We start from the raw sequence: 1056723 nt of genomic DNA, 5'->3' as shown, positions 1-1056723 counted from the left end.
AAGAAGCTTGACACCATCCAGGACAAAGCAGCCTGTTTGATTTGCATCCCTTCCAGCACTCTGTGAAAGCAAAACAAGTTACAGATGGCCATGTGGGGGAAAAGTATGGGTACTGCATTGAAGAGTTAATTAACTATTTTTTAATCCATTTAATCTGTCCTTTAATCCATTTAATCCATCCATCTGTTGTGCGAGAGGTAGTTCCTCCTCATCTCAGTTTTAAATCTATCGCCTCTCAACCTATACCTGTGACATCTTGCTCAAAATTGCCCCATAAGAGGAAACCTTTGGGCTACATTTACTCTATCAATCCTTTTAAAATTTTATACACCTCGATTTGATCCCCTCTCATTCTTCTAAACTCTAGCAAGTATAAGCCCAAACTGTTTAATCTCTTCTCATACGTCAACTTTTTTATCCACAACTGGAGAACTTCTGTGCATACCTCAAGCTCCACTTCCTCTCATGACAGCAGTGCAAAGATGCTCTGCATTAGCTGTCCACAAAAATCTTCATCTTGCAGTACAACAGTCAGCCTATACCATGTAAATTGTCAATCACCTCAGCCTGAAGAGGCACTGCTCTTAATGTTTCAAAGGTACAGTCTGTTGATAACTTCATATTAAATGAAAAGTGACCTCACCTAACCAAGGCTGAAGTCCTACTGCACCTATTAGTTTGTCAGCCCACTTGAATCCATAAACAGACTTCTCTTCACTGGTTTCTTTTTTAAAAAATTCATTTACAGGGTGTGGGCATCGCTGGCTAGACCACCATTTATTGCCCATCCCTCGTTGCCCTTGAGAAGGTAGTGATGAGCTGCCTTCTTGAACTGTTCAGTCTTTGTGTTGTAGATACACCCACAGTCCTGGTAGGGAGGGAATTATAAGATTTTGACCCAGCGACAGTGAAGGTATGGCAATATACTTCCAAGTGAGGAGGGTGAGTGACTTGGAGGGGAATCTCCAGATAGTGGTGTTCCCATGTATCTGCTGCTGTATTCTTCAAGATGATGGTGGTTGTAGAAGGTGCTGCCTAAGGCACTTTGGTGACTTCCTGCAGTACATCTTGTAAATGGTACACATGGCTACCTGCTTGTACCCGTTGGTGGTGGAGGGATTGAATGTTTGTGGAGCGGGTAACAATCAAGTGGGCTGCTTTGAACTGAGTGACTTGCTAGTCCATTTCAGAGGGCATTTTAAGATCAATCACATTGCTGTGGATCTGGAGTCATATATGGGCCAGACCAGGTAAGGACAGCAGATTTCCTTACTCAAAAGGACATTAGTGAACCAGATATATTTTTGCAATAAAAAAACAATGATTTCTTGGTCATGATTAGACTTTTAATTCCAGACATATTGAATTCAAATTTCGCCATCTGCTGTGATGGATTCAAATCCAGGTCCCCAGGATATTACCCTGGGTTTCTGGATTACTAGCCCCAGTGACAATACCACTATGCCACTGCCTCCTTAGTTCACTTATGTCCGTTAGGGAATGAAATCTGCCATCCTTATTGTGGCCTTGCCTACGTGTGATTCCAGACCCGGAGGCAATGTGGTTGACTCATAATGACCTAGTGAGTCATTGCACTGTCAAGAATGGAGCTCACCACAACTTTCTCAAGGGCAATTAGGGATATGCACTAATTGCTGATCTTGCCAGTGATGCTCAAATATGTGAATGAATACTAAATATCATGGCATGTAAGTCGATCTGTTGTATAAAATGACTCAATTTTTGGGCACTAAGAATGGTTTTGAATGTACTCAAAATGTACCCAAATTTTCAGCTATGAAATGCTATACTCACACTCGTAGTCAGCCTTAATTTTGAACTCCAGAAATGTATGTTTAATTACCTCGTACGGTAAGTCGGTGCATGGGATCAAGCAATCAATACAGGCTGTGCTGTTAAGAAGATGCATGAAAGTTTAAGACAAACCCACACAGAGAAGACTGCACATAGCATAGCAAGTAATGAACAGAAATGGGTCCTCCAGCAAAAAGAATGAAGAACAAAGCTGCTTTCAAGCTAAAACTCATAACATTTTCTAGCTTATGAAATAACTATACTGCAGTGATGGAATTCAGTATTAGTGAAAAACAGAAAGAAAGAAGATGCTCAAGATCAAATGCACCATGGGCATAGGGACCAGCCACTGGCTTGAGCTTACCATAGAACCCTACAATGCAGAAAGAGGCCATCCAGCCCATTGAGTCTATCTCGACTCTCTGAAAGAGCATCCCACCCCGGGCCTCCCCCTAAGATTTATCTTAGTTTCATGAATGTCATACTTTGTTATGCCTAAGGAGCATCTACAGACTTCCTGGGACTGTACAGACCAATTTCAAAAGGAGCTACAGGAATTCCATTTGGATTTGATAAGCCAACCTTGCTAGCAGAGTCCATGGATCTGTTGAGCTTCCCAAACACTTGACCCTCAACACAAATGGCACCTTTTCCAACCCATAACGCCTGAGGCATTATCAGTCCTGAAAATAAAGCCAAATTTCAGGCACTGGATAGTGGCGAAGGAAGGTCACATGACTGAAGACACTGGCCTTTTGAGCAGGTTAGTATTACCTTTCTGAGCTCTGCAGCAGTCTGCTGTTTAACATCAAACTGGCAAGCCACACAGAAGCAATCTCTGTCTTGGTTGGACCACCAGCTCATCTAACCTGAAGACGTCATATCAACATCTACAGAACTAATGCAATCTCTGCGTGTCTGCTTCATCTTGCAGCATCAACACCACCTGAAAAACTGAAACTTACAACACTGGTCTACAACTCGTCAAGCATCAAATGCCATACACGAGATAATTCCTCATTGAACCCTGACTTTGGGACTCTGGAACTCACATGAACCAATGTTAAGTTTTTATGTGGTCCTTGTAAACTTCCTTCCCCTATCCTTCCCTTTAACTGAGTGAGTGCAGCGAGGGAAGTTGTGAAAATTCCTTTTCATGGTTTTTGGATGTGCACAATAAACTAATGTTCTGAGTTAATTTGAATTCGAGTTTGCTGTGGGGTTATCAGGAAAATTGGATCATACAACAACCGATGGATTGGGAAAATATACCTCAGCTTAATCTGAAAAAAAAACATCTTCTGTTTACAGACAGGTGGGAAGAGGAAAACAGTGTTGTTTGACCTAACCCTCCTCCTGTCCATAACACAATGAATTTGATGGTTTTAAAATGCTTTAATTGAGATTGAAGGTGTATTTGTACAATTAATTAATTCAACAAGCTGTGCCACATTAATTTAATATGAATTACCAGTATTATGGTTTTCCCATATTTCAAAATACCAATCATCCACATCAACAATGGCAGTTCACGTTTATACTTTGCATATAAGACAACTACCATTTTTGGAAGGAGTTTTAGAGGCTTCAAAGATTAATTTATAGGCTGCAAGCTGCGGTAAATAAAACTTACTAGATTTGCCGAATTAGCTGCAGGTTTTTATCTCTTTCTATGCCCCATTCAGAAGATGGTGGACTTGGAAGAGAAGATTGGAGGGTGGATATAAGGATGCAAAAAGTGTTTGTCAAGCATGTATGGGCTTTTCTTAACCTGGGTATATAACATAACACAGTAAGAAGTTTAACAACACCAGGTTAAAGTCCAACAGGTTTATTTGGTAGCAAAAGCCACACAAGCTTTCGAGGCTCTGAGCCCCTTCTTCAGGTGAGTGGGAATTCTGTTCACAAACAGAACTTATAAGACACAGACTCAATTTACATGAATAATGGTTGGAATGCGAATACTTACAACTAATCCAGTCTTTAAGAAACAAAACAATGGGAGTGGAGAGAGCATCAAGACAGGCTAAAAAGATGTGTATTGTCTCCAGACAAGACAGCCAGTGAAACTCTGCAGGTCCACGCAACTGTGGGAGTTACAAATAGTGTGACATAAATTCTGATTCTAGGATCGCATGATAAAGACTCAGGAGGAAAAAAGCAGAAATATTTATGTGAAATAGTGTGACATAAACCCAATATCCCGGTTGAGGCCGTCCTTGTGTGTGCGGAACCTGGCTATCAGTTTCTGCTCCGCGACTCTGCGCTGTCGTGTGTCGCGAAGGCCGCCTTGGAGAACGCTTACCCGAATATCAGAGGCCGAATGCCCGTGACCGCTGAAGTGCTCCCCAACAGGAAGAGAACAGTCTTGCCTGGTGATTGTCGAGCGGTGTTCATTCATCCGTTGTCGCAGCGTCTGCATGGTCTCCCCAATGTACCATGCCTCGGGACATCCTTTCTTGCAGCGTATCAGGTAGACAACGTTGGCCGAGTTGCAAGAGTATGTACCGTGTACCTGGTGGATGGTGTTCTCACGTGAGATGATGGCATCTGTGTCGATGATCCGGCACGTCTTGCAGAGGTTGCTGTGGCAGGGTTGTGTGGTGTCTTGGTCACTGTTCTCCTGAAGGCTGGGTAGTTTGCTGCGGACAATGGTCTGTTTGAGGTTGTGCGGTTGTTTGAAGGCAAGAAGTGGGGGTGTGGGGATGGCCTTGGCGAGATGTTCGTCTTCATCAATGACATGTTGAAGGCTCCGGAGGAGATGCCGTAGCTTCTCCGCTCCGGGGAAGTACTGGACAACGAAGGGTACTCTGTCCACTGTGTCCCGTGTTTGTCTTCTGAGGAGGTCGGTGCGGTTTTTCGCTGTGGCGCGTTGGAACTGTTGATCAATGAGTCTAGCGCCATATCCTGTTCTTATGAGGGCATCTTTCAGCGTCTGGAGGTGTCTGTTGCGATCCTCCTCATCCGAGCAGATCCTGTGTATACGGAGGGCTTGTCCGTAGGGGATGGCTTCTTTAACGTGTTTAGGGTGGAAGCTGGAGAAGTGGAGCATCGTGAGGTTATCCGTGGGCTTGCGGTACAGTGAGGTGCTGAGGTGACCGTCCTTAATGGAGATGCGCGTGTCCAAGAATGCAATTCAGTTCGCATTCCAACCATTATTCATGTAAATTGAGTCTGTGTCTTATAAGTTCTGTTTGTGAACAGAATTCCCACTCACCTGAAGAAGGGGCTCAGAGCCTCGAAAGCTTGTGTGGCTTTTGCTACCAAATAAACCTGTTGGACTTTAACCTGGTGTTGTTAAACTTCTTACTGTGTTTACCCCAGTCCAACGCCGGCATCTCCACATCATATATAACATAACAACAGGATAGATCCAGGCTCCCCATGATAAATGTGAAATCAGTATGCCTTCCATTCCTACATTAAGCATATCCCTGGTGCAATGTTTGTCTGGAGAAATCAGCGCATCCATTTTCAAGAGTACAATAAAATGCAAGTGGATCAGATGCAAAGGTTTTATCCAGTTGCTGGCATCTTCAAATCCAGGGCTCTCCAAATGTAAAACAGATGGCATCTTAATGGATCCCCATTAGAACTGAAACCCTACATACATGGGGAAAGCTTCTATTCTCTCAACCCGCAGGTTGTATTTGACCATCATAATCGTTCTGCAAGCCAGTGCACAGTTTCCAGGGACCTTACAAGATGACTTCATACTCCGGCAGTCTGTGCAGCCACATTGTTTGATAGACATAACTTGTACTTTGTATGTGGAATAAATGGTAGTAAAGTTTGCAAATATTTATTGCATGTAAGGATTAACCACTGCGAGGGAGCACAGGATCTTGTCAGTCAAGCATGAGTGTGATGGAATGGGCCGGAAGTCGTGCTTGTGTTGCAGGCTAGAGGATCTATAAATCTTGGACTCGCTGGTGGTGAGGGTGGGGAGGGAAAGAGGTAATAGCAGGATTAGCATCTGACAGAGTGGATTAATGCTGAATGGTTTTTTTTTTAGTATAATGTAAATGTGAGCAGCACCTGGGATTGGCAATTTACCCATGAAAGAGTATATTCACTAAGCCATCCGGAAAAGCTATATTTTTAATAAATAAATGTGTGCATGTGCATGTCTAACTATATATATATATCTATATCTCAGCATGCGGTTTGAGGAATGGCAGCATCATAAGCTTATAGTTAAAGATCCATTGATTGTGTATCATGGGTAACAAGTAAATCAGATCAGGAAACAGAATCACGAAGGTATTTTGACATCATAGCCACCGATAATGAGATTAACCTGAAACAATACAATTGTTTTGTACAGGATCATTGATTCGCATGATTGAACAAGACATCGGTACATTTTGAGGAGCATAGGGAACATGTGCTACTAAAATTAAAGAATCTTATTGAATAAGATTAGACAAAATAGCATTTTCTTACATTTTTATCAGTTTCCTAAAATAGCACCATAAAATCCTCTGAAGAAGATTACAGCAAATCTTTTGTTAGGCACTTAATAAAACTAGACTCCTGGCTGCATATTAAATTATTCCAAGATGGAATTTTTGAACTGGTTAGCATTCATAATTGTAGGTTTACCTACATATCAAACAAGTTTAATTCACATTAACCTGCAGGTAATTTCTTTAGTTATATTTTGGGCACAACTATTATGTATTTTGTTAACATGATTATACTTAGCTTCATGTTATTTGATTTGATTTATTATTGTCACATGTATTAGTATATACTGACAGGTATTGCTTCTTGCACATTATACAGACAAAGCATACCGTTCATAGAGAAGGAAAAGAGAGAATGCAGAATGTAGTGTTACAGTGATAATTAGGGTGTAGAGAAAGATCAACTTAATGCGAGGTAGGTCCATTCAAAAGTCTGATGGGAGCAGGGAAGAAGCTGTTCTTGAGTCAATTGGTATGTGTCCTCAGACTTTTGTATCCTTTTTCCGATGGAAGAAGGTGGAAGAGAATATGTTTGGGATATGTGGGGTCCTTAATTATGCTGGCTGCTTTTCCGAGGCAGCAGGAAGTGTAGACAGAGTCAATGGATGGGAGGCTGGTTTGACTGAGGGACTGGGCTTTGTTCACGACCCTTTGTACTTTCTTGTGATCTTAGACAGAGCAGCAGCCATATCAAGCTGTGATACAACCAGAGAGAATGCTTCCTATGGTGTATTTGTAAAAGTTGGTGAGAGTCGTATTAGACATGCCAAATTGCCTTTGTCTTCTGAGAAAGTAGAGGTGTTGGTGGGCTTTCTATAGTGTTGGCATGGGGGGACCAGGTCAGGTTGTTGGTGATCTGGACACCTAAAAACTTGAAGCTTTCGACCATTTTTACTTCATCCCCATTGATGTAGACAGGGGCATGTCCTCCACTGCGCTTCCTGAAGTCGATGACTATCTCCTTTGTTTCATTGACATTGAAGGAGAGATTGTCATCGGACCAGTTCACCAGGTTCTCTATCACTTTCCTGTACTCCATCTCATCATTGTTTGAGATCTGACCCACTACAGTGGTGTCATCAGCAAACTTGAAAATCGAGTTGGAGGGGAATTTGGCCACACAGTCATAGGTGTATAAGGAGTATAGTAAGGAGTATAGTACAGCCTTGTGAGGCACCGGCGTTGAGGATGATTGTGGAGGAAGTGTTGTTTTCTATCCTTACTGATTGTGGTCTGTGCGTTAGGAAGTTCAGGATCCAGTCGCACAGGAAGGAGCCGAGGCCCAGGCAAAGGAGTTTGGAGATGAGTTTTGTAGGAATCATGGTGTTGAAGGCTGAGCTGTAGTTGAGGAGTCTTGATGTGGAGATGCCGGCATTGGACTGGGGTAAACACAGTAAGAAGTCTCACAACACCAGGTTAAAGTCCAACAGGTTCTTTGGTACCAGGATGATGGTTGTCTTCTTGAAGCAGATAGGGACCTCAGATTGGTGTAAAGAGAGTTTGAAGATGTCTGCGAATACCCCCGCCAGCTGATCCATGCAGGACCTGAGTGCTCGGCCGGGTACCTCATCTGGGCCAGTTGCTTTCCGTGGATTGACCTTCGAGAAGGCTGCTCTGACATCTACAATGATGACCTCAGATACAGGTTCTCCGAGGCTTCCTGGGTGGAGGGTGTTCTCTTGCTGACCTCTTGCTCAAAGCGGGCATCGAATGCATTGAGCTCATCAGGGAGGGGTGCGTTGGTGCCAGCGATTTTACATGCCTTCATCTTGTAGCCTGTTATGCCATAATTGGCGGGGGGCCATGTGACTAGCCTGTGACTCTAGTTTGGTCCGGTACTGTCTTTTGGCATCTTTGATGGATCTCCTTTGATCATATCTGGCTTTCTTGTATGGTAAGGAGTCTAACAACACCAGGTTAAAGTCCAACAGGTTTATTTGGTAGCAAACGCCACTAGCTACCAAATAAACCTGTTGGACTTTAACCTGGTGTTAGACTCCTTACTGTGTTTACCCCAGTCCAACGCCGGCATCTCCACATCATTTCTTGTATAGGTCCGGGTCGCCTGATTTGAATGCCTCAGACCTAGACTTCAGCAAGCAGTGGATATCCCTCTTCATCCATGGTTTCGGGTTGGGAAACACGCGGATTTGCTTCTTTGGCACATAGTCTTCTATACATTTACTGATGAAGTCAGTTACTGTAGTGGCATACTCATTCAGGCTTGTTCAGGTTGCAGAGTCTTTAAATACTGACCGGTCCTGTAGGAGATCATCCGATTCCTCAGACCAATATTGCATGACTTTGATGGATTCTCCCACTTCAATTTTTGCTTGTAAGCCAGGAGCAGGAGCACAGCCCTGTTGTCTGATTTGCCAAAGTGTGGGTGGGCGATAGAGCAGTAGGCATGTTTGATATTTGTGTAGCAGCGGTCTAGGATGTTTGGGCCTCTGATGGAACTGGAGATGTGTTGGTGGTATCTTGGTAGGACACTCTTGAGCTTGGGCTGACTGAAGTCCCCGGCCATGATGAACAAGGCCTCAGGATGTTTCATCTCAAGGCTATTTGTGGTGGGGTACATTTCGTCTAGTGCAGTCTTCACATCCATGTGGGGTGGGATGTAAACTGCTGTCAGGATAATAGAGGGCGGCACGGTGGCACAGTGGTTAGCACTGCTGCCTCACAGCGCCAGAGACCTGGGTTCGATTCCCGCTTGGGTCAATGTCTGTGTAGAGTTTGCACATTCTCCCTGTGTCTGCGTGGGTTTCCTCCGGGTGTTCCAGTTTCCTCCCACAGTCCAAAGATGTGCAGGTTAGGTGCATTAGCCATGCTAAATTCTCCCTCAATGTACCCGTACAGGTGCCGGGGTGTGGCGACTAGGGTGTTTTCACAGTAACTTCATTACAGTGTGAATGTACGTCTACTTATGACTAACAAATAAACTTTTTAACTTTAAGAGGTAAACTCCTGCAGAACTTAATAGGGGCATCATTTTAGTGTCAGGTATTCTCGGTCTGGGGAGCAGAAACTTGCCAGTGTTGCTACATCTGGGCACCACAAGGTGTTGAATAGGAGGCAGACCCTATCTTCCGGTCCATTTGGTGGATTGAGACGCCCTCTGGTTGGAGGGCACAGCCTGGTGAAGCAGTATTGAGCCATGTCTCCATGAAACAGAGCACACAGCAGTCCCTCAGTTCTCTTTGAAAAGTGAGTCTGGCTTTAAGTTCATCTGGCTTGTTTTCCAGAGATTGGACATTTGCCAGGAGTAAGTGGTCCTTGGGACCACATTGTTTCACTCCCACCTGCAGGCCTGCACGTTTTCCATGCTTCCTGGAGTGACTGCTTTTTTTCAGGCCTGGGAGACGGTGAGAGTAGAAGGGGGAGATAGATGGTGGTGTAGCGGTAGTGTCATTGAACATGTAATCCAGAGGTTCTGGGGCCATGGATTCAAATCATCATGATAGCTGGTGGAATTTAAGTTTAGTTAATAAATCTGGAGTTGAAAACTAGTCTCATTAATGGTGACTATGAAACTATCAGCAATTGTTGTAAAAATCCATTCCTTTAGGGAAGGAAATCAGCTTGTCCTTACCTTGTCTGGCCTTATCATGACTCCACAGTAATGTGGTTCATTCTGAAATTACCCAGCAAGCCATTCAGGTTAATTGCTCTGATGATTCAATCCTCAATTGGAATTTCTGCCAGCGATGCTTTTCAGGCTGGATGGACTTCATCGTAAAACATAACATCAGGTCATTTAAACATCAACTGTGTTGTTAGTGTGCTACATGCAACATGGGAGTACAGGACAGAAATGGGAGCAGCTGGCCATGGCCTGGACGTCTGAAGACATTTTTACAGGGCAGTATTTTCTCAGAGCTTGGACGTCTCTGCATTTTATGGCTTCTGTCCAGTGGACATGCAAGATCTACACCCAGATAGGCATGAGTGCTTAGGAATTATATGTAAATGATGGTTAACAGTATGATTACAGTACAGAGATCACAAGGAAAATAAATATTGGTTTACGTGAGGTCCAGAGTCCAGAATCAAAGTTCTATGAGAAGATCGGCAAGCTGAAAACCATTTGCATAAAATTCGCTACTCTGATGGTGGCGACTTTGCAAGATGAAATTGGCACACAGGTATTAATCAGTTTGTAGGTGATGGTGCAGAATTTTTAGCAGAGAGGAGATGGGGCCAAGTGTCCAAACTGGCATTGCAGCTTCTATGTGATCTGCTGGTCAGATATTAAAGCAGCAGACTTTAATCTGCGTGCAGTCCCTGAATGGAATCTGAATCTAGGGGACAAAGTTTAAAAATTAAGTGTTTCCCAATAAAGACTGAGATAAAGAGATTCTTTTTTCTCACCAGGTCATTAGTCTGTGGAATTTTGTTCACAGAAAGCAGTGGAGGCTGTGTCATATCCATAGAATCCCTATAGTCCAGAAGGAGGCCATTCGGCCCATCAAGTCTGCACCGACCACGATCCCACCCAGACCCTATTCCCGTAAGATCACACATTTACCCTGTTAATCACCTGACACTAGGGTCAATTTAGCATGGTCAATTAACCTAACCCGCACATCTTTGGACTGTGGGAGGAAACTGGAGCACCCGGAGGAAACCCACGCTGACACGGGGAGAACGTGCAAACTCCACACAGACAGTGACCCGAGGCCGGAATTGAACCCGGGTCCCTGGCACTGTGAGGCAGCAGTGCTAACCACTGTGCCACCGTGCCATCCCTATTCAAGGCTGAGTTAGATAGATTTTTGACCAACAGGAGGTTGAGAGTTTTGGGGGATGGACAGGAAATTGGCATTGAAGTCATAATCAGATCAGCCATGATTTTGCTGAATGGCAGGTCTACTCCTACTCCTAATTCTCGTGTTCTTGTGTTGTAGACTCCAGCAAAACACAGTGATTCTTGGTCTGGAATTTCTCCAGACACACGAGTGGATTATGGTCTGCATGGATCACAGTCTCTCCTCTGTGTATATCCAAACTGATGGAAAGCCAAAACGAAGCTTAACGCTTATTAATGGTTCCTTTTCAACTGTGGAGTACATTCATTGACAGGACTAAGTTTTCTCAAGAAATAACCAATGCTGTATGTTAGCATCATCATCATCATGTGACAACATGACTCCCACTCCCACATCACCAGCATCAATTGCTACCTTGAATGATGTGTGAAAATTTGGAGCAGCCAACACAAATATATTCATTAAGACAGCCTTTAATCCATCCAGTCATATTTGACTTTCTCTTCAATTTGTTTGTTAATGAAACAGCTACTGTACTAAAATTCAGGACAAATTTCCTGTAAAATACATATTCCGAGAAATAATAGTATATCTTGTTTGGTTTCAGGAACAACAGATTCCATAACTGCTCGAGCTTTATCCTCTCTGGACAACGCTCAACCTTACCCCATGACATGTCCCAAATAAGTGACATTGGTTTTAGCAAATTTACCTTTTACAAAATTTATCACCAAGTCAGCTTTCTGTCGTCTCTCAAATCATGTACTTAGGTGTTTTGTATGCTCTTCCCAAGTGTCACTATCGACCAATAAATCATCAATATAGACAAAACAGCTCTCCAGTCCATTAATAATCTGATTTGCCAGCCTTTGAAAAGTAACTGGTGCATTCCTCATTCTGAATGGCATCATTCTGGTAGGTAGGACAGCTGAGGAACAGTGGAGGATTTTTAAGGAGATTTTTTTAAGTACTCAGCAAAAATATATTCCGGTGATAAAGAAGGACTGTAAGAAAAGGGATAACCAGACGTGGATAACGAAGGAAATAAAGGAGAGTATTAAAATAAAAACCGATGCATACAGAGTGGCCAAAAAGAGTGGAGAATTAGTGGATTGGGAAAGCTTTAAAAACAACAAAGAACGACGAAGAAAGCGATTAAGAAAGGAAAGATAGATTATGAAACTAAACTAGCTCAAAATACAAAAAATGATAGTAAAAGTTTTTACAAATATATAAAAAGGAATAGAGTGGCTAGAGTGAATGTTGGACCCTTGGAGGATGAGAGGGGGGATTTAATAGTGGAAAACGAGGAAATGGCTGAGACTTTAAATAAGTTCTTTGTGTCGGTCTTCACGGTGGAAGACACAAATAGTTTACCGAATATTAGAGATCGAGAGTTGGTGGGAGGGGAGGCCCTTAATACAATTGCTGTAACTAAAGAGGTAGTGCTTGGTAGACTAATGGGACTGAAGGTAGACAAGTCCCCGGGCCCGGATGGAATGCATCCCAGGGTACTGAAAGAAATGGCTGAGGTAATAGCAGATGCGTTAGTAGTTATTTATCAAAATTCGCTAGACTCTGGGATAGTGCTGGCTGATTGGAAAACAGCTACTGTTACGCCGCTGTTTAAAAAAGGAAGTAGACAAAAGGCGGGTAACTACAGGCCGGTTAGTTTAACGTACGTAGTTGGGAAGATGCTGGAGTCCATCATAAAAGAGGAAATTTCAGAGCACCTGGATAAGAATGGTTCGATCAACCAGACGCAGCATGGATTCATGAGGGGAAAGTCGTGTTTGACGAATTTACTGGATTTTTATGAAGATGTGACTAGTGCGGTTGACAGAGGGGAACCGGTGGATGTGGTGCTTTTAGATTTCCAGAAGGCGTTCGATAAGGTGCCTCACAAAAGGTTGCTGCAGAAGATTGGGGTACACGGAGTTGATGGTAAGGTGTTGGCGTGGATCGGGGATTGGCTATCTAACAGGAAGCAGAGAGTTGGAATAAATGGGTGCTTTTCTGGTTGGCAGTTGGTGACCAGTGGCGTGCCGCAGGGATCGGTGCTGGGGCCTCAACTGTTTACCATTTACATAGATGATCTGGAGGAGGGGACTGAGTGTAGGGTATCAAAGTTTGCTGATGACACGAAGATGAGTGGGAAAGCGAATTGCGTGGAGGATGCGGAAAGTCTGCAGAGAGATTTGGATAGGCTGAGCGAGTGGGCGAGGAACTGGCAGATGGAATATAACGTTGGCAAATGTGAGGTTATCCACTTTGGAAGAAATAATAGTAAATTGGAATATTATTTAAATGGAGAAAAATTACATCATGATACTGTGCAGAGGGACCTGGGGGTCCTTGTGCACGAATCGCAAAAACTCAGTCTGCAGGTGCAGTAGGTGATCAAGAAGGCGAATGGAATGTTGGCCTTTATCGCGAGGGGGATAGAGTATAAAAGCAGGGAGGTCTTGCTGCAACTGTACAAGGCACTGGTGAGGCCGCAACTGGAGTACTGTGTGCTGTTTTGGTCCCCTTATTTGCGGAAGGATATATTGGCCTTGAAGGGAGTGCAGAGAAGGTTCACCAGGTTGATACCGGAGATGAGGGGTGTAGCTTATGAGGAGAGATTGAGTAGATTGGGTCTGTACTCGTTGGAGTTTAGAAGGCTGAGGGGGGATCTTATAGAGACATATAAGATAATGAAGGGGCTGGATGGGGTAGAGGTAGAGAGATTCTTTCCACTTAGAAGGGAAACCAGAACTAGAGGGCACAGCCTCAAAATAAGTGGGGGCCGGTTCATAGAACATAGAACATAGAACAGTACAGCATAGAACAGGCCCTTCGGCCCACGATGTTGTGCCGAGCTTTATCTGAAACCAAGATCAAGCTATCCCACTCCCTATCATCCTGGTGTGCTCCATGTGCCTATCCAATAACCGTTTAAATGTTCCTAATGTGTCTGACTCCACTATCACTGCAGGCAGTCCATTCCACACCCCAACCACTCTCTGCGTAAAGAACCTACCTCTGATATCCTTCCTGTATCTCCCACCACGAACCCTATAGTTATGCCCCCTTGTAATAGCTCCATCCACCCGAGGAAATAGTCTTTGAACGTTCACTCTATCTATCCCCTTCATCATTTTATAAACCTCTATTAAGTCTCCCCTCAGCCTCCTCCGCTCGAGAGAGAACAGCCCTAGCTCCCTCAACCTTTCCTCATAAGACCTACCCTCCAAACCAGGCAGTATCCTGGTAAATCTCCTCTGCACTCTTTCCAGCGCTTCCACATCCTTCTTATAGTGAGGTGACCAGAACTGCACACAATATTCCAAATGTGGTCTCACCAAGGTCCTGTACAGTTGCAGCATAACCCCACGGCTCTTAAACTCCAACCCCCTGTTAATAAAAACTAACACACTATAGGCCTTCTTCATAGCTCTATCCACTTGAGTGGCAACCTTTAGAGATCTGTGGATATGAACCCCAAGATCTCTCTGTTCCTCCACAGTCTTCAGAACCCTACCTTTGACCCTGTAATCCACATTTAAATTAGTCCTACCAAAATGAATCACCTCACATTTATCAGGTTTAAACTCCATTTGCCATTTTTCAGCCCAGCTTTGCATCCTATCTATGTCTCTTTGCAGCCTACAACAGCTCTCCACCTCATCCACTACTCCACCAATCTTGGTGTCATCAGCAAATTTACTGATCCACCCTTCAGCCCCCTCCTCTAAGTCATTAATAAAAATCACAAAGAGCAGAGGACCAAGCACTGATCCCTGCGGCACTCCGCTAGCAACCTGCCTCCAATCCAAAGATTTTCCATCCACCACCACCCTCTGTCTTCGATCAGACAGCCAGTTACCTATCCAATCGGCCAACTTTCCCTCTATCCCACACCTCCTCACTTTCATCATAAGCCGACCATGGGGGACCTTTCCCATGGGAAGTGCCTTCTCGTGTCCCCTCCTAGCTCTCCTAAGCCCCTTTTTCAGCTCATTCCTTGCTAACTTGTAACCCTCAATCGAGCCTTCTGAACCTTGTTTCCTCATCCCTACATAAGCTTCCCTCTTCCTTTTCACAAGACATTCCACCTCTTTTGTGAACCATGGTTCCCTCACTCGGCCATTTCCTCCCTGCCTGACAGGGACATACCTATCAAGGACATCCAGTATTTGTTCCTTGAAAAAGTTCCACTTTTCATTAGTTCCTTTCTATGACAGTTTCTGTTCCCAACTTATGCCCCCTAATTCTTGCCTAATCGCATCATAATTACCTCTCCCCCAGTTGTAAACCTTGCCCTGCCGTACGGCCCTATCCCTCTCCATTGCAATAACAAAAGACACCGAATAGTGGTCACTATCTCCAAAGTGCTCTCCCACAACCAAATCTAACACTTGGCCCGGTTCATTTCCCAGTACCAAATCCAATGTGGCCTCACCTCTTGTCGGCCTATCCACTTATTGTGTCAGGAAACCCTCCTGCACGCACTGCACAAAAACTGCCCCATCTGAACTATTTGACCTACAAAGGTTCCAATCAATATTTGGAAAGTTAAAGTCCCCCATGACAACTACCCTGTGACCCTCACACATATCCATAATCTGCTTAGCAATTTCTTCCTCCACATCTCTATTACTATTTGGGGGCCTATAGTAAACTCCTAACAACGTGACCGCTCCTTTCCTATTTCTAACCTCAGCCCATATTACCTCAGTGTGCAGATCCCCCTCGAAGTGCCTTTCCGCAGCCGTTAAACTATCCTTGATTAACAATGCTACTCCTCCACCTCTTTTACCAGCTTCCCTACACTTAGTGAAACATCTATACCCCGGAACGTCCAACAACCATTCCTGTCCTTGTTCTACCCACATCTCCGTAATGGCCACAACATCGTAGTCCCAAGTACCAATCCACGCCCCAAGTTCATCTACCTTGTTCTGGATGCTCCTTGCATTGAAGTAGACACACTTCAACCCACCTTCCTGTCTACCGGTACCCACCCTTGACCCTGATACCTTCCCCAATACCTCACCACCCTCACTGACTTCTGGACTACAACTTCTTTTCAGAACAGAGTTGAGGGGGAACTTCTTCTCTCAGAGGGTGGTGAATCTCTGGAATTCTCTGCCCATTGAAGTGGTGGAGGCTACCTCGTTGAATATGCTTAAATCACGGGTAGATAGATTTCTGATCGATAAGCGAATTAAGGGATATGGGGAGCAGGCGGGTAAGTGGAACTGATTCGCCTCAGATCAGCCATGATCTTGTTGAATGGCAGGGCAGGCCCGAGGGGCTAGATGGCCTACTCCTGCTCTTATTTCTTATGTTCTTATGTTCTTATTTCATTGATATATGTTTTCTGGGGTTACAAAAGCAGCAATTTCTTGGGACTTGCCAGATAATACATTAGTCTGACTGATAAACTCTGAATTTCCAACTCTTTTGATGCAATCTTTAATTCATGGTATAGGATAAGAATCAGTGTGTGTTCTGGCATTCACTTTACAATAATCAATGCAAAATCTCTGAGTTCTGCCGGGTTTTGGTACCAATACAACTGGTGGACTTCAATTGCTTTGCCTCAGTTCAATTATATCATGGCCTGAATTTTTCGGCTGGGGGATGGGGCCAAACCTCACCATCTGGAAAGTTGGTGGGGAATGCATCCCTGCTGACTCCGATTTTATACTCAAATCTGCATTGATTTACATGTGAAAGGAAGTCCCTCCTTGAAGCTCTGTCAGCGATCTGATTGGCTGGCAGCCCTCTCGTCCATCATGGCAATGCAGTCGCCAGAAGAGGCACTGCACTGCCATGCCTGGGGCTAAATGCAGGAAGCTGATGTGAAGATAATTCATGATGTGGAGATGCCGGCGTTGGACTGGGGTAAACACAGTAAGAAGTCTAACAACACCAGGTTAAAGTCCAACAGGTTTATTGCTCTCAACCTGTTGGACTTTAACCTGGTGACCTGGTGTTGTTAGACTTCTTACTGTGAAGATAAGCGGCAGAGGTCCCAGGGAGGAGAGGATATTGCCTGGAGGTTGGTCGTAAGGGGGGAGTGCGTGATTGGGTTATCAGGAGATAGGCCCGGAGGTATCTGGTCATGAGAGTATGGTGCCCCAAAGGGGATTTCCGATGGACTGACCGCCCCCCCCTTTCCCCCCACCCTACCCACTCGCCCAAGATCAAGGATGTGAACTTTTGCTATTTCCCATGCTGAGTTATCCAGAGCCCACATCCTGAAAACTGAGACTGGGCTGGAAAAGGCCTTTAAGAGACCACTTAAGGGACTTAATTGGGGAAAGGGCATGCTTCCCATCCAAGGCCCTGCCCACCGCACTGTAATATTGTAACTGGGTTAGGGCGGGCAGGATCCCGGAAGGAATCCCGTCCACGCAGTTTCATGTTTCCCCCCAACGCCTCAAAACCTGCTGGGGTAGAGCATTAAATTCAAGCCCATTATTCAACATGGAGGTGAGTTCATCGAAACCATAGAACCCTACAGCACAAAAACAGGCCACTCGGCCCATCAAGTCTGCACTGAATCTCCGATGGACCATCCCATTCAGATCTTATCCAGTAAACCTCACGTATTTACCTAACTAATCCACCCAAACCGTGGGGACACTAAGGGGCAATTTAGCATGGCCAATTAACCTAACCTGCACATCTTTGGACTGTGGGAGGAAACCGGAGCATCCAGAGGAAACCCACACAGACACGGGGAGAACTTACAAACTCCAAACCGACAGTCACCCAAGGCCGGAATCAAACCTGGGTCTCTGGCGTTGTGAGGCAACTGTGCTAACCACTGTACCACGGTGCCGCCTGTCTTCTCTGATGATGCAATTTCTTGGTGCTTTGTCCACAAGGGTTTTGTTTAGTGGGTGGAGTACTTCCACATCAACACAATGCTTAGCTAAACAAGTTCCTCTTGGTCTATCTCCACACAATAACTCTTATTCTCTTAGCAATTTGACGCTGTAACCCCAAGACTCTGCTGGAAGATTGTGCAACTTTTTATCAATTTTTTTTAGCACCTCTATATTGGCAAATCTTATTACTGGGGGTTTAAATAGAAAACTTTCAGTCTTTTTGTTTAAAGTTTATTGGTGTCACAAGTGGACATTAATACTGCAATGAAGTTACTGTGAAAATCCCCAGTCACCACACTTTGATGCTTGTTCGGGTACACTGAGGGAGAATTTAGCATGGCTAATGCACCTAACTATCACGTCTTTCGGACTGTGGGAAGAAACCGGAACAACTGGAGGAAACCCACGCAGACACGCAAAGAACATGCAGACTCCGCACAGTGACCCACCGTGCCACCCAGTCTCATTATCTGAACCCTCAGGTACAGTCATATCTTTCTCTTCCTTCTTTACTACTTGAAGTACAGGCATTGGTTGGTATCCTCTCTGTCAGAATATTATTTCAGCATATTTATGTCGCATACTTGTTGAGTTCTCCTTCTATCTGGCATGTCAATAATGTAGTTTATCTCATTTAGTCACTTTTTAACCAAATAAGGTCCAGTAAATCTAAGCTCCAGTAGTTCAGCCTGCACACTACCTTATCCCCTCGTTTAAAAGTGCATCCTTCAGCTGTTGTATTTGCTTGTTTTATCATTACCTGCTGATAAACCTTAAGGTGTGTGCTTTTGACAGTCTGTCTCAGTACTTGGACACATAATCTAAGAGATAATTTTGTCATCCTGATCCATACATTTATTTCCAATAACTTTATGTGATCCTCTTACTTTGTGTCCATAAATTAACTCAAAGGAACTGAAATCTCTTGATTCGTTAAGTGCATCTCTAAATGCAAACAATAAAGTTCTGCTATGCCAAAGTCTTCAAAGGCACATAAATAGTAAAAGGGTAGTAAAAGGTGGAGTAGGGCCGACTTGGGACCAAAATTTGGGATTTACGCTGGAAAGCAAGGGAATAATTGAGGTATGAAATGACTACTTTGCATGTGTTTTTACCAAGGAAGAGATGCTACTCAGGCCATGGCGAAAGAGGAGGTAATTAATACACTAGAAAAATATAAAATTGATAAGGAGCAGTTATTAGATAAGCTGTCTTGTGGGTGTACCTACACCTCAGGGTCTACAGCAGCTCAAGAAGACAGCTCAGCACTACCTTGTCAAGCAAACTAGGGATGGGGAATAAATGTTCCCCCAACCAGTGATGCCCACACCCCATAAGTAAATAAAACAAAACCAATTGGCTGAGTGACGGGGAACAGAGTGGTGATTTATGAATATTTTGTGGGGTGGAAGAAGGTGTGTGGTAGAGTTCCCCAGGGGTCAGTCTTGGGACCCTTACAATTCCTGATCTATAATACTGACCTAGACCTTAGTGTACAAAGGAACATAAGAAATAGGAACAGGAGCATTCAGCCTCTTGAGCCTGCTCTATCATTTAACTAGATCATGACTGATGCCATTTATCTGCACTCTACTCATATCACTTATATCTTTAATAACATGGGGAGTGATTTTGAGCCGGCACTGTTCATCCGCAGGAATGGCGGCATGTGCTCTAAATCCAGAGAGCGTGATTCGTGACGGTGAGTATCCGAGTTCCAGTCTTACCTGCCCCTTGCTGGTGGAGAGGTGTGAAACACACCACAGGAATGTAGGAAGCTTATTTTAATAGATTAGAATTGTAGAACCATACAGTACAGAAGAGGCCCTTCGGCCCATCAAGTCCACACCGACATATTAGAAACACCTGAACTCCCAACTAATCCCATCTACCAGCAGTGGGCCCATAGCTCTGAATGTTATGACATGCCAAGTGCTCGTCCAGATGCTTTTTAAAGGATGTAAGGCAATCCGCCTCTACCAGCCTCCCAGGCAGTGTACTCCAGACCATCACCACCCTCTGGGTAAAAAAGTTTTTCCTCACATCCCTCTAAACCTCCTGCCCCTCACCTTGAACCTACTTCCCCTTGTGACTGACTCTTTTGATTTGATTTGATTCATTATTGTCACATGTATTAGTATACAGTGAAAAGTATTGCTTCTTGCGCGCTATACAGACAAAGCATACCATACATAGGGAAGGAAAGGAGAGAGTGCAGAATGTAGTGTTACAGTCATAGCTAAGGTGTTGAGAAAGATCAACTGAATGTGAGGTAGGTCCATTTAAAAGTCTGATGGCAGCAGGGAAGAAACTGTTTTTGAGTCGATCGGTATGTGATCTCAGACTTATGTATCTTTTCCCTCCGCATGGAGGGATCAGGGCAGGTTGTCAGTGATCTGAACACCTAAAAACTTGAAACTCTTGACCATTTCTACTTTGTCCCCATTGATGTAGACAGGGGCATGTCCTCCACTGCGCTTCCTGAAGTTGATGGCAATCTCCTTCATTCTGTTGACATGGAGGGAGAGATTATTGTTGTCTCACCAATCCACCAGATTCTCTATCTCTTCCTGTACTGTGTCTCGTCATTGTTTGAGATCCGACTCACAACGGTGGTGTCACCAGCAAACATGAAAATCGAGTTGGAGGGAGATTTGACCATACAGTCATAAGTGTATAAGAGTATGTTAAGGGGCTGAGGACACAGCCTTGCGGAGCACCGGTGTTGAGGATGATCATGGAGAAGGTGATGTTGCATACCCTTACTGACTGGCCTGTGGGTTAGGAAGTCTTGGATCCAGTTACAGAGAGAGGAGCCGAGCCCCAGGCCACGAAGTTTGGAGATGAGTCTTGTAGAAATAATGGTGTTAAAGGCTGAGCTGTAGTCTATGAATAGGAGTCTGACATTGGTGTCTTTGTTATCTAGGTGTTCCAGGGTTGAGTGTAGGGCCAGGGAGATGGTGTCTTCTACGGACCTGTTGCAGTGATAGGCGAACTGTAGTGGATCCAGGCAGTCTGGGAGGCAGGAATTGATTTGTGCCATGACTAACCTTCCAGTTTGTATTGTCCAGATTATCTAAAACCTGTCCTGGTCCCCCCAATGCCTCTACTTTCCCAGGAGGCTAGGGAAATTTGGCAGGTCCGCTACGACTCTCATCAATTTTTACAGATGCACCATAGAGAGCATTCTTTCCAAATGTACCACAGCTTGGTGTGGCTCCTGCTCTGACCAAGACCACAAGAAACTACAAAGGGTTGTGAACGTAGCCCAGTCCATCGCGCAAACCAGCCTCCCATCCATTGACTCTGTCTACACTTCCTGCTGTCTCGGAAAAGCAGCTAGCATAATCCAGGACCCCATGCACCCCGGATATACTCTTCCACTTCTCTCGTCGGGAAAAAGATCACGTACAAACCAAATCAAGAACAGTTTCTTCCCTGCTGCCATCAGACTTTTGAATAGACCTGCCATATATTAAGCTGATCTTTCTCGACAGCCCAGCAATGACTGTACCATTATATTCTGCACCCTCTCCTTTCCCTCTCCCCTATGTACAATGTCCGGTATGTTTTGTCTGTATAGCATGCAAGAAACAATACTTTTAACTGTATCCCAATACATGTGATAATAAAAAAAATAATCAAATTGAAGATGCAAATATCTTGCCATCTAGCAAGAATGCTGCGGAAATTGTTGCACATTGTAAAGAGGGAAAATCCAGAGAGTGACTTTATACTGGTCTGTATCATTGCGCCCTGGCATAAAGGTCAGGGGAAAATTTGCTTCTGCATGACTAGTTCATCCCACAGCTAGTTAACGGCTTTCTGGACGTGAATTGGCTTAGGTGAAACTTCCACCTACATGAGGGAGGAAGTTCCACCCCTGAGATCTGCCAGCCAACCAAATGGCCATCACCTCTCTGGTCCAAATAGTGCTCAGTAAGAAGTCTCACAACACCAGGTTAAAGTCCAACAGGTTTATTTGGTAGCAAATGTAATTCGGTAATTACAAATTTGCTACCAAATAAACCTGTTGGGCTTTAACCTGGTGTTGTGAGACTTCTTACTGTGCTTACCCCAGTCCAACGCCGGCATCTCCACATCATGACGACCAAATAGTGCTACCAGGAGCTTTGTAGGGGAAATGTAGTGGGAGGATACCTTGGGGAGGGCTTCCGATTGCCACATCGGCAGGCTGGACAGTTGGCGCTAGCCTCCCCCATCATGGGTAGAATCCTAGCGGTGGCATTGAATTGGCAATTGAGTGGTCATTAATCAGTCATTTAAAGGATTCAATCAGACCGTGAGCGAGTTGGCCTCCCCATCAATGGTAAAATTACAGAGGGAACAGAACTATAGTCTGGTTGCCGAATTACATGCAACTCCCTACCCCCAACACTCCCTGCCCACCATTCTGTCCTAGTGGATGTAATATATAGCTCCAGGTGTCACAGGTTATTGTTTTATTTGAATCTTCTGTGTGACCAAGACCTGAGCAGAGGAAAATTATCCATATCAATTTTCTGCCTCAGTGCTGCACTAGCTATAAGTGTGAATGTGTGCGTGTGATTCCCAATCTATTCCCAGTCTTAATATCAGATGTTTTTTCAAATTGTTGGGCTTGGCAGCACCTAGGGATTTAAGATTTGTTCTTGGGAAGCAGTGGAGAGTTGCGGGCATGCCTCAAATACTAACAGATAGGTTGAACTTGGCTTTGAACAGAGATGCATAGTTGGGGAAGATGGCCTCTGAGAGTAGGTTTGTTGAACGTTGAGTTTTGTGTGGAAAGATTGACTTGCAGCCTGATATCAAAAGTCAGACAGAAGCATCTGAATAATTATACAAGCTTGAGATTGAGGTGGGAAAGGCTGCAGAGAGTGGAGGAGCTGACTACAGAGTTGGAATATTGGTTGATAGCCAAAGACCAAGAATTAATATTAATGGATGCATAGCTCCCATGGACTAAACAGATCACTAAAGTTTGACACAGACTGATGCTATTAACATGAATTTAATTATATTCATTACCTAGGGTATTTTGTTTCTTATTTTTTTAAGTTTGTGTATATGTAATATGCAATTATTCAATCTATGAATATCACTTCTTGAAAACAGTTATTGCCTTGTCTTTTATGATCGACTTAAGCTATAGTCATGTGTGCCAGTATCCTAGCTGTATCAGAGTGAACCCTCAGGCTGTTTATAGAGAACCCCCACTACATGCAAACAATGGGCCATCTGCAGCCAGGAACAATGTTCCGCATTATGTGTGAGCATTTGCAGTTCATATTCCAGCTCTGTGCATCATGCTGGCATCCCACAGTCTGACATAAGACATGGAAATCAAATGCAAATTGAAAAAGAAAAAACAATTGATGGTTTTTTTTATATTTTAAACCTCAAAATTGTCAACGGGGTGGCATTCAAAACAAAAAATTATTCCACACAGATTTTAGAATGTTACCACTTTTTAAACAGCACAAAAACAGGCATATATTCTTATTAAAAAAGCCATTGAAAATACCTAAGTGTTTAAACAATCGTCAAATGAAAGCCTAACCTGATGCTTTAATGGTGATGAAGTTTACATTCCATAGCATTTCTTATTTCAGTGAACATATTCCTGTCTGCACCAAGAAGTACTGCACTCTACCTATTGAAAGGAATAAAAGAACTCAAGACAAGAAAAACATACTGTTTGTGTTAGATTAATTTCATAGGTCAAAGCACTTCAATGGTGGGCCAAGGCTGTTGGAAACCAAGTGGTCACACAGAAAGTTTATTCAGTGAGGCCAGAGAAGGTCATAGGCTACACAAGGAATTGCATTTTTCCCATATAGACTTCTTGCTGGAGACAAAACAGGAGTCACAGCAACCGGAAAAGTCTGTAAACTTTTAACTTCAGGAACACATTTCAGACGTTCTAAGCCTCAAAGCCCCCGTTAAGAACAAAAATGCCATCAGACACAAAGCGCCTGTTTAAGGCAATGATTGGGACCGATTCCTTCACTGAGAGATCAGAAAACACACTCGGGATTACGGCCCCTTTCTTCTAATGCATCAGTAAAATTGCTTTAACTGGCTGTCACACTAAATTTAATTGTCAGTCATGACTGACAGACAAATCAGACCAATGTTGGATCATTGAAAATCTGTAGTGAGTAAAAGGGATAATTGCAAAATGAGTTTTGTTAATTAAGAAAACATGAGAAAATGTCAGTCATGGTCACTAATTCTTTTAATCTTCTGATGTCTTTCTTTAAATGGATATTTGTGCATACATAGTGGGTACATGTACAAACATTGATTGTAATTGACAGAAACAACCAAATTGGTAAATACAATCTGACAACCAAGTCACTTAAAAACCACTTGCTGCTTACAATTTCCAAATTGTCAATAGCTTCATGCCAGTAGAACATAATGCCATTCATTTTGTGTACAATTACTTAAAATGATTTTATATACCAATTGTAAAACATCTTCTCCAATGACAATTACTAATTGAATTTTCCTATTAGTGCACGTAGCGTGGGGACAAAAGACTAAAGAGGAGATATACACACATGTCAGTGATGTACCACATTGTTTTGATTATTTCGAACTTTGCACTTTGTTGTATATAGCAGCAATTCTACTTTAAAATCATTTGAGCCATCTAGTGGCCATCTCACTGTCTGACAATGCATGCCCAATTTCCTGGCTTTTCAATTTGGCTAGTTTCATCAAGTTCAGCCATTTTGTCACAAGTGTCTTGGCTTCGTTTTGCCTTCAGCACAAACTGCTATTGTTAAAGAGTTTCTCCTTTCTCCTAAAACAACCTACAAACTACATGCAAGAAATATTTCAAAGAAACCTGACTCCAGTAGAACTGGGGAACCCCAGTGGAACCCCAGTGCCCCAGCTATTTACGTGGTTGCTGAATCTTTAATTTCCCTCTTTCTGCCTCCTATTGTCTCTGCTAACATCACGTCAGCCATTTAAACAGCTTCTGATTTTCATTTAAATACTTTACAGGTCATTCTAATTCTCTTGTAAGTGTGTGCACACTATTCTTGTTCTATTGGTCTTTCAATATTGTCCATCTGTAATATCTACCAATTCCAATGCAAAGTCATTTAATTTATCTGTTGCCTCCAGATGTTATTGACTTGCTGAGTCTCTCCAACGTTTTCTGTTTTTGCCTCGAAGAAAGGAGGCTTGGCACAATTTTAGAGTGGCTTTAATCAAACAGAGCATTTATGCTTGATGAAGCATTTATAACAGGAATCTCATTCACAAAATTACTTAGGAATTACAATACAGCAACAGGAAGTTTGGTCCAACCAATCCATTTTGATGTTTATCCTCCACACAAACGATAGTTCTAATTCGATAAGTATGCTCTGTTCCCATATCCCTTTATTTTCCTTTCTTTCAGCCACCTATCCAATCTATTTTTTAGCTACTGGCGTGGTCTCCCATTAAATCACTAACTCTAGCATTACATTCCATAGCCTCATAACCTCTGTGCAAAAATAATCTGCTGTTTTCCGTCCAAATCTCTGCATGTTTCCCTATTTTACACCCTCTCCATCACCACAAAAAACCTGTTTCTATCAAATTTATCCACATCCCTCATGATTATAAACACTTCAATCAAACCAGCACATCTCCTCTATTTTATTAGGCTCAAATTATCAAGTATCTTCTTTATTTTCGTGTGAGTACACACTTACATTTAAGTAAACATTTGGGCATCATCTGATCCTGTACATTGGTGACAGTTTTCCTGGTTTTGTACCTACATATGGGATTGACTCTCTGCCAAGATTTAAATCTCATGCCAACTCATGAGATTTAAATCATTCATCCTCTGCAACATGAATGTTAATCTGCAAACTTTGGAATTATGGTCACAACCTAATACCATAATGCAATATTAGATCTTTCATGACCTCTAGTGGAAGCAGTGGTTTATAGCTACAAGTTTCTGGTTGTTAAAGGATAGAATTTTATGTTCTGTCACAGGTGGATTAGTAGGCATGGGGTGGCCATAAAATCTTTTGGATGGCTTTCCTGGTCTCTCACCCACCCCAACCTCTCCGCAGTTTTACACTGGGATGGGCAAGGAACCTGACTGTGCCTCAATTGAGTCCCTTAAGTGGCTAATACTTTATTACAAGGGCAGTCCCCTGCCCAGCCTCAATTTTCAGGCTGGAGGGAGGAATTCGGGGCGGGGGGGGGGGGGGGGGGGGGGGGGGGAGGCGGTGGAGCCCAAAACGTAATACTGTGCAGACCTCAGATGGAAAGGGGAGGTGGGGTGGAATTGCGCCTCCATCAGCAGCATCCTTTCAATACCAGGTACCCCCCTTCAAAAGGCCTTGCCCCTGCAGCCTTGCAAGTGCTCCCTCCCCCCGGGGCTCTTCACTGACACCCCCACCGCTCTCTGCCCACCCCTCCTGGACTTCACCTCCCGACCCACCCTGAAACCCTACACTTACCTGGTCTTGGACATCTGGCACATAGATTGTGATGTCTGCTTGCATTCCCAATCCTGTCCACTGCAATTTCTGATGTTGCAAGGACTAACAGATTGGCTGGCAGCTCTCTGAGGTGGGACTCCCTCCTGAGTGAGAGGCAGAAATCCCATCTCCAGCCAATGAAGAACTGTTGGAGCATTAAATGGTCCTGGGGCAGGCAGGAATGTGATCTCCACTGATTCCTCGGATGGCAGGAAGGGAATCCCTGTCATCCTAAAAATCCTGCCCAATGCTTCTGCCTAGGATTAAGATGCAATATTTGAATCAGAATATTTTGGTTATGGTCTATGAATCAGCAATTGATGTAACATTAATATGTAAATCATGAAGGCACAGAAATTCTGGGAACGAGGGTGTAAAGTATAGCCACAAAATGCACCAGGATGAAATAGGGGCATAATTTAAGGTGAAGTGGTTCCACTGAGATTTTGCCACACTTATCCATGGCTCAATATTCCAGCCAGGGAGAGGGAACTAAAATTAAATTAGTGCTTGCTGACCTAATTCTAATTTAGATCAACAAAACGAGTCAGATGATATTCTTATCAAGCTCAGTTTTGTAAGATGAAAAGAAATATGCTAACTCAGCACCATGAGGTCTTTCTGCTGCTAAAGCGCGATCATTAATATTTTGTTATGGGAAGCAGTGATGACAAGGTGACAGAAAATTACAATAGCTAGCAAGAGGTAAAATGATGTTCTTGCAACACAGTGGCACTTTTGCATGAATTGTGGCAATCCACTGTATGGCAAATTAACACTAAAGAAAGATTTGCCAACTACATTAACATGTCAAGGAACCTGTCACTGTTTGTTCTCTGTCCTTTTTTCTCTATTCCACCCAACCCCCACCCACCCACCCCCCCCCCCCACCCCCCCGCCCCCACACACACACCTCCCCTGACCCCCTCTCCCCAATACACCCTCCCCTTTCCACAGAATTGTTGACTCCCTGCTGGGGTATAGTTCCACAAGCAAAGTTGTCTTCTGTTACTTCACTCAAGTGCCCATTATTAACACATGAGCCTTGGCAGTGGGCTTTGGCAGGTTTTTTTTACTATGGGGAGAGGGCGGGGGGAGGGGGATTGGGGGGGGTGGTGAACAGCAATATCATTGAGTCCAATGCTAACATCCACATACGCCTACTTCTAACAGGGGTCACTGCACAGCAATCAGGTTCAACAGCATGGTCAATTATCCCCTCCCTAACCTAAGGGAGTTGAGCTCAATTGTAACAAACTCTACTGTAACAAAAGAACTGTGAGACTTTTGCAGTTTGTACAAATAAACTCTTGAGCTAGCCAATTTGAGATTTTATTATCACCAGAATAAACAAAGTATAAAATTTCACATAGTTTCAAAAATGTAATAAAAGAGGAATAGAAATTTGATTGGTCCATTTTTGGGCTAATGTTTGTCCCGTGCTGGCCTGAATTGGAATGCCCAGGGCTGGGCTGAAATTAAACCTTCAAGCCTCATTTCAATAATTGAGCTGAGTTGCCGGTGACAGTCGAATCTCCTCAGGCAGCTCACACATTTTAGAAGGTGAATTTCAGGCCACTTGCCTCACTTACAGCTGCCCTCAGCTATACATACAGAGGACAGGAGAATGGGAACTGTAGGAAAGGATCAATAAACAAAGGTATTCCTTTCCACAGATGTGCCTGACCTACTGAGTATTTCCATCATTTTCTGTTTTGGTTTTTGATGTAAATCATGTTCCGACAAAGCTTCCCAATATAATTGGCATTGGTTCAGAAAATCTAGGCATAGAATTGGTCTGGATGGAGACAAGAAGGAACAAAGACCTCCAAACAGTACTGTGAGGTAGGGGATGGCATTAAACAGGAAATTAGAGATACATGTAACAAGGGTACTACAGTAATTATGAGTGAATTTAACCTACGCGTAGACTGGGCAAACCAAATTAGTAATAATTCCTGGAGTATGTATGTGATAGTTTTTTAGATTACAACATCAAGGAATCAGTGAGGGAACATGATATCCTAGATTTGATATTGTGCAATGAGTCGGGGTTAGTTAATAATCTTGTTATGCAGGGTCAAATGGAATTTAATAAGAGCAGGGAAGCTCAAATGGAGCTGTCAAAAACACTTGTTAAACCACATCTAGAGTATTGTGTGCAGTTCTGCTTGCCACACTATAGGAAGGATGTAATTACACTTGAAAGGGTGCAGGGGAGATTCACCAGGGTGTTGCCTGGGATGGAGCATTTCAACTATGAAGAGAGGCTGGCTAGGCTGGGGTTGTTTTCCTTAGAGCAGAGAAGGCTGAGGAGGGACCTGATTGAGGTATTCAAAATTATGAAGGACATAGATGAGGTAGATCGGAAGAAACTTTTTCCTTAGTAGAGGGGTCAATAACCAGAGGGCACTGATTTTAGTTAACGGTCAGGAGAATTGGAGAGGATTTGAGGAAAAACGTTTTTACCCAGAAGGTAGTAGGAATCTGAAACTCACTGCCTGAAAAGGTGGTAGATTTGGGAACCCTCAGAAAATTTAAGAAGCATTTAAATGAGCACTTCAACCACCATGGCATACAAGGCTACAGACCAGGTACTGCAAAATGGGGTTAGAATAGATAGATAGATGCTTGATGGCCTGTGCCGACATACAAAGAACAAAGAACTATACAGCACAGGAACAGGCCCTTCGGCCCTCCAAGCCTGCGCCGCTCCCTGGTCCAAACTAGGCCATTCTTTTGTATCCCTCCATTCCCACTCCGTTCATGTGGCTATCTAGGTAAGTCTTAAACGTTCCCAGTGTGTCCACCTCCACCACCTTGCCCGGCAGCGCATTCCAGGCCCCCACCACCCTCTGTGTAAAATACGTCCTTCTGATATCCATGTTAAACCTCCCCCGCCTCACCTTGAACCTATGACCCCTCGTGAACGTCACCACCGACCTGGGAAAAAGCTTCCCACCATTCACCCTATCTATGCCTTTCATAATTTTATACACCTTTATTAGGTCACCCCTCATCCTCCGTCTTTCCAGTGACATGATGGGCCAAAGGGTCTTTTTCTGTGCTGTAAAGCTCTATGACTTTTACAAAGTTCTTCATCAGGTGATGAAAGAGCAGCGCGTAACTCACCTCCTGACTCCCCAAAACCTGTTCAACTACAAGGCGCAAGTGAGGAATGTGATGGAATAATCTCCACTTGCATGGATGAGTGCAGCTCCAACAATATTCATGAAGCTCGATGTTATCCAGGACAAAGCAGTCCACTTGATTGGCACCCCATCCACAAACATTCACTCCCTCCACTACAGTAACACAGTGGTAGCAGCGAGTGCCATCTACAAGATGAACTGCAGGGACTCGCCAAAGCTCCTTGGACAGCACCTTCCAACCCACAGCTATGACCATCTAGAAGGACAAGAGTAGCAAACATATGGGAGTACCATCACCAGCAAGTTCCCCTCAAATCCATCACCAACTTGACCTGGAAATATATCGCCATTGCTTCATTGTCGCTGGGTCAAAATCCTAGAACTCTCTCCCTAACAGCACTCTGGGTGTACCTATATATTATGGGCTGCAGCAATTCAAGGAGGCAATTAGTGATGGCAATAAATACTGGCCTCGCCAGTAATGTTCAAATCCCATGAATGAATAAAAAACCTTTCTGCCTGCACTTCCCAGTCCATAGGTCCAACTCTGGGATGCTGCCTGTGGGCAACTGGCCTCCTCTCCCTTCTGGACCTCTCCAACTCTCCTGAAGAGGTCCCTCCAAATGAGGAGATAACCCCAATTTCTGTGCTGTTTACTGAAGGGTCTTATCAGCAGAAGGCCTCTAGAAATGCTCACAAAATAGAGAGTTCTCCAAAACAACACCAAAATACGAGACACCAGGTCCAAACCACTCACAGCAAAACTCCTAACAACTCACCTTTGCATCTGCCTATGGCCTCACCATGGATGTAGAATCCATAAAAAACGTGAAGGCCACTTAGACAAGTGGCCTGCGCACCAAGCATACAAGTGCACAGACCATTCAAAATTGCAGCCAACTCCCATTTAAATATCCTTAATTGGCCCTTTAACTGTTGACGGACATGCTTCTGACTTATGTGTACCCCCACTGACTGAAATATCGCAATCACATCGGGATGCCCTCGTGACATTATCACACCCCATTTCACAAACATTCAGGCCCACCGCATCTCCACAACACAAGGATGAATTTCTGGCCATGATCTTTATCCTAGGAACCCAGGTTAGACAGTATAATATACAGCAAAGTACTTTTGTATTCTGGGAGTTCGTTCACTTTGTGGGCAAAAGACAGAGGGGTGAATTTTACAGTCCCGCCCGCCTCGGGAATCGCAGCGGGTAGGGGCGGATCATGCAAAGGTCCATTGACCTCCAGTGGGATTTTCTGGTTTTGGGACAAGCACAGCCAGAAAATCCCACCTGAGGAGGCCTAATAGTTCTGCGTTTGTCCAGAGCTGGCTGATGCATATATCTCATTTACTAATCCTTTGCGTTGGCTGGAATGTTCATGCATTACATTCCAGGAGGTTGATGAGTTAGCCGTTGTCCATTTGAAAGGCTTAGAATCTTCTAGAACTACCAGCATGTGACCAGCTGTGGCCATTTTATTAGCTCAGCAATTATCCATTGTAACAAAACAGAATATAAACAAGAAAATACGGAAGAGAAACAAATTACTTCTAGATTTGTATCTTCATGCCTTCTCAGATTGACAGGGTTCCTGCTCATCATGTTTTCATTATGTGGAGGTGGAGGCAGATGGAACTAGGCCTGTTGGCTCAAGAGCAGTTTGTGGGTGGCCACAGAGATGGGTAAGTGCCAAGGCAGGCTGGTTAGAAGGCCCAGCTCAGTTCTCCTTGACTTTGGCCTAGATACATAAAAATCTGTTAGACCCTCGGCCCTTATCCCTCGCCTCATGCCACCTCCATGCCTACTCAAATTCCCAATGGCACCTGTATGCCTACCTGTCACCTCCAGAGCTATTTACCCAGAACTCAGGAGCTATATGGAAATGAAAAAAAAAGTTGAATAATCTAGAAGAGCTCTCAGTCATACACGTTTGATATTAAAGCATATTTTCATTCATGAAACCCATTCAAAAATGTTATATTCCCTCAATTTGTTGTAAAAACAAACAAATCTTTATTCACTAACACATCAAGGACACCTAATCCTTTATGAGCCTCCAACAACTATCAGTCAAACTTACCCACCCTTGCCCTGCTGGTTTAATGGTTTCAGAGCTTTTGAAGCTTAGCAAAACCTTCATAATGGGCTCAGCTGTCAAAATGAGCCTTGGGAAATGTCAACAATGAAAATTATTGAAACCGTCGGAACAGATGACTTATTTTCTGAGCTACACCAGATGGCCTATCGAACAGCACACTTCAACCAGAGGCATTTCCTTTTCTACTCCATCTGAAAGCTGCAGACTGTTTTTCATTTTTAAAGGGCCGGGGATTTAATTCACTTCAGATTAAGTCGCTTAAACACACATTATCGTTCAGGAGCATTTATTTCCCCCTTCATAAATCTGTGACTCCCACACAATGGCATAAGGCCCGCAGAACAGTGAAAGTGGAGTCTGTTTGAACTAAGCACTAATTTTAAATGCACCTGCTGAATATGAGATGCCCGCCTGTGTGATTCATGCCTTGCACCTTCCCCCTGCCCATAGAAATTACATCTGCTGGAAATGGGGACAAGATTTCTGCATCACTGTCCTGCCTACCATTTTTAAAGATCTTGGGATTTGACCTGCCTCTGCAAAAATCCATCCCATGGTCTTCACCTTTCTTCATTCCACAATCTTAAGCTTTTGGGCACATTTTTGTGCTAGTACTGAAACAGCCAGTGGATGGGGCACTGCAACAGGAAATAGTCAAACAGAAAGGATTTGGATCAGAGATAGTCAGCTGAAAGAAATCTTCACGCATGCTTCCAGTAATGAATTTGCCTGTTCCACTTAATACGTTTGAAAATGTGAAGTGTGCTTCACATTATTCTTTGAGAAGCCAAGCAGTCGTTACCTTCTCCGATCCTCAGTGCCTCCATTAACAAAATAATCACTGGTCAAAATGTCAGTGCTCACAGTTGAAAAGAGAATGGAGATGATGGTGCAGTGGATTGGAACACTGTCCTTTCATGTCTGGGATTTAGTCCAACCCAGATGAATGATTATTCACTAATTGATAATCTTACTCTAAGGAGCTATAAGAATGTTTGATGTGGCAAATGAAAGTGCCACGTTGGTCAAGGCTGAGCATCAATCAAAGGCAGATTCCAGCATGTTTCACAGAGCAATGTTTGCCTTGTCCGCCCTAATTAATAAGTCAACACCATTATTATTTTTCACTAGCAATATTTTCTTTTTGCCATCACTGTTATTGTTTATTTTTGTGCATTGAATATGATATCGGGATTTATACTCCTGTTAAACTGCATCATTTTGGGATATGTTTAATTTGATTTGATTTGATTTCATTTATTATTGTCATATGTATTAGTATAAAATGAAAAGTATTGTTTTTTGTGTACTATACAGACAAAGCACACCATACAAAGAAAAGGAAAGGAGAGGGTGCAGAATGTAGTGTTACAGTCATAGCTAGGGTGCAGAGAAAGATCAACTTAATACGAGGTAGGTCCATTCAAAAGTCTGAAGGCAGCAGGGAAGATGCAGTTCTTGAGTTGGCTGGTACGTGACCTCAGACCTTTGTATCTTTTTCCCAATGGAAGAAGGTGTTGAATGTTTTTAAGGCAAGGGTAGATAAATTTTTGAACAGTAAAGGAATTAAGAGTTATGGTGAGTGGGCAGGTAAGTGGAGCTGAGTCCACAAAAAGATCAACCATGATCTTATTGAATGGCGGAGCAGGCTCGAAGGGCTAGATGGCCTACTCCTGCTCCTAGTTCATATGTTCTTATGTTCTTACGTATGTTCGGGGTGGGTGGAGTCCTAGATTATGCTGGCTGCTTTTCTGAGGCAGATGGAAATGTAGACAGAGTCAATGGATGGGAGGCTGGTTTGTGTGATGGACTGGGCTTCGTTCATGACCCTTTGTCGAACAGGAGCCATACCAAGCTGTGATACAACCAGAAAGAATGCTTTCTATGGTGCATCTGTAAAAGTTGGAGAGAGTCGAAGCAGACATGCCACACTTCCTTAGCCTCCTGAGAAAGTAGAGGCGTTGGTGGGCTTTCTTAACTATAGCGCACCTGATAACTATTTGCACCCCTATCTTACAGAGCTGACTGATGGTATTTGAAACTGGCATGTGCAATAATTTTTCCATTTTCTTTCACTAAATTCAAATCCAAATGTTGAGGGAAACGTTAATTTGAAGCAAGAACATGAGATTATTAGGTTATAAATAAGCTCTGATGGGAAGTTGAATTGGGTGGCAGTGTATCAGTTTCCCATTATATACCCTGGCCAATTTGACTTTCTATTCCCTCTGAAGTTGGATTTTCACATGACTGAATTTTCATACTCTGCTGAAACGTAACGTTTATTTCTCTTTGAGGTCCTTTTGCATTTCATTTGCAACACGATGAATGTAAGATGCAAGGAAACTGCACTTTTTTTGAGTAGGTGTTTTGGGAAGAACAACCAAGGGTATATGATGCAATGCAGGATATCTGTCATAAAAAAGTTATCATGTTTTTACTGTTTTGTGAGAATTTTATATCTGAAACTGGATGCCAACTTTTGCTCAACTAAATCCTCAACTTTCTTTTGTGAAATGTAATTAACCACATAGCTTGCAAGAACATTTATCCAGCAAATCAAGATATCTTGCTTTTTGGATCTTTTTTTCTGGGTAAGGAGCTTTCAAGCAACGAGGAATGCTTGCAAGTAGTACAAAGAGATTGTGAGGAAAATCTTCCAACATTGAAATACCATTTTATGCCTTCCAGAGTGCTCAAAGGTAAAGTTTTAATTAGTGTTAAAAACATCAAAGGACCAATTTTCCCAAGGGATGTGAGAATTGTGAGCTGGGACTGAACTTAAGTTGTGTTTCCGCCTCCCTCTCCAGGCTGCTGGGGAGTTTAGGACCAAGCGACTTAATTTGCCTTGAGTTGCGTCTGCCTGAGGCGGGAGTGCAGGCAAGTTAACAGGCTCACCTCCATTCCCATCCATTCCCTAATGCATTGGCCAGTACCAATCGATGGATATGCAACAAACATTGAGCTGTATCAGGAAGGCCTCAACACTTATCTAATTTAATTTAGAAGAATTTTCATAGTGTCTCAAAACTATGTTAAGATTTAATTGTTTGCAGAAAACATCTGTAAATCTCTCACAAAAGCTTTACTAACATTGGCCATTTTAAATACAAGAATGTGGCAACAGCTCCATCAACAACTGCAGGTTAAATACAGCTATACACAGCAGGCTTCACCAAATTATACAAGGGATGGTAGGGTTATAGCCAGATGGAAAGTCTAAATTTCTTCCAGTTTATGCAAGTAAACTTGCTTTGAAGAAAGAATATTTGATGTAAATAAAATAAAGGTTACCTTGTTAATGTCGCTGATAAGTTATGAGATAATGCTGGAAATACTCAGTTGGTCAGACAACACTTCTGAGAAAAACAGGGTTAACGGGTTAAATGTTCCTGTGGTTGTTGTGAACCTGACATCAGGTCCAGATGTTCACCCCAAGCCTGTATCAGGGAACCTGTGGCACAACGTTAAGTAAGGCAGATTTTTAATGGCCACATTTACATTTGTCATCCAATCTTTTCAAATTTGTTCATGGATCTAAGCATCCCCACTGATCCTTTCATACTGGGCCAATGGGACGAAACATTGATAATCCTCCAGGCTGTCACTGGGTGCCCACTTCCAAGTGGCGGCTGTCTTTTGTATTTGTCAGGGGAACTTGTCTGACACTGAAGACGTGCCGGATCATCGACACAGATGCCATCATCTCACGTGAGAACACCATCCACCAGGTACACGGTACATACTCTTGCAACTCGGCCAACGTTGTCCACCTGATACGCTGCAGGAAAGGATGTCCCGAGGCATGGTACATTGGGGAAACCATGCAGACGCTGCGACAATGGATGAATGAACACCGCTCGACAATCACCAGGCAAGACTGTTCTCTTCCTGTTTGGGAGCACCTCAACGGTCACGGGCATTCGGCCTCTGATATTCGGGTAAGCGTTCTCCAAGGCGGCCTTCACGACACACGACGGCGCAGAGTCGCTGAGCAGAAACTGATAGCCAAGTTCCGCACACGTGAGGATGGCCTCAACCGGGATATTGGGTTCATGTCACACTATCTGTAATCCCCACAGCTTGCCTGGACTTGCAGAGTCTCACTGGCTGTCCTGTCTGGAGACAATACACACCGCTTTAACCTGTGGTTAATGCTCCCTCCACTCACATTGTTTGTACCTTTAAGACTTGATTAATTGTAAGTATTCGCATTCCAACCATTATTTTGTAAATTGAGTTTGTGTCTTTATAAGCTCTGTTTGTGAACAGAATTCCCACTCACCTGAAGAAGGAGCTTAAGGCTCCGAAAGCTTGTGGCTTTTGCTATCAAATAAACCTGTTGGACTTTAACCTGGTGTTGTTAAACTTCTTACTGAGAAAATGCCACAGGTTCTGAAAATGGCCCTTGAGTGGGGCCTTATTGACTTAATTGACTGCCCACCTCCATAGACTGGGCTGCCAATTCCCTTGGCAGGCCCACCCCTGGGATAACATTGGGAGCTGTCACAGTACGGGAACATAGAACTTTGGAGCAGGAGTAGACCATTCGACCCTTCAAACCTGTTCCAGCACTCAATAAGATCATGGCTGATTTGGCTGTGGTCTCAGCTCCACTTTCCTGTCTGCCCCCCATAACCCTCAACTTCCTTGTCTTTCAAAAATTTGCCGTGAATAAATTCAATGATCCAGCCTCCACTGCTCTCTGGGGAAGAGAATTCCACTGACTAACGGCCCTCTGAGAGACAGACATTCTCCAAATCTTCATTTGAAAAGGGGGACCTCTTACTTTTAAACCGTCTCCCCTGGTTCTAGTTTCCTCCACAAGTCGAAACATCCTCCTGGTATCTACGCTATCCAGTTCCCTCATGATCTTGTGCTTTAATAAGGTTACTTCTCATTCTTCTAAACTCCAATGGGTATAGGCCTAACTAACCTGTTCAACCTTTCTTCATAAAATAAGACTTTTTACCCCAGAAATGAATTGAATTTCCCTATCTATCTGCCTCTGTGGAAAAATGCAGCCCAATGTTTCACATTTGATAGTCAATTACCCTTGGGCAGACCTGAAACTTTCACTCAGTTTCTCTCTCCACTGGCCTGTCCAGCACTTTGTGTTTTTATTTTTGATCTCCAGTTGCTGCAGTACTTTGCTTTTATATTTCAGATAATAATTTTCAATAAGAAAATGAAGATCAGAAATTTCTGCTGTGTCATGAATAGAAGCAACTGGTTAAAAGGTAATTTAGCATTCTTTTGAATGTTTAGACTTAATATATATATGTAACTCATTGAACTTGCTGCATTGAGTTGAACAGTCATTTGCGCTTTAATTTGCTTTAACTACAATCTAGCACGCTATATGATAATGGAGGAAACAGGATGTAACCAAATTAGCGCTACACAGTTACTTGGTTAGTTAGATTATTTCAGTTCCACTAAAACTGTTTTAAGATCCTATATTGCTGTCATTCATACATATTGTATCGCCTTAGCCCCTGCTACAAAGCAGGAAGTAATCTAAATATCTACCAACACATGAAGATTCAATTAAAAATTAATTGTCCTAACGCTTCATTTCCAATGTCTTTATCTGATGGACTCATTATGGCACTTTTCTCAGCAAATTAGGTCAGCAATCTGCTTGACAGTAGCTTTGTTGCTGCAGAAGTTGCAACAGCTTCTGGGAACGGTGCCAAAATGTCATTACCATTCCAAATGTTTAACTTAATTGGAAAACATAAATTTCAATTTATTGAGCAAAAATAATTCCTCAAAGAAGCACTATTTGAATATATCCATTTTGTTAATAACTCAAAAAACTTTGAACCGTTACTATTTCAAAGAGTTCTGGAAGTGGTGAATGTTCCTGGATGGCCGAACTATGCAATAAAAGAGATTTCAGCCTCAGTCTCTGGTTGTGTTCAGTTAGTCCATTTAAGTGAGGACATTGTTATTGGCTCAATGACCTCAATGGCCATGGGAGAGGGAAATCAGCCAGATTTCCTACTATTCATCCTTATCTTGCAACCCCAGGTGGAAGTATGTTCGTGGAAGTGGGGCTTGGGAATTGTGCGAGGTGGGGGTGGTGAGTGGGAGGGAGATACAATTATCAGGTGAGGGTGAGGTCAGACACGTTGTAATTCACGCCCATTAGAATAGCCTGTCAATGTAGTCAAAGGATGACCAGCACCTGTGAAACCAGGCCCCAGATGTGTTTTTGGAAGCAAGGGGGGGGGGGGGGGGGGGGCATTTTAAATAGGTCAGGAAACTAGCCTATTTCCTTGGCACTCACACTAAGCTGCTTCCCATAATACTCTGGGTGGGCGGATATCAAATTTGGCAGCCTGCCCGTCATTTGTAAATAAATGATTAAAGGTCTATTAGGCTTGTTAGCAAGCCTATTGACCTGGATAATATGCTTCCCACGCCTATGGTGTGGACAGGTAGGGACAGGCTGTTTTTTTATAGCCTACATGAAAGAAGGCAGTAAGGAAGGGGGCACCTCCTTCACTTGAAACATGAACTGTTTCTCTCTCCACAGATGCTGGCAGCCCTGCTGAATTTTTCCAGCATTTTCTTTTATTGTTTCAGATCTCCAGTATTTTGCTTTTATCCATAAATTAGGGGTTTGGGTCCACTGCTCTTCGTACCCCTGCCTTCCAATGCTTCTCCGCAGTTCCCCACATGTTCGATCATGTTCTCATCATTCGTACAATAGCTCAATGTCATTTGCAAACATCATTAACCCTGGAACTTCCTGTTTCACTTGCTTGGTCAGAACATCCATGACGAGAAGAGGAAGAGGCTTGGTGCCAATCCTGGTGTACACTGCTTCTGACCCTTGTACATGTCCTGCAATAGTACTTGTCAGGTACTCCATAAATGCTAGTACATCACCCTAGGTACCCAGTCATAAGCCTTCTCTAGATTAATAAATACAATCTTCATGTTGCATTGGCCTTCCCAATATTTTTCCATCACTTGTCTCAAAATAAAGATAACATCAGTGTTGTCTTTCCTGGGCGTAATTGTGAACTGACTTTCATGGATCTCCACTATTTTTCTCAATCTCTGGTCCATATGACTCTCTGCCATATCTCGAAGGTCTGTGATTGAAGTTTACTTCCTTAATAGCTTTTTGAATCATGAACATCTCACCTTCCTTTAAATATTGGTACAAAAATGCAGAGCCTCCATGCCATGCGGGTATTTCTCTCTAATCACAATACAGTTGAGCAGCTTGTTCAGTCCTGGACCCCATATTGACCGAGGCAGGTCCATACTTCCGTTGTACTGCTTTGCTGCTTTTCATCCCTTTCAGTGCTGTTCTGATTTCAGATTGAAGTTAGTTGTCATTCTTTGATTTTCAGCTACACTTCTGTCTTTGTTCTCGGGTTTTCTTCATTCATGATCCAGTCAGGACAAGTAGCAAGGGCTTTCAGTGCAGCTTACTGCTGGTAAAGACATACCCCGAATGATGTTTGTGAGCTGAAGACATGCCCCTTGAGGTCAATCTTCAGCTCAATGACAAGTGAGCTTTCAAAAAGTAATTTTAATATTTTAAAACCATTTAGACACTTTTAAAAACTTATATATGCCAATAAATGCCTTTAACACTTCTATGACAATTTTAAAAAGTTTGCCAGGGGACTGCGTCTTGAATATTAATGCCACCCAAATCAACTCCAACCAACAATCACCCTCACCCCGACTCCTCTCTTTTCTCAGTACCGGTGGGTTCCCCATGATCCCTGGCACCCTGACTCCTGCCCCCTCTCTGGCATCCTCAACCCAATCCTCCCAGCACACCTACTTCCTATCCCTCCCACCACCCACCCATCGCACTTCTTCTCAACACCATCCCCCCCCCCCCACCCCCCCCCCCCCCCCCCTCAGCACACCCAGTTCCTCTTACCCCCAGCATGCAATAGCACTCACATCCGAAACCTCCTCTATGGCACACCCATCTCCTCTCTCATCGCCCAACTGTCAGCACCCTCCATCCCCCTGTACCCTTGCTTCTCTACAACTGCCGGCACCTCTGACTCCCCTCCACACACCTCTGGCACCCCCACTCCCTCTGGCTGATTTCCAGCTCCTCCCATTCCTCAGTCCTGCCACTGTCACAAACAGGGAGAAGGAGATGGAGGTAATGGGGTCGGGGTAGTGGAGTCAGGGGTGCCATTAACAGCGGCGGGACCAGAGAATCCCGCCAATGGGAAACATGCAGCTGGGAGGCTGGAGAATCTTGATTTTTAAGTTTGATCCCTGAAAAGAATTTATTGGAATTTGTTTTCATTTATCTGAAATATTGTAGGATTTCTCTTTCTCTTCTTACCAATCCTCTCCCCTCCTCTCCTTTTGTTTTGACTCATTTTTGAAGTACAATTCCAAAGGTTCAAAAGCCTTCTGGTTTCTTGCTCCAGTGAGCATTATTCAGGAACGTGTTGAGACACTGTTAGGGTGGGGAGCTTGGAGGAGGGCATAAAATAAAAACAAATATCAGGAAGAATGTATAATGTTTGGCAATCCACTATCACCACTTATGTGTCCCCAGTGAAGTTTTATCCACAGTGAGTAATAACCTGCCTCTTGCTCAGAGAGGACATCACATGAATCTGATACTGTGCTTACACTTTCACTTCAAGCACTGGATAGTGATCAAGATTAGGAAACTAATCTCCCCAGGGACACGGAGACAAACTGCAGCATCTCCTGCCACCATCAATCGGTTTACTCAGCATGGACTGGAGATCAAAGCTGGGATTTTCCAGATCAGCATGCTTTCATAACTGACTGGGTAACTTTAAAAAAATAAATAATCCAACTCTTAATTAAACTTGTTATTTGGAGACAATTTTGTTTGCACATCCACGATCTTATCTTGATTGTTTTCTACAGTATAATTTGCTTGTTCAATCTGCAACTGCCTTGATAAAAAAGATCAATTCACAGAATTACAGAATACTACAGTGCAGAAGAGGCCCTTTGGCCCATCGAGTCTGCACCGATACATGAAAGGTCCTGACTTGCCACCTAATCCCACTTGCCAGCACTTGGCCCATAGCCTTGAATGTTATGGCGTGCCAAGTACTCATCCAGGTATTTTTTAAAGGACGTGAGGCATCCCACCTCCAACACCCTCCCAGGCAGTGCATCCCAGACTGTCACCACCGTCTGGGTAAAAATGTTTTTTCTCAAATCCCCCCTCAACCTCACTTTTAAGTTGTGTTCTCTTGTAACTGACCCTTCAACTAAGGGGAACAGCGGCTCTCTACCTATCATGTCCACGCCCCTCATATTCTTGAAACCTCAGTCAGGTCGCCCCTCAGTCTTCTCTGCTCCAGAGGAAATAACCCAAGCCTACCCAACTTCTCTTCATAACTTAAATGTTCCATCCCAGGCTACATCCTGGTGAATCTCCCTTGCACCCCTTCCAGTGCATTCATATCCTTCCTATAATGTGGTGACCAGAACTGCACACAGTATTCCAGCTGTGGCCTCACCAAAGTTTTATACAACTCCATCATGACCTTTCTGCCTTTGTAATCTATACCCCGATTGATAAAGGCGAGTGTGCCATATGCCTTTTTCACCACCCTATTAACCTGCCTTTCTGCCTTCAGAAACCTATGGACAAACACGCCAAGGTATCTTTGTTCTTCGGAACTTCCCAGTGTCAGACCTTTCATAGTATACTTCCTTGTCAAATTACTCCTTCCAAAATGCATCACCTCAAACTTTTCAGGGCTAAATTCCATCTGCCACTTATCCGTCCATTTAATCATCTCGTCTATATCTTCCTGTAACGTAAGACACTCAACCTCACTGTTAACCACCTGGCCAATCTTTGTGTCATCGGCAAACCTACTGATCCTACTCCCCACATAGTCATCTATGTCATTTATATAAATGATGAACAATAGGAGGCCTAGCACGGATCCCTGTGGTACACCACTGGTCACTGGCCTCCAGTCACTGAAACAGCCATCTGTCACCACCCTCTGTCTCCTACCGCTACCGTGTTGTTAAACTTCTTACTGTGTCCTACCGCTAAGCCAATTATGAATCCACCTTGTCAGATCACCCTGTATGCCTTGTGCATTTGTCTTCTTAATAAGTCTCCCATGTGTGACTGTGTCAAAGGTTTTGCTGGAATCCATGTAAACTACATCAATTGCACTACCCTCATCTACACACTTGGTTACATGCACAAAAAATTCAATTGAATTTGTTAGGCATGACCTCCCTCTGACAAAACCATGCTGACTATCCCTAATCAAACCTTGCCTCCCCAAATGGAGATAGATTCTTTACTTCAGAATCTTCTCCAGTAGTTTCCCAACCATAGACGTGAGACTCACTAGTCTGTACTTCCCGGGCTTGTCTCTATAACCTTTCTTAAATGGTGGGACCACATTACCTGTTCTCCAGTCCTCTGTCACCTCCCCAGTGATGATGTGGAGATGCCGTCGTTGGACTGGGGTAAACACAGTAAGAAGTTTAACAACACCAGGTTGAAGTCCAACAGGTTTATTTGGTAGCAAAAGCCACACAAGCTTTCGGAGCTTGGAGCTCCCTTATTGTATCCTGAATGTCTCTGGTCATCCATGGTCCTTTGGGTTTGTTACACCTTCCCATTATCCTAGAGGGAACATGTTGGGCCTGTACCCTGCCCGTTTCATCTTTGAACACCCCCCTGCTCTTCTGTAGATTTCCCCACAAGTAACTCGTTTCTGTCTACCTTGGCCAGATCCTGCCTTATTTTGTTAAAATCTACTCTCGCCCAATCCAAAACCTTTTTCTGCAACTTGTCTATTTCTTTGTCCATAACAAGTTTGAATTGAACCATGTTGTGGTCACTATCACCAAAGCGCTCCCCCACCAACACATCAAACACCTGTCCAGCTTCATTCCCCAGAATTGGGTCCAGCACTGCCCTTGTTGGATCCTCTACATTTTGACCTAATTGTCTATCTTGTTTTTTGAACTCAGTGAACTGGAACACTGCAAGTGACAGACTTATAATGGAATGATGTCTTCAAACTATATTCTGTCATTACTGCTCAGAATTCTGACTTCCTTATTCCATATGTACTTACTTGCCAGGAACAGCTGATACAGGCTGAAATAGAAACTTAAAGGCATATTGCAGAAACGTTTTGATAGGGAAGTGCTGTGGCTATAATTTGTCAAAAGGCATTTTAAAATACCAAGAACAGACTTTCATTTTAGAATTGCTGATATTAAATGGCACAAAGCCATAATGCTCATTTGGAGAGCCGATGCCGACACAATGGGCCAAATGGCCTCAATCATAGAATCCCTACAGTGCAGAAGGAGACCATCTGGCCCATCAAGTCTGCATCTACTCTCTGACAAAGCATCTTGCCCAGGCCTTATCCCCCTAACTCCACATATTTACCCTGCTAATTCCCCTAACCTATACATCTTGGGACACTAAGGGGCAATTTAGCATGGCCAATCCACATGATCTGCACATCTTTGGACTGTGGGAGGAAACCGGAGCACCCAGAGGAAACCCATGCAGACAAAGGGAGAATGTATAAATTCCACACAGACAGTCACCCAAACTAGAATTGAACCCGGGTCCCTGGTGCTGTGAGACAGCAGTGTTAACCACTGTCACTATGCCTCCTTCTGCACTCTAACAATTCTGTGATTCAATGCTAATTAGTTAAGTTCAGCAGTTTGTTTCTATGAAAGCGTAGAGATAAGTGAGAGAGGTCAGGACATTAGGAGCGATGAAATTAGAGGAAAAATAAAAAGGACAATCCCCTTACACCTTAAGGTTAGAACACAAATCTCCCTAGCATCAGGATATAGTTCTCTCTCTGTTCACATCGGTTGGGAGAGTTACGGAGTGAAAGAAAGAATGTGTGAGTGAATGAGTTCAAGAGAATTAATGATCACGTGATCCTGAGTACGTGCGAATGAGTGACTATGAGGGTGAGTGTGAGGGGAAGTGTGCTTGCGAGATTTAGAATGAATGAGCGTGTGAATAAAGGAGGTTATGGAGTAAGAGGGTGGAATTCTAACTGTGACACACCCATTCCCGATGGCAGATGAGGGCATTGTTTCCGCTCTCTTGCTTTATGCTGGTTCCCATGAGATTGCAATCAAAATTTAGAGTCATAGTATTTTACTACATACAAGGAGGCCCTTTGGCCCATCATGTTCATGCTGGCCATCAAACACCTTTCTAATCTAATCCCATTTTCCAGCACGGACTTGAGTGTCATGTTGTTTTGAGGGCTCATCTAAATGCTCCTTAAATGTTGTGAGAATTCCTGCTTCTACCAGCTTTTCAGGCAGTGAATTCCAGATTCCCATCACCCTCTGGGTGAAAAGATTTTCCTTATATTCCCTCTAAACCTCCTGCTCCTTAACTTAAATCTATGCCCCCTGCTTATTGATCCCTCTACTAAGGGGAAAAGTTTCTATATACAAAGAACAAAGAATAAAGAACAATACAGCACAGGAACAGGCCCTTCGGCCCTCCAAGCCCGCACCGCTCCCTGGTCCAAACTAGACCATTCTTTTGTATCCCTCCATTCCCACTCCATTCATGTGGCTATCTAGATAAGTCTTAAACGCTCCCAGTGTGTCCGCCTCCACCACCTTGCCTGGCAGCGCATTCCAGGCCCCCACCATCCTCTGTGCAAAATGCATCCTTCTGATAGCCGTTTTAAACCTCCCCCCCTCACCTTGAACCTATGACCCCTCGTGAACGTCACCACCGATCTGGGAAAAAGCTTCCCACCGTTCACCCTATCTATGCCTTTCATAATTTTATACACCTCTATTAGGTCACCCCTCATCCTCCGTCTTTCCAGTGAGAACAACCCCAGTTTACCCAATCTCTCCTAAGCCCTTCCATACCAGGCAACATCCTGGTAAACCTCCTCTGCACTCTCTCTAAAGCCTCCACGTCCTTCTGGTAGTGTGGCGACCAGAACTGGGCGCAGTATTCCAAATGCGGCCGAACCAACGTTCTATACAACTGCAACATCAGACCCCAACTTTTATACTCTATGCCCCGTCCTACAAAGGCAAGCATGCCATATGCCTTATTCACTACCTTCTCCGTATCCCCCATATTTTTGTACATCTCAATCAGATCCCCCCTCAACCTTCTCTACTCTAAAGAATACAACCCCAGCCTAGCCAGCCTCTCTTAATAGCTGAAATGCTCCAGTCCAAGCAACATCCTGGTGAATCTTCCCTGCACCCTTCCTAGTGCAATCACATCCTTCCTATAGTGTGACGACCTGAGTACTCTAGCTGTGGCCTAATGAGCATTTTATACAGCTCCATCATAACCTCCCTGTTATTATATTCTCTGTAAGAGTTTTAACAACACCAGGTTAAAGTCCAACAAGTTTATTTGGTAGCAAATGCCATTAGCTTTCAGAGCGCTGCTCCTTCGTCAGATGCAGTGGATATCTGCTCACAAACAAGGCATACAGAGACACAAACTCAAGTTACAGAATACTGATTAGAATGTGAATCTTTACAGCTCATCAAGTCTTAAAGATACAGACAATGTGAGTGGAGAGAGCATCAGGCACAGGTTAAAGAAATGTGTATTGTCTCCAGACAGGACAGCCAGTGAGATTCTGCAGGTCCAGGCAAGCTGTGGGGGTTACCGATAGTGTGACATGAACCCAAGATCCCGGTTGAGGCCGTCCTCATTTGTGCGGAACTTGGCTATCTCCACATCATGATTATATTCTCTGTCATGGCTAATAAAGGCAAGTATCCCAATTGCCTTAATCACCTTATCCACCTATTCTTTAGCTTTCAGGAATCTTTGGACATGTAGCCCAAGAACATGCTGGTCCTCTGTACTTCCTAGCATTCTACTGTTCATTGTAAACTCCTTTGTCTTGTTCGTTCTTCCAAAATGCATCTCATAAAATATCAGTGTTGAATTCCATTGACCACTATTCTGCCCATTTGACCATCCCGTCTGTATCATCCTGTAATCTAAGGCTTTCCTCCTCGTTATTTACCACACTTTTCACGTCATCTGTGAACTTACTGATCATACCCCCGCATTCACAGCATTCAAAGTGTTAGCGGTGTGCATGGAAGATACCGGTGATCACACAGCAGGGGAAGCTTTTCACTGCCAGCTGACACTGCAGCAGTACTGGTGGGTTAGAAAAGAGCATCCTGGTCAAACAGGGAGGCTCTTCATCAACTTCCAGGCCCAACTCTTATTGCCATTAGCATGAGATTTATTGAGAGCACAAAGGTGGCATGGGTGTATTTCAAATTTAAATCTTGCTTGTAAATATTTCACACGACATTGGTTTCACTTTATTCATGTGCACATCATCATTATTTGTTGAGACAAGCTTAGTCAGGGAGCTAAATGTACTGCTCTGAAGAAAAATCATATTGGACACTAAACATTAACTCTGTTTCTCTCTCTACAGGTGCTGTCAGACATGCTGAGTTGTCCCAGCATGTTCCGTTTTTAGTGAGGGCGAAGGGGCTAGCAGAAGTGGCACTGAGGCCAGAAGGGACCAGTATAAGCATGAGCCAGCAGGAAAGTTGGTCACAGAGTGACCAGGGCCCGGGAGACAAATCATGGGCCCCAGTGCTTTTCCTGTGCTGAAGAAACAGGGGCAGAAGGGGGCAAGAGGTGGGCCCAGAAGGGAAGATAGCCAAGCCTTAAACTGACCCTTCAGGAGGCTACGTTCTTCAACTGCTGGACTTCTGCCTTCTTAGAGGGCCTTGACACTGGGAAGGAAGCTGGGCTAGTGAATTGGGTGGGTTGGCTGTCATTACGGACTGAAGGGTCCAGTCCTATGTGGGGCAAGGTGGGGCGTGGGCATTGCCTGCGAGCTTATTACTGACAAGGGCAAGTCTAATTGTGAGGCATGCCAGTAATGAAAATTCTTTTGCAGCTGAGATCGTTCAGCTACAACTCAATTAATTTTTCTGTAGTCTGAATGCGTGCCCACTAAATCACCACTGATGTGTGTGAGTGCTACTGATTGCCGTTCATCAGTTAATTCTTAGCGTGCTGACCTCCACATTCAGTGACTGCAATAGTTTCCTACTACCACTGACCGAGTGAGTAAGCACATACATCTCCTTTGACAGTGAACAAAGACCCGTTGACTGTGAGAATGCTCTGATCCACCAGATGTGTGTGCAGGTGCGTCTTGACAGATGCCTCCCCATTGACCAGGTTGCATTTAAGGCCTTGGAGTGAAACTTGGGACAATGCCTGGGCCTCACACGAGAGCTCAGGACGCAGTGCAATGGCTAAAGCTGTGACCACTCAGTCAAGTTGAGTGGGTTTAGGGTGGTGTGGGGTCCTATCCATTCTGGGAGCTGATGAAGGACAGCTCCTTAATGTGGTAACCAGCACATGGATCACTGGCTGTCAAGACGCAGCTACCAAAGGTGAATGGGCAAAGGGTGAACCCTTGGAGGCAAAAGCTAACTATTAACTCTCTCTCTTATGTTTTGCAGTGATTGGTGTGAGGGAGAGATGGAGCCTGTGGAACTGGCCATGATTCCTCTAGTTCATTGAGAGGAGAGGAAATGTCAATGGAAGTGTTTGGCTCTCCAGAGCCAGCAGCAAAACCCTGAGGAAAAAGGGATTGCAGGGCCTCCTCCACTGCCACAGAAGGAACCCCAAATAACAGTCGCTCGGAGGTACCTTCCACAGCCCAGGATGTACAGACGGTGGCGACTGACTTTCCTGTGGATGTCGGTGAAGACTTTGCCTGTCAAGATCTAGTGGCTCATTTAAGCACCCTTCTGCGGGAGTTGGCACCAGGGGACATGGGGACATCCACTGTCTGTGGTTTTGTAAGTCACAACTGTCATCAACTTTTACATGACTGGTTCCTTTCAGGACTCCACAGGTGACCTTTTAGCTCATAAGCCTCTGCATACAAGTGTATCAGTGAGGTGACAGACACACTCTTCACAAGGGCACGCAACGACATGAATTTCACCCGGGGTCAAGCAAGCCAGGACACAAGTGTTCATCAACCGCAAGGGCTTCCACTCCGCGAATGTTTAGCTGGTTGAACACATCCTCCAAGTGTGTGCCAGGTTCTTGGGGAGTGTGCGCGACTCAGACATCCTGAGCCACTCAGTACCCGGCCATTTTTGACTACAGCGGCTACAGTCTTCGCTCCTCAGGCATAGGCGATACCCACTGAAGGCATGGCTGACGATGCTTGTGTGCAGCTCACAGATTGCAGCTGAGACAAGATACAATGAGGCTCATGCTGCAACTTGCACTTTGGTGGAGCAGACCATCGAGATGCTCAAGATGAGGTTCTGGTGTTTGGACGGGTCTGGTGCGGCCTGCTGAGGCTGTCACACATGGTGGTCATCTGCTGCATCCTTCATAACCTGGTGCTTCAACGGGGGGAAGAACTGTGCGAGGAGGAGATAGAAAAGCAGCACATTTCCTCGGACGAGGATGACGTCAAGGTGGATGACGAAGAGGACATCCTCGAGGGTGAGGAGGTTGGGTATGAGGCAGTGATGATGGCCAAACAGGGTGGATGAGCTCAGGATACTCTCCGAACTGCCTGATTCATGGATGGTGGTGATGTGAACGACTGAGCGCATCCCTTCATCTTCACGTCCCCTCTGTGAGCACTGCTCTCCCGTCTGACTGCTGGCAGCACACACCCTCACTGATCAGGCTGGCGTCATGGGGAGGGAGCAGTTGCCCATAGTTCCCACGTTGTGGAAGGATGATGATGATGAATTGCAGTGGGAACAACGCATTGTTTCTTAAAGAGCTTCTGTGAATGCCTGGCTCCTGTCTGGCTGGTAGCAGCTCACTTACTGTCAGTGACCAGAATCATATCATGGTGATCTCATGTGGAGAGTTTCACCTCTCCTGATCATACGTCCCCCTGAGTGGTCCGTGCCCTTGAGGTTCATTGTCACCGGAAGCTAAGGCGAACACTTCATTGGGTCAAGCGGCAGCAGGCAACATGTGCAGAGAGTACACATTGACAATGGCTGGGATGAGTACATTGTGGGAGGTGTCCTCATTCCCTACAAGAAACAGGCATGACTGATGAGTTCGTCATTGTGAGGGGATGCTACCGATGTGCTGGCTACCTTGCAGAATGTAGATGGAGGAAGCTCTGGACTGAGCATCCAGCCTTTCTGTAGAACAAGAATCCAGTTGACTGGCCGGCACTACAGGAAGACATCTCATCAGAACAGGGAGTCATTGAGAGGGTGCAATAAGTGAGATTTGGTGAACACTATCTATAAGAGCTTAACACCCATGGCCAGGCTGTGCAACTAGACTATGTCTTGGTGTATTCCCAGGTTCCACAGCAGTGGTGGAGGCAGCCTGCTGTCTGCCACGTCCTGTTGGCTGTGATGACCTTGTCAGGCGTCCTCTAGAGGGCCAAGGACTGCTTTCAGGGACCTGCTGTGTGGCAGTGCCAGCCTCCTCCACCTGTGCAGCTGAGCTGAGGCAGTCATAGGAAGGGGGGAATTCGGATGGAAGGCTGGACACTCCTGGAGTCACCTGGAAGAACGGCCCTGGGCTGTGCACTAGCTTCTCATCTTCCCTAAGGGTGCCTGAGGGCCCTTGACCTCCTCCTTGGAAGAAAAACACAGCTGATGTGAGCTTGAGAAACCTGCCATCCTCTGGTGCCGGCACTTGTGGATCCCCACAAGTGCCTGCAGCATGGAGTGCATATCCTGCAGCAGTGTAGGACAAAAGTCTCGCACCATGGTCTTCACAGTGGCTGACATATTTACTGTGTTAACCCAGTTGCTTCAGAGTGTCTCCTCATTTCCTTATTCCACCTTTCAATCCAAGCAGTGTAGGTAACATCCCTTCTGGATGTTTCTGCCTTTGTCTTTGGAACTCCAGCAACTGAAGCATTACCGAGTTCAGAGGAACGTCATCTGACCACCTGCTGTGGATCAGAGAGAGTGAGGTGCTGACCAGTTTGTGATTCTGATGCCTCTCTAATACTAAATCCCACAGAGGTGTGCGTCTCTATGTTGGTGAAGGGTGTGGGTGAAAGCTGTGACGGCTCTTTGATCTCAGCTTCTGAAAGATCCTCGGTGCTGGTCTCTGAAGTGGAGTCTTATGCCTGCCTGATGGAGGACCTGCAAGAGAAGGGAGGTTTCATTAGTGCATGGCAGGGGCTTTCAGAAACGGGAGACAGAATTCACATCAGTTTAGTGTGTGGGATGATGCTGTGCTGGATCCTCATTTGGTTTGTCATTGCCCTGCACCCTCAAAACAGGAGGGGTCTAGTTTCTCCCAGGCAGCTGGAGGGCTTTCTACTCAAATTCAGAGACTTTTAACTCGGGCATCCCTCCGCCCATCTGGGATCTCTCTTTATTATGTGCCAGCTAGTCCTGGATGAAAACAGATGGAGAGAATGTAAACAGGATGCGTGCCAAGACAGATGGTAAGGATATCTGACATGCGAGGGATGGTTAGTGGGAACAGCAAGGTGGTGAGGAGATGACCTGCAGGGGAGATGAAGATGTGTGTGGGAGAGCAAATGGTTGTATTGCTTGAGCTGCCAGTGAGTGAACTCCGGATGAATGTGTGCTGGGTGTGTGAGTTGAGAATGGTGAGAAGAGTGACTTACCCTGGCAGAATGGGGAAAATCATTCATCCTTTTGCAGCACTGGAAGTCTGTTCTCCTTTGCAGGGTGTTGGCGCTGACCAGCGCTACCACTGACTCCCATGCTGGGTTGTTGTCCCTGCTAGTTGGTCTCCTTCCTGTGCGTGGGTACAGGACATCACAAAGTGCCTCCACTGCATCAACATTCTGATGAAAGTGGCCTCTGAGTGTCTGGGGACTGACTTCCTTGCTGCCATCCTGTGCTTCGGGCCAGGAAGACGTGGCTAGGGTAGCGTTTAAATGGAGTGCCCCGATGATGAAAGCGCTCATCAGGAGACCCGCCCGCCATGGAGGTGGCGTGAAACCCATGGTGGACATATTTTTTCTAGTTTCTTGCGGCCACCAAAAACCCACCAGTGGGCTTTTCCCACCTGCTTTTCCTGCCTGTTATCGCACTCTGCCAAACTTTGGGGAATTTCAGGTCAATGACCTTTCTTCAGAACTGATGAAAAGCTATTAAGCTGAAGTGTAAACACCATTAGGATTTAGTATCAATGTCTGGTAAAATGGTGGAGGAGCCAAATCAAACCTTTGGCCAAGACCTCCAGATAGCAAAGGATTAGAGTGACCATTTAAAATTAATAGGTTGGCAGTATTTTAATACCTCCATAAAATCGAAGACAAACAAAATTACATCAATGCATTAAGTATTTATATGCTAATATTGATGCAACATAATTTCAAGGCCTCACTATGTTTGCAAATCCAAAGATGCGTTATAAATACATAAAGTAGAGCCTATTAGAGACTAAAAATGTAATCTGTGTGTAGGGGTGGCAGTCGTGGGTATGGTTCTTAATGAAGAAAGGTTCTTCATAAAGGGGTTGATGGGATGGGCGGAGGAGATGTTGTCTGAAGCAGAAATTGTAGTGAAGGAAGCACAGTGTGAAATACTGGATGGGATAAACACCATGAGAGAGAAAATATTAAGTAGCATTGTTGAAAGTAGTTAACTCATCTGACTCAATGAAATGTATCCCAGGCTGCGAAATGAATTATCCACCAGTCACCAAAGGTAGTAGGACAGGTGGATAAAATGACAAAGAAAACCATTATTTTCCAATTATCTCCAGCTACAGGTTTGTTAGCAGAGGATTGGAGGACTGCGAATGTTGTACTGTTGTTTAAAAGTGGAGAAATGGATAGACTGAGTTATTACAGGCTGTCAGCCAAACCTCAATGGTGGGAAAATGATTGAAAATAATTGTGAGGAACAATATAAGTGATCATTTAGGAAGATGTGGATTAATCAAGGGCAGTCAGCATGGATTTGTTAAGGGAAGGTTAGGCATGACTAACATGAATTAATTTTTTTGAAGAGATAAGGGTAGTTGGTGCGGATACCACATTTGATGTAGGCTACTTGGGGTTTTAACAGGGCAGTTGACAAGGTCCTGTATGGCATACTGGTCATGGGATCCAAAAGAAAGTGGCAAGTTGGATACAAAATTGGTTCAGAGGCAGAAAGCAAAGGATAATATTTGATGAGTGATTTTGTGATTTGAAGGCGGTTACCAGTGGGGTTATTCAGGACTCAGTGCTAGGTCCCTTACTATTTGTGGTGTACATCTGTGATTTAGACTTAAATGTAAGGACCTTGACTAAAAAGTTTGCAGATGATACAAACATTGGCTGAGTGGCTGATTCTGACAAAGAAACTAGACTGCAGGAAGGTATCAATTAACTTGTCAGTGGGCAGAAAGTAGCAAATGGAATTCAATATGGGGAATTGTGAAGTTATGCATTTGCTAAAGATAATCAAGGCAAGGGGGGACATAATGAATGCTAGCATATTCAGAAGTATAGAGGAACAGAGGGGCCCTGGAGCACATATCCACCAGTCACCAAAGGTAGTAGGACAGGTGGATAAAATGACAAAGAAGAGTTATGGAATACTTCCCTTTGTTAATCAAGACATGGTATATAAGAGCAGGGAGGTCATGCTAGAGTTGTATGAAAACTCATTGGGCCACAGCTAGAGTACTATGCCCAATTGTGCTCCACATTACAGGAGAGGCAGATGGAGAGGTTAAAGAACTCTGCTCGCCTCACATTACAGGAGGGATGTCTGTGCACTAGGAAAGGAACCAAAGAGATTTACAAGAATGTTGTCAGGAATGGAGATCAGATAGACAAGGACTTGAAACAGAGGAGGCTGGGGGAGATTTAATTAAGGTGTGTAAAATTATCAGGGACCTAGATATTGTGGATGGTTAAGGACCTATTCTGCTTAGCAGAGGGGTCAATAATCATGGGGTGTAGCTATAAAGCAGTTGGTGAAAGGGTAAGAGGGCAGCTGAGGAGAAAATTCTCATCCAGAGAGTAGTGGAGGTCTGGAAAAGGTGGTTGAGACAGAAACCCTCATTATATTTCAACAATTCCTGGATATGCACTTGAGGTGCCATGACCTAGAAGGGTGTGGACCAGAAACTAGAAAGAGGGATTAGGCTGGACAGCTCTTTTTCAGTCTGCTTTGACATAATGGATTCCTTCTGTGCCATAAATGTTTGGTTGAAAAAGTATTAATATAATCAACGTAACATCAAAGCTTTGACCCATTTTCAGTAATCAGGCACTGTATGAAACAGGCTTCTAATTCATTATCCATGGCACCACTTGATTTCCCCCATTAAGCAATAGTTCTTCAGTATCTGGTAACAGCTTGGTATGGGGTAGAGTGGTTCTGGCAGATTTTACTTTCATCTATGGCATGTGGGCTTTTACTATGAAGCCCAATTTCACTCCTATAATAAAAGGACCCAAATGTCCCATTAAAGAAAGAGCAACACAATGCATGTTTTTCTCTGTAATTAAAGACCCCCACTAACAAAATTACATTCCATTAACTTTATTAGTGGGCTATTAATTATAGACAAAAACAGGCATTCTTTCACTTCTGGATGCATGAGTGCACCAATGCTGAGTTGAATCAATTACATATAGTTCTTTAATTTTGTACACTACATTAGAAAACCTGAACCTTGAAACAACCTTTAATAGAAACTGAACACTATATTAAAATTTAATAACCAAGCGCTATTAAGAATAGAGCCACTTATCTGTTTTTGTTCTGTCACTGTTTTCTCCCTATTACATGCTACACCAGAGAAACTGCAGTGATTCAAGGAGGCTACCACCTTCCCAAAGGCAATTAGGGATAGGTAACAAATGCTGCTTTTGCCATTGACACTCACAGCCTATGAAAGAATTTTAGAAGCCACTGCTTCCCATTCCTCACCCCCAAGTTGCGTTTTTGCTTAGAAAACTTAGTTAATCTGAGCTGAGTCGCATCTTGTTCTCATCTGAGGTCCGCATTTACATACATAGGGCCATAACTTCCAACTATTGTTGGAAAGAGGTGGCCCACAGGATTGAGAAGAATTTAATGCACACTTGCCTGTTTATGAAAACTGTGCTGAAACTTTCAATGGCCTTAGCTGCTTGGGGCCAGCATCGAATGATTCCTTGCAGGCCACAGCACAGTCCAGTTCTGGTAGATTGAAGGAGGCCATCCCCCCTTTTTGACTGCACTATTTGTTGTAAAGCAGCTGAATTGAAAGGGCCCATTGAAATTGACAGGCCAGGGAGAAGGTAAGTGTCAAAGGCGAGTGGATGGGGTTTGGGTGTTTGGGGGGACGAAGAGTGTGGAGGTCGGGGGGGTGGGAGGTTCGGGAAGGTCAGAAGTCGGGTTAGGAGGGTTGGGGGTATCAGGGTCAGAGGTTGGCCGTCTGGAAGTCAGTGGGTTGGTGAGGCTGGCGTTCGGGTGTTCAGAAGTTGGGCTTGGAGGGTGTCAGAGGTTGGGGTGGAGTTTGGAGGTTGTGGGGTCAAAGGTCAGGTGTCGAGTCAGATTAGGTCTATAGGTTGGGAGGGGTCAGGTCGGGGCGGGGGGGTCGTGTTGTGTCTGTGTATTGGGGGCCAGGTCCCTGGGTTGGGGAGATAAGGGTGGGTCTGTGGGAGTCGGGTCAGGAGGTGTCGGGTCAGTTCCACATGTTGGGTTTGGGGGTTGAGTCAGGCTGGGCATTGTGTGTCATGGGGAAGGAACCTTTTCAGGGTGGGAGTAGTTGAGAATGAAGGAGAGGGCTCCTGGGGCATCAGAGGTGATGGGGGGGTGGTTTCGATCTGGTGTTTCCAATACTTAGAAGTTAGAAGAAATTTTAATTCTCACTTTTTCAGAGTAACTATTAGTGTAACCCTGACGGAACCATCTGAAGCTAGCGATTTAACTTGCGTTTTCAGACTCTTCCCATTGCAGGGCAATTGCCCAGAGGAAGTTTGCACTTCTGGACAATTACCTTGCAAACCCTTCCCTGTAAAGCTCTGAGAGGGATTCACCAGCACATCTTTGAGGTACACTACCATTCCAATGCTGGGGAGCTGGGAAATTCTGGCCCACACAGTTTCTGGCAGGAGGTTGCCAGATATTAATGAAAAGCAGACACTGTCTTCCATTTTCCTATCTCAGTACACTAAAGCATGTCGTAGTCCCTCTGCTATTGCCCTGGGTTAGGGCGACCAACTCATCAGAGAGTAAAAATCAGATTCAGCGCTAATCAGAGTGCACGATGCAAAAGTTATTGGCTGTTTTTCTCCCAAAGGTATAATATGTGAAATTACTGCCTCTACTCCTTTGGTGAAGCATCGCAAGCAAGCAGTAATGGTAGCTTCAAATTAGAATGAACCAATACTTCTGACTTCTGCAAAGCATCTTTGTATGCTTTCTCATATTCTGTTATCCAGCCCCATTTCTGTTTCACACATAGCAAATTATAGAATGACTTCAATAAGGCAACTAAGTTAGGAAGAAATTTGACATACTAATTTAGTAATCTAGAACTGATCTCATTTGTGTCACATTATTTGGACACAGTGGCGGAATTTTACAATCTCGTCATGCCCGTTTTGTGGCGGGAAAATGTTATAAAATCGGGCACGATTCAACTAGCAGGAACGGTGACCGTTTTCTTGCCCATTCCCATTTTACTAATAAAAGAAAATTGGCACGATCGGAAGCCCACCCAAAATGGACAAAACGTCAATCTGCATTTTTTGCATTCATCACAATGTAGTGAGCTTCACTCCCAATCATCCCAGCTCACCTGTCTTAACGACCTCATTCGTTGCAGCCGGATTGGTCAGGAAAACACCTCAGATATAAAAGTTGCATTCAGGCAGAGAGGGTGAGTGAGGACGTAAGTCTCTGCCGTAAAACTGCTCCGTGCTGCTCAGAGGGGTTTGTTTTGTGGCAGCCATGTTGCGTTTTGGGTTGGGGGGGTGGGGGGCTGTGAGTGTGTGAGGCGGATGGGGAGTTGCTGTTGTTCACGGGGTCTGACTTTGGACTCTCAGCACAGTCTCGGCTCAGAGCCTTGACCTCGGGTCTTAGCGCTGACTCAGGAACCTACTGTAGGCAGCAGCAAGCACTGTTGCTGGTGGGGGATGGGCTGGAAACTCTCTGAAGTGGCAGTGCTGCAGCCTCAGGACTTGTCAAGCAGCACTGTCTGTGACCACTACTGCATGGGTTCAGGGTGTGTGTTAGTGAATGGGGGGGAAGGGGGAATTGGGGGAGGCTGTGTTGCCATTCTGGGATCTGTGGGGTGGGGGTATGGGGAGTGTGTGTTGCTGGAGGTCTATGGTGGGGTGTGGGGAGTATGTGTTGCTGGGGGTCTGTGGCGGGGGTATGGGGAGCGTGTGTTGCTGGGGGTCTGTGGGGGGTATGGGGAGCATGTGTTGCTGGGAGTCTGTGGTGGGGTATGGGGGATGTGCGTTGCTGGGGATCTATGGGGGGGTATGGGGAGTCTGTGTTGCTGGGGGTCCAGAGGCAGTGTGGGGAGTATGTGTTGCTGGGGGTCTGTGGGGGGGTATGGGGAGCATGTGTTGCTGGGAGTCTGTGGTGGGGTATGGGGGATGTGCGTTGCTGGGGATCTATGGGGGGGGTATGGGGAGTCTGTGTTGCTGGGGGTCCAGAGGCAGTGTGGGGAGTATGTGTTGCTGGGGGTCTGTGGGGGGGTATGGGGAGCATGTGTTGCTGGGGGTCTGTGGGGGGGTATGGGGAGCATGTGTTGCTGGGGGTCTGTGGGGCGTATGGGGAGCGTGTGTTGCTGGGAGTCTGTGGGGGGGTATGGGGGATATGTGTTGCTGGGGATCTAGGGGAGGGTATGGGGAATCTGTGTTGCTGGGGGTCCAGAGGCAGTGTGGGGAGTATGTGTTGTTGGGGGTCTGTGGGGGGGTATGGGGAGCGTGTGTTGCTGGGGGTTCAGAGGCAGTGTGGGGAGTATGTGTTGCTGGGAGTCTGTGGGGGGGTATGGGGAGCGTGTGTTGCTGGGAGTCTGTGGGGGGGGGGGGTATGGGGGATGTGCGTTGCTGGGGATCTTTGGGGGGGGTATGGGGAGTCTGTGTTGCTGGGGGTCCAGAGGCAGTATGGGGAGTGTGTGTTGCTGGCCTGGGGACGAGCAGAGTTTTTTAACCTCTCCATTTGTCTCTCCCCTTCCCCAAATTACCTCCCTCTTCAGATTGGCGAGATGGTTTTTACAATGCCACTGATTGATCTTGCTGTTCTTTTGGTTGCTGCTGGAGCTGAAGAGGAGGAGCAGGAGGATGAATTGTGGGCAGAGGAGGCCGAGGCCTTACTACTCGCGGGAGTAGAGGGAGACGGCTGCCAGAGGCAGGACGTGGCCACCATTCACCCCGAGGTGTGGGGGGGCAGGAGAAGGGGGAAGCAGAGACCTCAACAGTTATGCATGCAAGTGTCCTTCGAGCAACTGTCGGACATCCCGTGCCCCTGATGGCTCCGGCTCTGAAAGGAAACAATGTGACACCTGTGCCATTTGTTGCAGACCTGACACCTCGGGGCATGGAGGGGCACCCGCTCCCGGTGGCTGTGAAAGTGACGGCCATCTTAAATGTATGCGCCACCGGATCCTTCCAGACCGCCAGTGGAGACCTTTGTGACATTTCCCAACAATCCGTCCACAAGTGTGTGAAGAAGAAGGTCACAGATGACTGTATGCCCGGAGTGGCCAGTATATTAAATTTGACCTGGACCAGGGCTAGCAGGAAGCCTGGGCTGCACGATTCATGGCAGGGGGCTATAGACTGCACCCACATCGCCCTCAGGGCCCCGGTGAAGAATCCAGGAAGATTCATGAACAGAAAGGGTTTCCATTCAATAAATGTGTAATTGGTGTGTGAACGTCAGCTGAACATCATGCACGTCTGTGCCAGACACCCCGCCAGCGTACATGACAGCTTTATATTGAGGAGTTCTGATGTCCCGGAGATCTTTAAGGAGGAGCCCAGGGTGCGAGGTTGGCTCATGGAGGCCATGTGGTACCCGCTTTGGACTTGGCTGATGGTGCCTGTGCAGAAGGCTGAGATTGATGCAGAGACCTGAGGTCCACGTTGCCACCCATTCAGTAGTGGAGCAGTGCATAAGGCTCCTCAAAATGCGGTTCAGGTGCCTGGATCAGTCTGGTGGGGCCTTCCAATATAGCCCCCCGATATCGTCCCGCTTAGTGGTGGTGTGCTGTGCCCTATGCAACCTGGCGCAGCAGCGAGGAGACCTTTTGGGGCAGGAGGATGTAGAATCCGACCAGCCGGGTGTTGCTGGGGAGGAAGAGGAGGACGATGAGCAACACCACTCAGGCACTGGAGGGCTGGCGGCAATAAGGATCAGGCATGCGAGGGCAGCAAGATAGGCCCTGATCACCGCGCGTTGTGGTCACTAGGGACCTGTGTTGCCACACGTGGGTTCCATTCCGCCCCCCCCCACCCCCCCCCCCCCCCCCCCCGCCCCGCCCCCCCATGCAGTCCTACAATCTCCTGCAACATTATAACACCCCAAAGTGGTGGGCCTGTGTGCGCTGTGTTAATGAGTTTCTGTGGCAGGCAGGAAGGTGATGACAACTTCCTATGCGCCATTGTGATGATGCTCTGGTGCAAACTAGTCTGACTCCTACCTGACGCCATATGCACACTGGCACCGGTGCCCATGTCTGGGTATGGGTAAGGGAGCACTAAACCTCCATGCAGGGCCCAGGGTGGGTGGGGTGGGGGTGGGGGGGGGGGGGGGGGTGTGGTGGCGGAGGGAATCTCTCATGAGTTCTGGCAGTGCCATGGCAGATGCTATAAGTTGCTGCCAGTGCATGCCACCCACTGTAGTCAGTGAATTATTTGAGCACCTTGATTTTCTCAGCAGCAGTGTGTTGAGAGACCTCCCTCACTGACATCAATGTGCAGGGTCCCTCCAGCGACCATCGGGGTAAGTACATTCCTGTTAGAGGCTAATTAGAGACAAATTAGTTACAGGTGTGGGGTGAAATAATATTTATTGTTGCCAATAATAGTGCTTTCAAAATAAGTGATAATATAAAAACATGTGAACGTGAGACTTTGAAGTGTCTAAATATTCTATTTACCTCGTGTTACCCTTCACCCGTACCATCTTAATACCAACTTCTTAACCTTACATGGCCTACCACTAAGTCACAATGTCTCCCCAGGATGTACATTGGAGGGGGCCAGCTGCCTACCGTAGCCTGTGATGCCCTTGGTGATCGTCCTCTAGTAGGCTTGGACCTTGAGGGCTCTGGCTTGCTTCCAGGTGATAGGGACGAATCCATGACACCCTCTTTATCCCACTGCCCCTGAGATGCCCTGGTGCCAGGAAAGGGGGAGTCAGAAGGTGTAGCCTCAGCTGCAGTCTCCTGAGTGGAAGGCCTTGGCACTAACTCGAGCCCTTCCTCTTCCCTTGGGGTTCCTGTGGGCCCCTGGGTCACTCCATGGGACAACGGTGCTTCTGCAGTGAGCTCCAGAAGCTCCTGCGTCACCTAGCCCTGCCAGTCCTGGAGGACCACCTGCGTTCTTGCCATGGTGGTCGAGCCCTCTGCGTTGGCCACCTGAGTCGGGGGCCACGTGTCATTGGCAACAGCAAGTGCCCCCTGAGACTGGGCCATGGTCTGCAACGCTCAGCCATGACCCTCTGTGACTGGGCCACGTTCTCAGGGGCTGCTGCCACAGCCCACTGTATCTCAGCGCTGTCCCGTTGGGGGGGCGGCGTCAGGGCTGTCGAGGGAGGAGATCGAGATGGGCTGGGTATGGTGGGGGGAACACATCCGGGAGGCCAGCAATTGGGGGGTGGGGGGGGTTCGACGGAAAACTATCGAAGCTGGGTCTTTGAATATGTTCAAGGCTGAGATAGACAGATTTTTGATCAGTCGGGGAATGAAGGGTTGAGGGGAAAAAGCTGGAAAGTGGAGTTGAGGGTTATCACATCAGATAACCAATGATGTCATTGAATGGCAGAGCAGACTCGGTGTGCTGAGTGGTCTACTTCTACTCCTGTGTCTTAAGGTCTATAATATTGCTCACTCTCACTCACCTATCTGGGCACCGTGCCCTGGGGTGGCATGGTGGCACAGTGATTAGCACTGCTGCCTCATAGTGCCAGGGATCCGGGTTCGGTTCCCGGCTTGGGTCTCTGTCTGTGCAGAGTCTGCACATTCTCCCCGTGTCTGCATGGGTTTCCTCCAGATGCTCCAGTTTCCTCCCACAGTCCGAAAGACGTGCTGGTTAGGTGCATTGGTCATGCTAAATTCTCCCTCAGTGTACCGAACAGGCACTCGAGTGTGGCAACTAGGGGATTTTCACAGTAACTTCATCGCAGTGTTAATGTAAGCCTACTTGTGACACTAATGAGTAAACTTTAAACTATCTGGCATTCTTCAGGGAGCAGTGGTTTATGGAGTAGTGGAAAGCCAGAGCACCAGTAACCAAGTCCAGTTTTGTGGTAATCTTCCCGGCAGTACAAGAATAATGAGGAATGTAACTTTGGGATTGTTTTCAGTCAGGTTGCGCAATCCCAGCTTTGACAAAAGGTCGGCTGGACTCGAAACGTCAGCTCTTTTCTCTCCTTACACGTGCTGTCAGACTTGCTGAGATTTTCCAGCATTTTCTCTTTTGGTTGTGCAATCCACCAGTTCATTCCAAGAACACTAACTGATATCCTATATGTGTCAGGGCCCTCAGATTTGCATTTTAGATGTGCCTATTACCTGGCTGAAGAGGTTGCTTTGGCTGCCCAGCAGGACGCCTGGGGTGACACTGCTGTTGTCACAGTGATGGGGGAAATGGGACTGCGTGCTATTGCCCACTTTTTTGGACAAATCCCTACCCCTTGTCCAGTGAGGGGGAGGCCTGAAAATTCAGAGTAGTATCACTGAAAGATGTGCCACAGGTTACTTGTAGTGACTGTCCCTGACCAAAAATATTTTAAATCCCATCAAATGACAGCAATCCAGCAATAAATACCAGAGTACCTGCTTCTTTAAGAGACAGCTACCTATTGGCTTTTTTTGGTTTACTCTGATGTACGTGAAGCGAAATGGTTTCTTTGGAATTTACATTGTACATTATTGTTAAAGTGTTGAAATAAGACAAACAACTGGAACATCTGTGCATTAAAAAAAATACATTCTCTAGCACATAAACAAATTAAAAGGATTCTGAAGCCTTACTCGTGCATTGTTCCAGATGCCAGTTGTGGGTTGGTGACAGAAGTCTTTGCTTCTCTCTGGTGGATTTAGAATCATAAGATATTAATGCAGATTTTTGTTTTGGTTCATGCTTTTATTTCAGCACTGTATTATGTTACTGGCTGAAGGATTATACCATGGGGACATATTTCCGATGTAAAATGTGCCCTTAGGAATATGTTTCAAGAATTATTTGGACCAATTCCATTGTTGACAAGTCATCTGATAAATATGGATCACGGTGTGTTTTTAAAAAAAATAGTCATGGATTTTTCTTGGTTTTTCCTAATGTTTGAATCTTTATTTTCTTTTATTACAACCATGTTATAATTTATTTTTCTGCTGGACAAGGTGATAGATATTAACAATACCAACTGCATCATTTTGCTATTGCATGTACCCCATATCTGTATCAAGCAGGTCAGGTGTGCCAAATCCAAATGAAGTATAATACCAATTTTACTCAAGGATCTCAGGTTTTTAAGCATTGACAGGGAGAATGTGTACAACAAATAAATTGATTATGACACACTGTGATGCATTGTATAAATTATGTCAAAACACATTGGTAGAAATAAAACCAACTTCTTTCATACAGTACATATTGACAACTGCCTCTTGCACCATAAATGCATTAAATCTTGTTATCAGCTGCATGCAAAATAAGTGCTATATAAAAAGGGATAGTCCATAAGTACAAAATATTGGAGAACTCAAGGGGACCAGGGGAATGGAGGCAGAAGATGAGGACAAAATGTCCCCACTAATTTTTTTGGCATTGGTTAAATCCCCCTCTTTCTCCCATTCCAAATTCAGTCAGTTTTTTTACCTTCCACCTGACCTGGATAAACGCAGCCACTACTGCCCTAACCTGCTTAACGACACCCTGTAATAAGGACCGACAAGCCAAGAATACTCACATCACTCCTATACATTGAACAAAATAAATTACCCCTTTCTCTGGGTACACCAAAAGCAACATTTAGACCCTGATTCAACCCATTTCCGCCCATCAGATAATATGCCTACCATTCCTTCCAAAAGTCAAGCAATCAAATAATCACTGCCATTACACGCAGCCAAACCAAAATAGAAGATCAACTTAGTAAAGCGTTTGACCAAGTCCCTCATGGTAGGCTAGTGAAAAAGGTTGGATCTCATGGGATAAAGGGGGAGGTGGCTAGATGGGTGGAGAACTGGCTTGGTCATAGAAGACAGAGGGTGGTAGTGGAAGGGTCTTTTTCCGGCTGGAGGCCTGTGACTACTGGTGTTCCGCAGGGCTCTGTATTGGGACCTCTGCTGTTTGTGATTTATATAAATGATCTGGAAGAAGGAGTAACTGGGGTGATCAGTAAGTTTGCGGATGACACAAAACTGGCAGGACTTGCAGATAGTGAGGAACATTGTCAGAGGCTACAGAAGGATCTAGATAGGCTGGAAATTTGGGCAAAGAAATGGCAGATGGAGTTCAATCCTGATAAATGCGAAGTGATGCATCTTGGTGGGAATAATGTAGGGAGGAGCTACACGATAAATGGAAGAACCATAAAGGGTGTAGATACGCAGAGGGACCTGGGTGTGCAAGTCCACAGATCTTTGAAGGTGACGTCACAGGTGGAGAAGGTGGTGAAGAAGGCATATGGCATGCTTGCCTTTATAGGACGGGGCATAGAGTATAAAAGTTGGGGTCTGATGTTGCAGATGTATAGAACGTTGGTTCGGCCACATTTGGAATACTGCGTCCAGTTCTGGTCGCCACACTACCAGAAGGACGTGGAGGCTTTGGAGAGAGTATAGAGGAGGTTTACCAGGATGTTGCCTGGTATGGAGGGGCTTGGTTATGAGGAGAGATTGGGGAAACTGGGGTTGTTCTCCTTGGAAAGACGGAGGATGAGGGGAGACTTAATAGAGGTGTATAAAATTATGAAAGGCATAGATAGGGTGAACGGTGGGAAGCTTTTCCCCGGGTCGGTGGTGACGTTCACGAGGGGTCATAGGTTCAAGGTGAAGGGGGGGAGGTTTAACACAGATATCAGAAAGACATATTTTACACAGAGGGTCGTGGGGGCCTGGAATGTGTTGCCGGGCAAGGTGGTGGAGGCGGACACACTGGGAACGTTTAAGACTTATCTAGACAGCTATATGAACGGAGTGGGAATGGAGGGATACAAAAGAGTGGTCTAGTTTGGACCAGGGAGCGGCGCGGGCTAATTGTTCTTTGTTTCTCGTTTCAAGGCTTCATTCTATGATCATCTTGCTGGTGCCAGTACAGAGCGAGACTGCGGATAGTTGGGAACCTGTCTCGGGGGCAGGGAATTCAGATGGTGTTCGTAAAGCAGAAGTGGAAATGAATAGGGTTGGGAAGCATTTTCTGATCAGGGCTAGTGTGATCTCCTGGACTCGTTTCGATCGCCACAGGGGGTCGGAGAGGAATTTCCCAGATTTTTTTTTCCCCATATTGGCCCTGGGGTTTTCACTCTGGGTTTTCGCCTCTCCCTGGAGATCACATGGTCTGGAATGGGGGGGTGGGGGTGAGTTAATAGGTTGTGATGAACAAAGCGTCGTAGCTGTGAGGGACAGCTCGGTGGATAGGATATTAGGATGTAGATAGGCTGGAAAATTGGGCGGGGATCCTGGATTCAGGATTCAATTGGAGGGCCGAAGGGCCTGTTCCTGTGCTGTATTGTTCTTTGTTCTTTGTTCTTGTTCTTTGTTAACAAGGCTAAACATCCAAGGATATATTTTTAGGGAATATAAAGACTGACAAATCCCCAGGGCCTGATGGAATCTATCCAAGGCTGCTCAGGGAGACGAGAGATGAAATCACTGGGCCTCTGATGCAAATCTTTGTCTCGTCACTGGACACAGGTGAGGTCCCAGAGGATTGGAGGATAGCTAATGTGGTCCCGTTATTTAAGAAGGGTGGGAAGGATAACCCGGGAAATTATAGGCCAGTGAGCTTGACGTCCGTGGTCGGGAAGTTGTTGGAGAGGATTCTTAGAGATGGGATGTATGTGCATTTAGAAAGGAATAAACTCATTAACGATAGTCAGCATGGTTTTGTGAGAGGGAGGTCATGCCTCACTAACCTGGTGGAGTTTTTTGAAGAAGTGACTAGAATGGTTGACGAGGGAAGGGCCGTGGATGTCGTCTATATGGACTTTAGTAAAGCATTTGACAAAGTCCCTCATGGTAGGTTGGTGCAAAAGGTTGGATCTCATGGGATAAAGGGGGAGGTGGCTAGATGGGTGGAGAACTGGCTTGGTCACAGAAGACAGAGGGTGGTAGTGGAAGGGTCTTTTTCCGGCTGGATGCCTGTGACTAGTGGTGTTCCGCAGGGCTCTGTATTGGGACCTCTGCTGTTTGTGATTTATATAAACGATCTGGAAGAAGGTGTAACTGGGGTGATCAGTAAGTTTGCAGACGACACGAAAATGGCTGGACTTGCAGATAGTGAGGAACATTGTCAGAGGCTACAGAAGGATATAGATAGGCTGGAAATTTGGGCAAAGAAATGGCAGATGGAGTTCAATCCAGATAAATGCAAAGTGATGCATTTTGGTAGAACTAACGTAGAGGGGAGCTATACGATAAATGGCAGAACCATAAAGGGTGTAGATACGCAGAGGGACCTGGGTGTGCAAGTCCACAGATCCTTGGAGGTGACGTCACAGGTGGAGAAGGTAGTGAATAAGGCATTTGGCATGCTTGCCTTTATAGGACGGGGCATAGAGTATAAAAGTTGGGGTCTGATGTTGCAGTTGTATAGAACGTTGGTTCGGCCACATTTGGAAGACTGCGCTCAGTTCTGGTCGCCACACAACCAGAAGGATTTGGAGGCTTTAGAGAGAGTACAGAGGAGGTTTACCAGGATGTTGCCTGGTAAGGAAGGGCTTAGTTATGAGGAGAGATTGGGTAAACTGGGGTTGTTCTCCCTGGAAAGACGGAGGATGAGGGGTGACCTAATAGAGGTGTATAAAATTATGAAAGGCATAGATAGGGTGAATGGTGGGAAGCTTTTTCCCAGATCGGTGGTGACGTTCACAAGGGGTCATAGGTTCAAGGTGAGGCGGGGGGGGAGGTTTAACACGGATATCAGAAGGACGTATTTTACACAGAGGGTGGTGGGGGCCTGGAATGCGCTGCCGGGCAAGGTGGTGGAGGCAGACACACTGGGAACGTTTGAGACTTATCTAGATAGCCACATGAACGGAGTGGGAATGGAGGGATACAAAAGAATGGTCTAGTTTGGACCAGGGAGTGGCGTGGGCTTGGAGGGCCGAAGGGCCTGTTCCTGTGCTGTATTGTTCTTTGGTAAGTCAGCTGCACCCAGATGTGCACCAGAACATAAGTCCCCCACTCCAACAACTCAGAAACACAAGTGATAAAAAGAAAAGGGGCCAGTCTTTTTGAGGATACTTTCTTAGGAAACAAGCCTCGGGTCACTGTCTGTGCGGAGTTTGCACGTTCTCCATATGTCTGCATGGATTTCCTCTGGGTGTTCCGGTTTCCTCCCACAGTCCAAAGATGCGCAGGTTAGATGGATTGGCCATGCTAAATTAACCCTAGTGTCAGGGGATTATCAGGGTAAAGATGAGGGGTTACAGGAATAGGGCCTGGGTGGGATTGTGGTTGGTGCAGACTCGATGGGCCAAATGGCCTCCTTCTGCACTGTAGGGATTCTATAAGAAAGGATTCCCTAATCCAAAGACAACAAAAATACAAAAGACCCCAACAGTTCTAACAGGGGATTCTGCTCACCCACAATGAGGACTTGTAAGGCCATACCAACCATCTCTACACCAAACCACTCACCCACCACCCTGTTGTGGCGTTATTCATCTTATCTAAAAAATAAAGTGAAGGGTATTAAAAGTGTAAATGCAAGGATCACGTGAATTAATCTGGAGGAGTTTAACTCAGATTAAAACCAAAGTTCTAAGTCAACCAATTGTTCAAAATGGGCTGAGTTAAAGGGTGGTTGGATATTGAGCAGAGGGGGAGAGACACAGAGAAAGAGAGTTTGAGAACAAGAGAAAGGGGGATGGAGATACTGTCAGAGAGAGAGGGAGAGAGAGAGAACTATCTCCTGGAAATCCAACTCTGAACTTCATAATGTTGCACTAACATGGAAAATGTGTGTCTCATTTAATCAACTGAAATGTCACTATGCCCAGGAATAGCTTTACTTCTGAGCGGTTTTTACCAACTCATTCATTTCTGTATTTGAAATGCCGCAGGCAATTTAGGCAACCAGTTCCCAAAAACAGCCCTTCGAAAATAATCAGTTTCATTTATTCAGTGATGTGGTTTGAAGAGTACACCTGGACCAGGAGATCAGACTGTAAGAAGCTGATGCCACTCACAGACCCCACAAGGGCATCCGCTGACAGGGAAAAGCCCCAGTCACACAGACCAGTTCTCTCTGCATTGCCTCTATCCTGAATGTTGCCGCTAAAAAGTTGAAGTAAACTGGATTTAATTCCCACAGACACCGGCCAATACAAGGCCCTCCCATTGGTCAGGGCCCTTTGCCTAGGCACAGTATCTTTCATTGTAAGTCCGCCTCTGATTACAGCGCAGAAAAGAAAAAACGATTCAGGTAAATACCGTACATCCTTCAAGCCAAACCAACTCAGCATACTGCCCAATGAACAGAAGGAGACACACAAACAAACAAACTGTGGCCTTCCTCGTTCCACTGACAGAGTGCGCCGGAGGATGAATGCCATCGAGAAAAACAAAATAGACAATCCTGATTTTCACAATAAAACAGGATGACAGGCGACAAACGCTCTGTCTTCATATACCATACACCCTTGTCAGGGTAAAAGACAGAATCATAAAATCAGGATTATAATCTCAAAGGAACAAAGTTCAGGATTAATGATGAACTGCAGGATAATGGGTGGAATTTTCCCAAACGGTGAGAATACCGGAGCGATCCGTGTCAGTATGTCAGGTGCAGACCGGACTACAATCGTCCCACACTTGGTCATTTTTAGGAGAGCACGAGTTGCGTGCCAATACTGAAACGGGGCGGGGGAGGGGTGACCTAAACATGCCAGTGAGCCCGGCTGCAAAGTATCGGGCGTCATTTTGAAAGGGCACCCCAATCTCACAGTGCACTGGAAGACCCCTCTCTCCCCCATGGACATCAGGAACCCCCCCTCACCAGCAGCATGTTTCCCCACCCCCTCCCTGACACAGATCAACTGCATCAGGGCATTGCAGTCCTCCTAATGGGTCCCCATCATGACTTCTCCCGTCATGCTGCACCCCTGCACAATCCCCCTTGCACAACCACCTGCATAGCCCCACCCTATAACCCCCCTCTTTCTTCACCTGCCCCCCCCCTCCCCCCCCGCCTACCCTCCCACATAGCCCTCAGTCAGGCTCCACCCTCACTCAGGCATCACCACTTTGGCACTGACCCTGGCACACTGGCAGTGCCCAACAAAAAGCTTTCTTTTTCTGCTTTATCTCAGCCTGTATGTTTCTGGATAATCAAAGAGCTCTAGATTTGGCAGTACCATCCATTTGCTTTGTGCAGACATGTCTACACTGTGCCTAGAGAATTTCACCTTGAATGCCTGCCAATGATTTGACACCATTTTTCCTTCTAATCTCTGGATCCAGCTCATCTCAGTTTTGTAAAATTTGTTTTCTCCCAAGTTGGAACTGTTACTCCTGTTCTGTCTTTGCCCTTTTCTGTAATTATGCCACATCTCACTATATTATGGTCACTATCTCCAAAATCACCCCCCACTGCTACTTCATCTATTTGCCCAATTTCATTACCTAAGGCTGAATCTAGAATTGTGCTCCCTCTTATTGGGCTTGTTAAGTGCTGGCTAAAAGAGTTCACTCAAATGCATTCAAGAAGTTTGAGCCCTCTGTGCCCTTCACACTGTTCGTATCCCAATTGATATTAGGGTAGTTAAAGTTCCCAATGATTACTGCCTATTGTTTTTCACAGTCAGAAATCTGTCTACATATTTGCTTTTCTAACTCCCTCCTAGTATTTATGGGTCTATAGTACACTCCAAGTAGAGTGGCTGTCCATTTTTTTTATTTCTAAGTTCAACCCATATGGCCTCATTTGATGCTTCGTTTAATATATCATTCCTCCTCACAAGGTAATTGATTCTCTAACTAATATTGGTACAACCCCACCTTTTTTTAAATCACATTCCCTATCCTGAAAAATCTACACCCAGGGATGTTGAGCTGGCATTTCTGCCCCTCCTTGAGTCAAGTTTCTGTTATTACGATGGTATCATGCTGCCATGTTTCTATACATGCTTTTTTGCTGTGCACCATGCATTTACATATATACCTTTTAGCACTGCCAAATTCCTGCGCTGTACACTTTTAACCTGTGCCGCTTCTGTCTTTCAGAGTCACTCACTAATTCTCCATCTCCCGTTCCCTGCTCCCAGTTTGCCCTGAGGTTCCATACCCCTGCCAATTTAGTTTAAACTCCCCCGGCCACCATTAACCCCGCCAACCCCACCCCACACCCTCCCCACCACCCCCAAGAGCACTAGAAAATCTCCCTGTGAGGATATTCAACCCAGTCCTGTTCAGGTGTAGATTATCCAGTCTGTAGAGGTCCCATCTTCCCTAGAACTGGTCCCAATGCCTCAGAAATCTGATGCCCTCCCTCCTACACCAGCTTAGTTTAGTTCAATTTAGTTTAAACTAAATTGGCAGGGGTATGGAACCTGAGGGCAAACTGGGAGCAGGGAACGGGAGATGGAGAATTAGTGAGTGACTCTGAAAGACAGAAGCAGTGCAGGTTAAAAAGTGTACAGTGCAGGAATTTGGCAGCGCTAAAAGGTATCTATGTAAATGCATGGAGCACAGCAAAAGAACATGTATAGAAACATGGCAGACTGTGGAAGTCTCAGAATGTCCTAGTAGAAATGCCAGCAGCAATGAGTTGTGGAAATTTTCAAGCAACGTGGTGATGGCCTAGTGATATTATCGCTAAGCAATTAATCTGGAAACTCAGCTAACATCCTGGGGAACAGCATCGAATCCCACCACGACAGATGGTGGAGTTTGAATTCAATAAAAAATATCCAAATTAAGAATTTATTGATGACCATGAAACCATTGTCGATTATTCAAAAAAAATTCATCTGGTTAGGGAAGGAACTCTGTCGTCTTTACCTGGTCTGGCCTACATGTGACTCTAGAGCCACAGCAATGAGATTGACTCTCAACTGCCCTCAGGCAACTAGGAATGGGCAACAAATGCTGGCCAGCACTGTTGCTGCTCAGAAGATCTGGGCATGTATAATATTCATAGCACACCATGAAGAAACTATCTGAAATTCTGTGTGAAAATCTGATTGCTAAAGAAAATCTTCACATATAATGGTTCAAAGTATTCTCAGAGAATAATAAACCTTTTAAACTGTGTAACACCAAATTACTTGCAGATACTTTCATCACACTAAGCTTTCTCCTCCCTCCCCATAATTTCATTTTATTTTCTAAACCATCTCCAGGTCGTCGTTGGCCTCTGGTATAGTACCAGAAGATTGGAGGTTAGCGAATGTTGTCCCATTGTTTAAGAAGGGGAACAGAGACTTCCCCGGGAATTATAGACTGGTGAGTCTCACTTCTGTTGTCGGCAAGATGTTGGAAAAAATTATAAGGGATAGGATTTATAGTTATTTGGAGAGTAATGAATTGATAGGTGATAGTCAGCATGGTTTTGTGGCAGGTAGGTCGTGCCTTACTAACCTTATTGAGTTTTTTGAGAAAGTGACCAAGGAGGTGGATGGGGGCAAGGCAGTGGACGTGGTATATATGGATTTTAGTAAGGCGTTTGATAAGGTTCACCATGGTAGGCTTCTGCAGAAAATGCAGATGTATGGGATTGGGGGTGATCTAGGAAATTGGATCAGGAATTGGCTAGCGGATAGGAAACAGAGGGTGGTGGTTGATAGTAAATATTCATCATGGAGTGCGGTTACAAGTGGTGTACCTCAGGGATCTGTTTTGGGGCCACTGCTGTTTGTAATATTTATTAATGATCTGGATGAGGGTATAGTTGGGTGGATTAGCAAATTTGCTGATGACACCAAAGTCGGTGGTGTGGTAGACAGTGAGGAAGGGTGTCGTAGTTTGCAGGAAGACTTAGACAGGTTGCAAAGTTGGGCCGAGAGGTGGCGGATGGAGTTTAATGCGGAGAAGTGTGAGGTAATTCACTTTGGTAGGAATAACAGATGTGTTGAGTATAGGGCTAACGGGAGGACTTTGAATAGTGTGGAGGAGCAGAGGGATCTAGGTGTATGTGTGCATAGATCCCTGAAAGTTGGGAATCAAGTAGATAAGGTTGTTAAGAAGGCATATGGTGTCTTGGCGTTTATTGGTAGGGGGATTGAATTTAGGAGTCGTAGCGTTATGTTGCAACTGTACACAACTCTGGTGCGGCCGCACTTGGAGTACTGTGTGCAGTTCTGGTCCCCACATTACAGGAAGGATGTGGAGGCTTTGGAGAGGGTGCAGAGGAGGTTTACCAGGATGTTGCCTGGTATGGAGGGGAGATCCTATGAGGAGAGGCTGAGGGATTTGGGATTGTTTTCGCTGGAAAGGCGGCGGCTAAGAGGGGATCTTATTGAAACATATAAGATGATTAGAGGTTTAGATAGGGTGGATAGTGATAGCCTTTTTCCTCTGATGGAGAAATCCAGCACGAGGGGGCATGGCTTTAAATTGAGGGGGGGTAGTTATAGAACCGATGTCAGGGGTAGGTTCTTTACCCAGAGGGTGGTGAGGGATTGGAATGCCCTGCCAGCATCAGTAGTAAATGCGCCTAGTTTGGGGGCGTTTAAGAGATCCGTAGATAGGTTCATGGACGAAAAGAAATTGGTTTAGGTTGGAGGGTCACAGTTTTTTTTTTTAACTGGTCGGTGCAACATCGTGGGCCGAAGGGCCTGTTCTGCGCTGTAATGTTCTATGTTCTATGTTCTATCTCCCGACTGCATTATTCTTGCGTATCAAATGTCCTTGACAGCATTAGCTGTGACATCCGTTTCTGTTGCAATAAATGTGGTACTTTGCTATGCTATAATCAAATATGAAAAGTGTGTAAGAAAGTTAGGGACCATCCAGTCTACCTGCTCAGATGAATCAACTTGTTTTTGCATTTGCCTTCCACTGACATGCTTACTGGGAAGGAAGGATAACTTGAGCAAGAACAGTTGAGCTCAGCATTATTGTCTGACCTCTGTCGTACCTCACTTAGAAGTAATTTCTCAGTCAGGTCTTATCGAATCACTTGCTCATTTTTCATCTGGGGTCAGAGACCATTCTGTGTTGTTAAATTGTATCTCGACACGAATCACAATGTAATTGTGTAAAACACGGTTCATTTGAGAGACCGCAAACACTGATCCCATTCTGGTTTCAAATGCAATCGTTAGTGCATATTTAAAAGATGCTCAGGTTACAGTATGGACCAGCTGTGTTTTGTGGCAAAACATTCTCTGTTAAATATTGTATGGCAGAAATGGCAGATGCTAGTTGTGCAGATCAAACCAATGTAAGAAGTATCAATATCTTTCAGTCATCTCGATTGATTAAATTTCACAGGTACACTGCTGCAGAATTTCATTCATCATTCAGAAGAATGCACTTTGAGGTCCAAACATGTGTAAAAGGTGTGGGGCAGGGGTGGCTGGAAACGTCAGAAGCATAGAATCATAGAGTGGTTACAGCACAGAAGGAGAACATTTGGCCTGTTGGGCCCATGCTGGCCCCCTGAATGAATCTCGTGCCACTCTTTTGCCTTCTTCCCGTAATTCCTGCAAATATTTCCTTTTCGAATAATGTTCTCATTCCCTTTTGAAAGTCTCAATTAACACTGCTTCCACCACATGCTTGGGCATCCCACATGCTAACCCCTTGCTGTGTGAAAGATGTATTTCCCCGTGTCTCCATTACTTCTTTTGTCAATTGCCTTAAATCTGTGCACTATGGTTGTCTATCTTTCCACTAGCAACAGTTTCTCCTGATCTATTCAGATCCCTCATGATTTTGTGTGCCTCTGATGAGGGAGGGGGTCACGTGATGTGGGCAGGGCTATGTTTTCACGAGCTCTGGCCCTATTCATCATTTAATCCATTTTTTATCCTGATGCACAATGCATAATTATCCGATCCTGATGTGTATAATGGGTGCAATGATCCTGGAAGATTCTGGTTTAAATTTGGTGAAGTGGAGCTGAGTTACGTCAAGAACATCTTTGTTTGATTGAGGCAGTTGGAGGTGGCTGGGATGGGGCTCAGTTTGCAGTGACGGTTCCGCTGGTGAGAAGACCTATGCTTCAGTGATGCTGTTGGCATTGAGATGATGACCACCATTTTGAGTGATGGTGTGGACGGTCTCTCAGCTCCCCGGCACAGATTTTTGGTGCTCATTTTGATGAACTGTGAGATATCCTAAGGAGAATGGATGAAGCAGAAAAAAGATTTCTGTCAATGGAGAGGGCAGCTCCCTTGAACTTTCAGTTCTTGGGAATCCTGCTGTATGATGAGTCGTACATCCTATCTGACTCGGGGAGGTGAGACCAGAGGAGTATCCGTGCACCCAGTCTCTGGAGGGGTGCTGGGGATGAATTCCCAGCTGAATTTCAGAATTGGCCTCCCTGCTTTCTCAATCTCGATTTGAGGGCTGGGTGTCTCGAGTTCAATGAAGCATATTGTATCCAGCCTTCGAGGCTTGGGGTCGGTCTGAGACCATGACCACTGGTCTTGCGTTGTCTTGTCCTCAGTGTTCATCAAGAAGGGTTGGAGGCAGCCAGGTTTGTTGGGTCCTTGCCACCTGCCGGGGCCGAGGCTTTTCTTTGCTGGAGCTTCGGGACAACGACCTGGTGAAGGTGCAGAAGCTTCGGTGAAACTCTGGATCATAGAGTCATAGACTCATAGAGGTTTACAGCATGGAAACAGGCCCTTCGGCCCAACTTGTCCATGCCGCCCTTTTTTTTTAAACCCCTAAACTAATCCCAATTGCCCGCATTTGGCCCATATCCCTCTATACCCATCGTACCCATGTAACTGTCTAAATGCTTTTTAAAAGACAAAATTGTACCCGCCTCTACTACTAACTCTGGCAGCTTGTTCCAGACACTCACCACCCTCTGTGTGAAAAAATTGCCCCTCTGGACACTTTTGTATCTCTCCCCTTTCACCTTAAACCTATGCCCTCTAGTTTTAGACTCCCCTATCTTTGGAAAAAGATATTGACTATCTAGCTGATCTGTGCCCCTCATTATTTTATAGACCTCTATAAGGTCACCCCTCAGCCTCCTATGCTCCAGAGAAAAAAGTCCCAGTCTATGCAGCCTCTCCTTATAACTCAATCCATCAAGTCCTGGTAGCATGTCCTAGTAAATCTTTTCTGCACTCTTTCTAGTTTAATAATATCCTTTCTATAATAGGGTGACCAGAATTGCACACAGTATTCCAAGTGTGGCCTTACCAATGTCTTGTACAACTTCAACAAGATGTCCCAACTCCTGTATTCAATGTTCTGACCGATGAAACCAAGCATGCCGAATGCCTTCTTCACCACTCTGTCCACCTGTGACTCCACTTTCAAGGAGCTATGAACATGTACCCCTAGATCTCTTTGTTCTGTAACTTTCCCCAACACCCTACCATTAACTGAGTAAGTCCTGCCCTGGTTCAATCTACCAAAATGCATCACCTCGCATTTGTCTAAATTAAACTCCATCTGCCATTCGACAGCCCACTGGCCCAATTGATCAAGATCCCGTTGCAATTGGAAATAACTTTCTTCACTGTCCACTATGCCACCAATCTTAGTGTCATCTGCAAACTTACTAACCATGCCTCCTATATTCTCATCCAAATCATTAATATAAATGACAAATAGCAGTGGGCCCAGCACTGATCCCTGAGGCACACCGCTGGTCACAGGCCTCCAGTTTGAAAAACAACTCTCTACAACCACCCTCTGGCTTCTGTCAAGAAGCCAATTTTGTATCCATTTAGATACCTCACCCTGGATCCCGTGAGGTTTAACCTTATGCAACAACCTACCATGCAGTACCTTGTCAAAGGCCTTGCTGAAGTCCATTTGGACAACATCAACTGCACTGCCCTCATCTACCTTCTTGGTTACGCCTTCAAAAAATTCACTCAAATTTGTGAGACATGATTTTCCACTCACAAAGCCATGCTGACTGTCCTGACTCAGTCCTTGCGTCTCTAAATGCCTGTAGATCCTGTCTCTCAAAATACCTTCCAACAATTTACCCACCATAGATGTGAGGCTCACTGGCCTGTAGTTCCCAGGCTTTTCCCTGCAGCCCTTTTTAAACAAAGGCACAACATTTGCCACTCTCCAATCTTCAGGCACCTCACCCGTGACTATTGATGATTCAAATATCTCGGCTAGGGGACCCGCAATTTCCTCCCTAGCCTCCCACAGTGTCCTGGGATACATTTCATCAGGTCCCAGGGATTTATCTACCTTGATGCGCTTTAAGACTTCCAGCACCTCCTTCTCTGTAATATGTACACTCCTCAAGACATCACTATTTATTTCCCCAAGTTCCCTAACATCCATGCTTTTCTCAACAGTAAATACTGATGAGAAATATTGAACAAAGAACAAAGAACAATACAGCACAGGAACAGGCCCCTCGGCCCTCCAAGCCCGTGCCACTCCCTGGTCCAAACTAGACCATTCTTTTGTATCCCTCCATTCCCACTCCGTTCATATGGCTATCTAGATAAGTCTTAAATGTTCCCAGTGTGTCCGCCTCCACCACCTTGCCTGGCAGCACATTCCAGGCCCCCACCACCCTCTGTGTAAAATATATCCTTCTGATATCTGTGTTAAACCTCCCCCCTTTCACCTTGAACCTATGACCCCTCGTGAACGTCACCACCGACCTGGGGAAAAGCTTCCCACCGTTCACCCTATCTATGCCTTTCATAATTTTATACACCTCTATTAAGTCTCCCCTCATCCTCCGTCTTTCCAGGGAGAACAACCCCAGTTTACCCAATCTCTCCTCATAACTAAGCCCCTCCATACCAGGCAACATCTTGGTAAACCTCCTCTGTACTCTCTCCAAAGCCTCCACGTCCTTCTGGTAGTGTGGCGACCAGAACTGGACGCAGTATTCCAAATGCGGCCGAACCAACGTTCTATACATCTGCAACATCAGACCCCAACTTTTATACTCTATGCCCCATCCTATAAAGGCAAGCATGCCATATGCCTTCTTCACCACCTTCTCCACCTGTGACGTCACCTTCAAGGATCTGTGGACTTGCACACCCAGGTCCCTCTGCGTATCTACACCCTTTATGGTTCTGCCATTTATCCCGGAAAATAGTGTACGAGCCTAAAAATCAGTTTCACACCTGGCACCATACGGATTGCAATCATCCCTGCCCCTTTCTAATGGCGCAAACAGGATCAGATCCAGAAAGGGTGTGAGGCTTATTAGCATATTTACAGTAGCATTTAAATATGCATAGCCTGTTCAACGCCGGACTCTCCCAGTTCCCGGGATCTTTGGACCCTCGGCACAGTGTGAGACCGGCGAGGATCACTACTGGTCTCCATTAGCGGAGACTAGGTGTAATGGTCACGTTGGGGGGCTTGGAGGCCATTGAAGCCCCGGGTGGTTGGGGACATGGCTGGGCAGTGCCCACCTGGCAGTGCCCACCTGATTTGGTCACAAAAGACTTAATACTGTAGAAAGCTTAGAGTATAGAAAGTACAGGAATGAAGTAAAAGTGGAAATACAGAAAGAAAGAGAGGATACAAAAATATTGGTAAGTAAAATCAAACAAAATACTACGATGTTTTACCAGTACATGAAGAGAAAGAGAATAACTAAGGAAAAGGTAGGGCCTATCAAAGATGTGCATGGTAACTTGTGAGTTGATTAAGATGTGGACAGGGTTCACGATGAACACTTTGTCTCTGTCTTCACTGAGGAGAGGGATGATTCAGATGTTCTAATTAAAGAGGAAGAATGTGAAATATTAGATATAATAAGCATAATAAGAGATGAAGAACTGGAGAGACTGGCCTCCTTGAAGGTGGATAAAAGACCAGGGCTAGATGGATTGTATCCCAGGCTGTTGAAGGAAGGAAATAGCGATGCACTGAGGATTATTTGTTTATTTGGTCTGCAAAATAACTAGAGATGACCTGAAGAAATATTTTATCCAAATCTTCCAAGCAGAGGCGATGATGAGAGGGTAAGTGGGTAAACTGAATAAGATGAATGAGATGAGTGGGTGACGTAGGTAAGTGGGTGACTGGATGTGAGGTGGGTATGTGGGTGAGTGGGTAGGTAGATGAGTGGGTGAGATGGGTAAACATAGATACATAGAAGATAGGAGCAGGAGGAGGCCATTTGGCTCTTCGAGCCTGCTTCGCCATTCATCACGATCATCCAACTCAATAGCCTAATCCTGCTTTCTCCCCATAACCTTTGATCCCATTCACCCCAAGTGCTCTATCCAGCTGCCTCTTGAATACATTCAATGTTTTGGCATCAACTACTTCCTGTGATAATGAATTCCACAGGTTCACCAATCTTTGGGTGAAGAAATGTCTCATCTCCATCCTAAATAGTCTGCCCCGAATCCTCAGACTGTGACTCCTGGTTCTGGACACCCCCACCATCGGGAACATCCTCCCTGCATCTACCCTGTCTAGTCCTGTTTGAATTTTATAAGTCTCTATGAAATCCCCCCTCATTCGTCTGAACTCCAGCGAAAACAACCCTACCCTAGTCAATCTCTCCTCATACATCAGTCCCGCCATCCCCGGAATCAGCCTGGTAAACCTTCGCTGCACTCCCTCGAGAGCAAGAACATCCTTCCTCAGAAAAGGAGACCCAAACTGCACACAATATTCTAGGTGTGGGCTCACCAAGGCCCTGTATAATTGCAACCGCACATACCTGCTCATGTACTCGAAACCTCTCGCAATGAAGGCCAATAAGTCATTTGTCTTCTCTACCGCCTGCTGCACCTGCATGTTTACCTTCAGTGACTGGTGCACAAAGAGACCCAGGTCCCGCTACACACTCCCCTCTCCCAATTTACAGCCATTCAGGTAGTAATCTGCCTTCTTGTTTTGCTTCCAAAGTGAATAACCTCATATTTATTCAAATTATACTGCATCTGCCATTGAATTGCCCACTCACCCAACCTGTCCACATCATGCTGAAGGATCTCTGCATTCATGTCACAGTTCACCCTCCTACCCAACTTGGTATCATCTGCAAACTTTGAGATGTTACATTTTGTTCCCTCATCCAAATCATTAATATATATTATGAATAGCTGGGGTCCCAGCACCAATCTCTGTGGCACCCCACTAGTTACTGCCTGCCAATTGGAAAAGGACCCATTAATTCCTACTATTTCTATCCTCTCTGCCAGCCAGTTTTCTATCCATCTTAATGCATGTCCCCCAATCCCATGCACTTTAATCTTGCATGATAATCTCTTATGCGGGACTTTGTCAAACGTTTTCTGAAAGTCCAAATATACCACAATGACTGGCTCCCCCTTGTCAGCTCTACTAGTTACATCTTCAAAAAATTCCAACAGATTTGTCAAGCATGATTCTCGAACAGGCACTGCTTTCTAAATACTCCACTATAAAGTGTTTGATAATGGATTTGAGAATTTTCCCCACTATCAATGTAAGGCTTACTGGTCTACAATTCCGTGCTTTCTCTCTACTTCCCTTTTTGAATATTGGAGTGACATTATGGTATTGAGTGACTGGATGGTATTGATGTTCATAAGGAGGAGGTGTTAGCAATTCTGGAAAGGGTAAAAATAGATAAGTCCCCTGGGCCGGATGGGATTTATCCTAGGATTCTCTGGGAGGCTAGAGAGGAGATTGCAGAGCCTTTGGCTTTGATCTTTGGGTCGTCATTGTCTACAGGAACAGTGCCAGAAGACTGGAGGATAGCAAATGTTGTCCCCTTGTTCAAGAAGGGGAGTAGGGACAACCCTGGTAATTATAGACTGGTGAGCCTTACTTCTGTTGTGGGCAAAGTATTGGAAAGGATTATAAGAGATAGGATTTATAATCACCTAGAAAGGAATAATTTGACTAGGGATAGTCAGCACGGTTTTGTGAAGGGTAGGTCGTGCCTCACAAACCTTATTGAGTTCTTTGAGAAGGTGACCAAAGAGGTGGATGAGGGTAAAGCAGTTGATGTGGTGTATATGGATTTCAGCAAAGCGTTTGATAAGGTTCCCCATGGTAAGCTTTTGCAGAAAATACGGACACATGGATTGAGGGTGATTTAGTGGTTTGGATCAGGAATTGGCTAGCTGTAAGAAAACAAAGGATGGTGGTTGATGGGAAATATTCATCCTGGAGTTCAATTACTAGTGGTGTACCGCAAGGATCTGTTTTGGGGCCACTGCTGTTTGTCATTTTTATTAATGACTTGGATGAGGGTGTGGAAGGATGGATTAGTAAATTTGCGGATGACACTAAAGTTGGTGGAGTTGTAGACAGTGCGGAGGGAAGTGGCAGGTTACAGAGGGACATAGATAAGCTGCAGAGCTGGGCTGAGAGGTGGCAAATGGAGTTTAATGCGGAAAAGTGTGAGGTGATTCACTTTGGAAGGAGTAACAGGAATACAGAGTACTGGGCTAATATTTGGTAGTGTGGATGAACAGAGGGATCTGGGTGTCCATGTGCATAGATCCCTGAAAGTTGGCACCCAGGTTGATAGGGTTGTTAAGAAGGCGTACGGTGTGTTAGCTTTTATTGGGAGAGGGATTGAGTTTCGGAGCCAGGAGGTCATGCTGCAACTGTACAAAACTCTGGTGCGGCCGCATTTGGAGTATTGCGTACAGTTCTGGTCGCCGTATTATAGGAAAGATGTGGAAGTGTTGGAAAGGGTGCAGAGGAGATTTACCAGGATGTTGCCTGGTATGGTGGGAAAATCATATGAGGAAAGGCTGAGGGGCTTGAGGTTGTTTTCGTTAGAGAGAAGAAGGTTAAGAGGTGACTTAATAGAGGCATACAAGATGATCAGAGGATTAGATAGGGTGGATAGTGAGAGCCTTTTTCCTCGGATGGTGTTGGCTAGCACGAGGGCACATAGCTTTAAATTGAGGGGTGAGAGATATAGGACAGATGTTAGAGGTAGGTTTTTTACTCAGAGAGTAGTAAGGGCGTGGAATGCCCTGCCTGCAGCAGTGGTAGACTCGTCAACGTTGAGAGCGTTCAAGTGGTTATTGGATAAACATATGGATGATATTGGAAGAGTGTAGATTAGAGGGGCTTTAGATTGGTACCATTGGTCGGCGCAACATCGAGGGCCGAAGGGCCTGTACTGCGCTGTAATGTTCTATGTTCTATTAGCTACCCTCCAATCTGCAGGGACTATTCCAGAGCTATAGAATCCTGGAAGATAACCACTATTTCTAGAGCCACTTGCTTAAGTACTCTGGGATGTAGATTATCAGGCCTTGGGGATTTATCCGTCTTCAATCCCATCAATTTTCCCAGCATCATTACTCTACTAATATTGATCTCCCTCAGTTCTTCCCTCTCACAAAATCTTGAGTTTTCCAACATTTCTGGTGTCTGATTTATGTCCTCTTTTGTGAAGACAGAATCAAAGTATGTATTCAGTTGCTCAGCCATTTCTTTGTCCCCTATTATACATTCCCCCATTTCTGTCTGTAGGGAACCTACATTTGTCTTCACCAACCTCTTTCTCTTCACGTCAGTAGGTAAGTTGGTAGCTGGGTGGATGAGGTGGGTCACTGGATGAGATGGTAGGAGGATAGATGAGTGAGTGGGTAGGTGGATAGGGTAGGTAGGTCGGTGAGTGTGTGAGGTAGAGTGGGTGAGTAGGCAGTTGAGTGAATGGATGTGGTGGTAATGGATGAGGTGTGTGAATAGGTGGGTTGGGTGGGTAGGTGGATGAGGTGGTTATGTGGGTGAGGTGGTTAGGTGAGTGAGGTAATAGGAGGGCAGGTGAAGAGTGCTTAGTCAGGCTGGGCTTAGTCGGGTCAGGTCTGGGGTAGCCGGGCAGTTTGGGTGTATTTGGGTCTGACTGGGGGGGATAGTCAGAGGTTAGTCAGTAGTAGTCAGATGATCAGGTGTTAGTTGGGTTGGGCCAGGGTTTTGTCGTGGGGCAGTCGGGTTCGGTTGGATCAGGAAGATAGTCAGATCAAGTCAAGGAATAGTCGGGTCGTTGGGGGGGGTGGGGATGACCAGGCTGGATTGGATTAGTTGCATGGTCATGTGGTCAAGGGTAGTTAGGTCATAGAGATTTACAGCAGAGAAAGAGGCCTATTGGCCCATCATGTCTGCACCATCCATCAAGCACCTACCTACTCTAATCCCCTTTTCCAGCACTAGATCTATAGCCTTGTACGCTATGGCATTTCAAGTGCTCATTTAAATGCTTCTTAAATGTTGTGAGGGTTCCCGCCTCTATCACCCTTTCAGGCAGTGAGTTTTCCAAAATTTGTGAAGACAGAATGAAAGTGAGTTCCAAACTCACCCTGACTATCCGACTACTTCACTGACCTGAATTGATTACCCACCTATCACTTCAATACCTTTCGATCAGCCGACTACTTCCCTGACCCAATCCGACTAAATTAGGATGGACGTAGACAGGGCAGATAAGAAGGAAGTTTTCCCCTTAGTAGATGGGTCAGTAACCAGGGGGGCATAGATAGAGGGTTCCCGCCTCTATCACCCTTTCAGGCAGTGAGTTTTCCAACATTTGTGAAGACAGAATGAAAGTGAGTTCCAAACTCCAACCAGCATTTGGGTAAAAAAGCTTTTCCTCAAATCTTCTCTAAATCACCTGTCCCTTAATTTAAATCTATGCCTCCCTGGTTACTGACCCATCTACTAAGGGGAAAACTTCCTTCTTATCTGCCCTGTCTACGTCCATCCTAATTTAGTCGGATTGGGTCAGGGAAGTAGTCGGGTGATCGAAAGGTATTGAAGTGATAGGTGGGTAATCAATTCAGGTCAGTGAAGTAGTCGGATAGTCAGGGTGGGTAGTTGAAGCATCGGGAAGATGATTGAGGTATCAGTTGTGCAGTTAGCCAGGTGTTAGACCAGGTTTTAATCTGTTTAACATTTCCTGCATGACTAACTCAGACTCGAACAGATTCCAAGTCAGGGCTTTCGTAGGGTCCTGACACAGATCTTCATTCATACGTCCAGTCTCTGGTGGTCTAGTGACCCGATGATTTGGCCCACTATTTACTCAGTGAATTATTATGATCTAAATGTCCAGCCTGAAAAGGTGATAGATGCAGATTCCATAGCAACATTCAAAAGAGAATTGGTAAAATCTGAAAGGGAAAAAAAATTGCAATACTACGGGGAGAAAGCAGGTGAATTAAGCAGATGGTTTATCAAAGTGTTGCCATCAGTACGATAGACTGAGTGGCATCTTTTTGTGCTTTATTATTCCATCGTGCTATGATTTTGTTGAAAGAGGAGAAAAGACAAGATGCGCAAACATTATTTTGCACAGTACATTAGGTCAAAATGTTCAATGTAAATCACCCAGACATTGCAAGTCATATAATAAATGACCTTCAGTTCTCAGAATACTTTAAAATTGGTTTCCCCGTTCAATGTACCATGAATCTGTTTAGGCAATTTGTTAGAACAGGAATGCTCTTGATCCTTCATATATATCTTGTTTCGTAAAAGTGCACAACACTCAGTTACATTTCAGTACCTTTTCAAAACCCCTCAGGATATTGGATCACCGCTCTGCTCTATCAGTTCCTAAAGGTCACTTGTGAATTCGCTATTGTTGCGGGAAATGAAAAAATGCATTGGGAAGAAATCAAAGCAAAGACAATTAAAAGTGATGGGACTAGATGGCAGAATGGGACAGAAAATGTGCGTTTACCTTTCAGTTGTTGGTTCAATATCTTGCCTGAAAATCACTAAAACAGCATTTCTTTTAACAAGTTTGGCATGAAGGATAAAGTTCAATCCTTCTCTGATGTCTCCTTGATTCCACAGTGCTGGTGTTTAATTGTACTTAATGTGTGATACTGTTTCAGGGTTGCAATTTACAGTAATTGAATGATAGGATCTTTCTCTGCCTTTGCAGTGCTTTAGGAGAAGTACTGGGGTAAATGGGGATAAGAAATTCTGGGAAGCTGTCTATCCATCTGTGTGACTGTCCCGATATCCCAGCATTACGTCTGCCAGCATCCTATACAGGCGGATGTGTGTTAACACATATCATATTTCCTGCTGTGGCCAGCTGCTAATTGCTGGCCGCTACTCACTTCAGCACTTCTTTGGCATTCAGCTCAGCCAAGGGAATTTCACAGTAACTTCATTGCAGTGTTAATGTAAGACACTAACAAATAAAGTTTTAAAATTGCTCACTTGGAGAGCTGGCACAGATCCGATATGCTCAATGGCCTCCTTTTGTGCTGTAACAATTCTGTGATGATGTGGAGATGCCGGCGTTGGACTGGGGTAAATACGGTAAGAAGTCTCACAACACCAGGTTAAATCCCAACAGGTTTATTTGGTATCACGAGCTTTCAGACGCTGCTCCTTCATCAGGTGAGCCCTGTTCTGTGAATTCTGTGATGGCCATTGCAGTGAGCGCTATCCACCAGTCGACTTTGAGGCCCTATCCCTCTGTTTAGGTGGTGGCCAATCCCTCAGCTCGTGCAAGGACCTGAGTGTAGCAGCAGTGATTTTCTGGGACTCCCCCCCCCCCCCCCCCATCCCCACCCACCCCCCGCCCCCCCATCCCCACCCCCACCAGGTCTCCCCTCCCCCCATCCCCCCCCCCCATCCCACCCTCCCCCATCCCCACCAGGTCCCCCCCCCCCCATCCCCACCAGGTCCCCCCCCCCCATCCCCACCAGGTCCCCCCCCCCCATCCCCACCAGGTCCCCCCCCCCCCCCCCCAAGGTACATCAGAAAAAAAAATCAGACTGATCACAAAAAAAGTTACTCAGGTTAGGAGCACAAAGAAACAACCCACCAATTGTTATTGCAGCGAAAGGAAAATCCTGGCCAATGAATTAAACTGTGTTTTTATTACTGGGGGTTGGTGATATATATGGGCTTGAGTTATATGATTGTGCACATATGTGTTTGGAACCAGGAAATTAGTGGTATTGATTACGAGTTAAAGTCAATTTATGTATTAATTATTAATTCTAAATATGATTGGTGAGTTACAGGTACAAATTGCCATGTGGAAATATGATGACATGGCTATAACAGAGACCTGGCTCACAATGAAGGGCAGGACTGGGCTTTAAATATCCCTGGATACGAGGTTTTTCAGGAAAGGTGGGAAAGGTAGAAATGGGAGAGGGGTGGCACTATTGCTAAAGGAGAGTGTTGATGTGCTGGAGAAAGAGGATCTTCAAGAGGGACAAAGGATAGAGGGGTCAATCTTACCAAAAAATGGCAGAGTGTTGTTTCTGGCGAGAAAACCAATGTGCCTCTCTCCAGAGAAATCAGTCGGTTTTCTCTTCAGATTCTACCACACGCAGCCGACAAAAATCAAGGGGCGTGATTCACACCATCATAGAGGGGGCGGGGCTTAAACACACCAGCAAAACCCCACTGCTCAGAAATCGGGACGCCATCTTTAAAGGGGGCCCTGATCAGAACTATAATAAACCTTCCCCCACCCCACCACTGGGACCTCAGGGTCTCCCCTCCCCCCTTGATCGGAGCCAGCATTCGATTCTCCCCACGCACCCCCCACTGCAATCATCGGCCCCTTTCCCCCCCAAAGTCAGAACCGGCAGCGCCCCCTCACCCATCCCAACAATTGCCATCACCTGCATTCCCTTCTGGCTGGACTGCCCCCTGCCCATAACCACATGAACTGCTCTCCCCCAACCTCTCCACCCCCTGCGAGGCTCCCACTGGGCCCACCCCTTGACACTGCCAGGTTGGTATGGTGCCAACCTGTGCCATGGGAGAGTGCTAAGGGCATTGCCAGCGCACTGCCTGGCCATGACCTTCTCTCTCCCCAGGGGCTATAATTACCTTTGCAGCACCGCAGAGAGCCTCATGACAGGTTCATGTCTGAAGAGGCACTGGCCATCATTTTTCAGTCTTCCTTAGAGTCAGGGGTGATTCCGGAGAGTTGGAGAATTGTAAATGTTATACCCTTGTTAAAAAAAAGTTGTAAAGATAAACCCAGCAGCTACAGGCCAGTCAGTTTAACTCTGGTGGCAGGGAAACTTCTAGAATCAATATTTAGGGATAAAGTCACAAAGTCATAGTCACAAAAAGTTGATTAAGGAAAGCCAGCGTGGACTTCTGGAGGAAACATTCATGTTTAACAAATCACTGGAGCTTTTTTGAAGAAGTAACAGAGATGGTTAATGAGGGTAATGTTGTTGATGTGCTGCATGTGGAATTCTGAAAGGCATTTGATATAGTGCTGCAAAACAGACTTGTCCATGGAATAAAATGGACAGGAGAAACATGGATCGGGGGGGATGGCAATCGGTATGGTCGTGGGTGGGGTTGGTGGTCAGGGCAGGTCTGTGGGTGGGGGTGGCGATTGGGGGGGAGGGGGTCCGGGAGTGGCACAATGTCCGTGGAGGGGGATGTTGATAGATCTCCCATATACTTTGTACACTTGAACACAGTATATGGGAGATCAGGGCGCATGCCTAGCAGTGTGCAGCTGGCTTCCCCGGCACCTTCGGCTCCGCCACCCCACACTGGCATGAAACTCACAACTGCCAAAACAATTGACAAAGTGTGGGAAACGGTTTCTGAAGGGAAAGTCTATCTGGTATTCTTGAAATACTTAGAATTTTGGGGGGAAAATTCCACCTGTCTTCTCAGCTGAGGGGGTCTCAAACCAGTCCTTGTTGTTCCTTCCACCTTTACCAAATGATGCTTCTGCTGCTTCATAGATAGTTGAGCTTCGTGACTTTGAAGCTTTATAGATATGACATTGGCACTGCCTGGTAAACCTTTGGTGGGTAGTGACAGAGTGGCATGCTGCTATTTTGCATTATTACTTATGCAAGGGATTTAATACATAGTTAACCATTATGTTTGGAACTTCCGGGTTGCACCTCACCCTGTTGTTGACAAGAGAGTGGTCAGTGTTGCAATCTCCACTGTTGTTGGTGAAGTTGTGGAGAACACAAAGAACAAAGAACAATACAGCACAGGAACAGCCCCTTCGGCCCTCCAAGCCCGTGCCGCTCCCTGGTCCAAACTAGACCATTCTTTTGTATCCCTCCATTTCCACTCCGTTCATATGGCTATCTAGATAAGTCTTAAACGTTCCCAGTGTCCCCGCCTCCACCACCTTGCCTGGCAGCGCATTCCAGAAAGAACAAAGAACACTGGGCAAACCGTGTCTTCTCATGATAACCAGATCCAGTTGTGGACAACAGCCAGATCTTGAGTGTTGCCATGATGCCTTGTGGTAACGTTTGCCCTGGAAGAAGTAGGTGACAACACAGAGTTCACACAGGGCACAAAGCTCAATAAGCCATTGTCTGTTATCATTGATCTTTCCCACGTTGATGATGAATCACGCCCTGTCCCAATACATGCACTGAAGTCACTCAGAATGAAAAGCCTCTCAAATTTGGAATGTTCCTCAGAATGTCACCTAAGGTGTCATAGAAATGCGCTTCGTCTGATATGCTGGCATAGAGTTGGTGCATCGGTGCATATGATGTTGACTACGTATCTTTCAGATGATAAATGCAGGAAGATGAGGTGCTCAGAGATTGCCTCTGGTGATTCAATTGCTGGGAGCTGGTCACTCACTGTGACGTCTACACCATCTTTGCTTTCCATGCTAGTAAAAGGTATAAGTAACCTCTCGAAGGTGGTGGTGAATATGTTTTTCTGTAGATTGGTAATGTCAACACCAAGCCTGTGTGGCGTATTGTCAATCAGAGCCATCTTGTATGCACTTACTGTGGAGTATGAGTAGTTGTTCATGCCAGAACACTTTGTGCTCACATTCTAGCTTCCAAGTCGAAAATACTTATCTTTATTTGCTGCTTAAAATAGGTTTGGTCTTAGGAGGTACAGACCTGGATAGAATATGCACCCCCTCCTAACCTCATAGGCTGGTGTCCAGAGGAAAAACAAAAACCTATATGTCTGGTGCCTAGTTAGTTGCAGGAGTTGTCAGAAGATGTGAACATGAGGAAAACACCAACCGGCTATTGGGACTCCAGTCCAGGATTTGTTGGATTTACTCTTATCCACTTGATGTTACTGTTTTTGATGAAAGATTGCCACCGATGTAGGGGTGATCTCATCCTACAGGTATGCAAAGAAAACAGCTCCAGGTTGCCGCCCAACCCTGAACCCTCCCAGCTTCCAGGCCCGCAGGACAATTTTCTCAGTCTGAGGACTGGGCTGAGGTTCTGGAGACAACGGGCTTCTTTGGAGCTGTACCTCCACCATGCCTCCTATATTAATGATTTGGATGAGAATATAGGAGGCATGGTTAGTAAGTTTGCAGATGACACCAAGATTGATAGCATAGTGGACAGTGAAGGTTATCTCGGATTGCAACGGGATCTTGATCAATTGGGCCAGTGGGCTGACAAATGGCAGATGGAATTTAATTTAGATAAATGTGAGGTGATGCATTTTGGTAGATTGAGCCAGGGCAGGATTTACTCACTTAATGGTAGGGTGTTGGGGAGAGTTACAGAACTAAGAGATCTAGGGGTACCAGTCCATAGCTCCTTGAAAGTGGAGTCACAGGTGGATAGAGTGGTGAAGAAGGCATTCAGCATGCTTGGTTTCATTGGTCAGAACTTTGAATAGAGGAGTTGGGATGTCCTGTTGAAGTTGTACAAGACATTGGTAAGGCCTCACTTGGAATACTGTGTACAATTCTGGTCACCCTATTATAGAAAGGATATTATTAGAGTGCAGAAGAGATTTACTAGGATGCTATCGGGAACTTGATGATTTGAGTTATAAGGAGAGGCTGGATAGACTAGGACTTTTTTCTCTGGGGTGTAGAAGGCTGAGGGGTGATCTTATAGAGGTCTATAAAATAATGAGGGGCACAGATCAGCTAGATAGTCGATATCTTTTCCCAAAGGTAGAGGAGATTAAAACTAGAGGGCATAGTTTTAAGGTGAGAGGGGAGAGATACAAAAGTGTCTAGAGGAGTAATTTTTTCACACAGAGGGTGGTGAGTGTTTGGAACAAGCTGCCAGCGGTAGTAGTAGAGGTGGGTATAATTTTGTCTTTTAAAAAGCATTTAGTTACATGGGTAAGATGGGTATAGAGAGATATGGGCCAAATGCGGGCAATTGGGACTAGCTTCGGGGTTTTAAAAAAAGGGCGGCATGGACAAGTTGGGCCGAAGGGCCTATTTCCATGGTGTAAAGCTCCATGACTCTATGAGATGCTACCTCGCGGAGAGAAAGTGAGAAAATCAGGCAAGGGTGCAGAGTGGCTGGGAGGGGACGTGCTGGATCAATCAAATGAGAACAGCTCCAAATGTAGCATGCTGCATTATAAAAGTACAACGCTTCTAGATTGTGAGCAGATAGTGGAAAGATTTTTCTGAGCTCGGCTCTTCTCCTCTTGTTTTGTCCTGAATAATAAAACATTACTGAATCCAATCTGTTAATCTGGCCTTGGGCAGGATGACTTTTGCACATAGACTTGCACTTTTATCATCATCAGTGAAGGAAAAATGTACCGGCACATCTGCTGCTTCACTCAACAGATAGCTGAACTATTTTTATCTACATTATGTTAACTTCGATAAATGGAAATTGAATGCATCATAAAAGGTATTATGGCACTGCAGAGACTTGTTTTTGGATTTGTTTCACAGAGCAACAAAACACTCAGAGCAGAAAGAGGTGGTGTATTGGAAATGTGCATGTCCCACAGGTGCTGTAGAGGTAAGCTGTTCAGCTGAGGTTCAGCTTGAAGTGGATTGATTTGTGTAGCAGTTAGAGAATTTATTTTGCCTCGAATGTTGTACTATTCACATTCAACGTAATTTGCAGCTTAAATGTATTGGAAATGGGTTAAAAAAAAAACTGGATATAAAATAAACAATAAATAGGTAATGGAAAGATTTTGTGAAACATTAACTCCTGCTGCCGAGCGACAAAGCGTCAGAAACATAGCTAAGAGCTGATTTCCTTATGCCACTAGAAAAAAACATGAGGTCTTTAAGGTGTTGGTCCCTTGTTTTATTGTTGAAGATCTGTACAGCTAGGCAGAGCTGGTATGGTGCAATATCTGCCCATTTGTACCTCAATTCTGCATTGAGGTCATAATTGCCACAGAACTCCATATTTGCAAAGCAAAACAACCTGTTGCCTGATTCCTGTGTGCGACTGGCCTGATCTGTTTACATATAGGATGTCAATGAGGTGGCTTCTGCTTTGCAATTTCTGGCCACTTGACTTTCTGCTACAAAAGGCTTCCTCACCCAGCTAGTATTTTTATTCATTCGTGGGACATGGGCATCACTGGCTGTCCAGCATTTATTGCCTATCCCTAGTTGCCCTTGGAGGGCAGTTGAGATTCAACCACACTGCTGTGGCTCTGGAGTCACAAGTTGGCCAGATCAGGCAAGGACAGCAGACTTCCTTCCCTGAAGGACATTAGTGAACCAGATGGGGCTTTTCGGCAATCGACAATGGTTTCATGGTCATCAGTAGATTCTTAATCCCAGATATTTTATATTGAATTCAAATCCCACCACCTGCCATGGCAGGATTCGAACCTGGGTCCCCAGAACATTTGCTGAGTTTCCAGATTAATAGTCTAGCATTAATACCACGAGGCCTCCTCTGCTTTTAATGATGGAGACCAGAATCTACGGAGTCTGGTGAATGCAGCTCGTAACCTTTCCTGGCCTATTTTGAGAATATTAGCAAAGTTAAACAACACTGAATTCATCGATTAGCAATTATAAAACACTCATATGTATTGTTTGCCATATGAACTTCAAATACATAATTGCCCACTAATTTATATCTAGCATATACTGCATATCCATCGCATCATATCCCTCAAAAGCATTACATCTTCAAAGTCAATGGATGTATATGTGATTGCTAAAAGCAAATTAGAGGTTATTTCAAATATCCAGTTAATTAAATAAACAAAAGTAGGTCAAGTACTAACACAAACAGATCAACTCAAAGCTCTGCAGTCCTGCCACATTGAGTTGTGAATGGTGTTGGACAATTAAACGCATCCTCAATATTGGGGGAGTCCAGTACATCAGTGCAAATATAAGGCCGAGGTATTTGCTGTGACCTTCAGGCAGCAGTGTGGAGTGGATGATCCATCCCGACCTCCTCCGGAGGTCTCCAGCATCACAGCCAATTCGATTCACTTCACGTGTTATCAAAAAATGGCTGAAGGCACTGGATACTGCACAGGCTATTGATCTAACCATATTACAGCAAAAACTGAAGATTTGTGCTCCAAAGTTTGCCACACCCCTACCCAAGTTGTTCCAGTACAGCTATAACACTGACATTTATCCGGCAATGCAGCACTATAACCTCACTGTGGTGTACCTACACCACATGTGCTGCAACGGTTCAAGAAGGCAGCTCACCACCACCTTCGCGAGGGCAATTGGGAATGGGCAATAAATGCTGGCCTAGCTAGTGAAGCCCACATTTTTTTATTCACTTGTGGGATGTGGGCATCGCTGGCTGGCCAGCATTTATTGCCCGTCTCTAGTTGTCTGACGGCAGTTTAGAGTCAACCACATTGCTGCGGCTCTGGAGTCACATGGATTAATAGTCCAGCAATAATACCACTCGGCCATCACCTTCCCATGAATGAATAAAGAAAACAAGTGGTCAGCAGAAAACTGAGCCATTAAACCCTAGCATTCTACTTCTGCATCATTCCCCCCCACCCCACCATGAAAACCAGCATTTGCTACAGAGTTGCCAGTTTTCCTACCCCCCCCCCCCCCCCCCCCCCCCCCCGCACCTTCCCCTCTTTATGCAGGTCACAGTTGTTCCTCCTCTGTGCAATTTAAAATCAATTGTATACACATAGGAAAAGCAAAGCCAACGCAGTTAAATTCCAATATCAATTTGTCCAAACCTGCTGTTTCCAATCTCTCCGCTAACTTTCTATCCATGTTGTTATATTTCCTCATGCTGAACAGCTAAATGTTTCTAATGAGTTTCCTGGGAAATACCTTTCCAAATGTCTTCTGAAGGTTCATATATTTACAGTTCGCCCTTTATCCATCATTTGGCCACTACTTCAAAAAAAAGATACTACATTAAATTTATTAAAAATAGTTTGTCTTGAACAAATCCATGTTAGCGATCCTGGTTGTCGGGTACATTCTCAGATATTCACTAATTTGATTCTGAATTATAAATTTTAAGGGTCTGTCTGCAACTGATGTAAGACTTAAATGCTCTGGTTATCTATTTAAACCTTCTCAAAGACGTTATATTCATTATCTTCTGGTCCCCTGACATAATTTACATATCGAAGGAGGGTTGAAAAGTTATGGTCTGAACATCTCCCTTCAACAGCCAAAAATACATGCCATCAGGGTCAAGTGGTATATCCACCTTGATTTCCACTGACCTTTTCCGAATTAATTCTTTTCCAGAGGTTTCTGTAACATTGTTTCATATTCCTTTTCCGGTGCTTACCAGCTCCACCATCATTTGTAACTACAGACACAAACTATTTAATCTCACTGTCATACCTTCATCCTACTTTATCAGATTCAAACCTTCTGTCATCTATGTGCTGTCCAACACTCTTTTTACTATTTTAAATTAATGATGAGTGGGATATTACGGCCTGGCACAACCCGAGACCGGAAAATCCCACCCGAGGTCAAGGGACGGTCCCATTGTCCGCCCCTCGCCTGCTTCGATTCCCGTGGTGGGCAGGGCTGTAGAATGCCGGTGGATTTGTTTAAAGCCCTTGAATAAAATCTGCTATTTTTCCTTATTCCTTGTTAGCCTTTTAAAACACTATTTTCATCTTATTACATTTTATATATTTCTCAATTTTCTTTGTTAGACCTAACTTTATCATATTTCTTCCTCAATTTTCATTTAAATTTTAACTCCTCTATTTATCCGCAGAACTATGTTCTTTGATGCAACCTCTTTTTGCTCTGTACATTCTGCTTTGTTATTCATTTAGAAATGTGAGCATTGCTAGTGAGGTCAGCATTTATTGCTCATCCCTAATTGCCCTTGAGAAATTAATGGTGAGCTGCCTCCTTGAATCTCTGCAGTCCATGTAGTGTACCCACACTGCTGATAGGAAGGGAATTCCAGGGTTTTGACCCGGCGACAATTCAAGTGACTTATTTCCAAGTCAGGATGGTAGGTTACTGAGAGGGTAATGAGCATGTGGTGGTCTTCCTATGAACCTACTGCCTTTCTTCTCTCAGGCAATTAAGGTTGGGGGATAGGAAGGTGCTGTGCTGGCATGCATTGTATAGATGGTGCACACTGCAAACTATTATCTTGCCGGTGGAGTAAATGTTTAAGATGTCAGAAGTGGGCTGTAGTAACACCCTGGGACTGAGATGAATGGTTTTTAATCACCACAATCATCTTACTTTGTCTAGATATTCAGAGAATCAAATGTTATGAGAATAAGATGGGAAAGTGGAGTTGATGATTATCATATCAGATTAATCATGATCTCATTGAATGGTGGATCAGATTGGATGGGCTGAATGGCCTACTTCTGTTCCTATGTCTTACGACCTTACGTAATTATAGCCAGTGAGACCTTTTCCCTGATTTCCATGGACTTCAATTTTATTAGGGTTCCTTGATATCAGAATTAGTCAAATGCTGTTGTGATGTCAATTGTACCTCATCACTTGAATCACCTCTTTTATCCTTGTTTAGACCTAGGTTGTAATAATGGCTGGAACAGAGTAGTCCTGGTAGAACCCAAACTGAGCACTGATAAGCAGGTTATTGAATTTCCCCAGAAGATGCAACCATTAATATCCAGAATCAAGCAACGTGTATGCACATTCTGCCTTTAATACTGTACCTAATAGAAGTCTTACCAGTTTGCAAGCTTAATAGAAAATCTGACATTTAAAACAAATTGCCATCAGTTTATCTGTAGTGGACACTAGAGGGGGAACTAGGAAATTTATGTTGGGAGGCATTATGATTTTTATGGAAACAAATAATGTAAAAGAACAGAATAAAACCAATGGATGAGATTTCACTTTTAAAAATCTTTGCTGTCGCAATCAAAATCCAAATCAACATAAATTAAATATGAATTAACAAGCAAATTTCAGTTGATGGGAAAACATAAATTACACAGTAGATGACAGATACAATTGAGACAGATCTTATGAATTTACTCAGCACTCCATGCAGCCTATATGTCATCAATCTCAGGCACATAGTCCTTCAAAATCTTGTATTTCTCATGAGGAATACTGGCTCCTCTTCTCTCAGGAAATATCCTGACCCCCAGCTGACAGCAGTTGACCCCCAGCTGACAAGGGAGGCAGTGGTGTAGTGGTATTGTCACTAGACTAGCAGTCCAGAGACCCTGGGGAATGCTCTTGAGGCCCGGGTTCAAATCCCACCATGGCAGACGGTGAAATTTGAATTGAATAAAAATCTGGAATTAAACGTCTACTGATGACCATGAAAACATTGCCGATTGTCATACGAACCCATCTGGTTAACTAATGCGCCTTAGAGAAAGACAGTTGTCTTGCTTACCTGCTCTCTTGCTCATCCCTAATTGCCCTCTGAAATGCACTCAGTTCAAGGGCAATTAGGGATGGGCAATAAATGCTGGCCCAGCCAGGATTACCCATATCCCGTGAATTAATTCAAAAAAGCACGCAGCCTAGCTGAGTTTGGTGTTTGCCAAACTGGTACATGTCTGCAGAGCCTCTTCTTCTTGATGGTGTGGATTCACCAATGTTACTTCAAATAACAGAAACAGCCGTAGCAGCTGTGCATTTGCCTATCCCCAGCTCCCGAATCCAGTCTCTGTCTTCTTCAGCATGCCTGTACTGCATCACTGAGACCATCATCTGAGCCTGGATGGTTTATTTGGTTTCAACCCAGATGTTTTGCTTCCCAAACTCAGTTTTGGTCTTTGTTCCCCTGGGAACAAAAGTATCAGTTTCCTTTTTCAGTTTCTCTTTTCAGTTAGGATCTATCTGAAGAAGCAGCAGTTCAGATTAGACATGCCAAATGTGCAGGGCTATGGGGATAGGATGGAGGGGAGGGCCTGGGTGAGATGCTCTTTCAGAAGTCAGTGCAGCCACGATGGGCTGAATGGCCTCTTTCTGCACTGTAGGGACTTTATGGAATCTATGGGTAAGTACTTACAAAGAAACAATATAACAGAGAGCAGTACTGAAATGGGATTGGAATAGATAATTCTACTTGAAGCAAATTACTTTCTTCCAGGCTACAATTTTTATGAAATTATTCAGATAGAATAGATTTGTAAGGATGGAATTGAATCCCTACAGTGCAGGAGGAGACCATTCGGCCCATCGAGTCCACACCGACTCTCCAAAAGAGCATCTTACCCAGGCCCACCCCTTGTAACCCTGCTCTAATCTACACATCCTTGGACACTAAGGGACAACTTAGCACGGACAGTTCACCTAACCTACATATCTTTGGACTATGGCAGGAAACCGGAGCGCCTGGGGGAAACCCACACAGACACAGGGAGAATGTGCAAGCTCCAAATTTCTGGAACACTCTCAAAAGCTCAATGACAATGTGCAATCTTCATACATGGCAAATTATTTTTTATGGTGAAAATTTGTAAATAATGAAGACTGCTTGCTATGAAACAGTTACCAAATAAAACAAGAGTTTGGGGCTGAAGATGGGTCTCAGATAACAAGGCCTTTTTTAAGTTGGATCATAGAATGGAATCATAGGGCTCTATTTTACCATTTTGATTCTAAGTGCTGGGAGGACTTGAAACGGGGAGTGTTTCAGATCCGACTTAGACCCGTTCTCAGGTGCCCCCATACACACACTGCCTGCAAAAATATCAGCGATTCCGAATCATGCTGCACAAGCCTGTGGGCGGGGCTTAACGCGCCCGAAACCCTGCAGCTCTGATTGGCATCTCCAACTGCGTATGCACAGACATAAAAAATAATAGAATGCGGCTCCCCTGCCACATCCCTCCCGGGCCGGATAATACCTTCCCCTGGCCCCCACAGACATTGCCCCACTCCCACAACATTACTGACCCCCTATCCCCCCATCCCCCCGCCACCAAGACCAATCGCGGGCCCCTCCCTCCCCCCCCTTTCCCCTTCACTGATCTCAGGCAGAGTGGCAGCGGACCCCCCCCCCCTCCGCCACCACCGATCTTAAGCAGAGAGCTGTCGGATCCAAGGCACCTACCTCCTCACTAACTGGAGCGCCCGAATCGGACTTTTGTGCAGCATGTCTGTTTTGCGCTGATTCTGGATGGGTGAACACAATGGTAAAGGGGGAAGTGCCGGTAAGGTTGGGCACGCAGCCCATTAAGTCAATTTAAATGCATGCAAATGGATTTAAATGGCCGTTGTGCACGTTTCGGGCATGGTCCCAATCGCGGCCATTTTCGGGCCTTGGTAAAGTGGGAACTGGCGCGGAGGCGGGCACGGATCACGCTACTCATCTCTCACCTGACTTTACCAAGTTTTTGCACTCAAAAACAATGGTAAAATCAGGCCCATAGAATCTCTACAGTGCAGAAGGAGGACATTTGGCCTATCAAGTCTGCACCGACCAGAATCCCACACAGGCCCTATTCCCATAACCCCACATATTTTCCCTGCTAATCCCCTCACACTACGGTCAATTTAGCATGGCCAATCAACCTAACCCGCACATGTTTGGACTGTGGGAGGAAACCGGAGCACCTGGAGGAAACCCACACAAACACGGGGAGAATGTGCAAACTCCACACAGACAGTCACCCGAAGCTGGAATTGAACCTGGGTCCCTGGTGCTGTGAGGCAGCAGTGCTAACCACTGTGCCACCTTGCCACCCTGATCCAAGTGTATTAGACTCTCAGTTAACCATTCCGTAAACATGTGGAATTCTCGGTTAACCATTCCATAAATATGTGGAATTCCAGATGTTTGTTGCATTTCTTTGTGGAGTAGCCCATTAAGCTACTCTTCACCTGAGAACTGTGGAAGCGCAGGTGTGCAATTAGCGTCATCCTTCTGGGACAAGGTCTTTATTTTCGTCTATCTTACATTCCCATGTTGACATATGCAGCTTGTTATATGAGCAGTTTATATTTTATGAGCTGATTTTAGCCCTCACATTATCTTTTAATAAGAGAATCACATTGACTGGAAACTTTAAATGAATTGTCAACATTCATCACCTAATCCTTTTATTTTTCCAAATTTGCTAATGGACACCGCATTGTGTACACACGTTTCATGTCTCCTTTAGTATTATGAATCACTATGTACTTAGCCATGTCAATAACCAAATGTCATGTGGAGATCTTCATTTAGAACATTCAATATAAGAATGTGGCTTTTTGCTATATGATTATGTATTAACAAGTGGATCACCTTTGGTGATGTTCACAGTGTTTCCAACCTGGAGCATAACTTCATATTTTTACCATGATCATGAAATAGCCTCAATAGAATTATGAGTTGACCATTTCTGTAATACAGCAATGTTATTGGAAGTCACATATCGCATGAATAACGCAAGGTAGCTTACCTATGCTGAAAGATGTAAAGGCCAATTTTCTGGGCCGTTGTCCCGAGGGAATGCCCCAGGGAAATAGGTCAGGTAAAAGGGCCATGGTCTTGTTTTGCCAGATCTCTATCCCTTTTAGATTGTCTGGGATTTCAGGGGCATTCCCCAGGGGCCAGAACTGGGCCTGTACTTGAAGTAGGTGTGGGCTACAGATTTAAGATGTGGAGAAAGCATTGAATTTCATTGTTCTTAAACTATTTGTTCGTGTAGTCAGTGCTTCTCCATGGCTGCAAATATAGAACAGGTCCTCACATATTCAATAAATAGTTAAACTAGCTGTTAATCATTTCAAATAAAATTAAAGGAATAGTAGACGTAGATACATTCTGCAAGCTATAGTTCGTGACCTTGTTAATTCTCCTCATAAAAAGGGCCATGAACGCTTGAGGAAGTTCAATTAACGTAAATCCTTAACTCCTCAGAGATGAAAAGCATGAATAAAATTCAGCATGTGCATGGGTTTATTCATTTCCTTACAAATAATAACATTTGAACAAGGAGCAGGAGGAGGCCATTCAGCCCATCGAGCCTGCTCCGCCATTTAATAAGATCTTGGCTGATCTGATAGTAACCTCAAATCTGCATCCTGCCTACCCCCATTAACCTACCATCTCCTTGCCTACGAAGAATCTATCCATCTCAGCGTTAAAAATATCCAAAGACTCTGCTTCCACCACCCTTTCAGGAAGTAAGTTCCAAAGATTCATGATCCTCTGAATGACCGTTTGGTCTTGTTCTAAGCGGCACATTTATTTGAGTATCTGAGGAGTCACAAATATACTGTGCATAATGCAATCAGTAGCAAAAATCCACACTTTTAATCTTATGCTGGAAGCAAAGGTCATTGATGAAGCAGCCGAAATGGATGGGTTTGGGCACGACGTTGAGGAACTCCTGCAGTGACATCCTGGGGCTGTGATGATTGACCTCCATTGAACACAACCATCTTCCTGTGTGCTGGGTATGATACCAACCTGTGGACAGTTTTCCTCCCTGATTCCCATTGATTTACCAGGATGTTGCCTGGTATGGTGGGAAAATCGTATGAGGAAAGGCTGAGGGGCTTGAGATTGTTTTCATTAGAGAGAAGAAGGTTAAGAGGTGATTTAATAGAGGCACACAAGATGATCAGAGGATTAGATAGAGTGGATAGTGAGAGCCTTTTTCCTCGGATGGTGATGGCTAACACGAGGGGACATAGCTTTAAATTGAGGGGTGATAGATATAGGACAGATGTTAGAGGTAGATTCTTTACTCAGAGAGTAGTAAGAGCGTGGAATGCCCTGCCTGCAGCAGGAGTGGACTCGTCAACATTAAGAGCATTCAAATGGTTATTGGGTAAACATATGGATGATATTGGAATAGTGTAGATTAGATGGGCTTTAGATTGGTTTCACTGGTCGGTGCAACATCGAGGGCCAAAGGGCCTGTACTGCGCTGTAATGTTCTATGTTTGTGAGCAGATATCCACTCCATCTGACGACGAAGGGGCAGCGCTCCGAAAGCTAATGGCATTTGCTACCAAATAAACCTGTTGGACTTTAACCTGGTGTTGTTAAAACTCTTACTGTATTTACCCCAGTCCAACGCCGGCATCTCCACATCTTTCTCACCTCAGCCAGCACTGTGTAGAGTATGGAAAATTCTGCCTGTAAAGTCAGTCACTGGCTGAGTTGTTGGTGGGTGATACTCAGAGAGACAATGGAAACCCACCCTGTTTCTAGACAAGGATACTTTGAATACACTCATAAACTAATTGCCATTTCAGGTCGAGCCAATAGGAAATAACTGGGGCAAGACATATCCTGTTCATAATGTCCCAGATGGATTTTTGGATTCCACCTTCCAGGAATATGTAAAGACTGGGATAAAAACCAGCTGAAAAGCTGTCCCTAGTATGGGGCTGTGTGTGAAGCAGTGCTGAGGTGTCAGAGTGAGTATGACACAGAAGAGAAGCCAGCCTGCAGCAGCACTCCTGCAAAAGCTTTTGGCAGATATATACCTCTTTCTCTGATTGTTGAAGTAAGCCAAGTCAGCAAAGGTCACAACTGAAATGGAAACAGGGAAACTTCTCTACCAAAACTGCAGAACACTGGAATCTCAAAACAGAGTATTCGCCTGCTGAAGTCAGCACTCCAGGAATCTTGAAAGAGACTTTTTGCTTGCTAAAGTCAGTGCTACTGGAATCTTGAATTGCAAGAACCTCAATACTCAATCATCTGAACCTCATGAGCCAAGGCCTATTTTGTTTACCTTTTTAACTACTTACTTGGGACTCAGTTTTCACTTCAAATCTATACGAACGAAAGTTAAAGTGTTTATATCATTTTCTTGCATTTAGCAGTCAATAAACTCACTCTATCTTTAACTCAAGGAACCCTGGTTAAGTTGGCTGCTTTTAAAACACAAAAATTGGAACTGTAAAAGGGTTTCCCGATGGGAGGGATCCTTTTTAGATTAATCTTGTTGCAACTAGCAGAGGGGGTTGAGTGAAGATAGGGAGCCACTTCATCCCTCCTCACCTGAGGCATAACAATTTGAAGGTTCATGTCTGAGTTAATAAATTTGTGGAACCTCGCCTGGGGACAGGTCATAACATCAAACTCTTATTGCAAGCTTTGAAATGTCCTTCATTTGTGAAAATCCCTGCAATTTGGGAAGTGTCTTGCTCTTTGGGCATGAATGCATTGCCATCAGTGAAACAGGATCCAATCAATGACTTTCAGGGCCCAACCCCATTCTGGAGTTTTTACACACATTGTTTGGGGGTGGTGACAGGAGGGAGCAAAGGAGATACCCAGATTCTGCTGAATATCAAACTCACCAAGGCTTATTCGACTGTATCTTCCAAACCCATGACCACGGCATAGTGGCACAGTGGTCAGCAATGCTGCCTCACAGCACCAGGGACCCGGGTTCAATTCCAGCCTCGGGCCACTGTTTGTGTGGAGTTTGCACTTTCTCCCCATGTGTGCCTGGTTTTCCTCTGGGTTCCTCCCACAGTCCAAAGATGTGAGGGTTAGGTGGATTGGCCATGCTAAATTGACCCTAGTGTCAGGGGATTAACAGGGTAAATATGGGGCTATGGGAATAGGGTCTAGGTAGGATTGTGGAGAATGCAGACTTAATGGGCCAAATGGCCTTCTTCTGCACTGTAGGGATTCTATGATTCTACCACCTAGAAGGACAAGGGCAGCAGATGCATGGGAACACCACCACCTGCAAGTTCCCCTCCAAGTCACAGATCATCCCTGACATGGAACTATATCTATATATACTATATATACTAGGACGGCCTCAACCGGGATATTGGGTTCATGTCACACTATCTGTAACCCCCACAGTTGCCTGAACCTGCAGAATTTCACTGGCTGTCTTGTCTGGAGACAATACACATCTTTTTAGCCTGTCTTGATGCTCTCTCCACTCACATTGTTTTGTTTCTTAAAGACTTGATTAGCTGTAAGTATTCGCATTCCAACCATTATTCACGTAAATTGAGTCTGTGTCTTTATAAGCCCTGTTTGTGAACAGAATTCCCACTCACCTGAAGAAGGGGCTTGGAGCTCCGAAAGCTTGTGTGGCTTTTGCTACCAAATAAACCTGTTGGACTTTAACCTGGTGTTGTTAAACTTCTTACTGTGTTTACCCCAGTCCAACGCCGGCATCTCCACATCATGGAACTATATCGCCATTTCTTTACTGTCTCTGGCTGAAAATCCTGGAACTCCCTCCCGAACAGCACAGTGGGTGTTCCCGCAACACTTGGACTGCAGCAGTTCAAGAAGTCAGTTCACTGCCGTTGTTTCAAGGCCAATTAGGGATTGGTCATATTGAATGGCTGAGCAGGTTTGATTGGCCTTGTGGTCGACTCCTGCTCCTATTTCATGTGTTCCTGTGTCTTTGTGGATGGTTAATAAATGCTGGTCCAGCCCGTGATGCCAACATCCCATGGACAAAATCAATAATAAAAAACAAGAATAAACATTGGAATATTGCCAGCAGTTACTTTGTCAAGGCATTCAAATTAATTAGGTTTTTTTATACTTATTTATTGATCACTTCTATATACTATTTGTCTTTGGTTAGCTTTATTTTTGCCATGTCGTTTCTCAGATACATTTATAGCACCCTAATTAAATAAAGTGAATTCAATCTTTTATAAAAAATTTGTCAATCGCTCTTTCACTTTCTCTCTACTTTCTTCCAAGAAAATATGGAATAAGTCTTGATAGATGAAATAAGTGCCATTACCCATTTAATACCTCAGTATAAGCTGACCCATTGAGCTGAAATGTACCGCATTCAGATCGTAGTTGGTGCAAGGCAATCTGATCCCAGCCTTCCTGGTACTGAGTTCAGGACCCCTGGGCTAGAAAGAGGTGAAGTGACCGTCTTTATGTGTGGGCGGGAGTGGGAGTGGGGGTGGGGTGGGGAGTTGTGAAAGAGAGGGAAAACCAACCAAGTTTCGACTCCTTCAGCAGCATTCCATGGTTCCATATGAGAAAACGATGAGGAATTTTAAAATTCCGAACAGTCAACATTTATAATACTTAAAATAAAAGGCTCAGCTGTTGGCTCTTGAAAAGCTTCCATCAAGTTCTTATTAAGGCATGTTTCCCAGTATTAATTAGATGCACTCTCTTTCCACTTTTATCATGTAATTAACTTTCCACTTCTATAAACCTACGTATCTGATGGCTTGTCGCGTAATAGCACAGAAGGATATATGAATGTAGAATGCACATTGCATTAAGTATATACAGTTGATATGAAATTATATACAACTTTAGAGTCAGACTTTTAAAGTCCACTCAAGGTCTGTTTAAAAATACATATATTTCTAGAGTCATTTAAAATTTAATTTCTGGCTTATGGCATTGTCTAAATTTAACCAAGCCAATTTCAGCTCATAGCTATTACGTTTGGTTCTCACGCTGTAGGGTGTAGAAAAGACCACAAAGTAAGCTTAGAGTACTGAACAAGGGAGCATTTTATTTAAGATCATAGAATCCCTACTATGCAGAAGGAGGCCATTTGGCCCATCGAGTCTGCACTAACCACAATCCCATCCAGTCCCTATTCCCGTAACCCTACTTATTTACCCTCCTAATCCCCTGACACTAAGGTCAATTTAGCATGGCCAATCAACCTAACCAACACATCTTTGGACTGTGGGAGGAAACTGGAGTAACCAGAGGAAACCCACACAGACACGGGGAGAATGTGCAAACTCCACACAGACACGGGGAGAATGTGCAAACTCCACACAGACAGGGACCTGAGGCCAGAATTGAACCCGGGTCCCTGGCGCTGTGAGCAGCAGTGCTAACCACTGTGCCACCATGCCGCCCACATGCACAGTTTCACAGTCAGTTCTGGACTGACTCCCCAAGCCCCATCCCTGGGTGGAACTAGCCCCAGGGGTCACCTGATCAGCACTCTTAAAGGGGCAGCATACACCCCAACCTACATATATCACAACAGCAGTCCAGGATCATGGAGTGCAGCAGATATGACAGTAATATGTCTGCATTTGTATCATATATTTAAGAAAACCATCATGTTGTAGGTGTGAGCTCAGGACAGGCACAGCTGACCAAATTGAGATGCAGATTATAAAAATTTGGCCACAATGCAGTTCAGCTATCTGCCATAATAAGGAATAACAGATATCACGATGGGTCTATAGTGCAGATCATTAAGCAAACAGAAACAGACTGTAGGATTGGGCACATAATGGACGCAGCATTGAGCAGAGCCAGATGCTCAAGCAGACACATACGAAAAAGCAATCACCACAAAAATAAGTTGTTACAGGAAAGATAAACATCATTAAGCTTTAGAATGAAGAGTTTTCCCTGTGCCTTCAATTTGGAATTTTAACATTTGCATTATCACACAGTGGTTAGCACTGCTGACTCACAGCGCCAGGGACTCAGGTTCGATTCCCAGCTTGGGTCACTGTCTGCGTGGAGTTCGCACGTTTTCCCCGTGTCTGCATGGGTTTCCTCCGGGTGCTCCGGTTTCCTCCCACAGTCTGAAAGACATGTTGGTTAGACGCATTGGCCATGCTAAATTCTCCCTCAATGTTACCCGAACAGATGCCGGAGCGTGGCGACTAGGGGATTTTCACAGTAACTTCATTGCATTGTTAACGTAAGACTACCTGTGACACTAATAACTAAGATTTTGTTGTACAATATAATTTAGAGAAATTTCAATCAGTTCCAGGAAAAGTCTCATTGCCTCTTTACCTGACCAGAATTCTTCAAATTGACTTTCTGTTGACAGTCTGTTCTGATGAGCTCTATGACGTGCTGCAAAAACACACAGGCCGGAATTTTACTGCCCCATCCACCACGGGAATTGGAGCGGGCGAGGGGCGGACCAGAGAAATGTCCATTGACTTCGGGCGGGATTTTACGGTTTTAGGACGAGTGAGGCCTTAAAATCCCGCCCACAGTTTGAACCTACAGAGGAAATGCTGGAAATATCATTTCGATGGCACCTTCCAAACCTGTGACGTCGGCCATCTGGAAGGACAAGGGCAGCAGATGCGTGGGAATGCCATCACCTGCGAGTTGCCCCCAAGCCATTCACCATTCTGACTTGGAAGTATATTGCCAATCCTTCACTGTCACTGGGTCAAAATCCTGGAACTCCCTCCCTAACAGCACAGTGGGTGTACTCACAACACATGCATTACAGCAGTTCAAGAAAGTGACACAACACCACCTTGTTAAGGGCAATTAGGGATGGGTAATAAATGTTGACCTAGCCAATGATGTCCACACACCATTAAGGAATAAAAAATGTAAAAGTTGCAAGGGTACTGTAGGTGAAACTTTCCTCTCCCACCAACAGCAGGAATTGCAATGTGTGGAGACATTTAATAAGGTGGGAAGCAAAATCCTGTCTCCCATTTAGTCCCTCATCAGTTACAGAGTCTTAGGAGGAAGCCATTAAGCCCCTCGAGCCTATTCCACCATTCAGTGAGATCATGGTTGATCCATAGAATCCACAGAATCCCAACAGCGCAGATGGAAGCCATCTGGCCCATTGAGTCTGCACCAACTCTCCGAAAGAGCATCTTACACTTGGAATACTGTTTACAGTTCTGGTCACCCTATTATAGAAAGGATGTTATTAAGCTAGAAAGAGTGCAGAAAAGATTTATTAGTAGGATACTGGGACTTGATGGTTTGAGTTATAAGGAGAGGCTGGATAAGACTGGGACTTTTTTCCCTGGAGCGTAGGAGGCTCAGGGGTAATCTTATCGAGGTCAATAAAATAATGAGGGGCTTAGATCAGCTAGATAGCCAACATCTTTTCCCAAAGGTAGGGAAGCCTAAAACTAGAGGGTATAGGTTTAAGGTGAGAGGGGAGAAATAAAAAAGGATCCGGGGCAATTTTTTCGCACAGAGGGTGGTGAGTGTCTGGATCAAGCTGCTAGAGGTAGTAGTAGAGGCATTTAGACAGTTACATGGGTAAGGTGGGTATAGAGGGATTATAGAACAAATGCGGGCAATTGGGACTAGCTTAATGGTTAAAAAAAAGCAGCATGAACAAGTTGGGCCAAAAGGCCTGTTTCCATGCTGTAAACCTCTATGACTCTATTCGGTCCAATACTCTGTCTTCTCCCTGTAACCCTGTGCATTTACCATAGCTAATCCACCTAACCAACATCTTTGGACACTAAAGGTCAAGTTAACATGGCCAGTCCATCTAACCTGCACATCTTTGGACTGTGGGACAAAACCGGAATAACAGGAGGAAACCCGTGCAGATACAGGGAAAACGTGCAAACTCCATATGGTGGGATAATCTGTGTGAATTTTGCTCTCCCGACTTTCAAGACCAGTTGGAGGCAGGTTGAGTTTTCCAGAGAACAATGCTAGGAACTCCATTTGCATTCATTAGCATTTTATGCATGCTAATTAAAAGGCCACCTCGTCAGGATTAAGTTCGTCCTCCAAGTTAAACTCCCCACCAACGAGAATTTAGAATGTTCAGTTTTACAATTGATAAAATTGCTACACACTTGGTTTGCTTAACATCCTACAAAACCTTGAGATCAGTAGATGCTTCTTTAGTCTTCTTTCCCTCAAGTGCCGGTAGCAAATGCTGTGCCAAGGGTTGGAGAGGCTAGGATGGAAGGGTGAGTGAAGGCTCTGGATTGGACAGGAGTGTTTTAGAAAGCAGGGTTGGCAGTGTCGATTGTGGGAGCCTGAGGTGTGAACTCAGGGTGCTGGTGATGGGAACAATCACAGTCAGAGGGGAGGGAGTGGGATGTGATAGGGTGGCAGGTCCAGTATGAGAGCCTTATTGTTTTGAGTAGAGGGTAGTGGTCATGAAGGGTGACTAGACAGCTAACTCAGATAATGGGAAGATGCAGGGGCAAGGTGGGCCTGGGGATTGTAATGGGTATTGGCTCTAAGAGGAGGGAAGGCATGTGGAGGAGGATCATGATAGGGCCCAAGGTAACGGGGAGAGATTCAAGGGTTACATAGGGAAGAGGAATATTGAGTGAGTCAAGGGTAATGGGGAATGTTGTTGAGTGATGGGGTGGTTAGAAGGTTGTGGAGTGAGTCTGAAATGTGACATGCACCATTTTTCCAATCTGACCTCGACCACTCAGTGTCAGGGAAATCTCTCTAAGTGGAAGTAAGGTCTTTTCAGGTCGGTGGAGTTCAAGGTCAGCATTGGTGGTCAACTAAAAGGACACCCGAATAATTATAAAGCAACTAGATGTCAGCAATGCTCAGTTGTGTTCTCCTCCCTCAGGTGAAACCCACACAACAGCAAATTTGTTCCTGAGCCATGGGTCTCATAATGTCAAGATCCCAGCAATGTGTGGAGCTGCAGTTCATTTTGTGCCATCTGCCATTGGCTGCAGTCAGAGGCAGGAATGAAGGGAGGGAAGTAGGGCGATGTCTCCAAGGGGGGACAGCTGGTGGACAGCAGCCACTTCGGGTCTCCGAACCTCTATCTTCCTGGGTGAATGGTCATGGCTTATGGAGGGCAGTGGAGTTAAGAGGAATCTTGTCAGAGGGAGGCTTCTTGCACATGGGTCTCAAGACCCCTGCCAAAGTGTAATGCCTTCATGCATGGTGACGCATGATTGGAAGGAACACCCAATTCTGGTCCTCCAGGGTGTCCAAGGGGTAAGGTGGGGGTGCTCCATCTAGACAGAGGCCAGGCGAAAGCTTTAGCACTGGTCTGCTGGCTTTCAGATGGAGGGAGACCTATAAAAGACATGCTCATTAAATGTATCACTTCAATTCATTCACACATCCACTGAGGCGTTGATGATACAAGCTGCGGGCTACCCTGCCTTGGTAATGGCTCACAGCCAGATGAGGAGAAGGAAAGCCCATCACAGGTTTGCACAGGACCAAGAGTAGCAAGGGCCTGAGCAGCAAGAGGCAGGGGTCTCAAGAAGGTCAAGATGCTGGTGAACATGGAACATTGCAATGGAGAGCATTGGCCCGACAATGGATGTATCACCAGGAGTACTTTTATCTCGAGGTAACAGCTAGCAATGCCCAGGTGCAATCAGGTGCTCATGTCTGTCAACTTCTACACTATGAGCAGTGGCCACAAGGACTCTGGAGAATTAATGCGAACTTCCCTGCCAGCAATGAGTGAATATCTGTCTGAGTACCCTCCAAATATGATGTCAGGAACTTTGAACACATGAGGCAACACAATTCTGCTATCTGCTCACCCTGCTATGCGATTGGCTAGCTCCTCGCAGATGCATAATTAATAAGCTAAGCAACGGAAGATCATGCGTGTTCAACTGATCCGCTGCCCAGAATTACATCGACTTTCCCGCCCACCACCAGACTTAGCTTCCAGAATGGAAAATTCTGTCCAGTGTCTTCATGGGGTAAATTTTGCAGTAAAAAAACAGTGAGGGTAAAAGCGTGAATCATTATTTCTGGACAGTTAGCAACTTACACACATAGGCACAGTTAAATACAGAAATCTGAAGGCTGCTGTTTGATATGTGCACCTCTAAAAGCTGTTCATTTATCATTCAAAGCAAAATCCCATTCATTGTATCCAATGAATTGCAAAGTACAGTCAGTGTTATGGTAGCAGCAATATGGCAGTAATTTGCTGACAATAAGAGTATTTGAACTTAATTTGTAATTTAAACACATTTAGCTGCTTATTAACACCTCAGTGACTACAATAAATTCTCATTTCCAAAAATGTTTGACTTTAATCAGCATTCTGGTTAATTTAGACTTGTCAATGAACATCTTACACACCTAAATTTCCAAAATCAAAAATATGGAAACAAACAGAATATGGGATTGAATTAATGACAATCCGATTATAAATTGGATATTTGCATTACAACATCAAAGAAGAAAATTGTCTCCCTCCATCTCCTACATTCAAATGATCGAACATGGCAACCAGAATGTTGCCTTTCTCATGTTTTAAATACAGTGGAAAACTATAAGAAACAATTCTAAAATGTTAGTGACAAATAAAAAAAGTGTCTACTTCATATTCTCAGATTCCCAAATGTGTAGACCAATATTACTTCCAAATTAGAATTGGTTAAGGAGGTACGCAGTTACTTGCTCTGTCCACATAGGCTCTAAATACCCCACAGAGGTGTTGCATTTTTGGATGGGTATTTTAGATGGGTAATTGGGTAAATGCCCCTTTCAACTTCTTTCTAAACTGTTATCCTGCCAGCTGAGCACATGTTGAGAATGACAATTGCACACAAACTTAAAGTGGAACATGGACATTGATTTTAAGTTTCTGAACTGTTGCCAAATGGTATTATTTTGGCACGAGTCTCTGTCATTGAATTTAATGCATCCTGTTTAGCACATAAGAATGATGATCGCTGGTATAGCTCCACAAAAATAAGCATAGATGCTGATGTTCAGCTTTTGTTGCTAATAGTCTTTCTTCTTATTGAAATGAAGAACGTCAATCTGTTCCAGAAAGATATTGATAACACTTCACTAATAACAGAGGGGCAGGATTATTTGACTAAGGTACATTAAGCAGTTAAAAGCAGAAGGAGTGGTGGGAAATCAAGCGTGTGGGACAAGCAGGGCAGAGGAGGTGAAGAAAAACAATGGCTTGTAATGCAAGTGCTCCAAGCTCTGCAGGTACTCAGCAATGCCATCTGGACACTTTTGACACCAGTCTTTCTGATGTGGAGTCCTGCATCATTTAACTAAGAATTCTGCACAGAGCATTTTTGTTACAGCTGGCAAAACCTGGAGAACTGACTGTTATCTAATGATTCAGAGTATTTAAGTATACTCTTGAGCATCCCAAACTTTAATTGCTTCAGCACTGTTGGCTGTTTCTTCAGCTGCCAAGGCCCTAAGCTCTGGAATTCTCTCCTTAAAGCTCACTGTCTCTCCACTTCTTTTTCCCCCTTTGATTGTGCATCAGTCCCACTCCCGAACATGATCACAGAAGTTGAGGCAGGCAGTACTGCACTGTTGCCGTTGACGTCTTCAGGATGACACATTAAACAGGGACCCTATCTACAATCTCTGGTGCATGTAAAAGCATGTTTACCCCAGTCCAACGCCGGCATCTCCACAGCATGTAAAAGACCCAAGGCATTATTTCAAAGAATTTGATTTGATTTATTATTGTCACATGTTTTGGGATACAGTGGCAAGTATTGTTTCTTGCGCTATACAAAGTACACCATTCGTAGGGTACATAGGGAGAGGGAAAGGAGAGGGTGCAGAATGTAATGTTACAGTCACGGCTAGAGTGTAGAGAAAGATTAACTTATGTAAGGTAGGTCCATTCAAAAGTTTGATAGTAGGGAAAAAGTTGTCCGCGAGTTGCGTGATCTCAGACTTTTGTATCTTTTTCCCGACGGAAGGCGGCGGAAGAGAGAGTGTCCGGGGTGCGTGCGTGGGGTCCTTGATTATGCTGGCTGCTTTTCCGAGGCAGCAGAAAGCATAGTCGGAGTCAATGAATGGGAGGCTGATTTTTGTGATGGACTGAGCTATGTTCACAACCCTTTGTAGTTTCTTGTGGTCTTGAATAGAGCAGGAGCCACAGCAAGCTGTGATACTTCCAGAAAGGATGTTTTCTATGGTGTATCTGTAAAAATAGGCGTGAGTCATAGCGGACATGCCAAATTTCTTTAGCATCCTGAGAAAGTAGAGGAGTTGGGGGCTTTTTTAATTACAGCGTCGGCGTGGAGTTGGTGAGCTGAACACTTAGGAACTTGAAGCTCTCAACCATTTCCACTTCATCCCCATTGATAGAGAAGCCTTGACCAATATTTATGCCTCAGTCAACGTCTTTTTCTAGCGAGTATCCTATTTCACAGCACATTAGTGGCCATAATTAGACAATCCTTATTAAAAGAACATGGAAATGAAAAATGCAAATGCTGTATTTGTGTCATGAATTTTCTTGCTGGCACACCTGGGAAAAGGAAAGATTTTACTATGCATCTATATCCTAGCAAAGCTGTGCATAATTAGGACTTGATGCAGACACTACGTGACAAAAGTGTAAAATTTATTTCTGTTACATTCTTGAGCACAAATTTGTAAAAGAAAAAGAAAAATATTGGTCCAACAAATGAACATTACCAGGAAAGGGCCCTCTCCTGCTGTTGACTTCAGGATATTTTTCAATGTTAGTTTGTTGAACAGGCTTATTCAGAGACGGAAATTAGTACTGCCATTGCATATTAAAATCCAACACAAAATGTCGTTGTCATAGGTTTTTACCCATTGACATGTCTTTCTGCTTATTTTCAATGTCTCAGGGGAACAGTATATCTTATTTAAAATTGCAACATAAATCTATAGCGATACAGCTCAACTGTAATCCAACTTTTGGTCATTTTTCTCTCCCCATCGGAGAGAAAAATTGCATTGTTTTTGCACATTGGTTTTATTGAAACTTGGATATTTTGTATAATTAATGAGGCAGAAAGATGTGAGCTGCTGTGGAATTTCTATCAATCTAGGACACTTAGCTGTTAATCTACTCACTTCTCAATCTCACAAGTCTTTGTGGACCTTATTTTATGTTTTTTGCATATCCTTTCAATCCTTTTCAACTGGCTATTCACATTGTTGTCACATCCCTGCATTTACCGATCCTGCAATATGTATTACTTTGCTGGAAAATTTAGATTGGCAATTTGCCTGAGCTCTTAAAAGTCAAAATACAAATCTGCTTAGTTGATATGTAATTTCAACATTTTATCCTGCTCTTGCAGACTCACTTGTTTCCTGGTGTGTCTAATCTTTTATAAAATTAAAACCCCATACTCTTTCTGCCTTCCCTTAACACAAGCGGTTTTGCCAACAATTTCTTCCTTTCGGTTGTGGTTCTAATGTGATAACATAAAAGGTAGGGTCAGGATCCATTGTAGATTATGCCAATTCCCTTTATTTCCATTCTTTTCCCTGTTGCACTAAATATAAATAGGTGTGAATTAGGAGCAGCCCCTCGAGCCTGCTCTGCCATTCAATAAAGTTGTGGCTGATTTGCTTTTAACTTCAATCCCACAATTCCTGCTTTCTCCCCAATAACCTTTCACCTCCTTGCTCATCAAGGATCTATCCATTTCTGCCTTATAGATATTAAAGACTCGACCTTGAGCACATTTTCAGGAAGAGAATCCAAAGCCTCACAACCATCCAAGAGAAAAATCTCCTTATCTCTGTCTTGAAAGGCCGAACCCTTATTTTTAATTTTTAATTATAGGGCTTGTCTGATCACCAACTCAATTCTTAACCTAAACACCAATCCCATCATGGTGATACAAAATTTATTACTTATACTATTGCTCTTGTTTACAGATAAATTAACTGTCGGCATAGAACCACAGCTGAATGTTCAACACTGTAAAGGAGAATAAGAAGTAATTACAAAAGTGAAAAAAAACCGAAGATTTTTATATGATGGCACAGTGGTTAGCACTGCTGTCGCACTGTGCCAGGGACCTGGGTTCGATTCTGGCCTTGATTGACTGACTGTGGAGTTTGCATATTCTGCCTTAGTCTGTGTGGTTTCCTCCGGGTGTTCTGGTTTCCTCCCACAGTCCAAAGATGTGCAGATTAGGTGGATTGGTCATGATAAATCTTCCCATGTTGTCCCAAAATGTTTAGGTTTAGGGAATTAGTGGGCTAAATATGTGGCATTACAGGATGGGGCCTGAATGTGATGCTCTGTCAGAGAGTCGGTGCAGACTCGATGGGCCAAATGGCCTCCTTCTGCACTGCAGCGCTTCTATGGTTCTATTCCTTGCTACCATTTTAGAGAGCACTTGTGCATGATTTTGAGCTTATAAAGACATTGTTTTTTTTGTAGCTAAGAATATCATAGCATTTATATTCCTCAGCATTGACTCGCTGCTTCAAATATGTATCAGCTGTGGTTCACTTGGTAGCTTTCTGTTTTGTGAGCCAGAAGGTTGTAGTTTCAGGTCCCACTTCAGAGACTCGAGCACAAAATTCAGGCTGGCACTCCAGTGCATTACTGCAGGAGTGCTGTATTGTCAGAGTCACCACCTTTCCAAAGAGATGTCATACTATAAGGAGGCAGGCATAGAAAAAATCCCATGGCACTATTCAAAGAACAGCATGGGGATTCACCCTGATGTCCTGTCCAACATTTACTCCTCAACCAAACAAAATAATCTGGTGGTTACTGTATCACCCTGTGAAATGATGCAAATTGGCTGCTGTGTTTCTTACATCACAACAGTGACTACGCTTCAAAAGTACTTCATTCGCTGTAAATCACTTTGGGATGTCCTGCGAGTGTAAAGGTGCTATCTAAATGCAAGTCTTTCTCATGACCATCTGCTTTGCTGTGAATCGGATCTCTGGACAAAATTGGCTGATGACACAGCAGGCAGTTAATTTTGGAATGGAAGTTAGAGGCGAGTCACATTATATCCTTAGATTTTGTTCTTGAAAGAAAACTCACTATTATTTCCATCCACTTTTTTAGGCCTTTATGCTGTCTAATATTTGTTGCTATGTCAATGTCAGTGAAGATTTTGTATCTAAGCTCGTGAACGTGCTCCTTGATTTCTTCTGGCTATTATCCTTATTTTAGTTATATTGTGGATGAACTGACTGTTGTGACTAATTTAAAGAGACACTGGGGGCGATCCTTCCAGCTGCTGAGCTGCTTTTGTAGCGCAGTGGGCCGGGAGACTCGAGCAGAGGTCGTTTCATAGGCACCCCACTGCAAGTCTCTGGCAGCCAGATTTCCAGCGCCATCAGCTCCACACCAGAAATCAGCCTGGAGCTCATAAATTATAGTCATGCTTATTTAAGTCCCATGAGCAGGCCCGGGACTGAAATCTTCAGGCCCGCAAGCGTCTTCCCCTCCACCAGGAATGGTTCACGCCAGCGGGATTTAATTTAGCTCCCCACTTATTGGGAGCTGGTGGTCCGACCCCACTGGAGTGAAGGGGGGGGTGCAGTTGAGACCTTCAAAAGGTCAGGGGTAAGGGGGTGGCCAGCCTGGCCCCCGGCACTGCCCAAGGGGCAAAGTAGCAATGTCCAGGGGGGGCACCATGGCACTGCCCAAAGGGCATCAGGCAGTGCCAAGGGGGCGGGGCCTCGGGGGGAGATGAGTGGGGATGGGGGAGTCCCGCTGCCACTCTGCATAAGGATTGCAAGTAGAGGGAGGGAGGCCAGCGATCGAGGCTGGGCATCAGGATGGGGGGCTGTTGGCCTGTCGGGGTGTCGGGGGGGGGGGGATATCAGGGGATTGGGGCTGTGGGGAGGTGGGGGGGTTGAGGCAGGCCGGGGTGGGTGGGAGGGGTTTGAGGCTGGTCCCGACATGTTCATGGGGCCAGTGATTGGGCTGTTGGAGGATTGGAGGGGCAGCGATGCGGGGTCGCGGGGCTGGCCAGCGATCGGGAGGCCGGCAGTGCGGGGCTACTGCGCATGCGCTGATTTCTGGCAGAGAGAATCAAGCACGGAACTGCTGGTTCATCTCAAAGGGAGAAGTTCTCTGAAACATCTCGAACCAAGGCTATTTACTGAAGATGGCACATGACAGATCGGCGCATGCGCAGTGGCCCGCTCAGCGCTATGCTGCCAGCCTCTCCAGTGGGAATAGACCCGCTCACTGATTTTCAAGATGAATTTCGCTAGAGCACTCTGCATTGCACAGACTGTGGGAGATCCATTTTGAAAATCCTGCAAAAAAAACAACAGGATATACTCCAGTTTTTATGCGAATTGGACACTTAGAATATTTTTGCGAGTATCCCAACCATTGTATTTGGTTATTTCATTCATCTTCTCAATGTATTGCTTTGTTTATTTACAAATTGTGTTATTATTGAAGCAGACTATTGAGGTTCACTTTCTCACTTAGCTGGTTCCACCTTCTGCTTTGTTGGCTTCAGGTTAACTATGGTGACACCTCTGTGACTGGGTGGCATGGACAGCAGCTTACACTCCCTCGAGGGGTCATGAATGAGGGGCCAGTGATGTTAAATGTGAGCAATTTAGAATACAGGGCAATGCAGACATGTTTATCCAGAGTTGTGAGATTGCAGAATTTACATCCAAGCTTAATAATGACATAATAAGAACTAGGAACAGGAGTAGGCCATCTGGCTCCTTGAGCCTGCTCCGCCATTCAATAAGATCATGGCTGATCTTTTCATGGACTCAGCTCCACTTACCCACCCGCTCACCATAACCCTTAATTCCTTTACTGTTCAAAAATGTATCTATCCTTGCCTTGAAAACATTCAATGAGGTAGCCTCAACTGCTTCACTGGGCAAGGAATTCCACAGATTCACAACCCTTTGTGTGAAGAAGTTTTTCCTCAACTCAGTCTAAATCTGCTCCCCCTTATTTTGTGGCCATGCCCCCTAGTTCTAGCTTCACCTGCCAGTGGAAACAACTTCCCTGCTTCTATCTTAGCTATTCCCTTCATAATCTTATGTTTCCATAAGATCTCCCCTCATTCTTCTGAATTCCAATGAGTATAGCCCTAGTCTACTCAGTCTCTCCTCATTAGTCAACCCTCTCAACTCCGGAATCAACCTAGTGAATCTCCTCTGCACCCCCTCCAGTGCCTGTATATCCTTTCTCAAGTAAGGAGACCAAAACTGTACACAGTACTCCAGATGTGGCCTCACCAGCACCTTATACAGCTGCAACCTCGCTGTTTTTAAGTTCCATCCCTCTAGCAATGAAGGACAAAATTCCATTTGCCTTCTTAATTACCTGCTGCACCTGCAAACCAACTCCTTGTGATTCTTGCACAAGGACACCCAGGTCCCTCTGCACAGCAGCATGCTGCAATTTTTTACCATTTAAATAATAGTCCATTTTGCTGTTATTCCTACCAAAATGGATGACCTCACATTTACCAACATTGTACTCCATTTGCCAGACCCTCGCCCACTCACTTAGACTATCTATATCCCTTTGCAAACTTTCAGCGTCCTCTGCACATTTCGGTCTGCCACTCATGGTGGCTGGTGGCTGCCACTCATGGTGGCTGGTGTAATCAGCAAGTTTGCAGATGACACGAAGATGGCTGGACTTGCGGATAGCGAAGAGCATTGTCGGGCAATACAGCAGGATATAAATAGGCTGGGAAATTGGGCGGAGAGGTGGCAGATGGAGTTTAATCCGGATAAGTGCGAAGTGATGCATTTTGGAAGAAATAATGTAGGGAGGAGTTATACAATAAATGGCAGAGTCATCAGGAGTATAGAAACACAGAGGGACCTAGGTGTGCAGGTCCACAAATCCTTGAAGGTGGCAACACAGGTGGAGAAGGTGGTGAAGAAGGCATATGGTATGCTTGCCTTTATAGGACGGGGTATAGAGTATAAAAGCTGGAGTCTGATGATGCAGCTGTATAGAACGCTGGTTAGGCCACATTTGGAGTACTGCGTCCAGTTCTGGTCGCCGCACTACCAGAAGGACGTGGAGGCGTTAGAGAGAGTGCAGAGAAGGTTTACCAGGATGTTGCCTGGTATGGAGGGTCTTAGCTATGAGGAGAGATTGGGTAGACTGGGGTTGTTCTCCTTGGAAAGACGGAGATTGAGGGGAGATCTAATAGAGGTGTACAAGATTATGAAGGGTATAGATAGGGTGAACAGTGGGAAGCTTTTTCCCAGGTCGGAGGTGACGATCACGAGGGGTCACGGGCTCAAGCTGAGAGGGGCGAAGTATAACTCAGATATCAGAGGGACCTTTTTTACACAGAGGGTGGTGGGGGCCTGGAATGCGCTGCCAAGTAGGGTGGTGGAGGCAGGCACGCTGACATCGTTTAAGACTTACCTGGATAGTCACATGAGCAGCCTGGGAATGGAGGGATACAAACGATTGGTCTAGTTGGACCAAGGAGCGGCACAGGCTTGGAGGGCCAAAGGGCCTTTTTCCTGTGCTGTACTGTTCTTTGTTCTTTGTTCTTTGTTCATCTTAGTGTCATCTGTGAATTTTGACACACTACACTTGGTCCCCAACTCAAAATCATCTATATAAATTGTAAAAAATTGCGGTCCCAACACTGATCCCTGAGGCACACCACTAGGCACTGATCGCCAACCAGAAAGACACTAAATTACCCCCATTCTTTGCTTTCTGTTAGTTAACCAATCCTCTATCCATGCTAATGCATTACTCGTAACACCGTGCACCTTTATCTTATATAGCAGTCTTTGGTGCGGCACCTTGTCAAATGCCTTCTGGAAATCCAGATACACCACATCCACAGGTTCCCCACTGCACATGTAATGATCTCATAGAATTCCTCCAGATTAGTCAAGCATGACCTGCCCTTCATGAACCCATGCTGCGTCTTACCAATGGGACAATTTGTATCCAGATGTCTCGCTATTTCTTCCTTGATGATAGATTCAAGCATTTTCCTTACTACAGAAGTTAATCTAACCAGCCTATAGTTACCTGCCTTTTGTCTACTCTGATCAAGTCAGAGTAATTATGGCACAGAAAGTGGCCATTCAGCCCATCAAATCCATGACTATTCGCTGCTGAGTTAGTCCCATTTCATTGCTCTACCCCTGTAACCCTGCATGTTGATACCCCTTTCTGCTTAAAGCATCCTTTCAGACTGTGAGCTCCAGATTTTCCCCTCTGTGAAAAAAACTCTCCCCTCAAATCCCCTCTCAACCACCTACTTCTCACTCCAAATCTCCAAATGCATCCTCGTTATAGATCCCTCTATTGAGGGGAATAGGGCCTTCCTATCCATTTTATTTTGACCCCTCGTAATTTTAGACACCCCTCCCCTTCAATCCTGAATGTTGAACATTTTCTTGACGTTTCTGAAGCAGGGCTGAGTTATGGATGTTACAAACTCACTTGAGTTCAATTTTACTAAAATCACCATGACAGCAACATTGTTCTGCACATCACACCTGATTATTTTGAAAGGAGTGTAGAACTTGTGCCCAGCGGTGCTGCCATTTGCTAACTTTATTGCATATGATATTCTAAATGATTTCGATTTTTTAAATGTCGTCTCCTTTTGCCAGTTTATGGCGTTCAATTTAAAATTATTTTCAGAACCAAAACTTTGAACGTCACACCTGAAGGAGTGTTTTCCCAAATTGCATTGCATTTAACACTAGCATTTAAATAAATTTTCTTATTCAAAGTGATGGTTTAAAAGGAGGTTATTTTGTCTTTTTTTTTAAACAAAAAGAGCCAAAAAGCTTTAGTCATTTCAATAGGAAGTAATGGGTGGGAGTTATTTCTTAAACACATCTCGCTCAATTGTTTCCAAGCAATGGTGAACAGTTACCATGCTGACATTTGAGATAAACTAGTCACTTGGGGTTTCCTATGTGCCATGCAACAAAATCTCTAATGTTGCTAACTTGCAGTAGAACGTTATTTATGATTAAAGAAGACAAGCCAGAGGACATGCGAACAACTGAATTCTTGTATCACAGAAGTAGGAAACTGTGCATGCTGCAAATTTGAGACTAAAAACAGAAAATGCTTGAAACATTCAAAAGATCGGGCAGATTGTCTTGCATAAAACATAATCTATACAATGGTGCTTTTATCTTCTCCATCTTGCTAGCTTATCATTCTTTTGCTGTCATGCTTACATGACCCAATCCTGTTTTACTGCCATCTGGCCTTTCTGCCCACATGATTCACGTTCCAGCTCTACAGGAGCTGATTTTAGAATTATAGGATTCCTACAGTGCAGAAGGAGACCATTCGGCCCATCGGGTCTACACTGACTCTCCAAAGAACATCTCACCGAGGCCCAGCCCCTGCCCTAGCCCTATAATCCCACACATTTACCCCACTAATCCCCCTAATCTACATATTTTAGGACACTGAGGGGCAATTTAGGACAGCAAATCCACCTAACCTGCACATCTTTGGATGATAACGATAGATTAAATTTAATGTTGATAAATATGAAGCAAATAATGAGGAACAATGATATCATACCTACTCATTGATTAAGGTTGTTAACCCTTCTCAGTTTCCTAGTGTTTTTTTGAGAATGGACAAGTTACTTCCTGATGCTGGAGACTTGGGAGAAAAGTACTTGAATATTCAGGATTGCATCTGGAAAGTGTAAATATTAATGTTTCTAAGTTCTGAGGAGTGGTTTCTATATTGTATGTTTTTGTTTCACCAGTTTGCCCAGTAAAACTTTAGAAAGAAAATTGTGCAGCCCCATGACACAGATACAGACAGTAGAATACAACTCTGCAGAAGTTCTGTCATAAGAATTTAGAAACATAGAAACATAGAAAAACTACAGCACAAAACAGGCCCTTCGGCCCCACAAGTTGTGCCGAACATATTCCTACCTTTTAGGCCTACCTGTAACCCTCCATCCTATTAAGCCCCATGTACTCATCCAGGAGTCTCTTAAAAGACCCTATTGAGTTTGCCTCCACCACCACTGACGGCAGCCGATTCCACTTGCCCACCACCCTGTGTAAAAAACTTCCGCTGTACCTACCCCCCAACACCTTAAACCTGTGTCCTCTCGTAGCAGCCATTTCCACCCTGGGAAAAAGCCTCTGAGAGTCCACCTGATCTATGCCTCTCAACATCTTATATGCCTCTATTAGGTCTCCTCTCATCCTACGTCTCTCCAAGGAGAAAAGACCGAGCTCCCTCAGCCTATCCTCATAAGGCATGCCACTCAATCCAGGCAACATCCTTGCAAATCTCCTCTGCACCCTTTCAATCTTTTCCACATCCTTCCTGTAATGAGGGAACCAGAACTGAGCACAGTACTCCAAATGGGGTCTGACGAAGGTCTTATATAGCTGCATCATTATTCCCGGACTCCTAAACTCAATCCCTCGATTGATAAAGGCCAGCACACCAGACGCCTTCTTAACCACCACCTCCACCTGCGGGGCCGATTTTAGAGTCCTATGGACCCGGACCCCAAGGTCTTTCTGATCCTCCACAGTACTAAGAGTCTTTCCCTTTATATTGTACTCCTTCATCCCATTTGACCTGCCAAAATGGACCACTACGCATTTATCTGGGTTGAAGTCCACCTGCCACTTCTCCGCCCAGTCTTGCATCCTATCTATGTCCCTCTGTAACTTCTGACATCCCTTCAGACTATCCACAACCCCACCAACCTTTGTGTCGTCGGCAAACTTACCAACCCATCTCCCCACTTCCTCATCCAGGTCATTTATGAAAATGACAAACAGCAAGGGTCCCAGAACAGATCCCTGGGGCACACCACTGGTGACCGACCTCCATTTAGAAAAAGACCCCTCTCTGCCTCCTTTGGGCAAGCCAGTTCTGAATCCACCGGGCAGCAGCCCCTTGGATCCCATGCCCTCTCACTTTTTCTAGAAGCCTTGCATGGGGGACCTTATTGAACGCCTTGCTAAAATCCATATAAACCACATCTACCGCTTTCCCTTCGTCAATGTGTTTAGTCACATTTTCAAAGAACTCCACCAGGCCTTTGACAAAGCCATGCTGAGTATTCTTGAGCATACTAAACCTCTCTAAATGCTCATAAATTTTGTCCCTCAGGATCTTCTCCATCAGCTACCAACCACTGAGGTTAGACTCACTGGTCGGTAATTTCCTGGGCTATCCCTATTCGCCTTCTTGAAAATAGGAACCACATCTGCAATCCTCCAATCTTCCGGCACCTCTCCCGTCTCCATCGACGACACAAAGATCATCGCCAGAGGCTCTGCAATCTCTTCCCTCGCCTCCCACAGTAACCTGGGGTACATCCCATCCGGACCCGGTGACTTATCTATCTTGATGCCATTCAAAGATTCCAGCACAACCTCTTTGTTAAAGTCCACATACTCAATATTTTCAGTCCACTGCAAGCCCGCAGTACATCCACCCAGGTCCTTCTCCTCCATGAAAACCGAGGCAAAATACTCATTAAGCACCTCTGCCATTCCTACTGGTTCCTTACAGATTTTCCCGCCTTCACCTTTTATAGGCCCTATTCCTTCACGTCTCATCCTTTTACTCTTCACATATTTATAGAACGCCTTAGGGTTTTCCTTAATACTACCTGCCAAGGCCTTCTCGTGACCCCTTCTGGCTCTCCTAATTTCCTTCTTTAGTCCCTTCCTACAAGTCGTATACTCATCTAGATCCCTATCTTCGCCAAGCTCTCTGAACATTTTGTATGCTTTCCTTTTCTTCTCGACTCGACTCTTTGTGTGCGTGAAATCTTAATAATCTGTTTATTACCCAAGCTGATATAAGACTCATGTGCTAAATGAAACATTGAGATAGAAAGCTGAAAAAAGTGATATAAACTCTCACGAGTGATGAATTTGGAGTCTTGTACAGTTGGTACCATGTCTACAGCTGAGCTATGACTTGCAATTTTTAATATTTGTTCATGGGATGTGGGCATTGCTGGCTAGGCCAGCATTTATTGTCCATCCTTAATTACGCTTGAGAAGGTAGTGGCGAGCCATGTTCTTGAATCTCTGGATGCCTATAATGCTGTTTGGGAGGGTGTTCCAAGATTTCGACCCAGGGACAATAAAGGAACAGTGATGTATTTCCAAGTCAGGATGTTATGTGGCTTGCAGGGGAATTTCCAGGTGCTGCTCCATGTGTGTTGCTACCCTTGCCCTTCTAAACGATAGTGGCAGTGGCTTTGGAAGGTGCTGCCTCTGGAGTTTAGCGAATTCTTGCAGTGCATTTTGTAGACGGTAGACACTGCTGTTCACTATGCATCGTTAGTGGAGAGAGTGAATGTTTGTGGGAGGGGTAGCATTCAAGTGGGCTGCTTTGTACTGGATGGTGTCAAGCTTCTTGAGTGTTGTTGAAGCTGCACTCATCCGGTCAAGCGGCGAGAATTCCATCACACTCCTGACTTGTGCCTTGTTGCTCGTGGGGGATTCAGCGATATTAATGCCGTTGAATGTCAAAGGGCAACGGTTAGATTCTCTCGTGTTAGAGATGGTCATTGCTGTGCACTTGTGTGCAATGTTACTTGCCAGTTGTCAGTCCAAACCTGGATGTTGTGCAGGTCTTACTGCATTTGGACAGAGACTGCTTCAGTATCTGAATGGTGCTGAACATTGTGTAATCATCAGCAAACATCCCCACTTCTGACCTCATGATGGAAGGAAGATCATTATTCAAGTAGCTAAAAATGGATGGGCCTAAGACACTACCCTGAGTAACTCCTGCAGTGATGTCCTGAAACTGAGATGATTACCTCCAACAACGACAACCACCTTCTTTTATCCTAAGTATCACTCCAACTGGCAGAGAGTTTTCGCCCCCGATTCCCATTGATTCCAGCTTTGTTAGCGTTCCTTGATGCCATACTCGGTCAAATGCTGCCTTGGTCAAATTGGCCGGGTTGGATTTATCCTCTTTTTTGTATCCAGGACATACCTGGGCAATTTTCCACATTACCAGATAGATGCCAGTTTTGTAGCTGTACTGGAACACTTGGCTAGGGGCACAACAAGCTTTGGAGCGCAATTCTTCAGTACTAATGCCAGAATATCGTCAGGACTCATAGCATCTGCATATCCAATGCTTTCAGCCATTTCTTGATAATATATGGAGTAAATCGAATTGGGTGAAACTGGGATCTGTGATGCTGGGGACCTCCAGAGGAGGCTGAGATGGCTCCTTCACATACCACTTCAGGTTGAAGATTGATGTGAATGCTTTGGCCTTATCTATTGCATTGTTATGCAGTGTTTCTCTAACACTGAGGATGGGGACACTTGTGGAGACTCCGCCTTCAGTGAGTTGTTTAATTGTCCACCCCATTCACGAGTGGATGTGGCTGGACTGCAGAGCTTGGTTGTGGGATCGCTTAGCTCTGCGCATCACTTTCTGCTTACGCTGCTTGGCAGGCAAGTAGTCCTGTTTGGTAGCTTCACCAGAGTCACTTCTTTTTAGGTATGCCTGGTCCTAGTCCTTGCATGCCCTTCTGTATTCTTCATTGAACCAGGGTTGATCCCATGGTTTGATGTTAATGGTAGAATGGGGGATATGCTGGGCCATGAGATGACAGATTGTAGTAGTGTACAATACTGCTGCTATTGATAGCCCACAGCACCTCATGGGTGCCTAGTTTTGAATACTGTTTTCTTGTAGCAGGTTCTCAAATTCCTGTGAGGCAAATTGTCACTTACCAGCTATTCAGGAAATCCAAAGCGACTAAATACTTCTTGCTTCTCAACAGCCTTCTCAGAGGAGGTAGATGTCATGGAAAATAGGTGAGGTCCATTCATTGATGCTGACAGATTCCAGAACTCCAGTCTTCATAAAATCACTGTAGTGGGTTGGATCTCAAACAATGAGATGGAGTACAGGAGAGAATTTGGTGAAATGATGCAACAACAATAATCTCTCCTTCAATGTCAGTAAAATGAAGGAGTCATAGAGTCATTGAGATTTACAGCATGGAAACAGGCCCTTCAGCCCAACTTGTCCATGCCACTCTTTCTTCTTTGAAAACCCCTAAGCTAATCCCAATTGCCCGCATTTGGCCCATATCCCTCTATACCCATCGTACCCATGTAATTGTCTAAATGCTTTTTAAAAGACAAAATTTTACCCGCCTCTACTACTACCTCTGGCAGCTTGTTCCAGACACTCACCACCCTCTGTGAAAAAATTGCCCCTCTGAACACTTTTGTATCTCTCCCCTCTCACCTTAAACCTATGCCCTCTAGTTTTAGACTCCCCTGCCTTTGGGAAAAGATATTGACTATCTAGCTGATCTGCACCCCTCATTATTTTATAGACCTCTATAAGGTCACCTCTCAGCCTCCTACGCTCCAGCTATTCACTGACTTCAGGAAACGTAGGTGGAGGACATGCCCCTGTCTACATCAATGGTGATGAAGTGGAAATAGTCGAGAGCTTAAAGTTTCTAGGTGTTCAAATCACCAACAATTTGTCCTGGACCCTCCACACCAATGCTATAGTTAAGAAGGCTCACCAATGCCTTGAGTTTTCTCAGAAGGCTAAGGAAATTCAGCATGCCCACTATGACTCTCACCAATTTTTACAAATGCACCATAAAAAGTATCCTTTCTTTTTTTTATTCATTCGTGGGATATGGGCATCGCTGGCTGGCCAGCATTTATTGCCCATCCCTAGTTGCCCTTGGAGGGCAGTTGAGAGTCAACCACATTGCTGTGGTTCTGGAGTCACATTAGGCCAGACCAGGTAAGGATGGCAGATTTCCTTCTCTAAAGGACATTAGTGAACAGTCATCATCATTGACATAGACAGGGGCATGTCCTCCACTATGTTTCCTGAAGTCGATGAATAGCTCCTTCATTTTACTGACATTGAAGGAGAGATTATTGTTGTTCCGTCATTTCAACAAATTTCTGAATGTATCACAGCGTGGTATGGCTCCTGCACTAACCAAAACCGCAAGAAACATAGCCCAGTCCATCATGCAAACCAGCCTCCCATCCACTGACTCTGTCTGCACTTTCTACTGCCTTGGGAAAGCAGCCAGCACAATCAAGGACCCCACACACCACGGATATACTCTCTTCCACCTTCTTCCATAGGGAAAAAGATACAAAAGTCTAAAACACTTACCAACCGACTCAGGTACAGTTTATACTCTGCTGTCATCAGACTTTTGAATGGACCTATCATATATTAAGTTGATCTTTCTCTTCATCCTACTTGTAACTGCAACACTATATTCTGCACCCTCACCTTTCCTTCTCTCCAATGTGCTTCATGAACGGTCTCTTTTGCCATTTATAGCACGCAAGAAACAATACTTTACACTGTATCTCAGTACATGTGGCAATAAATCAAATCAAATCAAAATGCTCCATGTCAGCCTTCACCTTCAGCCTAATGACATACAGTACAGATATTGCCTTCAAGCATTTTGCTTGGCTTCCGCTTTCTATTTTCAGTTTGACTGTAATGTCCTTCATGCTCCCTAATTCTCCATCGAAAACAACAGAATGCATCTTTAACATTTTCGCGAGGCCTGATTTTCATGTTGACTTCAGCCCAGTTCGATCTATCTTCTCCAGCCATGTACGATCATCAGTGCTGGATAGTTTCCCTTCACCACGTGTAGGGACAAATCTGCTATCTGCCCATTGAGTTGCACAGCCACTTCAATACGGCCCTTCAGGCGAACCACTTCACCTGCGTACGTCTTCAGCACTATCTCTAATGGCCTTAAGGGAATGTACACAGGTACATTGTACATTGTCTCTGGCACCAGTGAAACTGCTATCTCAGTGTCAATATCCATCCTTACTGGCTGTTCATCCAGTGGAATGACCCAGGATCTGCATGTAGTATCAATGACGGCTTGCACATTTAGTGATAACTTGTCCTCAGTGTCTCTTTGCTTTTTTCGACTCTGTTGTACAGCATGGACATTTCTCCTTTCATTTAATTTAAATTCTGTCTTGGTTTATTCTTGCTTCTTATTTTTATTCATAACTCACTTTTTCTTCCTGCTGACACACTTTATGGATGGGATTCTCCGGCCTTACTCGCCCTGAAACCAAAAAATCCTGTCTGAGGTCAACGGACCTTTCCATGGTCCGTCCCTCACCCGCTCCAATTCCCAAGGCGGGCGGAATGGTAAAATATGCTACTAAGTTGTTTTCGACATTCCATGTCTTTACACCAATATTTAGCAGCAGATTGCCCTGGCTTTGCACACCAGCACATGGTAATTAGCATGCCCATGTTTGACCTGATGCCATGAAACCTCAAGTGGTCCAGATCCAATGTTGAGGACTCCCAGTGCAATTCCCTCCCAACCATATACCACTGCTGGGTCTGTCCTGCTGGTGGGACAGAACATACCTATCGATGGTGATGATGATGTCTGGGGGGACATTATCTGTAAGGTATAATTCCATGCGGGTGACTACGTCAGGCTGTTGCTTGACCACTCTGTGGGACAGGTCTCCCAATTTTGGCACAAGAGGTTGTTAATATGGAGGGCTTTACAGGGATGCCAGGACTAAGTTTGCTATTGCCATTTCCGGTGCCTAGGTTGATGTCGGGTTTGAGACGTTTTAATAGTTTGACACAACTGAAATGGCCTAGCAAGCCACTCAGAGGGCATTTAAGAGTCAACCACCTTGCTATGGGTCTGGACTCACATGTGGGCCATACCAGATTAGGTAAGGACAGCCAATTCCCTTCCCTAAAGGGCATGAGTGAACCAGATAGGTTTATAATGATAATCAACAATGGTTTCATGGTCATCATTAGACTCTTAATTCCAGATTTTTAATTGAATTCAAATTCCACCATCTGTCGTGGCGAGGATTCAAACCCAGGTCCAGTGACAATAGCACTATGTCACCGCCTCCCCAGGAGAATTCTTCAATTGAGAACCAGGCCAAATGCATTAAGAAGAAAGGGGAAGTGAAGAACAAAATAAGACTGGCAAAGAGAGAATAGGAAAGTAGTTAAAGTTAAAGTTTATTTATTAGTCACAAGTAAGGCTTACATTACACTGCAATGAAGTTTCTGTGAAATTCCCCTAGTCGCCACAATCTGGCGCTTGTTTGGGTAAATGTACCTAACCAACACAGCTTTCAGACTGTGGGAGGAAACCGGAGCACCCGGAGGAATCCCACGCAGACACGGGGAGCACCTGCAAACTCCACTGAGGGCACAACCTCAGGCTGAAGGGATGATCCTTTAAAACTGAGATGAGGAGGAACCTCTTCAGCCAGAGAGTGGTGAATCTGTGGAACTCTTTGCCGCAGAAGGCAGTGGAGGCCAGGTAATTGAGTATCTTTAAGACAGAGATAGATAGGTTCTTGATTAACAAGGGGATCAGGGGTTATGGGGAAAAGGCAGGAGAATGGGGATGAGAAAAAAAATCAGCCATGTTTGAATGGCAGAGCAGATTCAATGGGCCGAGTGGCCTAATTCTGCTCCTATGTCTTATAATCCATACAGAAAGTGACCCAAGCCAGGAATTGAACCTAGGTCCCTGGCGCTGTGAGGCAGCAGTGCTAAACACTGTGCCACTCACACATATTTGCTTAGAGGCACATTGCAAGGCTAGAATACTTAATGACTCCTTTGTATTGGTGTTTACTAAGGGAGAGGATGCTGACAAAATATCTGTCAGATGCAGAGATGGGAGAGGTAATGGATACATTGATAATTGTAGGTAAGATGTGCTGGAAAGACTGGTCATGTTTAGAGTGGATAAACCATCTGGTCCGGATGGCTTTCAACGTTGGTTTCTAAGGGACATGGAAGTGGAAATGACAGCAGGGTTTGCCATAATCTTCCAATCTTCCCAAGATATAGGGGAGGCGGCGGAGGTTGGAGGGTGCCAAATGTGACAGGCTTGTCAAGAGAGAGTGCAAGAACATTCTTAGTGATTTCTGGCTTGTTAGTTTAACATAATTGGTGACTAAGGATTTAGAAACTATAATCAAGGGAAAAAATCAACAGGTACTTGGAAAAGTTTGAGTTAATAAAGGAGAGACAGCACTGATTTGTACAAGGCAGATCATGTTTGTCTAATCTAATTGAATTTTTTGATGAGATAACAGATATAAAGGGAATGTAATGGACGTTGTCCACATAGGTTTTAATAAAGCCTTTGACAAGGCAGCACATAAAAGACTGGTTAACAAAATTGAGGCTCTTAGAACATGAATTATTCTCAGATAAAAAAAATTGGATTAAGCTCAGAGAATAGCAAGCTGTGGTAAATAGTTGCTTTTTGGATGGAAGATGCTAGACAGTGATGTTCCCATGGTTCAGTGCTAGGATCACTGCCTTTTTGATATAAATAAATGACTTGGATACTGAAATACACAGAGTAAAATTTCAAAATTTGCCGATGATAGCAAAACTGGAGATACGGCTGACATTCAGAATTATTCTAACTGACTGTAACAGGGCATGGTTCGGCTAGAGAATGGCGGAAAGTGTGGCAGATGGAACTTAACACAAGTGTGATGTGATGTATTTTGGCAGAAGGGATAGGAAGAGTCAATACAGACTAAATGATTCTGAAGAGTCTACAGGGACAGAGGGACATGAAGGGGAGGGGATTGCATTGATCTTTGAGGGAGGCAGGACATTCAGAAAACTAGTTAACAAAGCATATGATTCTTGAGCTTCATAAATATTGAGTATATTGGTATCGAGTACAAAAGTAGGGAAGCTATGCTGAACCTTCAAAAAGCTCTGGTTAGGTCACAACCATTGCACCCAGTTCTGGTCACCACTGTTAGGGAGGACGTGAGAGTCCTCGAGAGGGTGTGGAGGAGATTTGCCAGAATGGCTTCAGGGATGAGGGATTTCAGCTATAAGCTTAGGTTGGGGAAGCTGAGTTGTTCTTCAGAGATATACAAGATTGATAGGTTTAAATAGGGCAGAAAAAAAAAAGAAAGCGTGTATCCATTAACTGATGATACAACCAGTAGGGGGACAAGATTTAAGGTTCTGGGAAAATGAGAGGAAGAATTTAAGCGTATTTAAAAAGTGCAGCGAGTGGTAATAATCTGAAACTTGTTGCCTGCGAGAGCAGTGGGAGCAGAGCTAATTAAAGATTTCAAAAGGAAAATAGAGGGTAGAAAAACTTACGAAACGATGGGACAGAGCAAGGAAATGTACCGACTGGATCATTTTATGAAGAGCCAGATGGATTCGATGGGCTGAATCACCTCCTTCTGTGCCGTTATGACTCTCCTTCTGTGCCGTTGTGACTCTACGAGTTGGAAGGCAGCAAGGTTATAATTTGGGGAGGGGAGGGTGATTAGAAATTGGATGGAGGTGTCAAGCGTTGGTTCAGAGGAGAGATGTGATGATGGCAGATTTGAGAAGGAGGTGGATCTGTACCGGAGGAGAGAGGACCCTTACCAGAATCACCTAACATGGGAGCCAGGAAGGGAAGTTGAGCGCTCAGCTGTAGAAGTAGAAGGTGGATCTCATGGACAAGTGTGAGCCTCCAAAGATGTGTTAGGTTGATTGGCCATGCTAAATTGCCCCTTAGTGTCAGGGGGATTAGCAGGGTAAATACATGGGGTTTTGGGGATAGGGTGAAATTGCTGTCAGTGTGGGCTTGATGAGAATGGCCTCCTTCTGCACTGTAGGGATTCTATGATTCTAAGTTGAACTTGGGGAAGGCAAGATAGGAGAGCAATTTGCAGTTCAGGGTAGGGGGGGTTGGGGTGGGGGGGGGGGGGGGGGAAGGGGAGGAGATGGAGTTGAGATGGGAGTTTGGACTTCAGTATCAGATTTAAATTATCCAAGTAATTGAATTTGTCAGTGCCCAAACAGGTGTTAGAAAATACAGTGTTTCAGAAAAATGTACATTTTAATATTTCTACTTTTATTCGTTCATAGGATGTGGTGTCGCTGGCTGGGCCTCCATTTATTGCTCGTCACACTGAAGGCATTTAAGAATCAAACCCATTGTTATGGATCTGGAATCACATTTAGATCAGACCAGGTAAGGATGGCAGATTTCCAGAGGACATTATTGAACCAGATTATCAATTATGGTTTCATGGTCATCACTGGACTTTTAAAATTTCAGATTTTTATTGAATTCAAATTCCACTATCTGCCATGGTGGAATTTGAACCTGGGTCCCCAGAGCATTACCTGGGTCTCTGGATTACTAGTCAGTGACAATACCAATACCAGGCATTAAGTGGTGCCCAGCCAGCGATGCCTACATCCAATAAAATAATTTTTTTTAAAAATTCCGACAGGGATTCCTGCTATTTTGCCTCTTTGTGTTTAGCAAATTTCCTGTGATTGCTAATCTGTAATAAGCATTAAATGAAGTGCCAAAACCGCAACTTGTTCAGTCAAAAAACAGTTTGCTATGAAGAATGTACTAGTTTACATCAAAACTGAATTTGGGTACAATTATAGAATTATAGTCCTGTAACAGCAACCATATTATTCCTGTTTGCATGCTACAAACTCTCTGCTTCTAAACAAGCTTTGTCAAATTCATTCCAGCAACTTATTTTAAATAATGACATGTTCCCTTCAGCAACTTAACACATAAGAAGTTAAAAAAAAAAATACACTGAAGGAAAATATGCTGACGAATCACGTTAGTAGCCAAGTGCCATGGAGCTGCAAGAGAAGGTTGTTCATATGCTAGACTTTATAAGGTCGTTATGTTTTAAAATGTCCCCTTTAATTCAAGTTAAAATAGGATAGCTTGGAGAGAGAGACAAGATCTCCTATGGGATCTGCCTGGAGGCCATATGATCTCATACTGAGTCTGCCCAGGGACAAACCCATGTGAACTGCTAGTTATGGAGTCAGAAACTCAAACTGAAATTGATTCAAAGTCAGGTACAAGTTTTAACACAGGAAATAGAAGGAGTAATAGACCACATGACCCGTCAAGCCAGCTCTCCAATTCAATACGATCACAGCTGGTTTTGGCCTTCAGCTCCACTTTCCCACCCGCTACTCATATCCCTGGATTCCTGCGTGTCCAAAAATCTGTCTATCCCAACTTTAAACGTATCCAATGATGGAGCATTCACAACCCTCTAGCGTAGACAATTCCCAAAGATTCACAACCTAATATATATTCAGCTCAGTCCTAAGTGATCGGCCCCTTACCCTGACACCTTGATACAAAGGAGGGGGCAGCTGGTCAAACTGCTGCCCAGACTCTCGGAGTTAGTCAGACTGAGGGATTTCCCCCAGAAGACAACACTTCACAGGTGCTGCCATGCCAAGCCAGCCAAATGGACAGATCTCGTGTTAACCATCAAACTGAGTGCTGGTGAAGATGGATTCCTATTTCAAAGAAACACGGCTTATGCAGAGTTTAAGACTATAGAATTGGCAGTGGGTACCTTGCTACAGAAGATTGAGTGAAATGAAATTTGTTTAAAAAGGACACTAGCAGATTAACCATGGTGGAGCAGGAGAAGACTGAGACTTTATAAATAAGACTATATTTCTGCTGAGTGTATGGTGTGGGGTTTTCAGTTGTGTTAAATTTTTAAAAAATACATTTTCTGTAGTTTAGTGTTTGCGTTACCAACTAAGTAATGTTTAGTAAATAAATGCAAACTACTGTGGATGCTGGAATCTGAAACCAAAAGAGAAAATGCAGGAAAATCTCAGCAGGTCTGGCAGCATCTGTAAGGAGAGAAAAGAGCTGATGTTGAGAGTCCAGATGACCCTTTGTCAAAGCCTTGAATAGCCCAAGCATAGGCTTGATTCCACTTAGGCTGAGGTAGAATTGAAACCTGCTTCCTTGCTTCTCCTGAGAATAGAAGTCAAGAGGAAACCACTATTAACAAAAACTGCCAAAAAAACTGCTCAAAAGCATCAGCAGATAACCGCTGCACTCCATGTGGTGTAAGTACACCCACAGTGCTGTTAGGGAGGGAGTTCCAGGATTTTGACCCAGCAACAGTGAAGGAATAGCGATCTATTTCCAAATCAGGATGGTGAGTGACTTGGAACTTCTAGGTGGTGGGTGTTCCCATGTGTTGCTGTCCTTGTCTTTCGAGATGGTAGTGGTCTTGGGTTTGGAAGGTGCTGAATAAGGAGCCTTGGTGAGCACCTGCAGTGTATCTGGTAGATAGTACACACTGCTGTAATTCTGCGCTGGTGGTGCAGGGAGTGAATGTTTGTGGATGGGGTGCCAATCAAGCAGCCTGCTTTGTTCTGGTGTCAAGCTTAGAGAGTTGTTGAACATGCACTCATCCAGGCAAGTGGAGAGTATTCCATCACACTCCTGACTTGTGCTTTGTAGATGATGGACAAGCTTCAGGGAGTTCTGGGACCCTTGCTGTTTGTCATTTTCATAAATGACCTGGATGAGGAAGTGGAGGGATGGGTTGGTAAGTTTGCTGACGACACCAAGGTAGGTGGTGTTGTGGATAGTTTGGAGGGATGTCAGAAGTTGCAGCGAGACATAGATAGAATGCAAGACTGGGCGGAGAAGTGGCAGATGGACTTCAACCCGGATAAGTGTGTGGTCATCCATTTTGGCAGATCCAATGGGATGAAGCAGCAGTATAATATGAAGGGTACCATTCTTAGCAGTGTAGAGGATCAGAAGGACCTTGGGGTCCGGGTCCATAGGACTCTTAAATCGGCCTCGCAGGTGGAGGATGCGGTCAAGAAGGCGTACGGCGTACTGGCCTTCATTAATCGAGGGATTGAGTTTAGGAGTCGGGAGATAATGCTGCAGCTTTATAGGACCCTGGTTAGACCCCACTTGGAGTACTGCGCGCAGTTCTGGTCACCTCATTACAGGAAAGATGTTGAAGCCATTGAAAGGGTGCAGAGGAGATTTACAAGGATGTTGCCTGGATTGGGGGGCATGCCTTATGAGGATAGGTTGAGGGAGCTTGGTCTCTTCTCCCTGGAGAGACGAAGGATGAGAGGTGACCTGATAGAGGTTTACAAGATGTTGAGAGGTCTGGATAGGGTAGACTCTCAGAGGCTATTTCCAAGGGCTGAAATGGTTGCTACGAGAGGACACAGGTTTAAGGTGCTGGGGGGTAGGTACAGAGGAGATGTCAGGGGTAAGTTTTTCACTCAGAGGGTGGTGGGTGAGTGGAATCGGCTGACGTCGGTGGTGGTGGAGGCAAACTCGTTGGGGTCTTTTAAGAGACTTCTGGATGAGTACATGGGATTTAATGGGATTGAGGGCTATAGATAGGCCTAGAGGTGGGGATGTGATCGGCGCAACTTGTGGGCCGAAGGGCCTGTTTGTGCTGTGGCTTTCTATGTTCTATGTTCTATAAACTCCACAGAACTCCTAGCCTCTGCCCTGTTCTTGTAGCCACAGTATTTATATGGCTAAGGGGATTTGGTGATAGCAATACAATTGAAAGTCAAGGGGCAATGGTTAGATCCTCTCTTGCTGGAGATTGTCATTGCCTGCACTTGTGTGGCATGAATGTTAGTTGCCACTTGTCAGCCCAAGCCTGGATATTGTCCAGATCTTGCTTCATTTGGACTGCTTCAGTATCTCAGGAGTCATGAATGGTGCTGAACATTGCACAGTCATCAGTGAACATCCTCACCTCTGACCTTATAATGGAAGGAAAGTCATTGGTGAAGCAGTTGAAGATGCTTGGGCCTAGGACACACCCTGAAAAACTCTTCCAGTGATGTCCTGGAACTGAGATGATGATTGACCTCCAATAACCATAACCATTTCCCTTAGGAGCAGGTATGACTCCAACCAGCAGAGAGATTTTGCTCCGCTCCCCACACTTCCATCTTCTTCCACCTGCCCTCACTGATTCCCTTTGACACCAGTTTTGCTGGGACTCTCTGATGCCACACTTGGGCAAATGCTGCCTCTATGTCAAGGGCATTCTAACCTCATCCCTGGAGTTCAGTTCTTTTCTCCATGTTTGAATCAAGGCTGTAACGAGGTCAGGAGCTGAGTGACTCTGGCAGAACCCAATTTGAGCATCAGTGAGCAGGTTCTTTCTAAGCAAGTGCCACTTGCTAGCACTGTTGATGACCCCTTCCATCACCTTATTGATGATAGAGAATGGACAATTTGAACCTGTAGTATGTACATTATAAACCAATGCATGTACAACATTAATTAAATGTAATGCAACTCCATGGTGGTTTTGTTCTGGAATTTCTTAGAGGTGAAAGAGCAAAGAACTGAGAACACTGTTGGCAAAAAACATTTCACAGTAGTATCATCAATCCACAATCTAGCCATTATAGTTTCTAATTAAAATATTCATATTACTTACCGTTATACTATAAATGAGGAGTCATAAACTACTATTATATCCCATTCACGCAATCCAAGTTGCTAACAACCACTTGCCATCTATCAAATCAACCAGTTAAAATATAAGTATTAGTTCTCTTGCTCCTTCTCTTTTATATTTCATTACTATACATTTGAATTAATTTCTGAACTTAAAAGGTAATATGCCAGTCTTGTGAATAACTACATTGGGAGCTATAAATGAACAAAGGGAATGTAGAGGCTTAAAGATTCTTGAATATTTGAGGTCCTTGGGAAAAATTAAATATCAAAAGGTTGTTGAAAGAAAAAATAGCAATAAATGTTCAAAATTGTTTTCATTGTATGTGAATTTGTCTCTGATATGTAGATTTGCCATTTTGCAGTATTATTTAGTAGTTCAGGTAGTCCTTGTAAATGATTGCAAATGCCAGAACGTTCAGCTGTCTGCATTGTCTGTATGGAGTTTGCACATTCTCCCTGTGTCTGCAGTTTCTGGGTTTCCTCCGGGTGCTCTGGTTTCCTCCCACATTCTGAAAGACGTGCTGGTTAGGTGCATTGACCCAACAGGCACTGGACTGGGGCGACTGGGGGAATTTCACAGTAACTTCATTGCAGTGTTAACGTAAGCCTTACTTGTGACTAATAAACGTTAATTTTCTGTAGCCAGTGGTGGAGGAGGAGAACAAATTCATCTTCATCTCATTTTAGATTAATTCACAAAGTGAGACAAAGAACAAAGAAAATTACAGCACAGTAACAGGCCCTTCGGCCCTCCAAGCCTGCTCCGACCATGCTGCCTGTCTGAACTAAAACTCCCTATTCTTCTGGGGACCATATCCTTCTATTCATGTATTTGTCAAGACACCCCTTAAAAGTCACTATCGTATCTGCTTCCACTAAAGTTAAAGTTAAAGTTTATTATTAGTCACAAGTAGGATTACATTCACACTGTAATGAAGCTACTGTGAAAATCCCCTTGTCGCCACACTCCGACACCTGTTCAGGTACACTGAGGGAGAATTTAGGATGGCCAATCCATCTAACCTGCACATCTTTGGGCTGTGGGAGGAAACTGGAGCACCCGAAGGAAACCCACACAGACACGGGGAGAACATGCAAACTCTGCACAGACAGTGACCCAAGCCGGGAATCGAACCCAGGTCTACCTCCCCCGGCAGCGAGTTCCAGGCACCCACCACCCTGTGTGTAAATAACTTGCCTCGCACATCTCCTTTAAACCTTGCCCCTTGCACCTTAAACCTATGCCCCCTAGTAATTGACTCTTCCACCCTGGGAAAAAGCTTCTGACTATCCACTCTGTCCATGCCCCTCATAATCTTGTAGACTTCTATCAGGTCACTCCTCAACCTCTGTCGTTCCAGTGAGAACAAACCAAGTTTCTCCAACCTCTCCTCATAGCTAATGCCCTCCATACCAGGCAACATCCTGGTAAATAGGATTACATTACAAATGTATGGCTCCTAACTCCACAACATATGGATGATATTGGAATAGTGTAGGTTAGATGGGCTTTAGATTGGTTTCACTGATCGGCGCAACATCGAGGGCCGAAGGGCCTGTACTGCACTGTAATGTTCTATGTTCTAACTCACCACCACTAAGTGTCTCTCCATACTGTTTAGAAAGAACAAAAATCAAACAATTAAACAAATGAATAACTCATTCAAGGGGCACTTTCAGGTTATTGCAAAAAAGGAATAAACTTCATTGCCCCTATGGCACCTATCGGTCACAGAAGGTCTCAAGTGTACTGATGGCCATTTCGTGCTTCCTCTCCAAAAACACCTGGGTGCAGGCATAACAGGGGCAGACAGTCAACCATCTGCTGCCTAGACCCATCGTACGTGCACACGTAATACCCCAATTTGGGCTCCATTCCCCCCTCCCCCCAAACTATATTAACATGCTATGCTATTAACACCATTAGCACTTGCATGTCATTCACGGCATTGGTCAGTTGAACCAACACCATTTGAAATACAAGAATGGGAGGATTTTATTTTGGCAATTTTGCCCTTGTGGCTTATCAGGCTCAGGAGAGGTGAAGGCGTGCAGAGAATGTACAACTAAAGGTGGAAGAAAAACATACTCAACTATGTCCATTGGGTTGATGGTAAAGCACACAGAACAACAACCATACAATTTCAGAGAGTCGTGCCTGTTAAAGACAAAATATAGTAAGTAGTGTTATGTCTATTGAGAAAGGATCATGGTTGTTTTGAAATTTTCTATAATATTACACATAGTGCATGCTTCATATCTATAGCAGTTTGCGCTAATTTTATACCAATATTTCTGATTCAAAAATACTGTGTCAACATAGTGGTTTCAAGCATAATGGTGGGAACTACCCATCCAAGAACAAATTGTCATTGGGTCCATCTCATAACTCTAACATGCCAACAACCTGTCTCGACCAAATCTTGTTACTCAAACTATTTTGAAAAAAATACACAATTGTCTCAGAATTACACTATTTTTTCAGTAACTGAACCATCTAATGTCAAAAAATAAGATGTTAAACAAAAAGTTAAATGTTTCACAGCAGCAAAATTACATTTACTCATTTCATTGACTTGTGTCTTTTCATGGCTTCTTTGAAGATTTTGCTTCAATATCAACCTACCCTAGTGTCTGGGCTTTAGCTGGATTTTTCCCCCATGACTTGCACGGGGAATCACTGATTGACCTGCCTGTAGGACTCATTGAATACAAGCTACCTGGCGATTGGTAATTAACTCACCAGGTGGAGCTCATACACTAAGCACTGTATAAAGCAGGCCCCTGAGTGGGTCTATTATTCCATTTGTCCCAGTTGAGTTCACCAAAGGGTTTTGATTCACTTTATTTTGTGCAATAAAAACACTGTTCCTTTACAGCTGACTCTTGGAGTTATTATACCTCAGAATAAGTAAAGATTTTTCTAACCATGTCTGAGCATATGCATTTTATGGAAAATTCTCAACAAATTTCAGTAAGTTTCTGAATTGAAGTAGAATACTGAAGTGTTAGGACTGGAGAAGGGTTTTTGATTTTTCTAAGAGACTTTGGAGATTTATTTCAGGCATGTCTCACATTTGACATACTAACAGGTTCTTTGTTCACGGTTAGACATCAATAACACATTTAGGTTATTTCACTGACATTTGGAGATCAAAATAAAATAATTTCATGAAGAATATATTGTTTTTCTTTAACAGAAAAGTCATGATATTTCATTTTCTTCCTGAATCTATATTCTAAACCTTGCGGGAAGATAAACGTGAATAATTGGATTTCTCTAGATTGATATAGGCAGCCGTCAATCATATTATTCCCTTCATTTTGGCATCAAATTCAATTTTTATAACTCATCATCTGTTCAGAGAGTGCTTAAAATGTATTTTTTGTATGTTGGCTATGTAAATAATTGTTTACGAAAACCTATTTTCATTGAGGACTCTACAGGTCAGTATCTATACCAAGTGCTTTCAGGCAGTAATATTAATGTTGTAATGAGGGTGAGAGCAGGGAAAGTACTAATGGGATGTCTAACAGTACAGATTCCTCAACAGATAGGAGAAAGAAATAGTCCTGAAGGGGTTAGGGGCAATTTTGCTCCTTTTCCCCGACCTTCCCAGGCTACCAGACCTTGCCATCTCCAATTTCCTCAATACTCCTGGGCTCAAAGTCTTCCCTCTCCTGGCTCCCACAGCACATGCCCTGACCATTCCCAAACTGATAAACAAGTGTCCCTAATGATACTACTAATGTGACACTCCGGTTCCTATAAAACCTTCAAAATTAGATAGGTTGATCATCATTAACCTATGTTGATGAAAAATTCTGCATCGAATACAATACTAATGACAAGACTGAACATGCACCACATCTCAGACTACAGGAGTTTTGTAGTGGACCAGTATATGCTTAAAATAGAGAAACAAAAAAAAAGGCAGCCTATTCAAAGAGGACAGTCCTGATGCACGTAGCTCAAACTAGATGTGGGTGCATATACATCAGCGATGGAATATTACCCCAGTTTACAAAAGTGCGCCTTTATTTAAAATGAGACAATCAAATCAACATATAAAAAGCTAGCAAAGATCCAATAGGCAATATACCAGCATTACATTTAGTTGGGCTGATATTTCACAAAGTAGGCTTTTGCTCTCTCTGCTTGCCTCTCTCAAAGTGACATGCTTCCTGAAACAGAAAACTACCCATGTGAAACTGCCAGACGTTAAAATATAAAAGCCACCTGCTCCATGTGCATGCAGTCTACTGCTGAAGATAAAACTCGAGCGAATATGTTCATTCTCTAGACAAATTTGAAAGGTTGCCAGATGACAGATGTTAATATGAATATTTTGGAGGAAGGCAACAAAAATATCGACAGGAATATTTGAACATCAGTTGCATTTATGAGGATTAGATCAGGCCTGTTCCTGGGACTTATAATCAAATGGATAAATTCAGGAAAGACTAAATGGGATAGAAGTCCCCTTTTCCCCATAAAATATTCAGGTTAAATGTGTTTGGGCAGTATTAGCCTAATATTTGGGTGAAAAGTGGAAAATTCACGTTGATAGATGAAGAGCTCCTCTGCAGTAGTTGTGTCAAACAGTTTTGCAGGAAAACTTCAACAGACAGGAGTCCCAAGATTAGGACTATTTCTTTCTCCTACCTGTTGAGGAATCTGTACTGTTAGACATCCCATTAGTACGTTCCCTGCTCTCAACCTAGTTACAACATTTATATTACTGCCTGAAAGCACTTGGTATAGATACTGACCTGTAGAGTCCTCAATGAAAATAGGTTTCCGTAAACAATTATTTACATAGCCAACATACAAAAAATACATTTTAAGCACTCTCTGAACAGATGATGAGTTATAAAGATTGAATTTGATGCCAAAATGAGTGGAATAATATGATTGATGGCTGCCTATATCAATCTCGAGAAATCCAATTATTCACGTTTATCTTTCCGCAAGGTTTAGAATATAGATTAAGGAAGAAAATGAAATATTATGACTTAGGCTCATATGTTTGATAGGACTTTGCAACTTGTTCCTTTACTGATCCATATTGGAGTTGAGAGATTCTCTTTTCAAGAATAGATGACCTATTTACTTCTACTATTTCATCCTGCTCCAACATTAGGTATCAAATTCAATGACCCTTTTGCAGATTCAGGATTCATATTTTCTGCTCATGCTTCAATCTCAGCTCATTCTATTTCTTACTCTTCCATCACTCTTTTTCTCTTTTCCAACTCTTGATGTTTTCTTCTCTCAACATCACCAGGGAAGAAACTACATTCCCGGTTTAATTTCAAACATGAGTACATCACTTTAAACAAACTTTGAGACACACTGTATCATCCATTAGTTCTTTCCTGAGAAATCACTCATTTTGTGTTTGGTTTCCCAGAGAACAACACGGCTGAGGCATTCAAGTTGAGTGATCCTGACCCACACAAGAAATCTAGATACAACCTACGGAGAACCATCAAAGATGCCAAGAGACAATACCGAACCAAGCTAGAGTCCCAGGCTAGGCACACGAACACCCACCAATTAATGCAAGGTCTACATGACATTGCAGTTTACAAGGTGAAGATGAGTAGAATTGCCAACAACAATGCACCCCTCCCTGATGAGCTCAATGTATTCTATTGTCGTTTTGAGAAGAGGTCAGCGAGAGGACACCCACTCTGACAGCCTTGGCTGAACCAGTATCTGAGGTCACCATTGCAGACATCTGATCAGCCTTCTTGAAAGTTAACCAATGTAAAGCGACTGGCCCAGATGGGATACCCAGATGAGCACTCAGATCCTGCATGGACCAGCTGGCAGGGGTAAACGCCGACATCTTTAACCTATCTTTACACCTCCAACCTGAGGTCCCTACTTGCTTCAAGAAGACAACCATCATCCCTATACCAAATAAAAGCCAGGCAGCATGCCTTACTGACTACCGCCCAATAGCTCTGATATCCATCATTATGAAGTGCTTTGAAAGGTTAGTCATGGCACAAATCAACTCCAGTTCCTAGGTTGCCTAGATCACTACAGTTCGCCTATCACCCCAACAGATCCACAGCAGACACCATTTCCCTGGTCATACACTCAACCCTGGAACACCTGGACAACAAGGATACTTATGTCAGATTCCTTTTTATTGACTACAGCTCAGCTTCAACACCATTATCCCAACAAACCTAATCTCCAAACTCTGTGGCCTGGGGCTCAGCTCCTCCCTTTGTGACTGGATCCTAGACTTCCCCAACCCACAGACCGCAATCAGTTAGGATAGGTAACAACACTTCCTCCACGATTATCCTCAACACTGAGGACACCGCAAGGCTGTATCCTCAGCCCCTTACTATATTCCTCATACACTTATGGCTGTGTGGTCAAATTCCCCTCCAACTCAATTTTCAAGTTTGCTGATGACACCACTGTAGTGCGTCGGATCTCAAACAATGACAAGGCAGAGTACAGGAAAGAGATAGAGAATCTGGTGAAATGGTGCAATGACAATAATCTCACCCTCAATGTCAATCAAATGAAGGAGATAGTCATCGGCTTCAGGAAATGTAGTGGAGGACATGCCCTTGTCTACATTAAAGATGATGAAGTGGAAATGGTTGAGAGCTTCAGGTTTCTAGGTGTTCAGATCACCAACAGTCTGACCTGGTCCCTCCACACTCACGCTATAGTTAAGAAAACCTACAACGCCTCTACTTTCTCAGAAGACGAAGGAAATTCGGCACGTCCACTACGACTCTCACAAATTTTTACAGATGGACCATAAAAAGCATCCTTTCCGGGTGTATCACAGCTTGGTATGACTCCTACTCTGACCAGGACCGTAAGAAAGACAACCACAAAGAATTGTGAACGTAGCCCAGTCCATCATGCAAACCCGCCTCCCATCCATTGACTCCATCTACATTTCTCACTGCCTCGGGAAAGCAGCCAGCAAATCAAGGACCCTACGCACCCCGGACATACTCCCTTCTTCCGTCGTGAAAAAGATACAAAAGTCTAAAAACACGAACCAACCGATTCAAGAACAGCTTCTTCCCTGCTGCCATCAGACTTTTGAATGGTCCTATCACATATTAAGCTGATTTCTCTCCTCATCCTATTGGTAACTGCAACACTATATTCTGCACCGTATCCTTTCCTTCTCCCCTATGTACTTTATGTTTTGTCTGTAACAGCTCGCAAGAAACAACATTTTGCACTGTATCCCAATACATGACAATAATAAATCAATTCAATAATTTTTCCCTTTCCTCTTATTTCAGACATCTTTTCTTCCATCATACTGTATTACTTCTCATATGATGTGTGTGTGGGGCGGGGGTCATTATTTTCTCTCTCATCCAGGTGGAAAGTTTTGCAACATAAAAATGGAAGACTGCCTATTTGCTACAGAAGTCTTCAACAGCAGCCAACCCCAGCTCCTATTGCCCTGTCCTTAATCTCTGCCAGCAATGGCACCAAGTTCTCATTTGACCTTACGAGCACTTCTGCAACCTAGAATTTTGTTTCATAGCCTATGAATTATCTGCTGCTTGACCAAGCTCCTTCATCAATAAATTATACTATCTTCTCTAAACCACATCACCCCCCCCCACCCCCAACCACACTCGCTGCTCTGTCACCAGGCTGCTTGTCTAATTGGGATCCTGTACTCATTTACTGCTGGTAATCCTATATGACAATTAAGTCTCTTCTGTTGCTACATCAAACAGTTTCTTAAATGTCATCTGTTACTCTGACATGTGCTGGGGGCAGAGAGAGTGAACGTTTAAGTTGGTAGATAGAGTGCCAATCAAGCAGACACAGAGCTTCTTGAGTATTGTTGGGAGCCCACTCATTGGGAAAATGGAGAGTATTCCATCTGAGGTGGGGTACAATGGAATATTCAGACTTGACCAAATTGCTGGCATATGACTTAAAAGTGCTTGTGCTACAAAGGATCACTAAAGTAGGCGTTGTAAGGAATGTGACCTTTTGGTCAGACTAAGAAAAGTGGATGACTGATCAGAAGTTTTTGTCTGACTTCAGGGTCAGGCCAAGATAAGCAGATGACTGGACAATGCAGTAAATTATCAGCCTAGGTGAAGTATTTTGAATAAATTGCTGGCATTGTGTGCGTTAAAGGTCAGGTCATTATGTGACTTCATCTGAGATTAGACATTTAGAATTAGAATTGTGAGGCAAGAGCAAAGTGAGTCAATGATGGAATAAATATATAGAAACATAGAAAATAGGTGCAGGAATAGGCCATTTGGCCCTTTGAGCCTGCACCACCATTCAATATGATCATGGCTGATCCTGCACTTTCAGTGTCCCACTCTGTCTCCATACTCCTTGACCCCTGTAGCCCCAAGGGCCATGTCCAGCGCCCTCTTGAACATATCTAATGAACTGGCCCCAACAGCTTTCTGTGATAGAGAATTTGACAGGTTCACAACTCTCTGAGTGAAGAAGTTCTTCCTCATCTCAATCCTGAATGGCTTACCCCTTATTCTTAGACTGTGACCCCTAGTTCTGGACTCCCCCAACATCAGGACCATTCTTCCCGCATCTAGCCTGTACAGTCCCATCAGGATTTTATATGTTTCTATGAGATCCCCTCTCACTCTTCTAAATTCCAGTAAGTTCAAGCCCAGTTGATCCAGTCTCTCTTCATATGTCAGTCCTGCCATTCTGGGAATCAATCTGGTGAATCTTTGCTGGTCTCCCTCATTAGCAAGAATGTCCTTCCTCAGACTAGGAGACCAAAACTACGCACAATACTCATGGTGTGGAGTCATCAAGGCCCTGTATAACTCGTTTTATCAAATCCTCTTGCTATGAAGGCCAGTATGGCCATTAGCTTTCCTCACCGCCTGCTGTACCTGCATGCAAACCTTCAGCGACTGTTACACCATGACGCCCAGGTCACGTTGCACTCTCCCTTTTCCTAAACTGCCACCATTCAGATAATAATCTTCCTTCCTGTTTTTGCCACCAAAGTGGATAACTTCACATTCACCCACATTATATTGCATTTGCCCACTCAGTCAATGTTCACTCAGGAAGAAACTGTAACTTTGAATGGCCTCTTGGGTGCTATCCTCTGTATGCACACTTGTATTGAATAAATTGCTGCTTGGTTCACCTACAGCCGACTCTGTGTTGAGTGTCCTTAGATATTCCACAACAACATCACAATCCCGACATTTGACTTTTAGATAGGCTTAGTAGAGTCACAAGGCAAATTACTCGCCACAGAAGTCCCTGCTCTTGTAGCCACAGTATTTAGATTGGATTTATTATTGTCACATAGAACCATAGAACCATAGAAAATTACAGCTCAGAAACAGGCCTTTTGGCCCTTCTTGTCTGTGCCGAACCATTTTATGCTTAGTCCCACTGACCTGCACTTGGACCATATCCCTCCACACCCCTCTCATCCATGAACCCGTCCAAGTTTTTCTTAAATGTTAAAAGTGACCCCGCATTTACCACTTTATCCAGCAGCTCATTCCACACTCCCACCACTCTCTGCATGAAGAAGCCCCCGCTAATATTCCCTTTAAACTTTTCTCCTTTCACCCTTAACCCATGCCCTCTGGTTTTTTTCTCCCCTAGCCTCAGCGGAAAAAGCCTGCTTGCATTCACTCTATCTATACCCATCAAAATCTTATACACCTCTATCAAATCTCCCCTCAATCTTCTACGCTCCAGGGAATAAAGTCCCAACCTATTCAATCTCTCTCTGTAACTCAGCTTCTCAAGTCCCGGCAACATCCTTGTGAACCTTCTCTGCACTCTTTCAATCTTATTTACATCCTTCCTGTAACTAGGTGACCAAAACTGTACACAATACTCCAAATTTGGCCTCACCAATGCCTTATATAACCTTACCATAACACTCCAACTTTTATACTCGATACTCCGATTTATAAAGGCCAATGTACCAAAGGCACTCTTTACGACCCTATCCACCTGTGACGTCACTTTTAGGGAACTCTGTACCTGTATTCCCAGATCCCTCTGTTCAACTGCACTCTTCAGAGTCCTACCATTTACCCTGTACGTTCTTCTTTGGTTTGTCCTTCCAAAGTGCAATATGTATTAGTATACAGTGAAAAGTATTGTTTCTTGCATGCTACACAGACAAAGCATACCATACATAGGGAAGGAAAGGAAAGAGTGCAGAATGTAGTGTTACAGTCATAGCTAGGATGTAGAGAAAGATCAACTTAATGCAAGGTAGGTCCATTCAAAGATCTGATGGCAGCAGGGAAGAAGCTGATTTTGAGTCGGTTGGTACGTGTCCTCAGACTTTTGTATCTTTTTCCCGACAGAAGAAGGTAGAAGAGAGAATGTCCGGGGTGCGTGGGGTCCTTGATAATGCTGGCTGCTTTTCCAAGGCAGTGGGAATGTAGACAGTGTCAATGAATGTGAGGCTGGTTTGAGTGATGGACTGGGCTTCATTTATGATCCTTTGTAGTTTCTTGTAGTCTTGGGCAGAGCAGGAGCCATACCAAACTATGATACAACCAAAAATAATGCTTTCTATGATGCATCTGTTGAAGTTGCTGAGAGTTGTTGTGGATGTGCCAAATTTCCTTAGCCTCCTGAGAAAGTAGAGATGTTGGTGGGCTTTTTTAACTATAGTATCCACATGGAGGGACCAGGACAGGTTGTTGGTGATCTGGACACCTAAAAACTTGAAGCCCTTGACCACTTCAACTTCATCCCCATTGAGGTAGACAGGGGCCTGCCCTTCACTACACTTCAATGATTATTTCCTTTGTTTTGTTGACTTTGAGGGAGAGATTATTGGTTGGTCTTGTTAGGTTTCTGGTTAATGGTAACCCTCAGGATGATGTTAGTGGGGGATTTGCTATGGTAATGTTGTTGGCAGTCAAGAGGAAATGGTTAGATTCTCTCTAGTTGGATCATCGTCTGGCACCTTGTGCGGTGTAAACGTTACATATCACTTCGCAGTTCAAGACTGAATATTATCCAGGTCTTGCTGCATGCAGGCAGTGACTGCTTCACAATCTGATGAATCGCAAATGGTACTGAACACTGCAATCATCAGCAAACACCCATACTTCTGTCGTTATGATGGTTAGAATCGATGAAGCAACTGGAGATGAGTTGAGCACACTACCCCAAGGAACACCTGCTGTGATATCCTTGTCTGAGATGATTGACCTCTCAACATTCACAAGCACTCACTCCCTCCACAACTGATGCGCAGCAGCAGTGTGTACCATTTCCAGGATGCACTGCAGCAACTCACCAATACTCCTTAGACAGCATCTTCCAAACCCACTACCATCGTGGCGGCACAATAGCACAGTGGTTAGCACTGCTGCCTCACAGCGCCAGGGACCCGGGTTCGATTCCCGGCTTGGGTCACTATCTGTGTGGGTTTCCTCCAGATGCTCCAGTTTCCTCCCACAATCTGAAAGATGTGCTGGTCAGGTGCATTGACCCGAACAGGCGCCGGACTGTGGCGACTAGGGGAATTTCACAGTAACTTCATTGCAGTGTTAATGTAAACTTTTAAACTTCAAACATCAAGAAAAACAAGGGCATCAGATGCAAGGAAACACCACCACCTAAAAATTCCCCTCCAAGCCACTTATCATCCTGACTTGGAAATATATCACTGTTCCTTCACTGTCGCTGCGTCAAAATCCTGGAACTCCCTCCCTAATAGGTTAACCTATATCACATGGACTGCAGTGGTTTAAGAAGGCAACTCACCACCACCTTTTCAAGGGCAATCAGGGATAAGCAGTGACTCCCCCATCCACGAATGAATAAAAGAAATAAGCTCCCCAAGGATCCTTCCTTGATCCTCATCCTTCCTTCATCTACAGGATACACTTATGTGCCAACATCTGTAAGCATGTCGCCCACTTCCACTTATACTAACAACATATTTCTTCAACTAACTCCATGCTGTCAGCCCAACTGTCGAATATCAAATCATGGATGAACCAAAAGTTCCTAATTGAACATCAGAAAGACTTTGCAGCCTTTCCACTGATTCCATAGCTTCTTTCGAAGACTGAACCATTTTATTTGACATTGAACTAAACTTCTTATACTCCTTCTTTTCACTATGGAGATTGCCAAATTCCACTTCCATAGCACTGCTCATCTCCATCATCAATGAAGCTCTATCAACTCATCCATGCCATGCCTGTCCAACATCTGCCTTACATGACCTTTTGACTATTTATACTTCCGCCATCTTCATCTTTGTCTGCACTAAGACTTGCTCACCCTCAGTGACCCTTATTGGCTCCCCATTTTCTAACAGATTTAATTTAAAATTCCTGTCCAAATTACACCACAGCATCATGCCACTTCTGTAACCTTTTCCAATTTTATGTGTCCATCTACGTCATGCTCAATCCAATCCATAGAGTCCCTACAGTGCAGAAAAAGGCCATTTGGCCCATCGAGTCTGCACCAACGACAATCCCACCCAGGCCCTATTCCCGTAACCCCACATATTTACCCTGCTAATCCCCTGACACTAGGGTCAATTTAGCATGGCCAATCAATCTAATCTGCACATCCTTGGACTGTGGGAGGAAACTGGAGCACCCGGAGGAAACCCACGCAGATACAGGGAGAATGTGCAAACTCCACACTGACAGTGACCCGAGACCGGAATTGAACCTGGGTCCCTGGTGCTGTGAGGCAGCAGTGCTAACCACTGTGCCACCATATGAACCTCATCTCCTTTACCTGTTCTCTTCTGCCAGCAAAGCCTTGCCCCTGCTCTTTTTGACATCCCTTCCTGGATTGAAAAATCTCCTCAGAGCTTTGTAGGCTTGCATCCACCTGTCTGAAAGCTCCCACAAAAGGACTGACATCCATCCTATTTCCTCTCTAAGATGTTTTATTGTTTTAAAGGCAAATATGAATGCAAGTTGCTGTTTTCTGATTACGATAAGTGATCAGTCAAAACAAAATCACTTGGTTGTATTGTAGGGATTACAAGTATTGTTTATATGCCATTATTCCTCAATCAACAAGGAACTGGAGCAGCTTAGTGCATGGATTTCAGAAGCTTTTCATGAGTGTATGACAACTGGAATACTAGTTTGTAATAATAATGATTGTACATGCTAATCAGTTTATCTGTATAAATCCTTATGTTATACCTATTCCCCAGAATCTACCGGTTTGCTTTGTTGCTCTCAAAAAAACTAATTTAAACAATTTTTTTTTGAAAAATCAAATCACAGCTTAATAAAATTGCCTGCAACGTCACTGTAACTTCCATCAATCCCGCACACATTTACTTGACATGCCACTTTTTATACTGAAACACGAGGAAATCCACAAGAAGAAAAACAGCTTTAAAAGGAACTATCAAAACAACAGTGCATTCCTCAAACCTTTTAGACATTGCACCTAACCCAAAACCAAATATTTTTTTAAAAACTGCGCTCAGAAATGTTTCCTCTTAACTGCAATGAATGGTGCAATTGAAAGCTTTCATTTGGTTACCTCTCAGTGGTTCCAATGGTAAATATACTAAACTGCATGGTATTTAGCCATATGGACCAATTGGATCCCAGATAACACCAAGTACTGTGCAAGGTTAATTGGCCTTGTCAAAGCCTTATTCGGGATATTTGTTAAGCATGGGCCAAGGTTGGAAAAGAAAAGCCAGGCTTCTCATTAATTCATGCTTATCATTACCAATCAATGACCCCTTCTAGTAATGATAGGATCCCTGTAACTAGCTTGCCGCCATTTAGATTATATAAAGAACAAAGAACAAAGAACAGTACAGCACAGGAAACAGGCCCTTTGGCCCTCCAAGCCTGTGCCGCTCCTTGGTCCAACTAGACCAATCGTTTGTATCCCTCCATTCCCAGGCTGCTCATGTGACTATCCAGGTAAGTCTTAAACGATGTCAGCGTGCCTGCCTCCACCACCCTACTTGGCAGCGCATTCCAGGTCCCCACCACCCTCTGTGTAAAAAACATCCCTCTAATATCTGAGTTATACTGAGCTATATAGTGTAGGAATTAGGAAATGGACTCTTCTAATATGAAAACTGTCATTTTAGGACTCAAAGGGGCAGCCACATTTACTCCACCCAGTTTCAGTTCACTGTTCACTTGCAGAGGAGAACATTTACACTGATATCTGAGAATGGCCCCTGCCCTCTTTTTGTTGGCCTCAGCATTTGCATGGCAAACAAATATTGTAATGCCCAGGTATGGCTGTTTTCCACTTGCGGCCCAGAGTTCCTATGTTAATGAAGTCTGACCTTCATAACTAACCAAACTCCCTGAATACGTTCTAAGTTAGCAACCAAACCTATTAATTCCAAAATAAGCTTCCCTATCATGGGTTGGTTAGCTCAGTTGGCTGGTTCATGATGCGGAGTGACGCCAACAATGTGGCTTCAATCCCCGTGCTGACTGAGGTTATCCAATGAAGGCCCCATCTTATCCCGTGCCTGAGGTATGGTGATCCTCAGGTTAAATCACCACCAGTCAACTCTCCCTCAAAGGGGGGAGCAGCCTATGGTACAATGGCAATATTCATTTTACAGTCACCTCTAGAGGATTTGTCCCTGAATCCTCTCCATACTGCCCCTTTTGACATCATCTGTCGGCAGCATCGGATCAATTTTCCTATATACATAGTTCACAACCAGATCTCTCTGCAGTCCTCCCCTCAAGCTCCAAATCATCTTTGTGTTATCTGACTGCCTGTCTAGTCCAAAGGATAAGTCAAAATTCCCTCCATCATCGTGTCAGGAAGACCAATACCATCACTTCCAGTTCTGATTATAAACTCACTCCCTTGTTACCCAGGTACAAAAGGGAAGATGGACTAAATGAACCTGGAGACAGCATGAGAGGAAATGGAAGAAAATTTCAAGTTGAACAGAGGAAATGAGACACAGGAAGGGGGGTAGAGGGTGGGAAATGACTACAGGTAAGGGAAGAGGCTTTACATTGGAGGGATAACAGGAGGTGGGGAGGGGAAAAATCCCAGCTGAACTCTACTCAATTTTAGGTAACAAAGAAGTCCATGAACGACTTATAATTGTTACAGGCAAGGGGAGAGGGAAAGGGCACTTTACGGTTGTGAAACAAAAACACAGTCAAGGGCAGCTTAACAATGACTCATGTCAGTATTCAGAAAAACAGAGAAACAAAATTGATGCAAATCTACTATATCAACCTGTAGTCAAACATTGACCATAAAGAATTTTGGTGCACCATTAATAATTTATGGTATCTCAGGAAAAAACACAGAAGCGCTTTTGTCAAGACACCATTTTTGCATGGGAATTAACACAAATTAATCAAATGACCTTTTGAATGATTTTGACATTTGCTCTGTAATGTTTCAGAGATTCAGTATACTGAAAATGAAACCGCACCTTCAGGTGTTTTAACAATGGATATATATATTCTATACTTCCAAACTTAAAGCTGGAATTGATGGTTACATTTGGCATAAAACTTCACTTTTATTTACATTATTGTTGGCTTAAATTAATGTACACTACTCACAGAATATTTTTATGGCAAGTTCATGGATACAATAGTTAAGTAAAATATTTAAATACATGTTTTATTATTTGGTACATTTCAAGGACAATTGTCATTTTAGTTTCTTTGGCTTGTTTATTCTAACACTTTTATTCAAAACAGTATTTATCTGGCATGTTGTATTTATTTAAAAACAGTATTTAACTGGCGTGTTATATTTTTGCCATGTGCCGCAAAATGAATAATTGGCTGATATTTCAAAGTAAAGTATGTGAATGTAGCCAAAACGGGTGCAATTCAAAACACGCCTGGGAATTTAAAATGTAACTAGTTGAAGTTACATTTTTTTTAAAAGCGCACTCCCTTGACAGAAACCGCTGGATCAATTAATTTGGAACAAAACGACTATTAAATCTGCACAGCACCCCAGAGCTCATGAAGTATTAAAATAAGGTTTCCAACTTTAGAGCAATGAAGCAGCAATTTGACTTCGGTAGGTTAAAAAAAATGACAAGCGTCTCAATGGAAAACTAAAAATACAAGATCTGCATGTGATATATTTTAACCAGTTTAATGCACGCCCCACATTCTCTCTTCACATTTAAACACACAGGCCCTTTTTTTTCTATTTACGTGTAGCAACCTTGCAGCAACTGGTCTGAAGATGACGCAGTATAGCTGCAATCATGTTATTAATAATTACCGATAGGACGCCGCTCAGAACGGCGCGATCACCCACTTCCCCCTCCCTCCCTTCCTCTCTCTCCCTCTGTCAAGGGGAGTTGATGTCTTAGCCCCAACTCCCCTTGAGCAGGAGCTGCCCAGGTGAATGCAGGCAGCTTCCAGCCGGCCGGCCGGCGGGCAGCCAGCGAGCCGAATGGGCGGGCCCGGGACTGCAGTCTTCGCGTGAAGTGCGCTGCACTCTGACAGCAGCCCGCCACTCAATGAGACCCAGAGAGTGTGGGGAAGAGCATGACAGGACTGCGATTCTCCCGAGCTCTGCAAAGCACTCAATTCGCTTCTTGCTGACTTGACACCCCGTACAAAACACCCAACACACGCATTTAATCCACGGCCAGGAAGAACTCTTAGATTGGCACACAAAAAAATAAAAATATAATCACCACAGTAATGTCTGGAAACCGGGTTCAGTTCGCAGGACTACCGCCCCCGGGAGATGCGAAGGATCGTTACAAAGTAGCACGTAAGTGTTTATTTTGAAAAGTTTTGACTTATTCTTAGCTTGGGCACGTGTCGTTGACAGAAAGTAAACTAATTAATTCTGTCTGTGGTGACCTTATCGCATCCTTGGTGAGTGATTGTGGGGTGAAGTACAGTGGTGGTACAGAATGTTGTGTTTTACATAGCTTTACAGACTTAATATCGACCCTAGCTGCTTCCAACTTAACTTCAGTGCTTTAACAGTGAATGGCCTGGAGCTGTGTTAACATTCCTGTTCTTTTCAAAGACATGCTTAAAATTCCAATATTTACAATTAATATTTGACTTCAGCTTCATTAAGCAAAATGTAAACATTATATGTATTAACATGGTTTATGTTGACAATGTTAGAATGTACTCTTACATACTTAACCTCACTGTTTAAAAATAACAAGGTATTTTATCCTTCATTTCTGAGAATGCTCTTTCTACGTGCCTATTGTTATATATATATTACAGAGATTTTTCCCCTGGTAACTTATGCACGCCTGATGGCAGACAGTCTTTGTTCTCTTGATAAGTTATGCTCCAAAGTGCCCATTCATCTTGTGGATCGCTTCTGCACCTGTGTAACCAATGTACTGGCACTTTTCACAACAAAAGCAGAGACAAATATCTTGCACACTGTTGTATGGCGATTTCTCCAGTTAGTAAGACTGCCTATTTCAATAACAACAGCTTGTATTTATTTACATAGGGCCTTGAACATCCCTAGACACTTCACAGGAGTATTGTAAACCAAAGTTCAACAGTCAGCCACATAAGGTAATATTAGGCGAGATAACTAAATGCATGGGTAAAGGGTAGATTTTAAGTGATGTCTTAAAAGAGGAAAGAGAAGTTTAGGGAGGGAATTGCATTGCATTGGACCTTGACTGTTGAAGGCATAGCTACTAATGAGGAAGCAATTAAACTCGGGAATGCTCATGAGGACAGAACTAAGGGAGTTAAGCTATCTAAAGATGATGATGCTGGAGGAGTAAGGGAGGGGTGGAGCCATGAAGGGATTTGAAAACCAGGATAAGAATTCTAAAATCGAGGTGTTTTTAACTGAGGTCATTGTAGGTCATTGAGCACAGGGTTGATGGGTGAATGAAAGTTGGTGTGACTACTTTAGTTTTGGTTACGACAATGCACTATTACTTCAAATACTGAATAAAGTTACTCTTGTGGGTTATATGTGATGTTCATGGTCATAACATAACATAACTATTTGATGTTTAGTTATATGAGAGAATGCAGTATCTGGTGTGTGAACACCGTAGTTGCTGAAGAGTATGGCACTTGTAAATATTGTGGTTCTGTACTAGCAGTTGTGTTACAGTCACTTGGTCTTATATTGTGAACTTTGTTTTATCTTCCAACAAAAACAAACTTGATATGTTACAAATATTTGGACAAATTAAGATTGGGTGGTATGAAAATGGAATGAGGTTGTTCAGTGGTTTGGGTTTATATTAAGTTTAAGTTTATTTATTAGTGTCACAAGTACACATTATAGTCCCAAACCAGCAAGATGATCATATATTAAGTTAACCTTAACCTCTGCTTTTAAAACTTTACATTATGGACTGCTAAAAAGACTACAACTGTGCCTTTTAACACTTAAAAAGAAAGCAATTATGTAGCGATGAAAGAAGTTCCAACACTGAAGTACATAGTCATCTTATTTCATTCTAATTTTGCATCTCTCATCTATCAAACTGTTGTAGCTGAGATCTCTTATCCAATTGGAGAGAGATTCTTCACCTCTGTGTAGCTGAAATTGCAATGCCAGCCAATTGACATAGAGAACAAAGAACAATACAGCACAGGAACAGGCCCTTTGGCCCTCCAAGCCCGTGCCGCTCCCTGGTCTAAACTAGACCATTCTTTTGTATCCCTCCATTCCCACTCCGTTCATATGGCTATCTAGATAAGTCTTAAACGTTCCCAGTGTGTCCGCCTCCACCACCTTGCCTGGCAGCGCATTCCAGGCCCCCACCACCCTCTGTGTAAAGTATGTCCTTCTGATATCTGTGTTAAACCTCCCCCCCTTTACCTTGAACCTATGACCCCTCGTGAATGTCACTACTGACCTGGGGAAAAGCTTCCCACCATTCACCCTATCTATGCCTTTCATAATTTTATGCACCTCTATTAAGTCTCCCCTCATCCTCCGTCTTTCCAGGGAGAACAACCCCAGTTTACCCAACCTCTCCTCATAACTAAACCCCTCCATACCAGGCAACATCCTGGTAAACCTCCTCTGTACTCTCTCCAAAGCCTCCACGTCCTTCTGGTAGTGTGGCGACCAGAACATGGATGTGATTTAAACAGAAAATTTAAACAGACATGGATGTGATTTAAACAGAAAAAATGCATAAAGACAAGTATGAGTTTCCTTTTGTTAGTACATTTCCTTAATACATCAAAGAGAGCACTTTCATTTATATCATGCCCTTAGGACATGTCAAGATGCCTCACAGGTAATGGGCTACTTTTGAACCGTAGGCATTGTTATGTAAGTAAATTTGCACATGCCCAGGCTCCACACACAGCAGTGAGAGAAATGAGTAATATCGATAGCAGGGTGTGCGAGACTGGAGAATTCTGGCCATAGAGTTTTAAAGCACAGAAAGAGGCCCTTTGGCCCATCATGTCTGTGCCGGCCAAACACCTATCTATTCTAATCCCATTTTCCAGTACTTGGTCCATAGCCTTGCGTGCTCTGATGTTTCAAGTGCTCATCTCAATGCTTCTTAAATGTTGTGAGTTCCCGCCTGAACTACCCTTTCAGGCAGTGAGTTCAAGATTCCCACAACCCTCTGGGTGAAAGCATTTTTCCTCAATGCCTCCCGACTCTCCTGCTCCTTATCTTAAATCTATGCTCCCTGTTATTGACTAAGGGGCACAACTTCTTCCTATCTACCCTATTTATGTTCCTCCATGAGATCCTCCGTGGCCCCACCCCAAGAAAACATCCCCAGCCTACCAAGCCTCTCTTCATAGCTGAAACACTCCAGCCGAGGCAGCATCCTGATTAATCTCTTCTGCGCCCTTTCTAGTGCAATCACAACCTTTCTATAGTTTGGTGACCAGAACTACATACAGCGCTCGAACTGTGGTCTAACTAGTGTTAATTACCTTATCTATCTGCCCTGCTGCCTTCGGGAACCTTTGGGCATGTACCCCGAGGTTCCTCTCTCCTTCCTATTATCCTACTGTTCATTGTGTATTCCCTTGCTTTGTTAGTCCTCCCAAAATGCTTTTGGTGATGATGCTGAGGGATGAATTTTATGATGTGGAGATGCCGGCGTTGAACTGGATGAATTTTAGCCAGGAAGCAAAGAGAATTTTCTTGGCTCTTTGTAAAGTGCCACGGAAATGTTTACATCCATCTGAATGGATGAATAAAACTTTGTCTTTCAGATGAGGTTTTAAATCAGTCTTTGATAAAGCAGCGTTTCCTCAATACTATAGTGATTTGCTAACCTAGGCTGTGTGGTCAGACCCTGAAATGGAATTTGAACGTATGACCTTCAGACTCTGAGAAAAAGTGCTAACAAACTTAAAACTATCACTTTAAAAGCCTTACTTAAGATAACCACATCAATTTTTTTTTCTGAGCATTCACGTATAAGGTAGGAATTTCCTGAAATATGACTTTACTTCCAAATGCTGTAAGTCAGAACTTTAATGTCCTGAACCTCCAAAGGTTCATTTGTGCAGTGGTTTGGAAGTGGCACAGCTAAAAATATTTGCAATCACCAGCTAAGTGAAGAACAGATACCATGCTGTATTGCATGGATTATTTGGCTGCCTATACGTTAAATTATCCACAAAGTCAAAGTTGGAGAATCATTGCAGTTTGAACTGTAAAGTTGATAGATCATAAAGTAAGCCAGAGGGGGACTAGCAGGGTAAATATGTGGGGTTACGGGTATAGAGCCTTAGTGGGATTGTTGTTGGTGCAGACTCAATGGGCCAAATGGCCTCCTTCTGCACTGTAGGGATTCTATGATGATTCTATCTGGGCCTATAGTTCTAATACATTTCAGTTCACCCATGATATGGTGAATGAACCACAAAATGAAAATAACTCGAGTTCTTTTAAAAAGTTGATGTCAAAGGTCTTAAAGCTTACAATGTTGCAAAGGGTAACAATTCTGCTTGGGTCATCCATCATATTTGACTGGTGTTTAGTCTGCTCTGCCATCTGCAAATACACACCTCAAATTTTGTTTTATTCTATTAAAGTGTTACAGTCATAGAATTTCATAGAATCCCTGAAGGAGCCGTTTGGCCCGTTGAGCCTGCACCGACAAGAATCCCACCCAAGCCCTATCCTTGCAACCTCATGAATTTACCCTGCTAATGCCCCTGACACTAAGGGGCAATTTATCATGGCCAATCAACCTAACCCGCACATCTTTGGACTGTGGGAGGAAACTGGAGCCCCTGGAGGAAACCCACACAGACACAGGGAGAACACGCAAACTCCACACAGACAGTCATCCGAGGCCGGAATTGAACCCGGGTCTCTGGCGCTATGAAGCAGCAGTGCTAACCACTGTGCCACCGTGTCGCCTCTAGGATATAGAGGAAGATCAACTTAGGTAGGTCCATTCAAAAGTCTGATGGCAGCAGGGAAGATGCTGTTCTTGAGTCAGTTGGAACATGTCCTCAGACATTTGTATCCTTTTCCCGATAGAAGAAAGTGAAAGAGAATATGTCTGGGGTGTGTGGGGTCCTTAATTATGCTGGCAGCTTTTCTGAGACAGCGGGAAGTGTGGACAGTGTCAGTGGGTGGGAGGCTGGTTTGAGTGATGGACTGGGCTTTGTCCACAACCCTTTGTAGTTTCTTGCGGTCTTGGACAGAGCAGGAGCCATACCGAGCTGTGATACAACCAGAAAGAACGCTTTCTATGGTGAATCTGTAGAAATTGGTGAGAGTTGTAGCAGACATACCTTACCCCCCTGAGATAGTAGAGATGTTGGTGGGCTTTCTTAAATATAGCATCGGCATGGAGGGACAAGGACAGGTTGTCGGTGATCTGGATGCCTAAAATTTGAAGCTCCCGACCATTTCTACTTCGTCCCCATTGATGTCGACGCTTCCTGAAGTTGATAACTATCTCCTTCATTTTATTGACATTGAGGGAGAAATTATTGTCGATGCACCAGTTCACCAGATTCTCTGTCTCTCTCCTGTATTCTGTCTCATCATTGTTTGAAATCCAACCCACAACAGTGGTGTCATCAGCAAACTTGATAATAGAGTTGGAGGGGAATTTGGCCATTCTATCATAGGTGTATAAGGAGTATAGTGAGGGGCTGAGGGCACAGCCTTGTGGAGCACTGGTGATGAGGATGATCGTGGAGGAGGTCTTGTTGCCTATCCTTACTGACTGCAGTCTATGGGTTAGGAAGTCTAGGATCCAGTTGCAGTGGGAGGAACCAATCCCCAGGCCACGAAGTTTGTAGATGAGTCTCATAGCTCAGCCTTTAACGCCATTATTCCTATGAATAGGAGCCTGACATAGGAGTGAATAGGAGTGTTGACATTGAGGGAGAGATTGTTGTCGTCACACCAGTTCACCAAATTCTCTATCTCTTTCCTGTACTCCGTCTCATTGCCACTGAACCTATTAAGCACTTGCTAAGCTAATGCATGCTCAAGCTTGTTGAGGTTCTCCCCTAAACTTTTGCAGTGCTTGACAGTCAATATTAACCACACTGCTGCCAGCTTACCCCACTATTCTGATTGGCTTTACGTGACATCATTATTGCAGCAAATTCAAAGGAAAGAAAGATTTGCATTTATTTAACAACTTTTATGACTGTAGGATGTTTTTTTTAAATTCATTCGTGGAACATGGGCATCGCTGGCTGGCCAGCATTTATTGCCCCTCTCTAGTTGTCCTTGAGAAGGTGGTGGTGAGCTGCCTTCTTGAATCGTTGCAGTCCATGTTCTATGGGTTGACCCACAATGCCGTCAGGGAGGGAATTCCAGGAATTTGACCCAGCGACTGTGAAGGAACGACGATATATTTCTAAGTCAGGATGGTGAGTGGCTTGGAGGGGAACTTGCAGGTGGTGGTGTTCCCATTTATCTGCGGCCCTTGTCCTTCTAGCTGGAAGTATTCATGGGTTTGGAAGGTGCTGTCTAAAGCACTTTATAGCCAAGTGTATTTTTGTAATTTAGAAAAGGCAGCAGCCGATTTGCATATGACAACCTCCTGCAAACAGCTATGTGACAATGATCAGATAATCTGTTTTGGTGCTGTTGGTTGAGGGATAAATATTGGCCAGGTCAATGGGGGATAATTTGAAATGATGCCATGGGATCTTACACATCGGTTGAGAGGACAGATGGGGCTTCAGCTTAATATCTCATTCTGAAAGACTGCACTTGTGACAATGCACCACTCCCTCAGTACTACACTGGAATGTCTACCTAGCCTTCGTGCCCAAGTATCTGGAGTGGTTCTTGACTTGGGCAAGAGGGCCATCACTGAGCTACTGTTTCTTTGATTTTATAATGGGGACAGTGGGAAGAGCTGGTGGCAGAGCTATTATGGTTTCCCTCACTGATTCTATGAGGCTCACAGCAGAGTGGTGCTGAGGGACCCAACAAGTTTTGGCACTGGATAATTAATGGCGTGAGTACACTATTTTGATGTACGCCATATATGCATCCTTACTGCAGCACAAGGTTCCAGCCAAAAACTGTGGTTGTTGTGTAAATCTAAGTAAAAAGGTGGGCTTGGATTTTTAATGTTTTATCTTTTGTGTTGCACCAAATGTCACCAAAATTTTAAATTATTCTTGTACTTGTGTTTCTGCAGAGTCTGCAGCTCTGTAGGTCTTTGATGATGAGTGGGAAATGGCATGCATGCCAATTCTATGACCCAAAAAGAAAATGAAAAGGAATTTGGAAAAAAAAATGAACTGTGGACCACAGAGATAGGTGCATAATTTTGAAAAAAATCTAAAATGATGTACATAAATGAAATTGCTGTGGAATAGCTGGAAGTTACCTGTGAGTAGAAGACTTGCTCAGTTAGTTTTTAAGGAAAAACGTACTTTGTTGAGAGCCTTCTTCGGAAGTGTTATATTTGTAGCCCAAAATAAGACAAAATTGTAATCAAGTATTTTAAAATCTCTGTTCTGACCAAGCTGCAGTGGGCACTTTTGACTTGATTCTGTTTGTTCCATTCTTGACTCTCCATTGAAAAGTTGTGAATTAAGGCCCCACTCCAGGAAATAAACATTTTACGGCTTGACAGTACAGTAAAATTTTGAAAATATATATTATTGTATGAGGTATCACCTTCTGGGTCAGGTAGGCAATGCCTTGATCTCGCCTCTATACATTTGTTCCAATATAAGGAATTAGAAGAGTTGTTTGCAATGATCTATGTTTTGAAAAAGTTCAATTAAGGTACAATAGTTTTTGGCCTGAAATCCTGCTGAACTAAGTGAACTTCCCCTCCTTTATTCATAAATGGAAAGAATTTCACATTCCTTGCAACTGGGAACTTTCAGAGAATATTTATCCTTCTCAGTTGGCGTTATATTCCAGGAAATTGACTTTGCAGATCCTGATGTATGAAATTGCTTGTTATTTGATTTGTAACAAACTGGACATCTTATTCATCCTATTGGCTATAAGAAAAAATGTAAAGGGAGTTGAATGCCCACTTCAGGAATATCCAGAGTCCTACTCAGTGTTGTACTTGGTAAGCTGCCTATTTTGTTTGACAAAGAACTGCTTGTTATCATGGGAATAAGGTTAGTCTGTGGAGGAAGAGGAGTCATTGCTAATTTGTGCCTAGGCAGAGCCCAACCCCTGTGGCATTTCTTTGGCAGTGTACATCTGACAAGCAAGTACCTCCAAGCCTCGGTTTAACATTTCTCCCAAAAACAGCTTGTGGTCTGAATGAAAAGACTACATTTGTGAGGATTTGAAATGAGCTGGAAGATTTGTCTAGTTTGTGCGAGGGGGGAGAATCTCCAGGAAAACCCCTCACTGTAAAAGGCTGTTCTGGGGTTAAAAGTTATCAGGCTGGGAAAGGAAAGGAATGGAAGTAAACCTTTGGGGCTAAGAATCACTTTGGACTGGTTCCGGGAGAAGTGAGTGTCTACTTAAAGGACAGAAATAACCCGTGGAGCAGGCAATTTGTGGTTGCATTTAAAGTAAAAGGGAGAGTTCAGTTCTGGAGAGTAACGTATAAATTGCCTCCTAAAATAATGTTTAATCAATATTGTTTTTCATTTGTTACAGAAAAAGTTTTAAAATTTGAAATCTTATTGTGTGACCACTACATTGCTTTTTTACTAACCCCCCCCCCCCTTTCCGGCCAAAATGACTTTCTGTACCACAGTGCAGTGGTCAGTCAGTTCATCCATTCTGCAGCTAGGTGACCTATTTGACCAAGTTGAATTTCAGATCCCCTATGTTGTCACCTACTTCCAGCAGTGTAGCACTGCCTTTATAGACTGCCGCAGCTCATCTGCTAAAGCCCTCATTCATTCCTTTCTAACCTCTTGACTCAATTATTCCATTGCTCTCTTGGCCAGGGTCCCACTTTGTAGACTTCAGCTCATCCATAAGTTTTGCCTGCATTTTGCCTGAGAACAAGTCTCATTCACCCATTTGTGTTTGCTAACCTACAGTGGGACCCTGGTGGCAATATCATGATTTTTGAAATTCACATCTTATAGCCTATCTCTGTAACTTCCTCCAGCTTCACAGCTGTTTTGAGATCAATGTGCTTCTTTAACTCTGGCCTCCCTGATTTTCATTGGTCCACTGATGATGGCCATGCCTTCAGATACCTAGCCACTAATCTTTGGCATTCCCGGCTCTTTTGCCTTTCTGGTGCTTGTTCTTTCCTCATTTGTTACATTCTTTGTGATAATTACTCCTGTGTTGTAATTTAGGAGGTTTTCATCTGTTGAAGCTAAATGTAAGATCTTGCTTATAAGTTAACTCAACAATTGAAGAAGAGCAGAAAGAATTGAACAGAAGCCCCTAAAGAGCAGCTGGAGTCCTATTGTGAGACATGCCAATTTTTTGAAATATGATTTAAAAATGTGGCAAAATGCTCTATCATCACAATCAACGCAGCTGTATTGAGAATGTTTGTTTGTTTTTCCTTGTGTTTCATCCCTCCCCCATGTAGACCTATTACTCTCTGGGGAGAGGAAGAAGTCAACATTGGTGATGACAACAATAAGGAGCTTGTTTAAATTCTCAACTTGAAATGATGTGGATGGGGTCCTCCTGTTTCTCCAGTGAAATGCTAATAAGTTTGTAATTTGCATCTTATTACTTTTAAAACAATATAAAAAGTATAAAAACTAGCATTAGGGCACTTTACCTAAATGCTCATAGCATTCGAAACAAGGTAAATGAGTTTTCAGTACAGATCATCGCGAATGAGTATTATTTAGTGGCCATTCCAGAGGCATGGTTGCAGGGGGTCATGACTGGAAGTTAAATATCCAGGAGTATCAGACTATCCGGAAGGACAGACAGGAAGGTAAGGGAGATGGTGTAGCTCTGATATTTAAGGATGATACCAGGGCGGTATTGAGAGATGATATAGGTTCTATGGAGAAAAGGGTTGAATCCATTTTGGATGGGAATTAGAAATAGTAAGGAGAACAAGTCACTGATGGGCGTAGTCGATAGGCCACCAAATAATAACATCATGGTGTTATTACATCGAGCAATAAACAAGGAAATAACTGATGCATGTAAAAACGGTACAGCAATTATCATGGGGGACTTTAATCTACATGTCGATTGGTCAAACCAGATCGGTCAAGGCAGCCTTGAGGAGGAGTTCTTAGAATATATCTGCGATAGTTTCCTCAAACAGTATGTAGTGGAACCTCCGATGGGAGCAAACTATCTTAGATTTGGCCCTGTGTAATGAGACAGGAATAATTAATGATCTCACAGTTAAGGGTCCTCTCGGAATTCAACAGTATGGTTGAATTTAAAATACAGATGGAACGTGCGAAGGTAAAATCCAACACCAGTGTCTTGTGCTTAAACAAAGGAGCTACAAAGGGATGAGGGAGGAGTTGGCTAAGGTAGACTGGGAGCAAAAACTTTATGGTGGGAAAATTGAGGAACAGTGGAGGACTTTCAAAGTGACCTTTTACAGCAAAAGTATATACCAGTGATAAGGGAGGACTGTAGAAAAAGGGATAATCAGCCATGGTTATCGAAGGAAATAAAGGAGGGCATCAAATTGAAAGAAAATACATACAAAGTGGTAAAGATTAGTGGGAAACGAGAGGATTGGGTAATCTTTAAAGGCCAATAGAAAGCTATGAAAAAAGCTCTAGAGAAAAATAAGATAGATTATGAGAGTAAATAGCTCAGAATATAAAACAGATAGCAAAAGTTTCTACAAATATATAAAATGAAAAAGAATGGCTAAGGTAAACATTGGTCCTTTAGCGGATGAGAAGGGGGATTTAATAATGGGAAATGAGGAAATGGCCGAGGCATTGAGCAGGTATTTTGTGTCGGTCTTCACAGTGGAAGACAGAAATAACATACCAAAAATTGCTGACAAGAAGGCTATGGCAAGTGAGGACCTAGAAACGATCATTATCAGTGAAGAAGCAATGTTGGATAAGCTAAAGGGACTAAAGGTAGACAAGTCTCCTGGCCCTGATGGAATGCATCCCAGGGTGCTAAAAGCGATGGTGGGGGAAATAGCAAATGCATTCGTAGTAATTTACCAAAATTTGCTGGACTCTGGATGGTTCCAGCAGATTGGAAAACAGCAGATGTGATGCCACTGTTTAAAAAAGCGAGGTACTCAAAAGGCAGGTAACTAACTATAGGCCAGTTAGCTTAACTTGTGTAGTGGAGAAAATGCTTGAACCTATCATTAAGGAAGAAATAGCAATATAAATTGTCCCATTGGGAAGACACAGCATGGCTTCATGAAAGGCAGATCATGTTTACCTAATTTAGTGGAATTCTTTGAGGACATTACAAGCGCGGTGAACAACGGGGAACGGGTGGATGTGTATCTGGATTTCCGGAAGGCATTCAACAAGGTGCCACACAAAAGACTGCTGCATAAGATAAAGGTGCATGGTGTTACGGGTAATGTATTTGCATGGATAGAGGATTGGTTAGCCAACAGAAAGCAAAGAGTGGGGGTAAATGGGTGTCTTTCTGGTTGGCAATCAGTGACCAGTGGTGTGCCTCAGGGATCAGTGTTGGGACCGCAATTGTTTACGATTTACATAGATGATTTGGAGTTGGGGACCAAGTGTAGTGTGTCAAAATTTGCAGAAGACACTAAGATGAGTGGCAGAGCAAGGTGTGCAGAGGACGCTGAAAGTCTGCAAAGGGATATAGATAGTCTGAGTGGGCGAGGGTCTGGCAGATGGAGTACAATGTTGGTAAGTGGGAGGTCATCCATTTTGGTAGGAATAACAGAAAATGGACTATTATTTAAATGGTAAAACATTGCAGCATGGTGCTGGGTGTCCTTGTGCATGATTCACAAAACGTTGGTTTGCAGGTGCAGCAGGTAATTAAGAAGGCAAATGGAATTTTGTCGTTTATTGCTAGAGGGATGGAGTTTAAAAACAGGGAGGTTATGTTGCAGCTGTATAAAGTACTGGTGAGGCCACACCTGGAGTACTGTGTACACTTTTGGTCTCCTTACTTGAGAAAGGATATACTGGCACTGGAGAGGGTGCAGAGGAGATTCACTAGGTTGATTCATGAGTTGAGAGTGTTGGCTTATGAGTAGAGACAAAGTAGACTGGGACTATACTCATTGGAATTCAGAAGAATGAGGGGGGATCTTATAAAAACATATAAAATTATGAAGGGAATAGATAAGATAGAAGCAGGGTGGTTGTTTCCACTGGTGGGTGAAACTAGAACCAGGAGGCATAGCCTCAAAATAAGGGGGAGCAGATTTAGGACTGAGTTGAAGAGGAACTTCTTCACCCAAAGGGTTGTGAATCTGTGGAATTCCCTGCCCAGTGAAGCAATTGAGGCTACCTCGTTGAATGTTTTTAAAGCGAAGATAGACAGATTTTTACCAGTAAAGGAATTGAGGGTTATGATGAGCGGGTGAGTAAGTGGAGTTGAGTCCACGAAAAGATCAGCCATGATCTTATTGAATGGCGGAGCAGGCTCGAGGGGCCAGATGACCTACTCCTGCTCCTAGTTCTTACACTGATCAGAAAAAGTTCTGTTTTTTGTTTGCTGTAATGTTTTATTTGTTTTTCGTGAAAAATGATTTGGTCAGTGACTTCAGTAAATACTTGATGTTAACAAAGAAACACAAGTTATAACACTTCAAATATCTGATTTATGTAGGCTTTCTAGAGATTAAGCAAATTTGATTTGATCATCTACAGTTATTAAACATGCATTGTATTAAAATAATTCTGACTTGTGTCTTAGACCTGTCAAACATTTCTACTTTTTATTTGGGTGACACTTTTCCAAAACTATACTTTTATTCATAAAATTTCAAAAATGTTTCAAAATGAAATTCAGGGTACAATAAAATTCAGTTTCTCCGTACAGTATGTTACACTCTGTGCTTCAATACAATTGTAACACTGCTGATAGTTCCTTTGTAAGGTGTTCTTTTACACTTGCCCCTCCTTCAATAGCAACTGGTCACACCCTGTCCTCATCCAATGCTTATTTGCATCGCAGGAAAATTATTCCAGACAGAAATTTTGAGGCAAACTATATTTGCAGCAGCAAATATGGCACCGCAGTCAAATAGAGGAGGTCTCTATTTTAGCAAGAGGTAAGAGACCTCCTCTATTTGAAGACTCGTTGAGCCTCCACTGATCTACTTGCATTTGAAGACTCGTTGAGCCTCCACTGATCTACTTGCATTTGTCAGAGCATGAACTCGTGGCACGGTGGCTGCAAGCCCTTTTGTATTTGCACCGCCATTATAGTCTGTGTAAGTCGTATTGAGCAAAATGAGGTGTAGCTGCCAGGATCACCTGACTGAGGTGGCAGTGAAGTGCCTGGAGCTTAAAAGCTAATTCCTGCAACTTGATTTTCTCAGGTCACTGTTGACCTTTGCATGACAGCAGCTCCAATCATAACCTTTGGAAGCACGTCAAGACAGTACATGGATGGGGCTGTACAATTTTATGGGAATTCTCACTTCCCATGGATTGAAGTGCAAGCCACCTACATTGCTTAGAGGGCATCCATTCAGATGCATGGGAACACCACCACCTGCAAGTTCCCTTAGAGGCCATAGATCATGGTCACTCAGAACTTATTGCTGTTCCTTCTGTGTCACTGGGTCAAAAAATAAAACTCCCTTTCTAGCAGCACTGTAAGCGTAGCTCCACCACATGGACTGCAATGGTTCAATAAGGCAGCTCACTACCACCTTCTCCAGGGTAATTAGGGATGGTCAATAAAGGCTGGTCTTGTCAGTGATGCTCACATTCCAGGAATTAACTTTTTTAAAAAGCTGTATGAATAGATAGTGATTCCACTTCTCAATGTTCAGATATCAGCCTCCATATTGAAATTTGACATGTTGCAAAACTGTCATGATTGATATGTGGTAGGTAAATGATTTTCAGTTGGGGATAAGTTTTTAGAAATTAATGTTTTGGAAGATAAGGTAATTAATTTAAATCTCAATCTGGGACATCACTTGTGTGCTACTTTGCCATGGTGATAGGTTACAGGAAACTACCCTTTTGTTTTTGGTTTGTCTGCATGATTTTTCACAAACCACAGGCAGTTTACATCTGGAGCAGGAACAGCTTGGAAGCAAGTAGAGAGAGCTATCGGCAGTGGGTGCTTGGAAGCAGCCGAAACCAGAAGCAAAGGTTTGTCAGAAACGAGAGTCTGTTCTGAATTTGGAGTCAGTGAGCAAGAAAGCTCAAGTGAAGGTGTCCACATTAGTGAGACACTTGAGGAGAGCTGGAGAGTCACCTGGCTGAATGCTGGTGGAAGAAATCTCATACCTCAGCAAATGGTAGGAATGAATCAAAGTGAATTCCTTAGAGCTATGGTGCACCTTTGTTTGGCCTGAGGAGAAGTGAAGGAATCCTCAAGATCCTGGAATATATTGGGGAACTTTCTGGGGTGGAATCGAAAATGGGGAATAACCTATTGAGATTTTCAGGCTTGAAGATTACATATTTGCATAGTGTATAGTCTGAAGTTAATAGTACTTGCTTTGTTTAACTCTTGTACAATAAAAAAACAGTTTTGCTCAAAACATGAAACCTTGTGCTGTAATCCTTTTGGTTAATAACTGGCTGTTTGATTTTAAAAAAAATAATGGTCTCCCTTGAGATCATAACGTATACATGAGGTTGTTATGATGCCTTTATCCTTTGTTATTTAACTCTCCTGAACTGTTTCAGCGAAGGACATCGAAGTAATGGAGGGCATCTAGGTGACAAAGCATACCTGCTGTTCCCATAGTTAATAACCCACTCTTTCTAATGATCAGAATGTTCCGGTCCCCCGAGTGGGAAAGGAAGAAAATATACCATCTTGCCAGTCCTGAAGAGGTTAAATTTTTCCAGCAGTGGTCTAAAGTCTTATGGGTGAAAGAGTTTGGATTTAGTGCCAACTCCCTCCAGATGGAATGAGTTATGTTCATGCATGGCTTGGTGGCTCCTGCACCCAGGTGTTCGCTGCCTTCCATCTCAGACATAGGCAGACCTAGAGGTCTGTACCTTTAATGTTTTTGCATCCCTCTCCTGAATGTGGTGCTGCCCTCTGGGTGCAGATTGGACTCGGTCAATTGCTGCACAACTATAACAACATTACTGAGACAAGCAGTGATGTTATTAGAAAATGAAATGAGAACGCCAAGCACTGTTCCTCTCATCAGTTTGGCTCTGTCTGCTGCTGAAGAGTGCAAGCTGTACTATTGCTTTTAAATTACACAGGAATTTGACTTGGTTCAGCTGTTTGCACTTATTTTCTGTGGGGTTTTATGCCAATGGGATGTATATAAGCTGATCCAGGAATCCTGCATGTAACTCCATCTGCAGGCCACTGAAACATGCAAATCTTTAACGAGCTTCAAGGAAATTCTAGATCGCATGTCAGTTTAATAAGTGTACTAAATATAAGAATGTCTGGTACAAACTACACTTGGTAACATTAAAAATGCGAAGAATATATATCTAAAATGTTAAATTGTCTTCCATGTTTTTTGATGTTGAGTAACATGTATTTTAAGCACAGGAGATGGGATAAAACTTGCGTAATAAGACAGAGATTGTGATCTTTGACTGTAATATACTTTGCATCACTGGGGAAAGAGAGTTATGAATTATTCATTGCCAGTAATTCTGTTTCCCTTCTGCTGGGAAAGAATGTTGACCTCCAAGATATAGTTGTGTAGAGCGTTCAAGTATTTGGCTGCAAACTTCTGTACTGTCCAGAATTTCGTAACTTAATACTTTGGAATCTATCCATTACTGAGACAGCAAGTTCTGAGCAGAATGTATTTCGTTGCTTTTCTTCTGAAAAGACACTACAGGCGGAATTCCCCTAAGCCCCCCTGCTGGTGGGTTCAATGACGGGCATGTGGGGAGGATATGGTGGGAGGCCCAAAAATTGGTTTAACATCAGTGTGAATATACAGCAGGATCTTCTGTTGGTGCTTATCATGGCTGGTCGGAAAACCCTCCAGAGGCTGGCGTGAACTTCGTGCATTCTGTTAATGGGATGCAGGTGAAGGGCCGACCCTACCCCTCACTCCAGATTCTTTATGATGCCAGTGAGAAAACATGCCGGTGCAAAACATCTTTGGAACAACATGATATGCAGATGTTGGGATTCACCTGAACAATGCCAAGGGCGGCCTCCAGAGTTCAGAATGGGGGCTGCCTGGAACACCACATCAGTGGGTCCGGGGTGCAATCAGGTCCAACTTCCAGCCTCCGAATGTTCCTGGAGATCCATCTTTATTCTCAGGAGGTACATCTTCTGGTCGCAGAACGCTCCCAGAGATCCATCTTCATTTTCAGGTGGTCCACCTTCTTTCTTCAATAATGGGTCAGTGATGTTGGGCGTCTTTTCAAGATGGCACCCGGACATGATGATGGACTACGCATTATCCAGACCTGCCCCGCCACTGATTATGATGTAAAACACACAGGTGCATAATTAATGAGATTGGGGTCGGAACATTTGGAGTGTTTTCCTGCTGGCTTCTGCAGCAGGAAACACTCCAGGTTCCTCCTCCATCACAGGACTTTGTCTCAAAATCGGAGAATTCCACCAGTATATCTTTCTTACTAGTGAAATGAAATGGACTGTGAAAGAGGCACAGAATACCTCAGCTTGTCAGTGAATTGAAGTTTATTTTACCTTTTGAATTTTCTGCTTGTCACCCCTATGAGTTTGACTGTATATTCAGAAAATATTCCGGGTTCTCATCCCACTCCAGAGATTTTGTGCGCAATCTAGATTGACACTTCAGCAGTACTGAGGGATTGCTGCACTGTCAGAGGTGGTGTCTTTTGATTGAGGCATTTAATTAAGGTCTGTCTGTCCCCTCAGGTGGGCACACAGCACCTTCTGGCACTGTTTGAAGAAGAGCAGGCAAGGGGTGGGATTTACCGCACAACCCACCGCATGCTTCGTGGTGACATCTTCTAGTCTCACCGTTGTCAATGAGGTTTCCCATTGAATATCCCCCGCGCCGCCGGGAAACTCACGGCGTGAGTGTGTGTCGGCAGGACTGGAAGATCCCGCTGGTGTGAACGGCTGGAAAATTGCAGCCAAGGTCTCCTTCTGTCCTGGCTAACGTTTATTCCTCACAAACATCTAAAATGAATATCTTACTGTTTATTTCATTGCTATGTGTGGGATCTTGCTGTCTGCAAATTGACTCATGTTTCCCAAATCAAGACAGCAAATTTGTTATAAAAGTACTCCCTGATTATAAAGCACTATGGGACCTTGAATAGAGTCCATATATGCAGATTGTTTCTTTCCCTCTTGTCAGGGTGGAGTACTTTGTGTAGGCTTGTTTTCTCCCCACTTTTTTTGCTAATATCACCAGTATGCATTAGCATGCTTCCATTTTGTGGTCAGTTTTTTTCTTGCAAACTATCATGTTTTCCCTGCTTAATTTTATGCTCAAATACAAACACATTGTGGATAACAAGCAATGAATGTGTTAAGAACATAAGAACATAAGAAATAGGAGCAGGAGTAGGCCATCTAGCCCCTTGAGGCTGTCCTGCCATTCAATAAGACCATGGCTGATCTGAAGTGAATCAGTTCCACTTACCCGCCTGATCCCTATAACCCCTAATTCCCTTACCGATCAGGAATCCATCTATCTGTGATTTAAACATATTCAATGAGGTAGCCTCCACCACTTCAGTGGGCAGAGAATTCCAGAGATTCACCACCCTTTGAGAGAAGAAGTTCCTCCTCAACTCTGTCCTAAACTGACCCCCCTTTATTTTGAGGCTGTGCCCTCTAGTTCTAGCTTCCTTTCTAAGTGGAAAGAATCTCTCCACCTCTACCCAATCCAGCCCCTTCATTATCTTATAGGTGTCTATAAGATCCCCCCTCAGCCTTCTAAATTCCAACGAGTACAAACCCAATCTGCTCAGTCTCTCCTCATAATCAACACCCCTCATCTCTGGTATCAACCTGGTGAACCTTCTCTGCACTCCCTCCAAGGCCAATATATCCTTCCGCAAATAAGGGGACCAATACTGCACACAGTATTCCAGCTGCGGCCTCACCAATGCCCTGTACAGATGCAGCAAGACATCTCTGCTTTTATATTCTATCCCCCTTGCGATATAGGCCAACATCCCATTTGCCTTCTTGGTGTTTCTGCACCTTTCTTGGTGCATCCTTATTCGCTATACTGTAACAGACTACTGGACCAGTATCTGCTCACTAATTTACAGAAAATTAGAACAAGAATTCCAGCGTAATTGTATACAAATTAATGATATAGTTTCCTCTTGTCTTGTAAAAACTTGGGTTGATAAGTGGCAAAACACGTTCTCAAGCAATGATAATTTCATTTGAAAAAACTCATAATTAGCATCGTTTAACATTCAGTTGCATAACCGTTGCTGAGTGTCCCCCTGCCCCCACCCTCCATCAATATCGTGCAAGTTACCATTGACTGAGAGATGAACTAGTCATAGAAATTCCGTGACTAGAGCAGATCAGGGATTGGACATCCTGCAGTGAGTAGCTCACCTTGTGATTCATAGAATCATAGGATCCCTACAGTACAGAAGGAGGCCATTCAGCCCATCAAGTCTGTATTGACCACAATCCCACCCAGACCCTATTCCTGTAACCCCACACATCTACCCTGCGAAGCCCCCTGACACTAGGGTCAATTTAGCATGGCCAATCCACCTAACCCGCACATCTTTGGAGTGTGGGAGGAAACCGGAGCACCCAGAGGAAACCCATGCAAGCACAGGGAGCATGTGCAAACTCCACACAGACAGTGACCTGAGGCCGGAATTGAACCAGGTCCCTGGAGTTGTGAAGCAGCAGTGCTAACCACTGTGCCTCTGTGCCGCTCCAAAGCCTTTTCATCATCTACAAGGCAAAAAGCCAGGATGGTGATTGAATACCCTCAACTTGCTTCGCTCCAACAACACTCTAGATACTTGATGCCATTCAGCACAAAGCTGTCCATTTGATCGGCAGCCAGTCCACTCCCTCCACCATCTGCAAGCTATGGCTGCAATGCGTACTATCTAAAAGATACAGTGCAGCAACTCACTGAGGCTACTTTTAACAGCATCTCTAAAACCTGTGACGTACATCACCTCGAAGGAGAAGGGCAGCAGGTGCATTTGAAAAGCCACCTCCTCCCAAGTTTCCTTCCAAATCTTATGTCACCCTGACTTTTAATACAATGTGAAGATGCACAAAATTAGTTTATTTTCCTGAAGATTTTGCTTATTTTGAAAGGTCTGTGGCAATTCTGTGGATTTGTATCTCAAAACCTAGGTTGAGAAATTCACCATATTCATGTTGAGAATCATAACCAGCTGTTTCCTCTTTATTTAGAAAAACATGCCAGCCATGTATTTATGAAGCAAACTTCATGCCTCCCATCCAGGTTTTCATAAGCTGGTTCATCACCTTCTGTTTTCTTTTCTTTGGGAGGCTCTAATGTTGAGCAGCTGTTTTCTAATTCCTCCCCAGAGAAATTGAAACTGGAACAAATACTGAATGAATCATTTGTTTGTCATGTATAATACTTTTCGAAGCAAGAAATATTGGTTTTAATTTTTGCAATGAGATTTTACTTAAGGTAAAAAGAATTTAAATGTTGACACTTTTGGTAATTGCTTCTGTTTTTCATTATAATTCGCAACAGCATTAGCATTTTTGCATTGTCTCCATTGAATCCTGCTGTTTTCCATTTGTAATCACTGCTAGGTGTCTGGCATTGTTATGAAAATAACATTGTACTTCAAAACTACATGCTTTAGAAAGCACTTCAACACACCAGAGATGTGCACAGACCATATAGTTTGGAGATGGGCTATAAATTTTTTAATCTTCATTTTCTTGCTTCCTCCAACTCGGAACATTGACTTTTAAGCCTGGGACAGCCCCATGCATATTCAGTACCTCTCCAGTACCTTGCCAAAGTGGCTTTCATGAACGTGAGGCTTGACAGAATGCAATGGCAGCATATTTGATCATGAAAGAGTCACAGCCAAACTCAGTCCTGCCCTTATCCAGTGTCCACATGTGCACGCTGCAATCAAAGCTCACTGGATAGGCACCATACGCATGAACACATTTACCTCTATTCCTAACTCAATGGATCTGCTGCTGGCTTTAGTGCCCCTATTGCCTCACCAGCCAAAATGAGATCAGCAAACAGCAGTCAGAGTTGAACTTGTGACCATTCTTGCCACTAAAGCTTAGCTATTCATTCGATTAAAAATGATGAATTATTGGAAATGAAAGATCAAGAACATTCATTCAGGAAATATTCGGTCTGTTTCTGTTGCAGAGTTTGGCAGGGGGACAAGTATATGAGATGTATCCTTATTTCTTGTCTGATGCATTTAAGTGTGAACTGCAAACTTTGTTGATTGCAATGTGTATATTGTACAACTGGGGCAAATTGCAAGTGGGTAAGCTTGTTATATTTCCACTTGAGTTGGTTCCACTGCAGCTACACAATTTGGTGGTGACATTGAGTTACAACTGTGGCAGTCATTTGAACTGGAAAAGACAAATAATCACTTCAAAATTTAAAACAATGTTCTGGCAATACTGTTTGTTTTGCATTTATGTTCTCTGTCTAGGCTTATCAAAGAAAATTTCTGCTTTGATTTTATTAGGTTCTTGGAAAATTAATATTAATAATCCATGGTTATATGGGAAAAGGTTATTTCTCTTAGTTTACTTACTTTAATAAGTCAAAATGAACATTCCCTTTTTGAATGGAAGCCCTGGAAAGATAGTAATTGAATTATTTCTTGGAACTTAGAAAGAAGGTTCTTTCCATGTGCTTATGCAAGCTGAAACAGAATTACTTTTACAAAAAATTCTCTTGACTAGGGACTGGAATCATGAAGCAATAATAACATCTGTTTATATAGTGCCTTATGCTATGAGTCAGGGCAGAAGCTCCAAAATGTTTTATGGAGATCGCCCGAACCATAAGTCTTTTACGTTGAATTTAGCTAGGATGAGCATGTATGTTTCACTTCAGGTATGATTGAACAAGCCACTAGGAAGCTTTTATCAAACAAAGTTTATTTAAGAATATAGTTAACATGTATAGAAAGAAAATTAGTAATACCTCTTATCAATGACGACAAAAAATAGAAAGAGAACAAACACAATAATGTATTAACCCTTAATTGAATATTAGAGCTGTTGGGACAAACCAAGACCTTTCATAGACAAAACGCTTTTCACGGGCTTAACACAGCATAGATTGAATCTCACTTGACTGGAATTGAGTCTTTTTGAAACCTGCACTTTCCTTCCGGAAGGCAAAATGGTGCCTTGAGATAACCAGCAGACTTTCCAAATAGAACAGGGAGACAGAGACTTCAGCTTCTGTCTTGGTTGATGCCCCTGCTAAAACTAAAAACTAAACTGCAGCCTCAGAACTCTCAAAACTGAAACCTTAAACTCACTGGAAAGGAAAGAAAGCTGTCCAAAAACACGTGACCTTTTCTCCGAACAATTTAGGATTGTAAAACTAACCCCAGAGTAAATATAAACAACCCCATTAACCACTTAAGTAGCAATAACAGGACTCCTCGTAGTCAGCCCAGTAACAATGATATCACTGAAGCTGTGAGCTGTAGAAATCATGTTTTTAAAAAAAACCTTTCTTAAAGGGACACTGACGTCACACTTATCACATTTCACCACTTCATGCAATGAGTTACTTCTTGGAGTAAAGTCACTATTGTTTTATAGGCAAATGTAGCAGCAAATACATGGAAAGCAATTTTCCACAAACACAATTGCCAGAATTTTCTCGTCCAGACCGCCATGGGAATTGTAGTGGGCGGGACACGGACCATGCAAAGTTTGTTGACCTCGGGCAGGATTTTCCAGCTTTGGGGCGAGTGCGGCTGGAAACCTCACTCACTCTCTGATATATTTATTATATATACACACACACATACAAACTTGTACAAAATCCATTTTGCGGACTGAAGCACAAAGATAATTACTTTGTCATTTTGTGACACGCTCACCACATTTTAAAAAATTCTCTCACGTGATATGAGCATCATTGGTTAGGACAGCAATTTTAGCCCATTCTAAATTGCCCCTGAGAAGGTGGTGGTGAGCTGCTGCCTTGAAAGACTGTGTGGTGTAGGTACACCCACGTTGCTGTTAGGGAGTTCCAGGATTTTGACCCAGTGACAGTGGATTGTGGCTTGGAGGTGAACTTGCAGGTGGTGGTGTTCCCGTACATCTGCTGTCCTTGTCTTTCAAGATGGTAGAGGTTGCAGGTGTGGAAAGCACTGTCAAAGGAACCTTGGTGAGTTGCTGCAGTGCATTTTGTACACATTGCTCCCACAATGCATCAGTGATGGAGGGAGTAAATGTTTAAGGTGCTGGATGGGGTGCAAATCAAGCAGACTGCACTCAGTCAGACAATGAAAGAGGATATTATCGCATCCCTAACTTGTGCCTTGTAGATAATGGATGGGCTGAGGGGAGTCAGGAGGTAAGTTATTGCTGCAGAATTCCCAGCCTCTGACCTGCTCCTATAGCTTCAGTATTTATATGGCTAGCCTAGTTCAGTTTCTGGTCAATGGTAATTCCACGATTGTTGATAGTGGGGAATTCAGCGATGGTAATGCCATTGCATGACAAGCGAAGATGGTTAGATTTTCTCTTGTTGATAGCGGGTCATTGCTTGGCACTTGTGTGGCATTAATATTACTGGCCACTTATCAGCCCAAGTTTGAATGTTGTCCAGGTCACCCTATATATGGACACAAACCTGCCTCAGTGTTTGAGGAGGTGCAGATGATACTGCACTTTGTCCAATTATCAGCAAACATCTCTACTATTGACCTTAAGTGGCTGTAGAAATAGTGGATGCTTTGGTAATCATCTTCCAGGATTCTATAGACTCTGGAACAGTCCCTGCAGATTGGAAGGTAGCGAATGTCACTCCAATATTCAAAAAAGGAGGTAGAGAGAAAACAGGGAATATAGACCGTAAGCTTAACGTTGGTAATGGGGAAAATTCTCGAATCCATTATTAAGGAGTTTATAGCAGAGTATTTAGAAAGCAGTGGCAGGATCAGACAAAGTCAGCATGGATTTATGAAGTGGAAATCATGCTTGACAAATCTGTTGGAATTCTTTGAAGATGTAACTAGTAGAATTGACAAGGGGGGACCAGTAGATGTGGTATAGTTGGACTTTCAGAAAGCGTTTGACAAAGTCCCGCACGGGAGATTATCATGCAAGATTAAAGCTCCTGGGATTGGGGGAAGTGTATTGAGATGGATAGAAAACTGGTTGGCAGAGAGGAAACAAAGAGTAGGAATTAAGGGTGTTTTTCAAATTGGCAGGCAGTAACTAGTGGAGTGCCACAGGGATCGGAGCTGGGACCCCAGCTATTCACAATATATATTAATGATTTTGGTGAGGGAACAAAATGGAACATCTCAAAATTTGCAAATGATACCAAGTTGGGTGGGAGGGTGAACTGTGACAAGGATGCAGAGATCCTTCAGAATGATCTGGACAGATTGAGTGAGTAGACTAATCAATGGAAGATGCAGTGTAATTTGGATAAATGGGAGGTTATTCACTTTGGAAGCAAAATAAGAAGGCAGATTACTACCTGAATGGCTGTAAATTGGGAGAGGGGAGTGTGCAGTGGGACCTGGGTGTCCTTGTGCACCAGTCACTGAAGGTAAGCATGCAGGTGCAGCAGACAGTAAAGAAGGCCAATGGCATGTTGGCCTTCGTTGCGAGAGGTTTCAAGTACAGGAGCAGGGATATGTTGTTGCAATTATTCAGGGCCTTGGTGAGGCCACACCAGAGTATTGTGTGCAGTTTGGATCTCCTTTTCTGAGGAAGGATGTTCTTGCTCTCGAGGGAGTGCAGCGAAGGTTTACCAGGCTGATTCCGGGGATGGCGGGACTGATGTATGAGAAGAGATTGACTAGGTTAGGATTGTTTTCACTGGAGTTCAGACGAATGAGGGGGGATCTCATAGAGACTTATAAAATTCAATCAGGACTAGACAGGGTAGATGCAGGGAGGAAGTCCCGATGGTGGGGAAGTCCAGAACCAAGGGTCACAGTCTGAGGATTCAGGGTAGGCCAATTAGGACGGAGGTGAGGAAACATTTCTTCACCCAAACAGTGGTGAGCCTGTGGAATTCATTACCACAGGAAGTAGTTGATGCCAAAACATTGAATGTATTCAAGAGGTGGCGAGATATAGCACTTGAGGCGAATGGGATGAAAGTTTATAGGGGAAAAGCTGGATTAGGCTATTGAGTTGGATGATTAGCCATGATCATAATAAATGGTGAAACAGGCTTGAAGGGCCAAATGGCCTCCTCCAGCTCCTAACTTCTATGTTTCTATATTTATGCTGGAGAAAAGGTTATTGATGAAGCAGCTGAGGATGGTTGGGCCTAGGATACCATCCTGAGAAACCCCTGCAGTGATGCCCTAGGACAGAGATGATTGATGTTCAACAACCACAACCATCTTTCTTTGCACTAAGTATGACTCCAACTAATGGAGAGGTTTACCAAGATTGCAGTGGTTAGCACTGCTGCCTCATAGCACCAGAGTCCCGGGTTCAATTCCAGCCTCGGTTCACTGTCTGTGTGGAGTTTGCACGTTCTCCCTGTGTCTGCGTGGGTTTCCTCCGGGAGCTCCAGTTTCCTCCCACAGTCCAAAGATGTGCGGGTTAGGTGGATTGGCCATGCTAAATTGACCCAAGTGTCAGGGGATTGGCGGGATCAATGTGTGGAGTTACGGGGATAGGGCCTGGACAGGATTGTGATTGGTGCAGACTCGATGGGTCAAATGCCTCTTTCTGCACTATAGGGATTCTATGATTCTATGATTCCCATTGAATCCAGTTTTTCCTCGGGCTCATTGATGCCTCTTGTGGCTCCTTGATGCCACACTGCCTTGATGTCATGGGCAGTCACCCTCATCTCACCTCAGGACGCAAGGCAACAAAAGGTCAGGAGCCAGGTTGTGCTTGTGGAACCCAAACTTAGCATCACTGAGCAAGCTTGAATGCACTGTCAATGACACCTTCAATCACTTCACTGATAATCAAGCGTAGACTGGAATGGTAATTGGCTGTGTTTGATTTGTCCTGTTTTTTGTGGACAGGAGATAGCTGAGCAATTTTCCACATTGTTGGCTAAGTGCCAGTGCTGTAGCTATACTGGAACAGCTCGGCTAGGACCTTGACTGGTTCTGGAACACAAGTCCTGTTGCTGGAATGTTGTCAGGGCCGTGGCCTTTGCAGTATCCAGTCTTCAGCTGTTGCTCTATATCGTGTGGAGTAAATTGAGTTGGCTGAAGACCGGCATCTGTGATGCTGGGGACGTCTGGAGGACACAGAGTTGGACGATGTTTCAGCCTTGTCTTTTGCACTGATGCGCTGCTCCACCCCCCGCCCCCCCACTCTCCCCCCAGCCCCCTGCAAATCTTTGATGTGATCTGACAATTGTGGATTACTTAGCTCTGTATATATACCACTTCTGGTTGGCATGCAAGTAGTCTTGTGTTGTAGCTTCACCAGGTTGACATGTAATTTTTAGGTATGCTTGCTGCTTCTCCTGGCATGCCTTCCTTCAATGAACGAGGGTTTACACCCCTGGCTTGATTGAAATGATATAACAAAGAAAAGTACTGCACAGGAACAGGCCCTTTGGCCCTCCAAGCCTGTGCTGATCATGATGCCCTAACTTAAAAAAAACCTTCTGCCCTTATTTGGTCCGTATCCCTCTATTTCTTGCCTATTCATCCAGATACCTCTTAAATGTTGCTAATGTGCCTGTTTCCACCAACACCTCTGCAGCGCATTCCAGGCACCCACCACTCTCTGTGTGAAAAACTTACCCCCTCTCACCTTGAACCTGTGCCCTCTTGTAATTGACACTTCCACCCTTGGAAAAAGCCTCTGACTATCCATCCTATCTATACTCTTGAGACCAGGGAACATCCTGGTGAACATTCTTTGCACTCTTTCCAAAACTTCCACGTGCTTCTGATATTGTGGTGACCAGAACGGCAAGCAATACTCCATAAGTGCCCTAACCAAGGTTTTACATAGCTGCAACATGATTTCCCAACTCCTGTACTCAATGCCCCAGCTGATGAAGGCAAGCATGCCGTATGCAGGGGAGGTGATGGCCTATTGGTATTATTGCTAGATTATTAATCCAGAAACTCAGCTAATGTTCTGGGGACCCGAGTTCGAATCCTACCATGGCAGGTGGTGGAATTTGAATTCAATAAAATAAATCTGGAATTAAGAATCTTCTGATGACCATGAAACCATTGTTGAATGTCGGAAAAATAACATCTGGTTCACTAATGTCTTTTTTAGGGAAGGAAATCTGCCATCCTTACCTAGTCTGGCTTTCATGTGACTCCAGAACCACAGCAATGTGGTTGACACTCAATTGTCCTCCAACGGCAACTAGGGATGGGCAATAAATGCTGGCCAACCAGCGACGCCCGGCGGCACGGTAGCACAGTGGTTAGCACTGCTGCTTCACAGCTCCAGGGTCCCGGGTTCGATTCCCGGCTCGGGTCACTGTCTGTGTGGAGTTTGCACGTTCTCCTCGTGTCTGCGTGGGTTTCCTCCGGGTGCTCCGGTTTCCTCCCACAGTCCAAAGATGTGCAGGTTAGGTTGATTGGCCAGGTTAAAAATTGCCCCTTAGAATTCTAAAATGCATAGGTTAGAGGGATTAGCGGGTAAAATATGTGGGGGTAGGGCTGGGTGGGATTGTGGTCGGTGCAGACTCGATGGGCCGAATGGCCTCCTTCTGCACTGTAGGGTTTCTATGAATGAATTTTTAAAAATGCCGCCTTAATCACCTTGGCCACCTGTGTTGCTACTTTTAGGGAACTGTGGACCTGCACGCCCAGATCCCTCTAAGTTAATGTTCCTAAGGGTTCTGCCATTTACAGTATAATTCATGCCTAAATTTGATCCTCCAAAATGTATCACCTCTGGATAAAACTCCATCTGTCATTTCTGTGCCCCAAGTTTCCAGTCTATCTGTATTCTGTTGTATACTCTGACAATCCTCGGCACTATCAGCAACTCCGCCAATCTTGCTGTCATCTGCAAACTTACTTATCAGACCACCCACATTATCCTCCAGATCATTTATATATACTACAAACAACAAAGGTCCCAACACTGATCCCTGCAGAACACCACTAGCTACAGATCTCCATTCTGAAAATCCTTCCACCGCTACTCTGTCCTTGATAACCAAGCCTGTTCTGTATCCATCTAGCCAGCCCATCCTGAATGGCGCAGTGGGGGATAGATATGCCGTGCCCATGAGGTTACAGATCATGATTGTGTACAACTGTGCTGTTGATTGCCTCATGGATGCCCAGTTTTGAGTTGCTCGATTTGTTTGAAACCTATCCCATTTAACACAGTGATAATGCCACACAACACGATAGGTGGCATCCTTAGTATGAAGAATGGAATTTGGTCTGTGCAGTGATCATTGCTATCAATGCTGTCATGCACAGATGCATCTACAGGTAGATTGGAGATGTTGACGTAAAACAGGCTTTTCCCTCTTGTTGGTGTTCTCTCTGCTTTCTGCAGGCCCTGTTCAGCAGTTATGTCCTTCAGGGCTAGGTCAGCAGTGGTGCCAGCAAGCCACTGTTGGTGTTGAGCATTGAAGTCCCACACGCAGGGGAACTTTTGCACCCTTGCCACCCTGAGTGTTTCTTCCAATTGATGTTCAACATGGCAGAGTAGTGATTCATCAACTCAGGTGGCATGTAAGTGGTAATTGTGGTTTTGAGAGTTAATGTTGAGGACTCCTATCATAGAATCCACACAGCGCAGAAGGAGGCCACCCACTGATAACAATCCCACCCAAGCCCTATCCCTGTAACCTCATGTATTTACCCTGCTCGTCCCCTGACATTAAGGGGTAATTTAGCATAGCCAATCAACCTAATCTGCACATCTTTGGACATAACTCCCTCCCGACTGTAAACCACTGTGCTGTCACCTCTAGTGGGTCTGTCCTGTCGGTAGGATAGGGCATATCCATGGATGGTAATGGCGATGTGTGGGACATTGTAAGGTACGATTCCGTGAATATGACTATGTCAGGCTGTTGCTTGACTAATGTGTGGGACTGCTCTCCCAATTTTGGCATGAGCCCAATGTAAGTAAGAAGGACTTTGCAGGGTCAACAAGGCTGCGTTTACTATTGTTTCCAGTGGCTAGATTGATGTCGGGTAGTCTGTCTGGTTGCATTCCTTTTTGACTTAGTAGCAACTTGATACAACTGAGTGGATTGCTTGGCCATTACAGAATTAACCACATCTGGATCTGGAGACCCAAATAGCAGAATCAAAGTGGAATGTTTACTGCTGTGCTGATTTAAGGGAAATTTATTTGCATTCTGGATCCAGTTAAAAAAAATCTTCGGTCAACAGCAGAAGAGATTTTTGCATTAGACCATCTGCACGACTTGGATGAGGTTCATTAGCAAGTCCTACTGTTATCCTGGGTGGAAAAATGGGAAGTAAGGAAAAGTATCTGCAAGTACTGATTTCTGCTCCTCCCCCCACCCCACTATTTCAGACTGCACCTGTGACCCCATCACAGGCTTTAGTCTGTCAGGCTCCTATTGCAGCCCCCTTGCTATATTTCTAAAGGTACCCATCTCTCTGGGCGCTTAATGGTTGGATGCTGAGCAAGCTGACACGGGAGGACATGAATGCCACACTGGGTCTTATTTAAGTCATTGTACTTGGCCTGCTCATAATCTAGCTGAAGAGCGTTTCAGGATGCAAAGGAAGTTCTGGAGACTAAATTAAAGTTTCAGTGGTGGTTTGAGTGTGATTGGAGGTAGGCAATGAGTTGAAGCTTGCTACTGCTGGTAATGGATTGGATTTGGACCTGGGCACTTGAGGTTGCTCCTTGTCTGTTTCAGCCTGAGCTATGTTATGGACAGGGGAGGGAGACCGACAGAACCCCTAATTCTTCTATCCTTCTGTCCATAATCAGAAAGGGTGTGTTCAACAGGAAACCCCATTGACAACAGTGGGACCATAAGATCCTGCTGTCACCATGAAACACACTGCAGCGAGGAGGAAAAATCCCACCCAAAGTCCCTAACAGTGGACGTTCTTGGATTTTTAAACCAAGAACATTATTCATTCACACATGCTATCCCGGAAGAAGTTTATCACTACCGCATACATGCGCACACATTGTACACAGAAGAAAGATATGGTGAGAGAAAGGAATTTTACTTTTATGAATATTAAACCAACCAGAATGGTGGGAGGGCATCCTTTACTCGGGAGTTAAAATCCAGGCCAGCTGAGGTAGCTCGAAATAGGATTTTGTGGAGTTTTCAATGGAATGTGAGATGTGCAGCAAATTGAGAAAGGCAGCCTTCATTTTGTAGCCAGTTTGTTTTTACAGGCAAATTTTGGATCTTTTGCAAACAGGCCAAAGAGGCCCTCAACCTTATGTCTTGTGGTTTGGTAAAATGGCTAGATGCTACGTCATGATGTGGAGATGCCAGCGTTGGACTGGGTTAAGCACAGTAAGAAGTCTCACAACACCAGGTTAAAGTCCAACAGGTTTATTTGGTAGCAAATACCATAAGCTTTCGGAGCACTGCTCCTTCGTCAGATGGAGTGGATATCTGCTCTCAAACAGTGTGCACTGTTTGAGAGCAGATATCCACTCCATCTGACGAAGGAGCAGTGCTCCGAAAGCTTATGGTATTTGCTACCAAATAAACCTGTTGGACTTTAACCTGGTGTTTAGATGCTACAGCCAGATTTCTGAAGTGCTTCTGCGCTTACCGTGTTGTCTGCAATCAACAGGGTTTATAACACAAGGAGGTTTCCAAAATGAAAGGGATTTGGTCCTGTGATGACTGGTCATTGATACTTAATGGGAAGCAATCAATAGGCTGTTCATATTAATAAAGTAGTTTCCACCTCCAATGGTCAAAAACAATGGACGTAGAGGAGTCCTAAGCACTTCCTTGTGCTTAACTAGTTTTGGTCGTTCCTCTTTGTTACTTGGCAGTTCTGAGGATAGGACATTGAAGGCTGCATTGTCCTTGTTGCTTTGGGATGAGTGCTGAAAACGGCAGGTGCGACATTCTACAAGGCTGTGGTCATTGTAATCCACTTTTAGAAATTCCCAGAAGCTTGGCCAGCTTGCAGTTCCAAAAGTCTGGTGATCTGTGGCAGCCATTTTAAATGTCCAACAATGTGTATTTTTAAAAGAGAGCACAGTTTTTAACAACTCATGATATTCTCATATCCACTCAGCATAACCGCTAACAGTTGGAGTTGGGAGCTGAGGTGCGGACCTTGTAAGCAGGAGCTAAGCAGAGTAGCTTTGTTGTTGAATGGGTAGCTACGCAGCACAGTGGTGCTGACTGATCGTTGTTTCGAGGGCTGCATGTGAATGAGATGTGCATCCATCTGGCGGGTACTACTTTGTAGTTATCCTTGGATTCATGCCAGTGTAATAGCATTAAATCTCATTTGTGCAACAGCTGTAGGTGGAGATTTTCAGATTTACAGCTTTCAATAAATCGATTTGGTACAAATTAAATTACTTTAATATTAAACCAGTCTAAAAGCTCTTTACTTGGTGTTGGTTTAAAAACACCTACCATGCAGATAGATTTGAATCATGCCACTGCAAACCGATTTTAAAATTGTTGCTTGTCCTCTGTGCCTTGTACACTTGCAAATCTTTCAAATAAGTAATTTAGTTCATGCAGTGCAATCTGGAGAAAAGAAAGACTTGCATTTCTGTGGGGCCTTTCACAACAACCTGGAGGTGTCCCAAAGTGCTCTGCAGCCAATGAAGTACATTTGAAATGTATTCACTATTGTTTTTAGAACAGTACAGCACACAACAGGCCTTTCGACCCACGATGTTGTGCCGAGCTTTATCTGAAACCAAGATCAAGCTATCCCACTCCCTATCATCCTGGTGTGCTCCATGTGCCTATCCAATAACCGCTTAAATGTTCCTAAAGTGTCTGACTCCACTATCACTGCAGGCAGTCCATTCCACACCCCAACCACTCTCTGCATAAAGAACCTACCTCTGATATCCTTCCTATATCTCCCACCACGAACCCTATAGTTATGCCCCCTTGTAATAGTCTTTGAACGTTCACTCTATCTATCCCCTTCATCATTTTATAAACCTCTATTAAGTCTCCCCTCAGCCTCCTCCGCTCCAGAGAGAACAGCCCTAGCTCCCTATTGTGCTGTAGAAAATGGGGAAGCAAATTTGTGCATAGCAAGATCCCAGAAAACAAAGTGATATTGACCAGATAACTTGTTTCAGGGATGTTGATAGAACACTATTGGCCAGGGCATCAGCGATAACACATACTGGTTTAAGATAGCCGTGATTTCATGGAAGTATAATGGAGGCCCTATTGACTGAAATTGTGCATTGGAGTCGTGGGTTCCCAGCCCATAAGCATATTTATTCATAGAATCATAGCAATCATAGAAACCCTACAGTACAGAAAGAGGCCATTCGGCCCATCGAGTCTGCACCAACCACAATCCCACCCAGGCCCTACCCCCATATCCCTTCATATTTTACCCGCTAATTCCTCTAACCTACGCATCTCAGGACACTAAGGGGCAATTTTAGCATAGCCAATCAACCTAACCCGCACATCTTTGGACTGTGGGAGGAAACCGGAGCACCTGGAGGAAACCCACGCAGACACGAGGAGAATGTGCAAACTCCACACAGACAGTGACCCAAGCCGGGAATCGAACCCAGGTCCCTGGAGCTGTGAAGCAGCAGTGCTAACCACTGTGCTACCGTGCCGCCCTATTACTACTATTGTTAGTAAGTAGATTGATTGTAATACTTGCTCCTTTTTGGAAGCAACCTTTGTGAAAAGTCAGAACTTCAGGAAAGTCAGGGACGGGAGCATATCACTTGATTATTTAAAATTCATCCTCCAATGTGTTAATTCTTTCATTATGGTTATCGATGGGGTGAGATTCGCGCAGTTTCAAATGCTTTATATGAATTTGTAGCTAAGTCTGGCTATTTTACAATGAACCTCTTTGACCCACAGCAATAGTTTTAGGCAGTCTTTGCACTTCTCCAGGGAAAGTTTATTTATTAGTGTCACAAGTAGGCTTACATTAACACTTCAGTGAAGTTACTGTGAAAATCCCTTAGCGGCCACACTCTTGCGCCTGTTGAATGCACTGAGGGAGAATTTAGCATGGCCAATGCACCTAACCAGCACGTCTTTTGGATTGTGGGAGAAAACTGGAGCACCTGGAGGAAACCCACGCAGACACAGGCAGAATGTGCAGACTCCACACCAAGCCGGGAATCGAAGCCCTGGTGCTGTGAGGCAGCAGTGCTAACCACTGTGCCACCCTGGAAAGAGGGGAGTAGCAAGTTCTGACTGTCTTTAGCAGCTTGATATTCATAGATGTTCTGCCTTTGTTTGCCCTGAGATGATCCTTTGTCAAGGCAAATGGTTTGATTAAATCCTCCCACAGTATACATGATTTTTACTACTGTAGGAGAGAGTGATGCCCAGTGCCTGTAATGGCTCTCACACCAGGGGAAACAAAATCTAATTAAGTCAAAAATAGAAAATGCTGGAAACATATGCTAGGGTGGTCAAGCATCTGTGGAATGAACGGAGTAGTTAACAAGTCCAATGAAGAGTTACACCCAAATGTTTACATTTCCTTTGCTGCACAGATGCTGACTGAGCTGCCAGATGTTACCAACATTCTCTATTTATGTTTCCAACTTCCAGCAGTTACATTAACTTGCTTTCATTTCTAATTAAGTCAAACCTTGTTTGAATAGGGTGCTGTTTTGGGGAATTGTTTACATCTGTAGATTTGTTTCATCGCTGGGCCGATCTCCTTAGTTACCATTCCTCATCCTTCAAATCTGTCATCATTGACCCTTGACTCCTCTGCCCTCACAAACTACCACCTGATCATCGACATCTCTTTTGCCAAAGATCTTGAACGTGGTGTCATTTCTTAAATCTGTCCCCAGATTTCCAAGAATCTCTTCAATCAGAAAGTGAAGCTTATTTATTAGTCACAAGTAGGCTCGCATTAACACTGCAATGAAGTTACTGTGAAAATCCCCTAGTCGCCATTCTCCGGCTCTTGTTCGGGTACGCTGAGGGAGAATTTAGCATGGTCAATGCACCTAACCAGCACATCTTTTGGACTGTGGGAGGAAACCAGAGCACCCGGAGGAAACCCACGCAGACACGGGGAGAACGTGCAAACCCCGCCCAGGCAGTGACCCAAGCCAGGAATTGAACCCAGGTCCCTGGCACTGTGAGGCAGCAGTGCTAACCACTATGCCACTGTGCCGCCCAAGATTTCCACCTTGCCATAGAACTGAAATTACTCTTGTAGAGTGTAATTTGTGACAAGAGTAAACTATATCCTTTTGATCTTTCTTGATCTGTCTGCTTGCTTGACCATGCCATCAACAACACATTTAGCGTGATAAAATGTCCCAAAGGACTTCACAGAAGAGTTGCAAAACAAAGTTTGATAACCAAGCCCCATACAAGACATTTGGGTAAATTGTCTAAAGCTTGGCCAAAGGGGTAGGATTAAAGGAGCACCTTGAATGAGAAAAGAGAGGCAGGGAGGTCCAAGGAAGGAATTCTAAAACATGAGGCCTCAGCAGATGAAGGCATGGCCAACAGCACTGGAGAAATTATTTAATTTGGATTTTGTACCAAGGTGGATGGTTGCCCACTTCTCTTCCCTCACTTTGGGTGCAGGTTGACCACCGCACAGTATGTGCTTTCCAAAAACATTTTCAAAATATGTTGGAATGACCCCAGCTGCGCTGTGGTTCAGGAACCTTGAGTTGAATGCAAGCATTCAGAGAATTTGATTTGATTTATTATTGTCACATGTATTGGTATACCATGAAAGATACTGTTTCTTGCATGCTACACAGACAAAGCATACCGTTCATAGAGAAAGAAAGGAGAGGGTGCCGAATGTAGTGTTACAGTCATAGCAAGGGTATAGAGAAAGATCAACCTAATACAGGGTAGGTCCATTCAAAAGTCTGATGGCAGCAGGGAAGAAGCTGTTCTTGAGTCGGTTGGTACATGACCTCAGACTTTTGTATCTTTTTCCCGACAGAAGAAGGTGGAAGAGAATATATTGGGGATGCGTGGAGTCTTTAATTATGCTGGCTGCTTTTCCGAGGCAGTGGGAAGAATCTTTCTGCATAAGCAGTCACCTTGGGCAGTTAAAGCATTCAGAGAATCATAAGTTCAGAATGCAGCTGTTCCCAATACAAACCTTTCCTGAACAGAATTTGAAATTTAAGCTACTTCAAATAGAATCTTGTGTAGCCTCAATATGTTATTTTCCTGGACAGCTTACAAGACATTGGTAAGGTCACACTTGGAATACTGTGTACTGTTCTGGTCACCCTATTATAGAAAGGATATCATTAAACTAGAAAGAGTGCAGAAAGTATTTACTAGGATGCTACTGGGATTTGATGGTTTGAGTTATAAGGAAAGGCTGGATAGACTGGGACTTTTTTCTCTGGAGCGTAGGAGACTGAGGGGTGATCTTATAGAGGGCTATAAAATAGAGGGACATAGATCAGCTGGAGAGTCAATATCTTTTCCCAAAGGCAGGGGAGTCTAAAACTAGAGGGCATAGGTTTAAGGTGAGAGGGGAGAGATACAAAAGGGTCCAGAGGGGCAATTTTTCACACAGAGGGTGGTGAGTATCTGGAACAAGCTGCCAGAAGTAGTAGTAGAGGCGGGTACAATTTTGTCTTTTAAAAAGCATTCAGACAGTTACATGGATAAGATGGGTATAGAGGGATATGGGCCAAATACAGGCAATTGGGACTAGCTTAGGGGCAGCATGGACAGGTTGGGCCGAAGGGCCTGTTTCCATGCTGTAAACCTCTATGACTCTGAGCTGCATGTTGGGGACCCTTAGAACCATAGAAACATGGAAAATTACAGCTCAGAAACAGGCCTTTTGGCCCTTCTTGTCTGTGCCGAACTATTTTTTGCCTAGTCCCACTGACCTGCACTTGGACCATATCCCTCCACATCCCTCTCATCCATAAACCCGTCCAAGTTTTTCTTAAATGTTAAAAGTGACCCCGCATTGACCACTTTATCCGGCAGCTCATTCCACACTCCCACCACTCTCTGCGTGAAGAAGCCCCCCCTAATATTCCCTTTAAACTTTTCTCCTTTCACCCTTAACCCATGCCCTCTGGTTTTTTTCTCCCCTAGCCTCAGCGGAAAAAGCCTGCTTGCATTCACTCTATCTATACCCATCAAAATCTTATACACCTCTATCAAAATCTCCCCTCAATCTTCTACGCTCCAGGGAATAAAGTCCCAACCTATTCAATCTCTCTCTGTAACTCAGCTTCTCAAGTCCCGGCAACATCCTTGTGAACCTTCTCTGCACTCTTTCAACCTTTATTTACATCCTTCCTGTAACTAGGTGACCAAAACTGTACACAATACTCCAAATTCAGCCTCACCAATGCCTTATATAACCTTACCATAACACTCCAACTTTTATACTCGATACTCCGATTTATAAAGGCCAATGTACCAAAGGCACTCTTTACGACCCTATCCACCTGTGATGTCACTTTTAGGGAATTCTGTACCTGTATTCCCAGATCCCTCTGTTCAACTGCACTCTTCAGAGTCCTACCATTTACCCTGTACGTTCTTCTTTGGTTTGTCCTTCCAAAGTGCAATATCTCACACTTGTCTGCGTTAAATTCAATTTGCCATTTTTCAGCCCATTTTTCTAGTTGGTCCAAATCCCTCTGCAAGCTTTGAAAACCTTCCTCACTGTCCACTACACCTCCAATCTTTGTATCATCAGCAAACTTGCTGATCCAATTTACCACATTATCATCCAGATCATTGGTATAGATGACAAACAACAATGGACCCAACACCGATCCCTGCGGCACACCACTAGTCACAGGCCTCCACTCAGAGAAGCAATCCTCCACAACCACTCTCCGGCTTCTTCCATTGAGCCAGTGTCTAATCCAATTTACTACCTCCCCATGTATACCTAGCGACTGAACCTTCTTAACTAACCTCTCATGAGGGACTTTGTCAAAGGCCTTGCTGAAATCCAGGTAGACAACATCCACTGCCTTCCCTTCATCCACTTTCCTGGTAACTTCCTCGAAAAACTCTAATAGATTGGTCAAACATGACCTACCACGCACGAAGCCATGTTGACTCTCCCTAATAAGTCCCTGTCTATCCAAATATTTGTAGATCCTATCCCTTATCACACCTTCCAATAACTTGCCCATCACCGACGTCAAACTTACTGGCCTATAATTTCCCGGATTTCTTTTGGAACCTTTTTTAAACAACGGAACAACATGAGCCACCCTCCAATCATCCGGCGCCACCCTCCAATCATCCGGCACCTCCCCCGTGAATACTGACATTTTAAATATGTCTGCCAGAGCCCCTGCAAGTTCAACACTAGCTTCCCTCAAGGTCCGTGGGAATACCCTGTCCGGTCCTGGGGATTTATCCACTCTGATTTGCCTCAAGTCAGCGAGCACCTCCTCCCCTTTAATCTGTAAAGGTTCCATGACCTCCCTACCTGTTTGCCCTATTTCCGTAGACTCCATGCCCATTTCCTCAGTAAATACGAATGCAAAAAAACCATTTAGTATCTCCCCCATCTCTTTTGGTTCCATACACAGTCTACCACTCTGGTCTTCAAGAGGACCAATTTTATCCCTCACTATCCTTTTGCTCCTAACAAAACTTAGAAGCTCTTTGGATTTTCCATCACTCTGTCTGCCAAAGCAACCTCATGTCTTCTTTTAGCCCTCCTGATTTCCCTCTTAAGTAGCTTCTTGCACTTTTTATACTCCTCGAGCATCTGATCTGTTCCTTGCTGCCTGTACATTTCATACAACTCTCTCTTCCTCTTAATCAGTGTTACAATCTCCCTCGAGAACCAAGGTTCCTTATTCCTATTTACTTTGCCTTTAATCCTGACAGGAACATACAAACTCTGCACTCTCAAAATTTCTCCTTTGAAGACCTCCCACTTTCCATTTACATCCTTACCAGAGAACAGCCTGTGCCAATCCACACTTCCCAGATCCCTTCTTATTTCATCAAATTTGGCCTTTTTCCAGTTCAGAACTTCAACCCGAGGACCAGAGCTATCCTTATCCATGATCAGGTTGAAACTAATGGCATTATGATCACTGGATCCAAAGTGTTCCCTCACACTCACATCCATCACCTGTCCTAACTCATTTCCCAATAGGAGATCCAATATCGCATCCTCACTAGTTGGCACCTCTATATACTGATGTAGAAAATTCTCCTGAACACATTTTACAAACTCTACCCCGTCTAAACCTTTAACAGTATGCGAGTCCCAATCTATATGTGGAAAATTAAAGTCCCCTACTATCACAACTTTGTGTTTCTTGCAGTTGTCAGCTATCTCTCCGCTGATTTGCTCCTCCAATTCTCGCTGACTATTGGGTGGTCTATAATACAATCCCATTAATGTGGTCATACCTTTCCTGTTTCTCAGCTCCACCATTAGGGCCTCTGTAGACAAGCTCCCTAATCTATCCTGCCTGAGTACCGCTGTAACATTTTCCCTGACCAACAATGCCACCCCCCCACCTTTTATCCCTCTGCCTCTATCCCGCCTGAAACATTGGAACCCTGGAACATTGAGCTGCCAGTCCTGCCCCTCCTGTAGCCAAGTTTCACTAATGGCTATAATGTCATATTTCCATGTGTCTATCCACGCCTTCAGCTCATCTGCCTTCCCCACAATACTCCTGGCATTGAAATAGACACACCTCAAAAGATTATTTCCACCACAGTCTACCCTTCCATTTGTGATTTTGCTTGAACTCACCTGTCTTTTTACCCCTGCTCCACTATCTGCTCTGGCACTCTGGTTCCCATCCCCCTGCAAATCTAGTTTAAACGCTCCCCAATAACGCTAGCAAATCTCCCTGCAAGTATATTGGTCCCCTTGTAGTTTAGGTGTAACTCGTCTCTCTTGTACAGGTCCCACCTGCCCCAGAAGAGGTCCCAATGATCCAAGAATTGGAAACCCTGCCCCCTGCACCAGTTCCTCAACCACGTATTCATCCGCCCAAGCATCCTACTCCTGCCCTCACTGGCATGTGGCTCAGGTAGCAATCCTGAGATTACTACCCTCAGGGTCCTGCGTTTTAACTTCCTTCCAAGCTCTTTGTACTCACTCTTCAGGACCTCCACTCTTCAGGACCTTCACTAAGGCAATATCCAAACTAAGCTGCTGTTAAGTTCAAACAGGTAGCATTTCTGTTTTCTTTGTATGGGGCATGTAACTGTGCCAAAGATGCAAATCCATTTCTTAGGCAGTCCCTTGGGATTGAGATTAACTTGTTTCCACTCTGGTTTGATGGGTTTTGAGATGGCGGATAAGTCCAGTGTATGATATGCAAGCGATATGGGGATAGTGCAGGAAAATGGTTTCAAAGTAGAAGATATTGACTGTCTAGCTGATCTATGCTCCTCATTACTTTATAGACCTCTAAGATCACCTCAGCCTTCTACGCTCCAGAGAAAAAAATCCTAGAGTGTTCAGCCTTTCCTTATATCTCAAATCAGGTACGTCACTGAATGGTGGAGTGGGCTTAAAGTGAAAGAGGTTTTCAGCATGGAAACATGCCCTTTGGCCCAACTTGTCCATGCTGCCCCCTTTTTTTAAAACCCCTAAGCTAGCCCCAATTTTCCACATTTGGCCCATATCCCCCTATACCCATCTTACCCATGTAACTGTCCAATTGCTTTTTAAAAGACAAAATTGTACCCGCCTCTACTCCTACTTCTGGGAGCTTGTTCCAGACACTCCACCCTCTGTGTGAAAAACTTGCCCCTTTGGGCCCTTTTGTATCTCTCCCCTCTCACCTTAAACCTATGCCCTCTAGTTTTAGACTCCTCTACCTTTGGGAAAAGATATTGACTATCTAGCTGATCTGTGCCCCTCATTATAGACCTCTATAAGATCACCCCTCGGCCTTCTACACTCCAGAGAAAAAAGTCCCAGTCTATCCAGCCTTTTCTTATAACTCAAACCAATGACCTCATTGAATAGTGGAGTGGGCTTAAGAGCTGAATGGCCTACTCTTGCAACTATTTGTAATGTTCGCATGCAGACTCTGCCACACGTGGGATAGATGGTGCTTTAAAGAATAGGCAGATGAGAAGTTCGGAGGTTTGGGCACTCTCTCTGGTGCATGACCTTCAACACACTTAGTTGGGAGCGTGCAAAGGTAATATGTTTGCCTTTCTGAATAAACCTCAATTTTTTCAGTCACAAGCCAATGATGTCTGTGGTCAGCGTTAGTATTGGATCTCTTCAGAGTAGCTTTGAGGAAATCCATTGAGTGTTCCTGTTTTTTTTCCTGGGAGTCTCTTGTTGGGCACAGTTGCTTCAGGAATCTGGTGTTAGATATACAAATGAACTGGCTTTGAGTGATTAGCGCCTTGATGCTGGGCAAGTTGGCTTGGGAGAGAGTGCTGCTGTTGGACCGCCTTTTTTGCCTTCAGACTCGGGGGATCTTGTGAATGCACAACTGGTGATATTTCTCCAGTGTTTTGAGATACCTGTTGTAATTTGTACAACTGTCCAAAGCACGTACGAGTGCAGGAATCATTGCTGCCTGATAATCTTGAGCTTGATTTTGGGTTTGAGATCAAATACCCTTTTATTCAACAGCTGAAGGCAAAGATGGCATATTGGAAGTAATAATGAATTTTGTTGTCTTTGTTTGCCTTCAAGAGGAGGCTGCCAAGTTATGGAAAGTGGTCCACATTTTTTTGGATCTTGGGGCTGGCAGGGGACCGTGGTCAGTGGAGGACCTTTGTTTTCTAGATCTATAATGAAAGGTCCATTAGCTTACATTTGGAGAAACATGATGGATAATCAGGGTGCATCCCTAAGGAGGAAGATCACCTATCCTGTTTTCCCTGTGGGAATACATTCATTCTACCCTGGCTTAGAGAGCTTAGGTGCCTTTTGGCTGAGCGTAAGGTTTGGAGACATAGTCATAGAGTCAGTAAGACACGAAGGAGGATATTTGGCCCATCGGGTCCAGGCTGGATCTCTATAAAGCAATCCAATTAGTCCCATTCTCCTTCTCTCGTTTATTTCTTCTGAATTCCTATCCAATTTCCTTTCTGCTTCCACCACCCTCAAATGCAGTGTGTTCAGGTCATTGCCACTCTTGCCCATAACCTTAAATCTGTGATCCTGAATCCTTGTACCAGCAGCTAATGGGAACAGCTTTTCTTTGCCTTTGTTATGTAAAGCTATTATAATCTTGTACACCAATATTGAAATGTTCCCTCAACCTCCTTTGCCCCAAGGAGAACAATCCCAGCTTCTCCAACCTAAGCTTGTGACTACAATCCCTCATCCCTGGAAAAATTCTGGTAAGTTTCCTCTGCCCACTCAAGGACCCTTTCAGCCTCCTTAAAGTGCAGTGATCAGAACTGGATGCAATAGCCTAGTTGTAGCCTAACCAACGCTTTATACAGGTCCAGCATAACTTTCTTGCATTTTTTACTCAGTACCTATATTTATGACACCCAAATCCCATATGTCTTGCTAATAACCACTCTCTCAATATGTCCTGTAAAGATCTATGCACATGAAAATCCAGGTCCCTTTCTCCCATTCTCCCATTCTTTAGAACTGTGCTATTAAGTCTATATGGTCTCTCCTTATCCCTTCTGCCAAAATGTATCACCTCACACTTCTCTGTGTTACCTCACACTTCTCTGTGTTACCTCACACTTCTCTGTATTAAATTCCATCCGATACTTGCCTGCCATTCTCCTAACCTATCTGTGTCCTTGGTAACAACTGAATGAGCTCAGTTTTACTTTATTATTCATTCATGGGATGTGGGTATCGCTGGCTAGACTAGCAATTGTTGCCCATCCCTAATTGCCATTGAGGTACTGGTGAGCCTGCGTCTTGAAAAGTTGCAGTCCAGGTGGTGTAGGTACACCCACAGTGTTGTTAGGAATGGAGTTTCAGGATTTTGATTCAGCAACAGTGAAGGGATGGTACGTGGCTTGGAGGGGAAATGCAGGTAGCAATCTTCCCAAGCTACTGCTGCCCTTTTTCCAAGTGTTAAAGGTCATGGGTTTGGAAGCTTTGTCGAAGGTGGCTTGACAAGTTGCTGCAGTGAATCCTGTAGGTTGTACACACTGCTGCCACTGTGCATTGGTGATGGAGGAAGTAAATGTTGTTGAAGGTGGTGGGTAGGGTGCTGATCAATCTAACTAGACCAGCATTTCTTGCCCATCCCCAATTGCCCTAGAGGAGGAGGTGGTGAGTTGCCTGCTTAAACCACTGCCGTCCCTGTGATGTTGGTAATCCGCAGTGATGTTAGGGTGGGAGCTCCAGGATTTTGACTCAGCAACACTTGAAGGAACAGGGATCTACTTCCAAGTCAGAATGGTGAGTGATTGAGTGACTTAGAGAGGAACTTCCAGGTGGTGATGTTTCCATGTATCTGCTGCTGCTGTCCTTCTACATTTAGCGGTTGTGGGTTTGGAAAGTGCTGCCTAAGGAGCCTTGGTGAGTTCCTGCAGCGAATCTTGTAGATGGAACACACAGCTGTCACTCTGCGTCAGAGATGGAGGGAATGAATGCTTGTGCACGGGGAGCCAATCAAATGGACTGCTTTGTCCTGGATGGTGTCAAGCTTTTTGAATGTTGTTGGAGCTGCACTCATCCAGGCAAGTAGACAGTATTTCATCACACACCTGACTTATATGTTGTAGATGATGGACAGGCTGAGGGGAGTCAGGAGGTGAGTTATCGTTGCAGAATTCCCAGCCTCTGACCTGCTCCTGTAGTCATAGTATTTGTATGGCTGGTCCAGTTCAATTTCTGGTCAATCGTAATTGTGCAATTGTTGATAATGGGGCATTCAGTAATGGCAATGCCATTGAATGACAAGGGGAACTCTTGCAGCAATGCCCTGGAGCTGAGATGATTGACCTCCCACCACAAGCATCTTCCTTTGTGCTAGGTATGACTCCAACTATTGGAGAAGTTTCCCCCTCATTCCCATTGAATCCAGTTTCTCTAGGGCTGGTTGATGCCATGCCCGGTCAAATGCAGCTTTGATGTCAAGGGCAGTTGCTCTCACCTCACCTCTGGAGTTCAGCTCTTTTGTCCATGTTTGAACCAAGGCTGTAATGAGGTCAAGAGCTGAATGACCCTGGCAGAACCCAAACTGAGCATCAGCAAACAGCTTATTGCTAAGCAAGTGCCGCTAGATAGCACTGTCAGTAACCCATTCCAACTGATGTGGTGGTAATCGGCTGGGTTGAATTTGATTTGATTTATTACTGTCACATGTATTGTATACAGTGAAAGTACTGTTTCTTGTGCACTAGGGGAGAAGGAAAGGAGAGGGTGCAGAATGTAGTGTTGCAGTCATAGCTAGGGTGTAGAGAAAGATCAACTTAATATAAGGTAAATCCATTCAAAAGTCTGATGGCAGCAAGGAAAAAGCAGTCCTGCGTTCTGTTACAGGACATACCTGGGCAATTTTCCACATTGCTAGGTAGATGCCAGCATTGTAGCTGTACTGAAACAGCTTGACAATGGCTGTGGCAAGTTCTGGAGCACATGTCTTCAGTACTAATGTTGGAATATTGTCAGTGCCCATAGCCTTTACAATATTCACTGTCTTCAGTACTTTCTTGATATCACGTGGGGTGTATCGAATTTGCTGTATATTGGTATCTGTGATGCTGGCGACCACTGGAGCGAGATGGATCATCCACTCGGCACTTCTGGCAGATGAATGTTGCAGATGCTTCAGCCTTATCCTTGAGGATGGGGATATTTGTGGAGCCTCTTCCTCCAGTGAATTGTTAAATCATCCACCACAATTCACAACTGGATATGGCAGGACTGCAGAGCTTAGATCTGATTTGTTGGTTGTGGAATTGCTTAGCTCGATCGCTTGCTGCCTATACTGTTTGGCGTGCAAGTGTCATGTGTTGTAGCTTCACCAGTTGAAACCTCATTTGATGATGGACATTGAAGTGATGGACATGGTGTACATTCTGCACCCTTGCCACCCTCAGTCTTCCTGTAAGTGGTGTTCTGAAGGATTTCTGATTTATCAGCGGATTTATCAGAGGAGGGTTGGGGCGGGGTGGGGGGGGGGGGGGTGAAGGTGGTGGTGGCATTACATGATGATCAGGTTTTGTTGCCCATGTTTCACCTGGTGCCATGAGACCTCATGAGGTCCGGAGTCAATGTTTCGGACTCCCAGGACAACTCCCTCAACTGTATGCCGCTGTGTTGCCATCTATTCGTTGATGCCTTTCACACTGTCCAGTTTCTTTTCTCTCTCTAACTAGCCCAATTTTACTTTATTGCAATATTGCAAAGAAATAAATTTTAGTGCTTGTCATTTTGCTAATGATGTGCTTTGACGTGTGACTATTCGAGTAGAAATGATTCAGATCATTTTTAAATAAAAAAATGACAATACATTGTGATATTTTAGAGTCCTGGTTTCAGTTTTGAGAATAAATAAAGGTGAAAATTAATTTGGTGAAATTGCTCTTAACCCTTCCCCACCTTGTGAGGAAAAGCTTGAATTTAATTTTATGAAGTTCATTTCTGTTTGAAGTTCTTCCTGCAGTATCTTGGGATGTATACATTAGACAATTAAATTTATGACACCAACTTGGAGCTGTGATTTTTAGTTTCATTTTTATAACCGAGACTGGAGAGTTCATGTCAAAGCAATCATTACAAGTTGCTTAAATTTTTAATGGTCTATAAAAAACAGTCAAAACTGTGTTCACGTGCATTGGCTGAAATAATGGGCTTAACACATGGATGAAAATTGGAATGATGTCTCTTTGAAGTGTTGAAGTGAATCATGTGCAAAAATGCATCAAATAATTCATAATGGAGAAAGAGCAGAGGATCAGTTCTCAAGCTTCAGGAGCAGGGATGGAACAAAAGTGAGTGTGTGTGACAATGTAATAATGACTCATTGACCATTAAATTAAGGTAAGTTGCACGAGGAGAGGGTCCCTTTAATATGGCTGTGTTTAAGGCTTTAGTCTAACATAACTAAAGAATTTGGATGTTAAGCTAATTAGTAGATAAAGACAATTCAGGCACAATTTTAAAAATGCTGTGGAGAAATCTGAAATGCATTATTAGTTAAGTCTTTCAACTCAACAGTGTGCCATTTTATAACTGCATTGCAATTGTAGCTCCAGAATTGCAATTAAATTTGATTTTATGAATAAACAAAAGCACTAAAGTCATTTTTTTCATTAGTCACACATGTCTCAATTTAATTAACGTACTCATTCTATTCATGTGGTCAGAGCATTCTCTAATAATATATTCAAGGTGCTTGTACCTCAATTATCACGATCCTTCTTCCAGCTTAAAAACTTTGGGTAAATTAATCCACTGAAAGTTCTGCTGAGCACACCCTATGGCTTTCTTCATTAATGAAATTGAACCTGAGGGGTTATCAGCAGTGATAAATTTGAAAACGTTGTTTTACTTGTGCATTTCAGTAGCAAGCAGATGAGAAATTAGAGGAGTACAGAAGCAAAATACTGCAAATGCTGGAAATCTAAAATATAAACAGCAAATGCGCAGCAAGTCGGACAGCATCTGTGGAGAGGAAAATAAGAGTTAATCTTTCACGTCTTAAAAGGTCACTGGCTTGAAACATTAATTATTTTTTCACTTCTGTAATGCTGCTGAACGGCTGAATATTTTTGTTTATAAATAGTCCTCCAGCTCATATATATAATATATACACACTGGTAATTTTAAATAGAAACACCAGTAAGGTGCTAATTGTATCTCAGTTGTGCTTAATTAATTGGGGTTTGTGCGCCTATAAAAGAGACACCTGAGCCTGACTAAGTTGACCATCAATAGGTTCAAAAAGCTTGAGGGGGTTGTCCAACCCAGCTGTCTGCCTCTCTTCTGTGGCTATGTTTGCGGACAGATATTCTTGGAGAGAGAGCACGCATTGTCTGCTGCCAGGATTGAGGCTTTCACAGAATCACAGAGTCCTATAGTGCAGAAGCAGCCCTTCAGCCCATCGAGTCTGCACTGACACATGAAAGACCCTGACCTGCCCACCTAATCCCACTTGCCAGCACTTGGCCCATGGCCTTGAAATTTATAGTGTGCCAAGTACTCATTCAGGAACTTTTTAAAGGATGTGAGGCATCCCGCCTCCACCACTCTCCCAGGCAATGCATTCCAGACCCTCACCCCCTCTGAGTAAAAACGTTTTTCCTCAAATCCCCCCTAAACCTCCCACCCCTCACTTTTAACTTGTGTCTCTCGCAACTGACCTTTCATAGGAATCATAGAAACCCTACAGTGCAGAAGGAGGCCATTCGGCCCATCGAGTCTGCACCGACCACAATCCCACCGAGGCCCTACCCCCACATATTTTACCCGCTAATCCCTTTAACCTACGCATCCCAGGACTCTAAGGGGCAATTTTTAACCTGGCCAATCAACCTAACCCGCACATCTTTGGACTGTGGGAGGAAACCGGAGCACCCGGAGAAAACCCACGCAGACACGAGGAGAATGTGCAAACTCCACACACAGTGACCCGAGCCGGGAATCGAACCTGGGACCCTGGAGCTGTGAAGCAGCAGTGCTAACCACTGTGCTACCATGCCGCCCTTTCAACTAGGGGGAACAGCTGCTCTTTATCCATGCTGTCCATGTCCCTCATAATCTTGAACACCTCAATCAGATCACCCATCAGTCTTCTCTGCTCCAGAGAAAACAACCTAAGCCTATCCAACTTTTCTTCATAACTTAAATGTTCCATCCCAAGCAACATCCTGGTAAATCTCCTCTGCACTCCCTCCAGTGCATTCACATCCTTCCTATAATGTGGTGACCAGAACTGCACACAGTATTCCGGCTGTGGCCTCACCAAAGTTCCATACAACTCCATCATGACCTCTCTGCTTTTGTAATCTATACCCCGACTGATAAAGGCGAGTGTGCCATATGCCTTTTTCGCCACCCTATTAACCTGCCTTTCCGCCTCCAGAGATCAATGAACAAACGCGCCAAGGTCCCTTTGTTCTTCGGAACTTCCCAGTGTCAGACCTTTCATAGTATACTTCCTTGTCAAATTACTCCTTCCAAAGTGCATCACCTCACTTTTCAGGGTTAAATTCCGTCTGCCACTTATCCGCCCATTTGACCATCATGTCTATATCTTCCTGTAACCCAAGACACTCAACCTCACTGTTAACCACCTGGCCAATCTTTGTGTCATCTGCAAACTTATTGATCCTATCACCCCACGTAGTCATCAATGTCCATATAAATGACGAGCATTTTCTGTGAGTGGTGGGCACCGTGGGGGCTGGGATGCATTATTGGCTGAAGCAGTCACATTTTGGTTTGATTTTTGTAAGTTTCCTTTGTGTTTTTGTTCTTTGGTTATGGTGCCCCTTTTAAGGGGTATCCACTTTTATGAGTTGTATCTTACCTTTTACTAATTTGCCCCCTTCAAATTGACATGTCAATTAATTCAAGAATGTAAAGAGACACTTTTACTGAAACTGTTAGGGTTGAGTTAGGAGGTGCATGCTTGGAGTGTTTAAATAAAACATGTAAGATTGAATAAAGATTGGTTTCAGTATCATCCTTCACCAACTGGCTTTCTGGAATATAACGTTCAATACCATCAAAACTGCAGTAGAAACTCTATAACTGCTGCAGCGGAAGACTAATTTGGTATTTACGTACATTTATTACATGCTTTCTGGAAAACTATCTCAGACAATGTTGTCACCTGGAACCTTGACTATTGCGTGGGAAAAATTTGTAATACAGGCTTGTTTGAACTCTAGACCCAATTGTCATGTTGATATTTGGCTTTCAGTTGTTCTCTCAGGAGCGCTTACTGCAATTAATTGTGCTTATCGCTTCCCCATATTGTGTTAAACCTACACCACAAAATAGCATTTGTTCCAGATGTAGTGGGACTCGCGCCTGGATTGCACTATATGTTTGTAAATTGATGTTTAAAAATAACAACTGGATACAGGCTCCCTTACTTTCCACAGTTACTCATCCCACATTTCCCATTAAGTGAGATAAGAAATTGTTGAGGGTCTCTGCTAGTTCCACCCTTGAGCTGGCTCTTTAAAAGAAAACACGCAAAGCTGACTCCTGACTTGTTCCTTTGCCTTGAAAGCAGAGGAGAAATGAGAGTTAAGAAGGTGGAAAATTACAATGTAAACTCTACCAATCCATAGTGTGTTACGTTTTTAAAGACCCTTTAAATCTTATTTTAAGCTACCAGTAATGAGAAATGAATGTTAGAATGCAGTATTTTTTTTATAAAAAAGCAATTATGACCATTAGATGATGTAAAGGCTTCTTTTATTAGCCAATGCAGTAAAAATACTTTATGGCTTTAGCATATTTATACAGAAATAATTTACATTTTTGCTACCCTTTTGGGATGTATGATCTTCCATGGACTTTTTGTCGGAAAATAAATCGCAATGATAAATCCTACTCCAGCGAACTGTGTTTATAGAAGCTCCATGTGGTTTGTACAACAAATGCTATCAATAATGCGCTGGCCTCCTATGTTGCCACAGTTTCCTCTGGTGTTCACTTCCATGGATGCTATTGGTTTCTGAGCGCTCACCAAAGCTGCCCTTATCTCACTTGAGATAAGACCATCAGAATGAGTGGGCTATTCATCAACGAGCTTTGTGGTTCTGCCTTAATGGCCTAGGAGGTGATTGTACAATGAAAATTGATGATCATTATGAAGCTGAACATTCTCTGCAAAAATTAGAATATTTTCAAATGGTCAGTGTGTTTTCTTTTAAAAAATGATTTTGAAACCAAAGTAGAGTATTACAGAAAAGAGGAATATACTTTTGTATAGTGAGACCACCCTTTAGCCTTCCTTCCTTCCTCTCTCCCCCTTAAATTGTTGGGCTTTCGATAGGTTAATTTTAACTTGAAACTGCTGGAAATATTATAATAAAATTTCTTGAAATTAGATAAATATTTCAATGGGGAAGAATATAAAATGATATGATGGAAGTGTGGGAAAATGAAATTAGTTTAGGTCACTGATTGAAAAAGCGGTAATGATATTGATACAATGGCCAAATGGCTGCCTCCTCCACTGGTTCAACTTGTCTTCAACCAAGTGATCACATTTTTCTGTCCACTTTGACCCTAATACAAGTGCAGCTTTACTTGACCAATCATCAGATGGTGTTAAGGTGAAGCAGTCGTATTCCGTGTTGTCCAAAGCTACAGGAGATTAACTGGTGGGATCCATCATTTGTGGGAAGTAATGGAATGAAAGTGGAACAGAGTTTTTAAAATATTGTGCAGCTATCTTTTTATCTCTCTACTGAATAGGCCACTTAACAATCAAGTCTACTATTTCATCAATGAGTTAACAATTTATCGCGCAGAGGAAATCTTCTGCAAAAATGGATGTTCATCAACTTAATTTGCTTTTTTTTATTGCAAAGCTATACAGTACGAAGCTTTGTAGAAGCACAGCACTTTACAGCATCAGGATATGCTACTGGGGTGGACTCGGGGCACATTTCATGAACACAATCCTCTGGTTGTTACCAATCTTGGCTGATTTGTTGAAGCAGGCACTTACTCACAAGGCTGAGATTCATCTTGCAGCGACTGATCCAATTAAGTGGAAAATTTAAAGGGAGTGTTGTCTTTACCCAAGCGGGAAGCGGAATGGAAAGGGAGTGAAGTAGTTTTAAGGTTTGATTAATTAATGCGTCCGTTAAAATTCACCAAAGGGCTTCATCCTCTGCCAAGGACACTGTACAACTGAATAAATCAAATCAACTTAGCATTAATATTTTTAAAAGGTACCTCCCAGCAAGCATAACTACGAGAAGCAAAAGGCAAAATAAACTGTTTCATTGTTCCTTGAAATAATCATCATTGGCTCATAACTAATTTGTATATTTTTTAAATAATGAAAAGGGATCACCAAACCATTCTTCCAAAAAGCAAAAATAAGCTACAACACCTGGGGATCTCAGCTGAGGACCTGAGAGGTGTCAATGGGTTGACGAATGGGTTCGCAAAAGTAATAGTTTTTTTGTCTGAACGAAATGGGGAGACACCCATTTTCAAGTTGGCAAAATTTCAGTGTATATGAGGTACAGTCAGGCTACAGGAGAATGGATGCAAATCAACAGCAAAGTGGAACTTGGAAAAGACAAGTTGTTACTAAGCTGTGCAGAGGTGAAGGATGACCTGGAGACATGGCATTGAATGAGGTTTCCTATAAAGCTATTGGAGATACCTCAAAATTGTGGCCTAAGTCCCGGTTCCCCTCTGGCATTTGGGTACTGGAGGTGATCTGTTGATGTGTTCTTTCACAGGCTCTGCTGCCCACTGCCCAGACCTCTGACTGTGTTAGGGTCGCTGTTCAGTCATTTGCAGGCAACCTCTCCAATAATACATGATGCAGGAGCTCTGGCCCAGCAGCACCTTGCTAGAACTGGGTATTAATGTGCCTGATTTAAAATGTTCCCTCTACAGGGAGATAAAACAAATTATTGCGACAGTCATAGCACATTAGTCAAGAACATCAGGAAGTGTAGGCAAACAGAAGAAGTTGAGCTGTCTGATCCTCTGTTCCCCCACTGGGATATCTAATGCTTTGCTTTTCCGTGTGGGATATTTAATTTGAGGTTGAGGTATCATACTTAAATTGAGGTTGAAGGCTGTGATATATTTAGTATCTATTGATTATTGTGCAAGGATGTCACTCATACCCATGCCTAATTGGCGAGAATTTATTACATGCTGAAAGCTGAAAAATAAACATGTTTATTTCATATATTCACTTTTCTTTCTTTATTCTTTCCTGGCAAGGCTCGCATTTGTTGCCCATCTCCAATTGTCCTTGAACTGAGTGGTTTGCTAGGCCATTTCATTGGGCAGTTAGAGTCAACCACATTGCTGTGGGGCCGGGAGTCACACTTAGGCCAGATGCCTTTCCCTTCCCTAAAGTATTTTACTGAACCAGCTGGGTTTTTTTACAAAAATTAATGATAGTTGTAATCAATGACCGTTGTCACATCACCATTACTGAGACCAGCTTTGTATTCCAGGTTTGTTAATTGAATTTAAATTCCATCAGCTGTCGTGGTGGGATTTGAGCCCATTAATCCCGATGTATTAGCCCGGGCCTCAGGATTACTAACTGTGTGACATTGCCATTGTGGCATGGTGGCACAGTGGTTAGCACTGCTGCTTCACAGCACCAGTGATCTGGGTTCAATTCCGGCCATTGTCTGTGTGGAGTCTGCAGATTCTCTCCGTGCCTGCGTGGGTTTCCTCTGGGTATTCCAGTTTCCTCCCGCGGTCCAAAGAAGTGCAGGTTGGGTTGATTGGCCGTGCTAAATTGCCCCATAGTGGGGATTAGCAGGATAAATATGTGGGGTTATGGTGATAGGGCCTGGGTGAGATTGTTGTCAGTGCAGGCTCAATGGGCCGAATGCCCTTCTTTTAAACTGTAGGGATTCTATGATTACATCACCATCTTTGCCCAATTTGGAAGGTTTCAAAGATTCACTGGATGGTGTTTGTGGCAGAGCTTGCTTGATGAGTAGATGGTCCACACCTATTTTTTATAATGTCAAGTGCAGGTTACACATTGCAGTAGAGATGTATCTCCCTTTCCAGTAGAAATAAAACTGAAACGCAAGTATTTCACATTTCCTTAATTTTACAAGGTTAATAGCATGTTTTTTTTACTTACACCTCCAACTCAATATTCTTCAGTCCTTGTTGATCATTTAGTTCGACAGAACTAAATGAAGGAATGTATTATTGTTTTGTAGGTTTTATTGTTTTGAAGCTGACGAATGAATTAAAATGTATGCAACACTGGAAATTATTGTGCATTTACAACAATTGTTTTCCTCCTTTGTAATTAATCTTGCTCCGGTGTAGAAATCTCTACACTTTGTCAGAGAATCACAGAATGGTTATAGCATAGAAGGGGGTTTTTTTTGGCCCCTTGTGTCTGCACCAGTGCCCCCTTCTTCCCATAGTCCTTTGGGGATGGGCAAAAAATGCTGGCCTTGTTAAATACATTGAATTTCCAAACATGGAACATATATGGTCAAACAATGTTCTTTTAAAATTGTACAAATTCTTATACAGGGAAAATAAACTTGTGTTGTGATATTTTTGTGTGTGAAAGGGCACTCAAAATGGTTGAGAACCCCCTATACCCAAAATGTTTCGTTTTTAAAGATGGTAATTCTATAATGCTCCTCCCAATTTGCAGATCTCCCTCACCAACTGAAGTGCTAATTGATGTTTTGTTTAATAAGCTCATGCTTTAAAATAGACTTTACGGCACGAAAGGGTCCGATTACATTATACACGTCTGCACCCTAACAGCAGAATCGGACAGTGGCCCAGGGCTTCTGTTCCCTGAAGGTACTCTGGAAGATGTGGTGGAGGACACCCCTTAAGTCCCCCAGGAAAACTCTGCATGGGAATTGCCTCTCCACCAATGCGCTGACCTATCCTACACGCTTACCTCACACACTTATCTTCTCTGCTGTCAAAGCAGCTCATATATTTAAACTTACCAGTTTACGGCAGCTAGTGCTATAAAGAGGGCATGGCCTCACTTGCCCTGATGATCCTGCACTGCAGTGAAGCTCTCCAGGAGCAGCAACGCTCCACATTTATCAGCAGGCCTGGGTTGGGAGTCTGGACAAGAAATGTGCCGCTCCAGAAAAAGCTGAGTAAAAAAGAGTGGAGTGGAAATCTGAGGGTGACTGCCCCACCACAGGAGATTTGACTCATTCTGTTACCTGGAAACATTTGTTGTTGTAAAATAGTGCATCATCCAATGCTACAGCCATTACTGTGCAGACTCTAGCCACTTCTCATTTGAGAATATTGAATAAAGTTAAATCCATTGGCAGAATACCAAAACAGTTGCTGCTATGTTTGGCCCTTTAAAATGTTAACCTCCCAATGACTTGCTGAACAAACGTACCACTTTTGAATCTCTCTTTCTCTATTATTTTGCGGTTCATCTCATACTTTTCAGAGATATTCAGTGAGAATATAGAGTGTGCATTTGTTGGTACTAAGGGAATTTCTGTTCTACAAAATTGAAAGATAGAATTCTGTGCTTGGTAACACTACTGACTTGGAAGAGTGAAACATCTCTCAATTATCTCACAAATCAAACATTAATCCACATGGGTGTTGACCTTGTTGCATGATCTGTTGCTTTCCATCTCAAATGATTGAACAAGGTAGTTAATGGATACTAGAGTCTTCATCTTCTCCCAACCATGAGCAAAAAAAAAACTTAATTTGCCTTCTAAATTCAAAATTATGACGCTGTGAGTGGACAACTGCACCATACTTTAAAAATAAATCACATTCCTGATTTCTGTGCAACTTTTAGAAGCAGGACCACAGCCTGAGATAACGTTCATTATCAAGAGCAACCATGTAGTAAAATTTCAGCATTTAGATGACCTTGAGCTTGCCAAGCTTCAGTGGAATTTTGTGAGCTGATTTCCTCAGCTTAAGTATCAATTTTTTTCCCCACAGACAGATTTAATTTAGAAAGAACCTTGGCGACTTTTAGGATGTTTTCTGATCTAAATTCTATCAGCAGACAACTTGTATTTCCAATACATTTGAAAGGGCAAACCAAGCACAAAACAGAAACAAAAACTGCCTTCCACATTTAGCTACCTGATGGTTTTGTTTCTCTCTCCATAGATGCTGCCTGATCTGCACAATATTTCCAACATTTTCTGTTTTGATTTCAGATTTCCAGCATCCTCAGCATTAAGAGGCATGGTGGCAGAGTGGTTAGCACTGCTGCCTCGGAGCATCCAGGGACCCGGGTTCGATTTGGTCTTGGGTGACACTGGAGTTTGCACGTTCTCCGTGTGTCTGTGAGAGTTTCCTCCGAGTGCTCCGGTTTCCTCCCACAGTCCAAAGATGTGCAGGTTAGGTGGATTAGCCATGGTAATTGTATGGCCTACGGGAATAAGGCTGGGCCTGGGTAAGATGCTCTTTCAGACAGCCGGTGCAAACTCGATGGGCTGAATGGCCTCCTCCTGCATTGTAGGGATTCTAGAATTCTAAGCTATAAATTCATATACCAGGCTTGTATTTGCTACCTGCTGCCAATGCTATGTCAGTTTATTTTCATCAGAGGAAAAAGTCATCGAACTGCACTGCTTTAAGCGATTCCTGGTATATTTGAAATATTTATGGTACAAAAATGTAGTACAACTAATTTCACCTGCTTTTGTGCCAACTTGTTGTAGAAAGTCCTTTAAGTTTCAGCTACTGAGATACAAATCTCCACATGTATAACCTTAATTATACTTTTGGACTCGAATTATAAATGTGATTGTTGCATTTATATGTGTAAAAATAGCTTTCCCTGTCATAACCATCACCAGCTGAGCAGCATAGTCTGCACCTCACTAATGTTCATGTTTAGTCAAATCTCCATCTAAAACGTCTTAAAAGGGTTGCACTTTAAACTTAGAGGTGTCACACAATGGTAAACGTTGTATCCAAACTATTGTCTCTCTAATTATAGTGGCGAGGTTTGTGGGTGAGGGGTATATTCATAATGTTCAAGGCTGTAACCAGAGGGTGACGATCTACTGCATCCATCATCTTCAGTCAATATTGTGGGAGAACTTCTGTTTATAAATTGATGTAAACTTAAATTAAATTTAACTGCAGTTATTCCTGAACTTAGTTTTTGTTCCAGTAAGAATTTTTAAAACTCTTTCACTCAACAATCAACTTGAACATGAAATCTTCTACCACCAGCGCAGTCAAATCACTTGCCTCGATGGTATTTTAGAAAATATTTTTATTTAACCATTGACAGAATTCTTGATTTATGTCAGCCTGTATTTGGAACTTTAATTTCACCAGAGACAATTCTGATTTTAAATATGGCAAAATTGTCCAACGGATGTTGACATTTGGAAATAAAACAAAATGCTAGAAATAATCAGCAAGTCAGGCAGCGTCTCTGCAGAGGGAAACAAGAGAACGTTCCAGGTCTCTGATGAAAAGTGATTGACCTGAAATGTTAACTCTTGTTCCTTTCTTCCAACCTGTCTTTTTCCAGAATTAAAATTGGCCTTAATTTAATTGTATTGGGATTAGTCAGTTTAAAATGCAAAGTCTGGAAGCTTCTATGAGGTGTTTGAGTTTGCTGATAATTCAATGCACTCTCTAGAGAAGGCAATGCTAAAAGTCAACTGCTTTTATCACTGAAGACTTTATTTATTACACTAGATGGAGCTGCATCTCCGATGGGGATCTACAGCTTGTTCTGTGCAGGTAAAAATCTGTTGGTTGCTCTGAATTTATTCCATGTCTGCACTCGAAAGTACAAAGGACTAAGTATGAGATCATTCTTATCAGGCAGATTTATTAGTCTGTACATGAAACATTTAAAAGGAAAACACAACCTTATGAAGTCATTCTTTTTTTTAAAAGGTAGATTTGTTTATTGGTTTCACTGAGTTTCTTTGCCTCTTTCTCTGTGATCGCTGAGGCATATTGAGGTCATGTTGGTCATTCTGCTCATGTCTGCAGGGAAAACCAGTCTGAATTAGTTCAGTAGAACATGACCTTGTGGGCAACAGTGTTCATACAAGCCAACAAGAATGAATTTAGAACAGAATTGTTTGAGCACAGCAGAAATCAGTCCACTTAGGACTGATCATGAGATAATTAAATAAACATCAAAATACAAAGCCGGTTCAAGTATCAAAAGTTTACATTTCAAATATTTCAAAACATGAAGCAAATATATACCATCAGGTTATTATTCTATTTGGGGAGCAAAAGAATTTCACTTGAAAATTGGGTGTATTAATTCCAAACTCTGATTTAAGTATCGTTTGATTTGCAAAAAGGAAGGTTTGCCTGCACATGATCTTAAAATGAAAAAAAAAATATCCAGGTCTACTTTCTGATTTCTCCAAATACTGATTTTGTTGGAGTCTTGTATTCTGTATCTCCACATTTTATTGAACACTACCTGGGCATTACAGAATGTGAATTCTGAAAAGTAGTATCTTGAAAATGCTATTTCACTCAGCAGAACATCATCAGTCTCCCGAGAAGGTCCAGCTAAACCTGTAACTCTGTATAACTAAGTGTGTCATTTGCCTCCATTCAGTTGTTTAGAATGTTGTGGGTTCCTCAAATCACCGACATCAAGGACTTCCAACAAAGGTAGTTTATTCCTAAGCTCAGCAGCTACTTACAGTATTCATATTCTGGCCAAGATTCTGGGGATAGCTCCCATCATGTGAACCCTTATGTAGCCACGTCATCACATTCTCACGTGACCACTCGGTCTACAACTTGTGATTACCAAATCTTTCAGCAGCTTCTAACCTAAGTTACAGGCTAGTTGAATGAAGTAGAAGAAGATTGCATGAGAGTATGTGGTATGCAGCCAAAGTATAAAGTAAGGGTTTATGTTGGACATCGTTGTTCACTGTTAATTATGTAACTATTTGACAGGTACTTGGACAGTCTGGTTGATGGGGCTTGCCTATAAGACTAATGAGAAGTTAAACCAAAGAATAATATCTAGAATAAAACCCTGAATGTAAGTTCAAACATGCAAAAAGTCACATTTTGTTCTGTCAACAGAGATAAGTCCTGAATATTGTAGTTGATGGCTCAACAGCATCACTAAATTGTTTAGTGTCTTTGAATGGAATGTATGCGTTGTGTTATTGCCCTGAAATAATTTCTTTGATCTAAACTCCTTTCAAATTTTGTAGTTTTGCCTTGGTTTTAATATGCCAATAATATTCACCTTAGAATTGCTGAAAAAAGAGACATGCTGTTAAAACTTTTCATCTTGCACTCATCAGGACATTGGCAGAATTACCAATTGTCAAGGGAACAACAAATTATACTGCATGAGAAGAGAGTGCGGATTGGTAGAGGGGTTGCCATGGAGAGTGCAGTTAACTGACACTTGTTTAAATTCAAATCAGGCAAGTTGATCCTGATTGGTTCATTCCCCAGAGCAATGCCTTGACCAAAGAATGGTTGGCCTCTAAGCTTTTGTTTAGTTGAAAAAGACACAATGTGTGGACACGTTCACTGTAGTATCAGATTATTAAATGTCAATTGCTTTATATAGAACTGGAATTCTGGCAGGTTAGACTGACTGGGGGTATTTTAAATTACCTTTGAAGGTTCCTCTTCTATTGCTCCAACTTTTCTGCTCCATGTCTGTTTGTGTGCAAATGCAGTAAGAAGTTTAACAACACCAGGTTAAAGTCCAACAGGTTTATTTGGTAGCAAAAGCCACACAAGCTTTCGAAGCTCTAAGCCCCTTCTTCAGGTGAGTGGGAATTCTGTTCACAAACAGAACTTATAAAGACACAGACTCAATTTACATGAATAATGGTTGGAATGCGAATACTTACAACTAATCCAGTCTTTAAGAAACAAAACAATGGGAGTGGAGAGAGCATCAAGACAGGCTAAAAAGATGTGTATTGTCTCCAGACAAGACAGCCAGTGAAACTCTGCAGGTCCACGCAACTGTGGGAGTTACAAATAGTGTGACATAAACCCAATATCCCGGTTGAGGCCGTCCTTGTGTGTGCGGAACTTGGCTATCAGTTTCTGCTCAGCGACTCTGCGCTGTCGTGTGTCGCGAAGGCCGCCTTGGAGAACGCTTACCCGAATATCAGAGGCCGAATGCCCGTGACCGCTGAAGTGCTCCCCAACAGGAAGAGAACAGTCTTGCCTGGTGATTGTCGAGCGGTGTTCATTCATCCGTTGTCGCAGCGTCTGCATAGTTTCCCCAATGTACCATGCCTCGGGACATCCTTTCTTGCAGCGTATCAGGTAGACAACGTTGGCCGAGTTGCAAGAGTATGTACCGTGTACCTGGTGGATGGTGTTCTCACGTGAGATGATGGCATCTGTGTCGATGATCCGGCACGTCTTGCAGAGGTTGCTGTGGCAGGGTTGTGTGGTGTCTTGGTCACTGTTCTCCTGAAGGCTGGGTAGTTTGCTGCGGACAATGGTCTGTTTGAGGTTGTGCGGTTGTTTGAAGGCAAGAAGTGGGGGTGTGGGGATGGCCTTGGCGAGATGTTCGTCTTCATCAATGACATGTTGAAGGCTCCGGAGGACATGACATAAACCCAATATCTCCACATCATGTGTGCAAATGCCCAGACCTAGTTATATTCTTACCTATCCAACTGTAGCCAGAAAATCTCCTGCAGTAGTTTCTCTTCCCATCCCATCTCCATTAACTGGACTCCTCGATCTATTTTGGTCCCTCCCTGTTTCTTATCTAAATGCTGGATTTCAGTGATATTCTCTGAAGGCATGACTTCTTATACCAGATGTATGCTGATAGCACCAAGTTCTTCCTCATCAATATGTTTCTCAAGTGTTGTCCAGAATCCATGCCTAGCTAACCTGTTATTTCCTCCACTTGAACATTGAGAAGACCAAAGCCATTGTCAGGCTCCCACTCCAAGCTTCACACTTGTCACCAGTTCCATTCCTCTCACGAGCCATTGTCTTGAGCTGAATAGATAAATTGTCAGCATCATATTTACACTTAGGATCATCGTTTTAGACTTGCTGAAAACCAATTTCATGGTACTTATGCATCATATGATCTTGATTTCTCAACTTAGTTAACTTGCATTGTTATGAATACATTTATTGCTGTTACTGCACTTTCTACACTTTGCAGTCTTACAGAATTGTAGCCTGGGTCACAACTTCTGTTGCAGGTTAATCCAAACATCTATTCAGCATCCTTCCATCTATGAAATATGATGGACATGCAGCAAACAAATATATTTCAAATGGAGTGGCTTCTTATGTCATACCTTTGTTAATGGCTGATGATGACCATCGTTGAGAGGCAGGTTCTTTCACAAGCACTGCACATGAAGCTATCGAGTGTTGATTTTTTTTTGTTGACGTTTCGGAGCTCCATGTCATGCTTGCAAGCATGCTTGAAATGGAGTTTTGGGTGTCTACTGATTGTTTTGCTTCAGCTACCTCACCAGACAGAGAGTCTTGGATACGCAATCATCTTCCATCCTGTGGACGTTCCCAAGCCAGCAAAGCTGTTTGATGAGTGCTGATGCACATAGGACTGCCACATTCATGATTTTATCCTGCCAGGATATACCCATAATGTGCCACGGCCAGTGAAGCTGCAGGTCAATTAGTGCTGCATGACTCTCTCTTTGGATCACTCACTGCTTAATCCAGTAGTAGGAAAATTGTTGAAAAGTTCCAGGCTTTATGGTTGATTAAAAATGTGATTATACTTGTGAAGGTGACGTTTGAGAAATTGTCAGTCCTCAGACTTCTAGAAATCTATTCTGATCAAAGGTTGATTAAAAGCTTTGAAATTGGAGTGGCAAGATTGAACCATTGATAAATTAATTAAGTATGAAGCAAACAAATTTTAAAATTGCATGCAAGACAGATTAGGTTCAATCAGGTGGGCTGATGTATAACATATTAATGCAAGAGTGGAATTATTCATATTTAAATGCATTCAAAATTTGGAATGTCATTTGTATTGAAAAGTTTGCCTGGGCACCTGAATTATTCCATTTTGTGTGCTGCAATAAATGATATCATATGAACTTTCTCTAAAACAATGGAATGAGCCTGGAATTTTACTAATGTGCTAGCTGTGACGTTTTTATGGAGGTGTACTGAAGAAAAGGCAGATCTTTACTTCGTCTCAAGCTGAACAGGAAAAAGAACAATGTATTAACAACTGCAGTTATGCCTACAAGAGGAGATTCAGCAACTAATAACTGTTAATTGATTACTCGACTGATTTCTTCAGAACTGTGAAACTTTGTTGGCTGGAGGAAAGCTGAGTAATCAGTGGATTGTGTTTGGAGGACGCTTCATTTGTGTATGTATAATTAGATTACCATGTAGCTGTTATATTCTGCCTGGTTAAACTTCTGCATATGAATTCTGTAACTCATTTAAATTCTAGTTTGTGATACTTTGACTGATTCCAGTCAATTGCACAGCGATTATTGTTTTTGTTTCCCGCCGCCAGGGCTCCGTAAACATCTAGATCAAGAAGGGCATCATTCAAAAGCAGGGAATCTCAGACAGCTTTCTTTTTGTAAGAAGCCCAAGCAGTAACAAAAATTTCCACACAAATAACTTGTACACCATTAAAAGTTGAACTTGGAAATCAACACTGAGTGACACTTGCTCTTGTGTTCAGGGCTTTTGCGCCCCATTCCTAAGCTTCTTTCCTTACACTGTTGCAGGAAATAGATGCAGGGGATGTCTTTTTTTTAATTCATTCGTGGGACATGGGCATTGCTGGCTGGCCGGCATTTATTGTCCATCCCTAGTTGCCCTTGAGAAGGTGGTGGTGAACTGCCTTCTTGAGTCGCTGCCGTCCTGTGGGTTGACCCACAATGCCGTTAGGGAGGGAATTCCAGGATTTTGACTCAGCGACTGCGAAGGAACGGTGATATGTTTCCAAGTCAGCGTGGTAAGTGGCTTGGGGGGGGAACTTGCGGGTGGCGGTGTTCCCATATATCTGCTGGCCTTGTCCTTCTCGATGGAAATGGTCATGCGTTTGGAAGATGCTGTTTAAGGATCTTTGGTGAATTGTTGCAGTGCATCTTGTAGATAGTACACACTGCTGTTACCGAGCATCAGTGGTGGAGGGAATGGATCTTTGTGTATGTGGTGCCAATCAAGTGGGCTGCTTTGTCCTGGATGGCGTCAAGCTTCTTGTGTTGTTGGAGCTGCACCTATCCAGGCAATTGGGGAGTATTCCATCACACTTCTGACTTGTGCCTTGTAGATGGACAGGCTTTGAGGAGTCAGGAAGTGAGTTACTCGCTGCAGTATTCTGAGCCTCTGACCTGCACTTTTAGCCACTGTGTTTATGTGGCGAATCCAGTTGAGTTTCTGGTCAATGGTAACCCCAAGGATGTTGACAGTGGGGGATTCAGTGATGGTAACACCATTGAATGTCAAGGGGCGGTGGTTAGTGTGTTTCTCATTGCCTAGCATTTGTGTGGCGCGAATGTCACTTGCCACTTGTCAGCCCAAGCCTAGATATTGTCCAGATCTTGTTACATTTGAACGTGGACTGCTTCAGTATCTGAGGAGTTGTGTATGGTGTTGAACATTGTGCAATCATCAGCGAATGTCTCCACTTCTGACCTTAAGATGGAGGGAAGGTCATTGATGTAGCAACTGAAGATGGTTGGGCTTGAGCTTGATTGTCCTCTGGGATCTGAGTTACAAAGGGCAGTATTAGAAACCATTACGTTATCTATTTAGTATATTGAAACATCCTTGTGTTCCATATGATGATCCTTCAAAACTTCCTAATCCCTGAACGTGGCCCACTTTGGCTCTACTGAACCCCACCTAGCACAAGACATTCACTAGTCTGCCAATGTGTAGGATGACTGACCTCAACAAGTAGAGGTGCAAACTCAAAGGCCCCTTCTTTTGAGTCTTAATGCTCTCTAGAGGTGGCAAGTCACATAAAACCTGTAGCTGGTTCTGAGAACCTCCTGATTATAACATCTTCCATATAATACATTCCTGTCCGAAGATGTACAGGTTAGGTGACTGACCATGCTAAAAGTGTCAGGGGGACTAGCAGGGTAAATCCATGAGGTTACAGGGATAGGGCCTGGGTGGATTTGTTGTCGGTGCAGGCACGATGGGCTAAATGGCCTCCTTCTGCACTGTAGGGATTCTATGATCCCTACAGCTCCTCTGCATTAAACTAGGATTCTGCACCAATCTGTGCTGTTTCTCCTTCCATGTTGATTTATTTTTCCATTCTCATAACATTCATCTGAGAATACAGAGGAAAATTTCATTCAGCGCCAGCCAAGGTTGACAAATGATTGAGTCCCTAAACAGCTGCAGGTCTGTGAGGAAATTTGGATTCCTGACGGTGTACAATGGTGTATGCAAATGGTAAGGTTCATTTATTGGCAGGTAATGCAGCTTAAAAACAAAATGTTGAAATGGCCGATCTGACATCTATCACAGACTTGCTGCTTTGGCTAAACTTTGATCGCAAACCCTTGCAACATTTTACAGCTGATGAAGCATTGTGATTTCCAGTCTAAAGTTCCAGTTCAGAGCTGGCTTTAAATTGGTTATTTCTGAATGGACCTTCAGGTGAATCTATCATGGCCACTTGACAGGATGATTTTTCTTTGGCTCTGCAGTTCATGGTGGCAAATAAACATCACCATTAAGCTGTGAGGTGCCGGGAAGGTCAGGTGCCAACCCTCGAGAGAGAGAGAGAGAGAGAACTGGAAAATTCAGTGGCAATACAGGATTTCACCTCGGCAATAGACATGTTTATTAGCATGGAATCAGGTTTATTGCTGTGTGCCTCAGGAGTGACCTGGTAATACTTGGCTTTCAACTACCTAACTTATGAGAGAGAGCATGCAAATGTTTTAAAGATGAGTTAAACTCAATTCAGTGGTTTGGTAAGAAAGAATTTAACCCTTCATTTTTGAAGGGATTGCCTAGAGCTTTAAAAAGTATTTTTTGTATTGGTCATGAACAGTCTGTCTCCTTCCTTCTCTGTATTCTCCTGTAGCTTTACAACCCTACAAGGTATTTGTATCCTCCCATGCTCTCTTGACCATCCCTGATTTTTAATTGCTCACATTGGCGATGATGTCTTCAGCTGCCAAGGGCCTAAAACTCCGGGAGTTCCTTCCTAAATCTCTCTGCCTCACTACCTCTTTTTCATTCTTTGAAGAAACTCCTGGTGATTCTTTGAAATTCTGTTTGACGTTTCTCTGAATTGCCTTGTGACACCTTTACTATGTTGAAGCAGAGGGTAAATACACTTTGTCATTTGTTTGTTTAGAAAGTTTCTGCTGTACACCTTATAGGCAGCATGTTTGAATTACTTGAATTTTAACATTAAAATCGATAAGCCCAGCAGTCTTGATGGATGCCATTTGGCTTTGTATTACCCTGTGTGTTCACATTGTGAATATCTGTAGTTGTACCTTGTTGGTGACACTTGTATCACTCAGAACTGTCTATTCTAAAGGGGGTAATCTAGCAAAAAGACAACGCAAATTTGACATTGGTTTTGTCAAAATCTTACCACCCTATGCCTAAACATACTAGAATCTCTTGGAAAATAGTATCAGCAGGGATGAAGCACACTATTTGATTCATTATTTTATGTCCAGGTACCTCATGCAATCTTGAAATATTAAGTTACCCAAAGGCCAATCTCATGATGACCTTTCGAAGTAAATGGTTGACATTTCGCTGCAGCAGTTGGAGCAGATGTTCAGTCTCATTCCAACAGCCTACTGATGACCAAAGAGGGAGGATATTCCCATGTTCGTTATTCCATTTCCTAACATCGCAAGGATGATTCACAAGGCCTGCTAAAGACAGGAAAGTAGTGATATTATATTGGTTGAGAACAGTTTGATCCACAGATCTGCTGGAAATTAGCATTGGGTACCTGATATCAATTCTGAATAAACAGAAGCACTCTTCAAAAATTAAGATTTTAGCACTCATTCCCTTCAGTTTATCACGGAACTGGTGAAATATTAAATGAAGCAACTACCATTGCAATATAAGAATCTTCTATTTATACACATATCCATTCTATTTATAGATATGCTCAATCCTCAAACAAGGCTATCGTTGCAATGTTTGATAAAGAATTGTTGGTCCTGTAGAAATAAAATCATGGGATTGTTAGCAAGCTAATCTTTCTGATTTGCTTAAAAACATTCAAATTTGTTTTTTTGACAGCTTCACCATTTGTACAGTATGCCCCTCTTTAGAAAGCCCATGAAGCCGCTTTCTCAATCTGCCATGTTGCCTTCAATGATCTGTGCAGAAATACTGCCAGGTCAGGTCCCTCTGCTCCTGCACCCTCTTTAGAACTGTAGCCTTTATTTTATGTTGTCTTTCCTTGTTCTACCTATCAAGATGTATCACTTCACACTTCTCCACTTTCAATTTAATCTGCCAAACGCTTGTCCATTCCACCGGTCTGTCGGTCCTCTTGAAGTCTGTCACTATCTTCAGTTCGTAACGCTTCCAAGTTTAGCGTCATCTGCAAATTTTGAAATTGTACCCTATGCACCCAAGTCCAGGTCATTAATATAGGTCAAGAAAAACAATGGTTCTAATACTGATCCCTGAGGAACCCCACGATATACCTTACTCCAGTTTGAAGAACAGCTCTTAACCACCACCCTTTGATCAGCCAACTTGGTATCCACACTGCCACTGGCCCTTTTCTTCCATGGCCTTCAACTTTGCTGGCATGCCTATTATGTCGCACTTTCTCGAGTGCCTTTTAGCAGTCCATGTACACTACATCAACCACATTGCCATCATCAAATCCTTCTGTTATTTCACCAGAATCTGAAAAGAAAATTGCAGAGCTGCAGGGGGATGGCATGGGTCTAAAGCTCAAGTGGTCTCCTTCTGTGTTGTAACCATTCTATATGATTCCAGGTACACATGAGTGCATAATTATACTGTGCCAGTGAGCAAGTTTTTAATAGCTGCAACTCTCCACCAGAATAAAGAAGACAACTTGGTTTATTTACAGCAATGCAGCTTTTTATGTTTTGGGGGTGACCGATCTACTCTACAGTCTTCACCACCTTGACTGGTTTTCAAAACATACTCTGACAAAAAAAAACAAAACCAACCTAGATCACAGGATAGGAGACCAGAACATAGTTGCTCTTGTGAATGCTGGAAAAAGCACATTCCTTCAAGGTTTGAGATCAATCAAGTCATTAGCAGCAAAATTCCTCCTGTCAGTGAATACGCTGGCAAAAATACAGAACAGGAAATATCATTTTACACTCGCAGCAACTTCACCAAAATTACTGACAGGAAGAATGGATTTCCCCTTCCCCTCCTCCACTTCCCCCATCCTGTGCCTGCATTTTAAGCATGGCCTGCTTTTGACCCTGGCCAGTGAGCAGAGTTTGCCAAAACTTCATTAAGAGACTGCCATTTTAATGCCTGTGTATTTAGAATCATTGTTGAATAGAAACCTGCAAATAGGACTGCTGGAAACAAATATTTTCTTTGTTTTAATTAAATCATGTGTTTATATTCACTTCAATTCTTTGTGAGCGTCTAATAGATCTTTTGCATGTACTGATCAGCATTCCAACAATAATTACTTGACATTCAAGAACACAGTTCGCATCAATTTAGTTTTTAAGATGCATGTCCATTACATTTCAGCTTCCTGCAAGAAGGTTCAGTAACCTGTTTGATCTATTGAGGTTACATTTGCATATGGGCACAAATGGTATCTTCAACATTTGTTAATATTTCTGAATGACTGATTCAACAGATGGACTTGAATTGCATTGTTTGAGTTGCATATGTCAGTGTGCCATGTAGAAAACTGCTTCTTTGTGCCTGTCTGGCTTTTAAGAATGTCTTTCTTCGACTTCTACTTTTAGTTCTATTCTTCAGTGCTAACCAGTGTGTGTGTCAACTGTGGAAGGAAAGGTATCATTAAAACTGCACAGTCATTCATCACAATCCTCTTACCGATAATTCTGCTCATATTTAATTTTAAAGATCCATATCAGCTGAGTAATTCAGCATCATTTATTTCTAGGTATGTCAACCCGTCAGCTCTGACGAAGGTCATCCAGACTCGAAATGTTGGCTCTATTCTGTCTCTACAGATGCCGTTAGACCTGCTGAGATTTTCCAGCATTTTCTGTTTTATGTCAACCCATTGCTGCTCTTCCCTTTCCCTTTTTCTGTTCTTACAGAGCCCACATATAGCTGCTGAGAGAGCAGACTGAGCAGTTGTCTGCCCCATGCCATCACCAAAACCTGCACAAGAGTAAATACTTTCCATGCGGCTATAACTGATGACTCGCCAAAGTGGAGATTAGAGCTATTGCATCTTATCATGTGGTGCTATGATATGGTGCTCTAATATACTGCCCTCTTCATCTCCCCACACTGGTAACATACTGAAGTTCACTATTGGGAACTGCAGTAAAAAGCATGGAAATGGTTGATGAAAGTAGGAACTTGTGCTTATCTTGAACTTTTCACAAGCTCAAGATGTTCTCAAGTGCTTCACAACGAAAGAAGCACATTTGAAGTTTGATCACTTTTGTAAGAGGGGGAAACATGGCAGGCAGTGTGTGCACAGTGTGGTCACACAGTGAGATGATGACCAGATAATCTGTGTTAATGATGTGACTTGAGAAGTGCACATTAACCATGATCTTAGTATCAGGTTCTTGATGGAATTACTACTTCATTGCTATTGAAAGTAGCTTACCAGTGAACTAGAGTAACTTAATAACTGAAGGTTTGCAGTTTATTGTAAATGTTGTTTGACCAGATTTTGTGATAGTAATGTTGATGAAACTGTCAGCTTTCACTGCCATTACACCTCTGAAATTGACAACAACTTCTGGAGGCCAAACGTTTAAAGCGAAGCGCAGAAATCCAGAAGTTGCTGTCAGTGATAGTTTATCCATGGGATGTGCTGTTGAAGTTGCTCCACCCCTCTTTCAACCCTCCTCCCTCTCCCCTACGCCCCACCACCAAAATGAGTCTGCAATCAATTAGAAAGCACTGAACTGACAAGATGTGCTTTTATGCTATTAGTCTTGCTGTTCAAAGCCCTTGAAATAGTTGCATCTTGTTGAATGAGATGTAACTGAGCTTTTGTGGCAGGCAAAATTCATAATTACTGCTAAACAGTCTCATTGGCTCTCAAACTGTTGTAATTGTGAACTGCCAAATTTCTCAATGATTCGTTGCATATTTATAAAATTGTTATTAAGGTTGGATATTTCAGATTCTGCCTCATCCCATGTGTATATTCCAATCATTTATTTTACTCTCTGTAAAATTAAATTACAGGTACAGGCTAATCAATGCATTTGACTTCCTGCTTAGCTGCCTGAGAGTGCTCCAATCTGATTGGCTGCTTACTCTGCTTGTTGACCACACTATTGCTAGGAGACAGAAGGTCCCTTAGACTCAGCATCTGATTCAAATTAAAACCTAGGCGCACCACCAGAGATTGCCAGTTAGCTTGTTACCTTGAATACTTACTAGGTTAAATTACGGCACGAACAACATTTTGGGTCCAAAAGACAATTTGATACATCTCAAGAATTTGATGTTTTAAATTGGTCAGCCGCCTTTATTGTGACTTTTTGTGCAGGACATCACATGCTGTTACTGCTTTCAGTCACAGATGGGTTTGAAATCAGCAGAGGTAGCAGGCTTGGTTTGTATGTCATAATCAAGATCTCATCAACAGATGCATAGCTTGCCAGTGCATTTCTAAATCCCACAGATGAAATTTTTTCACTGCTCGACTTTGTATTTCAGTGAGGCAATGCAATTAGTTTTGCATCTTTTACTGTCAGTAGGTGAATAGAAGATAGAGGCTGTTGAATCTTAATTATGTCTTGTTATTTTCTGTTTGGATGGAGTGTTATCGGTTGCACATAATGAGGAGGCAGTGACCTATTTGTAAGTATAGCATTGGTACTAAGCTTCTGTTTTTATTTCAACCCGTAACTGGATGCACTCTGTGTGGTTGGTTGTTTGTTTATTTATTGATATGTGTGAATAATCTTTAAACTGTTTTCCTCGAGTAAGTTAGGCATGTTTGAATGTCAATTCTGAGAGACAGGGAATTATGAATTTACCATCAAAACTAGTTCTTTAAAAATTCATATATTACAATTAAAATAATAGTAACATAATCAGGAATTTATATTCCAAATCAATTTAAACGATTTTTTCCTTTCAGTTGTAAGGGTTTTATATGACATGAATCCTTTGCTTAATTCTTTCATTGGTAAATTTTGCTCTGATGTCCTTTATGCTGGCAAGATCAGTATTTGTTGCCGACCCTTAATTGCCCTTGGCTTGCTCAGAGGGTAGTTCAGAGACAACACATCGTGAGTCTGGAATCATATGTAGGCCAGACCAGGGAAGGGCGACAGATTTCCTTCCCTAAAGGATATTAAGTGAACTAGATGCGTTTTTGTGACACTCAATGACAGCTTCATGGTCACCATTACTGAGACTAGATTTCAATTCCAGAGTTATCAATTGAATTTAAATTCCAGAAGCTGCTATGGTGAGATTTGAACCTGTGTCCCCAGAACATTAGCCGAGTCCAGTGACATTGCAAACAAGCCACCGTATCCCTAAGATTGAGGCAGTCTTCACACTGTTTCCAGTGTGTCTGGGCCTACGATGCAAACATTGTTCACCATAAATAGGCAGCGAATTGGTAAATGCTGTTCTGAGGTTCTTTAAAATAGCTGTTGTAGGAAATGAAAGCTTCATATTGCTGCTGTCTGGTACATAATTGCACGTTAAACCTTGTATGGGCCTATAAAATCCATCGGGGCATGATTCAGGCACCTACCCCAGGTATGATAATGAACTCCATTGCTACCCCAACATAGTTAGTGGGAGCAGAGGGCAGAGACCTCCTGTAAGAATCTCATTGTCAATATTGATAGCTTTTGAGAGAATGCTGCTGAGATCAGTGAACGTAATCTCTGCTGCGGGTTCAAGTCATGGACTGAGACCTTGGGTGCGAGACGAGGCTTTCCTGAAGCAGGAATTTTCTTCGTGCTGAAGTTGTCACATGCATTGGAGAGCAAGTCCATTCTACAGCTCTGAACTGTCAGCACCTGAACAGTCATCGGCAAACTGAAAATGACAAAGTATGTCTTTGCCTGGAGTCGTCTTGCATTGACCAGCTCCCCTGCCCTTCCCTGATTTGCCTGATTTTGATGCCAGGATCACCATCATGAAAGACATCACAGCATGGCAGAGGAAAGCATGCTGAAGAAGGTTGATACTATCTCGCAGCCCTATTTAACTCCATTGATGGCGAGAATTGGTCCGAATACTCACTGACATCCAGGACATGTGCGAACCTGCCATCGTGGAACTGTTGAACCATTGTGATGGATTTCTCAGGGCAGCCAAATTTCTCCATTGTCTTCCAAAGGCCCTCATGGCTGACTGTGACAAAGGCCTTGGTCTGGTCTGCAGATGTGGTGTAGAGGTCTATGTTCTGGTCTTGTCATTACTGCTGGAACTGTCTTTCTGAAACTGCGCTGACTTTCAGGCAGTAGATCCTGGTTGAGATGTTGCACCAAGCTATTCAGAAGGATTCTGGCAAAGATTTTCCCAGCAATGAAAAGGAGTGAGATTCCTCTGTGTTTGTCATAAGATTGGTGAGTTCCTTTCCGCTCATACAGGTGGACATGGAGACATCTTTGTATTCTTGCAGGATGGTTCTTTGCTCCCACGTCGAGTGGAAGTGTTCAGTGAACTTTGTGACCAGGCATTGACCTCTGGCCTTGTCAATCTCAGCTGAGATAGTATCAGCTCCTGAAGCTTTGCTGCTGGCTAGGAGTTTGATTGTGTTTGTTGTTTCGAACAATGTGGGAGTGTTATCCAGAAAGCAATTGATTCCAGCCTGTGATTACTTCATTGTTGATGGATGAAAGCTGATTGTGGATATGGTTAAAGTTCTCTGCCCACCCTTCTAGAATTTGGGATTTTTGTGTGAACAGCTGCAACCTGCTAGCACTGAGGATTGGTGATGACCCAATAGATTTGGACTCAGACAGATTTCAGACCGTAGTCGAATCTCCAACAGTCTTTCTGTGTGCATGTGACTGAAGTTTGCCTGCGACGTTCTGATTCAGCCAAGTATCTTGCTTCCTTCTGATCTTGCCTTGTACAGTCCTGCGGATTTTTCGGTAGGCAGTCCTGCGGATGTCTTGCCATTGATAATCTATTGCCAGAAACATCCGCAGGAAACCGGATAATGATGACTTGCCATTGATGTAATCCCTGTAGAGGCAATATTATTCCTCCAGTTTTTTCTGGATCGCCTCATTTGCATTGAACTAATATTGATGTTTATGAGAGGTAGAGAAGTGGTCTATGTTGTGAAGGTAGCCCAGTCATCCTCAATGCAGTGTCCATTTTCACTGTATGCAGGCGACTGTCTAGTTTCCCCTTGAGAGAGAGTTTCCTTCATGATTGCCTGTTTGACACATTGAGAGCTGCCTGGACTTCATGTCTTGGGAGTCTTGATGATTAGTTTTGAAATGATCACATGCAATCAGTGCGCCCTGTGGCTTCCATTACACACATCGCTCTGCCTGGCCATCGCACTGGCGATTAGATGTCAATGCATAGAATGGGGTGCATCCAAGACACCTTGTTACAATTAACCAGGTGGAAAACTGTGCTGGCGATGAAGAGTTCATGCTGGACACGCATCTTCATTTGATTTGCTTTGATTTGATTTATTATTGTCACATGTATTAACATACAGTGAAAAGTATTGTTTCTTGCGCGCTCTTCAGACAAAACATATTGTTTGTAGAGAAGGAAACGAGAGACACATTCCTGACACAATATGTGGATAGGCCGACAAGAGGTGAGGCCACATTGGATTTGGTACTGGGAAATGAACCGGGCCAAGAGTTAGATTTGGTTGTGGGAGAGCACTTTGGAGATAGTGATCACAATTCGGTGTCTTTTGTTATTGCAATGGAGAGGGATAGGGCCGTACGGCAGGGCAAGGTTTACAATTGGGGGAGACGTAATTATGATGCGATTCGGCAAGAATTAGGGGGCATAAGTTGGGAACAGAAACTGTCAGGGAAAGGCACTAATGAAAAGTGGAACTTTTTCAAGGAACAAATACTGGGTGTCCTTGATAGGTATGTCCCTGTCAGGCAGGGAGGAAATGGCCGAGTGAGGGAACCATGGTTCATGAAAGAGGTGGAATGTCTTGTGAAAAGGAAGAGGGAAGCTTATGTAGGGATGAGGAAACAAGGTTCAGATGGCTCGATTGAGGGTTACAAGTTAGCAAGGAATGAGCTGAAAAAGGGGCTTAGGAGAGCTAGGAGGGGACATGAGAAGTCCTTGGCGGGTCGGATCAAGGAAAACCCCAAGGCTTTTTACCCTTATGTGAGGAATAAAAGAATGACCAGGGTGAGGTTAGGGCTGGTCAAGGACAGTAGTGGGAACTTGTGTATGGAGTCAGTAGAGATAGGCGAGGTGATGAATGAATACTTTTCCTCAGTGTTCACCAAGGAGAGGGGCCATGTTTTTGAGGAAGAGAAGGTGTTACAGGCTAATAGGCTGGAGGAAATAGATGTTCGGAGGGAGGATGTCCTGGCAGTTTGAATAAACTGAAGGTCGATAAGTCCCCTGGGCCAGATGAAATATACCCTAGGATTCTTTGGGAGGCAAGGGATGAGATTGCAGAGTCTTTGGCTTTGATCTTTGGGTCCTCACTGTCCACGGGGATGGTGCCAGAGGACTGGAGAATGGCGAATGTTGTTCCTCTGTTTAAGAAAGGGAATAGAAATGACCCTGGTAATTATAGACCGGTTAGTCTTACTTCGGTAGTTGATAAATTGATGGAAAAGGTCCTTAGGGATGGGATTTACGACCATTTAGAAAGATGCGGATTAATCCGGGATAGTCAGCACAGATTCGTGAAGGGCAAGTCGTGCCTCACAAATTTGATCGAATTTTTTGAGGAGGTAACTAAGTGTGTTGATGAAGGTAGGGCAGTTGATGTCATGTACATGGATTTTAGTAAGGCGTTTGATAAGGTCCCCCATGATCGGCTTATGATGAAAGTGAGGAGGTGTGGGATAGAGGGAAAGTTGGCCGATTGGATAGGTAACTGGCTGTCTGATCGAAGACAGAGGGTGGTGGTGGATGGAAAATTTTCGGACTGGAGGCAGGTTGCTAGCGGAGTGCCACAGGGATCAGTGCTTGGTCCTCTGCTCTTTGTGATTTTTATTAATGGCTTAGAGGAGGGGGCTGAAGGGTGGATCAGTAAATTTGCTGATGACACCAAGATTGGTGGAGTAGTGGATGAGGTGGAGGGCTGTTGTAGGCTGCAAAGAGACATAGATAGGATGCAAAGCTGGGCTGAAAAATGGCAAATGGAGTTTAACCCTGATAAATGTGAGGTGATTCATTTTGGTAGGACTAATTTAAATGTGGATTACAGGGTCAAAGGTAGGGTTCTGAAGACTGTGGAGGAACAGAGAGATCTTGGGGTCCATATCCACAGATCTTTAAAGGTTGCCACTCAAGTGGATAGAGTTGTGAAGAAGGCCTATAGTGTGTTAGCTTTTATTAACAGGGGTTTGGAGTTTAAGAGCCGTGGGGTTATGGTGCAACTGTACAGGACCTTGGTGAGACCACATTTGGAATATTGTGTGCAGTTCTGGTCACCTCACTATAAGAAGGATGTGGAAGCACTGGAAAGAGTGCAGAGGAGTTTTACCAGGATGCTGCCTGGTTCGGATGGTAGGTCTTATGAGGAAAGGTTGTGGGAGCCAGGGCTGTTCTCTCTGGAGCGGAGGAGGCTGAGGGGAGACTTAATAGAGGTTTATAAAATGATGAAGGGGATAGATAGAGTGAACATTCAAAGACTATTTCCTCGAGTGGATGGAGCTATTACAAGGGGGCATAACTATAGGGTTCGTGGTGGGAGATATAGGAAGGATATCAGAGGTAGGTTCTTTACGCAGAGAGTGGTTGGGGTGTGGAATGGACTGCCTGCAGTGATAGTGGAGTCAGACACTTTAGGAACATTTAAGCGGTTATTGGATAGGCACATGAAGCACACCAGGATGATAGGGAGTGGGATAGCTTGATCTTGGTTTCAGATAAAGCTCGGCACAACATTGTGGGCCGAAGGGCCTGTTCTGTGCTGTACTGTTCTATGTTCTAGAATGCAGAATGTAGTGTTACAGTCATAGCTAGGGTGTAGAGAAAGATCAACTTAATGCAAGGTAAGTCCATTTAAAAGTCTGACAGCAGCAGGGAAGAAGCTGGGTCTTGAGTCGGTTGGTACGTGACCTCAGACTTCTGTATCTTTTTCTCGAAGGAAGAAGGTGGAAGAGAGAATGTCTGGGGTGCGTGGGGTCCTTAATTATGCTGGCTGCTTTGCTGAGGCATAGGGAAGTGTAGACAAAGTCAATGGATGGGAGGCTGGTTTGCGTGATGGATTGGGCTACATTCACAACCTTTTGTAGTTGTTTGTGGTCTTGGGCAGTGCAGGAGCCATACCAAGCTGTGATACAACCAGAAAGAATGCTTTCTATGGTGCACCTGTAAAAGTTGGTGAGAGTAGGAGGAGATCACTGCTGTTAGGTGGGAGGTCAGGTATTTCTCGCATTTCAGTGCACTCTCGATGGACTAAAAGGCCTCTTCAGTAATGTCTGATTCTATATATTGCAAATCCTAGATTTTTCATGACCCCTTCCCATACCTGGTGATTTGCACCAACTCATGCATGGAAAGCAGCAAAAATGATTTGATTTATTATTGTCACATGTATTAGTATACAGTGAAAAGTATTGTTTCTTACACAGTACACAGCAAAGCATACCATTCATAGAGAAGGAAAGGAGAGGGTGCAGAATATGGTGTTACAGTCATAGCTAGGGTGTAGAGAAAGATCAACTTAGTACGGCGTAGGTCCAATGAGTAGCTTGTCGGACCTTTTGGTACAGAAGCAGTCAAGGAGTGGAGGTCACAGAATTTATCTTCAGTGTTGGTCATGGTAGGGGTGTGTACATTGATGAGAGTTGCTTACCTGTTGCTGTGCAACAGGTATTCAGCACCCTCAGATGATCATTGCCACCCTTGGAAAGGCAGGTCAACTTACTGGTGAGATGGTTCATGACAGCGCAGCTGACATCAGCTTCATGCTGTTTTTCCTTTCCACGATCTCTTCAGAAGAATGTGTAACCTGCACTGATCTCCTTGAGCTGACCTTCTTCAGGCCGATACGTCTCATTGAGGGCCGCGATCTGCACATTGTACCCAGGTGGCTCTTTATTAATGAGCGGATCTTTTCTCGTCAATTGCTGTGTCATTGTTAATGAGAATGGGCAGGATCCATGTGCCATTGTTGACCAGTGACCTTTGCTTTCTGTTTTGAATCCCATTTATGATTGTGTTGTTGGGATCACTGCCAAATGTGCAACTTGCTGGCCAGGAAGATGAAGCAGACAATTTGGGCATCTTTTCTAGCCCCTTCCTCATACTAATATGGTGATCAGTGTGGTCCTGCAAAGGAGTACTCAGTTGCTCATGGGGCTTCTGATTCCCACTTCATTGAAAAAGGACCCCTATGACACGAGTCCCCAGTGTGTGTTTGTGATTCTTACTCGTAGTGAATCCATGCCTGCTGCTACACCGCTCGCCTTTCACCACAGGACTAGTAACAGATTGATGATAGATAGCGTCCTGGGCTCACTAATAATATTTCAGTCGCATTTAAATGCGATTTTAAGTATTGAGATCAGCGAGGCTGATCTCACCAGATATCTGGTGCCAGTAAGGGCGCAAGAGGTGAGAAATCGGGCGCAAACCCGACTTGTTGGCTCTCTCGCAATCTTACTGGCTTTCCCTGTTCATCAGGACAATGGTAAGATCGCCCCCAAGTGTTAAGGGCCTACATGGAGTGGATTTCTTAAAGTGTACAGGAGAGCTTTTTAGGCCAATATGTAGAGGGTCCAACAAGGGACAGCGCAGTGCTGGACTTAATACTGGGGAATGAAATTCTGGTTGAGATGGTGGTGGGGGAGCATTTTAGTGATAGCGACCACAACATGGTACAATTTAAACTTGTTATGGACAAAGAAATAGACAAGTTGCAAAAAATGTTTTGGATTGGGGGAGATTTACTAAATAAGGAGGTGTCAGAGGACTGGAGAACAGCTAATGTGGTTCCGCTATTGAAGAAGGGTTGTAGTGCTAATCCAGCGAAGTACAGACCAGTAAGTCTCATGTCAGTGACGGGGAAACTATTGGATACAATTCTGAAAGAGGGAATATATCTCCACTTGGAGAGCAAGATTTGATTAGGGATAGACAGCATGGCTTTGTCAGAGAGAGGTCATGTCTGACAAATTTGGTTGAATCTTTTGAGGAGGTGACCAGGTGCGTAGATGACAGTAGTGCAGTTCATGTAGTCTATATGGATTTAAGCAAAGCCTTTGATAAGGTCCCACATAGGAGACTTATAAAGAAGACAAAGACACATGGGATACAAGGTAATTTGAGGAGGTGGATTCAAAATTGTTTAGTTGTAGGCGACAGAGGGTGATGACAGAAGGCTGCTTTAGTGACTGGAAGCCAATGTTCAACGGCATCCCACAGGGTTCTGTGCTGGATTCCATATTATCCGTCACTTACATAAACAACATAAATAACTATATTGGGGGGTTGGATTAGTAAATTTGCGGAGGACACAAAGATTGGCCAGATGATTAACAGTGAGATTGTGTCTTAGGCTACAGGAAGATGTAAAAAGGACGGTCGAATGGACAGAGAAGTGGCAGATGGAATTTAACCCTGTAAAGTGTGAGGTCATAAACTTTGGAAGGCGTAACTTGACAATGAAGTATTCAATGAATGGCATACACTAGAAAGTTCTGAGCAACTTGGTGTGTTTGTCCATTGATCTCTGAAAGTGGAAAGTCATCCTAGAGGACTGGTGAAAAAGACATATGGGATACTTGCCTTTGTCAATCGAGGCATAGATTACAAAAGCAGAGAGGACATGTTGGAATTGTATAGAACTTCGGTGAGGCCACCGCTGGAGTAGGGTGTGCAGTTCTGGTTGCCACATTATAAGAAGGATGTGATTGCATTGGAGGGGGTACGGAGGAGATTCACCAGGAAGTTGCCTAGGATGGAACGTTTAAGTTATGAAGAGAGATTGGTTAGACTTGGGTTGTTTTTATTGCACCTGAGGAAACTGAGAGTTGACCTGATCGAGGTGTACAAGATTATTAGGGGCATGGACAGAGTGGATAAGGAGCAGCTGTTCCCCTTAGTTGAAGGGTCAGTCACAAGGAGACACAAGTTTAAGGTGAGGGGCAGGAGGTTTGGGGGGGATGTGAGGAAAAACCTTTTTATCCAGAGGGTGGTCACGGTTTGGAATGCATTGCCTGGAGGGTGGTAGAGGTGGGTTGCCTCACATCTTTAATAAAAGTAAGAAGTCTCACAACACCAGATTAAAGTCCAACAGGTTATTTGGTAGCACGAGCTTTCGGAGCACTGTTCCTTCATCAGGTGAGTGAACTTGATGAAGGAGCAGTGCTCCTAAAGCTCGTGCTACCAAATAACCTGTTGGACTTTAACCTGGTGTTGTGAAACTTCTTGCCGTGCCCACCCCAGTCCAACATTGGCATCTCCAAATCATCCTTTAAAAAGCACTTGGATGAGCACTTGGCAAGACCTTGGGGCCAAGTGCTGTTAAATGGGGTTAGGTAGGAGATCGGGTGGTTCTCATGTGTTGGTGCAGACTTGAGGGGCTGAAGGGCCTCTTCTGCACTTTGTGAACTACTTGTAAAATATACAGTAAAAGCACAGGTAAGGCACTGTCTCCATCCCAGCTTTTAATACATCTCTAATACCATACTGACACTAGCTCTAGCCCAGTGCTTTTTTCCATCACTGTGTAGGTGATGCTGTACTCAGTGCTGTATTAACCCTGTGTGTATCAGACCCTTCTACTGCATAGACAACTGTAAAGGCTGACTCCTAATTCGTGCATAAAGGCTGCTCCTTGATCATTTGATTTGGACTAACTTGGAGCTGCTCGTTCTAGTCTTCAAAGGAAAGGAGGTTTAAAAGACTGAAGTTGAGGTTGAAATGGCCTTTGTCCACCAAGCCCAGGAAGATGAAGAGGGGACTTGCAGAGATATTTGCTGGCTGGAATAAAGAGGCTGCATCAGGAGCTGAATCTTAAGACACACCTCTTGTGGCTGACCTGGGACTGCTTGATGTTAATGCTGAATCCATCAAGAATAGATTTTACTTTAGCACAAAAACTTGACAGTTAATTAAACGTTGAAAAATGCAAAGGAGAAAGACAAACTGAGGGGATGGTTTCATTGTTTTATTGATCTTGTGGTTGTTCAGAACTGCATATGGAGTAAAATGAAGAGGTATGATTATCTGATTTAAACTGCATTTTTGTTTCTCTTCCTGGTGATTTTATTCTCTTTACCAGTCTGTTCCTCTCCACAGAAGGGTGGTGGATTCAATAGATGGCGAATGCTGTTTCTGTTTTATCTAAGGAGCCTTTCTTGTACAAATCGTGTCAGGAGCTGCCAAAAGACGGCTGCTCCACACTTGTTGCAGGAAGAAAAACAGCCCCTACTTGCTAGTAGCTGTTTTCAATTGGTGTAGTATTTGTACAGTCTCTGCAAGTAACAGAAAGGGTACCTCGTGTCCTTTGTGATCTCTCTTGACCTTAGACGGTGTCAGGTAACATGGAATCTCAATTTGAAGAAATAAAGATTAAATGCTTCAACAGCACTGGCTGATCTTCTGAAAGATGTGGTGGCATTTGGGGCACAACAACTCTGATGCCATACATGATAAAAAATAAATACATTGCACGGGCAAAGAAGCTTTGTAAGGCAGCATTGTGAGTTTTTGTTAACATTTTTATTTCAAGTTGTCTCCGTAGATACAGCGGCAGATTAGTAGAGATTTAGGAAGCAGCAATACAAATGTTGATTCATGATTTATGGATCTTAATGAATTAGACTAAAGCATTCTTAGCCTGGGTGAATAAATTAGGTTTGGTGCTTGTTATTGCATTTGATATTTTTTTAATAATTGTGTGTGATAGTATTTCAAAAAGCTTTAAATTCATCCATTTGACTTTAAACAGTTTCAGTTTTGCTTTCTCTGGTTGAAAGCTTCTTTCCTTTTGGTTAGAAATCTTTACCCAGGGTAGATTTGTGACTTGTCAGGTTCTACTGAAGCGTAATGATCCAAAATTTGTTATATATTCTTGGTATGTACAATTACTTCTGCTAGGTTGACGAGGGCGAAGCAAGCTTTTCCTTCCATTAATCTACCTACAAGGCTTATTGTAAGGAACATAACCCATGGGGATTTTTTTTCCCTTTTAGTAGCCTACAGGAAGATTTTGAGTGGAACATCTCATTACTTTTCCATTTCATTCTAGCCTCAGTCTTCATGCCGTACATTCCATAAGAGAATGCCATTTGTGCAGATGCCTGTAATTAGTTTCTGTAGTTCACCCAATAGGGCCATGTCTAAAAGGTTTATTTGATTTTTTTTCGAACCAAATCAACTGCATTAAAACATTTCACATGCATTAGAAGTTTGACTTATTGGCGAATTACTGTTAATGCTTTAAATTGTTTATTTTTTCTGTGTTTGATTGTTGGTGCTATCGTTCACATTGAAGTAAGTTAGCATTGTGATTTATCAGCAAATGCTACACCATCAAATGCTACTGGATGCCGAGCGCTTTTTCCGAGTAAGTTCACCTTGTTTTGACGAACAAAAATATAGGTTGATTTTGCATATGAAATTGATCTGAGCACCAGTGGGAAATGCTATTCATTCTGATATTGACGAATTTTAGTTAGCAGTGAATATTCCCTTTTTAGTTAACACTTGTTTGCCATTTGCTTTCAGAATTAACACATTTTTACATTCTCAATTTTGGTAAAATAAGCCATCATGTTGGTAAAACTTAATGGAGATTTGTAAGAATAAAAACAGGATTTGCTTAATAAACTCAGGTCTGGCAGCATCTTTGGAGAGAAACAGAGTTAACATTTTGGATCTAAATGATCCTTCAACAGAACTGAAGGAAGGTAGAAATGTTCACAACATAGTTGGAAAGCAGAGGGGGGGAGAAGGTGGGGGGGCAGAATACAAGACCAGGGAAAGGTCGGAGCAAAGGAGATATGAACAAGTTCGTCATGGACATAAGACAAAGGTGCTATTCATGGTGCTATTGAGGGAGGAAGAGTGATATTTATTGAAGACATTTGTTTTAATTGGGAAAAATCATAGTGGTTTGCCCGTATAGCTCGCAAGAAACAATATTTTTCACATATGACAATAATAAATCAAATCATATCAAGTCTGCACTGCCAAGGTCCCTGCTACTGACCATAAGTAAGAGTTTTAACAACACCAGGTTAAAGTCCAACAGGTTTATTTGGTAGCAAATGCCATTAGCTTACTGACCATAAGGCACAGTGATGGGATGAGGAGCGATAATTATTGAAGATGTTGTTTTAATTGGGAAAAAAAAATAGTAGTTTACCCTGTTGGTCATTGTCCAATGAACATTGTTGACTTGCAGTTGAAGAACTATGAGATCATTCTTTTTGCTTTATCTAAAAGAGCATACTTGGGATAATTTTTGGATCACTAAAGTGTCAAAAGTTTTTATTTTTAAAGGGGACTGTTGTAATTTGCAGGTACTAATCTTCAGCCTGCTTTAACAAAAAGAACAGGACTTAACCTGCATTTACATCTTTAAAGTTTGTTCTCACCTGAACCCTGAAGAAATAACTGATGTGTAGTCAGGCATTCCTCATATGCCCCCTGCAGTGTATTGGTTGCTTTAGTGTTAAAGTCCTGACAACGCATCAAAGTTACAATAAAGGCAGCTAATGCATAAAACTCACGAGAAATCCATTTTCAGCTGTCAAAACTTCAGTCATGCCTGGACCTTTTGTCTTATAGGCCTAAGTCTATATACACATGACAGTGTTTGTAGAATATTTTTGCAATAGCCATTAAATGTAATGTTAAATATTGGTCAGAAGGAATTCACTTAAAATACTGACTTTTTAAGAACATTCCCCCGCACTCAATCCATGATCCAACACTAACCTACCACCGCAAAATAAATTAGTTTCTGTATCTTTATGCAACAGTAGCTCTTAAAAATAAATAGTCAATCACTTTCCATTTGGCACAATTGCTCCTGTGACCTTTCTCTGGAACGATATTTGAAAATAACCATGGGAAGGTTTAAAGGGGCCAGTTTTAAGGATTAGTATTTATAAACCATTTACTTGACATTCAGAACAATTTAAAAAATACTGTTCTGACTGTTAAATGCATGATAACAAGTTTCTGGCACTGCATACTAAGGGAGTAATTCACTTGAATGAGTTTGATAATGTCAGATTTCACAAGCATGTATTCTTTGATGTAGTGAGTGTATATGTGGCTTGTTTTTTTTTCTCTTCTCCTGTTCCAGTTATGATTTTTGAAAAGTAAACATTAGTTGAAAACTTTTCTTTATCAGATATTGAATATGCCTTACACGCAGTGCCCCTAAGCAGTATTTCCTCCTAGTAACTAAGATTGATGCATTTTCAATGCCGATAGATGAAATTTAATCGTAAACCTTAGTTCTAAGATTTGAAAGATATTCAAAAGCATGCTGCGTGACTTAGTTTTCTTTTTTCTGTCCCTTCCCCTCCCCCCATTAACCCACCCCAAAAAAAGATTTCAAGTGTGTTGTGGATTACCAAAGCTACTACTGTTCATTGGTCTGCAGCCAATTCGGTATTAAAAATTATATTTTAGAAAAATTAAATGATTTTTCTTTTTTTTTAAAAGAGCAAATTGGGATTATTGACTTTTTAAAAAAACATTCTCCTACTGAAAGGTTTTTCAACATCTATTTTGTACAACAAAATCTTAATTTTGCATGTAGGATTCTGTCACTTTAAAAAGCAGAAATTGACTGCTAGAAACCAGATATACTTTGAAGATACCCGGAAAGGCATTGTGATAATCTTGCTTTTCAACAGTTTGCAATGCAGTTTACTCAAATACGTTACTAAGAAACCGACCTTGTCACTGTGACTGTTTTGGACAATCCTTCATCTTCCATGTGTTTGCCGCTGTTAGCTTTTGTCATAGTAATAGATGATGCTCCTTAGTCTATATTATGTAGTTGTACATAATTTCAGGCTTTTGTCAATAAATCATTACTTTTGATGATTTGGCGCTCCTTGTACCACAAGTTTAGAAATCAGCTTTTGTTTTTACCTTCATTGAGCAGATTAAACATGATTACCTGATCCTTTCTTTCTTGTTTCTACTTGGTTTTCCAAGAGGATTTTTGTGGTGTAGTGGGAATGGATCATTAAGGAAATAATTGCATGATCAATCAAATAATTTTAATTTTGTTTTGTCTTAAAAATTCAATGCCTACTGTTTTTGTATAAACCTTTTTGGTAGATCTGGAATGACTAGTACGGCCCCATTCAGTAGCAATTATATAACTAGCCATCAACAAGTTAATGCTGACAGATGCAAATATTTGATAATTATAGAGTAGATCCTAACTGGAGTGCAAAACCAAATATACTTGAACAACTTTGCGGTTGATTGTGAGAACTGGACTGTCACAATAAATGATGATCTATTGCTCTCTGACTTTACATCTGGTTTACTTTTCCTGTCATACCTGAGGAGGCCGGTGAAGGTGAAATTCCTGGTATGCTTTGGTGCTGCCCAGTGTCTAGTCTCTACTTGCTGGAGGGTTTAATATTATCTGACAGAGCATCTGTTCCCGGTACGTGGTGAAACCCACCAACAGCAGACTAGTCATCGGCTTCATCCCAACACATCCACATTCCACAGGTCTGATAAACTGTCTGTGAAATCACACAGTGCCTTTTTTGTTTCTATCAGTGATGTTGCACTGCATTTCAGCTCAGTTGAGCCATGCACGCCACACTGATGGTTTGCATCTAGCAGATGCCTGCAGGAGATTTTGGATGTAAAATTTGTGTACGGAGCAGATTGCAGGGGGGAAAAAAGGAACAGGGCAGAAAAAAAAATGTCCAAGCCATCACGACTGGGCAGACCTTCGTCAGTCACCACAGCTTCTAAACTATCTGCAGCAAGGAAAGAAGATTCCAGCCACCGATCAAAGACAGTCAGCTTGGGTGAAAAGCTGCAGAGGACAGGAAGTGAAGGGACCCTGAGTAAAACACAGCAAGTGCAAGTAACGCATGTTACTGCACAGAAGAAAGGCGGTGCTCCAAAAGGTAGAATTGTTAAACTGGAGTAAAAAAGAGATTGTGTGCAGAATTATCCAAGTCACAAGATTTGGAAGTATCTAGTAGATAAAGTCATTTTTGTGGAAATTGAATGACCACAGGATAGCCATGGTCAAACTGTATTAATACAATTTATTCATTTAGTCATCGAAGTTTGCAGCGAGTCAATGCGTAACTGGTGTAAGGGTGCATTATAATTCATTAATGTGGTGTATCTGTAATAAGTCCTCCTTATAATTATGCTTTTTGCATTGTAAATCATTTAGAAAGTCTTCCTTTTCACATAGTTGTTTGACAGTATTGATTGTGTGAGAGCAATGGGTTGGTCAGAATTATTGGTAAAGTAATTTATTTATAATAGCTTAGGATGCCAGTAAATTATATAGCAACTTGCACTGTAAGATTGGCAATCTTTTTACTGAATAGATTGAATAGAGCCACCACAACAGCACGATGTAATTTGGAACACTGAGGTATACTGGCATGCTGCAACATATTTTAGCAATTGCATATTTTGTAACTTAAGAATCTATACAAACACCGTGTCAAGCTCCATTTAGTCAAGATCTTTTTGTACACAGATTTCTGTTTTGTTCTCTCTCAAAAATATAGTTTTAGATGGACAAAATAGAAATTGTTTAATTATTCCTTTCGCCGTAAGATTAGTTCAAAAGACTTATCACTGAATCACCCTTTTCATTTTAGGTAGCACTCCAATAAATGCGTTCTAAGCCAGCTTTCTTATCAATCTAATACTCTTAAACTTAATTTTGTATTTAATAGCTTAGGAAATATGGTAATCCATAATTTGTTATTTTTACTGGATTCCTAACACTGTTTTCCGCTCTGCTCTGTTTTCAAACTTGTTAATAAGTAATTGTAGTCAGCAGAAGTTGATCCAAGAACAACAGTTCAAAGAGATTAAGGATATCCTTGCATGTAATTTAAAGGCATATTGAGTGTTTGAAATGTCTAAAATCTTTATTGCTTAGATGTGTTTTACAACTTCCCAGTTTATAAGGACAAATATTTCCGAGGATGTGAGTTCAAATCCCACCAAAGCATTTGGAAAATTTGAATTCGGTGTATCGGTTTTTAAATTAAAAATTTGGTAATAAAACTGACCCCAGGGCTGGCTAAACCCAGCTAGTTCACTAATGTTCGTTAGAGACGGAAACCTGCTGTCAGTCCTCGTTTTGTGTTGGTGTGACTCCAGTCCCAAACCATTGATTCTTAACAAAAACAACAAAGACCTGTATTTATATAGTGCCTTTTTCCATAGTAGAACATCCCAAAGTATGTTACAGGATGTTATCAAATGTAATTTGACACCTAGGTACGTGAGGCGATATTAGGGAGGATTGGGCAAACAAGATAGGTTTTAAGATGTGTCCCGAAGGAAGAAGAGGTTCAAGGAGGAAATTCCTTGGCTGCTGAAGGCCAATTGAAGTTGGAGATGTTGGCCTTGCTATTGTTGGCCACATCCCGTGAACTAATTTGAAATAAAGATAGCATGTCGTCCAGCTGTATTATGTCACCAGAAGAACAACTAGACATATCAGTGACACTGATGGCCTGATACTTCATTCTTTTGAAGAAGTACAGCATTGGGTAGTTTGAATGGAAATTAGATAGTTCAACAGCTATATAGTAACATAATTGGGAATATACATGCCAAGCATGATTTACAAGTGTTCTAGATCACAGAAGCAGATGTCGGCTGCCCAGGTAGCAAGATCACCAGTGCTGAAAGCCATGCTACTGATCACTCCAACCATGCTAGAGCTTTGAAAATGATGAATAATTTGAGAGTCAACAGCAAATTCTGCAATTTCTGAAAGTGTTGAGAAAATGAACATATACTTGTGAGTATGCAGCCGTCATGTCTCATCGCTTAATTAGTCAACTTGTCTTCAGTTCTGTTCCTACAGTCCTATCTATTTTTACTGAGATAACATAATCTTGCCATGTTATTTTCTGGAGCTAAGGGAGGTTTGCCAGCATGCTATTCCTTACTAGAAGGGAGGAAAGGATGATTAGCTTAAGAGCAAACATTCAGCGCAGCTGGAGACTTGACCTTTTACAGCTAAAATGTAGAGGTTTGGGCTTAAAGATAAGAACATGGAATTAGAAGCACGAAGCCTACCGAGTAATGGTAACTCCAAACTCTAATAAACCATGTTTGTATTCCCGAGCTGCAGCTTTGATCTCAAACAATAAAGGTTAAGCAAGAATGATTTTCTTCTGATGTTGTAGGTTTACTGTGATGGCTTTGACTATGGTCAGGATTTTTTTACTAAGGGATATGTTTTTAGTCTTTATTGTAAGCCTCAAACATGTGTGAGAACCAAGGTAATTTGTAAACTATGCGATTAGTTGCCATACATTTGCTGCTTTTTTTTTGATCCTGCCAAGCACTTCTCTTAATTTTGTTATGCACTAGTATATCTTTCTGTGACTTTGCTTGATGTTAAATGAAAAGTGGTCCACCCAGTTCTATATATTACTTTAGACAGATCTATGTTTCTCCTAATCTGGCTGCTTCAGGGCACTAAGTCTAATTGCCATAAAATATAAAAGAAGTACAAGCCTGAAGTCAATTAGAGTTTAAAAACAAAACACTGTGGATGCTGGAAATCAGAAATAAAAACAAAAGTACTGGAGACAGCAGGTCTGAGCATCTGTGGAGCGAGAAACAGTGCCAACATTTTGAGTCAAAAGTGACTCTTTGGAACTTAGGAGCTCAACTTTGTTTCTCTCTCCACAGATGCTGCCAGATCGCGCATGGTAGCCCAGTGGTTAGCACTGCTGCCTCACAGCGCCAGGGACCCGGGTTCGATTCCCGGCTTGGGTCACTGTCTGTGTGGAGTTTGTAGGTTCTCCCCGTGTCTGCGTGGGTTTCCTCCAGGTGCTCTGGTTTCCTCCCACAGTCTGAAAGATGTGCTGGTTAGGTGCATTGACCCGAACAGGCGCCGGAATGTGGTGACTAGGGGAATTTCACAGTAACTTCATTGCAGTGTTAATGTAAACCTTACTTGTGACTAATAAATAAACTTTTTTTACTTTAGACCTGCTGAGTTTTTTCAGCACTTTCTGTTCATATGTCAGTTAGAGTTTTATTATTGCCATGGGAGATTTTTGCAGATTGCAATGTGTTTCTAAATTTTGGCTTTAGGTGAATAAAATTATTGCCGCCTTTTTCACTCGTCTTAATACCCTCGACACTTTGAATTGTGTATCCAGATCATCTTCATCAAAGCATAATGATATCACTGATCAGGAGGACCCATCAGAAATTTGGTCACTTGCTACCTACAATTTTACATCCTTTAAAATTAATGAACGGAACCAACAGCTTGTGGTTGTGTTTTTAACGAATGGTTCTGGCAAGTATATGTCTTGATGTTAAATGTGCATGTCTTAATGTGGTTGGTGTTCTCAATATATGACCAGAGGGTGTTCTCAATATATGATAGGGGGACTATGTTTGAGGGACTGGATGGAGTGCTATGCACTAAAAAGAGAAGATAGGAAGCTAGTAAATTTTGAGTGGGCAGTAGCGTTGACAGCAAAGGCCATGATGGAGTGTGAAAATGGAAATCACACATATTAAACATTAGAAAGTTGGTGTGAAAGGGGAATTGGATGGATCTTTTTACTCGGGCTAATAAACTTGTTGAATACGTTATTAGGAATGCCATTGAAGTAGATGGCAGTAGTTTGAGGAAACTGGTTTAGTGTTTTGGTGAGAAAAATGTTTACGATGTAAGATAAGACAAGCAGGTGGAATGATGATCTAACAGGACTTGTTGAAGTGAATGGCCTTTGTTATGTTTTTTCTTACTGCTTGCATTATGCAAGATAATTTGCCTGGTTTCACCTTCGTCATTGGCTTTGCTTTTATTAAGCTATCATTCTGTGTTCATTAAAACAGTTAAATTTATGATGCATTTCAAAGTTGGTCTATTATAGCACTGGTGTTTTGGTAGATGAGCTCTTGATGCACCCCACTGGGGTATATGTGTGAGTACCATGTGAACTGTAAAAATTATGATCCTTGACCGGATCTAGGGCAGCACGCTGGAGCAGTGGTTAGCACTGAACCTCAGTAAGAAGCTCTTTTGGAGAGTCAGTTCAGACTCAATGGGCTGAATGGCGTCCTTATACACTGTAAGGATTCTATTATTCTAGACCAGACTCCCAATTTTTGGTCAGATCCAGTTAGGGACTGATAACATTTTGTTTAAAGTAGACAAAGTTTGAAATTCAGAACACGTGCTCAGATGATAAAGCCACAAGACTCCATAGATTTGAACCAACAGGGTCAAAAAATTAAACAAAAAATGTCTCATATACTCTTAACATTCAGGGTTAATATGAAGTACATGTCAATTAACGGACAAACTGTGGCCACACACTGCTCAATAAATAGCAAATCCCACAGATTTCTTAACAACCCACTCACACGTCAGTGACTACCTGTGAGTCAACCAATCTTGTTGAAACTGTCTACCTCATGAGGGACGCCAAACTTTCTGCTTTTGAAAATCAAGCCTCAAAGCCACTCCCAGTTTGGACTGCCTAAATGACTATGCCCCTTCCAGGGTTTCAATCTTGTGTCATGAAATTCCATTCTCCTGGATTTTCAAGTTTGCAATCCAGCCTCTACTCACTGTTGCAATTTCAATTCTTTAATAGCAGGCTAGCTTCACCGGGCTAGCACTACCCCAGATTTCACCAAGCTCCAATCTCCCTTGCCACACAAAGCTACAAATGGCTCCCAGGGCTTCTGAGCCCCAACTATTTCTGGCATGGAGTCGGTGACCTTCTGTCATTTTCTCAGCTTCCCAGGACTTCTCCTGAGCCCTAACTATACAAAGTTATCAAGTGGCTCTTGGGTCTTCTCCTGAGTCCCACTACACAGATCCAGCTAACAGCAATACCTTTTCTGCTTGGAGCCTACTAACAGCAGCTCCTTTTTTTGGTACGGCCTCTTCCCCTCTTGCAGAACACAAACACACAGCAAACACACAGATATACTGAAACCCTAGAACTTCCTTAAACTCTACCCATCTCCATGATGAAGCAACCTTCCAAGCCCACAGAATGCTTTTAATGTAATTGTAGTTTTAACTTCCCCAATAAAGCAAATTTCTGGGTTGCATTTCTTTGTAAATAGTGTAGACGCCTCGGGGAATTCTCCAATTTGGAACCAAGTCCAATGGCAGGCTTGGGGAGTACTTTCCAGTGTGAAAGGCCGGCTGGGAACCACACCATATCTTCAGGCCCCTGCGTATTTAATTATGCATGTGAGGGTTTTGTATCACCATCTGTGGCGGGGCGGGCTTGATGGCATGCGTCCTGCCGTCATACATGGGCACCATATTTAAAAGACACCCAACATCACTGATGTCCCATTTGAAGAAAGAAGATGGATGTCCTGGGACAATCCGTGGCTGGAAGATGCACACTCTCAAAGATTCTGAACCTGGAAGATCCACCTGACAGATATACTCTTCCCCCCCCCCCCCCCCCCCCCCCCCCCCCACCCACTGCTGTGATGTTCCAGGCTCACTCACAGTCTCCTTCCTGAACTCCAGAGACAGCCCCCGGCCTTCATCCAATAAGTCCTGACTTTTGCATTCCTCGTTGGTCCAAACGTGTTCTGGTCTGGTGTATTTTCTTGATGGTGTCGGGAGGAGGGGGGGGCGGGGAGGGGGGAATTCTGGTTGGTACTTCATCTGCATCCCATTAGCGGAACATAAATTGATTTCATGCTGGCCTCCAGCGGGATTCCCAATCCACTATGGGGGTGGAGAGGGGGGTGGACCTCTTTTAGCTATTAATCCCTTCATCTTCAAACTACTTTAGCTGCACTTATCCTTTTTTTTAAAACAGTACAACTTAAATCTTCCCCATAACTACAAATTAGCTCTAAAATATTGCTATGACCCATGAACAAAATATAAATAATCTTGGATTCGTGAAAAGTTCTGACTGATCTCCATATGGATTTAAAGACCTTTCCTTTCTGACGATTTTAGTCCCAGAGAAAAAATATTGTTTATTTAAGTTTATTTATTAGTCACGAGTAGGCTTACATTAACACTGCAATGAAGTTACTGTGAAAATCCCCTAGCCTCCACACTCCAGTGCCTGTTCGGGTACACTGAGGGAGAATTTTGGCATGGCCAATGCAGCTAATCAACACGTCTTTCGGACTTTTTTCCCGCACTTCTTTTGGAAGTTTCAAATGAGATAGATATTTAAGGTTAAAGCAACTAAATTGATAGAATGCATTTAGTTTAGTGTGGTTCCAATTTCGAACTATTCCAGACTTGCCCATTCCATGGTACTACGTTGAGTTGATCAGGTCATTCTGGTCCATCTCTGTTTAAACGATTATCCTGTGTAATGGAATGGAAACTTCGAAAGAAAACAATTTTAGCCAGGTCTCTGTTGAAAAGTAGCATTTTTTTACTCTTCCTTTGAAGCAACAAAGAAAATTTAAGGGTTGTGATTTAAAAAGAAACTAAAGAAAGCTCATGTGACTAAAGAGTATACAAAGTGCTACCTCATGCCCCTACTTTCATGGTAGTGCTTTACATATACTTGAAGTATTTTATATTTCATATATTGCATTCATATTGGAGTAGCTGCTGCGATAGCAATCACAATGCTTTACATTGTGGGATGATTTTTCAACTCTTTCAGCTTAAAACATCTGAGCATGTAAAAACTTGTGCAGACATGGTTGTTTCCGAATTATGAGCAGCAACTATTTCACAGTGCAAATACTATTGTCAATGTTTGGAAATAGTCCAGTTAGGCCAAGGAGAATTTATTACCTTTCCTTGCTTAACTGGAAACCTCTAAATCCACTGGAAGCAATGTTATTTTTTCATTATCTCCAACAATGAATAGATTGATACCAGTTGATAGCACTGTTACAGAGATGTGCAGGTATGTGTGTGTTGGTGGGGGAGGGAGCTTTTGATCTGTGTGTGTTGTGGGGCAGAGGGGAGGGGATTTGATGGTCTCTGCTGATCTGCGTTCATGTCAGGTGGGGGGAGGGCAGCAAGTGTTAATGGAGGCAAAACAAGCAGAGACCACTCCTGTATCCAATTCAAAAACCCGTGTCAGAAGTTTCTCTTCAATTCTTTATGGAGAGCTAAACAAGTTCCAAGAGGCTCAAGTAAGTTTGTTTTATTCCAAAATGTTGCCTGCCTTTTTGCCATGATCTTGTACCCAGACAGAAGGACCACACAAAGTCAGTTCTCACTCGTCACCTTTTGGAACGCTGACTCACAAGTTAATCAACTTCTGAGGAAAAGTACATTTTGCCTCCATGAAAACTCATTCTCCGCAACCTTGGTTTGAATGATTGCCTCAAATTCTGCATTAATAACATAGAGGTGGAAGTAATGATGTAATGTCCTTAATCCTTTTAAGACTTGAATCAAAAACCCTCCCATTTTATTCCTCTTTAACCTGTGCTTAACCCTCTCTCCACTTGCATTGTCTGTACCTGTAAAGACTTGATTACCTGTTAAGACTTGCATTCCAACCATTATCTTGTAATTGATAAAAGCAAATTACTGTGGATTATGGAATCTCAACACAAACTGGAGAAACAACATCTCATCTTCCGGCTAGGCACTTTACAGCCTTCCGGTCTCAATATCGAATTCAACACCTTCAGACGATTTGCTCTACCTCACCTTGACCCCCTTTGTTTTCATTCTATTTTATTTCATTTTTTACTGTTCTCTACTTTTTTATTTCTTTATTGTCTTTCTTCATTTTTCTTCCTCTCCCCACTCTTTCCCCCTACTTCATCCCCCTTCCCTAACCTTTTCTCCCCTCGTTTCCCCTTTTCTACATTCTACCTCTGTCCCATTCCACCCCCCCACCCTCCAGCTATTAGCAGTCTTTTCCCTGGGTTTCTGTGGCTATGACTCATCTTTCATTCCCCTCCCCCCCTGCAGTATAAATATCTCTCACTTTACATACCTTTTAGCTTTGACAAAGGGTCATCTGGACTCGAAACGTCAGCTCTTTTCTCTCCTTACAGATGCTGCCAGACCTGCTGAGATTTTCTAGTGTTTTCTCTTTTGGTTTGTGTCTATATATGCCCTGTTTGTGAACCAAATCCTCCACTCACCTGATGAAGGAGCAGCGCTCCGAAAGCTCGTGCTACCAAATAAACCTGTTGGACTTCAACCTAGTGTTGTGAGACTTCTTGCTGTGCCCACCCCAGTCCAACACCGGCATCTCCACATCATTTTATTCTCCTGCAGCAAATCCAAAGCCAAGATGTGAGCATTTGTGAAACATGGGTTTGTGCCTGGAAGCGAAACACCATTGTCTTACTCAGGACCTACATCAAAGCAAAAGTGTCTTTATTGAGGTGAATGCATGTGTGTATGTAGTCTATTTGTGTGTACTGTATTTGTGAACTCTCTTATAACTATTTAACTTTTTTCTAAAAACCAGATAGCATTAAATAGCATTTAATGAGAGTGCCTGCCAAACTTTTCCTGTTGGGCAGGTAAAAACGTAAGCAAAAACCTTGGGTGGGGTTCTCTGGTCGTCCATGCCAGTGGGTTAATCTGGTTCTGCTGTAGTGACTGGAGATTTGGCTGGAGAGCACCAAATTCTCTGTCCTCACTGGCAGTGGTGTGCGGGGTGCGAATGGCCAGAGAATTCAGGCCAACTTGTGTCACTTTATTAGGCTGAAGGTGCACACGATTAGAGTTGTATGAAGAAAAGTACAACACAGGAACAGGCTGTTCGGCCCTCCAAGCCTGTGCTGACCATGATGCCCTAACTAAACTTAAACTTAAAAAAAACCTTCTGCCCTTAGTCTGTCAATATCCCTCTATTCTCTCCCTGTTCGTGTACCCATCCAGATCCCTCTTAAATGTTGCTAATGTACCTGCTTCCACCACCTCCTGGGGCAGCGCATTCCAGGCACCCACCACTCTGTGTGAAAAACTTCCCACGCACATCTCCCTTAAACCCAGAGCCCCAACTGATGAAGGCAAGCATGCCATATGCCTTCTTAATCACGTTGGTCACCTGTGTTGCCACTTTTAGGAAACTGTGGACCTACATGCCCAGATCCCTCTGTATTGTGTTTGTTAAACTATGTTGTACTTTGCACTTAAAGTGAATTTTTAAATTCTTGATCAAAGGGGATTTACCAGAGGTTTTTTTTGAAGGTGTTACCCTCCCCCCTTAATATGGTAATGTTTTTTGAATTGACTTGAAGATGAGAACATAACAAAGAAGAACAGCAGTAGGCAATATGACCCCTGAAGCCTGCTCTGCCATTCAATAACATTGTGGATGATCTGACTGTGACCTTAACTCCAATTTTCTGTTTGCCCTCAATAATCTTTGACTCCCATGTGGATCAAAAATCTGTCTAACTTAGCTTTGGCTTTATTTAATGACCCAATCTTCACTGCCCTCTGGAGTAGAGAATTCCAAAGATCACCAAGCTCCTGCAAGATGAAATCCCTCCTCATTTCCATCCTAAATGGGAGACCACTTATTTTTAAATTGTGCCACATCCCCAGTTCAGGCTTACCCCATAAGGGGAAGCATTCAGCATCTACTCTGTCAAGCCCCCTCGGTGTCATATGATTAAACAAGATCACTCTCATTTTGCTTAGCTCCAATGAGTATAGGCACAACCTACTTAACCTTTCCTCGTAAGACAAACTTTTTGTCCCGGCAATCAACTAAGACAACGTTCTCTGAACTCAAGTAAGGAGACCAAAATTGCAAGTAGTACTCTTGGTGCAGTCTTATCAATGTCCTCAACAGCTGTTGGAAGATTTCCTACTTTTTATACTCCACATTCCTGCAATCAAGGCCAATCAATTTGCCTTCCTAATTACTTACTAACTTGCTAATTTCTTGTCATGCAAGGACAAGAATTTCAAGACCCGTCTGTACCATTTGCATTATCCATTCTGTCTCCATTTCTACTCGTCCCGCCAATCTCGCATGATATGCCATCTGCCCAATTTTTGCCCACTCACTTAACCTATCTAGATCCTTTGGTAGATTCTGTCCTCCTACATCTACAGGTTCCCCTTTATCCACCCTGCCTGTTATTTCCTAGAAGAACTTCAGTAAACTTGTCAAACATAATTTCCCTTTCACAAAACTATGTTGACTCTGCCTGATTGTATTGTGATTTCCTATTGTCCCATTATTATTTCCTGAACAATGGATTCCAGCATTTTCCCTAAGACAGAAGTAAGGCTAACTGGCCTGTAGTTCCCTTCTTTCTGTCTCCATCTTTGATTGAGTATTGGTGTTTTCCATCCAGTCGGATCTTTTGTGAATCTAGGGGAATTTTGGAAGTTTACAACCAATGCACCCACTATCCCTGCTACCACTTCTTTTACGAACCTCAGAATTAAGTTCCATAACTTTTCCTAGTACTTTTTCTCCAGTGATAATGATTGGTTTAAGTTACTCCCTCCCCTTTGCCCCATGAATTTATTTCAATAATCTTGGGATGCTTGATGTGTCTACTACTATGGCGACAGATTTTTATTTGAAACCAGGTCTAAACGTTGTTACTAATGATGAATAAATCTTATTTTATTCCACTTGAAGGGTGAGAAGCTGTCACAATTTTCATCATATTCTGCATCTAGTATATACATATTACACAAACCTGACAGGCAGGAAACGACTGGTTGATTGAGCCTATCGCACACTTGTCATGACTAAACATGATCTCTCTCTCTCGCTCTCTCTCTGACTCCCTCAGGGGATCAAGACCAGTCCACAGTCAATCACATAGGCCAGGTCTCATCTATAAAGACACTTTTATCTAATGCAATCTCTGACCCGATCAAGAGCCGACTCCCTTAACTCTTGTATGGATTTTTGTCATTTGTACACTTATTTATCATTTACCCAACTCCGCTGTCCAGATCAGCAAGGATTACGCAGTGAACCATAGCAGTCCCAGGATCGATCCCTGGAGGAAACCACTAGTTAGTTACATGCTTACAGGCTGAACTTCTGTTGATTTTACAAAATTTGAGCTGTGGGATTTAAGCCAATTTCTAAATCTAACTTGTCAATAAACCTAGTGTGAGGCATCTTTTTTTATGTAAAGCTTTTTAAAAGTTCAAATAGACAATGTCAAATCCGATCTCCCTTGCTCACTAATAATGACTTCCTAAAAAAAAACCACAATTTTTTTTTAAAGCCATGTTGCTAATAATATAGTGCTATAGGTTTGTATTGTGCAGGATATAAAATTATTAGTATAAACTCAAGAGGCTTCCCCAGGTCATGCCAGTTAGCTTTCTGGTAGGAAGGTGGATGTAGATGAATAGCCTAACGTATTGATACTGAATTCATTCACATTTTTGAACCATCCCATGTAAGGAGGCTCCAGTTGCAGTGGAGGTAATCTTAGCTGACCATTCAACAAAAGTAATGTATTGTTGTAGGTGACACCATCATCTGAGTTATACAACATGGTCGACAGAACCAACTTATTTTGTGTAACAAGCTATCCAATAGGGATTCATGGGGGAGATTGGATCTCAAGCAAGAGCTTGAAGAAAAGTTATGGCAGATGACTAAAATTGTGGAAGGCGTACAATAGTCCCAGAGTTATAATGAGTGCAAAGTTTAAACTGTTTCTCCTATCTTTCCAACCTCAGCAATGTTCCACAAGACTATAAAGGGATTCAGAAAAAGAGAATGGAGAGAATTTTCCTGTCCCACCCACAATGGGAATTGTAGCGGAGGCGGGGGGGGGGAGAAATCATGCAAATGTCTGTTGACCTCGGGCGGGGTTTTCCGTTTTGGGGAAAATGCAGCCAGAAAATCCCGTCCAATGTATATATTTTAAAATCACTCTTGCTGAGAAACGGGAGCCAGGTAGAGATTTGCAAGGACGACTGAGTGGAACTTTGTGTCATATGGATTATTTTGAGTTGATATAGGGGGCAGCTAATGAACAGGGCATAGGAGATAACAGTCATGGAATAGGTCTTTGTATCACTCTGTGCTCCATCTCCATGACATCGCCCTTTTATCTTTCCATTCTCAGCTGTCCAATGTTGATGTGATATACTTGGATTTCAAAAAGGCCTTGATAAGACGCCACATCAAAGGTCCCTACCCCAAATCAGAATTAATGCTGCGGGGGTAACATATCAGCATTGATAGAAGATTGGTTAGCGAGCAGGAAGTCTCACAACACCAGGTTAAAGTCCAATAGGTTTATTTGGTAGCAAAAGCCACTAGCTGTCGGAGCGCTGCTCCTTCATCAGGTAAGTGGGAGTTCTGTTCACAAACAGGGCATACAGAGACACAAACTCAATTTACAAAATAATGGTTGGAATGCAAGTCTTTACAGGTAATCAAGTCTTAAAGGTACAGACAATGTGAGTGGAGAGAGGGTTAAGCACAGGTTAAAGAGATGTGTATTGTCTCCAGCCAGGACAGTTAGTGAGATTTTGCATGCCCAGGCAAGTTGTGGGGGTTACAGATAGTGTGACATGAACCCATGATCCCGGTTGAGGCCGTCCTCATGTGTGCGGAACTTGGTTATCAGTCTCTGCTCAGTGACTCTGCGTTGTCGTATGTCGTGAAGGCCGCCTTGGAGAACGCTTACCCGAAGATCAGAGGCCGAATGCCCGTGACCGCTGAAGTGTTCCCCAACAGGAAGAGAACACTCTTGCCTGGTGATTGTCGAGCGGTGTTCATTCATCTGTTGTCGTAGCGTCTGCATGGTCTCCCCAATGTACCATGCCTCGGGACATCCTTTCCTGCAGCGTATCAGGTAGACAACGTTGGCCGAGTTGCAAGAGTATGTACCATGTACCTGGTGGATGGTGTTCTCACGTGAGATGATGGCATCCGTGTCGATGATCCGGCACGTCTTGCAGAGGTTGCTGTGGCAGGGTTGTGTGGTGTCGTGGTCACTGTTCTCAAGGCTGGGTAGTTTGCTGCGGACAATGGTCTGTTTGAGGTTGTGCGGTTGTTTGAAGGCAAGAAGAAGACAGAGTACCCTTCGTCGTCCAGTACTTCCCCGGAGCGGAGAAGCTACGACATCTTCTCCGGAGCCTTCAACACGTCATTGATGAAGAAGAACATCTCGCCAAGGCCATCCCCACACCCCACTTCAATCATGTTCTGATCATTGCTTTCAAAGGGCACCTTTCCAATGAGGTCATGAGTTAATCCTGCTTCATTGTACATTGGTAGTCATGTAAATTGATGTAAATTCATGTAAATTGAGTCTGTGTCTTTATAAGCTCTGTTTGTGAACAGAATTCCCACTCACCTGAAGAAGGGGCTTAGAGCTCCGAAAGCTTGTGTGGCTTTTGCTACCAAATAAACCTGTTGGACTTTAACCTGGTGTTGTTAAACTTCTTACTCATTGTACATTACCAGGTCTAGATTAGCCTGCTCTCTGCTTGACTGTAGGACATGCTGCTCTAAGAAATTGCCCCAAAAACACTCAAATGAACTCATCCTCCAGACTTTCTTTGACAATCTGATTTGTCCAGTTAAATGTAGATCAAAATCACCCATGACTGCTGCCGTATCTTTCTCACACGGTTCCCCCTCCCCAAACTTATTTAATCATACATACTTGCTTTCCAGTGCAGTTACTGTTAAGGGGCCTATAAAATACTCTCACATGTGACTTCTTGTTTTTGCTATTTCTTATCTCGCCCAAATTGATTCTATATCTTCATTTTTAGAACAAAGGTCAAGTCTCTCCATTCTACTAAAGTCCTCCTGAATTAATAGAGCTACCCCAACTCCTTTTCCCCACTTGTTCATCTTAAATTTCTCATACTTTTGAATACTCAGATCCAAACCTTTGTCATCCTGCAGCCAAGTCTCTCTCATAGTTATCAGATCATACATCTTTTTTGATTGAACTGACATGAATGCTACAGTCATTTAGATATGAAGTCCTTGGTTCTGTTTTTTTTTTACTATATTTGTAACCTCTAGCTTTATCTGCTGGCATTGTATGCCCTGATCCTTCCCACCATACTCTGATTATCATTGCCCTTATTATTAAATTGCTGTCTTGCCTTGTCCTCCCACTGCAAGTTCCTCTCCAGCCCAGAGAAGATGTCTGAACCCTGGCACCAGGCTGACAACACTCTCTCTCTGATGTAGAGAACTGTTACCCCATTTGTCTACACTGTCTTCTCCTATCACTACATTCCTGTTCATGGCTTTCTTTACTATGGCATCATGGTCAGTTTGCTTATCCACCCTGTAGCCCCTGCTTTTGTCCAAATGAGGTTCAAGGACCTCAAACCTGTTAGAGGCTTAGGCTCCTCCACTTCTGCCTTCTGGGTCCCCGTATCTGCTGCAGCCAAAGTAAATTTTCTTCCTCCCTGTTGCAACACAGGAGGCAAAAAACTCGCAATTTTACTTGCACTGGATTGCTTGCGTGTTCAGCCTTGTGCATGATCGGGGGGCGGTGGAGGCTGGTGATCGGGTAGGAGGGCGATATCTAGAGGGATGGGGGGGTGAGAGATCTGTGTACTGTCTGCACTTATGCAGAACACTGAGAAATCAATGCATGTGCAGTGGTGCCCTCTAGCTTTGAGGAGCTGGCTTTCTGGCATGAATAGACTCCATCCACTCCTGCTACTGGCATGATTCACACTTTGCCTCATTTTGTGTACTAAGTGCCATAAGATTCCGCCTGAGAGCTTGCCAAAAAAATAGGTGCAATTTTCTCCCGTATTCACGCTCGTTCGGCACTTAGAATTTTTTTGGTAAGATCGTCCCCTCCGTGTCTGCAGCTCATTCTTCAGCTCAATGACTCTGAGCTGAAGTTCCTCCAGTTTCAGATACTTACTGCAGATGTATTTGTCTTGAATTGCACTGATGTCCATCAGCTCCCACACTCTGCAGCTGCAACACATCTTTATCGTATTTTAATTAATTATCATATTAAATTTTAATTAATTCCTTTTTGTCCTTCCAATGTGTATATTATTATTAATTTATGAAGTGTTCTTCTGGCCCCGATTGTAAATTCCCTAGTTTTAGGTAAGATGAATGGGAAATACTCACCATCGAATCACCTACCTCCTTCCTTGTGATGTCCCCCTATCTTAAACACTGGTTCTAACTGGTTACACGTTATCTCCACTGCTCTCATTGTGTCCTGAGTGAAGTTACGCTCTCTCTCGCTGTGCTTTTAAGCCCATTGCTTTCACCATTTTCCGAGTGAAGTCCTGCTCTCTCTTGTCGCTTTCTAAAGCTCCTCTGCTCTCGCTGTTTCCTGTGAGCTCTGCCAACTCATGTGCAGGAACCATAATGGACCAATGCTAATAAGAAATGATTTGAGCAGAAAATTCATAATTCATAACATAACTGTAATTGTTTGTTGACATGTGGCCTCATTTTGCTGTTTAAATTTGTTTAGAAATCATAGAAGAAATCATAGAAACCCTACAGTACAGAAAGAGGCCATTCGGCCCATCGAGTCTGCACCGACCACAATCCCACCCAGGCCTTACCCCCCATATCCCTACATATTTTATCCACTAATTCCTCTAACCTACGCATCTCAGGACACTAAGGGGCAATTTTAGTATGGCCAATCAACCTAATCCGCACATCTTTGGACTGTGGGAGGAAACCGGAGCACCTGGAGGAAACTCACGCAGACACGAGGAGAATGTGCAAACTCCACACAGACAGTGACCCAAGCCGGGAATCAAACCCAGATCCCTGGAGCTGTGAAGCAGCAGTGCTAACCACTGTGCTACCGTGCCGCCCTGTTTCTATATAAAAGAGTTATTGGGGACTCGATAGTTAGAGGGATAGATAGGAGGTTCTGTGGCAGCGAAAGAGACTCACGGATGGTATGTTGTCTCCCGGGTGCCAGGGTCCGTGACGTCTCAGACCGTGTTTTCAGGATCCTTAAGGGGGAGGGGGAACAGTCACAAGTCGTGGTACACATCGGTACCAACGACATAGGTAAGAGAAGGGACGGGGATTTAAAACAGGAATTTAGGGAGCTAGGGTGGAAGCTGAGAGTCAGGACAAACCATGTTGTCACCTCTGGTTTGTTGCCGGTGCCACATGCTAGTGAGTTGAGGAACAGGGAGAGGGTGCAGATAAACACATGGCTGCAGGGATGGTGTAGGAGGGAGGGTTTCAGTTACATGGATAATTGGGACACATTCTGGGGAAGGTGGGACGGTTTGCACCTGAACCAGAGGGGCACCAATATCCTGGGAGGGAAATTTGCTACGGCTCTTCGGGGGGGGGGGGGTTTAAACTAATTTGTCGGGGGATGGGAAAACAAGCTGTAGTCCAGAAGTCAGTGTTGAGTGTAGTGAGGTACTGAGGAGGGTATCAAGGTTGCAGGAGTGTACCGGCAGACAGGAAGGTGGGTTGAAGTGTGTTTACTTCAATGCAAGGAGCATCCGGAATAAGGTAGGTGAACCTGGAGCGTGGATTGGTACTTGGGACTACGATGTTGTGGCCATTACAGAGACATGGTTAGATCAGGGACAGGAATGGTTGTTGGAAGCTCCGGGGTATAGATGTTTCAGTAAGAGTAGGGAAGGTGGTAAAAGAGGTGGAGGAGTATCATTGTTAATCAAGGATAGTTTAACGGCTGCAGAAACGCAGTTCGAGGGGGATCTGCCTACTGAGGTAATATGGGCTGAAGTTAGAAATAGGACAGGAGCGGTCACGTTGTTAGGAGTTTTCTATAGGCCCCCAAATAGTAATAGAGATGTGGAGGAAGAAATTGCAAAGCAGATTAAGGATAGGTGTGGAGGTCACAGGATAGGTGTCATGGGTGACTTTAACTTTCCAAATATTGATTGGAACCTTTATAGGTCGAATAGTTCGGATGGGGCAATTTTTGTACAGTGTGCGCAGGAGGGTTTCCTGACACAATATGTGGATAGGCCGACAAGAGGTGGGGCCACATTGGACTTGGTACTGGGTAATGAACCGGGCCAAGTGTTAGATTTGTTTGTGGGAGAGCACTTTGGAGATAGTGACCACAATTTGGTGTCTTTCATTATTGCAATGGAGAGGGATAGGGCCATACGGCAGGGCAAGGTTTATAATTGGGGGAGGGGTAATTATGATGCGATTCGGCAAGAATTAGGGAGCATAAGATGGGAACAGAAAGTGTCAGGGAAAGGCACAAATGAAATGTGGAGCTTGTTCAGGAGCAAATACTGAGTGTCCTTGATAGGTATGTCCCTGTCAGGCAGGGAGGAAATGGCCGAGTGAGGGAACCATGGTTCACAAAAGAGGTTGAATGTCTTGTCAAGAGGGAAAAGGAAGCGTATGTAAGGATGAGAAAACAAGGTTCAGTTGGGTCGCTTGAGGGTTACAAGGTAGCAAGGAATGAGCTTAAAAAAGGGCTTAGGAGAGCTAGGAGGGGGCATGAGAAGTCCTTGGTGGGTCAGATCAAGGAAAACCCCAAGGCTTTTTACTCTTATGTGAGAAATAAAAGAATGACCAGGGTGAGGTTAGGGCCGGTCAAGGATAGTAGTGGGAACTTGTGCATGGAGTCAGAAGAGATAGGAGAGGCGATGAATGAATACTTTTCTTCAGTGTTCACCAAGGAGAGGGGCCATGTTTTTGAGGATGAGAGTCTGGTACAGACTGATAGGCTGGAGGAAGTAGATGTTCTGAGGGAAGATGTATTAGCAATTTTGAAAAACCTGAGAGTCGATAAGTCCTCTGGGCCAGATGGGATATATCCTAGGATTCTTTGGGAGACAAGGGATGAGATCGCAGAGCCTTTGGCTTTGATCTTTGGGTCCTCACTGTCCATGGGGATAGTTACAGTAAGGAGTCTAACAACACCAGGTTAAAGTCCAACAGGTTTATTTGGTAGCCAACGCCACTTGCTTTCGGAGCGCTGCTCCTTCGTCAGGTGAGTGGGAGATCTGCTCATAAACAGCAAACAGGGCATATAAAGACATAAACTCAATTTAAAGAATAATGAATAATGATTGGAATGCGAGTCTTTACAGCTAATCAAGTCTTAAAGGTACAGACAATGTGAGTGGAGAGAGCATTAGCACAGGTTAAAGAAATGTGTATTGTCTCCAGACAGGACAGCCAGTGAGACTTTGCAAGTCCAGGCAGGTTATGGGGGGTTACAGATAGTGTGACATGAACCCAAGATCCCAGTTGAGGCCGTCTTCATGTATGCGGAACCTGGCTATCAGTTTTTGCTCAGCGACTCTGCGCTAGGATAGTGCCAGAGGACTGGAGAGTGGCGAATCATAGAAATCATAGAAACCCTACAGTGCAGAAGGAGGCCATTCGGCCCATCGAGTCTGCACCGACCACAATCCCACCCAGGCCCTACCCCCACATATTTACCCACTAATCCCTCTAACCTACGCATCTCAGGACTCTAAGGGGCAATTTTTAACCTGGCCAATCAACCTAACCCGCACATCTTTGGACTGTGGGAGGAAACCGGAGCACCCGGAGGAAACCCACGCAGACATGAAGAGAATGTGCAAACTCCACATGGACAGTGACCCAAGCCGGGAATCGAACCCAGGTCCCTGGAGCTGTGAAGCAGCAGTGCTAACCACTGTGCTACCATGCCGCCTCTGTTCAAGAAAGGAAATAGGAATGACCCTGGTAATTATAGGCCGGTTAGTCTTACTTCGGTGGTCGGTAAGTTAATGGAAAAGGTCCTGAGGGATAGGATTTATGACCATTTGGAAAGATGCAGCTTAATCCGGGATAGTCAACACGGATTTGTGAAGGGTAAGTCTTGCCTCACAAATTTGATTGAATTCTTTGAGGAGGTAACTAAGTGTGTAGATGAAGGTAGAGCAGTTGATGTCGTATACATGGATTTTAGTAAGGCGTTTGATAAGGTTCCCCATGGTTGGCTCATGAAGAAAGTAAGGAGGTATGGGATAGAGGGAAATTTGGCCAATTGGCTAAGTAGCTGGCTATTTCATAGAAGACGGAGGGTGGTGGTGGATGGAAAATTTTCAGACTGGAGACCAGTTACCAGCGGTGTACCACAGGGATCAGTGCTGGATTCTCTGCTATTTGTGATTTTTATCAATGACTTGGAGGAGGGGGCTGAAGGTTGGGTCAGTAAATTTGCTGATGACACCAAGATTGGTGGAGTAGTGGATGAGGTGGAGGGCTGTTGTAGGCTGCAAAGAGACATTGATAGGATGCAGAGCTGGGCTGAAAAATGGCAGATGGAGTTTAACCCAGATAAGTGCGAGGTGATTCATTTTGGTAGGACAGATTACAGGGCCAATGGCAGGGTTCTGAGGAATGTGGAGGAAAAGATAGATCTTGGGGTTCATATCCATAGATCTCTGAAGGTTGCCACTCAAGTGGATAGAACTGTGAAGAAGGCCTATAGTGTGTTAGCGTTTATTAACAGGGGGTTTGAGTTTAAGAGCCGTGGGGTTATGCTGCAACTGTACAGGACCTTGGTGAGACCACATTTGGAATATTGTGTGCAGTTCTGGTCACCTCACTATAAGAAGGATGCGGAAGCATTGGAGAGAGTGCAGAGGAGATTTACCAGGATGCTGCCTGGTTTGGAGGGTAGGTCTTATGAGGAAAGGTTGAGGGAGCTAGGGCTTTTCTCTTTAGAGCGGAGGAGGATGAGAGGCGACTTAATAGAGGTTTATAAGATGATGAGGGGGATAGATAGAGTGGACGTTCAGAGACTATTTCCTCGGGTGGATGTAGTTGTTACTAGGGGGCATAACTATAGGGTTCATGGTGGGAGATATAGGAGGGATGTTCGAGGTAGGTTCTTTACTCAGAGTGGTTGGGGTGTGGAATGGACTGCCTGCTGTGATAGTGGAGTCGGACACTTTAGGAACTTTCAAGCGGTTATTGGATAGGCACATGGAGCACAGGGCGGCACGGTAGCACAGTGGTTAGCACTGCTGCTTCACAGCTCCAGGGTCCTGGGTTCGATTCCCAGCTCGGGTCACTGTCTGTGTGGAGTTTGCACATTCTCCTCGTGTCTGCGTGGGTTTTCTCCGGGTGCTCCGGTTTCCTCCCACAGTCCAAAGATGTGCGGGTTAGGTTGATTGGCCAGGTTAAAAATTGCCCCTTAGAGTCCTGAGATGCGTAGGTTAGAGGGATTAGTGGGTAAATTTGTGGGGTAGGGCCTGGGTGGGATTGTGGTCAGTGCAGACTCGATGGGCCGAATGGCCTCCTTCTGCACTGTAGGGTTTCTATGACCAGAATGATAGGGAGTGGGATAGCTTGATCTTGGTTTCGGACAGAGCTCGGCACAACATCGAGGGCCAAAGGGCCTGTACTGTGCTGTACTGTTCTATGTTCTATGTTTTACTGACAAAATCAGTCTATACATATATAGCTAATGAGGAAAGGTTGAGGGACCTAGGGCTTTTCTCTTTAGAGCGGAGGAGGATGAGAGGCGACTTTATAGAGGTTTATAAGATGCTAATATATAGCATTGTAAATGATTGCTAAAATTACCAAATAGTCACTCTTTTGACATTTATACTTATATCCTCATTCAAATTTGAACTCCAAATCGGATGGCTTAATAGAAAAAATTCTCATATCTAAGTTTAGGTTTATTTTCTCCTATGCACCTCTTTAAATTACTTCATACATTCACAGATGTCCAAATATTAAGGCTAGTTCTGCTCTTTAAGTGATCAAACTACAGTCAAGCCTTTATTATCCAGTGGGGAATGGGCACTGCCAGTTAATCAACAATTCTGGTTAGTGGAGCGTTCTATTTACCAACGGAACACTGCGCAATATTTGTAGCATGGATTAAAATACAAGTACTCAAAGTAAAGAACAGTATTCTTTTTACTTCTAATCTTCCAACAGTACTTATTGTAAAAAAATAATAGTGTACATGTTGTGGATAACTTTGAAATTGTTTAAAGTTGTAACGTGGCGATTTACATTAAGGGGACGTCAGAGATTCCGGTTAGAATTGGTAAGAGTGCCGGATAACAATGTTTACTGTGATGTATTGAGGGAAGGAGTATGAAAAACAGCCTGAAAAGATGTAAATACCCTTGAACTAGCTTTACCCTTGTGTTCCTCCACATTTAGGTATTCTATCCAAGGTGTGCGTGTGCTACTGTTGGTGATACAAATCTGCAAGAATAAACTTAGTTGTATTACCACTCAGTTCTCCCTCCACATCATTAATTCCCTCTGTTCAATTTATGATGCTCTGACAGAGACCAGAAACTTGCTATCTGTATAAACCTGACATTCCAAGGTACCAAAAGTTACCCAAGCACATCTTTTTGACAATGGGTTGTCTGGACTCAAAACGTCAGCTCTTTTCTCTCTCTACAGATGCTGCCAGACCTGCTGAGATTTTCCAGCATTTTCTCTCTTGGTTTCAGCATCTTGTTGCTTTTTTAAAAAGGTATTGCCACACCATTGATACCAGTGCAAAATGCATGTATTACTGTGCATTAACTTTGATCTGTGCTCAGTTCTGGTTGCCTCATTACAGGAAGGATGTGGAAAAGATTGAAAGGGTGCAAAGGAGATTTACAAGGATGTTGCCTGGATTGAGTGGCATGCCTTATGAGGATAGGCTGAGGGAGCTCGGTCTTTTCTCCTTGGAGAGACGTAGGATGAGAGGAGACCTAATAGAGGTATATAAGATGTTGAGAGGCATAGATTGGATGGACTCTCAGAGGCTTTTTCCCAGGGTGGAAATGGCTGCTACGAGAGGACACAGGTTTAAGGTGCTGGGGGGTAGGTACAGGGGAAATGTAAGGGGGACGTTTTTCACACAGAGGGTGGTGGGCGAGTGGAATCGGCTGCCGTCAGTGGTGGAGGAGGCAAACTCAATAGAGTCTTTTAAGAGACTCCTGGATGAGTACATGGGACTTAATAGGATGGAGGATTATAGGTAGGCCTAGAAGGTAGGGATATGTTCGGCACAACTTGTGGTGCCGAAGGGCCTGTTTTGTGTTGTAGTTTTTCTATGTTTCTATTTATGCAGATCTCTAAACAGCTTCTTCATTTGGCCATCCATGCTTTTCTCGAGTGACATTCAAATTGTACTGGTTATTCCTTACCGATTTCCATCCAAGCAGTATTTTGTCACCTTGAGAATCCTGCTGTACAGAGGCTGATTAAAGAATGCTCCTCAAAGTGTTTTCTAAAGCCGGTGTCACAAATTACTGAACTGCAGTAAAACATCTTGCTTTGTCTGAGATGCCATAAATCTAGTGAGGGGTCAGGAGAAGAAATTGAAGAGCCAAACATTACATTTGATTTGTTTGAATTTCCACAGTAGACTTTTTCTCTCAAAGTTACTGAGAAGGACAAACTCGGCAGCCTTTATCTTAATGGAAATATTGTAGATCAGCAATGCTACCTAATTCTGCAAATGCCTTTTCTAATCAAAAAAGGTCTGCTAACTTAACTCACCCTGTACTTCTAGTGTCTCTTGATTTTGTATTTAAATGGACTGCTCATTTTGTCTTCCAGTTTCATTCTTTACGGTCGCCAGATAAGGAAGAGCAAAAGTCCACTGTTCTCCTGTAAACTAAGGACTGCTCTATCTGTTGTATCTGCTGGTTGATGTAGGGAATCTTTGGGTGATGTCCTGGAAAATCCAGCTGTCCCCTTTTTTGGACATGGTTTAGTGCTACGTCCTCATTTTGGCATTCAGGATCACAGTCCTGTTTTCACGCTTTACCCTATTATCCTCTAGCATTCAACTTCACTTTACCTGAGAGTAACACCCAGTCTTAATTCCCCTGTGTGCAATTAGCTTGAATGTCACCTAGTAATACAGAATGTCCTCACTTTAAGTCACTCTGCTTAACGTTGTTTCCCTTTAATGTTATTCATTCTTTGTTTTTTTAATTAGCTACTCCCCTCCCCCGAGCACTGCATTCAGATCTGAGCTCCCCTGGGAGTACTGCTCCTCAGGTTCACGCCTTCTGAGACCAGTTGAGCTTCACGCTGCTCTGACATCACATCGCCATGTATGGATTTTTTGACAGGTGGTATGATTCCGGCATATGGGCCTGATAATGAGATGCTAATTTATTACAATGAGCTTCCTGACATTGAAAGGTGGGAAATGCAGGCTGCCACTGATGGAATCATAGAATCCCTACAGTGCAGAAGGAGGACATTCGGTCCATCAAGTCTGCACCGACTCTGACAGAATATCTTACACAGGTCCTCTTCCCCTGCCCTATCCCTGTAACCCCACACATTTACCATGGCTAATCCATCTAACTTGCACATCTTGGGACACTAAGGGTCAATTTAGCCTGGCCAATCCACCTAACCTGCACATCTTTAGATTGTGGGAGGAAACCGGAGCACCCAGAAGAAACCCACGAGGGGAGAACGTGCAAACTCCACACGCACAGTCTCCCAAGGCTGGAATTGAACCTAGGTCCCTGCCACTGTGAGGCAGGAGTGCTAATCACCGCACCCCGGGACGATCGCTTCCTGCTTTTACACTGAGATTAAATGTGAAATTGGCCTTCTCGTGATATTTTCTGCTCATATCGCTAAACCCACCCAATTCAAATGGGAGCGGAAAATCCTGACTTTAGTACATTGCACACAATTACGCAGAAGATGCAGCACAGTCCAATAGTCTGTATTGTGTACTCAAGCCTCCTCCCATTAAGTCTACCTCATATATGCCTTGCTTGCTCCAAAAAACAGGTCAAATTGAAATTGAATCCAATTCATGGTCCCCCCAAAAGAGACATACTACATCCAAGCAGACAAGAACAGGTATTAGACCTGATCTCATCTTGATCCTAAAGGCTGAGAAGCATTTTGCATCTCATCTGAAAGATGGCACATGAAATGGTGCAGCACTTGCTCATATTGCACTTCAATGTCAGCCTAGATTATGTATCTACATCACGGGAATTGGCTGGAACCCAAAAAATTCTACCTTGATAGATGAGTGTGCACTGAGCCAAGGCTGACATCAAGTTCCAAAATCAGTGTTCAGAGTTGGTACTTGTAACATTCTGTGTACATTTTTAATCCAAATTAAGAGAACAAGTGGCACTACAGAATGTCACAAGCCAAATTTTATGATACTTATTTTAATGGCTATCTCTTGTCAAATTTGTGGTACTGTAACTTTGAAGTTCTCCATCTGGTGGGAGAATATGAAATTTACTGGCACTTAAGTTCTGATGCATCATGGTCTGTGCCAAAATGTGGTTGCTAAAAATAGATCCTAGTCTCTGGTAGACTGTATAATAACATAACCACCATCACGCATACATTTATTTAATCCTGCTGTTGTTGACTGCTGTTGCTGACTGCTCTAAGTATAGCAGTTATGAATAATTATCCAAATTATAAAGGTTCTAATACTCATCATCAGAGGGTTAACTACTTAATTTTACAGAGTAGGTAAGAAGTATGTCACCATAATTCATTCCGTTTCTACTTTTAAATGGTTTAGTTTAATGCTATAAACATGTAGTGAGTGCACTGTGCTGCAGAATGCTTAACTGGCTGGTGGAAAGGGACATTGCATCCTATGAAATGAAGTACATGCTACAAAATTTGCAAGAGCTTCTGTAATAAGAGATAAAAGCAAAATTGGATTCTGTCCCGTCATCTTGCAATCTAGGAATTGAGATGTTCTAATCAAATTTATTTCTGCCATTATCTCCTGTTTTGTGGATCAAGGCTTCCCCTCGTCTCAATCTCATGAATAACTCATTGGGATGGCGAAGTTTATTGACATCAAAACTGTTGAATGCTTTTGGCCTTTCTCCGCCATCCAGACCACTCTTCATAATTGTATGACCATTTCATCTCCAATTATGATCACATATTACTCACTATTACATTGTATATGAATAGTTTGACGATATAAATAGTTTGATGATTTTTGCAAGTTATTCCTGGTGATTTTAGCAACAAAGAATTTAAATTTTTCCTTGGCTAAGTTGAATACATGTAATATGTGAGATTGCCACAATGGCAGTCAAAACATACAGGCTGAAGTTTAGAATAAGAGAGTGGCATAGGCAGTTAAATAATCTTATGCAATGGATAGTGAATGAGTGGAATTGACCATTGTGAGGCAGTGGAAACAGATAATGTGGAGGAAATTGTATAGCGATTGACACAGATCAACTCAGAGGAAAAGTAGTTTCTTCTTTTCCTTATTAGATAATTTAAATATTTCATATTAGCTTTATTCAGAATATTTACTTTATAATTTAATATCTGGAACTGATTCACTGGGAGCAGCAAGATGGACTTTGTAAACGGTAAAGTAAATTTATTTTGAATCTTAATTGTTCTTTTCTCATTCAGTAATGATTACAATGTACCCTAAAGAAACTTCACACATTAAAACTTCACCATTCTGCAAATTGTTTTTAATACATAATGTCTGTCTCCAATGCTAATGAGTATTGTAATATTGATTAGCTAGTGGTTCTAATCTGGACCAGTGACAGTGGGTTTTGCTCTAATTACTGTCTGCTCGTTCAACACCAATCACTTTGGGACCTGATCAAGTATCGGAAGATTTTCATTGCTGTGTCAGCTTTGACTGCAAAAAGTGTTTCTTTCTAGGCTAGCATTAACCCTGTGAGTACTTCATAGAATCACTACAGTGCAGAAGAGGCCATTTGGACCATTGAGTGCACCAACTCTGACAGAGTACCTACTCAGCTCCCTTCTCCCACCCTCTCCGTGTAACCTCAAACATTTCCCATGGCTACTCCTCCTAACCTACACACCTTGGGGCACTAAGCGGCAATTTACCATGGCCAATTTACCTAACCTGCACATTTCTGGATTGTGGGAGGAAATCCACCCAGACACGGAGAGAACGTGCAAACTCCATGTAGACAGTCACCCAAGGTGGAATTGAACCCAGGTCCCTGGCACTGTGAGGCAGCTGTGCTAACCACCGTGCCACCCTACTTATCAAAAGTGTAGGCTGCAATCATACCTTTTGTGGGTTTGCTGTAAGAACGGTTCTATCGTTGAGTTATTTTCATGGATTGGAAAAAAGAAACTGATTACTGTAACCTTTGTGTGACCTGGCAGGGAACCAAGCTTTGTCAAACCAACTCCATAAGACATAGGTGTAGAATTAGGCCACTCGGCCCATCGAGTCTGCTCGCCATTCAATCATGGCTGATATTTTTCTCATCCCCATTTTCCTGCCTTTTCCCCATAACCCCTGATTCCTTTATTAATCAAGAACTTATCCATCTCTGTCTTAAAGACACTCAAGGACCTGGCCGCCACAGTCTTCTGCGGCAAAGAGTTCCACAGATTCACCACTCTCTGGCTGAAGAAATTCCTCCTCATCTCTGTTTTAAAGGATCGTCTCTTTAGCCTGAGGTTGTGCCCTCTGGCTCTAGTTTTTCCTACTAGTGGAAACATCCTCTCCACGTCCACTCTATCCAGTCCTCGCAGTGTCCTGTAAGTTTCAATAAAATCCCACCCTCATCCTTCTAAACTCCAACGAGTACAGACCTAGAGCCCTCAACCGTTCCTCATATGACAAGTTCTTCATTCCAGGGATCATTCTTGTGAACCTCCAAATTATTTGTAGCAGGTACCAGGCTCATAGTCCTATTCAGAAGGTTGGTTTAGCTAATATATATAAAAGGAGAGGGAGAAGAAATATTAAGGGGAAAACTTTATCTTGAAACATGTGTTCAGCAGAAACTTTTGGAAAAATCTACAAATGAAAACTATTTCACTGTTCCCCATGGATTAGCAATTACAAGGTTTGACTGTAATTTGGACACAGTGCATCCAACCAGGTCCAATTTCAGTTCATGTGCTGTCAGTTGCTCTAAAAGATCAGAAAGATCATTACTGTAAGATTGACTTCTTAGAGTATAATTCCATGCTCAGATTGATGTATTAATTTAGGATGGGCATTGGTGTTTTTAGATTACATTATAGTTGGGTGAACTGAAAGTTTTCATCACAAGACATGAACTCGTAAACCCAGAAGAAATGTAAAATGATAGACAATTTTTGAAGTGCTTTCTCCTACTCCTTATTGTGGGCATGGATATCTGCATGCCTTCCTTGGAAAACCTCAAGTCTGCAAATTAAAATAGTGCTTTGTGGTTAATTCTGAACCCTAACGTCAAAATAAGTTTTTAACTGACATGGGTTCATTCATACTGTTGGATGATTGGGGATGCTGGCATTGTGCAGTGTAACGGTTATTGTGTAAGCATAGCAACATTTGAGAAGAGGAGCTACACAATTACTCTTACTTTAGGACAACTAAGGCAAACATAGAATCATAGAAACTCACAAGACAGAAATAAGTCATTGTGAGTATGCTGGATCTTGGAAAGGACAAACTTGCATTGTCACACATCCTGGCATGTTGCCTGTCACCCTGCAAGTTCCTCATCATCAAGTACCTGCCCATTCCCCTTTTTTAAAAAAAAATTATGGATTCAGCTTCCAACATATCTTCAGGTGGAACATTCCAGATCTTGGAAAAAGATGTCTCTGCATCTTCACTCTAGATTTTTGGTGTTGATTTTAAGTCTACGTGCTTTGGTTATTAACCCACTCATCAGGGAGAATTCTATTCTATCAAAACTCTCAACATTTTCAAAATCCTTTGACCTTCTTTATCCCAAGTTCTTGTTTTTCCAATCTTTCTTTACACTTGAAATCACTCGTCAAAAATTGAGGCCTCCACCCCAGTGCTTAAAATGTTTCTGCCACCCTCGAGGGCATTGCTGATCGTAATGATTCATTGTGTTGGAAAAATAAAATCCTCATATTGCTGTTGGTCCTTTTACCAATCACTTTAACACTTTTCAGTTTAGGTTTTACAGTTTAATTATTAGTGTCACAAGTGAGGCTTACATTGACACTGCAATGAAGTTACTGTGACAATCCCCTAGACACCACACCCCGGCGCCTGTTTGGGTACACTGAGGGAAAATTTAGCATGGCCGATGCACCTAACCAGCTGTGAGAGGAAACCGGAGCACCCAGAGGAAACCCATGCAGACAAGGGAAGAGCATGCAGATTCCGCACAGATAGTGACCCAAGCCGGGAATCCCTGGCACTGTGAGATAGCAGTGCTAACCACTGTGTCACTGTGCTGCCTCTGGTTACTGCATTTTTTGTCAGTGGAAAACAATTTCTCCTTATTTACTCTGTCAAACACCTCCATCAAATCTCTGAATCTATCTGCTCTAAGGAGGACGACCCTATCTTCCCCAGTCTTTCCCATACTATATTAATCTATGATTTTGTCAGTTTACTATCTTCTCTTTCCGTTCCCTCTCTTAACACATTAGTAATTAGTTACTTGTATGTTCATCCTTTGTTGGAATTATAACTAGTTTATTTTAGCAAAATGCAAAAGATGCTGTTGATGCTGGAAAAATCTTAAACAGATGCAGGAATTTATTTAAACATGCAGAAAGTCAGGAAGCATCTTTGGAGAAAGTAGATAGATACTTAATATTTCAAGGAGAGACTCTCTTATGAGTTCTTAACTCTTATCTCCATTACCGCTAACTGCTCTGAATCTTTCTAGCGATTTTTCTTTTTGTTTTTTTGATTTATATTGCTGATTTGACCTGCATCGATGAAGTCCTTAATAAGTAAATTCGATACTGATTATACTGACTGTACCTTGCTGTTTATTATTTTTCCATTTCAGTTCTCTTGTGGCATTTTTATGTGCCCACCGGTGCAGAGGTGCATCAAATAGCCTTTAAGTCACAGTCATATTGTACATGCGAACCCACGTCTTAGATATTCATTAAAGTCACAGCAGCAAGGGTTTCCCATTTATTTAATGTGTGTAGTACAGAAAGTAAAGGATATCATCCAATCTCTTTGCAAACCATGCAAAAAGCTGATTAAATTTATAGCTCATCTGAGTGTATGTGCAGTTGCTACTCCTTTATTTGTCCTCTACCTACTAAAGCTTTGGTAGCAGGGGTCACTAAATTTGCTGACTGCAGGAAAGCTTAATAGAGTATGCTACTGCTGATTACTGGAGCACCGACCTGCTATACAATTTTACAGTTTTGAGCCTTCTGCGAGGTAGTGTGACCTGTTTTGATGTGCAAATTCAACTTTCGGATTGGAGGGTTGGGGGTCACAGGTGACTCACTAGGCTTGAATTCCACAGGTAATAGAAACTACAGCGAGGCACTGTTCTTGCAATTTAAAAGTAAGCTCCAGTTCTGTCTTTTGAGCTTTGCTCAGCTAAGTCCTATTGCTAGAAGTGTACACTCTCATTCCACTGTCATGCAAAACAATTGTATTCAATTAGGCTAGCTTTGTATACATGGGGGGGAAAGAATGAACTTTAACCTGTAAAATTTGCATATGCCTTAATTAATTCAGAATTCATTAATAGAATTTCTGGAATAATGTGAACAGTGACCCAATAGCTACCAGGCAATGCTGCCAAATCCTTTTGCTTTGTAAGTCTATGTGTCTCCTCTCCAGAAGCATTCGCCCCTCTAGCATGATTTCCTTTGACCTGTACTCTACTGGCCAGCTATGTGGGCTAGCATTCAATTTGTTTTATTGGTTGCAACTCTGCAATATCAAGTATACCAGGATCTCTAGTTTGTGGAATAGGTATGCTGCTTATTTTTTGTTTGTGTTTTGTAAGTTACAATTGTCTATATTAAATTTCATCAGGTTCTGATCCACTAATTTTTATTCTGCCCAACCCTTGAGAGCCAGTTAGTTACTCCTTGTGGCTTGTAATGTGCACGTTTAACCTATTTATGTTTTAACTTTACTATCCAAAAAACCCTGAAAAGGCACTTAAGTCATGGCGAGAGTGGGGTGAGATTGATGGAGCGGTATGGTGCAAATTTTAACATGGAGGGGTATGTGTGTTTGTGTATGTGTGGTCTGGCTAAACCTGGCTAAAGAGCGAGAATGTCAGGAAAGTGGTGCCAAAACCCCACCATTTGCATCAAGATAATTATACCAAGCAACCCAACCAACCATGACTGATAGTACAAAATGAATGTCACAGGTCCACTAGCTGTGGTTGTTCAAGCCATCAGCATACTGAAGATGTGCTTCAGGTGCCTAGACAGATCGATCTTGAAGTGCCCTGCAATACATATAAGCCAAGGTCACGAGAATGATTGTGATGTACTGTGCTCTGCATAACATTGTAGAGCAGGGAGAATTGGAGTTACAGGATAAATGAGGCACAGAATACACATCATTTGTGGCTGATTCTGAGGAGGAGGAAGGTGATGAGGACAATGCAATCAGAACACCTCATATTTCTGTCATGAATGCTGATGCAATTACGCTGAGTATGGTGACAGGGAAATATTAAGGCACAGAAGAGTTTACCAGGCTGACCTCCAATGAGAAGTCTGCGGAACAAAGGAAGGCTTGAAAACTCTGGGGCAAGGAGACAACAAGATAGTGAAAGGATGTGGAAAATGTAGATAATAGAAATCTTGCTTAAATTATTCGAAATCCCTTATTAAGGTTCACTTGGGTTGCACCAGTGGACAGCTTATTTTGGAAATAGATGCAATGGCCGCTCTTGCCCCATCCCATTGATGCAGAGCAAATGACCAACCATCCATTCAATATCACCCCTCACCCCCATTGGTCCCAACAGCAGCTGTATCTGTATAACACCTTTAATGTAATAAAATGCCCCAATGTGCTTCAAAGATGGATTATAAAACAATATTTGACATTGACCCAGATGAGATATTAAGGCAGTTGACGAAAAGCATTGCTAATGATGTAAGTTTTAACATTTTAAAGGAGGTCGAGAGGTGGAGATATTTAGGGAGGAAATTCCAGAGCGTTGGAGGGCATAGGCAGCTGCAGATATGGCTACCAATGGTGGAGCGATTAAAATCAGTGATGCTGAAGAGGAACACAGATATGATGGAGGTGGCGGCGCTGGAGGAGATTAGAGTGAGGGAGGGGCAAGGCCTTGGAGAAATTTGAAAACAAGGATGAGAGTTTTAACATCAAAATATTGCTTAACTCAGAACCAATGTACGTCACCAAGCGATGGAATGATGAGTGAACGGGACTTGATGAGAATTAGGACCCAAGCAGCACTGTTTTGAATGGCCTCAAAGTTACGGAGGGTAGACCAGGGAAACAGAGGCCTGAGAGTTTCAGCAGCAGGTGAGCTGAGGTAGGGGCAGAGTTGGACGATGCTACAGAACATAAGAACATAAGAAATAGGAGCAGGAGTAGGCCATCTAGCCCCTCGAGCCTGCCCCGCCATTCAATAAGATCATGGCTGATCTGACGTGGATCAGTACCACTTACCCGCCTGATCCCCATAACCCTTAATTCCCTTACCGATCAGGAATCCATCCATCCGCGCTTTAAACATATTCAGCGAGGTAGCCTCCACCACCTCAGTGGGCAGAGAATTCCAGAGATTCACCACCCTCTGGGAGAAGAAGTTCCTCCTCAACTCTGTCTTAAACCGACCCCCCTTTATTTTGAGGCTGTGTCCTCTAGTTTTAACTTCCTTACTAAGTGGAAAGAATCTCTCCGCCTCCACCCTATCCAGCCCCCGCATTATCTTATAAGTCTCCATAAGATCCCCCCTCATCCTTCTAAACTCCAACGAGTACAAACCCAATCTCCTCAGCCTCTCCTCATAATCCAAACCCCTCATCTCCGGTATCAACCTGGTGAACCTTCTCTGCACTCCCTCCAATGCCAATATATCCTTCCTCATATAAGGGGACCAATACTGCACACAGTATTCCAGCTGCGGCCTCACCAATGCCCTGTACAGGTGCATCAAGACATCCCTGCTTTTATATTCTATCCCCCTCGCAATATAGGCCAACATCCCATTTGCCTTCTTGATCACCTGTTGTACCTGCAGACTGGGCTTTTGCGTCTCATGCACAAGGACCCCCAGGTCCCTTTGCACGGTAGCATGTTTTAATTTGTTTCCATTGAGATAGTAATCCCATTTGTTATTATTTCCTCCAAAGTGTATAACTTCGCATTTCTCAACGTTATACTCCATTTGCCATATCCTCGCCCACTCACTCAGCCTGTCCAAATCTCTCTGCAGATCTTCTCCGTCCTCCACACGATTCACTTTTCCACTTATCTTTGTGTCGTCTGCAAACTTCGTTACCCTACACTCCGTCCCCTCCTCCAGATCATCTATATAAATGGTAAACAGTTGCGGCCCGAGTACCGATCCCTGCGGCACGCCACTAGTTACCTTCCTCCAACCGGAAAAACACCCATTTATTCCGACTCTTTGCTTCCTGTCGGATAGCCAGTCCCCAATCCACTTTAACACACTACCCCCAACTCCGTGTGCCCTAATCTTCTTCAGCAGCCTTTTATGGGGCACCTTATCAAACGCCTTTTGGAAATCCAAAAACACCGCATCCACCGGTTCTCCTCCATCAACCGCCCTAGTCACATCTTCATAAAAATCCAACATGTTCGTCAAGCACGACTTTCCCCTCATGAATCCATGCTGCGTCTGATTGATCGAACCATTTCTATCCAGATGCCCTGCTATCTCCTCTTTAATAATGGATTCCAGCATTTTCCCTACTACAGACGTTAAGCTGACCGGCCTATAGTTACCCGCCTTTTGTCTCCTTCCTTTTTTAAACAGCGGCGTAACACTAGCCGTTTTCCAATCAACCGGCACTACCCCAGAATGCAACGAGTTTTGATAAATAATCACTAACGCATCCACTATTACCTCTGACATTTCTTTCAATATCCTGGGATGCATTCCATCCGGACCCGGGGACTTGTCCACCTTCAGTCCCATTAGTCTACCCAGCACTGCCTCTCTGGTAACATTAATCGTATTAAGTATTTCTCCTGCTGCCAACCCTCTATCGTTAATATTTGGCAAACTATTTGTGTCCTCCACCGTGAAGACCGACACAAAAAACTTATTTAAAGACTCAGCCATATCCTCATTTCCCACTATTAACTCCCCCCTCTCGTCCTCCAAGGGTCCAACATTCACTCTAGCCACTCTATTCCTTTTTATATATTTATAAAAACTTTTACTATCATTTTTTATATTAATTGCTAGCCTGGCTTCATAGTCTATCCTTCCTTTCTTTATCGCTTTCTTAGTCTCTCTTTGTTGTTTCTTAAATTTTTCCCAATCACTTGTTTCTCCACTATTTTTGGCCACTCTGTACGCAGCTGTTTTTATTTTAATACTCTCCTTTATTTCCTTCGTTATCCACGGCTGGTTCTCCCTTTTCTTACAATCCTTGTTTTTTGCTGGAATATATTTTTGCTGAGAACTGAAAAGGATCTCCTTAAAAATCCTCCACTGTTCCTCAGCTATCCTACCTGCCAGCCTGCTCTCCCAGTCTACCTTAGCCAATTCATCCCTCATCCTATCATATCATATCATACAGAAGTAGAAGTAAGTGGTCTGAGTGTGCGGCTATGTGGTCAGAAGCTCATCCTGTGGTCAGATGTGATGGTGTTGTGAATGGTCTGAGACTCTAGGATATAAGATGCTGTATTCCAGATAATGAATTACAATGTTGAGCATGGTGGTAATGGGTGAGAAGTGGAAGCACTTTTGGTAGAATTCTCACTTTTGTTTTCTTTTTGCCATTATCTCTCTCATGTGGCAGCCATGTGTCATTGCTACGAATCTGCTAGCGAGCACTTTGGTACAAATCAGTGATATAGTGTAAGGTCAAGGCTGAGGTATCTGTCAACTAAGGTGTCAGACATGTTGGCATCCAGAGTGTGGACGGCTGTGGTTAAGATTTGCATAGACCCATTTAATTGCTGCGTTTAATGTTCCACAGTGTTGACCACTGTTATCTATGGAAGAAGCCAGTCTTCCAATAGCCTGTGACACCCTCTCACTCATGCTTGAGGTCGACTTTTCCATTCTCTGTGCAGATGTGGTCAGTACATCTCTGCCGACCTTTTTGTTGCTGCAGGGTACAGCATCTTTGTCCAGATGAGCAGAGGCTGGAGATGGGCTGTGGATTTATCACTGCTGTCATGATCACCAGTGTCTGCTCGTGCTCACTTGTGAAGTGTGAGTCACCAGATGAAAACTGTCTGAGTCCCTCCAAAATGCAAGTGAGCTGATGCATGGCAAACATAAGTCCTTTGAGGGCGCATCCTCTGAATGAATCACCTTCCCTGCAAATTCCTAGTCTGTGAGGTCCTTGCACTCCTGTTGTATGTTTAAAGGGCCTTTTAGAGATAAAATATATGAATTAGTGCTGGCTAGGTAAGAATTCTGCAGCTTATCATTGTGAAGATTTGTCTTTCGATCTCTGCTGAAATCAAGTCGCAATGACTCAGTGTGGTAAGATTGCGAGTCGACTATGTTATAACCACTCCACAGGTAGATGTGGGATCCCCATCCCCAATGAGCAAGCATGTGGAGATACAACTGATCTTCAGTGCCACCTTATCTGCAGTTATCAACTGTGAGATATGTGGGAATCTACCTCCTGTTCTCTCCCTCTCCCTTGAGCTCTACTTTCTCCAGCAGTGGGGGAAAGAAAAAACCTTTAAGTAACTGTAGCTGATGGACAGTGTGTATCTGGTGAGGGTGACTATTGGAGAGAAACGCAAAATTCCATAACAACTAGGGTGAGTGACGGTGGTGAATGAATAGATGGGGATGTGTGGAAGAGTGTAGAAGGTGAAGAATTCGGGTAGAGTGAGTACCCTGCAGGATGTAGATGAATGTGCAACTGTAGTCACCTGTCCTAATCCGGTTGGATCATTAAAGTAGTCCAGAGTCCATATGGTATAATGCTCCTGCTGCTGCCTCTTAGGGCACCTCCAGCCCTGCTTTCTGTGGGAAGTGCAAGTTTCTCCCTCCCCTTGCAGGGGAAGAGTGTATGTGTCCAACTCCTCATTGAGTCCATCAAAGGAGATGTCACTGAAGCAGAGTACAGCCTTTGAGTATTCTGAATTCATTGTCAAGCTCTTCACTTCTTGCTTCCAACTCAAATTCCTCCAAATTCTAGCTTCAGATTTGGCTCATTAAATCCTGTGGTTGTGGGTTTTTCATTTCTTCCCCAGCTGTGCAATTGATGCCAAACCCAGATGTAAAATGTAATGAGGTGGCTGTGTAGTCTGTAATTGGTGGACTGAACTTGTTTCTGAGGCTTCCTATGCAATATTGGACACTCTGGCCCCCGACACACTAGTGAGTTATAACTGACACCATTTCTTCACCAATTTATCCGTCTTGTGTAATAAACATCAAGACAGAAGCAAGAATTCCAGATCCTGTAGAATTGAGCAAACAGATGTGTCATGTGGCCAACTGAATGAATGAAGAATCACTCCCATTCCAATGTGCCGGAGTGATTTTCTTCAAATCCAGCAATTCTTGACAATAATTTGATTTAGTGTTCCTCTGCTCAATGCTGAGGGTGTTTCCAGCTCATAAGAATCAGTACATTGAACATCAGAGGTAGTATCAATTTCACAGTTAGAGGCAAAATTGCAGATTATCACATCTGCACATGGACTATGAATTACGTAGTCGAAACCTGCATTTCACTTATAATTTTAACGTGACGTAGGGAGGTACACCAGTGGGTTTTGTTAAAGGGACAGCAAAAGCTTTTTCTTCTTCCCTCATTTCTTTTTGACAGCAGTTGTAATGCATCCTTTCTTACGAAGAGTTTCCTGTTCTGTTTTTCAATATTGTTTCAGGATTGAAGCCTGCTGCAATCATAATCGAGGATTGCTATTGAACTTTGCGGCAATTTTGTCATCTTGGTATTTTCTGTGAACAACCACAACGGCTTTAATAACACTTGGTGACATTAGTCGATCAAATTTGACCAGAATGTCTTCGATAAAAGAAAATATGATTAAGGTTCAGTCAGTGCTAACTTAGTCCTTTATCTTCCCCTCTGCTTCAATTAATCATCTACTCTTCTGTTCAGGGTCTCAGCCTCCACCACTTCCCATGACAAAGCATTCCATACTCTAACAATTTACTTTTTTGAAAATTCTCCTAATCTTTTTCCTCACTGTCAATTTTAAGGTGGCGACCCTCAAGTCACTGATGCTGGACCAAAGGAAGTAACCTTTTCCTAGTCACCCTGTTAAAGCTCTTCATAATTTAAAAACAAGTCTTGAACTCTTTCTTCACCTTTGCTATGAAAATAGTTTCAATAACTTGAGCTTTTCCTAATAACTTTTTCCTATCCCTGTTAACATTTCAGTCCCCATTCCTTTATCTTGTACTCATAGTTGCCAATAGTAAACCAGACTCTCTCTCTCTCACTCTCTGCTTTAGCATGGAAAGTCAATCGAGGGAAGCTGGGTGCGGGTGTAGTGGAAGAAATGTTCAAGTGTTTTTTTTTTGTCTTTGCAATCGGTGGCAAATATGTTGTTGCCTGTTGAAAGGGAGGTCTATTAAAGTTTTAGCAATATTAACAATCCTGATGACAATCTCTTCACATGAGGAGCTTGAATGGTTGGGGCAGAGTCTGTGATGGGGCAATTTGTGAACAATTTCCAAAGCAAATAGGCTTGGTTGACTGAAGGAATTTTTCTCATTCACCACTACTTCATTTTGTGCTGTTAACCTTTGAATCTAAGGAAATGGTTTTGCTAATGGGTTTTAGAAGTTAAAATTAATTTTCAATAGAAAACAATTGTTCCTGGTGTTCTGACGCCTACATTAATAATTTAAAACATCCAGGGGTGATTTGGGTCACCATCAATATTACTGATCCTTGTGATTAACTCTAAATAGAAATATCTGGGTAGGAGTGGATAAAGACTTCCATGTCACTGTGGTAGTTAAGGCACTAATGAACAAATCAAGCAAGGTGTACATGTATGCTCCAATGTTAGAATGTAAAATTTGATTTCAAGATTTGTTTCAACATTGTACAGAAATAGTTACATTTATCGTATTGTTTATAATTAACGGGTTAAGGGATTTGTACAATGTGCAACAAAAATGTTTCTTGGAGCTATATCTTTGTTAGCTGTTAACAGTTCCTTGGGTAGAATTTGAAGTGAAGTAAGGGCTTTAGTTTATCTGCAATTAAATTCATTTCGCTTTTCACTGTCATTAAAGGGATCTGTCATGAGTTTCATTATCTTTGACCAGGCAATCTTCTCTCAGCTCCAAACATGTCCATCACACAAAGAAAGAACTTGTGCCTTTAATGACCTCAGGACAACCCAAAATGGAAGACTTTGTTCTAGACAGCTAACCACTTCAAATTATATGGTTCCTCTCGCAATTGAGTCCTTCAGAGTTACAATTAGGGAGTAAATTATAAAGTTGCTGTGACAAATGAATGAGAAGGAAAAGTATTATTTAAAATCCTGCCCTTCATTGTTATTCTAAGCTGCCCTTCCAATGCACCCACATGCCACCGCAGTGGTTTTGCAACCCAAGTCCATCCTCCTATAACTTCCACACCCAAAATGTTCATCTCAATGCCCCTGAACACTCTACTCTTTTCAGTGCTGCCATTGTCTGATACCTCTCTCCCAGTCCTCTTCTGGAAACCATCCTCAGTGCTACAATTGCCCTTCCCATTAAGATCACATCTGGCATTGTTGTTCCTGTACTTCCAGTCCTTGTTTTCCATTCTCTGTCACATTCACAATTATGCGACACTATAAGGAACTAAATCACCATTCCTTCAGTGTGGCTGGGTCAGAATCCTGGAATTCCCTAACTGCACTTTGGATGTTCCTACAACACATTGGTCAGAACATTGAATACAGGAGTTGGGACGTCTTGTTGAAGTTGTACAAGACATTGGTAAGGCCACACTTGGAATGCTGTGTGCAATTCTGGTCACCCTATTATAGAAAGGATATTATTAAACTAGAAAGAGTGCAGAAAAGATTTACTAGGATGCCACTGGGACTTGATGGATTGAATTATAAGGAGAGGCTGGATAGACTGGGACTTTTTTCTCTGGAGCGTAGGAGGCTGAGGGGTGATCTTATAGAGGTCTATAAAATAATGAGGGGCACAGATCAGCAAGATAGTCAATATCTTTTCCCAAAGGTAGGGGAGTCTAAAACTAGAGGGCATAGGTTTAAGGTGAGAGGGGAGAGATGAGAGGGGAGAGATACAAAAATGTCCAGATGGGCAATTTTTTCACACAGAAGGTGGTGAGTGTCTGAAACAAGCTGCCAGAGGTAGTAGTAGAGGCGGGTACAATTTTGTCTTTTAAAAAGCATTTAGATAGTTACATGGGTACGATGGGTATAGAGAAGATATGGGCCAAATGTGGGCAATTGGGATTAGCTTAGGGGTTTTAAAAAAAAAAAGGGCGGCATGGACAAATTGGGCCGAAGGGCCTGTTTCCATGCTGTAAACCTCTATGACTCTATGACTTGCAGTGGTTCAAGAAAGTGGCACACCATCACCGTCTCCAGGGCAATTAGAGATGGGCAATAAATGCCAGCTTAGCCAACAGTGCCCACATCCCGTGAATGAATAGAACTGTGCGCTCAAATCCAATTTACCCTTCAACATTATTTACCACTTGCACTTATTGCAACCAAACAGCTGGTGGTAGAGGGATGGCGGTTGTTGGGTCCTCTGTCACCCGAGAAAATAGCACTTTTGTGAATGATGCTGCATTGTTTGAGTGAAAGTAGCAAAGTACTCATTCTGATGATGACTATTTCAGCCTTCTCCTGACTTCAGACTTCTAGATGGTGAAGAAACTTTAAGACATCAAAAGAAAAACTCTTTAAAATTGCAAACCTATGCCCCAATCATGTGTTGAGTTTTAATCTGTTCCAGCTCAGCTTCTCATTAATGGTGACTCACTGGATATTGATACTGGGAGACTTGTGAGAATGGCTATGCTGTTGCGGATCAGGTAACGATGATTGGAATCTCGGTAATGGGCATTACTGTTATCGCTGTGTATGGCTTATGGGCACTGCAGACACAGTCAGCATTTATTGCCCATCCCTAGTCCTTGAGAAAGTGGTGGTGGTGCCTATGCCCCATCTTAAACCACTGTAGTCAGAATGGTGACGGTACACCTACAATGCAGTTAAGTTGGGGAGTTCCATGTTTTTGAGGCAGCAATGGAGAAACTGTAATTCCAAGTCGGGGTTTTGTGCGATTTGGAGGGAGCTTACAGGTATCAGTGTTCCCATGTACTTATTGCTCTTGTTGTTGTTCGTGGTTTGGAAGATGCTGTTGAAGAGACCTTCTTGTCAAGTTGCTGCTGTGCATCTCGGAGATGGTACACATTCAGCCATGGTGCATTGGATAGAGTGCAAATCAAGCAGGCAGCTTTGTCCCAGATGATGTGAAACTGCTTGAGTGTTGTTAGAGCTGCATTCATCCAGGTAAGTAGAGGGTTTGCAATCACATTCCTCGCTTGTACCTTGGAGCTTGTGGAAAGGTTTTGGGGAGTCAGGATGCAAGTCACTTGCAACAATATATATCCAGTTTCTGACCTTCTCTTGTATCCTGCCTTTATGTCCTCAATGTCAACAAAACGAAGGAGATTGTTGTCGACTTCAGGAAGCGTAGTGGAGAACAGGCCCCTGTCTACATCAACAGGGACAAAGTAGAAATGGTCGAAAGCTTCAAGTTTTTAGGTGTCCAGATTGCCAACAACCTGTCCTGGTCCCCCGCATGGTGACACTATCATTAAGAAAGCCCACCAACACCTCTACTTTCTCAGAAGACGAATGAAATTTGGCATGTCAGCTACGACTCTCACCAACTTGTACTGATGCACCATAGAAAGCATTCTTTCTGGTTATATCACAGCTTGGTATGGCTCCTGCTCCACCCAAAACTGCAAGAAACTACAAAAGGTCGTGAATTTAGCCCAATCTATCACCCAAACCAGCCTCCCAGTCATTGACTCTGTCTACACTTCCCAGTGCCTCGGCAAAGCAGCCAGCATAATTAAGGACCCCACGCACCCTGGACATACTCTCATTCACCTTCTTCCATCGGGAAAAAGATACAAAAGTCTGAGATCATGTACCAACTCTAGAACAGTTTTTTCCCTGCTGCCATCAGACTTCTGAATGGACCTACCTCGCATTAGTTGATCTTTCGCCACACCCTAGCTATGACTGTAACACTGCATTCTATACCCTCTTGTTTCCTTCTCTATGAATGGTATGCTTTGTCTATATAATGCGCAAGAAACAATACTTTTCACTCTAAACTAATACATGTGACAATCATAAATAAAGCGAAATGTGGTTGGTCCAGATCAGTTTCTGGTTAATGCTGGTCTACAGGATGGGGGTATTTAATGATGGTAATGCTGTGGAATGCCAAAGGGTGATGGTTAGACTTTCTGTTGTTGAAGATGGTCAGTGCCTGGCACTTGTGTGGCACAAATGTTCCTTGCCACTGATCAGCCCAAGTCTGAATGTTGCCCAGGTATTCTTGATTGCTCCATTCTAAGGAGTTGTACTGCACTCTGACTTCTCTCTTTCATAATCTCCCCCATTTTCAGGACCCATTTTTCTCTTTTATTGCATCAAAACTATGTGGTTATATAAATCTTTGTCCAACTGAGTGGTCTAGAGATTAGGGACAAATGTGCAGCATTGTCAATTGCCGTTTGGATTTAATATCAGCAAGGGGAGCATATTTCCCAGACATATAAACTAGGACCAGTCACAGGACAGAAGCAAACTGGAAATGTAAACACACAACTTCATTGTAGCAGCAACAGAATACTGTTATAATCATGGTTGAAGCCAGTAACTTATTTTGAAGAAAATAAATCTGAAATCCCAGTTACTGAAACAATGAAGCAACCAGATTCCATGGGTCATAACAAAATAAAGTTTGCTATACGTGGGTCAAACAAAGCAACCATTAAATACTATCCTGGGTGACCGCCTCTACTCTAATGTGCAGAATCAAAAGTTTTAATATATATTGATTGATTGGCAAATTGTGAGTGATTTTTAAATGATAAATTACATATTAAAGGCAGATACAGCCAAGATCTTGCCAATTGACCTGCTAGTTCACTCAGCATTTTTGTTGGCAATCTCAGTCATAAAATATTTCAAAACTCTGCCTGACAAAGGATTCCAGCTCTGCTTCCAGGACTTGATTCTCAGAAGACAGCAACGCACAACAACCCGAGTTTCACGGGCACGATCTTCACCAAAAATGGTGCATGTCTGCAGAACCTCCTCAACGCTACATATGGCCCGGAATTTTCCCATCCTGCCCACCACGGCAATCCGAGTGGGCAAGTAGCGGACCATGGAAAGGTCCGTTGACCTCGGGCAGGAGTTTACGGTTTTGGGACGAGCGAGGCCGTACAATCCCACCCATGATGTGTGGATAGTATAGAACCATCAATGTTATCTGCAAGTAACAGAAACAACTGCAGCAAATATATCTCTGCTTATTTTCAGCTTCTGGATCTAACATTTGTCTTCACCCTGCCACTGGAAACATCAACTGAGTTCCCATAGTTCTTGTCTCCTTTTATATAGTTTCAACCTGAAGTTTTGGCTTCAAGCCTCGGTTTCCTGAGAAACTGAGAGGGTTGGTTTGGTTTCTCTTTTCAGTTAGGCTTTGTCTTATACAAGCTTTGCAACTAAGGCAAAGACATAAGACATTCATGTATAATAGCCACAAAGATCTTACCCTTATAAGACAGTTTATCCTGTGATGCAAACAGCATCTCCGAAGATCCAGCTAAAACTTAGAACAAAAATTCTATTGTAATTTGTGTGCAGTTTAGTTCTGATGCAATATTTCTCTGCAGCTTTACAGTCAGTGTTCCTGAAATATTTAACCAGATTCCAGTCCTTGACCAACCAGAACAACTTTATTTCACTACTTTTTTGTGCATTCTGATGTATCGATTGCAAGTTATAACCTGATTCTGTATTTATGTCAGGTATATCTTCAATGTCCTCTCAGTTTATCCACTTGCCTCATATGGATTAGATCATGATTATGTTTAAGATTTGGACCTTCCTGCTCTCTGCACCCATACTTAGTAGCATAACTGGTTTGAGGCTATCTGCACTCCTACCATCTACTTAAACCTTCCGAGCTTGACTGCAAAGACTAACTGCAGTGATGGCGGTTCCGCTAATTCTCCAAGGGCTATTGTGAAGTGAGGAGTCTCCATTTTGGAAGCTGAGGAAACTCTGCAAAGGCATAAACAGCCATTGGAAGGGACCTTGAACAGCTATACTAACACGGTATAATCTAACTGTTCACTTATTTACAGTGCTGTTGAAAGTACTGTGCAAGAGTCCTCTGATTGGACCATTCCCTGTTTAGGAGAATATCTATCCCCTGTTGCGACTTGCCATTTTGGTTTTGAAAGGAGATGGAAAGCTCCCTACACTTTTACAATCACAGTTATCATAGATAGTTTACCCTGTGCAGTGCTTTCTTGGCAAATAGCAATTTGCTAACTGTAATTAACCTGTTGATGCGAATCCATCAAACTCAATGCAGAATATCAATGAGTGCTTTGGAGAATATACAGCATCATAAAATGGAAAGATGCAAGACACCTGCCCTCCCCTCTTAAATAAAGAATGTATACAGCCCAGGGGGGAATCTGTTTTTAAAGGGAGCGCTGAATCAAACAAAACTTCAGACCTTATGTAAAATCTAACTGCTGATTTCAGCAGCGTTGTTTTTCAAACCATATTAAACAATTAATGGGCAGTACTGTGTGATGTTTGTGTCTCTGTAAATCCTGTTCTCTGCTGTTGTAAGCAGACCTTTCTCAGTTTGGTTTCATTGCTGCTGGGTTGTCTACGAGGGATCCTTTTATTACTACTTCAATAGCCTAAATGGGGTCTGTTTATTTTAACTCTGGGTTGTTTTATAATCCTGCATTGTTAGGAGGATGGTCCTGTGTTTTTGGACAGTTTTCTTTCCAGTGAGTTTAAGGTTTCATTTTCAGTTTGAGCAGTTAGAGTTGAGTTTTAGAAGGGACAGCAAGCTGAAAAGAAGTCTCTCTCTCTCTCTCTCTCTCTCACTTTCCCTGGTTTTGGAAATTCTGCTGGTCATCTGAAAGCAAGGTCTTGCCTTTCTGAAGGGAAAAATCTGCTGTTGGTAGCTTGTCTAGAGTCACTGGTGTTTTGGGAAGTTGTTCTGACTTCAAACTGTTCTGAGTTTATCCAGAGAAGTGCAGACGTCTTCCAAAGGACTCAATTCCAGAATCATGTGAGCATTAGTTTTTGCTGTGTTAAACCTGTGAAAAGGGTCTTTTGTCTATGGGATTGGTTTGATTGGAACACATTAGATATCTTTGTTAACATTATAATTGTTTTGTTTCTTGTTTGTAACTTATGAAAGGTTCTTGCTAATTTTCTTACCATACATGTGAGCCAAATTCTTAAATAAACTTTGTTTGATAAAATCTCCCTCATAGATCATTTGAGTCATACCTGAAGTGAAACACGTCATGCTTATCCTATCCAAATTCAAGATGCAAAACTTATGATCCAGGTGGGCTCCATAGAACACTTTGGAGTTTCTGATCTGATCCATAATAGTTGCTACATAACAATTATATTCTTCCTTTGCAAATTCATTCATAATTAGTCCCCTCGAACCTTATTTTGCACATTGACACATTTTGCTTTTGGTTGTACTATGTCTGATTACATCTGTATATGTTTTTTGAATGATGATCTGTGTTAAGGAGTTGCAGTACTTAACAATAGTTTCAGTACCCTTGGGTAAAGTGTCAATTTGTTTTTAATTTTTAGCATTGGAGATAATTGCTTCAGACCTCATTCTCTTTTCACTTGTTGTTCAGTACAGCAACCTCCTAATTAGTGACATCTCTATGGAAACCTAATGAAATCGGTGCTGTGCAGACAAAAAGAACAGCAAAGACTTTCCAGTTGTATCTGTATTTCTCCAATTGTTTGTAATGACCCTTGTAATTTACATGTTTTCCAGAGAAGCGGCTCATAGGATTAATTTAAATTGTCGCTCTAGCTTTTGGGACTAGTCGTTTTTTCTAGAGGCAGCAGTTGAACTTTGTCACCTTTGTCATCTCCCTATGTATTTTTTCCCACAGCCTTGCTTATGCTAAGCCCAACATGCTGCTGTTGTCTGCTTTATTTGAACACATCTCTACAACATTTGGAGCTCAATTGCAATGGGATTGTCAGTTAGAAATCAAACTTTTACATTTTTTGAACTCTTGCAGTTTTCATGGGGGTTTACGAAAGTCTCGAATCCGATTTAGTGCTTTTAGAAGCACGACGCCGGAGATACAGGAGAGAGAGGTCAGGTCACAAGAATACGGCAGGAATAGAGCATTTCTTTAAATTCCATCAATTGAGCTCAGTTTTATTTGTTTCAAATAAAATCTGTGATGAATTAATGTGATGTTAGTGTACCTTTAAGAAGTTTTTTTTAATCATGATCTCTGCAGCTCTCAGTCAATGTGTCTCATGCCGACAGCCTTACTTTGTTGGGAGGAGGGAAAAAAAACTGTGGGCAGGTCAGGTAACAGAAGTTCAGTTTCAGTTTTAGAAGGGACAGCAAGCTAAAAAGAAGTGTTTTCCTTCTCTCCCCGTTGTTTTTGAAAATTCTGGTGGTTAGCTGAAAACAAAATCTTGTTTTCCTGAAGGGTGAAAATCTCCCGTTATTTGGGGCTGGACCAGAGTCTCTATGGTGTTCTGGGAAGCTGTTCTGAGTGAATCAAGACTGAGAGTTTTCAGTTCTCCAACCAAAGGGCTCAATTTCCAGTATCACGTGAGCATTCGTCTGTGCTGTGCTAAACCTGTTAAAAGGGTCTTTTGTTATGGTATTGGTTTGATTGGAAGATTGTAGATATTTTGGTATTACCATGATTGTTTGTAGTTGATAAAAATTCTTGCTAATTTTCGTACTCTACATGTTAACTATATTCTTAAACAAACTTTGTTTGATAAAAGCTCCCTAGTGGGTCACTTGAATTATACCTGAAGTGAAACATTTCATGCTTATCCTAGCCAAATTCGAGATGCATAACTTATGATCCAGGCGGGCTCCTTGGAATACTTTGGAGTTTCTGACCTGAACCATAACATCAGCTTAAAGCCCAACATTTCTTGTGTCGGCACACACGATGGCGTGACATCCTAGCTACCTTACATTTGATGATGCTTCATATTACTTTTCTTTTGTGGGGTATTGATAGGTTGACCTCCTTGCACTGTTTCCCATTGTCTATGTGACATTAGAGTCATAGTGGTTTACAGCATGGAAACAGGCCCTTCGGCCCAACTTGTCCATGCCGCCCTTTTTTTAAAAACTCCTAAACTAATCCCAATTGCCCGCATTTGGCCCATATTCCTCGACAATAGAGTCATAGAGGTTGTTCAGGTCTTTGTGCTGTCCAATTAGAGACTGACTGATTCAGCAAGGATTTGCTGCAATTCACCTGCTTATATCAACTTGCCTTTCTTACCTCAACCCGGCTATTTCAATACTCACTTGGCTGACCACCCACTTCGTTTTACCCTCTATCAATGTGAGCCCATACAAAGTTCTGCTGCCTGTATCCTAACTCATACTGGGTCTCGATCACCTGTCTCCCCTGTGTTGGGCACTCTATATTGGTTTCCAATCTGGCAGCACTTCAGTTTTGAAAATTTTTGGGTGTGTTTTTTTGATGTTAGCTGCACCGGCAAGCTGCTGAATCCTTTCTCACACATGTTCACTGTTAAAGCTGTTCAGCAGTGAGTAGCTCTCCAGACTTAGTTACTATTTGTAATCAACCACAAGTAGTTCCAACCAGTTGTTTGGCTGAAGAATTAAATGACAGTGGCAATCTTTGCTATGTAATTATAAACATGCGTAGACTAAGCTCATTGAAAATTATTACATTTAGTCAACACGAAGATTCCCTGAGGCAATGTTCATGGCAAGTTTTAGAACAGGAGGGTTGGACTATAAAATGTGCAAAGATAGAAACATTAAAAAAACTACAGCAAAGGAGGTGATCGTGGGGCTAAAGATGTCTGCCGGTTGAAAAAGCACTATCCAGCCTGATCCCGCTTTTCCAGCTCCAGATCCATAACACTCTGAGTTACTTCAAGTGCAAAACAAGTTAATTTTGAATGGAATGAAGATTTTCTGCCTCTACTATCCTTTTCAGGTGGTAAGTTCTAGAGCCTCGTCACCCACAGTCAAAATATTTCTTCTCATTCCCACCCAATTCCTCCTCCATTCCTCCTGGTTATTGATCTGTTTGTGAAGGAAAGAGCTCCTTCCTCTCAGTGCCACCTAGGCCCCTTATAATTTAAAACACCTCGATTAAATCACTCCTCAAATGCTATTTTTCCAAAGAAAGCAACCCGAGGTTATTGGATCTCTCCCTGTTTCCAAAGTTCTCCATTCCTGGCAGTATTCTCATATATCCTCTTTACCCCTTCTCCAGTGTGATTACATCCTTCCTGTAAGATAATCACCAGTACACTAGCTGTGACATAACTATTGTTTTCTATGTTTTTCTAGCATAATCTCCTTGCTTTTTATTCCATACCTTCGCTGATGAAGAAAAATATTCCATATGCCGCCATAACTTTCTACTTGTCTAGTTACCACCAGGGATCTGTGAATGTGGGTTTCAATTTCCCTCTGTTCCACTACACTTCTAAGTCCCCTACCATTTACTGTGTATTCTTTGGCCTTGTTATTCCTCCCCAAATGCGTTAACTCCCACTTCTCTGGATTTAATTCAATTTAACTTTTTTTTTCTGTCCACCTAATCAGTCCACTTCATAGCATCATAGCATCACACAGTGCAGAAGGAGGCCATTTGGCCCATCGATTCTGCACCAACCACAATCACAACCAGATCCATCCCCATAACCCCATGTCTTTACCCTAACTAGTTCCCCCGCCACTAAGGGCAATTTAGTATGGTCAATCAACCTAATTCACACATCTTTGGAGAGTGGGAGGAAACCGGAGTACTCGGAGGAAACCCACGCAGACACGGGGAGAATGTGCAAACTCCACAGACAGTGACCCGAGGCCGAAATTGAACCCTGGTCCCTGGCGCTGTGAGGTAACAGTGCTAACCACCGTGCAACCTAACTTTATAACTTCCCGCAGTCTGCAACTTTCTTCATCTCAGCCTTCAGTCAAAAGGGAAAGAGTATTTGTGGACCAGGATCTGAAACCTGAGACTGAGGTCAATGGTGATCCCCACACTCCTGTATGTTTCAAAGACTTGGAGCTCCAAATCAGGTGACAAGAAAGGCAGTGCAGCAGCCTCTCCCAAACAATCCTGCAATCACTCAAATAAAAGCAAAATATGAGTACCAGGAAACGCTGGAAAATCTCAGCAGGTCTGGCAGCACTTGTGGAGACAGAAACAGAGTTAATGTTTTGACTCCTTTTGACTCTTCAGTGCTAGAGAAAGAGGGAGAAATGGCCTGGATTTTATACTGTTTAAAATGGGGCGGAGCAGGTGAAGCAAAATAGAAGGTCGGGGAAAGTTGGGAGCTAGGAGAGATTACGCAATGATGACATGGGCATAAGACAAAGGAGGTGTTAATGGTAGTATTAAAGACTAAAGAAGGTGCTGATAGTGGCATATTGGTAGGACAGCAGCCTGTGTTGATAGCAGAACAAGGGTTGGCGCTCTGTGAAAGCAAAACTTAAGAACAAGTGCCAGATGGCCCTGTGGGGAGGGGGTGTATGGGAAAAGGTGTGGGACTCATAAATGACCTTAATAAAGGGGTCAAGCTGGAGGAGCGAGCTCATGAACTGAAGTTGTTGAACTCTGTGTTAAGTTCAGAAGGTTGTTTAGTGCCTAATCGGCAGCTGAGGTGCTGTTCCTCCAGTTTGCATGGACCTCAGTGCAATATTTCAGCAGGTCAAGGACATATGGGCATGAGAGCAAGATGCTGAGTTGAAATGGCAAACACCAGGAAGCTTGGGGTCATATTTGCAGACTGGAGTGAAGGTGTTCCAAAGAGCAGTCACCCAGTTGGTGTTTAGTCTCCCCAGTGTAGAGACCACAACATTGGGAGCAGCAAGTACAATAGACCAAATTGAAGGAGATCAAGTGAAATGCTGCTTCACCTGAAAGGTGTGTTTGGGGCTTTGGATGGTGAGGAAGGAGGAGTTAAAGGGGTAGCGGTTGCACATTCTGTGATTAATTATCATTGCGAAGCACTTGAAACCAGCTCCGTTGGGTGGGACATGTCAATCTTGTGCCTGACAGCTGGCTCCCAAAGCAAAAGCTCTACCTGCAACCCTGTCACGGCAAGAGATGCCCAGGAGGATGGTGCAAATGCTCAGTGGATGTTCTCAAAGCCTTCCTGAAGAGGTCAAACTCATGGGGCACCCTGGCTTGTGACTGACCAAAATGGAGGAGGCCCTTTCAGGAAGGCACTGAATACATCAAGAAACTTTGTTGGAAATGTGCAGAGGTGAAGTTGAGATAATCGAGGGTGCCACAAACCTCTAAACAACACATCTTCTCGACACTCCGAGCACCACCTGCTCTGCATATAGCAGAGACTGAAGATCATGCATCGTGCTCATCATCTATTTCAGAACCAACCAAATCGGAGTGGAAGCAAGTCACCGTCAATCCCAAGGGACTGCCTACGAAGAAGATGATGGATATATCTAATTTTTTTTGTGCAACAAATACCTTCAGTGGCACGACTCACAGTAAATCTAACATACTACTTTGTGACAGGAGTATTATGCCATGCGGTGCATAATGCATGATTCTGTTGCTTAAATGGAACCGTATACAAGCTGATCGGGTCCTTTTTAAGGTTAGAAGAACTACTTTCTGCAAGTAAACATAGCTTGAGTTATGCAGAATTCAATTGTTGTTTGGTTCGGGAGCTTGTTAGCTTGTAATATGCTCCTATTTTCAGGTTTTAGATATGATTATGCAGCTATTTAAAAAATAATTTCACATATGTAGCAATATGATATGGGTGGCCACACGTTCCATTTTAATATATTTCCATTGATTTTTCTCCACAATATCACATTTAGCTTCTCAGTTGTTTTAGTTCGATGCAGCACAATGTAAAATACATTTTCAGGCTTGTTGGTTTATAATGTTTGAGGGATTTTGTTTATTTGACTGCTGCATGTATGCTGGTGATGGCTTTGAGCAGATTTCTATGATTATGTCCATAGGGGAAACTGTAAATCCTTGATTACTATTTAGTTATGAATGCAGTTAATTTTACTTAGCACCATTTCTACAACCCCAAAACATAAAGACAAATGGTCAGGAAGATTTTGCAGGCAGCAATTAGATGAGTTGCAGATTGTACAAACTACAACTCTTCTAATTGCTGCCTGCAAAATCTTCCTGATCATTTTGCTGAGATTGAGGATGGAGGTTCTCTGGGTTGCTGTTGCTAGAAGGTGGCCCGAGGAATTTGGGAGTGGAGATCTTGGTGCTTGGAGCGTTAAGAGGACCCAGGAAGCAAGAGAACTGGAAAGATTGTTCTGAGATGTAGGAGAACAAGAAAAGGTGGAAAATGGGCGGCAAGGTGATACGGTGGTTAGCACTGCTGCCTCACAGCTCCAGGGACCTGGGTTCGATTCCCGGCTTGGGTCACTGCCTGTGTGGAATTTGCATGTTCTCCCCGTGGCTGCGTGGATTTCCTCTGGATGCTCCAGTTTCCTTCCACTGTCCAAAGATGTGCGGATTAGGTGCATTGGTCATGCTAAATTGTCTCTTAGTGTACTGGGATGCGTATGTTAGAGGAATTAGCGGGGTAAATATATGGGGTTATGGGGATAGGGCCGAGGTGGGATTGTTGTCAGTGCAGACTCGATGGGCCGAATGGCCTCCCTCTCCACTGTAGGGTTTCTATGATTCTATGGTCATGGAACATGGAGAATGGGAATGTAACAGTTCTGCTATGGGCTATGACAGCATCCTAAACATTTTGAATGTGGGAGGAATGCAAGATGGGTCTTTGGGTATGGAAGCATTGAAACAGGACTGTTGTATGTCATGGTGGTGTGACTTTGTATGATGATGACGTGTTTGGCCATACTTGAGGCTTTGCTTATGAATGGCTCATTGTGAAATCAGAACGGCGATTGTCTCATCCCCTCCCCCAGGCTCACAACTTTCTTTCTCTTTCATGGTGGCATGTCCTGTTCATAACTTTTAAAACACAAACTTTACTCCATGGAAGCTTCTGCAGCTGAATTTTTTTTAAAAAAGGACAATACAATGTTAAAAGGATGGCCACCAAGAGTCATCTGACTGGGTCGAGGGACTCAAACTGCTACAGTCTCTGAAAATGGCAAAAGGACACATTCCAGTCTAGGGAGATATCATGCTGTGTGTGTGTACATGCGCATATGCGTGTACCTTGTTATCTGAACCCACGCACAGCTCAGGTGGATTAACCATGGTAAATGCATGGAGTTATGGGAATAGGGTGGAGGGGAGGGCCTAGGTGGGATGCTCTTTTGGAGAGTCGGTCAGACTCAATGGGCCAAATGGCCTCTTTCTGCACTGTGTGGATTCTATGTCTTCTAAATTCCACCAGCTGCCATGGTTGGATTTGAACTCTTGGCCCCGGAGAATTAATCTGGACCTCTGGTAACATGGTGTCTGGTAACATGGTGATGGAGGTTTTCTTCATAAGAAAGCAAGGTGGTCATCTTGGGGTTGATAGCAAAAGGGAGTGGAGGAAACTGGGCAAGTGCTCAGTGTGGATGTTGGGACCAAATGTAATCTTTCCAAATTCATGGATGGTACAAAGCTAGGTGGGAATGTGTGTTGTGAGGAAGATGCAAAGAGGATTTGGACAGATTTAGTGAGTGGGCAGGAACATGGCAGATGTTCAGAAGTCTGTTGGAATATAATGTGGAAAAATGTAAGGTAGAAGAACAAATATGCAGAATATTTCTTAAATGGTAAGAGGTTAGAAAGTGTAGATGTGCAAAGGTACCTGAGTATCTTCGTCAACAAATCATTGAAGGCTAACATGCAGGTGCTGTAGGCAATTACAAAGCTAATGATACGTTAACCTTTATCGCATGAGGAGTTGAGTAAAGGAGTAACAAAGTCTTGCTTCAATTGTATAGAATGTTGCTTAGACTGCACCGAGAATAGTGTATGCAGTGTTGGTCCCTTTACCTTAGGAAGGATATTATTGCCATAGAGGGAGTGCATCAAAGGTTCACCAGACTTGTTCCCGGGATGGCAGGATTGTTTTGTGAAGAGAGATTGGGGAAACTGGGCCTGTAGAGCTCATTGAAATCTACAAAATACTTAGAGAGGGTAGATGCAGGTAAAATGTTTCACCTGGTTGGGGAGTGTAGAACCAGAGGGGACACAATTTCAAAATGAGAGGAAGCCACAGGACCAAGATGAGGAGATTTTGTTTTACTCAGAGGGTTGTGAATCTTTGGAATTCCCTACCCCATAGGGCTGTGGAAGCTCAGTGTGTTTAAAGCAGAAATTGACAGATTTCTAACTACCAATGACATAAATGGACATGGGCATTGTGCAGGGGGAAAAGGCATTGAAGTGGATGATCAGCCACAATTGTATTGAATGGCAGAGCGGCTAGATGGGCTAACTAGCCTACTCCTATGTCCTGTGTTCCTGTGTGGGGGAATTGGGGGTAGTAATTGAACAGAGCATTTCAGAGGTAGGTTTCATGAGCAGTGAGTTAGGAAGAAACATATTTTAAAAAGCTGTGCTTTTATTTTAAATAATTTAGGTTTTCTCTGGTCATTTCTTTCAATATATGATTACTGCATCTGTTTCTCATCCCCCTTCACCCAACAAATTTACTTTGGGACCTTCTGATCGATGCCTTCCTGGAATGTCAAAAGTCATTGACGTTATAAATCATTTTAGAATTTGGTAGCCAGCTCTGTGTAAAAGATCAGAACATGGCTTTTCTTGTTGTGGAAGGGATGGGGTGGTTGGAGGGGTGGTGATTAATGGTTCTAGGACTTTGAGGTTGGGTTTGGGTCATGGTAGTGGAGATGAGCAATGCTGGAGCAATGAAGGGAGGCAGGAAATAACATTGAGCCTCTGACCAAATTTTAAGAACTCTTGAAATGGTCGGTGCTGTGGATAGGAAGGGAGAAGGGATCATGAAAAGGGAGTACAGGGAATTAGGGAGACAGCTGAGAAAGAGGAAAGCAAAGGTAGTAATCTCAGGATTACTGCCTGTGCCACGGGAAGGTGAGGGCAGGAATGGAGTGAGGTGGAGGATGAATGTGTGGCTGAGGGACTGGTGCAGGGGGCAGGGATTCAGGTTCCTGGACCATTGGGACCTCTTTAGGGGCAGGGGTGATCTGTATACAAAAAACGGGTGGAACTTGAATCACACGGGGACCAATATCCTGGCCGGTAGGTTGGCTAAGGCTACTGGGGAGAATTTAAACTAGATAGGTTGGGGGGAGGGGAGCTAGAAGAGTTGACTAGGATCAAGGAACTAATTGATGGGGGGGAGGATGCAGGGGTAAGGGGAATTACAAAATTAATGGTAGAGGAGAGGGTGCAAGTGAATGAAGGCGGTAATTTAGATAAGGGAGTAGAGGGAGACGGTGTTCGCGACTCATCAAAGCGGGTTCAGATAAAAGCTGGAATAAGGACACTTTGCCTGAATGCACGAAGCATTCGGAACAAGGTGAATGAGTTGATGGTGCAAATCAGCACAAGTGGGTACGATCTAGTGGCCATTACAGAAACGTGGCTGAAAGGTGACCAGGACTGGGAGATGAATATCCAGGGGTATCAGGCGTTTAGGAAGAATAGACAGGAAGGAAAAGGTGGTGGGGTCGCGCTATTAATAAGAAATAATATCAGGGTAGTACTGAGGGATGACATAGGCTCTGAGGAACAAAACATGGAATCGTTATGGGTAGAGATGAGGAATAGTAGAGGGAGAAAGACACTAGTAGGTGTGGTATATAGGCCCCCGAATAATAATGTTGAGGTAGGGAGGGCTATAAACAAGCAGATAAGGGATGCGTGTAAAAACGGAACGGCAATAATCATGGGGGACTTCAACATGCACATTGACTGGCAGACTCAAGTCGGTAAGGGTGGAATGGAGGAAGAGTTCTTAGAATGCTGTCGGGATAGTTTCCTTGAACAGCATGTTACGGAACCGACGAGGGAACGAGCTATTTTGGATCTGGTATTGTGTAACGAGGTAGGTAGAATTAAGGATCTTATTGTGAAGGACCCTCTTGGGTCTAGTGACCACAATATGGTCGAATTTCTGATTCAGATGGAAGAGGAGAAAGTTTGGTCTCAAACCAGTGTCCTCTGTTTGAACAGAGGGAAATATGATAGGATGAGGGATGAATTGGCTAAGGTAGACTGGGAGAGCAGGCTGGCAGGTAGGATAGCTGAGGAACAGTGGAGGATTTTTAAGGAGATCCTTTTCAGTTCTCAGCAAAAATATATTCCAGCAAAAAACAAGGATTGTAAGAAAAGGGAGAACCAGCCGTGGATAATGAAGGAAATAAAGGAGAGTATTAAAATAAAAACAGCTGCGTACAGAGTGGCCAAAAATAGTGGAGAAACAAGTGATTGGGAAAAATTTAAGAAACAACAAAGAGAGACTAAGAAAGCGATAAAGAAAGGAAGGATAGACTATGAAGCTAGGCTAGCAATTAATATAAAAAATGATAGTAAAAGTTTTTATAAATATATAAAAAGGAATAGAGTGGCTAGAGTGAATGTTGGACCCTTGGAGGACGAGGGGGGGAGTTAATAGTGGGAAATGAGGATATGGCTGAGTCTTTAAATAAGTTTTTTGTGTCGGTCTTCACGGTGGAGGACACAAATAGTTTGCCAAATATTAACGATAGAGGATTGGCAGCAGGAGAAATACTTAATACGATTAATGTTACCAGAGAGGCAGTGCTGGGTAGACTAATGGGACTGAAGGTGGACAAGTCCCCGGGTCCGGATGGAATGCATCCCAGGATATTGAAAGAAATGTCAGAGGTAATAGTGGATGCGTTAGTGATTATTTATCAAAACTCGTTGCATTCTGGGGTAGTGCCGGTTGATTGGAAAACGGCTAATGTTACGCCGCTGTTTAAAAAAGGAAGGAGACAAAAGGCGGGTAACTATAGGCCGGTCAGCTTAACGTCTGTAGTAGGGAAAATGCTGGAATCCATTATTAAGGAGGAGATAGCAGGGCATCTGGATAGAAATGGTTCGATCAATCAGACGCAGCATGGATTCATGAGGGGAAAGTCGTGCTTGACGAACATGTTGGATTTTTATGAAGATGTGACTAGGGCGGTTGATGGAGGAGAACCGGTGGATGCGGTGTTTTTGGATTTCCAAAAGGCGTTTGATAAGGTGCCCCATAAAAGGCTGCTGAAGAAGATTAGGGCACACGGAGTTGGGGGTAGTGTGTTAAAGTGGATTGGGGACTGGCTATCCGACAGGAAGCAAAGAGTCGGAATAAATGGGTGTTTTTCCGGTTGGAGGAAGGTAACTAGTGGCGTGCCGCAGGGATCGGTACTCGGGCCGCAACTGTTTACCATTTATATAGATGATCTGGAGGAGGGGACGGAGTGTAGGGTAACGAAGTTTGCAGACGACACAAAGATAAGTGGAAAAGTGAATCGTGTGGAGGACGGAGAAGATCTGCAGAGAGATTTGGACAGGCTGAGTGAGTGGGCGAGGATATGGCAAATGGAGTATAACGTTGATAAATGCGAGGTTATACACTTTGGAGGAAATAATAACAAATGGGATTACTATCTCAATGGAAACAAATTAAAACATGCTACCGTGCAAAGGGACCTGGGGGTCCTTGTGCATGAGACGCAAAAGCCCAGTCTGCAGGTACAACAGGTGATCAAGAAGGCAAATGGGATGTTGGCCTATATTGCGAGGGGGATAGAATATAAAAGCAGGGATGTCTTGATGCACCTGTACAGGGCATTGGTGAGGCCGCAGCTGGAATACTGTGTGCAGTATTGGTCCCCTTATATGAGGAAGGATATATTGGCATTGGAGGGAGTGCAGAGAAGGTTCACCAGGTTGATACCGGAGATGAGGGGTTTGGATTATGAGGAGAGGCTGAGGAGATTGGGTTTGTACTCGTTGGAGTTTAGAAGGATGAGGGGGGATCTTATGGAGACTTATAAGATAATGCGGGGGCTGGATAGGGTGGAGGCGGAGAGATTCTTTCCACTTAGTAAGGAAGTTAAAACTAGAGGACACAGCCTCAAAATAAAGGGGGGTCGGTTTAAGACAGAGTTGAGGAGGAACTTCTTCTCCCAGAGGGTGGTGAATCTCTGCCCACTGAGGTGGTGGAGGCTACTTCGCTGAATATGTTTAAAGCGCGGATGGATGGATTCCTGATCGGTAAGGGAATTAAGGGTTATGGGGATCAGGCGGGTAAGTGGTACTGATCCACGTCAGATCAGCCATGATCTTATTGAATGGCGGGGCAGGCTCGAGGGGCTAGATGGCCTACTCCTGCTCCTATTTCTTATGTTCTTATGTTCTTCTAATATCACCACTTAATCTTGGAGGTGCAACAAAAAGATCTGTCAAGTAAGTCATTGCCATTTACCTCGAGGGTCAATTTTGAGAACACAGAGGGTAAGTAAAATAAATAAAAAAGGAAGACTGGCATTTATAAGGCATTTTTCACAACCAGCAAATCTTTCACTGCGCCTTTATAGCTAATAAATTCTCTTAAAGTGTAATCACTGTTGTAATGTTGGGGGGAGGTGGTGGCATATTGCTAATGTCATAGGACGATTAATCCAGAGATCTAGGATAATGCTCTGGGGACATGGTTCAAAACCCATCACAGCAGCTGGTGAAATTTAAATATAATTAGTACGTCTGGTCTAATGGTGACCACAAAACCATTGTCAATTGTTAGTCCTTTAGAGTGGAAATCTACATGTGACTCCAGATGCACAGCAGTGTGTCCTCTGAAATAGCCTAGCAAGCCACTCAGTTGTATCAAACTACTACAAAGCCGACATAAGAAATGAAACTGTACAGAACAGCCAGCATTGACCTCGGTACCAGAAATGATAACAGCAAACCCAGCCCTGTTGATCCTGTAAGTCCTCCTTGAGCCAAAACTGGGAGAGCTGGGTGGGGGACTTCCATGTCCATCACCAAGAGTGGTTTGGTAGCACTGCTACTGACTGAGCTGATCAAGTCCTAAAAGACATAGCTGCCAGACTGGGTCTATGGTGAAGAAAAGTCTACTTGAGCTTATTCGTACCAATCTACTTATGGTAGATGTATATGTCCATGACTGTATTGGTAGGATTGACCACTGCACACTTCTCGTGGAGACGAAGTCCCGCCTTTACATTGAAGATGCGCTCCACTGTGTTGTGTGGCATTACCACTGTGCTAAATGGGATAGATTTCAGTCAGATCTAGCATCTCAAAACTGGACATCCATGAGGCACTATGGGCCATTCGCAGCAGCAACAGAATTTTATTCAACCACAATCTGTAACCTCATGGGCCAGCATATTCTCCACTCTACCATTACCACAAAGCCAGGGGATCAACCCTGGTTCAATGAGGAGTGCAAGAGGGCATGCCAGGAGCAACACCAAGTATACCTACAAATGAGGTGTCAACCTGGTGAAGCTACCACACAGGAAGGACTATTTGCATGCCAAACAGTGAAAGCAGTATGCGATAGACAAAACCTAGAGATCCCACAACCAGTGGATCAGATCTAAGCTGTGCAGTCTAGCCACATCCAGTTATGAATGGTGGTGAACAATGAAACAACTCACTGGAGTAGGAGCAGACTCCTCATCAATGCGTCAACATTCCAGCAATAGTGCTGAAGATCTTTGCTCCAGAACTAGCTGCACCCTTTGCCAAGCTGTCTAAGTACAGCTGCAACACTGGCACCTACCTAGCAATATGGAAAATCGCCCAGGTACGTCCTGTAGACAAAAAGCAGGACAGAACCAACTCTGCCAATTACCATCCCATCAGTCTACTCTTGATTATCATTAAAGTGATAGAAGGGGTCTTTGACAGTGCTATAACCTGCTCACAGACACTCAGTTTGGGTTCTGCCAGGGTACTTCAGCTGCTGACCTTATTACAGTCTTGGTTGAAACATAGACAAAAGAACTGAATGCCAGAAATGAGGTGAGCGCGACTGCCCTTGACATCAAGGCAGCATTTGACTGAGTATGGCATCGAGGAGCACTAGCAAAACTGGAGCCAATGGGAACCAGGGGGAAAATTGTCCACGGATTGGAGTCAGACCTGGCACAAAGGAAGATGGTTGTTGGAGTCAATTATCTCAGTCCCTGGCAGAACCCAAATTGAGTGTCCATGAGCAGGTTATAGCACTTGATAGCGCAGTCAATGTCTCCTTCCGTTACTTTAATGATAATCGTGAGTAGACTGATGGGATGCTTATGAAGCACATCACTATGGAATCATAGAAACCCTACAGTACAGAAGGAGGCCATTCGGCCCATTGAGTCTGCACAGACAATAATCCCACCCAGGCCCTATCCCCACAACCCCACACATTTACCCCGCCAATCCCTCTAACCGACACATCCCAGGACACTAACGGGCAATTTAGCGTGGGCAATGCACCTAACCCGCATATCTTTGGAAGTTCCTAAGGATAGTGTCCTAGACCCAATCATCTTCAGCTGCTTTGCCAATGATTTTTCCTCCCTTATTAGGAAGAGTGTTAGCGAAATTAAATATCATTTGACTGAGTGTGAACGTATGTAAGATAATATAGGTATTGCTCCCACTCCCTTTATTCAGGAATTATTTCAATACTTTCATCTGGTTAATGAAGAAGCACCTTATTGTGTCAAAGTGTCTCTCAGTCCTTCACACAGTTAATTGCATTTAAAGTGTGGTGTCTGTTATGTAGGTCACCATGATGTGGAGATGCCGGCGTTGGACTGGGGTAAACACAGTAAGAAGTCTCAACACCAGGTTAAAGTCTAACGGGTTTATTTGGTAGCACAAGCTCAAGCTTTCAGAGCACTGCCGCTTCATCAGGTGAGTGGGAGTTAACTACAAATAAATCTGTTGGACTTTAACCTGGTGTTGTGAGACTTCTTAATGTAGGTCACCCTCATGTTTAATGACATCTTCTCACCATTTTCCAACCTTAGACTCTGAAACTGTTTAATTAGGCCTCTGTCAATAACCCTTTGGTTCCTTAACTTTTCAATAATGCCCTGAAATTTGTAAATGTCCATCTTGGCATTACACTGCGTTTAATTTAAGCAACTGGGTGGTGTGCTGTCGGCCTGTTTAGTTGTCATAGTCCCATATGACCATAGGCTGTGACTGATGGTGATTTAACCTGAGGATCACCGCACCTCAGGCAAGGTTGAAAAGATGAGGCCTTTATGAATAACCTCAGCCAGTACAAGAATTGAACCCATGCTGTTGGCATCGCTCTGCATCACTAACCAGCTGTCTAGCCAACTGAGCTAAACTGATCCCCTATTTATTGGCTTATAGGCTTGATAGAAGAAAGCATACTGAATCGGTTAGAATTAGTATTGATTTGATTTCATTTCTCTCCCGCCTTTCTCTATATTCACAGATCAACCATTGAGTGCATATATTGTTCATATTATCTGAAGTAGTAAATACTCCAACAAAGTCACGATGAATATGCCCATGACCTTTGGTAAGGTCTCTTAACCTGTCGAGTAAGTTACAAAACTATGGTTTTGGTCAGTGGCTTGTGTTTCATATTTTGGTTTGGAGTACATCATTAAATTTATTTTGGCTGCTTTTCCTGGAAAGTAATAGTTTTAATTTGCATAACTATTTCAAAAATGTGCAAAAACTGCTTAATTAATTTGCGGGTCAGTAGCAGTTAATGGTCTAGCCATGCACAATACTTACACTTCTGCATGTAATTAAAGTATGTAGAGATAAATTTTGTATGATTTGGTATAGGAATGACTCCAACGATTGAGAGAAATAAATCACAAATTTATGAATCACAAATCACTCTCATGACGTCTCAAAGCACTTTACAGCCAATAAAATACTTGAGCATTTTATATTCACTATTACAATGTAAGGAAACAAAGCCAATTTGCACATAGAGATTCCACAAACATCAGTGAGAGGATAATCAGATAAACTGGTTGTGTTGTTGGTTGAGAGAACTTCTTTGCCTTTCAAGGTAAAGATGACCATGTTCTTCATCTGGGGTATTTAGGGTTACTGTGTGTATGTGGGCAACTGTTAAGACCACTCTGTGTCCAGGTGGTTCTGCTGCAATTGAGACAGGATACCACAGACAGTCATGTTTTGGATGAATTGTTGGCTTGGGATTTCCTTTCCTTACATTTTCTCTCTGCCTTGATTTTGAAGGAAGGCTGCCAGGTGCAGCGATCCTGGGCGAGCCTTCCCCAGGATTGGAAGTCAACATCAAAACTCTTAAGTGAAGCTTTCAGAGTGTTCTTGCAGCATCTCTTTTCATTGCCATGACAGCGCACCTTAGACTTGAGCTCTTTATAGAAGATTCACTTTGGTAAGTGAGTGTCAGGCATTCTGGCTACATGACCAACTCAGCTCAGTTGTGACTCTCGATGTGATGTGGATGCTTGACATGCCAGCATGGGTGGGCACCTCAGTGCTTGGTAATTTCTTGTGCCATCTGATTTTCGTAAGCTTCTGAAGGCAGCTTGAGTGGAAATGGTTGAACGTCTTGGACTGATGCTGGTACATAGTCTAAGCCTCATGTTTGTGGAGCAGAGTGGGTGAACTGGTACGTTAATTCCATCTTCTTTTCACTGATCATAAGGCTGAAGTTGCCATATGCATTGAGAACAAGTCCATGATGCAGTGCATGTTCGGCTCTGAACCAACAGCTAGTGCACAGTCATCGACAAACAGGAAATGGCAAAGTACGTCCTTGGAGACCTTGGTGCATGCCTGGAGTCATCTCAGATTGCGCAGCTTCCCACCCATTCCCATCCATGCAATATCTGAGTGACGCACTGATTTCAAAGAACAAATAAAATTACAGCACAGGAACAGGCCCTTTGGCCCTCCAAGCCTGCACCGACCATGCTGCCCGACTGAACTAAAACCCCCTACCCTTCCGGGGACCATATTCCTCTATTCCCATCCTATTCGTGTATTTGTCAAAACGCCCGTTAAAACTCATGATCGTATCTGCTTCCACTATCTCCCCCGGCAGCGAGTTGCAGGCACCCACCACCCTCTGTGTAAAAACCTTGCCTCGTACATCTCCTTTAAACCTTGTCCCTTGCACCTTAAACCTGTGCCCCCTAGTAACTGACTCTTCCTTCCTGGGAAAAAGCTTCTGACTATCCACTCTGTCCATGCCCCTCATAATCTTGTAGTCTTCTATCAGGTCGCCTCTCGACCTCCGACGTCCCAGTGAGAACAAACCAAGTTTCTCTAACTTCTCCTCATAGCTAATGCCCTCCATACCAGGCAACATCCTGGTAAATCTTTTCTGTACCCTCTCCAAAGTCTCCATATTCTTCTGGTAATGTGGTGATCAGAATTGAACACTATATTCCAAGTGTGACCTAACTAAGGTTCTATAAAGCTGCAACATGACTTGCCAATTTTTAAACTCAATGCCCCGGCTGATGAAGGCAAGCATGCCGTATGCCTTCTTGACTACCTTCTCCACTTGCATTGCCACTTTCAGTGACCTGTGTACCTGTACACCCAGATCCCTCTGCCTATCAATACACTTGAGGGTTCTGCCATTTACTATATATTTCCTATCTTTATTAGACCTTCCAAAATGCATTACCTCACATTTGTCTGGATTAAACTCCATCTGCCATCTCTCCGCCCAAGCCTCTAACTTATCTATATCCTGCTGTATACTCTGATGGTCCTCATCACTATCCGCAAATCCACCAACCTTTGTGTTGTCCGCAAACTTACTAATCAAACCAGTAACATTTTCCTCCAAATCATTTATGTATATTACAAACAGCAAAGGTCCCGGCACTGATCCCTGAGGAACGCCACTTGTCAAAGCCCTCCATTCAGAAACACACCCTTCCACTGCTATCCTCTGTTTTCTATGACCGAGCCAGTTCTGTATCCATCTTGCCAGCTCACCTCTGATCCCATGCAACTTCACCTTCTGCATCAGTCTGCCATGAGGGACCTTGTCAAAGGCCTTACTGAAGGCAATGTAGACAACATCCACTGTCCTACCCTCATCAATCATCTTCGTCACTTCCTCGAAAAACTCGATCAAGTTAGTGAGACATGACCTCCCCTTCACAAAACCATGTTGCCTCTCGCTGATATGTCCACTTATTTCCAAGTGGGAGTAAATCCTGTCTCGAAGACTCCTCTCCAATAATTTCCCTACCACTGACGTAAGGCTCACCGACCTGTAATTACCTGGATTATTCTTGCTACCCTCCTTAAACAAAGGAACAACATTGGCTATTCTCCAATCCTCTGGGACCACCCCTGTAACTTGATTTCTGTGTCTCTGTGCACTGTTTGAGAGCACATTTCCACTCCATCTGAAGAAGGAGCAGCACTCCGAAAGCTTATGGTATTTGCTACCAAATAAACCTGTTGGACTTTAATCTGGTGTTGTGAGACTTCTTACTGTGTTCACCTCAGTCCAACACCGGCATCTTCACATCATGACCTCCCCTGTAGCCAGTGAGGATACAAAGATTTCTCTCAAGGCCCGAGCAATTTCCTCCCTTGCCTCTCTCAGTATTTTGGGGTATATCCCATCAGGCCCTGGGGACTTGTCTACCTTAATGTTTCTCAAGAACCCCAATACCTTCTCCTTTTTGATCTCAACATGACTCAAACTATCTACACACCCTTTCCCAGATTCATCATCCATCAACTCCTCTTTGGTGAATATCGACGCAAAGTACTCATTTAATACCTCGCCCATTTCCTCTGGCTCCACGCATAGATTCCCTCCCTTGTCGTTGAGTGGGCCAACCCTCTCCCTGGCTACCCTCTTGCTCTTTATATATGTATAAAAAGCCTTGGGATTTTCCTTAATCCTGCTGGCCAATGATTTTTCATGATCCCTTTTAGCCCTTCTTACTCCTTGCTTAAGTTTCTTTCTACTTTCTTTGTATTCCACACTTGCTTCGTGCGTTCCCAGCCTCCTAGCTTTGACAAATGCTTCCTTTTTCTCTTTGACTCGGCTCACAATATCTCTCGTTATCCAAGGTTCCCAAAACTTGCCATACTTATCCTTCATCCTTACAGGAATGTGCCGATCCTGAATCCCTATCAACTTACACTTGAAAGCCTCCCACATGCCAGATGTTAATGTGCCCTGAAACATCTGCCCCCAATCTACATTCTTCAGTTGCGGCCTAATATTGTAATTTCCTCTGGCTCCATGCATAGATTCCTCCCCTGTCCTTGAGTGGGCCAACCCTCTCCGTGGCTACCCTCTTGCTCTTTATATATGTATAAAAAGCCTTGGGATTTCCCTTAATCCTGCTGGCCAATGATTTTTCGTGACAATGATTTTTCAATGTCAGGATCACAATCATGGAAGCAATCGAAGAACATGGCAGAGAAAAACATGTGGCATTGGACTGACACTAGCACGCAGCCCTGTTTAACTCCATTAGTAACTGGGAATGGGTCAAAAGACTCTCCATTATCCAGGACATGTGCAAGCATGTCATTATGGGACTTATCGAAGCATTATGATTTTCTCAGGGCAGCTGAATTTCTCCACTACCTTGCAAAGGCCCTCAGGATGTAATGTGACGAAGGCCTTGGTCAGGTTACCAAATGTGGTGTCGACATAGCACACACTTCAATGGACAAGCAATTGCATACCACACCCATTTTATTTCAGTTGAATCAATTGCTCATAAACGTCACATTTACTATGGTTGGGCTCAGTGGTCCAGATAGCATTTTCCTGTTCCAGGTTATCTCATGCTGCTAAAGGAGGTAATAAATTGTCCAGGTGCTATCAGTGGTAAGCACTAGCCACAAGACAATTTTTCTCCCTGACATTATGTTTTTTAAAAATGTGCTCTAAAATTATTCCAGTTTTGTGGGCTCTATAAACCTCATTTTAGGGGATGGATGAGTGTTGCAAGATAATTGATTTTCTTTGCAAATGTACTGCTTACAATACATATTGGTGCCCATGCTAAAATACAAACTTATTCGTTCTGCATTTATTCATGGTTTGTTATTCAGGGAACTGCCACAATCCATTTTTATAGTGAGACAGTCATTCTGTCCCACACAACCTTAAGGTCTATGAGGTGAGAAGAGATACATACCCCTGATGCCAAGGCTCATGACTCCCCTGAGTATGGCCCAAGCTCCAGACACCAGCTGAGCATTCACACAACACGAGTAAGTCAAACAGCAGTGATATTATTGAACAGAGACATTATAACACCCAATGTGCGCGCGTGCACACACACTGAGCAGTAACACTTTGACTGACTGGCAGCTGAGTATCCATGTGCCTTAAAGAGACACAAATGCTTTAATAAGCGTGGGAACCCTCTGAAGAGCAGTTGTGCACACCATTGGGGTTCGAAGTCTGTCCCACAGCCGCGACACACCAGTTAAAAAACACTGCAGGACCTGGCTGATGGCACCTGTCAGGAACCCTACCACTCACACAGAGGGTATGAAATGAAACCACATAACCACAAGGGTTGTAAGCCATCGAGTTGCTGAAGATGCCATGGGTAGATCCTTCAGCATGCACCAGCAACGGTGTTGAGAATAGTAGTGGTCCCTTGGCACAACACAAGGCACTTGGGCTAAGAGAGAAATGGAACTGTAGGAGGAGGAAAGTGCAGAACACTCAGCATCTGAGGAGGAGGAGCATGAGCTTGAGCTGGTTTCAGCCTTCACCTGAGATGCTTCAATTGACAGCACTAGTTGACATCACGCATGCACTCGGGTTTTGGTGTGGCAATCCACAAAAAGGCTGAGTTGAACAATCCATGTCAAAGCCCATTGCTTAATTGATCTGGTTCCCGAGCCACTGCTGCACCCCTTTGCGAGTAGATCAGTTCAGTTGAAATTTCTGCCCAATGAATCGGTAGCTAAACTCTTGTCATGCCTTGCAAAATGAACCTGGGAACTCAGTGCCCTGGTAGACAGTGGCCCTGAATTTCATGCTGTCTCCTCTGGAGGGAAATTTCTGGAAACCGAGGGAAACATGTAGCGGGCTCGTTACAGGACAGGGAACAGGCATAGCTGTGCATGTGCTGATTCCGATGCAGGAAAGAGGAAAAATAGATAAGGTTTAGGAAACAAACTGGATGAATGGCTAACATCCGAGCACAGTAAGAAGTCATCATAGAAATCCTACAGTGCAGAAGGAGGCCATTCGGCCCATCGAGTCTGCACCGACCACAATCCCACCCAGGCCCTACCCCCACATATTTACCCGCTAATCCCTCTAACCTACGCATCTCAGGACTCTAAGGGGCAATTTTTAACCTGGCCAATCAACCTAACCCATCTTTGGACTGTGGGAGGAAACCGGAGCACTCGGAGGAAATCCACGCAGACACAAGGAGAATGTGCAAACTCCACACAGACAGTGACCCAAGCCGGGAATCGAACACAGGTCCCTGGAGCTGTGAATCAGCAGTGCTAACCACTGTGCTACCGTGCCGCCCTAACATGTTTATTTGGTAGCAGTGGCTTTTGCTACCAAATAAACCTGTTGGACTTTAACCTGGTGTTGTGAGACTTCTTACTGTGCTTACCCCAGTCCAACGCCGGCATCTCTACATCATAACATCAGAGCAAACAGTAAGGAAAAATTTGGAGACATGGATGATAATAAGGAAATATTGGGAAAGATAGGAGGTGATAAGAAGAAAATTTTCAAAAGGCGGGGGGAGTAATTAAATAAGGATTAAAATAGAAAGATAACATGGAAATAGTATAAAAAACAAATTTAAAATTTCATCCGAATAATACACAGGTTGCCATTAAGTCAAAATTACTTGCCTTCAGATCTTGGGGTCTTGCTGCTTACTTCCCTGAATGCTGCCTACCATTTTATTCCTATTATAATTGTTGATACGGCCACCATTCCAAAGCTACCATAACGCCTGAGACATCAGTTAAGCCCCAATTCCCGCCTGCCATGTTTCGCGTGCCAAAGCCTTCACATTGCACCATGCCAAGGATTTGAAAAGGTGTAACTGCAATTTCAGTAACTGTACGAAGAGGGTACAGACTGCACCTCTGGGAGCCCAGGCTTCGGTAATTGACAGAGAGAAAAAAAATAAAGTTGGGGCTCGGAGTCTACCCCACAGCCACAGCAGACTTGCAGGCTCTCGCAGCACACTGGTGTGCAGCGGCACAGCAGTTGGGAGCCACTGGTGTAGAGGTCCATGTTCTGGCACGTAACCTTCCTGGAGCTGAGTAACTGCCAACACTGTGTCAGTGGTTCCTTGACCTTATCTAAAACTGCATGCACTCTCTGGCAGCACATCCTGGGAGAGAGATATTTAATGACCAGAACACCAGGAGAACTCTTCCGCTTCTCTTCAAATGTATATTTTATGACCACTTGAAAGGGCAGAAAGAACTGTGGTTTAACATTTCAACTGAAAGACGGCACCTCCAACAGTGCAATACCGTGGACTGAATAGGAATAAACACTTTCTTTTGGTGAGGATGTCAGAGATCAAGTTTTATCTACTTAAACTTGTCAATAAAAGTGTAACAGTGGAATTTGGGAGAAATGTCTTTATGCTGATGGTGCAGATTTTTGAGCATATCTGGTGCACAGCTGGTTTGACCATCCTTTACCAAAACTTGCATAAAGCACCATTAGGCCTCACCCTTCTTTGCCAAAACTGCGGGTTATTCCTGGATCAACATGCAGAGTGAAGCAAACTCCTCACTTCTTTACTCCACAACCAACCATCTTTAGATCATTCTCTCTCTCTCCAGCCTCGCATCCAACAAGCTGTGAGAAAATCCCATGGATTTATTTATCAGTAAGGTGGAAATCATCCAATTAGCAGTTACAGGTGTCTCCCCTTTCTTACCAAGCCAAATCTCCCCTAAGCCTTGCATCTAAACACTTGCCTCTCTCCTGGTTTCTCCTATCTACTCTGATGCCTCCTCTCAGTCCATCTTGTCCATAAGACGCTAGTGCTAGTGCTTTAACCCCATTCCCATTAAACTGCTAACCACTCAACTTCCATTCCTGGTGCCATGCTACCTCACATTGTAAGTAGTTTCCTCTCAAATCCTGTTCTCTTCCTTTCATCTCCCATTTTAATAGAAATATTGACTGTTCCCTATTTCAAATCTCTCTTTCCTCTCTCAATTTCTTCCACGTTTTTCCTCCAAAATTCATGCCCATCTTCTTTGCAATTGATTGTTTGAATCTCTCCGTTCAAGTTTCTGTCTCTGCTACTGCACAGTGGTTAGCACTGCTGCCTCGCAGCACTGGGGGCCCGGGCTCGATTCCCGGCTTGGGTCACTGTCTGTGTGGAGTCTGCACGTTCTCCCCGTGTCTGCATGGGTTTCCTCCGGGTGCTCCGGTTTCCTCCCACAGTCCGAAAGACACGCTGGTTAGGTGGATTGGCCATGCTAAATTCTCCCTCAGCGTACCCGAACAGGCGCCGGAGTGTGGCAACTAGGGGATTTTCACAGTAAATTCATTGCAGTGTTAATGTAAGCCTACTTGTGACAATAATAAATAAACTTAAACTTAAAACAGTTCCTGACCCTAGCATCTTGTGCATTACCCTTTCCCTTCACCCTGCCATTGGCCCATGTGCCTTGGCTACCTTAACCCCATGGTCAGGAATTATTTCCTGAACATTTCTGATTTTCCAACCGATACCTGCCTTTAAGATTTAAGACTCTCCTGAAATTCCATCTCTCCAGCAAAGCTTTTGGTCAGAGTCCTTTTTAATGACTCTGCCAAGTGTTTTCGAACATTTTTCCATGTTAAACATTCAATATAAATGCCATTTGTTTGATCATGGAATCCTTTGCTAAAGGGAATAGCTGAGGCTGAGACTAAAACATGGGTTTAGGGAAAATTGGATACATATTGCATAATAGTTGCCTTTATTTGGAAACATTACTCTCTGTCTCTTTGAGTCATTTAATATAGATTGTAAATAGCTGAGGCCATGCACTGATCTTTGTGGCATTCCACTAGATGCAGTCTGCCAACTTGAAAATACCCTGTTTATCCATACTCTGTTGCTGTGCCAACTCTCTGTCCAAGCTAATATATTAGCCTGACTTCTGTGTGGCACTTTATTGAATGCCTTACATCCTCAAAAAGCTGTGAAAGATTTGTCAAACACTATTTCCTTTTCATAAAACCATGTTGACTTTGATCAGAATGCATTTTCGAAGTTGTTGTTCAGATTTTAACGATGTATTCCAGCACTTTCCTGATGACTGCTATCGGTCTAACTGGCCTTGTGTTCCTTGTTTTCTCCCACTGTCTCCTTTCTTGAATCACGGCATTGCATTTGCTGACTTCCAATCATAGAAGCTTACAGTGCAGAAGGAGGCCATTCGGCCCATCTAGTCTGCACCGACCACAATCCCACCCTGGCCCTATCCTCATAACCCCTTGCATTTACCCTAGCTAATCCCCCTGACACTAAGGGGCAATTTGCATGGCCAATTCACCTAAGCCGCACACCTTTGGACTGTGGGAGGAAACCGGAGCACCCGGAGGAAACCCACGCAGACACGGGGAGAACGTGCAGAGACAGTGACCCAAGCCGGGAATTGAACCCAGGTCCCTGGTGCTATGAGGCAGCACTGCTAGCCACTGTGCCACCCTATCATCTGAGACTGTTCTAGAATGTAGGAAATTTTGGAAAATCGTAACTAATGCATCTAATATTTCTGTTGATAGAACCCAAGGATGTAGGCCCGGGGATATGTCAGCTTTAATCCCTTGGGTTTTTATACATGTTTTCTCTGCTGAAATTAATGACTTTAAATTCCTCTCTCTTAATAGCCCCTTGATAACCTTTGCTTTCTGGCATATTTCTATTGTAAAGACAGATAGAACATATTGGTTCAATGTGTCTGCCATTTCCTCATTCCCAATGATGATTTCTCCTGTCTCTGCCTCTTTATAAACCTCTTTCAATCTAATACTCTCCTTGATTTCCCCAGTAGGTTACAGATGGCTCTGTCTCAGTATTTCTTTCAATTAAAAAAATTTTGTTGAAAATGTTGAATAATTTATTTCAATGTTCCACACTGCTTATTTATCACCATACCTTTTAGTCTATTTATCTAATCAAGGTCAGCCAGCTCTCCCACTATACTTATGGAACTTACTTTTGTTAAGTTTAAGTATCTTGTTATGAACTTGATTCCATCAATCTATTATCTACTATTATCACTCTATTAATCCCATATTAAGTTTATTATGAACGTTTTTTCCCCCAGAGGAACTTTTACTATGAAGTTACCAATTAATCTTTCCTTGTTACACAATTCTAGCTCTTATGCTAGGAAGCTGTCACAAAAGCATTCTACAAACTTCTCTTCCAGGTTACCATTTCCAATTTGGGTTTGCCCATTCTAATCTATATGCAGATTAAAGCTCTCCACACTTATTACATAACCATTGTTAAAGTTCTAATTACTTCTTGCTTAATGTTCTATCCAACATTGTAGCTGCTGTCTGTGTGGGTTTCCTTCCACAGTCCAAAGATGTCTGGGTTAGGTGGATTGGCCATGATAAATTGCCCCTTAGTGTCAGGGGGACTAGCTGGGAAAATGCATGGGATTATGTGGATAGGGCCTAGGTGGAATTGTGGTCGGTGCAGACTCGATGGGCTGAATGGGCTCCTTCTGCACTGTAGGGATTCTATGATTCTATGTTGCTAGGGGACTTATAAATTACACTCACCAGTGGGTGTAATCTTTTGACCTAGTTAGTCCTAACCTCCACCCTTACTGATTCTACATCCTAATATTCTGAGTCAGGATCCTTTCTTCTTCTTATCCATTTGTCATCTCTTACTATCAGCACTATGCCTCATTTTCCATTCCACCAGTCTTTGAAATATTGTGTACCCTGGGGTACTTATTTCTCAACCTTGGTCACTTTACAATGATGTCTCTGTAAGGGCCATTATATCAAACTCATTTATCTCTATTTGTGCCACTCGTATGTCTAACTTGTAAAAACTGCTCATGCCTTCAAATAAAGACCCTTTAATTTTCTTTACCACTACTCTTTGCATGACCCTTATTTACTGATGCAGCAATGAGTTACACACTCTGTCCCTTCCTGCCCCACTCTGCTTGACTTTATCTAACTTGCTATACTATTCTGTTGCCTTGATGTTTCCCTTTAGATTCATAAATTTCCCTTCACCGATTCCTCCATCTGCTCCCTCTCTCTTTTTAAATTTACAGCCTCAGTTATATGATTCATGTGGATGGCTGAGCTCAGTTTAAGTGGATCCCATCCCAACAGGAGAGAGAGAGTTCCCCCTTTCCCCATTATTGGTTCCATGCCTCATGAATGAAAAGCCCATTTTCCCATGCCTTTTTTTGAGCCAGGCATCGATTCTCTACTCTGCTTGGACCTTTGCCAATTGCTGCATGACTTGGTTAACAATCCAGGGGGGTGTGTGCGCGAGGAGGGGGCAGTGTGTGTGCGCGAGGAGGGGGCAGGGCGTGTGTGGGTGGGTGGAGGTGTAGAGTGTATGTGTGCGTGCAGTTTGTCAAAAGGGAAGACTTTTTTTTAAATAAGAGGACATTTAGATTACCAACTCCTTAAGTGAGTACTCCCGCAGTTAATGTTAAGGGGCCATGGGAGAGTGGCCTGGCCAGGGATTAATGTGAGGAGGGCATATAGCTGGCAAATGTATTTGTGTCTGTGTGCCTCTTCCTACATAATTCCTAATATGTGTACAGATATCACTTGAAAAGCAAAAGAGAAAATGCTGGAAAAGACTTGTTTATATTTCATTTTTGTCTTTGCACCTAATCCACGTCAAAAAGGGCATCTCAAAAGTATCAGAGTTCCCTGATGCACTTGAGACATCACTAGTGGTTCCGGAGCTCAAAGTGTTGTAAACCCTGTCATGTCGGATTTTCACCGCTGATACAAGGTTGATTGACTTCTAGTTACCAAATTTAGCACTTTCTTTTAACAGCACTTCAACATGTGCAAACGTCCAGTATTCGGGCACCACACTCATTTTTTTTGTACTTTTCCAATTCAATCAAATCAAATCCAATTCAGAGTCTCAACAAGTCGAGACATTTCCGATCCAGGCTGACAAGACAGGGCATGCAACCAGACCACACTTGATCTTAGCCAAAAGGCACCACACTCATATCCAGGGCAGATTGGAAGATTGTATTCAGAGCTCCTTTGACAAGGCCTTTGACAAGGGACCGCATGGTAGGTTGTTGCATAAGGTTAAATCTCACGGGATCCAGGGTGAGGTATCTAAATGGATACAAAATTGGCTTCTTGACAGAAGCCAGAGGGTGGTTGTAGAGGGTTTTTTTTGAAACTGGAGGTCTGTGACCAGCGGTGTGCCTCAGGGATCAGTGCTGGGCCCACTGTTATTTGTCATTTATATTAATGATTTGGATGAGAATATAGGAGGCATGGTTAGTAAGTTTGCAGATGACACTAAGATTGGTGGCATAGTGGACAGTGAGGAAAGTTATCTCCAATTGATCAATTGGGCTAGTGGGCTGACGAATGGCAGATTGAGTTTAATTTCGATAAATGCAAGGTGATGCATTTTGGTAGATTGAACCAGGGCAGGACTTACTGAGTTAATGATAGGGCGTTGGGGAGAGTTACAGAACAAAGAGATCTAGGGGTACATGTTCATAGCTCCTTGAAAGTGGAGTCACAGGTGGACAGAATGGTGAAGAAGGCATTTGGCATGCTTGGTTTCATTGGTCAAAATATTGAATACAGGAGTTGGAATGTCTTGTTGAAGTTGTACAAGACATTGGTAAGGCCACACTTGGAATACTGTGTGCAATTCTGGTCACCCTATTATAGAAAGGATATTATTAAACTAGAAAGAGTGCAGAAAAGATTTACTAGGGTGCTACCGGGACTTGATGGATTGAGTTATAAGGAGAGGCTGGATAGACTGGGACATTTTTCTCTGGAGCGTAGGAGGCTGAGGGGTGATCTTATAGAGGTCTATAAAATAATGAGGGGCACAGATCAGCTAGATAGTCAATATCTTTTCTCAAAGGTAGGGGAGTCTAAAAGTAGAGGGCATAGGTTTAAGGTGAGAGGGGAGAGATACAAAAGTGTCCAGAGGGGCAATTTTTTCACGCAGAGGGTGGTGAGTGTCTGGAACAAGCTGCCAGAGGTAGTAGTAGAGGCGGGTACAATTTTGTCTTTTAAAAAGCATTTAGATAGTTACATGGGTACGATGGATATAGAGGGATTTGGGTCAAATGCAGGCAATTGGGATTAGCTTAGGGGTTTTAAAAAAGAAAGGGTGGCATGGACAAGTTGGGTCAAAGGGCCTATTTCCATGCTGTAAACCTCTATAACACTATGACTCCTATTATCTCCATCTAGCTTCCCACAGCTACCTACTCATCTCAACTAGGTGATTTGCTGATTTTGAAAGATGCCAATATACTTTGCTGCATCTTCCTCAAAAAGAGATGCTAAGTACTCGTCACTTCCGCGGTCACAATCTCTATTTCTATTTGAAGATGTCCTTTTTTTGCCTTCAATTGCCCCTCCATTCAATTTATTATTCTCATTTCCATAGAGCTTCCGTTCTAAGTAACTCAATAATCTTTTCTTAATCTCTTTATTTTCCTTTCTGGTATCATTTTCTAATTTCTCCAGCACTTCTATGTTCGGCCTGGTTTAAATCAAATCCTGTACCACAGTTTTGCTGAGCCTTAGTTTTCTGTTTTATTTCCTTTGTCATCCAGGAGTTTCAGATGCTCTGTCTTTTCTCCTTATAGGAATTTGTTTGGTTTGTACCCAAACCATCTCCACCTGGAAGGCTTGCTGCTGTTAATTTACTTTTTTCCCAGCTTGTCTTTTTTACAGTCCACCTCAAATCGCTGAAATTGGCTCTTTCAATTAGATATTTTCATCTTTTGATTTTTCGCTGTCCCTTTCCAAAATACTTTAAAACTAATTATATTGTGATCACTATTACCCACATGTTCTCCCACTGAAACACATCTGATTCCAACTTCCCTATTTCCTTCCCCAGAACTAGATCCTGTGTAGTGTTATTCCTTATTGGATTAGAAACGTATTGGCCTGGATTGCACTATCAGCGGGGAAGGAGCAGTATAAGCAATTCACCTCTCTGACAGCTGCCCACAAAATTTTGCGATCTTTAGATCTAATCTGCAGTCTGATCCAGTGAGGCCCCCTTTTGCAGGGCATTTGCGGTATCAGTAAGCAGGGCAAAGGGGATTAGCAGGGTAAATAAATGGGGTTACAGGGATAGGGCCTGGGTGGGATTGTGGTCGATGCAGACTCGATGGGCCGAATGGCCACCTCCTGCACTGTAGGGATTCTATTCTATATTAAAAAAAGAAAAGTGAGGCTGTTTGGGACTGAAGGACAAATAGAACAGTTTGTGTTTTTGAATTGATTTACATGCAGAGTCTGTCAGTAAGGACTGTCGCAGTGCACCCTGTGGAGGAGTGGGCTTGATGTGGAGATGCCGGCGTTGGACTGGGGTGAACATAGTAAGAAGTCTCACAACACCAGGTTAAAGTCCAACAGGTTTATTTGGTAGCAAATACCGTAAGCTTTCGGAGCGCTGCTCCTTCGTCAGATGGAGTGGAAATGTGCTCTCAAACAGTGCATAGACACAGAAGAGACAGGAGTGGGCTGACAGCAGGTCTCAATTTCAAATATATTTACACTTTGAACCCTTTGGTATCTTATCCCTCTGTAGAACTGTGACATTAGGCTTGATCAAAACTATCAACCAACGCCCCCCCCTCCCCCGCCCAAGTTTGTTTATCTGCTATATCTCTCCTGCGTGCACTGCAACCAGGAATGTTTCTTCCCATTCAGGCATGTTTAAATTGGGTATCCATTATAGTAATTTGAACACCTCTTCCCCCAGCCCCCGCCACCCCTGTGGCAATTTGTATCTGTAGCCCATCAACCCAAAATATATCACTCCTCCTATAATCAACATACACTAGGGGAGGCCCAGCCAGCGACACCCACCTCCCCATCATAAATAAAAACACACTTCAACACTCTGCTTCTCTGCATTACATTTCTCATCCATTTACTGCCTGCTCTTACAGCACTATTCTTTATTGTACTGGCTGTTCACCTCTCCTAGATATCAACATACCGTGTCTCTCTTGGCTGCAGCATTCTGCTGCTGCTCCACTATCAGATTAATTCACCACCTTTGCCTCTGCTGCCTACCCCTCTGTGCCACCCCCATCTTCCTCTCTGCCCAATCTTCATCTTCCCCTCTGCCCACCCTGCCCTCCCCTCTGCCCTACTCCCATCTTCCCCTCTGCCCTATCCTCATCTTCCCCTCTGCCCCACCCCCCACCCTCCACTCTATCCCAACACCCCCACCCTCCTCTCTGCTCCACCTCCACCCTCCTCTCTGCCCCACCCTCCCTCCTACCCCACTCCCCACCTTCCCCTCTGCCCATCCCCTGCCCTCCCCTCTGCCCCAACTTCCCCTCTGCCCCACACCCCACCCACCCCTCTGCCCTGCCCCTCTGCCCCGGCCCCCACCCGCCCCTCTGCCCCGGCCCCCACCCCCACCCGCCCCTCTGCCCCGGCCCCCACCCGCCCCTCGTGAGATTCTCACTAGCTGTTCTGTCTGGAGACAATACACATCTCTTTAACCTGTGTTGAATGTTCCCTCCACCCACATTGTCTGTACCTTTAAGACCTGGCTGGCTGTAGAGATTCGCATTCTAATTAGTATTCTGTAACTTGATTTCTGTGTCTGTGCACTGTTTGAGAGCAGATATCCACTCCATCTGACGAAGGAGCAGTGCTCCGAAAGCTTATGGTATTTGCTACCAAATAAACCTGTTGGACTTTAACCTGGTGTTGTGAGACTTCTTACTGCACTGGGGAGGTGCCAGAGGACTGGAGAACAGCTAACATGGCCCCACTATTTAAGAAAGGTTGTAGAGACAAGCCAGGGAATTACAGACCAGTGAGTCGCACGTCTGTGGTTGGGAAACTACTGGAGAAGATTTCGAAGGAGAAAATGTATCACCATTTGGAGTGGCAAGACTTGATCAGGGAGAGTCTGCATTGTTTTGTCAGAGGGAGGTCATGCCTAACAAATATGACTGAAATTTTTGAGCATGCAACCAAGTGTCTGGATAAGGGTAGTGCAATTGATGTTGTTTACATGGATTTCAGCAAAGCCTTTGACAAAGTCCCACATAGGAGACTTATTAAGAAGACAAATGCACATGGGATACAGGGTGATCTGACAAGGTGGATTCATAATTGGCTTAGTGGTAGGAGACAGAGAGTGGTGACAGACAGCTGCTTTAGTGACTGGAGGCCAGTGATCAGTGGCGTACCACAGGGATTCGTGCTGGGTCCCCTATTGTTCGTCATTTATATAAATGACATAGATGACTATGTGGGGGGTAGGATCAGTAAGTTTGCCGATGATGCAAAGATTGGCCAGGTGGTTAACAGTGAGATTGAGTGTCTTGGGTTACAGGAAGATATAGACATGATGGTCAAATGGGTGGATAAGTGGCAGATGGAATTTAACCCTGAAAAGTGAGAGGTGATGCACTTTGGAAGGAGTAATTTGACAAGGAAGTATACTATGGAAGGTCTGACACTGGGAAGTTCCGAAGAACAAAGGGACCTTGGTGTGTTTGTCCACAGATCTCTGAAGGTGGAAAGGCAGGTTAATAGGGTGGTGAAAAAGGCATATGGCACACTCATCTTTATCAGTCGGAGTATAGATTACAAAAGCAGAGAGGTCATGATGGAGTTGTATGGAACTTTGGTGAGGCCACAGCTGGAGTAACGTGTGCAGTTTTGGTCACCACATTATAGGAAGGACGTGAACGCACTGGAGGGGGTGCAGAGGAGATTTACCAAGATGCTGCCTGGGATGGAACATTTAAGTTATGAAGAGAGGTTGGAGAGACTTGGGTTGTTTTTGTTGGAGCAGAGAAGACTGAGGGGTGACCTGATCGAGGTGTTCAAGATTATGAGGGACATGGAGAGGGTGGATAGGGAGCAGCTGTTCCCCTTAGTTGAACGGTCAGTTACGAGGAGATACAAGTTAAAAGTGCAGGGTGGGAGGTTTAGGGGGGGATTTGAGGAAAAACATTTTTACTCAGAGGGTAGTGACGGTCTAGAATGCACTGCCTGGGAGGGTGGTGGAGGCGGATGCCTCACATCCTTTAAAAAGTATGAGTACTTGGCATGCCATAACATTCAAGGCTACGGGCGAAGCATTGGCAAGTGGGATTAGGTGGGCAGGTCAGGGCATTTCATGCATCGGTGCAGACTCGATGGATCGAAGAGCCTCTTCTGCACTGTAGTATTCTGTGATTAAGAAGCTCTGAGCACAGGCAGTTGATAGCAGTGCCTGCATATAAGGTTTTCCAAAACTCTGTCTTTGGGTTCCCACATGGCGCAGGATGTACAGGTAATGGGTTGCATGCAGATCATAAGAATCATAAGGAATAGGAGCAGGAGTAGGCCATTTAGCCGGACAACCCGGCTCCATCATTCAATAAGATCATGGTTGATCTGAGTGTGGCCTTAACTCCCTTTTCCTGCTTGGCCCCCATAACTCTTGATTTCTTTGTTGATCAAAATTCTGTCTAACCTCAGTCTAGAATATATTCAATGGCCACTGCTCTCTGTGGAAGAGAATTTCAAAATCTAATGTCTCTCTGAGAGAAGAAATTCCTCCTCACCTCCATCTGAAATGGGATCCTGATTTTTAAACAAGTCCTCGTTCTAGATCCCCCTACATAAGGGGAAACATCCTTTCAGCATCTATCCTGTCAGACCCCTTCAGTACCTTGCATGTTACAACAAGACTACCTCCTTCTTCTAAACTCCAATGAGTAATGGCCCAACCTGCTGAACGTTTCCTGATAAGACAACCCCTTCGTCAAAGGAATTAGTATTGTAAACCTTCTCTGAACCACTTCCAATGTAAGTACAACATTTCAGTTGCCTTCGCTATAACTAACAGCTGTTTTAAGTTGTAAGGCTAGGTAACTGTTTAGCTAAACACTAAAACACTAACCACTAAACCAACAAAACCAATGAATGAAATATTTTAACAGCAGTAAATACCAAATGCTTATCCCAAGTACTTGTCTCCCATCCTCCACCCTGACTGTGGCATGACATCTTCACATTTTCTTCCGATAGTGGTTTTGTCAAGTTCTCACCTTGCCTGCACTGTATTTATGATGCTAGGATCTCCTGCAATGCTCTGATTATTTACTATTTGTCCCTTGCACATCCTTTCTGCTCTGTATCCAATGTTTGTGCTCACCAAATTCCTGTTGCCACTTTGTTTAGCAGATACTCCCAGTTCTTCACCCTTGGAATATAGTACATGCCAATGTACTTATTTTGGCATTCCAGATCAATGCAGTTTTACCTCGAATTTTATTATGCTATTTTCCAGTTTACAACAGACTGCCATGATTCTATACCACATGCGCAATAACATTTGCCTTTGTCTGTGCCCAGTCAGTCGTCTGAATCATGATGCTCTAACAATGGTCAAATAATGTTAACATTTTACAGAGAGCTACACACAGTACAGAAACAGATCAGTGGTCTCTGCTGGCATTTATGTTGCAAGATCCTCCTCCCACCCATCTTCAGCTAACCCTGAAACTTGACCTGTTTGTTTTCTTTCTTGTAAATAGTGGTTTGTTCTGAAACTAAATTTGAACACTTCACCGTGTGGACTCGTCGTTCTGGCTTGTAGCAATACTGACCTCCAAGACTCCGAATAAAAAATTGGCTGCAGGCTGCTAAAGTAATTGACGATGTAGAAAAATTAAGATTTTCCTGGCGATTTACCAAAACAGTAACTTATGTTGTGTTTGCGAAATAGAAAAAGGGTTGCTTCACGTGGTCAAATTTGTATGGACTGCAGGGCATAGTAAAGATCTGCATGAACAACTTCTCTAAATTGCTTGTGACATCAATAATGGATGGAAAACATTACAGTGAAATATCTCCTCATCGCCCTTGGTCTTTGATGATTTAAAAAGATTACAATGAGATCTTAGCTTTGCGTCAGATTTGAAGAATCACTCTTTTTATATGAAAGTGCCAATGTGTTTGTGATTTGTGAACGCTACAGTATAGAAACTCTGGCCAAAATGCATTGCTGTATTTCAAACACCAACATGATAAAAATAACGTGTGGCTGCCCTCTGAACTGCTCCCCTGTGGCTCGCCTGGTGCCTCTTTAACGACTAACCCACTAGAGTCTGACTCGAATAGAGTTTCAAAGTTCGACCTCAAAGCCATGGTAACAATAGATGCCTTTTACCTACTTCCTGTCAGATTTGTAGTTTCTAGAGTAAATCTTTGATCAGCAATTGTTTCGTGGTGGATGTGATCAGTAGATTGGAAAGCAGTAATGAGCCTATTCATCTGGAGCCAGTCCTCCTCCCTTTTGAGTTGTTTACAACCAGGGGACATAGGAACTTCGCACACAGATTCCACCTCTTCCAATTTGTGCCTCCATGGGAGAGCACTGCAGGAAATCCTCCATATGCTTTCCTTCTAACCTGAGTCCACAAGGGCATTTTTCTGTTCCCTCAAAGTTTCTCTGCTGCGGATTAACATCTGGGCAGGCATGCATCTTGTCAGAAAGAAGCTTCTCAAAAGGGATAGCGACCTTGCTCAATGAAAAGGTTGTTTTTGCATGTTGCTTAACAACATTGAATGCAAAAGGAGTCTTAAGTGCGGAGAGAATTTGTTTTTGGGGAACATTTCCAGATTACTGTGGAAGTAAAACATAGTCAACTTGTGCACTATATTCGTGAGCTATCCCAGGAATGTAGGTATGTAATTAGCATTTTAAATCTTTGCCGATGACATGACTAAAACTTTTATTCTTTGTTGCATCGAAATATTGACACAGTGAGTGATCAGGGATGTTGCATTTTTTCCCCCCCTGTGATGCTCGCGAAGGAAGTGGCCCTCAGTTATGCACATCATCTGGACTTACTCAGACTTTTAAATGAGACACCATCTCTTCTGCAGTCTGCATCACTAGAAATACAAGTTAACCAGAAAAAAAATCTTACTTCCTGTCTCATTTCTCCACACTTTTAAACAGGGTTGTCTGGCATTGCTTTTGCCAGAAACATTCCCAGAACTACTGACATCTTTTATGTGGACTGGAAACTAAACTAGCATGTGAAAGTGAAACATACTTTAGCCTTTTACTTATTCGAAGACTTGCCCCATCAACCTAATTGTTAGCTATTTATGATGAGGAGTGTCTTGACTGTTTTGAGTTTAACCTATAATTATATCCAGTGAGTAATCATTTTCAGCTGCACTATGTTAATTGTAGCTCTGGTGTGAACTCAGAAGAGTAAATATAACTAAAGTTAGTGGCCAGATCAGATTTGTGTGGTTTAAAAGCGTGGTAATGAAGTTTTACAATGCAGACAGTGACGACTCCATTGCCAGTTAAAGACAGAAGAACAGTGTTGTGAGGTAGAAATTCACCTCCCTGAAACTTGCTTTTACTGGCCATTTCATGTGACTTTCACATCAATAGCATAAAAACGGCAAGTGATCCTGCAGTGAGTGGAGCTTGACTGCAAAACGAGGCATAAAGCAAATTCTGCAGAAATGATGAGTAAGTAATCCAATTGCATTTCTGATGTGAGGCTGAAAAAATAGATGTGTCTTGCTAAACTGCTGTTCCAGGAAACCCGAGACATACGTATAACGTGTACTTTGTTTATTTGTGAAATTCCGTGTTTTTGCAGATCTGTTAATCTGATAGAACAATAAGGTGGGATTTGACATTGAGCGCACTCTTCCATTCTACTATCCGTGAAGGATGTAACACGTTGAATTATGTTTGAATGCGCAGTAGGAAATCTTTTTGTTCTGCAGCCTTTTGTATCACAAGTCAGATATAAATGAGGTGCTGGGTTCTGATGCTATTAAATGGGTTTTTCTGGAAATACCTTAATCTCCAGCACATTCCTTTGCATTTGCTGACAGAGGAAATCCTTGGAATGTTGTGCCTAATGAGTGTTAAGTCCCTTGAGGTAATAGAGTAGGATGTTCAGTCTTTGAGGGTGTAAAGCAGGGAACTGTGCAATATGTGTGTGTGTACGTTGGGGGGGTGGGGGAGGAGCACTCAGCATGTTAAAGGGGAAAAGGAAGAAGGAGTTGCTCACATTAAGGACAACTTCCCAGCATATTTATTACATGCATGGAATTTACAATTAACTTTCAAAACATTAGGTCAGGACTGGGCAACAGGAACTCAAAGCTGGCTCCAGTAAACTCATGTAATTGATGTGAATGTTGCTATTGTGCATGTTGTCGGCTGTTTAACAGAAATATTTGGATTTGCATGCCCCTTTGAGCAGATTAAGATTCTTAGCATTGATTATTACAAATTGTCCAACTGTGCTAATGTTTAACTTTTTTGATGAAATCTTAAGAACAACAGCCCCCTTGCTTTCTGGTATTGTTACAAATCTTTTCAGTCCCCAGCAATGGGTGATGCGTTTGTTCTTTTATTTTTGCGTTCGGTGTTTGATTTTTGAAAGCTGCAGAATTACGGTCACTTCTTTTGAAGTATTGTTTTGCTTTAAATGGAGCAGCATTTAGAAGCTGATGTTCCGGGGAGTGCCACAGTCAGTAAATTTCCTGGCATCTCGATCTATTTCCAGCTTTCCGCCACCAAAATGAATAGTTTGGCATCCTCTGAATAGAATGTGTTAGCCGGCAAGAATTGACAAAAGTAGAGTTGGCCTGAAAAAAAAAGTGGGGCTTGCAGGAGTGGTGGGTTTGTGTTTGAAGATGATGTCGGTGTAACTGTGTTCATGTGTTAAACGCTCCCAAGTCTTGTCAATTCTTCCACTTGGAAAAGTTGTCAGTTCAAATTAGTTTGTCAGCTGCCCCTCGATTCGAGGGTTTTGTCTATTCAGGGTCACAAGTTTCTGCTGTGGGTCTTCACGTGATTGGACAGGCCAACTCTCGACACAGATCTTCGGGCACGAGGGGTAGGACTTTCCACAAGGGGGCGCAATTTGGAGTGCAGGATGTTTTCCCTTTTTTGCTGTCACACTGTCGTGATGCCGCTTGATGGACAAGTCATCATTCTGAAAGATTGGTAGCAAGCTCCTCCCAGTCATTAAAGGTAATGCCGCTGTGCTTCAACGAGAGTGTCTTCGAAGCTTTTTCTTTATCCTCCCAGAATCTTAGCCATTTGAGGGTTGAGAAAACAGGACCTTTTTGGAGGCGTTTTGCCTGAATGTTTGTGAACCTGGCTTCAAGAAGGACACTAGCATTCAAGAAGGGAGATAAATTGTGCCTTTGAGTTTATTTATTAGTGTCACAAGTAGGCTTACATTCACACTGCAATGAAGTTACTGTGAAAATTCTCGAGTCGTCACACTCTGGCACCTGTTTGGGCACACTGAGGGAGAATTTAGCATGGCCAATGCACCTAACCAGCATGTGTTTCGGACTGTGGGAGGAAGCCAGAGCACCCGGAGGAAACCCACGCAGTCACGTGCAGACTCCACGCAAACAACGATCCAAGCCGGGAATTGAATCCAGGTCCGTGGTGCTGTGAGGCAGCAGTGCTAACCACTGTGCCACCGTGCTGCTGTGGAAATTATCGAGGTATTTCCCTCTTTTCCATAGGAAGGGAAATCCAAGCACATTCTCCTGAATCAGCTACTTCCTGTGGTTGAGGAAATCCTCCCTGGGACATTGGGTTGGGTTTTCCATTTGGGCCCGTCCCATGACAGCAAATTCCCAGCCGAGGTCAATGGACCTTTAAATGGCTTGTCAAATTTCCCATCCCCCATGGCGGGTCCTTTAAATTTACTCAAGTGGAGCTTTAAGCATTTCAGAGGACCCCCTGACAGATCTTTGTTGCTAGATAAGTCCAAGAAAAATGTTGAGAACCACACCAGGAGTTTATAATTTTGCGTTCACTGAGCTTAGCTCAATAGTTCATGAGGCTCTGTAGATTTGTGCTTCAAAAGTTTGAGTGTCCAAGAAACTTTAATGCAAGTTTGTGGTGATATTACTGGAACTGTACTGATTGGGTGATCTGAAACAGTCAAAATCTGGACCAGTGTCAAGCAAGGCTGTGAGATTACCCCCATAATACCTGCAATGCGCCCTGACGATGGTTATTCACTCCATCAAAGATCGAATGCATTCTTGTGTCAGCATTAAATACCGTCCAGAGGGAAATCTGTTTCGTTGCCTCTGTGCCAAAACTAAACTGATCATCATAGACATGCATAATCTGCAGTTTGTCAATGACTGCGTTGTTGCCAACTCTGCAGCAAATTTGCAAAACATTGTCGATCTCTTCAGCTCTGCTTGCAAGAAACTCAGCCTAACCTTTAATGTTGCCAAGACACAACCAGTAATAATCCACACCTGGTCAACCAAATATTCCACTTCTCATATGTGTTGGAGGGGAGACTCCAGATTATGTTCTTCCTAAAACTTGGCAGCCACCTCTCCCTGAAGGACGCGAATGACGCTGCGATCCAACACCAGATCTGCTTCACCAGTTCAGTCTTCTGCAAACGACCGCAGTGAGTGTCTGCCAACAAAAGCCCTGGTGTACAGAACAGATGTTGTCACCACACTCCTGTGCTGCTGCAAGACCTGAACTGCGTTTCAGCGACACAGAAGAGCACCAGAGAAATTCAATCGGCTATGCCTCTGCTGCATCCTCCAGATCTAATGGGAGGGCCACTGAACGGATGAGATCAGTTTAGCCCCCCCAGTGTAAACTCAGGGTTTTTGTATCACTCAAGAATTGGTTAAGCGTATTCTACTTCAGCTGGAGCCGACATTTTTAAACCTGACACACACCCTGAGCTTTAACTCTGTCTCGGAGTATGTTGCCTGACCTTGGTGATGGGCTGGACAGCAGACCCTTTGGTGCGGTGTATGGTTTGATTATCAAAAGTGTGCTGAAAACTTTCCTTTGGGGAAATGTACAGAAAACATTTTTTTTTCTGGGCTTCTCTAGTGCCAAGATCTGATCAAGAAGAATAAAAACACAGTTGTTGCTATTTTGAACAATGTGTGCACAATCTATAAATCAGATTGTCTAGGTTAGATAGAGACATTAACAGCACATGCTGCATATAAACTCTGTCATGTTTTTTAAAATGTTTAGGGACAGTGCTTGAGAGGCCAAATTGTTGTATTAAATCCTGACTGGACCTCTTCTTGCCACAAGATCCAGTAAAAAATACAGCTTTCTAGTGACTGCCAGATCAAGGCTATGATTTCTGAGCAATTGCAGTTTAGAACATTTACTGACTACTAAATCATGCAGTACTTTATTTTGTATGGAAACCTAATGATGCAACTTCTCCTCATATTAACACTGTCACCGAGTGCATACCTAAGCGTTTGGAATTGGTTCTTGTTCGACTAAAGGCAAAATCACCATGGTCCCAGATGACCATGGGCTGCTCTCTCCTTTTTGAGGTGGTGATTTAACCTCGGGCGAGGGGCAAGGTTAAGAAGGCGGGGCCTTCATGAATAGAATAGAATAGAATCCCTACAGTGCAGAAGGAGGCCATTCGGCCCATCGAGTCTGCACCGACCACAATCCCACCCAGGCCCTACCCCCACATATTTTACCCGCTAATCCCTCTAACCTACGCATCTCAGGACTCTAAAGGGCAATTTTTAACCTGGCCAATCAACCTAACCCGCACATCTTTAGACTGTGGGAGGAAACCAGAGCACCCGGAGGAAACCCACGCAGACACGAGGAGAATGTGCAAACTCCACACAGACAGTGACCCGAGCCGGGAATCGAACCCGGGACCCTGGAGCTGTGAAGCAGCAGTGCTAACCACTGTGCTACCGTGCCGCCCCAACCACTGTGCTACCGTGCCGCCCCTCAGCTGGTAGGGCAATTGAACCCGCACTGTTGGTGTCGCTCTGCATCACAAACCTAGCTGTTCAGTCGATGGAGCTAACCAAACCTATACCCTACTACAGGGAAAGGAGCTAGCTGTTTGCTGAGTATCTGATTATTGGTTATGGATATTGATGGTGGGGAATTCATTGATGGTAATGCCATTGAATGTCAAGGGGCGATGGATAGGTCCTCTCGTGTAAGATGGTCATTGCCTGGCACTTGTGTGGTGCAAATGTCAGTTGCCACTTGTCAGTCCAAGTCCAGACATTATCCAGGTCTTGCTGCATTTGGACATGGACTGCTTCAGTATCTGAGGAGTCGCTGAATGATACTGAACATTGTGCAGTCATCTGCGACCATCCCCACTTCAGACTTTCTGATGGAAGGAAAGTAATTGAAGCAGCTGATGGTTGGGCCTCGGACACTACCCTGAGGAATTTGTGCAGTGACATCCTGGAGCTGAGATGATTGACCGCCAACCACCACAACCATCTTCCTTTGTGCCAAGAATGACTCCAACCAGAGGAGGGTTTTCCCCCTGATTCTCATTGATTCCAGTTTTGCCAGGGCTCCTTAATGCCACACTTGGTCAAATGCTGCCTTGATGCCAAGGGCAGTCACTCTCGCCTCACCGCTGACATTCAGTTCTTTTGCCCATGTTTGAACCAAGGCTGTAATGAGTTAGAAGCTGAGTGACCCTGGTGGAACCCAAACTGAGCATCTGCAAGCAGGTTATGGCTGAGTAAGTGCTGTTGGTGACCCCTTCCATCACTTTACTGATGATCGAGGGTAGATTGATAGGATTGTAATTGGCCGGGTTGGATTTGTCCTGTTTCTTGTGTACAGGACATACTTAGGCAATTTTCCACATTGTCGGGTCGATGTCAGTGTTGTAGCTGTACTTGAACAGCTTAGCTAGGGCGTGGCAGTTTCTGAGCACGAGTCACCAGTACTATTACTGGAATATTGTCAGTGCCCATAGCCTTTGCAATATCCAGTGCCTTCAGCCATTTCTGATATCACGTGATGTGAATCGAATTGGCTGAAGACTGACATCTGAGATACTGGGGACCTCCGGAGGAGGCCGAGATGGATCATGAACTTGACAATTCTGGCTGAAGATTGTTATGAACGTTTCAGCTGTATCTTCTGAACTGAGGTGCTGGGCACCTCCATCATTGAGGATAGGGATATTTGTGGAGCTGCCTCCTCCTAGTGAGTTGTTTAATTGCCCACCACCATGCACGGCTGGATGTGGCAGGATTGCAGATTACTAGTCCAGTGATAATACCACTGCCTCCCCTGTGTTTGTATAGATATTAAAACTAAATTAGCAGTAAGAAGTAAGATGGTCAAAATAAGAGAGCTTTTTGCTGTCCCACTCGCATCATTTTTATCATAAATTATATCGATTTTGATTGTTTAGATCTGTGTGACCAACTTTTAAATCCAATTCAGTGATAACCTTACCCACGTTTGGGAGAAATAAATTTTGAAAGTGAGTTGAATTACTGTAAATCTGCAAGTTTGGTCAAATTAGATTTTACCATGAGGTTCTTACTCGGGAGGGGGGGGGTGGGGGGACATCCAATGTCAAGTGCTCTGAAAGGATGTTGAAATTAAGCAACTGCATGCGCTTGGATCCATTCTGCAACATTGGAATGTGCTATATTAAACAAGGAAATCACCTCTTTATGTATTGAGAGTATGCTCACGCTCTGTCACAAGTGTTGCCCTGAAATGATTTTTGATGCATTGATTTTTCCCGCTGTCTTTGTAGCTCTCATAAAATATATTCAGCTCTATTTTGTTGCTCAAAAATTGAATGCAAAGCACTGGCACGTGACTTGCTGAATATGTAGAAGTTACTTTCAAATGAGCAGATTGCCAAATCAACCAGTGTTGCCGTTGACAGCAATTAGAAAAAGTGCTTGGCATGCATGGAGATCTGAGGAAGAGATTTAACAATCTATAAACACAGCTGTCCCTTTGTTAATACTACTACAAATCCATTTTGCTCCAGATAGGTGCAACTCAAATCGTGCCACTTAGTGAGTTGTTGAACTATAAAGTGGATTCTGAAGCACAAATGTGTACAGAAATCCGAGGCAACGGCAAAGATTGGTCACTTGATCTCTCTAAGCTGTGGCACCTGATGAGCAGCAGGAGGGTGTAGGAGAGTAAAACGTATATTTTCAGATGAATCATGTGAAGTTGTTTATATAAAACTTCAGTGATCTACAGAAATTTCCATGGCTTTGTGGCTGAATCTGAATAGCTTGCCCTTTGGCTTCAAGTTCAAAGGGTGTCTTTGATATCACAGCAGATTGATTTGTTGACTTGAATTGGAGATGGTTTCTCTGATTTAAGTATGGTTTTCCTGTAACACAAACTGGCTTATTCCATTGTGAAGACTTTAATCCAATTAAGTAAAAACCTCATTTGGCTTCTACATCTGAAAAGGCTTTTGCACTTGGTAGAATCAGACACCCTTTTCATTTCTCTTAAAATCTGATTCATGTCGTTTAAACATTTTCAAACATAAATTATTGCATATCTTAAGTTGCATGAGAGAGAAAGCATCTGAGAATATAGGTCTTGACATCAATGGAGTTTTGACAGGAGAACGTTGTCTGAAACCCAGTGGTCTTGAATAACTCTGAGAAGATGCTGGAGTAGAAATGAGTGGGATTAAAAGCACAATTTTGTCAAATGCATAGAGCGACTTGAACTAAATAAATCATTAGCTGTATATATTGTAGAGAGTTTAACCCATTACTGATATTTTCATTTTTTATATATGTGATGTACATGAACAATTTGCCAATTGTTATTTAATAAATTTAGATTAAGGGCTTGCCTGGGGGCGGTGGTGGCATAGTGGCAATGCAAAACATACAAGTGGTAGTAGGCCATTCAACCCCTTGAGCCTGCTCCGCCATTTAATAAGATTATGGCTGATCTGATAGTAATCTCAAATCTACATCCAGCCTATCTCTGATGACCTATCACCCCTTGCTTACCAAGAATCTACCCAGCTGTGCCGCAAGCACATTCAAAGACTCTGCTTTCAACGCCTTTTTCAGGAAGAGCTCTGAAGACTCCCGACCTGCTGAATAGAAAGATTTCACCTAATCTCCATTTTAAATGGGTGATTCCTTTTTTTGGACAATGACCTACTGTTGTCCCACAAGAGGAAACATCCTCCCCACATCTACCCCTTAAAGGTTTCTGTCAAGTGGCCTCTTGCTCTTCTAAACTCCAGTGGATACAAGCCTAGCCTGTCCAATCTTTAATCATAAGACCAACCCATCCATTCCAAATATTAGTCTGGTAAACCTTCAGTGTTCTGTGCCCAAAGCATTTCCTAAAATAAGCTGACTAATATTGTACATGGTGGCTCCAAATGTGTTCTCACTAGTGCCCGGGTGCCTCACAACGCCAGGGACCTGGGTTCGATTCCCAGCTTGGGTCGCTGTCTGTGTGGAGTCTGCACGTTCTCCCTGTGTCTGCATGGGTTTCCTCCGGGTGCTCCGGTTTTCCCCCCTCAGTCCAAAAGACGTGCTGGTTAGGTGCATTGGCCATGTTACATTCTCCCTCAATGTACCTGAACATAAACCAGAGTGTGGCGACTAGGGGATTTTCACAGTAATTTACTTGCAGTGTTAATGTAAGTCTACTTGTGACACTAATAAATCAACTTTAAATTGTACAACTGAAGCATAGCATCCCTACATCGGCATTCAATTCTCCTCACAATAAACAATAACATTCTATCATGCGTTCTAACAAAGAAAGGATTTGTAATTATAGAGACTCCAGCAGGGTTCAGGAACTCTTTGATTTGCTTTGATTTCTGAGGCTTCAGTGATCATCAGAATGGAAAGGAGGTCTGTGAAGGGCGTTCTAGATCTCTGACTCTTACGTGGAGGTCCTGCTGAAGGACTGAAACGAGGTGATATTTCCGAAGGACTGGAGAGAGACAACAGCCTCACAAACTGAGCCGGTATGAATAAAGTGGCCAAGGAAACGAGTAGTAGGGATATGGTCCCTCAAACCTGGAGGCAGTTCCCAAGCAGTTCAAGGACCTTGGGAGGCCAAGAAAGGCAAGTGGCATAGCACTTTCAGATGGCACCCCCTCCCCCCTCACTCTGACCGTTTCGCTCTCCTGCACAACACCCCTCAGACCAACACACCTTGCAACTCCACTCATTCTTCAGTACTCGGGTCCATCAGAGCAGCCACACTCATCTTCATTATTGTGTCATCTCACATAGTAATGCTCTACAAGTGTTGTTGCCCTACTCTCTGCAATCAATTTCTCTCTCACAACTCTGCTTCCTCTCTTTGCAGGAGAAGAGAGTGTAGAACTCCAGGAGTTGTGGGGTGGGTGCTGGTGGTCTCCAGTGATGATCACCTTGATGGCCACTAACAATACATGCCTATCTCTTCCCCTGGGAAGTGTCTTATTCCAGGAAGCTACAGACATCATCAGCAACCTGCTGTGAAAGCCAGGGTCTCCTGAGGCACTGGTGTCCATACTTGCCGAGAGAGCTGATGCTGTCTGTGCCTCTGTTCAGGATTGCATCTCATTTTGAGCAGGCTTTCGGTGTCCATCCGCCATGCCCTATGGAGCAGCATATGGCTGAGCAGGAGCCAACTGATGTTGTTAGTGTTTCTGTTCCTCTTGCTCCTTATCAGAGGCTCAGGATAGAGCTTCATAAACTGCTCAATGCCAAAGAAGACTGACAGTCAGGAGGTGCAGCTCAAGGTGAATAAAGCCCAAGATGGGTGAAATGACTTCTGAAAAGTTAGAAATCGTGTGTGTGTGTGGCGGGCGTGCGTGTGTGTTCACTGCTTAACCAAACTGCTCTGTGCACCAGCCCCTCGGGCATGACTGCCGCGTTCCAGTTACGCGTCTTCAATGCTTCCCAACCTGTCAGTTCCTTTGGACAAGCATTCTCTCCTGTGCTGGGCTGACCCTAGTGAATTCCACACCATTCCGGTATCCTACGCATTTGCTGTTTCATACCAGATATCTGGCTTAAATCCTGATTAATTGGAGACATAAATATTTTAATTACCTGATGGTTCCACAGGCATTTCCTGCCCACTTAGAACCCCTCTGGGGTTAAGCCCTAAAGTGGGCAGGATCACATTGATCTCTGACCTGATGCCATTTTTTTTTTTTTGGCCCTTTAACCCATCCGCCCTCCCCAAAGCACTTGTACCTGAGCTCTTGTCCTTGACAATTAACTTTCGTTCCTATGAATCGATTCATATGATTACTTGTACACCATCTGATTGTGGAAAATAGTTTTAGTAGGATAGATGAATTTCTGTTCTATGCTTTCTAAAGCTTTTCAGTTAAATAAAAGTATTTTAAACCATAACGCTGTTTTCAATACAGGAGTTGAATTTATGTATACATTTTTTGCCATTATAAGTAATGGAATTTTGAAACTGCCCAGGGTAGTTAGTAAATACAAATAGTTCCTTTAATAGGTGCTGGTTTTGGAAAACTGTCTGCGGGAAAGACGAACAAAAGTTCTATCCAAAGACTGCTATAAATTCAGATTATCCACTCAAATGTTTCCACTCCTCCCTTGGTGGTTCTGACTGTTACTGGCAGTTTTGTAAATGTCGTGATTTCTCTCCTCATGTTCTACTTGTATGAGCCTTAACAAGTTGGCAATATATTCAGTCAAGTCAAGTTTGATTCTGTCTTTATCCAAAAATATGAACTTTCAGAAAGAACTCTCTGGATGACGGCCTCAGATGGAAAGGAGGATGACTTTTATTGTGCCAGGGATGCTGCAGTAAGGCAGCTGCTCTGAATGAGATTGGCCAACAGCACAGACTGGGGCTTGAAGCTGAAAACTCCTGGTATGACTTGCGTGATATTGGCATCCAGTCTCTTGTTTCCTTCAAAGATTTGTTCCCCTCTCTCAATCCCTCCATGGCCTTTCCCAACCAGTCCTTCACAGCATTCTCTATCCACTCCCAAACTTCATTCCTCTGTCCCCAACTATCTCAGTAAGAAGTTTAACAACACCAGGTTAAAGTCCAACAGGTTTATTTGGTAGCAAAAGCCACACAAGCTTTCGGAGCTCCAAGCCCCTTCAGGTGAGTGGGAATTCTGTTCACAAACAGGGCATATAAAGACACAGACTCAATTTACATGAATAATGGTTGGGTCCATGCCTCTCACAATCTATAGAGTTCTATCAGGTCTCCCTTCAACCTCCGTCGTTCCAGTGAGAACAAACCAAGTTTCTCCAACTTCTTCTCATAGCTAATGCCTTCCATACCAAGCAACATCCTGGTAAATCTTTTCTGTACCCTCTCCAAAGCCTCCACATCCTTCTGGTCATATGGTGACCAGCATTGAACACTATATTCCAAGTGTGGCCGAACTAAGGTTCTATAAAGCTGCAACATGACTTGCCAATTTTTAAACTCAATACCCCGTCCGATGAAGGCAAGCATGCCATATGCCTTCTTGACTACCTTCTCCAACTGCATTGCCACTTTCAGTAGCCTGTGTACCTGTACGCCCAGATCCCTTTGCCTATCAATACTCCTAAGGGTTCTGCCATTTACTGTATATTTCCTATCTGTATTAGATCATATATATATATCTCTCTCTCTCTCTCTCTCTCTCTCTCTCTCTCTCTCTCTCTCTCTCTCTCTCTCTCTCTCTCTCTCTCTCTCTCTCTCTCTCTCTCTCAATCACACAGCAAAGGTCCCAGCACTGATCCCTGAGGAACGCCACTTGTCACAGCCCTCCATTCAGAAACACACCCTTCCACTGCTACCCTCTCTTCTTTGACCGAGCCAGTTTTGTATCCACCTTGCCAGCTCACCTCTGACCCCATGCTACTTCACCTTCTGCACCAGTCTGCCATGAGGGACCTTGTCAAAGGCCTTACTGAAGTCCATGTAGACAACATCCATTGCCCTACCCTCATCAATCATCTTCGTCACTTCCTCGAAAAACCCGATCAAGTTCATGAGACACGACCTCCCCATCACAAAACCATGTTGCCTCTCACTAATACGTCCACTTATTTCCAAGTGGGAATAAATCCTGTCTGAGTCCTTTCCAATAATTTCCCTACTACTGATGTAAGGCTCACCAGCCTGTAATTACCTGGATTATTCTTGCTACCCTTCTTAAACAAAGGAACAACATTGGCTTTTCTCCAATCCTCTGAGACCTCCCCTGTAGCCAGTGAGATACAAAGATTTCTCTCAAGGCCCCAGCAATTTCCTCCCTTGCCTCTCTCAGTATTCTGGGGTATATCCCATCAGGCCCTGGGGACTTGTCTACCTTAATGTTTCTCAAGAACCCCAATACCTCCTCCTTTTTGATCTCAACATGACTCAAACTATCTACACATCTTTTCCCAGACTCATCATCCACCAAGTCCTTCTCTTTGGTGAATACTGACGCAAAGTACTCATTTAATACCTCGCCCATTTTCTCTGGCTCCACACATAAATTGCCTCCCTTGTCCTTGAGTGGGCCAACTCTTTCCCTGGCTACCCTCTTGCTTTTTATATATGTATAAAAAGCCTTGGGATTTTCCTTAACCCTGCTGGCCAATGCTTTTTCATGACTCCTTTTAGCCCTTCTTACTCCTTGCTTAAGTTTCTTTCTACTTTCCTTGTATTCCACAATCTCATTCCTGTACTCTCTCATTTTTGTTTGAGATCCGACCCACTACGGTGGTGTCGTCAGCAAACTTGAAAATCGAATTGGATGGGAATTTGGCCACACAGTCACCTCAGGTGAAGGGCAAGGTTGAGAAGGCAGGCCTTCATGAATAAGCTCAGTACGGAAATTGAACCTGCGCTGTTGACATCACTCTGCATCACGAACCAGCCAACTGAGCTAAACCAACCCCCAAGTACCCTTGTCCAATGCCTTCAGTTTTTTTTTTTGCACCCAGACCACCAACATTCCCTGTTAGAAGTTATTTTGTGTGCATCAATAATTTGTCTTGCCCTTCCAACTCCTGTACTATTGCTCTTAATGGATACTTTCTAAAGGTGTTGGCAACTGTTGACAACTCTAAGTCGCTGCCTACATTTTAAAAACTCATTACTACCAATGTTGTTCCTAGAATGGAAGCTGAGTGGTGACCTTGTTGTTTATGTTTTGTGCTTTTAGAACTGTGCTCCTATTTCCAACCAACATGCTACCTCTTGGTCACATCATCTGCAAATAAAGCTTCATTTTCTACATATACAACACCCACCTCTACTTCACCATGGCCTCTCTTCACCCGTCCACTCTTTATACATTTTCAGATTACTTGTCTGATATTCAGCACTAAAGAGCAGCAATTTTCTTCAGTGAAATGTTACAAAGCCTGAAGCCATCATCTTTGGTCCCTACTACTAGCTCTATTCAATAGCACTGCTTCCATTCTTCTCCCTGGCAACTATCTGAGACTGAACCAGACTGTTTGCAACTTTGGTATCATATGTGACCCTGAAATGAGCTTCCAGTCAAAGTCTGCCTAATTCCACCTCCATAACGTATCCCTACTCAGTTCCTGCCTCAGCTCATCTGTCACTGAAACCCTCATTCATAATTTTGTTACCTCTAAACTTGACTATTTCACATTCCCATGCTCTCCACATTCCAGCCTCTATAACTTTTAAGGATATCAAAAACTCTGCCCCTATCCTTCCTTACTCCAAGTCCCGTTTACCTATCACCCCTTTGCTCGTTGACCTACAGTGGTTTCTAGTTAAGATGTCACTTTTAAAAACACTCGCCCTGGTTTTCAAATTCCTCTGTGTCCTACCTTTATAATCTCCCCATATCTTACATACTCCAAGATACCAGCTTTTTTACAATTCTGGCCTCTGAACAGCCTAATTTTAATAGCTCCACAGTCGGTGACCCCACCTTCAGTTATCAATGTCCTAAGATACAGAATTTCCTTCCTAATTCTCCATGTTTCTCTGCTGTTTTTCTTCCTTCAAGACACTCATTTCAATGCATCTCCTTATGTGCCAAATTTCTTTTGAAAATGCTCCTCTGAAGCACCTTGGAACAGGCGTTGAATCGGAGACCGTGCAATGTTTTTCTGTTACCTAATTAGTGATAAATAACCAGGACCAGATGATTTTGATCCCAAGATTTTAAAGGCAAGCATGAACATTGCAGAAGCCCTAACTATAATCTTCCAAATTTCCCTTGATTTGGGAATGATTCCTTTAGATTGGAATGTTGCTCATGTCACTCTATTATTTAAGCATGGTGACAGAGTGAAACCAAGGAGTTATAGACCAGCTACCATAATATCCATTGTCGGAAAATTACTAGATTCTGTAATTAAAGGCAGGGTGACAAACATCTTCAGACTACTGTCATTTTTGGGGTCTCATTTGATGATGTGGTTTCATTCCTTATCTTCATCTGCAGTGGTTTAATACAACATGGTAGCTTGCTCTGCCATTTCAGGGGGCATTTAATAGTCAACTAAATTATGGGTCTGGAGACCAGACCAGGTAAGAATGGCCAATTTCCTTCCCTCAAGGACATTAATGGACCAGATGGGTTTTTACAGCAACAGTTTAAAGGTCACCATTACTTGAGACTAACTATTAATTCCAGTTTTATTAATTGAATTTAAATTCCACCATTTTCCATAGTGGGATTTGAACATGTTACCCCCTGAACATTAGCTGGGTCCTTTGGATTGCTGGTTCACTGATGTTAATACTGCGTCAACATCTCTATGATATGTAAATCTTTAACTCAGTCACAATTTTAGCCCCAGTTCTGAAATATAAGCATATAATCGATGATGACATTAGAGCACTTAGGGAGGGCTGCACTGTAAGAGGTGGCATCTTTTGGATGAGGCATTAAACTGTGGCCTCGTCTTCCATCTGTGGGATGTGAATGATCCCACAGCCCTATTGAACGAAGAGCGAGGGAATTTTCCTGGTATTCATGCTGACATTTATTCCTCAACCAATATTGTAGAACAGGTTTGTTTTGACTGAAACGTTTACTGTTGGAGGGACTTTCACCTCTGAAAGATGTGCTGGTTAGGTGTATTGCCCATGCTAAATTCTCCCTCAGTGTACCCAAACAGGTGCCAGAGTGTGGCGACTAGGAGATTTTCACAGTAACTTCATTGCAGTGTTAATGTAAGCCTACTTGTGACATAAATAAATAAACTTTAAAAAAACTTAAACCTTTGCTGCTGGATTTTCCTGGTGTTTAAGCTTACTGTTGGGTTGGAAACTCTGAGGCATTTTGAGGTTATGAAAGATGTTGCATAAACCCAAGTTTTTATTTCAAAAGTGGGGTGCAGATTTTTCAGCAATGACATATAATATTTACACACTTAATAATCTTAGAATGAGCTTCTTAGTTTCACTGGGGATTGTGAATGACCCAACTGCATTTTTTTCTAAGCCTTCCAGGGCAATCCTGGAAATGGCTGCTTGAATTTCGTTTGCTTATGATTATTCCCTCTCAAGGCTGCCCAGTTAATGACTCTGCTCATCAAACCAGATAAGTCTTTCAAACAGCAAGTGAGTCAGCAAATCTCCTGAGTTTTGGTGCCCACCTTGTGAAATCTGATTACATTCTCCAAAATATTCAAAATAGTAAAGGTTCACCAACTTGAGGTTACAAGTGAACATTAGAATTATTCAGGTGCTCCTTTGGTTTTGTTGTTCCTCCCCCGCTTGTGCAGCTATTAAGTTTGTAACTTGTAGTTGCAATTTCAGTGGGAAATGTTTTCAAACTGTGCTGTGCAGTTGAATATTATGGGCTCCCAAGGTCATCTGATTGCTGAATGTTTGTGTCTGTTGACATACTAGCCATTTTATTTATTTTGTTGTATACTGGCACCCTGTAATTTTGAACTTGCATACCTAGTCGATGCAGCCTGAAACATTCTGCAATTACGTCACCATTTTCCCCTGAGTAGTTAATTTTTGTTTTTGGAAATTGAGAGAGATGCTCCGTGGAAGTGTTGCCAGTTTTTTGTGTGGGTCTGTGGGCAAGTGCTAACGGTCTACTGCATACTGAAAGGTTTGAAAACCATTTTGATAGGTGAATATCTGAGTAATTCTCTGCTAATTATGTAATTGGGCTAATTCTGCTATCCGGCCAATGTTTACACCTCGGTCAAGATCACCTAAACACGCTACCTGGTCATCATCATGGTTTTTTTGGGGAGATCTTTATGTGCAGATTCGCTGCTGCGTTTTCTACTTTAGCACTGACAACACTTCTAAAGTACATCGATAGCTGTAAAGTGCTTTGATGTCCTGAGGTTGTGAAAGGCGCTGTGTAAATGCCAGTTGTGTCTTGGTCAAATTATTTGACACTTTTTTTTTGCTGATCATATTTACATATTCCATTATTTCCTGTTATTAGGGACTGAGAAGGCCTCTCTGCAAAATCTCTCTGCTCTTAGCGTCACTGTCTATACATGTATGTATTTAAAGCAGTATCACAGTTTCTTCTGAAATTCTGAATTCTGTAAATGGAACAATCTCGCATCAACACCTTATTTGGCGCTGCCCGCTGGGTGGATTGCTCTTCCTTTTCCTCCTTTTCTAAACCACGCTTTCACACACACATATATTTTCAGAAGTTCTAATCACCCTCTATGTTTTTTCAAATTGACAAAAAGCTTTAATCTCACTGAAAACTAAGGATACCAATGCAACAGCATGTGAAGATAAACTGGGTGAATGTTTGGATCCCAGTCCAGATGGAGAAAGTGGGAAAACGTGTGTGCGTGCGCATGCACGCTGTTAGGTTGGGCAAGGGTATCTTTGCCGGACGGATGTCAGAAGGGGGTGAGGATGGGGGAGTGTCATAGAGTCATAGAGGTTTACAGCATGGAAACAGGCCCTTTGGCCCAACTTGTCCATGCCGCCCTTTTTTTAAAACCCCTAAGTTAATCCCAATTGCCTGCATTTGGCCCCTATCCTGCTATACCCATCGTACCCATGCAACTATCTAAATGCTTTTTAAAAGACAAAATTGAACCTGCCTCTACTACTACTTCTGGCAGCTTGTTCCAGACACTCACCACCCTCTGCGTGAAAAAATTGCCCCTCTGGACACTTTTGTATCTCTCCCCTCTCACATTAAACCTATGCCCTCTACTTTTAGACTCCCTTACCTTTGGGAAAAAATGTTGACTATCTAGCTGATCTGTGCCCCTCATTATTTTATAGACCTCTATAAGATCACCCCTCAGCCTCCTACGCTCCAGAGGAAAAAGTCCCAGTCTATCCGGCCTCCCCTTATAATTCAATCCATCAAGTCCCGGTAGCATCCTAGTAAATCTTTTCTGCACTCCTCTTTCTAGTTTAATAATATCCTTTCTATAATAGGGTGACCAGATTTGCACACAGTATTCCAAGTGTGGCCTTAACAATGTCTTGTATAACTTCAACAAGACATTCCAACTCCTGTACTCATTGTTCTGACCGATGAAACCAAGCATGCTGAATGCCTTCTTCACCACTCTGTCCACCTGTGACTCCATTTTCAAGGAGCTATGAACATGTACCCCTAGATCTCTTTGTTCTGTAACTCTCCCCAATGCCCTACCATGAACTGAGTAAGTCCTGCCCTGGTTCAATCTACCAAAATGAATCACCTCGCATTTATCTAAATTGAACTCCATCTGCCATTCGTCAGCCCACTGACCCAATTGATCAAGCGTGGGGGTGGGAGGTGAGATTCCAGAGCTTGGGGACTTTCAATGGTGCAGAAATTAAAATCGGTGTGAGCAAGAGGCTTAATTGGAGGAGTGAAGTCTCTCAGGTTGCAGAATTGGGAGAGATTACAGAAGGTGGATGAAGTGAGGCCATAGAGGAATTTGAAAACCAGGATGAGAGTTTTTAAAATTGAGGTGTTGTTGGACCAGGATCAGATGTAGGGCAGCGAGTGCAAAGTGATGGATGAATGGACATGGTACAACTTTGAATATGGGCAATAGAGGTTAGTTTTAAGGAGGGTGGAAAACAGTCTATTGGAATGATTGAGTCCAGAGCTAACATCTGCAAGGATGAGAAAATTAGCAGCAGATGAGTTGGCTCACGGTCAGAGAAGGGTCACAAGAGAGGTGGAAGTGGGTGATTTTGGTGATGGAGCAGATTTGTGGTCAGAAGCTTATGTCAGGATCAAATAGGATGGCAGGGTTACAAATAATCTGGTTCAACCGGAAACAGTGGCCAGGGTGAGAGGTGTAGTCGATGGCGGTGGGGGGGGTGTGTGAATTGGGTTAGGACTTTTGCATTAACAATTGAATGGCTGTCAGCAAATGTACTTCAGAGAAACACAAACAGAAAATGCTGGGGAAGCTTAGCAGGTCTGACAGCATCTGTGGAGATAGAATAGAGCCAGCGTATCAAGCCAGCATCCACAGTATTTTGCCTTTATCATTTCAGAGAAAAGTGTTTCAGACTTGGCTAGAGTACTGTATCTTAATGGACAAAGATATTGCCTTGTGATGCCATGAAGCATTAACAACCATTGACAAGGGCTACCTGGGATGCAAAAGAACATTTTGCACGAGTTTACAGGAATGTTTGCCTCATGTAGCATTTAATATGACAGTATCTGTATATAGCAGCTCCCAGCTGGGTGAGATGCTCCCCATTGTCTGATGACTTGAAGTTCTGGGCCCGATTTTACCATCAAATTGCGCCCATTTTGGGGCGCGAAAACTTGGTAAAGTCGGGTGTGAGGCGAGTAGCGCGATCCGTGCCTGCCTCCGTGCCGGTTCCCCCTTTACCAATGGCTGAAATGGGTGCGACAGCCATTTTAAATGCATATAAATTGAATTAATGGGCTGGACGCCGAACTTTACCAGCACTTCCCACTTTACCACTGTATTCGCCAATCGGGAATCGACGCAAATCCCTTGTGCTCAATAAACATAGAACATAGAACATAGAAAGCCACAGCACAAACAGGCCCTTCGGCCCACAAGTTGCGCCGATCACATCCCCACCTCTAGGCCTATCTATAGCCCTCAATCCCATTAAATCCCATGTACTCATCCAGAAGTCTCTTAAAAGACCCCAACGAGTTTGCCTCCACCACCACCGACGTCAGCCGATTCCACTCACCCACCACCCTCTGAGTGAAAAACTTACCCCTGACATCTCCTCTGTACCTACCCCCCAGCACCTTAAACCTGTGTCCTCTCGTAGCAACCATTTCAGCCCTTGGAAATAGCCTCTGAGAGTCTACCCTATCCAGACCTCTCAACATCTTGTAAACCTCTATCAGGTCACCTCTCATCCTTCGTCTCTCCAGGGAGAAGAGACCAAGCTCCCTCAACCTATCCTCATAAGGCATGCCCCCCAATCCAGGCAACATCCTTGTAAATCTCCTCTGCACCCTTTCAATGGCTTCAACATCTTTCCTGTAATGAGGTGACCAGAGCTGCGCGCAGTACTCCAAGTGGGGTCTAACCAGGGTCCTATAAAGCTGCAGCATTATCTCCCGACTCCTAAACTCAATCCCTCGATTAATGAAGGCCAGTACGCCGTACGCCTTCTTGACCGCATCCTCCACCTGCGAGGCCGATTTAAGAGTCCTATGGACCCGGACCCCAAGGTCCTTCTGATCCTCTACACTGCTAAGAATGGTACCCTTCATATTATACTGCTGCTTCATCCCATTGGATCTGCCAAAATGGATCACCACACACTTATCCGGGTTGAAGTCCATCTGCCACTTCTCCGCCCAGTCTTGCATTCTATCTATGTCTCGCTGCAACTTCTGACATCCCTCCAAACTATCCACAACACCACCTACCTTGGTGTCGTCAGCAAACTTACCAACCCATCCCTCCACTTCCTCATCCAGGCCATTTATGAAAATGACAAACAGCAAGGGTCCCAGAACAGATCCCTGGGGCACTCCACTGGTCACTGACCTCCATGCAGAGAAAGACCCCTCCACAGCCACTCTCTGCCTTCTGCAGGCAAGCCAGTTCTGGATCCACAAGGCAACAGCCCCTTGGATCCCATGCCCTCTCACTTTCTCAAGAAGTCTTGCATGGGGGACCTTATCGAACGCCTTGCTGAAGTCCATATAGACCACATCCACCGCTCTTCCTTCGTCAATGTGTTTGGTCACATTTTCAAAGAACTCAACCAGGCTCGTAAGGCACGACCTGCCCTTGACAAAGCCGTGCTGACTACTTTTGATCATACTAAACTTCTCTAGATGATCATAAATCCTGTCTCTCAGGATCCTCTCCATCAACTTACCAACCACTGAGGTTAGACTCACCGGTCGGTAATTTCCCGGGCTGTCCCTGTTCCCTTTCTTGAATATAGGGGCCACATCTGCAATCCTCCAATCCTCCGGAACCTCTCCCGTCTCCATCGACGATGCAAAGATCATCGCCAAAGGCTCCGCAATCTCCTCCCTCGCCTCCCACAGTAACCTGGGGTACATCCCATCCGGTCCCGGCGACTTACCAACCTTGATGCCATTCAATAGTTCCAACACATCCTCTTTCTTTATGTCCACATGCTCGATCCTTTCTGTCCACCGCAAACCAGCAGTACAACCACCCAGATCCCTTTCCACCGTGAATACCGAGGTAAAGTATTCATTGAGCAGCTCCGCCATTTCTAACGGTTCCGCACAAACTTTTCTCCCTTCACCTTTTAAGGGTCCTATGCCTTCACATCTCATCCTTTTACTCTTGACATATTTGTAGAAAGCCTTGGGATTCTCCTTAATCTTACCCGCCAAGGCCTTCTCATGACCCCTTCTCGCTCTCCTAATTTCCTTCTTAAGCTCCTTCCTACATCCCGTATACTCCTCTAAATCCTTAACACCTCCTAGCTCTCTGAACCTTCTGTACGCCTCTCTTTTCTTATTCACCAGGTTCATCACAACCTTCGTGCACCACGGTTCCCGTACCCTACCAACACCCCCCTGTCTCATCGGAACGTTGTCATGCAGAGCTCCAGACAAACATTCCTTGAAAATCCTCCACTTTCCTTCGGTACTTTTCCCCAAGAATGCCTCCTTCCAATTTACCCGTCTAATTTCCTCCCTGATGACACTGTATTTCCCTTTACTCCAGAGAAACACTTTCCTAGCCTGCCTGATCCTATCTCTTTCCAATGCTATCGTGAAGGAGATAGAATTATGATCGCTATCCCCAAGATGCTCACCCACCGAGAGATCCTCCACCTGTCCAGGTTCATTAGCCAGCACCAGATCAAGTACAGCCTCTCCTCTAGTAGGCTTATCCACATACTGTGTCAGGAAACTCTCCTGGACACACCTAACAAACTCCTCTCCATCCAAACCCCTAGCCCTAGGGATATTCCAATCTATGTTTGGGAAATTAAAATCTCCCATCATGACAACTCTGTTATTCCTACATCTCTCCAGGATCTGTTTCCCCATCTGCTCCTCAACATCTCAGTTACTATTGGGCGGCCTATAGAAAACACCCAGCAACGTTACCGACCCCTTCCTGTTCCTAACCTCCACCCACAGAGACTCCGTAGTCAATCCCTCCACGGCGTCCACCTTCTCTACAGCCGTGACACTATCCCTGATCAACAGTGCCACTCCCCCCCCTCTCTTGCCTCCCTCCCTGTCCTTCCTGAAACATCTAAAACCCGGCACCTGAAGCACCCAGTCCTGTCCCTGAGACATCCAAGTCTCCGTAATGGCCACCACATCACAATTCGAAGCAGCAATCCACGCTCTAAGCTCATCCACTTTATTCACTACACTCCTGGCATTAAAATAGACACATCTCAGACCTTCAGCCTGAGCACTTCTCTTCTCCATCACTCGTCTAACCTCCCTCTTACCCTGTTTACATTCCTTATCTATTTGCGAGCTAACCTCCTCGCTCTCAGTCCCCTCATTTCGATTCCCTCCCTGTCTGATTCGGGCGCTCCATCAGCCTAGGGTCCGATGGCTCTCTGCTACTCGTGGGTGTCCTGTTGTTGTGGCCTTTTCCTGTCTCGTGCGTGCGTGCGTGTCCCTCCCTCCCCTCCCTCCCTCCCTGCAGGGTCTCCGATGTGCGTCCTGCGGCACTGACCCCAGAGGCAGGAGGTGTCCGCCATTCACCCAGAGGGTGGGGCGTAGGAGAAGGAGGGAGCAGAGACCCCGGCAGTTCCGTGCACGAGTGTCCTTCAAGCAGATGTTGGACACCGTGTGCTGCCGATGTCTCCGACTCCGAAAGGAGACCGTGCAACACCTGTGCAAACTGTTGCAGGACCTGGCACCTAGAGGCGGGGGTTACCCACTCTCGGTGGCTGTCAAATTGACGGCTGCTCTAAACTTCTATGCAACTCGCTCTTTCCAGACTCCCAGCGGAGATGTCTGTGGCATCTCCCAATCTGCCGTGCACACCTGTGTGAGGCAGGTCACTGAAGCCCTGTATGCCCGGGCTGGCCAGTTCATCAAAGTTAACCTGGGCCAGGCACAGCAGGAAGCCCGGGCTGCAGGCTTCACAGCTATTACGGGGATGCCAAGCGCATAGGGGGCCATCGACTGCTCACACATCGCCCTCAAGGCCCCCCCTTACAAAATCCATGGAGATTTGTAAATAGGAAGGGGTTCCACTCCCTGAATGTTCAGCTAGTGTGTGATCATAATATGACCATCATGCACGTCTGCGCCAGCCATCTAGGCAGCGGGCATGACAGCTTTATTGTCAGGAGCCCTCGGACATCCCGGAGATATTCAAGGAGGAACCCAGGCTGTGGGGTGGCTCGTGGGTGATATGGGTTACCTGCTTCGGACATGGCTGATGACGCTCGTGCGGAGGCCTGTGTCTGAGGCAGAGACACGCTATAATGAGGCCCATGTAGCCACCCGCGCGATAGTAGAGAGGTGCACTGGGCTTCTCAAGATGCGATTCCAGTGCCTGGACCGATCTGGCGGGGCCCGCTAATACAGCCCAGTGATCTGTTCCCGCATAGTGGTGGTGTACTGTGCCTTGCACAATCTGGCTCTACAGAGAGGTGACCTCTTGGAGGAGGAGGACGTGGAGGCTGACCAGCCGGGCGTCGCTGGGGAGGATGACCAACAGGAGGAGGAGGAAGAGCATGCCGAGGAACACCAACCAGGCGTTTGAGGACTGGCAGCCCAAATGAGGCATGCGAGGGTGGGAAGGGAGGCCCTGATCACTTGGTTTGTCTGAGAGTTCCATTCTCCCCCGCCGCCGCCCCCCAACCCAACCCAAATTCCTTCTATGTGCAACATTATCACAGTAAGAAGTCTCGCAACACCAGGTTAAAGTCCAACAGGTTTATTTGGTAGCAAATACCATAAGCTTTCGGAGCACAGCTCCTTCGTCAGATGGAGTGGTTATCTGTTCTCAAACAGTGCAAACAGACACACAAATCAAATTACAGAATACTGATTAGAATGCAAATCTCTACAGCCAGCCAGGTCTTAAATGTACAGACAATGTGGGTGGAGGGAGCATTCAACACAGGTTAAAGAGATGTGTATTGTCTCCAGACAGAACAGCCAGTGAAATTCTGCAAGCCAGGGAGGCAAGCTGTGGGGGTTACTGGTAATGTGACATAAAACCAACATCCCGGTTTAGGCCGTCCTCATGTGTGCGGAACTTGGCTATCAGTTTCTGCTCAGCGACTCTGCGCTGTCGTGAAGGCCGCCTTGGAGAACGCTTACCTGAAGATCCAAGGCTGAATGCCCGTGACTGCTGAAGTGCTCCCCCACAGGAAGAGAACAGTCTTGCCTGGTAATTGTGGAGCGGTGTTCATTCATCCGTTGTCGTAGCGTCTGCATGGTTTCCCCAATGTACCATGCCTCAGGACATCCTTTCTTGCAGCGTATCAGGTAGACAACGTTGGCCAAGTTGCAAGAGTAGGTACCATGTACCTGGTAGATGGTGTTCTCACGTGAGATGATGGCATCCGTGCCATGACCTCAGCACCTCACTGTACCGCAAGCCCACGGACAACCTCATGATGCTCCACTTCTCCAGCTTCCACCCTAAACACGTAAAAGAAGCCATCCCCTACGGACAAGCCCTCCGAATGCACAGGATCTGCTCGGATGAGGAGGATCGCAACAGACACCTCCAGACGCTGAAAGATGCCCTCATAAGAACAGGAGATGGCGCTCGACTCATCGATCGACAGTTTTGACGCGCCACAGTGAAAAACCGCACCGACCTCCTCAGAAGACAAACACGGGACACGGTGGACAGAGTACCCTTCGTCGTCCAGTACTTCCCCGGAGCGGAGAAGCTACGGCATCTCCTCCGGAGCCTTCAACATGTCATTGATGAAGACGAACATCTCGCCAAGGCCATCCCCACACCCCCACTTCTTGCCTTCAAACAACCATGCAACCTCAAACAGACCATTGTCCACAGCAAACTACCCAGCCTTCAGGAGAACAGTGACCACGACACCACACAACCCTGCCACAGCAACCTCTGCAAGACGTGCCGGATCATCGACACAGATGCCATCATCTCACGTGAGAACACCATCTACCAGGTACACAGTACCTACTCTTGCAACTCGGCCAGCGTTGTCTACCTGATACGCTGCAATAAAGGATGTCCTGGGGCATGGTACATTGGGGAAACCATGCAGACGCTACGACAACGGATGAATGAACACCGCTCGACAATCACCAGGCAAGACTGTTCTCTTCCTGTGGGGGAGCACCTCCGCAGTCACGGGCATTCAGCCTTGGATCTTCAGGTAAGCGTTCTCCAAGGCGGCCTTCACAACACACGACAGCGCAGAGTGGCTGAGCAGAAACTGATAGCCAAGTTCCGCACGCATGAGGACGGCCTAAACCGGGATGTTGGATTTATGTCACCATTATCAGTAACCCCCACAGCTTGCCTCCCTGGCTTGCAGAATTTCACTGGCTGTTCTGTCTGGAGACAATACACATCTCTTTAACCTGTGTTGAATGCTCCCTCCACCCACATTGTTTGTACATTTAAGACCTGGCTGGCTGTAGAGATTTGCATTCTAATCAGTATTTTGTAATTTGATTTGTGTGTCTATTTGCACTGTTTGAGAACAGATAACCACTCCATCTGACGAAGGGGCAGCGCTCCGAAAGCTTATGGTATTTGCTACCAATTTAACCTGGTGTTGTGAGACTTCTTACTGTGCTTACCCCAGTCCAACGCCGGCATCTCCACATCACAACATTATCACACCAGAGTGGTGGGCTTGGGTACTCTGTGTTAGTGAGTTTTTTGGCAGGCAGGCGGATGATGACGACTCGCTAAGCACAATTATGATGATGCCCTGGTGCAAACTAGTCTACTCCTACCTGAGCTCTGCATGCACGCTGGCACCTGGGCCCACGTCTGTGTACTGGGTAAGGGATCTGAAATCCCCATATAGAACCCTGGGACAGGAGGGAATTGCTCATGGGGTCTGGGGAACCAAAGCTTTCCTTTTCTCAGTGACACAGCATTGAGGGGCCTCCCCAACTGACATCAACATGAAGCATCGCTCCAGCGATCATCAATGGAAGAGGAATCATAATCGAGACAAATTCGTGGATGGTAAAAAAACACTTATTTACAATAAAGGTGTTTAAGTAAGACGTTCTAGCATAACAACTTGTGAACAGAAAATGTTAAAGTGCTTAAATATCTTCTAACTAGTGCAGCCCTTCACCCGTGCCATTTCAGTACAACTACAACTTCCTAACCTTACGTGGTCTACCACTACGTCTCATTGACTCCCCAGAATATACATCGGAAGTGGAGGGAGCCAGCTGCCTACCATACCCCGTGGCCTATGATGCACTCTGGAGGCCCTGGACCTTGAGGGCCCTGGCCTGCTTCCAGGTGTCTGGGATGTTTCCATGACAACCTCTTCATCCTGCTGCCCCTGCAATGCCCCAGTGTCAGGAAGGGAGGGAGGGGGGGGGGGGGGGGGCGGTGGTGGGGATGGGGGTGGAGTCAGAAGGTGTAGCCACAGCCTCCAGGCTGAAAGCCCCGACATGGGCTTGAGCCCTTCCTCCTCCCTTCGGGTTCCTGTGGGCCTCTGGGTCACTTCATGGGATGGCAGTGCTTCTGTAGTGATCTCCAGAAGCTTCGGCATCACCTGGCACTGCCAGTCCTGGAGGACCACCTGCGTCCTACCCATGGTGGTCGAGCCCTCTGCGATGGCCACCTAAGTCGGGGGCCACCTCTCAATGGCCGTAGCAAGTGCCCTCTGAGACTGAGACAAGCTCTCAGCCATGACCCTCGTTCTCAATGGCTGCTGTCATTGGGGCGGCACGGTGGCACAGCGATTAGCACTGCCGTCTCACAGCGCCAGGGTCCCGGGTTCAATTCTGGCCTCCGGTCACTCTCTGTGGAGTTTGCATGTTCTCCCCGTGTCTGTGTGGGTTTCCTCCGGTTGCTCCGGTTTCCTCCCACAGTACAAAGATGTGCAGGTTCGGTTGATTCGCCATGCTAAATTGACCATAGTACCAGGGGATTAGCAGGGTAAATATGAGGGGTTATGGGAATAGGGTCTTCGGGGGGGTGTTGGGGGGAATGTCAGTGCAGACTCGATGGGCTGAATGGCCTCCTTCTGCACTGTCGGGATTCTAGGAATGGCTCCTGGCAAATCACAAAGTCAACTATTCCAATATGCATATGTAAATAGCTCACTGTGTCTCAGAGCTGTCCCGCTGGGTCTCCTGCAAGCTCTCAAGCTTCTCAGCCATGGGCCGCAGAATATCGAGAAGCCTTTTCAGTCCCTCAGCTGTGACTCGGCCACGGCCCTCTGGCACTCGCTGTGGCCTGCTCTGACTCGGCCATCGCTTGGAGCCTGCCACTCCTGGTGAGGATCTCCTGCCCCAGGTTTTCCACTGCAGACACCACCCTTGCAGTGTTGGCCTGGGAAGCATACAAGACCGGCAATAGCTGGTTCGCCTGAAAGCTTTGGGACTCCTCCCAACAGCCTCGCAGTCGGTCCAGTGTGGCTGTCAGTCCCTCCTGCATTCCCTGGCTCTGTTGCTGCATCTCCAGGAAGAAGTGATCTCGGAGGCCCAGCTTGTAGCCTGGGGCCAGCTAAGTCCTCACCTCCGGCAGGCCCCCACGTGCCAGAGGCCTTGGATGTCCCCTCCTCCACCCAATGTACATCAGCAGATATTTCGTGCTCACCAGAGAGTGACCCAGAAGCCTCACTACGAACTGGACCCACCGACGTGTCAGTATCTGGGATGGTGAGTTGTGAGATGGCAGCTGATGCCAAAACGGTGCCACCCTCTGAGATCCCTTTACCTATATCCTCCAAGGACTCATTGGAGCTGCCCTGACCAAGATGGGCGGGAGCTGCATCCGGGGCTTGTAGTCCAGTAGGCCCCGGGGCATCCGGATCTATCCATGCAACACAAGACACGAGGTTAAGTGCAAGGGAGGGAGAGGTTCACATGTCTCCATTGAACATCGAACAAAGAACCAAGAAAATTACATCACAGGAACAGGCCCTCCACGCCTGCAGCAACCAGGCTGCCCATCTGATTTGTAACCCCCTACTCTTCTGGGGACCATATGCCTCTATTCCCATCCCATTCACATTGCTGTAGTGATGCCCCTTAAAGATCACTATCGTATCTGTCTCCGCGATCTCCCCCAGCAGAGAGTTCCAGGCACCCACTACCCTCTCTGTACAAATAAACATGCCTCGTATATCTCCTTTAAACCTTGGCCTTCGCACCCGAAACTCGTGCCCCTGAGAAATTGCCTCAAAGTGATTGAAGGAATGACAGGTGCTAATGTTTTGATGGCAGCCCGACCATGCTGTCGCTGACAGCCTGCATCTCCCCTTCCCTGGAGAGCTCCAGCGCCTGCTCCTCAAAGAGGGTGAGGACCCAGAGGTCTGGCTCACCACCCCCTGTCTTCGCCCTCTCACGGGTGTTATGGTCGGTCTTCTCCTGTGGAGACAGAAGGAGCCATGAAAGAAATGGTGGCGTGATTCTTGTAGAGTATCAGGTGGCCCTGAGAGGACGAGCACAGTCGGACTCATTGTGGGGGAAAGGAAGGAAGTGCTTGGAGGTCAGGAGCTGGAAGCATGCAGGGTGCTGGGGATGGGAGGATCTGGGGGAAGATGCTAAATGGGGTTCAGCACTCACCCTTGCTGCACGGATGAGGTCATTGAGTTTTTTCCGGCACTGCTTCCCTGTTCGAGGGGGGGAGGGGCCAGTGCCCTGGCACTGCCCGAGGAGGTCGCATTTCCATCAATTCCCCCTTGGTCTGCGTCCTCCTGGGGGGGGGGAAAGAGGGTGTCCCACCTCGCCTCTGCTGCACCCAGATTGCCCTCAGAATATTGGGGGGGGCTGGTCGTGTGCACATTTTGTTCAGGAATGCCTGCCTGTCCATTCTTCAGTTTATAATGGAGCTGCCCCTCATTAGGGCAGATCAGCTGCAGGCAGTTTGGCAGAACATTCCAGCAAGTTCCATGCAGTTTGCTTGTGGAAGGCAAGTGAGCACTTGCAGGTGTGCTTTTGGGGGGGGATGTGGATGGATGGATCAGTGCTTCAGTGGGGGTGGATGGATCAGTGCTTCAGTGATTGGGGATAGGGGGGAGAGAGGGAAGTGTCACACAGCTATCTGAGTCCAGAGGAGATGGGGCCTTGTGTGGGAGAGTCCGGGTGGGGATGAGGGGGATCACTCTGCCTGAGATCAGTGGAGGGGGGAGGATGGATCAGTGGGCCTGAGATGAGTGAGTGGGAAGGAGCGCCCTCTGCCAGTCTACCTGAGATCAGTGAGGGTGAAGAGGGGGATTCGCTGCCACACTGCCTGAGATCAGTGAGAGGGAAGGGGGTGCGTGGAGGGGGCCCCGATCAGTCTGGGTGGTGGAGGGATAAGGGTGTCAGTAATGTTGTGGGGTGGGGCAATGTCTGTGGGGGGCCAGCGGGAGGCATTATCTGGCCCAGGCGCAATGTGGTAAGGGGAGCCGCATTCTATCTTTTTGTGAGCATGCGCAGTTGGAAGTACCGATCAGAGCTGCAGGATTTCGGGAGCGTTAAGCTCCACCCACAGGCTTGTGCAGCGTGATTCAGAATCGCTGATATTTTTTCAGGCAGAGTGCGTATGGGGGCGCCTGAGAACGGGTCTAAAAGTCAGATCTGAAACACTCCCAGTTTCAAGTCTGCCCAGCACTTAGAATCAAAATGGTAAAATAGGGCCCTCTGGTTCAAAAACGTCATGTTATCTTTATGTTTACTGAAAAACCAATGGTGGTTGGCCTCTGAGTCCCATTCTCATAAGACCTGAATTAATAAGTAAATTTCCTTTGCTTTTTAGTGCAGCTAAAGGACCATCAGTGAGGAGTGGGATTGAATTTTGAATCCGCACATTGTAATTGTGATAATGGAAACAAAATCAGTTAGCTCTGATGGGCACGGTGACATGTCTCGATTTTTGTTTTTACCTTTTTGCGTTGTTTGAGCTGAGAAATGAACTTGGGCACTCAATCTACATCAGGCAGTACCAGCTCAGCTACAGCACTGCAGTGAGATGCTGACCATGGTTCTCTTTTCTGTCCCAATAACAAACCTCAAATGCAACCTGAAAGCATCCCTATATCCCACTGTGATTGTGACATGTTGTCCCTTTATCTTGCCAGCCAGTCAGTATGGAATTAGAGACAATTTAGTCCTTTGTCCCATGAAGAGCTGGAATGAGCATCTCTGAGCTCCATTCACCAGCGAGCTTCAGACCTAACAACATTTATCCCATCACGGTGAACTGTTTTGGGACCAAGGGGTAAGTGGTCAGTGCTCAGTCTGCTGTAGGTTCTCCTTGGCTCCAAAACTTCCTTATCTAAGTCCTACCACTCAGTGGCATGATGTATTGTTTCAATATGAATGCTCAGGGCACTCGACACTACTTCTGTGCCAATTTGCTCAGCATTCTTCAGACTGTCACAATCTGCCTGACAGCACAATGAATTTAATCCTACCTCCTAGTTAAAAACAGTTAAAATGTGCAGGGAGAGCTGTCCATCTGCACCATTCTGGCTGTTCTTCAATTTAATCTGATGTTCTAAATGGGAGGAAAGTCAATCCACCGATTTAAAGGCCCTCCTTTAAATAAGCAGCTGAGGATTTTATCAGTCGCTGGCTTCTAACTGATGGCCTGAGTGGGACAGTTGCTGTGACTTTTCTGCCAAGATAAGTTGATGAGAAAAAGAGCTAGAAGAGACCCAATTAGGCTGAACTTTTGTTTTCGCTCTTCTTGTGAGGTCAGCTGGAGTCTTGTTTTGGCTTCCACAAGGAAGGCTTAGGTCTTCAGCTCCTGGGGCTTCCCACCCACTGCGCTCTTATGGGTGAGACCCTCCTGAATACCCTACCCTTTGACTTGCAGAAATGACAGTGACCTCAGTTGGTGGCCGCCTCCTGCCCAAGATTGCCCTCCTGCCCTTTGGCCAGCTGCCACTTCAGCCAGGCAAATGACTTGATCCATACAGGGAATTAAAACCTGCCAGGCCTCATGCTGCTGAGGTCAGGGAAGTTTTGCGCTTGGTCTCTGCCCATTTCCCACTCCAGATTAAAATCAAGTCTGTGGCTGTTGGCAGGCCAAATATTTTTGTAAATAGACATTAGAAAGACAAAAAGCATCATTTATAGCACCTGCTTTAAAACCTTGCACCCTCTCCATTGATTTAATCCTTTCCCTCATTGCTACTGAGGCTGAATCAAACAGTGTTTTAGCATCCTGTTTTACCCAGCATTGCGCATCAAAGCCGATATCCCATCCATGTTGAACACCTCAGTATTAGTTTCTAAATCATATTGAAATAATATGACATACGTGCTCATATGAGAAATACATGTGGTGAGTCAAAAAAACATTCATGGGATTGGCATACAGACCACCAAACTCTAGTGGTAATGTTGGGAATAGCATTGGACAGGATATCAGAGATGCATGTGTTAAAGGAATATCTGTGATTATGGGTGACTTTAATCTGCATATAGATTGGGAGAGTCAAATTAGTCACAGTACAATGGAGGAGGAATTTCTGGAGTGTATATGGGATGGGTTTTCTGGACCAATACATTGAGGAACCAACAAGGGAACAGGCTGTCTTGGACTGGGTATTGTGTAATGAGGAAGGGTTAGTTGGTAATCTTGTGAGAGACCCCTTTGGGATGAGTGACCGTAATGTGACAGAATTCTTTATTCTGAGACCAGGATCCAGAATCTCAATGAAGGTAATGTGATGGTATGAGGCATGAGTTGGCCATAATAGAAAGGGAAACATTACTGAAAGGAAGGACAATGGAAGGACAATGGACAGGCAATGGCTAGCATTCAAAGAACTCCAAAAGTTGTTTGTTCCTATTTGGCGCAAAAGTGGAAATGGTTTCTACAGATTGGAGAATAGTTAATGTAAGCCCACTGTTCAAAAAGGGAGGTAGACAAAAAATAGGGAACTGTAAACCATTGAACCTAATATCGGTGATGGGGGAAGTTGCTAGGTTCTGTTATTGATTGAGTTTTTTGAGGAGGGGACAAAAATAATTGATGAGGGAAGGGCCGTGGATGACTTTAGTGAAGCATTTGACAAGATCCCTCATGGCAGGCTGGTGCGAAAGGGATCAAGGGTGAACTAGCTCGATGGATTCAGAACTGGCATGGCCATAGAAGACAGAGGGTAGCAGTGGAAGGGTGTTTTTCTGAATGGAGGTCTGTAACTAGTGGTGTTCTGCAGGGATTAGTGCTGGGACTGCTGTTTGTAATATGTATAAATGATTTGGAAGGAAACGTAGCTGGTCTCATTAGCAAGTTTGCGAATGATACTAAGATTGCTGGATTTGCAGATAGTGATGAAGATTGTCAGAGATTACAGCAGGATATAGATAGGCTGGAAAAGTGGGCAGAGAAATGGCAGATGGCATTTAACCCGGACAAATGTGAGGTGATGCATTTTGGTAGATCCAATTCAGGTTATTTTATATACAAAAATATATAGAGCTATAAAGTAAATGTAATGTGGTCAGGATAGCTCGGAGATAGAGCTGCCAGTCCTCTCCGATGAAATCTGGTGTTTACAATGCAAAACAGATTAATTATATGTTTTCTTATCAATTATTCCCACCTTTCATTAGCTTAAAATCAATCATCTTCAATATACACAAATCAACAATAATACCTGTCATGAATCTTAGCCAACTGCATCTTACTCTTTGGTATAATGACATTTTATTAGTCCTTAGAATCCAGAAGCTAACTCCTGTCTTGGCTGACCCCACTTCCTGTGTTGCCTAGTAACCTCAGATGCTAACCCAAAGTTCAAATGAAAGTTCTCATGGGTTCGCTTACAGGTCATTGCCAAACCAGATTAACACACGACTCCACGTCTGGGCATGCATCCATCTCGTCTGGTAGTGAATAAACTCTATTCATGAAATGTGATTAAGTATCCCAGATGTTCTTTCCATCTGAAACTTTACTGATAAATCTTGCATATCCCTAAGGTCTAAATATTCTCTTCGAATATGACTTACCCTAATATATTTTTACCATCATGCTTTGTAGCAAATTGCCTTTGGCTAAAATGAACAATATATCTTAAACAATACATTTAATACATTCAAAATATCAGCATGTGTGTTTTAAAATCATAATCACTTGTTTAAATCTCTTACTGCATTCATGTGTGTAAACTATTCTCTTGTTAGTTTACAAGCTTGTTTTAAAAGATGCTGATAGTTTTGTCAGTGCATTAATGTCTAATGGTTTAAAAATCTTTCTAACCTATTAGGGTTCCCTGTTACAGTTGGCTTACAACATGAACATCTGCTTTCCAGGACTAGAAGCTGAATTTCTTTTGCATGAGCTCCCACTTGCTGTAAAAGTGAGAAAGATTAAACTATCCAGGGAAAATTACTTATTCTTTTTGCATTGGGGGAGTTGCACCTTTATGATTGCTAAATTAAATGCTCTATTCAGTAATTATTTGGTCTACAAGTTCTGTGCATTTATGACTTTATGGGGAGTTTTTGAGTTTTCTCAATAGATTCTTGGATGGTCAGTTTCCTACTGATATGTTTATAAGGTCAGAAGATATAGCAATTCTGGCCTCTTGAGCATCCTTGAGTTTAATTGCTCCAGTGGCAGCCATGCTGACCTTCAGTTGCAAAGTTCTTAACCTCTGGAATTCCCTCCCTAAAACTTTTGAGTCACCCTTCCCTTTCAAGATCTTCCTTTACACTTCTGCCTCTGTCTATTATAATATACCCTTTGTGGCTCAATGTCAAATTATTTTGATATTACTCCTTGGGATGTTTTACAACATTAAAGGGACTATATAAATACAAGTTGCTGCTGTTGTAAATTGTACTGGATATCTCACCAAATATTACAATCTAACTCGAGTAGGATGATCTTCTAGTTATTAAAACCATAATTCAAGGAAAAAGGCAAATTGGTTTTATCTTAGATTTGAAGCGGCCATAAATTTGAAACCACTCCAAAATTGCTGAGATTTTGAAATGCTAAATTAGATTTTCTGAATGTGTGTAATTTTTGAGTTAAATCTGTCAGCATTTATGAAAATTGTTTGCAGATTTCTGTTGGCTAAAACTTGCCGCAAGGTAGAAGCTGCATGTAACTTTGACCAGATTTCTTGTGATTAACTAAATCCCACTCTTTTGTTGGGGGGGGGGGGGGGGGCTGCCCACCCATTTTCAGACCACAGGTTTCTTGTTCTGTTAGATATTGGCAAGGAGTAGCTTGGACTATATAGTTTGCTCCTTCAGCTGTGCACCCTTGCTTGCCCCAAGCAGTGTTTGCATCTGGTCGCCAGGTACTGGGCTGGGAAACCACTAAATGATCGTAAATGACAGTGCAATTTATGGTGCTTTTGATTTTCTGTGACACTGAGAACATTCAAACTCTGCACACATTGTTATTCTGTCAGAACTATATTATTTGTACTGGATGCATCAATAGCAAAAGTGAGCCGGATTTTTGAAATCTAACTTGCGCGAGGGTGGTCTGGGAATGAAGTATCTTGCTTCCTACAAGGTTACAAGATTTGAGTATGAGCACTGCCTTGCCAAATTTATCTTTGTGTCAGTTTTGTCAGGTCAAAACTCTAAGGGGGGGGGTGGGGGAACCTGACATTTTTGACTCTGCTCATTTTTCTGCTAATTAATGAAAGGATGCAGGCCAGGGGAAAGAAAAGAGAGAAAAAAATACTGGCCCCAAGAATATAGAATAATTTCCACATTTCTATATTTTGACAGGAATGGTCCTTTCAATGCAAGCAACAATTTCAAGGGATCTACCACTGTTATTCAGTGCCTCAGTAGAGAGGAATACCAGGCATTAGGGTATTAAGTCATGTACACCAGTTACATTATATACCTGTTAATTGAGCAGCTGATGTCTGTCAGAGTGGCAGTTGAGGCACAACAGCTGGGCACAGAGTCCTGCAATTAGCGGGTGAATAACATCAGTCGGCTCGATGACCCTCATCAGAAAGCATAACTGGAGGGAACGGGCGAGGCAGGAACACTAAAAGACTGTTTTGAACCTTTTAAATCTCGATACTTTACCAACTCTGATTTTGATTATATCAAAGTTGCAGACATTACAATTAGATTAAATAAGCATCAATGTGCCAGCACTGTGCCCATGTGCAATATATTCTACATGATTCCCATGTTTTTCTAGGTGGTAGCAGCCACAGCTTTGGAAGGTGCTGTCAAAGGCATGCCTGTAAGTTATGGCAATATGTGTTATCGGTGCTACACGTTGCTACCACTCTGAGCTGGTGGAAGGGAGTGAATATTCAGAGTGGTGGATGGAGTGCCAATCAAGTGAGCTGCTTTGACCTGGATGGCGTTGCCAATGTGAATGCAGCCCCAACAATTGGAGAGTATTCCATCACGCTTGTTGAGGGAGGACAGTAGGTGGTAATCTGAAGGTAGTTTTAACCATGTTTAACCTGGGGCCATGAGACTTCATGGATCCAGAGTCAATGTTGAGGACTCAAGGCCACTCCCTCAGACAGTGTGCCACTACCTCTGGTGGGTCTGACCTGCTGGTGGGACAAGACATATTTGGGGTTTCTAAAAATGGTGGGAGCATGGAAAAGGGGAGGGTCTGTATTTTTAATCAACATTTGGTCAGTTTTGGGGAGATGGTCTTCAAGTGGATTTGCAGATCCATCTTTCAGGATGATGAGGCAGAGAGTTCTCACATCCAGACATTCGAGGGTATGAACGCTACTCAGATCAGACTATTCTTTTGGCTTAAGAACATAAGAAATAGGAGCAGGAGTAGGCCATCTAGCCCCTCGAGCCTGCCCCGCCATTCAATAAGATCATGGCTGATCTGATAGTGGTTTAGTTCCACTTACCCGCCCGCTCCCCATAACCCTTAATTGATCAGAAATCTATCTACCTGTGACTTAAACATATTTAACGAGGTAGCCTCCACTGCTTCAATGGGCAGAGAATTCCAAAGATTCACTACCCTGAGAAGAAGAAGTTCCTCCTCAACTCTGTCCTAAACTGACTCCCCCTTATTTTGAGGCTGTGTCCTCTAGTTCTTGTTTCCTTTCTAAGTGGAAAGAATCTCTCTGCCTCTACCCTGTCTAGCCCCTTCATTATCTTGTATGTCTCTATAAGATCTCCCCTCAGCCTTCTAAACTCCCAACGAGTACAGGCCCAATCTACTCAATCTCTCCTCATAAGCTAACCCCCTCATCTCTGGTATCAACCTGGTGAACCTTCTCTGTACTCCCTCCACAGTAGCATGTTGTAATTTTTCACTATTTAAATAATAGTCCATTTTACTATTATTCCTTCCAAAGTGGATAACCTCTCACTTGTCAACGTTATACTCCATCTGCCAGATCCTCGCCCACTCAGCCCATCCAAATCTCTCTGCAGACTTTCCGCGTTCTCCACGCAATTCGCTTTCCCACTCATCTTTGTGTCATCCGCAAACTTTGTTACCCTACACTCGGTCCCCTCCTCCAGATCGTCTATGTATATGGTAAACAGTTGAGGCCCCAGCACCGATCCCTGCGGCTCGCCACTAGTCACCAACTGCCAACCAGAAAAGCACCCATTTATTCCAACTCTCTGCTTCCTGTTAGATAGCCAATCCTCAATCCACGCTAACACTTTACCCCCAACTCCGTGTACCTTAATCTTCTGCAGCAACCTTTTGTGAGGCACCTTATCGAACGCCTTCTGGAAATCCAAAAACGCCACATCCACCAGTTCCCCTCTGAACTGCACTCGCTACATCTTCATAAAAATCCAGTAAATTCGTCAAACATGACTTTCCCTTCATGAATCCATGCTGTGTCTGCTTGATCGAACCATTTTTTTCCAGGTGTCCTGCTATTTCTTCTTTAATGATGGATTCCAGCAATTTCCCAACTACGGACGTTAAGCTAACCGGCCTGTAGTTACCCGCCTTTTGTCTACCTCCTTTTTAAAACAGTGGCGTCACATTAGCTGTTTTCCAATCAGCCGGCACTTTCCCAGAGTCCAGCGAATTTTGATAAATTACAATCAACGCATCTGCTATTACTTCTGCCATTTCTTTCAGTACCCTGGGATGCATTCCATCCGGGCCTGGGGACCTGTCTACCTTTAGTCCCATTAGCCTACCAAGCACTACCTCTTGAGTAATAGTAATCGTTTTAAGGACCTCACCCCCTACAGTCCCACGACCGTCAATTTTCGGTAAGCTATTTGTGTCCTCGACCGTGAAGCCCGTCACAAAAAACTTGTTTAAGGCCTCAGCCATTTCCTCGTTTCCCATTATTAAATCCCCCTTCTCGTCTTCTAAGGGTCCAACATTTACTTTAGCTACTCTTTTCCTTTTTATATATTTGTAAAAACTTTTACTATCAGTTTTTATATTTTGTGCTAGTTTAGTTTCATAGTCTATCTTTCCTTTCTTTATCACTTTCTTAGTTGTTCTTTGTTGTTTTTTAAAGCTTTCCCAATCTTCTAATTCCCCACTAGTTTTGGCCACTCTGTACGCATCGGTTTTTAATTTAATACTCTCCTTTATTTGCATAGTTATCCACGGCTGGTTATCCCTTTTCTTACATTGTTGTCTTGTTGACTTTGACCTTTGGTTCTGCTGTTTTCTTTGCCACATCAATTGGTATTTCTGATTGCTGGGGTGTGGTGGTGGAAGAGGGGTGGCTCCTTTCCACCGTGCAGCCTTTTGAAGCGCAATGAAAACAGACAGAAATTTACTTCAGGATTTCTGTTAATTTGCGCTAAATCCCAAAGTTGCGGTCAGATTTGGAGGATTAAGGACTGAGTGCTGACATCTCACTAACAAACCCTTGGAAATTGTGGATCAGTGTGCTGCTGTGTCCTCACCTGTACTTTAAATCCTGTTTAATTGGGCTTATCACTGGATGTGGGCATCGTGGGCAAGGCTAGTATTTATTGCCCATGTCTAATTGCTTTTAACTGAGAAGCTTGCTAGGCCCATCCAAATAATAGTTGAAAGTCAATCACATTGCTGTGGATCTGGAGTCATCATGGCCTGACAAGGTGAGATTAGCAGATATCCTTCCCTGAAGGACATGAATAGCCCAGATGGGTCTTTATTAGAACAATCCAGTAGTTTAATGGTCAACATAACTGATACTATCTTTTTTAATTTCAGATTTTAATTTATTACCAGCTGCCATGGTATGATTTGAACTTGTATTTGAGTTGTTTGTCCAAGCCTTTGGGTAACACTATCATTGTCTATGGTAATTTACCTTGTAGTGGGATTTGCAATTTGCTGGAAAAGGATGGTTGAGCTAAAAATTCAAGATAAAAGTGAGCAATGAAGCAATGAGTAGTCAGCACAATCCACTTACTGGGAGGCATTGCCAATGTAAAATATTAATTATTCATTGCTAGTTTAGCTGCAGTAAATTGCATATTTAGAATATGCAGTGTGCATGATATTGCATCCACAGTACTTCATAATTACTAATTGCTGATTAGTTTGGATTTGTAGGTGACAGGAGAGTGAATGATGTGCACCAACTTGCCTGCCCACTGTGACAATGTCAGGTGAATTTTGATTGTGCCACAGAAGTTTGGGCGTTAACCCTGTTCAGATTGATGGAGTACACTCTCAATCTTTGTTGAATCTGTTGTTGATATGCTGACCAGCCGATTGCCTTGCTGAAGGTTTGTTCTAAAAGAATATGTGATGCCCTCAGATTGTGTGATTTCAAGAAGAAATTAGATACAGCCCTTGGGGCTAAAGGGGTCAAGGGATCAGGATATTGAATTTGATGGCCAGCCATGATCATAAGGCTCGAAGGGCTGAATGGCCTAGTCCTGCTATTTTCTGTGTTTCTATTTTACATTTCAACATATTGATAGCGAGGTGGAGGTGGTGATGGAGGTCAGATGCTACAATTCTTTCACTGAATATAAACCATCCCAAGCATCCTCATTTAACATCTCTGTTGAAAGGCAGTAATGCATTGTTCATAGCCCTAATTGGAATGCACTGGACGGGTTCAGAGCTGTTAAATTGAATCATTCCTGAATCTGCCAGTCCTGCTATCAGAGTGCATGGCAGGGACACCAATGTGTCTTAAAACAAAATGCATCTCAAGATGCAGCACAGCATATTATGTCAATTCTACCCCTCCTACCCATCATTTACCCCAAGTCCTGGAGTAAACCAGTCCTTATCCATACACGCTAATAGATTCATATTTGGTAGCATTGTCAGTTCTAAGTCGAGCCCTGTCCAGGATTTGAGCACATAATCGAATTGTTCAGTGTTGATCTCGTCATCCTGAGACGAGATAATAACTGAGCTCCAGTTTGCCTGTTCCACTGATTCAGGTGGATTAAGGATCCCAATATACTACTTGAAGGAGGGCAGGAAGTTCTCTAATGTCATGGACAACATTGTTGAAAGCAGATTTACTGTTTATTCATCTTTCTACTAGAAACATAGAAACCCTACAGTGCAGAAGGAGGCCATTCGGCCCATCGAGTCTGCACCGACCACAATCCCACCCAGGCCCTACCCCCACATATTTTACCCGCTAATCCCTCTAACCTACACATCCCAGGACTCTAAGGGGCAATTTTTAACCTGGCCAATCAACCTAACCCGCACATCTTTGGACTGTGGGAGGAAACCGGAGCACCCGGAGGAAACCCACGCAGACACGAGGAGAATGTGCAAACTCCACACAGACAGTGACCCGAGCCGGGAATCGAACTCAGGACCCTGGAGCTGTGAAGCAGCAGTGCTAACCACTGTGCTACCGTGCCGTGTTTTATACAGTCCTGCCAAAGATAAAATAGCTCTTGATTAACTAACACCAAGGTGGGAGGAGTAAAGGGATGGACATTCTTGAATGTGCTATAGTACTAATCTTCACTTGTGTCAGGAATACTGGAGGAGATTGGTCATGGGAGTATAGGAAAAGAGTTTTTTGGGAGACCAAGGGTAATCTTTCATTTGATGTTTAGCAGAGAACTGTGCATAAAGTTGCTAATAATGTTACTGTGGACGAAAACCGCGTTTGTTTTTGTGCAATTTTCACAACTCTGGCTACTTTCTTTTCCATATTTAAATAAATGTAATTACATTTTAATTTCCCCCCCCCCCCCCCGGCCACAAGACCTTTTGTTTACAGAATTGTAGTTGAGGTTTAGGGAAGCATTTTGATAAATTACATTTGTCATGTTTGCCAACTTCCATGTTCAATATATCTCGAGTGACTTAAATGCATATTTTCATTGGGGAAAGGGATGGGAACCATTCTGAAAATGGTGAAAAGTTTGGAAAAGGTGAAATTCAACAAATTTGTTACCTTGGCTAAGCAGCTAGGCATGGAAAAAGATGCAAAATGCGCAAGCCTAAAGCGTCGCTCGTGATTAGAAATGTTTTTATAGATAGTGAATATGTGGAATAAACAAAGCAGTGGATTACAAGCTATTGATGCCTTTTCAAAGCAACAGTGTTGATATTTGTTGTGAATTGGATTTGAAGAGCACCGCTTGACTTTGTTAAAACAATCTCTGGGCAGTCAGGGGCAGAAATTCTTTCTGCGAAGAAGTGGATTCACATGCGGTGTGGTTGGGAAGCCAGGATATAATAATTATGGGTTCTGGATAGGGGGGGGCTAGATGGGCTAAATTGCCTCTGCTTGTTCGAAGCCACCTTCAGTTTTAACAAATTCCTCTAAACACATGTATTTTGTTAGAAAGCCCCCCACGGCACAAAGGCAATCAATAAATTGTGGGTGGTTATGGAGGACTGCTAACTGAAACTGGAGAATACCAAGGATTCAACAAAATGCAGATTTTACTCTTAACGATGAGGACTCTGCATTATGGTGAATTGTGTATTGCACCATTTGAACCAATGTTATCACATTGTTATAAGTTTATTTATCAAAGTTTATTCATTAGTGTCACAAGTAGGCTTACATTAACACTGCAATGAAGTTACTGTGAAAATCCCCTAGTCGCCACACTTGGGCGCCTGTTTGGGTACACTGAGGGAGAATTTACCATGGCCGATGCACCTAACCAGCACGTCTTTTGGACTGTGGGAGGAAACCAGAGCATCCGGAGACATGGCGAGAATGTGCAGACTCCGCACAGACAGTGACCCAAGCCGAGAATCGAACCCGGGTCCCTGGTGCTGTGAGGCAGCAGTGCTAACCACTGTGCCACCGTGCCGCCCTAACACCAGTAACTGAGTAACTGTTTCATTGACTTGCTGTTTGTGAAAGGTAGGATGTAGATTTGTGCATAATTGTAGTTTGATCCTGTTGGAGAAGGCATCCATCTATAGCTATTTCGAGGCAGTACAGACAGTTGGGGGGGGGGGGGGGGGGGGTTTCATCTGTGCATTTCTGTTGAAAAACACAAATGTTTTTTAGCTAGGTTTTATAACTCAACAACCCACTGCACACGAACAGTACCTTCCTCCAGAGCAGTTTCTCAGAGAAATGGGGAGAATGAGGTGAAAGCTGATTTGGATGATTTGCACACCAACAAGTGTCTGGATGTGGGCAGAAGGTCTAAACACCATTTTTGTTAGAAATGATGAATGGCCCCTTCAGGCACAACCTTAAAGTAGGAAAATTTATATGGAGAAAGATGGAAAGGTTTGTAGGCATTAAAACTCCGATGGATGGAATGACAAGGAAATGAGTCCCTCATGGCAGGCTGGGGCAAAAGGTTAAATCTCACGGGATCAAAGGTGAACTAGCTAGATAGATACAGAACTGGCTTGGCCATAGAAGACAGAGGGTAGCAGTGGAGGGGTCTTTTTCTGATTGGAGGTCTGTGACTAGTGGTGTTTCGCAGGGCTCTGTACTGGGACCTCTGCTGTTTGTGATATATATGATTTGGAAGAAGATGTAGCTGGTCTGATTAGTAAGTTTGTGGACGACACAAAGATTGCTGGAGTTGCGGAAAGTGATGAACGTTGTCAGAGAATACAGCAGGATATATATGGCTGGAAAATTGGGCAGAGAAATGGCAGATGGAATTTAATCCAGATAAATGCGAAGTGATGTATTTTGGTAGATCTAATGCAGGGGGGAGCTATACAAGTGGCAGAACCATCAGGAGTATAGACACACAGAGGGATCTGGGTGTGCAAGTCCACAGATCCTTAAAGGTGGCAGCACAGGTGGAAAACGTGGTGAAGAAGGCATATGGCATGCTTGCCTTTATGGGACGGGGGATAGAGTATAAAATTTGGCATATGATGTTGCAGATATATAGAATGTTGGTTAGGCCACATTTGGAACACTGTGTCCAGTTCTGGTTGCCACACTACCAGAAGGACGTGGAGGCTTTGGAGAGAGTGCAGAAAAGGTTTACCAGGATGTTGCCTGGTATGGAGGGTATTAGCTATGAGGTGAGAATGAGTAAACTAGGGTTGTTCTCCCTGGAAAGACTGAGGTTGAGGGGTGACCTAATAGAAGTTTATAAAATTATGAAGGGCATAGGGTGAACAGTTGGAAGCTTTTTCCCAGGTCGGAAATGACAAACACAAGGGGTCACAAGTTCAAGGTAAGGGGGGCAAGGTTCAATATAGATATGCGGGGGACGTATTTTACACAGAGGGTGGTGGGGGCCTGGAATGCACTACCAAGCAAGGTGGTTGAGGCAAACACGCTAGGATCATTTAAGACTTATCTAGATAGCCACATGAACGGACTGGGAATCGAGGGATACAAACGGATGGTCTAGTTAGGAACACATGATTGGTGCAGGCTTGGAGGGCCGAAGGGCCTGTTCCTGTTCTGTATTGTTCTTTGTTCTTTGAGTTATATATGTAGTACAAAATGGTCTCACATTAAATTCCCGATGTAGAGGTTTGATATATTTGTCCACAGAAGTTCTTCAATGTAGATTCCTTACCACACCCTCTACCCACCAATGGTTATTACAATTTGCACCTTTCAGTCATCAAGCAAATAATTTTTCCAAAGTGTTCCCCTTTTGCCAATTAACTTCCTCCGAAACAGAGTCATAAGTCACTTGTAGTTTCTTTAGCACCTTTTGAAAATTGATTTGTTTGTAGAAGGATTACTGTAAGCCAAGCACTGCAGTATCTAATTGAAGATAATATGGTATTACTGCAGAGTTCCTTTGCATAGTTTATGATGTGATGCCTTGGAGCCATATTAGCATTTTCCAGCTTGTGTAACACCTCTGATAAAGTTCTTTTACTTTTAATTTCTGTAACTGTCCCGGGACTTCATTAAGTTTGTTCATGCCAACGGAAACAAATCCCATCTTGCTGAAGGTATTCAAGGGATTATTTTACTTAAATCCAAGAACAAGATTCATGGTTCAGCTGCCTGCAAGTGTAGGGGGAGAAATGTTGAATATAGTGAAACTCTGGACTGTGTGGTCCAGCCATAATTGATGGTGAAAAGGAAACCTTTGGGCCTTTCATGCCTGTACTGACTGAGCAATCCAAAACTAACCCTGCTGTCTTGCTCTCTCTTATTAGTCCTATGTCTTCCTCTGCTTCTAAGCGTCAAAAACGTATATAATTCTGGAGCATTCGGCCACTATATGGCCAGTGGCAGTAAATAAAAAAGCCCATCTTGCTTATCAGTGCAATGATGATGAGTGCAGATAGTCATTTTAAAAGTTGATTTGTTGAATTGACAATCACTTAATCATATTAGCTAGTAATGTGGGAACCTGATTTCGTGCAGATACAACTAAAATCAGACAATTTTAATGCTACAGCACTCCACAGCAAATTTGATAATGAGTACTAAACTGAACAGCAAAAGCTGAAGAGGCAGCGCTTGTATGTTTTGAATCTATGCTGAGGTTTTAGCACCAATTTATGGCAACAACCTGTTTGCACTGGGAATCATGATGTGGAGATGCCGGCGTTGGACTGGGGTAAGCACAGTAAGAAGTCTCACAACACCAGGTTAAAGTCCAACAGGTTTATTTGGTAGCAAATACCAAATTTGCTACCAAATAAACCTGTTGGACTTTAACCTGGTGTTGTGAGACTTCTTACTGTGCACTGGGAATGACAGTTTTTCTTTGTCGAGAATAGAAATGCTCTGCAAGACTGGTTACTGTTTTAATAGATGACTGATTTTCATCTGTGCTGTCAAACAAGGATTCTCGGTCGTTTTGCTGCTATGTTCTCTTCCACCTTATAAAAATTCCATGGATTCCCGAAATGCTGCACATGTATTTTAATATAAATATATCAAAATATGTATGTTTGTTATTTTTGTTTTACTTAATTAATTGTGAAACTTGGTATTGAGTGGCTACCAGCAGGGGGCTTTAAAAAGCAGCAATAAATTTACACATAGAAAATTGACCCCCTAATATAGACCCAGAACCTGTATTCGCCCAGAAGATGCGCAAGCAACTGCATGGGAATTGCCCAGAAGTTTAAACTTCCTTTGGGCAATTATCCTTCGCTGTGCCTGAATCCTCCAAATTTAGGATTTAAATCGGAGACTTTGGATGGTTCTGACTCTCTCTCAGCAGAGTAATTACCCAGGGAAAGTTAGAAGGATTAATACCATTTCAAACATTCAAACACCTGGGTAGCTATAGTACTGACTCCCTTCCACCAGCACTCACCCGATTACTCCCTCCACCCCTTGAGTACCACTCAATGCCACACCCACACATACACACATACAAAGATGGTATGGCTTCACTTCCCCTGATGCTGCTGTCCTCCATGTAAGGGATGCTGGAGCTGATGCAATGCATGTTTCTCAGGAGGTCTGAGTCAGAGATCCAAGCGCGAAATGTGCAGTTCCATTCCGAGGTAAGTAGGAAGGAGCGGAGTGGCAATCCATAAGTGATTGCCACTTCGTGGAATATTAAGCCCTTGATCTACACCACAGATCCAGGCTTACTACCCAATGGAAGGTGGTATATATATATAAAGGCATAAATATAAAAAGTCAACTCGCATGGTTGTCTGCACCTCACGTGAGTGACATCCCTGGTACCATGTGTTCCCTGTGGCAAAGGCAGCAGGTAGTTCGCTCCATAAGCAGCCACATGACCGAACAGCAGTCAGTCAGAAAGAGCAAAGGGTGAAGTCAATTAAACATTCACTGACACTCTTTGCTTAATTCTCAGTCCATTACCCCACAAAATGGGCATTAAACCCCACTGACTTGTTGCTCTGCTTAGCCAATTTAAACATGGTGGGCAGGAGAAAGTCACCATGTGGCCTCCTAGGAAAAGGACCCATCGCTAGTAATCACTAATGGATCTATGAAGGAGACGGGCTGTCCTGGACTTCAGCATCAGCCTTTTTTTAAACTTCATTTTGTTTTGATTTGATTTATTATTGCCATATGCCGTATACTTTTATTAGTATACAGTGAAAAGTAGCTAGTTTGAGTGATAGACTGGGCTTCATTCACGATCCTTTGTAGTTCCTTGCGGTCTTGGACAGTGCAGGAGCCATACCAAGCTGTGATACAGCCAGAAAGAATGCTTTCTGTGGTGCATCTGTAGAAATTGGTGAGAGTTGTAGCAGACATGCCAAATTTCCTTAGTCTCCTGAGAAAATAGGTGTTGGTGGGCTTTCTTAACTATAGTTAATTATAGTTTTTTTTTTGCCTCTCCCTGTGCTGGGATTGCAGGAAATATGCTCCGAGTGCTGTGCCAGGAATAGCACAATGGAATTTTTAATCACAAAATAATATTTTACAGAGATTTTATACTTGAAAGGTGCTGATTTGGCAAACCTCTTGGAGCCGCCTTGTGGTCGCGAGGGGGCCAAGGGCCATTGGAGCTCCTGCAGCAAAAGACTTAGAATTGAGATTATATATTGTTTGCATGTTAGCCATGACATTTAAATGGCAATACTCAGTGTATTTAAATAGTAATGTAAGTCTGCTGCACGTGTAGACATATTTATTGACCATGTTGTCTAACCTTTTACATAACACTCAAACTGCAGTTTTGCTGCTGAGTTTATGTCACTCCCTGGATAGACGAAATCTGTAGTTGAATGTAAATTATAGAAAGAAATCATAGAAACCCTACAGTACAGAAAGAGGCCATTCGGCCCATCGAGTCTGCACCGACCACAATCCCACCCAGGCCCTACTCCATATCCCTACATATTTACCTACTAATCCCTCTAACCTATGCATCTCAGGACACTAAGGGCAATTTTTAGCATGGCCAATCAACCTAACCTGCACATCTTTGGACTGCGGGAGGAAACCGGAGCACCCGGAGGAAACCCACGCAGACACGAGGAGAATGTGCAAACTCCACACAGATTGTGACCCAAGCCGGGAATTGAACCCAGGTCCCTGGAGCTGTGAAGCAGCAGTGCTAACCACTGTGCTACCGTGCCGCCCTACAACAATGTAGTTGATTGTTTTCATCAAAGTTTCTCCAATTATATAATGTCACTTAGTAAAGTAAAGTTTATTTATTAGTCACAAGCAAGGCTTACTTTAGCACTGCAATGAAGTTACTGTGAAATACCCCTAGTCGCTGCACTCCGGTGCCTGTTCGGGTCAATGTACCTTCTTCTATACTTCTATTCTTTAAGCTGTTATCTCCGAATTGGTATTCCAGTCATTTTTTTCTGTTTTGTGTATATTCCACATTTCTTTAAGGAACACGATACGAGTGCTGGAGAAGGAATTTATGTCCGGTCCATCAATGTGTTTTGGGTTATCACCCAGCTCACTAATTGAGTATCAGAACTATAACTTGCCTGATGCATGCAGCATTTTAATTAGAAAAAAAACAAGAATTCCATGCCAGGCAAATTTAAAGGCACCAGGGATTTCCTGTGGCTGGGCCATGCCTATCAATCACTAACAGTCAATGCAAAAATCCTCCCTTTTTAAAAAAAAAATCCCAGACTACACTGATGCACTCCTTTGCATCAGCATTGTAGTTTTAATGAGGCCCATTTCCTCTCAGTTGTCGAACTGTTCTCCCATCCCCTTCCGTCAGGACAATACAATATGGAATGAATCGGGTTTGTCAGAAGTAGAGTTATCTGGGTAAGTCTGCAATAATTGGTTTCATGTAGAATATTTTTATACATTAATTAAAGCTGCATTGAACTGAAGTGTTGAAATTCTTCAGTTTGTATGGACAATTGGTTGCACATCTTCCAGCAGCATTCTAATAACTATTGACCCAATGCTATCATAATATGGTTTGTATTCTACTTGTTTTTCTGAACATTAAAAGGGAAATAAACTGAAGCCTTGTAAATAATCATTTGCTCCAATAACCACCTTCTGTTCATGTATAATATTGCATTTTCAATTGTCCTGCATGTTCAAACCAGATTGCAATTTACTGAAATGGGAGAAGAAAGCACGCCTGAATTATTGCTGGTTAGTCTGTTTCCATTTGATGAAGTCCATGTGGGTAAAGCGTAAGATCAGCCTAATCCTTGGATTTCCCTTTGTCATGGTCTGCCTGAATGCATTCCAGACTCAGACTAGGCTTTTGAGATGTGCAGTGCGAGTTATGGGCTTGGTATGGAGTGAATAGACTTTTCAGAATGCAAAGTTCAATGTTTTCCACCTTTTAGCCCCTGTAACTTTACAACATTTTAGGTTTTTCAACAATATCTCATACGGGTGGCACAGTGGTTAACACTGCTGCCTCACAGCGTCAGGGATCCAGGTTCGATTTCCGGCTTGGGTGACTGTGTAGAGTTTGCACATTCTCCCCTTGTCTGCATGGGTTTCCTCCCACAGTCCAAAGATGTGCAGGTTAGGATTGGCCATGCTATATTGCCCCTTTGTGACAGGGGGACTAGCTAGGGTAAATAGATGGGGTTATGGGGATAGGGCTCAGGTGAGATTGTCGGTACAGACTCGATGGGCTGAATGGCCTCCTTCTGCACTGTAGGGATTCTATTAAATTCTATAGAATCATAGAACATCTGAGCTTTTTAATGTAACAATGGAACATAACGAATAGTTATGACCATTATGTAAATAAACGCATCACAACACATCACAAACAACAATGAAATTACAAGTCAATTAATCTGGCGGATGGGGCAGTGGTGGTGAGAAAACCAGAATTACTCCACGATATTCTTTGAAATATTCCTATGAATATTTGACCTAAACTGGACGAGTCAGGGAGGGAGGAGTTCAATTTAAATCCCACGCAAAGAATGGCCTGTCGGGCAGTGTAGAAATCCCTCAGTAATGCACTGGAGTCTCAGCCCACATTACAACAGTGTTTTTACGTAGTGCTTTTAACGTAGCAAAATGTCACAAGTTCCTTCATAGGAGTATCATCGTGTAGAATTTGACACCAAGCCACATGAGATTTTGAGACAGGTGCCAAAAATCTTGTGTGAAGGGGGTAGATTTTATGGGAGGAAAGGAACAGAAGTTTAAGGAGGGAAGTTTGTAGCTTTAGGATTACTTTTAGGGTGAAGGAAATCGAGGATAGACAAAAGGCCCAAACTGGAGAATTTGCAGAGCGTTGAAAAGCTGGAGAAGGCTTCAGAGAGAGACTGTGAGCTTTGATTGACTACTGTTTTACTTGTGGTAGAGAGCTAACAATTGAACTGTGTGGATGCTGTTCATGGGCTGACGAGTGGGAAGTAACATTCGTGCCACATAAATATTGTGCAATGACAATCTCCAACAAGAGAGCACCCAACCATCTCCCCTTGACATTCAATGACATTACCATCACTGAATTCCCCCATTTTCAACATTCTGCGGTTACCCTTGACCAGAAACTGAACTGGACCAGCTATAGTTACACTGTGGTTACCAGAGCAGGTCAGAAGCTGAGAATCTTGTGGTGAGTAACTCGACTCCACTTCCGGAAACCTGTCCACTATCTACAATTAATGCATCTCCACATCATCACTATCTACAAGGCACAGGTCAGGAGTGTAATGGAATACTCTCCACTTGCCTGGATGAGTGCAGCCTAGCAACACTCAAGAAACTTGACACCATCCAGGATAAAGCAGCCTGCTTGATTGCTACCCCTTCCACAAATATTCAATCCCTTCACCACTGATGAACAGTGGCTGCCCTGTGTACCATCTACAAGATGCAGGAATGCGCCAAGGTTCCTTAGGCAGCACCTTCCAAACCCGTGAACACTACCATCTAGAAGGACAAGAGCAGCAGATACCTGGGAATATTATTATCTGCAGGTTCCCCTCCAAGTCACTCATCATCCTGGAGATATATCGCCGTTCCTTCACTGTCACTGGGTCAAAATCCTGGAACTCACTCTCTAATAGCACTGAGTGCACCTACTCCTCGGGAACTGCAGCGGTTCAAGAAGTCAGCTCACCACCTCCTTCTCAAGGGCAGCTGAAGATGGCAATAAATGCTGGCCTAGCCAGCAATGTCCACACCTCATTAGTGAATTAAAAAATGCACTAAATTTCATGGGTAGACACCTGATCTTTGGAGGAAGGAATACTGAATGAATTGTTTGGTCCTGTTAGCCTACTTGTCACCAGCTAAGGTCACTAGCAGCTATAGATTGGAAGCAGGCCTTTTAGTTACAGGAAATGTCATTTGAGATTGAAGAAAAATTGTAATACTACTAAAATAAATAAAAAGCTTTGCTATGCTTATTTTTGCAATTTCAATTTTAGTGCTTTTATTTCCGGCTGTTTTTCAGCTTATTTTCCATTCACTCCTTGAGTTGTATCTGTTCTTTTTCCCCTGTACGTTGGTTCTAAGACACTGAACTGTGTAGGAATAGTTATCTTGACAGAACTGTCAGCGTTGAGCAAGTACTGGATCTGAGATTTTTAGTCAATAGGTAGTTGCGTAAGTAAGCTCCACATCACAAATATGGTTCACAGCATCATGTGGCAACTGCAACAATTTGCATTTATAAAGACCCTTAATGTAATTAAATATCCCGAGATGCTTCACAGAGGCTTATAGAATAAAATATGACAGCTAACCGCACAAGGGCAGCATGGCGGCACAGTGGTTAGCACTGCTGCCTCATAGCACCAGAGACTCTGGTTTGATTCCTGGCTTGGGTCACTGTCTGTGCAGAGTCTGCACATTCTCCCCATGTCTGTGTGGGTTTCCTCTGGGTGCTCCAGTTTCCTCTCTGTCCGAAAAACTTGCTGGTTAGGTGAATTGGCCATGCTAAATTCTCCCTCTGTACCTGAACAGGCATGGGAGTGTGGCGACTGGGGGATTTTCACAGTAACTTCATTGCAGTGTTAATATAAGCCTACTTGTGACACTAATAAACTTTTTTAAAAAATCTTTAACAAAAATGCGTCATAAGGGCAGACGACCAAAATCTCAGTCACAGAGGTAGTGCCTTGAAGGAGGAAAGAGACCAAGACAGGCAGAGAGGTTTAGGGAGGGAATGTCAAAGCTTAGCACCTTGGTAGCTGAAGAATTGGACTAGTTTTACTTTGTTTGAAAAGTCACAGCTATGATGTGTGTGTTGCACCACATGTCTGTTTGTAGCTATAACTTTGAACGATGTTTTCATTTTGATTGTATATCAATAATAGTGTGGTCAACATCCACAGGAAACCAGTAAAATAAATAATATAATGGATTGCAAACTGTAGACAAGATGCGCAAATCTAGCACGCTTTTTATTTCCATGTGCAAAATGATTCTGATGATTTTGTTTCAAGTACAAGAATATAAATCTTTTTGACAAGATCCAAAGAGCAATATAGATCCAGGATATACAAATGGGGGATGGTTTTACAAAAATAGTTTGATTCACCGTCAAAAGTCATAGTGACGACAACTTTACATGTACTGTCAAAAGGTGCTTCTCACACCAATTTGACTTCACATACTCTCTTGACAGAATCAAAGATAATAGAACTGAACACCTGTAATGTTTGTAAAGGTTGTTCACGTTGGGATTGAGAATTTTGTTCCTTCTCTGGTCATCAACTTCAAGTGAGAAGTTTGTACGTTTGAATATATCAATTTTCTCTAATATTTCACAGACTTCCACCCTGATGTCTACACCTCATTATCCTTTTCCATTGTGAAGAGTAACGCAAAGTATTAATTGCAGACTGTACCCATGTCTTCTGGGTCCACACACACATTACCTATATGGTCCCTAATTGGCCTTAATTTGTATCACCCCTCAAACCATTATGGACAACAAAATGCGTATTGCCTTTGTACTATAAGGGAGTTAGCATTCTCCCATCAGATTAGGAATTCCATAAAACTTTGATTTTCACCCTGATCAAAAGAAAGCAGACTTGCTTTCATTGGACTGGCTAGAAAGAGCACGTTAGTGTCCTTGTGCAGAAGAAGCTCCTGAGTGAATGCATAAGATCATTAGATAAGGAATAATAGCAGAAATAGGCCACATGTCCCCTTGAGTCTGCTGCACCATTCAATAAGATCAGAAGACAGAAACTTGAAGGTGCCCTTGTTCTTCTAGGTGGTGGAAGTCCTGAGTTTGGAAGGTGCTGTTGAAAGAGGCTTGGCAAATTAAGATTCTGAAGGGGCTTGACAAGATAGATATTAAGATGTCGTTTCACCTGGCTGGGGAATCAAGAACACTGGACACAGTCTTAGAATGAAGGGCTGATGATTTAGGACTGAGATGAGAAATTTGTCACTCAGCGGGTTGCAAAAGGGTTGTGGATGCTGCTTCATTGAATATATTAAGGCTGAGATAGACATTTTTTTGTCACTCACAGAATGGAGGAATATGGAGCCGCCAGGAAAATGGAGTTGAGGGAAAAATCAGCCAATGTTAGTATTGAATGATGGAGTAGGCTCAAGGGACCATATTTTTTATGTTCCTGTTTTGTTACCACTGTGCATCTTGAAGATAGTATGTGCCGCTACTAACACTGTGTGCCAGTGATGGAGGAAGTGAGTGTTTAAGGTGGTGGTCGGGGTCTAATCCATTAAACTGCTTTGCCTTGGATGGTGTTGAGCTTCTTGAGTGTTGGAGCTGTACTCATCCAGACAAGTGGAGGGTATTCCATTACCCTCCTTACTTAGCTGTGTCGACGATGGACAGGCTTTGGGGAGTCAGGAGGTGAGATTTTAATGGACAGGCAAAAAGAAAGGTGTGAATTCATGTTACTCCTGCAATCTGTGACAAATGCATGATCATGTTTCTGAATTTTGATACATGTTTTAATCTATGCCTTTATGCACATACCAGTAATTCAAAATGTGAACTTTAAGTGAAAGTGATCTTTAGAATATTGCTACTTTTTTTGGGTCCTGGCATAGCTGTAGTCAGCCAATTACTGCAATGGAATAAAAATGTCTGTGTTTCAAGCTTTGTTATGACGCAGTCTGTTATAAGGAATTATGCAATGGCTTTTCAGATTAAATTGCCCAGCTATTTCAGTAATATGTTACTGGAATATTTGATCTTGTAATCTCTTAACGGTATATTCCGATAGATGAATAATGAAATATTAACTATCTTGAAACTGACTTGTGTGCATCGATATTTGAGGAGAAATACTGCGTTTTTACCTTTTTGATCTAATTGATGTTGAAGTATTTTTGGAATCCAGTATTCCTTTTGTCTGGATTCCTTTTTTGAACAGTACATCACATGCCCAAAACTCTATTTGTTACAGAACGTCTTCAGTGACTCCAGTAATTATGACAATGTTCTTCCAGGTGGCTAGAAAGGAAGACAATAGATTTGTGAGATTTGACAGCAGATAGTTTTAGTGATCTGGTTGTACTGCTGGATCAGGTTTGGATAGGCTTCATTTCTCTGATTCATTCATTCCACATGAAACAAATGCTTTTTTTGCTGGACATGCCAAAGGAGTGCATATCTATTATATGTACTGTTCTTTTATTAATATTTCATATTTTGTATCATGCAGTGAATATGGTGGCCCAATCACCACAAATTTGGTGAGCACAGAAATCTTATTTGACAACATCCATCAAATCATAGAATAATTACAGCAAAGGCCATTTGGCCAGTTGTGGCCATGCTGGCTCTACGCAAAAACAAATCGCCCAATCCCACTCCCCGTCTTCTTCCCATGGGCCAGCTAATTTTTTCTGCTCAGATAATTATCTAATTCCCTTTTAAACACCACTATTGAATCTGCTCCGCTGCACTGTGTGGAGTTGCACATTCTCCCCGTGCCTGCGTGGCTTTCCTCCGGGTGCTCTGGTTTCCTCCCACAGTCAAAAGATGTTTAGGTTAGGTGGATTAGCTATGGTGAAATGCATGGTGTTAAGGGGATAGGGTGGGAAGTAGGCCTGGCTAAGATGCACTTCGGAGAGTCAGTGCAAACTTGACGGGCCGAATGGTCTCCTTCTGCACTGTGGGGATTCTATGATTCTATAAGGATTCTATGACACTCTCAGGCAGTGCATTCCAGATCATTATCATTCAACATGTAAAACAAAAGGCTTTTCCTCATGCCACTGTTGCTTCTTTTGCCAGTCACCTTAAATCAGAGTCAACTGGTTCTCAACTAATAAGGCCATAAGATATAGGAACATAATTGAGTAATTCGGCCCATCGAGTCTGCTCTGCCATTCAGTCATGCTGAATCCTTCTGCCATGGAAGAAGTTTCTCCCAATCTCCTCTATCTTTATGATTTTGAACAGCTCTTTCAAACTTCTTAATTTACTCCTCCAAGAGAACACCTTCGGCTTCTCCAAGCCATCCAAGTAACTTGCGTTCCTCATCTTTGGAACCCATCTGTTATGTGACACATTATCACATATCTTTTGGAAGTCTGTGTACACCACATAAACATAATGCCCTTATCAACCCTCTGTTACCTCTTCAAAAAACTCAAGCAATCAACTCAATCCATTCTGGCTTTCCTTAATTTAACTGCATTTGTCCAAGTGACTTTTTCCTAATTAAAAAAAAATATTTCATAGAACAGGGGCATCACTGACAAGGCATTTGTTGTCCATTCCTCAGTGCTCTTAAACTGAGTGGCTTGTTAGGCCATTTCAGAGGGCACTTAAAAGTCAATCACATTTCTGTGGTTCTGGAGTCATGATGTGGAGATGCCAGCATTGGACTGGGGTAAACACAGTAAGAAGTTTAACAACACCAGGTTAAAGTCCAACAGGTTTATTTGGTAGCAAAAGCCACACAAGCTTTCGGAGCTCTAAGCCCCTTCTTCAGGTGAGTGGGAATTCTGTTCACAAACAGAGCATATAAAGACACAAACTCAATTTACATGAATAATGGTTGGAATGCGAATACTTACAACTAATCAAGTCTTTAAGAAACAAAACAATGTGAGTGGAGAGAGCATCAAGACAGGCTAAAAAGATGTGTATTGTCTCCAGACAAGACAGCCAGTGAAACTCTGCAGGTCTAGGCAACTGTGGGGGTTACAAATAGTGTGACATGAACCCAATATCCCGGTTGAGGCCATCCTCGTGTGTGCGGAACTTGGCTATCAGTTTCTGCGCAGAGTCGCTGAGCAGAAACTGATAGCCAAGTTCCGCACACACGAGGACGGCCTCAACCGGGATATTGGGTTCATGTCACACGATTTGTAACCCCCACAGTTGCCTAGACCTGCAGAGTTTCACTGGCTGTCTTGTCTGGAGACAATACACATCTTTTTAGCCTGTCTTGATGCTCTCTCCACTCGCATTGTTTTGTTTCTTAAAGACTTGATTAGTTGTAAGTATTCGTATTCCAACCATTATTCATGTAATTGAGTTTGTGTCTTTATATGCTCTGTTTGTGAACAGAATTCCCACTCACCTGAAGAAGGGGCTTAGAGCTCCGAAAACTTGTGTGGCTTTTGCTACCAAATAAACCTGTTGGACTTTAACCTGGTGTTGTTAAACTTCTTACTGTTCTGGAGTCACGCAGGCCAGACGAAGTACGGAAGGCAAATTTTCTTCCTTATGCGATATTAGTGAATGAGATGGACTTTTACGACAATCGATGATAGTTTCATGATCTCTATTCACTGAGACTAGCTTTTAAATTCCAGATTTATTAATTGAATTTTAAATTCCACCAACTTCCATGGTGGGATTGGAGCCCATGGGACCTGGAGTTCAATTTACATGACCACAATCCCACTGTTTACCCCCTGGAAAAACTTCCCCACCACTGACATTAAACTGACTGGCCTGTATTGTTCGGGTTCTCCTTCTATCCTTTTTTAAACAGGGCTCTGATATTTGCCATTCACTATTCCTCTAGCACCACCCTGTATTTAAGGAAGATTGGAAAATTACACCCAGCATCTTTTGTGCTTTTCCACAATTGCCTCCCTCTGCATTCTCGGTTACATGTCATCTGGCCCTGCTGACTTATCAACCTCAGCCACATACCAACTAGAAAATTCTCTTGAACACATTTCAGAAACCCATACCCTTCTCTAGCCTTTACACAATCACTATCCCAGTCTATAATAGGAAAATTCAAATTTCCATTATAACTATTCTATAGTTCTTGCAATTCTCTGTAATGTCCTTGCAAATTTGTTCCTCAACATCTTTCCCAATAGTTGGCGGCCTATAGAACACAACCATCGATGTGTTGGTACCTCTATTGTTTCTTAGTTCAAACCAAATAAATTCTGATCTTGACCACTCTGGAACATGCTCCCTCTCCGGCACTGCAATGTGTTCCTTCATCAACCTTGCCTCCTTTCATTCATCCCCTAAGTTACCTGAACACTTGATATCTCGGAATATTTGGTACCCAGAGTCACGTGGTCAGAGACTCTAAGACTCTAGAAACAGAACTGTCCAAGCAGCCAACCTGCATGGAACAGCTCCATACATGACAATACCTTGGGTCAGTGAATAGTTGAAGGTTAACAATAAATGTTCATGTTTAAACATTCAGGAATCAAGTTGGCCTCATTGAGACAGATAAAGAACCCATACCAGAGCAGCAGCCAGGACTGAATAATAAATATGCAGCTTGCCAGGACACTCGCATGGTAAAAATAATTATTTTAATGAATGAAAATGTAAATATAAAAAAGGCAAATGTAAAATATAAAATATATTGTGTGCAAGTATAGTCTCTGTTGTGGTCCACTACACTGCCAAGTGATAATAACCAGTAATTTGGGCGAATTAATAATTATTTTTCAAAATCACAGGCTCTTGTATTTAAACATTCTGAATGTTTGTAGACCGGCCTGAGCTGCAAGATGAAGTTCTCCCATATGATGTGCATCATAAATATTTAGTATAACGCTGTGCACTTTTGAAATCTGATATTCATGTTTCTTTATTGGATAAGCTTGAACTGACATTGCAATTCTTCCATTGTTTTTCACTTTCTCAAATCAACAGTTGACACTGCACCAATATTTACTCTGTACCAGAAATCAAACCTGTGAGTTTAATGTTTTACAATATGCAGGAGATTGATTTTGTGAAGAACATTCTCTGTGCATAGTCCTTTCAGTAAACCATCATGTTTTAATGAGGACTGTAAAAATAACACAGCTAAGTAAATGAAAAAAAAAATTTGCACTGTTATAATAAAGTCCATTGCACCATACTAAAGCCCATATTTTCCCCAATTTCTTAAATTTGACATTTAGAAGTAGTAAGGGATTTTAGATACAGTTTTATATCTAGACCTGTAATATTGCTTTTCCCATTAAAAGAAAGATTACATTGACTGAGTATAAAGGATATCCTATTAGTTGTTTACATGACTTTGTCGATGTGTATAAACCTGTTATCATTCGTTTGCACACTGACTCATTTCCGTTTCTTGCGTGCATGTTGATTTGACTGTGGCAGTGGCGAATCTATTTCGAGAAAGAGGGTACATTTTAGTGGTTACTGAAAACAACTGCTGGAAAGGTTGGGCAAGCAGGGGCTTGTCAAGTTACTTGAGGCTTTAACAAAGCCAATTTATATGCATTGTGATGCACACAAATCTCTGCACCGTGTTTGCTGGAATTCTGTGAAGGGATGTGGACTTCACTGACAAGGCCAACATTTGTTGCCCACCCCCAATTGCCCTTGAACTTGTGGAATAAAGGGTTAATGGTTAATGTTTGATAATTTGACAATGATGTTCGTGACACCAGGACCAAGGAGCTCCGGAGGAACAGTTCATGGAACAATCTGTATGAAGAGAATAATATTTCATACCATGCAGTCTTAGTTGTAAATATATAGTATTAGAAAAAACCTAATACAACCCATGACCAACTCGTTCAAAAATTAAGATGATTCGGCTGAAACCAACACGAAGCTTAGGACAATGATCCAAACCAGAACTGAACGGCTTACTAGGCCATTGCAAAGGGTATTTAAAGAGTCAACCACATTGCTGTATATCTGGAGTCACATGTCGGTCAGACCAAAAAGGGTTGGCAGATTTCCTTCCCCCAAAGGCCATTAGTGAACCAGATGGGTTTTTTTGTGACAAATTATGATAATTTCATGATCGCCATTTTTGATTGTATCAAAGCTTGGTATGGCTCCTGCTCGGCCCAAGACTGCAAGGAACTACAAAAGGTCGTGAATGTAGCCCAATCCATCACACAAACCAGCCTCCCATCCATTGACTGTCTACACTTCCCGCTGCCTCAGCAAAGCAGCCAGCATAATTTAGGACCCCACGCACCCCGGACATTCTCTCTTCCACCTTCTTCCGTCGGGAAAAAGGTACAAAAGTCTGAGGTCAGGTATCAACCGACTCGAGAACAGCTTCTTCCCTGCTGCTGTTAGACTTTTGAATAGACTTGCCTTGCATTAAGTTGATCTTTCTCTACACCCTAGCTATGACTGTAACACTACATTCTGCACTCTCTCATTTCCTTTTCTATGAACAGTATGCTTTGTCTGTATAGCGCGCAAGAAATGATGCTTTTCACTATGTTAATACATGTGACAATAAATCAAATCATTTACTGAGCTTTCCTTCCATGGTAGGATTTGGACCTATCTCTCTGAAGCATTCGCCTCGGTCTTTGGATTACTAATCCAGTGACTTTACCACTATGCCACCGCCTCTCTAAAGTGTTCTCTTGACCGTGTTCCTAATCCCAAAACCAAAAGACCATCAGCTTCCTTTTAGCCTTCTGAAGATCTTCATTATTTGCCCTTTGCAACTTAAGCCAGCTTCCTGTAGGATTGTCAACCCTCCTATCCTGGAGACTCCAGGAATTAATCATTGATGTCCTGAAAATTGCTATAAGCAACTAATGGGATAATTCATAGATGCATTATTTAACAAAAGCTTTTTTCAATTAATACTTTTTTCCCCAAAATATTGGAGATTGATAACCAGATGGAACATATAGAGGTCGATATGGCAGTTTGTACGAGGAAAGCTCCGGGAACATGTTCAACCGAAGTTAGCAAACTAATTTATAAACTCTGCAACAACCAGGTTTCAGGACTTTACCTCTCTTGCTGCATGAATGTCACTTACATGATGCACAAGATTGGCCTTGGATGATTCCATCCAGCTCTCTCTCCCTGTGGAGAACAGTTACATACAGTTTCCAGTACAGCATAAACTTTATCCCCCAAATGAAAAGCATTTTTACAAGTTTAGATGTAAAACTATTTCTAAAATCCTCCATTTCTTCAACAGCAGATACCAAGTCAACTAAATAAAGGGTTACCAACCTTGGAGGACTGATCTGGAGTCTCCAAGTCAATCTCTAGGACTCTGTTGTGTGCATCCCTGGAGAAGATCATTGGGGCATGGAATATTTTTGACATTTACATTGAACATTTCTCTTTACTACAGATATATTGAAAATGGGGAAAAAAGGCAATTTGGCTGACAGTCAAGCAACATCCAATTTTCTAACGAGTCTCTTTGCTTTCCGATTGTTATGGGAAGGCAGCACGTCACAAGGATGGAGATTTTAGCTCAATAATGGCCAGAGTGTGGAGCAAGTCATGTGATTAAACTTCCAGGGGAGGTGGTGGTGTAGTGATATTGTCACTGGACTAGTAATCCAAAGACCCAGGGTAATGTTCTGGGGACCTGGGTTCAAATCCCTCCGTGGCAGATGGTGAAATTTGAATTCAGTTAAAATCTGGAATTAAAAGTCTAATGATGACCTTGAAACCATTGTTGATTGTCATAAAAACTCACGTTCACTAATGCCCTTTAGGGAAGGAAACCTGGTCCTTATCTGGTCTGGCATTTATGTGACTTATTGTCATTGTGTCGCTGGCTGACCCAGCATTTAATGTCCTATGAATGAATTTTAAAAAATTAATCACAGTTGGCAACCTTAACCAGTTTGAGCAAATTTAACAAAGATTGCAAATTAACTGCAAATCATGTTGTTATTTCTGCAGCCTAAGCATCCTAACACATTCAAATTTGGTTTAGTGACAGCTTTGACTTTTTAAAAGACATTGGTTTATTGACTGAGAGGACAACAGACATTGTTTCTCTGTCCATCAAATGCCACAGTCCTCAAAAGAACACAGTTCCTAGTGCAGGAGTTTCTGCTTTGTGACTGCCCGTTTAAATGATTTTCTGGCTGAGAATTACCTGGCTTTAACCTTTCCTGACTCCGTGGCAGGTTGCCAGGTTTTTGTCCTCTCTTTGGAGATTGATTCTGCGGGCCATTGTACCTGCCCACATAACTGCAGCCGCATATTTCTAGCCAGATACTTTAGATTTTCACAAAGGTTCCTGCAGCATCATTAATACATTGAAGAGAATTTGCTGCTTCCTCAGTCCTGGTATCACCAAACGCTATCTAGTAGTTTATAACAGGATTGATGTGCCTTCCACAATGTTACAATGAAAGTAGTTATAACAGTTGATTTCCACTATCCTTTGAAGACTCTTATCACAACAATTTGCATTTGCACAGTGTCTTAAGTGGCATTTTGTACAACATGGTTAACACTATGGTGGCACAATGGTTAGCACTGCTGCCTCACAGTGCCAATTCCAGCCTCGGGTCACTGTCTGTGTGGAGTTTGCACGTTCTCCCAGTGTCTGCGTGGGCTTTCTCCGGGTGCTCCGGTTTCCTCCCACAGTCCAAAGATATGAGGATTAGGTTGATTGGCCATGATAAATTGCAGGATTAGCAGGGCAAATGTGTGGGGTTACAGGGATAGGGTATGGGTGCGATTGTTGTTGGTGCAGGCGCGATGGGCCGAATGGCCTCCTGTACTGTAGGGATTATATGATTATTAATATCCTTCAGGAAGGAAATGTGCCATCCTGACCTGGTCAGGCCTACGCATTTTAGCAAGGCATTCGATAAGGTCCCCATGCAAGGCTTCTAGAAAAAGTGAGAGGACATGGGATCTAAGGGGCTGCTGCCCTGTGGATCCAGAACTGGCTTGCCCAAAGGAGGCAGAGAGTGGGTATATATGGGTCTTTTTCTAAATGGAGGTCGGTCACCAGTGGTGTGCCCCAGGGATCTGTTCTGACACCCTTGCTGTTTGTCATTTTCATAAATGACCTGGATGAGGGGGTGGAGGGATGGGTTGGTAAGTTTGCCGACGACACGAGGGTTAGTGGAGTTGTGGATAGTCTGGAGGGATGTCAGAAGTTGCAGAGGGACATAGATAGGATGCAAGACTGGGCGGAGAAGTGGCAGATGGACTTCAACCCAGATAAATGCATAGTGGTCCATTTTGGCAGGTCAAATGGGATGAAGGAGTACAATATAAAGGGAAAGACTCTTGGTACTGTAGAGAATCAGAAGGACCTTGGGGTCCGGGTCCATAGGACTCTAAAATCGGCCCCGCAGGTGGAGGAGGTGGTTAAGAAGGTGTATGGTGTGCTGGCCTTTATCAATCAAGGGATTGAGTTTAGGAGTCCGGGGATAATGATGCAGCTATATAAGACCCTCGTCAGACCCTACTTGGAGGACTGTGCTCAGTTCTGGTCGCCTCATTACAGGAAGGATGTGGAAAAGATTGAAAGGGTGCAGAGGAGATTTACAAGGATGTTGCCTGGATTGAGTGGCATGCCTTATGAGGATAGGCTGAGGGAGCTCGGTCTTTTCTCCTTGGAGAGACGTAGGATGAGAGGAGACCTAATAGAGGTATATAAGATGTTGAGAGGCATAGATCGGGTGGACTCTGAGGCTTTTTCCCAGGGTGGAAATGGCTGCTACGAGAGGACACAGGTTTAAGGTGCTGGGGGGGTAGGTACAGGGGAAATGTTAGGGGGAAGTTTTTCACAGAGGGTGGTGGGCGAGTGGAATCGGCTGCTGTCAGTGGTGGTGGAGGCAAACTCAATAGGGTCTTTTAAGAGACTCCTGGATGAGTACATGGGACTTAATAGGATGGAGGGTTATAGGTAGGCCTAGAAGGTAGGGATATGTTCGGCACAACTTGTGGGGCCGAAGGGCCTGTTTTGTGCTGTAGTTTTTCTGTTTATATGACTCCAGAGCCACAGTAATGTGATTCTTAACTGTCCTCTGAAATGTTTTGGCAAGCCCACTCAATCATATTAAACCACTACAGCAATCACAGGGTCTACCTATACCATATGAACTGGAGCAGGAAGGTAGCTCACCATCCCCTTCTCAAAAAAAAATTAGGGACTGTTGGCAATAAATGTTGGTCTCGCTGGCAATGCTCACATCCCAAGAACAAAACTAAACTGAAGGAAACGCACAAACTGAAGCCATCCCATGATTCCATTCCACTTTCCAAAATTGTTTCATCTGCTGTTTCTCTCCCCACAATCTTAAATATGGGTTTCAAAATACTGTCTCCTCTCAAATAACCGACAATAACATAAGGCAAGAAGTTAAATGATTTTAATATTTAATTTTTAAACATTTTGCCCAATCAGCCGTGTCTCAGATGAACATAAAAATCCCATCCTCATTGCCTTGGCCAACATTTATCCCTCAATCATCTTCACTAAAACAGATTATCTGCTCATTTTCACATTGCCATTTATTGAAGCTTGCAATGTTCAGATTGGCTGCTGCGTTTCCTACATGACAACAGTGACAACTGCTTCAAAAATAAGTACTTGATTGGCTGTGAAGTGTGTTGTGATGTCCTGAAGTTGTGAAAAGTCCTATAGAAATGTAAATCTTTTATTTTCTTAATTCCAAATTTTAGTAAAGTGCTTAGCTTTCTTTCCCAACCTCTTTATATTCAGTCTCAGCCTTGTCAGCACCAGTTAGCTCCAAACCTTATTAAATCGATCATCCAGACACGGATGCAAGAGTTGAATGCCAGAAAAGACTTGGGAGTTGCTGACCTCAGCGATACAGAGTCTTTAACATAGCAGAACCTCCCAAAGTGCTTCTATTGAGCATTATCAAACAAACTTTGGCAGAGCCACGTAAGCAGATAGTCAGATCGAAGAGGAAGGGTTTGAGGAGCGTTCTTGAGGAGGAAAGAGATGTGTATGAAGGGAATTCCAGAGCTTCATGCTCAAGCAACTGAAGGCATAGCTGCCAATGGAGGACCAATTAAAATCAGCGATGCCCATCATATCAGAATTGGAGGGGCACGAAGATCTCAAAGTTGTAGGGCTGGAGGAGGAACAAGATCCATGGAGGGATTTGAAAACAAGGTTGTAAATTTTAAAAATTGTGGCGTTGTTTAAATGAGAGCTAATACAGGTTAGTGAGTACAGGGGAGATGGCTAAATGGGACTTCAGGTGATGTAAGATATAGGCAGCAGAGCTTTGGATGATTTCAGGTTTGTGAAGGCTGGAAGTTGGAGTCTGACCAGGGGCAGGTGGGACCTGTACAAGAGAGATGGGTTACACCTGAACTTCAAGGGGATCAATATACTTGCAGGGAAGTTTGCTAGTGTTATTGGGGAGGGTTTAAACTAGATTTGCAGGGGGATGGGAACCAGAGTGCCAGAGCAGATAGTGGAGCGGGGGTGAAAATAAATGATAGTTCATGCAAAATCAGGTTGTGTGTGATGGTAATAATCTTCTGAGGTGTGTCTATTTCAATGCCAGGAGTATTGTGGGGAAGGCAGACGGGCTGAGGGCGTGGATTGACACATGGGATTATGACATTATAGCCATTAGTGAAACTTGGCTACAGAAGGGGCGGGACTGGCAGCTCAATGTTCCAGGGTTCCGATGTTTCCGACATGATGGAGGCAGAGGGATGAAGGGTCAGGGGGTGGCATTGCTCGTCGGGGAAAATGTTACAGCAATGCTCAGGCAGGACAGATTAGAGGGCTTGTCTACCGAAGCCATATGGGTGGAGCTGAGAAACAGGAAAGGTATGACCATATTAATGGGGGTGTATTATAGACCACCCAATAGTCAGCGAGAATTGGAGGAGCAAATCTGCAGAGAGATAGCAGACAACTGCAGGAAACATAAAGTTGTGATAGTAGGGATTTTAATTTTCCACATATAGATTGGGACTCGCATACTGTTAAAGGTCTAGACAGGTTAGAGTTTGTAAAATGTGTTCAGGAAAATTTTCTAAAGAAATATATAGAGGTACCAACTAGACAGGATGCAATATTAGATCTCCTATTAGGAAACGAGTTAGGACAAGTGACGGAAGTGTGTGTAGGGGAACACTTTGGTTCCAGTGATCATAATGCCATTAGTTTCAACTTGATCATGGATAAAGATAGATCTGGTCCTCGGGTTGAGGTTCTAAACTGGAAAAAGGCCAAATTTGAAGAAATGAGAAAGGATCCAAAAAGCGTGGATTGGGACAGGCTGTTCTGTGGCAAGGATGTGATTGGTAAGTGGGAGGCCTTCAAAGGAGAAATTTTGAGAGTGCAGAGTTTGTATGTTCCTGTCAGGATTAAAGGCAAAGTGAATAAGAATAAGGAACCTTGGTTCTCGAGGGATATTGGAACTCTGATAAAGAAGAAGAGAGAGATGTATGACATGTATAGGCACCAGGGAGCAAATAAGATGCTTGAGGAGTATAAAAAGTGCAAGAAACTACTTGAGAAAGAAATCAGGAGGGCTAAAAGAAGACATGAGGTTGCTTTGGCAGACAAGGTGAAGGATAATCCTAAGAGCTTCTACAGGTATATTAAGAGCAAAAGGATAGTAAGGGATAAAATTGGTCCTCCTTGAAGATCAGAGTGGTCGGCTATGTATGGAACCAAAAGAAATGGGGGAGAAATTAAATGGGTTTTTTGCATCTGCATTTACTAAGGAAACTGGCATGGAGTCTATGGAAATAAGGCAAACAAGTAGGGAGGTCATGGAACCTATACAGATTAAAGGGGAGGAGGTGCTTGCTGTCTTGAGGCAAATCAGAGTAGATAAATCCCCAGGACCGGACAGGGTATTCCCTTGGACCTTGAAGGAGACTAGTGTTGAAATTGCAGGGGCCTTGGCAGATATATTTAAAATGTTGGTATCCACGGGTGAGGTGCCGGATGATTGGAGGATAGCTCATGTTGTTCCGTTGTTTAAAAAAGGCTCAAAGTAATGTGGAAAATTATAGGCCGGTAAGTTTGACGTCAGTAGTAGGTAAATTATTGGAAGGAGTACTAAGAGATAGGATCTACAAATATTTGGATAGACAGGGACTTATTAGGGAGAGTCAACACGGCTTTGTGCGCGGTAGGTCATGTTTAACCAATCTATTAGAGTTTTTCGCGGAGGTTACCAGGAAAGTGGATGAAGGGAAGGCAGTGGATGTTGTCTACATGGACCTCAGTAAGGCCTTTGACAAGGTCCCGCATGGGAGGTTAGTTCGGAAGGTTCAGTCGCTAGGTATACATGGAGAGGTAGTAAATTGGATTAGACATTGGCTCAATGGAAGAAGCCAGAGAGTGGCAATGGAGAATTGCTTCTCTGAGTGGAGGCCTGTGACTAGTGGTGTGCCACAGGGATCAGTGCTGGGTCCATTGTTGTTTGTCATCTATATCAATGATCTGGATGATAATGTGGTAAATTGGATCAGCAAATTTGCTGATGACACAAAGATTGGAGGTGTAGTGGACAGTGAGGAAGGTTTTCAAAGCTTGCAGAGGGATTTGGACCAGCTAGAAAAATGGGCTGAAAAATGGCAGATGGAGTTTAATGCAGACAAGTGTGAGGTATTGCACTTTGGAAGGACAAACCAAGGTAGAACATACAAGGTAAATGGTAGGACACCAAAGAGTGCAGTAGAACAGAGGGATCTGGGAATACAGATACATAATTTCCTAAAAGTGGCGTCACAGGTAGATAGGGTTGTAAAGAGTGCTTTTGGTACATTGGCCTTTATAAATCAAAGTATTGAGTATAAGATGGTGAGGTTGTATAAGACATTGGTGAGGCCGAATTTAGAGTATTGTGTGCAGTTTTGGTCACCTAATTACAGGAAGGATATTAATAAGGTTGAAAGAGTGCAGAGAAGGTTTACAAGGATGTTGCTGGGACTTGAGAAACTGAGTTACAGAGAAAGGTTGAATAGGTTAGGACTTTATTCCCTGGAGCGTAGAAGAATGAGGGGAGATTTGATAGAGGTGTATAAAATTATGATGGGTATAGATAGAGTGAATGCAAGCAGGCTTTTTCCACTGAGGCTCGGGGAGAAAAAAACTAGAGGACATGGGTTAAGGGTGAAGGGGGAAAAGTTTAAAGGGAATATTAGGGAGGGCTTCTTCACGCAGAGAGTGTGGAATGAGCTGCCAGATGAAGTGGTGAATGCGGGCTCACTTTTAACATTTAAGAAAAACTTGGACAGGTACATGGAAGAGAGGGGTGTGGAGGGATATGGTCCAGGTGCAGGTCAGTGAGACGAGGCAGAAAAATGGTTTGGCACAGCCAAGAAGGGCCAAAAAGCGTGTTTCTGTGCTGTAATATTCTATGGTTCTATGGATGAGTTGAAATAGTTAAAACTAGAGGTATACAATCAAAGATTTCATCAGATGAGGTGGGCAGGTATTGAGTCAGAGATGGAAGTAGGTGGCCTTGGTGATGGCATGGATATATGGTCAGAAGCTCATCTTGAGTCAGATATGGCACCAAGGTTCCAAACAGTCTTGCTTAGCCTTCAAGTTGCTGGGGACAGGATTAAGAGTCGCTGGCTAGAGTATTTAGCAAGGGGAAATTTCTGCTGTTCCAGTACTAGATGTTAAACAAGCGGTCTGCCAATTTAGATTTTCAGTGGAAGGATTTAGAGGAGTGGTGCTGGGGTAGAGAGGAGTGGGTTAGAGGGGAGTGGTGCTGAGATGGAGCTGGGTGTCCTTGTGTACCTGTAGAACCTGACCAGATGATATTGCGAGGGACAGTGTGCAGATAAGAAATGGGAGGCAGCATTCAACTTGCACTTGGAAGGCTTTAGCAACGTTCTACTTAATGTGGGTCAAAGGAAAAAACACTCATTGCCTTATGTCGTACCTGATGTAAAGGAAGGTGATTGGGGTCACTGAGTACAGCAACCAACCATCTTCTGTTACATTCATCAATATCTTTTCTTATGGCATAGAAAAAAGAGTTTAAAAAGAGTTTAAATCCAGAGGTATACAATCAAGGATTTCAACAAATGAGGTGAGGCAGGTGTTGCGCGGGTGATGATACGGAGATGGAAGTAGGTGGTCTTGGTGAGGCACCTCATTTGTGGGCACAACATCACCTTCAAGTTCCATGCACCAAATCACGCCATCGTTGTTCCTTTATTGTTGGGCCAAAGTCAAAGAACAATACAGCACAGGAACAGGCCCTTCGGCCCTCCAAGCCTGCACCGATTTTGTGTTCCTAACTAGACCATTTGTTTGTATCCCTCTATTCCCAGTCTGTTCATGTGGCTATCTAGATAAGTCTTAAATGATCCTAGCGTGTCTGCCTCAACCACCTTGCTTGGTAGTGCATTCCAGGCCCCCACCATCCTCTGTGTAAAATACGTCCCCCGCATATCTGTATTGAACCTTGCCCCCCCTTACCTTGAACTTGTGACCCCTTGTGTTTGTCATTTCCGACCTGGGAAAAATCTTCCAACCGTTCACCCTCTTTATGCCCTTCATAATTTTATGAACTTCTATTAGGTCGCCCCTCAACCTCCGTCTTTCCAGGGGGAGCAACCCTAGTCTACTCAATCTCACCTCATAGCTAATACCCTCCATACCAGGCAACATCCTGGTAAACTTTTTCTGCACTCTCTCCAAAGCCTCCACGTCCTTCTGGTAGTCCTACAATTCCCTACCAAGCACCTTACAATTTAGCACTTCAAGGAGAAGGTTCATCTATAATCTACACAGGGCAGCTTGATATATTAACTTAATTAATTAAAATAAAGGAACACCAGCCTCCACTAAACATAATGGGCTGTAATTTCCCAGTCCCAGGATGTCATATCTATAGGGTACACAAAAGACACATTCAGCAATTTGCCCTTTTGAAATCATTCTGACCGTGTTACTTCACTCGAAAAAGTAAGAAGAATTAAAACCACTTCTAGTTTCTGACCCATCCCAGCTCTTTACGGGACATGGCCCGTACTCTTCCCCCCCCCACCATGCCCCCTCCTATCCTCCAACCCTGACTACACTTCCTCCCCTGTCCCACCACAAGTCCAACTACTTATCTTATACACTTCACTTCACAAAGACCTTTAAACCTGGCTCGACCTTTAAACTTAACTGGATTACAACAGCTAGTGCCATAAAAAAGGAGCTGTGGCTTGCTTGATTTGACTGTATTCCCCTCCAAGCTGGACCAAATATCGCCTGGCCAGAGCTGGAAGGTTGGGCGTGATAGGAGCAGCTGGCTTTTCAGGTAGGAACCTTTAAGTAGAGTGACAATCCGACTCGATTCCCACTCCATTGGAAGTTATGGTCTATTATCTTACTGTCGATCTCTTGTGTATTTGTGGAGTAAACAGGATTTGTAAACCATGTTTTGGTGAATCAAAGTGGTAAAATATTTTGGTTATACTTTTTTATAATTTCGTTTCTCATAGAAACCCTATGGTGCAGAAGGAGGCCATTCAGCCCATCGAGTCTGCACTGACTCTGACAGAGTATCTCACCCAGGCCCTTTCCCCCACTCTATCCCCATAACCCATTTACCATGCTACTGCATCTAACCTACACACCTTTGGACTGTGGGAGGAAACTGGAGCATCCGGAGGAAACCCACACAGACCACAAGGAGGGCGTGCAAACTCCACACAGTCACCCAAGGCCGGAGTTGCTGTGGGGCTGCAGTGCTTGCCACTGTGCTGCCCACGTACCTCAACCTGTATGGGAATTGAACCTGCGCTGTTGACCTCGCTGTGCTTCATGAACCAGTTCTTCAGCCAACTGAGCTAACCGACCCCGAACAGATGGGGGCTCACAGCTTCCCCGCGAAGCAAGGTGAATAGCGGAGAGGAATGGGCTGGATTCAGGTCATTCCTCCTTGTTGGTACCAGTACTTTTGGCAGAGGCCATGCAGAAGTTTATCACAAAAAAGAACAGAAGATGCCGGAAAGCTCAGCAGGTCTGTCAGCATCTGTAAGGAGAGGAAGTGGATTGGCCATGCTAAATTGCCTCTTAAATGTGTAGGTTAGGGGAATTAGTGGGGTAAATACTTGGTGTTACAGGGAACAAGTCTGGGTGGGATTTCCCCTCTGTCAGGGGGATTACGTGGGGTTACAAGGATAGGGCCTGGGTGGGATTGTTGTCAGTGCACACACGATGGGCCAAATGGCCTCCTGCACTGTAGAGATTCTATGAGTCCTTTGTCTCGTCGTTGGAACTGAAAGAAAGGGAGAATGTGTTAGAAATTAAAGTGTAGTTGTGAGAGATTGCAACAAAATATAGCAACTTTAAGAACAGAAGACAGATGACTTGGTGTGGGAATGGGAGGGGGGGTGGGTTTGCTTTGAGATAATACATGTATGGGACATATTTTAAAAAGGAGTTCGCTGTCTGCCCTCAAACTCTGTTACATTGCAGCGGCAGATTTAAGAAGAATAAAGGGAAGACCATATCCCCTTTAGTTATGTATCTTGACGCTTAGTTATCAGGACAAGGGCATTGGATTGGCAAATAGGATTTTAGTTTTATTGCAAGGACACTATAATATAAAACTACTCAAGCTGCACCAGGATTTAACACAATTGCACTTTAAGTATTCAATTGAGTATTGGTCACACATGACTGGGATGTGAAAACACTGGACAAGGTAATGATACCGTCATGGCACCCTCGGCATCAGAGTATGCATTATTGCAGTTACTTTTATTAGAAAAAGGCAAGTTTACAGGTGGAATCATTGGTACTTCGTTTCTAAGATGAAGAAGGAATTCAGTTTTCTCCAGTTCACTGAATTATTTAAGCTGATGGGGTTGGTAAGACAAGGAGGGATGCAACTAAAATCCTTAGACAAAGATTTAGATTAGCTGTTTGGAAGCATTCCAAGGTAGGTTGTCCTTTAGGATAGATCACTGCACCAAGCAATGAGGATATATTTATCGCATTCCTTCAAGGGAACTGGCCAGCTCAGACAGGCCATTTCTAGCTATAGTGAGTGTGTTGTGTGTTAGTTGACAGTGCTAAGGAATTTTCTGACACGGCCTCAGTTTTATTTTCCACCTCTCCTAGCACGTTGGAGGATTAGGATAAATGGTGTTTAACAATTAAAGAATTTCCGGATGGAACAGGCCTGATGGATAGGCTACTGAAGAGGTGGAATTTTGCCAGGAGGAAGGTAAAAGTTGGGAAGACATGTGAGCTCAGATGGAAAGTGAGGCTGGAGAAAGGCTGGGATTGAGGTGTTGCCCATTGTTGGGAGGGAGGTGCTGTGTATTGTTTGGGGGAGGTTGGGAGGGAGGTGCTGTGTATTGTTTGGGGGAGGTTAGGAGGGAGGTGCTGTGTATTGTTTGGGGGAGGTTGGGAGGGAGGTGCTGTGTATTGTTTGGGGGAGGTTGGGAGGGAGGTACTGCGAATATTCAGGGAAGGTTGGGAGGGAGGTGCTGCGTATTGTTTGGGAGAGGTTGGGATGGAGGTGCTGCATATTGCTTGGGGGAGGTTAGGAGGGAGGTACTGCATATTGGTTAGGGAAGGTTGGGAGGCAGGTGCTGCGTATTGCTTGGGGGAGGTTGGGAGGGAGGTGTTGCATATTGTTTGGGGGAGGTTGGGATGGGGGTGCTCCAAATTGTTGGGGAGGTTGGGAGGGAGGTGCTGTGTATTGTTTGGGAGAGGTTGGGATGGAGGTGCTGTGTGTTGTTTGGGGGAGGTTTGGAGGGTGGTACTGCGAATGTTCAGGGAAGGTTGGGAGGGAGGTGCTGCGTATTGTTTGGAAGAGGTTGGGATGGAGGTGCTGCATATTGTTTGGGGGAGGTAGGGAGGAAAGTGCTGTGTTTGGGAGAGGTTGAGTTGGAGATGCTGCGTATTGTTTGGGGAGGTTGGGAGGGATGTACTGCATATTGTTTGGGGAAGTTGGGAGGGATGTACTGCGTATTGTTTGGGGAGGTTGGGATGGAGGTGCTGTGTATTGTTTGGGGGAGGTTAGGAGGGAGGTACTGCATATTGGTTAGGAGGGAGGTACTGCATATTGGTTAGGGAAGGTTGGGAGGGAGGTGCTGCGTATTGCTTGGGGGAGGTTGGGATGGGGGTGCTCCAAATTGTTGGGGAGGTTGGGAGGGAGGTGCTGTGTATTGTTTGGGGTGGTTGGGAGGGAGGTGCTGCGTATTGTTTGGGGAGGTTGGGATGGATGTGATTTGGAAGGGGATTTTCACAGTAACTTCATTGCAGTGTTAATGTAAGCCTACTTGAGACACTAATAAATAAACTTGAAAGGTGGTTGGGAGGGATGCTAAGCATTGTCAGTGGTCGAGCTGTCCTGGAGTGCTTTGGCACTCCAGCTGATTTGAATGGAGCTGGGCTCCTCAGCAGATTTTTCACCTCCAAGGAAGCTCTAGGTAAACTTGAATAAAAACCAGGTTAACATTGGGAAAATAGCTCAAGTCTGCTTGTGCCTGGCCATTGATTCCACTGTTGTAGGGAATTGTGCAGCAGTCAACTGACAATTGGAAATTTAATCTTTCTGCTTCAGTACTGTGGATGTGCACCCGTTGGGACTTCCTCAAGGTCCCAAGACAGAGTGACTTAAGTTGAGTCATTCGCCACTGGCCATGCTGGAAGATTTATGCCATTATTAACTTTGAACAATAAAAGCAGAATACTATGGATGCTGGAAATCTGAAATAAAAACAGAAAATGCTGAATTAACTCAGCTGCTCTGCCAGAAGCGTTTACAGTCCATATGATCCTTCTATAGAACTGGTTCTGTTCTTGTAGAAAGGTCATAAAGACTCGAAAGGTTAACTGTTTCTCTCTTCACAGATGTTGCTAGGCCTGTTGAGTTTAGCCAGCCTTAATTTTGGACGAGCTTGGCAAACGATGGCTGAAATTAGAATTTTCTTCAGGAAGTATTTTAACTCTCATTTGGATATATTATTCATTTCCACACACCGAAGATTGCTGACCTTTTTAACATTAAAATGCTGAGCTGATGGGTTGGCAGAAGTCTAATATGGTTGATTATAATGAAAATGGTTTCATCAGTGATAATTTGACCTGGTATTTTATGATGTATTATTTTGACAGGGAGTTAGGCTAGCTTTTGATTGTCATTATTTTAACACTCTATTGCATTGGTTTAAATTCACGTATTGCAAATGCATGAAGCTTAGATTGCTGTCTCCTTTATTCCTGCTTTTTTATGGTTATCCATATCCTAATGTTCCTGGTAAGAATCCATTCCTTCTCAAAGTTCAAAGTCACAAAGATGTCAGTTGTAACTCTATCCCAACCCATTGCAGTAAGGATCGAGATTTGTTTCTGGTAGTAAAAATTGATTTATTTGTCTCAGTTTTTTTAATATGCAAGGGCTTGGTTTCGAACACTTGGCCAAACACTAGATCTAAAATAGTCCGTTCCCAATTAGTTCCTTGATGTACTGATATTTTTTTTAAAATGCAAATTTTGAAACGATCAATCATTCTAGTCTGCATTCAACTGAGTTCAGCTCATGAAGGTGACAGTAAACACAGTATTGAATGTCTCTATTTATAATAATCACGGAGTATCAGTTGGCAAAGAGTGGCAATTGTTCCAGTTCTGACACTTCCTGAGCCATTTCCAGGATAGTTTAAAAATATTATCGAGAAGCATTTCGTATTGAGGGGAAGCTGGCTGCTTTTTAAATAGAGTAGATTTCTACTTGTCCCATTCTTCAAAGGAAGTTATATTTCATCTTACAAATAAAATCATAAAAGAGATATTTAACTACAGTAAGAATTGGAACAGAAATAAAATGTGTTTTGTCCTCTAAAAACTTTAATAGTTAGAGGGAGCTTACAGCCTGCTAAAGATATTTGGTGTTTGTCATGGTTTCATTTATTTCATTTCATTTGGGTCTGCCAGGGCCCCTCAGCTCCTGACCTCATTAATTGGTCCAAATATGGGCAACAGATCTAAACTCGAGAGGTGCGGTGAGCATGAATGCCCTTTACATCAAGGCAGCATTTGACCAAATGTTTGTCCTAGCAAAACTGGTCAGTAGGAATCAGGTAAAAACTCTCCACTGGTTGGAGTCATACACGGCACAAGGGAAAATGGTGGTGGTTGTTGGAGGTCAATTATCTCAGTTCCAGGGCATCACTGCAAGAGTTCCTCGGGGTGATGTCCTAAGACCAACTAACTTCAGCTGCTTCATCAATGACGTTCCCTCTATAATGAGGTCAGTAGTGCGATGCTCACAGATGACTGTTCAATGTTCAGCACCATTTGCGACTACTCAGATACTGATCATGCCCATGATCATATGCAGCAAGACCTGGACAACATTCAGGCTTGGATTGATAAGTGGTAAGTATCATTCATGTCACGCAAGTGCCATGCGATGACCATCTCCAACAAGAGAGAATCCAACTCTTTTGACATTCTGCAACATTACCATTGGTGAAACCCCTATTATCAACATCCTGGAGTTTGCCATTGATCAGAGCTGAACTTGTGTAGCCACATAAATACTGTGGCTACAAGAACAGGTCAGAGGCTAGGAATCATGCAGTGAATAATTCACCTCCTGACTCCCTAAATCTGTCCACCATCCACAAGGCACAAGACAGGAGTGTGATGGAATACTCTCCACTTGCCTGAATGAATGTAGCTCCAACAACACCCATAGAATCCTACAGTGCAGAAGGAAGCCATTCGGCCCATCGAGTCTGCACCAACCACAATCCCACCCAGGCCCTATCCCCAAAACCCCATGCATTTACCCTAGCTAGTCCCCCTGATACTAAGGGGCAATTTAGCATGGCCAATCCACCTCACCTGCACGTCTTTGGACTGTGGGAGGAAACTGGAACACCCAGAGGAAACCCATGCAGACACGGAGAATGTGCAAATTCCACACAGACAGTGACCCAAGCCAGGAATCGAACCTAGGTCCCTGGCACTGTGAGGCAGCAGTGCTAACCACTGTGCCACCATGCTGTCCAACACTCAAAGAGCACAACACCTTCCAGAGTAAAGCTGTCCACATGATTTGCACTCCATCCACCACCACCTACATTCACTCCCACCACTACCAACACACAGTAGCAGCAGTGTCTACAAGATGCACTGCAGCAACTCACCAAGGCTCTTTGACAGCATCTTCCACATCTGCGACCTCTACCACCTAGAAGGACAAGGGCAACAGATATAGGGGAACACCACCATCTGCAAGTTATTCTCCCTCAAGCCACACATCATCCAATGTGGAACTATTGTATATCACCATTCCTTCACTGTTGCTGATTCAAAATCCTGGAACTCATTTTCTAACAGCACTGCGGGCATAGCTACACCACATGGACTGCATCAGTTCATGAAGGTGGCTCGCCACTGTTTTCTCAAGGACAATAAATGATGGGCAATAAATATTGGCCTAGCCAGTGGTGTTTGCATCCCATGAAAAGAAGATTTAAAAAGAAATCGCTAATGACATTGGAACACTTGATTGTGCCACCTCTGTATAGCACATTTGATTTAAAAAAACCTAGATTTTCCAAGATAGCAAAACCAGCAAACACTTTTTCATGAAAATGGTGACCTGGCCTTGCAGTCCAGGTGAATGCTGAGAAGTTCACTGTTATTGAGATTTGTGACGGCACCGTAACTTCAGAGGAGCGCACTTGGAAACTGAAATTTGCATTTCACCTGCGAGGACTTGGTTGCAGCCTACACTGATAGTCCTCCTGAGACCTGTCAGTGTGAAGACCTGGGCTGCTTACTCTTCCTACCCCAGTATTTATGTTGATTTATTTACCCCACTCCTAGTCGGTGTGAAGCTTGCTCAGGAGTGCAAGCCTTTAAGTCAACAGTGTAAAAATGCTCCCGGACCACCACCTCCCCTTCGCCCCAGCTCCTCCGTCCCACTGATGTTGGGGGTTGGGAGCTACAACTAATTCAAATAAAAGATTGAAAATAGAAAACCTTGAGGGAAAATGTCTTCAGTTTGTTATTTGTTTCATTCTGTCATGGGATGTGGGCATCCCTGGCCAGACCAGCATTTATTGCCCATCCCTAATTGCCCATCAATTGAGTGGCTTGCTAGGTCATTTCAGATCACAGCGTTTAGTCTGTACGTTTCTCTGTGAAATAAAGCAGTTTATGAACCAAAACAAACTTTACATTGTCTAATGGTAACATGGTCAACCATTGGAGAGTTGAACAAGTATGCATGCAGAAGACATGGTGATGGAATCCTGGTGAGGAGATTTCATTATTGCATTTCTGGGCACTTTGTCTGTCTATGTATATGTGGCAAAATGTAAGTCATCCCACTTAAAATAAGATGCTCCGGCTACTTATGGGAGCAACTAATTCCACTAAACCTGAGAAGGTCTCTATGGCAGATCAGAATTCATAATGCTGATGTTAGCTTAGGTGATTTGTGAATAAAAACCCTGGCACAATCTTGATCAGGGATGAAGTAGGGTAGAGAAACAAAGTGATACTGGGGTATAGATACAAAAATCACTCAAAGCAGAGACAGATTAATAAAAAAAAAACAAGCTATGTACTGGCATTCATTTCTTGAGTGATATAATTGAGAATCAGGGAAGTTGTATTAAAATTTTATAAAGCCTTGGTTCGATCAGACTTAGTACTGTGCACAGTTCTGGTTATATTAAATGTTAGTCATAGCTCACTTGGTAACACTTTTGCCTCTCAATCAGATGGTTGTAGATTCAAGTCCTACGCCAGGGTTTGAGTACAAAAATCAAGGTGCAGTAATAGAGAGTGCTGAGGTTCCATTTTTCAGATGAGACATTATACCGAGGCTCTGTCTTTACCTCCTCAGTTGGATGTAAAAAATCTCATGTTAATATTTCAAAGGAAAATGCAGGGTGGATTATGCTCAGGAACCTGGCAAATTTTTATCCCTCAGCCAACAACAGATTAAAGTGCACATATGCAGTTAAAGGGAAGATATTCTACTCCTCCATAGTGAAATGTCACAGCCGTTGCCAACTGACTTGGCATTGAAATGGTGTAAATTTGGGATAATTACCAACTACTTCCACACTAAAAATGGCTTTAAAAAGTTTGGGCTTGTGCATTGAAAAGTTAGTGAGCTTTTAAAGGCGTAATATCTGCTATCTATTATTGAACAACCTCTCTGCCCCTGAAAGTTTATTTTGCATATAAAGAACAAATAAAAGTACAGCACAGGCCTTTCAGCCCTCCAAGCCTGTGCTGATCATGATGCCCTAACTAAACGAAAAAAAAAACTGTACCCTTACTTGGTCCATATCCCTCTATTCCCTTCCAATTCATGTACCAATCCAGATGCCTCTTAATTGTTGCTAATGTGCCTACTTCCATCACCTCCTCTGGCAGAGCATTCCAGGCACCCACCACTCTGCGTGAAAAACTTCCCCCGCACATCTCCCTTAATCTTTTCCCCCTCTCATCTTGAACCTGTGCCCCCTTGTAATTGACTCTTCTACCCGAGGAAAAAGCCTCTGACTACCCACCCTGTCTATGCTGCTCATAATTTTGTAGACCTTTATCAGGTCTCCCATCAGCCTTCTCCTTTCCAGTGAAAAACAACCCTAGTTTATTCAACCCTAGCCTCTCCTCAGAGCCAACATCCTTGAGACCAGGTAACATCCTGGTAAACCTTTTTTGCACTCTCTCCAAAGCTTCCATGTCCTTCTGGTAGTGCAGTGACCAGAACTACATGCAATACCCCAAATGTGGCTTGACCAAGGTTTTGCATAGCTGCAACATGAGTTCCTAACTCTTGTACTCAATGCCCAGCTGATGAAGGCAAGTATGCCATACGCCTTCTTAATCACCTTGACCACCCGTGTTGCCACTTTAAGGGAACTATGGACCTGCACGCTCAGATCCCTCTGTATGTTAATGTTCCTAAGGGTTCTGCCATTTACAGTATAATTCACACCTAAATATATGGAGTCTCATTCTCTCAGAAGAAAATTAACATTTGAGATTTTAAAAGAACACATACTTTTTAAAGTTTGTTTTCTGTCTCCTTTTTCTGTCTCTTATTCCTTCTATTTTTCTCCATCTTTGTTTTGCTTTTTGTCAATTAATAATGTAATTTATATATCTTGTTTTTTACTTCCTGGCTTAGACTCACGGAGAATTCTTCAATCTGATTGAAGAGCCTCACTGTCGCATTCCCTGTAGAGAGAGATGCATGGAAACAGATGCTGGATGACTGAAGTCTCTTTTGACAAGCTCATGAAACATCTGTTGGCAACTATGTACAAAGTAGAGAGCCAAAGCTGTTCCTTTGTCGCTGAGGGGAAAATGTTTGCTGTAATTATACTGCCTATTTGCCACACACATTACAAAAGCTTTGTAACCGTCAGTTTGGGTCCAGTGAATTAATAAGGGATAGGCTCAAAGATGCTGTGGTCTGACCATGATCTGTTGCCCTTGCTTTGAGGACAGAAACCTTGTTTAAAATACTTAACTAGTAGTGGGGCAGATCTCTATTAAATACTTGTGTTAAATGGTGTAAACAAGCCAAAAGCTGTATTTTGAATGTAACGCACAAAATAAAGGTACGAAAGCTCAGAGGCATACGAAAGGTCCTCATGAAATGTTCCCTTTCATGTGCACATAGAAAACAGATCAGCTTTCGTCACCCCGCATATACCTATTTGATCATTACGCAGAATGGGGTTAACTCCTGGCAGAGAAATCGCTCACCACATGCAGTGACCTTGCAGAGCTTAAGATCAGATTTATTTAAGGTCAATGGCCCCCCATGACCCTTTCCACCAAAAGTCATGACACTTGCACCCTATTCAGCACGAGAAAGTGCTAGAATTTATGTTATTTATTTTGGGTCTGGAAGCAAGAGGCAACTTTGAGTGGGTTGAGTTGTACTTTGATTTCAAAAACTAAGTTGCAATAATGTTCAAGTACTCTAGGTTTTTATATTGAAAGTTTATGCAAAACTTATAATGAGGATTTTTCTTTTGAACAGTACGTCTAACAAGTATTCAGTGTGTGGAACAGCTTGGACTTCTTGCACAAAGCTTGATTGCCTCGAGTCATTTTCAGTAGAATTCCACCTCATTTAAAAAGATGCTGAGTTTAATACTTTGTAAAAACACAATCTTTGGTTTGGGTTTTAAAACATAGTCCAATGCACAAAAGAGGACCTTTTGCTTTCCCATTCTGTGTTTTGTTGCTTTGCAACGTGGCAGTACCGTTATTAGCCTGGGGTTTTGCGTATATGTATCCTTTGTTATGGTTCAGGTCAGAAACTCCAAAGTGTTTTATGAAGCCCGTCTGGATTATAAGCTTTGCATCTTGAATTTGGTTAGGATAAGCATGATAGGTTCCACTTCGGGTATGATTCAAACGACCCACTAGGGAGCTTTTATCAAATAAAGTTTATTTAAGCATATAATTAACATGTATAGTAAGAATATCAGTAGTAACTTCTATCAATTACAAACAACCCTTAACAAATATAGGAGCTGTCCTAATTAGACAAAATGTTTTAAACAGGTTCACACAGCATAGACTAATAATCACGTGATACTGGAATTGAGTCCTTTGGATGAAGTCTGCAGTTCTCTGGGTAGACTCAGAACAGCTTCCCAAAACACCAGGGACTCTAGACAAGCCATCAACAGCAGATTCCCTCCTTCAGAAAGGGTAGACCTTGCTTTCAGATGACCAGCAGAATTTCCAAAACCAAGGGAGAGAGAGACTTCTTTTTCAGCTTGCTGTCCGTTCTAAAACTAAAACGTAAATCTGCAGCTCAGAACTGAAAATGAAAGAACTCCTGTCACCTGACCTGCCAACTAGTTTTTCTCTGAACAATGCAGAGCCATTAAAGATCCCACAGCAAAAATAAACAAACCCCGTTTTAAGCAGCAATAAAAGGGCATCTCCAGACAAGCTGGTGCCATAATGTAAAAACATCTGAAGCCAAAGAGGCTTGCTTACAACTGCAGGAAACATGATGTAGAAAGAAATCTCTCTCAACGGTACACTAGCATCGCACCTTAATGTGACATTGGGAATGTTTATTCTGAGGTGAAAGTACAGAAACTGTTATTCCTGGAGGATGAGGAGCTAAACATTACTGAAAATGTACAAACGCAGATTGTTCACAATCAGCAGTTTTATAATATGAAAACACTGCGGGATTTTATGGCCTCACTCATCCCGAAACCACAAAATCCTGCCTGAGGTCAACGGACTTTCCCATGCTCCGTCCCTCGCCCACTCCAATTCCCATGGTGGGCAGGCCGATAAAATTCCAGCCACTGTCTTATAATTTCAGACCCTTTGGCACCGATTTTGTGGTCAACCGCCTGATGACAGTCACAATCACGTTCCTCATGATATGAAACCTGCATCTTTGCATTATCTGCTTTAGCAGACTCCCTGGACTCTGGATCATCAATATTACCGCGCTGCTCAATTTTGCTTAATTTCATGCTTCGGTTCAATATTTCAGTTTATCTGAAGTGAGCTCCACTCGCATCCCGAGAATCAGATTCAAAACAAAAAGCATCTTTCACTCGGCGATTGTAGTTTTCTCACAGTGGTGCTTATTTTACACAGGAAGCACACAAGTCTAAATGAAATGGCATTTTTTTTTTGTACGAACTTCCAATCGGATCTACAGAATAGCAGAAAGAGTCTTGCTGTATCGACTTCATTTTTTAAAAAGTATGAAGACATTTCTTTGTGTAGGAAAGGGAATATATTTTAAAAGTATAATGCATGAGCAAAGCTGCACAATGGCACTTTGTAAATTCAGGGCAGTTCACCGGCTGCTTCCATGCATACCAATTAGAAGTTTAAACACACACTGACCTTACACAATGATAAAATTCATATGTGTATGTAATTTAATATATATATATACACAAACATGAATATATGTATCTACTATTTCTCACTTCAACTGAATATCTTGGGAATGTAAAGGAGGATCTTCTCAACATTGTTATAAAGCACAGGAACTGGAAGCAGTCGATAGTAATTTTCAGAAGAGGATTTGATTTTAAAAAAATACTTATTTATTCATTCATGTGATGCAGGCATTGCTGATGAAGCCAGTATTTATAAGCATTTGTAATTCATTAATTTAAATCTGAAGTCATTCTTCTGTCCCGGGGCCAAGTTCAAAGTGAATACCCTGTTACCAGTAAGTGTGATCAGTAAGTTTGCAGACGACACGAAGATTGCTGGAGTTGCGGATAGTGATGAACATTGTCAGAGAATACAGCAGGATGTAGATAGGCTGGAACATTGGGCGGAGAAATGGCAGATGGAATTTAATCCAGATAAATGTGAAGTGATGCGTTTCGGTAGATCTAATGTAAGGGGGAGCTATACAATAAATGGCAGAACCATCAGGAGTATAGACATACAGAGGGACCTGGGTGTACAAGTCCACAGATCCTTAAAGGTGGCAGCACGGGTGAAGAGGGTGGTGAAGAAGGCATATGGCATACTTGCCTTTATTGGACGGGGCATAGAATATAAAAGTTGGCATATGACTACCAGAAGGACGTGGAGGCTTTGGAGAGAGTACAGAGAAGGTTTACCAGGATGTTGCCTGGTATGGAGGGTCTTGGCTATGAGGAGAGATTGGGTAAACTGGGGTTGTTCTCCCTGGAAAGACGGAGGATGAGGGGCGACCTAATAGAGGTGTATAAAATTTATGAAGGGCATAGATAGGGCGAACAGTGGGAAGCTTTTTCCCAGGTCGGAGGTGATGAACACAAGGGGTCACGGGTTCAAGGTGAGGGGGGCAAGGTTCAACACACATGTCGGGGGACGTATTTTACACAGGGTGGTGGGGGCCTGGAATGCACTGCCAAGCAAGGTGATTGAGGTGGACACGGTGGGATCGTTTAAGACTTATCTAGATAGCCACATGAACAGACTGGGAATAGAGGGATACAAAAGAATGGTCTAGTGGGCACATGAGTGGCGCAGGCTTGGAGGGCCGAAGGGCCTGTTCCTGTGCTGTATTCTTTGTTCTTTGTTCTACCAGTTCGTCCCACAGAAGTGCCAGGCAATGACCATCTCCAACAAGAGAGAATCCAACCATCTCCCCTTGACATTCAATGACATTATCATTGCCAAATCCCCCATTATCAACATCCTGGTGCTACCATCGACCAGAAGCTGAGCTGGACCAGCCATATAAATGTTGTGGCTACAAAAACAGATCAGAGGCTTGGAATTCTGTGGAGAGTAATTCATCTCCTGACTCCCCAAAGCCTTTAAAGTTTTTAAAGTTTATTTATTAGTCATAAGTAGGCTTACATTAACACTGCAATGAAGTTACTGTGAGAATCCCATAGTCGCCACACTCTGGCGTCTGTTCAGGTATAGTGAGGGAGAATTTAGCATAGCCAATGCACCGAACTTTAAAAGTTTTCCTTCCACCGCTAACACACAGTGGCAGCTATGTGTACCATCTACACATTGTGCTGGAGCAACTCACCAAGGTTTCTTATAAACAGCACCATCCAAACACACAACCAGTGTCATCTAGAAGGACAAGGATAGCAGACACTTGGGAACATCACTACTTGCAAATTCCCCTCCAAGCCACTGACCATACTGACCGTTGCTGGGTCAAAATTGTGGAATTCCCTCCCTATCAGCACTGTAGGTGTATCCACATCTCAAGGACTGCAGCTGTTCAAGAAGGCAGCGCATTTTCTCAAGAGCAATTAGGGGTGGGCAATAAATGTTGGCCTAACCAGCAACGTCCACACTGCAGAAAGGAATATTTTAAAAAAATCTTTCTTTCCTTCTTGATAAAGCAGGTAAAATTGTCAATTAAATGCAGATCCCTGCTTCACCTTACTTACAATAGTAGAATTTACCCCATACCTGCCTCAGGGGAAAACTGAAGCCTAGAATGTTGATTTCTTGCTTGGTTAAATTGTATAAGACCTTCAATGGTATGGAGTTTCATGACCAGAATTTTGGGGACTGGATGAGATTGTTGAGGCTTTAAGTGGATAGTTTCACTATTTGAAAGAGCTTGCGTAGAGATATCTTGTGGTTACTTCATCTTCATCTCTTAGTCCTTTGAAAAATTTACAAAGATGAGATGGCAACCAAATGAAAATACTTAACAGGTTACACCACAAAACTATTTCCTTGATATTCTTGGATTTAACTGGAAGAATCTTGGAAGGTCAGGCAAAAATTTAACTTTTAGCACGTCATTCATCCAGTATGATCAGTTGTGTGGGCATTTGTGTGATGAATTAATGTATCATTTCTTTTATTTGTTCACTGGGTATGAGTGGTGCTGGCAAGGCAACGTTTACTGACAGTGTCTAACAGCCCTGTGATAGTGATCTGCTCTTCTGGAACCGCTGCAGTCCGTGTGTCGATGGTGCACCACATGGTGATACATGGCAGTTCCAGGATATTGATCTGATTAATATTGAAAGGTCTATGTCTCAGTTTGGGTGCCACGTTATTTGGAGGGAAACTGATCTTGACCATTTCAATTTTCAGCTTTTAGTCCTGTTTTTAACCGGGGTCAAAGAAGGCATAGATTTATGGTGAGAGGGGAGAAATACAAAAGGGTCCAGAGGGGCAATTTTTTCGCAGAGGGTGGTGAGTGTCTGGAACTGCCAGAGGTAGTAGTAGAGGTCGGTACAATTTTGTCTTTTTAAGAAGCATTTGATCAGTTACGTGGGTAAGATTGGTATAGAGGGATATGGACTAAAGTGGGCAATTGGGACTAGCTTAATGGTAAAAACTAGGCGGCACGGACAAGTTGGGCCGAAGGGCCTGTTTCCATGCTGTAAACTCCTAAGACTCCAAGTGAACATTTTTTTTGCAATCTGTTCCTTCCTCAAAGATGCAAAAGAGAGTTGCGGGGTGAAGGAGAGAGAGGCCCTCGAGCCAGCTAAATAAAAGGTATAAAAATTAATGTCAAAAAGCAGATGGGAATAGATTTAGCACGAAGGAAATTTAATTGGAATGCAAAGTAAAATTAAAGTTAAAATAATGAGAATAGTTCAACAGTGAGGGACGCAAAGTCAGCGAGCAGGTAAGTTGTATTAACGTATTTTAAAACCATGATTTACATCCAATAACTTGGCAATTATGCTCTGATTTGAGTAGCTATACTGCTGTAATAGTATTATTTCAGGTCATAGTGCGTGAATTAATATGTTGCAACCTCCTGAGGGAGAATTAAATCTTACTGGAGCTTCAGACATGCATTAAAATTTAATGACTTACAGAACTGAACACTAGCTCTGTCCTTTGTATCTTTAAATGTTTAAACTAGGAGGTAATGGAGGTGTTGGAGGGAATAAAAATGAAGAGGAGGCACTGAAGATGTTGGTAGCACTCATAATAGAAAAAGTATCTGGTTGAGACGGGATGATGATGGAGATTGCTGAAGGAAGCTAGGACGAAGAGCTTGGCCACAATCTTCTAATCCTTCTCAAAAAGGAGGCTCTGGCAGTGCCAGAGGTTGCAAATGCTACCCCTGCTTAAAAAAAAGAGGAATAAACCTGGTGACTATAAAGACTAGTCAGCCTAATGTCAGTGTAAGGGAGAGACACCAATCTTACACAATTAATTGTCACTTGGGAAAATATGTGTGACTAAGTAAAAAGCACCATGGATGTTTTGGAAGCAAATCATTTTTGGCCAGCTTGAATGTGTTCTTTGAAGTCCAGTAACTGAGAGGGTTGATGAGGAACAATGTGGGACAGTATGTTTTGCCCCAGTATAATGGAGGAAACAGGTGGGCTAGTAATTTTGCATTGCATGCCAGTGTGGCAGTTTGCCAGTATTATCCTGACCCCAAGCCATTTTCCTGGAAGTCAGACTGGATGCAAAAAAGCGACCCATATGCAAGTGACAATTTTCTGGCCTCACCATGCCTGATACACATCACGCGGATCCTGGAAAATAGCACACGGGCCTAAATTCGGGTTCACGCCCGGTGCCAGGTGGTTTGCAATTGTTCTGGTCCCTTTCTGCTGGCGCAAACCAGATTGTGTACAGAAAGTAGCATTGAACATATGCATAGCCCGTTCACACCAAATTCTCCCAGCTCCCGGGATCTTCTGACCCTTGGGCACAGCGTGAGCCAGGGGCAAATCACTACTGGTCCCCATGTGTGGAGACCAGGTGGGGGGGGGCTCGGAGATAATTGAAGCAACTGGGAGGCCGGGAACATGACTGGGCAGTGCCCATCTGGCAGTGCCCACCTGGTACCCTGGTAGTGCCAATCTGGCACACTGGCAGTGCCAGTTAGGCACTGTCCGTATACCAGAGGCAATGTCGAGGGGGGATGGGGCCTGAGCAGGGCCTATGATGGGGGCTATTCCTGGGGGTTTGTGAAGGGGTGGAATGCTGGGCCTCATGAGGGATGGCTGTAGGGGGAGGGTTACCCTTTATTTGCGGGTGGGGAGGAGGATGCTGCTCTTTGGTGAGGAGTTGGTGATGATCCTCTGGTCAGTGTGGGATCACCATTTATGTTTCTGTGGGAGAGGGGGGGCCTTTATCTGAGAAGAGATCGGGTTGCCATTTAAAAATGGGGGCCTGGTCTTGGAATAGTGGAGCTGGCCGGCGGGTTGTCTGCTATGAATAAATTAACATCGACATTGCTGACTCCAGCAGGCAACACTTTGTCCCAATTGGGGCGAATCGCAGTCATTGTCTTTGCAATTAATTTACAAATTCTGCGTGATATTTTACATGGAAAATAATTTTTTGTCATTGTTGATTAAAAAATCTGCCTCCATAACCTTGTGTGTGCACCCCTGATTGAAAGACTTTATAAGATTACAGATGATGCTTGATTTGGACTAATTACTTTTGTGTTGATGAATATTTTGAGCGGGTTTAAAGTGATAATTGGGTTGGATCTGTAATTGAATGGTGTGCAAACAATGGTGAGCAGTTAGGAAGGCAAATGGTATGTTGGCCTTCATTGCAAGAGGACTTGAGTATAAGAGAAAGGTTACTGCAGCTGTACAGGGCCTTGGTGAGACCACTCCTGGAATACTGTGTGCAGTTTTGGTCTTCTTATCTAAGAAAAGATATACTTGCCATAGAGGAAGTGCAGCGAAGGCTGACCAGACTGATTTCCGGGATGGCAGGATAGCTGGATGAGGAAAGTTTGGGCCAACTGGGCCTGTACTCAGTGGAATTTGGAAGAATTAGAGGGGATCTCATTGAAATACATAAAATTCTGACAGGGCTGGAGATTGAATGCAGGGATGTTGTTTCGTCCGGCTGTGCATGTGAGGGGGTGGGCGGGGGGGGGGGGGGGGGGGGTGCGCGACTTCTAGAACTAAGGGTCACAGTCTCAGGAGACAGGGTAGGCCATTTAAAACTGAAATGAGGAAGAACTACTTCACTCAGAGGGTGGTGAAGCTGTGGTATTCTCTATCATAGAAGGTTGTGAAAGCCAAGTCACTGAATATATTTCAGAAAGAAATAGATTTCTAGACTATAAAGGTGTCAAGGGGTATGGGGAGAGCAGGGGAGTGTGGCGTTGAGATAGAGAATCAGCCATGATCATATTGAATGGTGGAGCAGGCTTTAAGGGCTGAATAGTCTTATTCCTGCTCCTGTTTTCTATGTTTCTAAACCTGATTGGGAAAACAGTGAACTCTGCACGAATCCACACAAATCTTGTCCACATTTTCTGATGCCCCTGGGTATGATGAAGGAGAGCACTGATGTCTCCCTGTTAGGAGACAGAGAGCTACCCTGTATATAGGATAGGAAGCTACTGTTTAATGGATCTGTGCATGTGATGGTAGTCTGTTACAGTTTCAGCATACAATAAGCGGGTATACAATTCGAGCACTGCTCGGTCCATTAACCCTTGATTATTGCTTTGGGACTATAGATAAACTACATATGTAATTTGCAATGTTCAGTGATGCCAACCATATGCTTTGATTGCAAATCCACATCTTGTTTACGTTTTCTGGGGGGAAATCAGCGCCTGCTGGGGGAAGGGATTCTAAAAAAATCCAAATGAGAAAACTCAACTGAATTTTAAGTTAAGCTTTTCTTGCAACCTAAAACAAACTGACTTCATTTTAGTGAGGATTTTTAATACGAATACGTAAAATGCAATTGCTAATACTTTGTTTAAAAACCTAATATAATTTGAATTCCTGAATTTGAATTCACTTTTCCAAGGGGGTCTTCCTTTTAAAAAAAAAGCTCATCCATTGGGGGAAAAAGGCTACAACTTGCCAAAAAATCATGAAGCAATTTATGATTTAGGTATGCACAATGCACAAAGAAAATATTCCCCAAAGTGTATGATTTGGGAGGCTCAGTTGTGAATAGCAGTCGATAGTTTCTACGCAGCCCAGGCAATCTGTTCCTATAAAGTGATTCATGTTCTCCTTGAAACAAATGTTCTTTTTGTTTATTCAGGTTAACTATGCTTACTTTCATTATAGTGGAGTTGCATTTGTGGTGCAGTTGTATTTAAAGCAAGTTGTCCCATTTGACTGGGAACCAAAGTGATTTTCCATACTTCCCCATCATAAAAGTGTCGACACTGCAAGAAACATAGCAACTGCAAAAGAAGAATGCAATTTGTCTCTCGATAGGGCTAACCACTCGTAACATTGGCCGCAGTTCACACAAAACTTTGCTGTGTAGAAGTTATTTCAATCGGCATTATTCAGATGTATTTATATATCACTTAGCTATGCGACATGCCTTATGTTCAGAATGTACCAAACTAATTTTTTTTCTATCGCCTCATTCGTTTTTCAACTTGCTGCACTAAATCATGCACTTTGTTTATGAACTGGTTTCAAAGAGGGACTTTGTTCTTAAAACTGCAAGGCTGAATTGTTGGTCTGTGAGGTACTGCGATAGGAAACTAGGAAAGAGTTGGGTGTGCTGAAAAGGCAGACACCTGTTGCACTGCTAACAGAGGGCAGCCCAGGGATTAGTCAACCAGTAGCTTCTTTCAGTAATACTGCAGCCTACTATTCCACTGAGGGCCATTAGTGTTAAATAAAGGATACTTGTTGCCGCCGATAGCCAGTTTATTTTATACGTCTGCCTGGATAGCTTGCAGAAGGACTATGTTTATAAAGTGCTTGAGAAAAGTAAGCTATGTTTCTGAGTGTAGGTTTCTGTAAAACATTTGTTCCAGCCTAGAGAAATGGAGGAGAGTTCAAACCATGAGCCTGAGGAGTGTCTAAAAGAGCCAGACAGCAGACATGTTTTGGGTAAGTAACCAATTCCCTGTATGGATAGACGACTGTACTGGACTAATAGCTATTCTTCTTCAAAGCACCAGAGTTCAGAATACCACATAAATCCGAAATAGTCTTGAAACATACGAGTAGTTTGCTGAATTCAGACTCTCGCTGTACGCCGGTGTTTGTTTGTTTTGGAGGAAGCTGTCTTAAAATAGCCTGAATGGTGTATGGCATGTTCATGGTGATGTCAGAGTGTAAATCGAGTAACTTGCTCAGTAAATGAGATGGCGATCAGAGGCTGTGCTGCCTAAACTAGAGGAATGTGAATGAATCGAAGTCAACATTAACTGTTTCATAGCATCCTGTGCATTGTATACTGTTGAGAGTGAAAAGTGTACAATAGTCAATATATTTTTTAAGTTGATAAGGTTAGGGTGGGTATTTTTCAATATGTGGGCTCTGACTGCTTTATCTGGATGAATGCTGAGGAGTTTGCTTGTATGTTTTGTATCGTGGAGGAGTTGAGATGCTCAATATTGATCTAGTTTTGAATTCCTAGGATACCAATGAATCTGATTAAACCTTTAATTTCATATTCCACTCTGAGGTCAATCGATTCAGCAGACATTTTGCTTTCTTTTTGATGTGCTGGCTGCAGTTTCAGACCTTGGATGAGCTTTCGGTACAATAGCATTCATTTTGTTTTCTAATTCATTCACGGGATAAGGGTGATGCTGGCAAGGCCAACATTTATTGCCCGTCCCTAATTGCCTCAGGGAAAGTGGTGGTGAGTTGCTTTTCTGAACCACTGTAGTGCTGTTAGGGAATGAGTTCCAGGATTTTGACCCAACAGTACTGGAGCGATGATACATTTACAAGTTAAGCTGGTGTATGACTTGGAGTGCCTGCTGCCCTCCTCTTGCCAGTTGGTAGAAGTACTGGGTTAGAAAGTTGTTGTAAATGGAGACTTGGCACATTGCTGCAGTGCAGATGATGCACATTGCTGCCACTGTGCACTGTGGTGGACAGAGTGAACTATTAAGATGTTGGATAGGACACCAATCCAGTGGGCTGCTTTGGCCTGGATGGTGCTGACTTCTTGAGTGTTGTTGGACCTGCAAGAAAAAGGCTTCAATGGTCATGCTGTGAGTTACTTGCAGCAGAATTCCCAGGCTCTAACCTGTTCTTGTACCACTGTATTTTGTGGCTCGTCCAGTTAAGTTTCTTGGCAATGGTGTCCCCAGGATGTTGATGGTGGATGATTTGATTATGGTAATATTGTGAATATCAAGTGGAGGTTGTTCGGTTCTCTCTTGCTGGAGATGGGCATTACCTGACAAACATGTGGCATAAATGTTATTTGTCACTTGTCAGCCCAAGACCGAATGTTGTCCAGATCTTATTGTACGCAGACACAGATTGCTTCATCTAAAGATTTGGAAATGGAACCAAACACTGCAATTGTCAAAGCACATTCCCACTTCTGACCTAATGATGGAGGGAAGTTCATTGATGAAGCAAATGAAGATGGTGGGGCCCAGGATGCTACCAGTGCACTTCTGCAATGAGGTCCTAGGACTGAGATGATTGGCCCCCAACAACAACAACAACCACTTTCTTTTGTGCTAGTTATGACTCCAAGCAATGGTGATATTTCCCCCTGATTTCCATTGGCTTCAGTTTTCCTAATGCCACTCTTGGGCCAGTGCTCTTTGACATCACCTTATCTCTTAAGTTCCGCTCTTTCCTCCATGTTTGGACTAAGGTTGTAATGAAGTCAGGAGCGGAATGGCGAAACCTTAACTGAGCTTCCTCCTCAAGTTAGTTGCTTAATTATCATCCACCATTCATGAGTCAACTGGAGATGGCAGGACTGCGGAGCTTAGATCTGATCCGTTGGTTGTGGGATTGATTAGCTGGCTATCGTGCGCTGCTTCCACTGTTTGGCATGCAAGTAGTCATGTGTTATAGCGTCATCAGGTTCACATGTCATGGCATTACTCCTTGTATGCTCTTCATTAAACCAAGGTTGATTCCCCAGCTTGATGGTAATGGTAGATTTGGAGGATATGCTGGGCCATGAGGTCACAGATTGTGGTTGAGTGCAATTCTGCTGCTGCTGATGGCCCGCAGCGCTTCATAGATCCCCAGTTTTGAGTTGCTAAAGCTGTTCAAAATCTATCCCATTTATCATGGTGGTAATGCCACACAACACAATGGAGCGTATCCTCAATGTGGAGACAGGACTTCATCTCCACAAGGAGAGAGCTTATGGATTGCTCAGCCAGTGACGTTACCAATGCATCACCTCCTCCCCTAATTGCACATAATGATGGTTGTTTCAGGATTCAAATGTATTGCATTCCTGAATTCCACTCTTCCAAAATTCCCTGGATTCCGGAAAGGATCCAGTGGATTGGAAAACTGCAAATGTAACCCTCTATTGAAGAAATGAGAGACAGGAAGCAGGAAACTATAGACCAATTAGCTGTACATGTATCATAGGGAAAATGTCTGAATTTGTTCTTATGGAAGTAATAGAATTTTCATTTTATTCATTCAGGGGATGTGGGTATTGTTGGCTGGGCCATCATTTGTTGCCCATACCTAATGGCCCCTGAACTGAGCTAGACCATTTCAGAGGGCGTTTTAAAAGTCAACCATGTTGGAGTTGCATGCAGGTCAGACTGGGTAAGGGTGGCAAATTTCCTTCACAAAAGGACGTTAGCGAATCAGATGAGGTTTTATGATAATCGACAATGGTTTCATGGTCATCATCAGACCTTTAATTACAGATTTCTTTTTATATTGAATTCACAGGTCATCATCTGTCAGGGTGGGACTCGAACCTGGGTTCCAAGAACATTGGCCAGGGTCTCTGGATTATTAGTTCAGCGACAATACCACTATGCCACTGCCTCTCCAACAATACAATCAGACGGAGTCAACATGGTTTTGTGAAAGGGTAGTAGTGTTTGACAAAGAGTTCTTTGAGCAGGTAATAAGCAGGATGGATAATGGGGAACCACGAGATATGGTGCATTTCAAATTCCGAAAAGCATTCAATAAGGTGCCACATAAAAGTTTACTGCACAAGGGAAGAGCTCATGGTGTTGGGAGTGATATGGACATGAATAGAGGATTGGTTAGCTAATAGGAAGCAGAGAGTAGTGATAATTTTCAGATTAGCAAACTAGTGGAGTGCCACAGGAGGTGAGCTGGGGGTTCAACTATTTACAATCCATATTAATGACTCGGGTAAAGGAATTGAGTGTATGGTTGCTAAATTTGCTAATGACAGACAGGTAGAAAGGCAAGTTGTGAAGAGGGCATGGGTTGAATGAGTGGCTGGAAGAATAGAAAAGCAGAATATTATTTCAATGGAGAGAGTTTGCAGAAATCACGCCACACACAAATCAGTGGTACAGCAAGTGATTGGGAAGGCAAATGCAAGGGGAATAGAGCATAAAAGTTGCAAACTGTTGCTACAACTGTACAGGGCATTGGTGAGATCACATCTGGAGTACAATGTACAACTTTGGCCTCCTTACTTCAGGAGGGATATACTTGCACTGGAAGTAGTTCAGAGAAAATTCACTCCGTTGATTCCTGGGATGAAAGGGCTGTCTTATGATAGGTTGGATAGGTTAGGTCTAATACTCACTGGACTTTAGTAGAATGAGTGATGAGCATAGGTGTGTGGCGTATAGGATTCTTAAGGTATTTGACAGGATGGATGCTGGGAGGTATTTCTCCTTGTCGGGGAGTCTAGAGCTCGGGGGCACAGTTTAAAACTAAGGGATCTCCCATTTAAGACAGAAATAAGGAGGATTACTTTTTCTCTGAGACTTGTATGACTTTGGAATTCTTTTCCCCAGACAGCTGTGGGGGCTGGGTCCTTGAACCTATTCAAGGCTGAGTAAGACAGATCTTGAATCAAGTCGAGGGGTTAAGACTACGATCAAATCAAACCAAGATCGTGTTGAATATTATTGAATGGCCTGTTCCTCCTTTCTTATGATCTTATGGTTCGGCCCAATGCCCGGTTATACTATATTGATTCATTGCGGCAGGGGTAGGAACAAACATTTACAGAGTGGTATTTTGTGTTTTTATGACCACAAGAAAATCATGAATAGATATGACGGGTTCCCAATGAGGATATTGTCATGGCACTGATTGCATTGCTGACAACCTCCTCCCTAGGCAAAGAAGATAATCTTGCAGAACAGCTTAATTTTATAGCCAGCCACTTCACGTGCCCTTTTTTGTTCAATGGATGTTTTAACTAGTCCCTATTTTCCAGTAATCTGACAGCTGGGCTGCTTTCATTGTGTTTTTTTTAAAGCTTTCTGTGGAGGAACTGACTGAAAGTTCACACTGTGCTTTGCTTTTTCTAGCTTTTTAATGATCATTGCGATACTGCTTGTGTCATGCTGTGCATGATTTTTGCCGAATTGTTTTGCCGAGGGACATTGTTAATGGAACATGAGTCTACCAAAGACAAAAACATTCCTTTAGCTATCAGTGAGTTATAAGATGACCTACAAGCCAAGTTCATTTTAATTGAAACCATACTCCCAAGTTGAAAAGACCAAAACCTGCACTCCATGTGAAACTAAGTTCTGATGTCTCAAAATCACTGATCAATAAATAGTCTTCTAGCCTTATCAGCCACATGAAAAGAAAAGATCCTTGAAGGGTAGAACTGAGAAATAAGAAGGGGGGAATCACTTTGATAGGGTTGTACTATAGGCCCCCAAATAGTCGTCGGGAAATTGAGGAGCAAATATATAAGATTACAGATAGCTCCAAGAAAAATAGGGTGGTAATAGTCGGAGATTTTAACTTTCCCAACATTGACTGGGACAGCCACAGTATTAGAGGGTTGGATGGAGAGAAATTTGTTGAGCATATTCAGGAGGAATTTCTCATTCAGTATGTGGATGGCCCGACTAGAGAGGGGGCAAAACTTGACCACCTCTTGGGAAATAAGGAAGGGCAGGTGACAGAAGTGTTAGTGAGGGATCACTTTGGGACCAGTGACCATAATTCTATTGATTTTAAGATAGCTATGGAGGATGATAGGTCTGGCCCAAAAGTTAAAATTCTAATTTGGGGCAAGGCCAATTCTGATGGTATCAGGCAGGAACTTTAAAGTTAATTGGGGGAGTCTGTGGGAAGGCAAAGGAACGTCTGGTAAGTGGCACGCTTTCAAAAGTGTGTTAACCAGGGTTCAGGGTAAACACATTCCTCTTAGAGTGAAGGGCAAGGCTGGCAGAAGTAAGGAACCTTGGATGACTCGGGATATTGAGGCCCTGGTCAAGAAGAAGAAAGAGGCACATGACATGCATAGGCAGCTGGGATCAAGTGAATCCCTTGAAGAGTTTAGGGAGTGTAGGAGTAGAGTTAAGAGAGAAATCAGGAGGGCAAAAAGGGGACACGAGATTGTTTTGGCAGATAAGGCAAAGGAGAATCCAAAGAGCTTCTACAAATACAAAAAGGGCAAAAGAGTAACAAGGGAGAGAGTTGGGCTTCTTAAGGATCAACAATGTCATCTATGTGCGGGTCCACAAGAGATGGGTGAGATCCTAAATGAATATTTCTCATCAGTATTTACTGTTGAGAAAAGCATGGATGTTAGGGAACTTGGGGAAATAAATAGTGATGTCTTGAGGAGTGTACATATTACAGAGAAGGAGGTGCTGGAAGCCTTAAAGCGCATCAAGGTAGATAAATCCCCAGGACCAGATTAAATGTATCCCAGGACATTGTGGGAGGCGAGGGAGGAAATTGCGGGTCCCCTAGTCAAGATATTTGAATCATCAATTGTCACAGGTGAGGTGCATGAAGATTGGAGAGTGGCAAATGTTGTGCCTTTGTTTAAAAAGGGCTGCAGGGAAAAGCCTGGGAACTACAGGCCAGTGAGACTCACATCTGTGATGAGTAAATTGGAAGGTATTTTGAGAGACAGGATCTACAGGCATTTAGAGACGCAAGTACTGATTAGGGACAGTCAGCATGGCTTTGTGAGTGGAAAATCATGTCTCTCAAAGTTGATTTGAGTTTTCTGAAGGGATAACCAAGATGGTAGATGAGGGCAGTGCAGTTGATGTTGTCTACATGGACTTTAGCAACGCCTTTGACAAAGTACCGCATGGTAGGTTGTTGCATAAGGTTAAATCTCACGGGATCCAGGGTGAGGTATCTAAATGGATACAAAATTGGCTTCTTGACAGAACGTGGAGATGCTGGCGTTGGACTGGGGTAAACACAGTAAGAAGTCTCACAACACCAGGTTAAAGTCCAACAGGTTTATTTGGTAGCAAAAGCCACGAGCTTTCGGAACAGGCTGTCCCTTCGTCAGGTGGGTGGGAGTTCTGATTACAAACAAAGCACAAAGACACAAACTCAATTTACATGAATAATGATTGGAATGTGAGCCTTTACAGCTAATCAAGTCTTAAAGGTACAGACAATGTGAGTGGAGGGAGCATTAAGCACAGGTTAAAGAGATGTGTATTGTCTCCAGACAGGACAGCTAGTGAGATTTTGCACATCCAGGCAGGTTCTGGGGGTTACAGATAGTGTGACATGAACCCAATATCCCGGTTGAGGCCATCCTCATGTGTGCGGAACCTGGCTATCAGTCTGCTCAGCGACTCTGCGCTGTAATGTGTTGTGAAGGCCGCCTTGGAGAATGCTTACCCGGAGATTAGAGGCTGAATTCCCATGACCGCTGAAGTGCTCCCCAACAGGAAGAGAACGCTCCTGCCTGGTGATTGTCGAGCGGTGTTCATTTATCCGTTGTCGTAGTGTCTGCATGGTTTCCCCAATGTACCATGCCTCGGCACATCCTTTCCTGCAGCGTATCAGGTAGACAACGTTGGCCGAGTTGCAAGTGCGTGTACCGTGTACCTGGTGGATGGTGTTTTCGTGTGAGATGATGGCATCTGTGTCGATGATCCAGCACGTCTTGCAGAGGTTGCTGTGGCAAGGTTGTGTGGTGCCGTGGTCACTGTTCAACTGAAGGTTGGGTAGTTTGCTGCGGACAATGGTCTGTTTGAGGTTGTGCGGTTGTTTGAAAGCAAGAAGTGGGGGTGTGGGGATGGCCTTGGCGAGATGTTCGTCTTCATCAATGACATGTTGAAGGCTCCGGAGGAGATGTCGTAGCCTGGGTCCACTGTTATTTGTCATTTATATTAATGATTTGGATAAGAATATAGGGAGCATGGTTAGTAAGTTTGCAGATGATACCAAGATTGGTGGTATAGTGGACAGTGCACAAAGTTATCTCCAAATGCAACGGGATCTTGATCAATTGGGCCAGTGGGCTGACGAATGGCAGATGGAGTTTAATTTAGACAAATGCAAGGTGATGCATTTTGGTAAATTGAACCAGGGCAAGACTTACTCCGTTAATGGTAGGGCGTTGGGGAGAGTTACAGAACAAAGAGATCTAGGGATACGTGAACATAGCTCCTTGAAAGTGGAGTCACAGGTGGACAGAGTGGTGAAGAAGGCATTAGGCATGCTTGGTTTCATCGGTCAGAACATTGAATACAGGAGTTGGGACGTCTTGTTGAAGTTGTACAAGACATTGGTACGGCCACACTTGGAATACTGTGTGCAATTCTGGTCACCCTATTATAGAAAGGATATTATTAAACTAGAAAGATTGCTGAAAAGATTTACTAGGATGCTACCGGGATTTGATGGATTGAGTTATAAGGAGAGGCTGGATAGACTGGGACTTTTTTCTCTGTAACGTAGGAGGCTGAGAGGTGATCTTATAGAGGTCTATAAAATAATGAGGGGCACTGATCAGCTAGATGGTCAATATCTTTTCCCAAAGGTAGGGGAGTCTAAAACTAGAGGGCATAGGTTTAAGATGAGAGGAGAGAGATACAAAAGTGTCCAGAGGGGCAATTTTTTCACCCAGAGGGTGGTGAGTGTCTGGAACAAGCTGCCAGCGGTAGTAGTAGAGGCGGGTACAATTTTGTCTTTTAAGAAGCATTTAGATAGTTACATGGGTACGATGGGTATAGAGGGATATGGGCCAAATGCGGGCAATTGGGATTAGCTTAGGGGTTTTAAAAAAAAAGGGCAGCATGGACAAGTTGGGCTGAAGGGCCTGTTTCCATGCTGTAAACCTCTATGACTCTATGATTCTATGTTAAGATTTGAATGAATGATTTTTTTTTTAACTTTGTGTGCTCCAACTATTTAGATAATCACATTTTTTAATCCAAATGCCCAAAATTAAATGAACAATGTTTTCTTCATTGTTTGAGGCCAAACATTAAATCACTTGTCAGGCTTTGGCATGCTTGTTGCAATGCAGATAAGTGGCGCTGTGTCAAACAGTTGGTCATTAACTAGATATTTATACGGCTGCCAAATAGGCCTCGAAAGGACATCAGTTTAAAGTTTAATTATTAGTCACAAGTAAGGCTTACATTAACACTGCGATGAAGTTACTGTGAAATTCCCCTAGTCGCCACAGTCCGGCACCTGTTCGGGTCAACGCACCTGACCAGCACGTCTTTCAGAATGTGGGAGGAAACGGGAGCACCCGGAGGAAACCCACACAGATACGGGAAGACTGCGCAGACAGTGACCCAAGCCAGGAATTGAACCTGGGTCCTTGGTGCTGTGAAGCAGCAGTATTAACCACTGTGCCACCGTGCCATCTTTCGGGCAAACTTCACAATAAATCACTTATCAAAAATTAAAAGCGTGCAGTTATTGGTGGGATGTATCACTATTTTTATGCAAAATCTTCAGCGATTTCTATGAAACAAGAAGCGCAATTTGCATTTATATCTATATTGATATTTGCATCCAAAGATGTGCAGGTTAGGTGGATTGGTGATGATAAATTGACCCTTAGTACTAGGGGGATTAGCAGGGTAAAGACGTGAGATTGTGGGAATAGGGCCTGGGTGGGATTGTGGTTGGTGCAGATTCAATCGGCCAAATGGCCTCCTTCTGCACCATAGGGATTCTATGATACTAACTTTCCCTACCTCAGGATGTCCCAAACAGCTTTACAGTCAATAAAATACTTTGAGTATTAAACACGGTTGTAATGTGTGAAACATTTCACCCAACATTTTTCAAAGCTTCTGGCCTTTATGATGTCTCAGGAGATCGAGTAGCGATCCAACATCAGCTTACATTTATATAATGCCTTTAACTTAAATGAAATATCCCAAGGCTCTTCACAGGACCATTACAAAGCAATTTGATACTGAACCACATAAGTTGATGATCAAAACCATTTTTATTCTTTCACAGGGTGCCAGTGTCGCTGGCAAGACCAGAATTTGTTTCTCATTGCTCATTGTCTTTGCGAAGGTGGTGATGAGCTGCCACTTTGCCACTTTGCCACTTTGCCAGTGCTGCCCATCTAGTGTAGGCACACCCATGGTGCTGTTACAAAGGGAGTTCCAGCATTTTGGTCAGTGAAGAAGGTTTTAAGGAAAACAAGGCAGGGAGGGAATTGCAGAGCTTCGGGCCATGACAACTGAAGGCATGGCCACCCATGGTGGAGCAATAAAATCAGAGATAGTCAAGAATTGGAGGAATGCAGCTATCTCGGAGGATCGTGCAGCTGGAAGAGGTTATAGAGATAATGATTAAAAGGACATGGAGGAATTTGAAAACAAGGCCAATCACTTTAAAATTGAGACATTACTTCACTGAAAACCAACATAGGTCAGTGAACACAGGGATGATGGCTCAACAGGATGGTCTGAGTTAGGACACAGACTGCAGAGTTTTGTCCGACCTCGAGTATGAAGAGGTTTATACAATAAATGGCAGAGTCATCAGGAGTATAGAAACACGGAGGGACCTAGGTGTGCAAGTCCACAAATCCTTGAAGGTGGCAACACAGGTGGAGAAGGTGGTGAAGAAGGCATATGGTATGCTTGCCTTTGTAGGACGGGGTATAGAGTATAAAAGCTGGAGTCTGATGATGCAGCTGTATAGAACGCTGGTTAGGCCACATTTGGAGTACTGCGTCCAGTTCTGGTCGCCGCACTACCAGAAGGACGTGGAGGCATTGGAGAGAGTGCAGAGAAGGTTTACCAGGATGTTGCCTGGTATGGAGGGTCTTAGCTATGAGGAGAGATTGGGTAGACTGGGGTTGTTCTCCTTGGAAAGACGGAGAATGAGGGGAGATCTAATAGAGGTGTACAAGATTATGAAGGGTATAGATAGGGTGAACAGTGGGAAGCTTTTTCCCAGGTCGGAGGTGACGATCACGAGGGGTCACGGGCTCAAGCTGAGAGGGGCGAAGTATAACTCCGACATCAGAGGGACGTTTTTTTACACAGAGGGTGGTGGGGGCCTGGAATGCGCTGCCAAGTAGGGTGGTGGAGGCAGGCACGCTGACATCGTTTAAGACTTACCTGGATAGTCACATGAGCAGCCTGGGAATGGAGGGATACAAACGATTGGTCTAGTTGGACCAAGGAGCGGCACAGGCTTGGAGGGCCGAAGGGCCTGTTTCCTGTGCTGTACTGTTCTTTGTTCTTTGTTACCATGGGAACGCTGGCCAGGAGTGCGTTTGAGTAGCCAGATCTGGAGGTGGCAAAGGCATGGATCCAGTTTTCAACAGCAGATATGCTGAGGCAGGGGCGGAGTCGGGTAATGTTGCTGAGGTGAAACTAGGCAGTCTTGGTGATGGTATGTATATGTGGTCAGAAGCTCATTTCTGGGTCAGGTTCCAAACAGAATAGAACTAAGTAGTACGATGTGGCACAGTAGTTAGCACTGCTGCCTCACAGTGCCAGGGACCTGGGTTCAATTTCATCCTTGGGTGACTGTGTGGAATTTGCACGTTTTCCCCGTGTCTGTGTGGGTTTCCTCCGGGTGCTCCGGTTTCCTCCCACAGTCCAAAAATGTGCAGGTTAGGTGGAGTGGTCATGGTAAATTACCCCTAGTGTCCCAAGATGTGTAGGTTAGATGAATTAGCTACATTATGTGGAGATGCCGGCGTTGGACTGGGGTAAGCACAGTAAGAAGTCTCACAACACCAGGTTAAAGTCCAACAGGTTTATTTGGGAGCAAATACCATAAGCTTTCGGAGCACAGCTCCTTCGTCAGATGGAGTGGATATCTGTTCTCAAACAGTGCAAACAGACACAGAAATCAAATTACAGAATACTGATTAGAATGCAAATCTCTACAGCCAGCCAGGTCTTAAATGTACAGACAATGTGGGTGGAGGGAGCATTCAACACAGGTTAAAGAGATGTGTATTGTCTCCAGACAGAACAGCTAGTGAAATTCTGCAAGTCCAGGAGGCAAGCTGTGGGGGTTACTGATAATGTGACATAAATCCAACATCCCGGTTTAGGCCGTCCTCATGTGTGCGGAACTTGGCTATCAGTTTCTGCTCAGCAACTCTGCGCTGTCGTGTGTCGTGAAGGCCGCCTTGGAGAACGCTTACCTGAAGATCCAAGGCTGAATGCCCGTGACTGCTGAAGTGCTCCCCCACAGGAAGAGAACAGTCTTGCCTGGTGATTGTCGAGCGGTGTTCATTCATCCGTTGTCGTAGCGTCTGCATGGTTTCCCCAATGTACCATGCCTCGGGACATCCTTTCTTGCAGCGTATCAGGTAGACAACGTTGGCCGAGTTGCAAGAGTAGGTACCGTGTACCTGGTAGATGGTGTTCTCACGTGAGATGATGGCATCCGTGTCGATGATCTGGCACGTGCCTCACAAAAGGTTGCTGCAGAAGAGTAAGGTACACGGAGTTGGGGGTAAAGTGTTAGCGTGGATTGAGGATTGGCTATCTAACAGGAAGCAGGGAGTTGGAATAAATGGGTGCTTTTCTGGTTGGCAGTTGGTGACTAGTGGCATTCTGCAGGGATCGGTGCTGGGGCCTCAAATGTTTACCATATACATAGACGATCTGGAGGAGGGGACCAAGTGTAGGGTAACAAAGTTTGCAGATGACACAAAGATGAGTGGTAAAGCAAATTGTGTGGAGGGTGCGGAAAGTCTGCAGAGAGATTTGGATAGGCTAAGTGAGTGGGCGAGGATCTGGCAGATGGAGTATAACATTGACAAGTGTGAGGTTATCCACTTTGGAAGGAATGATAGTAAAATGGACTATTATTTAAATGGTGAAAAATTACAACATGCTACTGTGCAGAGGGACCTGGGGGTCCTTGTGCATGAATCACAAAAACTCAGTTTGCAGGTGCAGCAGGTGATCAAGAAGGCAAATGGAATGTTGGCCTTTATCGCGAAGGGGATGGAGTATAAAAGCAGGGAGGTCTTGCTGCAATTGTACAAGGTACTGGTGAGGCCGCAACTAGAGTACTGTGTGCAATTTTGGTCCCCTTATTTGCGGAAGGATATATTGGCCTTGGAGGGAGTACAGAGAAGGTTCACCAGGTTGATACCGGAGATGAGGGGGTTAGCTTATGAGGAGAGATTGAGTAGATTGGGGCTGTACTCGTTAGAGTTTAGAAGGTTGAGGGGAGATCTTATAGAGACATATAAGATAATGAAGGGGCTAGACAGGGTAGAGGCAGAGAGATTCTTTCCACTTAGAAAGGAAACGAGAACTAAAGGACACAGCCTCAAAATAAGGGGGAGTCAGTTTAGGACAGAGTTGAGGAGGAACTTCTTCTCACAGAGGGTAGTGAATCTCTGGAATTCTCTGCCCATTGAAGCAGTGGAGGCTACCTCGTTAAATATGTTTAAGTCACAGGTAGATAGATTTCTGATCAATAAGGGAAGTAAGGGTTATGGGGTGCGGGCGGGTAAGTAGAACTATCAGATCAGCCAAGATCTTATTGAATGGCGGGGCAGGCTCGAGGGGCTAGATGGCCTACTCCTGCTCCTATTTCTTATGTTCTTATGTAGGTGGGTATGGATCTGGGAAGTGAGAACATGTTCAAGATTTTTGGAGTGGAAAGGCCAACAAGTGCTCTATTGCATTTATGTTGCAAAATATACATTACTGATTGGAAGGTAACAATTGCAGCGGTCCAGTAGGTGGTGCACCAAGCCACCTTTGAAGGTTGGGTAAAAGATGTTTCACTCTGGCCTTGTAATACACAGGGGCTTGGTAATATTTGGCCCCCAGAATGGAAGCATTCTATTCCCTGAACGCTTGATTGTTCCACCAAAAAATAAGAAATCAGGAAATACAGAAGTTTGCATCATGCATCTTCAGTTGTGTTTTATCCTGCATGTTGTCCTGTTGTTCGAGACTTCCCCATTAGTGAAAATATCTCACAATCTACTCTTGTGTTTGGATAAGGTCACCCCTCACTCTTCTAAACTGCAAGGAATACAGACCCAGACTATTTATTTTCTCTTGATCGGACAACCCTCTCATCCCATTTCACACGTCCTCACAAATAGTTGTTGGGTTAAAAGTCTAATTTTAGATCATTTGGTTCCAATGTGAATTGGATAAGGATTCAAGTTTGAATGAATGAGTGTGACTGGTCGTTATACTCTTGAGCCCAACAACCCATGTCTTGCATCAACAGGTTTCATAATGGCAAAAGGAAAGATGGGCTTTACAGACTGTCCAATCACTACGAATATCCTGACACTGCACCCTGCAGGGTCCTGTCAGCAGAAACACTGTTGTAGTAGCTGTAACTAACATCCTCTCGTTAGCGTCCTCGTACTATTAAAGCATCATTCAGTGCCAAGTGCACCCTGTAATTTTGTGCTAAGTGCCTACACATTTCAATCAGTGGTGAAAGTACACCTCTGATAGTTCTGTTTTCAGTCAGTTGCTTGCAGAAGAAAGATCTTTCGTTCCCATTCTAACTTTTCCTGATGAAGGGTCATCCAGACTTGAAACATTGGCTCTATTCTCTCTCCATAGATGCTGTCAGACCTGCTGAGATTTTCCAGCATTTTCTGTTCTTGTTTCTAACTATTCCTACCTAGCTTTCAATCTGAAAACAAGTCAGAAAAGGTAGAAGAGAGAAATACACTGGTATTTTATGACCTCCCTCGGGTGAGGCTCATAAAATCCTGCCTGAGGTCGACGGAGATTTCCATTCTGTGAGCCATGCCTGCCCCGATTCTGGGGCGGGTGTGCCAGTAAAATTCTGGCAATACTCACCTACCAATCACTTACCTGTGAAATCACATGGGTGTGTTAGCTCGATGTTGCAGGACTGCTGCAGCTTCCCTTCCATCTCTCCAGCTTTGGTCTGCTCCTGCCCCCTCTGATCTGTGGAAGTAGTTAGAAAGATAAGACATAGCAATACCTCCACCCCCATTTCACCAAACTCCCACACTTCCCTTGACTGCCAGGCTCCACTCTATGTAGCTTCCACTGTGTGGAACAAGAAAGGTATGCTGCTTCATAGCATACTTAGTCAAAGTAATGCGGATTGGATAGATTTTATACTGTTACAAACCCAAATTTGGAACGTAGAGACTCATTAACTTCGTGGCATATGCTGAGATGACCTTTTACCTTGAAGCAGCACAGTAAGGAAGGTTTGTAATTTCCTTAAACTGTCTCTGGTTAAAGCAGAGATTGGACAGTTCTCGAGCTATGTTTCAGTATTGCCAAAACTTACTGGGCCATTTAGCAAAGTTAATTAAAGGTGCTGTTTAAAGAGTTAACAGATGAAATATGCTAATGTATGATATAGATTGATGATATGCCCCTGCCATCAGTCAGTCATGTGTTAGACTCTCCAAGCGGTAGGAACACCATACCTTGGAACAATGTGCCTACTCTGTAACCTGTTTTGGTGATAGTACTGATAAACATGTATTAAACCGATACCAGAGTAAGGCTGTAGTCTGATCAAATGCCACGTCTACAGTCCACAGATAGTCCTTTGCCACTTGCTCTATGGTCTCTTCATCAACACTGGGTTAAATCATCTCTTTGTAACCCCCTCCCCCACTGTCCAGGTGCACAAATACAAACACAGCTGCCAGAAGAATCCATTCTGTACCCAGCAATCCATTAGCCATGGCCTTTAAAATGCCTTTATGTCAACAATGAAAAGCTGATTCTATAGTGCAATCTTGTTTCACAAACAAAGATCCAAATGACAAATTCTGCTGTACCAGCTCCTGCAAGTTGCATCAAATAATATTGCTTTAAAATTCCACCGTTCAGTTCTTTGTATTGTTTTAAGTCCAAATTTAGAACAAATAGTCTCCGATTAAAATTGCATGTTGAATATTTGGTAATTTAGGATTAAGGACAGTATTTATACAAAAAACATTCCTGTTGCTTACTCGTCATTTAATGTGGTTCAGATGGTCACATAAATGATGTATTGAAAGAGAACTATTTATCTTGTGTCTGTTTTCACTTATCAGCCAGAAGAACAAAAAATAGTAGTGATCATTCAGTTCGGTTTTAGTTTGAGATTCTAAAAGAGAAGTCTGAATTCTCTGAATGTAGGAAAGAATCACTAAATACACAAAGGGGCACAGGCAAGCTATTGTACTGTAGCTTGCAGCCATTCATTCTTGAAGCAAGGTTCTCGAAATTTCTGCCTCCACTCGCTCCGGTGGTGCCTGAGGAGGCGGTGGAAGCAGGCACATTTGCAACATTTAAGAGGCATCTGAAGGGGTACATGAATAGGGAGGGAATAGAGGGATACGGACCGAGTAAGGGCAAAAGGTTTTCTTTTAGTTTAGTTCGGGCATCATGGTTGGCACGGGATTGGAGGGCCGAAGGGCCTGTTCCTGTGCTGTACCTTTCTTTGTTCTTTGTTATTCCTCAAGGTGAATTGAGGAAAATTTGTGTAATAGCCTCTGATCTTACATCCTGTCTGGTACTATATCTGTCACCGGCTGTGAAGACTACCACTTTCCTGCTTTGGCATGGTAATTCAAAGATTTAACCTTTTGATCATTTGATTCTAATCAGATATTCTCGCATTTTTTGAAAACACCCTCAGCTAGGAATCTATTCCACATACTCACTATTCTGAGGATGCAGTGGAGAGAATTTATCTAAATTTGATTCATATCGCTGATGTCAAGTAGAGGCTTCTGTACCTGAAGAACATGACAAATATTGAAACCCTAGCTCTCTCTTGTCTGCTTGTATGTACATGAAAACAGGGAAGCAACTTACATTTCAAAATCTAATAGATTCGCCTTATCTTGAACTCAGTTGTATCTGCTATTGTATTTTTTTACAAGCAGATCATTGAGCATTTTTCTTTTGTGAGCATAGATTAACATTTCAGAGCAGAAATGTACCCCGTGTATGTATGTGTGTGTGCCAAATGTGTGAATGTGGAAGTAAAATTAATGCTATATTAATCATTAATGAAGTCATGTAGAAGATAATTGACACAATGACTAACCCTCAAGTCATCCTGTACGTCAGTCCAGTTAGCTTCTCAAGATTCTTACATGGTCCTGTCTGAAGAACTCACCGTTTATCATTTACTTAATCAACCAACCAGTACTCCACCCAAAAATTAAGCCAAAAAAAATTACTTTTATACCAAGGCAGACACAAAGTCTGAACCATGGAGGTTGGTCACCAGTGGAGTGCCGCAGGGATCTGTTCTGGGACCCTTGCTGTTTGTCATTTTCATAAATGACCTGGATGAGGAAGTGGAGGGATGGGTTGGTAAGTTTGCCGATGACACGAAGGTTGGTGGTGTTGTGGATAGGTTGGAGGGATGTCAGAAGCTGCAGCGTGACATAAATAGAATGCAAGACTGGGCGGAGAAGTGGCAGATGGACTTCAACCCAGATAAATGTGTAGTGGTCCATTTTGGCAGGTCAAATGGGATGAAGGAGTATAATATCAAGGGTAAGACTCTTAGCAGTATAGAGGATCAGAAGGACCTTGGGGTCCAGGTCCATAGGACTCTTAAATCGGCCTCGCAGGTAGAGGAGGTGGTTAAGAAGGTGTATGGTGTGCTGGCCTTCATCAATCGAGGGATTGAGTTTAGGAGTCGGGAGATAATGATGCAGCTTTATAAGACCCTCGTCAGACCCCACTTGGAGTACTGTGCTCAGTTCTGGTCGCCTCATTACAGGAGGGATGTGGAAATGATTGAAAGGGTGCAGAGGAGATTTACAAGGATGTTGCCTGGATTGGTTGGCATACCTTATAGAACATAGAACATAGAACATTACAGCACAGAACAGGCCCTTCGGCCCACAATGTTGTGCCGACCTTCATCTGAAACCAAGATCAAGCTATCCCACTCCCTACCATTCTGGTGTGCTCCATGTGCCTATCCAATAACCGCTTAAATGTTCCTTATGAGGATAGGTTGAGGGAGCTCGGTCTTTTCTCCTTGGAGAGACGAAGGATGAGAGGTGACCTGATAGAGGTGTACAAGATGTTGAGAGGTATAGATCGGGTGGAGTCTCGGAGGCTTTTTCACAGGGCTGAAATGGCTGCTACGAGAGGACACAGGCTTAAGGTGCTGGGGAGCAGAGGAGATGTCAGGGGTAAGCTTTTCACTCAGAGGGTGGTGGGTGAGTGGAATCGGCTGCCGTCAGTGGTGGTGGAGGCAAACTCGATAGGGTCTTTTAAGAGACTTCTAGATGAGTACATGGGACTTAATAGGATTGAGGGTTATAGGTAAGCCTATATATAAGCCTAGGTAGGTAGGGACATGACCGGCGCAACTTGTCGGCCAAAGGGCCTGTTTGTGCTGTATTTTTTCTATGTTCTATGTACCCCATGCCCCTATTAATAAAATTGAGGACATCTGCTCACTCAACCTGACCTGCCACATGCATCCAAGTCCCTTTGCCCGTGCACAGTCTTCAGCATTCAGGTTTTTAGGTGACCAGATCACCAACAACCTGTCCTGGTCTCCCCCATGCTTACACCATAGTTAAGAAAGCCCACCAATGCCTCTACTTTCTCAGAAGACTAAGGAAATTTGGCATGTTAGCTACGACTCTCACCAACTTTTACAGATGCACCATAGAAAGCATTCTTTCTGGTTGTATCACAGCTTGGTATGGCTCCTGCTCTGCCCAAGACTGCAAGAAACTACAAAAGGTTGTGAATATAGCCCAATCCATCATGCAAACCAGCCTCCCATCCATTGACTCTGTCTGCACTTCCCACTGCTTTAGCAAAACAGCTAGCATAATTAAGGACCCCACTCGCCCATGACCTACTCTCTTCCACCCTCTTCTGTCGGGAAAAAGATACAAAAGTCTGAGGTCACTTACCACCAACTCAAGAACAGCTTCTTCCCTACTGCCATCAGACTTTTGAATGGACCTACCTCGCATTAAGTTGATCTTTCTCTATACCCTATCTATGACTGTAACACATTCTGCACTCTCTCGTTTCCCTCTCTATGAATGGTATGCTTTGTCTGTATAGTGCGCAAGAAACAACACTTTTCACTGCTTACTAATGCATGTGACAATAATAAATCAAATCAAATCAGAGAATTGTACCCTTTATTCTATACTGTCTTTCCATTTTCTTTCCAACAAACTGAATCACTTCACATTTCTTCGCATTGAATCTTCATCTGCCACTTAACCTGCCGATTCCACCTTGTCTACATTTTTTTGAAATTCTGCACTATTGTCCTCGGAGTTCACAATGCTTCCAAGTTTTGTTCCACCTGCAGATTTTGGAATTTTACCTTGTACACCGAGATCTGGGTCATTATATATATCAGGAGAAGCAAGAGTCCCAGCACAAACCTTCCTCTAGTCTGATAAAAATTCCATTAGCTAGAAACATTAATTTTTCCAATGTCTCTATGCTGCCCAAAACTAAATGCACAATTTCTTGCCTTTATTTCTGCTTTAACTGTTATTCCTCAACAAAATGCTAGCCTTTCAGGCTGTAATCCTCCCATCATCATCCAGATATGTGCCTCTGAATGCGCTTGTATGTTATGCCATTGTTGCAATCTCCCTTACTCCTGACTCATTTCTTCTTGAAAACTTGTTGAGCTTACTGTATCCTTAAGATTTCCCCTTTGACTCTTTAAATTACTGACTGCTCTGTTGGCTTCTCAGTACTTTTCGGAAATTAAATTTATCTATCTCTTCGGAATTCTGATCTGTTACAGTTTTAAGTATGGTTCTTGCTCCAATGTTATGCCCCTCTCTCTAACTACAACCTATTAAATCATCAATCCTCGCCTCGGATATCTCCAAAACTCTTCATAAGTTCTCTCCAAATCCATGATTGTGTCTTATCTGAATCGCTCAATTCATTCTGTCGTAGTTGATAGCTTATTTTCTGCCCTGTTTTCCACTTGCTCTGATCATTCACCTCCTCTATCCATCATCTAACCATATTTATTTTCTTAATTATTATTTCATTTACATTCCTCAATTTACTTCAGATCAGTGATTGCAATGATCTTGCAATAAGATAAAAGCAAATTGCTGAAGTGCTGGAATCTTTAAAAAAAACAGAAAATGCTGGAAAATCTCAGCAGGTCTGACAGCATCTGTGGAGAGCGAACAGAGCTGATGTTTCAAGTCTGGATGACCCTTCATCCAGGGGGCAGCTCGATGGCACAGTGGTTGGTACTGCCGCAGCGCCAGGAACCCGGGTTCGATTCCCAGCTTGGGTTGCTGTCTGTGCAGAGTCTGTGCGTTCTCCCCGTGTCCACGTGAGTTTTCTCCGGCTGCACCAGTTTCCTCCCACAATCCAAAAGACGTGCTGGTTAGGTGCATTGGCCATGCTAAATGCTCCCTCAGTGTACCCGAACAGGCACCGGAGTGTGGCGACTAGGGGAATTTCACAGTAACTTAATTGCAATGTTAATGTAAGCCTTACTTGTGACATTAGGAAATCAAATCATCAGAGGTGAAGTTAGAATGATCTTGCAATGTTTGGCTGAATCACTATCATGTACTGCTGCATATGCTACAGGAAGGCAATGTAAACCTTGAGGGTGTAACTGTACCTTGGACTGCAGTGATTCAAGAAGGCAGCTAACCACCACATTCTCAAGGACAAAAAAAGGGATAGGTAATAAATGCTGGTCTAGCCAGCGACACCCACATCCAATAAAATGAATTTTTAAAAATCATGTTTCACTCAAATTTGTTAAAGACTCATTTTGCTGATGTCTTGTACAGAAATAACCAACAATTACCACCACTTTGCCCTCTTTCAGTGTTCTTGCCCTTGATTATTTCCTCTTAGTTTAGCTGCAAATCCACAGCACTGCTATTTTTCAAGCTGTTTCCTCTCGTGCTTAGGTTCATCTTTTTTCCTCATCAACTGTTAACATTAGAAAGACCGAGCTCTTTCAAAATTATTTTTAGTATCCTCCATACCCTTTTGAATGGATACAACAATAGCTGGGCTGACAGGCAATCTTGCTCGCAGTTGAATCCTTTAACAAGTTAACATTATTACATTTTCTTATTCTCTATGTTATGCTTACTTCCGTTGTCAGTACTACACTGAACTTTCTCCTTTTATCTAAGCTCCGAATATGTCCTCCTGTGCGTTCTTTAGCTCCTTATCACTTCAGTAGTTTGAAATTAATTTTGTACAGAGTCGCCAACTCTTATGTAATTTATTTCAAGTTCTCAATACCATGGAGCCCGAGCTCGCTTTGCTCTTAATCTTCATGATTTTAGAACTCAAGCTTTGTGTCATCCAACAGTTTCTGGTTTAACTTGTCTTCTCTTTTAGCCTTATCAAACCTGATGCTGCTTTGCCTTATAGACTTTGGTTTTTCATATTAGTTTCTCAAGTTGACACTTTTGATGTCACAGTTTGGAAATGGAGGAATTCCTTTGATTTCAACTTGCAAATTTTGAACAAATGTTATGACCGGGTGAGAAGGGGGTGAAGTATCACCCCTCTATTCAACCTCCTTGGTTGGTCACAAATAGGATTAAGATTTTTTTCCATGGGGTTATACTTTTCCAAACTAGAATGTATTTGTCGGTTTAAGCTGTGGACAATATGGAGCCAATCAAATAAGGTTTTCTTGAATCAAAGAAAGGGCAAATTTATTAACCACTAAACCCAAGAAAAATAATAAAATCATGATGTCAAATATTTGGCCCTCATTTTGGACATGGGTGCGCATACACAATACCTTTGCGCACACCAGAAGAGGGAAAATAATGTACGATTAAGTGTCTTTTTTGATTGCCTTTGAGACATAGATTTTAAAATGCTGGGATCAATTTGGGTTAGCTTTTTGTTTATAAAAGTTGTTATAATTATTATTATGGGATCTCCGTTCATTGGTCGAACCAGGCTTTTGCAAAAGGAAGAGAGAACAGCCTTCTGTCTGTTTCCTCTGACTTACCTGACACTGCATGTGTCACTTGCAATCTCTCTCTGGTGGCTGGGCAACCATGTTTTTAAATACTTTACCCACTGTGCATTTCCAAGATCTTTGGGTGCCTCTATGTGGGAGCCATTGTTTCAATATCTAACACTGTACATTTTAATGTTTCATCCTCAGACATTTATGAGCCTTGATAGGTATCTGGATTATTGAAAATATCTCTCTCTTAGCACACCAGGAGGGTGATTAGTTTGTTTCTCTCCTTCACCTTCGAAAGCGGCCCTGCATTTTGAAACAGCTTGCTCAGTTCAAATTGGAAAATTTCCAGTCAGTTGAAAGTTAAACATCATATTTTCAAAAAAATAAAGGGCCATAGCCTCATGACACGTGACATTGGATCCCAGTAGTGATGTTCCTTTTGAGCTGCTAAATTGGATCATGTTCAGGTCGATAGGTCAGAATAAATACCTGTTGCAGCACCAACATTAGGGATTCCTCAGCAGTGAACTCAGCTGATTCCTTTGCCATCTAGTGGATCTGATTTAAGCAGGATGGTTGGCAGAATGGTTAACTCCTCATTTAAAACACAAATAACAACTAACTTCGAGTGTACTGATTCAGACGCAGACTGAATCAGACAGCGGTTGGCCAAATGGGATGTTGAGAACTGAGAGCGGAAGTCAGTAAACCTATTGAGGTTATTTGTGATTTTTGACCAGTCTCTCGTCTCTTAATTGTAGAGCATTCGCTATTTCTATAAATAGCCAGTCCTTGATTTTGGCAGTTGGATGCAAACTGCAAAGGGCCAAATGTAAGATCACTGGAAGAGATAGTACAGGTTAATAAATTGCCAGGAGCCATCACCAACTTTCTTGTACAAAGCATGGTTACTGCTCAGACTGGAGCAGTATCACATGAGACCTGAATGGTAAAAGCAAGCCCATTGAAAAGAGGCTCATTCACCAGTTTAGGGAAAACACAACTCATTTATTTGCTGATTAGAACTATACAGAGGCTTGTAGCCTCATAGCTGTAATCCGCTCCCAGGATGACTGAGTACAGAAACCCGCACTTATTGGGATGACCCCCCCACCCCCCCACCCTGCTCCCCCTTTGGTCCCCAGGTTCTGACATCCATCATTATGAAGTGCTTCGAAAGATTAGTCATGGCACGAATTAATTCCGGCCTCCCAGATTGGCTGGATCCACTACAGTTCGCCGACTGTCGTGACAGGTCCACAGCAGATGCCATCTCAACCCTGGAACATCTAGATAAGTAAGAAGTCTCACAACACCAGGTTAAAGTCCAACAGGTTTATTTGGCAGCACAAGCTTTCGGAGTCTCGCTCCTTCATCAGGTGAATGAGGACTTGTGTTCCCAAACAGGGCATATACAGACACAAACTTATTTTACAAGATAATGGTTGGAATGCAAGTCTTTACAGGTAATCAATTGAGTTTGTGTCTGTAAATGCCCTGTTTGTCAACCATGTTGCGTCAATGTCAACAAAACGAAGGAGATAGTCATCGACTTCGGGAAGCGCAGTGGAGGACATGCCTCTGTCTATATCAATGAGGACGAAGTAGAAATGGTTGAGAACTTCAAGTTTTTAGGTGTCCAGATCACCAACAACCTTTCCTGGTCCCTCCATGCCGACACTATAGTCAAGAAAGCCCACCAAAGCCTATATTTTCTCAGAAGACTAAGGCAGTTTGGCATGTCTGCTACGACTCTCACCAACTTTTATAGATACACCATAGAAAGCATTTTTCCTGGTTGTATCACAGCCTGGTATGGCTCCTGCTCTGCCCAAGACCACGAGAAACTCCAAAGGGCTGAAAAGTGTCCAGCCCACCTTAGATTAACCTGGAAACATAGGGAATCTCAAAAATTTGACTAACAGGTAAAGCTAGCCACATCACACGGCTGTCATGCAGCAACAACATAAATGGTCTTCTCCACTAACAGGATGCTGTCATCAAGCCAAAATAACATACTGTCTACCACTCAAATGAGTAATGTGGTACATGGATTTCAGTGTTAGTGTGATGTCAGCTATGCAAGCTATATGTCCCAGTGACTGGTGGATCATATCAAAAAGCACAATCCCTCACTGTTCACCAAAGGCAGAATACTGACTGTACCTAACTAACCCATGCTTGTAAAACTCCAAAACGTCGTGACCAATGTTAGATGTGACTGTACATAACTTAATGAATTATCCCAAGTGTATGAAGAAATAAACCAACAACCAATTTAAGATTTATTAGTAGAGTTTTCAATGTGGCTCACCTCCGTGTACTTGGGCTCATCCAAAACATTAAAAATATGTCCAGGCATTGTCCTCTGTCAATTAAACAAGAACATAGGAGACGCATGTTCCTTGGTGCAGTCCCCATGGCAACATCTAGAACAAATACAGTTGACTTGCCATTTCTGAATTTAAAGAAAAGCTTGGGGTTAACTGTTCACTGGTGCATTCTCAGTGGCAACTCCTTGACCAATCAGAGTCCACTTGCCAACCAATCAACACCTTTTTCTATGCAGCATAAATTGTTGTCCCCTTTGAAATTTGGTGTTCTTGTGTCTGTCCTCATTAGTACAAGACGAAAAGCGGCAACAGCGGATCACGCGATGCCCTTCATTTTACCTTAAAAGCACAGTCCCAAGTGAGGATTATATTTAAGGCTGAATGAGGCAGATGATTCATAAAATTGTTACTGTACAGGAGGAGGCCATTGGTCCATCGTGTCTGCACTGACATTCCAAAAGAGCAACTCACCTCCTCCCCATCACCCTGCACATTCTTCCTTTTCAAAGAGGCTGTTCTAAAGAAATATTGGGAATGCAACCATCGGAGATGGATAGAAAAAGAGAGGCTTTTTTGGAATATCTGAAACAGAAATATCCCCATCATGCAAATACAATCATGGGATAACAGAAATGCCTTAAACAACAGTTTGGGGAGGCACGGTGGCGCAGTGGTTAGCATTGCTGCCTCACAGCGCCAGGGACTCGGGTTTGATTTCAGCCTCGGTCACTGGCTGTGTGGAGTCTGCACTTTCTCCTCGTGTCTGCGTGGGTTTCCTCCGGGTGCTCCGGTTTCCTCCCACAGTCCAAAGATGTGCGGGTTAGGTGAATTGGCCATGCTAAATTGACCCTAGTGTCAGGGGATTAGTGGTGTAAGTGTGTGGGGTTGCGGGAGTAGGGCCTGGGTGGGATTGTGGTCAGTGCAGACTTGATGGGCCGAATGGCCTCCTTCTGCACTGTAGGATTCTATGGTTCTAGATAACAGTCTACATTCCTTTTGAATGCTTCCGTGAACCTGTTTTCCACCCTCGACTCAGGCAGCAAACTCCAATCTTAGCCAAACACTGCCTGAAGGTTTTTCCTTGTGTTACTTTTTCTTCTTTTGTCCATTATTTTAAATCTGTGACCTCTCGTTCTTGGAGAAGGGTAAATATATGGGGTTATGGGGATGGGGCCTGGGTGGGATTGTTGTCGGGGTAGGCTTGTTGGGCTGAATGTCCTCCTTCTGCACTGTAGGGATTCCATGATTCTATTCTTTCATGAGTGAACGGTTTCTCTGTGTCCACTCAATCTGCGTTTTTTCTCACCTGTGTAGAGGAGACTGCTTTGTGAGCAGTGAATGCAGGGTATTGAAAGAAATTCAAGTAAATATCTACTCCCCCCAGACAGTGTGTGTGGGGCCATAAATGGTGGGAAGGGAGAAGGGAAGGTGTTGCATTTCTTGTGCTCATACAGGAAGGAGCCGTAGAAAGGGAAGTGGGTGTTGACACCAATAGTAGAGCAGACCAGGATGCAACACACACAACAGTCCTTTTGGAATGCATAGGTGGTGAGAGTTCTGGTCAAATGTAAAGGATGGGACAAAAAACAAGTGCATTGTGACTGGAAGAAAATGAAAGTGTTCTTAATTTCTTAACTGTTGTTTCTTTCATTTTTTCAGATCAAGGGAAGACAAATTTGCGTGTAACGTCATCAGATGATGCTGAACGCATTAAAGCAAAGCAAAATCTTGCCAATGGAAATAACCATGTTTCAAATACTAAAATTGCCCGAAACATCCCACGAAGGCACACTGTAGGTGGAGCTCGCAGTTCTAAAGAAATATTGGGAATGCAACCATCGGAGATGGATAGAAAAAGAGAGGCTTTTTTGGAACATCTGAAACAGAAATATCCCCATCATGCAAATGCAATCATGGGACAACAGGAACGCCTTAAAGAACAGGTAAAAGAACAGTGTCCCTTACTTTGCATCATCTTCCTTCAGTATTGCACGCCCTCCTTCTGAAGGCATTGAGTACTTGCTGAGGTAGCACTTTCCCTCCGGAACCTTGTCCTTGCAGTTATTGTATATGTATCAGTTTAATGGCAATTGTCAGCAAGCTACTCACCAAACTTACTGTATTCTGTGACTGCCCCATTGTCACTGCCCACTTAGTCTGAACTAGAGAATGTACAAACTTGGTGTCCTGTTCAACCCAGAGCTGAATGACAATCTCTGATCCAATACTAAAAATAAGATCAATTACTTCCAGGCAATTTACAGTCTTCAGGACTCAACATTGGGTTCAAGGATTTCGAGCAATCAACTCCTGTCCTCATTTTGATTCTTTTTTTGCTACATGCCAGTCTGAATTTTGTTTTTCAGGCTTTTGCTTTCATACAGAGCTGTACATTATTCTGTTATTCCAACTCACTCTGGACCAATGCTTTGTTTCTTTGTTATATCTATTAGTACTCACTTTGCCTTTTGTCCCATGACATTTTTGTCATTTAATCTCTCCTGCACTCTACCCTTTCCACATCTTCCCTTTTGTTGTTCTTCCCCCCACACCCCCATCCCACCCCAATTTCTACAGCACTCAACCCATTACGTTTCTACCTTCGGTTGTGAAGATGATTTGTGTTTGACTTAATTCTGTTTGTTGCTCCACAGATGCTGCCAGACCTCCTGAGCATTTCCAGTATGTTCTGTTTTTATTTCAGATTTCCAACATCTGCAGCATATTGCTTTTAAACACTTCTACCTTTGCAATGTTGCTCTCTGCACAATATCAAACTTACTTCTGATCCTGAAACTCACTTTCACACACTTCTAGGCTTGGTGGAGTTCCCTCCGACCTAATTCGTGATCTTTCAAATAACATGACTAAAAATGATTATCTGGTCATTTATTTTGTTACAATCTTTGGGAAGACTTAAGAGATTTGAATTCCCAGTGACTGACTTAAATGAATCATAATAGATTTCAAGTTTTAAGACTTTTACTGTAACAAACAAAAATGAGCATTGAATAAACATTACTTAGTAGGTAATTAATACTCTCAACTACAAAAAATAAATCCGTCAATAGTGTTGTAACACAACCAATATCCCCATGACACACAAACAGAAAACGCTGGAAAATCTCCGCAGGTCTGACAGCATCTGTGGAGAAAGTATAGAGCCAATGTTTCGAGTCTGGATGACCCTCTGTCAGTATTTTGCCAATATCCCCATGGACCCATTTATACATTATGTTTCATTCTCTGCAGAATTATGATGTTTAAGTTATAAAATTTATAGGCCAGAATTTTACCGTCCCACCCGCCACGGGAATCGGAGCAAGCGAGGGGCGGACCATGGAAAGGTCCGTTGACCTTGGGCAGGATTTTACGGTTTTGGGATGAATGAGGCTGTAAAATCCTGCCCAAAGTCTTTGAGGCAGTCCAAATTTAGTCCCAGCTCCCAATGGGCTTGCATCTCTCTTTGCTGAGTCGTAAGTCCAAAGTTGTTTACGGACATACGAATGTGCAAAAATATACATTAGGAGCAAGAGTAATTAATACAAGTCAGGCACAGTTATGGAACGTTTGGAGTTTGTGAGACTAGTGAGGAGGGTGTTGCAATAAGGAAAGAAAGAAAAATATACATTCATTTAGCATCTTTCACAGTCTGTGTTTGGGATCCATGACTTTTGTTTCTTCCTACCCTTCCTCTGCCCCATCAGTCATGGCAGTCTTTCTAGTCCTCCTCCCTGGAGCTTCCTCTGAAAAACCAACCACCTTGCTTCATCACTGCCCACTCCTAAAAACCACTGCAGCCTTCCAGTCACCCTCTCTTGATTTCCCTACAGAAATCTGCCTTGGCTTGTGGTAGAATAAATACAATATATCAAAATAGATGTTCACGTAAAAAAGCTTATTTATTACACACAAGTAGTCTTACATTAACACTGCAATGAAGTTACTATGAAAATCCCCTAGTCGCCACACTCCGGTGCCTGTTTGGGTACACTGAGGGAGAATTTGACATGGCCAGTTCACCTAACCTGCACATCTTTGGACTGTGTTAGGAAACCGGAGCACCCAGAGGAAACCCACGCAGACACGGGGAGAATGTGCAAACTCGACACAGTGACCCAAGCCGGGAATCAAACCCAGGTGCCTGGCACTGTGAGGCAGCAGTGCTAACCATTATGCCACCGTGTCGCCTCAGTGATCAGGAGTGGGGACTGTGGTTGTAGCCTTTCTCCACAAAGCTACTAATTGAATTGTAATAGTGGCACTAGCATTATTTTGGCTGACATCAGCTAATTTGGGAGACTCTGGATCAAACCTGGGATCATCTTGGTTTCTATGGTAAGACGTTCACTGGATAAAACAAAGCATGTTAACTTTAACTGTCAGGATTCATCCAATGGTATCTGTGGGGAAATGTCTAGTGTAATACTAAAGACTTGACATATTTTTTACTCACTGTTAAGAAATCATGCTTGATATAAATCTGGTTGACTACCATTGTGAATAAATTCATTGATTAATTGCCATATTAATTTAGTCAGACATCAAGTGCGGCCTGTACACACTGATACTGATACCAAGTAATAGGTTTTTTGAGTCATAACAAAAAACACCATGTTCCACTTGAATCGAGCGTGAATCTCGCAGCAGTCAGTGGTTCACAAGACTTTATTAGTTTCTGTGTGATACAGTTGAATAGCTGGGTTGCCCTCCAGGCATAATAAATAACATGATTCCCTTCACCAAATCTGAGATGACTAATATGACCCCTCTCTGTCCTTAGCCATCTACTTGCTCAAAGCTGCCAAGTTTAGAAGAAAATTGTGATGAGATTGTTGGTTGCCGGTAACAAATCTGGATCATCACCTTGCCTCAGAGCACTTCGCTTCCTGCAGTCGCTCTTTGTGTGTCATGGTTGATTTTTTTTTTTACAACCAACTTTCATGCTCGTGTTTTCTGTCTGTCAATAAATTCCTTTGCTTTGTTCCCTCATCTCTCTTGTCTCAACCGACATGAGCTGTGCCCTAAAGCGATAGATGGACTGCCTGAAAGCCTCTGACAATTCCTCTCTCTTGCCAGCCACAAAGAGATTCACTGCATTAGGATTGCTGATGAAATCAGTGTCCACTGCTTCTCTTACAGTGCATTCTATCCAGTCACCACCCTCGGTGTTAAATCTCCACTGCATTTTCACCATCCCTCTTCTAAGTTTGATGCTGTGCAGAATCTGACTGTCAAACCCAGTAATGTTTATCTTGTTTCGTTTAATTCTTGAAGATATAAGCAGGATTATCCTTGTGGCTCATCCTCCTTGGTAATTTCTCCTTGCTTTCTCGTTGGGACGTGCCTAGCTGGCCCCTGTTGTGAGCTTCTCCGCGCAGAGGAGCAGTGACATAGGCATTAACTCATGCTTCACTGATGCAGTGTGCATTTTATGGATTTGAAACAGTCAGTAATATTTCAGACTTTTCCTGGGAAGTTCTTGTTTTTTATATAAGGTATGCTGAGTTTTTTTGCTTTGACTACAATGAGAGTCTGAAGGAGAGTGCAGACTTTTGGCAGGGGAGGGGGATGTGGGCAGTGGTGTCTTTGAAATGAAGTAGGATGGACTCTGAAATAGTGGGAGCGCTGGGATTGGGGGTGGGCTCAAAAATGGAATGGGGAAGGAGGAAGGAGACTGGGGCATCCAGCCAAGACCGATGGGGGCCAAGGGAGCGATGGGGGTCGAGGGAATGATGGAGACTAGAGAATGTGCATAAGAGAGACAGATGGGGGACTCACTGGTGGTGATCCTGACAGAGAAAGTGTTTAGAGATTTTGGGACTGGACATTGTCAAATATTTTGGGAGTAGCTTTGGGACCAGCATTTTCCCAGCAGCAAGGACTTGACTCTGAATAGCACTTGGAGAGGAGCAGCCAGTAAAGAGGAGTGATACCTGGGAGTTCTGCTGTGGGCAAACAGTGAGAAATTATTTTCAGTTGTGGGCACATGAGGAGCTATGGTCTGGACTTTCACTCCCAGAGTTGGGACTTGGTCCCATCTCCACAAACCCGACCCAACACTTGACAGTTGCCTTTGATGGTTTGTTTTGACACTGTTCCAATGAACTTGACAGTGAGTTTATGCACTTTTTATGTACATCCATGCCTGCTTTTAACAATCCCAGGGGAAACCTGAGTTCTCTCAAGGGGCACCTACCCTTCCCAAAGTGCCCCAGGATGATATCCAAAGGGGTATCCTACCTCCCCAAAGGGGTTCACAAAGCACAGGGCTGCTGCTAACTGGTTGAGCCTGCACACATGGTGTTTCACACGTTTGGGTCACCAAAATCACACAAGAGGGAAGATGGCTGCTAATTTAAATGGCCAGCTACTTCTGCAAAATGTACGCGTGCTAATCCTGTCCTGGGCCTATTTTTGCCCTCGTCAAAATGGTAGATGCCATGTTCGGGGGCAGGACTTTCAGATTTGTGCCTCTTCCGCCATTTCTGAAATGGTGGAGTCACTCTGCATCATTGTGAAAATCCAGGCCCCTGAACCAAAAAGAACTGATTTTCACAGGGCGGAAGGGAAGAGCAAAGTGCTTGAAAGAAGGATTTTCAGACTGGGATACTTTACTACATGAAGCTATTGAGCTATAGATGAAAACCTTGGGTGGGATTTTATGGCCTCGTTCACCTCGAAACTGTAAAATCCTGCCCAAGCTCAGCAGACCTTCCCATTGACTGCCCCTCGTCCGCTCCGATTACTGTGGCGGGCGGGGTGGTAAAATTCCGGCCTTTGTTTCATAACGGTGTGGGATATATATTTGAGAAGGAGGAATGTGAGAAGATCTTTGTAGAGGCAATTCAGGTCACAGGAGAGAGCAGCAGCATCAGGGACTTGTGCTGGAATTTCTATCATTCAATGAAAACACCATTGATTCTGGGCCCAGGGAATGGTTTGGAAATATTGGTCCTTGGCTGAGTTTAAGGCAATGTGCCTTTTGAGAGGAGCTTCAAACACTGCTTAAAACAAATCCAATCCAGCCAGTAGTTATTACCCCATTGATCCATTCTCAATCATCAGCGATTGGAGGTGTCATTAACATTGAGTCAAGTGGCACTTGCTGACCAGTAACATGCTCGCCAGTGTTCAGTTCAGGTTCTACTGGGACCACTTGGCTTCAGATCTCATTTCAGCCTTGCTCCAGACATGGATAACAAAAGCTGAATTCCAGAGACGACTGTCCTTGACATCAACTTATTTGACCGAATGTGGCATCAGAAGCCACATTCAGCGGCATGGTGGCACAGTGGTTAGCATTGATGCCTCACCTGTTAAATTCTGGCCTCAGGTCACTGACTGTGTGGAGTTTGCACATTCTCCTCGTGTCTGCGTGGGTTTCTCCCGGCTGCTCCGGTTTCCTCCCACAGTCCAAAGATGTGTGGGTTAGATTAATTGGCCATGCAAAAGTGAGCCTAGTGTCAGGAGGACTAGTAGGGTAAATGTGTGGGGTTATGGGAATAGGGCCTGGGTGGGATTGTAGTCGGTACAGACTTGATGGGCCGAGTGGCTTCCTTCTGTACTGTAGGGATTCTATGATGCTAAAATTGAAGTCTGACAAAATCAAGGTCAAGATGCTCTGCTGGCTAATCATAGTTCACAAAAAGAAAGATGGCTGTGCTTGTTGGAGGTGAATCATCTCAGCCCCATGACATCGCTACAGGAATTTCTTAATCTAGCACGTAGGTCCAACTGTCTTCAGCTGCTTTATCAATGACCTTCCTCCATCAGATCATCCGAAGTGGAGATATTTGCTGATGAGTGCACAATATGTTCAATTCCATTTTGTGGCTCCTCAGATGCTGAAGCAGCCCATTATCACTTGCAGAAGACCTTGTCAACATTCAGTCTTGGACTAGTGGCAAGTAACATTCGTACCACAGAAATACCAGCAGTGGCCTTCTCCATCAAAGGCGAATCTATCCACCATCTCATGACCTTTGAAGTTGCTGTGAAATTAACCTCTAATAACAACAACTGCTCATTCTTATAACAGCAAAATCCAGGTCATTAGAAAACCTTCCAACAACCAACCCTAATTCTAGCTTTTCAGAGAAGCTTGGTTGTTAACAACAGGCCCATGGCTATCAACCCTCTATTTCCATGTGATTTCCATTTTATAAAGCATTTTTTCATGTCATTCTGTCATTTTCTTTGCCTTATTTCAAAATCTCTCATTTTTGACAGGATTTTTCCGCCCCCACCCCGCCGCTCCCCCCACTCAATATTTGGTCTTTGTTGAATTTTTCAGTCAACTAACTTCAATAAGCAAAAAATACAAATGCTATTTGAGACAAAACTTAGTGCAAGAGAAACATGAAGGGAAGATGTATTCATTCCTATGTATAGCATGGTAACAGACACACACCACAAGCATATTTGTCACTTTGCAGATTGCCTACAACAAAAATACAGAATTTTGTATGCATCTATGTATGATACCATAACCCAAATGGTATATTAGATAGCCTTTAAAAAGACCCCAAGAAAAATTGTGCTCCTGTGTCTTATGGTCTGTCTATGAAGAGGGCAAGCGCGGAGAACTTGGTGGTTGCTAAAAAGTCAGAAACCTGCTGGTGTAGAATTGTGTTGCAGTTCTCCCAATGGCGGGTTAATGGCAGGTCAGTCATCTTACTGGCAGGTAGTGTGAATGCTATTTGCGTTCATCTACATGCTTATTAAAATAGTTACCTGATGAAGACAAGGGGGCAATATGGTAAGAAGGCTATGCAAGGAGGTGGGATAGGGTGAGGGCTCACGATGGCAGGCAGAGGGGCAAGGAGATGGATGAGGGTGAAGAACAATGGAAGACTGAGGGGAGGGAAGCTGGACCAAAACAAGGCTGTATGAAAAGCTCACAAACAAGGAATCAAGGGGAAACCACATTGTTTACCGAGAGGGGATGGATGAAGACTCCAGATGTGCTGCGTAGAGACCCAAGGGGGTAATGGGTGCTGGGTTTGGACGGGAGGGTGGTTGAATTGAGGAACAGATTGCTTGAGGCTGTTAGTCTTTTCCCTCTGGGTTGCTGATGTCCTGAAGTTTAAAGTTAAAGTTTATTTATTAGTGTCACAAGTAGGCTTGCATTGACACTGCAATGAAGTTACTGTGAAAACCCCCTAGTCGCCACACTCTGGCCCCTGTTCTGAGGGAGAATTGAGCACGGCCAATGCACCTAACCAGCACGTCTTTTGGACTGTGGGAGGAAACCCATGCAGACACATCGGGCGTGATTTAATGGCCTTGCTCATCCTGAAACCGTGAAATCCCGCCCGAGGTCAACAGACCTTTTCATTGTTCACCCCTCGTCCGCTCCAATTCCTATGGCAGGTGGGATGGGAAAATTCCGTCCGGGGAGAATGTGCAGATTCTGCACAGACAGTGACCCAAGCCAGGAATTGAACCCAGGTCCCTGGTGCTGCGAGACAGCAGTGCTAGCCACTGTGGTGAAGACAGGTGGTCTGGAGAGAGTGATAAGAGTGTGCTGGACTGGTACTTGAAAATGATACCGGAACCTTTGGACCCATCAGCTGAGGGAGGGTGGATGAATCAGTCCGGAAAGTTGGAGCCGAACCTACCTGTGCATAATTAATTAGCTTTTAAGTACAGAATCTGGTGCGGGTTCCAGCATTCTGGTGAGCAGGACAGGCACCACCGGAGACACCTGTCACCACATTTAGGCCAGAATTTGCCAACATTGTATGCTCGCCACCGCTGCCAGCAAGAATGGAGAATCGGTGGCACAGTGGTTGGGCGGCACGGTGGCACAGTGGTTAGCACTGCTGCTTCACAGCTCCAGGGACCTGGGTTCGATTCCCGGCTTGGGTCACTGTCTGTGTGGAGTTTGCACGTTCTCCTCGTGTCTGCGTGGGTTTCCTCCGGGTGCTCCGGTTTCCTCCCACAGTCCAAAGATGTGCGGGTTAGGTTGATTGGCTCTGCTAAATTGCCCCTTAGTGTCCTGAGATGTATAAGTTAGAGGGGTTAGTGGGTAAATATGGGGGGGTAGGGCCTGGGTGGGATTGTGGTCGGTGCAGACTCGATGGGCCAAATGGCCTCCTTCTGCACTGTAATTTGGCACTCAGCCAAATCTCCATTCATTGCACCGGGACCGGAGAATCCCAACCACGGGCGAGGTCAGGGAATTCCAGCTTTCGTCTCAAAATGGGAGAATTCCTCCCAGAGAGTCAGCCAATCTCACTGAAGCTCTGTCTCTGTACGAAGAATTCCAATACTCACCTTTGAAGATATAACCTGGAAAAAACCTCCAAAGGTCATTCCAACTTAGACAGAATCAACAGCGGCCCACCTTGCAGGGATTCAATCTCTTCTCCCAAGATTGCATTCCTGGATTCCCGAGTCTGCACTCGGGCACCAACTCACAATCATAGGTTCAGCTCTTTGGCCGTGCTGTGAAGAACACTATTGCTCCAACAGCCTGCAGCACAGAGTCACCAACCTTCAACTGCCATCTTGGATCTTCAGAGTTTCTCCTGAGCCTATTTTGAGAGCCAGAGTTCACTTGAGGCCTTTTAGACACTAAAGGTATCAAGGGGTATGGGGAAAGAGCAGGAGTATAGCGTTAAGTTAGTTGATCAACCATGATCAGATTGAATGGTGGTGTAGGCTTGATGGGCTGAATGGCCTTCTGTTGCTCTTAGTTTCTATGTTATTTTTTCACTTAAAGTCTGCTAACCTGATTCCTTTTCCTGTTTGGAGCCTTTTTCCCTGCTCCTCTATTTTTCGTGATGTGGAGACTATTTTTCTGTCTATCCTATTTTTCCCCTACTTAACTGGGATCTGTCTCTGTCCCATACCCGGAACTTCTGTTTAGGACCTTCTGTCATCTCCCCTTTTGGGAGCTCTCCATCCCCCCTGCCTGGAACTCTTGTCTTCAATGGCACTCCAATCCTGGTCATGTGATCTGGGTGTTTGCACCATTTTCCTCCATGCACAGGCACCCTCGACCACTCTTCAGCCCAAAGAATTTAAAAGTGCTGAATTGTGTATGTACAGGCCACTTACTCAGTGCGCACGCGGGGGAGGTCTGCCAAGACTTGGAGTCCTCAACCTCTGCCCTGGATGAGAAGGTAAGTCTGGCCAACGACTGGTCTTTTCCTTTAAAACACGGGTTGATCAATGAAAGCCTTCTCTCTCTACTGATAGTAAAGGGTCTTTGAGAGATGAGTTTAAGCACTTTCAATCCAATTCCTGTCGAACTCATAACAACCAGAAGCATAATTTGTCCCCAGCCCTCACTAAACTGGTGATCTTGAAAGGCCCCAAGGTGGCAGCTGTAAGAACCACTGAAAACCCTTATTGGAGCATTAAAAGATGCTTGAGTTTCAGCAGTGTTCAAAATAAAAGCATTTTTAAACTAACTTCCCCTAAATTATCCAGGATATTTGAGGTCCGATTATTTTGGTTCTGTCAGTGGAAGTGAAGCTTTGTTGGGAGGATGGTGTGGTTACCTGTGTCAAAAAGTCTCAACCTAGGGGTGCTGTCTAGGTCACGTACAGTCTACAGGCCTGATCTTAATGCCCATTTACGCTCCCGCTGCAGCGTGGTCGGAGAATTTGGCAGCATGATCAGATTGAATGGCGGTGTAGACTCGATGGGCTGAATGGCCTACTCCTGTCCCTAGTTTCTATGTTTATATTTTTTCACCTAAAGTCTGCTAACCTCAGTCCTTTTCCTGTTTGGAGCCTTTTTCCCTGCTCCTCTATTTTTCCCCAACTTAACTGGGATCCGCCTTTGTCCCATACCTGGGACTTCTGCTTAGGATCTTTCTGTGGCCTCCTTTTGGGACCTCTCCATATCCCCTGACTGGAACTCTGGTCTTCAATGCCACTCCAATCCCGCCGGCGTGAACAGTGGTATGATTCTGGCCACAGTGCGAGTTGTATTTGGAATCTTCATAATCTTTAAAGTCAGTTGCGTATTGGAAGTTCATTTCCCCACTCTGCCCTAAAACAGATTAATGTGCACTTTTAAACTTCTTGAAATTTGGCTGTTTTCTGACAGTGTGCCATGTGTATTGTGTACATGATATATACCTAAATGCCATTTTTCGCAAAACAAATCTTTGGTTCCTTTTGATATTGAGAAAACTAATAAAATATGTGCAGTCATTATACGCTTATGACTAAAAACCATAGATTTCTGTCCTTCAATGTTTTGAGCTCATTTCTAAGTGTCTGTATACTATATGCTCGTGTTTTTTTGGCTCCCTTTTCCTCTGTTGACAAGTTTTCATGCAAAATGCTCTCATTCTGTATAAAAATGACAAACACTTGGCATAAGCACATATAATACACTTAAAAGTGCTACGCAAACACTTTGGAAGAATAACTGACATATTTTGCAGTTGTAAAAGTGCTGAGCTTTTTTTCCCCAAACTTGGCTATCCTTTGTTGTGATATTTGCCTGGGTTTGTTGTGTGATTGTGAATGGTTTCCACAACCTTTCTAATCAGTCCTTTCAAGACGAGAGCTTTTTGTGAATACCAGTCGCACCTTTTAATCACAGAATCCTCACAGTGCGGAAAGAAACCATTCAGCCCATTGAGTCTGCAGTGGTCAGGATAATCAAGATAACTTTCTTTACAGATATTAAAACTCGAAAAAAAATGCATGACCCTCCCTTTCCGCTCTCAACTGCCATCAACGACCTTTTAAAAAGAAAGCAAATCCGTCCTTTGCTAATAAATTTAATTTCTGGTCTGCACTTGAGAGATCTGATCACAACCAGATTGAGATATAATTCCTCTGTGTTTATAGTCTGGAACCCTGAGGAGAACTACCAGATTGTACAAAATGTTCTGAGGTACAAACAGTAAAGCAATAGTGAAATGGAAAGAAAAGCAGTTCTCCGCAACCCTTGCTCAGTTTCTGCTCAATGTCTAATCCCTTTTTTTAAAGTTTGCTTTTTTTTGGGGATATTTCACTCTGATAAAGAACTAAAGACATATGCCATGGTCTGACAAGAGGATGAAGTGTTCCACAATTCAAATTACAAAACAATTCGAGCTCCCAGAGTGGTTTTCAACAGGCGTGAATATCTGGTACTCTTTTATCTTTTTAAGAAAAGATTAAACATTCGCATTTTGACAGGTGCAAACTTGGTATCACAATCTTGTGCCACCACACTTTTGGAATCTTTTAAATCCAAATTCGCTTGGTCTCCAATCTTGCAATTTTGGGTCTACTTTGTGTCTGTGCCTCTGCCCCAGCCTTGGTGGCAGTGCCTTCAACCATTTCACCCGCCACTTTAGAACTACTTTGCCAAATCCATCCATTTTACTGCATTTCTCATACCTCCAAAAGCTTTCTCCAAGCTTGCCTCTTCAACACAATATTAGTTACCTTCCTTAACTCCACCCGTAACTGCTATCCACTATCTCAGCCTCTTTTTGGAATCAGCATTGGATGTTTCATGATGTTAAAGATGCATGCTTTTGGTAGTTATTCCAAGTCCCACAATAATAAATGTTGGATAGGGGTGGCAACAATCCCAGCTAATTCCAGCCTTGGGTAACTGTCTGTGTGGATTTTGCACGTTCTCCCCTTTTCTGCATAGGTTTCCTCCCGGGTGCTCCGGTTTCCTCCCACAGTCCAAAGATATGCAGGTTAGGTGGATTGGCCATGGTGAATGCGTGGAGTTATGGGAATGGGCAGAAGGGTGGCCTGGGTGGGATGCACTTTGGGAGAGTCGGTGCAGACTCAATGAGACGGATGGCTTCTTTCTGCACTGTAGGGATTCTATGTCAGTGAAACCATGAGTTGATTTTAGTGTTCTTTACTTAGCAAGAGGGACACCTAAGAGGCACTAACTCCCAGGAGAGCTGCACTTAGGAGGATTTGAAAGCAAGGACGAGAATTTTATAATTGGCAACCAGTCCAGATAATTTTGATTACAATGTAGGCCAGCAAGCAAGTGGGTGATGGGACTTGGTGCAAATTAGGATGTGAGCAGCAGAGTTTTGGATGAACTCTGGTTTATGGGTTTTGATGAGGTGGAGATGCCGGTGTTGGACTCGGGTAAACACAGTAAGAAGTTTAACAACACCAGGTTAAAGTCCACCGAATAAACCTGTTGGACTTTAACCTGGTGTTTTTAAACTTTTTACTGTATTTGAGTATTGGCCAGGATAGCATTAGAATAATCATGCCCAGAGTTAACAAAGGCACTGATGAGAATTTCAGCAGCAGGTAAGCTGAGGCGAGGGAAGAGTTGGGTGATGATCCAGATGTGGATGTAGGCAGTCTTGGTGATGGCATACATCTGGTTGGAAGCTAGTTGCGGGACCAGGTATGACACCAGTGTTGCAAACAATCTGATTCAGCCTCAGCCTGGGAGAGAGATATGGAGTCAGCAGCTAGGGAATTGAATTTGTGACCGAGACCAATGGCAATGACTTTACTTTCCCTAATATTTAGCTGGATGAAACTTCTGCTCATTGGATGTAGGGCCAGCAGTCAGACAATTTAGAAACATTGGCGGGTTCAAGGTGGTACAAGGTGCTACGGTAGCGCTGGGTATCATCAGTGTTTATCATCAGCGTTGACGTTGAACCTGAGGTGGTGTTTTCAGATAAAGTCCCCGAGGCCATCATGTAGCTGAGAGGAAGCAGTCTCAGAAGATAGATTTCAATTATTCTGATTGCATATGCCTGTATGCAATTAGGAGTAAACTAAGTAATAACATTTCTGTTATCTGGAACTCAAACATACAGAATTCTCTATTAACCAGAATTCTGGGATCAGGTCTGGTTTTTGATTGGGCCTGGTAAACTCACTAGCCTGTCCTCGCTCTGATGGGAAGATGGTGGTGGACTCATAATCCAGAGGCCCAAGCTAATGCCCTGGGGACATGGGTTCAAATCTCACCATGGCATCTGATGAAATTTAAATTCAGTTAACAAATCTGGAATTAATCTGGGTGACACGGTGGCACAGTGGTTAGCACTGCTGCCCCATAGCACCAGGGGTCCATGTTCAATTCCGGCCTTGAGTGACCGTGTGGAGTTTGCACATTCTCCCTGTGTCTGCGTGGGTTTCCTCCGGGTGCTCCGATTTGCTCCCACACTCCAAAGATGTGCTGTTTGGTGGATTGACCATGCTAAATTGTCCCTTAGTGTCAGGGGAATTAGCAGGGTAAAAATGTGGGGTTATGGGAATGGGGCCTGGGTGGGATTGTTGTAGGTGCAAGCTCGATGGGCCGAATGGCCTCCTTCTGTACTGTAGGGATTCTATAAAAGCTAGTGACCATGAAACTATCATTGATTGTTGTAAAAACCCATCTGGCTCACTTAATGTCCTTTAGGGAAGAAAATCTGCCGTCCTTACCTAGTCTGGCCTCAGGAATGAGGCTGACTCTTAACTGCCTTCTGAAATGGCCAAGCATGCCATTCAGCTCAAGGGCAATTAGGGTTGGGAAACAAATGCTGGCCTTGCCTATAGTGCCCACATTCCATGAATTTTGCTCTTCCGCACCTCTGTGTCCCTCACTCAATTCATTTGCTCCCACACCTCGCGAGACACCCATATGATCATCCTGGAGTTTTCTCATTGGATGACACTGTGGAACCCGCCTTATACTCACTTAACCAGTGTATTTGATAAATTGGCACCTCCCATTCCTGCAGCATGATTTTCTTGGACTTATCATGCTTATCATGTATTACTGGGTGTATAGCTGTTTACCCCAGTCCAACGCCGGCATTTCCACATCATTACTGGGTGTATACCAGAGGTGATATTTATATTGGGTGGCTTTCAATCAAGATTTTTGGCTGAATTAGCATGGTTATGTAGGCCTCCTGGACACACAACTTAACTGAAGCAGCGGATTGTGTTTACTTCTCTTTCCCAAAAGCAGCCAAAGTCATAGGGCAGATTTTTTCACCAGCGAGATTTTCTGCTCCTGCTGAAGTCAATGGACTTTTGAATGGCTCGCCACTCTTTACATCCCCACCTCCTCCGTGACTGGGTCATAAAATTCAGCCCATAATATGGGATACCTTGTAACTTCAACTTGTGTTCAACCAATTTATAAAGAAAGAAAAACTATGATTTCCTGACATGCCACCTCGAGCAATTTCTCTTCCATACAGTGTTCGCTCTGAAGATATTGACTGAAGTTGTGGGAAGTTGTCATATTTTCTATGTTCAAAAAGTAATTAAGGTGACTGTCACATGTAGGATGTATGGTGTCAAACAGTTTAATAGCACACAAAAGGCAAAATACTGCAGATGCTGGAAATCTGAAATGCAAACAAAAAGTGCTGGAAACAGCATCTGTGGAGAGTTTATTAACTTATTTCAGTCAGTAGGTTCCTGCGTGACATTGATAAAAGCAGTTTGGAGCTGGGGCAATCATTTGTGTGTGTGTGTGATTGTGTTAAAAGACAGGAAAAAGTGCAAATAACCTTGCAGCAGGCACCAGGACAACTGGGGTTATCAGAGCATGATCAGGCTAGCGCATAGTCATTAAAAGAACTGCAACTACAACTCCCGAAGCATTCATTATGTGTAGACACGCAGAGAGTTTCAGTTTAAGCTGAAAGATTCTGGCAAGTTTTAACTGCAATTCCCTCTTGAATTGGCACTTAGTCATCGGCAGTCCTGCAACCAGCCTTCATAAATATAAGGTCTGAAAATTGAATACAAGAATTTGTAAGATGGAATGTACTCAAGCAAATATTGTAGCTAAAATGGGAAACACAAGATGTACATGAATGTCTAGCAAGCATGGTTATATTTGCGCATTTACTTTATTTATTAAAGAACCTCAGATATAACTTAAAATTTTATTCATTTATTTTAACTAATTAACTTGATGTTTGGCATTGAACATCATTCCAAGTGCCTCAACATGTGCAAACGTTGCACAAATTCCTGAAACAGCAAGGAGAATAGGAAAATAGTCTAATTCTATACATTGCTAGTCCGTGCGTTATACAGTCAAACTATGTTGCAAAATATCTGTCTCCCTGATTATCTGCCAGAGTTTTCCTGGGATAACATTGTGTAAACATGTTGCCAGCAATTGTCGTTACCCTCAGGAAGTTCCTTCCTTTATAAAGTTTAAAGTTTTTTAATGTTTATTTATTAGTCACAAGTAAGGCTTACATTAAAACTGCAATGAAGTTGATGTGAAATTCTCCTAGTTGCCACACTCCAGCATCTATTCGGGTACACTGAGGGTCAATTTAGCATGGCCAATGCACCTTGCCAGCACGTCTTTCAGACTGTGGGAGGAAACCGGAGCACCCAGAGGAAACTCATGCAGACACAGGGAGAACGTGCAAACTCCACACAGACAGTGACCCAAGCTGGGAATCGAAACCGGGTCCCTGGCACTGTGAGGCAGCAGTGCTAACCACTGTGCCACCCTGTGGATAATGAATTTATAAATAAAGTAGTGGATCAGGATTCATCAACTAGCGTAAACGATTGTGCGGCATTAACTTGAGAAGTAGTGTTCTTGTTGACCAGTGAATAGATCTTCTAGTTTTGAAGCTTCCATTTTCTGGTAATCGTCAGAGTTATGATAAAACCAGCTTAGATTGAAAGTGACCTGAAATTGTAAATTAGGAGGTAGATTGGTAGAAATAATGTTCCCATTCAGTCTTCAATTTCAGAGTTAGAAATGAATTCCTGGTGGTGTTTATTCCAAATTAAAGTTCGCTTTAATACTGTCAGAGCTTACAGAGTCTCATGAGTAAGAGAATTAATTTATACTGCAGGGGCTGCTAAGCAATATGCTAATGGATTTAGGAGAAAATAGTATTTCAAAGACATTTTAAGATCTGCATAACTTATCTAGTAACAGAAAGCAATAAAGGAAAATCTAAAATTCTTTAGTCATTACCTGAATGATGATTATTAGGGTTTGAAAATGAAGTTTGACGTAATTTATTTTGACTGTTGTTTTAGTTGCACCTGAGCGACAGCAATCAATACTTTATTGCTGCTGGCTTCTTGCCACCTTCTATTGACTAGCTATTAGCTAATCAGTCTTTGTATAAGTCTGTAATACAGATGAAGAACTGTAACCACAGCAGAAGGGAATAGATAAGATAGAAGCAGGGAAGTTGTTTCCACTGGCGGGTGAAACTAGAACTAGGGGGCATGGCCTCAAAATAAGGGGGGAGCAGATTTAGGACTGAGTTGAGGAGGAACTTCTTCACACAAAGGGTTGTGAATCTGTGGAATTCCCTACCCAATGAAGCAGTTGAGGCTACCTCATTGAATGTTTTTAAGGCAAGGATAGATAAATTTTTGAAGAGTAAAGGCACTGAGGATTATGGTGAGTGGGCGGGTAAGTGGAGCTGAGTCCACGAAAAGATCAGCCATGATCTTATTGAATGGCGGAGCAGGCTTGAGGGGCCAGATGGCCTACTCCTGCTCCTAGTTCTTAAGTTGTGGAAAAGGATTTAATGAAAACAGAAAATGCTGCAAAGTTTCAGCTGGTCTGGCGGCAGTTAACATTTCAAATCCATAGAAACGTTTACTCGGTTTCTCTCTCCACAGATGCTGCCAGACCTACTGAGTTTTTCCAACATTTTTCTGTTCTTGTTTCAGATTTCCACCATCCACAGTATTTTGCTTTTATTACAAAAAGGGTAAGACCATTAAAACCCATGTTATGGTAGATCACTGCGCATCGTTTGGTAAGAGGACCTGAGATCGATCTTATTAAGGACGGAGGAAAATTGGATCCGGAATGGAACTGAATACATTTATTTTATGTCATAAATTGGGTGCATGCTTTCCATTCATTGCTGTTGACTAGGTAATAACTATTAATTGATGCTTGATCAAGAGCAACGAATGGCAAGATCAGAACTACAAAGGGGCAAACCTAATCTGTAGTACACCAATTACAGCAAGACTATTATTTGCTTATAGCAAGTTCGTAGAGCATCATCCCCTCCTAGTTGATTGGAGTAGTGTGTCTGGTTCAAGCAAGATGTGGAAATGCCGGCGTTGGACTGGGGTAAACACAGTAAGGAGTCTAACAACACCAGGTTAAAGTCCAACAGGTTTATTTGGTAGCAAACGCCACTAGCTTTCGGAGTGCTGCTCCTTCGTCAGGCAAGTGGGAGTTCTGTTCACAAACAGGGCATATAAAGACACGAACTCAATTTACAGAATAATGAATAATGATTGGAATGCGAGTCTTTACAGCTAATCAAGTCTTAAAGGTACAGACAACGTGAGTGGAGAGAGCATTAGCACAGGTTAAAGAGATGTGTATTGTCTCCAGACAGGACAGCCAGTGAGACTTTGCAAGTCCAGGCAAGTTGTGGGAGTTACAGATAGTGTGACATGAACCCAAGATCCCGGTTGAGGCCGTCCTCGTGTGCGGAACCTGGCTATCAGTCTCTGTTCAGCAACTCTGCGCTGTCGTGTGTTGTGAAGGCCGCCTTGGAGAATGCTTACCCGAATATCAGAGGCCGAATGCCCGTGACCACTGAAGTGCTCCCCAACAGGAAGAGAACAGTCTTGCCTGGTGATTGTCGAGCGGTGTTCATTCATCCGTTGTTGTAGCGTCTGCATGGTTTCCCCAATGTACCATGCCTCGGGACATCCTTTCCTGCCCGGTGTCCTGAGGATGTCCATGGCATATGGACGCTACGACAACTGGCCAGAATTGAACCTGGGTTCCTGGCATTGTGAGGTATCAGTGCTAACTTCTGTGCCACCATGCCACCCTAATAATGATTAGAGACGTCCAAAAATAAAAATGAATAATGATTGTTTTCTATTTTTCTCTCATAATCCCATCTATCCCTTTATTTCATATTTTGTACATGGTTTGACATTGAATTCAATATTCTAATTGACACTTCCTAGCACAGACTCTGCACTGCTTAATCATTTTTCAATCTTCAGTGATTAAGGAGTCAAGCCGTTGCCTGCACTGCTCATATGCAAAGCCCTTGTAGAGGGTGTCTTGCCATTCCAGTTGCAAAAGTAGTTCATTGGTTGTAAAGCAACTGGGGACATCCTGAGGATATGGATGATGATACATAAAAGTTATTTATTTTCTTTGAATAGCTTATTCACTGTGTTTGCCTTGTTCCTCTCCTGCTCTGCATCGTTAGTGGGCATTCTGTCTACACAGTAGACTGAATAGAAATAGACAATAATACAGCATCAAAAGGAAAGGCCTTTTGTTAAGCAGTCAGGAAAGGCTGAACAAGCCCAGACTGTTATCTCCAAAGGAAATAATGGCCAGAATTCTGTGGCTGTTCACACCCTGCTGCTGTTACCAGCGAGAACGGAGAATTTGGCACTCAGTCAAATCTCTGTTCCCTGCAGCGGGACTGGAGAATCTGATACAAAATAAAAACACATGGGATAGAAGGCAATGTGTTGTCATGGATTGAGGATTAGCTAATAGGCAGAAAACAGAGAATCGGAATAAACAGGTCATTCTCGGGCTGGCAGGCTGTGGCGAGTCTGGTCCCACAAAGATCAGTACTTGGGCCCCAGCTGTTCATAATATATATCAATGATTTGGATGTGGGGATCAAATGTAATATTTCCAAGTTTGCGGATGATAAAAGCTAGGTGAGAATGTGTATTGTGAGGAAGATGTAAGATGACTACAGGAGGATTTGGACGGTCTTGGTGAGTGGGCGAGAACATGGCAGATGGAATATAATGTGGAAAAAATGTGAGGTTATCCTCTTTGTCGGTGGACCAGATGTGCAGAATATTTCCTAAATGGTAAGAGGTTAGAAAGGATAGGTATACAAAGGGATCTGGGTGTCCTTGTCTATAAGTCACTGAAGGTTAACATGAAGTTCAGCCAGCTATTAGGAAGGCTAATTGAATGTTCATCTGTATCGCAAGAGGATTTGAATTATGGAGTAGTGAGGTCTTGTTTCAATCGTATAGAAGCTGGGTTAGACTGCACCTGGAGTACTGTATGTTGTTATGGTCTCCTCGCCTCAGAAAGGATATTGTTGCCATAGAGGAAGTGCAAGAAAGGTTGACCAGACTTTTTCCGGGGATGGCGGGACTGTCTTATGAAGAGAGACTGGGGAAACTGGGCTTGTATTCTCTAGAATTTTGAAGAATGAGAGTTGATCTCATTGAAACCTACAAAATGCTTAACAGAATAGACAGGATCGATGCAAATAAGAAATTTCCCTTGACTGGAGAGTCTACAACCAGGGGGCACTATTTCAAAATAAGGGGGATGCCACTTAGGACTGAGATGAGGATACATTTATTTAGACAGAAGGTTGTGAATCCTTGGAATTCTCTACCCCAGAGGGCTATGGATGTTTAAAGCAGAAGTTGATAGATTTCTGATTAACAATAACATAGAGGGCTATGGGGATAGTGGGTGTAAACAGCATTGAAGTGTCTGGATCAGCCATGATCGTATTGAATGGCGGAGCAGGCTCACTGGGGTGAATGGCCTACACCTGTTAGTCAAGGATGTAAGGAATGTTATGAATTGAGGCAGAAAGTTGGGGTTTTGTTTTAGCTCAACTCTGATCTGAATGAATAGTGAAACAGGCTCTCGGGATGAATGCCCTGCTTGTGTTCATGTGTTCTAGAAATGAATAGAGTGTTACGCAGATAGATTATGATGAAAGTAGGGTGAGAGCTGCCTTGTGTGTGGAGTGTAAACAGTGACACAGACCAGTCGGGCTGAATGGCCTGTTTCTCTACTCTAAATTTGACGGAATTGTGTGTAATTCTGTGTCGCACTGAGATTAATATGAAGTTCACCAAAGATAGAATTTCTCCAATAGGCACGCTGGGGCAATAAATTGCTGGTTGTGATGCCCCTGATCCATACACAATGATGTGCACAGTGTTTAACGCTAAACTGAGACTTTCCACATGTATTTCAATACCAAGTAATCAGTACATGCCATTAAAGGACTCCATCTATCAAGAGACTAGGTAAGAAGCTTGACTGCTGATTTGCTTTTATTCAACAAAATGCTTCCATCACCTTCCAAAGTAGAAGGCTTAGTGATTTTCTACTGATAAATTATTGCCTTCCAAAGCAGCAAGATTTTTTTTAAACTTATAAATATGTAGCATCTCATCACATCTCCAACCAGAATCACTTTCACAAGTTATGACAAGCTGTCTAACTCCAGAGGAAGCAATGTGCATTAAAGCACACACACATATTCCCGATGCATTTCCCACATTAAGAATTGTTTTCAAAAAAACACTGATACCATGGTCTTTACTTGCCAATGATTGCAATAATATGACATTGCTTTCAATTTGAATTAATGGCGTTCTGCATATTCAAATCGACTGAAGCCACATAGCCTGTTGTTAAGCAGTGTGGTTTGTCATTTCAAGTGGAGAAGCAGGTCTGACAGGTAAAACTTTGGCATACATACAGGTAGAGGTAGAGGAGTGCTAGTAACCATGGATTCTGCTGATGTCACAGTTGAAAGGGCATGTTGGTGCAGTTCATTGAACATGTGGCTGGGGGGGAAGTTTATGCAAGTATTTGGCCTTCAGATTAACGAAGTAGCTAAAGTCATTTGATGCACAAAGAAGGTGAAACTTCTGTCCTAATTAGGATTACCCTAAAGTGTGTGGAAGTGTTCTGAAGAGTTTGGAGACGCAAGAAACACTTACATCAATCCAAGTGTCACAAAGAAATTGCAGGTAGAGTGAGGTTGGTTCTTCGTGTTTTTAAACATAATTTCGTTGCTTGTCTTAAAGTGCTTCAGGCACTTGTTCCTGGGAGATTTTGTTTGTATTCTGTTGAGTTTGTAATCTAGTCAAATTGATAGGAACTGTACTTGAAATCATCTGCTCTTTTTAAAATGTTTCTCAACAATATTTGAAGTTATGGTCACAAGACATGCTTGCAGACAAAGTGACCCTGCTGTTCGAAAAAGCAGCTAAGTGAGCTAGAAATTTAAAACTACCTTCCTTTTGTCCTTACCATACGTCACTCATGAGTTCACAACAAGCAAACAACTTTACTCCAGTGATGAATCCCCACTGGGTGATTCTGATAACATCTTGTGCTCAAGTGTTAACTCTAGCTGGTTAGTGTAAAAGGTTACTTCAAGGCCGAATGGGAGGAGTCCAAGTAATTAGGGTTTAGCAGCAGATAACTGAGGTCCTAAAATCAGAAAGTCAGTTCGTAGGCACCTGTAGAGTGGAAACATTGAGTAGAAATGTGATCAGCAGCGTGCAAACTTCCTGAGGTGAGTGCGTGGATTGATGCCATATTTTTTAGCCATTTTAACTTCAGTTAGGTTTGCATGAAGTTGATGAACTGCAGATAGTGCTAGTAATAAGTCACAAGTAACATTTTTTCAGTGCTAAAGTTCATAGAGGCAGCTGTCTCAGGATTGTTTTGAAGTCTGGTTATGGTAAAAAGATCTTGGCTGGTGCCATCTTTTGTGATTATAAGGGTAATGCACAGGTTTCCTTGTAATTTATAGGGTTTGATCAGTGACCGACAAACCGAACAGCTGCAGCTCTGCTTGTATTTCAAACCAGCTAGGTTTCCACTGACACAGATATACTTCATATTGAACAGTTTAACAATTCCTTCCCTAGTCTGTGTTCTGTTGCCAATTCATGAACTTTGAAAGGTATTATTTTAGTACCGATAATGAATTTGGTAACTTTAAAAAATGTGTTCTGCCTGCACTTCTTGTAATTAGCCTTTTTGCAAAATGCTTTCAACTTAATTTTAATGGATAATATCAAAATGCTGGGGTCTAATTTGGGACTTGCCGATATCCATGTCTGTTGCCAATTCACTGGAGTCTGAAATGACATGTTTCATCTGATGTTAACAATTAATATTGGAGCAGACTCAAAGGGCCGAATCGCCTACTCTTGCTTCTAGTTTCTATATTTCTATGTTGATATTTCAGCCTCATAACATGCATATTTTGTCAGTTATTAAAACAAGGAAAATGGTGTCGAAATAAAAGATGTAAATCATCCGGAAGATTTATGTTCATGTTAAATTGGTGGACTTGTTTCCCGTAGTGGACTGGAAGTTGAAATAGTGTCTTTTTGATGTTATTTGACAAAGAGAACATCTTAGCGCATCTATCTGCCCCTTCCTTTCATATGTCTTCTTGTGATTAGATAATTGTTAAATGTCATTGGAATAAGTAAATTGTTTCCTATGTGGTGAGAGGTCACTAGGTGCTCTGAAAATGCATTGAGCTGTCTGACTTCAAGCTGAGTTCATGTTTTTTGTTTGTGAGGAGTTTACTTTTGTACTAGAGAACAGGGAATGGGCAGATAAGAGTGCAGATGTGTCAGTGTTAATACTTTGAATATAAAGTCATTGACTCAATAACTAAATTTTACCATCACTATTGAATGTCTTAATGCAGTGCTTTAACAGAACTGTTCTTTATATTTGAGTATAGCCCAGATTCTTTGTTAATGCTTGGTTTTCACATGACTGCCCTCATTTTGCAGCAGTTAAATGAACAGAACGTGCTGTCCATCCTATCTGATGTCTTGAGGTACATCTTTTATTGGACAGAAGTCTTTGCACTAATCAAGATTTATTTGAAAGCAAAGATTGCTCTTTGACCAGTTGTCAGTAGGTTGGTATGGCCAGTAAACTAATAAATGACCATCGAAGGCAGTGTAATGCAAGAATATACATCAACATATAGGCCTGCAGGACAATTGATACCTGGCAGAGGATTGCTAATCTGTAATTCAATTGAGGCATTCTGGTGATTTATTAAGAAATTGGCACGATAATGCAGAGACCAGGCTATTAGAACTATGATCACTATTGACATGCAGTGTTATGCGTTGAAGTGACAATGCGTTTTCATTACAGATGATGCCATACCGTATGTCATCATAGAAATCATAGAAACCCTACAGTGCAGAAGGAGGCCATTCGGCCCATCGAGTCTGCACCGACCACAATCCCATCCAGGCCCTACCCCCATATCCCTACATATTTTACCCGCTAATCCCTCTAACCTACACATCTCAGGACACTAATGGGCAATTTTAGCATGGCTAATCGACCTAACCCGCACATCTTTGGACTGTGGGAGGAAACCGGAGCACCCGGAGGAAACCCACGCAGACACGAGGAGAATGTGCAAACTCCACACAGACAGTGACCCAAGCCAGGAATCGAACCCAGGTCCCTGGAGCTGTGAAGCAACAGTGCTAACCACTGTGCTACCGTACCACCGTATGTGCTCATTGTTTTAAAACAAAAGGTATTGCCATCTAAATTTTAGTCACATCAATTTCCCTTTAAATAATGTGAAGAAAACTGGTGTGTTTTGTAAATGTTATCAGAATGGACAATAAATCTGGAAGGTATCCATGCTTTATTTAATACAACCCATTGTCAGTTCTTCTGGGCCCTAGAAGCCAGTTGAAGTGGCACCATTGCAGGTCTGGTTCCCTGGCACAGCCCATCAACCATGGTCATGTGCAGCCCAGGAATGAGTAGTTTGGGGCCCCATATCTAAGGAAAGAGTCCAAAGGAGGTTGACAAGAATGGTCCCTGGAATGAAGAGCCTGTTGCATGAGGAACGGTTGAGGACTCTGGGACTGTACTAATTGGAGTTTAGAAGGATGAGGGGGGATCTCATTGCTGGAACCTAGTTACACTCATCCGCTTTTCTCTGTAGCTCTATGAATTTTTTCCTCTTTGGATAATTATCAAAGTCCCTTTTGAAAGCTGTGGTAGTGTGGCTCCTTCAATAGGCAATCCTTCGTGGGCCACATGATTGTTCCGGAACCAATGCAGCACGAGCGCGTGAACCTGGGCCAATTGGGAGTGAGGGTGTGCGTTCCCGGAGCTGGAAGGCTTCAGCTGGAGTCACGGCGTTGTCAGGTGTAGATCTGTCTGGTTGTACTGTTAAACCCTTAGTTGTACATACTTCTTCTCAGTTAATAAATCTTTTAGCTTGTTACTTGCCATGTCATGTCACTGTGAGTTATACTACAAAAGCCATGACTGTATCTGCCTGAATCAGTTGGTTTGGTAAGTCTATTCAACTTGTTCAACTTCATTTTCTTTGGGGCAAAGTATTAGTGTACACCAATGAAACTATTAAGTGTTTCAGAATAGTTTCTTTTAAAGTAATTTTAAATCCGGTAACTCCAAGGTGCAGTATTGGATACTTTATTAAAAATGTTATTTTTGGTGATAAACTCTTTTCATTTGTATTCATGAAACTGCACCAGAGTGCCACTCTCTTAAATACGTTTAAACAGTAAAAGATATAAATAGATTATTGCACACCTTATGTTGCCCAGTTGCAATGGTTCATTACAGATTTTACATTTGTGATTATACAAATAGATTTTAGCAGAAACTTGATCTATAACCTGACTGATGGAATTTCGAGAGCATTTTAGCAGCAATTTCCCAAGTATCTCCAAAGCCCTTGATACTTTTCACATACTGTCCGCAATTCTCCCGAATTGGGACCAGATTCCCACGCCAGCGCTAGAGGGTTTCCCGCTGGCGGTAGCAGCATCTTCTCTGACCTGATAAATGCTAATTTACGCATAGCAGGTAACCCATTGGCCAGCCCCGCTGTTACCAGAACAGACCACCATTTTTAAATGGTAAATTTGATCTCTGCGATGGGAGACAGGCCCCCACACTGACCAGGGGAGCAGTACCAACCCTTCACCAAAGAGGGGCATCTTTCCCCTCCACCCAAAAATAACGGGTAACCCTCTGCCAAAACTACGCTGGTCTGAAAATGACCCCCCCCCCCCCCCACCAACCCAGCCCCAACTCTAGACTCCTATTTATTGACTGCAGCTCAGTCCCCAACACCATTATCCCAAAAAAGCTCATCTCCAAACTCTGTGGCCAAGGATTCGGCTCTTCTCTCTGCGACTCTATGGGTACAGTCTACATGGGTAGAGTTGAGAAATACCAAGGGGCAAAAAATATTAGTGGGTGTCATATATACACCCCCAAACTGCAGTGGTAATGTTGGGAATGGGAGGGGGGGGGACTTGAGTTGGGGGTTGAGTTGGATAAACCTCATGCCTGTGTGATGTGGGGGGCTGGGGGGAGGATGCCTCTGAGAGGTTGGTGGTGCTTCCTTGACCTTCGGGGTCCAACACGCCAAGTCTTTGTTTGTGAGAATCAGGATCGGCCTCCTTAAAGCGACTGACCCGAATGGGGTACCTAGATGAGCACTCGGATCCTGCATGGACCAGCTGGCAGGGGCATTCACAGACATCTTTAACCTCTCCATACACCAATGTGAAGTTGCTACTTGCTTCAAGAAGGTGACCATCATCCTTATACCAAAGAAAAGCCAGGCAGCATTTGTGACTATCGCCTGGTGGCTCTGAAATCCATCATTATGAAGTTCTTCGACAGGTTAGTCATGGCATGGATCAATTCCAGCCTCCCAGATTTCCTGGATCCACTATTGCTGCAACAGGTCCACAGTGGATGCCATCTCCCTGGCCCTATACTCTATCCTGGAACACCTGGATAACAAGGACACTTATGTCAGACTCCTATTTATTGACTACAGCTCAGTCCTCAACACCATTATCCCAAAAAAGCTCATCTCCAAACTCTGTGGCTGAGCATTCGGCTCCTCTCTCTGTGACTCTATGGGTAGAGTCTACATGGGTAGAGTTGAGAAATACCAAGGGGCAAAAAACTTTAGTGGATGTCATATATACACCCCCAAACTGCAGTGGTAATGTTGGGGATGGCATTAAACATGAAATTAGTGATGCATGTGATAAGGGAATATCGGTGATCATGGGTGATGTTAATCTGCACATAGATTGGGCAAATCAAATTAGCCACAATGCCATAGAAGAGGAATTCTTGGAGTGTATACGGGATAGTTGTCTTGACCAATATGTGGAGGATCCAATTAGAGAGCAGGCCATCTTAGACTGGGTGCTGTGTAATGAGAGGGAATCATTGCCAATGAAGCTGTATGAGACCCCTTGGGGATGAGCGACCATAACATGATAGAATTTTTTATCAAGATGGAGAGTGAAGCAGTTGATTCGGAGTCTAGAGTGCTGAATCTTAATAAAGGAAACTATGAGGATATGAGGCATGAGTTGGCCTTGATAGATTGGGGAGAGTTACTTAAATGAATGACAGTGGATAGACAATGGCAAACATTCAAGGAACGCATGGGGGAACTGCAGCAACTGTTTATTCCTGTCTGGCACAAAAGCAAAATGGGTAAGAGGGCCAATCCATGGCTTACAAAGGAAATTAGAGCGCATCCGATCTAAGGAAGAAGCATACAGATTGGCCAAGAAAAATAATAGGTTTGAGGATTGGCAGCAGTTTAGAATTCAGCAAAGAAGGACCAAGCGATTGATAAGAAGGGGAAAATACAGTGTGAAAGAAAGCTTGCAGGGAACATAAAGACTGACACTAAGAGTTTCTAAAGATATGTGAAGAGAAAGAGGTTGGTGAAGACAAATGTAGGTCCCCTACAGACAGAAACGGGGGAATGTATAATATTCATTCAGTATATGGAGAATGTATAATATTATAGAATGTATAATAGGAGATAAAGAAATGGCCGAGCAACTGAATACATACTTTGGTTCTGTCTTCACAAAAGAGATCACAAATCCGATGCCAGAATTGTTAGAGAATGCAAGATTTCGTGAGAGGGAAGAACTGAAGGAGATCGATATTAGTAGAAAAATGGTGCTGAGAAAGTTGATTGGATTTAAGGTGGATAAATCCCAAGGGCCTGATAATCTACATCCCAGAGTACTTAAAGAAGTGGCTTTAGAAATAGTGGATGCATTGGTGGTCGTCTTCCAGGTTTCTATAGACTCGGGAACAGTCTCTGCAGATTGGAGGGTAGCGAATGTCACTCCAATATTCAAAAAGGGAGGTAGAGAGAAAACAGGGAATTATAGACCGGTAAGCTTAATATCAGTAGTGGGGAGAATTCTCAAATCCATTATCAAGGGCAAGCAGAGCTTTAAGAAAGCAGTGGCAGGATCAGACAGAGTCAGCATGGATTTATGAAGGGGAAATCATGCTTGACAAATCTGCTGGAATTCTTTGAAGATGTCGCGAGTAGAGTTGACAAGGGGGAACCAGGAGATGTGGTACTTGGACTTTCAGGAAGTGTTTGACAAAGTCCCGCACAAGAGATTATCATGCAAGCTTAAAGCGCATGGGCTTGGAGGAAGTGGATAGAAAACTGGTTGGCAGAGAGGAAACAAAGAGTAGGAATTAATGGATGCTTTTCTAATTGGCAGGCAGTAACTAGTGGGGTGCCACAGGATTGGTGCTGGGGCCCCAGCTATTCACAATATATATTAATGATTTGGATGAGGGAACAAAATGTAACATACCAAGTTGGGTGGGAGGGTGAACTGTGACGAGGATGCAGAGATCCCTCAGAATGATCTGGACAAGTTGGGTGAGTGGTCAAATCAATGGCAGATGCAGTATAATTTGGATAAATGTGAGGTTATTCACTTTGGGGGAAGCAAAAACAAGAAGGCAGATTACTACCTGAATGGGTGTAAATGGGGAGTGTGCAGCGGGACCTGGGTGTCCTTGTGCACCAGTCACTGAAGGTAAGCATGCAGGTGCAGCAGGCGGTAAAGAAGGCAAATGGCATGTTGGCCTTCATTGCAAGATGTTTCAAGTATAAGAGCAGGGATGTGTTGTTGTAATTATACATGGCCTTGGTGAGGCCACACCAGAGTATTGTGTGCAGTTTTGGTCTCCTTTTCTGAGGAAGGATGTTCTTGCTCTCGAGGGAGTGCAGCAAAGGTTTACCAGGCTGATTCCGGGGATGGCGGGACTGATGTATGTGAAGAGATTGTCTAGGTTAGGATTGTTTTCGCTGGAGTTCAGACGAATGAGGGGGGATCTCATAGAGATTTATAAAATTCTATTAGGTCTAGACAGGATAGATGCAGGGAAGATGTTCCCGATGGTGGGGGAGTCCAGAACCAGGGGTCACGGTCTGAGGATTCAGGGTAGACCATTTAGGACGGAGGTGAGGAGACATTTCTTCACCAAAAGAGTGGTGAGCCTGTGGAATTCATTACCACAGGAACCAGTTGATGCCACAACATTGAATGCATTCAAGAGGCGACTGGATATAGCACTTGGGGCAAACGGGATGAAAGGTTATGCGGAAAAAGCAGAATTAGGCTATTGAGTTGGATGATCAGCCATGATCTTAATGAATGGTGGCACAGGCTCAAAGGGCCAAATGGCCTCCTCCTGCTCCTATCTACTATGTTTCTATGACTGGAGCCTGGACTTCCTAACCCACAGATCACAATCAGTAAGGGTAGGCAACAACACCTCCTCCACAATTATCTTCAACACCGGTGCCCCCACAAGGCTGTATCTTAAGCCCCTTACTATATTCCTTATACACCTATGACTGGCCAAATTCCACTCCAACTCCATTTTCAAGATTGCTGATGACATCACTGTAGTGCGTCGGATCTCAAACAATGATGTGATGGAATGCAGGAGAGAGATAGAGAATCTGGTAAAATGGTGCGATGACATTAATCTCTCCCTCAATGTCAGTAAAACAAAGGAGATAGTCATTGACTTCAGGAAGTGTAGTGGAGGACATGCCCCAGTCTACATCAACAGTGATGAAGTGTAAATGGTCGAGAGCTTTAGGTTTCTAGGTTTCCATGTCATCATCAACCTGTCCTGGTCCCCCCCACGCTGAAGCTATAGTTAAGAAAGCCCACCAATGCCTCTACTTTCTCAGGAGGCTAAGGAAATTCGGCATGTCCGATACAATTCCACCAATTTTTACAGATGTACCATAGAAAGCATCCTTTCTGGTTGTATCACAGCTTTGTATGGCTCCTGCTCTACCCAAGACCACAAGTAAGTACAAAGGGTTGTGAACGTAGCCCAGTCCATCAAGTAAGCCAGCCTCCCATCCATTGACTCTGTCTATGCTTCCCATTGTCTTGGAAAAGCAGCCAGCATAATCAAGGACCCCACGCACCCTGGACATATTCTCTTCCACCTTCTTTCATCTGGAAAAAGATACAAACGTCTGAGATCACGTACCAACTGACTCAAGAACAGCTTCTTCCCTGCTGCCATCAGCATTTTGAATGGGCCTACCATATATTAAGCTGATCTTTCAGGAATCACTGGAGGCAGGGAGTGTCTGAGAGGACAGGAAAGTAGCTAATGTAACACCGCTGTTTAAGAAGGGAGGGAGGCAGTAGACGGGAAATTATAGGCTGGTTAGCCTGACTTCGGTCATCGGCAAGATTTTAGAGTCCATTATTAAAGATGAGATCGCGGAGTACTTGGAAGTGCATGATAAAGTAGGACTGAGTCAGCACGGCTTCATCAAGGGGAGATCATGTCTAACAAATCTGTTAGAGTTCTTTGAGGAGATAACAAGGAGTTTAGTAAATGAGAACCTGTGGACATGATTTATTTAGATTTCCAGTGCCACATAGGAGACTGTTAAATAAATGTTATAAGTGGTGTTAAGGGTAAGATCCTGGCATGGATAGAGGATTGGCTGACTGGCAGAAGGCACAGAGTGGGGATAAAGGGGTCTTTTTCAGGATGGCAGCCGGTGACTAGTGGTGTGCCTCAGGGGTCAGTGCTGGGACCACAACTTTTCACAATATACATCAACGATTTGGAAGAAGAAACTGAAGGCACTTTGTATCATCTGCTAAGTTTGCAGATGATACAAAGATATGTAGAGGGACAGGTAGTATTGAGGAAGTGGGGGGCTGCAGAAGTACTTGGATAGGTTAGGAGAGTGGACAAAGAAGTGGCAGATGGAATATAATGTGGAAAAGTGTGAGGTTATGCACTTTGGAAGGAGAAATGGAGGCATAGACTACTTTCTAAATGTGGAAATGCTTAGGAAATCAGAAACACAAAGGGACTTGGGAGTCATTGTTCAGGTTTCTCTTAAAGTTAGCGTGCAGGTTCAGTCAGCAGTTAGGAACGCAAATGTAATGTTAGCATTCGTGTCGAGAAGGCTAGAATACAAGAGCAAGGATGTACTTCTGAGGCTGTATAAGGCTCTGGTCAGACCCCATGTGGAGTATTGTGAGCAGTTTTGGGCCCCGTATCTAAGGAAGGATGTGCTGGCCTTGGAAAGGATCCAGAGGAGGTTCACAAGAATGACCCCTGAAATGAAGAGCTTGTCGTATGAGGAACTGTTGAGGACTCTAGGTCTGTACTCGGAGTTTAGAAGAATGAGGGGGGAATCTTATTGATACTTGCAGGATACTGTGAGGCTTGGATAGAGTGGACGTAGAGAGGATGTTTCCACTAGTTGGAAAAACTAGAACCAGAGGGCACAACCTCAGACTAAAGGGACGATCCTTTAAAACAGAGATGAGGAGTAATTTTTTCAGCCAGAGAGTGGTGAATCTGTGGAACTCTTTGCCACAGAAGGCTGTGGAGGCCAGGTCATTGAATGTCTTTAAGGCAGAGATAGACAGGTTCTTGATTAATAAGGGGATCAGGGATTGTGGGGAAAAGGCAGGAGAATGGGGATTTTTAAAAATCAGCCATGATTGAATGGCAGAGCAGACTCGATGGGCCGAGTGGCCTAATTCTGCTCCTATATCTCATGGTCTTTCTGTACACCCTATGGGTGACACAGTGGTTAGCACTGCTGCTTCACAGCTCTAGGGACCCGGATTAGATACCCGGCTTGGGTCCTGCCTGTGCGGAATCTGCGCGTTGTCTGCGTGGATTCCCTCCGGATGCTCCAGTCTCCTCCCATAGTCTGGAAGATATGCTGGTTAGGTGCATTGTCCAGGCTAAATTCTCCCTCAGTGTACCCGAACAGACACCGGAGTGTGGTGACTAGGGGATTTTCACAGTAACTTCATTGCAGTGTTAATGTAAGCCTACTTGTGACACTAATAAATAAACTAGCTATTTCTGCACCTTCTCCTTCCTTCTCCCTTATGTACTCTATGATGGTATGCTTTGTCTGTACAGTGTGCAAGAAACAATAGTTTTCACTGTATCCCAATGCACATGATAGGAATAAATCAAATCAAATTACCCCTGCATTCACCCCTGCAGTACTTTCACCCTGCATTTTTTTGGGTACCATGTTTCAATTTTAACTTTAACTTTGCAGTTCCCACAAGAACAGAATGAATAATTATTTTTCTAGTTATAAAGTCATACTCCGGGTGTACCTGCATCACATGGGCAACAGTGGCTTACAAAAAGGGCTCACCATCAACTTCTCCCAGACAATAAGGGTTGGGCAATGTCACCCACATCCCTTGAATGAATAAAAAAATGATCATGCTGTCAATTGACCTTTTCCTTGAGCATTCATGCAAGTTAATTTAACAAATAGTTTTGATTATTTCAGTAATGGGCCTGGTGATTAGAGAAATGGTCTTCAAAGATTCAAAGCTATAACAACACCTTTCTGTAATAAGGCCAAGTTCCAAGTTGTTTTGAAAAGAATGAATAGTTTAGGTTGCATAGTGTGGAAACTAAGCATCAACTTGCCCTGCTATATGCCTCAGGCACACAATTAGATTTGAAGGAACATTTAAAAAAATACCTCTACCCATCCAATAACTTTCTCAAGTTAGTATGCAGTAATATGCCAATTACAGGTTGGGTTGCCAACTATCTCGGAATAGCTAGGAGTCTATTGGAATCGGCATCAATTTCCCTGTGGTCAAAGAAAGCATTCTGGGAGATTTTTAAAACAGTATTTTAAACAAAATCCATCTCCTAATTCAACATTGGCAACCATCATGAAGTTGAAAGAAACCATAACTCCCATTGTCATGTGGCATTGCCACGCAGTGATGTCACATCCAGTGTAGCACCACGTAATCAGAAGCAAGATCCCAGAGGAACCATGTACTAGGTTTCTGTATACCGTCTCCACCATGGTGAACAATCTCAGCTATTCTGCAATTAGCATATTACTGCATATTAACTTGAGAAAGTTATTGGGTAGATAGCGATATATATTTTTAAAATGGTCTTTCAAATCTAATTGTGTGCCTGGGGCATATAGCAGGGCAAGTTGATGCTTAACTTCCACTCTCTGCAGCCTGAACTACTCATTCTTTTCAAAATAACAGCTAGGAACTCGGTCTTCTCTGTCCCTGGAGCAACTAGCTTGGAGACATGGGGGGTCTCCAGAGGCAATGGTCAGCAACTGAGATCAGCAGTCTAGAGCAGTTGATAACTTCTGCTCCCCCAAAGTCCACAAGTCCATCTTCAGCTTGGAATCTCGTTCTGTCAGGAAACTGCTGGTAGCCAGTGACGAGTCTTCCTTTTACAGGAAAAAGGCCAAGTAAGTGTGGGTGATGGGGTCTTCCTCTCCCAGAGGGTGCGTTGCTCCAGGTGTCCTTGCGAGCTCCAAGTTGTCCTGTGGAGCACAGGTCTTACGTGGTGATCTTCGACCTGTGCTAGGAAGAGCGGGCTCAGGATTTGCTGCCAATCAAACAGAACAGAGATGTATGCCCCAGGACAAACCTACCACCCCGTTCCCGGTAGACACCACATGCTCTTGTATTTGGGAAAAATACAACAGGCAGTATAAACATTCACAAGGAAGTATCCTAACTTTTTATTTCTTAGATTCAAATTACAATGAAAAAAATAATGTTTTAAAAAATATCAATGAGGGAGAAAAGGAAGGCTCATTAATTGCATTCAACCTTAAATTCACCATTCAACAATTTTTTCTGCATACTCTCCATTGATGTCATCTGTAGAAGCCATTCCACCCATATCTCTTGGAATATGTCCAGACAGAGTTTGCAAGCCCAATCGTCAGGCATTTCCCCAAGAATATTATTTTATTAAGCTTCGTTAATTATACCATTGGGTCACTGGAGAGTTATGTTGAAATCTGTTGGTTCTTGAGCCCTACATTAGAAGGATTGAGCCTTTTCAAGCTACATTTTTTTCTGAACAAGCGGCAATGAGCCGTTGCCTGCATTATCCAGTTGCTAAAATGGTGGGGTGGCTTAGCTGCTCAAAAGCACTGGAATTCTTCCATTCTCTGCACAAAGACAAAGCACATTCAGTCGCCCCTTTTCTGAATTGTACTGACAATCAAATCAGGAAGATGTAATCCCTTTATTGTGAGCCATTTCTGTTGGATAAGGGATGTTGTCATAACACGTAGTCTGGAGCTATTTGCTCGTTCTCAGGCTATTTCAAGATGAGCAAATATGCTGACAAAATGTAATCGCTATTTACCTGGATTCACTTTGTTATTTACTCTTGAAGTTGAGCAGAAATCGTGATACAAAATCTTATCTAATGATTCAAATTGACTTCTTTTCAGAAGCTGCAGTCAGACACAACTTGCGCAGCGCTTTTCATTATAGGCTGAGACTTGTCAAAATAAACTAATCATACAGCTTCACGAAGATGGAAAATTTCTTTGTCTCATATCGCAGACGTTTTTGCTGTTTCTTTAAAACAGAAATCATTATTGTGGGAGCAGGAGCGACACAATCCATATTGAAGCACAGAACATTTGCAATATTCTGTCAGTACTGTAGAGTGGTTATCTGTAATAAACACAAAACCTTTCGCCTTGTTTTAAATGTGTAATATATGAGATCTGATTTGAACTTATACGGTCAGATCTTAGAGATTCCGATTGTGTCTCAAGACAATTTAGCAAGTTTGGAGTGAAATGATTCTCTGAAGCAGTTATTCGATTATGTATTGTGGGTTGAGAATACATTCATTGCATCTGAGGCAGGGGGAACTCTTGCAGTGCCCAACAGACCAGCACTTTGAAATGGTGTTTACCAGCCAGCTGATCTCAAAACCACTGTTCAGAGCTTAACACTCATCTTCAAGCATCCTTCTTAATTGTCAGTGTTAAAGCACTCTCAGCTAAGTCAGAAGGTTCATGTCCCACTCCAGGGACTTGAGCACATTAACCCAGGCTAGCCATTCAGTGTGGTACTAAGAGAATTCTGCAATGTCAGAGGTGTTCTCTCTCTCGAATGTGACATTAAACTGCGGCAAAAATAGAAGTGAATTACTGCGGAGGCTGGAATCTGAAACCAAAAGATAAAATGCTGGAAAATCTCAGCAAATCTGGCAGCATCTGTAAGAAGAGAAAAGAGCTGACGTTTTCGAGTCCAGATGACCCTTTGTCAAAGCTTTGAATATTATTTGACTGTGTCAGACTAACTGAATAGAGTTTTTTGAGGAAATAACACGGAGATTTGATGAGGGTAGTGCAGTGGATGTTGTCTACATGCATTTCAGTAAGGCATTTGACAAGGTCCCACAAACTGGTCAGAAAAGTGAGATTTCATGGCATACAAGGGAAGGTGGCAGGTTGGATCCAAAATTGGCTCAATGGCAAGAAACAAAGGATGATGGATATTTTTATGAATGGAAAACCATTTATAGTGGTGTTCCACAGGGCTCAGTATTGGGGCCCTTGCTGTTTGTTGTACATATTAATAATTTAGACTTAAATGTGGGTGGCATGATTGAGAAATTTGAAGATGACACAAAAGTTGGCCGTGTTGTTGATAGTGAAGCGGATAGCTGTGGATGGAACTCAGTCTGAAAAAGTGTGAGGTGATGCATTTGGGGAAGCAAACAAAGCAAAAGAATACTCCATAAACGGGAAGATCTTGAGCAGGGCTGAGAATATGAGAGACCTTGGAGTACATGTCCACAGGTCCTTGAAGGTGGCAGGACAGGTGATTACTAAAGCATATGGAATGCTTTCCTTTATTGGGTGAGGCATTGAATGCAAAGTCAAAAGGGATGTAATGGTGGAACTGTATAAAATGCTGGTTAGGCCACAGCTGGAGTTTTGTGTACAGTTCTGGTCACCACATTTTAGGAAAGACATAATTGCTCTGGAGAGAGTGCAGAGGAGAATTATAAGGACGTTACCAGGGCTTTAAAATTTCAGCAATGAGGAGAGATTGGATAGGCTAGTGTTGTTTTCCTTAGAGCAGAGGAGGTAAGGGGTGACCTAACTGAGGTGTACAAAATTATGAGGGGCCTAGATAGGGTAGACTGGAAAGACTTGTTTCCCTTTGCTGAGAGATCAGTTACTAGGAGGCATAGACTTAAGATGATTGGTAGAAGGATGAGCGGGGACATGAGGAAAAATACTCGGCATCTGAGGTACTGTAACCTTTATGGCTATGGAAAATGGGATTAAAATGAGCGGCTAGTTTATTTTTTTTCTTTTTCTGGCCATGGCAGATGCAATGGGCTGAATGGCCACTTTCTGCACCATACCTTTTCTATGGTATTATAACATCGAGATCCAGCAAGGTGTGGAGCTGCTGTTCGTTCTTTGTAATTTGCCATTGGCTGCAGTCAGAGGCAGGGATGAAGTGAAAGAGGGAGGTGAATGCTTCTGAGGGGCAGGGCTGTTGAATAGTGACCAGCTCACCATTCCAAACCTCCATCCTCCCAGGTGAATGGTCATGGCTGACAAGGACTCATGGTTAGTCATTTTATGCTGCAAAGACAATGCTCTTGCGATAGAATCTCTAGAGTAGTGGAGGCAAGTGAAATAGTGCCAGAGGGAGGATCTCTGTACATGGCTCTCATCCAGATGAGAAGAAAGGTCCATCACAGGGTTAGGTGAAGCAAGGACTTGAGCAGCAAGAGGCAGCAGTGCCGCAAGAAGGACAATATGCTTCTGATCAGGGTCCACTGTAATGGTGAGCATCGGTCAGGCCAGGAGTGTATCACAGGCAGCGCTCTTATCTAGAAATGAGCTAAAGGTAATGCTGGAGATGCCTTTGTATGTCTGCGGATATGGTTGCTCACATCTGCTAGCTTCTCCTGAACGAGCTGTGGCCGCAAGGACTCTGGATGAGTAATGCAGAGCTTCTAGCCTGCATTAAGTGATAGGTGATAGTCTGTCCGGGTGCCATTTTAATATGGTGCCAGAATCTTTAACCCCATGAGGTAGGGACAGGACGGGTAACTTACCCAAGCTGCTGTGAGATTCCCTGTACTCCTTGAGGATACATAATTAATGGACTGAGCAGCCATCCTGCTGGCCAATGGGGTGTATAGAACAGGAAACCCCATTGACGCCGGTGGGATCAGAAGATGATTGGCCTCCTTTTTATGATTGTAGCATGGCACATGGAGGAGCCCCACAAGGGCAGTGGCTGCATCGGAGGCTCTGGTACCCCTGCCAGAAGGTGCACCTTTCCAATCCCCAGGATGTGCCAGCCTGGCTCTGGGGCGACCTTGCGAGGGGTCCTCAGTATGGAGGTTCTCAATCTTTTTATTGTCTCGAATGGTGGGGCTTTCTGTTGTGCGTTCCTCGTCCAAACCCCCTCTCCAATATAAAATATAAAATATACTTTTGCTGACTGCGGCTTTTAAATTGAAGTACAGATTATGATTTTTTCAAATGACAAAATTTGCCTGTAGAAAAAAAAATCCTGTTTCTCAAACGTTGTTGGAGAATGCTTGTAAATCAGCAGTCCACGTAAGGGTGTGTTGTAGCATCAAACTGAATGGAAACAATTGAACTGAGAGAAATGTTACGGTGGTTAGTTTGTATGCTACACAAGAGGATGCAGCTGGACAGGTGTCCATAATACTAAGGGAAGAAAACTAACCAGCTGTATTTAACTTAAACCTCTCTGACCACATTAAAGATCTGTCTCTGCCAAAAAGCTTTTAGAAATGTTCTTTTCCCTCTGTAGCGTGCATGTCAAAGCAGGTCATTGCATGACATCATATGAGAAATGTGTGCCTGCTTTTGTTCCCGCTTCTTGGCGATAAACTGTCCCTCTTTAATAGACATCTGAAATAATTAACACAATGTCTGTTATAATTCTAGATGTATGACTCTATATCTAATTATAGTTTATAGATATTTGTTGTTTGTGTATCTAGCACATCTAACAAGTTAAACAGGAATTGGCTGCTTTGGGGTGAAATGCCTTCTGTCGATAATCTCGCGTCGTTCCACTCTTTCCCCCTTTTATTCAACCAAATACCAGTCCCCATATCTACCGATGCATCTAGGTAAACATTTCTAGTCTTAATATCAGGCCGGCACAACCAGTTATGCGACATAGCCAGACCTGACGGCACAGGACAGTCTGTAAACCATTCATTAACTGCAAGCTTCGCTGATCCCCAAATGCTACTTGCTTTGCTTTCAGGAAGAATCTGTTTGTGTATGGCACGCAGATCCTATCTTTTTAGACCTAGATGCGTCAAAAATGGAAGACTCTAAGGCGACACTGTGATTAGAAGTAATTTGGATGTTGTCATTTGAGCCTAGTTTTTTTTTCTCCGTTTGGTAAATCAGAATTTCCAAGTTAGCTTCTAGTGCTGTTATACACTGCACTTTCCCCATGTCTAAATGAGTTAAGTCTCTGAAATATGCTTTTGCTGTTTCAGATATTGTGTCTCTTGACTTAAATATTTGACTGATTTAGCATCCTTTCAGATGTTATCTTCAACATTGCCACAAACCAAGGTGGGCTGAATTGATGTGCTGGAACCACAGCACCTCATGTTTTCACATTTGCAGATCTGCGTAAGTGTGGGCTCCAGCAGTTCAAGATCAAAAAGACGAAATTCAAACCGGAAGCGGGAGAAGATACATCAATGTCTTAAGATAGTGTCTCAATCGGTTGTACCCTCCCGGGCCAGTGCTAAAAATATTCGTTATGGCTGCAAGGTTGACCAAGTTGTTTTGTGCACTTGAGCCAAGACATCCCAACACTAACTGATCACTACCAGCTCAGAGCAGGTTCTGGAGGTGCGCGTGAGAATTAGCTTCCCAAACCCAAAGCAAACCTGTTCTTAATTCAATGGGGTCAAGTGTGCCACTTGCAGTCAATTGCAATGACTCTAAGTTAATTTAAGCACTTCATTTTTTTTCTCCCTTGGTTTTAGTTTAAATGCCTGGCTTGCACTTGCAATTTGTTCTTCTCCCCAGCAGAGATTTCAGGCAGACCTCTGCTAATAGCAGTTTAAATGCGTCACAGGGAGTGGCTTGGATTTTACATTCTTAATTCTCACTTCTCCCCAGTACTGTGAAGCAGACAAAACCAGAAGCTTGGTGGCTGCATAGCTGCTGATATGAACAAAATCCCTGTTAATATTAAACTTCATTCATAGCCTGAGCAAAAACATTCTTTCAATAACTTAGTTGCATGTAGTGAGACTTAAATGGAAATAGATTCATACAAACCTTTAAGAATGTTCAAATCTTACTGTCTCAATGACTTGTAACTTTAGAACTTGGGCAGCAGTATTCCTACAAGCAGTATAGTGGTTACAGAAATTAAATTATAATTGCAGTCCATTTAATTCAGTCGGTATCATTACTTTGCAAAGTGTGTACAAGAAACCTGCAGCATATTCAAAAAGTAGCACGTGACTAAAAATGTAGCCATCCTGTATTTTGTATAAGAAGTGAAAGTTATTTTCAGAATGGCTTTTAAAGACAGACCATTGCCTCACAACGGAGGTTGGGAAGGCTGCATATTTAGAGTAAACATTGAGAGAGTTTAGACCAATCAAGCGATCGCCATGGTCATATCACTGACTCAGCGCTGTGGAAAATGGTGGAAAAGTGCTATCTGGCTGCCATCCTCTGTACAAACAATTATGTTGTTAAATTATTTTATAATGAACACTGTAGTAGAGAGGCAGTCTCCCATTAAGTTAGAGCCTCCGTCTTATTTTAACATAAACTAGAATTTCTGGTGTACTGTTCCTTTAATCTGTTTTTAAAAAGAGTGTTGTGTGACCGGTTCGGGCACAGTAAAGCCCTTCAGTGCTGCAAGGGTTTACCAGATTCAGCTAAATTCCCAATGGTCTTGGCTCTATCTGGATTAAATGTGACCTTAATTGTAAAACCAGTTCAGTGGCAGGAAATTGTACTTGCGGAAGCGCACAGACTGGTCAGAAAAAGTGTGTTTACAAGGATTGGCTTCCCCTGCCTGAATCTATATTTACACTGAAAAATAATAAAGGCAGATCAATGTGATTTAGTGGATATTGATCCAGTTTCTGTACTTGTGTCTTTTGAGCGGCTGGCTGCCTTGTGTACCAATCTGCCTTACCAAATTCACTGTTGCCCTTTTGTTATATTCACGTTATTTCTCTTACAGGATTGCTTTGGTTGTGGACAGAATTTGATCGAACTCTTTGTAGAGGTGGTGTTCTGTTTAGTCAGCAATGAGCCACAACATTCCTTGTTAGTTTGCATAGTCCAGTGCACATTACAGTTCATGTAGGAATCTGTCGCTGCTGGGTGTGTCTGTATCAACACGAATGAGGAGACATAGGCAGAGTTACCCCGTGAGTTGCTTTTTCTTTAATTACCTTGGCACAAAAGCTGCATCAAGTATGCTCTTGTCTCATAGATAGAATAAGACAGGGAACTTTGAGCTTAAGTGGTGTGTATGTTTAGGACGACAACAGTTATGTTGTTCAGTATTTATCCATTTTAAAATTGATCTCTTAAGAGTTAATTGTTAAAACAGATGTTTGACTTTCTTTAATTCTGAAGGTGAATCCTTTTTGTCCTTATTTACTGGTTATTAGAGTTAAGTGTTACTCTACGTTTTTTCAAGTTTTTACTCTGTCCTGTTGTTTGACCCAAGAGTATGAATGGGATTGTTTTCTTGGTGTTGTACTGATAAGCTACTTCCTTTTATAATATTTCTGACAAAGTAAACAAGGGGCACTTGAAATCTATTTCTGCCTGCCAGTTCAATTCAATGTTAATATTCAGTGAAATTCCCTTTTAATTTGAGAATAAGGCTTGTCCTTTCCGTATTTCCTGGTTTCCCATGAGGTCATACAATAACTGCACCTATGGGGCAAATATCCTACACTTGGTATATACCAGTCCTCCTCTGAGCTGGGTACTGGGAGCTACGCTATGGTTGAGATACGAGATTGTTAGATTTTCCTTCTCTGGTTGTAAGGAAATGGCTGCTTCATAGCTTCCCATTACTGCCCTCCGCCCCCTTCCCCTTTCCTCCAAAAAAGTTTCTGTTGGTGCTCTTTTGTACCCCCTTTAATTTCTCTTTGCCAACATCTGCCAGCTCTTCCTTCTCTTCATGCCATTCATTTTTCCTTCATCTTCCATTGCAGCTTCAAGTTGTGTGAAGTTCTTAAAGCAAGTGATTCTGGATTTGGAGTAATGTTCCCATTTGATTTCCTGCTTCCAGCACACAGTACCCAGTATCAGTGCTAGTGGCAACAGGATTTGGGTAGGAATAGGGTTGAGGGGAGAGGAGCCTTATCAATGCCATTGATTTTTACATATGGAACTGAAAATCTGTTGTTTTCCCAATGCAGTGTCATTCCCCTTCCTTCTCCCTGCAGCCTTGCAAAACTTTCCTTTTCAGGTAATGATCCAATTCTCTACTCTAGTACTCTCTATCTTTCCCAATATGTTTTGCAACTTGATACCCCTCTCTAATATTACCTCCTCATACTAAGAACAATGGGCTTCATTTTAACTGGGAGCATGGTCTGATAGGCAGGAAAGAGCCAATTTGGGAGATCAGTGTGAGGCCCAAGTTCTTTTCATTCCCAGGCTTTATTTAAATAGTAGGGGACAGCGTTCCCTGCCTGTGCCCAACCGCTCTGGAATCTCCTTGATGTATGATTGATGCAATCTTAACCCCTCGTCTTGCTTAGATCCACGTTGCTCGTCACGATTAGTTCCACCTCTCTACCACAAAAGCAAAATATTGCAGATGCTGGCAATCTGAAATAAAGTCAGAAGATGCTGGAATGACTCAACAGGTCTGGAAGCACCGGTAGAGTGAGAAACATTTCGGGTTGATGACCTTTCATCAGAACAAATGCCTGAACTGTTGAGCATTTCCAACATTTTTCTCTTTTACTCCATTTCTCTGCCACCTCTCTTGGCTCCTCTATTGTCTGAGTTGTCAGACAGCTTGTCTGGCATCCAGTCCTGGGTGAACTGCAATTTAGAACATAATTTCCTCTCCATTCTATAGACTGCTTACCCTCCTGTATAACAGCCCCTAAATCAGCTCATTAGCCACTAAAATGTTCATCCATACTTTGTTACCTCCTATATCAGTTATTTCAGTGGTCTCTCTAAGCTTAGCAATCTTTATCCTCTGCTAACCCCGTCCCATCCAAAACTCTGTTGCATGTACTGCATGCCATACCAAACCTGCTCTCTCATCACCCTTATCCTTCTTAATTTATGAGCTTCTGGTTTGCTAAAGCTTCAAATGTAAAATTTCCATCCCTGACACAGCGTGCACAATTGATGAGCAAGAAAAGACCAGTTGGTCTGTCAAGCCTGCCTCACCATGTTAGCTAGAGCAGCATGGCGTAATACTTCCTTCCACCACACCTCCCTTTCCACCCCTGCCTCCCATCTCCAAATTATCCATTCCTGTCACTCGGCGCTCTTGTGCATCTCCACTCTTATCACCCCACCATTTTTAAACCCTGGCTTCAGCTGTCTTGTTCGAATTGCTTTGGACTTTTCACCTTTGATCACCCCCATCATGTCGGCTAGGATGACACCTCTGTGCACTGCCTTTCTATGCTTATAGTGTTATATAAATCAAAGTGCCATAGAAACACAGGAAATAGGAGCAAGAGGAGGCCGTTCGGCTCTTCAAGCCTGCTCTACCATTCATTATGATCGTGGTTGAGCATCCAACCCAATAGCCCCCCCCCCCCCCCCCCCCCCCCCCCCATGGGCAATATCTAATTGCTTCTTGAAAACATACAATGTTTTGACCTCAACTACTTTCAGTGCTAGCAAATTCCACAGGCCGACCATTCTTGTCATAGAACTATTGTTGTCAATATTGCTTGAGTGACTCCCTGCTCCTCTTTGAATAGTCCCGTTGGATTGATGAGGCGTAGGTTCAGTGTTTTGTCTGAATGACGTCATCCCCATCAATACTCCTACAGTATCATATTGCAGTGTCTGCTTAGATTTTATTCACAAGTTCTGGAGTGGGCCTCAACTTAGCATTCTGAACTGTAGTAATCGAGGGTGTGTCTCTTGGAACACTGTTGAAGTGCTCTATCTGCTTGGATGCCATATAATACCTATCAGGCCAGATCAGTTCCGCTGATAAAGTTCTGTATTTATTGTGATATGTTAGGTATGGTCCAATATAAACATAGCTACTCCATATCTGTACTAGCAACACTGCAATTATTAGAGCAACAAGTCAATCTCAAATATTGAGTGCCATATCGCCTTTTTATCTTTATAATTACAAGGTTGGCTCAATAGTGTTCTCTAGAGAACCAAATCTATTTTATAATTATTAGCCTTTAATTAACGGTGTTTATGTGAACACCAGTATTTTTGTGCAAGATATCAGTTTAACAGACTGCTAAATCACCATCCATTGCTCCCTCCCATCCTGCCAAACAGTGTAATTACAGGGTAAGAGCTAGTCTTAATTAGTTTCATTTTTAAATTAGTGATGCTGGGCCAGGAATATGTTCTGTTTTGCTGGAGAAAGCAAATTTGCTGTACTAAGTAAGAACAAAGAGCAATGGTCCTGATTTTAACTGGGTTCTGACAAGCAGGAAAGAGCCACCGCAGGAGATCAATGCAAAGCCCAAGCTATTTTCACTCCCAGGTCTTAGTTAAATAATAGAGAACAGTGTTTCCCGCCTGAGACCCACCCCAATTACCATTAGAAGCAATGTTAGGGCAGGCAAGTGGAAGCAGAAATTGTGTTGGGAGCTGGAAGGCACCAGAGGACCCAAAGGTATGGCTCCCTGCATAAAGTTGATGTTAGTCGTAGGATTTGGCAACCGATGATGGGAGGGAGAAGCTGGGGCTGGTGGTTGAGGCCCAGGTAGCCCTTGCATGGCTCAAGGTGGGACCAATGCCTCCCTGTAAGCTGTGTGTGCGTACACATGGACAGCATCAGGAAAGTAGCGTGCAGACCACCCACAAAATTGTCCCTTTTAAGCTCCTGTACTGCAGCTGCGTAAGAAGTTTTTTAAGGTATTGTGCATTGAAATAGATGGGCTGGCATGACAAAAAATGATTAGATAGGACATTGGGCCCTCCAGGCCCACCACAGCCTCTTTCTGGTCACTTTGGCTGACAGTCCCCCAAATTCCAAAATGAAAATACAGGTGGAATGTTGATGACGTCAACAGGACAGGAACTTTACATTAAAATGAAGATCTGCACCTCCAAGTCAGTGAAAATAAATCTCACCATGCCAATAAAAGGACTTGGATGATTTTCACATCGATCCAGCCAGGAGAAGACAGTGTCAAAACTGAGGCTTATTTATGTCAACCTCTGATAGAGGGGGGGGGGGGAGAGAACATTTCAGTCATTCAACAATAGCCCTAACAGCTCATTAACAAATCGCTCCAAGGTTTAATTGAGAAAAGTGGGCTACTTAGATTTCAGTAACTGGAAGCTTCGCAAATTTAGCTGCCGGCTGAGCGAGTGATACCTTGAAACTATCCTGTACACTACTAGCTTGGGGAAGGTAGAGAGTGCGTTGTTCCATGTTTTAATGGAGAACTGGATTAACATTTGAGGCAGAGAAAAATATGGGGAGGGACGGGGTAGTGGATTAGTTTTGGATTGCCCAAGTAAAGTGACAGCAGGCGCTGTAATCTAACGGATCATCATGTGTTGGCAAACATCAGTGATTCTGCAATATGAGTTCCACTGTTATGTCTGCTGCTTTAGTTCCTGAACAGACGGTACATTGCCACTTATGTTATTGATACTCTTCTGATTCTACTAAAACTTGTTTACACTTTGTATGGTAATAAAAAATAAGTTGGTTTATGCTCTGTGGCATCCCACTTCCTGATGTCCAGCTGCTTGTTCAGAAATTGAATGGCTTTGATTAAGGGAGCTCACCCCCAGGAGGTGACAATCTGGCACATTGTTTTAGTTGCCATACACATCACATGGTGACTGCCCTGCCAGCTATTGGGTTAATTCCAGTGGCAGAGGGATGAGGCCCTGAGGTGGTCATTAATTGCCCACTTGAGAACCTCAATGGACAGCAGTTGGGAAGGTCAACTATGGGCCTTCCCGCCCAGAACTCAATTATGGTAGAAGTGGGAAGGTGGCAGGGTTCTGGTACATCACCATCCCGACTAATTATGTGCTCTTCCTGCCTCCAAGCTTACCACCAGTGAGACTAGAAGATTCCGCTCACAGTTGTACACAGTTCTCTGGTATGGCTGCACCAAAGCTTAGGACAGTTGTAGCAACATTTCCCTATTTCTATACTCCACCCCTTGCAATAAGACCAACATTCCATTTGCCTTAGTAATTACACTAGTCCTTGTGCATGAATCGCAAAACGTTGGTTTGCAGGTGCAGCAGGTAATTAAGAAAGCAAATGGCATTTTGTCCTTCATTGCTAGAGGGATGGAATTTAAAAACAGGAAGGTTATGTTACAGCTGTATAAGGTGCTGGTGGGGTCACACTTTGAATACTGTGTACAGTTTTGGTCTCCTTACTTGAGAAAGGATTTACTGGCACTGGAGGGGGTGCAAAGGAGATTTACTTGGTTAATTCCGGAGTCCAGAGGGTTGGCTTATGAGGAGAGACTGGGTAGACTGGGGCTATACTCATTGGAATTCAGAAGAATGAGGGGAGGTCTTATAGAAACTTAAGATTATGAAGGGAATAGATAAGATAGAAGCAGGGAAGTTGTTTCCACTGGCGGGTGAAACTAGAACTAAGGGGCATGGCCTCAAAATAAGGGGGAGCAGATTTAGGACTGAGTTGAGGAGGAACTTTTTCACCCAAAGGGTTGTGGATCTGTGGAATTCCCTGCCCAGTGAAGCAGTTGAGGCTACCTCATTGAATGTTTTTGAGACAAGGATAGATAAAGTTTTGACCAGTCAAGGAATTAAGGGTTATGGTGAGCGGGTGGGTAAGTGGAGCTGAGCCCACGAAAAGATCAACCATGATCTTATTGAATGGCGGAGCAGGCTCGAGGGGCCAGATGGCCTAGTCCTGCTCCTAGTTCTTATGTTCTTGTATATCTGCATGCTAACTTTTGTGATTCATGCATAAGGACATCCAGATCTCTCCCTATTACAGCATTATGCAGTCTCTCCATTTAAATAATATTCTGTTTTTCTATTCCTGTCAGAGCGTATAACCTCATATTTTGCCACTCCCTCAAACTATCTATATCCGTTTGTAGACTCTTTATATCCTCCTCACGGCTTGCTTTCCTACTGTCTTCATATCATCAGGAAGTTTGGTGTCAATACAATTGGTACCTTTGTCTAGTTTAAAAGGCAATTCCAACAGTGTAGCATTCCCTCTGTACTGCGCTGAAGCAGTTGACAGAATTTTAATTTACCGAAGAGTTGGAGTTGTGGAGGGATGGCAGGAAGTGAAGTTGAGGCCATGAGCAGATTAACCACAATCTTATTTAATGGCGGAGCAGGCTCAAGGGCCCAAATGGTCCACAGCTCCTATTTCTTATGTTCTTAGGTGTTCTTAGAAGTTAAATGTTGAAGTCTTGGATTCAAGCCTGGATCCAAAACCTGCTGAGCATAACCACTTTAGCTGACCTGCCACCATTGCCAGGTTAATGCTTCAGATAATTCAGTGATTCTCCTGCACCGTACTACATCCAGCTGTTAGAGAAGGATAAATGAGAACAAATTTGCAAAAGTTTACTCCACCAATCCCACTTATTGCATGACTAACCCACACCACCTTGCCAACCCCTGACCCCAGCAGGCATTTTGGGGATCCTGTTTGAGTGAGCAAACAAACTGTCCCTCTCTCAGCTTCTACCAGTGCCATTGCTAAACTAGAGCAAGGTAATTGGAAGTTCGCCAGCTATCTGAGTTTCTATTTTGTTTTTGACAACCATAGTGGTTTGGAATTTATTGGAGTAAAAATGGCTGCTTAGGTTTGGCACTGATCAATCGCAGAATCTAGTTAAAATAGTTTGTGGCTTCTTGTTATTTCTGGTTTCATCCACACATCAGATGTCAAGAAATTTGAGGACCATGTGCCAACAAACCCTCTGATTACATGTAAAGTAACTGGCATTAGCAATTCTTGCATCAAATAGGCATGAAATAGGCTAATATAGACATTGCATTGATCCTTTCTATCTAAAACTGAGGTGAGATCAGTTGAAATGAATATCTAATGTTGCAGCTGAGGCAGATGTGGAGGCTGAAGTGTAGAATTTGGAAGATAAGAGGAAATGTTCACTGAGGCCACAAGCCAAAAATGAGTGGTGGAGATCTGAGGATAGATAGAGTTTGGAGTTTTGTTTGATTGCCTGAGGAGGATTAGCAGGTATTTATACAGCACCTTCCCTCGGGAGATTAAATAGAGTTCTTGATGGAAAACATTGTTTTATAATCTGTCAAAATCACAGTCCCAATGGAATCAATGATCTCCTATGTTTGCTGATGTTAATATTGAGTCAGTATAAGAATTAAAGCCTGTACACTCGGAGGTGTGCATGGTGTGCATTTCTCTCTTCTACCTTCAATGGAAATTTGTTTTCTGCGTCACCTAATTCTATGAACTTTGGTCTCTCTATGCATCAGTCGGGGAACTCACTGTTGTGGCTGTGGTTGTCTAATATGCTCAGGTTTGAAGTGTGGTTCTGTGCAGGCTGCCGCATTTCCGGAATTCTTGCACTCATTTTCCTGTCCTTGTGTTCTCTCTGTGCTTGTTCTCTCAAGCCGAGTTTCTTAGCCGCACCCTCACTTTATAAAAATCTCTCCTTGTTCTCTCCAGCATATTGTTGCAGTAATTGCAAAAGCTGTGATTCCTGCAGCAGAAATTGAAAGCACATGGCAGCCCAGCCTTTGGTGAAATTCCATCCCTGTTTTCATTCGGTCTGTGTATCTGATTTAAGAGACTCTTAGGGTAGCCTCAGTAACATCTGATACTCGAGGCTATGAATGAAACCTCTTAGTAACAAAGTAAGGCGATTATGTGGTTTAGAGATCTCGGGTTTACATGAATTGCGTTTGATTGTTGTGCATATTCGAGAACCCATAATGATAGTAAGGAGACCTTCTGATATTCAGGTCAAGAAATCAGTTTCGTGCAAAGTAAGTGCTCTTTGGGTCAAGAATAATGTTAGTAACCCTCTTATTTTGGATTTAGTCAACAAAAGATTTTTTGGAAGGAATATAAATATGTAAAACAAAAACCAAATTGCTTTCGTTAAGTGTAATCTTACAATGAGATGAAATGAATCCTTCACACCTTCTCATCCAACGTTCATTCAACCTGTTGGAGGTATATCCCAACTGGATGCTGCGCTTCAATATGGGGAGAAGGGGAAATGTCCCTTTGCTCTAAATGGGGAACATTGCTGTTCATCAACTCCTTTTAAGATTATATTTTGTGAGAACAACTGCAAGTATTTTTATTTAACGATTGTTTGCTCCTCTTTAAAAAGAGTTTGGCGATCAAACCCTAATTTGTAGATGAGTTGAAGATCAGAAAGCCCCATTACGATTCTTACTGGTTCTGTAATCTGCACATTCATTAAACACAATCCACATAAACCTATGGTTACACTAGGATGCTACCGGGACTTGATGGATTGAGTTATAAGGATAAGGATAGACTGGGACTTTTTTCTCTGGAGCGTAGGAGCCTGAGGGGTGATCTTTTAGAGGTCTATAAAATAATGAGGGGTATAGATCAGCTAGATAGTCAATATCTTTTCTCAAAGGTAGGGGAGTCTAAAACTAGGGGGCATAGTTTTAAGGTGAGAGGGGAGATACAAAAGTGTTCATTGGGGCAATTTTTTCACACGGAGGGTGGTGAGTGTCTGGAACAAGCTGCCAGAGATAGTAGTAGAGGTGAGTACAATTTTGTCTTTTAAAAAGCATTTAAATATTTACATGGGTACGATGGGTATAGAGGGATATGGGCCAAATGCGGGCAATTGGGATTAGCTTAGGGGTTTTAAAAAAGAAGGGCGGCATGGACAAGTTGGGCCAAAGGGCCAGTTTCCATGCTGTAAACCTCTATGACCAGAATTTCAGTGTGTCACATGTTTGGAATTTATCTTTCAGAGATCAATTATCAGCATTAATCATCTTTCTCACAAGGTGTCATAGAATCATAGAATCATAGAAACCCTACAGTGCAGAAGGAGGCCATTCGGCCCATCGAGTCTGCACCGACCACTATCCCACCCAGGCCCTACCCCCACATATTTACCCGCTAATCCCACTAACCTACGCATCTCAGGATACTAAGGGGCAATTTTTAACCTGGCCAATCAACCTAACCCGCACATCTTTGGACTGTGGGAGGAAACCGGAGCACCCAGAGGAAACCCACGCAGACACGAGGAGAATGTGCAAACTCCACACAGTGACCCGAGCCGGGAATCGGATGTGAAATGATTTGTCTTTTTGTGGTGGGAAGGAGGTGTTATAGGAGGGCTGGTGTTAACTCTAGAAGTTCCCAGGACACAACTCATGGACATTCAGGGAGGTTCTCCTGGTTCTTGGCCAGCATGTAACCCTCAATCAACATCCTCAAGGAATAGATTATGTGGTCAGTTATCTCACTGTTGTTACTGACACCTTACTGTGCACAAATTGACTGCTACATTTTTAAAAATCACAATGGTTATTATACCCAAAACTACTATGTCGGCTTATGCGCTTTGGGAACTTCTGAAAGCTATTCTTTTAATGTAAACTCTTTCTTTCCTTAATTCTGAAATCAAAAGGTTTGGCTGTAAGCTACAATTACCCAAGTACTTATTACATGGACACTGTCAGAGTTGAGACTGGGTTGAGCATTTGACTGAATTCTATCCTTTAGATAACTTTTCATTATTTACAAACCTGCAGCTACTCCCAGATATTCCTGTACGTGTACACGCTATGGGAAACTGCAAAGAGAAAGCCCACAGCTGTCAAATAAATCACCCAACCAGTAGTGTGGGATTGTTGCTTCCAGAAGTTAGCAAGTCTGTACAAGCATTCAGCAGAGATAAGTGGTGATAAACGCTTGCATAATAGGGAAGTGTTTACAGGCGTAAAGCATGAATATAAAGAAAATTCATTAAGGATTGTAGCACAAGTTGCTGTGGTTGAAGAACTTCCTTTTGTTTATGTACTTTGCTGTACTTGAGGACAGCTTGTAATATTATATGTTCTTGAAGTGACCACTCCCATGATGGGACAAGAGCCCTCTTGTAAATTTAAGCATCAAACTCCTTTATGAACCTAATGCAATAACTTGGTGCCAATGGAAGAGTTGTGCTTAGCATCCAGAATAGAGCTGATGGGAGCAGATGACAGCCCCACACAGGAGTGAGTCAGAACCCTGACAGATTTTAACTGCTTGGCCATTTCTGATGGAAGGCCATCATCAATGGCTGTCCCTTGGATCAAAGAATGGCATCTACTCATGGTCGCGATTATCTGCCATATACCTTCATGCAACTGAGTAGACCGATTCTTGATCCGTAGATCTTTCGCCACTTGAAGCAGAACGTCACATGAGGTAGTGGGATGTGGAGGGCAGGATTTACTTCCTTTTCTTTCCTTTTGGGTTGCTGCTCTGCTTCATCATTGAGGTGTTGGATTTTAATTGTGATTCAGCTTGATGGACATGTTACTGTCATTTTGAATGATTGGTAGCAAACTCCCGTCCGTCATTAAGATTAATGGTGGAAAGTGACAGGTGACAGAGAGGGATAGACAAAGCTTAAGTGATGCAGGAACTGCCCACTAATATCAGAAGATGATCATTGTCCATAACAACTTATTTATATAGCGCCCTTAACATTATAAAATGTGACAAGGAGCTTCATTGGAAATTTATAAAGCAACATGGCTGCATGATGAAATATTAGGCTCTGGAATTCACTGCCTGAATTGGTGGTTGAGGCTGAAATGCCCAACTCATTTAAAAGGTACCTGGATTTACATCTGACATGCTGTAACCAGCAAGGCTATGGACCAGGCACTGGAAAATGGGTTTACAATCAGTGGCTAGTTTCTTTTCTCTCTTTTTTGGCTGGTGCACCTTTTTGCACTGTAAATTATCTATGGCTCTGGAGGTTTCTGGTGGAATTGCATTCACTGCCAAACCCAGCAGCTCCAACAAGCAGATTGGCAGTAAATGGACCGCTGCATTCTAACTGCTCCTCTGCTGTTTCCCCCAGTAGGGAAGAGCTGGTATTGTCCCATAAGTGTATTTGATCAGTTTTGAAATACAAGTTTCATTTTTATGTGGCCAGACGAAAAGGCAAATAGTCTGGAGCTCGGGCATAAAGTTCGATGAAGATCAGTGCAACAGTTCCACTGTTGGTGCTTGAAATTTGAACCATTCCTTCCAACCATTTTAATTTTTGCCTGCCGAAACAGAGGCTCGTTTTCAGAGGCAGGCGGGAGGGTGGGGTTTGTTTGCCTGTGAGGTTAGCGAGAATGTGTGAGCCTGTTCTTGAATCATTTCCAATTTGCAATATTTTTATCTGAAGGAACCATTGGGCATGGCCAGCCTTTTGCTCTGTGTGCTGCACAACAAGGGTAGAAATAGCAATCATTTGATTTTTCGCAGTGGCCATTCGAGCAATTGTTGTCTTAAGATGCTTTTTCAATTGCTCTTGTGGTGGCAGGTTCACTATTTGTTCTTAAGGAGAGTCATATTGGACTCAAAACTGTGATATATTTGTCCCTGTTGGCTTGCCATGGAGCCCCGCTGTAGTAATGTACACAAAGAAATGATGTAATGCGATGTAGAGTGGGAAGCAGAGAAGCAGCAGGTATGAGAGAAAACATACCGCAATAAAATTATTTATCGAATGTTCCTGAGTATCTTTCTCCAAACAAGTTGGGCCGAAGGGCCTATTTCCATGTTGTTATCCTCTATGACTCTAAACACAACAGGAACGTTAACAATGGGTGGAATTCTCCCATCTCATTCGCCCTGCCCCTGCTGCCAGTGAGAATGGAGTATTTGGCGCTCAGCCAAAACTCCATTCACTGCAGTGGTACCGGAGAATCCTGGCCGTGGATGAGGTCGGAGGTTTCTAGCAGATGCTGCCAGACTTGCTGATTCTTTCCAGCACTTTGTTTTTATTTTGGTCTCCGTACAGCAACACCAAAGTTAGATTAATGAAGCATCGGGCTGGAAATACCTGGGTTTTATTTTTAACTAGGTCTAACTCGGCCCTTTATGAATCTGACAAATTTCGTTTGCTGCTTCTGGCTGTGCAAGACCTGCATGTTGGGAGCAATAATGGCAATAAAACAATATAGAAACAGCTTTAGTGAGTTATATGAAAAGACTTGCTCTTTAAATCTACTGAGAGGAATCAACTTCCCAGACCCCATTATCAGGATATACAGTGAGTGAAAGAGTCAATATTTAATTTTATTATATGACATTGTGTTATTCCTTTTCTTGGAAAAACACAGTGAATGTCGCTGCTGATTATTATGGACAAGGAACGGATTAGGTTGGGACAGAAATGTTTGCAACAGATTGTTTAAACAATCTCTGATTTTGGTATCTATTCTTTCACTACTTCAGTGATTCTTCAGTGCTCCCTCGTTATAAAATCAGTGTTTAGCCACACAGGCTTAGCTGTGGGACTTGCCTGTCGTTCTGTAGCGAGACTTTTGATGCTTTCACTTTTACACTAAGTGTATCCCTGTGAGTCGCGTGTTCAGATTCTGTCACATGCCTTCATTTTCTATTGGGACATTGGGAGACCAAGTAAGAAAACTGAGCCCAGTCAACTGAATCATTGTAGTTGTGGCAACAACTTGTTTCTGTACCGAATCTTTCACGTAGGAACATATCCAAAAGCTCTTCACAGATGTGTTATCGAACAAAACTTGATACTGAACCACATGGGAAATATGAGGACAAATGGCCAAAACATTGACCAAGGAGCGTCTTACAAGGAGAAAAGGTTTCTGGAGGGAATTCCAGAACTTTAGGCCTAGGCAGCCGAATGGAATGAATGTCATTGGTGAAGCTCTTAAAATTACATAAGCACAAGAGTTAGATGGGCACAAGGTTGTGGGGCTGGAGGAAGTTGCAGAGATAGGGAGAGGCAAAGTCATGAAAATAATTGGAACCAAAGGATGAGAATTTTAAAATTGAGGCATTGCTGAACCAGGTCTCAATGTAGGTCAGGGAGAAATGGGTCAATGGGGCTTCGTATGTGTTAGGATCCAAGCAGCAGAGTTTTGGATGAGCTCAAATGGTTGGAGGATGGAAACTAGAAGATTGGCCAGGGAGAATCTTGAAATAGTTAAAATAGTTTAGTCTTGAAGTAGCAAGTACATGGATGAAGATTTCAGCAGCAAGGGAACTGAAGTAAGTCTGGAGTTGGGTGATATTACAGAGGTAAACATTGACAGTCTTAGTGATGGAACGGTAATGTCGGAAAAGGCACAAAGCTTATTAGCATCAGATTGACTGGATTTCCATCTCATTAGCTTCTCCGGCACAGCTGCTTTCCACCTCTCCAGCGAGACGTTATACTGGCACAAATCACTACTGGTCTCCATCAACGAAGACCAGGTGCCGAGGGGGTGGGATAGGAGGCCATTGAAGTCCCCGGGTGGTCAGGGGCATGGCCGGATAGTGTCCATTGGGCAATGTCTATTTGGCAGTGCCAGCCAGGCACATGGGCAGTGCCCACTGGCAGTGCCAGTTGGGCAGCGAGTTAGGCACAGTACTGTGGGGGTGGGGCCTGAGTGGGGGTGGGGGGGGGCTGTGATGGTTAGGGGGGGGAGCTAAGCACTATGATGGGGAGGCTATGCAGTATGGGGGTGGGGGATAAAGTCTGAGCTCGCCGGTGAAGCCGACAGCTGAGCTCCAGGACTGCAGTTGCGCAGGCACCCCGGTCTCCCAGTGTGCTGGGAGATCTCCTGCCCCCCACACCCTCCCCAAATTGCCACCCCTTCTGCAGAGCTCCCCCGCCAATCACCTCCCCGGCAAAGTTCCCTCCCTCCCCCATCGCCCCTCTGGCCGGCAGACTTGTTAATGACATGTAAACCATGTCATTAATATTTAAATAGGCTTCATGCCCTTTCTGGACACACAGCCAATTTCACCAGCAAAACAGGGCCAGTACAATCAGGGGAGGTGAAAAACTGGGCGTGTTTCTGATTTTTCGCCTCCTGCCCGATCTTGCCACCTCGCCTTACCGAAAGTCGAGTGGGACGAAGTCGGAAGATCGTGAGTTTTTTGGGGAAAATTCCACCCATGTTGTTTTGGTCTCTATGACCGGAACTCTACCACCTTGCCTGCCATGGAATTGGCGCAGGCGAGGATCCGACAATGGAAATCCCCATTGACCTTGGACGAGAATTTCCGGTCTCGCCCGAGCGAGGCTGTAAAATCCCTCCTTCCGTTTCTATGGTCGCTACTTTGATGCAACGCTGAGGAAGTGGTATATTTTTGGAGGTACTGTGCTTTGGGTGAGATGTTAAACAGACAGTCAGACCTTTTGGCTGTTCAGCTGAATGGAAAATGTTCTATTGCACTAAGACTATGAAAAGGTTGAAGGCCGTGGATGGTGGAGAAGATATTTCTCCTTGTGAAGAAGATCAGAACTAAGGACTGTAAATATAAAAGGAGCAGAAAATTATTCTGACATTCATCCCTTAACTAACACGGTACCCACCTATAAGCCCATGGTTATTACAGCCAGTCATTTATACCAGCAAACTGATGTTAGCCATTTGCCATTCCCATAAATGTCAATGACAGAGACACGGCTTAAAACGTATTAAATGCTCCAGTTATTTTGGGCAGATTCAGCTGTTCAATCAGCTGCTTGTACTTTAAGATGTGATTACCTTCACTTCTTAATCCTGCCATTAGTACTGGGCTAAAGTTTACATTGCCGCAGCAAACTTGTGTGGCTTAAATAAACTTAATGAACCCGAATACCCACTAGTTTACTTTGTTTACTAATGATCTGACGCATTTTGAATGTCAGGTTAATATACAGGAAGGCCCACTTAAGCACCTTAATTAGGGCCTGGGCCAACTTCCCATCTAAAGCCTTGATTACCTCGCAGGGGAGAGTCAATGATCAGGCAGGTTGATCTTCCAGACTAGAATAGAGTCAATAATAAGGGCAGCCAATAATGCATCGCCTGCCCCAGTGTAAAATTGCTGTCAGGCAGGACAGGTGGGAACTTGGCGAGAATCCCATCTGAGTAATTTCACCCCCCACCCGCTGCGACCTTAGTGTCTATAGCATCTTCCTATGTGCAAATTACCTACTGTATTTTCCTAAATAACATTAATGACTACACTGCAACAAGTAGCGAACCAAATGCTAAAGCGCCAGGGAGTATTTGGAGATATATAATTAAGCACTACCTAAGTGCCAGTGCAGTCTTTCTCTTATTTACTTATGATGCCCTGGGGAACTGTTTGTTGGGTGTAAGTCTTGCATCTGGAGTTGATGACACTGTTCCAGCATTTGAGTGGAATTGGCGTGTTTGCCTTCAGGGAAGGAAGTGGCATCCAAGACAAAATCAATTGCAGATCTCGGTGCTGGTTAGTGTCTTGTGGAAACTCGCCACCTGTTTGCTGTCACAGTAGGGGAAATGACCCAAGGGGCAAGGGAAAAAATAGATTTAACACATCTTCTATCCACAAAGTATAAACCGAGAATGTTCGAAATACACAAGATTTTGATCACCTGTCCAAATATCATCGTATGTGGTTTACATAGAACATAGAACAGTACAGCACAGAACAGGCCCTTCGGCCCACGATGTTGTGCCGAGCTTTATCTGAAACCAAGATCAAGCTATCCCACTCCCTATCATCCTGGTGTCTATCCAATAACCGCTTAAATGTTCCTAAAGTGTCTGACTCCACTATCACTGCAGGCAGTCCATTCCACACCCCAACCACTCTCTGCGTAAAGAACCTACCTCTGATATCCTTCCTGTATCTCCCACCACGAACCCGATAGTTATGCCCCCTTGTAATAGCTCCATCCACCCGAGGAAATAGTCTTTGAACGTTCACTCTATCTATCCCCTTCATCATTTTATAAACCTCTATTAAGTCTCCCCTCAGCCTCCTCCACTCCAGAGAGAACAGCCCTAGCTCCCTCAACCTTTCATCATAAGACCTACCCTCCAAACCAGGCAGCATCCTGGTAAATCTCCTCTGCACTCTTTCCAGTGCTCCCACATCCTTCTTATAGTGAGGTGACCAGAACTGCACACAATATTCCAAATGTGGTCTCACCAAGGTCCTGTACAGTTGCAGCATAACCCCATGGCTCTTGAACTCCAACCCCCTGTTAATAAAAGCTAACACACTATAGGCCTTCTTCACAGCTCTATCCACTTGAGTGGCAACCTTTAGAGATCTGTGGATATGGACCCCAAGATCTCTCTGTTCCTCCACAGTCTTCAGAACCCTACCTTTGACCCTGTAATCCACATTTAAATTAGTCCTACCAAAATGAATCACCTCACATTTATCAGGGTTAAACTCCATTTGCCATCTTTCAGCCCAGCTTTGCATCCTATCTATGTCTCTTTGCAGCCTACAACAGCCCTCCACCTCATCCACTACTCCACCAATCTTGGTGTCATCAGCAAATTTACTGATCCACCCTTCAGCCCCCTCCTCTAAGTCATTAATAAAAATCACAAAGAGCAGAGGACCAAGCACTGATCCCTATGGCACTCCGCTAGCAACCTGCCTCCAATCCGAAAATTTTCCATCCACCACCACCCTCTGTCTTCGATCAGACAGCCAGTTTCCTATCCAATCAGCCAACTTTCCCTCTGTCCCACACCTCCTCACTTTCATCATAAGCCGACCATGGGGGACCTTATCAAACGCCTTACTAAAATCCATGTATGTGACATCAACTGCCCTGCCTTCATCAACACACTTAGTTACCTCCGCAAAACATTCAATCAAATTTGTGAGGCACGACTTGCCCTTCACGAATCTGTGCTGACTATCCCGGATTAATCCGCATCTTTCTAAATGGTCATAAATCCCATCCCTAAGGACCTTTTCCATCAATTTACCAACCACCGAAGTAAGACTAACCGGTCTATAATTACCAGGGTCATTTCTATTCCCTTTCTTAAACAGAGAAACAACATTCGCCATTCTCCAGTCCTCTGGCACCATCCCCGTGGGGGGCGAGGACCCAAAGATCAAAGCCAAAGGCTCTGCAATCTCATCCCTTGCCTCCCAAAGAATCCTAGGATATATTTCATCAGGCCCAGGGGACTTATCGACCTTCAGTTTATTCAAAACTGCCAGGACATCCTCCCTCCGAACATCTATTTCCTCCAGCCTATTAGCCTGCAACACCTTCTCGTCCTCAAAAACGTGGCCCCTCTCCTTGGTGAACGCTGAAGAAAAGTATTCATTCATCACCTCGCCTATCTCTACTGACTCCATACACAAGTTCCCACTACTGTCCTTGACCGGCCCAAACCTCACCCTCGTCATTCTTTTATTCCTCACATAAGAGTAAAAAGCCTTGGGGTTTTCCTTGATCCGACCCGCCAAGGACTTCTTATGTCCCCTCCTAGCTCTCCTAAGACCCTTTTTCAGCTCATTCCTTGCTAACTTGTAACCCTCAATCGAGCCATCTGAACCTTGTTTCCTCATCCCTACATAAGCTTCCCTCTTCCTTTTCACAAGACATTCCACCTCTTTTGTGAACCATGGTTCCCTCACTCGGCCATTTCCTCCCTGCCTGACAGGGACATACCTATCAAGGACACCCAGTATTTGTTCCTTGAAAAAGTTCCACTTTTCATTAGTGCCTTTCCCTGACAGTTTCTGTTCCCAACTTATGCCCCCTAATTCTTGCCTAATCGCATGATAATTACCTCTCCCCCAATTGTAAACCTTGCCCTGCCGTACGGCCCTATCCCTCTCCATTGCAATAACAACACACCGAATTGTGGTCACTGTCTCCAAAGTGCTCTCCCACAACCAAATCTAACACTTGGACCAAGTGTTAGATTTCAAAATTATATTTGATAACACTTCTGTTCAGTATCTTGTCATATTTTATCATGTTAAAGCCAATATATAAATGCAATGTGTTGGAGCAGTCAGTGTCTATGAAAAGCAAAAAAGAGGCTATGCTGTTTTCGATGGATAACCAATTTCAGAATGGGGTAATGATCACCCTTATAATTTAATTATACTCTTAATTTTAACTCCTTGCAATTCAATAGGAAGTTGCTGAAATTCTTCTCATTGCACAGTGTATGGGTTTATAGAAAGTATCTAATTAGATGCAATGTGTGTCATGATGAATTTGAAGCAGTGACCTTGCTTGTAATGATGCAAATAGTTTGTATGAACAGCATGCCTTATCTGTAAAGCCCATCATCAGACTTCAAAGATTATTTTTTTCCCTGACTCCAGCAAAAACACAATTAAAGTGCTGAGGCTCAGTGATATTTCTCATGTCAAAGGCTCTGCAAAGGACTCTCTGTTGATTCTGTGGTTGATGTATTTTCCAGATCCAAACAGGCAAGATGTTGTTTTATTGCTGATAAAAATTCACAGAAAATCGTATTAACCCTTTAACTAAAATGTGTCCCCGTGATAAAATGTGGGGAGAAATGATGGGATATTGGGCACGATCTTACCAGCTCACCACGCCAGTCGATCGACAGGCGAGCTGGTAAGATAGAGTGAAAGGTAATATACGTGGGGTGGGGGATGACATATCTCCCACTGCGTGTGCACAGTATACTGGGAGAACGTGGCACCTGCGCAATGGCACCCCCAGAGCTCAGCAAAGTAAAGTAAAGTTTATTTATCAGTGTCACAAGTAGGCTTACATTCACACTTCAATGAAGTTATTGTGAAAATCCCCTTGTCGCGTCACTCCGGTGCCTGTTCGGGTACACGGAGGGAGAATTTAGCATGGCCAATTCACCTACCCTGCACATCTTTGGACTGTGGGAGGAAACTGGAGCACCCGGAGGAAACCCATGCAGACACAGGGAGAGTGCGCAAACTCCACACAAACACTAACCCAAATCAGGAATCAAACCAGGTCCCTGGCGCGGTGAGGCAGCAGTGCTAACCACTGTGCTGCTGGCTACTCAGGCTACCTACCATTTTCTCACCCGTTTTACACAGTAACTTCATTGCAATGTTAATGTAAGTCTACACTAGTAAATAAGCTGAGAATTGTTTTGAGAAAATTCCACCCATTATTTTCCAAAGCAGCCATTTTGGTATCTGTTTTATTTTTTAGATGTTTGTGAATGGCCTGTCCTGAAACCTAAGTATTTGATCCAAGACTGTATGGTAACAACCCTTTTGACTGCATCTCCAGTTAAATCTAATGACCACATCTGTAAAATTACCATTAACTGAAGTGCAGATTTTAGCTGTCAGCCTCCTACTGGATTGCATGTGTATCTAAAAATAACTCCTTTAACAGCGTCTACTTGCAGATCAACTGCCCTGAGTTACTGATTTTTTTGGAAACCTTGAGATTTTGCTTTTTAACCAGATAGGAGGCTGGCAGCCCCTCCCTAAACATGTTTATATTTCTTTAATTGCTGGAGATTTTGTACCATACCATAATAATTATCTTAGTGTTGCTGGTTCTTGGCTTGCTGGTCAAGTGTCATTTGGAAAGGCCGGACATATCAGAGAATCTCCATTGTATTTGCAAAATAAATCCTTGAAGCGAATTGTCATTTTAATTTCCAAAGTGCTCCAGTTGTGGTAGTATTTCTAGGCTTGGAGGGTCGAAGGGCCTGTTCCTGTGCTGTACTGTCCTTTGTTCTATTTCACAATTGAAGGAGTTCAGAAGTCAGATTGAAAAGATGTTTCTATTCTTGTTCAATACTGCACCAATTTAATGCTGAGCTCATTTTTGTAAACGGGTGTTTTGAATTGCTTTGCATGTGGTCACCAAGTAACGAGCAAATGGTGTTTCTGGACTATTCAAATAATTATGTTTCAGATTCTTACTCTTTGGAAAATGTATTCGTGAGCAATATCGTAATGTCAGCTCTGCATACTGGAGACCTTAGAGATATCTTCCTCTATAACACCATGTCACAAGCAATTCAGAATGTCTTCATCTTCAAGCAGGAACTAAATGAATGGAGTGATTATAATTGTCATGTGAAATATGTTATATCAGTTTGCATCACAGTACCTGCTAACATCAGTTTAATTTTAGAAAGAAATTTACCATTGTATAGAATCCCTACAGTGCCAAAGGAGGCTATTCGGCCCGAGTCTGCACCAACTCTTACCAAAGCTTATCCCGTAACCCGACGTATTTCCTCTGCTAATCTCCCTTACCTATATATCTTGAGACATTAAGAGGCAATTTTGCATGGCCAATCCACCTAACCCGCACATCTTTGGAGTGTTGGAGGAAACCAGAGCATCCAGACACAGGGAGAGCGTGCCAACTCCACACAGTCACCCGAGGCCGGAATTGAACTGGTGCTATGAGGTGGCAGTGCTAACCACTGTGCCATCTCTCAAATGCTTCAAAACATTTCAGGTAATTCACTCCTGGGTTTGTGGAGGAAACATGCTGCCTTTACCTAGTCTGGCCAATATGTGACTCCAGCTCACCACTGCTTTCTCTCCGATCTTTCTCTGAGGGTCGTGAGACTTTGGAACTCTCTTCCTGAAAAGACAGTAGAAGCAGAGTCTTCAAACATTTTTAAGGCGGAGATGGATAGATTCTTGGTAAGCAAGGAGGTGGTATGTTATTGGGGCTAGGTGGGATGCAGATTTGAGGTTACTATTAGATCAACTATGATCTTATTAAATAGTAGAACAGGCTTGAGGGGCTAAATGGTCTTCTCCCATGCCTGGTCATATGACATAACAGGCTGGAATGGAGTGGGAGGTTGTCAGTGGGTGATGGGGTTGGAAACAGAGGTGAGCAATTGGGTGCCAGGGTGGTGGAGGAGGGCAGCGGTGAGAGATTGAAAGTTTCTGTGAGAGGCTAAGTGGAACATACATACATCTTGTGACCCCCCCAAAAAATCAGGTCTTCCAATCTTGTGTCACACCTGATAAAGACAAGGGGGAAATGTGGAAGGAGGACTGTGCAAGGACTGTCGGAGGGATTCAAGGGCAAGGGCTCATAATGGCAAGCAGAAGGGCAAGGAGGTGGACAAAGAAGACTTGGGGGAGGAAATGCTAGGCTCCAACAAGGCTGCATGAAAAGGTCACTTATTAAAGAGACCACATTGTTTACTGGAAGAGGATGTATGAAGACTCCATAGTCGGTGGGCAGAAGTCCAGTTGGGATATGGGCACCTCACAGGTGATGGGCTCAGGGGAGGGTGGTTGAATTGAAGAACAGACTTCTTCTTGAAGCTGCTAGTCTTTTCCTCTGGGTTGTTGACATGGGGGTCTGGTGAAAACAGGTGGGTTGGGGATTCTGATGAGTTTGGGACTGGTAGTAAACTACGGTGCTGGGACCTTTGAATCTGGCAGGTAACGGCAGGTGGGCAAATCAGCTGCCAGCTTGCCAGATGATTTGGAGGGGAACTCGCCTGTGCATCGTTAATGTGGGTCAAAGCACAGAATCTGGGCAAGATCCCACTATTCGGGCCAATGGGAAAGGTGCTGTCAGAGCCACCAACCACTGCACTTAGTCTCAAAAAAGGAAAATTCCACCTTGTGTGTATTTACTTCCAAAATAAATAATGTTTTTGGACTATTCAAATAAATCCTGCTGTGGAAGAGAATGGGAATTATCCTGGTGTTCCAAGCCAATATTTAATCTCTCAATCAGCATCATGAAATCAGATTATCTGGTCTGTTTGTGGGAGCTTACTGTGCACAAATTTGCTGCTGCTTTCATACATTACAACAATGACTACATCTCAACAGTACTTCATTGGTGCTAAAGCACTATGCTGAGGTAGTGAAAGGTGCTAATCAATGCAAGTCTTTCTTAAATGTATTTGTTAGCACTATCACAATGCCTGATGAAACTATAAGAATTTTTGCCAACATTTTATCCAGAAATTCTGAAACTAGCTGTAAAGGTAAAATCGTTATAGTCCCAGATGACTGTAGCCTGCTCTCCCTCTCAAAGGTGGTGATTTAACCTGAGGATCACCACACCTCAGGCAAGGGGCAAGGTTGAGAAGGCAGCGCCTTCATGAATAACCTCAGCCGGTACAGGAATTGAATCAGGGCTGTTGGTGTTACTCTGCATCGTGAACCAGCTGTCCAGCCAACTGAGCTAAACCAACTAGTGTGCTACTTTTGCTGCAGCTGGGATTGGCTAAGAGAAGACAGACCAGAGGACTAATCTGGGACTGTCATGGTATCTCTCAGCCTGGTGCATTTGTCTAAAGTGTTAATGGAGCAGCACCCCCATTATAGTAAGTTACACTGGTGGGCGCGAGAAACCCTGATGTTCCAATCCTTAATTTTAATGTCTAGATTAACAATCATTTTAGGCCATTGTTTTCCTTTGTAATATATATGAGTATTTTATATGAAAGCACAATGATGTGCTTGGTGATTACAAGTGTATCATGTTGAAGAATTACTTGGGTAAGTTTTCATCTCCAGTGTTCCTAAATTCTGCATATTAGATTCTACTGCATAAAGCTCTGTCCCTCTAAATATGAAAAATAATCCACTATTAATAGTACATATACAAAAAGTATATACATACAAAAAGAGTTATGTTTCTACAACTCCAGGGGTTAAAGGGATAAGGGGGAAAGGGGGATCAGGATAGTGAATTTGATGATCAGCCATGGTGAGGGGGTCAGATAGGCGTTTTTGCGGACACAGACGGGACTCTCGGATGGTGGTTTGCCTCCCTGGTGCAGGGGTCCGGGATGTCTCTGGTCGAGTCCCAGAAATCCTGAAGGGGGAGGGAGAGGAGCCGAAGGTCGTGATGCATATAGGTACTGCTGACATAGGTAGGAAGAGGGAAGGGGTCATGAAAAGAGAATATAGGGAGTTAGGTAGACAGCTGAGAAAGAGGAATGCAAAGGTAGTAATCTCGGGATTGCTGCCTGTGCCGCGGGAGAGTGAGAACAGGAATCGGTGGAGAATGAATGCGTGGCTGAGGGACTGGAGCAAGGGACAAGGATTTGGGTACTTGGATCATTGGGACCTCTTTAGGGGCAGGTGTGACCTGTTTAAAAAAGACGGGTGGCACTTGAATCCCAGGGGGACCAATATCCTGGCGGGAAGGTTGGCTAAGGCTACTGGAGAGACTTTAAACTAGAAAGGTTGGGGGGAGGGAATCGAAATGAGGGGACTGAGAGCGAGGAGGTTAGCTCGCAAATAGATAAGGAATGTAAACAGGGTAAGAGGGAGGTTAGACGAGTGATGGAGAAGGGAAGTGCTCAGGCTGAAGGTCTGAGATGTGTCTATTTTAATGCCAGGAGTGTAGTGAATAAAGTGGATGAGCTTAGAGCGTGGATTGCTGCTTCGAATTGTGATGTGGTGGCCATTACGGAGACTTGGATGTCTCAGGGACAGGACTGGGTGCTTCAGGTGCCGGGTTTTAGATGTTTCAGGAAGGACAGGGAGGGAGGCAAGAGAGGGGGGGGGAGTGGCACTGTTGATCAGGGATAGTGTCACGGCTGTAGAGAAGGTGGACGCCGTGGAGGGATTGACTACGGAGTCTCTGTGGGTGGAGGTGAGGAACAGGAAGGGGTCGGTAACGTTGCTGGGTGTTTTCTATAGGCCGCCCAACAGTAACTGAGATGTTGAGGAGCAGATGGGGAAACAGATCCTGGAGAGATGTAGGAATAACAGAGTTGTCGTGATGGGAGATTTTAATTTCCCAAACATAGATTGGAATATCCCTAGGGCTAGGGGTTTGGATGGAGAGGAGTTTGTTAGGTGTGTCCAGGAGAGTTTCCTGACACAGTATGTGGATAAGCCTACTAGAGGAGAGGCTGTACTTGATCTGGTGCTGGCTAATGAACCTGGACAGGTGGAGGATCTCTCAGTGGGTGAGCATCTTGGGGATAGCGATCATAATTCTATCTCCTTCACGATAGCATTGGAAAGAGATAGGATCAGGCAGGCTAGGAAAGTGTTTCTCTGGAGTAAAGGGAAATACAGTGTCATCAGGGAGGAAATTAGACGGGTAAATTGGAAGGAGGCATTCTTGGGGAAAAGTACCGAAGGAAAGTGGAGGTTTTTCAAGGAATGTTTGTCTGGAGCTCTGCATGACAATGTTCCGATGAGACAGGGGGGTGTTGGTAGGGTACGGGAACCGTGGTGCACGAAGGTTGTGATGAACCTGGTGAATAAGAAAAGAGAGGCGTACAGAAGGTTCAGAGAGCTAGGAGGTGTTAAGGATTTAGAGGAGTATACAGGATGTAGGAAGGAGCTTAAGAAGGAAATTAGGAGAGCGAGAAGGGGTCATGAGAAGGCCTTGGCGGGTAAGATTAAGGAGAATCCCAAGGCTTTCTACAAATATGTCAAGAGTAAAAGGATGAGATGTGAAGGCATAGGACCCTTAAAAGGTGAAGGGGGAAAAGTTTGTGCGGAACCGTTAGAAATGGCGGAGCTGCTTAATGAATACTTTACCTCGGTATTCACGGTGGAAAGGGATCTGGGTGGTTGTACTGCTTGTTTGCGGTGGACAGAAAGGATCGAGCATGTGGACATAAAGAAAGAGGATGTGTTGGAACTATTGAATGGCATCAAGGTTGGTAAGTCGCCGGGACCGGATGGGATGTACCCCAGGTTACTGTGGGAGGCGAGGGAGGAGATTGCGGAGCCTTTGGCGATGATCTTTGCATCGTCGATGGAGACGGGAGAGGTTCCGGAGGATTGGAGGATTGCAGATGTGGTCCCTATATTCAAGAAAGGGAACAGGGACAGCCCGGGAAATTACCGACCGGTGAGTCTAACCTCAGTGGTTGGTAAGTTGATGGAGAGGATCCTGAGAGACAGGATTTATGATCATCTAGAGAAGTTTAGTATGATCAAAAGTAGTCAGCACGGCTTTGTCAAGGGCAGGTCGTGCCTTACGAGCCTGGTTGAGTTCTTTGAAAATGTGACCAAACACATTGACGAAGGAAGAGCGGTGGATGTGGTCTATATGGACTTCAGCAAGGCGTTCGATAAGGTCCCCCATGCAAGACTTCTTGAGAAAGTGAGAGGGCATGGGATCCAAGGGGCTGTTGCCTTGTGGATCCAGAACTGGCTTGCCTGCAGAAGGCAGAGAGTGGCTGTGGAGGGGTCTTTCTCTGCATGGAGGTCAGTGACCAGTGGAGTGCCCCAGGGATCTGTTCTGGGACCCTTGCTGTTTGTCATTTTCATAAATGACCTGGATGAGGAAGTGGAGGGATGGGTTGGTAAGTTTGCTGACGACACCAAGGTAGGTGGTGTTGTGGATAGTTTGGAGGGATGTCAGAAGTTGCAGCGAGACATAGATAGAATGCAAGACTGGGCGGAGAAGTGGCAGATGGACTTCAACCCGGATAAGTGTGTGGTGATCCATTTTGGCAGATCCAATGGGATGAAGCAGCAGTATAATATGAAGGGTACCATTCTTAGCAGTGTAGAGGATCAGAAGGACCTTGGGGTCCGGGTCCATAGGACTCTTAAATCGGCCTCGCAAGTGGAGGATGCGGTCAAGAAGGCGTACGGCGTACTGGCCTTCATTAATCGAGGGATTGAGTTTAGGAGTCGGGAGATAATGCTGCAGCTTTATAGGACCCTGGTTAGACCCCACTTGGAGTACTGCGCGCAGTTCTGGTCACCTCATTACAGGAAAGATGTTGAAGCCATTGAAAGGGTGCAGAGGAGATTTACAAGGATGTTGCCTGGATTGGGGGGCATGCCTTATGAGGATAGGTTGAGGGAGCTTGGTCTCTTCTCCCTGGAGAGACGAAGGATGAGAGGTGACCTGATAGAGGTTTACAAGATGTTGAGAGGTCTGGATAGGGTAGACTCCCAGAGGCTATTTCCAAGGGCTGAAATGGTTGCTACGAGAGGACACAGGTTTAAGGTGCTGGGGGGTAGGTACAGAGGAGATGTCAGGGGTAAGTTTTTCACTCAGAGGGTGGTGGGTGAGTGGAATCGGCTGACGTCGGTGGTGGTGGAGGCAAACTCGTTGGGGTCTTTTAAGAGACTTCTGGATGAGTACATGGGATTTAATGGGATTGAGGGCTATAGATAGGCCTAGAGGTGGGGATGTGATCGGCGCAACTTGTGGGGCGAAGGGCCTGTTTGTGCTGTGGCTTTCTATGTTCTATGATCAAAATGAATGATGGAGCAGGCTTGAAAGGCCAAATGGCTACTCCTGCTTCTAGTCTCTACGTTTCTGTAATGCATTTTAAAAACCTGATAAACAGATGCACATCTGGAGCAAATGCTGTCAGTTTTTATTTGTTTATTTTCGTGCACTGGAAAACCAAGGCAAATTTGAACATTTGTTTGGCATCAAATTTTATGTAATCTGAAATAATGGCTCAGTAGTGACAATGGGCTAATGGGTACGGCAGCAATATAAATCAGCTACAATATAACAGCTTATTACAATCTAATTTCTGTCCTAGAGAAGAGATGAGGGCTAACCTATCTTGGTTACATACCTTATAATAAGTTTAATTAGCATCCCTCAGGGCTCCTTCCAGAGAGCCAAAGAAGCTACTGGTATATTCTAGTTCATCTGGAGTGAGATGGACTCAGCTGGGTTAAGGTTTTTGTAAGTTAAGAAGCATTACCCTCTGGATGGTTAAGTATACATGTTGTTATTCTCAAAATACACCGAAGACATCTCATTCCTTGATGAAGATTCAATTTAAATATGATTGTCCAACTTTAATGTTTTGAAATACTTTAAGCAATATCGACCTTGTTTACAGAAGTATCCTATTTTAATTGATGTCTGTATTTTCATTGCGTGGAGAAACTATGTTAATCTGAATTTATGCTGTACAGTGTGATGGAATTTTTTCATTCAACATTCAGGATACTTCTCTATTTATCCCTTCTGACGTGCGCCAAGACCCAAGTGGTTATTCTTTATTTGTAACATGGGCAGTGTTAACAAACTGTTTGGCTGCATTGAAAGCACCACAGTTGAGGCAGATATCTTTTCACCCTGTGTCCATTATGCACCCCTTTCAGAGTAACTGGATAGCAATCGGGAGCAGGAAGAATGGCTGTAATTACTTTCTTTCCAGCCCAGGATGGTGATGCCAATTCTACTTCAGTTGCCACTCCAACTGAGATCCTCTGACACAATGCAAGCAGGAGTGACTCTGTGATTTTCAGCTTAGTAATTCATCAAGGAGCTATGAAGCAGACTGAAAATGAATACAGATGTCCTGACATATGAAAGCATGAAGCGTGACGTGATAAAATACGCAAAGCATTGCCTCAATCACGTTGCTTTTGCTATCACAGGTGAGGTCCCTGAGGATTGGAGGATAGCGAATGTGGTCCCGTTGTTTAAGAAGGGTAGCAGTGATAACCCGAGAAATTATAGGTCGGTGAGCTTGACGTCCGTGGTAGGGAAGTTGTTGGAGAGGATTCTTAGAGACAGGATGTATGTGCATTTAGAACGGAACAATCTCATTAGTGACAGACAGCATGGTTTTGTAAGAGGGAGGTCGTGCCTTACAAATTTGGTGGAGTTTTTTGAGGAAGTGACAAAAACGGTTGACGAAGGAAGGGCCGTGGATGTCGTCTATATGGATTTCAGTAAGGCATTTGACAAAGTCCCATATGGCAGGTTGGTTAAGAAGGTTAAGGCTCATGGGATACAAGGAGAAGTGGCTGGATGGGTGGAGAACTGGCTTGGCCATAGGAGACAGAGGGTAGCGGTCGAAGGGCATTTTTCCGGCTGGAGGTCTGTGACCAGTGGTGTTCCGCAGGGCTCTGTACTGGGACCTCTGCTATTTGTGATATATATAAATGATTTGGAAGAAGGTGTAACTGGTGTTATCAGCAAGTTTGCGAATGACACAAAGATGGCTGGACTTGCGGATAGCGATGAGCATTGTTGGGCAATACAGCAGGATATAGATAGGCTGGAAAATTGGGCGGAGAGGTGGCAGATGGAATTTAATCCGGATAAATGCGAAGTGATGCATTTTGGAAGAAATAATGTAGGGAGGAGTTATACAATAAATGGCAGAGTCATCAAGAGTATAGAAACACAGAAGGACCTAGGTGTGCAAGTCCACAAATCCTTGAAGGTGGCAACACAGGTGGAGAAGGTGGTGAAGAAGGCATATGGTATGCTTGCCTTTATAGGACGGGGTATAGAGTATAAAAGCTGGAGTCTGATGATGCATCTGTATAGAACGCTGGTTAGGCCACATTTGGAGTACTGCGTCCAGTTCTGGTCGCCGCACTACCAGAAGGACGTGGAGGCTTTAGAGAGAGTGCAGAGAAGGTTTACCAGGATGTTGCCTGGTATGGAGGGTCTTAGCTATGAGGAGAGATTGGGTAAACTGGGGTTGTTCTCCCTGGAAAGACGGAGGATGAGGGGAGATCTAATAGAGGTGTACAAGATTATGAAGGGGATAGATAGGGTGAACGGTGGGAAGCTTTTTCCCAGATCAGAAGTGACGATCACGAGGGGTCACGGGCTCAAGGTGAGAGGGGCGAAGTATAACTCAGATATTAGAGGGATGTTTTTTACACAGAGGGTGGTGGGGGCCTGGAATGCGCTGCCAAGTAGGGTGGTGGAGGCAGGCACGCTGACATCGTTTAAGACTTACCTGGATAGTCACATGAGCAGCCTGGGAATGGAGGGATACGAACGATTGGTCTAGTTGGACCAAGGAGCGGCACAGGCTTGGAGGGCTGAAGGGCCTGTTTCCTGTGCTGTTCTGTTCTTTGTTCTTTTGTTCTTTGTTATCACCAGTGCACATTTTCAGGAACTTAATATACACCAAATGTCCACCCAACAGGACTGTATTTCACAAGTGAATACATGGATGCCATGTCCCAGCTGAAAGCTTATGCAGCAAACAATGGAGGAAAAAGGATTGTTGCCTCCCACATATGAAGAGATAATGTATCTTTATTACTGTGGGATTCTTGTAGTGGTGCTCAGCACTGCAGTGGAAAGGGCAGGTTCATTCCCTCCATTCTTAAAAGCCAACTTTAGCAGTTGGAGCTGTAGCATCTGCTGTGGGTAGGGGAAACTGATGGAGGTCATCTCAACATTGGTGGTTAGTTGCACTATTTTGAGGCACCCGCAAAAATTTCAGGACGGGGCTGCCTGTCCTCTGCACTAGACGTATGATCCCAGAGAGACCAAGGAACAGGCACCATTTGGAAAGAAGTGATAATTAAATGTAAATTAAAAAGATTAAATGGATGGCTGTGTCTTTGGAGTGGGAATTCAGTAAGCAATCTTTAACCGGTCAGCTTTATGATGAAGCAGTCAGAGGTATAAATTTGACACTCTAGTGCTCTGGGCAACAGAACTGTTTGCACTTTTTAAGTAGAGGATGAGTCATAGAGCTACAGACTTCTGCCGGCTGTCAGCTCTACACAGCAAGAACAACTCTCTCCATTGCGGTTAATACCTTCAGTGACTTGAAAAGGAATAAATGTATTTTTATTATTGCTTATCCTGATGTCGAACAAAGTGGAAACTTTGATGTAAAGGTACAGTTTACAGCAGTGTCTCCTATTCCATGTGCAAATGGCATGTGCCCAGAGCTTTTCTATGACTTATCTATTCATTCCACAATCATGTTCAGATGGACTAATATTGTGGCATGCAATTGACAAGTGATATCAAGCATATATTTGTTCCTTCGGCACGGAGTTGATGAGATGGCGCAATGAGTGAAAAGCTCTAGTGTGCTCCTGAGCTTACCATTCACTAGGATGAGGGTCTGAAGAGGATGTTCAACAGTTTTGAATGGAAGTGGTCGAAATGTTTTGACAGGTAGCTAAACCCAGGGATGAAAGGGAATATCAAGTGTTGAAGAAATTGGCTCATTTTTCTGCTTTCTAGACATGAGGAGTGACAGACCTGTCTGAAATGTTCCCATCAGCAAGTTATTTCTGACTCCTGAACTGTTACTTGTGTATGGAGGGTAATCAAAGCAAGAACAGAATACGCAGTACAGCAGATTAGACAGCACCTGTAAAGAGAAAAGACGGGTTGGCCTTTCAGGTGTAACCCCTCATTAGAATGGACTTTTTTCCTCATTTGAACAGCTTTCTTTTTATTTTGTACAGCCTCCTGTCTTTGTGTATGTTTATTGGTACAGGTTTAAAGCACGCAATTCTATGCAATTATTTTCCATGAGGGGGGAGGATAGTGGGGAACAGAATGTAAGTTATTGCTCTTGGCCTGAATCCTCACTCAGTCACAGGCCAAATTGTGCAGTCAGGCACAGGAGACAGTGCACCTGATTTGTAATCCTCCCATTTTTCCTAATCAACAGCATCATGCCTGAATGTCTCATCTGACTTTTATCGAGCAAGGCACCATACTGGGAGGACAAGAATGTAGAATTAAGCCCATTGTAATTATTACACATTGTAATAATGGAGTGTCAGAAATGTATAGGGTGAAATCCATTAAAACGGAGTGAAAAGCAGTCTATGTATGATATTGATAATTGACATTTGGCGAATTCTACTTAATATGCTTTGCTTTCACTTTCCCATTTACCCTGGTGCGCTATTAACTGCCATTTGCAGAACTTTTAATTCTCCATTGTTTATTGAGAGTCTGCATTGAGCTTGAATTTCCCTACATTACGCCTACAGTTATCTCTGTGTTTCTCTTGGCATTCTCCAGAGGACCCATTGAGTCACCGCTTTGCTTCCTTGTGACCAGTATCACCAACTGACCTGTTCTCTCTCTCTCTTTCGCCTTCCCGTCCAGCAGAGTGCTGTGAGTTTACCTGAACAACTTCCTTTCCTACTCTCATTATTTCCTTCTCTTTGCATTTCTTTCCAAATGTCTGTTTACTCAAGAACGAGGTGTTTGCCATAGCCTTATTTGTGGATAATTGATTTAACACCATGGCTTTTAAGAAAACTTGGTTTATAAATCATGACACCTTGCCTCTTAGCAAAGCCACTTCACCTGGCTACACTTTCCACCTCTCGCCCTGCCAAACTGTTGCAAATTACAGCCTATTTCATCTCCTGACACCTCTCCCTTCAAATATTTCAATTTGTTACAATTTCTTGCTTCTCCTGTAAAATCCTCATTATCTACTGCATCTCTATGCTCCGTTTTATCCCAATCCAGATTTCTCAAAAGCCTGTAGATGCTGAATCAATTATAGCTTTTGAGACAGATTTTTAAAAAAATACTTTTCCAATTCAATCAAATCAAATCCAATTCAGAGTCTCAACAAGTTGAGACATTTCAGATTCAGGCTGACAAGACAGGGCGAGCGACCAAACCACCCTGTCCTGGGCCTGATCTACATGAGCCAAGCTGATTGGAGAAGGGGGAGGTTCCTCCTCCAAGACTTGAGCTCATTTGCATCTTAGCCAAAAGGCCGAGATGCCGCTTTAAAAAATTGCTTCATATGAAACATATGAAGCCTCAGCGTAACCTAATGACCTTGACCAAGTGCGGCCGACCATGGGCTGCCGTCCATACACTAGATCTAAGTTTGAGACAGATAGTAAAGCCTTAGTCCAAGTCACAAATTATATCCTTTTGTGATCATGATACACCAATCCTCCTCATCCTCATCCACATTTTGGTAGGTTGACTGCATTCTTCTCTTTAAGTTCCTCTGCTCTGTTGTCCAGCAAGTGGGCTGCCCTTGCTTGGTTTTCCTTTCACAATCCAGCCTTGTCCAAACTGCAGCAATGGCTCCTCTTCTCTCCCCGAGCCAGCATCTCTGGAGTATCTTGAGAATCTATCCTTGGTCCCTTGCTCATCTATGATGCGCTTGATGATATTGTTCAAAAACATGGGGTCAAGTGTTGGCACCCACCTCTCTGTCTCCTCCACCTCTCCTGAACACACCACTGCCCCAATGTTGTCAAGCTGCTTGTCGGATGTCCAGCTCTGGACGAGCCGCTGTGTACTCCAGTTAAATATGCATAAGTCCAAAGTTGTCGTCTTTGGCGTATACTATGAATTCCATTGACCCTTGTCACTAATTTCACCCCTCCAAGGTCAAACCAGACTGTTTGCATTTCCAGTATCCCATTTGCCCCTGTTATTAGTCACACAGACTATTCATTTCCTGCTCTGTAACATCACCCATCTCTGCGCTTGTCTCAGCTAATCTACTGCTAGAACCTGTATCCATGTCCCTTTCTAAGTGCTTCTGCTCAAAGACCTTCCTAAAGTCCTCAAACTTTTAGTTACCTCTCTTAATAGTCTCTCATCAGCCTCTGCTTATAGTTTTCTGCAGTGTCTAGGAACACTTTCCTGTTTTAAAATGCAACTGCTGTTATTGATTAGCATTAACTGAGGCAAAGGCAGCCTGCATGTAATAATTTTCTTTTGACCGGATTAACTGTGGCGTTAGGATGTGGCAGAAATTAGCAGCAGGGGAATGGAGCTGGGAACCACTGGAAGAAGGGTTTTGAGTCCAAAGATGTGCAGGTTAGATGGATTGACCATGCTAAATTGCCTTTTAGTGATCCATGCTGTGTAGGCTAGGGGGATTAGCGCGGTAAATACGCAAGGTTATGGGGATAGGGCCTGGTTGGAATTGTTGTTGGTGCAGGCTCAAAGGGCTGAATGGCCTCTTTCTGCATTGTAGGGTTTCTGTGATTCTATGATTCTTTGCAGATAATCAAAGTTTGGAGGTTCCAGCATGAATGGTAGTAGGCTGAAGCTGGGGAGGATCCAAGACCATTCGAGGGATCTTCAGGAAGGAGTCCTCTTCCTCCTGATCACAAGCAGTTGGTGCAGATCTTTAAATCTTACTGTGGCCTCCCATCTTGGATCTGCTGCCAGACAACCCACAGTGTGCGATGTCCCCAGTGTTTAATTTTTTTTTAATGACACTGGGCTGCAACGTTTTGAATGTTAATGAGGCCACCGTTTACCTTTTGCCTCGTCGATGGGTTGATTAGGCATTGGGAAAGTTTAAATATGATGTGGAGATGCCGGCGTTGGACTGGGGTAAACACAGTAAGAGTTTTAACAACACCAGGTTAAAGTCCAACAGGTTTATTTGGGAGCAAATGCCATTAGCTTTCGGAGCCCTGCCACGGAGCAGGACTTTAACCTGGTGTTGTTAAAACTCTTGCAAAGTTTAAATAGCCAGACCACCATCCCTGTTGAGCGGCTGGGGTGGAGGGACTTGGGCAGACAAAGGGTAAAAATAGCGGCCCAGTTGGACATGTAATTTGCTACTTCTTTCTGATCTCATAGCTGCCGCTGGATATATTTACTCAGTGTTGATACCCTGAGATAGAGATTAGAAATGGTAGAGTGAGTCACTGTCGCAACTGAGCCAAGACCTGAAAACTAGATGCCTATCTGCTTTCCTGGTCAGAAGCTATTATAAAGGCTGCTTTGCAGATTGAAGTGTAACGCTGAAATTGTGATCTGATTTGAATTTTCTCCTGGCTTCTTCCTTTTTCCACCTGCTGCTCTGCAGCCACTAACTCTTGCTGGACTGTAGTTCCATCTACCCGTTCAATAGCTCACCCAAGTGGCCACTTTTCAAACAGGAGCCTCAACAGTGAAGCCTAGACTTTCAGTCAGTGAGATTCTAATATTGGCAACAACCCATTTTGTATGAATGGGTTTAAGATTATCGTGAGAACAATGCTAACCAGAAAATGTGGGCTTGTGTGTAGCAGGCTGTCCAATGATTTAACTACACCACAGCTGATCCAGGGATCACAGAAACATTTATAAGGAGGGTTACTATAGTGATCAGAAGCAGCAACCTTGGTCAGATTCTTCCCTCTCCCCTTATCTCAGCAAAGAATTGTAACAGTCTGGTTTCTGCCACTGTGGCTGTGATCAATTAACCCTGAACAAACTGGGAATTGAACCATATCCGTGTGGCTTAGTGCTCTGCTCGTGAGTGTTTTTACTCACTGAAGCGAAATGTCCAAATTCATCTTGTTTATAGTGTATACAGAGTAAGAGATTAGGCGTCGTTAATGACTCAAATGTAGTGTGTGTTCCATTCTCTGGCTGAAAGGGGAGGTAAGTATCCTCTTCCAGCGTGTTTGTCTCCATGTAGCTACTGGGGAGTTGTTTGGGTTCAGGGAATGTTTTATTTCCACCCAATAGGAGCATTTTGCTTCATTTAGTTCCTCTGGGGAGTATACAGAGTAAAAGATTAGGCTTCATTCATAATGACTCAAATGTAGTTTTGCTACATTCCCTGACAGGGGGAGGTGAGTATCCTCCTCCAGGGTGTCTCCATGTAGTTAGCTGCTAGAGGCTGTGAAGTATTTGGTCATAAAGGCTACTGACATTACATATAAACTAGGCTCCTTTCCCTGTTTGAGATCCCTTGAGTCCCAGTATCTGCCCTTGCACAGCACCAAGATGACTCTGGCCCAAGTCACTGACTTCCTTTATGATTGTGACCATTGGGCACCATTCACCGCAATGCAACATTTGTAATGATGAATCAACTCATGCCTTTTTACCACCATGCAATCTTGGGTTAGGTCCAAAGGACAGATCACATCTGGCTCTTCTCCTACGTGCTCCAATACAGCCCACATATCTATAGCAATGGTGAAAATCTCACCTTTGTATGCTTATACACATAATACATTTTTGGTTCCTTTCTCGTATACATGTTGTCTCATAGGTTTATGATTGATTAATACCCAATTTGTCCTCTCCATCAGTCCCTTTCACTCCATGACCTATGTTGACAAGGCCGTCTTAAGTACCTTACAGCCCTCTTGGACATAGGTGTAGAACTCTCTGGCATGGCTCATAATTCAAACACAAAGGGTGGCATTGTATGGCTCAGTCGTGGCAGGGGCATGGCCAGAAAATATGATGAGCCGTTCAAAACTCGGTTGGTTATGGCGGGACTGGAAATCCCACTGGCGGGGGAGTTGTAAAATTCCCCCCATATTCTTCTCCTTTAAGTTTCAATGTTGATCTCTGGAGTTCTGCTCCGAGTGCTCTGAAACAAATAGCAACAGGTTTACTAACCACGCAACTATTATGCTAAGTTCTGTTTTCAACCGAAGAGCAGCACAACTGGTGAGGGGTGGGCAGTGATGTAACGTTTATTAGCATCACCATGGGGAAACGCTCATGATTTCCCATACGTAAAATTCCCCATTTGAGTCGGGTTACTTGGGAGGCCCTAAGTGAACTTGAGGTCCTTCCGCAATGGGAATAAAATGAGCTGGAAATTAAACATTCCCTGTACCAAAAGCACTCCCAATAACTAGCTACAGAGAGACAGACTGGAAGAGGATACTTGCCTCTACTTTCAGTCAGGGAATGGTGCAAAAACTAGCTTCATTGTGAATGAAGCCTAATCTTTTACTTTATATACATTAAACAAACAGATGAATTTGGGAGCTAGGTGGCGACAGCTCTCTTACAAACTGTAGGACATGTAGGCAATGAATTTGTATCAGACCAAATGTTGGCATTGAGAACTACTCCACTTTGTTTGCAAATTAATACATTCTGTGGACAAATGGATATGTTTCATGACGATTTTTCAAGTGGCTGACATTTGCATGCCCAGATTTGTGCGCTGTCTGTCACATTTCTGCAATTTTCTGTGTTCTCCAAATATACCTTCTGCATCACTATTTGTGGGCTTTGAGATGTGTTTGGGAACTTTTCATTTTGCATTATTGTAGTTAATTTTTTAAAGACTAAAATAAAATGATTTTTATTCTTTCATAGGATGTGAGTATTGTTGGCAGGACCAGCATTTATTGCCCATTCCTATTTTCCTTTCAGCTCGCTGCAGTCCATTTGGTATAGGTTACATCCACAATGCTGTTAGGAAGGGAGTTTTAGGATTTTAACCCAGCAATTGAGAAGAAATGGCAATATAGTTCCAAGGCAGGATGGTGTGCGACATGGTGGTCTAATATGTCTGTTGCCCTTGTCCTTCTATCTAGGTGGCTGCAGTCATGGGTTAGGAAGTTGCTGTTTAAGTGCCTTAATTGGCAAGTTGTAGCACATCTTGTAGATGGTGTACACTGCTGCTGGTGCCAGGCAAGTGGAGATATTCCCTCACACTCCTGACTTGTGCCTTGTAGATGGTGGACAGGTTTTAGGGAGTCACTTGCTGCAGAATTCCCAGCTTCTGACCTCTTGTAGCCACAGTATTTGTATGGTTGGTCTAGCTGGATAAGGGGGGCAGTGATGTGTGTGGGTAGTGGGGGGGTGGGTAAGGGGGACAGTGATGTGTGTGGGTAGTGGGGGGGGTAGGTAAGGGGGACAGTGACGTGTGTGGGTAGTGGGGGAGTGGATAAGGGGAACAGTGATGTCTGTGGGGGGTGGGTGGATAAGGGGGACAGTGATGTGTGTGGGTAGTGGGGGGGTGGGTAAGGGGGACAGTGATGTGTGTGGGTAGTGGGGGGAGTGGATAAGGGGGACAGTGATGTGTGTGGGTAGTGGGGGGTGGGTGAATAAGGGGGACAGTGATGTGTGTGGGTAGTGGGGGGGGTGGGTGGATAAGGGGGACAGTGATGTGTGTGGGTAGTGGGGGGTGGGTGGATAAGGGGGCAGTGATGTGTGTGGGGGCTTTCACTCCCGCTTGTCCCTCCTGGGCAGCTTTCTCCGCTTTCTGCGGCCCGGGAGCGATCTGACATTCGGCGTGCTTTTTCAGATTTTTTTTCCAACTGCGCATGCGCAGTTCAGAGCTCCGATCGTTTCGGCTGCGTTAAGCCCCGCCCACAGTGCAAATTGGACCCCTGATTTTTTTTCAGGCTGAGTGTGTATGGGAGCACCTGAAAGCAGATTTCTAAGTCGGATCTGCATTATGCCCAGATTCAGCACTTGGAATGAAAATGGTAAAATCAAGCCCTTAGTAATCATCTGTGAACATCCCCACTTCTGCCTTTATGATCAAGGGAAGATCATCAATGAAGCAGCTGTAAATGATTGGACTTTGGAACTACCCTGACGGTCGCGTGCAGCAGTATTTTAAAATACTCTATATGGCATAAATAGGCATCCATTGTGATTGCTGCAAACATTATTTTACTAATCTTCATCCTTGGAAGAGTTGAGCAGTACGCTCTTTCCTTTAGCCATTTTAATCTTTTGGAGGTGGGACTTGGTTGTTTGTACCGATATTAATGGAAATAAAAAGCTCTTGTCCTTTAAATGTAGAATTTCCAAGTAGTTGGCCTATCCTCAGTTTCCACAAATGCTAACACTGAGTACCAAAAGCTATTTGTGAAGGAAGTGTTGAGTGTCGAAGTGAATGGCTGAACTAGTAGTGTAACAGAGTGATCAACCATGGATTTTCAGACCTGTTCCTCATCTAGGGAGAATTGCTGGACTGTTAGAACTCTGCCAAAATACTATTGTACAATCAGGAAGGGACAGACCGATGCCAGACTTCTCTCTTGCACCTCCTGGTGGACAGTTGCAGAGGACCATTGGCGGGGGCCTGGGAGGCTGCTTTCTCCAATTGTTATCAGAGAAAGCAAGAAGTAGAATTAATTCTGAAGAATGTGATATTTTATAGTATGTTTGGAATAATAGTTGAGAAATATGTTAATGGATTTGCCGATGTCTTTTAGTCTTTCAAGACAGCGCCATGTTTTCATGGAGAAAATGTATACAATTTGACCATATCACATGTATTGTTTAATGTCTGTCTGCTATGTACACAGCTGGTTGTTGAGCCCTGCTGCAGCAGAAGTATATACATCCCAATATAATTTATAGGTTGTCTAGACAGGGGGAAACAAGACCTTTTAGTGCAGGCAGTTGCATTTAGAAGTTAGCCCAATTTTTAACTGTTCCATGGTGCCATATTTCTGATGAAAGCAAGCTGTTATCTAAGTACTTTGTAATAAAAGCCGATTCACAAATTGAAGCTGCACACTAGGGGAATATTTATCTTTGCTTCTTTAAATACGTAATATTTAATATCAGATATCTATCCAACAACTGACCCCAACTGAATGAACCTCAAGAGGCAAAGCTGTCTGCTGTTATATTTTCAAGCCTGGGTGGGAAGCTAACACAGATTTAACTGGTTAAATTCCAATAGTTTTCAGGATTCTTAAACAAGCTTGTGAGCCTCGTAGTTTTGGCTCTAAGCCAAAGACCTTTTGGTCTAAATAAGTGGATCATGCCCTTTATAGAAAGAGAGTTGCTCCTCATATAAGATGAATAAAAACTATTGGCGTGGATTCCTTTGTAATTTGATCTGGAAACCTTTCAGCATGGTGAAAGGTTTGCAATGATGGTGGTGTAGTGGTAATGTCATTGGACTGGTATTCGAGAGGCCCTGCCTAATGCTGTGGGGCCATGGATTCAAATCCCACCACGGCAACTAGTGGAATTTAAATCAAATTAATAAAAATCTCGAACTGAAAGCTCAGTGATGGTGACCACGAATGGATTGTTGTAAAAAACTGGTCTGGTTCACAAATGCCCTTTAGGGAAGGAAATCTGCCCCCCATATCTAGTCTGGCCTATATGTGACTCTAGATCCGCAGTAACGTGGCTGACTTATAACTGCTTTGAAATGGCATGGTGGCACAGTGGTGAGCACTGCTGCCTCATAGCGCCAAGGACCTGAGTTCGATTCCCTGTCTGTGTGAAGTTTGCACGTTCTCCCCGTGTCTGCGTAGGTTTCCTCTGGGTGCTCTAGTTTCCTCCCACAGTCCAAAGATGTGCGGGTTAGGTGGATTGGCCATGCTAAGTTGTCCCTTAGTGTCAGGGGGACTGGGTAAGGTAAATGCATTGGGTTATGGGGCTAGGGCCTGGATGGGATTTTGGTCAGTGCAATCTCAATGGGCCGAATGGCCTCCTTCTGCACTATAGGATTCTATTCTATGAATGCAATGGTTCAAGGGAGGGGCAACAAATGCTGACCTTTCCAGTGAAGCTCACGTCCCACAAAAAAGGTACCCAGGCTGGACCTAATGTAAGCTTTTGATGATACTAATTTTTAGGGTTCAATGTCAGTAACATCTGTGGACTTTATTGTTTAACCACAGATTAAATTAAAGAGTTTAGTTTTTAATTTCTGTTTGTGATTCAATTGGCAATTAAGGCAGTTAGGATACTTCGCAGCTGCTTGTGAGGAAATACACTTAATTATTTCACAACTTTAAGTTAATTAAGAATTTTTTTTCTGTCAGCTTTCAAGGAATGGCTAAAAAGTAGTTTGAACTTTGGATGACTTTATTTTGAAGCAAAACCCGCGCAGTGATTTAATTGATGAACTATATTTGTAGGGTAGAACATCTGTATTAGAGGGAAACTATTCTTTCTGTTTTGACATCATGATATGTATTTTTAACATTATGGTTTTGATATTTATAGGAATAAGTCAGAGTATATGTTTACAATAAGTGCATTATTGACAAGAGGATGTCAAAGGTGGCACAGTAGTTAGAATTGCCACCTCAAAGTTCCAGGGACCCAGTTTCAATTCCAGCCTTGGGTGACTGAGTGGAGTTTGCATATTCTCCCTGTTTCTGCGTGGGTTTCCTCCAGGTGCTCTGGTTTCCTCCCATAGTCCAAAGATGTGCTGATTTGGAGGATTGGCCATGCTAAATTGCTCCTTAGTGTCCAGTGATTTGTAGGTTAGATGGATTAGCCCTGGTAAATGCGTGGGGCAATGGGGACAGGGCAGAGGAGAGGGCCTGGGTAAGATACTCTGTTAGAGAGTTGGTGTAGACTTCATGGGCTGCATGGCCTGTTCTGCACTATATTCTATGTGACTTTGTTTTGACTTTTGTATCTAAGGGAAATGTGTTATTTATTTGCAATAGAATGTAAATTCTGGAGGCCCAGAGAAACAAAGGATGAAAATTGGTCTTTTGGTCTACATGGTTCTAGTTATGAGGTAGGATGACTCTAGACGACTCGCAGCTTGAACCATGGAAGAGGTGAATTTGGACAATTTCTAAATAAGGGATTCTGGAATAATAAGTAGGGATAAAAATTGGAAAATTGGACTCTTTGTTGGCACAGTTTGGCTTCTAGGGTTTAGTCTTTTGGACACAGAAGAGAAAGATGTTGCCTGTGCTGGCAATGCTCCAGGACTTACAAATTTTATTTGGAAGTGATTTATGCCTTGACCCTAAATTTTTATACTAACCTTGGAGTTGACCTTGATAAACCCTGATCTGAACCTCAAGCTCCATATCCTAGCCAGCATCAATCTAACTTAATCACACCTTCACTACATTTCTTGCCTCCATCGCCACTTCACTTTTGTTCACTGTAGACTGTTCACCATTCACTGCTACCTGTGTCTGGCTGTGATTCAGTGAAACATTTCAAAATATTATTTACATTTAGAGGATTGCAAGTTGTTTTAGGTTTTTCATATGTGGTAGGCACCATAATTGACCGTTAACAAATATCTAAAATTATATGTGGTCTGAAATACACAAGCTCTGTGACATCCAGTGGTGGTTGTTGTGTCTGCAGGATTAATGCTAGGAAGCACAGAGGCACCAAACTAAAAAGAGCTTTATTAACAAGGTGTGTTCAGTACAGGCTGCTTCTTCACTCTGCATAGTTATCCCGCTAGTGATCAACGATATCACTTCCGGCGGCATCATGCATATATTCTAGAGAAATCCAAAATTTAGTAGGACTTCTTCCTTCTACATCTTACAATTTTCTCAGGGTTGATCTGAAATTCAGCCCTCCAGATGGGGAGCTGCTGGTTATAATGGTAATATTGCTGGACTAGTAATTAAGAGGTATCAATTAATGCTTTGGGGATATGGGTTCAAATCCTACTGCAACAGCGAGAGAAAATAAATTTGAATAATTAATAAATCTGGAATTGAATGCTAGTCTAAGTAATCTTAGTCATAGAGTTTTACAGCACAGAAGGAGGCCTTTTGGCCCATTATGTCCATACTGACCATCAAGCATCTATCTATTCTGATCCTATTTTCCAGCACTTGTCCGTGGCCTTGTATGCTATGGCATTGACTAAGAAACTATTGTGTAAAAACCCATCTGGTTCACTCATGTCCTTTGGGAAAGAAATCTATTGTCCTTACCTGGTCTGACCGACGTGCAACTTCAGACCCACTGTGATGTCAACTCATAACTCAAATGGCTGAACATGCTGCTCCTTCTCAAAGGCCATTAGGGATGGGGGAAAATGCCAGCCTGGCCAGCAACTTCCTCATCCTCATAGAATTCCTACAGGGCAGAATGAGGCCATTTGGCCCATCGAGCCTGCACCGACAACAATACCATCCAGGCCCTATCGCAATAACCCCACATATTTACCCTGCTAACACTAAGGGGCAATTGAGCATAGCCGATCAATCTAACCTGCATATCTTTGTTTGGACTGTGGGAGAAAACCCACGCAGACACAGGGAGAACATACAAACTCCACACACAAATGAAAGAATTCAAACCTTTTCTCATTTGTTGCAGAATGCAAAAAAAATGCGATTGAAGATTGATCACTGCAGGTAATATTACAAGTCAAGGTACCAAGATTGTTTGAGAGAAGGATGCAAAAGAGGCCAGAATTGGAAGAATGCAGATATCTTGGAGAGTTATAGGGCTGAAGGTGGATTACATAGATAGAGAGGAGGGAGACCATGGAGAGATTTGAACATAAGGATTAGAATTTTAACATTGAGGTGTTGTACCAGTGCAGGTCAGCGAGCACAGAAGTGATGGATGAACTGGACTTGGTACGAAATAGGGTCATTGCTCAGCTTTTTTTGTAGGTAAGATTGTGTATGAACAATCTGTGGTGGCTGTGCTATCATAGAATGAAGTTTAATGAAGTGTCCCGAGGCATGGTACATTGGGGAAACTATGCAGATGCTGCGACAACGGATGAATGAACACCGCTCGACAATCACCAGGCAAGACTGTTCTCTTCCTGTTGGGGAGCACTTCAGCGGTCACGGGCATTCGGCCTCTGATATTCGGGTAAGCGTTCTCCAAGGCGGCCTTCGCGACACACGACGGCGCAGAGTCGCTGAGCAGAAACTGATAGCCAAGTTCCGCACACACGAGGACGGCCTCAACTGGGATATTGGGTTCATGTCCCACTATTTGTAACCCCCACAGAGTTTCACTGGCTGTCTTGTCTGGAGACAATACACATCTTTTTAGCCTGTCTTGATGCTCTCTCCACTCATGCTGTTTTGTTTCTTAAAGACTTGATTAGTTGTAAGTATTCGCATTCCAACCATTATTCATGTAAATTGAGTTTGTGTCTTTATATGCTCTGTTTGTGAACAGAATTCCCACTCACCTGAAGAAGGGGCTTGGAGCTCCGAAAGCTTGTGTGGCTTTTGCTACCAAATAAACCTGTTGGACTTTAACCTGGTGTTGTTAAACTTCTTACTGTGTTTACCCCAGTCCAACGCGGCATCTCCACATCATGACTACCATAGAATCACAGTGCCGAAGGAGGCCATTGGGCTCATCGAGTCTGCACCGACCACAATCCCACCCAGGCCTATCCCTATAACCCCATGCTTTTACCCTAGATAGTCCTCCTGACACTAAGGGGCAATTTAGCAGGGCCAATCCACCTAACCGGCACATCTTTGAACTGTGGGAGGAAACCGGAGCACCCGGAGGAAACCCACGCAGACACACAGACAGTGACCCAAGCTGGGATTTGCACCTCGGTCTCGAACCCGGATCAGTGCACTGTGAGGCAGCAGTGCTAACTACTGTGCCACCATGCCGCCCAATGTATATTTGCCTGTATGTTTTGATGAGCATACTGCGTTGGGGGGGGGTAATGGTCCATAGCATTTTCTTCCTGTTTTCTGAACACAACATTCACTCATTGATGCATCTTAATAAAGTTGGGAGAAGCAGCCACTGAGAGACTACTTCAAGGGGATAACTTGTTTTATGTGTATAACCTTTCAGTCCAGCATTTCAGAGGGAGTTGAAATCTAAATCCCCGTGGAATAATTAGGTGTTAGTTCCTGCTGTTCGAACATTTCAAGTACACTTGACCACCCAGAGAGAATGCTCACAACCTTTCAACTTGACAGGGAAATAGATAGCCCTTCGGTATTAACTGTGATCATCATAACACATGCACATCAGGAAAGAACCGAGCGTAGAAGAAAGCAAGTGGAACATTCTACAACAACCCTTCCAGTGTAATGATGATCATATCTGGCAAATTTGTTGTTATTTATTGGACCTTCTGTAGCAGTTTTTGATATTTTTCAAATTCATTCCAGTTTCCAATTGTCAAAAAGTGTCAACTTTTTAAATGAGTGGTTATCGGATAACATCCAGGAACTGACTGATGGAGCTGCTCAAAGTTGCAGAGTTAACGCAGTTTGGAAACCTAACTCAAGTTACTTAATGTATTGGAGCTGCTAGGAGGAATTATTCACAGTATTCATGAAACTGAGTGTTCTGCTGGGTTCCACACAGCGAACCTGAGAAGCAACAAAAGAATTTCCCCTCATGATTTGTATTCATAGTTAGATGCTTTGAAACCACCATTGTTATGAGACACAGTAAATTTCCCCAACTGTGTAGGCAACACAAACTAAGAAGGATTAAAGTGTATGTTAAGGGCAGCATATAGTTACTGGTGTGTTTTTTAAATGAAATAGAATATTTCACGAGAAAAAACCGTGAAAGATACAAATAAGCACTTGGTTTGCATAGGTTACTGGAGATTGTGAGCTACAGTGTTTGAGTGTAATTGAAACTGAGTTTGAATTCCTTACATTTGTGAGAGGAAACTTATCAACTGCGTTTTAATGTGGGAATAGCCCATGTGGCGGGATCAAATTGAGCCTTTTTGCTTACTCTGTTGTTGCAACACAAAGTAATATGCTGTTTAATGATTCTGCTGTGACTGGGTTCATTTGATGAGCAGCCAACAGATCTGATAATTGGACTCTTCCAATTGGATCAAACATGTGCATACATAATCACTTATTCATTGTCACCTGATGTGCGTTGTCTGTTCCCCGGAGGGGAGCCGGGGAAGAAAACCTGTTGTAACAGTGGAAGTCTTTGTTCCAGTGATGGGAATTTTCCTAGTTGTTTCAGGAGTTAGCTTAGAAGGTAGTAGTGCTGGAATGATGGCATAAGAGAAAATAGGTGTTGCAACGAAGTGTGATTTTTACATTTTAGATGCGCTGATTCCTCAGAGATTTCAACTTAAATTTGGAGATGTTTTTTAAAAAAAGGCTAGAAAAGTATGGTTCACCCTGAAATGGTAGGCTCTGCAAGGAAGTAGTCCTTTCTGTAACTGGTAGCAGGTAAGTTCTGGTCAAAATGTGAATCTTGCCCTGTATGAAATGAAGGATGGTTACATCTGTTTGCTTTTGTTGCTCGTGTGTTGAAGTACAGTGGGTGAAGTGTTATGTTACTAATAGAGAAAATGCAAATCATTTTATAATTGTGAATTTACAATTATTTAAAATCTGAAACTGAGGTTCATTGGTGACAGTTCAACATAGCCGGCCTCCTGGACAGGCACAGGCTCCTGGCTTCACCTGAGCCTGAAGGATTAAAGTTTGCACTTTTGAGTTCTAAGGCCTATGGATTCTGGACCTGAACTTTAATTATGTGGTATTTTGTCAAATCCTCTTTGAAAGCTGCTCTAACTAGTTTTGGCTGCACAATCTTTGATCTGATTTATTATTGTCACATGTATTAATATACAATGAAAATTATTGTTTCTTGCGCGCTATACAGACAAAACATATCATTCATAGAGAAGAAAAGGAGAGAGTGTAGAATGTAGTGTTACAGTCATAGCTAGGGTGTAGAAAAAGATCAACTTAAGATGAGGTAGGTCCTTTCAGAAGTCTGATGGCAGCAGGGAAGAAGCTGTTCTTGAGTCAGTTGGTACATGATCTCAGACTTTTATATCTTTTTCCCAATGGAAGAAGGTGGAAGAGAGCATGTCCAGGGTGCCTGGGGTCCTTAATTATGCTGGCTGCTTTTCTGAGGCAGCGGGAAGTGTAGACAGAGTCAATGGCTGGTTAATGCTGCATCAATAGTCTCTATTCATCAAAGAACTCAAATCAAATTTGTTAGTCAGTGTCTGCTTTTTAACAAATGTATTCACTGTCATTGGTTTCCAAATGACAATTTAAAATTGGACATATATTTAAGTAATCTAAAATAAGGGTAGTGCAGTGGATGTGGTCGACAGGGATTTTATTAAGGCCTTTTGACAAGATCCAACATGGCAGACCGGTCAGAAAAGTAAAAGTCCATTGGATACAGGGGACATGTAGTGGGTTGGATCCAAAATTGATTCAATGACAGGAAACAAAGGATAATGATCGAAGGATGTCTTAGCGCAGGATTTCCCAAACTCTCAAAGCAGTGGAATTCCAATTGCATTGGGGAACCCCAAGCACACTCATAATTTTTTAGCATGAAATAGACCCGAAATCAAATGTAAACAAGTTTTTTTTTTTGGCTAAATCTTTGCATATTATTAGGAGGTGGCATGCAGTTACAAATACCTTCACACTAACCCCTGGAAGTATTGTCCACTTAAGGAGTGGGTAATCTAAAAAGTTCACATTTAAAAATGTTAAGTCTTAGACTTTGTCATTTTTAATGGGAAAAGTGATGCTGGAAAACAAATACTCATGTTGGACACATGCACCTCTCTCTTCCTCGTGCACACCAACCCACCTTTTTCTCCCTGACACACACCAACTCACCCCTCTCTCCCTCACATCCACCCATGTCTCCCCCTCCCTTACACACACATTTCTCGCACTCTCACATGCACTCAGCCCCACTCTCACAGACTCTGGCCCCCACTCAGAGTTCCATTCTGAGTTGCCTATATTTTTTGTCGGTATTCACACTGGAGAAGGACAGTGTTGTCAAGGGGAGTACTGAGATGCAGGCTGTTGGACTGGATGGGATTGATGTTCATAAGGAGGAGGTGTTAGCAATTCTGGAAAGGGTAAAAATAGATAAGTCCCCTGGGCTGGATGGGATTTATCCTAGGATTCTCTGGGAGGCTAGAGAGGAGATTGCAGAGCCTTTGGCTTTGATCTTTGTGTCGTCATTGTCTACAGGAACAGTGCCAGAAGACTGGAGGATAGCAAATGTTGTCCCCTTGTTCAAGAAGGGGAGTAGGGACAACCCTGGTAATTATAGACCGGTGAGCCTTACTTCTGTTTTGGGCAAAGTATTGGAAAGGATTATAAGAGATAGGATTTATAATCACCTAGAAAGGAATAATTTGATTAGGGATAGTCCGCACGGTTTTGTGAAGGGTAGGTCGTGCCTCACAAACCTTATTGAGTTCTTTGAGAAGGTGACCAAAGAGGTGGATGAGGGTAAAGCGGTTGATGTGGTGTATATGGATTTCAGCAAAGCGTTTGATAAGGTTCCCCATGGTAAGCTTTTGCAGAAAATACAGGTACATGGGATTGAGGGTGATTTCGTGGTTTGGAGCAGGAATTGGCTAGCTGTAAGAAAACAGAGGGTGGTGGTTGATGGGAAATGTTCATCCTGGAGTTCAGTTACTAGTGGTGTACGGCAAGGATCTGTTTTGGGGCCACTGCTGTTTGTCATTTTTATTAATGACCTGGATGAGGGCATGGAAGGATGGATTAGTAAATTTGCGGATGGCACTAAAGTCGGTGGAGTTGTAGACAGTGCGGAGGGAAGTGGCAGGTTACAGTGGGACATAGATAAGCTGCAGAGCTGGGCTGAGAGGTGGCAAATGGAGTTTAATGCGGAAAAGTGTGAGGTGATTCACTTTGGAAGGAGTAACAGGAATACAGAGTACTGGGCTAATGGTAAGATACTTGGTAGTGTGGATGAACAGAGGGATCTGGGTGTCCGTGTGCATAGATCCCTGAAAGTTGGCACCCAGGTTGATAGGGTTGTTAAGAAGGCGTATGGTGTGTTAGCTTTTATTGGTAGAGGGATTGAGTTTTGGAGCCAGGAGATCATGCTGCAACTGTACAAAACTCTGGTACGGCCGCATTTGGACTATTGTGTACAGTTCTGGTCTCCGTATTATAGGAAAGATGTGGAAGTGTTGGAAAGGGTGCAGAGGAGATTTACCAGGATGTTGCCTGGTATGGTGGGAAAATCGTATGAGGAAAGGCTGAGGGGTTTGAGGTTGTTTTCGTTAGAGAAGAAGGTTAAGAGGTGACTTAATAGAGGCATACAAGATGATCAGAGGATTAGATAGGGTGGATAGTGGGAGCCTTTTTCCTTGGATGGTGATGGCTAGCACGATAGCTTTAAATTGAGGGGTGAGAGATATAGGACAGATGTTAGAGGTAGGTTCTTTACTCAGAGAGTAGTAAGGGTGTGGAACGCCCTGCCTGCAGCAGTAGTGGACTCGTCAACATTAAGAGCATTCAAATGGTTATTGGATAAACATATGGATGATATTGGAATCGTGTAGATTAGAGTGGCTTTAGATTGGTTCCACTGGTCGGCGCAACATCGAGGGCCGAAGGGCCTGTACTGCGCTGTAATGTTCTATGTTCTATCACTTTGCTTGAATCATACCAGAGTTTTAGTGTTGGACAGAGGTAATTATGAAGACCTGAGGAAAGAGTTGGCACAAATAATTGAGGGCAGGACAGTTGAGGAACAATGGAGGATGTTCAGGGAGATTTGGAATACCTCTCAATTAAAGTATATTCCTGAGAGAAGGAGGAATTGTAAAAGGAAGAAAAATGTTCCATGACTAGTCAAGGAAGTCAAAGAGGACATAAAGGCAAAAACTAGGGCATACCAAACTACAAAGGCTAGTGGCAAGCCAGAGGATTGGGAGAACTTTAAGGTTCAGCAAAAGGCTACTAAAAATAGAATCAAAGAGCTAAGGTGAACTACGAAAGGAAATTAGCAGAAAACATAAACAGAGATACCAAAAGCTTCTACAAGTATATAGAGGCAGAGAATAGCTAAAGTAAATATTGGCCCTTTTGAGGACTATACTGGTGAGGTATTAATGGGGAGCATAGATGGCGGAGGCACTAAACCAATATGTTGCTTGTCTTCACAGTAGAGAATAATGAAGATTTTCCAAAAACTGTAGTTAATGCAGAGTAACTTGGTGCAATAACCATCACTAGGGAGAGGGTATTGAATAAACTAATGGGATTAAAGGCAGATAAATCTCGGGGACCTGATGGCCTGCACCCTAGGGCATTAAAGGAGATGGCAGCAGAGATAGTGGATGCATTGGTTGTGATATCTAAAAATTCATTGGATTCTGGTAAGGTCCCGGTGGGTTGGAAACTCGCTAATGTAACACTCCTGTTCAAAAAGGGAGAGAAGCAAAAAGTAGGAAACTACAGGCCAGTTAGCTTGACCTCGGTGGTGGGGAAGTTGCTGGAATCAATCATTAAGGAGGAGATGATTGAACACTTGGAAAGGCAAAGCTCAATCCACCATTGTCAGCATAGTTTTATGAAAAGTAAGATTTGCTTGAGTTTTTTGAGGACATAACCAGCAAGGTAGATAGTGGGGAACCTATAGATGTGGTATATCTAGACTTCCAGAAGGTATTTGACAAGGTGCTTTATAAAAGACTGATACAGAAGGTGAGATCGCAGGGGATTGGAGGCAGAGTGCTAGATTGGATTGAGGATTGGCTGACTAACAGAAAGCAGAAGATCGGGATAAATGGGTCCTTCTCTAGCTGGTGAAATGCAACTAGCGGGGTGCCGCAGTGGTCAGTCCGCGGACCTCAACTGTTTAAAATCTATATAAATGATCTGCAAGCAGGGACGGAGTGTAACATAGCAAAATTTGTGGGTGATACTAAAATAGGTGGGAAAACACGCAGTGAAGAGGATATAAAAATTTTACAGATGGATATAGATAGGCTAGGAGAATGGGCCAAAATTTGGCAGATGGAGTTTAATGTGGATAATTCTGAGGTTATCCATTTTGGCAGAAAAAATAGGCAAATTATTACCTAAATGGAAAGCAGATTCAAAATGTATCAAGGCAGAGGGATCTGGATGTCTATGTTAATGAATTGCAGAAGGTCGGTATGCAGGTGCGGCATGTAATAAAAAAGGCAAAGATGTTGGCATTTATTGCAAAAGGACAGGAATATAAAAGTAGAGAAGTGTTGTTACAATTATATAGGGTGTTGGTGAGACCACATCTGGGGTATTGTGTCCAGTTTTGGTCGTCTTATTTGAGGAAGGATGTGGTGGCATTGGAGGCAGTTCAGAGAAGGTTCACCAGCTTGATTCCGGGGATGAAGGAGTTGACGTAAGAGGAGAGATTAAACAGTTTGGGCTTGTACTTGCTGGAGTTTGGAAGGATGAGAGAAGATCTGATCAAGGTATATAAAATTTTAAAAGGGATTGATAAAGTAAATGTAGACCAAATGTTTCCTCTTGTGGGACAATCTAGAACATGAGGTCATGGGTATAGGTTGAGAGGCGGTAGATTTAAAACTGAGATGTTTACGTCTTGTAGAAAGTGATGAATTTGTGGAACTTGCTGCCCCATAGTGCGGTGGAGTCTGAATCATTAAATGGTTTCAAGAAGGAGATAGATATATTTCTAATAATAAAGGGATATGGGGAACAGGTGGGTTTGTGACCAGGGAGAGATCAGCCATGATCTGATTGAATGACGGAGCAGGCTTGAAGGGCTGAATTTTGCCTACTTCTGCTCCTAATTCCTATGTTCCTATGTCCAATCAGAAAAGCAGTTCTGCAGCATTTTCAAATTTTTCAAATTTGCGTGTCCTGTCGTGGACCCCAGTTTGGGAACCCCTGTTGTAGTTTCCAGTCGCATTCTACAGGGCTCAGTGTTAGGTCCCCTGTTTTTTGATTTTTAAAATATATATATTTATTTGGACTTAAAATGTGGGAGGTATGATTTGGAAATTTGCAGATGATACAAAAATTAGCCGTGTAGTTCATCATGAAGAGGATAGCAGTGGAATCCAGAATTATTTTAGTGATTTATTGAATGGGCAGAGAATTGGAAAATGGAATTCAATGTGGAGAAGTCTGAGGTAATGCATTTGGGAGGGTAAACAAAGTAAGGGAATGCTCAGTAAACAAGAGGATATTGAATGGGGTAAAGGAAGTGAGAGACCTTGGAATGCATGTCCATATCCCTGAAGGTGGCAAGACAGGTGGACAAGCTGGTAATGAAGGCATGTGGAATACTTTCCTTTACGGCATGAGGTATAGAATGCAAAACAAGGATGTAATGCTGGAGCTGTGTAAAATGCTGGTTAGGCCACAGTCTGAATTTTGCGTACAGTTCTAGTCAACACATTGCAGGAAGGATGTAATTGCTCTGGAAAGAGTGCAGAAGATATTTACAAGAATGTTGCCAGGGCTTTATAATTGCAGCTTTGAGGAGAGATTAGGTAGGTTAGGGTTGTTTTCCTTAGAACAGAGGAGGCTGAAGGGTGCACAAAATTGAGGGTCCTCGATAGGGTAGATAGGAAAGACTTGTTTCCCTGAGCAGAGAGGTCAATTATCAGGGGACACAGATTTAAGATGATTGGCAGAAGGATTAGAGGGGACATTAGGAAAAGCCTTTTCACCCAGAGGGTGGTGGGCGTCAGGGATACGCTGTCCTGATGATGGTTAAGGCTGAAATGCTCAATTCATATACCTGGATCTGTGCCTGAAGTGCTGTAACCTGCAAGGGTACAGACCGGGTGCTGGAAGGTGGAATTAGAATGGGCAGCAAGATTGTTTTTTTTTTTGCTGACTCCAATGTGATGGGCTGAATGGCCTCTTTCTGTGGTGTGACTTTTCTATGGTTTCTATGGAGTGTTTACATTCAACGTTTGTACAAAAAGGGCAAATGCAATGAGTTCTTTATGCCAGACTCTTTGCAACAATGTTATTTTTAACTTTATTGGCATCAATACACTTCTCATCTGAACTGAGAAAGCAAAATTACAATAATACATTAACAGGAGGTCTAACAGCATTTACTACCAATGAAGTTTTGTTTAAACAAGCACCGACCGTGATGGATAATTGATCATGTAGCAGTTAAGGCTAATAATGTGTTATAAGCAGCCAACAGTAAAATATTGCCCCATCCATTTTAATTAGAGTCCAATATTACTAGTGACCTGAACACGAGCTGATAATTACCACTGTCAATTCAAAATGTTTACAAGCATCTTTGTTGTACGTGTGGGAAGTGTGGATGTGTAGTCGTAACGCCAAAATCTTGCTGCCCTTTACACCGGTGGGGTCTTGTGTCCTACCCACAGTGCGCCCACGGCATGGGTTTCCTGATGGCAAGGGGTGCGTTTAATGAGAAACCCTGTTGACAATGGCAGGACCATTAGATCCAACCATCAGTGAGCGGTGCCTCCTGCCATGGCAAAACATAACCACGGAAGGTGGGAGGAAGATCCAACTCAATGAATTTCCTTCTAATTGAGTTGACAGATGGGCAATTGGAGACTGCACATTCACAATTTTTGATATGATTTATTATTGTCACATGTATTAACATACAGTGAAAAGTATTGTTTCTTGTGCGCTATACAGACAAAGCATACCATTCATAGAGAAGGAAACGAGAGAGTACAGAATGTAGTGTTAGTCATAGCTGGGGTGTACAGAAAGATCAACTTAATGCAAGGTAGGTCCATTCAAAAGTCTGACAGCAGCAGGGAAGAAGCTGTTCTTGAGTCAGTTGGTACGTGACCTCAGACTTTTGTATCTTTTTCCCAACAGAAGAAGGTGGAAGAGAGAATGTCTGGAGTGTGTGGGGTCCTCAATTATGCTGGCTGCTTTGCCGAGGCAGCGGGAAGTGTAGACAGAGTCAATGGATGGGAGGCTGGTTTGCGTGATGGATTGGGCTACATTCACGACCTTTTGTAGTTCGTTGCGGTCTTGGGCAGAGCAGGAGCCATATCAAGCTGTGATACCCAACCTGTTGAACATTTCCAGCACTTTGTTTTTTTTTAGCCTGATTGATGGGACCTCAGCTGTGCGGTCAGAGCAGAAAAGCTGGGGTTGTTCTCCTTGTGATAGAGAACATTAAAGAGAAATTGAGGAAGCCTTCAAAAGTCTGAGTTCTGATAGCAAAGAAGACACAAAACTGTTTCCATTGGCAAAAAGCTCATTAAAGATTGGACACACATTTTAGACAATTGGCAAAAGAACCAGAATTGAATGAGAATTATTTTTCTTATGTTATTTTCATCTGCATTGCACGGGCTGAAAGATTGGTGGAAACATCTTCAATAGTAACTTACAAAAATAAATTAGATAAGTACTTGAAAAGGCAAACTTTCTAGGTCTATAGAGGAAGAATGGGGGCGTGGGGCTAATTAAATATCTTGCAATGAGCCGGCACTGAAATGGACCAAATGGCCTCCTTTTGTGCTGTTAAGATTCTATGAAATAAGCTTATATAATCCATAATATATTGTATGCTTTATAGTTTATGACATTGTGATATTAACTTCATATGCATTTAGTTTTTTTTAAGAAATGGAACAATGTCTTTGTTACTTCTGATATTTTGTGTTCTCATTTTGAGTTTCCAAGATAATTTCCCTAGATTCCTTTAAAATGTTGGGTCTGGTATTTCCTGGGTGGAGCTATAAGCTGGCATGTAACTTAGCTGACAGCTGAGATACGTCTGCTTTTGTATACGTCTCCGGGCTCCATGAAACATGTGTGTGCACAATAGGAGGCTTCAGTACTCGCAGTGTACAAGCTAAGTGCCATTGTACTGAATTAGACATTAGTTTAGATTTCATTAAAAATTGGCAGAGGTGGTTGCAGTGCAGTGACACTAAGTTGTAACAATCTCGAACTAATCTCCTGTCGTGGTTGGAGCACAAAAGTACCTTTTATTTTGCCACTTCACAATGTCGCCTGACACGTACATTTCTGTTTCCTTCCTTGTATTGGATTACACATGAAAATGGATTTGTATACTGAAGTGAATCTTAATTCAGTTTCATTGTTTACTGCGGAACCTATCCACGTACTATACTGAAGGAATGCTAATTTTCAGGTAGTCAGTCTTATTTCTCTCTGAGGTTGCGAATTTTTTTAAAAATTGCTTCTTTCACTATCTTTGAAAGTATGACCCCCCCCCAGTTAATGCAAAACTTGTGTGCAACCTTAGTGTTTGAACTGAAAATTGAACTTTGCCTGCCTTGTGTTTGTTTTAGCTGTCTGTGTTCATATATCATATGTATGGTATAAGAACTGTGTAGTCTAGCAAAGGCAATAATGGAGGCCAGCACCTTGAAATGCCCAAATTTAGAAATGCCTCAGACATTTTTAGTATTTTTTTATAATCCTCATCCGAAGCAGACCTGAAACTTTCCCTCTGGGTTGTGATACTGAAGTGACTCTTAATTCTGTTTCTCTACCTTGAAAAATGCATTAATCTCTTTACATTGGTACCAGATTTCTATTAAATATCTAACCATATAAACTTGAAGTACTTTAAAGGACTCTATCCTTGACATTCCCCCAATAAAACCACTGCTTATCCCATTGAATTCTTTCTTGAAACCAAGCTGCAAGTTGCTTTGCCTATCAAGTTTCTATGTGATGTTTAATGTATTTTTAAAACATATCCTTGACATTTGACCAAGTGAAGCAAAATGCCACAGAGTGTTTTTTCCTAAAAAGAGGTCTTCCTTGAATTTTATCATCGCACCATGAAAATCAACGCCGATAATTCATTATGTTTTTAGGATCTAGGCCGGGATTCTCCAATCTTACTCGCTGCTGCTGCCAGCGAGAATAGAGAATTTGGCGCACTGTCAAATCTCCATTCACAGCAACAGGCCTGGAGAATCCCAGCCGCAGGCAAGGTCGGATAATTCCCGCCCTGACCTTGTTCTGAATCATGCGGTTTGGTGTGTAAGGTGCACCGTGACTTCATTAAAATATGTGTAAAATAAATTGGGGTGCAAGCATCCTTTACTCAGTGGAAGTGAAGCTGGTTGTTTCCAGATGGTGTTGTTTGCTACCTCAGTGCCGGTTAAATTGGAACAATTATCAGCATTTTGGGAAAGGTTCCTTTTTTAACTTGACCCAACATTCGTCACGGCAATTTCCATTTTTGCAAATATGCAAAAACACCCTAAAATGATTCATGAAGGCCTGAAGGAAAATGGACGCAGAATTGCCTTCATTCCAATTCTTGAGGCAGACTGTTTTTGTAATGATGAGGATGGTGAAAGCATGGTTTATTTCATTTGCACGTTTACGCCTCTAATGGCCCAGATGTTTCCCTGCGGTGAAGGAACAACAGTTGCTGGTCACCTTGATGCCAGCAGCTGTCCCCATACTTTTCACAGGCCTGTCAGTGGAAATTCCCTTAAATACAGAGCCCGGGGTTCTCTGCTCCCATTCGCCCTGGGTGGATTTGACGAGGACTCCAAAGTCGTGTTTCATGACAACGCGGAACCCCCCCCCCCCCCCGCCTTCGCTATTCAGTGTTGTGAACATCATAAATTTAGATATAATTATCAGTCCCATATGTCTGAATCACCCCCATGTTAAAATATCCATCCACGGCAGCATGCTGTCAGAATGGCATGAATGGGCTTTGAAGGCGTAGATCCGGCAAGCTGTGCTCCCAGGGAGCTCAGATAAGTGCAGTGCTCAGCGGGAAGAGAATCATGCTCGGGTTGTACCATTGTCATGCTCAGGAGGTGCTGGGGATGCCAAGGCATGCGCGTGGATGAACTGATTTGCTTACTCTGTGCTGGGGAAGCCTTTAAAAATGGCGCCCTGGATCATCAAGTGTCTGAGTTGCCTGGTGGGGCTGGAAAATTGGAGGCCTCCCCGCCAGCAATACATAATGGGACCTGTGACTTTCTGCCACGATGTGGAGATGCCGGCGTTGGACCGGGGTAAACACAGTAAGAAGTTTAACAACACCAGGTTAAAGTCCAACAGGTTTATTTGGTAACAAGCTTGTGTGGCTTTTGCTACCAAATGAACCTGTTGGACTTTAACCTGGTGTTGGTAAACTTCTTACTTTCTGCCACACCATATGTTGGAGAAAGCCATTATTGCCGCTGGCAGCTTCAATAACACTTTCCTGTTCGATGTCGACGTTTGCTGATATCGGAGAAAATCCCAGCCGATGTTTTTTCCAGCATGTTGCCCACTAGAGGGGCTCTATGGTGTCTGTGAGTAGGGAATGCAACAAGGAGTCTCTTCAACCATTCAGAGGGAAAATCCTCACTGAGCCACGCAGAGTTCAAACCAGGAAATATCAATTAACTTTTAATGATGCCAGAAATCAAAGTGAAAATTGGGAAAATACTGATGGAATTTAAGGAAGCAAGATAAGGAGCAGACAGAAAAAGTAAAAATAAATTAAATATCTCAGCAGTAATTTTCACGAAGTAATAGTACTCCACTTTTTGCAAGACGAGAGAGGTTGTTCGGTAAAGACACTTATGCCATCACAAGCTGAATCTTAAATGTACTCGTAGTTTTTTTTTGTTTATATAGAATTATGTAGCATTTATAGCACAGAAACAAGCCATTTTGTCAGAACAGACCTGTGCATATATTTATGCCCTGCACCAGCTTCCTCTCTCCTTATTCATCTCACTATTGAGCATATCATAGAAGCATAGAAAACTTACATTGCAGAAGGATGCCATTCAGCCCATTTTGTCCACATCAACCCAAGGACACCCAGGTGCCCTTTCTAACTCCAACTTCCTGCCCACTTAAGGTGCAGATCCAGGTACTTTTTAAAAGAGCCTCCACCACCAACTCAAGCAGTTCATTCCAAATACCCACTACCCTCTGTGAAGAAGGTTCTTCCTCATGTCCCCTCTACACCTTCTGTCACTTGAACCTATGTCCCCTGGTTTTCAAATTCTCTGTCAAGGGAAACAATTTTATCCTGTCCACTCTATCTCTTCCCCTCTTAATTTTGTACATCCCAGCCAAGTCACCTGTCAGTCTTCTTTGTTCCAAGGAAAATAACCCCAACCTATCAAATCTCTCCTCATAGCTACACTTTTCCAGACCATTCTTGTGAACCTCCTCTGCATGCTCTCTCTCTCCAGAGCAATTACGTCCTTCCTGTAATATAGTGACCAGAACTGCAAACAATACTCCAGTTGTGGCCTTACTAATGTTTTATACAATTCCAACATTATATCTTGTATTCTACACCTCTGTCAATGAAGGGGAGCATTCCATATGCCACCTTTAAAACATTGTCTACTTGAACTGCCACCTTTAGGGACCTGAGTAGAATCATGGAATCCCACAGTGTAGAATCATAGAATCCTTCAGAGCAGAAGGAGGTCGTTCGGCCCATAGAGTCTGCACCGATCACAATCCCACACAGGTCCTATCCCCATAACCCCATGCATTTGCCCTAGCCAGTTCCCCAAACACTAAGGGGCAATTTAGCATGGCCAATCCACCTAACCTGCACATCTTTGGACTGTGGGAGGAAACCGGAGCACTCGGAGGAAACTCGCGCAGACACTGGGAGAACGTGCAGACTCGCACAGACAGTGACCCAAGCTGGGAATCGAACCTGGGTCCCTGGGGTTGAGGCAGCAGTGCTAACCACTGAGCCACCGTGCCGCCCTTACTAGTATGCCAAGATCTCTCACTTAATCTATGCATTTCTTAGTATACCCCTGACCAATGAGATAGTGAAGAACAATGATGTTGACACATGGCAAAATAATTCATTGAGAATATTAAGACCTTGTAAGATATTTTAGCTGTTTTATCATGGAATTAGTGAGAAAATCCATTTTAATGTCAAGTCTGTCAGTGAGCACTGCAACAATACATCATTTGAAAGAGTGGGGTAGCTCGCAGATCTGGATTTTCCACATTTAATGTCACATGCGTACTCCAGAAGTTGCCATGAGATTTCCTCCAGTAAAGGGGTTTGCAGCGGTTATAACTACATTAGATAATATAAATTTATAGCATTTAAAGGTGTTATGTTGTCATGTGGAATCTTGCCTGCATTCCTGCAACAAGACAGAACAGCTTGCTACATTAAACTATTTTCTGTTGCGAGGATAGATGAATTTGTGTTCAATTATTTTAAAGCAGGACAAGTTTTCAAAATAAGTGTATTATCTGTAATCTGAAGACGACATGTGCACTACATTGAAGCATTAATCTAAAGTTCATAAATGATATCAATGGTAAAATGTGATTCTTTCTCGACACTGTTATAATCTACTTTTATTTAATATCTCATTTGCGGCTCTCACCCGTCTCGTATTGGATCGCGTTAATGTGGAAAAAAACCTCAACCTGAGAGAGATTCTGAGCTCCAGCAAAGATAACACTCAGTGACAGGTCAGGGATAATGCCCCACCTCTTCAGCAATAATTTTTGAGAATGCCCAACGCGACTTTAGAGGAGCACATCCACTTTGCTCTGAGAAGCCTCTGTCACCTGTCTTTGGCCTGCAAACCTGTGCAGTTTGTCCTTCAGACTATGTACACTGTCATTCCCCCAAATCGTGACCCCCACCGCTCCCCTGCCATGCACCTGCAATTTGGTCAGACCCGCACCCATTACTGACTGGTGAGACAGTGAATAAAGCTGTGAATCTTTAGATGCCTTGCTCAGTTGACCATTTTGCATCTGTATGCTTTGAATGGAATTAATATTGGAGGAAGCTCGTATGATGTATAACAATTGGAGTATACCTTTTCAGCTGAATGGCCAGTTTCTGTTGCTGTGCAGTAAACCAATGAATCTCTAGGTGCCTTGCTCAATTGCCCATTTTTCATCCGTATGCTGTGGATGGAATTAATTTGGAGGAAGCTCGTGTGATGTATAATAATTGGAGTATACCTTTTAAGATGAATGACCAGTTTCTGTGGCTTCTATGCCAGTGCCAGTTTCTGTGCCAGTGTTTAATAATCCAGTGACAATCATTGAAATATTGGAACAAGAGCAGACCATTCAGCCTTTCAAACCTGTTCTGTTATTTTTTTTCAATGAGACCATGGCTGATTTGTATCTGAATTCCATTCATCCACCTTGGCTAGCAAAAATCTATCAAACCTTCAATGTAAAATGATAAATTGAGCTAGCATTGACTGCTTTTAGTGGAAGAGTATTCTGCATTTTTACCACTCTTTGAATGCCTTGCTCCTCTCCTCAGCAGCCTGCCTCTGATTTTAAGCTTATGATACCAATCTCCCACTGGTGGAAAATATTTCACTCCATCTACCCTAACAAGTCCTTTCAAAATCCTAAAAACCTTATTCAAAACCTGCGCCCCTTCAACAGCTCATTTGTGGCTCTCCCCCTTTTCATGTTGGATCACATTGATATGAAAAAAAAAACCTCAACAAAAGTAAGAGCCTTATTTAATTGTGGGATGAAAAGGTTAATCATTGTGCTGCACTTGACTATTTTGAATTATTATTTCAACGAGAAATGTCATCATGCTCTAAACACATTGTTCGAGTGGCATTGCTGCACTATGGTTCCAGCTTTTGGTTGAAGGAGCAGGTTTTATGGTTTCGACCATTATTGTTTATAACATAGCTGAGACACTGAAGTATTCTGAATATGCTTTTGGAATCTATTCTTTTTTTTCATGAGAATCAATAGCTAAACAATCATTGTAATTCAATGTTCTGTTTGTCTTTATCGTCGAAATTAGAATTTTTTAAAAGTGTCACTAATTCAGTTAGGCTTATTATAATTTCGTTGTCCTTTTTTTATATTTTGCATTCTGCCAGAGACTTGGCAATTTGCCATGGATTTGGTTCAGAAATGCTGCTCCCCCCCCCCCCCCCCCCCCCCCCCACACCTTCCAGGTCCCAATAGTTCGTATGTTAAGCTTTTTTTATATATAAAGGGCTCTTTAGATAAAACTGGTCCCTGTTCCATGGAATCATAGAACCCCGACAGTGCAGAAGGAGGCCATTCAGCCTATCGAGTCTGATTCTCCGAAGAGTATTTTATATTTGCAACATTATGTGCATGGATCCCAAAAACTCCTACCGTTTGAATAACACTTTGTCCAAATGAATGGCCTCACACTAGGCCTACATTGAATTCCACCTATCACAGTTTTGCCCCTCACTTGATCTATCAATGTCTCTTTCTTTTCTCTGTTTTCTACACTAATTGCTACACCACCAAACTTAGTATATGGCATTTTGTTGTGTTACCCAAGTCTTCATAGAAATTCAGTGAATAGTTGAGGGTCCAGCACATATTCCTGTAAGACACCACTCGTCTCTTCCTTTTAATTTGAGTACATGTATATTATCCCTATTCTGTTTCTATTGTTTAATTAATCTCCTAACCTGATCAATAATTCACCTTCATCTCCATATGCTTTAATTTTGGCTAATAATCTCTTAGTGGGGGCCTTATTGAATGCCTCAAAGTCCAGATAAACTACAGCCAGAGACATTCTGTTGTGTACCTCTTGAGTTACTTTCTCAAACAAATTTGGCTGGTTTAGCTCGACACAGCCTACCCTCTAATCAGCTCGAATTTCTCTTGGTGTACAGTCACTCTGTCCTTAATTATAGATTATGATAACTTCCTCATGACAGGGCTATAATTTCCTGTATTTGTTTTCTCTCACCTTTAAGTAATGGAGTCACGTTTGCAATTTTCCAATCTGAAGGGACATCAGGTCAACTACAATAGTCTTAATGATAGCATTTGAAAGAAATTCCAAATGCTGTGACTTCAATGTAAATCCTTTGAGAATTTTCTTCATTTAATAAGATTTATTGCGAGTAAGATGAAGATTAATACTTAGTGATTGAACCAAGATAACAGATAGATGGATGAAGTGATTACTAAAAGGTTCCAGGGAGCTGTTAGCATATGTCAAGACAGTACAATGCTCAAGTTAAGGTGTTCAGTATGCAAGACAGTTGTGAAGGTTGAATGTTTACATATGACATTTCTGCTGTTAATAAACTAAATTTACGCTTCTCTCAGCAACAACCTATCCATTGATCTGTTCTGTATTATTTTGATTTGTTGGCTTAATCCTTATTTTCTTAATTGTCCTTGCTGAGTAGATATCACTGTCAAGGTCATCCTTCATTGCTCTTAAGAAGGTTTGTGGTGAGTGGTCATCTTGAATCCCTGCACTCCATGTGATTAAGGCACAGCCATAATTCTGTTAGGAGGGAGTTCCAGGATTTTGACCCAGTGACGCTGAAGGAATGGAGATATCGGCCGGAATTTTACCACCCTGTCCGCCACGGGAATCGCAGCGGGCGACGGGTGGACAATGGAAAGGTCTATTGACCTGGGGCGGAATTTTACGGTTTTGGGATGAACGAGGCCGTAAAATCCCACCCATTGTTTCCAGTCAGGATGGTGCGTGGCTTGGTGGAGAACTTGCAGGTGGTGGGATTCCCATGTATCTGCTGCCCTTGTCTTTCTAGGCAGTAAAGGTTCAGGAGGTCCTGTTGAAGGAGGCTTGGTGAGTTGCTGCAGTGCATTTTGCAGATGGTAAACATTGCTGACCCTGTGCCTTGGTGGTGGAGAGAGTGAATGTTCAAGGTGGTAGATGGGTTGCTTTGTCCTGGAGGGTGTTGAATTCCATGAGTGTTGTTGGAGTTGCACTCATCCAGGCAATTGGAGTATGTTCCATTGCACTCTTGACATGGACCTTGTAGATGACGGGCAGCCATTGAGGAGTCAGGAAGTGAGTAACATGCTGAAGTATTCTCATCTTCTGAGCTGTCTTTGTGGTTACAATGACTGAAGTGTGCTTATCTTAAACATTAATTCCCTCCACAACCAAGGCACAGTGGCAGTAATGTGTACCATTATACAAGATGCTGAAACTCGCCAAAACTCCTACGATATCACCTCCAAACCTTTGGCCTCTACAGCGCCTGAGGACAAGGATAGCAGATGCATGGGAACACCACCACCTGGGAGATCACCTCCAAGACACACATCATCTTGACTTGGAACTACATCTGTAGCTAAATCAAAATCCTGGAGCGCTTTTCCTAGATGTAATTCCACCATATGGATTGCAGAGGTTCAAGGAAGTGGTTCACCGTCACCTTCATGAGGGAAATTAGGGATGAACAATGGACGCTGGCCTCATCAAAGTATATGCCATGAAAAAATTAAAAAATAATTAATGTCCATTAATATAAATTGGCCAACAGGATTCATTCTCAATTGAGCATGTATTTTCTATCTCTTCATGTCCTCTGCAAGCACTGTTGATGGCATATTGTTCCATGGCTGCTAACTATGTCTTGGCATCTTACCCAATGTATTTTTATGTCCATATCTAAACAGTAATGACATCTCCCAGTATATCAAAAGATGCTATCACAACTAAGTTTGATTCTGTCCTATTCAAGAAAAAAAGGAGCATGCTTCTAGTCTGCTGCTTAATATTCTCCCCTCCATCACACCTCCAAATGCAGGTTAATTTATTTCTTTGTGTAAAATTGATGCATTTTCATTTGTAACGTTTGGTTATTCTCCAAATATAATTAATTGGACACGAAAACCTTTGGAATATCATGACTTGTTCAAGGTGATACATAAATGCATACTCCTTTTTCCTCTTAAGTAATTAAGCCAATTGTTACATCTCTGCTGCTTTGTGACCTTTGACTTTACTGGTCCTTTAGGTATGGAATACACCTGGTTGGTGTAGAGGAGCTCAAAAACCGGCTTAGGTGCCAAATCTTCTTTTCACACATCAATGTACAACATTTTACTCTGGACACAACATTACTAATAAATAGCCTTTTTGCAAAGTCTGCCATTTGTAACCAATGAGTGTATGAGGTGATACCTAGAATTGTGCATGGTATCAGGCATGTCTGCTTTCACAACTTTCATTACTGGTTTCATATGTTTTTAATAAATAGAGTTAACCTGATATCACAGAGTAATGAAAGCAATCTGTTCTAATTTTCTGCCAATAAAAATGACAGTCAAGCACTAAATGATCTTGATTTGCGTATTAAATCCTCTTTGAAGATGGCTGCATATGAAATGAAGGGGGTGTCATTACTGTATTTTATTGAAATCCACTCTGTTAATCGAAGAATTAATTTTTAATAATTTTTCTTTCGTTCTTCTCACTGGAGCATAATTTAATTTTGATTTTGGGTGAACATGTATTGCTTTGAAACTCTGACCTGCTTACTGTGAAATAAACTACTATGGACAGCTGACGTGGAAATTTTCTAATTTTGCATACAACAAAACTGGCATTTATTTCCAGTTTCTGCTGTAGACAGTGCTCCCAAGTGTAACCGGAGAAAAATCAATACTGAACCAGAGAAGGAGCAAGTCAGAGGATTGTCCAGGAGATTGAGGAACGAGCTGAGTTGTAAGGAAGATCCTTATGTAGGGGAAGTTCATGGGGAGAATTCAAAATAGTTGAAGGCACACTTGTCAAAGGGACGGGGGAAGAGTTCATGTGCTCACCAGGAAACCTCGTCTCTGACCTTTTCTGTGACGTGACAAGAGTGTCAGATGTGATAAACATCGCATAACTCTGACTTTGGGTCCGTCTGAGAATTGGACTATTTGGTATCTTGACCACTCACGATTTAGGCTAATGACATACCCTAGCAACCCTGCAGGTTCTTTATTGTAACTGGAACATACGCACGCACCAGGAGTCCAGGGCTATATTCTACACACATTTTTATTTATTGGTCTACACCCACAACTCCCGTGTCATATCAGACTGACATCACTTTCTTCAGTGAGTCTCCACTTACAGTCCCTTAAAGTGACGCCACAGCAGTTAGAACACTAACAGGAAAATTTTGGATGAGTTCAATTTTACAGAGACTACCAGGCTGACCTGAAAGACATTGGAACAGTCAGGTTAAGTGATCAAGGCTTGGATCGTGGGCTTGACAGCACAAAGACTGAAGCTTGAGCAGAGTTGGGTAATATTGAGGCATGAGCACAGTTAGGTAGCAGGATATGAATAATGACAGATGTGAGGAAACAGTTGGAGGTGGCCCTTGTCTGTACAAGTTGATGATAGTAGAGTGACTACTTGAGAAAACGAGGTAGAGGGTATGTCTGTGAATATGTGTTGGAGAGTTAATAAGGGAGGAGAATTTAAGGAAAGCGGTGAAATAAGAGGAAAGATGGGTAATATTTATTGCGGTGAAGTTTAAAATCACCAAGGATCAATGCTTCAGTTAAATGATGCCTGGGTTGCTTACTATTTGCCACGAAGGGCAATACAAGCAAGAGATAGTTGCTGGAGTTCCATGTTTCGCTTTAGATTTGTACTGTTGTATGTAAATGCACACAACAAAACAAAATAAAATGGATATTACCTGATAACTTTGAATGTGTAGTGCACAAGGTGTTTCAGCCAATGACTTCCCCAACAGCATTTTGATGATCTATGTAGTTTCAGGCAATTTTACTCATAAATCTTTCCGGTCGGACACTTAACTACTGGGCTGACTAGTAATCAAGCCATAAAAGGAGATTGTGATTCATTCTGTGGGCTGGTTGTTCTTTCAAACCTGAATTTCTGCTCACTGCAGTTAAACTGAATAGCATTCCCTCACCATGACATTTAAGCTACATTAAAATTTCAACTCACCATGGAAGTACTTTCTAAAGGATTATTTTAGTTCTCCTATGTTGCTTTGACAGTTTTGAACTAAATAGACTAATTTTGTAGAGGTTATGCGCTTGGAAACTTTGTGCAAAAGGAAAGGACAGTTATTGCAGGAGTCCCTGTCTGCAATGGAAGTGCTTACTATAGTGTTGGGTATGTCTCAAATACTTGTGTGCAAAATAAGGTAGGACAGTGAATGTCAATTTCTTTGTCATATCTGCAGTGTGTTTGGATGCTGGAAGTTCTATTTTCTGAATGTTTGCAGTAAAATGTGTTTAAATGGAAGAATGTTATTCAAACCTGAAATTTGTTGAAGACTTATTTTACTGTTTGCATAAATTGCCTTCTGTTTTTTGCAAGTGAATGCAACTTCTCAGCAATGTCCTTTGGACAGTACACATGACAGTGTTGTCTAACATGCTGGATAGCACTTCCAACTGTGAATTGACATTGGCAAAAAATGAAGCGGTGTTGCTTTATTTTGGCTTCGAACTGTTAACAAATCGCTTTTTTAAATTTTCTTTTTCAATTGTAACTAAAATGGCATCTTGGTCCTATGCTTAGTTTTTACTGATTTGATAAGTACTGATTTTTCCTGTGCGTTCTTCCCAGATGGGCATCAGAGATTTGCGATCAGAGTCCCAGCACATAGATTGGAGTGCACCAGTATGCAATATAGCCACCTCCAACACACAGGAGATCAATCTTAATATAACTGCAGCTTGCATTAGCGACTGGAGAGCTAATTTGGTGGGAAAAACCAACATCACTCCTCTGATGCAAATTACTTATGGGTGGCACAGTGGTTAGCACTGCTGCCTCACAGCGCCAGGGACCCAGGTTCACTTCTCGGCTTGGGTCACTGTCTGTGTGGAGTTTGCACGTTCTCCCCGGTTTCCTCCCACAGTCTGAAAGATGTGCTGGGTAGGTGTATTGACCCAAGCAGGCACCGATGTGTGGTGACTAGGGGAATTTTATTGTAGTGTTACTTACACAAGCCTTACTTGTGACTAATAAATAAACTTTACTGCCTTTCTTTATCTGGCCCAGTGTTTACTCGACCAGATATTTAACTACCTCTGCTTTTTGCTGAATCACAGCATTAATTATGCCAGTCATGTTTTACAAATTAAAAACCATCATCTATATATTGATGCGGTAAGATCCTTAAGATATTTCCATTCAGAATTAGAGTAAGATATGGAGAAACAGCAGTGGCTTGTAAAGTGTTTCAGGGTGCAGTTCCTCAAGGCTGATGGTATACAGATTATAATCATATAATGCATATTTGCTCACCCATGTCATACAGATTTTTCAGGCTTCATTCAGCCTTCAGAGAATAATGTGCAGACATTTTCATGGCAGCATGTAGCCACTCCTGAGGCACGTGCACTATGCAATCCAGAAGCGAACATGGCAGATTTTGTGTAGTTTTTAAAGTAGTTCTGCAAAGAAAAATTCTTCACCTTCCATCCTCCTTACAATATGGCAGCATGTTTGCCCATCTAACCCCACCCCAATAACAATCACCCGAAGATGGGAAGCTGCTGAGGTTCTGACTTGCATACAATTAATCTGATTGCGGCTGTGTTCAGAATAGTGACAAAGTGACTGGGTGGGATGGCACAGAGCTACATCGGAGATGACCAGTTTTGATTCCAGACATGAAGAGGGGCAAGAGAAGCAATTGGCATTATAACACCAAAGAGCCATTTGGATAGGAATTATGTTTGTTTTGTAATTTTATTTGGAAAAAGCATTTGATTCTGGGGTTACAGAAGGGAAAACAAGCCATTGGGCAGAGTCCTGGGTTGGCGACAGAGTGTGTTTCCCGCGGACGAGGCTGACACGAAATCTTGCCATATACTCCAGCCCCAAACCCACTAATTAGGCCCCTGAGGGTTTAATGCCGTATTCTGTGGTGGGACGGGCATGATGGCGTGCGTCCTGTGTGCCATAGTTAAAAGGCATCCAACATCAGCGGAGTTTAATTTGCTTGCCAGCTTGTTCAGGCAGCAGAGGGCTTTATTGCATGTGTGCAGACCACTGTGGCTGCACATGTGCAATAGCAACAGCAGAGACCTGACGAGAGAGAGAGAGAGAGCTGTCAGGCCTCTGCTGCTGTAGCCAGCCTCAACCCAGCATGCCCCTTCGCAATCGCAGGCACCCACGGTCGATCGCAAGCCCCACACCGCTTGAAAATATTGCCCCTGCCACCCAGACCGATTTCTCTTCCCCCCCCCCCCCCACATTGAATGCATGCAGAGCGGCAGACCTCCCCCATCCTCTCCTCTTCCGGCCTTCCCCACCCATGATCTCCGGCAGAGTGCGTGGCAGGACCCCCCCCCTCTCACCGGCTTGGCCCTGACCCCTACTAGCCTGGCCCCCTGGCACTGCCTTGTGGGCAATGTCAAGGTGCCCAGTGCATATTGCCAAGGTGCCAGACTGACACTACCCAAGGGGCAAACCCCCCCATTGCCTTTGGCCTCCTTGGGGGGGCCTGAATGGCCTCTGGTTTTACTGGCAAGGGCAACACGACTGTTACTTGTTCATGGGGAGCTGGTGTTTTCCTCGCTGGGGAGAGCCTCTCCCGGCAAGGCCATAAAGGCAAGCGAGCCCGGACGATTGAGCGCCAGGCTCACTAAGCAGGTGAAAGGAACATTTAAATAAATTTAAATAATTTATTCAGCCTCTTGCCAGAAATGGGCGAGAGACTGATCACACCGGAAATTCGGTGCCGGTAAGATCGCGAGAGCCGAGAAGTCAGGCGTGATTTTATCGATGGGCGGGGTGAATCTATAAACCAGCCTCCCATCCATTGATCCTGTCTACATTTCCCGCTGCCTTGGCAAAGCAGCCAGCATAATTAAGGACCCCATGCACCCTGGACATTCTCTCTTCCACCTTCTTCTGCTGGGGGAAAAAGATACAAATGTCTGAGTTCACGTACCAACTGACTCGAGAACAGCTTCTTCCCTGCTGCCATCAGACTTTTGAGTGGACCTACCTTGCATTCAGTTGATCTTTCTCTACACTCTAACTTCTGCACTCTCTCGTTTCCTTCTCTATGAATGGTATGCTTTGTCTGTACAGCACGCAAGAAACAATGCTTTTCACTTTATACGAATACATGTGACAATAATCATAGAATCATAGAAACCCTACAGTGCAGAAGGAGGCCATTCGGCCCATCGAGTCTGCACCGACCACAATCCCACCCAGGCCCTACCCCCACATATTTACCCGCTAATCCCTCTAACCTACACATCCCAGGACTCTAAGGGGCAATTTTTAACCTGGCCAATCAACCTAACCCGCACATCTTTGGACTGTGGGAGGAAACCGGAGCACCCGGAGGAAACCCACGCAGACACGAGGAGAATGTGCAAACTCCACGCAGACAGTGACCCGAGCCGGGAATCGAACCCGAGACCCTGGAGCTGTGAAGCAGCAGTGCTAACCACTGTGCCACCGTGATAAATTAAATCAAACTGCGGCCGTTATACCGATCAGGAAAGATTGAAGAGGTTCGGTTTATTTTCTCTCGAACTGTCTAAGAAGAGTGACTTGAGTGAGATCTTTTAAGATTGAATGGATTTGATAGGTTAGATGTATAAAGGTGCTTCCACTTTTGGAGATCAAGACTAGGAGCTTCATTGTAAATATAAGATAATCGCAAATAAACCCAACAGGGAATTCAAGAGAAAGCTCTTTACACAGAATGATTGGATTGTAGAACGTGTTACTGCAAGGTGAATATCATAGTTTGCACTGAAGGAAAGGCTGGTGAGTACATGGGTGAGAGGGGGTGAGAAATAGAATGATATATTGGAGTTAGACGAAGAATGGATAGGTTGTCTGGAATCTAAATACCAATGTGGATGAAAGCAAAATACTGCAAATGCTGGAAAAACTCAGCAGGTCTGGCAGCATCTGTGGAGAGAGAAACAGTTAATGTTGCAAGTCCATCTGGATGTGTTGGATTGAATGGCCCTTTTCTGTCCTGTATCTTCTTGGTAATTCTATGTAATTCAAAACACCAGCTCAGCGAGTAGTTCCTTAATACAGTCTGGTGTATGTCAATATAGTCTATGTAAATTGATATTCACACAAACCTGTCTGAGACAGCACAAACCAGTTTGTTTTCAGCACTAAACAAACAATGAGGAAGTTTCATCTGAAAGTCTATTTCAATGATAATCATCAGAAATTGGGTGAGTGTGACTGCCAGTAAAGATTGGCGATAAAGGAACCTTTCACGCCCAAGCTGTACCTGATGCAATTTTCAGGCAGACTTTTAAATAGGCACAAAATGTGCCCACCTGCAATGCACAGGAGACATCTTACACATGCAATTCAGAGTCCTATGCCATGTCTCAAACCCTATTTATATTTCTGAGGTGCAAATGAACAGATGGTGTCACGTATAGTTCGCTCATTTGCTCAGGTGGTGAGTGACCACCAGCATTCCTTAAAGCAAAAACGGGAGATGGCTTCGGATAAAGGCCAAACTTTTTATGGGGGTGTGGTTGTGAATTTTACAGGGCTCAGTAAAGTGAAAATTAGTCCCCTCCCTTTGCCTGTTAACCACTTCTCAGTTAGCTTGCCTATGAAGCTGCTGCTTTTCCTCCCCACATGAAGAGCAGCCTATTGACACTCACTGGGTTCTTGACAGTTCACCCGAGTTGTTATATTGCTGATATCCGAACGAAAAATGGTTTGTGATTCTGGATACCATCTTTGGGCAGGCAACACAGGCACTTGGCAACTTCATGTCCATTTTGGGCATTTCTTTCATTGAAAACCATTGTAGGTCAGCAAGCATGGGCATAACGTTTGATTTGATTTATTATTGTCACATGTATGAGTATATAGTAAAAAAATATTGTTTCCTGCATGCTATATGGATAAAGCATACTGTACGTAGGGAAGGAAAGGAGAGAGTGCAGAATGTAGTGTTACAGTTATAACTAGGGTGTAGAGAAACGTCAACTTAATGCTTAGGGTCCATTAAATAGTCTGATGGCAGCAGGGAAGAAGCTGTTTTTGAATCAGTTGGTACGTGACGTCAGATTTTTGTATCTTTTTCCCGACGGAAGAAGGTGGAAGAGAGTACGTCCGGGATGCGTGGAATCCTTGATTATGCTGCCTGCTTTTCTGAGGCAGCGGGAAGTGTAGACAGTGTCAATGGATGGGAGGTTGGCTTGAGTGATGGATTGGGCTTCATTCATGACCCTTTGTAATTTCTTGCGACTTTGGTCAAAACAGCAGCCATACCAAGCTGTGATACAACTAGAAAGAATGCTTTCTATGGTACATCTGTAAAAGTTGGTGAGAGTGGTAGCGGACGTATCTTAGTCTCCTGAGAAAGTAGAGGTGTTGGTGGGCTTTCTTAATGATAGCGTCAGCATGGAGGGACCAGGACAGGTTGTTGGTGATCTGGCCACCTAAAAACTTGAAGCTCTCGACCATTTTTACTTCATCCCCATTGATGTAGACAGGGGCATGCCCTCCACTACGCTCCTGAAGTTGATGACTGTCTCCTTTGTTTTTGTGATATTGAGGGAGAGATTATTGTCATGCATGAGACTTGGTGGGAATTAGGACATTTGGCAGCAGGGTTTTGGGTAAGCTCAGCTTTACAGAAAGCTGATCGTGTGAGGCCAGCCACAAGTGAATTTGAATAATCAAATCAGGGAGCAAAGGCATAAATGAGCAGCAGATGAGCTGAAACAGGGCAGAGTCCTGGCATGCGTATGCGGCCAGAAGCTCTTTTCAGCGTTGGGTATTGATTGCGAACAGCCTGATCCACCCGTAGACAGGGAGGGGGTAGAGGCAAGAGCTGCAGAATGGAGTTTGTAACGGGGACCAAAGACAATGGCATGGACTTCCCAATGATTAATTGGAGGAAATCTGTGCTGGGTGTCAGAAAAGCATGACAGCGTGAAGCCAGTGGAAGGGTCAAATAAAGTGGTGGTGAGATGGCGCTAAATATCACCATCAGGCATGTGGGAACTCTTGCTGCCTTTTCAGATGTCATCACGACAAGGCAAGTAGGTGAAAAATAGGAGTGGAGCCGAGAATATTGATGTTGGGCAGAAACTTATTATCCCTTCCATCTCAAAATATGATGAAACATCAACCTGTTACTTTGCTTTCCAGACTCCAGTGAAACTACTACGGATTTCCATTGAGTTCTGATTTTGCTCCCGCAGTTGATACACTTGTATTTGTTAACATTACCATTAATTCTGAAGGCTCTTTTTGAGTTGGCAGCCTGCCATTTTGAAATAAAGTTTCATTCCAAGTGTGAAGTTGTTTGTTTTCTTAGCCAGTAACAGTTGGAGTTTAATAAATGCACATCTGTTACAGTGCAAACTCAACAGTTTTAGATGTGATTATTTTTCAGTTTTTTCTAGCGTGAATGTAATTTAATGAACTGAAGGAAACAAAATGATGAGAAAATTATTACAGATTTCCATCAGATATGTAAGCATATTTATTGGCCAGATGTTTTAGTAATGTACACATAACGTCTTTTAAAGGTTCTGATCTTTGGAATTAATCTTGTTAATTTTTTGGTTCAAAAGCCACACCTATTCAGCATGGCGATTAGTCACTGCTGTCTGCAGTACCTATTATTGACTTGGTTAGTGATTAGTCTTTCAATGGTGCAAACCCCTACTGGTACTTCAATTGGTTCTGACCCCTTGATGATGTGGCACTGTACAGGTTAAATGGTTTTACGGCTGCAAATTCTATAGAACAGTTGATTTAGTTCATTATTATCTAACCTGTCCACATCTTCCTTTGTAATGGTGGTGATAAGCATTGCTTTGCATTTATGACCTTGTAATGACTACGAGATTATGAGGGGCATGGACAGAGTGAATAGTCCAGAAGCTTTTTCTCAGGGTGGAAGAGTCAATTACTAGGGGGCATAGGTTTAAGATGCGAGGGGCAAGGAGATAGAGTCATAGAGGTTTACAGCATGGAAACAGGCCCTTCAGCCCAACTTGTCCATGTCACCCTTTTTTAAAACCCCTAAGCTAATCCCAATTGCCCACATTTGGCCCATATCCCTCTTTACCCATCGTACCCGTGTAACTATCTAAATGCTTTTTAAAAGATAAAATTGTACGCCTACTACTACCTCTGGCACCTTGTTCCAGACACTCACCACCCTCTGAAAAAATTGCCCCTCTGGACAATTTTGTATCTCTTCCCCCCTCACCTTAAACCTATGCCCTCTAGTTTTAGACTCCCCGACCTTTGGGAAAAGATATTGACTATCTACCTTGTCTATGTCCCTCATTATTTTATAGACCTCTATAAGGTCACCCCTCAGCCTCCTACGCTCCAGAGAAAAAAGTCCCAGTCTATTCAGCCTCTCCTTATAATCAATCCATCAAGTCCCGGTAGCATCCTAGTAAATCTTTTCTGCACTCTTTCTAGTTTAATAATATCCTTTCTATAATAGGGTGACCAGAATTGCACACAGTATTCCAAGTGTGCCCTCACCAATGTCTTGTACAACTTTAACAAGACGTCCCAACTCCTGTATTCAATGTTCTGACCGATGAAACCAAGCATGCCGAATGCCGCCTTCACCACTCTGTCCACCTGTAACTCCACTTTCAAGGAGCTATGAACATGTACCCCTTGATCTCTTTGTTCTGTAACTCTCCCCAACGCCCCACCATTAACTGAGTAAGTCCTGCCCTCATTCAATCTACCAAAATGCATCACCTCGCATTTGTCTAAATTAAACTCCATCTGCCATTCGTCAGCCCACTGGTCCAATTGATCAAGATCCCGTTGCAATTGGAGATAACTTTCTTCACTGTCCACTATGCCTCCAATCTTGGTGTCATCTGCAAACTTACTAATCATGCCCCCTATATTCTCATCCAAATCATTAATATAAATGACAAATAACAGTGGGCCCAGCACTGATTCCTGAGGCACACCGCTGGTCACAGGCCTCCAGTTTGAAAAACAATTCTCTACAACCACCCTCTGGCTTCTGTCAAGAAGCCAATTTTGTATTCATTTAGATACCTCACCCTGGATCCCGTGAGATTTAACTGTATGCAACAACCTACCATGCGGTACCTTGTCAAAGGCCTTGCTAAAGTCCATGTAGACAACAACAACTGCACTGCCCTCATCTACCTTCTTGGTTACCCCTTCAAAAAACTCAATTAGATTTGTGAGACATCATTTTCCACTCACAAAGCCATGCTGTCTGTCCCTAATCAGTCCTTGCGTCTCTAAATACCTGTAGATCCTGTCTCTCAAAATACCTTCAACAATTTACCCACCACAGGGATGTAAGGCTCACTGGCCTGTAGTTCCCAGGCTTTTCCCTGCAACCTTTTTTAAACAAAGGCACAACATTTGCCAATCTTCAGGCACCTCACCCGTGACTATCGATGATTCAAATATCTCGACTAGGGGACCCGCAATTTCCTCCCTAGCCTCCCACAATGTCCTGGGATACACTTCATCAGGTACCGGGGATTTATCTACCTTGATGCGTTTTAAGACTTCCAGCACCTCCTTCTCTGTAATATGTATGAGGCAAGTTATTTACACAGAGAGTGGTGGGTGTCTGGAACTCACTGCCGAGGAAGATAGAGGAAGCAGATACAATAGTGACTTTTAAGGGGCATCTTGACAAATACATGAGTAGAATAGAAATAGAGAGACGTATACGGTCCCCGGAACGGTGGGGGATTTTAGTTCAGTGGGGCAACATGGTCGGTACAGGCTTGGAGGGCCAAAGGGCCTGCTCCTGTGCTGCATTTTGTTTGTTCTTTGACTGCAGCAGGCTAAAACTCGAGTTTATTATGTTGAATTCTGGACAGATCTCAGTTCTGCTTTATCTGAAGGGTCACATCCTCTGAATAGATAGATCCAAGTCTATGAACTTGTTAGCAATAACAGCATGTATTTGTATCACATGCATGATGCAGTAAAATATCCCAAGGCACTTAATTGGACACTGAGCCACATGAGATATTGGAGAAGGCTGGGAAAAAAGAGAGATTTTACAGAGCATCTTAAAGAAAGAAGGAGAGCTTAAGGAAAAGAATTCCAGACCTTGGGGCTTATGCAACTGAAGGCATGCATCCATGTTGGAGTGATTAAAATTGAGAATGGCCAAGAGGTAATAATTGGAGGAGCACAGATGTGTTGGAGGGGAGCTTGAGGTTATGTAGAGACACTAATCAGCGTTGTCACATCCTGGATGCTATGCTCAAAGTCCTTAGCTCAGTCGTCTTTCCATGTCTCTCTGTCCTGCAGTAAGAGTTTTAACAACACCAGGTTAAAGTCCAACAGGTTTATTTGGTAGCAAACACCATTTGCTTTCGGAGCGCTGCTCCTTCGTCAGATGGAGTGGAAATGTGCTCTCAAACAGGGTCCTGTTTCCACTCCATCTGACGAAGGAGCAGCGCTCCGAAAGCTAATGGTATTTGCTATCAAATAAACCTGTTGGACTTTAACCTGGTGTTGTTAAAACTCTTACTGTGTTCACCCCAGTCCAACGCCGGCATCTCCACATCATCTCTATCCTGCGCCATTCTTTTCATTTACCCAGAATCCGTCAATTTTTCGAGGCATCCAGCATTGATATTCTCTCACTCTTCCCTCTTTTTTTTCTTGAAATCTTCCCTCCCTAAAGCCTCCTACAAATTAATTTTCTGTTAAAATGTGTCCTGCCCAGTTTCTCCGCGTTTTCGTCAATGTTGAACAAACTTCTCAGCATTTCATAATTTGCTACTTTTTCTGTCCTTTCCCTTCTCCTCCAAACCCATATTTCAAAGATACTTGGTAAACTCTTCTTCCTTTAAAGTCCAAGTCTCTCACCCATACAAAATAATATTCCAAACCAAGGTCTTTACAAGTCGTTTGCTAAGTTGTTTAGCTTTCTAGTTAGCAACCATCTTTTTTTAACCAAATATGGCCTTTGCCATTCCTATCCTTGTTCTTATTTCTTTGCGGTATTCTTCCACCTGAAGACATTGTGCTTCTGCAACTATTTTAGTACTTTTGCTTCTATGAATATATTAATATTTCTTGGTGATTTTGAGATGTTTCTCACTTTTTGGTTTTGCCGATGTTCACCTTCCATTCCAAAGTTCATGTCAACTGTCACTCGGCTACGTACTAGCTCTTCTAGCAAGCACAGAAGAAGGATTGCAACTCTTTCTCTCTTCCCCCCCCCCCCCCCCCCCAAAACACACGCAATCTTAATACCAGATTCCGTGAGTGCGGTTTTCCAGCCGTGCCCGCCCCTAAAACCGAAAAATCACACCCAAGGTCAGGAGACATTTGTGTGGTCCGCCCGCCGCCTGCTACGATTCCCATGGCAAGCGGGACTGGAAAATTCCCCCATTGTCACTTCTAAGGACTTGACCTTAAAAAGTAAGTTGACGCCTACGTTGACCAGCCTTGTTCACATGCAATACAGTTTTTGTTATTCCCAATGGAGGAAGCAGCATAAAGAAGTGTAAAATGTTACAAAATGTCCTGTCAGCCTATGTTGTCATCTTTTCTACTGTGATTTAAATGATTCTAGCTGGATTTTTTTTACATTTGGCATATAAAAAGATAAGCAAGTGGTGGGGATCCAACCATCTGCCTTGCATTGATTGACAGGATGGTATGGCGGCGGCACAGTGGTTAGCACTGCTGCCTCACAGCACTCGGGACCTGGGTTCAGTCCTGGCCTCGGGTGACTGTGTGGTGTTTGTCTGTATGGAGTTTGTCCATTCTCCCCATGTCTGCGTGGGTTTCCTCTGGGTGCCCTGGTTGCCACTCTCAGTCCAAAGATATGCAGGTTAGGTTGATTGGCCCTGCTAAATTGACCATTCGTGTCAGGTGGATTAGCAGGATAAATACATGGGGTTAGGGCCTGGGATTGTTGTTGGTGCAGGCTCAATGGGCTGATTGGTTTCCTTCTGCAATGTTGGAATTCTATGATATTCTGATTTGAAATTGAAATGAGCATGTACTGTTCTTTCCTTCTGAGAGAGAAATATATTGCTTGGACGTCTGTGGCCATTGTTAATGCTTGGTGAAGTTTCAAGTGCTAATGGGTTTCAGCACAGTAGGTGTTCCATTCTGAGAATGAACAGTTTTTCTATATTTGATGTGGTTTCTGGTTTGTTGAGACATGCTAAGGTTACAAATATTACCAAGTTTTTTTCACATGGCCGAATGCATTTTCTTCCCTGGAGGTTTTTAATAGATGGTGAGTTGTTTATATTTTCCAAAGGAATGTAACATATTTTCCATGTGCTATTGCATGGAATCTGAGGATTCTACCTAGTGCATAGTGGATAAGTGTTTGTGGAGGATACATGGGAGCATAGTGGTGGCATGGGCAATCTGAGGAGACATAGACTGGCATGATGGTGAGTTTTATTTATTGATTTGTGGGACATAGGCGGCACTGGCTGGCCAGCATTTATTGCCCATCCCTATTTGCCCTTGAACTAAGTAGTTCACTAGGCCATTTCAGAGGGCAGTTGAGTGTCAACCACATTGTTGTGGACCTAGAGTCACATGTAGGCCAGACCAGGTAAGGATAGCAGATTTCCTTCCCTAAAGGACATCAGTGAACCAGATGGGTTTTTCTGACAATCGACATTGGCTTCATGGTATTCAGTAGATTCTTAATTCCAGATTTTTTTTCATTGATTTTTTTCATTCCATCTGCTCTGGTGTGATTCGAGCCTGGGTCCCCAGAACATTAGCTGAGTTTGGATTAATAGTCGGGCGATAATAACATCGGCCATCGCCTTGTGAGGGGGTGAGAAAGATGAGGTTTAGAGAGCATTTGATGGCTATTGGAAGGTGGGATATTATGTTGGAGAACTGTTTCTTTTCTGCACCTACACTCTTCACACACCAGCGAGGCGTGCAAACTGCACTGTAAGTCTGACCTACATGTGAAAAGACAAAAATGGCATATCAAGCCACATATGGGTTAGCCGTGCAACTTGCAAGCTGGAATAGTGTGGAAGTGGAGTTTTTTCAAATGCAGAGGCGGATTTGACCCTTGGTTTCCTCCTTCACCAACTAGCTATAAGAAGTTTAACAGACAAGGAACTCTGCAGAACATAGATGACAAATTGCGTGATCCTCCTAGCTCATAATGTCAAGTGTTGATATTACAGCAGTTTTCTTTGTGGCACAGTGGTTAGCACTGCTGCCTCAGCGCCAGGGACCCGGGTTCGATTCCCGGCTTGGGTCACTGTGTGGAGTCTGCATGTTCTCCCCGTGTCTGCGTGAGTTTCCTCCGGGTGCTCCGGTTTCCTCCCACAGTCCAAAAGACGTGCTGGTTAGGTACATTGACTGTGCTAAATTCTCCCCGTGTACCCGAACAGGCGCTGGAGTGTGGCGACTAGGGGGTTTTCACAGTAACTTCATTGCAGTGTTAATGTAAGCCTACTTGTGACACTAATTAATAAACTTAATCTTAGTTAACTTAAACTTCTGTTGTTTTCGACTGAGTTTCAAGTGTATTTGTTGTGCAAAAATGAGCAAATAGTAGCAAGTGAATCTGTGCATCAATGCTAGTTTGTGCAATCCATGGAACCTCTGGCAAAAGTACTTCACAACTTAAGTACTGCACTTGTGACTTATCAGTTATGTCTCATGGCACGTAGCCCTGATCCTGTGTTATTAAACCATGGCAAAGTAATTATTTTCCTGGTAATGTCACCATATTGTGCACATATCCTGGAAACAAGTGATTTTTGACTGGGTTTTCTGTCTCTCAGGAGATTGCTTGGCTGCTGGGGGTGGGTTAATGCCCAGCTATTACATGTGTTAGACAGACTTGATGGGCTAACTGGTCTTTTCCTGCCGATCATTTTACTGTGTAAAAATATTGCTGGACTATTATGCTAAACCTGTTGTTTTAAAAAATTAACATGCATCTGTTGACAAATTTGTTTGGAGTAATCTCATTTGCACTTGCATACATTTAGGTTAGGGCATGACAGATATAACTGCGACCAGCTTGTCACCTGTGGGAGCTTTGTGCGAGCTGGGAGATGTGTTCCTAAATCAAAGGCACTCTGCCTGATAGAGGGACTCCATAAAGGAAGGTGGATGCCATTGAGAGTCACCCCATCTCACTGTAACCACCATAGAATTCCTTTAGTGCGGAAGGAGACCATTCAGCCCATCAAGTCTGCACTGACTCTCCAAAAGGGCATCGTGCCCAAGCCGACCCCTGCCCTATCCTTGTAACCTCACGCATATTTAGCATGGTCAATCCAGTTAACCCGCACATCTTTTGGACTGATGGAGGAAACCAGAGCGCCCAGAGAAAACCCACGCAGACACTGGAAGAATGTGCAAATTCCACACGGTCACCCAAGACTGAAATCGAATGCGAGTCCCCGGCACTGTGAGGCAGCAGTGCTAACCACTGTACCAACATGCAGGAAATCCTCCCCTGCCTTCCTGAAAAGAGTCTTTGGCTGGTTCTCCTGCCGGAAGGCGAGACCCATGATGCCTCGACAGGATTCTGCCCATTGTCACCCATGCGCTGTTTATTCCCTAATGTGATTGGGAGTCGGGTAAAAAGTTGTTGTTGCCGTGTGAAACACAAATCCCAAACAAACATTGTTCAAAAGTTTGTAGATAATATATTTAAATGCATAAATTTATCTACTAAAATAATATGAATTTTTCTGTGAGCCTGAATGTTGTGTTATTTTGATGGAAGTATGTTATTAATGCAGTGAGGTACCACCACATTTATCCTGTTTGCAAAGGCATGTCTATTTAAAATTTTGTTGCTTATTAAATTGCTCTTTATCTTCTAGTTCACGAGTCTGTATCTTTATTTAAGTGCCCTTTCTTCTTGCTAACTTCATTACTTTGTTGTGAACTGGAGAATCTATACTTTTGCCAGGTGTTCTCATCTGTGTTGAAATGTAATTTATTAAATTGTTTGGTTAAATTTCAGGTAAAACTACCGTTCTTCTGCCTGTGGCAACTCTTTGAGAGAACCATTTGTACATTTAAATGATTAAGTTTCATTTTATGCTTTTATTCAAATAACATACTTTCATTGACTATTGTGCTGAATTCATAAAAATGCCATCGAATACAAAGGACGTAGTACTTTGGTTATGTGAATTTTGATTTTAAGAATAATCTAGTTTGTTATTAAGTGCCACATATTACTCCAAAGAGGTAGTGATGTGCATTAATGATTTTATTTCTTTCTCTTCACAATTACAAAGTTCACTTCTCAGATGAAGCTTCACAAAAAAATTTCTTGCATAACCCTCACTTTTTCATTCTTTCTGTCAATCACAGACTTTGCAGTGCATGTTGACCTCTCTTCAGTCAGAGCTTGACCTGCAAATGTTCTTGCTGAAAATTGAGTCATCTCAGAGAGTTAGTACCTTCCTTTCTTGTCCTTTTCTTTTCGATTGACAGCTGTGGTGGTTTGCCTGCATCTCGTATGATACACAGTTTGAAGGTGACAAAACAGTTGCATTTTGGGGAACCCTGCTTGCCTGATTGGGGCCTGTTGCCTAATAACTATTGATATAATCTCCACAGAGCTACATAGATATCTGACAATTAGTTTCCTTTTTTGTGAAATAAATTGGAACACTTCAGTTTTAAAACTAGACCTGTAAAGATAGAATGAGTAAGAGTTTTCACTTTATAATTCAAATCTAAGAAGAATGTTCTGTGCTTTTTCTCAGTCCTAACTAGTTTAGCATACTAACGTGGATGATGTGACTCACTGGCGCTTGTGATCAGATTATTTGCAACTGCTGTCTTCTCTTGAGATGCATGTGAGCGTTTGAGAATGTGTGTTTGTTTCTCTGGGGATTTGGCTTGACAGCAGTTAATTTGAATGATTTTAAAATTCGTATTCAGTGCCACCCATATCTACTTTTCAAGAACATTTGGTTGTTTGTAGTATGTTATATGGGCAGCTTAGTTGAATCATTATTCTGCCACTGTCAATTTGTCACTGCAGGAGAAGTTTGCCACTAGAAGCTGAACTTACAGCTTGAACCACCACGGTCTTGTTTTGTGGTCACTTCCATTCTTTAAAAGTTACTTCCTGGGCACAGGCAATAATGGAAGATTCTTCATTATTGCTGATCATGAAGGGGTAATTGACTTAACTTTTTAAGTATTAGAGAGGATAGTTGAATGGATTTTCCATCTCCTGGTTATATTTGGTACAATGGTGTGTATCCAATAAAATAACTCCACTTCCATTGATTAGTTTAGTTTAAACTAGAAATGATAAACATATCTACTTCCGAACACGACTCTGGTTGTGATTAATTAACAGACTTTATTGATCAACTCCGAATCACATGCTGCATAAACACTGGTTGGAATTTCACTGGGGAGTAGTCCCCCCCCCCCCCCCCACCATCTTCCAAGATTTAAGCTTAAGTTCCGGTACGCGGTAAAGAGAACCCCTGCAGAAATGTTATTCCTATATTATTAAACTGTAAAGCTCTCATTTTGGGAGCAAAATAGTTATGTAATCAAAATATAATTGAGCTAATGATTAAAATGCAATTTATCTAATTAGAAATGAGGAGAACAAGAAATAAACTGTGTTTGTGCAGTTACTGAATAGCACATTGGTTTCCACAGTTGCCAGTTCACATATGGTTATGTTTATTTACTATATAACAGGGAATTTAAAATGTGAAACATATTATGCAGTCCTTTGATGTAGTTCCTTTACATACTCTTAACCCTCACACAGAAGGACATGGAAGTTACAGCTCAGAAACAGGACAATTCTTGTGGTCTTTATGCTAAAGCAAATAGCCCTGAAAATATTTATTTTTAACCACCCCGCTCCCACAGCTATAGTTAGAGGTGGTTCTTGTTGCAATCTTTTTGATTTTAGTCAGGCCACCTGTGGCAGTCGGGAAGTGTGCTGTGCTGAAAATAGACAGCGCAATAGCTCTGGTCAGTGTGGCACTACATGCACACCATCTGTTAACCAGCTTTAAAATGGCGTTCAGAGATACCCAGATGCAGTTCACCTCCATTATTTTTAGTGAATGGTCCAGATTACTTTGGGAAAAGAAGAGGAAGGGAAGTAGACTTTGTGACCTGAGAAATATGGCTTGCAGTTATTATTTAATTTTAATGTTACTTTGCCTGGTTTTGGGATTATTCATGGCTTGTGTTGTCAATCCAAAATAATCAATCAATCAAGCGTCAATCAGTCCATACTTGGCCATATGATCAATGTCTGAACATATTCCCAAATATGTATTGTAGTTCATCTCTCACTCAGGAGACCAATTCATTCTGTAAAATGTAATTGTAAAGGGGAAGGGAGTTTTGTTTTAAAGTTATGGTACTTCTGGGATTTACTATGCAGGTTTTGGTTCATGGGCTGAACTCTGCACCCGCCCCCCCGCCAAAATTAATGGCTAACTGTTGTGAAAATGTGTTCATTCAAAGGAAAGGAATTCAATGCTATCTGAATAAGAAATATGGCAGCAGTAGTTGCTGTAACTTCTAACAGTGCATGGTGTTCAGCGGTTATGCTTGACTTGTTTCCAGGTTTGTAATCAGCAGCATGGTTGCACAAAGGTTTTTAGTGGTCTGACTTGCTTGGCAGTTTTAAAAATCCACTCTTTATCTTCTTGCAGAGCAGAAGCCCAAAGCATTTAAGAAGTTCCCAGTCTGGTCTCGGGGACCAGGCTGAGCACCTCTCCGTGGCATCAGCGGATTCCTTTGAAGCAATGGCAGAGCCAGAGGTGCCACATATCTTTAATAGAGGAACCCGTTTACGGGCAAGCCTCCCAGTTGTTCGATCAACCAACCAGACAAAGGACAGGTCTCTGGGTAAGTGTGTCCCTGGCACGTCAAGTACATTGTGCTCTTGCGTTTTGCATTTTGATTTGCTATTCTGCCTGGGGTGAGGGATGGACGAAAAACCGGTTTTGGCAGCTGAAACTTTTGTTTTGCACATTTTCAATGTTCCTTTGTTACCAAGTTTAAATCAACAAAAGTGCCGTGTTACTAATTCTAAACAATTTGGGACAGTTGTTATTCTAATGTTCTCTTGTGTAATTTGGATTTCGAACCTTGTGCGCACTGAATATTTGTGCCAGAATTACATAGTTTTCTTTACTGCAAAAATTGAGAAGCTCTGTAATGTCTATTCCTGCTTTCAAGTGGTTTATAAGTAGAAATGCCAAGGAAATTTTTCTAGTGTATTTTGAAAGTTAATGAGGTCCTTCAAAGTGAACGGTATGGTACTTAAGTATTGGTAACGTTATTGCAGCATTAGTAAAACTTGCTTTTATGTGAGGCTGGAACAACTGTACAGGATTTTCCCCCCGATTTTTAAAATGGGAATGTCCTTTGAAATTAATAACCATAATCATGAAGTCCATTTTAAAAAAAAGTCCAATCCTACACAGGATAATCTCTCACCTTTAAAATTATTTAAGAATCACCTCTTGCTGGAGCAACCATTTGGGGGCTATCTAATTATATGTGACTGCTACACTTGGTCCTCAGCTATTACTCACTGTTCTCCATGTCATAGCTACTCAAGGTTATCGGACCAGGAAACATCAGTGGTTTTATATTAACATTAAATTTTAAATAAATTGCTCATTCTATGATCACTAAAAATTAATTATTTGGAGTAATAGGTAGTAAAATGTATAGTGTAGCTGCAATGCATCAGAACAAGACTATTGAATTCAATTGGGGAAAAACGGATAATGATGAATTGACACTTTTTTTTAATAGCTTAATATTTAAGGGTCTTTTATGTTCTACTGCTTCTAAGTAAACTCATAGTGAAGCCATTCCATATCTTCATTTTACATCCTACTTTTAAGCATGGCTGTTATATTTAATTGGCTATTTTTATCCCAATGAACCTGCGTGCCTTCTGAAACATTTAGTGTTGGCTTTAATAGGCTGTTTAGAGGGGGAAGAAAGGACACTTGCATAACACTGACACACAGAGTAGAGTTTTCTTGATTGACGCTGTCAGATGTCATTGCAGAGTTGAGTGCACCGAGGCTCAGTAACTGGTAAATGTCTGACACCTGAGCTGTGCCACTGACCTTCAGTCCGTGACTTTAGTTGTTGTACTAAATCTGTTTCATTGGATGGAATTTAATGCCTTCTCCTGTGGTGAGTTTGGTGACCCTGCACTGCCACCAATTGAGGCCAATTAAGGGTCTTATCCCACCATTGCTGCATTAACCCAATGGCGGGTTATCATGGGGTAGTAAGAACGGCAAACCTGTGCTTAACCACGGGGGCCCAGCTTTGGGGAGGAGTGGCCCCTGTTGAGAACTACACTCCTCTCTGCTGTCTAATATAGAATCCCTACAGTATAGGAGGCTATTCGGCCCATCGAGTCTGCACCAACTCTCTGACAGAGTATCTTACCCAGGTTCTCTTCCCCTCGAAGCCCACACACTTACCATGGCTAATCCATCTAACCTACACATCTTGGGACACTAAGGACAATTTAGCATGGCCAATCTGCACATCTTTGGTATGTGGGAGGGAACCGGAGCGACCGGGTGGGAACGTGCAAACTCCACACAGTCACCCAAAGCCAGAATTGAACCCAGGTCCCTGGCTCTGTGGGACAGCAGTGCTAACCATCGTGCCACTGTGTTGCCGCAAGGGCCACCAGGCCTTCCCTAAAAGAAGCAGTGTGGACTGGCAAGCAAGACCCCATGGTCTCAAATGCTGCCCATTGTGCGTGATGCCAAAGCATGACAAGGAGACGGTAATGTCATGACTCTAGTTCCCTGTTACAAGAATCCCTTTTCTAAAAAAGTGCTAATGAAGAACTTTCCAAATTACTCGTGGCAGTGGTTCTCTCGCTAACATGTTTAAAGTTTCCCTTTTAGAAAGATGCTAAAGTTTGGCCATGCTCATTTCACTTGGGATCCTTCTAACAAATGGAGGGCAATTCAGAGTTTAATCCCATGAATATAAGAAGGATCTGAACCTAGCTTCCAGAGGTAGAAAATGTGTTTAACAGATTGTGTTAACCCACTATCCTGGGGGGTCCTGACTTTTGAGGCATTTCCCTTTTTAATTGGGTGGTTAGTTTCATATTTCTCTCGAAGCGCTCATTACTGGAAAGTCAACAGATACATTTCAGATGGGACCATTCCACAGAATTGCTTTGAATGCAGTTTCTCTGAAGTGTACGGGAAGTGTTAAATTTCAGGATGTTTGACTGTTTTTCCACACAAAATCGCTGTGTGATTTATATTAAAATGTTACTTTTAACTTAATTCGGGATCTCCTCTCCCACCAAGCACCCTAACCCTCCCACAGCTTGAATTTGGGGAAGAGTAGTTTAAAGTCAGATGATCCAGTCTGTTGCCTGTCTTTATATCAGACCATTGAACCAAGATAACTCTCCATTTTGAAAGCAACAGGGGTTAGTTGTTTTGCCTCGTTTTCTCTATTTTACCCAAGCGCCACTCCATAATGCATGATGGTAAGACCAATCTCCATTTAAAAGCCTCGTTTATTTTCATTTGCACATTGGGTTCCAACTATAGATATTTTTAGCCGGAACCTGGATTTTAAATTAGCGAATGTGGGAGGTTTTGTTTGCACCCAGGGGAAGTAGGATCAAACACGCAATCTTTCAATGGAACATTTGGTTGAATATGCCAATTTGGTTGAATATGCCACAGCTCAACCGAACTTGGCCCCCCCCCCCCCCAATACTTTCTCCTCCATGGAATCTCTGGCCCATCGGAACAATCTGATGGAATGACCAATCAGGTCACTGAAAGATGAACTAACCAGGGCACCAAAATGCTATCCCATTGAGAACCAGTCCCAAAAGTTGGTCTTCATGTGCCTCTGGATGCTGGAGGGAAGGTATTCTGGAAATTCCTTTTGCAGCAGCTTGACGGCCAGTGAGTGGGTGACATTGCAGGGTGCAGTCGAAGGTGAAGCTGACAGCAAATGGAGCACGAGAAGAAGGGGAGAGGATGTGAAGAGAAGAGAGGCTGAAGCTGTGCAGAAAGGTGAAGGGCTGACAGAAATCTCTGATGTGATTGATGTAAATAAGGAAAAGCTACAAGACCGCGACAAATTGAGTAAATTGTCAGGACATTGGGATGTTTAACGGAAGAGCAGAACTGTCGCAGTAAATTAGGAATGTTTGGTCATCATGTCACATGATTTATTGTAAATTTAAAGAGAACATTCTTTAAATGTTCAGCTGGTTTGGCAGCGCCATCTTTGGAGAGAGAAACCGAGTTAAGATTTCTGGTCAAAAGATCTTTCATCAGAACTAGAAGAGGTTAGATTTTAAGCAAGTACAATGATGGAGAAGAAGAGGAGATGAACGATCGGGGAAGTCTGCGAAGGCAGAAGAGATTGAAGGACAAACAGCATGATGGCGCAAGCGTAAAGTGATGATAATGGAACAAGAAGCAACATGTTACCAATTTGAGAACCAGTTCGGCTTGACAAAGGAGGACAATGGGGACTGAGTGGGCCTCCATTCAGAGATGAACAGCGACCCGTCAGACTGGCCTGATTGAAATGGAGTTTTAGACATTGGATGTTTAAATGGATGGAGATTATTAAGGCTGGAAAGTGGAAACTTAAATGGCGGAACTTGCCAGAAGAGTTGCCGATGTAGCTTGGGCATAGGGAGAAAAAGTAGTGAAGAAATCAGTTCTCTGGGCCAGGAACGGCTGAAGCAATGGGTCTTGGAGAGATTCTTTTTCTAAATCTCGAAGGAGGTAGGAGCAGGCTGTCTTGCCACTGGGAAATTGAGGTTGGAGGGTATGCAAGGAATGTGTCCAGAGCAGATGAGGCATTGACAATCTTTGTAACAATAGCTTGATGGTCAGTGGCGGCCATGATCTGGGAGAGGTCGGAAGAGGTGTCCAACACTTGGTGTTCGGTCTCTACTAGGTGGAGTTTTGTTTGCCAAACAACACAATATCACACTTGTTTGAAGACTGTTATTGTTGGATATGAGAACAGAATGCTGCAGGTTCAGAAAGCGATCGATTAGTGAGAGAGGGGAACTAGGAAATCAAGATGTTTGATGTCAAGCTATCAGTTCTCCAGGCAAATCTCCAGAGGAAAATGTCTAGTTGGGTCAAAAATTATGAAGACTGGAGAAAATGTCCACAATGTGGAGCAAGACCCTGGGCCAAAGAAATGGATAATGAGGTGCAGATGCAATTGGAAGCTGAACATTGTGCTGAGTTTTCAATTCAGTGAGCGGTCATGAGGAGATGATACTGAGGGCGAATCATTTGAAGGTCAGAGAGGGGATTATGAAAGTATATGATTTATATTTTGATGAGGGAATGACATTTTTAGTGCGTTTTTATGGTGATTATAATATACATGCAACTGTATTTGAAGCAGTTTAATGATTGGTGCCTAGTTTCATCTCATAAGTGTGAGTCTATCTCTCTGATACAGGGATGTTGACAGTAACCGGCTATTGCAACCAGAGGGTTCTTGTGTCTTTGTGATTCTCGTTCTGCCTGGACCCCTCCGTCTTACTGTTTCTAGATCTTTTCATGGAGAACTGGTAGCGTGACGTTAAACATCTCAATTTCTCTGTTCCACTCAATGATTTTACTGTGTCTCTCTCTGAAGTTGCAGCTCTCCAAACCCGGGTATGAGAGGAATTGGGACTGACCCCTCTGATTCTTGTCACCTTCTCTTCAGGAAAGTGGTGAACAACTGCCCTCTACTTGGTGCCTCTCCACAATTAGCAATGGAGGATCTGTGTTGGGTGGATTGTGATTGCGAAAGTGTATCCACCTACTTTCATACAAAAACCCATCTCTGTGCATGACATCACATCTTAGGCAGTCCCTCAGGATTGAGGATTGCTTCCACTCCGGTTTGATGGATAACCACATAGCAATATGTCGGCTGCATGAAAATGCACATGTGAGAATTCTTTTGCAAATCCCACACTTCGTGCAGTAACACCCAGGGCCCAATTTTCTCGTTTTATTCAAGATATAGATTTAAAAAAGATAATTTTACGGCCTCGCGCATCCTGAAGCCATAAAATCCCAGCCGAGGTCAACAGACCTTTCCATGGTCCGCCTCTCGCCCGCTCCAATTCCCGTGGCGGGCGGGACGGCCTATGTCAGTTTAAAGCCATTTACTTTTCCTTCCTGCAAAGAAAATTGATACTTGTTGACATCAGTGAGGGTGGTGAGGTATTGGGGAAGGTATCAGGGTCAAGGGTGGGTACCGGTAGACAGGAAGGTGGGTTGAAGTGTGTCTACTTCAATGCAAGGAGCATCCGGAACAAGGTAGATGAACTTGGGGCGTGGATTGGTACTTGGGACTACGATGTTGTGGCCATTACGGAGACGTGGGTAGAACAAGGACAGGAATGGTTGTTGGACGTTCCGGGGTATAGATGTTTCAGTAAGTGTAGGGAAGCTGGTAAAAGAGGTGGAGGAGTAGCATTGTTAATCAAGGATAGTTTAACGGCTGCGGAAAGGCACTTCGAGGGGGATCTGCACACTGAGGTAATATGGGCTGAAGGTGAGGAGGTGTGGGATTGAGGGAAAGTTGGCCGATTGGATAGGGAACTGGTTGTCTGATCGAAGACAGAGGGTGGTGGTGGATGGAAAATGTTCGGATTGGAGGCAGATTGCTAGCGGAGTGCCACAGGGATCAGTGCTTGGTCCTCTGCTCTTTGTGATTTTTATTAATGGCTTAGAGGAGGGGGCTGAAGGGTGGATCAGTAAATTTGCTGATGACACCAAGATTGGTGGAGTAGTGGATGAGGTGGAGGGCTGTTGTAGGCTGCACAGTAAATTTGCTGATGACACCAAGATTGGTGGAGTAGTGGATGAGGTGGAGGGCTGTTGTAGGCTGCAAAGAGACATAAATAGGATGCAAAGCTGGGCTGAAAAATGGCAAATGGAGTTTAACCCTGATAAATGTGAGGTGATTCATTTTGGTAGGACTAATTTAAATGTGGATTACAGGGTCAAAGGTAGGGTTCTGAAGACTGTGGAGGAACAGAGAGATCTTGGGGTCCATATCCACAGATCTCTAAAGGTTGACACTCAAGTGGATAGATCTGTGAAGAAGGCCTATAGTGTGTTAGCTTTTATTAACAGGGGTTTGGAGTTTAAGAGCCATGGGGTTATGCTGCAACTGTACAGGACCTTGGTGAGACCACATTTGGAATATTGTGTGCAGTTCTGGTCACCTCACTATGAGAAGGATGTGGAAGCGCTGGAAAGAGTGCAGAGGAGATTTACCAGGATGCTGCCTGGTTTGGAGGGTAGGTCTTATGATGAAAGGTTGAGGGAGCTAGGGCTGTTTTCTCTGGAGCGGAGGAGGCTGAGGGGAGACTTAATAGAGGTTTATAAAATGATGAAGGGGATAGATAGAGTGAACGCTCAAAGACTATATCCTTGGGTGGATGGAGCTATTACAAGGGGGCATAACTATAAGGTTCGTGGTGGGAGATATAGGAAGGATATCCGAGGTAAGTTCTTTACGCAGAGAGTGGCTGGGGTGTGGAATGGACTGCCTGCAGTGATAGTGGAGTCAGACACTTTAGGAACATTTAAGCGGTTATTGGATAGGCACATGGAGCACACCAGAATGATAGGGAGTGGGATAGCTTGATCTTGGTTTCAGATAAAGCTCGGCACAACATCGTGGGCCGAAGGGCCTGTTCTGTGCTGTACTGTTTTATGTTCTATGAGCAGTCTTCACCAAAATGGAAAACTGGAGCAGGTCTCAGCAATGTTGAGTGCAGCCATTTAGCTTGTTATTAAAAGGGGACTTAATAGATGTCATAGATTTTAAAATTTGTTGTGCAAGTTCTCTTTGTTGGGAACTGGTTAGTTCAGTGGACTGCAACATTGTACCGTCATTTCTGAGGCGCGGGTTTAAAAGAAAGATGTGTTTGTGGAACTAGATTTGTAAAGGCTCCTGTGTAATATGTGTTCGGTCTTGGTCCAGTTCCTAGTGCATGTGATTGAATAATAATTTGCCGCTAAGTCAGTATTGATGAATTACTGGCCTTTTCATTCCAAGATGAACTCTCAATCTCCTTTTTGCTAAAATCAAAGCTAGGAAGAGAACCTAGGTATGAAGCGACATCGTGAATGCCAGTCGTTAAAAAATGGATTCTATGTGCAGCTCAACCGCAACAATTTGTATTTATTTAATGTCTTTAATGTAGTGAAATGTGCCAAGATGCTTCATTACATTATCAAATAAAATTTGAAGGTGAACTTATAACTGCAGTGAGGTAGATAAAGTGAGCCCGATTGGTGTCATACTGCTTTTAGTAGCTCTAAGGCAACATGCCCATTACATATCCTTTTATGATTTCAGCTGTTTCTATTTACCGTTGTTGAAACCTCTGTGGTATCTACAAACAGGAACCAGTAATGTGCATATTTTATTTTTCTGTTGTGGAACAAGATAATGATCATTGTACATCCATAAGGAGGATGAGGAACAATTAATTGTTTAACCTGAGTCTCACCATTTAAATGTGATGTCAGGAGAGATGATCAAACGTTTGATAAGAGTTAGGTTTTAAGGAATGTAGTAAAGGAGCAGTGAGGTGTTCAGGCAGAGCGGTTTTGGGAGAGAATTCCTGAACCTGGGACATGGCACCTGAAGGGATATCTGCCAGTGGAGGAGCAATTAAAACCAGGGTTGCTCAACAGGCAGGCTGGAACTGAGTCATTTGATGTATTTTTAAATGAGATGTCATCATAAGGTGGCAAAAAAAATCACCTTTGAGACTAGTAAAATTGATTATGAATATTTACAGCACCAATTCATTGGGAGAACTTCAACAGATGTTTTTGTTGTTGTCTTAAAATTGATTGAAAATCTGTATAAATAGTTGGAGTTGGCCCAATGAAATGCAAGCATAGAGTTTTTGCACATTTTACAAAAGTAGAATTCAGAAATTCATTTGGTCAGCACTGCTGCCTCACAGCACCAGGGACCCGGGTTCGATTCCCGGCTCGGGTCACTCTCTGTGTGGAGTGTGCAAATTCTCCGTGTCTGTGTGGGTTTCCTCCGGGTGCTCCAGTTGCCTCCCACAGTCTGAAAGACATGCTGGTTAGGTGCATTGGCCATGCTAAATTCTCCCTCAGTGTACCCGAACAGGCACCAGACTGTGGCGATTAGGGGACTTTCACAGTAACTTCATTGCAGTGTTAATGTAAGTCTACTTATGACACTAATAAATAAACTTTAAATGGTGCAATGTCTTGTGGGAGTAGCAAAGTGAGTGCCTAAGACTATTGATTTGATTTATTATTGTCACATGTATAGTATACAGTGAAAGTATTGTTTCTTGCGCACTAGACAGACAAAGCATGCCGTTCATAGAGAAGGAAACGAGAGTGCAGAATGTAGTGTTACAGTTATAGCTAGGGTGTAGAGAAAGATCAACATAATGCAAGATAGGTCCATTCAAAAGTCTGATGGCAGCAGGGAAGAAGCTGTTCTCGAGTCAGTTGGTATGTGACCGTAGACTTTTGTATCTTTTTCCCTAAGAAAGAAGGTGGAAGAGAGAATGTCTGGGGTGAGTGGGGTCCTTAATTATGCTGACTGCTTTGCCGAGGCAGCGGGAAGTGTAGACAGAGTCAATGGATGGGGAGGCTGGTTTGCGTGATGGATTGGGCTATATTCACAACCTTTTGAAGTTTCTTGGGGTCTTGGGCAGAGAGGAGCCATACCATGCTGTGATACAACCAGAAAGGATGCTTTCTATGGTGCATCTGTAAAAGTTGGTGAGAGTTGTAACTGACATGCCAAATTTCCTTAGTCTTCTGAGAAAGTAGAGTTGGGGGGCTTTCTTAACTATAGTGTCGACATGGGGGAACCAGACAGGTTGTTGGTGATCTGGACACCTAAAAACTTGAAGCTTTCGACCATTTCTACTTCACCCCCATTGATATAGACAGGGGCATGTTCTCCACTATGCTTCCTGAAGTTGATGACAATCTCCTTCATTTTGTTGACATTGAGGGAGAGATTATTGTTGCTGCACCAATTCACCAGATTCTCTATCTCTTTCCTGTACTCTGTCTCGTCATTGTTTGAGATCTGACCCACTACGGTGGTGTCGTCAGCAAACTTGAAAATCAAGTTGGAAGGGAATTTGGCCACACAGTCATAGGTGTATAAGGAGTACAGTAGGGGGATGAGAACACAGCCTTTTGTTTGCTCAGATGAACTTTAAATGCCTCAGCAGCACCACAACACATGGCCATGGCATTGATTTGCTGCCTGTCTTTATCTTCATTATAGAGTTAAGTAGAAGTGTAGGTAAAATTAACAAAATGCAATAACTGGGGTGAGGTAGTTAAAGTGAGCCCGACTGGTAACATGTTGTTTTCAGTAGCTCCCAGGCAACATATATATTACTTATCTCTTTTGTGACTTCAGCTGTTTCTATTTACTATAGTTGAAACCTCCAGTATCTACAAACAGGAACCACTAATGTGCATATTCCATTTTCTGTACTGTAATATGGTAATGATTGTAGAGCAATACAGAAGAATTCTGAATCTTTTTCATGTCTTAGTCTGAATCCCCCAAGTTCTCCAGCTTGTGTGTCATTTATGTATCTAATTCTACTTGATCATTCCCCACCCAACCCCCTAACCCAAATTAATTTTGGTCACTCTGCATGGCAATTGAAATAAATTGTTTTTGAATGTGATAATGTTTAGTCTGTTCCTCGGCACAGTTTTTCCGTAAGCCAGTGCACCAATTCATTGCAAACTGTTCTGTAAGGTGCTGTGTAAATGCACACTTTTCAGTGTGGAACTGGGCTATGTATAACTGCAGGATTATATGCTTGATTCCTGAATCAGCTAATTTCCCTTTAGGTTGAAAGACAGGCGGCAAAATTGGCCTCAGCACCTTGAACTTGGGAGAAAATAATCGCCTTGCTGTTCCGGTCAATATTATGATCATTGGCAAAATTCTGCCCTGAGTATAGGAGGAGACTTGTGTGGATCTCCATTATTATGCCATAGGAACTTCACTCAGCAAGGTGATTGGCCAACGTTTTGGCTTGCTCTCTGACGAAGAATGGAAAATCTTGATTATTCCAGCAAAATGTTAGGCTGTTGCAACACTGGTGATTAGCATGACCATCTAACCTAAAAAAAATTAATATAAATTGAGAGAAAGGAAATTGAAACATTGATGATTAACAGAGGAAGACATCTGACACGAAATCTGTGCCGATGACCTTTGGTTCCGTAAATGTCTAATTTATAGCAAGTATTTCGACTTCATTTAAGCCTCCTATCTGCAGAGGAAGCAACCAACATTTCTGAGAAAGGAGTTTCTCCAGTTTTAGGTATTAACTTCTCTTTGGGATAAATCCACTCAGAGCATAAAATGTTGACTAAGTTATCATCAGTAGCTACCAGATGTTTTCTTTTTAAACTGTAAGCCCATCAAACTAATTTTAGTCATACATTCATCAAACCTGGTGATTGTTAGTTAAGTCCAGATGCAAATTGAAATAAAAAGTCTGAAATTTAGTTCTAGTGCTGCTAGGTCTTGGCATGGGGGAAGAAATGAAGACATATCTCTTAAATGATCCCAAGCTTATTCTGAGTCTGTGGCCCCTGTTTCTCAACTCGCCAGCATCTACCCTGCAAGCCACTTTTCAATGAGGTTGCCTTTCATTCTTCTAACCTGTAAGGAATAAAGGCTCGATCTACCCCATCTCTCAAAGATTAAGTCCCTCTTTCCAGGAAGAGTGTAGCAAACCTTTTGATAAATTTCCACTAAGGTCAGAGACCAAAACTGTATACAATTCTCTGGATATAGTCTCACCAGTGATCTATACAATTGCAATAAGACTTCTCTACTATTATACTTCAATCCCATTGCAGTGAAGGCTAACCTATTATTTAATTCCTGAATTGCTTGCTGGACCTGAATGTTATCTTTCTGTGATTTGTGCAGAAGGATCTGGATGTCTTCTAAGTCCCAACATTTCCTAGTCTCTCATGACGTAAAATACAAATTTCTATTTTTTCTACCAAAGTGAATAACTTTTCTGCACATTCTGTTTAATCCTTCGCGTTTTTGTCTGTTCACTGACCCTGTCTAAAGCCTTTTGCTGTCACTTTGTATCCTTAGAAACCCTACGGCACAGAAAGAGGCCATTCGGCCCATCGAGTCTGCACCAACCACAATCCCACCCAGGCCCTACCCCCCCATATCCCTACATATTTACCCACTAATCCCTCTAACCTACGCATCCCAGGACACTAAGGGCAATTTTAGCATGGCCAATCAACCTAACCCGCACATCTTTGGACTGTGGGAGGAAACTGGAGCACCCGGAGGAAACCCATGCAGACATGAGGAGAATGTGCAAACTCCACACAGATAGTGACCCAAGCCGGGAATCGAACCCAGGTTCCTGGACTGTGAAGCAGCAGTGCTAACCACTGTGCTACCGTGCCGCCCACAGCATCCTCTTCACAGCCTACTTGCCCACTAAGTATTACGCAGTCAGCAAGCTTAGATACATTTCACTTGATCCTTTGATATGGATTGCAGATAGCTGGGGCCCAAGCACTGATCCTTGTGGTACCCCACTTGCCACTGCCTGACGACCTGAAAATGATCCACTTATTTTTGCCCATTTAAGCAATTCTTATTCCATACTAATTGATTACCCATAATTCCATTTGCCCCAAGTTTCTGCAACACTCATTGGGCAGGATTTTCCTGCCGCACTTGCCCCAGTGCCGGAAAATCCCACCCAAGATCGATGGACCTTAGCATGGGCCGTGTTCTGCCCACTATGATTCCTGTGGCAGGTGGGACAGGAAATTTCTGCCCATGGAATTTTTTTTGAAAATCAAAATTCATTCCATCCACAGGTTCTTCTTTATTCACCCTGCTAGTTACATTCTCAAACTTGGTTTGATTTTGATTCGATTTACTTTTGTCACATGTATTAGCATACAGTGAAAAGTATTGTTTCTTGCATGCTATACAGACAAAACATACCGTTCATAGAGAAGGAAATGAGAGAGTGCAGAATGTAGTGTTACAGTCATAGCTACAGTGTAGAGAAAGATCAACTTAATGTGAGATGGGTCCATTTAAAAGTCTAATGGCAGCGGGGAAGAAGCTGTTTCTTGAGTTGGGTTGGTATGTGACCTCAGACTTTTGTATCTTTCTCCCAATGGAAGAAGGTGGAAGAGAGTATGTCTGGGGTGCGTGGGGTCCTTGATTAAATCAATTTGTCAGCATGATTTCTTTTTCATACATCCTTGTTAATCCTGCCCATCATATGACGTTATCGAATTCCTAATAACAGATTATTCTAGATTTTTTTCCTACTGCTGATGTGAGTTATATTGTTAGCAAAAGGTGATTGGTGGTAATTATAGTTGTCCTGTGGCATCTATCTGTTCTTATTGATTAGCCTGTTTATTGGTATATTGAAGGATTTCCCTTGCCTATCGTGCATGTGAGGAATACATTCATTTGAAGAATGAGGAACTTCAGGTTTTAATGATTGTGTTATCAAGTTAAAATGTCTCAAGCACTTGACACAATGAATTACTTGAGAAATTAAATGTTTGCTTATCTAGAATTACTTAACAAATTTCAACGCTTGCAACATATCACTGAATGGAGTTAATAATTTTCAAATTCAAGATCAAGCTGATTTCATTCTTGCTGTGACTGTGAAAAAAGGATTGAACTTGTGTCACATAATTTTAGTCATTAAAGAACTCCCTGTTGAGGAACTGCTGGCACGCCATATCATTGCAATTACACTGAGTAATTAGAAGGAATTAGCTTGACAATGTGTTGAATACAATGAAAAGAAATTCTTGGACTTGCATTTCCAACCTCATTTCAATGTTTTAATTCTATTTATTGAATTTGCAAAGGCGGATAATTTAATGACTTGAGTTTTTCTGACTGTAACACTGGGAGTATGCCATTAATGACAGAATAATGGAGCAAGTCCTTGAGCCCGCTCTGCCATTTAACAAGGTGATGGCTGATCTTCGGACCTCTAATCCCCATTCCTATCCTCGTATCCCTTGATTCCCTTTGCACTGAAAAGTCTTATCGATCTCAGACTTTAACTGACTAAGTGTCCACAGCCTTCTGGGTTAGATAATCTCAAAGGTACACATGAATTGGTCACCATTCGAGGGCATGGGCTAATCCATCTGGCTCATTTAGCAAATGGAGAACGTAACAACAACATGAGTAGAAATAGGCCCTGGATGGGCCCTATGATTCCTCAAGCCTGCTTCACCATTCAGTATGATTACGTCTAATCTTCTGCCTAACTTCATGTCCCCACCATCTCCTCATATTATTTAATTTGGGACCAAATATCTACCTTTAACCTTAAATATATTCGATGACGGCACACCCACAACCCACACTGGGGTAGAGAATTCCAAAGATTCACACCCATTGAGTGATTGTCGAGCGGTGTTCATTCATCCATTGTCGCAGCGTCTGCATAGTTTCCCCAATGTACCATGCCTCGGGACATCCTTTCTTGCAGGAAACTATGCAGACGCTGCGACAACGGATGAATGAACACCGCTCGACAATCACCAGGCAAGACTGTTCTCTTCCTGTTGGGGAGCACTTCAGCGGTCACGGGCATTCGGCCTCTGATATTCGGGTAAGCGTTCTCCAAGGCGGCCTTCGCGACACACGACAGTGCAGAGTCGCTGAGCAGAAACTGATAGCCAAGTTCCGCACACACGAGGACGGCCTCAACCGGGATATTGGGTTCATGTCACACTATTTGTAACTCCCACAGTTGCGTGGACCTGCAGAGTTTCACTGGCTGTCTTGTCTGGAGACAATACACATCTTTTTAGCCTGTCTTGATGCTCTCTCCACTCACATTGTTTTGTTTCTTAAAGACTTGATTAGTTGTAAGTATTCGCATTCCAACCATTATTCATGTAAATTGAGTCTGTGTCTTTATAAGCCCTGTTTGTGAACAGAATTCCCACTCGCCTGAAGAAGGGGCTTGCAGCTCCGAAAGCTTGTGTGGCTTTTGCTACCAAATAAACCTGTTGGACTTTAACCTGGTGGTGTTAAACTTCTTACTAAATGATTGACCCCAGTGCGGCTGTGTAGACTGTGTCCCCGTGTTCTCGATACCCTTGCCAGGGGAAACTAGCTCTTAGTATCTGACCTGCCAAGCCCCTTCAGAGTCTTGCAAGTTTCAATGAGTTCACCCCTCATTTGTCTAAACTCCAGAGAAAATGGACCCAATTTCCTCAGCCTCTCATCATAGGAACCAATCGAGTAAACGTTACCTAATTTTGCTGTCAGCCCCATAGGTTGAGAAAATCTGTCTTGTGTGATATAAAAGTACCTTTTAGGAATGGTATTTAAATTTCCTTGTGTGAGAAAGAACATACACACAATTGTTACAAAGATGTGCGGGTTAGGTGGATTGACCATGCTAAATTGCCCCTTACTGTCAGGGGGACTAACTAGGATAAATGCATGGATTGTGGGGCTGTGCCCTAGGTGGGATTGTGGTCAGTGTAGACTTGATGGGCCGAATAGCCTCCCTCTGCACTGTAGGATTCTATGACTCTATGTTATGCTGGGCTGGCAGGGAGTCCAAGGGACTGATTCCAGACTGGAATCACATGTAGCCAAACCTGATCCAGGTGCATGTCCTTTCCCTTTAGTCTGAACCAATTAGTTTTTGTTAATTTAGCATCCTGAGGTAATTTGTTTTCAGATTCTAGGTGCAAATTACAGTTGCATTGAATTTAGTTTCACCACTTGCATGTTGGGATTTGGACCTCTGGGTTGTCAGTCTCTTACCATACACTGGATTTTTGAAAGTTGCTCAACGTAAATGACCAGGATATTACCTATCCCAGAATGCAAAAAGAAACAAAGGTGAAGATTTGTGACGCACAAACAATCATTGTGGGAGGTGCACTGATGATACAGATGCATTTTGGAAAGAAGAATGAGGGGAAGCATTACTAAATTGTACAATTTTAAAGGAGGTTCAGAAATTGAGACCAGTAGTTTATGCACGCAAGTCTTTGAAGGTCCAGAGCAAGTTAATTTTGTAAAAATGAATAGCCTGGATCCACTACAGTTTGACTATCACTGCAACAGGTCCACAGCAGACGCCATCTCCCTGGCCCTGCACTCAACCCTGGAACACCTAGATAACAAAGACACTTAATATAGACACCTATTTATTGACTACAGCTTAACCTTCAACACCATAATTCCCATGAAACTCATCTCCAAACTCAGTGGCCTGGGGCTCGGTCCCTCCCTCTGCAATTGGATCCTGAACTTCCTAACCAACAAACTACAGTCAGCAAGGATAGGCAACAACACCACCTCCATGATCCTCCTCGGCAGTGGTGCCCCACAAGGTTGTGTCCTCAGCCTCTTACTATATGCCTTATACACCTATGACTGTGTGGCCAAATTTCTCTCCAACTCGATTTTCAAGTTTGCTGAATGCACCACCCTAGTGGGTCGGATCTCAAACAATGACGAGGCAGAGTACAGGAATGAGATAGAGAATCTGGTGAACTGGTGCAATGACAATAATCTCTCCCTCAATGTCAACAAAACGAAGGAAATAGTCATCAACTTCAGAAGCTTAGTGGAGAACATGCCCCGTCTAAATCAACGGGGACGAAGTAGAAATGATCGAGAGCTTCAAGGTTTTAGGTGTCCAGATCACCACCAACCTGTCCTGGTCCCGCCATGCCAACGCTATCATTAAGAAAGCCCACCCACACCACTTCTTTCTCAGAAGAGTAAGAAAATTTGGCATGTCAGCTACGACTCTCACCAACTTTTACAGATGCACCATAGAAAGCATTCTTTCTGGAGGTATCACAGCTTGGTATGGCTCCTACTCTGACCAAGGCTGCAAGAAGCTACAAATGGTTCATAGAAATCATAGAAACCCTACAGTGCAGAAGGAGGCCATTCGGCCCATCGAGTCTGCACCGACCACAATCCCACCCAGGCCCTACCCCCACATATTTACCCACTAATCTACGCATCCCAGGATTCTAAGGGGCAATTTTTAACCTGGCCAATCAACCTAACCTGCACATCTTTGGATGTGGGAGGAAACCGGAGCACCCGGAGGAAACCCACGCAGACACGAGGAGAATGTGCAAACTCCACACAGACAGTGACCCGAGCTGGGAATCGAACCCGGGACCCTGGAGCTGTGAAGCAGCAGTGCTAACCACTGTGCTACCGTGTCAGAGAGCTGATCTTGTGAACATAGCTCAGTCCATCACACAAACCAGCCTCCCATCCATTGACACTGTCCACACTTCCCGTTGCCTCGGAAAAGCAGCCAGCATAATCAGGGACTGCACGCACTCCGGATGTACTCTCTTCCACCTTCTTCCGTCGGGAAAAAGATACAAAAGTCTGAGGACACGTACCAACTGACTCGAGAACAGCTTCTTCCCTGCTGCCATCAGACGTCTGAATGGACCTACCTTATATTAACTTGATCTTTCTCTACACCCTAGCTATGACTGTAACACTGCATTCTGCACCTTCTCCTTTTCTTCTCTATGAACAGTATACTTTGTCTGTAGAGCGCACAAGAAACAATACTTTTCGCTGTATACTAATTCATGTTACAATAAATCAAAGAATGATAAATGGAATATAAAATTGAGAAAGTTAATTGCTAAACCTTTGTGTATCATTAGTTATGCCTCATCTGCAGTAGTGTGTCCAATTCTTTAAGTGGGATGACAAGGTCTTGGAAAAGATTCCAAAGAGATTCACTAAACTTGCTTATTTGTCTTGTGAGGAAAGGTTGAGCAGGTTGGGCCGATGCACATTAGAGTTTAGAAGAATACTGAAACATCAGATTCTGAGGGGGCTTAACAGTTTAGATGCTGAGAAGATGCTCTCTCTTGTCGGGGAATCTGGATCTAGTGGACACAGTTTCAAAATTAGGTCTCTCCCATTGAAGATAGGGATGAGGAGGAATTATTTCCGAAGGTTTTGGTGTTTGAATTCTCTTCCAGAGATCAGTGGAGGCTGCAGTCATTGAAGGCTGAGTTGGACAGAATTTTGAGGGTCAAAGGTTATAGGGGACAAGCAGGAGAATGGAGTTAAAGGGTGGAATTTTCCACCAGCCGGAATGTCCACTCCCACCGATGTCAATGGACTTCTGACTGACTTGCCACGTTCTCCAGCTCCACCCCTCTCTATGACATGAAATTCAACCCAAGATCACCACAATCTTATTGAATGATGGAGCAGGTTTGAGGGGCCAAGTAGTTTATTCCTGCTCCTGTTTCTCATGATCTCATGCAAAATGGTACAAGAGATGAGATACTTCTGATATCTAAAGAGATTAGGTTTTGTTCTTGGAGCGGAGGTGGTTAAATGGGGGTTTTTAGAGGTGTAGAGGGGAGTTGAAAGTGTCAATAGAAACTCTTTCAATTGACAGGTGGGTTGATAATCAGAGTACATAGACTTAAGGTAATTTGCAAAAGAACCAGAGGAGAGATGAGATTTTTTTTAAAGCAGCTTGGGAGTCTGTCTTCTGAGGAAGCACTTGAGGAAACAGAATTTTCAGCTGGAATAATGTCAGAGAGCTGATCTTGAAGCAAGATTATAAATGCATGGAAAACATAAGTCCAAAATTTACAGTTCTGAAGAATGTACAGGGACCTGGAAGTTCATTTGCATGGATCTTTGAAGGACATATGGAGAGAATGATTAGTTTAAAAGTTTATTAGTGTCACAAGCAGTCACATTAACACTACAATGAAGTTACTGTGAAAATCTCCTAGTTGTCACACTCCGGCGCCTGTTTGGGAACACCGAGGGAGAATTTACCATGGCCAATGCACCTAACCTGCACAGCTTTGGACTGTGGAAAGAAACCGGAGCACCCGGAGGAAAACCACGCAGACGCTGGGAGAACGTGCAGATTCCGCATAGTGACCCAAGCCAGGAATCGAACCCAGGTCCCTGGTGCTGTGAGGCAGCAGTGCAAACCCCTGTGCTCCGTGCTGCCCATTAGCAAAGCATATTGAATCTTGGTGTTATAAATAGAGGCACTGAATACCAAAGTAGGGAAGTTATGCTGAACCTGTGTCAAACTTTGATTAGATCACAACTAAAGTCCTGGTCACCACACTTTAGGAAGGATATGACTCTATAATTTTCTCTGACTAATTGCCTTTGAAAAGATGGTGATTAACTGCCTCTCAAACTGTTGCAATTCAGGTGCTGAAGGTGCTCAGACTGTGCTATTGGTTAGAGAACTCCAGGATAATCCTGCAATGCTTAAGCAACAGTCCTTATATTTCCAAGGCAGAATGGTGTGTGATTTGAAGGAGCACTTCATCCTAAATGAATATTTCTCATCAGTATTTACTGTTGAGAAAAGCATGGATGTTAGGGAACTTGGGGAAATAAATAGTGATGTCTTGAGGAGTGTACATATTACAGCTGGAAATCATAAAGCGCATCAAGGTAGATAAATCCCCAGGGCCTGATGAAGTGTATCCCAGGACATTGTGGGAGGCTAGGGAGGAAATTGCGGGTCCCCTAGCTGAGATATTTGAATCATCGATAGCTACGGGTGAGCTGCCTGAAGATTGGAGAGTGGCAAATGTTGTGCCTTTGTTTAAAAAGGGCTGCAGGGAAAAGCCTGGGAACTACAGGCCAGTGAGCCTCACATCTGTGGTGGGTAAATTGTTGGAAGGTATTTTGAGAGACAGGATCTACAGGCATTTAGAGACCCAAGGACTGATTAGGGACAGTCAGCATGGCTTTGTGAATGGAAAATCATGTCTCACAAATTTAATTGAGTTTTTTGAAGGGGTAACTAAGAAGGTAGATGAGGGCAGTGCAGTTGATGTTGTCTACATGGACTTTAGCAAGGCCTTTGACAAGGTACTGCATGGTAGGTTGTTGCATAAGGTTAAATCTCACGGGATCCAGGGTGAGGTATCTAAATGGATACAAAATTGGCTTCTTAACAGAAGCCAGAGGGTGGTTGTAGAGAATTGTTTTTCAAACTGGAGGCCTGTGACCAGCGGTGTGCCTCAGGGATCAGGGCTGGGTTCACTGTTATTTGTCATTTTATATTAATGATTTGGATGAGAATATAGGAGGCATGGTTAGTAAGTTTGCAGATGGCACCAAGATTGGAGGCATAGTGGACAGTGAAGAAAGTTATTTCCAATTGCAACAGGATCTTGATCAATTGGGCCAGTGGGCTGACGAATGGCAGATGGAGTTTAATTTAGACAAATGCGCGATGATGCATTTTGGTAGATTGAACCAGGGCAGGACTTGCTCAGTTAATGATAGGGCGTTGGGGAGAGTTACAGAACAAAGAGATCGAGGGGTACATGTTCATAGCTCCTTGAAAGTGGAATCACAGGTGGACAGGGTGGTGAAGAAGGCATTCGACATGCTTGGTTTCATCGGTCAGAACATTGAATACAGGAGTTGGAATGTCTTGTTGAAGTTGTACAAGACATTGGTAAAGCCACACTTGGAATACTGTGTGCAATTCTGGTCACCCTATTATACAAAGGATATTATTAAACTAGAAAGAGTGCAGAAAAGATTTACTAGGATGATACCAGGACTTGAGGGATTGAGTTCTAAGGAGAGGCTGGATAGACTGGGACTTTTTTCTCTGGAGCGTAGGAGGCAGAGAGGTGATCTTATAGAGGTCTACAAAATAATGAGGGGCACAGATCAGCTAGATAGTTAATATCTTTCCCCAAAGGTCGGGGAGTCTAAAACTAGCAGGCACAGATTTAAGGTGAGAGGGGAGAGATACAAAAGTGTCCAGAGGGGCAATTTTTTCACACACAGGATGGTGAGTGTCTGGAACAAGCTGCCAGAGGTAGTAGTAGAGGCGAGTACAATTTTGTCTTTTAAAAAGCATTTAGATAGTTACATGGGCAAGATGGGTATAGAGGGATATGGGCCAAATGCGGGTAATTGGGATTAGCTTAGGGGTTTTAAAAAAAAAAAAGGGCAGTATGGACAAGTTGGGCCGAAGGGCATGTTTGGATGCTGTAAACCTCTATGACTATGACTTGGTTTTCCCATACACCTGCTACATATGTCCTTCTTGCTGTAGAGATTTTGTGTTTAGAAGGTACTTTTGTAAAAGCCTTGGCACGCAATTGCAACCAATCCTATAGTTTTTAAAAGTTTTTACAGTTATTAGTGTTACAAGTAGGCTTACATTAACACTGCAATGAAGTTACAGTGAAAATCCCCTAGTTGCCACACTCTGGTGCCAGTTCAGGTATATTGAGGGAGAATTTAGCATGGCTAATGAATGTACAGTGATTAGCACTGCTGCCTCACAGCGTCAAGGACCCGGGTTCAATTCTCGGCTTGGGTCACTGTCTGTGTGGAGTTTGCACGTTCCCCCTGTGTCTGTGTGGGTTTCCTCCGGGTGCTCCGGTTTCCTCCCACAATCTGAAAAACATGCTGGTTAGGTGCATTGACCCGAACAGGCGCCGGAGTGTGGCAACTAGGGGAATTTCACAGTAACTTCATTGCAGTGTTAATGTAAACCTTACTTGTGACTAATAAATAAACTAAAGAAAAACTAACCACGTCTTTCAGACTGTGGGAGGAAACTGGAGCACCCGGAGGAAACCCATGCGGACACAGGGAAAACATGCAGACTCTGTACAGATAGTGACCCAAGCTGGGAACTGAACCTTGGTTCTGTGAGGCAGTCATGCTGACCACTGGGCCACCATGCCACTCTGTTGTAAACATGATTCCCTGGTGATGGAGGGAGTGAGTGTTTAAAGTGTTGAATTGGGTGTCATTTGGGTGTTCTCGATGGTGTCGGTCTTCAAGTGTTGTTAGAGTTCCACTGGTCGAGGCATGTAGAGATTATTCCATTGCGTCTATTGTCTTGCAGGTGGATGATAGGCTTTGGAGAGTTGGGAGGGGGACGCAGGGGTCTGTGTTGGGGCCTCGATTTTTTACAATTTATATCAATACCTTAGATGAACAGAGTGAAGGATTGGTAGCTAAATTTGCAGTTGACACAAAGATAGTAAGAAAGTATGTTGTGAAGAAAGCATGAGGAGGTTGAGTGAGTGGACAAAAATCTGGCACATGGGGTATAGTGTGGAAACAATGAAGTTGTTCACTTTGCCAGGAAGAATAAAAAAGCAGAGAGCAGCTGTACAATTCTGAGGTGCTGAAGGATCTGAGTGTTTTTGTGCTTAGTTTGTGCACAGGTACAGCGAGTAATTAAGAAGGCTAATAAGGCTATCCTTTATTACAAGAGGAATGGAACATAAAAGATGTTATGCTTCAGTCATACGTGATGTGGAGATGCCAGTGTTGGACTGGGTTGGACAAGATGAGAGGTCACACGATACCAGGTATAGTCCAACAGTTTATTTGAAATCACAAACCTTCGGAACACTGCACCTTCGTCAGGTGAAGTCGAAGGACCTGATGAAGGAGCAGCACTCCAAAAGCTTGTAATCTCAAATAAACCTGTTGATCAGTTTTGCATGACATTGGTGAGATCACGTCTCAAATACTGTGTGCAGTTTCAGTCTCAAAGAACAAAGAACAATACAGCACAGGAACAGGCCCTTCGGCCCTCCAAGCCCACGCCGCTCCCTGGTCCAAACTAGACCATTCTTTTGTATCCCTCCATTCCCACTCCGTTCATGTGGCTATCTAGATAAGTCTTAAACATTCCCAGTGTGTCTGCCTCCACCACCTTGCCCGGCAGCGCATTCCAGGCCCCCACCACCCTCTGCGTAAAATACGTCCTTCTGATATCCGTGTTAAACCTCCTCCCCTTCACCTTGAACCTATGACCCCTCGTGAACGTCACCACCGACCTGGGAAAAAGCTTCCCACCGTTCACCCTACCTATGCCTTTCATAATTTTATACGCCTCTATTAGGTCACCCCTCATCCTCCGTCTTTCCAGGTGAGAACAACTCCAGTTTACCCAATCTCTCCTCATAACTAAGCCCCTTATTTAAGGAAGGATGCAAATGCATTGGAGGTGGTTCAGAGGTTGTTTACTGGAATGAGCAGGTTGTCTTGTGAGAATAGGTTATGCCGTGTTTGTGAAACCTACCTCTCCGCTCATCTGATGAAGGAGCAGCGCTCCGAAAACTCATGATTCGTAATAAACCCTGTTGGACTTCAACCTGGTGTGAGACTTCTTACTGAGGATAGGTTAGACAGACTGGGCTTGTTTCCATTGGAGTTTGGAAGAGTTGTGGGTGACTTGATTAAAGTATATAAGATCCTAAATGGCCCTGACAAGGTGAACGGAGAGAGGATGTTTCCTTCTGTGGGTGATTCCAGAACTAAGAGACTCTGTTATAAAATTAGTCGTCGTCCTTTTAAGACAGATGAACAGAATTATTTTCTGAGGGTTGAGCAGCTTTGGAACTCTCTGCCTTGAGGTGGAAGCAGGGTCGTTGAATATTCTTAAGGCAGAGCTAGATAGATTCTTGTGAGGCAAGAGAATCAAAGATTATCGGGTGTAGGGGGGAATGTAGAACTTGAAGCACATACAGGTCAGCCAAGATCTTATCAAATAGCGAAGTAAGCTTGGGAGGCTGAAATGGCCATTTCTGGTTCTATTTTGTCTGTTAGTATATTCCAATTATTTGCCATAGAATACTTATCCTGTAACCTGCTCTCATAGCCACAGTAATTTGCGGCTGGTCTCGTTAAGTTTTTCAGTCAATGGTAACCTTGGTGCTCTCCCTGCTGCTCCACCTCACACCCCCCACAACTCCCCCTGCTTCCTTTTGGCATTGACCCTCCTCCTTCCTACTCCCTTCCCTGCTTCTCCCCCTCAGCTCCCTCCTTTGGCCCCTCACCATTCCCTTCACTTCTCCCTTCCACCTCCTGCTGCTCATTCTGGAAGCGAGTCATTGGCAATGGGAAGGTTGGGGGAGTGGGGGGGCCAAGGGGCTGATGGAAGGAAGCAGTGGGGAACGTGAGGGAAGTGGGAGGGAGCATCGAGAGGAGTGGTGAAGGACCATGGGGGGAGGTGCAACGGTGTTACGAGGAGCCATGGGGAATGGTGAAGGAACAGGGGGGGGAAGTGCGATGGCGTGCCAAGCAGCTGCGAGGGAAGCTGGAAATGCAATGGGCCACGGGGGCACGTAAGAATAGGGCGAGAGGCCACATGGGGTGTGAGGAGAAGTGGCAAGAGGCCACGGGGGGATGGGGTGGGGGTGTGGGATGGAACAGTGTATTCTGCCTTTGTTTAGAAAGTAGGATGGTCAGTGATGTCTTATTTACTGACAATGCATCTACACACAAGCAGGAAGTGCTTCCCTTAGGGTCACGGCACAAATAGATGCCGCCTTAAATGTCAGGGGGACATAATATCTCTTGCTGGAGAAGATCATTGCCTGACACCTTGCGCAGCATAAATATTCCTTTCCACTTAGCAGCCCAAACCTGAATGTTATCCAGATCCTGCTGCATTCAGGCACAGATTGCTTGACTACCTCGGAAGTTGTGCATGGGAATGAACACTTGTGCAATCTTCAGTGAACATCCCCACTTCTGACTTGATGGATAGGTAATTTAATGTGTGCCTGAAGGTATTTTTAATTTTCACATGCAATACAATAATGCACTTACAATTTAGGAAATCAAGGCTGCCTAAAGCAGGGGCTGTCACTTTTTATTCACAGCACCACATATCAAATGTATTTTCTGAAAGAGAGGAAGGAATTACTTTACATTTTGTGGGCAATGTACTTAATGAAGATTAAAATCTGAGAGGGGAGAGAGTACTTTTTCAGGGAGTGGCAGAGGGAGACGCCATAAGTTAATTGTTGTTTGCATCATGCTGTTCCCCTGAAATAATGTCAGTATGTTTTCCTTTTCAGAAGTACTTGCTGTGACAGAGCAGGGTACTGTCCTCTTTAATTTGATTAGAGATTTTAAGTTAATACTCTGTGCAAATGTTTAACTTGCCGATATTAATGTCAGTGTCAAATGCCTGAACGTGGAAGATGGAATTGCAAAAGAAAGTTTCCAAGAAGAATATAGTTGCCAAGACCACCCAAGTGATAGAAAAATGATCTAGAAATTCAACGGTGATAACACCCATGTTTCCAGGCACTTAATGATAGCAGATCAGAAGCGCATGTTCATTCTAGACTGCCAGTGCATTACCTGCCAAACTGAATCGTGGATCTCGAATTGCATCAGAACCCCACAGCAGAAACATTCAAAATGCCAAATACTTTCTCTAAACGAGTGTCCCGCACATCGGGCCTTTCCTGATTTTGATACCTTGCCCCACCCCCAACTCATCAGATGTTGAAATTGCGCAACATGTGCTATTCTGCAGAGGAATAGCTGGGTGGCACAGTGGTTAGCACTGCTGCGTCACAGCGCCAGGGACCTGGGTTTGATTTCCAGCTTGAGTCACTGTCTGTGCAGAATCTGCACGTTCTCCCTGTGTCTGCGTGGGTTTCCTCCGGGTGCTCCGATTTCCTCCCATAATCTGAAAGACATGCTGGTTAGCTGCATTGACCCGAACCGAAGTGTGGTAACTAGGGAATTTTCACAGTAACTTCATTGCAGTGTTAATGTAAGCCTTACTTGTAACATTAATAAATAAACTTAAACTTAAAGCTATTCTGCAGGAGTAACTCATCACTTGTGATAATTAAAGGGATGGTGCACAAATGAAAAGCTGAGTTATCATTTTCAGGCTGCTGATTAACTTCTGGGCATCTCATGTTACTTTGTCATTCTGGAAACTTGAATTTATTTGTCCAGAACAAGAATTTTCTGGTGTTGCATTGTTGAAGGCTGATTCATAAATACTTTGGAGCCATGGGTGGTTTCTTTTGATCTGGCTTCGGGTTGGAGGACAAGGCAGAGCACGAAGGAAGAGAGCAGATACAGCTGCCACAAGAGAGAGGAGGCCAAAATCTCTGAGATTACTCGGGGAGTACTAATTTAATCAAGGAGCAAATGTCTAAGTACCTTTGCTTCACTGAGGGAGCTAGGCACTGAGCTAATTTAGTTGCTATAGGTCTGACTCGAGCTTTGAACTATACGTGGGCTGTAATGCCTGTGGCTATCAAGGTAACAGTGGCCCTTCACTTTGTATGCCACAGACTCCTTCCCGGCTGCAGTTGGTGTAGACCTGCAGCACCTTGCGATGAACCAGGGTAGACTGGCCCAGCTGGTTGTGTGGCTCTAATGATGGAGTGAGTGGCAGAGGAGAATACTCCCCTTCCATGGAGAAAGCACATTCTTAAGACACTACCCCTCAACACGCCTATGTCTCTGCTTGAGGACAGGGTGCAGGAGTGAGATGATGCTTTGAAACTTTGTCAACAGTGGGCTCCCCAATCTAAGATGGCAGCTATGAGAGCTATCAGGAGAGTCTCCATGATTGTGAGCAACTGTGTTGATGAAGCCGCCATCATTGGGCAGTCAGTCAAAATGGTCTCCATGCTTTGTACAAAGTCTTGATACAACTGGGAAGTGGATTCCTCTATGCTCCAGCAGCATTGTCTGCAAGCTTGCTATCAGGCTGGCCATTGCACCTAACATTTCTAGGGATGTGCCCATAAGCCATTTTCAATAGGTTGTGCCTTGAAGTGAGCACTTGCGTCCTCTGCAGGAAAGTTGGCAAAGTTCCTTTGAGCTGGCACCAATGCATTCTGTCCCAGCACCCGAACTGGCACCAATGCATTCTATCCCAGCACCCCAGCTCATGCACAAGTCCCCAATGACTTCCCACACGAACACCAATCCTGATGAAGGTGATCAACCAAGAATGACCTCTCTGGCGGAAATATTGAATACTTTGCCTCAGTAATTACCAGGTGGACTAACAGGGTCAACGTGACATTAGAAGAAGAGCTTTAAAAAAAAAAGAGACTTTAAAGATAGAAAGTATGGGCTTAGGAAAGATGAAACTCCTGCTCTGTATGCATTGAAAGCTTGCATGCTAAAAGAACAGTAAGAAGTCTCACAACACCAGGTTAAAGTCCAACAGGTTTATTTGGTAGCAAATACCATAAGCTTTCGGAGCGCTGCTCCTTCGTCAGATGGAGTGGTCTTAAGAAACCAGGGAAGAGCTAGCAGAGGCACAATCACATATTTATATTTTAAAAAACTAGAAAAGAAAATAGCACCAGATGGTTTGGTGCTATATCTACATTGAAAAAGGGAAGTAGAACAAGTCTAGGGAAATGTAGGAAAGATAATGGAATGCTTACTCGAAGAATTGGGAAAGCATTTAGAAACAAAAAAAATATAATAGCAAGGATTTCAAAAGGGATAGTCGTGCATGATGATCCTTATTCTTTTGAAGATGTAATGAGAAATGGTGAAGAGTAATGCAGTCAATGTAATGTTGAGCTGGATGTGCGGCACTAATAAGCTCACTAGTGGAGTGAATGGTGGAGGACAATAACTTGCATTTATTGATATAGTTCATTTATGTATCTCATTTAATGTAGCAAGAGATGCTTAGCATGAACAATATCAGTTAAAATATATATACTTTTTTATCTTATTTGAAAAAGAGGCATAGAATGAAAAATCAGGATGATGACCAAGAGATAGATCCAAGAAGAAGATTTTTTTAGAGCAAGGAGGCGAGAATGTATGTCGAGAAGAGGCGACACTGATAAGGAGAGGCTAAGGTGGGGTTTGAAAACAAGTGTGTAGATTTTAAAAATGAGGTGCTGTTGGTTGAGAGGCCGTTGAAGGTGAGCCAGCACAGGGGGGATGGATGAATGACATTTAAAGAGAGTTTGAGATATGGGCAGCTGAGTTTTACATGAGCACATGTTCATGAAGGGTGGAAGATGGGAGGCTGGCCAAGAGAGTATTGAAATGGTCAAGTCTGGAGGAAATATAGGTAAAGAAATCTTTATTCAAGGATATCATGGAAAGGCACCTGAAGGCTGAAAACCTTCAGATAAAGAGTCGTCAGCATGAATCCCAAGAGGGAAGGTCACGCTTGATTAACCTTATTAATCGGCACAGTGGTTAGCACTGCTGCCTCACGGCACCAGGGACCTGGGTTCGATTCCCGGCTTGGGTCACTGTCTGCACGGAATCTGCATGTTCTCCCCGTGGATGCGTAGGTGTCCTCCGGGTGCTTCAGTTTCCTCCCACAGTCCAAAGATGTGCAGGTTAAGTCCATTGGCCATGCTAAATCAGCCATTAGTGTCAGGGGGACTAGCGAGGGTAAATGCATGGGGTTATGGGGATAGGGCCTGGATGGGATTGTGGTTGGAGAAGATTTGATGGGCCAAATGGCCTCCTTCTGCACTGTAGGATTCTATTAACTTGCATGAAGAAGTAATATAAAAACAAGGATCGTGCAACAAATGTAATTGGCATGATCTTCTGGCTTTTCATGCCAGTGGGATCTTCTGGCCCCATCAGTGATGCACCCCTGTTGCGTGTTTCCCAGCAGTGTGGGTGGAATCAATGGAGGATCCCACCGTTGGCCTGTGGCGTGCCGCCTCCCACCACCGAGAAGAATGCTGTGGAAAGGCCAAAGAATCCCGGTGAACAGGTTTACATTTTCAAAAGGCTTCACATAGCAGACTCGAGGTCAGAACATGCGAGTTTGGTGGTAGGTAGCAGATTGGAGACCAAGCTGGCTACAACATTGTTTTAAAAAAACAGTTGGGTTAAAGGCATTTACTCGGGCTGATGGGAGGTGGGAAGTGGTGTGACACAGGGATCGGATTTGGACAAATGTTGACCACAATTTGTATAAAGGATTTGGACTCTGGAACAAAAAGTACAACTTCAAGTACATTGAAGGTGACGTCACAGGTGGAGAAGGTGGTGAAGAAGGCACATGGCATGCTTGCCTTTATAGGACGGGGCATAGAGTATAAAAGTTGGGGTCTGATGTTGCAGATGTATAGAACGTTGGTTCGGTCGCATTTGGAATACTGCGTCCAGTTCTGGTCGCCACACTACCAGAAGGACGTGGAGGCTTTGGAGAGAGTACAGAGGAGGTTTACCAGGATGTTGCCTGGTATGGAGGGGCTTGGTTATGAGGAGAGATTGGGGAAACTGGGGTTGTTCTCCTTGGAAAGACGGAGGATGAGGGGAGACTTAATAGAGGTGTATAAAATTATGAAAGGCATAGATAGGGTGAACGGTGGGAAGCTTTTCCCCGGGTCGGTGGTGACGTTCACGAGGGGTCATAGGTTCAAGGTGAAGGGGGGGAGGTTTAACACAGATATCAGAAGGACATATTTTACACAGAGGGTTGTGGGGGCCTGGAATGTGTTGCCGGGCAAGGTGGTGGAGGCGGACACACTGGGAACGTTTGAGACTTATCTAGACAGCTATATGAACGGAGTGGGAATGGAGGGATACAAAAGAGTGGTCTAGTTTGGACCAGGGAGCGGCGCGGGCTAATTGTTCTTTGTTTCTCGTTTCAAGGCTTCATTCAAGTGCCAGTACAGAGCGAGACTGCGGATAGTTGGGAACCTGTCTCGGGGGCAGGGAATTCAGATGGTGTCCGTAAAGCAGAAGTGGAAATGAATAGGGTTGGGAAGCATTTTCTGATCAGGGCCAGTGTGATCTCCTGGACTCGTTTCGATCGCCACAGGGGGTCGGAGAGGAATTTCCCAGATTTTTTTTTCCCCATATTGGCCCTGGGGTTTTCACTCTGGGTTTTCGCCTCTCCCTGGAGATCACATGGTCTGGAATGGGGGGGTGGGGGTGAGTTAATAGGTTGTGATGAACAAAGCATTGTAGCTGTGAGGGACAGCTCGGTGGATAGGATATTAGGATGTAGATAGGCTGGAAAATTGGGCGGGGATCCTGGATTCAGGATTCAATCCTGGACCGGGGAGCGGCGCGGGCTTGGAGGGCCGAAGGGCCTGTTCCTGTGCTGTATTGTTCTTTGTTCTTTGTTCAAATTTTGTGGATGACTGCAATTGCTTGGGGTATAATTAATGCTGATGAAAATGCAACAAAATAGAAAAATATTTTCATAATTTGGAGAATGGCAATGTAGGAAATGAATTTCACTCTCGGTAAGTGTGTGGAGAAATCAAGGTGCCTTGGAAAATTAGTGGATGGGGAAGCAGAGATCCAGGGTTACAGATGAACAAATCACTAGAATCATGGGTTAACATGGACAAAAGTAGGAACAATCAATTGGGGTTAATTTCCAGAGGCAAAAGGTTAGATACTGGAGAAGAAACAAGAATGATACTTGGACTGTGAGGGTACTCCTATCAGCAAAGACTGGCATGTTGGATCTGCTTCCCTTTAGAAGATAGACTGAGGGCTAACTATCACGAACCTGGCTGATGTTATCTGCGAGGTGTCCCAACTGTTCGTGGTGATGTATGGTCTTGTTTATGGGAGCGGTGTGAGGAGTCATGTGGAATACCCGGTGAAAAAGTAACCAGTTGTAATATAACACGACACATATACAAGAACACAACTAAACGCACCCACACAGTTTACGTAGAAATTACCCTTTTGATCCAAGGTATATTTAAGAGATCTGAACTCTTTCATGCGTTCCCTCTTCCCAAACAACATCCATTTCAATAGATCTATAAGTAAAGGCCAGTTTCTAGTTACCACACGATTACTACTGATGAGTTATTCTGAAAAAAATCTCCTCTTGGTTCAGTGAAGATATGGGGGGTTGGGTTTGGTGATCAGGTGGCCGGTGATCGTGGGGGGGGCGGGTGTGGGTCAGTGGGGATGATGTGCGTGTGGGGAGGGGGGGGTGTCAATGTCTGAGGGGGGGTGGGTGGGGCAGAGGAGGGGTTAACAGACCTCCCATATACTGTGTAGACTTGTACACATTGGACAGAACTTTCCCAAAAAGATTCTAAATGTCACAAAAGTCTGAAATCTGGAGTTTAGGCTCCGCCCCTCCACTCCTACTGCCAAAAAGATTGCATGTGGAAGCTCGCTGAAAAAAACGGAGTGAAGTTCTCCGATTTTCAGACTTCCGTGACTGAGAATTTTTTTGAGAATTCCACCCATGGTTTTACCTGCCCTGTAAAAAGTCTCACAACACCAGGTTAAAGTCCAACAGGTTTATTTGGTAGTAAATACCATAAGCTTTCGGAGCGTGCTGCTCCTTTGTCAGATGGAGTTCTCCACATCATGTTTACCTGCCCCCACAAAGGTTTCTGCATTCTTGCTGCTTGTTTGCTAACTAGAACTGGCTTCCAGGCTGCTACCTGGAATCTGCTTCCCCGAGTGTAAGCAATTATCCTCTTTTTCCCTTTGATCTCTTTGTGTATTTGTTGTCTGTCGCCTCAGCTTCTGCGGCTCTAAAAAATTAACGTGCGTTTTCCTCCCCTTGATGGTTCGATTGTCAAACCAAGGTGTTTCATATTGGCATGATGGTGCATTCTTCTGGTCTGTCTAAAGCCGCAAATTTCATTACTGGGAAACTCACGTCCTGTGGAATGCCTTTTGAAATGCTGGTGCTTCCTACCTGTTAGCATTGCTTGTTCCTCGGCACGTTCATGACACTAACCTATTGGAGGTCTTTAAGATTAGGGAAGGGATTGTTACGGCAAACCTGGAGAAAATGTTTCTGGTTATAAAGGAGCCCAAAACTAGCGATCCATTCTTTGCAGATTTGACAACAAAAAAAATTGGCTCATAACAACTAAGAACAGGAGTAGGTCATCTGGTCCTTCGGGCCTGCTCCGCCATTCAATAAGATCATGGCTGATCTTTTCGTGGGCTCAGCTCCACTTACCCGCCTGCTCACCATAACCCTTAATCCCTTTACTATTCAAAGATTTCTCTATCCTTGCCTTAAAAACATGCAATGAGGTAGCCTCAACTGCTTTACTGGGCAGGGAATTCCACATATTCACAATCCTCTGTGTGAAGAAGTTCCTCTTCCCCTTATTTTGAGTCTATGCCCCCTAGTTCTAGTTTCACCCGCCAGTGGAAACAACTTCCCAAAATTTACTAGGGGGAAAAAAATCCGCAAATTCTAGAAATACTCTGGTCTGGTGGCAACTGTGGGGAGAGAAACGGACATTTCAGGTGGTGATCCTTCTCCAGAACACTGTGCTTTCGGCTAGGTTCTGACGAAGGGTCATCAAACTTAAACATGAACTCTATTTCTCTCTCTGCAGATATTCCAGACCTGCTGAGAAATTCTAGCATGTTGTATTTGGCTCATGGGTTTGTTGTGTTAAAAATCATCACAGAAGGAAATAAAGAACATTGTATTTACAGAATGTATCTTAACCAGATTTACACTTGTGGTCTCTGAGATGTGACAGTTCCAGCTGCCAGACGTCATTGAAGTGTATGTATCATTTTGGATAGCTAAGCACAGCCTCCTTGTCTGCAATATCTTCACACACTAATTGGACAGCTAGCAAAAGCAGGACTCTGCAGAGACAATATTTTCCCTCTCTTTCAGGAAAAGGGATGTTAAAGCCAGTCATTGAAATTAAGCTGTAAACCTTGGCTCAGACAATTTAAATACAATATTGGAATTTGGACCCTTTCTCAGTTCCACTTTTTCTAGCTGCATGGCTGAACTATCAGGGTGTATGTGATAATGTGAGACCACAAATAAGGTAGTTGAATGTGTTTTTTAAAGAATGATCTTTATATAAATAAGTAACGGAGTTTACCAATAACAGTGATAACGTTAATAACTATGAAAACAGGAGCACAAGTAAAACAGTTCCTGTTGCAGAACACTCACATTCTCGGACTCTCAACAGACACCAGTACACAGTTACATAGGAGAAACGGCTTATATAACAACACTCTGTACTCATTATACACTGCTACAGTGTCATTTTATGTCTTTAATGTGTTGCACTTGTGACAGTACTGAAATGCCATGTTTAAAATGAACCTGCTTTTGATTTGATAAATGAATAATAACTTGTTCTATTATTTTGTTTGTAGGTGTATTATACCTGCAGTATGGGGAGGAGGTGATACCGTTTGCAATGCCAAATGAAATCACAACTATGGATACGGTTCATGCACTCTTTGTCCGTGCCTTTCCTAAGCAGCTCACAATGAAAATGTTGGAATCTCAAAATGTAGCTGTATATATTAAAGACGAGGCCAGGAATGTGTACTATGAACTATCTGATTTAAGGTAAGCAAATAGTACTAATGTTTTTGCTGTCTGCTGCAGATATACATCTAGGTGTAAGGCATTTTTTTAGTCTTCATTTCAGATCATGGAAGAGACAATTGAATGCCAAGAAAAGCGTTTTGATGATGTCACTTGAATTCCATTGTCTTGCATACCATTGTTATTGTTTTGTTGTGTGCCTGTAAGAAGTTCAGATAAACATTATTTTGATGCACTTTTTGAACTCAGAAACCAGTCTTAGTTACTTTCAGGGACTTCAGTTTAATTTTCCAAAGTTGTAATAACATAATTAAACAAGTAATGTCAGAGTCTGTCTTGTGACAAAGTACTGTCCTGCTGCACTGAGCTGCAAAATGCCATTTCCTTGTGTTAAAACAGTTGAAGTGTTAACAATTTGTGGTTTCGGTAGTTTCAAGTGGCTCAATTGGAAGCAACTGATTTGGTAGAATCTGATGTTGGGGGTGGGTGTGGAGTCTCCAGTGTTGGGGGTGGGGTCTCTGGTGTTGGGGGTGGGTGTGGGGTCTCCGGTGTTGGGGGTGGGTGTGGGGTCTCCGGTGTTGAGGTTGGGTGTGGGGTCTCCGGTGTTGGGGCTGGGGGTGGGGTCTCCGGTGCTGGGGGTGGGGTCTCCAGTGTTGGGCATGCGTGGGTGTGGGGTCTCCGGTGTTGGTGGTTGTGGGGTCTCCGGTATTGGGGGTGGGTGTGGGGTCTCCGGTGTTGGGGGTGGGTGTGGGGTCTCCGGTGTTGGGGGTGGGTGGGGATGGGGTCTCCAGTGTCGGGGTGGGTGGGGATGGGGTCTCCGGTCTTGGGGGTGGGCGTGGGGTCTCTGGTGTTGGGAGTGGGTGGGCACGGGGTCTCTGGCGTTGGGGATGCCTGGGCGTGGGGTCTCTGCTGTTGGTGGTGGGTGGGGGTGGGGTCTCTGGTGTTGGGAGTGGGTGGGCGTGGAGTCTCTGGTGTTGGGAGTGGGTGGGCGTGGGGTCTCCGGTGTTGGGGATGCGTGGGCGTGGGGTCTCTGCTGTTGGGGGTGGGTGGGCGTGGGGTCTCTGGTGTTGGGAGTGGGTGGGTGTGGGATCTCCGGTGTTGGGAGTGGGGTCTCCGATGTTGGGGGTGGGTGGGTGTGGGGTCTCTGGGGGTGGGTGGGTGTGGGGTCTCCGGTGTTGGGGGTGGGTGGGTGTGGGGTCTCCGGTGTTGGGGGTGGGTGGGTGTGGTGTCTCCGGTGTTGGGGATGGGTGGGTGTGGGGTCTCTGGTGTTGGGGGTGGGTGGGTGTGGGGTCTCTGGTGTTGGGGGTGGGTGGGTGTGGGGTCTCTGCTGTTTTTTGGTCAGCTTCTAATTTGTTTGACCAAGACTCTGGGCTTTACTATGAGACGTGTTGGTGGCAGCAACAATTTTCTAATTGTTAACATTACCAATACACAAATGTCTCAACCTTTGGAATTCCAGTAGCATCATATGTTTTCATAGGGCCAACAGTGTACCATTGGATGAGATATATCTTCCCTGAGCATTTTAAGTGGACAACATTATTTTTGAGCCTTTGAGTGCTTGTGCCATGTTTGGTCGTAATCCAGATGCACGAACTGTCTGCACATTCTTCCCTGAACTAGCTATTCATTGTCCTGTGGAAATGGAACATTATCCATGCAGAAATAGTGAATTTTAGCACATTCTGCTTGATTTTATTTGCAGAAATATTAGCTAATTCTGGGATAGTGAAACTCAAAGTAATGACGTCCACACTGTTCTTGGACATATGACCAAATGATTTTCTTTTTTCTCCTCTATCCTGGTTCTTTCCTTTCCTCACTTCCCTTTCTCTAAACAACCACCGCACGATTTGAACTTCTCCAGCCAAGAGGTTTATGCAAGTCTTAGGGTGCCCATTTGGAGGGCAGCTACCTCAGAATTTACAGGCAAAGGTAAAAATGTTTCCAATTCATTAAAGACAGACTGAAACTATCCTATTTGGCTCCTATCAACTTCAAATCAATAATTTCCTTCATTCATCAACCACCCAACCTCAAACCCAATCTGGGACATGCTACTGTGTGGAGTTTGCACATTCTCCTCGTGTTTGCGTGGGTTTCCTCCGGGTGCTCCGGTTTCCTCCCACAGTCCAAAGATGTGCGGGTTAGGTTGATTGGCCAGGTTAAAAATTGCCCCTTAGAGTCCTGAGATGCGTAGGTTAGAGGGATTAGCGGGTAAATATGTGGGGGTAGGACCTGGGGGGATTGTGGTCGGTGCAGACTCGATGGGCCGAATGGCCTCCTTCTGCACTGTAGGGTTTCTATGATTTCTATGCCTGGATCCCAAACTGAATTTTTATATTAGGGTCATTTGGACTCAAACATTGTTTCTCTCCATCGATACTGCCAGACCTGCTGAGTTTATCCTGCATTTTCGGTTTTTATTTGAGCTTTTATCATCTATATCTGACCCCCATCTCATTAGCATTGTCACCAGGTATTTAATGCAAATATTTATTGCCTTGATGTGTGAATTAGTCAATGCTGTCTGAACAAGACTCCCTGATTTCCTAACTGAACTTGTCTACAAGCCACCATTGGCCTTCTTACCCCTAAAGGTCCTGTATTTCCATTACCCTGGTCTTGCCCAGCTTCATTAATTCAATACTATTCCCCTTTCATGAGGGGAGCCCCTACCATTCAATGTCTAAACCTTCAACCTCGTTTTTTAGAAATGCTTTCACCACATCAACCGCACTCCCTTCCCATTTACACGCAAGTTGCCACCTTCATTCCCATAACTCTAATCACAACTTTCCCCAACCACTGATGTTTGCATTTTGCCTAGACACCTGCCAAAAACTTGCTAAGATGTTCTTTTACTTACTTGTCCCTTAACTTCATTTGATCTTTCCCTCTACTCACTGATATATAAAGATTTTAGGGGCACCTTTCCAACGCATGAAGCATTAACTGCAAGTTATTGTTGTGAAAGGACCATTACAATGTATATAGACTCTCTGACTATCATTGTCTCAGTAAGAAGTTTAACAACACCAGGTTAAAGTCCAACAGTTTTATTTGGTAGCAAAAGCCACACAAGCTTTCGGAGCTCTAAGCCCCTTCACCTGAAGAAGGGGCTTAGAGCTCCGAAAGCTTGTGTGGCTTTTGCTACCAAATAAACCTGTTGGACTTTAACCTGGTGTTGTTAAACTTCTTACTGTGTTTACCCCAGTCCAACGCCGGCATCTCCACATCATGACTATCATTGTCTCAGCCACTACACATACTTGGGTCAAGGAGTTTAAGACCAAAGCCCTATATAAATGGGGCTATGAATGCTCGTGCACCATGGTGAACTGCAGAGTAAAGGAGTAAAACCTCATGTAAACAAACGGAAGTCAGAAACTCGAGATTCACCCCAGAGTGTACATACTTTGCACTCTTAAGCCGTCTTATATTCATCTGATTCAACAGTTTGTTTTAAGTAGAAACCCTTTCAAACATCAGTTCCAGATGGCCTGGAAATCTGGGCAAGCAGTAGGAATTCCAGCTGAAGCATTGGGTCCTCGACGTAGCACAGACTTCAGTCGGCGCAGTTGTGTACGTGGTTTGTGCTCTTACTAACAAGTCATTCATAATGGTGTTAATGTTACAGTCATAGCAGGTTATAAATATTTTTCCATCTGATGGAAACCATCTCGTGAACACTTACGGTAATTTTTAAAGAAGTATTCAAAAGATAGCCAGTGCTGAAATGCATAGGCAAATACGTGGGAATCATTGGTAGGAAATATGCTGGGGCCAAAACCTGCAGATAAAAAAAAAAACCATTGGGTGTTTTTAGTACATTTTTCTTGTTCAGGTGTGTCTATGTTGACACAAACACAACCACCCACATTAGCTATTTCTAAACACTTTGTCAGTGACTTCCTGGGTACCATATTGAAACTGTGCTGCCATCTATTGTCACCTATTAATCCCATTAAAAAGTTGTGCAAAGGAAGAATTAATAACATGATAAAAGATTTTATTACCTCCTCCATTGCTCGGTTGGCGAATACACCCAATGAGTTACTGAATCTCTCAGGTCAAAGGTTTCCGTGTCTGTAGGAACGTTTCAATATTATTCAGTTCTGCTGCTTAAAAAAAAAAGAGGGCAATATAAAAGGTCGGTTACTTTCCTTTTTGAATTGATAAAAGCCAGAAGTAAGTGACGCAGCAATGCTTTGAATGACCTTTAGTTCCCATCTGCCAAGTTGTTGATCAAACATGGTAAATTAAGACCAGCTTTAGCTCTTAAAATCTCCTCACGCCCTTCTCCACTTTGGGGAAGGAGGAGAAATTGATTTTAGCCTCAAGCTGTTCCTGTGTACTTTGTCTCGCTTCCTGAGCTCTCAACTATGAACAATGGAAGAGCTGTCTTGCAATGTTCCTGCTTAGAGAAGGATTCTTGACAGAAGAAGATACCTAATTAGTTTGGGGGATGGAGGTGGTAGTTATAAACTGCATTAATTTAGCTTCTCACCATTCTGCCTCCTTGACTCACTCTTATTCCTTCCCACACATTCATTTTCTTCTAGTCTTCCACCTTTTATAACAGTACCTCAGCTGCTGAGCTACCCAATTTTTCTTATTCATTCGTGGGACATGGGCATCGCTGGCTGGCCAGCATTTATTGCCCATCCCAAGTTGCCCTTGGAGGGCAGTTGAGAGTCAACCACATTGCTGTGGCTCTGGAGTCACACGTAGGCCAGACCGGGTAAGGACAGCAGATTTCCTTCCCTAAAGGACATTAGTGAACCAGATGGGTTTTTCCGACAGTCAACAATGGTTTCATGGTCATCAGTAGATTCTTAATTCCAGATATTGCTCCTCCAACTCTGCTGTTGCCATCTAATTATTCGCTATTGCTTACCTCGACTGACCCTTCACCCCATCCCCACCCTCTGAGGCTGTCTGCACCTCCTGAGTCACAGGGCTCCAAATTTGAGCATGCCTATCTCATCATATCCATTGACTCAGTCTAAACTTTCCGCTGCCTCGGAAAAGCAGCCAGGATAATCAAGAACCGCACGCACCCCGGACATTCTCTCTTCCACCTTCTTCCATCGGGAAAAAGATACAATAGTCTGAGAAATGTACCGACTGACTCAAGAACAGCTTCTTCCCTGTTGCCATCAAAGCAGATCTTTTTTCTTCATCTGTAACTGCAACACTATATTCTGCACCCTCTCCTTTCCTTCTCCCCTATGTACTCTATGAATGGTATGTTTTGTCTGTATAGTGCACAAGAAGCAATACTTTTCACTGTAAACCAGTACGTGTGACAATAAATCAGATCAGCACTAGAATTTGTTCAAATATGGCAGCTGGCAGAGGTTACTGTGCCCTGCTTCCCTTGCTCATCCATAGCAGCACATTAACTACTGCATTTCCACTGTATTTGATCACCTGCATTCCTTATTATCTTCAATGCTGTTTTTAAATAGATGTTTATACCGCCTATTTTTAAGATTCTATCAACCCTTGCCACAGAGTTGGCAAAATTGTGCTTATACCTCCGAATCCTCTGCAGTGCATTGATGACTTCTGAGTGCAGAGAATTATGTAATGATTTCAAGATGTATTGAAGAGTCCAATTACCCTTGTTTGTAAGGTGCTCACGGAAATGGAAGATTTTTCAGTCCAACTCGATTCATTCATCTGGAAAGATCCTGCCGTACACACTAATGTAGTATCAAATTGCATTTTAAATAATCCTTCAGCTTTGGCTTCACTGTGCTTGGATGTCTATTGCATATGCTAGTCATGCTAAGTAAAGTATTTCCTGATTTCGAAGCTAAATTTACCTTTTCACTCATTTGAATGTCAGTCATCTTGCCTTTTTCAATTGAATTCAACTTACTTTTCAATTACCTTTATTATATACCTTGTATCTCTTTTTCAGGCTCAATGCAAGTTTTACTAGATTTCTTTCATTTACCCCCCCCCCCCCCCCCCCCCAAACTTTGACATGAGGGGTGCTTCACTACACTGTCTCCAATGACTGAATATTGTCCTTGTATCTCAGGAGCCACAATGTCAGTAACATGGGATGGAATTTTCCCATTCCGTCCGCCACGGGAATCATAGCGGGACACGAACCGTGCAAAGGTCTGTTGACCTCGGGTGGGATCTTCCAGTCTTGGGGCAAGCGCAGCCGAAAAATCCCACTCATACTGATCATGTTACTGGACTGGTAAATCAGAGGCCTGGATTAATGCTCCAGGAAACGGGGGGGGGGGGAATTAAAAACCAATTGGTTAATAAATTTCAAATAAAAAACTAGTCAGAGTAATGATGATCATGAAACCATTGGATTGTTGTAAATACCTAACCAGTTCACTGAAGTCGTTCAGGGAAGGGACATTTGCATCCTTACCCGGTCTGGCCTACATGTGACTCCAGACCCACATCAATGTGGTTGACTATTAACTGCCCTCTGAAATGGCCTAGCATTTGTACCAAAGTACTAGAGAAATGTTGAATGCAAATAAAATTAAATGGACCACCTGACATCAACCTAGGTGCTGGAACTAACTATGGTACACCCTCTGCCCCATCAACTCTTGCACAGTCCTTTTTTACTAAAATCGAGGGACTTATCTCAAAATTGGGAGAGCTGCCCTAAAGACCAGCTCTTACAAATCATACATGCCAGCCAATATCCCAGGCTCCTCCATCCTTTTTAATTTAATCCTTTGGTTGAGTGCTGCAGTTGTCTTGAAGCACGCACAGACAAGCTTGGAGTCAGAACAGCTTCCCAAGACACAAAGAACAAAGAACAGTACAGCACAGGAAACAGGCCCTTCGGCCCTCCAAGCCTGTGCCGCTCCTTGGTCCAACTAGACCAATCGTTTGTATCCCTCCATTCCCAGGCTGCTCATGTGACTATCCAGGTAAGTCTTAAACGATGTCAGCGTGCCTGCCTCCACCACCCTACTTGGCAGCGCATTCCAGGCCCCCACCACCCTCTGTGTAAAAAACATCCCTCTAATATCTGAGTTATACTTCGCCCCTCTCACCTTGAGCCCGTGACCCCTCGTGAACATCACTTCTGATCTGGGAAAAAGCTTCCCACTGTTCACCCTATCTATCCCCTTCATAATCTTGTACACCTCTATTAGATCTCCCCTCATTCTCCGTCTTTCCAGGCACTCGAGTCAAGCCAACTACCAGCAGCAGATTTTCTACTCCAAGAAGGCCAGGAACCATGCTTCCAGCTAACAGTAGACTCTGTGATACCAGGGAGAGCACAGAGCACAGGAAATTGGGTTACTGTAAGGAGAGGAAATGGCAGTGTGAAAGGACAGGCAGAGCAGGGTTCCCCTGTGGACATACCCCTCCACAACAGGTATACTGAATTGGATACTGTTGTGGCAGATGCTTTACCTGGGACAAGCTGCGACAGCCGGAACTCTGATACTGAGTCTGGTTCTACAGCGCAAAAGGGTGGGATGAAGAAGAGGAGAGCAGTACTGATAGGGGACTCGATGGTCAGAGGTACGGACCGGAGGTTCTATGGTCGGGACAGAGACTCCCGCATGGTTCGTTGCCTCCCAGGTGCCAAGGTCAGCGATGTCTCTGATCGCGTGCACAGCGTTCTAAAGAGGGAAGGTGATCAGCCAGATGTCGTGGTACATGTCGGTACCAATGACGTGGGAAGGAAGAGTGAGGAGGTCCTAAAGAGTGAGTACAAAGAGCTTGGAAGGAAGTTAAAAAGCAGGACCCCGAGGGCAGTAATCTCAGGATTGCTACCTGAGCCACATGCCAGTGAGGGCAGGAGTAGGATGCTTGGGCGGATAAACACGTGGCTGAGGAACTGGTGCAGGGGGCAGGGTTTCCAATTCTTGGATCATTGGGACCTCTTCTGGGGCAGGTGGGACCTGTACAAGAGAGACGGGTTACACCTAAACTACAAGGGGACCAATATACTTGCAGGGAGATTTGCTAGTGTTATTGGGGAGCGTTTAAACTAGATTTGCAGGGGGGTGGGAACCAGAGTGCCAGAGCAGATAGTGGAGCAGGGGTAAAAAGACAGGTTAGTTCAAGCAAAATCACAAATGGAAGGGTAGAGTGTGGTGGAAATAATTTTTTGAGGTGTGTCTATTTCAATGCCAGGAGTATTGTAGGGAAGGCAGATGAGCTGAAGGCGTGGATAGACACGTGGAAATATGACATTATAGCCATTAGTGAAACTTGGCTACAGGAGGGGCAGGACTGGCAGCTCAATGTTCCAGGGTTCCAATGTTTCAGGCGGGATAGAGGCAGAGGGATAAAAGGTGGGGGGGTGGCATTGTTGGTCAGGGAAAATGTTACAGCGGTACTCAGGCAGGATAGATTAGGGAGCTTGTCTACAGAGGCCCTATGGGTGGAGCTGAGAAACAGGAAAGGTATGACCACATTAATGGGCTTGTATTATAGACCACCCAATAGTCAGCGAGAATTGGAGGAGCAAATCAGCGGAGAGATAGCTGACAACTGCAAGAAACACAAAGTTGTGATAGTAGGGGATTTTAATTTTCCACATATAGATTGGGACTCGCATACTGTTAAAGGTTTAGACGGGGTAGAGTTTGTAAAATGTGTTCAGGAGAATTTTCTACATCAGTATATAGAGGTGCCAACTAGAGAGATGCGATATTGGATCTCCTATTGGGAAATGAGTTAGGGCAGGTGATGGATGTGAGTGTGAGGGAACACTTTGGATCCAGTGATCATAATGCCATTAGTTTCAACCTGATCGTGGATTAGGATAGATCTGGTCCTCGGGTTGAAGTTCTGAACTGGAAAAAGGCCAAATTTGATGAAATGAGAAGGGATCTGGGAAGTGTGGATTGGCACAGGCTGTTCTCTGGTAAGGATGTAAATGGAAAGTGGGAGGCCTTCAAAGGAGAAATTTTGAGAGTGCAGAGTTTGTATGTTCCTGTCAGGATTAAAGGCAAAGTAAATAGGAATAAGGAACCTTGGTTCTCGAGGGAGATTGTAACACTGATTAAGAGGAAGAGAGAGTTGTATGAAATGTACAGGCAGCAAGGAACAGATCAGATGCTCGAGGAGTATAAAAAGTGCAAGAAGCTACTTAAGAGGGAAATCAGGAGGGCTAAAAGAAGACATGAGGTTGCTTTGGCAGACAGAGTGAAGGAAAATCCAAAGAGCTTCTACAGGTATGTTAGGAGCAAAAGGATAGTGAGGGATAAAATTGGTCCTCTTGAAGACCAGAGTGGTAGACTGTGTATGGAACCAAAAGAGATGGGGGAGATACTAAATGGGTTTTTTGCATCCGTATTTACTGAGGAAACGGGCATGGAGTCTACGGAAATAGGGCAAACTGGTAGGGAGGCCATGGAACCGTTACAGATTAAAGGAGAGGAGGTGCTTGCTGTCTTGAGGCAAATCAGAGTGGATAAATCCCCAGGACCGGACAGGGTATTCCCATGGACCTTGAGGGAAGCTAGTGTTGAACTTGCAGGGGCCCTGGCAGACATATTTAAAATGTCAGTATTCACGGGGGAGGTGCCGGATGATTGGAGGGTGGCTCATGTTGTTCCGTTGTTTAAAAAAGGTTCCAAAAGAAATCCGGGAAATTATCGGCCAGTAAGTTTGACGTCGGTGGTGGGCAAGTTATTGGAAGGTGTGATAAGGGATAGGATCTACAAATATTTGGATAGACAGGGACTTATTAGGGAGAGTCAACATGGCTTTGTGCGTGGTAGGTCATGTTTGACCAATCTATTAGAGTTTTTTGAGGAGGTTACCAGGGAAGTGGATGAAGGGAAGGCGTTGGATGTTGTCTACCTGGATTTCAGCAATGCCTTTGACAAGGTCCCTCATGGGAGGTTAGTTAGGAAGGTTCAGTCGCTGGGTATACATGGGGAGGTAGTAAATTGGATAAGACACTGGCTCAATGGAAGAAGCCAGAGAGTGGTTGTGGAGGATTGCTTCTCTGAGTGGAGGCCTGTGACTAGTGGTGTGCCGCAGGGATCGGTGTTGGGTCCATTGTTGTTTGTCATCTATATCAATGATCTGGATGATAATGTGGTAAATTGGTTCAGCAAGTTTGCTGATGATACAAAGATTGGAGGTGTAGTGGACAGTGAGGAAGGTTTTCAAAGCTTGCAGAGGGATTTGGACCAACTAGAAAAATGGGCTGAAAAATGGCAAATGGAATTTAACGCAGACAAGTGTGAGATATTGCACTTTGGAAGGACAAACCAAAGAAGAACGTACAGGGTAAATGGTAGGACTCTGAAGAGTGCAGTTGAACAGAGGGATCTGGGAATACAGGTACAGAGTTCCGTAAAAGTGACGTCACAGGTGGATAGGGTCGTAAAGAGTGCCTTTGCTACATTGGCCTTTATAAATCGGAGTATCGAGTATAAAAGTTGGAGTGTTATGGTAAGGTAATATAAGGCATTGGTGAGGCCGAATTTGGAGTATTGTGTACAGTTTTGGTCACCTAGTTACAGGAAGGATGTAAATAAGATTGAAAGAGTGCAGAGAAGGTTCACAAGAATGTTGCCGGGACTTGAGAAGCTGAGTTACAGAGAGAGATTGAATAGGTTGGGACTTTATTCCATGGAGCGTAGAAGATTGAGGGGAGATTTGATAGAGGTGTATAAGATTTTGATGGGTACAGATAGAGTGAATGCAAGCAGGCTTTTTCCGCTGAGGCTAGGGGAGAAAAAAACCAGAGGGCATGGGTTAAGGGTGAAAGGAGAAAAGTTTAAAGGGAATATTAGGGGGGGCTTCTTCACGCAGAGAGTGGTGGGAGTGTGGAATAAGCTGCCGGATAAAGTGGTAAATGCGGGGTCACTTTTAACATTTAAGAAAAACTTGGACGGGTTCATGGATGAGAGGGGTGTGGAGGGATATGGTCCAAGTGCAGGTCAGTGGAACTAGGCATAAAATGGTTTGGCACAGACAAGAAGGGCCATAAGGCCTGTTTCTGAGCTGTAATTTTCTATGGTTCTATGGAGAGAGAGAGAGAAGCACTGCTTTCCAGTGATGTCCACCCTCTTCGTAACTGAAAATTAATCCTTGGATTTCTTTCCTGGGGAGGTACCACTTGACTTTGACTTGTCAATCAATCTTCCCCCTCACAATGCAAGGTCATAAAAGATCCCAGAGTAAAAATAAATAAAACCCCATTTAAGCCATTGAAGTAGCAATAAAAGGACTTCCAACAGATGGCCCTGCAACATTGAGGGAAAAAAACTGAAAAGGTCTGCTTACAACTGCACAGAACATGATTTTTAAAAAAAAATTCTTAAAGGTACACTGTCACACTATGAAATGATCCAGGTGCACCATATAATGTAGCAGGCCATTTGTAGATGGAATGAGTAGAGTATGTGTGCCAAGTAGTTGATCATTAAAATCAAAATGTTGGAATGTTTTCTGGTGGGAAAAAGTTAAAGCTGAGGTGATTGGGCAGGAGAATATGAATGGGATATGGCAACTGGCTGACAGCTTTGGTAGTTGGAAGAATGTATAGTTGGTCCGGTGGCTGATCATGATGCCCTCAAATTATCATTTTATATTACAACATATTACAAACATAATGTCTGCAGTATTTCCTGTCTACAACACTTTACTTCTGGTTAACCTGTCCCGTTAGAAAGATGAATTCATAAATACAGGCATCTGTGCAGCCCATCGTGCCTATGTCAGCTATCGGAACAGACTATCTAATTAGCCCCATCTCTCTCCTCTTTCCTTGTCACCCAGCAACATTTTTCATTTTCAATATAGTGCATGTTCACTCACCTTTAGACAGTTACTATTGGACCTTTTCCACTATCCTTTAAGGCAGTACATGCCAGATCATCATGTCATACTGGACTTGTGTTTTTTTTAAATCTCTGGCTCTTTTGGTCCTTTTGTCATTTTAACTTTAAATAACCAGATTTATAATGGTAAACTGCCTGTTTACCCTGGTCCTATACTACAGCGAGCAAAATCAGAATACTGTATAAATCATAGAATCCCTACAATGCAGAAAGAGGCCATTTGGCCCATCGAGTCTGCACCGATAACAATCCCACCCAGGCCCTATCCCCATAACCCCACATATTTACCCTGCTAATCCCTCTAACCTATGAATCCCAGGACACTAAGGGGCAATTCAGCAAAGCCAATCAATCTAACCCACACATCTTTGGACTGTGGGAGGAAACCGGAGCACCCAGAGGAAACCCACGCAGACACGGAGAATGTGCAAACTCCACACAGATAGTGACTCAAGCTGGGAATTGAACCCAGGTCCCTGGAGCTGTGAGGCAGCAGTGCTAACCATTGTGCTACCAAGTTTCAAACTCATGCACAATGATTAGTGGTATCTCAGCTTATGACCCCCTTCCTAATGCTGCAAACTTTGAACCACCTTCTCTGGAAACTCATCTGTGTGTCACGATCCAACAATTCCTTAACCCTGTTTACTTGAAGATCAAAATTGTTCCATGACTCCTTGAGAAGTCAATTGATATGATGAAACAGAGACTTGCATGTAGTGCACAGTTCCTGTAGGTGTAATGCTTGTTTTGCTTCAGTTTCTCCTTTGCATTGTTCTGCCGCACAGCTCCAAAGTAAAGCAACAATAAATTAGAACTGATAAAGGTGGTGTGTAACAGGTCAGAGAATTGTTTAAGAATCCACCCATCATGAAATGTTGCTAAGGGCTTGAGATAATCGAGTCTTCAGTGACTAATCAGGAGAATCTATGAATAAAAGAAATGAATCATAATTGCACACCTGAACTGCCTTCAGTTACTGACTTTAACCTCCAAAGTAATATTTTAACCACCATTAAAACATAAATGTGTAATACACAACATACCTTTAACATGAGGCCTCAGCCTCTCAAATGTAAAATCTGGATTTTATTAATGTACAGTTTCACACTTGCACCCTTGTCCCTTCCCAGTCTAATGGAAAATTGTGAAGTAATTTCTTTCTCCCAAAATCTTTTTACTGAAAATGTTAATATATTTATTGTTCAGTTCTTTGCGCTCAGTCAGTGCAGAATTGTTACGGTTTGGTCTTAAGCTGATTAAGTTTATGCCGTTAAGGAGAATCCAAATTCAAACAGCTTTCAAATTTTTTCACTGAAGAGGGGAACCTCTCCTCACCTCTCTCTCTCTCTCTCTCTCTCTTCCCCACCCCCCCCCCCCACCTTGTGAGGTAATATTTCAAACTAAGAACAGTGCGTGTTAGTGTTGTGTATGTTTGCAATTTATTTAAGCTGCCAGTGCTGCTAAGCTCAGGTTCCCCATTCCTGGGGTGTAGGTTTTTGAAGGTGGGAGAGCAAAATGAATGAATAGGTGGCAAAACATATGGGATCTTGGGCTTCACAAGTGGAGGCATTGAGTACAAAGCCAGCAACTTATCTTCAACCTGTTCAAAGCTCTGGGTAGGCCATAGCTAGATTAAGTGAACAAGATTGTGACAGGCTGAGATAAGGTGGACAAAGAAGTTCCTATTAGCTGATGGTGCGAGGAGGGAACACAGATTTAAGATACAAGGTAAATGTAAGGTATGCAGTGAGTTAATGACCTGGAACATGCCTATGAGGGTGTGGAAGCAGACATGACAAATCATTTCAGAAGAAAATTGGAAGGGCATTTGAACGGAATAAATGTGCAAAGCTATACTGATAAAGGAGGACGAAGGAATTGACTGCAACCAAAAAAGAAAATGCTGGGAAATCTCAGCAGGTCTGGTAGCATCTGTAAGGAGAGAAAAGAGCTGACGTTTCGAGTTACAAAGGGTCACCTGGACTCGAAACCAGCATCCGCAGTAATTTGCTTCCATAAAGGAATTGGCTGGATTGCTCCACAGAGAGCGGCATGGTATTGATGGGCCAAGTGGTCACTCTCCTGTGCCATAGTGCCTCTGACTGATTTGGTTCCTAGCAACACGGCGGCATGGTGGCGCAGTGATTAGCACTGCTGCCTCACAGCGCTAGGGACCTGGATTCGATTCCCGGCTTGGGTCACTGTCAGTGTGGAGTTTGCACGTTCTCCCCGTATCTGCATGGGTTTCCGCCGGTTGCTCCGGTTTCCTCCCACAGTCCAAAGATGTGCTGGTTAGGTGAATTGGCCATGCTAAATTCTGCCTCAGTGTACCTGAACAGGTGCCGGAATGTGGCAAGTAGGGGATTTTCATGGTAACTTCATTGCAGTGTGAATGTAAGCGTATTTGTGACTAATAAACTTTAACTTTTATTTTTACTTTTACATGCTATAAAGAGGGAGGGCAATCTCTTACCTTCACCAGGTATTGCTTGATAGCCTTTGCTCTGGTGCAGCTAATTATCAGGCCCTCATCCCAATTTTTCCAAACATCTGGAACTATTTCCCAAATTTCTTTCTGTTTCACTCTTTTACCCCTGCCCATGCTGAAAATCCCTACACCCCCACCACCATGCCTCCATAATCAGATACCTCCATGAGTGATCCAAAGTTGAAGACTTCCTCTTCCATGTTGCTTGACCACAAAATGGCCAACCCATTCTGATATAGTTTGCATATCATAGAAACATAGAAAACTACAGCACAAAACAGGCCCCTCGGCCCCACAAGTTGTGCCGAACATATCCCTACCTTTTAGGCCTACCTATAACCCTCCATCCTATTAAGTCCCATGTACTCATCCAGGAGTCTCTTAAAATACCCTATTGAGTTTGCCTCCACCACCACTGACAGCAGCCGATTCCACTCGCCCACCATCCTCTGTGTGAAAAACTTCCCCCTAACATTTCCCCTGTACCTACACCGCAGCACGTTAAACCTGTGTCCTCTCGTAGCAGCCATTTCCACCCTGGGAAAAAGCCTCTGAGAGTCCACCCGATCTATGCCTCTCAACATCTTATATACCTCTATTAGGTCTCCTCTCACCTGACATCTCTCCAAGGAGAAAAGACCGAGCTCCCTCAGCCTATCCTCATAAGGCATGCCACTCAATCCAGGCAACATCCTTGTAAATCGCCTCTGCACCCTTTCAATCTTTTCCACATCCTTCCTGTAATGAGGCGACCAGAACTGAGCACAGTACTCCAAGTGGGGTCTGACGAGGGTCTTGTATAGCTGCATCATTATCCCCGGACTCCTAAACTCAATCCCTCGATTGATGAAGGCCAGCACACCATACGCCTTCTTAACTACCTCCTCCACCTGCGGGGCCGATTTTAGAGTCCTATGGACCTGGACCCCAAGGTCCTCCTGATCCTCCACAGTACTAAGAGTCTTTCCCTTTATATTGTACTCCTTTATCCCATTTGACCTTCCAAAATGGACCACTACGCATTTATCTGGGTTGAAGTCCATCTGCCACTTCTCTGCCCAGTCTTGCATCCTATCTATGTCTCTCTGTAACTTCTGACATCCCTCCAGACTATCCACAACCCCACCAACCTTCGTGTCGTCGGCAAACTTACCAACCCATCCCTCCACTTCCTCATCCAGGTCATTTATGAAAATGACAAACAGCAAGGATCCCAGAACAGATGCCTGGTGCACACCACTGGTGACCGGCCTCCATTTAGAAAAAGAACCATCTATACACACTCTCTGCCTCCTTTGGGCAAGCCAGTTCTGGATCCACAGGGCAGCAGCCCCATGGATCCCATGCCCTCTCACTTTTTCTAGAAGCCTTGCATGGGGGACCTTATCGAACGCCTTGCTAAAATCCATATAAACCACATCTACTGCTTTCCCTTCGTCAATGTGTTTAGTCACATTTACGAAGACCTCCACCAGGCTCGTAAGGCACGATCTGCCCTTGACAAAGCCATGCTGAGTATTCTTGAGCGTACTAAACCTCTCTAAATGCTCATAAATCTTGTCCCTCAGGATCTTCTCCGTCAGCTTACCAACCACTGAGGTTAGGCTCACCGGTCGGTAATTTCCTGGGCTATCCCTATTCCCCTTCTTGAAAATAGGAACCACATCCGCAATCCTCCAATCCTCCGGCACCTCTCCCATCTCCATCGACGACGCAAAGATCATCGCCAGAGGCTCTGCAATCTCTTCCCTCGTCTCCCACAGTAACCTGGGGTACATCCCATCCGGACCCGGCGACTTATCTATCTTGATGCCATTCAATGATTCCAGCACAACCTCTTTGTTAAAGTCTTGTGTATTCATCTTGTGTATTCTGAGCTTTATATAACAAAAGAGGAAAAGTTGACTATGTAGTTACAGATACTGATAATGAAGGCCACAGATTTACTGTTTTCACAAAAACCTTTGGGAAATTTGAACCATAAACCTGACTGGTTGGACAATTCAATTTTTTTGGTGTTTATTTCTATGGAATGTCTGCTTTTTGACATCTTTCATTGAAATAAGCTCTAGGTTTAGTCAAAGACAAACTACACCCAAACAATTTTCTCAGTAGAAAACCCTTTCCCTCTTAATTTTAGCTTTGTGCATAGTTGGGCTGAAGTTTAGTCAAATGGACTTCCAATAGAGAAGAAAAAACTGGGAGATGAAGATGATTGCATTTTACAAATGTATGATATCCACTAATAGGGAGGGTGATTGGTGGCACAGTGATGATGCCATATGATGAGTAATCCAGAGGCCCAGGCTAATGTTCTGGGGCTATATGTTCAAATGCCGCCACAGCATCTGATGGAATTTAAATTCAATTAATAAAATCTGGAATTAAAAGCTAGTCTTGGTAATAGTGATCACGAAACCATTGTTGCTTGCCATAAAACTGATTCACCAATGTCCTTCAGGAAAGGAAATTTGCCATCCTTACCTAGTCTGGCCGACATGTGACTCCAGACCCCCAACAATATGGTTGACTCTTAACTGCTGGCCTAGGCACTCAGTTCAAGGACATTTAGGGATGGGCAATAAATGTTGGCCTTGCCAACAATGCCTACATCCCATGAAATCATTTTTTTTTCGAAAATGAGTTTTTGAGTGTTACAAGCAAAAGTGTAAGTCACACTAGGGCCTGTCTGCATTGGTTTGAAATTCCAGGACAACTTTAGAGTCATTTATTCTTAAAGCACAAAAGGAGGGCCTTTGGCCCATCATGTCTGTGCTGGTCATCAAACACCTATCTATTCTAATCCCATTTTCCAGCACAGGGATCACTAAAGACATTCCACTATTTTTTTCTGTAGTCAGTTTTAATTTTAATTTATAGAATCTTATCTGGCATTCACAATTTAAAGCTCTTTGGAAATTTTGAAAGTTGTTAATATTTCTACATGGCATTACCAATATGACAAACATGTCAGGATTTCAAAAGAATAAAAAGGACTTGAACAGATCCTTCGTCTTAAGTACCATCGCCTAATTGACAATGAAGACTTTGCTCTGAAATTGAACTGATAATCCCAGTTTGCTCTTGAGAAATAATGTGTTGCCTCAGTGATTTCTGAGTGACATGATTACAATCCAGCTATGGGAAATGACTGCTGCCCATGCTCTGATCTAGATATCCTGGGAAACATTATCTTTGGAACATGCATTAAATATTTTGTACCTCCACATAACCAGTTGCTTTGTGAGCTTATCACTCATTGATTACTTGGTCTCATTGCACCAATCATAACCTTTTGGGCTTGGGCAAACTAGAAACTACCTGTGTTCCATTAAGCCTGAACATTTAAACACCGTTTTGATTTCCAGTAAGTGCACTGTAATACTGATGAGCAGAGATGGAAATTGCCGCTGAAACCAGCCACAATCTGCTCTGGTGTGCAATGCAATTCCCCCTGGACGGCACTCGCTACTGAACTGGGAGGGCTAGTTTCATGTCAGCTCAAATTTGGACCTGTGCCAGTGTAATACTGGAGTGATCTCCAATGTTAGCCTATTAAATTTAATCTAAGTACCAACACGGATCAGTTGGGCTGATTGGCATGTTTCTATGATGTATATTCTGTGATTCTATGAAAGATTTTGGATTGAGATTAAAAGAGAGGGAGAAAGGAATGATGGGCGAATCTGATAGTGAACAAAATAGAATATTTCAAGGAATGAAGGCAGAATTGAAAGTAACAAAATAGGAAATGCTTGGTTGAAAAATGAAAGTTCTAAAAACCACTATGTTGAACATGCAAGATGAAAAAATAAGCAAGGAAAATAAGTGCAAACTCAATGGGAATTCTTCTAAATGAATGGCACAATTAAAAATGTGAATAAAAGAAAAACCTAAAACAACTCTTAGGGAAAGGAAGGAGAGAATTCTGAAGCATAAGAATTTGTTCAAATAGGTTCAAATGGATAGAAGTGTCAAGAAGACCCCAGATATCCAAAAGCTGTAACTTATCTTTATAAAATGCCTTTAACATAATGAAACATCTGAAGGCACTTCACAGGAGCTTTATGAGTCAAAATGTGGCATTGACTGAACCACATCAAGTATTAGATCGTATTTTTGGTCAAGGAGTTAGGTTTTAAGAAATGTCTGAAAGGAGGAAAACAAGGTGGAGAGGTGTAGGGGAGGGAATTTGAGAACTTGGAGTTATGGCTGCTAATGATGGAGCAGTTAAATAGGGAATGCACAAGAGGCCAGATTTAAAGGAGCGCAGAGGATTGTGGGGTTGGAGGAGATTACTGAGATAGGAGGGGAAAGGCCATTGAGGGATTTGAAAACAGGGATGAGTTGTAAAATCAGGATGCTGCTTGACCTGGAGCCAGTGTAGGTTAGTGAACATAAGAGTGATAAAGAGGCAGGACTAGCTGTGAGTTAAGATTTTGGCAGTAGAGTTTTGGATGGCCTCAAGTTTGCAAAGGGTAAAATGTGGGAGACCAACCAGGTGAACATTGAATAGACTGGTCTTGAGGTAATGAAGGCATTGGTGAGGGTTTCAGCAGCAGATGAGCTGAGGTGAGCAAAGTCAAGTGATGTTACAGAAGTGGAAATAAATAGACTTGGTGAAGGCACGAATATGAGGGTGGAAGCTCTTCTCCGGATTAAATGGGGCACCACTTATACATCATGAAGGAGCAGCGCTCCGAAAGCTTGTGATTCCAAATAAACCTGTTGGACTTTAACCTGGTGTTGTGAGACTTCTAGTTAAAATTTTAAAATGGGTATGACAGAGATACTTAGTTGAGGGTTTTTAAGATGGAAAATTCTATAGCTAGAAAGCTACAAACTGGTATCTCTCACCAGCAGCATTTGCAAATTGCTCGAACATATTGTTCATTCTCACGCCATGAAGCACTTTGGAGTTCACACTGCCCTGATAGATAGTCAACATGGTTTTCAGTGGATAAATTCTACCAAACCACAGCTTTTGCAGACTGTCAATGACCTAGCTTCAAGTCACAAAAGAGCTGAAACTACTCAAGTGGCAGCACTAAATCTCTCAAATGCTTTTGACAAAGTTTTTCTTGAAAAGCTCTTGCCCAAATTTTGCTATTCTGAAATCAGGGGGACATCATGAAATTGGATCTGGCACTTCCTTACCAACGGAAGACGAGGAGTGGTGAGTGATGTGGAATCATCCTGTCCCTCAGGAAATGTGATGAAACCTTTACAAAGACCCTTCCCAACAAAATGCAAAAAGAGGGTGTGAATATTTGTGGATGCCTTGTGATTTGAGGATCAGGGAAAACTCAAGATCCTATCAATTCACTGCAGGATGATCATCTGGCATTACAAAAATGACAGGACCAAAGGGAGACGGCATTCAACATCAACAAATGCTAGACCATGTGGGTCACCAGCAAAAAAAGATCCACAACCAAATAGCTTTAAGTTCTGTAATCAAATTCTTCAATCGGTAAATAACAACCATACCTTAGGGTTTGTCATGGTTCTTGGAGTTCTGAGGAAGAATCTTTGGTAAAATATCCAAACATTTCTTCTTTCACTTTGTTTTTATATTTATAGAATCATACAATGCAGAAGAGGCCTTTCGGCCCATCAAGCCTGCGCTGACGCATTACAAACACCTGAACTCCTATCTAATCCCATCTGCCAGCACTTGGTCCATAGCCCTGAATATTGTGATGTGCCAAGTGCTCATCCAGGTACTTTTTAAAGGATGTGCGTTAACCCGCCTCTACCACCCTCCCAGGCAGCACACTACAGACTGTCACCACCCTCTGGGTAAAAAAGATTTTCCTCACATTCCCCTTAAAACCTCCTACCCGTCACCTTGAACCTAAGGAGAACAGCTGCTCCTTATCCACTCTGTCCATGTCTCTCATAATCTTGTACACTTTGATCAGGTTGGCCCTCAGTCTTCCCTGCTCCAACGAAAACAACCCAAGCTGACCCAACCTCTCTTCATAATATAAATGTTCCAACCCAGGCAGCATCTTGGTGAATTTCCTCTGCACCCACTCCAGTGCAATCACATCCTTCCTATAATGTGGTGACCAGAACTGCACACAATATGCTAGCTGTGGCCTCACCAAGGTTCTATACAATTCCAGCATGACTTTCCTGCTTTATTATTTGTTTGTTCAATGCTGGAGTACAGAGTTGGGTTTGGAGTTCTTGTATGGGGAGAGATATAAATAAGGCTGAAGCAATCCAAAGACATGCTGCAGGATTCTGCATGAACCGTGAATTGGTATGGGAAATATCCCAGTATATGGGAAGAATCACAGCCTTGATCAAAGATTTGGAAAATAAGTCACTATGGCAGAGGAGGCAGAAAAAGAGATTGGCCGCTTTTTACAAAATATAGAATGAACTGTTGGGAATTGACGGGGACAAGTAGCTGGTGCCCTCCGGCAATGACAAAACACGAGGTAGCCATGCACTCAAACTACAAAAACCATTTGTTTCCAAGAGAGCATCAACAATCTTTCTTCCCGAGGACAATCCCGCAATATAACAAGCTACCAAAGGAAATGGTCTCAGCTCCTAGCTTAGGGGTTTAAAAAGAAAAGGGCGGCATGGACAAGTTGGGCCGAAGGGCCTGTTTCCATGCTGTAAACCTCTATGACTCTATGACTCTCCATCACTTGAAATCTTCAGATTGTTTCTATTTAGAAGGTTCCATTATCAGGGTGATCATTTCAGCCAATGCCTTGTTTAGCTCGAGTCACCCATATAGATGTTGATGGAATATGGATATTGATCTGTGATGTTGACTTAATGAAGGAAAAGGCCTGGTCCTATATATTTAAAAGATCTGAAAGAATTGAGGAAGGAACTTTTGTGGGATACTGTCCCAGAAGAATAAGTGAATTTCGGCATTAGTGAATTTCTGGAGAACTGAAAGCAAGCAAGGATATGGGCATCACGGTGGCACAGTGCTAGACTGCTGCCTCACAGCCCCAGGAACCTGGGTTCGATTCCAGCCTTGGATTACTCTTTATGTGGGGTTTGCATGTTTCTTCCCGTGTCTGCATGGGTTTCCTCCGGGTGTTCCGGTTTTCTCCCACAGTCCAAAGATGTGCTGGTTAGGTGGATTGGCCGTGCTAAATACATGGGGTTATGTGGATGAGGAGGGGTGGGCTGGGGTAAGATGCTCTTTTGGAGAGTCGATGCAGGTTCAATGGCCTAAATGGTGGCCTCCCGCATTGTGGGGATTCTATGGTTCAGTATGAATAATGTCTATATTTACAAAATGTGACGACCGAACCCCGACAACCTTGGGTCTGCTTGTCGAATACCAATAAAGTTAATGTTATTTTTTCAAACAAACAGGCTGAGCTAGACCTGTAGTGACAAAGTTATAAACAGCAGGGAAAAATTGTCAGTATGGAATTAGGAGAGATGAATTAAATTCACAGACAATGCACCAAGATTGTAGTTCACTCAGACTTTTAGCCTGGTGGTTTCTAGTTAAATAAAATGACAGAAGAAGCCCGGGAGCTACATGGGACTCTGGGTTATCTTGTTAAAAATTAAACGAGGGGTGTGTATTAAGTGGATTCCACATGCATTTGAGTTTAGACCTTTTTGTTTGTAATAAATGCCAAAATCAATTGTGAGCTGATCAAAGTTGGTTGCTAAAGAAAAAGGGAAAGCAGCACAGAGGGACTGCAATATCACAATTTCAATTGGTAACTGATTGGATGCACTCATGTGTTCAGCCTTTCATGCCAGCCCTCTCTTTTTCTGTCTCTCTCATATATACATATCTTGTATCTAGTTCACTTTGTCATAAATGCAAATTGAGTTGTTAACATAAACATGGTATATTTGCTCTCACTTTGGATTGTAAATCTTCATTGTAAAAATGATAAGTGACCTTTATTTGAAAAATATGAAGTATCTAACAAGATAGACTTGTACTATTCTCTCTGCAAGGTCATTGAAATGGTTCTTCTCCATCTTGTTTATGTGTCTCGCTGAGTAAATTTAGTTCAAAACAAACTGGAGAACGTGTACGTTTTTTGAGGTAAATTTTGAGAGAAAATCACAGAGGGGCAGAGTGACTGAGGAGGAATATACCTTTGTACTGAATATTTCAAAGGGAAAATGTGTTTGTACTCGTGTTCTTTATTTATTTAGCTGTACTAGTTAAGGAAATCCTGAATTGGGAACTAATTTCAATCAAAAGCTCTGCATTCATTGTCTTTGGTCTTCACAAACTTATTTCCAATTCTTTCCCCTTCTTTTGCACCTCAACACTTTTTTTGTCTCCCCCTTGGAAGAGCATAACTCAATCACACCATTTCTAATTCCTTTTTGGCCTCCATCCTCGCCTCTGTCCAACGAGTGTTCCATTGCCCCAATTTTCTCTCTCATATTTTAAATCATATCTCAGGCAGCCTCCTGACATACTCACAGTCGATCCTTTCCTGATCTCTATGTTTATACTCCATTTGGTATGTCTTTCTGTGTATAGATAAGAGTCCCCAAGGGTAAAAATGACCTGTAGCAGAAAAGAAACGTGTTTGAAAGAAGGAAACTGTATTGATATAGCATCTTTTTTAAATTGTTAAGGTGAAGAGTGGCCTGGGAGAGTTTGCTACCAGTGACAACATACTAAATTTGAGTGGAAGACAGTAACATTTTACAAAGAGGAAAATGTATCGAGCAAATTGTAGTCTACATGCAAGCACAGGGTTGCCATCTTCCCAAACTTGCATTTACGTTGCATGTTTAGAACATAGAAAAAATACAGCACAAACAGGCCCTTCGGCCCACAAGTTGCGCCGGTCATGTCCCTACCTACCTAGGCTTACATATAGGCTTACCTATAACCCTCAATCCTATTAAGTCCCATGTACTCATCCAGAAGTCTCTTAAAAGACCCTATTGAGTTTGCCTCCACCACCACTGACGGCAGCCGATTCCACTCACCCACCACCCTCTGAGTGAAAAAATTACTCCTGACATCTTCTCTGTACCTACTCCCCAGCACCTTAAACCTGTGTCCTCTCGCAGCAGCCATTTCAGCCCTGGAAAAAAACCTCCAAGAATCCACCCGATCTATACCTCTCAACATCTTGTACACCTCTATCAGGTCACCTCACATCCTTCGTCTCTCCAAGGAGAAAAGACCGAGCTCCCTCAACCTATCCTCATAAGGCATGCCAACCAATCCAGGTAATATCCTTGTAAATCTTCTCTACACCCTTGCAATCATTTCCACATCCCTCCTGTAATGAGGCGACCAGAACTGAGCACAGTACTCTAAGTGGGGTCTGACGAGGGTCTTATAAAGCTGCATCATTATTTCCCGACTCCTAAACTCAATCCCTCGATTGATGAAGGCCAGCACACCATACGCCTTCTTAACCACCTCCTCTACCTGCGAGGCCGATTTTAGAGTCCTATGGATCCGGACCCCAAGGTCCTTCTGATCCTCTACACTGCTAAGAGTCTTACCCTTGATATTATACTCCTTCATCCCATTTGACCTGCCAAAATGGACCACTACACACTTATCCATCTGCCACTTCTCCACCCAGTCTTGCATCCTATCTATGTCATGCTGCAGCTTCTGACATCCCTCCAACCTATCCACAACACCACCAATCTTCGTGTCATCGGCAAACTTACCAACCCATCCCTCCACTTCCTCATCCAGGTCAGTTATGAAAATGACAAACAGCAAGGGTCCCAGAACCGATCCCTGGGGCACTCCACTGGTGACCGACCTCCATTCAGAAAAAGACCCTTCTACAACCACTCTCTGCCTTCTGTAGGCAAGCCAGTTCTGAATCCACAAGGCTACAGGCCCTTGGATCCCATGCCATCTCACTTTCTCGAAGTCTTGCATGGGGGACCTTATCAAACCTCTTGCTGAAGTCCATGTAAACCACATCTAACGCTTTTCCTTCGTCAATGTGTTTAGTCACATTTTCAAAGAACTCTACCAGGCTTGTAAGGCACGATTTGCCTTTGACAAAGCCGTGCTGACTACTTTTGAGCATACTAAACTTCTCTAAATGTTCATAAATCCTGTCCCTCAGGATCTTCTCCATCAACTTACCAACCACTGAGGTTAGACTCACCGGTCGGTAATTTCCTGGGCTATCCCTATTCCCTTTCTTGAATATAGGAACCACATCCGCAATCCTCCAATCCTCCGGAACCTCTCCCGTCTCCATCGACGACGCAAAGATCATCGCCAGAGGCTCTACAATCTCTTCCCTCGCCTCCCACAGTAAACTGGGGTACATCCCATCCGGTCCCGGCGACTTATTTATCTTGATGGTATTCAAATTTTCCAACACATCCTCTTTCTTAATGTCCACGTACTCGATCTTTTCAGTCCGCCTCAATCCTGTAGTACAACCACCCAGGTCTTTTTCCACCGTGAATACCGAGGTAAAATATTCATTAAGCACATCTGCTATTTCTTCCGGTCCTGTACAGACTTTCTCACCTTCACCTTTTATAGGTCCTATTCCTTCACATCTCATCCTTTTACTCTTCACATATTTATAGAACGCCTTAGGGTTCTCCTTAATCTTACCTGCCAGGGCCTTCTCGTGACCCCTTCTGGCTCTCCTAATTTCTTTCTTAAGTCCCTTCCTGCAAGCCGTATACTCATCTAGATCCCTATCATCGCCTAGCTCTCTCAACCTTTTGTACGCTTTCCTTTCCTTTTTGACAAGGTTCAGTGCAGCTTTCGTGCGTCACGATTCCTGTAACCGACCAACACCTCCCTGTTTCATCGGAACGTTGTCATGTAGAACTCCAGACAAACATTCCTTAAATCTGCCACCTTTCTTCAGTACTTTTCCTCGAGAATGCTTCCTTCCAATTTACGCCTCTAATCTCCTGCCTGATGGCTTCATATTTCCCCTTACTCCAGATAAACACTTTCCTAGCTTGCCTGATCCTATCTCTTTCCAATGCTTTCCAATGTCAGGAAACCCTCCTGAACACACCTAACAAACTCCTCCCCATCCAAACCCCTTACCCTAGAGATATTCCAATCGATGTTTGGGAAATTAAAGTCTCCCATCACGACAACCCTGTTATTCCTACATCTCTCCAGGATCTGTTTCCCTATCTGCTCCTCAACATCCCTGTTACTATTGGGCAGCCTATAGAAAACACCCAGCAAAGTTATCGACCCTTTCCCGCTCCGAACTTCCACCCACAGAGACTCCGTAAACAATCCCTCCACGGCTTTCACCTTCTCTACAGCTGTGACACTATCCCTGATCAGCAGTGCCCCCCCCTCTTTCGCCTCCCTCTCTGTCCTTTCTGAAACATCTGAAACCCGGCACCTCAAGTATCCAGTCCTGTCCCTGTCCCCAAGTCTCCGTAATGGCCACCACATCACACTTCCAAGCATCGACCCACACTCTAAGCTCATCCACTTTATTCACTACTCTCCTGGCGTTAAAATAGACACATCTCAAATCTTTGGTCTGAGCTCTCCCCTTCTCCATCACCCGCCTATTCTCCCTCTTACACTGTGTACAATCCTTCTCTATTTGCGGGCTAACCTCCTCGCTCTCTCACCTCATCACGATTCCCTCCCCCCAACCTTTCTAGTTTAAAGTCTCCCCAGTAGCCTTAGCCAACCTTCCTGCCAGGATATTGGTCCCCCTGCGATTCAAGTGCCACCTGTCTTTTTTGTACAGGTCACACCTGCCCCTAAAGAGGTCCCAATGATCCAGGAATCTGAATCCCTGCCCCCCGCTCCAGTACCTCAGCCACGCATTCATCCTTCACCTCACTCCATTCCTGCTCTCACTTTCCCGTGGCACAGGCAGCAATCCTGAGATTACTACTTTTGCATTCCTCCTTCCCAACTGTCTACCTAACTCCCTATATTCTCTTTTCATAAAAAGTAAAATGCTCCAAGGCCATTTCCAAGAATGGGATTCGGCAAAAAGTGTCACCAGGCCAAAGGAGATGACATTAGGACAGGTCCCCAAACATTGGCCCTCGATGTAGGCTGGAATTCTCTGATGTTGTACACCCCCACCACTATTGCCAGTGAGAACAGAGAATTTAACCAAATCTCCCTTCATGGTAGCGGGACTGGAGAATCGCAGTCACAGACGAGGTCAGAGAACTCCGCCTGTAGGCTTTGAGGGTGGTCTTACAGGGAGGAAGAAGTGTGGAAAGGTTTACTGAAGGAATTCCGGAGCTTGGTGCAAGGACAGCTAAAGCTGCAGCCAACAAAGCAGGGATGGGAGATGACTAAGAATCCACAGTTGAAGGTGCACCGAATTCCTGAAGAATTGGAGGGCTCAAGGAGGTTCAGAGTTGGGGAGGTCATGGGATTCAAATATGATGGCAATTTTAAAATAGTTATTTGGGAACCTGGTGGCAATATCGGTGATGGGTGAACGGTAGCAATGTTTTAGGTGATCAATTTATGAAGAGTGGAAGATGGGAAGCTGGCCATGAGAGCATTGGAAAGGTCAAGTGTGGAACTTGAAAAAACAAAGCTGTTGTGCTGAGGCAGGGACAGAGATTGTTCATGTTGCTGATGTGTTACGAATGTGAGGTTTTATATGATTGTATCTGTAATTTAGGGTAACATGGAGGACTGAAGGGGGTAACGTTCTGGATTTGGAGAACAGCAGTCCTAAATGACTTGGAGGTTAAAGATTAAAAGGAGGCCCCAGGTTGTTTTACTGGGGAGAAGGTGCAAGGTGTTTACACCTGTAGACAATGGTGAAAGCAGCTAAGATGATGGTTGACAGATAATTAATGTCCAAGTCCTAGGGGGCTGTTAATGTCAGGTTGTAAGTGGATATAACTGACTATTGCATTCCAAGACAGAATAATGTTGGGGTCTAAAAGGATAGCTGAATCAGGATTTGTACTACAAGGTCTGTTTGATTCATATTGCCATGGAGATGGGCTTTGGAGGGGAAGGGTGCATAGGAAGCCATTGTAGAATCAGGTTACAAGATTATCCTGAAAGATCTCCCTGAATTTCATTGACAGTCAGTCTACCAATGGAGAGAGAGGGAACAAAAGAATAGACGTTGTAAGTCACTATAGCTCACCATGCAGGATGGGAGCTTGCACTCTGATTTAAGTGAGTTTTTGGCCAGAATGTTCAGGGTGTTCATGCCGGTGGGATATTCACATTCTGCTGCAGTGAACAGAGATTTGGCCAGGCACCAAATTTTCTGACCTTGCTGTAGCGGGAGCATGGCATGAACGGCCGGTAAGATCACGCCCTAAATCTTTACGAATAAGACTGGAAGATTCACCTAGCTTTAGCTCGTGGGATGAGTCTCCAATTTACCCCTCACTGTAGAAGCTGGTTTTGGAATTTGGAGTTATCCAATGGAGAAAGGAAAGGAAACAAGTTCTTGGGAGTTAAGAATCACTTTGAATTAGTTCTTGAAGGATTGAGTGTCTACTTAAGGAACAGAATAAAATATAACCATGGCAAGAGATTTTTAGTCATTCTAAATGTTAAAAACTTTTCTGTGTTTTTGAGTACAAGTTACCTACTGAAATAGCGTTTAGTCTTCCAAAGAAGAGTTATGTTGGACTTGAAATGTTAACTCTGTTTCTCACTCATTAGACTCTGCCATACCTGAGTTTTCTGTTTTTATTTCAGAATTCCAGCAACCAGAGTATTTTTCTTTCATTTTAGTCTTTAGGCAACATCACTTTCAGTTTGCTTGTTACAGTCTTAAAATGTGAAGTCTTGTCATCCTCTCAGCTATTCACCGGTAGATTAAATTTTCTAGTTATCTGTCTGTATGGGGATTGTAACAGTAGGCTGTCTTGATGATGGAGAGGATATGGAATTGGCTCAGCTCAGCAGGACAGTGAGGTTGTGGACTGTCTGGATCAGCCTGGGATGGTGGCCAGGAAAGGGGATGCAAGCGGTATTGGGGTACAGAATTCGTGTGAAATTCTGTACCCCAGAATTTCTGTTTGCTAAATGTAAACTGTGTCAATAGTATCCCAAATGCTTTGCACTAATGTAAAAAGAATTGTAAATCACATAATATGAGACTACGCTCTAGAATATTTGCGCAGCAATCAGGCGATCTAAGTTGTGTTCAGTCGATTTTACTATCGAATCTTGTTGTCTCAGCCCTCTGAGAAATTCTGCTGGTTGTTATCCTTTTGCACACTGATGAAGTCATGGCACCTAATATGTCAAGATAGCATTGAGAGCAGCTGTGGAAACATCTGTAAACTGGCCTGTTGTGTCCTTGCTGTCAAGGGTCTTTCTTGTGGGCTCATAACCAGAGAGTTGGAAGGACTGCACTGAATTATTCAAGTACTAAAATAGAAAATAAAGTCAGTCTTGCTATTTGTATAGCACCCTCATGTCTGCTGATCATCCCCAAGTGCTTTACAACCAGTGAAGCAGTCTTGTGATGTGTAGTCACCATTCTACTGTCGGAACAATAGCTCAAATTTGAATAAGACTTTGGAAGAAATTCTCCCATCCCACCCATGGTGGGTTTGTTGGTGGGCGAAAATCTAGCAGGAGCCAAAAAGTTGGAAACCCACCTGGGGAAAGTCACGTTGCAATTCTCCCAATGGTGAGTCAGCCTTCTCACTGGCTGATGGTGAAAATGCCATTTGCATTAATTTGCGTTTCATAAATGCTCATTAAAACAGCAAAGCGCTGGTATCCTGTCGGGCATTCCAATCTTGCATCACACCAACGGAAATCATGCCAGCCTAAAATCTGATTGATCAAGAATGGTGTCCACAAGGCAATCCTCAGTTGACAGGAGACATCGAGGTCACAGTGCTGCACTGTTCCTGATACGTTCTTCACCACTCTGCCGGAATAGGCCAGTTCCAGCCCTCCATCTCCACGCTAAGCTGGTCTTCATGGACAGCACCGTGCTGCTGGTCACATGGATCCTCCTGTGTCATTGTCTGTGTCAGTACTGCACCCAGGGTTGGGGAGTACAGGGGTCTCCTCCCTCGCCCCCCGTGCCAAGCACCAGTGTTTTATCAGGTCTGGATTGTACTGTGGGACTGTGTGCCACCGCAACAAAGGTCCGAAGCGCATCTTGGGGTAGAGTACAAGGTGAAGCCAAAGGTGGGTGGAGGGGGAAAGCTGATGAAGACAAGTGGGGCAATGTGGAAGGAGGGCTGTGCCAGGTGAGGAAGTGCAGAGAAAGGGCAATGCCTCATGATGCCAGGCAGAGGAGCAAGGAGGTAGATGAAGATGAACAATGGAAGGCAGAGGGAAGACTGAGGGGAGGAAACTGGACCCTAACAAGGCTGCATTGATAGCTCTCAAACAAGGGGTCAACATTGTTTACTGGAAGGGGGCACACAAAGACTCCAGCTGCAATGGGTAGAGATCCAAGTTGGGTATGGGGGTCTTGCAGGTTACGGGCTCTGGGGGGGATGGTTGAATTGAGGAACATACTTCTGGAGGCTGCTAGTTTTTCCCTCTTAGCTGCTGACATTCTGCATTGTGTGGTGAAGACATGGGCTGGAATGATATGAGTTTGTTGGACTGATATTTAAATATGGTGTCAGAACTTTTGAACCCGCCAGCTGAAGGCAGACAGATGATTTGGAGATTCGAAGGGGATTTCATCTGTGCAAAATTAATGAGGTTCCAAGTGCGGAATGTGGTGCGGGGAATCCATTCCGGCCAGTGAGAGAGGCACTGGCAGAGCTGCCTGCTACGGCACTCAATCTCAAAAGCGGAGAATTCCGCCCTCTTGTTCTTGTTTATACAAGAGATGGATTTTAAGGATATACTTTGCATATTTCTGGGGACAGTTAGACTTACTTTTTTGAAGTAAGAAGTCTCACAACACTAGGTTAAAGTCCAACAGGTTTATTTGGTAGCACGAGCTTTTGAAACGCCGCTCCTTCATCAGGTGAGTGCAGGATTTATTTCACAAACAGGGCATAAACAGACACACACTCAATTACAAGACAATGGTTGGAATGCGAGTCTTAACAGGTAATCAAGTCTTTACAGGTGCAGACAATGTGAGTGGAGAGAGGGTTAAACGCAGTTTAAAGAGGTGTGAATTGTCTCCAGCCAGGACAGTTAGTGAGATTTTGCAAGCCCAGGCAAGTCGTAGGGATTACAGATAGTGTGACGTGAACCCAAGATCCCGGTTGAGGCTGTCCTCGTGTGCGGAACTTGGCTATCAGTTTCTGCTGAGCGATTCTGCATTGTCGTGTGTCGTGAAGGCTGCCTTGGAGAACGCTTACCCGGAGATCAGAGGTTGAATGCCCGTGACTGCTGAAGTGTTCCCCGACAGGAAGGGAACACTCCTGCCTGGTGTCCATTCATTAGTTGTCGTAGTGTCTGCATGGTCTCCCCAATGTACCATGCCTTGGGACATCCTTTCCTGCAGCGTATCAGGTAGACAATGTTGGCCAAGTCACAAGAGTATGTACCGTGTACCTGGTGGATGGTGTTCTCACGTGAGATGATGGCATCCGTGTCGATGATCCGGCACGTCTTGCAGAGGTTGCTGTGGCAGGGTTGTGTGGTGCCGTGGTCACTGTTCTCCTGAAGGCTGGGTATTTTGCTGCAGACAATGGTCTGTTTGAGGTTGTGCAGTTGTTTGAAGGTAAGTAGTGCGGGTGTGGGGATGGCCTTGGCGAGATGTTCGTCGTCTTCAATGACATGTTGAAGGCTCCGGAGAAGATGTCATAGCTTCTCCACTCCGGGGAAGTACTGGACGACGAAGGGTACTCTGTCTGCTGTGTCCAATGGTTGTCTTCTGAGGAGATCTGTGCGGTTTTTCACTGTGGCATGTCGGAACTGTCGATCGATGAGTTGAGCGCCATATCCTGTTCTTATAAGGGCGTCTTTCAGTGTCTGTGGGTTGCAATCCTCATCTGAGCAGATCCTGTGTATACGGAGGGCTTGTCCGTAGGGGATGGCTTCTTTAATGTGTTTAGGGTGGAAGCTGGAGAAGTGGAGCATCGTGAGGTTATCCGTGGGCTTGCGGTACAGTGAAGTGCTGAGATGACCGTCCTTGATGGAGATGTGTGTGTCCAAGAATGCAACTGATTCTGGAGAATAGTCAATGGTGAGTCTGATGGTGGGATGGAACTTGTTGATGTCATCATGTAGTTGTTTCTGTGATTGTTCGTCATGAGTCCAAAGGAAAAAATGTCTTCAATGTATCTAGTGTATAACGTCGTTTGAACGAATGGTACGAATGGTTTTAGCAACGTTTGCTGAAAGTTTACCGCCTCTCCCGCCCGAGGCTCATAAGATCCCGCCCGAGGCCAATGGAGAATGCCGTTCTGCGAGCTTTGCCGGGCCCGGATTCCGGAGCGGGCGTGCAGGTAAAATTCCGGCAGTTGTGTCTTCAGAGTGGACCAAGTGAAATGGGCGAAATGGACTTCCTCATTTTGTGCTCATGAATTCAATGTAATTGAGTTAAAAGGTTGTGTGAGCTTTGCTGCCATTCCATGATTTGGAAACGTAATTAATTACCCGAGATCATTTACATGGATGCTGATCCTCTTGGGATTGATTTTCACTCAACCTTATTTTCCTGTAGTTCGCCAAACATTTACACAGCTACCCACTAACCTTTTAAATGAGCGAGCGGCTTTGTCTGATCCAAACTTTTACGCATCTGTAACCACAGGGTGTTTCCAAAGGAACTGGGCTGATTACAAAGCAGGTAAAGGCTGCTGCTGAGTTTTGGGGCGATTTCTTCCACCGTGGTGCTAAGTTCTTTGTCTGCAGCCCATTCTTCTTTTATTTTGTCCAATGTATTTTAATTTGGTCACAATAGTTTGCCCACTGCCGCTTGAAATCGCACGTCCAGTCGGCAGGATTTGATTGAGACTTTTCTGCTCCAAGTTTCATGTAAGCACGTTTTCTTTTCGGATTTTGGGGAATTGTTTTGTCTGTTCCCGTTCAGTCCATCCATAACAATTTCTCAAAAGTGGCATCTGTCTTTGATTCCCTGCCAGAATATGGTTGTACTTGTGCTTTTGATGTGTTAATGTATGTAATTTGCAGGATCGGGGTTTTTTTCCCCCCCACTCTTACTGTAGGCAACTGCATGTACTGACTGGCAGAAAATTGAGAGCAATCCTATAATTCACCATGAATGATAGAGAAGGAATGTACCGGCCAACCATGTAATTTTACATTTGCATTTACTTTTTAAGTAATTACTATTGAAGGTTCAACCCACCTTTTAAGGATTCATTCACTCAGATACAGTACGGTGGTAAAAGCACAAAGAAGTCTTCAAGGCAGATTTCTGTTAAAATCTTAAAAAGCTTCCCAGATGATTGGTAGTGTTGGCAGTACCGAGGCAAATCTGGTAAGTTTAAATGCAGCTAAAATGTTTTTGGGTTGCTTTTAGCTGCTGCAGTGCTAGTGTTTAAATGGATACAGCTCGAAGCTCTCATTTGTAATTAGTAACTACACATGGAATAATGTAAGTATGAGGCTGTTGCAAAGCAGCTGTGGCTTTGAAGATTTGGTCGTTGGTTTTGTGGTAAAAGGACAAATTCGGATGGTTTTATATTTTATGTCTTCGCCATTGTATTGTTGCTATTTAGTTTTCTTAATACTTCGTTCTTTTCCAAGGTGCAGTGTTAACACTTCCTAACACACATGACTGGAAGGAAGATTATTATTTAGACAAGGAAGTGAATTTTCTCCAACTGTTTTTGCTTGAATTTGGCAACAGTTCAGTGCCTTGAAAATATGTAATATCATTGCAGTCACTTTCTATTTCATAGCACGGTGCCAATGTTAACGCGGGGGGGGTGTAAGCTTGGTAATGCTGACCTTGGACATGGTGCTGTTCTGATCTTGAATCAGAAAGGACAGCAGCCTCGGAGATTGATGGCTGTTAGATGATTGCTGTACAGAGATGACACACCAGACAACAGTGGCATTGTGCAGAGTCAACATCAGTATGCTTGCGATTCTGTGAAAACACATTCAGTGCAATTGCCATTTCTTTGAAAATTGCAACTTTTGTTTTTACAGATGATGTTTCTTGGTATAATAATTAATATGAAATCTTCCACTTTTTCTATTATATAATAAACATCCATGGGTGGTCGATGGCTGACTGGATAGTTTGTTCAGTGAATGTTTATTGTCCTTAAAACTTGTGTGCGTTTTCATTCAAGCATTGGAATCTTATTGGGATTCTGGTGCTGCTTTGTGCCATTATGTTGAGGAGGTGTGAGAAGGCCTGTTTTAAGCATTGTGACCTAAACAACGGTAAGTGTATTAATCACACCTACTGCCAGGGATTTTATTGCAATGGATTACACCATGTCTAGCAATGATTGCTGTTTGTTTATCATGGACATTGGAACCTTAAACAAAAATGACTTGGTGTGTTGTTAAGTCTTGGCCTCGATAAGAATGCCACATGACCTGGTGGGTGGAGAACTGCACCAAGTAGGCTTTTTCTACCCACAGGCAGAGAAGCTGTTGATTTGGAATGAAATGTCTAATTGGCTACTATGATAGCCGTGTTACATTGACTTCAAGTTTCTTATCCAGGTTGTCATCTGGGAAAATGGCAAAAATCAATCTTCTGTCATCTTCCATAATAATTGATGTGTTTGATTCCAGGAGCATTCAAGATCGAGCGCTTTTGAAGGTTTACCACAAGGATCCTGCCCATATTTCTTTTAACCATTCTTCAAGAGCTGTAAATGGAGATGTAAGAGTAAGTACAATTATGGTTATAAAACTGCAGTATTTGTGTGTGTGTGTGAGAAATATTTGCTTGGGTTTCATTAGTTATTCATAATTGGTCTCGTTGTGATGCTAACATGAAGTTCAGTTGGCTAAAAGTTTACACAAAATGTATTTGTACATAAATGGCTGACTGATCAATGCAAAATGTACCTGACAGCTCCGGTATAATCCATCCTGTAGATATTATGTAAATCGGCTCCCACTGCGTCTGTTTCTACTTTTGTGGTGATAACAGATTTTTTGTGAGTGACCTGGCTTCTATCACTTCCCCCTTTTAGCTGGTGGAACTAATGCGTACCGACATGACTGACTTTGGCTTTTTTGTAAGTGAATCTTATTTTATAAATGTTGTTTTGGACGTTGCTATTTTTATAGCAATGTCTAATCCTCTGCATCATTGCAGAATAAAACAGTGTGTAAACTTGTTGGCAGTTCAAGCACCTGTTCAACTTGTATGGGGAAGAGGAGAAAGGGTTGGTTAGCTCTGGACTGGACTAGATAAAGCAGATAACTCGATAAAGCTACTAATGTCCAACTGCAGCCCTGCGTAGAATTTCCACTAAATGTTTCTGAAAGTTGGTAGAATCTCTGTTCATGTTGATAGAATTGAAATAATTTGATTGATTTGGCACGCAACACTACAGATACAGAACAGTAAAAATGCCACCATGGAACAGCATTAAGCTGTGTATTTAGTATCTTATCTCTGCCGGATTGACAACTGCGTGAAAACGCAGCTGCATTCTTTAGTCTGTGTGTGTGTCTGTGTTAGTCGGTGTGTGTCTGTGTTAGTCGGTGTGTGTCTGTGTTAGTCGGTGTGTGTCTGTGTTAGTCGGTGTGTGTCTGTGTTAGTCGGTGTGTGTCTGTGTTAGTCGGTGTGTGTGTGTGTGTACACTTGCCAATATGCCTTTTTTCTTACAAAAAAACCAGCAATGAAGGTTGAATTTTATTAAAATGATTCATCAGATTGTACTTCACAGCCCCCTTTAATACATCCAGCGGCACTGCATGTGCAGGTTTTCTTTCCATTAGAATCCAAAGTGATTACATCAATATGTATTGAGTTCACAAATGCCCTTGTGTTCTCAGATATTGCATGTACTGATACTCCTTGCCAGATTGAAACATGTGGAGCAGTCAGAGCTCGTTGGCTCTTTTTTTTTAATATGTGTTCAGCAATAGATTTTAGGTGTGGTCTTGTAGCTATTTCCAGACCATAAACATATCATTTCTTCTTGCTCTGTGTTTGTATTCATATGTGGTAAGCAGCAGTGAAGTGCTCCTGCCGTCTGGCTTCAGAGGTGAGTTTTCTGCACGTTTGCTTCAGCCTACTTTGTGTTTTCCGAAAGGAACATTCCAGAAGTTATTGTTGGAACCTGCTCCTACGCAATCTGGTTTGAGAGAACAAACGCTTTTTTTTAAAAAAAAACTGTTACAGCTGCAGTCCATTTAAAATGGAAGATTCAGTAACCAGAAGAGTCTGTCAGTAAAGGTATGTGTAGTTGTGAAATTAAATCGGCAGTTGTCGAAAATAAAAACAGGTTTGATGTTTGCTGTGTTTTGAGGGGGTAGGAAGGTTAAATAAGGGTGTTTAAATTACAGTGTGTGTTCAAACTGGCTCAGTGATGGGGTGGATTGTTACAGTACCTGCAAGACAAACTGTGACCTGCGGATAAATTAACGTGACCATGAATGTCTTTGATCTGGGATAATGTCTTTGCCAAGACATTGCAAAATATCTCTGTGTTTGGGTCAATGACTGAAGTCTTTGCCTTATGTTTCAGGAGGTTACGGAGTTTACTAACAACTTGAATTGGGAGTTATCTTCGTTTTATGTTCTGAGTGCAGTTGGTAAAGCTGATTTTATTTTGGACCTGCAGCTCTCTCTCTTAGAAAAGATGTTTTGGTTGTTGGTGCAGTCTTGTCATCAGTTCAACTGACAGAGTCAGTGAATTAAGTGCATTGTAGAATATGTGCTGAGTTAAACCTTCATTTAAATGACATGGAAGGAGAAAGTGAAAGTATTCTGTGCTGTTAGCACATTGTCTTTTTGTGACTTGGTTTTTAGCTGGGGGTACATTGTGTATTATTCACAGTCTGTGGTGTTGGCAGGACTTTTGCATTGGCAGACCTTGAATGCTGTGTTGGTTAGAGACTAATGATTTTTTTTCTCTTGCTAATACTTCTCTCAATTTTCTGCTCTCATTAACTCTTAGATGCCTAGTTGTGCTCTGATGCTTCCCTCAAGTGGCCATTTTTTGCATTTGAACCTTGGTGGTGAATATTCCCTGTTAGCTCTCTTTACCCCATCAAATCTATACAAGAACAGCTTGCATTTACAGAGTACCTTTGACCTGGTGAAACTTCTCAATATGCTTCACAGGAGTGTCATCAAACAAAATTTGATACTGGTAGAGTAAAATCCTTTGCAGCAACCTTGCAGCAATTGCGTTTTAATGGATCAGCATAAATTAACACTAGAGGTTGGAGACCACATGATTTAGCCGTGCTCTTGGTAAACTTGCTGAGTCATTTAAGGGAGACCTGGACTAATTTGATCCTCACTGGCTGGATTATTTTTCATTGTATAGCGTGATTTTTTTTCTGGCAAAAAATTACAACTATAAATTACATTGTCAAACAGTGGGATAGCTTCTAGCTGCCAATTTAAGCCCAGAATTTGAGGAAATTCAATTTTATTTCTGCCGCTGTACACAGGTTTACTTTAGCACATGGTAACTTTACATTTGAAGCAACATTGCTTTTGGCCAGTCAATAACCAAATCAGGAAATCATATAGTAAAACGAAAGCAAAATACTACCCACGCTAGAAATGGGAAGCGCTGGAAATACTCCAAAGATTTGGCAGCATCTGGGGAGAGAAAAACAAAGTTGATGTTTGGGGTCATAACCCTCTCATCAGAGCTGGGGAAAGTTGGAATAGTAACAGGTTTTAAGGAGGTGAAATGGGGGATGGTGAGGAAAACCAAAAGGGAATATCGATGTTAGCTCGGAAGATAGGAAACATTCTCTGCAAGTTTATGGAACAGAAACTTGTCTTTCAGTTAACGATTTAAAAGCCTTCTGGGCTCCAAGTGAAGTTCGGCAATTTCGGGCTGTAATCTCTGCCCCCACCCCACCAAGTTTGTTTCCATCTCTTTGCATGTATTGGTCTTAATTGCGTTCAGATGACAAGTGTTCACCGTTCTATCATTCACACTCCTATGGATCCTTCTTTTGTTTTTACTTGTCCCAACAACTCGTTTGTCAATTAATGTCTTCAACCCTATCACAGATTTCTCCCTTCCACTCTCCCCACTTTACTTAAAACCTATTGATGAAAGACTATGAGCTGAAACGTTAACTCTGTTTCTCTCTGCACAGATGTTGCCAGTCCTGCTGAGTACTTTTCTATCATTTTCTAGGGGTTTTTTAAAACCATATAATAAAATGTAGCTTTTCTTTCATAATTGATGGCTAATTAAATAAATAAGGTTAGACAGAGATGGTAGGGATTGTGGTGTGCTGTGACTGCAGCATGTTGGAATCAGTGGAATGCACTGCAATCAAGAACAGCCATGCCATGTTTTTGCAGTAAGTGTCTGCAGCTTGAGCTGGAGTCTGAGTTGTGGTCATTACGGGGCTTCAGGTAACGGGTACATAATTAGGCAGAATCTTTGATTTTGTCGATGGTCGGGGACATGAGGATGAAACTGCGAGTCAGGCAGGTTCGGGGAGCCAACATGTAGTGAAAGAGAACCCTCAGCCCCTGATTTTGTCCAACAGTATGAGGTGCTTGCTACCTGCATGGATGAGTGGACTGACCATGGCACCAGGATGAAGGATACCAGTCAAGTGGGGGAGTGAAAAGGAATGCAATAGGAAGAGGGGACAGAATAGAAAGGGAATAGAAATGACCCTGGTAATTATAGGCCGGTTAGTCTTACTTCGGTGGTTGGTAAGTTGATGGAAAAGGTCCTTAGGGATGGGATTTACGACCATTTAGAAAGATGCGGATTAATCCGGGATAGTCAGCACGGATTCGTGAAGGGCAAGTCGTGCTTCACAAATTTGATTGAATTTTTTGAGGAGGTAACTAAGTGTGTTGATGAAGGTAGGGCAGTTGATGTCATATACATGGATTTTAGTAAGGCGTTTGATAAGGTTCCCCATGGTCGGCGTATGATGAAAGTAAGGAGGTGTGGGATAGAGGGAAAGTTGGCCGATTGGATAGATAACTGGCTATCTGATCAAAGACAGAGGGTGGTGGTGGATGGAAAATTTTCGGACTGGAGGCAGGTTGCTAGCAGAGTGCCACAGGGGTCAGTGCTTGGTCCTCTACTATTTGTGATTTTTATTAATGACTTAGAGGAGGGGGCTGAAGGGTGGATCAGTAAATTTGCTGATGACACCAAGGTTGGTGGAGTAGTGGATGAGGTGGAGGGCTGTTGTAGACTGCAAAGAGACATAGATAGGATGCAAAGCTGGGCTGAAAAATGGCAGATGGAGTTTAACCCTGATAAATGTGAGGTGATTCATTTTGGTAGGACTAATTTAAATGTGGATTACAGGGTCAAAGGTAGGGTTCTGAAGACTCTGGAGGAACAGAGAGATCTTGGGGTCCATATCCACAGATTTCTGAAGGTTGCCACTCAAGTGGATAGAGCTGTGAAGAAGGCCTATAGTGTGTTAGCTTTTATTAACAGGGGGTTGGAGTTTAAGAGCTGTGGGGTTATGGTGCAACTGTACAGGACCTTGGTGAGACCACATTTGGAATATTGTGTGCAGTTCTGGTCACCTCACTATAAGAAGGATGTGGAAGCGCTGGAAAGAGTGCGAAAGAGATTTACCAGGATGCTGCCTGGTTTGGAGGGTAGGTCTTATGATGAAAGGTTGAGGGAGCTAGGGCTGTTCTCTCTGGAGCGGAGGAGGTTGAGGGGAGACTTAATAGAGGTTTATAAAATGATGAAGGGAATAGATAGAGTGAACGTTCAAAGACTATTTCCTCGGGTGGATGGAGCTATTACAAGGGGGCATAACTATAGGGTTCATGGTGGGAGATATAGGAAGGATATCAGAGGTAGGTTCTTTACGCAGAGAGTGGTTAGGGTGTGGAATGGACTGCCTGCAGTGATAGTGGAGTCAGACACTTTAGGAACATTTAGAACATAGAACATAGAACATAGAACATTACAGCGCAGAACAGGCCCTTCGGCCCACGATGTTGCACCGACCAGTTAAAAAAAAAACTGTGACCCTCCAACCTAAACCAATTTCTTTTCGTCCATGAACCTATCTACGGATCTCTTAAACGCCCCCAAACTAGGCGCATTTACTACTGATGCTGGCAGGGCATTCCAATCCCTCACCACCCTCTGGGTAAAGAACCTACCCCTGACATCGGTTCTATAACTACCCCCCCTCAATTTAAAGCCATGCCCCCTCGTGCTGGATTTCTCCATCAGAGGAAAAAGGCTATCACTATCCACCCTATCTAAACCTCTAATCATCTTATATGTTTCAATAAGATCCCCTCTTAGCCGCCGCCTTTCCAGCGAAAACAATCCCAAATCCCTCAGCCTCTCCTCATAGGATCTCCCCTCCATACCAGGCAACATCCTGGTAAACCTCCTCTGCACCCTCTCCAAAGCCTCCACATCCTTCCTGTAATGTGGGGACCAGAACTGCACACAGTACTCCAAGTGCGGCCGCACCAGAGTTGTGTACAGTTGCAACATAACGCTACGACTCCTAAATTCAATCCCCCTACCAATAAACGCCAAGACACCATATGCCTTCTTAACAACCTTATCTACTTGATTCCCAACTTTCAGGGATCTATGCACACATACACCTAGATCCCTCTGCTCCTCCACACTATTCAAAGTCCTCCCGTTAGCCCTATACTCAACACATCTGTTATTCCTACCAAAGTGAATTACCTCACACTTCTCCGCATTAAACTCCATCCGCCACCTCTCGGCCCAACTTTGCAACCTGTCTAAGTCTTCCTGCAAACTACGACACCCTTCCTCACTGTCTACCACACCACCGACTTTGGTGTCATCAGCAAATTTGCTAATCCACCCAACTATACCCTCATCCAGATCATTAATAAATATTACAAACAGCAGTGGCCCCAAAACAGATCCCTGAGGTACACCACTTGTAACCGCACTCCATGATGAATATTTACTATCAACCACCACCCTCTGTTTCCTATCCGCTAGCCAATTCCTGATCCAATTTCCTAGATCACCCCCAATCCCATACATCTGCATTTTCTGCAGAAGCCTACCATGGTGAACCTTATCAAACGCCTTACTAAAATCCATATATACCACGTCCACTGCCTTGCCCCCATCCACCTCCTTGGTCACTTTCTCAAAAAACTCAATAAGGTTAGTAAGGCACGACCTACCTGCCACAAAACCATGCTGACTATCACCTATCAATTCATTACTCTCCAAATAACTATAAATCCTATCCCTTATAATTTTTTCCAACATCTTGCCGACAACAGAAGTGAGACTCACCGGTCTATAATTCCCGGGGAAGTCTCTGTTCCCCTTCTTAAACAATGGGACAACATTCGCTAACCTCCAATCTTCTGGTACTATACCAGAGGCCAACGACGACCTGAAGATCAGAGCCAGAGGCTCTGCAATCACTTCTCTTGCCTCCCAGAGAATCCTTGGATAAATCCCATCCGGACCAGGGGATTTATCTATTTTCAGACCCTCCAGAATATCCTGCACATCCTGCACATTTAAGCGGTTATTGGATAGGCACATGGAGCACACCAGGATGATAGGGAGTGGGATAGCTTGATCTTGGTTTCAGATAAAGCTCGGCACAACATCGTGGGCCGAAGGGCCTGTTCTGTGCTGTTATGTTATGTTCTATGTAATAGTTAGAGGGATAGATACTGCAGCTGTTACAAGGAACTCTGAAGGTTGTGTTGCCTGCCAGGTTTAAGGACATCTCTTCACTCTAGAGAGGAACCTGGAGCGAGAGAGAGACAATGTGGCACACGTGGGAACCAACGGCATAGATAGAATCAGGAATTATGTTCTGTTAAAGTTTGAGGAGTTGGGATCCAAATTAAATTGTAGAACATTTAAAGATAATTATCTCTGGATGTTACTTGAGCCAGATGCTAAGTGACATAGGGTTAGGCAGATTCAAGAATTAAATAACAGCAAAACACTACAGATGCTTGTTGGAGAGAAGAGCAGTACTTCTTCAGCTCTGACGAAGGTTGATCTAGACTTGAAACGTTGGCTCTATTCACTCCCCACAGATGCTGTCAGACCTGCTGAGATTTTCCAGCACTTTCTGTTTTTGTTCAAGGATTAAATGTGTGGCTCAAAAAGGTTGTGGGAAGGAGTTGTTTTGATTCGTCGGACACTGGCACCAGTACTCGGAGCAAGCAGTACCAGTACTAAGGGAAGAGCCCGTTGGGATGGACTCTACTTAATCCAGGCTGAGACCAGTGTCCTGGCCAGTCATATAACTGGGGCAGTGGACAGGGCTTTACATTAACAGAGGGGAGGTGCTGGGATGAGGGAGATTTTGAAGCACAACGAGAGACACAGGTTTTGGGGTGAGCGTTGCCGGAAAATCCCGCTCAGAGACTTTAACATACATTGCGCATGGGTGAACAGCATAATTGAAGGGAATAGAAGTTTGTAAAGAAATGAAATTGAAGATTGTTTATCTGAATGCACTGTTAGAATCCCAGTTGATATAACTCGATGGGAAATCCCAGAATGGAACCCTGGATCAAAAGACTGTAGAATCTTAACTTAACCTTCTGTAACTTTTACTTTTTTTTAATGGAATCACAGGATTGCTAACTAGTTTTAGCAACAAGAGAAAAACGTTTATTAAATATGAAAAAAATTGGAACATGATACAATACTCTCTACTCGTCCTTTAGTCAACAATTATGCACATTTTAAGATTATCAGAGATTAAAAAGTACCATCCTATACTACAATGGTCTCTGTAACAATGTCTCTTTAAGTGCACAGATTGGCTGCAATCCAATACACACACACTGCTCTGAAGCCAAGTTAGTGCCTGTGGATCTCTCCTCAGAATCCCCCCAGCTAATCGTCATGTGTGTTTCATGACTCCACTCCCAAAATCATGTTTTGAAATCCAGTCCAGGTTTCCCAAATGACCCTTGTAAAAACAAAGCCTCTGCTCCATTTGTAACAGCGAATCCAGTCCAGATTTCACACCACACTCTTTAGGATTTCTTTGTCTTGACTGCTGTACAAACTGTTCACAACTACTTTAATTCTCAATTCCCTGATTGAATTAAAATGGCATCAAACTTTAGATTTATCTCTGAAGTCCGCTGACCCACTTCAAATCTAGTTACTGCAACTGTCTCTAACTCAGGACATTTTGATTACTCTGCTTTGAATTCTTCTGAACAATACCTTGGTCTCTGTTCTCTTAACTTCAGTTGTCTTAAGACATTCTTTCTGTCCCAGTTCCTGGGATATCTAAACCGTTTCTGGTCCTTTGGGAGGTTTGTCTTTTTGCAGCTCCCATTCTGTCCAGTCTGTCTTCTGGCAGAGTTGAGAGATGTTCACTCCTTGGTGTCCTGTCTCCAACTGTAATAGTTCCAGCTAAAACTAAAACTTAAAAGCTTCTCTATCTTAAAAGGGCCTCCAGTTGCTAAATAACCACTGCGATTTTATTTGCTCTTTACGCGATAGCGCTCTGTAAACACGATTGGAACTGAACCAATCCCGAGACATACAAACATCTTTGTCCAGCATGAATAGATAGGTCTTACCTGTCCTTCCACAGAAACATTAAATTAAGCCCACTTAACACTATGCTTTCTAATGTTTATCAATATAAATATCAATTCCTTAAAACTATCTTTATTTTCCTAATAACACAAAGGATCTACAGTGAGATAGATGAATTAGTGACACAAATAAAGGTAAACGGTTTGGATTTAATCACTGTTACAGAGACCTGGTTGCAAGATGATCAAAGTTGGGAAATAAATATTCCAGAATACACAATATTTAAGAAAGACACAGTGACAGTGGGAAGGGAGGAGCAGTTGCACTTATAGTCAAGGGTGACACAAGGACATTAGTGAGAGAGGATGTGACCTCAGAAAATCTTGAAGTAGAATCAGTATGGGTGTAAATTCAGAATAACGAGTCAGAAAACGCTGGTTTATTGGCACTCTATTGATAGTCATGCTATTGGACAGAGAATTAAACAAGAAATTATTGGAACTTTTAACAAAGGCAATGTAACAGTTGTGGAGGACTTTAATCTTCATAGATAGTGGGATGGTCAAATTAGCATGACTGATCTAGAAGATGAGTTCGTAGAATATATTCATGACCGGAGCAGAATAAACTAGGAATGAAGCTATCTTGTATCTAATGTGCAATGAGCAGAGTTAATTAGTAATGTCATCGTAAAAAGATTCACTGGGAAATAGTGATCACAGGTGAATTGCATGAAACTTTTAAAAACAGATTGCAAGAGTTTTTATAAATATATCAAAAGGAGAAGAGTAACTAAAGAAAACATTGGTCCCTTAGAAGCAGATGCAGGAGAACATACCATGGGTATGAGGGAAATGGCAAGAGGCAGTGAACAAATATTTTCCATCAGAAGAACACAAGCATTAGATTCAGGAGTAAGTCGTAAATCTTTTAACTCAGTCAATCAAGAATCTATCTAACTCAGCCTTGAATATACTCAAATGTCCCAGCTTCCACTGCTCTCTAGGGAAGAGAGTTCCACAGACTAAAAACACTCAGAAAAAATCTTCTTTTTCTCTGCCTTAAATAGGAAACCTCTAATATTTAAACTATAGAAACATAGAAAAACTACAGCACAAACAGGCCCTTCGGCCCACAAGTTGTGCCAAACACATCCCTACCTTCTAGACCTACCTATAACCCTCCATCCTATTAAGCTCCATGTACTCATCCAGGAGCCTCTTAAAAGACCCTATTGAGTTTGCCTCCACCACCCCTGACGGCAGCTGATTCCACTCGCCCACCACCCTCTGTGTGAAAAACTTACCCCTAACATCTCCCCTGTACCTACCCCCCAGCACCTTAAACCTGTGTCCTCTCGTAGCAGACGTTTCCACCCTGGGAAAAAGCCTCTGAGAGTCCACCCGATCTATGTCCCCTCATTCTAGACTGCTCCACAAGAAAAACATCCTCTCGGCATTCACCTTATCAAGTCTCCTCAGGGCCTTATAGGCTTCAATAAGATCACCTCCCATTCTTCTAAACTCCAATAAATACAGACCCAACCAAAGACAATAACTCAGAGGGTCAGGGTTCAAATCCCATCCCAGCAGCTGGTGCAAGCTAAATTTAATTAAATCTGGAATTGAAAACCAGTCTCAGTAACCAGTCGATGATAGTTTATGTTGTAAAAACTCATCTGGTTCATTAATGTCCTTTAGGGAAGGAAACTGCCAAAATTACCTGGTCTGACTTACATGTGACTCCAGATTCACATTAATGTAATTGACTCTTAATTGCCCTCTGCAGTGATCTAGTAAGTCACAGTTTGAGGGTAATTGGGGATGGGTCAAACGGGTGTCTTCCCAACAACGCCCACTTCCCATGAAATAATTTAAAAGACTCCTCAACCTCCCTTCATCCCAGGAATCAATCGAGTGATCCTTTGAATTGCTTATAATGCAACTATATTCTTCCTTCAATAAGGAGATTAAAATGTACATGACATTCCCAATGCAGCCTGGAGTCTTCTACAATGCACAAAAAAAGCTCAATACCAAAAATAGAGGGTAACCTAGGGAGTAAAAAGACTGAGGAAATTAAGGTAATTAGTATCAGCAGAGGAAAACATATTTCAAACTTGGGACAAAAATCTGACACATTCCAAGGACCTGATGGCCTCAACCCTGGGGTTCCAAACGAAATTACTGCACAGTTGGTGGATACACTAGCTATGATTTTCCAAATTTCCTTGGATTCAGGAACAGTCCAACAAGTTTGGAAATTGGCAAATGTTACACCACTCTTCAAGGAAGCAGGGAGAGTGAGAGAAAATGGGGAGCTTGAGATCAGTTAGCCTAATGTCAGTCATTGGAAAAATACTGGGATCTATTAACTATAATATGCCTATAACAAGTCAACGTTACTTTACAAATGGCAAATTCTGTTTGACAAATTTATTAACTTTTTGAGGATATAATTAGTAGGGTAGATAAAGACGAACCAGTAGATATCTGAATTTCCAAAAGGCATTTGATTAAATGTTTAATGGGCAGGGTAAGGTCTTACGGGGTTGGATGTAATATGTAGAGGGTTGGTTAATCGACAGGAAGCAGAACGTTGGCATTCAAGTTGATTGGCCATGACTACTGGAATACCAATATGAATTTAGAGACGCAAGGACTGATTAGGGACAGTCAGCATGGCTTTGTGAGTGGAAAATCATGTCTCTCAAATTCGATTGAGCTTTTTGAAGAGGTAACCAAGAAGGTAGATGAGGGCAGTGCAGTTGATGTTGTCTACATGGACTTTAGCAAGACCTTTGATAAGGTACCGCATGGTAGGTTTTTGCATAAGGTTAAATCTCACGGGATCCAGGGTGAGGTATCTAAATAGATAAAAATTGGCTTCTTAACAGAAGCCAGAGGGTGGTTGTAGAGAATTGTTTTTCAAACTGGAGGCCTGTGACCAGCGGTGTGCCTCAGGGATCAGTGCTGGGTCCACTGTTATTTGTCATTTATATTAATGATTTGGATGAGAATATAGGAGGCATGGTTAGTAAGTTTGCAGATGACACCAAGGTTGGTGGCATAGTGGACAGTGAATAAAGTTAGCTCCGATTGCAATGGGATCTTGATCAATTGGGCCAGTGGGCTGACGAATGGCAGATGGAGTTTAATTTAGACAAATGCGAGGTGATGCATTTTGGTAGACTGAACCAGGGCAGGACTTACTCAGTTAATGGTAGGGCGTTGGAGAGTTACAGAATAAAAAGATCTAGGGGTACATGTTCATAGCTCCTTGAAAGTGGAGTCACAGGTGGACAGAGTGGTGAAGAAGGCATTCGGCATGCTTAGTTTCATTGGTCAGAACATTGAATACAGGAAATGGGACGGCTTGTTGAAGTTGTACAAGACATTGGTGAGGCCACACTTGGAATACTGTGTACAGTTCTGGTCACCCTATTATAGAAAGGATATTATTAAACTAGAAAGAGTGCAGAAAAGATTTACTAGGATGATACCGGGACTTGATGGTTTGAGTTATAAGGAGAGGCTGGATAGACTGGGACATTTTTCTCTGGAACGTAGGAGGCTGAGGGGTGATCATATAGAGGTCTATAAAATAATGAGGGGCATAGATCAGCTAGATAGTCAATATCTTTTCACAAAGGTAGGGGAGTCTAAAACTAGAGGGCATAGTTTTAAGGTGGCCAGAGAGGCAATTGTTTCACACACATGGTGGTGAATGTCTGGAACAAGCTGCCAGAGGTAGTAGTAGAGGAGGGTACAATTTTGTCTTTTAAAAAGCATTTGGACAGTTAAATGGGTAAGATGGGCATAGAGGGATATGGGCGAAATGCGGGCAATTGGGATTAGCTTAAGGGTTTAAAATAAAAAGGGCGGCATGGACAAGTTGGGCTGAAGGGCCAGTTTCCATGCTGTAAGCCTCTGATTCTATTAATGCTGGGACCTCGGCTATTTACAATCCATAATTAATGACTTGGGAAAAGAGACGGTCATGTCTCTAAGTTTGCTAATAATACAAAGCGAGATGGAAAGGTCAGATGTGGAGAGGACACAGAGACTGCAAAGAGGTATGGACAGGTTAAATAAGTGGGTAATTAGGTGGCAGCTGGTGTATACTTTGGGGAAGGGTGATGTTATTCACTTTGGCCAGAAGAATAGAAAACCAGAATCTTTTCATAAAAGGTGTGAAACTTATAAATGTTGAGGTTCACAGCCGTGCTTGTACAAGCAATGTAGAAAGTTAGCATATGCTGGTCGAGCATGCAATTAGGAAGGCAAATGGCATGTTGGTCATTGTTGTGAGGGGGTTAACGTACAGGAATGAAAAATTGTACAGGGCTTTGGTGAGACCACATTTGGAATAGTGTGCAGTTTGGGTCTCCATCCTTAAGGAAGGATGACTTGTATTGGAGGAAATATAGTGCAGGTTCACTAAATTGGTCCCATCTGGGATTAAATCCGTGGTGGGGGTTGGGGAAAGGGAGTGTTTCCCACTTCAGAGGCTGACGGGAAACCACGCCACATTTTCCATACCTTTGTTCCCTAATTAGTCAACAAGCAGATTAGATTACAAGAACAAAGATGATTCACAACCCTGTTAGTGCACCCAGTGTTTAGCCCATATTCCGTGATGAGGTGGGCTGGATGGCATGCGTATTACTGTCATATCTGAGTGCCATTAAAAGGTGCCCAAAATCACTGACCCACCATTGAAAGGATTTGGACCGCCTGAAAAAAGATGAATCTCGAGGAACATACTGAGATACAAGATGGACTTCCTAGATAACTGGGAAGCTGGAAGATCCACGTGAGAAATGCTCCCCAAACCGATTGCTGTGGTGTTCTGGGGTCCGGAGGTTGCTGGTAGCCTCCATCCCAAAATCTGGAGGCAGCCCCAAGCATTCTTCAGGTAAGTCCCAATTTCTGTACACCACGTTGTCCCAGCTGTGATTTCCCATTGGCATCATGGAGAATCAGGCGCAGTGGGGAATTCTCATTGGGCCATTACCTGCATCCCATTAGCAGGGTGTAATTCACTTTCATGTTGACCTCCGGTGGGAGTTATGATTGGCCATGGAAGGCACCAGCGAAAAATCCCACAAGAAATTCATGCTGGCATAATACCGTTTTTTGGGCCTCACGCTGAATTCCCCCCCCCCCCCCAATCCACCATTGAGCCTATTGGCAGGGATATGGGGGAATTCTGCCCATTGTTTCTGCCGGTCGGGAAATCTAAAAGATGGGGAGTATGGTCTCAGGTGAAGAGGCTGATCATTTAGGACTGAGATGAGAGAAGAAGTTTCTTCACTAGAGTTGTGAATCATTTTTGCTCTTGTCTTCTAATCTGCTGGTTGACTGTGCAGTCACTGACAGAGTTAGGTTTCATCCTGGCAGATCTCCATTCACTTTTCCTAATCCCTTTGTCCCCATTGTAATATGTTTTGGATATGGGTTATATCTCTGTCTCTTTGCAGCCCCAGGAAAGTATTTTTATGCCATTCCCCACGTGATGGGCGGCATGGTGGCACAGTGGTTAGCACTGCTGCGTCTCGGTGCCAGGGACCCAGGTTCGATTCCTGGCTTGGGTCACTGTCTATGTGGAGTCTGCACGTTCTCCCTATGTGGGTTTCCTCCCACAGTCTGAAAGATGTGCTGGTTAGGTGCATTGGCCATGCTAAATTCTCCTTCAGTGTACCCGAACAGGTGCCGGAGTGTGGTGACTCGGGGATTTTCACAGTAACTTCATTGCAGTATTAATGTAAGCCCACAAATAGGCTTACATTAACACTGCAATTAAGTTACAGTGAAAAGTAGCCTACTTGTGATACTAATAAATAAACTTTAAATACGTGGCAGGAACTCTGATGCTCTTTGAATTTTTTTAGAAGTGGTCTGCCGGAAGGCAAGTAACAATAGTAATTGAGCAGCACATCCTACATTATACTTGAGCTGTAATCATGTTTTAAATAATACTTAGTGAGACAGCTTCTCATTTTGTCCAGTGAATTTTGGTCAGCAGATAACTCTTTAAGGCAATAATTGTTAACAATGTCAATTTTGTATTTGAACAGTGGCTTTCTTGATGCAGTGGGAACAATGACTAAACAACATCACGAATGCCAAATCATGATCCTGGACAATGAGTATGAAATTGCAGATTTATCAACATTGCCCTTGTGTTTTCTTCCAGGAAGGGCTGCCTTCAGGAAATTGGCAATATTTTATTGTTTGCTTATAAATGCAATGCAGTGACCTGAATGGAGTCAAACTATCATCTCTCTGTTGTATACTAGGTAGATGAGAACAATTGTTTATAGATATAATGCTTGAAGATATCAGAGCTGTGCTCTGCTCAAAGGAAAAGTGAAACTAAGACAGGATCACATGATACATTTCCCTTCTATTGATATTACGCTGCTGTTCCTTAAAGGCATATCACAACAGTTGTTATATTATTTGTAAGGGGGTAGGAATTTTTATGTGGATGTGCACCCAAGGTGCCACGTTTACTGCATCAGCTCACCAACTACTTGGAAGCTGCAGAATTTTAGTTCTAACGGTATGGTTCCATTTTCTGGCTCCCAGAATTCAAAATAACAGTTGTGGCATATTCAACTTGATATACTTTACCTAAGGTTACTGGAACTAGTTTATGACCGCTAACTGGAGGAAAGCGCATAAAAATGGAGTTTGTGAGCCATTTATGAAATATTTACAGTAATCTCAAAGATTACAATAAACCCTTTGAATTGTATCTTGATCTGTACATGTGAATATTTGAGTTGCCACATTAACATTCAACAATTTACAAACTGATTGGTACCAACTTCTGCTAACTGCCTTTGGAAGCATTTTGTGATTTGAACAGAGCTAAAAGTTTGAAAGTTCTGGACATTGGGAGAATGTTCTATTTTAATATCAATGCACACGACAGCAGAGCACAAAAGAGTTCTTCACAGACACCGAGCTGCAGTGACATTGAAGAATAGATGTATTACATTTCATAGAATCCCGACAGTGCAGAAGGAAGTCATTCGGCCCATTGAGTCTGCACTGACTCTCCAAAGGAGCATTTTCCTCAGGCCCACCCTGTGCCCATAACCTTTCATATTTTCCATGGCCAATCCCCCTAACCTATACATCTTTGGACAATAAGGGGCAATTTATCATGGCCCATCCTCCTAACCCGCACATCTTTGGACTGTGGGAAGAAACAGGAGCACTCGGAGGAAACACGCGCAGACGCAGGGAGAACGTGCAGACTCCGCACAGACTTGGGTCCCTGGCGCTGTGAGGCAACAGTGCTAACTGCAATGCCAAATTTGCTGAATTAAACATTGGAGTGTAATAGAACTTTCTTGAAGGGTACATCTGTCTATCGCCCGAAATTGTATTTCCTCCTTTAGTACTGCAATTCTGTGCAACTTTGTTTACAGCTGCACTTCCAGTCAGACTTGAATTGCTGTGGCAGTATGATCTTGCTTGATGTTGTTAAAGATTCTAGCCAGGAAATTGTCCGTGAATTACTTTGAAATTTAATGTTATTTAACATAATTGTACAGAATTGTATGCTGCCCAAATGTATTTTTAAACTCCTGGCAGGCAAGCAACAGATGTTGGAAATTTAATACAAAATCAGGACTTGCCTGAAGTGCGCAAGAGACAGATCAGCATCTCAAGGAAAGCTTGGCGTCTGGAATCTGAGCCTTCGATGCAAAATCTTTGCTGCGTTACGGCTGCACGAATTTTGATAATTAGAAGATTAGAGTGAATTTAGAGGTTAGGGCCAGTATAATCATGGAAGTGCTAAAACTTAGTGCAATCATTCACACCCAGATTAGCTTGTGTGAAAGTAGCTGTAATTGGTGAAACACTTCACTGGCAAACATTTATAGAAATGAATGGAACTTCAAAGCAACAAATGGGTTAAATGATCCATATAAAGGCAAAATATTGCAGATGCTGGCATCGGAAACAAAAATTGATGGAGAAACTCAGCAAGTCTGACAGCATCTGGGGAGAGGGAATAGAGCCAATGTTTCGAGTCAGGACCAGACTTGAAATTGAGTTTGTGTCTGTATATGCCATGTTTGTGAACACAAGTCCTCACTCGCCCGATGAAGGAGCAGTGCTCCGAAAGCTTGTGCTGCCAAATAAACCTGTTGGACTTTAACCTGGTGTTGTGAGACTTCTTACTGTGTTGGACCCCAGTCCAACGCCGGCATCTCCACATCTATTCTCTCTCCACAGATGTTGTCAAACCTGCTGAGTTTCCCCAGCATTTTCTGTTTTTGTTTGCAAATGATCCAGAAATGGACTTTGTTGCAAATGGGGAGAGAAGTGGGATGATTTTTCTTTTCTCTTGAGAATGGAAGGTTATACCTCTACGTGTAGTTGGGATTCATGTGCGCATAGACACTGGACTAGACCAGTTGTGATGAATCACTGGTTTCTGTGCTGTAAAGTCAAATTTAATTTATCTAAATCTATTTTGTGTTCTCTTTCCCCAAATCAACTTGTTTAGCACAAAGTGCTATAGAAATTTGGAAAAAGATGTTTTCAGTTTCATCCTGTGGCTTCTTGTTTAATTTAATAGAGTGTTGGCATGCATTGTTCTTGTTGCTATAATATCATTGCTGTAAATCTCCTTGTACTGGTAACTCATATCCTACCTAATATCATGCCACTTTAGATCTGTTTATAATGTGATTCCAAAGCGCTCGATAGTTTCCTGTTCAATTCAATTATTTGGGTTATTTATGAAATTAAGGCGTAGTCTTCTCTGGTTTGGAGAACAGTGGCTCGTTGCAGTTAGTCTGGCACTGCCTCCCCTGCAAAATACCTCTTGTGAATGGCCCAGTCCATTGACTCAGCAGTTGCTTGCATATATGGATCTGAGGGGAGACACTTCCGTCTTGTTCTATTTCTTCTGCAATCTCTCTTTATTTAGGTTTATCTCCTCGTGGCAAAATGCTTCTGTACTTGTATCCATCAGCTTTCGTTTATTTGAGTGCCTGTACTAGATTGATCTGAGTTGATCCCGACACATTAGAATCCCAGGTACACTGGTGAAAACAATGGGAATTTTGTTTAAGTTGAAATTGGACTTTATTGTGAGGGGAGCCGCAGGAAGAAAGTTTCTTTGCAACTTTTCTAAATTGTATTTGTAGTTTTTTTTCCCTGAGTAATGCAGTACAAAAATACAAAGCCATACAAGCCAAAATGCCCCAGGTTTGAACCCTAATCCGTTCTACTTCAGCTGTTTTTTTATGTGAGGCAACAGATGAGATGCTACTGACTTCTGTGACCCTGAGCTATGGAGAGGGAAATATCAGCTCAGCCTTCCCCTTATGATTAGTAGCCAACGACCATTACTTGGGTGGGTGGTGTGCACTTGTGACCTTCTAGCGCAGGACATCTGAGCTCCCACTGAGGGATGTTTATTTTGGATAGGAGCAAAACAGTTGCTCTTATTTATGAAGTCATACTCAGTGTGAATCACTATCACCATGGCGATAGAAGAAAAATTGGGGAAGCACTGTTGGAGATTGGAGCAGAGATTCTTGGAGCAGTAATCCATACTGTTCTGATCCAAAATTGCATTTGGACTGTTTGATCTTTCTTCCAAGTCTTCCTTCAGTTGTTCTTCATCTTGTGATGAGAAGCAGGAAATCAACAAGACTGCAGCAGCATACTCAAAAATTCAGGCAGTGAATGATCTTGAAATGTCAAATTGCCTATTGTAGCCAGCTATTTTGGACAGAACAGGAAAATGTTCTCTTCTCCCCTCTCTCTCGCTCCCTTCTCTGTCAGTTAAATGAAGGAGAGAGTCAGAAGCTTTTGCCTAGGGTGGAAGAGTCAAGGGGGCATAGGTTTAAGGTGCGAGGGGCAAGGTTTAAAGATGTACGAGGCAAGTTTTTTCCACAGAGGGTGATAGGTGCCTGGAACTCGCTGCTGGGGGAGATAGTGGAAGCAGATACAATAGTGACACTTAAGGGGCGTCTTGACAAGTACATGAATAAGATGGGTATGGAGGGATATGATCCCCGGAAGGGTAGGGGGTTTAGTTCAGTCGGGCAGCATGGTCGGTGCAGGCTTGGAGGGCCGAAGGGCCTGTTCCTGTGCTGTAATTTTCTTTGTTCTTTGAAATTATGCAAACACTCTTAGATGCTTTAAAATCAACATACTGAACTTCAAATTAAGCTGTAATACCAGATCAGCATGTTTCAGGAAGTGGGAATTTGTGTTTATTTTCCTGTCATCAAGCAGACTGTCTCCTCTTTCGCTGAAGCCCCTCAGTTTGAGTTTTTAAGATGCTCACAAAGGAATATGCTGTGATGTGATAAAACACTGAAGTGCGAAGCATGATATATATATATCCACTTGAGCCTTAAATGGAGTATTTAAATTACTACTTTTTCGGCAAAGAAGTTAACACTTAGTTAGCACTGTTTGGATTAATTACCAGTTGATATGTAATTGTATCTTTTTTGAGTGCAATAGAGTTTTGTGGTGGGTTTTTTGTATTTCCACAGAAAAATCCAGACAGCAAGAATGAATGAGATAATTTTGGCTGCAGCCTAAATACATTGCAAAGGAATGTTCTTTTTGATTGCTGTCCTGCACACATTTCATTAAAGATGAGCATTCTCTTAGCTCACCGGCTGCGACTAATTGAACGAATGGATTAGCATTGCTCAAGTTGACATAGACTGAGTACATCTAATAAAATGTCATGTTAGATCCGTACATTACAATAGTCACTATTTTAAAAGTGCTTCATTTGTTGTAAGGTGCATTGGGGCTCCTTAGAGGTTGTGAAAGGTGCTATACAAAGGCACACAAGTTCTTTGTTCCAACCTGATTTGTGGGTGCAGTTCCGGAATCATAGACATGTAGGATTGGGCCTAAAGAGAATGCTGAAACCTGTAATAGACAGAAGAGAATGAGGGCAGAGATGAGCAGTGTGTTACCTTCCCTGACCTGTTGAGGGTGTGGGACTTTATGCAGCACTCTTCTGCATTCCCAGAAGTGCGGGAGTTTACAGTCAGGACCAGTTCCATCACCATCTAGGTGTAATTTATATTTCTCACCTGTGCCCCTCTCTATCTTGTGCATGTGCTCTTGCTTTTACTCTTTGTATAATTTTCTACCCTCATTCATGTATGGTCCTCTCTTACTTTTGGGGCCCCTGTTTCACTCGCCCATACACTCTTTCGTGCCTTCCTTTTATTCTTGCCCCTGCTTACTTTCTCTTTCTTTCTCTGCCTTCTCCTTTTCTTTTTCTGTTTTCTCTTCTTTTCAATGCTCTGTTGGTGTCTTTCCCATGTGTTCCCTCGCCATCTCTTTCCCTATCTCCTGTTAGCTCTGTGTCCTCTCCCACTCTCCTGTGTCTTCCTCGTGCAAACACGCCTCTTTGTCTTTTCCACATGAATAGTCACTATTTTAAAAGTGCTTCATTTGTTGTAAGGTGCATTGGGGCTCCTTAGAGGTTGTGAAAGGTGCTATACAAAGGCACACAAGTTCTTTGTTCCAACCTGATTTGTGGGTGCAGTTCCGTGTGCTGTGTTAATGGCTGCTATAATTAAAATTAACTTCTAATAAAGGATTGATGTGGTGAAAAGTTGAATGGATCAAAGATTTGGGTTTGTTGAGCTACATGACCTTTTCCTATCTTTAAATATTCTTGTTGTTTGCTGCCCAGAATATTGGCTTATTTCTGATGTCAGAGCTGGAACGCAGTGGCAAGTTATCAAAGAAAAACTGTTCTCATTAGCTGGAGATACAAGATCAAAGGGACACAAGTTTAGGTTTTGGGCAAGAGACACAGAAGAACTTTTTATGCAGTGAGTGCTAATGATCTGGAATTCACTTCCTACAAGAGTGTGGAGGTCGAGACTATCAATGGTTTCAAAAGGAAATTGGTTACTCACTGGAGGGGAAATAAAGTTGCAGAGCTGTGGAGCTAAAGGTGGGGAATGGGACTGAATGGATGGGCTGAATGGTGGCCTCTTGTGCTGGTATGATTCCCTCTCGAACAAAATTGTGAAAATGCAAACTATAATTTTCATGGATTAGTGCTACTTTGAAGATGTCTCTTTCTGTTAGACATCTTTGGAAATTTGACAGAGTCAAAGCAATGAGTTTTGATGCCTGTTGAGATTTATTACTAATAGTTCAATGCTTACATCATGGTTACATACTTGTTCCAGGATTTATGAAAATGTGAGTGACAAACCTATTAAATCTCCCTGCTAATGTATTTTGAGTTACAGTACATTTTGCAGTGTGATTTTTAGCCATGGTTTCACTCATGGACCAGTTCCATTAAATTTTATAGCTGCCTTCTGCCAGCTTTTGCCAAGTTTTTTTCTGCCCTCAGACACACAGAAACTTGCATCCTTTGTCTTCCTGAACTTCTTTTTGAAGTGACTGTGTCAGTGTGTTTCTAAAGTTCCACCTTCTGTTATCGGCACTAATTTGACTCCCTCTCACTTTTCAGGTCCTTGAGAGTCCATCTGTTTTGCATATTTGCGCATTCCATTTAATCATCAAACGCTTTTCAAAAATAGACGACCAGTGTTACATTAAAGATTTGATATCTTGTACAAACAATATTACCATAAATCAATCATAACCTTTGAAAATCTAAGTGCAAATAAATAAGTTAGCCACATCAAAATCTTTCTACCCTGTCATAGGCTAATTCTTTTGTCTCAGTAAAACTTCTGTGAAAAACAGTAGGTGTTTTGCACTTGGGAAAACAGACCTTGACCTTTCATTGATGTGAATTCCTTTTTGCGTCAGGCATCCGAGAGAACTGGAACTTCAGTAATAGAGTTTAAATGCCAAAATATTGCTTAATCTTCTATGTACTCTGTAAGAAGGAGTTCTTTCGAATTAATTGATGGAAGCTGATTTTTCTTAAAGTGCTTTCAATGGATGCTCATCCAGGAAACAGGAACCACCTAATAGTAATCTGCATTAGATTGGATTCTAGCACTTGATTTAAATCCTTTGCAACCCTCTTAGTTGACAACAGAGCCTGAATTGTCACTTGACTTTATAAAAACAATTGGAAACTTTGAGGTTTAGCCCAGCTTATTTCAATCCTATGACTAGTTTCACTAAGACCCTTCAATAGACCTGTAAACATTATTTTAATTCCATGAGACTTTGAAAGGTTTAAGAGGTTGCTTTTGTCAAATAAAAAGGCATGTCTGCAAAGGAGTCTGGATCCCAGACAGTTATAATTACTGAAAAATTGACTTTTTTGTTGAAGTTTTTCGTCTTCTGCTCTCATCAGGACAATTCGCAAGAAAACATCAGGGAAATAACAAATTTATACTGTATGAGAAGGACGTGCTGATTGATTAGCATTTGAACTCTGATTGGTAGAGATATTGTATGGGGAATACACCAGTTGATGGTAATTGACAGTAATTTTCCCATAGCAAGTTGACTGCCACATGATATTTTATTGGAGAGCGACACTGAGCTTCTTGTTATTATCCCAGCTGATGGTAATACTGCGTAAGTCAGATCCCACACTGGATTTCTGGCTCCTAACTTCAATATTGTGTTGAACGATGGAGGGCACTTACTGCACAGATTCACAGAAGTCTGCTGATGAACTGCCAACGAAAGAATAAAACATTAATTAAACAAGAATAAATGAACTGTATTACACCAGACAAAAAGTTTGGAAAGATTCCAAGTCAGATAGCAGAAAATGATTTAAACTCTCACTCTTCATTTTATCCCAGCAACCTTTACAGACACAGAACCCCAGTGAAGATTTACCACTCTCAGAATACCAAGATTTCTCGCTTGGGTTAACTCAGCTTCAGTTTTTCTCTGGCAGACTTGTGAGCATTCAGTGGATCTTTCATCAGTTGGTATCTCTCGCTGAGAGAGACAAAACTGAAAACTATGCTCATTATTATTTTAACTTCAGAGCAAATAAGTTCCTTAAACTCTGTTCCTCATCGAGCTTTTTTGCAAGGTTTCTCACTGGAGAGATCAAATCTTCTGCCTCCGCTTTCTGGTCTGCACACACTAACTGTTAAAAGCTCTCAGGGTTTCTTCTAACTCAACATTTTCCACAACATTGGACTAACAAACAGTTGCCGGGTCCACTCCTATGTCCCAGTTGCACAATCAACTGATGCCTGTGATCCTGGTTTTGCTTAAACTAGGGTAGAGTAAAGGATCAGGGTAGCCAATGAGGTTAAACCGAGACTTTACCTGATGCAATTTTTCAAAGCCATCTCGGCCTTTTGGCTAACGTAAAGCATTAGATCAAGCCCAGGAGGGGGTGCAATGCCTCATCCTGTCAGCTTGGATCTTGTTTGATCGAGCCCAAGATGGGATGTAATGTCTTGCCTTGTCAGCTTGGATCTGGTTTGTCCCTCATGGGGACCAGGATTGGACTTGATTTGAATTGACTTTTTCGATTTGAAATAACACTGGTTATCACTGATCCTTGAACTGAGCTGAGGATTACCAGGTTTACAGTAGGTCCCACCCTTGTCACGGGGCAGAAACCACACTCCCAGCTTTGGAATGTGCTGTATCTTAAAAAGTGATAATGTCCACAGGGACGCACAGGCATAATGAATTGAATTCATAATGCTGTTCTGTCTGATGTCTGCATTGTCTTCATTACTGATGAAAGCAGGTGAACAGTTGCCGGTTTAATGTTCCAGCTATGGCTTGATGGAGTTGCATTCCTGCATTCAACCACAATTTGTATTGACATCACACCTTTCACATGGTCAAACATTTCCAGACTCAACACGGGCATTACAAAATAAAATATTACACCGGGCCATGCCAGGAAATATTAGGACAGACGAGCAGACGTTTGGTCAAACAAGTAGGTTATGAAGTGCCCCTCAAAGGAGGAAAGAGAGGTGGAAAGTTTATCATAAAATTCCTACAGTACAGAAGAAGGCCATTCAACCCATTGTTCCTGCACCAACAAAAATCCCACCCTTTTCCCATAACCTCACACATTTACCCTGGTAATCCTCTTGAAACTAGGGTCAATTTAGCATGGCCAAACCACCTAATCCGCACATATTTGGACTGTGGGAGGAAACCAGAGCACCCGGAGGAAACCCACGCAGACACGGGAAGAACGTGCAAACTCCACGCAGATAGTGACCCAAGCCGGGAATCAAACCCAGGTCCCTGGCGCTGTGAGGCAGCAGCGCTAACCACTGTGCCACCATGCCGTCCTTTTAGGGCAGGAATTCCAGGGCATGGGGCCCAGACAGCAGAAGGTACAGTCAACAATTAAAATCCGGGATAGCCAAGGGCAGCGTTAGCGGGGTGCAGATATCTTGGATGATTGTAGGGCTGGAGAAGATTACAGAGTTTGGATGGGGCAAGTTTGTGAAAGCAAAGATATTCATGCTGGTGGCAGATAAAAATCTTAAAATTGAAGTGCTGCTGTACCAGGGGCTATTGTAAGTCAGTGAACACGGGTTAATGGGATTTGGTGTGAGTTAGGTCACGGGCAGCAGAGTTTTGGATGACCTCAAATTTAGAGAGGGTGTAATATTGAAGTCTGGCCACGAGTATGTTAGAATAGTCAAAATTCTGAAACATAAGCTTATTTATTTATTAGTGTCACAAGTAGGCTTACATTAACACTGCAATGAATTTACTGCGAAAATCCCCCAGTTGCCACACTCTGGCACCTGTTCAGATACACTGAGGGGGAATTTAGCACGCCTTTTGGATTGTGGGAGGAAACTGCAGCACCCGGAGGAAACCCATGCAGAAACGGGGAAGGTGCAGACTCCATACAGACAGTGACCAAAGGTCGGAATTGCACCCGGGTCCCTGGCACTGTAAGGCAGCAGTGCTCACCACTGTGCCGCCCTCACAGAGCAGAGAAATACACCTGGCACGGCTGCACAGCCTCATCTTCCTGATCTGGGAAAAGGAGTGGATTTCAGGGACATGTCATAGATTGCAGTGATTACAAAGCAATCTTCCTGCTGTCTACCTCAGGAAAGATCATTGCAAAGACCCTCCTCAATTGCCTCCTCCCATGGCTAAAGAGCTCCTTCCAGAGAAGTGGTGTGATTTTCACACGTTGAGAGGCACCACAAACATGATCTTCTCTGCACAGCAAATTTATGAAAAATATCAGAATCAACACGAACGACTCTACATGACCTTTTCTTAATCTCTCAAAAGCAACCATGAAGGCTTATGGAGTATCTGCCTCTTAATTGGCTGCCCTCAGAAATTTGTCACCATCCTCTGCCTCCTCTACTGTGACATTTAAGCCAACAGAACCACAACTGAACCTATCTCAGTGAAGGCTGGGGTCAAACAAGGCTGTGTCATTGCACCCAACCTCTTCCCTGTCAACCTCCATTACCACACCTCACCTCCAGCAAATTATCCATACGCATGAAGATAATTTACAGAACAGATAGGAAACTGTTCAACTTATCTTGTTTTTAATCCAAAGCCAACATCTCTCCAAACTCAGCGATAGAACTCATTATGCAGATGTCATTTGTGTGTGCGCTCACTCAGAAACTGAGCTCCAGGTCATTTCTGACTTCTTCTCTGAAGTATATGTGAAAATTGGCCTTTCGCTAAACAGCACTGCCTCACAGTGCCAAGGAACCGGGGTTCAATTCCAAGTTTGGGTCACTGTCTCTGTGGAGTCTGCATGTTCCCCCGTATCTACTTGGGTTTCCTCCCACAGTCCAAAAGATGTGCTGGTTAGGTGCATTGGCCATGCTAAATTCTCCCTCCGTGTACCCGAACAGGTGTCGGAGTGTGGCGACCAGCGGATTTTCACAGTAACTTTATTGCAGTGTTAATGTAAGCCTACTTGTGACATCTTTGACAGGGTACCGCATGGTAGGTTGTTTTGCTAAAGTTAAATCTCATGGGATCCAGGGTGAGGTAGCCAATTGGAAAAAAAATTGGCTTGATGACAGAGACATAGGGTGGTTGGAGAGGGTTGTTTTTCAAACTGGAGGCCTGTGACTAGCGGTGTGCCTCAGGGATCGGTGTTGGGTCCACTGTTATTTGTCATTTATATTAATGATTTGGAAGAGAATTTAGGAGGCATTGTTAATAAGTTTGCAGATGACACCAAGATTGGTGGCATAGTGGACAGTGAAGAAGGTTATCTAGGATTGCAAGGGGATCTTGATTAATTGGGCCAGTGGTCTGATGAATGGCAGATGGAGTTCAATTTAGATAAATGCGAGCTGATGCATTTTGGTAGATAGAACCAGGGCAGGACTTGCTCAGTTAATGGTAGGGCATTGGGGAGAGTTATAGAACAAAGAGATCTAGGGGGACGTGTTCATAGCTCCTTGAAAGTGGAGTCACAGGTGGACAGAGTGGTGAAGAAGGCATTCAACATGCTTAGTTTCATTGGTCAGAACATTGAATACAGGAGTTGGGACATCTTGTTGAAGTTGTACAAGACATTGGTAAGGCCATACTTGGAATACTGTGTACAGTTCTGGTCACCCTATTGTAGAAAGGATATTATTCAACTAGAAAGAGTGCAGAAAAGATTTACTAGGATGCTACCGGGACTTGAAGGTTTGAGTTATAAGGAGAGGCTGGCTAGACTGGGACTTTTTTCCCTGGAGCGTAGGAGACTTGGGGGTAATTTTATAGAGGTCTATAAAATAAGGAGGGGCAATGATAAGATAGATAGCCAATATCTTTTACCAAAGGTAGGGGAGTTTAAAACTAGAGGACATAGTTTTAAGGTGAGAGGGGAGAGATACAAAAAGGTCCAGAGGTGCAATTATTTCACACACACAGTGGTGAGTGTCTGGAACGAGCTGCCAGAGGTAGTAGTAAAGGCGGATGCAGTTTTGTCTTTTAAAAAGCATCTAGACAATTTGTGGGTAAGATTGGCATAGAGGGACATTAGCCAAATGCTGGCAATTGGGACTAGCTTAATGGTTAAAAACTAGGTGGCATGGACAAGTTTGGCTGAAGGACCTGTTTCCATACTGTAAACCTCTCTGACTCTAACAAAATAAACTTTAAACTATAATCTTCAGAGACTTGGACAATCTACAATTGGCACCTCAAAGCACTGGAGAAGTACAATCCGTAGTGCCTTCCAAATCCAGTGGCCAGAAAGATGGTATTCTCTCTCTCTCAAGCCAACTTGCCCAGCATTGAGATGCTCACTAATAACTGAAAACCAGGTCCCCTTGGTAGGTAGATCATATGCCTGACACGAGACTCATGAAGCAATTGTTCTACTGGGAAGTCAGCCGTGGCAGAAGACTCCCACAAGGACAGCAGAAAAGCTTATGGATATTCTCAAAGCATCCCTCGAGGTCAAAAATACCCATAGACTCCAAGGAGTCCCTGGCTTGTGCCTGACCGAAACGGAGAAGGCTCATTCAGAAAGGCTCCAATCATCAAGAGACTTTGGGAATGTGCAGAGAAGTCGTCGGGGCAGGAAGAGGGAGTGCACAAACTGCCAAACAACCCACCTACCTAACCCTTCAAGCAGCACCTTCCCCTTATGTGGCAGATTCTACAGATCACACGTTGACCCTCAGCCATCTCCGAGCACATCAGAGCAGATTTATTTATTAAGTTTGTTTATTTATTAGTCACAGGTAGGCTTAATACTGCAATGCGGTTACTGTGAAAATCCCCTAGTCGCCACACTCCGGCCCCTGTTTGGGTACACTGAGGGAGAATTTGGCATAGCCAATCAACCTAACCCGCACATCTTTGGACCGTGGGAGGAAACTGGAGCACTGGGAGGAAACCCACGCAGACACAGGGAGAATGTGCAGACTTCGCACAGACAGTGACCCAAGTTGGGAATCAAACGCATATCCCTGGTGCTGAGAGGCAGCAGTGCTAACCACAGTGCCACCGTGCCACCCCAATCAGAGTGGAAGCGAATTATCATTGATCCTGAGGGACTGCCTAAAAAGGAGAGTGATCAAATTTAGTAAGTTTAAATTCAACAAAAACAGCCCGTTGGAAGTTGATACACAAGCTATTTGTATATAAATTACAATAAAAAGAGTGAAGAAATAGGTAAAACCTATTGGTGTGTAAACTCCTGTGCAGATCCAGCTCATGGATGCATAGTCATCTGTTCAAGTCAACTAAAAGGTAATAAAAAAATACGAATTGAGCAAGTTCGGTTTCAAACCCCCTTCTGAAATATTTATTAACACATAAATGAATGTATAAATTCTCAAGTGCGGAGACCTATACTACCATTCTAATGTCTTATTAAATCAGTTATTTTAAGTGACAGTTTTATCTCACATAATGGGCCTTCTGTAATGTGTTAAGTGAACTGATGCGATGTAACTCTAAGCATCAGTATCTCAAAAACGCTCAAATTGAACTAGATGAAAAAATTGGAGTGATGCCAAGAAAATCTTCAACTGCCTTTTCATCTTTCCAACACAGCCATAAATATCAGATCACCTGCTCATTTTGAAAAGGACTCCTTTAACCCTGCTCCCTTTAGTGGAGTGTATACATAATACAAAGAAAGGAAATCTTTGAATCTCCAGTCATAAAAAGAATTTGTATTTTCTGCTGTTTCTCTCTTGAATTTCATGGCTTCAATGTTTAATGTGACCTTTCAATTGGCTAGGTTCTGTGTGCGTATGATAGTCGGTGGAGTTGGGGAACAGTTGAGAGGGAACAGAAAATTTCAGGTCCCAATGCCCACCTTCAGTTATTGCCAGGTCGGAGAGAGAAAATGTGGAATGTTGTTTTGCAGCTGAGTCTTCCTGTGTCTTGGACTTCCGCATTTTCCAGGAACAGGGCAGAGAAAAAGAAACACATTCATAACGCTAACTCTTCATTCACACTTCTCACAAGGCGTGTATACTTTTTGATAGACACAATCTCAGCGCAACTATTAATGAGGCAGGAGCGGGTTTATTTCTGGCCTCCCACCTCCGGCTTCTCCCAATCAGTTGCTGCCCTCTAACTCCTCTGGTTAGAGCCTTTGGCTTAGGTGTGGAGATCAAATTTAAGGAAGTTAAGTGCAGATCTGTAATTTTCTTTTAACCCCCTTTGCCCTACACCTGCCCAAGGAAGACACAGCTTTAAGTTAATAAAATGGATGGTATGAGAGTTCAGGAAAGGGTGACAGTTTAGGACACACTGACCTATCATTCACATGGCTCAGTCAAAGATATTCCCAGTCCACGTAAAATGGAGAAGAAACTGTGCCCCACGTTTCCTCTCATCATCTTTTAGATGTCTCTTTTAACCCACCATTCCTCAACTTGTATGTTTATTGGTGTTCCCATGTGTATTGGAGTGTCAGTATTTTATATTACACACTGTGAAAATTGCATACTTATAGTTTGAGAGTACTTAATTAACCGTGCAATGTTATACTGAATAATAAAAGGCCAAAAATAAAGAAAAATTTGTACTTGAAGCACCTTTCGAGAACTCTGGATGTCCAAATGTGCTTTACAGCCAATAAAGGTGTAGTCGTTGTGATATTGCAGGAATTGAGCAGCCAATTTGCGCACTGCAAGCTCTCACAACTGGCAGTGTAATAATGGTCCGATGCATTCTTAAATTTAATTTTATTTGTTCTTGGTATGTGGGTTTGCTGTCAAGGTCAGTGTATATTGCCCTGGAGGGCTGCAGTGAGCTGCCCTCTTGAACTGCTGCAGTTTTGATTGAAGGATACTGGGGACATACTCTTCTTCAAAATAGTGCCACCTCTGTTTAATGTCTCCTCCACAAACACGCACCTCTGACAGTACAGCGCTCCTTCAATGCTGCACTGGAATGTCAGTTCACAGGGCCACAATTGGCACTGAAAGAATCAGTGGAATAAGTTGAGAATCACTTCCCTCCACATTTTAAATTTCTGGACTAGAGGACAGCAATTAATGTGCTGAAAGACAACTCCTGACATTGGCTAAGCAATTCCTTTTGACCCAACATAAGTTAAAATTGAAGCAATAAGCTTGTACAAATATCCTACACCTTGCAATAAAACAAATGTAGCTTACCCTGTTGTGATATATGGTGCACAACATCAAAACGTACTCTCATTTTGCAATTTCAGTGCATTTTTTGGTTACCAGAAAGTTGTGTAGCACATTACTGCTGTGTTTGATTGCTTGGTTAAGGAGTTAACCATGGTTCAGTTGGTAGCACACACTCCTCTGAGCCAGGAGGCTGTGGGTTTATATCCCACCCCAAAGACCTGATCAGAAAATCTGCTGCAACACTGTCAAAGGTGCTGTCTTTCAGATGAAAATGTTGCTTAACGAAAACCCTGCCTATTCAGATGGGCAAAATTAGCCCCCATTTGAAGAGGAATAAAAGATTAATCCCGAGTGTAACAGCTGATGTTTATCCCTCAATCAACATCACCACCCAAATAAAATTTGATTATCTGATCATTAATACATTGCAGCTTGCTGTGTGCAAATTGGTTGCTCATTTTCTGCATTATAAAAGTGACGTATGTTTCAAAAAGTACTTCATTGGCACCTTGGGATACCTTGATCTCATAAAAGATGTTTTCTGATCAGTCTGTTAGACTAGTGACAAAGGTCTTTTTTCCACTGAACTTAGGACATTGGCATGAAATTGTATTCAGCTGTTGATTTTAAAGTAATCTAGTTAGCTCACCTGGGTGTAAAATTGATCTCAAGTCTTGGCTTGAGCAAGTCTTTATTCCTCAGGAAATGAGTGTACTGTGAAAGAAATGTATTTAATTCTGCACTGCAGGGACACAGCAAAGTGTATGATCACAAGATGAGGCTTACTGCAGACTTCAACTGTTTGTTGAAATAGGTTTTAAATTCATGTGGTGATAGACATTGCCTTTAACTTCACATGATTTCATATGACTTGAGTTTGACTTTGTGAAGTTGTCTGTGTCTGTTCTAATGGACATACTTTACACTACATTGCAAACGTAGAAATCCGCATGTATATGACTTCATAGAATCCCTACAGTGCAGAAGAAGGCCATTTGGCCCATCCGGCCTGCACCGACGACAATCTCACCCAGGCTGTATCCCTGTAACCCCACTTATTTACTCTGCTGGACCCCTTACACTAAGGAGCAATTTATCAACCTAACCCGCACATGTTTGGACTGTGGGAAGAAACTGAAGCACCCGGAGGAAACCCCCGCAGACACAGAGAGAATGTGCAAACTCTGCACTGACAGAGGCCAGAATTGAACCCGGGTCCCTGGCGCTGTGAGGCAGCAGTGCTAACCACTGTGCCACCAGGCTGCCAGCTCTGACTCAACACTGGGAGAAGCTCAAGGACAACACAATGTGAATCCGCAATAACACACTAGTACGTAACAAACGAGATCAAATTGCACCCACTGATTTATTTGAACGCTGTGGGAATTGTTTTACTTGGTGTTGGATGCTTTCACCAAATCCCAGGCAGGTGTTGGGAACTTCCTTTAAAGGCAAGTGTCAACATGGTAACAGGTGCTGGTGCATTGGACTGCCCATGCCTTTGGGATACCTTTCCTATGGTGCCTTTTCCTTTGTGCTGATCAATTGCGACGTTCATAGAGACTAATTAATGGGCCAGTTGAAGAAGTTTCCAGGACTGTCGATACTGATTAAAATAATTGTGATTATGTGAACAGTAAGTTTCATCAAGTTCAACTGTTAGTTAGCATGTTTACAAGTTCTTGTGGTGAAATTATTGAGGATAACTCCAGTAACTTGCAATGTAAAAATGTAATTGCCTGGACCCCATAGGGGTCATGTAATCATGTTGGATGAAATACTGATATTAATAATGAGCAGTTGTGGTTTCCCTTTTATGTCTATTGTGCTTTTACTATTCAATGACGCAGTCTAAAAGGAGTTAGTGGCCAGCTAAAACTTAACTGCTGTGATGATGCAAGATTTGTTATTGTCGATTCCCCTGGCAGTCGGATTGAGAAGGCACACTGCGGTTTTCAAATGTGTACAAATGTTTGCTTCTCTTTACATATTGATGGCTCAAAAACCTTTCCTTAGTTTCAAAGGTATTATGCAACAGCATGCTTTTCTTCCGTCCTTTGAAGATGTTGGGGTTTGATGCAGCGAAATAGTGCGGCTGCATAATTAAACATCATTGTTTTGGAGCTCTACATATGAACAAAAGTAAACGTGGATGCTTCAATCGGTTGCTTTGGCATATCTGCGTTAAACTCCGAAGCTAAAGCGAAGTTGGCAGTAGTTTCGATATGAAACGACTCCGTATGCTCCGTGGGCTTCCTTTGAACAAAAATGGTTAAACCAGACACAAACTGCTGTGAAAGCTTGAAAGCAGGCACAATTCAACGTCTGAACCAGGAAGCAGGCTGTAATTGTTTATAAATTGAATGCATGAACTTAAAAATCCTGTTTGGTGTGATCACTGTCCCTACCCGCAAGTCTCTGTCTCACGTAAGTTTGGGAGCAGTGGTTCATAGAGAACATCGATCCACTTTCACCAAAGGGAAACAAAGGATTGGCAATAACTGTCCTGCATTTAGACACACCCGTCTTGAAAAGTGGTACATTTTACAAACCTGGATAATATCTAAAAGTAACAAGCAAAGATGTTTGGGATGCTGTACTCCCCCACCTCCAATTCGTAAAAATTGGAGTGAAGGCATTCGGATGCTAAAGCAATTGTATAATAATTTTGTGAATTTGAAAATTTTAAATTTTTATTATTATTTTGTTCAGTTTTATTTGAGACTTGGGGCAAAATCGGGCGAAGAAACTGTGAAAAGCTATTTTTGATCTGATTGTTCCATCTTGTTGGTTCACCTTTGCATGTGAATAAATCATTAAATTTTCCTGCTGACTTGTCTTGGAAGGAATTTAGATTGAAGTGGAGTCAATCTAGTCAATGTTAATGAGTCAATAGCTTCAAGTGTGCTGTACAAATTTACATAACATACCAGAACTTGATTAATATGCAGTGTAGGTTAACCACTTCAAAGTATATTATTGCTGAATTTCCCATGGTATTACTTTGTGACGGTAAGAAATCTCAAAACACCAGGTTAAAGTCCAACAGATTTATTTGGTAGCACAAGCCACGAGCTTTCAGAGCACTGCCCCTTCATCAGGTGACTCGTGAAAAACTTTCCCCGCACATGTCCCTTAAACTTCCCCCTCTCAACTTGAACCTATGCCCGCTTGTAACTGACACTTCCACCCTTTGGAAAAAGCCTCTGACTATCCACTCTGTCTATGCCTCTCATAATTTTGTAGACCTCTATCAGGTCTCCCCTCAGCCTCCGTCTTTCCAGTGAAAACAATCCTAGCTGATTCAACCTCGCCTCATAGCCAATGTCCTCGAGACCAGGCAACATCCCGGTGACCCTTCTTTGCATTCTCTCCAAAGCTTCCACTTCCTTCTGATGATGTAGTGACCGGAACTGCAAGCAATACTCCAAATATGGCCTAACCAAGGTTTTATATAGCTGCAATGTGTCACAGATTGCAACATCAGGGTCATTGATGTACTATTGTAAATGGGTTAAATCAAATGTTTACTGACTGTTATTCTGTTTTGTTGTGGATTGACTTTTGACTGTTATTTGTAAAACTTGAAAATGCACCCTTGACCATTATGGATGCACCCATTGAAAATACACCCGTATTTTTGTGCATCATTGTGGATGCACTTTCTCATTCAATCCAAGAAGTATTTACTTTGCGTCCCTTTGTATTTTGCAAGTCATTAAGGGAGGCAATGGCCTAGTAGTATTGTCACTGGACTATTAATCCAGAAACTCAGCTAATGCTGTGGGGACCCGAGGTTTGAATCCCACCACGGAAGATGGATTTTGAATTAAATTTTTAAAAATCTGGAATTAAGAATCTAATGATGACTATGAAACTCATTTTCGATTGTTGGAAAAAAACCTGTCTGGTTCACTAATGTCCTTTAGAAAAGGAAATCTGCCATCCTTACCTGGTCTGGCTTATGTGTGACTCTAGAGCCACAGCAATATGGATGACTCTCGAGTGCCCTCCATGGGCAACTAGGGATGGGTAATAAGTGCTGGCCAGACAGTGACACCATGTTCCACCAATGAATAAAAAATATATACAGGAAAACTCTGGGAATTAGCAGATTACAGATGCCTTGGCTTTTGGAAGTGATATGCAAAAACTGCTAGAATTTGTTGGCATTGGGAGTGACTCTGGGTGTGGTAGTGATTTATAAGGAGAACCTGGAGTTTGGTCGCACTGGGACAGGATCTGAGGTCCTACTAGAGAATTTTTGCAATGTGAATGTTCTTTTGGGGTAGGCAAAATCCTATGGGTCGGCAGCAATGGAGATGTAGTGAGGCCAACTGTCAGGAAATGGGGAATATGGGAGGATAGACAACGTGCGTTGCATCAGGATTGGGGAAGCTCTTTGGAGCTAGCAGCAGTGTGGAGGGAGCCCGGGTTAAAATGAGGTTTATTTATCAGTGTCACAAGTAGGCTTACATTAACACTGCAATGAAGTTACTGCAAAAATCCCCTAGTTGCTACACTCCGGCATCTGTTCGGGTACACTGAGGGAGACTTTAGCATGGCCAATGCACCTAACTAGCACGTCTGTCTGTAGTGAAGGAGAAACCTGAGCGAACGACAGTCTGCGAATGGATGGGCAGTGAAGAGCGGATGGAACATTGTGCTAGGTACCAGAATTGGTCAGTACTGGGAGTTGGAGGGTCTCTGGATGGAACATTTCCATGGATTGTCTGTAGTATTGGAGGGTCCAGGGAAAAGGCCTTTGGAGGCTGGAAGCATTTGGTGCAGGGAATCTGTAAACATTAGGAGGGGTAGATTTTTTTAATTATGCCCTTTTACTCTACCTTGCCTATTATTATTGTGGTTAGGGATTACAGTCAGATTAGAGATGATTGTTAATAATACTTCTTGTAACTTGCCTCAGAGATCGTCCTGACATTGTGCTCTGTTTTAATGTTCTCACCTAGTGTGAAATGTTGCCTTCCACTGACTGTAGCTCAGATTAAAATATGAATAGGATTGTACTCTGCATCCATTCTTAGTGATGTGCCATGCACCTCTTTTATTTGAATACAGTCCTTACCCTTGCTATGGAAAAAGTCTTGCGACTTCAAACTTAAATGTGTTTTTAATTGTTTTCAGATGCAGAGGGAGATGGTTCACACAAAAGAAGCTCCTCCATCCTTTCGTCACCATGTTCCTCTTCCCCATGGACCACCAGTTTCGCCGTCATTAACTCAATCAATGCCACCATCTCCATCCAGAATTCCATATAATGGAGGGCGAACCATACCTATGCCAGGCAGTGCCACTGTTCCCAGGGACAGACTATCCAGTGTGCCACCATCAAGATCCATATCCCCCAGCCCAAGCGCCATCTTAGAAAGAAGAGATGTCAAACCAGATGAGGACTTGAGTGGTAAAAATATTGCCCTTTTCCGAAACGAAGGTCTGTACGCTGATCCTTACATGTATCATGATGGACGAATGAGCATTGCATCGTCTAACACTGGAATTCCTGGGGACATGCCAGACCATGGCCTATACCACCGCCCTTCATTGAGGTCTAGCAATGCATTCCCAAACACCAATGTGCAGGCTGACATGATGGAGCAGTCGCTTTATAGAATAAAGCCCAGGAAATATTCTGACAGTTATATACCATCAGTTGGCTCCAAAACACCACCGTCTTCTCCTCAGAAGTTAAGTGACTTGCGCATGATGGATATTCATGGACAGAGTACCCACATGGGCCATCCTGTTCAACTTGACAGGTCCTCTTCTGTACGTGGCTCCCTCAGGAAGGATTCTGGGACATCTATTGCCATGGAAACGCCAGCAATCAAGTCGCGCAGTGCAGCTTCCTCACCTTCCATTTCGGACGTTGTCCCTTTTTCAGCTGACAAGCAAATGCCGGGATACAGCGGTGCATCTGGAACACCCAATGACCCAGAAACCAGGTAAGGGAGGCTGAACAGTGATTGGAAATGGAGATGAACAGTTCAAAATGGTAACTGCTTTGCATAGGTACATTTGGTAAGTTTCAGCCAAACTGTCAGGTAGTGAGTTCAGGTAGTGAGTTAACAAAACCAGGTTAAGTTCATTTGCCATTCGTGGCTCCAAATCCTGGCCAATCTGTTCATAATTTCCATTATATTTGCACTGGGTTAGAATTTTGTACTCAAAATACCCATCTAGGCAACATTGTTGGCAGAAAAGGTAAAAGGATCTTTATTACATTTTCAATTTCTGAATATTTTTCTATTACATCCTTGAATAGAGATTAGTCAACAGGGATTTCCAAAGAAAGAACCATGTTTAGCCAACCTCATCAAATTCAGAAGTAGCAGAAGAGCTGACTGATGATAACATAGTCAATGTCATATACTTAGCAATGAGTCTATTGTGTGTTACTAAGGTCAGAGCTTGTGGCATCAGGGGACAAGTAGCAGAATGGATAGGAAGTTGTCAACAAAACGGAAAAGCAACTTGAGGTTAAGGGTATTTATTCAGGCTAGTAGAAGGAGGGAAGTGGTGTTTCACAAGGATGGGTGCTATGTTCACCTTTTGCATAAATGTTTGGAGTTGGGAATCAGAAGTACAGTTTCAAAATTTGCAAAAGGGCAGCATGGTGGCACAGTGGTTAGCACTGCTGCCACACAGTGTCAGAGACCTGGATTCAATTCCGGCCTTGGGTGACTGTCTGTGTGGAGTTTACACATGTCACCGTCGGTTTCCTCTGGGTGCTCTAGATTCCTCTCTCAGTCCAAAGATGCGCAGATTAGGTGGGCTGGCCATGCTAAATTATGATGTGGAGATGCCGGCGTTGGACTGGGGTAAACACATTAAGAAGTCTAACAACACCAGGTTAACGTCCAACAGGTTAATAAACCTGTTGGACTTTAACCTGGTGTTGTTAGACTTCTTACCATGCTAAATTACCCCATAGTGTCCCAAAGATGTGTAGATTAGAGTGATTACCCATGGTAAATGCATGGGATTACGAGGATAGGATCGAGGGGATGGCCTGGTGGAATGCTCTTTTGGAGAGTTAGTGCAGACTTGATCGGCTGAATGGCCTCTCTCCGCACTGTAGGGATTCTGTGGTTCTATGGTTCTAAATTGCACCAAATGGGGGTTGGTGTAGCTAATATTGAAGAAGGCTGCGACAAAATACAAGGCCATGCAAGTTGCAGAATGAGTAAATGGAAATTAATCTCAATACATGCAAGCGTGAGATGATACATTTTAGTAAAAAGAATGGACGGTCACAATTATGGGTTTCCAGGCAGAGTAGAGCCATGGGATCTAGGGATAGAGTTCCACAAATCTTTTTTGCAAATCACAGATTTAACTATAAAATGCAAATAAAGCAGTAGGATTTATTTGTGAAAGGATGTGCATAAGTCGTAGAAGATGGCAGGAATGGTTGACAGAGTGGTTATTAAACTATACAATATCCTATTCTTTATTTTCAGGGATTTAGGGTTTTTATGTTGAGCCTGTTTAAGACACAAGTTCAATCTCAGCTGAAGTATTGCATTCAGTTCTGGGTGCCATGCGTTTTAAGGGTGGCACGGTGGTTAGCACTGCTAGCTCACAGCACCAGGGACCTGGGTTCAATTCCGGCCTTGGGTTACTGTCTCTGTAGCGTTTGCACAATCTCCCTATGTCTGCGTGGGTTTCCTCCAAGTACTCCAATTTCCTCCCACAGTCCCAAAGATATGCAGGCTAGGTGGATTGGCCATGCTAAATTGCCCCATTTGGCTCGATAGGCCAAATGAGCTACTTCTGCACTGTAGGGATTTTATGATTTTATGTTAAGTCATTGGAGAGAGTGCAGAAAAGATCCATAAGAATGGCTTTAGGGATGAGGAAGTTCCATGATGAAGACAGATCGGAAAAGTCCTTGGAGAAGAGAAGGCTGAAAGATGCTCTGATAGAGATTTCAAAATCGTAAGGGGTCTGGACAGAGTTAGATGGGGAGAAACTTCCCATTTGTGAAAGAATGGAAAATGAGAGGACACAGAATTAAAGTAATTGGCAAAAAAAGCAAAGGTGACATGAAAAAGTCTTTTCATGAAGTGAGTGAAGGTCTGGAATGCACTGCCTGGAAATGCTGGTGAGGCAGGTTCATTTGAAATGTTTAAAAGGGAAGTAGACTGTTGGGCAAAAAGGGAGAGTGTGCAGGGTACCGGGGGGGTGGGGGTGGGGTAGGGTGGGGGGGGCGGGGGGGGGGGGCAGGGAGAAGGCTGGTGAAAGGTAAAAGACGAATTAATTGCTCATTTAGAAAGCTGGTGCAGACATGATGGGCCAAATGGCTGCACCAGCCCTGTGTGCCCTGTGACAATTCTACGATTTGTACAGAACCTGGGTTAGACCACACTGGAAGTCCTTTATTGTGGATTATATGGCTAATGTTGTTCTCCATTGTGTGCCATCTGTGTGATCACCAAAGGATTATTCAGCAGCAGCATTACACCCTTCATCCTCCACATCAAAAGAAGTGAATAATTGCCAAGAACCTTTACCCAAATCACAGTGTGCAGCAAAGCTCTTTCAGGTGTATAATTACTTTGAAACTGAGAACTTTAGATCCTTCCCACATTGATGTGGACAGGCTGGCTGCTTTGCACATTTACTTCAAATACTTCAAATGGACAAAAATGTCAAGCAAACAGTTTTACGTAAACTTTTTTTCTCATGAAATGTTATTTACCTGTCTGCTAGCCTTGTGGTGTCATGGTTTGACGAGGGCAAACAGCCAGTTCACTGGCCTCTCCCACTGCTGATGTTGTCAGCCATTTGAACCAGGTGAACAAACAGACCTCAGAGTCGTAGAGTCATACAGCATAGAAACAGGCCCTTCAGCCGACCATGTCTACGCTCATCTTCAAATACCAATCTATACTAATCCCATTTACCAGCACTTGGACCATCACCTACTATCCCTTAGCAATTTAAGTGCTCATTCAGATGCTTCTTAAATGTTGCGAGAGTACCTGCCATCACTCTCTCAGGCAGCACGATCCATATTTCCACGACCCTCTGGGTCAAAAATATTTTCCTCACATCTCTCAATCACTTACTCCTCACCTTAAACTTATTTCCTCTGGTCTTTGACACCTCTGCCATGGGGAAAGATTCTTATGATCTACCCTACCAATGCCTCTCACAATTTTGTATATATCTATCAGATCCCCCTCGGCCTCCTCTGATCCAGGGAAAACAAACACAGTTCTATGTTTATCTGTGCTCCCAAATTCAGGGATCTATGGATTTGTACACCAAGGTCCCATTGTTCTTCAATATTCCCCAGGGACCTATCATTCATTGTGTATATCCTACCCTTATTGGACCTCCCTCACACTTCTCGGGATTAAATTCCATCTGCCATTTCTCTGCCCAATTTACCAGATGATTAATATCAGTCTGTAACCTAAGACTACCCTCCTTGCTATCAACAACACCATCATTTTTCATGTCATTTGCAAACTTACTAATTATACCTTCCACATTCACATCCAGGTGGTTAATGTATACAACAAACAGCAAGGGTCCCAACACAGATCCCTGTGGTACACTGCTGGTCACAGGCTTCCAATCATAAAAGCAACCCTCCAGCATCACCCTTCGTCTTCTATTAACAAGCCAATTGTGGATCCAATTTTCCAAGTTTATGGACCAGCCTTCCATGTGGTACATTGGCAAAGGCCTTACTGAAGTCCATGTAAACCACATCAACTGCTCTATCCTCATCAATATGTTTAGTTACCTTTTCAAAAAACTCAGTTACATGAGTTTGACAGGTTCTCCCACCAACACATCCATGCAGACTATCCCTGATCAGTCCTTGCCTTTCCAAGTGTTGATAAATCCTGTCCCTCAGAATTTTTTCCAATAATTTCCTCACCACTGACATTAGACTAACTAGCCGTAATTACCTGGTTTATCCCTGCTGCCTTTCTTGAATAAAGGTACCGCATTAGCTATCCTCCAGCCATCTGGCACTTCACTGGGTGAAGATTTAAATATCTCCATCAGGACCCCTGCAATCTCTTCCCTTGCTTCCCATAGCAGTGAGGCCTACATCACACGAGGCCCTGGGGATTTATGCACCTTAATGTCTGCTAAAACACCTAAAACGTCCTCCTTATTAATCTTAATGTGCTCTTGATCTTGACCATCTCAACTGAAATCTCCAGCTACAATGTCTTTCTCAGTGAATACAGGTGAAAAATGTTCATTTAAGACCTTACCAATGTCCTCTGGCTCCATCCACGGATTGCCCCTTTGGTCTTCAATGGGCCCCTGGTCATTCTCTTGCTCTGCATATACTTCTAAAATGCTTTGAGGCTTTCCTTTAATCTTATCTGCCAATGATATTCATGGTCCCTTTTTGCCCTCCTAATTTTTTTAAGCACCCCCTTCACACTCTATACTCCTGAAGGGCCTCCGCTATTTTTAGTGCTCTATTCCTACCATATGCTTTTTTTTCTTTGTCAAATCCTTAACATCCCTTGACATCCAGGATTCCCTGGACTTGCCACTCTTGTCATTTACTCTTAGAGGAACACATTGCCCTGAACGCTCACTATTTCACTTTTAAAAGACTCCCACTTTTTCCAAATGTAGATTTACCCACAAGTAGCTGCTCCCAGTCTACGTTTGCCAGATCCTGTCTAATGATATTGAAATCGGCCTTCCCCCAATTCAGACACTTAATTTCTGGACAATCCTTATCCCTCTCCATAATGGCTTTGAAACTTGTCTTGGTCACTATCCCTGCTGACACTTTGACCACTTGCCCAGCTTCATTCCTGAGGATTAGATCTAGCACTGCCCCATCCCTAGTAGGACTATCTACGTATTGACACAAAAAGCCATCCTGGATGCATTTTAAATCTTTTCACACAAAGGTGATTCCATTTAACATTGGCGAAGTTGAAATCCTTTACTACTATAACCTTATTCCTCTTGCATCTCTCTGTGATTTACCTACATATCTGCTCCTCTGTCTCCTTTTGACTGTTGGGAGGCCTGTAGTATAATCGCAGCAAAGTGAGTGCCCCTTTATTTATTTCTAAGCTCCACCCATATGGCCTCATTTGAAGAGCCTTCTAAGACATCCTCGGCAATGGCTGAGTTGTATTATTGCTAGGAATGTTGAGTTGCCAGTCCTGCCCTTTCAACCATATTTCCTTCGTAACTCTTCTTCCTGTAGATTCAAAGCACCATCAACATGTAGACAGCTGCAAATCTACACTTTTTTGCTCCTGGCTCCAATGCACTGGAGAACCAAAGAAATATATTTTCGTGGTGCTATTTAAAATTCCCCATTTGATCAAGTTAATAGGCGAGGCCAGCCCTGGCCAACTTATCTCTTTTGGATCAGTTAGAAATGACTGGGAGTGGTTGTACAGAGTTCAGCTTCACTGAGTGTCCTGCCCTTTGCTAATGGAAGAAGGGTGCTTGCTGGTGGACTTTTGTTTTTTTAATTTCCTCAAAAGCTCAGTCCAGCAGAATAGGTTTGCATCTGTTCACAATACTGATGTGTTTTGCTGTAATATAGGAAGGTGCACATTCTATTTCTGTTTGTTTTCCTCTCTCTCGCCACAAGACGCTGCTCGTGTTAGTCCCAAATGAAAGTGAGGAGACTGTACTAGCATTTGTATGAAGCAGATTTATTTAATAAAAGGTGTGGCAACTGATGAAAAAGACAGCTAAAATACCAGTACAGTGAGGTACAGTGCACTGGTGTAGCAAAGCCGAGGATTTGGCACATCTTTGTTTTTCTGCCATCAGATTTAAATACACGTTTGAAACATAGGAAATAGAAGCAGGAATAGGCCATTCAGTCCTTTGAGCTTGCTCTGCCATTTATGCACCTTTATGTCTGCTAAAGCATCTAATACGTCCTCCTTATTAATCTTAATGTGCTCTAGAACTTAACCATCCCAACTGAAATCTCCAGCTACAATGTCTTTCTGCTTAGTGAATACAGGTGAAAAATGTTCATTTAAGACCTCACTCATGTCCTCTGGCTCCATCCACGGATTGCTCTTTTCGTCTTCAATGCGCCCCATTCTTTCCCTGGTCATCCTCTTGCTGACCATGACTGATCATCAAATTCAATATCCTGATCCTGCCTTTCCACCCCATAATCCCTTGATCCCTTTAGCCCCAAGAGCTATATCTAATTCCTCCTTGAAATCACACAACATTTTGGCCTCAACTACATTCTGTGGTAGTGAATTCCACAGATTCACCACCCTCTGGGTTAAGAAATTTCTCCTCACCTCAGTCCTAAAAGGTTTACCCCTTATCCTCAAACTATGACCCTTAGTCTGGACTTCCCCACCATTGGGAACATTCTTTCTGAAGGACGTTTGTCTTCACTAAATTCAGCCAGTAAAGCCTTATTGTTAACATCTCTAGAAGTAACCCTGCACTTGCAGCAGATGGCGAGGAGGCTGAAGATCAGTGTAACAAACTGATAGATTATTTCATTGTTTTCCGTATCTCAGCATTGTTTCAAATAGCTCCAGAAACAAAATACTCAGGCCAAGCATAAGTCACAGCTGGCTGAGATTTAAATACTCAAGCTACCAATGTATAGGTTCATAAAAGCTTCAACTTCTACTTCTCCATTATTGTGGGAGTGTGTTGAAAGAAACAATAATAGTGGCAAGTTTCAAGTGTGCACAGAAATAGCTCAGGAGATTAATAACCACTCTCGTAAATGTTCACCCAAAGAAATCCATTTAACAGCCCATTAATCATAAAATGTCAGTCTAGCCAGTATATCAAAGTTATTTTAACTACTTAATGCAATTCTTGTGTTATAACCTTTTTTCCATCTGAAATTCCATAACCGCACCTATAAAGTAAAACAAATTGGGGAAATCTGTTGCATCCCCCAGGAGGGAGTGAAGTACAAAAGATACAGCAATATGAATGATATCAATATAAATATGAATATGTGTCTTAATAGGATTTCATTTTACCAGTGCTTGAAGTTTTCTTGGGTAAAGGTGCTTGATTTGAATTCGGATGGTCACGTGGAGCTTTGCATGCGAGTGTTCAATTGTTAAATTGTTTAAACAGAATAATAACTGGATTTGATGAGCTGCTAGCTCCACTGGACCAGATCTAAGTAGGTTTTCCCAGTGGCTTGTTCAGTGAATTTATCCTGTGGATAGCTTAGTCACAGACCAATGCATGCTAGCAGCAGTCCTCCAGCAGCAAGCAAGTGGAAACACAATTTGATTTCTCCTCCACCTCACCTCCTGTGTTTCTTCAACGGTTCTGGAAACTGAGCCCAATAGTAGTGACCTCACCATTGCTATATCCCAAATACAGTAACTTAGCACAGATCAGGATATAAACGTGGGAATTCCTTTGTCTGCCCACCAAAGAAGAACAAAGAACAATACAGCACAGGAACAGGCCCTTCGGCCCTCCAAGCCCGCGCCGCTCCCCGGTCCAGGATTGAATCCTGAATCCAGGATCCCCGCCCAATTTTCCAGCCTATCTACATACCAATATCCTATCCACCGAGCTGTCCCTCACAGCTACGATGCTTTGTTCATTACAACCTATTAACTCACCCCCACCCCCCCATTCCAGACCATGTGATCTCCAGGGAGAGGCAAAAACCCAGAGTGAAAAACCCCAGGGCCAATATGGGGAAAAAAAATCTGGGAAATTCCTCTCCGACCCCCTGAGGCGATCGAAACGAGTCCAGGAGATCACAATGGCCCCGATCGGAAAATGCTTCCCAACCCTAGTCATTTCCACTTCCATGAACACCATATGAATTCCCTGCCCCCGAGACAGGTTCCCAACTATCCGCAGTCTCGCTCTGTACTGGCACCAGCAAGATGATCATAGAATGAAGCCTTGAAACGAGAATCAAGGAACAATTAGCCCGCGCCGCTCCCTGGTCCAGACTAGACCACTCTTTTGTATCCCTCCATTCCCACTCCGTTCATATGGCTGTCTAGATAAGTCTTAAACGTTCCCAGTGTGTCCGCCTCCACCACCTTGCCCGGCAACACATTCCAGGCCCCCACGACCCTCTGTGTGAAATATGTCCTTCTGATATCTGTGTTAAACCTCCCCCCCTTCACCTTGAACCTATGACCCCTCGTGAACGTCACCACCGACCCGGGGAAAAGCTTCCCACCGTTCACCCTATCTATGCCTTTCATAATTTTATACACCTCTATTAAGTCTCCCCTCATCCTCCGTCTTTCCAAGGAGAACAACCCCAGTTTCCCCAATCTCTCCTCATAACCAAGCCCCTCCATACCAGGCAACATCCTGGTAAACATAGAACATAGAACATAGAACATTACAGCGCAGAACAGGCCCTTCGGCCCACGATGTTGCACCGACCAGTTAAAAAAAAACTGTGACCCTCCAACCTAAACCAATTTCTTTTCGTCCATGAACCTATCTACGGATCTCTTAAACGCCCCCAAACTAGGCGCATTTACTACTGATGCTGGCAGGGCATTCCAATCCCTCACCACCCTCTGGGTAAAGAACCTACTCCTGACATCGGTTCTATAACTACCCCCCCTCAATTTAAAGCCATGCCCCCTCGTGCTGGATTTCTCCATCAGAGGAAAAAGGCTATCACTATCCACCCTATCTAAACCTCTAATCATCTTATATGTTTCAATAAGATCCCCTCTTAGCAGCCGCCTTTCCAGCGAAAACAATCCCAAATCCCTCAGCCTCTCCTCATAGGATCTCCCCTCCATACCAGGCAACATCCTGGTAAACCTCCTCTGTACTCTCTCCAAAGCCTCCACGTCCTTCTGGTAGTGTGGCGACCAGAACTGGACGCAGTTTTCCAAATGCGGCCGAACCAACGTTCTATACATCTGCAACATCAGACCCCAACTCTTATACTCTATGCCCCGTCCTATAAAGGCAAGCATGCCATATGCCTTCTTCACCGCCTTCTCCACCTGTGACGTCACCTTCAAAGATCTGTGGACTTGCACACCCAGGTCCCTCTGCGTCTCTACACCCTTTATGGTTCTTCCATTTATCGTGTAGCTCCTCCCTACATTATTCCCACCAAAATGCATCACTTCGCATTTATCAGGATTGAACTCCATCTGCCATTTCCTTGCCCAAATTTCCACCCTATCTATATCCTTCTGTAGCCTCTGACAATGTTCCTCACTATCTGCAAGTCCTGCCAGTTTTGTGTCGTCCGCAAACTTACTGATCACCCCAGTTACTCCTTCCTCCAGATCATTTATATCAATCACAAACAGCATGGTGGCTGTGATTTTCAAGACAGTTACGTGGCAAATATGGTATTAAATTTTGGCACAATTTGGTCGGTTGTGCCTGTACAGTCCAGCAAAATTGGTGGTGAGAAAAGGCGACACTCAGGAGATCTTGCTGCCTCAACTAAAATCCGTGTTCTAGTTAAAGAACCTGTGGCAAAGTTTTTAGCGATGGCAACTAGTTCTACCCATGAATGAAATCAACTGGCTGAGCTATAATGACTTTTAGTTTGTTTGCTGCATTAGTGCAATTCATAGAATTGTAGACTCACTACAGTGCAGAAGGAGGCCGTTCGGCCCATTAAGTTCACACCGACTCTTTGACAGGGCATCCTACTAAGGCCCACCCCTGCCCTATCCCCATGGCCTCATGTATTTGTTTTATTATTCATTCGTGGGACATGGACATCGCTGGCTGGTTACATTTATTGGCCATCCCTCGTTGCCCTTGAGAAGGTGGTGGTGAGCTGCCTTCTTGAATCCTACAGTCCATGTGCTGTGGGTTGACTCACAATGCTGTTAGTGAGGGAGTTCCAGGATTTTGACCCAGCAGCTGTGAAGGAACGGCGATATATTTCCAAGTCAGGATGGTGAGTGGCTTGGAGGGGATCTTGCAGGTGGTGGTGTTCCCATGCATCTGCTGCCCTTGTCCTTCTAGATGTAAGTGGACGTGGGTTTGGAAGGTGTTGTCTAAAGATCTTTGGTGAATTGCTGTAGTACACCTTGTCGATAGTGCACATTGCTGCTACTGAGAATCGGTGGTGGAGGGATTGGATGTTTGTAGATGTGGTGCCAATCAAACAGGCTGTTTTTCTCCTGGATGGTGTCAAGCTCCTTGAATGTTGTTGGAGCTGCAGTCATCACACTGGTGGCTTGTGCCTTGTAAAAGGAACATAAGAACTCCGACCAGGAGTAGGCCATCTGGCCCCTCGAGCCTGCTCCACCATTCAATAAGATCATGGCTGATCTTTTTGTGGACTCAGCTCCACTTACCTGCCCGCTCACCATAACCATTAATTCCTTTACTGTTCAAAAATTTATCTATCCTTGCCTTAAAAACATTTAATGAGGTAGCCTCAACTGCTTCATTGGACAGGGAATTCCACAGATTCACAATTCTTTGTGTGAAGAAGTTCCTCCTCAACTCAGTCCTAAATCTGCTTCCCCTTATTTTGAGGCTATGCCCCTAGTTCTAGTTTCACCTGCCAGTGGAAACCACTTCCCTGCTTCTATCTTATCTATTCCCTTCATAATCTTATATGTTTCTATAAGATCTCCTCTCATTCTTCTGAATTCCAATGAGTATAGCCCCAGTCTACTCAGTCTCTCCTCATAAGCCAACCCTCTCAACTCTGGAATCAACCGAGTGAATCTCCTCTGCACCCCCTCCAGTGCCAGTATATCCTTTCTCAAGTAAGGAGACCAAAACTGAACACAGTACTCCAGGTGTGGCCTCACCAGCACCTTATACAGCTGCAACATAATCTCGCTGTTTTTAAACTCCATCCCTCTAGCAATGAAGGACAAAATTCAATTTGCCACCTTAATTACCTGCTGCACCTGCAAACCAACTCCTTGAGATTCCTGCACAAGAACACCCAGGTCCCTCTGCACAGCAGCATGTTGCAATTTTTTACCATTTAAATAATAGTCCATTTTGCTGTTATTCCTACCAAAATGGATGACCTCATTTTACCAACATTGTACTCCATCTGCCAGACCCTCACTTAGACCATCTATATCCCTTTGCAGACTTTCAGCATCCTCTGCACACTTTGCTCTTCCACCCATCTTAGTGTCATCTGTGAATTTTGACACACTACACTTGGTCCCCAACTCCAAATCATCTGTGTAAATCGTAAACAATTCCGGTCCCAACACTGACCCCTAAGGGCGGCACGGTAGCACAGTGCTTCACAGCTCCAGGGACCCGGGTTCGATTCCCGGCTCGGGTTACTGTCTGTGTGGAGTTTGCACATTCTCCTCGTGTCTGCGTGGGTTTACTCCGGGTGCTCCGGTTTCCTCCCACAGTCCAAAGATGTGCGGGTTAGGTTGATTGGCCAGGTTAAAAATTGCCCCTTAGAGTCCTGAGATGCGTAGGTTAGAGGGATTAGTGGGTAAATATGTGGGGGTAGGGCCTGGGTGGGATTGTGGTCGGTGCAGACTCGATGGGCCGAATGGCCTCCTTCTGCACTGTAGGGTTTCTATGATTTCTATGATTTCTAAGGCACACCACTAGTCACTGATCGCCAACCAGAAAAACACCCATTTACCCCCACTCTTTGCTTTCTGTTAATTAACCCCAATCCTCTATCCATGCTAATACATTACCTGTAACACAGTGCAGCTTTATCTTATGCAGCAGTTTTTGGTGCGGCACCTTGTCAAATGCCTTCTGGAAATCCAGATACACCACATCCACAGGTTCCCCATTGTCCACTGCACATGTAATGTTCTCAAAGAATTCCACCAAATTAGTCAAACGTGACCTTCCCTTTATGAACCCATGCTGCGTCTTACCAATGGGACAATTTATATTCAGATGTCTCACTACTTCTTCCTTGATGATAAATTCAAGCATTTTCCCTACTACAGAAGTTAAGCTAACCAGCCTATAGTTACCTGCCTTTTGTCTACCTCCTTTTTTAAACAGTGGTGTCACATTTGCTGTTTTCCAATCTGCGGGAACCACCCCAGAGTCCAGCGAATTTTGGTAAATTACCACTAGTGCATTTGCTATTTCTCCCGCCATCTACCTTTAGCCCCATTAACTTGCCCAAATGGTGGATAGACTTTGGGGAGTCAGGAGGTGAGCTACTCACCACTGTATTCCTAGCCTCTGACCTGCTCTTGTAGCCAATGTGTTAATGTGTTGAGTCCAGTTGAGTTTCTGGTCATTGGTAACCCCAAGTTGATAGTGGGGGATTCATTAATGGTAACACCATTGAACGTCAAGGGGCGGTGGTTAAAGTGTCTCTCGCTGGGTCTCTAATTTACCCCACTAATCTCCCTAACCTACATATTTTGTGACACTAAGGGGCAATTTAGCATGGGCAATCCACCTAACCTACACATCTTTGGAGTGTGGGAGGAAACCAGAACACCTGGAGGAAACCCACGCAGACATGGGGAGAACGTGCAAACTCCACACAGACAGTGTGCCGGAATTGAACTCGGAACCCTGGCGCTGTGAGGCAGCAGTGCTAACCACTGTGCCATGAAGACAAAATCCCAAGAGGGTTTATCGTGCTCTTCTGCTATAACTTCAGAAGAACCACAGAAACTTGGGAATATTGAATAAGCACGGTTTGTTTGTCTGGGGATACTGTGACTCGTGTCAAAATTACAGTGGACAAACGAACAAATTTACCCCTTTTCACCTGCCCCACCATCCCCAAGAATCTAAACTAAGCATATTCTGCATTCTTATGTCATATCTCTTACTGGATAGTTGTGGAGCAGCACTGAGTATTACCATCACTCCAAACATATCCACCAGCGCTGCTTGAAGGGACAGACATGGGTGCAAACTTAGTCTTTTTTCCCATTTAAAGGCAAAGCTTTGTTCCCTGCTTTTGATGATTTTGGATTTATTCCCATTTTATAGTAGGTTTGAGATCCTCCCTACAACATTAGCAATTTTTTAATCCTCACATGACATGCATCAGCTTGTTTTGTGTAACTGGCCTGAGGCGTGTTCACTGACTGCCAGTAGAGTGAATCATGGGAGAAAGTCCATATTCTGTACAAATATTTGTTTTGTATTCATCTTTGAAATGCTGACAACCCAGAATAATAATGACAGCCACAGGATTGTTCAGCTGATCAACTTTTACTTCACCTGCACAATGCTGAGATACGCCACAGTAAGAGCCAGGCAAACTTTGATTCCCTAACAAATATAATCAGTGCTGCATGGAAATGATGGGTGCGTCTTGCTTCTCAGGTTACATTTTATTTTGCACTTCACTTTGTTTTTCAGTCCACTTTTCTTTGAAGAAACTTTGCTCCCTTGAAATAAAATATTTAATAGCCTGTGACATGATTGGAGAACTTGGGTAGACAGTCGTGGCCAGTTAGGACCTTTCTCTACCTCGGCCACAGTCTGATGAGAAATACAGGTTCGTTGTTAGCAATTGTAGTTCGTGCTGGCCCATTTCATAGAATGAGTGCAGAGAGAGAGGCCATTCAGCCCATTGAGTCTGCACCGACAACAATTCCACCCTATCCCTGTAACCCCACATATTTACCCTGCTAATCCCCCTGACACTAAGGGGTAATTTACCATGGCCAATCCACCGAACCCGCACATCCTTGGACTGTGGGAGGAATTCGGTGTCTCATCAGTGGACAGAGTACCCTTCGTCGTCCAGTACTTCCCCGGAGCGGAGAAGCTACGGCATCTCCTCCGGAGCCTTCAACATGTCATTGATGAAGACGAACATCTCGCCAAGGCCATCCCCACACCCCCACTTCTTGCCTTCAAACAACCGCACAACCTCAAACAGACCATTGTCCGCAGCAAACTACCCAGCCTTCAGGAGAACAGTGACCACGACACCACACAACCCTGCCACAGCAACCTCTGCAAGACGTGCCGGATCATCGACACAGATGCCATCATCTCACGTGAGAACACCATCCACCAGGTACACGGTACATACTCTTGCAACTCGGCCAACGTTGTCGACCTGATACGCTGCAGGAAAGGATGTCCCGAGGCATGGTACATTGGGGAAACTATGCAGACGCTGCGACAACGGATGAATGAACACCGCTCGACAATCACCAGGCAAGACTGTTCTCTTCCTGTTGGGGAGCACTTCAGCGGTCACGGGCATTCGGCCTCTGATATTCGGGTAAGCGTTCTCCAAGGCGGCCTTCGCGACACACGACGGCGCAGAGTCACTGAGCAGAAACTGATAGCCAAGTTCCGCACACACGAGGACGGCCTCAACCGGGATATTGGGTTCATGTCACACTATCTGTAACCCCCACAGTTGCCTGGACCTGCAGAGTCTCACTGGCCGTCCTGTCTGGAGACAATACACATCTTTTTAGCCTGTCTTGATGCTCTCTCCACTCACATTGTTTTGTTTCTTAAAGACTTGATTAGCTGTAAGTATTCGCATTCCAACCATTATTCATGTAAATTGAGTCTGTGTCTTTATATGCCCTGTTTGTGAACAGAATTCCCACTCACCTGAAGAAGGGGCTTGGAGCTCCGAAAGCTTGTGTGGCTTTTGCTACCAAATAAACCTGTTGGACTTTAACCTGGTGTTGTTAAACTTCTTACTGCGGGAGGAAGCCAGAGCACTCAGAGGAAACCCATGCAGGCACTGGGGAAAACGTGCAAACTCCCCAGTCACCTGAGCCGGGAATTGAACCTGGGACCTTGGCGCTGTGAGGCAGCAGTGCTAACCACTGTGCTACCTTATCGCCTTTCATAGCATTTGTTTCAAAAAAAGCCCATGAAAGTCTGTGGCTTTTTCCCAGGTATTTGAACGTCGTCTAAACCAGCTATTTCTCTGTCTCTCAGAGGCATTAGAACCACTTCACAAAGTTAAAATCAATCTAGAGCAGCACAAGTGCACAAAATTCCATTAAAAAGCAGTATAACCCATCAGACCAATGTCCCACAGGTGGGCTATTTTCATATGATTGAATTTCCCTGAGCTGGGGTTGATTTATGTGGATTTTTTCAGAGGTATGAAAGGCCTATTACTTGCTAGGTGTGATTGGATTTTCTTATTCACAGCCTAACCCTGTCCATCTAACTGCTATTAGAATGCTATTCAATACCTTTTGCAACTAGCATTTTTTTAAATGAACTATCTTCAGATTTTTGTTTACATATTATTCATCTTTGCTGCTCAGTCTGTTTCTCCTTCCTGTTGATGGCTTTGTATGTAATGGGAGGAATCTTGCACTCTGAGTGCTGGCTGGGGTGAGAAAACCGGTGTGTAGCTCTCCAGTTGTGTTTTCTTTCTGGGTGGCAGCACAGTGGCACAGTGGTTCGCACTGCTGCCTCACAGCACCAGGGACCCAGGTTCAATTCCAGCCTCGGGTGACTGTCTGTGTGGAGTTTGCACGTTCTCCCTGTGTCTGCGTTGGTTTCCTCCGGGTTAGGTTGATTGGCCATGATAAATTGTCCCTTGGTGTCAGGGGGAGTAACAGGGTAAATACATAGGGTTACAGGGATAGGACATGTGTGGGATGCTTGTCGGTGCAGTCTTGATGGGCCGAATGGCCTCCTTCCGTACTGTAGGAATTCTATGTTCAGGCACTCAGTTCACAGGGAATCTGGGGGCGTAGTTTCTGCTGTCACATTGGTGAGGCGGAGTCTGATAGAGCCAGGATCTAAAGGGATCTTACCACCAATCTGCATTGAAAAAAACTCCACCTCCCCACCCCCTGATAGACATAGGACCCCCTCCTGTGCACACAAGCACTGGGGCAACCCAAACATAAAGGGAACCCCCTCAATAGGGCTCCTCAGAGGCCCCAACCATGCCTGGCACAGTCCAATGCCAGTGCCATCCTGACATACTTAACGCCCTGAGTGCAGGGAGCAGCACAAGTTGCTTCTTTCGGTGAAGTTACAAACTTTTATTTCTTAGTTAGATTTATAGAACCGCATTTACTCCAAATCTAACGAACATACTAGCTCCACCATGACAAGGACTAAAAAGAGAAGAACCACCAACTAGTGACTAAAGCTGGATAGTAAATGTGGCCTAGTCAGTATTGCTTACATCTTAAGATCAGGTATATCCAATCAAAATCGATTAGCCTTTGCCTGTCAGGGTATCGTATCCTCCTGAATCTTGCTTGTTGACATATGATCTATTCTTTAAACCAGCAATGACTCAAAATAGTGATATAATATAATTTCCAAATGCTGTGTAGCAAATATGTTTCATTTTGAATTTTGATCTGATTTGTGGGATGTTCTTTAATACAGTCTGACTTTAATAGGGTATTTATTCGACATAGCTGTTAGTACTCGACTAAATTGTGCCTGTTTTTATTTAGGCAACGAATGAAGGCTATGGAAAAGCAAATCGCTAGTTTGACGGGTCTTGTTCAGTCTGCTCTCTTCAAGGGGGGAAGTAATGCAAAGGAAGTTCCGAGGTGAGAGAATGAAGCTGTTTTGCAACTTTTGTAGTGTCGATGTAATGTGATTTCAGCTACTTAAAGAATTATGACAAATAATTGTATTTTGACATCTAAATTCTGTTTTTTATGTTTAATTTGTGTTCCTTCTTCGCTATTTCAGTGAGAAGATAAAAGCTACATCACATAGCAGCAGTTCTGAGGCACAAGGTACTTTTTCTTCATCCTCCAATAATTGAAACTGCTGTTTTCTGAAGCTTCCATGTTGTCTGCATGTATTGTTCAATGCAAATTCTTTCCATTGCCACGTGGGCCCACTTGTCGCACCCAAGAGGAAGAGGACTGATCAAATTTTGAGGTTAACAGTACCATTTGTTTTAGTCATTCATGTGATCTGGTCATCACTGCCTAGGCCAGCGTTTATCGCCCATCCCTAATTGCCCTTGGAGGTGAGTTGCCTTCTTGAACCGCTGCAGTCCATGTGGTATAGATACACCCACAGTGCTATTAGTGAGAGACTTCCAGGATTTTGACCCAGCAACAGTGAAGGGGCAGCGATATATTTCCAAGTCAGAATGGTAGGTAGCTAAGAGTGAACCTTGCAGGTGGTGATGTTCCCATGTGTCTGCTGCCCATGTCCTTTTAGATGTTAGTGGCTGTGGGTTTGGAAGATGCTGTCTAAGGGGGTTTGCTGAGTTTCTGCAGTGCACCTTGTAGATGGTACACACTGCTCGCTCTGTGTCAGTGGTGGAGGGAGTGAATGTTTGTGGATGGGATGCCAATTAAGCAGACTGCTTTGTCCTGGATGGTGTCAAGTTTCTTGAGTGTTGATGTAGATGCACTCATCCAGGCAAATGGAGAATAGTCCATCACACTCCTGACTTGTGCCTTGTCGGCAGGTTTTTGGAGAGTCAGGAGGTGAGTTACTCATAGCAGGATTCTGAGTGTCTTTGTAGCTAGTTTCTATATGGCTAGTCCAGTTCAGTTTTTGGTCAGTGGTAACCCCCAGGATAGTGGGGGACTCAGCAATGGTAATGTCAAGAGGCAATGGGTAGATTCTCTCTTGTTGGAGATGGTCATTGTCTGGCACTTGTGTGGTGTGAATATTACTTTCCACTTCTCAGCCCAAGCCTTGATGTTGTCCAGGTCTTGCTGTATTTGGACTTGGGCTGCTTCAGTAACTGAGGAGTCGCAAATGGTGCTGAACATTGTGCAGTCATCTGCAGATAGTTTTACTATCCCATTGCCATTGACTCCAGTTTTGCTAGGGTTCCTTGATGTCACACTTGGTCAGATGCTGCCCTAATGTCAAGGGCAGTCACTCTTGCCCCACTTGTAGAGTTCAGCTCTTTTGGTCCATGTTTGAACCAAGGCCGTAATGAGGTCAAGAGCTGAATGGTCCTGGTGAAACCCAAACTGACCATCAGTGAGGAGTTTATTGCTAAGCCATTGCCACTTAATGGCACTGTTGATGACCCCTTCCATCACTTTATTGATGATTGAGAGTAGACTGATGGAACAGTAATTGGCCGCGTTGGATTTGTTTTGTTTCATGTGTACAGGACATCATTGCTTGGTAGATGTCCAGTTCAGTTTTTGGTCAGTGGTAACTCCAGGATGTGATAGTGGGGGACTCAGCAGTGGTAATGTCAAGATGCGATGGTTCGATTCTCTCTTCATTCCACATTGCTATGCAGACGCGAGTATTGTCGCTGTACTGGAATAGCTTGCCTATGGACATGACGAGCTCTGGAGTGCAAGTCTTCAGTATGGTGGCCGGAATATTGTCAGGGCCCACAGGCTTTGTAGTATCCAATGCCTTCAGCCATTTCTTCATACCACGTGGAGTGAATCGAATTGACTGATGACTGTGACCTCTGGAGGCTGCCCAGTTGGATCGTTCACTTGGCACTTCTGGCTGAAGACGGTTGAAAATACTTCAGCCTTATCTTTTGCACTGATGTGCTGGTCTGTCCCATCATTGAAGTTGGGGATATTTGTGAAGCCTCTTCCAGGAGATGAACATTATCTTTTTAAATAAAAGCAGAAAATGTTGGAGATACTCTGCATGCCTGGCTGCATCTGTGCGGAGTGAAACAGTCAACGTTTTGTGTCGATAATCTTTGATCAGAAGGTCTTTTGAAACTTGTTCATATTCATCTAGACTTCAAGATCAGGGAGATGTGGTTTCATTTGGAAGGATAACACTTTTAATAATCTAACATTCCATTGGTGCTATGTTAAAACATAGGCTTGATTATGTGCTCAAGTACTAATATAGTGCTGAACTGGGAGGTTCAAGTGCCACTGATTGAGTGAACTTGACATTAGGTGCACATATCCACTGTAAAATGCATGCACAATCTTCTAGGTTGAATGTGTCTTTCCAATTGGCAGCAGAAATAAACTAGGAAAATCGATTCAATTGCAACAAATAATATATACCCATACATCAGGAACCAGCACCTCTGCAAAGCTGCCAATCCTAGATGAAAGTCAGTGGCAAGGTTAAAGAAAGACTGAGAGATGCAGTATTGGTATTGTGTGCACACAGATGTTTTTACTCTCTCAACATGAAACTCTTTGTTTTATGGTTTTTATTTAAACTTGAGTTTGTACTGAAGTGCCTCGGAATCTGAGCAGGGCAAAGCTTGGGTCGTTTCCACGTCATTCATCCAAATTGGCTCAAATATAACGATTTACTCGCTCCTGTTTGACACTGACTCTCAATTCCTATGTTTGCAGATTGCAGCAAGTGAAAACTTAATAAAATACAGCAGCATATATTCACCTCTTGATTGTCCCTTTTCTGGCTTGGGATGAAAGCATAGTTACTTTTATTCCAGAGCTAACATGAGTTCAAAATAAGTCGGCCCCTGGCTGCTTGTTTTGATTTATTTAAGGGGTGAACTCTGAACTATTTTACGATATGATTGTTGCTGAGTCTCCGATACTCTTTATGAAACATTTCAGAAATTTTCTAACCCATTAAATCCAGCAGTTACCTCAAACACAAAAATACACTTTTACATGTACACTTCAATTTTCTTCCACGGGAACGCTGAGAGATTACAACTGTAAGACCATGTCGTGAGATATATTACTTCATTGCTCCTTATGTGGAGTCAATCAGTCTAGTGTATGAGAACCAGTATTTGTGTGGCTCAATCGGTCAATGTGGGAGAGTGTTTAAAGTATCCCTTCATGGGAAATGGTGGAGTATTGGTAATGTCGTTGAACTAGCAATCCAAACACCTGGGCTGATGCTCTCGGACATGCGTTCGTATCCCACCATGGCAGCTGGTGGGTTTTGAAATCAGTTAGTAAATCTGGATTTGAAAACTAGTCTCCATACTGATGACCATGAAACTATCGAATCAATTTGTCATAAAAACCCATCTGGGTCACTAATATCCTTTCGGGAAAGAAACCTGCTGACCTTACCTCTTCTGGCCTACATGTCGCAGGCCCGACCCATAGCAATGTAGTTGACCCTTACTGCCCTCTGAAATGACCTAGCAGGGTCAGTTCAAGGGCATTTAGGGATGGGTAATAAATGCTGACCTTGCCAGCGACACCCACATCCCATGAAAGTATATTTTAAAAAGTAGGATTATGGTAAGAGGTAGGTTGTACTCATTGCTCTTACAGACTTTTCTGCAGAAATAACAAAGAGAGGCTAGGTAGTGAATGTGGTTAATGTGAATTTTCAAAATAGCACTTAATGCCCCAAGTAAGGGACTTGTAGCAGTTATCGTGGTGTATTAAAGTTAATATATGGCCCCATGGATATGGAGATAGGTGCAAAAAGCAAGGAATAGAGATGACAAGGTTTCTCAGACCGGTTAAATGTGATGACCAGGATTCCACATAGAATCTAGAATCCCTACAATGCAGAAGGAAGCTATTCGGCCCATCGAGCCGGCACCAACGACAACCCCACCCAGGCCCTAATCTCCTTAACCCCATGTATTTACCCTGCTATTCCTCCTGACACTAAGGGGCAATTTAGCATGGCCAATCAACCTAACATGGCCCTGTATTGAAGTCATTCTTACAAATCACCTGGACTTGGAAATCAAGGAAACTTTATTGACATGTACAATTGGGATTAGCGTAGTTTGGTCATGTGGACAATGATGTCAGTGCAGATCTGATGGGCTGAATAACCTGCTTCTTTGCTATAATTACAGAAAGCAATCATTTGGCCAGTCAGGCCCATGTCAGGAAAGGGCTATCAACTTACCTCCATTCCCCAACCATTTCTGTGTCAGATTTCAAATTAATTTCCTTTTCAAAAGCCACCATGGATTCTGCTTTAAGATTTGTTTCCAGTGGATGTTTCTTGTGCATGCAAGCACAAAATAAATCCTGCCAACCTCTCCCTTCCTTTCTGTGGGTGATGATTTGTATTTACAACGTTTAGTTAGTGACCCAGTGAAAAACAGTCCCTGCCCATCCTCCTATTTATCCTGCCAACACAACTGAAATTCTATTAGATTCTGAACTTAATCTGTTCTAATGAAAATAATGCCAGTTTCTCTGGCCTCTGCAACATTTCTATATATTCTGTGAAGGTGACCACTGTTATTCATGGCATATAAATAGCAAACTTGCTGTCAAGTTGCAGACTAGGAGACACTTCGAACCAGAGAATCCCTTCAGTGCAGAAGGAGGCCACTCAGCCTATCGAGTCACCCCACCCTATTGCCGTAACCCTACGCATTTAGCATGGCCAGTCCACCAAATCTGCATAGCTTTGGACTGCGCGATGAAACCGGAACATCCGGGAGAAACCCACGCAGACATGGGGGAGAACGTGCAAAATCCATATAAACAGTGGCACGAGGTTGGAATTAAACCCAGGTCCCTGGCACTGTGAGGAAGCAGTGCTAACCACTGTACCATCGTGCCGCCCAGAGATGTGACACTTTGAGATGCTATTAATGCCACTGTGTGTGTGCCTTTAATGCCATTAAGAATTTTGAAGGTGAATGGTGTTGTATTTTCTGTGCGATATGACTTTTTAAAATGAAATTACTGGTTATCTCAGTGAGAGACTAGCCTGGTGTCTTGAATGTTCTCCTCTATCAAATAACCAGGTTGGATGTAGTGTAAACCTAGAACATAGAACATTACAACGCAGTACAGGCACTTTGGCCCTCGATGTTGTGCTGACCTGTGAAACCAATCTAAAGCCCATCTAACCTACACTATTCCAATATCATCCATATGTTTATCCAATGACCATTTAAATACCCTTAATGTTGGCGAGTCCACTACTGCTGCAGGCAGGGCCTTCCACACCCGTACCACTCTGAGTGAAGAACCTACCTCTGACATCTGTCCTATATCTATCACCCCTCAATTTAAAGCTATGTCCCCTCGTGTTAGCCATCACCATCCGAGGAAAAAGGCTCTCACTATCCGCCCTATCTAATCCTCTGATCATCTTGTATGCCTCTATTAAGTCACCTCTTAACCATTTCTCTAACGAAAACAGCCTCAAGTCCCTCAGCCTTCCCTCATAAGACCTTCCCACCATACCAGGCAACATCCTGGTAAATCTCCTCTGCACCTTTTCCAATGCTTCTACATCCTTCCTATAATGCGGTGACCAGAACTGTAGACAATACTCCAAATGCGGCTGCACCAGAGTTTTGTACAGCTGCAACATGACCTCCTGGCTCTGAAACTCAATCCCTCTACCAATAAAAGCTAACACTCCATATGCCTTCTTAACAACCCTATCAACCTGGGTGCCAACTTTCAGGGATCTATGCACATGGACACCGAGATCTCTCTGTTCATCCACACTACCAAGTATCTTACCATTAGCCCAGTACTCGGTATTCCTGTTACTCCTTCCAAAGTGAATCACCTCACACTTTTCCGCATTAAACTCCATTTGCCACCTCTCGGCCCAGCTCTGCAGCTTATCTATGTCCCTCTGTAACCTGCAACAACCTTCCGCACTGTCCACAACTCCACCGACTTTAGTGTCATCTGCAAATTTACTAACCCATCCTTCTATACCCTCATCCAGGTCATTAATAAAAATGACAAACAGCAGTGGCCCCAAAACAGATCCTTGCGGTACACCACTAGTAACTGAACTCCAGGATGAACATTTCCCATCAACCACCACCCTCTGTCTTCTTACAGCTAGCCAATTCCTGATCCAACCCACTAAATCACCCTCGATTCCCATGCCTCCGTATTTTCTGCAATAGCTTACCGTGGGGAACCTTATAAAACGCTTTACTGAAATTTATATACACCACATCAACTGCCTTACCCTCATCCACCTCTTTGGTCACCTTCTCAAAGAACTCAATAAGGTTTGTGAGGCACGACCTACCCTTCACAAAACCGTGTTGACTATCCCTAATCAAATTATTCCTTTCTAGATTATTATAAATCCTATCTCTTATAATCCTTTCCAAAACTTTGCCCACAACAGAAGTAAGGCTCACTGGTGTAGTTTCATAGTGCTTTGCTATAATTGTGGCATTTCCAGTTCCCACTTCAGCCTAGCTTGCCGATTACTGAATGAGATTGCACAATTTAATATCAAATTATGAGTACATTTGAGCTGTGGGCTGCAGCTCACGAAGGACTGGACTGGGATAAATTGATTTTGTTTGGGAACCTTAGCCATTAGAGAGAGAGAGAGAGAACTGATTCCATCTGTCTGGATCAGTTTGAACTGCAGGTCCCAGAGGTGATTACCATCAAGTAATCTGTGAAAATGTGGTTAAAGAGTATTTGCAATCCAGTTTGAAGTAGAATATCCATAAATCAATCATAAAATGGAAAAAGTTTTAATGATTTTTGTTGCTTCCGAAGTGAAAATGTGGCTAAATCTTTCCCAGCGTTAGATGATGTGTATTTTTTTTAATGTTATGTGTAAAGTACAAAATATTATTTGAAAGTTTTGGTACTTTCACCTGATTTCCATTTTAGCACAAGACTTCTGCACATGCAAAACTTAGACACTTTGGGTGGAATTTTCCCATCCCGTCCGCCATGGGAATAGTAGCGGGCGGGACACGGACCATGCAACGGTTCGTTGACCTTGGGCGGGATTTCCGGTTTTAGGATGAGCACGGCCGGAAAATCCCGTCCTTTGAGTTGTCAGGTGTGATTCCATCACGGTTTAACATTGTGCTCTTTGTAATCCTGTGTATTACTAATTGCTACAGTGGAATTGCTTAATTTGAGTTGAATTGTGGTCAACTCCATAGTCTGGGTGGGTGACTATTGAAATTTGAAGGGATATACGTGCATTATCATTCAGATTATTTATTTGATGAAAATTTGAAATCTTTCATGATTCTGTAACAGCTCTGTTCTCAGACAGTCATATGATCTCCTTTATTAATTAAATTTGTAATTATTGCAGGCATGCTTAGATCTGGCTTGAAAAAAAATTCATGGTGGCACAGTCATTAGCACTGCTGCCTCAGAGCTCCAGGGACCCGGGTTCAATTTTGCATTCTCCCCGTGTCTGCGTGGGTTTCCTCCGGGTGCTCCAGTTTCCTCCCACAGCCCAAAGATGTGCAGATTAGGTGGATTGGCCTTGGTAAAATGCTCCTTAGTGTCCAAAGATGTATAGGGCAGATGGATTAGTGGGCTAAATGTGTAGGGTTACGTGGATGGGGTGGGGGAAAGGATCTGTGTGAAATGCTCTGTCAGAGCTGGTGCAGACTTGATGGGCCAAATGTCCTCTTCTGCATTGTAGGGATTCTATAATTTTGTTCTTAATTCTAATGTGGTAATGTTCCCCTTGCAGGTGCAACAAGTACAACAGTGTTGAAGAGCTCTGGGATTCTTTTGGAGTCTTCTGGTGTTGTCCAACCTTCTGCCTCTTGTCAGCAGCAAATTCAAAACAACGTATATGATTTACGGAGGAATATTCTTGACCTGCGTCTGCAACTACAACATTTGAGACAGTCGCAGGTATCCCTGATTGGTTTCTGTCTGAATAAATGTTACCATGCTACAGCATCTAGACTTTTTGGTTGCAATGAGATTATGGTTTGACCTTTAAGAATCTGTTTTTAGGATTCTGTATCTGTATTCAATTCAGATGGTAAAAGTAGCATTAGTCAATAAATGTAGCCCAGTGATGCAGTGGCAAGCTGTTTGATTACTGTAGATTGTGGCATATAAGTCGACCCAGTGTACAAGACAGCCCCATTTTTCTGGTCAAGAGATTGTGTTTTTGTATATACTCAGTTGCCCCTGCTGCCCTTCCAGCCATGACATGTTTTAGTGATATTAGTAGTCGGCTTCAATTTTCTATCCCAAAAATATATATTTTACTTACCCTTATAAATGGTTGCAAGAGATCAAGTTGCATTGCTAAGGTGCGCAGAAGTTTAAGGCATGCCCAGACAGAGTAGACCCTGCACGGTGAACAGAGGGTAAACCAATGTTTCACTAAAATTAATGAACTACAAAGCTGGTTTCAAGCTAAAAGTTATAACATTTGTATCAAGTAATTCTACTACAATGAGGGAATTTGGTGTTGCTGTTGTGAGAAAGGAAGAAGGAAGGTTCCCAGGACCAAATGTGTCATGAGAGCAGGGTCCAGCCATTGATCTGATCTTGAGAAACATGCATCGTAATGCATTCTGTTGGGCCAAATGCTGGCAAGTGGGATTAGGTGGGCAGGTCAGGACCTTTCATGCGTCGGTGCAGACTCGATGGGCCAAAGGGCCTCTTCTGCACTGTAGTATTCTGTGATTCTGTAATAGGTCCTTGAGTGGTCAGAATGGTTACACCGTCACCAGAAATGCAACGTGCATTTAAGTGGGCCAGATCAAACTCTGAGTGCAGCAAACATTTCCACGTAACTGCCAGTTGGTGCAGTCAATTTATGGAACAAAAATGTCTAGTGTTATGGCAGAAGACCAAGACAATCAGAGATTACCAAAAGATGGAGTTTAATTTAGATAAATGTGAGGTGATGCATTTTGGCAGATTGAACCACGGCAGGACCTGCTCAGTTAATGGTAGAGAGTTGGGGAGAATTACAGAGCAAAGAGATCTAGGAGTTCATAGCTCCTTGAAAGTGGAGTCACAGGTGGACGGGGTGGTGAAGAAGGCATTCGGCATGGTTGGTTTCATTGGTCAGAACATTGAATACAGGAGTTGGGACGTCTTGTTGAAGTTGTACAAGACATTGGTAAGGCCACACTTGGAATACTGTGTACAGTTCTGGTCACCCTACTATATTAAGGATATTATTAAACTAGAAAGGTTGCAGAAGAGATTCACTAGGATGCTACCCGGACTTGATAGTTTGCGTTATAAAGAGAGGCTGGATAGACTGGGACTTTTTTCCCTGGAATGTAGGAGGCTTAGAGGTAATCTTCTAGATATCTATAAAATAATGAGGGGCAATAGATAAGGTAGATAGTCAATATCTTTTCCCAAAGGTAGGGGAGTCTAAAACTGGAGGGCATAGGTTTAAGGTGAGAGGGGAGAGATACAAAAGGGTCCAAAGGGGCACTATTTTCACTCAGAGTGTTGAATGTCTGGAATGAGCTGCCAGAGGCAGTAGTCGAGGCGGGTACAATTTTGTCTTTTAAAAAGTATTTAGACAGTTACATGGGTAAGATGAGTATCGAGGGATATGGGCCAAATGTGGGCAATTGGGACTAGCTTAGTGGTAAAAACTGGGCAACATTGACAAGTTGGGCCAAAGGACCTGTTTCCATGCTGTAAACATCTATGACACTATGATCGCGATGCTAAAATGACCAATTTCCAGTGGATCATCATCAGACAGTTGCAAAAATGTGAGTACCCATGATGAAAATCCAGCAACGTGAATGAAGTGTGCATGAATTCTGAAATGCCCAGCGGCTGAACATTGGAGTGGATAGGTTTGAAAAGGGCAGGATATGACAATATTCACAGTGGTTCAAGCCTGCATGACTGACGGAACAAAATTAAAGCCTATTGTAATTTTCAAACATACTTCTTTCTTCAAGTTCCCTGTCATAGAGATTTTGTGCATGTCTCTGACAATGATCGGATGAGGACGGACAAAGTTATGGATCAATAATGAATGGAATGTGCAGCCTATGTTTAAGAATGCAGCTTGTTTGTGTGGGACATGTTCAGATCCCATACAACCGGTGAGATCAAGAGGTGCACATGAAGAAGTTACACCCATATTGCAGTTATACCGGGGGCTCCAGTGTCTGTGATTCAACCTTTGAGTCTGTGAGCCTCAACAAGCTATTCAAGAATCACGCTCACACTGAACGTAACAGCTGGATGATTGAAAAAGAGTGCAAATATGTGTGTTGCCCCACTGGATATTTTGTGTGGTTTTGTCATCAAATCGTGGGATGCAATTGGTGCACAAACTTCATCAGGTCATTCAAAAATGCGGGCCTTCCAAATTAATGGATGGCGAGTAAGTTGATTTGTTATGGAGGGAGGATTCAGGAGCTGAACATGCCACATCTGAATCAGAGTGCCATCATTGTAATGATGCCAAAGAGAACGAATTTGACAGTTCCAAAATGTTCTCATTGTGGTTAAAGGCAAACTTGTACAATTCATTTATCCAATTACCTGTGCCACATTAATTTATTATGAGTTACTGTTTTTATGTTTTTTCCAAATTTCAAAATGGAGATCACCCACAATGTAGGCCACTGTTTTAGGAATGATTTTTTGAGGCTTAAGAGGTCATGTTACATGCTGACATTTACAGTTTGCCCCTTTTTAGGTGCAATCCATCTTTATACTGCATTTTTTCTGAAACATTCCATTGTGCCAAATGACTTCCTGGAAGATGGTAGCTATGCTTTGAGTTGCCAGTTGAGACTCTGGGTGGGATTCTCTGGCCGTTCACGCCAGTGAGATTCTCCGGTCCCGCTGCAGTGAATGGAGATTTGGTTGAGCGCCACATTTTCTATCCTCACCGGCAGCGGGGTGTGAACAGCTGGAGAATTCCAACCTTTGTCTTGAAGAAAGATGCTGCAAGGAGTAACATTTCTGCTTCTATCCTCACTACATAGAAAACACATGTTTAGACCTTAAAGCAGTGTTGTCCCACTTTTTGGCATGAGGGGCCACATTTCAAATTTTTTTTACTCAAGGGACAGGTAAGCAAATTTTGGAAAGAGGTTTGGCACAATGTTAAACGTGAATTTTAAAAATCGGTCTCAAAGTACCAAATTGATAACTTTTTTGAAAAGAGTAATATAAATGACCATTAAAAAGCACCAAGTGGCAGAGCTAGCCAATAAAATCCCTTTTGCTTTTTCACTTAAGGAGCAGAGATAGACAGACCAGGCTCTAAGTCCTGGTCGCTGGGGAAGGGGTGGGGACCAGGATCAAGTTAAGGAATTGGATTTAATTAACACTGACCATGCATTCTCCTCTGCTGGTGCACACTCTGTGCTGCCCTCAGCAGAATTCATACAGGTCAGCAGTGGGTTGCCTTTCAGCTTGGGTTTTCTTCTTCTCCTGGCCTGCTTTGTGGATAGGTTTTTGGAGAGGTAAGAGGGGAAGGATATGTGTATGTCTGGCTCATTCTCTGTCTCAGGATTCTAGCACTCGGAGTGCCCCGCACACACTCAGATTCTCACGTACACTCCTTCCCCCCACCCCGTGGCTGCGCGTGCGCACACACAGACACACACACCATACACACGTTTACACATGCACTCACACTCACTCTCTGTCATACATGCACTCTCACTCTTTCTCACTCTCATATGCACTCACACTCACTCTCTCTCTCTCTCTCTCTCTCACACACACATGCACTCACACTCTCTCTCTTTCTCTCTGACACACATGTACTCGCACTCACTCTCAGGCTTACCCGTATTTTGAAAAATAAGCCTGCAGGCTAGTTACAGAGGTGTGACGGGCTAGATTGTAGCCCAGAGGCCATATGATGGACAACCCTGTACTAAAATTTCTGGGTCAGGTTAAGAAGAAGAGCCAAGAACTAGCAGATAACTGATTATACCATCTGGTATCGGTGGTGAAGTGGAGGTTAACGTTATTTGGCACTCAGCTTATTTTAACTTGAGAAGGATGCTGATGGAAACAGCTGTAATACTTTTATATGAGTAGTATCTCTGGGTGTTCTGTTTAAAGTGGAGAATTGGGTGAAGGAGCAAGGATCTGGGTGGCAATTTAGTGGAAATCGACCCAAAGTTATGGAAGAAATTGAAACTTTCAGCCAAACATCAACAGTGAGGACCATGGTTTTATCCTGAAATTGTTAACTGATGAGGAAACAGATCAACGTCTCGTGTTACTAATCTATCAGGTGGGAGGAGGCTCGTAGGCCATAAATACCAACATTGATCTTTTGAGTCGTATGGCCTGCTTCTGAGCTGTAAAGATCTGTGTGTTATTTGTGGTTTTAGCATTAGTCTGATGAAATGGCCCTTGGTTATTGTTAATGGAGCCGTGTCTGCCAGTCTGTATTTGATGCCACCTTGATTAATTTTGGTATGTTCTGTGTTACATGACACTTTGAACCCAGGAGAGAACCTATTGGGCAATTGTGTTGATTATATCACATAAAACATAAATTACAGAGACTTGGTTAAGGGAAGGACAGGATTGGCAGCTTAACATTTCCAGGATACAGCTGTTTCAGGTGGGATAGAGGGGGATGTAAAAGGGGTGGGGAAGTTGCACTACTGGTTAAGGAGAATCTTACAGCTGTACTCCGGGAGGACACCTCGGAGGGCTCACACAGCAAGGCAATATGGATAGAGCTCAGGAATAGGAAGGGTGTAATCATAATGTTGGGGGTTTCCTATAGGTCATTTGGGGGTTTACTATAGGCCGTCCAACAGCCAGCGGGGGATAGAGGAACAGATATGTAGGCAGATTTTGGCACGGTGTAAAAGTAACAGGGTTGTTGTGGTGGAAAATTTTAATTTCCCCTATATTCCCCTATATCACTTAGTGCTAGGGGCATGGATGGGACAGAGTTTGTAAGGGCCATCCAGGAGGGCTTCTTGAAACAGTATGTTGATAGTCCAAGTCGGGAAGGGGCCATATTGGACCTGGTATTGGGGAATGAGCCCGGCCAGGTGGTCGATGTTTCAGTGAGGGAGCAGTTCGGGAACAGTGACCACAATTCGGTTAGCTTTAAGGTACTGATGGTTAAAGATAAGTTAGTCCTCAAGTTAAGGTGCTAAATTGGGGGAAGGCTAATTACAACAATATTAGGCAGGAACTGAAGAGTGTAGATTGGAGGCAAGTTGGAGGCAAATCAACATCTTGCATGTGGGAGGCTTTCAAGTGTAAGTTGATAGGGATTCAGGACCGGCACATTCCTGTAAGGATGAAGGATAAGCATAGCAAGTTTTGGGAACCTTGGATATTGTGAGCCTAGTCAAAGAGGAAAAGGAAGCATTTGTCAAGGCTAAGAGGCTGGAACACACGAAGCAAGTGTCGGATACAAGGAAAGTAGAAAGAAACTTAAGTAAGGAGTAAGGAGGGCGAAAAGGGGTCACGAAAAATCATTAGCTAGCAGGATTAAGGAAAATCCCAAGGTTTTTTATACATATATAAAGAACATGAGGGTAACTAAGGAGAGGGATGGCCCACTTAAGGACAAGGGAAGGAATCTATGTGTGGAGCCAGAGGAAATGGGCAAGGTATTAAATGAGTACTTTGCGTCAGTATTCACCAAAGAGAAGGACTTGGTGGATGATGAGTCTGGGAAAGGGAGTATGGATAGTTTGAGTCATGTTGAGATCAAAAAGGGTTCTTGAGAAACATTAAGGTAGACAAGTCCTCAGGGCCAGATGGGATATATCCCAGAATACTGAGAGAGGCAAGGGAGGAAATTGCTGGGGCCTTGAGAGAAATCTTTGTATCCTCACTGGCTACAGGAGAGGCCATGATGTGGAGATGCAGGAGAGGTCCCAGAGGATTGGAGAATAGCCAATGTTGTTCCTTTGTTTAAGAAGGGTAGCAAGAATATTCCAGGTAATTACAGGCCAGTGAGCCTTAAATCAGTGGTAGGGAAATTATTGGAGAGGATTCTTCGAGACAGGATTTACTCCCACTTAGAATTAAGTGGACGTATTAGTGAGAGGCAACATGGTTTTGTGAAGGGGAGGTCGTGTCTCACTAACTTGATCGAGTTTTTCGAGGAAGTGATGAAGATGATTGATATGGGTAGGGCCTTAGATGTTGTCTACATGGACTTCAGTCATTGACAAGGTCCCTCATGGCAGACTGGTGCAGAAGGTGAAGTCGCGTGGGATCAGAGGTGAGCTGGCAAGGTGGACACAGAACTGGCTCGGTCATGAAGAAAGAGGGTAGCAGTGGAAGGGTGCATTTCTGAATGGAGGGCTGTGACAAGTGGTGTTCCTCAGGAATCCGTGCTGGGACCTTTGCTGTTTGTAATATATATAAATGATTTGGAGGAAAATGTAACTGGTTTGATTAGTAAGTTTGTGAAGGACACAAAGGTTGGTGGATTTGCGGATAGCAATGAGGACCATCAGAGTATACAGCAGGATATAGATTGGTTGGAGACTTGGGCGGAGAGATGGCAGATGGAGTTTAATCCGGACAAATGTGAGATAATGCATTTTGGAAGATCTAATACAGAGAGGAAATATACAGTAAATGGCAGAACCCTCGAGTATTGATAGGCAGAGGGATCTGGGTGTACAGGTGCACAGGTCACTGAAAGTGGCAATGCAGGTGGAGAAGGTAGTCAAGAAGGCATACGGCATGCTTGGCTTCATCAGCTGAGGCATTGAGTTTAAATATTGGCAAATCATGTTGCAGCTTTATCGAACCTTAGTTAGGCTGCACTTGGAATATGGTGTTCAATTCTGGTCGCCACACTACCAGAAGAATGTGGAGGCTTTGGAGAGGGTATAGAAAAGATTTACCAGGATGTTGCCTGGCATGGTGGGCATTAGCTATGAGGGGAGCTTGGAGAAGCTTGGTTTGTTATTACTGGAACGACGGAGGTTGAGGGGCGACCTGATAGAAGTCTACAAGATTATGAGGAGCATGGACAGAGTGGATAGACGGAAGCTTTTTCCCAGGGTGGAAGATTACCAGGGGCATAGGTTTAAAATGCGAGGGGCAAGGTTTAAAGGAGATGTACGAGGCAAGTTATTTTACACAGTGTGGTGGGTGCCTGGAACTTGCTGCCGAGGGAAGCAGTGTAAGCAGATACGCTAGTGAGTTTTAAGGGGCGTCTGGACAAATACATGAATAGGATGGGAATAGAGGAATATGGTCCCCAGAAGGGTAGGTGGTTTTAGTTATGTCGGGCAGCATGGTTGGTGCAGGCTTGGAGGGCCGAAAGGCCTGTTCCTGCACTGTAATTTTCTTTGTTCGTACTATTGAATATCTGACTGAAACTGCGGGTCACAATACACACCAGGAAAGCAAACCATGGCGGTTGTGAACCATCACCAAATTCCTGATTCAGATAACCACCGGCGACTGTAATTCTGCACAATGTGTTTCCATGTGTTGTGCTTTTAAACCAGCAATTTTATTGTTTGCATCTTAGGTAATCTCAAAATAATTTAAGTTTAATGGTAGTCCTAAAACCCACATTATTGAATAAATGTGTCATTTTATCTCATTAAAATGGCGAATTTAGTGCCATATTGGTACACTGAAGTATTCTCACTGCCTGCAGAAAGATAGTTTTGAGATGGAGTCCTGCAGTTATATTTTCATCAGTTTTTTTCTGCCACCTGAAAACATAGGGACAGGAGTAGGGCATTTAAGCACTTGAGCCATTTCTGCTATTCATTGAGTTCACAGCTGATCTGTGACCTGACTTCATATACCCACTTTTGCTCAATGCCCCTTCTACACCATAGAACCTCTACAGTGCAGAAGGAGGCCATTCAGCCCAATGAGTCTGCACCGACTCTCCAAAAGATAATCTATCCCAGGCCCACCCCCTCGCCCCATCTCCTTAACCCTGTGCATTCACTATGACCCATCCACTTAACCTGCACATCTTTGGACTATGGGAGGAAACCGGAGCACCCAGAGGAAACCCACGCAGACATGGGGAGAACGTGCAAGCTCCACACAGACAGACACCCAAGGCTGGAATATGCCCTTGGATGTGTTTCCCAAATCCAAACCCATCTTTCCCAGAACTCCCATGTTTGAATCCCCATGTTTGAATCCCTCCAATCAGGTTTCTGTCCCACCACTGTAGCAAAATGGCTTTTATCAAGGTACAGTGGTTAGTACTAATGCCTCTCAGCACCAGGGACTGGGGTTCAATTCCCGGCTTGAATGACTGTGTGGAGTTTGCACGTTCTCCCCTTGTCGGCGTGGGTTTCCTCCGGGTGCTCCAGTTTCCCCCCTCAGTCTGAAAGACATACTGGTTAGGTGCATTGGCCATGCTAAATTTTCCCTCAATGTAAAAAGTAAAGTTTATTTATTAGTCACAAGTAAGGCTTACATTAACACTGCAATGACGTTACCGTGAAATTCCCCTAGTCGCCACAGTCCGACGCCTGTTTGGGTCAATGCATCTAACCAGCACATCTTACAGAATGTGGGAGGAAACCGGAACACACAGGGGAAACCCATGCAGACACGGGGAGAATGTGCAAACTCCGCACAGACAGCGACCCAAGCCGAGAGTCGAACCCAGGTGTCTGGCGCTATGAGGCAGCAGTGCTAACCACTGCGCCACCGTGCTTCCCCCAGTGTACCCAAACAGGCGCCAGAGTGTGGCGATTAGGGGATTTTCACAGTAACTTCATTGCAGTGTTAATGTAAGCCTACCCGTGACACTAATAAACTGAAAACTTTTTTAAAAACTTAGCAAAATCCAGTTCCTTCCCGAGGTGAATTTTTGCATTTGGATGAAACCACAGGCCATCATGCCATACCTGAAGTAGTAAATATGGATTATAGTGTGGAACCATGAGGGCATAGTTATAACACTGTCTGTATAATTATGAGACCTGTCATAGTTAGCCAGGAGAGAGCTCTGTCCATGTTTATAGTGTGCAGTACTACTTCCCGGCAACTTCAATATTTCAGGCTGTTAAATGACAGAATATTGGATGTGATGGATTTAAAAGCCGCTGTGCCAGTCTAGTGGGTGGGCTTTGAAATATCATTTCCCTTTTTGTAACCTCCAATGCGTTGTGTGTAGTCAGTATATCTAAACTGATAAAACAACATTGAAATAGATGGTTGTTATTGAAACACGTGCAATGCATTAAATCTTTAAAATGGAATCTGAAATGCCTGCCATATAAATCAGCAATAGAATGTAGAAGAAGGTGTGTTTTGTTTAAAGGTTGATGGGAAATTGCGGCTAAAGTATTAATCCTTTTCTTGATGCTGCCTACTGCCCTGTGATTGCCCTGCATTTCTATTTTCATCTCATTTCCATCATCCATGCTGTTTGTTTTTATTGTTAGATTATGTACACTTGTAGCCTATCAGAATATTTCTGACAGCTCAGTCAATGTATTGGAAAGCAATCAAGGTCATAATTAGGGAGGCTATAAATCGTTCTATGCTTTCAAGTTTATTCCTTTCTATTAGCCTCCTGACTACATTTAGCTAAAATCCAGTTATTCGTACACCTATGGGTTCGTGCCTTCATGAACTGTTACATCTACCTAGCAATGTGGAAAATTGCCCAGGTATGTCCTGAACACAAAAGGCAGGACAAATGCAACCCAGCTATTTACTGCTCCAACAGTCTACTCTCAATCATCAACATAATGATGGAAGGTGTTGGCGACAATGCTATCTAGCAGCACTTACTGGCAATAATCTGCTTAATGATGCGCAGTTTTGCGTCTGCCAGGGTCATTCAGCTCCTGACCTTATTACAGCCTTGGTCCAAGCATGGGCAAAAGAGCTGAACTCAATAGGTGAAGTGAGAGTGACAGGTCCTGGCATCGAGGCAACAATTGACTGAGTATGGCATCAAGGAGCCCTAGCGAAACTGGAGTCAAAGGGAATCGGGGGGAGGGGATAGCTGTCCATTGGTTGAAGTCACAAAGGACAAAGGAAGTTGGCTGTGGTTTTTGGAAGTCAATCATCTTAGTCCTAGCACTGTGAGAGTTTCTCATGGTAGTGTTCTAGGCTCAACCATCTTAGCTACTTCATCAATGACTTTCCCTCCATAATAAGATCTGAAGTGGGGATGTTCGCTGATGAATGTTCAGCACCATTCACAACTCCGCAGATACTGAAGCAGTCAATGTCCATATGCAGCAAGATCTCGACAACATTCAGGGTTGGGCTGATAAGTGGCAAGTAGGATTCCTGCCATATAAATACCAGACACAGACCATCCCCCACAAGAGAGAATCTAAACATTTCTCCTTGACATTCAATGTCATTAGCATCATTGTACCCCTCACCACCAACATTTTGGACATTACTATTGACCAGAAACTGAACTTCTCCATCCATATAAATACTGTGGCTACAAGAATAAGTCAGAGGCTGAGAATTCTGTGGTGAGTAACTCACCTCCTGACTCCCCAAAACCTGGGTCCACCAGCTACAAGGCACAAGTCAGGAGAGTGGTGGAATACTCTCTACTTGTTGGATAAGTGCAGTTCCAACAAAACTCAAGTACAACACCATCCAGGCCAATTAGGGTTGGTTAGCTCAATTGGCTAGCATGTGGTTCAGAATAACAGCAACAGTGAGAGTTTGATTCCCAGCCCAGCTGAGGTGGACTTGGGATCATGCCTCTTCCAGAACTAGGTGTCATAGTTTGAGGATAAGGGATAAATCTTTTAGAACTGATGTGAGAAGAAATTTCTTCACCAAGAGGGTGGTGAGCGTGTGGAATTCATTACCACAGAATGTACTTGAGGCCAAAAGGTTGTCTGATTTCAAGAAGAAATTAGATATAGCTCTAGGGGCGAAAGGGATCAAGGGATATGAGGAGAAGGGGGAACAGAATATTGAATTTCATGATCAGTCATGATCAAAATGAATGGCGGAGCAGGCTTGAAGAGCCGAAAGACCTACTCCTGCTTCTAGTTTCAATGTTTCTATGTAATGCAGCCTGCTTGACTGGCATCCACCCACGACCTTAAACATTTGCTTCCTCCACCGCTGATGTAGTGGCAGCAATGTTTACCATCTACAAAATGCACTGCATAAACTCACCAAGTCTTTAACAGCACCTTTCAAACCCGCAACCTCTACCACCTGAAAGGACAAGGACAGCGGGTGCATGGGAACATCACCACCTCCAAATTTCCTTCCACATCACTCCATCCTGACTTGGAAATAAATCTCTGTTCATTCGCTGTTGCTGGGTCTAAATCCTGGAACTCACTCCCCAGCAGCATTTTGGGTGTATCTACACCTTGTGGACTGCAGCAGTTCAAGGCAGCGGCTCGCCATCACCTTCTCCAAGGTTAATTGGAGAAGGACAGCAAAAGCTGGCCAAGTCAGACACCCTCCTATCCTGTGAAAGAGTTTTTTAAAATTCCATGTTGTCAGGTAAGTGCCAATGTTGTAGCTGTACTGAAATGGCTTAGTTTGTCAGAAGTCTGGAGTCTGTGATGATGAAGACCTTGGGATGAGGTCAGTACTGGGCATGACTTTGCAGTTCTGACTGAAGGCGGGAGCAAAATGCTTCTGGTGTGCTGGACTCGGTCAGTATTCAGAATGGAGAATTATGTGGAGCCTACTCCTCCGATTAGTTGGTTAATTGTCCATCAAAGTTCGTGACTGGATGTGGCAGGACTGTAGAGCTTTGACCTGATCAATCAATTGTGGGATCGCTTCGCGCTCTCAACATTCTGGAGAAATGTGGAAGATAAAAAAAAGCAGGAGGAATTTCACTAGCTTTTGAAAATAATTGAGCAATGGATAATGAAGGGGGTGGAGCTCAGCTAAATCTGAGGGAGTGCAGAAAAACAAAGAATGTAGGGGTTTGGACGAGTCTCTTAAGTTGCTCTCTTACACAAGATATACTGAACAGAAACTGGGCATTCAGCTTAACTAGTCTATTGTCATGTTTCTGCTCCAGTCAAGCTGCCTCCAATCTTTTTTCCCTTCTAAATCTACCATCAGCTATTCGCTTCTTGCTCATATTTCTGTCTAGTTTCCCCTTAAATGCATCTACACTATACACTCCAACCACTCCCTGTGACCTCGAGTTCCTCCACCTCAACACTCTTGGGGTGAAGACGTTTCTTCTGAATTCCCTATTGGATTTCTTGGTGACTATTTTATTTGTAGAGCGTAAAAGATAAACGAGGATGGGACCTATAATCCGTATGCTAAAGTATGTGAAACTGAACTAAGGGAAAGGCAGCTGAATGGGCCAGTTGCCTGATAAATTTCACATCTCCTCAAGCTCTCCTGTGAAACTTTGGATGTACTTCCAGCTTTCAACGTCCAGGCAATGTAAGAGAAACAATTGAAAGTGATGGTAGAATTCTGAGATACAGACATATAGAGAGAAGCTGTGGGTTTACAAAACACTGGGTCTCATTTAGAATCCAGTGATAGGACAGATAGAATTAGACAAGGGGAGAAAAGAGCAGCAAGGCGCAAGGGAAAATGGCATGGCCGGATGGTATTTGTTTTAATGTAAGTAGATGAATGGATATGACTGATGAACTGAGGGCATTGATTAACATGTAGGAGTCTGATATTATTGCTATCACAGAGAAATGATTGAGGGGGGGCAGCATGGCAGCTCAATATTCCAGGAGTCTTCAGGTGAGATGGAGATGGGGGCAAGGCAAGATGGCAACGGGGAGTGGGAGGATGTGAGGAGAGATGATATCAACTGAGGCCATATGAGTGGAAGTTAAAAGCAAAAAGGGGGAATCCATGATGTTGGGAGTGTGTAAAAGGCCCCCCCAAATAGTCAGGGAGAAATAGAAGAATAGATATGTAGACAAATCCCAGAGAAGTGTAAAACAATAGGGTAATAATAGTTGGGGATTTCAGCTTTCCAATGTTAATTGGGATAGTCCAAATGTGAAAGGCTTAGAGGGAGCAGAATTCTTAAATTACATTAGCATTTAGATGAGCACTTGAAATGCCAGAGCATACAAGACTAAGGACAAAGTGTTGGAAAATGGGATTAGAATAGATTGGTGTTGAATGGCTAGCACAGATATGGAGGGTCAAAGGGCCTCTTTCTGTGCTGTATGACTGCTCCTCAGTTGTGAAGTGATAAGGTATTTGAGGAAAGTTTAGAGCTTGTCAAGTTGTGTTGTGTAAAAAGAATATGTTGAAGGAGGAACCTCATGGAAGCACATGCAGCACCTGCCAGAGTATTTGTCTCTGTATGCTCATTGGTCTCCATTACTCCTTCTGGATAGAGAGAAATTTGAACTTCCAGGTACAGTAAGTCCTCACTCGGACTTCTGGTGCACTGCTCAAAATCGTGATTTTAAATGAAATGACTTTACGTGAACCAACTTTAAGTCTTTTTAGTTTGATTTTGTTGTATCCCAAATTAAGATAATGTAACATAGTCTGTGCCCAATAAACTCTAGAGAACTACAACCTTTAGAGTAGAGTCAAAAGGGTGAAAGATCACAATATTTGAATTCATACATCAACTAGATTGAATAGTGAATTGGAGTGGGAGTGAATGATATCCAAATCCCCATACACAATGCATTCCGATCACATTGTATCTAAAAATAGCGGAAAGACAGCAAGGTGAAAATGTGTTGTTTTCTCATTGTTAGAGTGTATAAATAGTAGAATGCTGCATCTTTGCAAGCACTTAGAGTGAGAAGCAAGGACATAATGCAAATAGATGAATAATAAAGCACTCGTGATGTCTGAGTTGGGTTCTATGCATGTTCTTTGTACTCTTTTCCTTTTGTACTTTCCTCGGTTATAATGTGTTACAGGCGGTAGATGGATTTAATTTTTGGTATGTGATTACGAATGGTCCTCAGAATAAAATGGCATGCGCGAATTGAAAAGTTAGTCGGTATTTGAAATTAAGAACCGTAACCTTGTGCAAAGTAATGTGCTATAAATTGCAGTGAAAATCAATAACCGACTGACGCTATGGTCCAAGTTCTGAAATTAGCTTTGCTGTCTGTTGTAGTAAATGTTAACCATCCTTTGAAATCTTTGCTGAAATAATTGAATGTCAAGCCTTGGTGAGATTTTCATCAGTGGCCATTAGGAGACCAATAACGAAGGCAATAATTCTTAATTAATGACTGTTGCCTTTTGAGTTGTGATTTAGCTGCATTGGCAGCACAATTAAGGCCGGGTTACAAATTTGAAAGCAATCCAATTTTTAAGCTGGCCTAGCTTTTTGAGTCCTGGTGGTGATTTGTCCTTTGATCGATATAGAACTTCCTTTCAGTCGCAAGAGAAAATGAAGTTGACGCTCACCACCGCCTTCTCGGGGGAAATTAGAGGTGCGTGACAAATGCTGGCCTCACCAGCGATGAGCACGTCCCATGAAAGAATAAGAGAAAATATTGAATTGAAGTACAAGCAAAGAGCCTAAGCAGTCATGTCTAAAAATATCATTGCACTGCATAGAGTTAAATCAGGACAAAATAACCTGTTCAACATCTTTTATGTCCTCAAAATGCTGTAAAATTATTGCATTTTAAGTATTATTTTGTGGGAAAGCCCTAATGTTGCTGGTCTGCATTGGGTCCCAGTCCCAACACATCAGTTTTAAAGTGCTCATGCTTGTATTCAATTCTCTCCGTGGCTTTGCTCCTTATCTGCTACTTACTTACTTAGCTACTTCTGCTACTTTGCTACTTATCTTTGCCTGCTCTGATTCTACAAACCCCCAACATTGCATTCCTCCACTTCTGGCCTCATGCACGTTCCTGATTTTATTTGTAACACCATTAGTGACTGTGCCTTCAGTTGACTAAGCCTCAGAATTCACTGCCTGCACCACACTGCCTCTCCATCCCTCGCTCTCCCTTTAAACCAAGTTGTTCCGTTATAGCTACAACATCTACTCTTAATTATCAGCAAAGTGGTGGAAGGTATCACTTTTAGTGCTATCAAAGGAACCTCCCCCTTCTCCGGTCAGCTTGGCTCGTGTAGATCAGGCCCAGGACAGGGTGGTTTGGTCGCTCGCCCTGTCTTGTCAGCCTGGATCTGAAGTGTCGCAACTTGTTGAGACTCTGAATTGGAGTTGATTTGATTGAATTGGAAAAGTATTTTTAAAAAAAGAGCTCAGCAATGCTCAATTTGGGTTCCATCAGGGACACACTGCTGCAGATCTCATTACAGCCTTGGTTCGAACATGGACAGTAGACCTTCCCTCAAGAGGTGAGGTGAGAGTGATTGCCCTTGACATCAAGGCAAGATTTAACCTTAGCAAAATTAAGTCAATGGGAATCCAGGGGAAAATTTTCCACTGGTTGGAGTCATACCTGGCACAAAGGAAAATGGTTGTGGGATGCCAATCATCTCACCCAAGACATTGCTGCAGAAGCATCTCAGCATAGTGTCCTAGACCTAACCATCTTCAGCTGCTTCATAAATGACCTTCCCTCAATCATATGCCTGGAATTGGGGATGGTTTGCTGACAATTGTTAAGTTTCCTGCCTTAATTCAATGTTTGAATTCTATAGCTGGTAGCCACTGTCGAGATCTGTTGTCAGGTGAAGTAGTCATGATGTGGAGTTGCCGGCGTTGGACTGGAGTAGGCACAGTAAGTAGTCTCACAACACCAGGTTAAAGTCCAACAGGTTTATTTGGTAGCACGAGCTTTTGGAGCGCTGCCGCTTCATCAGGTGAGTGGCTCACCGGATGAAGGGAGCAGCGCTCCGAAAGCTCGTGCTACCAAATAAACCTGTTGGACTTTAACCTGGTGTTGTGAGACTACTTATAGGTGAAGTAGTGAAATTTGGTGTTTGGCAGCAATCTCACTGTTATCAAGAAAAAAATAGCTCTTAGTTTGGATCTTTTGAAAAGGATTATGAAGGATCCAGCAATTTGATTTTGTTTTGCTTGCTGCTTTGTGAATGGTGGTAACATGATTAGGGATTTCATTGGGTTGGTCTGGAATTGGCTGCAGAATAATGGAATTAGTGACGACCATCATAAGTTGTTTTGCCTCATCCTTCACTGTGCATATTGCTGGAGAAATCATTAGAATACACCTCAATTAACATAGCAGCTAATCTGGAGCAGGGTGATATATGGACAGTTAAATATTTGTTTCACTTGTCAATACGTATGGAAATCTCAACCTATTAATGGTAAAATTACTTCATGGGATTGTAATGTTAATTATAGTTTAAACAGACCCCGTTGAACTCTAATCCTAATGTATTGTTTGTCTTCAAAATAGAGCTGTCTGAAATGATTATAAAAGTTGCAGCTTATTTCTGCTGACTATAGTTTGAGCCAAATTGTTATTAAAATCATTCAGGAATTCATGAAAGTACAAGTGCCTAAGAATGCTGCCTGCAGCCAACATTCATTTATGCCTAGCAGCACAAATATTAAAAGAAGTAAGCAGACAACAATTGAATAAATATTGCCAGAAAAATACAGTTCTTCTAGAATTCACTATCGCAAGGCTTATTATTTGGAGGTGTGGATATGAAGAGAAATGCTGTACTTGATTGACGTCAAAGGATTTCAGAATCCATGCAGGGCACAAATAGCCCAAAAGGCAATTAACGTTTAACATTTCCATTACATTGAATGTTTCAAAGCATGGGCTCTGTATTGGTCAGTCTGATTAAAAATAAAATGTAGAATTTCAATAGCAACTCTATTTATAATGTCAAGAATTCTTGTACCTCTTGCAAATAGGCTCTTCTGCTGATTCCTGTACATTCACCATGCCAATGCTATTCTGCAATGGTCTAAGTGGCAGCAGTGATTTAGTGGCATTCATTCAGCAATCCCATCTGCCTGTTGATTTTAATGGGTTTGGTGTGGAGCTAGATGCTATGCAGCTTCATCAAGGGAGAGGGTGGATTGGAGATTTTGGCAGGGAGTAATGATGGCCTGTTCCTTGTGTCATGAGTAATTTTGCTCGTCTTAATTAATAGGGTAGCTTTTGAGGAGATTTGCCGCACTACATTTGATACTTCCAACTGCAAATGTAAAGAGAACGACTTTTCCCCTTGCTAAATATAGTTTAATGTTTGGAAATGTTAATAGTGTGTGCAATAGCTGCACTTTGCAGTGATTTCTGGCTACATTTTGCTCAGTGGTGCCTCTTGATTTGTTATTTTTAATACCTTTACAATTGGATATTTGGTAGTTGAATGTATAAGATGTTAATTGAATCAATCATGGCACTTTTTGTCCCTTGGAGCTGTAGTGCCCTGAGGTCTGACGCCTCTGGGGCATATTTTCAAGCATCCCAATATCTTTGAAAGTCTTTCAATTCCATAGATCAAGTTTTGAAAAATACACCATAGGCACATAACTACGCCCAGAGAGTGTGCGCAAAGTTTTCATTTTTCAATGAAATATCTCCAGTTTTACTGAGAAACCCATTCCCATCAGCCACTAATGATTCCTCCTGAGGGGATTTGGCTTTGGCTTCCTAATCGGACCAAAGTGGCAGCTCCCATTACGATCAGTGATGTCCCTCTGGGAAGTTTTGTTCTCAAAATACTTCCCCGCCAGTTCTTTCACCATTACCTAATCTTCAGATTAACAGGCAAGTTTGTGTACCAATTTGAGGTTAATAATGAAAGGTTAAGTGATTAAAGATAAACCACAGGTAATGATTTTATTAATTATTAATAGATCATAATGTTCCACTGAAAATTATATTTAACAATGGGAAAAGTCATTCTCTACATTTGCAGTTGGAGGTATCAAATGTAGTGCAGCAAATCTCCTCAAAAGCTACCCTATTAATTAAGACTAACAGAATTACTCATGACTGTCCATAATTTGAACCACTAGAGCAGAAAGTTATGTTTTGTGTGCTTTTAATAACGAGCTGGGCTTTGAGTACTGCTAAAATATGGAGGCCGTCTAAGACACAGCATTCCAGGAATCCTTCTTTGATGATTTGAAGGAGCTATTTTATCACCATTGCTTTGAAAATTGAATAAGAATGATTTCCTATCTGCTGCAGCTAAATCTTGTTAACAAACACATGGCCTGTTGCATGAGAATTAAGCATTTAATTGATATTTGGAGCCATGTGAAGTTTATGAAAATAAAACCATGGACCTTGGGTGGATGTTGGACGGGGGGCGGTGGGGGTGGGGTGGTAGTGTTGGTGACTCGTTTAATGGCTGTATATACTTATCCAAGATTGGGCTCCTCTCCTATCACCCACAGCAACTTTATTCATTTGTGGGACATGACTGTTGCTGGCTGGGCCAGCATTTGTTGCCCATCCCATTTCAAAGGGCATTTGAGAGTCAACCACATTGCTGTGGACCTGGAGCCACATGTAGGCCAGACCAGGTAAGGATGACTGATTTCCTTCCCTAAGGGACATTAGTGAACCAGATGGATTATGGCAATGGTTTCATAGTCAGCAGTAGGAACAGAGGAACCAGAATAGGCTGTTCACCCTTCGGGCCTGATCTGCCACCATTCAATGAAATCATGGCTGTTCTATGATATAACTCCATATACCTACCTGTATATGTCCCTTAATATTTTCAGTCATAGAGGTTTACAGCATGGAAACAGGCCCTTCGGCCCAACTTATGCATGCCGCCCCTTTTTTTAACACCCTAAGCTAGTCCCAATTGCCCGCATTTGGCCCATATCCCTGTATACCTATCTTACCTATGTAGCTGTCTAAAAGCTTTTTAAAAGACAAAATTGTACCCGCTTCTACTACTACCTCTGGCAGCTTGTTCCAGACACTCACCACCTTCTGTGTGAAAAAATTGCCCCTCTGGACCCTTTTGTACCTCTCCCCTCTCACCATAAACCTATGCCCTCTAGTTTTAGACTTCCCTACCTCTGGGAAAAGATATTGACTATCTAGCTGATCTATGCCCCTCATTATTTTATAGACCTCTATAAGATCACCCCTCAGCCTCCTACGCTCCAGAGAAAAAAGTCCCAAATCCCAAATTTTTGCTTAACAATTTATTTATCTCCAATTTAAAATTAGCAACTGACCTAGGATCAATTGCTGTTGGGGAAGAGAGTTCCAAACCTCTCCCATCCTTTTTGTGTAGAAGTGCTTCCTTACATCTCGTCTGAACAGTCTGGCTCTAATTTTTAGACAATGCCCCCCAGTTCTAGAAACTCCAACCAGTGGAAATAGTTATCTTTATCTATCTTGTCTTTTCCTTTTAATATCTTGAAGACTTTGTCCAAATCACACCTTAACCTTCTAAATTCGAGAGAAACCAGGCCTGATTTGTATAATATCATAGCATCCCTAACGTGCAGAAGGAGGCCATTCGGCCCATCGAGCCTACACCGACAACAATCCCACCCAGGCCCTATCCCTGTAAACTCCACATATTTACCCCGCTAATTCCCTGACACTAGGGGCAATTTAACATGGCCAATCCACCTAACCCGATATCTTTGGACTGTGGGAAGAAACTGGAGCACCTGGAGGAAACCCACACAGATTAGGGAAGAACGTGCAGACTCCACACAGACAGTGAACCAAGCCAGGAATCGAACCCGGGTCCCTGGCGCCGTGAGGCAGCAGTGCTTGCCACTGTGCTGCCAGGATCTCCTTATGTAATCCCTGAAGCCTTGTAAATCCACGTAGTACTCCTTCCAAGGCTAATATATCCATCCTAAGGTGTAGTGCCCAGATCTGCTCTAAGTACTCCAAGTGGGGTCTAACCAGGTTTTTGTATAGCAGCAGGTTAACTTCTGCGTCCTTTATATTTGATTTGATTTATTATTGTCACATGTATTAACATACAGTGAAAAGTATTGTTTCTTGCGTGCTATACAGACAAAACATACCGTTCATAGAGAAGGAAACAAGAGCGTGCAAAATGTAGTGTTACAGTCATAGCTAGGGTGTAGAGAAAGATCAACCTAATGCAAGGCAAGTCCATTCAAAAGTCTGCAGGGAAGAAGCTGTTCTCGAGTCGATCGGTATGTGACCTCAGACTTTTGTATCTTTTTCCGAAGGAAGAAGATGGAAGAGAGAATGTCCAGGGTGTGTGGGGTCCTTAATTATGTTGACTGCTTTGTCAAGGCAGCGGGAAGTGTAGACAGAGTCAGTGGATGGGAGGCTGGTTTGCGTGATGGATTGGGCTACATTCGCGACCTTTTGTAGTTCCTTGCGTCCTTGGGCAGAGCAGGAGCCATACCAAGCTGTGATACAACCAGAAAGAATGCTTTCTATGGTGCATTTGTAAAAATTGGTGAGAGTGGTAGCTGACATGCCAAATTTCCTTAGTCTTCTGAGACTTCTGATTCCAATCCTCAAGATAGAAGGTCAGCATTCCATTAGCCGTCTTGATTATTTTCAGCACCCGTGGCATTTTAAAGGTCTATGCACCTGAACTCCAAAGCCTTTTTGGACATCTACTGTATCTAACTTTATACCATCTGGAAAGTACCCTGATCTATGCCTTTTCAGTCCAAAATGGATGACCTCACATTTGCTTCATTGAAATCCATCTGCCACAGTTTTGTTCATTCACCTAGTCTATCAATATCCCTTTGTAATTTTATGCCGCCTAAATTTGTGTCAGGAAATTTGGTATATGACTTTCTATGCCATTATCCAAGCCGTTCATAAATGGTGTGAATAATTGAGGCTCTAACACAGATCATTGTGGGACACCACTAGTCACACCCTGCCAATTTGAGTACCTACCCATTATTAGACTTTGAATTCCAGGCTTTATTGAATTCAAATTTCACCATCTGCTGTGGTAGGATTTGAACCTGGGTCTCTGGATTACTGCTCCAGTGACAATACCACTATGCCATTGCTACCTGTGGTTGAGACTAATTGGTCAATTTGATAGGAGATTTCATCAGTTGAATGGAGTAGAATTAAAGGTGTCAACTTAAATTGCTTAACTGGCAGGACAGTTGCAAAATAATCATAGAATCCTACAGTGCCGAAGGTGGCTATTCAGCCCATCGAACCTGCACCAACCACAATCCCACCCAGGTCTTATCCCCATAACCCCATGCATTTACCCTAGCTAGTCCCCTTGACACTAAGGGGCAATTTAGCATTGCCAATCCACCTAACCCAACATCTTTGGACTGTGGGAGGAAACCGGAGCGCCCGGAGGAAACCCACGCAGACACGGGGAGAACATGCAGACTCAACACAGACAGTCACCCGAGGCCAGAATTGAACCTGGGTTCCTGGCACTGTGAGGCAGCAGTGCTAACCACCGCACCATCCTTATCTGTAGCAATTGTTCCATCAACTCTCATCAGTGAAATGGCCATGCGGCTTCTGACTTGGTTGAGTTTGACTATGATTCCTCTATGGAATAAAGTTTGAATCAAGATGAGATTCAGCTGTGGGGGTGCTCATTAGAACTGGCTTGTGGGGACAACTAAGCAATTAAATTGTTAATGGTAGCAAATACTAATTAGAATGCAAATCTCTACAGCCAGCCAGGTCTTAAAGGTACAGACACATTGTCCACCCACATTGTCTGTACCTCCAAGACCCGGCTGCCTGTAGAGACCTGCACTCCAACCAGCACTCTGCAACCTGACCTCTGTGTCTGCGCACCGCCCGAGAGCACATCTCCACTCCATCTGACGAAGGAGCAGCGCTCCTTAATGGTATTTGCTACCTCCTCCTTGATGCTCGGCAGGCAGAGAAAATTGAACACATTCTTTTCTACCCACAGCTCGAGAACCAGGAGACGCTCAAAGCGATGTTCAAGAAAGCAGAGTCTGAAATCAATGGCAGAGTTGTTGAAGCATTGAAGAGAACCGAGGATCCGCTGCAGCGGCAGCGCACGCTGGTGGAAGAAGAGAGACAGAAGTACTTGGTCGATGAGGAGAAAATAGTACATAAGCTATGGTATGTCAGCTGACTGACAGTCATTTATCATTGCTTTGTTTTTTTAGATGTGGAGATGCCGGCGTTGGACTGGGGTAAGCACAGTAAGAAGTCTCACAACACCAGGTTAAAGTCCAACAGGTTTATTTGGTAGCAAATACCATAAGCTTTCGGAGCACAGCTCCTTCGTCAGATGGAGTGGAGATGTGCTCTCGGGCGGTGCGCAGACACAGAGGTCAGGTTGCAGAGTGCTGGTTGGAGTGCAGGTCTCTACAGCCAGCCGGGTCTTGGAGGTACAGACAATGTGGGTGGACAATGTGTCTGTACCTTTAAGATCTGGCTAGCTGTAGAGATTTGCATTCTAATTAGTATTCTGTAACTTGATTTCTGTGTCTGTGCACTGTTTGAGAGCACATTTCCACTCCATCTGACGAAGGAGCAGTGCTCCGAAAGCTTATGGTATTTGCTACCAAATAAACCTGTTGGACTTTAACCTGGTGTTGTGAGGCTTCTTACGTTGTTTTTTTAGGCCACTCCTTCATTTATTTTGCCTCCTCCTTGATGAGTTTGCTTTTCTTTCTTTGCCCTGTATTGCTTTGGCACGTTTCGTTGTCTGTTGGTTCAGGTTGCAGATTTATACAGTTGGTTCAGCTTCGTTAAAGCTCTCATTTTCTTTGAAGAATGTTACTGCAGTGATGAAAGTGAGAATGCACTGGCAAGCTTCCATGCTTCAGCTGGTGGCTGTGTTGGCCTCAACCCATACAAGGCAAGAATATTCCTGTTCAGAACCTGGTCTGTGTCCTGTGAGCTGATGGGCCAGCAGTACGGGTGCTTTGTTGGGTTTTATTGTGCTAGGTGAAGAATATCTGTGCTCTTGCTCCAATGATCACTGTTAAAAGTGTGCTTGTGGTTATCAGATTGGAATAAAAAAAACTTGCATTTACCTTCGTGACCACTGAACATCCCAAAGCACTTGAGAACCAATGAAATACTTTTGAAGTTTAGCTACTGTTGTAACATAGGAAATATAGCAGCCCATTTGCAGACAGCAAACTGTCATAAATAGCAAAGTAATAATAACCAGATAATCTGTTTTTGTGATATTGATTGAGGGATAAATATTAGCCAGGACACCTGGGATAGCTCGGCTGCTCTTCTACAAAATAGTGTCATGGAATCTTTTATATTCATCTGAGCAGGCTTTGGTTTAATGTCTCATCCAAAAAACAGCGCCTCCAACGGTGCAACACTCTGTCAGTACTGCACTGGAATAAAGAACAAAGAACAATACAGCACAGGAACAGGTCCTTCGGCCCTCCGAGCCCGCGCCGCTCCCTGGTCCAAACTAGACCATTCTTTTGTATCCCTCCATTCCCACTCCGTTCATGTGGCTGTCTAGATAAGTCTTAAACGTTCCCAGTGTGTCCGCCTCCACCACCTTGCCCGGCAGCGCATTCCAGGCCCCCACCACCCTCTGTGCAAAATACGTCCTTCTGATATCTGTGTTAAACCCCCCCCCACCTCACCTTGAACCCATGACCCTTCGTGAACGTCACCACCGATCTGGGAAAAAGCTTCCCACCGTTCACCTTATCAATGCCTTTCATAATTTTATACACCTCTATTAGGTGTCAGCCTTGATTTTTTTTGTGTGCTGAAGCCCTGGAGAGCACCTTGAACTTTGGGGGTTGGGTTTTTTTTTGTCATTCATGAAGGAGCAGACTATTCTGCCCCTCGAACTTGCTCTGCAATTTAATAAGATCATGGCTGATCTGATAGTAACCTCAACTCTGCATTTCACCTACCCCCCATAACCTATCACCCCCTTACCTACCAAAAATCTATCCACCTCTTCCTTAAAAATATTCAAGGACTTTGCTTCCACCACCTTTTGAGGAAGAGAGTTCCAAAGACTCTGTCAGTACTGCACTGCACCTCTGCTGTTTGTGATTTATATAAATGATCTGGAAGAAGGAGTAACTGGGGTGATCAGTAAGTTTGCGGACGACACAAAACTGGCAGGACTTGCAGATAGTGAGGAACATTGTCAGAGGCTACAGAAGGATATAGATAGGCTGGAAATTTGGGCAAGGAAATGGCAGATGGAGTTCAATCCTGATAAATGCGAAGTGATGCATTTTGGTGGGAATAATGTAGGGAGGAGCTACACGATAAATGGAAGAACCATAAAGGGTGTAGAGACGCAGAGGGACCTGGGTGTGCAAGTCCACAGATCTTTGAAGGTGACGTCACAGGTGGAGAAGGTGGTGAAGAAGGCATATGGCATGCTTGCCTTTATAGGACGGGGCATAGAGTATAAAAGTTGGGGTCTGATGTTGCAGATGTATAGAACGTTGGTTCGGCCGCATTTGGAATACTGCGTCCAGTTCTGGTCGCCACACTACCAGAAGGACGTGGAGGCTTTGGAGAGAGTACAGAGGAGGTTTACCAGGATGTTGCCTGGTATGGAGGGGCTTGGTTATGAGGAGAGATTGGGGAAACTGGGGTTGTTCTCCTTGGAAAGACGGAGGATGAGGGGAGACTTAATAGAGGTGTATAAAATTATGAAAGGCATAGATAGGGTGAACGGTGGGAAGCTTTTCCCCGGGTCGGTGGTGACGTTCACGAGGGGTCATAGGTTCAAGGTGAAGGGGGGGAGGTTTAACACAGATATCAGAAGGACATATTTCACACAGAGGGTCGTGGGGGCCTGGAATGTGTTGCCGGGCAAGGTGGTGGAGGCGGACACACTGGGAACGTTTAAGACTTATCTAGACAGCTATATGAACGGAGTGGGAATGGAGGGATACAAAAGAGTGATCTAGTTTGGACCAGGGAGCGGCGCGGGCTAATTGTTCCTGGTTTCTCGTTTCAAGGCTTCATTCTACGATCATCTTGCTGGTGCCAGTACAGAGTGAGACTGCGGATAGTTGGGAACCTGTCTCGGGGGCAGGGGATTCATATGGTGTTCGTGGAAGTGGAAATGACTAGGGTTGGGAAGCATTTTCCGATCGGGGCCATTGTGATCTCCTGGACTCGTTTCGATCGCCTCAGGGGGTCGGAGAGGAATTTCCCAGATTTTTTTTTCCCCATATTGGCCCTGGGGTTTTTCACTCTGGGTTTTCGCCTCTCCCTGGAGATCACATGGTCTGGAATGGGGGGGTGGGAGTAAGTTAATAGGTTGTAATGAACAAAGCATCGTAGCTGTGAGGGACAGCTCGGTGGATAGGATATTGGTATGTAGATAGGCTGGAAAATTGGGTGGGGATCCTGGATTCAGGATTCAATCCTGGACCGGGGAGCGGCGCGGGCTTGGAGGGCCGAAGGGCCTGTTCCTGTGCTGTATTGTTCTTTGTTCTTTGTTGACTCTGAGAGAAACAATTTCACCTAATTTTAAATGGGCAACTCCTTATTTTTAAACAGTGGCCCCTAGTTCCAGGTTCTCCCACAAGTGGAAACATCCTCTCCACACCCAGACTATTGAGACCCCTCAGGATTTTGTGTGTTCATAGTTTACCAACCTAATGTGGTGCTTGGGTAGCTACCAGAAATCAGTGTGCACGTGGAACCTTATCCAAGTATGAACCAAGACAGGGAGGAAACTAGGGAGTGGGTGGGAGGAATGAAACTGAAACATCAGGACAGGATTCATATCACACATTTTACAGTAAAATGGTTTACAGAATGAATTACTGATTTCTGATCATCAGCCTCAAGCAGTTGAGACATCCACTTAGCTGAACAAACCCCACGTATTGTTTTTTGCAGGAACTTCACCTTAGTAACACAATTCTGGTTCTGACTGAAGATGATGTATTTTGATTTTTGTTGAGCACTGCTTGGTTTTGAAGAGAATACTAAATGTCAATCAGTGTGCATTTATGCTTCATTTGTGTCTAGAAATAGGACACTAATTTGCCCATTATGCTACAGTGACTTCAACCTTTCTCGCATCTGCTGTTTGTAGTTATAAAAAGCCACAGGGCTTCCTTCAAGAGTTTAATGCATTGATGTAGTCTTATAACAATATAATCTGGTGTGTTATCTACAAATCTAATCTCGGTGTTTAGTTGATGCAGTCTGTTGGTACCAAAAATCTAATGTTTGACATAATGGACTAGATATTGCTGGAGTGAGGTGTCTCCAAACATGACCCACTAGTCAGACTTGTTCATATACATTTAGGTTTTAAATGTTTTTGCCGACAAAGTTGCTGGAAATGCAAGCTGATAATGGTGCATGAAATTGAGGACACTGCTTTATTTCTCTAATTTATATTCTAGATGTATCTCAAGGCTGTTAGAAAGCATTGCAAGCCTGTTTTAAAGAAGAATGTATGGGGTTTTGGTCTTTACTTCAGTGTTAGTGTATTTGAATTTTACTGTCCCACCTGCCATGGGAATCGTAGCGGTCGAGGGGCAGACCATGGAAAGGTCTTTTGACCTTGGCCAGGATTTTACGGTTTTGGGACAAGCGAGGCCGTAAATTCCCACCCTGAGATGCTGGCCACGGATTTGATCTTTACCTCAAGTCCTCCATGACATAGGACAGATAATCTCATGCCAATTACTTCTACTAAATTCAGTCATTCAAGTGGCAGTTCTCCTCATTAAAGTGCGTATAAAAAGCGAACATTTTGATTTAGTGATCAGCTCGAGTGAAGACAGCTTTGTGGAGCTCCAAACCATGATGAAATTTGATCCATTCACTGTATTTAAGACCTCTCCACATTTGCCAAATCCTGATTTTACTAAATGCCATACTACTGTGCTGTCTGCAAGTTTCTTAATGTTTTGCATTCAGCTAATGGATGGAATTAATCTAAATTCCTGTCCCTTTTTGGGGGAGGGGGGGACGGGGGGCGTCGGGGGAGAGCATTAGCAGCATGTGTCATCGCTAATCATGGAATGCAAAAGAGTTTGCTTTCAAGATCAGTTTTCCAATAGTCTATCAAAATGCAAGCATTATTTAGTAATTGTACAATACTGAATCTTTTTATCCCTTGTTTGGATTAACTCCTGGATGTCAATTTTGTTTGGCTGATGATGGGATTTCCTGTGGGTAATCCACAAGCCTGTTTGGACCATACATAATATCCTTTGTTTTTTCTGGAGGCTTAAAACGCCACTGTCCCTGTTCAGTCATGCTCAAAACATATATGTTAGTACTTTGAGTTTGGAACAAAGCTTGAAACATTTGTGTCTCTCTCACTTCCTGCTCACATACCACTTTCATTGCTAGCATCGTTCTATCAGTCTCTCAAAGAAACAACATTCATAATAATTATATTGAGCAGCCCCTTCACAATGTGTTTACCAAGCTACTATAGTGGAGTTGACCAACTATGAAAGTATACTCAGGGGCCCTGCCTTTGCAATACCCATATAGTTTAAGGGTCATGTGAAAAATGGAGCTCAGGTTGTTCCCAAGTCACTTTCAAAGTAGCATAAGGGAATCAGTACTCTGGTTCCTAGATAGGAAACTGTTTTATTTTAGTTCACCACATATACCACAGATTATTTTATTGCATTTCGAAACACACGGTACAGTACGGTAGCGGCACGGTAGTGCAGTGGTTAGCAGTGCTGCTTCACAGCTCCAGGGTCCTGGGTTCGATTCCCGGCTCGGGTCACTGTCTGTGTGGAGTTTGCACATTCTCCTCGAGTCAGCGTGGGTTTCCTCCGGGTACTCCGGTTTCCTCCCACAGTCCAAAGATGTGCGGGTTAGGTTGATTGGCCAGGTTAAAAATTGCCCCTTAGAATCCTAAAATGCGTAGGTTAGAGGGATTAGCGGGTAAATATGTGGGGGTAGGGCCTGGGTGGGATTGTGGTCGGTGCAGACTCGATGGGCCGAATGGCCTCCTTCTGCACTGTAGGGTTTCTATGATTCTATGACAACATTGAAAGCATTCAGCACAACTCGCCACACCTTGGTTAATGTTACAAATCGATAACCTCTCACCAGAACTGAAATGTTCGCCATTAATAGGTTCCAAGCAAATAGGGTTTGCTTTTGTTCACAATTTCAGGACAGCACATTGGCGCAGTGGTTAGCATTGCTGCCTCTCAGTGCCAGGGACCCGGGTTTGCTTCCCGGCTGGGTCACTGTCTGGGTGGAGTCTGCACGTTCACCCCGTGTCTGCGTGGGTTTCCTCAGGGTGCTCTGGTTTCCTCCGACAGTTCAAAAGACGTGCGGGTTAGGTGCATTGGCCATGCTAAATTTTCCCCCTCTGTACCCGAACAGGTGCCAGAGTGTGGCGACTAGGGGATTTTCACAGTAACTTCATTGCAGTGTTAATGTAAGCCTACTTGTGACACTGATAAACTTTAAAATTTTTAAATTTAATTTGCTTGGTTGTGTTCCTTAGTCATTTAGTTGTCTTTGTTGATTGAATATTAATTGTATTGTATGCAGCTGGTGGAGAGTAATTGTGGATTCACTTGTGTTCTTGGATATAGGAGCAGACAAACTGTGGTTATTTGGTTAGGAGGTGCATATTTGTGATATCTGCTTATAAAAGTGTGCAAGGATATGCTTCACCTCCTGACTGCCTGGATTGGAACATGGTAGCAGAGAATGTTGCCGAAAGCTGAAGGTTGGAAACTTTAAAAAAAACAGCATAAACTAAAATTCTAGTGGCCATTGTTGAAAATGGCAGAAAGCAAGTTTAAAATTTGCTGTATATGATTATCCTTCAATGTTCTCAGAATCTAAATCATAATTCCAGTGGAGTAACAAAGTGGGTGTGTAGCCACAGGTTTTGTCCCAACCACAAAGAAAATGAGATACTGTTTTGATGTCATTCCCTTTTGTGAGATGGGTGCCCTTGGTGGATAATGATGAAGATTGGAACTTTTAGTGCTTGTCGATGAAATCCACAAAAATGATGATCTATTGAGTGTGGTCACTGGCTTCACTTGTGCTCCTGGAAAAAGGAACAGACAAACTGGCTGTTAAGTTAAGAGGGGTCTGTTTTGTAATGTGTACCCTCTAATTATATGCTGATGAAAGTCTGTACAGATAGGCTCTAGTTATATCCTTCACCACCTGGCTTCCAGGATTATAACACCCTCCCACGTGTGAGTGTTTATCTTTGCGGAAAGCTGTTGTAACAAGCCTATTATTTATCCCTTGGCTACAAGAGCAATGAAAATGACCTGAAAATGTTATGGGGCGAGACAGAATCTTGATGGAGCTTCAGAAATACAAATGTTGATGCCGTTCACAGCCAGAGCTCAATCTGACTGAGGCGTTTGAGGGAAGGGATATTTCTTTCCGAGGGTTAGGTGTGTGGGCTCCAGCAGACTGCCCAGATGCTTTGTTCTCTGCGCTGCCAGTTGGTTTTTTTCCAATCTTGCTTTGAAGTGAATTACTAAGTTTGAAATTTACCTGATCAGGCGTCTGTCTCTCCCTGTCTCTGTTGAGGCATGCAGTACTGGCTGGTTTGCTTTCCTTGTCATGCTGTGTGTACCTGGGAAACCATAATTACATGGTATCTTTTCATCCCATTGATCCAGGTTCATCTTTCAGTCTGACAGCATCTGCTTTGGTTCCGCTTTATCTTCTGCCCACCCCTAACTTTCTCTCCTGTTCCCTCAGCCCCGACCACTTCCTGCTCGAGGATGACTGTGCCAATTCTCACAGTTCGCCAAGTAGCCATTCTTTGAGAAGAACCCTGGGGCAAGAGTGCTGGTAGGCTATTGTACTGTGGGAGGCATCACTCAATCCAGTCCTGTCCTCAGCTCCACGTACATGCTTCAACAAGACATCGCACTTCCAGGACTGGAAACTCTGCCTTTGTGAAACTGAGGCCAATTGAAGTGTTCCGTAACTGGTCCACCTGTGGCTTGCTAATTCAGTGAAAACCATACCCTGACCCTGAGTCCTTCCTGACCTGTTTCTGAATCTCGTTGGATGGTGAATTGACCCAGTGTTTGATTGAGATGCCTAGGATGGGGTTTTCTTAAATATTTCTAAAGGTACAAACAGGTTCAGTAACTATTGTTCAGAGTTTTGTATTTCCAAACAAAGTGAGCCTTTGCCTTTTCTCAAACCGACATGTATGAAGACTTGAGGAAATGTCTCGTCCTTGCAGTGCAGTACACACTCGCAGTGTGTTTTCAAGTAGCTGGACTTGGAGGATAAGATGCGCACATATGGAAGTCTAAAATCCTCAGGCATTATGTTGAAAGACCTCAGATTTTATCCTATTTTGGCTGCTAACATCTTGTGACAACATACACTTAGACTCCCTCTCCTTGTCCAAATTCTTTCTAATAAACCTACTTTTGACTTAACTTGATGGCCTGGCCAGGCTGGACAACAACACCATGTTGTCCTCACCCTTGCCCATTCGGTCCTGATGCTGGGCAAAGGCAGTGTAACCAAATGGTGCTGTAAGCTGACCGCTAAGGTAACCTTCCCTTTCTAGCCCTTGAGGGGAAAGATCTGTGTTTGGCACTGCCCATAGCAACATGGAGAAGATTAGGAACCAAGCGTGAATATCTCGAGCTGCATTGCTGCTGCAGCGACCATCCCACACAGTTCTATAGATGGCATCATCGAAACCAGCATCAGCTGTTTGACTAGGCCACTTGTAAAGAATAATCTAGTGTCTAGCAATTGACAGTGTTCTGATGTGTTGTTTACATCAATTTTTTTTTGCTAAATTGATACGTATTTAAAAATAGTATTTAGCTATAACACGTTGGTTCTGGAGCTGCCAGTTCAGCTATTTGTGATAAGGTCCCCTTGTTGGCAGTCTTCCAAGTTGATAATCTAGTGAGGCTCTAGTGTAATTCCAATGGGAATTGAGCAGTGACCATGAAGCTTGACAATAATTAGGTTGAGTTGCCCTTTAGCCTGTTAATGTACCGTAACCTGCCTTTATAATCATGCTCCCAGTTATAGAGTTTTGTTTTCTGTATTTTTACACTGGGGCTGGAGAGCTCAGTGCAAAGCAAGTGAAACACTTCGCTGCTGTGGGAACCCCTAGTCCAGTTTTAACCCAGGCGGGAATGTCTGGGGTCGGAAAGTCAAGACACCTGTCTGGGTGCCGTTCTGAGTAGAGGGGGACGCGGGGGGGGGGGGGGGGGGGGCAGTTTCCCTCCTGGTCTTTGCTTTGCATTGGGTGTTGCAGACTCCTGCCTAAAGCTAGCTGCAAGGAGAGCAGGAGATTGTATGCTGGCAGGTCACTGATGGAAACCATGGAAATGGGCCCTGATCAGGAACACGAAGAGTGGCGGTGTCGTCATAGCTGCGCTCCTGTAAAGGCTGGCAGGGCACAGGGAAAACATGAGCTCTCCCCAAAACCGGAAAAATTTTATAAAGTTTATTTGTTAGTCACAAGTAAGGCTTACATTAACACTGCAATGAAGTTACTGTGAAATTCGAGGAAAAACCTCGCCTGAGGTCGATGGACCTTTGCATGGTCTGCCCACCGCCCGCTCTGATTCCCGTGGCAGGATGGGAAAATTCTCCCTGAGGAATGCTCTGCTTCTCCTGGCCCAAACCGGAATTCCTTTCCTTTCTTTTTAAAAATAAAAACAATACATTGTTAAACTTTGGCCCTCAATCCTGCTTGTGACACCTTTCCCTCGTGGCTTTGAGACTTGACGTTGCAAAGTTGTGAGACCCAGATACCGATGATATGTGATATTTAAGGTGATTTATTAATTACAAGCCAGCATGAACAATAGCACAACAAGTGAGGAGTCTCAGAGGTACATTTAGCTATCGAGAGGCACTGTCCTGACAACCAGTACACCATTGTAGGGAATAAACCAAATCCCCTAACCTAGATTTTATAACTTTGTCCCAAGCCAAATAGTATGTATGCATGCGCCAGACCCTTCGAATGTTCTCAATTCTTCAGAATCTATCCGGGGCCAGGGTGCCAGGACTGTTTCTGTGTCCTGAATTCACCCCCGATTGTGGGAGAACAGTCCCTCATTGGGATTTTCATGAGATTCTCTTCAACATCCAGTTGAGGACAGCATTAGGGCCAATTGCTGCTGCTCATTTCAAGCCTTCCAACTCAAAATGAGTAGCAGGTTGTAACGTAAGGTAAGTAAGAGGGGGAACACTTCAAGATATTAAAAGATGGCTCTTAAAGCCAGGCTATCAATATGGGATGGCGGAGGGGTGGTGGACATTGGGTGGGAAAATGACTCCTTTATGAGGAGACCTTTGATTGCTCCTGCACCTGAGCAGGCAGAGTGGGCCTCCAGGCTTGCTGCAAACACCTAACCTTGCTCCCACTGCCTACAGGAGCCTGGAGGCAGACTTATAAGTTCTGTGTGGAGTTTGCACATTCTCCCTGAGTCTGCATGGGTTTTCTCCCACAGTCCATAAATGTGCATTGCCATCATTGTATCCCTCACTACCAACATTTTGGGGGTTACCATTGACCAGAAATTGAGCTGGAACATCCATATAAATACTGTGGCTACAAGAACAGGTTGGAGGTTTTGAATTCTGTGGTGATCTCTTCCTGACTTCACAAAACCTGTCTGCCATCTACAAGGCACAAGATTATGTGGATTGGCTATGTTAAATTGTCCCTTAGTGTCCCAAGATGTGTGGGTTAGATGGATTAGCCATGGTAAATGTTTGGGGTTACAGGGACAGGGCGGGGGAGAGGCCTGGGTGTGATACTCTATCAGAGCATCAGTGCGGATCCGATGGGCTGAGTGGCCTCTTCTGCACTGTAGAGATTCTATGATGAATCTAAAACAGGCATTAGGCTCCTCATTAGTCGATGCAAAGGGAATCATTTTGTTCCTAGTGGCTGTCTCAGTTGCCTGAAAGTGGCTTTGGACAATTTTCAAGTGTTCCTGGGGCACAGCATAACCCTGCGAATTTTAATTGGACCAGAAAAATGAGCCCAGTAATAACCAATTTCTACCCAAGCACTTTGTGGTTTGTGACTGGGAGTTCTGATTTAAATCTGTGGTGTAGGTTACAGTATTTGTCATTTTCTGGCAGTGTTTAATGTCTGTGGAATCCTTGACCATCTTGAATTTAGTGGAGACTTGTGGGAGAGGCGGGAACTATGGGACACAGTTTAAAAAATGGGACCTCTCATTTCAGCTGAAGATGAGAAGACATTATTTTCTGAAGGCCCCGAGTCTTTGGAGCTCTCTCCCCCAGATAGTAGTGGAGGCAGGGTCATTGAATGTTTTTGAGGCTGAGTTAGATAGGTTCTTGACTGACAAGGGAATCGCAGGTTATCGAGGGTAAGTCGGAATGTGGATCTGGGGTCACGACCTGATCAGCCATGGTCTTATTGAATGGGCTCGAGGGGTAGAATGGCCTGCTCCTGCTTCTAAATTGTAAGTTCGAATGGAGAACAGATTGTTGTAGTTTCTCCCTCAAGTGTAGTCAATGTTTTATTTTTGCATAAATTGCTTTGCATAAACAAATGTTTTATACATCTAGTTCAGAAAATGAGTATGGGCCCAAATAAGCTCATGATCAGTGGCTGCCAGTGATGTGAAGGGTTTGTTCAGTGACTTGTTTCCACATCAACACAAGTGGCTGTGACGACTTTGTTGACTTACCTCAGTGGTTCCCAAAGGGTGCGGCGCACTACACTGGTGCGGCGAGAGAGGATGGCAAGTGTGGCGGGAAGATTCAAGAACAATCAGAGAAACATTTAAACATGGTTTAAACAAGCATTGTTTTATACTTTCTGGATGTCCCATGATCATATTATAAAGTAGTTGTGTTCTATGTTATGAATCAAGCACTGCGAGGAGTTTTTTTTTGTTTTTGAATGTATTTCTTATCAATAAATTTGGTGTGGCGCGAGCAAATTTTTATTCCGAAAGTGCGGCCCAGTGAAAAAGGTTTGGGAACCACTGACTTACCTCAATGTTTTGTTCATCTGTGCAGAATTTACTTCCAAAAGGCTTAAATTTTGAGACAGCAGAGTCCACTTAAAGCACATGGACCTCATTTGTAATTGTTCCAAGGTCTCCATTTATTTATTCTGTCTGATGGAAGAGTTATCAATGAAAGCCTCCTCCCCAATACCCTCCCTGTTCTCAGAATCCCTGGTTTCGAAGCAGACTTGAGGTCAGTTTCAGGAACAGCCTTGTAATGGTCTCTGTTTATAGCTTTCATTGAACAAACTGCTGGGTGGACAAACCATTTGGTACTCTCTTGTGCTTGAACCGGCCCTGTGCATCTAAAGCAACCAAATACATGAAATAATGAGGAATAAATATTTGAGCTTAAAGAGTTCTTTCTATTGCTGCCAAAACCAGTATGCTTCAACTGATACGACCATTACAAACCTATTAAAGTGCAAGTCACAGATATGCTTTACTCTTAATAATGTTTTCTCCTCACGGTGCTGGTTCACCGCTGAGGCTATTCATGAAGGCCTCATCTTCTCAATCTTTCCCCTTGCCTGAAATATGGTGATCCTCAGGTTAAATCACCACCAGTCAGCTCCCCCCCCAAAGATGTGTTGGTTAGGTGCATTGGCCATGCTAAATTCTCCCTCGGTGTACCTGAACAGGCGTTGGAGTGTGGCAACTAGGGGATTTTCATAGTAACTTCATTGCAGTGTTAATGTAAGCCTACTTGTGACAATAAATCAACTAATAAAGGGGGCAGCAGCCAATGGTCAACTGGGACTCTGGTGACTACCTTTATGGATCCACCCACTATTGCCATCCCACAAGCCAACCATTTATGTTTGAGCTTTGACAATGAGTACCAGTGGGCAGGGTGTTTCGTATCTGAATGGGTGGAAAGAGGTGAAGGGGCAATGATGCCAGTTGCTTTGCCCTCAGTGATTGCTTCGCTTATGTTATTAGACTCAGTGCAAACTGGAGATTGTATCTAACGTTATCTTTGCTGTAAAGCTCGGCTGCTCATTGGATAAGCTTACTGAGCAATCAAGTGTGAGCATGTCTGTGTTGCTTTACTGTATAAAAACGCTTTTTCATAGAATCCCTACGGTGCAGCAGGAGGTCATTCGGCCCATTGAGTCTGCACCAACACTCTGACTGAATATCTTACCCAGGCTCTCCCCTCTGCTCTATCCCTATAACCCCACACATTTACTATGGCTAATCCATCAAACCTACACATCTTGGGGCACTAAGGGGGGCAATTTTAGCATGGCCAATCCACCTAACCCAAGCATCTTTGGACTGTGAGAGGAAATCGGAGCACCCGGAGGAAACCCACGCAGACACAAAGAGAAAGTGCAAACTCTACACAGACTATGTCCCAAGGCCGAATTGAACCTGGGTCCCTGGCGCTGTGAGGCAGCAGTGCTGACCACTGAGCCGCCCACTTCTCAAAACAAGTTTTGGAACCCTTTCTATTTAAAAGAAAGCTGAATTATTGATTCATCGGGTGAGGGAAAAATGCTTTCAGGATGCCCACCCTACACTCTCCCCACGCCATTGTCGGTCACTAAAATAACAGGTGTGTGCTAACTCGCATTGTTTGAAGCAATTCCTAACTGAGCAGAATTTTAATTAAGTTCGACTGACATGAAAGCTGGAGGCAAAGCTAAGTAAACAACCACCGCACTTATCAGCGGAACATTACTTTTCCCAAAGAAATCAATGCCATCTAAATGTGACGGGAGAATGCACAGCATGATGCTTTGTTAAAAGTGACAGGAAATGGAATGGTTGCTGGAATGAAATAAAACTTCTGGGAAGGAGCCATGAGGAAGTATCAATTTGAATAGTGGTAAATACTGCAGAATCGGGCTGAAAGGAAAAGCTCACTAGTCGGTATGAACAAAATTTTTTTCCTCCCGCAGTGACACCCAGCAGTGTTCGGTCATAGAATCCCTGCAGTGCAGAAGGAGGACGTTCAGCCCATCAAACTTGCACCGACCACAATCCCACCCAGGCCCTATCACCATAACCCCACATATTTATCCTGCTAATCCCCCTGATACTTTGGGGCAATTTGTGGGGTGACACCGTGATTAGCACTGCTGCCTCAGAGCGCCAGGGACCCGGGTTCAATTCCGGCCTCAGCTCACTGTCTGTGTGGAGTTTGCAAGTTCTCCCCGTGTCTGCGTGGGTTTCCTCCGGGTGCTCCGGTTTCCTCCCACAGTCCAAACATGTGCGGGTTAGGTTGATTGGCCATGCTAAATTGACCCTAATATCAGGGGGATGCGCAGGGTAAATATGTGGGGTTATGGGGATAGGGCCTGGGTGGGATTGTGGTCAGTGCAGACTCGATGGGCCGAATGGCCTCCTTCTGCACCGTAGGGATTCTATGATTTTATGAATTTAGCATGGCCGATCAACCTAACCTGCACATCTTTGGACAATAAGGGTGAAAACTGTTGCTGTAGTTGAGGAACTGATTACTGCGTTAATTTGACTGATGTAGCACACAGTTGAGAATGGTAAAAGTTGCCTCTATAGGTAGAGCTAGTCTGGTCTATTGCTTCATTATATTAAAATGCAGCATTTTGAGTTCTGATTTGTTTTTGATCAGGTGCTGCCCTCTGGTGTTACATATTTAAAAAATCACTGTTTTGTCCATCACCATAGAAATCATAGAAACCCTTCAGTACAGAAAGGGGCCATTCGGTCCATCGAGTCTGCACCGACCACAATCCCACTCAGGCCCTACCCCCATATCCCTACATATTTTACCCGCTAATCCCTCTAATCTACGCATCCCAAGACACTAAGGGGCAATTTTAGCATGGCCAATCAACCTAACCCGCACATCTTTGGACTGTGGGAGGAAACCGGAGCACCCGGAGGAAATCCACGCAGACACGAGGAGAATGTGCAAACTCCACACAGACAGTGACCCAAGCCGGGAATCGAACCCAGGTCCATGGAGCTGTGAAGCAGCAGTGCTAACCACTGTGCTACCGTGCTCCCTCTTTCTTGAATTTTTTTCCCTCCACTCCTCAAGCTGCTATCTCAGTTTAATTAACACCAGACTTCCAAGAGTACCATGTCCATGTGGTGAGTCGTGATCTCCTGCTTAGCAACATCTGGCTTCACCGACTGCAATGATAGGGACCAGGCAGGAAAATGCTGAAAATCAAATCCAAAATCAGAAAGTGCTGGGAACGCCTCGGAGGTCAGGCAGCATCAGTGAACATTTATCATTTTATGTTATAAGATTCTGAAAAAGGTTTCTGTCGCCTCCCCTTCAAAAACACTGACTTGCCCCGTGGGATCGATTCTACGGATCAGCTACAAGTAAAGCAACGGTGAAGTCTTTTATCAAAAGTCGCAACGGTGTAGCAAAGTGACTGCTGCTCTAATCTGTCCCATTCTGTTCTTGCTCTACAGTGGGTTAGAGAAATCCATCGACGGTCTGAATAAGGATGCCTCTACAGCCCAACAAATGATCACTTTGAAAGATGTGGAGGAGGGTGCAGTGGCGCTGCGTCAGGTGGGAGAATCACTGGCAGGTTTGAAAGGTAAAGATCTTCCATTAACTTTGTAAGTACCAAGCAAAACAGATCGGTTAGAATTGATGCCCACCTACCTGACCATTGGTTGCTGACCTACATTGGCTCCTGATCTGCCAACATCTCTCATTTAAAATTGTCCTTGTGTTTTGATTACTTTGTAACCCCCCCCCCCCCCCCCCATCTCTGCAACCTCCTGCATATTTTCTCCTTGTGATTTCAGCCCCTTGTGGGTCACTGCCTCCCTGCAATCCACCATTGGAGGTTGTGTCTTCAGCTTCCTAGACCCCATCTACTGAAATTCCTTTTCTATCCCTCTTTCTCCTGCTCTGTTGAGGCCTTTATGCAACACACCTTTTGCCCCTCTGGCCACCCTTTAGTAATGCCTTCCCGAAGTGCTTTGGGTTGTTTTTCTATATCAAAGGCACTCTATAGATGCAAGTTGTCAATGTCATCATGCCCTTAATTACTCAAAGTTTTAAATATTCGAGCCACAGCATCTGCTTTTCTTCCTTTTTCCACTGATGTGTTTTGCTGGTTTTGTCTCTTTTTTTGTCACACATCTTGCATTGTGGGACAAGAATTATGGAGCATTTTGAATCTTCAGATGTCTCATTTTTGTTCTTTTGTTAAGCCATTGGAAAGTGACTGGGGAAAATAGTTTATTTTCTTGGGCTAATTACATCATGTTCAATCAGATAAAGCTCCATGATTTCATTTTATTATATAGTCTTGCACAGAAGCAGGCTATTCGGTCCAAAAAGTATTTGCAAAGTAGTTGAGGAGATACAACCCTTAAAAGTTGAGAAGGCAGAAGTACTGTTGCAAGAAAGAAGTATTCACTTGACTTTATCCTTGGTTCAGACTGGAGTATAAAAATGAAGAGTTGCCTGTGTTTCTTCTGTGCACAGAATTTGAAATGTGTTGTTTTGTGTCTTTATCCCAGCCGAATTCCCCACTTTGCAGAATAAGATGCGGGCAGTTCTCCGCGTGGAGGTGGAAGCAGTGAAGTTCTTGAAGGAAGAGCCTCATAAATTGGAGAGCCTCCTAAAGAGAGTCAAGAGTATGACCGAGATACTCACCGGTTTAAGAAGGTAACATCCATCAGGGAAAAAAAGCTTTCCGTTGTCCTCATTTTGTCATTGTTATCACTGTTTTACGTTATTTTGCCTGAGAAATATCATGAATTGAACTGAGGCTGTCTTGTTTATCATGAAGATTTTTTTGTTATTTGTTCATGGGATGTAGGCGCTAACTGGTTAGACCAGCCTTTATTGTCCATCCCTAATTGCCCTTGAGAAGGTAGAGGTGAGCTGCTGCCTTGAATCGCTGCAGTCCATGGGCAGCATGGTGGCACAATGGTTAGCACTGCCGCCTCGCAGCGCCAGGGACCCGGGTTCAATTCCAGTCTTGGGTCACTGTCTGTGTGGAGTTTGCACATTCTCCCCATGTCTGCGTGGGTTTCTTCCAGGTGTGCTGGTTTCCTCCCACAGTCTAAAGATGTATGGTTAGGTGGATTGGGTTAGGTGGATTGGCCATAGTAATTTATCCCTTAATGTCAGGGGATTAGCAGGGTAAATATGTGGGGTTACGGGGATAGAGAGCCCGGGTGGGATTGTTGTCGGTGCAGACTTGATGGGCCAAATGGCCTCCTTCTGCATTGTAGGGATCCTATATGGTGTAGGTATATCCAACATGCTGTTAGGAAGGGAGTTCCAGGATCTTGACCCAGCGCCAATGAAGGAATGGCAATATAGTTTCAAGTCAGGATGCCATATGACTTGGAGGCGAACGTACAGTTGGAGGTTTCCTCTACATCCACTGTCCTTGTCCTGGTGGCAGAGGTCACACGATTGGGAGGTGTTGCTGAAGGAGCATTGCTGAATTGCTGCAGTGCATCTTGTAGACGCTGCTGCCACTATGCATTGGTGGTGGAAGGAGTGAATGTTTAGCTAACAAAAGGGGATGTGCATTCTGAAGGTTTTCTATTAAAAAGGATTTCTCCAAACACAATACTTTAAATCATTTTTAAAAATCTATTTAGCCCTTGATCCCAGTGCCCCTCAACTAATCCAGCACCTTCAAATCTACTCTGTTTGTGGTTGTAAAAGCTGCTATTCTTCACCTTAAAAGGTCCTTTTCTATCCCTGGTCAGCAGTGTGCTTTTGCTGCTCTCGTATGAGTGATGTAGCTTTTGAACCCGGCTATGGAATTCCTTTGATGAATCTTCAAAGTGAATCTTTGAGACATTTGACAAGCTGTGTTCACTTCAGGGTGTATCAGTTTTCACCACAGTATTGGAAATACAGACCTACTCTCACTGTCAGCATGTGGGGGAATCATCTTCACCCAATGGTTGGAATTTGTAATATAATCCCGTTGTTATCAGGCAGGCTAGTGGGTTCAGACAAGACCCTGTGATAACACTCCTGATTTCAGAGAACAGACAGAGCTAACGTGACAGCGCTGATATCATCTCCCCACCTGGATCATGTTCTCCTTTGTCAACCCCCTTAGACCTGGACCATGTTCTCTCCATGTTGTCCAGTCCTTGTGCTCTGTTCTCTTCACCATCCCCTCCCCAAATTTAGCTACTTGCAGCAGGTCCATGTATAGGTGTGGAGGCAGAAACCTGGTAAACAGCTAGTTTTCTACCCATTCATACATTTTTTAAAAAAGCTGTATGTAGTTGTAGTGTTTTCTAAACACAATCAATACATTTGGTGATGGTTCACTTTCTGTCATTTTCCATGACAGGCAAGATGATTGAAGAGGGCATCCTGGAATATTAAGTGATAAAACATTCACTTGCCTACCCCTTGCCAGCCACTTAATGGGTTGCTCAGTGTCTCAATGGGTTACGTGCTAATATAGTTGTGATGCAAGACCAAAGCTGTGCTGGAAACTTACTTTAAAGTTTATTTATTATTGTCATAAGTAGGCTTACATTAACACTGCAATGAAGTTACTGTGAAAATCCCCTCATCGCCACACTCCGGCGGCGTCTGTTCGAGTACACTGAGGGAAATTTAGCATGGCCAATACTAGTGCTATGGGTCACCTGAACCGACAATAATGACCAGGTATCTCAGTTCAGTACGTTTTTGGTTAGTTTCGCCAGGACTGTTGGAGCTGTTTACTGGATCAGTATAATAACTCTCCTTGCTGCAGCTCACGTTACAATGCTGATTAATCCAAATGTGTTTGTTACATTGTTAAATTATTCTCACAGAGAAGGTAATGGTGAGCCACTGCCTCGAACAGCTCCAGTCCACCAGGTGTAGGTGTAGTGCATCCACAGTGCTGGTAGAGAGGGAACTTCAGGATTTTGACCCAGCAACAGTGAAGAAACAGAATGGTGTGTGGCAGCTTGGCGGAGACCTTGCAAGTGTGGTGATGTTCCCATGTGTCTGCTGCCCTAGTCCTTCTAGATGCTAGAGATCCCAGGTTTGAAAGGTTCTGTCGAACAAGGCTTGCCAAGTTGCTGCATTGCATCATGTATATGGTACCCGTTGCTGCCACTATGTGGGGTGATGAATTGAATGGTTAAGGTGCTGGATGGGATGCCAGTCAAGCAGGCTGTTTTGTCTTCGATAGTGTTGAACTTCTTGCTTGTTGTTGGAGCTGCATTCATCAGGCAAGTGGAGAGTATTCTATTAAACTTTGTGCCTTGTAGATGGTGGATAGGCTTTGGGGAGTCAGGAGTTGAGTTACACGCCACAGAATTCCTAACCTCTGACCTACTCTTGTAGTCACTGTGTTTATATAGCTAGTCCATTTCAGTTTCTGGTCAATGGCAATCCAGCTAAGGTTGTCGATAGTGATGGATTCAGCAATGGTAATGCCATTGTCAAGAGGCGATGGTTAGACTCTTCCATGTGAAGGTGGCCGTGGCCATTGCCTTGCACTTGAATGGTGTGAATATTACTTGCCACTTACCAGCCCAAACCTGAATGTTGTCCAGGTCCTGCAACATATAGACGATGACAGCTTCAGTATCTGACTAGATGTGAATAACACTGAATATTGTGCAATCAACAGCAAGCATTCTCATTTCAGACCTTGTGATAGAGAGAGAATCATTGATGAATCAGCTGATGATAGTTGGGTCCACATTACTACCCTGAGGAACTCCTGCAGTGATGTCCAGGAACTGAGACAATTAACCTCCAACAACTACAGCCATCTTCCTTTGGACTCGATGTGTCCAACCAGTGGAGAGTTTTCCCCCTGATTCTCATTGACTTCAGTTTTGCAAAGGTTCCTTGATGCCAAATTTGATCAAATGCCACCCTGATGTCAAAACTCTCACCTCTGCTTGAGTCTATTGTCCATGTTTGAACCGAAGCTATAATAAGGTCAGAATGAGTGACACAGGCAGAACCCAAACTGAGTGTCAGTGAACAGTTTATTGCCAAGTAAGTGCCACCCAGATAGCACTGTTGATGACCGCAACTATCACTTTGCCGAAGTACGGGAGTAGACTGATGGGGTGGTAATTGGCCAGGTTGTCTTTTTCCTGCTCTTTGTGAACAGGATGTAGTGCAGCAATCTTCCACAATGTTGGGTAGATGCCAATGTTGTAGCTGCGCTGGTACAGGTTGGCTAGGGCGTAGCTAGTTCTGGAGCACTGGTCTTCAAAACTACTGCTGGAATATTGTCAGAACCTACAGCATCTGCAATACCCAGTGCCTTCAGCTATTTCTTGGTATCACACTTTGTGACTCATATTGACTAAAGATTGACAGCTGTGATGGTGGTACCGTAGGAAGAAGCTGAGATGGATCATCCACTTTTGGCTGAAGATGGTTACAAACACTTTTTTTGTACTAACCTGCTGGGCTCATCCATTATTGTGATGGGGATATTTGTGGAGCCTTCTCCTCCGGTGAGTTGTTTAATTGTGCACCACCATTCACAAGTGTCAAATAACACTCCACCAATCACATGGAGAGCTGAGCCTAAGGTGTAATTATTAAGAACTTATGGAAACCGGAAGACATGACACAAAACAACTGTTTTTAAGGAATACTGTTATGTAAATATTTTCTCTGCCAAATGCCTAATTCCTTAAACTGCTTTCATTTCTTCACAGACTCGTAACCGAAGACCTTTTGAGGGGAACCGAATCTACACATCCAATGCAGAAAAGCACCACAGCCAATATGATCACAGTTGCAGAGTCTGAAATGTCCAAAGATTCTCCCTTGCAAGTTCAGGAGCATGCTACTATTGTCCAAGCAACTCTCCCTCAAAGTGCCGCAGGTACGCTTCACGAGGTCCAGAATTCTCTGGTGAAGTCAGAGTCACATATGATTGTCCACCATGTCCAGAGTTCTCCTGTCCTAATTCACCAATCTCATCACTCTTCAGCGTTGGTTCATCCTACCCCGAGCCCTCTTGTCATGCCCAAGCAATCCCAGGTTCAGTCTTCTCCAGTTATGATGAAACGACCTCAGGAGTTGACAGATGGAATACCTCAAGTCCAAAGTGCTCCAAGTCACCAGTTTCAGAGCTCGTCATCAACTCCCCAGGTTACTCCTGGTCAAAACCTCTTCATTGATGAAATTCATGCCGCAAGTACCAAAAAGGGCATTCACCGAAAAATGACCATCGAGGTACTCTTGAGTTTACCTTTTGAATTTGTTGTAAAATTTGCCTTCACTTTGTGGAACATTCTTTCCATTTCAGGTGTGTGTTCTTGTTCATTCTCGACCTAGCTGAGAGTACATAAAAGCTCAAAAGCTACTTTTAAACTTGATTACAGGCAGCGGAGAGGGAATGGGAAGAAAAAAGACAAAACATGAATCAGTACGATGAGAAGGAGTTTGAGCGACTGCTGGAGGAGGCGCAGGCAAATATGATGAAAGGAATTCCTAGCTTGGAAGTGGAACCTGAGCAGAAGCCAACTGCAAAACCAGAGGAATCGGAGGGGGTAAAACAGCTAGGTATGCAGCCTCTAGAGTCATATGGCAGGAGTTTATGGCCTTGCTCGTCCCAAAACTGTAAAATCTCACCTTGGGTCAATGGACCTTTCCGTGGTCCACCCCTCGCCCGCTCCAATTTCCGCGGTGGGATGGAAAAAATTCTGGCCATAGAGTGTAGAAAGGACCCTTCAGCTCCATTAATCACAAAGAAATCGTAGGTGGTGGTGTTTTATGTTAACCGACATCAACTCATTGATAGTTTAAAGTAACTATCATAAAAGGATGAAGTCCTGAGCAGAGCAGCAGCACGACACGTAACCTATCACTGGATGAAACTAATATTTTTTTCCCTTTGGTATCTACCCCAGTTAAAATAAATCATGGATGTGAAATGATCTTGAGCATAAGGGGAGGGGGTGGTGTAGAGGTATTGTCGCTGGACTAATAATCCAGAGACCCAGGGTAATGCCCTGGGGACCTGGGTTCAAATCCCACCATGGCAGATGGTGAAATTTGAATTCAATAAAAATCTGGAATTAGACATCTAATGATGACTTGCAACCATTGTAAAAACCCATCTGGTTCACTAATGTCCTTTAGGGAAGGGAATCTGCCATTTTTACTGGTCCGACCTGCATGTGACTCCAGACCCACAGCAATGTGGTTGACTCTTAATTGCTCCTCAGGGATGGGCAATAAATGCTGTCTCAGCCAGCGACGCCCTCATTCCATGAATGAATTTGTTAAAAAGTGACACAGGCTGCTTATTTGTAAGTTCGTGAAAGGCTTGAAAAGCTGCAAAAAGAGTGTTTTAAATCTGTTTTTTTTTGTCTGAAACCCCAATGGTGGCTCTTGGACTTTAACCTACTTTATGTCAGTAATGATGAGTAAGTATTTTGATGTTGGTGCAGTGACACATCCTCCTCCGTTGTTTCTTGCAGAGGAGGTAACATTGCCGGAAGCAGGAAAAGAGAAACCGATGAAATCCCCACCACCACCCCCACCTCCCCGTCGGTTTTACCCAGCTGCCTCTGGCCTGACAACTACAAGATCTGGAGAAGTGATATTTACAACAAGAAAAGAAGGCAGTCCTGTCACTGTAAGTATTTGCTTCTGGGCATTAGAGCGTTATTGTCATTGAATTCTTAAAGATCGAAGAGTAAGGTGGGGAAACTTCCTGATCCATGCACGTAATCTCAATCCAGGTATAATGTTTCAATTAAGTTTCTATCTTTCACTAAATTAAAAGTAATAAAAGAAGGGGAGCCGGCAGCTAGGTATTGTCACTGAACTAGTAATCCAGAGACCCAGGGAACCTGAGTTCGAATCCCACCACAGCAGATGGTAGAGTTCGAATTCAATAAAAATCTGAAATTAAAAGTCCAATGATGACCATGAAACCGTTGTCAATTGTCATAAAAACCCATCTTGTTCACTAATGTCCTTTTGGGAAAGAAAGCTGCCATCCTTAAATACGACTCCAGACCGACAGTCGTTAGGAATGGGCAATAAATGATAGCCTTGCCAGCAACATCCATGTCCTATTAAAGAATATTTTTTAAAATCCTGTTTTTAGCTCTGCTTTGCATCTTCCACACCCATGACTACTACCATCTAGAAGGACAAGGACAAATAGGTGCCTGGGAATGCCATCACCTGCATGTGGTCAAAATCCTAGAGCTCCCTCCCTAAGGGTGTATCTACACCACATGCACTGCAGATGTTCAAGAAGGCGGCTCACCACCACCTCCTCATACTGTAATGAATTACTTTTCTTTCCAACATGTCATCTGTTAGCCAAAACCGGAAAATCTCGGCCAAGTTAGACGGACCTTTACATGCACACCCCCCCCCCCCCCCCCCCCCCCGCCCCGCCGGCTGCGATTCCCGTGGTGGGCGGGCGGGCGGGATGGGAAAATTCCCCCTGTCGTCTCTCTTTTTCTTTTCAGATTTGGTAATATTTCCTTTGCAGCGTGTTGTATCTGCTCTTTCAGATTTTCCCGTTTGCTTTCTATTTCTGATTCTCAGACCCGTTTCTTCTGATTCCTGAATCTGGAGACGTTCATACGGTTTTTATTTTTAAGAGTGAATGCCTCTTTGATGTTCTCATCCTTCAACATGTCACTGTCTGTATGGTCACACGTCTTTTTCTTTTTGGTATTTTCAATTTTTAATTAATTTTACCATGAGGAGACAATGATTGGAATTTATGTTCGGGTCATGACATGTATGAATGGTCTTTATACAGTTTCTAAAATGCCATTGCATAGTTTATTTGCTTTCTCGACACATTGTCTGCATCTCTTCAAGGGTACAGTCTTGATTGCTTAAAGGTGCTTAAATGTAGATCCTCCTATACTGAATTTCCTAACAATCTAACATATCAAGACCAATAGCAACAAAGAAAATCTTTCAAACCGCATCACAATTTCAGGAAATTGAGACTGGGTTTCATTCTATGGACCAGCTTTTACAGAAAGGTTGTTGTCCAAAGTTAGTTTTCATTGTAAGTATTGCACTTGACAATGACCTTAAAACTTCCTGGAGAAAATGAAAATTGTTAATATTTTCCACTGCTTCAATGCTCTGTCCCTAAACGTTTAGTTTCCAAACTGAAATAAGTTGTGGTATTTTTATTGAAAGTTTCGAAGTCCATTCACTTATCCAACCTAATCAGGGATTTAAATATTTGATGGCCAAACAAGATGCTTTCAGCAGTTTGAGTGAGTATAGATTTCTCAAAAAATAAACTCTTGTTGACTCTAAGGGAGAATCCGGAAGCTTTTCATGGTGCAGGGCCCTGCTCCAGGGACCAGTAGGTGGTGGGTAACTCTCTCAGTCCATTCGAGGGACAGCATTCCAATTAGAATATAGCCTAGAATATCTGTTCACATGAAGCACTGTTATCAGCATTGATATCCAATTGTCAGCATCTAAAGAGAAAGAGACAAAGTTAGCATTTGAGGTAGATGACCCTATGGCTTGAACCCTTCTGGCATAAGGTCACTTGGCTCAAATGTTCACTCTTTTTCTCTCTCCACAGATGCTGCCGCTTCTTTCTGTTTGTGTCAGGTTTCTAGCATCCACAGTATTTTGCTCTGGGTGTAGATTTGTTTGGATTTTTGGAAGGTGTAATATCTACAACAGTTCCAAGGCACTGCGTAAAAACATTCACTGGAATTTTCATTTGAGAAATGTGTTTTGTTTTCTGTATCGTGCGCTATTTAAGAGAAGGAAACATCAGTGCCATGAACCAGAAGCAAGCAGCAAGGAATCCAGTGTTGGTATCAGATATTGCCGGATGCAATAGAGCAGTTAGATTAAGAGCAAAACTCTGGCACCTTGCTGTGGTAATGTGTGCCTGAGGTCTAACCTCAGAAGAGCAGCACACCAGTGTGATACTTTCCGTTTCCCACACCAACCACTCTTAGTGTCTTGGAGTGAGATTACAAAATCAGAAACAGTGTTTTGTTATACACCAATCCCAACCGAATGTTGTCATTGTTGTGTTTTGATAGTCTGAAGAGAATAGCCCAGCCCTCCTGAAGTCACCGAGAAGTCCCGTGGAAGTGAAGGAAATAGCATCAATACCTGGACCAGTAGCAGCTTCTTCCGTCAAGGAAGATGAAGATGAGGGTGACCGGATAATGGCAGAACTGCAGGTAAATATTGACCATCAATTGTCATGAAACGAATTGCAAAGAGACAAATTTTAGCCTTCAAAGGAAAAGTGAAAAAGTTGTCAAATTTCCAAAGGTCATTTAATGGAACACTCTGCAATTTATTTCTTCTAATTCAGATGTGAATGATGATTCTGAGGTTATAGGTATTTTAAACTTTAATAACTAGAGCTATCATACATTCTGATGCTATTTAATCTAAATCTATCGGTAGTGTGCCGCAGGATGCAAGCTTGGTGTTTCCAAATTCCCAGCGTCTGCTCTGGCTTTGTAGGCTGCACCTGGCAGGCGAGGCACGGGAATGAAGGACACGGAACGAAATCAGGGAAAATTTCCTGGGATGGCACGGTGGCACAGTGGTTAACGCTGCTGCCTTACAGCACCAGGGACCTGGGTTTTTATTCTGGCCTTGGGTAACTGTCTACGTGGAGTTTGCACGTTCTCCCCGTGTCTGCCTGTGTTTCCTCCCACAAGCCAAAGATGTGTGAGTTGGTGGATTGGCCATAACAAATTGCCCCTTAATACCCAAAGGGGTGTAAGTTAACGGGATTAGCCATGGGATAGGGTGGGTGGTGGGCCTGAGTAAGATACTCTGTCAGAGAGGCGGTGCAGACTCTTGATGGGCTCAATCTTCTCCTTCTGCACTGTAAGGATTCTATGAATCTATGGTTCTGATAGTTTAGAAATCCCATTGACAGAGGACCGCGAGGTGATCCATCTCAGGTCTCAATTAGTCCATGGCTTGAGGAGATCAATGGGGAAATATAAAAGGGAACATATCCTGAAAATAACAAAACCAGAAACATTTCATCATTACATCTGTGACTAAAGTCAAATACACAGCGTTTCATTATAGTGTAGAGATGTGTGCGGGCTCTTTAGAAGATTAAAAGTAACATTGCTACTTCAGCAGCCCATAATGCTTTTCTTTTGACAATCCTGCTTCAAGTCCTAGTGTGGTGGAGAAAGTTCTGTTCTATATTGCACAACAGAATCCATAGCAACAGAGGTCCCACAAGGTAACTTCCCACGCACGAGCTTCCACATGTGCATTTATCTTAAAATTGGACTTTGTAACTTGCCTTTGGGCTGACAAAAGTGGTTACTAGGTGTAAAATTGATGGGCTGTGCAGGCAAGTCGAACTGTGAACCCCACTGTCAACCAGCAAACATGGCTGCATTTGATGACCACATTCTTATCACTTTGGGGAAGCTATACCTCGACCTATACCCTGAACCTTCTTGGATTAGTATCGCCAACTCACTTATCTAATTATATTGCCGTGGCAGTTGGAGCTACTGTAGTGAATCAGTGTTAATATGCATTATTTTGAACACCTTAGAATTTTGCCCTGTGGAATGATGTACATTACTGCTAATGCATCACTCTCCTATGTCAGTTGTTTTAGTTTCCTGTACGATTGTTGAATTTTAAAGACCATACAGAATCACAGAATTTTTATGGTGCAGAAGGAGGCCGCGATCATGTCTGAAGAGCCATCATGTCTGTACTGGCTCTCTAAACGAGCATCATAACTTAGTGCTTTTCCCCATACCCCTACACATTGTTTCCATTCAAATAATCTTCTAATGCCCTCTTGAATGCCTCGATTGAACCTGTCTCACTGGACTTCCAGGCAGTGCATTCCAGAACCAAGCCACTCGCTGTGTAAAGTTTTCTCTCGCAGCACATTTGCTTCTTTTGCAAATCACTTTAAATCTATGCTGTTTCACTCTTGATCCTTTTACGAGTGGGAACAGTTTCTCCCCATCTACTATATCCAGCCCTCTCCTGATTTTGAACGTCTCTATCAAATCTCCTCTTAGCTTTATCTCTCCAAGGAGAACAGTCCCAACCTCTCCAATCTATCCTCATAACTAAGTTTCTGATTCCTGGAAATATTCTTGTCAACCTCTCCTGCACTCATTGCAATACAAAGTCTGCAGGATCAGAACCAGCCAGAATAACAAACAGAAGTATGCCAAGCAGACTAATACCCAAGCCACTTTATGAATGGCAATAGTGGTTCCAGAGGCAAGCCTTCAATGTAAATAAACCAATAAGAGATCTCTTAAAGGCACCAGAACATCCCTTGGTGGGTAGCTTTCTGGGATACCTTTGACCGTTAGCTGGCCATAGCCATTATCAACAGTTGCCACCAGTGCCACTTAGCTGTGGTCTGTTAGGCTATAGTGGACCAGACTCTTAACAGTCTTTCACTGATATGGGGAAAGTGGCTCTGATCATGTTGATAAGATCTAACTTTGCTGGTATGATTGATATGTAACATTCAGGCACAATTAATCCACAGTTGCTAAATTTGCTCTATGGTACAAGCCACAGAATTCAGCAACATAACAGATTTGCACTGAATAATAGAACGGATGCAGCACAGAAGGAGTTTGATTGGCCCCTTGTGCCCATGATAGCTCTGGACACGAGCAACTCAACTAATCCGACTTCTCTGCCCTTTCTCCATAACTCTGCATTTCTTTTCTCTTCCCTTTTGAAAACCAGGATTGAATCTGCCTCCACCACACTTTCCTGCCAATGCATTCTAGATCTTAACCGTTCACGAAAAATATTTTCTTTTGGCACAATTGGTCCTTTTGCCAATCACTTTAAATCAGCGCATTCTCATTTTTGACCCTTTTGCCAGTCAACAGTTCCTCTCTCTCTATTCTTCTCGAGACTTCATGATTTTGAACATATTGATCAAATCTCTTCTCCACCTTCTCTCCTGTAAAAAGAACAGCCTCAGCTTCTCCAATCTGGCCACATAACTGAAGTCTCTCATCCCTGAAGCCATTCTCTGCACATGTTCTACAGCCTTTATTTACATCCTGCTTATATTGTGAAGCCCAGAAGTGGTCACAATCCTCTAAAGGCCAAACTAGTGTTTTTATAAGGTTCTTCATCACTTCCTCGCTTTTCTCCTCCGAGCCCCTGTAAAGCTCAGGGTTCTGGATATCCATATAGAGCCACCTTCTAATATAGACAGTACAATAATGAAAATGGAAAATAGTAAACTATTAGTAATGAAAAAGTAGGGGGGTGGGGGGGAAGAAATTTCTGGCTGAATCTGTTTTTGTGAATCAACAAATTGTTGATATGTATGCCTTTACTTAACCAGACTCTGAAGTGATAAATTGAGAAAACCAACCAGCCAGTGAACAATGAACGGTGCTGTTTAACTGTGCCTCCCAGAAATGTCAGTGGGTTTGAGTGTTTGGCTTTGGTGCAGTCTAAATTTGGAGTGGGGCAATTGTATTAGCATCCTAGCTTTTGAAAGGATGTCCACATCGCAACATGTTTGTCAGCTGGTTACTTGATTACACTTAATGCAACGTTGTCATGAATTATTCATGGCCGTTTCAGCAAACTCTCCTTTTTTGCACTTTGTTATTCTTCCTGGCACATGTGCTGCGACTAGTTTGACAAGTGCCGTTTGCTGCTTAACATGACAAGAAAAGCTGGGGCCGCCATTTGAATGCAGTATTGTGAAATGCCTGTCAGCCCGATTTACCTGCAGTGGGCTTTTGGTGAATTGGTTAATGTGAATAAGAAGTTTGCAGCACCTGTTGTGTTGTGTCCCTTTCTTTACTTGGATGGCGAAATTGTTATGCTTGTCTCACTGATGTGTTTTTTGGATCTGAGTGTACTAGGTGCATAATACTTTCATGAAGAAAGCCAAATTGTAGTTTGAATAGTCTCAACTGGCTGTTTAGCAATGTATATGGAGATGCTGCATTGAGTGCTTATGGTTGAGTTAATCTAATAAAATGACTCAGTAACGTTTCATTAGCATTGTGCTGCTCCTTTCTATATATGACACAGATATCAAATGATAATGGGGCGCACAGTTCTAATATGACTTTTGGAGTGATTGGGAGCACTGGGATTTATGTTTGGAATGTGTGCAGAAATGCATCTAATGACCAGATAAAAGTTTCTTGTAAGACTGAGAAGCTGAGACTACAGAGGCTGTGTGGGAACGTTTTTATATTTAAAAAAACGATGTTCAACGTTCATGTCAACACTTTGATTGAGGAAACTAAGTTCACCCTCTGAGAAATTCCTTGTCTGAAATGTTTTAAAATAAGTCATTGAGGAGGATTTTCTACTCTGCTCCAATTCAGCAGTTAAGCAATTACTTAACCACCACCCTATATGTTCAAAAGATTTATTTTTTAATAAACCTCAAAATGCAGATTATGGGACTTAATGGCACAAGGGAGCCTTGAAGAATGAAATTGCTGATTAGTGAGGAAGTGTGCGTTGCTGCATAACTTGGCCATTGGTGACATGAGAGTCCATGTCTTGCTACCACAAAACCTAAATTCTTACGGATAAAAGTTGGATTTGTAGACTGTTGGGGCAAAGATTTGGAAAAAATAATTGAAAACAATCCAGATAGTTGACATAGTTCGATGAACACTTGAAACGCAAAACATACAAGGCTATGGACCAAGTGCTGGAAAATGGGGTAGGTGTTTGATGGTCGGCACAGACACGATGGGCTGGATGGCCTCTTTCTGTGCTGTAAATCTCTGACATTTGTTGCTGTCAAAAATGGCCAAATAACTGGCGATTTGCAAATCACAGGAAGCACCACTCAAAGCACGGGTACTCTAGGGAATGGAGTGCCAGCATATAAGCAGAATCGGGTTTCTTTCAGGAAGCTAGGTTTGTTGATGACGTTGTGTAGATAACAACCTTTTGGCCTACAGGGAGCTAAGTCGGCCGTTGATTCTGAGCAATGATCCTGGCGCAGTTTTGGATGATACCGAGGTACAGGTTTACTCAGCTGCCCGGTGGCTCTTGGGAACTGACAGCTGAGTATAACAGTATCAAACTGAAGGGAAAGTGGAGTAGAGGTCAGCTTAATAACTTCAAAAATATTAGAACTGATCAAAGTGTGAAGATGAGAGAAAAGATGTTGGCAGAAATGGAAATAAAGTACCAGGACAAAAACATTACCGACTGGAAACCAGGTTGGCTCTGATTTTAACAGTTTGGTGGGTGAACAGGGACGATGGCGAATCTGTATTCATCTTCTTCCTCTTAAAAGTAAAATCCTTCCTTTCAAATGGTATCATTTTGGATGAAAATGTGTTGTCAACACTGATTTAAAATGCTTTGAGACAGCTGAGCAAATGTTTGTAGAAAGCCAGTTACAGTGAGCAGTGTAACCATTAACTAGAATGCTGTAATCCTAGACCACATCTCTCAAGAAACCCTGCTAAGTGCTCTGCAACTATCATTGTAATCTAACCTTCTGATTGTTCAGCTTTCCTGACTCAACTGTGTGTCAGACCTGCACTGTTTGCACTTTCTCTGCAGCAGTACGTAAAATAATATTGGTATTTTCATTTATTTTAAGGTAAGATTTAATTATTTTTCCATGAATGTAGAAGCTATGTTCGTAAATATAATTTTTTTTTGCCTCGAGTCCTTTACAGAACAATCTTCCAACTCACAAAGTGGGACAGTATGCTTCATATTTGAGCTTTTGGAAGTTGCAGTCCTTTACCCAGAGAATTTAGACAAAGAACAATGCATTGCAGTTAAATGTACCCAATCTGTTTGAAACCACATAGTTTTTGGAAGGGTCTAATTTCACAAGCCTATCATTGGAAACAATCCACATAGTTGACATTTTTCGCTGTGTCAGAACAGCTAGAGTACAGAGGAAGTTGATATGTTTTTAGTGGCATAGTTTATCCCATTAATCTATGGCTGTATATTTCTACTTTATTTTTGTAAAAAAAACTGTAGCTTCCCCCCACCGCTTCCTTCCATTAATTCTAAAGTCTTTATGAAAAATCTGTTTCATTCTTTTTATTAAACTTGGGGAGTCTGCACAGATCCTGCATTGAAGAAAGTATATGTGCATAAGGAATTTCAAGCCTTCGGGCAAAATGGGTGAAGTAAGGGGTGGTGGAGGGAGGGAGGGAGGGGGGTCTCTAACATCCTGTCCAGCTGTGTTCTCAGTGTTAACAATGCAGGCTTTGGAAATGTTGTTCAATTCCAAGGGTCTGATTGTGTGAGCAAGCTAAATTGATCTGTAAGATGATGTACAGTATCGCCAGCAAAGCTAATCATTACCTTGATAAAACACTGAATTCAAAGAGCCATCACCTCCAGGCCAAAAGGGAGTGGGCCTGGGGCAGGAGAGATGTTATAAAGAACTCTCCCTTGTCGCCGCTCATAGAGAATCATTGGGGCAAGCTGTTTTACAATAGGGATGTTTATCCACAAATGGCCTCGGTGATAGTGTTGTGGGATGTAAGGGTGATTTAATGTAGTCCACAAGAAGTGTGGACTACATTAAAAAGGCTATTAATTTGCTATGAATCAAACGAGTCTGGTTCAGTTGTGGAATGATTTCGAATGACTCCCAAAATGAAACGCCTCATATTAAAGACAGTTATTCGGTGTTGATACCAAGTGTCTTTTTAGAATCATAGAATCCCTACAGTGCAGAAGGAGGCCATTCGGCCCTTGAGCCTGCACCGACCACAATCCCACCTAAGCCCTATCCCCGTAACCCCATATATTTACCCTACAAGTCCCCTGACACTCGAGGGATAATTTACCATGGCCAATCAATCTAACCCGCACATCTTTGGAGTGTGGGAGGAAACCGGAGCACTTGAAGGAAACCCATGCATTGGCGACGGTAGATGGTAACCATCAGGGGTTTCCTTGTCCATGTTTGACCTGATGCCATGAGACTTGGTGAGGTCCAGAGTTGATGTTTAGAACTCTCAGGGCATCTCCCTCCTGTGTGTACACCACTGAGCCACCACCTCAGAAATGGTGATGGTGATATCTATGCATTGGCTGTAAGGTATGATTCCGAGTGTGACGATGTCAGGCTGTGGCTTGACTAGTCTGTGAGACAGCTCTCCCAATTTTAGCACAAGCTCCCAGATGTTAGTACGGAGGATGTTGCAGGGTTGACGAGGCTTGTTGTGCCGTTGTCGTTTACGGTGCTTAAGTTGATGTCGGTTGAACAAGGGCACCAGATGCATGGGAACACCATCATCTGCAAGTTCTGCTTCAAGTCGCACACCATCCTGACTTGGAAATATATCACCATTCCTTCACTGTCGCTTGGTCAAAATCTTGGGACTCGCTCCCTAACAGCACTTTGGGTGTACCTACATCACATGAACTGAAGTAGTTCTAGAAGGTGAGCCACCACCACCTTCTCGAGGGCAATTAGTAATGGGCAATAAATTTTGGCCTAGTCAGTGATGCCCACATCTCATGAACGAATAAAAAAAATCACAACAACCAAATTGTGAACAGTTAACATCCACAAGCAGTAATAACCAGAGAGTCCTTTTAAGAGATGCTGGTTGTGATAAATATTGGTCAGGAGGACCTTAGAGAATAACTCCCCTCTTCTCTTTGTGGGGTTTTTTACATCTGTCTGAAAGGGACACCCCGGGGCTCAGTTTTATGTCTCCTCTGAAGAACGGCACCTCCGACAGTGCAGCACTCCGTCAATACTGCACTCGAGTGTCAGCCAAGACCTTGTGCTCAAGCCTTTGGAGTGGGATTTGAACCCGCAACCTTCTGTGTCAGAGGTGAGAGTGCAAGAAACTGACGCTTACTTGGACAACTAAACAGAATTCTCAACAACTTGCAGAATTTGCCAGCATCCAGTAAACTCAAAACTGTTTTTTTTGTGTTTAAATTCTTTGGAGAATTTGTTAATGATGAAATTGAGCTAAATTGTTGAACTAGCAATAAACTTCCCAGTGCCAATTCATTGATTAACTGTTGAGGGCAACTTATATTTTTTTAAATCTCAGAAACAGCGAGGAATTTGACAGTGCGTTTTTTAAAAATTGTATTTTTTATGCCCTATACACTCTGATTTGTGTCTTCGCTCCATTAATGACATTTCTGGGCTCTGCAGTAAGCTGCTATGTGGTTGATTTTTTTTTGGCTAACATCCTGTACTTTAATCTCTCAGGCTTTCCAGAAATGTTCAGTTATGGATGTAAGTTCAAAAACAGTTGTTGAACAGCCGAAAGTTGAAATGCAAGCCAGAGATGTAAGGTCCACAGCCTTATTATCAGCCAAAGAAAAGAAGGTAACATCTATGGTATCAGAATTTGAGCTTGCTGTGTATTCCAATCTTTTCTGCTTCAATACTAACCAAAAACTACTACGCTGTAGTCTAATTTCTATAGCTCTTTGAACCCTGAATGCTTTCCAGCAGAAGTGTCTTAAATAATTCCTTATTGTCAGTGTTACCGAAAATTCTGTTCATAAAATTGGATTGCAGATTAAACTAAAATGATCTTAGTTACTTTTTCTTTTACACTAAAAGCTGGCTTGTGAGATATTTTTTAAATAGTGGTTCAGAATAATCCTGTCAAGATGGCAGCCATTTGGCCCATCTGTGCCAGCTCTTTAGAAAAAGCTATGGAATTAATCTCCTCATACCTTTTCTTTCCTGATAGCACTGTAATTCTCCCCCCTCTCTCTCCTCCCTTCAATCAGTTCTATTTTGGTTTTTAAATATTGTCAAACATGTATAACAAGTAATACTTGCCCGTCGTTGTTACATGTCGGCAAGACAACTGTCATCCCACTTTCATTGATCTCAAACTTCCATTTTTCTTAACGAAAGGGCAACTCATTGTGGGGTGATTGTAAAATGGAACTGGCAAGATTTTCCAGTTTTATAAATGTGTTGTACTACTAGACTGTTTAGTATTCCTGATCACATTCCTGCATTTAGTTCCTTCATAAACCCATCCATTCTGAAAAGTAAGAAGAGCTTTACTTTTCGGTTCTGTGCATATGACTGTAATCTAGGAACGAATGTTTTACATGTGGATAGTTTTGTTGTAAATCATGTGTAGCTCATCAGCAAGAATGTTGCCTTTGTAGTCTGGTAATTAGGAAACATTTAGAAACAAAAGCTCCATTGGAAGTGAAATGATGAAGTCAAACTGCAGAGATCTTATTTCAAAATGAGCCCTTCTTTGGCAAGGAAAAGTTATATAAAAAAAATTATGGCATTATGATCAATATAATAGTTCTGATTTACCCAAAGTGTTCTGATTATTTGATTTACTGGGGATTGACTCTTTTTAAACGGCACGGTGGCACAGTGGGGGTTTGCGCTGCTGCCTCACTGCGCCAGGGGCCCGGTTCAATTCCAGTCTTGTGGAGTTTGCACGTTCTCCCTGTGTCTGCGTGGGTTTCCTCCGGGTGCTCCGGTTTCCTCCCACAGTCCAAAGATGTGCGGGTTAGGTTGATTGGCCATGATAAATTTCCCCCTTAGTGTCAGGGGGTAAATGAGGGTTGCAGGAATAGGGCCTGGGTGGGATGGTGGTCAGTATAGTCTCGATGGGCCGAACGGCCTCCTTCTGTACTGTAGGGATTCTATGATTCTATGGAGGCTCTGTTGCCAGCAGATAGAATGCCGTTTTATTTGCTTGAAAGATATCTCTGATAATTTTTTCACAGTCTTTCCAGCTCTCTGCTACAATCCCATTAAATTGATGAACTACAGTAAAACATCCAAAAAGTTGTTTTACTCTGAAATTTCAGAGTAAACCCCAACTTGAATGCATTTATTTCCTGAGAATGAATAAAACAGTTCTGCTAAAATCATAACCAGAAGATTGAAGGAAACCTCAAAATGCTTCGACATCTGACCATGTGGCACAACATTTTGTTATGGACAGGAGGGGGTTCAATTTAAACAGTCCTAATTTCTCGTCTCGCCACCCATATGTAAGCAGAAAGTTGTTTTGATTTTGATTCCCCCTGTATAATTAGTGGTGTATTACCCAACCCCTCAGTTTTGGTCTGATTCAATTTCTATTAATAACCCAACAGCGAACTCATGATAGGGTGAACTCAAAGAGTTAGTTTATTTGCACACACTCAAAACGCAGGAGGAGCCCCCTGAGCACTCCTACTGTATAAAAGAGATGAAGAGAAAGATCTACAGGGCAAAGGCCATAGCGAGAAGTATTATTATTTCACATAAGTCCAGAATCAAAGTCCAATGAGGTATTCCTTCAGGGAGGTTGGCAGCCCGAAAAATCGATGTTGTATAGTTCACTTTTCCAGTGGAATTGACTTCATATACAGAGCTAGGCATGCTGAGATGGATCAGGCTTGTAGGTGATGTACAGAGTTTCCAGTAGACACAGTGCAGATCGGGGCTGGATATTCAATCCGGGCAGAGCCTCTTTTCAGTGCTGCTGCTTGTAGATTGGCAGACTTCAGTTTTTCAGTTCAGCAAGACAATGGCCGGGATTTTACAACCTCGCTCGAGTGACGCTGGTAAAATCCCACCCAAGGCCAATGGAGAATTCCAATCTGCGATCCTCACCTGCTCTAATTCCGGGGTGGGCAAGGCGGTAGAATTCCGGCCAATATAACTGGTTACACAGACTGGAGGATTCCATGTCACATGACGCTCATCTCTTCCCTGTGTCTTTAACAAAGGGTGTTAATTCCCCCATCTGGCATCCCGAGATGGTTAAATGGTCTAACCATTAAGACTTGAAAGGAAGTTTGTGGGATCTAGTAATCAGATAGGCTCCAGCTGACCAGCATGGCTAATCAATCCAAGTGGACTCTTTGAATTCTCTTTGAAGAGTGGGGGGGGGGTCATTAGTGTACCTTCAGAAATAACCAGGTGCAAGTGTCTACTGTACTGCCATGATTGCCGATTTTGTTCAGGAGTCACAGATAGACATAAATTCAGCCATTTTACAATATCTTTGCCCAGTTTTTAAAATTTTAGGAACTAGCTGTGAAGATATCTCTATATATTTCATTAAAATATATAGTGTGAGATCTTAGTCCCCTGACAACCTGTGCTAGTTCAAAGAATGAAGTTTGTAGCATCTGCTCTAGAATATGTTAACCAACCATATATTAACTTTATAATTCACATTGAAATTTTACATTGCAACCTATGCCTATGCAATATGAATGATATAATTTAAATTACTCTATCCAGTCATTGTGCTTATTTGAGGCACTTCAGTTGTTTGGGCTGACTATTCTTTGGCTGATTGTAAAATGTCCTCTCCTCAGCTTTGTGGAATCAAAAGACGAGCAAACATGAATCCCTCCTTTTGGTTTTCTCGGTGAATTACATTTAATTGCAAACATGCGATTCAATGGCACCAGCCCATGACGGCTCAGAGATTTGGTTGTGTCAAGTTTTCCAATGATTTCGAATGTTAGGGCAATTTTACAGCGTGCTTAAAATAAATCCTTTGACCGCCCACATGCTATAATGTTTAACATACTTTTCCTATTACCAATAGGGAGCAGTATGACTTGTGAATAATTTTATGTTGCAAACAACCTTGATTTTCCTAGCTGATGGAGAGATCTGTACACTTATGGCTCACTTCATGCTTGTAGTGGACAGGCTCTCCAGTTAACCTGACTTGTTTAACTGTTATTTGCTTATTCTTTTAAGCCAAGCTCGAAGTTGTCATTACCAAAAAAAAGGCAGTGCTCCTATTAAAAGGGTTTGAACATTGATAAAATATGCTTAACAGAGTGGTGTTACGCTTCAGTTTACATAGTTTAAATTCTGCAGTAATTACGCTTCTCCAAGAGTTGTCAGGCACGGCTAACAATATAGCTGAGTTCTTGATTAGCTGCAAACATTAAGACTCACCTGATGAAGGAGCAGTGCTCCGAAAGCTCGTGATTCCAAATAAACCTGTTGGACTCTAACCTGGTGTTGTGAGACTTCTTACTGTGCCCACCAAAGTCCAACGCCGGCATCTCCACATCATCGACATTAATAACAGAATACTGCTAATTTCATGTAAATCAAGAGTTCCATCCAGAAAGATTGTCAAAAAAATACTGGACAGTCACAAAGTACTTTACATTACAAATAAAATACTTCATTGCATCAAAAAGTGTGTTTTAGTGGAATTTTAACTGCATAGTGTAAAACCAATGTACCTCATTCACAAATACATAATTTAAATGAAGTACACATAATGTAAAAATGATTTTGTCTATAATTTTTGCGGATGCTTCAATTTTAATCTAACATTTAGGTTATGCCTTCAACTCTTTCTGTGAGAAAGTGGGGAAAATCACGGCTACTAATTCATTGCAACCCCTATTATCTGAACATGCTGGATGCTGCTGTGCTGCACAGCATGCATTTGAGTTTTACGACAAAATAACTATAGAGCCTAATTTTTGAAGCCTACTTTTATTTTAAAAAGAAGCGCTAACTTTGTGTTTGCTGGTCAGTTCATATAATGGGAGTTTGAAGTGCTGCTTGTTTGATTGTGGTGCAGAGTTTTGTATCTAGAATCTGTTTTTAAACATGTGTGTTTTCAATTTTGATCATTGTCATATAGATTGCTTTAATAGAAATTGAGGCACTTTTCAAATTTTTAATACTATCTATATAGTTTATAAAAATGCTGCTTTGGAGGCCTTAGTCCGAGGCATAGAAACTTTGTCCCTACTGAAAGTGCAAAGGAAGGATTTTCTGATTTATCACAAAAAATTCAAACACAATCTGAAGAGTAATAGTTTTGGCTGTATTTTATGCTACTATTACCTTTACTGATTTGTGTCTTGTTTTCTGACAATAGATAATGTAGATGCTGAAAAAGATGATTAGTCTACAATAAATATGGCTGCCTCACAGCGCCAGGGACCCGGGTTCAATTCCAGCCTTGGGTGACTGTCTGTGTGGAGTTGACACGTTCTCTCTATGTCTGCGTGGGTTTCCTCCCACACTCCAAAGATGTGCAGGTTAGGTGGATTGGCCATACTAAATTGTCCCACCCAAGATGTGTAGATTAGGAGGATTAGCCATTGTAAATGTGTGGGTGGGGTACAGGGTTGGGGGGCGGGTGGGGGGGGGTGGGGGTGACTGGGTAAGGTGCTCTATCGGTGCAGACTCAATGGGCCAAATGGCCTCCTCCTTCACGGTGAGGATACTACATACTCTAAACAGGAACATTTGTGAACTGGGGGAATTAACTGTTACAAAAACTGATATCACAGATGTCTAACCATTTCAGACTGAATTAGATATTTAGTTTGCACATTTATACAAAGGTGTTCCTGTACAAAATTGAATTTTTAAAATCAGTTTTTATTAGCTTTTAGCTTGGTGGTTTGAGCACCTGAATGTTACTATTGCTCTTCTGTTTTTGGACTATCGGTGATGGGCATTGGTGCTGCTATTGTTTCTTTTAGAGGGTTCAGATCAGATTGAGGTGACTCGTTTAAAAACTTGCCCAATCTGTAATCACTTTTTTTTAACCAATCCTGAGATAATTTGGGGGGGTTTTCAGTTATAATACCCCTGTTTTGCATCACTGGTTTTACTCCAAGGATGCTAAATCTGGCATTAACTCTACTCTAAAACACTATTACCCTAAAACTGTACTCTCTTTTACTCCAAAACATAGTAAAGCTTCTTGCAGATATTTATTTGATTTATTATTGTCACATGTATTAGCATACAGTGAAAAGTATTGTTTTTTGCGCGCTATACAGACAAAGCATACCATTCACAGAGAAGGAAACAAGAGAGTGCAAAATGTAGTGTTACAGTCATAGCTAGGGTGTAGAGAAAAATCAACTTAATGCAGGGTAGGTCCATTCAAAAGTCTGATGGCAGCAGGGAAGAAGCTGTTCTTGAGTCAGTTGCTACGTGACCTCAGACTTTTGTATCTTTTTCCCGATGGAAGAAGGTAGAAGACAGAATGTCCGGGGTGCGTGGGTCCTTAATTATGTTGGCTGCTTTGCCGAGGCAGCGGGAAGTGTAGACACAGTCAATGGATGAGAGGCTGGTTTGCGTGATGGATTGGGCTACATTCACGACCTTTTGTAGTTTCTTGCGGTCTTGGGCAGAGTAGGAGCCATACCAAGCTCTGATACAACGAGTGGAGAGCTGGCGATTTAAGTGGGAGACTGTCCAATGTGTATTGCGGATCTTAAATTATAGATAAAACTGCTCTGCTTAACTACAGTTCACATTTAGTCTGTGGAGCATGTGTTGTGCAATAACTTATTACAATGAAATATCCTAGCAGAGATCAGGCATTTGCGATGAACAGACCACATGCACCGAGAATGAGGACAGGGCTCTGCTGGATTCTACATTGGTAAGTTAATTCAAATGGTGGCATTCAAGAGCGCTTTTTTGTTCTAAATTACTATTATTTATTATATTCCATGGATATTTTGATACAAAGGAAATGCAGGATATTCTTGTATATTTTCTTTTTGTTTTTGCAGGTTTCGTGTGAAGCGCCGATAATTTCCAATGTGTTCGTATTCCACAATGTTCATTCTCAATTTGAGATTCCCGACACTCCTGTGTCTCCCGTGTCTGCAAAGGATACGTCGAAATATCTAGGAGATGAAGAGAAAGCTGTGCCAGATAAAATGCATGTTGTCCATCAACCTGTTCAGAAGAGGAAAGATACCCCTCCAGAGAAAGAGTACATGCCTGCAATAAAAACGTATGAATCCTTTGTTGAGGTTGAACCAGGAAACGGGTTGCAAATTTTTGACTCCAAGTGTAGAGTGGAGAACTCACTACGTGCAAATGCTTCAACATCTGAGGAGGTTGGCGGGCAGAGTGTTCACAGCCCAATAATGAGAACGTGTATGACAATACCCGTGGTACAGCAATCCACTACAATTCTGGACCAGCGTGATTCAGTTTCTAATAAATCTGATCAAGAATGTGAAATGCCACCAGCAGACTCAAGTTACCAGAAGGAAAACTATAGCCAACAGGTAGTACTGAGACCAAAGACCTCCAAAAAACCTGCTGTCAGATATTTGGAGGATGTTGATTCTTCAAGTTCCTCGGGAGAAGAGTCTCCATCCAGTGATAACATAGCATTTATGATTACAGACACTGAGGTCCAGGCTCTGTCCAGTGGAGAAGTCAATGATCTGGTGAACAAGAAAGGTGAAGAGATCCAGACGGTGAATGTAGACGCAAATCGGGAAATGACAGCGGGTCAGGGTAGATATCAAGGGGCTGGGAACAATGACCCAGTGCTATTCACAGATAAAAAACCGGTCATTATTATCTTTGATGAACCAATGGACATCCGGTCAGCTTACAAAAGATTGTCAACAGTCTTTGAGGAATGTGATGAAGATTTAGAAAGGATGATGGCAGAAGAGAAAATAGACGAAGAGAATGAAACTGAAAGTTCTAGTGATACTGAAGCAATAGCAGAATCTACAGTGAATAATGATGTTATGGGTTCCAACAAAATTTCTTTCACTGTGGATTCAGCAACGAGCTTGGTGCGCAATGACTCTAGTGGCCATGGACATGACCTCCGCCTTGGCTCTGCTGAAATGAAGGCATCAAAAGAAAGTAAATCTGATGTGATAGAAAATGATGACTCAAAATCAGACGGTGCTGAGAGTCCCAATAAGGCTGATACCAAGAAGAAGTTTAAGTTCAAATTCCCCAAAAAACAGCTTGCAGCTCTGACCCAAGCTATTAAAACAGGCACAAAGACTGGGAAGAAAACTCTGCAGGTAGTGGTTTATGAGGATGAAGAGGAACTTGACGGAACCGTGAAGCAGCACAAAGAAGCTAAAAGGTTTGAGATTGTACAATCAAACAGCAAGGATGAAGCCTTTGGCCAAACCGCACAGTCAAAGCAACATAACTCCACTGACGTGGTGTCCAACTCATTTAGAACAGATCAGATTCGGAAAAATACCTATAAGACCTTGGATAGTCTTGAGCAAACCATCAAACAACTGGAAACGACAATCAGTGAAATGAGCCCAAAGATAGCAGAACAGGAGGAAGAATATGCAAACTACCCCTCACATAGCTGTGATTTATCTCAAGGGGCTGTGTCATGGGATGAAGCCAAAACTACTGATCAGCCATTGCTTTCCACAGCAAAGACACCTCAAAACACCAAGACTAAACCACCACTGCTTCCAAAAATCTCCACAAAAGCAAGTGATTCACAGGTCTCCTATTGCATTCTTTACTGTCTGCTTCATGTGGGTGACGTGATTCCCTTTTTTGGTATCTAACAGCTGAAGCATAACCGGTTAATGGTTTGGTGGACAGTGGTGTTGGTGAAAGCTATTGTTTATTAATCTGACTGATGCGGTTTAGCAATTTGATTTCTGTTGATTGGAAGTGTAATGTTGCTTTGGTCTAACTGGGTCTTTGACCTTCAGGTAATTTATACGCTTCTCGTCAAATAACTTCCTGTTTTCTGCCTCTGCACCTTCTAATCAAGCTTGAATCTGGTTGAAATGGGGACTGTAATTCTTTGCACTGTGCATGTAAAGGTAATTGGTTTTTCCTAACAGGATAATGGTGATCCGTGTAGATTCTATACAAGATAACCAATCTGTTTTCTGATCTTCTGTACATCTGCTAAGCTTCATTGTGATTCAGATGCATTCACAGGAGTGAACACCTACTGTGCTTTGTGTTAAAGGTGACATTTAATTTTCTTTCAGGGTTCAAATCTGATGTCCCCGACCAGCAGGATGCCAGTCTCCGTGGGATCAAAAATAAGACAACCACAGGGAAATACGGAAAAGGTGACAAAACAGAAGCTCCAGGACCCCCAGCGACAATTCCGACAGGTAGTTTTGTTCTAGAAGTCTGTCCAGAAAATAATGAAAGGAATTATAATACTTGTCAAATTTAAAATGATTTGTTCATAAAATGTTGACATTAAACGTCAGTATCGTTATCATACCTCATTTTAATTATCCAATTAAATTATGAACCCGGACCTGGTATCAGCTTATAAATGCTGATGGACTGTGGTGAAATATTCTGTGTCTTTGCTGTAATACTCTTTAAGTACCTTCTTGTTTCTCTGTCATTAACTCTTGGTGATGTACATCTGTATCCTCTTGTGCAGTAAACCCTTTAACAAGTAACTTGCTATTGTAATGTTTCTTATTCATTTTCCATCAGGATTTTAGTATGTAATTGGAATGGCTGAAGTAACCAGACTTAACCAATACTGACTCATTTGAACTAACTACTGTGAAAATTTATGTCTAATGAATGAATAAGAGTATGAATTACTGGTTAATTAGATTTTTTTTCCCAAGCTTGCATTCTAGTAGTAGAAAAGCATGGTTTTAATAATCCTTAATATTCATACTTTTTTCTTTTATTTTCTTTCTTTCCACATTTATATGTTGTGGGATTTACCAGGTCCGTTAAAACTCCTGCAAGGCTCGCCAGGATAGTAAGATTCTGCACTGTTAATTCTTTTGTCAGCCTGGGGCTATTGTGGCAAGCCCCGTGGCTAAAATGTTACTGGCTTTCTGACAAACTTTATCTCCTGCCATCTTTGTTTGCAGGCTAATGGAAGTGCTAAGAAAGCTGGTGGGGAGAGTAAGGTTACTTCCCCTACTTTACCTGCTTCTAAGATCCCGGCTCTTTCTTCCAGCTCTGGGAAAAGCAGCTCTGTGCCTGGTCCTAGCAATGATAACACTAACCATCCCAGTACTTCCAGTAAATATCCCTTATCTACTACTAATGCTCTCGCTGCGACTGCAGGCCGTAATGTTCAACTTCCCCCTATGTCTCATATCCCTTCTACTTCTAATGGCTCCCTTAAGCTTCATGCTCAGAGCTCTGCCTTAACGGGCAGAGGTCCACCTCTTTCGTTTCCACTACACACTCCAAATGGTAGACCCTCTCCCTCTCCCTCTTGCCCCTCCCCAGTTTCTCCCACCTCACTGATTCAAGGTGCGAAGAGCATCCGGACAATCCATACTGCTAGCTTCGCAAGCTACAAGCAACAGAACGCGAACCAGGGCAAATTCACCATGACCACTGTCAAAGAAACGGCATAGAGGCAGCACGTTGGAACCCGTCCATCTTTCATTTTGTTTTTTAAAAAACTGCAGTAGAATGCTACCAATTTCATTATGATTTTGTAAAGTTCCTCACATAGTGTGCATTCATCAGAGTCAGAATTAACAGGTCTTTGTAAAACGGCAAACACGGATTTTTTCCCAAGAAAGCACACAAGGAATTGTGAAGGACACTTGCAGTGTTTCTCTTGTAAATAATTGTTCTGCCTAACCAGATTTAAAATCAGGTGGTATAATAAAAGGTTGCGCGTTAAGACACCGAGCATAAAACAAAGACACTCACCGCTGGCAACTTTTTTTCAAGCACATTGTTTTGTATACAGAGTATTTTTTCACTTTGCACAGTTGATATTGCTTTAACTATTGTAAAGTTTGGATAATGAACACTGGGATGCCGACTCGAGACTAACATAAATTATTCCATACCAAAACATTAACCATGTGGGCAGGGGGCAAACCTGGAGAATTGTAAGCTGTAAGATTAAATTCAGTACATGTCAAAGCTAAAAAAGGTCACACACAAACACACACTGCACTGAATTGTACCTATTCAACATGGGTGTTGCTAGATTTACCATTATATTATGGATATGGAATAAACACTTTATTTAATGGGTGTTTCTTAACCCCTAGAAAGTGCATTTTCCCTGCAGCTAATAATAGGTCAAGGGCAGCTGTCTGTTGCTTACTATATAATCTGTTTCATTTTTTAAATAACCATACTTAGCTACACATTTCATTAAGGCAAGAAATAATCAATAGTCCAGCAATTTTCGCTACTGGGGAGTGCGTATAAATTATTAATCTTTCACACGACAATGAAGAGGGACATGACAATGCAGACTAAATATATGATTTGGATGAGTGCAAGTGTGATGTAATATTGTAGATATACTATCTGTTGTACTGCCATTCTCAATAATAAAGACATGAGTATTGGTTTTTTTTGGAGTGATGGATGAAAAACGGCTTCCTATTTTGCTTCAGTTTTTAAAAAATGTATAGCTGACTTTTCTTTCCAATTGCTCCAAAGCTGTGTTTTTGTACTTCCATTTAATAGTCTTTAAAAATCTAGTTGTGCAATTGTTTTTTTTTAAACTAATTTTGTGTATTTTCACGAAAGTGAGTGCTAGTTTGTTAGTTGCCAATGCTTATTGAGGACTGTTAACCCACATTGAGAAACTTGTAAAACTGGTATGTTTTGTGTGTGTGTATATTAAGCTATGCATATAGATATATATATACACATATATCTGCTTATAAATCTGCAGGGATGCTTATAGTTTTCACACTAGTACCAAAGTTTGTTTATTTGCATGCCTTTTTATTATAAGATATATTTTAAGAAACAGATGGGTATATGTGATCTATAAGATGGGGCATGTTTGCACATCCAGAACTTTTTTGTACAGAGTTTTGTTATTTGTAAAACATATTATATTGTAAAATACAGCATTGTGGTGAACTGCAAACTCTAGCCTTGTGAAGAAGCAATGAAATAAAGGGCCGCATGCTTGTAGTTCTGCTTCTCGTCCTTTTGAGTACTAATAAATTTGGTAGTATTTTATTTTGAAGGGAGCCACACGTGTTGATGTTGTCTCTATGGTAAGAAGATAAAGATAAGCCAGCATAGGCACTTCACAATTGTTTGTTGTGTTCTATCAAAAAGTTGCTATACACCTTTTGGGGAATTTTGTTTGAGCAGGCTACACCCCCAACACTTATCCCTGTAACACACCATTCATTACGTCCTGCCAACCGGCAAAAGACCCATTTATACCTACTCTCTGCTTCCTGTTAGCCGGCCAATCTTCTATCCATGCAATATGTTACCCCCAACAGCATTGATTTTCAACCAGCGTTAGTGTGCCGTGAGAAGCATGCAAGTGTGCCGCGACTGTGGGGCAGACTCCAACCCTGGCTGAGGAAAATCAGCTGCATGCAAGTAACAGCGAAAGAAGGTTCATGAGTATCCGATCCCGCACTGAGTATACCAACTGCCCTCGCGTCTGAGTGCTGTGGATTTTTGACGTCATACCTGGACTGGAATTCTATTGGAAAACCCTCGGGTGTGGGGCTGGTCCCCAAGAGTGCCACAGCACAACTAAAATTGTAACTAAACTTACAGACTATATATGGATGGGCGCGGGCTTTAACATTGCCAGAGAAGGAGATTGGTGTTCAAACCTGCAACAAGCCTCACAGAACATCATCAAATCTCCAGTATAACATGCACCATGTGAAACGACTGCACCATACAAGCTGTACATCGCCTGAGCAAGGACGAGCAGCATGAATGTAACCCACTATTTACACCAATGTTTCATATCTAGAACTCAATCTCTTCCACTTCTATCATTTTCTAGAAATAAATTCTGAACTATTCAGTAGTAGGACTGTAGGATCAGGCAAACGCACACAATAACAGACTCTTGCAGTGTCTGTAAGGCTCGGAAAAGTGGGTGCTGTAGGAATTACACTCCAAACCCCTCTTTCCATGTATACTTCAATAGATGCCAGGAAACAACCACCATGTGTGGGATAAATTCTACAAAAGCATTTGAAGAAATGAGAATTGCAGACATTCAACAGGAAACACCTTGGTTATCGTATAAGATCAGATTAATTACAAAAAAAAACGTCCAGCATTAATTTTTCGTCATGTTTTTATTTGTAAGAGAATAACAGCAATCATATTTGTACTCTCATGAGTGTTCTCGCATAATAAACCTTCAAAATGCTTAAATTCTGATTTTAAGAAACAAAAAAAAACATTCAAGCACATTTCATAAATATTAGGGGAAGGCGATGGCCTAGTGGTATTATCGCTAGACTATTAACCCAGAAACTCAGCTAATGTTCTGGTGAACCTGGCTTCAAATCCCACGATGGCAGATGGTGAAATTGGAATTTGATAAAAAATATCTGGAATTAAGATTCTACTGATGACCATGAAACCATTGTTGATTGTCGGAAAACCCATCTGGTTCACTAATGTCCTTAAGGGAAGGAAATCTGCCATCCTTACCTGGTCTACATGTGACTCCAGAGCCACAGCAGTGTGGTTGACTCTCAACTGCCCTCTGCCAGTGAGCTGATGAATGGCAAGACATTAGTAGGGTCACACTTGCAAAACTGTGTACATTTCTGGTCACCCTATTATTAAAAAGGATATTATTAAACTAGAAAGAGTGCAGAAAAGATTTACTAGGATACAACTAGGACTTGATGGTCTGAGTTATAAGAAGAGGCTGGATAGACTGGGACTTTTTCCCTGGAGTGTAGGAGGCTTAGGGGTGATCTTATAGACGTCTATAAAATAATGAGGGGAATAGATCAGCTAGATAGTCAACATCTTTTCCCAAAGGTGGGAGAGTCTAAAACTAGAGGGCATCGGTTTAAGGTGAGAGGGGAGAGATACAAAAGGGTCCAGAGGGGCAATTTTTTCCACACAGGGTGGTGAGTGCCTAGAACAAGCTGCCAGCAGTAGTGGTAGAGGCAGGTACAATTTTGTCTTTTAAAAAGCATTTAGACAGTTACATGGGTAAGATGGGTTTAGGGGGATATGGGCCAAATGCGGGCAATTGGGTCTCGCTTAGTGGTTTAAAAAAAAAGGGCGTCATGGACAAGCTGGGCCAAAGGGCCTGTTTCCATGCTGTAATCCTCTATGACTCTAAATGGCCTAGCCACTCAATTCAAGGGCGACTAAGGATGGGGAATAAATGCTGGCCAGCCAGTGATGCCCATGATCCACAAATTAATAAAAAAATAGTTTTTTAAATTTTTGTAGGTGCTTCAAATTTAACCAAATTTGGCCAAAATCCCCATAAAATAAAGTGTTAATATACACAAGTTTTACTCTTTACCACCATGTCTAGGGGGCAAACATTTAATCCCAAAATAATCTTGAGTTTTATGCTCTGATAACAAATATTCAAATTCATTAATTCAATTGTCGACGAAGCTATTAAAACTCAAATTCACAATTTGCACTCGAGCCTTCCAAAGACTTGCGGACCAGCCTTAAATTAACCAGTCATTTAAGTAGTCATGTTTTGTTTCTTCCTGCTTTTCATGAGAAGTCTCACAAAGCAGGTTCCTCCTGGCAGGAGTGGCTCAAATGATCAGTGGCTCAGCCTCAGCTTCTCTCTTGGGGGAGACTGCAATGCGAGAGATGGAAAAACTCCAAACAGAAACAGTTCAACTTTCAGCAGGGTTCGAGAGCTTACAAAGGAGAAAAAAAGATGGCCATACTTCTATTAGGCAGGTGCTAATTCATTCACTTTTGCAGTGTGCACCTTCCTCTCAAGAGATAAAAGTGAGGTTTCTTGATAAACTACAACGTTTTGGTCTTGCATAGAACTGAAACTTAATTGTCTTTGCAACATTCCAACATTGCAGATTTACAACTTCCCCACCACATATCAAATCATTTTGAAAACAACTCAGAACAAGTTTGTTGCACAAAGTACCAAAACAAGGCAGAATTAAGGGATGAGGTCTGCCGGAACTTTCTACCTGGGTTGTAACCTTTCACAGATTTACAGAATAGTGTCTGATTTTCAGTCAATATGTGTCTTGATATACAAAAGAACACCAAGATGGATGATTGCGCTAAAGAAAGTCTTCTACCCCTTGAAGTCTGAACACAACTTTCCGGGGCCTCGGGCTAGGAGTTCTTTCATTAATTGTAGGTACTTCTTATCTGCATAATGTCACCTTCAAAAATACATTTTGACTCCAAGGCCTTCAGTCCAACCTGATACCTCATTGCTGCTATCAAACAGGAGTCAGATTCATTGGTAATTTCTTACTGCTGTTTACGAAACCCACGCTACTTATGCATTGTGAAGTTGTTTCCTAATGAATTAGGTCTAAAACTCCACCGCATGTGGGAAAAGCCAGACTTCCAGATTTTCTGTCCAAAACTCTGGTTCCTACATACCTACATAATCTGTTAACATCCAAGCTGTTGTCTCAGGATCTGGTGAAGCCCTCTCCTCAATTCCTCTCCGGGGCAAAAGGCTCTGTGCGCACCGCCAGCCCTGGGTTTCCCACTAATGATGTGGAGATGCTGCCGTTGGACTGGGGTAAACGCAGTAAGAAGTCTCACACCAGGTTAAAGTCCAACAGGTTTGTTTTGGTAGCAAAAGCCACTAGCTTTCGGAGTGCTCGCTGCTCCTTCGTCAGGTGGGTGGGAGTTCTGTTCACAAACAGGGCATATAAAGACACAAACTCAATTTACAAAATAATGGTTGGAATGTGAGTCTTTACAGTAATCAACTCTTAAAGGTACAGACAATGTGAGTGGAGAGAGCGTTAAGCACAGATTAAAGAGATGTGTTTTGTCTCCAGCCAGGACAGTTAGTAAGAATTTGCAAGCCCAGGCAAGTTGTGGGGGTTACAGATAGTGTGACATGAACCCAAGATCCTGGTTGAGGCTGTCCTCGTGTGTGCGGAATGTTTGGGCCAGAATGGGAGGCTTTGTTTCACAAGGCTAACCTCACAATCTCCTTGTTGCAGTCAGTCCCGGCAATGGGAGGACATGTTGATCCAGGGTCAGCAGTGCCCAGAATGTAGTGTACAGGTAGCGCTTGTAACACAGTGTGCCTCAGTCCCTATGAATTTCTGGCCCTACTGTGCCACAAATTGCACACTCTCAGTCACAGGAGGCATCTGCAGCCTATATTGGGGGAAAAGGTAGTGTAAGGGCAAGGAAGAGTTCTGCTGAAGGGTGACCTAACTGGGCAGGAGGCCTCGTGATGGGGAGAGGAGAGGCACACATGGCACTTGGGTATATCCACCTCCCCAGATTCAGGATTTCCATCACATGCACAAAGGGTCCAAGGATTGGAGTCGGAAGAATGATTGTTGGATGCAGGAAACCTGGAAAATGATCTCCTCTAGGCTGCTGGAAGGGATTTTTTTGCAGTCACATTGAGGGTTCAAGCTGCTCTGGAAGTGAGAGCTCAACACCACTGTTTCCAACCTGAAAGGAAGGCACAGCACTGAATCACAGAGAGGTGACTGTAATATGGTGAGGGTTCAGAGGATTGATTGGAGAGCTGCTCACCTGTGAATGGCTGATGGGCTGCTGCGTGTGATGATCTGGTTGCCTTACCCTGGCAGAGCAGCTGAGATCATTATTTTTCTGAACTGGATGGTTGACCTCCTCTGTGAAGCATTGGCACTGACTGCCTCTGCCACCTCCTGCCAAGCCAAAGTGGTGATGTTAGTGAACCTCCCATGGTCAGAATGAAGGTAAAGGACATTGTGGTGTGGCCCAGGGTGGTTTCATTAAACCTTAGGGCTGCTGTCTTCTAGCCTTTCAGAGCTGTGTCTTCAGTGGAGCAGTCAGTCCTGTGCTGCAAGCTGAGATTGCTGTACAGAGCTGCTCTTCAAATAAGGTGCCTGGAGGGAGGTACCAATGAGCTTATGGGGGATGGGCAAATCAGAAACTGCCTGCTCCCGATCTAGCACCTAATATGGCATAAAAGCCTGCCATTGCGGCTGGTGGGGCAAAGGCTGATTTTCCCACCAGAATGCCAATGGGAAAGTCCCATCCTCCGATTCTGGGGTCTGCCACCTGTGATTTTGTAACATAATTGAATGTCCAGGGGAGGTGGTTATACACTCTCTTGTTGGAGAGAAACATTGTGGGGTTCGATTTTTACTTAGCAGTTCAAGGCTGACGGTTGTCCATTTCTTAATGATGCTCTGTGCTCAGATACAGACTGATTTATTACCTGAGGAGATGTGACTGGACACAGCAAACAACCCTATTTCCAAATGGTTGGGTGTAGGAGTCTCTCAGAGGTTGCTGCAGTGATGTCCTGAAGCTGAGATAATGGGTCTCCAATAACCACAAGAATCTTCCTCTGAGCTAGATGAGTCCAGCCAGTGGAGAGTTTTCACACGGAGCCCAAGTAAAATTGAAGTCAGTGGGAATCTTGATGTCCATTCTCATTCACGTTGCCTTGATGTCAAGGACAGTTGCATTTCCCTCACCACTTGAGCTAACTTTTGTTCACTAAGTGCCGCTTGCTAACAGATTGATGACACCTTTCAGCACTTTGATGATTGAGAGTTGAAGTGACGGAGAAAATAATTGGCACGACTGAATTTGTCCCGCTTCTTGTGGACAGGATGTTCCGTTTTGTTGGGTAGATTCCAGTGTTGTGGCTGTACTGAATCAGCTTGGCTGGAAGTGTAGCTAGTTTGGGAGCACGTGTCTTCAGTGCTACAGCCAGGATGTTGTCAGGGCTCATAACTTCTGCTGTACTTCAGTGCATTCACCCAGTTCTTGATATGACTGGGAGTGAATTGAATAGGCTGAAATCTGGCATCTGTGATGCTGGTGACTTCAGGAGGAGGCCGAGATGGATCAGAAATACAAAAATAAGGAGTACGAGTAGACCATATGACCCATTGAAACTCCTCCAACATTCAATACAACCATGGCTGATCTTGGGTCTCAACTCCATTTTCCCATTCCCCATATCCCTTAATTCTCTGCAACACCAAAAAGCTGTCTATCTCAGATTTAAATGTATTCAACGATGGAGCAACCACAAACCTCTGGGGTAGAGAATTCCAAAGATTCAAACTGGGATGAGGAGAAATAATGGCTCCGGGCAGTGCCAAGGAGGTGGGCCTGAAGGTGGTGGTGGGGGGGGTGGTGGTGGGGGGGGGGGGGAGGTGGCCTGCAGGGGAGACAATGTGTGGGGCTGCACACTTTGCATCAGGGATCATGGGCGGTGATCGGTTGTGGGAGTGCAATTGGCCGGGGGGGGGGGGGGGATTGACAATCTCTCATTGGACTCTTGACAGTGCACTGGGAGATCAGGGCCAATGCACAATAGTGCACTCTAGTGGTCAGCAGCCGGCTTCCTGGCGTGAATAGACACCATCCACTCCCCCTATTGGCAAGAATCACATTTTGCCTCAGAATAGACTAATAAGATTTGATTTTTTCCTCTCACTGAAAAAAACTGGTCTGAAACTCTCCTGTTTTCATGCTTGTTCGGCACTTCGAATTATTTGAACCTCTGACATTGGCCAAGGAAAAAAATGCAGTCAGCATTTCCATTTCATTCATTCATATGTGCTGTGCCCAAAGGGTTCGTCTTCTGCTGATGTTTCATCCGGAGTTAATTTCCTAGTGGTTTTTTTTTGGTCAGCGGTGGTTTAAGTAGGTGGCTAAGGAATGGAATTTATGGTGACAGATGGGAATAGCTTTGCTTTTCCCAATATTTAATTCGTGGAAATTCCTGCTCATCCACTAGTGGAAGTTGAACGAGAGCATTGGGTGTTGTATATGTGGAATCTAGGCCGGAATTCTCCAGCCGGTCATGCCCTGCCACCACTGCCAGTAAGGATGGAGAATTTGGTGCTCAGCCAAATCTCTGTTCACTGCAGCAGGACCAGAGAATCCCACCCATAATGTTAGCATTTTAGGAACAGCATGTAATTGAGAAATAGGCGGGACCCCAAGCATAGAACCTTGAGGGACTTCAGAGATAATGGTGCAGGGAGAAAAGTCAGTGCTACAACTAGTTAGATAGGATGGAAGCACATGAGTACAGTCCTGCCCAATGGGACAACAGCAGTACAGCATTGACAGCCAGTGTGATTGACCATGTCAAAGGCTGAAAAATGTTTGAGAAGGATGAAAAATGATCATTCACCACCGTAACAGTCAGAAGGGTGCTATTTGCTACTGAGGAGTGCTGTTTCAGTGCTGTGCTGACATGACTGGAGAGAGTCAACGATGGATTGTAGGAAAGATAAGTAGGGATTACAGAGGTAACAACATTTTGGCAGTGGCCTGGTGAGTTATGACATAGCTGGTCCAGAAGATGAGCAGAAAACCCGACAAACATGTAGGTAAACCTAGAGGCAGAAGACGGGTTGACTGGTTTCTGGGACAGAAGTGGCGGCAGTCGGAAGCAACATTGGCTAACCTCAATGATTGGGAGAAGAGTTGGTGAGGCCACACCTGGAGTATTGTGTGCAGTTTCGGTGTCCACATCTATAGAGGGAGTACCACAGCGAAGGTTTACCAGACTGATTCCTGGGATGGCAGGTCTGTCAGAACTCTGACGAAGGGTCATCTCAACTCGAAACATTGGCTGTATTCTCTCCCCACAGATGCTGTCAGACCTGCTGAGATTTTCCAGCATTTTCATTTTTCAGCTGTGTTGTGGGCACCCTCTGGTGGGCATACCTGTGCCCTGCTGGTACGATTGGAAAAACAAATTCTTACACACTTGAGGCAAAATCTGTAGGTTACAAAGACGATATTATTCATGGCAGGGGAGATTTTTGAGTCCATCTGACTGCAGCAAATAATGGAAAATGGGGCAAGTTATTTGACCTAATGGAAAGAAAATCAGATTTGTTCCTTCACAGGAGTAGCATAGACATGACTGACATACTTCTGTGCTGTGACCATTCCCCAGGAATGGCTTCTCCTCACACACCTGGTTCAAGGACTTGAGAGAAAAGGAAGCTGAAGAGGATCAAAGTGCATGATTCAAAGGTTTGTTTTAGTTTTGTAGGATAGTAACAAAGAGAGGAATGGTACCTATGCCAAATGTTAAAATTCTGATTCTTGCTATCAAAATCCCCATGGCCTTGCACCCTCGCTATCTCTGCAATCTCTTCCAGCCCCACAAGTATTTGAGATAGCTGCGCCCCTTCAATTCCGGCCCCCCCTCGGCATCCCCAATTTTAATTGCACCACCATTCTTGCTTGTGCCTTCAGCTGCTTGGATCCTAAGTTCTGGAATTGCATCCCTAACCTTCTCCACCTCTCTATTCTCCTCAAATTCACTTCTTAAAACCCATCTTTGACCAAACCTTTTGGTCAGCTATCCAAACATCTCGTTTGGCTCACTTGTTTTGGTAATGATCCTGTAAAGGGGCAGCACGGTGGCACAGTGGTAGCACTGCTGCCTCACAGCGCCAGGGACCCAGGTTCGATTCCAGCCTCGGGTGATGTGCGTGTGGAGTTTGCATGTTCTCCCTGTGTCTGCATGGATTTCCTCCACGTGCTCCAGTTTCCTCCCACAGTCCAAAGATGTGCAAGTTAGGTTGATTGGCTATGCTAAATTGACCCTAGTGTCAGGAGGATTAGCAGGGTAAATAGGTGGGGTTACGGGAATAGGACCTGGGTGGGATTGTGGTCGGTGCAGACCCGATGGGTCGAATGGCCTCCTCCTGCACTGTAGGGATTCTATGACAGCACCATGGATAGTTTTACCATGTTAAAGGCACAATACAAATTATTGCTACTAGGGCTTTGGTGTCATTTACATCAGACAAGACAGAAGTGACACCTTCTTCACCACCTCATACAGCTAGCCCGTGAAGGTTATTTCAAATTTGGGCCACTGCTTTGCCAACAGCATCCTAACAGGTCTCCTGTCATTGCTAATTCAACCACAAAAATATCAAACAGCAATTTTCATTTTGATCAAATTCAGATGTGCATTATACAATAAGTTGGAGAACTCTTAGGAGCATTGACATACAGAGGGATCTGGGCATACAGGTCCACAGACCCCTGAAAGCGGCAACACAGGTGGATAAGATGGTCAACGCATACAGCATGCTTGCCTTCATCAGCTGGGGCATCAAGTGTAAAAGCTGGCAAGTTACATAACAGCTGTATAAAACTTTAGTTAGGCCACATTTGGAATATTGCATGCAGTTCTGGTTGCCACACTACCAGAAGGATGTTGATACTTTGGAGAGGGTGCAAAGAAGGTTTCCCAGGATGTTGCCTGGTCTGGAGGGTTTTTGTTATGAGGACAGGTTGGAAAGACTCATTGTTTTCACTGGAAAGGCGGAGGCTGAAGGACGACCTGATAAAAGTCTACAAAAATTCTGAGACGCATAGATAGGGTGGATAGTCAGAAGCTTCTTCCCAGGGTGGAAAGGTCAACTACAAGAGGGCACAGGTTTAAGATGAGAGGTGGTAAGTTTCGGGGAGACGTGCAGGAAAGTTTTTCACATAGAGGGTGGTGATGGTTCCTGGAACGTGCTGGAGGTGGTGGAAACAGGTACATTCGCAACATTCAAGGTGTATCTTGTTAGACACATGAATGGGAGGTGAATAGAGGGATATAAACAGTGTATCAGCACAGGCTTGGTGGACCGAAGGGCCTGTTCCTGTGCTGTATTGTTTTACTTTGTTGTTTATTTAGCACTCAAAAAGGCCCCAAGGTGCTTTGCAGGAACATGCCCTAAATTTCACACCCAGCCACGTAAAAGGCTATTAGGACTGGAAGCTTGGTCAAAGACATGGGTTTTGACATGTGTTTTGAAGGAGGGGTAGAGATGATTGGGGAAGGAATTGTAGAGCTTAAAATCGAAACAGGTGAAGGCCTTTAACTGGTAAAACAATCCGAAATGCTTTTTTAGAATATCCACCTTGCGATTATGTGAATAGTTAGAGCTGCAACAGGCAGGATGAGTTTAAAATTATTAGGGGTGGAAGAATGACCAGCTGTAACTAGGAAATGCCAGATTCCTTTCCAAAGCCTGAAGGGGGAAATGTAATGTTGAACAAACTGGAATCATCTGCCTAGCCTTCCTGCAGCTTTGTGACTACTTTAGGATGAAGAAACTGACATTAAAATCTATAAATAGTAAGAGGGGAAAATATTTCACCGTCCATAATTGGATATAAGAATTTATAAGTTCGATGCCCTTTTCCTGAATTTCTGCTACAGTTCTAAAGTTGAAAATTTCTCCTTGAGGCCTGAGATGCATTGGCCTGGATCTTCTGAGAAGCAATCACTGTCAGATTGCCAATCTGCTCTTTGCACTGGAGATCGGCATTTCTCACCCAGACTTCAAACCTGGCCTCCTCAGAAATGTGGAGTGTGTCTGCTCTGAATGTTTCCTTCACAGTGGAGGAGTGTCAGGGGATACCAAACCATGCCCCCCTTTTACAGCACCAGCTAAGGATGCGGATTTACACTTTGTGGGGCCACGCGCTCACCTTCATTTCTGGCCAACTCCCATGATGTCACACCCCTCCTGACCCCATCCACTCTCACCTCACAGAACGCAAAGGCGCAAGCCACAAAAAATGCTCAACTTGATCACCGCTTTAGTGCATTTTAATTTGTAAAAACATGCCTGTATGAATAATTGCTGAATTGAAATCCAAGCTTACCACTTATCAAAACGAAGGTAAAGATGGTCAAGATTGTGATGTGTGTCTTAACTATGAATCTGTGACAGCCCTCACTCTACTCTTCTCCTGCCCATTTCCCCCCCTCAGAAACTCAGCCTCCTTCCAAAATGCAACCCAACCCTCACACATATTCCCTCCCCTGGTTCCCCCACACGTTCACACACAAAGTTTATTTATTAGTCATAAATAGGCTTACATTCACACTGCAATGAAGTTACTGTGAAAATCTCCTAGTTGCCACATTACTGCGCCTGTTTGGGCATGCTGAGGGAGAATTTAACTTGGCCAATTCACCTAACCTGCACATCTTTTGGACTGTGGGAGGAAACCAGACCACCGGAGGAAACCCACGCAGATACAGGGAGAACGTGCAAACTCCACAGTGACCCAAACTGGGAATCGAACCCGGGTCCCTGGCGCTGTGAGGCAGCAATGCTAACCACTGTGCCACCCTTCCCCCTCCCCCGCATCCCGTCACAGTCTCCTCCCCAACCCTCTCACTGTCCCCTTCTCACTAACCTCATTCCCCAGGAGTCTTCAAGGCAGCCTCTTGCCTCATGCGTTGCCTCCTTATGTTGGTAAAGCTTGATTTGGCACCTGCTGTGAGGCTTGGCTGGGTCTAGTTGCCTGCCCAACAGATGTTGACTCCAACCAGCAGGTTCACCTCACGGTTTTTGCCTAGTGCCTTGTCTCGCCTGCCCTCCTCGGCCCTGGAGGTCAAGACATTAGAGAGTCCCATACACTATCGTCCGGGCTCACTTGAACTTTCCTCCTCATGGGCCAGGATCACAGATGGTCCCGACCAAGAGGGAGCAGACGTGATGGCCTTGCCGGTGGGGCCGGATGCCATTGAATTTCCCCAGGTGATTGGGGACAGAGCCTCTTGGAATGCCAATGCAGGGTGGGGAACTCTATGTAAGGGATGGAAGGGCGGAACTCTGCAAAAGGAGGGAGAGGGGTTGGTTGGTGGGGGCAGTGATTGGCAGGAGGAAGCGGAGGGCGATGTCTGGGGGTGGGGCAACAGGAAATCTCCCAGTGGACTGGGAGATTGGGGCACGTGCGTAATTACATCCCTAAAGCTCAGCAGCCAGCTTCACTAGTGAGATTAGGCTCACACCTCCCCCTACTGGCAAGAATTGCATTCTGGCACTTTTTTTTGACTAAGTGCCATAAGATTGCTTTTTTCAACTCGCCCAAAAAAATGAGTCTGAAACTCTCCCGGTGTGTTTCATTGTAAATCTGTCTCTGACTAGCTGCCATGTTCATTAAGTTTAAATGTCCCAAAGCCACTTTCACAAGCTACAGAGTGTAAGGGCAAGAGGGTAGGGGTTAATAAGGTCGGGATGGGTGGTTAGGTGTGAGCGGGAGAGGGGGGGTGGTGGGTCGGGTTGAGAGATAGGCTGGGAGGGAGGTGGTCCATTGGGGAGCCTGGGGTCAGTGATATTATCCAGAAGTTAGAATGGGTTTTGATCCTTCTAACTTTTCCTGGGTGACTATTCAGCGAAGCGAATCAGAACCATCCAATGTCTCCTCCCAAGGGGAATTGCCTATTGAAAGTCCAAATTTCCTGCACAATTCTCAAAGTCAGTGCATCAGGACTTCCGAGGGGTCCCCCAGTGCACCTTTTTGAGGGGTGTGGATGTACTTCCAGGGTATGACTTCCAGAGAGCTCTGAAGTTCTGGGCCATTAAAATGAATAGTAAATGAAGCATAAAGGTTCTGCATTACAATACAACTGTGATGGTTGCTCCACAACCTTCTGACGTGGAGACAAAAGTTCCACCGTTGTGCCACAGCCGAAGAACTGTGACACCCAAATGAAAATATTTAGTTTCTACTGAGATTTTACAAGTGCAAATCATTGTAGTTGATGGTTTGGTGTTAATCAGCCAAAGCTGATTGGGAGAATAAGTGTGTATTAACAACACATTGCAATAATATGCAAATCAGCAAGCACAGGTGATACAGTGGTTAGCACTGCTGCCTCACAGCACCAGGGTCCCAGGTTCGATTCCCGGTGGGTTTCCTCCAGGTTCCTCCCACAGTCGAAAGACGTGCTGGTTAGGTGCATTGGCCATGCTAAATTCTCCCTCAGTGTACCCGAACAGATGCGGAGTGTGGCGACTAGGGGATTTTCACAGTAACTTCATTGCAGTGTGAATGTAAGCCTACTTGCAACTAATAAACAAACTTTTAACACATGCACCCACTGACTTGCTGCTTGCTATCTCACATAAAATGGCATTTCACCCGAGCCTCCACTTTACCTTCAAGAACCTGCCCCATTAAATGTACAGGAAGTTAGGACTAATGAAGTTTATGTATGCTTTTAACAATGTGCTAATTGTTATTGCAATGTCAAAGGGAACAATTTAAACTGATCAATCGTTTTGCTGCATGCATTGACTGTAGGTATATAAATAGTAAAAGGATGGCAAGAGTAGGATTGATTGAGAATCAAAAAGGACAATTGCACATGGAGACAAGAGTATGGCTCAGGTTCTAAATAGGGACATAGGTCATTGGGCTCTTTGAGTCTGCTCCGCCATTTGACAAGTTCACGGATGATTTGATTGTGGTCTCAATTCTACTTTCCTGTACCATACAGGTCAGGAGGCTTTATTTAAAAAGCTTATTGCTATTGATGCTGCTATAAATGGCTATGTTGCATCTATCTTTACCAATGACGATGGTGCTGCCACTTAGTGGAAAGATGTGGTAGTTGCAACACTGGATGAGTGAAAAAAAATAAAGAGGTGGTATTAGAAAGGCTGTTGTACTCAATAATTGTTCACCAGGATCAAGCGAGATGCTTCAGAGGATAGGGGGAAAAAGGTGGAAGTTGCAGAAGCACTGGTCATAATCTGCCAATCATCCTTAGATATGGGGTGGTGCTAGAGGGCTGGAGAATTGCAAATCAGAGAATAGAGTCACAGATAACCCTGCTGGCCTTGCCATGTCGCTATCATCTTGTACTTCAGCAATGTAAGGGGCAAAGAATGGAACTGAAGGTTGCAGAAAAACTTTAATGTCCCACTCTGTAGCTGGGGCTTTTCTGCAATGATTGCATGTTACGTGCGAAACATTCACATGCTACGTGTTATCTTGGGAGAGACAAAAGGCCAAAACCAAGAATCCCTATTGCAATGCTGCTTCATGTGCCTTCAAGATACCTGATCTAATCCATGCTGATGTCTGTTGGATGAAAATAGGAATGGCCAGAAAGTTCAATTGAAACACAAAATGGATAAGAATACAGGAGAGAGAGAGAGAGATAGAGAGTGCTTCTATCCACATTAAAAATACCAAAATATTTCAGAAAGAACTTCTTGTTTCATTGCTTTCCACAACTAAAGGAACGGACACCAAGATCCACAGAAACAAAAAATTTATTTCCAGTGTTTCCAGGGGACATTTAGAAACCATTTGTCTATATCTGTACACAGGCTAAATACAATGTTGAATCTGAGAAAACAGTTCTCATGCACAGTTAAGACTCTCTTTAGAGATAATGAAAAATGAGCAAGGGACCAGTTTTTCCAGAGACCACTATCTACATGCCTATGTTACAAAGCTTTTATCAAATCTCAAATTTGAAAAAGCTACACATGAAATTATATACACATTTAAGTATCTTTACAGAAACTTTAAAAATTCAAGTCCAATACAAAGACTGTATTAAAAGTCTGACTTAAAAAAATGTTCTTAAGATTCAACTGGAATGCCTATAGTGTGGAAGCTCTATTTGTTCAGTTAATAAAATCTGGAAAATTATTTTAATGATCTTTTGTTTTGTTTATAGATAAAACTTCATTTGTTCACAGTAGATCTCTAGTCTTTTGAACTAAAAAGACAATATGGCACCCTATCTAAACCAATTTTTTTTTTGAGATGAGGCACTTACTTTAGCAACTGAAGTTCCAATAAATGTTTGATTTGCTCGCCCTTATAAGCCGATGTAAAATATATGCAGCAGTATCCAATTGTAGAGCGTGTAAGATGTATGCAGGAATCACTGATCATGCAGTACGAGTTGTTTATGGAATTTTGCACTGGAAGGTTTCAGCACTTGATGCTCTTTTGTACCCAATTCATTTTATACAAAAGTTTAGCATTTTTCTGGCTGTCAGCGTATGCTGTAAAGAGCTTCCACAGCATCCAGCACAGAAACCAGCCTGTATTAGAGGCAGAGCAGCAGAGCATCCACCATTTCAAAATTCAAGTACAGAGAAATATGTACAGGAGAGTCATAAAAAAAAAATCAGTATACTGTTTGACGAGCAATTCGCTGTACAATTTTCCGCAGCACTAGACACATAAATAATTGCAGACCTACAAGTACTGATAGAAGCGAGACTTGACTACTTGATTACTGGATATCTTATGGGGATGAGCATCAACAGTTGTACTAAAATTGCTTTTTCCCTTGCTTTGGAGGCTGTCACCATTCACTTGGCCTGCTGAAGGTAGTGGGCTCGGTGATGCTGAAGGCGAAGGTTGGCTGAGTTGGGGCAAACTACCAGAGCTGCCTGCATCTTCTCCAGATGATGCATGCAGCTTTGAATTTGTTCCTTTGTCTAAACTAATGTCCACAGTCCTTGGCTCCGAGGCCTTTTCTGTGTGCAAATCTGATGTGCTCGTGCGTAAGCGCTCTCGTGCAAGCCACTCTGTAATCGAGAGGTCCTGGGATTGGCATTTTGGTTTCAGGCGATTCACTGCTGATAACTGAGATTCATTATCTCCACTCTCTGCATTCTGTTCTTGTGTTCTCCATGCATTTAGAACACTGAGTTCTGAAAAATCCCGATTTCCTCCCATGGTATGTCTCCGCCTAATATTCTTTTTTTTACTGGTCTCCGAGGACCCCGACTTTTGAATGCCAATTCCAAACATGTCATCTGCAGAAGTCTTTAGCCGTAATTTTAAACGCTCTGTAATTTTTAGTTTCCAAGCAGGCTCTACCCTATCATGTTCATTTTTTATGACTGAAGCCAGACTGCTTGTGGATTTCCCTTTCTTCATCACATCAAACAAATTGCATGCTCTATTTGACTCTTTCTGTTCCTTTGCATCCATTGCTACCTCACTATCGCCCTTCAATCGAAGAGACTTTTTCTTGGAAAGTGTATCACATTCAATAAGCTTACGTGAACTGAATGCTTTTCTGTCATCTAGCCCCGGTATTGAACTTCCTTCTGTCCCAGTCTTGTCACTTCCTTCTGAGTTTCTCCTGACATCCTTTGCTGTATCCTGTCTCATTACACGTAGAACATTTTCAGGTGCACAACTTGCAGCAAAAACAGAAAAGTCACTATCGCTATCTGTTTCTACATGGTGTCCTTCACTAACAAGTTCACTTCTTTCATCATCAGCTTCATCACCTTTGCTCTCTGTCACTGACTGGATTTCTGCATTCAGTATGTGGGAGTCCATACCTGAAAGGAACATTAAAGAAGAAGTTGTGGAATAGTCTGATGTGATGGAGCTTACATCCGCTTTACCTACATCTATGCTTTTGACTTCTGACTTCTTTGACTTACTTAAATTACTTTGCTGCCGAGAGACCAGAGATGGATTGCTGATTGTGGCATTTGAGTAAGTCATATCAACGTGAGAGCTCACATTACTAGCAGAAACCTCAGCAGTAGAAATGGGCATTGTGCTTGTAATTAGCCGTGAACTGAGACAGCTAACAGTAGGCGAGTCTGTGCATTTTTGGCAGTATACTGCAAGGTTCTGTTCTCTAGGGTTTGTTTCCTCGAGAGGCACTTCTTTTCTCACTCCATACTTTTCTATCAATGCCATAGAAAAAGACTGACTCCTTTCATCTATACTGTCCTTCTCTTGCTGTTCACTATACCAGTTGTCCGGTTTGCCCTTCAATTCAGTGAAGTCAGCTCCATTTTCAGATTCTCCTTTACTCCCCAGTTTCTTAGTTGCACCAGTATTGGAATGGTTTGATACTTCTTTCCTGGAAAATATACTTTCCAATTCATCATCTGAGCTGCTTTGTTGTGGCTTTATATCCTTTTTCTTTCTTTTACGGCTGGCTGCAGCAAAGATGGATGACACAAGCAGATCCCTGCTGTATTGATCCTTCCCTGATCCCCAAGAACCCTGTTAAATGGGGGGAAAAACATTTAAAGTAAGATTTGTTGGACTATCTTTTTTAATGTTCACACACTAAACAATGGCACTTTATAAATATATTCAAAATAAACAGATAAAGTAAGTAAATAATAACCTTCAATAAAGAGTTTTGGGGAAACGTTAAAAGCAGTGCTGGGTTATCTATAACTGTAGTTATGTTTTCAGAATGCATTTTTCAAAGTCTCACACTTAAAAATACTGAGTATGCAGGTGATCATGTGGCAACCCACTCAAACAGAATCTAAAATCACATGTTTTATTTCATCATATGCCCATGTTTTTGTCATTTGGTAGTGTTGCTGAGAATATAAAAGGATAGGCAAGAATGCAAACCAGAACCATTTTAGCCATGCAATATTTCCTGGGTGCTCTGTTTTGAATATCTGATTTTCTCTGTTTTCTGATTTGAATACATCAGTCATAGAAACAGCAGATGAAGAGACATTTTTTGGAGCCGGGGTGGTGGAAGAGAGAGAGGGTAGTTAGTAGATAGGAGAGAAAGAGAAAGTGCTCCTTCAGTCTCTCCTGTTTCTCTCAATTGGTCATAGAATAAACAGGACAGTTCTATGAATCAGGTCATGCAAATGATGGCTCCAGAGCTCTGCTATAAATAGGGTGATAAATAGGATACTGAAGGTACAATCTCACCATGTGATCCCCGCCAGTCCAACATGTCATTCTTATACCCTCTAGAATACACCTGGTCAAATAAAGCTACAGCATAGAGCAGCAATAATTGATCAACACAATACAACTTTGACTTATACACTTGAAGATAGTCTAAAATATTGGAACTTTTAAGAACCCATGTGGTACCACAAATAAAATTCAAACATTACAATACAAAACAAAGAAGAATCTAGTCACAAAGAGGATACTGCAATTGTTTCAGATTCAAAAACATTACAAGCTCATTACTGAAATATGTTTTCCATTAACCTAGCATAACCTATGAAAGAGATGTGATGGCCCTGTCGTAGTTCCAAATCTGGTACCAAAAGGGAGTCCTGCTGAAGTATCAGCTTAGCTTTATAGTGCTCGGTCATCCAAAATTCTACATCGTCAACCTCATTCAAATCCCGCATGTGAGGTACAGGCTACCATGCAACTGCACTATCCCTCATGGATCGCCCTGTTTATACATGTCTCTAAAACATGCAAAGATGCTAATTGTAATGCAGTGAAATCTTTATATTCAGGCCAACAGCAGACCTATGACATCCCATGCATGTTACATGAAATTAACATTACCATATATTAGAAGTGATTATTTGTCGGCAATGTATACTACGAATGAGACCAAAATTTGTTCTGAGCTTCATCTAAGCTTTTTGATTGTCCGTTGTGATTGTACAAAGACCAAGTGGAGATTGGAGGCCAAGGAATAATTGGAGCAGAGTATTGGAAATGTAATTCAAAATCCATTTTAAAATCATACATTCTCAACCTTTCGATGTTTTGTGCAGATAAACATAGAGATTTGAAAAATGGAGAAATAAGAGTTGCAATAAAGCCTGAGACAATGAGAAATATAAAATTGAGATACTACAGTGTTGCTACTGGCTGGAGGGTGCAAATGTGGAGTGACAAGTTTACATACAGTTTTTATTAGCAATAATGACAGAGGAATAATGGGGAAAATTCAACATAAAAATGGAACAAAAATATGCAAAGAGGAAGCAAAACCTCGCAGAAAAGTAGGTGCAGATGCAAAGGTTAGATAAAATTACAAGTGCACAGGCCACAGCAAAGTTTCATGGACTTTGTTTTACTCCTTCTGAATACACAACTTAAAAAAAACAATAGTACTTAAAAATACAAGGATTCTACATAATTTCAGTAAAACTACTAGTTTCTCATACTAATACTTTTGAAAGTATATTTTCAAATTATACCCGTGAGGTGCTCATATAACATGGCGTTCATTGGTACATTACCACAAAGGAGGCACTATTTTGAGTAATGTTTTTAATGCAGGTTTTTCATATTTAATAATGAAAACCCAGTGTAAAGGAAACTGATTCAATTATTAGAGCTTCAAGCCAATGAATATTTAAAAGGTATCTTCTTTACCTGCTTCCCTTACACTCCCCCAAAAGACAAAATGGATTCCCAAAATTATTTCTCTTTGCCTTAAGCAAAGTAATATCTTGAAATACAAATAATGCACAAAGGCACGAGATGAATCTCAAAATATAATTTCTATTTCACAATTAAAAGTCTAAAGATGACCTCATTTAAAAAAATATCATCAGGAGGGCTCTTAGTTTTGGATCTGTAGATCTGTACGCAATTGCACATGGGTTGTGCACAATTGAATAGTTTTGTTCCTGTGCTCCTTCATGTGACACAGGGATATACATGATTTTGAAAGAATCGAGTCTAATCCTGTAAATATCGTGCTGCTTACAGAAACGCCAGGTCACTATCGAGAAAAAACATCCACAATATGCTAGATACTATGCCAGTTTTACTGACGTAACATTAGGCAAAGTCATTTGCAAAAGCCCCAAGTAGAATTGCCTATCTACCAGCCCAAGGAGCAGCATAATTGAACATAATCAATTGTTGATTGAAACATGGCTAATGAGGCTTTAGGATTACTGAGCTAAACTAATATAAATTGAAAATATGTTCACATAGTTGTTACAACTGAATAAACAGTCAGTGGTTTCCACTGCTGGTTAAAGATCTTATGCATGGTAGATCAATTGACCAAATCTGAAATAATTTAAACTGAATTGAAAAGTAATTATAGGATCATTACGAGAAACAGATCCAAGGGAGGCTTCAATTGACTGGTGGTCACTGCAGCGGCAGGTCATTAATGATGGATTGACATGACCATAGGTACCTGTGTGCCCTAAATTCTGGACACATTGTGATAAACATCCACAAACAGGCGCAATCAGTGGAAACTCACTATTCTGGCCGGGCACATGGCCAGTTCGTCAGGTTTTGGGCGATATAACTTTTGAACTAACATAAAGGATCATGGAAACTCAATTGTGAATGGTTAGAGGCAGAACACGCGTAGGTTTAAATTCTGCAATCTTTTCCTCTATTGCAGTCAATTCTGCCTGGATTCTGGCATTATTAGAGTGGGAAAATGTAGAAATTCCAAGCAAGTATCAGGTAACATGATAGAACAGGGAAAGGGAAAAGGAGGCAGACCTAACTTACTACGTTCGACAAGTTGTCCAATTACAAATATGATTTTTTTAAAATTGGCTGCAGTACATTTTGTGCTAGGAATTCATATGCCAATAGAACAATTTAATTTAAAACATTGAGTCTGGTTACCACCCTGATAAAATAATCAAGGAAGTTAATTGCATGCAGGTCTTTAATCTCAAGGTGATTGGAATACAAAGTGAGTAAGTAATGCTTCATTGCACAGAATCTTGGTCAGACCCCATCTGGAAAACTAACCCGATATTGATCTTGGTGGGAGTACAGAACAGATTCCCAAAATACCAGTAAATTGCAATTAAAAGGCTTCTTAAACATTGTAAAAATGTCACAAGGCACTTTACAGGTACATTACTGGTAAAATTATAGGCTAAAAACAATACCCCAAAATAATTCTCATCTCAGTCTTAAATGGTGCTCCCTAGTTGAGGTTTCCCCCCCACAAGAGGAAACATCCTCCCTATCAAGTCCCCTCAGGATTTCATATGTTTCCATAAGACCCTGCCCTCATTCTTCTAAACTCCAATGGGCATAGGCCCAACCTGTTCAACATTTCTTCATAAAGCTCTTCTCCGGAAGAATGAGTTGATTGAACCTTCTCTGAATTGCTTCCAATGCAATTACACCATTTTTCAAATAAGGAGACTAAAATTGAACACAACACTCCAACTGTGTTTTCACCAAGGTCCTGGCAGTTGCAGTAAAATTTCCCTACTTTTATAATCCATTCCCATGGCAATAAACACCAACATTCTATTAGCCATCCTAATCACTTGCTGTAACTGCATACTGACTTTGTGATTCACGTACCAGAACACCCAGATCCCAGTTTGCAATCTCCCTCCATTTAATTTTTCCACATTATACGCCATCTGCCAAATTTTGTCCACCCATTTAACCTGTCTTTATCCCTTTGCAGATTCTACCTCCTCTTGACAACTTATTTTATTACCTATCTTGCTGCCATAGGTAAATTTAGCTATCAAACACTCAGTCCCTATATCCAAGTCACTGATGTAGATTGCAAATAGTTGAGGCTCCAGCTGATCCCTGTGGCACTCCGCTAGTTACAGCTTGCTAACCATTATGGAGTTGAGAGAGGTGGTCGGGAGGTGGGGATGGATATCACCAGTGAATACTGGAATCTGACTATTTGTTTTCAGACGCTGCTGCTAAGGGTAGCATGTATGAGAAATAGGAGGGGTCACTGATGGATCCTTGTTAGATTTAAAGTAATGGTGTAGGAGGAGGAAAGCATTCCATCAGGACCACGAGTCATGCCTATCTTTAGCCCCATTAGCTTGCCCAACATTGCTTCTTTCATGATAATGATCGTTTCTAGGTCCTCACCTGCCATAGCCTTCTTGTCATCAATATTTGGCATGTTATTTGTGTCTCCCACTGTGAAGACCAACACAGAATACCTGTTCAATGGCTCAGCCATTTCCTGTTATTAAATTCCCCTTCTCATCCTCTAAAGGACCAATATTTACCTTAGCAAAAGTTTCTATAAATATATGAAATGAAAAGGAATGGCTATGTTTTTATATTCTGAGCTAGTTTACTCTCATAATCTATCTTACTTTTCTTTATAGCTTTTTTTGTGGCTTTCTGTTGACCTTTAAAGATTTCCCAATCCTCTAGTTTCCCACTTTGTATGCATTATCTTTCAAATTGATACTCTGCTTTATTTCCTTAGGTATCCATGGCTGATTAGCCCTTTTTCTATAGTCCTTCCTTATCACTGGTATATACTTTTGCTGAGCACTCTGAAAAATCGCTTTGACATATCCTCCACTGCTCCTTAATTGCTCCCAGTCTACCTTAGCCAACTCCTCCCTCATTCTATTGTAATTTCCTTTGTTTAAGCACAACACACTGGAGTAGGATATTACCTTCTCATGCTTCATCTTTGTTTTAAATTCAACCATACTGTGATTGCTCCTTCCGAGAGGATCCCTAACTATGAGATCATTTACTATTCCTGTCTCGTTACACAGGATCAGATCTAGGAAAGCCTGATCCCTCTTAGGTTCCATTACATACTGTTCGAGGAAATTATCGTGGATACATTCTATGAACTCCTCCTCAAGGCTGCCTTGATCGACCTGGTTTGACCAATCGACATGCAGATTAAAAGCCCCCATGTAAACTGCCATACCATTTTTACATACAGCAGTTATTTCTTTGTTTATTGCCCATCCCACAGTGATGTTATTATTTGGTGTTCTATAAACTACGCTCATCAGTGACTTTTTCTCCTTACTATTTCTAATTTCCACCCAAATAGATTCAACCTTTTTCTCTATAGAACCTATATCATCTCTCACTCCTGCCCTGATGTCATCCTTAAATATCAGAGCTTCACCATCTCCCTTACCTTCCTGTCCCTCCTTCTGAATAATCTGATACCCTGGATATTTAACTTCCAGTCATGACCACCTTGCAACCATGTCTCTGTAATGGCCACTAAATCATACTCATTCGCGATGATTTGTGCTGTCAACTCATTTACCTTGTTTCGAATGCTACGAGCATTTAGGTAAAGTGCCCTTATGCTAGAGTTTATACTTTCTTTTTGAATCCCAACATCTCCATTAATAATATCGAGTTCTCCTTCCTTTTAACTTTTTTCATAATTTTCCATGTACTTGAACCCTCCTCCCCACATGCTAACCTGCTTTGCTTCCCATTAACCATTATACTTCCTGTAGTTTTACCCTTCTTATCCCCCCCACTTGCTAGTTGAAAGTCCTTGTGACCACCCTATTTATCCTTTCCGCTAGAACACTGGTCCCAGATCGGTTCAGGTGACGACCGTCTCAACAGTACAGATCCCTCGTGTTCCAATACTGATGCCAATGCCCCATGAAATGGAACCCCTCTTTCCTGCACCATGCCTTTAGTCATGTGTTTACTTTCCTAATTTTCTCATTCCTATGCCAATTCGCTCGTGACTCGGGTAGTAATGCAGAGATTATTACCCTTGAGGACCTGTTCTTTAATTTAGTTCCTCATGCCTGATAATCACCAAATAGGTTCTCTTTCCTAGTCTTGCCTATGTCATTTGTCGCAAGTGGACCACAGCTACTGGATCCTCCCCTCCCACTCCAATATCCTTTCAAGCCGGTCAGAGATGTCCCTCACCCTAGCACCGGGCAGGCAACATACAATGCAGGTCTCTCGATCCTGCTGATGATGGATGGTATCAATCACCTGAATTATAGAATCCCCTTACAACCACCACTTGTCTTCTTGCTCCCCGCTCGAGTGGCCTCCTGTACCTCAGTGCATTCTCCCTACAGCCCTTTTCCTCATCCACACAGGGAGCAAAAGTATCTCATACCTGTTGGACAAGGTCAACAGCTGAGGCTCCTCTGTTCCTGAATTCAGGATTCCTCTACCTGCCTCACTTGCAATCACACCCTGCCGTCCCTGACCACTGACCGAATTGAGATACTTAATCTACTGGGTGTGACCGCCTCCTGAAACAAAGCATCCAGGTAACTCTCCCCCTCCTGGATGTGCTGCAGTGTCTGAAGCTCAGACTCTAGCTCATCAATTCTGAGCTAAAGTTCCTCGAGCAACCAACACTTGCTGCAGATGTGGTCACTGCAGCTCGCAATGACCACACTTGGGAAAAAGACTTGCATTTATATCATGCTTTTCACAATGTCAGGATGTCCCAAAGTGCTTTACAGCCAAATAAGCACTTCTGAAGTGTAATCATAGTTATACCATGAGAAAAATAGCTTTAATGTCTTGTCCGACATTGCGGCTGTTCCTCAGCACTGCACTGGACTGTCAAGTTGTGCTCAAGTCTCTGGTGTAAAACTTATACCCACAATCTTCTGACTCAGAAGCGGAATGGCTCCCAACTGAGTGACAGCTCTCACACAAAGGTCATTGATCCCACCTGGCTAGAATAGAGTCAAGCGCCTCATGTAAAAGATGAGCTCGGGGCATGAGAGAAAGTATAACATGAGATATATATGACAGGACCTAAAGGGTTAAATTACGAGGGCCAGTTGCATAAACTTTGGCTTGTGGTTCCTTCAGATTATGCAGTTGAGGGGTTAGGGTAGGATTAGAGTGGAGGGGCGAGATAATAAAATAAAACAATTTCTAAAAACTATCTAATCTGTTGGGGAAATACAGAAGGGGACATATTAAAAATCATAGAATGCTTACAGTGCAGGAGGCGGCCATTTGGCCCATCGAGCCTGCACCAACAACATTAATCAGCATTAAACTATTTAGGAGTGAAATGAGAGTGTACTTTTTCACAAAAAGGGTTGTGAAAATCTACAACTCACTTCCCCAAACAATTGTGGGTGCTAGGTCAGTTGAAATTTCCAAGACCGAGGTTGGTAAGATCTTTACTGGGTCAGGGTATCAGGAATATGGAACAAAAGGTAGTTTAAATGGAGCCGAGATCCAGATCAATTATGCTTTAACTGAATGGCAGAACAGGCCCGAGTAGCTAAAAGGCTAACTTGTGAACGTTTCAGTTCTCAATCCAGACCATCTTCAAGCATGAAGGAAAATCAGAGGGAATCTTGCTTGGACATTTTCTGTCACCCGCTAATAGCTAGTTACTGGTACAATTGATTGAACTCCAGGCCAGGCATTGGGGCCAAGCAGGCAAGGGGCAAGGTTAAAACCTATGTATAGGGAAAGTAACCCAAATAACAATGGTTCTTAAAAATACTTTCCTGATCTACTTTAATTCAGTGTCAAAACTTATTAACTGCTAATGTAAGTTTTTAAGGGAAAGGATGTAAAATGTACATGGCCATACTTGGATGAAAAAATGTACTGTGATATTTTTGAATGCTCAATGGGGCTTAGATATAATGAGAAAAATTGCATTTACCTACCACCTTCCATGATTTCAGTTCATCCCAAAATATTTTACAATCAATTGAGTTGTTTTCTTTGAAGCATAGTCATTGTTGTAATACGGGAAATGCATGAGCAATCCAATGCACAGCCAGGCCCCACAAACAACTGGATAAGTGAACTGATAATCTGAATTAGTGATGTTGGTTGGGAAATAATTATCGGCCTGGGCACTAGAGAACCCTACTGCTCTTTGTTGAATGGAGTCATGGGGAGTTCTGTGCAATGCAAAAGATGTTTTGCACAAACATTGTTCTTTAAAACTAATTAATGATACATAATAGCCATGAAATAATTTAGTATTTCATTGTTGAAGCTAAGCTATGAACTATTATAATTTGAAAACCTATTTTGGAGCGTTATCCAAGTTGTGAAATAAAAATTGTAGCCATTCCTATTATACCCTTTAATAATTGACAATTAGCAAATAGGTTTCAAAGACATCTTTTAGCAGTTAAAGTTCTCACCTTAGATTTTGCGGAGTCACTAGTGGCTGAATCTGTAAGAGACAAGAAAAATGGTATTACATTTATTTTACACATAATTAAAAACACAAATATTCACTGCAATTATGAAGCAAAATTATAATTCATAGAAAATTGTATGACTGCAATAGAAAAAGGGCACAGAGTGGAGAATTATAGCTCACTGAGATGAAAAGCAGCACAGACAGCCACCACCATGAAAGTATGCTGTGAAATTGTGGGTAAAACCAGCTCAATGAGAGGGATGGCAAAGGGACCCTGTTCTCTTTAAAAAAAAGATAAATACTAATTAAACATTGGTACATATTAAAACAAGTTATTTTTGTATCCATTTGCAGAACTCATTCTTTCATTTTATTAAAATCTAATTGTGGTTATGTGCATTATTAATACTAAGGTACTCCTACTCTCCAAATACACAATTTTCCAAGTTACATCTACACAAATACATGCAAACAGGCTAAGGGGTTTACAACTGTAAAATGTCACTTTAAAAGAGACTTTGCAAGGATTACACTCCATAAGGAAGTAAGGTAAGCAATTGTAAATTGAAAGAAAAATGCATAGAATTCAAATACAAAAATAATCTACTTTTAATTTTATTTTAGTTGTAATGAAAACTATTCCAGATAGATTCAATTGGAGTTATTTATAACCCATAAAGTAGCATCTGACTTTTAAATTTGACAAGAGGGCACAATGAAATGTAGAATGAAAGCTGCAAAAAGGGATTTACTATGGGGCAACAACTGAGGCTATAAAATTATGAGAGGGGGCAGAAAGGGGCTAGCAAAATTCCGAATTTGTTTTTTTTTTAAGTATATTTCCATATTTTAAAACTATTAGTAGAATAAAACTAGCCCTGCAATTCACTTTGCAAGTCTGTTATACAGACCAAAGAGCTCAGCCCCCAGCCACACCCCTTTTGAAACATGGTTTATGCTACATGACTATAAAAACTAATAGACCATACCATGCTATTTCTCCTCAGGGTCTGCTTCAGAAATGATAAGAAACAGCAGAAAGACTTTAAGAAAGTAGTATTGGTCTTTTTAAAATAATCGTAACAGCAAATTTACATCACAGACGATAATTTTCCATTTACAAGAAACGGGGGTTTCTGCAGACTAGGCAGCTACATTGAGGGCAACAATCCTCCTCCTTCCTACAGTTCCAGCTGTCCATCAGTGACATCACAGAATCCATCAGTGACATCACAGTGTGATAGACTCCTCCAACTTCGCCTGTTTCAAGATCAGTAGTGTAAATGCTGGAAAAAACCCTTTAACACTCAGACAGGAGCTATGTGACAAAGCTGACAAGTTTGGGAAAAGAACATGCTGGGTTAGTTAGTACGACAGTGGGTAGGAATGACAAGCTCACACAATGGACAGAAACATCCTCCAAACCAGGCCTAGGTTAATGATACTGAAAGTAAGGTAAGAAGATAAATAAAAGGCACAGCATACACTCAAAATTACCACACTAAAGTACAAATGATTGTGCAATTTTAATAACAATTTATAGAATACGGTCACAAAACTTGCACATTTTGGTATATATAAATTCTCTAACATTCTTCCGATAATAAAAATTCAGCTGGGATCACATTACTTGAACCAAACATTTTAAGTGCATTTAGTTATGCATTGGATAACTTACTTTAAAGAATCAGCATCTCTTTTCTCATTCATTTGTTCAAACTACACTGCACATCTCATATAATTAAATTAATGCAACATGATTTTAAAGTGCCTTAGATTTACATGTTTTGTTTTCAATTATTTTAAACCCAATGAAGTTGTCAGTCCAAAATAAGAATCATTTGATTCGTTAAGTTACAACAGGCTGGAGAATGGACATTAAATAACTTGAATGCAGATTCGACTTGGTAACTTAAATCCAGTCCCAGGACTGACAAAAAAGTGATACTGTCCAACTAACACATTCACACATCACAATTCCACAAATGAAATCAGACAAAAGTACAAAAAAACAAGCATCCAGCCATGAAATCTTAGCTTTATACTTTTCAGACTTTAAATGAAAAGCTCATTTTCAGATAACATTGCAATAATGACCAATAAAGTATGCCACCATATACAAAATGAAAATTGAGATTCCTGAAAACATTTCAGTCCTATGGTTAATAACTTAAAAATGTGCATAGCACACTATATATATATATCTAGATATATAGAAAATCAATATTACAGCACTATATAAATCATTTGTCTTTTAAAAACAAACTGTATTCATGGATAACCGAGAAACAATATAGCTCTGAACACTTAAATAAATAATTTGAGGTTATAGTTGTTTCACAAAATGTAGCAATTTTTCCCCCACTACAAGTATTTGCAGCTTTGAATGGGCAAATACAAGCATTTCAATCTTGAACTGTCTACTTCTGTAGGAAGCTGGTCAGTAACAATGACACTGTCTGTAACCGGACTCTGCAGTGTCTTGTTCAGGCAGTTACCTGAAACATCTCCCGGAGTAGTTCCTGTTCTCCCAATGTTGGTTAGCAAATGATCTATGTTTGGCACTGGCTGTGTATCAACTGTGCTTTCTTCCTGGACTGGTGTCTACATTCACAAGAGTAAGAAGATCAGAAAGTTGTTTTCCTTTTACTGGAAAAAAAACACACCAGTAACCCAAGTCCAATGAACACTAAACTTCTACATGCGTCAGTATGGTAAAATTGTCATTTACTAGCACATCTTCACCAATGAAATGCCCGAGCCAGGGTCTGAAAAAGGTACGTTGTTTGTCTTAAGAGCAATAACTAAACCTATGAACGTTTACTCCACAATGAATAAGTAATGAAATTGGCAGTTGGGTGGGGTCATAATTTTTCTCTGGGTCATTTATCATCCAAAACCCATGTGATTGTTTTCCTCAGTGTTCTAGAATCATAGAATCACTGTGCAGGAGGAGGCCATTCGGCCCATCGAGTCTGCACCAACAGCAATCCCACCCAGGCCCTATCCCTGTCACCCCATATATTTACCCTGTTAACCCCCTGACAATTGGGAGCAATTTATCATGGTCAATCCACCTAAACCGCACATTTTTGGACTGTGGGAGGAAACTGGAGCACCCGGAGGAAACCCACGCAGACACGAGGAGAATGTGCAAACTCCACACAGACAGCGACCTGAGGCTGGAATTGAACCTGGGTCCCTGGCGCTGAGGGGCAGCAGTGCTAACCACTGTGCCGCCCTTCTATAAGACAACTATTTTTATTTCATCAAATTCAGTGTCTTTCATGAGTTTAGTGCTAAGTTTTGCAAACACTCAATTCTCTTTTGACAAGCAGGCTCTCCCTATTGTGCCAAGATTAAAGTTAAAGGGTGGCAGTAAAATGCATGATTTCTAACAATCAGAAACACATGGCTAATTAGGAGCATAACACCATTTGTCTAGTTTTGACAATGGTGCAAAAAATGTCTAGGAAAATTCAATTTGTGTTATATAGTTTAACTCCATTTTAAAGATGACAGTATTTGTAAAAAAAAGTAACATGCACATTTTAGATCAGATTTCCTGTAAATTGATTATTCAGCCAGTAGATGGCAGTGTGAAGTGGGCAGGGAAGCTATACTGGGCTTTGAGATCTACTGTACAAGCTGGATCACTGGTTTGCAAACTCAATACTAATGTGATTGATCCAAGGGAGAGAAATTAGTACAGATATTTGATATCAAACCAAACCAAAATTTGAGGAAATGCGGCATTCAAGACAACTGGTCACTCTGTCTGGCAGAGTGTTGTGTGTTAAATCTTCCCATGGCTTGCAAATGAAAATGCACAAACGCACTGATTATATAGAAGTCCCACTGTCATGTCCTTGATTTCCAAAATTTTTCATAGTTATTTTTGAAAAGGCTGGCACTGAACTCAAAATTACAACTTCTTTAGCCTAGATGTACAAATGTATCAAGTTCAATTTTAATTTATTTTTCCTCTTTTTTAGTATAGGAGATCAGAGTGGTGATCCTAATTGCCAGGCTTGAAGGACTGGCACTAATACTGAAAGCAACTATGCTTTTTCAGCCTACCATTTATAAATTCTATTAACATGCAAGAATCTTGACAGTTTGCATGGTGACAATGACATGCTGAATATTTAGCTTCGCTAACACCAGTAGTTTCTAGGAAGCTAGACAGAAGGAAGGGTTGATGTGCTATTTTTTTAAGTGGCTCAACAACAGTTTCCTAGTTTTCTCTTGGTTGGGGAAGAATGTCAGATTTAACATTGCAATGGTGATTATATACAGGCGCCAAGGTAGAGGGCTGAATACCAGGCACTGACAGTGGATAAAAGCAAATAATCATAATTATTTACCATTCTCTCTTCCTCCCACTCCCCTCCACAATTATTTGTGCCAATATTTATAACAGTATGGGTTTTATTTTAGAACCACATTTGGTCCTTTCTCTAAACCCAATGTTAGATATGCTGCAAGTAGCATCATAAATACAGTCCTTAAAAAGGCGCTACTGATTGTGCCTCTATGCTGAACACTGAGGCATTTGTATAACTAAGCTTTATGATAATTATTACAAATTTTATCTGCTTCAGCTCTGATTCTGTATCATGTTTCAATAATATTCATGAATCACAGATATCTGTTTAAAAGTCAATATCTGAAATGAAGTTAGAGAAATTCTCAGGATCCAGTAGGAGATCCCCTCCCTCCTCTTCCTCTAAATTGGGAGAGATTTTCTGGACCTAATTCAGAATTTAAATGAAGAATCAGTCACAAAAAAACTATAGAGAACTCTCCAAAACGTGAAAGGCAAGAATAACATTCTTCCAAAATAATGACAGTCTGTTAAAAGAGCTTACTTTTCTCTCACAGTGAAGCATCACACATTTATAATTAATACTCATGGCGAAAGATCAAAGCACGGCTTAAAAATATGCAGCAAGGGATTTCATTTGGATTTCAGCTGGTAACGCTTAGAGTAGAACAGACAGATTTTAGTAGCCTCTTAAATATTACAACTTATTATTTATTCACATTGAGAAAAATACTTGTTCTACCAGGCACGTATAATTTTCAAATAAATAATATATATATCAAGAGCTAATAAAATCTTTCCTCATCCCTTTACTTCACACAAAATCAGTGTTCTATAGTGTGAATTTGCGGGGTTGAACTTAAAGGGTTATTTCCTTTACATTTGGTATTCTTGCGAATGTCCTGATATGTGCAAGATGAAAAGTTTTGACATGTCTCTTCTTTCAATAATAATTAATATCTTTCTGGAATGGTGCACCCATCTAAATTTGGAATATTAACAGCAACAGATGAATGCTGCACAGCTGCTTCTTTAAAAGCTTCACTTCTAAGTGCCATTATCTTTACAAACAGCAGCACTGCACCTTTGAATTTCCAGCAGATCTTTTACATTTCGTCTTTGTTTATTTAAAATGACTAATTTGCATAATATCAAACCAGCAAATTTTAACAGCAAAATATTTTAACTTTGTAAACGCAGGTATTGGAGGAGCACTGTGTGTGTATGCAAGGTTAAAAACTATGACAAAATAAATGTATAATGAAAAATCGATTAAGAAAAAAAAAAATCACCTGGAAAGGGGTTACTAAAACCATCATTATCATAGATAAGGATACTGAGTGAGATTGACATCAGTTCCAGTTTGGTCTGTTGTACATCTTTAGGTATGCCTTGAAATTATTACTACTTACGGTTGCATTTTCATCACCACCTTCAGTGAAAAACCAGTCATACTGAAAAAGGAAATCAATATTTGTTGTAACTTGTTTGCTGGTTCAAACAAACGATCTTAAGCAAAATGCCAATGGTAAAGTGCAGCAAAACAAATAAACAAACATACATGTTGTATGAGCGTTTCCACTATTTTGTACTGATCTGGCATGTGAGTGACCATGTGCATCATGTTGTCTTCCGATGTTCTGACGAGGGTTGGGCCAAATACAATTGCCAGATTTCTGGGCTCCATCTGAGGGCACAACAGTTTTACATCTTTGAAAGCAACCAGCTACATGAAAGCACAATACATCAATATCTGCATACACTAACTGCATACTGTGATTAACGACTGACAACAATGCTGTCACAGAACACACATTACTCAATTATAACTTCATTAGAAACAAGTAATTATAATGATCTCTCTAAATCTATTCTGAGACATTACAAGGTTGAGTTACTAATAAACAAATGAATATCTGGGCCATCAGCTCAGATTTTAAAAATTAACTTCTTGTTCTTCAGAATTCAGTTCAATCATCACTGCTTCAAGTCAAAATCTCATTCTTTGGAGACGAATTGACAAACCCATGCCTTTCCTAATTGTCACATAATTTTTAAAAATGTACACAACGTTTTAAATGAGAGAAGAAATACCTTATTTTTTTCAGAATTTTCTGCTACTGTTTTCAGATGTGCAGACAGAAATTTTAATGTTTCATAGTGATGATCTGGCAAATCTCGGATCTAAAACAGTTTTAGCAGCAACAAAAAAAATTAGTATTTAAATAACAGGTTTAATATTAACTTTACAAATTGTAGATTTATATCAGCCATGGATGAGAATTACCAATTTTTTTAAGGTCCTGAGTCTATCCACTGAATCCTCCTTTCTGTTGGCATCTATGAAGTCAGCATATTTGTCTATAACACACAAATTGTTTTAGAATGTCAATTCTAAATATAGTGAAATTGGCAACTCAATGTCAAAGACAATGGGTGGGATTTTCCGTGCCCCGCGACACTTCGCAGAGGTAGCCCGTCATTGGCTGGCGGTAGGAATTTTTGGTTCCACTGCTATCTACGGGATTTCCCATTGTATGCACATCCCACCACCGGGAGACCCGCAGCAGGGGTTCACAATGAGTGGGACCAGAAGATCCAGCCAGCAGGAACGGCTGGAAAATTCTGGCCAACACTTCATAAATATACATTCTTTGGAGAATTCCACTATTAAAAAATCAGCAGATTAAGATATCATACTGTGAATAGTAATTGCCAAGCATCACTAAACATGTGCATTATACACCTGTTACATGTTCATATGAGGCCCTAACAGTGTGAACCAGACTTGAAAAAGCTCCCACAATTAAAATAACGACTCCATCAATTTTTCTTTAAGTAAATTAAAATTAAGCTCAAACTGTAGGGTGAATAAGTTAGTGTATTTTGAAAGCAAAGACTATATGAATGATCCTTCAGTAAGAGTGCTGCATTGTCTGCTTCAAAGTACGAGCCTCACCTGAACATAATGGCATACTTCATAAAAATGAATGTTTAAATGGGGCTTTCTGTAGCTTAACTATTGAAAAAAGTATATCCTTCCAATTTATTTCTGATTTTAAAAAAGGTCTAGAAGAAGCATTGTTTTTTACTGCAAGTACAGTGGAGACTCCACCAGCATGAAGATTCCACCAGGCCTAGATAGTGGTCCATTACTCTTTTAAATTAAGCTAAACTTTCATTAATACAGAATGTAACAGAAAACAGATACACAGTGAACATACGGAAAGATGGACAGAATGAGTCTGACTGATCCAAACTGTCATGATGCAATTAAACATCATGGGTGAAATTTAATGTAATTGACGAGGACTCAGACTACCAGTTCTCCAACTGGTGGGAAACCTGCATTGGCCAGCGTCAGGTATCCCAGCAGGGCTAGAGTCAAACCCAGTATCTGGGGTCCAGAATTGGTCATGACTGAGGGCAGGAGAGATTAAATGATAGGAAATGACAAAGGAAAATCCCTTTAAAATACCTGTGCGATTTGTAATTTTTTTAAAAAGCATATTTGAAAAGGACTTTTAAAGAATTCATAAACATACGAATTAGGAGGAGAAGGCCATTTGGCCCTTGGGCCAATAAGATCTGGTAAATGTGTGGGGTTATGGGGCTAGAGCGAAGGGGAGGGCCTGGGTGAGATGCTCTTTTAGAGCGTAGGTGCAGACTTGATGGGCCAGATAGAATCTTTCTGCAACATAGCGATTCTATGGACTCCTGCACTACTTTTCTATTTCTTCTCGACTGCATGGCTATTTTTACTCCCTGCACACTCAAACTGTGGGGTAACCTTATCTATAAACTATCAACAAAGCCCTCAACCATGTGAATATGCAACAGTGATGCCAGCAGCTGCTCAAGCTCTGCAACCTGGAGCTCAAGTTGCTGCAGCTATCTTCACTTCCTGCACATATGGTTAATGAAGACACGCGGAACGTCCTGAAGTTCCCACATGGAACAGGATGTGCACTTTAGGAGTTAGAGATGTTGTGCATTCATATAATAGATAGCAAACTACTACTTAAATTCATCAGCTATTTACTTCTCCTCTTCTGTTATCACTTAAATAACGTAAGGTTAATTGAACTGCTTTACTTAAAGCTTATTCTAAAAAGGCGGAAATTTAAAATTTCTCAGCACCTTCGATTAACCTCTTAAGTTTGGAGAAAGGGAAGCAAAGCTACAATGCACACCAGTCAATCAACTCACAGTCTTCCTGTGATATCAGTTTGATTGTTTTTTTTCCTCTCACTTGATCCCAACCCTCTGCCCCCTCCCCCCCTCCCGGACCCTTAATTAAAGATCAACAGGTGGTATAGGGAGGAATTCCATGACAGAATGGTAACTCCAGGGCTTTGGATGAAGCAGGCATCAGTGGTCAAAGAGCTCTGTCTTACCATGGATTTTCTTAATTCCTCTTCATTTTATACTGTTAGCTCAATCATTTAGCCTACAACTCTCAGAGCATTTGACTACATCATTTTGAACTTGGGAAAAATATTCTAAGGGTTCTTTCAGACTACAAACATCTTTGGATGTTTTAGAACATTAAAGGCACAATAGAAATACATGTTGTTCACTATTTATGATATCCTAATTTCTAAAGATCACTGATCAATTGTGGGTGGTTTGTAGAGGAGCAACCAGGATGATTCTGGCAAAAGGAGCTTCAAGCTATAAAGAACCATGATTGATCATTCATTGAGAAAAGACACTCCTGGTGTCTAACAAGAATGGATAAAATTGCTCTGCAGATTGGACTCAGCCTGGACTGGGTCCTGAAATTGATGGAAAAAATACAAAGTTAACAAACATTAAGCTAAATTTATAAAATATTCTTCTCTTCCCCTAAACCCCTCTCAGAAGAAATGTGTTACATAGAAACATAGAACATAGCAGCAGGAGGCCATTTGGCCCTTCGAGCCTGCTCTGCCATTCATTACAATCACGGCTGATCGTCCAACTCAACAGCCTAATCCTGCTTTTTCCCCATAACCTTTGATCCCATTTGCTCCAAGTGCGATATCCAGCCACCTCTCAAATACATTACCTTAAGGAATGTTCCACATTAGTGGAAAGATACTCAACATAAACTGGTTTACACTGGTACAACCCATCAATGTTTTGCACTTTTGCAATATTTTAACATAACCTTTTTTAAAAACAGGAAAGATCACAGACCATAGTACTTCCATAGACCAGGTAAACAGGTTAAAATTGATGGCTATCTCTAAAACAGTCTCTACCAATGAACTTCAGTTCTGAAATGGAAATTATTTTTTTTCATACAAAAACGATTCATAAATCGAAGATATACTTACCATTTGTAAAGAGGGGTTCCGGAAGTTTTCTGAAGAAAGATTTCAGCAAACTACTGATAACATTCAGATCTCGCCATTTCTGTTTTTTAAAACATTTTAAAGGGAAATAATTTTATTTCCAGTAATTTGTAAACAATTATTTCCAAAGGCATTCAAACGGAAGGTCTTAGAAACTTACATCATCCAAAAGATCAATATCAGTCACTCCTTTGTTGAGTTCCTCTTGTAAACTCGAGATAGCAGCGTTATTTCCAGGGACTCTGTAGATTCCTGTGTACTCGAGGCCCTTTTCTTCGACTAAATTGCAGCAAACTTCAACTATCAGTGGAACAAACTAGAAAACACAACATGGAATAAGTTTTGAAAAACACCAGATGTATTTTGTAACTGTATCTGAGTAGGACAATTAATAATTTGTTTAAGAGGCTTTAAAGCTATTTCAGTGTCACCCAATAATTGCACTGGAGTTCCCTTCCACAATATGTTCAAGCCTTAGCTTAGACAATCAGTATTTTATTTTGTTTATGACATCGTGATGCCAGCAAGAGCACATTTTTTCCTGTTTCTAGTTACACCAAAATGGTGTCAGAGATCAGCTTATTGAATGACAGCAGTCCTAGGTAAGGGTTTGTCATCTAGTCTAAAACAGGTCAGGGTCAGAAGTGCTTTTGGACATCTAGTTTATCATGATAACGAATCACTGAAGGTGCTGTGCAAAATAGAGCGAATATAAACAAACGCTATCAATGAAAAATAATTACGCAGCCCCCACCCTCTCCTCTGTCACTTGCTCAAAATCCACATCGAACTTTCCAATTCTGATGAAAGGCCACAGACCTACTGTTTCACCTGCCTCTGATGCTGTCAGGCTTGCTGAGTACTTCCATCAGTTTCTGACTTTATTTCAGATTCCCATTATCCACAGTATTCTGCTTTTATATTAAAATTAATTTACACCTTTCTTCTAAACTTTCTACAATCCAGTTTTCAGCAAAGATGATATAGTTGCGGAAAGAGATCTTGAACCCAATTTCTTGATTGGTAACTAATTTTTAAAAACTATTGGCACGAAGAATCAAGACTTTGATTTTGTTTATTATTGTAACATGTATTAGAATACAGGGAAAAGTATTGTTTCTTGCACGCTATACAAAGCATACCGTTCATAGAGAAGGAAACGAGAGAGTGCAGAATGTATGTTACAGTCATAGCTAGGGTGTAGAGAAAGATCAATTTAATGCGAGGTAGGTCCATTCAAAAGTCTGACAGCAGCAGGGAAGAAGCTGTTCTTGAGTCGGTTGGTACGTGACCTCAGACTTTTGCATCTTTTTCCTGACGGAAGGAGGTGGAAGAGAGAATGTCTGGGATGCGTGGGGTCCTTAATTATGCTGGCTGCTTTGCCGAGGTAGCAGAAATGTAGACAGAGTCAATGAATGGGAGACTGGTTTACATGATGGATTGGGCTACATTCACGACCTTTTGTAGTTTCTTGTAGTCTTGGGCAGAACAGAAACTATACCAAGCTGTGCTACAACCAGAAAGAATGCTTTTTATGGTGCATCTATAAAAGTTGGTGAGAGTCATAGCTGACATGCCAAATTTAAGACTTAATAATGGGCCAGAATGTATGTGGAGTGACAATCACAGTGCGATTTCAACTTCACTCCTATTTACTTACATAAAATGTAGCCGCACCTTTGTCACCCAACCTTCTGACGAGGGCCAGGTGAGAAAAGTGCAGTGCAGCTGTCCAGGAATCCCTTCGTTGAGTGCAGCACCGTCAGGGAAAAGGAAGCCTTGCCCACGTTTTAGCAGGACTAGAGTCCGTAAAGCAGTTAAGTTTAAAGGAGAAGCCAGGGTGAAGTTAAGTGCATAAAGGGGGAAGGATGGGGGTGTCAGGTGGATGAATTGGGGGCAGGGGGTGGTCAGCAAAGGGCGTCGAGAGGGGTGATCGTGGTCAATGGGGGGGGGGGGGGGGGCGGCGACAGTCAGTTAGTGGGCACAGGGAGGGGAGGACGTCAGAGACAGTCTAAGGTAGAAGCCCACACAATTGAGGGCAAATTACTGACATGGCTGGGAAGTTGGTTGAGTGGCATGTGACAGAAAGTAAGGATAATGGGTAGGTGCTAAAATTGGCAAGATGCGACTAGTGGTGTCCCACAAGGATCTGTGTTAGGGCCTCAATCATTCACGTTTATTAACAACTCGGATAATGGCATAGAAAGTCATATATCCGACCGAATATGCTGATGACATAAAGTTAGGTTGCACTGTAGACAGTCTAGATGATAGCATAAAATTACAAAGGGATACGAATATACTAGATGAATGGGCAAAATTGTGGCAGATGGATTTCAATGTAAACAAATGTGAGGTCATCCATTTTGGATGGAAAGAGCATTGATCAGGGTTCTTTCCAGATGGTACGAAGTTAAATACTGTAGATATCCAAAGGGACTTGGGAGTTCAGGTGCATAGACCTTTAAAATACCACCAACAGATGCAGAAAATAATCAAGACGACTAATGGAATGCTGGCCTTTATATCTTGAGGACTGCTATACAAAACCCTGGTTAGATCTCATGGAGTGGGGTCTGAGGACTTAAGAACAAAAAAATCTACTTGTTGTAACATCTTGTTACTTCAGTGATTGAATCTGAAATAAAGAAAAATACCAACTTAAGGTCACAGCATTCTTCATCGGACTCATTGTACCTTATTGTGAAGAGCTGGTGGACAATCGTCTAGTCTGACACCAAATGTTACACCGGGACCTGGTTTCTTTTCAAAGGGTTTTCTCATTATGCTAGGAATGCCTCTTCGCCATGTTCCCTTGTCTTTAGGTGGGCTTGTGTCATCTGAATGGCAAAACAATCTTCCATTGATATGATTATACAGAATAAAAAAACGTAACCAAATATTGCACCATTAACAGGAAAGATTCAACACGATAATAGATAAGTGATTCACAATTATTGTTGGTGTAATCTATGCTCCAATCCGCTTTAAAATACTTAACTTTTATAATAATACCAGCTACATTCTTGGTGTAAATAAAAATGCTTACAATCAATATGGATTCAGGTGATGATTTTTAAAAAATGGTTCTTGATGAATTACCAGATTTGCTACACTAATATTCACTTCCAAATCTTTTCAGTAAAACTTCCTAAATACTGTAAAAGCTGGGATACATCACATCTTCAAATAGGTTATATAGCTTACAAACTGCACCGAAAAAAATCTTGCCAGAAATGCACCAGATTTTAACTACTGAAATATTGGTCTACAGCATAGAAACATGCCATTCCTCTCAAGTGGTCCATGCCTGCGTTTATGTTCCACATGTACCTCTTCCCAATCCTGTTTATCTAATCCTATCAGTTTATTCTTCTATTCTTTTCTATCAGTCATGGCTCAATTGTCAGCACTTTTGCCTCAGAGTTGTGGGTTCAAGGCTCACTCCAGGGCTTGAACACAAAGCCAACACTCGAGTGCAGAATTGAGGGAGTGCTGCATTTTTGGAGATGCTCTCTTTCAGATTAAATGTTAAATTGATGCCCCTTCTGCCCTCAAGTGAGCACAAAAGATCCAATGGTACTATTTTGAAGTGGAGATGCCGGCGTTGGACTGGGGTAAACACAGTAAGAAGTTTAACAACACCAGGTTAAAGTCCAACAGGTTTATTTGGTAGCAAAAGCCACACAAGCTTTCGAGGCTCTGAGCCCCTTCTTCAGGTGAGTGGGAATTCTGTTCACAAACAGAACTTATAAGACACAGACTCAATTTACATGAATAATGGTTGGAATGCGAATACTTACAACTAATCCAGTCTTTAAGAAACAAAACAATGGGAGTGGGGAGAGCATCAAGACAGGCTAAAAAGATGTGTATTGTCTCCAGACAAGACAGCCGGTGAAACTCTGCAGGTCCACGCAACTGTGGGAGTTACAAATAGTGTGACATAAATTCTGATTCTAGGATCGCATGATAAAGACTCAGGAGGAAAAAAGCAGAAATATTTATGTGAAATAGTGTGACATAAACCCAATATCCCGGTTGAGGCCGTCCTTGTGTGTGCGGAACCTGGCTATCAGTTTCTGCTCCGCGACTCTGCGCTGTCGTGTGTCGCGAAGGCCGCCTTGGAGAACGCTTACCCGAATATCAGAGGCCGAATGCCCGTGACCGCTGAAGTGCTCCCCAACAGGAAGAGAACAGTCTTGCCTGGTGATTGTCGAGCGGTGTTCATTCATCCGTTGTCGCAGCGTCTGCATAGTTTCCCCAATGTACCATGCCTCGGGACATCCTTTCTTGCAGCGTATCAGGTAGACAACGTTGGCCGAGTTGCAAGAGTATGTACCGTGTACCTGGTGGATGGTGTTCTCACGTGAGATGATGGCATCTGTGTCGATGATCCGGCACGTCTTGCAGAGGTTGCTGTGGCAGGGTTGTGTGGTGTCTTGGTCACTGTTCTCCTGAAGGCTGGGTAGTTTGCTGCGGACAATGGTCTGTTTGAGGTTGTGCGGTTGTTTGAAGGCAAGAAGTGGGGGTGTGGGGATGGCCTTGGCGAGATGTTCGTCTTCATCAATGCCATCATCTCACGTGAGAACACCATCCACCAGGTACACGGTACATACTCTTGCAACTCGGCCAACGTTGTCTACCTGATACGCTGCAAGAAAGGATGTCCCGAGGCATGGTACATTGGGGAAACTATGCAGACGCTGCGACAACGGATGAATGAACACCGCTCGACAATCACCAGGCAAGACTGTTCTCTTCCTGTTGGGGAGCACTTCAGCGGTCACGGGCATTCGGCCTCTGATATTCGGGTAAGCGTTCTCCAAGGCGGCCTTCGCGACACACGACAGCGCAGAGTCGCGGAGCAGAAACTGATAGCCAGGTTCCGCACACACAAGGACGGCCTCAACCGGGATATTGGGTTTATGTCACACTATTTCACATAAATATTTCTGCTTTTTTCCTCCTGAGTCTTTATCATGCGATCCTAGAATCAGAATTTATGTCACACTATTTGTAACTCCCACAGTTGCGTGGACCTGCAGAGTTTCACCGGCTGTCTTGTCTGGAGACAATACACATCTTTTTAGCCTGTCTTGATGCTCTCCCCACTCCCATTGTTTTGTTTCTTAAAGACTGGATTAGTTGTAAGTATTCGCATTCCAACCATTATTCATGTAAATTGAGTCTGTGTCTTATAAGTTCTGTTTGTGAACAGAATTCCCACTCACCTGAAGAAGGGGCTCAGAGCCTCGAAAGCTTGTGTGGCTTTTGCTACCAAATAAACCTGTTGGACTTTAACCTGGTGTTGTTAAACTTCTTACTATTTTGAAGAACAGAAGAAGAAAGTTCTGCAGAGTCATATTGGACTCGAAACATTAATTCTGTTTCTCGCTCCATGGATGCTACCAGATCTGCTGTGTTTTTCCAGCACTTTGTTTGAATTTTTCTCCCTGGCCAATATTATTCCTTCAATCAACATCACAAAAACAGATCATCTGATCATTATCACATTGCTGTTTGTGGGAACTTCCTACATTAAAACAATGACTACATTTTAAAAGTACATCAGCTGTAAAGTGCTTTGAGACATCCGGTGACAATGAAAAGCACCTTGTAAATGTAATTCTTTCGTTCTATATAATTGATCATACTTCTTGCCTGACATCCAGTCTTGGATGAACAGAAATTTCTTCCAACTAAATATTGGAAAGACCAAAGCCACTGGTTTCATTCCACAACACTGTTCCCTGACTCTATCGGCTTGTGGCAACTGTCTGAAGCTTAACGAGATCATTCATAACCTTATCAGAACTTCTCAAAAAATATCCACGCCATCAATAAGATTTCACCCACATCGATAACAAAGCCCAATCTACCCCTGCCTCAGCTCATTTGCTCTTGAAAACCTCATCCATACTTTTGTTATCCCGAGATTCGATTTTTCCAAACCTCAGCTAATTGGCCTCCCATCTTCCACCCTCCATAATCTGAGCTCATCTAAAACTCTGCTGCCCATTTTCTAACCCATGCCAAGTCCCATTTCTGATCTACATTGTCTCCTGGTCCAGCAACAGTGTTTGTACACATAGATCCCTTTGCTCTTCTAAGCCTATTCAAGCAGTAAATGACCTCTTTATTCCAGCTACCAAAATGTACCATCTTACACTTAACTACACTGACATGCATTTACCAACTACATACCCATTCTGCAATTTGCTTTCCTTTATTTTGTTGTATTCTTCCTTTGCATGAACTACACCTCCTAATTTGGTGTAGCCTGTCAATTTTGAAACTGTATTTGGTTTGCTCACTTTAAACTAAGATGTTACTATGAACTAAAATTAATAGGCAGTACCCAAGGTGGAAAAGCATGATAATGTACTAGGCAGAATAGTTAAAACCACCTAGTCAACGGGATAAATAAAAATTTCTATCTATTTAACAAATTCATTAACTTATTATAAATGAAGTAAAGCAGTATTCACAAGTGAAATTTACTAAGGTTGAAAAAAGCAGAAATTTAAAGAAAATGAGTACTGAACAGTTTTTCACAGATAATGAAGCATTACTTATAAGTTTTCTTTCCAACTCTTGCTTTGGAGAATGTGGACTCTTTGGATCAGTTTTGGATCCCAAGAAGGTCTGCCTAATACTGAGAGTCTGGCGAGGTGTTTTAGGAGATGGTTCTGTCTTGCTGCCAGAAGTACTGAAAAGAAAAGATATTCCAATAAGTGGACATTTTATTGGAACTATTGCTTGTATACTTAAGCCCTTTAACATTCCTAAAAGAAGATTAACATTAGATTCTTTCCACCTTACAGTATTGTGTGCTCACTGAAATATGGACCAATATCAATAATAGGCATGGCTCCCATTACCCAACAATCTGCAATTGAATGCATGGTGCCAGAAAAGGTGAGGCTTCTGATTCCCAATCATTCGACATAGTCTGGTGGTAGTTTAAAAAAACGGACAGACGTGTAATCTGAAACCACAGCCAACTAGGATATTAAGATTACTTACTTCATCATGGTACTGTATTCTTTAATCTTCCTGCTAATTAAATCTCTGCTTGTAACTCCTGTGTCCTACAAGTTAAAATAATGGTACATATTATTTTTCTTGAAACAAACATCCTTGTGCAATACAGCTGTACACAATAGATTGTAAAAGTAAATTACAATTGTCTAAGAAGTTATTTTAAGAGTGCATCACAAAACAAAGACATGAAACTTTGTGAAGTTTATTGTAAAAATTCAAATGACCCAACTGCAATTATGCCTGACATTCATAAAACACTGTAAAGTTTGAAATAGCAGCTTGAATACTCAAGTCTTAAACAAACCATATGAGCTTAGAGTTACGAAAGAGGATACAACATTAAATTTAAAGAGAGAGATTTTGAACAGAGAGCAGGAGAAACCATTCTACGCACAGGATTTGGGAGCTGTGGAATAGACACCAGAATTAGTGAATAAGCAGAGATCATCTCAACATTTAAGAATAGACTTAGCAAGTGTTAATGATACAAAGGAAATGCAATTAACCAACAAATTATGGGAGATAAATAACCTTCGACTTGCACAATGCCTCATGTTGCTGGATGTTTTGTGCCACTCTGCCCACAAACTTTGCAAAACTTGCCGGAATCTCCCCATGAATTTCATGAAATTGCTGCAATTCCACATTAATTGGACATTATATTCATCACAGGAAGTCTGGCAATTGATAGCACAACTAATCCTTTAATATGATATTTCTTAAGAACAAAGAACAGTTCAGCACAGGAACAGGCCCATCGGCCCACAAAGCCTGCATTGACACATGACGCCTTTCTAAACTAAAAACCTTTGCCTCTGAGATCCGTAACTCCTCTATTCCCTGCCTATTCATGTATCTGTCAAGATGCCCCTTAAATGTTGCTATTGTATCTGCTTCTAATCCAGGTATTTACCACCTTCTAAAAAACATGCCTCTCACATTTCCTTTAAAATTTCTCCCTTTTACCTTACACCTATGTCCTCAAGTGATTGACATTTCTGCCCTGGGGAAAAAAACTCCCAACTATCCATTCTATCCACGCCTCTCATGATTTTGCAAACTTCCTGCAGGTTGTCCCTCAGCCTCTGATGTTCCAAGTGAAAACAAACCAAGTTTGCCCAATCTCTCCTCGTAACTAATATCCTCGAAACCAGGCAACATCCTGGTAAACTATTTCTGTACTCTCTCTAAAGTCTCTATATCCTTGTGGTAGTGTGGTGACCAAAACTGTATACAGTATTCCAAATGTGGCTTAAAGTTCTATACAGTTGCAGCATAACTTGCCAATTTTTAGATGCTATGCCCCAACCGTTGAAGGCAAGCATTCCATACACTTACTTGATCATTTTATCCACTTGTGTTGCCATTTTCAGGGAACTATGGACCTGTACGCCTAGATCCCTCTGTGTGTTAATGCTTCCAAGGGTTCTAGCATTTATTGTATACTTCCCTCCCGCATTAGACCTTCCAAAATGCATCACCACGCAATTGTCTGGATTAAATTCCATCTGCCATTTCTCTGCCCAAGTCTCTAACCTATCTATGTCCTGCTGTATCCTCTGGCAATCCTCTTTGCTAACCGCAGCTTCCCCAATCTGTGTCATCTGCAAATTTACTAATCAGACCACCCATATTCTCCTCCAAATTATTTATATTCATATAACAAACAACAGGGGTCCTAGCACTGATCTCTCCAGAACACCACTGATCACAGATCTTCAGTCAGAAAAACATTCTTCCATTGCTACTCTCTGTCTACTGTGACCAAGCCAGTTCTTTATCCATTTAACTAGCTCACCTCAGATCCCTTGTGAGTTTACCTTCTGTATCAGCCTGCCATGAGAGACCTTGTCAAAAGCTTTTCTAAAGTCCATGCAGACAACATCCACTCTCCACCCTGCCCTCATCAATCACCTCTGTCACTTCCTCAAAACATTCAATCAAGTCTGTAAGACACAACCTCCCCAGCACAAAGCCATACTGCCCATCACTAATAAGTCCATATTTTTCCAAATGTGATTGGATTGCCAATCAGCCTTCTCTAGTCAGGAAGTGAATCAAAAACATTTAGCCTCATTCCTTCAGCTAGAGAATTGTTGGAAATTTTAAAAAGGTCAAATGTTATCATGTTTCTCTTGCTGTCAAACCCATTCTTCATTCCCTCTCAATTATGACATTGAATTAACACACACTAATGCGTACTCCATCTCTCACCATCCTCTATTCACTTCTTTATCCTTAAATCTCATTGGCAATACAGTATTGCTCCACTCATACATCAAGGTCTCAGATACCCCATGGTCCTTATGCTGTTATCAGCTAGCACCTCCAGCAATTTACTGGGCAAAACACTTTCAGCTGGAGGGTACAGGCAAAAGTCTAAAGGGGCATAAAAGAAATTCACACACAATTCAATGAGCAAATACCAATGCTTTTCATTTCGATTTGTGGGATCTCACTAATTATCTTTAAAACAAATCTCCCAACTGTTCCGTATTCCCTCAGATTTGCATTGAAGTGATTATGTGCTCAAGTCTTGGGAATTAAATCCACAACCTCTATATTTAATGTTAAAATGTTATCAATTGAGCCAAGCTGGAATAAGCACTTACTTCATCATCTAGATTGCTGTTTTCTTGTATGCACTTAATCCATGCCAGCATATCTTCTCGATTCTCTGCCTGAAAGAGGTATTCACACTCGGACGTGGTTAATCGAAACACGTGCTTCCGCTTGGTATCACTATACGAGATGTCTATCAAGCAGGCTTTGATGCTGATTGGTTGTTCTTCTTCAATTTGGCCAGATGCATGACTTGTCTTGTCCTTTTTATCTTTGTATAGGAATAGGGAGGACCCACGAAGAATGACATGCATTTGCTTCCATGGCCGAATGCTGCCGCCAACACGCTGTAACATTTAAAACAAAGAATTCCTAATGGAAATTGATCTCTTTGGTTTCAAAATTAGATTTAAAAAATCCTTTTCTGCCCTTCAGGATAAAGAAAAGGTTGATTGAAAGATGATGCATGCTCATCTGTAAGTATGTGCATCCTATTAAAAAAGAAAATCATCTTCACATACAAGTAGGAAAGAAACACCAGCAAATGTATAGCAAAATATCACATCTTTGAACAATTTCCAAGGACTGCATTTTACACCCACTCCCACTGCCAGGTGTGTTTTTGTTAGAGATGGGGCATTTACAGTATTGCCCAGTCCACCACCTTCCCACCCAACCTGAGCTGCTCCCATATAATGTTAGATGGTCAGACACAAAATCGATAGCCTGCCATCATTCAGGTTGTGTTCTGCGTGCATCCTCCCACCCCTCAAAGATGTACTTTTTTCACCCTCCCTCCCTGGCCCTACACAAATTGTCAATGTATCTACACAAATTTGCAGAACAGCATTCCAAACTTCCACCACCTTTTCACGTAGAAGTGTTACCCAAGGGGAGTTGTTGCCTTTAGTGGAGGTGGTGATGTAGGTGTATTGTCACTGGATGAGTAATCCAGAGACCCAGGACAATGCGTGGTGTTTGAAATCCCACTAAAATGGTGAAATTTGAATTAAATGAAAATCTGGAATTAAAAGTCTAATGATGACCTTGAAACTATTGTCGATTGCTGTAAAAACCCATCTGGTTCATTAATACCGTTTAGGAAAGAAAGTGTGCCATCATCACCTGTCCTATATGTCACTCCAGATTCACAGCACTGTGGTTGACTTTCAAAATGCCCTCTGAACTGGTCTAGCAAGCTACTCGGTTCAAGAGCAGTTAGGGATGGGCAATAACAGCGACACCCATATCCCATGAATGGGCAAAAAATCACACTTGAAAGAGCTGTCTCTAAGCTTACGACTATTTCCCTAGTTCTAGGCTCCTTGAACAGTGGAAATAACTCCTTTCTATCTATCCTATCTTTCTATCTCCCCTTAATATGTTGAAAACTTCAATTAATTCACACTGTAACTACCTAAATTCCAGGAAGTACAACCCTAGTTTGCGCAATCTCTCCTTGTAAATTGAGTAAATCTGTGCTGCACTTCTCCCCAAGGCCAACAAATCCTTTCTAAACTGTGGTGCCCAGAATTGCTTATGGGTGTGGTCTAACCCACAGCTTTATCTACCCGAAACATCTACCCCGTGATTTCTTCCTGTGTATTCTAATCTCTAGATATAAAGGGCAGCACTCCTGTAGTCGTTTGATCATTAACATGCTATGAAAAGATACAGAAAGCAGTCTATGTACCTAAATATTGGGCCAAATTGTCTCCTCTTATTTCTAACGTTAACACCTTTTTTACATCAAATTTGGATGCACGTGGGAACTCAGACACTTCGTGTCCAGGGATCCAGATGTGCAGGAATTGTCTCCAGATGCAGCTACTCAAAATCTGCGTTTTGGATCTGGACCAACAGCTGGAGTCACTGTGGAGCACATACAAGGTTAAAATCTTCATAGATAGTGCATATAGTGAGGTGGTCACACCGTAGGTAAAGAGCATGTTGGCAGAAAGAAAATGAGTGACCATCGGATGGAGTAAAAACACTGGGCAGGTAGTGTAGGAGTGCCCCAGCTGTGCAGAGGGGGCGGGGGTGTTTTAGAGAGAAACGTGCATGCTCTGCACAGATAGTGACCCAAGCTGGGAATCAAACTCAGGTCCCTGGCGCTGTGAGGCAGCAGTGCTAACCACTGTTCCACCATGCTACCCTACTTATTAATAGTAGCACGGTATGTGCACACTTTGTTTTGTATTGTGTACATTTCTAGGCACACACTTTAGGAAGGATGTTAATTCATTGGCGAGAGTGCAGAAGGGGTACCTGAATGGTTCCAGGGATGAGAAACTAGTTATGAAATTATGAAGTTACAAAGTTGTGAAATAGATTAGAGAAATTGGCACTATTCTCCTTGGAGAGGAGAAGACTAAGAGGAGACTTGATAAAGATGTTCAAAATCATGAGGGGGCTGGATAGAGTAGATAGGGAAAAATGGTTCCCGTTCGTAAAAGGGTGAGAACAGATTAAAAAGTGATTTTCAAAAGACACAAATGCAATATGAGCCAAAACATTTTTCAGATAGCAAATGGTTCGGATGTAGAATGCATTGTCTAGGCAAATTCAATATAAGCATTCAAGAGGGCATCAGATGATTATTTGAATAGAAACAGCATTGGACAGAGTATGGCATCAAGGAGCCTTAGAAGGACTGGAGTCAATGGAAACCAGGTTTCCACTGACTGGAGTCATACCTAGCACAACCACATGCCTAATGGTTGTTGGAGGTCAATCAGTTCAGTTCCAGGACATCACTGCAGGAGTTCCTTTGGGTAATGTCCAATGCCCATCCATTTTTAGCTGCTTCATCAATGACCTTCCTTTCATCATTAGGACAGAAATGGTAATAATCCCTGATGATTGCACAATGTTCAGCAACATTCATGGATTGCTTCAGTATCTTAGAAGTCATGTCCAAAAGCGTAAAGATGTGGACAATATCCACGCTTGGGTTGATAAATAACAATCATATCACTTAATTGGCAGGCAAAGACCATCTACAACAAGTGAGAATTCAACCATCAACCCTTGACTTTCAATGGCTGAATCCCCCACTATAATCATCCTGAGGGTTACTTATCATTGACCAGGACTAGCCATATAAATATTGTGGCTACAAGAGCAGGTCAGAAGCTAGGAATGGGTGGCAGTGGCGTAATGGTATTGTCACTGGATGAAGAATCCAGAGACCCAGAGTAATGCTCTGGGGAACAGGTTCGAATTCCACCATGACCGATGAAATTCAACAAAAGTCTGGAATGGAGTTTCATGATGATTTAATCATTGTTGTTTGTTATAAAAACTCATCTGGTTCACTAATGTCCTACAGGGGAGGAATTCTGTCATCCATATCTGGTCTATACGTGACTCTAGACCCAAAGCAATGTGGTTGACTCTTAAATGAGTCAAGTCAATCAGCTCAAGGGCAGAGCGATGAATTTTTTAAAAATTCCGCAACAAGCAACTCACTTCCTGCCTCGCCAAAGCCTGACCACCATCTACAAGCTACAAGTAAGGACTGTGATGGGACACATTCCACTAGCCTGGATGAGCAGAACTCCAACAACATTCAAGAACCTAGGCTAGTGAGTGGACGCACGAGTAGTCCTCCTTCAAATTAGTGGGCCACAAGATTCAAACTGGGCCTGCTCATTAACTATGATCTTGAATAAGATTGAATACATTTAAGACATGCCAAATATTTAACAAATTATAGAAAATGCTTAATCATTCATATAACAATAGAACTGTCATCAACTTCAAGTGGCATCAGAAAAAAAATATTTACACTCAATTGGATGCAGACAGAGCACATGGCTCACTCATTCAATGTTGTGTACAATCAGCATGCACCTCATTTCACACACCTTTGCATTACATACATTTCATTTCAGTTATACAGGTAAGAAAAAAAAACAAGGATGGAAACCAGCAGAACGTGGCAACTCTGCGCATGGGCAACAGTTAATATAATGACTCATGGGCCACACTCCGAATCCTGATGGGCCTTATGTGGCCCCCAGGCCACAGGTTACCCACCAATACAGAAGTAGTCCGACACCGTCCAACATAAAGCAGCCCAGTTGATTGGTGCCCATCCATAAACATCCATTCCCTGCACCATTGACACACAGTCGTAGCACTGTCTACAATCTGCAAATGCTGTCCAAAGATCCTTGGACTTTTCAAGCCCATGACTGCTATATCAGGAAGGACAAGGGCCCCCCCCCCCCCGCCCCCAAATCATCATCCTGACTTGGAAAAATATTGTTGTTTCTTTCAACATCACTGGGTCAAAGTCCTGGGACTCCCTTCCTAATAGCACTGTGGGTGTACCTACACCGCACAGAATGCAGCAGTTCAAGGCGGCAGCTCACCACCACCTTTCAAGGGCAATTAGGGATGGGTAATGAATGCTGGTCCAGCCAGCAATGCCCACATCTCATGGATAAATTAAAATAGTCTAGACTAAATCTTAGGATGTTTTCCTTTCCCAAATTGGGGCTGTGACTGGAGACGGTTAATTTGGCAAGCACAAAAGATGGGTAGAATGTTGGGCAACATACTTAGTGGTCATTGCCACCGACTAAGATTCTACTTTGATTGAGTTCTGGGGGAGTAATTTCCAAGAATACTTTTCCTAGATTTTTATTTACTTATTTTTGCTTCTCTCAGATTACATAGTTCCTGGTGGGTGGGGATCTTTAGGGTCTTGTTGCATAGTTATAACTGGAACAGACTCAACATAGTCTTTAATGCTTCCAATTTCAATTGCCATTCTGCTTTATTAAAAACTGTGCTCCCATGTATTTCATACTATTATTTTAAACACAAATTGTTCAATTCAACCAAGTTGTTTGTTGAATTATTAAAAATCATAGAAAACCTCCAGGTAATGTGGTCCCGAACTGATGGACATCTTTGGAATATGCAATGCTTTACCTGGGAGAACACGAGAAAACTAAATCAAACAGTTCTGTTGTACATGTCCCATAATACTGAAAGGATTTTAAGATTGCTGTTGAATACTTTCGAAACGGTTGTGCATATTTTATACAACCTTTTGCATTCAGTGATAACAGAAAGCACAATAAAAAGCAGTGGGATGGAATTTACAGATCTTATTATTTTGTGCCTGCTCTGAAATACAAAACATACAAGAGAATTCTAATACATTCATTGCCTTCAGGGTTTCCAAGTCATGTGAAAATTCCCAATTGTGAAGGGGCGGTATTAGAATACAAGAAAAGTTAGGGATGTGAAAAGTTTGGTCAGCTTTCTAGCATATTAATAAAATACAAGTAAATGCCTTGGAGTTAAGTAACCTGAATGTTTGTCGCTTGTCTTGCTGAGATCATTCCAAACATTTATTAGTGTGATGAAGACTTTCCCGTTCTCTAAAATTTATGTTTTACTAATAGGGCGGCACAGTGGCTAGCACTGCTGCCTCACAACGCCAGGGACCCAGGTTCAATTCCCAGCTCGGGTCATTGTCTGTAATGGAGTCTGCACGTTCTCCACGTGTCTGTGTGGGCTTCCTCTGGGTGTTCTGGTTTCCTTCCACAGTCTGAAAGACGCTCCGGTTAGGTGCATTGGCCATGCTAAATTCTCCTTCAGTGTACCCGAATAGGCGCTGGATTGAGACAACTAGGGGATTTTCACAGTAACTTCATTGCAGTGTTAATGTAAGCCTACTCGTGACACTAAGAAATAAACTTAAACTTAACATTTATGTTTTCTGTTCAGAGTTTTTTTGGTGTACTGTTAAATAGTAACATGGGTTAGGAGTGTGATGGAATACTCTCCCCTTGCCTGAATGAGTGCAGCTCCAGCAACAATCAAGAAGTTTGACACCATCCAGGACAAAGAATTCCACTTAATTGGCACCCCATCCACCACTAAGACACAATGACAGCAGTGTGTACTATCTAGAAGATGCACTGTAGCAAATAACCAAAACTCTTTTACCAGCACCTTCCAAACCCATGACCTCAACACTTAGAAGGACAAAGGAGCAGGTGGTGCATGCGAATACCAACACCTGCAAGCTCCACTCCAAGCCACAAACCATCCTGACTTGGAACTACATTGCCATTGTTTCACTGTTCCTGGGTCAAAATCTTGGAACTCATTCCCAATAGCACTATTGGTGTACCTACACCAGATGGATTCCAGCAATTCAAGACGGTGGCTTACCACCTTCTAAAGGGCAATTAGAGATGGGCAGTAAATGCTAGCTTCGCCAGTGATTCTCTCATCCTGTGAAAGGGTTTTTTTAAAAAATTACCCCGGGAGACCAGAATCAGACCAAACTTCAGAAAGTGGAATTGGTTAGCTCAGTTGGCTGGACAGCTGGTTCGTGACGCAGAGTGACACCAACAGCCCTGGTTCAATTCCCATACTGGCTGAGGCTATTCATGAAAGCCTGCCTTCTCTACCTTGACCCTTGCCTGAGGTATGGTGATCCTCGGGTTAAATCATCACCAGTCAGTGCTTCTCCCTCAAAGGGGAGAGCAGACTCAAGTCATCTGGGACAACGGCAACTTTACTTACCAAACTTCAGTATATAGAGAAATTTTTACATCAAATTTCAAAATACCAGCATTCGACTATAGTCGACGCTGTGGCTTGAAACAGGTTAAAATACTGATGGATTCATAGGATAATCTGTAAACAGGACATTTTCTTTTGTTAACTGTTTACAGCTCTGAATATAATGTCCACTAACCAATCGTTCCAGAAACAACGGACTCTGGCATTAAATAATTTTACAACCAGCATTAAATTCTTATTTTAAAAAGTGATAAAAAAATCTGACTCACGAGTGCTCATTAACATTACCTTTCCTTTTTCTGTAAGAATCTGACGAAACTGCAGCCATCCTTCTTTTGAAGCATCGCTAAAGCTATCTGATGAAGAGTCCCTTCTTGGGCTCACGTCGTCTGAAAACTTCAGGCTGTCTGGGGCCTAAAGAAAATGCCAGAGTTACAGTGCAAAACATTCCACTGCAAGTCATACGAGAACCAAAAACGGATCGATGGATTGATAAACGAGAACAACAGAGTCCAACAATAAACTTTACCAGAAACATTACTCCAGATATGTCTCAAACTTAAGGGGTATTGCAATATTGGCACATCATTCTTCCAGATTGATTTTTAACTCAAGTTACAATTCCTCCCATATGAACCTTCAACTTTAGAAAAAAAAATATATCTGGCATGAGCCATGCAAGGAACATACCAACAGACTACAGTAATGCTTCGACTAAATTAATACTGTGAGGATTGTTTGGCATTGCACTTGCCTGCTACAGTGTGCCACTGTATTCGGCCTACATAGACACTACTGTGATACTGAACCTTGTTTTTACTTTCTGAAGGGCCTTTGTTACTGTGAATACATCAGATACCAAGCTAAATCATTTACATACATGCTTGTAAAAGTTAATTCGAGGAAATATATTGACCAGGAGGGAGAAAAAGCTGAGTGAATCGAATTGAAAGTTAAGGAATGTTCATTTAAACAACTCAGCTTTCTTTAAACAAGTGTTGTTTACATATTATTTGAATGCAGAGTGTATCAATGGCCTGAATTAGATTGAAGTTTCTCTACAGTTAACAAATAGGAAATGGAGAACGAGGATGGGGTTCTTTATATTTTTAAAAAAGTTACAAACCTTAATTCCTTGCAGGCTGGGCATAGGCTTCATTGATTTTCTGCTGAAAATAAAATTTCTTATTAATAAAATAAAGGGTTAATTAGACAGTTAAAATGCAAAAAAGCTCCATAGTCTGCAAACAACTTACAACTTTTCTTCTCTATAATTATCTAATCCTTCATCATATGATTTTGATCGTTCAGTTTTTCCACTCGGTTGGGAATCAGGAGTAGACGTTCTAATGGCATCTGAAGAAAATTATTAGAATTAAAAATGTAACATATTCATGGCCTGTAATCTATAGAACAAAATCTAGAATTCTTGAGTTCGAATTTATATTTGAGCACCTACCTTGATCGTGTGACAACTGGCGACGAATAAAAGGGGATGGTTTAGTAGGACTGGAAGGTACTGCAGTTATTGTTAGTATTTCAGACACTCCAGCTGAAATTACAGCTGACGCAGGAATGTGGGCAGGCTCATGATCAACACTAGGACTTGTGGGTTCATCTAGGAATGACATTAAGAATAGCAATCATTAAATTTCTATCATTAATTTAAAAGATTATGATTATGGCTGAACATCCAACTCAGTAACCTTACTCTGCTTTACACCCCATATCCTTTGATCCCTTTAGCTTAAAGAGCTTTATCTTACTCCTTGAAAACATTCAATGGCCTCAACTGCCTTCTTTGGTAGGAAATTCCACAGGCTTACCACTCTCTGAGTGAAGAAATTTCTCTCTTCTCAGCCCTAAATAGTTCATCCAGTTTTCTCAGAGTGAGACCCCTGGTTCTGCACTCTCCTGCCACTGGAAACATCCTTCTTGTATCTACCCTGGCCAGTCTCATTAGAATTTTACAGGTTTCTATGAGACCTCCCTTTCACTCTTCTAAACTCTAGCAAATTTAATCCTAACCAACTCAAACTTGCCTCGTACGTCAGTCCCACCACCCCAGGAATCAGTCTGGTAAACCTTCACTGCACTCCCTTCATAGCAAGAACATCCTTCCACTGATAAGGAAACTAAAACTGCACACAATATTCCAGGTGTGGTTTCATCAAGGTTCTGCACAAGTGCAGCAAGACATCCCTGCTCCTGTACTTGAATCCTCTCACTATGAAGGTCAACATACCATTTGCCTTCTTCACCACCTGCGTGCTTACTTTCAGAGACACTTCAGTCTGCACATTCCCCTCTCTCAATCTATAAGCATTCAGATAACAATCTGCCTTCCTATTTTTGTTACCAAAGTGGATAACCTCACATCTATTCACGTTATATTGCATCTGCCATGCATTTGCCCACTCACTCAACTTGTCCAAAGCACAATGAAGTATCTCTGCATCCTGCTCACAGCTCACCCTCCCAACCAGTTTTGTGCCATCTGCAAATTTGAAGATATTACATTTAGTTTCCTCATTTAAATCATTAATATGCACCGTTATGCCATGATGAGTGTTTACAAATAGTGTTTTAACTATTTTCCATAAGGTTAACTGCTATCCTGACTTAAATATTACATTCATTAGCCCAAACGGTTCAAATTCTCAATAAAGACACTTCTACTTTATACATTATTATTCCAGTGGAGAAGCTCCAAGAAATTGTGTGACTGAGTTATTTTAAGGGAGGAATCCTAATAGGTTAGTAAGACTTTTAAACCATTACACATTAAGGCTCTGACAGAACTGCCAGCATCAAGTTAATGACTTGTTAAACAGGCTTATGAGCTAACAAGAAAGCAGTTTACACACATATGAGATGCAGTAAGAGATTTAAACAAGTGATTATGATTTTAAAACACATATATGCTGATATTTTGAATGTATTTTTTAAGGTATATTGTTCACTTTAGCCAAAGGCAATTTGCTGTGAAGCATCATCCTAAAGGGCATTAGGGCAAAGCCATATTCTACGAGAGTGTTAAGGCCTTGAGAATATGCAATATTTATCAGTAGAGTTTCAGATGGAGAGAACACCTAATCATATTTCATGAATAGGGTTTATTCACTGTCCATATAAAATGGATGCATGCCCAGATGTGGAGTCAGGTGTTAATCTGGTTTGGCAGTGACTTAGACATAGAAGATAGGAGCAGGAGACGACCATTTGGCCCTTCGAGCCTGCTCCACCATTCATTACGATCATGGCTGATCGTCCAACTCAACAGCCTAATCCTGCTTTCACCCCATAACCTTTGATCCCATTTGCCACAAGTTGATCCCATTCACCCCAAGTTCCCCCAATCTATAGGGGAACTCATTGGAACATTAATTTGAACTTTGGGCTAACGTCTGAGGCTACTAGGCAACACAGGAAGTGGGGTCAGCCAAGACAGGAGTCAGCTTCCGGATTCTACGGACTAATAAAATGCCATTATGCCAGAGGGTAAGATGCGATTGGCTAAGGTATATGGCAGGTATTATTGTTGATTTATGTATATTGAAGATGATTGATTTAAAGCTAATGAAAGGCAGGAGTAATTGATAAGAAAACCTATAACCTGGGTCATGAATGCAACCCAGTTCATTGTTCAAACCAGTCTCCCATCCATTGACACCGTCTATACTTCCCACTGCCTCAGAAAAGCAGCCAGCATAATTAAGGACCCCATGCACCCCAGACATACTCTCTTCCACCTTCTTCTGTCAGGGAAAAGATACAAAGGTCTGAGATCATGCCCCAGCCGACTCAGCAAAGACTTCTTCCCTGCTGCCATTAGACTTTTGAATGGACCAACTCGCGTTAAGTTGATCTTTCTCTACACCCTAGCTATGACTAACACAACATTCTGAACCCTCTCCTGTCCTTCCCTATGCACGGTATGCTTTGTCTGTACAGCACGCAAGAAACAATACTTTTTATGCATACTAATATATGTGACAATAATAAATCAAATGATCTGTTTTGAATTGTACATGTCGGATTTCACTGGAGAGGTCAAACTGCTCTCGGAGCTGTCCTGACCCTTTGATGATTTTTCCTAGCAGCTGCCGGTTTAAGTAAGTTACATCTTTCAACTGAGACACTGGCTTCTGAGTCTTGTATTGTCTGAAGTTTTGGCAGTACCGGCCACCTTGGGAACCCCACCAACAGTTATGCTAGTTTAATAACAAATTTCCAAGGCATTGCTCCACTGAAACCCTCAAAAACGGTTAAATGCTTAATACAATAGTTTCATCCACCATTCAAAAGAGAGCAGCAATGGCTATTTCCCTTGATTCGTGCTAGAATCTGGCTGTCAATGATTAGGAAAGGGAGATAAATGTATTTAGCTGCGTCAGAGTTACTGCAATAATCTGGAACATTTTCCCCCTACATGGAAGAACTCATGAAACGGACAAAGAGTCCCAGAGCAGAAATCTCCTGGCACACCCCACGTCCCATGATCATAACATTAAAAGAATCTCCAAATGTTTCAGCAGAACATTACATTATGGATAAACTCTATCTTTTTACAACTTTCACCTGCTATAATTTGCGTATACCTCTCATTCAAAGCCTGCTTGGAACAAGAGAACAATAATTTATGAACACAGGGTCCCACTATGAGTTTCCTGGCATTGTGTTAATTTACGACCAAGTACAAAAACTATGGATCATGACAACTCTTGGAGAAGCTTTAGCTTTGGAACAAATTACAGACTATTGGCTGTGCTGCTTCCTATTCGGTGCTATGTTTGTTGTGACATATTCCAAACTGAAATCCAGGAAAATGTGGAAAAGCTATTAACAGCATGGTTAGAGCCTCCCAGAGTTAAATTTATGCTTCATGTTGAAAGGCAAATTCAGGCCATGACACCAGACACAATCGTAAAATATGACAAGTGTTCAGGTTGCACAAAGTCAAAATCATGACTTTTATAGCATCTAGCAAAATATCACACCTTTTAAATATTTGAATAGGAAAAGAGCAACTAAAGCTAGTTTTGGTCCTCTAGAGAGAGAGAGAGAGAGAGTCTGGGGAACTGATAATGAAAACAAAATAAATGGTAGAGGTGTTGAACAGGTTGTCTATCTGTCTCTATGGTAGAAAACTCCCCAAAGATGCTTAGAGGGGTAATTGGAAGGGGTGAACTTAAAACAATCACAATCACCAGAGAAAAGATATTTGAAAAACTTTTAGACCTAAAGACTGACAAGTTCCCATGACCAGATGGCCTGCATCCTACTGTTTTAAAAGAAAGTGACACAGATAGTAAATGCATTGGTTATAATCTTCAAAACTTCCTTTGATTCTGGAATGGCCCCCACAGTTTGAAAAATAGCCAATATTACATCTCTATTCAAGAAAGGAGGGAGGCAATAAGCAGGAAACTATAGCTTAACATCTGTCGTAGGGAAAGGACATTATAGCAGGACAATTAGAAAATTATGTGATCAGGCAGAGCCAACATGGTTTTATGAAATGGAAACCGGTGTTTAAAGTAAAGTAGTTTATTTATTAGTCACAAGTAGGCTTACATTCACACTGCGATAAAGATACTGTGAAAATCCCTTAGTTGCCACATTCTGGCACCTGTTCGGGTACACTGAGGGAGAATTTAGCATGGCCAATTCACCTAACTTGCACACCTTTGGACTGTGGGAGGAAACCGGAGCATCCGGAGGAAACCCACACAGACCCAGGGAGAATGTACAAACTCCATGCAGACAGTGACCCAAGCCGGGAATCGAACCCGGGTCCCTGGCGCTGTGAGGCAGCAGTGCTAACCCACTGTACCACCATGCAGGTGCTTAACTAATCTTTGAGAGTTTTGATGAATTAACATTCAAGGTGGATAAAGGAGAACTCTGGTATTCTTGGATTTACAAAAGACATTCGATAAGGTGCCACATCAAAGGTTCCTACACAAGAGCACACGGTGTAGGGGGTAACATATTAAAAGATTGATTAGCCAACAGGAAGTGAAGAGCAAGGGTGTAACCAGTGGAGTGCCATTGGAATCAGCGTTGGGTCCTCAACCTTTTACAATATATAGCATGAATATACCATATGTAGAATGAAGGGATCGAATGTATGGTAGTTAAATTTGCCAATTGACACCAAGGTAGGTGGGAAACTAAGTTATAAAGAGGAGGTAGAGAGTTTGCAAAGAGAGAAGCGCAGGTTAAGTGAGTGAGCAAGTATTTGGCAGATGGAGTACACATGGGTAAATGTGAACTTCTCCACTTTGGCAGCAAGATTAGAAAAGCAGTATATTATTTAAATGCAGAAACATTGCAGAATTCAGTAGTACAGAAGGATGTGGGTGTCTCGATATCACAGTTCTTCTCCCCGATTTCTATACCCACACTGTGTCTCTCACAAGTGAACACCAACATAAAGTATTCATTTAGAACCCTACCTGCGCCCTCTCGCTTCACATAAAAATTATCATTGTGGTCTCAGTGGGCCCTATTCTTTCCCTAGTTAACCTTTTACCCTTAATGTACTTGTAAAACAACTTAGGATTTTCCTTTATTTTATCTGCCAGTACTCTTTCATGTCCCCCTTTTCGTATTTCTAATTTCCTTTTTAAGTTTCCTCTTGCAAATTCTAAACTCCGCTTGGGTTTCTGCTGTTTTGAGCCCTTGATGTCTGCCACAAGCCTCCATTTTTCTCTTTATTCAATGCTGCATATCCCTTGATACCCAGGGTTCAATGGATTTGTTGGTCCCACCCTTTCTCTTTATTAGAACACGTGGGCCCTGTACTCTCCATATTTCCTTTTTGAATGCGTCCCACTGCTCTGTCAGAGATACTGAAACATACAAGATCCTGCGGGGACTATTCTATTCTATGATTTGATTGGATGCCTATCTGAGAATGTTTCATAAGACCATAAGACATAGGAGCAGAATTAGGCCACTCGGTCCATCGAGTCTGCTCCGCCATTCAATCATGGCTGATTTTTTTTCTCATTCCCATTACCCCTGATCTCCTTATTAATCAAGAACCTATCTGTCTCTGTCTTAAAGACACTTAATGACCTGGCCTCTACAGCCTTCTACGGCAAGAGTTCCACAGATTCACCACTCTCTGGCTGAAGAAATTCCTCCTCATCTCGGTTTTAAAGGATGGTCCCTTTAGTCTGAGGTTGTGCCCTCTGTTTCTAGTTTTTCCTACTAGTGGAAACATCTTCTCCACGTCCACTCTATCCAGGCCTCGCAGTATCCTGTAAGTTTCAGCAAGATCCCACCTCATCCTTCTAAACTCCAAAGAGTACAGACCCAGAGTCCTCAACCGTTCCTCAAAGGACAAGCTCTTCATTCCAGGGATCATTTTTGTGAACCTTCTCTGGCCCCTCTCCAAGGCCAGCACATCCTTCCTTAGATATGGGGCCCAAAACTGCTCACAATACTCCAAATGGGGTCTGACCAGAGCCTTATACAGCCTCAGAAGTACATCCCTGCTCGTATTCTAGCCCTCTCGACATGAATGCTAACATTGCATTTGCCTTCCTAATTGCCGACTGAACCCGCACGTTAACCTTAAGAGGATCTTGAACAATGACTCCCAAGTCCCTTTGTGTTTCTGATTTCCGAAGCACTTTCCCATTTAGAAACTAGTCTATGCTTCCATTCCTCCTTCCAAAGTGCATAACTTCACACTTTTCCACATTGTATTCCATTTGTCACTTCTTTGCCCACTCTCCTAACCTATCCAAGTCCTTCTGCAGTCCCCCTGCTTTCTCAATACTATCTGTCCCTCTACATATCTTTGTATTATCTGCAAACTTAGCAACAGTGCCTTCAGTTCTTTCCTCCAAATCGTTAATGTATATTGTGAAAAGTTGTGGTCCCAGCACTGACCCCTGAGGCACACCAGTAGTCACCGGCTGCCATCCTGAGAAAGACCCCATTATCCTCCCTCTCTGCCTTCTGCCAGTCAACTAATTCTCTATCCATGCCAGGATTTTACCCTTAACACCTTGGGCACTTAACTTATTTAACAATCTCCTATGTGGCACCTTCTCAAAGGCCTTCTGGACATCTAAATAAATCACATCCACTAACTCTCCTTTATCTAACTTGTTATCTCCTCAAAGAACTCTAATAGATTCGTCAGACATGACCTCTCCTTGACAAAGCCGTACTGACTCAGTCCTACTTTATCACGCACTTCCAAGTACTCTGTGGTCTCATCTTTAATAATGGACTCTAAAATCTTGCCAATGACTGAAGTCAGGCTAACCGTGTGCTGCCTCCCTCCCTTCTTAAATAGCAGTGCTACATTCACTACTTTCCAGTCCTCTGGTACCCTCCCTGCCTCCAGTGATTCCTGAAAGATCACCACTAATGCCTCCACAATTTCCTCAGCTATCTCTTTTAGAACCCTGGGATGTAGTCCATCCGGTTTCCTCTTGTGGCGGAAACTAAAACCATCAAGTATAAGATGGAGATAAGGAAAAATTTATTCCTTCAGACTGAGTTAATTAATCTGCGGAACTTTCTTTCCCAGAAAGTAATGGAGACTGTTTCTTTAAATTTATTCAAGACTGAGTTAGATAGATTTTTGCTAGACAAGTCCATGGTCATGGACAGCAGACAGGAAAGTGGAACTGAGATCACAACCAGATCAGCCACAAGCTTATTAAATAGTGAAACAGGCTCAAAAAATCAAATGGCCTACTCCTGCTCCTAAATCTTATGTTCCTACTTGGACACAAATCACACAAGTTTACATATAATATTTTACAAGAATTTAGTGATGGAATTTTGCTTAAACTGAATTATAATGCTGTAAATAATTTACAACTACATAATTTTCATCCCTCACAAAGAATAAATTAAGCCAATTGCAGTTGCTGAAATGCTACACCCCAGTGATATGGATCACATTTCCACAGAATCATATTGTATATTTCTACTTCACAATCAAGTACATCATTTAATTATTTGCTAAATATAGGAATAAATTACTGTAAAAATGAATATTTTCAAGTGAAATAACAAAATTATACTTGCTTATCAAGAAAATTAATACAACACCAAAAAATTGTACAATGATTTTAGATCAGATAATATCAAGAGTGGTTAGGGCGGCACAGTGGTTAGTACTGTTGCCTCACAGCACCAGGGGACCCAGGTTCAATTCCCAGCTTGGGCCACTGCGTGTGCAGAGTTTGCACGCTCCCCCCGTGTCTGCGTGGATTTCCTCCGGGTGCTCCCGTTTCCTCCCACAGTCCAAAAGACATGCTGATTAGGTGCATTGGCCATGCTAAATTTTCCAATAGTGTATCCGAACAGGCGCCGGACTGTGGCGATTAGGGGATTTTCATAGCGACTTCATTGCAGTGTTGATGTAAGCCTACTTGTGACACTAATAAATAAACTAAAGTACATGCTCTTGGGATAACATTTCAAAATGGTCCAAAATTGAGGCAAAATGTTTGCAAATCCAGTGTGAAGCGATTCCAGGAGCCATCTCATTCTTCATCTATTTCCCTTTCTAAGGCAAAATCAGCAATAGTGATGTGATTAAAAATCAGGGACCAAGTTAGAACTGCATGAGCACAGAAATGTTAGAGGGTAATAGCGACGGAGGAGGCTACCGAGATGTGGAGGGACGTGGTCATGGAGGGATCCGAAAACAAGGATGTATAAACTAATTTTTCTCATACACAGAGTAACACTTATAATTTTGGAAGTCTCATCACAGTGCCATGTACAAGAGAATCTGGGGCTTGGTCTAAAATTGGAACAGAAGGTCCACAGATTAATCAAACAACAGCCTGACACAGTCTTATTCACTGAATACCCTATTCACCACCATCCATCCCATGCCTGGGTATGTCATGTCCCACCGACAGATCCATTAGGAGTGGCAGTGGCACAACAGTATACAGTTGGGAAGAAGTTGCCCTGCAAGTCCTCAACATTGACTCTAGGCCCCACAAAGTCCCATGGCACCTGGTCAAACATGGAGAAGAAAAACACCTGATGACCACTGCCCCTCCCCAGCTAATGAATCAGTATTTCTTATTGAATACCACTTGGAAGAAGCACTGAAGGTAGCAAAGACACAGAATGTACTCTGGGTGGGAGACTTCAATGCTTACCACCAAGAGCAGCTCAGTAGCTACCACTGGCTGAGTTGGCTCGAGTCTGAAAGGGCATAGCTGCTCGACCAAGGGTCTAAATCTTCTTGGAAAAATAACAGCGAGTTCATTACACACCTATCATGAATTTAAAAATTGGCCAACAAGTTTGGAGAAGGCATATGCCACAACCAGCTAAATCTATTTAAAACACTTTATTGTCTTCTTTGCTCCACCACTACCATTGCATAAACAACATCTTGCTCTTAGCCACGATTATCTTTTTTAAAAACTTGCTGGATTTGTACATTAAATGCACATCAAACTTACCGCAGGAAGTTACAGCTCATAATTAACAGTATCTTTTCAAATGGTATTTAAACAACAATAACCTGCTCACCGATGCCTAATTTGGGTTTTGCCAGGATTGCTCAGCTCCTGATCTCATTAAGTTGAATTCAGGTGCGGAGAATGAGCATCCTTGACATCAAGGAAGTATTTGACCGAGTATGGTATCAAAGAGTCCTCGCAAAACTGGAGTCAGGAGGAAGCAGAAGGAAAACTCTCCAATGGTTGAAGGTAATTGAGCATAAATGAAGATGGTTGTGGTTGTTGGAGGTCAATCATCTCAGTTTCAGGAGGCCAATCATTTCAGCCCCAGGACATTGTTGCATGAGTTGCTGAGGGTATTGTCTGAGGCCCAACCATCTTCAGTTGTTTCACCAATGACCTTTCCTCCATCATAAGGTCAAAAGTGGGGATATTTGCTGATGATTAAAACCATTTGCAACTCCTCAGGTAATAAAGCAGTCCGAGCCCATATGCAGCAAGGCTTCGGCAAATTCAGACTTGGGCTGACAAACAGCAGGTAACTCTGACATCACACAGAGCAGCAAGTGACATTCACGTCATGCAAATGCCAAGCAATGAACATCTCTCCAACAATGGGGAAATGAACCTTTCTTGTCGACATTCAATGGTATTACCATTTCTGAATCCCTCATGGACAATCAAAAATTTAACTGGAGCAGCCATATAAAGACTGACGATAAGAGGTCAGGTGCTGGGAATTCTGCAGCAAGTAGCTCCGTTCCTGACTTCCCACAGCCTGTCCACCGTTTACAAGGCACAAATCGGGAGTGAGATGGAGTAATTTCCACTAGTCTGGATGATTGTAGCTTCAGCAACACTCAAGCAGCTTGAACCATCCAGGACATAGCAGGTCAGTTTAGCTCAGTTGGCTGGACAGCGATACAGAGTGACCCAGCTGAGGTTATTCATAAAGGCCCACCTTCTCAACCTTGCCCCTCGCCAGAGGTGTGGTGATCCTCAGGTTAAGCCACCACCAGTCACTGCCTATGGTCATCTGGGACTAAGGTGACTTTATTGTCTTATAAGTGCCATGCAGGCACTGTCAATGATACCTTCCATTTCTTTGTTGATGATAGAAAGTAGACCAAAAGGATGGTAGATGGCCAGATAAGATTTATCCTGCTTTTTATGGACAGGGCATACCTGGGCAATTTCCATGTTGTTGGGTAATGTTGTGTTAGATAATGTTGTAACTGTACTGGAACAGCTTGGGTTAAGGTATGGCTATTTCTGGAGCACAGGTCCTCAGTGCTGCGCCAGGATGCTGTCATGGCCCTGAGCCTTTGCATTATCCAATTACTTCAGCTATTGCTTGATACTATGTGGAGTGAACCAAAATGACTGAAGACTGACATCTGTGATGCTGGGGACCTGAGGTGGTGGCAGAGGTGGATCATCCACTCAGAACGCCTAGTTGAAGGTTGCAAATGCTTCTGCCTTATGTTTTGCATTGATGTGCTGGACTCCCTCATCATTGTGGATGGGGATATGTGTGGAATATTCTTCTCCAGTTAGCTGCTTAATTGGCCACCACCATACATGGCTGGATGTGGCAGGACTACAGAACTTTAGATCTGATCTGTTGGTTGTGGGATCATTTAGCTATATCCATTGCATGCTGCTCTGTTTGGCATACATGCAGTCCTGTGTTAGAGCCTCACCAGGATAGCATCTAATTTTTAGGTATGCCTGGTGCTCCTCCTGGTATGTTCTTTTGCCAGTGAACCAAAGATGATCCCCTAACTTGATGGTAATGGTAGAGTGAGGATAATGAGCCAGAGCTGAACCCTATCTTGATGGTAAAGGTAGAGTGAGGATGTGTCAGGTCATGAGGTTATAGATTGCATTTAATTTTTTGAGGTATCAAAGGACTCTGAAGGTAGTGAGTTTAATGTAAGCCACATGAATTGGAACAAGATTTTTGACTAAGGTGCCAGATGACAGGCTGGTCCAAAAAAGCATTATGATCTTGACAGAGATCAGTAACTTATATGAAGCCACAAGATTCCATTGTTTAAAAATATTTACTATAAGAATCAACAAAGCAAACACTAAATGCTATCTATCGTGAATTATGGTTGTAGTTGAACGTGCACTATAAATTGCTCCTTAAAGGGCAGTTACAACTAAGACAAATCTTATTAACTGATTCAGCAGTCCATTCAGATTTTAGTGATCAGTCCTTTCAACCCGGTCTTCGTCACGAGGAATTTCAGCTCTTCTTCTAGGGGGTAATCAGAGCCCTGCCGACAGCAGCACACAAACAACCACCGCTCAATGGGCATGGTCCTCCCCACAAGTGGCAAACATCTGCAGAACCTGTTCAACCTGGTCTAAATAGGAAACAGTTCACCAAAGTTATATTCCACTAACAGAAACAGCTGCAGCAATTGATGACCAGTTTTTGGACCTTCTTCTTCAACTTGCTTGGACTGCATCAGTGGATTCAACAACTGTTGTTGTTTGGACTAATTGGTGCCCTTTTATATCTTTCACCAAGGTTTAGTTTTGATTTCTCAACATCAGCTTGTTTTTGGTTTCCTTAGAAATTGGGAAATGGTTTCATTTCTAGGTTTACCTGTTCTGCTTCCCTTTCAGTTTAATTTTCAGTGCAGCTTGTTTCGAGGTAGGGTCTGCCTCAAAAACAAACAAATTAGTTTTAAAATATAGATCCACTCGCAAAAATAAAAGCTCATGGGAATCCATGGGAAAGTAACAAACTGGATCCAAACTTGACTCATGTGGCAGAAGAAAAGGTTAATTAATGGATGGCAAATGTTTTCATGACTGGAAGGCTGCTTCCAGTGGGGCTCCACAGGACTCAATATTAGTTCCCTTGCTTTTCATGGTGTACACCAATGACATAGGTTGAAGGGGGCACAATTAAAAAACTAATAGATCACCCTAAAATTGGTCTTGTGATATTTCATTCAAAAGTCTGATGGCAGCAGGGAATAAGTTGTTCTTGAATTGGTTGGTACGTGATCTCAGACTTTTGTATCTTTTTCCCTACGGAAGATGATGGAAAAGAGTATGTTCGGGGTGCGTAGGGTCCTTGATTACGCTGGCTGCTTTTCCGAGGCAGTGAGAAGTGTAGACGGAGTCAATAGATGGGAAGCTGGCTTGTGTGATGGACTGGGCTACATTCGCAACCCTTTGTAGTGTCTTGTGCTCTTGAGCTGCAGCCATACCAAGCTGTGACGCATCTGGAAAGGATGCTTTCTATGGTGCATCTGTAAAAATTGGAGTGTGTCGTAGCAGACATGCCAAAATTCCTTAGTCTCCTGAGGAAGTACTGGTGGGTTTTCTTAAGTATAGCATTGGTGTGGAGGGACCAGGACGGATTGTTGGCGATCTGGACACCGGGAAACTTGAAGCTCTCGATCATTTCCACTTCATCCCTGTTGATGTAGACAGGGTAGTGGAGGTCTGGAACTTACTGTCTGAAAAGGTGGTGGTTGCAGAAACCTTCATTTTTTTTAAAAAGTACATGAAAAGATTATACTTTAGGACATGAAGTTACATGATTTTTCCAGGAAACTGGAACAATGTGGCATGAATTCTGTTCCACCTCGAGTCCTACATGTCCCAGGTACTGGGCTAATATTAGACACAATCAGCTCTACACCATAGAGATTATATTTTAGGACATGAGGGTACATGATATATCCAGTAAAGTGAAACTCTGTGGCAAGAATTCTGTTCCACCCTTTATTCCTACATTTACCAAGTGCTGGGCAAGTAAAGGCACACTCAAATGCATGGGGCACAGGTTTGCTTGCAGGAGTTCTCTGTGACACTAAATGCAAGGAAATATCTTGTTTAAACACCCCTAAGAAAACAATATAACCAAGTAAGTTACTCGACACAAAACAAAGGCAGAATCTAGCTGTATGCAATTAAAACAAGGTTTCTTTAATTCAAATAAAATATGCAGAACAAAAAAAGTCTTTCCCCACCCAAGAAAAGAAACACTGCTGTGAATTCAAAACTTACGTTTGAAACTCAACCCCTGCAAGTTAGGATCTGTTAATTGCACAACATTACAAACTGGTTTCTCAAGACAATAAAACAATTAGCAACTCAAAACTTTGAAAGTCGGCAAGTCAACTTCAAAAAAAGAACTTTGCTGGTAGTAAACGGATTGATACAGTACTTTCTCTGAAAATGCATGGTTAAAATCAAATATTCCAGATTCAACCAACTGCTGAATACTACCACTATCTTGCAATAACAATGCACCCATTTATTTACAAACCTATAATGCTCAAAGGCTACTAACATTACTAAACTTAGCAGTTAATAAACTAAATAAATTTGATTTTAAAGTTAACTACACTGGTTAAGCAATATCTTGATAGAATATGGTAGAATCCCTACAGTACAGAAAGAGGCCATTCGGCCCATCGCATCTGCACGGACCACAATCCCACCCAGGCCCTACCCCCATATCCCTACAGATTTACCCACTAATCCCTCTAACCTATGCATCTCAGGACACTAAGGGGCAATTTCTAGCATCGCCAATCGACCTAACCCGCACATCTTTGGACTGTGGGAGGAAACCGGAGCACCCGGAGGAAACCCACGCAGACACGAGGAGAATGTGCAAACTCCACATAGACAGTGACCCAAGCCAGGAATCGAACCCAGGTCCCTGGAGATGTGAAGCAGCAGTGCTAACCACTGTGCTACCGTGCCACCCACATCTTGTTCTTTAAATTCGCACCTTCGCTCCATAGCTTCACCTCTCCCCATTCTGTAATTACCTCCAACCCTAAAAGTCTGAGATATCTGCACTTCTCCAATTTAGGCTCTTGATCATCTCAGATTTTAATCATTCCACCTTTGGCATCCATACCGAGAGATATGAAAGTCCTAAACTCTGGAATTCCCCCTCAAAACTGCTCCACTTACCTTCTCTTTTCTTCTTCATGATATAACCATAGAAAATTACAGCTCAGAAACAGGCCTTTTGGCCCTTCGTGTCTGTGCTGAACCATTTTTTGCCTAGTCCCACTGACCTGCACTTGGACCATATCCCTCCACACCCCTCTCATCCATGAACCCGTCTAAGTTTTTCTTAAATGTTAAAAGTGACCCCGCATTTACCACTTTATCCGGCAGCTCATTCCACACTCCCACCACTCTCTGCGTGAAGAAGCCCCCCCTAATATTCCCTTTAAACTTTTCTCCTTTCACCCTTAACCCATGCCCTCTGGTTTTTTTCTCCCCTAGCCTCAGCGGAAAAAGCCTGCTTGCATTCACTCTATCAATACCCATCAAAATCTTATACACCTCTATCAAATCTCCCCTCAATCTTCTACGCTCCAGGAAATAAAGTCCCAACCTATTCAATCTCTCCCTGTAACTCAGCTTCTCAAGTCCTGGTAACATCCTTGTGAACCTTCTCTGCACTCTTTCAACCTTATTTACATCCTTCCTGTAACTAGGTGACCAAAACTGTACACAATACTCCAAATTCGGCCTCACCAATGCCTTATATAACCTTACCATAACACGCCAACTTTTATACTCGATACTCCGATTTATAAAGGCCAATGTACCAAAGGCACTCTTTACGACCCTATCCACCTGTGACGTCACTTTTAGGGAATTCTGTACCTGTATTCCCAGATCCCTCTGTTCAACTGCACTCTTCAGAGTCCTACCATTTACCCTGTACGTTCTTCTTTGGTTTGTCCTTCCAAAGTGCAATATCTCACACTTGTCTGCGTTAAATTCCATTTGCCATTTTTCAGACCATTTTTCTAGTTGGTCTAAATCCCTCTGCAAGCTTTGAAAACCTTCCTCACTGTCCACTACACCTCCAATCTTTGTATCATCAGCAAACTTGCTGATCCAATTGACCACATTATCATCCAGATCATTGATATAGATGACAAACAACAATGGCCCCAACACCGATCCCTGCGGCACACCACTAGTCACAGGCCTCCACTCAGAGAAGCAATCCTCCACAACCACTCTCTGGCTTCTTCCATTGAGTAAGAAGTTTAACAACACCAGGTTAAAGTCCAACAGGTTTATTTGGTAGCAAAAGCCACACAAGCTTTCGGAGCTCTTAGCCCCTTCTTCAGGTGAGTGGGAATTCTGTTCACAAACAGAGCTTATAAAGACACAGACTCAATTTACATGAATAATGGTTGGAATGCAAATACTTACAACTAATCAAGTCTTTAAGAGACGAAACAATGTGAGTGGAGAGAGCATCAAGACAGGCTAAAAAGATGTGTATTGTCTCCAGACAAGACAGCCAGTGAAACTCTGCAGGTCCACGCAACTGTGGGAGTTACAAATAGTGTGACATGAACCCAATATCCCGGTTGAGGCCGTCCTCGTGTGTGCGGAACTTGGCTATCAGTTTCTGCTCAGCGACTCTGCGCTGTCGTGTGTCGCGAAGGCCGCCTTGGAGAACGCTTACCCGAATATCAGAGGCCGAATGCCCGTGACCGCTGAAGTGCTCCCCAACAGGAAGAGAACAGTCTTGCCTGGTGATTGTCGAGCGTTCTTCCATTGAGCCAGTGTCTTATCCAATTTACTACCTCCCCATGTATACCTAGCGACTGAACCTTCCTAACTAACCTCCCATGAGGGACCTTGTCAAAGGCCTTGCTGAAATCCAGGTAGACAACATCCACTGCCTTCCCTTCATCCACTTTCCTGGTAACCTCCTCGAAAAACTCGAATAGATTGGTCAAACATGACCTACCACGCACAAAGCCATGTTGACTCTCCCTAATAAGTCCCTGTCTATCCAAATATTTGTAGATCCTATCCCGTATCACACCTTCCAATAACTTGCCCACCACCGACGTCAAACTTACTGGCCGATAATTTCCCGATACTTAACCTTTTTGAAAGCTTTCGGTCATCTGGCCTAATATCACTTGTGGTTTGGTGTCAAATTTTGTTCAACAACTCTCTTGAAAACTCTCAAGAAATTTTACTACATTTAAGGTGCAACAAATTGTTCTTCTTGTTTTTGAAATTAGAAACATAGAAACTAGAAGCAGGAGTTGGCCATTCAGCCTTTTGAGCCTGCTCCGCCATTCATTTTGATCATGGCTGATCATCAAAATCAATATCCTGATTCCCCCCCTTCCTCCATATCCATTGTTAGAAATTCTATTTTATTAGTCAACTTAGAGCATTACAGATAACATGCAAGTCCACTTGCACATGCCAAGGTTTGCTTCTTGCTTAAATTTAATGATTTGATCCTAAATCATGCCAAATTCCATTCACCAATCATCCCTGTGTGATGAATCCCAAGGAAAAGAAAATACTTAGCTCAAGTCTAAATTAGTGTTTGGAGACAAGAAGCTCCATCCAGTTCCTAATGGGCCTCAGGATTTCTGTGTATGCCCTGGCTATAGAATAGGTGTTTTTATTGCTCTCGGGGTTTCTGCACATGAAGAATGACCACTGATGTGCAGTTTGTTGATTTTCATGCCTACAGGTCGGGAAACGGCCTCGTTTTAAAAAAATGTTTCAGGGGCGGCACGGTAGCACAGTGGTTAGCACTGCTGCTTCACAGCTCCAGGGTCCTGGGTTCGATTCCCGGCTCGGGTCACTGTCTGTGTGGAGTTTGCACATTCTCCTCGTGTCTGCGTGGGTTTCCTCCGGGTGCTCCGGTTTCCTCCCACAGTCCAAAGATGTGCAGGTTAGGTTGATTGGCCAGGTTAAAAATTGCCCCTTAGACTCCTGAGATGCGTAGGTTAGAGGGATTAGCGGGTAAAATATGTGGGGGTAGGGCCTGGGTGGGATTGTGGTCGGTGCAGACTCGATGGGCCGAATGGCCTCCTTCTGCACTGTAGGGATTCTATGATTCTATCGGAAACCAGTTCTGCGTCTGCGTAAGAGGAAAAGTGAAACAGGTAGGTGACCAGAAGAGAAGCCCCATTCCAGAGAAGGTCTTCCAAGGAGAAGGTCCTATACTAGCAAGTGGAAAAGGAAGTGGTCCTCATTAAGGGAGGAGGACAAGAATCTGAAACAGGTTCTATTACATACAGGTAAAAGTAGGGAGCAGAGCAATTGGCTCTGAATTAAAGAGAGAAAGCTGTGAACAGCAGACTTGAAGCAAAGTGGGTTTGAGAGAAGTCAGAAGATCTGAGGAGACAGCCAAAGTTGGTGACTCCTTGCTGCAGGCCTTTGGAGCAGTGGGGCTCTGCTTGGCACAGCTGAATACCTGGATGTGCGCTTGGAAGGTGAAGCTTGAATTTACATGAAAATCCAGGGGAAAGGAACACTGGAAGGAGTGACTGAAACACTGAGAAGAATTCTAGTTACAGTCATCCGAGTGGATGCAACATTTGGGGGAGAATTTCAAGGCAAGTTCTTAGAGCGTAGAGATTGGAAGTCCTCGAGTTTCAGTGAGTGGTCAGCTCACAGTGAAACAAGCATTTGGGAGGTGGGGATTTGATGAGAAATTCTTGGAATTTGCTTTGATGGCATCTGTCACTCATTTTGGTGTGTTAAGTGTGACTGACCACAGTTCACCTACTAGTTCACATCCTTATCCTGAATATTAGAGCACAAGATAGATTTTGTGAATTTTACCTTTACAAATTTGTGTGGATCTGTAAAGATATATTTGAGGTGAAAGAATAGTGTGATTTTGACTCATTTATCAGTGTTTGTATTGAAATCTTTCCAATCTTTTTATCTAATGTAACATTTTTCTTGTTTAATAAATGTTTTATTGTGTGTGTTAAAAGATGCCAGCAAACCCTTGTGAATGTGTTCAGTAAGTAACTTCCATGGTTTCTAAACAAAAAAACAAAGTTGGGATCTTCCAATCCAGGTCTCACTCCTGAATCTGACTTATCCAGTCTTATTAGCTGGAATCACAATATCTGTGTTCGTTGATCTACACTTGCTCCTGGTTAAGCACTGTCTTAATTTTAAAATTTATTGTTGTTTTCAAAGCCCTCCATCATCTCACCCCTCCATGATCTTATCCAGTTCTACAACACTTGGATGTATACACTCATCTAATTCTGGCTTTTCAGCATGCCAACTTAAATAGCTACCATGCTTTCCTTCTTTGGGAAACTGCTTAAAAACATTTTGATCAAGATTTTGGTACCTGACCTAATATTTCTTTATATGGGTTAGCGTGATTTTAGTGTTATTTTATAATGTTACTGCGAAACACCTTGGGAGGTTCTATTTCGTTAAAGGTGCTATTTTAAATAAATTGAAGTTGGATGACAAACATCACTGCTGGTAATCATTTGAACATGAGACTAATTTAAAATGATAGTTCAAATTTTGAAATGGAGCAGGAGGCAGCAGAAAACAACTCGCATGTTAAAGAAAATTCAAACGCATATTTTTTTTAAATTATGAGAATATATTTAAAAATGGATACATATCAGGACATTGGGAGAAAGATAAAATATGCCGAACTGAGAGTGAATAATGATGAGCTTTTATTGCAGTTTTTTGTATCAGTATTAAAACAAACCCCCCCAGTCCTCAGTAGCTAGATCAATAATTGGGGCGGCATGGTTGTTAGCCCTGCTGCCTCAGCGCCAGGGACCCGGGTTCAATTCCGGCTTTGGGTCACCATCTGTGTGGAGTTTGCATGTTCTCCCAGTGTCTGCGTGGGTTTCCTCCCGGTGTTCAGGTTTCTTCCCACAGTCCAAAGATGTGCGGGTTAGGTTGAATGACCATGATAAATTGACCCTAGTGTCAGGGGCACAGCAGGATAAATGAGGGTTACGGGAATAGGGAGGGATTGTGGTCAGTGCAGACTCGATGGGCCAAATGGCCTCCTTCTGTACTGTAGGGATTCAATGATGATGTTATTCTGGAGTATCTATGTAAGATGAAGCTTTAAAATTGGGGCTTATGGGTATAAAATTGCCTATAAATGTTAAGAATTTTCTTCATATTGTATAGTAGTTTTTAAAAATTAGTACTTACAAAAAAATACATTTGAATCAGAAAAGGAAACAAAACAGAAATGCAAGATCAATGTTTGCAGTTAAGAATGGTGATCAGTGAAGAATCAGTGGTTGTTTTCACAAGCTAGGCATCGTCTAGAACATTAAGGTTGCAATAAACAGTACAATCAAATAAAATGGCTTCATAAATATTCTGTTGGCAATAGCTGCTATTTCAGCGATAAGTAGAAATACAAATTAGAATGCATGGTATTATCTCCAAAGTACAAAATGAAACCAAGATTGGCTGGCAGTGCTGTGATCTGTGGACTTTGCTCATGAAGCAAATAGTTCAAACATTCCCTGGAATGATGGCAAACAGCCATGTTAGTTACTAGCTTTTGATTTTCTGGTCTTTAGTGCTGCTTTAACCATTTCTTATCAAAATAAGTTATGGCTATATTATTTTAATTGATGCAGCCATAACCTAAGTCATATTGATGAGCTGCTGGGACATGTCACCACATGATGCAGGGGTATTGCTCAAAGAAAGGGAGGACTAAGAAATTAATACTGGTATAAAAGAGAATTGTGGGGGGTCTGGTTATAATTATTTATCACTATTATAGCCCTGGCAAGAGATTATGTAGCTGAGAGGTCAACGGCAGAGGCTGCTAACAACTAAAAAGACCAGAGAGGTTATAGACAACTGGATATACACCACTGACCACCACCACCAGGAAGGAAATAAAAGGGGCAGATAAGCAGTCAAATTACAGAAAATTGCAAATCTAAAGACAGGGATAATGCAGGATTTCAATTATCCCAACATGGACTGAGATAGTAACAACATACAGGACGAAGAGGGAATGGAATTTCTGAAATATGTACAAGATAACTTTCTTGTAGCCCAATGAGGAGAGAAGCAAAAATTCCTGCTTTCCTATTTCTAGAAAAACTTAAAAATGGAATCCAAACAGAAAAGTGCAAATTCAGATGGCTCAGGCTATAACACATGATTGGGCACTGACTTAGGCTGTAACATGGTGACAAGCACAGACTAGTTTTAGCATCGGTCCTTGTGGCCAGGGTGAAGTTGTGGGAGCAATGAGATAGCATCACTTGTTACCTGGCATTACTTTTGATCCAGTCATCCCCTAGCCTCCTGCTCATTAACCGGATGGCTGACCTCACTCACACTGGGCATCTCCATTTTCTGCTAAGGCTCATGCAGTTGGAAATGTTGTCCAAGTGTCGGTGCCAGGCATAGCAGCAAACATCTACACACAACTCTCTTTATCCCATTACAGACCTGGTCTGCCCTAACAAGGGCATTTCTAAAAAATGAATGTATTTCTCACTGTTTCTTTAAATCCTGCTCAAGATGCATCATGCTTTCCCACCACCGAGTTCATCCCTTCCTATGCTCCCTTGACCTCTCCCACTCACATTCAAGACACTTGACCTGATCATCAACGTTCCTTCTAAATTTTCCTGCATGCTCACTCTCGCACACATTATCTTAAAGACTTGCAAGATACCTTCCAGGTTTGGTGCAGCCATGCATAAATCACAGAAATCACAGAAACCCTACAGTGCAGAAAGAGGCCATCTGGCCCATCGAGTCTGCACCGACCACAATCCCACTCAGGCCCTACCCCCTTATCCCTACACATTTACCCGCTAATCCCACTAACCTATGCATCTCAGGACACTAAGGGGCAATTTTAGCATGGCCAATCAACCTAACCCACACATCTTTGGACTGTGGGAGGAAACCGGAGCACCCAGAGGAAACCCAGGCAGACACTAGGAGAATGTGCAAACTCCACACAGACAGTGACCCAAGCCGGGAATCGAACTCAGGTCCCTGGAGCTGTGAAGCAGCAGTGCTAACCACTGTGCTACTGTGCTGCCCCATGCATGCAGCTTGAAAGAATATTGCTTGCAATCTCACGTGGCCTCACTACTCCCATCATGTTAATTAGAGACAAGGCCATCTCTGATCAAATGCTGTATTGCTCCTCGTACACATTTCTACTCGCAATCTCACTTCCTTCTGTGTCCACCCTCGAGATGAAACACTTTCTCCTAATTCACTTTCATAACTGTCTAGACTTTGGCCCATCATTCACCCCACTATTTCTACAGCTACTAATTAGGTCAATCAAATCTCACCTATACGCTTATTGCTCTTGTCCCCATTGAAACCATTATTCTCTCACCCCAGTTGCTCCCCAGGTATGGCCCTCAATCTGTTTCCTTAAGCCCAAAGAACACTCAAACTAATTATGGGGGACAACTGGTTCAACAATTCATCAACCTGGTTGGACTACATAAAGCACTATTAGGTCCTGCTCTTCTCTGTCAAAACCGCTCACTAATCCAGTATCTTCCTGGAATGCAAGGATAACATCTGGTTTCAGTTCTCCACTACAAATTGTTGTCTTAACACTTCCCAACTGTCTCATCTACTCTCATCTGATAGAGGAAAAGAAAAATTGAATTGAGAGAAAGTGACGGCAAGGTGAAGTTTTAAAATCTATTTCTTTTTAGCTGACATTTTTAAAACTTTCAACATCAATATCTGAAGGAATGAGTCTCTATATTTTCAATAGTTCATTTTCAGCGCCAGAGAAGCTGATTAGCAGTAATTAACATTTAGCGCATCATCAAAAGTCTACTTGTACTTGAAAGGATAATAATTTTTTTGTGGCGAGTTGAATGAATATCTACAGGGTAAAAACAACAACTATGTGCCATTCATTGCATTTCAATGGTAAGGGGAGACAGTAAGATGTCACTTTTTTAAAGCTAATGGTGGAATTGCTATATTTTTACACAAACACCAGCAGCACTATTAACCTTGTCATTTTGACAGCAAATTCTGGTTTGTTGAGTGGCCTCATTTAGTGCTTCCTGCAAACAAACTGTCGTGATGCAGCTGGATAGCAATCAATGCAGTGTCAAGTTAAGCCAATTTCTAGGAATGCAGCTAGTTCTTAAATGACTTTAACATTGTGACTGAAATAAAAAGAGCCAATGATGTCTATTTTCAGTTCAATGTTGCATATTTCATCTGACAATTGAACATTTAGCTTGAATTTTTTACATTCCTTTTGGTACTTAGCCTAACTACTAGATAATGCCATTTTCGAAGTCTAAAAAAAACTTTTGAACTATAAACAGCAAGACCGTACCAAATTACAACCTGAAATAAATGCTTCATTTTGTCAAGTGCTCAGTATTATGCCCATCGAGGCTGCTCCACCATTCAATCAGATCGTGGCTGATCTGATTGTGGCCTTAATTCCACTTTCCTACCTATATCCCATAACCCTTGACTTCCCTGTTGATCAAAATTCTGTCCGAGTCTCGAATGTATTCAAAACCCAGCCTCCTACTGCTCTATGTGGAACAGAATTTCAAAAACTAACAATCCTTGGAAGAAATTTCCCATAACCTTGTTCTTAAAATCAGAGAACTAATTAATTTTAAACTGTGCTTAGCTGTAGACTTCCCCACAAGAGCATCTAATCTGTCAGGCCTCCTCAGGGTCTTATGCATTTCAATAAAATTGATTCTCATTCTTCTGAACTCCAATGAGCACAGACCCAGCCAGCTCAATCTTTCCTCATAAAACAAACCCTTTCATTTGAGGAATCAGCCCAGTGAACCTGCTCTTTAATAAACTGCTTTCAATGCAAATACTGTATATATCCCTCCTCAAGGAGCCCAAAACTGTACAAAATACTCGAGGCAAGATCTCACCAAAGCTCTGTATAGCTATAGCAAGGCTTTCCCTCAGCAATAAAAGATCACATTCAATTTGCCTTCCTAATTATTTGCACTACCCGCATCTAACTTTTGGAATTCATGCATGAGGATGCCCAGCTCCCTCTGTACTGCAGCGTTTAATTAAATAATACTATTTTTCTATTCTACCTTTCAAAGTGCACAACTTCACCCTATCCCACATGATACTCCATATGCCAACTTTTTTGCCCACTCACTTAATCCCTTTGAATACCAACTTGCTTTCATACCTATCTTTGCACTATCAGCACATTTGGCTACAATATAATCTGTCCCTTCATCTAAACCATTAGTTGAGATAAATAGTTGAGGCCGCAGCACTAATTCCTTCAGCTGATTAATTTGCCAACTTGAAAGTGACCCAGTTATCCTGAATCTGTTTTCTGTTGGTTAGCCAATCCTCTGTCCATGTTAAAATATCACCCCAACGTCATGAACTCTTACTTTGTGCCGTAACCTTTTATGTGGTACCTTGCTGAATGCTGTTTGCAAATCTAAATGCACCACATCTACTAGTTCCCCTTCATCTATTCTGCTTGCTAAAACTTGAAAATCTAAATCTGTCAAATGCTATTCCCCTTTCACAAAACCATGTTGACTCTGCCCGACTGCGTTATGATTGCTATATGCCCTGTCATTACCTCCTTAAATTGGATTCTAGTATTTCCCAATGACGTACGTTGAACTAACTGGCCTATAGTTTCCTGCTTTGTCTCTAGCTTTATTCAACAGTGACGTTACATTTGTAGCTTTCCACTGGAACATTCCTAGAATCTAGAGGATTTTGGAAGATTACAACCAATGTATCCAAAACTCTGCAGCCATTTCCTTTGAGAACGTAAAATGCAGGCTATCAGATTCAGGGGCCACATAAGCTTCCTTAAGAGTGTAATGTTCTTCCTTTTTACCTCCTGATTTTCTATTAATTTTTAGGATGCTTGTTTTGTCTTCTGCTGCGTGGGCAGATATAAAACATGTTCAAAATCTCTGCCATTTATTTGTTTTTCTCTCTTTCCAAGGACCAATGCATATTTCAGATGCTCTTTTTATATACTTGCAGAAGCTTTTGCTGTCAGTTTTTATATTTCTTGCTAGTTTACTCTCATCCTCCATTTTCTCCCTCTTTATTTTTCTTTTAGTCATCATTTGTTAGCTTCTAAAATTCTCTCAATTTTCAGAGCTCATCTTTGCAGCACTTTTCTTTCAATTTGATACCATTAATTGAAAATGGCAGTAAATATGCCATTCTGAGTTGAAGTTCTTCTCAGGTGAGTTCCAATATTAGTATATTACAATGTCCATTTACTTTTCAATAACCAGTTTTGCTTTTAAATCTAATAATCATATTGCACATTCCATCAGACTGTATATATTTTTTGGCAACTGGTTTGGAAACAAGTCAATTTTGACCTGACAAGACAAGAGAACGACAAGAGGCATTTACCAGAAAGCAAATGTTTTCTGCAAGGTTCATTTTTTTTTAATGTTTTGCTCCATCCTCTAAGTTACAAAGCCAGTGCTCAGAGTGGACCAGGCAAACCTAAATCCAATCCTTGCTTGCCCCAAAAACTAAATTCAAAATCTAACAATCCAATTCATGGTTCCCACAAGAGACACAAACAAGGTCCAAGCTGACAAGATAAGGCATTGTACCCCATCTTGGGCTTGAGATCTTTACATCTAGGCTCTGCTCAGGGTGTTGATTAGTGAGCCTTAAAACATTTGCAGTTTTAAATGGATATATATTTTATTACTGATTATTTTCTCACTTTCACATTTTTGTTTCGGATTGAATGTGTTCAACATGCTAGTTTCAAGAGCAAGAAGCATCCCCCATCCCTATTCCTTTCTAAATGCATCATGACTACCTATAGTACTTGCAACAACTAAAGGCATGGTGAAAAGGACACAACAGAAACCAATAATACAAATTTGCATTTAAGTTAGTATTAAAATCCATTTTCAGTGTGTGGTGAAAAACATTTGATGAAAATTATTTCTACGTGTAGTAAGATTGTCATTACAAAACAATTAAGCAAGTGTTTTCAATTTGTCATTTTTCTTCTTAAATGCTTTGATGATATATTGGTAGAACAAAATTTTCATATTTAATTTATTCAAGAAAATCCGTTTTGCTCTTACCTATGAATGGGATAGATGCTAATGAGTCATCCTGTGGGCTTGAACTTGATGCCTTCCTGTGATCACCCATTCGTTTAATATTTACCTCACGACGTGCATCATTAGGTAGCCAGCAGGTGGGATCCGTTACTGTATCTGGTGAGTTTACAGCCAAAATGTATGACTGATGCCTTAGCGGTTGTGGAGTTAATCTACTTGCAGCAACGTTTCCCCTCAAAACCACAGTCTCTTTTAAGTCTGAAGGATCGTGCTCTTTATGTTCAGAGTTGAGCTCATTTTGTTCTAGACAATTCTCTTCACCTAATTTAACCTTCTCCTGTTCTGTTTTACTTTCAGGTTTCAGTTTTTCCAATTCCTTACTCTTTTGTCTAACTGATGTATTAGTAACACTAGAGGTAGCAGGAGCCTTTACTTTCCTACTTGTCTTCATGAAAGGCTGTACAGATGTTGGTGCAGAGCATGAAGCCGATCTTACACCAAGAACTACTTCTGTTGGATGTTCAGGCACACTTTCAGTTCTTGTCCTTGGCTCTAGATCGCAATGATTTACCATTCTTTGGTCTTTTAGTGCATCAATACCAATACTTTGTGTAGGAGAAAGAACTGGTGGTGCTGCATAGGAAACAGTGGTGGTTAACAAAGAACTTGGCAAGGTATTTTGAAATGACAATGGTAAATAAGACTTTTCTTGAGGAGGAGCTAGAGGTTGCTGCCCTGTGTAAATAGACTGGTGATCTCTTGAATGCTGAACAGATTTTGTATCACTGGCAGCCTTCCAAATAGGCAAGGCAGGACTAGAACGTGCACTGCTTCGAATGTTGGATTGTACTTTTATACTGTTGTTGCTTGGAACGCTTGGCGAAATACTTGTATTCTGAGACTGGGTTGTACCAGCAATAGATGAGCGAGTTCCTGGCAGTCCAACTTGTCTGACAGGTTGCCGGAATCCTTCACGAAAACAAAGCCTATTATCCAGTTCATTAATTCCAGCTGTTTGGTTAAACATTTGATGCACTCCATTACCAGCTGGATCACGTGAACCGAATGTTCCAATACCTGTAGAGTGACTGCCCAATGTTTCTGCTTGCTTTCCAAGATAATCACATGATTGTGTCCTATGGTTTTGTGGTCCAATTACTGGTGTTGTTAATGCATCCTGTGAAGCGCTCCGTGGCCAATTTTTCATTAAAACAGATTCTTCTAATCTTTCCTGAGACACACTCCGGTATCTCATAGGTGTAGCTTGGCAAGATCGATCATGTGAAGTGCTCCGACGTCGTGCGGGAGTTGTAACACGGGTTGGAGCAGTTTGTTGATAATCTGCTGAGTTTTGAACTGCTGCTCTTAAACTATCTAATCTTTCCTGTATTGTCCTACTACCATACATGTGCAAACGTCGATTTTCAGTATACTCTTTGTAAGTTTTATAATTCCGCCAGTCTATATTCTGGTGCGAAGTAACAGCTGTTGAAGATGCATGATGATTTGTGATTACTGAAGAGTCCGTGGTTTGAGGTGTAGATTTGCTGGAAGCAGCATCTAAATGTGGTCCATAGATTGTCTGTTTACCAGCATTAGTGGTAGGGGTAGTTGCTGTAGCATCCTTTACCCTACCACTTGTAACTTGTTGAACTGGATTACTGGTTAAAATAGCTGAAGCAGAAGAGGTCCTCGTTTTTGGTTTCCCAATGGTGTGGTCAGTCAAGCCATACCGTTTTTCCTCTGTTCTATGAGTTGGGCTTGAATGGTTAATTCTACCAGGTGCAAAATCAGCAACCCTCTCTGAAGGCACAACAACAGTCCTTACTGTTTCATTGCAAACACACACAGCAGTATTAGTTTTTGCAATATCTACTGAAGATGGAACTTGCACTTCAGCCCGATATCCTCTATCAGATGTGGCAACTGTCCGTACTGATTTACTAAGGTGTTGCCTCCCTCGAGATGATTCTGGTGGTGACACCTCCATGGGCTGAGCCACAGTTGAAGCGGTGTTAGCCAATCGAGGGTAACAAACGGGTGGTGGTTGAGGGATATTGTGGGCATTGCCAGTGTATGGATCATTGCCTTTTAAATAGGCATCTTGGGAATATGCCTTAAAAAGATAAAATGAATATTTAATTATTAAAATGAAAGAACACATTGCACCATTTTATTTTAGAGTTGGAAAACTTCTACCACGAAAACTACAAATTATAATGGAAATAGCTATCAAACTGTACTGGTGTTCTGTCACATAAATTAAAGAATATGAAGCTATAAAAAAATGGTGTTCATCAGAGTTCCTTCATTACGGACTCTTCAGATATGCCCTCACCTATGATAGACAAAAGGTGATTTTAATGTGAAATATGACAATCCTAACCTGCCAGCAATTCCACGAGATTAAGCAAGAAAGATCAATTAAAATTTACTACTGGTTTCTCAGGGGCTGGGAAACTTAGCAGTGAGAGAGGGGTGGGAGCTGTTAGCTCTTTGGAGCTTGCCTTTGGTGTTTGGTGTTTACCTCTTTCACTATAATAAAAACAGAAAGTGCTGGATAAACTCAGCAGGTCTGGCAGATCTGTAGAGAGCGGAACAGTTAACACCAAGACTCTATGACTCTTTTAACCTCATTCTTTAAGATTACTTTTTATGGAAGGAGTTAAAATACCCAACATTAGTTTTGTCAGGAGCCAATTTTAACATATATCATTCTGCTAGAAATTAAAAGCCATTTTTCAAATCTGTCTCGAGGCTGAAGAATTTTATGTGAATGGGCTTACTTTTACATTACTGGTCCTCCATTTTCTATTAAGGCTCTCCCAACTCCCTTCACCTTACTTTCTTTTGCAATCAGGAAAATGGATTAGTCACAGATTTATTCAGAATTACAGTCTTTGCAATGGAAGGGAAATCAAGTTATGTTTCTGTTCCCCTCCCTCCCTTAGTGAAATATTGAGCTGTCATAGAGCATTTAATTCAGCAGCCTAAAGAACAAAAACACTCCAGCGAAGTTGGGGTTTAAACCTGGAACCCGAGTAAGAGTCAAACTACAAACTAGCCTGCCAAATTTAGTTTAAAATTCTCTTACCCAAGTGAATTACTAAAGGCTGGCTCAAATCTGATTTTCTCCTTGCAGGATAATTTACAAAAATATTTGGAGACATTTAAAAAATTTATTCAATCCAAGTTTACAATAAGGAAATAAACCAAAGCCAATGTAACCTTTCTTAACAGAAACTGAATGCATTAAACCTTTGGTAGAAATCAGGAATTCCACAAAACTTTCCGATTTATCCTTTTCATTTCTAAACTAAACAATACTTACATTTATAGTAAAGCAGGCTAAGTAAAAGTCACTCAAGTGAAGAAAAATAGGAATATCTGAAATATTACTTTATAGAGAAAGTTCTCTAAATAGTATTAACAGTTGACCTACCTTGCATTTCAAAGTTTGGCTCCTCTGAAAAACTGTTAAACTTAATTTGGAACATTTGCCAAATCTGCTTTTTGTTGCACAGGAAACCTCAATCATTTTTTAAAAATCAGATATTAAATATACAATAGTGAATTGACAAACGATTTGTTTGTTAGTTCAAATAAATACACTTCCGTACTCCCACTTCGGTCCACGTACATCCAAATTCAGTTAATATTTCAAGCGTACGTTTAAAACTACTCTGCCCTGCTGTAAAGACAAAATAGTCCTTAATTCACTTCAGGTGTAGGTTCATATTACAAAATTTCCTGTTCAAATCCCAACATGCACAGTCGTCATCGCCAAGCTTGTCCCACCCATCACGTAAGCTCATCAGTAACAAAATAAGCCCTGACTATAGATCTAAGGGATCTTTGAAACTGGGCGAGGCTGTCAAATGAAACTTTGCTCTTACTGGAATCATTTAACTGCTAAGACATTCTACAGCAATAAATAAAAATAAGTAGGCAAAGTTCAATGATAATCTAAAAATAAGAAAAGTTATGTACAAGGAGCTTCTAAAGTTATTTGAGAAACTTTGATCCCCAGTGTCATAGTGAATCGAATAACTAGGCTGCAAAGAGGGCTTTAAACTAAAGAGTGGGGAGGGGGATGTTTGGAAGGGTGGTGGGTAACAGGTTCACGTGAGGGGAGATTTCGGAAGTTAAGGAGAAAGATGTTGCAAAAAATGTCTAATTTCATGATTCATATGTTCTAGGTATAAAATCTTTAGCTTGGGATTGAAGTTTTAAACACAAGATAATGGAAGCTCACAGTTTGAGATGCTGGCAAATGGACTTGGAAGTAATTGCAATTCAAAGAGTGTTCTGTGTTAATTTAATAAGGTCAGAGTTAGAAGTAGGAAAACATTAAACAATGAGTGGCACTTGAGTTTTTTTAGGTGGAGAAAATTAAAACAATCACTATCACTGGAAGAAACGGTACACGGAAAACTAATAGAACTAAAGGCTGAAAGAGCCCTGGAACTGATGGCCTGAACGCTTGTGTTTTCAAAATAACGGCTGTGGAGTGCGTGGATACATTGGTTGTTACCTTCCAAAATTCCATACTATTTGGAAATATTGCAGCAGACTGGAAAACCATAAGTGTAACATCTCCATTTAAGAAAGATAGGAGAGAGAAAGTAGGAAACTTTTGGCCAGTTTGTCATTGGTAAAATGCTGGAATCCATTATTAAGGAAGTAGTAGCAGGACATTTAAAAAATCATAATACAATCAGGGAGAGTCAGTATGATTTTAGGAAAGGGAAATGATGTTTGACAAATTCAGGGTTTTCTGAAGAGGTAACAAATAGGCTGGATAAATGGAACTAGAAGATGTCGTATATTTGGATTTGCAAAAGGCATTCAATAAGGTGTCCATAAAAGGCTCATGGTGTTGTGGATAATACATTAGCATGGACAAAAGCTTGTCAAACTGAGAAAACAGAGTTGGGATAAACGGATCATTTTCAGGATGGTAAATTGAAACTCAAGAATGCCACAGGGATCAGTTCTGGGAATTCAACGATTTACAATCTATATTAATGACTTGTTAAAGGGACAGAGTGTATTTGAGCCAAATTTACTGATGATACAAAAATGGGTAGAAAAGTAACTTGTGAAGAGGATAGAGTCTGCAAAGGGATATGCAATTTAAAAACAAGATGACCAGGATGTTTCCACCTCAAAAATTGTGACAGGACAGGGGAGACAAGATGGGACAAACCCGAGGGAAATACCTTTATTGCACTATTTGTGGCCCAGACGGACAGCACGTTTCCCTTAGCCCAATAAGTTAGCTCCACATAATCAGACTCCACCATCAGCTAACCCTCAAAATGGCATATTCCTTTTACCCCCCACTGCAAGATAGTAAATGTGCCTCGAACCCCCCACCCCTCCATGTTCATATCCTGACAGTTCCCTACACCCATTTCTCCATATTCCACCCAACTTTATAGTGTGCTTCATAACATATCAGCATGCCCCCCTCATGCCCAATTTGTATAACCTCTCCATAAGGCTGATTGTTGGGTAGGAAACTTGTTGAAAAAAAATCTAAAAATGATATATTGCCAAGTTCTGGGTTTCCTATTTGAAGCTTTCCACCCACATTCTTTCTGGCTCAAAGTAAACATTGGGGCAATTATTTCAATACGAGACATGTTCATAATATACAAAAAAAATTTACTACTAAATTAGAAGAAATAAAAATAGATTCCTATAGCAATCTTACCACTGGAGGTCTCTGCATACTGTAGTTGGTGAAAATCAAAGCAACCACAGCACAAGCTGGTTAACTCAAATTATTCTGTCATATTGATGCTGGATTCAGCAAGCTATAAATACATCTACTCTGAGTTCTCTCTGGAAGATACCACTGAGGTAAAGGGTGGTGTATTATGCACCGCACTATAAAATTGAGCTTTATTATAACATTATTTCATCTGCTACAGCTGTAAATTTTTTGTCCAGAAAGCATATCTCATTTAGGAAAAATTTCTTGAATTCATTTTTTCTTGTGACTAGTCAAATTTTTTCATAGCTTTCACAGCCTTCCTTTTAACTAGGTTATACCCTTGTCTCTTCAATCTCCTGGTGTTACAGCTCTTCAATAACAAAATGAACTGCTTCATTATAAAGTCACATCAACTACTCCAGTATTCCAATGAAAATCCAAAGTCGTGAGTTCACAGTTGCTTAGTCACCATACTGACCAAATTAGAAAGATGATGTAACCAGAAGATCCCTGCCATGTTATTCCTTGCATTCCTTTCACTCAGTTATTGGAGAAAATGTTAAACAGGCTACGGAATGGAAACTGTTCTTGTCATATAGCGAGTTTTAAGAGCTGGTTGCTGTCATTTATTCAATTGCCTTGTATTGTGCGTCACCAATTTTGCTCAATAGGAATTAAGATAAATGCACAGTTAACAGAACTGCTCAATGTTGAGATGATAACTGTTTGAGAATAGTCAGGTCACAGGCTTATTAGTATCCTTTCTCTATTGAGAAACAGTGATGAATGGATAGCTCCATAGCGCAAGCAATTACCAAGATTGAATAGAATCATCTTTTTCTTTTTATCCTTTCACCAGATGTGGACATCGCTGACGAGGCCAGCATTCATCGCTTATCCCTAAGGTTCCCTTGAGAAGGAGCTGGTGAACCACCGTTGTGAACTGCTGCAGTACATCTAGGCTCATCCATAGTCCTGTTAAGAAGGAAGGGTGTCTCAGGAATTTGACCCAACAACAGTAAAGGAACAGTGATATAGTCCCAAGTCAGAATGGTGTGGATATTGGAGGGGAGCTTTTAGGTGGCGGTGTCCCCAAGCATCTACTATCATTCTCATTCTGAGTGATATATCATTGGGAAAGTGTTGAGATTTCCCCTTTGTTGGAGATGGTCATTGCCTGATATTTGTGAGACCAAATGGTACTTGCCACTTATCAACCCAAGCACAAATATTGTCCATGCTTTGCTGCATATGGACATGGACTGTTTCATTATCTGAGAAGTCATGAATTGTTCTGAGCACTTGTGCAAACATCAGCAAATATTCCCATTTTTGACCTCATGATGAAGGGAAGGTCATTGATGAAGCAACTGAAGATGGTTGGACCAAAGACACCACTGTGAGGAAGTCCTGCAGCTATGTCCTTGGAATGAGACAATTGACTGCCAACAACCACAACCATCTTCTTTTGTGCTGGGTATGACTAACTAGTAAAGCTTACCCCGATTCTCATTGACTTCAGTTTTGTTAGAGCGTCTTGATGCCTCACACAGTCAAATACTGTCTTGATGTCAATGGCAGTCACTCTCATCTCACCTCTAGCATTTAGCTCTCTTATCCATGTTTGAACAAAGGTGTAATGAAATCAGGAGCTGAATGGCCCTTGCTGAACCCAAATGGAGCATCAGTAAGCAGGTAATTTTTAAAAAATTCATTTAGGTTATGAGATGTGGGTGCCACTGGCGAGGCCAGCATTTATTTCCCATCCCTATTTGCACTCGAGGTGGTGGTGGCGGGCTGCCTTCTAGAACTGCTGCAATCCCTGAAATGTAGGTACACCCACAGTGCTGCTAGAGAGGGAGTTCCAGGATAAGGAATGGCGATACATCTCCAAGTTAGGACGATGAGCGACTTGGAGGGGAACTTCCAGGTGGTGGTGTTCCCATGTGCCTTCTGGCATCGTCTCTGGCAGCAGTTGTGGGCTTGGAAGGTGTTGCCTCACGACCCTCAGTGAATTCCTGCAGTGCATCTTGCATATGGTTCACACTGCTGCCACTGTTCACTGATAGTGGAGGGAGTGAATGTTTGTGCAAAGGGTGCCAATCAAGTGGGCTGCTTTGTCTTGGATGTTGTCAACTTCTTGAGTGTTGTTGGAGCTGCACTCAGCCAGGCAAAGGGACAGTATCCCATCAAGCTTGTAGAATGTGGAAGGACTTCTAGGAGTCAGGAAATGAGTTACTTGCCGCAGGATTGCTACCTCTGACCTGCTCTTATAGCCATCGTATTTACATGGCTAGTTCAGTTCAGTTTCTGGTCAATGGTAACCCTGCTAGGATGTTGATAGTGGAGATTCAGTGATGGTTATGACATTGAATGTCAAGAGGCAATGGTTAGATTATCTCTTGTTGGAGATGGTCACTGCCCGGCACTTGTGTGGTGCCAATGTTACTTGCCACTTGTCAGCCCAAGCCTCGATATTGTCTTGATGCAATAGGACATGGACTGCTTCAGTATCTAAAGAATAATAAATGGTGCTGAACAAATGAACATCCACATATCTGACCTTATGATGGAAGGAAGGTCATTGATGAAGCAGCGGAAGATGGTTGGATCTCGGACACTACCCAGAGGAACTCCTGCAGTGATGTCCTAAAACTGAGATAATAGACCTCCAACAATACAAACACCTTCTTTCGTGCCAGGTATGATTCCATCCAGTGGAGTGCTCCCTCCCATCAATTCCAGTTTTGCTAGGGATCCTTGATGGCATACTCAGTCAAATGCTGCCTTGACGTCAAGGGCAGTCACTCACATTTTGCCTCTGGAATTCAGCTCTTTTGCCCATGGTTGAACCAAACGTGTAATGAGGTCAAGAGCTGAGTAAATGCCGCTTGATCGCAGTGTCAATGACCCCTTCCATCAATTTGCTGATGGTCAAAAGCAGAATGGTGGGGTAGTAATTGCTCAGGTTGGATTTGTCCTGCTTTTTATGGACAGGACATAGCTGGGCAATTTTCCATATTGCTGGGTAAATGCCAGTGTTATAGCTGTACTGGAACAGTTTAGCTAAGGCTGTGGCTAGTTTTTGAGCACAAGTTTTCAGTACTATTGCCAGGATGTTGTCAAAGCCCAAAACATTTGCATTTTGCCATTTCTTGATATCATATAGAATTAATCAAATTGGCTGAAGACTGGCATTCATAATACTGGGGACTTCAGTAGGAGGCAGAGATGGATGACCCACTTAGCACCTCTGGCTGAACATGGTTGCAAATGCTTCAGCCTGGTCCTGGGAAAAGAAATAGGAATAGGAGTAGGCAACTTGGCCCCTCGATCTTGCTCCACCATTCAATAGAATCGTGGCTGATCTGACATTCCTCACATCCACTTTCCTGTCCTTTTCCTGTACCCCTTATTTCCCTTACTGATCAAAAATCTATCTGAGCTTTAAATATAGACAAGGACTCTGCCTCCACAGCTCTCTGTGCAGGGTGTTCCAAAGACAGTCAACCCTCAGAAAAAAATCCTCCTCATCTCAGTCTTAAATTGGTGTCCCTTTATTCTGAGACTATGCTCTCTGGTCCTAGACTCTTCCATGAGGGGAAACATCCTCTCAGCATTTACCCTGTCAAATTCCTTAAGAATTTGATAGGTTTCAATGAGATCAACTCTCATACTTCTAAATTTCAATGAGTATCAACCTGTTTATCCATTAGTCTTTCTGATTACCTGCCACACCTGTATGCTAGCTCTGTGTTTTATGCACAAGTACCCCAAAGTCCCTTTGTGTTGCAGCCTTCTGCAGTTTTTCTCCATTTAAGTAATACTGCTCTTTCGCTCTCCCTTCCAAAATAAACAACTTCACATTTTCCCATATTTGCCAACTTTCTGCCCACTTGCTTAATCTATCAATATCTCTTCATAAACTGTTTGTATCCCTCTCACAACATGCCTTTCCAACTATTCTTGAAGTTTTGAAAATGAAGTTAACCAAAGAGAAGTCAAGTTTTAAACACAAATTGTAGAAGGCAGGAAACACAGAGGAGATCAAGCGATCTGGAGTTTCAAGATTCATGGAAAGAAAAGAGTCTACAGTGAGTCTCAATTTCAACACACGACAGATGTAGTAGGGATATTGGTCAACCAAGGTGATAAAGTTCTCCGGGACAACAAAAAGTTTTTTTCTTTTGTATCAAAAAGCTTCTTGAAAACAGTTTCAACAATGGAGAACTGGGAGCTCCATTGGAAATCAAGACATGATTGCCAATAGATGAAAATTAAAAGCTGAGGCAATATCTCTTGAAAAGAGTAAGCAATTATGTTTTTGAATACAAATTTCATGACCTACTAAAAGGCATGAAAAAGATCAAGATGCAATAATTTAGCCATTGCACAGATGGAAAAATGCTGCAAATCGATGAATGTGGAACAGAAAAATTACTGGAAAAGTGAATAAAAGTTGGTGATAAGCAAAAATGATGTCAGACATACAGAATGGACAAGGAGGTACAACTGGAAACCGCAGGGAAACCAGAGCTGAATAATGTGCAGTTCATACAGAATAATTGAAAAGGACTCGATGTAATTCTTGTGCACACACTTATTGGGTTACAATCATGATTTCTTCAGGTGCATAATTTGAGAGCCTGTCAAAGTTTTGGGAGATACACTTCACGTAGCTTTAATGACCTATGATGGGGCACCTAGAACTGCACACAGTACAAGCCTCACAATGGTGCAAATTTTCCTTTTCTTTGTGTTCTATTCCCCCATTTATTATGCCCAAAATGCGACTGCTCTTTATTACGACATATCTACCTGTGCTTGCACGTCACGGAAATGTGTTTGAACCTCTAGACTTCTATTCATTACCATTGAATTTACACTACTATTCCTTGTTTTCCTCTCAAAATGTACTACCTCACACATTCCCTTGTCAAATTGCATTTGCCAACCTTCTTCCCATTCCACTTCCTGTCTATGTTCTCCTGGAATCTTTTACAGCCCTCCCTCTCAATAATCCAAATGATCTTACCTTTGTGATGTTGCAAATTTCAATACTGTGTTCCCTAAGCCTAGGTTAATTACTGATGTATTTCCAAATTAAAGCAGACCCAGAGCTGATCCCTGTGCTACCTCAATTCTAATCATTCCCCAATCCAAGCATGGTTCATAAATTGAGGCACAAAAATATATGTAGTACTTTCAGCAAAGAGTTCCATACAGTACCGAAAGTCATACTGACAACAGCAGATTATGAACAAGAATGGATTGCAGCTTTCTGAAATTTAAAAGATTTGTTGCAAGGAAAATAGCCCAATAATTTGAGGGAGACGGTCCATTCACCCAATATACACTCTGTACAGAACCAATTAACTCTTACAGTAACATGAAATTTGTGGAAAAGCTTAAAAAAAACAGCTGTTCATAATACAATTCTTATAAAAGGGTTTATCAACCAGACTTTAAAAGCAGGACCTACAAGCACTTGACACCTCTTCATCTTGTGTAAAGAACAGAGTCATTGCCAAAATAGTTCCGAGAAAAAAAGGCTGTCAATCAAACAACGTTTTCCCTTCTGTAGGCCTGTTTCAACAAACTGTTTCAACCCAACCCCTATTATGCATGCTTGGCTGAGAGACAAGACATCCATTAGTTTGTTGAAACGGGTGCACAAAAGGAAAAATATAGTTTGATTGACATTTTATCTCAGCTTTATTTTGTCGATGGTTCAATGGTTATTTACACAAGATGAAGAGGTGTCAAGCGCTCATAGTTTCCACTTTAAATCCTGGTTGGCTGACAGTTTTATTTGGTTATAATAACAGTATTTTTTAAAGTTACGAATGGCTTTGTTTTTAGTTTTTCCACACATCACTATTACTGTAGGGTTTACTGGTTCAGTACACACAATGGAGGGTATGAAGAGTAATTGGGTTTGGTGGGAGGACCACTGGGGATAGGTGAGGGCATAGGTTGCAATTGGGGCATGAGTAAGACCTGTTGGATGAACCAAACTACGTTGCATGATTCCTCTAAGGGCTGTGACCTACAGCCTTGAGAAGCTGGCCCAACAGCACAAAATATTACAGGTGATGGGAGATGCCTGCCAACTCTTTCTCTCTCTCTCCCCCCCCCCCCCCCCATTCAGCAGGTAAAAAAATAAAGCTTCTATAGAAATATGGATTAACGAGGGAAATATGGATTAATAAGAAATCATCAGGGCTTCAGGAAAGGGAGCTGCTACCTGAATTTTAAGTTCACTAAAGTTCATGGAAATGAAGGCAAATTATTGACCTGATTAGAAAGTTGGCTGAACAGTCAGAAGCGGAAAGTAGAGATACTCTTGATCAATGGTGCCATCTGTATCGAGGCCTCAACTTTTCAACTTATTTAGTATTGAATTAGATGATAGGACAGAAAGCCACAGATACAAACTTGATGACCCAAAGAGAGTTACCATTCTAAGCAGTGTAGATGGAAGTATAAAATTACAAAGATTCATTAATAAATTAAGAGAATGGTCAAAACTGTGGCAAGTATATTTCAATGTAGAAGCCATCCACTATGCAAAGAGGACAGATCTATTCTAAAGAGGATAGAACAGGGTACTTTGTGATGCAAAACTAGAAAGAGTGGAGGTCCATTGAGTCTTGAGGGTCCAGGTACATAGATAATTAAAATGTCATGAATGGGTACAGAAAATAATCAATCAAAAGGACTAATGGAATGCTGGTCTTTATGTTTTGTGGGCTCGAACACAAGATGATACATGACACCTCAGCTCTCCAAAGCCATGGGTCGACCATACCTGCAGTACAGTGAGCACGTCAAGGAGAATGGAAGCAGTGCAGGGTAGATTTACTGGAATGATGCCTAGACCCGAAGGAAGGATCACATACAAAGTACGGTTGTATTCTCTGAAATTTAAACGGTTAAGGGGTGATTTGATCAAAGTTTTCAAGATAACAAGGGGAACAGCTGGCCACAGACGATAGAAATAAACTATTTCCACTGATTGGGGAGTTCAGGAGAGCGGTCCAGGAGAGGGGCCATTGTATAAAGATTAGATCTAGACTTTCAGGAATGAATAAATAAAAACTTTTCACAAAGGGTGGTAGAAGTTTTGAATTCTCTTCCAAAAGCAACAACTGACACTAGATCTATTAACTCTAAATCTGAGATTAATAGATTCTTATTAACCAAAGATATTAGCGATATGGAGCAAAGATGGATATCTGGAGTTGGGTCACAGGTGAGCCATGATCTCACTGAATGGTGGGACAAGCTCCAAGGATAAATGGTTTACTTCTGCTCCCGTGAGGACATTATTGCTAGTTACTCAGCATTATGGTGAGTCCAGCAGCTGGAACTGACAACAGATGCATCCGAGAGTTCTGAGCTTGTAAACGAGCTATTATAATATAGACTGATCTTCCCAGGAAGAAACAAGTCTGAGGGGTGTAGAGAAAAAAAGGAATGTAGCCCCAATTCCCATTAGTACCCCATCATTCACAAAACATTTTGCAGTAATTAAGAATGCAGATAATGGAAGCACTGAAAATTATGTTTTGTGCATAACATTTCAAATATAATGACATAAAGTTTTACTGCAACAAGAATGTTAAGCTGGATATTCAAATAAAGACAATGATCAAGGCAGCTAATAAATATTGGTTGTTAAACTGAAGTTTCAGAAGGGTCAAGCTATGATCAAAAATCTTAGCACTCTGTTTATACCGACATCAGCAAAGCAGAGAGATTTCAACTCTCAATATAATCCACCTTGCAAGCAACAAGCTGAATGCTATAAAACTTACCAGCTGCAGGATGTCTTCATCTTTTGGCATAACACAAAGCTCCAGCACAGAGTCACTGTAAAAACAGAATAAACAGATGTATTCGTTAGTTCTGTTTGTCATCGACAGCTACACAAAGCCTAATAACTAAACTATAAGAATTTGATTCTAAATCTCAATTTCAATTTTCTCAACTGGCAGTCTATCTGGACTGCAAAATGGAGCTCTCAACCCATATACCCTCTCAAGATAAACAATCCCACTGCACTATTCCAAGATGATGAATATCCTGGCCAAAATGGCTCTCAAACATCAATCACAAACAGCTTAATTAGTTGCTTATTAACTGATGTTGTGGATCTTCCTATGGGCATTTCCAACCTTACAACTGGACTCCTTTTCAAAAGTCCTTCATCAACTGTAAAGACCTTCGGGACATCATCGGGAGGTTGTAAAAAAAAAACTATGTAAACTAAAGTTCTTTCTTTAATTGTTCAAAAGTTGAAAATATGCAAGATAATGTACACAATGTTAATAGTTGGGGTTAAATATCTGGTATTTAGCAGAACCGACTCGGGAGCGCAGTTTATCTGCATTTTGGTAACCCCTGCTTTCGATCGTACTGAGGTAAGGTTGCAAGGAATTGGCATCATGCCAGTTCTAATGAGAAGTCACAGACATGAAATATCAACTGTTTTTCTTTTCACAGATACTGGCTGACCTACTATTTTCAGTATTTTCGCCAGACCTGGGGATCAACAAAATTGTGGAGGGGAAAACTGGGATTTGGCACACTGATGGATAGAGATAAACTCCAGTCATAAAATATCTACCAACCTTTGCTTTCTGCCTCTGAACCAATTTTGGTTTCAGTTTATCACTCTGCCTTACTTCCCATGGGCTATTACTTTATTTTCCTAGCTAGTTTTCCATCTGCGATCTTATCCATACAGGCTATATCAAATGCACTACCTTCAACAACCCTCCTTGTTACTGAAGTTAACTGTAAAGCCGAACCTTGTGAGTAAAAGGCTAGTCCAAATAACTGAGCCCATCTGATTCTATGTTGAAACGACTAAAACAAGGTTCAGGGATAACTGTTCATGAGTATCCATGATCAGAAAACAGTAGTGCGATTGATCTTGTTACAATTGAAGCTCATAAGATGTTTTAGAACCAAATATTTTGGTTTATAAGGTTATTTAGTTTGGACAGAAGCTTTAAATGTTCAGCAGTCGAAGAGGGTGATGTGGCCTCTATTGGAGCCTGCCTGAAAGTGGGTCTGGGAGGTTTAGTTGTTTATCAAAAAGGACTGCTTGTTTTATTGAGGGGAAGGTGCAAGGTATTTATGCTTGCAGACAACGTCAGCAGTTTCTAAGTCCACAGTGAATAGATCTTCAAGTCTCCCAAAGTTCCAGGGAGATGTTAGGTATCAAGTTTAAATGTTGGTGCAGTAACTATCCATTTACTTCTAGGATGAAAGGGAATTAGCATCAAATATAACTAATCAGTGTTTCTACTTGGATACAAAGCTACATGCTTTCCATTGCATTGGGGAAGAGAGTAGAGGAAGCCATTTTGAGATCAGATTACAGCTTTTCCCAAAAACCCAGAATATCACCGAGGGACTGGAGCCAACTCAGAGATAAAGAGCAAAGAATAGCAAGCACCTTAAGCACATAAAATGCTGACTCCAGACTCCAAATGCAGGTGAGAGCTTGTGCTCAAATTGAAGACCAAGTTTGAGGGGAATTAAAAGGGAGGCTAAAAGATTTGCCAACCTGGAGCTAGAGAAAAAAATCTACAGTGTAACTTTCACAGCAAAAGATGTTTCTAGGATTAGAGGTTACCTGGTTGTGAAAGTAAAAACAAAGCAACCCAATAGGAACAATTCCACGGAGAATGCATTGTCTGATAAGGAACATGGAACCATTTATTTCTATAGGTTAAAGTATAAGTTGCGTACAAAAGAAACTCGCGTTTAGTCAACAGTGTTTTTCAATCATTTGATACAATAGAAGTTTTAAAATGTGGAAGCTTGATTTCATTCTTTCAGCTAATAACTGGGAGGTCTTTTTTTTTAAAGTTAACAGTCTCTACGGCAATCATAAAGATATAGCCAGCCCCACCAATGTAAGAAGCACAATAAATTCTTCACCACAGAGAATCAGTTGAGAGAACATTGGTGCAAATTAACATCTCACCCTTTGTGTTTCATCCACCTTAAAAAACAAATGTAATAAATTATAGTGCAGCAAAGTAACTGTGGCATGTCAGATCTCTCTGCTGAAAATCAGAGCAGTGTTAATGAAGAACCAGAGCACTATGTTGATGAAAAATGTTGAAATATGCATATTTATGTTCACAACATTTTCCTTTGAAAAGGGACTTTCACCAAGGAGTAGTTTTTGGCAATAAAGCTGAGAGGGAGGGAAGAAATGCTTTGCTTTGATTGTACTTCATTACAACTCTGAAGACAGTCACAACATTTACTGTAACACATTTTACAAGGTGGTATTCTTTGCAACCTGAAGTGTGATTATAGCCAATGAAGAAACTGCAAAGCATCAAATCCCATTTCAGATTTCTGCCTTATTATTGTGGATAACCTTGCAAAATTATAAAAAAATAGCATTCATACCTGTCCTGAATCAAGGCAATAACTTGGGAGTATGTTTTTCCAATAATGCTTTCCCCATTTACTTTGACAATTCGGTCACCTGAGTTGCAGAAAGAAAGAATTACAAGCAAAAATTTTAAGTAATCATGAAAACACCAGAAACTACAACAAATTATGCCTTTTTGTCAGATTTAACAACCATCCAGGATGAGATAAGTCCCAATGATCTGAAACAGATGGAACATTGCATTGTTTATTTTCAAATGGAAGGGTTGAATTCATTGTTACTTTGAAGTGATTTGGATAATATGGTTTCCAAATTAAATTTCTTTAAATTGTTTAAAGATCAAAAAATTTGGAATAGGTTCTTTCCAATAGTTAATAATCTTTAAACAAATAAAAATGATTATGAAATCTGACTATTAATTCCAGAGTACTAAATAAGTTTTTGTAAAGATCATGGCCTGGGACTCCCCCAGTCCACCTGGCTTCCTGGCACTGTCCACCAGGCACTGGAGATTCGTTCAGGTAAGTACACCCAAAAAACGGGTGGGAAATTCTCCCGCGTGTTGGGTACTTAGTTTTTGTTTGGGAGAATCCTGGCCCTCATTTATGAAGTCTGCAGTCCTCGTCACCTCCTTCACAACCAGATGCAGTATCTCCTTTCCAGATATACAGTAAGCACATACATCTGGCACATGTAGACATGAGAAACTGACAACATTTAGAAACTACAACATGGAAACAGCCCATCGGACTAAAAAAGTATGCTTTGTCTGTAGAACGCACAAGAAACAATACTTTTCACTGTATACTAATACATGTGACAATAATAAATCAAATCAAACTGTGTTAATTTATCAGCAAGTGCATGGTGTGACAACTAAATTGCTAAGCTAATTGTCGTATGGTTACTGGCTCAACTTCCAAAAGAATATAAATAAATGGACACAGCTGGAACAGTTGTTGTGGGGATTTTATATGGACTTCACATCTCTGCCAAGTTGGATGCACAATAAACTTGTTTGAAATACTTGCTGCTGCATTATTCCTCCATCGTATTACTAACAATTAGTATTACAGGCAGTACAAAGACAGGGATCTGAAATAGATCCCACAGACAAGATAAATCGCATAAGCAGAGAAAAAAGTTTCAAATTAAAGAAAGAGTTGTGAGGAGCAGCTTTGAAGTGAAGCAGGCTTAAGAGAACCTCTGAAGATCTGAGCAGGCAACAGAAAGTTGGTGACTCCTTACAGTAGGCCTTTTTGAGCAGTGGTGTTCTGGTTTGACATGGTCAAAGATCTGTAAATATGCTTGGAAGGTGAAGCTTGAGTGTATTGAGATCCGGAGGAAAGGAATCTCAGAAGGCGAGACTGAAACCCTAGTGGGTGGATCCTTGTTGAAGCTGTCGGAGTGAGAGCAATGTTTGGAGCTAATTCCAAGCTGAGCTCTTCAAGCGTGGAAACAGGAAACCCTTGTGAGAAAGACCGTTTCAGGGACTCCTGTTGGCTCAAAGTGTGACTTGCGTCTGTGTGGGTCGTTAAGAAATCAATAGCATCTGCTTTGGTTGCATCAGTCATTCATTTTGGATTGTGCCGTGTCTGACCGCTGTTCGCCAGTTAATTCACATGTCTCGCATACTTAACCTGAATACAAGATAGATGTGGTAAATTGCTTTGTCTTTCCGAATTTGGATGAGTCTGTAAAGAGATAGCTCGGGTGATGGAAGAGTAAATATTTGATCATTTTCGTGTGTTTGTATGGAGATCTTCCTAGCCTTTTTTTTCTGGTGTAATGTAGTTAATTTTCTTCTCCAATAAATGCTGTAATCTGTGTGTTAATGGTTCATCAGCAGACTCCTGTGAATTTTTTTCAGTAACTTTCCTCCACATTTCTAAAAAAAAATGTAAGGATCTACCAAGTTATCCGATATTGTCAACTGGGAGCTTAACACTCCACATGATGCACCCACTTTGTTCTCATCTTTTTATTCCTCTTTCCTTCATCCAAGGGACACTGTTATTCCTATCTACACTTCCTTGAGAATCATCATTTGTGTCTTTACTCATCTCTTATGATACTTTGCAGCATCATCCCTTTTGTCATATAATCTCTCCCCGCTTCCATTCCATTACAGACCTTTTTCTGTCCTTTCCCCCCCACTCCCTCCCCTGCCACTGTACTTGGTTAAAACCCAAGACATTTTAAACATTTTTCAATCTTAATGAATGGTCATGTTGAAACGTTAACTCCGACAGATTAATTCTTTGCACAAAGTTGAGAGGATGTGGAATTAATTTCTTGCATTATTTGATGCGACAAGTCAGTATTGAAGATTAGGTTGGATAGGTCGAAGAAAAAGCAGTTGGAGGGATATGGAAACAGACTGTATAAATGTGATAGCAACTTGCAATTGCTTTTTAGCACTTTTAACAGAGTCAAACATCCCAAGACACAAAGTAAGAATTTGTTTTCTCACGTGGAGGACCGATGCTGTGAGAAACCTACTGATTGGGCAGAATGGCAGGTTTCCATAATGTAACTTCTATGTAAAAAGTTCTTAAACATCAACACAGAGCTGGACTTTTAATAAAGTGTTGGGAATTGGAAATAGGGGCTAACCATTCATTAGTTTCATTGCTCGGAAACCGGTCAGTTTTCTCGTAAGTTAAATGTACTTTAACATTTACAAATATGCCTTCCAGTGCATTTGTGTCCAGAAACTCGAGCTTAATTTAAGATCCCCCTCAAACGGTTGCAAATAGGCTTAATCAAGAAAACGCACCATGTTCGTTATTTCTATCTGGTAATGCGGCCAGTTTTTTGGTCTGGTCCAATTTACAACTTGACATTTCTATATCAGGCACTGCCCAATTGAGAAACCCAACATTAGGAAGGGGGGGGCTGCCGAAAGCCATCTCCTACCCTTCCCTCCAACCCCTTTCACCTCTGCAGTTACAATAACTATAGAGATGTTCAGCAGTTAACTACATTTTACATCTGCACCTTTACACAAATGTCACCAAAATGCAATGATCTGTACAATTAAAGTATCATTACACATGACTTGTGCTCGAGTGCGGCTATCTCAGCACGCATAGAAGTTGCAACATTTCTACAAAGTACACTAAAGTTTATATAAGACCATAAGACCATAAGACATAGGAGCGGAAGTAAGGCCATTCGGCCCATCGAGTCCACTCCACCATTCAATCATGGTTGATTTCAACTCCATTTACCCGCTCTCTCCCCATAGCCCTTAATTCCTCGAGAAATCAAGAATTTATCAATTTCTGTCTTGAAGACGCTCAACGTCTCGGCCTCCACAGCCCTCTGTGGCAATGAATTCCACAGACCCACCACTCTCTGGCTGAAGAAATTTCTCCTCATCTCTGTTCTAAAGTGACTCCCTTTTATTCTAAGGCTGTGCCCCCGCGTCCTAGTCTCCCCTGTTAATGGAAACAACTTCCCTACGTCCATCCTATCTAAGCCGTTCATTATCTTGTAAGTTTCTATCAGATCTCCCCTCAACCTCCTAAACTCCAATGAATATAATCCCACGATCCTCAGACGTTCATCGTATGTCAGGCCTACCATTCCTGGGATCATCCGTGTGAATCTCCGCTGGACCCGCTCCAGTGCCAGTCTTCTATATGATGTTGGTGCAACCAAAATACATGACCTGACTCAACATATCAAAGGCCAGTGTGAAATACAGCTTCTTATTTATTTATTAGTCACAAGTAAGGCTTACATTAACACTGCAATGAAGCTATTGTGAAATTCCCATCGTCGCCACACTCCGGCGCCTGTTCGGCTCAATGCACTTAACCAACATGTCTTTCAGACTGTGGGAGGAAATCGGAGCACCCGGAGGAAACCCACACAGACAGGGAGAACGTGCAAACTCCACGCAGACAGTGACTCAAGCCGAGAATCGAACCCAGGTCCCTGGCGCTGAGAGGCAGCAGTGCTAACCACTGTGGCACCGTGCCGCCCAACTATACAACGATCTGCTCTAACTAACAATACAAAGCACAATGATTTTTCAGTACCTGTACATAATCCAGCTCCATGTGCTGGTCCACCTTCTTTAACCTGTTTTACAAAGATGGTGTCCATTGGCTCCAGTTTGCCTCTGGTTTGCCCTGCAACAAAAAAAGATGCTTGTACGTCAACTTTAAAAAGGAGGAAATATTTCACATGGAACAGTGAAAATCTGAAGTTAAATCCATTTTTAAAATACCTTTAAAAGTGTTAATTGGATGTCAATAGATTGTTTAAAAAGTCTACGCAACTCCATTTCTCAAAATTATGGTGGTTAATCTTGATCAATGCAAACGCAACAATCCAAGCTACCCAAACATGGAATATCAGTTGAACTGTCAACTACAATACAGCCAAAGTAGGATGACACAGATTACAGTTTAATACAGCACTTAAAAAAACCACAAAATAATTCAGTTGCAACACAGGTATGTATAACCTGACTGAATTGAGTTGTACACTACGGAAGTAATTTTAAAATATAAAATGTACATTGCAACATACTGTAAATACTCCAATGAAGAACTTACAACAAATACCTATTGCCTAATACCTATCTGCCACAAATACCTATTGAAAGCAATCAGAATGAGAGTTTAACCATTAGCCACTAGAAACTCATTTTAAGAACAAGATTATGGGGATCAATCTGGATGATTTTGAGGAACAACCAACAGGCAGCTTTGAAGGAACAAAGTGGTGGTACCTGAAATATAGTTGCAGGTGATCATCAACTGAAAGAATCAGGTTTGGGAACTTGTAGGAGTAAAAACTGTCAGTAACGAGCATTCAAATAAAAATGGATGAAGGAAGCAGAAGTTGGGAGTTTACCAGCTTCTTAAATTCAGTGTTTCGTGGGAAATTGCATTTAACTTCTTGAACTTAACAAACAGGTTGAGCAAGACTAAGGATATGCATTAAAGAACAGAAGACACATGACAATGCCAAAGAAAATGTGTGTTTTAGCATTACCAAAAACCCAAAGAAATTAATATACCAGAATGCCCATAGGATTGCTCAGTGATACAGAGTATTCGCTGTTGTAACAACAGGGGTGTTTCTATTATATAGCAGTTAATATCTGACCAAATCATTTAAGTTTGGAGTTAATCATAGATACAAAATTGTCCGAATGACAGGAAAAGTAGTGGTGAACAGGTATTATTCGGACTGGAGGAAGGTTTATAGTAGAGTTCCCCAGGGGTCAGTGTAGAACACTTCCTCTTCCCGTTATAAATTAATGACCCACACTTTGGTGTAGAGGGCATATTTCAAAATTTGCAGGTGACATGGGTGATGATAGTAGCGAAATTGATAGCGATAGATATATTTTTCTTTATGCTTAAGAGGAATATTTAAAATTCAGCTTTATTCTATGGGTAGTCAGTATGTCTGCAAGGAATGCAATTCAGATGCTGAAAGAGCAGGATGATGACTCATTTTGGCCATGTAGTGTTTGCTTAGGATAGAGCTAATGGATTTTTATTTATAGAGATTTCCCCTGGGATTTTTTGATTAGGTTGATTGAAAGGATCACATTGGATGCTGGTGTGATATTTATTATTGCCACATGTATTAGTATACACAGTGAAAAGTATTGTTTCTTGCACACTGTACGGAAAGCATACCATTCATAGAGAAGGAAAGAAGAGAGTGCAGAATGTTAGTCATAGCTAGGGTGCAGAGAAAGATCAACTTAATGCGAGGTAAGCAGGGAAGAAGCTGTTTTTGAGTCGGTTGGTACATGATCTCAGACTTTGATAATGGGAGGAGCTAGGTCTACAGCAGGGAAAAAGTAGGCAGTGGCTGTTGGAGGTTGTCTAAAGTTTTCTTTGGAGAAGGTTGAAAGGAGATTTGACAGAAGTATTCAAAATCACAAAGGGGCCAGAGTGGATAGGGAGAAACTGTTCCCATTGGCTGAAAGATTGAGAATCAGTAGGCACAGATTTAAGGTAATTAACAAAAGCATCAATGGTTAGGATCTGGAATGCACGATCTAACAATGTGGTCGAAGCTGATTTAATCGAGGCACTAAAAGGAAATTGGATTATCATAGAATTCCTATAGTGCAGGAGGCAGTCATTCAGCCCAGCAAATCTGCACGACTCAGCATCTTACCCAGCTCACCCCCCCCTACCTTGACCTATCCCTGTAACCCCATGCATTTACCCTACTAATCCCCCCAACCTACAAACTTTGGACACTAAGGGGCAACATAGCATGGCCAATTCAAGTAACTTGCACATCTTTCGACTGTGGGAGGAAACCGGAGCACCCAGAGGAAACCCAGGCGGACATGGGGAAAACATGCAAACTCCACACAGATAGTCACCCAAGGCTGGAAATGAACCCAGGTCCCTGGCGCTGAGAGGCAGCAGTGCTAACCACTGTGCGACCGTGCTGCCCTGGTTCCAATTAGTTAAGTGCAATTCAGTAAGGGGAAGGGGACTGTTGTAATCAGATCAGCTGACAGAGGTATGACCTGATCATCTGTGATGGTCCAGGGTCAAAGATGCGTGGCTTCAGTGCCAAAATGGGAAGAGATTCATTGAAGGCAACACTTTTCTCACAAAGTCGATCCTCAATACTGCCAGCAGCTATAAGCAGCTCACAGCCAAAAAAAAACATAAGTGGGCAGAGGAACACAGAAGTGGAGATTCAACCAGAAGAGAAGGATGGGGTACCAGAGTAGGACACAGAGAAATTACAACAAGGAGACAGATAAAGGCCCCAATATTAACGTGAAGGTGATTTCCAAGATAAGTGAAGGGGGAACCGCGTGGGAAAATTAAAGAGGAATTTGTGATCGCAACCCAATTAAAACAATAAATTGTGACTTCTAGATTTTGTGCATTCAGGCTACACAGGGGAGATGATTCACCCCAACATAATCAGATTTCACCTCTGTTTAAAGGCACAGTGTAGACATGTAAATTGGAGGAGACAGAAGATGGTTTGGACAAATGCACAGAAAACAGGGGCAACACCCAGATTTTATGATGCATCCCTGAGATGTGCAGTCAGCAGCTGAAGGTGCACACACTTCCCCAGCAAAAGGAGAAAGAAACTGTAGTTGCAGGAAATGAAGTGGTGAGCACAGAAGCATTGCTTCCCTGTCTCGGATAGAATGTGGAATACAATTTAATGACCAAATCAGGCCAGGAAAATGGATTGCATTTTCTGATTCACTTGCATCTGTGGTTAAATTCCCTGTCCTTTTACATTCTGGCTTGCCAAGAATTCTCTATCACATCACTCCTCACTCCCACACAAATTTCATCAGCAGCCAGCCTTCAATTTCTATGCATTTTATCACTTCCCCATGCTATTCCAATGACTAAATGACGAGGATACAGAGTATGTCAATTGTCAAGATAGTGACATTGCTAAAACCGATGTATGCTCTTTCTTTTAGCTTCCAAGGCCTTAAACGTCTACCCTCGAGTTTCTGTCTGTCTCCATGGAGCTGAAGCACGGCTCTCAAGTAAGTCCTCACAGGCTATTGGCACAGCTGTGCAGACTTTGGATGTTAACATGCCTGCTTTCTTAACAGAGTGGCACAAACCTTATTCACAGCTTTACAATGCGTCAATAACAACCCCTAAGTTGGTCTGCAGCAGGGTGGTAGCAATTATGCGCACTAGCCCAAGAGAGGGGCAAACAGTAAGGACTCACGAGGAGACAGGAGACGAAGTGAGCCTGAGTGAGATGGAGTCAGAGTGAAAATAGAATGAGGTTCACATTCTGCCAAGTCTTTTTCAGGTTTAAATACAGATCAAGATACAAGCTCTGATAAGTTTAACGTACTTGAAGGTTGCTATTTCTATCTTGTTAAATAATGAACTGCCCGATAGTGGTAATTATGTCAATCAGCTGAAAGTAGTTGGTCCAATTGGCGTTAATTAGGGTGGGGGTGCATGTGCGCGTGCGTGCTTTAAGTAAGGTTTATTGCAACTCGGAAAGTGTATTCACAGTATTAGTTGGGTTTATCGGTACTAGGGTTATCAATACTGGTGAGGTCTATTAAGTTAAATTAATACAAATAAACCAAAGTGAAATAAAGGCATGGCAGGGCAGCTCAGTCATGGTTCATTAGTGTTCTGTAGTATGTGGGAAGTCGTGGACAGTACCAGTGACTTGGACGACCACAGCTGCAGAAACTGGAGCTTCGGGTTTTGCTGCTCGAGCAGCAGATAAAGTCACTGTGCCTCACCTACAAGGCGAAGAGCTACGTGGACAGCATGTTCAGAGAGGTGGTCACACTGCACATTAGGAGCATGGAGGCAAAAAGAGTGACCATTGGGCAGTCCAAGAGAAACAGGCAGGTAGTGCAGATGTCCACCAAGGTCCTGTTCACTAATCAGTTTTCTGTTTTGGATGATGGAGAGGATATTGGTTCCTCAGAAGTGCAGTCGGAGCAAGGTTTGTGGCACCACGAGTGGCCCAGCTGTACAGGAGGGGAGGAAAAGAGAAGAGCAGTACTGATTTGATTTATTATTGTCATATGTATTAGCATACATTGAAAAGAATTGTTTCTTGTGCGCCATACAAAGCATACCCTTCAAACGCAAAAGAATGCAGAATGTAGTGTTACAGTCATAGCTAGAGTGTAGAGAAAGATCAATGTAATGCAAGGTAGGTCCATTCAAAAGTCTGATGGCAGCAGGGAAGCTGTTCTTGAGTCAGTTGGTACGTGACCTCAGACTTTTATATCTTTATCCCAACGGAAGGTGGTGGAAGAGAGAATGTCCGCGGTGCGTGGGGTCCTTAATTATGCTGGCTGCTTGGCCGAAGCAACGGAAAGAGGAAGCTGATAGAGGATCCGTTAGTTGGAGGAATAGGCAGGAGTTTCTGTGATCACAGATGTGATTTTAGGATAAGACCACAAGACATAGGAGCAGAATTAGGCCACATGGCCCATTAAGTCTGCTCTGCCATTCAATCATGGCTGATATTTTTCTCATCCCCATTCTCCTGCCTTTTCCCCATAACCCCTGACCCCTTATTAATCAAGAGTCTATCTATCTCTGTATTAAAGACACTCGATGACCTGGCCTCCACAGCCTTCTGCGGCAAAGAGTTCCACAGATTCACCACTCTGGCTGAAGAAATTTCTCCTCATTTCTGTTTTAAAGGATCATCCCTTTAGCCTGAGGTTGTGCCCTCTGGTTCTCGTTTTTCCTACTAGTGGAAACATCCTCTCCATGTCCACTCTATCCAGGCCTCACAGTCTCCTGCAAGTTCCAATAAGATCCCCCCCTCATCCTTCTAAACTCCAACGAGTGCAGACCCAGAGTCCTCAACTGTTCCTCATACGACAAGCTCTTCATTCCAGGGATCATTTTTGTGAACCTCCTCTGAACACTTTCCAAGGCCAGCACATCCTTCCTTAGATATGGGGCCCAAAACTGCTCACAATACTCCAAATGGGGTCTGACCAGAGCCTTATACAGCTTCAGAAGTACATCCCTGCTCTTGTATTCTAGCCCTCTCGACATGAATGCTAACGTTGCATTTGCCTTCCTAACTGCCAACTGAGCCTACATGTTAACCTTAAGAGAATCTTGAACAATAATTCCCAAGTCCCTTTGTGTTTCTGATTTCCTAAGCATTTTCCCACTTAGAAAATAGTCTATGCCTCCATTCCTCCTTCCAAAGTGCATAACCTCACACTTTTCCACATTGTATTCCATCTGCCACTTCTTTGCCCACTCTCCTAACCTGTCCAAGTCCTTCTGCAGCTCCCCCCGCTTCCTCAATACTACCTGTCCCTCTATATATCTCCGTATCATCTGCAAACTTAGCAACAGTGCCTTCAGTTCCTTCCCCCAAATCGTTAATGTATATTGTGAAAAGTTTTGGTCCCAGCACCGACCCTGAGGCACACCACTAGTCACCGGCTGCCATCCTGAAAAAGACCCCTTTATCCCCACTCTCTGCCTTCTGCCGGTCAGCCAATCCCCTATCCATGCCAGGATCTTACCCTTAACACCATGGGCACTTAAACTTATTTAACAGTCTCCTATGCGGCACCTTGTCAAAGGCCTTCCATGATAGTATTTTGCCTCCCCAGTATCAGGTTTACGGATATCTCTGAACAGCTACAGAACATTCTGGAGGCTGAGGGTGCACAGCCAGAGGTTATGATCCACATCCGTACCAATGATACAGGTAGAAATAGGGATGAGGCCCTACGGATTGAGATTATTAGGTTAGGAAAGAGATGAGTGAGCAGGACCTCAAAAGGTAGTATGTCTGCATTACTCCCAAGGCCACGTGCTACTTAGTACAGAAATAGGAGAATACATCAGATGAATGTGTGGCTGGAGAGATAGTACAGGAGGAAGGGCTTAGAATTTCTGGAAAATTGGGACTGGTTCTGGGAAGGTGGGATCTGTACAGGTCTGGTCTACACCTGTACTGAATCAGGACAAATGTCCCTGTAGGGAGTCCATAAGAAATGGGAGTAGGCCATTCAGCCCTTCGAACCTGCTCCACCATTCAATGAGTGGTCACATGACACCTGATGAAGGAGCAGCTCTCCGAAAGCTTGTGATTTCAAATAAACTTGTTGGACTATAACTTGTGTGACCTCTCATCTTGTCCACCCCAGTCCAACACCAGCATCTCCACATCATGGCCATTTAATAAGATCAAGGCTGATCTAACACTCAATAAGTCACTTTCCTGTCTTATCTCCCTAACTCTTAATTGCCCTACTGATTAAAAACCTATCAATCTCAGCCTTGAAAATGGTAAAGGACTTGACCTCCACTCAGAAGAAATTTGCTGGTGTTGTTGGGGAGGGTTTAAACTAGATCTTCTTTTGTGGGGTTGGGAATCTGAGGGCAGATTCAGATAGGACAAATTCAAAACAGGCCTCAGAAAATTAGCGAGTGACTGCAGGACAAAAGAGGTTAAAGCATCTCCAGCACAGGAATTTGGCTATGTTAAAAGGTATATATTTAAATGCAAGCAAAGCTGAGGTCACAGATTGACACTTGGCAGCATGATATCATTGCTATAACAGAAAGTTGGCTGAAAGGAAGGCAAAATTGTCAGCTCAACATCCCTGGATATAGGGTGTTCATGATGTGGAGATGCCGGCGTTGGACTGGGGTAAACACAGTAAGAAGTTTAACAACACCAGGTTAAAGTCCAACAGGTTTATTTGGTAGCAAAAGCCACACCAAAGCCGTGTGGCTTTTGCTACCAAATAAACCTGTTGGACTTTAACCTGGCGTTGTTAAACTTCTTATAGGGTGTTCAGACAGAATGAATTAAAGCTGTGAGGAGAGATAGTATACTAAATGAATCATCAAATGAAGTCACGTGGGTTGAGCTTAGAAATAAAAAAGTACAGTGACATTATTAGGAGTACACTATAGACCTCCAAATAATGAGAGGAAGATAGAAAAATAAACATGTAGGAAAACTTCCGAGTGCAAAAACAACAAGGTAGTAATAGGTGGGGAGTTCAACTACCTTAATATCAACTAGATACAAAGTGTGTTTTGTGGAGAGGGCAGAAATTTCTTAAACTGCAATAAACATAACCAATCGACAGTGTTGCAAAGGTTTAGAATTCAATTGATGTTTTCAATTTATACAAATAACGTAAATGCTAGTTTTTCAAATCTGTGCATGAAAAAAAAGTAGAGGCATTTGGAGAATATAGGCTGCTTTTATATTGGATAATGTTTTAATTCAATGCAGGAGAATGGCATGACAGCCAATTCCCAGATTTCACGCTACCAAACCCAGTTCTCCCTATGGTTTAACACCTTTAGATGAGAACTAGGTTTGCACCGTAAATGCAATACATCACAGAGGAAGTTGCCTGGACACTTCCGGGTGTCAGTCAGGGCCCTTAGGTCACAGACAGGGTGTGACTATGAGTGAGGCAGATGTGGGGATCCAGGAGCTAGCAATGGATGAGCCTCAGCCCTTGCCCATCAGGCATAACACTTTTGCAGCCTGTGTAGGTAAGCGCAGGAATTACAGGGATGATGAGAAAACCGACTGCACTACAGTGGCAAAGGAGTAAAAAAGGAATGTAGTCAGTGGAGTTAGTCAGTACAGTCTTCTGGCACTATACCATTTTTAAAAGAATATATGCAGTAATGGCTCTGCTATCTCTTCTCCAGACATTTTTACAATACATGGATACAATCCATTTGGACCAGGGATTTTATTCTCTTTTAGTTCGATTAGTTTATTTAATACAACCCATTTCAGGGCTTGAAATGCACTTCTCAGTATTCATACCATTCGATGTCAGGTTTACCCATTCTAAGTCCATGGGAAATACTGATGTAAAATCATCTAACATTTCTCCCATTTCCCTATTGTTACCTGTGGTATTACACTGTCCATCCTTAAATGGTTCTATTCCCATTCCTTCCATTTTTATTGATATCATCGGCATCCTAAGAAAGATGATGGACGTGCGGCAAATCACCTCTGGTTAGGGAACGAAGTAGCTTCATTCTTCTTATGGTGGCTGGAGACCAGCGAGAAGCATGTTCTGCCATATATGAAATAGTCATCAGGTGCCATTGTGGGTTGTTATTTTTGGTGCTGGTGGCTTTTAGCACCCATTGATTGTCATTGTGGCATACATGTTCCAACGGTGTTGCCACCATTTTCCTCTGTTGTCTGCTAGTGTTTCCCAGGTGTCAAAAGAGTGTTTTAGGGCCTTCAATCTTGCTTGCAAGCATTCTTGTAGGGGAGCTTTGGGCATCTGACTGATTTTCAGGCTCTGGTGACCTTACCATACAGAAAATGCTAGGATAAGCGATCATCTTCCATCCTGCAAATGCTTTTTGATTTATTATTGTCACGTATTAGCATACAGTGAAAAGTATTGTTTCTTGTGCGCTATACAGACAAAGCATACCGTTCATAGAGAAGGAAACGAGAGAGTGCAGAATGTAGTGTTACAGTCATAGCTAGGATGTAGAGAAAGATCAACTTAATTAAGTTCATTCAAAGTCTGACAGCAGTTGGGAAGAAGCTGTTCTTGAGTCAGTTGGTACGTGACCTCAGACTTCTGTATCTTTTTTCCGAAGGAAGAAGGTGGAAGAGAGAATGTCCGGGGTGTGTGGGGTCCTTAATTATGCTGGCTGCTTTGCCGAGGCAGCGGGAAGTGTAGACAGAGTCAATAGATGGGAGGCTGGTTTGCGTGATGGATTGGGCTACATTCACAACCTTTTGCAATTCCTTGCAGTCTTGGGCAGAGCAGGAGCTGTGATAATAGCCAGAAAGAATGCTTTCTATAGTGCATCTGTAAAGGTTGGTGAGAGTCGTAGCTGACATGCCAAATTTCCTTAGTCTTCTGAGAAAGTAGAGGCGTTGGTGGGCTTTCTTAACTATAGTGTCGACATGGGGGACCAGGACAGGTTGGTGGTGATCCGGACACCTAAAAACCTGAAGCTCTTGATCTTTTCTACTTCGTCCCCGTCGATGCAGACAGGGACATGTTCTCCTTTTCGCTTCCTGAAGTAGTCAACAGTCTCCTTCGTTTTGTTGACATTGAGGGAGAGATTATTGTTACCGCTTCAGTTCACCAGATTCTCTCTCATTCCTGTACTCTGTCTCGTCATTGTTTAAGATCTGACCCACTACGGTGGTGTCGTCAGCAAATTTGAAAATCGAATTGGAGGGGAATTTGGCCACACAGTCATCGGTGTATAAAGGAGTATAGTAAGGGGCTGAGGACACAGCCTTGTGGGGCACCGGGGTTGAGGATGATCGTGGAGGAGGTGTTGTTGCCTCTCCTGTGGTCTGTGAGTTAGGAAGTTCAGAATTCAGTCACAGAGGGAGGTGCCGAGGCCCAGGCCACTGAGTTTGGAGATGGATTTCGTGGGAATAATGGTGTTGAAGGCTGAGCTGTAGTCAATAAATAGGAGTCTGACATAGGTGTCTTTTTAATCTAGGTGTTCCAGGGTGCGCCTGAAACAGCAAGCCACCTCTGCCTGATGAATGTCATTATACCCAGGAAATTTGCCTTGAAGATGATTGCTGGCTTGCCCCTTTCACGAGATGCCCAGACTGCACTACAAAAAGCAAAGTTGAAAGTTGCTAAGTTTCCTTTCTTGATAGCTGTCAGCCATTCATGTTTTACAGCCATAAAACAAGGTGTGAGAACACAGTACCAAGATATTGGCATACGAGTCCCAAGAGTCAGCTTGATGTTATTCCATGCATGATTCAGGAGTCAACTAAAGATGGTTACTGCTTTCTTTTCACATACATCAAGTTCTGTATCAAGAGAGATTGTCTGTCATTGTACATCTAAGCTTGCAGTATTTGCTGACTACTTCCAGTAGGGTGTTATTCAGTGTCACAAAGGACGAAGATGTGACACACTGGCCTAGACCATGGTTTTCTTGATGCTTATAGTTAGGGAGAACATGTTACACGTGTGGGAGACAATCCAAGAAACTTCGTAGCCAGGTTTCTGAGCGAGCAACTAGAACAGCATCAACAACATAGAGGAGTTATCAAGTTATGCTGTATTTCTGTCTTCGCTTTCAGTCTGGAGCAGATTGCACAGCTTGCAGTCTGACCTACTTTGCAGGTAAATGTCCGTATCTACATGTGGTCTTAAACTAGGATTTTAAATTTTAAGGCAATTACAAAGGTATGAAGACAGAGTTGGTTAAAGTAGGCGACGGTAGCTAAACAGTAGCAGACGTTTAAGGAGATATTTTGTAACCCTCAACAAAGATATATTTCTTGAGAAAGAAAGACATGGCAAGAATGATGTTTCATCTGTGGTCAACTAAAGAAATTAAAAGATGCACAATGCTGCCAAGATTAATGGGAGTCAGAAGGTTGGGGAACCAGCAAAGTATGACTCAAAAACTAATGAAGAGGAAGAAGTCAAAATAAGACTGAACTAGCAAGAAATATAAAACCAATCAGCAAGAGAGTGGCTAAAGTAAGCATTAACCCCTTCGAGGGTGTGACTGGGGAATTAATAAAATGGGAAACAAGGATTATAGTGGAGACTTTGAACAAATATTTTGTATCACTCTTCACAGTAGAAGACACAAAGCATCCCGAGAATAAGAGAAAATCAAGGGGGCAGAAGGCTGGGAGGAATTGGAGTTCGAAAAAAATTACTTGGAATATGAATGAGGGAACAGACCGACAAGGCCCCTGGATTTGATGGCTTTCATCCTAGGGTCTTAAAAGAAATGTGGATGCTTTAATTGTAATGTTCCATAATTCAACAACCTCTGCAAAGGTCTTCGCAGATTAGGAAACTGTAAATCTGACACATCTATTCAAGAAAGAAGGGAGACAGAATGCAGGAAACTATAAGCCAATTAGCCTAACAGTTACCATTGGGAAAATGCTGGAAACCATTATTAAGGAATATACTATCAGGCAAAATCAACACGTTTTATGAATGGTGAATAGTGTTTTACAAATTTCTTAGAATTCTTTGAAGATATGAAAAGCAGGGTGGCTGAAGGAAAACCAGTAGACATAATGGGCAGAATTCAACCACTCCCCACCCCACCGCCCCTCACAAAACTGTGTCATAGTGGCAAGAACACCAGAGCGATCGCGCCGGCGAGTCAGGCATGGTCTGGACTGCAATTGTCCCACATTGTCATTTTTTGGAAGTGGTGAATTTTGTGTCGGTTGCAGAGTTGGGGGGGGGGGGGGGGGGGGGGGGTGTGTGGTGGTGGTTTAGGGGGCCTAAACATACCAGTGACCTTGCCTGCAAAGCGCTTGGGCGCCATTTTGGAAGAGAGCTCTGATCTCAGTGTACTGGGGGAACCCCCACAGTGTACCCCCCCCTCCCCCCACAGACATCAGGGCCACCCCCATTCTTCGACAGCATGCTTCCTACCTCCTCTCCGACATGGTTCGTCAGCATCAGGGCCCTCCCAATGGGTATGTTTCCTCCCCCCCACCCTCATCATAGCCCCAAAAGACCCACCCCCACAGCACTGCCCCTGACACACGGGCAGTGCCCAACTGACACTGCCAAGGTGCCAGCTGGGCACTGCCTGATTTAAAAGCTACTTTTAAATATGCTAATTGGCCTCATACCCTTTCTGGGCGCAATCTGGCTTGTGGCATTAGAAAGGGACCGAGACAATTGCAAACAGAGATGCGGGGCTTGAAATCGATTTTAGGTCCACATGCTATTTTCCAGGATCGGCACAATCTGCACCATGCATGGCAAGGTCGGAAAACTGTCCCCAGTGTGTTTGGATGTCCAAAAGGCGTTCGATAATGACCCCCAGAAAAGTTTACTACACAGGAAAAGACCGTATGTTCTTGTGAAGAAGACATTAATCTGGATTACGGGCTAGTTCACTGACAGGAAAGAGTCAGGATAAGATGATCATTTTTAGACTGGCAAATTATTTACAATCTATATGAATGACTTGAATGAAGTGTATTGTAACCAAATATAATATATTTTGATATATATTGATATAAAGATAGGTTGGAAAGAAGCAAAGAGGTCACAAAGTCTAAAAATGGGTATATATAGATTAAGCAGGTGGACTAAAATTTAGCTGAGAGCGGTTTTACTCCTGCTTCTATTTGTAATTATCTTAAATGTTGACAACTATTAAATGGATAAATAGCTCCTTAGTTATGTAATTGGGAAGACAAATAGCAAACCAGAAGTTACTGACAAAAGGTAAATTATCACACATTAGGTGAAAACAACAAATATGTACAATTAATGGAATTGGATAATCTTAGAGAAGAATGTAACAACAGGCTCAACACCTCCATGTCTAAACAAGGCGGTGATTTGATGGATTGGATTAGAAACGTTGGATTTTCACAGTCGCACTGCTGATACATTATAAGGGGGGGTTACGGAATTTAGTTTTTAAAGGGAAGAAAGTTTGAGTTCCTTCCCTTACCATCAATATTTGTTGTCTTGAGACAGATGAAGTTCTGTATTTTGCAAACATTTACTTCACATGGTGAACCTTACTTGATTAAAACCTATATCAGAACAATGAGTCTTTAATAGGTATATCTTCTAATAAATAGTATAACGCCAAAGGTATGAGTATTTTCATGCTTGTTGTATAACTTACTCAACATTATTGAGTCATTATTTAGGTCGTACCCCAAACTCATGCTCTCAGCAGAGAAAAAAATAAAGTGTGCATCAACCACATCCCAAATTTAAATTAGAACGGCAGCCAAGTGAGTGAGTTATTATACAGATCGAACATAAGCAGGTTAGTGTTTAAGCTTAGTAGGGCCAAGCTCAGAAAATAATTCAAATTCAACAAGTTACTGCAGTTCCACAAGCAACTCCTGTACAGCAAAACATTGCTTCAAAACTATTTGGTTAATCTTTGTTAGAGACGACCAAATCCATGTGCATTACCTTTATTAAACCAGACAGACATGTGATGTGATGTAAATAATTTTTAATTAAAAAGAGGTTTACTACATCACTGCAGTGGTCAATTCGAAGCTGCAATTTTGAATGATTCAGTCAAAGGTGTAACATCTGAACCACCTGTGTTGTCACAGAAGATTTGCTTGTGTCATTTATATGTCAAATTATCCACATGCTTGTAGATTAGTATAAATGCATATTTTTCTAAAGCATAGGAACAGAATCAGAATAACCCAATTACCCTGTAGTATGAACATGCACAGAAAAGACCGACTCATAATAGGTTTTTCTGTGCAAGGCAAGTGCAATTTAAAAAGGGAAAAATACATTACTGCCACTATGAGATTAGTTTACAAACCAAGGAACAGGTTTTTTAAAAATATATACAATAAACAAACTTCAGCTAGTAGCTGTACATGAAAATCACTTCTAATCTACAAGGGTTGGATGCTGTTAGTGGATCTAACCAGTACAAGCCAAACCAAACTCATTACTAGATAGCTGCCTGAACATGGAGGATAAATAATCCCAAAGGGGCAGTTCATTTCTCTCTTCCATGCAGTACTTGCATACCCTTGAACAAAAGAAATAACCTCTGTGATAGGATGACTCCTTTTTCTTTCTTTTGTGAAAAAGTTTCCTGTACCTGTGAGAAGATGAAACAACCTCTGATGGGACAAAACTTTCTATTTAAAATTGGAGTTGATAAACATAGGCATGCAGCAGAAGTACCTGCATATGTATTCAGGCAATGGTTAGTTAGCCATCACAATAAAGTATTACTAAAATTGAACACACTACATTTTGGGCTACTAAAGGATTGACCTCAAGAAGAGGCAACTTGTACAATTGAAATTTAATCATCTGTCCCTTTATTTGAAGTAAGAAGTTTAACAACACCAGGTTAAAGTCCAACAGGTTTATTTGGTAGCAAAAGCCACACAAGCTTTCGAGGCTCTGAGCCCCTTCTTCAGGTGAGTGGGAATTCTGTTCACAAACAGAACTTATAAGACACAGACTCAATTTACATGAATAATGGTTGGAATGCGAATACTTACAACTAATCCAGTCTTTAAGAAACAAAACAATGGGAGTGGAGAGAGCATCAAGACAGGCTAAAAAGATGTGTATTGTCTCCAGACAAGACAGCCAGTGAAACTCTGCAGGTCCACGCAACTGTGGGAGTTACAAATAGTGTGACATAAATTCTGATTCTAGGATCGCATGATAAAGACTCAGGAGGAAAAAAGCAGAAATATTTATGTGAAATAGTGTGACATAAACCCAATATCCCGGTTGAGGCCGTCCTTGTGTGTGCGGAACCTGGCTATCAGTTTCTGCTCCGCGACTCTGCGCTGTCGTGTGTCGCGAAGGCCGCCTTGGAGAACGCTTACCCGAATATCAGAGGCCGAATGCCCGTGACCGCTGAAGTGCTCCCCAACAGGAAGAGAACAGTCTTGCCTGGTGATTGTCGAGCGGTGTTCATTCATCCGTTGTCGCAGCGTCTGCATAGTTTCCCCAATGTACCATGCCTCGGGACATCCTTTCTTGCAGCGTATCAGGTAGACAACGTTGGCCGAGTTGCAAGAGTATGTACCGTGTACCTGGTGGATGGTGTTCTCACGTGAGATGATGGCATCTGTGTCGATGATCCGGCACGTCTTGCAGAGGTTGCTGTGGCAGGGTTGTGTGGTGTCTTGGTCACTGTTCTCCTGAAGGCTGGGTAGTTTGCTGCGGACAATGGTCTGTTTGAGGTTGTGCGGTTGTTTGAAGGCAAGAAGTGGGGGTGTGGGGATGGCCTTGGCGAGATGTTCGTCTTCATCAATGACATGTTGAAGGCTCCGGAGGAGATGCCGTAGCTTCTCCGCTCCGGGGAAGCACTGGACAACGAAGGGTACTCTGTCCACTGTGTCCCGTGTTTGTCTTCTGAGGAGGTCGGTGCGGTTTTTCGCTGTGGCGCGTTGGAACTGTTGATCAATGAGTCTAGCGCCATATCCTGTTCTTATGAGGGCATCTTTCAGCGTCTGGAGGTGTCTGTTGCGATCCTCCTCATCCGAGCAGATCCTGTGTATACGGAGGGCTTGTCCGTAGGGGATGGCTTCTTTAACGTGTTTAGGGTGGAAGCTGGAGAAGTGGAGCATCGTGAGGTTATCCGTGGGCTTGCGGTACAGTGAGGTGCTGAGGTGACCGTCCTTAATGGAGATGCGCGTGTCCAAGAATGCAACCGATTCCGGAGAGTAGTCTATGGTGAGCCTGATGGTGGGATGGAACTTGTTGATGTCATCATAGAGTTGTTTCAGTGATTGTTCACCATGAGTCCAAAGGAAGAAAATGTCATCGATGTATCTAGTGTATAGCACCGGTTGAAGGTCCCGTGCGGTGAAGAAGTCTTGTTCGAACCTGTGCATGAAGATGTTGGCATATTGAGGTGCAAATTTGGTCCCCATGGCTGTTCCGTGTGTCTGGATGAAGAACTGGTTGTTGAAGGTGAAGATATTGTGGTCCAGGATGAAGCGGATGAGATGTAAAATTGCATCTGGAAACTGGCAGTTGTTGGCGCTGAGCACTGAGGCCGTTGCAGCAATGCCATCGTCATGGGGGATGCTGGTGTAGAGTGCTGAGACATCCATTGTGACGAGGAGCGCTCCTGGTTCAACTGCTCCATGTGTGCCGAGTTTCTGTAGGAAGTCCGTCGTGTCGCGACAAAAGCTGGGGGTTCTTTGTACAATGGGTTTCAGGATGCCCTCGACATAGCCGGAGAGGTTCTCGCACAGGGTCCCATTGCCCGATACGATGGGACGGCCTTTTGTCGCGACACGACGGACTTCCTACAGAAACTCGGCACACATGGAGCAGTTGAACCAGGAGCGCTCCTCGTCACAATGGATGTCTCAGCACTCTACACCAGCATCCCCCATGACGATGGCATTGCTGCAACGGCCTCAGTGCTCAGCGCCAACAACTGCCAGTTTCCAGATGCAATTTTACATCTCATCCGCTTCATCCTGGACCACAATATCTTCACCTTCAACAACCAGTTCTTCATCCAGACACACGGAACAGCCATGGGGACCAAATTTGCACCTCAATATGCCAACATCTTCATGCACAGGTTCGAACAAGACTTCTTCACCGCACGGGACCTTCAACCGGTGCTATACACTAGATACATCGATGACATTTTCTTCCTTTGGACTCATGGTGAACAATCACTGAAACAACTCTATGATGACATCAACAAGTTCCATCCCACCATCAGGCTCACCATAGACTACTCTCCGGAATCGGTTGCATTCTTGGACACGCGCATCTCCATTAAGGACGGTCACCTCAGCACCTCACTGTACCGCAAGCCCACGGATAACCTCACGATGCTCCACTTCTCCAGCTTCCACCCTAAACACGTTAAAGAAGCCATCCCCTACGGACAAGCCCTCCGTATACACAGGATCTGCTCGGATGAGGAGGATCGCAACAGACACCTCCAGACGCTGAAAGATGCCCTCATAAGAACAGGATATGGCGCTAGACTCATTGATCAACAGTTCCAACGCGCCACAGCGAAAAACCGCACCGACCTCCTCAGAAGACAAACACGGGACACAGTGGACAGAGTACCCTTCGTTGTCCAGTACTTCCCCGGAGCGGAGAAGCTACGGCATCTCCTCCGGAGCCTTCAACATGTCATTGATGAAGACGAACATCTCGCCAAGGCCATCCCCACACCCCCACTTCTTGCCTTCAAACAACCGCACAACCTCAAACAGACCATTGTCCGCAGCAAACTACCCAGCCTTCAGGAGAACAGTGACCAAGACACCACACAACCCTGCCACAGCAACCTCTGCAAGACGTGCCGGATCATCGACACAGATGCCATCATCTCACGTGAGAACACCATCCACCAGGTACACGGTACATACTCTTGCAACTCGGCCAACGTTGTCTACCTGATACGCTGCAAGAAAGGATGTCCCGAGGCATGGTACATTGGGGAAACTATGCAGACGCTGCGACAACGGATGAATGAACACCGCTCGACAATCACCAGGCAAGACTGTTCTCTTCCTGTTGGGGAGCACTTCAGCGGTCACGGGCATTCGGCCTCTGATATTCGGGTAAGCGTTCTCCAAGGCGGCCTTCGCGACACACGACAGCGCAGAGTCGCGGAGCAGAAACTGATAGCCAGGTTCCGCACACACAAGGACGGCCTCAACCGGGATATTGGGTTTATGTCACACTATTTCACATAAATATTTCTGCTTTTTTCCTCCTGAGTCTTTATCATGCGATCCTAGAATCAGAATTTATGTCACACTATTTGTAACTCCCACAGTTGCGTGGACCTGCAGAGTTTCACTGGCTGTCTTGTCTGGAGACAATACACATCTTTTTAGCCTGTCTTGATGCTCTCTCCACTCCCATTGTTTTGTTTCTTAAAGACTGGATTAGTTGTAAGTATTCGCATTCCAACCATTATTCATGTAAATTGAGTCTGTGTCTTATAAGTTCTGTTTGTGAACAGAATTCCCACTCACCTGAAGAAGGGGCTCAGAGCCTCGAAAGCTTGTGTGGCTTTTGCTACCAAATAAACCTGTTGGACTTTAACCTGGTGTTGTTAAACTTCTTACTGTGTTTACCCCAGTCCAACGCCGGCATCTCCACATCATGACTACCTTTATTTGAAGGCATTTTAAAAAGGGAGAAAATGTGGTTAGGTTTTACAACTGTGCTGGTCACTATCATTAAGTTCATAGTGAATCCAACTATCTAAAAGAAATGCCAACAGTGAAACAGTACAACATGTCTTGCAACCACGTAGTGAGGTGGTTTTAATAAAATCCTGGAGAAATTATATGGAGCGCTTGCTTCCATGCAACATTCAAATTTTCCAATTGACAGAACTTGCCAAGATTAGCAAATCCAATGATTGAAAATTGCATTTTCAAAACGATTGATTGTATGTCAAAGTAAAAAGAACTGCCCTGCCCATGTTTGTTCAGCTGGCAATTCTGAATTTAAAAAAATAATAAACTTGTCATCTGAAAAATTTCACAAACCTCGATGGGTAATTGGGCAAATGCATTGTGTGGTACTAAGCTACACACCAAGAATGTACCCGTTTATATTCCTTTTCTGTGTTAGTTACGAGATCTCCTCTGAAGCAGTCATGGGTTGTTACAATTAAAGGAACCATCTTGCATTTATATATCATCTTTCACAATCTCCAAAAAAAAAATCAAATACACAGCATTTGTATACAGTTTCTACACAGCAAATAAAGCACGATTTAACGTCACTGTAGTAATGAAGGAAAAATAGCAACCAATTTGTGCAGCACAGTTCCAGAGATAGAAATAAGATAATGACAAAATTCAGTTTTAGTAGCGTTGATTGAGGGACAAATATTGTCCCATTGACTGAGGACCACAAGAGCTTTCCTATCTTCCTGGGAAGGTAGATAGAACCTCAAATTAATGTTGCATCCAAAAGGTGACACATCTAACAGTGCAATATTCCATCAGGATTACATTCCATCAGCACTGCACTGAAGTGCCAAACTAGATTATGTGCTTAAGTCTCTGCAGTGGGACTTATGACCTCCTGGCTCAGAGGCAAAAGTATCACCGCTGAGCAAAAACTGGTACTTTTGGTCCAAATAGCCACGGTTTAGAGAAAGGAGAAGGGAGGGAAAGAGAAACCTACCCTTCTGTTCAGGATTCCCATTTAGCAATGCTACTTTGAAATGTGTTTATAGTTGATATGTGTTATCATATCCACTCTGATGCTTCCTACGATCAAATAATTTAGTAATGCTCACATTTCCGGCCAAGTTAAAAAATGTCAAATTAGTTGTGGTATTGGAAGGCTGCCAACAACTATGAATTAGAAATGCATTAGAAGCTCTTCCTTCAAGGTTGGTGGAACAAGGAAAGAAATTTAAAAAACATGAATTTCTGTTTCCAAACCCAAATTCAACCTCTTACCCTTATGCATTCTCGATCCAACAGACAGCATCCAATTCCAAGCAGTTATCATTACGTGGTGACCCAAGCAGATTTTTTTTTAAAAAATCGATCATGCATTAGAAACAGTTTTTACATTTTGCATTGGTTCTCTGAAAGAGCTTCCTAAGTGGTCCCATTCTCAACATTAAAAGAAAAGTGGATAAATATTTGAAGGAGATATTTAGAAGGGGATTTTTTTTTTTAAGTAAGATAGCCAAATATGTTTTGATTAGGTGGCAAAATGTGTAAAACTAGAGAATTAGAAGTCTTGTAGATGTACAAGGCAACAGCAAATAATTCATATGATTTACAGATCTCTACATACTACTTAGTAAAATTTATTTAGGCTCAACAGTGTCAATTTGAAATGGAGCTAACTGAATACCCCTTATTAATGCACTTATAGAATCCTACAGTGCAGAAGGAGGCCATTCAGCCCATTGAGTCTGCACCAACCACAATCCCACCCAGACCCTATCCCTATTACCCCATGCTTTTACCCTGCTAATCCCTCTGACACTAAGGGGCAATTTAGCATGGCGAATCCATCTAACCCACACATCTTTGGACTGTGGGAGGAAAATGGAGAACCCGGAGGAAACCCACACAGACATGGGGAGAATGTGCAAACTCCACACAGACAGTGAGCCAAGCTGGGAATCGAACCCAGGTCACTGGTGCTGTGAGGCAGCAGTGCTAACCACTGTGCCACACATTTGTGGTTTTCCACAAATTTAAATGTGAAAAAGAAAACCTCTAAAGACAATCTACTAAACATGGTAGCTGTATTCCTACTTTACTGAAAATGTGAAAATTGCAATCCAATAAAAAAGTTGAGGAACAGCATTTTAATTGTTGTCAATTTAACTAAAAGAGACCCCAAAATTAACAAGAGTGGTTTGAAGCAGTAATTTAAAAATAGTACAATTCAGACATTAATTCTGTTCCATGGCAATCATAGTAGTAATGTAAATTACAATGTTCTTTCCTCATTTCCCTCCCTAACATGATCAGTTTGCTCTTTCATCATTAGTTACAATGTTGTGTGTGTAAATGACAGAATGTTAGAAAATCAGTATTGCAGACTCAGTCATAGAAACTTAGGAATCTACCATCTGATTAGGTGTGTTATGTAACACCAAACGCAGCAGATCCATCTGAGAAGTTCTAAAGAAGTTAGAAAATTTAGTGCTTCACTTCCAACAATGGCATCTTAATCATGATTTTCCAATTGGTATATATTTTTGAGGAAGCACCTTAATAAAAGGAGAACCTGTAAACTTCTAAAGTGAAGGTCATTTGAGTCGGATACAATCAAACACATTTCAGACTTCTCCTGTAAAAACAGAATAGTAAGATATAGAGGACCCTCTCCCTCAATGGTAATAGATAACCATCCACAACCTTCAAAGATTTGTGTTACGCATCAAGAATCTTGGTCAGGTGCTTTTCTCCATTTATGCTGTATGTAAGGTTTCATTCTGAGCCTTAAATTAGTTCTTTAACAGAGACAAACAGAGATGAACAAGTGGTAACAATAAAAACATTTCAGAATCACACAAAGAACAAGAGCTCCAAGTTATACCACATACGAACTTGGGAAGGGGAATAAGTCACTTGGCACCTTAAGCCTGCTCCGCCATTCAAACTGCTTGCACAGCAGTTCTAAAGCAGTGTAGAGCTAATTCTTTCATAACTTTTAGCACATTTTCCCTTCAAGATCCTTCAATTGAATGCTTCTAATACGCTCTGCTAATGATAAAATAACATGTGTCTGGACAATACCTTTAATCTTCAATTTAAAATATCCCTCCCATTCAAGTGGTTTAATTAGTTACATATTAGATAAACTTTTTTTTATTCATGCAACCATGCTTTGCAAAATGAATTGAACATTAATTAGTGCATTCCTCAGATGCAAAATACTGTCAATGTTTACAATTGTTTCTCAAGCCCTGAATATTTTTTTTTCAGGGTTTGTGTGTCTTGTTTGGATTTTTAAAGCTTCATTTGCTTGGAGTTGGATCAATTCCTCAGAACCTTGAAGCCAAACATTATGCAATACAAATTCCTTCCAATGCCCTCATTTTAACAACAATAATTCACTGTTTTAAAAAATTTGCCTCCAAGAGCAGAACAGCCAATTAAATACACCTCCTGTAAATCACTGAACTGTATGCAAAGCTCTATGGAACAGCATGAGAACATTGTACATACATGCTGTGTAAATACATAGTTTCTTATGTATGGCGTTTGCAAAATAAATCACAAGATCCCATTCTTTCCCGAGTAATTTTAATTTATCCTACAAATATTAAATGTTCCTTTACCGTGCCTCTATATTTGATCAAATCTCCCTTTCACCCATGGGATGCCAGCCTTAACAATACTTCAATTTGAAACTCTTGCTTTTTATTCATAAATCTCTTCTTTTGTATAACCTTAAGATTTTAGCACAGAGGTTAGCTGTTCAGCACAATATGCTGCCCCTTTGCTACAGCAAACCAAAACTAATCATACTGCCTTGCACCAAATATTTACCCCCTTCCATGACATTGTTTGAAAAAGAGCAGTGGAGTTCTCCATGTGTACTTTGTAACATATGTCTCTCAACCAACGCCACAGATTACCTCGTCATTTAACTCATTCATATTTGTAGAACCTGCTGTGTGCAAACTGGCTGCCACATTTCCCTATATTACAACGGTAACTACAATTAAAAAGTACTTCATTGATTGGGGAGTACTTTGACATCGTGAGATCATAAAAGCCGCTATATAAATGCAAGCACTTTTTTTTCTTACGCTGCATCAAAATACATCTAAAGCAGAAACAGGGAAATAAATGAGGGGACAAGAAACCCTCATCAAGTTTGAGGACACAGATAAAATGGCATCCATATAAATCAATTAAGGAAGTAAGTAGAGCTCCTCACACCCTTAAACCAAAACGCTTCCATGCAATGCCGCACACAGGTGAGAACATTTTTGTTAGTGAATTTGATTCTATTCTCATTATATGGCTACATGCACAAATAGCCCTACTAGATAGCAATCAGAAACTAAAACTTCAGCTTCTCTCTCCCTGTCCCAGGGGAAAATACTATTTGCGACAAAATTGAAAATACAGCAACATATAACATTAAAGGAGCTTCCTGATTTGGTCCTCAAAAATACATGGCAATATAAGCATTCAATAAAAGACAACATTGGAAATAATGGTTCGAGTTGATGACCTTTCATCAAAATGGTTTAGTTGAAAGTTCATCAATCTGAAGTATTAAATTTGTCTGCTCTCCACAGATGCTGATGGACATGCTGAATATTTTCAGCATGTTTTGCTTATATTTCTATTACTGCATCTTTAAACCAAAACTGTAGCATTAAGACTTGGCCACATTTAATTGGATCCACTGTGTGCATCCATTTGATGTAAAAAAAATATTTACTACTCATGAAGCATTTCCTGCAAGCGGGGAACACTGGACATTTATTAAAGTGCCACAAAATTGAAGCAGCAACACGGTACCAGAGAAAATATTTAGAACAAACAATACACCCGGGTACATATTATGTTTACGGTTAATGTACAGCTATGAAAACTTCCATTTCAGGGTCCAAAGTGTCAAAAGCATATGCCATGTTTTTTAAAAGTTTAATGTTATTACAAAGCTATACAAGAATAAGGCAGTTCATACTCACCCGCTTTATTTCCATTTTCTTCATCCTAACAAAAAAACATATAGTTACTCGCTTTGCATTCAATTTCCAATCAAAAGTAATGTTTATAAGCCAAGTGACAGGATCTTTGATGCTTTTAAATCCACAAGCAACCAATTGATATTCCAAAGGGCATAGCACAGAATCTTCATAATAGGCTGCTTCCCACTATTTTCCACATCAGCTTCATTATTGGCATAAAGTAGGAGTCAAGCCCTTTATGATAAAGTGGCAACACAGCACAAACCTCTAGGAACTCTATAAGCAATTATCAGCTCATCCAAAAACAGCAATGACATGCATTGGTCCAATTGTAGTGTTGTTTGATGCAAAAATGAGAAAACCTACAGAATATTTTTTACATGCTTGATAAACCTAATGATTTTTGTTTTGAAGAGATGATTATGTACAGGGAAATTCTTACTCATGTCATTTATTTGGACTTCCAGAAGATACTTGATGCTGTTCCTCATAAGAAATTATTTAACTAAAATTGAAACTAATGAAGTTGAAGGGAAATTATTGATCTTGCTAGGAAAGTGGCTTACTGAAAGGAAGGAGAATAGGGATAACGTACAGTACTCTATCTGGAAGGACACAATTAGTGGTGCCCAGCAAGGATTTGTGTAGAGGCCTCAACTATTAACACTGTGCTTATCAATGACTTAGCGGTAGAAAGTCACATATCTAAGTTTGTCAATGACACAAAGATAGGCAATGGAAGCATAAAATTACAAAGCAATATTAATAGATTAAGTGAATGAATAAAGCAAATGGATTTCAATGTAGACAAAACAGGTAATCTGCTTTGGACTCAAAAGGGTCCTAAAAAATGGTACATTCTAAATGGTGAAAAGGTGGAATCAGTGGATGTCCAAAGAGATTCCAGGTACACATGTAATCAAAGTCACAAACATGTACAGGACATAATCGACGTAGGCCCCATGAACTTCTGGACTTTAAACTTGGAGTACCGTGAACAGATCTGGACACGACACCTGAAGAATGATAGATTGGCCTTGGAAGGAGTGAAGCGTAGACTTACCAGAATGATGCATGGATTCCGAGGGCTAAGTTACAAGGCAATATTACACAAGTAAGGTTGTATTCTCTGGAATTCAGAAAGTTTAAAGGGAGATTTGATCAAAATTTGAAATATTAAGAGGAAGAGAGGAAACAGATAGGATAAATAGAGAGAAACTGTTCCACAGGCCAGGAAGTCTAGAGCCAGGAGGAATAGTCAAAAAGATTAATGGCAGACCTTCCAGGAAGGATATTAAAAAACACAAAGGGTGGTAGAAGTTTGGAACTCTCCTCTATAAATGGTAGTTGAGGCTAAATTAACTGATTTAAATAGGAGATGGATAGACTTTTGTTATCAAAGGGATCAAGGGCTCAGAACAACAGCAGATATATGGAGTTAAATTGGAGATGAGCCATGATCCCATCGGATGGCAACAGGCTGGAAGGGCTAAATGGCTATTTTTGTTTCTACATTCCAAGTGTTTTTTTTAGAGCAAGTTTTGATAAGGATGTTTTCTTCCTGAGAGCACACTGACAGTGTCCATCAGTGTTGATGCCTCAAAATCTAAAATAGAATCCAAAAATAGAAACGATGATGGTGAAAATCAAACATGAACCACAAAGGGACTTTTTAAACATGACCTACAAACTATAGCAAAATAGATAAACTGATCTAATTCAACATTCAAAAATAGGAACAACATCCACTTTGGATGCCATTTTTGACAAATTTCAAGTCCAGAACCAATCAAGCTAAATTTAAATTTAATCAGGATACTGAATGAAGCATACAATATTTGGAAAAGCTGAACTTTCAAACTATCTTCAATTAAACCTTCAACTAGAAAGTTAAATGACTTATTTCTTCAACAACTGTTAAAATTCATAAGCTTTAAAAAACCACAACTTCAATGATCATGGCATTTGAATAAAGCATTAAAATGTTATGGGTGCAAGTGGCATCTTTTTGCTAAATAAATGAAAGATGACTTTAAGACAACCACAAATTAAAAAAGGTTTTCAAGGTAGAAACATTGGTTGGTATACAACCCAACTTGTATTGCACCAGTATTACAAAGTATTGCAAAAATACCTTCTACTACATTTGCATTCTCTGTGCATACAAATGGGTGGCACAGTGGTTAGCACTGCTGCCTCACAGTGCCAGGGATCGGAGTGTGATTCCTGGCCTGGTTTATTGTCTGTGTGGAATCTGTACATGCTCCCCGAGTCTGCATGCGTTTCCGCCAGGTCACTCTGGTTTCCTCCAACAGATCAAAAGATGTGCTGGTGAGGTGCATTGGCCATGTTAAATTCTCCTTCAGTGTACCCAAACAGGTGCCAGAGTGTGGCGAGTACGGGTTTTCACAGTAACTTCATTGCAGCATTAATGTAAGCCTACTTGTGACACTATAAACTTTAACCTTTAAATCAAAAATGCTGCTTTAAATAACATTACAGTAATTTGCTCAAAAACCCTCTACAGCACTTTAAAATTCAATTCAAAAAATATGCAGATATTGACGTTATTAATACATTAAATCAAAAGGAAAAGTAAGTTTTCAACAAAGTTTTTTAAAAATGTAATAGGTTTCAGTTTTGCTCAAAGAATTGGAGATTACTTTGAATCTCTAACCTTTATATTGGTATGCACAGCTGACTCTGGAGGGTAGACAATGAAGTGTCTCAGAGTAAACCCAAAGCCCTGCGAATTTCGTCGTAGACTAATGGTTTTTGGGCCTGGCCATGAGAAAATGTCATCCACCAGCGGTGAGGTGCTCTCGACTTGTCCACTTCCATCCTTCTTATTTTTCCCCTGCATAAAAGAAAACAATCAATTGAGAAGTGCCAACAGCAATCTTTATGCTAAAGTATATAAAAGAATCATGTAATTCAGAACGAAAAGTCTCTCTATTGTTATTTTTTTCAATGAGATTCTTTCTCTGCTTAGCCAAAAATATACATTTGCTGCAGATTCTATAATTTTTAAACGTAGCTACAGGTGTAGGGCAGCACGGAGGCACAATGATTAGCACTGCTGCCTCACACGTCAGAGACCCATGTTCAATTCTGGCCTTGGGTGACTGTGTGGAGTTAGCACGTTTCCCGTGTCTGCGTGAATTTCCTCCCGCAGTCCAAAGATGTGCAGACTAGATGGATTAGCCATGGTAAATGCACGGGATTATAGGTATCGGGTGAGGCATATGGGCTTGGGTAAGATGCTCTTTCAGAGGGTTGGTGCAGACTCAATGGGCCAAATGGCCTCATTCTGCACTGTAGGGATTGTATGGGCATTGTGCAGAGTATTGAGAGATCTAGAGACTGGTCTGGTGTTTATCACAGTCTTCATTTGTTCCCCAAATACTAGAATATCCTGTGATGATTAGAAAGAAAATTATAAAATAGTATATAATCTTGATCACAGGAACATTCAGCCCCTCAAGCCTCTTTTCCCTTTCAATCAGATCATTACTCATATGTAACTCAGACTCCATTTACTCACCTTGGATTTCTACTTCTGATGAATTTCAATTGGCTGATATCCAAAGCCAATATGGAAGAGTTCCAGATTTCCTCTACCCTTTGTGAAAAATTGCTCTAGAACTTCATTCCCAAATGGCACAGTTCTATTTTTACTTTGTGCTCTTGCTCCCATCAGAGAAAATAGTTTCTCTGAACTGCCCTTTCAAATTCCTTCATAAACTCCTCAAAATGATATGCCTTCATCCTTCTAAATTCAAGGGAATAAAAGTTTATGCAACCTAACCACATCACACATTGCCCTGGTATCCAAAGAACTATAGAATCCCAACAGTGCAGAAGGAGGCCCATTAAGTCTGCACCAACTCTCTGAATGAGCATCTTACCCAGCTCCCCTCCTATCCTATAATCCTGTGCATTTACTATGGCTAATCATGTATCATTCAAGAGATTCTGCGCTGCATCTCTTCCCAGTTCTCTAGTTGGGAAACTGACCAAAAGTTCATACAACTGAAGCACATTATATTCTCCCCATTATATTCCATTAACTCATTTTGCTATTGTCATCACTTTAAATAAACAGCCTCAGTAGCCTGCAATTACATTGCAACAACAGTCTGAAAGGGATTCCAAGAAACACATAAAGCTCCGACACGAAGGTTGCCGGGAGCCTCACCTTGAACTCACATGATTACCTCCGTGCAGAAGCTCTAATATTTGAACAAGCACCAACCCTTCCAGGCAGTAGGAGAAGCATCAGAAGGCCATCACGAGGATAGAAAGTATCTTTCATCTAAACCAACTAAAATATGCAACATCTAAAGGCAATCCAGCCCAAACCAAGGAATTATATACAGTAAATCACAATGAACCCATGCACTTAAAATTGTGTACCCAATGACTTGGCTTCACATGAGATGCGGAGAACTCAGCACTCCATAAGCAAAACCCTTGGAGAGAAGCAAAACAATTACTGATGCAAAAAAAAGTTTGATAATTTAAAAGCATTTTGGGATTTTATTTTATGACTTTAAAAGGCCTTATGCAACTATAAGTTGTTATATGGAATGCCAACATAGTTTCCCTTGTGCCGAGCAAGATTACTATTGCAACAACACATCAGTAGGATGAAACTAACTGTGGGAAAACGTGGCAGCTAATTTATGCACAGCAAAGTCCCACAAACAGGAATGAGGTAGACGTGTTGGCTTAACTGATCTTCAGTCAATGCAAGAATGGGATGTGATGGTTGGCTCATTAGATATATTGGAAGGTCGATATTTTCTTCAATCAGTGTTGGAATAAAAAAAGAGAAGGGAAAACGAACGAGCAGACTTGGTTTAACAACTCATCCAAAAGCTGCATAAATAATCAAACATTGCAAAGTTGAGAGGATGAATGTTGGGATTTTTTTCCTAATTCAATACAATACCACAATTGCAGAAGGTTCAGGCAGCCAAATGGCTATTGTTATTGTTATGATTCTCAGAGATGGATACCTTTAAGATATTTGAGACCATCAGGAAGGATTAAACTCCAGGATTTCAAGTTTTCAAACTTCTACTGTAACAGGCAAACTAAAAGCAACACAGAATAGAAAAGATCCCCAATGAAACTGTGATCACAACCAACAATCCCATATCATAATACTTTACTCTATCCCTTAAGTGGACTTTACTCTCCCAGAACCAGTCCAAAGATATTTTATGTTCCTGATGGCAGGCTTCCATTTCCCTTTCACAACTGGATAACTTCCCTTCTGCAAACTTTCACAGTGAAGCTTACTCTGGAGATTCCTCTCTCTAGTCAAAGGTAGGAGAATCTTCTAGTCCTGTTCTTCACAAACTTAGTCTCTTCAATGTGTGGGAACTCCCATTTTCTGTGTGGGAATAATAGAGACAGGATTTCCTCTGCTTCAGGTACAGGGCTGGTTGCCTCACGAGTCATGCATCAAGGTAGTAACGCTAGTTAGATATCCTCTGGATCTCCAAATCCATTCTATCTTGAAATGAAGCAAACAGTTCCAAGTATAGCCATTTATAAAATATGACATTCCTAACACCTCCCTATGAAGCTTGGAGACTAACAGTCTACCCACAGTCATTATAGGTTCCCTTGCCATTGTTTACAGGCGTACACAACTCGCACCTTCTTCCCAGTAAAATACCTAATCCCTTCCCCCATCCCTTTAACTATCAAACTGCCACCCGAGCTTGTTGTTGGGCAGGATTCAGATGAGATCACATGACTCCTTTTTTTTTACCCGAAAGAAACAGCCCCAAAACAAACTCACTACTTTTTGCAAGACTTTTGTTTCATTATCCCACACATGAATTAAAAGCTACTACAAGCACATCTAAGCATATAAATCAGTAACGGGCAACCTCGGCTAGTGAGTGGACTGCGAGTAGCCCTCTCTTTTCAGTGGGCTGCAAGGTTGAAATCGGCAATGTGAATCAACCACAACGCCACAAGATTAAATACATTTAATACAGATCAAATATTTCATAGTTACAGAAAATGCTAGATCATTCATACATTAATAGAACTATCAACTTCAAATGGGAGAAGCATTCAGAAGAAAAGCTCAGTGTTACCAATAAATTGTAAAAGTATTTAAAGTTAAATAAGAAAAAAAAACTCGCCTATCAATTTCCACTTGCTCCACTTTCAGCCTCCCTCTTTCCTGCTCGTTCTTTTGTCTTCCTGGCTCTGTGCTCTCTTTCGCAAACTCTGCGCTCACTCCATCAACAAAATCTCTCATGCCGCAGCCAGAAACATGATGGGCCGTAAGCGGCCTGTGGGCCACAGGCTGTACACCACTGCTATAAATGTTGAAGCTAATTCTAATGTTTCCACTCTTGCCAAGATCAGTTAACTTGCAATGCAAAGGGTCATACCTAAAATCATCCTTATTTATAAGGCTCAGAAACACACCTAGAACCACATTTTCATTTCTTCCATTGCTTGCCCTTTCCTCCAGATTTCTCCTTATTTGTTCCCTGCACTGCTGGGCTTTGTGTGCATGTATATTATTTCTTCAACCAAGCCACTGATCGCTCTTTCTTGGCTTGGCAGCCAATTTCCTAAAAAAAAATCTTTGGACTGTGTTTTAAAAACAGTACAGATGCTGTACAGGTTATTGCTGTTCCTTCCTCTGTTACGAAGGAAATAACTACGCGCACTGTTCAGTTATTGTGAAACCATTCTGAAACACCCATTATGGTTATAGAACCATTGCACTCAGCTATAAATGTAGAGAAACCCTGCTTTCACATAAAGGTTGAGGTGCAAAATTGAATGCTTTTGAGGAAAAAAAAGAAAAACTGAAAAGAGATATAAACGAAAGCAAAACAAGTGCTTCACGTTACGTTTAGCCAAAGTTTAGCAGCAGCGCTATGGATAAAGAACTTGGTTACCCCTGTAGCTGTTGGACGAGTTGAAAGCTACATCAGAATAAATGTTGATTTGTTAACAAAGCAATTTGAAACTTGTAGATTTTATCCAAGTCTTTCACATTACTGGAACAGAGTCCACAAAAGGCACCCAGCCAATTACGGCCCCCATCAGTCTACTCTCAATCATCAGCAAAGTGCTATCAAGTGGCATTTACAAAACCTGGTCACTGACACTCAATTTGGGTTTCGCCAGGGCCATTCATTACAATCTTGGTCCAAACATGGACAAAAGAGCTGAACTGAAGAGATGTGGTGAGACTACGGCCCTTGACAACAAGACAACACTTGATCAAGTATGGCATAAAGGATGCAAAACTGGAGTCAATGGGAATCAGGGGGAAATCTCCCCACTGGGTGGAGACATATCTGGCACAAAGAAAGATGGCTGTGGTGGTTGGAAGTCAATCATCTCAGCTCCAGAACATCACTAGAGGAGTTCTTCAGGATAGTGTCCTAGGCCCAACCATCTTCAGCTGCTTCATCAATGACCTTCCCTCCATCACAAGGTCAGAAGTGGGAAAGTTCACTGATGATTGCACAACAATGTTCAGCTCCATTCACAACTCTTCAGATACTGAAACAGTCCATGTGCAGCAAAACGTGAATAATATCCAGGCTTGGGCTGACAAGTTGCAGGTAACATTCACGCCACACAAATGCCAGGCAATAACCATCTCCAACAAGCAAGCATCAAACCATTTCTCCTTGACATTCAGTGGCATTACAAACACTGAATCCCCCCACTATCACTGCCATGGGGGTTACCATTGACTAGAATCTGAGCTGGACTAGCTTTATAAGCACTGTGGCAAAACAAAAGAGGTCAGAGCTTGGCAATTCTGTAGCACATAACACATCTAACTCTTAAAAGCATGTCCACCATCTAGAAGGCACAAGTGCACTGGAATATTCTCTACTTGCCTGAATGAGTGCAACTCCAACAACAGTCAAGAAGTTCATCACAGAGAGAAACAAAGCTCCCTTGAGTGGCACCCCAATCACTTCACCACCAACACACAGTGGCAGCAGCACATGCGAGACGATGCGGTGTAGCATCTACAAGACGCGGTGTAGCAACTCACCATGGCTCCTTCCACAGCACCTTCTAGACCTGCAATGTCTACCACCGGAAGGACAAGAGCAGCAAATGCATGGGAACACCTGCAAGCTCCCTTCCAAACCATCCCGACTTGCTGCCTAACAGGACTGTGGATGTACCTACACCAGATGGAATGCAGTAGTTCAAGAAGGCAACTAATCCTCCTCAAGGGCAATTAGGGATGGCAATAAATGGTAGTCTAGCCAGCAATGCCCTCATCCCTTGAAGAAATAAAATGAAAGCTGTGAACATGGACATTTTGTCTGGTGAAAATTTGACTTTGGAAAATATGCACATGACAAAAGTCATGATTTAGTTACAGTATAAAATACTTGCAATGGTGCGCAACTATATGAAAGTTGCTTGTGTAAGGAATTCCTGTATCACAGAGGATTGTTCTTGAGGAATTTAAGATGAAGTAGACAGTAGAGGAAGCTTTGCTGAGAATTTGGCATACTTTGTACTTGGCCTGGAGTACTTTGTTGCCATTGGATATTTAAAGTATAATGGAGCTACTCATCAAGCACGAAGATACTTAGATCACTTGATTACAATTAAGTTGTGATATTTAGGCTCAAAAAAAATTAATTGTTCTGTTAGTCTAGCTGAAATATATTGAGTGATAAAATTTCTGGTATATAAAATTGCTAATGGTCTCAGAATGTGAGTTAAAGGGACACGAATTTAGCTAACATGCTGCCTCAGAAGCTGCTTCAATCACAGAAGCATAGAAGATAGAAGCAGAGTGACATTCAATCTTTTGGGCCTGCTTCGCCATTCACTCACAATGATCATGGCTGATCTTCTATCTCAGCACCATACCTCAGTATACCCGAACAGATGCTGGAGCATGGCGACTAGGGGTTTTTCCACAGTAACTTAATTGCAGTGTTAATGCAAGCCTACTTGTGATACAAATAAACAAACTTTGGCACTCTCCCCATACCCCTGGACGCCTTTAAAGTCTAGAATTCTATTTCCTTCTGAAATATATACAGTGACTTGGCCGCCACAGCCTCCTATGGTAGAGAATTCCATAGGTTCACCATTCTCCATGAAGAGGTTTCTCCTCATCTAAGTACTAAATGTCCTACACTGTATCTGGAAACAATGTCGGACATTTAGTTACCCCCCCACCCCCCCAAAGGCTGAATGATTGTTAAAATATTTAAATTGATGCAACTGTACTGAAAACATTTGTGTACCCTTTGACTTCAACAAATATGAACCTATTCTGAATTGCTGATCTGCCAAGGACTAGTTTTAGTAAACCACTGTTTTGAAACCAATACTAGTTTTTAAATAAGTCTGTAAACATTTTAAATTGTTTACCAGTGTCAGGATTTTTGCAGTAAGCTTATACTTTGGGATCATCAATCAAATCTTACTTTGGTTAGAAATAACCTCAAATGTTTCCTGGTTAGAATTTCTTGGCAAATGAGTTTGGGTTATTTTTCCCAGGACAACGTAAATGGGAGAGTCCATTCTGAATTTAGTTTGCAATCAAAGTAAATGCACTAGAATCAGGAGCATATTAAAGTGATTTCTGCAAAGTTAAATTAGCATCAAAGCAGAGATGAAGAATGATTTCAAAATGCGACATGAGCTGCACTTCAATAGTAATTCATTAGCTATGAAGCACTTTTGGATCTTCCAAGATTGTGAAAGGACTCTCTAAATACCATGTCACGAGGTCAAAATCCTGGAACTGCCTCCTTAACAGCACTGAGGGTATACCTACACCTCATGAAATGCAGCAGTTCAAGAAACCAGCTCACCACCACCTTTCAAGGGGAATTGGAGGTGGGCAATAAATGCTGGCCTAGTCAATGACGTCTACATTCTACGAGTGAATAAAAAAAATACAGGATCTTTATTATAATAGTATACAAATAGATGATATTAATTAAAGTAACTTTCAGATGCATCAAGACCATTTCAAATAATCATTTATTAGAATGGCACATACAGTTGAGGTAACAGTACTAAATAATACTAAAAACAGCCTTTCAAGATCAACACCATAAGTAATTTCACCAGTAGAGGGCAAAATACATCCATATATATGTTCCACATTCCTTTTCCAGGTTTGAGGAAACTTCAATTCGTAAGATAGATGGGAGAAGTTAGGACTTTTCTTTGGAGAAGTGTTAAAAGGAGATCGGATTGAGGTATTCAAAATCCTCCAGGGTACCACTGACCAGAAACTGAACTAGATTAACCGTACAAATGCTGTGGCTACAAGAGCAGGTTAAAAGCTAGGAATCCTGCAGCGAGTAACTCACTTCCAGACTCCCCAAAGCCTGTCCACCATTTACAAGGTGCAAGTCAGGAATACTCTCCGCTTGCCTGGATGATTGCAGCTCTAACACCACTCGAGAAGCTTGACACCATCGAAGACAAAGTAGCCTGCTCCATTGCTACACTTTCCACAAATATTCAAACCCTCCACCACCGACAAACAGTGGCAGCTGCGTACATCAATCTACAAGATGCACTGCAGGAGCTCACTTTGGCTCCTTCGAAAGCATCTTCCAAACCCACAACCATCTATGAGGACAAGGATATGAGCAGCAAATAGCTGGAAATACCACCACCTGGAGTTTCCTCACCAAATCACTCACCATCCTGATTTGGAAATATATCTCCATTCCTTCACTGTTGCTGGGTCAAAATCCTGGAACTCCCTCTCTAACAGCATTGTGGGTGTTCCTACACCTTAGGGACTGCATGGTTCAAGGCAGCAGCTCACCACCACCAAAGGCAACTAGGGATGGATAATAAATGCCAGCTAAGCCAGGAACATCAACATCCCATAAAATGACATTTTTAAAGAAAGGGTCCAGCATACACAGTGAGGAACTGTCCCCACTTGTGAAAGAATCAACAATGAAAAGACACAGATATAAAGAAATATAATCATTAAAAGAAGCAAAGTTGATGTGGGAAACATTTCTTTTTAAAAATACAGCATGTGATTAGGGCTTGGAATGCCCAACCCAAGTGTGGAAGAGACAGATTCAACCGAAGACTTCAAAATGAAAAGAGACTTACCTAAAGAATGTGCAGGGTTACAGGGAGAAGGCAGGGAATGGCACGAGCTGAGTTACTCATTTGGAGAGCTGATGTAGACACAATGTGCCAAATGGCTTTCTCCTGTGCTGCAACAATGTGATTGTGACAGCACCTACCAAACCCGTAGCCTCTTCCACTTGGGCAGACATGGTCAACAGATAGATGGGAGCACCATATCTGCAAGCTCCCCTCCAAGTCACACACCACCCTGACTCGGAACTATATTGCCATTCCTTCATTGGTGCTGGGTCAAATTCCTGGAACACTCTTCCTAATAGCACTGTTGGTGCACCTGCATCATATGTTCTGCAGCAGTTAAGAAGGTGGCTCAATGGGAATGAGGGGGCAATATATGCTGGTTTAGCCAGCAACACCCACATCCTGTGAAAGAATAAATTTTAAAATAGTCTCATTTGCTCATTGACCTACATTGGCACCCATTCAAGCAATGCCTCAGTTTTCAAATTCCTCCATGGCCTCCCCCCTTCCTCATTTCTGAGCTGCAATTTTCTATGGTTCCATAATCTCCTCTAGCCTAAAAACACTATATGCCCCTCAAGCATCTCCGATTTTAATTGCTCCATCATTGGTGACTACACTTTGTTCCCTGGGCCCCAAGTTCTGGAATTCCTTCCCTATGTTGCTCCACACATCTCTCCCTCACTTTCTTCCTTTAAAACATTCCTTAAAACCTACCTCTCTGACTAAGCTTTTGGGCATCTGGCCTAATGTTCTTTTATGTGGTTCAGTGTAATTAAATTTTGTGTTTAATAAGCACCTTGTGACATTTCATTATGTTCAATGCGCTAGTTAAATTCAAGTTTTTGTTAGGATTGTTTCAATTCATCAGAGGTCCTTCACAATTGAAAAGTCTATCTGGGCTAACTGCTTGGGCTCCCACATGAAGGATAGCTACTTGGTAGTATACAGCTACAAGGCAGAGGTTGGCCCCTGCTGGTGGATATCCAGCTGATACTGAATAAATATTAATTACAAATTATTCATACAAAAGATGCTTCCATTCATGGAGACACCAAAATTAGGCACCATAAACACAAGATAGATAGTGACCAACAAATCTAATAAGGAATCCAGGAGAAACCTATTTTCATGAAGAGCAACAAGAATGTGGAACTTGCCACCACAAGGAGTAGCTGAGGCATCTGATATAGATGCATTAATGGGGAATCTAAATGAGCACATGGTGGACAGGAATATATGGATATAATGATAGGGATGGAGAGGAGGAAGGAGCAGGTTCATGTGAAACATAAATACTAGCATAGGTCATTTGGCCAACAGGCCTGTTTCTGTGCTGTAGACCCGATTGAATTCGATGTATTTTTGTTTCTTCAACTTTAATTTCCTGACACTGAGAATTCGAAAAATGTTTCACAACTTAACACAATTACTACCACAAGTTAAATCCTCCAGTTATAATCATTTTTCTTGCTGAAAATGTACTTTCATACATCAAGAATTAATGCACAAACTTACAGCAGCGCATCTTCATTAAAACAACTACAATTCTTAATTACAAGCAAGACTAGTTTGAATCCCTTCATCTTATTCTGATTTTCAAATACAAAGGTAGAATTTCAGAAGAGAATCTGAATAATTACTGACTGAATACTCCCAAGGTTTGTCACAGGACATGCATATTTTTGTCACGAGGAATGCATGGCACAGTCCTAAAACTATTCAAAGTATGCCATGATAAAAATGCCAGTAGCAAACAAATAAACAACTCTTTCTGGGGTTTATCCAGACAAACATGTTTGATTATTGACAAGGGATGTTACATTCCTTGCTTTGCATACCCAAAGAAGCACTATAACTCAGACATCACAAACATGCGTGGTATGGTGCAATCAACATTTTTCGCCACATTTATGGAAGCAGTAGAAACAGGAATAGTCCCAGAGGATTGGAAAGTAGATGATATCTCGTGAATCTTAAAAAGCAGCACAGGGATGACCTCGGAATCTGTTGTCTGATGAGTCTAGGACTTGAGGTGATTAAAGTATATTAGAAAGCAATAATGCAATGCTTAGCTAGGAATAGTATGGAAGCAGCATGGATTTGTAGGGGGTATATTTTGCCCAATAAATTTAGTGAAGCTCTTCAAAATACTAATGACCTCAATGACAATGAAAACTCTGTGGATGTAATATACTTACAATTTCAGAGAAGCTCTTGACGCCATATCATGTCATAAATAATTACTTTAAGATAAGGCAGCAAGATTCATGAAGCAAATTTCTACAGCGAAATGAAAATTAACAAACCCAAGGAAGTATTCAACAACTGTGAATTGAGTTGCATTGCCATGGAAGAGTCACAAACAATGAGTGACAGGGATATTTTCTTAGGTACGCCTCAGGATTGATGATGACTTGCTTCCGTTCCAGTTTGAAGTGTTTCAAGATAGCTCACAAGTCCAATGCAGGGTAGGTGGTGCTTGAAGGTTTGGGTTGTTTGAAGGTTTTTGTGCTCTGTCCGACACCTCAACTTCACTGCTCTGCACATTCCTGACAAGTCTCTCAAGGTGCCTTCCCAAGTGAGCCTTCTTCATTTTGGTTGGTCACAAGCTTGGGTTTCCTGGGATTTGGCAGATATATTTGACCTCTTCAAAGATGCTTTGAGAACATCCTTAAAGCATTGCCACTCTCCCCTAAGTAAGAGTTTCCTGTCAGAACTGAGTTCTGAACAGAGCAGTTGATTCAGGAGACTGTTATCAGGCATACAAACTTCATGTCTTGTCCAGCAGAGTTGGCTGAGTGATTAGCACCTCAATGCTAAGCAAATTGCTCAAGAAAACACTACTGTAGGACTGCTTTGCTTGCCACCAGATTTGGAAGATCTTGCAAAGACTGCTGGTAGTACTTCTCCTGTGCTTTGTGGTGCCTGCTATAAATTATTTAAGTCTCTGTAGCATGTAGGAGTGCAGGGATCACAGCTGCCCTGTTAACCGTGACCTTAGTCTCTAGTTTGAGATCTTGGTTCTCAAATACTCTTTTCATCAGTCGACCAAAAGCTGAACTGGAACAGAGGAGGTGATGATGAATTCCATTGTTGACATTTGCTTCTTTCAAGAGGTTACCTATACAGAAAACGGTGACATTTTCCAAGATCTTGCCATTGATCTTAATCAAGGGGGGAGCTGCCTTGCTGCAGGAGCTAGGAGCTTAGTTTTACAAGTGTTTACTGAAAGGCCCATTTTCACATATGCTTCAGAGGAGTCAACAATGACCTGCAGCTCAGTTTCTGAACAAGTATACACAGAAGCATCATCCCGGGAAAGTAGTGGCATAATGTCACTGGACTAGTAATTGAGAAGCCCAGGCTAATGCTCTGGCGACAAGGGTTCAAACCCCACCATGGTAGCTGATGAAATTTAAATTCAATTAATAAATCTAGAATTGAAAAGTTAGTCCCAGCAACAGTGGCAATGAAACTATTAACACTTGTAAAAACCCACCTGGTCCTTGTCCTTTAAGGAAGAAAATCTGCCATCCTTACCTGGTCTGGCCCATATGTGACTCCAGATCTACAACGTGGTTGATTCTTAACCTCTGAAATAGGGATGCAAGCCACTTGTCTCAACGGCAATTAGGGATGGGCAATGAATGCTGACCTTGCTGGCAATGCCCACGTGTACGAAAAAAATCTGCACACAAAATCTCTATGACTGAGGTTGAAGTGGTTTTGAACAGTTTCCTATGTATTCTGTAGATTATCTCCATTCCAATTGATGATCTGCTGGGAGTCTGATGCAGTATTGCAACAAGGAAAATGGAGGAGAGAGTTAGTGCAATGCTTTGTTTAATCCCAATTTTCTTCACCAAGATAGGATTGTGGTGATTCCACTGGTGAGGATCATGGAGCACAGGATAATGATAAACTTCTGAGGACAGCCAAATGTGAGGATCATTACTGTACACAATATGTAAATGAAGTGAAGTTGGGAAGAGAAATAATGTCAAATTTGCAGTTATTAATTCTTTTGAGGGGAGGGGGTGTCAAAGCGTAGGGGAAAGATGACAAAGTAATTCAGATAAACTGGGAAAGTAGGCTTATGGTATCTAATGTTAACAAATGCATGGTAATTTGGGGGAGGGGGGAGGAAAGGGATAAAAAGATTAAATATGAACTAGATGCATCGTGGGTAAACTTCAGCAGGAATAAAAGACGCCACCGGCACGAGAAGCCTTAGAATTTTGCCCAATATTTCATTTTGATGACCGGTTGTCAGAATTGACACACTTGATTACCTGCTCTGAAGGGGAGTCATACGGATTCCTAACCTACACATCCCTGGGCAATAAGGACATTAAGGGGCAATTTAGCATGACCAATCCATCTGACCTGCACATCCTTGGACTGTGGGAGGAAACTGGTGCACCCAGAGGAAACCCATGTAGATATAGACAGAATGTGCAAACTCCACACAGTCACCCAAGGTTGGAATCAAACCCGGGTTCCTGGCACTATGGGGAAGTACTAACCACTGTGCCACCATGCTACCTAATAGCACTTCAAATAGTAATTAATTGGTTGTAAAACACTTTGACACAAGTTCTGCCTGGGGCAGGGCACTCTATAAATCAAGTTCTCTCTGAACAATTGAAAAATTAGCCTACTTTGATGTGCCACCCTGCTCCAAATGACATTCTTTCATTGAAATCACAATTATATAATCCAAAATAAACATGCCTTGCTCGAATATGTGCGAGGGTAAAGGGGTCATGTGCTCAATGACTTCCAGAATGATTACTGAAGTCAGATACCAGAGAAAGACAGGAAACCATAATCAGTAATTAAACACAGAAATGCATCTGAAGACAGAATATATGCTGCATGATTTCATTTCTGGCCTACTAAAGATTCTGATGCGGCATTAAAACAGACAGGGTTTATCACAATATTAAATTCCAGGACATTATTTATATATGAAATATATTTAGCACAAACCATTGGTTTAAAAGTATTATAAAGTACTAGTATGATCCATTTTGCTTTTATATATTATTCCTCTATAAATCCGAAATTAACACCGATGTTTTTTAACCACAGTAACTTTCCCCACTATCTTTAAGGATTTGTGTATGTGGACATTTAGGTCTCTCTGTTCATTGACACTTATCTATGCCATTTATTCTATATTGTGTTTCTACATCAGTCCTCTTGAAGTACATCATTTCATACTTCTCTTCCGTCAGGTTTCTGCCCATTTCGTCATTCTATCTTCTTCATTATCTGCTACTTTGCCAAGTTTTGCAACATTTGCAAAATTTATAATGCTGCTCCCTAGACCAAAGTCTAGATTGTTTATAGAAATTAATAAAGACCAATTGACCTAAAACGGGCCACTGTGGATCATTATTGCAAATCACCTCAGTCTGAAAAACATCCGCCCACCAGCCTCTACTTCCTGTCACTCAGCCAGTTTCATGTCCATACTATCACTTTCCCCTTAATTCAATGGGCTTTCATCTTCTCAACAAGCCTCCTTGCTTTCAAATGCTTTCCAAAGTCCACATATATATCAACTCCTCAACTCTCTCTATTATCTCAAAGAGTTCTACCTAGCTAGTCAGATACTTAACCTGTCCATATCGCTTTCCAATCACTGTCCTCCCCACAGCTGATCTTTCCACCTATATGTTATTCTCTTCATCTAAGTCATTAATATAGATGTAAATAGCTGAGGCCCGAGAACTGACCCTTGCAGCATTCCACTAGTCACCGTTTGTCAAGTTGAAAATGCACTGTTATGCCCTTTCTCTGCCTCCTGTCCAGTAAACAATCTTCTATCCATGCTAATATATTACCCCAAACTCTATGAACCCTGGTCTTGCCTATTAACCTTCTGTGTGGCATCTTACTGGAAGTCTTTTGGAAATTCAGACATAGTAATGACTCCTACTGTTTATTTACCCTGCCACCAGTTACATGTTCAAAAAGTGAATAAACCAAATAAACTTAACAGAATTTCCCAACAGTTGTTCTAAACATACTGTATTTTCAATGTATTGCTAATATTGCCTTAATAATAGATTTCAGCATTTTTCCAGGGACAGATGTTAGACTAACTAGCCTGTAGTCCCCCATTTTCTCCCTCCCTCCTTTCTCGAAAAGCGCTGCAACATTTGTCAACTTCCAATCCGATGGGACTGCCCCAAATCGAAAAAAATTTGCAAAATCATAGCTAGCACATCTATTTCCTTTGCACCTGTCTCATTTAGAATAGTAGGGTGCTGGCTCTCTGATCCCAGGGATTTATCTCATTTCAATCCTTGGAGTTTCTCCAATACCTTTTCTTTGCTGATATTAACTTCCTCACTGTCTATTTTTGGCATGAAACTGGTGTCCTCTTCAGATACAAAATATTTATTCATTATTTCCGCCATTTCCTCATTCCCCATGATAACGTCTCCAGCCTCTGCTTCTAAGGGACCAACGTTTAATTTAACTACCCTTCCTTTTATGTACAGTTCTTATGATCTGTTTTTTATATTTCTGGATAGTGTACTCATTCTATTTTTCCCCTTTTAAACAACTTTTTGGTGACCCTTCAATAGTTTTGAACAAGCTCCCAATCCTCAGGTGTCCTACTTTTCTTTGCAACATGACAAAGTATCCTTAGCTACCTGAGTGAGCCACAAATGGGTCTTTTGCGCTGAGGGTTTTAGTACAGAATGTATTTTTGTTGAACATCCTGAATTGTTTCTTTAAACGTTTCCCACTGTTAACTTACCTCTACTTCTTTGTCTATTTACTTAAATTAACTGTAGCCAGTTTTCAGCTCACACCTATGAAATTGGCTGTGTTTATGATTGAACTTAACATGGAATCAATGGTATTATAATCATTATTTCCTCTGCCTCTACCTGATGGGCTCAACCTCTTATAAAATATTTGGAAGTTGAATTTAATGTTCACTGTTAATTTCTCATAACCTCTCTTTGCCTCCCATTGCAACATTTTCCAAATTCCTTTTGTACCTTCCATGACTTTCCTGGTTATTGACCAAATGGGGAATGTTATTTAAAAAGGATTAAAGTGGATAGGCAGCAGCAAACAATTCAAAGAGCACATCGATGAACTGCAACAATTGTTCATTCCTGTCTAGTGCAAAAATAAAACGGGAAAGGTGGCCAAACCATTGCTTAGAAGAAAAATTAGAGATAAAATTAGATCCAAGGAAGACACATACAAATTGGCTGAGGAAAGAAAACAGCAGACCTGAGGATTAGGAGCAATTCAGAATTCAGCAAAGAAGGACGTTGGGATTGATTAAGAAGGGAGAAAATTTAAGACAGAGAACTTGTGAGGAACATAAAAACTGACTGTAAAATTTCTATAGATATGCGAAGAGAAATAGATTGGTGAAGACAAATGTAGGTCCCTGACAGTCAGAAACAGGGGAATTAGAATGGGAAACAAAGAAAGGGCTGACCGAGTAAATACATACTTTGGTTCTGTCTTCACAAAGGAGGACACCAACGTACCAGAAATGTTGGGTAACACAGGGTTTAGCGAGAGGGAGGAACTGAAGGAAGTCAGTATTAGTAGGGAAATGCTGTTGGGGAAATTGATGGGATTAAAGGCTGCTAAATACCCAGTGTCTGATAAATCTACATCCCAGAGTACTAAAGGAAGTGGGCCTATAAACAGTGGATGTATTGGTGGCTATCTTCCAAGATTCTATGTTTCTATGTTCTATTCCAAAGACTGGAACACTTCCTAGCTAAAGTAACCTCTCTAATTAAAAAGGGAGATAGAATACAGGGAATTATAGACCAGTCAACCTAATGTTAGTAGTGGGGAAACGTTCATTATAAAAGATTTAATGGCAGAGCACTTAGATGAAGAGTGGCAGGATCAGACAGAATCAGCACATATGAAAGGGAAATCATGTTTACAATCGTAGAATTTTACAGCACAGGTGGTGGTCATTTGGCCCATTGTGTCTGCACTGCTCCCGAAAGAGCTATCCAGCTAGTCTTATTCTCCAGTCCCATCTCCGTAGCACTCTAAATTCACTACTTTCAAATATGTATCCAGCTCTCTTTTGAAACCTCCAATAGAATCTGTCTCCACCAATCTGCCTGACATTCCAAATCCCAACAATTCTCTTGAGTAAAGAAGTTTCCCCTCATCTCACTCCTAGCTCACTTGCTGCCCATCTTGAAATTGTGACCGACATACCTACTCGTGGAAACAGAATATCCTCCTTTTCCCTGTCAAAACTGTTCATAATTCTGCACACCTCAATAAGGTCACCTCTTAATTTTCTCTGCTCCAAGGAGAATAAGCACAATTATTCTAATCTTTCCTTGTATCTAAATTCTTCATTCCTGTTATCATTCTAGTAAATCTCCTCTGCACTCTCTCTGGGGCTTTAACATCCTTCTTTCAATAAACTGCCCAGAACTGAATACAATACTCCAAATGTGGTCTGACCAATGATTTGTAGAGGTTTGACATCGCTTCCTTGGTTTTATATGCCTCCATTTATAAATCCAAGCCTTCTTAACAACTGTTTCAACTTGCCTGACCACCTTCAGAGAATTACGCACTTGAACCCCGAGATCCCTCTGCTCCTGTACTCCCCTCAAAGTTGTACCATTGAGCCTATATCGTCTCCCCATATTTCTAGCACTAAAATGCATTACCTTACATTTTGCTGCCAGGTGTCTGCCCATTTCGCCAACTTGTCAATGTCCCTCTGAAGTCGCTCAGTGTCATCCTCACAATTCTCCCCGAGTGTCATCTGCAAATTTAGAGATTTTGCCCCCAACACACATCTCTAAATCGTTTATATAAGTCAGAAAAAGCAAGGGTCCCAATACTGATCCCTGGGGAACACCACTTTCAACTCACCTCCAGTCTGAGAAATGCCCATCTATACCTACCATCTGTTTCCTATCTCTTGGCCAACTTCGAATTCATGCTGCCAAGGACCCATCAATCCTAAACATTTCTAATTTGCTAACCAACCTGCCATGTGGCACTGTATCAAATGTTTGACAAATCTACTGGAATAGTGGATACCACTGGGAACAGTGCTAGATGCCCAGATTGTCACAATATATAGTAATGATTTAATTGAGGGAACTAAATGTAATATCTCCAAATTTGTAGATGACACAAAGCTGAGTGGGACGGTGAACCATGAGGAGGGTGCAGAGCTGTTTCAGTGTGATTGTGAATATATCCAACTTTATCCCTTCAAAGGAATATGTCCAGCTTGCACAAGAACACTTTTTACTGAAGTAAAGTTTATTAGTATCACAAGTAGGCTTACATTAACAGTGCAACACAGTTACTGTGAAAATCCCCTAGTTGCCACACTCCGGCACCTGTTTGGGTACACAGAGGGAGGATTGAGCATGGCCAATGCAGTCTTTCGGACTGTGGAGGGAAATTGGAGCACCCAGAGGAAACCCATGCAATCACAAGGAGAATGTGCAGACTCCACACAGTGACCCAAGCCAAGAATCAAACCCAGGTCCCTGGCGCTGAGAGACAGCAGTGCTAACCACTGTGAAACCATGCTGCCTCCAATATTCTGTTGCTATTTCACCTGGCAATCATTACTAATTTATCTATTCTAAGTCCCTTCACTGAAATTAGCTCTTCCACAGTTGAACATTTTTACTACTGATATTTTCTGGCCTCTTTCCATAATTACTCTAAACTGCTCGATGATCTCCAACTGCAACATACTTCACCTGCTCCATACTCCACCTGCTCCAATTCATTTCAAAGAACTAGGCCCAACACTGCTGCTTTCCCTTTTGGGCTGGAAATCAAAAAAAGTTCTTCCTCTCCTTCCCTGCTCATATTACTGTTTATACTGAAATATTAGGGTAATCAAAGTTGAGTAATGCTGAAAATGCTGTTGTCGAAGCTTTGTCCACTTGCCAACCAATCAGCACCCTCTTCTCGTGAAGAACAAATGTTGTCCCTTGACATTCTATTTTCTTGCGAATTGTCCGGGTGTGTACAAGACAAGAAACTTTAACACCACGTCCTTTTTCAGCAATTCTCAAGATCTGTAAAAAGTCTTCTAACATTACTCTTCAAATCTGCCAAATGATCATGTTCACACTTTTTGGAATTCCATATGAAAAACAGCAGTGCAACAGCTCTTCCTTTGTGCCTCAATTAATGCTAAATATATTCAATCCTGGGACAATCTCGTTTGTCCTTTCTATTTAAAACTTTAATATTAATACAGCCTTACTCTTTCTTTCTGTAGCATTCCTTCATACTTGGCAACCTGAAATATTAACTCATTCCTGGTATTGTGTCATAATTGTGCCATAATTGTGACACAATTGTGTCATAATCCCATGTGGCAACTTTTGCCTGCAGCTCACAAATCTCATTAGTTAATAATCTCCTTTGGCTCGTTAACACTGCTCCTCTTCTATGTTAATTCAAATTCATCGAGAAAACATACAGAAGTCACTAGTAAAGTTAGAGCCTACAACACAATTAACTCGCTTCACCTATGCATGACTGCTTTTATAAGATATTGCACACACTAGAATATACAAAAAAACCACTCAGGTCAAATCACTACCAAGATCATGGAAAATAAATGCAAATGTAGTGGGAAGTTGTAGAGAAATCTGGAAACAGCTCAGAAATTGTCTTAGAAAGTAGGAAGTACTTAGGTGCATGTTGCTCAGAATGCAATGACACAGGAATTGCTTTGAGATCCCTAATACAAATTTCAAACCCAATGGAAACTGATAACATTTCTGTATAATGGGGTGGGAGAAGGGACACTAATCAAATTTGAGACACCTAAAAAGATTCCCAGGTCAGTCAGGCAGAATATTCAAGTAATGGATTTCTGAGCAGAGCTACAACACAAGACTACAGACAGAGTTAAATGATCCCATAAACAGTGGATCAGATCAAAGCACAGCAGTCTTAAATTTGTGTCAATTTAAGGTGATTGGCAAAAGAGACAACAGCATGAGAAAAAACACTGCGAGCTTTTAAGACCTGGAATGCATGACCCAAGAATTCAATCGTGGCTTTCAAGAGAGACTTGGACCATTATCTGAAAAGGAAATATTTAAAAGGCTGTAGGGAAAAGACAGGAGCTGGCATTTGCTCCTACAGAATGCCAGCACAGATACAACAGAGGAAATTACCTCCTTCTGTGCTGTAACCATTCTATGATTCCTGAGTCCTAGGTGCTAGTCTTTTAGCCAGTTCAATTCACTCCATGTTATATCAAGAAACAGTTGAAGGCACTGGATACAGCCAAGGCTTTGGGTCCGGACCATATCACAGCTGCAGTGAAGACTTGTGCTCCAGAACTAGCTGTGCCTATAGCCAAAAACTGTCATGATGTGGAGATGCCGGCGTTGGACTGGGGTAAACACAGTAAGAAGTTTAACAACACCAGGTTAAAGTCCAACAGGTTTATTTGGTAGCAAAAGCTGTTGGACTTTAACCTGGTGTTGTTAAACTTCTTACTGCCAAGAACTGTTCCAGTATAGCCACAACATTGCATCTATCCAATGATTCCAGGCATTTCCTATCCACAAAATAAAACAGGAAAAATCCAATCTGGCCAATTGCCATGCCATCAACTTACTCGCGGTCAGCAGCAAAATAATGGAGGGTGTTGAAGGCAATGTTATCAAGCAATTATTGTCAGTAACTGGCTCACCCCGTACAGGTTTCAACTCAAAGCTCATTACAGCCTTGGTCCAAACATGGACAGAAGAGCTGAATTTCAGAATTGAGGCAAGAGCATCTGATGACATGAAGGCAGCATCGGACCGGGTGTAGCATTGAGTGCTAGTAAAATTGAAATCAAGAGCAAAACTCACCAGTGACTGGATTCATACTTAGAGCAAAGGAAGATAGTTGTGATGTAGGAGGCCAATGTTCTCAGGCACAAGACAGCACTGCTGCAGATCATCAGTGTCCTAGCACCAAAATATCCTCAGCTGCTTCATTGATTACCTTCTCTCCATCACAGTCAGAAGTGGGAATGCTCAATGATTTCACAGCATTCAGTACCATTCACAATTCCTCAGATAATCAAGCACTCTGTGCCCAGATGCAGCAAAACCTGGACAAACAGACTTGAGCTGTTAAATGGCATTGAGCTGATAAGTGGCAAATTGCATATGCGCCACAAGTGCCAGACAACCAGCACAATGAAAGCAGTGACTTGGGAGCTGGGATAGGGTGTTCTGTATTTGAGATCAATATTTGCTTTGTTCAGATTACAGTGCTGGAATCACCAGATTTCTTTTTATTTGGAGCAACAATGGGGATTATTTTTGATATTTTTAAATGGGTTGCCTGAACAGTCCTCTAGATTCTGCAGGGGCGGCACGCTGGCACAGTGGTTAGCACTGCTGCATCACAGCACCACGGACCCAGGTTCAATGCTGGCCTTGGGCGACTGTATGCGGAGTTTTCCCCATTTCTGCGTGGATTTCCTCCGGGTGCTCCAGTTTCCTCCCACACTCCAAAGATGTGTAGGTTAGGTGGGTTAGGCATGGTAAATGCGTGGGGTTACAGGGATAGGGCGAGGGAATGGGTGGGATGCTCTTTCGGAAAGTTGGTGCAGACTCTGTGGGCCAAATGGCCTCTTTCTGCACTGTAAGGTTCCATGGGGTGGCACGGTAGCACAGTGGTTAGCACTGCTGCTTCACACCTCCAGGGACCTGGGTTCGATTCCCGGCTTGGGTCACTGTCTGTGTGGAGTTTGCACATTCTCCTCGTGTCTGCTTGGGTTTCCTTCGGGTGCTCCGGTTTCCTCCCACAGTCCAAAGATGTGCGGGTTAGGTTGATTGGCCATGCTAAAATTGCCATTAGTGTCCTGGAATGCGTAGGTTAGAGGGATTAGTGGGTAAACATATAGGGATTTGGGGGTAGGGCCTGGGTGGGATTGTGGTCGGTGCAGACTCGATGGGCCGAATGGCCTCTTTCTGTGCTGTAGGGTTTCTAAGATTTCTAAGATGATATCCAATGAGAGAGTCCATTTCAAATAAATGGCCATCATCGAAAATCATATCAACATCCTTGGGATTATCATTGACAGGAAATTCTACAAGACCATCCATAAAAAGCGCTGCAACAAGATTGGGTCAGAAGCTGATTATTCTGTGGCAAGTAACTCACATCCTGGCACAGCCATCACCCCCATCCCCACTTTGCTCCCACCTCAAATCTTTCCATCTTTCATAAGACACAACCATGGTGAAATAACTCTCTAAGAAGTTTAACAACACCCAGGTTAAAGGGTTGGACTTTAACCTGGTGTTGTTAAACTTCTTACTGTGTTTACCCCAGTCCAACGCCAGCATCTCCACATCAGAAATAACTCTCCACAGGCCTGATCAGCACAGCTTAAATATCATTCAAAAAGCTCAACACCTTAAACCTTCACTCCCACCCATACCATCCACAAGATGCAGTGCATTAACTTGCCAGGGCTTTGACAGCAGCTCAACACCTGGAATGGCATGCAGGAACATAACTATCTCAAAGTTACTGGCCAACCTGGCATATACTCAAAATCTTTGCACTCCCACCTAATGTCACTATGGATTCACATACTGAAGCAATTAGAATGGCGACTCATCACCTTCTCAATTAGGAATAGACAATAAATTTTGACCTTCTCCATGCGCCCACGTCCAATTAATTAATAAAATCAATTTTTTTTTAAAGTTATGGCTGGATTTGCCTTCATTCTGTGATGATACTGTGCTATTAATATATTATATACTTAAGGAGATTTAAGTTGAAGTGTTTTGTGACATGCAGTCAGTTTGCCTGGTAGAAATACAGCAGAGTTTGGAAAGCAGGATAATTAATTACTCCTCTTAGCCATGTGTTTACTTCGCAGAAAGCTTAATGAGCTTTTGTTTACCAAAGAAGAGGATCACTGGGGTGTTTTCTTGATTAAAGTAATGAAAAGGGGAGTTAGGCATACAGGGGCAGAGTCTTGTGATATTAGAAATGGGACAAGCTAGGCTTGTTGCAGAAAAGCAGTTTCATTTTCACTTAAAAAACAGCAGTTGCTGCCTGGAGCTGGTAAAAAGAGGTGGTTTTCTTTCTAGAAGCTTTTTGAAAGCTCCAGGGCCGTTATCCAAGACACAGCAAGTATATCTGTGTTGGCTAACTATTTTGAAAGTGGGGTTTAAGATAAATATTGCATAGTTAGGACGGAATAGTAATAAGTTGGATGTTGAGTTTATTTCTTTTCATGTTTAAAGATTGTTCAACGGTTAAGAGTTAAACTGTTTAATTTTATAAGAGGTATATTTAAAGTGTGTTATGAATAAAACTTGTTTGATAAAATAATTGTCAGTGGAATCATTCCTGAGGTGAAGCATCCTTGCATGCCAAAATAGAAAAATTGTTGGGGTCTGATTTGGCTTGATAAAATACCTTGGGGTTTTTGATATGGCACCCTAACAACTATTTCAGGCAGTATATTACAGATTGTTATCAACCGAGTTTAAAAAAACACATCCCTTTTGGTTCTTTTGATAATCTTTAAAATCAATGCCCTCTGGATATTCACCCATCCATCAATGGAAACAGTTTCTCCTTATTTACATTATCAAAAGTCCTCATAAGTCTGAACATCTATTAAAGGTCCCCCTAACCTACTCTGTTCAAATTAGATCAATCCCAGCTTCTCTGGTCTCTCATCCCAGGAATCATTCCTATAACCTCTTCTATAGTGTGTCTCCAATGTACGATTGCCAAATGGGATACAATATTCAAGTTGATGCTGAACCAGTGATTTATTAACTCAACTCTGATTCTTTTGTACTCTTATTTATAAAACTGAGGATAACAGCTTTATCAACTTACCATCTTCAGAGATTTGTGTAGTGAATGCCACATTCTTCCTCCTCTCACTTCGCCATATTAATCTAATCTGTTCATGTCTGTCATTTCACTAGTCTATGCCCATTTCAATATTTCAACAATTAAAAGAACTTTAAAGCAATTTATCACAATCATTGCTCCTGCTGAGCTGTGTGTCTGCATGGCTGCATAGCAGCCTGGAAGGTACTGTGCCGACATTGTTCTGGGTTGAATGCTGTGCAAGAAAGTTTAAGGTATTGTATCACACATTGAAAAGAAAAAAAAACTAGCCAAGCACAGTTTTCTTTTTATACAGGAAACATGGTCACAATGGAAATAATTTCCAATTCATTTGAATTGCTCAGGAATGCAGCTCACATAAAAACAGGCATTTAAAAATTTGTCATACATGTTCCACAGCAGAATAAAAATGATCACATAAATAAGTGTCAATATTTTACAAAGAAAAATGCCCTTGGATGAATAACTCCCTCCCTATCCCCCACTGCACATGCCAGCAACATTTTATGGGGAGTGTGCACACAATCTGTTAACTAATCCTGAGCTCATGACTGAACAAAGGTGACGTGGTTGTTTCAGAAAAATAGGGTTCAAATAATTTAACAGCTTTAAAGATTCAGACAAATTACACATTCGTAATAGCCGTATTTACAACATAAACATTAACTAGCTCCCTTAAGGAAACCTAGGCCCTTTTTCATCAAAAATTCAATGAGTCAGAATATATAATCATGAAATATCACAATTTCGACAGTTTAAACTCTTGTACTACATATACTCAAATAGAATAATAGTGAATAAATACAGAGAAGAGTAAATAAAGTTAATAGCAATGTCATGCTGGGATGTCCTTTATAATATTTTACTTTTTAAACACAAAGCCAGTGCAGTTGTTACTACTTTCCAAAATAAGAAAACATTTTGGAATGCATTCTTAAAGCAGGTGCTTAATAGTTTGTGGTTAAAATGTGCACTGCAACATAGCTGCATTAAGTCGATGCAGAATATTGCAGCTCTATGTGAAACGCCTCCTCACCATCTCTAAACAAACATTTTCTATACAGAAGTCGATGGCACTAAACAAAAAAGACTAACAAACCTGAATGTTCCAGCCACAATATAGACTACAAATCAAACTCCAGTTGTGGTTGATCACACAGTCAAATACACTGAACTGGGCCATGTCAGTTCTTGTTGCAGTCTGCGTCGCTGCTTTCGTCTCTGCACCAGAGCTCGTACAGTGATGAGATTCTTTGAGGCTTTCTCCCACCCATCTGCTGGTCCAGTACATCAGCTCAGCACTACCCGCAACTCCAGGAAATAAATTAGCGGTGAACTGATGTATTGAACCAAAATGTCAAGTACCCAGATACAAAAGTCAGAAACCTTACTCTTCAGTGTGACACCAAATCAGTACATCTCATTGAAATAACGATTAGAGGAAGATATTAAGTCGATATGTCATTACCTCACACCAAATACACAAAAGCCTACTTAGCCAAGCATTTAAATAAATTCTACCAGCTTCCAAAGATAATGCGTGCCATTTATACCTTGAATAATAAACTTAATAAGATTTTTTAAAACTTGAAAAAAATATTTAAGGAATAGAAACATTGAAACATCGGAGCAGGAGGCGGCCATTTGGCCCTTCAAGCCTGCTTCGTCATTCATTACAATCATGGCTGATCGTCCAGCTCAATTGAATAATCCTGCTTTTTCCCCATAACCTTTGATCCCATTTGCCCCAAGTGCTATATCCAGCTGCCTCTTGAATACATTCAATGTTTTGACATTAACTACTTCCTGTGGTAATGAATTCCACAGGCTCACCACTCTTTGGGTGAAGAAAGGTCTCCTCACCTTCGTCCTAAATGGTCTACCCTGAATCCTCAGACTGTGATCCCTGATTCTCGACTCCCCCACCTTCGGGAATATCCTCCCTGCATCTATCCTTCCTAGTCCTGTTAGAATTTTATAAGTCTCAATGAGATCCCCAGTCATGCGTCTGAACTCCAACAAAAACAATCCTAACCTAGTCAATCTCTCCTCATACATGAGTCCCGCCATCCCCGAAATCAGTCTGGTAAACCTTCGCTGCATTCCCTCAAGAGCAAGAACATCCTTCCTCAGAAAAGGAGACCAAAACTGCACACAATACTCTAGGTGTGGCCTCACCAAGGCCCTGCATAATTGCAATCTTTCAAAGTGCCCCATATAAAAATAAACAACCAGAAAACATAATTAAATTAATATGGATTAAAAAGGAGGATACAGTTAGGCACTTAGAAAATCTCAAAGCAATGAAGCAGAGTCAACATGGTTTTGTAAAAGCGAAATCACATTTTACAACTTTACCAGCATTCTTCGAGGGAGTAACAACTAATGTAGTTAAAGAGGAATCTGTGTGAAAGTGCTGCAACTAAATTTCCAAAAGGCATTCAACCAGGTGCCACACAAAATAAGAGCTCGTGGTGCAGGTGGTAACATATTGGCATGGACAGAGAATTGGTTAGCTAACTGGAAACAGAAAATAGGTATAAATTGATCATTTTCAGGTTGACAAGATGTAATGAGTGGAGTGCCACAGGGGTCAGTGTTACAATTTATATCAATGACTTGGATGAAAAGACCATTGTTCATAAAACAAGGCCAGGTAGGAAAGTAAGTTGTGAAGTGGCCATAAGAAGTCTGAAAAGGAACATAGATAGGTTAAGTAAGTGAGCAAAAAAGCAGAATATTATTTAAAGTTAAAGTTTATTTATTAGTCACAAGTAAGGCTTACTTTACACTGCAATAAGGTTACAATGAAATTCCCCTAGTCGCCACAATCTGGCGCCTGTTCGGGTAAATGCACCTAACCAGCACATCTTTCAGACTGTGGGAGAAACCAGAGCACCTGGAGGAAACCCACGCAGTCACGGGAAGAACATGCAACCCCAGACAGACAGTGACCCAAGCTGGGAATCGAACCCAGGTTCCTGGCGCTGAGGCAGCAGTGCTAACCACTGTGCCACCATGTTGCCCATATTTAAATGGGAGAAAGATTGCAGAACTCAGGGACATCTAGATATCCTGGAACATGAATCAGGAGAAGTCAGTATGCAGGTACATCAAATGATTAGAAAGGCAAATTGAATGGACAGTAAAAGTAGGGAAGTTTTGCTGCAGTTGCACGGAGGATTGTTGAGGCCACATCTGGAGTAGTTACAGTTCTGGTCTCCTTAGTCAAGAAAGGATACAAATGTGTTGAGAAGTTTAGAGGTCGATAGTCTGGGATGGCGGGTTATGGCAGGAGGGCATGGGGTGTTGTCTTATGAGGCTGGGTCTATTGGAGGTTAGAAGATCAAGAGGTAATCTTACTGAAAGATGCAAGATACTGAGGGGATTTGATAGCATGGATGCTCAAAGAGGATGTTTCCCCTTGGGAGAGAGACTAGAAGTAGGGAACACAGGTTGAGTTCTCTAACCAAGAGGGTTATGGATGCTCTGATGTTGAGTATATTTGAGGCCAAGATGAGAGAATCAAGAGGAAATGGGTGAAAAGTGTAATTAAAGCAGAAGATCAGTCATGAGCATACTGAGTGGCAGAACAAGCTTGAGGGGTCTTATGATCTACTTCTGCTACTTTTAAACATTATGCTCACCCCAAAATAAAATTTCCCAATTCACTTACAACTACACATAAAATTGCAAATATGTACCCCTTAGCCCTCTATTCGTTACAACGTTTCTACAACAACTTCCTTACTTCCCAAGAGGTGGTCAAGTTTTGCCCCTTTCTAGTCGGGCCATCCACATATTGAATGAGAAATTCCTCCTGAACATACTCAACAAATTTCTCTCCATCCAAGCCTCTAATACTATGGCTGTCCCAGTCAATGTTGGGAAAGTTAAAATCCCCTACTATTACCACCCTATTTTTCTTGGTGAGATTGGATCAGACTAAAAGCAATGGGATAGGAAATACAGCAGCCATTATCCTGAGGGAAACAAATCAAAGCAGCTCTGTTTACTCAGGAATCAGGGCTGTTTAAATTAAACCCCTTCTGCCTGTCAATAACACAGCCAGTAAAACACTTCTGGGCAGGTGACAGAAGTGTCAGTGAGGGATCACTTTGGGACCAGTGACCATAAGTTTTAAGATAGCTATGGAGAATGATAGGTCTGGCCCAAAAGTTAAAATTGGGGCAAGGCCAATTTTGATGGTGTCAGGCAGGAACTTTCAAAAGTTAATTGGGGGAGTCTGTGGGAGGGCAAAGGGATGTCTGGTAAGCGGAAGGCTTTCAAAAGTGTGTTAACCAGGGTTCAGGGTAAAGACATTCCTCTTAGAGTGAAGGGCAAGGCTGGTAGAAGTAGGGAACTCTGGATGACTTGGGATATTGAGGCCCTGGTCAAGAAGAAGAAGGAGGCACATGACATGCATAGGCAGCTGGGATCAAGTGGATTCCTTGAAGAGGGTAGAGTGTGTCGGAGTAGAGTTAAGAGAGAAATCAGGAGGGCAAAAAGGGGACACGAGATTGTTTTGGCAGATAAGGCAAAGGAGAATCCAAAGAGCTTCCAAAAATGCATAAAGGGCAAAAGAGTAACTAGGGAGAGAGTAGGGCCTCTTAAGGATCAACAAGGTCATCTATGTGCAGATCCACAAGAGATGGGTGAGATCCTAAATGAATATTTCTCATCAGTATTTACTGTTGAGAAAAGCATGGATGTTAGGGAACTTGGGGAAATAAATAGTGATGTCTTGAGGAGAGTACATATTACAGCTGGAAATCATAAAGCGCATCAAGGTAGATAAATCCCCAGGGCCTGAAGAAGTGTATCCCAGGATATTGTGGGAGGCTAGGGAGAAAATTGTGGGTCCCCTAGCAGAGATATCTGAATCATCGATAGTCGCAGATGAGGTTGTTCTTTTGTTTAAAAAGGGCTGCAGGGAAAAGCCTAGGAACTACAGGCCGGTGAGCCTCACATCTGTGGTGGGTAAATTGTTGGAAGGTATTTTGAGAGACAGGATCTACAGGCATTTAGAGACGCAAGGACTGATTGGGGACAGTCAGCATGGCTTTGTGAGTGGAAAATCATGTCTCACAAATTTGATTGAGTTTTTTGAAGGGGTAACCAAGAAGGTAGATGAAGGCAGTGCAGTTGATGTTGTCTACATGGACTTTAGCAAGGTCTTTGACAAGGTACTGCATGGTAGATTGTTGCATAAGGTTAAACCTCACGGGATCCAGGGTGAGGTAGCTAAATGGATCCAAAACTGGCTTGATGACAGAGACATAGGGTGGTTGTAGAGGGTTGTTTTCAAACTGGAGGCCTGTGACCAGCAGTGTGCCTCAGGGATCGGCGCTCGGTCCACTGTTATATGTCATTTATATTAATAATTTGGATGAGAATATAGGAGGCATGGTTAGTAAGTTTGCAGATGACACCAAGATTGGTGGCATAGTGGACAGTGAAGAAAGTTATCTAGGATTGCAACGGGCTATTGATCAATTGAGCCAGTGGTCTGACCAATGGCAAATGGAGTTTAATTTAGATAAATGCGAGGCGATGCATTTTGGTCGATCGAACAAGGGCAGGACTTAGTTAATGGCAGGGCGTTGGGGAGAGTTACAGAACAAAGAGATCTAGGAGTACAGGTTCATAGCTCCTTGAAAGTGGAGTCACAGGCGGACAGAGCGGTGATGAAGGCATTCAGCATGCTTGGTTTCATTGGCCAGAACATTGAATACAGGAGTTGGGACATCTTGTTGAAGTTGTACAAGACATTGGTATGGCTTGGAATACTGTGTATAGTTCTGGTCACCCTATTATAGAAAGGATATTATTATACTAGAAAGAGTGCCGAAGAGATTTACTAGGATGCTACCAGGTCTTGATGGTTTGAGTTATAAGGAGAGGCTGGATAGACTGGGACTTTTTTTCTGTAGTGGAGAAGGCTGAGGGGTGATCTTATAGAGGTCTATAAAATAATGAGGAGCTTAGATCAGCTAGATAGTCAATATCTTTTCCCAAAGGTAGGGGAGTCTGAAACTAGAGGGCATAGGTTTAAGGTGAGAGGGGAAAGATACAAAAGTGTCCAGGGGGCAATTTTTTCACACAGAGGGTGGTGTGTGTCTGGAACAAGCTGCCAGAGGTAGTAATAGAGGCGGGTACAATTTTGTCTTTTAAAAAGCATTTAGATAGTTACATGGGTACGATGGGTATAGAGGGATATGGCCCAAATGCGAGCAATTGGGACTAGCTTAGGGGTTTAAAAAAAAAGGGCAGCATGGACAAGTTGGGCCGAAGGGCCTGTTTCCATGCTGTAAACCTCTGAGACTCTATAACTGATCTGCTCAATTGCCTCCAGCTTTGATACCATAATCCCCACTAAAACTATTCATCTTTCTCATCATAACATTCTCCCTGAGATAGCCTTCATCACCACTCCCATAAGTCCAATGGATACAGATTTGAACATTTATGAAAGACAACTGGTTCAGCTATTCATCACCAGATCATAGAGTATTATTGGGTCATACTCTTCCATGCCAGAATGGCTCACAACTCCAGGAACACAGAATGCAAAGATAAACCCAGTCTCGTTCTCAGCTGAGAAAATCATCTTCTCAAATGCTTCTCCCTGGTCTCCTTCAACAACAATTCCAGGATGCTCCATGAAATACATTGCCATGAAGATGGAGACAATCTAATGAGCTTCATCTACCACATCTCTCCCTTCCCCTCACCCAACGGCCAAATACAAGGTCCCCACCCTATCCAAATTACTGAACTTGCATCTTTCTCTGGATTCCATCTCATCTCACCCCTACCCAAGTTCTATCCTGCTCTTGTAATACCACATCCTGCTTTCAACTCTCAACTGTGGACCGCCAAACTTCCTTTCCTGCTTCCAGGTTCCCATATTAACCAGTGTTGTTAATTGTTTCCTCTCTTCCAGTACCACCCTATTTCCTTCAAAATGTGCATTTTTCTTAATTCATTCGTGGGACATAGGTGTCACTGGCTGGCCAGCATTTATTGCCCATCCTTAGTTGCCCTTGAGAAGGTGGTGGTGAGCTGCCTTCTTAAACCGCTGCAGTCCACGTTCTGTGGGTTGACCCATAATGCCGTTAGGGAGGGAATTCCAGGATTTTGACCCAATGACTGGAGAAGGAACTGCGATATATTTCCAAGTCAGGGCAGAGAGTGGCTTGGAGGGGAACTGGCAAGTGGTGGTGTTCCCATTTATCTGCTGCCCTTGTCCTTCTAGCTGGAAGTGGTCATGGGATTGGAAGGTGCTGTCTAAGGATCTTTGGTAAATTGCTGCAGTGCATCTTGGAGATAGTATACACTGCTCCTACTGAGCGTCAGTGGTGGAGGGAGTGGATGTTTGTTGATATGGTGCCAATCAAGCGGGCTGTTTTGTACTGGATGGTCTCAAGCTTCTTGAGTGTTGTTGGAGCTGCACCCATCCAGGCAAGTGGGGAGTATTCTATCACACTCCTGACTTGTACTTTGTAAGATGGTGGTTAGGCTTCGGGGAGTCAGGTGGTGAGTTACTCGTCGCAGTATTCCTAGCCTCTGACCTGCTCTTGTGGCCACTGTGTTTATGTAGTGAGTCCAGTTGAGTTTCTGGTCGATGGGAACCCCAAAGATGTTGACAGTGGGGGAATCAATGATGATAACACCATTGAATGCCAAGCTGCGGTGGTGAGAGTGTCTCTTATTGATGATGGTCATTGCCTGGTATTTGTGTGGCACGAATGTTACTTGCCATTTGTCAGCCCAAGCCTGAAGATTACCCAGATCTTACTGCATTTGAACACGGACTGCTTCAGTATCTGAGTCGTCGCAAATGGCGCTGAACATTGTGCAATCATCGGCGAACATCCCCACTTCAGACTTTATGATGGAGGGAAAGTCACTGATGCAGCAGCTGAAGATTGTTGGGCCTAAGACACTACCTGAGGGACTACTGCAGAAATGTCCTGTAGCGGAGATGACTAACCCTACACAACCATAACCATCTTCCTATGTACCAGGTATGACTCCAACCAGCAGACTGTTTGCCCCTTGATACCCATTGATTCCAGTTTTGCTGGTGCTCCTTGATGCCACACACAGTTGAAGCTGGCTTTTCCAGTTGAAAGTGACATGTCAAGGGCTGTCACTCTCACCTCACCTCTGGAATTCAGCTCTTTCGTCCATGTTGGAACCAAGGCTGTAATGAGGTCAGGAGCTGAGTGACCCTGGCAAAACCCAAACTGGACGTCACTGAGCAGGTTATTACTGAGCAGGTGCTGTTTGAATTTGTCACCTCCCACATCCGTTCCACCTTTCCCAGAACTCATATTCCCTCCAAACAGGCTTCAGCTCCTGTAAAAGTACCAAAAAGCCTCTCATCAGTGACCCTACATGACTGCAAAGATAAACTACCCATCCCCATCCTTCTCAATCTATCTGCAACTCCTTGATACAACTGACCACAGTGCAACACCTCTCCAACTATGTCCAGTTGGGTGGGACTGTACCCAACTGGTCCCATTTTTGACTATAACGATCCAGTAAAGCCTCAACTGACTATGCTTCCGCTATACTTTCAGACATTTCACATCCTAACCACTGGCTGTGCAAAAACACTTTTCCTCACATGGCCGTTGCTTCTTTTACCAATTACCTTCGCCACCCTCTAGTTCTCAATCCATCTACCAATGGGAACAGTTTCGACCCATTTATCCTGCCCAGACCGCTCATGCTTTTGAATACAATATCAAATCCTCTCTGTACCCTCTCCAACACCTTATTCATCCTGAAGATGAATCCAGAACTGAGCACATTACTCCAGTTGAGGTCAAACCAGTTTTTGTACAAGTTTAACACAACTTCCTTGCTCTTATACGCTCTGTTCCTATTGACAAATCTCAGGATGCTGTATGCTTTATTAACCATGCTCTCCTGCCACCTTCAGTGATTTACACACTTATACACCTTGGACCCTATGCTCATGCAACCCCTTTAGAATTTAACATTTTACTTTATAAAGTTTCTCTGCATTCTTCTTGCCAAATGAATCACTTCACAATTCTCCACATTCAATTTCAATTGCCACGACTCTGCTTCTTCCACCAATTCATCCATGTCCTTTTGAAGTTCTACACTATTCTTCTCATGGTTCATAATGCTTCCAAGTTGTGTGTCACCTGCTGGGCTTATCTTTATACACTTTTTAGAACAAGGGTGTAACATTTGCAATTTTCCAGTCCACTGGCACCATTTGAGTTTCAGGAAGATAGGAAAATTAAGGCCAAGGTTTCCACAATTTCCAGTCCTACTTGACTCAGTACCTCTGGATACATCTCATCTGGTCCTGGTGCTTTATCAACTTGAAATACAGTCAGCCTATCCAATATCAGCGATTTATTAATTTTAAACTATTCTAATATCTGAATTACCTCCTCTTTCATCATGACCTGGGCAAGACCTTCTTATTTGGGGACAGATACAAAGTATGCATTTTATACCTCATCCATGCCCCCTGCTGCCATACACAAACTCCCTCTTTGATTCATAATCGGCCCACTCCTCTTACCAACGGTGGTAACTTGAGAATACAAATAAGGTAATCGAATGCATTGTTGAAAGAATGATCGTTTTTATATTGATAAATAATGAAGTTTAATAAAAGTAACAACAGAGCAGTAACAACTATGAAAACAGGAGCACAAATAAAATAGGTCTTGCTTACAGAACACTCTTTTGCAGACTGAAAAGCCCTTCAAAACTCATACGTGCTCAGAATCTTCAACAGATGCCAGTAAAACAATTACATAACGTTAAGGTACAGATCAAAAACCCCAAAGTACGTTATGAATCCCAACAGTTTTTCTATTTTTGGCAATAGCGTGAGGATAAGGTGGTTTACTCCAGGGGTGATTCTATTGACATACCAGGAAGCTTTTATCAAAACAAAATTTATCAATACAATTTAACACTAATTTGCTTAACTTTTACCAATTGAAATATTTAAAACATGACAAGATAAAATTCTTAACCACTAACTTATCTTTATTAGTTCCCATTCAAGCAGGATTCCTCTTATAGCCCTAAACCCCTCTTCAAAATCAGTTAGCAACACATGCTTACATGCTTGTACTTGGGCTGCTAGTCCGCAAGCCGCCATAACATCTCTGCGGAGCGCGAGCTCTTCCAGGCTTCTGCATGCCCTCCTGTACAGCTGAGACTGCCGTGGTACCTTGGACGCAGCTTTGGCTACACTTCCCAGATAAACTAATATTCTCATCAGTATTTAGAATGGAGATGTTCTCCGGAGACTCCCGCTCTACTTGCCTATTTCTTCTTATCCTGCGTGTTCTTGAGCTGCAGGGTGACCACATCTACAAACGTGCTATCCACAAAGCTCTCTTCTTGAGGATATACCACAGTGGCACCCACTGTTGCTCAAGCTCTGAAACCTAGAGCACAAACTCCTGCAGCTGATGATAATTCCTGTGCAGTTACCAAGGATACAGGAAACGTTCTGCAGTCCCTGCGTACAGTCCACTCCAGGAGTTGGAGCTGCCCTACCATTCCTTCACTGTATAATGAACCTTACTACTTAAAAAAGGATCACCTAAATATAGAGGAGTTAATTGGAATGCTTTACTTGTCAAGCAAACAGCGTCAGTTTTCAAATGACATTATATCTAATATGTCAGATTGAGTACTGAATGCCATTCAAAGAGAAGAAATTTCCTCTAATTAAATATTGGGAAGACTGAAGCCATTGTCTTCAGTCCCCATGTCAGAATCCATTCCCTTGCAATGAATCTCTTCCTTGTAATAATTAGAGGCTGAACCAGACTGTTTGCAACCTTGGGGTCATTTACGACCCCAAGAGGAGCTACCAACCACATTTCCATCCCATCACAAAGACCTTGTCTCAGCTCATCTGCTCCTGAAATCCTCATGCTATCTTGATTTGGAATTAGACTATGGCAACATACTCCTGGTTGACCTCCCACTTTCTACCCTTCAGCTCATTCAGAAAAGTCTTCATTGTCCATGTCCTAACTTGCACCAAGGCTGGCTCACCCAGTATCCCTGCACCATTGGGGAGACCATGGCCTAGCTGTAGTATCGCTAAATTATTAATCCAGAAACTCAGCTAATGTTCTGGGGACATAGGTTCAAATCCTGCCACACCAGATGGTGGAATTGAATTCAATAAATATCTGGAATTAAGAATCTACTGATGGTTTCATGGTCATTGTCGATTGTCGGCAAAACCCATCTGGTCCACTAATTTTTTTTAGGGAAGGAAATCTGCCATTCTTACCTGGTCTGGCCTACATGTGACTCCAGAGCCACAGCAATGTGGTTGACTCTCAATTGCTCTCTGGCAACTAGGGATGGACAATAAATGCTGGCCAGCCAGCGACGCCCATGCCCCACGAATGAATTTTTAAAAAATCCCTGCACCTGCTCACCTACATCTGTTCCCAGTTATTCAACAGTGCAATTTAAAATCCTGGTCCTGTCTTTCAAATGGCTCAATGTTCTGGTCCCTCCCTACCTCAATCTTCTCCAGCCTCTAACTCTGGCCATTGATGGCCATGCCTTCAGCTGCCAAGGCTCCAAGTTCTGCACTTCCTTCTCTAAACCATGCCACTTCTCCATCTTTCTTTCCTCCTTTAAGAAAATCCTTAAAAGGTTACGTTTTGACCAAGCCTTTGGTTATACGCCCAAATATTTCCTCATGTGGTTTGGTGTAAAAATTATTGCTTTATAACCTTCCTGCAAAGTGCCTCAGGATGTTCTACTATGTTTGAGGCGCTACAGAAATAAAAGTTTTTTTTGCAATAGATCTGGTTACACAGGGTATTGTAAAACATGACTCAGCCAGTGGATCCTTACAGCAACACTCCTGAGAATATTCTAAGCTAACAATTTATTCTCTGAAGGAGGAGCGGAGGAATATTTTCCTTCCAAAGCGAGTCCCATATGTCTTCATACTTAATGGCTAGAAACATTAAAACATTAAGTCATCTCCCCTTTTACATTAAGCTTAAAGCAAATTTTTAAAAATCCAATGCATTAATGGAACAGATAGAAATTATGTAGTGATAATGAAGTTGGTATTCACCAGTTGACAAAAGAGTTAAATGCAACTGGTCAGATCATGGTCCAATAGGCTACTGAAAAACTCAGTTGCAATTTTTAAAATTATATATTCTATAATTTTTACATTTCCATTCTAAATTTCTATGTTGACAGTTATAATAGAAACCAACCATTACAGCTCGTCATGCTGTAACTGCACTGTCACACCAGTTTTATCATAGCCCAAAGGATTCTTAGCATTCTGAACTGCATTATAAAATTATATACTGAATGGTATGCTTCTGACTTTACCACAGTCCATTCAATCTTTAAATCCAACAACACTGTTTCTCTTGAGAAATTTCCCCATTTTGAGCCTCACTAGCAACGCCAGCATTTGCTGCTCATCCTCAACTGCAGAAGGGGAGGTGGTGATGAGCCAACCTTTTGAGTCACTGCATTCTGTGATGTAATAAGAGAGTTCTATGATTTTGACAGTGAAGGAATGACGTGGTTCCATGGTGGCTTTCAGGGAAACTTGAAGTTGGTGGTCTTCCCATGCACCCACTGCCCTTGTTCTCCTATATGATAAAGGTCGCTGTTGGAGGTTGGCGAGTTGTTCACGTCCATCTTAACCCAGGAGGGATAATCTATCCTACCTTTCAAACAACTAATTTCCTGAAGTTACAAAACATGACAAAAGCTCTCGTGACATGATTCACACTGACTGACAACAAAATCCATGATTGCCAGTACACTACCTGGCACCTTTCCACACAAGCACAGAAGATGCAACATGTACCCACTTACCTCCTTGTCACCTAACCATTCAAGGCTCCTAACTATTCCTTCCAGATGAAACAAAATTTTTTGTGCGCTTATTTCAATTAAGTATATTTTACTTTCATGTCACAAAGAAGGAAGTTCCAGATTCTGGCCCAGCAATGTAGAAGGAACGACAATATATTTCCAAGTCAGGATGATGAGTCAGGGGCAGCACGGTAGCACAGTGGTTAGCACTGCTGCTTCACAGCTCCAGGGACCTGGGTTCGAGTCCCGGCTTGGGTCACTGTCTGTGTGGAGTCTGCACATTCTCCTCGTGTCTGCGTGGGTTTCCTCCGGGTGCTTCGGTTTCCTCCCACAGTCCAAAGATGTGCGGGTTAGGTTGATTGGCTATGCTAAAATTGCCTCTTAGTGTCCTGAGATACGTAGGTTAGAGGGATTAGCAGGTAAATGTGCAGGGATATGGGAGTAGGGCCTGGGTGGGATTGTGGTCGGTGCAGACATGATGGGCCGAATGGCCTGTTTCTGCACTGTAGGGTTTCTATGGTGAGTGGCTTGGAGGGGAGCTTCCAGGAGTGGTGTTCCCATGTGTAAGCGTTCTCCAAGGCGGCCTTCACGACACACAACGGCGCAGAGTCGCTGAGCAGAAACTGATAGCCAAGTTCTGCACACACGAGGACAGCCTCAACCGGGATATTGGGTTCATGTCACACTATCTGTAATCCCCACAGCTTGCCTGGACCTGCAGAGTCTCACTGGCTGTCCTGTCTGGAGACAATACACATCTCTTAATGCTCTTTCCACTCACATCGTTTGTATCTTAAAGACTTGATGAGCTGTAAGTATTCACATTCCAACCATTATTCTGTAAATTGAATTTGTGTCTTTATATGCCCTGTTTGTGAACAGAATTCCCACTCACCTGAAGGGGGGGCTTAAGGCTCCGAAAGCTTGTGGCTTTTGCTACCAAATAAACCTGTTGGACTTTAACCTGATAGTAGCAGTCACAGGCTTGGACGATGCTGCCTAAGTAAGGAGCCTTGGCGAGTTCCTGCACTGCATCTTGTAAATGGTACACACTGCTGTCTGTCACTACGCGTCGGTGTTGGATGAGTGAATGTTCTTTGGAGAAGATGCGAATCAAGCAGGCCGCTCTGTCCTAGATGGTGTCAAGCTTAGTGTTGTTGGAGCTGCATTCATCCAGGCAAGTGGAAAGTGTTCCATCACATTCCTGACTTCTGACCAGCTTTGGTCAATCAGGAGGCGAGTTACTCACCACAGAATTCCTGATTTCTGCCCTAATAGCCATCAGTATTTATATGGCTAATCCAATTCAGTTTCTGAATAACCCCCAGGATATTGAGAGTGATGCCAATGCATTAGGGTATATACGTGCATTCATCCCATTTTCTTAATCAGTTGGATTTTAATTAGGTTAACACTCAAAAAAAATGCCAAAAGCAGAATAAGTCAAATTTTGGGAAGTCAGTTCAAACATAAATTTGACATTATTCAACAATAAAATTGCTTTCACATGGAATTGTTAACTAGAAAATGTTCAAAGGCACTTCAAAGTTGGGTTATTAAAACATTAGGTGAGTCACCACATTACACCTGATGTTGCAGTCAGTGAAGTGGGTGTTACGATCCCAGCTGATGTTACCACTAGACAGTCAGGTCCTGGAATGGACCCGGACTCAATATATTGTAATTTATTTTTTGTTTAGAGCCAAAGGATCGCTGATTAGCTTTTAACAAAAGAATAAAATATTAAATAAGATTAACTATAATACACTCCTCCTTCATTCCAGCTATTCCTTTAGTGATATATCCAGATTTACAAGTCTAACACAAGTTAGAAAATACATCTTATATTCTAATGTTTTAAGTACGTAGTCCATGTAAACCAATGGCCAAAATGTGGTCAGCCTCACCACACTCTGAAACCAAGTGACAGATGCCACCCAATACAACTTCTGTGGATTTCTCATCAAATCCCCCAGATGCTCATCACACATACTGTAAACCAGCTGTTCTCACTGGAACATTGGTTTTCACACAAGGGTTGCCAAACATCACTCTCGAAGAGGACACTTTGAAATCTCCCACACAAGGCTCTCTATCAGATACCTTTACCAACCTCCTTTCAGTATTTCTTTGCCCTGGGACAACACATGCATCAAGCTTCCATACAATTTCTCAGGTACCCAGCCACGCCAATGGAACACTACTTCTTCACAAGCTGTATTAAGGTGTCTCCAACCTTAGGATTACTTCAATTGTCATTGTCTACAGGAACAGTGCCAGAAGACTGGAGGATAGCAAATGTTGTCCCCTTGTTCAAGAAGGGGAGTAGGGACAACCCTGGTAATTATAGACCAGTGAGCCTTACTTCTGTTGTGGGCAAAGTATTGGAAAGGATTGTAAGAGATAGGATTTATAATCACCTAGAAAGGAATAATTTGATTAGGGATAGTCAGCACGGTTTTGTGAAGGGTAGGTCGTGCCTCACAAACCTTATTGAGTTCTTTGAGAAGGTGACCAAAGAGGTGGATGAGGGTAAAGCGGTTGATGTGGTGTATATGGATTTCAGCAAAGCGTTTGATAAGGTTCCCCATGGTAAGCTTTTGCAGAAAATACAGGTACATGGGATTGAGGGTGATTTCGTGGTTTGGAGCAGGAATTGGCTAGCTGTAAGAAAACAAAGGGTGGTGGTTGATGGGAAATATTCATCTTGGAGTTCAGTTACTAGTGGTGTACCGCAAGGATCTGTTTTGGGGCCACTGCTGTTTGTCATTTTCATTAATGACTCGGATGAGGGCGTGGAAGGATGGATTAGTAAATTTGCGGATGACACTAAAGTCGGTGGAGTTGTAGACAGTGCGGAGGGAAGTGGCAGGTTACAGAGGGACATAGATAAGCTGCAGAGCTGGGCTGAGAGGTGGCAAATGGAGTTTAATGCGGAAAAGTGTGAGGTGATTCACTTTGGAAGGAGTAACAGGAATACAGAGTACTGGGCTAATGGTAAGATACTTGGTAGTGTGGATGAACAGAGGGATCTGGGTGTCCATGTGCATAGATCCCTGAAAGTTGGCACCCAGGTTGATAGGGTTGTTAAGAAGGCGTACGGTGTGTTAGCTTTTATTGGTAGAGGGATTGAGTTTCGGAGCCAGGAGGTCATGCTGCAACTGTACAAAACTCTGGTGCGGCCGCATTTGGAGTATTGCGTACAGTTCTGGTCGCCATATTATAGGAAAGATGTGGAAGTGTTGGAAAGGGTGCAGAGGAGATTTACCAGGATGTTGCCTGGTATGGTGGGAAAATCGTATGAGGAAAGGCTGAGGGGCTTGAGATTGTTTTCGTTAGAGAGAAGAAGGTTAAGAGGTGACTTAATAGAGGCATACAAGATGATCAGAGGATTAGATAGGGTGGATAGTGAGAGCCTTTTTCCTCGGATGGTGTTGGCTAGCACGCGGAGACATAGCTTTAAATTGAGGGGTGAGAGATATAGGACAGATGTTAGAGGTAGGTTCTTTACTCAGAGAGTAGTAAGGGCGTGGAATGCCCTGCCTGCAGCAGTGGTGGACTCGTCAACGTTGAGAGTGTTCAAGTGGTTATTGGATAAACATATGGATGATATTGGAATAGTGTAGATTAGAGGGGCTTTAGATTGGTACCACTGGTCGGCGCAACATCGAGGGCCGAAGGGCCTGTACTGCGCTGTAATGTTCTATGTTCAAAGATCTGGTTTCTTGCTTGCCAACTTCTCCTGGTCTGCACCTTGCAATTGTCCTTAACTCGGAGCCTCTCTCTCTCTGCTCTTGATTTCGGGGAACAGTGCCTTGTTCAGAATCCAGCTCTTTGTCCCTTTGACTTCAGTCATTCTCAGACTTGCCCATGTTTTTATTGTCTGGTTTCTAGAACTCTGTTCCTTAAGCTTATGGGATTTGCTTTCTGCCCCTCTGTATTGTCCTGGCAATTTTTGTGCCAAGCTTCTTGATTCGCAGTTACCTGGTTCCAACTGAATTCAAACGCTTCAGTTTTTCAGTGTGAGCCTCTGGTTGCTGAGCAACAGCTGAGTTTGTTTTAAAGCCCGTACTTGATTCAAGTAGCAAAACCTCAATTACAATGCAGGCAAAGTTTAAAGTGAAACTAAAAACCAGCACCTGTATTTAACATGAAGCTAAACAGAAGTTTTAACCGTTCTTCGCACACAAATACAGAAACACGATTAAACTTAAATTACCTCCGTTTCCTAACAATGATAAGAAAATAGTTTGTCAAATAACAGCTGTTGTTGTGAACACCTAGGCAACAAGAAAGGAACCTGGGCAAAGCATACAGCGAAATATATTATTTTCAAAACAACAGCACCAGATCTTATAGTGTTAAAAGAATAATTGTTAAATTACCTGGATAGACTTACTACATAGTCTCAGTTCTCATGCTACTAAATTTGGCTAGGTTAGAAATTGTTTGAAAGTGCTGCAGAAAACAAGGGTTATTTATGGGTAGAGTTAAATTTAACCAAAGCAAAACTATGTGGATGTTGGAATGTTACAACAAACTTGGTAGCATCTATGGAGAAAAAAAAGATAACATTTCAAGTCAATGAGACATCATCTTTTAATTTAATATACCATTTTTGTTGGTCATGATATTGTCCCTCTACACTGAGACTAAACGTTAATTGAGTGATCCGTTTGTTGAACATCTCCATTCAGTCTGCAAGTGTGATCTTCCAAAAATATGCAGGTTAGGTGGATTGGCCGTGGTAAAAGTGTGGGGTTACAGAGAGAGGGCCTGGGTAAGAAACATTCAGAGTTGGTGCAGACTCAATGGGCCGAATGGCCTCTCCTGCACTGCAGGGATTTTATCATCCTGAGCTGCCAACCATGCTTCATCCTAATTCACTATCCCTCTTTCACTCTGATCTCTACCTTCAGCCTCTGATACCATTCCAGTCAAACTCAACAGATGTACCTCATCTTAGAACCAGGCATGTTATTAGCCTCCAACATCAATGATTTCAATAATTTCAGAGTCATGAGTCACATTTTTACATACAGCATTTGCAGGTAATGATTCGGCTGTGCAATCGAAAGCTCCTCCAGACCGATCTTTTGTTTCTTCTGCCATTAACAGCCTCCTTCCATTGGCGCTTAAATTACTCCGATCTTCATCCATCACATACCATTCCTTCCTCCCACCACCTACCTCTGCGCTTGCTTCTGTTCTGATCAAAGGTCACAGACTGAAATATTATTTCTCTGTCACAAATGCTGCCAGACCTAATTATTTTCAGCAACTTCTGTTTTTATTTTGATTTCCTGCATACACAGTATTTTGTCTTTTACATAGATGATCTTGCACCAATAAAAACATGTTAAACATATTGAAGGTATATCAGTGGTGGGGGTTAGGGGAATAGCATTCTTTAACCTTTTGAATAAAGTAAGGAGCAGCAAGTCTCCATTTTTTGCAGCTGAAGTCAGAAACAAACACTCGAGTCTGGCTTTTTATGGCATGATGGAGATAAATGTGCCCCACCCAAACTGTGCTGGGACCCCAGATCCAGAGGTCCTACCCCATTTTCAACCAATCCTATTTGCACAAGGGTTCGGGGAGGCAGTGTGAGATAAACAATATGTCTTCAAACATATGGGAAACCCATTCCCAGCAGGGCTATTTAAACTCAGTAAGTTCAAACAAACCACATTTTGCTGAAGCCATGCCAGTTTCCGTGTGCAAGATCAACTTTTTATGGGTAGGTGTGAATGTGCATTAAAAGGTGAATAGGTCTGTAGAACTGTCAAGTTATTTGAATCCCCTGCTCATTAAATTTTTACAAATCTTGTTGTGTATCTCAGTTGAAAATAAGAGTCTTGGCAATTTTAATAGCTGTTTGTTGACCTAAGCTGGAGTGCTATTATATTTTTCCTATTCATTTATGGGATGTGGCCACCTCAGCATTTATTGCCCATCCCGAGTTGCCCTCGAGAAGGTGGTGGCGAGTTGTCTTTTTTGAATCACTGCGGTCCCTGAGTGCAGGGATACCCACAGTGTTGTTAGGGAGGGAGTTCCAGGATGTTGACCCAACAATAGTGAAGGAATGGCGATATGTTTCCAAGTCAGGATGGTGAGCGACTTGGAAGTGAACTGCCAGGTGGTGGGGTTCCCAGATTTATACTGCTCTTATCCTTCTAGGTGCTAGTGGTGGTGGATTTGGAAGGTGCTGCCTAAGGAACTTTGGTGAGTTCCTGCAGTGCATCTTTCAGATGGTACATATGGCTGCTATTGTTAGTCAGTGATGGAGGGAACGTTTGTGGAAGCGGTAGCAACCAAGCGGGCTGCTTTGTTCTGGATGGTGTAAAGATTCTTGAATGTTGTTGGAGATGCACTCATTCAGGGTAGAGAATTCCATTGTATTTCTGACTTGTGCCTTGTAGATGGTGAACAGACTTTCGGGAGTCAGGAGGCAAGATACTTGCCGCGGGATTCCAAGCCTTTGAACTGCTCTGGTAGCCATAGTATTTATATGGCTAGTCTAATTTAGTTTCTGGTGAATGGCAACCCCCAGGATGTTGAAGGGGCAGGGATTCAGTGATGGTAGCGCCATTGAATGTCAAAGGGCGATAATCAGATCCTCTTGGTGGAGATGGTCATTGCCTGGCGCAAATGTTACTTGCCACTGGTCAGCCCAAGCCTGAATCTTGTCCAGGTCTTGCTGCATTTGGGCATGGGCTGCTTCACTATCAGAGCGGCGAATGATGCTGAACATTGTGCAGTCATCAACAAACATCCCCATTTCTGACCTTATATGGAGGTACAGTCATTGATGAAGCAGCTGAAGATGGATGGGCCATGAGGAATCCCTGCAGTGATGTCCTGGAGCGGAGAAGATTGACTTCCAATTACCACAACCATCTTCCTTTGTGCCAGGTATGAAACCAACCACCAAAGGGTTTATATTATTACTGCTTGTCTGTTTCCACAACCTACCACGATCACAATGAGCGGGGGCTGTCAGTTATGGGTGGCACAGTTGTTAGCACTGCTGCTTCACAGCGCCAGGACCTGGGTTCGATTCCCGGCTTGGGTCACTGTCTGTGTGGAGTCTGCACGTTCTCCCAGTGTCTGCATGGGTTTCCTCTGGGTGCTCCGCTTTCCTCCCACAGTCCAAGAGATGTGCTGGTTAGGTTGCATTGGCCACATTAAATTCTCCTTCAGTACACCTGAACAGGTGCCAGAGTGTGGCAACGAGAAGATTTTCATATTGCAGTGTTAATGTAAGCCTACTTGTGACACTAATAAATAAACTTTATACTTTAAAAAAAGTTCACCATTTCATTAACAGTTCCAAAGAGGTTGAGAGATTAGCTGTCTTTGATTTGGAGCTATGAATACAAATATTCATTTTTATAGGTGATTAAGTACTTGAAATTTATTGAATGGGCTTTTCTTAATTAGAGATTTTTAATTTGTAATGTCAATAAAAGATTCTTGGAATAATTTTATTTAATTTCAGCTTGGCTCCTGAAATCTGCTCATGGGGGATACCGGGGGAGTTGTCATGGAAGGTATAGTGGTCATGGGGATGAGTGGGGGCTCATGCATTTGCACTAAGTTGGCAAGTAGGTCACCAGGGAATATGGGGGTGGGAATATGGGTTGGCATGGAGGAGATGAGGACCCATGGGCAGGGGGCCTGAGTTGGCAAGAATATGGCTTGGGCACTGTGTGGGGTTAGGGAGAGTTGAGGGCTTACGTACATTTATTGAAGTGGAATGAAGTCCCAGAGTATCAAGGCAGGATGGTTAACCTATGGATGCCTTCAAACTGTTTCTGGGGACAGTGTGTCTGACTCCCTTATGCACCATTCTCTTGGTCCTTGACCCTCCCCATCCAGAGCAAAAACCCAGCCACGGAGTGTTGTTTCTCCAGAGGCAGGTGCAGCAAGTCAGGAAATTTCCCAACTCTACGCATCTGCCTCGAGCACGAAAATCTGGGCCTTAGATTTGGTACACGAATTGATAAAGTTAAGCTCCTTTTACAAACAGTGGGCCAAATAATTCAAATAAAACAATGGCAAATTCTCAATGCATGTTGTCAATGTGAAAATCAACTAGCAGTTCAGGGGAAGAGGAGATAAACCTCGAGTTGCAAATCTCCAGAACTTGCTGAACAGTTTACACTGCACCAGCTCACGCCAACAGCATCTTGTCCTCAACTTCCCCCATTATTCTTAAAGCACTTACTGGATTTGAATCTCAGAATTGTTATGGTGCAGAAGGTAGCCCCTCGGCCCACTGTATCTGCGCAGCTCACCAACTGTTAAGTTTAAGTATTAGTTTAACATGTAGGCGCTGTGAGGCAGTAGTGCAAACCACTGTGCCAGCCAAATGAGCATTATGACTCTGTCATTTTCCTTGAACAGAAACAATCTAATGTCCTCTTGAATACCTCAAGAGACTGCCTCCATCACACTTCCAGGCAGCGCATTCTGGACTTGAACTACTCGCTGTGTGACAAAGTTTTTTTCTCGCAACATGTTAACTTCTTTTGCAAATCACTTTAAATCTGTGCCCTCTCATTTTTGATCCTTTTACGAGAAGGAACAGTTTCTCCCCATCTACCCTTTCCAGCCCCCTCATGATTTTGAACACCATCAGCAAATCTCCTCTTAGCCTTGTCTGTCAACTTCGCCAATCTATCCTAATAACTGAATTTCTCATCCCTGGACACCTTCTTGTAAACCTCTTCTGTACTCTCTCCAAAGTGTTCACATCCTTCCTAAAGTGTGGCGCCCCGAACTGTACACAAAACTCCTAGTGTCTCATATAAATTCAACATAATCTCCTTGCTTTTGTACTCCTCTGACCATATTTATAAAGCCTAGGATACTGTATACTTTATTAACTGCTCTCCATCTGTTCTGCCACCTTTAACAGCTTATGCAGATATACACCCAGGTCCCTCTGCTCCTGCACACTCTTTTAGAGTTGTAGCTCTCATTTTATATGGTCTTATTTGCACATGAATTTCTCATTAAACTTGCCACCGAAAAAAGATTCAGAATTAACAGCACAAGTATCTTTCACAGTGACAGTTGTTAATATAATGCTAATCCCTCTCTCCAGCCCAGAAAAAAATAATTTGGCTGTGAAGGAAATATGTTAGTTTGGAGTTTCATTCCAGGATGCAGTAAATTCTTAAAGATTTTAATATTTTCTATTATATTTTTGGCTTGCTTTTTTTTTGCCTCTCAATCCAACTTTTCTTTCTCTTCCCATTTCAATTCCCAGATCGGAATGGGCTCCCATTAACCCTCAATTTGTTTTGCTGTTTCTTTCCCAATCCTTAAAATTTTAATGATTAGGAAGATTAATCAAATACTCGGAAGGCAAAAACCTATTTTTCAGTCCCTGCTCCAAAACCTGTTCCTGAGCTACCGACTCCTTTCCTCTCCTTGACAGACTGAGAAGCCAGACTGTTTGCAACCTTGGTGTCACATCTGATCCGGAGATGAGCCTCTGACATCATTTGTGCCATCACTAATTACCTATTTCCACCTCCATATCACCTGACTTTGTCACCACCTCCATTTCTTCCTTCTGTTGCTGAAACTCTCATTCATGCCTTATTTACCTCTAGGCTTAACTATCTCAACACACTACAATCTGGTCTCCCCCATTGTCCCTCCCATAAACTTGGAGGTTATCCAAAACTCTGCTGCCCATATCTCATTCTCCCATCACCCATGCTCGCTGAACTATACTGGTTCAGTCTTGATTTTACAGTCCTCATCCTTATTTACAAATCTTTCCATGGTCTCACCCCTTCCTGTCTCTAATCTCTACTCGCTCCACACCCTTCCGAAATATCTGTGCTCATATCATTCCGGCTTCAAGTATTCCTGATTTTAATCACTCCACCACTGGTGGTTGTGCTTTAAGTTGCCTAGGCCGCTATCCTCTCTATTTTATTTTCCTCCTTTAAGAAACTCATCATCTGGCCTAAAAATCATGGCAGTATCTGACATCGTTTTAAAATACTCTTTCGGATATTTTACATTAAAAAGTGCTACACATAAACAAGTTATTGCTGTTGAGGTAAACAGTTAGCCCTGTCATTCACTAAGATTCCCCACAGTGCAGTTATCTGCTTATCATTCCAGCAAGTTGCATTGCAATTATATTCAAGCTAAAGGGTACAGAGAAAAGTCTAATTTCTGATGTCCCACACCAGCAAGATTTAGCCTAACGTGTCACAACTCAATGCAGAACAGCATCTTTAAATATCATAGAATCCCTACAGTGCAAGAGGCCGCCATTTGGCCCATCAAGTCTGCACCGACCACAATCCCACCCAGGCCTATTCCCGTAACCCCACATATTTACCCTGCTAATCCCTGACACCAAGGTCAATTTAGCATGGCCAATGAACCTAACCTGCACATCTTTGTACTGTGGGAGGAAACCGAAGCACCCGGAGGAAACCCATGCAGACACAGGGAGAATGTGCAAATTCCACACATGATGTGCAAAGATGAATCTGCAAATTCCACACAATCATGATGATTGCACATTTTACAAGCTTTAGATCACCAACATAAACCATCCAGGACAAAGCAGCCCTCTTGATCGGCACTCCATCACCAATGGCGCACAGTGGCAACAATGAATACTATCTACAAGATGAGTACAGCAACTCACCAATTCACATTCAACAGCATAGTTCCAGCCTGCAACCTCTGCCATCCAAAGGGACATAGGAACATCACACCTGCAAGTTCCCCTGCAAGTCACACCCATCCTGACTTGGACTATATCACTGTTCCTTCATAGTCACTGGGTCAAAATACTAGAATTCCTTCCCTGACAGTACCATGGGTTTACCTGCACCACTTGATTCAAGGCGACAGCGCCACCTGCTCGAGGGAAATCCTCTAGTCCACCTGACCAACCATCCTCCAAGGTTTCCTCTTGCCCTGACCTTGAATCACATCTTTCTCTAGTTTTCTTGCCATCTCAAAGCTCATTTTGCCCACGATACCCACCTGTTCCTTTTAGCCTATTCCCAATTAAGGCCTCTTCGCGCAACTGCCCCGATTGGTCCAAATGTTGGCCGATATTGTTAACAATTCTCTCATTTCAGATGCTGTTCCTCTCTCCTTTAAATCCATCTTTACCCCATCCCTCATTTTTAAAAATCTTACGCGACTATAACAAATCCTTCCCTTCTTCAAAGCCTCACTCTGGCATCCTGCTGAGTAGGACTGTACTCTCCTAGTTCCTTCCTAATCGAATCACAGCCAGAGCATCATTCAAAATGTTTCTTTCCCCCAAGTATTACCTCAGATATTTTCCAAGGACCTAGCCTTGGTCCCCTCCTATTTCTCATCCACATGCTGCCCTTTGGCAACATCATTCAAAAGCACAGCATTAGTTTTCACATGTATGCTGACGACACTGGGCTTAACCTCAACACAGCTCTCTCAACCTCTACACTATTGCTAAATAATCAGTCTATTCATCAGGCATCCAGTAAGGAACAACCAGGAATATCATCCAATTGAATACTGGGAAGACGCAAGTCACCATCTTCATTGCCCAGGTCAGACTCTGTTCCCAAGCTACCAAACCCAACCCTCTCCTGTGACAAGCTACTCACATCCTTGGTGTCCTACTTGGCCCAAATTCGAGCTTCCAACCACACATCTACACCATCACCTGTGGGTGCTGGTTGGAGGATCATCTCAGTTTCTGGGTGTTAGAGAAGGGTCAATTTTATGACATACTTCAAAGGAGGAGTCAATGACTTGGAGCTCAGTTTCTGAGCAAGCTCACACACGCATCATCTTCATACTGAAGCTCAATGACTGAAATTGGAGTGATTTTGGTTTCAGATCAAAGGCAGCATAGGTTGAACAGTTTCCCATATGCTCCTCACCTTGCTGACCTATACTAACAGTCAGGAAATGCCATGATTTTAAAAGTCACATAACCGAAAGAGAAGATGCTGGAAAATCTCAGCAGGTCTGGCAGCATCTGTAAGGAGAGAAAAGAGTTGACATTTTGAGCCCAGATGACCCTTTGTCAGCTTTGACAAAGAGTCAGCTGAACTCGAAACGTTAACTCTTTTCTCTCCTTACGGATGCTGCCAGACCTGCTGAGATTTTCCGGCATTTTCCCTTTTGGGTTCAGATTCCAGCACCCGCAGTTAATTTGCCTTTGTATTTTAAAATTCACATGCTCGTTTTCAAGTCTCTCCATGGCCTCTGCATCCATTTCTCCCCCACCTCCCTCCCTAACTCAGATTTGTTCACAACCTCCATAACCACACTCAGCTAATTGAATTTTTTGACCATTTCTGATCTGAATTGCACCACAACTGGTGGCCAAACCTTCAGTTGCTTGGGCCCCAAACTGCAATTTAGGCAATTCCCTGCCTAAATCTCTCAAGACTCTCTCCCTCCAGTTAAGACACTCCTTAAAACCTACATTTCTGACCAGGTTTTTGGCCATCTAACTTGTCATATAAGTGGTTCTGATTTTGCGCTATAATGCACCTTGGAAGTTGTGTGTTAAAGACCCTATAAAAGTAATGCATCCAATTGCAAGCCCATATTGACAACCAGTTCTTTGTAAACTTAATCATATTTTGCATCCTATCCTTGAGGGAAGGAAATCTGCCGTCTTTAACTGGTCTGCCCTACATGTGACTCCAAATCCACAGCAATGTGGTTGACGCTTAAAATGCCCTCTGAAATGGCCGAGCAAGCCACACAGTTCAAGGGCATTTAGGGATAGGAAATAAATGCTAGCCCAGCCAGCCACACCCACAACACATGAATGAATTTTAAAAATTGGGTTTTTTCCCCGGGTTACATTTGGAGTTCTCAATCAAGCTATCCTTGCCACCCTATTTTGCATCTACTTACTGTTCCTCAGTGGCATAATCCAAAACATGTTCATTCCACATGGACGCTAACACCACCCAGTTCTAAGTTATCGACATGGCTCTTGAATCCTCCACTATGGGGTGTTTGCCCTATATCCAGTCCTGGATTAATATAAATTTATACCAACTGAACCGTACGGAAGACCCAAGGTGAAGCACTGTGGGCCATCAACAGCAGTGGAATTGTGCTCCAGCACAATCTGAGGATGGGGATATCCTATCCAGCGGGCGGCACGGTAGCACAGTGGTTAGCACTGCTGCTTCACAGCTCCAGGGACCTGGGTTCGATTCCCGGCTTGGGTCACTGTCTGTGTGGAGTTTGCACATTCTCCTTGTGTCTGCGTGGGTTTCCTCCGGGTGCTCCGGTTTCCTCCCACAGTCCAAAGATGTGCGGGTTAGGTTGATTGGCCATGCTAAAATTGCCCCTTAGTGTCTGGGATGCATAGATTAGAGGGATTAGTGGGTAAAATATGTAGGGATATGGGGGTAGGGCCTGGGTGGGATTGTGGTCGGTGCAGACTCGATGGGCCGAATGGCCTCTTTCTGTACTGTAGGGTTTCTATGATTTCTATGAATCTACAATCTCATGGCCCAGCATATCCCCCACTCAACCATTACCATCAAGCCAGGGGATCAACCTTGGTTCAATGGAGAGTGCAGGAGGGCATGCCAGGAGCAGCACCAGACACACCTAAAAATGAGGTGTCAACCTGGTGAAGCTACCAAACAGGGCTACTTGCATGCCAAATGACAAAAAGTAAGTCATAGAAAGAGCTAAGTGATCCCACAACCAACGGTTCAGATCTAAGCTCTGCGGTCCTTCCACATCCAGTCGAAAATGGTGGTGGACAATTAAATAACTCACAGGAGGAGCCGGCTCCACAAATATCCCCATCCTCAGTGATGGAGGAGCCCAGCACATCAGTGCAAAAGATAAGGCTCGAGTATGCTCAGCAATCTTCAGCCTGAACTGCAGAGTAGATGATCCATCTCGGCCCCCTCCAGTGGTCCCCAGCATTTCAGATGCCAGTCTCCAGCCAATTTGATTCACTCCACGTGATATCAAGAAACGGTTGGAGGCACTGGATACTGCAAAGGCAATGGGCCCTGATAACATTCCAGCAATAGTGCTGAAGACATGTGCTCCAAAACGTGCCGCTCCCCTAGCCAAGCTCTTCCAGTACAGTTACAACACTGATATCTACTCAACAATGTGGAAAATTGCCCAGGTATGTCCTGTACACAAAAAGCAGAACAAATCCAACCCGGCCAATTACCCCCCCAGTCTACTCTCGATCATCAGTAAAGTGATGGAAGGGGTCATCAACAGTGCTATCAAGCAGCACCTGCTCAGCAATAACCTACTCAGTGACGCCCAGTTTGGGTTTTGCCACGGTCACTCAGCTCCTGACCTCATTACAGCCATGCTTCAAACATGGGCGAAAGAGCTGAGTTGCAGAGGTGAGGTGAGAGCGACAGCCCTTGACATTAAGGCTGCATTCAACCGAGTGTGGATCAGGGAGCCCGAGCAAAACTGGAATCAATGGGAGTCAGGGGGCAAACACTCCACTGGTTGGAGTCATACTTGGTACATAGGAAGATGGTTGTGGTTGTGGAGGGTCAGTCATCTCAGCTCCAGACATCTCTGCAGGAGTCCCTCAGGATAATGTCCAAGGCCCAACAATCTTCAGCTACTTCATCAATGACCTTCCCTCCGTCATAAGGTCAGAAGTGGGGATGTTCGCCGATGATTGCACAATGTTCAGTACCGTTCGCGACCCCTCAGATACTGAAGCAGTCCATGTTCAAATGCAACAAGATCTGGACAATATCCAGGCTTGGGCTGACAAGTGGCAAGTAACATTCACGCCACACAAATGCCAGGCAATGACCATCGCCAATAAGAGACACTCTAACCACCACCCCTTGACATTCAATGGTATAACCATCACTGAATCCCCCACTTTCAACATCCTTGGAGTTACCATTGACCAGAAACTCAACTGGACTCACCACATTAACACAGTGGCTACAAGAGCAGGTCAGAGGCTGGGAATACTGCAGCAAGTAACTCACCTCCTGACTCCCCAAAGCCTATCCACCATCTACAAGGCACAAGTCAGGATTGTGATGGAATACTCCCCACTTACCTGGATGGGTGCAGCTCCAACAACACTCGAGAAGCATGACATCATCCAAGACAAAGCAGCTCATTTGATTGGCACCACATCTACAAACATTCAATCTCTCCACCACCAATGCTCAGTAGCAGCAGTGTGTACTATCTCCAAGATGCACTGCAGCAATTCACCGTAGATCCTTAGACAGCACCTTCCAAACCCACAACCACTTCCATCTAGAAGGACGAGGGCAGCAGATAAATGGGAACACCACCACCTGCACGTTCCCCTCCAAGCCACTCACCATCCTGACTTGGAAATATATCGCCGTTCCTTCAGTCGCTGGGTCAAAATCCTGGAATTCCCTCCCTAACAGCATTGTTGGTCAACCCACAGAATATGGACTGCAGCAATTTAAGAAGACAGCTCACCACCACCTCCGCAAGGGCAACTAGGGATGGGCAATAAATGCTGGCCAACCAGCACTGCCCATGTCCCACAAATGAATAAAAAAAAACCTAGCCCCCACCACAAATGCCATTCCCAAGAGACATATTCTATCCCCCTACCAGGTCAGTATCACAGGCAGAACCATAATGTTTGCAACTTCTGCATCTTACTTGACCCCAAGCTGAGCCTCCCAGCCTATGCAAATTCTGTCACCAAGACGATCTATTTCCAACTTCATATTATCCTTCTCTGTATTTGAGTTCATATGCTGCTGAAACACTCACCTATGAGGTGAGATGACTCGGTCTTTATTATTCCAGTGCACTCCTGACCGGTCTCCCATTTTCACCCTCCATATGCTTGACCACACTGAAACCTTTGAACCGATATTCTAACTCACAAAAAGTTGTGTTCACTATCACCCATAATCTTTGTTCTACAATGACCTCAAGTCTGCAGTGCCTCAAACTTAGTATGTTCAAATCCCCCCCAAGGTCTTGCTCATTCCCATCTCTAGCCTCACCCAGTTCTACAATCCTCAGAGAACTGTGTGTTCACCTAATTTCGCCTCTTCCGCAAACACAACTTCTTTAAGCTGACCACTGCCAGCAAAGTCTTTAAGCTATATAGGTCATAAGTTCAGGAATTCCCACCCTGAACCGCTCTCCTCTTTGCCCTCCTTTAAAAGACTCCTTAAAGCCTCCCTCTTTGGCCAAGCATTTAAAAATAGCCTTTTGAGCACATGGTCCAAAATTTCATTTGGCTTGTTGGGAATGACGACATTCTGTGGAACACCTTGGGAGCATTTCACTATATTAAAGGCACTCTATAGTTGTCAAGAGGAGCTGGAGTCTGCAAGGGGATGTGGATAGGTTACATGAGTGGGTTTGGGCAGAGGGAGGTGATGCATTTTGGTAGACTGAGCTAGGGCAGGACCTACTCAGTTAATGGTAGGGCGTTGGGCAGAGTTATAGAACAAAGAGATTGAGGGGTACAGGTTCATAGCTCCTTGAAAGTGGAGTCACAGGTGGACACAGTGGTGAAGGCGGCATTCATTGGTCAGAACATTCAATACAGGAGTTTGGACGTCTTGTTGGAGTTGTACAACACATTGGTACAGCCACATTTGGAATACTGTGTACAGTTCTGGTCACCCTATTATAGAAAGGATATTATTAAACAAGAAAGAGTGCAGAAAAGATTTACTAGGACGCTACCAGGACTTGATGGTTTCAGTTATAAGGAGAGGCTGGATAGACTGGGACTTTTCTCTACAGCGTTGGAGACTTAGGGGTGCTCTTATAGAGGTTTATAAAATAATGAGGGGCATAGATCAGCTAGATAGTCAATATCTTTTCCCAAAGGTAGGGGAGTCTAAAACTAGAGGCCATAGATTTATGGTGAGAGGGGAGTGATACAAAAGTGTCCAGAGGGTCCTCAATGTCAACAAAACGAAGGAGATTGTCATCAACTTCAGGAAGCGCAGGAGAACATGCCCCTGTCTACATCAATGGGGATGAAGTAGAAAGAGTCAAGAGCTTCAAGTTTTTAGGTGTCCAGATCACCAACAACCTGTCCTGGTCTCCCCATGCCAACACTATAGTTAAGAAAGCCCACCAACGCCACTACTTTCTCAGAAGAATAAGGAAATTTGGCATGTCAACTATGACTCTCACTAACTTTTACAAATGCACCATAGAAAGCATTCTTTCTGGTTGTATCACAGCTTGGTATGGCTCCTGCTCTGCCCAAGACTGCAAGGAACTACAAAAGGTCGTGAATGTAGCCCAATCCATCACGCAAACCAGCCTCCCATCCACTGACTCTGTCTACAATTCCCGCTGCCTCAGCAAAGCAGCCAGCATAATTAAGGACCCCACGCACCCCGGACATTCTCTCTTCCACCTTCTTCCATCGGAAAAAGGATACAAAAGTCTATGGTCACATACCAACCAACTCAAGAACAGCTTCTTCCCTGCTGCTTTTAGAATGGACTTACCTTGCATTAAATTGATCTTTCTCTACACCCTAGCTATGACTGTAACACTACATTCTGCACTCTCACAGTTCCTTCTCTATGAATGGTTTGTTTTGTCTGCATAGCGCGCAAGAAACAATACTTTTCACTGTATGTTAATACATGTGACAATAATAAATCAAATCAAAATCAAAGAGGGGCAATTTTTTCCACACAGAGGGTGGTGAGTGTCTGGAATAAGCTGCCAGAGGTAGTAGTAGAGGCGGATACAATTTTGTCTTTTAAAAAGTGTTTAGACAGTTACATGAGTTAGATAGCTATAGAGGGAAATGGGCCAAACGCGGGCAATTGGGACTAGCTTAGTGGTTTAAAAAAGGGGTGGCATGGATAAACTGGGATGAAGGGCCTGTTTCCATGCTGTAAACCTCTATGACTCTGAGTATAACATGGATAAATGTGAACTTATTCACGTTGACAGGAAGAAAAGTAGCATAACTTGGTGGTCCAGAGGATCAAAGTGGTCTTGTACATGAATCACAATTAGTATACAGGTACTGCACATAATTAGGAAGGAAGGCAAATGGAATGCTGGGTATTTATTGCGAATAGAATGGAATATAAAAGTAGGGAAGTTTTACTACAGCTGTACAGGGCCTTGGTGAAACCATATCTGGAATACTGTGTGCAGTTTTTGTCTCCTTCAAAAAACACAATTGCTGTGGAAGCAGTTCAGAGAAGGTTCATTCCTGGAATGAAGAGGTTGTCTTATGAAGAAAGACTGAACAGGTTAGGCCTACACCCAGAGTTTAGAAAAATGAGAAGCAATCTTAATGAAATCTTGAAGGGATTTGATAGGGTGGATACCTGGAGGATGTTTCCTCTTATTGGGGTGGGGTGGGGGGAGACACCAGAGCTAGGGAGCATAGTCTAAAATTAGAAATGAGACTTCTTCCTCCTAAGACAGAGATGAGGAGAAAACTTTTTGCCCAAAAAGTAATTGGTGTGTGGAATGCTCCTCTCCGGAAAGTACTGCAAGTTGGGTCTTTGAATTTATTCAAGGCAGAGTTACACAAATTTTTGAGAGAGAAGATAGTTGGGTTATTGGGGGGGGGGGGGGGGGGGGGGGGGGGGGGGGGGAAGAGTGGGAAGACGACAGGAAAGTAGAGCTGAGACCACAATCAGATCAACTATGATTTTATTGAACAGTGGAGCAAGCTTAAAAGGATCAAATGGCCTACTCCTGCTCCCATGTTCCCACATAAATGCCAGTTTTAGTAAGTCAAACTAAAATTCACATGTTCAGGACCGATGAGCTTGCGCATCCGATCGGAGGCAGACTGCAGATGGAGTGAGATTCAGCCAGAGTGAGGGTATTGGAAATTTGGAGCTGAGTAGGAATTTGGTGCGGAGGGGAGAGAGGTGCTCACCTTTGGGAGGAGAGGAGAGGCAGAACTGTGAGGGAGACTCGAGGGCAAGAGAGAAATAGAAATAAATCGAACCCGTGCCATCACAGCCAGCAGGTAAGTGATTGGCAAGTAGTTTTTCTTTACTTTTTTCGCTTGGCATTGTAGTTGCTGTTGTTAAGTTACCTTATGGGTTAAGTCATGGCAGGAGATCCCAGACCCGTGTCATGCTCTTCTTGTGCGATGTGGGAATTCAGGGACCATTCCAGTATCTCTGGTTCCATCACGTATAGGAAGTGCGTCTAACTGCAGCTCCTATTAGAACACTTGACGGCTCTGGAGCTGTGGATGGATTCATGTTGGAGCATCCGCACAAGAGATTAGTGAGCAAAATTAAAGCTCATGGCTCTGGGGGTAATGTTTTTTTTTGTTCATTCATGGGACATTGGTGCCAGCATTTATTGCCCTTCCCTAGTTGGCTGAGGGCAGTTGAGAGTCAACCACATTGCTGTGGCGCTGGAGTGACGTGTAGGCAAGATCAGGTGAGGACGGCAGATTTCCTTCCCTCAAGGACATTAGTGAACCAGATGGTTTTTTCCGACAATCAACAATGGTTTTGTGGTCATCATTAGACTTTTAATTCCAGATATTTATCGAATTCAAATTCCACCACCTCTAACAGTGGGATTTGAACCTGGGTTGCCAGAACATTAGTTCAGTTTCTGGATTAATAGTCTAGTGATAATACCAATAAGCCATTGCCTCCCCCACGTATTGACGTGGATACAGAACTGGTTGGCAGACAGGAAGCAGAGAGTGGGAATAAACAGGTCCTTTTCAGAGTGGCAGGCTTTGACTAGAGGGGTACCGCAGGGTTCAGTACGGAGACCCCAGCTATTCACAATATCCATTAATGACTTGGATGAAGGAATTGAATGTAATATCTCCAAATTTGCAGATGACACTAAGTTGGGTGGCAAGTGTGTGCTGTGATGAAGATGCTAAGAGGCTGCAGGGTGACTTGGACAGGCTGGCTAAGTGGGCAAATACTTAGTAAATGCAATATAGTGTGGATAAATGTGAGGCTATCCACTTTGGTGGCAAAAACAGGAAGGAAGATTATCTGAATGGTGGCAGTTTAGGAAAAGGGGAAGTGCAACGTAACCTGGTTGGCATGCAGGTACAGCAGGCAGTGAGGAAAGCTAATGGCATGCTGGCTTTCATACACAAATCCTCTTGCTATGAAGCAATGAGTACAGGAGTAAGGATATCTTGTTGTAGTTATACAGGGCCTTGGTGAGGCCACACCTTGAGTATTGTGTGCAGTTTTGGTCTCTTAGTCGGAGGAAGGGCATTCTTGCTATTGAGGGAGTCGGGCAAAGGTTCACCAGACTGATTCCTGGAATGGCAGGACTGACATATGAAGAGAGATTGGATCAACTGGGCTTGTACTTACTGAAATTTAGAAGAATGAGGGGGAATCTCATAGAAACATAAAATCCTGATAGAACTAGACAGGCTAGATGCTGGAAGAATGTTCTTGATGTTGGGGAAGTGCAGAACTCGGGGTCACAGTCTAATAATAAGGGGTAAGCCATTCAGGACTGAGATGAGGAAGAACTTCTTCACTCAGAGTTATGAACCTGTGGAATTCTTTACTACAGAAAGCTGTTGGGGCCAGTTCGTTAGATATGTTCAAGAGGAAGCTGGACATGGCTCTTGTGGTTAAAGTGATCAAGGGGTATGGAGAGAAAACGGGTGTGGGATACTGAAAGTGCATGATCAGCCATGATCATATGAAATGGTGGTGGAGGCTCGAAGGGCCGAATGGTCTACTCCTGCACCTATTTTCTATGTTTCTATGGTTACCTCTTTAGGCTTGGTTGGATTCTTTTTGGCACACAGATCCTGAGTTTTCATTCTAATTTCAACAGCTCCTTCAGCTTCAAACTGCTTAAAAATACTCCAGAGTCAGACATTATCTTTTCATTTATTTAAAAGTAACACAAATAATACAATGTTAATTTACTATTTGGTGACTAGGATTTCAGTTTAAGTCAGTTGCCTGGATGGCTGGTTCATGATGCAGAGCAACATCAACAGCGTGGGTTCAATTCCCCAAGCAGCTGAGAGCCCATCTTCTCAACCTTGGAGATCCTCAGATTAAAAGGTTAAATCACCACCAGTTAGCCTATGGTCAGCTGGGATCGTGGTGGCTTTTAACTTACTAAAAAGGTAGCTAGCAACTTCAGAGCTGTTGTTTCTTTCTATACTTCCAAAATTAGCCAGTGAATTATACATAATAATCCACCCTGGCTCTTATGTCCACAATCAAAACTACGTGGTTATAGAATTGAATGATCTGCATTCGTTGGTTTAAGTCAACAAATTCACTCATACTGACCCTGAAGAATTCTGTTCGAATGTTGCCAACCATTAAAAGATTTTTAAAAATTAATTCAGCTCACTGCTTTACCAACTGAGGCTTGTAATCCTACTTTAATGCAAAATGTTAGATAATCTATGCAAATATTAACTGTCGATAAAGAAAATATACGTGTGCATAGCAGTTTTGAAAGTAAGAGGATTTTGAAAATGTATATAATATATAAGCAGTCACATAAGTACTCTTATTTCAGTTGATGTATAGACAGTGCAGCAAGTTGCTTGAGGACATCTGGCGGCTTTTTTTTTAGGCCTTCCACAACTTCTCTATATAGTTCTCAGGAGCTCTGGCAGCATCCATAGGGAGAGGAAACAGTTAGCATTTCAAGATCACATGAAAATTCTTCAGAACTAAAGGGAGGGAAATATGTGCTGGATTATGTATTGTACAAGGGTGGAAGTGTGATTCGTGGGAGCTGGGGGAGATTGCAACAAAGATGTAAAAATGTAGTAAAACTTAGGAACTAGATGCCCTGGTTGGTGGCGGAGAGGGGTTTGCATAGAAACAAAAATTGTTTGGTAAGAGGTTATGATAGAGGAGCAAGGTCAGAATCTAACATTAAAAGGGCGTGTTTAATTGGGAACGGTGCTGCTCCTCAGTTTGCACATTGGGTTTCATTGGAGCATTGCAGCAGGCCAAAGACAGACATTTTGGCATGAGAGCAAGATGTTGAGTTGAAATGGCAAGCAAGTGAAAGGTTGGGGTCATGCTTGCAAACTGAGTGGTGTTCCGCAAAGCAGTAATGCAACCTGCGTTTAGTTTCCCCAATGTGGAGAAGATTGCATTGTGAGCACTGAATGCAGCGGTCCAAATTCAAGAGGTACAAGTGAAATGTTGCTTCACCCGAAAGAAATGCTTGGAGGCCTTGAACACTGAGGAGGGAGGAGGTAAAGGAGCAGGCATTGCAGCTTCTGCGATTACAAGGGAAGGTGCTGTCGGAAAGGATTAAGAAGTTGGAATGATGGTGCACTCAGATCCTGCGCGGACCAGCTAGTGGGGGTGTTTGCAGATATCGTTAACCCCTCCTTACTCCAATCTGAGATCCCTACCTGCTTCAAGAAGATGATCATCATCCCTGTACCAAAAAGAAAAGCCAGGCAGCATGCCTTAATGACTATGCCAGTGGCTCTGACATCCGTCATTATGAAGTGCTTCAAAAGCTTAGTCATAGCACGCATCAATTCTGGTCTCCCGGATTGCCTGGATCCATTACAATTCGCCTATCGCCGCAACAGGTCCACAGCAGACGCCATCTCCCTGGCCCTACACTCAACCCTGGAATACCTGGATAACAAGAACACTTATGTCAGACTTCTATTTACTGACTAGAGCTCAGCCTTCAACACCATTATCCCAACAAAACTCATCTCCAAACTCCATGGTCTAGGGCTTGGCTACTCCCTCTAGGACTGGATCCTAGATTTTCTAACCGCAATCAGTTAGGATAGGCAACACCTCTTCCCCGATTATCCTCAATACCGGTGCTGTGTCCTCAGCCCCTTACTATAATCCTTATACACTTAGGGCTGCATGGCCAAATTCCGCTACAACTCAATCTTCAAGCTTGCTGATGACACCACCGTAGTGGGTTTGATCTCAACAACGATGAGACAGAGTACAAGAAAGTGATAGAAAATCTGGTGAAGTAGTGCGACAGCCCTTGATGTCAGTAAAGCGAAGGAGATAGTCATCGACTTCAGTAAGCCAAGTGGAGGACATGTCTCTGTCTATCTACATCAACGGTGAAGAAGTGGAAACATTCGAGTGTTCAAGTTTCTAGGTATCCAGATCACCTATCCTGGTTCCTCCACACTGACACTATAGTTAAGAAAGTCCACGAATGCCTCTGCTTTCTCAGAAAATTCGGCATGTCCGCTACAATTTTCACCAATTTTTAACAGATGCACCATAGAAAGCATCTTTTCCGGATTGTTGCAATCTCTCCCAGCTCTCACTAATCACTGTTCCCCTCTTCTACGTACATGATCCAACGCATTTTTCTTCTTCTTCAGTTCTGAAGAAAGGTCTTGCTGTTATGAAACATATGCTGTAGGTCTTTAAACAGGTCTTGAAATGTTGACTGTTTTCTCTGCCTATAGATGCTGCCAGACCTGCTTTCCAGCCTTCACCATTTTTGTTTCAGATTTCAGCATGCGCAGTATTTTGCATATATTCTCTATATAGTTATTTGTTATGCTCAATGTTTCTGCTACAATTGAGTTCACTGCCTTGAATATTTTCACATGCCCCAGTTTAAGCGAATAAAAAAAGCAAAATGCCACAGATGCTGTAAATCTAAAACTAAAAAAAAAATGCTGGAAATACTCAGCAGGTCAGACAGCATCTGTCGAGTTAAAAACATTGTTTCAGGGCGTTGATTCTTCATTTTGGTGAAGGGTCATTGTCTTGAAATGTGAACGTTGTTTCACTCCACAGATGCTGCCTGACCGAGTATTTCCAACATTTTTTGCTTTTATTCTACAAGTGATGATGAATCTGAGCTTGGAAGATTTAACCCTAAAAGGTCTTTGCTCGATTACATCTCGTAATATCTAACCTGAACTTCGCCTTCTTTTTTAGCATGTCAAATTCACTTGCTCACTCACCCGAGGCAATTTTTGACTATGGAACTAATGGTTTAGGTAATGTCCATAATAATTGATTTCATATAATGTAACCTAATGGAGTTATGTGTCTTAGTTTTGAATGCGAAAGCCTTTTTCCTGTTGTACATGCAGCACAGACAGGGTCAAATGAAGAAAGTATCAATACTTGCTCAAAATACGATATATAGATATTTGTCTTAGTGTAGATCATAGGCTTTTTTTAAAAACGTGGCTGAAATTCAGAATTATAAAATGACTATAATACAGTGCAAATAAATGTGAAATTCAAGGGAGTGTGTCATTGGCTTAAACTTTAAAAAGTTCTCTTGACTATCTTCAATTGTTAAGAGACTGTGAAGGAAGGAAAGAGTGTGGGACGGAAGAGAGCACAGACACATTCTCCAACAGGAGCTTCAGTTATCTGATCAGCAATACAGTTAGATAGCAAGATGAAGCACCAGCACCATTGAGCCAGGAGTGCCAGAAAGAGTAGTCCCATTACAAGGGGGTGGAAATGGCTTCGATTTCTGCTAGAAATGGCAATTAAGGCTTGGCAGATGTGTGTTTCATAACAGCATATCCTCCAATGAAAAATGCCAAAGCACTAAATAAAACTTCATACAAGTGTCATTACAGTACTTAAAGACACTTGAACTGGAAATGCTACTGTTTAATCAGACTCAGAAACCCAAAAAGATCTGCATCTAAGGCATACAATTTTATTAATTTTTATAATATGGTACATTTGATTCCTCAAGTTATTCCATTTCTGTGGTTACCAATTGTTGCTAGTCACCAGAAGTCGTAAATTTGTGCAGCAAAAATTAACAAAATGTACAGAAAGGCCTTTTAACTTTGTGCAGATGAAGGAGAAGATGATGAGAACAGTGGGCGTTTACAAATACCTTCATTTAATCAGAGCTGTCTCTCATTTGGGGAGTCAATTAGCTCAGTTGGCCAGATAGTTGGTTTGTGACGTGGGTTCAATTCCCATACTGGCTGAGGCCCGCCTTCTCAACCATGCCCCTCATCTGAGAAGTGGTGGTCCTCAGGTTAAAATCACTACCAGTCAGCTCTCCCCTTCAAAAGGAGAGAGCAGCCTATGGTCACCTGGGACTACGGCGATTTTATCTTTTTTATTCTCCTTACTTAATCACTGGTATTCTGAAAAGATACTAAAATAATGTTTTTTTTTAAGTAATTTCAGAAAGACTACAGAATTGATTAGCAGTAGGTCAAGAGAAAATGTTTTCAGCATTCAAAGGCAGGCCAAATCATGCAGCCATTCTTGTCAGAGACTGCTTTCAGTACGAACCAACTTCATTGTTGTTTTGTGCCAAAAGATTTAGAACCTACCATTTTCAAAATTCTAATTTCACATGCCTTGGAGCTTAGTTCCATACATATTAAAATGACTTTCCATCTGTTAATTGAGTAACACTAGTGTTAATACTTAATCATAGTATATCTAGTAACATGCAGATCTTATGCAAAATTATGCAAATTAATGTTCAACGTTGGCTTTAAATAGCTAGTTTCACAATAAAGCAGCTGTCAATTTTATCAGATCCATGCACGTCTGTAGATTGGCACCCTGTGGTGTTCCCTCATGTTCTCTAGCTCCTGCTTTAATACCACTGGTGCCTTTGCAGGTTTTTAGAAATGTTGAGCCAAGTCATACTGAATAAAATAATGTTGTGACTTGTAGGTTAGGAAATTTCAAAATACATTTTAGATATGCAGGACACTTTTGGTATATTATTTGGCAACTGTAGCAAGAACATGGATAAAGACGGGTTAACAATGTGGGATAGGATATAGAGGCTGAATATAATTTGAGAACATTCACCTTGGAAGGAAAAATAGAAAAACTGACTTTTTTTTAAAAAATGAGACTGGAAAAATTTTGTTATTTAAAGGGACCTGGATTCACAAAGTTAATATGCAGCTACAGCAAGCATTTGCCAGTTTGGTCTCCTTACTTGTCTTCGAGCATGTGCAACAAAAGGTTCACTATGCCGAGAGATTGAGTGGACTAGGCTTATATTCCCTAGAATTTAGAAGAACGTGATGTGATCTCACCAAAATATTTAAACTTTTAACAAGCTTGACAGGCTAGATGCTGGAAGAATGTTTCCCTGGCTGGGGAGTCTAAAACTCATGGTAAGTCAGGAAGTGAGATCGAAGGAAATTTCTTCATTCAAAAGAGGAGCCCATCTTTTGAATTCTTTACTCCAGAGGGTTTGTTGATGCTCAGTAGTTGAATACAAGATGAAGGTCAATGTATTTTTTAGGGAATTAAACATAGGAATACCACAGAAAAATTTAACTGAAATCTGCAATGATCTTACTGAAGGTGCAGCAGGGTAAAAAGGCCAAATTTCCTACTTCTACTCCCATCTCGAGAGCTGGTCCTTATATCTCTCATAATTCATCCTGGTGGCTTCCCATGTCTCAAAATCACTTGACAGTTTTCTACAGTGAAATGCTGCAGACCAGCACAATCGATTGCAACGTGGGCAACAGATTGCCAGCTCCTCTGGAGCCTCCAAACCAAACAAAATTAATTCCTTATTGAAGCTTTAGCCTCGAGTGTTTAATTTAAATTATGGAAGTGGCAGCATGTCATAAAGATAAGCACAATACACTGATTTGGTTTATTGTCACTTGTTATACAGTGAAAAGTATTGTTTCTTGCACACTATACAGACAAAGCATACCATTCATAGAGTACAGAGGGGAGAAGAAAAGGAGAGGATGCAGAATGTAGTGTTACAGTCATAGCTAGGGTGTAGAGAAAGATCAACTTAACATAAGGTAGGTCCATTCAAAAGTCTGATGGCAGCAGGGAAGAAGCTGTTGAGTGGGTTGGTATGTGATCACTTTTGTATCCTTTTCCCGATGGAAGAAGGTGGAAGAGAGTATGTCTGGGGTGCATTCACACAAAGCCTCCAATCAAGCTGTAGATTCCAAAAAACGACAAAGCGTACAGTGACTCAGAAATGTGTGAAATCAGCTTATCTGGTCCTTAATAAGTTACTTCCTCAAGAACATGTCAGATAATCTGGGCAAGTAGGTAAACGTTTTTTATTCATTCATGGGATATGGGCAGTGCTGGCAAGGCCAGCATTTGTTACCCATCGCCAACTGCCCTTCAGAAGGTGGTGAGCTGCCTTCTTGAACTGCTAAAGTCCATCTGGTGTAGGTACACCAACACTGCTGTTAGGTTTTGACCCAGTAACAGTGAAAGAACAATGTTAGTTAGTTAATGTTAGTGGGCGGCACGGTGGTACAGTGGTTAACACTGCTGCCTCACAGCACCAGGGTCCCGGGTTCGATTCCTGGCTTGGGGTACTGCCTGTGTGGAACTTGCACGTTCTCCGTGTCTGCATGGGTTTCCTCAGGGTGCTCAAGGTTTCCTCTCATAGATTGGCTAAGTTCTCCCTCAGTGTACCCAAACAGGCACCGGAGTGCAGCGACTAGAGGATTTTCACAGTAACTTCATTGCAGTGTGAATGTAAGCCTACTTGTGACTAATAAATATATTTTTTTTAATTCTAAGTCAGAATAGTATGGGGCTTGGAAGGGAACTGCAGGTTGGGGTGTTCCCATGCATCTGCTGCCATTGTCCTTCTAAGGTGGTCGAGATTATGGATTTGGAAAATGTTGCCGAATGAGGCTTGGCGAGTTGTTGCAGTGATTGTATATGGTACCAGGTGCTGACACAGTGCACAAATGGTGGAGGGAGTGAATGTTTAAAGTGGTGAATGGGATGCCAATCAGGTACTTTGCACAAGTACAGGTTGCTTTGCTCTGGCTGGTGTTAAGCCTCTCTAGTGTTAGTCACACTCATCCAAGCAAATGGACAGCATTCCAACACACTCCTGACTTGTGCCTTGTAGATAGTGGAGACACTTGGGGAGTCAGGAGGCATGGTATTCACGACTGAATTTCCAGCATCTGCCCAGCTCTGGTAGCCACAGTATTTATATGGCTGGTCCAGTTCAGCTTCTTGTCAATGGTAATTCCCTGGTTGCTGAAAGTGGGGAATTCGACAATAGTACTGCCATTGAATGTCAAGGAGAGATGGTCATTGTCTGGCATTTGTATGTCACAAATGTTACTTGCCACTTATCAGGCCAAGCCTGAATTCTGTCCAGATCTTGCTGCATATGGACACAGAATGCTTCACTATGAGTATCTGGACACTAACCATTTGCTCACCATCCAAGCTTGATGCCAACACATTGCCAAAGCCTTTTCTTTTGTACTCATCAAGAATACTGAAATAGGGCACAAAGCTATTCTGCAGGATAATGGCTACTTCAATTAAATCATTGCTCTAACTGGAAAAGTGTCCTGTCTACCTGCTAAAAGGGACATACATCCATACACAGGAACCTATTCTCTACAAAACAAAAGAAATATGCTCAAGCCTTGGACCATTTTTCAAATTACCCGGGAGATGACAGAGCTTATAATTCCCTGCTTTCTCCATCACAGCGCCTTGGCCAGAGTTGACATACTAACCAATCAGCATCCTTTCCACCAGTAGTATAAATTGTGATATTTGAATTTTGGTATTCTTGATGAATGCAAAACAAAAAGCTTTGGCAACATGTTGCTTTTTTCAGCAGTATTCAAACTTAGAGACAGTGGAGAAGGTGAGAGCAGGTGGCAAACGTTGTCAGTATACATGTGAAAATTGGTGCTATGTTTTCAAATGATATCAACAAGGGGCAGCATGTAGATAATAGGAAGAACCCAAGGATGTGCCACTTGTCTTAGGTGTAAAATGGTCACAACGAATAAAAAATGATAAGGTGCAAATAGGTTGCCAATTCAGTGTCACTCATTCTGCACAACATTCAAAAATATTTCACACCATAAGAATGCACAAGTGTGCTTTTTCATTCATCTAAAATATGACACAGACAGCTCACTTACAATACACAAGAATTTCGCAACAGAAAACTGCTGGATACCTTCCTGGGCTCTAAATCTTGCAGGGATGGTAAACTTTTCAATAGGGGAGCCACATCTGGGTATGGAGCATAAATGCTCAAGCATTGAACAATTAAAAGAAAAATAAAATTTGAAATAAATGAATATAACATATTGATGCATTAACTTAAACTAATGTACCTCCTTTTGAACACCTCTTGGTTCAATGTGAACAATTTACAAACCTCTTTGCAATGGCAAAGTCTGGTGGCATTCCTATTGTGAAATGCAACTGCATTGCTGGTCCGTTAACTGCGGTTTGTAGCAACATTTGTTGTATTTCAGCAGGGAAAATATGTTTGTTTGCACACAAAGGAAACAATGATTTTCTGTGCAACTTTGTGACAGTTTGAAATTTAGATTCACTCAAGGAAGCATTAAAATCATGCAGCTTTTCTGGATTGCATTTTTCCTTGAAGGTGGCATTGTATTGTTAGAAAATGTTCCGTATCGTCATCCCTATCCATTATATTCTTGCATTCTACAGCCCTCCAGCATGTTTGCAGCAATTTGCCAAGAAGCAGTTTATGGGAAATTTGTCCCTTCTTCATGATTATAGGATATTAAAGCAATGGTAAATTGCAGCTGGAGGTTAAATGAAGCAAAGTATAAGCGCAAAAAATTGATGCAGAGACACAGTCAGCTCTCTACATAACAATCAAAGAGCATTTGATGGTCTAACCTACTCAACCACATATTTGACAACATCTCATCTGAAAGATGGCATTGCCAGCAGTGCAGCATTCCCTCAGCGCTACACTGGAGCATCAGCTTTGATTTTTGTGCTCAAGTTCTGGACTCACTGAGAGATAAGAATACTACCAACTGGACCATGACTGTCACAGGATTCCTGTTTTATTAACCACCTTAGAGAATGTGCAAACTTTACCGGAGTTCATCCATTAACGTGGAAGCACGAGTCAAAGGGTCAATGAGATTGCTTGTGGAGACCTTCGGTCATGCATATCTTGGGAATTGCTGCGGGTATTTGAGCATTTATGGTTCCATATTTCAATCCCTATCCTGCAGGAAAATTGGCAGAAACTGGAAATGATAGGCAAATTAGCTTGATGTTTTAGAATCAATCATTAAAGAATTTATAGCTGGGCCCTCTGGGACAAGTTCAAAATAATTGGAAAGAATCAGCATGGTTTTTTTGTGAGGAAAACCATGTTTAGCCAATTTCATAGAGTTCCTTGAAGGAATAACATCTGCTGTGGATAGAGGAGAGCCTGTAGACCTACTCTACCTGGATTTTCAGAAAGCATTTGATAAGGTGCCGCATCAAAGACGATAGCAAAAAATAAGCTCATTTTGTAGGGAGTAACATATTAGCCGGATTGAAGATTCGCTGGCTGGCAGAAAACAATATGCATAAATGGGTCTGACTGGCAGGATGCAACAAGTGGAGTGCCGCGCGCAGGGGGTCTGTTTGGGGCCTCAACTTCTCAAAATTTACATCAATGACTTAGATGAGGGGAGCAAAAGCATGGTAGCTAAATTTGCAGACGACAATGGTAGGTAGGAAAGTATTTTGTGAAGACGACAAGAGTTTGGAGATGGATGTAGATAGGTTGAGTGGGTGGGCGAAAATCTGACAGTATAATGTGGGAAAGAGTGAAGTTGTTCACTTTGGCAGGAAGAATAAAAAAAAGCAAAATATTTACTTAAATGGAGAATGACTGCAGAATGACGAGGTACAGAGGGATATAGGTGTCCTTGTGTATGGGTCACAAATATTTAGTATGTAGCATGTAATCAAGAAGGCTAATAGAATGCTATCCTTTATAACAAGAGTCAGAATTTTACAGCACAAGAGATCCTTCAGCCCATTTCAAGTGATCATCTAAGGAATTAAACATAAAAGGAAGGATGTCATGCTTCAGTTATACAGGGCATTGGTGAGACCACAGCTCAAATACCGTGCACAATTTTGATCTCTTTATTTAAGAGGATGTAAAGTTGTTGAAACAGGTGCAGGAGAGGTTTACTAGATTGATACCTGGAATAAGCGGGTTGTCTTACAAATGATAGATTGGAAAGGCGGAGCTTATTTCCACTAGAGTTTAGAAGTGAGAGAGAGGGGTGACTTCATACAAATATACAAGATCCAGAATGGTATTGACAAAGTGGACACAAAGGATGTTTCTTCTTGTGCACGAGTTCTGAACTAGGAGTTGGCACTGTTTTAAAATTAGGGATTGCCCTTATAGGACAGAGATTAGGAAAATTATGTTCCCTCAGAGGGTTGTGCGACTTTGCAACGCTGTCTCAGAAGGCAGTGGGAGTGCGGAGACTGATTATTTTTAAGGCAGAGGTCAATAGATTCTTGTTAGTTAAGGGACTCAAAAGTTATTGGGTGTACATGGAAGAAGTATATATTGTAATACAGAGCACGCATGATGTTACTGAACAGTGAAGAAGGCTTGAGAGGCTGAATGGCCTACTTCTGCTCTTATTTCTTATGTTGGCATGAGTCTTCAAATCATTCCTGGTACCATTATAAAATGTGGTTCTAAACAAATATGATTTTTCAAGCCTGCATGCCCCTCGGTAATTCAAAGGTTAAAGTCCTACCAATTGTCTGATTTTAAATTCCGCCCAGCCCAATAAAAATCAGTGTCAGTCGAGATTACACTACTGCTAGTATGTAATTATCTTCACCTAACCAAGTAGATTTTACAGTAGCTGGCAATGTATTGTTGTTTATTACCTTGCTTTTGGCCAATTTGTTTCCTTCTTTCCAAAAGCACTATTATTGGGGTATGGCTGCATGTGTGTTGACAATCCTCTAATATCTCACTCAGGTGAGTCATTCACATCCTGAGTGTGACAATCAGCAGGGTATTCCTCTAATGAAAGGGCAGTGGGGCAAATGCTTGTAAATGAGCACAGTCCTGTTCTTGCCAAAACTTCCACAATGTTGAGAAGTGATCAAATGTTAAAATCTTGACTACGTCCCTCCCAACAAAACAGGATTTTTCGAATAGTGGGGTTTCTCACCCTGCAGAGTTGGAGAGAACACGTCCCCCACTGATCAGGCCCCATAGCCAACTAATGTCCCAAGGAGCATTAATCAGGGGAAGACAGGACATCTCTCACCTGATGGAATCTGACTGGTCAGCAATCTCAGCAACCAGTGGCAAGGACTGGAACACAAGCAAATCCTAGAGTCCAAGTCCAGGGTATGTCCATCTCACATCTTGGCATTTGGGGGAGTGGGAGAGAACATCACTGCCAACAGGGGACTATAAAATTCTCTCTCAGGAATCTCAAAGGTTAATTACGGCACTCCCAACAGCCATCAGGCCAAACATTGGCTGACTCAGCAGCCACAAATCAAGTTTGTAACTCTCCAGCCTACATGGCTGTTATCAGAATGCGTTTCCACAGATTAAGACGTTGCTAACTTAACATTTAAAATTGCATTTTAAATGCAGCTTTCTGTAGTTTCCAGTTTTATTTTTATTTGTTCATGGGATGTGGGTGTCACTGTCAATGCCAGCATTTATTTCCCATCCCTGAGGACAGTTAAGAGTCAACCACATTGCTGTAGGTCTGGAATCACATGGAGACCAGACAAGGCTGAAAAATTTCCTTCCCTAAAGGATGTCAGTGAATCTGATGGGTTATGACAATCGACAATGGTTTCACAGTCATCATTAGATTTTTAATTCCAGGTTTTTATTGAATTCAAATTTCACCATCTGCCACGTTGGAATATGAACCCAAGTCTACAGAGCATTACCCCAGTCTTCTGGATTAGTTGTCAAGTGATAATACCACTATGCCACAGCCTCCCCTTAAAGTTGAAGTTTATCAACTCATCAGTACTTATCAATTAGAAAGCATTAGTATTGAAGTATGGAGCTACATCAGTAAGTAGTGGTTAGATTATATCAAACTTCAATTTTTAAAATCCTGAAGATTGTAGGAATCTTTCATGGATTGTAGATTGTTGGCTTTTAATCTCTCTGTTGTAAGCTTTCCAAAATGCTTCCTGTGCTCCAGCATTCAATTTAAACTAGCCTTATGTGGAGCTCAATCATGTCATATTTGAAATTACAGTTAACTGATTGGACTCCTGTAGGATATGTTCCTCTGCTTAATTCTGAAAGTGACAAATGGTATTAGCAGATAGCTTTCAGATCAGGGCCATACAGTTGATGACAAAGCACAAATTCACTGGGAAGGTTAAAAAATGATAGAATCCCTACAATGTAGGAGGAGTCCATCCATCCCATCGAGTCTGCGCCAACTCTCCAATGGGGTATCTTATCCAGGTCCTATCCCTGTAACCTGCTTCCAAAGCGAATAACCTCACAGTTATCCAAATTATACTGCATCTGCCATTGATTAGCCTACTCACCCAACCTGTCTAGATCATTCTGAAGAATCTCTGCATCCACATCACAGTTCACCCTCCCACCCAACTTGGTATCATCTGCAAACTTTGAGATGTTATGTTTTGTTCCCTCATCCAAATCATTAATATATATTGTGAATAGCGATTATTCATATATATTGTGGGAGAATGTGCAGGAGTTTGCACAGTCAGCCAAGCTGGAATTGAACCCGGGTCCCTGGTGCTGTGAGGCAGTGGTGCTAACCACTGTACCACCATGCCGCCCATGTTCTCCCTTTGTTGTGGTTAGTCACTAATGGAGGAAACCTCTTGTACAGCCATGCAGGTTTTGATGACATATTCTCATCTATAAACATATGCCTCAATAAAGCTATTTTCATTACATACAGTGTACTGCAACAGAAGTGCTATTCACTTATACGCGAGCAAAGTACTGTGAATGCTGAAAATCTTAAATAAAAACGGATAACGCTGGAAATATTCAGAAGGTCTAGCAGCTTCTGTGGAGCGAGAAACAGTTAATGTTTCAAGTCAGTTCTAATGAGTGGTCACGGACTTAGAAAGTTTGTCCTGTTTCTCTCTCCACAGATGTTGCCAGAATCACTGAATATTTCCAGCTTGTTCTGTTTTTATTTGCTATTCACTTAGGTTTGCTCTTGTATTCAGTGTAATGAAGTAAGAACTAGGGAGGAAGCACAACTGTTTCTGCCCGAAATAAGTGGAACACTCCAGACAACAAATGGCAACTTTGAAACTGATGTTAATACAAATGGACAATGATTGTCACTTCTAAGCCAATGTAACCAACTGCTTGTTTTAAACATTTTGCAGGCCATATTACAAGAATTCAAACGTAATTAGCCTGATTAATGTTCTTTTCATAACCCTGCACCTTCTTCTGCTTTAAACATTTATTGAACTTTCCCTCAAAAGAAAAAATGGTCTAAAATTCATCTATTGTGAAGTATTTCAAGATCCAATAATCCCAATGATTTTTTTTTTTGAATCTCTTATCCAAATTACATCAATTTTGAATTGATGACCGCTTATCAATGGCTCTCCAAATAGGGGAAATAGCACAATAGGGAAAAAACAATCAAAATCTTCCATATTTAAAATAAAAAATTTAATTTCCCTTGGTCCTTCTTTAGATTAGAACACCTGTGGCATATCCTGGAAGCACTTGGAAGATAGTACCAAGGACTTGATGAAGCAGAAATAAGGGTGAAGCATTTGTATGCACTTGAAAGCATTGCTGTTTGGGCAGAAAAACAAAATAGGAGAATATACTCAATGGAAAGATCCTAAAGTGTGTAGCAGGGGTGATTTTTGGGAAGCAAACTGATCATTCTTTGAAAATGCAAGTTAATGATGCCATAAAAAGGCTAATAGCATTTTGGAACTGAAAAACACAGGAAGAGTGCAAGAATGGGGTAATAATAAGATGTGCATGTCAATGATTAGATCACAATTACATTACTGCATGATGTGATCCATTAAAAACCAAATATAGATTCAACAATATGATACAGGGGATGGAAAACTAGCTTTAAAAAGGATATCACTGGAGGAGCTCCTCAGGGCAATGTCCTCGGCCCAAAAATTTTCATCTGATCCATAAATGACTCCTTTCCCCCGCCCCCATCATTAGGTCAAAAATGGGGATGTTGCTGAAGAATGCAATGTTCATTAGATATTGAAGCAGTCCATGTCCATATGCAGCAAGACCTGGATAACATGCAACCTTGAGCTGATGTGTGGAGTGAATATTATTTGCCACTGAAGTGTCAGGCAATGACTATCTCTAACCAGAGAAAATCTAACCATCTCCCTTTAACATTCAATATTACAATAATTGAATCCCCCACCAACAATATCTTGGGGATTACCATTGACAGGAGGAGAAGGTGGTGAGGGAAGATGTATTTCGTGATGGCATCATGCTGGAATTGTCAGAAATGGTGAAGGATGATTCTTTGAAGGCTGAGGCTAGTGGGTTAGAAAGTGAGAATAAGGCGGACCCTAACATGGCTCTGGGACAGAGGGGAATGGTTGAGGGCAGAGGTACAGTGAATGGGTCAAACCTGGTTTCCAACCTCCTGTGGTTGAAGGGGCACTCAACCCGTTGTTTTTTTTGTTCCAATGCTAAATAATTTCCCTCTCTTTAGCTCTGAGTCACCAGACTCAAAACGTTAACTCTATTTCTCTCTCCATTGATGCTGCCAGATCTGTTGCGTTTCTCCAGCATTTTCTGTTTTTGTTAGAGTTACTTTGGAAAATAGTTTGGAAGCATTGATCTAGAAGATGCAGTACAAGAAATAGCAGAGGTAGTCTGGAAAATTTGTTTGTAGAATGCCTATGTAACATTCTTGGAACAATACATTGTGGAACCAACTAAGGATAAAGGTATTTTAGATTTCGTAATGTTCATTGAAGCAGGTTTATATGGTAATCTCATAGCAAGGGGTCCTTTGGGGGAAAAAAAGTGACCATAATACAATTGAATTCCACATTAAGTTTGAAAGTGACATTTTCCTGTCCCAAATTAGTGTCGTAAATCTAAACAAAGCCAATTGCAATTGGGAGAGGGGGGGGGGGGGGGGGGGTTTATTAGGAAAATTAAGGATTGATTTAGATTAAAACAGGTTTAAAACATTTAAGCCCGAGGAATGGAAGTGTTGTACAAACCAAAGGCAAAGGTGAAAATAGAATGAGAGTAAACTAACCAGGAACAAAGAACTGCTTGCTTCTGAACTTTGACAAGTAGATAAAAAGGTAGAGTGCAGCTAAAGTAAATGTTGGTCCTTTAGAGGCAAAAACAAGAGAAATCATCATCATGGAGAATGAGGAAATGGCAGAGACATTGAACAAATATTTTGTATTAGTCATTATAGTAGACAACACAAATTACATACCAAAAACAGTAGGTAACCAAGTGGATATTAAGAATGAGGAACTTAAAGTATTTAATATCAGTACAGAAAGAGCATTGGAGAAATGCAAGGGACTAAAGTCCTACAAATGCCCTGGCCTGCATCTGAAGAAATAGTTGTTGCGAAAATAGTCGGTGCAATGTTTACAAATTTCCAAAAATCCCTATTATATCCAGGTTGGCAGGTTGTAACTAGTTGAGTGCCGCAAGGATTATTGCTGGAGTCTCATTAGATACAATCTAGAGGGTAACGTATCAAGGTTTGCCGATGATTCAAAGCTAGGTATGAATGTAAGCTGCGAGGACACAGACTGCAAAATGATACTGACAGGTTAAGTGAGTGGACACTAAGATGACAGGTGTTGAGACATTGGAGAAATGTGAGCTTCTCCACTTTTGTCACAAGAATAAAAAAGCATATTTTATTAAAATGTGAAACTTCGAAATGTTGATGTTTAGCGAGATTTGGGCATGCTTGTGCAAGGGCACAAAGTTAGCAAGCAGTTACAGCAAGTGATTAGGAAGGCAATTGACATTTTGGCTTTTATTACCAGAGATTGCAGGAGTATCTTCCCACAGTAGTGAAGTGCTTTGGTGAGACCACATCTCAAGTGCTTGCGTGAATTTTCAGTCTCCATATTTAAGGAAAGATATCCTCATATTGGACACAGTACAGTGAAAATTCACTAGGTTGTTCCAGAGGGACATTTTTAATCCAAATGTGGGCATCAATGGCTAGATCAATATTTGTTGCCCATCCGTAAACCCCACGATGGCTAATCCATCAGGCTATATTGCTTCCATGATAGGGGCCATATCATAATGTAATCATTTGAGAAGTATTAGATACAGCTGAACAGATTGAGAGCTGTGCACATTTACCCTGATCAACACATCTACAAACCATTAAAATAAATTGTACTCATGTCACCTATGTGATAATTCTGCAGTTAAAAAAAACCAATGTGGAATTTGATTTAAAGGGAGTACATTGAGGTTGGAATACTTGTACATGATCACAGTAGTAGTAGCAATAACAGGATTATCACTATGACTACAAAGAAAATGGCCATTTGACTCATCGTGCCTGTACTGACTGTTTAATCAATGTCCCTACTCTTTCCTTGTTGTTCTTTTTCAAATGTTAATTCCTTTTTGAATGATGTGATAACAGCCACTTGTGATACAGCAGTCCATGCTCTAACTATCCAGATGAAATTATTCCTATTTTTCAATTCTTCTGCTGATAATCCTAAATTTATGCCCTTCAGTTGCCAATTCATGAAGCATAAGGAACAATTTATCTTAAAACATTTAATGATTAAGAATCTTTATTAGATCCCTTCTTAATCTTCTCCAGTGAAAAAGCCTTTCATAATCATAAGTTGCCATTTTGAAAGTTCCAATATCCCATGTCTTAAGGAGGGGCCATGAATGGCTTGCAATGCTTCAACCACAGCCTAATTAACATCTCGTACAAATTCAACAGCGCTCCTGAGAAATAAGAAACCAAACTCCAGACTTCTAAAAAAAAAGTTTTTTTTTTTTACTTGCAGCCTTAAGAATATATTTCTTCTAATTGTTCTCTCCATCCAAAATGTACTAATTTGCACTTCTTTGCACTGAACATCAAACCTTTCGGCCCTATTTACTGGTCTATTCCATTCTTTCTTGCAGTTCATTACATTTTAATATTCTTGTATTAATGGTCAAATTGTATTTCCATGTAGAAAAATGGCAATCCAAGCACAGATCCCAGCAACACTAAACTATGACTCCAAATGCAATAAAATTTACCCTAAAATTTTCCCCCTCACTTTCTCTCCATCCACGTGACTACATTCTTAATACCAAGTGCTTTGATTTTTTTGCAACAAGTTTTTATGATTCTTCACAGAACACCTCTGAAAATACTAATGGTAGAGAAAGCAGACAGTAATGGTGAACAGTTGATTTTCAGACTGGAAGCCTTTTTCACACAAGCAGGCTTCATTTCCACCTTGCTATTGTAAGTCAACTCAATATGATTTGGTCCTGCAATCTCAAGGTGGCCTTCTCCCACAAATGCTAAATGACAAGCTCTTGCCTGTTGTCAGGAATTGATCGTTCGTCAGCACTTTTGAAATCATAATGGCAGAATGTAAGTGTCAAGGCAATAGCAGGCTCAATGATGGAACACAGATTTACAGGAACGCACTTCCTGGAGACGCAACTAATATCCCAGAGATAAACATGAAACCCTGGGAGAACGTAAGAGGCTAGTAAAATGAATATGCATGTTTAATAACAAACAGCATGATAGAAATATAGTGAACGACAGAAGTAATTAAGTTACAACTAATAAGTGTTCACATCAACAAGACTTTAAACATGCAATTGATATACAGGGACACACATTTAGAGGACCCATATGTGTTGAAGATAGCAAGCTTGGATATTCCTCGTTTCTTTCTTGTTGCCATTTGGTTTCCACTTCTAGAGTTCTTTGTAGAATTATTCCCCTCAAATGCTTCCTCTGCCTCACTCATTTTTCATTTCCATGACTTTTATATTCCTCCCAGTTCGCCGATTTTTTCTACAAACTTCCATTTCACTTTTTGCTCTATGATGCTTGGTTCCTCATTTATTCCTCCATTCTAATCAGTTACAGACACACCCCACCACCCCTCTGGTGCTGAAAACATTTTACAGGAAATAGTTGTTTAAAGCCGAAATGTAATTTGCAAAACTGGGATGATTAAACAAAATGCATAAGCAGGGTGGGGTTTCAGCAAGGATAAGTGACCAAATAGATGAACCCTGACAGAAGCAGGTTAGCGGAAGGAGCTGGAGGAGGGAGCAACCACTGTACTGTGGCTAAAGGAAAAAAGAATAGCCCATGGGTGTGGGAAGCCTAAAGACCTACAATGGAGTTCAATTCAGGATGACAAAACAGGTCCATAGTGTGTTGCAAAAAGTAAAACAAGAAAAGAGGAATGGCCAAAACAGTCAAATACAAAGAAAACAGGGAAAATATATTGCCCAATGTTACAGTGGACATTACAAACATATTTTCCCCTTGTTCAGCATTAAATGCAATAATACGGAGCCAAATAAATAAAACAATGAAATATTTCCACGAACTGCAAAGATCAGGTAACAGAGGAACAGCTGCTGTAGTTCTCATAAGAAAATTGAGTTGCTGCATCGATTTCACTTTATAAAGGCATCCCTATCAAATGGCCATAGCAAGGCTTGGGCTTATGTTCAGTTCAAACAGTATTACAGAAGTTCTATATTCACAAATGAATAAAACGGGATAGTCAGGGATCACAAACACTACTAAAATATTATGATGGCCCACATCTCTGACAATAACAGAAATATTCATCATTTTTGGCAGACAACCATGTTTTTGGGCTGTGCTAGTCTGAACAGCTCATGTTCACTTTTACCAGGCAAGCAGAGCTGTGCGAGTACCATAGACCTGTACGCGTCTGTTCCAGTCACTGTAGTAGACATGCAGGCCATTTGGGGGCGGGGCAGGGGAAACCACTGTTTACAACATGGAAACCACAAATTTGGTATTGCAGAACTGCTGTCTGAAGGTATCCTGGAATATAAATGCTGGCTTCATGAGTTTTGGAATCCAAACAACAACATTGAGACCTAGGAGGTAAATTCAGCTATGTTAAGTTTGCTACAATGTACAGCGGGGCAGTGGCGCTTGCAAACAGTGAAATGCAGCTGAAAAAGAAATTCAGAAGAAGTGAACATCACTGCCATTGATTCCCAGAACAGCTAATGGTAGCAGGGGACTATCTTCTTGAACCTTTGCAATCCAATGCTTAGTTACACCCGAGTGGTTTGCTTGTTAGATCACCTCAGAAGGCAATGAGCACACCATGCTGCTGTGGGATTGGAGTTGTATATTGCCCAGATAAAGTAAGGATTTTGCTCGCTCAAGAGTATTAGTGATTGCAACAATCTGATAGCTGCCCAAATCACTACTAAAAATACCAACTTCTTTTTAATTTCCTTTTCATTTTAAATAAACCAAATTCAAATTCTTAAACTGCCATGCTAAGAATAGAAATCACTTTCTCTAGATTACTAGTCCTGTAACAAAACTGCAACACTACTTCAATGTACTTTGAAATGGTCTTAACTGACCACCAACTTTAGTGGAAAGCTAGGAGCAAAAATCTAAACTATGCTTTCAAAAAAAAAAACCGGCACACCACAGAAAAAAAGAAAGAAAAATGACTTGCCTAGAATTAAGCCGATATCCCCAACCACTTCAACCACAGATTGATTAGGTTCCTAAAAACATAACTTAATTTCCCATTTAAAGGTTTGTCATGAGCTGCGTGCACTGAAGTAGGTAAATTTTAGTCATGGTCTAATGTAAACAATAGCATGACCATGTGAAGGAAGGATAGTTTAAGAAAATAGTTGGCATTGATCTGTGTCTGAAATGCTCCCATATTGGCAAAGAGTAATTTTGCTGTGACTAATGTGAATAATGTTTGCACTGCTTGTTTCAGTAATGATAGCTTCCCAATTGTTATGGTCCATACATACCAGCAGGAGCAAAGTTGTGGGTGGGTTCACTGTCGGGGAGTTGGTGCAGACTCAATGGGTTGAATGGCCTCCTTCTGTACTGTACGGATTCTCTGATTAATTATAGGTGCAGGATAACAATTGAAGTTCTCCATTTGTATGTTCACTGGCTAAGGACTTTCTCGTCATTCATTTTGATGGACAGAAAAATTAGACTTGTGAGCTTGGATGTGCAAAACTCCAATCAGAGTCTTACTCCAAGCCAGTTAATTTTTTTGAAAATCATATGACACTTCAGCGGTGCTATTCATTTCAATAGGTTTGCAATACAAATATTAAAAAAATAACAATAACCTCAACACTGCTGCCTCACACACCAGAGACCAGGTTCAATTCCAGCCACACTGTCTGTGTGGAGTTTGCACGTCCTCCCTGTGTCTGCGTGGGTTTCCTCTGGGTGTTCCGGTTTCCTCCCACAGTCCAAAGATGTGCAGGTTAGGTGGATTGGCTATGCTAAATTGACCCCAGTGTCGGGGGGGGGGGGGGGGGGGGGGGGGGGCTCTTTCTGTACTGTCGGGATTCTACGAAATATTCTAAAATTACATTCAGTATATAATTTCACTAGAGTAAATGCTACACAGGCTTAAACAGACTTTATTCAGAATCCAAAGGACTTCCGTATACTTATTCTGCACAACACACCAGCCACGCAATATTCTGCACAACACACCAGCCACACAATATTCTGCACAACACACCAGCCACACAATATTCTGCACAACACACCAGCCACACAATATTCTGCACAACACACCAGCCACACAATATTCTGCACAACACACCAGCCACACAATATTCTGCACAACACACCAGCCACACAATATTCTGCACAACACACCAGCCACACAATATTCTGCACAACACACCAGCCACACAATATTCTGCACAATGTTTCAACAAATCTCGGATTAAAACGTGTAAACAAGTCACCAGGACCAAGGTGATTTGTCATGTGACTCTGTTCTAAATTTAAAAAGTAATCAATTAAAGATAATATTAGCACATTAAGTTCAGGAAACTAGGATGCAGAAGCAGAAACAGAAAAATGCTGGAAAATCTCAGCAGGTCTGACAGCATCTGTGGAGAGAGATGAGAGCCAACGCTTCGAGATCCGCTGAGATTTTCCAGCATTTTTCTGTTTTTGCTTTAGATTCCAGCATCCGCAGTATTTTGTGTTTATGTAGAAGCAGTATGAGTTGAGATGAGAAGTGATAGAGGCAAGAAGTCACTTGTGGGAGCCCCTTAATTGTAACTACACAGTAGATAAGAGTATAAAGGAGATAATGGGAGCTTGTCAGAAAGGTACAAGTGATAATCATGGGGATTTTAATCTACATCTAGATTGGAAAAATCAGATGGGCAAAGGTTGCATAGGTGAGGAATTCATAGAATGTTTTCAGGATAGTTTCTTAGAACAGCACGTTCTGGAGCCAACCAGAGGGCAGGTTCCACTAGACCTGGTATTGTGAAATGTGGTAGGATTAATCGATAACCTCACAGTGAAGGCACTCCTAGGTAGCTACAATCATAATATGATTTAATTTTAGTCAGTTTGAGGGAGAGAAGGGTGTGTTTTTAAATCAACAAACATTCAGTGGTAGACATTCAAAGGGATATTTCATATACATTCTAATAAGAAAAATTGCAAAGGAAAGGCCCATCATCTGCGGTTAACTAAAAAAGTTAAAGACAATATTAAACTTAAAGAAAAAACATGCGTTAGTGCTATGACAAGTGGCCGGTCAGAAGTTTAGAAAGAATACAAAGAACAAAGAATGACAAAAATGAAAAACTAGAGTACAAAACAAAGCTAGCCAGTAATATGAAGATGGATAATAAGAGCTGTTTCCATAGATATTTAAATAGGAGTTAAAGTGAGCATTCGTCCAATAGAAACTACATCTCGGGAATTCATAACAGAAAGAACGACAAAGATGGATGAACTAAACTGGTATTTTGCATTTATCTTCACTGCAGAAGACAAAGGTAACATCCCAGAAATACCTGTAAGCCAGGAAATAGAAGGTAAGGAGAACTCAACAAAATTATGATTGCCAGGGAAGTGGTATTGTTCATTCTGCTGGCTGTCAAACCCCCAGGTCCGAATGGACTTCACCCCAAGATCTTGAATGAATTGTCTAATGAGACAGTTGATGCATTGATTTTAATTATCCAAAATTCAGGAAGATTCTATGAGATCAGAAGAGAGCAAATGTAACTCCTTTATTCAAAAAGGGAAGGAGACAAAAAGCAGGAACCTATAGGCCAGTTAGCCTAACATCTGTAATAATGGCTTCTAGCAGATGTTATAGCAAGGCACTTGGAAAAATTCGAGGCAATCAGACAGAGTCAACATGGTTTTGTGAAAGGGAAATCACATTTAACCAATTCACTGAAGTTCTTTGAAGGGGTCACAGAATCCCTACTGTGCAGAAGGCCAGTCGGCCCATCGAATCTGCATCAACTCTCCGACAGGGCATCTTACCCAGGCCCTATCCCCATGCTGTAGATAATGGGGAACCAGTGGAAGTACTGTACTTACATCTCAGAAGGCATTTGATAAGGTGCCACATCAAAAGATTATTGCATAGAATAAGAAAATTATGGTGTAGTGGGTAACATATTGGCATGGATTTCAGGAAATAGCATAAATGTTAATGGGTCTTTTTTCTAGCTAGCAAAATGTGACAAGTGGTGTGCTACACAGATCAGGATGGATGAGCGGTGTGCCACACAGATCAGTGCTGGGACGTCAACTGTTTCAATTTATATAAATGATTTGATGAAGGGACTGAAGGTATGGTTGTTAAATTTGCTAACAACAAAGATAGGTAGGAAAGTAAGTTATGAAAAGGACACAAGGAGGCTACAAAGCAACATAGAAAGGATAAGTGAGTGGGCAAAAATCTGGCAAATCGAATACAAACATGGGCAAATTGTCCATTTTGGCAGCAGAATAAAAAAGCTTATCTAAATGGCGAGAGACTGAGAACTCCGAGGTGCAGAGGGATCTAGGTGTCCTAGTGTATGAATTACAAAAGGCTAATATGCAGGTACAGCAAGTACTTAGGAAAGCTAATAGAATGTTACTGTTCATTGTGCAGGGAATGGATTACAAAAGGTTATGCTTTAGTACAGAGCATTGGTGTGACCACATTTGGAGTAGTATTGATCTCCTATGTAAAGAAAGGTGTAATTGCATTAAAAATAGTTCAGAGTAGGTTTATTGGACTAATGCCAGGAATGGGCAGGTTGTCTCAAGAGGAAAGGTTAGGTTTATATCTATTACTAGAGGGTTAGAAGAGTAAATGATTGAAAGCTTTAGACCCTGAGGGGTATTGACAGGGTGAATGTGGACAGAATGTTTTCTCTTGTCAGCTAATCTAGAACTAGGGGGTCACTGTTTAAAAATAAGGGGTTGCTCATTTAAGACAAGAGTTAAGAACTTTGGGGGGGGGGGGGTGTGTGAAAGGTCATAGGTAGGTAGGAACGTGGGGTTCAAAGCAGATCAGATGATACTATTGAATGACGGAGCAGGCTTGAGGGACAAAGTGATCTAGTCCTGCTCCTACTTTGTATGTTCAAAATGTTAACTGTTTCTTTCTTCACAGATGTTGTCAGGCTTGAGTATTTCCAGCATCCACAACATTTTACTTTCCAATTTCAGTCATGTAAGTCCACATATTAGTCAGTCTATAGCACCAACTATTTCCAAAATAAATGGTCACATCACACCCAATACTCTATAAAAAGTGATGAGGGCACATAATGAAACATTCATATGCTGCAGTTTAATTCTTAAAATAATTATGATTGTAAACAATTTTGGTTTTTGGATCATTGTAAAATAATGCAAATATGAAGTCAACATATCAGAACAGAAAGCAGAAAATATATACTGGAACAGTTTGTGAAGTATTTCAAACCCTCATCCACAAGTTGTCTGATCATTGCACTCCAATAAATAAGAACTGCCTTATTCTCCAGCTTTAAAATGGATCCGAATCAAACGCTCATATCTCTTGCTATTTCATGACACCAGATTTATCAAATACATTACTAGTGTTAACAGATGAAACTCACACGTTCTTATTTTTATAGTTTGCTGATATTTTCAACCCCGCACCTTTAGTGTTTCACTTCAACAAACATCTTCAGGAGGATATTGTAAATTTTCCCAATTATAACGAATAAATGACATGCTCAAAATGCATACTGTTAGCCACTGCACTGGCAACTTACTTCAGCCACAAATATAAAAATGAGGTAAAGATGATATTCATAATGCAAAGTTTAAGATTTAAAGCTGCTTTCCAGCAAATGTTTAAAATCCAGACAGAAATAACATGACACGAAAAGAAAACTAACTATACATCACTCAAAATTAAAGTTAATTTATAAGGCTTACATTCACATTGCAATGGAGTTACTGTGAAAATCCCATAGTCACCACACTCCGGCGCCTGTTCGGGTACACAGGGAGAATTTAGCATGGTCAATTCACCTAACCTGTACATCTTTGGACTGTGGGAGGAAACCCACGCAGACACAGGGAGAAAGTGCAAACTCCACACAGACAATGACCCAAGCCTAGAATCAAACCCGGGTCCCTGGCGCCATGAGGCAGCAGTGCTAACCACTGTCCCACCCAGTAATAAATATATTACTGTGAATACATATTACATAATATCTTGACCAAAAAGCCCGATGTTATTATAATTGTCAAATCACACAGTATTCAGTCTGGTCATATTTAAAGAGATGGCAGTTCCTGGCTATATTCCCAGATACAGTTTACTTTTGCATTCTTGCAAACTTTTCTAGAATGATCATTGAATGGCACTCAGTTGTAACACACCAAAAAGTTGATCTTAACAGAAATTGTATATAGTATTCCAGCTTCTAACCAGCAATACACCTTCCAGCAGAACCCAACACTTGTTTCTAGGTTATTCCCATAATTTTACTCCTGTACAATTTTCCCTACACATTCTGCTCAGAAACTACTGTGCAGATGGTGGTAAATAAGCATCATCGCCTTATACTCTCCAGGTTCAGTAACCATTTAAAAATTAAGACAGGTGTCCAGAATTTCAAATATCCATGGTCTCAAATCCACCAGTCAATACAACAATGCACCTCTTCAATTACTATATTTTAAAGAATCTGCTTACAATAGCTTCAAAATTATTTTATTAAAGTTCAACCTTTCAGCAACACATATATTAAAAACATAAATGTCAGAAGGATGTGCTTTTGCACTTGCTAAAATAAAATTCCAAGAACAGCAATTCAACCTCGTACGTAATTACAGCTGAGACTACTTACGTGGAAAAGCTTAAAACTGTAATACACAAGCCCTGACTAAATCTCTGGAGCATAATCTGTTGAGCCTGGCGGGCAGTGCGCCCAATACAGCAAGACGACAAACAGTAAATCAAAAGCCACAAATCAACTGCTGATCCCTTCATACGTGGTGTTATGTAAAAGGAACAGACCCTTAAATCTCCTTACGATTTTGTTTAAAACGACACGGAATCTGGTCTCAATCGTACCTCGTCCTTTCCAGCAGATGGGTGTTTTTTTCCATTTGCATCTCCATCCTCCTCTTCACTTGGACAGGTCCTTCGTGTCGCCATTATAACATTTCAAATTAAAACGAATCCAGATCAGGAGAACATTTTCTCGGCTCCGCACATTGAAAAATCCCAGTCAGTCATGAACAGCAACAACAAAAAGCACCACAGCCAGATAACTCGCCGGGTCTACCCGTTCTTCCTCATTGTTTCTTAATGAAAACTGGGGGAAAGGAAAAAAAAAGAAATAGATACAGTCAGTCGCAAATAAATCGCATTCGTATCATAATTCATATTCACAGCCCTCCTGAAAAAGAAACAGTGATCAGAAAACCGCACTGACACAAGGCAAATCAGTTCTGCCAACAGGAGCTTCAGCCTCCTTCCATCAATCAAGGAAACGCCTTTTTTAAAAAAATCCTGTTACTTGGCTTTCCCTACAGAATTTGCGCTCAATGCCCAACACCTCTCTACGCCAAGTTTCTTTTTGGTTTGATTTCCTTTTTTCGCCTCTGATCCTCTACAAAATCTCAGTAAAACCAATCCTCCTCCTCTCTTTCTCCTCCCCCCCAAAAAACACAAACAAATGCAAAGATGGGGGGGGGGGGGCGATATTTCAAAAGGAAGATGGGACAGATGCAGTCTGGAGGCAGATTTTTCACACTGCTCGCCTCCCCCAACTACGTGCCGGGAATGGATCCTGACAACTAACCCATTTTTTGTTGTGGGTGTTTTCACTTGGATGAGATTCGCCCGAGCAGCGTGAAGGATGCGGTGTGGAAATCATTACCAAACATCGAACAATTATAACCAGCCATATAATAAATATACAGATAGTATAACCAGCTATATAATAAATGCGAGAAAGAATTGAGTGGAAAAAGTGGGAGGACAAAAAAAGCCTGGAGGCATTCAGATTTCCACCAGTGCAGAATTCCCTCCCCATCAATCAGCAATACAAGGGGAGTGGGGAAACTACAATCTCTCTCACACACACACAAACACAGCCTCCCTCTTTAATGGGCTGATGTGTAAAATGATGCTTAAAATTTTCTCCTCCCCGCTCTGGAGCAGACCTTGTATCGCCGAGGCCTCGATTTCCCACCCCTCAGTCCAGGAGACTTGGGCAGCAGGAGCAGCAGTTGCTGCTGTCCCCCAGTTCGGGCCGCACTCTTCCCGGCGCCTGCAGCAGCAGCAGCTCCTCCCGCTCAGGCGGCGCCGCCGCCATGGCTCCTCAGGTCTCCCTCCCTCTCTCTCTCTCTGGGCTGCTTGTTGTCACTCGCCGCTCCCTCGACTCCGGCCGCCGTTCAATCCTCCTCCTCCTCCGGCAGTTTTAACAGGACTCTGAAGCCAGAGGTGCTCCAACTGCCCCCGCCATGTCTCTGTGGTTTATCCCCCCTCTCTCTCTCTCTCCGGTTTATCCCCCCCTCTCTCTCTCTCTCTCCTCGCCCACTCCACACCAGCCGCGCGTGAAGGGAAAAAACCGTGGAAAAGCCCGAGCTCGATAGACCCAGCCCGCCCGAGGCCGAGCTCACCAATCAGCACCCGCCTTACAACCACCGCTCGGCCACTCCACCAATCGGATGGGGCGTTTCATCGGCTCCCCACCCCGCCACCCTTGGCCACGCCCTCTCCCTCGCACTTCCCAACCCATTATTCCCGACTCCAGCCAATCAGTGCGGTGCAGGCCGCCGCCGCGAGCTCTCCTCCCTCCAGCACCATTGATACTCAGCCCATCCCCAACCCTGCTACACTCACTGAGCCCAACCTCAACCCTGCTACACTCACTGAGCCCAACCTCAACCCTGCTATACACACTCAGCCCATCCCCAACCCTGCTGCACTCACTCAACCCATCCCCAACCCTGCTACACTCAGAGCCCAACCTCAACCCTGCTATACACACTCAGCCCATCCCCAACCCTGCTGCACTCACTCAACCCATCCCCAACCCTGCTGCACTCACTCAACCCATCCCCAACCCTGCTACACTCAGAGCCCAACCTCAACCCTGCTATACACACTCAGCCCATCCCCAACCCTGCTACACTCACTCACTCAGCCCATCCCCAACCTCAACCCTGCGACTCTCAGTCAGCCCATCCCCAACCCTGCTACACTCACTCAACCCATCCCCAACCCTGCTACACTCAGAGCCCAACCTCAACCCTGCTATACACACTCAGCCCATCCCCAACCCTGCTACACTCACTCACTCAGCCCATCCCCAACCTCAACCCTGCGACTCTCAGTCAGCCCATCCCCAACCCTGCTACACTCACTCAACCCATCCCCAACTCTGCTACACTCACTCAGCCCATCCCCAACCCTGCTACACTCACTGAGCCCAACCTCAACCCTGCTACACTCACTCAGCCCATCCCCAACCCCGCTACACTCACTCAGCCCATCCCCAACCCTGCTACACACACTCAGCCCATCCCCAACCCTGCTACACACACTCAGCCCAACCCTGCGACACACACTCAGACCATCCCCAACCCTGCGACACACACTCAGACCATCCCCAACCCTGCTACACACACTCAGCCCATCCCCAACCCTGCTACACTCACTCAGCCCATTCCCAACCCCGCTACACTCACTCAGCCCATTCCCAACCCCGCTACACTCACTCAGCCCATCCCCAACCCCGCTACACACACTCAGCCCATCCCCAACCCCGCTACACTCACTCAGCCCATCCCCAACCCCGCTACACTCACTCAGTCCATCCCCAACCCCAACCCTGCTACACTCACTCAGCCCATCCCCAACCCTGCTACACACACTCATTCAGCCCAACCCTGCTACACACACTCATTCAGCCCAACCCCCCTACACACACTCAGCCCAACCCCCCTACACACACTCAGCCCATCCCCCCTACACACACTCAGCCCAACCCCCCTACACACACTCAGCCCAACCCCCCTACACACACTCAGCCCAACCCCCCTACACACACTCAGCCCAACCCCCCTACACACACTCAGCCCAACCCTGCTACACTCACTCAGCCCATCCCCAACCCCGCTACACACACTCAGCCCATCCCCAACCCCGCTACACACACTCAGCCCATCCCCAACCCCGCTACACTCACTCAGCCCATCCCCAACCCTGCTACACTCACTCAGCCCATCCCCAACCCTGCAACACTCACTCAGCCCATCCCCAACCCTGCTACACTCACTCAGCCCATCCCCAACTCCGCTACACTCACTCAACCCATCTCCAACCCTGCTACACTCACTCATTCAGCCCATCCCCAACCCTGCTACACACACTCATTCAGCCCATCCCCAACCCTGCTACACACACTCATTCAGCCCATCCCCAACGCTGCTACACACACTCAGCCCATCCCCAACCCGGCTACACTCAACCAGCCCATCCCCAACCCTGCTTCACTCACTCAGCCCATCCCCAACCCTGCTACACTCACTCAACCAGCCCATCCCCAACCCTGCTACACACACTCAGCCCATCCCCAACCCGGCTACACTCAACCAGCCCATCCCCAAGCCTGCTTCACTCACTCAGCCCATCCCCAACCCTGCTCCATTCACTCAAACAGCCCATCCCCAACACTGCTACACACACTCAACCCATCCCCAACCCTGCTACACACACTCAACCCATCCCCAACCCTGCTACACTCACTCAGCCCATCCCTACCCTGCTACACTCACTAAGTAAGAAGTTTAACAACACCAGGTTAAAGTCCAACAGGTTTATTTGGTAGCAAAAGCCACACAAGCTTTCGGAGCTGCAAGCCCTTTCTTCAGGTGAGTGGGAATTCTGTTCACAAACAGCGGATATAAAGACACAAACTCAATTTACATGAATAATGGTTGGAATGCGAATACTTACAACTAATCAAGTCTTTAAGAAACAAAACAACGTGAGTGGAGAGAGCATCAAGACAGGCTAAAAAGATGTGTATTGTCTCCAGACAAATAAACCTGTTGGGCTTTAACCTGGTGTTGTTAAACTTCTTACTGTGTTTACCCCAGTCCAACGCCGGCATCTCCACATCATGACACTCACTAAGCCCATCCCTGACCCTTCTACACTCACTCACTCAGGCAATCCCAACCTCAACCCTGCTACACTCACTCAGCCCATCCCTGACCCTGCAACACTCACTCACTCAGCACATCCCCAACCCTGCAACACTCACTCACTCAGCACATCCCCAACCCGGCAACACTCACTCACTCAGCCCATCCCCAACCCTGCAACACTCACTCACTCAGCACATCCCCAACCCTGCAACACTCACTCACTCAGCACATCCCCAACCCTGCAACACTCACTCAGCCCATCCCCAACCCGGCAACACTCACTCACTCAGCCCATCCCCAACCCTGCAACACTCACTCACTCAGCACATCCCCAACCCTGCAACACTCACTCACTCAGCACATCCCCAACCCTGCAACACTCACTCACTCAGCCCATCCCCAACCCTGCAACACTCACTCACTCAGCACATCCCCAACCCTGCAACACTCACTCAGCCCATCCCCAACCCCAACCCTGCTACACTCAGCCCATCCCTGACCCTGCTACACTCACTCAGCCCATCCCCGACCCTGCTACACTCACTCACTCAGCCCATCCCCAACCCTGCTACACTCACTCAGCCCATCCCCAACCCTGCTACACTCACTCAACCCATCCCCAACCCCGCTACGCTCACTCACTCAGCCCATCCCCAACCTCAACCCTGCGACTCTCAGTCAGCCCATCCCCAACCCTGCTACACACACTCAACCCATCCCCCAACCTCAACCGTGCTACACTCACTCAACCCATCCCCAGCCCGGCTACACTCACTCAACCCATCCCCCAACCTCAACCGTGCTACTCTCACTCAGCCCATCCCCAACCTCAGCCCGGCGACACTCACTCAACCCATCCCCAACCCTGCGACACTCACTCAGCCCATCCCCAACTCTGCTACACACACTCAGCCCATACCCAACTCTGCTACACACACTCAGCCCATCCCCAACTCTGCTACACACACTCAGCCCATCCCCAACTCTGCTACACTCACTCAACCCATCCCCAACCCTGCTACACTCACTCACTCCACCCCCTACCCTGCTACACTCACTCACTCAGCCCATCCCCAACCCGGCTGCACTCACTCAGCCCATCCCCAACCTCAACCCTGCTACACTCACTCAACCCACCCCCTACCCTGCTACACTCACTCACTCAGCCCATCCCCAACCCTGCTACACTCACTCACTCCACCCCCAATCTCGCTACACTCACTCACTCAGCCCATCCCCAACCCTGCTACACTCACTCACTCCACCCCCAATCTTGCTACACTCACTCACTCAGCCCACTCCCTACCCGCTACACTCACTCAGCCCATCCCCAGCCCTGCTACACTCGCTCAGCCCATCCCCAACCCTGCTACACTCGCTCAGCCCATCCCCAACGCTGCTACACTCACTCAATCAGCCAATCCCCAACCCTGCTACACTCACTCAGCCAATCTCAAACCCTGCTACACTCACTCAGCCCATCTCCAACCCTGCTACACACACTCAGACAATCCCCAACCCTGCTACACTCACTCAGCCCATCCCCAACCCTGCTACACACACTCAGACAATCCCCAACCCTGCTACACTCACTCACTCAACATATCCCTCGCCTTGCTACACTCACTCACTCTGCCGATCCCCAACCCTGCTACACTCACTCAGCCCATCCCCAACCCTGCTACACTCACTCAGCCCATCCCCAACCCAGCTACACTCACTCACTCACCCCATCCCCAATCTCGCTACACACACTCAGCCCATCCCCAACCTCGCTACACACACTCAGCCCATCCCCAACCCTGCTACACTCACTCAACCCACCCCCTACCCTGCTACACTCACTCACTCAGCCCATCCCCAACCCTGCTACACTCACTCACTCAGCCCATCCCCAACCCGGCTGCACTCACTCAGCCCATCCCCAACTCGGCTGCACTCACTCAGCCCATCCCCAACTCGGCTGCACTCACTCAGCCCATCGCCAACCTGGCTACACTCACTCAACCCATCCCCAACCTCAACCCTGCTACACACACTCAACCCATCCCCAACTCAGCTACACACACTCAACCCCTCCCCAACTCAGCTACACTCACTCAGCCCATCCCCAACCCCAAACCTGCTACACTCACTCAGCCCATCCCCAACCCTGCTACACTCACTCAGCCCACCCCCTACCCTGCTACACTCACTCACTCAGCCCACCCCCTACCCTGCTACACTCACTCACTCAGCCCACCCCCTACCCTGCTACACTCACTCACTCAGCCCATCCCCAACCCTGCTACACTCACTCACTCCACCCCCAATCTCGCTACACTCACTCACTCAGCCCACTCCCTACCCGCTACTCACTCAGCCCATCCCCAACCCTGCTACACTCACTCACTCCACCCCCAATCTCGCTACACTCACTCACTCAGCCCATCCCCAACCCTGCTACACTCACTCACTCCACCCCCAACCTCGCTACACTCACTCACTCAGCCAATCCCCAACCCTGCTACACTCACTCAGCCAATCCCCAACCCTGCTACACTCACTCAACCTATCCCTCGCCTTGCTACACTCACTCAGCCCATCCCCAACCCTGCTACAATCACCCATTCTGCCCACCCCCAGGCCCTGCTGCGCTGCTTTACCCTCCTTAGTGATTGGGGGGGAGGGGGTTGAAGTTTGTTTGCGGTGGTGGGTCGGTGCAGAATCATTTTCCCACCCCCTTCTTTGAAACCAATAGGCAGAGAGTGCATGCAGCGCAGGCTCCGGTTGTGTGAGAGTGTGTGTGTGCTCGCTGTGATCTTCAGCAGTATGTGAGCTGCATAGAAATGAAGCGCCGGGGACGGGATAGACATTTCTCCGCAGTTCGCTGACCACTTATTTCCTCGTAATTGCGGCTTTGCAAGATTTCGGGCAGCAGGCAACGTTATTCCACAGCACGAAACAACTTAGAGAGTTTCTCTCCGAGACACACCGCAGCTCAACCCCGAGCTTGTGGTTGTGTTGTGCAACATTTGATTTATTGACCCTCGGGTTACATAAAGTCATAACAACGAGATTCCCATTCTCACATCTAATCCCTATTATAATCGGAAAATCCTCATCTGATGCCACTATCCTCTTGTCACTCCCTGAACTATTTCAATTGCAATTCGCCATCCTGCTCGCAATGTATCACTCCTGTGATGTTCTTGTCCCTTGCAGCGATTCGTCCAAATCTTCTCATTTGTTATGCTCCTCGCAAAAAAAATCGTAACTTCTTTCACCAATTTCTTATAACACCAACAACTTGATCGTGGAGATTCGTTTGATTTTCCAGTTCTTTGTAAAGATTTGTCTTTTTTGCATTAATTAAGTGCAACGTGCTAATTTCTTGCAGAATAATTTTAAATCTCTTGAGATTTGTTCCGTCCATTCATTCGCTTCTCACATATTAGTTGGCAATAATTGTTCCTTCCATAGATCCGCTCAAGTAGTCCATATTTGATCACGCAAGAAAAATTCCTCAAATGCTGGAAATCTGGAATAAAAATCGAAAAAAGATGGAAAAACCAGGTCAAGCAGCATCTGCGGGGAGAGAAACAGCGGGTTTCAGATCTGTGACCTTTCATCTGAACCTGTCCTGTGATCATATTCTAACTCCTGAAGCAAGGTGGATTCCTAGGCAGTGGTTAGTACTGCTGCCCCACAGCGCAAGGGACCCGGGTTCGATTCCCGGCTTGGGTCACTGCCTGTGAAGTTTGCACGTTCTCCCCGTTTCTGCGTGGGTTTCCTCCGGGTGCTCCGGTTTCCTCCCACAGTCTGAAAGACGTGCTGGTTAGACGCATTGACCCGAACAGGTGCTGGAGTGTGGCGACTAGGGGATTTTCACAGTCACTTCATTGTAGTGTTAATATAAGCCTACTTGTGATAAATAAACTTTAAAGCTGTTTGTTGAAATATCAGCATAATCCAATGTTTCAATGTGAGGTTTGTTGCTCCTGTGAATTAGTACACAGCATGAAAGAAGGCATGTTTCAGCACAACTAACTTCCAGCTTGTTGCAATGAATTGCTCCCAATGTCCCTGTTTATTCCCAACTTAAGTGCACTCCTTAATAAGCCAGAGGCAGAAATTGGCATGGATCCCGTGTATAATTTTAGGAATTCCAAACTTGAATCCATCCCAAAGGCACTTGACCACACATTATGTAAGTTATTCTAATCTTGTAAAGCCAACTGGAGGAAGTGAGTTTGCAATGATGAATGTAGTTTGGAGGGTGATGTGTTGGAAATAGTCCAAGGAAGATAAGGATGATTTTGGAAATTAGGGCCTAGATCTTCCACTGTTCGGACAGTCGGAGAGTTGATGGTTTCAATTTACTTGCCTGAGTATTTAGTCAGGAAATGTTAGACAGATTAAAACTTAGTCTTGGTTCCTTGGGCAATTACAGAATTGACTTCCCTATCACTGACACTGACCCTCCCCCCCAACTCCCCTTTCAATTGCCTGACTTCGCCCTGACCTCCCCGATTCCCCCACCCTCCTATTCCCCTGACCAAACCTGACTAGCTCCCACTATCCCATTCTCTCCAATTGGACCTGACACAACCCCACCACCTAACAATCCCCTGACCCCTCAAAATTCCCCCAAACCTGACCTGACCCAACATCACCACCCTATCCCCTTACCCACCTTACCCCCTTATCCACCCTTGCCCATTTACCTTAAGCATCCTACCCCCTTATCCACCTTACCCATTTATCTCACCCCCCCCACCGTTCCCCTTTATCCACTTACCTTCCCTCCTTAACTTTTCAAAGAAAACTTGGAACATTTAAACTCTTTACTTACCAGAATATGGAGCTAGTACTGTAAAAGGGGGTATGGTTTCTGCATGGATTCTCTTTGTTGCTCCCTCTGGGTTTTCCTGCACTGACTGAGCTCTGCAGGAACCTCCATCGAAAGATTGTCCTGAAAGATGGGAGGAAGGGAAGTGTGTGTTTTTATCTGATCAGAGTGGGAAATCGGGGCTCCAATCCTGAACTGAGGATTTTCTGCCTAGGAATTTATGATCAGAAAAAATAAAGTTTGGGGACGATTTGTTCCAGGGTGTTTAAAAGGGTAAGAAACACAGGCAATGTAAATACAAACATGATGTGAGAACTGACTGTCAAAAATTAAAATGAACCAAATATTAGAAAATTAGAAGAAACATTTTTATTACTGGAGATATTGGATAGATATGGAAGAAATTTCTAGCAAAATTAGACTAATACTTAACTCCTTAAGAAAGAAACTGGCTAAGTATCTAATAGGAACAAAGTTGGTGAATAGTATGTGCATTGAGATGGCCAGCTATTTCACCATACCTAATGATGACCATTTTCTAGAAGGAGGATTGTGGTCATGTGGATAAATACGAGATTATCCACTTTGGCTGGAAAAATAAAAGGGCAAATTACTATTTAAATGGGAAACAGATTCAAAAGACATCTGTGCAGAGAGATCTGGGTGTCCTTGTGCATGAGTCTCAGAAAGTGGGTATGCAGGTGCAAAATGTTATAAGGAAGGCAAATGGAACCTTGGCATTGATTGCAAAGGGTCTACAGTATAAAAGTAGAGAAGTGTTGTTCCAATTGTATAAGGCATTAGTCAGAGTATACAGAGTATTGTGTTCAGTTTTGGTCACCTTCTCTGAGGAAGGATGTGGTGGCACTGGAGATGGTTCAGAAGAGGTTCACTAAATTGATTCCAGGTTTGAAGGGGCTGTCATATGAGGAGCAGTTGAATAGCTTGGCTTGTACTCGCTGGAGTAGAATAGGGGGGATTTGATTGAGGTATATAAAATACTAAACGGGATTGATAAAGTAAATGTTAACCAAATGTTCCCCCTTCTAGAACAGTCTAGGACAAGAGGGTCATAGTTGCAGAGTAAGAGGTGGAAGGTTCAAGACAGAGATAAGGAGAAGTTACTTCTCACAGAAGGTTGTAGATCTATGGAACTGCAGTGGATGCAGAATCAATTAATTGATTCAAGAAAGAGATAGATAAATATTTGATCAAAAGTGGGATAAGGGGAACTGGAGTTAGGATGAGATGGAGATCAGCCATGATCATATAGAATGGCGGAGTGGGCTCGAAGGGCTGAATTGCCTACTCTAGCTCCTAATTCCTACATTCCTATGTTCATATGTCAGTGAAGGACAGCAAGCCACCGCTAAGTAGTGGATATGCAGATTTGGTTAGCTGTTCTGGAGCTGTCCTTAATCTGATTTTAATTTCCCCAGAGTTACACAGGTGCACTTGCCATTATGTTACAGGTGTGGATACCATTGGCGATGTCCTCATTTACATTTGGAAACGAGTACTCAAGATTGAAGTGCATGGAGTGGATTGTACAAAATCTGCAGAAGGAGCTTGAAAAACTGAAAGGTCTTTTAACATCGGTCACAAATATGGCATTTGTAAGATTGTTATGCTTTGGCACTGTCTCTTTCATTTGGGATAGGATGAAGGAATGATAGGGGTCATGTGATATGTTCTGAATTCTGACCCCACTGACCACCCAATTCACTGTGCTGACCACCCCCCAACCACCTGATTCTTCCCACTGACCACTTCCCCCCACACATCCACTGGCCACCCCTCACTGACCACCCTACCCTGCCCCATGGTCACCCAACCACCCCCCACCCTGCCTCCCCCCCCCCCCCCATCACCTTATTCATCCCTATCCGACCAAGCAACTCCACCCACCACACAATGATAGACAATGGACAGACTTTGTGAACTCAGGACATGAGTTACTCATTGCAGAATTCCCAGCCCCTGACTTGCCCTTGTAGCCACGGTATTTATGTGGCTGGACAATGGATATTGACGGTGGGGGATCCAGCGATGGTAAGGCCATTGAATGTCAAGGGGAGATGGTTAGATTCTCTCTTGTTGGAGGTTGTCATTGACCAGCACACGTGGCGGAAGTGTTACTTGCCGTTTATCAGACCACTGCAGTCTCACAGTGCCAGGGACCCAGGTTCAATTCTGGTCTTGAGTGACTGTGTTGAGTTTGCACGTTTTCCCCTTGTCTGTGTGGATTTCCTCCGGATGCTCTGATTTTCTCCCAGAGTCCAAAAATGAGCAGGTCAGGCGGATTGGTCATGCTAAATTACCTTTAGTGTCCTAAGATCTGCGGTTAGGGGGATTATTGGGGTAAATACATGGGGTTGTGGGCATAGGGCCTGGGTAAGATGCTCTGTCATAGAGTCAGTGCAAGCCCGATGGGCTGAATGGCCTCCTTCTGCACTGTAAGGATTCAATGATTCTATGACACCAAGCCTAAATGGTGTCCAGGTCTTGCTGCATATGGGTGCAGACTGCTTCAGTATCTAGGGAGTCGCAAATGGTATCTAAGATAGTGCAATCATCAGCAAACATCACTCTTTTCATCTTTTAATGGAGAGGAGGTCATTTTGAAGCAGCAGAAGATGTTTGGGATTAGGACACTAACTTGAGGAACTTCCGTGGCTGGGGGCTTGAGGTGGTTGCTCTCCAAAAACAACAACTATCTTTTTGTTTTATGGTCATCTCATTTATACAGTTCCCCAATTTCTTAAACAAGAGCAAAACTCTGCAATACTGGAAATCATAGAAACCCTACAGTGCAGAGGGAGGCCATTCGGCCCATCGAGTCTGCACCGACCACAATCCCACCCAGGCCCTACCGCGCATATTTTACCCACTAATCCCTCTAACCTACGCATCTCAGGACGCTAAGGGGCAATTTTTAACCTGGCCAATCAACCTAACCCCCACATCTTTGGACTGTGGGAGGAAACCGGAGCACCCGGAGGAAACCCACGCAGACACGAGGAGAATGTGCAAACTCCACACAGACAGTGACCCAAGCCGGGAATCGAACCCAGGACCCTGGAGCTGTGAAGCAGCAGTGCTAACCACTGTGCTACCGTGCCGCCCGGTATCCAAAACAAAAGCTGAAAATCATCCAAAGAATCTACAAGCCAGCGAGTATCTTTGAAGAGAGAGAAACAGAATGAATTGCCCTGATATTTACAGGGAGGGAACAAAGGCATGTGTTTGGTGGAGGAAACCTGGAAATGCTGGGGACACAGAGACCCTGCTGAATTTAACGGCATGACTTCCTTAACATTTAGTTCATGTACCTCTCAGCAGCAAACCAGACTGAAAGGCTGGCTAGTTACCTAATGGAAAAACTAGCAGCAGAAACCTAAGTGGTAACTGTTGAATTTTAATCAAGCTCCTAATTTTAATGTACGAAACATCTGGCCTCTCAATAGAAGGACACTCACAGACCAAGAAACCTGCTGCCATTAAAATGGCATTGAATGGAGTAAAATAGACTGGAAATATATTCTGGTTGTTAATTTTTAATTTTCCCCCCAACCCTCTCCTGCACATCATGGGATGGTAAATTTCAAAGCTGTAGTGGTTTGATATAACAGTTGCATTCTTTTGTTAGATTCAGTGAATATCATTCCTCAAAAAGAATGATCACACTTCTTTCATTTCTCACAAGTGCCTACTCCCTTACAATACGGTCTCTGTGTCAATGAATGATGTGATCATTTTGTAGTCATTTTCCCCGGCCTTCTTTCTTACACGGAACTGTCACTAGGCTTTGGTTCTTTTGGGAAAACTTGTAACAAGTCTTTTTCGTTGATGTTGTGCACTGCTGATTTCTCAAAACCCTAAAAATACTCATCATGTTGCTGTTTTAGTGATTTGAACTGATCTCCTACACTGATTTTGTTGCAATTTGCATGTACCACACAGTCATTGAGAGGAAAAGGAGTTCTCTTATTTGAGAGCGATCATCAAAACTTGTTTGTTTTTTATGTGCTTTCCACCTGACTGGCTAACTTGTAATAATTAATGTCTTTTTTTATTGACTATGTGTAGCTATACTCCGATTTTCATTCTCATTCACCACAATACAAATTCTTACTGCAATTTTCTAGAACACAGAATAAATGCATTGATTTCCACAGTGTTTTCTCTCCTATGCAAAATGATCACATTCTCATTATTATGGCAAAATTCCATTAGTGCCTTTTTGGTTTGTGATTCGCTTTGATAATTATTTCTTCCTACAATTCAACATTAGTCTTTTTCCTTGCACCATTCCACCAAAACACATACTTCAGGCACGATGGCACCTCTGCTATTTTTCACAAAATAAAGCCAGCGATGCAATAACTTGAAGCATCAAAAAATATTTAAGTTCCTCGTCTCAGCCATTGTGGGTGGGTGCCAAGTAATACCAGGTGCTCCTCAATGTTGTGGAGGAGAATCACAGAGACTGCCATTACTGGCCACCTCCTAGTGTCTGACTCAAAGCGGCATTGACATAGAATAGGATCAGTGCTCCACTAAAGATGGTGCCTGGTTCAGGGAGAGAAAATAACTTGGAAGTACCCTTATCAAAAAATAACATCAAAGCTTAGTTTCCTCCGGTGAAATTCCAATAATTTTTGTTGTTGTGAAAACACTCTTCCTTCTTACAGATTGGCTGTGAGATTCTTATTTCCAGCAAGGTTTCAACACATGGTAATTTTTCACATTCATTTTCACAGAGACATAATCAGACATCATTGGCATAAATTTATGAGTTTACTCACTTCCTCTTGGGGAAAAAAACAGACTTTTTACACCCTAGAACATCTACAACCAGACATTTTGTATTGCAAAGTAACATATTATCACTGCTCTAAAGGCTGTGTTGAAAAATAATAATTTCCTGAATGATTTAATCTTGTATCTGGGATTCATGAATCACTGAATCTTGTTTACCGCAGAGACTTGTCAATACTCATTGTCTCATAGACTTAAGACATATTGACAAAATGTGGTGCGGGACCCATGAAAGAATCATAGAATGATTACAGCACAGAAGGAGTTCATTCAGCCCATCGTCTTAATGCTGGCTCTCTGTGAGAGTAACTCAGCTTGTCCCACTCCCCCGACTTTTTTCCTAGCCTTTCAAATCTATAGAGTGATTTCAGCACAGAAGGACAATGTTTTATGTTTATTTGGTCCATTACTTGACTTGTGACAATATTATTAAAATTGATGGATTTTTAAAAATTCTTCTGTTCTCATGTTCTTACAACTGTAAACAATATTTTGAAATTATTTATTAATTTCATCATACTTGGCAAGTAATGAAAGATACATTTGCATTTATATAGCACCTTGTCACCTGTCCTAAGGAGTTAAAACAGAATTACTTATATAAAAATTAACCCCAAAAGTAAGTGCTGTAGCAATTCTGTATGATTAATTTCCTACCAATAGCAGTGGAAACCACTTTAGCTAACATTAAGAAGCAAAATGCTGCAGTTGCTGGAAATCTGAAACAAAGAAAGAAAATCCAATAGGTTTTCAGCAGGTCAGGCAACATCTGTAAAGCGAGAAACAGAATTAACATTTCAGGTTTATTGCCTGTAGGGATATATATTGAATGGCCTCCTTCTGCACTGTAAGGATTCTATGTGCTATATTCTCTGCAGGGGCAGCACGGTGGCACAGTGGTTAGCACTGCTGCCTCACCGCGCCAGGGACCCAGGTTTGATTCCTGGCTTGGGTTACTGTCTATGCGGAGTCTGCACATTCTTCCCGTGTCTGCGTGGGTTTCCTCTGGGTGCTCTGGTTTGCTCCCGCAGTCCGAAAGTCTGCTGGTTAGGTGCATTGGCCATGCTAAATTCTCCCTCAGTGTACCTGAACAGGTGCCGGAATGTGGGGTAGGGGATTTTCATTGCAGTGTTAGTGTTAATTGTGACAGTAATAAATAAACCTTAAACTTTAAAAACTATGATCTATGATCATGTTCTCAGCTGTATGGAGGCAGAGGAGTAGAGTGGGAAGAAAAGGTCACCTGTGATAGGGTGGAAGGCAGGAGAGATTAAGGGTGGGAACCTCCGATCTCAACCATACCTACTGCCAGCGAGAATAGAGAATTTGGCGCTGAGCGAAAACTCCATCCACGGCAGTGACATCGGAGAATCCCAGCAACAGGCGAAGTTGGAGGTTTTTGCCATAAATTTCGAAAGGGATGAGGGATGATGGTGCAAAACAAAGGGGATGGGAATGGGGTAAATAGGGAGAGAAAAGATGGGTCTAGAGGAAATCTAAGTGATAATAGCAGAATTTTTATCAACAGCTGCGATTAAAAATGGCAGTCATGGTTTAGATCTGAAATAGCTGAACTCACTGTTGAACTTGGAAGACTGTAAATGCCTATTTGAAAGATGAGAATCTGTTCCTCAAGTTTCCATTGAGCTGTTGAATTGCTGTTTCATTTGGATGGAACATATGGGGCCTGGACAGTGGGGGGGAGTAGGGAAAAGACACTGGAAAAAGTGATGAGGGAGGGACCTAAGTTGGACTGAAACAAGGAATGTTCCACATATCCCACAAAGAAGCAGGCACAGCTAGGACCCATATGGGTTGCCTTAGCAACATCTTTTATTTGGAGCAAGTGAGCGGAGTCAAAGGATAAGTTATTCAATGTAAAAACAACTTCAACCATGTGGAGGAAGATGGTGGTGGCTGGTGTCTGGTTGGGCCTAAGGGAGATGTGTAGAGTCCTCAGGCCATCCTGTGAGGATTAGAGGTGTAGAAAGATTGAATGTCCTTGGTAAGAAGGGGAAAGCTTAGGCCAGAAACTGTTAAAGTAGTTGAAGGCATTCACAATGTTGCTAATCTAGGTGGGTAGAGACTGGACATGGGGGAGTAAATTTAGAGTCCAGAGAAAGAGATATCAGCTCCATGGGGCAAGGACAGGCTGACATGATGGGTCCACCAACACAGTCCTGTTTGTGGATATTGGAAAGACAATAGAAGCAGGTTGCAAAGGGTTGGGGTTTAAAAGGTTGGAGACTGTGGGGGTAAGATTTCCAGAAGAGGTGAAGCTAGCAACAGTGTGGAAAATAATGAATTGGTTTTTAGTGGTGGGTTAATGGTCCAGGGGAGGCAGGAGGAAGTGTCAAAGAGTTGGCATTCAGCCTCTGCTTGGTTGAAGACAGTTTTCCAAATAACAATAACACTGCCCTTGTCAGCAGGTTTAATGACAATAACAGGGTTGGACTTCTGAGAACAGAGTGTTGCAACTTCAGTGGGAAGTAGGTTAGAGTAAGTGAGTAGAGTCGAAAAATTGAGACAAGAGGACCGGGATTTTCCCAAAACAAAACTAAGTGTCCAACCGACGGGAAAATGGGAGAAATTCCCATATTGGGCATACTTAACGGAGCGAATGTCCAACACACTATGCATCACAGAGTGCCTCAGACTGATTCATGCTGAAAGGTGGTGGGCGGGGCCGATTCCCACCTGAGATGCTGGAAAAGTAGTGCTGAGCAGGCCATTGTGCACGTGCTGATTTGTCGATGCGGAGATCGGTGCATGCGCACTGCCCCCCCCCCCCCCCCCCCCCCATCACCTGCCTCCCAAACGCTGGCCTTCCCCGGAATCCCTCCAATCGCTGGCCTCTTGACACCCACCATCACTGACCTTCCCAACAGCGCCCCTCCTCCCCGGATCACTGGCCTACTGGACCCCCCTCCCCGCACCACCCCCCCCCCTCCCCACACCCCCAGGCCAGATACGACCCCCCCACCCCTCTCCCACGGGCCAGCCCCATTTTATCCCCCCCGATGGCCATCCCCGACCCCCCCCACCCCGATGACCATGCCCGAACCTCCCCACTGATGGCCAGCCCCCGATCACCTTCCACCTCCCTCCCTCTTCCACCAATCCGAGTGTAGAGTGGCAGCAGGTTTCCACCCCCCCCCCACCCCCCAACAATTGCCCAACAGGTCCTGCCCTAGTATGTCCCACCCCCTTGGCAGTGCCTGGTGCCCAGTGGGCAGTTCCAGTGGGCCAGGCTGGCACTTCAGTGCCCTTGACCTTCTGTGTGGCCTCAATGGCCTCTGTTCCCACCAATGGGGTGAGGTCACCTGTTCCCTATTAGTGGGGAGCAGTTGTAAACCCTGCTGTGGGAGCCATTCCCGGCTGGGGGACCGGGTGTTGGGGGGGAGATGCTAGCGTGCCCAGATAATTCAGTTCAATACCATCTAGGACCCGCTGATCATGTGGAAATGTCAATTTCTATGACACTTCCATATGATAATCAGCTTCACGTCGATTTCCAGCACAGAGTTGATTGCGCTAAAAAATGTGCCTGGGAGACTCGTCACAAAAGGCCCAGATGTCATGTTGGTAATTCCTAATAAAAATATCTAGAGTGGGTAAGAGATCAGAGGAAAGGATCCATGTGGAATGAGGATACCAAAGCTGGAAGAAAGTATCTGTTGTGTGGAGGGAAGCTCCTGGCCTAACAAGTTGGCATGGAGGGGAAGGCAGTGGAAGAATTTTTATCCTTCCATGGAATGTGGGCGTCCATGGCTCGGCCACCATTCATTGGCCATTTCTAAATTCAGTCTTATGCTGAGCTTGGGATTCATTGAGTTAGGGGTGTAAGGGTTGAAGCTGAGGCTCTTTCTGAGGACTGACCTTTCAGGGTCAGAGAGGCGGCGGTCCATTTTACAGGATTTCTGTTTGTCTGTATTCCATTCTCCCAGTTTTTCATCTCTTGTTGCATCTGTTCTGGATGCCACCTTCCCCACCAGTGTTTCTGATATGTCTTTCACTTTTCTCAATTAAAGATTCCCCTCCTCTATGGTTGTTGGACCCTCAGCTGTGTTTGTCCCATTTCCAGAACTTGTCCTCACTGTTTCCCTCATTTATCCCACCAGCCATTTAATTCAATGGATCATCCTCCACTATTTCTGCCACTTCCAGTATGAAGACACTACCAAGTACACCTTCTCCCTCCCCTTCAGCATTCCAAAAAGATCATTCCCTCCAAGACACACTGGTCCACTCTTCAATTATCCCCAACAGCCCAGCCCGTTCCCACAACACTTTCTTGTGCAAGTGCAGAAGAAGCCCTTTTATCTCCTCCCTGCCACTGCCCACGTCCCTAGACTCCTTCCAGGTGAAACAGCAATTTTCTTACACGTCTTTCGATTTAGTTTCCCGTGTCAAGTCTTCTCAACAATTTGGAAACCAAATGCAGCTTTTCAGAACACCTCAATTCCAGCCGCAAGCATGTCCCTGAGCCTCTAGTCACCTGTTATTTTAATTCTGTTCCCTGCTCCTACTCTAACTTCTGATTTCAGCATTCAACATGTTTTAACAAAGTTCAGTCAAAGCTCGAGGAACAGCATCACATCTTTAGATTAGGCATTTCACAGTCTTCTGGACTCGACATTGAGTTCAACAATTTCAGATAATAACCAGAGGTCCAATTTTTGCAGTTCTTGGTGATGATTCTGCTCTTGCCATTTACACCTCCTTTATACCCATCTTTTGTTTCTTAGCTCATTCTATTACCATCACCTTTTGCCTTGCACCATCATCCCTTTTACCATTTATTTTTTTCTGCCTTCCATCCTATCATAAGCTGCCACGTCTGTTCTTTCTTTCTCTCCCTCCTCCCCTCACTACTTTCCCTGTCTCTGTATCTGCTTAGAACCTGACACACCTCTTAATTTTTTCCCATTCCTATGGAAGATCATTAATCTGAAAGGCTATCACTGTTTCTTGCTCCACAGATGCTTCCTGACCTGCTGCATATTTCAGTATTTCCTCTTTGCTTTAGCCAACATATTTGGATTGGAAACTTTGTAACCTGTCCTACACTCAACAGGTGTTTTTTTAAATTGATTATATCATAGGATATGGCTGTCACTGGCCAGGACAGCATTTGTTGTCTGTCCCTAATTGTCCTTGAGAAAGTGGCAGTGAGCCGCCTTCTTGAACAGCTGCATCCATGTGGTGTAAGTACACCCACTGTGCTGTCAGGGAGGGAGTCCCAGGACTTTGACCCATCAGTGGTGAAGGAATGGCGATATATTTCCAAGTCAAGATGGTGGGTGACTAGGAGAGGAATTTGGAGGTGATGGTCTTCCCTTGCATTTACTGCCCATGTCCTTCTAGATCCTTCTCTACTCTTTCCCCTTTTGGCTTACTTGAAGAGATAAATATTGCTTTTATGCCCTTCACTGTTGGATGCGCACATCAACCATATATTATTAATTCTTGAGATTATTCTAATTCTACACAGAGCACTTTTCAAAATCCATAATGGCCTGCCAGACTGACTTAAATCGCATAATTTTATGCATTGCAGAAAGTAAAACAAAACCTGTACCATAGAATCTCTACAGTGCAGAAGGAGGCCATTCGGCCCATCGAGCCTGCACCGACACCAATCCCAACCAGGCCCTATCCCCTTAATCCCAAGTATTTACCCCACTAATCCCCTGACACTAAGGTGCAATTTTGCATGGCCAATGCACCTAACCCGCACGTCTTTGGAGTGTGGGAGGAAACTGGAGCACCCCAAGTAAACCCACTCAGACATGGGGAGAATGTGCAAACTCCACACACGCAGTCACTCAAGGCCAGAATTGAACCCAGATCCCGAGTGCTGTGAGGCAGTAGTGCTAACCACTCTGCCGTCATGCCGTATATCATCACAGTAAATGAAACAATTTTTAATAGAAGGGACATAATGTTATTGTTAATATTAGTGTACAAGTATAATATAGAAAAAGCATATTTCAGTAACTACTTCTAATTTCAAATTAACCAGCTGCAAATCAATGTGCAGAAAACATTAATCAGTTTCAGTTCAGCTTATTTCCTTCAAAAGAAGCAAGAAAAAGAGGTCTCACAGAAATGACTTTGGATAGCTTTGTGAAGAGTCCACATATTTATACTGTGCTTCACGAACTGCCTTATGCCGGAAATGGGAAGAAGTCCAGTTTGCAAAGGACAGTGTGAACAGGGCATTACACTCATGATTTCAATTGTGCATGACTTCAGTGTTCATGCAGCTGTTGTCAAGTGACACAGAGTTGATCCAGTATAATTCAAACAGCTGTATTGTGTGTACTTAGTGAAGTCACTGATTTCCTTTCAATCTGTAAAAACTTTAGCCCTGCATTTTTGTAAAGGCTTTTTTGGTAACCAGAATGTAAAAATATAGCTTTTAATTTGAGTTGCATATTGATCTTACTTTAATTATTCTGTGATTATACAATCAATAAAACAACAATTTGTATGTGAGAACACTTCATGCATTTTAATTTGGCTTGCATTCTTTCAAGTACATCTGCTGGTTTGAAAGTTTATCATTAAACTGTACCTTTTCTCAAACTCCTATTCAAAACCAAACTCTGTTTGAGTTAGCTTGGTTGTTCTATGTTTTTGATTTGATTTGATTTATTGTCATATGTATTGGTATACAGTGAAAAGTATTGTTTCTTGGGCACTATGCAGACAAAGTATACCATACATAGAGAAGGAAAGGAGAGAGTGCAGAATGTAATGTTTACAGTCATAGCTAGGGTTAGAGAAAGACCAACTTAATGCAAGGTAAGTCCATTCAAAAGTCTGATGGCAGCAGGAAAGAAGCTGTTCTTGAGTCGGTTGGTATGTGTCTGCAGAATTTTGTATCCTTTTCCCGACGGAAGAAGGTGGAAGAGAAAATGTCTGGGGTGCATGGGGTCTTTGATTATGCTGGCTGCTTTTCCGAGGCAGCAGGAAATGTAGACAGCGTCAATGGATGGGAGGCAGGTTTGAGTGATGGACTGGGCTTCGTTCATGTCCCTTTGTAGTTTATTGCAGTCGTGGACAGAGCAGGAGCCATAGCAAACTGTTCTACAACCAGAAAGAATGCTTTCTATGGTGTATCTGTAAAATTTGGTGAGAGTCGTAGTGGTCATGCCAAATTTCCATCGTCTCCTGAAAAAGTAGAGGCATTGGTGAGCTTTCTTTACTATAGCGTTGGCTTGGAGGGACCAGGACAGGTTGTTGGTGATCTGGACACCTAAAAGCTTGAAGCTCTCGACCATTTCTACTTTGTCCCCGTTGATGAACACTGGGGCATGTTCTCCACTACGCTTCCTGAAATTGATGACTATCTCTTTCATTTTGTTGACGTTGAGGGAGAGATTATTGTCATCGCACCAGTTCACCAGATTCTCTATCTCTTTCCTGTACTCTGTCTCGTCATTGTTTGAGATCTGACCCACTACGGTGGTGTCATCAGCAAACTTGAAAATCGAGTTGGAGGGGAATTTGGCCACACAGTTATAGGTGTATAAGGAGTATAGTAAGGGGGTGAGGAAATACCCTTGTGGGGCACCGGTATTGAGGATGATCGTGGAGGTGGTGTTGTTGCCTATCCTTACTGATTGTGGTCTGTGGATTAGAAAGTCTAGAATCCAGTCGCAGAGGGAGGAGCCGAGCCCTCGGCCACTGAGTTTGGAGATGAGTTTGGCGAAATCTGTTGGGTTATTTTTATAGTTGCTGGTAAATTTTGTGGATGATTTCTATGGGGTGTAAAATTGAACTTGGGTCATAAATCTCTTTGGCTCATTTTACACCACATGGGAAGAGGAGGAGGCCATTCAGACCTTTGCGCCTGCTCCACAATTCAACTAGATCATGGTGTGCATTAAATCTATTTGCCTTCTTTGGTTCAGTGACACTCAATATCCTTGTCTAATAAAATCCAATCAATCCCAGTTTTGAAATTCCCAGTTGAACTCAACAACTTCCTGGGGGATTGTTCCAGATTTCTACCACTCTTTGTGTGAAGAAGTGCTCCCTGACACCCCTGTTATATCACCACTTACCCTTGTCTTCTCAATGGAACACAAGCGTTTGTGTAACCTGTCCTAATAACATAAAGCCTTCAGCCCAGAATCATCTAATGAATGTACTAAAATAAGAACACTGAGAAAGTGCACAGAGGAGACAGTGCTCAACTACACAAAATAAAAATGCTTGTGTAAGTTGAAGGAAGTTTGTATTTTCTGACCTGTGCTCAATTAGGTTGAATGTTTTTCACACCGTATTGGATACCATCAACTTAGTCAATCATTAGTGGCTATATCCCATTTACATCAGCTAGTCAGTGATTTCTATGTCCTATTTCTCATCTCTATGGTATCCCTGGGCATCATCATCCCAAAAACATAGCATTGGTTTTCACATGTATGCTGAAGCTCCACCTCACCACCACCTCTGTCAACTCCTTCGCTGATGCTATGTTTCACGAATATCATTTAGGGAAGGAAATCTGCCAGTCTTATCCAGTCTGGCCTACATGTGACTCCAGATCCACAGCAATTGATTGACTCTCAAATGCCCTCTGAAATGCGGGGACAGTTAGGGACGTGCTATAAATTCTGGCCTAGCCAGCAATGCCCACATGCTGTAAATGAATAATAAAAAATAAATAAATTATTGGATTGCATAGCTGACATCGGGTACTAGATGGACAGAAATTTTTCCCAATTAAAAATTGGGAAAACCCAAGCCATTATCTTCAGTTCTTGCTACAAACTCCGTTCTCTAACTATGGGCTCCATCTCTCTCCCAGGAAACTGTTTGAGTTTGAACCAGACTCTGTAACCTGAGTGTCATATTGGACCCTGAAATGAGCTTCCTACCCACACCCCACCACCAATAAGACCATCTATTTCCACTTCTGACACATCCCCGACTCTGCCTCAGCTCCTCTGCTGCTGAAACCCTCGTTCATTCCTTTTTTTCCTCTAGACCTGACTATTACAATGCACTCCTGGCTTGCCTTCAACAGTCTAGGCTCCACAAACTTGGGGTACTCGCATGAAGTCCTTTTTACCCATTGCCACTGTGTTCACTGATCTACACAAGCTTCTGGTCAAGCAACACCTCAATTGTAAAATTCTCATTCTTATTTTCAAATCCTTCCAAAGCCTCATCTGTCCTGCTCTTGTAACCTCGTCCAGCCACACAACCCTTTCAGATATCTATGCTCACCTTATTCTGCCCTCTTGAGCATCCCTGATTTTAATTGCTCCACCATTGGTAGGCTTGCCTTCAGCTGCCAAGGCCCTAAGCACTGGATTTGGTTCCATTAACCTTTCTACCACTCTAAATTGCTTTCATCCCTTAAGATGCTCCTTAAAAACTGCCTCTTTGATAAAATAGTTGGCCATCTACTCTGTGAGTGCCTTATGTAGCTCAATGTCCAACTTTGCTTGTAAGGATTCTATGAAGTACCTTGAGATATATTAATAAATTTGGCTCAAAGGACCAAATGGCCTACTCCTTCTTCCAGTTGCTATGTTTCTAATATGTTAAAAAGGCACTATTCAATCTAATACTTGAGACTTGTATCAGGTGTGGAATTACAGATCAATGAAACCAAACTTAAAATCAATAACTTGAATAATGGAAAAGATAGCATTTGTTTCTTTGAAATTTAACATTAGTTTTATGTTGGAACACTTGTTCAGTTTCATCCAGCACGCATAATAGACTTTTTATCTTGTGCTGTTGGTGTAAGCCAGTGACAGAAGCTGACTCGTGTCTCAGTCAATTTATTGTGAATCAGCCAGCTCTGCTTGTTTTGTACGTCTTGCCAGCAACATCTGTGTATGTCCGCATTTTCAAAATCTGAGGAGAAAGAAAAAGAGAAAGAAAAACAAAGGAGAAATCTACATATTTAGGTAGAGAGAAACAGGGAGAAAAAGGCAGGTATTAAAGTAGATGGCATATGAAAAGACAAGTGGATTTTAATTATTTCTAGTTCTTCTGCTCCAATATTTCTTTTCTTCCACTTATGTGTCATTTTTCATTTTATTTTCTATTTAAATTTATTATTTTTGTAACTTGTACAAGCATTTCCTCTTTTGAATAGTTTAGGGACAATCGTCTTTCTTTGGTACACGTTTTCAGTATTTGGATTTCAGTGCCGTTAAAGCTTTGCGCTACTGTGGGCAAAGTTGACAGGCGTCCTCTACTAATCCACCCCAGCCATGTCCTTTGAAGGGCTCCGCAGATAAATAGGCATGAAGCTCCTTAAAAAAGTTGCCAAATCTTGCTGGATCATTAACTCAAGGGGTGTGCGTTTGATTCCAACCAAGCAGTTGCAAGTTCAAGTCTTAAAATTGTCTGTCACTCAACTTCAGGTCTCTCAGTTAGGTGATTATTTAAAGTGAAAATTCCACCTTGATGGAAGAGAGGAGAAATTACAATTCCCCAACTGTGTCCAAAGGAAGCTCTTTATTTGTTAATAGGAACCTAACTGTTTACAAGTCATAGCTGAAGATATTTAAGTTTGGGTAGATTGAGCAATTGGTTCATGCCAAGGGTGATTTGATTTAATTTAATTTGATTTATTATTGTCACATGTATTAGTATACAGTGAAAAGTATTGTTTCTTGCACACTATGCAGACAAAGCATACCATTCATAGAGAAGGAAGGAGAGAGTGCAGAATGTTATAGTCATAGCTAGGGTGTAGAGAAAGATCAACTTAATGCAAGGTATGTCCATTGATGGCATCAACGAAGAAGCTGTTTTTGAATCGGTTGGTACGTGATCTCAGACTTTTGTATCTTTTTCCTGATGGAAGAAGGTGGAAGAGAGTATGCCTGGGGTGCACGGGGTCCTTGATTATGCCGGCTGCTTTTCCAAGGCAGCGGGAAGTGTAGACAGAGTCAATGGATGCGAGGCTGGTTTGAGTGATGGACCGGGCTCCATTCACGACTCTTTGTAGTTTCTTGCAGTCTTGGACAGAGCAAGAGCCATGCAGAATCATAGAATCCCCACAGTGCAGAAAGAGGCCATTCAGCCCATCAAGCCTGTACTGATAACAACCTCACCTATGCCCTATCCCCATAACATATTTACCCTGGCACCAAGAGGCAATTTTAGCATGGCCGATCTCCTTGTGTGAATATTGACGCACTATTCTGAACTGTGTCTGACCCCATATCCACACACATGATGAAGCATTCTGGACACAAATTACAAGGACAGCTGAATAGGAATTATTTTGAATTTGGCAATAGGCATGAGCCCAAATTCACTAGGGCAAATACCCAATTCGAAAGCAGGCGCCACTAATACACAACAAGTAATCCTGTCAAACTACAAGTGAATGTGTAGCATAGTAGGTAATGATTCACTTCTCATTATCGATCAGGCAGATAGTGAGCTGCAATGCCCACCAGATGGAGAAGGCTCATCAGATGACGGTTCACACAAGCCAGCGATTTGAAAATCAAATTACCTGTCGAGGTGGGGTGTCGATAAAAGTGAATAAAATTGTGATTCTCAAGACAAACATTACTGGTCATAAAAAAACACATAAAGCATGTATAATTCCTCACTTAAAGAATGGCATTTCTACCAAAGCATAAGATTGCTCAGTTACCTTGATGTCTACTGACAACAGCGAAAATCTGCAACTAATACTGTTCTAACCTCTTGGCTAAAAGAGAATATGCTGTGAAAAGTGCTTTATTCTAAAATAATGAAACTCAAGCTCTAAGGAAATGTTTGAAGAGACTTCAATTTCCTGTAATGAATCTTGGTTAAGAATCAATGTACATTACATTAGTTTCACAAAAGCTTTCTACACAGAATGATTGAAAAATGTGTGTTTATCTTCCAGCTGTTATGCTTTTCTTCCCCCTCTATTTTTGTAGTCTTATCGTCGATCCCTCCCTTACTCTGTCCTTGACTCATCATCTGTTTGCAGCTTTATGATTCTGTTTCTCATTTTGTTACAGGCTAGTGCTGCTGTTCTCAAAGGGTTAACAGCTCCTACCCACCAGAAATGAGTCATGATTTTGCGTGGCCAATCCGAGCCTCCATACAGCCTCTTTACCAGAGGGATTTGCTTTTTCTTTGTTATTTTTTTTAATTGGCTCAGTACAAGTGTTGACTGTGAAAGCCAAACCAGACTCTGGGCTCAGCTTGAGCTTGGTTTGACCTAGACAATGGCTGGTTCACCCACCTCCACAATTAAACTTGCAGGAATGAAAAGCAAGCCCCTGTCTCATCAGTACATTACTGCTGTACTCCTGCCTAATTACTTTTAATGGGGAAACCAAACAAAAGTGGCACAGCCAATTCTTTTCTTCCACTAATAATTTCCAAGCTATTCTCTTAGGGATAGTTCTATTAATTAAAACTTCTGCTACTTGATTAAAATCTGTGTGCCTGTAGTATTTTTATTAGGAGTACGGGGATAGCAAGAAAAATTCAATTCAGTTGGAAGAGGCATAAGAGCATTTGATATTTTATCCAGAACTGATAATAGTAACAAAACATCACGACGGCCCAGCAGATGTCAACAACGGATTAAAAAGGCTTTTGGAGAAGGAAACATAACAAGGCGGTTGCATGATTTTCAGCTGTTGATTATGTTCCTAGTGGTCACACAACACCCAGAATCGACAATGATTCATGTGTCAAATCAACTAAACTATTGTATTTGGATCTTATAGGTTTACAGCATTAGAAGTGTTACAACTACTGAGCCAGTAGCTACGTGTGTAAATGACTATGGGGGAAAGCTTACCAAAAAATGGCAGAGAGTTGTTTCTGACCAGAAAACCAATGTGTTTCTCTTCAGATCTAATGACACTCCGCCTAAAAAATTAAGATGTGGAAATGCCGGCATTGGACTGGGGGTAGGCACAGTAAGAAGTCTTGGCTATTCGCACACATGAGGATGGCCTCAACCGGGATCTTGGGTTCATGTCAAACTATCTGTAACCCTCACGATTTGCCCGGTCTTGCAAAATCTTACTAACTGTCCTGGCTGGAGACAATTCACACCTCTTCAACCTGTGCTTAACCCTCTCTCCACTCGCATTGTCTGCACCTGTAAAGACTTGGTTACCTGTTAAGACTCGCATTCCACCCATAATCTTGTAATTGAGTCTGTGTCTATATATGCCCTGTTTGTGAACCCAACTCTCCACTCACCTGATGAAGGAGCAGCGCTCCGAAAGCTCGTGCTACCAAATAAACCTGTTGGACATTAACCTGGTGTTGTGAGATTTCTTACTAAAAAATTGCGTCATCATGCAGGGGGGAGGTGGGGCCTCAACACACTGGCAAAGCCCTGCTGGACAAAGATCAGGATGCCATCTTCAAAGGGCACCCCGATCATACAATGTATAAATCCGCCCCCCCCACCCCCCACTCCCCTAGCCCACCACGGAATCTCAGGGTACCCTTACCCATCCCAATCAGAGTCGGCACTTCCCTTCCCCCACCCCTGATGATTGGCCCCTCCACCCGATCAGCAGCCCCTTTCCCCACACTAATCATTTGCCCCTCCCTCTAATCATTGGTCCCTTCCCCCCTCCCAATTGCCAGCCCCTCTCCCCTCCAACTTGCCAGTGCCAACCTGTGCCAAGGGCAGTGCCATGGGCATTGCTAGGCCATTCTCTGGCCAGGCCCCTTTCCCCAGGCTATATTTACCTTTACGTCCATGGGAGACTCCCATGACAGGTTTGTGTCTGGGTGAACCTGTTGTAAACCACACTGGTGTGATGTCATGTCGGCGCAGTGTCAATATACAGTGGGGAGTCAATATCTGGTGAGGGGGTGGGTTAATGATATTAAAATTGATTGAAATGAATGTAAAGCAGGTTCACACCTGTTACAGGCTGTCATTGGCAAGGGGTGGGGAATATCCGAGATCCACATTCACTCCCACCACCACTGATGCATAATGGCAGCAGTGTGTACCATCTACAAAGTTCACTGCAGGAACTCACCAAGACTCCTCAGACAGCAACTTCCAAACCCATGACCACTGCCATCTAAAACACCAAGGGCAGCAGACACATGGGACACCAATACCTGCAAGTTTCCCTTCAAGTCACACATCATCCTGACTTGGAAATATATCACTGTTGCTTCACTGTTGTTGGGCCAAATCCTGGAATTTCTTCTTAACAGCATTGTGGGTGTGATACACCACATAGACTGCAGTAGTACAAGAAAACAGCTCACCAACACATTCTCAAGGACAATTACAGATCATTTGGGCATGCCCCCACTGGGATTTCTGCCAGTTCCAGGGGGTGCGTGAAGAAGGGAGAGTGGAGAATCACAGTGGCAGATCTCAATGGACTGTCACAGCCTATGTCGGCTACCTGTCTCCGGGGAAACTGAAGATGATGTTAAATGTTTTGTTAATTGACATTTTGGAGGGTCAGATCTATCACCTCATGGTTGATAAATCCATTGGTGGTTCTTTAAAATCTGTCGCCAAATCACAACTCATAACAGTGCTAGATGTCAGAAATACACAGGAGTTCTTAGCGCCCAACATTACCCGAGTGCAAATGATAGGAGGTATTTTGGATGCCGGAAACCTTACAACTTTCAAAAAGTTTTTGGATGAGCACTTGAAACATCATAACATTCAAGGATATGGGAGAAGTGCTGGAAAATACGGTTAGCGTGCCTCAGTGGCAGTTATTGTTGGTGCAGACTCGATGGGCTGAAGGGCCTTTTCTGCACTGTATGACTCTCTGACTCTATGACATATTCTTATCATTTATATTACCTTTGAATGTGCCCACTCATTCCAGCATGGAGACTTCCTGCAGCCCTACCATTTACAGCGGAAAAGCCCAAATGTGTTGGATTGTGAAAAGCAAGTGTCATGGCTTCCAAAGAATTATGTGGTCTTCTGGAATTATGTCAGGGAGTCAGTGTAACACAAGTGAAAAATCCTTGCCGGGCATTTGTCCAAATATTTCGGTAAATTTGTAGCCTGCTCAAGGAAGGAACAGAGAACACTCAGTTTCTTTTCAAATCACATGATCCTGCTTATTGTTGGATGGCAGATAAGTAACATTTAACTAGACCGTGACTTAGGATATAAATACAAAACAAATTAGTTAAACTGTAAACGAACAAGCTGTATCTGTAGCAATGATGGATTTTTACAGGGTGATGGTGCCAGCCCCACATCCAGCCTTCTTCCTCTTCCAACCAGGCTGGGGACTGGTCTTAGTAGAGTTAGAGTGACATTGGCATGTCTGGTGTGGAATCTGGCACACTGATGGAATGGTTTACTGACTGCCACCCCTCCTAATGTTTGTGCTGAGCATTTGAAGGTATGAGGCCAACTGCATGGGTGGGGTGTTCTTCTTGCTCGGAGAACAGGATCATTGCACCTTCACTGCTCTTTGACCCTTGGTTGTGCACCATAACTTGCTGCTGCCTAAGATATCAAGATAGGTTCTCATTTTTTGCAGCACCTGGTATATCTTCCCACATCAGAATTGTGTTTGGATTTTACTGGTGCTGATTCTAGTGATGGAAGTGAATATTGGGCTTGTCAAGGATAGGACTTCCCTTTGGCTGTCGTCCAATTCCCTTTGGGCGTGCTGTCCTTTCCTTGCCAGGGTATGCCGATATGATTACTTCTTGGTGCTTTCAGGGGCACATGCTACTGTTAGTACCTTGGCAAGACCTTCAGCATGGTGCTCCTCAACAGATTGACAGCAGAAGTAGGCACCATGCTTGCGAAGAACTGGTTGGTTTCCGGGGTGGCAGATCATTTTGCAAGCAGATCTTTACGCTCAGGAACATCATAGCATCAGAAGTCACTTGTTATCAACTTCATTGATTTCAAGAAGGCTTACGAAAGTATCCATTGGCAATCACTCTAGTACATCACAAGACAGTACGGCATCCCAAAGTGGTTATATTAACGTCTTCAAGGCCTTATATTGTGTCTCCTCCAGCTGTGCATCAAAACCAGCACAGCACCACGGGCTCCTTTAACATTATCACAGGAGTATGCTGCATGCTCTCCCATTCCTTTCTCTCTTGGTTATCGATTTTATTTTGAGGAAGGTGATGGTGGGTGCAGACTTCGGCATCCCATGGCAAAACCAATGGTTGACAGACCTGGATTTCACATTCAATGCTTCCTTGATGGTTGACAAATTGTGCATGCTTCAAGACATGTCCACCAGTCTTATGAGTAGCCTATGCATCAGCCTATGCATCAGCCACAAGAAACCAAGACAATGATGACCAGATGGCATCAAGGCCCTCCCATCACCATTGAACAACAGAACATCGAGCATATCGACCACTTCACCTACCTAGGAAGCAACATCTCCAGAGAGGATGATATAGAGATAAGTGTCCATACAAGAATCAGCAAAGAAATATCAGTCTTCCAACGGCTCCACATGGTGTGGACATCTTACACTGTCAACATGGCAATGAAGCTGTGACTGTTCCTGTCCATAGTAGTATCAGTTATAAACCATGCCAGTGAAATGACAAAGGTGTCACATAAGTTGGATGTCTTTCACTAGTGTTGCCTATGTAAGATCCTGGGCATCACATAGAGAGACAGCACCCCCAACAAAGAAGAGCTACAGTGGACATCATGATGGAGAGAGGACGGAGGCAGGTAGGTCACGTATTTCGCCTCCCGGATGTACACCCCACCAGAATGGCAGTAAATTGGACACCGCCAGTTGGGGAAAAAAAAGACAGGACTTGCCAAAGAAGACCTGGCAAAGCACATTTAGGGAAGACCATCAAGAAAGGGGCACTTCCTGGACTGCAGCGAAAGATTGCGATGGAATGGGGCTGGAAGATGGAATCTTGCTGCCTATCGTCCAGCATGGGACTGGAGGAAGTATGTTTAAGTTTAAGTCTAAAACAAACAAGCACAGCAGATCTTTTTACTGTAATTGTTAACCTTAATTGGCTCCTCATGTAGTCGTAAATAATAAATTGTTCACAACTGCGATGTTGGGCGATGAAATCATTAACTGGAGCGGCTCCTTTCCTTTTCTTAACATCAGTGGAAGTTGGCTGAATGAGCTCCCTCTTTTGGAAGGCTGCAAACAGACTCATTCGCATGATGAAGAGGGGAGAGAACTGAATTGATTTAAATAAAAAGCTGTTAAGCTCAAAAAACGTAAAGATCGTTGAATAAATCCCCCAAAGAGATTTGTATTTGAATTGATTGCTTAGCCCTTCTCTTAATCTGTCCCAGACAAATTGACTGATTGGTGGACAACTGTGTCATGTTAGTTTGAGATAGGATTTTTGTGGGTTGGTTTGTAATCCCCATGTACCATACAGCAACAAGCAGCATCTATAATAAAAATGCTTAATTTCTGTCACAGTTGTGTCATGAGTGACATTCAGATATATAATAATAACCTTTTAAAGAAATGTTTTTACATTCTTTAATGACCTAAAGGAATGGTGAGACTGGAAGTGGTGTGTACCCCAAAGGAGAAAGAACATAGTGGGGTGAGAGTCGGTTGATATGAAGAATAAACACCTCATGAACTTGTTGGGCTGACTGATCTATTTCTCCGTTTTGGCAAATATTTTGTAATAGTGCTTTTCATGAGCCGAGGATAGCCCAGAACACTTCATGACTAACGTGGTACTTTTGTTTTGAAGTGTCATTACTGTTGCAACATAGGGAGAGGCAGAAGCCAAGTTGCGCACCGCAACATCCTGTAAACAATATATGATCTAATAATCTGTTTTTAGTGACAGCACTAAATAGTTGGCAAAGGAAGCCCTTCCCTCTACCTCAAAAATCTTAAAGCAACTGAAAAGGCCAATTATTTTCAGATTAAACACATGCGAACAGTTACTAGGAGAGGCGATGGTCTAGTGGTATTATTGCAAGACTATTAATCCAGAAACTCAGCTACTATTCTGGGGTCCCAGGTTCGAATCCTGCCACAGCAGATGGTGGAATTTGAATTCAATTTTTTAAAAATCTGGAATTAAGAATCAACTGATGACCATGAAACCATTGTTGATTGTCAGGAAAAACCCATCTGGCTCACTAATGTCCTTTAGGGAAGGAAATCTGCCGTCCTTACCTGGTCTGGCCGACGTGTGACTCCAGACCCACAGCAATGTGGTTGACTCTCAACTGCCCTCCAAGGGCGAATAGGGGTGGGCAATAAAAGTGCTGGCAATCCAGCGATGCCCAAATCCTATGAATGAATAATAAAAAAAACTAATTCTGGTAAATGCGTTCACAACACTTAGGTAATTTTTGTGTTGCTTTTGTGTGCGACTGTCATAAATATAATGGTGATAAGTTTGGTGTGGTTAGTCAGTCTTATTTTTAAAAACTTGCATAATTGACAATGCTTATTAGCTTACCCAACTTGAAATTCAACCATTTGGAATGACATGAGCTACAAAATCAAATCCAGGACGTTCCACATCATATGCTATTCTTTTAGGTTCTGGAAACTTTTGGCACACGGTGCTGTCTCTGCTTAAGGGTTCTGGTTTCCCCAGTAAATCTCTTTCTAGGTGCCGATTCAATTTTCGTAAATGTTACATAATTAAAAAATGAAATTATATTCATCGTATTTATGGTCCTTCAAATTAAAAGCATTACTGTACTTAAATTCTCAATTGTATAAATAAAGGATTTCAAATGCTGCGAGTTACATTGTCATGTAGGCTAATGGGACTGTACAGCATAAGTTTTCTTACAAAAAATTAAATAAATTGCAAGCAGAGGGAGATGCATTGTGTTAAACTTGTCTTCAAATGGCCAGTTTAATGCTGGTATCCCTACAGTGCAGAAGCAGGCAATTCAGCCCATTGAGTCTGCACCGGCTCTCTCCGATAGAGCATCTTACCCAGACCCTATCCCCATAACCCCATGTATTTACCCTACTAATCCCCCAACCTACACATCTTGGGACACCAAGGAGTAATTTAGCATGGCCAATCCACCTAACCTGCACATTTTTGGGAGGAAACGTGAGCACTCAGAGAAAACACACGCAGACACAGAGAGAATGTGCAAACTCCATACAGTCACCCAAAGCTGGAATTGAACCCGGGTCCCTGGCACTGTGAGGCAGCAGTTCTAACCACTGTGATATGGTGTAATAAGCAATAAGCTTTTTTTTGGAACAATACCTACAACTAGTAATTGCTTATGGTCAATTTTTTAGCAATTACAGTATTTCTTTCTTCTGTGATCATGATCAAAGAGAAGACTCATAGATTCATAAAATCCCTACTGGGCAGAAGAGGCCATTCGGCCCATCAAGTCATAGAGTCTTAGAGCTTTCCAGCATGGAAACAGGCCCTTCGGCCCAACTTGTCCATGCTGCCCTTTTTAAAACAAAACCCCAAAGCTAATCCCAATTGCCCGCATTTGGCCCATATCCCTCTATACCCATCGTACCCATGTAACTATCTAAATTATTTTTAAAAGACAAAATTGTACCTGCCTCTACTACTACCTCTGGCAGCTTGTTCCAGACACACCACCCTCTGTGAAAAAATTGCTCATCTGGACATTTTTGTATCTCTCCCCTCTCACCTTAAACCTATGCCCTCTAGTTTTAGACTCCCCTACCTTTGGGAAAAGATATTGACTATCTAGCTGATCTGTGCCCCTCATTATTTTATAGACCTCTATAAGATCACCCCTTAGCCTCCTACCCTCCAGAGAAAAAAGTCCCAGTCTATCCAGCCTCCCCTTATAACCCAAACCATCAAGTCCTGGTAGCATCCTAGTAAATCTTTTCTGCACTCGCTCCAGTTTAATAATATCCCTTCTATAGTAGGGTGACCAGAACTGCACACAGTATTCCAAGTGGCCTTACCAATGTCTTGTACAACTTCAACAAGACATTCCAACTCCTGTATTCAATGTTCTGACCGATGAAACCAAGCATGCCAAATGCCTTCTTTACCACTCTGTCCACCTGTGACTCCACTTTCAAGGAGCTATGAACATGTACCCCTAGATCTCTTTGTTCTGTAACTCTCCCGAACGTCCTACCATTAACTGAGTAAGTCCTGCCCTGGTTCAATCTACCAAAATGCATCACCTCACATTTGTCTAAATTAAACTCCATCTGCCTTTCGTCAGCCCACTGGCCCAGTTGATCAAGATCCCATTGCAATTGGAGATAACTTTCTTCACTGTCCACTATGCCACCAATCTTAGTGTCATCTGCAAACTTACTAACCATGCCTCCTATATTCTCATCCAAATCATTAATATAAATGACAAATAACAGTGGACCCAGTACTGATCCCGACCCAGCACCGACTCTCTGACAGAGCATCTTACCCAGACCTTATCCCCGCAACCCCAAGTATTTGCCCTGCTAACCCTCTTAACCTACACTTCTTGGGACACCAAAGGGCAATTTACCATGGCCAATCCACTTAACTTGCACATCTTTGGATTGTGGGAGGAAACCGGAGCACCTGGAGGAAACCAACGCAGACACAGGGAGAATGTAAAAATTCCACACAGTCACAGGTTGACTTAATGTGCCTGAAAGATGCTGTTTAAACATACTAGAGTTAGTGGCAGATCTAAAATCGTGCTGCTGCTCAAAGGATGGTTGAGCAGTGCTCACAGTTGCAAAACATGGAGTCAGCTTTTGTGGTGTGGAATCATTTCTGATTGAAGTAGATCAGGTTCATTTCATTTCAGCTCTGCAATAATTAAAGAAAGAAAAGACTTTCAACCCTTTTCTAACTTGGATTCATGCCATGCTCCCTAAAGGAAGAGGACTCTGCTCTAACTCCCTGTAATACCCAATTCCAACCAAGTCTTCCAGTGCATTTTCCATTAACCTACAGAACTTTTATTGCTTAATGAATGAGAATCAAAGGTCATTTCTGCTGCAATTTTATGCTCAGGATAAATGTTTCAATCTTCTGTAAATGTAATCTAAAAGTCAGAGCAAATAGTTGCCCACAAGAAAATAACAGTGTACCAATTTTAAAATTGAGGCTAAAATTGAAAAAACCTGGCATATGGGAACATGAGGGGGTCACATGGCATTTGCAGGTGTTAGAAATTGGGACTATTCACCATCAGTGGGTATGGGACAGCTTAAAACTGCCTGGAATACAAACAGAAAATGCTGAAAAATCTTAACAAGTCTGACAGCATCTGTGGAGAGAGAACAGAGCCAATGCTTCGAGTCAGGAAGATCATTCATCAAAGCTGCGTGGTGTTTGAGTGTTGCGAAGATCAGGATTGTCTGCCATATTTGTGTATTGGATGGATCAAGATTGTCTGAGGTAGCTGGATTTTTTTTTTTGGGGGTGGGGAGTGATATCAGTCTCCTCTAGAAACTTGTCCAGTTGCCTTTTGCATATTTGCAGCAAAATCTGCACCTGTCACGCAAGCTGACAATCTATTTGAAAGGTTCAATGATTCATCTAGGAAAAGTAAAACCTAATTCTACGTTTACATAGTTTGTGCATTCATCCCTTGCTCTCCCTAGTGTGTCTAATTCAGATAATTCCCCGAGGTGAACATGTTCCAGTGTCTTCGTCATTTGAAATGGTTCATGAAGTCTTCCTGAAGTCCACACTTTGTAAGAGTAAAAGGATCTAGATTCCTGAGCATACTCTGATAACTAAACAAGATGTCAATCAAGTGGCTCTCATCTGAACTTTTTCTCAGTCTCTGTTGTTAATGGAATATTAATTGTATTCAGGTAATGGGCATTAGTTGGGACTTGTCTGTAGGAGCAGACTGCAACTGTGGTTGCTGGCAAAGAGGTGCTTGATATATAGAACAAAGAACTAAGAAAATTACAGCACAGGAACTGGCCTTTCGGCCCTCCAAGCCTGCAGCGACCAAGCTGCCCGACTGAACTAAAACCCCCTCCCTTCCGGGGATCATATCCCTCTACTCCCATCCTATTCATGTATTTGCCCCTTAAAAGTCACTATCATATCTGCTTCCACTACCTCCCCCCGCAGGAAATCCCAGGCACTCACCACCCTCTGTGTAAAAAATTTGCCTCGTACATCTCCTTTAAACCTTGCCCCCTTATGCCCCCTAGTAATTGACTCTCCCACCCTGGGAAAAAGTTTCTGACTATCCATTCTGTCCATGCCGCTCATAATCTTGTAGTCTTCTATCAGGTCGCCCCTTAACCTCCGTCGTTCCAGTGAGAACAAACCAAGTTTCTCCAACCTCTCCTCATAGCTAATGCCCTCCATACCAGGCAACATCCTGGTAAATCTTTTCATAGAAATCATAGAAACCTTACAGTGCAGAAGGAGGCCATTCGGCCCATCGAGTCTGCACCGACCACAATCCCACCCAGGCCCTACCCTCACATATTAACCCGCTAATCCCGCTAACCTACGCATCTATGGACTCTAAGGGGCAATTTTTAACCTGGCCAATCAACCTAACCCACACATCTTTGGACTGTGGGAGGAAACCGGAGCACCCGGAGGAAACCCACGCAGACACGAGGAGAATGTGCAAACTCCACACAGACAGTGACCCGAGCCGGGAATCGAACCCGGGACCCTGGAGCTGTGAAGCAGCAGTGCTAACCACTGTGCTACCGTGCTGCCCCGTTTCCTGATCCCTTTTCTGTAACCTCTCCAAAGCCTCCACATCCTTCTGGTCGTGTGGCGACCAGAATTGAACACTATATTCCAAGTGCGGCCTAACTAAGGTTCTATAAAGCTGCAACATGATTTGCCAATTTTTAAACTCAATGCCCCAGCCAATGAAGGCAAGCATGCTTGACTACCTTCTGTACCTGCGCTGCCACTTTCAGTGACCTGTGTACCTGTACACCCAGATCCCTCTGCCTATCAGTACTCTTAAGGGTTCTGCCATTTACTGTATATTTCCTATCTGTATTAGATCTTCCAAAATGCATTACCTTACATTTGTCCAGATTAAACTCCATCTGCCATCTCTCCGCCCAATATAATTTGTGCCATGTCAGTAAAAACTTCTAAGTGTATACAGACTGGCCTGCAGTTGTATCCTTCGCCACCCAGTTCTCTGAACTGTAACACCTATATTCCTCATTTGAGGTGACTAAAACAGTATTCTTAATGAGGCCTAACCAAGGTTTTGTGCAGGGAATACACGTTACTTTCCTGATCCTTTTTCACCTTCATTTGATTGCATCCTTTCTTCCAATCACATGCCCTATCATATTTTCACGAACCCCTCTGACCTCCCACTCTGTTGCCCTGAACAACGTGACCTCAGCAAAAGCCCAAGCTTCACTCCCTTTCCACAATGAATTTTAAGCTTGTCATGATGCTGAGCACTTACTGCACCACTTTCGACTCCATGACAACGGCTGGCATAATATTGGCCATGGCAATTTCTTGATTTCCCCTCACTCTCTCAAATCTCTCACCCCCCGCCCCCCCCGCCCCCCCACCCCGAACGTGCAACGCTCCATTCTCTCAGGTCATCACAGCGTTATGTTACAGCCTCGAATTGTTTACAGACATTTTGAAATTTTTTAGGGAGACGTGTGTTTTAAAAGGAGCCAAAGATGGCTGAGAGTGTAAAGTAACGTCGTTCTGGAAAGTTCTGGTGTGAAGTATGCTTAGTTCCAAGAGAGATCATAGAGTGTTGCACCTGAAATGTGCCAAGGCCTAATTCAGACAGAGACACTTGAAAGGAGAAATTAAAACGATGCAAAAAAACTGAACTTTAATCTCCTATGGTCATGGGAAAATAGAGGCTGATTGTCACATTCCCGCAGACATCCAAAACCCATCTCCTGATGATTTATACCTCAGAATGTGGAAATTGTTTAAATTCAAAGAAAACAGACTCCAGGATGAAAGACATGAAGGGATTTCCCCCTCCTGTTTTCAGGAGAGGGGAATGGTGCTGGGGGCACTGCTGCGGGAGTCCCAACACGACTTTTATGCCGATGGGATTTCCCCGATCGATTGTCCCATCCCACCACCAATGACATAACGGGAATCCTGACTTTAAAAGTCGGGATCTGCATTTGCATGTATTTGAATACAATTCTCAGGCCTTTACCCCTGATAGATCCCACCCCCCTCCCCAGGTTAAACTGACCATTCATGTCAGTGTGAGGGTACACGATTATGAATCATGACAGGTTTCCTGCAATGTGCGGAGCAGAACCCACTGGAGGCGTGCTGGTGAGTACAGCCCCAGGTGGGAGAGGGTCATGCACTGGCAGTACCCAGGAACTAATCTTTGACACTACTTCCGATACTGCCCAGGCACTGCTCCCAGCACTGTCCACAGTGCCAGGGGCAGTGCCAGGGGGCAGTGCTGACAGGGTGTTCTGTGGAGAGGAGTGTCCATTTCCATGGGAGGTGCTCTGAGGTGGTAGTGGGAGGTGGTGTTCCATGGGGGAAGTGCCAGGGGTAAAAACCATGGAGAAAACCTTGAAGAAGCATGTAGATCATTTCCATCCCAGGGAACCCTCCGCAGAGGCAAGTGTTTGTACGGACACACCACCGTCGGTGTCCTCCACACTGGCCTGTGGACGAGAAGCTCTGCCCTCTAAAAACTCAAGAGCCAGCCATTTGGACGATGAAAGTGCTGGCTCAGACATGGAGACAGAAACAGCGGACACCCAGTCAGAGGTCACTACCGAGGACGAACTCCCTGCAGTGGCTCTTTGATGCTCTTCGTGGAAGATGCGTTCACCTATCTGTTACACCCCCACTCCAAACCAGATCCTACAACAAGGCCACGGGCAAAGAGATGGAGAAGACCCCATTGTCATGGGAGCATGGGGAACCCTTGGACTTTGGTGGTGGGGCAGGGGGGGTTGCAGATAGATGTGATAACCCCCATAAGATCCGTGGGGAATAATTGATTGATCTCCTTGTGGGGGCTTGTTGAGTATGAGTTCCCCTGTTAGCTGGAACTCATTTCCTGAACATTTTATAAGACAGGCCCAGGACTGGACTTGTTGAATTATAGTCCAGGCAGGGACTAGTGTGTGTATACCATGGGTAGTGGTTTTACTTTGCATTCTGTTATAAGCTATGTTCCTTTCTCGTCGGGCTTCCTGAGTCATTACACTGCCCAAGATGTCAGCTTGGCAAAAACTGGCAAAATTCCACCCATGTTTAATAAGGAGCAGGAATAAAAGGCCAGCTACAGTCAGACACCCCTGCTGCTTGCAGGCAATAATTTCTCTCTCTCTCTCAGCAAAAGCCACAAGCTAAAGAAAATCAGACAGCTTTCCAGCTACCCTGAAGAATCCAGCATCTCCAAACTAACTGCTAACCAGCCAAGGATAGCTCCAGTGGTATCAACTAATGTAACGGCCGCAACGTACTGGCACCTGTGCTGACCAACAAGTCAAAGACTAATTCGTATTTTTTGTATTTTCAGCTGGACTTTTAACTTCTCATCTGATCAGTGTGTGAATATGCTTTTTGGGTTCTTTATTATTTTCTGGGGTTTTTTTCATTAAGCAATAAATGTACTTTTTCTTTGACATAAGCCTGATTAAATTGGCTCCTTCTATAAAGTAGTTACTTTTGGACTGGGTAAAGGTACCCAAGTGAGAAGGGATGCTGTTTAAATTCACCTTGTTGTGACCAACCGAGGGGGTTGAATGCAGAAGGGAAGCCAACTAATTCCTCCTCACCCGGGAGCATTGCAAAATTGGGGCCTTGTTCGAGAAGTTAACAAATTAGGGGACCTTTCCCAGGGACCCATCGTAACAAGGTCCATGACTGACATCATTAGCAAACTCGCTGACAAGGTAGGAAAGTGTTGTTGTGCAATAGAAATAACTGTACCCTGACAAGACTAATAGTGGACACGTTGACAACTCCTCTTGGGCCATGATCTAACTACAGAACATCCAGCAATCGTCTTGCAGAGAATCACTAACCTTGTTTCTTTTGGAATCTCCTCAACATAAGGTACAACCTCATTGTCCCCCAAGTCCACGCAACCTGCTTCTTCCTCCTTCCCAAGTTGAACAGATGAGACCAACTCTATAGATCAATTGTCTCGGTCCATTCCCAACTCATGGAACTTATTTCCTCTCATCTGAACTTGATTTTTTCCTCCTCTTGTTCTGTTACTTCCTATCTACATGCACTGCCCTTGTGATATCCTTCACTGCTTTAAGCAGTTCCACATTCCTGGCCCTAACTATCTCTTTGTCATGATGTGGAGATGCTGGCGTTGGACTTGAGGAACAAGAGGACCAAGTAAACTTGTTGAACTTTAATCTAGTGTCGTGACACTTTTGCTGTATCTCTTTGTCACTATGGATGTCATATCTGACTGTTTTCAGAATCATTTTTTCTGATATCACTCTACAAAGTACTGGATTTATTGAATTTATTTTCATAAATTACCATGGTGGGTTTTGACCTCACAATTTCTGGAAAGCAACATTAGGATTATAACGATTGTAGTACCGGATCTCTTAAGAAAGTTGGCTATATATAGGCTTTCACTGAAGAAGATCAGACTACCAGCTTGGTCCTGTTGAGTAACAACCTTATCTCTGAATCAGGCTTCATCTCTCTGCTTTAGACTAATGAGCGCTGAAACTCTATTGTATGAATGAGGGAGTGGTACTTTGTTAAAAGTGCTGTCTTTCAGATGAGATGTTTAAATGGCACGGTGGCACAGTGGCTAGCACTGCTGCCTCATAGCACCAGGGACCCAGGTTCAATTCCCGGCGTGGGTCACTGACGTGTGGAGTTTGTACATTCTCCCCGTGTCTGCGTGGGTTCCTCCGGGTGCTCTGGTTTCCTCCGACAGTCCGAAAGACAAGGCTGGGTGCATTGGCCATGCTAAATTCTCCATCAGTGTACCCAAACAGGCACTGGAGTGTGGCGAATAGGGGATTTTCACAGTCACTTCATTGCAGTGTGAATGTAAGCCTACTTGTGACACCAATAAATAAACTTTAAATCTAATTGTGGATTCTGCAGAGACCAGGATTAGAGCAGCACAGATATCTAGGAGAGTTATTGCAATGGGAAATAGGGATTTGAAAACTATTGCACACCATTACATGTTGTTTTATTTACTGAGTATATATATGGGCTGTTGGGAGAGGGATTGGGACATTTCTGTTTAGATTGAGAGCAACATGAATTAGAAATCTATTCACACACACACAGCGGGAAGCGGGCTGCCGCCTCATTGCAGCTCCCATTCAGCTGAAGCTCAATGAAGTTAATGTAAGCCTACTTGTGACACTAATAGATAAACTTTAAACTAAACCTGAAAACACTCAGAAGGCCTGGCAGCACCAGTGGAGAGAGGAAAAACAGAGTTAATATTTCAGGTCGGTCACCATTCATCAGAAGGCTCTTCATATTCAGGGACTGGATGTTGGGCTGACTCTCAAAGATTATTTCCAAAAGGCCTTCAATAAGTTGCGGCACGAATAGGTCAGAGCATTTGGAGTCCAAGGACATGCAGAATGGATAGCAAGGTAGCTACAAATCAGAAAGCAGAGTGCATGGGGTAAAGGTAGTTACTCAGACTGGCACAGTGTAGGAAGTAGTATTGTTCAATCTGTTCATCATTTACGCTAGGATTAGGATCCAAGGAATTAGAATCACAATTTCAACTTGTGCAGATGATACCAAATTGGGGAATGTAATTATTATAAAGGAGAATGTGACAAAACCCAGGAAGATAATTAACTTGCAGAATGGGCATGTGATCAGAGAATTAACATCAGTATAATTAAGTGTGAGGTGGTGCATTTTGATAGGAGGGATAAGGAGACCACATACAGCTTGGGTAATAAGCTCGAGTGGGACAAAGGAGGATAGAGACCCTGGGGGACAAAAACATAAATCACTAAAACACAGGTTAATATGACCATAAGAAACAAATTAAGTATTGGGGTTCATTTCTCGAGGAATAGAATTGAAAAGCAGATGAGTTATTTTAAAATTGCATTGGGCCTTGGTTAGAACTCACTTAGATTACTGTGAACAGTTCTGGCCTCCACATTTTAAAAATGAAATGGAACCACTTGGGAAGGTGCAAAAAGCATATTCAAGCATGAAACCAAAATTAAAAGGTGACACTCAATAGGCTGCGTTCTTTCCTCTAGACAAGAGAGTCAAAGATTGTCAGTGGTAGATGGAACATGGAGTTGAGGCTGCAACCAGATCAGAAATGATCTTCTTGAAGACAAAGCAGACTCGAGGGGCTGAATGGCCTGCTCCTGCTACTCATTTATAGTTTGAAAGTTGAGATCTTTAAGATAATGAAAGGGTTCCTAGGCATAAAGAAAATGTTTCCATTTATTGGAGGGGGTTGTCCATAGGACCAGGAATAGGCCATTCAGCCCCTCAAGTCTGCTCCGCCATTCTATAAAATCATGGCTGATCTGTGGCCTAATTCCATGTACCTGCCCTAGGCCCATTTCCCTTGATACCGCTGTTCAATTAAAATTTGTCTATTTCAGACTGAAACCTAATGATTGAACCAATATCCACTGCTGTTTGAGGAAGAGAATTCCAAACCTTCACCCCTCTCTGCGTGTAGAAGTGTTTTCCAAAATCTCTCCTGAATGGCTTGGCCCTAATTTTTTGACTATGGCCCCTGGTTCTAGCGTCCTCAACTAGTGGAAACAACTTATCCTTATCCACCCTGTCCTTCCCTGTAAATGTTTTGTAGGCAAAAACTAGAAATGATAAATATAAGATAGTAATAACTCCAATAGGGAATTAAAGCTTTCTACCCAAAGAGAGGTAACAATGTGGAATGTGAATCGCAAGGAGTAGCTGAGGTAAATAATGAATTGTAGATAAATTGAGGGACAAACTAGAAAAACACATAAAGGAGAAAGGAATAGAAGGATATTTTGATAGGTTAGATGAAGAGGACTGGGAGGACTTTTGTGTGGAGTATAAAAGCCAGCACAGACCAGTTGGACCAAATGGTCTTTTTCTCTACTGTACACTCGATGGAACTCTATGTAATAATGATTTAATGACATTCTGTTTACAAAGAGGGCAGCTCTTGGAAACATGTTACCAAGAGACTGCCCAAAACTTCTCCTAGCTTTGCCCCTGTCTCTTCAGTTTTGTCTTTAGCTCACTAAAGGTGCTTAAATTTCTTGAACGACCCTCCTATCCCCTTCAACCTTTGCAGGGTTAGTGACAGCGGTTCAGAACTGAAGCACCTTAACCCTTGAATAGTTGTGCTATCCTGCAACATTTGGGAATGGGGAGGGTGGGGAGGATTACGGTTAGCATTGTTTGAAAGTCCAAACATTTAGAATTGGGCAATCTGCAGAGACTCCATATGTGGACAGATGCTGCTTGAAGGCTTGGATATTTGAGTTGTCTGGAGGTTGTGAACTCTCTCCGAAACCTTGAGTTCTCTGCACATTCCTGATGAAGCCTCTCAATGTGCTTGGTGTTTTCCTGAATGAGCCCTCTCCATTTTAGGCCAGTCACAAGCCAGGGCCCCCCAGGAGTCTATGTTTGCCTTCTTCGGGGTTGTTTGCAGGATGTCCATAAGGCGTTTCTGCTGTTTCCCTGGAAGTTTCCTGCCATGACCGAGTTAGAGTAAAGCAGTTGCTTCGGGAGTCTGGTGTCAGGAATACGAACAACATGCCCCACACAATGGAGCTGATTTTGAATGGCTAACACTTTGGTGTTGGGCAGTTTGACGTGGGAAAGGATATTACTGTTGGACAGCCTTTCTTGCCAATGGATTTGGAGGATCTTGCAAAGACACCACTGTTGGTATGTCCCCTGTGCGTTGACGTGCTCATGTTTAAGATCTTGGTCATCAAATAATCTTCCTCTTGAACAATTTGAAGCATAGGTTGCTGGGTAGCTAAATGAGGAAACATAATGTGATTATACAATGATAGAATAACCTCTCCTTGCAGAGGCTAAAAAATGAATCACTTAGTACAACATATGTATGTATTGTTTCTTAGTCACATAAGAGTGGCTAATAAATAGTTCAAAATTAAATCCATTGTCTGCCAACAATAAAAGTTGTTTGAATAGAGAGTGCTGTGTCTGTTACCATATTCTTTCAGAAATTCTATTGTACAACTTTATGTATGAATAACTCTTTGAGTGAAACAAGAAAAATAGATAGAGAAGCCGAACTGTTTAATTATTACATTGCAATGCTGAATAAATAACATGAACATAACATTCCAGAAGTACGCCTTGCTGAGTCAGCTGAGTAAACAGCGGGCCCGATATGTGAGTCACTGAATTCAATGAGTCATGTTTTTGGATGTCTTGTAGCAAAGCTTTGATCTTAATTTCATTCAGTCTCTTGTACACTGGCTTCACAGTAAATTAACAATGTGTTTTAACTTCCCAATCTATTTATGTTGTTCTTTGCATAAAATGGTCATTGCTGGGACATGATGCTTTGCTTTGTTTTCCTATTTAATATTGGCTTGAAACTTGCTCCCTCTTTCAGCTATCTCAACCTCAGCTGGTCAGACCCTGCAATGCTCTTGGATCACCTGGATGTCTCACCTCACTTCCAAAGGTCACTCTCCTCATCCCCACTAACCTCCTGGATATTTTTTTCATTCCATGTTAGCTCCTTGCTTTTTACTATCCCTGGCTCTTGTCTTACCACTGCACTTTATTCTCTGTATGTTCTGATATAAGTGGCTCAGTTGGTAGTACTCTTGCCTTAGAGTCAGAAGGGCCTGTTTGTGCTGTAGCTTTTCTATGTTCTATGTTCTATCCCTATCCCTATACTCAAATCCTCTCACTATGAAAGCCAACATACCATTTACCTTCTTTACTGCCTGCTGTATCTGCGCACTTACTTTCAGCAACTGATGCATGAGGACACCATGGTCACACTGAGTATCCACTTCTCTCAATTTTCACCCATTCAAATAATAATCTATCTTCCTATTGTTGCTGAAGTGTATAACCTCATATTTATCCATATTATACTGCATCTGCCATACATATGCCCACACACTCAGCCTGTCCAAATCACGCTGAAGCATCTCTGCATCCTCCTCACAGCTCACTCTCCCACCCAACTTTGTCTTAACTGCAAACTTAGAGATAATACATTTAGTTCCCTCTTCCAAATCATTAATAAATAATGTGAATAGTTGGGGTCGTAGCACAGTTCCCCACGTTGCTCCACTAGACACTGTCTGCCAACTGAAAAAAGGCCCGTTATGCCAACCTTTTGCTTCCTATCTGCTAACCCACTTTCTGTCCATCTCAAGACACTACCTGCAATCCTATGCGCTTTAACTTTATATAGTAGTCTGCTGTGTGAGACCTTGTCAAAGCCTTCTGAAAGTCTAAATAAACCATATCCACTGGCTCTTCTTGGTCAACTCTGCTAGTTACATCCTCAAAGAATTCCAATAGATTCATCAAGCATTAACTCTAGACTTCCTTAAATTTCCCTTAATTTTTCTAGTTTTCATAACTAGCTGAGTTTTAGCTTTCCGACATCTGTTTTCTTAACCATTACACAATAGTATGCCTTTTCCTCCAACAAAGCTGAGAGAGATGTTACATCTTTAACCATCTAAAACCAACTGCTTCTAGTAGAGCTATGCAGGCTGCCTTCTCTTTCATTACCTATCTTCAACAGCCATCTCAAATGCGGCATAGAACATAGAACATAGAACATAGAAAGCCACAGCACAAACAGGCCCTTCGGCCCACAAGTTGCGCCGATCACATCCCCACCTCTAGGCCTATCTATAGCCCTCAATCCCATTAAATCCCATGTACTCATCCAGAAGTCTCTTAAAAGACCCCAACGAGTTTGCCTCCACCACCACCGACGTCAGCCGATTCCACTCACCCACCACCCTCTGAGTGAAAAACTTACCCCTGACATCTCCTCTGTACCTACCCCCCAGCACCTTAAACCTGTGTCCTCTCGTAGCAACCATTTCAGCCCTTGGAAATAGCCTCTGAGAGTCTACCCTATCCAGACCTCTCAACATCTTGTAAACCTCTATCAGGTCACCTCTCATCCTTCGTCTCTCCAGGGAGAAGAGACCAAGCTCCCTCAACCTATCCTCATAAGGCATGCCCCCCAATCCAGGCAACATCCTTGTAAATCTCCTCTGCACCCTTTCAATGGCTTCAACATCTTTCCTGTAATGAGGTGACCAGAACTGCGCGCAGTACTCCAAGTGGGGTCTAACCAGGGTCCTATAAAGCTGCAGCATTATCTCCCGACTCCTAAACTCAATCCCTCGATTAATGAAGGCCAGTACGCCGTACGCCTTCTTGACCGCATCCTCCACCTGCGAGGCCGATTTAAGAGTCCTATGGACCCGGACCCCAAGGTCCTTCTGATCCTCTACACTGCTAAGAATGGTACCCTTCATATTATACTGCTGCTTCATCCCATTGGATCTGCCAAAATGGATCACCACACACTTATCCGGGTTGAAGTCCATCTGCCACTTCTCCGCCCAGTCTTGCATTCTATCTATGTCTCGCTGCAACTTCTGACATCCCTCCAAACTATCCACAACACCACCTACCTTGGTGTCGTCAGCAAACTTACCAACCCATCCCTCCACTTCCTCATCCAGGTCATTTATGAAAATGACAAACAGCAAGGGTCCCAGAACAGATCCCTGGGGCACTCCACTGGTCACTGACCTCCATGCAGAGAAAGACCCCTCCACAGCCACTCTCTGCCTTCTGCAGGCAAGCCAGTTCTGGATCCACAAGGCAACAGCCCCTTGGATCCCATGCCCTCTCACTTTCTCAAGAAGTCTTGCATGGGGGACCTTATCGAACGCCTTGCTGAAGTCCATATAGACCACATCCACCGCTCTTCCTTCGTCAATGTGTTTGGTCACATTTTCAAAGAACTCAACCAGGCTCGTAAGGCACGACCTGCCCTTGACAAAGCCGTGCTGACTACTTTTGATCATACTAAACTTCTCTAGATGATCATAAATCCTGTCTCTCAGGATCCTCTCCATCAACTTACCAACCACTGAGGTTAGACTCACCGGTCGGTAATTTCCCGGGCTGTCCCTGTTCCCTTTCTTGAATATAGGGACCACATCTGCAATCCTCCAATCCTCCGGAACCTCTCCCGTCTCCATCGACGATGCAAAGATCATCGCCAAAGGCTCCGCAATCTCCTCCCTCGCCTCCCACAGTAACCTGGGGTACATCCCATCCGGTCCCGGCGACTTACCAACCTTGATGCCATTCAATAGTTCCAACACATCCTCTTTCTTTATGTCCACATGCTCGATCCTTTCTGTCCACCGCAAACCAGCAGTACAACCACCCAGATCCCTTTCCACCGTGAATACCGAGGTAAAGTATTCATTAAGCAGCTCCGCCATTTCTAACGGTTCCGCACAAACTTTTCTCCCTTCACCTTTTAAGGGTCCTATGCCTTCACATCTCATCCTTTTACTCTTGACATATTTGTAGAAAGCCTTGGGATTCTCCTTAATCTTACCCGCCAAGGCCTTCTCATGACCCCTTCTCGCTCTCCTAATTTCCTTCTTAAGCTCCTTCCTACATCCCGTATACTCCTCTAAATCCTTAACACCTCCTAGCTCTCTGAACCTTCTGTACGCCTCTCTTTTCTTATTCACCAGGTTCATCACAACCTTCGTGCACCACGGTTCCCGTACCCTACCAACACCCCCCTGTCTCATCGGAACGTTGTCATGCAGAGCTCCAGACAAACATTCCTTGAAAATCCTCCACTTTCCTTCGGTACTTTTCCCCAAGAATGCCTCCTTCCAATTTACCCGTCTAATTTCCTCCCTGATGACACTGTATTTCCCTTTACTCCAGAGAAACACTTTCCTAGCCTGCCTGATCCTATCTCTTTCCAATGCTATCGTGAAGGAGATAGAATTATGATCGCTATCCCCAAGATGCTCACCCACCGAGAGATCCTCCACCTGTCCAGGTTCATTAGCCAGCACCAGATCAAGTACAGCCTCTCCTCTAGTAGGCTTATCCACATACTGTGTCAGGAAACTCTCCTGGACACACCTAACAAACTCCTCTCCATCCAAACCCCTAGCCCTAGGGATATTCCAATCTATGTTTGGGAAATTAAAATCTCCCATCATGACAACTCTGTTATTCCTACATCTCTCCAGGATCTGTTTCCCCATCTGCTCCTCAACATCTCTGTTACTATTGGGCGGCCTATAGAAAACACCCAGCAACGTTACCGACCCCTTCCTGTTCCTAACCTCCACCCACAGAGACTCCGTAGTCAATCCCTCCACGGCGTCCACCTTCTCTACAGCCGTGACACTATCCCTGATCAACAGTGCCACTCCCCCACCTCTCTTGCCTCCCTCCCTGTCCTTCCTGAAACATCTAAAACCCGGCACCTGAAGCACCCAGTCCTGTCCCTGAGACATCCAAGTCTCCGTAATGGCCACCACATCACAATTCGATGTGGTGGCCATGGTAGCACAGTGGTTAGCACTGCTGCTTCACAGCTCCAGGGACCTGGGTTCGATTCCCGGCTTGGGTCACTGTCTGTGTGGAGTTTGCATGTTCTCCTTGTGTCTGTGTGGGTTTCCTCTGGGTGCTCCGGTTTCCTCCCACAGTCCAAAGATGTGCGGGTTAGGTTGATTGGCCATGCTAAAATTGCCCTTAGTGTCCTGAGATGGGTAGGTTAGAGGGATTAGTGGGTAAATATGTAGGGATATGGGGGTTGGGCCTGGGTGGGATTGTGGTCGGTGCAGACTCGATGGGCCGAGTGGCCTCTTTCTGTACTGTAGGGTTTCTATAACTTAAGCTTCTCTATGTTGCAATGCCCCAGTTGCTAGGCAACCACTGCTTGTTTATTTATTCTTCACACTGTAAACCTCTTTAAGCACAATAGAATGACATTTGGAGTTGAAACCAACCTCCACACATACAAATAACAATGCATGAACCTAACTGTATACTTCACCCCTCCATGCACTGAAACATTAAATTAAACCCACTTAAAAGAACATATTATTTCTAATGTCTACCAATACAAATATAAATCCCTACCTTTGTTTTCCTAACAGTGGGGAGACATTCAAAAAGAAAACAGAGAGAGTACAGGCCAATATGTTCCTGTAAAGGTAAAGGGTGGGACCAAAAAGTCCAGAGAACCCTGGATGTCAAGCGATGTACAGGATTGGATAAAGTAGATAGAGGGACCTCAAAACAATGGGTGCCCTGGAGGATTATAGAAAATACAGGGGTTACTTCAAAAAGAAATTAGGAGAGCAAAGAAAAATCACTGGTGGGCAAATGAAAGGAAACCCCAATGTGTTTTAGAAGTATATTAAGGGCAAGAGGGTAACCAGGGAAGAGTAGGGCCCATTATGAACCAAAGTGGCAATCTCTGTGTGGAGCTGAAACAGGTAGGAAAGGTATTAAATGAGTATTTTGCATCTGTGTTCACTCTGGAGTAGGACAATATAGGTATAGAAATCAGGGGACTGTGATATAATTGATTTGATTTGATTTTGATTTGATTTAATTTGATTTATTATTGTCACATGTATCAACATACAGTGAAAAGTATTGTTTCTTGCGCGCTATACCGACAAAGCATACCATTCATAGAGAAGGAAACAAGAGAGTGCAGAATGTAGTGTTACAGTCATAGCTGGGGAGTAGAGAACGATCAACTAAATGCAAGGTAAGTCCATTCAAATGTCTGACTGCAGCAGGGAAGAAGCTGTTCTTGAGTTGGTTGGTACGTGACCATAGACTTTTGTATCCTTTTTCCGATGGAAGAAGGTGGAAGAGAGAATGTCCAGGGTGCGTGGAGTCCTTAATTATGCTGGCTGCTTTGCTGAGGCAGCGGGAATTGTAGACAGAGTCAATGGATGGGCGGCTGGTTTGCGTGGTGGATTGGGCTACATTCACGACCTTTTGTAGTTCCTTGCAGTCTTGAGCAGAGCAGGAGCCATACCAAGCTGTGATACAACCAGAAAGGATGCTTTCTATGGTGCATCTGTAAAAGTTGGTAAGAATCGTAGCTGACATGCCAAATTTCCTTATTCTTTTGAGAAAGTAGAGGCACTGGTGGGCTTTCTCAACTATAGTGTCGGCATGGGGGAACCAGGACAGATTGTTGGTGATCTGGACACCTAAAAACTTGAAGCTCTCGGCCCTTTCTACTTCGTTCCCATTGATGTAGACAGGGGCTTCCTGAAGTCGATGACAATCTCCTTCATTTTGTTGACATTGAGGGAGAGATTATTGTTGCCGCACCAGTTCACCAGGTTCTCTATCTCATTCCTGTACTCTGTCTCATCATTGTTTGAGATCCGACCCACGACGGTGGTGTCGTCAGCAAACTTGAAAATTGACTTGGAGGGGAATTTGGCCGCACAGTCATTGGTGCATAAGGAATATAGTAGGGGGCTGAGAACACAGCCTTGTGGGGCACCGGTGTTGAGCATGATCATGAAAAGATTAGCATTGAGATGGAGGAGAGTGTTAATGGTTTTAATGGGCTTAAAAGCAGGTAAATCCGCAAGTCCAGATGAGATGTAACCTAGGCTGCTGTATGAGGCAAGGGAGGCGATTACAGGGGCTCGGCATCAATTTTTAAATCCTCTCTAGTGACAGGAGAGGCGCTGGGGGACTGGAGGGCAGCTAATCTGAAACGATTATTCAAGAAGAGTAGTAAGGAAAAAACAAGAAACTACAGGCCAGTGAGCCTCACATCAATGGTAGGGAAATCATTGGAAACATTTCTGAGGCATAGAATTAATCTCCACTTGCAAAGGCAAGGAATAATCAAGGATAGCCATCATGGCGTTGTCATGGGGAGATCATGTCTAACAAATTGTAATAATTTTTTTGAGGAGTGACTATGGGCCTGATTTTACCAAAGTTTCGCGCCCGTTTTCTGGAGCAAAATCATGGTAAAGTTGGGTGTCGGGCCTAAAATGCGGTCCAGACCCGACCCAAGGCCAATCGCGCCTTTACCAACGGCCGATCCGGGTGCCGATCCGGCGCACGCCCGAATCGGCCAGCGGGCCGAGTTAAATGCATTTGCATGCATTTAAATGGCGCCCGCACATTTACCGTGTTGCTGAATTCAAGTCCGATAGGGCTTCAACTCGGCAACTGAACCGCCGAATCGCCCCCGACCACCCTTCGCGGACCCGCCCCGCGAACCACCCCTGCAGCCCACCCGTCCCCCTCCCGATCGGGTGGGGTGCAGGCCCCGCCAGCAGCCACCCCCCCCCCCCCCCCCCGCCCCCCCCGGGATCGGACCCCCCGGGCCCCCGACCTACCTTGATCGCTGGTGTCCGTCGAAAGCATCTTGCGATCCTGGATCCTGGCCTTGCTCCGGGAGTCTTGGTGGGTAGGATGACGTCTCTTCACTGGGGGGGATGTGACATCTCTTCCCTGAGGGGGAGGGAGAGGGGGGGGATGTGACGTCTCTTCCCTTGGGGGGGGGGGGGGGATGTGGCGACTCTTCCCTGAAGGGGGGGAGTAGGGGGGGATGTGACATCTCTTCCCTGAGGGGGGGGGGGTGTGACATCTCTTCCCTGAGGGGGGGGGGTGTAGGGGGGATGTGACGTCTCTTCCCTGAGGGGGGGGAGGGGGGATATGACATCTCTTCCCTGCGGGGGGGTGGGGGAGGGGATGTGACGTCTCTGCCCCTGGCGGGGGGCGGAGCACTGGGGGGTGCATTTGCAGTTCGGTGCTCCGACAGATGCAAATGCGCTGGGCCCCGCCCACTGGACCCACGCCCAAAAAAGGCGTATGGGGGCGCTGGAGCGTGGCTGCCAGGTGCGGGTCTGATTTACGACTGCACCTGGCACTTAGAGCCGATTTGGTAAAATCGGCCCCTATGTGTGTAGAGGAGGGCAGTGCAGTTGATGTAGTCTACAAGAACTTCAGTAAGACTTTTGACAAGGCCCCACATGGGAGACTGATAAAGAAGGTAAGTGCCCATGGAATCCAGGGCAATTTAGCAAAATGGATCCAAAATTGGCTTAGTGGCAGGAGGTAGAAGGTAATGGTCAAAGATTGTTCTTGTGATTGGAAGCCTGTGTCCAGTGGTGTTCTGCAGGAATCAGTGCTGGATCGCTTGTTGTTTGAAGTGTACATTAATGATTTAGACCGGAATGGGGGAGGTATGATCAGCAAGTTCTCAGATGGCATAAATATTGGTGTTGTGTTAAATAGCAAGGAGGAATGCCTGAGACTACAGGATGAAATAGATGGGCTGGTCAGATGGGCAGAACTTTGACAAATGAAATTTAACCCTGAAAAGTGTGAGGTGATGCATTTTAGGAAGACTAACAATGCAAGGGAATACCCAATGAACGGTGGGGCACCAGGAAGTACAGAGGACCTGTGGGGCCTTGGAGTGCTTGTCCAAATATTCCTGAAGACAGCAAGATAGGTAAATAAGGTGGCTAAGAAGGCATATGGGATACTTGCCTTTATTAGCCAAGGCATAGAATAGAACAGGGAGGATATGGTGGAGCTGTATAAAATGCACATTAGGCCACATTTAGAATACTGTCTGCAGTTATGATTGCCACATTATAGGAAGGATGTAATTACGCTATAAAGGGTGCAGGGAAGATTCACCAGGATATTGCTGGGGCTGCAGTATTCCAGCAATGAAGACACCAGGCAAAGGCACATGGAAGGTAGGCAGTGAGGGAATGCACAAGAATGGTTAGATGCATTTTGTACAGAATATTGGACGGTTTGTTTGATAAAGTCATTTGATAATAGGTCTTTTCTGATGGTGTCTATTTCAGCATCATGGCCAAGGAGATGCTTGATGGTCTATAACAGAAGGATGGTAAGGTGTGATTGATGTACAGTGGGGATTTTGTGTTGTCCTCAGTGGAACTCTAGTAGAATGAAGTGATTATGGACATCTGTCCACAAAGCGGATATGCTGGTTGCCTCTTCCCTTCCTCCTTATCCTTCTTCCCCTCTGATGCACCATCAATCGAGCAAAGACTAGTTTGTATGCAAGAACAAATAGGCTTTCATTAGCAAAAGACTTGGAGCACACCCATGCCAATGAACTGGTCCAGACTGAGGGGGGTGGGGAGCAGTCGCCTTTATACTTGGACCGGGGGGGGAGGAGTCTCGGGTAGGGCCGGGAGGGATGTGACCAGGCATGTCACATATACAGGTAATAAGCTAACAGTGGTTTACCACACCCTCCATCCCCTCCTGACCTTCCTCCTCCTCTTCCACTTTGTCATTTCTACCCAAACTGATTCTACATCTTGCCATTCAATAAGATCATGACTGATCTGGTTATAATCTCAACTCCAGTTTCTTGTCTGTCCCCCATTACTCTTGATTCCATTGCCTATTAAAAATCATTTTAACTCAGCCTTGAATAAATCCGCTACTGCTTTCTGGGGTAGGGAATTCCACAGCCTAATGACCCTTTCACATCCTCACTTTAAATTCCACACTAAGAAGTCTCACAACATCAGGTTAAAGTCCAACAGGTTTATTTGGTATCATGAGCTTTCGGAGCACTGCTCCTTCATCAGGTGGGTGGCTGATTACAACCACTTAAATTTAAATGATGTTAAAACGTGTAAAAGGCTTGAGATGTCTAAAACAGCAGAGCACCAACATACTGCGCCTTTGCTCCAAGCAGTAAATGGATCATCAAGTCAAACAGCTGATCAGCTATTGAGTGAATGGTACAATTTTGTATTGTTTAACTATTATGTGAATTGAAATCTTGGTACCAAACATGTTCTTGAAATGATTACAAGACGCCCAATGATGGCATTTAAATTAAATTTCACAATAGCTCCAAGTCAGGCTGGCACGTGGCCAATCCTTTGGTCATTCCTCGTAGGCCAGGATTTTCCAGCCCTGCCAGCATTGCCGTGGGTGGGACAGGAAAATTTGGAGAGTGGCCAAAGTCATTTGACCAGAAAATCCTACCCTTAATATAGCCTTCTTTGATTTGGCATGCATTTATTTCTGATTATGGTTCTACGAGCTTCAGCAGAAACTAGGTATTAGTAATCGCTTTCAGCCATTTTCACTGAGGGTGCCGTCAATCTCTGTCTGCTGATATAGTGGGATATAGAGAAATGGCCCATATTATAGCAAGCTTTATATCAGTACAATCACACCGACTATGAGTGATACACCAAACATAATGGCCGGGATTCTCCCAAACAAATTTGAGGCGCCGAATTCATGTAAAAACTGGAGTAACTCCCGTTAGTTTTTTTAGCGGGATTTTAAAAGTCAATCTCCCACACTCTCTGCGCTGCAGAATGCCTCAGGGAGATTCACATTGAAAATCTGAGGCGGGGCCTATTCCCGCTGGAGTGGCCGGCAGCACAGCGCTGAGTGGGCTACTGTGCATGCCGCAGTGACCAGTGGGAAGCCCGCTAAATGGCCTCCACTTATGTCTCCCGGCCTGTGGCACTGCTACAGCAGCGCAGAGGGCTGGAAGAATTGCCCCCATTATTAGTAATGCATTCTGATCAGACGAGGATGGGTCTTTTCCTCTTTTCCTTCTCCTCGTTTGACCACAAATGTTTTTTTTTCAAAGGATCTACTTGCCAATTTAATGAGTACTTAACTCTTACAGGCTGTGATCACAAAAGAACCAATCGGACAGGTTTTCTTGAGTTTAACAAAGAAAAGGTAACCAATGAGTAAATTAATAAAATATGCTCCGGCCTTTGCAGACGCAAACTCAAAATTTACACACACGCTCAGATATAAATGACAGAGTGGAGAATGTTAGGTTGGTAAAATCAGAGTGCACAGAGAGTAAAAGGAACATACAGTCTGTAGTTTGGTCATTGGCTGGCTTCAGGTCCTGAGGTTTCCAGTTTAAAGATGTAGGCAGCTGATTTGGTTGTTCTTCTGGAGCAGTAGTGCTGGCTTGAATTCTCTTAAGAAGTTTCTGTTTGTAGCAGGGGTGGTTACGGTCAGCAAACAGAGTTTGAAGCTTGCATGTTGCGTTGGAGAAAGAGGGAGGCAGGAGAGAGTGCACTCGAGTCTTCGCCCTCATATTTCAGCTCCTAATCTGCAGAGAAAACATACGGAGGATTGGCTTGTCATGCGCCTTCTTCTCTCTAACTGTTCAGGGGATCCAAATCAGGTCATTGTCAGTGTATTCCAAAGGTAACTTGATTGGATAATGTCTGGAAAGTTCTTGCTTTATCGTGGATACTCATTTGCACTAATATATCAGGTTTTAGATGATATGGAGCTGGCTGTGCTGAGTAATTCTGAGAATTCCAGTCTTCTTTAGTCAGGCAAATAAAGCTTTGTCCATGCTTGCGCACATCCAAGTGTGAGTTATATTTTAGATCTGAGTTAAACACTAAGTAGATAATTCATTCTTTACTGACGTTAAAAAGTGTAAAAGGCTTGAGCTGTCTAAAACATCAGAGCACCAACATACTGCGCCTTTGCTCCAAGCAGTAAATGGATCATTAAGTCAAACAATTTTGTACTGTTTAATTATCAGGTGAATTGAAATCTTGGTACCAAAGATGTTCTTGAAATGATTACAAGACGCCCAATGATGACATTGAACTCAATGACCATAAACACACAAAGATAGTGCTGCGTTGATTTGCATTGGAGCTATTTTGACTCCTGAACTGTGTTGTGTCTACTATGTGCCCTTTTGTTTGATGCCTACTGGGAACAAACTTTAAAAGTTAGTTGGGTTATTTAGTAAGAGTTTAAAAACTGCTATATTGCTCATGTTAGAGGAACACAGGAGTTTATTTTTTGCAGCAGGGACCCTGAATAATAACATCATTACCTTGTATTTTAATCAACAGTCAAATTAAAAAGAACCAATAATGTAAATAATGTGGCGGAGTTAGGACATAGAAATTCCATTCCTAATAAGACTGGCTATTAAAAATACAGATTTTGTTTCAGTGCCCTTTTTTGGACCAGTCCCATATTTTATTCTTGCATTGCAGTGGGGCAGCAGAAGGTTAAATTGTTTTGTGGCAGAAATTGCATTGGAAATGCTTTAGGGATTTTTTTATTCCTTCACAGGGTTTGGGTGTCACTGGCTCAGCCAGCATTTATTGTCTATCCCTGATTGCTGTTGAGAAGGTGGTAGTAAGCTTCCTTCTTGAATCACCGCATGATAGATCTTGAACCATTGGAAAACAGATACACACACAATGCTGTTAGGAAAGGACTTACTGGATTTTGCCCCATCGACAGTGCAGGAATGGGGATATAGTTCCAAGTCAGAATGGTATGTGGCTTGAAAGGGGACTTGCAAGTGGCAGTGTTTCCATGTTGCCCTTGTCCTTCTAGGCATTTAGAAGGTGCTGTTGAAGGATCCTTTGTGAGTTGCTGCATCTCATCGATAGAACACACACTGCTGCCACTGTGCATCGGTGATGGAGGGAGTGAATGTTTAAGGTATTGGATGGGGTGCCAATCAAATGGCTGTTTTGTTGTGGAAGGTGTAAAGTTCCTTAAGAGCTATTGGAGGAACACTCATCCAGGCAGGTAGAGCATATTCCCTCAGACTCCTGACTTGTGTCTTGTAGATGGTGGGCAGGCTTTAGGGATTCAGGAGAGGAGTTACTCTTGCGCCAAGCAGGAATAAGCAACTTCCTGGAGTTCACCTATTCGTTCTTTAAATGCCTGCCATTGCCTGTCCACTGTCTTTCCTTTCACTAATGCTACATATCCACCATAGCCAATTCATGTCTCATACTATCATAGCTACCTTTATTGAGATTTAGGACCCTGCTCTCAGAGTCAACTACATCACTATCCACCTTGACAAAGAATTCTATCATATTATGGTCACCAAGGGTTCTCTCACAACTAGATTGCCAACTAATCCTTTCTCATTGCACAACACCCAGTCCAAGGTGGCCTGTTCACATTTTAAAACTCATCCGAGTTTCACATTTTATTCTTGGCATCCTCTTTATCAGTCAAAGGACTCGAAACATTAACTCTGCTTTCTCTCCCAACAGATGCTGCCAGACCTGTTGAGTTTTTCCAGCATGCTCTGTTCTTGCTTTAAAAAGTTTTGGCATGTCCTGGGATCAGGAGATGCGCCATATCTTTTTTTTCTTCTTACTCTATTTTCTGATAACATGATTTGGAATATACCCTGCTTCATTACTGTCGACGGAGTAGTCACGTGGTCACCGTGATGACGCAGCTACTTAAGGGGCTATGTGTTGGGAGTGCGGGACTCCTCCCCAGAGTGTGGGCAGAGGTACAGCATGTAAGAACCACTCAGAGTATTTATTAATCTGTTGTTGGAAATACTTGGCCGCCAGTCATTTGAACCCAATATTTCTACATGGTGTCAGGAGTTGGCAGATTGGCACAGGGGCGTTGCCACATCGACCCACTCGTGTTTGATAAAAACATTGTGGACAAGTGGGAAAAGTTGGAAGAAGAGTGGCACATCTATTGCAGTGTCCGTCTGTCAGACAAGTCAAAAAAGGTACAGGCATACACTTTACTAAATGTCCTGAGCCCTGAAGGTGTCGAGAAATTTGAATCTTTTGTTTTCTAAATGGTGGAGGAGAAAGAGCAACCTGAGATACTGCTAAAAATGTTTGAGAACAATTGCATGCCAGCGAATAGCATCGTGCTGGATAGACATGTGATTAATACTCGAATCCTTACAGTGCAGAAGGAGGCCATTTGGCCCACCGAGTCTGCACCAACCACAGTCCCACCCAGGCCATATCCCCTTAACCTCACCTATTTACTCTAGCTAGTCCGCCGAGGAGACAATTTAGCATGGCCAATCAACCCTAACCCGCACATTTTTGGACTGTGGGAGGAAACAGGAGTACCCGGAGAAAACCCACACCGACATGGGGAGAATGTGCAAATTCCACACAGACAGCGACCCAAGCCAGGGATCAAACCCAGGTTCTTGGTGCTGTGAGGCAGCAATGCTAACCACTGTGCCACCATGCCACCCCACTACCGACCAAAGACCTAATGAATCAGTACTGTCTTACACTGCAACTCTAAAAATCTTAGCAAGAACGTGTGTATTTGGCACCCTTACCGCTGAGTAAGTCAAGGATCGTATTGTGTGTGGGCTCCATGGTGATCTTGTCTACAAGCTGCTTCTTTGTGAGAAAGATCTAACCAGCCGTCTGTATTCTGAACGAGCAGTCAGAAAAAAGCAGCAAGGATTTCAGGCAGGGAGCAGAAGTTTCTGCTGTGCAGGGCACACCCTGCCCCAACTGCAGTGGCCATCACCCACAGAACAGAACGGCATGTTTGACGTTTGGTTAAAGCAGCAATAAGTGCAGCAAATGGAACCATTTTGCTAAATGCTGAAGATGTAATCCACAGCAGCCTTCCTATGCCACCAGCCAGGTGGCAGCTGGTCACTCCTCCACGGTTCAGAGCATGAATAAGTTAAAGGAACCGGCGCTCAATCAGAGCAGCCAAAGCACTGTGCCTCCAACAACACTCGACTGTGAGAGAAACAACACCAGTACAGAGAAGGGTGAGATCTTCACCACCTTGAACATCGTCAACAAAGTGTAACGTATTGCCCAGGCAAAAGCTGTGGGAACCCATATGCAGCACCAGACCCCAACACCCAGGTGGACCTCGTGGTTTATGGCGGACAAACCATCTGCATGGAAGGTGTGGCCACTCTCCACTGCACACAGGGTAGCTTCGAGTTTCATATTTTGTATCAAGATGTAAAGTCACTGTTGGGTTTTGGGGACAGTATCACACACTGGGGCTCATCCACCTTGGTCCAGATGTACACATGCTGCAGCAGCAAGCCTCTGAAATGATACTCACAGATGATGATGTAAAGCCAGATCCAGACAAGACAACGGCTGTACCACAGATAGCCATTTCCGAGCAGTGTTTCCTTGGTATGATGAATTATCTTTCCAAGTGTGCTGCAGTGAGGTCACTGACTGGATCCCTTTATCAGTTCCTCCACTGAGATATCAACACCACACTGCTGTTGATCAGACTCAAACAGGCACTCTTTCAGCCCCACCGCTGCCTCTGACGTTCAAGCTCCCATGCTGTTATCAGCAGACTCCTCCCAGCATGGACTTGGCACAGTCTGCATCCAGAATGGCAGACCAATAGCTTTTGCTTCAAGGGCCCTCACTGACACCGAGACCCATTATGTCCAAATTGAAAAGGAATTCCTTAATTTATTCTTCACCTGTCAGAAATCTCAATTTCATAAATGACTGTCCTGCAACTGTTGAAACAGATCATCAGCCATGCATAACAATTTTAAAAAGCCTCTTCACGCTGTGTCTGTGCGGCTACAGTACAAGATGGTAAAGCTGCAACGTTACAGTCACAGCATTGTCTACAAGCATGCTAAATGGCTGTACATGGTTGATGCCCTCTCCAGAGCCTTCTTACCCATTATAAACTGGGCAGATTGTGAGGAAGACATAGACATCCTGATAATAGAGGTGCTGTCCTCTCATCAACTTCAGGAATGGTGCCTTACAGGTGGATATCATTTGCAGAGAGCTTCACAATGTCATTATGAGGGTCTGGCCTGAGTCCTCAGGGGAGCTTCCCCATGAGCTCTGCACATTTTTCACCATCAGAGGTGAACTTACTGTATGGGCTGGACTGATGCTGCGCGCACAGTGATTTGGCTTCCCATTGCTCTTCAGAGGTACTACAGCCAACAACTTCACCAGGGGCACGCTGGGTTGGAGGCAACTGGATATAGGGCAAAGGAATCACTATACCGGCCCTCCTTGTATGCAGACACGGAGAAGGAAATATCCAGATGTGCATCATGCAATGCACTCAGCTGCATCAAATAACTTCTGCATCGACATGAGGTCCCAGACCTCCCATGGTCACTATGACAGCTGACAATTTCGAGTGGAATGGTAAACATCATTGATCTTAGTCGACTCATACTCCAGGTGGTTTAAACTTGACACCGGCGACATGAAGAGCAGCACAATCATCACTGAGTTCAAGGGTCACTTCACCAGAGGATAATGATGGACATTAGTCGCCAGTGAGTTTAGGAACTTTGCTCATGAATGGAGCTTTGAGTACATTATGAGTAGTCCCCAATACCCACAGCCCAACAGCGTGGAGGAATGGACAGTACGCTCAGGTCACACAGATTACTACGCTACACTCAGCCTGTGAGATGTGCTGAGCCAGGGCCTGCCCTGGTCAGCACTGTGACTATTCCCCAGGCACATCAGGAGCACAGTCCCTCTTGCCAAGGCCCTCATGCAGGTGAAAATCAAATCCAATGTGAGTAGCGTCGTCATAGAGCACCAACTGAGGGAGGAAAGATGCAATCATCAAAATGCTCAGTCCTTTAATGTGAGGTCAAATGGTCAGGGTCCAGACCACTTGCTGCCACAGCAAATTAGCAGCCATCCCCCACCGCCAAACAGCTCTGTGTTAGCCTTGGAGAGTGCCCATTACGTATGAAATCGTTGTTACCTTCTGCAGATATCAGAACCAGCACCAGCAACCACCACTGTATCCCAGCCATCCATCCTAGAACACAGGCCCCCTACCCCAGTGGAAATGGAGGCTTCTCCTGAGGCCTACACAGCGGGCCCTGCAGCCACTGGGTACACCGGAAGAACACCTGATGTCACCCAGACTGAGGACACCAGTCCGAGAATGTCTCCAGCACAGCCAACTGGCACCATCACACACTGAGTCTTTGTGACCAAACCAGATACAAGGTTCCAGGTCTGTGTCAGGGACTAGGCTACAACTGGCCTTCATTTTTCCAAACGACAAAGAAGAGGGGAAAGGAGGCACGATGCACCAGATGTTGCAGCCTAATCCATGTTTCACACAATGTAAATAGTTATGATATGTTAGTCTGTACAATTTGTATGTTATAAATTAGTTTACATCCAGTGACAGTTCTCATGCACTGTTAAACATCAATACCACCAGTTGTCCCAACTTAAACAGAGGAGATGTAGACTGACTGCTCATGTGGACACCGGGATGACGCGGCTACTTAATCCGTGTTTTGCACAATGTAAATAGTTATGATATGTTAGTCTGTACAATTTGTATTTGACAAAGTAGAAAGGGTCGAGAGCTTCAAGTTTTTAGGTGTCCAGATCACCAACAACCTGCCCTGGTTCCCCCGATGCCGACACTATAGTTAAGAAAGCCCACCAGCACCTCTAGTTTCTCAGAAGACTAAGGAAATTTGGCATGTCAGTTACGATTCTCACCAACTTTTACAGATGCACCATAGAAAGCATTCTTTCTGGTTGTATCACAGCTTGGCATGGCTCCTGCTCTGCCCAAGACTGCAAGGAACTACAAAAAGTCACGAATGTAGCCCAATCCATCACACAAACCAGCCTCCCATCCACTGACTCTGTCTACACTTCCCGCTGCGTCAGCAAAGCAGCCAGCATAATTAAGGACCCCACACACCCCGGACATTCTCTCTTCTGCCTTCTTCCATCGGGAAAAAGATAAAAAAGTCTGAGGTCACGTACCAACCGACTTAAGCACAGCTTCTTCCCTGCTGCTGTCAGACTTTTGAATGGACCTACCTCACTTTAAGTTGCTTTTTCTCTACACCCTAGCTATGACTGTCACACTACATTCTGCACTCTCTCGTTTCCTTCTCTGTGAATGGTATGTTTTGTCTGTATAGCGCGCAAGAAACAATACTTTTCACTGTGTGTCAATACAGGTGACAATAATAAATCAAATCAAATCAAAAATAAAGGGTTAGGTGTTGGAAGCGCGGGGGTTCTCCTTGCAGCGCTTCTACAGTTACCAACATTTTGGCAAGATCCAATCATAGGCAATTCCCTAATGATCCAGGCGGGAGTTCACTCGCTCCCACTAAGCTACGTCCTCATCCTGAAGAAAATGGGAAAGCCGACAAGGATTGTGTCAGACTGTCCGTGAAGAGAAGCAGCACAATGTTTGGTTTTGAAATCCTGCTGTCTGCGGCTGCATTTCGTATATTTATATAGATGCGGTGAATGCTTAACAAGAGGCAGGATTGGCTAATACTGCCAGAGTCCTTCTGAGTGATCACACAGCTGTAACTAGGGCAAAAACATGATCTTGAAGCCCTCAAGAAGCACCCTAATGAGGACCTTTATATAAGCTTCTTCATTTGGTGCTGCAATCAAAGCATCAGTACTTCAAAAGGTTCAGTTAGAGAACTGGGCTGGAGAGGTGATGGGAACTCATGTGGATTAATCTGCTTAAGGCGATTAGTCATGAACACAGATGGTACATACATTCATCTTGGCCCAGAATGAGCCAAGATCCATGACCTGGTTTCAGTGATCACACCATCAAGGAGGCCACTCAAAAAAGCTGATCTCTCCTTCATTGGACTTTTACTTTTCCAGAAATGAATCTTTGTCCTTGGCTCCATAAAACATGTAAAAGAAATTCTGAATGCTCATTTGCCTATAGGTGTCCAGAGTTACAAAGTAACAGAAGGGCCTATGGATGTAAATATAGATGGGATGCAGGATGTAACTCTTATCATTGAGCAGGACTGCAGTTAGGGTGGATTTGCCTAACCTAGCATTGCAAAGCTGCTTTTTTCTAAAGTTCTAGGCCTTAGCCTATGGGATCAGTGTCCATTTACTCAGAACCTACATGGAGCTGAATGTCACAGATTCCACAAGGATAGAGCTAAGTCTTTGGAACAGCTTGCAGAATTTCTTTGGCTGTTCATTCTTTTCAAGTGTGATAGCAATTTGTCTGACGTAATGACTTTAACAAAGTCCACAATGTGGACCTCTTAGAATATGAGCTCCCTGATTAAGATAGCAATAAGTTGTCCAATCAGGGAGCCCTACATGTGTACATAATGTGGAGTGTCAGGGTTAGTAGCACTCTGGGCTTATACTGTTTATGAGGAAGTACCTGTCTGAGTGCTGCTGACTATGTAAATAAACCTAAGCTTGATGAAGGGACATTGGCCTCGGAGGAGTCATCTCATCCATTTAGCAGCATCCAACATGTTGCAAATCCTTTCATTCGTGTTACTTGCAGCATTTTATCCGAGGTTGCTCTATCACAACTTGGGCATGAGGTTCAGAGAAGTATAGCAATGACTATGGCCAGAATTCTACTGCCTTGCCCACCACAGGAATCAGAGCAGTCGAAGGACGGAGCATGGGAAGGTCTGTTGACCTTGGGAAGGTTTCAGGATGAGTGAGGCCATAAAATCTTGCCTTTTGTGTCTGCTTTTCTTTCCAAATGCAATGTTCAACCTCAGCCTTTCCAATTCTTTTTCTCACTGAGAAGGCAGTTTTTTTAACCTTGGACAGGATGGTGTATGCATAGCAATGGATGCCTGTTGATGATATGATTGGATTAAGGCACCCAGTCCAGGGAAGGTTATTCCTGGCTGTGAAGCCTTGGACCATGCCTGTGTTACTGCTAATGGGACTGACTCAACAGGCAATTGAATCACTGTTAGTAGCACCAAGGCAATTGAAAAGAGGAGCAGATCTGTTAGCAGAGGGCTTTGAAAACAGTGCATCAATTCTGCTACTCTTAATGCTTAGCACATTCTTGAATCTGTATTTTTAATGTTATTATTGCCAAAAGAATGTAAAATTGTTTCAGACAGGCACATATTTGTGAATGTGTGCACGTGGCGCCAGCAGTTATAGTTAATAAAAGATTTAATGTTATTCAGTGTCTCCAGTTTCTACTGCATAAACTCAATGAGCCTGCAGATAGTGACAGTTCATCATGTGCTCAAAATCACTTCAATTTATTACTAAAAACATGATAACTATGATCACTCCGGTGGGAGATACTGTCTAAAAATACAATGTTTGGTCCGTAATTTTAATCCACATTTGTTTTTAGTTTCAGCTTGTTTCACTCCTCCAATGTCATCTCGATGTGTTAATTGAATCATTGTGAAAATCTGCTCTTCAAAGCAGTGAACTCAATATTCACAAAATGTGCAAGAGAAATGCAACTCACTTTTGATGTGGGTTCCCACAAGACATGCGCAAAAATGATGCTTTCCAGCAGTTTTAAAGAACATCAGACTTCTGAATCCTTCCAAAATTGTTTCAACTTGTGTATACATATATATATATTTTTTAATTCATTCATGTGACCCGGGCGTCGCTGGCTGGCCAGCATTTATTGCCCATCCCAAGTTGCCCTTGTTCAGAGGGCAATTGAGAGTCAACCATATTGCTGGGGCTTCGAGTCACATGTAGGCCAGACCGGGTAACGACGGCAGATTTCCTTCCCTAAAGGACATTAGTGAACAGGATGGGTTTTTCCAACAATCAACAATGGTTTCATGGTCATCAGTAGATTCTTACTTCCAAATATTTTTTATTGAATTCAAATTCCACCAGCTGCCATGGCAGGATTCGAACCCACATCCCCAGAACGTTAGCTGAGTTTCTGGATTAACAGTCTAGCGATAATACCTCTCGGCCATCGCCTCCCCTTATATGGAGCAGCCCCATGGTGCTTCACACGTTAGCATTAAAAAATGGACATTGAACTTGAAAGGAAGATATTTTAAGGGGTGACCGAAAGCTTGGTTGAAGGGATGGAGATTTTTTAAAAGTACAGAGATGTGGAGATGCTGAGATGTTTATGGAATGAATTCCAGGGAAATTTCACAGTAACTTCATTGCGGTGTTAATGTAAGCCTTACTTGTGACTAATAAATAAACTTTAACTCATCAGTCATCCTTTGACCTTTCCACTCTATATATTTTCCTATTTCCCAAAATGCTCAATTTAAAATCCTCGTTCTCACATTTAAATTCTTTCAGAGCCTTGTCCCAACCTTTTCTGTGGAACCTGTAAGGCCAACTCTGTCCTATGGCCTTTTGTATGAGTCACTGACTCTTAGCTGGTGGCAAATCCTTCACCACCAGAGTTCCTGCTGTCTGGAATTTCCTCTCTAAATAGTGCCGGTTGTGGCTCAATGTGGCAAAAGCGCAGGTTAACATTGGGAAGGCAGCAGGGTCAGAGTGGGTAAGTGACTGGCCCCATTTTAACTGCCGCCCTCATCTGGTTTCCACCAGACGGGGGGAGTTAAAATCAGGACCATGCGGCTTGTGCACAATGCCAGCTCTTATAAAGCAAGACTATTCTATCATAGACTTTTGTGAAACCATTTTTATTATATATTGATACTTTGTGGTACCTGCTTTGTCAGCTGGCAGAGACAAAATGGGCTGAATGGCCATGCTGTAAATTTCTATGAACAGGTTGCGTAACGTTGGAGGTGTCTTGTTTCAATTGCAGGTGCTGGGCAACCGCCTTGAGAATGAGAGTTTGTGCACTGTGCTCCATATGCACATCTTCTTTGGTTGATTTGCAGCTGATTGTTTGACAGTGCCAGTACTTAATGGAGGTATATTTAAATACTCCCAGCCCTCTGGGGATCTGCATAGTATTGCAGAATCTCTGCCTTGTGGTTGTTTCTATTTGGAAGCTTTGCAAAGAAAATAAATCTCCCAGTTCAGCTGGTGCCGATGATAGTTGAGACCCTGGAGCATTAATCGCCTTGAAAAAACCAGTTGCATAAAAAATTTAAAGCAATTTCAAGTTTTTAACAGCCATACAGGTATTGGTGTTGGTTCAGTGTCTGAGACCAACCTATCGCATACGTGCACTGTAGTTTTTACTAATAGGTAAGATCTTGTGTAATAAAGAAGGACTATCTTGTAGTCTGGATCTTAGTTTTGCAAGACAGAAAGTAAAGGTGCTGCATTTGCTCTTGCTGCAGGTGGGTGTGTGGCAACTCCTTGCAAGCCATGCTGTACTGACCTTCAATTTGAATAGGCTGCAAGCATTAGACCAGCTTTCCTAAAGTAGCTTGACTGTGGAGCACAAAGTCCAATGGGGCAGCACTGCAGATTGCCATGAAAAATGTGGTTTTGATTGTCATTGAAAATTAGATATGGGCGGCATAAATATGGGTGGCACAGTGGCACAGTAGTTAGCACTGCTGCCTCACAGCACCAGGGACCTGGGTTTGATTCCCGGCTTGGATCACTGTGTGGAGTCTACACGTTCTCCCTATGTCTATGTGGGTTTCCTCCGGGTGCTCCGGTTTCCTCCCACAGTCTGAAAGATGTGCAGGTTAGGTGGATTGACCGTGCTAAATTCTCCCTCAGTGTATCCGAACAGGTGCCGGAATGTGGCGACTAGGAGATTTTCACAGTAACTTCATTGCAGTGTTAATGTAAGCCTTGCTTGCGACTAATCAATAAACTTTATAACTTTTACTTTTTAGATGAATTGTTAACGATGTCACGGAGGGAATGTGGGCAATGTTACTTTCTATTAAAATTGCAATCCCCACTGGTGGAGATACACCAAATGATTGTGGCCCTAACCTGGGGCTGCAGGTCACCCTCCAGGATAGTTTGAACCAATACAGCATCACTAACACACATATTAACACAAATAAGGAACTGTTTCCCTAAGGACAAGGAAAAAATTAAACATGTTCCTCTTTGCATCTTTCTTGTGGGATTCTTGTGGGCGCAAACATATGTTGGGAAATTTCCCACCCACTGACAGGTGCCATTTTGAGAATTATTGTGCAAGCTATGCCCTTTTACACACCCTCTTCCATTATCCCTAATTGGCCAGGTATATGTTCCTTGAATGTAAAGGCAGCAGCCGAAGATCAGTAAACAGATGCTGCTTGAGTTGGTCCTCTGAATAACAGAGGGGCACGGACCATGTAGAGGCAAAAGGTCTTTTAGTTTGGAAAGGCATCATATGTCGGCACAGGCTTGGTGGGCTGAAGGGCCTGTTCCGTGCTGTACTGTTCTTTGTTACTTTGTTTCTTTACCTTTCTTAAGTCCAAACACCACATCAACAGCATTGCTTTGTTGTTGCATCATCAAAAAGAATCAAGAAAATGAATTAAACATAATTTTCCCATGATGGCGTTCCTTAGTTAACCCACATTTACGTAAAATTTTTCTAAGTTATCTTCCAGATAAGAACCCAGTCGAATCGAAAGAGTTTTGAAGTCATATAAATCTGTTTGTGGGGATACATTTGGTAATACGGAGGCATGATGTAGACGTGGGTAAAACAGTTCCGATATAACAAGATCCTTACAGGGCGAATCGCTAAGGTTACCACAGGTGCAAAGAGAGATTGAATTTAAGCTTCAAAATGATATTATTGAATTGAGTTCCAATGATTGGAGATTGCCTATAGTGATGGTACCAAAGCTGGATGGAACATAGAAACTGTGTAGATGACAGGAAAGTGAATTCCATCACCAAGAGACACTCATTCTCTATTCCATGGTTGGAGGACTGTATTGAGAAAGTGCGACAGTCAAAGTTCATTACAAAAACAGACTTGCTATAAAGATATTGGCAAGTACCTTTATTGGAAAGAATGAAGAAGATTGCGGGCGGCATGGTGGCACAGTGGTTAGCACTGCTGCCTCACAGTGCCAGGGTCCCAGTTCAATTCGGACCTTGGGTCACTGTCTGCTTGGCTCCCCTCTGGGTGCTCCGGATTTCCTCCACAGTCCAAATATGTGCAGGTTAGGTGGATTGGCCATGCTAAATTGCCCCTTAGTGTCAGGGGATTAGCAGGGTAAATCGTGGGGTTAGGGGAATAGGGCCTGGGTGGGATTGTGGTTGGTGCAGACTCGATGGGCCGAATGGCCCCCTTCTGTACTGTAGGGATTCTATGATTTGTAACAACAAATGGACTTTATCAGTTTAGAGTTATGTCGTTGGAATGAAAAATGCACCCACAACATTCCAGAGACTAACAAATAAGATTATTAATGGACTGAGTCATTGCGCTGTATGGTTTGGTGGTGTTTAGTCAGAGTTGGGAGGAGCACCTACAGCAACTGAAAGAAATATTTAATTGCTTGCGAGGAGCTAATTTGGTCATGAACTTGGCAACGAGTGAGCTTGCTAAAGCACGAGTCTTATTTTTAGGCAATATTGTGGGGACATGGTGAGATGGCCCCATGAGATGTGAAAATAAATGCAATCTGGAAATTTCCAGAACCTATAACAAAAGTGGAAGTTCTGGGAGCAAAAGAGAAAATGCTGGAAAATCTCAGCAGGCCTGGCAGCATCTGTAAGGAGAGAAAAGAGCTGATGTTTTGAGTCCAGATGACCCTTTGTCAAAGCTCCTTACAGATGCTGCCAGACCTGCTGAGATTTTCCAGAGTTTTCTCTTTTGGTTTCAGATTCCAACATCCGCTGTAATTTGCTTTTATTTATATGGAAGTTTTGGGATTTCTGGGAATGAACAGCTTTTATCGAAAGTTTGTGTCAAACTTTAGCAGTGTGTGTTTGCACGCTTAAAGGAGCTCTTAGAAAAGAATCAGAAGTTTAACTCGACAGTGGAATGCCAAACTGCATTCAAACATCTAAAAACTGTGTGGACAACAGTGCCAGTTTTAGTGACACCGAACTATGATATACAGTTTAAATTGGTTGTAGATGCAAGTAACATTGGCATTGGTGCTGTGTTACTGCAGAACGATAATGCAGGTATCGAAAAGCCTGAGGGGTGTTTTTCAAGGAAGTTAAATAATCAGCAATGGAAGAATTCTACTATTGAGAAGAAAATGTTGGGGGGGGGGATTTTTCACCACCGTTTTTGCTGGCAGGGGCAAAGAATCCAATAGGAGTCCCCAAATGGCTTTCACGCCAGCAGGATTTCCCATTCCCATTGTCCCTGCCCCCTGCCAATGACATATTGGGGTTCCCACCATGGAAAACCAGGAACACCATTACCATACATTTAAACATCATTAGGAGGCTTCCCCATTGTATCATCCCCCCCATGTTAGGAGTTCCCCTCACTGCCAGTGTGACATCACGTCAGCGAGGTTTACAAAAGCGCCTGACAAATGGGGGCCCTGATGATTGGTACCTGCCAGGGCACACGGGTAAGTGCAGCCCACAGCGGGGAAGAGGGTCATGCACAGGCAGTACTGCCTGGGTCAATGCCAGGGGTCAGTGCCAAGGACATGCTGAGGAGGGGGGGTCATCCACTGGGGAGGTCCATAGAGGGGGGGGGGGGGGTTTCCCGTGTCCTTGAAGTTCCATGTCCACACAGGGTTGGGGGGGTGGGGGGGGGTGGTGTAGAGGAGACGTCTCTGTGTCTGTACTGTGGTGGGATCCTTTTTGAAAGATTTTGAGATTGGAATATCAGATTGTTTCCATGGAGTTTGTTACTTCAACCCTTTAACTTAAAAATGGTCCATGTGGCTGGAAGAGAAAATGTATTTGCAGCTGCAATACCAAGGATGTAACATGTAAAGAAACTGGACATTTAAAACTGGTGTGAAAGGACTGATTTGAACTTTATTTATAAAGGAACTTTATAAAAGGGTACATTTTCATGTTAATACATGTATTTTGATATTGTAATTATAGATAAGGCAAAAATAGTAGGAACTGATTGGGAAATGAAACCGTCTTTTCAACTGTGACGCTTCATTTCTAAAAAATGGAGTAGATATTAGGAAATTGTTATAAAATGGAAAAAAATAAGGAATCCAGTAATTGGAAGTGTGTTCTGGTGGTTGCATGGTTAAAAGGAAAACAAGCTATTTTGAAGTGGAAATTGTAGAAAAGAGATTGGCTTTGTTAGTGGAACTAGTGTCTTGATATGCTGATTATCCTAACAACACTGTAAACAGATGTTTACCTAATTCAACCTGGTAATAGTGGAGAATAGAGGGTTAATGTTAAAGTGAAGATGGTAAAAGTTCAAAATAGAAGGGGGTCAATTTCCCACTTACATTCTAAAAATCAAATTCATGTATTAAAGGTAATTAAGAGTAACTTCGGAGAAGATTAGTTCAAATAAGGGAGGATCAAAAGGAAAAGCAGTACACCAGAGACAAGTTCACCTGATGCAAGGGAGCTATTTTGAGACTGTAACGCACAGCAAAAACTTTGTCCACTCCCACCAGGCTGTGGCTGGAGAAAGTCTGTTGGAGAAGTCAATTGTCTCTATCCTAAGTTGGAAGCAACTCCAAAAGATATAGGTGCTGTGTGTGGTAACTATTGCTGGATTTTGCTTGTAGTTTTAAAACCTATGGATTGTTGCTTAGGGAGGCTCAGCTCTGTGGTTAGGAAAATAGAAGGATTTGGAACTGGATAAATTTGAAGATTTCATTTATAGTCACTAATGCAGTTAAGTATATTTTTAGATGTCTTTCTTATGTTATTGTTTAATAGATATTTATTTTGGTTTAAAGTCATCATAAAAACATCTGGGACATCCTTCACTGATTTTCACAGCTTTCCTCACATTATGCCAATTTGCAAAATACAGTATAGAGCAGGCATTTCAAGTTTACTTTTGGGATTTGGAATTCTCTAGCATTTAACATAATCTGCGCTCTTAACAACTGTTAATCTTGTCTGGAAGAGCAGGAGGAGAGATTGGAAACAACAACAGCATTGGAGGAGGAGGGAGAGAGTGAGCAAGAGATGGGTACAGGCCGAATTGGAGACAGGAACATCAGTGGACTGGGCTGAGCTTGATAAAGGGATATGGAAACAGGATAGGCACAGGGCATGAAGATTGCAGCATCTGTGATGGATTATCACCATTGCATGGTCGGATTGACAACTTGGTTTCAGGTATATTCACTATATAATTCCAAATCATATGTAAAGGCCATGAAGTTAATATGATGAACACATGGCAACCAAATGCATTTGAGGGAATCCAGCCATTCAGTAAAAGCTCTCTGCTCTGTTCAGTTGATTTTTTTTCCCTTTCTGTAGTATAAGTAGTGAAATGTTGCCTTTGTCTTTGTAAGCATCAGCATTTGCTTGGTATATATGAGCACTGCCAACTGTCTGATATGGAAGGTGTCTCTGGGATGGTTTTAAAAGCTCCGGCGTGATGAAAGCTTCATGCTGCAGTGAATCTTCACTGATACAGGAGCAACTGTCCCTGATCCAGAAATTGTTTGCAGATCACTGTGCAGCAGATGGCACAACTCCCTGGCAGCCTATCTTGGTGATCAGAGATGGCAAAGACAGCTCTTCCAAGAGACTACTGGGACGTGTATAGAGTGGGGGGGGGGGGGGTTTATTAATGCAGGTCCTGAAAATGATGGGTTGTTTTTAATTTGTTGGCCCTCACGAATGCCTCCCATCTCAATTTCCCCTACTCCTGAAGGAACCCCGAAAGGGGTAACCCTTTTCACTGAAAGATCAGCAGCAAGATAGAAGCATAGGTAAGGGAAACTAGAACTAGGGGGCATAGCCTCAAAATAAGGGGGAGCAGGTTTAGGACTGAGTTGAGGAAGAACTTCTTCTGTGAATCTGTGGAATTCCCTACCCAGTGAAGCAGTTGAAGCTACCTCATTGAATATTTTTAAAGCAAGGATAGATACATTTTTGAACAGTAAAGGAATTAAGGGTTATGGTGAGCTGGCGGGTAAGTGGAGCTGAGCCCACAAAAAGATCAGCCATGATCTTATTCGATGACCGAGCAGGCTCGAGGGGCCAGATGGCCTACTCCTGCTCCTAGTTCTTATGTAACCAAGAATGGCAAAGTGTTGGCTGGGAAAAAAATGCACAACTGGAGGACCACCCAGCAAAATTAAAATGGAGTAATGTGGACTTCATCTGTCTGCAAGAGGCTTAATATAAGCCTGATCTTGCGTTTAACTATACTCGCTTTAATGACTGAGATTCGTGTTGTGGACAAAGCTTGTTCAAACAGGCAAAATCTAGTCTTACAATTAGTAACATTATCGTACTGAAATAAATCCATGCATGGCTGTAGCTCATTACATGTCCTCTCCTCTAAACATTGGGTACCCAGTTATGTACAGCTGACACCCAATGCTCTCGGCTATCCCCTTACAGAGTTACCCCTTTGCTGTCTTCAGTTACTATAGCTGTACATTCCCATCAGTAACTACCAGCATTGTATGAGCTTGTAATATGTCGCTGTTGCTAATGGAAACTAAATCTTGTACCTTCATTTAAACGAACTAAAAAATGAGCAAGATATATAAATACAGGTTACCCGAAGACTAGCATTCCTGGTTCCATGAGATCACCTGCTAATCTCACAGCAGCATCTTATATTTATTTGGCACTTTTAATTTAAAACACATCCGAGTTGCATCATAGAGGTTTTTTAAAAAAAATATGGGTGCCAAGGCAAAGAAGGAGATGTTAGGATTGGTGGAAGGGATTTTGAAAAGGGTCTGAAAGGTGTAGTGGGATGTGGTGTGGAAGAAGGGAGAGAGAATGGTGCAGTGGGCTCGAGCGGCTGAATGGCTTAATCCGCCCATAATTGCTTATGTTCGTTCTCATGTTCCAGTAAGTTGGATTTAGGCAGTTGAAGACATAGTTGACAATGCTGGGCTGAAACATAAGAGGCCAGAGTCAGAGGAATGGGGAGTTTGTGGTGGGTGAAGGGGAGGATGGGGTGGGGGTGCTGCAGGGCAGGCAGTGGTTGAGGGCCTGAAGGAGTTTGCAGCGATAGGAAAGAAAGTGAATGAAGGATTCAAAGCACAAGTTTGACATTTTCAATTTGACCTGGGAGCCAATGTTGGCCAGTGAGGTCAAGGATAATGGGATTTATGGGATAGGAGATGGAGAGCATGATTTAGATGAGATGAAATTTGTGGAGAATGGAGATTGGGAAACCAGTCAGGGAAACATTGAAATAGTTGCTTTCTCCATGTAAAAGAATATATCAGAACATTTTTCAAATTGTGAGGACCTTTCATGTCAGTTCCCTTATCAAAACCACTGCCATTTTCTCTTAGCCCCCTGCTCCATCAGTCTTCACCCTAAGTGATTTCTACTTACCCCTTACCTCTCTTGCCTCTTTGATCTCATTGTCTTTTGGTACTCGTTCAATTTTGCCATCCATTAAAGCTCCCACAGAGATGTCCTTGGACACCCGCTTAGTCTTGTTATCTTTTGTGGCTGATCTGCACCTAAGGATCTTGATCACTGATGAGTCAAACTTGGAATAATCTCTTGTTTCCATTGCCATGTATATTCTTGTAGTTCAACCAGCTTCACATTTCTCATCACTCATCGTATCAAAAAAATAAATCCTCCACCCCCTTAAAAAAACATATTCCCAACTCCCTCTTCTTCGACCTTTGACTCATCACGAAACCTTTGTTATTGCTATGTTAATTGCTCCCTTACCCCTGTATCCAACAAATCAATCACTGGCGCTGTCTCTATTCCTTTTCCTGGTACAGACTTTTGCCACCAGCTTTGTTTCTCTAGTCACTGGAACACACAAAATGCACTTTGATCCAGTCACCAATCAGCAGATCTGGATTAACATTAAGCACTAAGATGTCTCATCCCTCTCAGCGAAAGCTGCCGATTATTCTACGGATTGTCTTGAGAGGGCGATATATCCCAGGATCCTTTCTGTTCATGACCAACCATCTCCTTAAACTCTTCTCCTCCACCCGGACATGCTCACTACATATATCCAATGAAATGTGGAGTCAGTTGGGATTAAAATATTTGTATCTCCACTGGTTTCCTCCTGGAAAATGACAGATACATTTTTGGAAATCTTTGAAGGATTGCAATTCCCATTGTGCTATAGATATTAGACTATCTACTTCATTCTGAATTGGGAATTGCATTATTATTAATACTACCATGACTACTCAAACAACTTGCATTTATCTGACAGAGTTAACATGTAAAAATGTCTCAAGACCATTTACAGAGGCATGAGGGGAAAATGGTCATTGAACCAAGGTAGATTGTTTTGGAGAGGTTGTCAAGAACAGTTGTACAGTGGGTACAACTAATTGGGAAATGAGGAGAATCCATAATGCTAGATTTGTGTATTTTATCTCACATTCAGTTTTGTGTTTGAGTTATATAATGGCATCAGAATCTCCAATCAATTTCTATCTTATTACATCAAAATAAGATTGTTAGCACTGCTGACTCAGCTCCAGGGACCCGGGTTCGATTCCTGGCTTGGGTCACTGTCTGTGTGGAGTCTGCACATTCTTCCTGTGTCTGCGTGGGTTTCCCTCCGAGTGTTCCAGCTTCCTCCCACAGTCTGAAAGACGTGCTGGTGAGGTGCATTGCCGTGCTAAATTGTCCCTCAGTGTACCTGAACAGGCGCCGGAGTGTGGCGACTAGGGGATTATCATAGTAACTTCATTGCAATGTTAATGTAAGCCGACTTGTGACACTAATTAATAAATAAAACTTAAAACAAAATGAATCCTCAATAATGCAATTTAGATAGCCACACAATTTCTGGGTGCTTATAGCAGTCACTCATTTTTCCAATTGCATAAAACAGATATCTAAGGGTAGGGCTGCTAGCAAGTGCTGTTAATAGAAGTGCATGTCAAGAGCTGTATAGTAAACCTTGGAGCAATATTTCTGAGTCCTTATTCATGCTTTTTAGTTCCTTTCATGTTTCCACTTAACCATTATATTGGCTGATTTGCACTATTGCCCAATCACGGTGCTTGTATGTGTGATTTGCTTCTGAGTCTGACAATATATTGCTGATACCTTTGAATTTAGGGTTACAATTTGGACCAATGGCAATTACCTTGAATAGTAACGGAACGGAGTGGCGTGCAATCAGATATACCTCATGAAAATTGTTGCATTTTATGTTCTAAATCCGATAAGAAATGGGAAAGATACTGTGCAGTGAAATGGCAAAACCTGTCAATGAAATAATTCATTTGTTACTGCAGACTGTAAGAAGAATAAAATGCTCACTGAAGCCTCTTATTATATGAAGTAAGAAATGAAATGCATTTATGGAGTATTTTTTAGAAACCCAACAATGATCTTCAGCTGATGAAGTCACTTTGAGATAGTCACTCGGTCGTATAGAAATTGAGAATTGCTGAAAAAAGGGACACGTTGTAAGCTCTTTGTCTTGCACTCATCAGAACAGAAACAACGGCTGTGATTTTTCACTCCCGCTTTTGTCGGTGACGGGAGCAGAAAATCTCAGGCGAAGTCCAAATCGCGTTTCAGGCCAATGTAAATGTGTGATGTGTCCCTGCCCTCCGCCAGTGATGTAGCATCTTTCCCATCATTTTCAAACACTTGCATATAATTATCAGGCCTCTATGCCTGAATCATCCCCCCCTACACCCCCGCCCCACCCTGTAAGGAAGTCCATTCATGTCCATGTGAGGGCAGACTGGTGTGATTCCTGACTGATCTCCCAAGGCATGCTGACGTCCAAGAGGAGCTCAGGTGAGTGCATTGCTCAGGGGGGAGAGGGCCATGCCCAGATACTATCCTGAAACTACTCTCTGGCACAGCTCAGGCACAGCAGTGGGGACAGTGCCAGGGGCAGTGTAGGGTGGGTGCATGGCGGATGCATGGGGGGAAGGGGGTTGGGATTTCCATGTGAACTAATGTGCACCAGCGTGGCTTTAAAAATGGTGCTCTGATCTTCAAAATCCTAAGTTGCGTGGGGGGGGCAGCTCAGTCATAGTCACCAATATGACATCATGGGACCTACCCCTTGCTGTTCTTTTTTCCTATGTCCCAAACGATATGGCGGAGAAAACTGTCACTGGTGCTGGTGGTTTCAATGCTGCTTTCCCTGCTCATTAGCAGTCATTGCTGAATTTAGAATCATAGAATCCCTATGGTGCAGAAGGAGGCCATTTGACCCAACGAGTCTGCACCAACTCTCTCTGACAGAGTTTCTTACCCAGGCCCTTTCCCCCAACCTATCCCGATAGCCCCACACATTTACCATGGCTAATCCATCCAACCTGCACATCTTGGGATACTAAGGGGCAATTTAGCATGGCCAATCTACCTAACCTGCACATTTTTGGACTGAAGGAAAAAAACCAGGGCACCCGGAGGAAACCCATGCAGACATGGGGAGATCATTCAAACTCCACACAGAGTTTGACCCAAGGGAAAATTCTGCCCAAGAATGCCAAATTTCAACGGGAGCAAAAATTTATACTGCATGAGAAAATGTGCTGATTGGGTGGTAAGTCTAAAGCCAGATGTGATTCTGCGATTAGGCAGCACTTGCTGAACACAGAAAGAAGTCATCCAGCCCCCGAGTCTGCACTGACTGTCCAAAAGAGCATCCAGACCCAGGCCGTCCCCTCCACCCTATCCCCGTTACCCCACCTATTTACCACGACCAATCCATTTAACTTGCACATTTTTGGACTGTGGGAGGAAACCGGAGCACCCGGAGCAAACCCATGCAGACACGGGGAGAATGTGCACACTCCACACAGACAGTGACCCAAGGCCGGAATGGAACCCGGGTAACTGGCACTGTGAGGCAGCAATGCTAACCACTGTGCCATCGTGCAGAGTCTTGTGCTCTGTGAGCAAAAGAAACATGTTTAGGCATTGCACCTTCTCTGAATTAAACAAAAGGCGGGCAATCGTTCCCTAGTGTATTCTGCATGGAAATGCCTTGAGCAATCAGAGGCAAATTGCCAAACCATCAGCACCCTTTCCTCAAGCAGTATAAATTGTTCGTTTTGAAATTTGGTATTCTTGTGTCTCGTTTTTACAGCAATAATTTTGGAATTTAGTTGTTACAATGCAGGAATTAAAGCAACCAATTTATACACAGCAAGCTCCCATAAACAGCAATAAACATAAATGATCCAATCAGCTGTTCTAGGTGTTGGTTGAGGAATAACTATTGGCTTCCTCACCTGCTTGTCTTTGAATAGTAGCATGGGATTTTTAACATTCATTTCAGGGCAGATTTTTCAGTAACTTTGTTACTGAAAGACATTCTCTCAGTACTACCATGACATGTGTTATGATCCCAATTATAACTTTTTAAAGTTAAAGTTTCTTTATTAGTCACAAGTAAGGCTTACATTAACACTGCAATGAAGTTACTGTGAAATTCCCCTAGTCGCCACACTCCGGCACCTGTTCGGATTAATGCACCTAACCAGCACGTCTTTCAGACTGTGGGAGGAAACTGGAGCACCCGGAGGAAACCCACACAGACACGGGGAGAACGTGCAGACTCCGCACAGACAGTGGCCCAAGTTGGGAATCAAATCCGGGTCCCTGGTGCTGTGAGGCAGCAGTGCGAACCACTGTGCCACCGTGCCGCCCCCTGGAAAAGCCCAGGATGGACCCCTGGCTCAAAAGACCATAATTTTTACTTTTCTTTGTAAAACATGGAGGAACAGAGTCCCAGGACCACTAATTAGTTTTATCAACAAGAAAAAAACATTTATTAAACATGTAAAATTGGATTATGATACAATACTCCTTTAGGTAAAAGGTAAAGTCGCCATAGTCCCAGATGACACTTTGAGGGGGAGAGCTGACTGGTGGTAGTTTAACCTGAGGGTCACCACATCTCAGGCGAGAGGCAAGATTGAGAAGGCGGGGCCTTCATGAATAACCTCAGCCAATACAGGAATTGAACCTCTCATTGAGAACTCATTCATTAGTCGATAAGAAATTGGCCGCACTGCAGTTTCTGAGAATAAAGGTTATCAATAATGTCATCGAATAGTTGTTTGAGGAGCAGAGCGGCAAACTGAATCAGATAGGGCAATTTAGAGTTTGTTGGAACAAGCATGTCAAAGAAGGCCATCCTTTCTGCAATTTGAAGTTGGGTGCCTATTTATCTTTAAATGAGACAGGGATCTCACAGAACATCTCTTAGGACATTGATAGTGAGGAATGGATGTAAAAGCAACCCTCTGTAGCTGGGTACCTTAAGCAAAAAAGAGAGAAAACTTAGGCTTCAAGTGTGTGCATGCTATTCATTTAGTGAATAGCATGTGACCTAAAGTCATGTGACCTAAAGCATCCTACATAGGGGATAAGGTGGTGAAAATCCTGAGGATGTGTGCCCTTTACTGGAAGAATTATTCTCATTTAAGAAAAAACACAGGAAGGGACTTTTATTTCTTATAGATTGCAAGATATTCTTAGTGAAGAATAAGTCAATGCCATGACATTGAAGTAAAACAATACATGGTATTGAACACCCAAGTTACATTAATAAGTCCTGAAGGTGCGGAGGGAAGGAAACCACAGGCTCTACTAATGGCAGACAGACCACCACTCAGTGAAAATGAGCTCCTCGTTTACAAAAGCCAGTATTGACGGTGCTGTAAGTAAGTGCACCATGAAAGGAAAGCTCCTGCTTGGAAATATACCTCACAACCCAGCAGCCAAATAAATCACAATAAAGGAGCTGCGTCTGATTACAGTGCAAAGGAGAGAAGAGCATTCCAAGTTCCAAATGGAAAATGAAAACCTCAGGAGGAGAGGCTGCATACCACTGCGAGAAAGTCAACAAGCAAGAGAGGCCTTCATGATTCAGATTTCTCGTTGCAAACTTCAGTTTCTCAGCATGGGTTGAATAAGCAGCACTGAACTTGGAGGAATGGCTATTCACCATATCCAGGGCACACTGATCCAAATTGTCTCTTTATCAATCATTAATTTCCTTCAGTTTAGATGAAGGACATAATTAAAGACCACACGCACACCGGACATACTCTCTTCCACCTTCTTCCGTCGGGGAAAAGATATAAATGTCTGAGGTCACGTTACCAACCAATCAAGAACAGCTTCTTCCCTGCTGTCATCAGACTTTTGAATGGACCTACCTTGCATTAAGTTGATCTTTCTCTACACCCTAGCTATGACTGTAACACTACATTCTGCACTCTCTTGTTTCCTTCTCTATGAACAGTGTGCTCTGTCTGTATAGCACGCAAGAAACAATACTTTTCACTGTATGCTAATACATGTGACAATAATAAATCAAATCAAGTTAAATCAATGAAGGTACTCCACTGCTAGGTCCCTCATGATAGGTTGGTACAAAAGGTTAAATCACACGGGGTCAAAGGTGAACTAGCGAGAGGGATTCAGAACTGGCTTGGCCATAGAAGTGGAGATGCCGGCGTTGGACTGGGGTGAACACAGTAAGAAGTCTCTTTAACCTGGTGTTGTAAGACTTCATACTGCGTTGGCCATAGAAGACAGAGAGTAGCGGTGGAAGGGTGTTTTTCTGAATGGAGGTCTGTAACTAGTGGTGTTCTCCCCAGGAATCAGTGCTGGGACCTCTGTTGTTTGTAATATATATAACTGACTTGAAAGAAAGCGTAGCTGGTCTGATTAGCAAGTTTGCGGATGATACTAAGATTGACGGAGTTGCGAATAGTGATGAAGATTGTCAGAGAATACAGCAGGATAGAGATAGGCTGGAAAATTGGACGGAGAAACAGCAAATGGAATTTAATCCGGACAAATGCGAGGTGCTGCATTTTGGTAGATCCAATTCAGGTGGGAGCTATAAAATGAATGGCAGAGCCATCAGGAGCATCAACACACAGAGAGATCTGGGAGTACAGGTTCACAGATCCTTAAAAGTGGCAGCACAGGTGGAAAAGCTGGTGAAAAAAACATGTGGCATGCTTGCCTTCATCGGCCAGGGCATCGAGTATAAAAGTTGGCAAACTATGTTATAGTTGTATAAAATGGTGGTTAGGCCACATTTGGAATACTGTGTCCAGTTCTGGTCACCGCACTATCAGAAGGGCGTGGAGATTTTGGAGAAAGGACAGAAAATGTTTACCAGGATGTTGTCTGGCTTGCAGGGTATTAGCTATGAGGAGAGATTGAATAAACTGGGATTGTTCTTCCTGGGAAGATGGAGGCTGAGGGGCGACCTGAAAGAAGTTTATAAAATTATGAGGGGCATAGATAAGGTGAATAGTTGGAAGCTTTTTCCCAGGGCAGAAATGACAATCACAAGGGGGTACAAGTTCAAGGTAAGGGGGGAAAGGTTCAGTGGAGAAATGCGGGGAAAGTTTTTTTACACAGAGGCGGGTGAGGGCCTGGAATGCACTGCCAAGTGAGATGGTTGAGGCAGTTACGTTAGCCACATTTAAGATTTATCTGGATAGACATATGAACAGGCAGGGTATAGAGGAATACAGGCGGTTGGTCTAGATAGGACAACGTGATTGGCGTCGTGGGCGAAGGTGTAGCCTCATTGACGCCCTATACAATAGTATTAACACATTCCTATTCCGAAACTCAAATCCTCTCGCTATGAAGGCCAACCTACCTTTTGCCTTCTTTATTGCCTGATGTACCAGTGAGCTTACTCTCAGTGACTGATGCACGAGGACACCAAGGTCTCGTTGAGTATCCACCTCTCTCATAATTTACACCCATTCAAATAATAATCTGCCTTTCTATTTTTGCTATTAAAGTGGATAATCTCATATTTATCCACATTATACTGCATCTGCCATGCAGATGTCCACTCACTCAGCCTGTCCAAATCACACTGAAGCATCTCTGCATCCTCCTCACAGCTCAGCCTCCTACCCAACTGTGTACCATCTGCAAATCTGGAGATAATACATTTAGTTCCCTCTTCCAAATCATTAATACATAATGTGAACAGTTGGGGTCCTAGCACAGATCCTTACACCCATATCCCTTGATCCCCTTTGCGCCAAGATCTATATCTAACTGCTTCTTGAAAACATACAATGTTTTGGCCTCAACTGCTTTCTGTGGTAGTGAATTTCACAGGCTGATCACTCTCTGGGTGAAGAAATTTCAACCCATCTCTGTCCTAAACGATCTACCGTGTATCCTTCTTGCATCTACCCAGTCTAGCCCGGTTATAATTTTATAGCTTTCTATGAGATCCCCCCTCATTCTTCTAAACACCAGCAAATATAATCCTAATCTCTCCTCATATGTCTGTCCCACCATCCCAGGAATCAGTCTCACTATTAAAGGCCAACATACCATTTGCCTTCTTTACTGCCTACTGCACCTGCATGTTTACTTTCAGTGACAGATTTACGAGGACACACAGGTCTTGTTATGCATTCTCCCCTCTTAATTTATAGCCATTCAGATAATAATCGGCCTTGCCATTTTTGCTATCAAAGTGGATAACTTCACATTTATCCACATTATACTGCATTTGCTCACTCACTCATCTTGTCCAAATCATACTGAAACATCTCTGCATCCTCCTCACAGCTCACCCTCCCAGCCAGCTTTGTGTCATCTGCAAATTTGGAGAAGTTATATTTAGTTCCCTCATCTAAATCATTAACATATATTGTGAATGGGTCCTAGCACTAATTCCTGCGGTACCCCACGTGTCACTGTTTGCCATTCGGAAAAATACCCATTTGTTCCGACTCTTTGTTTCCTGTCTGCTGTCTATCCATCTCAATACAATACCCTCAATCCAATGTGCTTTAACTTTACATGCTAATCTCTATGTGGGACTTTGTCGAAGGCTTCTGAAAGTCCATTCTCACACATTGCATCCCCCCCAATTCTCTTCTTGTACAGAATGGTGCACTAAGGCAGACTTTTGTCTGTTTCCATAGCTAGTCATTCATGGAACAGGGCATTCATCTGTCACCAGGGGCTTATAGCTTGAGGGACATCACTCCACATCAGGTGTGGCTGACCAGGAGTGTCTCCTGCTCTTACCATTAGCATGCTGGAAAGATTTTGCAGGTCGACACTCAACCTGTTTGACGGCGTTATGAACGCATCTTCCTTGGCCATCAAATCCTTGGGTGGGACTCGAATCAGGAGCTTCTAGCTCAGAGGCAGGGACGCTACCCATTGTACCACAAGACCTTCAGCATACATTGCTGCTACTGACCACATCATGGATAGGGTGGGAAGATTTCCTCCCTCTCAAAAGTCATAAACTTTTCCCTTTAGAATAATTACAATTCAACTAAAAAGAGCAAAATCTTTCCACATTGTCGATGAGCTTGTTAACCGGTGGGAATTTCTCTGGAGGCACCCCCGATCAGCTGTGGTATCTTTGGCAAAAATCCTCTTTACATGTTTATCCGGGGCTGTACTAGCCAATTGGGGGAAAACTCCTAGGAAATTCTGTCAACGCTGACCTAATGTAAACAAACCCCCCCCCCCCCCGCCCCCACACACACACCCCACTTTGTGTACATCTTGTTCAGTTCATCAGCCTTTCTCTCTGCCATCTAAAACAAAACTGCGGCTCCTGGCAGCTGGAAGAGTAATCCGCAAAAATAAATCCAGGAGAAGCTCAGTCCTGCTTTGCTGCTGAGAAAGAAATCTCTGACGTGGAAACAATCTACGTTTTGAAAGATGAAATGCTGTCTCCAAAGCAGTGCTGAAGGACTTTGCAAACATATGGGGCTGGAAAAAATTAAGAAACTCCTGGCATCAAGTGACACCACCATGTTGTAATACCCAGATGTGTAATGTAGAACATATGAGTTTCAGAGAGGCCTCTCATCCAAACACTTGCAATGAACCCGTGATGTACTGAAAGAACATCCAATCCTTCATAAATCTGCTGGACCTGGTGGCTTCCTGATTTTATATATGTAAACTTAACTTGAAAGAAAGGAAGCGCCACATCCCAAATTCTAGTGAGTGTCCTTTGCCAGAATTATGTGTAGAATTAAGCCGGACTTTCTGATGTAAGCGTATGCAAACATCAAAGGAGCTGTGAATATATCTTTACATGGAACCCGATACATTATAGATCAAAACGCTCTTGCGAATGCACAAATTAAGCCGAAAAAAACCCTTTAACTGCTCAATTAGCCCTAGACAGTCCAATGTGAAAGAATCTCAGTATTGAAAAACGGAAGCTGTATTTAATTCTAGTTTGATCAAATGTTTATTTTCTCTCCTCTGGACGTAGAAACAGGAGTAGGCAATTCAGCCCCTTGAACCAGTTCTGACACTCAATTAGATCATGGCTGATCTCATCTCAACTCCATCTATCTTGGTTCTTTAATCCTTAATTTTTGGTTGATTTAGCCACAGTAGCTTTGGAAAAGAGAGTTCCAGCTTTGCATTATTCTGCGTGTGTGGTGAACCATCGTTGGTTACCACTGGGGGTTGTTATTATGTTACTGTTGGGCTAGGGTGTTGTTACTGTGGGGGTTGTACAATGTTGTTGGGTTAGGGTGTTTACCTGTTATAAGTGTTATCATGGCACATCCCGGTGGGGCCCCGCCTCCGGTGGCGAGGTATAAGACCCTCTGCTCCGGCAGGACCCCTTCAGTCTGAACTGGTGTATTCGTGTTAGTAGTTCCATTGTTACACAATAAAAGCCTTCAATATCGAAGCCTTGGTTCCACGTGCTTGATTGTCGCGCATCAATTTTATTGTGTAACAGAAAACTCTCAGCTGTACAAAAAAGAGTATGGAACAGATCTTAAAACCAGATCGTCTGGCGCTGGACCCACGTGCGGTCGGTGCCGCTAACACCTTCGACCACTGGTGGAAGTGTTTCGAAGACTACCTGGCTGCCTCTGTAGCTATCACTACAGACAGTGACAAACTCCAAGTCCTCCACGCAAGGGTAAGCGACACGATTTATCTCGCGATTCGTGCGGCTCCCACTTACCCGAGGGCCGTCGAGCTCCTGAAGAAACGATACACGAAACCACCCAACGAGATACACGCTCGTTACCTCCTCGCTACACGACGTCGGCAGTTGGGCGAAACCATGGAGGACTATGCCAATGAGCTCCTGCAGCTTGCCAGGGGTTGCGATTGTAAAGACGTATCAGCCGAACAATATATGTACGACCTCGCCCGAGACGCGTTCGTAGCAGGGGTAGGGTCCTCGTACATCAGGCTTAAATTGCTGGAAAAGGGGAACCTCGACTTGACCCAAGCAATGGAGATGGCTGAGATGCTGGAAGCGGCGTCGAAAAGCTTGGCGCTGTACCCCGAGGACCACGTGCAGTCAACGTGGCAGGAGCAAGCTCAGCTCCCTCCTCGCCCCGCTAACCCGCGCTCCCAGATCGATCCGACGACGGCGGCAGCTCCAGGTGGCCAGCGATGCTATTTTTGTGGTGGGGCCAAGCATCCACGGCAACAGTGTCCGGCAAGAACGGCAACCTGCAGCCAGTGCGGTAAAAAAGGCCACTACGGTAAAGTCTGCAGGTCGAAGTCTAAAAACGGCAGTGCAGCTTGTAACACTCCAGAACGGAGACAATCTCCTTCGGCGTTGCAGTACCCACGAGGTCCGACCACGTGCGAACCCAGGACGGCGCCATCGTGGCTGACGGAGGAGGAGGAAGACCACCAGGAGTCGCTGCGTTTGGCGCCCTCGCCCACGTGCGATTCATGGGGGCGGCCATCATGGTCCACGACGACTAGGAGCGACCAGCAGGGGTCCTCAGCATCAACATCGGCGGCATGCAGTGACGCCCAGGGGCCAACGGTGGCGTCGATCTCCCTGGACCAGACTAAGCACCACAGGCTTGAGAATTCCATGATGGATATAAAGGTAAATGGTCGAACTGTGAATTGTCTGTTTGACAGTGGGAGCACCGAAAGTTTCATACACCCTGAAACTGCTAAAAGGTGTGGACTCCGGGTTCTCCCTGCCAAGCAGACAATTTCCATGGCATCACGGTCCCGGTCTGTACCGATCCAAGGACGATGTATGGTAACTCTTGAGGTACAGGGCACAATTTACGAGCAATACAGGCTCCTTGTGTTACCTCACCTTTGTGCGCCAATTCTCCTCGGACTAAATTTTATGGTCCACATGAAGAGTGTGATCCTACAGTACGGTGGGCCACTCCCTTCACTGGCAGTAGGGAATCAGCCGCAGCCTCCAAATTGCCCAAAGCGCCCCGCATGCAATCTTTCCACTCTGAAAATCACTACACCATCCCTCTTTAAGAATCTGGTACCAGGCTGCAAGCCCATCGCTACTAAAAGTAGGCGTTACAGCGCTGAGGACCGGATCTTTATTAGATCTGAGGTTCAGCGGCTCCTCAAGGAAGGGATCATACAGGCCAGTGCTAGTCCGTGGAGAGCGCAGGTCGTGGTAGTCAAAAGCGGGAACAAACCTCGGATGGTCATCGACTACAGTCAGACCATTAATCGTTATACGCAGCTGGATGCGTATCCTCTCCCGCGCATTTCTGATATGGTCAATCAGATTGCGCAGTACCGAGTGTTCTCTACCATAGACCTTAAGTCCGCCTACCATCAACACCCCATCCGCCCAGAGGACCGACAATACACGGCTTTTGAGGCGGATGGTCGTCTATACCAATTCCTCAGGGTTCCATTTGGTGTCACCAATGGGGTCTCGGTCTTCCAGCGTGCTATGGACCGAATGGTGGACCAGAACGGGTTGCGGGCTACCTTCCCGTACCTGGATAACGTCACCATCTGCGGCCATGACCAGCAGGACCACAACACGAATCTCCAACACTTTCTGCGCACCGCATCTCGCCTGAACCTGACCTATAACAGGGAGAAGTGCGTATTCCGTACGCGCAGGTTAGCCATCCTCGGATACGTGGTGGAAAACGGGGTCATTGGCCCTGATCCAGACCGTATGCGCCCCCTTACTGAACTTCCCTTGCCCGCTAGCACGAAAGCACTGAGGAGATGCCTCGGGTTCTTTTCGTACTATGCGCAGTGGGTCCCCAACTACGTGGACAAAGCTCGTCCGCTCATCAAGTCCACGACCTTCCCACTTACGCCGGAGGCCCAATTGGCCTTCAAGGCTTTGAAAAGCGACATCTCGAAAGCCACAATGCACGCGGTGGATGAATCCATCCCTTTCCAGGTGGAGAGTGATGCATCTGATTTCGCCCTAGCCGCCACACTAAACCAGGCAGGCAGGCCCGTCGCGTTCTTTTCCCGCACCCTTCTAGGCCCCGAAATTCGGCACTCAGCGGTGGAGAAGGAGGCTCAGGCCATTGTGGAGGCAGTCAGACACTGGCGCCATTACCTGGCGGGGAAGCGATTCACCCTGATCACGGATCAACGATCCGTGGCGTTTATGTTCAGCAACACGCAGAGGGGCAAGATCAAGAACGATAAGATCTTGCGGTGGAGAATTGAGCTCTCCACCTATAATTACGATATTATGTATCGTCCAGGGAAGCTCAATGAGCCCTCGGATGCCCTCTCGCGTGGAACATGCACCATCATGCAGGAGGACCGCTTGAAGGCCCTCCACAATGATCTGTGTCATCCTGGAGTCACCAGACTCTACCATTTCGTCAAAGCCCGCAACCTGCCCTACTCGGTGGAGGATGTCAGGTCAGTGACGAGAAGCTGTCGGATTTGCGCAGAATGCAAACCACACTTTTATCGACCAGACCGGGCACAATTGGTCAAGGCCACTCGCCCTTTTGAGAGGCTGAGTGTGGATTTTAAGGGCCCCCTTCCCTCAACGGACCGGAACGTCTATTTCCTCAACATAATAGACGAGTACTCCCGGTTCCCGTTTGTTGTCCCCTGTGCGGACACGTCGACTGCCACCGTCATCAAGGCATTCAGTGAGCTTTTTACCCTGTTCGGGTACCCCTGCTATATTCATAGCGACAGGGGCTCGTCGTTCATGAGCAACGACTTGAGGCAATTCCTGCTCTCATTCGGGATTGCCTCTAGTAGAACCACGAGCTACAACCCTAGGGGTAACGGACAGGTGGAAAGGGAGAATGCTACAGTCTGGAAGGCTGTCCTACTGGCACTGAAATCCAGGGGCCTTCCAGTCTCCCGTTGGCAGGAGGTCCTTCCAAATGCGCTCCATTCTATCCGCTCCCTCCTGTGTACGGCAACCAATGCTACTCCCCACGAGAGGATGTTCTCATTCCCTCGGAAGTCGTCCTCGGGGATCTCATTGCCAGCCTGGTTGACGTACCCAGGACCCGTCCTTCTGCGGCGACATGTGAGGGCTCGCAGGTCCGACCCCTTGGTCGAACCGGTCCAACTCCTCCACGCCAACCCTCAGTATGCCTATGTGGCATATCCTGACGGGCGAGAGGACACTGTCTCCATTAGAGACCTGGCACCCGCAGGGGACGTAGCAACTCCTGTCGCTCCTATTCCCCCAGTCACGAATCCACTACTCCTCATTGCTTCCCCAGACGTGGCGCGGTCAGCACCGGGACCAGTGCATAACAGTTCTACTCCCATGTACAGCTTGCCTGAGACTCGGAGATCGGCGCCACCACCGAAGGTTCCAGGATCCCCTGCACCATCGCCTCACCAGGGCCAACCGGCCCGGGAGTCCTTGAGGGGACAGCCGGACGTTGTTTTGGAGAGAACGCCACCGCAAGCACCTGCTCCGGTTTCGCAACCGGTGTTGAGGAGATCACAGCGTCGGTGCAGTCCTCCAGACCGTCTGGACTTGTGAATTCTGTATATATGACCTGTTTTTTCTTGCACCCCGCCGCCTTTTGTTTTTAAAGGAGGGGTGAATGTGGTGAACCATCGTTGGTTACCACTGGGGGTTGTTATTATGTTACTGTTGGGCTAGGGTGTTGTTACTGTGGGGGTTGTACAATGTTGTTGGGTTAGGGTGTTTACCTGTTATAAGTGTTATCATGGCACATCCCGGTGGGGCCCCGCCTCCGGTGGCGAGGTATAAGACCCTCTGCTCCGGCAGGACCCCTTCAGTCTGAACTGGTGTATTCGTGTTAGTAGTTCCATTGTTACACAATAAAAGCCTTCAATATCGAAGCCTTGGTTCCACGTGCTTGATTGTCGCGCATCAGCGTGTGAGGAAGTAACTGCCTTTAGATGTCACCTCTCAACATTCCAGTTCTAATTTTTAAGGTTATGACTCATGTTTGGAATCTCTCATCAGAGAAAATAGTTTATCTCTATCAAATCCTTGAATCATATTTAAACACTTCAATTAGATTACCCCTCAATCTTTTATATTCAAGGGAATGCAAGCCTAGCCTGTGCTTTGAATCTGGTGACATTTAGTGGGAGCTTTGTTGTGGGCCTGAATTGTCACTGCTAATGTTACAGTGTCTGGGAACTTGACAGTCTGCAGGCACGAATTTCAATCTCAAGATTTTAACCATTTACTCCATCCTTTCCTGCCCATTGACAGGAATGGTGGTGAGAAGCGGTGGTGGAAGGTCAAAATATCCTTTCACTTGAAATATATTTTTATGAGATTTCTCACCTTTGTGTCAATGATGACTCCGACAAAGCTTTCTAGATTTAGTGAGACAGGCTCTCTCAAATGACAAAAGAATGCCGAACAGGCCTTGAAGCAGCTGATGTAGAATCTAAATGCCAAATGCACCATCTCCAAAATGTGGGTACATAGAATCCCTACAGGGCAGGAGGAGGCCATTCGACCCATCAAGTCAGCACCAACTCTGACAGAGTATCTTACCCAGGCCCGAACCATGTAACCCCACATATTCAACCCACTAATCCCTCCAGCCTATATATCTTGGGACACTAAGGGGCAATTTAGCATGGCCAGTCTGCACTTAACCTGCACATCTGGTCAGGTTGGGTTTGTCCTTAAGGGAAGTGGCTTGATTATTCAAGTATTATCATGAGTCTGCCTGTCTTCATTTTAAGAAGTTTAACAACTGTTGGACTTTAACCTGGTGTTGTTAAACTTCTTACTATGTTTACCCCAGTCCAACGCCGGCATCTCCACATCATGTCTTCATTTTAACAGTCATTCCATTTTTAACTTATTTTGGTTGGGTTTCCTGAGCCTTGGGAAATCTGGCAGCTGAAAGGAAGCGGGAAGGACTGAATACAGAAGGTAAGTGCCTTCAGCATGGTTTTTGGACCAAGAAGAATAGGAGAGATTTTTTCAGGACATTGGCCACTTTTTGCTCTCCAAAACCAAATGCCTCATTATATCTACCTGTTCTCATTGTATTTGAATGTCCTCCAAACTGTGAATCAAGCTGCTGTGGATGGGAACTAATGTTCCCTTTAATTTTTTTGGAGTGGGTTTGGTTAAATGCGCAGCCCCTTTAAAAGTTTTGCTTGGTGACACGCAGCTTTAACTTAGGTTACGTAGAACAGTACAGCACAAAACAGGCCCTTCGGCCCACGATGTTGTGCCGAGCTTTATCTGAAACCAAGATCAAGCTATCCCACTCCCTATCATCCTGGTGTGCTCCATGTGCCTATCCAATAACCGCTTAAATGTTCCTAAAGTGTCTGACTCCACTATCACTGCAGGCAGTCCATTCCACACCCCAACCACTCTCTGAGTAAAGAACCTACCTCGGACATCCTTCCTATATCTCCCACCATGAACTCTATAGTTATGCCCCCTTGTAATAGCTCCATCCACCCGAGGAAATAGTCTTTGAATGTTCATTCTATCTATCCCCTTCATCATCTTATAAACCTCTATTAAGTCTCCCCTCAGCCTCCTCCGCTCCAGAGAGAACAGCCCTAGCTCCCTCAACCTTTCCTCATAAGACCTACCCTCCAAACCAGGCAGCATCCTGGTAAATCTCCTCTGCACTCTTTCCAGTGCTTCCACATCCTTCTTATAGTGAGGTGACCAGAACTGCACACAATATTCCAAATGTGGTCTCACCAAGGTCCTGTACAGTTGCAGCATAACCCCACAGCTCTTAAACTCCAACCCCCTGTTAATAAAAGCTAACACACTATAGGCCTTCTTCACAGCTCTATCCACTTGAGTGGCAACCTTTAGAGATCTGTGGATATGGACCCCAAGATCTCTCTGTTCCTCCACAGTCTTCAGAACCCTACCTTTGACCCTGTAATCCACATTTAAATTAGTCCTACCAAAATGAATCACCTCACATTTATCAGGGTTAAACTCCATTTGCCATTTTTCAGCCCAGCTTTGCATCCTATCTATGTCATTTTGCAGCCAACAACAGCCCTCCACCTCATCCACTACTCCACCAATCTTGGTGTCATCAGCAAATTTACTGATCCACCCTTCAGCCCCCTCCTCTAAGTCATTAATAATAATCACAAAGAGCAGAGGACCAAGCACTGATCCCTGTGGCACTCCGCTAGCAACCTGCCTCCAATCCCAAAATTTTCCATCCACCACCACCCTCTGTCTTCGATCAGACAGCCAGTTACCAACCAATCGGCCAACTTTCCCTCTATCCCACACCTCCTCACTTTCATCATAAGCCGACCATGGGGGACCTTATCAAACGCCTTACTAAAATCCATGTATATGACATCAACTGCCCTACCTTCATCAACACACTTAGTTACCTCCTCAAAAAATTCAATCAAATTTGTGAGGCATGACTTGCCCTTCACGAATCCGTGCTGACTATCCCGGATTAATCCGCATCTTTCTAAATGGTCGTAAATCCCATCCCTAAGGACCTTTTCCATTAATTTACCAACCACCGAAGTAAGACTAACCGGTCTATAATTACCAGGGTCATTTCTATTCCCTTTCTTAAACAGAGGAACAACATTCGCCACTCTCCAGTCCTCTGGCACCATCCCCGTGGACAGTGAGGACCCAAAGATCAAAGCCAAAGGCTCTGCAATCTCATCCCTTGCCTCCCAAAGAATCCTAGGATATATTTCATCAGGCCCAGGGGACTTATCGACCTTCAGTTTATTCAAAACTGCCAGTTCATCCTCCCTCCGAACAAACATTTCCTCCAGTTGACTTGTCCATGGCCTGCATGGGGTCTCCTAGGTTGCTGCATGGCTGAAACACAGAGGGAACCTTTGGGAAACCTTGACAGAAAATCATTTAAAAGATCCCCACTGTTAAAAACTGCAGGACCTACATTCCTGTTCTGGGGTTCTTGATGCATGCATGGAAGTTGCCTCCAGGCCAAAATCCAGACCATTATTTGGAAGATCAAGTGGTCAATCTATGGAAAGGGGCGGCGTGGGGTGGAAACAGTGTTGATTCATTTAAATGCAAATCAGATGTATATTGATTCATTTCAGTAAATAGTAATTTGGCATGCAGCAAAGGAGTATATAATGTATGATAAGTATAGAGTTAAATCAAATTTGTTATAATCTCTGTAGAGACCAATAACTTTCAAAAAGATATTTGCAGTGACTGACTGGAAGGATCACACAAGAATTCAAGTTTTTAGACTGGAATAAACAAACTAAACGAACGAACAGACTAAAAGCTTCATTGCCTGAACACAAGTCATTAGTCAACTTATACTCTAAATTACAGAAAAGATCCCCCCATTTAACTTCAAAACGACCAAAATCCACCACCACAGTTCCACTTTATTCTGTTCTTTAAGTGTACACTTCATTTTTCAGGAACCAGCCCAAAGGTATCCTCAGCTCCCAATGTCTTGCTTCCTTTTCCCTTTTCCAGTTAAATAGCTTCTAATCCCTGACCTGAATTTCACGGTGAGGGTTAACCTGGAGATTCCTCCCTCAAGCCAAAGCTAGGAAAATCTTCCAACTTTATTGAAGTCTTCACGAGCTTGGTCTCTTCAGTCTGAGTGTGTGCTCCTACCCTCACTCTGCATTGGTGAACTTTTTTTTGTTTATTCATTCGTGGTACATGGGCGTCACTGGCTGGACAGCATTTATTGCCCATCCCTAGTTGCTCTTGACCTGCTAGGCCATTTCAGACAGCAGTTGAGAGTCAACATTGCGCCATGGTGGCACAGTGGTTAGCACTGCTGCCTCACAGTGCCAAGGACCTCACAGTGCCAAGGACCCGGGTCCAATTCCCGGCTTGGGTCACTGTCTGTGTAGAGTCTGCACATTCTCCCTGTGTCTGTGTGGGTTTCCTCCGGGTTCTCCGGTTTCCTCCCACAGTCCGAAAGACGTGTTGGTTAGATGCATTGACCTAAACAGGCACCGGAGTGTGGCAACTAGGGGAATTTCACAGTAACTTTATCACAGTGTTAATGTAAGCCTTACTTGTGACTAATAAATAAACTTTACTTTAAAAACTTTGCTGTGGCTTTGGAGTCACATGTAGGCCAGGCCAGGTAAGAATGGCAGATTTCCTTCCCTAAAGGACATTAGTGAGCCAGATGGGTTTTCCCGACAATCGACAATGATTACATGGTCATCAGGAGATTCTTGATTCCAGATATTTTATTTTATTGAATTCAAATTCCACGATCTGCCATGGCAGGATTCAAACCTGGGTCCCCAGAACATTAGCTGAGTTTCTAGATTAATAGTCTAGCAATAATACCACTAGGCCATTGCCTCCCTTAACAATGCCACCATCTCTCCAGCAGGTAGGTTTAAGAGGGAATTAGATGATTATTTGAGAGGAACAATCTGCAGGGACATGGCAGGAGAGTGGGATTAGGTGAAATGCTAATTCGGAGAGCTGCTGAGGACACAATGGGGTGACCGGCATCCATCTGTGCTGTAACAATTCTGTGGTATTTACAGTCGAAGGGTTGTCACAGTAATGGTCGAGCTGATTAGGGACCAAAATGGTGATGTATTGGTTGAGGCAGAAGACTTCCTGGAATGAGCTTTGCAGAATAACTCTGGGGGTTTTCACAGTAACTTCATTGCAGTGTAATGTAAGCCTACTTGGGACACTAATAAATAAACTTTAATAAACTTTCTGTGCTGCATTATGATTCAATGACTATGTCACTCCTCAGTCTTTTATTTTCTACAGAAAGTGATGGTTCCTCCTCAGTTTTTCCGAATTGATATTGTTGTGATCTGAGGAACATGTACCTTTAGGGAAACATATCATAATCATGACCACCTCATCAGGGTGTGATGTATTCTTCTCATGACTTGTTACTCAGTAGCAGTAGAGATCAGATATACTATACTTAGTTAACCCTATTTGCATATAGCCTTATCTTCAAATAAAGAGTCCACATTATTTATTCACCGATCCTTGTTGTATAATGGATACACTATCACTGAGAAGAAGAATGTAGCATGGTGGCAGCTTGGTTTTGAAGATTCGCCTCTGCAGAATAAAGCCTCACCCTTTCCATATCAAACAGAAGATAAATTGGTGAGAAAATGAAACAACTACAAAGAACTCACCTTGTGGAAGTGATCCTGCAGCTTTGTAGGAATCCTACACACTGAAACTTATTGCACCTCACTCCAGGCTACAGGCATCAGGTCCTGATAACATTGTTCAAATTTGGGAGGATTTAATCAGTATAAGTCTATCTGCTGTGAAGTCTAATCAGGCACAAAAATTAAATAGCTTATTCTGTCAAGTCTCACTTTAAGCAGAATTTACAGATAGGAGAGACTCCATGATTGCTGCTTGCTGTCCTTACGGGAGGTCAAGGAAAAGTTAAAATCTGCAAACTGGGCTGGGAAGCAGAATCCATGATGTGGAGATGCCGACATTGGACTGGGGTAAGCACAGTAAGAAGTCTCACAACACCAGGTTAAAGTCCAACAGGTTTATTTGGTAGCATGAGCTTTCGGAGTGTTGCTCCTTCCTCAGATGAGTAAAGAGTTCTGTTCACAAATAGGGCATATATAGACACAAACTCAATTTACAAGATTATGGTTGGAATGTGAGTCTTTACAGGTACAGACAGTGTGAATGGTGAGAGGGTTAAGCACAGGTTAAAGGGGTGTGAATTGTCTCCAGCCAGGATAGAATCCACCCAATACCAGCGCCTAAAAGCCAGAAAAAGCCTGTTAAAAAAACCTTTGTCACTGTTTCATTTTACTTTTGAAGCCCACAGTTGCCATTCACACCCAAAATCATTCTTTTGTGGGCAGAGCTTTAGACCACCTGGGAAAAACCAGAAAGAACTCAGCAGCGCTGCCTTTGCAGTCAAGCAGGAATCTATGACCAGTTAAGGCAATGGTTACTAAAGGTACTGCAACTCAGAGCTAAATGGAGAAGAGCTGTCAAAACAGCCCAAGTCACTGTCAATAGTCTGAGCTGGCATTACAAGTCCTGCAAAAAGCTGACCACAACATTTCCAACACTTAATTGGAAGGCAGTGGATCTCCTATCAGAGCTCACATTGCTCTGACAACAAGCTGTGTTTGCTGGGCCTCAATATCTACAAAACAGATAAACAAGCCATTAAAATTAAAATTACTATAGGCATCGCAAGCCTCTACAGACTGAAGATGTCAGGTCTGTCAACAATTGATGGTCAATTATGAGGGAAGCTCAGCTTCCGAATACACTGGGCAGAATTTTACCAGCATGTCCGCCCAAGGTTCATACAATCCTGCCTGAGGCCAATGGAGAATGCTGTTCTGAGCTTCGCCCGCCCCCAGAATCGGGGAGGGTGTGCCAGTAAAATTCCGGCTACTGTCTGGAACTTGTTTTTCAAACAATAACTGACAGAGACCATTGATCTTCATAAGTAAATGCAGAGACAAGGGACATGGATATGACTTTATAGTGGCAGAGCTAGACAATAGAATAATTAAGCTTGTGATAGTATTGTCTCCAATGGAAGCATTCCAAAAAGACCTCATGGACCAACCCAAAGGTTACACTGTAGAAGCTGATGAAGTATGAAGCCATATTACTGGGTAGACAGAATCTCTGTATAATTCATCCACAATTGGCACTGTAGCCAGTGCAGGCATACCTAGTTAGCAATACAGGTGGTGTGGTCTCATATATGTACCCAGAAATTGCCCAGCTTTTAACATTGCACACAAGGCATGTCATACCAGAGGACATTGGAGGCACCAATGTAGAAAGCAAAGGCCGCCATAAGTGGTTCAATAACATGTGGAGCTATTCCAAAACCCGCATGGGTACAGCATTCCAACCAATCAAGAATGCATACCAAACAGTGTCAAGATCCATGGTCAGATGATGAGAATGAGGATGACCAAGATCATCAATATGCAAAGTGAGCCAACATTCAACACAGCGAACCACAAAGATAGTATTAGCACAATTTTACCAACAGAAGCCTTCGTCACCATCCAGAGCATATGTTCACAGATGAAGAGTCAGCATAGCTTTTATGGAAAAACTGGACATGGTGCAGGTGCAAACATCCTTCCATTCTGTACGCAGAAATATAAAGTCACCATAGTCCCAGATGACCATAGGCTGATCTCCCCTTTGAGGGGGAAAATTGATTAGTGGTGATTTAATCTGAGGATCACCACATCTCAGGCGCGGGTCAAGGTTGAGAGCGTGGGCCTTCATGAATAAGCTCATATTGAACCTGCGCTGCTGGCATCGTTCTGCATCACAAACCAGTCGTCCAGCCAACTGAGCTAATCTGACCCATGTACCCGCAGAATTGGTAAGTGATGATTGAACCAAACATTGCCAAACTCAATGTGCACAATGGCTCAGAGATTCCATCATTGGGATGCATTACACTCAAGTGTTGCTGCACCAACGCACCCTGGTTACCCCAGATATTTTGTACTGTGGAGACCAGTGGTCCATTTTTTACAGGCTTCCTGATGTGCAAGGAATTGTCCTCGGTCACCATTCATGGTATCATCAAGAGAATGGCCACAGGGAGAACCACTGGAAACTCCGTGCTTACACTGAGAGGCAATCAGCTAATCCTGCAATGCAGATCATTAGCCAACAGACAGTGTGGCACAGTTTGAATCGAATATGTATACCCATTCCCAAGGTGCACACTTTATTGTGCTGTGGAACCCATGTGGAATTACAATTCAGCAGACAAATGCGGACAAACCTCCCCGGTCATCACTCATCAATAGTCCCAGGAGTAAGTGATGCATTACTTGAAAAACAGGGGAAGTTGAAAGAAGCCCATGGCTGGCATGTAGGTAATGAATTACCCAATCTAAACATTGGAATCCAGCAGAAATCATCAGCATAAAACTAGAACCAAGATTGTATTAAGTACGAATACCAAACAGCATAGCAGTGTAATCAAGTCGATGCCAAATCAGAACAATACAGCAACCAGAAACACTGAATAATCCGACTGTGACTAGAGACGTTATTCTTAATAATGTTCACAGGTGGTGGAACGCAGGGTTGCCAAAATGGTGATGGGTGGGGCTGGAGTTGCAGGGCCCCAATAGGTGTGGTCAAAATCAGGAAAGCATGATGTCCCAGAAGTGAATGCTAAACCAATCACATTGAGAAAGTCCATTATGCATTTCTCAGCCATTTTGGATAGGGAAAGTCATACGAGTCCCATACGCAGAAACAACAGTTAATGATTAAGCTGTATTTCTTCCATCTTAGGTACTTTGACACATTTCATTGCACATGCCATCACATCTGGCTCCAAACATCAGTCAGTCAATTTTTTAAAGCATCTTCCCACTGGAGACAGTTTTTGGCACAGTAACTTGGTACTATTCTCAGCCAGGTGGCTATCGACTTACCTCTATCTTATATCGCATGGTATTCTGCCAAGTGCTTTACTTGCGCAGTTAATTTTTGTTCCTTATTATCACATGGCTAAACTATGCAGATCACATTACCATCCAGATGTTATTTGATTCCTCTCGCTGCTTTGTTACATGATGTGTATAGTAAGTTCCTGGAATCTTTCTTGAGCATCTGCTTTTGAAAGCATTCAGCCTTTCTCCAGCATATTGGTCTAATCCACAGTTCTGGCCCATACAGCAGCACAGCCAGGCCACTGTCAATCTACACGTTTCTTCTAATGTCAGTCATTTATTTATGTATATTATGAAGGAAATTGAATTGAAAGTGAAAAACTGCAGATACTGGAAACCTAAAATACAAACGGAAAATTTCGACAAACAAAACACAGTTAACGTCCCCACGAAGACCAACACAACACGTATTTCATAGATTCCTAAACATTTACAGCACAGAAGGAGGCCATTCGGCCCATCATGCCCACACCAGACTACAAAGATCTGACTACACGAATCCCACTTTCCAGCGCTTGGTCCATAGCCCTGGAGGTTATAGTGAATATCTAAGTACTTCTTAAATGTTACAGAGTTTCTGATTCAACCACCTTTCAGACAGTGAGTTCCAGATTCCCACCACCCTTTGGGTGAAAACATTTCTCCTCAACTCTTCTCTTAGCCTTCTACCTCACAGAATCATAGAATCATAGAAACCCTACAGTACAGAAAGAGGCCATTCGGCCCATCGAGTCTGCACCGACCACAATCCCACCCAGGCCCTACCCCCATATCCCTCCATATTTTACCCACTAATCCCTCTAACCTACACATCTCAGGACACTAAGGGCAATTTTTAGCATGGCCAATCAACCTAACCCGCACATCTTTGGACTGTGGGAGGAAACCGGAACACCCGGAGGAAACCCACGCAGACACGAGGAGAATGTGCAAACTCCACACAGACAGTGACCCAAGCTGGGAATCGAACCCAGGTCGCTGGAGCTGTGAAGCAGCAGTACTAACCGCTGTGCTCTTACCTTAAATCTATTGCCCGAGTTATTGACCCCTCTAATGGAAAAATTGCCTTCCTATCCATGCCCGCATAATCATACACACCTCTATTAAGTCGCCTTTCAAACTTTGCTGTTCCAAGGGAAATAGCCCCAGCCTTTCCAATCTTTCCTCATAGCTCAGACCCTCCCGCCTAGGCAGCATCCTAGTAAATCTCCTCTGTACCCTCTTCAGTGCAATCATATCTTCCCTATAAATTGGTGACCAGAACTGAATGCAACACTCCAGTTGTGGCCTAATCAGAGTTTTAAACCATTCCAGCATGACCTCCCCACTTTTGTATTCTATGCCTCGACTAATAAAGGCAAGTATCCCATATGCCACCTTAACAACTTTATCTACCTGCCGTGTCACCTTCAGGGATCTATGCATGTAGACTTCAAAGTCCCCCTGATCTTCAGTACTTTCCAGGGTCCTACCATTCATATAGTGTGATCCTTTGTCATGTTAGTCCTCCCCAAGTGTATTACCTCATGCTTTTTCTAGGTTGAATTCCATTTGCCACTACTCTGCCCACCTGACCAGTCCTCCTGCTTTTTATGGCTATCCTCCTCACTATTTACCACCCTACCAATATTTGTGTCATTCACTAACTTCTTGATCATACCCCTTACATTTAAGTCCAAATCATTACTGTACACCACAAATAGCAAAGGCCCCAGCTCCAAGCCCTGCAGAATTCCATTGGAAACAGACTTCCAGTTGCAGAAACATTCCTCTTTAATCACCCTCAGCTTACTGCCTTTCAGCCAGTTTTAGATCTAGGGGGCACCACTTTGCCTTGGGTGCCATGGGCCCTTATTTTCCTGACTAGTCTGCCATGAGGGATCTTATCAAAAGCTTTGGGACCCTATCACCTCTCTTGGTTTTTGGTTCATGATGGGGCCTCACAAAAGCCTCCTCCATACATTCATTCTGCAGGGGCCTTGGGATGGTCATCAGATGGGAGCCTCTCCCCGAAAGGCAGCCATGCCTCTGACAGGATCCGGTCAATAACCAACTTGTGGTATTGTACTGATGTTCAGGTGGTGACCGCACGGCTGCAGACCTCCTCTGCAACCTCTGTCCAGGCTTGCCTAGTAGGATGGATCCAGTTCTCCTTCCATCCCTTCGGGACTTCATGCCTCACCCTTGTAGCTTGGTGGAGACTCTACAGGGAGATATCACTAAAGTGTGGGACCACTTAATATCCATTATTATTCGTTCATGGGATGTGGGCTTTGCTGGCCAAGTCAGCATTCATTGCCTATCTCTTGAGAAGGTGGTGGTGAGCTGCCTTCTTGAACTGTTGCAGTCCATGTGATGTAGGTACACCCACAGTTCCATTAGGGAGGGAGTACCAGGATTTTGACCCAGCGACAGAGAAAGAAGGGCAATATATTTCCAGGTCAGGATAATAAGTGGCTTGGAGGGAATCTCCAGGTGATTGTATTCGCATGTATCTGCTGCCCTTGTCCTAAATGGCAGTGGTTGTAGGTGCGACAGGTCAGTTGGTGAGCTCCTGCAGTGCATCTTGTAGATAGTACAAACTGCTGCTACTGAGCGTCGGTGGTGGAGCGAGTAAATGTTTGTGGATGGGGAGCCAATCAAACGGGCTGCTTTGTCCTGGATGGTGTCAAGCTTCTTAATGTTGTTGGAACTGCACCCATCTAGGCAATTGGAGAGTAGTCCATCACACTCCTGACCTGGACCTTGTAGGTCAGGAGGTGAACAGACTTTGTGGACTCAGGAGGTGAGTTACTTGCCACAGGAGCCCGAGCTTCTGACCTGCACTTATAGCTTATATAGTGATCTAGTCTAGTTCAGTTTCTGATCAGTCTCAACCTCCAGGATAGTGGGTGATTCAGCGTTGGTAATGCCATTGAATGTCAAGGCGTGATGGTTAGATCCTCTCTTATTGGTGATGGTCATTGCCTGGCAATTGTGTGGTGCCAATGTTACTTGCCACTTGTCAGCTCAAGCCTGGTTATCGTCCAGGCCTTGTTGCATTTGGATATGGACTGCTTCAGTATCTGAGTAGTCACGAATAGTGCGGAACATTGTTCTCTGATGCCTGCACATCGCTACTTCTGACCTTATTGTGGAAAGAAGGTCATTGCTGAGGCAGCTGAAAATGGTTGGGCCTAGAATCTTGCTTCAGTGTCCCATTGAGCTCCTTGGGACTTCTGTACTGGTGGTCGGGTGCAGGGGTCTTCTATCAGCTTCAGGGGTCTTCTGCAATGTTTGTCATGTATGCGAGTCATAGAAAGCTGCAGTACAGAGGACTGGCAGGCCTTTGAATATGACACCAGCACCTGTCTTTGAGACAGCTGATGCTGCCATTAGCGTCTCTTTACTGGGCTCCATTCTTTAATTGGACAGTTTTGCCCCACACCTCTGGTTAGTTAATGGACCAACCATCGTGTAATCGTGCTCAGCTGGCTGCATGACTCTCGAGCAGAAGTGACACTTGCTTACAGATATTACTTTAATGTCTGTGCCAAGAAGGTTAATGCAACCTTTGTATTTTGTTGGATGAAATTTTCTGATTTTTGGCTTCCAGTGTTGAATAATACTCAACGAGAGCACAGGATGGAAGTTCTGAGGAGAGCAATTTTGATTTGATGACCATTAATGGATAATCATGTCCAGGATGTTAAATTTGTGCGTTTTGCCTGACGAGAACTCTCATGAGGAAGCAAATTGAAAAGTGAACCCCGTTTGGATTCTGCGTGAGGTGATTTGGTGGAAAGGTACATTTTAAGTTTTTCAGATTGTTTTAATTAATGAAGGATTTTTAAAAATTCATTCATGGGATGTGGGTGTCTCTGGCTGGGCCAGCATTTAATGCCCATCCCTGAGAGCAGTTGAGAGTCAACCAGGTTGCTGTGGCTCTGGAGTCACTTGTAGGCCAGACCAGGTAAGGACGGCAGATTTCCTTCCCTAGAGGGCATTAGTGAAGCTGATGGGTTTTTATGACAATTGACAATGGTTTCATGGTCATCAGTAGATTCTTAATTCCAGATTTTTATTGAATTCAGATTTTACCATCTGCCATGGTGGGATTTGATCCGGGCTCTCCAGAGCATTACCCTGGGTCTCTGGTTTACCGGGTCACTGTCTGTGTGGAGTCTGCACGTTCTCCCCGTGTCTGCATGGGCTTCCTCCAAGTGCTCCAGTTTCCTCCCACAGTCCAAAAGATGCGCTGGTTAGGTGCATTGGCCATGCTAAATTCTCCCTCAGTGTATCTGAACAGGCACCGGAGTGTGGCGACTAGGGGACTTTCACAGTAACTTCATTGCAGTATTAATGTAAGCCTACTTGTAACATTAATAAATAAATAATACCACTCTGGTGCTGTCACCCTGATTCACGAATACACTTCATGCCTGAAGTTATTGTGTTTTGTGAAAACCGATCAGTTCAACTGGTTTTAACACAGAAGTCAGAAAGAAATAAAGGGCTTTCAGCTTTCTGATCCTACCTGCCCTTTCCATCGTTAGGAGTACAGGTTTTGGAACTATGCTGGTAACATTGAATTGACAGCCTTTCATGACCTTGATATGATGAATGATAGTTATATCCCAGCTAATGCTTTCTGTAGTGTAATCATTACTGACATTCCATTCCATTTTTAACTCGAGTCTAATTCCGGTGAAACAGGTACTGTTGAAATTGCTTCCTCAATGCTGTCTATCGCTGATCTGTTTCTCCACACACACACACACAATCTGAGCAGGATTGAGCAATAACTTGTTTTTCAAGGGTCTTAACAATCTAGGTTTTAACCTTTTGGTTGGACAACCACTCAGGTGGGCGAGAGCTCCGTACGAGTTTGAGGATCCCTCCTCAACCAGCAGCTGAGTTGCAGGCTATCCCGAAACAGCTCATAATGCGAGACAAATTGCTGAGTTGGTGGGGAGGAGAGGGAGCTGTGACCATGAAAGGTTTGTTCCCAGGCCAGTCGTGACCAGGGTAGCATCTTGTGGGGGCATGGTGGCTCTTCCTGAGATTGCAAAAACAATTCAAGAGCTACTAAATTGATATGGTCTGCTCTGCTCCGTTGCCCATGGAGCTCATGTGTGATGCAGACCCAGAGTGTCGCGCTCTCATTTTGCACTGTATGAAATGTCAGCCTAGATTATGTGCTGAGATTCTGAAGTGGCATTTGAACTGGCTCCAAGGTGAGAATGCAAGCCAAGCTGACACTTAAACAGCAAATATACCACATGGTCAGATGCTTGAATCCACACCCATGTATTGTGTTTGGAAGAGACGTACTGGTATGTTAACCAGCTATGAAAACATGCAAACTATGCACTTGCTGCCATAAATCTTCCTCTTAAAAAGCTGTGTTCTGATTTGTTGGTACCAAAGTCCTTTTCATTAACCCTACATCCACCACAACGTTACACATCAGGGCAGGCTCTTTCCTGGGGCTGCAGCCACGCCGGCCTTGAGATTTTCGGCAATGAGCTTAACGAACCATTTTTAGTCCACAAAATGGCAAATCCTTTCTTCTGCCCCAAAAGCGATATTGAGACTAGCGAGGCAAAGAAGAAAAAGACAGGGAGGGATTTTACATTTGGAAAGAAGTAATAAAATAAAAGGGTTATCAGAGGAAGCAGAAATCTTTACACCGAATTTTACTTGTTTTCAATGAATGTGGAACTCCCGTTTTCCTTGGATAAACATTGGTGGGGAGCTGGGGCCTCTGCTTTCTGCTGCAGCTTCCTAGGATCTGTAGAGAAAGCCTGGGCCTTGTAGTGACTTCACCATCCAATGCAGACCTGAAGGTTTACCTTCGGCAGCCTCAATCTTATGCATGGCATAGAAACATTTCTGGCTCACCTCATCCTTCCCTTTGCTGTCCCTTTAAATCCTCTTCTTCCCACTGCAGCTCTATCTTGCTTTCCCTCCTTGGCATTGGATTGACCCTCTTTCCTGCATCTAACTCTGTGACTGACTAACACTGAGGTGTGAATGGCAGAATAATCATCAGCTGTCATCCTGCCGGAGCGTGGTGACTTCTTGCAAGCTGTCCCCAGCATATACTCTAATTCTCTTACTCTTGTTCTATGCTTTTAAAGCTGTTCTCGAACTCTTTTATGGACCTACCATATATTAAGTTGATCTTTCTCCACACTCTAACTATGGCTATAACACTATATTCTGCACCCTCTCCTTTCCTTCTCCCCTATGTACTCCATGAATGGTATGTTTTGTCTATATAGCACGCATGAAACAATACTTTTCACTGTATCCCAATACGTGTGACAATAATAAATCAAATCAAAATTAAAGATGAGAAAGAGCAGGTTAACACTGATCCCTACAAAGAAAATGAGATTAAATGGGTGGGGGCAGAGATTACAGTCCCAAATTATTGAACTCAGTGTTGAGTGCAGAAGGCTATAAAATCCCTAATCATCAAAAGATGGCATGCTGTTCCTCCAGCTTGTGTTGAACTTCACTGGAACACTGCAGCAGGCTAAAGAGAGCGAGATGTTGTTAGCGTGAGAGAATTAAAGCCACTGGAAGCTTGGAGTCATGCTTGGAGACTGAGCGGAGATGTTCTGCAAAGCAATCACCCAATCTGCAGTTGGTGTCACCAATGAAGAGGTGATCGCATTGTGAGCAACCAGTACAGTATTAAAAGTTTATTAGTGTCACAAGTAGGCGTACGTTAACACTGCAATGAAGTTACTGTGAAAGTCCCCTAGTCCCCACACTCCGGCATCTTTTCAGGTACACTGAGGGAGAATTTGGCATTGCCAATGCACCTAACCAGCACATCTTTTGGACTGTGGAAGGAAACCGGAGCACCCGGAGGAAACCCATGCAGACACGGGGAGAACGTGCAGACTCCGCACAGTCAGTGACCCAAACTGGGAATCGAACCCAGATCCCTGGTGCTGTGAGGCAGCAGTGCTAACCACTGTGCTGTGATAGTAATAGCAATACAGGGGAAGGGTGAGAGAGGAGGTTTGTGAAATAAATCGCTCCCTGATCCATGCCCTCCCACCAAGGGTAGAGAACTGCTCCTTCTTTTCAGCTGTTCCATCAAGCCCCCAGTGGCATGTCCACAATCTTTGGTGCATGCCTTCTCCTTTAGTCAGTAGTATTGAATCTTTCACAGCACAATATTTAGAACAATGTCACCTGTCTTAACTCACCTCCTCTTTAAGGAGGTGATAGCTAGCTTTTAGTATTGTGGCACGAATGATATTGGCCTTCCTGCTAACACTGCAGCAGCAATTGAATAAAGTGAGGAGCACTGACTAAATCGCTGAAGTGATTAGGGAACAGGAAGTTGGCTTACTGCCTGCAGTGCCATCAGTGCAGCCAGGTTCAATGCTCATTATGATTCCTATGTCCATTTCCAGGGATTATCCACTTTAAACCTCAAGAATTTGCAATCATGAAAGCTTTTCAACCGTCGAAACTTGAAAGGAGCGTGCAACAGCGTCAAAAATAGCAACAATGATGATTTGTATTCATATAGCACCTTCAACATAATAAGATAATCAAAAGCACTTTATAGGGTGATTATCAAACAAAGTATGACACCAAACCACAGATGGAAATACTAAGGCAGATGGCCAGAAGCCTGGTCAAAGAGGGTAAGTTTTATGTATCATCCTAAGGGAAGAAAGCAGGGTGGAGAGGAGGAGAAGTGTAGGGAGGGAATGCCAGAGGTTAGGGCCACGACAGCTGAAGACACAGCCACCAATCTTGGAGCGATTAAAATCTGTGGTGCTCACGAGGCCAAATTAGAGGAGCAGAGAGGAGTCGAAGCGCTGGAGGGAATGACAGAGATAGGGAGAGGGAAGGTCATGGAGGATTTTAAAAAGAGGGGTGGGAATTTTAAAATCAAGGCTAAACCAGAGGCTCGTGTGGGTCAGTGAGCACAGGGGTGAGGAGTTAACGGAACTTCTTGCAAGTTTTAGGATTTGGGCAAGTGAGATTTGTATCACCGAGATAAAAGTAAAATGCTGCGGTTGCTGGAATCTGGAACAAAAACAGAAAATGCTGGAAAATCTCAGAGCTCTGACGAAGGGTCATCCAGACTTGAGACGTTGGCTCTATTCCCTCTCCACAGATGCTGTCAGGCCTGCTGGGATTTTCCAGCATTTTCTGAGATTTGTGTCACTTTAGGTTTAGAGGCTAGAAGTTGGGAAGCTGGCCTGGATAAAAAAAGTCTAAAGATAATAAAGCCAGATATCAGTTTCAACAGCAAACAAACTGCTTAATGATTGGACAGATGTGTGGTTGGAAGCTCATCCTGGGTCAAAATGACACCAAGGTTGTGAACAGTCTAGTTTAGCATCAGTCTGTTGCGATGCAAAGCTATGGGGTGGAATTTGCCGTCTGGGACTAGGTCCTGTGGCAGGGGCAGGATTGCTTCCCCTGCGGAGGTGGGTGGGCAAACATGCCATATCTTTCAGTCACAACCTCATTGTTTATGCCACATTCTGTGACAAGGCAGGTCCGATGGCATGTAGTCCGCTGTCCTATCTGGAGGCCATATTGAAAAGTTGTCCAATGTCACTGACCCACTACTGAAGAAAGAAGGTGGACCCCCTGAAAATCAAGATGGATCTCTGGGAGCATCCTGAGGCTGGAAGATGGATCTCCTGAAAACAAAGGCGGATCTCCAGGAACATTTTGAGGCAGAAAGACAGACCTCCTTCAGGATACTGAATCTGTAACTACTCCACCGCCACTGCACCCCCCCCCCCCCCCCCGCCCCCACCCCCGCCCCAGCCATTGCTGTGGATCCAGGATTGCTGGCAGCCTCCAACCTGAACTCTGGGGGGGCGGGGGGGGGGGGGGGGGGGGCAGTCCCAGGTGAGTCTCAACATCTGCACACTATGTTGTTCCAGATGTAGAACCATAGAACCATAGAAAATTACAGCTCAGAAACAGGTCTTTTGGCCCTTCTTGTCTGTGCCGAACCATTTTTTGCCTAGTCCCACTGACCTGCACTTGGACCATATCCTTCCACACCCCTCTCATCCATGAACCCGTCCAAGTTTTTCTTAAATGTTAAAAGTGACCCCACATTTACCACTTTATCCGGCAGCTCATTCCACACTCCCACCACTCTCTGCGTGAAGAAGCCCCCCCTAATATTCCCTTTAAACTTTTCTCCTTTCACCCTTAACCCATGCTCTCTGGTTTTTTTCTCCCCTAGCCTCAGTGGGAAAAGCCTGCTTGCATTCACTCTATCTATACCCATCAAAATCTTATACACCTCTATCAAATCTCCCCTCAATCTTCTACGCTCCAGGGAATAAAGTCCCAACCTATTCAATCTCTCTCTGTAACTCAGCTTCTCAAGTCCCGGCAACATCCTTGTGAACCTTCTCTGCACTCTTTCAACCTTATTTACATCCTTCCTGTAACTAGGTGACCAAAACTGTACACAATACTCCAAATTCGGCCTCACCAATGCCTTATATAACCTTACCATAACACTCCAACTTTTATACTCGATACTCCGATTTATAAAGGCCAATGTACCAAAGGCACTCTTTACGACCCTATCCACCTGTGACGTCACTTTTAGGGAATTCTGTACCTGTATTCCCAGATCCCTCTGTTCAACTGCACTCTTCAGAGTCCTACCATTCACCCTGTACGTTCTACTTTGGTTTGTCCTTCCAATGTGCAATATCTCACACTTGGCTGTGTTAAATTCCATTTGCCATTTTTCAGCCCATTTTTCTAGTTGGTCCAAATCCCTCTGCAAGCTTTGAAAACTTTCCTCACTGTCCACTACACCTCCAATCTTTGTATCATCAGCAAACTTGCTGATCCATTTCACCACATTATCATCCAGATCATTGATATGTGTTTTGCATTGTGATATGTGTTTTGTGTTTTGCATTGGCATATTTTCCCACTGGCATCATGGAGAATTCGGCGTGGGTGGTCAGGATTTCATCTGCATCCCAAAGGCTGGATGCAAATCAGTTTCACACTGGCCTCCAGTGGGTTTCCTGATCTGCCATGGCGGGCAGTGGAAGTTCCCACGGGAAATCCATGCTGCATAAAACTGATCTTTGGGCCACATACCCAATTCGCCGAGGGTGGTGAATTTGTGGAACTCGCTGCCCCATAGCGCAGGGGAGTCTGAATCGTTAAATGGTTTCAAGGAAGAGATAGATATATTTTTCATTTTAAAAAAGGAATAAAGGGATATGGGGAACAGGTAGGGAGATGGATTTGAGACCAGGGAGAGATCAGCCATGATCTGATTGAATGGCGTGTCAGGCTCAAAGGGCTGAATTTGCCCACTTCTGCTCCTAATTCCCATGATCCTATTCCCCTGCTGCTCCCTGCCCACCATTGTACCCGCATAGGAAATTCCGTACATCGAGTTGCTTGCTCTTGAACAAATTTCATTGAGGGAACTAAAGACTTCAGTCTTTCCAATATTCAACTGAGGGAAATTTCTGCTCATCTGATATTGCACGTTGGACAACCAGTTTGATAATTTAAAGACAATGGAAGGTTCAAGAGAGGTGCGTGTGAGATGGAGCTGGGTGCCATCAGTGTAGAGGAGGTCAAGGATAGATTCTTGGGGGGAGTGGGGGGAATACAAAAGGTAAAAGTGCTGAAGTGAATGACAGTGGCAAGGTGTTCAAGAAAGAAGGTGTGATCAGCCGTGTCAAGGCTGAAGACACGTCGGGAATCCTTGTAGCAGGAACATGGAACATCATTTGTGACTTTGATAAGGATTGGTTCAGTACCATGGTGGGGGGTAAAACCTAATTCGATGGATTCAAACATGGAATTCCTGGAAATATGGACATGAATTTGAGAGGCAACACCATGTTCAAGGATTTTAAACAGGAAAGGGAGGTTGGACATGGGATGGTGATTTGCAAAGACAGAAGGGTCAGGGATTGCATTGTTTTGAGGTGAAGGCTGAAAACGGCAAACTTGAAGGAAAGAGGGACAGTACCCAAGGAGAGGAAACGGTTACCAATATTCACTAACATGGGAAGCAGAAGGGAAGCTTTTGATCAGTTGTCTTTTTTAGAAACGGGGTCGAGAGAGCAGGAGATAGGTCTCATGAACAAGGTGAGAACGGAAGGGGTATGAGGGGACCTAGGAGAGAAACTAGAGAAAAGTATAAGTTCAGGGCTGGAGGCAGAGAAAACCATAGAGGACATTTGGCCTAATGGGCTTGTGGAAGCTTATTGAATTGTCTCAATCTCAGTGACAAATCAATCCATGAGCTCTTCACACTTATTATTGGAGGTAAAGATGGAGGAGATGGGAGGAGGGTTTAAGAAGACACCAGTTAGGAAGAGACTTTTTTCCAAGGGTGGAAGTGTCAATTACAAGGGGGCACAGGTTCAAGGTGAGAGGGAGAAAGTTTAAGGGAAATGTGTGAGGGGGAAGTTTTTCACACAGGGAGTGGTGGGTGCCTGGAACGCGCTGCCAGAGGAGGTGGTGGCAGCAGGCACATTAGCAACATTTAAGAGGTATCTGGATGGGTACATGAATAGGGAGGAAATAGAGGGATACAGACCGAGGAAGGGCAGAAGGTGTTTTTTCAGTTTAGTTAGGGCATCATGATTGGTAGGGGCTTGGAGGGCCGAAGGGCCTGCTCCTGTGCTGCACTTTTCTTTGTTCTAGAAGGCATTCACTGCACTGCTATACAGTAAGCACCAGGGCAACATATATTGAACATACATTTATCATACAAAGTTTGTATGACAGTTATTTTGCTATATGACAGATGAAGGCAATTATGGAGAAACATTGCTGCAGTTAAAGATTCTGATGATAGGTTCAGAGCTGTGGCAGTGAGACTTTATTGGACCAGAATATTGAACGCATGCAGAAATAGCTGTTATACTTTGGCTAAATTACGGAGTTAACTGAAAGTGTTTTCTTTGACGACTGCCTGATCACCGTTTCTGACTGACAACACATCTGGACAGGTGTGTCTTTTGGCTCTTGGTTCAGTTGATCTGTGATTGGCTGATGCTGTACATCTTCCCCGGTTCAAACCCTTTTGTCAGTTACTGAAAACACAGCAATCATTTCAAACATCATTAGTAACTGCAGCACACAGGTATCTGAATCTTTGCTTCAAGTTATCAAAGGTATGTCAAGATAAGCCCTCCCACCCCTTGTATCCTTCGGAACAGTGAGCCGCTGTGGACTTGGTGTCCCAGCTCATCTAGTCCTCCTGGCTCTTAAACTGTAACTTGTTCTAAAATTAATGAATCAATGCCAATGCCAGAGCAGTGATTACGAACATCTAATGATCTGCACATTCCAGTTGCACAGTGGAAGTCCTTTCTAAAGAGTCTGTCAGTGGATTAGGAGCCTGTCTGACCGCACGCACACACAATAACATTAATGCCTGTATTTTATATGGAAGTCGGTGAACTGAGCTGTTCAGGTTTTCAGTGTCCCGAGTGTTACATGAACAGGGTGGTTGGCAGATACCTCTTGCTGTTACTTGGTACAATTCCATTACATGAATTCCAAAGATTCAATCACCCACGATTGCAGCAAGGAGAGCTGTCCCAGTTCTTAAAGTTATTTCCTGGTCTGGCAGCAGGAGTTTGGAAGGTTCAGTGAAGAATGGCCTTTTTAAAAGGAGCAGTGCGGTAAATTTTCATCTTCATGTTTCGCTGCAATTGGATGGAGTGTGCTGTCCTCCCCTTTATACAACCGGCTCGATTATCATTCCAATGAATTAGACGGAGGGAAAATCCAGATATAGCTCTAGGGCCTAAAGGGATCAAAGGACATAGGGGGAAGCGGGGAAATCAGGATATTGAATTTGATGATCAGCCATGATCAAAATGAATGGCGGAGCAGGCTTGAAGGGCCGAATGGCCCACTCCTGTATCTAGTTTCTTTGTTTCCAAAATAGACAAAATCCACTCATCTAATATGCCCAGGAATGAATAGCTAGGATGGTGGAATAAGTTACTGAGTCTCATTCATCTTATGAGCTGCAAATGCACCTGCCTGTCGCCCCTTCTGCGTTCCTCCTCCTTCTCCAGTAACTGCAAATAGTATGCACATAATGAAAGCCAGCACAGATAACACATCCAGTGAAACTTTGAGAAGCTGTCAGGATGGCTCTAATAAGATGACTAACCTCCTTTTGCTTCTAATAAGAATGTCACCCAGAAGCAGTGAGAAACAAACAATTACAAAACAACTTGACACCAGTAATACGACTTTAGCAAGGATTTAACTAAAGACTCCTTTGGAGCCTCGGCAGAGAATGTCCCTGTGAGGAGGATGCAGAGATGCTTCAGCGTGATTTGGACAAGTTGAGCGAGTGGGCAAATGCATGGCAGTATAATGTGGATAAATGTGAGGTTATCCACTTTGGTAGCAAAAATGGGAAGGCAGATTACTATCCAAAGGGCCATAAATTAGGAGAGGGAAATGTGCAACGAGATCTGGGTGTCCTTGTACATCAGTCACTGTCGGTGCAGCAGACAGACTTTTGAATGGTCCCAACATATATTAAGCTGACCTTTCTCTTTACCCTAGCTGTAACGCAACATTATATCCTGCACCCTATCCTTTACCTTTTAACCTATGTGCTTTATAAACAGTATGTTTTGCCTGTATAGTGCGCAAGGAACAATACTTTTCACTGTATCCCAATACATGTGACAATAATAAATCAAATCAAAAGGCAAACTGTATGTTGGCCTTCATAGCAAGTGGATTTGAGTACAGGAGCAGGGATGTCTTGCTTCAATTATACAGGGCCTTGGTGAGGCCACACCTGGAATATCGTGTGCAGTTTTGGTCTCCTTAGCTGAGAAAGGATGTTCTTGCTGTAGAGGGAGTACACTGAAGGATAACCACACTGATTCCTGGGATGGCAAGGCTGATGTATGAGGAGAGATTGAGTCGGTTAGGTTTGTATTCGCTGGAGGTCAGAAGAATGAGGGGGATCTGTTAGAAACCTATTAAATTCTAATAGGACTGGACAGGATAGAATCATGAAGGATATTCTCAATAGTGGGAGTGTCCAGAACCAGGGTCACAGTCTGAGAAGACGGGGTCGGCTGTTTAGGACAGAGATGAGGAGAAAGTTCTTTAACCAGGGAGTGGTCAACCCATGGATTCACAGAAAGTAGTTGAGGCCAAAACATTGAATATTTTCAAGAAGCAGTTAGATTTGGCACTTGAGGCGAAGGAGATCAAAGGATATGGGGGAGAAGACTGGATCAGGCTATTGAGTTGGATGATCAGCCAAAATCATAATGAATGGCGGAGCAGGCTTGAAGGGCTGAATGGCCTCCTCCTGCTCTGATTTTTGATGTTTCTATGTCCCCACATAAAGCAAAATTAGCCTTTGTGAGCCCAGCACCTAACAAGTGTTTAAGGTCGTTTAATGATGTACGCTGCCTATAGGGAACTTAGTGGGCCTCAGGCCTCAGTGTCCCGTCATGAAGGGAACTGAATTCCAACATGCCAAAGATGGTGTTTTCAGTTTCATCATACCTCACTGCATCTCCCAGAAACATCCCAAACATTTCAAATTGCAGAGAAGTCCTTTTCTTCCAGTTGGTTCATTTTATTATATCTTTTTCCCACAGACCTGTGTGCTTTCCAAAAAGTTGACATTTAATGAAAAGCTGAACTTATAAAGTTTAATTGCAAGCAGATATCAGTTAAAAATGGATATCAACCCCAAGTTGAAACAGATCTCTTTCACATGGGAAAAAAATTAAAGCTGTTTTTGCCTTAACTTTGTATTCTTCATGTCACAGCTCCATATGGGACCAATCTTATATTCTTTGAAATGAGGACAATCTTAATTGGTATATGCAATTTAACACATAAATAAGCAGCTACCTTTGGCGCTGATAGTGAGTTGAAGTTAATTACAGCATGATGGTTCTTTTTACAAAAATGCTGGATTGGTAATGGAGAAAGCCAATGACAATCAATAATATATTATGGACATTACAACATTTCATTTAATTTGAATTCATCTTTTGTTCAATTGTCACCTCATCCGCATACAAGACACTGTAGCTGCATCGTTCCCACACAGCATTGAAGTCGTGGGTTTTTGAGGCTTCAGTAAAAACATAGCCAGTAAGGAACAATATTTTTACATCTTGCCAAGAGACCTCCATTTTCTTAAATTAATAACATAACTATTGGACTGAACGCAGCTTTACACAGGAACTGGGCAAAGCAACAGTATCCTTGACGGCGACTTTTATAAAACAAAACAGGCCCGAGAGAGCAACGGTGAGAATTCATCTCAGAAAACGTCAAATGGGCAAAGACAATCCTCATCCGAGTGGAGTTAAATTATTTGAGCAGACGGAAAGCATGGGGAAAGCACAGCTCTCTTCATATTATCAACTTTCAAACTGCTCAGCATTCCAATGATGCCTGATCATCCAGTTTATCCAATGACTGAGCCATACGTACAAGCAAGGTCATGGGCTTGATCCCTGCTCTGTGCTGATTTAGCCGATTTTAACACGGCTGAAGACATTGCAATTTACATCAGTCCCCAGGACTGGGGAGGAATGACCAATGCATCTGCACCCAATAAGTATTAGGTGGCACCTCCTACACACCCGCCACACGATCCCTTCCACATTGGAAAGGTGTATGTGGGGACACTGGCAAAAGGCCAAATCAGACTCACCTGTGGTGTCTTGTCTTTCCTCACTTGTGAACCAATAGGCCGCCATTATGAACAATAGCCACATGGGCAGGCACCATGGGAACAAATACCCCACCAAGTAGTCAACACTTGCAGGACAAGAAGAAAAATTAATATCAACATTTTCTTTTCAATGTAATAACATACAATTCCATTTTAAAAAAAGGTGACACCTCAATTGGTTTGGATGAAAACAGTCAATACTTTAATTTAGTAAAGTTTATTCATTAGTGTCACAAGTAGGCTTACATTAACACTGCAATGAAGTTACGGTGAAAATCCCCTAGTCGCCACACTCCAGCGCCTGTTCGGGTACACTGAGGGAGAATTTAGCATGGCCAATGCATCTAGCCAGCACGTCTTTCGGACTGTGGGAGGAAATTGGAGCACCTGGAGGAAACCCATGCAGACACAGGGAGAACGTGTATATGCCGCACAGTGAGCCAAGCCAGGAATCGAACCCGGGTCCCTGCTGTGAGGCAGCAATGCTAACCACTGTGCCGCCCCAACAACTGTTTCATGGATGAGTAGTTTTCTGAGCTGCTACCGCACTAGCAGACATTTCCTCTTTAGCAGTGTCTGGCCTCCTTTTCAGAATGGCAGTACGATGGAAGGAAAGCACAGTGAGCTCAATATTGTAACCTTTAAAATCTTCTTGGGGCTCCACTGACACCTTAACAATCCCGTCCATTGGTTGAGGATTCTTTGTTTAAAGATTCTTTGTCCCTGAATTTGCCCTTCACAATCTCGAGTCTGTGCCCCTTTGACCCAAAAATATTTCTTCAGATCTATTGGTTGAGAATTATTCACCTTCAGAGCCATTTCTTCTGGAGGCTAAAGAATGGATAATGTATTAATTATTTTTTTAGTGTTGGACCAATAATTTGTTTCTTTACTTGTCCAATTTACTGCTCATTCGGGGCTATTTCCACCAACCTTTTTGTCTTTTAATGTCTTCCATCTTCCGCCCTATCACAGATCTCCCCTTTTGTTTATCCCCACTCTCCTCCCTTTTTCCTGCTTAAAACCTATCACATTTCTAAGTTTTCCCAGTTCCAATGAAAGTACACGATCTGAAGTATTGACTCTGTTTCTCCCTCCACAGATGCTGTCAAACTAGCTGAGCATTTCCAGCCTTTTTTGTTTTTGTTTCTCCTTCACCAAGCCTGGGTATGTCCTTCACCAAGCCTGGGTATGTCCTTCACCAAGCCTGGGTATGTCCTTCACCAAGCCTGGGTATGTCCTTCACCAAGCCTGGGTATGTCCTTCACCAAGCCTGGGTATGTCCTTCACCAAGCCTGGGTATGTCCTTCACCAAGCCTGGGTATGTCCTTCACCAAGCCTGGGTATGTCCTTCACCAAGCCTGGGTATGTCCTTCACCAAGCCTGGGTATGTCCTTCACCAAGCCTGGGTATGTCCTTCACCAAGCCTGGGTATGTCCTGTTCTACCAGCAGGACAGACCCACCAGAGGTAGCAGTGCAGTGGTATACATTCGATCGATTAGCTCAGTTGTCTGGGCGGCTGGTTCATGATACACAGTGAGGCCGGAACAGCACGGGTTCAATTCCTGTACTGGCTGAGGTTATCCATGAAAGCCCACCTTCTCAACTCTGCCCCTCACCTGAGATGTGGTGACCCTCAGTTTAAATCACTACTAGTCAGCACTCTCTCAAAAAGGTGAGAGCAGCCTATAGTCCTCTGGGACTATGGTGACATTTCATTTCATACTTTTGGGAGGGAGGTGCCCTGGAAGTCCTCAACTTTGACTCCAGATTCCATGAAGCCTAATGGCCGCAGTTTAAAGGTGGGCAAGGTGTCCTCCTACTGATTAACAACTGCCACACTCCTTTAACTGAACCATTTGGAAGAAGCTCGGAAGACACAGAATGGGTGGGTGACTTCAAAAGTTATGAAGAGTGGCACGGTAGCAACATAATTGAGTGAACTGGCTGAGTCCTGAAGGACATATCTGACGAAGGGTTATCCAGACAGGAAATGGTGGCTCTATTCTCTCTCCACAGATGCTGTCAGACCTACTGAGATTTTCCAGCATTTTGTGTTGATGGAGATGACATCCTGTCTTCACATTGAAGATTCGTCTTATGTGGCACCACCACTATGCTTTCTGGTATAGATTCCGAACGAAACTTTCAGCTCATAATTGGGCACGCACAAGGCATTTTGGGCCATCAGCAGCAGAATTTTATTTAACTACAATCTGTAAGCTCATGGATCGGCAAATCCCTCATGATGCTGTTAACATCACGCCAGAGGTTCAATCCTGTTCAAGGAGGAAGGCAGCAGGGCATGTCAGAAGTAGCACCTAAAAATGAGGTGCCAGCCTAATGGACCAACAACACAGGACTGCTAAATAGTGGCACAGTGATTAGCACTGCTGCCTCACAGCGGCAGGGACCCGGATTGGGTCATTGTGCGGAGTTTGCACGTTCTCCCCATGTCTACGTGGGTTTCATTCGGGTGCTCCGGTTTCCTCCCACAGTTTGAAAGACGTGCTGGTTAGGTGCAGACGCCGGAATGTGGCGATGAGGGGAATTTCACAGTAACTTCATTGCAGTGTTAATGTAAGCCTTACTTGTGACTAATAAATAAATAATACACCGCTTTCACACCTAAACCAAAATTCTTCCAACCTCAGTCATAGAACTTCAGCATACAAATGACACGTGTGTGCGCACTCACTCAGAAACTGAGCTCCAGGTCATGGTTGACTTCTTCTCTGCAGTGGATGGGAAAACAGGTATCATACCAAACATGCAGTAAATCAAGATCCTCTTTCAATCAGCTTCCTTGGCAAAACACTTTCCCAAATGATTAAGATTGGTGGTGAGATTGTGGACAATGTGAACCATGTTCCCTACAGGAACACAAGAAGAGTAGTAGATCACATGGCCCATTGAGTCTGCAGAGACAAAGTCAAGGTGTTGGACAGAGAGAGAGTGTAAAAACCTCCAAACACCACCTGCCCACATGTGGCAGAATCTGCAGATCACACGTTGGACTTACCAGCCATCTCGGAACCCGTCAAACTGGATCAGAGGCCAGTCATCCTCAGTCTCGAGGGGCAGCCAAAGAAGAAGAGCATTCTCGAGCAAGCACACGTCAAGTCACACTAGCTTGACTAATGTTCGAGTCCAGCATGCCAGAAGGCTGGACTCAATTATTATTATCTAAAATGAAGTTGCTGGGGTCAGAGGCTACTGGCTCTGCCCACCTGAAACTGGGTGGAGTTTGGTAGAAACCAAAGTCCGATTTAGTCTCTGTTTCCAACTGTTTGTTTACTATTCCAAAAATCAAGCGGCTAATTGTGAAAAATCTGGGCTAGTCTCAGTCTCTTAACATTTACGTGTTTCTAAACCTTAAACGTTGTAAGGCGAGGTACCCTGGGAATAGATCATTTGTTAAAGTTCCCCTTGCAGTGAAGTAGCATTGCATTCCAGTGACATCATTAACAGGGCGGTGGATTCTGGACATCATTCTCCAGTCATAATGTCACTGGACTGGAACTTGGTGATGTAACTGTACAGGGAATTCTACAAAACCTGTGTTCTCGGTCTGCCTTATTGAGCACCATTAAAACACTGAGCAGGGAATGAAATGAAAAACACCCAGGACAGGAATGATAGCTCCCTTTATAATATTTGGATTGCATGGCATTCCAGATGCATTTCAGTCTCCTTTAAGTGCTTAAACGTTCATGCAAAATACACCATATTTCTTCAGAGTTTAACTGCTGCTCAGTGTCATTGGCTTTTCAGGATTATAATGCTATGAATTTTCTACAAAAATATGCAGTACATTTTTTCTGAAGCATTTCAAAATATTATTAGGTCAAATAAGCCATCTTATTTTGATAAATGAATCCATTGTACCACCTTTTCATCATATTCCTGATCCCTTCTCTCTCTGTAAGAGGTTCTTTGTGAAGGGATTTCTAATTTAGCAACGTACTGTACGCAGAGGAACTTTTGCTTCACACTATTGTCATGTTTAATAATCATATTAAACTGGTCACATTGGGGACATTTCCTCAAGAGGAATGATTCAGTGTGTGAAGCTAACATTAACAAGTGAAGGAATATATGGCCTCTTCCACAATTACTCGAATAGATTCTGTAACCTTGAGGGAAACGTTTGCCTTCATGAAAAGCTGTTACCGCAAAAAATATCCAGGTGGTTAAATATATCCTGTGTGAAATTATAAATGGCAACAGATTCATTTCACTTGTATCGCAGGATTATCACTATTGCTTTGGATGGTTTCCCTTCAAAGTACTGGAATTTTTGTTGCTATGAATTGATGTTCCTATTTTAGGGTACATGGATTTTTGTAACGTGCTTTCTAGGGAAAAAACCTGTTTTGCTCCTGAGAGGCAGCATCTAAAATTGAAATTTCCATTAAGATCCCCCCATGATCCACTTGCCAATTCACTGTTAAGATTATCTAAGTGTAATTTAAATGAAGACCGAAAGTATTGACACGCCAAGATCCTGGAAGCTATGCGCACAATGCCTAAAAGGGGACTCAAATTGAGTGAAATGAAGTGTATCTATTTCCTGGAACAGCCAAGACTGACAGAAGATTGAATAAAACTTGAAGCACTGATTAGTGAAGCTAGAAAAAGAGCTTTGGAAGTGGTTTGTTTTTGTTTTCAACCTGGATAAATCTGAGATTGCCTCTGACAGCCTGAGGGCCTTGAGAACACAGGGTTACTTAAGCAACTTTGGTATCAGTGTGGGTATGCTTGTACCACTTAATATACAGACCATTCAGAGACAGAGGTAGCCTCAATGTAAACCTATTGCATTCTCCACAGCTAGTATCCAGGATAATCATTTGTGGAAGGGTTGTGCCAAGGTTGTGATTTGGGAGGTGGTGGCACATCAAAGACATCTGTAGAGAAACAGTTTTTGTGTGAGTAACAGTCACGCCCGTGTCAATTACGGAACAATCAATGTAACATGATAATTCCGTTACTGAACCAGTAATCCAAAGGCTTGGACTAATGAGCCAGGGATATGATGTGGGACATTTAAATTCAATTACTTAAACACATCTCAAATAAAAGGTTAGTATCAGTTATGGCGACAATGAACTACTGCATGGTTGTGAAAACACGTCAGGTCTACAAATGCCCTTTGGGGAGGAAACCTGGCATCGTTACCTAGTCTGGTCAATTTGTGACTCCAGACGCAATGTGGTTAATTCTTAACTGTTCTCTGAAGTTGCCCAGCAAGCCACGCAAGAATGCAACACACTGCCGCCTCCTCAAGGGCAATTAGGGAAAGGCAACAAATGCTGGCTTTCCCAATGATGGCCACATCCCATGAAAGAATAAGGAAAATTAGGCACAGAACAAACGTGCCCATGTCATGTACAGGACCAACACGCTCCTATCAGGTGCAGAACATATAGGATTGTGCCAGGTATAAAACAAGGATGCATGTGTCAAAAGAACAGGTTCTTTAGAACGATCCCTGACGTGGAGGGATTGTCTTATGAGGAAAGGTTAAACAGGTTGGCATTCTACTCATTGGCATTTAGAAATGTTTTTCCCAGTTTATTTATTAGTGTCACAAGTAGGCTTACATCAACACAGCAATGAAGTTACTGTGAAAGTCCCCTAGTTGCCACACTCCAGCACCTATTCGGGTACACTGAGGGAGAATTTAGCATGGCCAATGCACCTAACCAGCGCATCTTTGGACTGTGGAAGGAAACCGGAGCACCCAGAGGAAACCCACGCAGACACAGAGAGAACGTGCAGACTCTGCACAGATAGTGAATCAAGTCAGGAATCGAACCCAGGTCCCTGGCACTGTGATACAGCAGTATTAACCACTGTGCCACCATGCCGCCTAATTTGACAGCTTTGCATGAGAAAAGCACATAGAAATAGTATGGTTCTTGGGAAACCTCGAGAAATGCAGACCTTCAGATCCAGGCTGACACCCACTAATCTTTGTCCCTGTCGCTCGGTGTACAGGAAGCTTAAGACAGTGGGGAAGGAAGCAGCCATGGGGGCAGAAAGGCAGCGCAAGACGGTGAAGTGGTGAACTGGAAAACGGTCTCCACAGGAGTGCTGGGAGTAAACTATCTCTTTGTGGGATTCATATTTTAGTGAGTTGAAGGCAGGACCTATGAGGCTAATCTGAATAAATGCAACCACAGCTGTGGCTGCTGATTCTCCCTGTATAGACCCCACGTCAAGCCCACCCTCAGCCATTTCTTCCTTTACAAGGTTGGTGTTTGCTGTCACTATGCTTCCTGATTTCTCACCTCCACCTGAACAGGCTCTTACATTAAATAAGCAGCATGGGGAGCTGGTTGTGACCTATTATAATTATCTGCCAGCAACAATTTCATCTGTCCCTGTGTCTGTGATCACTCACATGCAGCAAGCCCTGTTCCCTGCACACACATTTTCAGACGCAGTTGAATTTCTAATTCTAGGCCGGTATGTTTGTATGCTGGTATCTATCCACCTTCTTCAGTACCAAGCCCTATGATGTGAGGCTTAGGGGTGATCTTATAGAGGTCTATAAAATAATGAGGGGCACAGATCAGCGAGATAGTCAATAACTTTTCCCAAAGGTAGGGGAGTTTAAAACTAGAGGGCATAGGTTTAAGGTGAGAGGGGAGAGATACAAAAGGGTCCAGAGGGGCAATTTTTTCACACAGAGGGTGGTGAGTACCTGGAACGAGCTGCCAGAGGTAGTAGTAGAGGCGGGTACAATTTTGTCTTTTAAAAAGCATTTAGACAGTTACATGGGTAAGATGGGGGGGTATAGCGGGACATGGGCCAAACACGGGCAATTGGGACTAGCTTAGTGATTAGAAAGAAAGGCGGATTGGGCCAAAGGGCCAGTTTCCATGCTATAAACCTCTATGATTCTATGATTACATTTGGTAAAGTACTGCAATGGTTTGCCATTGCCTTCTGCAGTATTGGTAACCAGGAAATACCACCTGCCACCTGGTGTCCTGGAAGGATTTACCGGCCTGTTTGGTCACATTATTAACATACTTCCATAGCCATTAAGTCCTGGAGTGGGACTTGAACCAGAAGCTTCTGAGCCAGAGTTAGGGATGCGACCGCTGCGCCATCGGACCCCAATGCTGTGAGTTCAGAATCATAAGCCTGAATTTTTCAGATGGCATCTCTGATCCACCACCATTCAGGGAGTTGGCGAGGAATTCATCCCCACCGATAGGCCGGCTGCTATTTTATGTTCTAACAGCCATTGATTGACAGCAGGTGGGGATTCCATCAGTCACAGGGACAAAGTCCTGCCTTGGCGAGCTGCTGACCAATCAGAATCTCCAGCAATTCTCCAGGTCCTCCAGGCAAGTGCTACAATGGCCGGAAGAGACATTGTAGCAACGTACTTGGAACTAAGTGTCAGGACATGAAGGCCAAGTATGTGTGAAGAGTACTGGTGAGGGGAGGGTAGGGGATACCTGGAGGGTGTCATGGGAATAGGCCAGGGGGTGGGGGGGTTGGTCAGTGAGCTAAGTCCTGAGGTCTCTAGGCATTCACAGGAGGACACATACCATTAGATGTAGGCTATTACATTTTTCCTACTCCTGCCATCTGCTCTCCAGCCCCAATTTTTAGGCTGAGCAGGAAAAGGCCCTTAAGTGACCATTAAGTGCGGGCTTCCCATCCAAGACCCTGCCTGCCCCATCGTAAAATTGCTTCCAAGTTGGGACGGGCAAGATCCCAGAGGGAATCCCATCCACTCCATCCCTTGC

General features: G+C 43.1%; 2 protein-coding genes across 22 annotated transcripts; one reads left to right on the top strand and one right to left on the bottom strand.

Moving 5' to 3' along the window:
• The first annotated feature begins 147381 nt into the window (after nt 1-147381).
• On the top strand, nt 147382-731178 carry kiaa1217 (KIAA1217 ortholog). Of its 17 annotated transcripts, XM_078234212.1 has the most exons (23): nt 147383-147738; nt 418213-418496; nt 535594-535674; nt 537930-538125; nt 570280-570478; nt 604383-604479; nt 639453-640270; nt 656657-656755; nt 656901-656947; nt 664533-664699; nt 686513-686688; nt 701970-702100; nt 703038-703185; nt 707187-707356; nt 707465-707709; nt 707859-708039; nt 708960-709117; nt 711537-711680; nt 719690-719809; nt 725784-725858; nt 725992-727713; nt 728218-728346; nt 729082-731178. In XM_078234212.1, exons 1-23 carry the CDS (start codon nt 147666-147668, stop codon nt 729577-729579), a joined length of 5958 nt encoding a protein of 1985 aa, XP_078090338.1. In that variant the 5' UTR covers nt 147383-147665; the 3' UTR covers nt 729580-731178. The 17 variants fall into 17 exon arrangements, with proteins under 17 accessions (XP_078090299.1, XP_078090373.1, XP_078090338.1 ...); XM_078234173.1 differs by having other exon boundaries at nt 147382-147738; nt 707187-707709; nt 725787-725858; XM_078234247.1 differs by having other exon boundaries at nt 147382-147738; nt 707187-707709; nt 728933-731178.
• A 14001-nt stretch (nt 731179-745179) lies between these two features.
• arhgap21a (Rho GTPase activating protein 21a) lies at nt 745180-938830 on the bottom strand. Of its 5 annotated transcripts, XM_078234146.1 has the most exons (26): nt 938454-938830; nt 937357-937600; nt 854688-854867; nt 852011-852035; nt 828908-829000; nt 824873-824951; nt 822253-822307; nt 808732-810826; nt 783811-783969; nt 783608-783707; nt 783478-783520; nt 782640-782765; nt 775847-776143; nt 773217-773281; nt 772763-772899; nt 768885-769027; nt 766348-766503; nt 766170-766248; nt 763136-763209; nt 762943-763032; nt 762410-762535; nt 762261-762302; nt 759020-759125; nt 756702-756802; nt 756520-756551; nt 745180-747925 (listed from the first exon to the last, which is right to left on the bottom strand). In XM_078234146.1, the coding sequence occupies exons 2-26, from the start codon at nt 937438-937440 to the stop codon at nt 747829-747831; spliced, it is 4584 nt and encodes a 1527-aa protein (XP_078090272.1). In that variant the 5' UTR covers nt 937441-937600; nt 938454-938830; the 3' UTR covers nt 745180-747828. The 5 variants fall into 5 exon arrangements, with proteins under 5 accessions (XP_078090272.1, XP_078090235.1, XP_078090243.1 ...); XM_078234109.1 differs by lacking the exon at nt 756702-756802; XM_078234117.1 differs by lacking the exon at nt 756702-756802 and having other exon boundaries at nt 783478-783517.
• Between the last annotated feature and the right edge of the window lie 117893 nt (nt 938831-1056723).

Source organism: Mustelus asterias, chromosome 2 (genome assembly GCF_964213995.1).
Source record: "Mustelus asterias chromosome 2, sMusAst1.hap1.1, whole genome shotgun sequence".
Classification (NCBI taxonomy): domain Eukaryota; kingdom Metazoa; phylum Chordata; class Chondrichthyes; order Carcharhiniformes; family Triakidae; genus Mustelus; species Mustelus asterias.
The sequence above is the reverse complement of the archived record's forward strand: the minus strand, read 5'-3'. Positions and strand labels throughout refer to the sequence as shown.

What these genes read in the sequence shown, in the direction of transcription:
- kiaa1217 (XM_078234166.1), top strand. Translation starts at nt 147,666, where the DNA reads ATGTCTGGAAACCGGGTTCAGTTCGCAGGACTACCGCCCCCGGGAGAT. An exon ending in CTGTAAATGGAGATGTAAGA is followed by an intron (nt 604,480 to 639,452) that starts GTAAGTACAATT and finishes AATTGTTTTCAG; the next exon opens with ATGCAGAGGGAGATGGTTCA. An exon ending in CCCAATGACCCAGAAACCAG is followed by an intron (nt 640,271 to 656,656) that starts GTAAGGGAGGCT and finishes GTTTTTATTTAG; the next exon opens with GCAACGAATGAAGGCTATGG.
- arhgap21a (XM_078234109.1), bottom strand. Translation starts at nt 937,440, where the DNA reads ATGGCGACACGAAGGACCTGTCCAAGTGAAGAGGAGGATGGAGATGCA. An exon ending in CCAGCCTGCAAGGAATTAAG is followed by an intron (nt 782,766 to 783,477) that starts GTTTGTAACTTT and finishes CATTTTCTTTAG; the next exon opens with GCCCCAGACAGCCTGAAGTT. An exon ending in TCAGGACCTTAAAAAAATTG is followed by an intron (nt 763,033 to 763,135) that starts GTAATTCTCATC and finishes AAACTGTTTTAG; the next exon opens with ATCCGAGATTTGCCAGATCA.